The 1,153,433-nt window shown below is 44.0% G+C and overlaps 4 protein-coding genes and 5 long non-coding RNA genes across 13 annotated transcripts; 7 read left to right on the forward strand and 2 right to left on the reverse strand.

Annotated features, from left to right (window-relative positions):
* Positions 1-2,608: 2,608 nt before the first annotated feature.
* PAPPA (pappalysin 1) lies at positions 2,609-252,504 on the forward strand. Its single transcript, XM_081847429.1, has 22 exons — positions 2,609-3,086; positions 43,521-44,592; positions 68,913-69,058; positions 77,068-77,361; positions 79,637-79,829; positions 86,435-86,556; positions 95,149-95,656; positions 110,235-110,363; positions 111,822-111,913; positions 144,654-144,847; positions 177,284-177,382; positions 179,811-179,943; positions 185,714-185,927; positions 192,167-192,335; positions 202,981-203,164; positions 207,242-207,452; positions 209,617-209,788; positions 216,454-216,601; positions 225,839-225,948; positions 235,173-235,244; positions 238,387-238,485; positions 251,066-252,504. Exons 1-22 carry the CDS (start codon positions 2,624-2,626, stop codon positions 251,171-251,173), a joined length of 4,932 nt encoding a protein of 1,643 aa, XP_081703555.1. The 5' UTR covers positions 2,609-2,623; the 3' UTR covers positions 251,174-252,504.
* A 23,204-nt stretch (positions 252,505-275,708) lies between these two features.
* ASTN2 (astrotactin 2) lies at positions 275,709-934,485 on the reverse strand. 5 transcript variants are annotated; one of them, XM_081847443.1, is made up of 23 exons: positions 933,750-934,485; positions 785,410-785,597; positions 709,620-709,998; positions 667,668-667,817; positions 639,647-639,754; positions 612,834-612,980; positions 592,917-593,084; positions 580,571-580,655; positions 579,580-579,654; positions 577,508-577,645; positions 531,807-531,957; positions 513,222-513,388; positions 510,041-510,229; positions 461,566-461,690; positions 460,837-460,941; positions 458,045-458,224; positions 423,954-424,219; positions 379,252-379,385; positions 377,526-377,674; positions 317,907-318,048; positions 284,117-284,217; positions 281,570-281,753; positions 275,709-276,642 (listed from the first exon to the last, which is right to left on the reverse strand). In XM_081847443.1, the coding sequence occupies exons 1-23, from the start codon at positions 934,315-934,317 to the stop codon at positions 276,405-276,407; spliced, it is 4,137 nt and encodes a 1,378-aa protein (XP_081703569.1). In that variant the 5' UTR covers positions 934,318-934,485; the 3' UTR covers positions 275,709-276,404. The 5 variants fall into 5 exon arrangements, with proteins under 5 accessions (XP_081703569.1, XP_081703571.1, XP_081703573.1 ...); XM_081847444.1 differs by lacking the exon at positions 281,570-281,753 and having other exon boundaries at positions 276,486-276,642; XM_081847445.1 differs by lacking the exons at positions 510,041-510,229; positions 513,222-513,388; positions 531,807-531,957; ... (8 more) ...; positions 785,410-785,597; positions 933,750-934,485 and adding an exon at positions 507,406-507,427.
* Positions 434,933-450,324, forward strand: TRIM32 (tripartite motif containing 32). Its single transcript, XM_081847601.1, has 3 exons — positions 434,933-435,025; positions 442,474-442,547; positions 447,490-450,324. Exon 3 carries the CDS (start codon positions 447,543-447,545, stop codon positions 449,487-449,489), a length of 1,947 nt encoding a protein of 648 aa, XP_081703727.1. The 5' UTR covers positions 434,933-435,025; positions 442,474-442,547; positions 447,490-447,542; the 3' UTR covers positions 449,490-450,324.
* LOC309333882 lies at positions 506,926-509,248 on the forward strand. Its single transcript, XR_014152752.1, has 2 exons — positions 506,926-507,024; positions 508,454-509,248. It is a non-coding gene; the product is annotated as an uncharacterized lncRNA (long non-coding RNA).
* A 63,859-nt stretch (positions 934,486-998,344) lies between the features above and the next one.
* Positions 998,345-1,014,125, forward strand: LOC309333888. The gene is made up of 3 exons (XR_014152758.1): positions 998,345-998,612; positions 999,103-999,215; positions 1,014,053-1,014,125. It is a non-coding gene; the product is annotated as an uncharacterized lncRNA (long non-coding RNA).
* A 17,349-nt stretch (positions 1,014,126-1,031,474) lies between these two features.
* LOC309333892 lies at positions 1,031,475-1,049,238 on the forward strand. The gene is made up of 2 exons (XR_014152762.1): positions 1,031,475-1,031,607; positions 1,049,057-1,049,238. It is a non-coding gene; the product is annotated as an uncharacterized lncRNA (long non-coding RNA).
* A 17,489-nt stretch (positions 1,049,239-1,066,727) lies between these two features.
* LOC309333885 lies at positions 1,066,728-1,077,264 on the reverse strand. The gene is made up of 3 exons (XR_014152755.1): positions 1,076,092-1,077,264; positions 1,069,985-1,071,709; positions 1,066,728-1,067,095 (listed from the first exon to the last, which is right to left on the reverse strand). It is a non-coding gene; the product is annotated as an uncharacterized lncRNA (long non-coding RNA).
* A 3,064-nt stretch (positions 1,077,265-1,080,328) lies between these two features.
* LOC309333895 lies at positions 1,080,329-1,083,744 on the forward strand. Its single transcript, XR_014152766.1, has 2 exons — positions 1,080,329-1,080,441; positions 1,083,235-1,083,744. It is a non-coding gene; the product is annotated as an uncharacterized lncRNA (long non-coding RNA).
* A 54,769-nt stretch (positions 1,083,745-1,138,513) lies between these two features.
* TLR4 (toll like receptor 4) lies at positions 1,138,514-1,150,079 on the forward strand. Its single transcript, XM_081847563.1, has 3 exons — positions 1,138,514-1,138,810; positions 1,140,237-1,140,403; positions 1,146,568-1,150,079. Exons 1-3 carry the CDS (start codon positions 1,138,706-1,138,708, stop codon positions 1,148,783-1,148,785), a joined length of 2,490 nt encoding a protein of 829 aa, XP_081703689.1. The 5' UTR covers positions 1,138,514-1,138,705; the 3' UTR covers positions 1,148,786-1,150,079.
* Positions 1,150,080-1,153,433: the final 3,354 nt, after the last annotated feature.

Consider the following 1,153,433-nt stretch of genomic DNA (forward strand, 5'->3'; position numbering starts at 1 on the left):
TGTGGTTCACCAGAAGCGGCTTGGTCATGCTGGCCACATGACCCAGAAACTGTACACCAGCTCCCTCGGCCAATAAAGCGAGATGAGCGCCGCAAACCCAGAGTCACTGGACCTAATGGTCAGGGGTCCCTTCACCTTTACCTAAAAGTCAAGTGTTTCACTCACTATAAACCTGCAGAGGTCAAGGTGAGTGACACTGAGATGTAGTTGAAGCCTTTGATCATGATCATGCTTTCTTCTTCACACCTCAGAGATGTGATTGAAGAAGGGAGCATCTTCGCTGTGATCCTCTCCTGACAGGGATGGGAGTTGTGTACACAAAAAACAACTGAATCATTTTTGAAGACACCCCCCTTTTTTAAAAGGAATTCTGGGAACTGTAGTTTACCACTCACGGTTGTTACAATTATCGGCATCCTTATCAAACTAGTTTCTAGGGTGTTGTGTATTTTGTGTATGCACCCCACTATTATAATCTATGAAGTAGCTTTATCAATAAAGTAGCTTGCACATTGAGACTTGCGCATTTGGTCACATGTAGGCTTGCACATTTGGGGAGGTATCAGTCTGTGGAAAATGCTGGGCACAAGACTTTCAGGGCTATTAAAAATATAGCCAAACCAGCACCCCCATTTGCACAGAAGACCAGAGAGAATGATTTCTGAAGCAGAAAGTGACAGAGACTGAGACTGATGGCAATCCGGTCTATATTTCCTAGAAGTGGCAACGAAAAGCAAAACAAATCCCTTTCCAGACTGTCTGTGCTCTGGGGCTGCGTCTATAAAGGTGTTATAGGGTTGCTGCTATCCTCCCCTACGCCCCCCACACAGAGACACTCCGCCCCGATTGAAGGGTAATTAATGGACACGTGAATTAACGAGATGGGGTGTGTGTGCCAATATTCTATTCGTGTGTTTTCTGAATGGGCTTGTAGCTGGTGCCTTTGAAAGACTTTCTCCCCTCTCTTTTCCACTTAGGAGGAGGATTGGGAAATCCTCTTTGCTGCCATCAGGGGGAGCATTTGAGGTCTTTAAAGAAACATATACAGTACACACACACACACACACACAAAACAATCCCGCACCCCCAAAAAACGTCCCAGCTGAGAAACAGATCCACAAACGAATAAACGTCCAGTGTCTTACCTGTGGCTACCACTCCGCTTAACGGAAGCAGAAGAACTCAGGAGCTAAAGAACAAATTTGATATTTGAATTAAAAAAACAACAACACAGTCAGTTTAGTTTTTCTGAATGAAAAGCACAAATTAAATCGATGAGAGATTTCTTTTTCTCGGGAGAAGGAGAACCGAAAAGGCAAACCCTCCGCACACCCATTGGTTTTCCTCGCTCCAGCTTCTGGAAGGACAAACGGCTTTCCCCCTCTCCCTTTTTTCCCCCGGCGATCCGACGGGAAACCTTGCATGCAACGCTCTGGGTTAGCTGCACCGTCTAGCTGCTCCGAGGGGGGACCACGAAAGGGGGCAGCTCTGGCTGGCGATTTCATAACTTTTAAAGGAAATAATATTGGTGGGGGGATTTAACACAGAGGGGAGAGGGAGAGGGAGAAAGAGAGAGCGCGCAAAAAGAGAGAGAATCAAGTTTCAACACTCTTTATGCGGTGTAGGAAGAAATAATAATATGTATAAGAATGAGGTTCACCAGCAAAGTGCAAAGAGGTTCATGAGAAGGGGGTGGTTGGGGTGCGAGAGAAGTGCCAAAAGGGTACAGGGCAGTGGTGTGCGTGAGTGTGTGTGCGCGTGTATTTTGGGACAGGTTTTAAAGCACCTCTGGTGGAAATTCACATTGGAGTATACTACCTTCACGTTGACTGCCCCCTTTAAATACGAATAAATAAGGGAAGTAACAGCGAAGGTGGTGCTGTAAGACCCCGCCGAAGTGCTCCAACCTATGTAGCTCTCTCTAACCCCCCACCTCGCTTACTTCAAAGTGATTGATTAGTCACGATCACTGCAGTTTGGGGGGGAATCTCTCTGTCGAGGTGGAGCACCCTCCCCCCCAATAGATTTCTTGTTTACTCATCATCTTGGAGGGGGCAACTTCCCCCCACTCTTTCTCTTCCCCCCTTTCATTTAAGTGGAGAAGAAAGGAGGGGGAGAAAGGGGGCTGTGGCTTACGTTATAAAGGAGGCACCAAAAAAGAAAGAGGGAGAGAGAAAAAAAAATTAAATGAATTAGAGCATCTTTTGGGAAGGGGGAGGGAACCTCGTGTGTGCTCGAATCTTTGGAGCCGAAGCTGTTTCTTTTTAAAGAAGGAGGCAAAAGAGAAAAGGAGAAAGGGGGAGAGAGAGAGGGAGAGAGAGAAGGAGGAGGAGGAGAAGAGGAGGAGGAGGAGGAGGAGGAGGAGGCAGGAAGGAAACCGAGAGAAACGACAAGCTCTGAGTTTTTAAAAATCTCATTTTTATTTTGGTTTCAAAAGGTGAGGGGGGAGAAAGAGAAATCCTCAAAGCAAAAAAAAAAAAAAAAAGGCGGGGGGGAGAAGCCACTGAGAAGGGTTATAAAAAAAGCGAGTCCCTCAGAAGAGTGAAGCGCAAAGCGAGGAGGAGCCCCAACCTGGCAGCACGCGAGGACTTCCAAGGGAGCAGGGTGGGGGGGAAGCCTGGAAATGCAGCGCCGGAGCGTCCTCCTGCCCCTTCTGCTGGTTTGCGCGGCCGCGGCGGCGGCAGCCCACGCCGGCGGCGCCGAGTGCGGGCTGGCCGAGCGCTCCGGCCGGGCTCGAAGGGACATCCGGCAGGCGGCGCAGCAGCAGCAGGCGGCGGCGGCGGCGGCGCAGCAATACGCCGCTCTCCACTCGCCTTACCCCGCCCCGGGCACCTGCGCCACCAGGTTAGCCCGGGGTAGACGCTCCTCCGCGGGCGCGGGCGGGCCGGAGGCGCCGCGGGCTCCGCGCCGCAGGAGGCGAGCTCAGGAGGGCGGGGAGCAGCCGGCAGTCAGCCGAGCGCTCTATTTTCGCGGCGAGGGCGACCAGCTGCGGCTGAAGGCGGAGGTGGAGTTACCCCGGGATGCCTTCACGGTCGAAGCGTGGCTACGGCCCGAGGGCGGGCAGAAGACTCCGGCGGTCGTCGCAGGTAAGCAGGACTTCCTCTACTGGGGGCGTCCAGAGACACCTACCCCTCCACACACACTTGGGTTGAGCACTCCAGTTCTACTCCAAAGGAGATCCATTGGAACGGATGGAATTCAGTTAGGCATGACCATTCGTTCCACGGGGTCTATTCTGAGAAGAACCCATTGCAATTAATGCATTTTGTTAGATTTTTACGCATGGATTTCGAGACGTCTACTCTGAGTGAGACTGACGGGAGATCCAATCCTTTGAAATGAATGTACTTCAGCTGTATTCATTCGGGTCCACGGGTCTACTACGAGTGGAACTGGCGTTGGATCTTACCCTTTGCCCAAAGGAATTACGTGTTGAACGTTGGCGACGTTTAGACCACGTTTGTGCGTGCCACATCTGAACTTACTGTTCAACTCTAGTTGAATGCAAAGTGTACGGCGGGCGGGAGGAGGCTCTTGAGTGTTTATGTCGTGGTTTGTTGTTTCTTTAAAGCCACGTGCTGTTGTGTCTCCAGTATATGCATGCACGCCTGTCTGTCTCTTCTATTTTGTGAATGGGCAGAAACTTAGGAAGTTTGGGAAAAACCGCAGGAGGAAAGAAACCTATGCACAGGTACTGCTCACGGGATTCCCACAGGCTTTGCCGCTTTGAGAAATGGATGATGGACTAGACGGGCCCTTGGCCTGATCCAGCAGGCTAAACTCCCCCCCCCCCCAAAAAAAACTCTTCCTTGTGCTTACTTCCGAAGAAACGTGGCTAGAAGAAAAGCCCAGGGGTCAGCGAGCGAGCGAAGGATGAGATAAGGTGGAGAGGGCGTTATGCGTCTCCCCTTTAGACAGGTTGGTCCCGATCCTGCCTAAGAGCTGCCTTTTAAGTGTGGTTTCATACATTTTCGATGCGTTAACCGCACGCGTTTAACGGTGCCTCCCTATCGGACGCCCCTACTTGAGAGTAAGCCCGCTGGTATGGGAGGGAAAGGAAACTTACTTACTGTATTAGTCCACGTGAGTTGGAGCGTATTGTAAAAAGGCTTCAGTCCTAAGCACGGCTGCTTTGGCATAAGACTGCAATATCCTAGCCCCGCTGAATCTGAGCGTGAAGCCCACTGAATTCAATATGATTTACTCCAGAGTAGGTGTGTTTGGGATTGTGCTGTAAACCCGCGGGATTTATCCCTAAGTACACGGGCGCTGCTGGATCGGGCAGCAGTCAATGAAAGCACGCTGATGTGGCAGGAAAAAGTTAGTTCTCCTCCTGTGTAAACCGTTTGAACTGGGTGGGCTTGCCTTCTAAGTAAAACGTACACTGGCTCTGTCCTATAGGAATCCTTGGGTTGTACCCAATCTAAGTGCTACTCGGAGTAGACCAATTTAAATGAATGAACCTAACTTAGTCATGTCCATGAATTTCAGTGGGTTTACTCTGCGTAAGACTAGCGTCGGATATAACCCGGTGAAGTTTTTACTGGATCCTGCTCATTTTTGTTCAAGAGCTCATTCCTCCCCTCACCAGTGAATTCATAATGGGACATTTAAAAAGAGAAATATTTCTCATTTGAATAGGATCATGGGAAAATGATGTCTCTTTAGACATGTACTCCAGTGGATTGGACAGGCAGCTTATCTTCCTCTCTTTAAAGGTTCTCACTTTCCAAATGTGTTGGAAAGCTTCCCTGCTTTACTTTTGCTATTTGATGTTAGAATAAGCATGTGGTTTCCTAAAGCAGTGCTTTTTAACTGTATAAAGTGCTGGCAGTTTTTAAAATAGTGATAATTCATGAGCGCTTGCAGTTCCCAAACCTCATCGCGCAACGGGGCAGAATATGTGAAGGATCTTTTTTTCCCAAAAGCACACACATTTTTTCAGCATTTTTGAAATTCTTTCCAATATTGCAAATGTCAACAGCTGACTACAATATCATGTTGCACTATAAAAGTTTTGGCGCTCCCCCCCCCCCAAAAATAATAATGTTGAACTGTAAGCTTTATTAATCATGAGGTCTTGGAACACGTGTCTTGTTTTTCATTCAGCGAGGCCCCGGGAGAAGCTTGGACACATCCAGTACATATACCTCTGTTCTTGGGAAGAGTAAAGAGAGAGAAATGGGGAATATATTCTCTGGTGGAGTTGGACTTGAGAGGCTTGCCCTGTTCCCTAGAGATAGAGTATTGGGATATGAGTATAAAAGTCTGTGATTTGAAACACTTTTAATTTGTTTTATTACATTTTCATATTGACTATCCTCCAAGGGGCGCAAGACAATATACATTGTTCTTCCTCCCCACTATTCAGCTTTTATATCTACACCTCTGTGAGGTTGATAAGGCTGAGAGATAGCAGCATGCCCCAGTGAGCTTCATGGATGAGTGTGAACTTGAATCCAGGTCTTCCTTGCCTATTTTGACACTCTAACCAGTACACTATACTGCTTCTTCTGGGGGAAAGGGGTCAGTAATGAGAGCCAGTAATGAGTTCTATTAAACCTGTGGCAGTACCCTGAGATACCACTGAGGAAGCCCCTGGTTCAAATAATTTACTGTGTTTTGCTGCATTCTTTACAACAACCTTGTAAGGTAGGCAAGAGTTTGTTACCCTTGTATTGCATATTTTTATCCCCACCCTCTGTCTTAGTTTACCCTAACCCTCACCCTCACTTCTGCAATGTGACAATAAATAAATACTTCCCAATGCTGCAGGGTTGTTGTAAGGACTATAGCAAAATGATATACATGAAAGAGTCTGCAGAGCTATGCAAATGTTAACTATAGCTTAAACTTTATTGTTATTACCAAGCCATAGATCTCTTAAAGGAAAAAGGAGGGAATTCCCTTTCTCTCACACACTGTTCTGGCAGCAGATGCTTTTTCTCTCTCTTTTTTCTGTCTCTGGGGCTGTTTTCTGTCATTCCTGCCACATTACAGTGTTTTTATTTCTTTATCTCGACTGCCCTATACTTGACCTACAAGATTGCTGTCACTCAGAGGAGTCTGTCCCGAAGCAAAGAAAACAGAAGCCACAGCAAAAAGTGGATGGGGGGGAGAGACTTTAACTCTCCTTCCACTTTACCACTCAAGATGCCTTGTGCTGAGTCAGACAATTGGTCCACCTAGCTGAATATTGTCCACACAGACCAGCAGCTGCTGTCCAGGATTTTGAGAAAGTGATGTTCCTGGCCCTACCTGGAGATGCTGGCAATTGAAGCTGGGGCCTTCTGCATGCAGGGCAGGTGCTTTGCCACTGAGCCACAGTCCTTCTTTCTGCCCCACTCTCACTTTTAAACTATGGATGTTTGAGAAATTTACCTGGCTTGCCTTTTAGTTGGGAACTGACCTAACTCACACTCTCTGAAACTGATCAGTGAAGTGAAACACAGCTATCCTTTGAAATTTGAACTGCTCTGAATTTTGTGGTGTTGTTCTTCAACCCCCATCCCCCACGCCCCCATATGTATATGGTAAGGTGCACAGTCAGACAAAAGGCACATATTAGTCAAACTAGCATAAAAATGTGTACATCAAACAACACAATGCACACAAATTGAGTGTATTAATTTTTATGTGGACTTTTTTGAGGCAGAAAAATGAGGAGCTTCAAGAAACCAAATGCTTTCTTTTAAAGCAGCTGGATCTGAGGGGAAAAGAATCCTGTAGGAGGTAACTTGCTGAAAATGTTGTGAGACTTTAGGTCCCATCAGCCCTGGCCAGCATGGACAAATTATTAAGGATGGTGGGAATCGTAGTCATACAGCAGCTAGTGGCCCCCATGTTCTCCCATCCTTCTGCTTTGTACACCAAATGGTCCCCATCTTGTGAAGAAAGAGAATAGGAGCAATCCTAAGTGAGGAAGATAATTTCAGCTGTAATCTTCCAATCTTTTTCCTTTGTTCATCAATGTTGTGACTTCTGGGTCTCAGGGATGCAACTGATCCTATTTTATGAGATAGAAAACAGTGGAGTGCAAGATTAGATACTGTACAGATATATAGACCAGTGGTGCAGAATGTTTTTCAGCACCACCTTGGCTGTTCCTAGTTAGTGAGACTCATCTAACAACATGAAATGGAGCTTTTAGTGTTGGTGGTCCAGTTCTGTGGAATGCTCCACCAGCAGAGATTTCACCAGGCGCTTTCTGTTTCAGCCTTTAAAACCTTTCTGAAAAATTTCCCTATGTTGCCAGGCTTATGGAGGCAATAAAGAAAACACCTTTCCATAACAGCTGTTGTCCTCTTGTTTTATATGTTTATGTGGTTGTTATTGTATATAGATACAGTTGTTCGAAACCTTTCTGATATCCCCCCCCTTTTGTTGATATAACTATTTTTATAAATATATTATAACATTTTTATATAAATGAAGAAATTTAATTGGATAACTGGAGAGTAGATCATGGCAGGAATGGTGAACCTTGAGATCCTCCCAATGGTTTTGCACATGAAGTGTGAGTTATAAGTAATGTAAATAAATAAATGCAGATAACATTTGCATTGGGAGCTATCTTTAACTTTTTTAAATGAAAGATTACATATTTAAGGGGGGGAAATCATGTGCTAATGGTAACATTCCTTTTCCATGGTGTTGGATTTTTATTTCCAAGAAATTCTGATTGATTGATTGATTGATTGATTGATTGATTGATTTTTAGAAACAACCCTTTAAGAAAGGAAGAATATATTATGGTTATATCTCTGATTTTAAACTTTTAAAATTCAAAATGGAGCAGGTGAAATATAAGAGATGTAGCTGAGATTCCTGCATCACAGGGGGTTGGCCTAGATGACTGTTGTGGTCCCAATTCTACAGTTCTATGATTAACCTTAGAACACTGATTACTACTTTGTTTCAGGCCAGCATGGAGTCTAAAACTAGCATTTTCCCTCTGTCAATAGTTTAGAAATGTTTACATTTTGTAACTAAGCAATGTTTTAGCTGCCTGTGCATCTTTTCTGGCTGTTGCATGGAAAAGCACATGAATCTGACCTTCAAAGGGTTTTGTTATGACTTCCCAAATGCGCGGTCTGTCTCTATGCAAGGGAAATGGGATAGCTTGGAAAGAGCTTTTAAAAGGGGACATTTTGGGATTCACTGGAAGCGCATGTTTTTAAGGTTTTACTACCTATACTCCCAAGCTTTTCTTCGCTGCTTGCTTTGCTGTGTTAAATCACTGCTGGGGTTTTCTCACCAAAGAGTGCTTGCCCCAGACTTGGATCTTGGCTTCCATAATTCCAACAATGTAGACAAATGTTGAACTAGATGGGTGTATGATCTGCCTCTGTGTAATGATCTCCCTTCTCAGGGGGGGGGGCTGTAGCTCAGTGGTAGAGCTCCTGCTTTTCAGCAGAAGGCCCCCGTTCAAGCCCTGGAACCTCCAAGTAAAGTTGGGAGAGAGACTGCCTGAAGCCCTGGAGAGCCAAAGCCAAGGAGAGGCAGTTGTTGTTGTTGTTGTTTTTAGAAAAAGTATTGATTTACTGGTATTTCATTAAAAAAATTAAAGTGGTTCACAGCTTATAATAAAAACCATGTATAAAGTTTAAAAACAGAAACTGATTAACCACTGTGGAAAGATGTATTTTAACTGCCTGCATAGGCCTGGAGGGCAGGTGGTGCAATGCAGCCCAGCTTGGCTATGGTGGAAGAGTCACTCCATCAGCATTGGTGGTTTGCCCGCCCCAGGCACCAGCAACCCATACTATGCTGCTGGGGGAAGGACTATAGCCCAGTGGTCAGGGCATCTGTTTTTTTGCCTCGAGGTAATACTAGGAGTACAGTGGTACCTTGGGTTAAGTACTTAATTCATTCCCGAGGTCCGTACTTAACCTGAAACTGTTCTTAACCTGAGGTACCACTTTAGCTAATGGAGCCTCCCGCTGCTGCCGCACTGCCACTGCACGATTTCTGTTCTCATCCTGAAGCAAAGTTCTTAACCCGAGGTACTATTTCTGGGTTAGCGGAGTCTGTAACCTGAAGCGTATGTAACCTGAAGCGTATGTAACCTGAGGTACCACTGTACCTCTTCCTGTGCACTCTTCCTGTTAGGACACACCTTCCCCTTTCTCCCACTGCCCTCCCCAAATATGTTCCAGAGCACTGGTGAAACCCCAGAACAGATTTAGGGTGTGCACTGTGGAAGGAGGTGGGAAGTGTAAGTCCTTGCACTCACATTATCACTTAGTGCCACGGTGGACAGAACCATCCAAGCCTTAAACCCTGGGGGGCTTCCAGTCATTGAAATCCATACTGATTTCAGATGGACTGAGCCAGATGGACTAATGTTCAGGGTTAGTCCTACACCCTGATAGCAGTAACAAATAACTTTATGCTTGATGATTTGCTGCTTTTTCACGGCCACCCAAACCAAATCCCTGAGGCAGCCACCTGTGTGTTTCACACCAGATCTTGGAGGCTTAGGTGACTGTCTTCTCCTAGCAACTTTGCCTCTTCCTTCCTCTTCTGAAGGCATAGACATGGAATTTGGGGTGGGGATGTACTTCTTAGGCCAAACGTGGATAGATTATAGATACAGATATAGATATAGATATAGATATAGATATAGATATATTTTAAAAAGATTCATTAAAAGCTGGGTGTAGAATCCAAAGTGCCAAAGATCCTTTTCTTCTCTGAAAGAAAGGATCACCCTCCTCCTTTCTTGGCCTTTGAGCATGTTTCCTTTGCTGCTCTGGAGTTGAAATTGTCCTTGCATCACCATTAGCTGCAGTGTGTGGTATGTGTGTGTGACTTTTCTAAAGAGCTAATTTTACAACACTATTAAAAGGGCTCGTCATCTCCCCGGGCCATCCCTCATCTAGGAGGGGGAGGTGGCCCTTGATGCAAAGGGCTGCCAGTTTTCACACTGCTTCAGAGAGAGAGAGAAAGAGAGACTGAGACTATTTCTGAACTCGTTTGACTTTGGTGCTATCAGCTGCAGTGTTCAGCAAAGCAAAGCCTCCCTCCCTCCCTCTCTCTCTCTTTGTGTGTGTGTGAGAGAAAGTGTAGAATAGGCACATCAATGGCTCCCAACAGGTTTTGCCACTGGGTTGTGTGATAACTTTTGCAGATAGCTGGTGTGCAACAACACACTGGGTTTTATCGAGTGCTATCCTTAATCAGTGTAGATCCATTGGTGTTTAGACATGTATAAGGTTTCGTCTATATTAGACATTTAAAGCAGTATCGTACCACTTTAAGCAGGCATAGCCATCCTCTGGAGAAGCCATGCCATCAGTGGGAGGGTTGGGAAGCAAACAGAGCTCACTCCATCGGATCCACTGTAACAGGCCAGCTCCATCAGGCCTCCTTTCCCCATAGCTATTATCTGGGGGCAGTCATTCTGTCTGACTGCCTCAGAGGGAGAGATATAGAAGCAAGGCTCAGCTTTGTCAGAGGCCCAACTTCACCAGACATCTTCTGCCCCTGAACTATGCCAGTTGGACATTATAGGAACAACTGTTTAGAAATCGGTCCCTCAGTTTTGGTTTTCCTCTTCCTTCCTTGTTCCTTTTCCCTTGTGTGCCATGTTTTTGTGGATTGTAAGCCTGTCTTGTTTTGATTACATGTAAGCCATTCTGGGAGTCTTTTTGGCTGAAGAGCAGGGTACAAATGTGCTAAATGCACTACAATAAACAATGCCCTAAATATATAATAAATAGCTTTCCCCAAAGAATTTTGGAGCTGAGATAAGGGTGCTGAAAGACCCAGAGTGGTTGAACAGTCAACCCATCTTCATAGGGCAGTCTGGCCATTGCCATTTTGTGAAGAAACAGCTTTCAACTTTAGTTCCTAGAATACTTTGTGGGAAGTCATGACTGTTTAAAGTGAAATGATACTGCTTTGAATTAATAATGCAGATGGGGGCCTAATTGGTCTACTCTGAGTAGGATTAGTATTGACTACAACTTATAGTCATGCTCATTAACTTCAGTGGGTCTACTTTGAGTAGGATTAGCACTGGACTCAACCCGCTGTGTCCCAAAACATATGCCAAAAATGGAGTTTACACTACCGCACCTCAGATGCTGCAAATCTATCTTGTTTTGGGGCTGCTGGAGCTGGGAAGTAAATGAGGTTGTTGGGGTTGGGTTGTTTTTTTTTTTAAAGATCTATGCATCAAAATGTGAGTGGGTCTTTTACATTCATTCAGTCTGTTTTCCGGATGTAAATGCCATTTCTGACATTGCAATGTGTTGTTCTTTTTGCTTCAGCAGTTATACATGAAAACACATACAAAACAAACAAAACCAGAGTTGGTTGCTCTCACCAGAAATAAATCCTGCTTGACTCTTAGTGCAATCAAAAGGGTAGTCCCTCAGCAAACAAACAAACAAACAAACAAACAAACAAACAAACAAACAACCCCTCATCTATGTGGTCTCCAGTCTTCGCAAAGTGATGGTTGACTCTTTAATGGGCAGGAGTGGAAAACAAAATTTGGATGAATGAGTTGGAGTGGAAAAGGCATGTTTGCCAAGAGAAGCGAGAGTTTCTCTGTTGCTGCTGTTCACTGTCTCTCCATACTTTCCAGTTGCCAGGTTAAGGAACATGATCCTGAGTGACTGGAGCCCAGCTTGACAGGAAACGCCTCCGTTTTCCCAAACTTTCATTCTCTGATGAAAGCAAGGTTGCAGCAGGGTTCAAGATGAAAGGGGAGAGTGAGGTGAAGGGTTCCAGAGGTAGCACAGCAGAGCTCTCTTCAGATCGTGGCCTTTGTGCATATTAAACAGTTTTTGGAATGCTTAGCTTCTGAGTTTGGGCCCGTTACTGGACAGGCACAGAAAGCACTCAGTACCTAGGCAATGACCTTTCAAGACTGACAGCCCTCAGTTCTGGTTAGGGACAGGGATGGGCAAATCTGTCAGTTGCTCTCAGTTGCTTCTTTTCACATCCATTTGTGGTGTGTTTTTTTAGAGTCTTCATGAAAATTCATCAGTGCAAATCTCTCAAAAAATGCACATTTTTGCAAACAATTTTCCCCCAATGTAATACCTTTCTCTCTATTATTTCCACCAATTATATGCATTTTATATGCACCCTTTATACATATACACATTACCTAGCTGGAGAACTGCACTGCAAAAGTCAGAGAAGTAAGAATGTTGAAGGATGGTTGCATTTTGGTTCACATATTATTTCAGAACGTGTGGCTTAGGTAGGTCTGCCTTTAAATGCAAACAGATTTGATTTTTTTTCACCATTCCTCATTAGTGCGATGAATGAATTGCCCCCCATTCCACTGATTTATTGCCCCATAAGTTCACTCTACTATATGTTCCATTTCTAAATGCCATTTTAACTGGAAGAATTTCTACAATTCATTCTGGAGTTGGAACATGCACCATCTGCAGCAGATTTCATTTATTTAATTTCATTTGATTCATTTGCATCTTTTATCTCAACCCCCCCCCAAAAAAATCGCAAGTGGCACATGGGCACATTAACAAAACACTGCAGTATTAATGTACATACAACTTCATTGTAATTCTTATTGCAAAGTGCTTTCCTTTTGAGCATCAGTAAAAACGCCACACAAGAAGATTCTTAATACAATGTATACTCTAGACCTGAGGCAAAATTTCTCAGAAGACACTTTCAGAGAAGATTTTTTTCTCATCCCACGTGCAGGATTGTCCACAAGGGAATGTGGCCCTTCACAAAAAAAGAGAAAGGGTGCCTACCCCTTCAATATGTGTTACAGACTGAAGTGATACAATCCAGACAAGAAATGGCTACATTGGTGAAAATTAGGACAGAATTATGGGGCAGTGCAGAAAAATGTCAAGACAGCATGGAGCATCAATTCATGCCACCTTTGGGCATCCATCTGTTCGCATCTGTCACCATTAATGTTCACATGTAGACAAAGAACTGAAGCATGTTGAGTTTTAACGTGTAAGGTTTAGATTCAGTGATGTAGCACAAGGATGGGGAACCTCAGTTCTGGGACCAAATGCAGCCTCCAGACCCCTCTGCCTGGCTCTTTGGATTTCCTTCAGACCACACCTCCTCCCTAGCTATTCTCCCTCTCTCCAGGCTATACCCCTACCTGGCCACACACATTCAACTGGCCTAGCTTTGTCCCCTCCTAGAGAGCTTTTGCCTGGCTAGAATGTGTTCTTCAAATCTGATCATGCCTCTTGCTTGCCTGGATTGAGAATACAAAGGAATGGCCAAGTATGTGTAGAAACTAGTCTACTATACAAAGGTAAACTTGACATTAATTGCTGCACTGACTCAGGTCCCACCCACTGCTGGCTTGTGGCAGAAGGGAATATGTCCCTCTAACTTAAGGTTACCATTTCCTGGGGACAGGACCCGGATTTACAAATCAGTCCCCCGACAAAACCCATCTATTTAGTAGGAAGTTGAAAAGTGTCCCTGGATTCATTAAAAAATCTGGTAACCTTACTCTAACTAAAACAAAGTTTCCTACTCCCTCATCTAGCACATTTGATTCTCGATTCTTGAAACAAGAAGTCCCTGCAACTTGCCAATCCAGTGCAACAGACTTTTCAGTGAGGAAGGCAAACAGCCTTAATTCTCTCTGAAATAATAAAAGGCATCTGTGATCTAAGTTGTAATTGTGCTCATTCCACAGAATGGGAAAACTGAGGTTGTGAGAGCTAGCAATTTGGCTCATAACCGCCCTGTGCACTCATGGGTGGACATAGCAATATTTGAACCCTGGAACTTCAACATTTCCTAAGTCTGCTTTATCTAACCAGAGACTTTGGTGTGAGGTGTGAGGTATGAGGTGTGTTCTGCTGTTGTTTGATTAATATACCACCCTTCCTCCCAAAGGAGCCCAGGGTGTCGAACATGCAAGTGAGAAAACAATTAAAAGATGTAAAAACAATTCCAATACAAATTCAGATTAAAACATCAAAAAACAATTCCAATACAGATGCAGACTGGTAAAGATCTGGTTGACTTACACTTCTGCTATCCAAAATAATATATTTTTAAAAAATAGTGTTTGCTTATCCCAAAATAAATTATTTCTCATCCAGTGTTAAAAATAAGGATATTTATTCAAGACACTTTGCCCAGCTGTATGATGTACGTGTGTAACTTTTTGATTCATTCACTCCCACCCTTATCTCCCTTCCTTCCTTTACTTACTATCTGTGTGTCCTTGATTCCCTCCTGACATATCTGTCCTGATAGGCAGAATTTCCATCTGTTTGATTTAGCTTGACAAGCAAACAGAGAGGACCCGATAACCATAATCTTTGTGCAGTTCAATCCACCTTTTACTATGTGAGTGTAGCCACCATCCTAGACTCCAGAGGAGTTAAGACAAGCTCTTTGCAGAGGGGAACAGGGCTTTTGACTGGTTGGTTGAATGTCTTGAAGCAACAATTCATGTGTTTCACTTCTCAGTGCTGACTCCAACTCCCATCAGCCCCAGTTGTCATGGTGGAACTTCTGGAAAGAAGGGAAGGGAAAATCCGTCAATTTTTATTTCTCTTTCTTACAGTTGCGAAGTTCAGTTTTCTACAGTTCCACATCAGTTTGTGATCCTCCTGCAGATTCATCAGCTAAATTTTAGTGAGAAATTCTACTACACACATTTTTATATGCAGTCTTGCCAAATATACACATATTTCCAAAATAATTTTGCCTAATATAATGCACTTTTCTGTGTTGTTTTCACTAATCTATATGCACACTTTTAGTACATGTATTTTGTACACATTAATTGCAAAATTCAGAGAAGGGTGAATTTCAAATGATGAATGTGTTTGGTTTTCAGTGAATGTCATATTTGTTTTTAACCTCTCCTATATCTTCTATGAGGGATGCGAGTGGTGCTGTAGTCTAAACCACAGAGCTTAGGGCTTGCTGATCAGAAAGTTGGCTGTTCGAATCCCCACAATGGGGTGAGCTTCCGTTGCTCAGTCCCAGCTCCTGCCAACCTAGCAGTTCGAAAGCATGTCAAAGTGCAAGTAGATAAATAGGTACCGGGAAGGTAAATGGTGTTTCTGTGTGCTGTTCTGGGTTCACCAGAAGCGGCTTAGTCATGCTGGCCACATGACCCAGAAAAACTCTCTGCGGACAAACGTCGGTTCCCTTGGCCAGTAAAGAGAGATGAGTGCCGCAGCCCCAGAGTCATCCGCGACTGGACTTAACGGACTTATATCTTCTAATCTATATTATGATAAAATAGGAAAATCTAAATTTAGACTTGTTCACCATGAAGGGGCGAAGGAGCAAAATAACATATTCTCTGCCATCCCTTGGTGTAAACTCTTAATTTCTGAACACCATTCAGAGTTGGAATTTGGCGGGTCATGTGAGTTGTTGAAGTTGTTCTTCAGGATTCCGCCAACTCCTTCACAGCTCTATCTCAGCCTTCCTCAACAGAGTGCCTTCCAAATCCCACTGACCCCAGCCAACATGCCCAATGGTCATAGATGATGGGAGTTTGAGTCCAGCAGAGAGTGTGTGTGTGTGTGTGCGCACACACACACACACATGTGCACAGGCCACAGGTCCTCTATGCCAGAGATGTGTACATCTCACATCCTTCTCCACCTAAAAATGCCCGTTTCTCCAACACAACCTTTCTGGAGTTCTCTGTTCACACGTTGCCCTGAACACACGTAGATGATAGGGAAACATAGGGAAACAGGAAGTAACTTTGTACTGAGTAAGACCATTGGTCCCGCTAGCTCAGTATCAATCACACTGATTGGCATTGGGTTGTCACGCCAGAGCTCTTTTGTAGCCCAACCTGAAGATTCCAGGGATTGAACCCGGGATCTTTTGTATGCAGTGTGGATGTTCTACCAAGCTTTTTACACATTGCCAGCAAAGAGGAAAGGCATCACAGACAAAAAGAGGGTACCGTTTTGTGTGAAATTTTCATAAGCTAATGTATATGTATAGTGGCAACTTTAGAATAATGACAATAGACTGAACTAGAAATCTAGGATATCACACCACAGTGTGGAAGACTGTGACCAGTGTGCCTGCTGAGTCTGCTGTCCAGATGCTAACTGTGGATGGGCAACATCAAGGCCTCTGCGTCTCATGCTTCTTTACCTTTTGTCTGGACTTCCATGAGACAGCCTTTCAAACTGAAGTGCATCCTCTCGAGAATAGGACACTTGGCTAGCTTTGCCTGCGGAAAGGTGATTAGCATTTCCACTTTTAGATTAGTCTAACAAGCTGGCTTGGCCTCCAGGGTTTTGTAGGGCCGGGTCTGTGGCAATGGGCTTGTGGAATCAGCTGACAATGCAAAACCTTGAGGCTGTGTGCCAGCTGACTTCTTTTGTCCTGCAGCTGCAGTCCTAGGATTTATATGGCCTCGTCTGCCTGATCTTCTGGGGCCCCAGTATGTTGGTGGCACAGAAGGCAAGATTCCAAAGACTGATTGAGACACAATCTGGCACAGTATCCCCAGATTCTCAACCCACTCATCCCCTGTTTTGGGGGAACAGTTATATCAAGGATAGCAACTGCTGTGCTTTGCAAAAAAATGTCAAGCTTTTCTGCTCTCGGTGGGTTTTTCAGGCAGTTCACCATGGGTGGGGTCAGATCCAGGCAGAGAGAAAGAGAGAACAGGCCCCAAGGAGAATGTTTTGGCCTTGAAATGTCCCAACATAAAGTGGGGCCTTGAAATGTACATATTTTTGGCAATCTATAGTATCCTATAATGCACACCAAGGGCCTAGCTCTGCTCTCAATTACTCTGGATTTATAGGGAGTAGGGGGGAGGGATGAACCCATGGAACAAAGGTTAGTGGCGCTTCCCTGATGCGTGTGCGTGCGTAACTGTAAACTGAAATAGGCTCGAGATTTATGGGGATCGCCAGGGGAAATCAGTGTTGTGTGGAGGAGCGCCCTTGTCAGTCGGGCCGGGACCTCTGTTTGCTGTGGAGAATGATTTAATTTGGGTGTGTTGTGCTTTCAGCGGCTGGAAGCGGGAAACGCTTCTCCAAGATGGGCCTGTTTGCTTTTATACCTTCACCTATCGTATTCCTATTAGGCTTGTAAAAAAACAAAAATACCCCACCACCACCACACACAAAAAGACCAGGCAACGGACAAGTTATACAGTGAGTCCTTTGTGTGTCTGTGAGGAGAAACACACATGTGAAGCTTTTGCTCTAAGCTTGCTTTCTAACTCTGTTCTAAATTGCAGTCTCCAGGATTATTATCTCCTCTCCCATTTACAAACATGTACCACAGGGGAAATCCAGAAGGAAAGATGATGGTTAACAAAATGAAAACCACCACCCCTCTCCTTCTCTGGGTTTTTCAGTCAGTGGGTCTACAGGGTATTTTGAATAGTGCACCCATACCCCCCAACATTTCTCAGATGAAAACAGGGACATCCTATTCCATAATAATACAGGGTGATTCATAATGAAGTATACAGTTTTCATTTATAGCGAATGGAAACTGTATACTTCATTATGAATCACTATATATATATAACGCCATACTCTCCAACATTTCTCTGATGAGAATAGGGGCATATTAAAAGCAGGACATTCTGTAATCAAATCAGAAACCAGGATGGCGTCTGCAAATCCAAGACTGTCCCTGGAAAATAGGGACACTTGGAGGGTCTGTCCGCTTGTAGAAATCTGTTTGGCAGATCATGACTATCTGCCTGTCTAAAGGTCTGTCTTGTGCATCTACCCTTCCATCATGTGGAAGGAGATTCTTAAGCATGTGCAGAAAATAGGGGGTGGGGGCTGACAACAACCCCCACCAAAGCTACCACTTAAAAATGATTTGAAAATCCAAGATAAGGGGTGTTTAATGCAACATGGAATCTGTGTACAGAAATATCTGACCTGTGCACTTGTACAGGAATTCACATATAATATGTAAGCCTTGTTCAGATGTTACACTGAACACTGGCACAAGCTCTCTCTACACATGTGCAAGGGAACACTTGTTGATTTGTGTAGCTCAACTGTTGTGTTCACAATCTATACACCCATTGAATATTACATGAAACTGAACTAGTGAGCAGTGATTTATGTACATAGATTATATACTCATTTAATGTAATGTGTGAACCCTCCTAACAGTTGGCTGTAAAGATGAATAAGTGTGCATGCATTCAAACTTGTACGTGTGTAGAGACAACTTGTACCTGTGTTCAGTTTAACATTAACAACTGTCCAGATATCTCACCCCAAGTATTGGAGATAGATGAATCAGCCCATTTCTATTTGGGGTTAGTTTCACATGTACTCAGTCATAGATCTGTTCCAATGCATTTTTGTAGGGTTTTAAAATTCACATTTAAATTGTACACATTTTTCCCTAACGTATGCCTTCAGTATACACAATATACTTTGTATGCCTTTCCCCCCATTAAATACATGGGGTTGCATCCAACTAAGTTCTGCACAGAGTAGACCCACAGAAACTATTGGATCCAACTTAATCATGCCAATTAATTTCAGTAGCACTTGGTTGGATACGACCCATATTTTATACACATTTTAAAAATCAAAGCTTAATTGCACTTGAGTAATCCAGTTGAAAGATGTGTTCTAATTAGCATGCAAGTCTGTGACCAGCAAATTAGGTAGGTTGGCTTTAAAATGTGGACTGAACTTAGATATACAATACTCTGATAGGGGAGGCCTGTGATCTGTCATCTGGGCAGCCCAGAACCTCCATACACATTTCTCAGGTTTATGTCCCCATAAGGTCACTTTGGTGCTACTAATACACTGGTTTGACTTCACCCCAAGAGTTGCACTCCATTGTTGCTTGAGACAGATGGATGCCAACAAAAACTTAGTGTCAGGCTCACAGATTCACAATGGAAAGCTATTTGGACTGAGTTACGCTTAGAGTCCACCTCTGTGAAGATACGCAAAGCAGATTTAAAACTATTTCATAGGTGGCATTTCTGCCACCTCTCCTTTGTGTTGGAGAAGCTGTCCTATGAAAGGCAGCCTGTATCATTTATGGTGATCCTGCGAAAAAGCTTTTAATTTCTGGAGAGCAGTTTTTGCTACTGTAAGCAAGATTATGTAACAGTCTGTGGTATCTGACTCCACTCTAGCACTCTTCTATATCTTCAGAGAGGGAATGCGTGACTTCATAAAGATTTGGTTCTAAAACTGTTGCTGGCTGCTAAGCTCAAAGTAGCCTCCAACTGGAAAGATCCCATAAATCTCTCCATAAACGCATGACATGCTAGGATCTGGTAATTAGCTTTAGATGAAAAGCTGACTCAGTGATTTAGAGAAACTTGGGGTGAAATTAAAACTGACAAATTTGCATCAATATGGTTTCAGTCACTAATATATGCAAACACAAAAGACAAAAACTTTCACTCACCTGTCTCCCAATTTTCTTTTTGGCACAATCCTTTTACCCCAAACCAATAACTGCAATAGCACATGCCTTTCAACAGTCAGATCTCTATGTATTTCCTGATTTGGCATATTCTTCCTTAACTGTTTTACATTTGTTCTATTACATTGTTATTTTTTGAAAAATTCAATAAAAATCCATTTTAAAAATGTGGGCAGAACAAATTCCTCCACAATTCCAACCAGGGAGAGAGCCGATTTTTCTAGTTGCTACTAAATCACTTTTGGGGACATGATAAAGATGCTTTAAAAAATGTCCAGAAACATTGTGCTAGAGATGCAGCTTTTCTAATTCCATAGTTGGATGGGACCCCAAAGAATCATCTAGTCCAACCCCTGCACTTGAAAGGAGTGGCGAAGATCTGCAGTTTACCTAATGGGCAGCTAGAATTAAGAAGTTTAACCTTGATTCAATAATAAAATCATATAAAGGTAAAGGTAAAGGGACCCCTGACCATTAGATCCAGTCGTGGCCGACTCTGGGGTTGGGGTGCTCATCTCGCTCTATAGGCCGAGGGAGCTGGCAGACAGCTTCCGGGTCATGTGGCCAGCATGACTAAACCGCTTCTGGAGAACCAGAGCAGCCCACGGAAACGGCGTTTACCTTCCTGCCGGAGCCTATTTATCTACTTGCACTTTGACGTGCTTTCATTCTGCTAGGTTGGCAGGAGCAGGGACCGAGCAATGGGAGCTCACCCCATCGCGGGGATTCGAACTGCTGACCTTCTGATCGGCAAGTCCTAGGCTCTGTGGTTTAACCCACAGCGCCACCCGCGTCCCCAATAAAATCATATAGTATCCAGCAAAATGCACTATAATTGCTACAATGGACACAAAAATATAAAGTGGTCCACCAAGACCCTAAACAATTTTCAAGTGGTTTATGTGGAGGGAGGGAGGACACTGAACTGGGGCATTCCATGTTGCCTCAGCGTTATGGTTTCCAAACTGTGCTGTAAGGAACTTGGACTTTCTTTGGAATATTAGCTGTGGTAAGGCTGTAGCTGCTGGAGCCCACAGAGTGCCCAGAGCTGCTCCTCTGCCTTGTTTGTGGACAATTTTTTATGACCTCCCAAAAAATGTTCTTTGATTAAAAGCTCAACAACTTTTGTTGAGCCACTGATCAGATCTTCACTTCATGAAATATGGCAACCCGACTTCTCATTCCCAGCCTGTTATGCGAATCTATAGGTTCTTCTTTGCCCCTTGTTTTCATTTACTAGCCTCTCACCCTGGTGTTCATTTGTCATTGGTCCTTCTTTTGCCGTCTCAGAAGATCATACAGGAAAAAAGAGGGGGATATTTTGTGGGACGGCACATTTGTAAAGAAAAGAAAAGACCAAAACCCTGCAGAGCTACCCTAATATTATTCCGAAAAAGCCACTTTTAATAGCAAACATTGTTTGCATTTTCATTACCCTTGCCCAAACCAGCCATGTCCCATAGCAACACAGCCACAACTCCCGAAGTACACTCAGCTCAGTTGCTCTGGTTTCCTTTCCATGCTACACTGCATAAGATTGCAGCACATACCTAAGAAAACTCAAAGCTGCCTTATGTTGAGTCAGAGAGGGGTCTTCCCCAGTCCTGCTGAGAGTCTTTAACGAGAGACTGAAACTGTGACCTTCAGCTGGCAAAATTACATGATATTTATTTAAATATTTATAAGAAAATATAAGCAAAGTGGTGAGCAACTAGGAATGCAAGACGGAATTGTTTTGCATTCTGCCCTGCGTTCATCTCATTCATGTCATGTATATAAAAATAAATTTTGATGATATGCGAAGGAGCAGAGTAGCTTACAGCTAGGGAGCTAAGTAACTCTTCTAGGTGATTGATAGCTTCTTTGTAAAGACTATACGTACAATGTCCAGACTCTTTATATTCAGAAGAACTTTACTTTCATAAACATATAACTGATAATAATATATTTACATTCAAACATGGGTACGTTCTCACTTGAATTGTAGATGGAAGACTTCTTCCTTAGACTTATAAATAAAAACTGTGGTGATACTTGCACCAGAGTTTTATCTCACTCAGGCCTTACAGCTTCTTATAAGAGGTTTTTACTTTCGCCTCAGCAGTATTTTCTCTGTTCCTTACAGAGAGCTCCTGCACAGGTTTTTTCCCAATTAATGTTTAGGGATCTTCCTCTGTATGTTTCACTTCAGACAGATCACACTGACACAACACTTCCCTCAGCAGTATCCAAAGAAGCCTCTCAGCAGCCATTCTCCCCCCCCACACACACACAGAGGACAGAAAGCAATTAAAAACAACAGTTACTGGAATAACAGTCACAACAGTATGAAATGCCTCTCTCATGTAACTCACAGTCAGATGAGAGCTACTACCAGAGGGGGGTGGATCCATGTTCACATAAGTAAACATTCCCATTTTAGGAAATTAAATAATTATCCTTAACAATTCATAGAATTGTTGAGTTGGAAGGGACCCCAAGGGTCATCTTGCTGAACCCCCTGCACTGCAGGGATCACAATTAATCATCTTAAAAACCCACAATGAAACTCTTACTGTCATAAAGTTCTTCATAATGCTTAATAGGAATCTCCTTTCTTGTCATTTGAATCTGTTGATTTGGGTCCTACCTTCTGGAGCAGGAGAAAACAAGGCTTGCTCCATCTTCCATGTCACAGCCCTTCAGTTGTTTGAAGATGGCTATCTTATTGCCTCTCAGTCTTCTATTCTCCAGGTTACTCAACACTGTTTCCTTTCCACTGCAATTCATCTAGTGTCAAAAAAGAATGTCAGTCACTTTGCTGTCTGCTGTGACAAATTTAGGTCACTTACGTAATTAAATATGTAAGTTATGTAAATTACATTGTCATTATGCTATTCCATCCTATAATTGCAATGCAAAGGAAACACAATGCACATGGGAGGGGTGTGCAATCAAAATACATATCATTTGCAAAGTGAAAGCAAAAGTGAGTACCAATGGTATACACTGGCTTGATTTCCATTCTGGAAATGGGAGGAATAACCAAAAAAAGAAGGGAATTTCCACTTTTTGTTTGGAATTATCCACCATCCCCATGTGCAACATAAAACACACAATGCAACAATAACATAAATGGACAAAAAAAATCAACAACTGCCTGGGCAGTACAATTTTTAACAGGTGTTAAAAAGAAGGCAGAGTGACTCCTGCCCAACTTCTGTTTAAGGTGAGAGCAGTTTGACCTTCAAACGGATGATCTCAGAAGTTCATGGACGCTCCTTCACTGGTTGGTTTTAAATAATGGTTGGATGGGCATTTTCCAGGGGTTCTTTAGTTGAGTTTGCCCTCAACCAGCCAACATTTACCTGCCTACTCACTTGCATACAATCTATGGGTGGAGACTGGCTGTCAGCCTCCTGAGTCTCAGTACTGACTTTGCAGAACTTGTCAGAGGGAAAGATGCGGACAAAATAAGAATTAGTTCTCTCCACATATCATTGGCTCCAGCTCTGCCAGTCATTTGCTCTGGTTCCTCCTACTGTTAGCCTCCCTTCCTTCCGCTCCACCAAGTCCCAGTGGGCATGAGACTCCATTGTCTTTAACTCTTTCTTGATAAACTTCATTTATCCTCAAGCAGAAAACAGTGGACTTTCTAGCCCATGCCACACATTTGATTACTCAGAAAAGCAAGCTTTTGACCACAGGGCGAGTGAGGAGTGTCAGTTTAACTTTGGGAGTCAGGAATGGTCTGAAAAGTGTCCCCACCACTCTCAAGAAACCCACACCTGCCTAATTTTTCTTACAGCTAGCCCTACCTGCCAGCTTCTTCCTGCTTAGACTCAGTGTTGCATTTTAGGAACTAAGGAAGAGGAAGGTGTAGACAAGGCTAGAATTGTCTTCACCTATCATTGTATTTGGTTCCTCCTACCATGGAGGAACTCAAGCACCACCTAGTATTGGCCTCCTGCCTAATGCTGTACCGGTTCCAAAGTGACCATGGAAAGTCCACTCACAACTGTTTTATATGGAGCTGCTGTTTTTTGTGTGGAAAAGGTGGGTCTTGAATGCACTTTCTATTGGAGGGGATTATTTAGGGCCATTGTCAATTGCAATAACTCTTTTGCTCATAGGCCATAAGCTTCCCTGTGTGACCCTTGAGGCCACTTTACTGGTGTTAGCAATTATGCAGGTTGAATCTTTGCTTTGTTTACATTGACATTTTGAATTATTTAAGGGTCTCGTGGAAGAATGTGATGGGAAGGAAGAGAAATTGAAAGGCTAAGTTATACCACACACACACACACACACACACACACACACCACATACATATAAACATATGCACACACACAAACAAACCACAATGGGTTCAAAGTCATCCGAGGAAATCTCCTCCGAACTTGGGAAAGTGTTTGGGTGGATCCTCCTCGACTTTATCCAATTGCATGGAACATGGGAATACTTAACCCAAATCTGTCTCTTTTAATTATTTTCCTCTGGACAGATAAAAGCTTTCTATAGGTTCCTGTAGAATATTTGCGCTTTCAAGCGTTCCGCCGTGACTTTGATACTAAGCGATTAAAGCATGTGAGGAGAAAGAACACAGCCCCAACCTTTAACTCCTTGTTCATGGGCCTCTGACTGCCGCTTTGATTGTTGACCTAAATTCCCCTTTCATAACTAAGTCCTGTCACCTTTGGTTGTATTTTTCCAGCAAAGTGGGCAGTGACAACTTTCCAAAGTTATGGGGATAGTCCATCCCCCACTCTAACTTTTTCTTCCCAAGAATGCCTCCCCACTAATCTTGCCTCTCCACAACACTCTTTGTATTTCCATCACCGCCCCTCCTTTGCTTCACTCTTAAAGGGTGATCTCCTAGCACAGTAACAAAACCAATAACTTGATGAAAAGTTTTATCAAAGATAAGGGTTGCACCTGAAGGTGAAATAGCAACAACAACAACAAAATTTTATTATTTATACCCTGTCCATCTGGCTGGGTTGCCCCAGCCATTCTGGGTGGCTTCCAACACATATAAAAACATAATATAACATCAAACATTAAAAACTTCCTTATAGAGTACTGCCTTCAGATGTCTTCTAAAAGTTGTGTAGTTCTTTATTCCTTTGACATCTGATAGGAGGGCAGTTCACAGGAAAGGTGCCACTGCCGAGAAGACCCTCTGCCTGGTTCCCTGTAACCTCACTTCTCACAGTGAGGGAACCACCAGAACGCCCGCTGAGTTGGACCTCAGTGTCCAGACTGAACATTGGGGGTGGAGATGCCATTTAGGGCTTCAAAAGTTAGCATCAACAATTTGAACTGTGCTCAGAAAAGTACTGAGAGCCAGTGTAGATTCTTGAGGACCACTGTTATATGATCCCGGCATCTGCTCCCAGTCACCAGTCTAGCTGCCACATTCTGGATTAGTTATAGTTTCCAAATCACCTTCAAAGGTAGCCCCACGTAAAGTGCATTGCAGTAGTCCAAGCGGGAGATAACTAGAGCATGTACCACACTGATGAGACAGTGCGCGGGCAAGTATGGTCCCAGCTAGCATACCAGATGGAGATAGTAGGCAGCCGCCCTGGACACAGAATTAACTTGCACCTCCATGGACAACTGTGAGTTCACAATACCTCCATGCTGCGCACCTGGTCTTTCAGGGGTGCAGTTACCCCATTCAGGACCAGGGAGACCCCCATACTCACCTGCCCCCTGTCCCTCAGAAACTGTACTTCTGTTTTCTCAGGATTCAGCCTCAATCCATTGACCACCCTCCACCCTCCAAGTGCCTCCAGACACTCACACAAGATCTTCACCGCCTTCTGGTTCTGATTTAAAAGAGAGGTAGAGCTGGGTATCATCCACATAATGGTGAACACCCAGTCCAAACCCTCTGATGATCTCTCCCAGCGGCTTTATATAGATGTTGAAAAGCAGGGGGGAGAAGACGGAACCCTGAGGCACCCCACAAGTGAGAGCCCAGGGGTCTGAACACTCATCCCCCAACACCACTTTCTGGACACGGCCCAGGAGTAAGGTGTGGAACCATTGCATAACAGTGCCCCCAGATGGTCCAGAAGGGTACCATGGTTGATGGTATCAAAAGTCACTGAGAAATCCAGCAGAACCAGGAAACAACTTTCAACTCAGTCCCTAGCCCACCAGAGATCAAAAACCAGTGCAACCAAGATAATTTCAGTCCCATGATAGGTCCTGAATCCTGAATGGAAGGTATCCAAATAGTCCACATCCTCGGGACATGCCTGGAGTTTTTCAGCAACCACCTGTCCAATTACTTTGCTCAACCCCAGTAATAGATTATTTGAGACTGGGCAATAATTGGCCATAATGCCCAGGTCTAAAGATTTTTTTAAAACAGTTTAATAACTGCTTCTTTAAGGGGGTCCAGGAAGACTCGCTTACAGAGGGAAGCATTCACCATGCCAGAGAGCACATTGCCCAGCCCAACTTGGCTCACTTTTATGAGCCAGGATGGACAAGGATCAAGCAGACAGGTGGTCAGTTTCACTCATCCAAGCAGCCTATCCACATCCTCCGAGGTAACAGGTTAATATTGATCCCACACAACTTGACTAGACAGAGCTGTGGCACTCTCCTGCCCTAGCCCTACCATGGTGGAGTTTACCTCTTTCCAAATTTGATTGATTTTATCTCCCAAAAACTTTGCAAGGAGATCTTTGAGTCCTTACCAGACCCTGATGGTGAAGGTGGTTCTGTTAGACTATGAACCACCTGAAAGTCTCCTGGTACTGTTTTCCACAGATGCAATAGAGGCAGTTTTTCACCCTTGCTATAGCCACTTGGTAAACTTGACATTGAGCTCTATCCCATGTTTGGTCTGATTTGGAATGGGTTTTTCACCACTGGTGCTCTAGCCATAACAGTGATTGTTTCATCACTCTCAGCTCCAGGGGAAACCACCCTCAGCTCCAGGGGCCATCTGAGCTCCATGCAATCAGAGAGGATGCTTCAGAGCCAGATAGTTGATATCCCTGGTCAATGCCGCATTCCAACGGGCTTCCAGGAAATCAGCTGAGAGGCCATCAACATGGAATAATGTATCCCCTACCATTTGGACCATTCAAATTAGTCCCAACTCCCTGCAGAGCGGAAGGGTTGCACAGAAGTCTAGTTGCACCAGGAAGTGATCTGACCATGGCACTTCTTTTGTTCCACTGGAACTTAATGTCAGACCACCCATGTGCACAGAGGTAAACACCATGTCTAAGGCGTGTCCACAGCTATGAGTAGGGCCAGATTTATTCAGGGACAGCCCCATGCAGGCCATGCTTTTCACAAAATCCCAAGCAGCCCCTTTTAAGGTTGTGTTGGCATCAATGTTAAAATCACCTAGGACCACCAGACTAGGAGTCTCTAGGATAACATCCACCACGACCTGAAGCAGCTCGGGCAGGTAATCCTTGGTGCAGATGGAAGGTCGGTACACCAGCGGGAATCCTGTACTGCCCCTAAAAGAAAGTTATATTAAGTACATGATCTAATAACATCGAAAAGAACCCATATATTGAGCTCAATTTATCTGTTTTAATATGTGTAGAAAACATATACATCATTATTCACAGAATGGTCTAACATATATATTTAAATTTTAAGTAGGGGGTGGGTTACATATAAATAACTGATGTCTCAGGATATAATTTTTTGATTAAAAAAAAAATCATTGAACACCACAAGCAACAAATAAAACCACACAAAGTTTTTTCAGTTACAAGCATATACAAAGCTAAACATAGTGCAGAAGCAAGAAAAGTATTCATCAATGTGATATTGTAAGCACTCCGCTCTTATGCATGTGAAGGTTCTGATCGCAGGAATCCTGTGCCTCATGCTTTACTCCTCTTACGGGGACCTCTGGGCCTCTCTGCACGGGGGTTTGAGAGACTGGGGGTGGAGAGTTTGCTGTCCCTTATTTATGAAGGAGTAGAACAGAAACCAAGCCTCCTTAGACCTATCTCTTTTTGAGACTCCCCTTATAACACTCTTTCTCTCCAGAAAGTAATCTGAAAGAGTTGTGTCCCAAATATAATTAATCCAGGTCTCCATTTGAGGCTCTGATTTGGCTTTCCAGTGACAAACAACAGCCAGTTGCACTGCTGCAAAGAACAACAAAAACTAAGTCCCTGTGTTTAATTCTTGAGTTTGGGTCACTTTCCAGCCATAATAGAGCTGAGGATAGGTTAGATTTCAATTCCTGGCCTGTGATGGAAGAGATATAATTTCAGTGTGAATCACTTATATGATTAATAAATGGCCACCAGACAGTTTCAAAATCCTCAAGAGCAGCTTCAACTGTTTGTACCTTTAAATGATGTGCTAATTCCCACCCTACCCTCAATAAACGCTTTTTGCACCATGCCTCTCAAGTCAGATTATGTGCATCCTTCCGCTTGTGGGTGCTAACCAAAAATGCAGTAATGAATCAGAGCCTTTGTGTGTAAATAACATGTTTGATCAGAAAATACGGAAAGAGGACACAACCCAGGAGTGGGACCTCAATCTCTGAAATAATACCAATTTCTCCTTGGCAAAGGTGTAGAGGAGGGGGCCATGGCCCAGGGTGCACATTTTTGAGGGGGGGGGCAATCAGGTGCCCCCATGTCAGGCACGGAGCCCTGGCAGCTGAGGCGTGGCAGCAGACAGGTTGGTTTAGTGGTCAGGTGGATGGAGGCAGCGGGCAGAGAGCTTGTTGGAGGCAGGCTCTGTTCACCCACCATATGAGCTCTGTGCACACACCCTTGGCATTCGCCCCTACCCCAGCTGTCCAGTCCACTGGGGGGGGGTGCAACACTTGCCCCATCCTGGGTTCCAGCAACCCATGCTATGCCGCTGCTCCTTGGATCAGTTTCCAGAATTTCTGCTTCTTTAAGGTGGCTTCAATCCACCTCTTCAGCATCCAAGACTGCTGCTGCTCAGCCAGTACAGCAAGAAGCATGTCGGGGTGCAGCTGCTGTCACAGGGCCTAATGAGGGGCCTCTTGAGGCTCAGGAGCTTAAATAAGCACAGGGGAAGCAATTAAATGGAATGTGAAAAGTGGCTTCGTGGAGTGTGAAAGAGGAGCAGAGGGGCTGTAGCTCAGCAGCAGAGAATTTGCCTTGCATTCAGAAAGTCCTAAATTCAATTCCCTGGCATCTCAAGGAAAGGCTAGGAGAGCCTCTGTGTGATGGGATGATGAGCTGCTTGTGCGTAAAAGCTTAGTCCCTCAGAGTTTGCCCAGATTAGCAAAGCTCTGTCTGTAGTGGAGCCCCTTAAGCATGGCTCCCTCAATCGCTGGCAGAATCCGACAGTGGGCGTTTGCGGAATCTCTTCCAACATAAAAGCTCCTTAACGGAAACGCGTCTTCTGGACTCTCGGCGTGACAGTTTCTGGCGAGATGTGGGTGTCCCTATAGGAGGTCCTGAAACCTCCTCACTGTTTTCTCTAGAAGTGTCCCAGAGCCATCCCTCCGACTCCCTTTCCCTCGGAGCTCCTTCTCTCCCCCTGCTGGTTCCCTCCTCTGCGGTTAAGTCTCTCCTAACCTCCTTGAGCCCTTCCACCACCTGCTCTTCCGATGGCAGTTCCCTGACATCCACCTCCCCTCCAGGGCCCCCTTCACCCCCTCCCGTCCCTTCCTCCATGGGCGGTGAGGATGCAAAACCCCTGAAAGAGCCTCCCTCATCTTCCGAAGTCCCTCCACCGGTTGCTGTCCCTAGCCCCCCAGTACTCCTCCTCATCAGAGTCTACTCCTTCTTCCAGCTCTGATTCCGGGAACCCTTCGAACTCCTCTTCCTCGTCGGTGGTGCCAAAATGTTCCCTCCGGAACCTCGTTACAGACTGAGGTTTCCTTGGGAACCTTTGATGTAACGTTTCTATCAAAACCTCGTCATTGACTTCCTCTGCACTTACCCAGGTGTTTTCTGACTCTGGTTCCCCTTCCCAAGCTACCAAATACTCCACCTGATTACCCTTCCGCCTGGAGTCAATGATTTCCGCCACATGGTTGTTGCGCTCCCTTTCTTCTATGACTGGTCCCTGAGTGAACAACCCTTCACGTCCCCCCCTGTATGGTGACAACAATGACCTGTGGAATACTGGGTGCAGTTTCATGTGGTTAGGTAACCTGAGTTTGAACGCCACCGGATTGACCTGTTGAATGACCTCAAATGGTCCCAATCTTTTGGGTCTCAATTTCTTACAACCACCTTTGAAAGGCAACCCTTGGGTCGACAGCCACACCTGGTCCCCCACCCTTATGGTTTCACCTTCCCTTCTATTCCTGTCTGCCTGCTTCTTGTATTCTTCCTTGGCCCTTTCTAGGTTAAGTTGGAGCTGACGGTGGATCGCTTCCATCTCCTCTACAAAATGTTCTGCTGCCGGGATGCTCCATCTCTCCCCTCCTTCCCCTGGAAAAGCCCTGGGATGACACCCATAGTTTGCCAAAAAGGGACTCATCCCTGTGGACACATTCTCCGCATTATTGTAGGCAAATTCCGCCAGTGCGAACTTTTCTACCCAATCATTTTCTCTGTCATTGACATAACACCTCAAGTATTGTTGGAGGATACCGTTTGCTCTTTCCGCCTGCCCGTTGGTTTCAGGGTGTCGGGCAGTCGAAAAATTGACTTCTACGTGCAGCAAGCTCATGAGCTTCCTCCAGAACCTGGACGTAAATTGTTTCCCTCGATCAGAGACCACCCTCAAGGGGGCGCCATGCAACCTAAAAATGTGTTCTACAAACAATTTGGCTGTCTCTTCTGCCGTGACCGCATGTGAGCATGCTACAAAGTGGCACATCTTGGTTAACAGGTCTACTACCACCATGACAGCTGTTTTCCCTTTGGATTTTGGCAGATCCGTCATAAAATCTATGGATACTGCCTCCCATGGCCTTTCTGGTGTGGGTAAGGGTTCCAATAGCCCCGCTGGTGCCAACCTCTCCCCTTTTGCTCGCTGGCACCGGTCGCACCCCCTAACATATTCCCGTACGTCTTCCCTCACCTTGGGCCACCAAAACTCCCTGGTAACCAACCACATGGTTTTGTGTTGCCCGAAGTGCCCCGCTGTGGGGCTGTCGTGCAATTGTTTGAGTACCCAGCCCCTCAATTCTCCTTCCGGAATGTACAGTGCCCCCTTGTAATACAACGTTCCGTTCCTTTCCTCAAACCCCCCTGTGTTCTCTCCACCTCCCCAGAGTCCTCTGAGTTTATCTTGGGCGTATTCATCGTTCTCGATTTCCTCTACCAGTTCTCTTTGCCCCACCAATGCCGCCCCACACACCCAGTGGTCCTCAGGGATGATATGTCTCTCCTCTGGCGCCCCCTCTCCCTCTAAATACTCTGGTTTACGAGAGAGAGCGTCCGTTCTGACATTCTCCTTCCCCGGCACATAGCAAATTTCAAAATGGAATTTGGAGAACTCCTGGGCCCATCTCACTTGTCTCTGGTTCAGTACTCGGGCAGTTCTCCAGTATTCTAGATTTTTGTGGTCGGTGCGCACTTGGACCTTGTGCTGCGCTCCAATCAGCAAGTGTCGCCATCTCCGGAAAGCTTCATGAATGGCGAGTAGTTCTCGGTCGTACACGGTGTAGTTCCTCTCGGATTTGTTCAACTTCCGCGAAAAGAAGGCACACGGTCTCCATTCCGACGTATCTTTTCCTGGCTGTAGAAGCACCGCCCCCACCGCTCAGTCTGATGCATCAGTCTCCACTCTCGTTGGTTGCTGTAGATCCACGTGCAAAAGTTGTTCTTCTGACGCAAACGCCTTCTTCAATCTTTCGAACGCCCGCTGCGCCTCTTCCGTCCAAACAAATTTCTTCTTGCTGCTGAGACAATCAGTGATGGGCGCCGTTAAGTGGGCAAAGTTCTTGATGAACTTCCGATAGAAGTTTCCGAAGCCCAGGAACCTTTGCACGTCCTTCTTAGTTTTCGGTGTCTTCCATTCCAGTACCGCTTGAACCTTGCTGGGATCCATGGCCAATCCCTTGTCTGACAACCGGTACCCCAGGAATTCCACCTCTCTGGTATGAAACTCACACTTCTCCAGTTTCACCCACAGCTGGTTTTCTTGCAGTCTGCTCAGTACCTCTCTTACATCTCGCACATGCTGCTCCTCATTCTCTGAGTACACCAGGACGTCATCTAAAAACGCTACACAGTTCTTGTAAAGCAATGGTCCCAGGACGTGATTCATGAACGATTGAAAACAGGCCGAGCCCCCCTGTAGACCGAAAGGCATAACGAGGTACTCAAAGGCCCCCAAGGGGGTGAACATAGTGGTTTTCCACTCGTCTCCCTTTCTCATACGTATCAGGTTATACGCCTCCCTTAGGTCCAGCTTGGTAAAATTTTTCCCTTTCCTCACCCGGGTCAAAATGTCATCGATTCTGGGCATGGGGAAAGCCACTGGTTCTGACACTGCATTCAGGGCCCGGAAGTCCACGACCAATCTGGGTTTATCCGTATTTTTTTTGTCCACAAAGAACACTGGGCTGCCCCCCACCGCGCGTGACTCTCTGATGAAACCTCGCTTGAGGTTCTTGTCAATGAACTCCCTTAACTCCTGCATCTCCCTGTCTGACATTGCATACAGCTTGCCCACTGGCAGTTGTGCTCCTGGGAGTAAGTTAATTTGACAGTCAAAGGGTCTGTGCGGGGGCAGTTTATCTGCTTCTCTTTCGCTGAAGACGTTAACCAGGTCGGCGTATTGTCGTGGTACCTTCCCTTTATCTGTTACTTCCATCCCTGCTAGCGTAGCCTGGGCTCCTACCTGGGCTTCCCCTTCCTTGCAGTGTGCCATGCAATGCGCTGACCCAAAGGAAACTACCCTCTGGTGCCATCCCACTAGCGGATCATGCAGTGCCAGCCAGCTCATCCCCAAAATAATGGGCGCTCCTCCCAAGGTGGCCACATTAAACGCTATCAGTTCGGTGTGTCTTGCCACCCTCATTATCATCGGGACAGTCTGTTGGTTAACTTCTCCCCCCAACAGCTCCCTCCCATCAATCGTGGTCACCTGCAACGGGTTGCTCAAAGGGATAGTCTGTATCTGGTGTTCGGCTGCAAACTCCTTACTCATAAAATTGCAGGAGCTGCCTGAGTCCAATAGCGCCTTTATCTTTAATGGGTGTCCGTTTGGCAGCTCTAGCAACACCTCTATTACAAGCGCTGGTCATGGGGGTTCCGGCGTGGGCACATTCACTGCTCTTTGGCCTGGCTGCTGTGCCCCGATGGTGGCAGCCAGGCGTTGGCTTTTACTTGCTCCTTAACCCCCTCCTCCTCCCCTCCAACAGCTCCCGCCATCCCTTGCCATTCCTTTCTTTGCGGGCAGACTCTGGCAAAGTGACCTGGCTGTTGGCAGAGAAAACATTTCTTGGCGCTCTTTCCCTCCTTCTTCCGCCTTTCACTGGGGTTTGAAACCGTGCGCGCGCGCGCTGTTCCGATTTCCATCGGCTCTGCTGGCGGGGAATGCTGCTCAGGAATCTCTGGAATCTCTGTGAAAATCCCTCCAACGTTCCCCCTTCCCTTCCCGCTTCTCCAAAGCTCTCGCCTCCTGGCGTGCTCCTGTGCTGGACCCGGGGGAAAGGTACCGTGAGCGTAGTCTGAGTCCACACGAAGAGGGGCGAGGTCCTAGGCGGAGAGCCGGGCGGGGAACAGGAACGCTGGAAGAGGAGGCCGAGCAGGGTACAGGAACACCGGATGGTCAGGAACAGGAGGCCGAGCAGGGAACAGGAGCACCGGATGGTCAGGAACAGGAGGCCGAGCAGGGATCAGGAACACAGGAAGGTCCAAAGCCAACAACGACGTTGCTCCCGCAACCTGGGACCGGGCTGACTGGGCTTTTATCCTCTTCTAAGGCCAGGGGTGGTCCCGGCCCCCAGGAGCCCCGCCTCCTCTGGCCTTAAGGCGAGCACTCCTCCTGGGAGCAACCAGTTCCCTTCGCCTCTCTGCCCTAAGCCTCTGCAGATCAGGAGAGGCCGAAGGGTTACTGGGCCCTGGAGGAGGCTCACCTGTAGCCACTGAGTCCTCAAGCCCCTCTGGGGCCTGAAGGGTTTCACCTGGGGCCAGCTCCTGGTGCTCTGCCACAGGTGCAGGCTCTTCAGCATCTAGGCCTTGCCCCAGTTCAGCCGGCCCTGGAGGCGGGGACTCCTGTGCAGGCTGGGATTCCTCTGGTTCATCCTCTGAATCGGAATCCCAGGCCATCACACCATCCCCCCTCCCAGGCCCCCCCCTCAACCGAGGGTCCGGACCCGGCTTGCCGGGGTACGTCGCATGGAACTCTCGGAGGCAGGCAGGTGCGTGGACGTTGGCCGCTGGTTCCCAGGAATGGTCCTCCGGTCCGTACCCCTTCCAGTCAATGAGATACTGCAGCTTTCCCCTGCGGTATCGGGAGTCCAGGATGCGTTCCACCTCGTACTCAGGCTCTCCCTGAACCAACACTGGCTGCGGTCGGGGACGGTTCGGGTGGAACTCGTCGGGTGGGGCCACTGGACTCAGAAGGGACCTGTGGAAGACCGGGTGAACCTTCAGGGTTGCGGGTAACCGGAGACGGAATGCCACAGGAGAGACTTGGTCCACGATAGGGAACGGGCCGGTGAATCGGGCGTCCAACTTCCGCGAAGGTCGAGAGGGGTGGAGGTGGCGAGTGGAGAGCCAAACCAGGTCACCGACGCGAAGTTCCGGCCCCACCTGGCGGTGGCGGTCGGCCTGGGCTTTGTACGCTTCCTTGGCCTGGTGCAGTTGCTCCACCAAAAGCTGTTGCTGGGACTGGAGCTCTTGAAGCCACTCCGACACCGCCGGGACCGCGGATGCCGGCAGCACATCTGGAAACAGCCGTGGATGATAACCGTAACTGGCCTGGAACGGGGTCTGCTGGGTGGACGCATTCACCGCGTTGTTGTAGGCGAACTCCGCCAATGCCAGGTGGTCGACCCAGTCATCCTGCTGGTAGCTGCAGTAACACCGGAGGTACTGCTCCAGCACCGCGTTCGCCCGTTCCGTCTGGCCATCGGTCTGTGGGTGGTAGGCTGACGAGAGGCAGACCTCTGTCCCGAGGGTCTGGTGTAATGCTCGCCAGAACCGGGATGTGAACTGAACGCCCCGGTCGGACACCACGCGCTCAGGTAGGCCATGCAGGCAGAAGACATGCTGAAGGTACAGCTGAGCGGTTTCCTTGGCTGTGGGTACAGATGGGCAGGGGGCGCAGTGCATCATCTTGGTGAAATGGTCGGAGAAAACTAGGAGGCAGGTACAACCACGAGACGGGGGTAAGTCCACTACAAAGTCCAACGAAACCGTGTGCCAAGGGCGCGGTGGAACTGGCAATGGCTGAAGTAGGCCGGGGGGTCGCCCGGTAGGGCCCTTGGCGCGCCGGCAGACATCACAACCAGCAACGTATCGAGCCACGTCAGCCTTCAGGCGGGGCCACCAAAACTCACGACTGACCAGATGGGTGGTCCGATACCGTCCAAAGTGCCCCGCTGCTGGGGCATCATGGGCCATCCGGAGAACCTCCAGCCGCAGTGGCCCTGGCGGGATGTACAGACGACCGTGGTGCAGCAGAAGGCCCTGATGCAGGACCAGCCCCGGATACTGTGGGCTGGACCCTTCAGCCAGCTCCTGGAGTCGTTCCTGGGCCCAAGCGTCGACCCGCTGCTGTTTCCGCACCCGAGCCTGCAGTGGCTCCGCCTCCTGGGTGGCCAGAAATGCAGCTGGAGGTAGGATCGTGGTGGGTTCTGCTTGCTGTACCGTGTCTGAGTTGTCTTCAGGTTTCCGGGACAGGGCATCCGCCTTCTGGTTCTGAGAGCTAGGGATGTAGCGGATCCGGAACTGGAACCGGGAAAAGAACAACGCCCACCGGATCTGTCTTTGGTTCAGCTTGCGGGTGGTCTGGAGGTACTCCAGGTTCCGGTGGTCGGTTCTCACCTCCACCGGATGTCGTGCCCCCTCAAGATGGTGGCGCCAGACCTCAAAGGCCACCTTGATGGCCAGTAGTTCCCGCTCCCACACAGTATAGTTACGCTCCGCTGGTAGGAGCTGGCGGGAATAGAAGGCACAGGGTAAGAGTGGCGCTTCAGGTCCATTCTGTTGAGACAAGACGGCACCGAGAGCCGTACTGGAGGCATCGGTCTCCACCACAAAGGGTCGAGAGGGGTCAGGATGTTGTAAGATTGGCGCCCTCTGGAAACAGGCCTTCAACCCCTGAAACGCCTCCTCTGCCTCCTTGTCCCAGGAAAACGGCGTCTTTGGGCGCAGTAGCCGGGTCAACGGGGTGGTGCGATGAGCATAATCTGCGATGAAGGTCCGGTAGTAGTTCCATTGTGGCCAGCTGGTCCAGTATCTCGTCCGAAAGCCCTTCAAGATACTGGTCCCGCAATGCCGAGTCGTTCCAGGTCAAGTCCTGTGCCAACAGCCGAAACTCCGTGGTATATGCGGCCACCGTGGACTCGCCCTGTTTCAACTGCCGAATCACCCGGTTGGCTTGACTCCCTTTCTGGGGGTTGCCGAACGCGGCCTCCAAAAGATTGCAGAACCCCGTATAGTCTGCCAGCAAGGGGGAGTCTTGCCTGAGTAGCGGCAACGCCCACTTGGCCGCCTGGTCCTTTAACAAACTAATCAAAAAGTGCACCTTGGTGCGGTCGTCAGGGAAGTTCCGGGCTCGCCCCTGAATATACAGCTTGGCTTGGGCGAGGAACATGGGAAAGCTGGCCGGGGCTCCATCAAATTTCTCGGGCAAAGCCACTGGGTACTTGCCAGGAGCCGGGGCGTCGGCCCCAGGAGCCGGTAGGGCTTCCAAGCGCTGCTGAAGTGCCGTAACCGCGTCGCTGAGCTGCTGCACGGTGTGAGTCAAGGCCTGGTTCTTCTGGGCCAAAGCCACCAGCGCAGCCACCTGGTCAGCCATGGCCTCTGGCTCTTCCCGAACGCACCCCAACGAAGGGGGAGTGCGGGTGTGGCGGGAGCAAACTGTGCTGGACCCGGGGGAAAGGTACCGTGAGCGTAGTCTGAGTCCACACGAAGAGGGGCGAGGTCCTAGGCGGAGAGCCGGGCGGGGAACAGGAACGCTGGAAGAGGAGGCCGAGCAGGGTACAGGAACACCGGATGGTCAGGAACAGGAGGCCGAGCAGGGAACAGGAGCACCGGATGGTCAGGAACAGGAGGCCGAGCAGGGATCAGGAACACAGGAAGGTCCAAAGCCAACAACGACGTTGCTCCCGCAACCTGGGACCGGGCTGACTGGGCTTTTATCCTCTTCTAAGGCCAGGGGTGGTCCCGGCCCCCAGGAGCCCCGCCTCCTCTGGCCTTAAGGCGAGCACTCCTCCTGGGAGCAACCAGTTCCCTTCGCCTCTCTGCCCTAAGCCTCTGCAGATCAGGAGATGCCGAAGGGTTACTGGGCCCTGGAGGAGGCTCACCTGTAGCCACTGAGTCCTCAAGCCCCTCTGGGGCCTGAAGGGTTTCACCTGGGGCCAGCTCCTGGTGCTCTGCCACAGGTGCAGGCTCTTCAGCATCTAGGCCTTGCCCCAGTTCAGCCGGCCCTGGAGGCGGGGACTCCTGTGCAGGCTGGGATTCCTCTGGTTCATCCTCTGAATCGGAATCCCAGGCCATCACAGCTCCTATGGCCAGCGCTGATTTAGTCCCTGGGCGCCCGGGAAAGTTCGTCCTTCACTGCCGAAGATAGTCCTTCTTCGAACAGCATTTGTATCGGTTCCGCCGACAAATCCCAACCCAATTTATGGATCAACATGGTGAACTCAGTCCAGTACTCACGGACAGATCGGCTCCCCTGTTTACACGCCATTAACTGTCTGTGCACCACTCCCTGCTCAATCTCGCTGGAAAACATCAGATCCATGGCGCGAAAAAACTTCCTCGAGTCCTTTAGGGTGTCATTATTAGCTGCCATCAGGGGCCTCACCCAGTCTTTCGCCCCCCCTTCGAGATGCCCAATCACAAACGCTACCCTCGATTCCTCATCAGGAAAGTCATCAAACTGCAGATTGAGGGCATATTGCATCTCTGTCCTAAAAGCTTGATAGTTCCTGGGATCACCCCCAAACTTCTGTACCAATCCTGGCACCTTCCTTGTGAGTGGGGTGGCCTTTCCCTTTTCTGCATCCTGAGCCCTCCTCTCCTCGAGCCTTGCCGTTTGCAGCGCTAGCTGGACCTCCAACGCCCTGTACCTTTCCTCCAGGCTTGGACCCGCTCCAGCTCCTCCTGCTACTCCGGCTCCGGTTGGGTTGCTCATGATGCCTCTCCTTGCACAAGCGGCTTTCAAAGACTGTCGGATTGCTGTGATGGGATGATGAGCTGCTTGTGCGTAAAAGCTTAGTCCCTCAGAGTTTGCCCAGATTAGCAAAGCTCTGTCTGTAGTGGAGCCCCTTAAGCATGGCTCCCTCAATCGCTGGCAGAATCCGACAGTGGGCGTTTGCGGAATCTCTTCCAACATAAAAGCTCCTTAACGGAAACGCGTCTTCTGGACTCTCGGCGTGACAGTTTCCGGCGAGGTGTGGGTGTCCCTATAGGAGGTCCTGAAACCTCCTCACTGTTTTCGCTAGAAGTGTCCCAGAGCCATCCCTCCGACTCCCTTTCCCTCGGAGCTCCTTCTCTCCCCCTGCTGGTTCCCTCCTCTGCGGTTAAGTCTCTCCTAACCTCCTTGAGCCCTTCCACCACCTGCTCTTCCGATGGCAGTTCCCTGACACTCTGCATGAAAACCTGGATGTAAATCCCCACCCACTGCAGTAAAGTGGGGCCACGCTGCACTGCCAGCCTGGACATGCACTGGGGAGCCTGGCTGGCCAACTGCTTTGAAGGGTGCGTTCACAGTGCCCAGCAAGCCCAGCACTGCTTTGTGAGATTTGCAAAAGCAGTGAGGGGCTGGCAGACCACATGCCTGTTGCGTCCTTCTCAAGCCATCCTCCAGTGGCCACATCCAGTGCTAGATTACCAAATAGGCAGAGTAGATACCGTCCTATGGGCCCCACATCTTTTAGGGGCCCTGCAACAACAGGTCAAAATAATGTTGATTTGATCTTGAAATAAAATTACAAAAATGTATTAGAGATAACTTTTGAGGGTGTGTGTGCGAGATTTCAATTGCCTAGGAGCCCCACAGGGTTTAATCTCACACTGGCCACGTTATCCCTGAATCCCTCACATCTCTCACTGAGATCCCTGAAGATGAAGAGTTGGTAGAAGAAGATTGGAAGAAATTTAAAGTTTATTTACAGAAACATTGTATAATTAAGGAATGTTAGAAGGATGTTGGAATGAAGCTATGTGGTTTTAGCAGAAATGATATAAAGGATTAAGTAAAAATGGATAGTTAATTGGTTAAAGAAGAGAGTGTAAAATTACAGTATGTTAAGATAAATTATTAGGATAAAAACAAAGATGGAAAGGATTTGCTGAAATATCTAATTGAACTAGAATACAAAAAAGGGAGGTGTGAGGAGGTCAAGGAAACAAGCAAATGAAAAATAAGTTATGGGAAGGTTTGGTTTGTTTCTTTTTTCTTTTTTTCTTAATTGTTTGTATTTTTCTGGGCTTTTTTATTTTTTGCTTGTCTGTATTCATGGTGATGTATTGTCTTGTTTTTTCTTGCTTAATTTAGTGTTTTCTTTTTGTAATTTTAAAAACTGGAATAAATATTATTCAAAAAAGAGAGAGAGAGAGAGAGAGAGAGATCCCTGAAGATGGTCCAGGCACTAAGAAATCATAGAGCTGGAAGAGGCCCAATTATGGCTCTGATAGAACTTACGAAACTATGATCGTAATGCCTGGAAAGGACATGTGGAGCTGGAGGACCTGATGCTGTACCTAGCATTAAGCCTCAATAGATAGCGAGTAGCCGCACTTGTCTGGTCCTCCACTTCAGTTTGGTTTTGAGCTTATTCTCCCTTAGAGCCCATGGACCACAAAGCATATAATGCACCATTGCTACAGAGCAGCCCCACTGCCCTGCTTTACAGAGGGCTACCCAGTATATGAAGGGCTCTCCAGTCAATATAAAGGACACTAAGAAGGGAGAGAGCAATGCAGGGTGGGGGGGGTGTTCATCATTGAATTTGCTCATCAACAGTTAGCACCTGGGCAACTGACTTGAGTGAGCAAGCCAGGCAGCTGATTGCAGTTTTTCATCTAGTCCAACCCCACTGCAATGCAGGAACCATGGGCTTTTGTGGTGGTTTTTTTTGTTTTGTTGGTTTGGTGATATGTTATGTTACCCTAAAAGTACATTGGTAAATGCCCCTGAGTGGTAAGAATGGAAGTAGTGGGCTCAGGTCTCCTTCCTGGTATGCCCCTTTTATACTTCTCTACCCACCCCAGGCTTGAACATGACTGGGGATGATGAGATCTCTTCTTCCCCCTCCTCTTTCTTACCTCCCCCGCTTTATGTTGCACATTTTTTGTTATCTAGTGTGGAAAACAAATTATGAGATCAATACCAGCACCCCAAATGCACGCACAAACCCACACACCACCACCACCACTGGGTTGATCTTGGGCTAATTTTGGCCCTTTGAAACTGGAAATTAAAAACCACAAAATTCTTCTAGAACATAATCCAAAGGATCTACAAGTTGTGAAGCTGGTGGAAAAGAAATTCAATTCAGTTCACAGGCAAAGGCAAACCTACCTCATTCATACTTTCTGGAACAATACATGAACCACAATGCGGCCAGCCTTTGAAATTTGCACTGCTCTGAATTTTGCAATGCAGTTTTCCAGCCAAGCAATGTGTACAAAAATGCATATGCTAGATTAAAGTGTGCTGTGCGTACACATTCATACAACAACATATCAGCATAAAAACAACAACATAAAAATGTCAAATAAGTTTGGGGAAATTGCCTATTAAGATAAACTTGCACTAAAATGCTGATGAATTTCCATGAGGATTGTGGGTTTTTTAATGGCAAAGTGATGTGGAAATGTAGAAAACAGAACTTAAGTCTGCAAGGAAAGATGGAGTCAGTTTCAGAGAAACTGAAATTGTCAGCGAGAAGGCAACTGGGGTATGGCGAACTCTGTAGTTTTTCATTTTTGTAGCTTCAGTAACCTTCCCATGCCTGATACACACTATGGGTTATATTCTGTGTCAGTTCTACTCAGAGGAGACCCACAGAAAGTAATGTACATTACTAACCTAGGGCCATTCATTTAAAGTAGTCTTCTCTGAGTCAAAATTAATTCAACTATCGAAATTAATGGGTTGTATACTGCCAAGTTCAACTCAGAGTATAACAATTTAAATGAGTGCACCTAAGTTAGCAACATCCATCAGTGTCAGTGATCTACTCTGAGTAGGACAAAATTGGATACAGCCCATCAGTTTCAGTGGGCTGTATCCAACTACTCAGAGTAGACCCATTAAAAATAATGGAGCTAAATTAGCCATGTTCATCATTTGCAGTGGGTGTACTCCGAGTCGGTTACAGTGGATTGGATAACATTTTGGAATACATGCAGGTATGCATTTTTTAAAAAGTAATAAAATAGCAATCCAAAGAGTCTACCCCAGGGGTCTGCAAACTTTTCCAGCAGGGGGCCAGTCCACTGTGCCCCAGACCTTGTGGGGGGCTAGACTATATTTTGAAGGGGAGGGTGAATGATGCAAGAGCACCACCAGCCCCGGTGGCTGCTTACCTGTGTCTTGCGAGCAGCAGGGGCTGGCAGTGGCAGCAGAGGGATGATGAGCGGTGTGCAAAAGGGCTCTGGAGAGGGGCTGCTTAAAATGGTGGCCACTTGAGCGTTGCTGCTGCTGGCACTGACAAAGCCCAGTCCCCTTCCTCCTCTAGGCAGGGCAGGGAGAAGCCCAGAGGAGGGAGGGAGTAGGCGCTGCCACCACCGCTGCCATGTGAGGGAGAGGGAAAGAACGTGCACACTGGCGATCCATGCGGCAATTCCCAGACCATCCATGGGCCCGATCCAGAAGGCAATTGGGCCTGATCCGGCCCATGGACCTTAGTTTGCCTATCCATGATCTGCTACTTTGAATAGGACCAGTATTGGATACAAGCCTTAGCTTTAATTCGGATACCAGGACAAAGCCGCTCATTTGTCTCCCCTCCCCTCCTTGCACCATACTGATGATCAGCAGTCACAGTGTTCAGCTCCAATCTGGTCTCAAGATGTGATTTAGCTTTGTTGTTTGTTAAAGTGTATGCACTTGACAGAGGAATAAGTACACTACCTAGCTGGCACCTCCCTTGCAAAGGCAAGAAGGGAAGGGACAAGAAAGAGCCCCAGAAAAAATAACACTTCACAGAGCTGGTCTGGGAATGGGGGGGAGGGAGGAATTACTCTTCTGATAACCTTTGCTCAGCTGATGGTCTCCGAGTCCACAATTGTTGATAGAGAGGGATTGAGTGATTATGCTGAGAACACAAAGGGGCAGTGGGCTTCGGTTAAGGGAAGGATAGGGTGCAGAGGTGAGGGCTTAGTTGGGGGTGGGAGAGGGGTGGAAGAAGGAGAGCATGAGCCAGTTTAAGAAGAACCCTGCAGGATTAATCCAAAGACCCATCTAATCCAGTATCCTGTTCTCACAGTGGCCAACTCAGTCTCCTATGAAAAGCCTGCACCAGAACCTGAATGCAGTCACCCTTTCTTTGCTTTTGTTCCCCATTCAACTGTTATTCAGAAGGACATTGACTCTGATTTTGGAGGTTAGATACAGTCATAATGGCTTGTAGCTGCCAAGAACAGTAGCCATTAATTTGTAAATGTGGCACTAGTCTACCTTACACTGCCTTTTGAAGCAGAGAATCTGTCTGGTGGGGAGAATGAAGGGTAAGCTGTGCGCTGTCAGTTTGTATCTATGCACATGGGTTTGCATAGAATATCCATAGGGTTGCCATATTTCAAAAAGTGAAAATCCAGACACTTAAGCAATTTCCACCCAGACACTGAATTTGACTGCCATATTCCGGCTATGTCCAGGAAATTCTGGACATATGACAACCCTAATATCCATGTCTTGTGGCTTTCTAGCAGATGTGTGCATCAATATTTTGATTTGCTTGCCAGGCATTATCTGGAGCCAACAACTCCATCCACTTCCCTCTCATTCATTTGTACACTAGGAACTTAGGAACCCCTCTTATACTGAGTCACACCATTGGTTCAACTAGTTTCGTATTGCCTATACTGGCAGAGACTTTCCAGGATTTCAAGCAAGGAGCACCTCCCAGTCTTACCTGGGGATACTAGGGATTGAAACTGGGACCTTTGACATACTCTACCCCATGAACCACAGTCCCTTCTCTCTTGTGTTTGGTTGCTCTGTAGCTGGTATTCATTGACATGCTGCTTCTGATACTAGAGGTAATATATGACTATTATAACTGGAAGGCAACTAAGAGTTTTATCCTCCGTGAGTTTGCCTAATATGGTTTTGAGATTTGGGTGGATTGGTGCAGAAATCCCATCTACCATGAGTTGGTGTGCCCTCTGTAAGACATTTACACCAATTCCTTCCAAAATAGTACTGCACCAGCTAGCAGGGTTTATTCTGAAAAGAAACCCCAGATTTTCTTTCTGTTGCTATCTGATTACTTCTGATGCAATGTGGTTTCATCTGTTAAAGGAACTTAGATAAGCATACTTCTATGGTACAGCCTTTTTTTTTTTAAGGTTTAGCAACCATGGACTGTTCCTTCTCAATTCCCCCCCCCCATGAACTCAGGGGGTTTTAATTTTGTGGGGGTGCTAAGAATTAACAAATGCATGTGTTTTGTGAGGATTTGGTCCAAACTAGTGACGTCAAGCTTACAGTTCAAGTGAAGTTAATGAGATTTCTTACTGTAATTTCACCACTAAGCAATTGCAAAGGATTTCTGGCCCCTAGACAAAGAATTGGGTGTCCCATTTACGTCATATGCCTCTAGAAGTTCTTGACCTTTTGCTGCAATATTGAAATAATTTCTCCCATTTATGGTCACGTGTTCACAAAAGGGTTCAGTGCTCCTTGTCTTCATGCCAACCGGTTTATTGTGAAAATTGCTGTCTTTTGTAGATCGATGTAAATTTTGTCAATTTTGTGCTGTCATCACTCATATTTACTTCTGTTTATCTTTCTCCTCTCTCTCTCTCTCTCTCTTTTTGTGGGGGGCACTTAGGACTATATGACAAATGTTCTTACACCACCCGTGACCGAGGATGGGTCCTGGGGATTAACACCATCAGTGACCAGGGGAATAGAGAACCCCGCTTTTTCTTTTCCTTGAAGACGGACCGTGCCCGGAAGGTTACCACCATCACAGATCATCGTAACTACCTCGCAAACCAGTGGGTTCACCTAGCTGTCACTTACGATGGACGCCTGATGAAACTCTATGTGAACGGTGCTCAAGTGGCTACCAGTGGGGAGCAGGTAGGGAACATCTTTAGCCCTTTGACCTTGAAATGCAAAGTTCTCATGCTTGGTGGGAATGCCCTGAATCAGAATTACCGAGGCTACGTAGAACATTTCAGCCTTTGGAGAACAGCCCGGTGTCAGAAGGAGATTCTGTCTGACATGGCCACGGTGACTCATGAAGCAGATGCTCCTCTACCTCAGCTCGTTTTTCAGGAGACTTTACTGAATGTGAAAAGCATCTGGTCTCCGATGAAAGACAGCCCTAGTCTTCCTCAGATCGAATTCACTTCCCACCCTGGCTACCTGCTGGATACAAGCCTTGATCCTCCTCTATGTGGGCAAACTGTGTGTGACAACAAAGAGGTCATTGCCAGCTACAACAAGCTCCCAAACTTCCGTCACAAAAAGGTAGTCCACTACCGAGTGGTGAATATCTATGATGACCACCATCACAACCCAACTGTTAGCCGTGAACAGATAGAATTTCAACACCAGCAACTGAACGATGCCTTCAGCCCTTACAACATCACATGGGAACTGGAGGTGCTGGAAGTAAAGAACTCTTCCCTCCGGCATCGCCTGATCCTGGCCAACTGTGAAATTAGCAAGATTGGAGATGACAGTTGTGACCCTGAGTGCAACCATACCTTAACCGGGTACGATGGAGGGGACTGCCGGCACATGCGACACTCGTCATTCAACAAGAAGAAGCAGAATGGTGTGTGCGACATGGATTGTAACTTTGAGAGGTACAGCTTTGATGGTGGGGATTGCTGTAACCCAGAGATAACTGATGTCACCAAGACATGCTTTGATCCAGACTCTCCTCACAGGTAGGCACACTGCTGAGCATATAAGGTCCTTCTAATCATACCAGGCCTGCCTATGTTCCCCTCATTCATATTCCCCTCACCCCAACACCTCTTCCCATGCCCACAACATATTGATTTAATGATTCTCTTTTAAACTGACTCATAATGAATCAAGTTTTAGAATGCATGAGGAAATGCAATTTTGTGTTCCTAGCTCTCATTATCAGTCCATTTAGTTGGTTTGGTTTGGGTTGATGAGCAGCTCAGAGGGCCATTTTGCACACACTTGAACAATCTTTGCACACACTCTTGGGAATTGATGTACAAACCTGACATCTTCATGTGCCCATGATGGGGCCCTTAGAGTGGAGGAGATATATCTTGGCACAAATTAGCAGGGGCTTGGAGGTGGGGGCACAGATCTAAGGAGGTTTGGTTGAGGCAAGCCTGGGTTTATAATGAGTTTAAAAACTAATGGTGAATTGTAGGTTTTGCTTGAGGACATGTATATAAATTTATTTCCCTGTACAATCATACCTCGGGTTAAATTCGCTTCAGGTTGAGCGTTTTCAGGTTACGCTCCACGGCAACCCAGAAGTAACAGAATGCATTACTTCCGGGTTTCGTCGCTCACGCATGCGCAGATGCTCAAAATGACATCATGCGCAGAAGCAGCAAATTGTGACCCGCGCATTCGCAGATGCTGGTTTGTTCTACTCAGGATGCAAATGAGGCTCTGGAACGGATCCCATTTGCATCCAGAGGTACCACTGTATTTGTGTGGGATTTTGTATGACTTGTATAAGTGCTGGAGGTGGTTCTGGGATGGGAGCAGTCAAGCGGCAGCCACTCCCAGCTCAACCAGTGGTGTGGTCCTCTCTGTCTTGCCTCTCTCAGCCCAGTGGAAGTGCTGCTGATATAGGCAGGTTGGGGAAGGGAGGAAGCGTTCAGTAATGAGTCCCAGCTGAGGTTGTGGGGTGGGCCTCACCGTCTCACCTCTTTCTGATACAGCTGGCTGGAAAGCCACTTATTTGCAGCGCAGGCCTCTAATTGAGAGTGGTGCTTAATCAAGAAAACATGATGGTTTTTCTGCCTAGATTTAGAACCAGCAGGATTTTGAAAAATATCTCCATCCTTGAGTTAAGAGTCACTTGGCGCTGTTTTATTTCACCTGCTCTCTCATGCACACCCTTGTGCCTTGGCTAGAGGTATTCAATGAATATTATCTTCTTTGTGGACAGAACAGAATCGTTCCCCAGGGCGAGGGGATGTGTAACTTTTTATGAGTGTTTTATGCCAGCCATAAACTCAAACAGAATGTTAAAACATAAGCCATACAAAAGCTTTGACGAGCTTTCTCTTGCTCAGGAACAATCTCTCGGAAGAGTCATGTGAAGAGGGAGATTTGTATGAGGAGATGAATATGGAAAGGCCGTTTGTTTTCTTTGCAAGGCTTTGTCTTTAGCAATAACTGTCAGTTGGAAGTACACATGTATTTATTAGCCGATGTGAGCTTTAGCACAGCCTTGTAAATAAAGTCTTCAGAGAAGTTACTAGCCTGCAAAATGTTTTACTGGCCTGTGGAGGGCTGGAAGAGGATGGACAACGGGGGCTCTCCATTCATCTTCCAACTGTCTGCTGCCTTTCTTTTGCTGAGGACAGAAAAGGGGGAGAATTTGTTCCCTGATTGGCTTTTGTGCTGGACCCAAAGCAGTGATGGAGCAACCCATCTTTCCTCTGCCATCTCACATGTACACCATGCAATTAACAAAAAAAACAGAAGAAGAGCCTGCTGGATTAGAGCAAATAGCCCGTCAAGTCCAGCATCCGGCAAGCAGGATCCAAGCAAAAGAGAACTCTCCCCTCCTGTGGTTTCCAGTAACTGGTATCCAGATATTGTTGGAAGCCCAGGGTCCTATGAGACCCAGCCAGCATGGCCAATTGTCACTGATGATGGGAGTTGGAGTCCATTAACCTCTGGAGGGCTGCAGTTCCTTTTTTCCCTTCAGCTTCAGGATGGAGTGGGGGAAAGAAACTGAAACTGAAAGAAATGCCCATTCCTAATTGTAGTAGACCTGCAAAATGAAAAGGAAAAAAGAAAAGAAAATAAAGTCTTGCAGGGCTTGCATGTACCCTACAGTTGGCATGATAAAATTTGGGCAAATTGTATAGTGAATCAAACTGTAACATGCAAGTTTAATGGGTTCTGATTTCCTCAGTGTGAACTTTTACCTCCTCTTTGATAGGTAAGTGGCATTTCCATCCCCCTTCTCAAGTTGGCAATTGTTTATGTTGTATGACGAATTTCCAACTTGGGGATTGAATTGCAGCCCCCCAGGCTTCTCTACCTGGTCTTTGGGAACTCTCCCCAGACCACCCACCTCACTGCCCCTGCTTTCTACCCTCCTTGAGTGTTTTTGCCTGGCTGGAATGTGTCCTCAAACTCTAATAATGCCTCTTGCTTGTGTGGATGGTGGGTAGAGATGGGTTTATACAGAAATTAGGCGACTGTACAAAGTGATAGTTTACATTCATTGTTCTGCCCACCCCTGGTATGTGACCCTTGCAAGGTCGCCCAGATGGAATGTGCCTCTCATGCTAAAGATAGGTTCCTCTGTTGTTTTGTTTTGATTCTGAGCCAGGAAGGTGCTTCACATCATGATGTCAGTCTTCAAGTCCGCCTTTCCCCATTTGCAGCTGTCAGCTTGAGCAGCCTGTGATTTTCGGCTACTAAGCAAGTGCTTGTGTTTTTTAATAGCCACACAAGGCAGCTATTAATAGATGGAGTTTACCAAAATATAGAACTGCCTAACACAGAAAAGGGAAACCTGAGGGATTAATGCCAGGAAAAATTCCATGCTGAATTCCTACCAAAAGATGTAGTAAAAATTAACAGCACAGAGGAAAGGGTGGAACCCGTTACTTGGACACTGATATGATTATGATTATTTTTTAGTTGTTCTTTCACCCTCCCCCCCACCCCACTGCATGTTAATGGTTTTGTTCAGCCCTAATCGGTGAGTCAGCTCCTTTTTAGAATAAAAATAAGGAAATGGTTGACAAAGAACCTGCTACAAAAATAGACTTTGGACAATTCAAGAGGTTTGTGAGGCTGCAAAAGGATTGTCCTAGAGAAATTGCAGACTCTCCTTCTGCAAGGAGTGTTCAGCTTTAGGATTTTGTCCACAATGAGGTGGCAGGGGGGAGCTCCCAATCTTTTAGCCAAGTAGAGCCAACTACCTTGCAAGATGGTCTGTTCCACTGCTTTGCCATTAGGAAGATCCTCTGAACATTTAGCTGAAGTCGGCTTCTGTGCAGCTCATGCACATTGGTACTAACTACTCTTGCCCTCTGAAGCGACGGAACAGTCCTATCCATTTTCTCCACGAACACCCTTCAGATATACAGCGGATGCTCGGGTTGCAAATGTGATCCTTGCAGGATGCACGTATGCACCTGCAGCATTTGCAACCCGCGTCTGCGTGTTTGTGCATGCACGGGTTGCGATTTGGCACTTTTGCACATGTGCAAAGCACGATTTAGTGCTTCTGCGCATGTGCGACCACCGAAACCCGAAAGTAACCCGTTCCAGTACTTCTGGGTTTCGGTGGCCCGTAACCCAAAAAAACACAACTTGAAGCAGCTGTTACCTGAGGTATGACTGTATATATAATCTCTCTATTGGACTACTGTATTGCACTCAGTGTAGGGCTTCCCTTGGAAGTTGCAGCTGATGTGAAACGCTGTGGTCAGGTTACTGAGTGGAACACTTGGATTTGCACAAATTATACCTCTACTGCACTGACCGCCAAACAGCCACTAGATCATGCTCAAAGGTGCACTGTTAACAGATAATCCAGGCAATCTGAAAGACCTCTTTCCCCTGCACAGACCTATTAAGTCACTTAGATCACCTGGGGAAATTCTGCTCATGGCATTGCACCCTACAGAATATCATAGGGCAGTGACTATAGAATGGGTATCTTTTGCTATTGTCCCTGTACTGTGGAATGCCCTTCCCTCTGTCATTTACAACCATTTACAAGCAGATACCTTGTAAAGATTAATATTTTTGCCCAGGCTTTCACTGGCTCCTAAGATTGGACCCTGAGTTCATACCGTCCAACATTTCTTTAATGAAAAATAGGGAGGTCCTATTCAGGGGCGCCGACTTATAAAAAATATTGGGGGGGCGGGGGCCCATACCGACTTATAAAAAATATTGGGGGGGGCCAAGACCTCCAAACCGCTGCTGCTGGGGGAACGAAAGGGGTGAGCCCCGGGCTGCCCCGACCTTAAGTGAACCTGTGAAGGCCTGCCCTTTGCGGCAGCCGATTTGCTGCCGCTATGGGCGGTGAATATTAATGAGCTAGGGGGAATCCCCGCTTATCGCGGGGCTGACGCCAGCCCCGCGAGATTGTTGATGGGTCGAGAGCCCGCAACCCCACCCCCTCTCTAGATCGGGAGTGGCTTTGTTTTAACTCATTACTGAATGTATTTTGAAAGGTAACTATCGTCAAACAAGGAAAATAAAAAATACCAACATAATTTTGTGATTTTACAAAGCATAATATAACTAATAATTTTCTTAAATTATTGGGGGGGCAGAGCCCCCCCAAACGAATTTTTGAGGGGGCTCGGGCCCCCTCAGGCCCCATGGAGTCGGCGCCTATGGTCCTATTCATTGATGATGATGATGATGATTTTATTATTTATACGCTGTCAATCTGACTGGGTTTAACCAGCCACTCTGGGCGGCTTCCAACATATATAAAAACAATAAAATATTAAACATTAAAAAAACTTCCCTGCACATGGCTGTTTTCAGATGTTACCTATCTTCTTGACTCAGGGGTCCCATAATTCCATACTCTCCAACAATTCTCCAGTGAAAATAGGGACATCCTAAGGAAAAGCAGGACATTCTAGGATCAAATCAGAAACTGGGATGGCTTCTGTAAATCTGTGACTGTCCCTGAAAAATACGGACCATTGGAAGGTCTGTGAATTGTGTGTATGAAGCCCCTGAGTCTCTTTCTTATTTGCTTTTATTTGTGTATGCTTTTTTAATGACTTTAGGCTATATTTTTGTTTTAATGGATATTGTTTTTATATTGCACATAGTGTGCACCACTTAGAGGTTTATAACACAACAACAACAACACACAAAGTGGTTTAGAACTGCTTTTAAACAAACAAACAAACAAAGGCAGCCATGAAAGCTGAGATAAAAATGCCTGTGCTCCAATCCTGGAATTAATTTGATAAATGGTCCTAGTGCCGAACAAGAATTTTGGAGGAGTGGAATTCACTGGAGAGGAAACACATGAAATGATCAAGGCACAGAATGAGAGAAACCCTCTTCTGCCGGTCCTCAAGTTCCAAAAGGATATAGAATGAGATGAGAGGGTAACTCTTAAAATAAGCCAAGCATTTACATTTGCAATCAAAATTATTCCACCCCATTGCAAATCAAGTTTATTCTCAAAATTTACAGGTTTTCTGCTGTTTGAAAGGAGCAAATCCAACCAAAGCAATGAAAATAGCTCCACACAATGGATGCTTCAAGTGGGTTCCTCAAATTCAGCTGTAAATGCAACTTATAGTAAGACTGGAAAAGCCTGGCGAAGTGGCATTTTCAACTGAATTTCACCTGATTTGCAACAGGGGCTGAATAATTTCAAATGCATCTATATTCCTTGCACCAAGATCCCCCTGGCTGTGTTCCTTTTGCACAATGAGGTTAAAGCAGCAGCAGGGTTTAGCATCTATGATATTGCCATTTATGTGACACTGATCACAACCAGCCAGAGTGTTTGGGAAAGAACTTGTGTTGCTGTAAAGGTCATAACTGGAGAGAGAAGCCTTTTGCACTGCATGCAGAAGTATCCAGGTTTAGTTGCTGGCATCTTCAGGAGGGTTGCTAGCCACCATGGCTTAGTTCTGCCTTCACTGTTGGAGATTGTATGCCTCTGAATCACCAGCTGCTGGGAATTGCCAGTTACAAGTGGGGAGAGCACTCACGTCCTGTTTGTAGGATTCCCATAGGATGTGGGGTGAGATATGCCATTGACAAGATGCAGCAGGGTTCTTCTCATGCTCTTATGACACCCTAGAGAGCTAGAGTATGTAGTAACAGAACACAGGGAGCTGTAGTTCAGCACCTCTGGGGGGACATCAGATCGGGGAAGGCTGAATAAACATGTGTTCATCACTCACAGACAACAGCATCATTTGTCATGGTCTATGCGTCATATCACTTGGACACAATGGTCTGGGTTGACACAGGAAGATGCCTTATACTGAGTCAAACCAATGTACCATTTAGCTCAATATCGTCTACACTGACTGGCAGTGGCTTTCCATGGTTTCAGGCAGCAGTCTATCTGAACCTTATATGGAGGTGTGAAGGACTGAATGTTTGGCCTTCTGCATACAGAGCAGATGCTCTACCCCTCAGCTACAGCCTACTCCACAACAAAGTTGTTGTAAGGTTTTATTCTTTGTGACTTTTCAGTACCACTCATCAAACAAATCCTTAGGTGGTTTTCAAAACATTAAAATTCAGTGAAAGAAAAAATACATCCACAAATAAATTAAAACTATATGAATGCAATAATTACTACCACCAACATAAAATCAGAAGAAATAATTATTACACCAACACAAGAAACATCAAATCTACATAAAACCAGCAGCGGGAAAAGCTCTAAGTGCTGGAGAACTGAAATGCACTAAAAATTACAATTAAGACTCATGCCTAGCCCTACACAATGCCAAGGGATGAATCAAACATCTTACAGGTTGAGTCCCCCTGAATCCAATGCTGGGGATCCCTTTGAAGGGCCCTCCAGGTTGGTACCTGGTGATGAAAACTTGGAACCATCGGTTCTCAAAAGCATTGGTGCCAAAATCTTCAGGTTCAGGTTGAAGAACAACAGACACTGTATGCATCTATGGACCCAGAGTTGCTGGTCTGCTCAGAAGTAAGCAATCCCTTATACTTCACTGCCAGCAGCTATGGCTTGGATGTACTTTTGAAGGGAAGCATCTATAAAGTCACCCTCCAGAGCCTCCAGGTGCTGAAAACCACACAGGTCTCTGGCTCTTAATTGTACTGCCTTACCTAACTTTGTCTCTGGATTATGTTTCAACCTAGACCAATTGTCCGCACTTGAATTTGGCTTGTTTCAACTGGGCTGCGTATGCAACCCTGCCTGCATCGGTGAGTTATAATGGTGAAGGGTTGTATCTTCTGTAATTGAGTCCCTAGCCCCTGCAGGCATCCATTGGAGCACCACAAAGACCTTGGAGTACAAGGTTCTCCCCTGGCATCCAAAGGATCACAATATCATACCCTCCAACATGTCCAGGCCCAAAACTGGGATGTGCTGCTGGGCGAGACATGTTACCCGCCCGGGACTACGGAGCCCCAGAGCATGTGTTTTTGCACTCTGCAATCTTGTGGAAGTTCATGATCTCACACGCTTTGGGGGACCATGCTCTTGTGCTTTTTTAGGTGCCATACTCTCATATGAGAGCACAAAAATGGGATGTCCCTTTTTAATTGGCACAGTTGAGGGGTATTTACTAGATACATCTTGTCATAGTGTCAAAATCAACATCGTGACATAATACATTAAAATGTAGCTTATTCAGTTGACCACCAAGTCCAGTATGCAGAAAATACAAATCCTATTTTGTCAGTGCTGTAATACATTCATTTCTAATTTCTTCATCTTCTCTTGTATTTTTCTGTCTGACATATTCCTTAGAAGAGTGACATGAAATAATCTTCTAAGTGTCTAATGAAGATGATAAAGTTGGTAGACAAAAGAAACTGGCACTGGTAGATGCTGGCACAGGTCTGTTTCAACATCTACCAGTGCCAGTTTCTTTTGTCTCGGTCATCTTCATTAGACACTTAGAAGATTATTACACTATGAGAAGCTGTATCTAATTTTTGAAAAGTAGTTTCTAGTAAATAACTCTGCAGTTGTTATCATACAGCCTGTTACGTTCACATGTTTTTTTCAATTGGATTTGCATAATATAGGCATTCTGGTGGTTTTGTTTTTACAGTTGAGGGGTATGCAATATAAGCAGTAGACCTCCTCTCCCCTCAACTGTCACCTGGGGGCAGCCATTGCACCAGAGTCACTGGCAGAGCCAGGGCTCATTTCATCAGCTTTGCTGGATCCCCAGCTCAACCAAGCACCTCCTGCCCCCAAACTGTGCCAGCTGGTCATTCTAGGAACAGAAATTGGTGTCTCAGTTTTGATTTTCCTCTTCCTTCCCTGCTCCTTTTCCCTTGTGATTGTGCGCCTTGCGGGTAAGGACTGTCTTGTTTTGATTGCAAGTAAGCTGCTCTGGGAGCCTTTCTGGTTGAACAGCAGGGTACGAATACTCTAAACAAACAAACAAACAAACAAACAAACAAACAATAAAAAGGCAAGCTTTTGTAGGGAGGACATTCCATAACTGTGAGCTCCAACACCAAAGAGCCACTCTGTGGCAATAATTAATAAATGATACTTATTTAATAATATTTTATAAAAATAAATTGTAAGAGGGACTTTGGAAGGAAGGGTGTGATACGCATTTAATTGATAATAATAGATGATTAATAATAGATAATAACTGATAAATAATACTAATAAAGTAATAATAGTTACATGATATATCACATTTATCTAATTTAGTTACATATGCCAGTTTTTAAATTTTATCTGTATAGCATTAATATCTTTTTTATGTATACCCCTTAGATTTTTTTAATTTATCTCAGCAGTTTATTAAAAAATTCTTAAATAAGTATTAAGTGCTGTGCAGGACGCAGAAATTATCAGCTCTGTGTCTCAAAGGAACCTTCACTCTGTTGTTGCTGCCAGTTTAAAGTCTATTGCATTTAGCCTAAAAACTGCTCATCTGTGAACCTGCCTCAAAATGTACACTGGATCTAGTAAATACAAATGTTGTGGAGCGGGAGTTTGTCAGAGCAATAAGGAGGAAAATGTTTTGCTTTTGCAAACTTGGCTTTTGTAAATCTCCTGATGCTGTTTCTTTTATCTTTTGTGACTTTTTCTCCTTGTTACAAAGATTGGGTGTGCAGACTCTGGAAAAACATCAGGGTGCCAAGGGAATATCAGGTGGAGATGAGGGCGGATAACAGGCAAATGAGTGCAATTCTCCTGAAGGCTCAGGTTGTTGAAGAGACTCGTGCAAAACTCACCAGCATGTGTTAGGGATAGGGGAGAAATTTGGTTCCATGTGCATTTAAAGGCAAACCTCTCACTTTTCAAAGCAGTACAAGAACTGGAACAAAGCCATCCTTCTAAATTTACACCTCATTGAATTTTGCGGTGCAGTTCTCCAGGCAAAGCAAGGTGTACACAAATGCATATGCTAGTATAAAGGGTGCACAGAAATACATATATTCATAAAAAAAATAACACGCAGAAGTACATTATATTCAGCGAAATGGATTTGCAAAAATGTGGGTTTTAGGAGAAGTTTGCACTAGAAAGGGTGATGAATTTCCATGAGGACTTAAACAAAAACAAAAAATCACAAACTGATGTGGAAAGACGGAGAGCTGAGTTTTTGATTGGATAAATAAGAAACTGGGGAGGAATGAAGTTGACAGTGTTACCCATCTCTAGCACACAAACCCTCTCAGGGGTCTTCGCTTCATCATGCCCTCAATCAGTACTTTTCAAATGAGAGTCAGAAAACAATAAAGTTGAGGCCGTATGTACATACTTTGCAAGGTATTTCCATTGATCTGGAGCAACCACTGAAAAATACTCTTCCTTTAGTGCCTACCTATCTGCCTACAGACAGGCCCTCTGTGGCCAGTCTCAAAGCCCATAACTTATTTATACAATACAAAATTAATTGACTGGCGATCCAGGCCATGTGTGAATCCGAAGCCAAGAACTGGCAGTCAAGATCAAACGGCAGGACCTATGAACAAGCCAGGAGTCAGGACAGAAGACACATGGGAGCTCACATAGCCCTTGTTTGTCAAACAACAGTACAAAGCCCCCTTACAATCCTTTCTGCTCTGGAGGAGCCCATGGCCAGCCTGGATGGAGTTAGTCTGAAAGGGTTTTCACTGAGAATCTATAGTGCCGTGGGGCAGTGGTTAGCAAGTCCTGCTATGTTATGAGCTGTGATAAGCAAATCCTACTTCCATAGTCAAAATTATGTGACAGTGGGGAGGGGGTGGGGCAACACCAGGGAAAGACCAGGCCTTGCTTGTTCACTCCTGGAAGCATCTGGTTTGCATTGTAGAAAACAGGATAGTGGACCTTAGTAAAAGATTAGCAGGACTGATCTTTTAAGTTCTTCCATTCATCCTATGAAGTATGCATGGTGCTCCACAACAATGGGTTACCATTTGATAAGACCTGTTATTTATCCTTTCTCCTCATGCTGACCGCCTCACCTAATACCATTTTTTAAAAAAAGGTCAGCAGTAATCTGGATTTGAACTTGGTGTCATTGCATGTTTTCTTCTAGGGCCTCTGCCAAAAGAATGGATTTTTTAGTTGCTCAAAGTTTGGGGGCAGGGGGGCAACAGACTTTGGAGGGGGAGTTTATTTTGGGCTCTGGTTGTTCTCCAATAGCAGTGGCAAGCCAGAAACTCTTGTAAGCACTGCCATTTGGGCTCGGGGGTGGAGCATTGTTCTCTCCCCTAGCCCCTGAATCCAGCCACTTGTAACACTGAGAGTCTTCTCCTACTGTCTTGTGATTTATCTTTTCTCTGTGTTTGCTTCTGTTCTTCAAACAAAAATGGACAATGGATTAAAAATGGATTAATGAAGGGTTGTTTGTTGAAAACAAGCAACCTAGATTTCCCACATAAATGTCTAAGCATGAAAGTTGAGTATTAAGCAACATGTATATGCAAATTTTTGATGGGTGGTGGAGTGGGTGGGATTTGGTTCAGTTTGCATTTAAAAGATAACCCTACCTAATTTACAACAATTTCTGGAACAGTATACAAAATGAAATTCTTTGAAATTCACACTTCACTGAATTTTGCACTGCCATACTCCAGCCAAACAAGGTGTGCAAAAGTGCATATGCTAGGGTAAAATTAAAATGCAGACACTACTGAAAATAACACATAAGAGTGCATTATATAAGGAGGCATTGCTTTTGGGGGGCGGGGAGTGTATACAAGGCAAGACTGCATACAAGAATGTGAATATTAGGAAAAATTCACACTAAAATGCTAATGACTCTTCATGAGGACATCTAAAAAAAATTGCATACATGTGGAGAATGGAACTTAAGAAAGAATGGGAAAATGTAAAACAGAGAGAAACCAAAACTGACAGATCTGCCTCTGCCACACACACTCCTCCCCAGTAATGCTTGCGGTAAGCAGAAGCAGGGTTTTTTCTCGGCTGGAACTCACAGGAACTGAGTTTTGGCACCTCTCAGGTGGGCACCATTGCCATTATTAAGAGAACAAGGGAGATGTTCATGGTGAGTTCCGGCACCTCTTTTTCTAGAAAAATAGCGCTGGGCAGGAGTGTTTGAATTACGGCAGGGAAGTGGCCCTCCATATGTTGTTGGCACTATCCCACCAGCTCTGTCTGCCAGTCTCCACCTGCCTGCCTTCATACTTGCAAACAGTCCATGCAGTTTCCTTTGCTGTCAGCCTCCTCCTCCTCAGTTCTCACTGTTGCCCTTGCAGAACTCAGCAGGTAGGCTGATGTTGGGCAGAAGCAGAATGCACTGGCTCTAGCAACACCCTTGCTTTCAGCCCTACCAGTCCCAAGAGCACTAAGCTTACAACTGCATCCCTAACTATGCTGGCTGGATTGCGATTTCTGACTCAGATTTACCAAGCTCACCAGGGTCCCTTGAGAGACCAACCGTCATCAAGCCTTTGGTCACTGTAGAGGGAGGCTGGAAACAAGCAATGACTAAACCAAATTCCATGTGATTGTTTTTGGATTTGCTTTGATAAAGCAGTGCCATAGCTATGGGGGTGGTATGGCTGGGTTTTTTGCCCCAGGTGCAGCCTCCAGAGGGGCACCATTGAGGCTCCCAGCTTGTGTGTGTGTATGCAAATGTTTGCGGCGGGGGGGGGGGTGCCAAACGGGGTCTTTGACTTAGGTGAGATAAAGCCTAGTTTTGCCCCTGGATAAAGAGAGGTCAGGTTGTTTTACAAAGCTGTTCTGGTGTTTCTTTGCTTCACCATGTGATGAAAGGCTCCTTGGGAAAGCATTACTCAATTGACAGTGCAGTCCTTAGGCTTCCTCACTTGGGAGGAAATCCAACTGTGCTCAGTGGAGTTTACTGGGGCTGGGAGCCTTTTTGTTCAACTTAAGGCAATCTTCCAAGACCTACATTGCCAGGGGCAAAAATGGGCAGAGCAGTAAATGTAAGTTGTGCCTTTGCCCAGTAGGTTTCTATGTGCATTGGAACATCCTTTCCTAGCCTCCATCTGGGCAAGCAAGAGACATTCTCAGGGTGCAAGGAGACATTCCAGCCAGGCAAAAGCAGGGTGAGTGGGTGTGGCCTGGGGAGAATCCTGAGAGCCAGATAGAAAGGTCTGGAGGGCCACATCCTCAGCCCTGAAACTAAGGGATGGAGAACTTGCCAGCCAGCATGCCCAGTTGCTTTGGACAATAGGGGCTGGAGTCAAACAATATTTGAGTCTGAGAAATAATGAATTAGCAAAACCCCACTGCATTTTCCCCCCTTCAAATTTTTAAGCTTAATTCAGCTACTGGGATTCAGAAACCTTTGCAAAGGAATGCAAATCACCCACAGATCTGCAAGTAGATCACTATCTCCCTCTGCTGTCTTGTTCCCCTCTGCTTTACGCTCTGCAGCATGCAAAGGAGCATGTGGAACAGGTTGGTCTGGCTGAACACATTGCAGGGATGGGGGAAGAGGAACATGTGATTTGATGATGTGATATCAGCATTCCCAGTGGCCTCTGAGCAATCTGTAGAATTCCTTCCTTCCTTCCTTCCTTCCTTCCTTCCTTCCTCCCTTCCTCCCTTCCTCCCTTCCTTCCTCCCTTCCTCCCTTCCTCCCTTCCTCCCTCCCTCCCTCTCCACGCACCATACATTTAAAGCATATCCTTCCCCTTACAAAGAATGCTAGGAACCCTTCCCCCCACAGCTATAGTTCCCAGCACCCTTTACAAACTGTAGTTTCCAAAATACTGGGGAGGGGCCTGGAACCCTGTGCTTTAAATGGATGTTGTGTACACAGCCTTTCTCTCTGCATCTGAAAGCAGCTCGAGCAGAGAAGACCTTTAACTGACATATTGACACACTTACTCCAGTGTAAGGCAGTCTCCTGGCATTACACAAATGTCCCATCTTAGGAAAAGTGCTATGTTGAGTTTGCTTTGGTTTGTGTTTGGGGGCATGAGTTCTGTTTCGAAATTATGCTCTCCCACCCTTCATGCAAGCACGCCGTTTCCCTCCTCTCCCCATTTCTGTTCTGAACTGCTGTTTCAGACTGCCAAGCTTAAGGAATGGAGCTTACTGGCCTTTACCAAAGAGATGCGTCAAGGAAACATTCTAATGACAGCTCAAAAAGGCTTTGATCCTCTTCCAGGACTGCACTCATGGCTTTGAAATGCGACTTTGGCAGCCCTTGAGTCTGGCTGCTTTGGTTCTCTTTGGCACCGGCCCATTTGAGTGACATTACATCCTCCATCACGGGACCCAAATAACCTTGAGAGGATGATGGGTGGCTCACAGACCATGCTGAAGAAGGGGGGCTTGAGGTGCCTACCAGCAGTTGTTTGGTGCTATGCTAGCAAACACGGTAACCGCAACATAAGAGGCTGAGTGGAAGAGCACACACTTTGCAGGCAAAAGGTCCCAGGTTCAGTGCCCGGCCTCTCTAGGTTGTACTGGAAAAGCTCCCTATCTGAAACCCTGGAGAGCCACTGCCGTTCAGTGTTGGTTGTATTGAGCCAGGTGGGCTTTATATAAGACAGCTTCCTGTGTTCTTTTTTTTGAAATCATGAAGGCTTGATTCTTACTTCATTTTATGGAAAATACCATGGCTCCATAGAGCACTTGCTTTTTATAAAGAAAGTCCCTGATTCAATCTACAGAGATTGTACACTGACTGCCTGTCAGTGTAGACAGTACTGAGCTACATGGACAAGGGATATCACTCAATATAAGACAGCTTCCTATGTTTCTACACCTGTTCTGAAATTCTCCCCCACTCATCTTCATTTATTTATTCCAAATTCTAGGATTATGAGAGGAAGGGAAGACTTTTCTATCCATACCATACTTCATTTTTAAACTGGTCTGCTTTTTTATAAACTGAAAAGCTTTCGATGTTGAAACCTGCTCAGACCACATGCTTAAACATCTATTTGTTTTACAAAAATGTGTCTACCACTTTCTCAACCATAACAGGTTACAAAACAGAACCACCCTTAAAAATAGCATTACAGTGGAACCTCAGGTTACAGACGCTTCAGGTTACAGACTCCACAAACCCAGAAATAGTACCTCGGGTTAAGAACTTTGCTTCAGGATGAGAACAGGCAGCGCGGTGGCGGGGGGAGGCCCCATTAACTAAAGTGGTCCCTCAGGTTAAGAACAGTTTCAGGTTAAGAACAGACCTCCGGAACGAATTAAGTTCTTAACCCGAGGTACCACTGTATAGGCAGATGGTACAGACCAGGGCTGGGGCAACTTGATAAAGCCAGGGGACCAGATCCTTATCTTCTACACACACACACAAACACACACACACACCTGGCCAAGTCTGGAAGGTAAGTAGGCCTGTGCACCTGTCAGACACCTGATGCCAGAGGTGGTGAGCGATATGGCCTGGTGGGCTAAATGGCCTGTCGGCTGGATGTTCCCAACCAGGCCCTTACAGTGACAGATACTATAAAGTTGATACAGATGTTGGAGAAGATATATGCATATATGTGTTTCAGTATTGTTATCTTCCTGGTCTGAGGCAATTCTTGAGGCAAGAGAAAGAAGCTTCTCCCTTAACCTGTCTGCCTTCAGAATACTAGATGCTGTGTGGCTGGTACTGTCTTCCCTTTCAGACAACTGTCCAGACAGCATCTGCCAGATGTGGCCAGGTCCTGGGGCGAAGGGGAATGGAGCAATAATTGCTGGTTTTGCCAGACATTCAGCACTCGCAGATTGAGCCTACTGTATGTGACGCATGTTTATTTGCAAGCAAGTTGCACCGTGTTCAGGTTAAATCTGTGCAGAATAGTAGCCTGAGAGCTGCTCCTCCTCACCTGCTGGCCACCATTTCAGTGGTCCACCATTGCCATTTTCTTGCTGAAACACACTCTAAGCACTGCCTGTGGGCACTCTGTCTCATGTCTGGAACTCTCTGCCACAATATGTGGCAATGACTGCTAGCTTAGGTGGCTCTCAAATGGGACTGCCTGAGGCTCCATCAGCAATATACATACAAAGCACTATTATACCGCTTTAGGCAACTGTAGGCTCCCCACCCACCCACCCACCCACCCAAGAATCCTGACAACTAAGATTTTTTAAAGAGGCTGAGAGTTTTTGGGATACCCCTATTCCATTCCCAAAGCTGCAGTCCCCAGAGCCCTTTAATAGTCAATCCCTTTTCCCGGGGAATTTGGGGAATGTTAGCTTTGTGAGGGGAATAGGGGGCCTCCTAAACCCACTACAGTTCCCATAATCCTTTGGCAGAAGCAGCGACTGTTAAAGTGGTCTAATAGTGCTTTGTTGAAACTGTTAATAACATTTTTAAAAATAAAATAAAATAAAAATAATAGTGCTTTGAATGCATGGTATGGATATGGCCTTACTGAATATATAGAACACATCTGGAAACTCTTCAGTCAGTGCTTGAGTCCCACGAGGAAAAAGGTGGGGTATTAATAATAATAATCAGTGCTTTTTTTCTCTAAGAAAAATGGTGCCGGTATGAATCATAATCCTTTCCCCAACCTCCACCGGCCTTTCCTCTCTCTCACACATGTACTCTCTCTCCTGTCCCCCCTCAATTAATTAAAGCCCCACTTTGTGCACCCCTCCCGCTTCCTCAACCTTCCCCCCCCTACTCTGCCCCATCTGCTCTTCACACCCACTCCTCCTGTCCTCTCCCTTCTTCTCCCTTCCCCTCCTCCCAGCCACCAGCCACAACCCCTCTGTGCTCAACTCAACGGCTTGCCCCAACCACAGAATGGAGGATGGCGGCACTAGCAGTAGAGGCTTCTGCCTCCTCCCCCTTCTCTTTCTCCCTTCCTTCGCTCCTCTGTCCCCATCCCACAGACATGGAAAGAGTGAGCAGAGATGAAAGGGAAGTGGTGCTCGCGCTTACCTGGCTGCTCATGGCACAGCGAGGCAGTGACATGGCAGTGCGTCCAGGGGGAGAGCATGAATTGTGGGGGCAGCAGAAGGGGAACAGTGCAACCTGTTGACTGAGTGTGGCAACTACAGCTCTGAACAAGAGCCCTCTTTTTCTTGCCACTGCTGCTTCAACCTACTTTTTGCAACCCCCTTTTAGCCATGGTTGTTTGCTTGTTCTCCCGACCCTCCATTTACCTTATCACAATATATTTTTTGCGGGGGGGAGGTGATGGCACTGTGTACCACTAAGTACAGTAGTACCTCTGGTTGCAAACGGGATCCGTTCCAGAGGCCCGTTCGCAACATGAAAAGAACACAACCCTCAGTGGCGCGTCTGCACATGCGCAGGTTGCGATTCACTGCTTCTGCGCATGCGCGTGACGTCATTTTGCACTTCTGCATGAGCGGTGAAACCCGGAAGTAACCCTTTCTGGTACTTCCGGGTCACTGCAGGACATAACCTGAAAGAACATAACATGAAGCGGATGTAACATGAGTTATGACTGTACTGCCAGAAAAAAGCACTGATGATGATGATAGCTGCCATTAGATTCATGGCAGATAGGCCTGTCAAGGGTTATTAGTCTTGACAGTAAACTAAAAACTCTGTTCAGAGCCAGTAGACATCTGCATACCTGGTTCAAGGGCAGAGGTGGTGGACAATGTTTTGACCCAAGGAACACATTCCTTTCTGGGCAATCTTTCAGGGGACACATGACAGAAACAGGCAGGGCCAGAGGCAAAAGTGGATATGAGCAATGACTGTAAACTTTATATTTGTACAGTAGACTAGTTTCTACACATGCGCTCGCTCTCTCTCTCTCTCTCTCTCTCTCTCTCACACACACACACACACACACCACTTCTGGGTCATCAAGAGACATTAGTAGAGTGCAGCAAGGCAAAAACATTCAAAGTAGGGTGTGAAGCCAGAATCTTGATGGGTGTTGCTGGAGAGTGGGTATGTGGGCTAGGGAGGGTGGATAGAGATTTATGGAGGGCTGCTGTTGATGTCCAGGCCTGAAGTGCTGGGACTCTGTGCTAGGCAGCCAGAATGAAGCCCTTATTGGAAGTATCTGTGGGAAGCCAGTTGTTGGATCAAATGGTCCATTGGTTGAACCAGAGGGGCTCTTTTTGCATTGTTCACATGTATGCCACATCTGGTGATGAAGCTGTGAAGGTGGAACGCAACATGAGGTTTCAAATGGACACTCAGGGAAACCTCTCTTCCTTTCATTCTTTATAAGATTTTTTTAAGCCAATGCTTAAATATCATCAGAAAAACCTATGTGTTTGTCACAGGTCACAGAGAGCACAGGGCGACAGTGGCTATGAGAACTGGGTTAATCGTCACAGAGCTGCATCCTTCAGGATAGATCTGTGACTGCTTGCCTCACGATAAATGTTAGGAAACAACCCCCACCCAAAACCAATGGTATCCCTGAGGAGATGGCTTTTCTCCATGATTCAGCAGAAGGAGGCTTGGGGACACCCAGCCTAGAGATATTTTGAAATCAATGACTTCTGTGAGAGACAGGGGGAGGAGAGAAACGATAATGCTATTGTGGAAACGCATGTCTGTTTTCCATTGGGGAGTCCTTGGGGGGATGAGTGGAAGCCTCTGGTCCTGAGCCAGCTCCCGTGGTCTCTCTTCCTTCTGGGAAGGGAATTTTCACAAAGAATTCAAGGAACCCAGCTCAGTGGAACAGAGGAGCAAACGGTTCATGAGAGCACCACGTGTAACAGGCGAAAACACATGCACAGCTTGCCAAGAGAGAGAGGTGGAAGAATCCAAATGTTTCCCATCCTTGGAGAATTTTTTGCCCTAGAGAGTGCAGCCCCCTTCATTAGTATGTTTTCCAGTTGCCCCATTTCAAACAAAACAAAATGGAAAAAATAAAATAAGCTTTGGGAAATTGTGCTGTCTTGCACAGTGTTCTATCTGGGAAGAGGCATTGTGCTTAAAAACAGAATCTGTCACACCTGGCTTCCAACCTGAATTTTGCAAGCCTGTATTTCTAGCATAGTTTCTGGGTCAGAACTTGTCATGACAAAATATGCTTTAGTGTCAGATTCTGAAGAAATAGTTCTGGATTTATTTATTTTCATCCAGACAAATGGAACTTTGCCAGAATTTTTTTTAAAAAAACAATGGGTTGTTTTATTTCCCCCTCTCCTGTTTTTGTTTGTTTGTTTAATTTGCAAAATTGCACAATGGTTCAATGGGAATCTCCTAGGAAAATAGGAAGCTGCCTTATCCTGAATCAGACCATTGATCCATCTAGCTCAATACACTGCCAGTTACTACATGGGTTGGCAGCTGTTTTCCAGGATTTCAGGCAGAGCTGTCACCCAGTTACAATCTCTCAGCTTAGTCTTATCTCACAGGGGGGCTGTGAGTATAAATTTGGGGTGAGGCGAGTGAGATATGCTTGCCGCCCTGAGCTCCTTCGAATGAAATGTAAGATAGAAGTGCCTACACTGGGAGGAGGTTGTGATGTGACAATGGATTATTTACTTTCCTGCTACAACCTACACAAACCCCTCAGTCTGTAACTGATACTCTCCTCCAGGGTCCTCTTACCAGGGGAGGTTAGGCAGGTTGTGACAAAAGAAAGGGCCTTTTCAGTGGTGACTCCCTGCTTGTGGAATTCTTTTCCCAGTAAGGTCCACCTGGCACTATCCTTAATGTACATTTATCACCAGGTAAAAGGTATCTCTTGTCCTAGACATTTCACTGTTTATTGGTTGTTGTTTTTTGCTGTTGAATATTTTGCCTCTATTTAAGTAGGTCTGTTTTATGGGTTATTACGTATGTTTTATTGTAATGTTTCTCTTTTATTCTGATGTTATGATTATTTATTTATGAATCACTTCTCATGAGGCACCCTGAAGCAATATGTAATATAATTTTTTAAAAAGGAAAAATGTTGTGTGTTTTTTAAAAAAAAAACAGTTAAAACAATTGCATATATTATGTATTATAATGTATTAAATGTCTATACCACTCTTCATCCGAGGATCAGAGGGCACAATTATATATCTGTATCACCTATAATTTTCCTTTGTTTTTTATTATTGTTAATTTCTGATAGTGCTCTATTACTGTTAGTTGTAGAAAAGAAGTTATACACAGAGGGGTTATGGTGAAAAGAAAGGGAGACAGTATGAGAGACAGGCAAGAATGGGTTTTCCTCAGGGTGTGAGGCTGAGGAAGGGGGAAAACTTCTCAGGTGAGAGCTGAGAGCTGGGGAGATTCACCTCTTTGTATGTGGATTGAAGATTAGGGTAGAATTAGCATAGGGGGCTGTGTGTTTGTTGCTATTTCTATTGTCTTTCTCCTCTCTTTTCTTTTCTTTTTTCTCTTTCTTTCTTTCTTTTTTACTTCATTGCTTCTAGATATAATTTTATTATATTGCGAAAAAATAATAAAAAATTTCTGGAAAAAATGCAGTTTATGTATGTTCTGTTGTGGTTTTAAACTGCAAGTCAGTGCAAGTCTAATACAGTTACTAACTGGGGTAAAGATTTTAATTTAGAAGGCTTGTAGGAACATCTTTAACAGGAACCAAAAATAAAATGGAAATATTTTTTTTTTGTTTCCAGAGGCTCTTTAAATGGCAAGTGAGTATTAAGCTGCATTTATCATTGTTGTTACATTATGCGATGCAAAACAACAGCAGTTCATTGTGAGAGTTTGATGGGCTCCTGTTGGTGCCACACGCTTCTTGAGTCTGAGCACAGAGTATCTGATACCCTCAGCAATCTCCCATGAGGTGCTTGTCTGCGTTGCTAATGAGGCATCAAGAGAGGAATGACAGGTTGATGTCCTTGTGCCCCTAAGACTAGCTTTGACTTTCTGGATATGTGTTTTACCTGCTTCTATTATTATTATTATGGAGGGGGAGGATCCTTAATAAAATCTATGGGTCGTGACTCCCTCTAAGTTGAGCCAAATCAACCCCTCTGTAGCCTTCTAAAAGCAGTTGCTAAGAGAGCTGTCTCCAAAGGCATGAGAGTGGTGGGGGGCTTCCCTCCCCTCCCTCCTTGCCTCTCCCCCCCCCACCTTCCCCAGTAATTTGAGTCTTGGTTTCACCTCTACTGCAGGTTTCAAAATGCACTGTTACCCTACAGAACTAAGAGTGAGGGCTCAGCTGCATGTTGATCACATTTTGAATTCTTGTGCTGAATTTCCATGTTTGACCAAGCGGGGATTTTTCACTGAGCAGGGATGTGGAAATAGCAATGGCTATGTTGTTTTGTTGTTTTCTCTCCCCCCCCCCTTTCTTTTTTTGTCCAAGTGTTAGAACACAATGCATTTAGCAGCAGAGAAGGGAGTGAGATGTAGGCAGCCCCAAAGAGCTGACCCCATTACACACTTAGCAATGAATGCGTTGGAGGATGGGGATTGGGGCTTTGTGCCCATGACATGCTCCCATCAGCACATTGCCCCAGCCCTGATAGGGCCAACTGCTCTGGGTCAAACAACCAGTGCCTGATAGCAAGCTGCCATTTTAATTTCCTACCATGCCTCCTAATGTAGCGTTACACTTAGGCAGGGAACCCTCTTCCCTGATGGCTGCATTCTAAGGACCACATGCCAAGGGTGGGTGGGGCCAGGGGGAAAGGGGGAGGAGCAATGCATGTAAAGTTTTACCTTTGTACAATAGGTCAACCACCACCACCACAAATCTTTATTACGGTCATTGACCAGTACAATAGGTCAGTCTCTATGCTGCATCTGGGCAAGCAAAAGGCATTACCAGAGTTCAATGACACAGTCCAGACCGGCAGAAACTCACAAGGGGAGGGTGCAAGTGAGGGAAAGTGAGGTTTATGGCTTGAGGGAAAGTGAGGTTTATGGCTTGGTGAAAGTTCTGAAAGCCAGATAGAGAAGTCAGGATAGCCCCCAGGTTCTGAGGTTCCCCACCCTGCTCTAGTGCATTGTGGGTGCCCTGCAGTTGATGCTATATCGTAGGGCATTGTTAGAACATAAAGCAGTTTTAATTTCCCACATTGCACATGCTGGCTAGAGAGCACTAGGTTGGTGTAGGGTGCCTGAACAACATCTTCATGCACACACCTGCACTGATGTGAGCTCTGTCCTTTTAGCTGGGAAGGCTGTGTTTTGCAATATTATCACTTAACACTGAGAAACACGCACATTAACTCTATTCAGATAATAAGATGAGCCTGTGGAGTTTAGGGCAAGTCAGGGAGCATGATCCCAATGCCATCCACTGCATGCATTCACAGAACATCAGGAAGGGGTTTTAGGGACCCAGGTAGTCTTAGTGAGCTAATGCACAAAGACTGAGCTAGGAGCAAAGGGGGATCCCCCCCAGGCTGAGTCATCTTTCCATTTATGAGATGGCAATTTCCCAAATGAGTCAGTGATCTGAGCCGCTGGTTGCATTCTGAAGTGGTATAGTGCCTATAGTCATTATGCAAAAAGAAATAGGTCTCAGTTAGCTTACTCCAAGTGATTGTGGGCAGGACTGTCAGTAATCACACAGTAGCCCTTGGCTCACAGTCACATCAGATCAGGGCAGGCTTATACATGACTAGATTCTTCTCCATCCTTTTAAATAAATAAATAAAATTTGTTTGTTTTTAACGTTCCATAAACAGAAAAGCAGCATGTCTGGGATATTTTTAGCTTGCGTCTCTTCTTCCTGATAAACTAGACTCTTTGTGAAAGTGTTTTCCTTCCTTCCTTCCTTCCTTCCTTCCTTCCTTCCTTCCTTCCTTCCTTTAAAATACCAGAGCATTCAATCTGTAGCCCAAGTACAGATTTACCTCTTCAGTGAGATTCAAGGTGACACAGCTGAAAGGTATGGGGTGATTTGAACCTGGAAACACTGTGGCTCCTCTATGGGTGATTCTTCATCATTCCCATTGGCACTCCCATTCTGGTCAAAATGTAGCCTTGTGGTTGCTGGATCTTCCCAAAGGGGAAAAAAAAAAAGATGGGGAGAAGGTCTCACAATTCTACACCAGCCCAATACCCATTCTGTTTTTTTTTTTTTTTTTAAAGTAATTTTTATTGGGTTTTTACATTTTATAACAACAGACACACACACAAAGACAAAGACAAACAAACACACAAATACAATTACATACCCTAAATTTCTTTACCCACTTTCATTGACTTCCCCCCACCCCCTCCTCTTACATCCCAATTCCAAAATTAATTCAGCAAGTTCTTACCTAACCTCTTAAAGATATTCACATTGCTTTCAAAGATTAAATTCTTTTGTTTATCTATATTCAACTATCCAATTCTCTTATAATCATTAATTTCTTTTTTTTTTAAGGTCGATCTAACTTCCCCTTCACAAATTTTCCCTTTATTATATTAATTATAGGTCACATTGACCAAGTAAAACAAAACATAACATTTTATAGTTCTATTCTCTCCCCCCCCTGCCCCGGTTTCTGTCCCTTCCTAGACAAATGTCCAGAAAACAAACAAAAAGTAGTTCTAGCCCGGATTCCTCACGTCCGAGGCGTCTGATTCTCTGTCAGTCCCTCTCTGCCAACTATATTGGTAGTCCTCTTTGATGGTCCTAAGACCCCCAAGGAGTTCAGTCAGAGTCACATCATATTTTCTTTCATCCAGAATGTTGAAGAGTGTTTGCTGCGAAAGACCATCTAGTTTTCCATACTCAAGAGAAAAGTCCCAATCATGTTGCTTTGTTCTTTCTAGTTTTAATATTCCAAGTACTCCAGGGGCTTCTCTCTTCTTCTTTCTCATCTTTCGCAGGTCTGTAATCCAGAGGTCTTCTTGCTCATACTCTAACACTGCAGATTCCTGGTTGATATTTTCCACTTGTAGTGTCTGAACTCCTTCTTTTTTCTCTGTCAATTCCAAAGGCATCTCTTCCTGCTCAGCTGCAGAAATTTTATCATGCGTCTCCTTTGTGCATTCAGCAGAGTTGTTTGTTTCAGGATTCAAGGTCATAAAAACTTTACTCAGAGCCATACTCTGCTCCTGCAGGATTCCCACGAGAAAAAACATTTTTTCTATCTCCGCCAGTAATTTTCCCTCTGTAGCCATTGTAATGTCACTAATTCCCCCTAGGGGGCTTTCAGTTATTTAGTAGTCCTTTTCCAATAATCTGTTACTTTGTTATTATCAATACTTTGTTTCCAATCGCCTCAGTCCAAATGTATCAGCTTTAATTCCAAGAGTTGTTAAATAGCAAAATTCTTTACTTTGTCCGCCCGTTTGACAGCTTCTTTGACAGCTGTCAAACTCCTTTCACTTCTTCCTCCGGCACCCAAATAGGACACTCCCGGGTTTTTTGGGGGGGATACACACAAAGTTCCAAATTCCCTTTCTCTCCAGCACAAAAATCTTGTTCTATCAAATTTGTGAGAAACTTTTAAATCATCAAAACAGTATTCATTCCGCCTTAATTCTCCGTTCCTTGCTTTGAAACGTCTATAAGTAGAGGGGGTGCGGACTTCCCTTTAACACATCCCCCGATCGTACCAAATTCACAGGATAAAAATTTTAAAGTCCAAATTCCACTACTCACGGGTCCTTTGTTATCCAGTCCAAATTTTGGGAAGAAAGTCAGCGCTCTCCGGCCATGGCTTGCGGCTTCGCTCTACTGAGGTAGCGGTCTACTCTCAGCACCACGCCACTCTCCGTACCCTCTCCGCAGCCTTTAAAAAGGCTCTTCGTGGGTCGGGGAGGGCGCTTAAGGTGCCCACCGAGTCACCAAGTCCGCAGGCTTCCGCGCCTGCGGTTTCTGAGGGTCCCCGTGTCGCCGGCACGGCAAGACCCGTCCTCAGTAGAGCCGATTCCCTCCGGAGCTCGGAGGGAATCCGCCATTAGCCGTTCGCGCTAACCCGGAAGTCCCCAATACCCATTCTGATATTAGCTCATATTATGAGACTTTTGTCTGTTTTGAGAGGGTCGCTTCTCATTTATGTGATATATTCTCATCTTTCTTTCTGTTGCAGAGCTTATTTAGATGTCAAAGAACTTAAGAACAGGCTCCAACTGGATGGCTCAACACATCTCAACATCTTCTTTGCTAACAGCTCTGAAGAAGAGTTGGCAGGTGTAGCTACCTGGCCGTGGGACAAGGAAGCTTTGGTACACCTGGGTAAGTCACACCAGAAGAGCTCCACAGTATCAGGTCAAACAACATCCTGTTCTCACAGTGGTCAGCCTGATGGCTCTGGGAAGTTCATAGGTAGACGACAAACGCAACAGGCCTTTCTTACTGTTATGCATTAGAACATTAGAAAAGTCCTGCTGGATCGGGTCAATGGCCCGGTCTCGTCCAGCGTTCCATTCTTATGTTGGGCAATTATATGCCCTTAGGGGAGAGAAATGATACAGCCAATGCAAGAGAATTAGAATCAGAAAGCCTGGTAGGTTCTCTTGTAGATCTTTGGGCCCTTAGCCCATGAGTCTCAGGTTGGGAGTCCCAGCATTGCAATTATCTGACCCAAGCATTGCTAGAGCTGGGATAATTAGCCAAATCATCTCCCTATGAACTTAAGCAGAGTTCTAGATCAGGCCAGAGGCTCATTTAATGCAGCATCCTTTCCTTGCCCAACTAGATGACCATGGGAAGCCCACAAGCAGCGCTTGAGCACAACAGCAATGCGTTCCTCACCTGTGATTCTCGGCAACTGAAGAGGCAGACCTTGAAAAGGGAGAATCTCCTCCCTGTGGACTGCTCCTTGTGGCAAAGAAGAAAGGACAGGACGCTGTTAACCTTTATCCTGATTTCTTATCATTTGCAGTCATAGTGTTAAGTAGTCCACCGAATAATAATAATAATAATAATAATAATAATAATAATAATAATAACAATATTCACCATTCCTCGCTTACAACCAGGAAAATATTAGATTACAAACCCCAAACACTTTACAGTATTTCTCAAATGATGTCAAGACAAAAGTATTTCACCTTTTTCAAAGAAGTTGCTTCTGAGGGCAGCTTCTCCACGTGTAGAATTTGCAAAGGTTTTTGAGTGAGGGAACACGTTGTTTTAGTGGGGGAGATGTAACACTGTGACTTATTAACCTCGCAATTGTTGCTCGCAATGCAGGCAGCTGATTTCTTTGTCCCACTTGGGTGTCCCTGAAGAGCTGTATGTCAGGCTGTAAGGTGGGAGCAGCCAATCATGGGCAGTCATAGACTGCTAGGTGGAAGTTGGAACTAGGTGAGAAGGCATGTCCTTAACTAACCTAGGGTTTGAGGATATGGTCCATATTGGAGAAGCTAGTTGGTTGACTAAGAGCCTCAGTGGTGTCCTCTGGAGGCTTCACCCCGGGCAAAATTCCTGGCTAAATGCCCTTCGTTTCACCTGGAGTTTCATGGTGGGGGAACAGCCAGATAGGGCCAGGCTAAAGCATCCAGTTTGTGGGTGGAGAAATGGCAGGGGAGTGGTTTTAACCAATTTTCAGAGGGTTAACAATTTGGGGGTGAGGAAAACTCACCATCTCCAGAGGGCCTTTGGGGATATTCTCCCCCCTCTCCCTCTCCTTCTCCCTCTCCCTCTCCAAAGCCCCTGGGAATGACATGGCATGATGAAATGACATGATGGGGGCTTCTGGAGGTGGGTAGGAATGGTCTGGAACCCTCACTCACAACAGCTGGCTTACAGTATTTAGACCCATCAAGTGATAAAGCATCCATGCTTAATGTTGAAAAATCCCTTTACAGGTGGTATCACAGGGTCAGCTAAGGAAAGACTGCAAAAATGACTATTAAGGGGAATAGAGATAAGTCCTTCTGAATTATTTATATCCTGCTTTTATATAGCTCCCAACCCTGTATGATAATCAGCTTCATGGCTGAGTGGGCATTAGAACCCTGCTCTCCCAAGTTCTGGTCCAGAACTCTAAGCACTACACCATACCGCCTCCAGTGGTGTGGGGGGGAAAGGCTAAGTAAACTTCAGCGTGTGCTGATTAACTTAGAAAAAAGCATATTGGGTCAGTGATCAGGGATGATGGGACAAACATAGGAATCTGCTTTATGCAAAGGCAAACCATTTGTCCACCTAGGTCAGTGCTGCCTACACTGACTGGCAGTGGCTCAAGCCACATCTTCTCTCAGTCCTGAGGGATGGGTCATTGTTCAGTGGTGGAGCATCTGCTTTGCCTGCAGAAGGTCCCAGGTTTAATCACCAGCAGCTCCAGATAAGGCAGAGAGAGACACCCTGGATAGCCACTGCTAGTCAGCATAGTTAATTCTGAGCTAGATGTACCAGTAGTCTGACTTAGGAACATAGGACGCTACCAGCGCCTTACACTAACTCATCAGCTGCAACACAACTCCTTTCATGCTATGTATTATTATGCCTCCTACATTTTCAGTAATGCACTAAAGCACCAGGAATGAAAGAAACTCTCATTTTTGCCTGGGTGTGAAAGAGAAGCTGGCCCCCCACCTGGCCAAACTTCAGAGGCAGAGCACCACTCACAGAGGCGTAGCGTAGGGGTACATGGGGGCTGTGGCCCTGGGTGCAATTTTGTGAGGGGATACAAACAGGTGCCTTCATTGGAGCCCGGCTCTGTGCAAGAAGGAGCTGTGCTCATGCCTGACCCTGGGGGGGGGGGGAGAGCAGGAGAGTGGGCAGAAACAATGCTGCCCGCTGTCTTCAGTTGCAGGGTGCCTTGCACATGGCTGCAGCTGCTCTGCTGCCAGGTCAGGCCTGCCCTGCCCACGGAGGGCAGGAGGAGAGTGGGTGGCAGCTTCCCTGCCCCTCTCCTCCCTTGGACTGTGGTGCATGGGATGGTATCCTCCATGCCTCCCTTGGGGGAGCCCCACAAGCCCACCCCTGGCAGCAAGGGCATATGCTCTGCTGCTGACTTGTCACTTCCAGGGATCCTTCCAACATCTGCATTTTCTCGCTTCCCCAAGATCCTTCTGGGGCAGTAATAGATGTAGCATCTCACTTCTGTCAGTTGGGATGCATTGGAAGGCAGAGAGGATGTGGGCCACCAGACGGAACTCTGCAAGCAGGTGGTGTGATTCCCCCCCACCTGCCCCATCACATCCTTGAATCTTACCTCTCTGAAAATCAGCCATAAATATGCCCCCAATTAATCACCTGCAAGTGTAGAGGAGGGCTTTTTGTTTTGGCCTTTGCTCTTTCAGAGGAGTAGCCTTCAGGAGTAGGTGTCAGGTTTGTAGAACTAAAAAGGAGGGATGTAGGTCAATGTTAGAGTACCTGCTTTGCATGCAGAAGGTTCTAGATCCAATCTCTAGTGTCTCCCGGTAGGGCTAGGAGAGAGCCACATCTAGAACCCTGGAAAGCCACTGCCAGTCTGTGCAGACAATCCTGAGCTAGAGGGACCAATGGTTCTGGTTCAGTGTAAGGCAGTCTCTTCTCTTCTTAATGGCCATAGCTCAGTGATAAGGGAACATCAGATATCGGGAGATGAAGAAGACTTCAGCCTGAGATATTGGGGGACCATGGGTTCATGCACACTTACCTTTGCTCCACATTTCTATGCACAGGTCTAGGATTTCCAGGTCCATGCCCAAGTGCTTGGTTTTTTTTTTTTTTGCCCTGGACACTTTCCCTATAAAAACCTGCTGTTTACTGCTAAATCAGAACAAGCGGCAATTTCAGTGTTAAAGAGCAAGGGGGAAGTGGTGGGTCAAAAAAAAAAGAAAAAGAAAAAGCATTGGGATGTGGACTGGGAAAGCAAGGGCCCATGCCTAGAAAGCATGGGGCAAAAGGTAAGTGTGGATGAGCCCAATACTGGCCTGGGTGGACCAGCGATCTGCTTCAGTAGAAGCTGCTTCACATAGAAAGAGACAAAGTCAGAGACAGGAGTATGAGGAGGGTGCTGGGGAACCACTCCCCCAGCAGAGTACATAATGTTGAGCTTGTTGGACCAGTGGTCAGATTCAGTGTAAGATGCTTCATTTGTACCAACAAGGAGTGAGGGGAGAGAGGGAGAGGGTTTGACAAATGAATTGAAGACTTTGGGGAGCCATTGTCCCAATGGCATAGACAATACTGCATTAGTTGGACCTGTGGTCTGACTCAGTATATAACACTTTATTTGTGAGAAGAGAAAGAGGTGAGTTTGAGAGATGTTTGGGAGAGTCAAAAGAATGTCATGAAAGGAGATGTGGAAGACCTCTTCCTTAGACTCTAAGGAATCACTGTCCCAGCAAAATAGACAATTCTGAGCCAGTTGGTCTAGCTAGACCAGTGGGCTGACTTGGTATAAGGTGCTTTGTATGTACAAGCACAATCACACACAGAGAGATGAGCTTGAACGGGAGAGCTGAAGGGCTGGCATGCAGCTTGGGAACAGAAGCAGGCTTTTTTAATTCAGATAACTAGATTTTTTGGCTAATTGGTGTTGTACTCTCCTGTAGCACCTCCTGCTGGACCAGTCATAAGTATTTTCCACTGTCTCTTCTCTTGATTTCAACTAATCTCTTAATGGTCCAAAGTAGTACCTTTTAGTACCTTGGATTCAGTTTCTTTGGGGGGGTTTTCTATATAAAAGTGAGTGCAAGAGTAATCATCACAAGAAAATATAATCAGTGGACAGTCTGAAGTTGACTCATCCCCCCCAAAATAAGGCAAAAGGATAAAAAATTAATTTCCTGTTTTAAAAGCCCTCACTGCCCACCTTTTTTTCCTTCAGCAAGAACTTTGCTGCTTAATCTTTCTATACTCTTTTTCTTTCTATAAATCCAATATGTATTTAATAAGAAAAAATAAGATGAAATATGCACCACTGTCCGGATCTTAGCTTTGGAATATAGATCATCTGGTCGAGGGAAACTATCTTTTTGGTGGGGAGATTGCAATTGATTTAGACTCTTGACAGCTGTGAAAAATATACATAACCTCCACCAAAAGAAGGGGGGGGGTCTAAAAAGGGAATAAATAAGAAAATCAAGCAACCTGCACAGTTGCCTTAAGCCCTGATGAAATTGAGCCAGCCTGTATTGTGATTTTTATCTCCTCACTTAGGGAGTGTTTTTCCAATATATCTAGTGATGGCTTGGGGAGGAATGGTAGGGAGATAAGCTTTGAGATGGGTTTGCAGCAAAATAATCAACATGGATTCTCTCTTGCTGCTATTCATTCACACACACTGTCTAGTGGCAGCACCAAAGGAACAGCACATTGGGCACCTGCCAAGGCTCACACCTCAGCAAGGACCTCACAGTTGACCACTAGAGTCCCTTGACTGTCCTACTCCTCCTCGCAGTTGTCAACTGTTCACTTTCCCTATCCAAAGGTGTAATGGAATTGTAGCATTCTGGACTAGATGAGCTATTGGACAGACTGAGCTGGCTCCTCTTACATTCTGATGTTCTTATGGCTGGGAAAATGAGAAGTTTTATTGACAGATCCACCAGTCCTTTATCTGAGAAGTCTGTATTTTCTAATACCTGGCAAAACACTGTCTCTGTTGTTTTAATGTATACTTATAATAGAATCATAGAATTGTGGAAGGGACCCCAAGGGTCATCTAGTCCCAACCTGTGCAATACAGGAATATCAACTAAACCATCCATGACAGATGGCCATCCAATCTCTTCTTAAAAACCTCAGAGAGAGGAGAGTCCACATCTCCCAAGGGAGACTGTTTCACTTTTGAAGAACTCTTACTGTCAGAAATTTCTTCCTAATGTTTAGTCGGAATCTGCTTTCTTGTAACTTGAAGCCATTGGTTTGAATCCTACCCTCCAGAGCAGGAAAAAAACCAAGCTTGCTCCATCTTCCATGGGACAGCCCTTGAGATGGCTACCATCTCTCCTCTCAGTCTCCTCTTTTCCAGGCTAAACATACCCAGCTCCTTTAACAGTTTCTCATTAGGCTTGTTTCCAGTCCCATGATCATCTTGCTTGCCCTTCTCTACACACATTCCAGCTTGTCAACATCCTTCTTAAATTGTGGTGTCTGGAACTGGACACAGTATTCCAGGTGTAGTCTGACCAAGGCAGAATAGAGTGGTACTATTACTTCCCTTGATCTGGACCCTATACAGTGGACGCTCGGGTTGCGAACGTCATCCATGCGGGATGCGCATTCGCAACCTGCAGCGTTCGCAACCCGTGTCTGCACACACACGGGTTGTGATTCGGCGCTGCTGCAATGAGCTAAGTTTGACTCCTGCTGGTTGCTAACTTATTATTGATTAAAGCATTCCTTCCTCCCCACAGCCCAGCCCAGCTTTTCACCTAATGGCTTATGCAATTTTTCCAATGGTAAACCACCCACAAAGTCCCTATTTGCCCGATGCAGGGACATTTACAGGTTGCTCATATGACGCCTGCAGGGTTTTTCCCAATAGCAGCTTTGGGAGGGTAGGGCAGTAAAGTGGACTGAGAAAATGGTGCTGGAGATAGGGTTTAAAAAGGCCCACCCCAATGACCACCTTTTCTTGAATTGAATTCTCTTGCAGCTGTTGCCATTATTATTTTTACAAACCAAATAAAGGAGTGATCATGGCTCTTCTGCGTCTCATCTAGCACAATTGTAACACTAAAATTAATGGGCATGCTAGGGCTTTCCCCCCCAGCTGGAACTCACCAGAACTCAGTTCCGGTATCTTTCAGGTGGGTGCCATTGCCATTTAAGAGAATAAAGCAGGCATTCATAGTGAGTTCCAGCACCTCTTTTTCTAGAAACATAGCACTGGGGATGACTTATCCTAAGATAAATCTGCCTTGTTTTGCTTGCGCACAGAAGAACATAATAAGAGCCCTGTTAGATCACACCAAATGTCAATGTAGTCTAGGATTTTTTCTCCCAACAGTGACCAACCAGATGCATCTGGGAAATCCACAGGGAGAGTGTGAAGCTCATAGCCCTCCCCTGTTGTTTATGCCCCAGCAACTAGCATTCAGTGAAAATATACTTTCTCTGAACACCATGCCTATGTTCTCTCTCCACTGATGGAAGCGGTATTCTCTGCATACCAGTTGATGGTAATCACAAATGGGGAGAGACTGTTTCATTCAAGTCCTGTTTGTGGGCTTTTCACTGAGGCATCTGTGTGACCACTGTGATAACAAGATGCTGGATTAGATGCAACTTTGTTCTGATCCAGCCAGGCTCTTCTTATGTTTATACAGTGGTACCTTGGGTTAAGAATTTAATTCGTTTTGGAGGTCCGTTCTTAACCTGAAACTGTTCTTAACCTGAGGTACCACTGTAGCTAATGGAGCCTCCCACTGCTGCCGCGCTGCCACCGCACGATTTCTGTTCTCATCCTGAAGCAAAGTTCTTAACCCGAGGTACTATTTCTGGGTTAGCGGAGTCTGTAACCTGAAGCGTCTGTAACCTGAAGTGTCTGTAACCCGAGGTACCACTGTATAATCATATTGACTAATAACCTTTGAGAGACTTATCTTCTCCATGAATTTGCCCAACCCCCTTTGAAAGCGATTTATTGGTGGTCCTTCACTGAGTTCTGCTCCCACTCTCTTGCTATCACAGAATTATAGAGCTGGAATCATAGTGTATGAATCATAGTGCTTAAATAATGAATCATAGCATATGAATCATAGCGCTTGAATGATTCCATCACAGGGAATCATAGGGGTGGAAGGGACTTTAAAGGTCATAGTTGGCCATGCAACCTCTGCTTATAAACCTTCCATGTAGGAGATTGCGTCACCTTTCAAGTCCGTCTGCCCTACTGTTGAACAGCTTGTACCATCAAGATGTTCTTCCTAATGCTTAGTCATAATCCCGCTTTTTATAATTTGTGGGTCCATTATTTCAGTTCCTGGTCTCTTGCACAACAGAAATGAAATTTGCTCCACTATTATTCTGACAGCCCTTCAAATATTTGAGCATGATTATCATAGCCACATCTTAATCACCTCCAGGCTAAACATACCCAACTCCATAAACCTTTCCTCATTGGTGTTCTGGGCCATGAGGGCAAAAGTAGCACTGCCTCACCAACCCCAGTAAGGCCCCAGCTGCCTGCCTTCTTGCATACAGCCATTCAGGGGCTGGCTCTGTCTGTCATCGGCTGTGGCTCCACCTCCCATTGGCTTCCCCACCTTCCACTCTACCAGCCCCAACGGGAAACAGCCATTGCATGATGTTTCTGGATATATGAGTATAAAAAAACAACTATCTCTCTTTATTTACAGGGGGAATTGTGCTGAATCCTTCCTTCTATGGCATAGCGGGACACACCCATACAATGATCCATGAAATAGGGCACAGTCTGGGGCTCTACCACGTCTTCCGAGGAATCTCCGAGATCCTCTCCTGCAATGATCCATGCATGGAAACAGAACCTTCCTTTGAGACTGGTGACCTCTGCCATGACACAAATCCAGCTCCAAAACACAAGACCTGTGGTGATCCAGCCCCTGGGAATGACATGTGTGGTTTCCGTAGCTTCCAGGACACTCCATTTAACAATTTTATGAGCTACACAGGTACTCTGCCCTCCCTTCCTAGCTTTCTACTAGAGTTGGCCTTTTTCAAAATGGCCTTTTTCAAAATGCAAAATAAAGCAATCTTTAGAGTTTCTTATTCAGGCTTCAGTTTTTTGCAGCAAAGGTGAAACTTACATGTTAAGCACTTTCTAGAACATGTGAGACAGAGAACCAGTGCAATTATGTTTCATTTGATCAGCTGGGCTTCAAAAATGTTGATAGCACATGTGTTATAAATGCACTTACTAGGAAATAATCTCCACTGAAAACCTTGAGACTTAATTCTGACTTAGACAAGTATAGGATAGAGATGACGAGAATCTTGAAAAAGTTTGCATTTAGAGGTGAACCTAACTAATTCACACTTTCCAAAACAATGCAGTATGTGGGGGTGGTCAGAGGTTTCAATCCTGCAACTGCAGCAGTGGGCCTTGGCCTTGGACTGTGGGGATGGAAGAGAAGAAGGAGGCTGCTGGGGAGCACATGGTTGCTGCTGAATGGAGAATAGATTAACTGGAGAGGAAGGCCTCCAGAGATACTATGGGGCAGAAGCATGTGGGGGGACGGACCTGGGATGAGGCCTGTCCTGCTCCTTTTGATCCTTGCCACTTTTACTCAGGGCAGCTATAAGAAAATGTTCTCTAAGCAAAGTCAGAACAGAACAAGATGCAAGTGGGTTCCTTTATTTGTCCCAGTGGCCAAGACAGTGATGACCAAACAGGACCGCACAGGCTACTATCTGTTTGGAAAGATTATATTTAATACTCACAGTGTATTTAATCATTGGTCCAAGCCAATTTTAAGGGGAATAAAAGCTGTATCCATCAAAAACTGTTCATGAGCTGAATTTTCAGGGCCAAAAAGTTTGACTCAAAGAAAATGGGTAAGAGCAGTTTTTAAAAAAATAAAATAATAACGTGTTTGTGAGAGGTTATTATTCTGTTGTTTCTGTTTTAGCTACTTATCTATGCTTTTGTCTTACATTTTTATCTTGTGAACTGCTTGAAATCTTTTGGTGAAGGACAGCAAAAAATAAAATAAAATAAATAATAAATGCACAAACCAAAAAGCAGCCTTCCTTCAAAATTTACCCTTCTCATTTTGCAATGCAGTTCTACAGCCAAGTCAAAATGCTTGTACTAGAGTAAAGTGTGTTTAAAAATACATATATTGGTGATAATAACATACACATATGCATTAAACTGGGGGAAATGGCATATAAAATGTGTATATTAGGAGAAATGTACACTAAGGTGCTGATGCATTTTCATTAGGGTTATTTAATTTTTAAAAAATCAGGACACTAATATGATTAACAATGAGAACTGAATTTAAGATTGGAAAAGTGAGAATCTGAAGGAAATTAAAATTTGCCATTCCCCACCAAGTATAGGGTCATGCCAACCTCTCTTGCCCAGGTTTCTGACTTTGCAGCAGTAGCACTGATGACTACATGTTCTGGTTTATGCCTGCCCATCTGAATTCAGCACCTTTTAGAACAAAAGAAGAATGAATAAAGCAAGGGCTTTTTAATTCGTCGAGCAAAGGGAAGTGTGGATGAATGATGATAAGTCCCCTCTTCATCCAGAAGCTTGTCCACTTCCCTCGCCCCACTTTTCTATCCATCCAAACTGCATTCCTTTAGGTAAACTTAGCTGAGAGAAATGCATGAAGTGGGCAAGGCTACAAGAAGTCATGTGGCACTTACAAGGAGGGCTTTCCTCCCATCATCCCAATACTTTTGATTGGACCCTCCCATCTCATATTGTGTGATTGGCAGCAGATGTGTTTAAATTAGGGTTAGGGCTCTCATTGCCTTCAAGATGTTGCTGGACTACAACCTCCTGGCATCCCTGACCATTGGCCATACTAGCTTGGTGCTGATGGGAGTTGGTGTTGTACAACATCTGGAGGACCACAGATTGTCTATCCTGCATTTAAATGAAGGGCTTTGTGAGCAGTGCCTCTAATTTGCTCTGAAATTTCCCTTCCAGATCGCTAGGTGGTAAAGAGAAAGGATAAATAAGTCTTGTGATCCAGTATTTAGTTTTTCTTTCTCTCATTTTTCCTTTCTTCAGTTGAGGCTGCTACTGGTCAGCTCTTTCTCCTGGAATGCCATGGAAGCTTGCAGTGTTACCCAGGAGAGCTTATAGAGCAGCCATCTTCACAGTTTAACTCTTTTTGATTTAACTCTTTCCCCCTCCCATCCCCTTTCTCCTCTCTTTCACATGTGCAACATTGTGTGATTTGTTTCCACCCTGCCTTATCCCCTCAGACGATGACTGCACCAACTCCTTCACACCCAACCAGGTGGCAAGGATGCACTGCTACCTGGACCTTGTGTATCAGAGCTGGCAACCTGTCAAGAAGCCTGCCCCCATCGCTATCACACCACAGATCGTGGACCGAATGGGGACCTTCATCACCCTGGAGTGGTTTCCACCCATAGACAGGCACTTCTTTGAAAGGTGAATTGGTGGGGACAATGCACACCTGTTTGTCTGACTTTGAAAGATGGGGATGGTAAATGGCAGTGGAGAAGCAATTAGTTGTTCAGATTAAGGTTATAGTTGGGGGGGGGGCTCATATAACTGGGCTAAAATCCCCTGCTCTCTTTCTTTTCTCCCTGAGAAAAGAAGACACTGTCTTTTTTGCTAGTTTATGGGATAGCGGGTGGGGAGAGGTTTATCTGCCCACTGGTCTAAGTAGGTCTAGGAAACGTCTTAATTTGGCTGTTTCTTCCCTGCAAGCCATGCCCTCCTGCCCTTTGCTTGACAATATATATGATGTCAGGAGTGGGGCAAGTAAAGACATAATTCCATTCCAAATGCAAAGTCTACAGGTGCCTATATGATTACCTCACATGGTGTAGCAGTTAGGACATGGGAGACCAGGGTTCAGATCCTCACTTGGCCATGAGGCTCACTGGGTAACCTTGGGCTACTCAGTGCCTCTCTGCCTAATCTACCTCGCAGAGCTGTTGTGGGATTAAAATGAGGAAGGGAAGAACTATGTGTGCCACTTTGGTTTCCTTAGAGAAAAAAGGTGGACCATAAAATAAATAAATAATGAAATGAAATAACAAAATAAATAAAATAAAATAGCTTCTAGACTAGCAGGGCCTTCCTCAGAACCTACTGCAACTTAGCTGTGGAGGGAGCCTGTTTGACCCCAGCTTCAAGCTACTGCCTCTGACAGTTCACTTTTTTCTTTCTCCCTTATAAGAGGCATTGATTGCCACCAACTTTGATGGCTTTAAAAGAGAATCACACAAATTCATGGAGGACAAGGCTATCAATGGCTATTAGCCACAATGGCTATGTTCTACCTCCTCTGACAGAGGCATCGTGACTGAATATCAGTTGCTGGAAACAGCAGGAAGAGAGAAGGCTCTTGTGCTTGAATCCTGCTTGTGGGTTTCCCACAGGCATCTGGTCGGCCACTGCAAGAACAAATGCTGGACTAGATGGACCATTGGCCTTAAGCCATCAGGCTTGTCTTAATTACTCTGCTTTCTTCACTTGATCCCCTGCCTTGTGGCAGCAGGGAAGGAAACAGAGGTGACGGCACACGCTTCCAGATTCCCAGGAGGGATGTGATTCTATTTGTGTCCATTTCTGCTGGGATGGTGGCCCTGCCAGCAGGGGTCATGGAGGGAAGCCATAGAGATAGGCTCTTGGTCCTTTGGTGAGTGCCTAAGCTGGGCACTCAGATAAGCACAATCCTATTTCAGTCAACCTTCAGGATGCTTCTCTATCCCTCTATCCCATGCTATCACAGGGATTACCAACTTTTGTTGCAGGGGGGAGGAGGGTGTCAGTGGACACATTTGGAATTTTGAGAAAGTGTAAAAAGAAAAAGAAAAAGAGCAGACAAAGAGGATCAGAATGGCAAGGGCATGCCACTCCCCAATCAGCTGCCCCATCAATGGGCTAAGACACATTTGTGTCAGTCACTATCACCCTTCGCTTAGAGGTGTCCAGTCCTGGCATCCAATAAAATGTGGACATCTCTAAGTGGTGGTGAGGGGATTCGATGCAGGAGAAGCTGATATGGATTCTTAAGTGACCTTTTTGGAGACCTTTTGTGGGAGGCATAAACAGTACTGGGGCACACACACTAGCACCCCTAGATGCCATTGGTAACCCCTCCTATATGGTCTATGTAGTATTCATGATTGAACTGCATAGTCCCAAGGAAATGCTTGGAATCATTCATATGAGAAAAAGACCTTGGGTTGTGCCCAGTGCTAGAGTAGATTCATTGAAATTGATTTATATGACTAAGCTAGGCACATTAATTTCAGTTGGTTTCCTCTGAGTGGATCTTAGCTTAATACAATCCTTTATGTCTGAAGTGGCCTTTGGTTTTCCCTGCCTTCACCACTACTCCCCACTGCCACCATATTTTCTCTCTCTTTCTGAAAGGGTAAATTAAGTTCTTGCAATATGTATTTAATTTATATTTCATAAAGCAGTTATTGTATGTTAAATAAATTCCATCTGCCTATTAAAAACATACTGATACAAGGTTAATTGTTATGTAACAAAATACGTCTCTCTGACATACGTCTTCAACCTCAATCAGTATGTTTTTAATAACCCCTGGCTAGTTCGTACTTAAGTAACACACAATGGCTGGCCTGTTCGATCTAGGATTTCATAACACAGTGATCATACCCTAAGTCAACACTAGATTTCTTTGACAAACTCTTCCATTGGGGTTTCAGTAGTATGGAATTGGCATAACTTGTGGATATCTAAGAAGACATTGTCCAGTAGTTATGTCATCAGTTTCTCAGTTTCTCAAGCCTAGGATAAATAAATCTTACCGATATTTTTTTATTTTATTTTAAAGGCAGAACAGGGAAATTCCTCAGACACTTGTTCTGAATTAATAATTGATGTCTTGGTCAGTTCCTGTCACTTTATCGCTGATCTAAGACAGTGGAATGGTCTCTCTATGTAGCCCTCCAAACTCTCCTCAGGCCCTGCCTCACACCAGCCCTACTTCATTCCCTCCTTGGGTGTTCTTTTGCTCAGCTCAGAACTCCGGTCATGCCTCTTGCTTGCCCTGATGGAGCACATGACATTGCAATCTTTTTATTTGAATGCTGCCTTTCCACGGAAAGAATCATGTTCAAAGCACCCATGGCAAAGAATGCCAGAATAGATCACAACGCTAACACCATTGCAATAACAATTTAATAACAAGTAAATGGTTTAACACAATTAAAAAGGAGGAAATGTAACAACATTAATAACAATAAATAACGATATAACAGTAAAACCAACATTTCTGTACTAGAAATATAACAAGATTGCATTGACGACATTATACCTCTTTGCGAGAGCAGAAATAACGAGGGACACACTGGGCCTAGAAACATGATGTTGCTCACAGTTCCTCTCCTCCAGTAACTTGCAAGGTTTCAAAAGTCAGGGAGTGGTGTAGCAGGGAACCTCCCTCACATGATGCTGCTCAGAAAAGTACGTGTAAGTGTGTGAAGAAAGTAGTCTGCTGTACAGAGGTAGAATTACATTCATTGTTGCACCTGCTTTCATCTGGCCCCATCTACCACTGGCGTGTGGTCCTTGGGAAGTTGCCCAGAAGGGAATTCTCAGAATTCAGGGACACATTCCAGCCAGGCAAGACTACTTGGGGTACAAAGCAGGACCAGCAAGATGTGTTAGCTGGAGAGAGTTCTGAGGTCTAGATATAGAGGCCTGGAGGGCCACATTTGTCCCCCCAGGTCTGATGCTCTAAAGCAGGGGTCAGCAAACTTTTTCAGGAGGGGGCCGGTCCACTGTCCCTCAGACCTTCTGGGGGGCTGGATCCAACGCCTCCCAAAAGCACCCCACCACCCGAAAGGCCCCCCCACCTATGCCACTCATGCCACAGCCACCAACACTGCCTCATCTTCGGCAGCACTGGCGTCCTCTGTCTTGGCAGTGCACAGAGCCCACGCTGCTGGCCTGGGCAGCGGAGGCAGCCTCTGCGCCCCCTCGCCCAGCTTGTCCGGAGTTTTGGGCTGGGCTGCCATCAGTATGCTGATGACACCCAACTCTATCTGTTGATGGATGGCCATCCTGACTCGGCCCCAGACACACTGATCAGATGCTTGGAAGCTGTGGCTGGATGGTTACGTGGGAGCCGGTTGAAGTTAAATCCTTCGAAGACAGAGGTCCTCTGGCTGGGACAGGACGATATGGGATTGAGGGGGCAACTCCCATCTCTTGTGGGGGTGCAATTAGTGCCAGCACCGTCCGTTAAGAGTTTGGGTGTAATCTTCGATACCTCCCTCTCCATGGAGGTGCAGATTGCAGCTATTACAAAGGCGGCATTTTTTCATCTCCGCCAAGCTAAGCAGTTGGCTCCTTACCTCTCTCGCCCTGACCTAGCCACTGTGATCCACGCGACGGTCACCTCCAGACTGGATTATTGTAACTCACTCTACGTGGGGCTGCCCTTGAGACTGACCCAAAAACTCCAGCGGGTGCAGAATGCCGCAGCGAGACTCCTTACGGGGTCTTCGCTGCGAGATCACATTCATCCGGTGCTATACCAGCTGCACTGGCTCCCGGTGGAGTACAGGATCAGGTTTAAGGTGCTGGTTTTAACCTTCAAAGCCCTATACGGCCTAGGACCCTCATACCTACAGGACCGCCTCTCCTGGTATCCCCCACAGAGGAACTTACGGTCTTCAAATAAAAACATCTTGAAGGTCCCAGGCCACAGAGAGGTTAGGCTGGCCTCAACTAGAGCCAGGGCTTTTTCGGCTGCGGCTCCAACCTGGTGGAATGCCCTGTCCGCAGGGCCTGCAAGACAGAGCTGTTCCGCCAGGCCTTTGGTCAGGGCGCAGCCTGACTCCCTCCTTTGGCAATCTTTACAAAACTTTAGTTTATGGTTGCCATCAATTTTGATTTTAATTAATTTTTATAATGTTTTTATAATGTTGCACTACTTTAGTGTTGTTAGCCGCCCTGAGCCTGGTTTCGGCTGGGGAGGGCGGGATATAAATAAAATTTATTATTATTATTATTATTATTATTATTATTATTATTATTATTATTATTCCACTTCCTTCCTGCTCAGCCGCTTCCTCCCACTTGGCCACCTTAGCAGGAAGAAAGGGGCAGCACCCAGAGGCATCTGCGGCTTTTGATTGGCTGCAGGAGCTTCCTGCAGCCAATCAGAAGCCATGCCGCATCATGGAAGTCAGTCTCCGCATGGCGAGGTCTCTGCGCCGCGCCTGTTTAGCTCAGGGACTGACTGAGCGGGCGGCAGGGTCTGCAAAGTTCGTGGGCCAGATTAACAAGCCCAGTGAGCCGTATCTGGTCCGCAGGCCTTAGTTTGATGACCTCTGCTCTAAAGCCCTGAATCTCTGTGGTGCAATGGGTCAGTGCGTCTGGCTGTTAGCCGGAAGGTTGATGTTTTCAGCCCACTCAGGGACAGCTGTGGGCAGGATTCCTGCATCTTAGGGGGTTGGACTAGCTGATCCCCAGGATCTCTTCTAACTCTACAGTTCTATTATTATAATGAACTGAGCTGGCAGCAGGCAGTGAGGCACTGCACGGATGCTCTCAGAAAGCAGGTGTTGTATGCTAGAGTCTTAAAATGAATGTGAACTTGGGCTGCCAAGTAAGCACAAGTAAATACTGGAGCAGACTTGATAATTGCTATATGTAATAGATTATCAAATTGAGCATGCAGAGACACCCATGGAGGCCTTGAAGTTTATGCATTTCCCCACATGCTGCACGGGCAGCCGTTTGGGGCAGGTGCCCAGGGCCCCATTCTCCAGAATGAACAGGAGGGTCCTCAGCACAGCCAGATGGGCTTACAAAAATTTGATGTGGAGTCACAGATGTTGCCATGTAAATGGGGTGGAAGTGGGGGGTTGGGAGTTTAGGTCCATTAAGTACAGAATCAAAAATGACCTGATGGTGCTGCTGTCCACATCACACACACTACTTGTCATAATGAAGCATTTTCTTGGATTCAAATAAATATGAAAAAGGAGCAGAAACAGAAGACTCCCCCCCCCAACCCATTTGTTTCCTGACTGCATCAAAGCAGTTTTTAATCACGTTATCCCCAGCCATTGCAATTACTCAATATGCACCGGACTGACGCAGGCAGATATTTTTGACGGGTGTGACTGCGGAGTCCCATTCGGGCAAGAGAGACGCTCTCCATCACCTAGGTGGCTGTCATTTCCTCAGTTCCAGCGATCGCTATCTCTTTAATTCTTCCACAATGGCAGTGATTTGTGTGGTACAAACTTCTTGATCTAAGGAGGAGATTGGGAAGCCCTCTTGGACGTTCATGTGACTGGCTTGCTGGCTTTTAATTTCCCTTGCAAATGCCTGCGTCTCTAGCGCATAAGGAAGGGACCCAGAGCTTCCAAAGTAGTGAAATATACCCCATTCCTCTCATTTTCGAAGTTGCACTTCAAGTCTCCATGCTTTGAATGGAAAGGCAATTCCTTTAATGAGCATGAGGTGTCCTTTCCAAATGTGTGTTTGGAGGCAAATTGCTTGATGAAACCAAAACTTGTTTTGCAGTTCTTTAAGAGCATGTCCAGAAAGGTATGACTGATGCTTTCTAAAGGAGGGAACCTAACTTACCTGGGATTGGTATCAGATAAGCCCCAATTTAGTAATATTTTTTTAGAAAGTTAACGAGCACCAAAGGTGCAGGCATAGGGTTAAAAGAAGCTTGCAAACCTTGGTTCACAGGGCAGTCCTGGTTAGGGCCCACCCCAAGGTACACATGACCATAATACTAGGGGTGTATAACTAGAAGCTCTCTAGTTGTTGCTGGACTACAGCTCCCATCATCTCTCAGCACTGGCTGTGCTGGGGGAAGTTGGATTCCAAGCACAGATAAATTTATATGGAAGGGCAAATTGCATCTTTTCTGCCTCTTTCTCCGGTGTGCCATATCAAGAGGCGAGGTGGGAGGGTTAAGTGATCTTCAACTTGTTATCTTGTCCCATTTTATTCCATTGAATTCAACTGTTACTAAGTTGGTGCGTTTTCTTTCTTTTTCTTATTTCCTGGCCTCCTAGAGAAGTGGGATCAGCCTGTGATCTCTGCGTGGAAGGCAGGACCCTTGTGCAGTATGCATTCAGAGCCTCATCACCGATGCCATGTGACCCATCCGGACACTGGAGTCCCCGTGAAGCAGAAGGTGACCTCACTCTGGGGGAAGGGAAATGGACAAGAAGCAAAGTGGAGGGTGGTTGTGACAACAGTGGAGGAGGAAGGAAGAGAAGACCAAGCAAGAGAACAAGAAAAATGAAAAAATAATATAGTTTGAATGATAGCAGAGAATTTCATAATTAGCAGGTTTGAGGCACAAATTTGTCTTGCTTATACAGTAGTGCTTGACTGTCTCGTGAGACAAGGACCATTGCTGCCCAGACACGAAGCGGTGGTGATGTTTACTTTGTTTTGTTTGAGCCAAGATTAGTGTCCAGGACTCTCAGCGAGATTCTTAAATCAATTTAATATAGTGCAACCCACATTATGAATGTAAAGTTGTCAGGGAAGGAAGGTTACCTCCCCCCCCACACACACATGCACAGATGTAAATAAGCATAACTGACAAGTCATTTCTATGTCCAAACTGAAATACAGGGTTGTGTGTGTGTGTTGCCCATTGCTAAATAATATTCAAGGTATGTCAAAATTTCATCTCACACTTTTACCGGTCGGTGGTTCGAATCCCCGCAACGGGGTGAGCTCCCATTGCTCAGTCCCACCTCCTGCCAACCTAGCAGTTCAAAAGCAGGTCAAAGTGCAAGTAGATAAATAGGTACCACTCTGGCGGGAAGGTAAACGGTGTTTCCGTGCGCTGCTCTGATTTTGCCAGAAGTGGCTTAGTCATGCTGGCCACATGACCCAGAAAAAACTGTCTGTGGACAAACGCTGGCTCCCTCGACCTGTAAAGCGAGATGAGCGCCACAACCCCAGAGTCGTTCGCAACAGGACTTAATTGTCAGGGGTCCCTTTACCATTACCTTTATGTCCCCTATTAACGTGTATGGGGCGAGGATTTTGGCCCATCTGTAATATAATTATCACCCCCACCATTGTTTTATTTGAACACTTGCTGCTTTCAGGAAGTCAGGAAAGTTTTGTGACTGCTGTATGTTAGAGGTTTTCCACTTGTTGCTTACTTTACTAAACTGTAAGAGATAGTTGAAGGTTCCCCTGCTTTTAACTGGGTTTTTTTAAGCTTCACGCACATATATAGCAAGTTTCTCCAATACCTCCCAGCCTAGTAGTACTCTCTATTGTAGAGTTGGAAAGGACATCAAAGGTAATTTAGTCCAAACCCCTGCAGTGCAGGAATTATTGGTTAGATTTGGTTTAGAAGGGGGGGGGGAATACTAGATATGGTAAAATAAAATAGTTCTCTGTATGTCTAGATACAGGTTTGGAGCAAGTATTTGGTGAAAGAGCCCCAGTAGAGATTTAAAATAACAAAATATGCAGCAAAGTAAAACATGGGATTATAGGCTATAAGACCTTTAAAATATCCCCTTCTAAGTCGCTTCCAAAGCTCCCCACTTCCCTTAGCATAGAAAGAAACCACATGTTTGGTAAGTTTAAAAAGGTTTACAAACTCTTCAAAGGTCAGGATCATGTACTTTTCCATATGGCAGCAAGAAAAGACAGGTAATATACCATAAGTATAAGGATAGTAGTTTATAAATTATTTGTATAGAAACACCAAGATGGCTTGCTTAAACCACATGGTCTAAGCTTGGACATCCAGTAAACCAAATGAAGCTTTCGCTTCTTGGAAGAATATCAGCGGTCAAAATTAATATCTTACCGAAAATGATCTTTTCGTTCCAAGCTCTACCAGTGATTAAAGGCACCAGCTATTTTAAACAATGGGAAAATTACATTACTAATTTCATATGGGGGGGGGGGCAGAGAGAGAGAACGGGATGACAGGATTAAATATAAAATATTAATTGATGCAAAGAACAGGGGGGATTTGGGCTCCCAGACCTGAAAATGTACCATGTCTTTGTTGAATGAAAGATTGGGTGGAGCTGAAAAACATAAGCATCCTGGATCTAGAAGGATTTGATCTGATGTACGGATGGCACGCCTACGAATATTACGACAAAGCCAAGGCCCACAAGGGATTTCACAATCATGTGATCAGAAAGAGCTTCTACAGTGTCTGCGGGGGGGGGGGGACAAAGAGCACATTGGTGGATATCTCCCATCGAGCAGTGGCAATAAAAAACCAAACATGAACAAGATCTGGGGCACATATAAGGACCTCCTTGAGCAGAGGGAGGGCAGTTTAGGATTAAAGAGAAGAGAAGAGGTACAAAACTGGGTCTCAGACTGGTTCCAATATTTTCACCTAAATGAGGTCTTTAGGAAGGGCAAAGAAAATGGCTTTCTAGATGGGAGTTCAGAATTTAAGAAAGGAATATTGGAAAACAATCCAAAATTAATATCTAAACTCTATTAAATCTTTCTGGAGTAGGGAACAAAAGCCAAAATGGTTAAGGCTGCAATGATGCATTGGGCCATAGATATGGACCACAATATCAAAATCTCAGCCTGGGAAAAATTCTGGGATAAAACAATGAACTTTTCAGCTTGCAACTTGATAAAGGAAAATATAGTAAAAAATGGCCTAAAGGTGGTACATGACACCCTCCAAATTGGTTTAAATGTATGAAAGAAGCTCTAAACTCTGTCTGAAATGTGCAGAGGCTGAGGAATCCTTCATTCATATGTGGTGGCACTGTAAGTACGCCCAAGAGTACTGGGAGATGGTGTACAATTAACTCAAAAAAATCCTTAAAATTACATTTTCAAAACCCCCCGAAGCCCTCTTACTAGCAATCATTAGCAATGAGAGCAAAAGCAAAGGCGCACATCTTTCTCTATGCAACAGTGGCGGCCAGAGTAGTTTATGCTAGAAGTTGGATGGAAAAAACCCAATTCCATTGAAAGACCAATGGCTGTATAAATTGTTAGAATTTGCTGAACTTTCCAACTTAACAGCCAAAATAAAAGATCAAGATGGAAAAAAGACGAAGGGCAAATGGTACTCTTTTGGGGAATACTTAAATATTGAAATCAATCTGAAAGTAGGGGTGATCGTATGAAGAACTGCTAAAAACAAGGAGAGGCAACAAGGGGAACAGGAGGGTGGAATAAAAAACTGATATGCAGCTTAGCTAGGAATACCAAGAACGCTACGGAAGGTAAGGTTGGGAAGTCAGTATAGAAATTATGTTGGATGGTGAAATATGATGTGTAAACATGACAACTGGAAAAATGCATAAATAATAAATAAATTTAAAAAGAAAATAACATAAAACCAACTATATTATTTTGTGTTATTTTATGCAGTTTTAGGTACAATTTCCCTTTATGTACTTGTTTTTATGCCTATTACTTTGTCTGGGAACCACATCACATAATTCAGGGAGTTATGAAAACTACCTGCTTTTCAGTTCATGTATGGTTTTGGAAAGGATAAATTAGTAGGTTGTGTGTTTTTTTAAAAAAATGCAAACAGAATCAAAATTGCCCCCCTCCCTATCTTGTTGTAATGGATTTCTTTTTTAAAAAAAATAATTATTGATTGTTCAAAATTGTTCCAATAACAGCCTCATTATAACATTATCAATTTTATCCAATTAATACAATTATTAATGGCAATTATTCAAATGTCAAATTATAAAATTTAATTAAACTGCCCCCCCTCATATGCTATAGTTGATGAGTTCATTCTTCTATATTTTTTCTGCGTTCCAAAATTTTAATAATTTTCATTCCATTCCAGATTTTTGTGATTTCAATTTGTGTTGTTATAATAGGTAATTTATAAAATTTCAAGTGAGGAACTTTAGCTGTAATCCTTATTCTTTCCTGCACGTGACAATGTTTTCCATGATGTTTCCCATCCATATATTCTTTCCCATCCATATATCCTTTATTCCATATATCCCTTATATTCCTTTATTCCTATATTTCCCATCCATATATCCTTTATTCCTGCAATTGTTGATGATTTCCATCATGTCTCAGGAGAAGCTGTTATCTCACAGTTTCCAAAAGTCATTGCATCGCTTCGTCCATTGATTCGGCTTCCAGTAAGGAAGCTGTCTTTGCCATTTTTCCAGCCTAGGAAGAACGGTCTGAATCTGGACTGCAGATAGTTAATCCAAAAACTGCTATTCTCACAGCTGGTAGACTTTTTTCCTCTCTACTGCTGATTTATGGCCATTTATCCTTATCTCAAACATATTCCTTTGTGGATAATGAAGGTTGGGGAAGATTTTGCTCTACATTTTCATAGCATAGCATTTCTTTTCTCCTTCCCTCTCAGTTCCTTTCTGTCGCACATGCAGTTCCAATTTTGTTAAATTCCATATTATTTTCCAATTTCTTCCATCTTCACTTGTGCAAATATTTGTTAATAAAACTTGCATTCAGGGGGCGGGGGTGTTGGGAAAAACAAATATAGAGAAAAACCTTAAGTAAGCAAACCGTGGGCTCCCCTCCCCACCATTGTCTCTTTCACCGAATGAAATCTGCTCTCAATCCAAAACGTTTACATCTTTGTAGCTGGGTTGTTTTTGCAGTTTCTTATCTCAACGTCTCTGCCTGTAGTTTACTCCAGTTAAGTCCAATTAACAGGATAACCTGTGCTTCCAGGAACGGGATCGGGAGGGGGTCACGGCACCTGGAGTGCTCCGTGGTCTCAATGCCTTTGCCTGCCCTCACGTTCCATGGGGAAGCGAGTGTCAGACCACCAGGCAAACTGTGGATTAGAGCCTGGTTCCTCTTCCAACCAAAGAGGAATGCAGATAATGAAATTCCCCCATCATTATCTGATTTTCTCCATCTGTCTCTTTCCCATTCCTGGAGAGAGAGACTCCGTTCCTGGCACACTGGAAACAGGAAGCCCTGTAATGGTTTTCTTTTTGTTGGCGTTGGCTGGGAATATGGTCAGTCCACTGGGAGCTGTGTGTCCTTCTATTTGTACATTAGAACCTTGTGCATCTTGGATAGTGAAATCAGCAAAAGCTGAGCTGGGTATTTGGACCTCAGAGGTTGTTGATGCCTCCTTGAGGGAAGATGTGGTCCTCACTTGTCAGAAAGATGTGCTGGTGAAACCACTTTTGAATAATCCAAATTAGAATCCCAGAGTAATGAGCAACTACCACATGGTTTCAAATATATCTTTTGGGGGGTGCTAGAGTGGGTGTTGGCTTTTCAGCTTCAGGTAGTCCTGGACTGGATCCATTCCAGCTTAGTTTCAGGATGTATTTTTGGGACAGAAACAGACTTGGTAGCCCTGAAAGATAACTTGTGTGACAGCTTAGGCTAGGGGAGTGCCCGGACTTCTCAGCAGTTTTTGATACAATGGACCATTATATCCTTCTGGACTGCTTCTCTTGATTTGGCTTCGGAAGCCCTGTCTCCCCTGTTCTGAGCTACAAATGATTTTGCAGGTGCCTTCTTTCTTCGTCAACTCTCTTCTGATTCACAAAGCAAACCTTATTGATTTCCCTCACATATCAACACAGGCAGCTTTCTTCCGCCTGCTCTGCCCAAACCCACTTTTGCTTTTGCAATGCAAATTTTATCGATTTAGTAGATCTAAGCATAGCTTTCTTCCCAACAATGCTTGCTCAGTTCTGAGGGTTTTTTAAAATAGAGTGGGCAACCCTGACCCACACAGCAGAGGACACACATGAGGTGATGTTTTCTATGGGGGGAAAGGGGCACGTCTCCCCCCAATTTCCTGCTGTAGTTGATTCTAGGGTTCAATCCCTAGCATCTCCAGGTAGAGCTGGGGAAAACTCTTGGTCTGAAATCCTGTAGAGCTGCTGCCAGTCAGTGTAGACTGTACTGAGCTAGATAGACCAATGGGCTGTCTGATAGGAAGATTCTTACGTTTCAAAAGGCCTTTCTCATTGCTGCTGCTGTTAGTAGTATTAATAACAGTAATAGTATTTTAAAAGAGATTTTGAACTGCTTTCTTGTAGGGTATGCAATGTTACCTTAATTTGGCCAAGAATATCCTTTGCATCTCAGTAGTCCATGTTTTGTTCCTCCCACTTCTTGGCTGTGAATAAAGGTTTCACACAGATATTGTATGCTGTTGGTCTCAAAAAACAACTAAACTCTGGACAACATTTCCAGCAAACTAGTTTTTGGAAGAAACTGATTTTCTGGATCCATTTCAATTGGGGTTTAGGTCCGGTTTTAGCACAGAAACTGCTTTGGTTACCCTGAATGATGATCTCTTATTGAGAGAGAGGCAAGGGAAACATGTCCCTGTTAATTCTTCTCGACCTCTCAACAGCTTTCAATACCATTAACCATGGTATCCTTCTGGAGTGACTGTCTGAACTAGGGGTGGGTGGCACCGCTTTGTGGTGGTTCCAGTCCTACTTGGATGGTTGTTTCCAGAAGGTGTTGCTTGGGGGATGCTTTTCAGTCCCATGGAACCTTCAATGTGTGGTTCCAGAGGGCTCAATCCTATCCCCCATGTTGTTTAACATCTACATGAAACCTTTTTAAAAGCAGGAGTGATGAAGTCATCTGATGGAACACAAGGGCAATTGATGGACACCTCTTTTTCTGGCAAAGTGAATGAAGTGATAGCGAGGAATTACAGTATGGTCCTTTCCTTTCATGGATGGTTTGCCTTTCTAATAAAAAGCTTAAGGTTTCATTTCACCTGCTGAATGATGTTTTCTTGAAGTTCAGTGGGTGGTATTCAGCTGAGCTTTGTTCCAATTGAAATTAATTAATGTCATTAAGTTAGCACCATCCATTTTAGTGGGTCTATTCTGAATAAAACTGAGTTGAATACCACCCAATGTGTTTTGCAAGTTTAACATAAACTGTGATTGGGAGTGGGGGTGGTCTTCCAGGTGCAACAACTCCTATCATCCTTGACCATTGGCCATGCTGGTGGGGTGTTGGGAGTTGGAGTCCAGCAACATCTGGAAGCCATGGGCTCCTCATCCCTGCTGTGCAAATTTACCTGGGATTAAATCCATTGAGCTCAAAAGAGCCTGCTCCTAGTGGACCCACATAGTATTGCATTATAAGACAGTTGAAGCTCAGAGCTCCCACAGTGGGAGGCAGAACACTTGACACATCTGTGGCCCTCTGGATGTTGTTGGGATGTATCCCTACAGCCTAGAGCTGATGGGATCTGGAGTCCAACAACATCCACAGGACCACACATTCCCCATCTGTGGCACTGGAGATGTGGTACAGCCCCAAACACAGACAGACCTTTTCAGTGAGGAATAGGTCTAACTAGTTTGTCATGGCATGAGCTTTCATAAGGAAGAGTGATCCTGCTCCAAATAAATCGAGTCACTGTTGCATGCTATCTCTTTGTGACCAAGCCTTCACTGCCTCATTCATATTTTGCAAAAAGAAAAGAAAAGCAAATGCGAGAAGATAACATTTCCTTTCCACTGTTGTATTTGGCTGCATTGTCCTTTTCCACTTGTTTCAGTTTAATGTTGTTTTTATCTGCTTGTTACCAATCCTTTGCTAGCTTCTGTTGCATTTTCTTATTGCACTCCAGTCTTTTTAGCTTTGGAAGGGCAGGGGAGACAAATGAGGGACACATCAGAGTAATCTATGAAAAATCATGCACGGTCATGGAAAAAGTGAACAGGAGGGATGGGGGAGAAATTTTGTTTTGTTACTCCCTAATTTTCTCTTCCCATAACAGTATGTGAACTGAAACACCACAGTCACGCTTTGAAACTCACACTTCTCCAAATTTTGCAAAGCAATTCTACAGTCAAACAGTGTTTACAATTAACTCCCCACCAGTTCTAAAGACAAATGATTGTTTCATCAGACAAAGGTCTGGCTATAGAGGAGCATTTCTTCCATGTGCCTAAAGATATGTAACAAAGGCACCTGGGGAGCCGCCCTGGGGAGAGCATTCCACCTACAGGGAGCTACCACAGAAAAGTTTTGTTCCTGTGTTATCACCCTCCAGACCCCTCGTGGAGGGGGCACATGAAGAAGGGTCTCAAGCAGTGTTACTGAAAACCAGATATGAAAGTGAATTGGGTTAGAGGAGGAATTCAGTTCAGTTCGTGTTTCAGTACAAAACCTCCTAACAGAAATGCAACTAGCCTTTGACACTGGATGTGCATATTTTTATGGCCCACTTTATTTCTGTAATTATAAATTGTTTTAAACTGTTTCTGTTATTCTGTTCTAATGTTGTGTTTTAATTTGTAACCTGCCCTGGGACATTCGGATGAAGGGCAGATAATAAATTTAATAATAATAATAAATAATATGTACAGATTAACAAAAATAGCATACATAATAAATTATATTCTGCATTCAGAAAAGTATATATTAAGAGAAATTCACACTAAAATGCTGATGAATTTTCACGATGACTTTTTATTGCAAACTGATCCAGAAATGAGGAGAACTGAACTGGGGTTTGGAAATATGGGAATATGAGAAAAACTGAAATTGACTGGCTTCTTCTTCCCTAGTGGATAGAGAGTTTTTTCTTCCAATGCAATAACACAATACTTGAGGTTGTCCAAGGAAATTGATGGTCAAAGGAAAGAAGTTTGTGGCCCATCAGTGTCCCATGGAAATTCTTCTTTATACAACATATAAATTACATTGTGGAAACTGAAATTTCGGGTTTCCAGTTTTATAAGACCGATGCAGTGTTGAGGTGTTGTCTTCAACTTTACATTTTCTTTATGCTTTCAAGGTCCCCCTGATGTGGAACAGCCGTGCAAGGCCAGTGTTAGAACTTGGAGCCCCAATTCAGCAGTCATCAAGCAAACCATCCCTCCTGCCTGTCCCGAACCCCAGGGCTGCTACCTGGAGCTAGAGTTTCAGTACCCGGTAATCCCAGAGTCTCTGACCATATGGGTGACCTATGTCTCTGATGACTGGCATTTCAGCGAAGCGGTGAATGACATCAAACTCTTAATGGTCAGTGGGCGGAACATATCCCTTGGCCCTCAGAACTTCTTCTGTGATGTCCCCATGACCATCAGGCTGGACTCCAAGAAGGTGAATGAAGAAGTTTGTGGCATCCAAATCTACACTTTGGATGAACAACTGGAGATTGATGCCGCCATGATAAGCTCGGTCCCTCAGAGCAAGCAGTGTGCCAACTGCCGACCTATCTGGTACAAAGTAGCCCGGGACCCTCCCTTTCAGAAGGGCTCTCCATTCATCATCTCAGATCTCAGCCGGAAATTCACGGACACGTAAGTACTGATAGCGCAAAGGCAAACAGTTCTTGATTTTATCTGTTGGCGCAAAGCTTTGATCTGAGAACACTTCAGAAATGTGTGATTGTGGTCACCACAAGCAGGACCTGCAACAAAATGTTATAGCATTCCTGTTCAGTGTTCCACCCACCCGGACATGCCCTGTTCTAGGATACTCCATGAATTCCTCCTCCCATCTTTTTGTGCTCACCCAGTCCTGATTGTGCTGTTTGGATTCCACCCCCTTCATTTACAATGTTATTTTTTCGTACTTCAGCAAACCTTCTGTTCCCCCAAAACCTGCTGACACTTCCCTCCTCTGCACAAATGATGTTGGTTTATCTATGTAAGGAGCCACACTTCGAGAAATGAATTATATTATTATAAGCAGTGAAATGTACTCCACCAGGCATCCGTATGTGGCCCTCAGAATTCCCCCCCCCCCCATTTGAATGGAATGAGTGTGTGTGTGTAAGAACTAGCCTTCTGTGCAAAGGTAGAATTTACATGCTTTGTTCCATCCACTTTTGCCTCTGTCCCCCGTCTGCCACTGGCCAAAAGGGAATTTGGCTCTCAGGCTAAAAAAAAAGTGGCTTCCCCACCACTGGAATATATTATGGTAATAATTGCAAGCCAGTTTTCTGCTTAAAGAATACCATGTGACTTGCATCAAGAGAGGCAATGAAGAATGGCATTCTGAGGACCTGTTTGAAGGACAGGGTAGGCATATCTTCGATAAACAAGTATGGTTTGATCTAAGCTGGGAAGTAGCTGGGATCCAGTGAGAATATTGGATGTTAATGATGCCATAGGGTTATACCCAAATTTGATTGGTGCAGAAGCACCAGAACAGTTAAAATTTCTCCTTGTCCTATCTACAATTTCCCTGATAGTACATACCAACATCTATACATTTCCTACAATGTCAACAGGGAGAAGGGTTAAACCTCCCTCTCCAAAAGCTATTCCTCTAATCAAATTCACAGCCCCTCCCCCTGCCCCAGTGGTTTCCTTTAGGGGAGGAAATGAGTGTGCTTGTACGGTGTCAGATTCTGTGCTTTGGGATAAATTCTTCTGAGGCAGGAGAGCATGTGCATCAGGCCCCTCTCCAGATGGCCTGTTTGGTGGGCATTTGTCCCCTGATTTGTTTGTGCAAGTTTTGAAGGGACATTAGAAGACTGTTTACTGAGCATTCATTCTGATTTTTTGTGGGCCCCATAGCCCCCCCCCAAAGAAACATTCCATGCATATGCAGTCAAACAGTGAGTTTGTAAGCAGTTTTGAACTGGTTACAACAGTTGGGTATCTTCTGCTCTCTGTCTTAACAGATTGTCTCAGAGTGAGCCATGGGTGAGAGGACAACATTGTCCTTTCCAGCGTACTGAATAAACACATGTAATACAGTTTCAAAATCATCTTTGGTCTTTGCATTCTGAGCATTGTAGGATGCTTCATTGGTTTCTGCATAACGGCTAGATTCCATATTCTATTTTTTAAATATATATATAGTATTTTATTAAGTTTTACAAGAGAAAACAATACAAAAGAAAAACAATACATAACAAACATACAACAAACATCAAAACACCAACCAATACAAACAGTTAAAACACAACAAAAAAGAAAAAATATAACAGAAGCAAAAATAAATAAATAAGAAATTTAACAAAAAAAGAAAAAAAGAAAAAAACCTCTTTTCAAATTCTTATCATTCATACACTTATTTTCCTGACTTCCACCCACTTCCCTTTCTTGTATTCCACATTAAAATTAATTAGCAAATTCATTCTTATTAGTTTTATCCTTAAATAATTTCCCTCACGTATTATACTTTCCCAATTTTCATCCAATATCTATCCCTTCTTTCATACTCTTATTTCCCTCATTTACTAGAAACCCTTCATTTCATTTCAATGTCATCAGCATTCAAAAATTTTACAGTGTTTTTGTAAGTAGGTTTTAAACTTCTTCCAATTTTCTTCCACCCTCTCTTCTCCTTGATCTCGTATTCTGCCGGTCATTTCTGCCATTTCCATGTAGTCCATCACTTGCATCTGCCATTCTTCCAAGGTGGGTAGATCTTGTGTCTTCCAATGCTTTGCAATAAGCATTCTTGCTGCTGCTGTGGCGTACATAAAGAAAGTCCTATCCTTCTTTGTCACCAATTGGCCGACCATGCCCAGGAGAAAGGCCTCTGGTTTCTTTGGGAAGATATACTTAAATACCTTTTTCATTTCATTATAAATCATCTCCCAGAAAGCCTTAATCCTTGGGCACATCCACCAAAGGTGAAAGAATGTACCTTCAGTTTCCTTACATTTCCAGCATTTATTATCGGGCGAATGATAAATTTTTGCAAGCTTGACTGGGGTCATGTACCATCTGTAGATCATTTTCATAATATTCTCTCTTAAGGCATTGCATGCCGTAAATTTAATTCCAGTGGTCCATAACTGTTCCCAGTCAGCAAACATAATGTTATGTCCGACATCTTGTGCCCATTTTATCATAGCAGATTTTACCGTTTCATCCTCAGTATTCCATTTCAACAGCAAGTTATACATTCTTGACAATATCTTGGCATTGGGTTCTAACAGTTCTGTTTCTATCTTTGATTTTTCCACCTGGAAGCCAATTTTTTTGTCCTAGATTCCATATTCTAATTCCACAGTGCCTCTAGAGTTAAGTTGGTAGCTATTTTCTAATACTATATTAATATATTATATGACTTTTTGCCAAGTAATCATCCCACTGCCCCCTTTAAAGTACATTTTCCTGACACTTTCCTTATTGCCAAAAGTACACACACACACACACACACACACACACACAATTTGGGTGGGGGGAGTGGAGTTGTTGCGCAGGACTGCCAAATCAACTGAGCAACCTGCACTTGCTGGTATGTGATTGAATCCCACCCATAAATTGCAAAAGTCTGAAAGTACCCTATTCCTCAAAAAGCCCCTTTCATGTTAAATCCATCAGGGGTTACTGAACCAAGATCTGAAGTACACCAAATTTCAGCTGTGTGCCCTTCAGCCAGTGGCATGGCTCCTTTCTGTGTAGTTTGCAGCTGCAAGCCAGCGCTGAAAGGTTGGAGCAAAGCGCCCTTGGAGAGGCCACAGTCAAGTCTGCCTCTTGCTGACTTGCATTTGGCTCTGGGTCAAACCTCTGTGCACAGAGGCTTGAGATAACATGACCCCCTGCCTTGGGCAAAAAGAAGCATGATCTCCAATCTCCACTGAATGTGGTCAATTTGCTAGAGCTCATCCCCACAGCTGCCTCTTGCTATTGCATTCCTTCCCACTCATCCATCTCCAGAATCTGTCAGTCTGTCTTCTTGTTTTCCCCCCTGAAGCCCTGCTAGCCAGAGAAACATTCTGACTCTCAAACATTCAGATGTGGCTGCCAGGTCCACCTGCTGGGGGCTGGGGATTAAAGTAAATTTAATGGCATGCAGCCCCACCCAAAATGAAACACAGAGCTTTGAGGAGATCTTAGCGCTGCTTCTTTTCATAGGAACATAAGAAGATATCTTATACAAGGCTGGGCCACCAGAACCATCGTATCTAGCACTGTCTATTCTAGCGTGGGGAACCTTTTTTTCCCTGTTGGGGGTCATGTTCCCTTGGGGAAAATCTCTTGGGGGCCACATATGGGTGGTGGGTGGGAACAGAGTCATAAGGGGGCAGGGCATCCCATTCTTCCCCCTCTGCCACCATTTCCTCTCTTTTCTGCCCCTCTATCTTGCCACCCCCACACTCTTTTTGCCATCCCTTCTCTCCCTTTGCCCTCTCCCTTTCCACCACCTGCCTCCCCATTCTTTCATTTTTTTCCTGCTAGTGTATTCTTTCCTTTTTTTTCCTGCCACCCACTTCTCTCTCTTTTCCCCTCTTACTTCATTTCTTTTGGGGGAAAGGCTGGAGCTACTGGCAGAACATATTTCTATGTGGGGAGTCCCTCGATCCTCAGCATCTCTCATGTAGGACTGTGATTATTTTCCCCCATCTGAAACCCAGAAGAGCCACTGCTACTCAGTCAAAGCAATACTTTGTTAGATGGACCAATGGGTCTGATTCAGTATAAGGCAGCTTCTTCTTAGAGAAAGGGCTGTAATTCATTGGTACAGCATCTGCTTTGCATCCAGGTAGGGCCTGGAGTTTCCCTGTTTGAAACCCTTTGGAGAGTTGCTGCCAGTCAACGTAGACCAGAGCTACATGGACCCAATGGTCTGACTCACTGGAAGACTGCTCCCCATGTTCCTTCATCCCTTGCTTCATTCAGGCAACCCCATTCATGCCTTGACCTAGAACAAGTCCTGCATTTCCTGATTTGTGTCTGGAGCAGAGTGCAATGTGTTGGTCCATTGGTTGCTGTGAGTTGTTGTTGTTGTTGTTGTTGGGGTTTTTTGGGGGGGGTTTGAGGCCAGTTGCAAATGTGATGGTAACAGTGGAGATTAAGTCAAGACACAAAGTCCCTCCCAAGGGAAGCATTGTGGAGCATCCTTTTGGAAGAGACACCTTATTCAACTTTCTACATGCAGCTCTGTCCCTCCCAAGGTAGAACAGATGTTTCTTCTTTTCTGATCTCTAACCTTGGTAAATCACCACCCACAGGGTGGGCTCAAGATGTTTTAGCACTCTAGACAAAACACCCCAATGCCCCTCCCCAATGCTGCCTATCTCCGTAGATCTGGGTCCCCAATCCCTCCCTGCCCTTGCTGCCAGGCCTATGCTGCTTCTAGACCTGTCAAGGCAACTGTACCCTCACCTGCAGCTGTGCCTCTGCTACCACCGTGACAATGGCAAGGGCAACAGGGCTGTGTTGGCAGTGTGGGTGAAGACCTGGCAGGGCCGACAAGAGTGCAGTGGTGGGGGAGAGGCATATGGATCTGCCTCCTGAAGCAAATGGTTTCACTTCACCTATTGGACAGGCCACCCCTGACCTTCCCTATTTCCCAACCCTGCTAACTGGGGGGCAAGAACCTTCTTAAAATGTTGTTAGTGTGACTTTCTCCCTCTGTCATCAGTAGTTCAGTCTTCAAACAGTGCATGGTTCTTGACACAGTGAATGGGCAAATGCTGCACTGCCTGGCAAACCTTGGTCTGCCCTCAGCTACTCATCACCTGCCTGCCTTCTTTTTTTCCAGCCAGTCCAGAGGGTGGCAGTGGCTGCTGGCTTCCTCTTCATTATTCCCCTTAAATAGATTAGCAAAACTAAATTTAGTTGGCCCTTGCTTTCATTGGCTCTGGCTTAGCTGAAAGGCCTTTGCTCAGCAACGGAGCACTTGCTTTGCATCTGCAAGGTACCAGGCTCAACACCCAGCTTCTCAAGGGAGGTCTGGGAGAGACTCATGCATAAAACCCCAGAGAGCCGGTGCCAGCCAGGGTAGACAAAACTGAGCCAGCTTTCTTTGTATTCCTAATGTTTGGTCTCCCTGCCTTCTGCCCCTACCAGTCCCAACCACTACACAGTTCAAAGCTAAATGCTGGGATTTGCTACCACAAGATTTGCAAAGCGCCACCAACTGGGACAGTGTCAAAAGGGAACTAGGAAAAATCATAGATGATCATGGGCGATCAATGGGCTTGTGGGCTTCCCAGACTCATCTGGGACCGGTTGACCTGTGGGATTGCCTTACCCCATATGTGCCCATTTCCCTGTTTTGATGTCTGCAACTGGCACTGTTGCAGGAAACTAACACCATAGTCTCCACATCGAAATGCATAGCTGGCCCCTGAGATCCCAGCCAACCCCACAGCCCTGTGGCTTTCCGCAGAGATCATGGCTGCATGTGGCCTGTTTTGCCCTCCTGTCCATCATTCACAGGAGACTGTAAAATCCAGGCATGGCTGTGTTAGTTTGATGCCCCTCTTGTGGGATCCAAATGTTCTTTGTCACTTTTGCCTTTTAAATCAACTTCATAGTGAAAAGAGGGGTGGGATGTGCATTTGTCTGGGTTGCAGGGGCAGAGAAATTGTTGTGTGTCTTTTGCACCTGTTCCCTCTCTAGCCTTGTCCAAATAAGTGAAAATGCAGCTGAAATAACAGGAGAGCAGAATAGCCGTCTGAGTTTTGACGTCTCTCCTTTGTTTACTGCATACTGCACTACTACCCTGTACCTCCAACACACGCAGAGCTTAGACTTCTGATTCAGACAAGGATTCCCTACATTATCCAAGTCAAGCTTCTCACAGCCTTTTGGCATTTTGTTTTAAACACACACACACACACACACACCCCAGAGAGAGAGAGAGAGAGAGAGAGAGAAGAAGAAGAAGAAGAAGAAGAAGAAGAAGAAGAAGAAGAAGAAGAAGACAAAAACAGAAAAATAGACCTAAAGATGTGAGGGCAGTCCCTAATTCATGTGTCCTAGAATCACCCTTCCCTCATTCAGGGATTGTAAGAAGTGTTTTGTTTTTGATACACTTCAAAGGACCAGTGGGAACACAGAAAATCCTCCCTGGAAATCCACAACTGCTACTGGCCTTACCCAACTAAGCTATTCTCAGAGTATTTATATATTTAAATGGTGGAGTTGTGGGGGGTTTTTTTTGGGGGGGTGACCATATAACAAGGTTGTGTACAATATAAAAACATCATAGAATCATAGAATTGTATAATTAGAAGGGACTGCAAGAGTCATCTAGTCTTTTAATGCAGGAATCACATCATATAATACAGTAGTACATTAGTACAACATCAATACTGTACTACATTAACATAAATAGAAACATCAATAAAGACTGGTTGGTTGAAAAAGAAAGAATCACATTGCAAAGGCATATCGGAAAAGAACAATTTTTAAAAGACATCTAAAATAAACGAGATGACTAATGCAGTAATTCTACTGGCAGGGAGTTCCACAGGGCAGGGCCTGCCACAATAAAGACTTGTCTCCTAGTAAAGACTGACCAAGTCTTGGATTTCAGTTGTAGTGTCACATAGTGATCAGATAGTCCTTAAGGTACTTTGGACACCAGTTGTGTAGGGCTTTATGAATTAGCACAAGATTCTTGAGCCTGGCCTGTTAAAATCATTGAAGTTAATAAACCTAAGTTTCTCATGTACATTAATGCTAATGTGAGTATGAGTATGAGTATGAGTAACATTTAAACCTACCTAATTAGAAATAATACCATCCTTTGAAATTTGCACTTTTTGCAGTTTTGCAATGCAGTTTTCCAGCCATCTGGTGTGTACAGAAATGCATCTACTAGGATAATGTGGGCATAGAAATGGATGCATTTGTGAAAGTCACTTACAAAAATGCAACATAAGATCACTTTCAAAGTTGTGTACATTGCATACAAAAATTGCATATAAAAATGTGTACATTAGGAGACATTCATGCTAAAATGCTGATGAGTTTTCTGGACTTAAACAAAAAGCATGAACAAACTGCTTTGGAAATGTAGAGAACTGAATTTAAGATTGGAAAAGTGAGAAACCGAGATAATACAAAATTGGCAGATTATTCCATCCCCCGCATATTGGCTATTTACCCATTGATGTCGAAAACCCCACTCCCAACAGCCACACACATACTGTTATTTTAAAGGAAAAAACCAGAGATGTTAAATCAAGGATGGGGGACCTGCCTCACCACCCAATATTTTTTGGACTTCAACTCGCATCAGTTTAAGTCAGCATTGTCAGGGACTATGGGATTTGAAATTCACTAGCTAGCATCTGAAGGGTCCCGATCCCTGTGACACAGAGACCTGTCAATTTCAGTTTCTCTCTCACACTCCCCCCCAAAAAATTAAATTTAGTTCTTGAGGGAGTCAGCATGGCAGAGGCAAACAGCACATCCTCCTTGCTGGTAATATGTTTCCCAGGCATTGTGCATTATGTGCCCACAAAGTTCTTCCCAAATTCTGAATCCCAGAATCCTTTGCTTGTTGCCTGCCACACTGGTTGATTGGGAGGCACATTTTAATCTGCATTGAAGCTTTACTTGGTTCATCACCCTGGTTACCTGATTAAAACTTAGTAGTACCAGTTTGTGTGTTTGAGGGAGGTGCTAATAACGCAAGAGAGCCTTGATTTAAGGACCCATTGGAAAGATTTCAAAAAAAAGGAAGAGCTGTTGGCATTTTGTTATTTGTGGATTGATCAACAGATGTCCAGCAGAAAGGAGACCTTTCCAGTAACCCATTTATATGGAAGTCAGAACAATCATTATCCCCTAAGTCAGTGTTCCAAAAGCCCGTTAAAAGACAGGGGATATAGATCTTAACACCAACTTGCTTATGCCCTTAACTTTGAAGCAGGCTCATACACTAAAGCAGGAACAGGAATGCATCAGGCTCGGTGGAGAGTGCATTTTGGCTATTGCTGTGCTCTCTGTCCCTGGTGGCTGGTGCCCATTGGGACTGGTAGATGAGAAGGCAGAGAGGTCAATAATAAGTGGAGCCAGAGCCAATGGCAGGCAAAGCCAACTAGTTTATTTATTTATTAAATTTGATTACTGCCTTTCATCATAAGATCTCAGGGCAGTTCACAGAAAAAGATACAAGATAAAAACACAAGTAAATAATTAAAACAGTTCAACAATAACCTCCGCTTCCCACAGGTACATATTAAAAAGCTGTAGAATATTAATCAGCCAAAGACCTGGTTGAAGAGGAACATATTTGCCTAGCACCTAAAAATATATAATGAAGGTACCAGTCAAACGTCCCAGGAGAGAACAGGGAGAGCTAGTACAGAAGTCAGTACAGAAAATGTGCCTTCTTGTGTTATCACCCTCCAGATGTCTCATGGAGGAGGCACACAAAGGGCCTCAGATGATGAACACAGAGTCTGGGGGAGAGGCGGTCCTTGAGGTATTGTGGTCCTGAGCCATTTAAGGCTTTATAGGTCAAAACCAGCACTCTGAATTGGGCCTACAAGCTAATTGGCAGCCAGTGCAGTCAGGCCAGGATCAGTGTAATAATATGCTACAACCAGTGAGCAGCCTGGCTGTCAAATTCTGCACCTGCTGAAGCTTCTGAACCATCTTCAGAGGCAGCCATATGTATAACATGCTGCAGTAATCTAACCTTGAGGTTACCAGAGCATAGACAACAGTAGTTAGGCTATCCCTGTCCAGATAGGGGTGCAGCTGGGCCACCAGCCAAAGCTGATGGAAGGCACTCCAGGCCACTGAGGCCACCTGAGCCTTGAGCAACAGCAAAGGATCCAGAAGTACCCCCAAGCTACGTACCCGCTCCTTTAGAGGGAGTCTAACCCCATCAAGAGCAGGCAACCTCCCACCCAACTGGTCTAGGGAACCACCCACTAACAGTGTATCAGTCTTGGTTGGAAGGAAGAAGGCAGGCAAGTGGGGACTGGCTGCAGGCAGACTGAAGTTGGTGAGGCAATGCCCCATTTGCCCTAGTAGACCAGCCTCCACTGCTCTCCGTTAGAGAAAGGGGCATAGTAAGCAGAGGGATAAAAGCGCCGTACACTCCCTGAGCCCAGAGTCTCTGATGCAGGCTGGAAGCTTGAACGCAAAATTGAACGCAACTTTGACCCTGTAATGACATTTTCCCCAGATGCAGAAAAGAATGGAGCAACACTTGTTCGTTGTTAACAATATTGTGTGTGCTCATGCCACTTCTCTGATAGGTGAGATTCTCCAAACAGCACAGCATGAATGTGGCCACTGTGGTGAGACACTCCCCTGCTTTCAATGCTTTTGGTGTTTGCAAAAGTTTTGAGGAGGACATTCTGCTTCACTTATGTGCATCCCATAACTTCCACATGAAATCCTGTGACATTTCATACTACAAATATTTCAGGGCAGGGGGTTGTCCCACTTTTGTTGCAATAGTGCCCCTCTTGACAGTGATAGTGTGGGAACACTGGGAAAGTATCACAGGACAACAAGTAAAGCAGAATGACATGTGGATGGTCCAGTATAAATCCACCACAAACGCATCATTATTGCATCAGTGTCATGGTGCAAACAAACAAGCAAAAACAGTCTGGAGGGTCCCTGATTTTATTTACAAATATACAGTTATGTGAGTGTTGTGAGTGTCGGTGGAGGCACAAGAGTCCATGGCTTCCATATCAGAACACTAGAAAGTACCAGCCACCATCCCAGAATGCTGCTAGCTTACAGAGCTGAAATGTGACTCTGTCTCACTTCTCTTTCCCCCTCTTTGACAAACTACAGTTTGTTCCTCTACACAGACACCTGGTTTATACCACCCTTGCACAGGACTGGGAGGAGATTTCATTTCATATTGGGTATCTCCTAGGCATTGTGAAGGCTTGAGGTGGGTTGGGAACCTCAGGCCTGGAGGATTAATGTGGCCCTCCAAGCCTCTCTATCTGGCCCTTAGGACTCTTTCCCTCCTTTCCAGGCTTCACCTAACACTGCTCCTTGAGTGTTTTTTGGCTGGCTGGAATGTGTCTTTGAACTGTGATAGTGCCTCTTGCTTCTTTGTGTGGATGTGCACTGAGAACTACTAATTTTTCCATGGCTGCAATGTAAAGCAGGGGCTCTCTGACATTTCAGACCTTCTTGCATGCAATGCATGTGCTCTGTTACTGAACTTTCAGCTTTCCTGAAGGAATTCCACAAACAGCAGATTGCATGCTTGGATCCCACAGACTGATGTGTTTCCTTTTGCCCTGTAAAGAAGTAATGGCACTCTGTCACTGATCACAAGCCTGCAAGAGATGCTAATCTGTAAATCTGGTGGTACATGCTCATTAGGAAAACAAAAAAATCAGAACTGAATCTTAGAACCTGTTTTTAAGCCCCATCTCTGGGGTGCTCGCTTTGGCTGAGTGTGCAGTGGATGGATGTTAACAAAATCAGGTCTATTAATTGTGCCAGAAAGGTTAAGATGGCTAGGTCAAGTGGAATGATTAGATGATGGAAGTCTACTGAAAAAGTTATGTCAGGAATTCAGTTGGAAGGAGACCAATAAGTGGACTATACAACGTTTAGAAGACATCTGAAGGCAGCCCTGTATAGGGAAGTTTTTAATATTTGATGTTTTATTGCACTTTTATATTTGTTGGAAGCCAGCCGGAGTGGCTAGGGCAACCCAGTCAGATGGATGGGGTACAAATAATAAAGTTATTGTTGTTGTTAAAAAGACAGAGGAGGATTTGGAGGAGCCATGAGCAGTAAAAATGAGAAAAATTCACAGAAAGCAATCATGGAAGATAATTTTAAATTTAAATGCTATATTTGTGATGAAAGGAAGGGAAAATATCATTTTGATTTTTGAGTTGTATCCAGTGTTAGCACTACTCTAAGTAGACCCATTAAAATTAATGGGCAACACCAAGTTAGAGTCATTAATTTTAATGGGTGTACGCTGAGTACGCTGAGTGGACCCATCCCTTTGTATTGATGGTGACCACACATAGCAGGTGTAAGGTATCTTTGGCCTCTCTAGATGTTGCTGAACCACAATTATGATGCCCACCCATCCATGCTGGGACTCATGGGAGTTATAGTTCTTCTTCTTCTTTTTAAATAAATAATCTTTATTAATTTAAATTACACACTTATACAAAGAATTTACAATCTCATACTACAAAAAGAGAATTAAAGAAAAAAGAATTAAGAAAAAAGAAAAGAAGAAAATACAGAAAAAAAGAAAGAAGAAAAAGCAAATTTATATACATTAAAAACTTAATCTTCCTAATTAATACAATGAAACACTTAAATAAAAAATGCTTCCGACAAAACAAGTCTTCCAATCATTCTCACTGTACTGTTGTTTTTTTCGCACAGTTTTATATTCATTAATATTGTTCCCGTGTACTCCACAAACGGGGAGTTATAGTTCAATAACATCCAGAGTGCCAAAGGTTCCCCTAACCTGATATACGCACTTCGTCTTTCTAAGGAGGGACAAGCAATTGCAAGGGATAGAATACATTTCTTCTCACTTTCCTACTTGGAAGCCAGCCCCCCCCCAATCAATGTAATGGGTTTGCCCTGCCATCTAAGACTTAGGAACATAGGAAACTACCTTGGTATAAGTCAGACCATTAGAACCCCTGTTTTGTGTGCTGAAGGTCCCTGGTTCAATCCCCATCTAGGTAGGATTGAGGGAGACTCTTGTCTGCAATCAGGCACACCATCTATGTGGGGCCCGAGCCCCTCCCAATTTTCAATGTAGGGGCTAGGGCCCCCAAAGTTCTGCAGTGGCTGCCACACACACTGCACAACATGTCAGCATGCTCCACTATCTGTGAGAGTGACGGCAGCATGCCGTGGGGTGTGCTCATGTCATGTGGGCATGTCACAGAGCATGCATGCACGGTGTAGTGATGGTGCACGGCCACGAGCCCCCCCAATCGTGCCAAACTGATGTGCCACACAGCATCAGTCTAGTGATAGGGCCGGCCCTGGATCTTCTCTTGGAGATAGGTTGCATCTGCCATATGATTCATTAAAAAATTCCCTCTGGCTCACAAATGGCCAATAGATACTGGTTCAGCTGAAGGGGCATCCTTACCCATTTTACCCTGTGTGGCTGAATATGTTCATAAAGTATTATCCATCTCTTTCTCTCTCTCTGTACATCAGATTGCAAGATACAATGCACATCTTTTTTTAAGAAAGAAGAAAGAAGAGCAATTCTGCTGTGCAAACAATATCATTGTTAAAGAGCTATTAGTTTTGCTGTAATAAAAACATTTTAGCAGATAGCGATGGATCTCTCTATTACTGCAATCCATGCACTTTGTCCCAGTTTCCTTTTGTCTAGGAGACAATTTACAATTTTATTACTCTCTGCTGCATCTCAAATTCATTCTTTCTTTGGCAGAAACAGATCAGAAGGAGATACTCTGGCTTCATATAAAAACATAAATACCCACCAACTGGGAAATTGTCATTTAGAGTTAGCCATAAACATTTCATTCATGTTGGCTCAGCCCTGCTGTAATGCTAATGGTGTGAGCTTTTCTAGTCATCTGTTTTGCTAGATTCATTCTACACCGAGGAGGGAAAATAAGTTCAGCTTCCTTCTGTTGCCACATGTTTTAATAAGAAGAACAGTAGTATGATAGGATTGAAGGGGCTGTAGCTCAGTGGCAGAGCATCTGCTTTGCATGCAGGAGGTGCCACATCCAACCCAAGCCCCAACATCTCCAAGGGAGAGCTGGACCCTTCCCAGTGCCAGTCAGTGTAAACAATACTGAACCAGATGAATCAATACAGTGGTGCCTCGCAAGATGAAATTAATTCGTTCTGCGAGTTTTTTCGTCTTGCGATTTTTTCGTCTTGCGAAGCACGGACTTTGGAAAAGCTTCAAAAATCACCAAAGTCTTCAAAAACCTCAAAAAAGGCTACCACACCGCGTGCTATGAGTTGCTCCTCGAAGTGAATGCACGCTTTTAAGAAAAAGGAAACAAACTTGCAAGACAAAGGAAACAAACTTGCAAGACATTTCCGTCTTGCGAAGCAAGCCCATAGGGAAATCCGTCTTGCGAAGCAACTCAAAAAACGAAAAACTCTTTCGTTTTGCGAGTTTTTCATCTTATGAGGCATTCGTCTTGCGAGGTACCACTGTAGTTGAATTCAGTATAAGGCAGCTACCTAATATTCCTATGCTTCTGTGAAAGGTCTTGTAGTCCAACCTCCTGTTTGGTGTCAGGCATCCAGAGTAAGAACATCCCTGATGGATGGCCACCCCAAACTTGCTGGAAGACCTCCAGCAAGGGCAAGCCCACCTGCCCTGGAAATTGTTTCTGATGGCAAACTGCTCTTATCATCAAGAAGTTTCTCTCAATATTCCATCCAAATCTCTCCTCCTGTAAGTTCAGCCCTTTGCCATGTGATAGCCCTTCAGGTCCTAGAAGAACGTATTCAGTGTTAGTCATACTCAGTGTAGATGTATAGTTTTGTTAATTTCAGTGGGTCTGCTCTGAGTAAAACTTAGCCCTCGTCTGCTCTATATATTTAAAGCAATAGCATACTACAGTGGTACCTCTGGTTGCGAACAGGATCCATTCTGGAGCCCCGTTTGCAACATGAGCAGAACGCAACCTGCGTCTGTGTGTCTGTGCGTGTGTGGTTGCGATTCGCCTCTTCTGTGCATGCACGTGATGTCATTTTTTTTGTCTGCGCATGCGCGAGTGGCGAAACTCAGAAGTAACCCCTCCGGCACTTCCGGGTCGCCGTGGGACGCAACCTGAAAACGCGCAACCTGAAGCAAACATAACAAGAGGTATGACTGTACTTTAAACAGTCATGACTTCCCCCAAATAATGCTGGGAACTATTCCCTTCACAGAGCTGCAATTCCTGCAATTCATCTGGTTCCTGGAGTGGTTCAGCAATCAATCCTGAGAGGCCTGCATAGAAATTGCATTTAAAAAACCCTCTGAAATTGAAATTTACAGATTTGCCCGAATGTCCAGTGATGGTAGAGTTGGAGGCCTTGGTATGAGAATCAGGATGCCCCAAATGTCTTTGTTTACACCTGTGATATGTTAGAGGGCATGAGGACAATGAGATTTTCCAGGAAGTTGTATTCTGCACCTAGTATTATATGTTGAGACTATCCTACACTTTAATGCCTGGCTAATGTCTCCTTCCTTATCTTGCAGTGAAATACAAGCAGGCATCTTATACACTTACTGGGTTTCAGTAATTTCTGGGATGGAAGAGAGCGAAACATCCCCACCACTCACCTATATCCATGGAAGCGGCTACTGTGGAGATGGGATTATCCAGAAGTAAGTGCATGGTGCTTTTAAATTGATTTGATGACACATCTAGGGATGTGAACATCTGTAGCCCATCAAATGCTGCTAGAGTACAACTCTCATCATCTCATCAGAGTTGGCTGCATTGGCCTGAGTGTCGCCTCTGGTGAACAGGCTAATCCCTAGTTTAAGGCATAATGAAGGTGTGAAGGTACCTTGAACATTATCTAGTCCAAGCACCTACTGATACAAGAATGAGACATTGGGGTCATAAGAGATAGCTCAGTGAAGATGTTGACCCAGTTTGCAGCAGCTGTGCAAATTCCATGCTAGGGATAATTAGGTAATGAAAATAAAACTGCTGATACAATATTGCCATTATTCAAATCTATGGTGTGGGTGCATTTGGGATGCAGTATACAGTTCTGGTTGCCTCACCTGAAAAAAGGATATTGTAGAGTTGGGAAAAGGTTCAGAAAAGGGCAACCAAAATGATCAATCATTACCACGAGGAAAGGTTGCAGATGGAATCTGGGTATTGGGATCTATGAGCAAAAATCTGGACTGTAAAAGTGATTACTAAAGGTTGCATAACTTGTCCCCCAGTTGATCTACGGTGCTGAAATGGTTGTGCATGCTTTTAAAAGAGCATTCATGTTTTCTTTATGCTACATATAGACTTTCGTTGTACAATAAAGTGTTTTGAGGTCTACTACTAGGATTGGAGGGGAAATAAATTCATTTCACAATTGAAGACTAACTTACCCAATTCACACTTTCAGAAATAATATGTGAACCCAAGCACAGCCAGCTTTCAATATCCACACTTCTCCAAATTTCACAGTGCAGTTCTCGCACTGTGCCTGACCCCCATTCTACCATTCTCATCATGTGTTGAGTGATGTTTGGGGGTCACTTCTGGGTTTAGCATCATGCGTGCATGTGCGATCACACGTCTTTCAGGCAGGGGTGAAACTAGGCTTTTTTCACCTGGGTCAAAGACCCAGTTTGGCCCTTTGCTCATTTGCACACACACACACCAAAAAAAAACAACACACACACACACACAAAAAAAAAAAACACCACAGGCTGGGAGCCTCAATGGTGCCCCTCTGGGGGCTTCACCTAGAGCAAAAAACCTGGCTAGCCCCTCCCTTCCATTAACTACAGCTCTGATTTCATGCAAGTGTTAATCTGTTGTTGCCTGTATACTAGGAAGTGTGCAAAAAATGAACATATAATACAAAAACGCATATTGGGGAGAATTGTAAACAGAAGTGGAAATATCGAAAACTTAAGAGTGTAAAAAAGAGAAACTGAATTTGACAGATTTGCTGATCCTTACAAATGTTTTAATTTTTCTTACTTTCCCTCAATATACATTTCACTTTATCAGCCTGTAATGGGAGAAGGAAGTAGAAGAGGCAGAAGGGGTTATTTGGACCATCACAGCATTTATTTCCCCCCATTTTTGTATCTTGCTCTCAGGGACCTCGGGGAAGAGTGTGATGACATGAACAAGGTCAATGGAGATGGGTGTTCCCTCTTTTGCCGTCAAGAGTTGTCCTTCAATTGCATCGGTAAGTGTCTTTGGCATGGCATGGCTAGTGGCATAACTATTCTGTCTACCAATCAGCTGTGGGGTGGGGAGTTTATCGGTATGGATATGTTGAGGCTCTCTTGCTTTTTCTGTGACTTTTCTTGTTTTCATTGGGGATGAATTTTGTGAGTTGTTGGTTTGCCGATTTTGGATTTGTATTTGGTATTTTTTGGTGGCTATTACATGTATCTTGTGTTGCATGTATCTTTGGTTGTGAGCATCATAAGCTCCTTTTTAAAGCTTTTTTGGAAAAAACAACAACAACCCCAGGCTATAAAAATGTGCATTTTTAATGAGTGGTTGAGTTAATAACTTAAAAACCAGGGAGAGGTAGCAGGAGTGCTTATGCACTGTCCTGACACCAGAGACTAGCTGCTTGGACAGAAGAGCAAACTCTCGAGTCTTGAGCTTTATAGGGCCTGGTTGATCAAGATTGGTCTGTAGGGTCAGCTGATGAAATTTTCAGGCAAGCTTAGATGGCACCCTTGAGGCACAATACTCAGTTGGCCAGGCTTGCAGTGATAACAGCCAGAGCCAAATTGCTTGCAGTCCAGGTTCAGTATCTCTGTTTCCTTGTATCATATGTGTTTATGCTTTGCACATGTTCCCTGCGGCTAATGTGTGCAAAAAGGTGAAGAAGAAAAAAAACCCTGGCTTCATTGGACGCCCTGAGTTCTAGTATTACAAGAAAGGGAGAAAAACTCCTCTCTATCCTTTTTCTCCATGTCATGCATAATGTAATGCACTTCTATAAAGAGTCCCCTTACTTGCCTTTTCTCAAAACTACAAAGTCCCCAATTGTGTAATCTTTCCCCCTATGGAAGTTGCTCCAACCCTTTGATCAGCCAGGACAACACACACACACACTACAGTATTCAAAGTGCAATCTCATTGTGGATTTGTATAATGGCACTATAATATCTGCAGTCCCTAAACTTCTCTTCTTTGCATAGAAAGGGGGTTTATTTATTTCATGGCCATTGGCCTCCATTTATCTGTCTCAGGAATTGTGAACCTGTGGCCTTCCATGCAAAGGGTCCCATCACTTCTGACCACTGGTCAAGTTGGATGGGGCTCATGGGAGTTTGAGTCCAACAACATCTGGAGTGTCACAGGTTCACCAACCTTCATCTATCTTATCCATCTCCAAATCATCTGCCACAATAAATCTGTCTATCATTTAGGTACTATTGGTCCATGAGTGTAGTTAGGAGGAAGCAGGGGGGGGGCAGCTGCCCCCCCCATCAAGTAAATGCATAACTGAAAGTAGAAATAATCAAAACTATTTGAATACTCACTGAGGTCACTTGGATGGTGTTGTGCATTCTAGTCATGCAACTGGCAACCCAACTGAGTGAAAGGTGTGGCTTCCATGAACGGACCAATCGTGTCGCAGGTAGTTCAGTTCTGGAAACTGAGTCCAAACCTCAGAGTGCAAACCTGCTGGGCCTGTCTATAAATGACTGGAACTTTTCCACAGGCTATTTATATTGCAGAAAGCCCTCAGACCTCAGTCGATTATATAGTTCAATTTAGGCAAGTTCACAGTTCGGATCGGTGTGGAGTTCATAGCTAACGTTTGCTGTGAGCCAGGGATTTTATTTAAATATACTGTAGTTTCCTGGCTGTCATCGGTGTTCTAACTCCAACCTAGTCAGCCATACCTAGGACACATCAATTTTTTTGAAATGAATACAGGAAAGTTCTTGAGTTTTTGTAAGTTTTAAGACTCCATAGCAGACCTAGTAAAAGAGGCAGAAATCTTTTACCCTGCCACAGAAAGGCTCTGCCCATCTCTCTTGCTCAGCCCTAGGGTGGTCATTCAATACTTTGTGGAGAATAAAGACTCAGCTAAGGTCGACCATGACAGGGGAGCATCTCAAGGGGCTATGCTTACTCAGTGTGCTCAGAAAAACTGCATTGGGGAAAAAGAGGAATTTGAGAAGGAAGTGCTGTTAAGGTTTCCACCAAATCCAAGAAAACTTGTTTTAGTGTGTGTGTGTGTGTGTGTGTGTGTATAACACAAGATAAGATAAAAAAGGTGTGTTCTTTGTAATTTTGCAAAATATACTTGTTAACCTCATGAACGGTACTCCCGGTGTTAATTTTTTATTTAAATTCCTAGTTTTCAAATGGCTGAAGTTTTGACAGATTTTTCTAAGCACTTGGGGTTAAAAGAAAGTAATTTCAAACAACTGTTGTTGAGACATTTCATTCTGAATCTGCTACCTGAGGAAGAGCAGTTGTACAGCAAACAATACTTCTTCCCAGATGACTCTGAGCATTATATCTCTGGGAGAAGAATGCTTTAATTGAGATTCCTGCATTGCAGGGGGTTGGACTAGATGACCCTTAGGACCCTTTCAAACTCTACAAATCTATGATTCTATGAATGCCTATAGATAACAGAATTCTTTTTTAAATGCCTCAAATATGTGACAAGAAAAGATGTAATCCTAGTGATTGGGTGAACTTCTCTGACTATGGTGTGTGTGTGTGTGTTTGTGTGTGTGTGTGTGTGTGTGTGTGTGAGAGAGAGAGAGAGAGAGAGAGAGAGAGAGAGAGAGAATGAATTGAAATGAGCAGCTATATGGAAAGAGATGTTGGAAGCAAAGCTTTCTTAGGAAGAGAAACAGAATTTGTTGCTATTTCCACCTCTTCCTTTCTTTGGCTGGGTTTCTACATGTACCATTCTTCTGACAGGCAGAAATCCAGCAGGTGGGGAGGATGTGAGTCATCGAAATTAATGTGCATTGCTTAGATCCATAAATTTCACTGGGTCTACTCTGTTAGTATGACTAGCATTGGAAACAACTCATTGTGATGGATTTCTTTGAAGCCATTTCTGCACTATATAAAGTAATTTTTAGCCTCAATTACCACCCCTATTGTCCCATCTTTTGCCTGACCTGTCCCTTATTTTACCCAACCAAAGTGGCAACCCTATGTCTCTCCCTCAGCATCTGCTGAAGCTGAGTATCATAGATATCCCTCTAGACTTTGACCTCCGCAGCACATTTAACTAAGATGGGGTAGCCAATATGGTACCTTCCAGAAGTCACTGGACTACAGCTTCTATAATCTCTGCCCAGTTCAACAACATCTCAAGAGGACCATTTCTGAGCTAAGCCTTCAGTCTCGCTAAATTAATTAGAACTATTTTAAGCACACTTAAGAATTGCTGTGTTAGAGGACTATATCATAGCAGTCTGGACCTGAAGAGACCTAGCCCTGAGATTTAGCTCCTAATTAATTGATTGATTGATTGATTGATTGATTTGTATACCACTCTTCACTTGAAGATCACAGGGAAGTTCACAACATAAAAATGCAAAAGGAGAACACAAAATACAATTTAATAATAAAGAAATAAAGGAGCACTAGATTCCTATACAAAGGAACTGACTAAGGAAAGCTTAAGGAAGTCCTCTCTTATGGGCTGAAAGGAAGTTTTAAAAGAAATTAGAGCGCAGGTAGCCAACAGATATCCCTCCCTATGGTTTTTAATTCAATGGAATCCAGAGATCAAATATCTGTTTTGCCTGCAGTTCAAGCCTTTTTAGCTGAGCTACCCTTTGTGTCCAAGGCCCTCTGAAACAGATGTGCAGAGCGGGGTGGGGTGGGGGTAGCTTTGGGAAGGCTGTGATCTGAAAGGGCTGCTTGCAAGCAGAGGAGAGAGGGTGAAGAATAAGCCTTTGGGAGCCAAAATGGGCCCAGCCGAAGAAGTTGACACCTTCTTTGAGATGCTAATAAGTGCCCTTGAAGAGGAATCAAAGGTACTTTATCCTTTCCTTTCAAGGGCTATAATTGCTTAACCAGATCTCTTTTGCAAGGCTTGCTGTGCCTTGATTAGCGAGGATTGCTGGACACAAAAGCTGGTCAATGTTGAAGCCATCAAGAGGCCTGTAGGTTTGCAGAGCCAAAGACTTTACCAGTTGATTATATATACTTGTGCATCCCATTTATAAGAGTTATATCCCTTCTAACTAGAGCAAAGAAATCCATGGTGACAGAACATCTGCCTTTCATGCTACCATAAATTTGTTTATTATAGTTAAAAAGGTACCTTGAAGGTACCTTAGTTGTTTTTTACTCAAAATTTGACAAAACAAAATAAAAAAATTCCTTCCAGTAGCACCTTAAAGACCAACTGAGTTAGTTCTAGGTATGAGCTTTCGTGTGCATGCACACTTCTTCAGATACACTGAAACAGAAGTCACCGGACCTTTCTATATAGTGAGAAGGTGGGGAGGGGTATTACTCAGAAGGGTGGTGGGAATGGGTGATTGGCAGATAGCTGCGATGAGCCTGTTGACGACTCTTAACGACTGCAATAGGTCTAACAGGAAAAAGCAAGGGGTGAGAAGGTGAAAAATGGCTTTGTCATGTATAATGAGATAAGAATCCAATGTCTTTATTCAAACCAGGTCTCTCCATAGTTTTAAGTTTGGTGATAAGTTGCAATTCAGCAGCTTCTCTTTCCAGTCTATTTCTGAAATTCCTTTGTAATAGAACAGCTACTTTGAGATCTTGTATAGAATGTCCTGGGAGATTGAAGTGTTCTCCTACTGGTTTTTCTGTCTTGTGGTTCCTGATGTCGGATTTATGTCCATTTATTCTTTGGCGTAAGCTCTGGCCTGTTTGTCCAATATAGAGAGCTGAAGGACACTGTTGGCATTTTATGGCATACACAATGTTAGACGATGAGCAATTAAATAGTCCCGAGATGGTATGTGTGATGTTGTTGGGGCCAGTAATGGTGTTGTCCGGGTGTATGTGGCAGCAAAGTTGGCATCTGGGTTTATTGCAGGCTCTGGTGCCAGTGTCCGTGTTAAGTCTGGTTATAGTATTATTGTGGGTTAGGAGTTGTTTAAGATTGGGGGGCTGTCTGGAGGCAATGAAAGGTCTTCCTCCCAGAGCTTGAGAAAGAGAACTGTCATTGTCCAGGAGAGGTTGTAGATCTCTGATGATGCGTTGTACTGTTTTAACTTGGGAGCTGTATGTGATGACTAGAGGTGTTCTGTTATTTTCTTTTTTGGGTCTGTCTTGCAGCAAGTTCTCTCTGGGTATCAGTCTGGCTCTGTTGATCTGTTGTCTAACTTCATCTGCTGGGTATTTTAGTTCTAAAAAGGTTTGCTGTAGATCTCTTAGGTGAGAGTCTCTGTCTGTAGAATTGGAGCAGATGCGGCTGTAACGTAGTGCCTGGCTATATACAATGGACTGTTTGGTATGTTTGGGATGGTAGCTAGAGGCATGTAGATATGTTTGTCGGTCAGTTGGTTTACGGTATAAGGTGGTGTCTATGCGCCCATCCTGTATTTTTATAGTAGTGTCCAAAAAATGTATTTCTTGCATAGATTGATTCATTGTTAGGTTGATGGTGGGGTGAAAATCATTGAATTTCTGGTGGAAGGTGTCCAGGGTCTGTTGACCATGTGTCCAGATGATAAAAATATCATCAATGTATCGCAGGTACAAGAGAGGTTTGAGTGGGTAGGAGTTTAGGAAACGTTGTTCTAAATCCGCCATGAAGATGTTGGCATACTGTGGGGCCATGCGGGTGCCCATTGCTGTGCCGCTGATCTGAAGGAACAGGTCATCACCGAATTTGAAGTTGTTGTGGGTAAGGACAAATTGGCAGAGTTTGGTAGCAAAGTCCGCTGTGGTTTTATCTGAAATGGTATTTCTTATAGCTTGTAAACCATCGTTGTGTGGGATGTTGGTATATAGAGATTCCACATCCATAGTAGCTAGTATAGTATTGTTGGGAAGATTATTTAAAGATTGTATTTTCCTCAGAAAATCTGTGGTGTCACGTACATAGCTGGGAGCACTGATGGCATATGGTTTCAGAACAGAGTCCATATAACCGGAGACACCCACTGTAATAGTGCCAATACCTGAAATGATGGGGCGTCCTGGATTTCCTGGTTTGTGTATTTTAGGTAGAAGATAGAAAGTTCCTGGTCGAGGTTCTGTTGGTGTGTTTGTGAGGATCTGTTCTTGGATGTGTGGGGGTAGCTCCTTAACAATCTTGTTCAGTTCTTTTTTGTATTCTTGTGTGGGGTCTGAGTCCAATTTTATGTAAAAGGCGGTATTGGAAAGTTGTCTGTGAGCCTCCTGAATGTAGTCAGTTTTGTTCATGATGACGACCGCTCCACCTTTGTCCGCTTCTTTAATTATAATGTCTGGGTTGTTTCTGAGATTATCTATGGCTCTCCTTTCGGCATGGTTTAGATTTTGTTGTAAGCGATGGTGTTTTCTGGTCACATCTGTTTGGATTCTGTGGCGGAAGCAGTCAATGTACAAGTCCAGTGTGGTATTGCGTCCATCAGGAGGGGTCCATGTGGAGTCCCTTTTTGTGTAACACTTTTTCGGTGGTAGTTGGTGGTCAGTGTTCTGTTGGGAGGGTGGTTGTTGTTCTGCAGTGGGTTGTGAAGTTGTTGCTTGTTCTGCTTTGTCTTGTTGTTGTGTGTGTTGAAAATACTCCTTCAGGCGTAAACGGCGGAAAAATGCTTCCAAGTCCCCACAGAACTGAATCATGTCTGGGGATTTGGCAGGGCAGAATGACAGTCCACGTGAAAGGACTGATTCCTCAGCTGGGCTGAGTGCTTGCTGTGAGAGATTGACAATATTGTTGATCTTGTTTTGATTAGTAGCTTGTAGGTTGGAAAGGTTAGAGAGTTTCTTGTTTTTCTGTTTTTTCAGTAGCTCCAGTTGAGAGTGGTAAATGTTCTGTTTTTCCTTTTGGAACTCTTGCCAAGCTTGGTGGTTCCTGATAGAGTTGTCCAATACAAGGAGTTCCTCCTTTATTAGCTTCTGTTTAGAGTAGAGAACGCTGATCAGATGTTTGAGCAGCTTCTTAGAGAAAGTGCTGCATAGTTTTCTTGCATATTCAGTGGGATACGTGGATTGTAGAGGGTTCTTAATTCTAAGACCCTTGGGTATAATGTCCAGGTTCTTGCATTTAGTAAGAAAGAAGATATCAGTCTGTACCTGTGCAAGTTTCTTGGTGAGGTTGATGGACTTCCATTTCATGCGGCTCAATGTGGTGCCTTCCATAGTTCCAGTTACAGATAGGTAGCCGTGTTGGTCTGCCATGGTCAAAACAAAATAAAAAAATTCCTTCCAGTAGCACCTTAAAGACCAACTGAGTTAGTTCTAGGTATGAGCTTTCGTGTGCATGCACACTTCTTCAGATACACTGAAACAGAAGTCACCGGACCTTTCTATATAGTGAGAAGGTGGGGAGGGGTATTACTCAGAAGGGTGGTGGGAATGGGTGATTGGCAGATAGCTGCGATGAGCCTGTTGACGACTCTTAACGACTGCAATAGGTCTAACAGGAAAAAGCAAGGGGTGAGAAGGTGAAAAATGGCTTTGTCATGTATAATGAGATAAGAATCCAATGTCTTTATTCAAACCAGGTCTCTCCATAGTTTTAAGTTTGGTGATAAGTTGCAATTCAGCAGCTTCTCTTTCCAGTCTATTTCTGAAATTCCTTTGTAATAGAACAGCTACTTTGAGATCTTGTATAGAATGTCCTGGGAGATTGAAGTGTTCTCCTACTGGTTTTTCTGTCTTGTGGTTCCTGATGTCGGATTTATGTCCATTTATTCTTTGGCGTAAGGTCTGGCCTGTTTGTCCAATATAGAGAGCTGAAGGACACTGTTGGCATTTTATGGCATACACAATGTTAGACGATGAGCAATTAAATAGTCCCGAGATGGTATGTGTGATGTTGTTGGGGCCAGTAATGGTGTTGTCCGGGTGTATGTGGCAGCAAAGTTGGCATCTGGGTTTATTGCAGGCTCTGGTGCCAGTGTCCGTGTTAAGTCTGGTTATAGTATTATTGTGGGTTAGGAGTTGTTTAAGATTGGGGGGCTGTCTGGAGGCAATGAAAGGTCTTCCTCCCAGAGCTTGAGAAAGAGAACTGTCATTGTCCAGGAGAGGTTGTAGATCTCTGATGATGCGTTGTACTGTTTTAACTTGGGAGCTGTATGTGATGACTAGAGGTGTTCTGTTATTTTCTTTTTTGGGTCTGTCTTGCAGCAAGTTCTCTCTGGGTATCAGTCTGGCTCTGTTGATCTGTTGTCTAACTTCATCTGCTGGGTATTTTAGTTCTAAAAAGGTTTGCTGTAGATCTCTTAGGTGAGAGTCTCTGTCTGTAGAATTGGAGCAGATGCGGCTGTAACGTAGTGCCTGGCTATATACAATGGACTGTTTGGTATGTTTGGGATGGTAGCTAGAGGCATGTAGATATGTTTGTCGGTCAGTTGGTTTACGGTATAAGGTGGTGTCTATGCGCCCATCCTGTATTTTTATAGTAGTGTCCAAAAAATGTATTTCTTGCATAGATTGATTCATTGTTAGGTTGATGGTGGGGTGAAAATCATTGAATTTCTGGTGGAAGGTGTCCAGGGTCTGTTGACCATGTGTCCAGATGATAAAAATATCATCAATGTATCGCAGGTACAAGAGAGGTTTGAGTGGGTAGGAGTTTAGGAAACGTTGTTCTAAATCCGCCATGAAGATGTTGGCATACTGTGGGGCCATGCGGGTGCCCATTGCTGTGCCGCTGATCTGAAGGAACAGGTCATCACCGAATTTGAAGTTGTTGTGGGTAAGGACAAATTGGCAGAGTTTGGTAGCAAAGTCCGCTGTGGTTTTATCTGAAATGGTATTTCTTATAGCTTGTAAACCATCGTTGTGTGGGATGTTGGTATATAGAGATTCCACATCCATAGTAGCTAGTATAGTATTGTTGGGAAGATTATTTAAAGATTGTATTTTCCTCAGAAAATCTGTGGTGTCACGTACATAGCTGTCAAAATTTGACATTATTCAATCCACATTCAATAGAATATTTTTTTACATTTTGACTTCCCATCCTTAATGTCTGTGATGCTCCTGTTGTATTCCTTTATCTGTTGCCATAACTGCCATTCATTTTCTATTGCATTATAACTTATATTGAAATCATTTATTTATTCTCCTTCCCTTGCCTATTATTAAAATCTTGCTTGTGATTTCATTTGACTGTAGTTTTTTCTTAAATAGTCCAGAAAGAACCTCCACTCTTTTTAAATTCATTGTGTATCATTTCCCAGAAGCCTGTTGCCTCTCTACAAGTCCACCACATATGAAAAAGGACCCTTCTGTCTGTTTGCATTCCCAACATTTTTTTTTTGGGGGGGGGGGGATGCAGTCTTATACATTTTGGCTAATTTATTTGGTGTTAAATGCCATCTATATATCATTTTCATATATTTTTCCTTTATTGAATAGCCAGCAGTAAATGTCATCTCTTTTCCCCATAACTTTCCACATGCTGCCGTCTCAATATTGTGCCCCACACATGTTGCCCGTTGTATCATTGCTGATTTGACCAACTCATCTTTCATCTCCTATTCTAACCAAGGGCTGCCATGCGTCCAAGAAAACCTGGACATGTACGGGATTTAAATGTCAAAAATAGCATCCGGGTGGATTTTTGCATTTCAAAGGAAATGTCTGGGTTTGGGGGGGTTTAATTAAATTTATTATTATTATTATTATTATGGTGTTCCCTGGAAGCGGAAGCGCCACAGTGGGGTCTGGTCCGCCTGTACACCAGTGCCATGTCCGCCACCCCTGCCTTCGCTGCGGCAGAGGCGGTGTGGTCGCCTGCACCACAGCTGCCAACACTGTCTGCACAGTGCTGCCACCTTGGGGGAGCGCAAGGAGACCATTGCAACATCCACTGCGGCCTCCGCAGCGACACCACAGCCATTGCCTCTGAGGAGAACCATTGCAGCCCACGCCAGCCAGTTTAAAAATTAAATCCCGGGGAGAAGCAGGTGCCCTTGTGGATCTGGGGGCTGCCTGCCTTCCGATCCGGCTTGCCTTGCTTTCCCAAGCAGCCCACCACTCCACCCTTCTCTCTCCCCTTTCCACTTGGAATCGCTTAAGATCATGGGTAGTCAACCTAAGGCCCGGGGGCTGGATCTGGCCCAACTGCCTTCTAAATCCGGCCCGTGGACAGTCCGGGAATCAGCGTGTTTTTACATGAGTAGAATGTGTCCTTTTATTTAAAATGCATCTCTGGGTTATTTGTGGCGCCTGCCTGGTGTTTTTGCATGAGTAGAATATGTGCTTTTATTTAAAATGCATCTCTGGGTTATTTGTGGGGAATACGAATTCGTTCACTCCCCCCCCCCAAAAAAAAATATAGTCCAGCCCCCCACAAGGTCTGAGGGACAGTGGACCCGTCCCCTGCTGAAAAAGTTTGCTGACCCTTGCTTAAGATCTTTGCACTGGAATGGAAAGAGAGTGGGGAGAGAGATTGTGTGTGCTCATGGAATCAGGCTTTTCCTACAGAACTGAAGTGAATAAATCTTATACCAGTGGTGTCCAAACCTTTTTCAAAGAGGGCCAGATCTGATGAAGTGAAGGGCTGACCAAAGTTAGGATTAGGCCCTTGAAACAGATTTTGGACATGCCTGTTTTATACTAACCCCGCCACCCTAACACAGTGTGTGGGCATGTATAACCTTGGTTTTTAAATGGTGTGGGGGGTTGGCTGGAAGGCTGAGGTAGGGGACAGGCAAGCCCAGCATATTTAGGGTGGTGGGGTGTGTGGGTGTGTGACTTCACTGTGAGGGAAGAGGGGGGCGGTGCATTTCCAAAGGTTTTTCATGCAGCTCCAGGCCCCTGTGCAAACCTGCCTCACCTGGTTAGGGTCCAAAATGGAAGCTCAGCTGCTTCCTGCTGAAGAGGCACTCCCTGGCCACCAGGTTTTGGGGTTGGTGAGTTGAGAGGGGTGTGTGTGTTTGTCTGTGTGCTTCTCTCCCTCCTTTGATTGGCAGCAAAGTCTTGCTTCTTGACTGGCAGCATATGAGAAGAGTATATTCCTGGCAGGGGAATCACTGCTGAGGGTATTTGTTTGAGTGCAATGTGTTAAATTGGTTGCATAAAACACTCCGATTCTGACATAAAAGTACTCTTTAGGAAATGGACAGTACAGCAAAATATATGTTACAACAAAAATAAAATGGAGTCCACTCTCTACCTCCTCTCAGCCTTCCCCAGTGCCAATAACAAGCTGCTCAGAGGGAAGAAAAAAGAAGTGGTGTCCTGTGAGGCAGCTGAGGTTTAAAAACATCCACCCCACTCTTACCCACCTGGGAATGGGGTGCCAGAACCATACCAGTATCTCATTGCATCAACACTGTTGAGAAGAGGCTCTTAAGAAAGGTGAAAGGGGGCCTGCTCCTTCAGCCAACCAGCTGGCAGATCCCTACCGCTCCCCACTATTAATATTGACACTATTATGGCCCCCTTTTAAATCTGGGGAGGACAGCAGCCCTTTCTTTCTCCTGTTTCCCTTTTGCCTGTCTTTTTTTTTAAAGATGGCTTTTCCTCAGAATATACCTCTCTAGCACCTCTTTGCTATTGGTATTATTCTGTTTTGATTAGCAACAGTCAGTTTTCATTGATGAAATAGGTGATCAAGATGCTTTTTCTGAACCACAACCCAGCTAAGTTTAAGAGGGTTTTTTTTGTTTTTTTGTTTTTAGAGAGGGTTACATTCTACTTCTATCTATATGTCTGTGCAAATCTAGGATATTGGCCAGTACATAACTTAACCTTGTATGTTTAAAAAAAAAAGGGGGGGAGGTTTCACACACACACTTGTGTCAGTGTATATATTGAAGGTTACTAGCATGGGAGTCATAATAACATCTTTATGATGGCAGGAGAGGGGTGGGATTTGGAAAGGGGTGTGTGTGTGTGTGTGTGTGTGTGTGTGTGTGTGTGTGTTCCACAGCAGCAGTGTGACTTATTCACACATGCTTTTATTGCAGGCTTTGCTGTTATAATAGTGGTGTTCTTTTGCAGCTGAAAGCCTAGAGAGGAGAGTATCTTAAGATCAGATTTTGGAGGGGAGGGGTGCAGAAGGAAGGGAGAAAGAATTGCTTAGCTAAATGTAGATTTATTATTATTATTTAATGGCTGGATCAGAGCAAGGTGCATCTAGTCCAGGGTGGATTCTGTTCAGGATTCGAGTCCAGAATCCCGCCTGCTGGGTGCTTCTCGGAAGCTGCAGAGCAGGGCACTAAAAGGGTGGCATAATGGCTTCTCTTGGTGCTTCTCCCCCAGCACCTGGAATTCCAAGGAATGCTGCTCCTGTATATGGAGGCTCGGTTTGCTATAATGGCTAATAGGCCTCTCCTCCATGGATAGCGTTTGTGGTTTCTATATTTTTCTAAAGCTGGAAAGGCTTTGGACAGCCACTTGTCAAAAGGGCAAATGTCTGGCACTGGCTCACCGAAAAGTTGTTCCCTCATTTCCTGCAGTCCACTTCTCTCTGTTGCAATTTGAACAAAAAGTTACTCTGCACGTGTTCAGAGGCCTGCTCCTTTCTCTGTTCTTGTAAGCACAGCACGCTGTGGCTGCTGCCAACCCATGCTGAGGAAAGCGAAGCTCTACAGCTTGGGGTTGTTTCCTGAAAAAAGCGCAACAATTTCAGTGATTTCCAGGCAACCCTGTTCTAACAGCTTATTATACATTTTCAAAATCAGTTTTTCTTTACCCTCTAACAGTTTTACTTAAAATTCAGATTTTTGTTCTGAAAAACCAAGTATCTTATTTTCTTATATAAGTCATTTATTTGGTGATGTTGGAGCCATCCCACCACCCATTTCTGGATTTTTTTCCCAATTCATAACCTTCAGATAATTTTAATATATCTCTATATGCACCCCAATCTCCTTCCATATTCTTCTGAAAACATGCCTTTATTGGAGATAACCGCAATGGTGTTTTTCTTTCAAGTACATTTTTATATTGAAACTGCATATTATATAAACTTCTCCTTATAACATGATCTAAAAAAAATCTTTGTGGACCTTAATCTTCTCATACCATAAATAGACATGGCACCCAAACCTTCCACCATAACCTTCAAGGGTCAGCAATTTAGTTTCTTTCCATATCAGCCATTCCCGATGTAACCAACTCAAACACAGTGCTTCATAATACAGTTTTAAATCCAGTAAGGAGAATTCATCTCTTTCTTTAAAATCTGTCAATATTTTAGATTTAATCCTAGGGTTTCCCCCGCTGCCAGATAATTATTTTTGTCATTGTTTGAAGCAGTTCATGTTACTTATTATTGGAATAGTTTAAAAAGAAAACACATCTTAGGTAATACATTCATTTTTATAGCTGATATTCTTTCCATCAATGAAAGTTTCATTCTTTCCCACCTAAATAAACCAGTTTTCATACTGTTCCACACTTTAACATAATTATTTTGATACAACATTGCATTTTTATTTGTTACCCATATACAAAGCTATTTCACCTTTCCCCCACCTTTATACCTGTCTCTTCTTGCAAGTTTTCTTTCTTTTGCCAATCCATATTTTTAACTATCATTTTAGTTTTATCCTTCTTTACATAAAAACCGGCTAATTTGCCATACTGTTTTATCATTTCAAAATACTTTCATTGCATTATCCAAGGGGTTATCCACAAAAAACCTATGTCATCTGCAGATGCCCTTAATTTATTACACTGTTGTGTTATGGTCTTATTCTTCTTGTTTTATTTACCCACATTTTCTAAAAATTGGTACTCAGAGCGATTTACCACAGAATAACAGTCCGAAGGCAACAACAGAATAACCACAATGCATAATGAACATAACAATGCCATTTGCAATACTAAATCAATAATGAAATCATTAATAACTGTTGTTGATAAATTATTAACAAATCATTTAAAATACACCCATAAAAACAAATGAACTCAGAGCATGCCAAGAGGCCAGTTAATATCCCAATATAGCTGTAAAGATAATGACAGTAGTAACTTGAATTATCTTATGTAAACTGCCTGTGAAGTCAGCCTGAAAAGCGGTGTATAAAATACTGTAAGTAAACGAATAAATAAACTGCAACTAGCAGTTTTCTCTTCAGCAGACAGTTTTGCAATAGGGGCCCCAGTGTTGGGTGTGCCAATTCTGGCAGCATAACTTTGCAAGGTTTCTGAGCTGAGGGGATGCAACGTGGACAATTTATTGTTTCCCTTTTCTCATATCCAGACTCCTTGGTTTATGGCAATACAAGTTGAAAAATCCCATTGGGTAATAACATGTAGCTTTACAGCCTGTTCTAACAAAATCCAAAGCTTGCCAATCTTTTGGCACAACCTTTCCATCAAAATCAATCAAGTGGTTCTCTTTTTGGCCAATTCATGCTCACATCCAGTTACCATCAGCTGTTGACTGCTGTAAGGTACTACCATCATAGACTGTTTGCATAGGGTAAATAGAAAGAGGGTGAAATAGCTTGAAGTAACATTTGACCTCAGAACCGCTTTTCCTTAAAGGAGCTCTAGTTCTCAGAATGTTGCCTGCTACTACACAATGATTAATGTATGTTATTGTTGCTCTAGCACTGCGGACATAACAAAACAAAACAACATATTTATTATTTTATTTATATATGTTTATTATATTAATACACCACTGCTTCCTTCAAGGAGCTCAAGCTGGTGTATGTGGATCTCCTCATCCCCACTTGGTCCTCATGGCAACCTTGTGAGGTAGGTTTGGATGAGAGATGCTGCATGCCCTCCAACATTTCTCTCTTGGAAATAGGGACATCCCATTTCACAATGATAATTTTACTATTTATACGCTACACATCTTACTGGGTTGCCCCAGCTACTCTGGGCAGCTTCCAACATATATGAAAACATAATAAAACATTAAACATTAAGAAACTTCTATAAAGGACTGCCTTCAGATGGCCTGAATAACTCCATACCCTCCAACATTTCTCTAATGAAAATAGGAGTAGCCTAAGGAAAAGTGGGACATTCCAGGATCAAATCAGAAACTGGGACAACTTCTCTAAATCAGGGATGTCCCTGGAAATTAGGGACACTTGGAGAGGCGGATGCTGAGGCAATGAGCTTCCTGGCTCGGTGGGGATTCAAACCCTGGTCTCCCAGGTCCTAGTCCAACCCTCTAACCATTACACCATACTGAATCCACATTTTCATCTAGTCCAACCCATTGGTTCAGTGCAAGTAGAAACAAAAGCATCCCTGGCAGGTGGTCATCCAGCCTCTGCTTAAATACCTCAGACTGCTCCACAGTCAAACAGCTTGTCCCATTAGGAAGCTTCTAATGTTTAGCTCAGGGATGGGGAACAGGATGTTGTTAGACTACAAGTCCTATCATCCCTAACCATTAGTCATTCTCTCTGGGGCTGCTGGGAGTTGGGGTTCAAATGCATCCCGGGGGGAGGTACACAGGTTCCCCACCCATGGTTTAGATGATACTGTCTCTCTGTAAGTAGCACTAGTAGCGCCCTCCAAAGGAAACGATAGCTAGTGTCCTCCAGCTTCTGTGCGACTACTACTGCTGCCTTTTATTAATAACCGTGGTAAAGCATCTGCTTTGCCTCCTGAAAGTCCCATCTTCAATCTCTGACATCTCTTTTGTGATGCTGTTTTCACTTCTGCTGCTCAGTCACTTGTTGCTTTCCCTGCTGGTTGGATATGAGTTTGTTCTTTTGTCTGGGATAAGGACTGTTCCACCTGATCCTATGAGCCTTTGGTTTTTATATCTAAATCCCTGGCTTCAGTGTTACGGATAAGGTGAGATGGTTGAAGAACGTACCTGTGTGTGGGTTTCCCTAAGCTAATTAGCCAGCTAGAATCCCCCTTGCTTGGAAGAGTGCACTTGCTTGGAAGAGTACAAGGGAAGGGGGCGGGCGGGTTGCATTAGCAGCTGGAAATAACCCCTTGTTTCCCTCCTGGACCAATGCGGCATGAAGTGTTCCTCCTTTGCGATCTTCGCCACCTTCTTTCTTTTAGAATTGGCTCACATGCAGCAAAGATCCCTTCCACCCGACCTGTTCACAGAGCATTTGCCACAGTTTGTTTACAGGGAGGTTCGACAATCCAGTGACATCATCTGTTTGTTGAGCTTTTATCCGGATTCGCTGGCAGAGAGGTTAGACAATGCTGCTTCGAGCAAATGTCATCCTGCTCTTTCCCAGTGTATTTTCCAATCTTTTATCACAAAAAACAAGCAAGACATCCCCCTGATATTCCAGAGCTTCAAATCGACTTTAATTCTGCAGCTGGACTTTTGTTATGTGAGTGAATCCCACTGGAAATCACAACAGTGTGGAACTACTCTAAGTTATACTCAGTTAAGAACCATTGAAATGAATAGACCAAAGTTTGTCATGGCTATTAATGCCAGTGGGCTGACTCTGAGTAGGACTGATATTGGCTCCAACCTATCATGTTGGGCTGTATTCAGCTAAGACCTACTCAGAGCGGACCCACTAAAATCAATGAACCTAAGTTAATCATAACTGTTAACTTCAATGAGTCTACACTGAGTAGGGCTAGCACTGGCTACCACCCACTGTATTCAGTAAAGTTTTGCCAAAAATAAACCCACTGAAATTAAGAGATTTGTCAGTCATGTCCATTGTTGCCAATGCGTCTGCTCTGAGTAAGACTAATATTGGAGGCATCCCATCAGGCTGTATTCAACCAGGTTTTGTCCATTGAAATCAAGTTATCTTAGTCACCCATGTGAATTGTTTTCGATGGGTCTGTTCTGAGTAGGTCTAACACAGAATACAACCCATACTCTGTGTGTGTGAGAGAGAGAGAGAGGAGAGAGAGAGCTGTGTGATGCTCTTTCTTTGCCCAGACATGTCCATACTTTTATCTCCACCACAGTCTGCTCTTGAGGCTTCCACTCATTTGCCTGTAACTCAATTAACTGCCTCTTTTGTTTTCTCCTGGCTTCCTCCCCAGCCCACCCCAGCCTCCTCTTAATCAGATAAGGCCTGGACCAATCTGCTTAGGCCATGGGAGGTAAGGAGAGGGGTGTTGGAGGAAGAAGGGGGAAAGAAAGAAAGAAAGGAGGGAGAGAGGGGGAGGATCTGTGTGGTCTCTTCTGTCAGGCTGTCCTGGCCTCTTTGGAAACACAACGGCAACACAAACATAAAGCCCAGATAAGGGATAATAAGATTGTTTTATTTCTCTCTGATGCTCTAGCAAATGCGAAGGTGGCTAGGATGGAGTAAATGAAATAATTTGGTTTTGGCATCTGGTTGCATGCTGCTTTCACACACTGCCTGAGATGCCCTGCTGAACCATGTGGGATTCGGCTCTCCTCGTAGGATCTGATAGCAGAGCAGAAGTTTGCTGTGAAGAGAGAGTACTGTGAGGCGGGGCAGCAGTACAGTTGTACCTTGGAAGATGGACGGAATCCTTTCCGGAAGTCCATTTGACTTCCAAAACTTTCAGAAACCAAAGCACGGCTTCTGATTGGCTGCAGGAAGCTCCTGCAGCCAATTGGAAGGCGCGCCGGACATTTGGCTTCTGAAAACCATTCTAAAATCTTTACACTCACTTCTGGGTTTCGATCATTTGGGAGCCGAGGCATTTGAGATCCAAGGTATGGCTGTACCAGTTTTATTGCTTCACCACCACCACCCCTCCACAGATATCTCATACCTACAAATTGCAAGAACAGATATTCCAACTAAATCTTCAGAATAACTTTCTCATGATGAGAACTGTCTGATAGTAGAGTGGACTCCCTCTCACTCACTGGAGGTATTCAAACTGAGGTTGAGTGGTCGTCTGCCAGGGATTCTTTAGCTGTGGTTCCTGCATTGAAGGGGCTGGACTAGATGACTCATGGGGTCCCAGCCAAGCCCATGGCTCTTCCCTTCCCCATACACACACACACACAGAGTTTGGAATGTGTGGGGTATCTTCCTACCACAGATAAACACGTGCTTCCTTCTCACTAGTAATAGACCACTGTCAAAGGGGTAGTGTACTGCAATGGTTAGAGGGTTAGGAACCCCCTCAAACATGTAGTTTTCTTCCATAATAGTAAGGGTGGGGAATCTTTTTCAGCTTGAGGGACTCTTTCCATTGTGGGAAACCATGCAAGAGCCACATGTCTTATATTAGAATCATAGAATCATAGAATCATAGAGTTGGAAGAGACCACAAGGGCCATCGAGTCCAACCCCCTGCCAAGCAGGAAACACCATCAGAGCACTCCTGACATATGGTTGTCAAGCCTCTGCTTAAAGACCTCCAAAGAAGGAGACTCCACCACACTCCTTGGCAGCAAATTCCACTGTCAAACAGCTCTTACTGTCAGGAAGTTCTTCCTAATGTTTAGGTGGAATCTTTTTTCTTGTAGTTTGGAACCATTGCTCCGTGTCCGCTTCTCTGGAGCAGCAGAAAACAACCTTTCTCCCTCCTCTATGTGACATCCTTTTATATATTTGAACATGGCTATCATATCACCCCTTAACCTCCTCTTCTCCAGGCTAAACATGCCCAGCTCCCTTAGCCGTTCCTCATAAGGCATCGTTTCCAGGCCTTTGACCATTTTTGGGACTTAATAGTGATGGGACTTAAGTTGGTAGGACAGATGTGGTTGCCTTAAGTGAACTTACCGTGGAGTAGTTACCTTGGATGGCACTGTAAGTCTGAATCCAACCCAATAGTTTTAAAGAGCCTATTTCAAAGCAGTTGAAGAAGAAAGGTCTGACAAACTTCTCTTGGGCAGTAGCCTAGTGGCTAGCATGTTATAATCTAGGCCCTTTCCCTTAGATGGATCAGGCCCTTCTAAGTCCATTGTCCTTTTCTCCCAGTGGCCAAGCAAGGTGCCTATTGAGAAACCCACAAGCAGGACCCGAGCATAAATTGTGATTCCCAGTGGCTAGTACTCCAGGATTTCAGTATGGGGACATTTGCAGCGCTGCATAGAGATACCAGAAATTGTACCTGGAACCTTCTATGTGTGAAGCAGCTGGCCTGCTCATTTGTGAAGTCTGAGTCCAATTGATGACTTTAACTCAGGCAGTGGCGTAGCGTGGGGGGTGCAGGGGGGCTGGCCGCACCGGGCGCAACATCTGGGGGTTAGGGTTAGGGGGTGCAAATCCACGGGTTAGGGGGCGCAAATCCATGGGTTAGGGGCGCAAATTACTTGCCTTGCCCCGGCTGCTGACAACCCACGCTACGCCACTGAACTCAGGCCTCCCCATCTTGAGCAGACATCCTGTATACTGCATCATGCTGGATCCCATTGTGGCCCTCGTCATGGTACTTGTGGAGGGAAGGTGAAGTGTGCATGCACACGAAAGCTCATACCTAGAACCAACTCAGTTGGTCTTTAAGGTGCTACTGGAAGGAAATTTTTTTTATTTTGTTTTGACCATGGCAGACCAACACGGCTACCTATCTGTCACATTAAAAGTGTGTGGATTGTCTCTTTCTTAACACCTCTGCTGGTGCCCCTTTGAAGATACTTCTTCCAAAAAGCTTTTCTCTGAGTGGGGCCTCACTGCCTCCCCCACCCTTACTTCTTTGAGTTCAAACCATCCCACCAGTTCTCTTCTCTTTAATAAATCAGAGCTCCTTCTGCCCCTGCTAATCTCATTGTTTTGGTAGACAGCAGTGCATTCAGGGAAATGATTAATATTCATGAGCTTGCAAGCTCTGTTTAGGAGAGGATCCTCTGGGGAAGCTAAAATGTTAAGTGAGTGACACAAACCTAATTTTATACATCTCCCCCCCCTTCCTTTTGCTCCCCCTCCCCGCACACTCCTCCCTTTGTCATGGAGGTAATGTGCTTAAAATAAATTGATGGATGACCATCCATATTCATTATGACCATGCTTCTCTTCGTCTTCCCCATTCCTTACGCCCTGCAGAGAATCCAGTGTCCAAAAGCCAACTCTCTATCCCTGCACATCACTTATTGTGAATTCCTCCTCCTCCTCAGAATAGTAAGCATGGCTTTTCTGAACAACTGCTTCCTTTGTCAAAACAATTGAAAGGTAGTGGTTTGTGTGTAGGGATCTTTCCAGGCTGTCTCTATTTTCTAGTGGGATTAAGTCGCATACTAGCAAATTTAGGTTGTGCTATTAAACTTGATTTGGACTTCTTGAACAATAGCGCCTTCCCGACCCCCAACCCTCAGATAAATAAATAACTTTTTTTGCGATAAGCAAAGTGATGAGTAATAGCACTGCGAAGTGTCGAGGTGGCCTTTTGCTTTACACAATGTTAGCTGATATTCCCACAAACAACTCATAATGGATGCTTATTAAATTACCCAGCGCATGTGATAATTAAGAAGTGGCTTAGTCATGCCAGCCACATGACCCGGACGCTGTACGCCAGCTCCCTCAGCCAATAAAGCGAGATGGGCACCGCAACCCCAGAGTCGGCCATGACTGGACCTAATGGTCAGGGGTTCCTTTACCTTTACCTTTTTCTCCATCATTTTAAATGTACCTGCAGCACCCCAGTTTCTCATACAAAGGATCCATTTGTGAGCATCAACCCCCTCCACTCTTGCACAGCCTGTTCTCTTAGTGGCCATGTAGATGCCTATGGGGATCTGAGTGCAACAGCTGCACCTCTGCCACTTGTGTGATTCCCAGCAACTGTCATTCAGAGGCATGCTGCTTCCGACAGTGGAGGCAGATCACAGACATTGTGGCTGGTAGCCCCTGATATCCTCATCCTACATGGGTTGGTCTAATCCTCTTTGAAAGCTGATTAAGCTGATGGCCATTGCTATCTCTTCTGGGAGCCAATGCAATGGTTATAACTAAACACTGTGTGAAGGGACACGGGTGGTGCTGTGGGTTAAACCACAGAGCCTAGGACTTGCTGATCAGAAGGTCGGCGGTTCGAATCCCCACGACGGGGTGAGCTCCCGTTGCTCGGTCTCAGCTCCTGCCAACCTAGCAGTTCGAAACCACCCCAAAAAGTGCAAGTAGATATATAGGTACCGCTCCGGCGGGAAGGTAAACAGCATTTCCGTGTGCTGCTCTGGTTCGCCAGAAGTGGCTTAGTCATGCTGGCCACATGACCCGGAAGCTGTACGCCGGCTCCCTCGGCCAATAAAGCGAGATGAGCGCCACAACCCCAGAGTCGGCCACGACTGGACCTAATGGTCAGGGGTCCCTTTACACACTGTGTGAAGAAGTGCTTTGTTTTGCTGGTTCTGGACCTTCCAGCACCCAGCTTCATTGGATGCCCCTGAGTTCTAATATTACATGAGAGAGGGAGAGTGTGGGGGCACCTTCTCTATGTCCGTGAGGCGAAGCACTGGGAGACCCAAGACTGAATATCCTTTTTTTTTTTTGCAGTTGGCAGAGGGACTAAACTGCAAAGGCCAGCTTAGTCCAAGAATCTGTTACTCAGAAACAACACGTGTGCATTTTTGTTCATTGTTTTTTAAAAAACAAAAGTTGGACATGTCATTATACGGTACAAGGCCTGTTGACATTGGCATGTTCCCTAAGTAAACAGGCTTGCTTAAAAATACCCTTCTCCCCACCCTCCCTTCTCTCATTTTGCCTGGCCTTTTTTCCCTTTTCTTTAAAGAGTAGCTGTTGTAGAAAAGGAGGTGATTCTGATGCCAGCAGCTTCATTCCATACTGAAAGCGGGATGCAGGGCTGTGTGTCCACCCTTCTCTGCCCAGTCGGTTTCGTGCAATTTGAGCCCCACGTGGGGGATTTTGCCCTGGTTGCCAAATGGGGTAGATTGCTTTGAGTTTTTGTTTGGTTCTTTATGTGCAATCTGATAAAAGGCTGTCCCTCACAGACAAAATCATTATTGTTGTGGTTAATAAATAATGACAAAATAATAATAATAATGGCTCTTGCAAATATAGTGGAGAATGAAGGAAAGAGACATTGTTAGTTGACATCAACAGTAGATGTATTCCATCAGTCCTGATTTAAGTAGATAGATTAATCTAAGCTGTTCATATGTCTGAGCAAGATTCACTATTATTATTTTTATTTATTAGATTTCTACCCCACTTTTTCTCCAAGGAGGTCAAGGTGGTAGCATGAGGTTTCCTCCACCCCGTTTTGTCCTCATAACAGCCTCAAGAGAACTAAACATTCAGAAGAACCTACCGTACTTGTGCAAACTGTTTGCTAGTGGTGGTGGCGGCGGGGGGACTTTCTGTTGCTAGAGTTGTTTAAAAGCTGCCTATTGGGGAAGTTAGAGTTTCTTTTATTTAGAAGACATTTTATTAAAAATGTCTGCATTTTGGATGTGTTAAAACACATCCAACTAAAATGCACTTTATGTGTATATCCTGTTTATAAATAGAAATTTAAATATATATTTATATATAAAATAAAATAAAAAATAATGTGCCAAACTGGAAAAAAGAATACTGTGGTGTAGTGGTTACAGTGTTGGACTAAGACTAGGGAGACCAGGGTTCAAATCCCCACTTAACCTTGGGCCAATCACTCACTAGACTACCTGACAGGGTTGTTGTGGTGATAAAATGAGGAGGAGGAGAGCTATACATGCCACCTTGAGCTCCTTGGAGGAAAGAGGGTATATAAATGCAATAAAGAAAGAAAATAAATTATCAGATATACCCATGTGTGCCAAAGTTACAGTCACAGACTGTGTCAATGATATACCTTCCTTCTCTTCAACAATGATCATCTGGGTCATTTGGCTAGGAATAGAATCTCTGGTAAGTGCCAAAGAAGACTTTAGATTAAATCCAGGCCAAAGACTGAGTGAGGGGGCAGGAGAACAGGTGTAGGAAACTGTTATTTGAAGGATAACTAAAGAAAAAACAGTTCAACATCACATCTGCTATTTCTGAGAATGAGGCCAAAGACTTATCAGTGTTTAATATAGCCAAGTTTTGGTTTATTATAAGAAACATTTTTTTAAAAAAAACCTCATAAGCCAATTACAAGTATGCCCCGCCCAATTTATAATGAGGATATAAAGCAGGCTTCTTTCAGTCTAACATCTGTCTCAGTACTCTTAAAGGCCAAGCCTTCTTACCAGTGAAGACATTTCTCTCTCCTGATACAAGTTAGATCCTTGGGAATTCATATGCTGTGTTTATTCCACCAAACATCACAACTCCAAGATTGCATTTTTAATATGTATTCCCCCCCTTCTCACCAAGAACCGTTCAGCAAGCTCCTGTCTTCCATAGTTATGCCTGACTATTATTTTTGCCAGGGCAAGCTGAGTAACAGCCTAATAGGCCGTGTACCAGTTGCTGACAACAAAGAATGGGTGCTACTGTCATACAGTGGTGGGGAGCCTTTTTCAGCCTGAGAGGCACATTCTGATCAGGACAACCTTCCAGGGACCACACCCCAGCGGTGGCTTTGTATAGTAGGCCAGCTTCTTCACATGGCACCAGTGTGCCTGCCAGTACCTCTTAAGGGTAAAGGTACCCCTGACCATAAGGTCCTGTCACGAACGACTCTGGAGTTGTGCGCTCATCTCACTCTGTAGGCCGAGGGAGCCGGCGTACAGCTTCCAGGTCATGTGGCCAGCATGACTAAGCCACTTCTGGCGAACCAGAGCAGCACACGGAAACACCATTTACCTTCCCACCATGGTGGTACCTATTTATCTACTTGCACTTTGACATGCTTTCGAACTGCTAGGTTGGCAGGAGGAGGGACCGAGCAACAGGAGCTCACCCCGTTGTGGGGATTCAAACCGCCGATCTTCTGATCGGCAAGTCCTAGGCTCAGTGGTTTAACCCACAGCGCCACCCACGTCCCTTAAATAACATATTAGAATGTCACAAAACAGCATAATCATATAGAATAATTAACAAATCATCAGTAAAACAATTACAATCTATAAAACACTATTAACGAAACAACTAGACCACTGTATTTTAATATTTTGTTGGATGCCGCCCAGAGTGGCTGGGAAAACCGAGCAACGGGAGCTCACCCCATCATGGGGATTCGAACCACCGACCTTCTGATTGGCTAGTCCTAGTTTCAGTGGTTTAGACCACAGTGCCACCTGCGTCCCTACCTCTTATGGCACCCTAAAAAGTTCTCATTAAATATTCCCCCCCAAATCTACAGTCTGCTTCCACTGTTGCCAGTGCCTTAGCATCTCCTACATTGAGACTACAATGCCACACCCCCCACAGCATTCTGGGATATGCCACACACATACTGTAGCCATTTTGTGACTGGTGCCCATGGCATGTTATCAGAATTCCAAATGCACACATTCACACATGCCTCTCTATCTTCCGTGCAGCCAACAAGAGACATTATTAGAGATCAAGAACATGTTGCAGCCAGGCAAATGTGCTTGGGGCAGGAGGCATGCCCTTTGAAGGGTGTGGCAAGGGAAGAGTTCTGAGGGCTAGATAGGGATGCTTGGAGGGCTGCTTTCATGCCCTGACCTGAAGTTCCCCACCCTGATGCTGTACCTTGCTTGTGGGCTTCCTGGCGACACTGCATTGGCCACTGTAGCAAAAGGGATAATAGACAAAATGAATCTTTGGTCTGATCTAGCAATGGTCTTCTTCAGTGGTTTTCAGTCCACGTTGACCTCTCAAAACTTCTAAAATTGACAGGCATCTTTTGTAAATGCATTTGTGCCACAAACTGCTAAGATGGATCTGGTACCCAGTTCCCTAGGACTGGATACAGTGGAATATGGTTCATGAGCGTATACTTTGTTCTTTGCTCATAGTACTTGTTTTCCATATTCCTGGCCATCTTTATTGTCCTCTTCTGCACACATTGTCAACATGTTTCTTAAATTGTGGTGCCCAGAAATAGACTCCAGAGTGGAATAATAGTGGGACACTTGCTTCTTCTGTCCTGGAAGTATGGTTCTCTCAATGTACTCTGAAACCACACTTGCCCTTTTTGCAGTTGTTGGATGATGACCAGCTTGTGACAGATGTCAACCCCAATATCCCTTTCATTTTTCACGCCAAATTATCTATACCTCTCTGTAGATATTCACATTTGTATCTATTGAATTTCATTTAATGTGCATTTTCACATTATAAGAGATGTACTTTGGACATTCCATCTTGGGCACTAAAACATTTGATGATGGTCCTCCTGTTCTCCTTAGAAGGGCAGCTTGATTTTTTTTTTTTTTAATAGTATCCTGCCAATGTTAAGAACATATCTTCCCTTAAAAAGAAGAATAAGATGAATGCGGTAGTTAAACCACATTTCTCCATGATTCTTCCATGAAACCAATGGAACACCTAATCTTTTCCTGGCTCTCATTACCAGTGTCATTGGGGCTGGCCAAAAAGGTAATGGAGGGCAGGGCATGCCGACTCGGTACAACAGAGCTGGAATCTGAGAAGGGGCATGCTCGCTGTCTGGGCTGCGTTCAGTGAGCTTTTTTTAAATCAACTGTGCAATCTCTGTTTTAATTCAGACATCTCTGTCTCTCTGTTCCTCTCATCCCTTGGGCCTTTCAGACTCAGAGCAGACAGATTTATTGGGGTCTTAAACATAATCAGGAACAAATTAGCCTCCATACAGATCACAGATCACTGGCTCGCACTAGAGCTATTCGAAAGATTTCCTCTCCATGCAAGTATGAATTAACTCATCACATTGGATCAGGCCCATGTCCTCTCTTTATCCCAAGCATGATTTTATCAGAGGCCTACTATTTTTTATCATCACATGGGGAAGCCACTGAGCATGGTATGAAACTTGGGATTATTTTTCAGTGCATTTCAGTGCAAAGGGGGATCTGTCTTCATATATATGTGGTCATCTGGTTAGCCCAGGGTCAGCTGACATGGTGCCCTCCAGAAGATGTTGGACTACAACTTCCATCATACCTGACCACTGGCCATACTGAGTAGGGCTTATGGGAATTGGGGTGCAACCACATCAGGAATATGCCTTGCCAACGTACGCAAGTGGACAGTTGCCAAGAAAGTCCAACTCAGTCATGCTTGACTTGAAAAAAGGAAACTTCTAACAAAAAACAAGAGATAAGAAAAAATGGAATTTGGAAGGGAAAGTCAAGAGGGTCCAAATTCTTCAGAAAGCTGAGCTGGAATGTATACAAGAAAACAACTACTAAGGCCAAGATTATGCCAGTGGGGTTCATGAGCAGTCAAGGAAGCTATGGAAGCAAGAAGGCTTCCTTTATGGAAGTACTGCCTAAATATGGAAAACAGAAAGGAACACAGACTTTGATGAAAGAAATGCAAGCAGCATGTGATGTGCAAAAAATAAGCTGAGGAGTACACTGCTAAAAAAAAAAAGCACATTAAATCAACAATAAAATTACTTCATAAATATTAGAAACAGAAAAACAGCTAGGGAGATGTTTGGACCTTTGAATGACAAGGGAATTGAAGGTGTGCTAAAGGAGTAAAAGGAAATTTCAGAGATGCCGAATAAATTATTTCCATCTGCTGCACCGTAGAAGATAAAGGGCAGATCTTTTTGCCTTTACTAACTTTCTCAGGAAGGAAGTCTGAGGGAGAAAGGCAAAAGGTGGTAACAGGAGGTGATGTTCTAGAATTTGTTGACAAATTAAAATGAACAAGTCACCAGGTCCAGATGGCAGCTGCCCAAGGGTTCCTAAAAAACTCAAATTCTTAGGGACAAGTTCCAGAAGATCAGCAATTTAAGCTTCCATTCTTAAAAATGGGAAAGTGGCAAATTTGACACTCCATATATAGAGAGAGAGGGGGGGGGAGAGAGAGAGACAGTGGGGAATCCAGGAAATTACAACTCAGTTAATCTCTGTTCTAGGAACACTAGTGGAAATTTTTCACTAAAGATAAAACTACCAAGCATATGGTAGAACAGCTAAGACACAGCTACTCAATGACTATATACTATCATAGAATCATAGAGCTGGAAGGGTAATCAAGTCCAATCCCCTGCAATGCAGGAATCTCAACTAAAGCAACCATGACAGATAGCACCCAATCTCTGCTTAAAAAAGAAGAGTCTACCACCTCTTGTGGGAATCTGTTCCTCTGTCAAACAGCTCTTACCATCAGAAAGTTCTTCCTGATGTTTAGTCGGTTTAGCTTGTTCCATCTTCGGTGTGACAGCCCTGTCTCCAGTACTAGAGACAGAATGCTTCTGGATAACAACTATTGCACTCATTTTCTGCTTGTAGGCTTCCCAGAGGCACCTGTTTGGCCACTGTGGGGACAGGATGGTGGACCAGATGGGCCTTTGGTTTTTAATCTTCTTATGAGCTAGCTGGGAGGTAGCCATTGTGGTACCCTCCATATTGCTTTGGGCTCTAACTCCCATCAGCCACAGCCAGCAGTGATTAACAGTGTAGTTAAAGAACATCTGGAATAACATGTTAGCACTAGGAACGGGGAGAAAGTTGGTTTAGTTTTCATTTTAATGCAAAACACTCTAATTAGCCATTTCCAAATCAATATGTAAGCTAAAACAGAAGTTTCCTTTGTAATTTGTACATCTCCAAATGCTGCAATGCAGTTCTCCAAGCAAATAATGAATACAAAATTGTGTATATTATGGGAAAGTGTACATAAAAATGCACTCAGTAGTGAAAATAACATTAAAAATGCTTAACATTAGTGGCAATTCCCTGAAATAAATGTATACTTTAGGGGAAATTTCATACAAACAGGGCTAAGTAGAAATTCACACTAAAATCCTGATTAATTTTTATAAGCACGATTTTTCTACATATAAAAAATGCAAACTTGTGGAGAAGTGTGGAGAATGCAGTGGCACCTCGCAAGACGAATGCCTCGAAAGACGAAAAACTCGCAAAACGAAAGAGTTTTTCGTTTTTTGAGTTGCTTCGCAAGACAGATTTCCCTATGGGCTTCCTTTGCAAGATGAAATGTCTTGCAAGTTTGTTTCCTTTGTCTTGCAAGTTTGTCTCCTTTTTCTTAAAACTGTGCATTCACTTCGAGGAGCAACTCATAGCACGCGGTGTGGTAGCCTTTTTTGAGGTTTTTGAAGACTTTGGTGATTTTTGAAGCTTTTCCAAAGTCCGTGCTTCGCAAGACAAAAAAATCGCAAGACAAAAAAACTTGCAGAACGAATTAATTTCATCTTGCGAGGCACCACTGTATGTGGAAATATGTGAAACTGGGGTGGGGGGTGGGGCAAGCCCTGAGATTGATTTATTTTTCCTTTTCCTAGCTAAGGCAATATTTTTCCTCCCCTAATATATATTTCAATTGATATATAACGAAACACTCTCTTGCCTTATAAATCATTGAAGAGCAGAGTATTGTTGGTATGTCTAGAGCATGGTAGTCTTTTTTTTCTTGCGACCCCCAAAAGAAACTTTGCCACGGTCAGTTAATATCATTTGACCTATCTTCCAGAAGGTATTTAATATGGGAGGCTTCAGATTTCCCTGGCAAATTTGCTAGTAAGGGTTTGATCAGTTGGTCCCTTGCTTGCTCGTACTGCTCACAATGCAGTAGTAAGATATGGTTCATGCATTTGACATCCTGAGAACATAAACAAAGCCTTTTATGATAGGGGATGCCTCTTAGTCTACCATTTAACACTTCCAATGGAAATACCTTTAATCTAGGTTTGGTAAATAAACACCAATAGGTTTCCTAAGACATGAGGCTAACTGAAAGTTGTGCCCGTATTGGATTCCAGCTGCAATTGGGCCACAGATTACATTGGATCTGGATTGCAGGTCGCTTTGTGAGATGTCCCAAAACCTTTGCCTCAGGGATACAAGGGCAGTATCGTAGCCCAGTTGATACAAATAATATTGGATTTGGGACACAATTTGGAAACTGTAGTAAAGACTGAAGAAACTTAGCCTGGAACCCATCTAACTTAGGAAATAAGCCATTGTACCAGATGTTTGAAGCGTAGAAAAGTTGGGAGACAGATTTTGCAATAAAAAAACACCTTATGGCTGATGGAACCTAATGTCCACCCCTTATAAAGAAGAAAGAAGAAATGGAGTATAGCAAGTTTGCTTATCTCCGCCTTTTGGTATGCAGTCTGCCAGTGGCAATTCCAGTATTTTGAGTGGCCTTGGTTTCTAATTTTCTATAGGCAGCATGTTGCAAGCTTGTCCCTGTTTGTCTTTGATACATTGCAGGGAAGGTGTGCTTGGACTGATTCAGATACAGTACAATGGTACCTCAGTTTAAGAACAGTCCAGTTTAAGAACAATTCGGTTTACAAACTCCGCAAAACCGGAAATAGTGTCCCTGTTTGAGAACTTTACCTCGGTCTACGAACGGAATCTGAATGGTGGAAGGGCACTGGCGGTGGGAGGCCTCATTAGGGAAAGCGCACCTTGGTTTAAGAATGGTTTTGGTATAAGAACGGACTTCCGGAACGGATCAAGTTCATAAACTGAGGTACCAGTGTACTTCCACTTGATTTTCTCACTTGAGTTTCTGGGCGAATTATAACTTCTGCATTATCTAGTCTATGAATGAACTAATTTAGAAGTGATCTAATTCATGTAATTGGCTGTTATGTGAATTTGGGCTGTGTGTGTGTGTGTGTGTGTGTGTGTGTGTGTGTTAGAGGACAAATAGCTGCAGCTTGATCCAGATTAAGACCTTGGTGAGGGGACATAGATGGGTTTTTATAAAGTATTTGCTTCCCACCAGACTGTTGCCCCTGCATTTTATTTGCATGGAAATAAAAGGTCTCATTGACACCAATTGGAATTCCCAGCCCTGCTGTAAACAGCAAGTGCATGGTTCAAGTCCACCTAGGGACAGCTGTGGGCAGGATTCCTGCATTACAGAGAGTTGGGTTCAAGGAATTCAGGTTGAGACCAAGCAGAAGGGGACAAAGGATGAATGCCTTTTACCCTTCCACACAAGATCCTGTTCCAGATCTCTTTCTCACATAAACCTTTTAAAAAAACACCTTGCTGATCAGGGGAGTAGAATCATATATAGTTTGGCCTCTTAGAACAACCACTTCTGGTGGTTCCAAGGGACGGATTTTGAATAATTTCATTGTGCATCCATACAACTTCGCACAGGAAACCCCAAAATCCACATGGTTCAAGGAATTCAGTCTCCATTGCTGGTATATCCAGGGCCGGGCCAGCAATGAGACAGCTGGGAGGTGTGGCAGATCTGCCCTCTGAGGAACTAGCAAGATGAGCACCACAACTCCAGAGTCGCCCGCAACTGGGCTTAACTGTCAGGGGTCCTTTACCTTTACCTGGAGTCATCCTAGGAATCTTGGGACCATCTGCATACAAAGCAGATACTTTTCCACTGAGTATGTAAGGAAAGGGATTTACAAGGGGGAAGAAAATCAGGGGTGGTAAGTAAGGGACAGCTAGAGAACGACCTGCAGTGGAAGTTCTGTTCCTTTAAAGACACAGGAGGACACTCTTTGCCCTCCTCCCCAGCATTGGGTTATCCCCATAGAGCAGGGGTGGGCAACCTAATGCTTGGGGGACAGATCCGGCCCAATCGCCTTCTCAATCTGGACGGTCCGGGAATCAGCGTGTTTTTACATGAGTAGAATGTGTCCTTTTATTTAAAATTCATCTCTGGGTTATTTGTGGGGCCTGCCTGGTGTTTTTACATGAGTAGAATGCGTGCTTTTATTTAAAATGCATCTGTGGGTTATTTGTGGGGCATAGGAATTTGTTTATATTTTTTTTTCAAAAGGTAGTCTGACCCTCCACATGGTCTGAGGGATAGTGGACTGACCCATGGCTGAAAAGGTTGCTGACCCCTGCCATAGAGAGTCACTCCATCTCCCTCTGACTTTTGATCCCTCTAGTTCAGATTAGTGTCTCATTGACTGGTGCAAAAAGATCTTTCTTCAGTTGCAAGGGACACCCCCCTCCCTTCCCTTCTGCTACTGCCCATGCCAAATATGCCGTGAGTTGGTAAACAGAGGCCTCCAGTCTCTGGAGCTGTTCCTTTGGAAGTGCTTGTCCTTGCTAAACTCAGTGTTTCGCAAGTGTCATTTAAGAACAAAATAGTGAACAACACCAGGGGCCTGGAGCCTCTCTTGCACTGGCAGGAGGCCACTGAAATCAGCTGGGCTCTGCCAGCAGTTAATTTGCTTCATTGCTCTTTTTCTATTCCTGTGCAGAGGGTTGTTTGCTTGTTTTTTATTATGTTTATTTTTGTTTACTTATACAGTTTTACACTGGTTCTAGTCAGGTGTGTGTGTGTTTGTGTGTGTGTATGTGGGCAAGAAATAGGCACACGGATAGATGTAGGGAAACCACCAGATATAAAATATCTTGGGATTTCTTTTAGGGGTGGTGGTGGGAAGCTGCCTTATATGCAATCAACTCATTGGTCCATCTTGCTCAGAGTTGTCTGCATTGACTGGAAGCAGCTCTCTCATTTTTCTGGCTGCAGTCCGATCTAGAGAGGCCAAGGGTTGGACCTGGGACCTTCTGCATGCAAATCAAATGCTCTGCCACCGAACTGCCACCCTTAATGTATAACATAGCACATTTAAAACAGTAAACCACAAGAGGTAGTAGTAGTAGCAATTACCTTTGTTTAGATGTAAGCCATAACAAAGAAAACGACATTCAGAGCTGAGCCACAAACTGGGCCCTTGCCTTGCAAGCAAAGGTGTCCCGGATACAGTCTCTGGCATCTCCAACTGAAACAGCACTTTAAAGGGCTGTTGAGCCATGGAAAGAGTCAGCCAGGATCTGGAGAGAGTGGTGGGATGAGGCAGACACCAAAGTGTGTGGAATTTGCAGGACTGCAGAGATCTTTGTGTCCCTTTCTCTACCTCAAGACACCCACCCAGAATAGGGAAGTTAGTCATGCCCATGAATTTCAATGTTTCTACTCTGAACAGGACTAACATTTGATTTTGTAAGGCACTTTTTTTAACAATAGGAGGATATGGAAAGCATTACATCTTTTTAAGCTGTAAGAAAACCTTTTACAACAACAACAAAAAGTTGAAAATAAATAAAGGAATGAAGGATGGATGGGGAGATATGGAGGAAGGAAGAAGCGAGACTATGGTTCAATCATGATCTTTAATGATTGGTAGGATCATCTGAATTGGAATGTGGGACATTTTTCATCCTGAGGGCTGCACTCCCTCCTGGGCAATTTGTCAAGGGTCATGTGTTAGTGATGGGCAGGTTCTACAGCTTCTACAAACATACCCACCCCACTCTATCCTTTGTCCAGAAAAGCAAGAGGCATTGCCAGAGCTCAAGGACACATCACAGCCACTCAGAAACACACAGGGTGCAAAGTGAGGGTTGTGACTTGGGGAGAGAAGGTGTGGCTAGGTTGTGGCTAGGAATGGATGTGGCCTGTGGGTAGTTCTGAGGGCCACATGTGGACACCAGGCCTGAGGTTCCCCGATCTAAATTGAACCACTCTCTAGGGGCACTCCCTGCAAGGAAACTGGAACAAACTTTGTGATCTTATCCTCAAATTACCTGATAACTCTGAATTGTACAAGAGGTAAGGGACCTCATGCAACTATTCCAACGGTAGTTTGGTGGTCTATTTTTAAGTGTGAATGCACTGAGAGTTGTTGGTAGATTTCTGAAAACATGCACATTTGACAAACAAGCTATGATACATATGTTAGCAATTCCCAGGCTCCCTCATTGTCCTCTGTCAGCTCAAGTGTTTGACAAGAAGTGAGCGTGTGTAAAGGGGTGGGTGGGGTAGTAGGTGGTACTATGAAAGCCAGACTTTGACGGAAGCAAGAGCACATCATTCCCATGCAATTTTTTTTTAATAATTTACATAATTTTTTCTGAGGGCATCATACCCATTTGCTCATTAGGTCAAAGTACGCAGTGCTTACTGGACTTGATTATTAAGAAATGGCATTTCCATCCTTCTTGACTCCCCTTCCCCTCCTCCTCTCTCTTACTGCAGATGAACCGAGCAGGTGCTACTTCCATGATGGGGACGGCGTGTGCGAAGAGTTTGAGCAGATGACCAGCATCATAGACTGTGGAGTCTATACACCCAAAGGCTTTGTTGACCAGTGGGCGTCCAACGTGTCAGTCTCACATCATGATGAGCGATGCCCAGAATTGGTTGTGATAGGTCAGCCAGCAGCCAATCAAGTAAGGAAAGCAGATGGTCATTGGTTAAAGTGTTAAGCCGTGCATCCAAGCCAATGGAATGTTTTACTATTACTTTGTGGGGGGAGGGTTAAGCTGCATTTCAGTAGCACAGCTCATGCTTTGCACACAAATAGCTCCAGGATGGATCCCCGCCATCTCCACACAAAGGATTTTATTTATTTATTGCATTTATCCATATTTTTTTCTGCCAAAGGCTCAGTGGTGTATATGATTTCTGTGAGGAAGGTTAGGTTAAGAGGCAGTGACTGATCCAGGCTCACCCAGTGATCCATTACAGTACACTGGAAGCAGGGCTGAGAAAATATTACCTGAGACCAGTGGAGGCTGGTGCTCGTTGGGACTGGTGGGGCAAAAGATGATTGAGCGTCTGGTCACTGAACAACTCCAGACTGCATCTGGATGATGCAGACCATTTGGATCCCTTCCATTCAGGATTCCAGACCTAACATGGGACTGAAACTGCCTTGGTCACACTGGTCGATTATCTCCGGCAGGCTAGAGACAGAGGTGAAAACTCTTTCCTGGTTCTGCTGGATCTCTCAGCTGCTTTTGATACCATTGACCATGGTATCCTTCTGAACTGACTAGAGGAGCTGGGAGCTGAGAACACTGTTATACAGTGGTTACAATCCTTCCTCCTGGGCTGTGTCCAGAAAGTGGTGTTCGGATCCCTGGGTGTTCACTTGTGGGATTCTCAGGGCATGGTCCTCTCCCCCAGGCTTTTCAACATCTACAGGAAGGTGCTTGGGGAGATCATCAGGGAATTTGGGCTGGGTGTTCACCAGTATGTGAATGACACCCAGCTATATCCACCTGGGTATCATTTGCATACCCATGCAAATGATACTCAGCTTTAAATCAGAACCAGTGAAGGCAGTGAATGTCCTGTGTGGGTGTTTGGAGGCATTTGGAGGATGGATTGAGGTAGAATCCTGACAAGACAGAAGTACTGTTTTGGGGGACAGAGCAGCTCTCTGGTTCCCAGCAGAGCATCTTTCTATCAGCTCACCATCTGGTCCTTTGAAACAGACATTGCCAAGGATTGAACCCAGTGCTTTCCCCCCCCAGGGGTATTCAAGAGTACACAGTACTGGCACCTCGTTTTGTTGTTGTTAAGAAGTGTGACTGTAACAATTTCATGATAAGTACTGACACCTATTTTTCTTGGGCGGAAGCACTGATCGAACCTATGATATTCTACCTGCAAAGCATGTGTTTTACCACTCAGCTATGGTTTCTCTTATGTTTATAAGATCATGCAGCTGCCTTGATTGCAAAATAGCCTTTCTTCTCCCAACTGACCTCCAGGGCCCCACTGGTTATTACTTTGCAAACCACAAGAGTATCTTTCCCCACCCCCATAACCACTGGAATCATTCCCTCCATAAATACATAAGCAAAGCATTGTGTGGGTTGGTGGTGGTGGGGTTCTAGTGGAAACTTATATCAACATTATGCTGCCTTCTTCTCCTGAATCAGAGTATTGGTCCAGGTAGATCTGGGGTAAGAAAACTGGCCTTCCAAATTCCCTCCAGTCACTGATCTTATCCAATGTCCTATACAGTGGTACCTCTAGATACGAATGGGATCCGTTCCGGAGCCCCGTTCGCATCTAGAGGTAAACGTAACTAGCGACAGCACGTCTGTGCATGCGCGTGTCGCTTTTCGCCACTTCTGCGCATGACGTCATTTTGAGCGTCTGCGCATGTACAAGCGGCGAAACCCGGAAGTAACGCGCTCTGTTACTTCCGGGTTGCCGAGGAGCGCAACTCAAACATGCTCAACTCGAAGCGTATTTAACCCGAGGTATGACTGTATATTGCAACAGTTTACTAGATGCCCCTGCTGGATGGTCCAACAGGAAATGAAAGCAATGGTCCTTCTCAATTATTTGTCACTCAACTACTAAGACAACATTTTTGAAAACTTATATTCAGAGGTGCATTGCCTCTAAACATGGCACCTTCCTTTCCCCACATCTTATCATCATTACTATTAAAGTTTATTTTTATCCTGCTTTCCAGCTCAAGGGCATCTAAAGTAGTGCACGACATATATCAAAATACAATAAAAACTATGAAACAGTACTGAGTCAAAATAAAGGGAGCCAAACCCACAGAGCCAGGGGACAAAAATAACAGCTTCAGTTGTCATAAAATCATGATATGAAAGTTTATTGTTTGTAGCAGAGGTGGGGAACTTCAGACCCAGGGGAAGAATGTGGCCCATGAGGCCTCTCTGCCTGGTCCTCAGAGCTCTTGCTGGCCCTGTTCTGTACTCTGAATGTGTTTGCCTGGCGGGAATGTATCCTTGGACTCTGCTAATGCCTCTTGTTTGCTGAATGGGGGATTAGAGAGGGGGTCTGTGCAAGCTAGTGTACTGTACAAAGGTAACCATTACATTTGCCACTCCACCAATTTTCACCTCTGCCTGCCCATGCCTGGCATGTGACTTCCAGAAGGAAATGTGGTCCTTAGACTGAAGAAATGCTCCATCCTCGCTGGACATCAAAAACAAGACAGGGAGAGGGTCAAACCATGCCTCCCAAGGGAGGGAATTTAGCTTCGTTATCTCTTAATTTATCTCCCAAAGCAATCCAAATCTAGATTATTTCAGTGTATGTGGAATGTGTGTGTATGTGTGTGTTGGGTCTCAGGAGTTTTTGATAAATTCAGTCTTTGTGAATTCTGATATGGGCTGGCTTGATTCTCACATTCCATACTATAACATGCAAATCAGAACATAGTTATCCTTCAGTTTTTTTTTTTTTTAGTTTTTTTTTTGTTTGTTTTTTGCTGTTTGTTTGTTCTCTTGGCAAACAAGGTGGGGTGTACAGTCCAATGATGAGCAAGCTCAGTCGGTAATGGTGGCCTAGTCATCCACTCTCTCAGTTGCCTCACAGGATTGTTGTAAGGATGACACCCTCCTTCCCCAAGTTCCATGGAGGAAGGGCAGAATGAAAACACAACACAACTGACAAAATCAATGAAGATAATAATGGCAAAAATTTTCAAGTCATCAGGCTTCATAGTTGTTTTTTTCACAAAAGGAAATGAGCTCTTTAGCATAAAAATCATATTTTTGACAGTCTGATTATCATTAATATATGTATTTTAAGGAATAGTTTCCAGCAACATTTGTTGAATTTAAAAATGGGACAGGGAACTTAAGACCTGGGAGTCAAGTGCAGCCATCCAAACCTCTCTATCTGGCCCTTGAGATTATCCTTTGCACACCCTTTACCAGCCCTGATCTATGCCTGGCTGGATTGCACCCTTGAACTGTGAAGATGCTTGCCTGGATAGAGATACAAACTTGTAAAGAAAAAGAAAAAAGCCAATTCTGATTCTTCCATGACTGTTGGGGAACAGGTTGTCTCCAATGTTAGTGCTGCTCAGTAGAACTAATGAGATTGGTGAACGTGACCAACATAATTGCAATGGGTCTCTTTTATAATAGAACTGATTTGGATACAACCCATCTGTTCCTACACCCACTTTATTTATATATTTATTTGCCCCTGGCTCCTATCCACCACTGGACTGTGGCCCTCAGGCTAAAAAATGTCCCCCAACCCTGTTTAAAGAGGACTTTGGCATCCTAGTAAACTGTGCTTCGGATGTCAGCCTTGGTGTCACTGAATAAAGATAACAGGGCTTTCTTCGGGGGTGAGGGGAGACGGACAAGATAAAAATGTATTTGCACTTAGTGCCAGGGAAATGCTGCATCAAATGAGGAGGAAACGACTTCTAACAATGATAGTTAAATTCAGCTTGTGCCCTGCAAGGAAAGATACATATTTTTGGCTGCTACTGGAACTCTCTCCCCTTCTCCATATTCACCCGATCCATCTGACTCAAGCCTTCGACGGGCCAATGGAACGCCACTTAGCCAAGATTCCATCCTCCGTGTGCCTTGGCTTGCTCTGCATTACAGCTCTGGACTCTTAAAAAAGCAGAGTGGCGGGGCAGCTGGGGGAAAGAAAAGAAATGAAAGCAAGCCAGTTACGAGGTACTAACTCATAAACTATTATGAGGAAACCTATTACAAAGTTCCAGCTGTCTAGCTAACCCAGGCTCCTTCAGGGTAAATGTTGAGCCTGGGCAGAGAACTACAGTGTCCCTAGATAAGGACTATCACCTGTGGGCAGCTTCTCTCTCTCTCTCTCTCATACTTATCCTCCAAGGAGCTCATGGTGGTTTCCATGGTTATATGTAAAAGGCCATAGCTCAGTGGTAGAACATCTGCTTTGCATGCAGGTTCAATCTCTGACATCTCCAGGGAGGGCTCGGAAAGACTTCCTCCTAGCTCAGTTGGTACAGCATGAGACTATTAATCCCAGGCTTGTGTGTTCGAGCCCCACATTGGATTAAAAATTCCTGCATTGCAGGGTGTTACACTAGATGACCCCCATGGCCCTTCCAACTCTACAGTTCTATGATTCTGAAACCCTGGAGAGCTGCTGCCAGTCAATACTGAGCTAGCAGGATCAGTGGTCTGAACTAGGATAACAGTACGTTCCTTTCTATCCTCTTAACAGTCCTGTGAAGTAGGTTTTAGGGAGAGACAGTGTGACCAGGGGCAGAAGAAGGGGGTGCGGTGGGGGTTACCCTGCGTGTCACCACTGGGGGGGGTGACAAAATGCCGGGCGGCACTCACCGTGGGGCCTGCAGCATGCCTGAGCCACACGTCTCTCCTGGGAGTGACACAGTGGCTTGGGCGCCCGCAGGCTCCGAGCTGCCCCAAATGGTCCGCCCACTGCCTTCCCCTCAGCTGTAGGGTGGCTGAGTGGGAGGAGGCATGCAGACTCCTTGGAGGCCCCATGGAGCATCCTGCCCTGGCCTGGCCTCGCCCCCGTGGGCAGCTGGCTCCACCCCAGGGCATGCATGCTGCTCCAGGCGCCCGATCGGCTTGCTCCGCCGCTGACTGGCCTGTGTGACTGGCCTGCGTCTAACCCAGCAGTATTCATGGCCAAGGGAGGATTTGCACCCTGGTCTCCTAGCGCAACACACTCTGCTGTGTTACTTGTTATGCATTCCTTTAAAGCACTGGATGTTTTTGCCCTAGTTTCATAAACCATACTTTGTGAAGCAAGAGATTATTCTTGCTGCAGTGCATTCCTCCTTTGCAAAATAATAATAATAATAATTGTAATTGCTGTAACCAAATAACAGGTTCAATGTTGCAAATGTAAGAATAATGCATGAACATTAACACACTGTGGAGCACAGAACCTGTCATGCCACACACTATGAAGCTGGTGGACAGCAGGTTAAGAACACAAGATTACTCAGCACGTAGCCCGCTGAAGTATGAGTGGATCCAGAAGAGGCCACTTTTCCCCTCAAACCTGCATCTGGCCCTTGAAAGGCCTCTTTATACCATGTCCAGGCATTGGTGGCCACCTAGGTTAGTATGTATGGCTGATGAACTTCAGGCAGCTTGGTGGATCACATGTTGCTCAAGACTTCTCTAACATTAAACCAGTTTATTAAAGAAAATACTATTTAAAGCTCTAGAAGCTGTGCTATAAATAACTAAGGAATTTACATGTGTTTTTGGTGCCTGTTTAAAATAAAATGTCAACAACAGCAGCAGTGGCAAAATTAAAGCTAGAGAGAAGGTGTGAAGCTATAGGGAGATCCAGGGAGAGATTATTTCTGCAGCGTAAGAGGGAATGCCCTTGGCTACTGCAAGGGAAGTTGTAACGAGAGGTTCCTCAGGCATGCCAAAGTGGAGACATCCCAGTTCTCAGCAAGGTCACTCCAAAGGAAGCAAATGGCTTCTCAATCATAGCAGGCAAATTTTCTTCTCTTCCTCTCCCTGGTTTGAAAACATTGTATTCATTGGCAGTGCCAATCCTTTAGGGGATTCTCTTCTAGAGGCCTATTTTACTCATTGAAATGAAACTGCGGCACAGAAATGGGGATTCTCCACTAACATAAAAACCATTTCCAGATAGTGGAAGCACCACTGAATATTGGGGTTGAAATAAGTTTAGGCCACTTTTTTTTTTTTAAGGAAGTGCATCACAAAATGAGAGGGTGCCAATTTGCATAAAATTTACACATGCTAATTTACATGTATCTGTGCAGATTTGGAAATAATTATTATAGTTAAAAGAGAAATACAAAATAGATTGTTTTACATAAATTTGCATATGCTGATTTATATGATTCATAGAATGCAAATGTATACAATTACTATAATTTAAAGCTAAATATAGCGTATCTCTCCCTAGTGGGGCAGGCTGTGAACAGTGACTTGACCTGTTGTCCTGGTATTAAACAATGACAGACACCTTCAAGGCCCCTGGTCTCCTTTTCCAATGGTTTTAAAGCTTTTTTTTAAAAAAAAAAACAAAAAAAAACTGTCTTTGTTTAGTCTAAGGGCTGCTGATGTGACCCCTGATTGGTAGTGTGTTCCAACTCACCAGTTGCGGACAAGTGGACTAGAAGACTCCTTCAAATCACAGGAGTGTCTAGCATAAGTTGAGCTGGTTGCTCCTCTAGGTTAGAATCAGAGGCTGATTGGCTACCGAGAGAAAGCTGAAAGTCCAGCATAGCCACCATGGCTACTTGCAGTATTGTTTACACTGACTGGCTGTGGGTCTCTGGGATTTCATGCTGGTGACATTCCCAAGCCTACCTGGAGATGCCAGGGTAGGAACTGAACCTGGGACCTTCTGCATGCAAAGCACATGCTCTATCACTGAGCTTTGGTCTTCCACCCAGTTAGGAACCCTGTACAGTTTGCACCACAACTATCAAGCTGCGGGGGTGGGGGCATTCACAGTGCTGCTCTCCACCTCCACCTGTTTCCTCTTCCTTCTCCTCCTCCATGTTGCCCCTTGTAGAACTCAGTAAGGAGGAAGGAGGAAACAAAACCAGCATTAGTTAGCTCTGTCTCTCAGTGACTCTGGCACCACCCACTATTGGGCTCCTTGCCTTCTGCCCTACCAGTCCCCAAAGGGCACCAGCCACCACAGCAATCAAAGGATGTCCCAGCCACCCCCACCCTTGAGAGACACCTTCTTCTTTATCTTTTGAATGAATCTCCTCTTTTACTCTCACTTAAGAGTCCATGCAGATAAATAAGGGGAAGAATGAAGTGAGGGTTGGCACACTGTTCCCTCTCTGTGTGTATGTGTGTTTGGGTGCACAATTCAGAAAAATAGATAAAAGAAACAGATGCAGACAGCACAGCAGCCATCCAGGTTTGAAACCAAGTTTGACTTGACCTTTTTTCTGAGATGCAAATCAAGTTTGTTTGGTTTTTTTTAGTTTGTTTTTAAGAAACAAATGAACTTTGAGGTGTTACAAAATCATTTCAATCTTATTGGTTTCCAAAGGCTCCCCACCCCCACCCCCCAACATCGTTGAGAACATTGTAATAGGGCCGGCCTAAGACAGGATGATACATTTAAATACCTGAGACAAAAGAACCAAATCATGGTTCAAATAATGGGAGTGGGGCAGAGTGTTCTGTTATCTCTCCAGTCAAAACACATAGACATCACCTGAGCTACTGGTATTCAAAAGCATTACTGTCTCTGAGTACTACTGGAGACAGAGCACAGCCATTTAGTGTATTTTTGGTCTTTGTTGGAAGCCGCCCAGAGTGGCTGGGGAAACCCAGCCAGATGGGCAGGGATACAAATTATTATTATTATTATTATTATTATTATTATTATTATTATTATTGATAGATATATGATGATAGATAGATGATAGATGATAGATAGATAGATAGATAGATAGATAGATAGATAGATAGATAGATAGATGATAGATAGATAGATGATAGATGATAGATAGATAGATAGATAGATAGATAGATATAGATAGATAGATATAGATGATAGATAGATAGATAGATAGATAGATAGATAGATAGATAGATAGATGATAGAGATAGATAGATAGATAGATAGATAGATAGATAGATAGATGATACATACATAGATAGATGATAGATTAGATAGATAGACAGACAGATAGATGATAGATAGATAGATAGATAGATAGATAGATAGATAGATAGATGATAGATAGATGATAGATGATAGATAGATAGATAGATAGATATAGATAGATAGATATAGATGATAGATAGATAGATAGATAGATAGATGATAGATATAGATAGATAGATAGATAGATAGATAGATAGATAGATAGATAGATAGATGATAGATAGATAGATAGATGATACATACATAGATAGATGATAGATTAGATAGATAGACAGACAGATAGATGATAGATAGATAGATAGATAGATAGATAGATAGATAGATAGATGATAGATAGATGATAGATGATAGATAGATAGATAGATAGATAGATATAGATAGATAGATATAGATGATAGATAGATAGATAGATAGATAGATAGATAGATAGATGATAGAGATAGATAGATATAGATGATAGATAGATAGATAGATAGATAGATAGATAGATAGATGATACATACATAGATAGATGATAGATTAGATAGATAGACAGACAGATAGATGATAGATAGATAGATAGATAGATAGATAGATAGATAGATGATAGATAGATAGATAGATAGATAGATAGATAGATAGATATAGAGATAGATAGAGAGAGAGAGATGATGGTATGGCAGAACATTATATCAAGTGATAAGTCCCTGCACTGAGAACTCAGCCTTGCTTTCATGCTTGGAGCTGCCCCTTGATCTCAAGGAATGGAAATCTCATGAGCCATACTGATACTATTCCATGACCAGCCAGAATCTGGGACCTCTTCAGAGCAAGACACATAATAAATGCCCTAAGAACTGTACTGGCACGACCTTCCTACCTGTTCCCATTCTCACCTACAAATAAGGGCCTTGTATGTGTGTTTGTGTCATGGCTGAGATTGGCTGCAAACTGAGAGTCTCCCTGGGCTGGGCAGCTTGCCATTTTCCTTCCTTGCCCCCCTACTGCATTCCCTGCAGTAGTGGTGAGAGAAGACAAACCATCCTGTTCCAAGGAGTACATGCGTGATGTGGTGGGTAGAAAGAAATTTTAAGGGGTGCTAACCTGGAAGGAAGGAGGAAATGAGAAGGGGTCACTGTCTTTCTCCACACAAAAGAACACTTGAATAATGACCTTATATAGTGTGGCTGTGTTGTTCCTGTGTGACAAGACAGATTGGTTTATACTGACTAATCTAGTTTTCTTCGGAGAGTATGGGTGGCAGGAGGAAGGAGAGAGATGAATTATTGGAGTGGATGGGAGGATATCTCAGATGAGGGACACGGCAGGGAGAGAAACAATTGGTTCAGTTTGCATTTTAATGCAAAACTCCTTACTTCACCATTTCCAAAACAATATGCACAGGAAAACACAGCCACCCTCTTAAATGTCACACTTCTCTGAATTTTGAAGTGCAGTTTTCTGATAAATAACATTTCTAGGAATCCACATATGAAAGTATGTATTTCAATGCATATATGCGTGAAAATAGCACAGAAAGTATGATGTATTAATGAAAGCAGTGTATAAAAATACATGAGGGAAAATAATTTGCAAAAATGTGTTTGTTTGAGGAAAATGCATACAAAAGTGTATATATTAGGAAAAATTCATACTCAGATTTAGACCCATTTCCATGAGGACCTTTTATTTAAAAAGAATTGCAAACTGATGCCGAAATGTGAAGTATGGAACAGGAGATGGGGAATTATGAATTAGTGATAGGAACCAAAGTTGATAGATGCTTTCTTCCCTACTGTAGCAGATCCCACCCTTGCCACCAATTAATATGTAGCAGACTCACCCACTAACTGCCCCCAGTTAAATATGGCGCTTTTCCAGGTAGAAGCTAACTTATTATTTAAACTTTATATAAGGATGTCACAGGCTTAAGCACAGTAGTGTATTCACAGCTTTTCTTAAGCTTCCGTTGCTAAAGATCTGTTGCTACACTTCAGGTAGATGTTCAGGTTTCTAGAATGGGTGGTAAAATGCTTAACTCAGCTTCTGCTACTTCAGTCTCGTTCCCTTACTTAGTGTTACAGTTAAATACAGGTGTTACAGTTAAATACTTTTGACGCAGCACAACTTCCTTCACAGCTTAATACTTTGGTTCAGAAGTGAGGAGCACTTTTCGTCAGTTACCCACTCTCTTAGAAGTCTCACACCTGAGGTATTCCATTTGGTATAACAAACCCAGGGGATCCCCTCACCCCTTGTTACTGGCTTGGGAGTCTTCTTTACCTAGAAGATCTCTCCCCCCCCCCCCGGCTAGAATGAGACCCAGGGAGTCTGTATTCCCACAGCTTCTCCCTCTCCTGGCTCAGACTCAGCTCTCCATGTACCTCCTGTCTGTATACTTTCCCCAGATACTCAACCTGCTCTTCCCATCTAAGCTGTGAGGTTCCTTCCTCTAGCTCAGGCATAGGCAAACTTGGCCCTCCAGATGTTTTGGGACTACAACTCCCATCATCCCTAGCTAACAGGACCAGTAGGGATGGGAACTGTAGGGCCAAGTTTGCCTATGCCTGCGCTAACTATATTCTCCTCAGAGCAGATGTTCAACTCAAATCAGAACCAGTTCTCCCTAAGTCAAATCCTATCCTAATCCCTATCTCTGTCCCCATCTCTCAAACTAAACCCTGTTGCAGGGTTGTCTAACTCTCTCTCTCAAAAACCGCTCCTTTTATTCTCAATCCCAAAGTGCTGCTCCTCCCCCTTTTTGCTAGCTGACTTTTGTACCAATCGGAGAGAGGCTGCAGCCCTCTGGTGGAATTCTGAGGGACTGCACCACCAGGCCCCAGCTTTTGGGCTGCAGTTCAGTGGCCGAGCACCCACCTTGCACACAGAAGTTCACCAGTTCAGTCCCCAGCATATCCAGGGCACACAGGGGAAAGACCTCTGCCTGAATCCCCAGAGAGCTGCTACCAGTTAGGGTAGACTACGCTGAGCTAGAGGGAGCTACGTAGATGGTCTGAGGGTATAAGGCACCTTCCTATGTTGGGCAGGGTCAGTAAAACCAAACAGCCACTCAGTTCTGTGCGAGGAGCAGCCAATCTTTTTTGATGTCAAGGCTGGCATTCCCTCATGGTAAACTGGTCAGGGGCTGTATATTAGTGGTGGGTGGAGCCAAAGGTGAAAGTGTGTGTGGGCACCTCTGTCTGCCCCCTGCTGTTCCCCAGCAGTTATTCATTTTTAAGGGAAGGAAAGAAATTCAACTGGTGATGCTCCTGGTGGTGTATTATACTTTATTAAACTTGCTAGTCACTTGTTACATTAAAAGATCTCCCACATATTTGAAAACACAAAGATGAGTAAAAAATACATTCTAAACACATTTACAGAGAAAACACATGCAATTACAGTGGTACCGTAGGTTAAGTACTTAATTCGTTCCAGAGGTCCGTTCTTAACCTGAAACTGTTCTTAACCTGAAGCATCACTTTAGCTAATAGGGCCTCCAGCTGCTGCCGCACCACTGGAGCATGATTTCTGTTCTCATCCTGAAGCAAAGTTCTTAACCCGAGGTACTTTTCTGGGTTAGTGGAGTCTGTAACCTGAAGTGTATGTAACCTGAAGCATATGTAACCCAAGGTACCACTGTAATGAAAAATATATGCAAAGCATCCCATAATAGCATCAGAAAGCTTCAGGATAATGAGAATATTCACCCACTCATTCTCTTTCTCACCCAGGCATATACACACTGTTCATTAATCTGTCATCCAGTCACATATGCAAACACATAAACAGAGTCTCCCCCACCTCCACCATCAGCTTCTCTCTGTTCCTCACTTTGGGAGCCCCAGACTCTACTCTCTCCCATCTGTTTCAAAAAGAAATACAGGCATTTCCCAGGGATTAATCTTAAAATGGCCAAAGTGAATGCCTGTTCGGAATGAGGGCAGTGCTGATCTTGGGAGCATTGCCTTCCCTCTCATTTGGCTTCATTTCCCCTCTGTGGTGTCGTCATTTGTTTGATAGCTGCACTGTGTTGCCATGTCCTCAGCACATGGCACCCATATGATTTTTCCTGGGAATTCTCTGTTTGCATACCTCTTCTGGGTTAGGGGGAACCACCTTGGCATCTAGGGCCATACCCAAGGCCCCTCAAACTCTTGCGGTCAGCACTAACCCTCTAATCTACCTGCTAATGCTGAAAAATGTAGGGATAACTCCCCTGATGCTAGCTAGTTTCTTCCACCTCCATTCTGGATGAAACAATTGCTCAAAAAGTTGCCCAAGAAGGTGCCTCTGATGTTTGTGCATTGAAGAACTGTGGCTCCCCCCCCCTCCACTCACCTCTTACTAAAACATAAACAAACAAGCTCCAAGACATGCCACTGTGTAGCTTCACCAGAATTTGCACAATTCATCTTGCAACAAAGCCTTAAGCAACAACAACAAAGATCCCTTCCTTCTTGCCTGCATGCCACCAGCCAATCAAGCTAGGATAAAAAATATGCTAGCAGGCTCTACTTGATTGACTTCAAACCACAATAATGAGAGGAAGATGGCAACAATGAGGGAGTGTAGCCGTGGTGGTTCCAGAACAGGGCCAGCCATAGCCTTCTCTGTATAATTTGGTTTCGTGTTCTGTACAAGAAAACATGTCAAATATGAGAACAGCACTCCAAGATTGTAATGTTATTGCAAAGCCACAAATACACAGACATGCAAGTCTGTATTCTCTGGCATAATGGAATGTCATCCCCAAAGCCACATGTTCATTTTCTTCAAGCCTGGAAGTTCAGCTTCTCAAGTCAGCAGTGGAGGACACTTTAAAAAAACCCAACAACGCATAACTCAGTAATGAAGGCTCCTTTGTTTTATTGTCCACACTGCTGTAAGAAATATTTTCATACTTGACCATCTTGGCAATGAAGATTGCAGAAATATATTTTATGATCTACTCGCCTGCCCTGTTCATTGTCATTGGCAAATTCAGGGTGCATCTTTAAGGACAGCATAAGAACCTGAGAAGAGTATTCAGAAGTATTCTGAAACATGGCTATCTCCAGCTGCAAAGGCAGAGCATAGCCAACATGGCTAGCAGCCATAAATAGTTCTCTCCTTCTCCATGAATTTGTCTAATACTCCTTTAAAGCCATCTAGGTTGGTGGCCATCACTTCTTCCTGTGAGAGCAAGGTTAATAGTTTAACCAAACCCTGCATTAAGAAGTACTTTATTTTATCTGTCCTGAACCTCTCAGTATTCAGCTCCACTGGAAGCTTCGGTCATTCCTTCTTCCTAAAATCTCTCCTCTCTAGCTTTCAAGGCCAAGAGGCATTGTCCAAGTTCAAGTACACATTCCAGCCAAGCAAAAGCTATCATGAGCCACATAGAGATGGGGGCAGTCAGGCAAAGGGAGGAGTAGGAGGTGCTAAAGTCTGATAATCCCAAGGAAGGTCCTGATGAGTTGGGACAGGCTCCAGACCCAAGGGGTCTCAGAATTGGTAGAGAGAGTAGCTGTGGGTCCTGAGAATTCAGATTTGGATCCTGGGGAAAGATCAAACAGGATGTGGGGGAAGAGTCCAGCTCTTTCACCATTAGACACTTCCAGTCAGGCTCCACTCATGCTGGAGCTGCCTCTTCTGCTTCCTTCTGCCTATGAGTGGCCACCCTTAAGTTTGGTTCTGGGCCAGCACAAGTGCAAACAGACCATGCAAGCCAAACCCACTTGGAGGAGTACCCATTTGCTTGCCCATCCTAAAGATGACTCTCGCTTGCCACACCACAGCTCTGACCAGCCTGCTCTTTAAAAGTAAGGTACAGGGGCATGTCACTCGTTGGATCAAGATATTAGCTTTCCTAGCCATGCAATCCAGCCTGACATGCCTTTTAACCCTTGCCTTACTTACATACCATACTGATTTGAGCATTAAAGATTTTGGCAGAAACGTTAACCCGAGTTTGGTACTGCTTGAGCCCTCTGCCCCCAAGCTCCTGAATCCTCCTCTTTTCCTACCAGGTCCTGCCAGCCTTGCCCTGTTCTGGATGGCACCATGGGACCCATGACACACAACCACCCACTAGACTGGTTGCACATAAGAAGGGAAGTGTGTTGGTCCTGGCTTCGGTAGTTGGTTGGTCAGTGTCCCATCCACTTTAATGTGCCTTTCCTATGAGCCTTTCATAGCCTTTCAAAGGAAACACATCCTCCTGGATCAGGCCATCAATCAATTTATGCTACTCTGCACTGACTGTCCAAAAGACCTGAGATGCAGGCCTTTCCCAGATCCTGTGGCATTTTGCATGCAAGGCACATACTGCACCATTGAAGCACATCTCCTAAAACAAGGATGGGGAACCTGCAACCTCCAGAGGTTGCTGGATTACAACACCTGATCATTTCGGACCATCAGGCATGTTGGCGGGAGCTGATGGGAGTTTGAGGATTCCCCTCCCATTATCCAAATACTCCTTTTGATTTCCCCCTCCTGTCTCATATTATATGTGATTGGGGGCAAGCATGGGTTTAAATGGGGGATGAGGATACCTGTGGTCCTCCAGATGTTGCTGGATTGCAATGCCCCATCATCTCTGCTGCTTCAGAGCTCATGTAGCTGGAGGGCTACCCAGGTTCTCTACCCCTGCCCTAGAGTACTCAGACCACATCATCTTCCACCCTTGCGTCTTCAGTGCTCTGAGCACCCCTGGCAGCTACTTCTTTTGCTTTTTAATCAACTGAGTGAAAGATTGTCAGATTAGGAAAATGGGAAGTTGCCTTATGCCAAGTCAGCCTAATAGTAACATTAGCTCTATATTGTCTACACTGACTGGCAGCAGCTCTCCAGGATTTCAGGTAGGGTTCTCTCCTTGCCCTACTTAGAGATGCAGGGATTGAACTGAGAACCTTCCTCATTCAAAGCATGTGCTCTGCCTTCTGAGCAACAGCCCTTCCCCAAAACAACATAGGAAGTTGTCTTATGCCCAGTCAGTCCATTGTTCTCTCTAGATCAATAGTGTTTACACTGGTTTGCAGGGGCACTCCAGAGTTGGAGACATTCCCAGTCCTATCTGGAGATGATGGGTTTTGAACCTGGGACATACTTTGTGCAGAACACATGCTGTACCACTGAGCTATGACTGTTGACTGTGGGGTTGGGTTGCAGGAAAACTGTACTTGGATGCAGATGAAGCTGGCTCATGTGCCAAAGGAAGTAGACTTGCCGCTGTTTTAGGGAGAGCCTATGAGCTGGATGGTCTAGCCTCTTGAGCTGGAGTGTATTTATGTGGTGGAGGTTTTGTTACTCAGCACTTTTACAATGACAGCTGTGGAAAAGAGTATGTTTTTTCTGATTTGCACACCACTACAAGGCCCTGTGCCTGGTATTCACAGAGAGGGGAGGGGAGGAGAGGAAAACCACAACAAATGCTTAATTCTAAAGTCTTATGCATTGAAATGTAGTTTGATAATTAGATAGGAGAAGGGACACCATCACAGACAGAAACATCCAGCTTCTTTCTATCTCTATGTGTCTGTCTCATACAATATAATGCCATGCATAGTAAAACGGACTCCTGACCCTTAGGTCCAGTTGTGGCTGACTCTGGGGTTGCGGCATTTATCTTGCTTTATTGGCCGAGGGAGCCAGTGTACAGCTTCCAGATCATGTGGCCAGCATGACTAAGCCACTTCTGGCGAACCAGAGCAGCTCACAGAAACGCCGTTTACCTTCCCGCCGGATCAGTACCTATTTGTCTACTTGCACTTTGATGTGCTTTTGATCTGCTAGGTTGGCAGGAGCGGGGACCGAGCAATGGGAGCTCACCCCGTCACGGGGATTCGAACTGCCGACCTTCTGATCGGCAAGTCCTAGGCTCTGTGGTTTAACCCACAGTGCCACCCACGTCCCTACAAATGCCGTGCATGTTTACTCACAAATAAGTCTCCCTATATCCTGAAAGACCAAAGGAACTACTTTCCAAAAACAAATGAATGTCCCCACCATTTGAAACAATTGTTTTAGCCATATGCAACTTCATGTTGAATTCAGCTCAAGAGGAACTGGTTCTTCCTATTTGCAGCAGAAGCCTGTTGTAAGAATGCTGATTGGCTTGCCCTTGTGGCAGTCACAGTCACTTTCCCTCTGGCATGCACTTCCCAGCTGGCTGTGCATAGTGCTGAGTGACTAGCCCTTGTGACAATCACTGGGTCACCTTCCTTCCCCTTGTGTTTCTCAGTTGACTGTGCCGTCTTGGTTGGCTAGCCCTTGGGGAAATTGCAAAGCCACACTTCCTCCCTGCTTTCCAACCAACTGAGAAGACCTGGTTGGCTGACCTTTACCTTTGTGGCAATCAAGGAGCCTCCCTCCGCCTCAATGTTTTAATTTTAAAAAGGAGCTGTTTTAAAAGAAAGGCACCAAGTAACCATGCCAGGTTCCTGCTTGGTTTTTGAAGATAAACCTGGCCAGAGCATGAAGGAGAAGCAAAAATCTGCATTGAATTTGGATTCAGACACATATGTTTATAGAGAACTGAATGAAGCAGGAGGCAGAGTTCACTCATTGGCTCCTGGAGGGCTGCTCCTGGAGGGCTGCACATTGGTGGCTGATGCCCATTGGGATTGTTAAGACAGACGGTAGGTGGAGCCCAACGGTAGGTGGAGCCAGAGCCAATGGCAGTCAGAGCTGACTCATTCTAGCTTTCCCCGCCATCCTCCTTCCCCCTGCAGAGTTCTGCAAGGGCAACACTTAAGACTGAGGATGAAGAAGCTGCCAGGTAATGCCACCCCCTGGACTGCTTGCAAGTAAGAAGGCAGGTAGGCAGGAGCTGGTTGAGGACAGATTAAGGTTGGTGGGACAGGGCATCCATATATTGTTAAAGTAGTCCTCTAAGAACATAAGAGGAGCCTCCTTGATCAGGCCAATGGCCCGTCTAGTCCAGCATCCTGTCCTCAGAGTGGGCAATCAGATGCCTCAGTAGAAAACCCACAAGAAGGATTTGGAGCACAAGAGTGCTCCAAACCCCTCCTGTGGTTTCCAGCAACTGGCATCAACTTTGGTGGCCACCAGTCTCTCCTGTGGCAGTGAGTTTCATAGTTTCACTATGGACTGCATGAAGACATACTTTCTACATCTGTCTTGAACCGTCTAACACTCAGCTCCACTCTTTTCCAACTTGTCACACTGTCCATAAGAGCAGAGAAGGAGGGGAAGTCAGTATCCTCCCATCCACTTATCATCTAATCCACTTCACAAGAGAATGTCAAACTCTCTCTCTAGTTTATGCAGTGCATTTTATTTGGGTATTAACCATACTGGACACATTAAAAATGGTTGTTGGTTTCCTCAGGCATTACTCACCGGGTATGAGAAAGTTCTGTTCTTTCGACACACAGCTCTGTTTGAAGTGAAAAATTGTTCTCTTGACCTTTCTTGAATGAGAAAGTGTGGTCAGAGCTGGTATTTGCTGCTTGTGCAGCTGTTTACAACAGCCGACGCCTCTTGCCCAGGAATCTCCAGTGAAAATATTGGGGGGGGGTCTTAACACAGATCCAGAAGGCACAGGAAGGTCAGCAATAAGTTTTGGAGGGAGGATGGGGTAGACAGACGGATGGATATGGGGCTTGATTTCAGCATTGCCAAAACTGGCAACCATCAGAGTATAGGAAATCCGTCACAACCATGGTCCTAGGACAGGGAGGTGGAAAATTGAGGTTTTCTCTCCATCTACTGTTGCCTGCTAACAGAGCATTTCATTATGGACCTGGCTCAGTTGAGAGTGGTTGAATCCAGCTTCCATAAATGAGATACTGCTGCTTTCCTGGCAGGACTTTTGCAACCATCATTAATCCACTCAGTCAGTATTCTGCCTGTGCTTCCACTATTGGTCAGACACCCCTTTCCCAGCATGCAGATGTTGCTGGAGGGTTCAGCTGTCAGCTATGTTTTTCTCCCCTATGGGCATGGCAGTTTTGCTACTGCTATAACCACCTGTTTGATGGTGCCCGGACTGTATCGCCTGCATTTACCTATGCCATTGTGAAATACTATGCTGTTATTTTTATTATTACATTTATATTCCACTTTTCCATCAGGGAGCTCAAGGTAGCATGCACAGTTCTACCCCTCCCCAGTTTCATCCTCACAACAACCATAGGCCATGCTGGCTGGGGCTGAAGGGAGCTGAAGTACAGCAACATCTGGAGGTTCCCAGATGAGTATTCCATGGCCATTGAACATGCCCAGTCCTCATCAGGCTGTTTCAAGAGTTCTCTCCTTTAGTTGCCCTCTCTCAGGCTGGTAAATTCCAGAAACACCCAAAGGGCCACAGGTTCCCCATCTCTGATTTAAATCCACTCACTTCCATGAGAGGTGGAATTTGCCACTGTGATTTGCTTCTCTCAAACTCCTTTCTCTGTTATTCTCTGCTACTGAGATCTAGCACATCATTTTATTTTGTTGGAGCACAAGCATCCTGTCCTTGCCTCAATGGACCAAAGGGTTGGATGTTCCTTCTCCAGAACTTCACCCTGTTTGCCAAGGAGCTGTGTGCAATTCAGCTGGCATCCGCCAGCTTGTGGATGTACATGGAAACTTGATCCTGCTCGCTTGTCCAAGTGGAAGCAAGCCATTATTTACACTTCATTCACAAGAATGGTCCCCACTAGGGCAATCTCAAGCAGGAAAAAGGAACAGATGACACAACTTCTTTTGAGCACAACAGATTTGCCTTCCAAAGTACCAGGCTTAAATAAACAGTGGCCTTGTGACATCCAATGTTAAATATAGCAACTGATTGCAAAATGTCCTCATGTACTGGGCAAGCTAGTACTTTCTGTTTGACCTGCGTATCTTTGTCAAACCTTACGGTTCCCCAAGTACCATTTGGGCCTCTGCAGTGGATTTAGAAAACAGGAACATAAAATAAGCCTTGTTGGATCAAACCAAACTGTTAAAGGGATAGAGACACAGCAACCCTCCAGAAATTGTTGGATTGCCACTCCCATCATCCCTGACTTGTTCTCCATGTTGGCTGAAGCTTATGGGACTTGGAGTCCAACAACAAGTGGAAAGCCACAGATTCTCCATCACTGACTTGGGCAGTACAGCAGCAGTGAGGAACATGCAAGGAAGCAGTAGTTTCCTTGCCATCCTGTGTTAATTGCAACCAGCACTGTTTCCATTCTGTTCCTGTTAGCTTCTGAAACCTTGCTGTCCAATATTACATAAATTAATGTAATTAATTATGCAATTAATTTCCAGCAGAAGGGAAATGTCATGAACAACACAGAAAAGAAGGTAATTATTTGTGTGATATTTGTGGGCTAAAAAGAAAATCAATAGCAAATATTTGTTTACATGATTTCTGTTTCTGACCTCAGATGAACAAGCAGATTGTGGCAATTGCCACTCCTGTTCCTAATTGAATTTTCTGCCATCCCTAGCTCCACCTCCCATCATCCCCAGGCCATGCTGGCTGGGTTTGGTGGAAGTTGGAGAGCCCTTAATCACTATCCTTAATTGCTATGTCATGCATAGTGCATTTGTCAGAGTCTGGCCCTGCATAGCTGAAAGGTATGGCCCTCTGCTTGCTGTTGGACACAAATTCCCATCAGCCTCAGTCAGCATGGCTAATGGTCAAGAATGAGGGGAGTTCTAGTCCAGCAACATATGGAGGGTCCCAGTTTTCCCATCCCTGATCTGGTCCAATAACTTGTTTCCAACAGTTGCTAATATGTTCTACCATGTTTATGCCAAATCTGCATGTGCAGGGACAAGAATTAAGATTCAAATGAATTGAAATCTGCAGCAAACTGGTGCATTCTCCAATGCTGGGACTCATTATTAGAAAGCCAGAAATCAAGAGGAAAAGAATGCAGGGCCCAGTGAACACACAGAATATAGTAAAGGCACAGGGCAAGTGACAATCTGCTCATAGATTGTACAGTGGCAGAGTTGACTCCTAAAAAAAAGTAACTTCCCATGGGTCACCCTTTGTTTGGCAAGCTGCATATGATTGCACATTTGCTTGTGAGCTGCTGATGTCATCCTCAGGACCAGAGTCAAAGAGAACGTGTTGGCTCGGAGAATTGGCTCAGTAGCTGAACAGGATGACCTTGTTCATAATACTGCGCAGGAGGCAGAATGGTTTTCAAATCTTTGCACCAAATCAACTTCTTTAGGCTGTATCCTGGGACTAAGCCCTGTTGAATACACAGGGACCCACTGCTGAGTACAGATAGGTAGCCGTGTTGGTCTGCCATAGTCAAAACAAAATAAAAAAATTCCTTCCAGTAGCACCTTAAAGACCAACTAAGTTAGTTCTTGGTATGAGCTTTTGTGTGCATGCACACTTCTTCAGATACACTGAAACAGAAGTTTCCAGACCCTTCTATATAGTGAGAAGGTGGGGAGGGGTATTACTCAGAAGGGTGGCGGGAATGGGTGATAGGCAGATAGCTGTGATGAGCCTGTTGACGACTCTTAACGACTGCAATAGGTCTTACAGGAAAAAGCAAGGGGTGAAAAGGTGAAAAATGGCTTTGTCATGTATAATGAGATAAGAATCCAAGGTCTTTGTTCAGACCAGGTCTCTCCATGGTTTTAAGTTTGGTAATAAGTTGCAATTCAGCAGCTTCTCTTTCCAGTCTATTTCTGAAATTCCTTTGTAATAGAACAGCTACTTTGAGATCTTGTATAGAATGTCCTGGGAGATTGAAGTGTTCTCCTACTGGTTTCTCTGTCTTGTGATTCCTGATGTCCGATTTATGTCCGTTTATTCTTTGGCGTAAGGTTTGGCCTGTTTGTCCAATATAGAGAGCTGAAGGACACTGTTGGCATTTGATGGCATACTCAATGTTAGACGATGAGCAATTAAATAGTCCCGAGATGGTATGTGTGATGTTGTTGGGGCCAGTAATGGTGTTGTCCGGGTGTATGTGGCAACAAAGTTGGCATCTGGGTTTATTGCAGGCTCTGGTGCCAGTGTCCGTGTTAAGTCTGGTTGTAGTATTATTGTGGGTTAGGAGTTGTTTAAGATTGGGTGGCTGTCTGTAGGCAATGAAAGGTCTTCCTCCCAGAGCTTGAGAAAGAGAACTGTCATTGTCCAGGAGAGGTTGTAGATCTCTGATGATGTGTTGTACTGTTTTAACTTGGGAGCTGTATGTGATGACTAGAGGTGTCCTGTTATTTTCTTTTTTGGGTCTGTCTTGCAGCAAGTTCTCTCTGGGTATCAGTCTGGCTCTGTTGATCTGTTGTCTAACTTCATCTGCTGGGTATTTTAGTTCTAAAAGGGTTTGCTGTAGATCTCTTAGGTGAGAGTCTCTGTCAGACTCGGGACTATTTAATTGCTCATCGTCTCTTCAATCTCCCAGGACATTCTATACAAGATCTCAAAGTAGCTGTTCTATTACAAAGGAATTTCAGAAATAGACTGGAAAGAGAAGCTGCTGAATTGCAACTTATTACCAAACTTAAAACCATGGAGAGACCTGGTCTGAACAAAGACATTGGATTCTTATCTCATTATACATGACAAAGCCATTTTTCACCTTTTCACCCCTTGCTTTTTCCTGTAAGACCTATTGCAGTCGTTAAGAGTCATCAACAGGCTCATCACAGCTATCTGCCAATCACCCAATCCCACCACCCTTCTGAGTAATACCCCTCCCCACCTTCTCACTATATAGAAGGGTCTGGTGACTTCTGTTTCAGTGTATCTGAAGAAGTGTGCATGCACACGAAAGCTCATACCAAGAACTAACTTAGTTGGTCTTTAAGGTGCTACTGGAAGGAATTTTTTTATTTTGTTTCCACTGCTGAGTAATCATGCATAGGATTACACTGGTGAAACTGAAGTCTACGTAGTTGCTCCTGGACAAAGGAGGAGTGGAACTCCATATAAAATTAGCCCATTGGTTCAATGTGGAAAAGTCTCCTTTTGGCTGAGCCACAGCAGTTGCCTCCAGATGACCTGCTTATTGAGCATTCATCCTGATTTATTTACACAGACTTTGTAGGGAGGTCAGACAGGACTGGCTATTTATTGCGCTTTCATTGTGATTTGTTTGTGGGGAGGTCATCTGAGGTTCCATCAAGCAACTGTGATCCATTACATTTCCTTATCACTTTTCTTACTGCAAAAAGTCCGAAATGGGGGGAGGGGGAGGGGAGCAGATTAGATGCACCAGAATGACAAATCAGCTTTCATTCTGTGAATTGAATTTGCTGGCATGTGATTGAATCTCACCTGAAAATAGCAACATACTGGAAGCGCTCAGTGTCTGTGTGGATCAATAATTGGGGTTTTTATTTGTTTGTTTTCTTACTAGCATGGGAGGCAAATGCTTTCCCCCAAAAGTTAGCAATCACAATGAGGCTTGTATTTATTCCCCATCCCTTTAAATTGCTTGAGCTAAGAGACTTGCTCACTCCCCATTTGGGATGGATTGGCAAGGATTGTTTGTCAAGTTGGTTGACAGATTGAGCTGCACACTTGAAGGACATCCAGAATGTTCTCAGTTGAAGCCAGCTTAAAATTCACATGATCCAGTTAGGGGTAGTTTAGGGATATGGTTCAGTTTCAATTTCAGTTTCTCTCAGTTTCTCAATCTCCCAGTATTAAATTCTCAACATTTGCACATCGGTTTGCTAATTCTTTTTTTAAAAAATCTCCTCACCAACATTTTAGCCTGAATTCATTCTAATGTACACCCCCCCCAAAGCAATTTCCTATGAAACTGTGAATTAAGTAGGGTTGCCTTTGAATAGAAATTATATTTCTCCCCGTCTTTATTTATCAGGTAGCCTTATTTACTATGGACAGCCCCTATTTTCTACTCCCTGTCCTTGATAAATCTCTGCTTCCAGTTTATCTTCAGCCTTTTGTTTATTTCAGGGACATACACCCATCCCACTTCAATAAATTCCAAGGGTAGCTTACAATGATTTCAATTCACAATAAAAACTAATTAGATTGCAGACATTAAAACACCACAATGGAAAAGAACAACAGGAAAGCTGTTGGCAGGAACAGCAGTAACTTAAAAGCAGCACAAAGCTCCCAAAAAACTTATGTCTTTGGGAGATGCCTTGCTAAATAATTGATGTGACTTTCACAGAGATGTCCAGTCTCTAGCAGTTAACAGTGCTGTCCTATACATATAGGAACATAGAATGCTGTCTTATAATGACTCAGACCATTGGTCTATCCAACTCAGTATTGTCTACACTGACTGGCAGCAGCTCTCCAGGGTTTCAGGCAGAGAATCTTTCTTAGCCCTACCTAGAAATGCTGGGGATTGAACTTGGGACCTTCTGCATGCAAAGCAGGTGCTCTGCCACTGAGCCAAAGCTGTTCCCTTGAAACTCTTAGTTGGTGGGCAAGCATGCATGGTATCACCAGAGCACATCCATGGGACACACGGTCCCGCTGCACATGAAGTTAGTTACATTAGATATCGGCAAGAAATGCAGTGCTGCTTGCATTTTCATAAAAAATGACACCACAGCTAATTCACAGTTATCAAACCAACCAACAAACAAAAATGTAGCCAGCCTTCTGAATTCACACTTCTCTTAATTTTGCAGTGCTCCAACCAAGAAATGTGAACAATAATGCATATATCAGTGGAAAGTGTGCACACACAGAAATGAAAAGAGTTGGCAGAGGAGATGTGATAGCCTTCTTCAAATATCTGAAGGGCTGTCACATGGAAGACAGAGCAAGCTTGTTTTGTGAGGGTAGATGGAACCAATCAATTCAAATGTAAAGGAGATTCCAACTAAACATCAGGAAGAACTTTCTGAGGGTAATACCTGTTTGACAGTGGAATGGACAACCTCAGAAGGTGGTAGACTCTTCTTCATTGGAGGCATTTAAGCAGAGGTTCGATGGTCATCTGGAATTCTTCAGCAGTTATTCCTGCATTGCATGGGGCTGAACTAGATGAAATTAACACAGAGAAATGCATTGTATCAGAGGTGCCAACTTGAATAAAATATTGTGGGGGTCGGGTAATCGATCACACGACACAGTGCATCCACACCATCTGAATGGGAATACCCCTTAACTTTATGGGGACTCGGCTCCCTCAAATATTTTGTTGTGGGGGCTGAAGCCTCCACGGCCCGTAGGAGTTGGCTCCTATGCATTGTATTAAGGATAATGCTTTGCAAAATTGGGTATCTTCGTCAAAGCAGCAAACAAAAATGCATTTGTTAAGAGAAATGTGCACTCAAAGTGCTGGTAATCTTCAGGATTTTTTATTTATTAAATTTTTTGGCTGCAGTAATGCGGAGACCGTGATACATGATTGCAAAAAAGAAAAGAAAAGAGAGAAACAAGAAATTAGAATTGACAGATCTGCTCATTCCTAAGTCTTCCACAGGGGTGGAGAAGACAAGCAGCAGCACTCTGCACTGGAATGCCTCCCTCTCACAGAACTTGAAGAAAGGGGGGCATTTCTCCAGCGGCAGAAGTGGTGGGTGCTGCCTTGGGCACCTCTGCAGCCTTAGGTAGCTGCTTCATCTCACCTCATGGGCAGGCTGGCTGTGCTTGCAGAACAGACATGTTGCAGGCTAGAATGGAAGTTTGCCTGCTTATTTATTTATTTGTGTATTTATTTCCTGCAATATGTACATCAGCAGTATGGTCTGCTGTTAACATTTTGAGACGTGTACATATTGTCATCCCACCCTCGCCTCCCCCACCCCAGGCATGAAGTCGCATTGCATTGGAATTGGCTCCACGCAGGTCGGGGACACTTTGTATAGGGAGGGGGCAGTGGGAGAAAGAGCATGAGTTGTGCACAACTGCTATATCACTTTCCCTCTTCACCCGCACCCCACCCGGACACATTCCTGGGGCCTGTGGGGCGATAGAAAGAAAGCTCAGAGAGTAGGAGCTACTTTTTGTGGAGGGGGTGGGGGGGGAGTGGAGAGAGTTGACATGTTGCCTTATCATTAGCAAATGCTGGGCTAAGTGAGTCAAAGGGAAACCTCATGGCATCCCCCTGGGGTTGGAAACATAATCTGTGCCTCCCTCTGCCATCGTTCACTCTGTCTCCTGCTCTCCACACACACACGCCCGCCCGCCCGCCTCGCACACATACATACAGTGTGTGGGTGGAAGGAGGACAGGGCTGGATTTAGAACCCACTGAAAAGGCAGAGACAATGTTAGATGCCTCTAATTGAAAGCAGCTTTGGAGGGAGAAGTTTGATACAAGATGCCAGGAAAACAGACGCAGAGGCTTCCAGTTGAGAGGAGTAGAAGGCAAATTTGTCATCCGGCATCACATGGACAAGTAGGGAGAAAGAACCCTGTAAATCTTAGTTGCCCAGGAGTCCAAAGGGCCACTCATGATAACCTTCCTGAGTAATTGAGACCCTTCTTCCAATTTGGCACTCCTAGTGGTGCAGAGCCTAGGACTTGCCGATCAGAAGGTCGGCAGTTCGAATCCCCGCGATGGGATAAGCTCCCGTTGCTCGGTCCCTGCTCCTGCCAACCTAGTAGTTAGAAAGCACGTCAAAGTGCTAGTAGATAAATAGGTACCGCTCCGCTGGGAAGGTAAATGGTGTTTCCATGCACTGCTCTGGTTCGCCAGAAGCAGCTTAGTCATGCTGGCCACATGACCCGGAAGCTGTATGCCGGCTCCCTCGGCCAATAAAGCGAGATGAGTGCCGCAACCCCAGAGTCGGTCACAACTGGACCTAATGGTCAGGGGTCCCTTCACCTTTACCTTTAGTGGTGCAGCATTAAAACTGCTGGTGCATTTTTGCAGTGCTAAGCAGGGTCTGGTCTGGTTTCAAATTGGATGGGGAACAGTGTGTTGAGATTCCCTGCACTGCAGGAGGTTGGACTAAATGACCATGGGTGTCCCTTCCAACTCTACAGTTCTGTGATTCTATGATCTACAAGGGCTGTAGCTCAGTGGCAGAACATCCACTTTGCATGTAGAAGAACCCAGGTTCAATCCCTGAAACCCTGGAGAGTGGCCGCCATATGGTGTAGGCAATACCTAGCAGAGGGTAAAAGAGAATGCATCCTTAATACAGTGTTAGGTTCTGCCCACTGCCTCATATGTGGTCAGCTGTATTTTTACCCTTGTATAAACAAGTGCCCCCATCTCTGGTAAGTGTAGGTAATGCTTCAGTAAAAATGTTCTGAGAACATCTGAGATAGGTAACAGTATTTATGGTATTCTTTCTGCTTGTTTGTTTGTTTGATTTCTGTACCATTGATTGTTTAATTAACCAAAGGCCTGGAAGAAGAGTGATGTTTTTGCCTGGTGCCTAAAGATATGTAACAATGGTACCAGGTAAGCCTCCCTGCAGAGAGCATTTCATAAGTGGGGGGCCACCACAAAAAGGCCCATTCTAGTAAACATGTTATATAATTATGCGACTATCAATGACCATGGCATTATTCCTGGCTATATTCTCCCTCCACTGTCAGAGGCACCATGGCTCTGAACACTGGTTGCTGGAAAACATAAGTGGGCAATTGTACTCACGTCCTGACCTAAGCATAACATTCAATCATTTCATGGAGAGAGAGAGAGAGACCAACTCTTGCAGTAAACAGCTTTTTCAACTCAACATCAGAGAATTTTGGACAACAGATAGAGATGCTTGTCTCTTCAAGGTTGCTTTGCATGCTTCTGGGCTGATTAAAGACCCTGGTGACCCTGTACCAAGTTAACAAGAAACATACCCATGGTTCCAAGCCACTGTTTTAAGATATGTTAATTATCTTAATGACTTATAGGCTGATTCCTAGACCACAACCGGGGTGCTCCACCATCAAAGATGAGGTGTCAGCCAGCAAGATGGCACCCCATTTATAGGTTTTGGACAATGTTAGTCCTACTCAGAGTAGACCCATTGATGTTAATGGGCAAGTCTAATTTAGGTGAGTATCCTCTGAGTAGAACTAGGTTAGATGTGACCCACTTTGGAAGTTGAGCTCAGCAGATTCCTCACCCATCCCTACCTGGGAAGGTTTGCTTTTCCAGTATTTCAGTGTCCCTAATTTTTCAGTATTTTGATCAGTGCCAGGGCAATTGGGAGCTGATATTTTAATTTTGAGCACCTTCACATGATCCAAACAACATCAAAACCATGGTTATTGGTGGTAGATGAGCCTAACATCCTCCTTTCCCTACTTCCCCACAACAAACACTCTGTGAGGTGAGTGAGGCTGAGAGGCTTCAGAGAAGTGTGACTGGCCCAAGGTCACCCAGCAGCTGTATGGGAAGGAGCGGGGAAGCGAACCCAGTTCACCAGACTACGAGTCCACTGCTCCTAACCACTACACAACACTGGCTTGGCTCCCTCTTGGGTCGATTTTTGTTCTTAAAAAAGGATTGGGCAGATTCTTAGAGGACACAGCTATCAATGGTTGCGAGTCATGATGACTATCATCTTCATTCACTGTTAGAGGCAGTATATCTCTGAATACAGGTGTGTATCTTTGAATATGTGCACAGCACATTTTGTTAGGGTGTGCACCATGTAAAATTATTTTTTAAGGCAAACATTAATTGAATATATACTCATATTCAATCATAAAGGGGATTGTTTTTATTCATCCAATAAACTAAAGAAACTAAAACTTAACTATTTTTTTTAACGACTAACTAAACTTTGCTTTAAAAATACAAACTTAAAAAATGAGATACAAAATACCAAAATTTTGCTCGAATGAAAACAGACAAAGATACAGTCAGTTTTTGTTATCTTTATATTTAACTAGATACAGTGGTACCTTTGGTTACGTACTTAATTCATTCCAGAGGTCCTTACTTAACCTGAAACTGTTCTTAACCTGAAGCACCACTTTAGCTAATGGGGCCTCCCACTGCCACTGCGCAATTTCTTTTCTCATCCTGAAGCAAAGTTCTTAACCTGAGGTACTGTTTCTGGGTTAGAGGAGTCTGTAACCTGAAGATTATGTAACCTGAAGCGTATGTAACTCGAGGTACCACTGTAATGAGCTAACCCAAACTTGCCAGTTTAGGATTTCTTCATCTTCCTGTCCTAGAGAATGACTTCCTCCTTCTCACTTACTGCTACCACTGCAGCCCATTACTCTCTGCCCCGGCTGCTTCCAAAGACAGATGCAAGCAGAAGCTGCATATCTGTTTCAGACCCACACCACCCATTTATTTTTTTCTGCCTGCATCTCTCTCTGCTTCCTCTCTCCCTTACAACTTTGCGTCTCCCCTACCACTGCTTCCCCACAGGTTGTGGCAGCTGAGGGAGAAGGATTGCTACTTCATACTCTTTCCTCGTTGCCACAATCCCTCCTTTTTTAAAACATTAAGCTGTACACATGCCTATGCTTCTGAAAAATCAGTTGCAGGGAATTTCAGATGAGCAGAGTGCTGTTGTGCTCAGGGTTTGCTTGTAGGTTCCCCAGAGGCATCTGACTGGCCACTGTGAGAACAGGGTGGGCTAGATGGGTCATTGGCCTCCCCCAGCAGAGCGCTCCTTATGAGTATTCAGTTGAAATGGAGACACCAGTTTTGGGCAATACCTATTTTTGCCTTAACATGAAGTTGGTTGCTCCTTGTTGCTTTCCTTGTGTTACAGTTGCTTTGAGAGTGGATCTGGAGAATAAACCTATTATTGGCTTCTAGCCACATTGGCTATGTCCTTCCTCCACTGCCAGAGTTGCTATGGAACACAAGTAGGGTAAGTGCTGTTGCACTCAGGTTCTGTGGGTGGGCTTCCCACAGGTACCTGGTTGGTCACTTTGAGAACAGGATACTAGATCTAGCAGGGCTTTCTTATGTTCTTTTGACCTCCACTTTCCACAAGATGGAGAGTGATAAGGGTGGACATTAGTGTGTCCAACCCACTCTTGCTTCTTGTGTTTTGGTTTTACACACAGCAGAACACCTATGTAGAACTGAAGTTATGAAGAAATCATTATTCCATGGTAAATAAGTCAGATGGTTCCAAATACCTCATGTTGGCAATTAATAACAGTGGCTTGCCTAACCACTGCTGGAAATGTCTAAACCAGACATATATGAAATGTGGCTATCTCAGGTTTGGGACTTGGCATTAATGCACAGATTGTCTGAAAGTTACAAGGGCAGACAATGACCAAACAAAAATTTTCAGAAGAAATGATGTGACCTTATTAAACAGTAACAAATCATAGAAACAAAGGAAGCTGCCTTCTACTGAGTCAGAGCAATGATGCACCAACAAAGTCAGGCAACAGTTCTCTAAGGTTTCAGACAGAGGTCTCCTCTGGTCTTACCTGGAGATGTTGGGAATTGAATCTGGGATGTTTTGCATGCAAAGGCAGATGCTATGACACTGACTTGTAGCTTCCCATGGTACAGCCTTTCAGATCCAGAAACAGAACTTTAAAAGGGCCCTACCAACCAGATTCTCCCCTCTGTGTTTTAAGATTTCTGCTTCTGGGTTGCAGACAGAACCCAGGAAAAATGCTGAGGTGGGGTGTGTTTTTTTTGGGGGGGGGGAGTAGCAGCAGCAAAAATAAAAACATAGATATTTAAAATTATCAGAGCTTTCCTGAACCTCAACAATGGTTTGTTTTGGGTTTGGCTCAAGTTTTTTAGTGGAGGTTTGGGTCAGCTTTTAATATCGTTTCTCACTCATCCATTAAGCGACACATGAACTATGCCAAACCCCAGCTCTCCCATTCCTCTCTGTGTTCTTGGGGGCCAAGTGGGTTTCAGAGAGAGAGAGGAGAGGAAAAGAGAAGAGAAGAGAAGAGAAAGGAAGAGAAGAGAAGAGTCACGGCACAATGTCCATAGAATTCCAGAAAGACTGTCCATTTGTGTCAGCCATATAAACTGCAGATGTGGGTAAGATAAATCCCCTAACTGGATAGGTATTTAAGAAAGAAAGAAAGAAAGAAAGAAAGAAAGAAAGAAAGAAAGAAAGAAACCATCCATTCTCCCCAATGAGAGGCAGCCTGCTGAAAATGCAAGAAAGGAGAATTGCAAAATGATACATGTCGAATTGCTGGAATGAATTTCAAATGCCAAAGATAGTTTATGTAAAGTCCTGCACTGTTGTAAAATGTAACCCTATCCACTGGCAAGCCTTGTTGAGGTTCGGTTCCAGTCAAGGTTTTCTTTTTCCTTCCTCCCGCTGCCTCCTTATTTTTAAACAAAACTGAAAAACTTCTTCCAGCCCATTAAAGTTGATTTATGTTTTGCCCGTAGATTCCTTTGCTCTCAGCCTTTGGGGATTCAAATTAGAGAAATCATTACCTCACTTTTGGCCAATCCAGCATCTCTGTTTCCAAATATGCGGAGCGCTACTTTTGCATTGCTTTGACTTTTTTCCTCCTGGACATAAGGGAACTATTCTTACTTCAGCCACTGTGGAACTCATTTGCCATCGACATCACCCCTGTCTTGAAAATATCCCCACGGAAGCTTCTCTGCTTACCATGTTTTCTTTAATACAAAAGTGTGAGAATACAGGAGGAAGCTTAGAAGCTGCAAAGCTGGAAATATCTGGGAGAAGCCTGAAGGGGAGCTGATGGGCAATGCCTTGGGCCAAGGGTGGGGAAGCCATGGACCTCCAGATGTTGCTGGACTGTAACTCCCACCATCATTGATCGTTGGCCATGCTGGCTGCTGGGACTCCTGGGAGTTGAAGTCCAACAACTAGAGGGACAGAGGAGGAAAACCTGTCTCCCTACATGCTTTGCTGGGCTCCACCTCCCATCATCCCTGACTACTGGTCACGCTGGCTTCTGGTGTTGGGTGGGAGTTACAGTCTAACCCAGGGGTTGTCAACCTGGTCCCTACCGACCACTAGTGAGTGTTACAGGATTTTTGGTGGGCAGTAGGGGGTTATATGGCACAAGCTGAATCCTCCTTCCATCGAGCACTGGTAGGCAGTAAGGAAATTTTGCCATCAAGAAAGATGCATTAGTGGGTGGTAGGTATAAAAAGGTTGACTACCTGAGGTCTAACCACAGATAAAAGGCAATAGCTTCCTCACCCATGCTTTCAGTGGTGCAAAAGTGCCACAGATAGACCTAGACAGGCAAGGCCCTTGCCTCATCCAACCAGGGTAGCTGTAGTCCAGCCTGGATTGCAGTTCAGTTTCATAGATCTATGGACTGTGGCATTGTAGATGAGAGCTGAGCTTGGCCCCTACTGAAAAGTATCACCGCCATCCACTGCTCACCATTGAGAAGCATCCAGGGATCTTGCAGGGAGGGCAGAAAATAACATTGTGCCCAGATTGGCCAGCAATGGGCCCCTTTGAACCCCTGAGGCCCTTGACCAATGCTTAATCTGGCCAACTGTTGGTGCCTGGCCTGTGGACAGGGGCAGGAAGACCAGAGGGGGCACTGGTTATACCACCAAGTTAGGCTTACATTCTCTCTTCTGAGACTGTCCTTTGCTTTACTACAACTCACCCTATTTACCATGGCTAGTCCACATTTGTTTGTTTGTTTATCCCCTGTTGCCTGGTAAATAAACTGTTTAACAGACTGCCTTTGTTGATGGTAGACTCACCTTGGTTAGAGGTTTTTGAGGAGAGACTGAATGGGCCATCTATCAGGGATGTTGTAGCGGCAGATTTCCTGCATCTGCTGGGTGCTGGACTAGATAAACACCTTCCAACTCTGTGATTCTGTTTGTTTATGACATGTATATCATGCTTTTTCTCCAAGCATCTCAATTTCAGTGTATATGATCCCCCCCCACTCTATTCTATCCTCACCACAGCCTGTCAGGTAGGTTAGACTGACAGAATAATGACTGGCCAAAAGTCCCCAGTGAGTTTCATGTCCAAATTGAGATTTGAACCTGGAGCTCACTAACTCACAGCCCAGCAATCTATCCCCTACACCACACTGGCTCCATTTTTATTGTTTTGTGCTTGAGAGATGCTTTGTGCATTTGTTTTGCAACTCATTCCTCCATAATCTCCTCCATAATCTCCATTCCTCCATAATCTCCATAAACACCAGAAATAACTTTCTGAGAGTAAGAGTAGTTCAGTAGTGGAACGGTCTCCCTCAGAAGGTGGTGGGCTCTCCTTCCTTGCAGGTTTTTAATACTGAGGTTGGATGGCCATCTGTCATGGATGCTTTAGCTGAGATTCCTGCACTGCAGGGGGTTGGACTAGATGCCCTTGGGGTCCCTTTCAACTCTAAAATTCTGTGATAACCAGTTTTAGCTTAATTGTCTTACGCCCCCAACAAATATTAACCAAGAAATGTATAAAAAACTTATCCTTTTCTTATTGCACCAGGGGAAGACAATCTGATGCACTCCAGATGCTTTGGACTACAGTTCCCATCATCCCTGACCACTGGCTGTTTTGACTGGGACTGATGGAGTTGTCCCCAATGTCTGAAGGGTGCCACATTGGCTACTCAAGAATTTTATAGACTTTACCATGACTTTTTATAGAGTTCAGTTCGACTTCATGCTGATTCTCCTTCTTCTTTTCTCTTAGGTGTGCCGAACCAAAGCGAATGACTTCAGTGATGGAATATCTCAGCATGCTTGGTACCCATGCGCTGCCAACAACACCCAGACTGTTTTCTGGCTCAAGGTAAGATATTGCATGGGGTGGGGAGAAAGAAGGAGAGAGAGAGAAAAAGAAACTACAGTGGTACCTCGCAAGACAAAATTAATTCGTTCTGCAAGTTTTTTCGTCTTGCGATTTTTTCGTCTTGCGAAGCGCGGATTTTGGAAAAGCTTCAAAAATCACCAAAGTCTTCAAAACCCTCAAAAAAGGCTACCACACCGTGTGCTATGAGTTGCTCCTCGAAGTCAAGTCGCAACTGCACCCCCTGAATGCACGGTTTTAAGAAAAAGGAAACAAACTTGCAAGACAAAGGAAACAAACTTGAAAGACGTTTTCGTCTTGCGAAGCAAGCCCATAGGGAAATTCGTCTTGCGAAGCAACTCAAAAAACGAAAAACTCTTTCGTCTTGCGAGTTTTTCGTCTTATGAGGCATTCGTCTTGCGAGGTACCACTGTATTCACTGAAGGTTTGTAAATTTTCCAAGTTACAAACAGATACAAAGTCCAGAAAAGGGGGGGGGGGTGATACATTTTGATTTCTCAGTTTTCCATGCTTGTTCAATTTTTACCTTTCTGCATAATTTCATTTTTTTAAAAAAGAAGCCTTTATGAAAATTCACCGTATTTCCCCCCAAAAAAATTCTCCTAAAATACACATCTTCGTGAGCAATTTTACCTGATGTGCTCATCTTCGCCATCAATTGTCACTGGTATAGTGCCTCTGTAAACCATAATGTATACTGGCACACAATGTAAACTTTGTGGTGCCATTTACAATCAAGTGGTATAAATACACCATAGGTGCTATTTTCTCCAACACTTACATTTTTATGCACTTTTCATGCACATTTTTATGTACACATCTTGGTACTCTATTGGGCTGAGGAACTACATCCTCAAATCCTGGAAACAGCTTGTGTCTCATTTGACATATTGTTTTAAAAATTGCATGTTGGGTAGGGTTTACATTAAAATCTGAACCAAAACTAATTTTTCTTCCATCCCGCACACTCATTACATACACATGTCTTTCCTTTCCCTATGCCCTATCTTCCTCTCAGAAACAGTTTCTCTATAGGTGGAACAACTTACTTTAGTGCAAACATTGTCATGTTCATAATGCATCTATTATCGCCCATGTGTCATAAATCAACAATCCATTGGCCTCAGACAAGACCAGTGTTGTTGGCAATCACAAGTTAGCTGGGAGAGTTGTTTTTGTGGTGGTGAGGCAGCTGGTTGTCCACTGTGAAACCTGGGTGCTGGAGTAGATGGGTCTTTGGCCTCATCCAGCAGGACTCTTCTTGCATTCTTCATAACAAAGAATGGAAGAAGAAAAAGAGAGGGAGAGAAGATGAAAGAGGGAGGGGAAAATAAGTTCATTTCCCTGTCAGCTATAAAGCATTTCCCTTAATTAAGGCACACTTTGGCAATTCACTGGTCAAGAATAAACAATATATTTTACCAAAAAAAACGTTATTAAGAACTAACCCCCTCTAAGAAAATACACATATTTCTCATTTTGTAATGCAGGCATATTATCCTGAGATGGCAAGGACTGAACATGAGCAAATTGGGTTCAGATTACCTTAAGGACAACCATATAGCCCAGCTTGATCACTGAGGTCTTCCAGAGAAATTCTGGCCTTAACCAGAATTTGGGCATTTGGTGTCATTAGTCCCATACTCTGGAACTCTCTCCCAACAGAAACTCAGCAGGCATCCTCAGTGTTGATTTTCAGGCATCTCTTGAAGACTTTTGTTGTTGTTGTTAATGCTGACAGGCTTATTCAGAAGTTTACGGTTTTCTGGGGTTGCCATTCATTTTAATGATGGTTCTATACTGCTTCTAAATGTTTTGTTTGATGGATTGCTTTTACATTGCTGTACACCTGTTGCTTTGTGGGAGAATGATATGCAATTGCATATGCATACACACACACACACACACACACACACACAAATAAAAACCTAGGACCTGTTAAAAGAAAGAACATATTCACACAGTGCATAGTTACACAATAGAACTCACTCCTATCAGAGACAGGGATAGCCACCAACTTGGGTGAATTTAAAAGGGGATTAGACAGATTCATGGAGGAGGAGAGGACTATTGATGGCTCCTAGCGAGGATGGCTCTGCTCTGCCTCCACAGTTGGAGGCAATAATGCTTCTGAAAACCAGTTGCAGGAAGCCACAGAGGGGAGAGTTCTCTCATACTCAGGTCCTGCTTGCAGGTTTCCCAGAGGGATCTGCTTGACCGAGAACAGGATTTTGGATTAGATGGGCCATTGGCCTGATCAGGCATGCCTACCATGTTCTCAGCCACTGATCTATAATCCATCTCTACATACACTTTTAAGTGTCAGCCAGCAATTGTTTTGCTTCAAGAGGGGCCACACAGGAAACCAGCAAGTCCTGTATCTTGATGTTCTTCTTCCTTCTCTCTCCAGGCTTCCTTTTCACAACCAATGGTTGCTGCCGCCGTTCTAATCCACTTGGTTGCAGATGGGACCGAAGATCTCGATCAGCAGGAGACCATTTCTGTTCAACTGGTTGACACCAAAGACCAGAGCCATGACCTTGGTAAGAATCCCTCTGCCTGTTTGGATATTGTCCCTCACCATAGGATAAAATAGAAGTCCTGGTTGCACTATCATGAAAGCCATTGTTTCAGAGTGCTCCAGATAGTATTTTTACTTTTGTATGTTTTAAAGGAAGGACACTGACAAACTGGAACGTGTCCAGAGGAGGGCAGCCAAAATGGTCAAAGGCCTGAAAACGATGCCTTATGAGGAACGGCTAAGGGAGCTGGGCATGTTTAGCCTGGAGAAGAGGAGGTTAAGGGGTGATATGACAGCCATGTTCAAATATATAAAAGGATGTCACATAGAGGACGGAGAAAGGTTGTTTTCTGCTGCTCCAGAGAAGTGGACACGGAGCAATGGCTCCAAACTACAAGAAAGAAGATTCCACCTAAACATTAGGAAGAACTTCCTGACAGTAAGAGCTGTTTGACAGTGGAATTTGCTGCCAAGGAGTGTGGTGGAGTCTCCTTCTTTGGAGGTCTTTAAGCAGAGGCTTGACAACCATATGTCAGGAGTGCTCTGATGGTGTTTCCTGCTTGGCAGGGGGTTGGACTCGATGGCCCTTGTGGTCTCTTCCAACTCTATGATTCTATGATTCTAAAGTATGGTTGAGAATTTATTTTTTTTTATGCTGTTTCATCCTTTGTAAACATCTTAGAGCAGGAGTCGGCAACCTAAGGCCCATGGGCCACAAGCGGCCCATGGGAGTTGTTTTACTGGCCCATGAGCCACCCCTGAACCGAGCTGCCCGCTTGGTGAGTCCCCGCGTGCTGCGCTAAAGCATCGCTGCGCAGCACGGGGAACTGCTTTTGTGGCACCAGAAATCACATCTGCACAGACGCATGCACCGGAAATCGCAGGCATGCGCACTCACGCTGCCCACGATCCAGCCCACGGAGGGGGCTCCATGGCAGTGAACCGGCCCAGGCAAGGTAAGGTTTGCCGGTGCCCTAGAAATCCCCCCCCCTCAATCAAATGGCATATAAATTTAATAAAATAAAGTGATTTGATTTGTAATATTTCTATGCTGCTTTTCATTCAAAAAAATTGCAAATTGGCTTACAAAGAATAAATAACATATTAAAGATAAAGGGTAAAGGGGCTCCTGACCATTAGGTCCAGTCGTGGCCGACTCTGGGGTTGCGGTGCTCATCTCGCTTTATTGGCTGAGGGAGCCGGCGTACAGCTTCCAGGTCATGTGGCCAGCATATCTAAGCTGCTCCTGGCGAACCAGAGCAGCACACGGAAACACCGTTTACCTTCCCGCCAGAGCGGTACCTATTTATCTACTTGCACTTTGACATGCTTTCGAACTGCTAGGTGGGCAGGAGCAGGGACCGAGAAACAGGAGCTCACCCCGTCATGGGGATTCAAACCGCCGACCTTCTGATCAGCAAGTCCTAGGCTCAGTGGTTTAACCCACAGCGCCACCCACGTCCCTTAAATAACATATTAGAATGTCACAAAACAGCATAATCATATAGAATAATTAACAAATCATCAGTAAAACAATTACAATCTATAAAACACTATTAATGAAACAACTAGACCACTGTATTTTAATATTTTGTTGGATGCCGCCCAGAGTGGCTGGGGAAACCCAGCTAGATGGGCAGGGTATGAATAATAAATTATTATTACTACTACTACTAAATAAAGTAAATAAATGGGCATTCACTGAATATTTTAAGGGGGGTGGGAACACCCACAGAACCCTCCTTCATATAATTTCATGGGACTGGGGAAAGTTGGCAGTACTTTCTGCTGCTGTACTTTAGCTAGAATCTGAACATCACAGATGGTGGCTGGTAATCCACTGGGACGGAGAGGGTGGAAGGCAGAGGGACCTACGGCAGGTTGATTCAGGCACATGAGCAGATGGAGCCAATTAATTCTATCTTTGGCCCCATTCTCCTTCCTCTTGAAGGAAGAAACACTGAGATAGAAGAGGAGCAGGGAGGTGGCAGGGAGGGCCATGCCTCATGTATGTGAGAAGGCATGTAGGTGGAGGCTGGTTCAGGTTGGTGGGGCAGCGCCCCATTTGCTCTGATGGACCAGCCTCCACTGTCACTTTGTGAAACTGTTGGAGGGAAGTGGTTATTTATCTGTTTTATTTATTTCACCCCACCTGTGAATCTCTTCCTATGAAATCGCCTCAGAGAGATTTAACAGTAAAAACGTCAGCAATAAAAGCATGTGTAAAGCATTTTCATATACATGAAAACAATTAAGATAAATTCATCTATGAAACCAATTTTGAATATGAGACAGACTGGATTAAAAAACAAACAAACCCTCTCCACTTAAAAGGTTTTCTGAGGTTTTAAATGGTCTGCTTTTGAATTATTGTGGTTTTAAATTGTTGAGGTTTAATTTGCATTTTTAATTGCCTGTGTTGTATATTTTTATCATCACAAGCTGCTTTGAGACCTAGATGGTGAAAAGCAAGCTTGGAAAAGCAAGGTCAGAAAGATAAGAGAGACAGTGCTTGTTTGATATGTAATGGGAGGCAGTTTCAAAGGGTTGGGGCCACCACACTTAAGGCATTATTCCTATATCATATGGAATGGATTTCTTGATGTGGTAGAATCTGGAGGAGCCTCACTCCTGAAGAGTCAGTTGAGTATACAATGGGTGAGGCAATATTTTAGGTATTCTGATCCAAACCTGACAACTAATTATATTACTATACCAATTGCATACATGAATGCATGATGGATAGCTTGCATTATATGTTCGTTTTCAGGGAATTGGGGCACCGAGCTTGTCCATACAATCATAATAACTTCTTCAAACCTGAATAAGAAAGCAGAAAAGAGTCTGAAGTAATTTCCACTTAGGTCTTTTAGCAGAGCGTGAAGCCCTGCTTTTCCAAAATTGTTTGGAAGCAGAATTAAAACTATGTTTCCACATGGCAGTTGATATAAACACTATATTGTCCGGCAATGCTCTTGTAATACTTATTCTGGACTAGTCCTGTTCAGTGAAGATCCTATGCAATTTTAATTAGAAGATTCGGTCTCCAGATTCTGACTCTAATTGCTTTCCATTCCGCTTGCTAGCAGCTCTGTACTACATCTGTTATTTAGTCAGTTCATGTTCAATGGTGGGGAAGAGAGCTTTAATTGATGGTTTTCTCTAAATTTCTGACTGTGAAATATATTTCATTCATTTAAATATTTAAATATATTTTATTCATTTAAGGCATTTGCTACCATCTTTCATAGAATCATAGAACGGTAGAGTTTGGAGGGGGTTCGAAGGGACCCCAACCACTGCAGTGCACAAATCTCAACTATTGCATCCATGATAAGTGGCCATCCAATCTCTGCTTAAAACTTCAAAGAGAGGAGAATCTGCAACCTCCCAAGGGACACTATTCCACTGTTGAACAGTTCTTACTGTCAGAAAGTTCTTCCTAATGTTTAGTTGGAATCTGTTTTCTTGTAACTTGAAGCCACTGGTTTGAATCCTACCCTCCAGAGCAGGGAAAAAACAAGCTTGTTCCCTCTTCGATGTGACAGCCCTTAAGATATTTGAAGATGGCTATCATATCTCCTCTCAGTCTCCTCTTTTCCAGGCTAAACGTACCCAGCTCCTTCAACCGTTCCTCACAAGGCTTGGTTTCCAGACCCTTGATCATCATGGTTGCCCTCTTCTGCACATGTTCTAGCTTGTCAACATCCTTCTCAAATTGGACACAGTATTCCAGTCTGACCAAGGCAGAATAGAGTGGGACTATTACTTGGCTTGATCTGGACACTAATTTTGTTGGTTGATACAGTCTAGAACAGCATTAGCCTTTTTTGCTGCAGCATCACACTGTAGACTCATTTTAAACTTGTGGTCCATCAAGACCCTCAGATCCTTTTCACATGTCCTGCTAGTAAGCCGGGTGTCCCCCATCCTATATTTGTGCATCTGCTTCTTCCTGCCTAAGTGCAGAACCTTACATTTGTCCCTATTGAAATTCATTTTGTTAGCTTGGGCTCAGTTCTCCAATCTGTTAAGGTCATTTTGAATTCTGATTCTGTCTGTGGCATTAGCTACCCCTCCTAATTTTGTGTCATCTGCAAATTTGATGAGCATCCCCTTAATCCCTTCATCCAAGACGTTGAACAACAACGGGCCCAGGACAGAACACTGCAGCAGCTTTCATACAATATATCTCATGGCACTCCACAATAAGAATTTACAGTAAAATAAATAATATAATTAAAATAGTACAAATTCTCCTACAACCTACAATTTTTAAAAATAGAACTACTTTACAAAAAATGAATTCATAATGAAAGGAAAACTGTTCTGAAGGTTCCTGTCTCTATCGTGGACTAATTAAGAGGCAATTCAGTAAAGTCATGTTCCTGCTGAACAGAGGCTGAACAGAAGCTGCAAGCTTCTACATAAAGGTACAGTAGCCCTGAAAAGACCAAAAAGTATTTTCACTGAGTGGACAGGCACTGCAGGTGCACTTTAAATCCTAAAAATCATCAGTAAAAGGGAGGGAGAATAAATCAGTGAAATGTGTCTGTGTGGCAACAGCATTGTTTTGAATTCCTATCTAGATAGCGGATGTGAATGAAGTATTTGATCACAGTCAACCTTCCACTCAGTTATCGAGGATTCCTCCCTATCTTGTCTCACATTGCTCAGGGGTGCTGCCCTCCATGTATAAAGGAGGGCAGCCTTAAACTGAATCAGACCACTGGTCCATTAAGCTCAGTATTGTCTATTGTTAATGATTGCAACTATCCAGGGATTTTGACAGGCGACATTCCCAGCCTTGACTGACTGATGCCAAAGATTGAATCAGGGACCTTCTGTATGCAAAGTAGATGCTCTATCACTAAACTACAGTTCTTCCCCTTTACTTTGCTGCTGCTACTACTACAATTACTGTCATTTACTGCTTAATGGCAAAATAGGTTTCCAAGTGGTTTACAAAGTCTTAAAGCAATTTATGCACACATTAAAATATGATCAAAATACATGAGCAAAGCAATACAACAATTTTTAAAAGGGCCTCTTGTATATTATCAGTTTGGAGGGGGAAGCCTAGGGAGCTTCATGAGGCAGGAGGGAAGAGGACACTTCCCCCAACTTCCATGAACATTCATAAGTTATTTTAGGATCAAAACCTCATGCGTTGTCTACATATAAATGTGCAGCACCATTTTTATTTTTATTTTTGCAAAATGCTCAAGGAGTTTTGTACACACACAAATGCTTTGGGCATCCCTACAAAGTTTCAGTTAGCAGGTAAAATTGTATTATGAGAAAACCAGATTAATTATTCAAAATATTTTGGGGTCCATTCTTTGTCCAAAGTCATCAGAGGTGGCATGTAACACTTTTTAAAAAAAAAACAAAAGCTTTAATTGCTAATATATTCCTCACCCAATCAAGGTCAAATTGATTTTTTTATTGATTACTGATTTACGTGTCAATGAGTCATAGATCTCATACCACAGATAGAACTTCTGTAGCAGGAACATTTATATATATATAATTCTTCTCATACACCACAAATGCTGCTCTAATGTTGTTATTATCTGATATTTTGATCTTAAGTTTGAAATTTGGGATGTCGTGTGATTTGTTTGTTTAGTGATCTGCTTTGAGACACATGTGAAAAGCGGGGTATAAATTATGTAAGTGAATAAAATAAATAAATAAATAAAGGAAAACAAAACAACAATTTAAAACTCTTGTCTCTCTCTCCCCCCCCCTTCCTTCCTTCCTTCCTTCCTTACCTCCTTTGTTGACAGGAATCCATGGCTTGAGCTGCAGGAAAAACCCTTTGATTATCCCTGTCATTCATGACCTTAGCCAACATTTCTACCATACCCAGGCCATCCTCATCACCTTCAGCTCTCCGTTCGTGGCCATCTCTGGGGTGGCCTTGCGCTCCTTCCAAAACTTTGACCCCATCACCGTCAGCAGTTGCCAAAGCGGACAGACCTATAGCCCGGCTGAGCAGAGGTGAGTCCTTTCTTCTCTCCCCACCCCGCCTCTCTCACCCTCCCGTGTCTTTACCACCCATAGACTTCCAGCCTCTGTAGGCCTGATCAAGGGGATAATAAGAAGCAGGAGGAGAAAAGCTGTGCCTGACCTTTGGCATTGCCAGCAGAATCCATGGAGTTTCCCAGTGAATGGGAGCAGACGGGGCATTTAACCCACATGGGAAAATGTCAGTAGATTATTTCCACCTCCTTTGTCTCTCCTCGGCTTTCATGGTCCAGCTTCAATCTATGCTAGGAAAATCCTGGAAAAGAAGTCGCAACTCAAAGAGGGCAGGCTCTCTCTGCATGAAAGAAAGAAAGAAAGAAAGAAAGAAAGAAAGAAAGAAAGAAAGAAAGAAAAACCTTGATCCATTCTAACACAATCTTGCACCCCACTTCCAGTAGCTGTACATAATTCTTTTCACTTCCAATTTATTTTCACAGCAGTGTGTGTGTGTTTGTGTGTGTGTGTGTGTAGGATCAGTGGAGACCTGAGTTTGAAATCTACATTTATCTATATAGCTCACTGGGTGGGCTTGGGCATAACAGACCCTCCTAGCATTCCTATTTTCCAGGGACAGTCCTGAATTCACAGAAGCTGTCCTGGTTTTTTATTTTTATCTCGGAATATCCCGCTTTTCCTTATGATGTCCCTGTTCTCATCAGAGGAATGTTGGAGGGCATGCAACCCCTGAGCCAAGGAGATAAGTATCTAACTATAAACCTTTGGAAGACATCTGAAGGCAGCCCTGTATGGGGAGGTTTTTGCTAGGGCAACCCAGTCAGATGGGTGGGGTGTTGTTGTTGTTGTTGTTGACACCCCCATTTTAATTGGAAAAATGTTGTAGGGTATGGTATAAACACAGGATGGTCTTGCACAGCACCTAATCTGACCTTTAAAACTCTTTGTGGCTTGGAATCAGGGAGTAAGTGAAGGGCCTCTCTTCTCCCCAACGTTCTTCCCATATACCATAGGTGTTGGAACCTGTGGGGCCCTCTGCGTGTTGCTGTGCCACACCTTCCATCAGTCTCACTCAGCAAGGCCACGAGAGTTGTAGGGCAGCAACATCCTGAGTAGGCAGGGAGCCTCCAGCCCAAAAGCAACTCTCCTGTCCTCTCTGTCTTGCCCTTGGGACCTTCTCCAGGCCACTCCTCCCTCTCTGCAGACCACACGCCTCACACCCAGGGTTTACTTTCCTTTTTCCTTTTGGCCTGGATGGTATGTATCCTTCCACTATTTTAATGCCTATTGGTTGCATAGACTGAGGATGGGGGGCGGGGTGCTAAGAATCTACTGTACAGATGTAAAATTAATTGTTGCACTCATTTTTGACTTTGGACTAGGGGTGGGTGATCCATTTGATTCAGTTTCAGTTAAAGTGAATCTACTAAACTTGTGCTTTTTGAAACACAATGGAAACCGAAACAGGGCTATCCTTTGAAATTCACGCTTCTCTGAATTTTGCAATGTATCTTCCGGCAAAGTGAAGTGTGCAAATGTACACAAACTAAGACAGTGTTCCTGAAAATGCACATGTTAGTGAGAATAACATGCAAAAATTGTGTTATATTAAGGGAAATCATTTTGCAGCAATGTGCATATTGAGGAAAATTTATACCAAAATGTGTATATTATGACAAAATTGCATTAATATACTGATGGATTTTTCACAATGAATTCTTGTTATAAAAATATGAATAAATTGCAAACTGGTTGGAAAATGTGGAGAAGTCAATTTAATTTAATGAGATCTTTGTTGATATTTCCACACCAGTTTGCCATTTTCTTTTCTTTTATATTTTAAAAAGTCCAGTGGAAATTCACCAGTATTTTAGTGCAAATTTATCTAAATATGCCAATTTTTGTATGGAAGTTTGCCTAATGTACACATTTTTGCACAGCAATTTCCTTTAATATAATGCATCTTTCCATGCAATTTTCATTGATATGTCTATTTATACGTACTTTAACCTTGTGGAGGCTTTACTGTACTTTACTGTTACTTACTGTGACAACTTCATGGTGAGTACTGGCACCTATTTTTCTAGAAAAAAAGCACTGACCAAAGGTATCAATCATAACAGCCTTAAAAATTAAAATACCCTCCTCCTTGCTTTTTCCAAAGGCAAGTTTGTGTATATTTTGCACAGTGTTTATTGATGTATATAGGTGATGTTCAAAAGCATCAAAAACAATAAAACCCTCTTCTTTAAGTTTTCAGATGTGGATTGGAATTACTTTTTTTAAGTCAGTTATCATCTCGTATTTAATCCTTTTTCTCGAGCGATTGCATCGATTTGCCAAACCTTAAGAAAGGTGTCCTCTTGCAGAGATTCAAAGAGATAGTACCATCAAAGCACTGGTTGTTACAGGAATAAGGCATCATCATTATTATTTAAAGAAGAATTCTGTACCCTTTTGAAAAACACACACACACCTTCTGCAAAAAATGGCTTCAGAATTTTGTAGAAGTGTGGCCTTGATTTTTTGCCCTACAAATTAAAACCCTTCAGTTGCCTCCCACCTTTTACTGCATTGGCACTGATTGATCACAAAGTGTATGCTTGAATGCCGTGATAAGAATTTCCGCTGCAACATTTTAAGCTCATAAGAGCTTAAAGGGAAGGCGGAGAAGCAAACTGAGCATGTGATTCTGCCACTACCACCCACCATCCCTTCGCCAATGCTTTCAGACATTTCTCTGCAGCAATGGGTCTTTCTCTGTCTCTGTCTCCTCCTGCATTGGGACTTGGCCAGATGTCCATAAACTGGACCTCTCATTTGAAACTTGATCCGGCTGTTCACTGGGCTTCTGAGCTTACTCATTTCATTTCAACACAGTGATCAGAAGCCTTGTATCTAGGTCAGAGCATGTTGTCTGGATTGATTTTTGTTTTGTTTTGTTTTGTTTTGTTTTGTTTTAATTTATTGCTATGGATGCAACTATCTTGGTCTTCTTGATCTAATAAAAGGAGTAAAGAGGTCTACCCCGAGTAGACCTATTGAAATAGGTGGTTAAAACTAGAGGAAGAAGAACCTGCTAGATCAAACCAAAGGCTTGTCTTGCCCCACATTTTGTCCCCACCATAGCCACCCAAATTCCTAAGGGAAAGGGTCGTGGCTCAGTGGGACAGCATCTGCCTTGCAAGTGGAGTGTCCCAGGTTCAAACCCCAGCCGGAATTCACCATGAATGCCTCCCTTGTTCTCTTATAATGGCAATGGTGCCCACCTTAGAGGTGCTGGAACTGAGTTCTGGTGAGTTTCCACTGAAAAAAAGCTCTGAACAGAGGAAATGCATAGCTATCATAACTAGTACACTTTATCATCTGTATAATTGTTCGTTTCCTTGTTAAATCCGTCCAAGTTGGTGGATATCATCACACCTTATGTTAGCAAAATCCCATGTGGAGACACTTTTGAAATTTGCCAATGACACGTTGGGCTCCTAAAGGTATGTGTGCTGAAAGCTCAGTCAACGTTCTAGGTGAAGGGTCCAAGAGTCCCACTTCTCCCCAAAGCAATGACACTTACAATGATTTTTTTTAAAAAAGGTAAATGGTGTCTTACTTTCTATTCTCATTCTTCCCCGTCCTCCCCCTTCCCCTCTTACTTTTGCTTTTCTTTTGCTTTGAGTTTTCTACTGTATTCCCACAGACAGGTAGCCTGTGTTTTCCTTGTTGTGTAATTATGTCACTGCTCTGCATACTTTGCAGTTGGAAGAAAGTACACTTGCTTTTCTTGGTTCCACTAAAGCTTGTTTTATTGCCATCCACCTTGCCTGGCCAGCCAAGAGCTGGCTTCTGCCAGGTGGACTGTGTTATCACCCTCTTCAAGTTACATCTATGCAGGTGCTGGTGGGAGGGCCTGCGCATGGATGTAAAGCACTCCCTGTAAGAGTAGATTTGGTTCCTGTGTTTGATTTTGTGCCACATATGAAGGGGATACCTGTCACCTCAAAAGAGTGTCTCAGCTTCTCGAATTCAATCACCAGCTGCAAAACAGCAGCCTCTTAGTGTTTATCAATGCACTTCCAAAATCTTGTGCCTTTTGCTCATCCTGTGACCCAACCCATCTTATCAATTTTTGTTCTTTTCATTTTCTCATTTTTCCAATTATAAATTCAGTGCAGCCCATTCACACATCATCTTGCAAATTCTTCTTCTTCTTAACAAAATGCATCAAAGTGTGTATGCATGCTTTATGTTTTACACAAAACGCACAAAAAAACCCATGTGTTTCTCTTACTATGCATAGTTCTGCCCATTTTTGCAATAAATTTCTGTACATCATTTTCACTTAATTTGTGTGTGCTGTCTCTCCCCCCCCCCCAATATATGGGTTTTTGTACACATTTTGTTTCTCTTGGGGGTGAGGTGATAGTGAAATGCATGACAGAAGTTTGAACCCATGCTGATTTCACAGCATTTCCCAAACTTCTGAGTTCATCCCTTGATCTCCTGATGAGCTTATAATGTTGTCAGCGACCCCAACCCAAATTCTTATGACTATAAATAAAATACAGTCGAGATATATTGATATATAGTCAACATTTATTAATGACCAATCTCCATGACTAGGAATCAAACAATGTTAGGGGAAATAAAACAGCCTGTTAAATACTGAGTAGCATCATTGGAAAGGGAGTTGAACTCTGCACATGCCCATTGGCATTTCTGAGGCACCTAGTTCCTAATTAAATTATTCGCAGTATGCCTTGCACACTGCTTTTCCACCCCTAGCCACTTTTTGATCTGGGGGAGGGCCAGTACTGACCACTCTGGGAAGCCCAGCTTTAACAGATACACTGTGACATTGTCACAACTGCGCCATGAATCATGGCAAAAATCAGCTTAAAGCGCTGTGCTGCAAGTGGTCAGTGGAGGCTGGTCCATGGGACAAATGGGGCATTGCCCCACCAACTCCAGTATGCCTCCTGCCAGCCCCCAGTGGCTCTGCCTGTCATTGGTTCTGCCTCCACCTATTATTGGTCTACCTGCCTTCCACCCTGCCTCTCCCAATGGGCACCAGCCCCCACTGCAACTAGCTCATAAAGGTAAAAAGACAACCAGGCAGGCCTTGGGCAAAGTGCTCCCTTTCAATCCAAGGGCTTGCTGTGAAGGTAAATGAGAGCAGGGTGGTTGATCCTTCAGCAGGCAGTTGGATGCTATAGAATACCAATACAGTGCCTTCCATGCTAAAGTCAGCAATCATTAGCACTCCTTCCGTAATGCTTCCCTCCCCAGTTTCATCTCATGGTATTGATCTCCTTGCGTTCCTCTCTCGCCTTTTCAATCTTCCAAATGGAATAATGGGGGTGGGGTTTTTTGGCAATTAGGAGCTTAGGTATAATTCAGCCGAGTCCTGCTGAATCTTGCTGAAACATAGTCCTTGAAAGGTTTGGCGAGGGAAGAATTTTGCATGTTGTAAGGATAATTTAAGGGGAGTGGGGGGAAGCAATTGCATGGGACTCCGTGGCTAAAATGATGAACTTGGACATTGCAGGGGCACTGGAACTGCTGAGCGGTTTTAAAGGATAAGTTACAACCTCCTGTTTTAATTACCGTTTTCACTGTTTTGAACATAGCACTGTTTGGGGATGCAGTTGGATGCGGGGAGTGTTGTGTTAGTTTTCCTAGTGCTTATGTTCTGTTTTCTAATGTTCCTTTCACGCTGTAGTACCTGTTGTGTTAAGCAACTGCGGCTTTTTGACCCATATGCTGGTGTGTCACGATAAATTTAATTCCCACCAGTGGGAATGTCATTGGACAGTTTCGCTGCCCCCCCTCCCATTCTGCACATACCTGCTTTGGTTCCCCCATGGTTCCTCCATGAAAACAGCAGGAAGGAGCTGTAAGCTTGCATACTACCTCAAGTTTTGTCACTTTACTCCTGTAATTTTCTGGGTTTATGGGGTTGCAAATGGATTATTTTTGGAACCAATTAACATGGAAACGAGCACAAAACTTCCACTATATTCTGCTCGCTTTCCAGAAATGGCTTTTATGTTGTGTGAAAGCTCAAATATAATGCAGAAATTTACAGCTGGGAAAATGGAATAAAGTGCTGTGTGAATGCAACCTAGATGAACTTGTTTTATTGAGCATTTTGATTACAGTTGTTTTATTGCTTTATTGTGTATTTTAATTGTGCACATTGTTGTTGGTTTTGTACTTGTAAACCACCAAGAAGCATAAATATTTCTATTCTCCCCCAACAGTTGTGTCCACTACTCCTGCAAAGCCACTGACTGCCAAGAACTGGAGATTGAGAATGCTGTGCTGACCTTCTCCAGTGCGGGGCGTTTTAATGGTGCCCAGTGCAATGTCACCTGCAAGACAGGCTACATCCTTCAAATACAGAGAGATGACGATCTTGCAAAGAATCAGGTTTGTTGCTGCAGTGCACAATCTGCCAGGGTGAGGGAATAGCTGTCTGGGTTGGTTGGGTGGGTGGGTGGAATGGTTTCACCATCATTTAAAGAGATACAGGATCTCATAATATAATAGTAGGCAGTGCTATGGGTTATAGCAGGAGCTGGGGACTTCTTTAATCCTGAAGGCCCCATTCCCTTCTGGGCCATATGCCAGTGGTAGGTGAAGCCGGGTAGGTGAAGTTGGTGGAACAATGAATCTTGTATCTACACACACTCACACCCAACTACTGAGAGCCAGTATGGTGTAGTGGTTAAGAGCGGTAGTCTCGTAATCTGGGGAACCGGGTTCGCGTCCCTGTTCCTCCACATGCAGCTGCTGGGTGACCTTGGGCCAGTCACACTTCTCTGAAGTCTCTCAGCCCCACTCACCTCACAGAGTGTTTGTTGTGGGGGAGGAAGGGAAAGGAGAATGTTAGCCGCTTTGAGACTTCTTAAAGGGAGTGAAAGGCGGGATATCAAATCCAAACTACTACTACTACTACTACTACTCCTACTCTTCTTCTTCTTCTAACTAAAGTCAATTCTGTGTCCCGGGCAGCTGTCTACCAGCTCCATCTGGTATGCAGGCTGAGACCCTACCTGCCCGCAGACTGTCTTGTCAGAGTGGTGCATATTCTGGTTATCTGTCACTTGGACTACTGCAATGTGCTCTATGTGGGGCTACCTTTGAAGGTGACCCAGAAACTGCAACTAATTCAGAATGTGGCCGCTAGACTGGTGACTGGGAGTGGCCACCGAGACCATATAACACCAGTTCTGAAAGACCTACACTGCCTCCCAGAATGTTTCCAAGCACAATTCAAAGTGTTGGTGCTGACCTTTAAAGCCCTAAACGACCTCAGCCCAGTATACCTGAAGGAGTGTCTCTGCCCCCATCGTTCAGCCCAGACACTGAGGTCCAGTGCCGAGGGCCTTCTGGCGGTTCCCTCACTGCGAGAAGTGAGGTTGCAAGGAATTAGGCAGAGGGCCTCCTTGGTAGTGGCACCCTCCCTGTGGAACGCCCTCCCATCAGATGTCAAGGAAATAAACAACTATCTGACTTTTAGAAGACATCTGAAGGCAACTCTGTTTAGGGAAGTTTTTACTGTTTGATATTTTATTGTGTTTTTAATATTCTGTTGGGAGCTGCCCAGAGTGGCTGGGGAAACCCAACCAGATGGGTGGGGTATAAATAAAATAATAATAATAATAATAATAATAATAATAATAATAATAATAATAATTACAACATTAGGTTAAGGCATGATCACTTTGTTGCATTCTGTTACCCCTAGTTTGAGTTATATTAATAAGTCTCATGAATTTTTTTTTGGACACCTCCCACTTCTCCTTGTGATAGGGATATATATGGGATCAATGAAATATAGAGTTGGAGTACTTTAGTTAAGTGAAATGTGGCTTCCAGTTGAAAATGTCTGCATTGATTTGTTCTTAATATACCACTCTATGAAGCTGTACTATGTTGCCTCAGTTTGATTTGGGGGGGGGGGCTTTCCTTCCCTGCCTCCTCTCTGGACTTCTGTCCTTCAAAGCCCTGTCTTAATGGCACCACTGAAATAGGTACCATTCCTGATAAATAGGGATCCTTGTGGGTTGGGTCTGGGAGGTGATACACAGGATGGTTGTCTTAGAGTGCCTGCAGGAATTGAACTGCACAACCACTAGACCCATTTCAGACTGTATGGGTTGTATCCAGTGATAGCAGGCTCAGTGAAATTAATGGATCTAAGTAAGGCATGGAAACTGTTTTCAATGGGACTACTGTGAGTAGAACTAGCATGGGATACAACCCTATAGCTATGAAGAGAAATCCCACCATAGCTCAGTGGCAAAGCATCTGCTTTGCATGCAGAGGGTCCCAGATTTCTGGCATCTCCAGGTAGGGCTTGGAATGTCCCCTGCTTGAAATCGTGGAGAGCTTCTGCCAGTCAGTGTAGGCAGTACTCTGCTAGATGGACCAATAGTCTGACTCAGGATAAGCCAGCTTCCTATGTTCCTTTTGCTATCCACCTAGAGTGAGTCCCCTATCTGGGCCTTCATTGTGACAGATCTTACCCTAACGTGGCCTCAGCACCAACTGACTTCCTCCTTGTCTCTTCCAGGAGAGAGCTGGCAGCTACTATTCCCCACCCCTCCACACACACACACACACACACACACACTCAGCATCACCCCACCCCACCAATTGCTTGTTTACTTCTCTTTCCACTGGCTCTATGCGAAGAAGAGAAATCCAAGGTTTAGCACACACATGCACAAAGCAGTTTCACAACTTTCTGCACATTCAAGGGCCGCGCTGTGGAGAGCATTCATTGAGAGTGTTAATTGAGGACAAATTTGCAAGTGGGTGGGCTACGCCTAGAGGTTTATATAGCATCATTTTGTGAAAACACTAAGACCCTTCATAATGCTACCAAGGGGAGATACTTGAGGTGTGGGGGGGGGGGAAGGGGAGTCCAGGATGAGTCACCCCCTTTTTGATTTAATTGCAGACCCAACAGAGGACACTGCAGACTGGGCCTCATCCCACCCCCACTTCCTTCATGCTAACTGGCACCAGTACCAGAACCTCCCTAAAGCTGATCACTTCTTGCAGTACGGAAAACAAATTCTCAAATGAGCCTGACTTACTGAACAAGGAAATGCTTGGGAAATGGGCCCTTATCGTCAAGAAGTGCAAGAATCTGCAAACCAAACAAATCACCATCCATATCGTTTTTGTGGCAGGGAGCCCTCTGTGGGGTGGGGAGGGGGGGTTGGCGGCGGCAGGAGATTAGAGCCAGTTAGTGTGCCTGGTTTTGATCAAGGAGCCCTGCTTGCAAGGCAAATGGGTACTTAGTTAATTCACACACACACAGCAGTCTCTCTCCACTGAGGTTTTGGGGCTTGGATGCATGTAGGGAATCTGCCCATTGGCCCATCTAGCTGAGTCCTGTCCCAATGCTGACTGATTGTGGCTTTCCAAGGTTTCACACAGAGGTCTTTCCCATCACTTTTGAGTGGAGATGACAGGGAGATTGAAACTGGGGCCTCCTGCATGCAGATTATGTAATCTACCATTGAGTTGTAGACTCCAGTAAGTCTCTGAATACCAGTTGCTGGGAATCACAGGTGGGCAGAGTGCTGTTATGCTCTGTCCTCCTTGCTGGCTTCCTGTAGACATCTAGCTAGCCACTGTGAGAAAAAGGATGCTGGACTGACTGGGCTTTTAGCCTGATCTAGGAGGGCTTTGCTCAAGTTCTTCACAATGCAGACATTAACCTAGGCCAGCATCTACAAATCCACTCGCCAGCTCACCAGAGGCGAATGCACCCCAAAACTTTGGTGAACAGGACATTCAGGCCCTAGCCTGAAGGGTCTCATATCCAGAAGCAGCAATGTTAGAGAGAAACTCCTGCTGTCTCTTGCCATCTCTGTGCCATGCAGAAATGAGAGGTGACCTTGCTTATTTCGCTAGCCCTCATAATGTGCTAGGGCACACGGGAGAGGGCTTTGCTGGTGTCTACAGATAGTGGCCAACTAATAAGCCAAGGCAGCAGTAATGGACCATTGACTTTTGATTTAAACTAAGGAAATGTTGAGGAAATATTAATTGCACTTGTCCTTTCCACATATGGTACTGCTTCCTTTTCTTTTCATTGAGTAAACGTAGAGAAAGAGCTGATCCCAATAGGTGCAAGCTGCTGATTTCTTTCTTTTTAACACACGTAGAGACTGCTCCAGTATCTATGGTGGGGTGGGCAACCTGTGGCCCTTGGCTGAATTTCATGTGTCCCTCAGCCTAATTTCATTCAAATGGCAAGGGAGGAGGGAATAAGGGGAGAGCAGGTGGGGGCAGAAAGAAAGAGATAGGGGAAGAAAGAAAGAATGAGGTTTAACAATCAGTACCTATTCTCTAGGAACTGTAGCTGTGTGAGGGGAAGGGAGGTCTCCTCACAACCATCAGAAAGTCACAGTTAAGCCACAGTTAATAAGCCACTGTTTCCAGGATGCTTTGCGGAAAGCCATGACTGTAACAGTTGTACAGTGGTACCTTTGGTTACGTACTTAATTCATTCCAGAGGTCCATTCTTAACCTGAAACAGTTCTTAACCTGAGGCATGCTTTCACTAATGAGGCCTCCTGCTACCCCTGCACCGCCGGTGTGCAATTTCCATTCTTTTTTATATATATATAATTTTTTGTTAGTTTTTTTAACATATCATTTTCAACAGTAATTAAACATACTTTTACATCTTATTCAAATTTTTGACTTCCATCAATCCTGCAATTTTCATTCTTATCCTGGGGCAAAGTTCTTAACCCGGAGCAACCACTTCCTGGTAAGCAGAATTTGTAACCCAAAGTGTCTGTAACCAGAGGTACCACTGTATCATAGAGCTTTAACTGCATTGTGTGGATGAGGCCTCTATTGCAGCAGTGATGGATTTAAGTGCAAGGTAAATAAGATATAGTTTATAATCTCAGATTAGGTGAGGCCTCTATATTCTGGAAAAATTTCTTCCACACTCTTGGAGGAGGTTGGTGAAAGGTTCAGTTTGGAACATAGGGGGCTGCCTTATGCAGAGCCAGATCGTGGGTCCACCTAGCTAAGTATTGTCTACATTGATGGGAAGTGGTTCTGCAGGGTTTTCATACATGGGTCTCTCCCCACTTTATTTGGATATGCTGTGGATTGAACCTGGAACCTTCTGCATGTGATGGTTCTGCATTTTACCACTGAGCAACAGCCCTTCTCCAATATAATGGTTGGGATCCTGAGTTCAGAACACCTAGGAAACTGCCTGAGTCAGAACATTGGTCCACCTAGCTCAGTATTGTCTACAGTGAGTGCAGACAGGGATTATTTCCAGCCATGCCTGGCAATGCCGGGGATTTGACCTGGGACTCACCTCATGCAAAGCAAACGCTCTACCAGTAAGCTGTGGTTCTTCCATTTGTCTGCCTGCAAATCAGGTGCAGAATTCTGGGAGGGCCTTTGCATGCAGCTCTCCACATCACAAGCGATTTTGCTTGCACACAAATACGCTGCAATTTCACAAGCAAGCACATGCACACGCACACACGTTGTCTATCAAGGGTTTGGAATTCATTTTTGTGTACTGATAAGAGCTTTGCCACTGACTAAAATTCCCCCCTGCAATAATAGCAGTCCAGTAGTGCATGTGCTTCTTTGCCTGTGTCATTTGTTTGATGGTTGAACTTCCTCCCTGTTTCCCACCTCTTGCCTCTGCAACCCCCACCCCTGTTTAGTAACAAGCTGCCACTCTCTCAGTTGGTGGCTTGGTGTCATCGCAGCCTCTCCTCCTCTGCTGCCTCTGTGGTCAGGAGGTGCTGCTTAAAACTTGACAGCTCCTTAATGCTCTGTAAAAAATTAATCAATCATGCGGGAGCTGAGAGGGAGAGAGAAAAGGCCAGCCTCATGTGGGTTCAATTTGAGGCTCCTCTTTCAAAATGCAGCAGCCAGTTCTTTGGGGGAAAGGGACTGTATAGGGTCCAGTTGTAAGGGGCAGCGGATGGATTTTGCAAACCAGCAGCACTACAAAGGGTTTGTGTGTGTTCTGTAGGGTATGCATTACTGTTACCATATTATTTGTTAAAGATAACAGAGGATATTCCACTGGATAACAGCCTAGTTATGGGGAGAAATTCAGTTCCATTTCTATATGAAACTCCCTAAACCGCTATTCCCAAAATGCAGCCAGTTTCTGAATTCACTCTTCTCTACATTGTGCAAGGCAGCTCTCAAACCAAATGTTTACCCCCCAAAATTAATAAAGATAATAAAGACATAGTTAGTTAATAAAGACATAGTTAATAAAGACATAGTTAGGGGAAGGTTTGCAAATGCTTTGTGTTTGTGGAAATAGCATGCAGTAATGTATTAGGGGGAAGAACTTGCAAAAATGTGCACATTGGGATAAGTTTGCACTAAAACTTTGACAAATTTTTGTGAGGACTTTTAAAAAATGCATGAAGAATTCACAAACTATAGCACTGCAGAAGGTATGTCTGGAAGGGTGTATAACTCAGAAAGCTCATCAATAACACCTGCACTTTTAAACTCCCTGTCTATTGAGATCAAGCAGTGCTTTCACTGTACTCTATTCAGTGCTTGCTAAAAACAGTCTTGTTTAGGCAAGCCTATCCAGATGCTTACAGAACAGAGGTAATTTTAATCAATTTTAGGATTTTAACTTTTGTATGTTTTAAAGTAGTCTTGTGATTTTTTTCTTGATGTTCTTTTATCTTTTTGTAAATCGCTTGTGCTTTTACATTTATTTATTTTTACAAATGTTTCGAAATAAATACAGTGGTACCTCGGGTTATATGCTTCAGGTTACAGACGCTTCAGGTTATAGATTCCACTAACCCAGAAATAGTATCTCGAGTTAAGAACTTTGCTTCAGGATGAGAACAGAAATCGCACGGGGGCGCGTAGTGGCAGCGGGAGGCCCCACTAACTAAAGTGGTACCTCAGGTTAAGAACAGTTTCAGGTTAAGAACAGACCTCCAGAACGAATTAAGTTCTTAACCCGAGGTACCACTGTAAATAAATTCAGCTCCACTGAATTCAATGGGGCTTACTCCAGGTAAGTCGGCATAGGTTTGCAGCCTTTGCCTCCTTTAATAAGTAAGTTAGCATTTCCTTTTAAAAAATAAAATAAATGCTGTCACAAGATCTGGTAACATAGCCACTGGCTGAGAGGGCTTTAGAAGAAAATTAGACAACTTTGAAAGAGGCGCATAGATTTGTGGATTGTTGTCTTTTCACTCCTGGTCATCCTATACTGTATATGACATTTATCGTCTGTAGACCAAATACGGTAAACTAAACTTGAGGTCTTGAAAGATTCCAAACTGCACCGATTCCTTAGTCCAATTTATAGGAGGCATTCCTTGTTTTGCATCAGTTTACTGGCTTGGAAAACTCTGCAGGGGGAAGTGTCCATTTGGGGAACTGCCTGTCTTCCTTAGACAGGAGGTGTGCTGTAAGGCTGCTTTTCCCATCCAAAAGCAGCCATATATCAAAAGCAGATAGGTCCCAAGCTGCTGAAACTATTAGGGTGCCTTGGCAAATGGGGACTCAGCTTCCCTTTGATGTATGCTGGAAAAATTCCCCATGCTTTCATAAGCACACATCAATGCTTGGCAGAACCAGATTCCCGACATTGCCAGACCTGAATCAGATCTCTCTTCTCTCCCCCCCCCCTTTCTGGGGGGGGCCACACATAGTTTCACAGTGTCCCAGTCAGCTGTGTGGTAGGTGTTGCCATTTAACCATTCCATGTATGTTCTGTTTGGCTCAGATTGTTCATATAGGACATGGAGAGGCAAACTAAGGCCCGGGGGCCGAATCTGGCCCAATCACCTTCTCAATCCGGCCCACGGACGGTCCAGGAATCAGTGTGTTTTTACATGAGTAGAATGTGTCCTTTTACTTAAAATGCATCTCTGGGTTATTTGTGGAGCATAAGAATTCGTTCTTTTTTTTCTTTTTCAAAATCTATTCTGGCCCCCCACAAGGTCTGAGGGACACTAGACTGGCCCCCTGCTGAAAAAGGTTTCTGACCCGTGATATAGGAATTAGTAAGCGGCCTTATACAGAGTCAGACCATTTGTCCATCTATTTGAGTATTGTCTTTGTTGACTTGCAATCGGTCCCTGGGATTTCGGGCGGGGATCTCTCCCTGCCCTACCTGAGGCAGGTAGCAGTGACAAGAGATGAATATTGAAGCCTAATAGAAAAAATTAAAACTGAGAAATTGCTGGGTCTGGATGACATCCAGCTGGGAGTTCTCAAAGAACACAAATGTGAAATCACTGATCATCTAACAAAAAGATATGTAGCTTGTCTCTCAGATCAGCCTCCATATCTAAGGACTGGGAAGTAGCCAATGTGGCAACATTTTAAAGAAAGAGAGAGATCCAGGGGGAATCCTGGAAATTACAGGCCAGTTAACTTAATGTCTGTCCCAGGAAAAATGGTGGAAAGTATTGTTAAAAATAAAATAACCAAGCATATAGAAGAACAAGCCCGACTGAAGCAGAGGCAGCATGGCTTCTGCAAGGGAAAGTTCTCTCTCACAAACCTATTAAAACTCTTTGAGAGTGTCAATAAGCATATAGATAGAGGCGATTCAGATGACAAAGTAACCTGGACTTTCAAAATGCTTGGAGAAAAAAATGTTTTGACCAGGAATTTGTTATGTTGCATGAAGTAAAGGACAGGGCTAAACAGACAGTTATATGAATGGGAAGATATAGAAAGCAGAGTCCCCAAGGGATCTGTGTGTTTAAACTTGTTCATAAATGAGCTAGAGTTAGGAGTGAGCAATGATATGGCCAAGTTCGCTGACGATACTAGATTTTTAGGGTCACTATAACAAAAAGATTGTGAAAAGCTCCAAAAGGATTTCTCCAAACTGAGTGAATGGCCAATAAAATGACAATTGCAATTCAGTGTAAACAAGTGTAAAGTGATGCATGTCAGGGCAGTTTTTAAAAGTTAATTTCACATACACACTCAAGGGGTCTGAATTGGCAGTGTCTGATCAGGAATGAGACCTTAGCTAAATGAATATTCTAACTCAGGGTGTGGCAGCTGTGAAGAAGGCAAGCTCCATGATAGGGATCATTAGGGAAGGAATTGAAAATAAACCTGTTGATGTATTGCTGTTATAAAAATGTATGGCACAACCGCATTTACTGTGTACAGTTTTGGTCACCTAATCTCAGAAAGAATATTGTAAGGTTGGAGAAGGTTTGGAAAAGGGCATCCAAAATGATCAAGGGGATGGAGTGACTCTCCTATGAATAAAGGTTGCAGCATTTGGGACTTTTTAGTTTAGAGAAAAGGTGAACAAGAGGTGACAAGTTATAGGTTTATAAGATTACACAAGACACAGAGAAAGTGGATAGAGAAAAGTTCGTCTACCTCTCTCATAACACTAGAACTCATAGGCATCCAATGAAGCTAATTATTGGAAGATTCAGGACAGAGAACAGAAAGTACCGTATTTTTCCCCTCCAAAAATGAAGGGGAAATGGGTGTGCGTCCTATGGGGCGAATGCAGGCTTTCGCTGAAGCCTGGAGAGCCGCAGCGCCAGTCCCACAAGGTCGGGGGACAGCGGGGAGGCGGAACGCCGCCATCCCGCTGTCTCCCGATGTGGTTTGGAGGCTGACGGCGGGGAGACGCATGCTTCTCCCCGCCGCCATCCCCGCAAGCTCCGGGGACAGTGGGGAGGCGCAGCACGTCTTCCCGCTGTCCCCGGACCTGGTCTGAAGGCTGGCGGCGGGGAGAAGAGCGCTTCTCCCTGCTGCCGGCCCCACAAGCACCTGGGGAGGAAATAATTTTTTTTTTCTTTATTTCCCCCCAAAAAACTTGGTGCGTCCTATGGGCTGGTGCGTCCTATGGGGTGAAAAATATGGTAGTTCTTCACACAGCTCATTTAAACTCTGGAATTTACTACTGCATTAGACAGTGATGGCCACCAACCTAGATGGCAATAGAAGAGGATAGGACAAATTCATGGAGAAGAAGATCTATTGGAAGCTTGAGTTGAGTTGAGTTGAGTTAAGGTTTGGGAGTTGAGAGTTAGGTTTGGGAGATGAAGAAGGAAGAGGGAGGATTAGGTGTGGGTTGGTAGAGTTGTATTGTGAGAGAGTGAGAGGAATTGTTAGGTGGAGTCAGATAGATAGTTGGGAATAATCAGTTTGAAGTTGTTAGGAACTAAGAATAAGAAACTGACAAGAGAAAAATTAACTGAAACCATAAGCTTGTTCCTGCATTTAAAAATAAACTTGATTATTTGTTTATGTTAACAACTGACTAATAATAAATAATAAAATAACGGTATCTCTGCCGTACCTCCACAGCTGGAGACAGCAGTACATCTGAATACCTGTTGCTGGAAACCACAGGAGGGGAAAGTGCTCTTATGCTCAGATTCTGCATGCAAGTTTCCCATTGAGGCATCTGGTTGGCCACTGTGAGAATAGGATGCTGGGTTAGATGGGGAATTGGTGTCTCAGGTCCTAGTCCAACACTTTAACCACCAGACTACATTGGCTCTTGCCTATCATGTAGCATCTGTTTCCGCTCTTCCACTCCATGACATCATCATCATCATCATCATCATCATCATCATCACCACCACCTATAGGAAAGGGAACTTAGAGATGGTGAAGGTTGCCGACTGACTTGTTATAACAATGTATAAAAGTCAAAGCAGAAACTGGTACTTGTTCAGGTGACGTGCAGGGAGAAGGGATGAATGAATTTTGACATACAGTTGGAAAAGTTGTTGCACTAGGAGCAGCAATGCATGGAGAAAAAGAGAGAGGAAACATCTGGGGAGATGGGAAGTCAGCTTTTAAATTTGTATTAAATTTGTACTATTTTGTACCAATATGGTGATAATTTGTTATAAATTATGGAAAATCAATAAAAATAATAGCCCCCCCCCCAAAAAAAGGCAAGTGGCCATGGGCTCAAACTCAATTAACAAGCAATTGGGGCAAAGCCAATAAATAGTTTTGGGGGCTCCCACCATGTCTCATTCAGCTCTTAATGAGTCCATGCTTCCTTTTTCAGGTGGAGCCCAGTGTCACCATGACCTGTGTGGATGGGAAGTGGAGCAAGCAGGTAGCCTGCGAACCTGTGGACTGTGGGTTCCCTGACCAGTATCATGTCTACCCAGCCACCTTCAACTGCAGTGAGGGCACCACCTTTGGCAAGAGATGTTCTTTCACTTGTAAGCCTCCTGCCCAGCTGAAGGGTAAGCAGGAAGGACACAAGCGTAAAATGGATCCTTATGCTTCAGTGTTACATGCAAGTGTGGGTAGGCTACCGTGTTGTGTGTGTTGTCTCCTAGCACTGCTCCCAGGCTCCAGTGCCTTGTGTCTCAGCAATACCTGATCTCTGCCTACCTTTCCTTTTTTCTTTCTTTCACAAAATTTATATATTGCTTGGTTGTAAAGCACACGCGTGCGCACCGACAACCCTTAAACCTTGTATACTGAGCTCTGCTCCACAAGGGCACCACATAGGCTTCAGTACTATCTCTGCCACCTGTCTAAGCACTCAGTCTGCTGAGCCCTTATCAAGAGCCAGTTCATATCAGCCAATGCATACAAATGTAATGGAGGTAGATCTCTTTTATTTCCAGCCCACTATAATTTTGTGTATGTTCTTTCGTAAACCTATTCCCAATTCTACTCTAAAATGTGTAAGTAAATGAATGCTTGTTTATTTTTATTTAAAAGCATTTCTAAACCACTTAACATTTTTTAAAAAATAATATCTCAGCATTATATGAAACTGCAATATAGATACATAGGAACACAGGAAGTTGCCATATACAGGGTCAGACAATTGGGTCATCTAGCACAGTATTGGATACAGTGACTGACAGTGGCTCTCCAGGAACTTCAGGCAGGAGATGCTCCCAGCTCTACCTACAGTTTCCTTCTGCATGCAAAGCAGATGCTCTACCACTGAGCTGCTGCCCCTTCCCGTTTCACCACGCGAGGAACCACCCAACAGCTCAACTCAGCATAGAATGTGAGAAAGCATTGTCCACAAGCAAAGCCTGGAAAGAGCAACATTGGTCCAGCCTGCATATTCATGGAATAAATTTGAACTCAGATGTTTGAGGTGCAAGCTTTCTGGACTGTGACTGGAAAGCTGAGAAATGTCTGTTGGCTTCTGAGAAAAGATCCTGGTCTAAACACAGGCTCTTGGCCTGAGCAAGAAGAGGCTGCTTTCGGCATTCTGAAGTAGCCTGAAACCCACCCTGCTTGCAACTTGAGCATTACGGCAACACTTGGACCGGTAGCTGTCAAAAGTGAAATGGGGGGTGGGGAGGAGAAAAAGAAGTTCTGGGCGCCAAATCACAAAACGATGACTAATAGGGCTCAGCCAGCAAGCTCCTTGAGTCGGGAAGCTGGGATGACTCACTCCTTAATTTGACCACTGATGTCACACAAACCACTGTTTTTTAATGTCACAGTTCATCACCCTGCCATAGCAAGTATGAGATCATCTGCGCTGGACTGTGGACATGCTGTGTGAGTCAGACAGGAGAAAAACAAAGCCGCTGGACCAGGAAGGGAGCTTTTCAGAACTGTACAAAAATACCTCAACGGCTCATGGCTGTTGGGAGGGGAAAAGATACAGAAGCCCTCTTGCTCCCCCCCCTCCCTTTTCCAGGCGAACATCTGAGCATCACTGCTTCTTTCTTTTCCTTCATTCTTGTCTTTCTCTTCATTGACTCCTGCCACTAGATTAAGACATGTGGAACCCCTAAACTGAGTCAGGTTTAAGAGGCAACATAGCATTAACCTTCCCACCTATTTGCAATAAGCCCATATGTAGTGTCTGGTTGAAAATCGCTGAAATGTCTGAAAAACCGTTCTCTATTTTGAGATTTTGAAAAAAAAAAAAAAAAGGTTTGTGTCTGAAGCCCTTGAAGTTGACCATTCAGTCTCTGTTTAAGAAGCTCAAATGAAGGAGTTTACCACCTTCCAAGGTGGACTCTGTGTCTCTGGAGGTTTTTAAAGTAGTTCCTTTAAATGAAAATACCTCATGATTTCTTACTTAGCTTATATTATATTATAGCTATTTCTACACAGATTAACGAATAATTGTGTAGCCATTAAGTTTATTTTTTCATATCAGAACAATATTGCCTTTCTTAGAGTTTCCCTGTTTCTTTTACTTATTCATTTATTTTAACAGATTATGTAAAACGTCAGATTTGTTAAAAGAAACAAAAAGTATTCAGGGACCCCACAAAGTCCAAGATTCTAAACTGTGGTTTACTTACCTTGTTCGCAAATCCAGCACAACAGACTCCCATACAACAGGCTCCCATCTGCACTATGCATTTAAAGCAGTATCATGCCACTTTAAACAGCCATGGTTCCCACAAAGAATCATAGGAACTAGTTTGTCAGGGATGCTGAGGGTTGTTTGGAGATCCAGTGTCTCTTCAAAGAACTATAATTCTCAGAGTCCTCTGGAAAGAAGGATTGACAGTTAAACCACACTTAGAATTACAGCTCTGTGAGGGGGTCCCAGGTTCAATCCCCAACATCTCAAGGCATGACTAAAGACATCCCTACCTAAACACCTGGAGAGCTGCTACCAGTCAGTATAGACAATAGATAGACCTGTGACCTGATTTGTATATGTCAACTTTCTATAGGCTTGTGCAGTCATTTCTCCTTCCACGCTGTGTGCTCCTGCTGTGCCCCACCATGCCTGCAGCTGCCTGCTCCCATATGGGGGCCTGGGTTGGGAGTTCTGTAATGCCGTGAGGCCTCCAGCAACCTCTGCCCCAAAGCAGGGACAGGAGGGAACCAAGGGGGGCACCAGGCACAGCAGCAACCCAGGGCACATGGAAATGGCACCAATCATGGCATGAGAAGCATGTGGCGTGCCGTGCCTACAAGCAAAGGACTTGAGGGGCCAAAGAAGGAAGGCAGTGACAGGGGGCTCCACCACAGCATGGGAGGGCCTGGCCTTGGCCAACTGCCAGACTCCCTTCTCGCAACCCACCCAGCCTCATGGGAGACGCGTGCTCCGTGCACTCCATGCATTTCCAGGCCAGAAAAGGAAGCCCCTCCCAGTCTCACGGCAACTTCAGGACTGCTGCAGCTCAGTGGCATAGTGTGATTTGTGCCCTCTAAGAATTTTGCGCGCAGGGGAATCGCCCCAGTAATCACCCCTCCCATGCTACACCACTGATTAGCTCCTAATATGAAGGACATTATGGCCTGAATTACTGTGGACATGAATAAAGTAAGGACTATGAAATGAATCCCTTGGCTCACAGAAGGCACAATATGTGATAATGCCATCATCCTTTGCAATCTTGCCACTTTTCCAAAGGCTACACTGGGCAATCACATATTGTTGTTATTTTATTTAAACTTGATAATTGGTTGTTTCACATAAAGGTCTCCAAACAATTTACAAAACTACTTTGAAGTGGCATTTCGTTGCCTGGTAAGTACCTGGCCTGTAATACTGACAAGGTGGCTTCTAAAAGTTTCTGTTTCAGAACATACAATGTGAATAACTTTCTTATGCCTGAGCTGTATCACTGTAGATTGTATGCGAGGGAGGGGTCACATGATGAAATGCTGACCATCATCCCTGCACATAGAAAGCTAGCATATTGGAGAACATGCTTTGGCTTAGCTCGACATGCACATTGTTTCCCCCCATTTCTGAATTTTATTGGATTGCAGCCAACTAAGTTTTACTCAGGGTGGTCTCACCATAGTTTATGAACCTAAGTTAGTCATGTCTAATCACTTCAGTAGTACACTCCAAAATACTGAACTCATTTTCTTTTTTATATAAGTTTGGGGACCCTGTGGCCCTCCAGATATTGTTGGACTACTACTCTCAGCATCTCTGACCATTAGCCATGCTGAACATTGGGAAGACACCCAGCTCCCTTCCCCTGTTTTATGTGATGCTTGGTGATGTTTTGAAGATGTACGTTGCTTTAATTATACACTCTTAAAAAATAAGAAGCTGCTTTATTCTGAGCCAAAACATTAGTCCATCTAGCTTAATATTGTCTCCACTGACTAGCAATGGCTCTCCAGGGTTTCATATAGGGAGTCTCTCGCAGTCTTACCTGGAGTTGTTGGAGACTGAAGCTGGGATCAAATGCTCTGCCACTGAGCTATGGTCCTTTATCTAAAGAGCATAGGGACACAGGAGTCTGCCTTATACTGGGTCAGACCATCCCTAGTTAACACAGCCTTCGGCTCACCAAATTCTTCGGCATGCATTACTCTTCACATCACAACTCACTCTCACTTCTGCCTCTGTCCAGGGAACAACAGCAACTTGACATGCTTGGAAGATGGGCTCTGGTCCTTTCCCGAGGCGCTCTGTGAACTGATGTGCCCAGCTCCTCCTTTAGTCCCCAGTGCCGACCTCCAAACTGCCCGCTGTCGTGAAGAAAAACACAAAGTTGGTTCCTTTTGCAAGTATAAATGCAAGCCAGGTTACCATGTCCCAGGATCCTCTCGGAAGGCAAGGAAGTAAGTGGGTACTGCAAAAGGTTGCTGTGCCTCTTTTCATTACTGATAATTTACAATCAGTCTGGTGTACTGGTTAGAGTGCTGGACTAGGACTTGGGAGTCCCGGGTTCAAATCCCTACTCGGCCATGAAGTTTCTTCGATGACCTTTGGCCATTCATGACCAGGAATGGGGAAGAAATTTAATTCTGCTTGTATGTAAAGGCAAACCTAATTTGCACTTCTAGGGGGAATACAAGAACAGCCATCCTTCAAACTCTGCAGTTCTCTTAATTTTGTGATGTAGTTCTCCAGTCAAACAGTATTTACAAAAATGCATATTTTAGGGGATAAGTGTGCATAAACAGGAGTGTACTAGTGAAAATAACATATCAACTGGATTGCAGGGGAGAACTCCTTGCAAAAATCTGTACAGTAGTAAAAAAAATAAAATACAAAAAAGTGTGTATGAGAAGAAATTTGCATTGTGCTTACAGATTTTCCATGAAGGTTTTATATATATATATATAATGCAAATAGTTGTAGAAATGTGGCAAACTGAATTTAGAATTGGAAAAATGAGACAAAGGGTTCCATATATCCCTAGCCACTACCTCTCAGCTGAGTCTTATCTCACATGGTAAAATGTTTGTAAATGGTGCTGGGAATTGTAGCTCTCTAAGTGGTTTCCTAATAAGTCTCAATACCCTTAGCAGACTATAGTTCCCATGATTATTTGGGAAGGGGGCGGGGAGCCATAACTGTTCAAAGTGGCAGAAGCTTTAAATGTATAGTGCGGAAGTGACCTGACTTTTTCTGCATGAAGCAGAGGGTTTTACAAAATGGGCTCCATGGCAATGGAGGACATTCCATGTATGTTCTCCACTAAAGTCTGAAGTTGGAGATCTGGGAAAGAAGGAAGGAAGGAAGGAAGGAAGGAAGGAAGGAAGGAAGGAAGGACGGACTTCACATAGCACAACTGAATTATGGAAATTCACTACATGATATATAGAGAAGGCTACCAACTTGGACTGCTTTAATAGAAGAATGTGTTAACAGTAAGTCTAGTGGTCATTGTGGTTCAGTTGCCTCCTGTAATAACTCTTAATCTCAGAGTTGTGGGTTTGAGTCCCATATTGGGGGTTGGACTAGATGACCCTCATTGTGTCTTCCAGCTCTATGATTCTATGAAATCATTACTGGCACAAAATCACCTCTGAATACCAATGCCTGGAGCACATGATTCTGGAGAATGCTACTGCATTCATGTCCTGTTTGTGAGCTTCCTATAGGTATATGGTTGACCACTTGTGAGAACAGGATGCTGGACTAGATAGACCACAGGGCTCTTCAGATGTCTTGAATAGGCCAGAAACAAATTGGCCTCCTCTATTAGTTGCTTATGAGAATGAGGCCTTTGAAGGAATGGAGAAAGGGAGTGCCACATAGCTGTTCTGGGACGGAGTTCTAGGCATAAGCTGTTGCAAGAGAGCACAACAGGAGTGGATCAAGGGAGCAAAAAGTTTCCTCTAATTCCATAGCGCTTAAATGCAACAACCACAATCCTGGCCGCCACCACCCTCCCCTGCGCACACATAAAAGGGCAAAGCATCAAGGATGACTTCCATGGAATTTTGCATGAGAATGCAATTTAATGGTTTGTCTCAGGAGCCTCTTGTTACCTGCTCCTTTATTGAAGATGCCAGCCATTAAAGCTCACCCCTCTCATTCTGTCTCTATAAGCCATTGCATTCACAAACCAGCTCTGTGCTAGGAACCTCCTTTTGGAAATACCCTCTTTGATATGCAACCTGGGGAGTCCCCTTTGAACCTTGGTGGGAAAAAGAAGTTTACTGGTATTCTACGTTTTATGACTCAGTGGGGATGGCGAGTGGAGAAAAAGAAACCCACATCAAAAATAGCCACTGACCTTAAGGTCTGGGTGAAGATTTTCAGTGTGGGGTGGGGGTGGGGGCAACTTCAGCAGCTGGACCTTTGGAAATAGTCATTGTTTTCATTAGGAGACCACACAGCATAAATCCACCACCATGGTCCTGAAGTGTCAGGGACACAAATGTCTGTCGTGGTGGCAGCTTGGGAAAATGTTACAGAACTCAGACTGCGTGTTAAATAAATCAACCGTTTCTCCTGTTTACCTTCTCTCCGCCCCCCCCCCATGTACTGTAGGAGGGCCTTTAAGATCCAGTGTGGCCAAGATGGAACTTGGCTAGAAGGAGCTTGTACACCTGTCACCTGCGAACCTCCACCCTCCAAGTTCTACGGGCTCTACCACTGCACCAACGGCTTCCAGTTCAACAGCGAGTGCAGGATCAAGTGTGAAGAGGATGGCACCCAAGCTGTGAGTCCCTTCCAACCTCATCTAAGCTGTTGCAGGTTTCTTAAAAGCCTTCCCCTGTAGCGATACCCAAAGAAGTCTCACCAGGACGTGTTACATTGCCACATTCTATTCATCCACCCATCCATTCCTTTTATTTCATAAAATGTATACACCGCTTGATTGTTTTTGAAAAAGAAAACCCTCAAAGCAGTTTAGAGAAAAAGATAAAACAGTAAAATGAAGAAATACCCACAACTGTATTTGAAAACATACAGAAGTTAAAATACTGAAAAATTGCAACTCACCTCAGCTTTCTAAGCATCTTGGTGGGCTTGTCTAAACAGGATGTTTTTAGCAGGTGCCAGAAAGTGTACAGTGAATGTGCCTGCTTGACCTCAATAGGCAGGGAGTTCCAAAGTGCAGGTGCTGCCACACTCAACGTCTGAGTTCTTACAAATGCAGAACGGGTATTATGTGACACTTGTAGTAGCGCCAGTTCTGCTGATAGAAGTAGTCAAGTGGGCACAAGTGGGGTGAGACAGTCTCATAGGCAAACTGGTCCCAAGGGCTTTATATGCTAATAGTAACATATTGAACTTGGCCCAATAGCAAATCAGCAACCATTTCAGATCTGTGCACAGAGGTCATATGTGCTGACAAAGCCTCATGTCTATCAGCAATCATGCTGCAGCATTCTGCAGTGACCACAGCTTCGAGATCAAGCACGAGGAAAGCCCCACCTAGACTGCTTTGCAGTAATCCAGTCTTGAAGTAACCAACACACGAACCGCTGAGACCAGGTTTTCCTGGTCCAAGAATGGTCATAGTTGCAGTTGGTAAGAGCATTTCTAGTCATGGAAGCAGGGCCATCTTACCCATAGGCACAAGGGATGCGGGGCACCCGGGCGCCGGTCTCTAGGGGTGCAAGGCCAAGAGTCCGGGGCCCAAGAGTTGGGTCCGGGGAAGAGCCCACCTGTTGGAGCGCCGCGACGGGCTCTTCTGCTGTGGCCGGCTCTGCGCCGAAAGTTTGGGGGCGACCGAGCCAGTGAGACGCTGAGGTAGCCAGCCGGCTCCGCCCTCCTGTGCACCTGGGACTGGGCAACCTGGGGGAGGCAGGCGGATCTTTGCACCCCAGCACCACATAAGCTTAAGGCAGTCCTGCATGGAAGCTACCTAAACCTCCATTGACAGAGCTGCCCATAAGATCACTACCCATGGCTACTAGTCACCTATGAGTATGTTCTACCTTACCTGGTACTGTTTGTACAGATTTTTATTTGATTTTACAAAAGTTACATCAGATAATATAGCTGAATAGACCATAACAGTCTTTTATCATTCATGCATGGCAAAAGCTACATATTGGGTTTGCCACATTGCAGTGCTGTATCAGACTTATGATTCATTCTCATTAGTCAGCATATATACTCTTAGTTCATAAAGAAGATCAAAAAAAGGAAAGAAAGATGAAATTAGCTGTTAATAAGCAATATCATACAGCCAAATACTCTCAATATTTTGGTTTAGTTCTAAATGATTGTAGTGTCAGAGGCTCTTAACAGTTGTGTAAAAGCTGGTTTAAATAATATTCACTTTTCTTTCATGTTGCAGGTGAGATAAAATAGAATGCTAATACATGTGAAAGTGGGGGTAGAGGTTGAAACATGGATTCAGATCAACCAAATCGAGCTAAGGGCTGGTGGGGGATATTGTTCATTTTTCAGAAACTAGTGTATTAGTTTCTGAATAAAGTCAAACCACACTGCTTAGGTGATCTGCCCATGAGATAACTGTAACATATTTGTTTGTGACTCAAGAAGGGCTGTTTTCTAGTCTTCTACCAATCATCTAGTGTTGCACCAGAAAGATATTTCCAGTGTCTGATTATGTTTCATCTTGCAGCCTGTAATAGGTGGCCTATTAGTATCTCACCTGGTACTGAAAAGACCATAATGAAGGCTTTAAGTGAACCTCTGTGGAGAGAGTTTCCCATAAGTGCTGTGTCAGCACTGAAAAGGCCTTCTACAAGTTGCCAGCCAGCAGCACCCTGCTCTTTTTCGGAATGCTCCATTGCACACCTACCCCTTCATTTTCCAAGATCCCCTCCCCCCCCCCATGCCCACTGAGCATACCTAAACCTTGTACTACTTTTTCTGGTATTACGCACAAACACACACATGACACCTCTCATGGTTTTTTTCATAAAGCCTTTTTCTGCAACTTCATATCTTGGGGTTCTCCCACCCAAAGACTCCTTTCGTTGCATGAAAGGTGCCATTTCAGATACAAAAGTACAAGTACCTGAAGAACGAGTTTGCTATGATTAAACTTATCTCCCAACCAGGGAACCAACTGTTAGGGGCCATGGGGGCTCTGGCCCCCTGCAATAAAATATTTGAGGGGGCTGGCCCCCCAAAGTTGATGTGCATTGCGTGTTCGATTATGTGGGGCAGGGCATAGCTGGTCCCCCTATATTTTGTTCAAGTTGGCACCCTTATCTCCTGATCTTATGAGGAAAGCCCTGCTTGATTCAACCAATGATATAAGTAGTCCAGGGATGGAGAACTGTTTCCACGCCAAGGGCTGCGATTTGCTATTCAACAACTTTGGGCAAAAAAAAAAGAGTTGGATTTCCACTGTTTGAAATATGGCAACCTGATACAGTACACCAGTTTCCAGGTACATCTCTCTCTGCCCTTCAATGTGAACAAGTGAATAGCATTATCCCAAATCAGGGATATATTCCAGCCAGGCGAAAACACTCAAGGATGACGTGAAGCAAGACCAGGGAGGGGTATGGCCCAGGGAGATTAGAGGGGTCCAGGGGAAAGTTCCAAGGGCCAGACAGAAGGGCATGGAGGGCCACATACTGTTGGGGGGCATTAAATGAGGAGGGGGAGAACCATGTATGCCACCTTGAGCTGCTTGGAGAATAAGGTGGGCCGTAAGTGCAATAAATAAATAATAAATATGAACTTCATTAGCATTTAAAGTAAAAATGAAACAAACTGTCAATAAATTAAAGCAGTGAATGAAAAAAATACAACAAATAGTCCAATGATACTGGAACCCAATGCCTCAAGTCCGTCATCCCATTTCACACAGTGACCAATCAGACACTTCTTGGAATCCCACAAGCTGGAGCCCTACTTAACATTTGCAGTGGTGCACTGCCCCCAAACAAGGACGCTCTACTTGGTCATCATCATCATCATCATCATCATCATCATCATCGTCATCACATAAATGTAGAGAGACCTCCCCAAACCTTCTACAAACCCATTGTTTCTGTTGCCCTCTTCTCCCGCTCCCATGGGTTATAGCCAATGTTAATCCTAATTAAAGTAGAAGGCATGTATCTCAGTGCCAGAGCATCTACTTTCCGTGCAGAAGGTCCCACGTTCAATCTCTGGCATCTTCAGGTAGGTCTGGAAAAGACTCCCTGTCTGAAAGCCTGGAGAACTGCTGCCTGTCAGTGTAGACAATACTGAGCTAAATGAACTCAGTCCACATTCACACCATACATTTAAAGCACTGATACCACTTTGAACAGTCATGACTTCTCCCAAAGAATTCTGGGAGCTGTATTTTGCCAAGGATGCTAAGAGTTGTTAAGAGACACCTATTTCCCCCACAGATAAGTAGTTCCCAGAGTGGTTTAGCAATCAGTTCCTCTTCACAGACAACCCAGGAAATTGCAGCTCTCTTAACAATTCTCAGCACCCTTAGCACATTGCAGCTCCCATAATTCTTTGGTGGAAGCCATGACTGTTCAAAATGGTCCCCGCTTCGCCATAGCGGCAGGACCCGAACCCGCGGAGCAGGCTTCTCCCGGAGCTCCGGGACAAGTCCGCCATTAATCGCTGGCGCCGACCGGAAGTCCTAGGTCCATTGATTTCAATGGGTTTGATCTGAGTAGAACTTAGTAGGGTACATCCTTGTGCCTTTTCCAAGTCTAAAGGTAAAGGGACCCCTGACCATTAGGTCCAGTCGTGGCCGACTCTGGGGTTGCGACACTCATCTCGCTTTATTGGCCGAGGGAGCTGGTCATGTGGCTAGCATGACTAAGCCACTTCTGGCGAACCAGAGCAGCGCATGGAAACACCGTTTACCTTCCCGCCGGAGCGGTATCTATTTATCTTCTTGCACTTTGACGTGCTTTCGAACTGCTAGGTTGGCAGGAGGAGGGACCGAGCAACGGGAGCTCACCCCGTCACGGGGATTCGAACCGCTGACCTTCTGGTCAGCAAGCCCTAGGCTCTGTGGTTTAACCCACAGCGCCACCTGCGTCCCTTTTTCAAGGTCTATAGCATCCTTTTTGAGAAGGACTGACCAGAACTGTGCATAGTAGAACAGATCTGCATGTGCCATGCTGTGCTGTGTGAGAGATGAAAAGAACTGGCATATTCTCTTCCCAAACCTTCCACACAGAAGTCTGGCATCTGGTCTGTTTAAAACCGTCACATACCAATCAGCATCCATTCAGACTTTGACTCTTCTGTGTCTAGATCTAGCAGGCCCTGTTTGTCCCCACCCCTCACCCTTGGTGTGTTTTGGCTAACTTGGCAGTCAATGTGCCCGTGAGCTGTTTGGCAGCCTTACAGCCGCCAAGAGAGCCTGGTTCCACCAGCCTCTTATGTTTGGTGCAGAAAACGTGCACTGATGTAATGGGGTTTGTGTTTCACAGTTCAGGGTTGTGTTGAAAACTGCTTCAAGCCTTTGAGGGAATGGGAAATCGCCCCACTGGGAATATAAGAAGAGTCCTGCTGGATCAGGCCAGTGGCCCACATAGTCTGGTATCCTGTTCTCACAAGAGCCGTCTCCCCTCCTGTGGTTTCCAACAACTGGGAAATCTATAAAGATGGGAGAGCAAAATACATTATTTGCACAAGTGTCAAACTATGGGTCCTTAGTAGCTTGTTTATGGGGGGTGGGAGGATGGAATCCTCACGCGCCATTCATGGTGTTTTATTCATTATCATATTTGTACCCCCCTTTCTTTCAAGGAACTCAAGGTTGTGTACATTCTTCTCCCACCCACCCCTAACCCATTTTACCCTCACTACAACCCTGTGAAGTAGGGTAGAGTGAGAGTGAGCGACTGCCTAAGCTAACCCTGTGGGCTTTATGCCTGAGAGAGGAATTGAACTCTGGTCTCTGACACTTTAACCCTGTGATTCTCAACCTGTGGGTCCCAGATGTTGTTGGACTCCAACTCCCATCATCCCTGAGCTCTGGCCTTGCTAGCTAGGGGTGATGGGAGTTGTAGTTCAACAACATCTGGGGACCCACAGGTTGAGAAAGGCTGCGTAACCACTGTGCCACACCAGCTCTCACGTTATAGCAATTACACATCCTATTCCTTGCTATATTTGGGAGGGTGGAGGGGGTTAGGGCAACATGGTGGGGGGAGTGCCAATCTCTGGTGTAAGGTGGGTTGGCTGAAAGTCTGAGCTCTCATCACATAAACAGAAGTTATTCCATACTGACATATAAAACTTAAGTGAGGTTCAGCTCTTAATTCAGACATGATGTAGCGGGGTGGGGAGTAGCCCATGGATATGTGTACATTTTTTCTTTTTAAAGCATGTTTTTAATGCAGGAGAAACATCAGCTTGGCTGTGAGGCAATTCCACCCCACCCCCCACCCCCCCGCAAAAGCATTTATATCATGCAGTAGTTAACATTATATGATATGTACCTTGGCACTGAAACCAGCATTTCAGTCTTGCTGGAGTCCAGTTTTTCCTTGGCTTGCAATGAGGATTAAACCATTAGGGGCCTTAATAGTCCTCGTTTTTAGCAGAAATAGGTGTGTGTTACTTCTCTGCAGACTTTGGTGGAGCTTGTGAGAGTACTGACCCTTGAAAATGATAATGGCTTCAATTAATGTGACCCTTCTGGCGAGGATAAATTATTGTTTTAGTGTTTTATATAGTTTTCTCCTCCTAATAAATTGGCTCCATAATAGGCTGATACTGGAGCTAGGGATGTGTGTGTGTGTGTGTGTGTGTGTGTGTGTGTGGTTTCTATGTTTGAATGGGAGAGAATTCCTTGGTGACTTCAATGCAGCTGAAATTTCTTTAGGAAGGCTGGGACAAATCTGCCAATTTCAGTTGACAGATCCCAATCTTCAGTTCAGTTCTACACTTTCTGAAAGAATTTTTTTCTTGGAGGCAGGGCAGATTGTCATTAAAACTCACCGGCATTTTCACTTTCATTTTTTTTTGCAGGTTTTGCTTACAGCAAACACATGCAGCTTTGGCTGATGTGCACATTTTGTTACAAGCCATTTCCTCTAATATATTGAATTTTAAGATACCTTTTTCATGAAAATAATCATTTTCATGCACACTTTTATGATTATTATTATTTTTTGTACACATGCAGAAAAAGTGATGGATAATAATGCAACCGGTGGTGGCTGGTGCCCATTGGGACTGGCAGGGTAAAAAGCAGGGTGTCCAAACCCAGAGGTGGAGTCACAGCCAATGACAGGTGGAGCCACTACCTGATTGGATATGAGTAAGAAGGCAGGCAGGTGGGGTTGGCTGAGGACAGACTGAGGTTGCAGGTGTAGGGGCAGTGCCCCATTTCCCCAATGGACCAGCTTCCAATGAATGATAGTGATGCCTGGAACACCTTCACCCTTTTCCTAATCTGTTCTTCCTGCTTTCTCTTACCAGGGCCGTGGGAACAACGTGATTCACTGCCGGAAAGATGGCACCTGGAGCGGCTCATTTCACCTCTGCAGAGGGATGCAAGGACACTGCTCCCTTCCCAGCCAGCTGAGCGGGGGCCTGAAACTGCAGTGTCCAGAGGGATACAGCATAGGTATTTATAATGTTTCTGCCCAGCTTAGAAGCCAAATGGTTGATGTCAGTGAAAAAGGCAGGAGAAAGGCAAGGGTTCTTCAAAAGCTTCCTCTTCTGTCTCCCACCTTCCCCCATTGGCCTGAGTCTCAAAACAACACAGCTAATTAATCCTTCTTGAAAGGGAAAGACAGACTTTAAGGTGCCAGACCTCTTGGTAACATATGATGCTCCCTTGCACTCACATAACAGGGCGGTTCTCTGTGGTCCTTGGTGATGGCTGCTCACAGTTAAACTGTGGGTAGCAGCCTTTATGTAACTATGTGCACAGGCACTTCCATGTGGATGCTGCAGTGACTTTGTAGTCTGTTTAATCTGGAGAAGAGAAGAAACAACTAATGGGAAGCATGGCAGTGCAGGGATGAGGAACCCTGTGGTACTTCTGATGTTGCTGGACGACAGCTCTTGTTATCCCTCACTATGGACCATTCTGGTTGAGGCTGGAGGAGCCACAGGTTCCCCATCCCTGCAACAGCAGTCTCCAAATATCTGAAGGGCTACTATACACCTATTGCCTTAGGGTATAGCCTAGCACGGAATGAGTGGAAAGCAGATTTTGGCTGAAAAATTGGAGAGGCTTTCTGTGGATAAGAGCTGTTCAACAGAGGACTAGCTTGCCACTGGAGATGCTGAGGCATTTGGTCCATTTATCAAGGATGGGAATGTATCAAGGATGCTGCAACATCATGCATTGAGCAGTAGCTTGGACTAGATAACCCCCAGTGTCCCTTCAGATTTTTTATGATTCTACAAAGAAGAGGCCAGCTAGATCAGACCAAGGTTCCAGTTTTCCTGAATGCTAGTGTGGCATCCTGTTTGCCTCAATGACTCCACAAAGTGCACAAGCAGGACATTATGGATTACATCCAATATTCATCATACTCTGAACAGATCTGTTGAAATTAATGGGCATTACTAACTTACATCCATTGATTTCAATGGGTCTATTGTGAATACAAAACCTGGAGAGCAACTGCTGGTCATTGTTGACCAGGGATGGTGAAGCAGTGACCCTCCAAATGTTGTTTGACTGCATTTCCCAGGGATGCAGGTTTTCTGTTCCTGGTGTAGGCAATATTGAGCTAGGCAACCTCAAGTCCCAATTAGTACAATGTATTCAGTGTGGGACTTCCCTTGGGCCCAGTCCAGAACCTCCAGCCGATGCAGAATGCTGCAGCTAAATTGTTGTGGACAGCCTATTACCAGTGCATAACTCAAAATATTCCACTGCCTGCCCATGTGCTACTGGGCCAGGTTCAATGTTCTGGTATCATTTGGCAAGGCCCTTAACAACTTCTGTCCAGGGTAGCTAAAGGACCACTTGATCCCTTCTATCCCTCCCTGATCACTGAGGTCTTCAGGGGAGTAATTTGTAGTGGGGCCCCATGGTTCTGGTGCACAGTTCGTATCCACCAGGAGCTGTGTTTTCAGTATTATAGCCCCAATTTTGTGCAAATCCCTTCCAATAGGGCCCCCTCCCTATTGAACATCTTTCTACAGAAGACTTCTAAAAATTCAGCAGGCATTTTGACTTCTGTCTGATTTTATAGTTTGAACTGATTTTTACCCTTTTTTGTATTTATTGCACACTGCTTAAAAACTATTGCAGTTAAGCGATGTATAAATTGTTTAAATAAACAGATAACTAGGTAGGTTAATGGCCTGGCTTGGTATAACACAACCTACATTGTCCCAATGACATCCTGAAAACATTTGCCTGTGGTTGTAGAAGCAGAATGTAAGACGAGCCTGCTGGGTCAGTCCAATGGCCCATCTCGTCTAGCATCCGTGTAACTGTGGAATTCCTGCAAGCTGAACACAATGAGCACAACAGCACTCTGCCCACCTGCATTTCTCAGCAAGTGGTATTCAGAGGCATAGAAACATAGCCATGGTGGCTAATAACCCTTGAAGAAGACAGTTGTGCCCTGTGGGAATGGACTCTCTGCTGGTCAACACCTTTCCATTTGTCCATATCATGGACACAACGCCAGGGTTTGAAACAGGAGACTTTTGCATCCCTACCTGGAGATGCCAGGGGCTGGATCTCTGGCCTTCTCTATGCAAAGCATAGGCTATGGACCTTCTGTGAGTGGCTCTTCCACAAAGTGTGAGCATCATTGACAAGGGATGGGGGAGAGATTTGATTCAGTTTGCATTTGAAGACAAATCCGCTTAATTCACACTTTCTGAAATAATCCGCTAACTGAGGCACAATCTCCTTTCGAAATATGCGCGTCTCTAAAGTCATATACTAAGGTAAAATGCACACTACATACTTTCAAATATAGCTAATGTTGAAAACAACATACACAAATACATTATATAGAGGGAAATTCCTCTGCAAGTATGTGTATGTCAAAGCAAAATTGCAGACAAAAGGTTACATTTGGAGAAATCCACACTAAAATCCTGATGATTTTCCATGATAACTGTAAAAAAACAAACAAAAAACAAAACAAAACCTGGCAAACTGATGTGGCAATATGGAGAACTGAATTTTGAGATTGGAAAAGGAAGAAACTGAAACTGACAGATCCTCCCATCCCTATCACTGATCCAGGTTGTGTAGTCCTACCAATACAGCAAAGATGCATTGCAGGTAAAGCTCCAGGTCCGTGTGTGTTTGTGTGATTTCCCCATACGCCATTCTCTCCTTGGCTATCATTCTGAACTCCAAAGAAATATCTCCCCTCCCCTCTCTCTTACACATACACTGTGCTGATCCCTCATTATAGCCTAACTATTGTGAGTTGCTTCAAGGCCTTCCCAAGGGGGAGAGGAATGCGACCTAGATGAGCTCACTGCTCTGTAATGATGCCAATTATGGATCACATATCAAAACAATTCAGGCCTGCTCCTCTCCTGAAGTGTAAATTGCACTGCTGGTGAAGCAGTGAGACAGCAAGCAGGCATCCTTTTCCCTGACAACGTGTATTATCTCTGGAGAAGAGGTGACCTTTAGATGCCTACCAAAGGTTGCTGTAGCATTCAAGGGACATCTTCCCCCCTCATTTTTCATAATGCTGGGTCCTAACTTTATTTTTTTGGTAGAGGGGGGCAAGGTGTAGGAATGGAAGCTGAAATGGAAATTAAATGGCAATTGCCTTGTTCCACAAGGTATTGTCTTGTTATTCATTTATGTCACTTTCCCCATGATCATAGAACCATAGGATTACAATTACAGTTATCCTCCTTGTTTTACCCTTATGGCAAACTTTGGAGGTAAGGCTGCAGCAATTAGTGCTGGCTCTGCCAGTATATATTATGGACCAGGGTCAGTCTGAGCCTGGGTTTTCCATGCTCAAGTCCTTAGGGTGTGTAGCAACTTCTACCACCTTCGGGCAGTGGTGAGCTGCAGTAAACCCATCTCAGGGGTACAGCCTCTGCTTTGCATGCAGAAAGCCCCAGGTGCAATCCCAGGTCAGCCTGTAATGTCACCAGCATGAAATTCTGGTGGGCCACAGCCAGCCAGCATAAACAATATTGAACTATCAGCGGCTAGTAGCCATGATGGCTATGCTGTGCCTTCTCAGCCAGAGCAGTAATGCTTGTGCATGCCAGTTTCTGGAAACCACAGGAGGGGATAGTGCTTGTGCTAAGATTCCGCCTGTGGGTTTCCCATTCAGGTATTTGTCTGGTCACTGAGAGAACAGAATGCTGGATTAGATGGGCAGTTTGTGTGGTGCACATATGTTACTTGGAAAAATGCTGGGGATTGAACCCGGAAACTCCTGCATGCAAAGCAGATATGCTTCTTCTGAGCTATGGTCCTTCCACATAGATGGGTCATTGGCCTGATCCAGCAGGCTCTTCTTTCATTCATTGTCATTGGCTGGGCCCACCCCCACAACCCAGAAGGCAAAATCTATCCCAAGCAAGGCCTCTGATGAATATCTTAACAGCTGTCCAGAATCATTGGGGAATAAGCAGGCTATTTTGGTGGTTTATAGGTCAGGCATTGCATTGAAAGAGGCATCTGTTGTCAGCAAGAACAGAATCTTGTCTAGTGAGTGACAGATAGCCACCCACACATACAGACATACCCTCCAGTCCTATGTTGTGTCTTCCATCCACTGGGAATGAACCAGTAACAGCTGTCTATGCAATTTCCCCAGAAAGCTTAATAAAATGCTGCTATCAGTGAAACTGCATCCATGGGATCTGTTAGGTTGGCACGTATATACACAGGTGAAACTCAGAAAGATAACCCATCTTCAAACAACAGCAAAATCTATCTACCCGTTTGACTCAGCCACTCAAAAATAATGGAAGGCAAGCCTATCCAAAGGCATTTAAAGGCAAACCTATCTAATTCGCAGTTTCTGAAACAATGTGCAAACTGAAACAAAGCTATTGTTTGAAATTCATTCTTTTCCATATTTTGCAATGCAATTTTTCCATCCAAGTAATGTGTAAAAATAGCAATAGTCACAATAATACTAGAGTAAAAATGCACGTATCAGTGAAAATATTGTAATATATTTGGAGCAATTCTTTTGGAAATATGTGTATATGTGAGGGGAAATGGCATAAAAGCTGTGTTCATTAAGAGAAATTTGCACTAAAATACTGGTAAATTTTAATGAGGACTTTAAAGAAAAACTTACATGGCAATGTGAAGAACCGAATTTAAGATTGGGGGGCAGGGGGGTGAGAAACTGGGAGAGACCAAAATGGGTAGATGCAGACATTGGTGTTACTGGTGACACCAATCAGGGAAGGGTTTGTTGTGAGCCAGAAGTGAGAAGCTGCCTCCCCTCTTTGGTCTTGTTTCTGATACTGATTGGAGTTCAGAGCTCCTTAATGACACACTCACAGCAGCTGTGCCACTGTGAGAGTGATTTCGCAGAGGGGGAAAGCCAATGCAGCAGTGGCGGCAGCACCCCCAGGGGTGTAGGTTTGTGTCTTCGAAAAGCTCTAATATATTACTGCTTACCTTAATAGGGAGAGGGCAGGGCTCCTGTGGTGTGCAACCATTAGGCGAAATGGATAAGGGGCTCACCTGCTAGCAACTGTGCCACACCACTTGTGCCCTGTGTAAACAGGTTTCAAATGCATTTCAGGCTGAAAGCTCCCTCATAGAAGGAAATCATATCTGTTTGATTAATCTGTTTAGGTCTCACCTCTTCCTCCCGAAGATGCTCAGGGTGGTAATAACAGCAATAGTAAGACTAATTTCCATGCACATAGAAAACTAGCTTGCCAGAGAGATGGGCTCCCTGGCTTGCTTGATTTCTGTGTGCAAAAATCTATGTGTGATCTCCCTCCCCCCCTCCTCTCTCTGTGTGTGTAAGTGGGCATTGATAGATATAAAATTCTTATTGTCTTGTTACATTTGTACCCTACTCTTCCTCTAAAGAAATCAAGATGGTGGTGATGGTGGTTATCAGATGTTTATATCTCAACTTTCTCCCTGACACCAACTCAAGGTGGATGCAGATAAAAATAAGAACAGCTAAAAACATAGGTGGTGGGGGGGAATAATTAAAAGCAATTAAACATAGATAGAATTAACACTACACACACACACGAATGGAGAGAATAAAAACAGCATGGCAATTCAACAGGCTTTTGGGAACTACATGGTTCTCCCCATCTCTATTTTATATTCTCAATTATTGATCATCATAATTGTTATATTTATATCCCACTTTTCCTCTAAGGCAGGCGAGCTAACGTACATGCTTTCTTCCTCCTTCAAATTTTTCCTCTGTAAATTAGAATAGATTGAGAGGCAACAGCAACCAGCCCAAGGTCACCCCAGGGCTTCATAGGGTGTGTTTGAATCCCAGTCTCCTGGGTCCTAGTTCAACAGTCTAAGTATTACACTGCATTGGTTTCCTTACTGAGAACCGGGTTGTTCATCTGCATGTGTCCTGCAATGTCCACATACTTACAGAGTGAACTTTCTAAACTGGTGTTGTATACAACCAGGTCTTTCCCAAAAGTTTGCAGGGCACTTACATACAGGGGTACCTCTAGTTGAGGACTTAATCCAATTCGGGGTGCCGTTCACAACCCAAAAAGTCTGCAACAAGAGTGCCTCTTCTGCACATGTGTGAGGCACAGTTAAGCGCTTTTGTGCATGTGTGAAGCGCGCAGATTGCTTCTGCGCATGTGCACGTGGAGAACCCAGAAGTAAACACTTCCGGGTTTTCTGCGTTCGTAAGCTGAAAGTCCATAACAAGAGTGGAACGCAACTAAAGGTACCACTGCACTCATAAAAAGTGAGCTATCCAGCAGCATACTGTATATGGGCAACTTCCCTGTTTGTGCAGTAGCCTTGCTTCTGGCTTTCAGTTTATGAGATTGGGTACAAGTGATCTGCATCAAGTCCTGATGAGGAGAAGAACCCAAGCTGGAGTGCAGAAGAAGAAGAAGAAGAAGAAGAAGAAGAAGAAGAAGAAGAAGAAGAAGGAGGAGGAGGAGGAGGAGGAGGAGGAGGAGGAGGAGGAGGAGGAGGAGGAGGAGGGTTGTTTGGATTTGATATCCCACTTTATCTCTACCCTAAGGAGTCTCAAAGTGGCTAACAATTTCCTTTCCCTTCTTCCCCCACAACAAACCCTCTGTGAGGTGAGTGAAGCTGAGAGACTATCCCAAGAGACTAGCCCAAGGTCACCCAGCAGCTGCATGTGGAGGAGCGGGGAAGCCAACCCGGTTCACCAGATTACGAGTCCACTGCTCTTAACCACTACACCACACTGGCTCTCAGAAGAGGAGGCAGGCAGGAGTCCATAGCAGCCAGCCAGTACAGGGGACTGCGGGGCAAGGCATTTGCATCCACTCCGGAAAGAGAGTGGCCAATGCCAAGCCCTTCAGAACACTGGACAGGTACCAAAGAAGAGGCAACCTTCTCCAACATGAGCTGGTTGCAGGTTGAGCTATTGTATAGTCATTCAGCCTGACTGCCTTTGCTGGAGAATGGAGATCCTTAAAGGAAGAGGCCTCTGGCATGTAATCTAGCATTTGGTCACTCATATGCTGGGCATGCCTGTTGCAGTGGTGAGCAGATTTTAGACACAATGCCTTTGGGGATCAGTGATGCTGCTCCTTCTCTGAGCTGCAGTCCATGGATTATGATGCTTCCTGGTTAGTGGACATGAGCTTATCATCACAGCCCAAATTTGTAATTCATGTAGGTGGTAGGTGCTACTGGCTCAACTGGCCGCCATCCTTCCATTCAAAACATTCAGAATCATAGCATTGGAACCAACCCCAAGGGTCATCTAGTCCAACCCCCTGCAATGCATAAATCTCAACTAAAGAATCCATGACAGATGGACATCCAAACTCTCCAAGGAAGGAGAGCCCACAAATTCCCAAGGGAGACCATTCTTCTGTTGAACAGCTCTTACTGTCAGAAAGATCTTCCTGATGCGTAGTTGGAATCTCATTTCTTGTAACCTCAAGCCATTGGTTCAACTCCTACTCTCCAAAGTAGGAAAAAACAACCTTGCTCCGTCTTCCATGTGACAGCCCTTGAGATATTTGAAGATGGTATTCTATCTCTTCCCAGTCTCCTCTTTTCCAGGCCAAACATACACAGCACCGTCAACCGCTCCTCATAAGGCTTGGTTTCCAGACCCTTGATCATCTTGGTCGCCCCTCTGAACACTTTCCAGCTTGTCAATATCCTTCTTAAATTGTGGCACCTGGAACTGGACACATTACTCCAGGTGTGGTCTGACCAAGGCAGAATAGAATGATACTATGACTTCCCTTGATTTGGACAGTATACTTCTGTTGATGCAGCTTAGAATAGCATTCGCTTTTTTTGCTGCTGCATTACACTTTTGGCTCATGTTAAGCCTGTGGCCTACCAAGACCCCTAGATCCTTTTCACATGTACTACTGGCAAACCAGGTGTCCCCCATCTTAGATTTGTGCATCTGCAGAACTTCACATTGGTCCCTATTAAATTTTATTTTGTTAGTCTGGGCCCGTGACAAGGGTGATTTGGCTTCTTGCTGGGAAGACTCTCCCCTTCTCATTTTCCTGGCAAATGGTTGTGCTCTTTCCCCTGTTAAGATAAGCCCCCTCTGATCCTGTCAGCTCTGCTGCCAGATTTTAGAACTAGGGTGGGGAACCTCATCCCCACTGGCTCCCCTCATTGACCCTCTAGTGATTTTCACAAGGCTGGCTGTAGTGTGTCTGTGAATTGTGACTAATGCTGTCTTTCATGCCTGGATGAAATATGGACATGGTACATCTCTAGCCATGTCTGCTTTTGGTACTGCTTGGCATGTGGCCCCTCTTTAAACTTGCCCTTGAGGGAGTGTGCCCCCAGGTGAAAAAGATTCCCCACTCCTCATCTACAAAGATAGTCCCACATTGGAGAACTCCACCCCACTCCTTTTGCTTCTTTGTGGTGACTAGTCCAGTGTGGGTGCAGTCCCAGCTCCAGGTGCAAGGGGACTTGGCAACTCCTTACCCTGCTACAGTGGGGCCCTCATATGTTGGAAGCTCACTTTCACCTCTGGTTTACAGGCTGCTGGTAGCATCAGCAGGCAGCAGTTGCACTTTGGCACCCAGTAGGTTGCTGTGACCACCAGCCATCTAAATTAACCTTGGTGATCTGCACATACATAGTAACATCTGAGGACTTCTTGTGGTTAAATCACAAATCCAGTCTTCCAGCGTGGGAGGTAGCAGAAAGTGTCAGTGGGGATAGGTGTATGGAGCCCAGTGGTTCTCCAAGTGTACTTGGTGCTAATGGCCCCGTGTGTATGAACCATCTCCTCTGTCTTGTCTGAGCTGGAAGATCTGGCAGCATCTATTCTCTGGAACTCCCTGCCTATTGATATTTAGGCCAAGCCTTTGTTATAATGCTTTCTTCATTTGCCGAAAGCCTTTTTGTTGTTATTTAGGTGAGCCTCCCCATACATTTTATTATGCGCATTTGTTTTTAAATTCTGTTGATTTGTATCTATATTTTGATAATTTTATTATATTCTTAAAGTCAGCTTTTATTGCTATTTTAAATGAACATTTTATGCAATTTTATGTAAATCACATAGAAATATTTTTGGAGTAAGTGGCATAAAAATGTTGTGTACAATGAATGGGTGATTAATAAACTGCTTGGGGGTTGAATACTGCTTAGAGGTTTCTTTTACAATCAAGTGGTATACCACTTTAAAAAATAAATATATAATGGAGCCTCCCCTCCCCAATCTTCCTTTTTTCCTTTTTGAAGGAGCTGAGTGTACCATCTTGTGCCCAGACCATCCTAGTGAGCCCATCCTGTTGCGTGCCAATGAGACATTACAAGACATCCAGCATTGGATGAACCCTCCAAGAGTGAAGGTCAGTGGATAGTCCCAAGTGTGATTTGATGGATAGATTGTTGTGGAACATTGACCCCCTCATGGGCTTCCTAGGTAGGTTTGGTTGCAACAAACCCAGCAGATAGTCTTGAAAGCGGAACTGGGCAAATTCATGGTCAGGGAGAAGACCATCAATCAGCAGTGGCCAGGATAATAAACAGAAACTTGATGTTCAGAGCAGGGGTACTGACTCATGGGGCTTAGCTGTTCAATATTTTAGGGTAGGGGGCCCACCCCATCCCCATGTGCAGGGCACATGTTGTGTGGCATGGCACCCAGCCTCCTCCCAACCATGGGGTGCTCTGGCACATTGCTGCCTCCTGACAGCATGGGGCAGGATTCTGCACTGTGGGGATGAGGCACAGCACATTGCCTGGCCTATCCCTTCTGTGTAGGGCGCTGGGGCACAGGGTAACACCCAGCCTCCTACTGACAGTGTGGGCCTTCTGCCAACCACACACACAGGTGACATCAGGTCCCCTCAGTCTTTGGCACAAAGTGGCGCTGCTAGTTCAAAGGTAGCTAACCCCTGAATACCAGACACAGTGTCTTGTTGCCTTTATGACTTTAGTTGGTCACTGGGTTCTTCCAGACTGCTGTTATCTTATAGAAGGGATTAAAATGCATACTAGAATTTTAGGTTTGCACTTTTAAGATGGATTAAAACATAGCATCATGCAACAAATCTACCTTAAAAAAACAACAACTGGACTCCCTTTTTTGTTCAGAAAGTGATGGAGAAAAGCATGGGAAAGTGTGGCTTGGACAAATGACTAATGGAAGGATATGTAAGTCATTATGTATGTTCATTGTCATATAGCCAATCCACACATCAGAACAAATGGTCACTAAAGACTGGACCTAGTTTGACCACTGCATAAGCACTGTGCATGTGAATCAGGATGAATGCTCTATAAACTCGTTACCTAGGGGATCCCAGTGAGGGAAGCATGATCCTGGACTAGCCATACATGCTTATCCTTATGGTATTATGGGCAAGTGTACAAATGTGATGGAGAGGCAGTACGTTTCTGAGCACTATTCAAAATGTTGGTGCTAACCTTGAAAGCTCTAAACAGCTCTGGCCATGTATTCCTGAAGGAGCATCTCCACCCCCCACCCCACCCCCATCATCCAGCCTGGACACTTAGTTCCAGCTCTGAGGGCCTTCTGGTGGTTCCCTCACTGTGAGAAGTTACAGGGGACAAGACAGAGGGCCTTCTTGGTAGTTGTGCACTCCCTGTTGAATGCCCTCCCATGAAGTGTCAAGGAAATAAACAACTATCTGGCTTTTAGAAGATATCTCAAGGGAACTTTTTAATGTTTGATGTTTTACCTTGCTTGATGTTTTAAGTTGTTGCCCAGAACAGTTGGGGCAAATCAGTCAGATGGGCAGCATATAAATTATTATTGGTATTATTAGGCACATTCAAGCAGTGACTTGCTTTCAGGTAGGGGTCAGTCACTTGCCAGCAAATTTAGATTGCACAATTATAGCTGATTTGTATTTCCGGAGGAGAAAGGATTTTTTGCAGTCAGAAAGGTCAGTGATAGGGAAAAGCACTGGGAGGGTTGAGTGGCTCTTGACTATCATCTAATCTTCCTACAATGCTACCTAGTCTCCTTGCAAACAAATCAGGATGAATGTTCATTTAGTAGTCTGTGCCATCTAAACTGACTGTAATCGGGTCAGGTCGAATGTTCAGTAAACAATCTCCTATCTCCTATCACCTTCCACTTCTCCCAGAAGTCCAAATTCTCAGGCTTTGTTTATCTTAAGAACATAAGAAGAGCCTGCTGGGTCAGGTCAATGGTCCATCCCTTTTGTCATCCCTTTCCCACAGTGGCAAACCAGATGCCTCTATAGGAAGAAAGCCCACAAGCAGGACCTGAGCACAAGTGCACTCTTGGCTCCTGCAATTTCCAGCAACTGGTATTCAGAAGCGTTGTTCCTCCAACTGTAGAGGCAAAGCATGGCCAACATGTTTAGTAGTCATTGATGCCCCTCTCCATGCATTTATCTAATCTTTTAAAAAAGTCATTTAGGCTTGTTGCCATCACTGCCTCCTGTGGCAGCGAGTTCCATAGTCTAACTAGGCACTCTGCGAAGAAGTATTTTCTTTTATCTGTCCTGGATCTTCCAACATTCCATGTCAGAGGGCTCTAGGTTTCTTTCAGATTGCACATTTTCTAAGATTGCTAACTCAAAAACCTTGTCATTGAATTGGCTGTTCTGAAGATAGGGATAGAGCATTCACAGTCTATTTCTGGTCCATGCCATTCACTTCTGTTAATCCATAAATCTGCTCCCTGCTTCCCCATCAGTCTATGATTTATTTATCTTTTAAACACATAAAAATTCCCATTATTTTTGCACTTTTTCTGGGCTGAATGGTACACCATTTTACCTCAGGTATGCATTTTTCATATGCTTTTTAATCTGAAGCATGCAGTTTTGTACACACTCGGGTACATTTATTGAATTGAGAACTATTGCAAAAGGGTGTGTGTGTAAAAAACTGGCACGAGAACTAGCTCCAGATTTGTACATTTGCCTGTGAAGTCCAAATCAGGTGGGTCCTCTTAAAATAGCAGGCTGAACAGAGTCCTTGAGCATCCAGATTTGGAAACAAAATAAAGGAAGGGAGGAATGACCGACCTCAGACCTCAAGATAAATTTGGAATTTACATATCTATCATGGCCATTGGGGCAATTTCTTGCAGAGAATAGGACCAGAGAGTGGGTGGCCTACAATAATAACAGCCTACCCCCACTTACAGGGCCTCCTGTCACTCTTTGCACCACACAACACATTAGAAACTTCCTTATCTACATTTTAGAGGCTCTTTCTCACCATATAGACTTTCAAGTGGGGTTTGGGGGGGGTTGGTTTTTTGGTTTTGTAATTCACTGTGAAATAAAAATCCTGGCTTGAAAGTGTTGTAGCTTTCCCCTCCCCCCTCCCTCCCCATTCTGTCCTCCTTTATTGATGCCGTCTCTTGAAAGAAGCCATAACGAGTTTTATACCTACATATCCCTGGAGGGCTCATTAGGTAGCCAGAGGAGGGGAAATAACTGGTAGTAAAAAGGGGAAAGTGGCCCAGATTGCGGGGAGGTGACGGAGAGAAAGGCTGAAGTATTCCAGGAATACAGACCAAAAAAAGGAGGAAAAAATACAAGTCACTCTCACCCTCAATGGGAAGAGGCATGCAGAAAATCAATTCAGGTTAGGGGTGTGATGACTATTCTTTAATTTTGATCATTTATTTCAAAAGTCACATGTTCAATGCAGCTGGACAAATCACCGAGAGGGTGCTCCCTTGGCTGAAGATTTGCACTGTTTCAATGCTCTTCAGAATGCCTTTCTTCCTCTGGCTCCTCCTCCTTCTTGCCCTCATTTGCCATTCATTGCCCTCATTATCCTCAACTTCATTGCCCACATAGCTGTTCAATCCAGTTGGCTGTGACAATCCACAAAAATATGACCTAGTTCACACAAAATCTAAACCATGGTTTAGCGTTATGTGTTAACCCAGCCCAGCAGCTTAACTATGGTTTTTTAACTATGGTTTGTTTGCTTGCTTGCTTGCTTGCTTGCTTGTACCCCGCTCATCTGACTGGATTGCTCTTGCCACTCTTGGGCAGCTTCCAACATACAGTCATACTTCGGATTGAAGTAGTTTCGGGATGAATATTTTCGGGTTGCGCTCCACGGCGACCCAGAAGTAATGGAGTGCATTACTTCCGGGTTTTGCTGCTCACACATGCGCAGATGCTCAAAATGATGTCATGCGCATGCACGGAAGCGGCAAAATGCGACCCGCGCATGCACAGACACGCAGTTGCATCTTACGTTTACTTCAGGATGCGAACGGGGCTCCGGAACGAATCCTGTTCGTATCCAGAGGTACCACTGTAAAATGAAAACAGAGCTAAACATCAAGCATTAAAAACTTGAAGGTTGTCCACTAACCAAGGTTTATAATTCATTTATAAACCATAGTTATAGCTTTGCATTTTGTACAAATCCAGACCTCTTTAATTTTAACTTAAGTGAAGAGTGACAAAAAATTCAAACCACTCTCATGTCTCATCTGCTCTCACTGGTGCTTTTAACTAATATGTAATAAAACAAGGTTTAAGTGATCATCCACCAGACACCTCAACTTAACTATTGTTTAACTATGTTTAACCATGGTTTAGTGTTACATGCAAACTAAGCTTTTATCTACAAATGTTTCTATGATGCTGCCACACCAGATGTTGGATAGTGATATTGAGGCATTCAAATGGGCTTCCACAGGCAATGGAATGAAATAGTGCAAATTAGGACAGTGAGGGTGAAGATGGCAATGTAAACAAAGAAGATGACTGGAATAACACTCCTATGTGGAAATGAGTGTTGAAAACAGCTAAAAATGAATAGTGCTTTACAACACTCAAGGAAATGATCGTGGAGTGAAGCAAGTTGTTTATGTTCAGCCCTAATTCAGATTTGTTTAGATGATGAAGGAGGAAAATGTCCTTTACCCTTACTGTCCTCACCTCATTTGCCTGTAACATGGATTGAAATACCATTTCTCTTCTAGGGATTCAGATCACTGGGTTGCTACAATCACCTACAAGCTTGCACTCCCCCACTCCCACAACAAGCATAAATCGAGGCCTTTATGAAAGGAATACATTTCCCAAACTACTAGAATTCAATTGAAGATCTTCTGTAGCAGGTCACCGAAACAGTGTGCAGCTATCTCCCTTTATATGCCTACCTCTGAGAGACAGAATGCCCAAAACTCACAGCACAGGTTTAACAAATACAATGGTAGGGATGGCCACAAGGAAATATGGGCTAGATTGTAGGTGTAAAATTGAAGGCAGCTGTAAGTGTTAGGTGTTGGAGGACACCCATGGCACCTGTATGACATAGGTGTGTCTTGTAGACAACATCAGTGATCAGAAAGCAGTGTATGGGGGTCATTTGCAGTGCCACAGCCACTGGTTAGCCAGCTGAGAGTGAGTGTTATATAAGACAGGGCCATTAGACTTTTACGATGCCTGTTACCACCTTGAAAACTTTCCCTCTGGAATTGAAACCAGGTTGGGGCCAAATGTAACACACTGGCATTTGCTGCAGCCGACACACATTTGCCTTGCAGCTGCTGCTGCTGTTAGCACAAGGACTTGGTATTGCTGTCTTCAAATAAATATTATTAAGAGGAAGAATAGCAACAGTCATTCTTTCCACTTGGAAAAACTTTAAGGCTGTAATCTTGTTTATTTTAAAAGCATTTCTGAATCGTTTCATACGTCAAAAATCTCTAAGCGGTGTACACGAGGTAGGTTAGGTTGATAATGAACTGGTCCAAGATCACCCAGTGCGTTTCAGGCTGAGTGGAAATTACCCCTGTGCCACACTAGCCTCCTTCTCTGCTTTTGTCAAAGAGGATGTCTGGAAATGCCACTCTATTAGGGATGCTTTTGACTGTATGGAAGAGAAAGTCTTGCTATCTTCTTCTCCCTTGTGTGCCAAGTCTCCCAGACTCCGCAGATCCCTAAGGGGTGAATAACCAAATGAGACAACAGCATATAGTTTTATGGGTTCCAATAGGTCACAATCAGTTACAGTTGTGAACTGTTTGGCATAGGCATCGGGTGAAGCCAAATTATATCACTCCAGCCTGGGACAGCATCTAAGGGTAAATCACCACTAGGGGGCGCTATGACCTACATAAGATAGGGGTACCCCCAAGGGGTCTCTGTTGGAGGAGTGTCATAGCCCTAGCCCCTGCCTGGTTGTCAGACAGAAGCCACTCCTCATGAATCCCTTTAACAGGATACCATTAACCAAGGAAGGGCAAGCAGAGGCTACAACCTCCCCTCCAGCCAAAACCAAGGCTTATCCAGTACCTAACCTCACAAAGTTGTAATGATTGCTATGAGGTAGGCAAACCAAATGGCCAGTGCCAATTTGCCAAGTGGAAAAATTCCTGCCTGGCCCCAATATGGCAGCCAAAATGATCCATAGCAAGGTCATAGTATGAATTGCAACAAAATTAGAGGGAGGGAGATCCGGGAGAAGAAGGGACTGCCAGCCTGGGCCACAATTTATACCGCCCCTCCTGGGAGCAGGCCCAGGTGGTGGCTGGGCCTGCCCCCAGGGAAAGCCCATCCAAGACCTGCGGGCTCAGGTCAATCGCCAGTAGGTGGTCAGTTAAACCCCGCCCCCCTCACCAGATCACTGCAGGGCCCATGGTCTGGCCGCAACCCCACTCACCAGATAAGGTGAGAGGAATTTTTTTCACCTCTAAGCTGGTTTGCCCTAAGGGTTCAGGGGGATAGAATCTATTGCTTTTCCCGCTTCTTATTATCCTGAGGCCCATCTTGATGACTTCATCAATCTTTCCAAATATTAAAAATAAGAACATGCTCCTCTATTCCTCATCTTGCAGTAAATAAGAGACTGAGATGAAATGAAATACTATCTTCCTGTTTGTGGCAAGCACTGGCCCTTCAGTTTCCAGAGGGTTGTCAAGGACTCAATTGGGAAGGCATCTGACCCAAGAAAGGGGGGCCCCTACTGAATTTTGCAGTCTTCTCGCTCACTCAGCAAATAAACAGCACGGGGCTCTCCTCCTCCCCGCCCCCCTGCCCGGCCTTCCCCAGACTCCTTTTCCTTCCATTTCACACAGACCAGGCCTGTTGCAAGACAGGTGGAGCAATCTGGGCCCTGAGTAATAGTGGAAAATCCGAGTACATCGGAAAGATAAACAGTCCTGTGCAGATAGTATAAAAGTCCTTTTTCTAGCACATACCAGGTAAGCCTCAAATGACTGAAACTGTAAAAACACACCAAGGTTTCCCCACAGACAGATTAAATTAGCCTTCAGAATTAGCAGGGGGAAAGGGTAAGGTATGTGTGCATAGACCACCACACTTTTCGTAAAAACCTGATGAGACTGAACACATGCAAAATAAATGCCACCAGTGTGTTGCCATGAAATAGCTTGATAAAATGGTATCCTGTCTCTCAGTATCCTGTTGCTCAGTGGAGGAGCATCCACTTTGCAGAAGTCGCCACAGGTTCATTCCCTGGCATCTTCTGGTAGGACTGGGAATGTCAAGTGTATGAAATCCTGTTAGCCAGCGTAGACCGTACTGAGCTAGGTGGACCTATAGTCTGGCGCTGGAGAAGAACAAAAAATAGAGTGACTCAGAAGCTCTAGATGAGTGCTCAGTTCCTTTATTTGTCCCTCCCCGCCCACCCCAGGGGTGGTGGTGAACTTTACAATACCCTCTGAGGTATGTTAGATTTTTCTAGTGAGTGATCTTCAGGTATAGGAGCAGCCCTATCATTAGGCAGAGGGAAGTTGTGACCTCAGACAGCTGATTTTGGGTGTCATGAAACGACAGCACATTATTAGTACAGTGGTACCTCTGGTTGCAGACGGGATCTGTTCTGGAACTCCGGTCGGATCCCGAGGTTTCTGCAACCGGAGGTGCCTGTTCTGCGCACGCATGTGGTGCGATAGAGGGCTTCTGCACATGGGCTCGTGGCAAAACCTGGAAATATACTTCCGGGTTTGCCACGTGCGTATCCTGAAGGATACATAACAACAGGGGCACAGAAGTAAAAGTACTACTTACTTACTTACTTACTTACATATTATATTTTTACAGATAAGAATGGGGAGGGACGCTAACAGGATTTTACTGCCTTATGTCTTGAACATCATATTAGCTACGTCCATCAATTTCAGTTGATCTACTCTAAGAAGAACTAACCTTAGAGACAACACCAGCGGTGGAGCATATGCCTGCGCTGCCCAGGGCGGGTGCACTCCTGAAGGGGGCATGGCATGGAGGGTGCCCTTCCATGCACGGGATAGCCGCTCGAGTGTCCGGAGCAGCGTGCGCGCCCTGCAGCTGGGGGGGGGGGAGGGAGCAAGCTGCTCACAGGGGCGGAGCAAGCCACCCATGGTAGACATTTGGCGTGCCAGCCCGCAACTCCCAAGCTGTCAAAATGAAGGGGGAAGGGGGGAATCCCACCAACAAAGTGGTGCAGCTCCCCCCCTTACCCCGATGGCTCGGTGTAGGCTTGGGAATCGTGGGTAGGCGGTGCAACGAATGTCATCCCCCTCAGTGAGGGCACCCGGGGTGGTCCGCCCCCACCCTCCTTCCTACGCCGCTGGACAACACTACATCAATCTACATCAATTTGCATATGATGAAAAATAGTGCTAACTTTAGAAAAGCATTCCTTCTTTTTTAGGTGATGCACATGTGTATCACAGGAAGCCTCCTCTTAAACATGGTGCCCCAATTTTCTCACACACAGGAGGATAACCTTCTTATCAGATGACCCTTTTATACAAATTGGGAGTTCCTCCCCTACCATAATGTTGCCCACTTAATTGACTTCTTTAGTCAATTAACATGTATTCCAGTTTATTCATTTTGATACATCAGCTGAACATTCTAGCCTGACAGATGATGATGATGATGATGATGATGATAATAATAATAATAATAATAATAATAATAATAATAATAATAATAATTTTCAAATGTTCCATGAATGCAGCTACGGCATACACAAGCCTTTGACTTTTACAGAGCTCTTCATTCACTCAAGCCTAGGAAGGATTTCATATTCTCCCATATTAGGTTCACTCATCATATGGTTAAAGATAAAGATCATGAAATGGACTATATTTTTGTGCACACCTTTTTATCATTACAGCAAAAATTTGCTTTTGTGTCTCTTTTTTAAAGTTTGCATTTTTTAAAAAAGTAAAGTTTAGTTGTTGATTTATTTATTTTTCAGTTTCATTAAGTTTTAGTCTTTTTACTCTGATGAATAAAAATGATGTCCTGTATTAGTATGAGTATGTACTCAATAAATGTTTGCACTTAAAAAAATCCCAGGGTGCACACACACCCTAACAAAATGTGCTGTGCCATCTGCGGCTGTAGCTCAGTTGATAGAGCACCTGCTTTGTATGCAGACCACCACAGGTTCAATCTCCAGGAACAGGGTTGCCATATTTAAAAAGTGAAAATCCAGACACGGTTTGGGGCACAGTTGTGAGCTTTTTAATGTTTTGCCCATAGCTGTAATGAGCTAGATAGACCAGTGAGTCTGACTTGATATAAGACAGTTCCTTCTGTTCCTAATGTCTCCATGCTTCCTTTCCTCCATCTAGAACGTTGTCTGCACCGCTGAACTCAAGTGGTATCCTCATCCTGCACTGATCCACTGCATCAAGGGTTGTGAGGTGAGCATCCATGAGCCAACTCTTGCATATGTGTGCATGTGTGTGTTAAACCAAGCAATACTAAGAAGAAGAGGAGGAAGAGGAGCTTGGATTTGATATCCTGATGTATCACTACCCTAAGGCAGTGTTCCCCAACCTTGGGCCTCCAGCTATTTTTGGACTACAACTCCCATCATCCCTCGCTAGCAAGACCAGTGGTCAAGGATGATGGGAATTGTAGTCCAAAAACAGCTGGAGGCCCAAGGTTGGGGAACACTGCCCTAAGGAGTCTCAAAGCGGTTAACTACTGGTCTAGAGTTTAAGACGTTCCTAATCCTACCTGGAGATTTCAAGGATTGAACCTAGGGCCTTCTGCATGCAAATCAGATGCTCTACCACTGAGCTATGACCATTTGCCTAATAATAAATTAAGACTCCAGCCTTCAAAGCTGATTTTAAATAAGAACATAGAGAGCTGCCATCCACTAAGTCAGACCATATAGCTCAGTATTGTGGCTCTCCAGGGTTTCAGATAGGAGGCATTCCAAGCCCTACATGGAGATGCCAAGAGTTGGAACTTTCAGTGTGCAAAGCAGATGTTCCACCATTGAGCTACAGCCTTTCCCCAAAATCCAGTGTCTTCAAAAACCTTAAACTCTTAAAAAATAACCCCCACTGTTTCTCTTTTCTTTATTACCTCTTCTCACCTTAGAGCTTTCTGGTGACACTTACATCACTCATTTCACACTTTTCCTTGAACTAAAAATTACCTGCAACAAATTCCAGTCCCCCCTTTAGAGAAAAGACCACGTATATAGGAAGCAGAGGATTGAAAAGAAAGGGAGGAAGAGATGAAAGAGAATCTTAATACCTATGATTAGAAGTTGTCTCACTGCTCCATTAATAGATCTGTGTTTACGCTTTGCACTTAACTCATCTCCTTGAAATTAGCTCACTCGCTCTTGAGGTGTGTATGTGCATACAGGCATAGTTTTGGCCAAGACGTGTTATTTTCACTCCCTGGTACAGCTACAAGATTTGATTAAGGGTGTGTGTGTGAATTTTCCAGTAGGTCTCCTATGTTTGCTTAAAGTCATTGCAAAGCTACAGAAAAGGGATGAGGGTGTGAGAGATGGAGCTCTGAGCACCTTGGAGGAAGCCAAACAACAACCACACAACAATGTGCAATCAAAAGATGCCAAGGTGTATACATGTGAATGTATTTAAATGATCCTCCTAGCCAGTCTTCCCCAAGCTGCTGCCCTTCAGATGTTTTCAGACTACAACTTCCATCATCTGTGACCATCAGTCATGCTGGCTGGGTGTTATAGGAGCTGTTGACTGACATCATCTGTAAGGAACCAGGTTGGAGAAGTCTGGTTATTTTCTCCCTGCACTGTTGGAGGCAGCAAACCTCTGAATGCACGTTGCTGGGAATCACCAATGGGGAAAGCACTGTTGTACTCAAGTCCTGCTTGTGAGCCTCCCAGAGGCATCTGGGTGACCCGTGTGAGAACACGATGCTGGACTAGATGGACCTGTGGAAGAGTTTTGTTGCTGTTTCAATTTCTCTTCTACTGTACAGTGGTACCTCGGGTTAAGAACTTAATTCGTTTTGGAGGTCCGTTCTTAACCTGAAACTGTTCTTAACCTGAAGCACCACTTTAGCTAATGGGGCCTCCCACTGCCGCTGCACTGCCACCGCACGATTTCTGTTCTCATCCTGAAGCAAAGTTCTTAACCCGAGGTACTATTTTTGGGTTAGCAGAGTCTGTAACCTGAAGCGTCTGTAACCTGAAGTGTATGTAACCCGAGGTACCACTGTATTGTGTTGCTGTACAGTGCCATAGAGTCCATCAATGAATAAAGAGGAATTTAGAAATTTACAATGAGCAAACTGACAGCTCTCCTGTCATGGTACTCAATGAAGGGCATTGATGCTCCCCTCTAGCCCCTCAAGGGCAGGTTTACGTATGGAGAGAGGAATAACTGTGATTTAAAAACTTATGGGGTCTAAAATGTTTCACAGTGTCCCCTTGAAATATTTATGAGCTTGACCTTGGCTCCACAGAAAGGAAAGAGTGCCAAAATGTCCTCACTGATTGTTCTTCAGATGTCCCTATGTTTTATTTCTCCTGCTATTAAAAAACAAAACAAAACAAAACCCCACACAATTAATTAGCTGCAAACAAAACAAGGGCTGCTTTTAGCTCCCTACTTCATTTTTCAGAGACAGTTTCTTCTTCCAAAAGGACAGCGTGTGTCTCCATCTAGGATTAGCGGAACAGGAGAGCCCTAATGGTCACATAATGGGAACTGTGGGATGCAATTAAGTGACCCCCCACCTGCAAAAACAGCAGCAGGCAGGACAGTTTCATGGGGAAACAATGAAATGGTGTGATTTTTGTGCAAGCAGCCAACTGTGTTGTAAGTGCGTAAGAAGAGCCCTGCTTCTGGATCAGGCCAAAGATCCATCTAGCCTAGCATTGTGTCCTCACTAGGTCAGCCAGGTGACCCAGTGAGATGCCTGCAAGTAGGACCTGAGCACAACAGCGCTTTCCCCACCTTTGAATGCTAGTAAATGGCATTCAGAGGCATACTGCCTCCAACTTTGGACATGGAACATCATTATAGCTAGTAGTTATTGAAAGTCTGCTCCTCCTTGTATTTGTCCAATCCACTTTACAAGCCACCCAAGTTGGTGGTCACCTTCTGCTTCTTGTGGGAGTGAATTGCACGCTTTAAGTACGTGCCGTTCAAAAGTGGAATTTGGAAGTCAGAACCCATCAGCCATTCAAAGGCAACTTCAAGCCCTGCTTGGCTGGGCGTGGGTTTACCTTTGTGGCACAGCATGCTGCATGTCACAGGAGAGGTGAAATGAATCACCGGTTGTAACAGTGACACCAGGTAATTGACCAATAGGCCTTGTCCATCAGCCAGAAGGCCTGCTGGGGTATAAGTGCCGTTGTGCCCAGGTCTTGTTTGTAGTCTTCCCATTGGGGCATCTAGCTGGCCACTGTGAGAGCAGGATGCCGGAGGGTCTGGGCCATTGGTCTGATCCAGCAGGGTTCTTGGATTCTTAAAGGCATGATATAGGTTGCATTATTATTATTATTATTATTATTATTATTATTATTGTCTCAATTTGGCTTCTTTCTTTCAGCCTTTTATGGGAGACAACTATTGTGATGGGAACAATAACCGAGCCTTTTGCAACTATGATGGTGGGGACTGTTGTGCCTCAACAGTGAAGACTAAAAAGGTAAGCTGGCACCCTCCTGGTTTTATAGCAGCCCTCATATGGAAGAAGAACACTAGAGGGAAGTGTATTGCTGTTACTTCATTAGGGCAGTGTTAGGCAACCTGTGGCCCTCCAGGTTCTATGGAACTACAACTCACATCATATCCCTAGCCACTGGCTGTGCTGGCAGGGGCTGATAGGAGTTAAGAAGGCATCTCAAAGGCTACATGTTCCTCATCTCTGTGTTAGGAATGTCAGTGACAGATCTCCTGCAGATAGTTCTGGGTTCAAAGGCATAGCTTGCTTTGTTCAGATGTGCCAGAAAGTACTGGTACATTTGGGGATGTTTTATTTCCTGTGGAACATGCTGCCACTCTTTTTACTTGTTTCTTTTCTTGATGCTGGGCCTTAACTACCATGATGTGTTAGGAGAGCACCAATCAGAGTTAATATTTTAATGGGGTTAAATTACTAGCTCAGTGGTAGAGTGACTGCTTCTCATGCAGAAAGTCCCATGTTGATTCTCCAGCCTCTTCAGGTAGGGCTGGTGGTATGCCCACTCTGAAACTCTGGAGAGTCACAGCTGCCAGTCAGTGTAGATAATGGTCTGACTCTGCATAAGGCAGCTTCCTATGTTCCTAGTAGGTAACTGGCTGATTTCTATCCTGACTCACTTCTGTTGAAATGGAAGAAGCACTGCAACACTAGAATAGAACCTCTCCAAAGTGGAGTACACAGATCTGCCAGAAATTCTTAAAAATATTGGCCGTATTTAAACAATGAAATAAATGCACAAAGTATTGGACATTTGGTGTTTTTCTGCAAACACTGAGCAATTAGTACAAAGTCGACGTGTTCCCTGGCTAATTCCACTTGTAACAGTGAATCAAAATAGAGGTCAAAATGTACTGTCCAAGTAAAGTAACAAAGCTTTTGGTGAGATGTGAACACATCTGGAGCGGATAGCGGAGTAAAATTATCTATATCAAAATTTATCTACATCAGAGGTAGGCAATGTGGTACCCTCTGTATCTTTTTGGACTGAAACTCTTATCATTTTTGGCTAATAGTTATGCTGGCCTGGCATGATAGGAGTAGGAGGCCAACAAAATCTTTAGGGCATTATACTGACTATCCCAGATCTGTATATTTGCTCCAAAACAATTGAATTGAATGAATACAAGCACATTAGGAGAACAGAGAGCTGCAATACTGAGCCATACTTTTAGTCCGTCTAGCTCAGGATTGTATAAACTTATTGGCAGTGTTTCAGACAGGAGTCAGTCCCAGCCCTACCTTGAGATGCCCGGGATTGAACCTAGGACCTTCTGCATGCAAAGCAGATGTTCTGCCAACTAAGCTACAATTACCATTTATTGTTTGATGCTTTTTGTTTCTGCTTGGAAATTGTGATTCAGTTTATGCCCCTCTTTGTAATGTGTGTTGTTCTGTGGCTTCCAGGAGCTTCAGGTACCTGTTGGGTTTCGGATTCAGATGCTGGGTCATTCGGACAGTGGGGCCCAGCCCTGAGAAATATTTTCCTGTCTGTGATCAGGGGCATCTAACCCATAGACATGTGTGGCGGGGAGGCCAGGGCGCCAGATTTTGGAGGGCACCACAGGCTGAGTGTCCGGGAAGGAGAGTCAGAGTGTGCTCCCTTCCCCACTCTGGGGCAGCCCACTCCTCTCCTCCCAGCCACCCATTGGAGTGCGCTGCATCCTGCTCAGGGAAGCCCCTTTGTGTCCCCTCCCTCTGGGGCTGCCTGGGCATCTGGCAGGTGCAATTGGGGGCAGGCGCGGCATGGGGTGGGCATGTCTCTCCCGCCCCTCTCTGGCCGCGTTGCTGCCTGCGCGCCTCTCTGCGGAGTCTGCGAGAGGAGCAGGGAAGCACCTTGTGCAATTCCAGCACCAAGCAAGGATGGGAGGCTGTCTGGGCTGCGATCTGGGCGCCTCTTACTTACATGCAGCACCGAGTGCGTGTCAGACCATGCAATGTAAAGGAGCTGGACCGAAGGCCCCCCCCCCTTAAAAAAGGTCGACAACTCTGGGAAACGGGGGGGGGAGGGGAGATATTTGCACCACAGTGCCAGATATGCTTAAGACGGCCCTGTCTGCGACCCTTGACTGTGAAGCAGATTCTTGCCATCGTTTGCTGAAATAGAGTAACCCCACCTGCATCCTTGCTTTGCCCTTTGAGGTACTTTGTTAGTGGAATGTTAAAATGGTATGTTCCAAAAGGGGGAGAAGAATGAAAGGCAAGAGAAAGGAGGGTGTTATGCATCAAAATACTCTGACTGCTTTGTCTTCCAAGCATGATTGTGCCACCTTCACAAAAGCAAGCCTAGAATGAACTTGTATGTTCATTCTAGACTAAGGAAAGTGGAGGGGGAAAAGAAAGGAAGGGCATGAGAGAGGAATTTAATAAAGTTTGCGTATTTAAATATGAATCTGCCTAATTTGCTCTTTCTGAAACGACATGCACACCAGAACACAGCCACCTTTCAAAATTTACACTTCTCCAAATTTTGCAATGCAGTTTCCCACCCCAATAATATGTGCAGAAATGCACATAACCAAAGTAAAATGCACATAAAAGATACATACACTTGGGAAAACAAAGTAGAAAAATTCACTATAGCTAGGGAAATTGTCTTGCAAAAATGTGTCTATTAGACAAAATTGCATTAAAAATGTGTCTCTTAGGAGAAAATTGCAGTAAAATGCTGACAAATTTTCACAAGGGCTTAAAAAAATAAATATTACAACCTGAAGTGGAGACCTGAACTTAATACTGGAAAACAAAGAAACTGAAATGGATGGTTTGCCTATCCCTACCAGTTTGCAAAGGTTTTTCAAGACACACGCTCCTATGAACCAGGCAGGCTGTCTTGCTAGTTCAGCAGGAAGGCAGTGTGTAGCCAGCCAGCAGAATGAACATGTTAATCTACTGAGCCGCTTGCCCTGCAATTGACCTGGGAGCGTCTTTGAGGCTCAACAAAGAGTGTTCCATCCAGCCTGTCCTAACTAATGGCAGGGAATGGGGCCTTCTTCTAAGGATCCAGAGGGGATAAGGTCCTCCATTAAGGACAAACAAAATCCTATTTCCTTTTAATGTCTGCGACCTCCTGACCCTCCCAAGATTCCCAGCTCCCTCATAGCTTGAATGCTTAGTGAAGCTTTCTACCTTCTTATTTTCTCCACTGCATAACAATTGTAAAGGGAGACAAATGCTTTAGAACAGCAGAACTACACTGTTAAATTGAGCAAGCAAGCCAGCAATTGTGTTTGTGTGTGTGTATTGATGGTGGAGGCATTAACTGCATACCTCTAGGGTGATTGTTGACCAGAAAGGGTTGGATTTTGCAAACATATTTGCAAATCATTTGGTACCTGTTTATTTATTGTATTTATTGGTTTTCTGCAAAGTTATAAGCAGAGCAGCGTGCGCTCTCTCTCTCTCAACATTTATTTGTATACTACCTAATCAAAAAGAATAAACAGATAAAAGACCTCTAAGCGGTTCACATAAAATAATCTAAAACATCAAACTCTTAGAACAAGTGGACATAATAAAATTATCAAAATATAGATAAAATCAAAAGCTGAAATACATTGGGCAGCAACCAAAGGAATATAGCCCAGGCCTCTGCTACAATGAATATCAGACAACTACATTTCAGTTTCACATCTAAACACAGATGTTGGAAAGTGTATGGTAACTAGGAGATGATATATTAGTTAGATATTATCCTTCCTTACTCAAGTTTGTGATTACAGCAGAGTACATCCCTTTGCAGCAGAATAGGAAGCTGTTGATTCAGCTGGTTACAGCCTTTTTGATGAAGCAACCAGGATGCCTTGGTGCAGCCTGGAATCTTCCAGGTATTTCCCCCTTTTATCCCACTTAAAACAATAACAACACACAAAGAAGTATTTTTAGAATAAAATAGCGTTTACTCACAGATCACATTCAGTAGCAATCTGGAGGTACATTTGTGTGTGTATAGGATGATGGCGTCAGAAGCAGTGGTAGAAAATGCATGATGAAGGCAAATGAGCAAGATGGAGTAAGAGAGAGAGAGCTACAGGACCAGCCCTTCTTATAAGTTACACACATCTCACCCAGGAGGAGTGGCTTCTGCAGCTTTGACAGGAAGTTCTCCCTGTTGGATCCACTGAGTGCCCATTCTAGCAAACAGGACTTTGCTGCTCTTTCTGGATATCCCACAAAAGAGGAAGCCTGTTGTATCACCTCTGAATCCCAGTTGCTGGGAATTGCACATGGGGAGAGCACTTTTGCACTTGTGTCCCACTTGTAGGCTTCCCATTGGGGCATCTAGTGGGCTTCTGTGAGCAGAGGATGCTAGACAAGATAGACCTTTGGCCTGATCCAGCAGCTAGACTATTCATATTCATATTCTTGTTTATGTTATTTGTGAATGGCAGTAGTCACCTTCTTTCTCCCTAAAGGCCAGGCGGTTCTTGGTCACTGTGGCTATAATTCCTTATCAAATATTCCAGGATTCTCAACTCACCATGACATATCTTTCCACTGCAATGTTTTCTTCATAGGGTTTTCTGCCCACCGCGAGTGGAGTTAGCGGGAGCGGGGGGGAATTATAGGTTGTAATAGTAGACTGTTTTTTCATTACATTATTAAGATCCAGGATAAGCATCACAGCACTTTTTAAAAAATGACTCAATTCTTTGCTTGTTTTTACATTGATGTGTGCCTCCTAAATATATATATCACACACACACACACATCCTACTTCCATCATCCCTGACTAGCTTAACTCAGAGATCTTGGAGCACAGCATCCTGGTAACATAAGGATGCTTGAATAATGCAGTCTTTGCAAATGCATAGGAACATAAGAAGAAGCCTTATACTAAGTCAGACCATTGGTCCACTTAGTTTTGTCTACACTGACTGGCAGTAACTCACAAGGACCTCTCCCAGCCCTTCTTAGAGATGCTGAGGATTGAACCTGTGGCCTTCTGCGTGCACAGCATATGCTCTACCACTGAGCTATGGTCCTTCCCCAATAACCATTGGTCCTTCTAACTCCATATAGTCTACAGTGACAGGCAGCTCTCCAGGCTTCCATATCTTGGGTGAGAAACTGATAAAACAATAATGTTCTAGACAAAACATGGTGCCCTTCAGATGATGTTGGACTCCAGTTCCCATCAGCCTTAGCCAGCATGGTCAGTGGTCAGGGGTAGTGAGAGTTAGAATCCAACAATATCTGAAGATCTACCCCTGCTGTGCTGAAATATGTTTGCATTGGAAGACACAGGCAGCCAACCACTACTGAGCTCTTCCTGTCTGGTGTATAATCTGGCTCTGTGTGTGTGTAACTTCTCTTGCTGGCTGAGAAAATCTGGATTGCTTTTGCTCACCTGCTCTCTCTTTTGTCAGGAGGTTCCATGGCTAGAGCGACCTCTCCTCACAGTCCACATCCGCGAATCATGAATAATGAGCTCATTCTAATTGCAAAAAGATGGGCCTCTGTTGCCTCTGCCAGAACCATTGCTTCCTTAAAGCAAGGATCAGGCCATTGAATTCCACAATATTGCCTCACTACAGACTGGGAGGGAAATATCGTAGCACATGTGCTTTTAGCGATTCCGTTATACATCAGATACACACAGAGTATCAAAGCAATTTGGGGAAAAAGAAATGACCTACATGTTTGTTTATTTATTTATAAAAAGAGGCCATTTTAAGTTGTCAGTTCAACAGTCTTTTGGCTGATTCGCAAAACAGGTGCTGATCTTGGAAAGGAAGCGCACATTTTAGAGAACCTGACACTGTTTTATCAGAAATGCACATAAACACAAATTGCAGTCTGTTTACAGCAGGAGTGGGGCAAGTCTTTCTTCCATTGAGGGCTACATTCCCTTGGGAGTAATTGGTTAGGCGGATTACATGCTGGAAGTGTGCAAAGCCAGAGCAAAACAAGCAACCCTTTCTCTCTTCAGTCACCCTTCTTTGCTCTTTTTTCTGATAGTGGAGGGACAGATCTCTGTTACTTGCAGAGGGTTTTCCTCTTTCCCTATTCTTTTCCCATCAGTCTACCTGTTCTGACCCCCCTCTCATCCATCCTTCCCTCTCTCTTTCTCTGGGCTCTCTCCCTACCCATGTGAACTGCAGGCTGACCACTCCTCCTTTAGCAAAAAACCCAAAAATGGCCAGGGCAGATGGGATTTGACTCAAGCAGTCAACCTGACATGTTTGCATAGTGATAGTGAATACTTGGTAGCGAATAACTGGCAGAACCCAAAGTAAATTTATGGATGTAATGCTTGGAGAATATGGTTATAGGTTCAGCAGTAGCTGGCAAGTGGGTGCTTACCTGACCTCCTGTCATGGGCATCAGTGTGACTTACTGGTAGAAGGAGGATCAAGGTAGCAACAAGGGTCTGGTGCAAAGGCACCATTGCAAACACCAGGTCAGCTCCACCAGGACACTTGCCATGCCCCAGCCTCACCCCTCCTTCCTCTTCCCAGAATGTTGCAGCGATACTGGTGATGGGAGCTCAGGCGATCACTCCCTTCTCTGCTGATTGCTACTTGCATAGGCATCTGGTTGGCTGGTGTGAGAACAGAGTGCTGGGCAAGGCCCTTTGGTCTGATCCAGCAGGGCTCTTCTGTTGTCCTGATACACAATAGCTAGGATCTAAAATAAATCATACTACAATATTTATTCTCACACGGATCCCTACCAGGGGTGCCCAAACTTTTTTCAAAGAGGGCCAGATTTGATGAAGTGAGCATGCATGAGGGCTGGCCAAAGTTGTTGGCCTTTTTTTAGGATTGAGCTTTTGAGGGGATTTTACCCCAGGAAATAAACTGCCACAGGGGCCGAATTAGGCCCCCAAAACAGACTTTGGACACGCCTGTGGCCTACTAAATCTACTGACAACGTCGTTCAGGTCCCCCCCCCCAATATAAGAAAAAGAGGAAGAGAGAAAAATATGCAACAATTTTAGGAATTTCATGGTGCAGAAATGTTCTGGGTCTTGCTTACCCTTAGAAATGCGTAATTTGTGAGCTATTATCTTCAATAGGCAGAGTCCACGTATTCTTATACCACAGCGAGATGTTAAAGTCCTGGAAATTCCACATAATTCCAGCATCCACCTAAGAAGTTCCTTAGTTTGGAAACGTGCTGTTTCATTATCTCATAAGTTTAGAAGGTCAGGTTGTGGTAAGGCTTGGGTGGGACATTTATTTATTTGTTGGTTTGCTTGCTTTTGGTACTGTATTTCTTTTTTTTAAAAATCCATCAAAAGTTTTGATGCCTGAGGCCATTCCCAACATAAGTTGAAGAATATTCTCCTATTGCCGCAACTATGCCAACAATTCTATGGTGCATTTGATCTCCTGTCAGAAAGCTGCACAAAAGTACAATGCCACCTGTCAGGGAACTGCCATCAGGGCCGGAGGGAGAGAGCAGGCTCCGGAGGGATCCCAGAGAGCGTCCCGGGATGGGGAGAGGCAGCCCATCTTCTGGGGAAGAGAATCAGCGTAGCACCAGTGGAGAAGGGGGGCAGATGGGGGAATCAGCGAGGCGGTCCCATGACTCCTTGCCAGGGACCAGCGGGGAGAGTAAGGGTCCTCCGCTGCCTACACCCTCCTTGCGCAGAAGACTTCCGCGCAGGGAGAGTAGGAGGAGACTAGGCGTCAAGGAGCTTCTTTGCTGGAAGAAGTTCAAGAAACGCCCACTGGCGGATTCTGCCAGCGATTGAGACAGCCACGGGTGAGTGGCTGTCCGGACAGAAAAGGTTCACTCAGGCAACCCAGCCAGGTGTTGCACCGGTTTACGCACGAACAACCCCTAGAACCATCACACCACCCATGCAGAATTTTTAAACGACATTCCCTTAACATAAGCTGAAGTAGATTTATAGAACTTAGAAGATAATGATGATTTATTAAATTTGTATACTGCCCTGTACCCACAGGTCTCAGGGCAGTTCGCAGGATAAAATCACAAAATAAAACCACAAAATACATAATCAAAATAAAAACAAAAACAACCCAATATACCCCCCTCCCTGCCAAAACATTTTAAAAGGGCATTGGATGACAATCAACCAAAGTCCTGGTTAAAGAGAATTGTTCTTGCCTGGCACCTAAAGCTTGCGCCATGCAAGCCTTCCCCAGAAGAGCATTCCATAGATGGGGAGCCACTGCAGAGAAGGCCCTTTCTCATGTTGCCACCCTCCAGACCTCTCATGGAGGATGCACACAAATATATTGCAATCCACTTAAGAGTCATTTCTTTTCAATTGTAGATTCCTTCTCCCAGGTAAGCTTAAGACCTTCTAATGGTTAAAAAAGGTAAAGGACCCCTGGATGGTTAAGTCCAGTCAAATTCAACTATGTGGTATGGCACTCATCTCCACTTTCAGGCTGAGGGAGCCAGCGTTTGTCCACAGACAGCTTTCCGGGTCATGTGGCAAGCATGACTAAATCACTTCAGGTGCAACAGAACACTGTGATGAGTGGCAGAGCACACGGAAACACCATTTACCTTCCTGACGCAGCGGTACCTATTTATCTACTTGTGCTGGTATGCTTTAGAAGTGGTAGGTTGGCAGAAGGTGGGACAGAGCAATGGGAGCTCACCCTGTTGCACGGATTCGAACTGCCGACCTTCTGATCAGCAAGCCCAAGAGGCACAGTGGTTTAAACCACAGAGCTACCCATGTCCACTTCTAACGGTCACATAGATTTATCAAGAAGTTCCATATAAATAACACATACCAGTCCTCTGTCCCAATGGCCCAGGTGTAATAACAAATCCTCTAGATTTAGTAAGGGATCTAGTAACTTGTGCCTTAAGGGCAGGATTAGCCAATAAACGTCAAAACATATCTGCCCTGGATCTCCTACAGCTAGCCTGACTTGCTCACTAAAAATTTGAACATTATTGGTACTAAAATCACATAACAAGTTCTTTTTCTCCCAGGACAAAATGATTCTCCTCAGGCTCATATTCCTAACCTGTGGGAGGCAGCCTAATGGCAGCAGTGGTGAATATCTCAAATGCCACCTCCTCCCCTGTAGAACATATCAGATGTTTAGGGTGGAGGGCACTCTTCATAGTTCTGCTACCCCCAGAAGCTCAGTGTGGTGATGGTGGCTCAGGAGAGGTCCTTCTCTGCAGCAGCCTCTAAGTTGTTGTTCTCCCTCCACACAGAAGTGCATTTGGCATCCTTATTGTACAGCTTTCTTCAAATTATGAAGACACATCTTTTTACTCTACTCATTTGTCACGTGAGATGTATATTTTCAGGAACCACCCTTTATCTGACTGCAAGTTTTTGAAAAAACTGTTTTTAATGTGTTTTAGATTGTAACCCACCTAGAGATTGTGGGGTAAAGTGATGATGAAGAGGACAAGGTCATGATAATAACAGTGGCTTATGTGTTGCTGGTGACACGCTCAAAAATCCATGGCATTTGAGCTTTTGTCAAGTGGGAAGGAAAGCACAGTTCATTCTAAGGGCACATCCGTTACCTTGGCTTTTGACAGTTGCAGTATTTTGTTTTGTGGGACCCACCTCTTCATTTGAATTCATACTGTCCTGTTCCATTTGGAACAGTTCTCCTTGTTTTATAATTATAAAGGGCTTTGCTTGTTTTCATATCTGTATATTATTCCCAGCCTGGGACCTTATGATGAAGGGTGGGTACAAAATATTGTACATGGACAAATATGTAGGTGGTCCCAGGTTAAGTCCCCTCCTAATGAGATCTGAGCATGGAGAGCCACTGTCAGTCAAAGTGGACAATACTAAGTGTGCTGGGTCATAATTAACTGGCAGGGCACAAATGTTGCATGTTTAAGTTTCCTAGCATCGTGAGGGAGGATGGGGAATGTCCCCTGCCTTAAGCCCCGGAGAGCTGCTCCCAGCCAATGCTTGCAATTCTGAAGTAGACGGACCAATGCTCTGACTCTGTTTAAGGAAGCTTCCTACATTCCTATGCCCAAAGTCTCCAAGAGCCCTGGCAAATTGTGATTTTATGCCAGCCTAGGATGGCCACAGCAGTGAAGGGCTATTACCTTCCAGCCCTACTTATAGGTTTCATGGAGGCATCTGATTAGCTGACACTGGAAACAGATTGTGGCTTAGATTGGTTTTAGTGTGCAGCGGGGCTTGGAGGATCTCACCTTCCTCTGGCCTCCTCTGTTGGCGATGAAGCTTCCAGTGCCTATCATGTTACTAGACCTTCAGTGTTCCCTACCTTCTCTCAGCATAATGTTTTCCTCTGTGGTAGGACTTCTGGAATCTTTCCTGTAGAGGATTGAGACACTATGTCGGGAAGGAAAATCCACATGGATTTCAACAGGAAAACTCCTCAAGGAGGAGCTGACCTGAATCGAGTACCCTCCTTGTTCCATGAAGAAGAAGGAGAAAAATCCTCCCTTCTGCGGAGGAACATTGGAACATCCTCGCTGCTGCTGAAACTGCATTGATGCTTCCTAGACAGTGATTTCCCCAGTAGCTACTTTTGAAGGATCTCCACAGCTTTGAAAGCAGAGCACTACAATGGAAGATCTGTCTGGTGCCAGACGGTGGGGACCCAGTTATCTGCGTTGAGATCCTTCCAGCCCTTGGTGGAAAAGTCTGCCAGGTTGGGGGGGGGGACCAGAGGTGACCCAGCCCCCCTCATTCTGCATAATTTGGGTGCAAAGAGAGAGTGGCATGTTGTGAAGAGGCAGGTAGGGACATGCCTGGAGAAGGGAGGTGTTGCCTAGCAATGGGAGGACACACATATGTATGTGTGACATGTGCATTCCCAGAAGCACCCATAACAAATGTGTCAGCAGAGAGGACAGATGGGAGGGTCTCCTTACATGACCTGTACCATGGTGAAGAAGAAGAAGAAGAAATTGCCATAGCAGGAGGAAGCCAATGTGTCAGCAGGGAGGGAACACACATTTATGCTTGCTAAAAACATCTGAACAGGTTGTGGCATCGTTCAGGAAGGGAAGGGAATTAGGTCATTAACTCTGGCTCAATAAATGGAAAAGACTCTTGGGAATTCATCCCAGGCACCAAAGTCTCTCCACCCCCACCCCAACCCCAGTTTTGCCCTGCTCTTTACTTTATGTAAATTCCTGATGCAATCCACTGAAATCAACTTCCTTTCGCCAAAGCAACACCCAGCTGCTGCTCCAGTTCCTGCCTTCGCTTCTTCGGTTAAAGAGACAGGAAGCTGCTCTTGCATTATAGCCTTCTTCCATTCCTTGCAAGCCCTTCACCCACCCTCACTTGGCAAAATGTGACCTTCTACCCCAAATCCAGAACTCTGCTCACCTGGGAAAGCTGGGCAGGGTCTTGCTCTACCTGATGCAAGCTTTATAATACGAGAGAGAGAGAGAGAGAGAGAGAGAGAGAGAGAGAGAGAGAGATCCTGTTCACTTTTGAACATTGCAAAATGAAGCCTGGGTCAGATCTGGATGGGATCCTAACTGTTAGGGAGGGCAAGTATGAGCGGGGTGGGTGGGTTATTGCTAAACCAGTCTACATTGTAAATGCTGGCAGATTATTGCTATTAGCATAGGGGTGTGGAATCTCAGGCCCAGGAGCAAAATGCAGCCTCTTAGGCATGTATATCCAGCCATTGGAACTACCCCCCCCCCGTAAGCCACACCCCTTTATTGGCCCAGGCACCTCTGTCCAGCCTTTGGGTCATTCCCAGGTCACACTGGCCCACCTCCTCAACTTAAGTGCTTAAATGTGCCCCTAAACTGAGACAAGGCCTCTTTGGTCACCTGGGTGGAGGAGGCAGATGGCAGATATAGAAGCCTCTTAACTTTGTATAGTAGGTTCATAGCATTACAAAAGGCAAGCATCTTCTCAGTTCTGCACCCACTTTTGCTTCTGATCCCACCCAACTCCAGCTATGGACTGCAGAAAAGGTCCCATTCTTGTCCCTGACCCAAATTCATTAGTTTCTGATTTAATGGTCTCCTAAAGGGTAAGCCATGTGGCTCATTTATTGATAGGTCAGTGGCTCAGTTTAACACCATCTCCAGATGGCAGATTTTTGCTGGAGAGATTCAAGTCCATTCTGGATATTGAAGGCTTGCACAGTTAAAGCATATCCTTCTGTCACCCTAGTGCAACAGATCTACTAGATATTCATAAAAATGACTTCTCATGGTTAGGAATGTGATGGTTGGGAAATGTACTGGAAGAGGCTTGGGGACAATCTGATGGTTAAAGGGAAGGCATATAAACCCCAAAAGCAAATCAGAATGAATGTTCATTGCCATATAAGCCTTCCTACAAACATATCAGAACAAATCATTGATGCAGATAGTGCCAAACCTCTGCAGAACCTTGGTACAAACCAAATCAGGGTGAATGGTCTAGGTTGCCTAGAGCTGCCCCAAGTCTTTAAGGCCCATTTGAAAGAGGAAGCCAAGTGTATATCCATCGGGGGGGCCTTTCCACAAAGATGGTGTCAACACCAAAAAGGCCCTGCCCTGTTGTGCTTTTAGAAATCCTTTAAAGCAGCTTTGCAAATAAGAGTGAGGCACTGATGCCCTATGTTTCTTGGTTTCCTTTGTGCAGGTCATCCCCTTCCCAATGTCCTGTGACATGCAGGGGGATTGTGCTTGTCGGGACCCCAGCGCCCAAGAGCACAGCCGACGGGAGCTTCGCGCCTTCAGCTTTGGATAATACCAAGATGACAGAAGAGAAACCACCTCCAAAGGCTAGGAGAGAGGCATCGTCACTTACCCCATTTTTGTTGGTATTGTGTGTGGTTTTTTCCTCATTTGTTTAAAACAAAACAATTTCAGCTGCTCAACTCAATGGTGTTTCTGCACCAGGGACCTGTAGAACTCAACCAGTCTGCCTTTAATTTCTTTGCCCAAGGAGAACTGAAATTTGGGGTGGGAGTGGGGGTGGAGGGTGGAGGGAGAGGCAGGCTCTTGTATTAAACATATCTTACCTAGCAAGAAGAAGCAAAACAGGAAATGGCAAATAGTTGAGTCAAAGAGGACTTTTTTAAAACAACAACAAAAATGTGCCAGGAGACGAAGGAGGAGGCATCATGGTCTGATGCAATTGTGCATCCACCTCGTTTGAACAATGCGTGGTTCAGTTTGTGGGTTTGTATGTCTTTTGGCTTAAGTCCCTCCTCCTCTTTTGTATGCAGATTAAGGCAAAAAAAAAAAAAAATACCAAGCCATATATAAATATGTACCTTATATTTATAGAGAAGTTGGTGGGGGTGGGGTGGAGAGAGGGAGAGAGGGAGAGAGGGAGAGGAGCATGCCATGGCAACAGAAGGAGCGCATTGCCTTGGCTGCCTTCAGTGTTGTATGCTCAGACTCCCTTCATGCTCAATGAGGTTGTGAGAAAAAGGAAGGAAGGAAGGAAGGAAGGAAGGGAAGGAAGGAAGGAAGGAAAGCCAGTAAGCCATTTGGTTTGTTGGGGTTGGGTTGGAAAGAAGAAGATGAGGAGGGGGGAAGAAAAAGAAGAATTGCTTGCCAGCTTTGCAGACAAGGAGAACGGGCTTCCTGAGATGCTTAAGCCAGTGCTTGAGGGAGAAGATGCATTTCTGTGGCAAAAAGCTGAGGGTCAAGGGGGGTGGGGGTGGCTTCAGCTGCTAAGCTGGGGATGAAGGATGGAAGTCCCACTGCACCACCAATGGGGAACAGAGAAGAAAAGAAAGCGGAAGAACCAAACCTCCATCCTGCTGCTGCTGTTACTCTTGCTGCTGCTATATCCCGTAAAACTGATTCCCTAACTGTGTCAGGAACAGGGTGCTGTTTAACCTCCAAGCAACCAAACAGTCTGCCTTAAACCGCTTTACCGGTTGCCTGTCTTCCAAACCACCTCGGGGTTCCTCCCCACCTTCCCTTCCTCAAGCATGACAAAGAAAAACAAGACACCAATCAGCCCCCAAAACATACCCAACTAAGTTCTCTTCAGAGTAGACCCCCTTGAATTTGATGGCCCTAGCCCACTTAGGTCTGCTCATTTCAGTGGGTTGAATGCGACCAATAACCAATAGCTTTTCCATCACCTGATCAGCCTTTCTCCTCCAAATATAAAATCCCTGAGACAATGACCCAACCTGTGACTGAGGAGAGAGAGGTGGGCCTTTCCCAAAGTGATAGAAGCTACCTGGTGCAAGACCCTTGAGCTGTGTGGAACAACCCTTATCAGTATTAACCTCTCGGGCAGGACCCCACAATGCTCCTGCCATTGCCTGTCTAACCTCTTCCACACCATCATATCTGGAGTCAGCTCTTGGTAGCTGCCAGCTTCCCCCCATCCTCTCTCTGTCTCTCAGTCATTGGACTCCATGTGCAATTTTGCTGCTAGAACTCTAAATTCTGCACACAGGGGCCTGGGCTTGTACAACTTCAGGGTCTCCTATCCCTGCAGGGAATCTACAATTCCCTCTGGTGTCTGCCAAAAGAAGCAGCAGCCAAGTTTTAGGTGGTCCGGTGATGGAACAGGCACACAATTTGACTTGTTGCCAGGATTGTTTGCTTGCCATTTTGAAAAAGCAGTAGCCCCATCTTGACATAACTGGATGCCATTATGGGGAAGAGAAACCACAGCGCTGGCCACTCATGTGATTCGGCAAACTAGGTTCCCCACATCTATCCTTTGTTTTTCAATTCTAGCAAATTGGGGGGGGGGCATTCACAGCCAATGGAAATATTTCAAGTTTAAAAGAACCCTGGTCTTTGCAAACGTTAACTGTTGCTAACTGATTCTCAAATTGGACATGCCTGTTCATCAGACATAAACATAAAGTGGTTTAATAGTCCTGCTCTCACCCCTAGGAATTCTTGGAACTTTTAACAAAGAGTTCTCAAAAACACCCAGAACCCAACTGACTTTCCCAGTATTTTTCAGGGAAAGGCATGACAAGGCCAAATTAAATGGCATGTGGAGGGAATGTATGTGCAGGTCTGCAGCTCTACCTCTTTCTAAGCAGCTGTGGGGGGCCTCTAAATTGAATCCTGCTGGTGGCACTTGGGAAAGAAAGGGTCAACCTTTTCCTGCTGCCATGCCATTTACTCAAAACAAATCACCCCCAACACACACACACACACACACACTTCTCAAACTATGGTTTGGAGACATTATTCTCCTCCACCACCATGCAAATTATCATTCTATAGTCCCGAGTCCATCCAGATATAGGTGAAGTTAAGATGGGAATCTTTTCCCATCTGAGAACATCTTTTTAAAAACAAATTCCAGCTGAAATACATAAGGGAGTATGCTTGGGGATGGGAGTGGGGTGTGACTTTAAAAAGGCAAGTGAATTTGATTTGTCAGAAACATTCTTATCCAATAATTTCCTACAGAACTTTCTTGCGGCTGTCTCGGCCCCAGTTGCTTTAAAAAGCACCAACTCTGTTCATGAATAAGAATTGGGGGGGGGGGGAAGGATTCAGTTTGGTTTGTATTTCAGTGGAAACCTATGTAATTCACAAACTAAAATGCTGCTGTCCTTCGGATTTCACACTTCTTTAGAATTTGCAATGCCAAATAATACATAAAAAAATGCAAATATTCAGAAAAAGTGTGCAGTAAAAACACCACATTGTTAAAAGCAACATAGAAAAAAAGCATTATACTTTTGTGAGCTACTTAAATGCTGTCGTGGTATTAAGCAGGATATAAATGTACAAAATAATAATAACATTAATGATAAATTATTATGACTATGGAACATGGCTCGCAAGAATATGCATATTAGATAAAATTGCATACAAAGTAGGTTTATTAGGTTAATTTCATTTTGAAATGCTGCCAAATTTTCATAAGGACATAAAAAATTGCACACTAATGCAGAAATGAACTTAAGTTCAGAAACTGAAATTAAGATTGGGGGAAAAAATGAGAAAATGAAATTGGACAGAATTGTCTATCCCTGTTAGCTTGCATCCTATTCCATGTTAACCAGCTCCTGAAATAATTGGGAAACTGCTTATATTCTCCTAACTCCACCTATTCCATACTGTTGCTGTGTTCAGGTGGGATTCATTCACATGCCCACAAATTAGGGGTTGCATCAATTAAAGTGGATTTGGTGCTCTTGTGCTCCAAGCCTGCCTCCTCTTCACAGCACTCCACTCAGCCAAAAGAAAGAAAAAGAGCTAGCCTTTTTGCAATAAGGAAAGTGATGGGGAAATGCACTGGAAACTGTGGAGTAACATTCATTTGACACAAGGTTGCAGGGGCAAAACTAGACTTTATTTCATCCGGGTCAAAGACCCAGCTTGGCACACACATCCCATGTGCATTTGCATATATATACACACACAGCCTGGGAGCCTCGTTGACGCTCCAGGGCAAAAAGGCTCTGCAAGTTTGTGTAACCTCCCTGCAAACAAATAAGAATAAACAATAAATAGCCAGCATTGCCCAGTTTGCAAACTTTGTGCACGCAAATCAGTTCAAATGTGCAAGGGACAGGTGATTTGAAAGCAATCAAAAGAGAACATCGTGCATATTAAACCACTTTGAGGTGTTGTTTTTTAACCATCAAGTGGTGTATAAATTTTCTGAAACAAATATACAAATGCTAAGGGCAAATGACTCCTCCTAGAAGTTTCACCACCCTTCACCCTGTCAAACATACTGGGCTGGGTTGGTGGCCTGGATTTTCTTGTCCATCAAGACGATGAGGAGGGTTTTAGCCGCTGGAAGGTGCTTTGGAAGCAGGACTCAGCTACCTCCATTCTGGTGTCACTTGGTTGTAACTGTCGGTTTGTTCTAGGTTTTACCTGTGTTTTGTTTCTGTCTTTAGAGAGAGAGAGAGAGAGAGAGAGAGAGGTTTGTTTGTTTGTTTGTTTGTTTGTTTGTTTGCTTGCTTGCTTGCTTGCTTGCTTGCTTGCTTGCTTGCCTGCCTGCCTGCCTGCTTTTTAAACCTGAAAGATTCTCAACCAACATTTCCTGCTGCAACTGATTTGAGTGGCTACTGAAGAGAAGAAAGGAAAAGACAAAAGAAAGGGGAGAGGAGAGGCAACGTTATTGCTGGGACTGCACATGTTTTCAAGGAAATGTCCATTTCTAACAACTAAGGACAGTCAGACAGAGAGACTCAAATAACTTGAGGGCTTTATAATATGTTGGGCACAAATCTCACGAAACATTATCTTGTGCAAGTCTTCCGGAGATAGCTCAGAGGGGAGTCAGAGAATTGGGTTCATTGTCTAATCCAGGGTTGGCCAACATGCTGCCCTCCGTCCCTGGCTGTTTGCTATGCTGACTACAGCTGGTGGGAGTTGGAGTCCAATAACGTTTGCCAATTTTGGTTTGCCCTGATTCCTTTTTCCCTTATGCTTTGTAGTACTTCATAGGCATCTGCCTTTTCCCTTGGTATGTCTGTCATTTGTGTGTGTGTGTGGGGGGGTACTTTAATTTCTCCCAAGATGTTTTTGAGGGCAAAGAAATTGCATCTCTCCCCCTAACCCAGTCCACACTGATCAGACTGTATTTGATACAACTTCCAGTGTTTCACAGCTCTCCTAACTGCACGGACTAAATTCAAAAGAACGACAGCACACACACAAAAAAGAAGAATGCAAAAGAAGGCGGCTGCTAAAATGATTAGACAGATGATTCCAGTTCTTGGGGAAAACATCAATGTTTTCTCATTAAGAAAAAAAAATCATTTACTGGATAGGTGGTGCAGGATTAGCAGAACAGCTAGGTCAGCCACGGATTGCAAAGTTTGTGGGGGATGTGGGGGCACCATCTCTATCTGCCTTTGGACTTTCTATACTGGACTGGGCTGCCATGAAATGTGCTGCATGTATAGCATGATTAATACCTTAACATTCTAATATATGTGTGTGTGATATATGCAGTATACTAATTCTAACAGTATAATATGTGTTGTTTTACAGGAGGGATGAGGAGACACTGTCTTTCCTGATGTTGCTGGACTCCAACTCCCTTCATTCCTGAGCACTAGCCCTGCTGACTATGGCTGCTGGGAGTTGGAGTCCAATAATACCTATAGAGTCACCAGTTTCCCCATCCCTGATATAGACAATACTGAATCAGATGGACCTCAAATCTTACCTCTGCTGTGAATTCACTAGGTCTGAGGAGCAACTGAGGAGGTCTTCCAGATTGCATTGAACTGCACATCCCATTATCAATGACCATTGACCATGTTGGCTGGGGCAGATGGGAGCTGAGAGCCCAGCAACATCTGGAGGAGTTATTGTTCCCCATCCCTATTTTACCACACACAGTTTCACAGCTCCATCCCTTGTCCACCCCATAGTCCAAGGCCATTTCTAGAATCAGTGTTCCTCTTACTTCCTCAAGCATGATCTTGCTGATCATGGAAGTCATGTTGATCTGGACAGCATTTACTACCAATGCATGATGTTGGTTAGGCTAGGGGAGAGTAATGCTCTTAACTGTGGGTGGTATGTGTTGCAAAGGATTGTGGGAGCAGCCACTAAGTGTTCCTGCTGATGAGTTTATACCCAGTATGGGAACTAGGAGACAATTCTTCAGAATGTTCACTGGTCCTCAACATATCCCAAACCAGCTCCATCTTTATTGCTCAGGTCACAAAACTGGAAAACAATTACACTGCCCTACTTGACGCATACGTGACCAACATGTATAAAGTACACCAAACAGTCACTGCTTGCACCACCCTAAGGATTTAGGAGAAGACAGGGCCAACCCAAAGCTTCTTCTAGAAGCAAAGGACAAAATGGTGCCCAGTCAGTACACATATAGGTTCCAGCCAGTTGATCTAAATTTCTATGCTCATGTCTTCCACCATATCAGAGGGCTTAGGAGGTACAGAGCAGGCTAGCTTATGGAGAATTGTTGGATGGGACTTGTACCACCACCACTGCATCACCAGCATACACTACCGGAGGCAGCTCCCCCATTTCCTCATGCTTACTGAGGCAGATAGTAGCTATAGTTCAGCAACATCTGGAGGGCCAAAGGTTTCCCACCATTGGTGTAATGATAATGGCCCAGTATAGGCAGAGCAGCCTAATGTTTTTGCGGCACAAACAGAGAAGTGTCTCAATTTTGCTGCACAACTGGACCAAGGCCAATTTCCATTCCCTGGCTCATCAGTTCTCCAGCCTAGGAACAAGAGGTCCTGGTGCAATCAGGCAGACTCTTCCTTGGAAGTGGGGCCTCTTTGTTTCCCAAGTTCTGCAGAAGTGGAGATTTTTGGCCTGTGCCTCAGGCAGGTATGAAAGAAGCTGCACTAGCTGATTTCAGACAGGGGACATAGCTAATCCTTTCTGGAGATGCTGGGGGTTGAAACTGAGACATGCATTCAAAGCAGATGCTCTTCCAATAAGATAAGGCCCTTTCGCTAACAGCATAACAATGTATATTTTCATTACCCATTCCATAGCACCTACTTTTGTCCCAAGTCAAAGCTTTTCCTAGAACCAGAGATCACCTCTTTGTATCAAGCTTCCATGTGTGTTGGGAAAGAGGTGCAAATCACTAGCAGTGGCTGAAATATACCCTTACTGTTGCTGCTTCAAGAGAAAAACAGACTTGCAAAATGTTAGCAGGTTTGAGTCATGTGTTCCTGTGCTTCCAAACAGTTAAAATGGCAGATTTCTCCATTCTGTAGAGCTTTGTGTACACTCACATGGAAAGCCGCACACATTTGCACAACCTGACAGTAGAAATGGGTTGGCAAGACAAATGAATGGATAACTAACACTGACCAGACTAGTCATGCTGCTTTCACATAGCTAGCCCCTGCCCTGAGTGCTAAGTGGTTGCGTGTTTGAGGAGATGTAGAATGTAGCTGACCTAGAAACCCACCTAGTGGCTGGATCTTTTTGGCCCCCTTAAGCTGGGAAAAGGCCAAAAGGAATGCTTGTGAAACTCACATGTTCCCACCCCACTCGTCTCAAAACACACATTCCCCAGACCCCAAAGGCACAGAAGGGTATTTGCAGCCCACAGGAATGCCTGACACAGAGATAGTTCAAGAGCCCCAGTCCCAAAAATCACAGAGGCCTGCAAGTTATTTTGAACAGAAGTGGGGAAATGTATGTCTCCTCCCCCCAACCCTCTAATATTGCTGGGACCATCAGTCCCAGTCTATGTGGCCAATAGTCAGGGGTGATGGAAGCTAGAATGCCACAGGTTCCTCACACTGCCTTGGTAAAAAGTAGTGAGGCTTACATTTCAGCCACTGGTTCAGGTTTCAAAAGTAGGTCTGAAGCCATCTTTCCTGCTTTGTTCTCCATCATTTCTCAATAAGGAGGTAAACAGGAAGTTAAGTGTAATGTACCAAAGCCACACTCTGCTGATTGTAGAACAAAAACACTTTGATGCGCACCATGATCCTGTGCCCTAAGCAGGTAACAGTGTTTTCAGAGCTGACAGCATACCTGTGGACTCAGATATAGCAAGGGCAACTGAATGTACAGTCATGGGTGTTTCACAGAGTTGGCCCTCCCATACACACACACCACACCACACCACACCACACCACACCACACCACACCACACCACACCACACCACACCACACCACACCACACCACACCACACTCTTATTGGACTATCTGGAGGGCAACCAGCACTCTACCATCAACCCCTTTGCTGGATCTAGCTGATGGACTTGAGGGTCTAATTTTCACCAGCAAGAGGAGCAAGAGGGATGGGAAATAGATTTGTGGGGTTTACAGCGCTTGAGCGCCTGGGACATAAACTGCTCCGATTGAAGTTATGGGTCTGTCTCTCTATTCCTTTGAAACAAAACACAAGTGTAAGGGGGGAGTAAACCCCATTTGCTGCTGCCTTCAAGAGAAGCAGAATACGTATTTTGAACTATATCCGAATATAATATAGTAATATTTGCAAATAAAACTGTGATCTCTTCTAGTGCAACATATATAGATATAAATATATATATATTGATAGATAATATAATTATTCCTATTACCAACTGCTCCTCCATAATGATAAACCATATTATATCATTTTTTTATTGTTACAGTTATGATGGTTACACTTATTGGTGATTTTATTATGAAATTTGTACTTTAGGCATCAGCTCCAAGTCAGTGTCAACCAATACTTACCCCCGCCCCCCAAAAAAGTTAAATGGAACTATTTGCATAAGAGTTCTACGGGTCTACTGTATAAGCGAGAAAGAGAGAGAGAAGTAAGAAGGAAATTGGAGGGACAAAACAAAAACACAGTTTAAACCTTATTTTGGTACCTCATGCCTGTACTTTTGCTGCTCCTGGTTATTTTACTTGTTCCGTTGCTGCGTTCGTTTGTTTTTAACAAATCTAATTTAAATCTCCAAGCAATATATAAAGATGTAAATAGTAAAAAAAAACCACCTTATTTATTAAGATTGTCATCTTTTTTAAGAAAAAAATTATATTTACACAATTGTTCATCTAATTTATTACCTTTTTAGTAGTACAGTTATTTTCTCTATGATTGTACTGGTGTTGTTGTTTTTTCCTGTTCAGGGTCTTTGTTTAAATGTTATTTTTTTTACAGGTCTGGTATTTGTTCATTTTCAATTATTCTCTTCCTCCCCATACCCTCCCTCAGTTTTTCAGGTAACTGGTTATATTTCACATATTCAAATAATAATAATTTCCCCCCCATCATGCATCAGCACTATTTTCCCATTGTCTTATTCCTGTATGTTAAAGTTATATATATGTGGTCTTTACCTGAGAAAACAAAGACTCAAAAGCAGCAGTATAAAAGCTTGTATTAAAAGAGTTCTGAACTTGATGGGGGTCCTTTTTATTATTCCGATTCCAGTGACTTAAGCTTCCTTCCTTTTATGTACTGTTCCATGGGGCTAAGGAAATGAACAATTACTGCAGCACAATTGAGAAACAAACACCATTCAATTCCTACAGAGGAAAGATCTACTTCTCACCTATCTCACCTACCTAGGTCTCAGTAATACACACCAGGCTGGCTCCCTCATCTGTGATCAAATTGCAAACGAGCAAGGTCTTACTATGAACCCACCTGGTGTGGTAGTCAGGCTACCTTCTTTTCTTTGGCAATCACCCATAGCCGAGTAAGATTGTCTTCCATGAACACAGTCTTAACAGTGTGTCCATAAGTGATCGACACCTTCCAACGTTACACAATTAAGTTGGATTTGTGGCACTGCAGAGGGGTTGTTTTGGGCTTGTTGGTGCAACACTTTGTTTTTTGGATATTGAGTGATAGTGCAAGCCCATCTAGTCCAGCATCATCTTCTCACAGTGGCCAACCAGATGCCCAAAAGCAGCACATTGGCACAACAACACTGTTTCCAGAAACTGGTATTCAGAGCCAAATATTGCCTGTGAAAGTGGAGGCAGAACCTACCAATGGCTGCTAGCCAAGAAGTGGTCCCAACAATCACATCAACAGGGCTTTGCTGCCATGGATAATCTTTTTTCTGCCACCATCATTCTCCTCGCTCTTCCAAATTACCTGCATTGTATAGGTGGACACTGGCTAAAAAACTAAAAAACATCTGCAGGTATTTTACCACACCTGACAATGGTTATTCAGATGTCCCACACCAGACACCTCATATACACTTTCCTTGTCATGGGTTTCTGTCTCCAGACCCAATTTCCCCCCTCCCTTCTTTCAAAATGCTTGGGACAGCCCAAGATCTTTTGCTGCTTAAGATGAAGGACAAAGTGGCTTGACACACCTGCTGGCCCTTCTCCACATCTAGAAACTGACCAAAGTGACATTGGACTCTTAAAATTTGAGTTGGAGTTCAAAAATATCTGGAAGGCCACTTAGTTCTGCGGTCAATTGTTTTATCATGCTCATGAAGTACAGGGCAACTTGGTTTCAAGAGAGAGAAGCACACATAAAGAGGGGAGGGGAGAAATCTCATTTCATTGGAATCAGCTGTGAATATCCACTCACCTGGAACTCCGGATGGGCGGCTGTTGCCTCATGGCTATGGTGGGTTCAGGGAGGCTGCCATCTTCTGGCGCAACTAGGGGAGGTGATGGCTGCCACTGCCCACCTCCAGCTGCATCAGGTCCTCTGGTAAGGGCAGGAAGTGCCCACTTTGCCAATCGGAGGCAAGGGCTTGGGGTCTGTGAGCAGCCCACCTCTAGCTTATTTAAGAAGGTGGCCAGGTGCTGAATGCCCTCTTGGCCGATCATCCTAGGATTTTCCATCCAGCCAGTCTTTAGGGGCCTGTCTGGGGAGGACATTGCCTACAGACCGTGCTATGGTTTATTCAGTCACTGTATTTGGGGCCAAGGAGGAATTTTCTCCTGCATGCAAATTGGCTGGGTTGCTGGTTTTTGCTTACCTCATAGCAACTGTCACAACTCTGGAGGACAAGGCATTGGGCTGGATCCTTAGTTACAGGGGCACCCCGTTGGAGGGGTCCAGGAATCCACTGGGGGACCGATGGGCCAATACACTTCTCCCAATGGTGGCTTGTACAGGGTTGTGGAATCCATTCCATGTTGGAAGTGACTCCCCAGCACAAGTTTGACCCCACCAGGTTCCTACCAGGTAGCAGGGGTGCTGCCTGATGCTGGAGACATGCTCAGTGCCTTAGACAAACCCAGTCTTTCCTGTAATCAATAAAGTTGTGGCCTAATTCAACCCAATACCAGTGTCCTGTGTCATTCTTGTGGCCCTTCTTTCACCTGCCATTGCCATTATGCGCCTATGCTGGCAAATTCCCTTGAATTTTCATGCATAAAGTTTATTTCCTTGCTAAAACATCCAGTTCTTTCAGTCCTGACCTATAGATCAGGCTCTGGAAAAAGGCTAATAAAGTTTCCCAAAACCACTACTGTGGGCTTTGCTGCACTGGAAGCATTGTTAAAATCCCCACCGTCTTTTCAAAAGGGTCAGGATTCTTTTTGTTTTTAATCTGAAATGCTAGCCGTCTTATTTCTGCAAATTCCAACTGCTCTTTCCATCACGTATTATGGCTCCAGCTCATGGAAGTGGCTATAAATGAGCTTTGCAGCCACAGTGGGGGGGAAACATGGCTGGAGGGGAAAAGCAGAAGGGAATCCCTTTTATTCAATATCCCCCCCCCCAACCTCCAGAATTTAAAAACTCAAACTTTCCATCCAGCTACACAGAAACCTCAGTGTCTGGCTTTCTGCAGCCTCCATAGTGCAAGAAACTCTTAAAACTATGAGAAAAATTTGCTGGAGTTCAAGGATACTCCATGGAATTCCTTGTGCAACAGAATGTCTAGAAGGTGGCCACAGAGCTCTTGGTTGGATTCAATACCCAGTAGCCACATATGAAAGGAATAATCAAGGCTTTTGTTAACAAGTGTCAGACGTAGAGTATCCTCTCCTCCCCTGGTAGCCTCAGCGGCAAGAAGAATAAACAATTCATATTTTGTGGCTTTTTATTCATTCATCTGTTTGCCAGACAAAAGATCCACGTCTCCATGCATAGGAGAGGTTGGCTCCTCTTCCATCTCCCACAACATCCTGGAAACATATGGGAAGTCACAGGAGTCACATCTCTCCGCATTCTCTATTCTTGAATGCAGAGGGACCAGCAAGGGACTAGGAGGGTCTCCCATACACTCCAGGGAGGTCTCTGCTGTCTGCTCTCTAACTCCCCCCCCATTATCTTGTAACTAGGGATTTCTTCATTCAGCTGTACATCCCTGTCTCCCTCTCCTCCTTAAACTGCTGGAGATGGGGGAGGGGACTTCCTACTCCTCCTCTTCTGAGAGGAGCCATTCAGACCAAGGGCTCATTTCCCATTCCTCCTGTTCAGTCCAGTCCCTGATATCACCCCCCTCTCCATAATTTTCCTCCTCCCCTGTCTCCCTCCACCCCTTCAGTTTTGGTTTGTTGGGGTGGCTCTTATGAAACTCCCTTTGCAACTCCGGGGCATGAACATGTTATGCATATTCCCAAGACCTTTCTTCTGGCCCATACCCCTTCCATGCAACCAAGTACTTTAGTCTCTTCCATCTCAAGCGTGAGTCTAGAATCTATTCTACTGCTCTATTACAAATTCCTCCTCTCCCTCTACCAGGCCAGGAGGTGGGGGTGCTTACCTGGGCGCTTGGTAGGCATGTGCTGGCACTACTGGGACAGCACAGACCTATGGAATACAGGGTGTATCTTCATGGAGGCTGGCAACCTGAGTCTGAAAGTTACCGGATTGATCTGTTTTATCACTTCAAATGGCCCCACCCTCTGAGGATCCAGTTTCCTGCATCTACCTCTCTGGGGCAAATCTCTTATAAACAGCCACACCTGGTCCCCCACCTTTATCTCACTGCCTAATTGTCTATGGGCATCGGCTGTCCTCTTATACGACTCCATAGCATAATCCAAACATTCCCTTAGCAGGCTCTGTATGGCTGTTAACTCTTCTACGAAGTCTTCTACGAACTCTGCCAAGGGCAATTTGGACACCCAATCATCTTGTTGGTAGTTCATGTAACACTGGAGGTACTGCCCCAACATGGAGTTGGTCCTTTCCCCATTAGACTCTGGGTGTTGGGCTGAGGTGAGACATACTTCTACTTTGAGTAGTTGCATGAGCTTCTTCCAGAACTGTGAGGTGAATTGGGTTCTCCAATCCGAAATCACTTTAAAGGGGAGCCCGTGCAACTTGAACACAGGATCTACAAAAAGCTGTGCTGTCTCTTGTGTGGTCGGCAGTCCTCTACAGGGCACAAAGTGTGCCATTTTTGTGAATAGGCCTACCACTACCCAAATTACTGTCTATCACTGTGGCTCAGGCAGATCAGTGATGAAGTCCATAGCTATGGCTTTCCATGGTCCTTGTAGTGTGGGTAGTGGTTGGAGCAATCCTGCAGGTGCTTCCCTGGGCCTCTTTGCCTGCTGACAAATCTCACAGGCTCAGACATATTCCTTGACATCCTCCTTCAACCTTGGGCACAAGAATTGCCTCATCACGTAGTGTCTTGTGCTGCCCAAAGTGACCCGCTGTAGAGTTATCATGGCATTGACGTAGGACCTTGGCTAGGAGATCTCCCTCCAGAACATAGAGAGTTTCTCCTCTATATAATAGCCCATCTTTCCCCACAACCCCCTCAGCCTCACCTGCATCATTCCGCAGCACCTCTAACCTGCCTTTTGCAAAAGCATTCTCCCGTGTCTTCAGCTGAAATTCAGATACTTCGACAACTGACCCTGCTACCATCTGTAGTTGCTCTGGTTTCAAATATGCCTATACACTGGAACTGGCTCAGCATCCTGATATTCCAGCCTCCTGGAAAAGGCATCCACCCCTTGATTCTGACTGCCAGACACATAATGCACTCTAAAGTAAAATCTGGCAAAGAACTGCACCCAACGAATCTGCTGTTGATTGAGACGTTGCATCATCTGCCAATACTCCAAATTCTGATGGTCAGTGCGCACTTCCACCTGGTGTTGCACCCCCTCTGCTCAGGAAGGAGTCAGCTTCCTAGAGTGGAAAGCACAAGGGTGTAGGTTGCCATTCTGGTCCTCTTGCAGCAGTACTGCCCCCACTGCCCTGTCAGAGGCATCTGTTTCCACGACCAGTGGCCAGTGAGGGTTGGCATGCACTAGGTATTCCTCTGAGGAGAACATGGTTTTGAGCTGCTCAAATGCCTGTTGCGCTGAAAAGGCTTCTTACCCCTGAAGCAGTCCATGAGAGGTGCCCTAAGTCTTGAATAGGCTGGCACAAACTTGCAGTAGTAGTTGGAGAACCCCAGTAGTTGCTGTAGGTCTTTCTTCGTCTTGGGTTCCTGCCATGACACTACATTCTGCACCTCTGCACACCCATGTGCACCCAGGAAATCTACCGCAGAAACATGGAATTGGCATTTCTCCAACTTCACATAAAGCCGGTGTTCTCTCAGCCTCTGCAGCACCTCTGTCACATGTCGCATGTGCTGTTCCTGGCTTTCAGAGTAAATCAAAACATCATCAAAGTAACTGATTATGAACTTATTCACCAGGCCACTGAGAACATGTTTAAGGAAGGCTTGAAACGCTGCTATCCCCATCTGAAGACCAGGTATTCAAAACTTCCATACCTGGTGCAGAACATTGTTTTCCACTTGTCTCCCTCCCTCACTTGGATCAATTTATAAGCCCCCCTTAAGTCCAGCTTCATGAAAATCTTTGCTGACCTCAGCCTTTCTAATTAATCCCCAATACGTGGTAGGGGATAGCAATTGGGCACCATTAGGCTATTGATCTTTCAGTAGTCTGTGCATAATCTAAGTTCTGTAGTGTCCCTTTTCTTCACGAACAGCACTGGGGAACCTCCTGGTGCATTGGAAGGTCTGATGAAGCCCCTTGCCAGATTCTTCTCCAAAAGCTCTCTCAAAGCCACCAGCTCTTTCTTGGATATCGAATAGAGGCAGCCTGTGGGCAGCCAAGCACCTGGCAGGAGATCTGTCTTACAGTCATAAGACCTATGGGGTGGCAACTTATCTGCTTCCTTCTCCTGAAACTGCCTGACTCCTCCTCCTCTTCTGAGAGGAGCCATTTCCCATTCCTCCTGTTCAATCCAGGCCCTGACAACAAGCTACATAGAGATAGTATGCTGAGACCGCAAAAGTTCAGAATCTGATAATTCCACAGGAGGCAGAACATTACAGCCCTATGTTTCTGCCTGGGTCAGATCTTCATCTTAGACACAAGAAGATCTCTGCCCCTCTAGCCATCAATCAACTCATTTCACTGCTACTGCAGCAGCTCAAGTAGCAACAAATCCTGCAGGGGCAGGAGGTCTTAGTGCCCTCTCTTCTCTCCTGGTGCATTAATTCTAGGATCCCTGGGAAATGTAATTTCCCCAAGGAATCTAATATTTGTCAGGAGTCCTAGAAAGCTGCACTTCCCAGTACTCCATGCATCCATGCTGGCTGGAGCTCTTGGGAGTTGGAGTCCAGCAGCAATTACAGTGAACCCAGTTGGCTACCCCCACCAAAATCTTTGAGATCTTTCCCCATCATTCAACCTGTTTCCATTTCACTGTCTCCCTCTTCACTGGCAATAAAATTAGAGCTACTAAATCCTTCAGTGGGTATCCTAAGCTCATTGTAGGTATCCTAAGTTCACTGAAGACGCAGAACCTATGGCACACCCAAACTTGTTGGAGAGACTCCAGTTCCCATCAGCCCCAGCCTGCTTGCCCAAAGGGCAGGGATGGGTGGGTGTTATAGTCAAAGAACATGGGGAAGACTGCAGAATCCGCATCCCTGACCACCTAAAGATCAGTAACAAATTCAGAAAATTTGAAAGTTATAACTTTGGGGGTGGTTGTGCTTGAAGTTAAACCAAATGGAACAACTGGAGAATTGAGCCTTCACTTCAGATTTGGTGACTTAACCAGTTCCTTGATTATACCTGCCCTTGTTTCCATGCCCTGCCTTGCCTACTGAGGGAACATTCCCCATTTCACAAAAGCTGACAATGGTCTGCCTCTGACCCACCCATGACCCTGTTCTCATAACCTTTCAACCTTGGAGGGGCTGTTCCCATGTAGCCAGCCCCACAGCTTTTCTTCCCAACATAATACAGACTCACTTGTCTAGCAGCCCCACCACACATTTCTGACCATTTGTACCTTTCCCAAGTTCATTTTCATATAAATGTACACACAGATTTGTCACAGAGCCAGTGAACAAGGGGTTTGACACCTACAATGGAGAATCCAAATAGCAATAGCCCCGCCCCCAACCCCCATTAATTAAAAGGTGTTGCAACCACAGAGAAAGGAATAGGAACTGCTGCACATGTACACATGTGGCTGCTACCTAGTCTAATGTGGCTCAAGAACACAAAGACAATTTGGCTGGTTCAGGCCAAAGATGCATCTAGTCCAGCATCCTGGTTCCAACAGTGGCCAATCAGATGCCCTTTTAAGGGAATCCTGCAATCTGGGTACAAGCACAATGCATCCACACACACTGCCTTTGCTGCTGCCTTCCCATCAATTGATAGAGAAAGGATCACCTTGTTCAGAGGCAGCCTGTGCAACAATAATGGCTGGCAGACCTACCCCACTCTAATCCAGGGGTGAAACTAGGCTTTATTTCACTTGAGTCAAAGACCCAGTTTAGCACACCCTTGTCACAAACACAGGCTGGAAGCCTCAATCGTGTCCCTCTGGAAGCTGCACCTGGGGCAAAAATCCAAGCTACCTCTGTAGCTACCCTGATAGTCTAATGTCCTTTTAATGACATTGAATGCTTGGTCTACACTTGCAACAAACTGAGATTGAAGAGGCTTGGGGTAGAGAAATGGATAGTAGCACTTCAGGCAGCAGGAGTGGAAATCGTTGTTACGGGCATCCATCCATCTGGGGAGACAATGGAAATGTGCACCTTTGGAGGTAAAGTCAAACTGTTGAAGAGTTACAGTGTGTGCTATAGCTGTATAGACCAATATGGGAAAGACTGGTTTTATTGCAGGTGGGGCAGATGAAGACATCAGGTTTTGCTACTACTGGTACACCATGGTGTTTCTTTTCTCTGTGCTCCTCCCAGCAGTCATTCCTCCTCTGGTCACTTCTGTGGATATACAACCTGACTGTCTCCAGGCATTGTGGTCAGCTGCAAGGAACTCTCACAGGGTGAGGCTGATGTTGTCAGCCTTCATATCTTTGTTGCAAACATCTTTGTAACGCAGCATTGGTCTGCCAACAAGCCTACAGCCTGAAGGCGGCTCCTCATAGAGCATGTCCTTAGGGATCCAGCCATCCTCCCTTCTGTGGGCATGACCATATTATATCTATCCTAACTAAGTGCTCATCTGTGATGCCTTCCTCTGCATAATCTTTGTCCCTACCCAATGTGTCCCCAACCCCATTCCCCTCCTCACCCTGTTTTTTATTTGGCCATTTATGTATTTATATTATATTATTCAAGTATTGCAAAATCCATTACACATCTTCAGGAGAAGAAAAGGCTAAGGAATATAGCCTACACAAAGCTGGAGTGGAGTTCATAAGCCAAGCTAGTGCCAAATGAACTGCTCTGCTTTCCTTTGGACACTGCTCAGGCCTGAACCCCAGAGAGCTCATTTTTGTGCTGCTAATGCAGCAAAAACAACACAGGAGGAAACAGTTACAAGTTACCAGTCTCTGAAGCCACAGCAGGTGCTGTGATTCTCCAGCAAACTGATTTCGTCCCTGGAGACACACTCCATTGTCTCTCAAGACAGATGGATGCCAACTATACACACACACAGAGAGAGAGAAACCAAGTACATGAAAAAGTCTTTTGATCTCACAAAGGTCTTCCATAGCCTCTATTTCCAGAAAAAAACACTCTCTGTCCATGTCAAGAATTCCCTGGTCAAGGCATCTAAGGGCCCAGGTGCTAAATTTGCTACTAGAGGCTGATCTGACCACCCCAACCTCCACCAACCCCTTCACCTGGTCAGTTTCTGGCACTGCTGTAGAGCCTTTAGGGCAGGTGGAAGCAACTGTGTGGGTCTGGGTTCTTCCATGTCATGTACTGAATGTGGGACTGGAGTAGAACCGTGCTCAGAGGAAGGCAGCCAGCCAGCAGTGGTAGGGACACCTGAGTATATATTAACAGAGTGCTCAACAGCCTGCCAAGTCTCAGGAAGCCGGAAAGTGCAACAGGCTTGGCTTCAAAGCCCGAGCATAACATGGTCAAAAAGTTTCCAAAGAAGGAACCACAGATCCTTCCTTTCAGTCAAGACCCCTTTTATGTCAATTCTGCATTTGGTTTGGCTCTGCTGCCGGACATCAAGGGCTCACATTGCTCCAGTGCCTGGGGCTGGCTTTGATCTGAAAGGCTGGACACATCACGTTTGGCTGGGCAGAGATGATGGCTCCTGGGGAAGATGCAGTTATACCGTGACTCCCCCAAGTGTTTGTCAATCAAGCTCTGGGCTTGAATGCAACACCCCCTCTCCCATCCCAGCAGTACTGAAGTCTATGTGTATCGTTGCTTGGGATCTTCACAACCTTTAAAGTGTCTTGTAAACTTCTTCTCTTTTTTGGTTGAGAATGTTGAGGGCCTCTTTGCTCCTGTGCCCAAACCAGGTAGACAGGATTTAGGAACATAGGTATCTGCCTTATACTCAGACTATTGGACTGTCTCACTCAGTATTGTCTACCCAAACCGGCAGCGGCAGTCCAGGATTTCAGGCAGGGTCCTTTCCAGCCCTACCTGGAGATGCCAGGGGTTGAACTTGGGACTCTCTGCGTACAAAGCAGATGTTCTGCCACCAAGCTACAGCCCTTCCCCAATTTGCTTCTGAATTTAGAAACATAGGAAGCTGCCTTACAGGAAGGCAGACAATGTGCCCCCAGCACTGCCTATCCGGGTTAGATGTGCCTCTTTTGGTAGAGATTTGCCAGTGAGCTATGTCCAACTTCCCAAAGGCACCTGGGATTTCTTGTGCTTTCAGTGAGAATCATGTTCCAAGACAAAAAAGACAGGCAAACCTAGGTCCTTTTGCTTAGCATCTATAGATCACAGATGGCATGAGAGAGATCCCAGACAAAAGGTCATCCAGATGCTGGTTAAATACCTCTAGCAAAGGAAATATTTTAGCAGAGGCTTTTCAGCTGCTGGGGAATGCTCCAGTTGCATAATGCAGAGAGTTGGATTAGATGAGATCCTATATCCTTTCCAACTCTGAAAGCCTATATAGTCTTCATTATCTCAGAGCAGCTATCAGGCAGGTGTGCTAATTTAAACAGGGAAGCAGTGCTGTGGGACATTATTTCCTTAAACCAACCAAAGTTATTAGCTTTGCTCATAACATAATCCCCACAAAAATGAGGGGAACAGGGTCCCCAAAGATGATGGGCATTGCCATTCAAATGGTGTGTGTGCACCACGTCATGTTATCAATTATGGAGGGTGGGGCTTACCTACCTCCCCCAATATTTTATTCAAGTTGGCACCTCTGGCCTTACTGGGTGAAAACCCTACTAAAACCCCACTAGCAGTGCTTTTTTCTAAAAAAAAATGTTTAGGGGTACATTTTCCTACTCATATTGAAATAATGCCTAACAATGAGGCCAAACTTAGATTCACAAAATGTTTAGGGGTAAGTGTACCCCTGCGTATCCACAGAAAAAAAAGCACTGCCCACTAGGTACCTCTAACAAACCTCTGCTTTTTCCTCAGTGAGGTAGTTGTAGCTAGTTCACCTCCTGGCTAGTAAGCTCTCCTGGCCTGGCAAATGGCTTTCATCCCATTTGGGTCAGTACAATGTGTTATACATGAGGCTTCCCCTGGAGCATTAATTAGTACAAAACATAGCTAGAATGATTCTGAAGACCCATTTAGACTTAGGAAGAAGAAGAGTAGGCAGAGATAGCACAGATTAGGAGGAGGGGACAAAGATGAAGGAGAAGGAGAAGGAGAAGGAGAAGGAGAAGGAGAAGGAGAAGGAGGAGGAGGAGGAGGAGGAGGAGGAGGAGGAGGAGGAGAAGGAGAAGGAGAAGGAGAAGGAGGAGAAGGAGAAGGAGAAGGAGAAGGAGAAGGAGAAGGAGGAGGAGGAGGAGGAGGAGGAGGAGGAGGAGAAGGAGAAGGAGAAGGAGGAGGAGGAGGAGGAGGAGAAGGAGAAGGAGACGGAGAAGGAGAAGGAGAAGGAGGAGGAGGAGGAGGAGGAGGAGGAGGAGGAGGAGGAGGAGAAGGAGAAGGAGGAGAAGAAGAAGAAGAAGAAGAAGAAGAAGAAGAAGAAGAAGAAATGGATTGACAAAATGCTAAAATAGAAGATTTGAAAAACATGTTTCTACCATGAACTTTCCTGGGTGGTCTGAAGCAACTTGCTAGGTGTAAACTAGAAAGCAATCTGCACACTGGAAAATACGCAGCAGAAATTAAACCTGGCCTAAAATGTAGCAAGAAGAATAATTTATATACATAGAGAGAGACACAGACACACACACCAGGGCTGGCCCACCCATGCGGCAAGGTGAGGCGACCACCTCAGGTGACAGCATTCACTGGGGCAGCAGATCCCGATGTTGATCTTCCTGTCCCCCACCCTCGTTCCTGATGTAGCACTTCCCTCACCCCTTCTTCCCTGGCAAAGAGGGAGTGCAATCTTGGGGTCTGCCTCATGTGGCAAAATGTATTGGGTTGGCTCTGACACCTAAGCACTCACACACACACACACACACACACACACACACACACACACAAGGCTTGAAGTGGGTCTGGAATTAGCAGAAGTGCCAAATTCCTGACAGTTCTAAATACTTCCCCTCCCCCTGCCACTGTGGCCCCCAAAACTTGGCCTGGTGTTTCTGGGCTTTGTGGTGTTCCTGCTTACCTGCCTCTGCCTCCCTTCCTATGGTGGCTACTCTAGCAGCTGTGGTGACAGCAGAAGAAGGCTGGGAAGGAACTCAGTCTGCCCTAACCCTAACCCTCTCCTAATCCCCAGTATATGCATAAAATAAAAATGGATACACTTGGACAGTGTAGATAGTGTCTTCCCATCTTTGGAGACCCATTCTTGGGTTGTGAAGGTGGGGAGGCACTTTTTACACTTTGGCCAGTAGGCTTGCAAGATCCTAAAAACTTTCAGGAATGGGGACCTTGAAATCATAGAATGGGAGGGAAGCCAAGGGTCATCTTGTCCAACCCTCTGCTATACACCTTAAGCAAGTAAATTAAAATAAAAAAGCAGTGGCTACTTCTCTGCTTTTACAAAGTTTTTGACAGCGTGGCAAAGTGCTGCCTGCTTCAGAGGACAGATGTCATTGCAAGGAAAGTCAGCAAGGTGGCCTCAGAAAGCTGTAGGCATGTGACTATTTGGGCAAAACCTGCTTAAATCATAGACTCAGCAGAAAAGAGCCAACTGGGGTGAGGAGGGGGAAAACCCCACAGAAACAAAATGAAAATGGGTTCTACAACAAAGTGTTGCAGGATGAAGCACTGCAGTTGTCGCACTTCAGTAGGTGCCTGCTGGAGCTAGGGTTCCACTCCCAGGATGGATAAGCCTCTTACCAAAACACTTTGAGGGCAGGTTTGTGGGTGGAGCACAGTCTAAACAAACCAAGGTGAAGCATGGAGAACTGACCTAGATTCAAGGCATCATCTAAAGACAGGGTCAGGCAACAGTCTAGCATCAATAACTATTGTCAATAAGGAGTGCAGAGCATCAACTAGCGTCAATAAGGAGTGTAGGCAAAGTACAAGAGAGCAAGAAGAGACTACACTCAGGACCAGGGACCCAATGACCCACCTTGTTTCTGGCAATTGAGTGGCTCAAGAGAGAGAGAGACCTCTGACCTCCTAGACCACACCCTAATCACAATTGCTGGGAGTGAGGAAGCTTCAGGGTTTATTTTCTCAGTAGGGGACCCCTTACTCACAAGCTGCACGATGACTTGAGATAAACAGGTGCATGCTATGTTGTTATCATGGACTGGATGGTGGTGGCGCCGATTTCTCTTCTGGTAGTTCCAAATGTTCTTGAACAGGTTTGTGCCTAGGAGGCCATCAGGGGGATCTTCAGCTCTGGTTCCAGGGACCCTAGCTGCTTCTCAAATTCCTTGATCTGCAGGGTGCCTGGTTCATCCTCTGTGACTGGTACCAGGTCAAGGTTAGGCATGGCAGCAGTTCTGCACTCCAGGCACACTGTTCCATCTCCCCTCTCGCCCGTTTTCCATTCTTCTCCCAACAGTCGGTGAGCATTCTGTGCCACTGAGCATGTCTCCCCCCCCCCCGCCCAAAAACGTGATTCCCTTAAGCCTGCTGATGCCTCCCTCTTGCATGAAGGCATGTATCTATATCTATATATCTATATCAGCCCTATCTACATTGGCCTTAGTAATACTTCCATGTTGAATGAGTTCAAACTTGATGCCAAAGTACAAAGCACATCTGATTCCTTGTATCACTGATGCCTTCTGGTGGGGCACTTCTAGTGGCTCCCCACACCCCTAAGGACTGAGGCATTCATGTGACAGACCCTGCTCTGTGGGACTCCCTATGGGAACAGTTTCTGTAGGAACCACCCCTCCCTTCTTTAGGAGAAGGCTACCAACTGCCACTAGCAGGGGCGCCAGCTGTTTTGGGGCCCCTCAATATCTTTTGGTAGAGGGTCAGCCCCCGCCCCCATGTTGAGGGAGAGGAGGCTGAGCATGGAGCCAGGAACAAAGCCAGATGTGGCTCAGCTCCAGTGGCTGGCTCCTCCTCCTGCCGTGGTGGGGAAGGAGGGTGGAAGAAGCCTCCCACCATGGCAGCACGGGGAGGATGAGCCACCAGCTACTTGAAGCCATGCAGCTGCTGTGTCCAGTTCTATCCCCAGCTCCTCTCGACATCCTGACATCATGCATGCGATGTCAGGACACAGTGCCACACATTTCGTCACACGTGTGATGTTGCCCCCACCCCCCAAATTGCCCTCACAAGCTGGCACCTCTGGCTACTAAGCATGACGCCTATGTTGTAGCTCCACAACTGTTTTGTTAGGTGTGTGTCTGCATAAGGAGTTGACAATTCCCATTGGGAAAAATTCTAATGTGCTCCCAAAAAAGGAATCTGGACCCCAAAACGATAAAAAAGTAAAACCCAGGAAAATCAAACCAGCAAAAAACAAAAAGTAAGGCTTGTTTAAGGCTGCTTATTTGTTTACAGTACTACAGTACTATATGCAGATCTGGCTGTTTGGATTTGCAGTGTATATAGTGAGGTTTGGGTACCAATTCTTTGTGTTTGGACAAGTGAATGTTCATATTATGAGCATTTGGATGGTGGAACCTGCATGCATATTGTTTAGATAGACCTTTGAAATGTGATTTTTTTAAAAACACACGAACCAATTACTGATGATTTTATGGATGTCTTTTTTATTCTTGTATGTTGTAGGCTGCCTTGATGTGTGTGCACACATGGGGTGTGTGTAAGGCAAATGTGGGTCATAAATATGCAGTCAGACAGTCAGCCTTGGGAGGCGGTAGGCTCGCCTTCACTGGAGAAGCAAATGCCATTTGTCAGGGATGCTGTAACTGCACAATCCTGACTGAGCAGGTGGTTTCAGGGTCAGCAAGGCTTACTGGGCATGGGCCGGATCACTCCCGCAGAGATCCTCCGTGGGCCAGACCAGTGCAGCACAATGCCGGAAATCGCTTCTGCGCATACCCAGACACCAAAAATTGTGCCTGCGCAGAAGTGATTTTTGGTGTCTGGGCATGCACAGAAGTGATTTCCAGCAACACAGACATGCACAGATGTGATTTCTGGCATCTGGGCATGCACAGAAGTGATTTCCGGAGCCGCGGAAGAGAGTCCCCACGCCGTGCTGCGCCGGTTTAGTGCAGTGTGCAGGGACTCGCCGAGCGGGCAGCTCGTTTCAAGGGAAGCTCATGGGCCAGTTAAGCGACCCTTATGGGCCGCTTCTGGCCCATGGGCCTTAGGTCGCCGACCTCTGGTTTAGACTAAATGAACTCCAAGGTCCCTTCTCCAACTCTAAAGTTCTACTTTTTTAAAATTCGTCTTCGGGCACTATCTGATTATACAACCACAGGGTAAGGGCCACTGATCAGTACCTACTTTGTTGAAGGTTCCAGGTTCAAACCCTGGCATCTCCAGGTAATACAGTCATACCTCGGGTTAAAGACACTTTGAGTTGAGCGCGTTCGAGTTGTGCTCTGCGGCAACCCGGAAGTAACGGAGCGTGTTATTTCCGGGTTTCGGTGCTTGCGCATGCGCAGGCGCTCAGAATTATGTCACGCGCATGCGCAGAAGCGGCGAAAAGTGACACGCCCGTGCGCAGATGTGCCATCGCTAAATACGTTTGCCTCTAGATGCGAACGGGGCTCCAGAATGGATCCCGTTCGTATCTAGAGGTACCACTGTACTGGGCTGAAACCCTGGAGAGCCACTGTCAGTCAATGCAGACAATACTTAGCTAGATGCACCGCTGGTCTGATCTGGCATAAGGCAAGTCCTATGATCTTGTGTACAGCTGCATGGTTTAAAATGCAGATTCTTTTATACATATATTCAAGTTTATGTTTTTAGACAAACTGTTGGGAAAATCATGTCTTCCTAACCCTTTCATGGACCACTTGGTTTTTTATATTCCCCAACGCTTGCTTCTTCCTTACCTGCCCATGATTCTGAAAGTTTCCATTATCTCAGGTCTACCTCATCCTAAAAAGACACACCGCTTATCACCTCATTCCTGGAACAAATTCTGGGGAGGGAACCCAACAAAGGCAGCAAGCAATAAGGAAGCACTGCTGATTGAAGAAACGTCAGGCAGGCAGAGAAGGTGGAAGTAAATATGAATGTTTTAATGCACAGAACAACCTGTCAGGACCCTGCTAAAAGATGGCTGTGTGAACAGCAAGTTCTGTAAACTCAAGAGGATTTTGTGTTTTCATTCATCACTCTTTCCAAGGGTCTCTAGCAAAGCCTTTGTCCCTGCCTCGTGTTAATTGTTCCATCTCTTCCCTCCAGGATGGTGACTCTTGTTTGGCTCCTTGCTTGTTAAACACATTTTCTGGGACATAGTTCTTCCTGGGCAAATGAGTCCATCCTGAAGGGTAGTAGGGATTATCCTACGCATCACTGTTGTGTCCCCCTCCCCAGCTATTTTGATTTTCCCTCCCCTCCCTCTCCATCTCTTTCTCTTTACTTTTGATCACATAGTCTAGGCATTTAGTAAGGACAAAAGAGAGAGGGAGGGAGGGAGGGAGGAAGAGAGGGGAGGAGAGAGATTAAAAAGGAGACACTTTTAAAAAAACTGAGCAAAATTATGTACTTCCTTTTTAAAAACAATAATAATAATAGTTGAAAAAAGGAAACAAACAAAAAAAGAAGTCTTGCTGATCTCTCAATTTGCAACTTTCCATGAAGTCCCATGTGGTTTTTCATTCCTCTTTTTTTGCTTCAAATTTCCAAGATGCCACAAGTCACCACCACAGTAGAGATTCTCGTCGTGAGCTTGCCTGGTCCGTTGCATCCTCTCATCGCCCCTTCGACTCACCATACATATTGCGCAGCATGGAGACCATTTTCTCCTCACATGTGATTTTGGTGTCCTTTAAGATGTTGTACCACACCATGCCAGGTGGCCTGACCTCCTCGCTGCGGCAGAACAGGTACGGCATGGTGTCCGTGCGGCTCTGGATGTAGGCGCTGCGGAGCAAGGTTGAGCAGTGGCTGCTGACCTTCTCCAGCCTCCTCAGGATGAGGTGAGCTTTTCTGGAAGGGAAAACGGGACAGTCTGAGACTACACAGGAGAAGGACGCCAGGTGTGGGAGAAGCAGCCAGGGCAGCCGCAGTTAGCGGCCGACATCGTCTGTTGATACGCTGGGGCTCCCCAAACGCTTCCTCAATTCAGGGCCAAAATGCTTCCATTTCTTCCAGAGTTTGGGGAAACTTTGTTTTAGGGCCAAAATGTCCACACAACCCTCGACTCTGTCCATTTTGATTTCTTATTCCCCCCACCCAAACTTAAGTTCCACTGTCTACGTTTCCACATCAGTTTTAGATAGAGATAGTGTCATCTTGGAAATTCATCAGCATTTAATGCACATTTCTCCTGAGACACAAACATCCTGAGATTTTTGTAAACAACTAACCCAGATATAATTCAGTTTAGTATGTTATTATTCCTACCATATGCATTTCTGTTCCATACCTAGTCTATGCACATTTCTTGGTTGGGGAAATCCACTGCAAAATTCTGAGAGGCTGGCCTGCATTTTGGTTTGCATATTGCTTCAGAAAGTGTGAATTAAGACAGGTTTGCCTGTGAATGTGAAATGAAACGGATTTCTCCCCCATCTCCAGCACACTTGTAAAAGTGCAAGGACGTGAAGCCAGCATCAGTAGGCTGCCCCAAATTAGCAGGTGCTAGCATTCCCCCCCCCCCTTTGTAGACCTGTATTTCCTTGATTGCAGTTGCTCTCTAAGCGGTGCTGACTTTGTGGTGAGAAGAAAGTCAAAGAGGAACAGTCAAGTGCAGTGAACTTGAAAGAGGTGACAGGCCAAGGGTCAGAAGAAAGCACTCTGGAGACACTGCTAAATCAAAAGGAAGTGTTTACTACAGTGGTTTGAAAGCTCCAAGACTATTGATTATTCTCCTCTCCCTCTGGTGCCACAGTAAAGCTCTGGGTTTCAGCTTTGGGGTTTCCCAGCAGGAATGTAAATTCAAGCTAATGACATGTCAGGAGCAGAGCTCTCAGTAATCCAAGTCTAAACAGGGGAATTATTTGATTATGGAGAGCTTTGTGGGGTTTTGAAGCTCAGAGTTGCCAGTTAAGATGTTTTGTAAAAGGAGTTGGGCTATTTGTTGATGTGTGCAGAACAGAGGTGCCAGCTTCTGGGGGCTGAGCCCTTTGAAGGGGCCCAGTATTTGGGGAGTTAGGCTGGCCTCCCAGTGTCCAAAAAGTATTCAGCTGAGTGCAGCATGGCTTCAGTGACCAGCTCCTTCTCCTACTCCTTCTGCCACAGAGGGGAAGGAAGGTTGAAGCAGCAGCGCCAGAAGGAGGTGGAGTCGTCTGCGGCCATTGAAGCTGCACGGCTGCCACGTTCAGCTCCATCCCAGGCTCCTCCTGACATCACATTGTGATGTCATGATGTTGTGCACACCCAGCCATCACACACGACGTTGGCCCCCCAAGCTGGTGCCTCTGGCACAGAGAATGGCCCCTTGGACCTTCATTCCAAGACTGAATTCCTTACACATTGTATGAAACGGAGACAACAAAGGGTGATGGCAATGGATGCTGCTCTGTATGGGTGACTGGGACACTGCCCCACCAACCTCAGACTTCCCTCAGCCAGCCCCCAGCTGCCTGACTTCTTTAAAACACACACACACCCTGGTAGTCAGCTTCCTCTTCCTAAGTCTCAATGTTCCTCAGCAGGGAAGAGGATGGAGGCAAAACTAGCATTACTATGCTCTGCCTGTCATTGGCTCTGGTTCCACCTACTCTTGGTCTCCCTGTCCTCTTCCCTACTAGTGCCCTAGAGGGCACCAGCCAGAGTTGGATCGAGACATTTTGCTGCCTGAAGTAAAGGACAAGATAATGTCCCATTCCATCTTCAGAAGGTGACTTTATTGCTGGCAAAAGGATAGCAGCACCACACCCACGCAAGCACACCTGAAGGCTACTGAAGGCTAGTTTAGGGGGTGCAGAACTGGCCACCTCGCACTCCCACGTCTGCCCTCCAATGGAGGAAAACAATCAAGGAGTCAGTGCTGCTGCTGCTGCTACTCAGCAACTGCCACCTGAGTGGTTGCCTCCCTCTGCCCAATGGTCATGCACCACCCGCCAATGGGCAGCTGGCAGGGGGTGAGAGGTGGACAGCAAGTTGAAGGCAAACATGCATCAGTCAACAGTTATGTAGCTTGGCTGTGAAAAACTTTTGTTTATTTACATGGATGCTTAGCATTGTACTTTTACAAAAGATGACTCTGGGACTTAAAAGAAGCTCAGGTTGAGAGTCATCCCCTGCTCCTTGCTGAGGAGCCCATCCTTCCACTATTACCACCTGAGCAATCTCCATCATGACCACCTGACAGTTGAGAGTTATGGTCTGCTCCCATCCCCACAGCCCCCTGGAGCGGTCCACTGCTTGCAAGGATCCTCAAGGGTATGGTTTACAGGAAGCAGCCGTGACGGGATGGGACAAAGCAGGCTGGGAGAAGTGGCAGCAGCACCATGCAAGAGTAAATCTAGAAGGGAAAACAGGTTGGAGAGAAGGGGGAGGAAATGGAGCCTTCAGAGACATTCGTTATGACAAGCTCCCTTTCAGCAAAAGTTGGAAGATTGGGAATATTGAGGCCAAGCTCCTGGTGTGATTCACTTATGTGAAAAGGTTAATGAAGTAATGTGTAAAGGTTAGGCTTATCTTTGGCTGACATCTCCCCTCTCCTGCCACTGCCCCTCCCCCCTTTAAGGAAGAAGAAGACAAGGGAAAGAGAAGGAAGGGAGAAGGAAACAGGGAAGGCAAGAGCAAGGTACCTCCTGGAGAAGGCAAGGAAATCAATTAGAAAAGCAGCCAGGACAGGGCCATAAATCATGTGCTGGGTCCTCTCCAAGTTCTCCCTGTGGAAGTTGTGGATTTTTATAAACCTGGAGATGAAATTGTCTCAAATGCTGACCTGCCTCCCGCCAAACCCACTCCAGAAAACAGTAATAATCTTACACAAGTGGTAAATGATTAAGTCATTAACGGGCAGCATCAAGAAAGGGAGGGCACTTCATGGTATGCCTTACAATGAATGTGGTGGCCAGGAGAGTGATTTAGATAGATTTCTGGGTGATTTGCAGCAGATCGTCAAGGTTTCCAGATGCCCCTGCTTTTTTAACAGTAGCAGCAACAAAATGGCCCAACCCCCAATTCCTCCGCCATTATACTTCTGAAAAGAAAAAAGGTTAGGGTAACCAACAGGGATTTTTCTGTTGAAGGGTTTGGAGATCAGTTCACTTTCTTAGCCAATTGCTTAGCATGGAATTGTTTTATTTTAGAGTTGAGTCTTTTGCGGACCTAGTGAAGAACCCCACAAGCTTGAAGTCAGCTCACGCCTGCCATACACAGACTACTTGCAGGCACTTTATCTTGCTCGTAGGCCACAGAAACCTACCTCATCTGAGGATATCTTAGGTTCAAGGTCTGGGCAGGGTGGAAACCTATCACAGGTATATGGATGTCAAAATATATGAAGTTGCCTTGCAAAGTCAAGAACATGGGTTCATCTAGCCTATTGTTCATCTGTACCAGTAATTGAGTATATTACCTACCTCAGTGCTGTGGAACTCCAATTTCCCTGGCTACCAGCTGTGCTGGCTGGGTTGATGAGGGTTAATTTATTTATGAAAAATGCTTGTATGCCACTATATCATAAAAAATGTATCAAATAAGTTTGCTAGAATAAAAATGAGATTAGACCATGCAAGAAAAGCATAAAAGAATTAAAAACAAAGATCAATAAACTGCCAAACAGCTCATTTCAGTAGCACACAAACTGACCCCTTATAGGTGTCACAAGCTTTTGATAAGCACCACAGACGTGAGAACCTTCTCACCTCCTGTCTACTGCTGCTGCTCTTATTGTATTGTTTCAGGGACAGACCATAGCTCAGCTGTTACAGTATCTGATTTGCACCTAGAAAGCCCCAGGTTCAATCCCTGGCACCACCAGGTAGGGATGGGAGACATTCCCTGTCTGAATCCCTGGAGAATTGTTGCCAGCCAGTGCATATACTAACGAGCTAGATGGACCAATGGTGTGACTGCATAAGGCAGCTCCTTATGCTCCTACATGCCGCTTGCCCTTGGATCACAATGTGGTCAGTGCATATATGTTCTTGTTGTTTTCCTGGAACAAATGTTTGCTACAAATTGGGGGTCAGGAGGAACAGTGAGATTCTTGCAGTGGGGCTGGTGGAGGGCTTAAAAAGAGAGAGAGAAAGATGGCCCCAGACAGGGATTGAGGCAGGTGCAGAGAAGAGCTGGCTAGCTTCATAGCATCGCAACCAAGGCCACCTATGAGCTCAGCCTTTTCCTGTCTCCTGCTGACTGAATACTCGGTCGTACTGCAAGCAGCTGTTTGCAGCAATCTGTGGCTCCTCCTGAAACTGGGCCCTGGAGGTCTTTGGTGTGATGTATTTATGCTGCAGATGCAACAGCCTCCCTGCTCGCCACTAAGTTTTATGGCTCAGCATTTGGATCTGTGGATCCTCTGATAAACATTTCAAGGTAGGGAAATAAATGACCCTCTGAGAATACAAACTTTCTGCTATTAAAACTTCATTAAGAAGTGCCCCGCCCCAAAAAAAGAGTTGGCTTGCCCTTCTCCTCTTTTGGAGGCTTTGTAGATGGCCAGGGATCTTTGGTAAAGGAGAAAAGAAAATGGGATTTTTCCTAAGCAGGAGGCAAGTGCTTTTTTGGACAGTGTCAGGAGGTGTTTGAGGCCAGAATGGAGGGGCATGCACATTCAGCTCTGTGGATGCCAGACATGTGTGACACGCCATCAAGGCTGCAGGCCAAAGCATCTCCCTGAGCAACCAAAACTTTTAAGGCAACATAAAAAATTTGGCAGTACAGGGCTGGTTCGACACTGTGCTCCCGGATTTCAGGAAGGGGTCACAAATGTAAGCTTGCTGGATATAACTACCTGGGTCCAAGCTCATCCTCACTGCGCCAGACAAAGTCCCCAAATTTCTCGTAGTGGGAGTTATAGTGATGCTGGATGCGGAAAAGCATGGAAGTGGAGACCTCCATCAGAGTGTTGTAGGCTGTCTGCTGCTCTTTCCCACTGGTGTAGCCATTGTACAAGTTGTAGATCTTGTCTGCTACCTCTGGAAAGGAAGTAGGAGAGGGGTGGGAAGGGGCAATCATCATCCAAGCACAAAGGAAGCAGATCTTGGCCCAAATGGAATGGAACAAAAATTACTTTTAGATACATTTTTGGCTTGGACCTGGAGGCTTAGAGGGTGAATGGGTTGTAGCTGGAAAAGTTTTCATGAAATTATGTCCAATATTCACCTCCTCCACCACCTTCCTCTATAAAGGAAGTTCCCTCAAACCTCAAATCACTGATCTATCTAGTTTAGGATTGTCTACATCAGTTGCCAGTGGGATAAAGAGCTTGTGGCCCCAGCATGACCAATAGTAATGGATTATGGGAGCCGAACTCCAGCAGTGCTGGAAGCAGTGCTTTTGCTTTTTTAAAAAAAGAAAAAAGGGTGCTGGTACTTACCATGAATTTTTGATATTAGGTGCCACACTTTTAATTAAAAAGTTGCTAGTACTTGAGTACCCCCAGAAAGAAGCACTGGCCAGAAGGTCAGAGGTTGTCCACCTTTGATCTACACAGATCCAGAGTTTCAGACAGAAGTCTTTCCCAGCCCTACCTAGTAATGTACCCAGGGACCTCCTGTATATGGAGCAGCAACCCTACCTACCACTAAGCTATGGCCATGGCAGAATGGGAATCCAGTAGTGGAGACCAGGTCATCTCTTAGAAACATAGGGAGCTGCTTTCTGCTCTCGCTTTGGTGCATTCTAGGTAGGAAGGAAGCACTAGAGAAATGGTGCCAACCATACTAGTAGGCAGCACGTGTAACACCACTGAAAAGTTGGGCAAGCACTTTGTCACTGTTTTCAGCACCCACCCTCAGTCATCAAAATCCCCACCGCTACCACTTTGCACCCTGGGAATATGGTAGAGAACATCTAGGGAAGGGAGAGGCATTTTGGCTCAGCAGTAGTTAAGACATTATGCGTGTGCACATCCATCCTAACAAAGCAAGTTTCTGATTTACAGCAGGCATCTGAAGGCTCCGTCTAATATTAGTTCCTCACTTGCGTTTTCAAGCATATGAAGGGACAAGACACACCTCTTTGAAGTGCAAAGAGGAGGTGTGAGGATTATAAAGCAGGTGTCCAGGGTATATTGGCCTTGTATTTTCATCTGGCCTGTCCATGCTGCCAGCACCCCTACACATGTACATGTACATGCACACACAAACACATACATATAATTCAAACGGGGAAATGCAGTGTTGGATGCAGTTCTCAGGTAACCCCCTCACAAGTTTCAATGTTAATGAGCTGCATATGCCTTGTGCCGAACTACTGGTCAGCAGATGTTGGATACCCGAAAAGGAGGGACACTAATCTGGCCAAAGTTGCTACTGCAGATTAGTTGGGGGGTCTAATATACTGTTCTACTATTGGGGGATCAAAGACTGCAGCTCTGGGTTGGGAAAAGACAAGGTGATGTCCACTCAAACAAGAATTCCAGAGGAAGGATCTACCAGATTAACTGAATAATAGAATTGTAGAGTTCGAAGGGACCCCATGGGTTTCCTAGTCCAAATCCCTGTAAGGTCAAATCACAGCTAAAGAATCCCTGACAAATGGTCACTCAGCCTCTGCTTAAAAGGCTCTCCAAGGAAGAAGAGTCCACCACCTTCTGAAGGAGTCAGTTACGCTGCCAAATAGTTCTTGCTATCAGAAAGTTATTTATAGTCAGAATCTCTTTTCTTATTATAGTCAGAAACTCTTTTCTTGTAACTGGAAGCCTTCAGATATTTGAACATGGCTATCTTATCTCCCCAGTCTCCTCTTTTCAAGGCTAAACATGAAACAAGGCTAAACTGTTCCTCGTAAGACTCGGTTTCCAAACCCTTGATCATCTTAGCTGCCCTCCTCTGTATACATTACAGCTTGTTAATATCATTCTTAAACTGCTGTGCACATACTGAATATAAGAACATTAAGAAAACACTACTGGATCAGGCAAAAGGCCCATCTAATCCATCACACTATCTTCACAGTGGCCAGTTAGAACTTCATGGGAAGCCTACATATAGGTACAAATGTATTGAGAAAATGTCAACATTATTGTGAGGGCAATATCCCACCTTGCCCTCCCCTACCCCACCACACCCATCCACCCCTGACTGGACTCAGAGCAGCATGAAGAGGCTTCACAGGTGGTCTTTCACCTCACCTTTGACCAAAATCAACCCTGTGCAGCTTCATAACGGATGGTGGATCATACACCTCTAGACCTTGCCCTGGAAATATCTGAGCAGTGTGCTAGGTTGCTTAGAACTTGTGTGTGTGTGTGTGCGCGCGGGGGGAGGGGCAATTATGAAGGTGTGATTATGATCAATTATGACCATAACTCAGCTCTGAAGTCAAGAGCTTTTACCCTCTGCCTTGCTGTCATCCACCAATGGGCAAGCTGTTCTCAGAGTGACTGTGCTCAGCTCGGAGTGTCTTCCTCGGGTGTCCACAGCATAGAGGGTGAACCTGGAAGAGAAGAAAACTATAAGGCCTCAACCATGAAAAGTAAAGTTAACATAATATGCTGGAATGGCTGAAATTATGGTAACCTCCATACATTCTGGTGCAAGATGTCAGACTAAAGCAGGAACAGATAACCTTTCTCCTGCCAAGGACCACATTCCCTTGGGATTAATCTCTCTCTGCCTGAGGCCCCACCAATTAAGTGGGCAGAGCTAATCACTTTTCATTTCACTCTTCCTACCACCCACCCCTTTCTCTTCCTGGTAGATTGCTCAGATGGGGACACATATCACTCTTGCCAGTGGTATGGATGGCTCACCAGTACTCAGGTGGCGAAAATATGCTGAAATCAGGCCAAGGGTCATGGGGTGTTCACCCCTAGACTATAGGAAGGCTCAAGGGAGACTCACAGAGATGGCTTAGGCTGCAAGCCAACAACCCTTCATGTTGGTCTGTGATTGGATGCGGTGAAGGTGTCCCTCAACCTACAGAGTAAAGCTAGCATCATTCTGCCAGTAGGGAGGTCAGTTCTGCCCACTGAATATTCAGGCCAACAAAAAGTCCGCAGGTGGGATCTATGGACTTCCACCCCCACCCATTCCCTGGTCCAGGGGCAGGAATGGACTGAGCTGCCTCAGGGTACACAGTCAGACCCACTGCAAATGTTTGAAAGCACAGGGTTCAATTGTGGCCCAACTGCAGCACCTGGCAGAACAACTGGACCACCCCCCTGCCTTCCATCACAGCCTACATCAACAAGTGTGGCAATGGCCATGCTTCGCCACACCCCACCAGTTCTGAATTGCCCTGTAAGTCTTGTGGTAGTACACTGCCACCAAACGCGGTGTTTCCAATGTACACTAAAGACACAAAGGAAATAGTGTTGTAGGGGTGCTTTCCCCCCCACACCTGACATGTAAAAAATTACTTTTGGGTTAATGCATGAAGGTATATCCAGCAACCTTTGGTGTGGTGGCAATCCCTCCCATTAAACATCAACAAGTGTCATCTGTATTGATTTTTGGTGCATATTTAAGATCTTTTTCTTAACTAAACTTTAAGTGCAGGGTTTCTGTTTTGTTTTCATTCCAGTCTATATCTGCATTGTATTTCAAATTGTTCTTATATCTGAAGCGGTTTTCATGTTCAGTTGTTTTAGGGATGGTTCATAGGAAGTGATTCATATATGGAAATAATAAATAAATAAATAAATAAATAAATAAATAAATAAATAACACCAAAGACATGCTCCCAAATTCAGAGTGTTTGAAGTACTGCAGGAGAGCACACACATCCTTCTGCAAGGTGCATGTGGTTCTAAGCACACCATTGTGCCCTACTGGAAAAAGAAGCCTAACACATGGCTAACACGTGGCATCTGGAGAGGTTTACACTGTAGAAACCCAAGATCTCCTCATCAGAAGCAGTCCAAGTAAATCTCTGAATAAGCTTTCGATTTCTCCCTCTCCTTCCTTATCTGCAATCACTTCCCCCCTTTCTCCATTCTTAGCTAAGTGGTGTAAAACAAGCAAGCAAGCAAACAAACAAACAAACAAAACAAGGATCCTGGGCTGGCTTTGACAAAGTGCAGATTGTCCAGTGTCAGGGCACCTGCTGATGGAAGGCAGGCAGTTGTGCCCTTGAAGAGGAACAGGAGCTGCTCTTTCTGAAAGCAGATGCAGCCAAGTGGGATTTGGATGGTTACTTAACGGCAAGTTGACCCCTCAAAGTTCCTTTACTTGTGACAAAAGCAACACTCCATTCTGAGCATCTCAGCAGGGACACAACCTGTGCAGCTTATTCCCTTCCAGACACCCACAGTGGGAACTGACTACACCAGGGGTGGAGTAGAATGCTGCATTCCCTTCCAGGGGCCATGTGCTGGGGTGGGTAGAGCCAGAAGCAAAAGTGGGCACAGCAATTAAACTTAACTTTACCTTTGTGCAGTGGGCTGGTTTCTACATACACTCACACACCCCTCTCTGTCCTCCATTCAGGCAAGCAATAGGCATCATCAGAGTTTGGGAAAACATTCCAGGAAAAAGCATTCACAGAGGGTGCAAAGCAGAGCCAGTGAAGGGTGTGGGCTGCGGAGAGTTTGGAGGGCTAAACAAAGAAGGAGGGCTTCCTTTGACCCACAGCCCTCCAGTTCTCCACCCCTGGTCTACACTTTTTATTAACCCTAGTTACTCACTGCTAACTTTTCACACAATGTAAGCAGGGAGAAATGTTGGACAACCAGCACAGGACACAAAGGAAGGAGTGGAGTTCATGGGAATTTTAGTCAGAATTTGGTTGGTCCCTCTCCCTTTTGCAGATGTCAGAAATCTGAGAGATTGGAATCCCTATTCAAGCCAACCTGATGGTCACAATCAACGACATGTAGGCAGAACACATGGTTGGCCACAGAAAGCTGAGCAGGACAGCTGCTCTGCTCTGCTGGGGGAATCATTCCAGTTCTTTAAATATGATGGCTAGCCAGGCATAGCACTTTTAAACTGTCAATCTGAATTTTGCAATGTTGAAGGGGGCGGGAGAAAATGCTATGGGGATGTATATATGTATGGTGATAAGATGAAAGGAAGAGGCACACACACAGAGAGAGAAATCACATACCGAGAAAGGGATAATGCAGCCAGGCACCAGATTTGTAAAAATGCCCATTAGGCTGTGAAAAAGGATCTGAGGACACACAGGGTCTAAAGTATGTTCAGAGTGGAGACTATCCAGGCTCTTCAGGGACAACTGGATGGAGAAGCTGGTGTGCATGTTTGTGTATGCAACATAAGAGCTCTGCTGGATCAGGCCAGTGGTCCATCCAGTCCTGCATATTGTTCTCACTGTGGCCATCCAGATGCCCATTGGAAGCCATTAGGAGGGTACCCCCCTCCCCACTTGCTATTCTCAGCAACTGGTAGACGACCTCCAACAGTGGTGGGATCCATTGGAAGAATAACATTACAATCTTGGATAGTTGCCATGGACAGCCTGAATTTGTCTAACCTTCTCTGAAAGTTATCCAAGATTGTGTCCACTACCTCTTCATGGGAGTGAATTCCACATAGGAGCATATGTCCTGAAGAGGTACCACAGATCTGTTGCCTCAGCTTTACCTGTCACAAACTGTGATCCTAACGAGAAAGGCCAAAGCTCAGCAACAGAGCACAATTCTGCATGTGGAAGGTACCTGGTTCAAACTCTTGGAGATGTTGGACAGCTACTGCCAGTGGAAATATGTTGTTGGATAATACTTCCCATCATTCCTGGCCATTGGCCATGTTGGCTGGAGCTGAGAAGTGTTAGGAGTCCAGCAACATCTGGAATGTCTACAGGCTCCCATCACTAGAGTAGATAATACTAGGCTAAATGGACCAATGGGCTGGTTCAGTACAATAATGTGCACCTATTATGGAGAAGGTCCATAGCTTAGCAGCAGAGCACCGGCTTTGCATGCAGAAAGTAGCAGATCCCAGTCCTTTGCAGCTTCAGTTTAAAGGGTACAGTTGGGGAAAATGACCCCTAGCTTTGCATCTTCACTTGCAGTTTGTGGAGTCAGCTATGGTGGGTGAGGAGCATTGTGGAAAATGTAAAGGATGGCTAGAATTGCAATATTTACATGCAAACTGGAGAGAAGTGTGGGTGAAAACTGACTTTGTATGCATCTTCCTTGAAAAATTTTCCTTAGCAGAGGCTGTGAAGCAGAGACAAGTGCTCTTAGAAGGACCAGATTCTGTCCCGCCCACCCACCCCACCCCTCCCCACTCCACCCACACCCTTCTCTTTTTCTCTGGGAACTGCCTGGTCTTCTGATACCTTATTTCCCCTTTTGGAGGGAAAATATGAAAAGTCTTGATCTTCATGTAAAAGCTGCTTGTGGTGGATGACTAGATCTCCCCTTCTATGACATCTCGTTCCCTCACAGGGTCTGTGCAGCTGGATGAGCCCAAATATTAAGAGCAGAGTGTTCCCAGCAGCATAAGTACTGCTATATGGGGCCCCACATCTGAAGGGATTGGACCATGCCAGAGTTTATTGCGTACAGAACAAAATGAAAGGCACAGCCCAGGAACAAAGGCAGGCTGGTGTGTGTTTGTGTTTCAGCAAGAACTCTTGTCTTAGCGATAACAGCTGCCTGGGTTTTTGGGGGGTGGAGAGACAACTATTTTGCAGAATCCACCTCAGCCTTCAGATCACACAGGCAAAAACAGGCAAAATATTGGGGCTCAGATCCTTGGCTGCAGGCTGTGAAAACAGGCACTTCACCACTGGCCTGGTTTCCAAGATGTGTCAGCATCCCTGATCTGTAGCAACATATATTTGTCTTACATATATATGCAGATAATTAGACCCACCCCATAGAGGCACCATTCCCTCCTCCCCAGCTCTGCCCTTTGCCACTCTTTTTTGGTCCAACTGCAATGGTGGACCTCATGTTTGGGGGGGAGGGGAGAGAGAGAGATGCAAGATAGACCCAGTAAGCTTGAAGCCAGCCTGTCACTGCTCTAATTTGCTGTTTGGCACAAGTTGCCAGGTGGTGCCAACCTGAAGAGGTCAGTGAACAAGAATAACATGTTGATGGACAGGGGCTGTCCATGCAAAAGAACCAAGATGGCATGTTGTGAAGGGATATGCTATTATGAATGCATTGACTATCTCCATAACAGTGAGATCAGCAGCATAGAGTCATTGTATCATAGTATGTATGTATGTATCATAGTATGTATCATAGTATTTTAATATTCTTTTGGAAGCCGCCCAGAGTGGCTGGGGAGGCCCAGCCAGATGGGCGGGGTATAAATAATAAATTATTATTATTATTATTATTGCTTTGGTCCTCTCACCATCCGAGGTGTAATCAGTAGAAGGTGATACATTAGGGTGAGTGGGGCACTGCCCTGCCAATCTCAGTCTGTCCTCAGCTAGCCCTCCCCTGCCTGCCTTCCTACTTACAATCAGTGTGTGTGTGGGGGGGGGTGTCTGTTAGCTTTGGGCTCCATCTTCTTTGTGTTCTCCCATGCAAAGAACTCCACAGGGAGAAGGAGAATGGGCGCAAAATCAAAATGAGTGGTTCTGACTCCACCTACTGTTTGTGCGGCTTGTCTTCTGCCCTACCAGTCCCAAGGGCCAGAGCACTTACATCAGCTAGGTCCTGGACCAGGGATCCCCCACCCCAGGCCTATAGAGCTAGCAGGGGGGAAAGAAGGAAGAATCCTACCAACAGCAAGCTGCCCCTGAAATCGATGGGAAATTTCACACCCACAAAAAAATCTAAGAAATCCCCCCCCCCAATTCTCCACCTGCCAAAGAGACTACGACATTTGGGCACCATTTGGGTTCAGTGCTACTTCAGAGCTTCACAAAATAAGGTTATGTGTGTGTGAACTGCACAGGAAAACCAAGCAATGCAGCTTTCCTCCGGAATGTCAGTGTAGTGTGCCCTCACCACTGTAAGCTCCTCAGATATCTGTGCAAAAATGTCTACTCAGAGACTGCTCAATTTAAAGTATATATTTATACAAATATAAATCAAAGCCACAAGAATGCATTTCCTCTGCTTGATGGCAACTCTGTGATTCAGCATAATCAGGGATCAGTAAATCAACACATAAAACCTTCTCACTGTGCCAATAAAATAAATGGAGCCTTTTTCTTGGATTTTGGAATTTCAATGGGTGAAGCATATTGACAATGCCACAATAAAAGGAAGCTCATAAACAGATCTACTTTGCATACTCATTCGGTTGTGGTGGCTTGTCGTTGAGGATGGGGGTAAATTCTATGAGGGGAGAACAGGATATCCCTGTGGCTATAACCACCACAAAAACAGCAAATTAGCAGTGGAAAGAGGTTGGAGAGAGAGCTTTCCCAGTGCTTTTTTCTGGGCTTTGCAGGGGTACACATACCCCTAAACATTTTGTGAATCTACGTTTGGCCTCACTGAGGGGCAGCCTTTCAATATGAGTAGGAAAATGAGAGTACCCCCTAAACATTTTTTTTAAAAAAGGGAAAAAAGCACTGGTAGAACCTGAGAAGAAATTGCCAAAGCAAGGTTGGGGAATCTGTTGTCCTGGACTTACAGCTCCCATTAACCCCAGTCAGTATGACCAATGGTCAGGGATTGTGAGTCCAAAGAAATTTGGAAGGCCACAGATTCTGCCCCAGAGTAATTGGGGGCAATATCCTATAGTTGCTATGCTCAACAGGAAGCTATGGGCAGCTACAGATATTGGCTTTAGGGCTTTGCAGATGGCTTTCTGATGCCCTCAGCAGGCCCGTAACTTGACAAAATTATATATGGCGGAGATAACAGTGCTCAGATTTGCAGGGGTGCAATTATCCATATGACAATTATGAGCTATTTCAAGGCTGATAGCATCTGGAACTGGCAAGACCCCACAATGATGCACAGAGCTATATCCTAGTGATATAACCTCAACATCACAATTTGCTGTGTTCCAATCAAGGAGGAATCACCACGTTCAGATGTTCTATACTGCTACTCCAGAGGCTGCTAGAACATGCCAGAAGCAGTTCCATGTCTTCTAGGATTCGCCATCTCTTTCAGTCAAAGCATTTGATGAGCATTTTGCAAATGCTGCTTCAGCTAGCCCTCAGGCCAAAGGTGCCCTGAATGAAAGTTCAATGTTAACACTGAATCCATTAGTCAAAGGTTACAGCCTATCAGCTTTTTATAGTTCTAGTGCTGGAAGTGCCTGAAGACACATCTGAAAGCTGTTTAAAAGCTCAAGACCCCTTAAGTGAGAGGGTCTCCAGGGATTGGCATCAATCTGACAGCTGGAGGTGGTGCGAGGAGAGACGGTTCATCACAATGAGCAAAGGAGAAAGAAAATCAATATCCTCCTCTTGAAGTAACCAAGGAGATGATGCAGTAGCGGAGGCCCTACAGGAAGCATTGCCTTTGAAGACCCTCCCCAGATGGGCCCACCTTATAGTGCAGCATCGTGGCCTGATTACGTAAACTAAGGGCTCATCCAAACTTCCACTTGTCCCACCACTTTCCCCCAGGAAAACCTAATATTTACTCCTGAATCAAAGCTAATGTCAATTGGGTGTTCTGTGGATTGACGTTTGCCCCAAAGGAAAGTTGCAAGGCAAACAGGAAACCGCTCAGACCCATGCCTAAAAAGCATGGGACAAGTGGAAACCTGGTCAGAACCATGCTTCCTAGGCACAGAACAAGTGGAAGTGTGGATAACCCCTAAATCTGATGGGCTTTATAGTGCTGCTTCAGAGTGATAGAAATTGTTCCCTGTCCCTTATATGACACTGGCTGGATCTAGACACATAAAAAAAAGGGGGGGGGTCAGTTAAATGTGTTGTAAGCTTTATAAATGGAAATCCTGTTGATGAAAAATAGGACTCCACAGCACTATCTGGTGTCACAGTGTTATAACACACATAAAGTTCTTTTTCTTTACTAATGAACCTGAGTCCACTGGTGGAGGAAGGGAAGGGTGGGGGGAGCACACTGCCCACAGCACCATCAAGAGTGGGGTACCATCACGGCTGCTCTCCCAGACATGCACTGCGCACCCCCCACTGTGTCAGGCGCACGACCCTGCAGGCAGTACCACGCCCCCAAGGGTGGCGTGCCATGCCCCGGGATGCGTCACACCCCTGCCTGCTCTCCACCCCCAGCACCAGAGCATGCAGCTTCGCCACTGTCTGAGTCCACTGATGTGCAGTCAAAATGTGATTGGCTGTATATCAATCTCAAATCACCAGGCTGCTGCCAACATCCCTCGTCAACTGGGATCGCCTTGGAAACAAGCCTGTTTGGTGAAAAATGGTGGTACTGCTGCAGCTTGGGGAAAGAACAGCTGCAAACTGTGCTTGGGCAATAGTCAACTTCTCTTATATGTGCAATCTATTTTGCACCTGGAGTGTTTTTGCATGGCAAGAGTATGCCCTTGAACTCTGGTGATGCCTTTTGCTTTCCTGGATGGAGGACAGAGAAGTGAGTGTCTGTGTTTGTAAACTAGCCTACTGTACAAAGGCAACATTTATATTCTGCCCCCCACCTGGCATGTGGCTCTCAGAAGTATACCCAGAAAGGAATGTGGCTTTTGGACTGAAAAAATGTTTCCACTCTTAGTTTAAGGGAACAAATAAATAGGCAGTGAATTGCATTGAAGAATTAATTTTCTTCAGGGGTTCCTTAGTGCTAAAAAGCAATGTTAATGTGAGGGAGCTTGTGCATAAAATCACCAGGACTTTTCAGAGTGCAAGACTGACTGAAAGGCCAAACAAGATGCATCTAACATCTTGCTTGGTCCTGAAAAGGCAGAAGAAAACCTACTTTTTAGAAGTGGAAAACAGACATAGGTTATGCATTTGGGGGAGGGGGGGAATAAAGCACTATACATATTCTAGCTCTTAAAAGTTACTCATAGCAAGTTACCTTAGGGGGTTGTGGAATCTCTTTTCTTGGACATTTTACAGAAAAAGTTGGACAGGCTCTGTGTGGGCTGCTTCGCAGTCTGCTTACAGAGTCAATGGGTAATTATCTCCGGATTGTTAGCCTGGGATAGCAAACACTTGTCTATAAAAGCAATGAATCTGGGGACATTCCAGACCCCCTACCCCTGGCTGATTGCTTTGGGTAATCATTTTGTGATCATCAATTTTGAAGAAAGAGAAATTAAAAGAGATCCTGCTTTTTTAATTTTCCGATTGGGATATCTTATGTCAACTGACTACAACAAATGATGTGTGCCTTGAACACGCGAATGAGTCATTCGATACCCCAGAATGTGTAAGCATGCACATAAGTCCTCAGATATCAATGCAAGCATGCTTTAGGACAGGAGGTTGAATTAGATTAAAGTGTGGTTCCTTGGAATCCTATCAGGCTACAACAACACTGCTATATCCAAAAAGTGCAGCAGAACATTTCTCTAGATCAAGGACAATGAACTTTGTTTTCATCCAGGAGACCACATTCATTTCTGCGCAACTTCCCAGAAGTGTTGGACCTTGGCATCTCAGATTTCAGTGGCCCCCTGTGTGACGCCAAAATCCAGTGCTCCTCCCTCTCACCTTCCATTGGAATAATAGTGGTGGAACCTGCTCTGGCACTCCAGAAGCTCTGTGCCTGGAGGGACCATGCCAGTCACACTCCCCTGGAGCCGCCTCTCCTCCCAGGAACCACATGCCAATATGGCAGAGCAAAACATGTAAATGTAACCTGGAAAAGGAGCAGCAGAAAGAGTCAGTGGGTGTCACATCCCCTCTTGGCTCTGACCTTGCTTATGTGACCCTGGGAGTGTTATAATGTTCAGAAGGTGGTCTGTCCAGATATAGGTTTCCCCATATGCACACCTGCACAGAGACCACAAGAATTTGCCACTCCTTAGAAACTTATTGGGGTTCCTCAATTAAAAGATTAGCGGTGGTGGACCAGCTTTCTTGAAAGGCAGCTTGCTCACCACTACTGCACATTCTTTTTCTGCAATGCACAGCTGCAACAGTGTTGGGTGTGGTGCAGAATACCCTTTGAGAATTAAAAGTGGGTTGAGAGTTGCATCACTTCCCAATTTTGCCAGGAGACATCTCCATTCACAGATGATGATTGTTGTTGTTTTGAAACAATGCAAAGTTTGAAAACACCTGTTCACTGGACAAGAAAAGCACACATGATCCAACTCCGGTGTTAGTTCTCAGAGGCCAGTGTGAACTGAGCATGCATTCTAGAACATATCCCAACATCCTTTAGTATGCATAGATGTTCCATTAGTTGCTTACTTGAGCTAGTGTGGTGCAGCACAGGGATGCAGAACCAGTGTCCCTCCAAATATGGTTGGACTCCACTTCTCATCAGCCCTAGGTAACATGGCCAGTGGTCAGGGATGATGGGGAGTGGTAGTCCAGCAGCATCTTGAAGGCCACATGTTCCTCATACCTTGAGTAGTGGATAGAGTGTGGGACTTAGATCAGGGAGACCTAGATTTGAATTCATAATCATCAACACCTTGAACAACTCACTATATCTTAACTCAACCCAAGCTACAAGGTTGTTGTGATCCAACAATAATGGGGAAGGGGGCTCCCCTGAACTGCTTAGAGCAGTGGTTCCCAATTAGAGGTCTGGGGACCCCTCCACAGAAAACACACAGGGGGTCCACAGCCCAATCCCTTGCTTCCCCCCAACTAATTTTTTTGTCATTTTTGCATGGTAATATCACAAAATTTATGGTCTGTTTTCGTGCAGTGTAATTTTTCAATATATTGGCCAAAAATTGTTTTGAAATAACAATTTTGGCCTGGCAGTACGCAGGAAAATATCACTCTTTGTGCAAGGGGGAGCAGGCCAGCCAATTTCAAGGCACTGCTGATATTGCACAATGATGTCAGCTGATAACACTGCTGATCTGAGCTGCCTTCCCTCACGCTGAGAGAGAACAGGGCAGCTGATCGCCCACACTTCAGGTCATAGTGGCACTGCCTTCCCCTGGCACTGAGGTGAGCAGCTTTTCTCAGTTCGTAGGAAAGCAGCCACAGTGGATGTGCATTTCCACTGGCTGCCACCACTGGCTGCCCCACTGATAGCAGCTTGATAGTCCCACATCCCCATCCCTTCCCCCTCAAACCATGTGGTGGAGTGACTCCCCTTCCTCTCCTCCCCCCTCCCATTTTATCTCCACAGCTGCTTCTTTCCTCATCCTCATGCCTGCTCTACAATTTGAGACATCGTGATATATCAGAATATTGCAATATTAATCTGCTGATACATCACATGTTGAAAACCAGATATTAATCAGCCCTAGACTGGTTTTTTTAATTTTTAAGTATATCTAAAATTCTTTGCTTATTATGAGCTATTCCACATTTTGTTCAAAAAATTGCTTTGTAGAGGAAACTACCATAGAGTTATCAACTTTTTCAAAGGTAGGGGTCTGTGGTTTGGCTTTTGAAAAACCGGGGACCACTGGCTTAGAAGAAAGGGAAGAATAAAAAAATAATTAAACAACATTTCCTAAAGTTTGAAGAACACTGCATTAGACAAATCATTACATCTCATCTAATTTTGTGATCCAACTAAATCCTTTCAAGCTTTACCATGTTTACACAGCAAATATGTCATGACCTGCCCTGAGTTTTTAGGAAAGGGTACAGCAGAGTTTGGAATAAACAAACACAATGGACAGGGGGTGGGGGAATGAAGTGGTGGGCAGGGGTGGCCAATAAGTGGTTCTAGAAAGGGGAACAGGCTTTGGAACAGAGTTTGTTCAAGTGAAATGCCCACAGAGGATGAGGCAGTTATTGTGACTGGTTGTAGACAAGTCTACTATGTTGGCTTAGAAAAGCATTTCCCTTTAACAGTAAACTCCCCTTCTCTGGGTCTCTTTGCAATGGGGGAAAGCACATTGTGCTAGTAATAGCTGGCAAGGAATCCACATGAATGCTATGAGCTAAGAAAGGAGAAGCTGGGCCGTCAGGGAGAGGAAAACAAACAAACAAACTTCGAAGCTGAATTAAGGTCAAATCAATAATCACTGTGTGCATGTCAGGATGCGCTTGAAGTTCAGCGTAGATTTGGAAAAGGGCACTTGCTGCTTCAGGCTCAATGGGGTTTACACATTTCTGGTGAGCAAAAAAATATGTGCCCCTCTTTGAAGTGGAACAGATGTCTCCCCCCCCCCCCCCCGTTTTTACATCATGGAATGATAATCAGGCAAGATGCATCACAGAGATGGCCAAATCTAGCAGACCTTCAATGGTAGAGAACTGCTGCTACAGAATATTTGTCCAACTTGACCAGGGACATCTGTGGCCCATTGTACTACAACTCCCATCATCCCTGGTCACTGGCCATGCTAGCCAGGGTTGATGGGAGTTGAGAGACCTATAACCTCTAGAAACCCAAGGTTCCCCATCCTTGAATTAGCCCATATTGTCTACTCTGAATGGTAGTAGTTCTCTGGGTCTCAGGCAGAGGGTTTCCTGTCACCTGCCATCTGACCCTTTCTAAAAACTGAAATTGCAAGGAATGGTTCCTAGGACCTACTTCAAGCAAAGCATGTGATCTACCAATGATTCACCTAGCCAGGTACAATAACATACATTCCCACCTGGAGCCTGCCTTTCTTTATTAGGGAGGTTTAATCTTGCCTTCATGTAACGGGTGGGATACAGCAAGTCAAGGGAGGCTCCCTGGATATGATGTCTTTGCATCTCTAGGGAGATGCAATTAAAAAGACATCTGTTGATGGAGATTTTACATAATATCAGGGAGCTGCTTATAGTAGTGGCTAGGTACCGGAGCTTTGAGATGGATTAAAATCTTACTTCCACCACAAAACTCGATGAGGTGGCCAAGCTGCTATCATTCAGCTTCAGGGCTCTTCCATATGGTCTGTTTATTCAGCATGCAATCTGATTTGCTTGCACAAAGTTTAAGTGGTGGTCAAACTATGTCTGATCTTCCTTCAGCATCCGTTTTGATTGTTTGCATGGAGGTTACATGACAATGAGCATTGATCCTGTATTCATCCTGATTTGTTTGTGGGGTGTTTGCTCATCTTTCTGTTAATCATTTGTTCACCCCCACTGTCCAATGTATTTCCCAGTTACATTCCAACCCCTCAAAAAGTCTTCTTTTTTAAGTGGATTTGTTGTGCTGAGGCAACACAGCACTTCAGTCTACTTACCTTGTAGAAACCTAAAGTTCCAATCTCTGTTTGAATTCTTCTGTGGCCTGGAGGCACCCACAGTCTGCTACCCATATTACAGTATGTGGATGATGAGACTTTGCAGAGTCATTTTAAGGACTTCTGAGATGGGACACTGTATGCAATGTGCTCTGAAAACTTCAAAAATCAGTGGCTAAATTGAATGGTATACTGTATCATCTCTCCAATCCAGTCCATACATGTGGTGTGCCCATCTGGCCACCAACATCCTTGGATGTTGATGTGTGTGAGGGGGAGGGGGCTTAATGTTTACATTCATCTTTCATATGGAGAAAACCTGGCAGCTAACAACATGATCTGTGAGTCTACGCACTTTGGATTTTAGGCATGTCAGCTGTATTTAAACATTACAGCCACTTGGCAACATTGGGAAAGGGAAGGCAAACTAGGTGAGCAGAGAGAATGCTCCTATTCTCATACATGTGGATTATGGAGAGGTACCATCCTATGCAGTTTCATATCCATGCTGAGTGCTATCACTATCTAATCCAAAACAAACCATTGTACACTGAGAGAGAGTCTGTCCTCTAAAGTGAACCCCAAAACTTCCCTTGTAAACTCAGGAAGGAGACTACACACACACACACACACACACACACACACACGGCAACTTCAGTCAATTCTGTCCCTGCCCCTGCTAAAATCAGAAGCTTTCCCCTAGATTTTACCATTTCTGATAGCAGGGATATGTGTGCTATAGGTGACTTAAAATGCATCTCATTATTGCACCCTTCCCTCCTGCTTTGCAACAGCTTATGGACAAGAACTCCCAGGCAAAGGGTTTCTGTGCATATAGCCCCTGTGCTTCATATAGCATCTTCTGTTCTACACAATATATTTTCATTATGTATATCACTCTTCCTAACACTACCCTCCCATTCATTTCTGCTCAAGTGATGGAGTTTTCCCCAGCTATCAGTAAACACTCCCATCCTTTTCTTTGCATTAAAATATAGTTGGGGGGGGGGGAGAAGAGTTTGGCTGTGTGTGTGAGGAGACGCTCCCTCATCACTGTCATTGTCCTGACCCTAGTGAGAGCTCTCCATATAATCTGAACCACATTGCTGGCTGATCAGATACAATACCCGGTAAATAACCTTGACTCCAGTGGTCAGGAAAGGTAGGGATCCTATATCAGAGCGCATGAATGATTCACACACACAAGTCACAGATGGCAGTTTCAGGGGGCTGATGCCATGCAAAGCTAGGGAATCTCTATGGGGTTCAGATTCCAGGCGTACACCAAAATAAATTCATCAGCTCCCCTCCAAAGGACTGCAAGAGGGCTCCAGTGTACATAGGCAGCTCAACAGAAGCGTGGCCTACCCAAATATTTTAAAGACTGGGCAATTTTAGAGGGACCATAGCTCAGCGGTAGAGTACATGAACAAAAGTTCTTAGATTCATTTTCCAGCGTCCTTGGATAAAAATATCTTAGGCGTGTGTGGTTTTATCTGTGTGAGAGAGGGAAGACTTTTCCGGAGACCTTGAAGAGCATCTGCAATATTGGATAAGGTAGATTATAGCTCAGTGGTAGGTCTTGTTTTGATGCAAGGGGGAGTTTCTATGTTCAGTTCCCAGGTTCTTCAGATAGCTGTTGATAGGGAAAAAATATGCCCAAGGTCCTGAAGGGCCAACTTGAGTAGTGGTGTTTCGCCAGATGGATTAATGGGCCAACTGAGCATCGGAGATTGCGCAGGGTAGTGGTGGTGCTGAGCTAGAGGATTTGAAGCTTGGTTCTATTTAATACAACCTTAGCCATCCTCGTCTTGCCACAGTCCGCAATGTGTTTACCTGTAAATGGCTGCCTGGAAGCAAGCACATAATCCCAGCCAATGTGACTGAGACTGCTGTTCCTCTCATTCATGTGACACTAGTCATTTAGGGGTGGGGAATTTAAGATTCTTAGATACAGAAAAGCATTTTCAATTGGGAGGTGGTTTTGCTTTGTGCTTTGCCATCAGCAGATCTGGAAGGTCAGTCTGCCGGGCTTGCCTTGGTACTTGATAATCTGTCTTTGTGCAAGTGGCTCAGTTGAGATGTTGGTCCTCCTTCCTCTATACTGTAACTTTTACGGGGGACAGAAGATCCCAATTTATCTACCCAGTATTTTCTCTACACATGACAGACTAAGATGAATTCTATGTTTTAATAGTGAAGGCAAGCTCCAACCCCCAAGATTATACAGAAAACAAAGCCACATTCTTCAGTGTAGTCATCAAAATCAGACCACAATTATGAAAAGGAAGATGAGCTTGGTTTCAAAACAGTCTGGTTTTTAAACTTCTGTTTTAATTGTTCATGGATTTAGTTAATTCTTGTTTTTAAAAAGGAATAATTTGTGAACAAGTATAACTAGGACTGTATGCAGCATTCTCTGTCCACGAGGGCAAGGGCTCTTTAAATGTTTCACAAGGAATACAATGCAACAGCTGCACTAGTGGAAACCTGTTGTGCAACAGATCACACTATCATTTGCTTATACATTCTCTTGCACAACAGTGTTCTGCTGGTGCAAAACATTTCACAAGAACAGATATACCTTATTGGCATCTGAAAAAGGTTGTCTATGGTATTATCCCAAGTGGGAGGTGCTGGAATCAATGTTTGAATGAAACCCTTATGAGCCTTGGGTTCAAAAGGAGGGTGGCAGATCCATGCCTATACACCAGGGGGACTGGTGGCAAGTATCTGTTGCTCCTGGTCTTTGTCAATGACTTGTTAGCAAAGGGCACCACCCAGAAAGGGAAGGGGGAAGAGAAGAGAATTGTTTCAAGCTTCTCCAACTTTGCTCTAGTGACAGGTGTATAACAGTTTCTTTGTGTGTACCCTGCTAGGCACGGTGGAGAAATTAGATTCAGTTCGCACTTTCCAAAACATGAAAACCAAAACACAGCCATTCTTAGTAAACTGTGTGTGCAATAAAAATAAATAAATAAATTGAGGTAAAGGTGAAAACAGGGGTGTAAAATGGGGCTGAAAAATAGAAGAAAGAAATGACTTCAGAAATGGGGCTGGGAAGGTGCAAAGGGAGCTTAGTAGCTGCATGGTGTGGGAAGGGGAAGCTCTAGGGGATCCATGTGGGGGCAGTGGTAGTGAGTTAGAGGGATACAGCCCCTAGAGGTACATCACAAATATATATTCACACTTAATCCTTTCAAGTTGTTTCATAGGAAGCAATTCATACATTAGATAAATAAATTTAAGAAGATAGTTAAGAGTTGCCGGAGCAAAAACTGGGAGACTTTGGGTTTGTGTACAGCTGCCCCATATGGTGAATCACCAAACTGCACATTTCTGCATCTGTCTCAGTAATTTAGTTTCCTTCAGGATATGGAGTAAGCCCACACAGGCTGGCCATTAGGTCCTCCTGAACAAGAATATTAGAGGGCTTCCTGGTCATTCGAGCAGACCTTATTTTGCAGGAGGGATTCTATCACATGCCGGAAATGCAAGTTTGCACAATTAAAAGTATAAAAAAGAGTTTTGTCACAACAAATCTACTTTTTTAAAAAACTGTTTTTTTGTTTACAGTCATGAAAGTGACAGGGCACTGCACCAAATGCTGGATAAATAGCTGATTGACCTAAAGACTTACCATATTTTTTGCACCATAACACTCACTTTTTTCCTCCTAAAAAGTAAGGGGAAATGTCTGTGTGTGTTATGGAGGGAATGCCTACGGGTGGCATGCCTACGGATTTTCCTCCTCTAAAAACTATGTGCATGTTATGGTCGGGTGCGTGTTATAGAGCGAAAAATACGGTATAATATCTGCAAAAACACATAAGAATGAACACACAATAAAGAGGGGACATCATATTATCTCCATGTAAGCTTTGTACAAGCAAATCAAAGTGAATGATCACTAAACATGTCAACTGGCGGTACCCCGTTTTGTGCTACTAGGTCATCTTCAGATCTGGCATGTTACTGTATCCCTTTCACTGCTCTACCTATTCTTTATCTTTGGGGTCTGACTTCCCTTTGGTTCCAGATCACCTCAAACCATTGCCCCGTGGTCCAGACAAACTTGTGTGAAGACAGCACAGCTGTTTAAGCTGCAGTGGAATGATCACACTAACAACATTTCTGGTTGTAGGGTATAAAACTGGGAGAAGGGTGATATGTCAGTGATTTGGGGGGATGGTGGGAAAGGTCACCAGAGCTCTTTACAGTTCTAATTGGCTGGTGGGTGCTGCAAGAAGCTCCTGTGTCTTTCGCCTCACCCTCAAAATGGCAAAAGGGAGGAAGTGGTTCAGCTCCCTCTTAACCCTACAACTCTACCACCAAATTCAGGCTAAACGGTTGAACTGTTGAAAACTTAGCCAAGTCCTAGTTTCAAATCGAATAGGCAAAGAATGTGAATACTTGGATTGCCTCTATCATTGCAGATTTCATGGGTTGCACAACAAAAGCACACTATTATGTATGGATGCTAATGTCTCTTGTTTGAGGAATTCTTTCCCCCAACCTCCTGACATGGGAGGGTTCCTATTTATACAAATAGTTTGATTTTTGATTTTTTTTTAATGCAGTCTCAAAAACCAGACAGACAGAAAAGGGAAACCCACAGGGGGATATGATCCCAGCAGAAGTATGTGCCGCCTCTGACCAAGAAAACATCCTCTTGTGGCAGCACCACAAAATATGAGAGCTTAACTGATTGCAAAACCAAAGAACAAAGTGACATGGTCGGATGGAGAAAGGAATGCGAAATCTTGGAAGCTTCCGGAAGAGCACCCAGCAACCCCAAACCACCCCTGGCTGTGCAGTGAACCGATGCCTCCAGCTGGGCAGTGCCAGGCTGAATGCAGAAGAACGTCCTTTTGGGTCCAGCCCAGCTGTCCAAGCAGCCAAACATCCTGTCTCTGAGGGGAGGGAACAGATGTTACTGTGGAAGTGCTCAGTGGCACCTGGCCAATCATGGAGTGCTCTGGGTCTTAACTGAGATTTGCTTCAAGTTCCTGGGCAATTAAGGCTTTGGGGACTGTCCTCAGCTGAATAAAGTAAACCTGGGTGAACCTGACTAATGGCCACTGATGCTTCCCAAAGAAAATGTGAACAAGTCTTTTTCCAGCAAGGCTGGAGGAAGAGTTCTTTTAACTGAAGCTTGAGCTTTGAGGATTGGAAATGAATTGATTGCTTCTTACAGGAACAGTACAGGTAGCTTGGTTCAGCCGAATCAACATGAAGCTGAAAGGGTGTGACAGTATAATTCAGAGGCCGCTGTGGATAAGGGAGAGGTTGGTGTCAGATTCTGTCTTTGTGCAATGGCAAGGCAGAATGGTGTGTGAATGGCTTCTTGGAATTCTCCACCCCTATTTGTGGGCAGAAAAACAAATGAAGTCCATTAGAAGAAGCCTTTCTAGTCCATCATTCTGTTCTTACAGTGGCCAAATGGATTATTTATATGGGTCAGGAAGCATTACTCGACTCCTTCTGGCCTATTGCTTTCTTGGCTGATATGGCTGCCATTCCCACCTCACCCCCACATTGCCCAGAGCTGGGTAATGGCACACAAGGCTGAACCTCCTGCTCTTGCTCCCTTGAGGTTGCCAGTTCAATACCCAATGCAGCTCAAAAATCTAGACATTAAATAATTTTGTTTCATAGCAATCCAAACAGTTGCAAGAGGCAGAAAGAATAAAAATCAGTACTTCAACTGATCCTGGATGCTCCCTTAATTATCCCTAATTATTTGTTCCACAACCATGAATGCTGTTTTGAATACCATCTTTCCAAGTAAGGACTCAATGGAAGAGCAGGATAGTGCACACCCCAGAAATGATCTCTTTCAGCTTCTGCCTTCTGGAAGAAGGTACAGGGTTATAAAGACTAGGACTAGCCGCTTGAGAAACAGTTTCTATCCAAATGCGATTCTGGTTTTAAACGCAGTGTAAGGAGTCTCTATGGGAGTGTATGTATTTTAAAAATGGGGTATCAGAGTTTTTAGGGGGCTAACCAGGTTGGGATAGCTGGGATAGCAGGCTTGTTGGTTTTGAATGTCTTATGTAGATTTTTTTTCCCAATTTTGTTGTTCTGTATGGGACAATGACAATAAAGATTATCGTATCATATTGTTCAAATGGGGTTGTAATTATGCCATTTCCCTGCATTTGCTTCCTTGTTATGTGTCTTCCCAAATGAACACAATGTGAAACCATTTTTTGATTCTGTCTGTATTTCAGCGAGAAACATACAGCATGGGATGCCAATCTAAACCTTGGCCCATCCTGTTAACCATCCCTCTGATAGCCGTGGACATAGGAAACATCTGTTCTAATATTGCTCAGTCGTGGGAGAAAACCCATTGGGTGGTCTCAGGAGATTGAGCCAAATTCCCCCTGGAAGGGGTTGTTGTTGAGATGCGATGCCCACCATCCGCTTCCCTATCAGCCTTGTGCTGGGGCTGCTGGCACAGCAGCATCACCCCCACGATAACTGTGGTGGAAACATTGGGTCTCAAAAACCTTGAGTTGTAAGAATGCCTTGCGCAGCTGGGATGGGTCCAAGGGCTGCTATCAAAGCCTGATAAGCGGCGGTAGCAGCTGGACTTGGAAGCGAGTGGGAACGAAGGGGCCGCACACACGTAATGTTTTGCGTAAATGGGAGATTAGATGGAAAATGGAGGTCTTTTTTCAGTTAGAAAAGGGAAAGGGGAAAAAAAGCAGGATGGGGGGAAGTAAGCAAGAGCACCCTTCTGGAGGTTGAACAGAAATGCTGCAAAAAACAAAACCCTGCAGGGCAAATAGAACACATACTGCAGGTGTCAGTGAGGAGGTCCTTTAATATAGATAACTGATTCTTGGGTCACGCTGTAACCTTGTCCTGGGAGAGCTGCTTTGGACCACCTCAGAGCCTAGGCTTGCAGGCTCTCCTTTGCTCAGGGAAATGGATCTTTAAAAGTGTTCATTCAAGGCCAGCTTAGAAAAATAAGTGTGTGTTTCTTTGTTCTGTGTTTTCTGCATCACAAAACAACACACTTCAACCACAAGAAGAAGAACAACAAGAATGTATCAATAATAATGGCTAGAGTAATGCTGGTGGATTTTGCATTCTGAAACTGATGAAGGTTGTTCCCAGGTTGACAGTATTTTGCTGGAGGGATTCAAACACATGACAGAAATATAGGTTTGCACAACTGAAGAGAATTAGCAAAACAAATTCACTTTAACAACAACAACAAAGAAGTTAGGAAAGAGAGGAGGCATGCACTGAAAAGTTGGGATGAACCGATGCTTAACTGGAAGATGCATAACCACCAGGATGACTGCTAACGGTCATATAACCTCCTTTCAAACTAAGCTGAAACAAAGACTCTGTGAGGACTGGATGTCATCTAAGCTCCGTATAAGCTTTGTGCAAGCAAATCAGGATGGGTGGTCAATAAACAGGTTGCCTAGAGGAGCCTGAAGGCAAACAGTGTTGTTCCCCCTCCCCCTGCATCTTCTAAGGAGGTGGGGCATGGGCAGAACAGGGAACATACATAAATTGGCACTGTGGTCTAAACCACAGAGCCTAGGGCTTGCCCGATCGGAAGGTCAGTGGCTCGAATCCCTGCGACCGGGTGAGCTCCTGTTGCTCGGTCCCTGCTCCTGCCAACCTAGCAGTTCAAAAGCACGTCAAATTGCAAATAGATAAATAGGAACCGCTCTGGCGGGAAGGGAAACGGCGTTTCCGTATGCTGCTCTGGTTTTGCCAGAAGCGGCTTAGTCATGCTGGCCACATGACCTGGAAGCTGTACGCCGGCTCCCTCGGCCAATAAAGCGAGATGAGCGCCGCAACCCCAGAGTCGGTCACGACTGGACCTAACTGTCAGCGTCCTTTACCTTTAAGGATGGCTCTGTGGTAGAGATGGGGGAGAAAGGCAAACCTACCAAACATGCTTTTTGAAGCAATACACAAACCAAAATCCACCATTCTTCAAAATTTGGCTCACTTTGACTGAAGAACTGCATTCAGCCAAGAAATGCACACAGATTCAGGTGAAGTGCGCTTATAAATGCATATATTACTGATCACTTTCCTCTTCCAACAAGCCATCTAAATTGAGAACTTTCCCAGTCTGCATTTGTACTGAGATGGTTCTTAACATGTTTTATTGTTTTAACACTTGTTGCTTGCTGTGCTAGGCTCCTTTTAGGAGGAAGGCTGGGCCATAAATTTAATAAATTGTATTAGGGAAAATAACCTACCAAAGTGCTTTACATCAGAGGAAATTGCTTTGCACAAGAAAAGTTGTATATTAGGCAAAATTGCATACAGAAAAGTGTATATTTGGAGAAATTCACACTAAACTGCTGATGAATTTTCCTGAGACCTTTTTTTATAAGAAAAATGCAATTGATGTGGAAATATGGGGAACTGAACTCAAGACTGGAAAAATGAAAAACTGAAGTTGCTGGTGTTGCCTATTCCTGCTCAATAGTAGAGCACATAGCTTTGCATGCAGAAGATGCCAGGTTCATTTAGCACTAAACTAAATGTGCCAGTGATCTGATAGTGTAAAGTGGCTGTGTATTCATATTTTACAAAGGAGGAGGGGACTTAACCTTGTTCTCACAGCTTCTATGACACTGCCCTCTTGTGGGTTTGCGCTACAGAGTTCACAACTTTGAGCAGAAAAACAATGTTGTGCCTTTTTTGATATGCTGGCCAGCACAGCCGAATCCATGGGTACATTTCTCACCATTTGCTTTTCCTCACAACAGGAAGAACTAAACGCTGGAAAAAATTAAAAATTCAAACGACATCAACTCTACTCCATGGGGCAGGGGGAGGGAATCCTGCCACTTTAGCCTTAGCAGGAATGGGAATAAGGTTGCCAAACATCAATGAATACTCCTTCACTAAAGAGGATTGCTATGAAATGAACACTTACGGGTTATGCAGAAAGTGAAATCACCAACAGCTTTTGCTGCCTCTGACTTAGATATCTCCCTCCCTCCACTCTCTTGGATAGATATAAGATTAAGGAAATGTTTTGTTTAATTACATTAGCTTGCTGGACATGGAGGAGGCACAGAAAAAAAAAAAAAAGAATTGAGATAAAACCAGTGAGTTGTTCTACCTCTGATTGAGGGTTAATGACTAATGAAGGGTTATTAAACGATCAACAGACAGAACTGCTAACATTTCGCAGAAAGGGAAGGCAATCAGCAATTTTCTCTTCTCCTTGGCTGGAATATATCTAAATGTCTCAGCTAATTTGTCCTCCCCACTTTAGTTCAAAGCCAAAATGATATCTCACTTGCTTTCCTTGTCCTCCTGCATCAACCCAAGGCAGCACACACATCCACACTTTGGACATGGCTGGGGGCTGGGTGGAGAATTCTACGAGCTTCGTAACAAAAATGCAAAGAATGTTATTTCATTTGTGATGTTGTAAGGAAAAGTCCAAGTCTAAGTGTGTTGTGGGGAGCAGGAAGAAGGGGAACTTTAAAAGTTCAGCTTCTTTTCCTACTCTAAGAATTGGAGACAGGGCTATGAGACACATTCAGGAATGGCCCTACTATTAAAAATACATTGGGGATGGGAAGCCTCTTTCTGTCTGAGGGCAACATTCTGGGCAACCTTTCAAGGTCCAGTGGTGGGCAGGGCTTGAGGCCAAAATGGGCAGAGCAACACACATACATTTGTACTGTAGGTCAGCTTTCATGCTCACACATACACATCTTCATTCAGACAAGCCGGACTTCAAAGTCACGTTCCAGCCAGCCAGGAAAACTTGGTCATACAAAGCAGAGACAAGAAGGATGGTGGTGACTGAGAGTTCTGAAAGGGCTAAGTGTGATTAGGATTGGCTTACAGCAGCAGTTAAGATCAATGGTTGCCCCGACTGCCAATGAACTTAGCTTGGGAGCCTATGACAGCAATGAATGGCAAGGGGACAATTTTGAAAGTTCTGACGGACCATACATACTACAAAGTTATGGATCTCCAGGATTCAGTCCTGGTCCATAGAACATGGTGGTAGAAAGTTTCCTGCATGAGGGGACTGAGCAAAGAGAGTCCTTCTGGGCTCTTGGTTTGTTCTCTTTATCTGACCCAACTTGATGGCTGTGTATAGTGAAAACCTCCAGCTTGCTGGTGTAATTAGGCCCAACATGGGTTCCTGTTTGGCCCACAAAGCTATTTCCCCCTCCCACACCACACCCACCTGTCTACACCTGACCTCATACGTGACACTAGGTGTAGGACTTAAAGTGGGAGCTTAAAGTGAGCTTCTCATTGTTCCCCTGCAAGTGAAGTACCTTGATCAGCATGGACAGGGAATCACACTGGGATCTGCTGCATTGGGTGTCATAAAGAATTTTCTAGTGTAGCCATGGGGGCTTGATATGAGCACTGTTTGGCACTGACAGTGCACCTTTAAAGGGGCTTAATGTGAGCCATGCAGGTGCAGGTTGAATGCAAATGGAGGCTCACAAAGTGGCGATAGCAAGTCCCTTTGAAGTTGTCCCCCTGATGTCACAATGACACCAGGTAACTGGTGGGTGGGCAGAACCGCTTGCCAAAGTTGGCCTGTGGGGAGAAAGTTCCCCACTCCTGATGTGGAGTAAATGCATGTTTGCCAATGTGCACAAAATCTCAGAGCTCGAAGGGGTCATGAAAGGCCATGCAGCCCAGCATTTTGCTCAATGCAAGGATTCCAGAGAGACAGCATTGCCAACCAATGGCTGCTAATCTCTGCCTAGAGAACATCAGCAAAGTGAGAAAGCCTGGCTGCCTTCAGGAACTGTTTCAATGGGCAAACTGTTCTTACCATCTAAAAGATCCTCCAAATGCTCTGTAACTTAAGCCTGCTAGAGTACAACACGGTGCATTTCCTTTTTGAGATCTCCTAGGCCACTGCCATCCAAACAACACAACCTTCCTTTTCTCTGCTGCCTGCAAAGGAGCAAAACGACACTGGCCGAGACAGTGAAGGCTTCCAAGATATTGTCTCCTGGAGGTAATGATGCATGACTGTATGATCACACCTTCCCCCAGCAGTGCCTCTTAGACATGCTTGCACAGTGGGGCAGGTCAGCTCCACAGTGAAGTAGCCAATCTGGCCTAGCACAGAGAAATGTGCAGCAGGAGGTTGAAGGACTGAGGTCTCCCATGAGATAGCTTCTGCATTATTTCCAGTAACATGTAGGCCAGCATTTGGCAGAAGCACCAGAAATTAGGAAGGTTGTGCAGGAATGTAAATAAAGCAAAATACTGGGATTTAATCTAACCTACAGCTAATGTAGTCTTGAAGCAGGAACTCTGTGGCAACTGACAGTTCTCTTCCGCCTGTATTGTTGGAAGGAGAGGAGTGGGTTGCAGAAAGAGATGGAGTGGGGCATGATGTCTCCCTCTCCTGAAAAAAAATCCTTACTCCATTCTCTCAGCATCCAGTTTATGGCTCCAGTTCTAGGAACACTGAAGTAGGTTCAATAGGCTGACAACTCATAGAAGTGCATTGTTTAGAAGGAAGTGAGTGGAAAGGAACAGCCTCTCCTGGTATAGGGCAGCTAACTTATGTACATGGTGGGCCGAGGCTCATGGGCACAGCATCTATCTGAGGAAGGTCCCAACATCTCCAGGTAGGGCTGAGAAAGACTTCCTTGTCTGAAATTCTGGAGAGCTGTTGGCCAGTCAGTGTAGACATTACTGAGCTTCCTTGGCTTATACACCCTTCAACCTACCACGCTAAATACCCTGATATATTTTTGGTTCCAACTCCAAAATACTGAAATTGATTTGGAAAAGGAGTGTGGAGCACTGGGGTAATATGGCAAGCAATCGGAAGAGAGAGCAGAAACTGGGGTACTATCTGTTCTTCTAATCTCTTTTAGCCCCCCCTCCATATTGCTTAGCAGGGAGTGCTTTCTGGCAATGATTCCCCCCCCCCCCCACACAATACCTGTTAACTAATTCTTTCAGCCAGAGGTGGCAAGGATTGAAGTTTTCTGAATGCAGAGCAGGTGGCCCAAGGATTTAGCCAGAAGGAGCTGACCTTTATGAGCCTTTTCTGCAGGAAGAGCCTCCATTTCTCATCCCAGTTAGACAACAGCCTAGCTAGCTTGTTCACAGACATCTCTCAAAGAATGGGCTAAGCAGAACAGAGGCCTTTAGAAGCCTCTGCTGCCCAACACAATGACCACTGCTTCAATTAAAGGAGGCCCAAAGACTGGCATGCTGGGACCCAGTTTATGGGCCTCTCCAAGTGCAAATAATTTACTACTACTACTATTATAAATTTACTACTGCATACTGCTGGCAGGCTTGACACCTTACAGTTACATAGGAAGCTGAGTCAGATTGCTGGATGCATCTAGTTCAGTAATATCTATGCTGACTGGCAACGGCTCTCCAGGGTTTCACAGAAGTCCAACCTGGAGATGTCATGGATTGAACGTCAGACCTTCTGCAGGCAAAGCAGCATCCCTTCTACAGCTCACCCCCTCTCAGAGGTTCCCCCATTTCCAAAGAAACTGCAATTGAAAATAGAGGAGGGAGGGAGGGAGGGTCCAGGCCCTCATTGAGCAGAATAAGCTCAAATTCTGCAGGTCTGGCTTGCCACTTTTTGAAGCAAGTAAAATTAAACCATCTGAAGAGTGGGGAAGAATGGTGCATGGGACAATTAAGGTCATTAGTGGGTATGCATAGCATTGCACTGTTAGACTTCCATTCCATTTACACATGTTATCTGTGTGATCTCCCCTTCCCTAGCTGATACTCGACACATGCTGCCTCTGACAGTGCAGGTGGAACACAGCCTATGTGGCTAGTAGTAATTGATGCAGCAGCTCTGGAGGAACCTGTTTCTCTCCATTATGTTACTGGGCTACAACTCCCATGAGCCCCAGCCAACCAATGTTCAGGGATGCTGGAATATGTAGTCATATTGAGGGACACAGGTTCTCCAAGCCCTAATCTACAGGTAAGACAGCTCCAACATGAAAGAGAACATATTTTTGCCAAACTGCTTTTTCGTAAGAGAGAGTGAAAGCATGGGGGAGGGGATGAGAATAATGTTTTTGTTTATTTCTTTAAAATGATAGAGTCTAAAAAAGCAGAGAAATCAATCAGCCTTTGTTTGTTTGTTTGTTTGTTTGTTTGTTTGTTTGTTTGTTTTCAGAAACCTCAAGCCCAGCTTTGATCTGAGGAAGGAAATAGGCTTGGGGAAGGGAAGGGAAGAGGGAAAGAGTCAGTCAGTTGCACAGACTAATTACTTGAGGTAAGTCGAAGCAGGATGATTCAAATGGACCATAGGTTAGATAATATTGATGGAATCCACATAGGTTTCTGAAGCAACCCCCTTCTGACTTTAGATCGTATTATTCAAATTGGGGCTGGGTTTGGGGCACAGGACAATACAGTCCAGCATGCCTGAGAGGTGGCTGCAAAACAAAAGTCTCCTGAGGGAAAAAAAAGTTTCCTGAGGGAAAGGGAAGGGCTCTGGTGAAAAGTAAAGTATTTGTTTCTCTTTTCCTTACTGGTGAAAGCAAGTGGTGGAAGCAAATAAGCAATGGGGAAGTCATTTGGGAATAGGGAGGAAATGAGAGAGAGGCCAAAACAAAAACACACCTCTTGAGCCTCTGTTTCTGAGATGTTTGCAGAGGTCCAGAGCACAGCGCTGGCCTCACGTTCCACAGCTTAGGCTGTTGTCACTTTTGAAGTGTTGGGAAACTGGAGGAACCTATGCTTCCTTTTCAACTGTGTCTGATATGAAGCTCTCTCTCTCTCTCTCTCTCTCTGTATGTGTATGAATGTTTATGGGCTGTATTTTGGACAGATTTTGGACAGCCACTGGAACTGTCATCCATCAATGCTTTTGGGGAGGGTGACACTTTTGAGAGGTGAAGGCAGCATCAACTATAAGCTTTTTTGGATGCTGTGGGTTTTGCTGCAACAGAACTAACATCAAAGCACCTCTGGGAGTGGAGAGGCCTTCAGGATGTCTTGAGAAGGCTACCCATTTTTAGGACTGCACACATCTGTTTGATGCTGATGCCAGCATGCTCCTTTTCCTCAGTTCCTGCTCCCTCACTTCCTCTCACTATTGCCTCCAGATATCTCATGTACCCCTACTATTCCACTATTCTGCAGGCAGGACAAATAAATCAGTGCACTCAAAGGCAGCATACCTATCAACCAGTGAGGACCAAAAAGGCATCTGGATTATAGCCAACTAGGTTTTACTTAAGGTAGACCCACTGAAATTAAGTGACCCAAGTTAGCCATGTGCATTAATTTAAATGGGTCAAATCTGAGTGTGACTAATGTTGGTCCTCTGCTAGAGGTAATTTGCTAGGGCAGGTGGCTATGTGCTTATTGCAATGTTCCAAAAAAAAGGTAAAAAAAGAACAAATCTCTCTCTCTCTCTCTCTCTCTCTCTGTGTGTGTGTGTGTGTGTGTGTGTGTTAAGCACATTTAAATAGACAAGTGCAGCTGCAGCAATATCTTCCAGGATACCACATTCAATTCACCTTCTCATTCAGTTCTCTATCCCATCCTCCTCCAACCATTAGTTGGCATTTTGTGGTCACTGAGGATGATTAGTTCACATTTGGCTGTTTTGAAGCTGCCTCCCAAACACTCTTAGGTTCACCCTGCAAATCTTGGCATTTCCTCAAGCTCCCAGATGGTGCTAGGCACCAATTCCAATCACAGACAGTACAGCCAGAGGTTCAGGATGATGGGATGATGGGAATTGTAGTCTGGTGTAGATAATAGTACAAAGGATGAACTGATTGCCCTGACACTATAATGCAGCTTTAGATGTCCATATCTATGTCAATGTTGAACTCTGTCCTTGAACCCGAGGTCTCCTCCTTAGAGGAGGAAGGAGAGCAGAACCCTTCAGCAGATTTCCATGTTGCCAATGACCTTGAGAAGCCATCAGATCCAAACCTCCCAACACCAGGGCTGGACACCTCCACAAAAGCTGCCTGAGTTCATGGCTGGCTCTCAGACTCCTCCCCTCATCTCCCCCAAGGCTACAGAAGCAGAGGAAACAGTGAGCAGCAGCCCAAGTGCCCAGCTAGTTGCCTGTGAGGCTGTTTGGGAGGAAGGGGAGGTGCATGGAAACATCTGCTTGGATCAGGGGCTGACCCTAAGCCATGAAAGGTGGACTTCCTGAACTAGCTCTCAGTCTGGGTTGTTTCATTACTGAAGCGACATCTCTCACCCCAGCTCCAAGCTCCAGCCTTCCTGAACTGGGAAACTGACATTCTTTTATACCAGTTGTTGTCATCACAGAGCACAGCAGAGAACATGCCAAATGGTTTTAAAGATATTCCTTTTACGGCTGCCTCCACACTGGCTTCTTGGCCATTTGGCTCATGGTAACACTAAGGTTACTCTGAAGTGTTTTGCTTGTGATTTGATGTTGCCAGTGATAACAAGAACATTTGGCATGAAATCATTCCCTTTGGACACATTTAGCTTTTCAGCATCATCCATGAAGGGAGGACTGCCGTCAGAGGAAGAAAAAAGGGCACATACAGGAATGAAAGAGAAGGGTATGGCTATCAGTGGCTATTAGCAGTGGCAGAGAACAGGTGGGGGCAGGGCTGGCCCATGTCCTGGGGGTGTGGCACACTGCCCCCAGGGGCGTGGCATGCATTTTGGGGGTGGGGCACGCTGCCTGCAGGGGCGGGGTGCCCAGTGAAGGTGGGGTGGCAGCTGCGATGGCACCCTACCGGGATTGCGCTGCCAGGGGTGGTGCGCTCCCCCCGCACTCCTCTTCCTCCGCCAGTGGCTACTAGCCGCTATGGCTATCTTCTATCTCCACTGTCAGAGGTGGCCTGCCTCTAAATATCAGTTGCTGGGAGTCACAAGTGGGCAGAGGGCTTTTGCACTCAGGTCTTGTTCGTGAGTTTTCCAGAGGCATCTGGTTGGCCACTGTGATAACAGGATGCAGAACTATGAGGGGCCACTAGGCTGATCCAGCAGGGCTCTTACTGTGTACCTATGTTCTTAGGACACCTTCGAAGGTGCCCAGGAGATAATTGGTTGTCTAACATATTTTGAGCCCCATTGGCTGCACATACTCTGTGTTGATGAAGAAGTTCAACAATGTGGTGGTCCAGTGAAAAGGGGAAGGGATTTGGGGAAATGATATATGATGAATCAAAAAGGATCCTTTTTGCTAGGAATAATGGGGACAGAAGTCCAAAAAAGCTGACTATTTATTTATGTACCCAAGAACAGCAGCTAGAGCTTTATATGCACAGAGGTGGAATGAGGAAGGATTATCAACGAAGCGGAAATGGCTTATGAAACTGATGGACTCATGCTGAAATGGTGAAATTAACTGCCAAATTAAGAGGACATAATGACAAAGTTGAAATATATATACAGTGGTGCCTCACAAGACAAAAAGAATCCATTCCGCGAGTCTCTTCGTCTAGCGTTTTTTTCGTCTTGCGAAGCAAGCCCATTGACGGCTTAGCGGATTAGCGCTATTAGCGGTTTAGCGGCTTTTAGCGGCTTTTAGCGGCTTTTAGCGGCTTATCGGCTTAGCAGATAAGCGGATAAGCGGCTTATCAGCTTAGCGGCTTAGAAAAAGGGGGGGAAGGGGAAAAAACCCACAGGAACTCGCAAGACATTTTCGTCTTGCGAAGCAAGCCCATAGGAAATTCGTTTTGCGAAGCACCTCCAAAACGGAAAAGTCTTTCGTCTAGCGAGTTTTCCGTCTTGCGAGGCATTCATCTTGCGGGGCACCACTGTATATATATGTGTATATATATATATATATATATATATATATATATATATAGTCCAGTAGCACCTTAGAAACCAACTAGGTTTGTTCTGGGTATAAGCTTTCGTGTGCATGCACACTTCTTCAGATACACACTTCTTCAGATACACACGAAAGCTTATACCCAGAACAAACTTAGTTGCCACCGGACAGTTTTTATATATTTTTATATATTTCAACTACGTCAGACCAACACGGCTACCTCCCTGAATAATGACAAAGTGTTTAAGGAGACCATTGATGGATTGTCTATCAATGCATCAGCCATACATGAAGTTGCTGCAATCAGTCTGGCCCCACCCTCCTATGCCCTCCACCCAGGTGGAATAGGCCTGCAAGTAAGCGGGTCCCCAAGAGTCATAGCTGAAAAGTTCCAGGGGTATGGTGGGGGCAGGATGGGGCAAGGGAGGCAGACCCCTATTCCAAATTCCATTCCATTCCAAATTCCATTCAGCTCTGTCACATGACTTAGCAACCCAGTGAAAGTTACTCTGGCAAAAAGGACACGGTAAGCAAAACTATTTTCCATCTGCCAGGCTTGGGCCAGCTCAGTCTGAACAGAGTTTGGAACAGGGGTTAGCTCCAGTGGCACAATTTACCCTGGTGTAAATCACACTGACTTCCTATAGCTTGTATTATTCTGACAGATAATGCACCATGCAGACTGATAGATTTATAGAAAACTAGATATCTATAATAGATTAGAACACACACACACACACACACACACACACACACACGTAACATTTCCATTTGTTGCTCCACCCACTTTTCTGCTCACTTTTGCCTCACCACTGACAAGTGGCCCCCAGAAGGGAATGTGGCCCTCAGGCTGAAATTGTTTCTATCTCCCTTCTGTATTCTGTTTATGGAATTTAAAAACGTTATTGTTAACCGCCCTGAGAACATTGTTGCTGAGTGGTATATATGGATAGAGTTAACAAATAAATAGGTCCAACGGGGGGAATTAATTCTCATGCCACATGTATCACAAAGGGCAAGCCTACGCTGTGCTGCTTCCTTTCAATGTATTTCGGAGGGGAAAGGAAACAACCTCACCTCGTCCTCCTCCCCCTCCTTTTCTTGGACCACTGGCAACTGAGGAGTCAGCAACAGACCCTCCAAGTGCCCCTATTTCCCAGGGTCACGCCTGATTTAGAGAAGTCATCTTGGTTTCTGGTTTGATCCTGGAATGTCCTGCTTTTCCTTAGGATGTCCCTATTTTCATTGGAGAAATGTTGGAGGGTATGGAGTTATTTGACTCCCAAGGTGTCCGATGGCAATCCTATATAGGGAAGGTTTTTTTTTTTAATGCTTAATGTTTAATTATGTTTTTATATATGTTGGAAGCTGCCCAGAGTGGCTGGGGCAACTTAGTAAGATGTGTGGGGTATAAGTAGTAAAACATGGGTAGGCAAACTAAGGCCCGTAGTCCGGATGCGGCCCAATCACCTTCTAAATCTGTCCCGCAGATGGTTCGGGAATCAGTGTGTTTTTACATGAGTAGAATGTGTCCTTTTATTTAAAATGCATCTCTGGGTTATTTGTGGGGCACAGGAATTTGTTCACCCCCCCCCCAAAAAAACCAAAAATATAGTTTGCCTCCCCACAAGGTCTGAGAAACAGTGGACTGGTCCCCTGCTGAAAAAGTTTGCCGACCACTGTAGTAAAATTATTGTTATGGAATGGGATGTTCCTATTTTCATCGGAGAAATGTTGGAGGGTATGCAGCAACTGATAGCGACAACAATTTACTAGAAGCAAATCACTGCCAGGTTGTGCTGTGTTTTCCACATTCATGCTGGGCACCTTTTCAGAACAGCCTGACTCTTAATATATACAATCAGAAGGGCTGTGTGTGTGTGTGTGTGTGTGTGTGCGCGCACGCACGCACACACACACACACACACACACACACACATCTTTTTAAAAAGGAAACATTAAAAATTATTAAATGGCAAGCACGCGTTAGAGCTGCCGTGCCTCGTAAACCAAAGTGTAATAAAGCCATTTCCTTTTTAAAGATCATGTCAACATATGTAATAGAGTTTGTGGGGGAGGCCTGAGAGTGGTGCTGGTGGGAGCCAATGGTTGTGGAGTTGGCTAGAGGTGCAGAAGGAAAGTATTAACAAAGCCTGAAAAGTTTGCCAGTGGTGGTAGATTTGCCAGTTCACAGGTTTAATTGCCTTTGCGGTTCCAAGCAGGGGGGAGAATTATTTATTCCAACAATGGGTTTTAATTATCCGAGGCTGCTCTGATATTCTCCTATTGTTTTCCAGGGTTGTCCCCCACCCCTTCCAAACATCTTTCCAGTCTAATGTTTCATTCTGTACTTCATGTCTTAAATCTCAGGGATATTAAAGCACTCTTCTCTTCCATCAACCCCCGCCCCCAATATTTTACCAAGCAAGTTGTAAGAAAAATGACAGTCACAGCAGAAGGCTAATGCAGGGGGCCATCTCTCTGGATATCTAGATTCCTGAACTTGTTTTCCAAACATCAGAAGTGTCCTGCTAGATTAGACCAATGGCCCATCTAGTCCAGCATCCTGTTCTCACAGTGGCCAAACAGATGCTTCTTGGGAGCCTGAAAGTAGGACCTGAGCACTACAGCATTTTCCCCACTTGGGATTCCAAGCATTCAAAGACTCACAGACTCCAACGGGGGAGGTAACCCATTTTAGTAAGAGGATTGTCCAAACTGACAAAGCTTTTGACCTTAGCACCCAAGGCACTACTGAGCTGAAATCCATCCCCAGCTTGCAGGCTGCAAACTTGGCAGGTGCATTTTAGCAATTTTGGTTGAAGGACAGGAGTGATTTGAGGTGGAACAGAATTCCCCCCGCAGCACCACATACTGGGTCCATTCTCTCAGGAAAGACCACAGCCAACAAAAACTGGTGCTTCCCTGATCCAAACTAACAAGACAGCCCAGAAGGATGCCACAGTCAATAGTATCAAAGGTCACTAAGGGCTCCATTCAAAACAACAGGGTCACATACCCCATATTCATTTACTAGTGTAAATCGTTTATGACCAGGGCTGTTTCCATGCCATACCATGAGCAAGCTGCTTGGAGGATACATTAAGAAAGTATCCAAATCAACACAATCAGATGGTTTCGTATATCCATCTTTGAATCTGCCCAATCTGTGGCATTAAATTTAGAAAGGATATGAGTGATTTTATTTGCATAATGCAATGCAGACTGGTCACCTTGGCTCTTTGGGGGCTCTCTTTATTATCTAACCAGGGCTAACCACCCATGAGGCAAGGTGTGGCAACTGCCTCAGGTGGCAGGATCCATAAGACAGCAGATCCTGAGGTAGATCTCTATTCCCCCCCTTCCCATTTTCCTGTTTTAGATTTTCACTCATCCCTTCTTCCCCGGCAGGGAGAGGAGAGCCCCAATTTGTGGTTCTCCTCAGGTGCCAAAATGTCTTGGGCCAGCCTTGTATCTAACTCCTAACTCAATGGCTCTTCACTACAGAAAAGATTTATGATGGCTGGCATTCTGCAGATGCAATGATGACAGAGAAGTAAGCTTTCTTTGCCGCCACCATTGTCACATAGTAAGTCCTATATTGGCTTTCTGTACATGTTCAGTTGCAATCATCACAAGCTTTCCTCCACCATTGGCCATTTCACAGTCTGCAGCTCTCTGGAGTACCAAGGAGCTGACTTGACTGTGATTGGATTAAGAACCTAAGGGAACAATTGCATTGATAGTTTTAGGGTTAAGTCTATTTTATTGTAAACCACTTTTCAGTTTATTTTGAGGGGGAAAGTGGTTCATTTCTAATTTAAAAAGCAAATAATAGGACAGTTGCATCTCTTCAGCCCTTTGTTGCTACTGCCATACAGAAAGTGGTTGTTGGTGCCCATTGGGACTGGTAGGGCGGAAGGCAGGGAGGCCAACAGTAGGTGGACCCTGAGCAATGGCAGGCAGAGCCAGAGTCCATTAGAGGTAGAGGCAATTAATTTTGCTTTTGTTCACATCCTTCTCCCTTCTACAAAGCTGGGGCAAGGAGGAGGAAGCTGAGAGGAAGCACCACCCCTTGAACTAGTTGTCAGTAAGAAACAGACAGATGGTGACTGGCTAAGGACAGACTGAGGTTGGGTTGGGCAATCTCCAATCCATACAGACTTTGAAATGCGAGAAGTAATGTGCACAAGACACTGGATGATCTTTTCCTCATGCCCCATGACTCCACCACACGACTCCTTCCTTACTTGTACAATCCATCAGGCTCCAGACACTTGAAAATGACGGAGTAGAGGCTTGTGTCAGGGATATCTCCATGGCTCCTTCCAGCAGCCACACAGGCAGCTCCAAGACCAGAGAGCAAATCATCAGCAAAGCTCAAGGACTCTCCTGCAGGCCAAAGAAAAGAAACACCTGAGAAACATTCATTTATTTACTTGACAGAGAAAACATATGCATGTGGTGGAGGAAGTGGTGAGGAGTTGGTTGTTGTTGGGTTTGTTTTTCTTCCCCCATCTCCTGTAACTCTGGAACCTGAGGTCACTCAACTGAACCCATGAGCAGCAGATTCAGGACTGACAATACAAGGGACTTTTCCATACATTGCAGATTGGAATTTATGGAAATGACTTGCATGAGTGGGCAGGTGCTGGCTTTAAAAGACGACTTTAGGTGGCTTTAAAAGAGGACTCTGTGAAAGCTGTGTGAAAGGGTAGTAGCCGAGTGGTAGTGTGTGCACTTTGTACACGTATTGTCTTAAGTTGTTCAGGCAAGGCTGGGAAAGACTTCCTGCCAGAAACCCTGGAGTACTGCAGCCCACCAGTGCTGATTTAGGCTGCATTCACATGATAGTTTATTCCATTTTCATGACTTTTCCTTAAATGTTAAGTTCTGCACTATATTCTAACTTTTGGGAACAATAGTGGAATGCAGTGCAAGCAGAGTGCTCCTTTCAATGTTATGTGCATCCTGAAAAATAAATTGGAATAAATACTCAGTGGAGATGTGATATGGAAGATCAGTAAGGTTCAGCTCGGCCCTGAGACAATTTAAAAAGCAGTTGAGGGGCACATGTTTGCATAAATAAGTGTTGAAAAGTGGGTTTTATATAAAACAACTGTCAAGCCAGTCCTCCTCCCCCCCACCCCTTTGCATGGCTTTGCAAATGGTCAAAAATAACTTTTGTGTATGCAGGAGTACTTCTGGATCACGCCCTGTGTTCTTTCGGCTTCATATATAAATTGGCAGCTTCCAGAGCTGGACATGTTAGTGGCACAGTAGGATTGCATGTCGAGGGAGAGAACAGTCAGCATTTTGGGCATCCTGGAGTAACAAGAAACTCATTCCTTAGCTCTGAACATCTATTGTGAGTCAGGCTTTGGCTCTGACACTGAACAGCAGAATGGCTCTTGTGCCTATCCTCCTTTCTTTACTTTCTTCTCAACCTGATCAAAGACTCAAAAGTGCATAAGAAATGCCGAAGTCTTTGGTATAAAACACGCAAACCAGCCTATTGGTGTGACAAACCAGCAATCCATAAAACCAGGAGCTGATTTTACAGGTGGTGGCAGTGGCAATAACAAAACAAAACATGGACACGCAAACATTATTTTCATAAAAAGCCACATGTGGGTAACAAATTTCTCCTGCCAGAGGAGAAACAGAACATTTATTCTTTCCCTAAAGAAACCAAAAGGCAAAGTTAGTCATCTTAATGCCTCTTGCAAGTCCCCAAATGGCACCATTGCTATGCTGTTTCCATCACACCACTGTTTGCTCCAGCAGTTTCAAGAAGCAAGTCTAGACCAAAATTTGGGAGTGGCAGAAGTGATTGGCCTGAAGTGATGCCTGGTGAATGGGAAAGGGCACTGAGGCTGCACACTATTGTTGCATGTGTTGCCTTTATTTCTCTAGAACTGTGTGGCTGGAGCCTATGGTCCTCTAGATGTTGCTGGACTCCAACTCCTATCAACCCTGGCCTTGCCGACTGAGGCTTATGGGAGGTGGAGTCCTGACAACATCTGGAGGGTCACAGGTTTTCCATCTGTGGTCTAGAAAACTGATACTGGCTCCAGTTTCGAGTGGGCTCTTGGCAAAGATTTTCTTGGTGGGACCTTAGCCATGGAAATTACCTGGTGATAACTGCCACAATGGATGGCATTGCTTCAGGGCATCCTGGTAAATTTAAGTTTGCTTGCTGCTGCTAGGCAGAGGTGATAGAGGGCAGATGCCAGCACCTCTGGTGCCCTGGAAGATGCCCAAGGATGCCAGGAGCTGATATTGGGCCTAAATACTGATCTTGGCTCAAGTCTAGGATAGGTTGCATACCCTCCAACTTTTTGTTGATATAAATAGGGATGCCCCATTCCAGGGTGATACTTTTACTATTTATATCCCACACACCTTACTGGATTGCCCCAGACACTCTGGGCAGCTTTTGGGGCAACCCAGTAAGATGTGTGGGGTACAAATAGTATTTTCGTCAGAGAAATGACAGAGGGTATGAAAACACAGTTTTTTCATGAGAAACAGCAGGATAGACATAGTTTGTTGATTGTGGCTAACTTTGTGTGTAGACCAATTCAAGGACCAGTGGTGGGAGTTACTCTAGCAAATAGGAGTGTATACATAGCTTAAGTCCTGCCAATGAAGTAGGGTGGGGGGGCGGGAATTCCCTCTTCTTATTTTTTCCCATATACTATTTTATTTAGCTTTTTGCTTCATTTTGAAATTTAGAAGCAGCGGTGAGATTAACATGATGGCCGCAACTACTGCTACTACTATTACTACAACAACAGTAATAGCAAGCCATCCTTTGCCTAACACAGTGGTTTTCAACCAGTGTGCCGTGGCAACCTGGGGTGCCTTGAAGGAAGGTCAGGGGTGCTGCGGGCAACACTGGCCTCTGTCCCTCTTTCCTTCCCTCCTGCCTCTGATGCCCTCTCACGCCTCTGCTTCCAAAAGGCTTGCATGGCTGTTTGTTGCAGCAGCCCTGGCTACAAGCACTGCAGGCGAATGGTGCCTCTGGGGCTGGCCAGGGGGTCTGGTTGCCAGGAGCTGAGGCAGCCGGCATAAGCAAGCAAGTGGGCGAGGGAGCCCAGCAAGCCAGTTCACCAGCCCTTGCTGTTAGGAATGGACAGACAAGTGGGAGGTCAGGCAGGCAGGCAGGCACTGTGCTGACCTTTTTTGTGCTTGCTGTGTGCAAGGCCCACCTGGAAACTGAGTGCCCAGTACTGAAGGGGAGCCTTTCCACTATGCAGACCCAGCAGCACCCACTGATACTACTGCTGCCTCTCAAGGTAAGGTGCAGGCCTCTGCTGGGCCACTAAGGCTGGGGCATCCTCTCCCCAGGCCCTTGTGGGGCAGTGTGAGGAGGCACCTCTCTTCGGGATGGGAGAGGGCAGCTCAGAGATCAGGGGCAGCAGCAGCTGCCCAGAGGACTCCCAAGCATAGGGGAGAGGAGATGAGGTTGAGGGAACACTCCACAAGGGAGAGTGTTATGTACTAAGCTTGGATCCTAGAACAATAGGCACGTAGGATCCTAGAATGCAACAACTGAGCAGCTGTCTGAAGGACTCCCAAGGAGAGGGGAGAGGAGAGGAGGCTGAGGGAAGACTCCACAAGGGAGGGTGTTCAAAAAAGGCTGAGAGGCTGCCAGCTCTGCAGGCAAGGGATGACCTAACTGGGCTCCTGAGCCCCACAGGGGTGCCACAGAAAGAATATAGTCGGTCGTGGACTCAAAAAGGTTGAAAACCTTTGGACATAATGAACTTAAGGAGAAAAGCCTATATGGATAAGTAAATATATTGTCTGACACAGGCATGATCATATTTCAGCCCCAATGGAGCTGTAATGGAGAACAGGCACATACCTGCATTGGGGAGGAGGGGAGGCTCTCAATTCCCTCTCCTTCAAGGAAAGGAAAACACAGCAGAATTGTCAAGAGGGCACAAATAGGCATAAATGGTGGGGACTGGGAGGGTGGAAGGGGGAGGGGCACTTAGGACTTCAGCCCCCTCTCCCTCCCCCAAATGACAGCCCTTTGTGAGGTGCAAAGGAGGGAGGCAGTGGAAAGGAAGGTGAGTAAGAATTGTTTCCATTTTGCTCCTGCCCAGTTTGGTTCTTTCTTTGCTCAGGAAACACCTGGCCTTAGGAGATCCATAAAAATACGTCACATGTGGTGTGTGTTCAATGCACCCTTCCCTTCTCCCAGTTTTCCACCTCAAGGTGTTAAGACTGGAGAGGGGGGATTCTGGGGTTGGTGGCTTGCTCAAACTAGCCCACCTTGCCTTGAACCTTGCAAAAATTCAGTTCCCAGGCTGCAGCTCTGGATGACAAGTCTGCAATGAGATGCCTATTGTGAATTTATAGAACGTGCACACAAAGGCTGTGTACACACCATACATTTAAAGCACATCCCCTCCCACTAAAAAGAATCTTGGGAACTGTAGCTTACCCCTTCACAAAGCTACAGTTCCCAGCATCCTAAACAAGCTACAGTTTCCAGGAGTCTTTGAGAAAAGTCATGTGCTTTAAATGTATGGTGTTTTTGTAGCCAACAAAAAAGAGGAGATAATACAGTTGGAAGGGGGTATGCAAAGGGCCATCTAGCCCAACCCCTTCCAATGCTGGAATCAGTGCAGGGGTTTGGACTAGATGACCCTTTGGCGCTATTCCAACTCTACACTTCTATGATTCTACAATAACCTGCACGGAGGAAATTCAGACTCTGCTATTGTTAAATTATTACATTTTGCCCCACCTATCCTCAAGGAGCTCCAGGCATGGTTCTTCCCCACTTCCTGTCAATTTTAGCCCAACTACATGCTCATTTGTGGGAATGGACTGGCGGTCACTGACCAGGCCCAAAACTTTAGGGTCACAGTGGGTAGCTTCATATGAATCGTGGAGTTGAAAGGGACCCAAGAGTCATTTAGTCCAAACCCCTGCAATGCAGGTATGGCGCTCGTACAGAGCCCCCGGTCGTCTCACAGACTATTGACCCGTACGCCACTAATCTGCTGCCACCAACCAGGTCCTCCCCGGTAAATCATTTAGTCTCAGTCAGGTTCTTAAGTTAATAATGAAGATTGTGGTTTATTGCAAACACAAATAAACTTTAAATGCATTTGAAAAGCTGTTACCCTTTCCCCTCTTAGTCTTGTTTTATTCTGTCTCTAACTCTTCTACCTCCTCTCACACAAGAACCAACTGCACTAACTGTCTCTCTATTTCCATCTGTCTGCCAACTGCTTTCCCAGCTGCCTTTTCCCAACCAACCAACTAACTAACTAGCTAACTAAACCTTGGGCTAAGCCCTTTTATAAACAGGTAGGCTCCACCTCTGGCTTTTCTATTGGTCTACCTATTAACTCTTTGTCTTCCCCTGTACAGACATTTTCAAAAGAACAGGCAAACACCACAGCAGGATTCTCAGCTCAAGCATCCATGACAGGCGGCCATCCAACCTCTGCTCAAAAACCTCCAAGGAAGGAGAGTCCACAACATCCCAAAGGAGACTGTTCCTCTGTCAAACAGCTCTTACAGCCACAAAGCTTTCCTCCCTGATGTTTAATCGGAATTTCCATTCTTCTAATTTGAAGCCTCTGGTTTGAATCCTACCCTCCAGGGCAGGAAAAAACCATATTGTTCCCGCTTCGATGTGACAACCCTTGAGATATCAAAAGATTAATTTTTTTTAACCCAGAACATCTGGAAGACTTGATTTAAAATGAGAAAGAATTGATCAAAAAGCCAGGAAAAGAATCCATAAAACAAATGAATAACAACAACAACAACAACAACAACAACAACAATTTATTTCTATCCTGCCCATCTGACTGGATTTCCCCAGCCACTCTGGGCAGCTTTCAACAGAACATTAAAAACAGAATAAAACTTCAAACATTAAAAACTTCCCTAAATAGGCCTGCCTTCAGATGCTACAAGCACAATATTCAATGTTGGTAAATCAAGAAATTTAGGGGTATTGTGTTGCCGTCACTCCCCCTTTCACCCTTTTCTATGATTGAGTCATCCTGAAAAGCTCACTGGACAAACTCACGACCTGAACGTGATCACAACTGATCTGGAAGTCTGAATCAAGAAATTGAATAGAAAATCAAAAAATTGTGACAAAGACACTTTGAATTTGCCAACAAACCTGTTAAATTGCAGGTGTGGCAATAAAAGAAAAAACAAGGTATGAATTTTATAAATAAAATTAATATAGACGGCAAAGTTATACTGTTGGTGTGTGAGCATCTACTCTTGCATTTTCATTTCTTTCTGCAGCTGAGTTCTTTACAGAAAAGTTTTCCTGCATATTTTACTTCTTTACAGAAGCGGCAGCAGCAGCATTCCAGCTATCTCTTAGTGAAATTCCTGTTATAGGAATAAACATCAATTGGTTCTGTTTCTCAGAGTCTTTATTATTTATTAAACTTTACACTGGTCATTAATAAAGAAAACAAAACAATTAAAGCAACGTAATCTTTTTCTCTAGGAAAATAGGAGCCGTTTCCTAGAGAGAAAACTGACAACGTAATTAATCTTCAACAGGTGTGGACAATTTTTTAAAATCCAATTATCACCTTGCTAGCCCAAAGAAATATGCCACTTTCTTTGGCCTCATTTCTCCATGCAAGGTATTTTGGGTGGGTTGGATTTTGGACAATTCAGGATGATTAGCTGTTTAGACATATGGGGTCACGGGGATGTGGCTAAGAGCATACCCGTCAAATGCCCCGTTTCTCCCAAGACATTCATGGAAACCGTAAAGCAATCATACTTTTTCAGTATGTCCCTTAAAATCCTGATTTTTGCAAGCAAGGCAGAGGTGGTTCTAAGGGAGTGAGGAGCTTCTGGGGTGGCGATTGGAAATGGCAATTTGATAGACAAGCCAAAGTGCTACTTGGGTTAGCAAGAATGGGCTCTTGGCTGTGATCAGGGCCCAATCAGTGTGACTGGGAGGTGGGGCAAGCCTTCTTGTCAGGGTTATTTCCTGGTCTTTCTTTCCACTTCTGAAAATGTATGAGCCAGAGAGAGCAGATGAATTTTATACAGGCATCCCTCCACCTATGCACTTTCTACTCACACGAGACTGTGTATACACTTGGCACCAGAAAATAAATAAATAGAATCACACCAGGAACTGGTGAAAGAGAATGGGTGAGTCCTCATGGCCCACAAGGAGACCCTCCCCGGAACCCAAAGAGTATGTCAATGAGAGTGGAGGAAGCCCTGAAGAGACTGGAGGCACAGTGGGGCTTTGTTTATGCTGCTCAGCCTCCCTGCCTAACAGCTAATTAGTGAGGTAGTGCAGCAGCAACAGCCCCTTTCCCGCACACCCTCCAGCCTTCTGGCCCCAAAGATTCACAGAATCACAGAACTGTAGAGTTGGAAGGGACCCTGAGGATCATCTAGTCCAACCCCCTGCAATGCAGGAATATGCAGCTGGTCCATACAGGGATCGAACCTGCAACCTTGGTGTTATCAGCACCATGGTCTAACCAACTGATTCAGCTCTAGATATTTACTTAGAAGTACTAAGAAGGCATATATTACAGTGGAACATGCAGAGGTCATGTATATTTCTGAAAAATCACTGGATCATTAGATTTTTGTAAAATAAAATGGAGGCAATGACTTGTACTCTCTGAATCAATAGTTGAGATTCCTGCATTGCAGGGGGTTGGACTATGTGGCCCTTGGCTCCCTTCCAATTCTAATATTCTATGATTCAACAAAAGCATCTATGACAGATGGCCATCCAATATGCTGTTTGGCTCCAAATCCCATTGGCCCCAGCAAGTCGGGATGGTAGGAGTTGCACACCAGCAACATCTGGAGGGCCACAGACTCCCATCTGTTTTATTCCCTTATGAACTGAACCTGGGTATTCCCAATCCTTGTCTGATACTCAGACCATTTAACTGCTCTGGTGGTCATTTGAGCAATACGGTGGACGCTCAGGTTGCGAACGTGATCTGTGTGGGATGCACGTTCGCAACTCGCAGTGTTCGCAACCCACGTCTGTGCGTGCGCAGGTTGCGATTCGGCACTTCTGCGCATGCACAACCACCAAAACACAGAAGTAACCATTTCCGGTACTTCCGGGTTTCAGTGGTCTACAACCCGAAAAAACGCAACCTGAAGCGGCTGTAACCCAAGGCATGACTGTACTGTTTAAGTGTTGCCTAACAGAGGAGTGGGAGGGCAGCCTCACGTGCCTCCCAGCCCTTCTCCTTCAACTCCTGGCCTTCTGTAACCCACACAGGCTGCATTTCGCTCCTCACTTTCACTGCTTTATCCAACCTTGTCGCTTTGCCTGCCTTGGAGTAAAAAGAGATTTCTGTTTTTTCCATAAAACTGGCCTTCAAAGAGATGAGAAAAGCAGGGCCTCATCTAGTAACGTTGAGAGCTCTAGGGATGCCTTCCCAAATGCCACAGACACATGGAAATTTCTCCTTTCTCTGCCTTATGCATGGTGGTCTGCAAGCTGGGGGGGGGATGGGTTTGTAGAAACTTTGCCCCCCTTCACTTCGTTCCTTTCTTTGCCTATTAAATTCCAGTTTCCTGTCTTCTCATTCCTAACTGACCCCCACCCGCAGAGCACCCTATATTGATTTATTTAAAGACATGGGGAAAATATTTAAATGGAGAGGGAAATGGGGAAAATGCTTCACCCTCTCAAATGCACAATGAAAAGTTGCAAAAAGATTTCTACCTTGGAAAATTTTCTGGTGAGTTTTTCCTATTGTTTAATCCCTGCTTTGAGTTACACAGAAATGAGAAAGCACATTTTATAAGGTTCTAATTCATACCTAAACCATACAGTTTATGGTTTTACATTGTGTGTGTATGTGTGTACACACACACACACACACACGTATATACACAGACATACCAACCAACAATGAAGCTATGACTCTACCTGTGTATAGCTGTAACTGATTGTTTCAACATATGCTTAAACAAAACAAGGCTTTGGAGGCCTGGCTGAGGTGTGATTTAGGCCAGGAGGCGTAGTTTTCCTCTCAGATCCCTTTGTAAGAAAGAAAGAGTCTGCTTCATTAATAGAGTGCAGGAACCAATGAACAAACGTCCCAACAGTCTGGTAGAAGCGCCCAACCCCACACATTGCTAACATGCTGCATGCTCCAAATATTCAATTTTATCTAAAAAGAAAAGTAAGTGTTCACATTGGGGCACTGAACATAGGGGCCAGGTGTGCACCAAATCCAGATCTAGGCCAAAATTATATTTTCAAGTGAACATCCTCAGGTCAATTGACAACATAGTTAGGCTCCTCTGAATTTTTTTTCAATGAGAAATGAAGGAGGTTGTGCCTGTGTCCTATCAAATCGTTCGCTCTGTGCAGTGGTGGGGTAGGGTGGGGAATCACAGATGAAGCCACAGAACTCCTGTCCCCCATACCAGTCTACCAACACTTGGGGACAGGAAAGTGGGACAAACACACACACTTCACACGCCCCCACCTGAACTCTGCAGATGGGGATAGCAGCCACTAGGGCTCCTCTTCAGACAGCAGCAGTGAGTTTTGGGTCCACAAATTTTACTCTCACCCCATTCCCTGAAATCTGGGATTTTGTGGTGAAGAAGCTGAAGGCTGAAAACTCTTAACAAGTTTCACCAACAAAAATTTAACAAGTATCCCTCCAACAGGGACAGATTAAAAAACAAAACAAAACTCCACAATCAAGTTATCTTCCCTGCCAGGTTGTTAAGAAGGGATGGAACGACCTGGTTCCCCCAGTTTCTTATTTTACATTTAGATTTTCATGCTTGCACATCCATGCAATGATTTTTTAAATTTTCAAAATAGTCTCATGTAAATTCTCCAGGATTTTAGTGAGAATTTCTCCTAATTAACACAGTTTGATTACCATTTTGACTGATGTGCACATTTTTGCAAGCAATGTCACTGGATATGATTCATTTCAGAATATTTTCACAAACACATTCATCATTATGAACTCTGAGTTTTAAATGAGTTGATAATTAACTGTTGAATGTCCTGTGCTCCAATACTGAATGTTCAGCTTTGAACATGTGACAAAGGTATCACATTGCAAATCACCATTTTGAAAAGGAGTTGCCTTCGGTCTTTGCTCTCAGTAAGGATGTAAATGAAGCTCTCTTGAAGCACACAGCCTCAGGCTGTGGGAAGAAACAGACCTCTGCTTACAGGTCTGTTGGAATTATTTCATTTTTTGTAAGGTTCTGAGCCTGTCCCTTGGACTGTCATATGTCTTATGGAACTGTTTGGATGTATCATTTGATGTTTCTATTCTCTTTTGAAGAATGTTCTGCAAGTAAAGTTTTAAACAATCTAATGGGTCTGGACAATATTTCATTTCAGAAGGAGCCAGTTTTTATGCATCCAGACGCTTCAAACTGTGCAATATTAATATCTGCGATCATACTGATAGTTGTTGTTGTTGTTTAGTCATTTAGTCATGTCCGACTCTTCGTGACCCCATGGACCAGAGCACGCCAGGCACTCCTGTCTTCCGCTGCCTCCCGCAGTTTGGTCAAACTCATGCTGGTAGCTTTGAGAACACTGTCCAACCATCTCGTCCTCTGTCGTCCTCTTCTCCTTGTGCCCTCCATCTTTCCCAACATCAGGGTCTTTTCCAGGGAGTCTTCTCTTCTCATGAGGTGGCCAAAGTATTGGAGTCTCAGCTTCAGGATCTGTCCTTCCAGTGAGCACTCAGGGCTGATGCCCTTAATATGAGCTGACACTGTTTTCTCTTTCAACTTTTTTGTCTCTTTCTCTGTTTTTTCTTCTGTTAAATTTGAAAGTATTTTTTAAAAATAACTTTTCCTGATAAATAGGGATTATGGACAGTGCAGTATATATATAGCATACCCTCTCAGGAGGACAAATCAGGACTCTACTCTCCCCCCCCCCCCCGGCACCATCGTGCCACTGCCACCTGCCTGCTGCTACCTACCCATTTGTTGGCGTACCCACGACTGCCCACTCGCTTTTCACCACAATATACTTCTGGCAGCCCTGCCATGGCTACCACTGCACTCTCCACCTCCACCATACTTCAGGAAGTGCGGGCTTCTGGAAGTATGGTGGCGGTAGCAGAGGAGGCCACGGAGGAGGCCATTGAGGCGGGGGCTGTGGACGGAGCCAAGGTGGGACAGCTGGGATTGGAGACAGAAGCCAGGGCAGCTTTTGATAAAGTTCCAGGATGAAACATTCAAAATGGGAGGGTTGGCTGGTATGAATACAGTCCATGTGACTGGAGTTCTTAGAAACAGAGAATATATATCTTCAAAAGAGGTTTGGACTAGTCTAGGATGCCCTTGTTTCCAAATTATATTCCTTTGAAATCTGAAAGTCTTCAAAGATAATACTTTAATCGTTCCTGTCAGAGACTATCCAGACTGGCAGCTAAGTTATGGAATCTACTGGGGTATGATGGAGTTCAAGGACTGGGAAGAAGCAGTTTATTTATAGGCAATGAGTGCACAAAAATAAATTCCTTATCTGGTTACTTTAAAAGCCTTTTAACCAAACCAGGGATCAGCAAACTTTTTCAGCAGGGGCTGGTCCACCATCCCTCAGAGCTTGTGGGGGGCCAGACTATATTTTGAAAAAAGAAGAACGAATTCCTATGCCTCACAAATAACCCAGAGATGCATTCTAAATAAAAGCACACAGTCTAGTCATGTAAAAACACCAGGCAGGCCCCACAAATAACCCAGAGATGCATTTTAAATAAAAGGACGCTTTCCACTCATGTAAAAACATGCTGATTCCCGGACCGTCCACGGGCCAGATTTAGAAGGAGATTGGGCTGGATCTGGCCCGTGGACCTTAATTTGCCTACCTATGATCCAAACCATGAGGAAGAGGCATCTGCATAAACCAAACTAGGAATTCAAATAATAAAAAAAGAAGGCTCAAGATAATTCTCATGGGGCACCTGCAATTTAATGGGGGAAAGCTAAAATAATTGTCTATGTACATATGTTTATAGCTGTACCATTCCCCTTGTGAGTGATATTCAGGGTGAGTGTCAATCCTTCCATTGCTAAAACAGCACACCCATCTAAAGTCAGGAGCTATCAACAGACTTATGGAAATCTCTAGATTTGCAAAAGTTACTGCCCGCCCCCTCCAAAACCCTTTAGAAATAAAAAGTGTTCTTTGGTGCAGAGGAGTCAGAATCCTCCCCTCGAAGACCTCACAGAGGATTGAGCATGCTCTTAACATGCTAAGAGTTTGGAGGGGAATGTGTAAAACTGTCATGGAACTGAGTGTCCTGGAAGAGCACTTTCAGCACTAACAACCTTTTGCTCACACAACTCCGTAGTGTTTCACTATTAGAAACTCATGTTTAAAAGATTATCATGTTTGCTGAACTAGATTGCAGAATGACTTTCCCATCACCTACTACCTTTTTCCAACCTGAGGTCGTTATTCCCTACTGGCCAAGCTTTTAGGGGGTCACATGCTGGTGGCAGCGGACCAAGAGCAAAAATGGGCGGCATAATAAATGCAGATTTTATCTTTTATTATTACAATTTTCATTAATTTTTTAATAACTTTAGCCAATTAATTTTAAACTTCAAATTTGTTATACATTTATCTTATAATTTGACTTCCCACTTCCTCTTCCATGCTGTTTTTATACCAATCCCCTTTGTATACTGCATAATATTGCGCATTTCACCTAATACACATTCCTCTATTTCATATATTATCATTTCTTCCCATTGCTCAAATTTCAAATCCTGCCTGCAATTTCATTTGCTTATGAATAAACTTCAAATAACCTTTGCACAGTAGGTTAGTTTCTACCACACACCTTCCTTTATCTTCCACCCAGGTGACCAAGAGGTGTTATCATAGTCCAAGGATGCAAGCCTGCCAATAACAACCAAGAAAGGTGCAAGGGAGGTCAGTGAGTAGCATGGCCCATGGAGAGAGTGTATGGCTTGGAAGGCGGGTGGTGTGGGGAGTCTCAATGGCCAGGCAGAGAATTCTTGAGGGATATATTTGGCCTCAGGCCTGCACTTTCCTTTCCCTATGGTAAAGGTAAAGATAAAGGGACCCCTGACCATTAGGTCCAGTCGTGACCGACTCTGGGGTTGCAGCGCTCATCTCGCTTTATTGGCCGAGAGAGCCAGTGTACAGTTTCCAAGTCATGTGGCCAGCATGACTAAGCCGCTTCTGGTGAACCAGAGCAGTGCACGGAAACACTGTTTACCTTCCCACCAGAGTGGTACCTATTTATCTACTTGCACTTTGACATGTTTTCGAACTGCTAGGCAGGCAGGAGCAGGGACCGAGCAATGGGAGCTCACCCCATCGCGGGGATTTGAACTGCCAACCTTCTGATCAGCAAGTCCTAGGCTCTGTGGTTTAACCCACAGTGCCAACTGCATCCCTTCCCTATGGTACCTGAGCCTTTATCAGCTAGATATGCCAGGGACTGAACCTGGGATCTTCTCCGTGCAAAGCATATGCTCCATCAAGGAGCTTTGACTGCACACCCCTTAGGCTCTGCATAGATGATTACCTCCTTCACCCATGTTGTGCCCCAATTTAGGCTCATGAGAAGGGCTATCACTATTCTACCACACAAAAAAGGTGAATTAGAGATCGAGACATGGCCGAGGTCATTTGGGATCTTTATGGCAGCATGCCCCCTTTCTCTCTCCTCTCCAAGGCACCCTCACAGGAAAGGAAGATAAGAGATAATCTTGCCAAAGAGCAATAAAGATTGGTATTCATTTCCCCCTATCTGCTTTTTTGGCTTCCATAAGAAAATAATAAAAACACATGCAAGTCACCCTACCCTTGGGAAAAGGCAGTTAGGCTCTGGCAAAAAGACCGTTAGGCTTGGGAAACTGAGCTGCTAATAAGAAGGGAAGGAGAGAGGAAGGGAGATCTGGCTTTGTATGTGCGTGATGTGTTGCAGGGCGGGTGGCGGGTGCCTGTGCTCAGATTGATGGTCTTTTATCCATTTTGGACCGGGAAGAGGTGCACAGATGGTTTGTGATTTAAAATGGTCCCCATAAATCAAGTCCATAAGAGTAATCAAAATGCTCCCATCTCTCTCACTCCCACCACCACCACCTTTGCATTACTGCTGAACAACAATGGAATGCATGGCCAGAGGTGGAGCGGGAGGCTCTCAGCATGAAAGCAGGACAGGGGGAAGCTATCTGCTATGTGAACATGAAAACTTAGGTCAGCTGTCAGGACTGGCATTTTAGACAATGCCCAAGTGAAAAAAAGCACTGTGAATACATTTGAGGTAAGGCGGCATCATAAAATAAATCTTAAAAGTCTCACTTCAGTGGGGTCTCTTCTTCTCAGCCTGCAGTAGAATTAATGTCCTTCCCTTCTATTGTCATTTGCAATTTATCTATATTGCTGGGAGCCAGCATGGTTCTGTCTGCTGGTAGCTGCTTCATAACTCAAGCCCTGTGGGTTTCCCCAGAGGCATATGAGTATTTGCCCAATATTCTGATCTTCCCCTGCATTGTGAGGCAATGGGCAAGTGCGGGTGCTTCCTAGGGTTTACCCTGTGTTCACATGAGGATTACAGTGATAACTAAGAAAGCCAGGATGGGGAAGTGGATAGAGAGACAGACATTTACCAGGGAGAATGGGTTTTAAATCCCTGCTCAACCAAAACACTCCAAGTTAGTCACCATTTCCCAGCAGGGATTCTGTTCAGTTTGCACGGAAAGGCGAATCTACCAAACTCACTCTTTCCAAAGAAACATATGAATTGAAATCCTGCCATTCTTCACAGTCAGATATATATACTCATTAAAAAAGCATGTGCAAAGAACATACACAAACAAATCATATTAGTGATAAGTGCTTGCACAAAAATGTGGATATTAGGAAAATGTCACTGATGGATTTTCATGAGAACTTTAAAAAAGAGGTTGTCAAAACTGATGTGGAAAGGTGGAGAACTCAAGACTGGGGGGGGGGGGACTCCAGAGCAAAATCAGAACCTACAGATTCATTCATCCCTATCTCCCAGCCTAGCCGACCTCACAGGGAAGTTGTGAGGACAAAGAGGTGGCGCAGGAGGGAAAGAGAGAGAAGAAGTGGAACGGGAGGGAGGGAGAGAGAAACCAATGTACCGTACTGTTCTGAGCACCATGGAGGAAGGGCAGGATAAGAATAAATTATGGGTTTGACCAGCACCCTGCATGAACTGAGTACATGCCCTAGAACACATATTTGGAATTTGTGCAAGGCGCACAGGGAATCTCTGCCAGATGTCAGAGTGTCCCTGCCAGAGAAGCCAATGCAGAAAGCACTGCACAAAACAATGTTTTAAAGAAACCACCACTGCACACCAAGCTGCTTCCAACTGAGGGCCACAGCTAGGAGGTGGAGGGGCTGTGGGAGGTCCCCACCTCCCAGGGAGATCCTAGACCGCTTCCTTTAACTTTCAGCTTTTGAACAAAGTTAAGTATTCATCCCTTTTACTTTTGGAAATAGAAGGAAAAGCACCCAGAGTGTACCTGAGGTAGGCTAGGGTTGGACTGTCTGAACCTAGGCTCACAAAGTAGCGCAGAGGGTGCACTCACACTCCAGAACCCAGCGGAGGAAAGGGGAAATGATGTTGCCACTGCCTCTCTTCCTCTCCTCTGCTTCCACCCCCAGGTCAGGCCTGACCCAGGAGTGGGGCTGCAGGTAGCTGGTGGTGTTGAGCTGTTGCACAAGGAAGCTGTCTCAGCAGCTCCCTCATACGATGGAACCAGGCACTGAAGGCCTGGCCCAGGCATGGCTTCCCTCCCTACAGTTCTGGTTTTGATGAGGGAGCCCGTCATGGGAGTGCTGGATTGTGTCCTTTTTTCAAAAAAGCACCCCAGGCCACAGTCCCCACTACCCAGATACTATCCTATCCAACCACCTAGAGCAGCCCTTTTTCAGCCCAAAGATCACATTTCCTTGGGGGTCACATGCAAGTAGAACAATGGAGGTGATTCTTACCATTGTGCAGAGGACAACATTTCAGTCACACAATATCACACAAAAATCCATGGTTCCTACATCCTCCTTCCTCTCCCCAGCCAGATAAGCAAGATGCATTATCACAGTTCAAGTACATATTCCAGCCAGGCAAAAACACCCAAGTAGGGAGCAAAGAATGGGAGGGCTGAGGGGGTGTGGCCTACGGTGGTGTGGTCTGGAAAGAAGGCATGTCTGCAGGGGAGTCCGAAGGACCAGACTCTTTCAGCCCCCAGGCCTGAGGCTTCCCACCCTGGAAAGCAGAACTAAGTAAATCTGCTCCATTGTACAGTGATGTGGTCTAAGAGTATAAAGACACCAAAATGGTTGGCGAGTACAAGGTACTTTTTAAAAAATTAAAAATCTAATTTTATTTTATTCAGATTAACACAATTTGAAAAGATCAGGCTACCTGATTAAAACATATATGTAAGGTTGTATTTAATCTCCGGGTCCTCTGAACATCCTGTGTGACCCCTCTGGCAATTCAAGAGGAAGGCTTCCACCTTAACTGCCAAAACTACAACACAACTCTGTTTCCAGAAGAAGTAAACAGGAAAGGCACTGTGGCCTATGCCACCAAGCCAGAGGAAGACGCCACTGGGTAGCTGTGCCATTTACCACTCACTAGCATTCTTTAAGATTGGGCTGGATCGGCCTAAAGGCCCATCTGGTCCACCATCTTGAAGGCAGCAGTCCATGGGAAGGGACAAAAGGAACCTGAGTACAACTGCACTCTTCACATTTGTGATTCCCAGCAACTGGCATTTGGAGGCATACTGACATTGGGGGCAGAATATAGGAATTGTAGCTAGCAGCCAGTGCTAGTATGGGTAGTGCTTGGGAGAGTTAAGAGACACTCACACAGCCATTATGACTTATATTCTGGTGAAAGGAGGACCTAATTGCAGCCTTGAGAGATCTCTGTAGGTATCTGATGACACAGTGGAGACCCCAGCATTACAATAATCTGGGATGGACATTATTGGGGCATGGATAACAGCATCCAGACCATCTCCCTAGGAATATAAGAAGAACTCTGTGGCTGGATGAGTCCGAAGGTCAGCATCCTTTTCTCACAGTACCTAGCTGGATGCCTGTGTGAAGCCTGCAACCAGAAACAGTGCTCTCCTCACTAGCAATTCCCAGCAACAGCTAATCAGAGGCATACTGCTTCCAGAGAAAGGACATACTCATAATTCCAAGATGGTCAACTTTAACACCCTTCTCTACTGCTCCCTTCACATCACTTCCCATGTGTGTGAACAGTGCCTTTTAGATTATAAGGTTGAAGGCAGGAGCTGCATCTCATTCATATTCGGGTACAGTAGTCCATGCCACCAGCACTGTGTTGGATTTTTTACTAATATGAGGCACTTTAGGGAGAGTGTAGTTTTTGGTCTGAAAAAGTGGGTTAAAGAAATATACATCAGGGGTCAAGAACCCTTTTCAGCCCAAGGTCTGCATTCACTTCTGGGCAACCTCCTGGGGGCCATATGCCAGTGGTGGGTGGGGCCAAAGCAAATGTGGGTGGAGTAATGAATGTGAGTTTTATTTTTTTACAGTAGGCTAGTTTCTTCATTCTCAGTCATCTTTCTCTATCTTCCATTCAAGCAACCAAGAGGCATTATCAGAGTTCAAAGACACATTCTAACCTGGCAAAAAACACTCAAGGGTGGTACACAGCAGTGGCGTGGCTTGGATGAATGGTAGCCTGGGGATTCCTCATACCTGAATAAAGTATCCAACTTCAGTCATCCTCAGAGCACCCGCAACAGGTTTACTCTGGGTATGACTAACACTGGGTATCACCAATAATGAAATTGATCAATATGAGCATTGAACCAGCTTGGGGAGGACGTGCAGAGCTGGTCTAAGAGACAAAAGTTCTTCTGGAAGCCAACACTCCAGTCATATGAACTCCCCTTGCCCACGTATAAAGAGAGTTTTGTGAGGGTTCTGGCACAAAAGGATCCAAGTAGTGAGGAAAGGGAAGAGCACTGGAGATGGTAGAAAGTGGATGGAATCATGGAATTGTAGAGTTGGAAGGGAACCTGAGGGTCACTGACTCCAATCCACTGCAAAGCACGAATCACACAAAACAAGCCCTGACAGAAGGTCATCCAACTTGTGTTTAAAAACCTCCAATGAAGGAGAGGCCACCAACTTCCGAGGTAAAACATTTGGGATAGGAAGTTCCTTTGGGTGCTGTCAATGCCTTCCCCTCTTAAGTGAGATAGGAGGGGAGGGAGAGCAGTGATAAAATATGTCAATAAAGGAAAACCATTGCAAAGTTCAGTCCCAGATGGAAGTCATTACAGTTTGGGAGTGGCAGGTATCTTCTTCTCCCTCTCTCCCCTTCTGTCCGCCACACTACACAGTTCACAGGAGTCAAGCCAGGTATATGTGGGAGATCAAAGGCAAAGTATTAGTTCGATCAGCCTAGGAATTTCTGGATAGCCACAACCATGGTATTTTGGCACAGATACAAGGAAGTGTAATTTTTGTGGTATGCCCCATCATCAGCATGTTTTCAAAGGTTGAGTCGGTAGCAGGGCATATTGCTTGAGGCTGAGCATCCCCTCCAAAAACAATAGCACAACAACTAATGGAATTGTGCCTTAAACCACCTGCTATTCCAGTGGTTCTCAAAGGGTGTGGTGCGCTACACTGGTGTGGCACGAGAAGATGGCAAGTGTGATTGGAATATTCAAGGACAATCAATATTTTATTTTGGATCTTAACAGGCTGTTAAGGGGGAGACTAACATAATCCAATATGGCAAATATACTGCTGAACACCCTGCTGACTGTTGGTATTATGTGGTAATTATTGGATGAGCAATTGAAAGAGCTCAGATGCATAAAATGGTGAACGAAAATGGCTTCTATTTGTTTTTATCTTTATTGTATATTTTGTGTTTTATAGTGTGATTTTATCCTGTGAACGGCTCTGAGACATGCGGGTAGAGGGTGGTATACAAATTTAATAAATAAAATCATCATCATCATCATCATCAGATCAAACCAATGAATACATAGTTTTTTTTGGGGGGGGGGGGAAATACTGATCAAGATCTACCTGAATATGAGAATGGAATGGTAAAGTGAGAAGGCAGCATATGATGAAATGGAGAAGATTTCCATACAGGTGCCTATAGGAGTGAAACAGAAAAACGATGGTGTTGTGATGTTGGAGAAGTGGAATAAAAACATTGATAGAGACATTAAGAAGCATCTTGAAATGGCAGAGATAGAGTTGAGAGAGAAAGTCCTATGTACAAGTTGGAGTGAATTCAGAGGAAAAACCCACCAAGCCTCTGGTGATTCTTCTGGAAAAAAGAATGGAAGAAGTGGGAATGGAAGGAACCTTTTATTTTTCTAAATTAGAACGGGAAATCATGGCCAACAGGAAATGGGATCAGAATATATAGAACTGGGTATGAATTAATGAATATACAACAAGTAAACAACTACTGATGATGATGATGATGATGATGATGATGATGATGGTAATGGATGTTGGTATTTCTTGGAGAAAAAGTCATTATACTGGACGGGATGAAAAGTATTATTGACATTTAGCAATAATAACAATTGAACTTTGGACATTTTGTGTGGAAAGGAAAATGAATAAACTTGAGATGTTTGGGGTTGAAGACTGGGAAAACACCGCCTAGCTAATTGAGGAAAAACTGGATATTACTCTGGAATACAGCTGGATACTATTCTAGAATGATCACTTGGAATATTTTGAATAATCGTTATATACATAATTGAGAGACAGGGAATCGGGACTCCTCTTTATTTATTTCTCTTCTCTCTCTCATTTTTTTATGATCTTTATTTCCTGTGTTTCCTCTTTCTCATTCTTCTTCTGTTCACTTTACTCTTGCCTATGTTTTGTTTTGTTTTTTGATGTCCTTCATTCTGGGTTAATGAGGGTATGCACATGAAAGTGATGGATGGTTAATGAAGGTCCCTGTGTGAGAGGCAGGTAAGGGAAGATCTCCCAGGGTGGAAGGCTGGGAGAAGAGAGGGAAGCTCCCAGGTGAAAGGCAGAGGCGTGCAAAGGAAGGGTGGGGAGGCGGCGTGCCCCGGGTGCTACCCCTGAGGGGGGGTTGACAAGAAGACCCGCTGTCCCCCAGCTGTACAGCAGCTGAGGGCACGTGCGCAGCATCCATACAGGCTGCCATGCATGCAGTCCGTACGGGCGCCACGCAAGCACAGTCCATATGAGTGCCTTGTGGGCACAGTCCATACGGACGCCATGCGGGCACCCCCCGCCCCAGGTGCCGGAGAGGCTTCCTCTGCCACTGGTGAGAGGTGGGAGGGTCCAAACCCTTGAGTGTGAGAACAGGGTTAAGATCAACCTCTGATAGAGGGCTTTGTATTTTCTTCTTCTTTTATCTTCTTTCTTGTTAGTCAAACCTTGGTTGTCAAATGTAATCTGTTCCAGAAGACCATCTGACTTTCAAAACGTTCAACAACCAAGGGATGGCTTCTGATTGGTTGCAAGAGCTTCTTGCACTCAAGCAGAAGTCGTGTTGGACATTCGGGTTCCAAAAAAAGTTCAAAAACTGGAGCACTTACTTCTTGGTTTTCGGCATTTGGGAGCTGAAACATTTGAAAACGGAGCCGTTTGAAAACTGGGATTTGACTGTATTTTTGTTTGTATTGTTTTTATTCAGATTTGTGTTTTTTAATCGCATTGCATGTGTGTGTGTGTGTGTGTGTGTGTGTGTGTGTGTATATATACACACACACACATACACACATGCAATACAATAAAACACACACACACACACACACACACACACACATGGAATGAGTCATGTTCTTGTGTAGCTGCATTCCTTCATACTTTCTGGATGTCCCACGGTCATATTATAAAGTAGTTGGGTTCTAAGTTATAAATCAAGCACTACTAGAAATTGTTTCATTTTTGTTTTCCATTAGTGTGGTGTGAGCAAGTGTTTATTCTGAAAGTGCGGCATAGAGCAAAAAGTTTGAGAACCACTGCTATTCTGTAATGCGGGGGGGGGGGGGGGTGAAGAGAAGGAGGAGGAAGAGAAGAAGCCATGCAACGCCCTGAACCTGTAGTATGAGCAATGCCACCTATTTCCATACTTTTAGAGGGAGTTCAGAGTAACAACGGGCAGTACAGAATCATCTATCATCAAGCAGCTTGGAAAAACATGGAGAGTTGCTTGGTAAAGTTACTGAGGCCCACAAGAGGGTACTGATTTATTATTCGTGCTTTGGTTTTCTTGAGCGTGCATATTAACAGCAAGGGGGGGCAGTGTTGTAGGGATGGAATTCCTCTTTTCTGCTTTGACAATGACAAGCTCTACCTTCACTGGCAAAGTAGGAGAGATTCTGCTTGTACTAGAGCTTCTGTAATGAGAGTCCTGTGAGTCAGAGGATGGCAATGCTACAATCTTGGGTCTCCAGGACTGGCAGTGCAACCCCTCCTGATAGGGGTGTGTGGGCCTTCCCAGGTGCCCTGTAATGCTAGCCTCTATTCTCTGCCAGATCCATGTAAGTGTTCCCACCCAGAATGCTTCTTAGATAGTTTTAAGAAGTCCATGAATCCAGCAAGCGTTTATTGGTTAGTGAAGTGATCCAAAAGAGTGGGGGCATGGAAGGGTCTCAATTGCCCAATGATGTCATCTGACCAGAACAGCAACAATCTAGGCCATGCCCTTGAGTGCTTGGGAGAAGAGGCACAGCGTGGTTCATCTGTCACTCTTGATGCAAGTATCAAAAACAGAAAACTCTCTGCCTGTCTTCTCATGGCTGCTGGAGCCACAGTAGCCACATTTTTTTTGGGGGGGGGGGTAATTTCAGATATTGATAATTTAGATTATTACTGTAATAAATTGTGGCAGGATACTTCACTGAAGAAAAAATCACATACATTAAACGTAGCCAGAGGCAAAGTATTTGTGACAGGTTGCTTGGTTTTTTCTTTCTTTCTGCAGTCTGGCATGTTGTTGGTTGTTGGCATCTGTTTGTCATGAGAGACAATGGTGTGCATGTCTGGGGACAATGTCAAATCGCTGTAAGCAGCACTGAAGTTACCTCCCCAGGGTGCAAGCCTGGGCAGTGTGTATGGAGGTCCTGGGCTACCCAGATGACAAGATCCCCCTCTCAGCCTCGCTGGTATGGTCCAAAGAAAGCAGAGTAATATGATTGGCATTGTGTTAATTATATACAAATGATGCAGAGCCTCACCATCTCATCCCCACTGTGTATCAGACTAAACAGTTTCAATTAGAACACAGTGCCAGAATCTCTCCATAATTCTATGTGCAGATTTGCTAATTGCACCTCTCTCATTTACACAGTACATGATGCTATGTGAGGGTATCATTTCATTGTATCAGTATGTCAGTGTATTTGAAAACTCAATAAAAAGGTGTGTTGAAATTGGTACTTCCAGGATAATGTCACAAATGTGCAGATTTTATCCATGGCCACCATGTAACTGATGCAGGTGTTCTCTGCCGAATGCAAAATGAGGGCATGGAGCTTGACTTGAATGTTCTCTGTCTGCAAATCTCTCTCTTAGGCTTGATGTTGTCATTAAAAAAGGGTAGAATAGCCTTCATGCCCACAAAACATACAGACTGAAAATTAGTTGGCAGGCATTCCAAAAGCTGGTGCAGCACTCTTCATTTCTTCCTGCTCTTTGCTACCAGGCTCTCACCTTCAGCTAAAAGGCAGGGTGCTCAGTGTATTAGGCAAAACAGATGTTGCCCTAGGTGAAGTGGTGCTAGAAATACAGAACAACTGTCCATCTCAGGCCTACCAAATGCACATTCCTTCACCTTTAACAGGAGCGGATGGGGCGACAAGGGAATGCCAATGGACTGAGCCAAAACTTGTTTTGCTTTGGTTGGTGGTGGCAGTTGCAGCAACACAATTCATTTCAAAGAGAAGCCAGGAGGTCAAGGACAGCCAACATAGCACCCTCCAGATGCTTTTGGGACTCCAACTTCCATCAACCCTGGCCAACATGACTAATGGTCAAGATGATGAGAGTTGGAGTCCACAATAACATTGGGGCAGGGGTACATTGACCTACTCATAGTGCTGAAAAACATCTAACAGCTGTAGCAGTATCAGATCCTCAGCATTAGTAGAGGAGGATGCCTGTCAGTGTAGACCAGAGTGAGGAAGCTTTTCCAGTCCAATGGCCACATTCCCTCTGAATATGGCAGTGGCAGGTAGGGCCAGAGGCAAAAGAGTGCAGAACAATATAGGTGAATTTCATCTTTGTATACTAGGCCTGCTTCTTCAGACACAAAACCCTCTCTATGCTCCATCCAGGTGAGCAAGATGCATGTTCTGAATTCAAAGACACTCTTCAGCCAGGGAAAAGCATGCAAGGAAGGTACAAAGCAGGGCTAGTGAGGGGTGTAGTTTGGGAAGGTGTGTGGCCTGGGAAGAGTTTAAGGATCACATTCAGAGGCTGGAAGAGCCAGATTGACCCCGGAGCCCGAAGTTCCCCACTTCTGTTGTAGACTATTCTGAACTAGATGGGCCAGTGGTTTGAACTGGTCTATGTTAGCATCCATCTGTCTCATAAGACAATGGAGGAGTGCCCCTTTGAGGGTAAGGTCAAACTATTGGAAGAATACAGCACCTGTTGTGGTTGTAGAGACATGTTTTATTGCAGTTGGGGCAAATGAAGGCATCCATTTGTGCTGCTGCAGATCCACCATTGCACTTCTTCTCTCTGTGGTCCTCACAGCAGTCAACAGTGGGGATGATGTTGCCAGTCTTCATGCCACATTTGCAGACATCTTTGTAGCACAGAGATGGTTTGCCAATGGGCCTGGTTCCTTAAGGCAGCTCCCCCTGGAGCTTGGTGACCCTGTCAGCTTCCATTCTATGGTCATGACAAAGCCAGCGTAGATGTCACTCAGACAGGAATGCAAGCATGCTGGGAGTTTGAGCCTTTATCCTGCCATGTGATGCCCAAAATCTTCCTGATGTAGAGCTTGTGGAAGGCACTGAGGCATTGCTCCTGGTGGGTGTAAGGGACTAAATGTAACCCATTTAATAAGTAGAGCCAGGCTATCTCAGATCAGGTAATGCAAAAAAGAACTAAGTGGCCAAAGCAGTCAAATATGCCTCATTAAGAATCCTGCATAAGCTCCAGCTGACCCTAATAAGCAGAAAAACTACGACTTTCAGAAGAAGGAAAACCAACCAACCTCAAATCAAAGGGGAGAGGAGAGATTCCTCCCCACAGAATATGGTGGTTAGCAAGAACCAAAACAAAGCTCACACAGGGTATTAGCCCTGCTCCCTGCTGCTGTTGGGATCTCCAAAGTGAGAGCTGTTGCTTCAGTGAGGGAGGGACTACCCCCTTCTAAGCAACTGGTTCCATTGTTGCTGCTGTTAATGTTAATAATACATTAGGAAATACAGAGGAAATGATTCAAAAACAGCAACCCAGGACTTACAGCCAGCATAGCTGAGAGTGGAGGTAGACAACATGGTACACTCCAGATGCTGTTTGACTTGATCTCCCATTAGCCCTGAGCACTGGCCATGTTGGCTGTGGCTAATGGGAGTTGTTGTCCAACAATATCTGCAGGGCTTCATGCTCACTTTCTCTAGGTAAAGGTAAAGGACCCCTTTAGTTAAGTCCAGTCGCAGATGACTCTGGGGTTGCGGCGCTCATGTCCCTTTACAGACCAAAGGAGCTGGCGTTTGTCCGCAGACAGTTTCTCTGCATCATGTGGCCAGCATGACTAAGGCGCTTCTGGCGCAACAGAACACTGACACCAGAGCAGCGCACGGAAACGCCATTTACCTTCCCGCCGGAGCAGTACCTATTAATCTACTTGCACTTTTGGCATGCTTTCGAACTGTTAGGTTGGCAGGAGACTTTCTCTATCCCCCCCCCAAAAAAACCCCACCCCTAAAAACATCACCTGCTGCTCATGTGGTGTTACCTAGCACCTATCAATAACTGCCTAAATTGGGAGAGAGGGACATGGCAGAGGGCCTTCAAATATGACCAGAATATTTGGATAGCATTGTGCACTGGATGACATGCATATACCCAGCACAGGAAAAATAGCATTTCCTTTGTATCATAAAATGGACACACAGCCAGATCCTAACATCTCTATGAATACTAACTACTCCTTTACAGACATGAGTTTTTTGGTATCAGCAAAACAATGTCAGGGTGACAGTGTGATGTAGTGGTTAGAGTGTTGGACTAGGACATGAGACATCAGGGTTCAAGTTCTCACTGAACCATGAAGCTCACTGGGTGGCCCTGGGCCAGTCACTACCTCTCAGCCTAACCTACCTCACAGGGCTGTTGTAGGGATTAAATGAGGAGGGGGAGAACCATGTACACCACCTTCAGTTCCTTGGACACAAAGGTAGGATATAAATGCTATAAATAAATATATCTACCATGGCCCACAAAATAAAAAATGTATTATAATTCCTCTGCACAAAAGTCTCAATTTCCCCCCTCTAGTGATTAAAATGAAGGGATGTTTTCTGTGGGAGAAGAGTGGCTTTGTAGGAGGGAAAAGGTTACTGGATGTGACCTCCAGATTTTCACATGCAAATGTGTGACCATCTCTGGTTGCTGGTGATAATTACAGTCATCTGTATCGGCAACCCCAAGGTACCCTGCACAGCGATAGCTAGGAAGTTGCACCACCATGGCCTTTTCCTCTTGCAGCAAGCACATTCAGTGGTGACAACCTCTCCTCTCTCCTCCTCCTCCTCCTCTCCTGAACCCGCTTCTCTTGCTCCCCACACTGTTTTCCCTCTCCCTTTCCCTATAACAGCTGGTTAAAATTATGCTGGAATTTTGTTTTTCTGTCAAGTGAATTTGGATGTGGTAAATCCTTTCCTGCCATCGCCATGGGCTTCCAATGAACATTCAGGCTGTGTGCAATATACATGATTTAAGGAAGGTGCTCCGGGTGGGGCTGTTTCTGAGTCAGAGGCTGAGCTGCCAAGAGAGTCTTGCTGGCTTGCAGTCAAGTGGGGCCTTCCAAGCAAGCTGGGGTCGACCCATGGCAGGAGGTCTGAGGGTGGGGGTGGAGTGAGAGAGTCCCAGAGGCCATGGCAGTGTCTGCTTCAGTGACTCTCTTTGCAAAGATGAAAGAGAAGACAGAGCACCTCAGAGCAGGCAGGATTCCAGTCCATTGCCTTGGGAGAACACAGTAGCAACAAGAAAAATCTTCCTGCAGAGCCAAACCAATGGAAAACCTCAGCACACAGAGGGCAAAAGACACACACTTTACTCCACAAGAAGAAAGAGCTAAGCCACCTTGGATTTAATTCATGATCATCACACACACACACACACACACACACAGAGTGAATTCCCTCACTCACTATTTATTCCCCAACTCCCAAATGTTTTCCTTTCTGAATCCCAACTATGCTAGACAGAAAACTCAACTGGCACCAGATGATCATCCCCTAGTGCTAAACTGAAGTGCTCAGCTGCCATGTTTGCAGGATGCAAAATCCAGAAGGGCTTATATGATCTTTTGAGTGGTGGCACAAATCAGGCAAAGGGTGGTGATTACGTTACAGTAGTGGTGATAATGATACTGGGAGGTACATCACTCCCTTCCCCCAATAAGGTTTCGGGGGGGGGAGGGTTGTGTTCTATTCTAGTACTACTCTGAGTAGACCCAGTGAAATTAATGGACATAACTAGTTCACACTCATTAATTTCAGCAGGTGCACCCCAAGTAAAACTTAGTTGGATATAAGTGAGAGCGAACGCGAAGAACCACTGCTCTCACTCTGATTTGGCTTTCATGATGGGTGTTGCGCAATGATGTGAAATCATCACGAAGTCGAAGCTCTGGGGATTATGTTTCCCATCTTCACTTAGGAGCTTTGCACTAGTATGTGGGGGGGGGGGGGAGGGAACAATGCCTACCAGCAACTGTGAGAGCAACAGGAGCTGAATGAGGGTTCTGGTGATTTTGCAAAATAAATTCCTTCCTGGATCATCCATTCTTGGGGGGTAAAGTGTGGAGTTCTGTGAAGAACTTTCTACTGAGCTGCCTTATACAAGGATCCATCTCACTTAGTAGTTCTGTGCTTAGTAGTACTTGGACTAATAAGGGGGGATGAACTAGGTAACTCTTTGGGTCCCTTCCAACTCTACATTTCTATGATTCAAGACCAACTGGCAATGGCTCTTCAGGGTCTCAGGAAAGGGACCTTCCAGACTTGCCTGGAGATATCAGGGGTTGTACCTGAGAGCAAAGTAGGTCCACTTGCACTGAGCTATACTACTACTACTACTACTACTACTACTACTACTACCATTATCATCTTATTAGTCACTCACTACAAAAACATTTCATAATTGAATTACAAGAAGGCCAAAGGTATAGCATTAAAACAATATAATACATTACAATAAAACCATTACAATAATCTAATAAACAGACCAAGCAAACCTTCAGCAGAAGAAAACAGTTTGTAATTAATATACTTATTGCTTTTAAAAAAAAAATAATAATATTTATTACTTTTAAACACTACAAAAAAGGGGAAAAAAGAAAAAAGAAAAAAAGACAATACAATACAATATAAAAAAATTACACAACACTAACACAATAAACAAAACAAAACAAAACAAAAACAGTTTAGCACACATCATACAATTTCAGTATCTTATCTTTCATTCACTTGTTTCAACGACCTCCTCACACCTCCCTTTTTGTATTCCACTTCTATTAATTGTTTCAGCAATTCCTTTCCATCTTCCTCTATTTTCTGTCCTATAATTATCTTAACATATTCTAACCTTATTTTTCCTTTAATACTCTAATAATCTATTTATACCCAATTCCTTATAACATTTCTACTAAAGCCATATAACTTCATTCCAACATTTTTCTAACATTCATTAATTTTACAATATTTCTATAAATAGTCTTTAAACTTTTTTCCAATCTTCTTCCACCGACTCTTCTCCCTGGTCTCGGATTCTGCCAGTCATTTCCGCCAATTCCATATAGTCCATCAACCTGGTGATCTTCTGTCTGATGCTCTTAGCTCTTTTCCAAGTCCCTTCTGCAAATCTTCTTCGTATTTATACAAAAACTTTACTTTGTCTTCTACTGATCTTATTTTTATTTTCCTTCCTTTAAAGCTGAAGAATAGACCTTGAGGAAACTCCCACCTAAAGATGATTTTATTCCTTCTCAGCAGGGCAACCAAATCTCCGTAGTTAGACCTAAGATCCAAAAGGTATTTCGGGACGTCTTTAAAAATTTCCACTCTTGGCTGTTGTACTTCTAGGTTCTTCTGGTAGTGCCAACAGTTTCTTATTCTGTTCTTCTCTTTTTTCCCTCCTCTTCCAAATCTGAAGGCCCTCACAGTTTTAAACTCTTCTTGACCCAGATCCAAGTCCCAAAAATCAGCAAATTCCTGTGTGAAGAAGTCTATCAAACTTTCCTTCTCCAATTCAGGTAGGACTCTGATCCTCAAATTCATCTGTTTTTCTTTAAATTCAATCATAGCAAGCGTCAACTTATGGTCATCAAGTTGCCTCTGTAAGGCTGGGACTCTCTCTCTCACCAATTGTGTTACTTTACATTCAGCAGCAACGGCTTTCTCCCTAGCTTCCTCCACAGTCTGCCGTATCAAAGTAGATTCCTGTATCAATTTCTTGATTGTTTCTGTGTTGATATTCACCTTTTGTCCCAGATTATTTATACTTTCTGTATTTAAGTCAATTTTAATAGTTGCAGCGTCCACTTTCGCATTTGTCACATCTATTTTCTTGTTAAGCTGTTCCAGTGAATCACTTATCTGACTTAATGCAACCACTAAGGCCTCTTCTGTCGACATTCCTCTTGATTTTAAATATACTGTTACAAAAGCAATAGTGGAAGAAGCAGGGGGGCCTGATATTGAGGCTCTCCTAGATTGCTGCCAAGTCCTCCCAGACCTTAATGTTTTTTCAGGAATTGACTAGTCCGTTTTTTCCTTTCCATTTGCCATAACACTTAACTGATTCAAGGTCAGTCCCAGAGTCTCACAGCTTTTTATCTTGCAGCTGGAAATTCCCCAGCCCAGCTCTTGTAACAGTTTCAAAAGCTTGCTCTAGAGGGAAACAGTTTCTGTTTATATTAGTCAATAATGTCCTCTTTTAAACACAGCTCAAACAATGAAGTTAGTTTCAATTTTCAGTTACTTTTACTCCTTTTTAAAAGCAGACGGAGACAGTAGAAACAATGTATTTCTCTTATTAGCTAGCTGTCAATGAACGTTCTAATCGCTGTCAGTGAGCCTTCCAAAGAACGTCAGTCCTGCTAGCAGCCCGTTTCCAGGGTCTAAGCGGCGGTATTTTAACTCTCTTCGCTCTCTCCCGCAGGCATATTCAGTTCACAACTCCCCCCCCCTTCTCCTGCCTCCAAGGGGGGGGGGGGGTTATGTTCTTTACCGATGGAAATTTAGTCGTTTACAATAGGCTTTCCAAGGCTTCAGCTTGCAGCCTCAATGCTTCAGTCTATTTACAAAAGGGGAAGGCGGACTTCCTGTATTGAACCTCCCCGTTACGATACCAAATTAAACTATTAGAAATCCAATTCTCCCGCTTCAGCTCTACTCACGGGTAATTCCTTTAAAATCAAATTGTCCACAGGAAAAAGTCAGCGCTCTCCGGCAACAGCTATGTGGCTTCACTCCATGGAAGAAGCAGACGATTTGAAGCACCGCGCTGCTCACCCCACGTCGCTCCGGACCCCCAAAACTGGGTTTCCCCGCGAGTAGGGGAGGCGCAAAAGGTGCCCGCCGAATCCCACGCTCACAGGCTTCTCCCGCCTGTGTTTTTTGCAGGTCTCCGTCTTCGCCGTGACGGCCAGACCCAAATTCCCACGGGGCAAATTCCTCCCGATCAGAGGAATTCTGCCATTACCGGAGGCACCAACCCGGAAGTCTCTAATATACTTATTGCTGCAACCGGGGGGGGGGGGAGGCGTGTAGTATGCTAACTTTGCTTTGAGAGGTGAGTCATTTCTTGAGAACAACAGTGGATCAATTACTGTAATGCCCACTGCCCAGGAGTACATTATTCTCCAGAAGCTGCGGAATATCTCTTAGAAGATTTATCACACAGAAGAGTATCACACCTTGTGCTACTTTTAGAAGAGTAGCACATTCCCAGGTGTGCTAGTGGACTATTTGTCTGAGAGCACAACTGAATGTGTTGGTCAGTGCCTCAGGAGCCACATTCTCATTTACTGAGATAATCCTGTTCTGGATCTAACACACACACACACACACACACACACTCCAAAAATATTCCAAAATATTTATCATCATATACATTATTTGAAAACAGAAAGTTCATTCTTGACTTCCCACCCTTCCTTTCCTTGGTGTTATGGTAATATTTTATTGAAATTTTCTCAATGATGAAAAAAATAAAGTGATACAAAAAAAGAAAAGAAGAAAATAAAAATAAAAGGCACCAAAATGTGAAGAGAGAAAAAAAACCAGCATATGAATATGTATGAAAAATACCGTAACCCATACATTCTTTTATAAATTTCATATTATTATCCTTATTGTCAAATCTATCCAAGGCTACGTCTGTAAGTAGTCTGTTCAAAAGTTGCAAGTGTTATCATATTGTCAATCCATTTATTAAAGGGGATTATAGCTTTCCTCTTCCAGTTCATCAATATGGCTTGGCTACCATTAGAACATGTAGAATACATTTTTGTTATCCCATTGTTAACCACCATATACAGTCATACCTCGGGTTACAGACGCTTCAGGTTGTGTTTTTTCAGGTTACGCACCCGCCAAAACCTGGAAGTACCAGAAAGGGTTACTTCTGGGTTTCGACGGTTGCACATGCACAGAAGTGCCAAATCGCAACCCGCGTGTGCACAGATGCGCCACTGCAAGTTGCAAATGCTGCAGGTTGCAAACGTCCATCCCGCACGGATCACATTCGCAACCTGAGTGTCCACTATAATATATAGTTCAGAATAATGTTCTCTGCTGAAAATTTCAGCTTTCTATGAATGATCAGAATTATACTCCTCCTTTCCTGATGTTTGTTTGTTTTTTACTTCATTTTATAATCTATTTTACGACACATATGATTTTATTATCTAAACTTTACTATCATTGGTTCTTTCAGTAATCCACTGCTTCTGTTTCAAATCCGGCCTGTGACTTCATGTATGTGCGATACTTTGATAGACAATCCTTTAATGGTCTCCGTTCCTCCTTAAACACTTTGCTATTATGTCCTCTTAATTTGGCAGTTATTTTCGCCATTTCAGCATGAGTCCATCAGTTTCATAAGCCATTCCTCCTTTGTTGCTGCCTCTTCCCATTATGCATTTATATAAAGTTCTAGCTGACGTACTTAAATAAACTAGTCAGCTCTTTCGGGACTTGCGTCCCCATTATTCCTGACAAAAGGGCTCTAGTGTCCTTTTGTGTGTGTTTTTTTTAGGAATTATCAGTTTAAACATCTTTTCCAATTCATTATGCATCATTTCCCAAAACTGCAGATATAGGGAAGTTTGATGCATAAGATCTTTCAAGGCCTTAAACTAGGGCTGGGGAACCTGCAGCATTTTATTTTATTTTATTTTATTTTATTTTATTTTATTTTATTTATTTTATTTTATTTTATTTTTTATTTTATATTTTATATTTTATTTTATTTTATTTTATTTTATTTTATTTATACTGCCCTTCAACTGAAGATCACAGGGTAGTTCACAATACAAAAATACAAAATGCAAACACAAAATACATAAGCAAAACCAAAGAAACCAATAATATCCCCTCTCCCACAGATGCATTTAAAAGGCCACAGAATGTTAATCAGCCAAATGCTTTCAATGTTGCTGAACTCCCAGCTCCCAACAGGCCTGGCCAGCATGGCCAGCAGTTAGGAATGATGAGAGTTATGACTTCAAAAACATCTCAAGGGCTGCACGTTCCCCTGTCCTCCTTCAGACTTTCTGTGTTTTGCTGATGGAGCATTTTGGGACCTTCATATGGCTTTTGTCTGTATGCTAGGTTATTTTGGGGCTTTAAAGAGTGGTTTGCATGATTTTAAAAGGACAATGGAGGGGAGAGTGCCTTAAAAAAATATATGACAGCCAATCGGTACAGTGAAATACTATACATGTCTATTCAGAAGTATGTCCCATTGAGTCCAAGCAGACCTGAGGCATTATTTAAATAAACCTGCATTATAGGTTGTTGTTATTGCAGAGGGAGAAGGAGAGGGAGACGTTTCATTTGAAGGCACTGCCATAGCAGAGGCAAGAGATGAACTGCCAACCTGCTAATTCTCAGCTCAGTCACTTAGAATTTATCCACACTTAACCCCCACCCCCCAACTCTTTAAAGCTGAATTGGAGCAAATGGCAACCCTCACCATTTCAGCTTTAAAGAGTGGGTTTTCACAGGCAAAGCTCTGACACAGTGCTTTAAAGCACAGACCTGTGAGCAGAACAAAAGGTAAATGTAAACCCTTAGCTGTGCACTTCCACCATGGTTTAATATGGGTACCATATTAACCCTCCACTAGATGGTAAGAAATAACTAACAATGCCCAGCTGAGCCAAAGCTGCTCCTTTAAGTTCAAGTGTCAAAGCTGAGACATTTATCAGTGAGTAAAGAAAAAAAGAGCCAGGGGAAATACACATGGGCATGTATACACCTGCTGTTTAGCAAATCCCCAGAGCCAAAAACAGAAGTTGCTCAAGCCTGGAGGCACTTAAGAGGTCGCCTAATAGCAAGTCAGATTATTTGTCCATCTATCCTGAACTGTTTACTCTGGCACCATCTCTCCTGGGTCTCAGACAAGAGTCCTTTCCCTTCAAGCTGCTACCTGATCCTTTTAATAGGAGATGCCAGAGACTGAACCTGGAGCTTTCTGTACACAGAATACATCTGCTGTACCACTGAGCTGTCGTCCCATCATGCCATCCAGCATTGTCTGCCAGCAGTTGTCAAAGGGCTCAGACAGGGCTCTCTTACATCCCTGCAACCCAGAAACCATTTGAAAGTGTCTCTGGATCTATTTTGCAGGAAGTGTTCAAGTGCATACCTTATACTGTATTTACTCAAATGTAATGCACTTTTGGCCACCTTTACATTCACCAGCAAATACTTTTTTGGTTTCAAGGTTTTGAAAATTGAGGTGTGCATTAGATTCGATGGAGCATCAGATTCATGTAAATACGGTATGCATGTTTGCACAATTAAAGTGTATTATAAGCAGTGGCGTAGCGTGGGTTGTCAGCACCCAGGGCAAGGCAAGTAATTTGCGCCCCCTAACCAGTGGATTTGCGCCCCCTAACCCTAACCCCCAGATGTTGCGCCCGGTGTGGCTGGCCCCCCCTGCACCCCCCACGCTACACCACTGATTATAAGTGTTCTGTCACCCTGGTGCAACAAATCCACTTAAAGCAAATAACAGGCTTTATTCAGTGAGGAAAGTGGTGCAGAAATCCCCTGAAGTATGGGATGAATAAATGAACAAATGATTAATGGGAAGGTATATATAACACCACCACCCCAGCAAATCAGGATCAATGCTTTTTATCGTATAACCACCCCTTACAAAATCAAAACTAATTCTCAATGAAGACTGGACACATGTCTAATCTATGCGTAAGCTTTGTGCAAGCAAATTAGGATGGATGCTGAATAAGTTGTTGTTGTGTTAGTTTCTTTATTTTGTCCAAGGAAGCCTACAGCGACTTACAATCAAGCAACCAAAAAACCCTACATAGATACATTAAACTAAGTCATGACTGGGCATTAAAAATGTCTCCTCCACTTCTAAAAGGCCACAGACAGTTAAAGGCCAAAGACCTGGTTATAAAGTTTCTCTGCCTTTTGGCTAAGATCAAGTGCTATAGAGGAAAGTTGTTTTTTTCCTGGGGAGAGAACAGCCGCTGCTGAAAAGGTCAGTTCTTGTGCCCTCCAAGCCTCTTGTACAGGGTGAACACGAAGAATGCCCTTGGATGGTGATTGCAGGGTCCCATGTCAGTTCATATGGGGAGAGGCAGTCCTTGACCTGTTGTCTGAAGGAACCATAAACTGAATTGGAGACTAGGGGGCTTTTGCATGAAAAGCATGCTTTCCATCATTGCGGCTCCTCTCTCTACTTCAGGGAGCATGATGGAGAATGCCAGGGAAGGGAATATAACCCCCACCCAACCAAGCTGCACTATTCAGTGGGCACTACAACACATTGCAAGCCATCCTCAAGTCTGTTTCCTTAATGTGCTGCGAGAATCATCCTTGATGCATCAACACCCCTGCAGCCAGGCTCTGGTTCTGTTGCCTGCTACTCTTCCAGATCCGAACAGCAAATGTGTGTCCTTGAGTGATCCTCCCTCCTCCTCAAGCCCCCAGCCCCACCTCATTTTCAAAGCAGCCAAAGAAAACCAACGTGCTATATTTGTTTTCTCAAGACACAGCCAGGAATTATTCCAGTAAGACTCGGCTTGGCTTAAAGAAGCTCTGTCTGTGTGTGTGTCTCTAAGCCTGCCTTTGGCAGGGGGGCTGGTGTTGCTGTCTTGGATGTGGATGCTGGGGAGTTGGGCTTAAAAGTTATTGAGAAGGAGACACAGAAAGGCAGGTAGGAACCCGGGGGGCAGGGATGCAGACTGAGAGAGGAAGGGAACTTCTTGCGATTCACCAGATGAGGTCTGTGCTACTCCTTTTTGGTTCCAGGGACCATCTTCATTTCTTATGCAGCCGTTATGTGAATGAAGGCCCTACAAGCTGTTGTTTGTTTTGTTTTTGGAGGTGGGCCTTTATGGTGGAAAATGAGTGGAGGGTAGATGTGTGCTTAACCATTTTGTTTATATCCTGGCTTTTTATACCCCATTGTGGAGCCCAAGGGAAATCCCCAGGCAGTCACACATCCAGGCACTGACCAGACCCAGAACTCCTTAGCTTTAGTGAGGTAGAAGCCTCACGTGCCTCTACACCATACCCTGGTATTATACAGTAATTATAAAAGCAGTAACTACTAAATGAACTGTGGATAAGAACAATAAGGAGTTTGGTCTGCATAAATTGCATAAATTGTTCTGAAAATCTCAGATAGAGACCACATTTGTAAAAAAATACTGCATTATCAGAATAATGTCATTCCATGTTCTTTTATTAAAATCTGAGAAAGTCCAGATGGTGCAACTCAAGCACTGGGAGACACCTCTAGAATGTGGCTTGTTAAAACATACTTTGGCAAATGTTTGAGAATATTCTTTTTAAGGAGGCTGAATGGGGCACTGACCCACCAACCTCAGCCTGCCCTCACCCAGTCCCCACCTGTCTGCCTTATTGCTTACAATCAGTCCAGGGGACTCCCTGTCACCTTCCTCTTCCTTAGACTCAGTGTTCCCTTTGTAGAACTCAGCAGAGAGGAGCATGGCGGCAGAACTAGAATCAGTTGGCTCTGCCTGTTATTGGTTCTGGCTCCATCAAATGTTGCGTATTGGTGGGCACCAGCCAACATGAAACCAGAATGTCTTCCACATGACCTCACCAATCCAACAGTACAAGGAGTTCACCAGGCAGAGTAAAGTGTCTGTCTTCAAGACAGAGGGCTGGTCCTTTCAGACAGACTATTCCTTTAAAAGAGGGCAGAGCTCAGCAGAGATGGGCTGGAGGCAAAGGCTTCAAAGGCCTCAGTTCATCTTGGAGTCCCTGGGGGAAAGCAGTGGGGCAAGCAGAAGTGTGGATGAGCCCTAAGTTGCCTACTTGGAACTCTCTGTGGTGCTGAAACAACCACCCTGACTGTCCTTCAGACCAGAGCAGGGCACTCATTCACCAGCCTGATTGGTTCCTGTGCTAGGTCACAGAGGAAGAAAAGACCCTTCTTCTGAAACCAGCATGGAATATTGTAGGAGTGTAGAAGATAGGAGGAGTGAATTGCCTCTCATTTTAATCCACTTGGTAGAAAGGTTTTTCTTTTCTCTTTTACTAGCCTGCTGAGTTCCATACATCACCTCCTCCACAGCCAGCATGGAAACTCTAAGCAGGCTAGTAAGGGTGGTGTGTGTGTGTTTTGCAGGTTTTGTGGGATTGTTTACAAGGTTGGGTTGAATCATTTAAACATTGCAGTCCTACATATTTTTATTTATATCTATGACACTGTCAGAACCTACCAAATGTAAGGATTTCCAGGCAAATCAAAACTTGGATCCCACCCCCTCTTCTTATTTGTTTAAATTTCATTTGTATTTCTGTCCTATTTAAAGCATTATTGAAGATCCTGTTTCTGTTCTGCACTGATGTGTGTCTATATGGTGGAAGAATGGGTGGACAGACACAGAAATTATCAAAAAAAAAAAAAAAAAGAAAGAAAGAAAGAAAAAGCTTCTGATCATGAGCTTATTAGTTGAGGGATACAAAGGAAACAGTTGCACATTTAAGTCCCTCACTAGGACTTTGCTCCTGTGAAAATATGGGCTGTAATTCATGGATTCCCGAAGCAAAGTTACATAAGAACATAGAGCTAGGCTGCATTTGTAACCGTGGAGGTCTGGATTGAGATTTGATCCTGGTTTTGCCAAAAAGTTTGGAAATGGGTGGTGGTAGGATTCTGAGCTTTCTTTCAGGTTCATCCAGAATCTGGATTCCAGAGTGGTGGGGGCCCCACCCAGTTCCAAACGCACAGAACACAATCTGGTATGCTCTAAATTTGGCTGGAGCAAAATGCTTGGTGATCTGCTCCTGGCCTTTGGCTCAGTGCATGCTGGCAACTTTCCTTGTCCAAAGGGTTGCCTCCTGAGGATGGTGTTTTGGGGTGGGAGTGGGACCACAGAGAAAGAGATGCAGACGCCAGATTGTTTCGCTTGTTAACTTAAGAATGTATGCAAATTTCATTTCCCCACTGTCAAAAATCTCTGTGCGCTCTCCAGCTAATAAGCCCTAGGCCCATTAGCATGCAGACTGAGCACTTTTGGCACTGGTAGCAAAAACAAGAAATGACTCCACCCTGCCAGATCTGTGTCTTTCTCTCAACATCCCCTTTCCTGGACATGGGCTCACCATTTAGAAGAGAGAAAGTCCCAGCAGTGCTAAGCAAAGTTGGGTCACTACCAGGTCTTATTTGCACAAACTGTGTTTTCCAAATTAGCATTCTCCGCAACATTCATATTCCTCAACACTACTGACATAAGCAGAGGTTTTCAAAGGCAGGAGATATAGTGCACCCACCCACCCACCCTCCCAACAGCATTCTCAGAGCTGGGCCCTAAGTCACTGCCAAGTGAAGACTAAGAACTGAGAATTAAAAGTTATGAGGAGCGTGTTACGACTGTTTCCCAGTCAAATCACAGGATGAACAGCAAGACTTTATGAGTCCTTTTAGTCAACAGGAGGCAATACCCAGGTTGGAGAAAGAGAGAGACACTGGAGTCAAGGAACTCTGCAACCTGTATAGTTCAGAGGCAGATTTAGGAAAGTATAACTGGTTTGCCTGCATTAGGCACCAAGCCAAGAGGGTGTCACAAGAGGCATTGCAGCAGTGAGGTAGACTGGAAGGTGAGAGGCGGGTGTGTGTGCTAAATGCCAAACAGGGTGCCATCAAAACTGCAAAGCCCAAGTCCGTTATTGTATCATGTTTGTGCCTAAACACACCCGAGGGGGAGGGCGTAGTGCACATCAGGGGTGGATGAATCAGCCTCTTTCCAGCACATGCCAATTTCATATGTGTTCTGCCCCACTGTAATAAATTGTGATTTCCATTCAAAAGTTTTGGATTTAAATTGTTTATCACAAAATGTGTACTTGAATATTTAAATCTCAGTGTACACATTTCTAAATATAGTCTATCCTAAAATGCAATTAATTTTGTCATGGGTGGTATTTTTTGGTTTGTTTGTTTTTAAAGCAGAGATTTGTACAACAAAAAACCCATGGAAGTGCAAAATCCAAAAGATAATGACATGCTCACCTGTGTATTGTTAGAACAGGAGATGTAAATTAAGTAACTTCTATTGAAAATGCAGGCCAAACAAAATCCTCTTCCACTGCTAGTACTCGGATCCAGAAATTCACAGGCTCTAAGCCTGGAGGCTCCTGATGAGCATGTTATGGTTTGTCTGACAGCAGAATCAATGTAAATGCTAACAAGGCTATCTCAGTGATTTAAAACAAAACAAATTCCTTCCAGTAGCACCTTAAAGACCAACTAAGTCAGTTCTTGGTATGAGCTTTCGTGTGCATGCACACTTCTTCAGATACCTTCTTCAGATACCTTCATGCACACTTCTTCAGATACTTCTTCAGATGGTATCTGAAGAAGTGTGCATGCACACGAAAGCTCATACCAAGAACTGACTTAGTTGGTCTTTAAGGTGCTACTGGAAGGAATTTGTTTTGTTTTGACTATGGCAGACCAACACGGCTACCTATCTGTCAGTGATTTAAAGTTCCTCATAGCAACTACAGCTCAAAGGGACATGAGCTTTCATTATCACACTTGCAGGAGTGAGAAGAAAGAACACTGGAGTCTTACAATTCCAGATCTCACTGTCCATGTGAAAACAGCAGTGGTATGAATTCCATGACCATGCTGGCCACAATTGTCAGTGCCAGAACTTCAGGCTGAAAAGGCTTGCTGTGACTACTTTACTATGGCTTTCAAATTAAGGTCTGTTGTTGTTGTTGTTTTATACCCAACAAATTTCTTCTGAGAGTAAACCTACTGGTATTTATGGACCCAAGACAGCAATATTTATTAACTTCAATGGGTATGACCAGTGTTGGATACAACCCACCATTTATTTGTCACTTTTTACACAAAAGTGTCTCAGAATGACAGATTTAACTCAACCCAGACAGTAAGAAATCTTAACCTATTTGAAAATAATTATATTAAATTGTGGGAAGAGGTTAAGAAAGACTTGGAGATATGGGGAAGGAAATGCTCCATGTTTAGTAGAATTTCAGGCATCAAAATGAATATACTCCCCAGGATGTTGTTTTTATTCCAATCATTCTGGATTGTTAATAATAATAATAATAATAATCTGTTGGAAAAATATTATTTATATGGTGGGCTAACAACAACAACAACAGCAATAATTTATACCCCATAGTATAAATAATATTTTTCCAACAGAATATTAATAATAATAATAAGTGATAAGACATAAAACATTAAAAACTTCCCTAAATAATTTAAGCTGCTTTAAAGAAAGGAAAAAAATATATCTCTAAATTCATGTGGCAAGGGGGGAAGCCAAGAATTAAACATAAAATTATTATAGATACAAAAGAAAGAGGAGGCCCTGCCAAATCTGCAATTGTTCTATGAGGCAGCTTGTTTGTATTGGTTAAAAGAATGGATTATATTGGACAATGCAGACATTTCAGATTTAGAAGGTCAAGATTTAAAATTTGGCTGGCATGTGTCTTTTGTATGAGAAGCTTAAAATCTATAAGAGTTTAATGAACACATTCTTAGAAAGAATCTGTATAGAGTCTGGGAGAAATATAAAAATCTGCAAGAAAGAAAAACACTTTTATCGCTATCTCCCATTGAAGCAATTACAATTAAGAGAGTTAATATGGATAGACAATGGGTGACCTACAGGAGACTGCTGGATTTTACTGAAATCAATGGAAAACATAAGGAGCCAAGTTATGGACTGGTTGCAATATTACCAGATATATGGCATGTTTAAACTAGATAGAAAGAATGGGTTTTTGGGCCAAGCTCCCAATTTGAAAAAGATCTCTTACAGAATAAGGATAAACTTTTGTCCAAGATGTATAATTTTTTTATTAGAATGGGAAACAAAAGACGAGCTAGTTAAAGCTTCAGTGACACACAGGGCAATAGATATAGGACACAATATAGATCTTAACCTCTGGGAGAAACTTTGGAAAAGTGACCTGAAATTTACTGCATGTTATTCACTGAAATAGAATTATTTTTAAATGATTCATAGACGGTACCTAACTCTGAGTAAATTGGCTAAGATTTATAAAACAGAATCAGATATGTGTTGGAAGTGTAAAGAAGTGTAAAGAACCCTTTTTCACATGTGGTGGACATGTTAAAAGGTAAAAGTATATTGGGAAATGATTTATAATGAATTGAAAAAAATATTTAAAACTGCTTTCCCCAAAAAACCAGAGTCCTTTTTGTTGAGAATAACCCAGACAGAAATTCCTCGGAATCATAAAGGGTTATTTATGTATGCAACAACTGTGGCCCGTGTTTTGTTAGCCTCAAAATGGAAAATGAGTGAGGTCCCAACTAAAGAAAATTGGGAACTTATGTTGACAGAATATGCAGAACTTGTAGATTTAACACATAGAATAAGAGAGCAAGAAGAACATATATGTAAAGAAGAGTGGAAAACATTTATTGAATATATGGAAAACAACTGTTTACAGCTGAAAACGCTGGCAGCACTAAGATAAATTCAACAGATTAAATAATTTTTGATGGATGTAAAAGTGGAAAACTGATCTGAATGGTTTAGTAAGAAATGCAGGAATGCTTGATATGAAGGAGAAGAGAAGTCATTGGATATTTTAAAGTTTGTAAAATGTTTATTTTTAGATGTAAAATTGAAAACTTAATAAAAATTATTTTTTTTAAAAAAAAAACTTTGCCTGTGGTTGCAGATGAAATTTGTATGTATCAAAAAATGCTGGTGGAAGGGCCAAGTGTGGGGAGGAAGATGAGGAGGACAGAGAGTGTGCATTTCATATAAATTCATATTAAGGGGGCACAAAGGGATTGCCAGACAGAGACACCCAAGCCAGTCCTATCTGGCAAAACAGTCAGTGCGTGAGATGCTCTGCTTTGGAATACCCCAAGAGGCAACCCTCCCGCAGTTTCTTTGGCTGCTGCCACCCCACCCCCCACCCCTCAATGAGTCACGATGCCTCCTGCCTGTTTCTGGCAGATAGTAATCCCACCCTGCTTTTAGCCATCAGCAAATTTTAACACCTCTGCTTGCAATGCTGGCTCAGCTGTTCCTGACCAGCAGATGGGAAGCCAGAATGCTGCCATATTCTGTACCCACCTGCTCTGAAGGAGGTAAGAAAGAGGACCTAAGTACAAGGTCAACATGGTTGGGCTGTGAAACATTTTGGTGGCAAAGCACAATCCACACTAAAGAGCAGGGTCAGTCGAAGACATTTGGGCACCTGAAGTGAAACACAAAATGGCACACACACCCCATCAAGGAAGAAGGTGTGGGCGAAGATTTCAGGAAAAAGGCAGGAATAAAAATCTACATTGGAAACAAGGGGGTGGGTGAAGATCAGATTTGGGAACAAGGGGGGGGGGAGGAATTACCTGACCTTTGAAGCAGTAATCAAAGGCCACAATGGAGGTGAGGGAAGGGGCCCACTCTGAATCATACTGGGCAGAGCCCAGGAGACCCCACTTGGCAGCTTCTGCCATTTCTTCCCAAAGGGAGGGGGGAGATCATTAGTGCGTCCTATTCACCCAGAGGCCACTGTAGAGGCAGCACTGAGGGGCTGCTGAGGAGGAGGTTGCCCCAGGTCCAAATGAAGCATGCTGCAGTTGTTGCTGTCACTGTAGCACATTACTTATGGAGTGGATCTGGTGCCCCTGTGGATCCTGCCACCTGAGCTCACCTCACCTTTGCTCATGGGTGGGCCAGCCCTGCTGAAGCAGGAGAGGGGGCACTGAATAGGATGAACTATACAAAGGGAATAGGATGAACTATACAAAGAGACGGGGACGCGGGTGATGCTGTGGTCTAAACCACTGAGCCTCTCGGGTTTGCCGATCAGGAGGTCTGCGGTTCGAATCCCCACAACGGGGTGAGCTCCCGTTGTTCGGTCCCTGCTCCTGCCAACCTAGCAGTTCGAAAGCATGCTGAAAAGTGCAAGTAGATAAATAGGTACCGCTCCGGAGGGAAGGTAAATGGCGTTTCCGTGTGCTGCTCTAGTTTTGCTAGAAGCGGCTTAGTCATGCTGGCCACATGACCCGGAAAAAACTGTCTGCGGACAAACACTGGCTCCCTCAGCCTATAGAGCGAGATGAACGCCGCAACCCCAGAGTCATCCGTGACTGGACTTAACTGTCAGGGGTCCTTTACCTTTACCTTTTATACAAAGAGACACAGAATGAGCCTCCTCTATCAATGGCACAGCTGTGTTCCTCAGATTCTTCTTGATTTAGGGAAGGACAAGAAAGCAAAGCAAATTTGTGGGAGAGAGATTGGGGGGGGGGCAATAGCAAAAGCGTCCAAGTCAGCCAGGTTGAAATGAACAAGTCCCATTAAGCACAACGGGGCTTACTCCTCCTAGGTAAGTTGTTACAGGATAGCAACCAAAGTGAGCTCATCTGCCACCTCTTACTCACCCTAAACCCCATTCCCCTGAATTAGGAATAATTAAAGGGGGATGGTGGAACCAGGACTCAGAAGAAACAGCAAAAGCTTTTCATTCTGCTGAAGCTCTCAGCAAATATTCTGTCTTCATAAAGGATGGTGCCCTTTGCAAATAGGGCTGGTGGATAGGATGCTGGTGCTTCTCCAAGGGGTCTTAAGCAAAACCTTTCTCTCTTCACCTCCCCCCCCCCCCCCCCCGCCCAGCAATACAGGGGAAATAGTAACTGATCCACCTTACAGTGGTGCTGTAAGGATTATAGTTTTGCTCTTAAGCACCGTTTAAATTCCTGGTGCTATTAATACTTTGCCATGCAACCTGAAAGCACAAACATGCGCATGTTTACTCAGAAGTAAGTTCCACTGTGTTCAATGAGACATACTCCGTAGCAGGTGTGTTTTAAAACTGCAGCCCTAATTTTTGAAATGACTAATTACTATTCCTTAAAGTATATATTTAATATTTTAAATACGGCATGTATAGCTTAACTGAATACGTTGCTGAATTTTTAAAATGTTTTCTCTGAGTGATTCAGTTTATTAATTTAAATGTGTTTCACACTTTCACTGTAGGAAGTGTTGAGGGTGGCTTACACATTTTTTAAAAAAAATACACTAAAAACAAAAACAAAACAGCAACACAATAAAACAATAAAACAAATCTAGATACAGCAGGTAAAAGTCTAAAAAAACAAGGTGTCAATACCCCCCCCCTTTTTTTTAGTTGCAGGACTCAGAACAGGCTTCCTCAGCCTCAGCCCTCCAGATGTTTTGAGACTACAATTCCCATCATCCCTGACCACTGGTCCTGCTAGCTAGGGATCATGGGAGTTGTAGTCCAGAAACATCTGGAGGGCCAAGGTTGAGGAAGCCTGACTTAGAAGAAAGCTCCCTGAACTCAGCAGACCTTACTCCCAGTTAAGTGGATAAAAGATTGCAGCTGAAGTATTAGTAGAATACGATTCAAATGTGCGGATATTATCAATGATTGGCCTATATTTTTGCTACATTTTGAATTCTGACTTCTGAGCTGTATTACTACATTACTGCTCTGCAAACTTCATTTTAATATTTTATACTTAAAAAAAACCCAACAAGAATAATTTGGTAACTTTATTATCGGAGTGCTAGAATTCTCAGCCTCATTGATTTCCTTAAACTATTTGCCCAGGAATAGCTATATCTATTTGCCTAAGTCCAGTAGGTACAGGAAGAGTTACCAAATGTTTGCGCACAGTCCATTAAGTCGAATGGGCACTTAGCAAGTTCATTCATAGTAAATCAGAAGCTGAAATTTTGCTTTGAGTTTACCCTTAGGTGTGAGAGAAGCTATAAGACCACCAACAAGTTGGTTCCTTTCATAATTTCATGGTTCCCAGTTGCAAACATGGTACCCAGCTAGTTACATCCAACTTGTACTTGGGACCTTGACACCTATGAACAGGTGTGTGACAATCACAGCTCCCTGGTGAGGTTCTATAATGTGCTCTGGAGACAGACAGAACCCCTTAGCATTTTACATGCTGCATGAAGAGAACACACACAATGAAATAGCAAGGAACATGACAAACATGAATGCCACGTCCAGCACGAATCAGCCCTTTGTCAACTTGTTTATTCTGGTGGGGCACTGGTATAAATGAATGTGCTTAACAATAGCAGCAGCCGTTTTGCCAGTTGAGGCTTTCAAACTTCAAGTATTTACAATCATACTATCTCATGTCTGGCACAGAGGCGGCTACCAAGGGGAGGAAGGACTCTCCGACCACCCCAGCAGCATTTAGGACCTATCAACAACACCTTACAACTACTCACTTCAGCAAGAATCAGCCTTGTGCCTAGAAACAGGGAGAGTGTTAATGGATAGCAGCAGGGACCTCTGGTGCTCTTGCATTGAGCAGCTGAATTGGGGAAGGGAAGAGGGAAGTTAGGAAACATGTTCCTCACACGTTCTGATTAGGCCACTGTCACATACGCCTTAAGTTACATCCCATTTGGATTACTGTAGCACACTCTATGTGGGGCTGCCATTGAAAAGGGCTCAGAAACTTCAACAGGCTCAAAGAGCTGCAGCCAGATTGTTGACTGGAGCTGGTTATAGGGAGCAGATGACTCCCTTCTTAGAACAGCTCCACCAATTACCCGACTGTTTACAGGTGCAATTCAAAGTGCTATAAAGTCCTACATGGTCCAAGCTATCTGAAAGACCATACAAGCTTGCCTGGGTTTTTGAGATCTTCCAGGGAGGCTCTTCTGTCAGTCCCACCATCCTCACAGGCATACCTGCTGAGGACTCAGGAGAGAGCCTTCTCAGTGGCTGCTCCCAGACTTTGTAACGCCTTCCCTGGAGAAGCCAGGCAGGCTCCCTCCTTGTTATCCTGCTGGCAGGTGAATACCTTCTTGTTCCAACAGGTTTTTGAAAACAGGCTGCTTTTAATGAAAGGGCTGGTGCCCTGCTATTTTTAATGTAGACATCTGAAGGCAGCCCTCTTTCATGAAGCTTTTAATGTCTGAGGATGATGTTATTTTTCCTGCATTTTTGTTGGAAGCCACTCAGAGTGGCTGAGCAACCCAGCCAGATGGGTGGAGTATAAGAAATAGATTGTTGTTGTTGTTGTTGTTTCTATGTTTTAAACAGATTTTATATATGTGTGTAATTTTATTAATATTTAATTGTGTTTTTTAATTATTGCATTTACTATGTTTTTATCAATTGTTTTTATCTGTAAGCTGCCTCACATCCCATCAGGGGAAAAGGGAGGGTATAAATACATTAACAATCACCACCACCACCATGTTCCTGTAGTGGAAAAATTCCTTACGGTTGTCCCTAAGGCAGCATGAACTTGCATGTGTGAGTGAAAAATATGCCTGACTCTCCATTTTTAGTTGCAGCAACGCACCATCCATCCCAGTTTGTGTGAATTAGAAGCAGGAATAGTAATGGAAGAGAGGGACATAGGAAGATGCTTTTGAAGATACTAAGAGCTCATCCAGACTTTCTTTTATGCTCTGCTTCTAGGAGCAGGTCCATGATTTTGAAGCACCATGTCTGAGCCCCTCCCCTTTTTTTACCCTGGCACTTACCCTGTGAAAACCTGCTGTTTAACACTGAATTGGAACAAATGACAATTTGAGCTTTCCACAGATTACTGCTTTAGTGGGTTGTCTCAGAGAAGGCACCGGGGCGATAATAATAATTTTTAAAAGTGCTTGAACATGGAGCTTTAAAGCACAGACTTGCACCTAGAAAGCACATATCAAAAGTTAAGTGTGGATGAGCCCTAACTAGCAGTGGCTCTCCAGGGCTTTCAGATGAGGAGTCTCTCCTAATTTTACTTGAAGATGTCAGCAACTGAACTTGGGAGTTCTGCATGCAAAGCGGGCGCTCTACCACTGAGCTCTGGTTCTTACATTAATGGGAGTATCAGGACTGAGGTGTCCAGCATATTAGGGGTTGGGGGAAGGGGAGAGAGACAAAAGAATATCCCATGGGAGGAGGGGAAATGGGAACAGGATTTAATAATAATAATAATAATAAATTTTATTTATTTATATCCCGCCCTCCTCGGTCAGAACCGGGCTCAGGGCAGCTAACACCAATAAAATTACAGTAAAAACATAATAGGGGGGAAAGGGGGGGAGGGAAAAAACACAATTTTAAATACAGGTTAAAATGCAATTTAAAATGCAGCCTCATTTTAAAATAGCTGATAAATCAAGACCATAAGAAAGCTGAGAAAAGAATTATAGCTATAGAAGTAGTATTATCCATATCCAAGGAAATGGCAGTACCACTCTATTCTGCTTTTGTCCAGTTCTGTGCACCAGCTTAAGGATATTGGTACACTAGATGATAGAGAATCTGGAAATCAAGTCTTATGAGGAACAGTTGAGGGAGTTGGGTATGTTTAGTACACCTTTTTTTTTAGCAGTGGTTTATGCATTTCAGGGGGTTGGGACAGATGACTCTTAGGGTCCCTTCCAACTCAATTCTTCTAGGATGTCAAGTTTTCAGGGACTTTTGGATAATGGTTTGTTGCAGACATAACTGTGACTATGGTCCATTGATTTCAATGGATCTATTCTGAGTAGAATTTAGTTGGATAGAACCCAACATGCCATTGAGTGGTGGACTTCCCAGGGTAATTCCACCACTCATTTACTTGCCTCGTCCCATCAGTACAAAAGGCAAGAGGCAGATAGCAGAGGTTGTGGCTCCCGCTCCTTGCTGTCACTGCTTTACCCACTTGGAGAGGCCAGATGAACAGGCAGCCACAGCAAGGAGGATCAGCAGGCTTACAGAGAGCTTTGGGGGCTTCCCTGCTGGGGCATCAGCCTTGGCAGAATCTGATAACACCAACCCCTGAATAGGACCCACACAAACTGGGCAGGAAAAACCAGGGCTAGCTGAGGGGGGCTATATCGGGAGGACATGACCTGTGCATGTGAAGCAGTGAGCCATTCCAGATTCCAATCAGTAGGCACATTTTTGGAGGGTGTTCTGGCTGCATGTGTTTTCATATGCTACAACCTGCCCTGGACCTTCCGATGAAGGGCATGTAAGAAATACTACTGCTACTAGTTGCTGTTGTTGCTGTTGCTATTTACTACTGCTGCTACCAGACCCTCCAAGTGTCCCTATTTTCCAGGGACAGTCTCAGATTTACAGAAGCCATCCCCGTATCTGATTCGATCCCAGAATGTCCCACTTTTCCTTAGGATATTCCTATTTTCATCAGAGAATCTTGGAGGGTATGGAGTTATGTGGCACCTAGGCAAAGGAAATAAGGAACTATACAACCTTTAGAAGATATCTGAAGGCAGCCCTGTATAGGAAAGTTTTTAAACATTAAATGTTTTATTATGTTTTTATACATATTGGACATGGGTGGTGCCGTGGGTTAAACCACAGAGCCTAGGACTTGCCACTCAGAAAGTCAGTGGTTCGAATCCCCGCAACGGGGTGAGCTCACATTGCTCGGTCCCAGATCCTGCCAACCTAGCAGTTCGAAAGGACGTCAAAGTGCAAGTAGATAAATAGGTACCGCTCCGGTGGGAAGGTAAACAGTGTTTCCGTGCGCTGCTCTGGTTTGCCAGAAGCGGCTTAGTCATGCTGGCCACATGACCAGGAAGCTGTACGCCGGCTCCCTCGGCCAATAAAGCGAGATGAGCGCCGCAACCCCAGAGTCGGCCACAACTGGACCTAATGGTCAGAGGTCCCTTTACCTATATATTGGAAGCCTCCCAGGCAACCTAGTCAGATGGGTGGCATATAAATAATAAAATGGTGGTGATGGTGATCATCATCACCATTGGAGAAATGTTGGAGGGTATGTGCTACTGCTACTAATTATATATGATAACTGACGTAGGTGTAGTGTCTAGGACAGGCATAGGCAAACTCAGCCCTCCAGATGTTTTGGGACTACAACTCCCAACATCCCTAGCTAACAGAACCAGTGGTCAAGGGTGATGGGAATTGTAGTCTCAAAGCATCTGGAGGGCCGAGTTTGCCTATGCCTGGTCTAGGAGATTGAGCTATGACTCAGGAAGTTCTTAGCCTCAATATCACCTCTGCCCAGGGCTGGCTCATCCATGAGGCCTGGTAAGGGCACATGGGCAGCAGATTCGGCCTTCAAGGAATGCATTGCCTGCTGGGGCACTTTCCTTAGATACCAGATCTGCCATCTCATTGGCAGTCCCACAGCCTCTAAATGCTGCCTCTACAGCTGCCTCTTTGGCGAATAGGAGGCACTGTTGGTTTTCTCCCACCCTTATTCCTGATATAGATATTTATCCCCACTTTGTTCGTGTGGTAGATCTTCACTCACCCCTTCTTCCATGATTTTGTGGTTCACTTCAGGTGCCAAAATGTATTGGGCCAGCCTTGCTTCTGCCATGCACCTGCCCACTGTAATAATTTTTGCAAGGTATTCTCTCTAAACTACTTGAAACCCTTCAAATCCTAAGTATTGTTGTGTGCAAGCACACATAGTGTCACCCACCACCTGAAGAGGCAATCTCTCAGGGTAGAACATCTGCTTTGCTTGCCAAAAGCCCTACTTTCAATCCCAGATACTTCTAGTTAAGGATCCAATAGGGTCTGATGAGAAAGATGACTGTTCTGAGAGAGGTACTGCTGATCAGATTATACAACACTGGGCTCAATGGACACATGGTATAAGGTATAAGATCCATCCAAGACAACCCCACATGGTCTTGCTTTTGAGAAGGGACGAATATGAAGTGGATCTGTAAAACTGCTGTATTTATAAACACTTCCTCTAGTGGCTTATAGAACAAAATGATGAATGAAAGCAGGAGTAGCTATGGGACACCAACCTTAACTAATACTTCAGCACCCTGGATCCCTGGATTGTGGATTCCTCTCCTCTCATTCAGTTGCACACACTTCCTCAACACCAAGATGTGTTGAAATTCCACTGGGCATTAAATAAATTCCGCCTAAACTAACAATCACCAAGGACAGTCCAGGTGTCACCCTTGCTTTAAGAGACAAGGGCAGTGAAGAAGGTTTTTGGTGGCCACAGGGACTTGCCTTGCTGCTGAATGTGCAGGCATCGAAGCACCACGTGCTATACCTGTGGGTTATTTTGTACAGAAAGCTGCATCCCTTCCAGAAAAACTGCAGCCCTGGGTGTGCATAAACAGCCAGTTAGAAAGGATGCCTCAGTCACTTGATCACTCATTCAACTACTGCTGGGTATTAAGCCACAAAAAGAGAATTCTTAAAAGTTTCCATAATGGGAGATGGCACACTCCCATTTTGCTCTCTTGCACTTGCTGAGAAAAGGTTGATTAGACTGCAAGACCATGCTGCCTGCCTCCCCAATATGTACTTCCTTGCCTTCCCTCAGCAACTCCTGGGAAGCTGTGACTGCTCCACACTGCTGGCACCTTGGCTGCTCTGGAAATATATGATCTGATTGAAAAAAAGGTCAGCTGGCAACCTCTGCTGCTGCCCTTTTCATTTTACTTTTGTTCTTCCTCGCTCTGGACAGTGCAGGAGCACCCTCTGTCGGCCAAGTGTCAGAGCTGACCAGATCCTGGTCTTGCTGAGCCCTAAGCCCTCACCCTACCTGATACCTTTAGCCAATTTTTTCAGCTACAAGAGGGAAGGGCCACTCTTCCAAGTAATCCTTAAACTGGACTTTCATGCTCACATAGGCTAAAAGGCTACTGGCCCATGGGAACACTGCTTTCTCTTGAACCTCAACCATGCAAACCTGTCAACATTTCATGTGTGATTATACCTTCATTCCAGCTACATCCCTGCAACAAGTGCTTCTACCTCCTACTTTTCCAGCTGCATCCTTGCTGTGGTCTTTTCATTCTGAGGTGTCTTTACTGTCTGTCTCCTTAGCAGTTGTGTGATTTCCCAGGCCCATCTTTAGTACCCTTGGATTCCACTAATCCCTGGGAATCTGAATTCATTTAAAGTAGCTAGATCAGGGGTTGGCAAACTAAGGCCTAGGGGCCGGATACGGTCCCCCAGGCTCGTAAAACGAGCCCTTGGCACAAAGCTGGAACCCGACGTGAAGCCGAGACTCCCGGCGATGGCAACAGGAAGAAGAGGCCAAGCGGCGGTGGGTCTGCAAATCAAACACCGCGCCTGGTTTGATCGGCAGAGCCACTGCTGCTCGGCCTCTTCCTCCTGCCGCCACCGCCCTAGTGCTCCTGTGGGCCAGAGAGCAGAGTGGACAAGCTCGCTCTGCCTACCTGCCTACAGCAGCAGTAGCAGTAAATGGGCTACTTATGGTGAATTGGTAACTAATGAGGGAGGGAAATGGAAACTGAAGCCATATGAACAAGTTAAAGAGCAAGTACATGATTGGTGGCATTATCTACAATTAAATGAAATATTAAAAAAAAGATCTGAAGGAAAAAGGTTATATAGAAAAAGAATCAAGTTTTCAAAAAGAAATGCAGCACCTTCTTTCTCTCGGCAGGGAGGAAGCCTGTTTCATGCCACCGCTGCTAGCCCTTTGGCAAATGAGGCAGGCGGCAAACCGAGAAGGCAGCTGGGCCTGGGGTGGGGAGTACGACTACTTGCCCCCCTTGCAGTGTGCATAGGAATTCATAGATAGATAGATAGATAGATAGATAGATAGATAGATAGATAGATGATAGATAGTCCAGCCTTCCACAAGGTCTGAGGGACAGTGGACCGGCCCCTTGCAGAAAAATTTTGCTGATCCCTGAGCTAGAAGTTCCCTTACTACCTCTTTTCCTATCTAGGGCTGCAGCTTCCTCTTTACATCATTTATTCTGTTATCACCTAAGCAGTGGTTAGGAAGCCAGGGCATTGGTGATTTTGGTAAGCTTGGGACAAGCAATATATTCATTGAGGTTCAGAAATACACAAAAGGGAGAGAGGCAAGTGAAGTCTGAACAGGGAAACTTGTTTTGGGGGGAGGGGAAAGTGCTAAGCTTAAGAATCAAGACCTTGGATGTGATCTGGATTCTGAAAATTGTGGAGCCTCAAAGGTTGGACTGGAGGACCTCAGGTCCGGGGGGACAAATGTGGTCTTCCAGACTGCTGTATTTGGTCATTGAGTCTCTCCACAAGCCACATTCCCTATCCCCACTAGTTACCAGGCCTGCAACATTCCATCCCTGAGTATTTTTGCATGGCTGGAATGTGTTCTTGAACTCTGAGAATGACTCTTGTTTGCCTGGATGGAGGATAGAGTGGGTTGCACAATTGTGTGCAGAAACAAGCATAAGTAGAGCAAGGTAAGTGTCATATTCATTGTTCCACCACTGTCCACCACTAGAATGTGACACACACAGACACTGTTGCACTCAGGTCCTGCTTTCAGGCTTCTCACAGGCATCTAGTTGGCCACTGTGAGAACAGGATGCTGGACCAGATGTAGCACTGTCCAGATCCAGCAGCCTGTTCTTAGGTTCTTATGAAATAAGAAAGGATTTAACTGGCTTGCAACCTTTGTCTCAGTCACACTTTGGTACAAGTGTAGTAATCATCAATTACCTGTCCCCAATGTGGACACAAGGGATACTAATGAAAATGAACTTCATTGGCATTCTTACTGGAACAAGTCACTTTTACCCAAAGACCCGTGATCAAAGAAAAAACATTCGTTTTATTTTGGAAAAGTTTCATCATGTATCAAAAGTGTGCTGGGTCTTAGAAAGAAAGCAGGAAATTGTGCTGTGTAGAATGATGTGTTCAAACCAAGAAAAGGAAAACAAACAAACAAACAAACAAATTCACTCACAGCCCAAAGGAGAAACAACAAAAACAAGAGCTACAGAATAAATTAATCCTAATAAATGTAGGATTCCCATTATGCACGTATATGCAATGGAAGAGGCAAATTATGGGTGATTGATGAAGTTGCCACTTTAAAGGCTCCTTGATAAAGTGGATCATTTGTAAAACAAGCAACAGAAAGTGGCGGGGAGGGGCGAGAAGGGAGAGAATCTTGCCACCTCTGTTAAGGAACACAAATAATGCTCTGCCAAAATTAAAACAGGTGGTTGTTAGGCTTGTTCTGCTGATGACAGCAAAAGGGAAGAAAGTACCTCTCCAGTGCTTTAAAGCTTGTGTCAAAAGAGGGTGTGTGTGTGTGTGTGTGTGTGTGTGTGTGTGTGTTCAGGGCCGTCTTTAGAAGATGCAGCACCGGGGTGCAAATATCTGCCCAGCGCCCCCAAATTACCATGGATAGTGTTGGGGTGGCAGTAGCTGCGCACTGCCAGCCATCGGCGGGGGACAACTCTCCCCCATGCCGCTGTGGGAGAGCGATCCCCGCAGAGGCTTGGGAGTGAAGTTGCGCCCTTCCCAAGCCTCTGCGGTAGGAGGGCGTAGCTGGCGGGGAGGGAAAGGGGAGGCCACCGGCAAAGCCGCACAGCTCCCCCACTTGCTGAGGCACCCCTGAGAGGTCGGTGCCCTGGCGCAATGCACCACTAAGCCCTATGGGAAAGACGGCTCTGTGTGTTTTCAACTGTAGTGTTAGGCTTCCACAGCCCTCTGACTTAGGGCTCATCCATTTCCATTTGTCCCATGATTTCTAAGCACAGGTCCAAGAGGTTTTCCTTTTGACCCGCAGCTTCTCCTGGGAAAACCCACTGTTTACTGTTCAATCAGAACAAACATTGATCTACAAAAAACCAAACTGATGTTTGTCCTGATTCAGCAGTAAACAGTGGGTTTTCCCAGGAGAAGCTGCAGGACCATTAAAAAAAAATGGGGGGGGGGATATTCCAACCTCTCAGACCTGTGATTTGAAATCACAGGACAAACAGAGGTAAGTATGAGCCCTTACTGTGGATGCATCTGGCTAAAACAACTGGACAGAAGCAGAAAGGCATGCCTGGGGTTGTTCAGCAGGAACCTTTGTTGGTCTCTAGAAGCTTGGCTCACCAATGTGCCTAGAGAGGATGACTCCCAGGAAAAGCAAATTTCACTTGAGCACAAGAGATTCTGGGCACTTCAAGGGTATCTCCTTATTACTTATATCTATTCACACTACAGGTGGGGATGAAATCCAATTCAGTTTGAATTAAAAGGTGAACATGCCTCATATATATGTTCTGAAACAATGCACAGACTGAAACAGGCTCCACACCCCTAAACCTTCCTCTACACCTGTCCTTGCAAGCTGCTTCTTGTACATGGCCACATTTGACTGTCACGGTAAAGGACAGTCTGTGGCCCTCCACATGTTATTGGAATTCCAACTCTCATCAGTTCCCACCTGCATGGTCAAAGTCCAGGTATGGTGGGTAATTCAGTTCACATTTAACAACAATTCTAGCTAATTCACATATTCTGAAACAGCATGCCAACTGAAACTTAGCCATCCTTCAAAATTTACAGTTTTCGCAATGTTGTAATGTAGTGTTCCAGCCAAGTAATGTGCAAAAACATGCATGTAGTTAGGTAAAGTGAGCACAAAGATGCATATATTCATTTTGGGGTGGACACTCCAAAATACAGACATTCCAAAAAAATAACTAAAAACATTCAAAAATATAAATATTAGGGGAAATATACTTTGCAAAAATAGGTACATTAGAATATTTTTTTCTAAAGTGTTTGTGTGTTACAATGGCTGTGATGGCAGTGAAGCAGACAAGAATCTACCAATCATCGTGACTACTCATGCCATCGGAACAGAGCCTTACTGTGAAGACTGTGCATTGGAATCATTGAAAGATTCCATCTTTCTGAAAAAAATCTTATATATCACTTGGGAAGACAGGCAAACTAATGTCAGTGTAGTGGAAGAAGCAAAGATCACTAGTGTCAAAGCGATGATTCTTCAACATCAGCTTTGTTGGACTGGTCATGTTGTGCGGATGCCTAATTATCATCTTCCAAAGCAACCATTCTATTCTGAACTTTAAAAATGGAAAGTGTAATGCTGGTGGCCAACAAAAGAGGTTTAAAGACTCTCTCAAAGCAAATCTTTTTTTAAAAAGTATAAACACCGACAACTGGAAAACACTGGACTGTGAGCGTTCCAATTGGAGAACAGCCTTTACCAAAGGTGTCATGGGCTTTGAAGACGCTTGAACTCAGGACAAAAGGGACAAATATGCTAAGAGGAAGGCACACTTGGCAAACCCTCACCGTGATCAACTCCTGCCTGGAAACCTATGTCTCTAGTGTAGTAGGACGTGTGGATCCAGAATTGGCATCCACAGTCACTCACAGACTCACTGTTAAGACTGTGTTCATGGAAGACCATCTTACTCAGCTACAAGTGATTGTGAAAGAAGAAGAAACCAAAAAACTTCAAAAACTTCCAAACTAACCTAATATTTATTTGCAACTGGCATAAATTCATGTTACTAATGGACAGAGCAATAAATGAATGGAAAATGTTCTGCCCTCCACCACTGGAGATAGCCCAAGTAGCATGTGATGCAGAACCAGCCAACATGGTGCCCCTCCATATGTTGTGGGACTGCGATGCCCATCAGCTCCAGTCAACACTGTTAATAACCAAGGAGTTGTCAGAGTTGTAGTCCAACAATAAATGGAGAGTACTATGTTTGTTCCCCCTGATGAAATATATCAGATAACTTATTTTGGTCTTCTCATTCTAGCACCATTTATTTTCTTGAGATATATAACAGCACACATGTGTAAACACATGCCACTCAATGGGATATGGCCAGTGTTAGTCCTACTCTGAGTAGACCCACTGATATTAATGGACCTGAGTAGTCATGCCCATTATTTTCAATATGTCTGCTCTGAGTATCACTAACACTGGCCACAACCTCTCTGGCACCCACACATCAAGGCTCATATCACCAGACCAGACTTTCCAGAACAACCCAAACACAAAGCAGCATGCACACACACACACACACACACACACACACAACACCCCACCCACTGCAAGGCCCCTACCTAAAATAACCTCCTGAGTGATGGGGAACCAGCAGCAATGCCCAGAACCTGCTGCAGCCAAAAAAAGAATTTACTGGTCAGATGAACTAGAACCGCCTTGTGGAAAACATGATTCAATGGATTATTTAGGCATATAGTTTCAACTTTGGCCAAAATACTCCTCCCTCCCTGCTGGCTCTCTTGTCCCCCCTCCCCCCCAACTCTTTCCAGGACACAAATATCGAAGAGATTGGGAAGGTGCACTGGAAACAACTGGAAACAACTACACTTATCCCAGTGGGAGGCTTGTGTGATGGGGAGTGGGACACAATACTCTCAAGGAGGAATGGGGTGGTTAGAATAAACTAGCTTGCTTGGTTAAACCACAGTTAAGCTGCTGGACAGGGGTCATGGATAATGCTTTACAAACCATAATTTAATAAACTGTGGCTTGGTATTACGTGAATGCCAACTATTACTCCTGCACATTACTACTGGCCTACTACTGCTGACACATTTTCGGAATGTGATAAGGCCACAATCTTAATATCCTTTTCACGTGTACTTTTCTCCATCCTATACCTGCACATTTAGTTTCTCCTTCCCAAATGTAGAACTATGAAATTGGTTTGTCTGGTGGAAGATCTGGAAGATGAGTCTCCACTTGGTGCAACCCAGCTCAGATATTAATTTACACCTTCAGTGGGAATGAAGTATAGATGTCAGGGAGAACGGGCCTAGTTCAGCATGCTAGTTTTCTACAGCCTGAAGTGGTGCAGTCCCAGAACTGTTGACTGCATATGGCAGATATGGCATATCTTAATCATTACAAACCTCATCCATTTTTCCCACTTTTTTTTAATTAAAGTCTGTGAAATATAGCACAGGGGTACAGAATTATTGCTGTTCTCCAGCCCCTCCCCCCTCCTCTAGAGGGTCTCACCCTTCCACCAGAGGAGCACTGGTGTGACAAAAAAACATTTTTTTCCAAGCCTAATATTAATTCCAGATGCTTGTAAGCCATTCAGTTTGTACCTCACCCTGTAAAAAAACACACTCCCTTTCTTTCAGTTGTAGAGCCTGTTTCTACTGTGACATAATGGGCTGGGTTGTTCTGTGGCCTGCAATATATTCACACACAAAGGCAGGCTTTCCATCGCAAGCAAAGAGCACCATTCGGCTGTGCAGCATATTGTTGCACTCTTCTTCAGGACACATTTCCACAACTATCACTCAATAGATTTGGATGCAAGCAGGGCTGTTTTCAGAGAGTCCCGCTCCCTACAAGTGGCCATTGAAAGCATCATAAAATTATAGATTTGGAAGGGGTGCCCAAAGGTCATCTAATCACAGCTAAAGAATCATTGACAGATGGCCATCTGACCTCTGTTTAAAAGCCTTCAGCAATGGAGTCCACCACCTCCTGAGGTGGAAAATTGTACCTAACCTTTGGTCAGAATCTCCTTTCTTGTCGTTTGAATCAATTGGGTTGGGTCCTACTCTCCAGAGCAAGAGAAAACAAGCTTGCTCCATCTTCCATGGGACAGCCCTTGAGATATTTTAAAATGGCTATCATACCATCTCAGGCTTCTCTTCTCCAGGCTAAACATACCCACCTCCCTCAAGCGTTTCTCATAAGGCTTGATTTCCAGACCCTTATCATCCTCGTGGTCTCTTCTGCACATGTTCATTTGTCAATATACTCCTTAAACTTTGGTGCCTAGAATTGGAAACAGTACTCCAGGTGGGTACTAGAGCAGAGAGGGGGGCAGCTCAGAGACCAGGGGCAACAGCAGCAGCTGCCCAGGAGACTCCCAAGCAGAGGAGAGTGGAGAAGAGGTTGAGGGAACACTCCACAAGGGAGGGTGTTTGAAAAAGGGTGAGAGGCTGCCAGCTCTGCAGGTAAAGGGTGACATGTAAGAGTGTAGTTGGTCAAGGGAGCCGTGGACTCAAAAAGGTTGAAAACCTCTGATCTAATTCTATTGATGCTAATTGCATTAGCTTTTCTTTGCTCCTGCATCATAAGGCTGACTCATGTTAAGTTCATCATTCTACTGGTGCTCCCCTGAGAATGAGGGATGATGAGAATATACATTGGACTCCATTTGGAGAGCAGCAGGTTCCCCATTTCTGGTCTATATCTTTAAATTGTATGTTGACTTTCCCCTGTCTTATCCTCCAGCCCTTATGCCTATGGATCTCTCTCCTCCAGCTCTACAGGGTGACCACACATATATCATCCCAAATTAGCTTTCCACACTCTGCTGCCCTCAAAATGTTGTTGGATTACATGAGAATGAAAGAACAGCCTGCTGGATCTAGCCACTGGCCCATCCAGTACAATATCCTCTTCTCCCAGTGGCCAACCAGGTGGCTATGGGAAGCATGTAAGCAGGAACTGAGTGCAACAGTGCTCTCCTCTTCCGCGGAATCTGGTATTAAAAAGCATACTGCTTCCAACAGGGGAGGCAGAACACAGTCATCAGGGTTAGTAGTCCATGACTCTCATCAGCCCTAGCCAGCACAGCCAGTAGCTCAATAACATCTGGAGAGCACCAGGTTGGGAAAGGTTGTCCCTAATGGTTCAATACTAGCTCCTCACCTAGTCTTGGAAACTTTGGTGATGGAGGGGAGGGGAGTTTTTCTGCATATAAGTTTCAGGGGGAATTGCCATATATAGCATGTCCTGGAAGTTGCCCTGGCCCCATTTCCATCTGAAAAGAAGATCTAGCTGAAAATTAAACCTGTTTGACAGTGGTAAGAGGAATGTTTGAATGCTATATCATTCTGGAAACAATCTTAAGTGTTCAAGGGTTCACAAGGTTCTGGGATGGTGAGACTAACATCTTGGGCTGTGGTACCCTCTAGGTTCCTTTAGTAGAACCTGTCAAACTGCACATAAAGGTTGTAGACCCCGCCACCACAAACAAACAAACAAACAAACAAACAAACCCATCCTTGATCTGTCCACTAGCACCTCATAAACATCCCCTCCAGAGCTAGGTCTGTTCTCTAAACATGCCAGAGACTGGCTTTGTGGCACGTACAGTACTGAATCTCCCCTGGAGAGGGGAGAGGGGATGGGACTAAGCTGCAAAAGCTACATGAGCCCAAAGATGCCAAAATATTTGCAAACAGCAGAACTGCCATATTGGGTTAGATAATGACCCATCCAGCCCTTCATCTCTGAATGGATGTTTCAGAAGGAAAAATCCTGGACAGGGGGAAGTAAGGACAATTAAGGAATGATTAATCCCTTACAACTCATTCTTATCTTCAAACAATCCCCAAAGATCCAAGGACACATCATGCAGGACTTTGTGTTCTTTGCCATCTTAGGTAACATGCATGCTTAGCTGATGAGCAGAACAGAGTATTTTGGAACTTGATGAAAAGCTGTGACCAATCTATTCAAGGCACTGTGTCGGAGCGAGCTGGGATTACATGAAGTGCTCTGCTCATGTTCAGAGGCATTTTGATTTACATGGCTCTTTAGAGGAGGCCCAGAAACCTAACCATGCTAGTAACCGGCAAAAAGAGAGAATTTCTGAAAATCTACTGGAGATCTAGCACTCTATTTTGGAAGTGCTTTGCTTTTGACAAATGTGGGGTGTGGGGATTGCGTGTCTCAGGAAATGGATACTGTGACATGAATGAGAGACTGCCTGGGTGCCCTTCTATGCTCACTGGGTAAAGCAATGGCATTCAGTTTTGGTACTGTTCTTATGTATACTTTGGCCAAGATAAAATGGGTGGATAGACAGATTGTTTCTACCTGGTTATCTCAGATGGAGAGGTGAGATAGTAGGAGATCATGCACCAGCCTATGCATAGGGTCTCTGTCAGTTCAGTTGCAGTTCATTAGCCCTAATCAATGACTGCACCCATTCACTGGTTTATGACATTCATAGTCTCTCCCAATTCAGATGGTACAGAGAAACAAGAACTGCATGTTATCAGAATGCTGGTGAAATCTTGCTCCAAAATCTCCTAATGATCACCTCCAGCATCTTCACATAGGTATTAAACAGGGCTAGGAAGAAAAACATGTCTTTGGCACTGCAGAGTAACTGCTAGAGGGCTGAGGCACAGTCAGAGTGCTCCCCAACTCTCAGTTCATGGAGATGATCCAGGAGAATACTGTGGTCAAAGGTATCAAAAGCTGCTAAGAAACCCAGAAGAATCAACAAAGTTGCAGGATCACATTCCCCATTTCACATTTCTCTTGTTCCTCTTCTGAATAAGGTAATCTATCAGGCCAACCAGGGTTAATTCACTTTCATCTAAGAGTGCCCGCAGATGAACTGTCACTGGTCTCTCCATCAAGTTGGCCAAGAAAGGTGTGATAGTTTATGATCAGTAGTTGGCATAAACCTCAGGGTCCAGTGTGATTTCCCATGCCCAGGAGTGGTCACCTGTATTTGCTTCTTTCCCTTTTGTAGCTCCATACATTTTTCCTTTCCTATCAGGTCTCTCAAGCTACACACTACACATTTAAAGCATACCCTCCCTCCTCAAGAATGCTCAGAAGGTTAATAAACACATGATTAGGAAACGATGAACCATCTTGAGTGTTTGGGAAGAAAATCAGCATGTAAATGATGATACAGTATTTTGTTAGCTGTTGTCTCACTGATGTCTGATGTATTTCACTATGATACTTATTTGAGAGGCTAAAGACCGAGGGGCACTTCTCTGCGAAGGGTCTAAAATATGAGCTGATATCCAAAGCCAAGTGAAAGAGATGAGTTTTGTGATTCTGGGAGATAACTTTGCAACATGAAACCATTCTTCTGAAAGTATATCCCATCTTTCTTTTTTAATGCAGAACAGCTAGCTCAACAATTGAAATTTTGACACCTTCTGGGGGAAAACACATTTAAAAAACCCCTTCCAACAAGGTTCTTGTCCTTGTTATTGAAAACAGGCCAGCCACGTCCCAGAACTTGCACAATGGCGAGAGACAAGGGTTTCCTTCTTGTCCATCCGTCCCCGCCCCCCCCCCCGGCCACCCTTCTCTCTCTGTTCACCTGTGTAGAGATCAGTGTCTGTGTACTCATCAACCTTCTTGTGGTGGAGGATGTAGTCCGAGACTTTCGTTCCGATGGCTGGCTGGACATCCAGCCACTCCAAGGAGACAACAGTGCTAGAAGGTTCCACACTGGGGGAAAGCCGCAACCTGGGACAAACAGAAAAAGACAGGCAGGTTGGAAACCAGTTTCTTTCCTTTGGTACAGCTGCAAACAAAAAACCATTTAGGTACACAAATGCCTTTTTTGCAAGCAGTTCATCCTAATACAATGCATTTGTGTGTGCCATTTTCACTAAATATATGCATTATTATACACATTTTACCTTCGTAATGTTCATTTTTGTGCAGAAGTGCATCGCAAAATTTGGAGAAGTGCAAATTTCAAAGCTTAGTTGCATTTTTGTTTACATATTGTTATGGACAGTCTCAAGTAGGGAAGTTTGCATTAAAATATGAATCAAACTAAGTTGCCCCCCCCCCTGCAGTATTTTTTAGGATCTGTGTGCACAAATCAACACAGTAGGAGCTTATCTGTGCAGGTCTTCTGCTTGCAAACACATAGGAAGCTGCCTTATATTGTACTGAATATGACCAGTGCCTGTCCAGTGCCACATAGGCCTGGCCTATAGTTTCCCTGAACCACCTAAGACCAGACCAGAAAAAGACCTTTCTCTCCCACAGAAGGGCCAGCAAAACCACAGAGACTCAGCATTCCCCAAGTCCCTAGTTCCCTCCAGACAGAACTGTAATGCCCTCCTGCTGTCCAAAATAAACCACCTGTGCTCCTGTCAGCATGAAGCGTTCTTACACAACAAAGATAGCACTGTCTCCTGGAACTGATGGAACACTGTGTTGACCTTAGGGAAGAATAATTGAACTTGATTTTATTAAGTGTTTTATCTTCCTATATGCTTAATCATATGTACAGGGTGAATTTTCAAGGGACCGTATCTGCTTTCATGTATAATAATGCATTTTTCATTAGTATTCAGAATCAAGTTTTACCTTCTTACCATCTTTATAAAACCATTGTACTCTCTCTCTTTTTTCCCCCAAATGTGTGGCAAGAGAAGTCTATATTGGGGAAAACCACACTTCCTCTGTCTAGCAGGTTTTGTCTGTATGAGTGGTCCATATGAGTCAGATCACTGGTCCATCTAGCCTAGTATTGCCTAGACTGATTGGCAGCAACTCTCTGGGGTTTCAGACAGGAGGGTTAATTATACTGAAGTAATCACTTACAGTTTCCGGAGTTCAAAGGCTTTATTCATGCAGGAACCATTTACACGATGAATAGAAATGAAAGAGCCAAATAGCAGACATATTGTCTCAACAAGTTGGGAGAGAATAACAAACAGAAAGGCTCGGCTTTTAGGGGTGGAGCTAACAAAAAGGCTACAAGTAAGTGTTGGCTAGATTACTATAAAAAATAGTGCTTCTGGTGGTTTAAAGTGCATTAACTACAAAAAAAGGGAATCAATTTGCTTTTCTCCAGTTTCCTCCAGCCCTATCTGAAAATGTCAGGAGTCAAACTCAGGGCTTTCTCGATGCTATGACACAGACTTACGCCACATTTTGCTTACATCATCCTAATAATTTGGATCAACCTACTTGTTTGTGAACATGGGTGTTCCTGCAGCTCCTTGGAAATCATGTTTTAAAAATTCACACACACGGTATTTGACTGTGTAGAAAAAGAAGTCTGTCTGTAAAGAGATACTTACACAGGCTGCAGGAGAGGGCTGCAGCTGGGGAGTCCATTTTCGTCAAAAGCATTTAGATCACACCGACACCAGTCCTCAATTACATCCCCTTTCCCTGAGCACCAGTATGAGCTCATGAGGGCCCCCTTGAAGGCCTAGGAGAGAATAATGAACAAAGGGACTGTCAAGAATTGCAGAACTGATAAAGGCATTTACTAATTGTCAGAAAAAGTGGCCAGTGTTAATATATAAATGAGGTGGCAGTTGCTAACTAGACTAGACTATTTCAGACTGCTGATGGGAGATCACATTTATGAAATTGATCCCTGGCATGAAACACAAGCAAACACAGTTCACTTCAGTGAGAAAACCTCTATCTGCTCTCTGGCCTAACATTCTAAACAGTCCTTATTGTATGTCAGCTTTCAACAATAATCTTTTTAAATAATCAACCTGTGTCTGGGTTGTACAGCTTCAGACTAAGATAGGGGGTCACACCATGTCAGTCTTTGCCAACCTGGTGCCATCTACATGCTTTGCACTACAACTCCCATAAGCACTAGCCAGCTATGATCCAAAACATCTGGAGAGCATCAGGTTGGTGAAGGCTGCATGGTGGAATATTCTTCCATATCTATCAACCAACCAACCAAATGAACAAACCTTGTGTGTAGAAATCTGTCTTGTCAGGGAGAAGGGTTCTAGCTCAGCTTTATAGTGTGTAAGAGGATAGCGTATGAGAGAATATTGTTTCCCTGCACATAGAAAATAAGTGTACCAGGCAAAAGGCTGGGCTCAAGACTCTCCCTGAAAATTAATATTCTAGGTTCAGGGTTTTCTTTTTTGTATGGCACAATATTCAAGTCCCACCTGCATGATACAGCTCTAGAGAAAGACTTCCCATCTTAGTCAGAACTAGACTTGTTGTCTCAATACATTTTGAGAAACTGCAGCATTGCCAAGCCAGGGCACTTCCTAGCAACTTCCATTGAACTTGGTAGGATTCTATTCCAAACAAACATAGTGAGGATTCACTATGGATTCACAAGAATGAGAATCCTGTGGCCTTCCTGATGTTCTTGGACTAATACTTCCATCAGTGTAAATGAACATTGGCCATGCTGGCTGGGATTGATGGGGGCTGAAGTCCAGCAACATCTGGAGGGCTACAAGTTCCCATCTCTGCTGTAGACCTTTAAAATCCACATCTAAGAACACTGGAGGATGGTGGGACTGGTAGGGCAGAATGCAGAGAGGCCAACAGTAGGGGGAGCCAGAGCCACTGACAGGCAGAGCCAACACATTCCCCCAATTTGTCCTCATCCTCTTTCCTACTGAGGCAACACTGAGATTAAGGAAGATGACAGGTGGTGGTGTCATGCCCAAAAGTGGTTGTAAGGAAGAAGGTAGGCAGAGTGGGAGCTGGCTGAGGGTAAAATGAGGTTGGTGGATCAATGCCATATTTGCCCTGATGGATTGGCCTCCACTGTGCCAAGAGAGGATCCAAAGGGCTCTACTGCAGACAATAGCAAAAATACTTTATTCAAGCCAGCTATAAAAGGAAGGGGTATAAACGGAGCCCAGTGCAACACTCCCCACTGCTTGAGCTTCGTCAATTTCCCCAGATACACAGCTGCCTTTAACAAGGCATCCTGAGTCACACACATCTGCTGTTTCTGCCTTCCAGACACTTAGGAAATGTTCCCATTTGATCAAAAAGGAAGAAAAGAGAAGTAACAGAAGCTAAAGAGATAATCTGATTTCATTTGTTAGGTTTAGATCATAACTAAAAGTTCAGAAGTGGGATGGATCTGTGGACATTTTAGTAATCAAATAGTAATCAGTATTAAACAGACTGCTGCTGAAGTAAGTTGGCACATGGACAGAAAAGTGACTAGGGAAATCAGAAAACAAACCCAAATTAATGCGTAATCTCTCTCCCACAACCAAAATAAGGTTTTACTTAGAAACCCTATATTTAGCAAATTTCTAGAATGGGTGTGAGAGAGCTGGGTGGCTTTCAAAGAGGATTAGACAAATTCATGGAGGGTAAGGCTACCAATGATTACCAGCCACAATGGCTGTGTTCTGCCACTGCTGGAAAGAGTATGCTTTTCAAAACTAGTTGCCAAGTGGAGAGAGGGCTGTTGCACTCAGGTTCTGCTTATGGGCTTCTCATAGGAATCCAGATAACCACTGTGAGAACAGAGTTCTTGCCTAGATGGGCCTTTTGCATAATTCAGAAGGGCTTTTCTTCTTTTCTTAGTATGGAGTAGCATGGAACTAAGTGATATGGGCCCAAACGTTCACTAAAACAGATACCATCTTTCAGCTTGATTTACTTCCTAGGGTTGTGTTGGTGTTGCTGCTGCTGCTGTTGCTGTTTATGTATACCCCAAAGTTCCATGGAGGAAGGGATATATAATGGTGTGTGTGTGTGTGAGAGAGAGAGAGAGAGAGAGAGAGAAAGAAAGAAAGAGATAGAGAGAATCTAGCATCCAACCAACCAACCAACCAACCAAGCATGCTAACAGATTTGCATTTATGTTCCTTTGTTTTCCTTTCCCCACATTTATGATAGTAAAACAGAGCAGCTTCCTACATAGGAATGGCAAGTGAAATCTAAAATATCTGGATAACCAGGAGTTAACAATATTTTGTACTGCTGCACATTCAACCTAGCTACAATTTGCATGGGAGAACAGAAAGACCCTGAAATCATGGAACACACAGAGTGGGGAGTGTGCTTTTAAAATGCATATACCACAGTCCAATGGAGCAGGCTTACCAATGTTGTGAACAGCACAGTATACTTTTATTTTTAATGACAAGTGCATCTTATGTCTAAAAACAAACTCAGTAGTGATTATCAAAGGCTATGTAGCCAAAACAAAGCCACTGAGAAACAGGAAGGCATGCATACTTGGGGGAACCCCAAGTTCTGCAGAACTACAACCAAAAAGACATTATTAGACCCCCTCCCCACCAGGGAACAATCATCAAGGACTCAGTCACCACAGAATGTTGAATGCCAATGGGGAAAAGAAAGAAAACAAGTAGAGAGTGAAATGGAATGGCACTACCTTGAGAGAGAAGAGGGGCATGGCTGGCAGGCACAGAACTGGCCCAAGCTCTCTTGATAAAATGTTATGTCTGAGTGGGGGTTTGAACCCAGGCCTCCCTCCCTCTCTCCCTCCCTGATATAAGGGAACAACTAGAGAAGATTATTGGAGATCCGGACTTCCGGGTTAGCGCGATCGGCTAATGGCGGATTCCCTCCGAGCTCCGGAGGGAATCTGCTCAGCGGGGGCTGGGTCTTGCCGTGCCGGCGACACGGGGACCCTTAAAAACCTCGGGCGCGAATGACCGGGGACGTGGTGACTCGGCGGGCACCGCTAGTGCCCTCCCGACCCGCGAAGGAGCCTTTTTAAAGGCTACGGAACGGGTGCCGGGGAGCGGCGTGGTGCTGTGAGTCCTCTGCTTCCCCCGCTGAGTGAAGCCGCATGCCATTTGCTGGACAGCGCTGACTTCTTCCGTCTAAAATTCGGACTTAAATTTAAGAGCAACAACCCGTGAGTAATCTGGAACCGAACTTTTGAAATTATTTACATATCGATTTGGTACGAGCGGGGGTAGGTGAAAAGAGGAAGTCCGCCTCACCCCCATTGTAAACAGCTTAACAGCAAGGATCTGTCAACTATGGTTGTGAGAAGAGTCGTTGCTTATTTTTTAGTGATCGGATAAAAGATATTAACTCCACGGATTTTAAAAGATTAAGTTATCGTGCTGGAGGGCAAGAGCTTAGATATTTGGATTAAGTACCACTTTTCTAAAGACTGGGAGTAACTTGTGAAAGAGCCTGCGGTGGACTTACAAGCCTTTGACAGCTGTCAGATTAGCTGTCAAGGTCTGGAAATAACTGAAAGTTTTAACTTTTAGCCGATTATCTGGATATAAAGTAATTTAAAGCAAAGGAAAATTGATACAAATAACATTGACTTTTGGGTCGGAAGTGAAAGGAATACTAAGTAACAAGAATCCCTCTAGAGGGGATCCACGGACATTACAAGATGGAAATATGTCGGGAAATACGAGCAGAGCTGCAAGAGCTGGTTGTTCTCATGAGAAAGCTGCAAGAGACGTACGAACAAGGTCATGTTTGGTCTACAAGCCCTTCAAAGCTGAAACCAAAAGAAAATATAATCACTGAGATGGAAAAGGGCCTGATACTCAAAACACCGGCAGCTGGACAAGAAAGGAAACTAAAGAAAGAAGAGGAGGAAAAGACATTTGTCAAACAAGGGACGGCCGAAGTGATACAGAAGACAAATGAGAGCCGAGGACCTATCAAGATGACTTCAAACCCGACCAGAGTGAAAGCTGGACTAGCTGGGATGTATGAACTTAAGAAACAAAGACAGAGTTTCACACTTAAACAACTTGACTTGGTTGAAAAAATCATTGACAGTATTGGGAAAGTACTTTTTCGAGTTTGGGTATTTAATATAAAAGATTTCCAAAAAAGCCGGCTGAGAGGGACTGAAGGGGACTTGAGAGCCTCGGACGTTAGGGCACCGGGTTAAAAAGACAGACTCATGGACCTAGGTTTGGGGTGGAAACTGGGGATGGAAAAGGAGGGTTTGGGAGCCCGAAGGGGACCTGATTTTCACTATGCAGTGTAAAAATCCTTTTTTCTTTTTTTTTTAATCTCACTCTTTAGTAATAAAATGGGGAATTCGTGGACGGGAACCAGGGACAACCTTAGGAAAAATATTTTTATTTTTATTTTCTATTCTCTCTGCTCTTCTATCCTGTTTATATATGAACAAGATATATAGTTTAAGTGTCTTTGATTAGATTAAAGCAAATACAATATTGAAATAATGGTTAAAACAAGTGATGATATTAAGGTTAAAACTTGCTGAACAAATATGGGAAATGGAATACAAGAAGGGGAGGCGTGGGGAAGTCCAGAAAAGAAGTTATTGAAAATGGGATTTAAAAGGTGGAATTTTTATCTTTTCTTTCTTCTTTCTCTTTTCTTTTTCTTTTCTTTCCTTTTTTTTTAATTTCTCGTTATGTATGCACCTCTGTTATTTGTATTTTTCAAAAATGATAATAAATATTATTTAAAAAAAAAAAAAAGATTATTGGAGATCCAAAAATAGCGAGAAGTGGTTCAGGTAGGAAATAATGCTAAATGGTTTTAATCTCTCCACCCTTCTCAGCACCACAGCTGGAATCACTTCCCTCCTACAGCTGCTATTTCCCCCTCAAGACCAAACATTAAGGTACCATACATAGCAATCTAAAGTTCAATAGCCTAGAGACAGAGGTGGATCTGTTCAGTGAGAACTAGTTCCCTCATGCTTCTGGGACTGCATCACCCCTCCCAATATACTCAAATGATATCCCTGCCCCCGCACAATACAAAAATGAATAGTTTGAGAAGATGACAGGAAGGATAATAAGGGTGGGTGGGAGGGAGACTTAGTGGTCAGGTACACCAATACTTCCTAGTGATGAAAGCCCAAACATGAGCTCAGTACTTGGACTTTTAAAAACTTTTCCTTCCTTTGAAATTTGCAATACTCATTCCTGCTCTCCTTGAGAACCCCACCTACTTGGAGGGCTCCCTGTTTTCAGCTCCCATTTATCTGCCAATTCAAATTTATAACACATCAAATTTATAACACATCAAAACCAAATTAAAATTAATTTAGTACATTTTTTCCAAAGCCTGGTTTCCCACTCTCTCAGATATATTCCAATTCATAATCTCAGAATTGGAATGGGCCCAAGAGTCATCTAGTCCAACTCCCTGCAATGCAGGAATCTCAGCTAAAGCATCCATGACAGATGGCCATCCAACCTCTGCTTAAAAAACCTGCAAGGAAGGAGAGTCCATCACCTCTCATGGGAATCTGTTCCATTGCTGAACAGCTCTTACTATCAGAAAGTTTTTCTGAATGTTTCGTCGGAATCTCCTTTCTTGCAACTTGAAACCATTGACTTGAGTCCTAGCCTCCAGAAGAGAAGAAAGCAAGCATGCTCCCATTTCCATGTGAAAGCCCTTAAGTTATTTGAAGATGGCTATCATATCTCTTCTCAGTCTCCTCTTTTCCAGACTAAACATACCCAGCTCCTTCAAGCATTTCTCCTAAGACCAATTTCCAGGCCCTTGATCATCTTTGTTGCCCTCCTCTACAACACATTCCAGCTTGTCAACATCCTTCTTAAATTGTAGTGCCCAGAATTGGACAAAGTATTCCAGGTGTGGTCTGACCAAGGCAGAATAGAGTGGGACTATTATTTCCCTCTATGTAGACACTATATTTCTGCTGATGCAGCCTAGAATAGCATTCACTTTTTTTGCTGCTGCATCACACTGTTGACTCATGTTAAGCTTGTGGTCCACCAAGACCCATAGATCCTTTTCACATGTACTGCTAGTAAGCCAGGTGTCCCCCACCCTATATTTGTGCATCTGATTCTTCCTGTTTAAGATGACGAGGAACCATTACTGAGTACTCTTTGGGTTCAGTCAGTCAACCAGCTACAAATTCACCTAACATTTACTACATTCAACCCACATTGTTCTTATTTTACAGAGTTATCTCTAATTAACATTCATTTATTAGCAAATTTCTTGTCCTTCAGCTGTCCCTTTACCAACTCCTGCATAGAGGAATTATATCAAATGACAACAAGTGAGGTTATAGTAATTTAAATCTTTCACTCTTCTTTTCAACTTGCATAATTCCATTTTCTCATCCCTGGTAGTTTTCATCTGTGAAGATGCATCCTTTCATATGCAAGCCAGATTGTCTCAGTCTTTGTTATTGCCTTACAACATCTCAAGGCCATTATTTACATTCCGTTGGAGATAAGGCTTTTGCATCAGGCCCATTGTGTAAGAAAGGAGATTTTACCATGTTCCCTGGAAAAATCCAGCCATAAAAAACTTGGCCCCCTCCTTTCCTTTGTTGATAAACTCAGGGCAAATTTATCTTGCCACTTATAATTCCAGGGGAGCCTTTATACTAATATATCCACTTCTTCAGGCCTACTCACTTCAATCCTCCATGACATTTCCTTGATTACAACCATCAATTCCAGCCTTTCAAACATAAATTCAAATTCTGGCTTGAGATCTTTCACTAAGACAATACACTGCAAATTCAACTAGTCTCAGAGTTACCCAGCCCCAGTACAGCTCAGGCGAACACTTCTCCTCTATTTCTCTTAATAAGTCCTGAATACGCAGTTGTTATTCATTTCATTTTCCATTTTCCAATAGCACTTTCCTCACTTCTGAGGGTGTAGTAAAACAAAGCCTTGGCAAATTTCGAGTAATACATAAAAGAATCTGCCCCACTCCCCCTAATTCCAGTTAACAGCAGAGGTTGTGAACAGACCTCCCAAACTAGGGTGTTTAGCAGGAGAGTTTAAGGGGGAGGCCCAGAACTCTGTCTCTCAGTGTGCATAGGACCAGAGACATGGAGGGCGAGGGAGCTGCTGCAGTGATCTGTAACACCCCAGCCATCTTTGTCATTCTGCCAGAGAACAAGCAACAGTACACTTGTAGCAAGTGCAAGCTAGTTGTCTTGCTGGAAGAGAAGGTGCAGCAACTTTAGGCCCAAGAAGAGAGAGGAAAATACTTGAGGTATTTTCACTGGCTGTGCAGGTGGTGTCATCAGGAACAATTTGGCTTCTTGGATCATGGTCTCCACTTCCTTGATCCTTCTAGCAAGAGATGAGCCTCACATCACAGCAGTTGGCAAGAATGTGTTTGCCAAGATTCTTGAGAATCTAATCAGGAGAGCTTTAAACTAGATCTTGAGTAGAAGGGATAAAACAGTATGTACAACAAAACAGAACCTGGCACTGGGGGTAAAAGCTTCATGAAACTGAGGTGGTGCTCCAAAAACCTGCTAAAGGACAAGAAACTACAGGAAGGATGAAGGTGTAGGGAAAACTTATGGTTTCAGTTGTCTCTACACAAATGCACAGAGTATGGGAAACGAACAAGATGAACTGGAGCTTTTAATACAGGATGGGAAATATGACCTAGTAGGCATTACTGAAACTTGGTGGGATTAGACTCATGACTAGAATGTAGGAATTGAGAGGCACAACCTGTTTGAAAGGAATAGACCAAACAGGAAAGGAGGAGTAGCAGCATTATATATAAAGGATGTTTACACTTGTGAATAAATCCATGACCTGGAGTATGAAAAGCAGATTGAGAGTACATGGGTAAAAATTGTAGAAGAGAGAAACAACAGTGACTTTACTGTGGGTGAATGCTATAGACTGCCAAGACAGACTGAATGCTTTGATGATGCCTTACTAGAGCAGATTACTAAACATTCAAAAAGGAGAGAAATAGCAATCATGGGGGACTTCAACTTGCCTGATATCTGTTGGGACTCAAGCTCTGCCAAGAGTGTAAAGTCTAACAAATTCCTCCATTTCCTCACTGACAATTTCATTTCCCAGAAGGTGGAAGAACCAACAAGGGGATCATCTATCTTGGACCTGGTCTTCACCAATAGGGAAGAACTGACTGATGAAGTGGAAGTACTTGGAAACTTTGGAGGAAGTGATCATGTTCTCCATGGGGAAGATGCAGAAATGCTATTGGGTGGCAGAGAAAAGGCAGAACAATTCAACACCTACCGTATTTTTCCCTCTATAACACGCAGATTTTTTCTCCTAAAAAGGAAGGGGAAATGTCTGTGCGTGTTATAGAGCGAATGTGTGGTCCCTGGAGCCGAAAAATCAGGCAAAAATCAAATCGCGGCGCTTCACGGAGAAGGGAAAGCTGAAAAGAGGAAGCGGCTGCTTTCCTGCATTCTGCCTCAGGGTCTTACTGCCCAACCTCCTCTGTTTCGTTGCTGTGTTTGCTGAAACGGAACAAAGAGCAGGGAAAGCCCCTCCCCTCCAGGCAAGCAGAGGGGAATTCCTCTCTGTGCTCCAGTGCTTGCTGGGGGAGAGGGAGAGAGAGGGGGGAAGGGAGAGAGAGGGGGGAGGGGGAGGGAGAGAGAGGGGGGAGGGAGGGAGGGAGGGAAGGGAGAGAGAGAGAGAGAGAGAGAGAGAGAGAGAGAGAGAGAGATGGCTGGCTTGGGTGGGGGGAAACTTTTGCCTTTCTTTCCTCCAACTCGTTAAATCCCTCTCCTGCATTCTTAGCCAGCTGCTTCTCTGCACACCCCTCTCATGTCCCTTCTTTGTTTTTCCTTTGCTCCCCACTTAAAATGTGGTTACAAAGCATAGATCCACATGGATCCTCAGGATCTTTGCATTGGGTCACCCCAAATTCACCATCAGATCACATAGCATGTCCATGGCCACAGCCTGCCCCCCCCCCAAAATCACGCACCCACTGTTGCCTGGGGCTGCAATGGTGCAAAAATGTGGTTAAAAAGCATGGATCCACAGGGATTCTCAGGATCCTTGCATTGGGTCACCCCAAATTCACCATCAGATCACATAGCATGTCCATGGCTACAGCCTGCACCAAAAAAATCACGCACCCACTGTTGCCTGGGGCTGCAATGGTGCAAAAACGTGGTTACAAAGCATGGATCCACAGGGATTCTCAGGATCTTTGCATTGGGTCACCCCAAATTCACCATCAGATCACATAGCATGTCCATGGCCACAGCCTGCCCCCCCCAAATCACGAACCCACTGTTGCCTGGGGCTGCAATGGTGCAAAAACGTGGTTAAAAAGCATGGATCCACATGGATCCTCAGGATCTTTGCATTGGGTCACCCCAAATTCACCATCAGATCACATAGCATGTCCATGGCTACAGCCTGCACCAAAAAAATCACGCACCCACTGTTGCCTGGGGCTGCAATGGTGCAAAAACGTGGTTACAAAGCATGGATCCACAGGAATTCTCAGGATTTTGGCATTGGGTCACCCCAAATTCACCATCAGATCACATGTCTGTGGCCACAGCATGAAGCCCAAAAATGATACATCCACTGTTTCATTCAGAATGTTTTTTCCCTTGTTTTCCTCCTCTAAAAACGATGTGCGTGTTATGGTCAGGTGCGTGTTATAGAGCGAAAAATACGGTATTTTGCCTCCGTCTTCACCTAAAAGGAAAGCAGTGTCCAACCTGGTGATAACAGAATAAATGATGTAAGGAGGGAGCTGCAGCCCTAGATAGGAAAAGAGCTAGTAAGGGAACATCTAGCTATGTTAAACGAATTCAAATCTCTAGGGCCTGATGATTGGCATCCAAGGGTACTAAAGGAGCTTATGAATATAATTTCAGAGCCTTTGTCTATGATCTTTGAGAATTCTTGGAGAACATGTGAGGTCCCTACAGACTGGAGGTAGACAAATGTCATCCCCTTGTTGAAAAAAGGGGGAAAGGAAGACCCAGGTAACTACTGACTGGTGAGCTTGACATTGATAGCAGGGAAGGTCCTAGAACAGATAACTGAACAGTCGGTCGGTGAACATTTAGAAAAGGATGCTGTGATGACTAAGACCCCAAAATAAACCCTGTCAGATAAATCTGATTTCTTTTTTTGATGGAATTACAAATTTGGTGGATCAGAGAAATAGTGTATCATGATTTCAGTAAGGCTTTTGACAAAGTCGCGTATGATATTATCGTGAGGAAGCTGGTGAAATGTGGGTTGAACGAGGTAACTGTTAGGTGGATTTGTAGCTGGTTGATTGACTGAACCCAAATAGTACTCATTAATTGTTCCTCGTCACCCTGGAAAAAAGAGACAGAAGAGGGGCCGCAGGGTTCTGTCCTGAGCCCCTTGTTATTCAACATCTTTATAAATGACTTGGACGAAAGAACTGAGGGTGATGCTCATCAAGTTTGCAGATGACAACAAACTGGGAGGGGTAGCTAATGTCGCAGAAGATAGAATCATAATTCAAAATGACCTTAACAGATTGGAGAACTGGGCGCAAGCTAACAAAATGAATCTCAATAGGGACAAACGTCAGGTTCTGCACTTAGGCAGAAAAAAACAAGATGAACAAATACAGAATGGGGGACACCTGGCTTACTAGCAGAACATGTGGAAAGGATCTAGGGGTCTTGGTGAACCACAAGCTTAATATGAGTCAACAGTGTGATGCAGCCTGGAAAAATGGAGACTGAGAGGAGATATGATAGCCATCTTAAGGGGTGTCACATGGAAGCAGGAGCATCCATTTGTCCTCCTGCTCTGGAGGGTAGGACTCGAGGCAATGGCTTCAAGTTGCAAGAAAGGAGATTCCAACTGTTATGTAGTGAAGTTTCACCCTGGGCCAGCAGGGGGACACTGTATATAGTTTTCACTCAGGTCTGTAGATAGTTTTCACTCAGGTCCGCGTCAGTTATTTTAGGCGGGAACTCTGGGCTGTTGTTGCTACAATGTTGACAGCCGGCTGCCTATAAAAGCAGGCCGGCTGAGCTGTTTGCAGTCAGTTCTATTCCAGCTTACGAAATAAAGAGCTACTTGGAGAAATCGCTGTGTCGTCTGCTATGTCAACCCACAACTTAACACCAACTAAACATTCAGAAAAACTTTCTGACAGTAAGAGCTGTTCAGCAATGGAATAGAATCCCACAAGAGGTGATGGACTCTCCTTCCCTGGAGGTTTTTAAGGAGAGGTTGGATGGCCATCTGTCATGAATGTTATTATTATTATTGGTTTTTATTGACTTGTTGGTTGGTTTGTTGCTTGTGTGGATGTTTTGTTTTTTAATGTTTGATGTTTTGTGTTTCATATGTTGTAAGCCTCCCAGAGTGGCTGGGGAAACAGAGTCAGATGAGTGTGGTATAAATTATTATTATTATTATTATTATTATTATTATTATTATTATTATTATTTCTGGTCTTCCTTCCCTTTTTTTAAAAGTCTCTAGGCCTGAGAGTTTTTAAAAAAGGGAAAGGAGACCAGAAATAATAATAATAATAATAATAATAATAATAATAATAATAATAATAGTAGTAGTAGTAGTAGTAGTTCTTGGGAGAAAAGCAATGACAAACCTAGACAGCATCTTAATAAGCAGAGACATCACCTTGCCAACAAAGGTCCGTATAGTTAAAGCTATGGTTTTCCCAATAGTGATGTATGGAAGTGAGAGCTGGACCATAAAGAATTGATGCTTTTGAATTATGGTGCTGGAGGAGACTCTCGAGAGTCCCATGGACTGCAAGAAGATCAAACCTATCCATTCTGAAGGAAATCAGCCCTGAGTGCTCACTGGAAGGACAGATCCTGAAACTGAGACTCCAGTACTTTGGCCACCTCATGAGAAGAGAAGACTCCCTGGAAAAGACCCTGATGTTGGGAAAGATGGAGGGCACAAGGAGAAGGGGACGACAGAGGACGAGATGGTGGGACAGTGTTCTCAAAGCTACCAGCATGAGTTTGACCAAACTGTGGGAGGCAGTGGAAGACAGGAGTGCCTGGCGTGCTCTGGTCCATGGGGTCACGAAGAGTCAGACACAACTAAACAACTAAACAACAACAACAGGCCTGAGAGTAGCCCTTCCCCTGGCCCGCTTTTTATTTCCATCTAAGTAACAGAGCCTACACTCAGCACTGCCTTGCATTACTCATTGCCTGTGGGTTGCTTTGAGAGACAAGTTTTGTGTGAGGAAGTAGTATAACAATATAATTAATAAAATAAGGATGCATAATGAAGAGTGGGGCAGGCTGATTATGGTGCTTGATGGCATGCTGAGCCACAGGAATAATCTTGCTGGCTGTGCTCTTGCTGCAGAGTCTAATCCAATAGAGTAATTTTTTTGGTTTATTTGTTTCTTACAGTAAGTCCAATACTGTGCGCCTCTGCTTTAATTAGATCCTGCAGGTACACAAGGCACCATCTGCCTTGTCTCAACCTTCAAACAAACAGCGCTATCCATCTGATGCATCCTTCAATTCCCCTCATTATGGCAAGTTCATCTACGTGCCTTAACGCGGTTACACTGAGGCACAAGAGCTCCCCCCCCTCCCCCCAGTTTCAATTCAATTTGCTGACATTTGTTTATGAAGCAGCAACTGACTACTGACCTCAAATTAAGTCAGGAGAAGAGCGGGGGGGGGGGGAGAGTTGGCTGAGCTGATAGGGTTCATTGCAGCTAGGGTTTTGTTTGCTTTTAATCAAAATTTCTAATGAATGCAAGTGGTGGGGAAAGCAAGGTAAGGCTGTGTGAATGCAACAGGGGTGTGAAGAATTGAGATGCCTTAGAATAACTGCGAAGAAAAAAGATCAAAGAGGGGCCCCTCCATCTTCAGCAGGCTCATGTTATTCTTAGACGACATACCCATAACGATCAAGGATTCCCCTTGAGTCAGCTGAATTGAGTTTTTAGCCTTAGCCAGTGGTGTCCAAATTTTTTTCAAAGAGGGCCAGATTTGATTAAGTGAAGGGCCGTGAGGGTCGACCAAAGGGCCAACCAAAGTTGTTGGGCCAAGGGATGGGAAGATCACAAGGCTCCAAAAATAACAGATTGGCAAATCAAATTACAGGAATTGGTGGAGATGGCTCAATTGACTAGCAAGCTCAGAAGAAACTCAAAGCAAAAATTTGCAGAAAAATGGGATGGTTATAGAAGATTTGTTCAAAAATACAATATTAGTTTTGACTCCGTGCTAGCATTCGAGTGATAAAGGAACTAAAAGGAGGTGGACAACAATTAAGGATTTATTATGTTTTCAGAATGTATTGGAAAATTTATATAGAAAGGTTTGTTGTTTCATGTACATTCAATTGTAAGATAAAATATATGCAAAGGGTCTTGACAGGAAGTCAAAGTTGAAGAAAAGATTTTGTAAGATAAAAGGGGGGGGGAATATTTACTTTCATTATTATCATTGTGTGTGTGTGTGTGTGTGTGTACAGATGTGTGTTTTTGTATGGAATGTTTGGGAGGAAAATAACAAATAACAAACTAAATATTAATGTTTGTAATTTTTATTTCTCAATTATATTTAGTGGTAGTATGGTTGTATTGTTCTTTGTAACATAAAATCATTCAATAAAAATTATTTTTTAAAAATGGGTTTTTTCTTATGATTGAAGTTGTTCAGCTTTTTTTAGGATTTTACCCCAGGAAATAAACTCCACAGGGGCCAGATTAAACTGACTGGTGGGCCGGATTAGGCCCCCAAAAATGGACTTTGGACATGCCTGGCCTTAGCTGTAGCCTTCAGGGCAACATTATTCATCTTCCCCATCCCACAAGGAACATTAGGAGAATACTATAGAGGTTCCATCCAACTAATTTGTTCATGGAGTAGACTCAATGAAATTATTGATGCCCATTGTTTTCACTGGGTGTACTTTGAGTAGGAATTACATTAGATACAACCATTACAGCTCTTTTTTGCAGGGTGGGGGACCAGTTTGTAGAAAACCTTGTCCCCGGAGGTCCAGTCACGGACGACTCTGGGGTTGTGGCGCTCATCTCGCTTTACTGGCCGAGGGAGCCGACGTTTGTCCACAGACAGTTTTTCTGGGTCATGTGGCCTGCATGACTGGTGAAACCAGAGCAGCACACAGAAACACCGTTTACCTTCCCACCAGAGCGGTACCTATTTATCTACTTGCACTTTGACGTGCTTTTGAACTGCTAGGTTGGCAGGAGCAGGGACCGAACAACGGGAGCTCACCCTGTCACGGGGATTTGAACCGCCGACTTTCCGATCGGCAAGCCCAAGGATCAGTGGTTTACACCACAGGGCAACCCATGTCCCTCTGGGTGAGGTTTAGAGACATACATATTCCAACAGGTATTTTAGATGTTTCTGGTTGATTACACACATACATTTATATATCTGCAGTTCTATCTGCCCTTAATTACAGTGGTGCCTCACAAGACGAAAAGAATCTGTTCCGCGAGTCTCTTCGTCTTGCTGTTTTTTCGTCTTGCGAAGCAAGCCCATTGACGGCTTAGCGGATTAGCGCTATTAGCGGCTTAGCGGATCAGCTGATAAGCGGCTTAGCGGATCAGCTGATAAGCGGCTTAGCGGATCAGCTGATAAGCGGCTTAGCGGATCAGCTGATAAGTGGCTTAGCGGATCAGCTGATAGGCGGCTTAGCAGCTTAGAAAAAGGGGGGAGGGGGAAAAACCCACAGGAACTCGCAAGACATTTTCGTCTTGCGAAGCAAGCCCATAGGAAATTTGTTTTGCGAAGCACCTCCAAAACGGAAAACCCTTTCGTCTAGCGGGTTTTCCGTCTTGCGAGGCATTCGTCTTGCGGGGCACCACTGTATTTATATATGCTTGCTTAGATTTGTTATTTTACTGACTGATATTGCAGTCGACACACACCTCATTTAGTTATAGCAATAGCAGGCCACACCCCTCTCCAATAGGCTTGACACTTATAGCCAGTGTGGTGTAGTAAAGTTTTAGACTAGGACTTTGGAGATAAGATTTCAGATCCTCACTCAGCCAGGAAGCCTGTCACTATCTCTCAGCCTAATACAATACCTCAGAGATTGAAAGGATGAAATGGAGAGGAGGAGTTCCATGCATACCTTCTTGAGCTCCATGAAGGAAAGATGGAAAAGAAATATGTAATAATAAAATTAAAAAAAATACATCTCTGAAGCTGTTGCGTTTCAAGAGAAGCTTATGGTGGCAAAACTGCAGAGCTAAAAAGAGACACACATAGAGAGAAAACCAAAACCAGTTTGGCCCCTAAGATTACCTCTAGAAAGGTGCTGAAATAGAAGCATCCAAACTTTCCAACTTGAGTCCTAAGATAATTTTGATGTTTTATTATATTTTTTATATCTGTTGGAAGCCTCCCAGAGTGGCTGGGGTAACACAGTCAGGTGGGTGGGGTATTATTATTATTATTATTATTATTATTATTGATTTCTTGTCTGCTCCTTGCCCTCCTGAGCAGCAGCCTACAATGCACAAAAAAGCCTCTTCAGAACAATGTGGGGTGGGGTGGGGTGGGGTGGGGTGGGGTAAACTTCCTTAAGTTAATTTATTTAAGGATCCAAGCCTGGTTTTGGGTGATGCCCTCTTCCTCCAGCAGCACCCCTGCCTGCTTCACCCCACAATATTCAGAATGACCTCTGCACCCCAAAAAGTTTTTGGGAGGCACAGGTGGCTACAAGGAAGGATGGAGGAAAGGGAAAATTTCCTTTCATGAACTTCTTTGAGTTAGCTCATGTTAGGAGCCAAACCTCCATAATAGATCAGCCTGCAGTGGAATTCTTCCTTGCGGGGAAGCTGCCCTCCACAGCTCCTGGTTCTTGGAGAAGGGCAAGCAGCACCATTCTTCTTCCTAGTAAGCTGCAAGACTTTGCCTTCAACAGCATCTTAAAAGAAAACACAAATGTCTCTGACCCAAGTCCTGTTTCTGCTGTGAGTCATTTGCTATACTTAATTTATATCCTCCAGTGCCAAAGGGGGATTTGCAAGACTCTAAGCTAGTTAGAAATGGCTGTTTTTAGAAGAGGAGTCATACCATTAAATATATGGTATTATGAATCACCCAAAACATCATCTGATTTGCTCTTAAATGTGTAAGATGACTGACTCCACACACACACCCATGTGCACCCACAGAGGGTGGAATTGATGGATCACCCCCCCCCATCACCACAAATCATATTCTGTTAATTAGTTTTGACACAAACAAGACAAAAGTATATTCACATCCTGCTTTACATTAAGCATCTTTATACAACAAGCCATTAAGCAAATAAACGGCTTCCTCTGTTTTGTGTGTTAGTGGTTATCATTTGTTGTTGGGTCAAGGGAATTGCTAGTGTTGTGTTTTGCAAACAAACAATACTCGTGCTGGCTTTACCTGTGGCCTGTTTTCAATGGACGCTGAATTACCGTATTTTTCGCTCTATAACACGCACCCGACCATAACACGCACGTAGTTTTTAGAGGAGGAAAATCCGTAGGCATGCCACCCGTAGGCATTCCCTCCATAACACGCACAGACATTTCACCTTACTTTCTAGGAGGAAAAAAGTGAGTGTTATGGTGCAAAAAATATGGTATTCGCAATGGCAAGGGAGACTGGGAGTCTGCACCGAGGATGTAAAAAATAATTCAAAAGCGTATATTGGGCCAAGTGTCACCAGCGTGGTGCTTGTAGGCACTAATGTGCCTGCCGGGAAATTGTATGGAGGCCACAAATGAACACTCCTCCTTAAACATGCCCACATTTCATTGGATGTCAGGACTGACTAGACACCCAACTTCCTTTCTGTTCTGAAAAGCAGATATTTACAAAGAGTATCTATGAGTGAAGAAATGGCTGGTATAGATACCTTTCTCCCTTTGACAGGCGTGGGGGGCGGGGGTGGACATTTGTAGCCCAACAATATCTGGAGGGCCATCTGTTCCCTGTTTCTGTTCTACACTGTGTTGGTGTACTAAATCCCAAGTTAAATGATGTAATGTCCTGATTTACCAATGACAGGGATGCTAAAAGTATCAACCCAGGAACTCAACAGCTCCCAGGTGCAATGTTTTTGGTTACCTTTGCATGGGACCTCAAGTTTTCTTTAGGTGGTTGGAGCATCTAAAGCGAGTTCTGCAGCATTTGAAACACCAGGGAAGAAAAGTATTAACAAACTGACTTTCTGGGCCAGATGATGCTTTCAAGGATTGTGAGGTTTTCTATCTGCTGAGGCCAGGTTCACAGAGCTAACAATGATGATGTTTCTGTACTGTTGCTGGCAGGTGACCTCATCTTTCTAGCGTTCACATGCTCTGCTCCCCAAGCTGGCAGACCCCAGGGAGCCATATCTCCTGAAGTTCACCCCATGTAGAGACTTCATCTTTTCTGCAGAAAAGGTCACAGTGTTGAAAACAGGCTCAAGGTGGGCAGCTTGTGCTGGGTTTTGTCACTGATAGGAGCCAAGGGAACAGAAGAGAGAGCGGGAGAGTGGGGGATGTTCTATTAACATCTCTACTGGGTAAGACTGCTTATGAGCTCTCACCTCAATCACAAAGTACTCTACTCTAGAACAACAGGGAACTATGATTACAATCCATCATCACCCTAGTTCTCTAGTTTTGCTCAAGCTGGGTGGATGTAGTACAGCTCTGTATGGCAGGACCAACTGAAACTTGTTCAGTGAACAGATATAGCTAGCAGCACTTTTCATACAAATATGAAAGGCAATTGAGGGAAATATCAAAAGCACCATCACTGCTTATATTGAATTTGGGATGTTCTTTCTCATGTTTCCTTGGCCACTAGGGAGGAGAAAGATGTCAGCAAATAATGTTTGAGGAACAAAATGGGGGGGGGGGACAGTCTCCTTTGGGAAGGCTCTCTCCATCTGATCTCTAGGTGCCCAGACATCTCATAGTCAGCAAACCCTTTTTATCCTCCCTGCTCTTTATGACCTTCCCACCCTAACCTTTGGTTCTGAAAATGCTCTAGAGACCAAATAATTCAAAAAGGAAGTTAAGATGAACATCACGTTCTCTTTCAGATGAGTGCAGAGTTCTCATATTTAAGTTTTCATGGCATGGCATTGCTTTAATTTTGTGAATGTCCAATTTATACAGGCTGACAATCACACACCCATGGGGCTTACGAGTTTCTAGATTTATTTCAACCAGAGCTTAGGTGTGAGTTAGTGCCAAAACTGCCTTGGCTGCCCTGATGCAGGGATCAGGAATTGGATCCAGCTGGTGGAGTGGACAGAGGAGTTTAACTGCACAACATACACTACTAGTATGCACTTGGTTCCCTCCTGAGTCTGAGCCTGGACAAGACTCGGAGTGTCATTGTGGGGGGTTACAGAGAAGATCCCAGGTGAATCAGACCATCTAGCATCTTGTTTCTCTTAGGGCTCATCCATACTTCTGTTTATCCCATTATTTCAAATGATTTCAAGACATGGGTCCGAGAAGCAATGCTTCTTTTCTGGGGGGGGGGGAGAGGTGGGGAAACTCACCACAAAGTAAGTTTGTTTGTTTGTTTACTGCAGGCCCAGTCGCAGTGCCACACCCACCCACACACCCAGGCAGCAACTAAATGTAAGATGTGATTAATAAACTCAAGCAGACAATGATATGGATTAGAAATGTGCACAGCTTTACTGGTTACAGATATAGGTGGGTTTTTGGCTCAGGCACAGGGTATATATCTGTTTCAGCATCCCTGGACAAAAAATAAATAAATCATTTTATAAAGGTAAGGGAACTCTGTTCCCCTGAGCTCCTGCTCCAATAAAACTTTGTCCACACTTAATGGCAGATATCTATTGGGAGAAGGAACAGTTCCATTGTTACACTTAATAGAAATAGAAGAGCAAGCAAAGCCACAGTTCAAGGTGCCTAAGTATTCTTTAAAGTGGTATGCAAAACAGCAACAGCAATACAGTGGTACCTCATGTTGAACAACCTCCAGGTTATGGAATCTTCGGGTTATGGCTGCAGCAAACCAAGAAGTGTATACTTCCGGATTTTGCCACTCGTGGATGTGCAGAAGCGCTCTATCGTGCCGTGCGCATGTACAGAAGCAGTGTCTCTAGTTACAGATTTTTCTGGGTGCACACGGCACCCCAAAATGAATTAAATCTGTAATCAGAGGTACCACTGGATTCTAGCAAGGATACATTGAAATAGCAACTAGGGGCAAATGCACACCAAGTTTCTTTTAAAACCTAAAATGAAAGTGCTCCCAGGTCTCTGCATAACAACTTGTTCAACCTCATGAGCTCTGCTAGAAAGGAGAGCTGTGGAGATGCTGCCGGCACACACACAGCACAGGAGGGAGGAGCAGGCAGGATTCCCTTCACAGACTTGCACCCCAGCTCTTTGCTATCACTGATGCAACGATAGTGCATTATTGGTGGATTTATACTGGACCATCCACACATGATTCCACTTTCAGTTGTACTGCAATAATACCCCAGTGCTTTAGCATTATTGCAATCTGGAAATATAACAAAACAGCATACGGCTAACCTGACCAAACAACCTAGCCCGCCTCATCCCTCAAATAAGCCACACCACAATCAACTAAACACAACCAACCAAGCTCAGGAACCCCTAACCTCTCAAAATATCAATAAAAATAAATAAATAAATTTAGACAATCAACAGAATTGGTGGTAGAAAAAATGGTAAAATATTTGGGAGTGTGGTTGACAGCCAGAAATATAAATATATCTAAAGATAATTATACAAAGGTGTGGAGTGAAATAAAGAGAGATATGAAAATATGGGTAAGGCTGAAACTATCTATGTGGGGAAGGATCTCTGTGATAAAAATGAAGATATTGCCAAGAATGTCTTTTCTATTTCAAATGATACAGGTGATCAGAGGGGCAAGTCACTTCAAACAATGGCAAAAGGATATTTCTAAATTTGTCTGGTGGGGGGACGACGACCCAGAATTAAATATAAATTGTTAAAGGAAGCCAAAGAAAGGGGTGGATTCTCCCTGCCAGACTTAAAACTGTACTGTATTATGAAGCGTCCTGCCAATGCTGGCTACTGGGATGGATTTTGTTAAAGGATACAGATGTTTTGGATCTGGAAGGGCATGACAATAGATTTGGGTGGTATGCATATGTATGGTATGGAAAAACAAAGGTATACAAGGGATTCCTGAACCACATTGTAAGGAAATCAATTCAAGTATGGGAAAAGTATAAAAACTTACTGGAAACTAAAACACCATGGTGACTCTCCCCATTAGAAGCGATATCTGTTAAAAAAGTAAATATGAAAGGGGATTGGGCGACCTATCAAGAATTATTAATGGAGGCTGAAAACTAATTAAAAGTATTAGAATTTAATGATGTAAAACACTTGTTGACAGATTGGCTACAATACAATGTATTCAGGATAGATAGGGGAGTGGGCTTTGGAAAAGAATTTTCAAGGTTTGAAAGAGAGAGTAGATACGGTAATAATGATAAACTGTTATAAAAAACGTATAAATTATTGTTGGAATGAGAGATAAAGGATTAGGAAGTTAAGGTGGTCATGCTATACTGGGAAAAAGATGTGGAATACAGTACACCTTTAAATCAATGGGAAAAGTTATGGAAAGAGGACTTAAAAGTTACGGCTTGTTGTTCGCTGAAGGAAAACTATATGAATAGGATGTACCGATGGTATTTGAGTTTGACAAAACTAGCAAAAATGTGTAAAAGTGCATCAAATGTGTGTTGGAAACATAAGGAAAAGGAAGGTGCTTTTTACCATGTGTGGTGGTCCTATAGAAAAGTAAAAGACTTCTGGGAAATGATATATAATGAACTGAAAAAGATGTTTAAGACAACTTTTGCTAAAAACCCAGAAGACTTTTTACTTGGATTAACAGGGGATGGAATACCTAGGGACCTAAAAAGGTTATTTATGTATGCGACAACAACTGCAAGCATGTTGCTTGCCCAGAATTGGAAACAGGAGAAGATACCAACAAAAGAAAAATGGATAACTAAGATGATGGACTATGCTGAAATGGCAAAGATAACCGCGAAGGTCAGAGATCAGGATGAGAAGAAGTTTGAGCAGGAATGGAAGAAATTTATAGACTTTTAAAAAAAAAAAAAAAAAAAAAAACCACTGTAAATCTATTAAAACGTTAGCAGGTTTGATATAACATTTATGTAATTAAATAATTGGAAATTAAGATAAACAAGAGGGAAAACATTTTATCTGGAGATAAAATGAGATGCAAGAAATTATGTGGGGAAAGACTGGAATCCAGGGGTGGGGCAGGGGGGAGTCTATATTGTTTGTTTCCTCTTATTTGGAAAAGCATTGATTTTATGAATCATTGTGATTATAAAATTTGAAAATTATATATATATATATATATATATATATATATATATATATATATATATACCAATAAAAATAAAAAAGTAGGACAACAGACTCCCTGCCCACTCATAATTTGAATTCTGGATCTGGCCTCCTCCCATTGCATGGATAACTTAGAGCCCATGCTCTAAACTGTCATGAAAGAAACTGTATTGCAGCTTGGAGTTGGGATGCTTCTTTCAAGGTAGGGATTCTAGAAAAGTGTTTTCTCTTCTCAGATCATTATAACTACCTTAAATCTTGTTCTCTTTCCTGCCCCAAAATAGGTAGGTTAAAGAGGGAAATGGTGGCACTACCCAAAAATGTTGGTAAAGAAAGAAATGATCTGCCCTAATAATAATAATTATAGTAATAATAATAACCTCTACCAAGTGCACAGAAATTCATCCTGTTTTTTGCTTGAGGAAACCCAACACACTGCAACATAAAGTAATATTTAAAAGCTTAATGAAACAGAAGCATCTGTGAATGTAGTGCATAAATGCTAACATTAACAAATTGCATAATAGTCTACAGTATATAAATAGGCTTGGTGGGGCTTCCTTCCATTGCTAAATATCTTAGATGGGGGGAGGGGTGTGGAGAGAAGAAGTTCAAGCTCCTTCAATGATTTAATTATATAATTCCAAGATGGAAAATGTTCACCAGAGATTTCTTTCACAGGCTTGCCCCTCACTGCCTCATGGAGTCCAGCCGAGGCTGCTGGGTGCTGCTGCTGGGTCCAGGGTTCGGCAACAGGATGGGGCAGCCATGCTCCACAAGTTGACATACCCTAGCCCTACCCTTCACCACCCCACACTCAGCTGATCTGAGATTCCTGGATCCTGGGATCTACCGTGCAAAATGGGAGCCTCTGCAATTAGCTGCCGGCCAAAACAAACCTGAACTGTTCCAGGAAAATGCACGTGGAGAGAAAAGGGATTGCTAGTTCCTGTTGGGTCACCCCTTTTCCTGCTTGCAATTGGACATGCAGATAGCCAGCCAATCAGGTTTTTTTTAAAAAATGTTGATGGGGGGGGGGGAGAGAAAAGGTTCTGGAACACAGTTCCGATGAGTTCCAGCTGGAAAAAAAGCCCTGCCAATAGTATTTCTTTTGTCCCATTGCTTTCCCCAGAAAAACCAGCTGTTTACTGCTAAATCAGAACAAATGTTAATTCACGGAAAACCCAACTGATGTTTGTTCCAATTTAGCAGTAAAGAGCAGGTTTTTCTGGGGAAAGTGGCAAGACATAAAAGCACCTCTCAGCCATAGTTTGAAATTATGTGAAATCACATGACAAACAGAAGTGTGGCTGGGCCCTGAGTGCCCAACCAGGTGCCCTTGAGAAGCCCGTATGTGAGCTGAGCATGGAATCAACTACCCTCTTATGTTGTAGCTGCTACCCAGCAGCCTGTTATTTAGTCACATGCTGCCTCTGAATCTGGAGGTTCCATTCACATGCGCCAGAAGGCCTGGAGTTCCATTGGACTTTGCAGAGCTACAGATACTTAGGGGTTATCCACACTTCCCCTTGCCCCATTTCTTTACTCTAGGGGGAAACTGCTCTTCAGTCCTCACATCAGAGCAACTGGCAATCTGACTTTTCCACTGGATTGCTGTTTGTTCCACTCTATCGCTAAAGAGTGGATTTCCCCTTGGAAAGGATTGGAGCAAGGGGGAAACCACTCAGACCTGTGCCTAGAAAGCATGAGCCAAGTGGAAAGTGCTCAGACCAGTACTTTCCAAGCATGAAACAAGCGGAAGTCTGGATGAAGGAAAATTCAGAAACAAGACACAGCTCAAAACAAAAGCAAAAAAAGCATATATACCCTGTAAGAATAATGAGGACCAGCTTTAGAGAGAAAAGTTTAGTTTAAATATATGACCCCTGACTTTCTGAGTGAAACAACTGAAGAATGGGGAAGGGCAGTAGCTCAATGGTAGGCCATTTGCTTTTCATGCAAAAGGTCTGAGGTTCTGTCCCCAGCATTTCCAGGTAGGCCTGGGGGAGACTGCTGGCTGAAACCCTGAAGAGCAGCTGCCAGTCAGTGTAGACAATACTGGCTGATCAGACTAGTGATCTGACTCAGAAGAAGACAGTTTCCTGTGTTCCCATGACCGGAAGTGAAAGCTTGCCAATGGATGCTCCCAACTGACCAAACCAGACTGCTCATTTATTAGCTACAAATTTCATTATAAAGCACCCTGTTTCCTGCCACACCAAGTTACAAGCAGCCACATGGACCTTATGCCTGCTTCCGGCAGGAGAACTGCTGCTTGCAGACACTTTTGTGTCTGTTACTGTGAGGCTCTGGCTCCCCTTGTGAGCCTCACTCTACGCCTGAGCTCACATTGCATGTCTGCTTCCAGAACAACTGTCTACTTAACAGTTGCATCCGCGCCAAAAGAAAGCCAACATCTGGGAAGCAAAGAGGCAGCTTGTCTCATCTCCACCTCGACTAGCTCCTTGGTTGATCCTGCTGTCTGCTCCACCCCTCCAAGAAGAAAACACATGTCATGCACCAGCCCTCCTGCTAATAGACATTTGGCCAGGGGCGGGGGAGGCTGGATCCTTGCCTTGGGCTGGTACTCACGAGACCTGACTCATATTTCTTTCCACAGTAGTGACCACGATTGCCTACTGGGAGCCCCTGAATGCCTGCTATCAATTACCCTTGATTGACTCTGAAGTCACTGGGATCTCTCAGCCAGCAGAGGACAGATTGCTACAAAGGGCAGATCAGATGCCGCAGAACAGTGCTGGAAAGGAAGGTGGTGGCAGGTGAAGGAAATAAAAAGACTGGGAGGAGGACCAAAATAGAGAATTTTTTCTTTCTTTCTTTTTTAAAAAGCAAGGCAAGAGGAAACAGAAGGGGGGGGGGAAACACTTTTAAAAGCAGAACAATGGGTTGCATCCAATGCTAAATTAAAGTCACTTAGTATTATACAAGTAGTATACTGTCGTACCTTGGTTTGCATACATCTTGGTTTGCATACGTTTTGGATTACAAACATGTCAAACCTGGAAGTGTGTGTCCTGGTTTGCAACCTTTTTTTTGGATTACAACCCATTTGGGGGGGGGGGATTACGGAGAATTTTTTTTTTAAGGCCCCATTGGCGAAAGCGCGCCTTGGGTTACAACCTGTTTTGGTTTACCAAGGGACCTCCGGAATAGATTATGGTTGTAAACCAAGGTACCACTGTACTCGTTCCACACCACTGGAAAGTTGTTGCACAAGACTATGCATAAGCAGGTTGCTGGTAACATTTGTGGCACAACCAGTTGCACGAGGTAGAGGTGGCCTGAAAGTTTGGGAACCACTTATCTATATGAAACTGTTGGAAGCAATCATCAGGTTTGTGACACACTGCCATCAGTATTTTAATGACACTCAGTTCTATTAAATCTGTCAGGAGAGGCCATGCATAAGCTGATCCAGTGCCTGGATGCAGTAGTGGGGTGAAAAGGCTGAAGATGAATCCTGTTAAAACAGATACACTATGGGCAAGAGCTTCCCAGGTCTGATCACTGAGGAGCCTGCCTGATCTGGATGGGGTTGTACTCCTGGTAGCAAAGTTATCCCTGTCCAGGTAAAGGCGCAGCTGACACACCAGCTGAACCTAATTAAAGCTTCGGCTGATGCATCAACTGTGCACTTCCCTGAATGGGGACAACTTGGCCACAGTGACACATGGATTGGTTACCTCATGTCTGGACTACTGTAATGAGCTTTATGTAGAGCTTCCCTTGCAGCTGGTTCAGAACATTGCAACTGAGATGCAGACTGCTATTCCATATTGGGCTAGTATCACACCTGTGCTGAAGGATCTGCAGTGAAAGGAAACACTGTTTTTTAGGTAACTTGGTCCAGAGTTATTTAGGGCTTTGTAGCGCAAAATATGGTCTGAAGCTCAACATAAAAAAAACAACTAAGATCACGGCCACTGGTCCCATCACCTCCTGGCAAATAGAAGGGGAAGAAATGGAGGCAGTGAGAGATTTTACTTTCTTGGGCTCCATGATCACTGCAGATGGTGACAGCAGCCACGAAATTAAAAGACGCCTGCTTCTTGGGAGAAAAGCAATAACAAACCTAGACAGCATCTTAAAAAGCAGAGACATCAACCTTGCCAACAAAGGATCGTACAGTTAAAGCTAAGGTTTTCCCAGTTGTGATGTATGGAAGTGAGAGCTGGACCATAAAGAATTGATGCTTTTGAATTATGGTGCTGGAGGAGACTCTTGAGAGTCCCATGGACTGCAAGAAGATCAAACCTATCCATTCTGAAGGAAATCAGCCCTGAGTGCTCACTGGAAGGACAGATCCTGAAGCTGAGGCTCCAATACTTTGGCCACCTCATGAGAAGAGAAGACTCCCTGGAAAAGGCCCTGATGTTGGGAAAGATGGAGGGCACAAGGAGAAGGGGACGACAGAGGGCGAGATGGTTGGGCAGTGTTCTCGAAGCTACCAGCATGAGTTTGACCAAACTGTGGGAGGCAGTGGAAGACAGGAGTGCCTGGCGTGCTCTGGTCCATGGGGTCACGAAGAGTCGGACACGACTGAACGAATAAACAACATGCAAGTAGCAGTACCTTAAAATTGGTATGGTGGCTAAGAAATAGCCTGGGCCTACATGGACAGAGATGGTTACATCTTGTGCACTTGTTCTTTTGGAGAGAATGCAGCCTCTGGGTACCAGAGGTTACACTGCTCTTGTCCTAAAACAAAATTAATAAGTAGCAGCCCTACTAGACATCTTTTATTGGCAGCTATTGGACAAATCAACCTGAAATTTATTCTATCTGTGCTATCTTTTCCAGGCTTCTTCAGTGAAGGATCTAGACAAATGTTTCGGATCTGGGACCCAGGCCCTGAAACAAAGGCTGACAAAGAATCCTTGGTGGAGAATGGAAGAAAAGTGCTTCTATTCTCTTTAGCAGGGGTGTAGGCGGATTGGGGGGGGGGCAGGGAAAGAAATCCATGCTCACATGGAAAGGGGCTGCTCTGGGTGTGGGTTTGTCTGTATGCATGTCCAGCAGGTGCAGGGAGGAGAAGTATGCATTAATCAAAGTCTCCATAGCAGAGGATCTTTTTGTTGCTGTTCATGCTGTTGCTGCTCAGAGCCTTGGCAAAACACAGTAATTAGGGGATAGTTTCCAGCTGCAAAAGAAGGGACAACCCCTTCTCATTTGAGTAGGGTGTGTGTTTGTGAGTGTGATGGATGATGGAAGCACATATGTTTCCATATTCAACATGCAGGCTTTCTAGATGACACAGCTCTGCAAATGGGGGGAGACACCACCTGTCCTACGTATTCTGGGGGGAAAGCAGAAAAAGGCCTCATCCTGAATAATGACAGGGACTGGGCAAAGTGTAGGGATGGTAGGATCTGTTAATTTCAGTTTTATCAGTTAGTCATTTTTGCAACCTTAAATTCTGTTCTCCAAATTTTGCAGCAGTTTGTGATTTATTTATTTTTTATTTTTTAAAAAAGCCTCATGAAAACTAATTAGCAACCAAAGAACTTCAGACCAATATCCCTATTAAATAATGATGATAAGTTACAGTGGAACCTCGGTTTTTCAGCACCTCAGAAGCCGAACATTTTAGAAGCCGAACATCAAATAGCCAGAAGTAATTGCTTCCATTCTCGAACGCGCCTTGGAAGTCGAACGGCTTCCGCTGCGTGTTTTTCTTTTTTCTCACTGGATTTTGCCAACTGCACATTGCTCCTCAGTTTTTGAACATTTCGGAAGTTGAACAGTCTTCCGGAACGGATTACGTTTGAAAACCAAGGGTCCACTGTATATGCAACTATTATACCTAAAAGACTGGGAGAAGTATTGAACACATTTATCCACAAAGACAAAGCAGGCTTCTAGCCATCAAGACAAATAAGAAACAACATTAGGCACACCTTGAACATAACTGAATACCTAGAAAGGAGAAATGAAAGCAAGCAGCACTACTGTTCTTAGACGCAGAGAAGGTATTTGATACTGTCTTGTGGGTTTTTATGAAGAAATTTATCGTATATATGGATTTTGGATTAGCATTCAATAACAGAATTAAAGCTATATATAAGGAACAGTGGGCAAACATAATCATTAATGGCAACATTATGGAGGAATTTAACATTTAAAAAGGTACCAGACAAGGGTGCCCTCTGTCTCCATTACTGTTTATCCTAGTATTGAAAGTGCTTACTAGGAAGATCTGTGAGGACAAGGGAATAATGGGGATTCATGTAGGACAGCCACTCTATAAGCTCAAAGCCTTTGCAGATGGCATAGTAATAACATTAGGCAACCCAGTGGAAAGCTTACCTAACACATTGGAGGTCATAACAATATTTGGTAATTTGGCCAGATTTTATATCAACAAAGAGAAATCCAAGATGTTAATTAAAAACCTAAGAAAGCAAGAAAAAGAAGAACTAGAAATGATATCAGGAATAAACGTAGAAAAGAAAAGTATCTAGGAGTATGGCTTGCACCCAGAAATGTGAATTTATTCCAAGATAATTATAATAAAGCCTGGACTGAAATTTTAAAAACCCTCCAAAAATAGAATCAAATGAATTTGTCACTGTTAGGAAGAGTATCTGTAATCAAAATCAACGTCCTTCCCAAGATGATCATCTTGTTTCAATCACTACGAGTGATAAATAACAATAATTGCTTTAAGCAATGAAAAGAAGATTTATCAAACTTTATATGTCTGGGAGGGGGAAACCATGGATTAAATATAAAATTTTAATTGATGCGAAGAATAGAGGGGGGTTTGCCCCCCAAGACTTGAAACTATATTATGAGTCAGCATTTTGTGTTGGATGAAGGAGTGGATAGAAATGAAGAATGTAAACATATTAGACATAGGGGGAGCAGACTTAGTTTATGGATTGCATGCCTATCTTCATTACGATAAAGCTAAGGTACATAAGGGATTCCTTAACCATGTTATAAGGAGGAGCCTACACAATGTCTGGGAAAGACATAAGAAAGACTCCCTGTTGGATTTCACCCATTGAAGCAGTGGCAGGAAAAAACTAAACATGGAAAGAGCCTGGGGAACATATAAGGAACTTCTTGAATATAAAGAGGGCATCATAAAACTAAAAAATTGGGAGGAAATCCAGAATTGGGTAACTGACTGGTTTCAATACTTTCAACTAAATGAGGTCTTTAGGAAAGACAAAGAAAGAGGATTTGTACAAGGAGGATCAGTGGTATTGGGAACAACAACAACAACAACAACAAAAACAACAACAAAATTTCCAAAATACAGTCGTACCTTGGATCCTGAACACCTTGCAACTTGAATGATTTGGCTCCTAAACGCCGCAAACCCGGAAGTGAGTGTTCTGGTTTGCGAACATTCTTCGGAAGCCGAATGTCTGGCATGGCTTCTGTGGCTTCTGATTGGGTGCAGGAAGTTCCTGCAGCCAATTGGAAGCCATGCCTTGGTTGTCGAACATTTTGGGAAGTCGAACGGACTTCCGGAATGGATTCCGTTCAACAACTAAGGTATGGCTGTATATAAAATCCTATTAGAATGGGAGACGAAAGATGAACTGATCAAGGAGGCAATGACAAAATGGGCAATAGACATTGGGCATAGCATTGCAATCTCAGCATGGGAAAAACTTTGGAATAAAACTACGAACTTTTCGGCCTGTTATTTGATAAGAGAAAACATGCAAAAGATGCTTTATAGGTGGTATTTGATGCCTACCTACCAAATTGGTGGTCAAAATGTACAAAAGAGGTTCCAAGCTGTACTGGAAGTACTTAGAAGCAGAAGGATCATTTATACATCTGTGGTGGTGGTGTAAATATGCCTGAGAGTATTGGGAGATCGTATACAATGGCAGAAAAAGATCTTTAAATTTTCATTCCCTAAGAAATCAGAAGCATAGCTGTCAAGTGTCCCTTATTTGAAGGGACACTCCCTTATTCCAGTGCCATGTCCCGCTGCTGTCCCTTATTGATGGATGTCCCTTAAATGATGTCCCTTCCCCAAAGGAAGCAGCTCCTCTCCCTCCCTCCCTGCCGTCCCTGTGTTGCTTGGCTGTGTTGCTCACCCAATAAGAAGTCTAAAAACGACTGGGGGGTGGAGCTCGCATGCCTTGTGTGTGGCTAGTTAATGCAAGCTGAGGGCGTTTTTGAATGCTGGACACCATTTTGTTGCACGTGCTGCTGCAAAATTTGCAGTGCAAAGCCAGGCCGGGGAGCCATCTTAAGTTGAGGCTGCATAGGCCTGGTGGTGAATGTGGTTCAGTTTCTATTCAGTTGAACCTCTGGTTACAAAGTTGGCTGGACAGTGTTCTCGAAGCTACCAGCATGAGTATGACCAGACTGCAGGAGGACAGGAAGACTGGAGTGCCTGGAACAGGTGAGGCCACAGGTCCCTTATTTTAGCTGCTGGTCCCTTATTTTCAAGGGTGCTGGTCCCTTATTTTCAAATCTGTAAGTTGACAGCTATGATCAGAAGCATTCCTTCTGGGTATAATTGGTGATGTGATACCAAATAAGACTCACAATTTATTATTGTATACAACAGTAGCAGAAACAATAGTGTATGCTAGAAATTGGAGACCAAAAGAGACTCCAGGAAAAGAACAATGGTTGTATAGATTAACAGAATATGCAGAACTAGCAACCATGACTACTAAAATAAGAAATCAAGATGAAAAACATACAAGGGATAAGTGGGAAATATTTGGGGAGTTTTTAAAAAGATATGACATTAAATTTAGCTTCCAAGCAGGGGAAACTTTATGAACAACAGTTGACAACAACAAAGATATGGAAGGGGAGGAATAGGGTGGATATATTATTGGATATGCAGCCTTTCTCCCTTTTCTCTTGCTGTCTATCACAGCTTCCACTTGCATGTATGTTATCGTCTGTCAAGTTGTCCAAAAATTTCATCCATTCCCCAGCTATAAATCCTTAACTTCTCAGCTGGCTTCTCTGACTGCTTCAAGTGGGTGCTGTGATAGACAGCAAGAGAGAAGGGAGAAAGGCAGGTTCCTTTAAAAGGCCACCCCAGTTAGTCAAGGTCCCAGTACCCCCCATGGGGCTTAGATAAGCCATGACTAAGGCCCATTCAATGGCCTTCAGTGGGACGTAGTCTTGAATATATATTTCACTAGATGTGCTGATAAAGTCTGAGGCTCCTTCAAAATCACATATATATGTTTGGTACTACTGTCCATCTACACTGCATTTTGTATAACAATGTACATTGCACTTGTCCAAAGCAGCTTACGAACCAAGAGTTTCCAGGGAGCAACAACAAAAAACATCAGTTTGGGAGGAAAAGCAGTAGATAAATAAGTAAATGTCCATAAATGATCCACATTGATCCAGAACCAAAAGCAGTTTGGTTAGATTCTGCTCTTGTGTGAGAGCCTGAAATAGCAATTGTTCTTTAGATGAATGATGATCTTTGTTGCTGTTGTAACCCCTATCTCACTGAATTATAGAAACAGGTGAGTTTAACAGGTGTAAGGTTTAGCCGGTGCCTAAATCTTTAACCAGGGTGGGCCTCTACCATCACGGAACCTTAGGCCCCATTCCACTGGAACAGAGGAACCCCACTGTCCAGATTGGGAGCCCTGTCCCAATGCCATCAGCTGCAAACAAGTAAATGATTCTGGTCTTCCAGCAGGTAGAAGCCCAAACCACCCTGGGACCTACTCGTACAGGAGTAGTTGCAAACAAAAATGAACAAAATTCAGGCCTCTTTGCAGACGATATAATTTTATGCACCTCTGACCCTATCATAGCAGGTAAAATAGTATGTACAGAGCTGGAACAGTTCTCCAGGGTCTCAGGATTGCAAGATACTTTTAAGAAAACAGAGGTCATTCTTTTTCATACACCACCCCATTCATATACAACAGGCTTTTACAGCAATGTTGAAGATCCCAATAGCTAGGAAAAGTTTTAGATATCTGGGGGTGCAAATTACCCAAAATTTGAACAAACAAGTTGTATCGGTTTAATTATATTACAGTTTGGAAAGCTCTAAATAGGGATATAATACATTGGAATAAATGAAGACTCTCCATTATAGACAAATTAGTTGCATTAAACAGGGCCGTCTTTACCCGAGGGTGCAAGAGGTGTCGTGCACCCAGGCAAAAATTTTTTTGGGGGGCAAATGTATACCTACTGTATACTGGTCCCTCTCGATCGACGGCAGTGAAAAGCAATGGAGCGAAAGTCCCCACCTGCCTCCTCTGTTACTGGAACGCAGGGGCAGGCGGAGGTGCTGGGTAAGCACTTCTCCTGACACAAGCCCCCCATACTGCCATTCAGAAGCAGAGGTTCTCCTAATAATTGGATCTTAATTGGCATAAAGCAAGGCACACGCCAGAGGAGATGTGATTACCAGCACTGTGGACTATTCAGCTACACCAATCTGAGGTTTGAGATTGAGAAAAGACTTTATTCTGTTTAGGAGGTGGCTGGTGGCTGGTGGAAAGGGAAGCCTTATTACCTATTATTACTTACCAATAATAATAATAATAATAATAATAATAATAATAATAATATTTTATTTATACCCCGCCATCCCCAGCCCAGGCCGGGCTCAGAGCGTCTTACAAGCAATAATAAAAACAAGATGAATGATTACAACTTAAAAACAAAAATAAAATACAACATTAAAATAATGGAACATTAAAATATTAAAATGTAGTCTCATCGCAGGAGGAGAAAAGAAAAAAGAAAGAGAGGGAGGGAGGGAATCAAATTGGCTCCAAGCCAAAGGCCAGGCAGAACAACTCTGTCTTACAGGTCCTGCGGAAAGAAATCAGATCCTGCAGGGCCCTGGTCTCATGAGGCAGAGCGTTCCACCAAGCCAGAGCCAGAGTTGAAAAGGCCCTGGCTCTGGTTGAAGCTAATCTAACTTCCTTAGGGCCAGGGACCACTAGGGTGTTGTTATTTATGGACCTTGAGGCTCTCCGTGGGGCATACGGAGAGTGGTGGGGCTCATTAGTGAGAATGATGAGGCTGCTTATAGGAAAGAAGTACAGGGGTTAATTCAATGGTGTAAAGAAAATAATCTTATGCTTAACACCAAAAAAACCAAAGAACTCATAATTGATTTTAGGAGAAAGAAAAGTGTATTTTTACCATTGCACATAAATGGCGAGGAGGTGGAGAGGGTTGGTAGTTTTAAATGCCTGGGCACTTACATCTCTGAGGACCTCTCATGGACTGCAAATATTAATATGGTTGTGAGGAAGGTGCAGGGGAGGTTGTATTTCCTGAGAATGCTCAGAGGATTGAATCTATCTCAGCACCTACTTCTGTCCTATTATCATAGTACCATTGAGAGTGTCTTAACCTATAGTATATTATCGTGGTATGGGAGCAGCTCTGGAATGGATAAAAAAGCTTTACAGAGAATAATTAAAATTGCCTAGAATGTTATTGGGCTCCAACTACCAACCCTGGATGAGATCTTCACGTCTCGCAGCTTGAAGAAGTCACACAATATCCTGAGAGATCCCACCCATCCTGCACACAACCTCTTTGAACTGTTGCCTTCGGGCAGAAGATACAGGACAATGAAAACACGAACCACACGCCTTCTGAATAGTTTCTATCCAAGAGCTCTGATTGCACTAAATAATGATCTCAGGGCCAGTTGTAAGAAATAGCAAGCAGTGAGTAGTAAGGAATGAGATAGGTTTTAGGTTATGCTATGCTTCTAATAGGTTGTGTTATATTCTGGATTATGTATGTTTTAATAGATTATGTCTGAATAGGATGAGAGTGTTGGAGATACGTGCAAATGTGTATGTGAATCCGGTCTTGGGTGTTTGATTTTTGTTGTTGTGTATACTGTGTGTATACGGACAATGACAATAAATTTATCTAAATCTAAATACCAGGAGAGGCAGTCCCGTAGGTACAAGGGTCCTAGGCCGTGAAGGGCTTTAAAGGTCAAAAGCAACACCTTAAATCTGTACTCTATGTACTCTAAACCCTGTACTCTACCGGGAGCCAGTGCAGCTTGAAAAGCACTGGGTGAATATGCTCCCATGGCAGAGACCCCGTGAGGAGCCTCGCTGCAGCATTCTGCACCCGCTGGAGTTTCTCCAGATGAAAGAATTCTAGTGGCTGTGGATGAAAAGGGGCACAGGGGCTCCTAGGATGCTAATGATTCAAAAGGAAAGTGCTGCCAGATCATCAGCAGATATGTTTGAAACAGCTCCCCCTTCCCAGATTGAAGAGGGAATGGCAAATCTTCTAGATTTCAACCAATCAGAGGGAAGGAGTGGACTGTTGTTTATATGGAACTGCCTGAGCATTATGGGATGGAGCTAAGGCGAGCAAGTAGGAGCTAACCATGAGATCATAGCTCCACCCTGAATTACTCTGGGAAAGAAACAGCAGCAGCGGGAGAAGCTCAAGGACGTGACAGCATACAAGGGCAATGAAACCAACAATTGTACATATTATATTGTCACACACAGACTGGGGGGGGGGGACAATTAGCGTTCCTCACTTGAAGTTCTATAAAAGGTTAAGTAACATAATAACAGAATAGAAATCATTAAGAATTCAGCTGTTGTCTAAGTGATTAATTTGTTAAATGGAATATAACTAGAAGTTAATGAAAATATGAAAGACAGTAATATCAAATCATAATGGACGCATCAAGCACAGCACACAGGAAACCACTTTAATGAAATTGTATTAATTTGGAATTAATTGGTATGTGTATACTTGGGTTAAAATTGGAAAATTAATAAAAATAACTGACCAAAAAAAAAAGCTTAATTACTGATTACTCTAAAAGAATACAACTGATAAGAGCTAAGTCTGTTTTAAATCTTCATTTTATACTGCCACTAAGTCTGCGTCTTGTATGTGCTGTATTAGCTGCGAATACTAAACTGAACCTTATCTGTGTGAGAAAGGAATGTGTACAAGTTCCTGGAAGCAGAGACTGCCAAGGGGGAGATTAATGGAAACCAACATGGGAAAGACAACACTGAATGCCTCATTAATCATTGGTATCATGCAATAACTACTAGATGAACAGCTGACAGAATTAAGAGCTGAGATGTGTAGAACGTTAAAAGAGATTGGATCAAAGATACATCAGACTAGAGAATGCACAGGACCTGTGGAAAAAGATGTTGCTAACAGCAGACAAAATGGGTAACAGCGGACAATGAATTGGAGTCAGTGGCGTAGCGTGGGTTGTCAGCACCCGGGGCAAGGCAAGTAATTTGCACCTCCTAACCCGTGGATTTGCGCCCCCTAACCCTAACCCCCAGATGTTGCGCCCGGTGCGGCCGCCCCCCCCCCCCGCACCCCCCACGCTATGCCACTTTTTGGAGTGGATATCCATACAGGTATCTGGAGCATTAAACAGAGAAAGGATGCTACTGTAATGCCAGAAGAGATGAATGGATTTATGAACAGGGACAACCAGAGATGGTAGAGATGGAGCTGAGAGAGAAAGGGCCTTGTGTACAAACTGAAGTGAAAACAGAAAATAAAATGCCTCTAAGCTCTTGACAACTGGTCTAGAAAAAGAATGGAAATAGCGGAATGATATTTCCTTTTCCCTTTAGATCAAGAAAATGCATGGCCAACAGGAAATGGGTTTGGAATATATGGAGCTGAGTATGAATTAATGAAGATACAAAAAGGAAATAAGAATGGACTATTACATTTTTAAGATTTGTCAAAACCTTTGGGGAGAAATTCATCGTATTGGACCAGAGAATGACTATTTTGGACATTTAATGATAATAATCATTGAAGAGCTACTTTTGGAGTTTTTGAGTGGAAAGGGCAGAATTTGAGATGTCTGGAATGGAAGATTGAGAAAACAAGACCTAGCAGATTGGGAAACATCTGGACGATACAGATAGATGATATCCTGGAGTGCATACTTTGAATATTTTGGATAATTGTCATAATTAGCAGACAGAGAATTGGAAACCTTTTTTCTTTTTCTTTCTTTTCTTTCTCTTCTTATCTTTCTATGATCTCTAATACTTGTTTTCTTTCTGTTCTATCTATTTTTATGCTTTGCTTTTTGAAGCTCCCGAATTTGGATTAATGAATGAGACACGGGAAGTTGAAAGATGGAAGACAAGGGGACATGTGAGGGGCAGAGTAGAAAGGATCCCTCAGGGTGGGAGGCTGAAGGGAAAATGGGGAAGCTCCCAGGTGGGAGCTGGGAGGGTTCACTCTTCTGTGTGTGGAATAGAGTGGTACCTCGAGTTACAGACGCTTCAGGTTACAGACTCCTCTAACCCAGAAATAGTACCTCAGGTTAAGAACTTTGCTTCAGGATGAGAACAGAAATTGTGCTCTGGTGGCACGGCGGCAGTGGGAGGCCCCATTAGCTAAAGTGGTGCTTCAGGTTAAGAACAGTTTCAGGTTAAGTACGGACCTCCAGAATGAATTAAGTTCTTAACCCAAGGTACCACTGGTAAGGGCTAAGATATAATTGTGATAGAGGGCCTTGCTTTCACTTTCTCTTTTTTTTCTCTTTTCTTTCTTTTCTTATTCTTTCTTTTTTCTTTTTTCTTTTCTCTAGGTCAATTAGGCTTTTATTGTATTTTTTGTTGAAAACTTTTAAGATAAATTGATTAAAACAAACAAACCAAGGGGCACAAATACAAGATGGGGGACACCTGGCTTGAGAGCAGTACATGTGAAAAGGATCTAGGAGTCTTGGTTGACCACAAACTTGACATGAGCCAACAGTGTGACGCGGCAGCTAAAAAAGCCAATGCAATTCTGGGCTGCATCAATAGGAGTATAGCATCTAGATCAAGGGAAGTAATAGTGCCACTGTATTCTGCTCTGGTCAGACCTCACCTGGAGTACTGTGTCCAGTTCTGGGCACCACAGTTCAAGAAGGACACTGACAAACTGGAACGTGCCCAGAGGAGGGCAACCAAAATGGTCAAAGGCCTAGAAATGATGCCTTATGAGGAACGGCTAAGGGAGCTGGGCATGTTTAGCCTGGAGAAGAGGAGGTTAAGGGGTGATATGATAGCCATGTTCAAATATATAAAAGGATGTCACATAGAGGAGGGAGAAAGGTTGTTTTCTGCTTCTCCAGAGAAGCGGACACGGAGCAATGGTTCCAAACTACAAGAAAAAAGATTCCACCTAAACATTAGGAAGAACTTCCTGACAGTAAGAGCTGTTCGACAGTGGAATTTGCTGCCAAGGAGTGTGGTGGAGTCTCCTTCTTTGGAGGTCTTTAAGCAGAGGCTTGACAACCATATGTCAGGAGTGCTCTGATGGTGTTTCCTGCTTAGCAGGGGGTTGGACTCGATGGCCCTTGTGGTCTCTTCCAACTCTATGATTCTATGATTCTATGGTGGTTGCCCAACTCAGAATTGTGGTGTGTGTGTGTTGTAAGTATCCATTCCTACCTGCATAACATCCCGTTTAGAACCCCAGACAAATGCAAGAAGGGTATATAACTGTAATCAACTACAGAGAGCAACAGTAGTGGGGATCCTGGTTTACAGGATCTCATCAGTTCTGACGCTATGGCTGAAGAACGCTCTGCTCCCGTAAGGTACAGCAAGAAAAAAAAATGGTTCTGGTCCCTGGAGAAAAGCCTGCCCCAACCAGCCTCTCGTGCCCTGGTGGGACAAGAAAAAATGAGATTGGCTGAAAACAGGAGAGTGAGGAGAAAAGCAGCCGAAGAAGTGACTGTCCCACTTGTTTGTCACCAGGGTGGCCCAAGAAATGTTGGCACCTGAGGCGAACCAGAAAATGCCCACCTCAGGGATGAGTGAAGAGCCACACTTAGGATAAAGCAGTGGTGGGGTGGGGAGAGAAATCTGTATCAGGAAGCAGGGTGGAAAGAAGAAGAGGAAGAGGAGGAGGAGGAGGAGAAGGAGAAGGAGCCGCAGGAGGAGGAGTTTGGATTTGATGTCCCTCTTTATCACTACCCTAAGGAGTCTAAAAGCGGCTAACAACCTTTCCCTTCCTCCCCCACAACAAACACTCTGTGAGGTGAGTGAGGCTGAGAGACTTCAGAGAAGTGTGACTGGCCCAAAATCACCCAGTAGCTGCTTGTGGAGGAGTGGGGAACGCGAACTCGGTTCACCAGATTACGAGTCTACCATTCTTAACCACTACACCACACTGGCTCCCACTGGAAGAGACCAGCAGCATCTCCTATTCGCCAAGAGTTGACATGGGGGGCTGCTGAGGAGATGCCGGATCCAACCTCCAAGGAGTGTGGTGCAATTGTTGCTGCCACTGCAGCAGCAGTGGCAGTGCCAGGCAATTCATTCCTTGGAAGCCAGATCTGCTGCCTCTGTGGATCCTGTCATCTGAGGCGGTTGCCTCACCTTGCCTCATGGGTGAGCCCACTCTGCCTCTTACCGAAGCTCCAAATGTACAGCTGGAAAACTTCCCCCCAGAGCCCAAACTCCATTCAGCTCAGTCACGTAAGCTAGCAATGCCATGGAAGTTGCAAAGGCAAAAAAAAGTATGGTGCGTCAGACTCTATTTTAAAGGTTTGTTTTTCCTCTGTGAGGCTCGGGTCAGTTCAGCTGGCAGCAGAATTGCCCCTGAACTGAGTTTGGAATGAAGGTAAATTGCCCCAGCACAATCTACCCAGGCATGAATTATGCTGGCTTCCTTAAATTCGGATTGCTCCATAAGAACTGGTGGGAGGGAGGGAGGAGGAGGGTGGCTGCAGCCATAGCTAATGGGTGAGAAACAACAGTCTCCACATAGCAGCTTCACCAAGCCAAACAAGGTCCCCACCCTCCATGTGGAAAACCACATGCCAGAATGGAATATTAAAGTGGATTTTCCAGGTAAGATCCATAAGTAGCAAACAAGGAGTCCTGCAATTTCCTGCTCATGGATCTTTCAGGAAGAAAAGTTGGAGGGGGCGGGGAGAGAAGGAGGAGGAGGAGAGGGAAAAAAGAAAAGAAAAAGGGAAAGAAATATGTGGGGATTTTCCATCCCCACATAAAGTTTTGTGCATGCATTTCTCCACAGGAACTGTTCCAAAAGTGCTCTGGAAAAGGAAAACATGATGTCAGGAGAGGCCCTACGACTACACTGATCACTGTCCTTAATGTTTACCCATTGTCTGCTGGCAAACCCCTGCTCTTCTTCCCACAAAATAAGGGCACTCCCCCCCCCTTTTTTTTTTTTTGCCTAGGGTGTAACTCAAGTGTGCTTTTGCCTTCCATCCTGCAGCACAAAAACCTGCCCCACCTCAACAGCCACACCGTCTGCTACACCCAACTTGCCCCCTCTGGACTCCGTTCCACACACCCCAAGCATGCTGCCTCCATTCCCCACCTCATGCAGTCCCCCTACTCAGGACAGGGCTGGGATGTTTTCTGCAGGGACTAATCAGTCAGTGTCTGGTTGGTTTATTCTAGGAGCTGGCTTCTGTCTCGAGAGCTGGGAACAGTTCTCTTCAAGCTATGCTGCCAGGGGGAGAAGCATCACCCTCCACAGACCCCTCCTAATTAATGCAGCAGATTAATTCCAGAGGGTGAGAGGAGGGGATTGGGGAAACCACAGGTGCCACAAGCCAGTTTTCTGGAGTAAGAAGCCAAGGGAGGGTGGTGACCAGTGCTTTTATTTGGGAGGGGTGTACTCAAGGGTACACAGTACTGGCACCATTTGTACTAGAAGAAAAGCACTGGTTAAAAGTGTGGCACCCACTGTAACAACTTCATGGTGAGTACTTGCATCGTTTTTTCTAGAAGAAATGCACTGCTGGTGAGCCTCTGGCCGGGAGCTGAATGCAGTCCCCAGGCCTCTCAGACTTGACCTCAGAATTCTCCCCAAGCCACCACCAGTTGCACTTCACACCCTGGGTGCTTTTTGCATGGATAGATGTGTGCCCTTGAACTCTGATAATGCCTCTTGCTTGCCTGGATGGAGGATAGGGGTGTGTGTGCAGAAACTAGTCTACTGTACAAAGGGGAGGATTACACTTGTTGCTACACCCACCTTTGTCTCTAGTTCCACGTGCCACTGGCATGTGGACCTCAGAAGGCTGCCCAGAAGGGAATGTGGCTCTTGGGCTGGAAAAATGTTCCTCACCTCTGTGCAAAGGGAACATAAGTGCCTCTGCACACTTCCTTCAGATGTTCCATTGCAGCAGCTGGGCAGTGTTCCAGCCCAGTTGCAGGGAAGCAAGTCTGGTGGAGGTTTTAAGCAGGATTTGCACTGCCAGCACAACCATCTTTCCTTCCCGAGGTCATAAAAGTTAGTTCAGATGAAGTGGTTGTCCTAAGGAGATATGGATTATATGCTCAAGGCACCTTGCTAGGAGAAAGTGGGACTGGAAGTTGTGTCTGGGCTGCAAGATCATTATTACTACTACTATATTATAATAAAATTCAGGTAGGTAACTGTGTTGGTCTGACACAGTCAAAATAAATAAATAAATTGTCCAGCGGCACCTTAGAGACCAACTAAGTTTGTTCTGGGTATAAGCTTTCGTTGTATCTGAAGAAGCGTGTATCTGAAGAAGTGTGCGTGCACACAAAAGCTTATACCCATAACAAACTTAGTTGGTCTCCAAGGTGCCACTGGACAATTTTTATTTATTTATTTTGATTATTATTATTATAAGTCTCTGTGTGTGTGTGTGTGTGCGCGCGCGCGCGTGTGTGTGTTAAAATGAGGTGCTTCTGGTACTCGTATATTGATGAAACTGCCATAGGTGCTAGGGCTGGACACTATCTGGTTTTCAACATCATGATATATCACCAGCTAAACATTGTGATATACCAATATATTGTGATGTCTGAAATAAGGATGGAACTATGCAGAGGTGAACAGGGTAATGTCCTGGCAACTGCTACTACTTAAGGGTCTAAAACTGATAAATGATGATATTATCAATCACCACACAGTCACTTTCATCAGCAGACAAGCCAAAATACATCCAAACAGGACTTTTGGTTTTTTGGCTTAGCTACCAAATGGTGGTATTCAGGACAATTCAAAGGAAAGTCATGAGTTATAGTGAAGATAAATAATTTGGGACTGCCAGCAGGCCTGCCAGGTGGCAGAAGTGGCAGCAGCCTGGCAGTGGCAGCAAAACCATTGGCAACCTTGCAGGCCTCACCATGGCCACAGCAGGTGGTGGCAGTAGCAGCAGCAACCTGCAAGGCTTCATGGCAGAGGCACAAGAAGTGGCGGCCTGCAAGGCCTTGCCCCAGCAACGGGAGGTGGTAGCAGAAGCAGTGGCAGGCTACAAGGTCATGTCATGGCGGTAGGAGGCAGCGGCAGAAGGGGCAGTGACCTGGGCTTGCAGGTCGCCGTGAACAGTCATGCACCCTGGCCCCTGCAAGCCCAGTGCTGCTCTTGCTAGCAGTGCTGGGCTCTCAGGGAGGGTGCCTTGAGTTGTTGCTTCCTTCTCACAGTGCCCTCAGCTGGGGGGGTGTGGCTGAGAAGGACACAACAGACAAACGCCCTGGCCTGAGAGCCAGCTGCAGAGTGCCGTGACAAGGACGCAACAGCTCATAGCAGCCTCTCTGTAAGCAGCACCGCTCACAAAAGTAGCACTGGGCTCACAGGGGGACCATGGGGCAAGCCTCTTGCGTCCTTCGCAAACCCCCCCCCCCCCAGCTGAAGGCTGCTGAGAAGGATGTAATAGCTCATGATGGGGCAGGGTGCTGTGATGTGCCCCCTAAAAACTGCACCTGGGGTGACAGCCCCCTCCCACTACACCACTGCCATGGGGTAAAGGACAGTGGATCAGCTTGGCCTGAATGGTGGCCATACCTTCACTACCTGTGATTACTTCCAGATCTGCAGTTCGCCCATCCCACCCACAGCTGTTGCAAGCTGGTGTGTTCCAAGCACCTTAATCAAGTGCAGGCTGCGGTGCTAATAAGTGACTTTAAACAGGGCTGTCATTTTTGGATAGAGAAACAACAGCCTGGTTTGTGGGAGGGAAAGGCGAGATGAAGAACCGTGGGGGAGAGGAGATAAATCTACATATAATTAACATGTAAGCTCTTTCAGTGTTTTGAAGTAAGGAAGAAGAGCAGCCAAGTAGCTAAGCTCAAGAAGTGTCACCAAGGAAAGTTCACCTGCACCTGTTAGACTTACACTGACCTCCAGTGGCCAGTTGGGCACATTCCATTGGCCTCTGCTTGACGGCAATTTGACGGCAGAGTAGGGATGTTGTGAGACAGAAACAGTCTGTATGCTGGTGGGGATTTGAATGGTGCAAAGAATTGCTGTTAGTTTTAGGCTTCCAAATGTCTGGCATAGGTAGAAAAGACCACTGCCAAAAGGGAAATCAAAACTTCCTGATTTACAAAGTTTTGCAAAGATATGGCGAGGGGTCAAAGCTCAGTGGTAGGTCCTGTGCTTCAGTCACAGAAAAGTGCCCCTGATTGATCCCTGGTACCTTCAGTTAAACAGACTGCAGATGATGCAGAAGGCCCCAGAGAGCTGTTGAGGGCCAGAGGAGATGCTGCTGGGTTAGAAGGGCCCAATCTAACTTGTTATGAAGCAGCTTCCTAAAGTCTCTCTGATGCTAAGAGCCAGCTCAGAGAAGAAATAAGTGCTTGCATGCCACAATGCAGCACTGAGAGCCAGTGAGGACCAAGAGAGCAAATAAAGTTAAAATGGCCATCTATCTATCAGTTAAGAAGAGAGTCAAACACTCCCTCTTTAACTCTAGCTAAAAAGAGAATTGAAGGAGAAGGAGCTTGGCTCTGATTTAAGCACATGCCATAGATACCATCTCTGAGGGGAGGAACATGAGCACCTTCTCTTTTACTATAGAAGATTTTGAGATGCCATTCTATGCAAAATTCCTGGTGTTTGCTGCTCAGGTGTCAGGAAAAAAATGTTGGCATGAATCTCCTTTCTCTGCTCGCCAACCTTTTTGCCTGTTTGTCATCCAGCCTTACAACCAGGAGCAGCCAGAATGGTAGAGCAGTGCTGCAGAGACACCCTCCTGACACTGGCATAACTGCCACTGCCAGGGTATGACTTGATGGTGGTGAAGTCAGGACGGTGTGAGCACACCACTGGAATCAATGCAGCACTTCTTCTAGTGTGCCCACATGGCCCACCAGCTGCTGTTCTCCTTTGCCTTCAAGTGTCTTCTTGCTCCACCCTTCAGCCCTGGTTCTGCTAAGTTCTTACCATAGAAATTTGCAGTCAATTCTCAACTCTTCCTTCCTTCTCTAAATTCACAGCACCTACAGCACAAGCTCAGAGAGACTCTCTGACAAAGTCAAGCAGCTACTAGGCCAAGCAGACTGAATGAGGTAGGTTGAGGCACACCAGACCTCCTTTATGCCCTGAACTTATTCCAATGCTGCCAGCTCCACCAAAATCTCAACAGACCTAAAATACATGTTGATCTACTGATTCTCTGAAAATCCTTTGGGTGAGACAAGTCTATTATATTTGGCCTTACATCATTCTTTTTTAAATGTTCCACAACAAAGAAGCAAAAAATACTACACAAGTTTTTCCTTCAGTCAAGTAGAGCCAAAGTACAGCCAAAGTCAGATTGGCTGTTGTGTTCAGTGTGCTCTACAATCACTAGGATGTTCGGGCTCAGTTTTGTCTGCCAGGCGCATTGTCTGCAGAAACAAGTTGGCAACCAACAAGGTTTTTCAGAAGGATTTTAGATGGTCTGTTTCAAACTCAGTGGAGGAGGCCTATTACTGGTCTGATAAATCTTAAGGGTCTGACTAGGAGATGCTGGAGTTTAGTGAGCAAAGTTGAAATGGATTAATAAAGTAGTAGCTCTCTGGGCTGGCTCACTAATAGGATCTCCTCTGCCTCTCTCTCTTTTCTCTCTTTTGCTATCTTTTTCATTTGTTTGTGTGAAGAAGAAAAAGGAAAGCAGTGAGTTTAGCACTCTTTTAAGAAAGCAAAAAATAAATTGATGATGTTTTTATTGATGAAATAATCTGCGCTGAGTATGTTGAAAGTGTGTGTTCCATGCTTTGATGGACAAAGTCAAATTCATTGCAGGGTTACCATACCAGAACACTGCTATGAACTGTGCCGGCATACTTTCTGCCAAGCCCCACGGTGCTGGCACTGAGAGGATCACAGGTACAAGCAATGTGTTCTAAAGGAAAAGCAGGGCTCAGGTATCTTTACATCCATTATAATATGCCACCACTGGCTGAGAGGGACACCAGACCATATGTTTTGCATTGGCTGAAGAGAAAGGGAACTCAGTGAGCAGCACAGGCCTAAAGCACGGAAACAATAGCACTTCAAGTGTATTTACAAAGACACGATGAAAGGTGAATTATAGGAGTTTCTGCCCCCCAACAGGAAGGTGTTTTAATATAGTTTGAGCAGCTGGTGTGTGAAAATTGAATGTTCTACCCTTTATCATATGCCGGCCAAGGGCAGACTGAGGCTGGTGGGGCAGTGCCCCATTTGCCCTAATTGGCCAATGTCAGGGAACTGCCATCGGAGCCAGAGGGAGAGAGAGGGCTCCAGAGGGATTCCGGAGAGCGTTCCGGGATGAGGAGAAGCAGCCCATCTTCTGGGGAAGGAAATCAGCGTAGCACCAGTGGAGAAGGGGGGCAGATGGGGGAATCGGCGAGGCGGTCCCATGACTCCTCACCAGGGACCAGCGGGGAGAACACGGGTCCTCCGCTAACCACACCCTCCTTGCGCAGAAGGCTTCCGCGCAGGGAGAGTAGGTGGAGACTAGGCGTCAAAGAGCTTCTTTGCTGGAAGAAGTTCAAGAAACGCCCACTGATGGATTCTGCCAGCGATTGAGACAGCCACGGGTGAGTGGCTGTCCAGACAGAAAAGGTTCACTCAGGCAACCCAGCCAGGTGTGACGCAGGTTTACGCACGAGCAACCCCTAGAACCATCACAGCCAACTTCCCCAGTTTCATCTCTTGCTCCACTCACCTCCCGGGTCTCATTGTTCTGGATCAGCGTGTACAGAGGGACCACATGGTTGATTTCAAGGAGCACAGGTGTAGGACTCAGCTGCTCTTTGCCTGGGCGTCGACATAAGTGGCAAGTAGAGGGGCAGCGACCCTTTTCTTCACAGCGGATCTCCACACCCGATATCAGCTGGTCATCTGACAGCATCTGGGCGGACAACAGGCCCGAGAGGTAGGTGATGAATGGCATGGACTTCAGTTCCTTCTTGTTACCTAGTTCAGTTGTTTCTGGTTTGGGAACAGAGCAGGGAGAGGTGGGATGGAGGGGGGGGGGACAAAAGTAAAACACTAAAGTTCAGTCCCAAGTAAATTATTTTAGAATAGATATATTTAAAAAGTGGTACCTGCAACAAAATAGTGCAATGTGGAGTGCTCCAGTTCAGAATTTTAGCCACCCATGTCTCTTTTTAGCATACTTCATTCATCTTAGTCGTTCATCCTCCCCCACTCCAGGTTTCTGGGCTGAACCCCTGACCCCATACAAATAGCACACAGAATTATGTGGCCACAGAATATGCTGTTCTCGCTGGGCTGCTGTTGAGGATTTATCCTCTCTCTCTATATTTCTTCTTCTAATATTGCAAATTTCAGAGTTCTCCCAGATAGGCTGATACAGAGCTGTCATAACTTACCCTCTAAGTTCACAATTAAGTCTTCAACTGTCTACCCAACAAGCACACAATCCAGCACAGAGGGTGGAAACAGCTCATTGATGAAGTGAGTGTTCTAAACGGCTTGTACGGTTGCAAGTAATAGTTGTATGAGGATGTAGTTTGAACATTCATTAATCAAAAGTAAAATATGGTTGATCTGTGTGTATGTGTGGAGGGGATGATCTTCCCAGCTCTCAACACCTTTTAAGTTGTTTTGAAATTAAATTGCCAACTATCTGCATTTGAGCCACCATGGCAAGTCCTGAATTAGAGAGCTGGGGAACAATAGACAGGGATTAAGTGTTGGCCAATGAAGGGAATTACAAGGGCACCAACCACATTAGCCGAAGAATCCTCTTCACCATTAATTGGTTGTACCAGCTTAGGTGGCACCTCCTGTTTCCCCAAAAAAGCTTCTGAGCAAGTAGCCTGGAATGTTCTGTGCTGAAAACAATGCTATGGCTTTGGGACTGCCCGCCCCCCCCCCACCCGAAAACTGAATGAGGGAGAAAGATCTGTTGGGGTGCTCCTGCCCTGATACCTTCTATCTTACACTCAGCCTACGTATATGTGTGTGTGTAAATAAAACCATATTTATCACAAAGAAACCAGTCTCCAGCAACCTTCATTCCAAGTAACCACAGGGCATGTGATGGCACCCCAATATCTCCCACTGCTTGGAGACTAGACAAACACATCACACGCACACATACCATCCTTGCCTAAATCTTGAACTTTTCAGGGACTGCATGCTGTGCTTAAAAAACTGGTTTATGTAATTTTCTGCTGCCCTCCAGTGGAGTTATAGAGTTGTAACTTCTGGTGAAGGGAAGTGGGCTGTATCTGGTGCGTGGGGGGAGAGGAAGACAGACAAAAATAATTTCCTTCTGAGACTCAGAGATCTCAAAGTGGCATTGTTTGCAGTCACAAGAAAAGCAATTGTGTCCAAAAGCAGAAGCCCTCTGCAGAGATCCAGGGTCCAAAACAGGCCAAACTTATGCAGCTCCCTTCTTTAATGAGGAAACAGAATCCAACTCAAATATTTGGTGAGACCTTATTGCAGAGGCAAAAAGAGTGCTTCTGTTATTGCATTTCTATTCTCAAGACAATTGAGGTAGATAATTTGAGGAGGTGGGTGCTGTGAAAGGACACTCGCTGCATTTAGCCAAGACAAGCAATCTTATTTTCTGGGTTCAGCTTAAGGGGAAATGAGTGCTATGGCAGCTCTGACTGGCTGGAAATCTGTGACATAATGGCAGCTCTGACTGGCTGGAAATCTGTGACATAATCCCCTCACCTCCACTTTCTTCTATGAAGCAATTTTTTTTGCAAAAAAAGTTTAAACAACAACAAGTGGGTCAAAAGGAGATTTAAGTGAATAAATGTATACATGATGCTAAAAGCCAGACAAAACATAGATACCTGAAGCATAAGGGAAAATGCCGCACTTGGAAGATTAAGGCAATGCATCCATCAAATGAATATGTAACAAACAGTGGCGTAGAAGTAAAGGGTTGTGCCCAACTAAGTTCCACTACTAAGAACAGAACCTATTAATATAAATGGACCTAAGTCAGACTTGTGCATTAATCTCAATGGGTCTGTTCTGGGTAGAACTAACATTTGATACAACCCACTGAAATTAATCTATCCAAGTTAGTCATGTCCATTACTTTCAAAGGGTCCAATGAGTGGGATGAACATTGGACACAATTCTAAGAGTTTGGTTTATTATTACATTTCTATTCTACTTTTTCTACAAAGAGCTCAAGGTGACGTACATGGTTCACCACCACCACCACCACCACCCTGTCCCTCATAACAACCAAGTGAGGCAACATAGGCTGAGACTCTATGGTTGGTCCAAGGCAGGAGTCAACAAACTTTTTCAGCAGGGGGCTGGTGCACTGTCCCTCAGACCTTGTGGGGGCCGGACTATATTTTGGAGGAAAAAATGAACGAAATCCTATGCTCCACAAATAACACAGAGATGCGTTTCAAATAAAAGGACACATTCTACTCATGTAAAAACATGCTGATTCCAGGACCATCCACGGGCTGGATTTAGAAGGCGACTGGGCCGGATCCTGCTCCTGGGCCTTAGTTTGCCTACCCATGGTTCAAGGTCATGCAGTGAGCAATATGACTTTGTGGGGATTTGGACCCTGGATTGCAGGGTGTTATTCCCTCTGGAAAACCAAAATTCTTTCCCAGATGGAAAGGTCACCTTCAGTGCTTTTCTTCTAGGAAAAAAGGTACCAGTACTACATACCCTCAGAAAAAACAACAACAATTTAGTGCAACCCTGAATTCCTCCCATAATACTCTCGCTTCAACATTCAGGGATCTTCCCAAGAACTAGACTGAATGTTAGGCCTGGCTATGCCTGACCAATTCAAATACACAAATGCCAAATGTAGATGTGCGTGCACACACACACACACAAATGAAATAAGGTACATCTCCCAGTCATAACAAGAGCCTGGCAGCACATTCAGACCAACATTGAGTTGAGTATACTGTTGTGACGTGGGGTTTGTGATTTCAGCTCTCTTGACATAATATGCTGGAGACAGTTCTCTAGTAACACTTCTTTATTAAAAGCAACAAGACTAAAACCTGAGGAGGGGAGAGCTACATTTATAGGGACAGGGAACAAGCTAGAAGGGATACATTTTGGAGGGAACAATATCAGGCAATCACAGTCTTGCCTTTTGGAGGCAACCAATAAGACAGAGGATCCAAATACAGCAGCTTAAATGAACCAATAGTAGCTGTACCCTCTGGAACCAAAAGGCAGTTACTTTACCCTAATTCAATTACAGACAATAATAATACAGATATAAAATCCTTTGACTCAATACACAACACCCCTCCCCCCCTAGTGAGCACAGCAGACGTAATCTCTCAGGTACTGTGGGGTCCTACAACTTCTACTTGATCTCCTGACAACAGGTGTTGCCGGTTCTGGATTGGGTGTCACCTGTGGTAGGGGGGCTGCTATAGGGGTTTCGTCGGGAACAGATGGAGTCCCAGACATCTCAGGGTCCCCTACCTGTACCTCGTCATCCTGAGGACTAGCAGACCCTGGTTCATTTGCTGAAGCCCCTGGTGATTGCACCTCTGGGCCATTTTCACTCTGGTCTTGCAGCTCTGCGTCGTTAGCCAGGGATGAATTATCAGGCTCCTCCCTGCTGAGCGCCCGGCGCCTCAGCTGATCTATATGTCTCTTCCAAACTTGCCCATTTTCCAAGGTCACATAATAGGACACAGGTCCACTAGCCCGGGTGACCACACCAGCCACCCACCGCAAACCTCGTGAATAGTTCCTCACCCAAACCAGATCTTCAGGGGCGAAATACCTTGTTGTGTCAGTCTCAGCCTGGGGGTTTGCTCTTGAATTACGGTTTGGCATTTTATCCGGGTGGACATAATCCAACACCGTTACCAATCTTCTACCCAAGAGCAGCTCAGCTGGTGACTTGCCCGTCGCAGTACACGGCGTCGCATGCTGCAAAAATAACATTCGCGCAATGCGAGCTGACCAGTTACCCTCCATTAAGCGCGCAATGGATTCTTTGGCTGTTCTTACCATGCGCTCCGCCTGCCCATTGGAGGATGGGTGAAAGGGCGCGGATGTGACCCCCCTTATGAAGTTATCAGCCAAGAATGCCTTGAATTCTTGGGATACAAAAGCTGCCCCATTATCTGATACAATGGTCTCAGGTAACCCGTGGGTTGCAAACAGCTGCCTCAACACCTTGATTACGGCAGCTGATGCCATGCTAGGGACCATCGCCACTTCTAACCATTTGGAATATGCATCGACGATAACCAAAAAGACCTTCCCCTGGAATGGCCCAGCAAAATCTAAGTGCAGCCGGCTCCAGGGAGATCTGGACTGCTCCCACCAGTGAACTGGTGCTCTGGCCACTTCTGGCCGCACCTCTTGGCATGCCTTGCATGTTCGTACCCATTGCTCTATGTTCTGGTCCATTCCAGGCCACCACACATAACATCGGGCTAGCGACTTCATCCTGACCATTCCCGGGTGTCCCATGTGAAGCGTCTCAAGAACCCTGTTTCTCAGTGGTGCTGGGATGATCACCCTATCTCCCCACAGGAGACAACCCTTATGCATGGATAACTCGTGCTGCCTTGTCGCATAAGGCCTGAATTTGTCTTCATGCGGACCACCTGGCCACCCCCTCCCCACCCAAGTGAGCACATGGGAGAGAACAGCATCTTTCCTCGTTTTCTCAGCAATATCAGTAGCCGTTACAGGAGCCCCCGGAAGTGTTTCCAGCATCATTATGTGCTCCGCTGGAGCAGGATCCTCATTGCTCCCGCCAGGAAGGGGCAATCGACTCAGCGCATCAGCGTGGCACAACCGTTTCCCCGGCACATGGGTCAAGGTGTACTGGAACCCGTTCAGGAATATAGACCAACGCAACATTCTGGGGGAGAGAATTTGTGGCATTTGTTTGTTCGGGTTGAACAACCCCAACAGTGGTTTGTGGTCTGTTTCAATGGAGAAATGACGACCGTACAAATAATCATGGAACTTTTTGATTCCTGCCACAATTGCAAGCGCCTCTTTGTCAATTTGAGCATAGTTGCGCTCCGTGGGCAACAACGTACGGGAATAGAAAGAGATGGGCTTTTCCAACCCATCCGGTTCCCTATGACTCAGCACCGCCCCCAGGCCGTATTGAGAGGCATCACATGCCAGGACCAGCGGCTTCGATTCATCATGAGCAAGGACGCTCTTGCTACTCAGCATTCCTCGCAAGGAGTCAAAAGCCTTCTGCTGCTCCTGCCCCCATCGCCACACATTCTTTTTCTGCAACAGTCTATGTAATGGTTCAGCTACCGAAGCTTTCTGGGGTAAGAACGAATGATAAAAGTTATTAAGTCCCAGGAATGACTGCAACTCCGTCTTGTTCTGTGGTCGTGGTGCCTCGATGATGGCCTTAACCTTAGCATCTGTGGGGTGGATGCCTGATGCATCAATTTTAAACCCCAAGAATTCCACAGTTGGCACCCCAAAACTGCATTTTTTTCCTTTTTTAGTTGCAACCCCACCTCCTTGAACTTGAGCAACACTGCACGGACACACGCAACCAGTTCCTGTGGGTCTTTTCCAGCAATCAAAACGTCATCAAAAAATGGCAAGACCCCCGGCAGACCTCTTAACAGGCGTTGCATGAGCCCTTGAAAAATCCCTGGGGCCACACAAACTCCAAATTGTAATCTGTTAACTCTGAACGCCCCTTTATGTGTGACAATAGCCTGTGCTTCCGCTGATTGTGGGGTTACTGGCAGCTGTTGGTAAGCTTGTGCCAGGTCAAGTTTGGCGAACACCTTGCCCCCAGCCAGTTTAGCCAACAGATGTGATACGACTGGAATGGGGTATGAATTTCCCCTGAGTGCCTTATTGATAGTACATTTGTAATCAGCACAGATCCTAACTTCCCCATTTGCTTTAAGGGGCGTGACGATTGGAGTCTCCCACTTAGCAGAGTCCACGGGTGAGAGAACTCCCTGCTTGACCAATTTATCCAGCTCTGCTTCGATCTTGGGTTGCAGTGCAAATGGCACTCACCTTGGTTTGAGTCGGATTGGGGCCACCCCAGGGTCCAATTCGAAGTCAACTGGGGGCCCTTTATAACAACCCAGTTTTCCATTAAAGAGACCAGCAAATTCTTTGTATAATGCCTCACTCATCTCGGGGCAGGTTTGGATTGAATTAAGCCCTGATATACTCAGTCCCAGGGCGGGAAACCAGTCAGTGCCCAAGAGACTGGGGCGACTGCCCTTCGCAATCACCAGTTTGAGTACCGCCTGTTTGTCCCGGAACTGTACTCTCACGGCACACATTCCCATGACATGGATGCGGCCCGCTGAGTATGACTGCAAAGTTGCCGGGAAGGGCTCCAGAGGGGGCAACTTACCCCTGGGGAAGAATGTCCTCGCGGTCTGGTCCGACACAATAGTGAATCCAGATCCGGAGTCCACCTCCATGTCGCACAGCTGACCCTCAATCTTCACCTTGACGTGTGCCTTGCCTTGAGCTGGAAACTGCACGATCCTCCCGTTGATCTCCGTTACGTAGTGGCAGTCCTTTAGAACATGGTTTGCTGTGGGCGATCTGCAATGCTCCAGTCTAGGTGCTCCTGTCGCTCCCAACGCCGCCGATCTACTGACCCTGGCGATGTGACCTGTCTTTCCGCACGTCCGGCACATAGCATCCCGGAAACGACAACTCTTCCGCTCATGGTTTCCACCACAACCAGGGCACCTGCCTCGGTGATCTTTGTGCACTGTGCAGGCCTGACGCACTGACTCGACCCCACGGACTGGGCTCTGGCTCGGAGTAGCCTCTGGCTCGTCCATGGCATGCGCAACTTCTATCTGTGGCTTAGGGGCCCTGCGACTGGCATCAAGCTCCTCTCTTTCATAATTCTCGGTGGCAGTGGCCTCCTTCAAGGCTGAAGCAAGGGTAACCTCTTCTTTAGCCACGATGCGTCTTCTGGCTTTCTTGCTGCTCAGACCACCGACAAACCGATCCAGGAGAGTCTCTTCCAGATCTTGGAAGTCGCAGTGCTGAGCGAGCTTCCGCAGTTCAGCTAGAAATGCAGATACAGACTCCCCAGCACGCTGCTGCCTCTTATGAAACTCCATCCGCCGGGCCATCTTGGTCTCAGTAGGCGCTAAATGGCTTGTTAGGCAGGCAAGAATATCTTTGAGAGATGTCTCACTTAGCTTCGCTGGGGCAAGCAATGCCTTGGCCAGCTTGAAGGTCTCAGGCCCACAGTAGCTCAGGAATGTGGCCCTTCTTCTGCTGGCATCAGTGATCCCTTGAGCCACTGCGAAGAACTCGAAGCGTTCGACATAGTCTTCCCACGTGTGGGGCTCTGATGGCTGGAAGGGCTCCAATACCCTTGGACTCTCCATTGTCCTGTGGGCAGGGTCGTCTTCTCAGCCGGCCACTGAGTCTTGTTCTTAGCTACAATCCGGACTCTGAGGCAGGGCTGCGTTTAACCGCTCCTCAGCATTCCGGATCCCATCCTCGTCGCCAGTTGTTGTGACGTGGGGTTTGTGATTTCAGCTCTCTTGACATAATATGCTGGAGACAGTTCTCTAGTAACACTTCTTTATTAAAAGCAACAAGACTAAAACCTGAGGAGGGGAGAGCTACATTTATAGGGACAGGGAACAAGCTAGAAGGGATACATTTTGGAGGGAACAATATCAGGCAATCACAGTCTTGCCTTTTGGAGGCAACCAATAAGACAGAGGATCCAAATACAGCAGCTTAAATGAACCAATAGTAGCTGTACCCTCTGGAACCAAAAGGCAGTTACTTTACCCTAATTTAATTACAGACAATAATAATACAGATATAAAATCGTTTGACTCAATACACAACATATACCAGAGTGGGAAAAGGCTTTTAACTTGCTCTATTAAAGTTCTGCAAAAGTGGGAAGGGAAGGCCACTTTTACAAGGTGCTAGCAGTGTTGGAGCCCCACAAGACTTGTGTTGTGACGTTACTGTCTTGCCTGCTGGTTGGTAATCCCAACACAAGTTTATTAAAGCATGGAGCAGAGCCTTGTTCAATTTAAGATTCCTGCTGGGTGGGCGGGGGCACTTCCTACTGTCTCCCATCAAAGTTTCATCATATAGCAGCAGATTTGAAAGCTACCTGTATCCAAATAGGCCAAAGGGGTTGGGGGGGCACAGCTGGGTGCTTCTCTTCAAAGCCACAATCCAAGGAGCTTTTTTCCAATGCCTTAGGCATACCTCCTAGTCATCTTAATGGGCAGGCGAAACGATTGTGGTTTATTAAGCCACACTTTGAAAGCCAGGTTCTTTCTGAATCCCCATGTCTGTGAGGCATGATTGGGCAGAGAAAGGACCAGGACCTCTGCAGGCAGCTCTTTATCTTTTCATAAATGGGAACCTTCTACTTTCCCCAGAAAGCAGTGTGGTCTTGTGACTCCTACTCAGGCCCCCCAAAACGTGTGGCTCTTGATGATGTAATTTGCTTAAAAAAGGGAAATCTCTCTCTCTCTCTCTCTCTCTCTCTCACACACACACACAGCACAGTGATTATCTTATGTCCATTTAAATCGATTATTCTGGATCCATTTTAATGTAAAAGGTAAAGGTAAAGGGACCCCTGACCATTAGGTCCAGTCGTGACCGACTCTGGGGTTGCGGCGCTCATCTCGCTTTATTGGCCGAGGGAGCCGGCGTACAGCTTCCGGGTCATGTGGCCAGCATGACTAAGCCGCTTCTGGCGAACCAGAGCAGCGCACGGAAACGCCGTTTTACCTTCCCGCCGGAGCGTTTCCTATTTATCTACTTGCACTTTGACGTGCTTTCGAACTGCTAGGTTGGCAGGAGCAGGGACTGAGCAACGGGAGCTCACCCCATCATGGGGATTTGAACCGCCGACCTTCTGATCGGCAAGTCCTAGGCTCTGTGGTTTAACCCACAGCGCCACCCGCATCCCCCATTTTAATGTAGGTTCAGGCAAATTCAGGCTGCACAATGATAGTTGATTAGGAGGTTTGTCATCAGCTCCCCCAAATACTGGACTTTCTGCATTAAAGAAAGTGATGGGGTAAAGCACCAGGGGAGAATGTGGGGTAATCTCTGTGGCACAATGAGTCAGTGCATCTGGCTGTTAACCAGAAGACTGGTAGTTCGAGCAGGGGGTTGGACTAGATGACCCTCGGGGATCCATTCCAACTCTATGATGATCTCAGATGGTAGACACAACATCATCTAACCCAGCTGCAAACTAATCAGAATTCTTATCAGGTAGTGAACCTCATTTAATCTCTCTGTAAACAAATCAAGATGAATGCTAGATTAACAGGTCATCAGGCACCACCCAGTGTAACCTCCTATGCTATCTTCCAAAGGGTGGGTGGTAGCACTAAAAAAGGTGGGTGGTCCACTAGAGGAGACCTTTCTTCCATGCCTGTAACAAAGAGGAGTTAATGGTTGCAACCATTAACATAAAGGGCGACAAGCAGAACAAAAACAACCCACAAGTCTGTTGGGTGTTTTCGTCTTCTCTGTTTTAGCTTATTTCACATTGTTTGTTTTTAAAGTGCCCTATTCATTTTTTTTAAAAAAAATATATGTTTTGCCACATCTCTAAATCGTTTCCTTTTAAATTTTTTGTCACTGTTTTATTAGACACCTGTATTGACAAGGCAGTCATTTAATGTGCCCTATGCAGAAGAAAGTCCCTCAAGAGGGCTTACTCTGAAGTAATGTTGGAAGTAAGTAGGTACAGGATTGATGTGATTGGTGCATGTGATTTATACTGCACAGTATAAAATGCTTGCAATAAGATTTGGAATTCCCTCCCTGGAGAAGCCAGAATGGCTGCCTCCTTGTCCTTCTGCTGGCAGATGAAGACAACCGGGAATTGATTGCTTTTAATTAAACGGCTAGTGCCATTCTGTTTCTATTGTGATTATTTTATTGGCTTTAATGGATACCACATATGTATATGGTTTTAATTCTATCAATGTTCAATTGCTCTTTTATTTTAATGATTGATTTTTCTATATTTTAATGGTTGTTTTTAACTGTATGCTTCTTTGATTCCCGTCACAGAAAAAGGCGGGGTATAAATAACAATAACAACAACAGAACAAAAGCTTTGGGCACACACGCACCCTACATACAAATAACACTTTAAAAAGTCTAAGTCTGGCTGATATAAGCTATAAGCAAACATTTGTCGGGTGCATAGCCCTTTTGAAAACAACAGCAACAGACAACTGGGGGGGGGGAGTTCTGCAAAAGAAAATTGATCTAACCCCCCCCCCAACCACTGAGAACAGTACAGCAACGCTTTTTACTCTCCCAAAGAAAAACAAAGTTGTTGTTGTGTGTGGGTTTTAGAACCCTAAAGTCGCATTAAAGCTGGATGACTCTCAATCTCCATTATTGCTGCCATTATTATTATTATTATTATTATTATTATTATTATTATTATTTATTAATATTAAGATTAAATTAATAATAATAATAATAATAATAATAATAATAATAATAATAATAATAATAATAATAATAATAATGCCTGAAACAATTATCCGCCTCGGGTATTCCGCGGATTCGAACTCCCTAGCCCCAAAACTCCTTCCGGAGGCGGAGGAAAGAAGACCTCCCTTGAAGACTTCAACTCCCATGAAGCTTCGCAGGAGGCGACGTTGCCGAGCCAATGAGGGTTGTGCCAGAGGGAGGGAGGGAGGGGTGGGAGTGGCAAAGGCCCCTTCGCGCAGGCGCAGAGGATGGTGGGGACAAAGGCTTGATGCAGCTGCAGGAGAGAGAGAGAGAAAGCTGCAGGTAGGGAGGGGCTCTGTTTTGTTGGGGGGGGGCAAAGGGGTGGCCGCACCGGGGAAAGGGAGGGGGGCAACGGGCAGGAACTGGGCGACCCCAGCACATCTCCTCCCCAACCAGTTATCCCCATGCAACTTCCACCCTTCTCATTTGCGCCCAGAAAAGGCTGGTTCTTCCATCCCGCCGCGCCTCCTTCCCCTTCGCTGCATCCCTAAAGCAGACGGTGCTGCGCGCACTTCGCTTCCTGTGCAAAAAGAGCGAGAGATCTGGCCGTGCAAAGAGACGCGAGCATCATTCCCTCTGCAGAGAGGCCTCGCCAAAGTCCAGCTTCCGGCCCACCACAGATGCGGAAATCCGAACAAGGGGGGCGGGGGGAGACCCGTCTTCACAAAAAGCAACAAAGGACACGTCATTTAAAAAAACCAAAACAAAAACAAAAAACCAAAAACAAACCACAGACACACACCGTGCAATACAAAAGCAGGCTGTTGTTTTAAAACACTTCCGTTCTCCTAATTTCCAGCTGCTCAGTGCCCCTTAAAACGGGCATCTAGGCCAGCTTGGAGCACACTTTCTATTCCGAAGTAAGTCCCACCGTAGGAAGGATGTGCGAGAGAGGGCCGAAAAGAGAGACAGCAAGCAGCAGCAGCACAGGCTAAGTTTTGCAGTTCCTGGAGCCGCAATTCTGCATGCAGATTTGTGCCAAAGTTCTCCCTGAAAGAAGCCCCAGTTTCATGGTGAGCTATGGCGTGCACGCAAAATTTCATAGAGATCTATGGATTACATGCATAGAAAAATCTCTTTTTCTCTCTCCATGCCCAGCATGTGATCAGTGCTGCACCCGACTAAAATTCGTACACCACAAAAGTCTCTAAGCCTCATGGGCCAAATAATATTTTTACCCCTCCAGTTCCCTAGCGGTCAAGATGTTGGAATTAAGACTGGACAGGCATGACTTTAACTCCCTGGCTTAGTGCCATGTTTTATTTGGACAGCCATTTATTGTCTCTCAGCTTAATCTACCTCGCAGGGCCACTGTGAAGATTATAAAGGTCGTGGGGAGAATCGAGAGCTGTTTGAAAGAAGGGTGGAAATGTAATGATGTCATTTTGATAATTATTAATAAAATTCATTAGGGCGCACAGTTCACTTTCCTCCCTGCCTTCTCTTAAGTAAACTTCCGAGATAGCCTATAAAAAGTGTCCTAAGCGTGGCAATACATGCTTCCCTCTCGATGCCATAACATATACAAACCCAAATTTATCTTTGCTTTGATAAGTCACACAATTTAAGTCACACAATTTAAGATAGAAAGCACTTCGAAGAAAAGACACACATACACATTGCTTTGTGGATTCTTTGAAAACTGACAATCAACTTCCTAATCTACATTAGGGTAGCCTAGCAATGTTGTCACCGTCTCCACTTTTTAAATTCTTTTTGTTCCTTCACCTGTAGCAGCAGCCAGATAAGCAATTCATTTTTATACATACAGCATAGCACAATCAGTCTGCTCAGCAGGAGGAGACTGCAATCTAAAAATTGCCACATGTAATGCAACAGGGGCAGGTTATTTAATGGCTGAATTACAGGTCAGTAGAGGTGGGGGACCTGTGGCCTCCAGATGTTGGTAGACTGTACCTCTCATCACCTCTGACCATTGGCCATGCTAGCTGGGGCTGATGGGAATCAGAGTTCAACAACAATTGGAGGGTGGGCACATGTGGGCACACCACCCCTGTGGTGCAGTACAAGAACTAGGAGATTGTACCAAAGGCCTGATGAAAAAAAGCTGGGTTTTGTGGAGAGAATTGAAGGAAATATATAGGATCACAGAGGTGTGTCAGGCAGAAGAGGAGATGCTGTGTTTTGGTTTTGGTTTGGTGGTTGATGTTTTTTTAAAAAAGCCCCTGGTCCTTGAGAGAACTCATAGCAGTCTTTTAAATCAGGATGGGGGAATTTGTGGCCCTTCAGATGTAGTTGAACTCCCATCCGTCCCAGCCAGGATGGCCAACTTTTCAGGGATGATGAGAGCTGGAGTTGTCAAATGTTCCCTACCACTGCTTTAAAACAACATCCTTTACGCATGCAGCAATAAACCTGCTAGCACATTTGCAAATCTAAGCAGAGTCTGGTATTATTATTTATTTTATTATTTTTTCAGTTTATACACCGCCCTATACCTGCAGGTCTCAGAGCGGTTTACAGGATAAAATCTGAATACAAAACCACAAAATACATAATAAACCCTCCAAAAAACCCCAATACCTCCCTCCAACTCCTTTTAAAAGAGAATAGGATGTCAATCGAATCAACCAAATGCCTGGTTAAAGAGAAACGTTTTGCCTGGTGCCTAAATGTGTATAATGAAGGGGAACCACTGCAGAGAAGGCTTGTTCTCGTGCTGCCACCCTCTGGACCTCTCGAGGAGGCGGCACATGAAGGAGGTCCTTGGAAGATGATCTCAGGCTCCAGTAGGTTCATATGGCGAGTGGCAGTCCTTGAGGTATTGTGGTCCTGAGCTGTTTAAGGCTTTATAGGTCAACACCAGCACTTTGAATTGGGCCCGGAAACTAATTGGTAGCCAGTGCAGTCGGACCAGGATCGGTATAATATGCTCAAACCGTCTTGCTCCATTGAGCAACCTGGCTGCTGAATTCTGCACTAGCTGAAGTTTCCAAACCATCTTCAGAGGACGCCCTATGTATAACGCATTGCAGTAATCCAACCTTGAGGTTACCAGAGCATAGACAACAGTAGTTAGGCTATCCCTGTCCAGGTAGGGGTATAGCTGGGCCACCAGCCGAAGCTGATGGAAGGCACTCTGAACCTGCTCCTTCAGAGGAAGTGTAACCACATCAAGAGCAGGCGATCTCCCACCCAACTGGTCTAGGGAACTACCCACTAACAATGCCTCAGTCTTATCTGGATTGAGCTTCAGTTTGCTGGTTCTCAAAGCAGTTTCTGTGCCAAAACTGGGTTTAAACCCCAATTGAACTGTCTAGAAAATCAGTTTCTTCCAAAAGCTCCTGGATCTGGTTTGCAACCGTTCCCTCCAGAACCTTGCTCAGGAAATGGAGATTAACAACTGGCAGGCAGTTAGGTTTTCCGAATTGGTATGGTTTCAGATAAGATCGGGGAATTGTAGGTTGAGATTCCTGCACTGGAAGGGCGGTTGAGCTAGATGACCCTTGGGTTTCTTCCAACGCTACAATTTTGTGATTCTATGTAGAGCAACACCTTGGTAAAAATGTCCTGTCCCCACCGCAATGTTATCTCCTCAATGAGCGTAAGAATGTTCACCAATAGTTTAAAAACAAAAACCAGAAATAAAATACTTTTTAAACACAGTATCTGTAGCCATCTTCCCCATAGCGATATCCTGGAAAGTGCATTTCAGTCAGAGGCTTGAAAAAGTATGTCTGTCTCCCTCTCCTTCCTAGGGTGGGCCCTAGTGGCTTCCCTACAGCTGGATCATTATGTACAGTGCTTGAACACCTGAAAGCACAATACAAATTCTTTATTGGTAGTAGCATATTATTATTAGTGCACCTAGGACTGCAAATAAGTCCATTTACATCTGGCATAGGCAAACTCGGCCCTCCTGATGTTTTGGGACCACAATTCCCATCATCCCTGACCACTGGTTCTGTTAGCTAGGGATGATGGGAGTTGTAGTCCCCAAAACATCAGGAGGGCCAAGTTTGCCTAAGCCTGATTTACATGAACAGATGTGGAGAGTAACTGCAGTAGAGAGTGTGACTGTGTCAAGGTTATCCCCTTGAGTTATAAATTATAAAATGCTTTAGATTGGCCATACATTTGGCACGCCCAGCAAAGCCATACCATACTTTGGTAACCTTGTCAATATACAAAGTGGCACTGGATATGGAAGGAAGACATAAGACCTCACTTTCCAGTCCGCTATATTCCATTCCTCTAATGGGTACTAGATTCCCTATTTCAGAAGAAGTCATTCATGCAGTACATTACAGGGCGACAGAACCACAATGAAGGCTATTCATTTCAGCTCCTGCGCTGGTGTTTTTGTTTGTTTTTACAGGGCTTAAAGTGTGTATAGTGTGTGTGTATAAAGTGTGACACCAAGGTTATTAAGAAAGGAGGGAATAAGTAGATAGTTTGGGATAGAAGACTATTCTAAACTCCTGGGTGTCAGCGTTTGACGATTATAAATGATTCTGCCTCTCCCAGATCTCCTTATTCCCTCCTTCCTTTTTTTTAAAAAAAAAATAATTTTTATTAATTTTCATAAAACCAAAAAACACACAAATAAACAACACATGACTTCCCCACGCCTCCCCTTCACTGCACCCCTGTTTCAGAAATTTTTAGCAATCCTTCATTCCTTTTCAATATTTCGTTTCCCTCAAAATTTTTCTTAACTTAACTATTTACAGCTATAGTTCTTTATTTCTTGACCCTTAACATTTTATCGGTCCGAAATTTTGCAACAGTTCTTAAGATATAATTTAAATTTTTTCCAGTCTTCTTCCACCGTCTCTCTCCTTTGATCACGGATTCTGCCGGTCATCTCTGCCAGTCCCATAAATTCAGTCACCTTCGTCTGCCATTCTTCCACAAATATAGTCTTACTTTATATCCGTAGTCCTCTCTTTTTTGACAGTTCGTTTCTAGGCGCTCACCGCTCAGGCAGCCTGATCAAAGGTATCGGCAGCGGAGAGTTTCCCTTTCAAAGCTTACTTCTTCTAGCGGGTTAGATTAAGCCAAATTTTCCTTCCTCCCTACTCCCGCTCCGTGGGGGGAAGGTCTTTTCAATGTCGGGGTTTAGCAAAGTTCAAATAAAACGTTCCCTTTAAATACAGCTAGCTCTTTTCATTGCTGCGTTAATCGTGCAGTTCCGGGAGGCTGACTTCCTTAATTTTGCCTTTCCCGTTTTCAGCCGAATCTTCTTAAAAATAGTCCTTTTCAAATATTTTGTAATTCCTACTCACAGGTTTTGTTGCCAATCGGTAATTTTCAGGAAGGAATCGGCGCTCTCCGTCAATGGCGACGCGGCTTCGCTCCACGAGCTGGGTTGCGATCCTCAGCACCGCACTCACACCCGATGCCGCTCCGGAGCCTTTAAAAAGGCTCCTTCGCAATACCGGGGGGTGCAAAGGTGCCCACCGAATCTCCTTGTTCACAGGCTTCAGCGCCTGTGATTTTAGGGGTCCCCCGCTCGCCGTAGCGGGTCAGACCCGAACCCGTGGAGCAGTCCTGCCTCGGAGCTCAAGGCAAAGACCGCCATTAAGACGCTGGCGCCGACCGGAAGTCCTTATTCCCTCCTTCCTGAATAACTGTGGTGGTGCTGTCCCTCCTCTAGCCAGAAATGCCACCACATCACTTTAACATGGGCCACTATAAACCAACAGTGTGTTATTAGAGGGTTAAAACGAACTTGCTCTTTCAAATCTTTTAATTGCCTTGCTTGCAAGTACAGCAAAGTGGCTAAAGTGGTTTTGAGTGTTACAAGTTTAGACTTCCCTGAGACTTTTCAACTGGCCTTACAAATTAAGTAATATTTCTCCACAGTCAGCCTAAATCCGATCTGCCACAGTTTGAATTCATTGCTCCTTGCACTTCCCTTAATATTGGTGGGGGGACGGGGACTCGCCTGCAATAAACACTAAGGGTGTGGGGAGAGAGCCTCGTGTCCCTTTGTTATTAACCAAACTGGGATGCTTTGAGCCAGACCTGCTAATGTGCCATACTTCCTTGCATAAACAACAGACAGACGTTTGGAAGGGCTTCCTTCTGATATTAAGGTGCCATTTCATCCTCACATTAGCAGGCAGACCACTTTACTTGTTTACATATGGCTCCAGCTGCATCCGTGGTTAATTTGCCTTATTTCCACATTCATGGAGTCTTGTTCAATCACTGTATCATGGTCACACTCAGGGGCGCCATGGGGGCTGAGGGCCACCAAAAAAATTCCAAGGAGGGGGCTGGGCCCCCTCAAAATTCAGCAGCGGCTATCCACACATGCTTCAGGGTGTGCTAACTTTACTTGCGTAGCCTTGGCTCCCTCAGTTGCAGGGGCAAGGCAGCGCACTTGGTCACACTTTTGCTAAGCAGTCCTCTAAGCAACTACACTCCCCCTATCTGAGAAGCCTCACTTAGGACAGTTTCTGCTGAGCAATTGCTGACATGCGTGCCCCCTCCAAGCACCCCAACAATGCCAACTTTTGGTTCCAGAAATTCATTCCAATTGTGCAGATAAAATACAACCGATTGTATTCTGCAGGATGGGGCATTAGTGTGTGGAAACAGTCCAGATCCAGTGATTCCCAGATGGTGGAGATGTCACGTGCCCAGGAATCTTCACTTGGTCGCAAGTGGTCAAAAGGCAGGTGCAAAATGTGCCTGGCGCCTGGCTAATTTCGAACCCTGCCTCTATTGCCATTGTTAAAATTAGAAGCACAGAGATACCAAGATGGTATGGACTGGTCAGATCTTGTGGGTGTGAGCTCATTCTAGACATTTGGCAGGAGCCATGGACACAGAAGCTCAGGTGGCTACTGAACTGAAAAGTTATGGGGAAGACTGGAACATGATTTGTGGTGGGCAACCCACCACTTCCCCCCAAAACTGCCTCCATCTTTCTCTCAACTGCACCCCTCCCACCATCCCACCCAACCATTCTTCTCTCATTGCAAGCCTATCCCCAACCACAGCAAAAATGTGTCCAGAATCTCAGCAAAAGAGCAAGCAGATAGTGGAAAGGGGTGGGTGGGTGGGTGGGTTCGGGAACCACAAGCCATGGAATGGGTTAAGCCCACATCCCTCTGTCCACAGTTTCTCCCTTGCAGATCATTCCTTTTAAGCTATTCTCTCCCAGAACTGTCACCGCGCTCTGGGCTTTTGACGTCATAGAGCAAAATTGTTCAGTAAACCCGAACTCAGAGGGAGCCGTTTGCACAATGCAACTGAGAATTCTGGTTCAGCTCAGTCAGCTTTAAATCACCTCTGTTGGCTGTGCTTGTTAGGTTTTGCCCTAGTGCAAACATCTGCAAATGAAATTAATTGGAAAACAACAAAATAGAGTAAATGTACTTTTTTAGGGTGGGAGAGAGAAACAATTGTGACAAGCAAATTATACTCCAGCACTAATTTTATTCAAACTGGGCCCTACCAGGAAATTGTACCCAACTGATTCAGCTCACGCTTAGCACAGAGGGAAGTGAAAATAATATAGTGCTGGTCTCCTTCAGACAGTTTTTGTCTTCAGATTTAAATTTCTCCTGTTAAGAGCTGAATACAGCTTGGGAAGTGTTGGGCTTATTACTACTTTGACAATGCATATACCTCCTTATTGCTAACCATGTTTCTTGTAGCATCTAAAGTACTTTCTGGGGGCAGGGTGGGGGCAGCTTGAAACTTGCTCATTAACTGCAATTTTCTTTCCCCTCTCTTTGCCTCTGTGAATCCAGGGAACTGCCTTGACACGAGACGCACGAGACAAAGACTGCTTGGATGTCATTACGGATCGTCTACCACAAGTGAGGTAAAGACCAAGTTGGCTGTGTTGCTGAATTATTTCCAGTAACTGCATCCGAACACACAGGGGGACGGACACACACACACACACACACACAGTATTTATGATGTGAATTTAGTGCCAATAAAACGGCAACACTACTTAGTTTCACCAGTCACAAATCTGCCTTGTTATTAAAACCGATTGCAGTTTATCACTAAGAAGTAGATCTCTGCAGAACGTGGCCAGTGTCTTATTTAATAGTGCCTGGAATCCTCCATCCCCTTCTGGTTATCTAGAAATTCCCCTGCACTTATGACTCTCTGCAGTCATACTTTGTAGGCAGCTGAGAAGCAGAAGATGTGCAAGTTCATTGTTTAACTGAACCCCCCCCCAACAGCTGTTTTTGTTTTGTAAAAGCCGAGAGCCCCCTCTTTTATTAAAAAGCCACAAACTTTCTCATTCTCCCCTTTTTGGAGCTCATTTCAGAAGCTCCTCTGTGCAATTTACCAAGCCAAGAAACCACAAAGAAACTCACGCATCTGCTAGTCTTGTACATGTGCAGATAACAAGCAATGTCTCCTGGAAGCGCATTTCCAGCAAGTTCAGTGTCTTGCATCCATGAAAAATCTAATAATCAGATTCTGCATGGTAGCAGGTTAGGGAATTTTCACCACTCAGGTATTAAAGTTGCTATGATAGGTAGGGCTGTAGCATTATGAGCTGCAGATGAGGACCCACACAAAGAAAGCAGTAAAAACAGTCCCTGCACATAGAAAATCAGTATGCTGGAGAGAAGACTAGGGCAGAACCCTTCACCCTGACATGCTAGCTTTCTGTGGGTAGGGATTTTGTTGCTCTTGTTTTAATAATATTTATATGGAGAAGCATTTGGGCACATGAGTCCCCTGTCTGCTTTATGAGAGTACTCTAGTCCTTCCCAATTTGGATGAAAACAAGGCTTCTGTCCAACCCAGGGGTTGCCAGTGTCATGCATCTCTAGCTTCATGTTTTCTAATAATCTCAGTGGTTGTGCAGGATTTCTCTCATCCACCCGCCCCTCCTTTAATGACCAAGCATTTGGAACATAGGAACTGCCTTATAGCAAGTTAAGACAATTGGTTCACCTAGCTCAGTACTACACCACCTGCTGGTATCTCTTTCGTCATCTGCTCCCTGATCCTTTTAGCTGGAGATGTTAGGGATTGCACCCAAGATCTTCTGCATATTCTTGTGCAGAACTGGAAGCTTTCCCAATTGCAAATCCACGAGAAAGACGAAGACCATCTCTATCCTATCACATAATGGCTTAATGATGCCACCTGTTTTGTGTGGCTCTTTTTCAATGGCTTTCAATGGCTTAACTACTTTGAAGACAGCACAGCTGGAATCCTGAGAATGCAGAGTTTAATATAAAGGAAAGGAATAGGGAAGTGGTTTGGGAACCTGGATAACAATACTGTCTCATTAGATTGACTATACAGTATGTGCAAGATATCTGGCTGTTAGAAGACTCATTAAGGATAGTTGAGAAGGGAAATTACATGTATTTTACCAAAAAAACGCCCATGTGGAGGGGGTTGCTTAGGAATATGACCCTGCACAGGGAAATGCACAGGATTTTTGCAATCATTTTTTTAAGCACTTGATTAACCCCTGCTGTACCAGCACTGACTGGAACACTTGAGGTTTGAAAGCATAAAGCCTGCTAGGAAACATCCGATCTATGGTTTTTGTTGAAGTTTCTTGCTTTGAAGGATTGTTTTGGGTGACTAATATCAGGAGTGGTATATTGCCCTCACGCAGTCCATTTCCTTTGTTCTTCACATTTTATCCCAACTCATCTCCACAGTAAGCAGTGTTACATGGTCTTTGACATGTAACCTAAGAGGATCTTTATTTTGCCATTCCTGATACCCAACAAATGGTGCAACTCCACAGGGGTGAACAAATGTATGTAAACACATGAACCTCCTTTATCAGGGCACTACCCCAGTACTGCATGCTCTCACTGGCATCATTGCTTCACAATCTCTAACCTTAATCCGGGTAGCATGAAAACTCCCACTGAGTGATGGCCTTCATATTCTGAATCTACATTGCAATGAGCCAGATCATCGGTCTTTCCTTCCACTCCACTTTTAAGTGGCTTCACAGGGTCTCAAGCACTCTTTCACACTACATCTTTTTAACTAAAACCTGTATATGTTGCATGCAGAGTATGCCTGCATGTACCTAATCCAGCGCTGTATGTTGCTTACTGACAGCAGATGCCAAGGGTTGATTCTGGGACTCCCCGTGAGCAGAGCTCTGGTGTTGAGCTATGCTCCTCTTATGAACATGGAAAACCATCTTATCTAGCTCATCTTATCTGTTTGTTCCTAACTTGAAGCAGTTCTCCAGGGTTTCAGTCAGGATTCCTGTCCCCCACCCCATCTTACCTGAGGTTGGTGACTGGACCTGTGGCTTGAGGTACACAGATCATATGCTCTACTCCTGAACTGTGGTCATTCTCTCCTGTTATGAAGGCACTTTATGCTGTGTCAGACCACTGCTCCACCTAGTCAGTATTGCCTGCACAGCCTGGAAGGAGCTCACCAGGGCTTCAGACAGGAGACATTCACAGCCCTAATACCTGCAGTTGCCATTAGAGATTGAAGCTGGGACTTTTTACATGCAAGTCAGACGCTCTGCCACAGAGCCATGGCTCTTCAGAGTGGCTCTCTAATGACTGAGGCAGGCATCTCTCCCAGCATTGCAACTTCACATCTTTTAGGGATTCCAGAAATTGAATCCAAGTCCAGTGTGGTGTAGTGGTTAAGAGCGGTGGACTCATAATCTGGTGAACCGGGTTTGCGTCTCCGCTCCTCCACCTGCAGCTGCTGGGTGACCTTGGGCCAGTCTCTCAGCCTCACCTCACAGAGTGTTTGTTGTGGGGGAGGAAGGGAAAGGAGATGGTTAGCTGCTTTGAGACTCCTCAGGGTAGTGATAAAGCGGGATATCAAATTCAAACTCTTCTTCTTCTTCAATATGTGTGTGAATCATGTGCTCTCTACATAGCGTTGGCCCCTCACCAGCTACATGCATGCAGCTGAAGCTGTGTGAAGGTGATCTAGTCACTAAAATAATCTGTTCATTCATGGCACCCCCACATTTCCCCTCCCAAGCCTGACTTGCCCCCAAAACTAAGATCTATAATTGGTATTATAGGTTGTACTCCTCCACTAAGTTACACACAGAGTAGACGCACAGAAATTAACCAGGTAAGGGGAACCTTTGCCCCCCCAGCTGTTGCTGGACTACAACTCCCATTATCCGTGTCCATTGGATATATTTGCTGGGGCTGGTGGGAGTTAGTTCAGCAACAGCTGGAGGGCCAAAGGTTCCCCAAAGCTCAAATCAACCTAAGTTGGTCATGACCATTATTTTGGCCATGTCTGCTCTTAGAAGAAATAACATTGCAGCTCTCCATTCTCTCTCTCTCCCATATGTCCTTCTCATCTCATACTCTTTTCTCTGTTAGTCTATTTCTCCCCTCATTATTCTATACCATGCTAGGAATATGGTAACCTGCCTTGTACTGCAAAATACATTTTTCCATGTATCCTAGTAGCATCTGCTGTGAATGGCCTCCAGGATCTCAGGCAGAGGAAGATATTTCCCATCACCTGCTAATTCAGGAGTGGGGAGCCTTTGGCCTTCTGCGTGCTGCTGACTTGCAACTCCTACTAGCCCTAGAAAGCATGATCAATGCCTAGGGATGATGGGATATGTAATTCCACAACATCTGGAGAGCCAAAGGTCCCCCATACCTGTTCTAATGGAGCCTTTTAACAGGAGCTGCCAGGAATTAAATTTGTGACCTTCTGCATGCAAAGCAGGTGTGCTGGCAATGAGTTGCAGTCCTTCTCTCAATCCAAATCATGTTAAACAGATCTGACTTATTAAGGTGGATTATATTTAGCATAAGCTCTGAAGAGTAACATTCTACTTGAGAGGCATTCCTACCTAGGTTGTGCTAGATCAGGGGTCTGCAACCTAAGGCCCATAGGCCACAAGCGGCCTGTGGGGGTCGTTTAACCCGCCCATGGACCCCCACTCAGTCGGCTCCTGTGCGCCGCGCTAAAGCGGTACGGAGCAGAGCAGGGACCGCCTTCTGTGATGCTGTCTGGCCTCCCATTGGCTGCAGGAAGCTTTCAGCGCAGAGGAGGCATACGCCTCCTCTGCGCTGGAAGGAGTGCCGGAAATAGTGTTTGCACGTGTGTGCACTCAGGCCCACCGCAGCATCTGTGGAACCGTGAACCGCCCCTAGCCACAAAAACTTTGATGACCCCTGAACTAGCTGCTCCTTTACTTATTTGTGCAGTCTTTGAAAGGCCAGGGTACATACTGTGCTCCTCTCAAAAGGCAGACTTGCTCAGTGCCAGAGCTGCTGCAACTTGCGAAGTTTCCTTTCCACCTGGGGCAGTTCAGCTGTGAAGATTAAACTTCCTATTTAATTGTACCTTTTGAGCCCATGGCTTTATTTAGTGTGACAAAAAAACAAAGAAACAAACCCAAATCTGGGTATTTTGTGTGTGTGTGTGTGTGTGTGTGTGTGTGTGTGAGAGAGAGAGAGAGAGAGAGAGAGAAAAGGAACTGCAACCCACTTGAAGGGTGTGGTGGCCTAGAGGTGTAATGAAAGCAGTAGGTTGCACGCACTGGATTCTTGTGAGATAATGGCTTGGCATAGGTAGAGGGATGCAGAAGTAAGGAATCTCTCACTTGGGCCAGTGAAAGCTCTTTCTATGTCCATTTTAGTCTTAGAAGCTCCCTGCTCCACACCAAAAAAGTCATGAGATCTAGAAGTCTGATACTTTTTTAAAAAAGAAAAGAAAGCAGTGCAATTAAATCAGCCTGGTTCAGAATATTGGAAGGGCTAAGCACCCACTAGGACTTAAATATTTTATTCTTCTCTTTTCCCTAACAGCATCAAAAACAGCTGAGATAAATGCAGCCACTCTCGACCTCACCTGCAAAGTCATGGCCACTGCCCCTCATCTCAATGTGGACGCACTCCGTGAAGTCTTGGAATGTCCCATCTGCATGGAATGTTTTACCGAAGAGCACCTAAGGCCGAAACTGCTGCACTGTGGGCATACCATCTGCAAACAGTGCACTGAGAAGCTCCTGGCCAACAGCATCAATGGGATACGCTGTCCCTTCTGCAGCAAAGTCACAAGGATCACCAGCTTGGCTCCGCTGACGGACAACCTGACTGTGCTGAAGATAATAGACACAGCGGGACTCAACGAAACCGTTGGCATCCTCATGTGCAAGGCTTGTGGGCGGAGGCTCCCCAAGCACTTCTGCAAGAGCTGTGGCATGGTCTTGTGTGAATCGTGCAAAGAAGCTGAGCATGTGCAGCGGGGGCACGGCGTGGTTGCTATCAAAGAGGCAGCCGACGAACGGAGGAGGGAATTTGGGGCCCGGCTCGGCCAGCTGCGAGAGCTCATGGGGGACCTGCAGAAAAGGAAGGCAACTTTGGAAGGAGTTTCGAAGGACCTCCAAGTAAGGTACAAAGCCGTCCTGCAGGAGTATGGGAAAGAGGAGCGCAAAGTCCAAGAGGAGCTTGCTAGGTCCCGAAAGTTCTTCACCACTTCCCTCTCTGAGGTGGAGAAAGTGAACAGCCAGATCATGGAGGAGCAGGCTTACCTGCTGAACATTGCCGAGGTGCAGATTGTGTCACGGTGTGACTACTTCCTTGCCAAAATCAAGCAGGGAGACATAGCCCTCTTAGAGGAGGAGGGTGATGAAGAGGAACCTGAACTGATGAACAGCCTCCCCAAAGAGTTGACCCTGCAAGAAGTTGAGCTCCTCAAGGTAGGCCATGTTGGGCCGCTGCAGATTGGACAAGTGGTTAAAAAACCCAGGAGCATCAATGTGGAGGAATCGCAGGTGGAGATGGTGGCAGTGGCCTCTGTCTCCTTCAGGGAGGCAAACGTGGCTGACGCAGAGGTCAGCTCGCTGCCCAGTTGTTCCTCACCCACCAAACCACGCATGCCAGAGGCAGCATCCAGCATCCAGCAGTGCAACTTCCTCAAGAAGATGGGCTCTAAAGGCAGCACTCCAGGGACTTTCAACCTGCCCGTCAGCCTGCACGTCACGCCCCAGGGGGAGGTGCTTGTAGCAGATCGCGGAAACTTCAGAATCCAAGTCTTTACCCGCAAGGGCTTCCTAAAGGAGATCCGCCGGAGTCCCAGTGGCATTGACAGCTTTGTGCTCAGCTTTCTCGGAGCAGATCTGCCCAACCTGACTCCTTTGTCTGTCACCATGAACTGCAATGGACTGATTGGCGTGACCGACAGCTACGACAACTCTGTGAAGGTGTACACGATGGACGGGCACTGTGTGGCGTGCCACAGGAGCCAGCTAAGCAAGCCATGGGGCATCACTGCCCTCCCATCGGGGCAGTTTGTAGTGACGGATGTGGAAGGAGGGAAGCTTTGGTGCTTCACAGTAGACCGCAGCATTGGGGTTGTGAAGTACAGTTGCCTGTGTAGCGCTGTGCGCCCCAAGTTCGTGACTTGCGACACCGAAGGGACTATCTACTTCACCCAGGGGCTGGGCTTGAACCTTGAAAACCGCCAACATGAGCACCACTTGGAAGGAGGCTTTTCGATTGGTTCCGTTGGCCCAGATGGCCATCTTGGCCGGCAGATCAGCCATTTCTTCTCGGAGAACGAGGACTTCCGGTGCATCGCAGGGATGTGCGTGGACGCCCGGGGGGACCTGATCGTTGCAGACAGCAGCCGGAAGGAAATACTGCATTTTCCAAAAGGGGGTGGCTATAACATCTTAATCCGGGAGGGACTCACATGCCCTGTTGGCATAGCCATCACCCCCAAGGGACAGCTCTTAGTCTTGGACTGTTGGGATCATTGCATTAAGATCTACAGTTACCACCTGAGGAGGTACTCCACACCTTAAGAGGAAAAAGGCATAGTGTGTGTGAGGGGGCGGGTGTAACACGTGTGTCCACGCAAGAGATTCCTTTGTTGTTCCTAGTAGGCTGACTTGTCATTCAGTGCCATAGTTTTCAAGCAGAGTGTGCCACAGTCCTGGCTGAACTGGTGCAGCGGCCACCTTTTTTGTGTGTGCTCTTAGAAGAAAAGATAGGCAATCTCTGTGTTTGTGTGTGCACATTTTATTATTATTAAAATAGAAGTTAGCTAAGTAAATCTCCTGAGTAAGTGGAGAGTGCTGATAAAAGAGAGCTGGGATTTTCATAAGTCCTGCCTTGCACCCCTAGGTTCCACCCCCACTTTCTGCCACTGCATGCGTATCAGGGCTCCAGCACCAGTCTCATTTCATTGGCCTTTTCACCACAGTAGCTGGTAGTACTTTCCCCACTACTGAATCCTTTTAATTTCCCAACCGTGTTGATGCAACCCACCCATCACAAACACTTCATCACCACAGTCCTGGTTTGAAATCAACCCCCCACTCCCCAAACCAGGATCTCACCCATCCTTACAGTGCCAACAGAGCCCTAGCGCTCAACATGTGTTAATGTGTATGTGTGTGTGCGTGTGCAAGAGAGAGACTGACTTTGTGCCCATTGATCATTCTGAAGTTAGACTGCTGTAATTGCAGGAAACTTGACTTGAAGCTAAAACTGTCTCCTAGGATTCTATGTTCATGAACCTTTTGTTTTGAACAGCAGCGATAGCTTTGCTGGATGGGAACTGATCCGAGATTTGTTTTTGATTCATGACTTTTGTGTTGTCTCTTGCTTGGAAAAAAAAAATGTCTTGGAAAGCCATGTTTCTTGTTGATGTTTTTGCTAGGGGAAGGAGAAATTGGGAGTAAACAAGATCAAATCTGACAAACGATATGTTTAACCCTGCACCTTCAATATCCAGCATTCCACACCGCTGCACTGCCTGATGGGTTTCCAGTAGCTGCACCGTACGGAAAAACTACTTGTCCATAAGATGGGGGAAAGGCAGCTTTTTATTTCATTACAGGGGATCTCCCCCCGCACGCCATGTCTTCACGTCTCAATTCCTTTCACAGCAAAATGCTATGTTGCCAGCGATGCCGCTAGGCCTTATTTAAGGTAACAGACGGGTTTGCGCATCAGCCAATCGGCATATGGCTTGGGTCAGATGAAGCGTGAAACCACAGCTGGGTGAATTAGCACACCCTAGGCATGCCCAAAAAAGGACAAGAAACACACCCTCTGATGTAACCGAAATATCTTGGAGAGAAAGGAAACCAGCTTGTTAAGCATAAATAGGACACAGTCTCCCAGCGTTAATCTGCCAGAATTAACAGTGTTAACTTCCAGCGGTGCCCTTGCAAAAATGCTGGGGCAGGGGAAATGATTTCAAGCTGGTTCTGTAGTGGCTTGGTTTGCTGGAGGGAGGGAAAAAGTCACAGCTCGCCAAAGCTCCAGTTATCACGGCCCTTGCATTCTCAACGTGGGCTGGGGAAGGCCAAGGTACTGCATATGTGTTTGTGCTCTGGCTCTGCCAAGCAAGAGTGGAGCATTAATTGGTCTGAAATGCTTTGGATGTGACAGGTATTATGTAGAACACAGAGGATCACTAAGCTCCCACTGTAGTTGCAAGAGCTGGATATATAGATACCTTTCCTACTAATTTACTCTTGTGAAAAGGGGGGCTGGCAGGCTGCTCTCTCTTCAAGCTTCCTTCTAGTTTTTCCCAAAGACAGTTCAGGAAAGGCAGGGTTACAGTTAAGGTGATGTATACCCAAAAAAGTGCAGGAGTGTGAATAATTAGGGGGCACAACCCATACACACACCTGCCTGACTGTAGCACCTAAAAACACCACAGATCTTATTCTCTGCTAGTGTGGCTCTGTAACTCTGTCCTAAAGATCCCAGACTCTGCACTTGGAATGAATTTTGCAGACTGTGTTTGTGTTCACTCTCTTAATGACATGCAGAGTTGTGTGATTTTTGTTAAGTGTGTGATGTGAAGAATGTAGAGGGGAATAATATTCTCATAATAATGATTATGATTATTTATTAAATTTATATACCGCCCCATACCTGCAGGTCTCAGGGTGGCTCACAGGATAAAATCAGAATATAAAACCACAAAATACATAATCAAAATAAAAACAAAAACAATAAAACACACACACACACACACACACATTTTAAAAGGGCATAGTTAGGGAGAAAGACGACCTAAATGATAGTATTGGTGAGTTGAAAACTTGTCCCTCTGCTATTGGGACCCTTGCCCAAACCTTATCTTTTTTTTAAAGCTGCTTTATTTCCAGGTTTCATCATCATGAGAAACAGAACCTTGCTTTAGCTCCAACATAAGCAGACCTTTTCATGCTGGACTGCACATGAGATACTACATAATGATCTACAGCACAGTGAAAGGGTTCTGTTTTTATTTTTAAGATAGATGTGATTGCAGCCAACTATTGCTTCTAAATTAGGTGGGTTGCATTTATGGTAATATCCCAAATACAGCAACAGTGACCCACAATCCCAGTTGTGTGAATGGAAAGCTGATGGTGTAGTCTGCCCCTTCCTGTGTGGGTTTTCGCTTTAATGGGTGGGCCCTGCCAGTGAGCTTTTATACCAAACAGAGAGACAAAGAATGGCTTCAGTATGTAGAAACAACTGAGATTGCAAATAATCACCTGGATTGGGGTATGTGTGTGTCTCTTCTGTCTAATTGCTGTGCTGCCTTCACCCACGGCCCTTCTATAAACATTACATTTATAGCTGCTGCCTATCAATATTTTTTTATTATTATTTTTTGCCATTTTGAAATGTTTGCTTTTATGAGCTGGCTGCTGCACACAGCCTGTGCCAGACTGATTCGCAGAAGCAATATTGTGTTTTATAAATAAGCACTTGCCGCATACGCTCTTCCAGGGAGCATCTTTTGTAGTCAATATCCCACTACAGAGAGCATTTGGGAAAGCCATAGGTTCATTTAAGTGGACTTAAAGCCCACTCTGTTCTGCTGACAGAGCACTTGACTGCCTTGGCTTTAGCCAAATAGCCACATTGCAGTTTAAGCAAAGCCCACCATCTGTTCCACTCTCCCGACAGCAAATGGGCAGAGGGAAGAGGAACAGCACATTTTAGTTTATGGTGCATTTGTGATTCACAGAGGTCCACCCCACATGCTCGCTGTATGTTGTGTTGGGGGGGGGGCTCTTTGCATCTGCTCTGCTGTCCTGTTTTCAGCACAGATGGAGGAAGACACAGGACATTTCTACCCCAGCTGCAGTCCACGTGCCTCTCTTGGCAAAGCAGAACTCTGAATTGGCCTTTCCTGCTTTGGTGAGGAGAGAATTGCTTTTGCAAGCAGCTGCTAAGCCAGAGTTCTTACTGAGTGATGATTCACATGGGCTACATGTTTAAAACTGGATCATACAACTTGAAACAGTCTTGGCTTCCCCAAAAGAATCCTGGGAAATGTAGTAAGCTAAGGGTGTTGAGCGGGGAAGGCACTGGCAAACTACTCCAGTATTTTGCCAAGAAAACTCAATGGACATAAAAAAGGAGAAGCTTTGAGAAGAAAGTGAGAGTTTCCAAGGCATGCTCTGGTTCATGGGGTCACCAAGAGTCAAACAACAACAACAAGGGTGGTGAGAGTTGTTACGAGACCCCTGTTCCCCTCACAGAACCACAGTTCCCAGGGAAAAGGGAAATATTACTATTATTTTCATAAAATGTATAAACACTCAAACCTCATAACTCAAACGGCTCTGCTGCCGAACGTCTCAGTTCCTGAACGCCAAAAACCCGGAAGTGTTCCGGTTCTCAAACGTTCCTCGGAACTCGAACGTCTGACGCAACTTCCTCTTGAGTGCAAGAAGCTCTTGCAACCAATCAGAAGCCACGACTCTGAACTCAAATGTTTCGGAAGTCAGGCGGTCTTTCGGAATGGATTACGTTTGAGTTCTGAGGTTTGACTGTACTGCTCAATTGTAATAAATCCTCAAAGCAGTTTACAAAAGTATTGTTAAACCACTCTGAGAATTGTTAGCTCTGTGAGGGGAATAGCGAACTGCAGTTTAACAAGCTTCCGATTCCTTGGGGGAAGTGATGAGCACTTAAAGTAGTATGATAATGATCTGAATGTATAATACAAACGGGGCCTACCACAGATCCCTTAATTTCAAACAAATGTTGAATCATATCCTCAGCCCCTAACAGGAATGCCTCTGCTCCTTGGGTCCATTTTCCTCTTTCAACTGAGATGAAGTGTTGTTCCCCTTCTGGACAGCTGAGCACGGTCAGCTCCCTTGGGGCTACATTTGGTTCCACACATCTCATCCCATTACCTTTCTCTTAACCTAAAAATGTCTACACGTCTGTGTATGCAGGGAGGCACACCTAAGTGTTGTAGAAACCATTTTGAGTTTGGTGTAGGGGTGGCCCCTGTTTCGCTTCCAACACTGATAGGCACTCATTCACCCACATTCGCTATTGGTATACACATATGTGGATTAATAAACAGCTGGGTAACTGTTTTGTCACTTGCACAAATGTGTTTTGCTGTGCCTTTTGTTTCTGGCTGTGTGCTTGAGGGTGCATTGTGTTTTCAGAAGGCTGAGTAATAGAGAGGAAATTGAATTAAATGTTCACTGCAAAAATAATAAGAAGAGAAAAAGCTGGTGTTATTAAAAACACTTCATCTCCTCTCTCGCCTCCTCCCTCCCCCTTAATGGCAGGTCTGTTTCACAAGGTCTTAAAAACAAATTATGCTTGCTAGGTAGGGAAGAAACAGAAGCATTCTCTCTTGTGCTATTAGGAGATGCAGTAATTGCAACAGCAGCAAACAGAAATTCCTGTGGGCGTACACAGGGTAACTTCATCAAGTTTGACTCCCTGCTACTCAGATATTAGGGGTTTCTTTTCCTTTATTGTATTGGCTCCTATTATTTCTTAAACACAAAGAGAAGCAGCCTGAACATAATCTCTCTCTCTTTTTTTGCAGCAACTGCAGCAGAAATTTTAGGTAAAAGTAGGGCCATTTAAGAAGACCTCCACCATCTCCTCTAAAGCATTAAGAAGCAAAGAATTCATATTTACTCTATGTGTTTTGGGTGTATAGGAATCTATCTTATACTGACTCAGACCACCAGTCCATCAAGCTCCGTACTGTGTACAATGACTGACAGCAGCTCTGAAAGGTTTTGGTGCTTCTGGGGTTTGAACCTGGAACTTTCTGTGTGCAAAGCAGATGCCCGACCATTGAGTTATGGCTCTTCTCCGAATCTTCCAATGAAGGACTGTGTATTTTCACCTAGATCAGGGACACACACCTTTAGTGGTAGCTCTCAAGCTTGGGCATTGAATCTCAGGGAAATTAATCCCGTAGTCAAGGGTCAATTTCTGAGGATATACTCAGCACACCTACCGTATATAAACATGATTTTGTGCTTAAATGGTGAACTAATGGGGTGTCCCACGGCTCAGCTGTGACATCTTTGTCGCCAAGTGTGTTGTTTTACAGCATTTTACAATACTGGAAGATCTTGTGTGATGAATTTAAAACAGTGTTGGAGAACCTGTAACCCAGGCTTCCTCAACCTCGGCCCTCCAGATGTTTTGAGACTACAGTTCCCATCATCCCTGACCACTGGTCCTGCTAGCTAGGGGTCATGGGAGTTGTAGGCCAAAAACATCTGGAGGGCCGAGGTTGAGGAAGCCTGATGTAACCCTTCAGGTGCTGGACTCCTAACTCCCTGCCACCCCCCTCACCCCTCTGTGGATGGCTAGTGGTCAAGGATAATGGTAACTGGAGGACTTCTTGAAGGCTAAATGTTCCCCATCCCTGTTTTAGAGTGGTGGAGATGTGTCTCTGTGATAACAACAGCCATTCCACTAATCTTCCATCTTGGAACTCTTTGCCCTTTTCCTTAGGTGTGTTGCTTAAGGTATATAGGCTCAGCAACAGGTTCAGTCCCCAGCATCTCCAAACTCGGGAAGAACATAGAGAGAGCTACTCAAAGTAGACAATATGAATCAGTCCAGGACAGCTGCATATGTTTAGGATGGGATGGTTGAGGCAGACGGTAGCTGGTGTAATGGCTGTCCCCAGTGAAATGTTGCAATTTCCCCAAATTATTTCTCCTTAAAAAAAAAGGTCAGGGTAGTTTCTCTCCTTCTGCCCTCACACTGGTGAAGCAATGCAAGAGGAATTAGATGACAGAACCGCAGATACCAGAAACATGATCACTCATTGGTGTTTTGTTGTCCTGGTCTTGTGATTTCAATCAACTAGTATATAACTGAGGACCAGTGTGGTATAGGAGTTAGAACAGTGACTCCTGGGTTAAAATCCTTACTCGGCCATGAAGCTTTGCTAGGTGACACTCAGCCTGACAGGATTGTTGTGAGGTTGGGGGTGAGGTGGGTGGAGAGAAGATAACAATGGTTGGCTCTTTTGTGGAAGAATAAGGCATTAAAAAATGATAAGCAAAGAAACAATAACCTGGTTTCAACCCTCACAAACCCTCTCAGCTACAGTTGTTACGCTACTTCCCAAGAAGGAACTCTACATTATTTGAAAGCCAGGTTATTGAAAGCAAAAATGCCACAACAACCTGCCCTGACGCAAAATGCAAAGATGCTTATTTGTATAATTTACAATAAATCTTTCTGTTGGTCAGGGGGTGACAACCTTTTTTTGCTCCCCATGGTCAAATTGGCAAACTGGAGAACTGACTGTGGGCACCACACACAAATACTATCCTATTGGATTCTTCTTCCAAACTTAAGGTCACTGGGAATGGAGAGCCCTGTGGGCACCAAGGAACACCTCTGTGGGCACATAAGTGCCCATGGGTGCCACACTGGTAACCACTGCTGTATTGTCATAAGTAAAAAAGCGAGATGCAGAAAAGTAAAGGTTTCTCTTTGTGGGAAAGGACATTACATATTTTTTTTTAAAGAAAGCTACAGAGTGGAATTCACTGAAGCGCAAACCCCTCAACCAAGCTGAACTTTACACCGGATTTACTACACAAACCTGCACTGCTAACCTACAGGATTCAGTCTAGTTTACTCATTCATACCATCATTATAATCAACAATTATTAAGTCTCCCCAGAAATCATACGGTGTGTAAGATCAATGGCATGGAAGGAGGAGCACACACTCACTTTTCCCTACTCTCTAGTAAGGCAGCACCAGGAAGTTGCCATTTATCATTGTTTAAGACTGAAGCAAATGGGTTAGATGAGTTCTGAATGCATTTTATACAAAACACAACACATAGGGAAACACGGGAGGGGAAAAGACTGTCCAGGAAATGGTTGGGAGGGTCACACTGTTTTAAATCCAATTTGTGGATTTCACTCACCTGCACTGTCTTGCATGAGGTTGCCTATGCACAATAACTTGCCTATGCACAATAACTTCAAAGCACATTTGAAACACTCCCCACCCACCCACCCACCCACCCAAGAACTATGTGCACTGCTGTTTATCACCCACAGAGTTGCAATTCCCATCAATCTGTAACAAACTACAGTGCCCGGAATTCTTGGGAGTGGGGGGTGATATGCTTCAAATGTACTTTAAAAGTATATTATGCTCGCAGTGTTCCATTTCTTCTCCTGGATGCAATGCACAGCCCAATCCCAGACTGCAGACAGTAGATAGCTATCATAGCTAACAGCCTTATAAACCAGCAGATAAGGAGTGAGGCAAATGTCCCTAGGGAGCAACCCCCCCCCCCAATTCCAGCGCACTGCAGTTCCATCCTGTGTCACCAACAAACAGATTGTTGAGGAGGATCTTTATCTCATGTACAATGGGGCTTTATGCTGATGGACCCTGATCAATTATTTCTGGAGATTTGTTTTCACAACAAGCTATACGATTTAACCAGCAGGGGACTGGGATTAGCAGTGTGGCCCAACTTTCTGAAAATGGTAAGTGGCAGGCAAGCTGCAAAAACCAGGTGGCCATGTAGTTTTCTGGAGGCGGCAAACAAGCTGGCTATTGCAAATCACTGAACTTTTAGAAATATAACCTAATTGTATCACTTCAAAGTCCCAAAGTTTATTGCCCTGTTTAATGATGTGTCTGGTTATTTATGGCACTGCACAATGAGTCTGCTGCTGAATTAATATACTTCCTTAAAGACCGTCATTGTCGCAAGCGATAAAACGGAACCATTCCCAGACAGCTCAATTATGTCACATTTATAGAAACCTACTCAAATCACCCTCAGCAATTTTCAGAGGGCTGGCAAGCAGATGACAAGGATCGCAGCGCGTTGGGCTCAGAAACAGGACAGAAAGCGAAAGCCTTGCAGGCGGAAATCAAGGAGCGCAGATGGACTTGGTGGGGGTGGGGGAGAGGTGTGCATCTGGGAGAAGAAAAAAAGTGGTGGCCCCAGGCTCCTGCACTGGAAAGGAGCCCTCTCCTCAGCCATGCAACAGAAGGAAATAGGCAGAACTCGTGATATGCAAAGCAAAGTGGGAGTAAGCGAGAAAACTTCTGCTAGCCTCTAGGAGCATCTTACCTTTCTGATACTGGAACCAGAGCTGCTGCTGCACTTTCTTGCTGGGAAAGTGGATGGTGCAGCTGAACTCAGATCCATAGAGGGCCTCTGCTATGTAGTGGGAGCCATACTGCTGAATGAAGTAGAGCAGTTCTTCACGGCTGCTGTCCTTGTTCAGGATCTTCAGGACATTAAAAAATCCTGTAAGAGCCAAGAGGGAGGAGGAAGAGGAGGGATGTCACAGATTTTTTTTTTTTTTAAGTTAAGAAACAATGCAACAGAAGGAAACCATTCACATACACTATTGACCAATTGCTCAATGTGCCCTCCTTCTCTATTAGTTTCTCCTACAAATTCCAGTTTTGGTGCTTGGCAAGCAGATTCAAGAACTGGGTGCTCTATTTGCTGCACTGCTGTTTCCGTAAGGACTCCTCAGGTGAAGCTTGCTCTTCTTTACCCCTCTGCACACGCCCACCTTCGAACCTACACCATTGGACCTGTTTTGCAAGACTGTGACCTTCAGTGCAGCCATTTCGGCAACCAACACAGCAAGATCAGTGAGTATTTGTTTATCACCTGCCACCGGGTTTTCTGGGGGGCTGCTTTTTAGATAAATGGGGCCCAAAACCAATTCCAAAGAATGGGATAACACCATAAGGACATAAGAAGAGCCTACTGAATCAGTTCTCACAGTGGCTGACCAGATGCCAGTGGGAAACCCACATGCATGATCTGACCACAATCCCCACCCTGTGGTTTTCAACAACTGGGATCCAGAAGTATACTGCCTCCAACTGTGGAGGCAGAGCGTAGCCTTCATGGATAACAGTTCAACCTCCATGAATTTATCTAATCCTCTTTCAAAGCCATCCAGGTTAGTGGCCATTACTCTCTTCCATGTATGCGAGTTGCACAATGTAAACATGCACTGTGTAAAACACAGAATAGTGCATGTTTTCTGGTGGGAGTGTGCAGAGGGCTAAAGAACCATCACCATAAGATTTTGATGCCACAGCTAGGCAAAGAGTGCCTGATGACTGTACTTTGTAAGTAGAATCAGACAGTGTTGTCCTTAAAAATAAGAGAACTCAGAAAACCTGAGTTCGGATATGTTATAGACATGCTGATTAATTCAGCCAAGTCACTCTCAGCCTCAGGCATCTCATCTGAAAAATGGGAACATGAAATTAATGGCCTTACACAGATATTGGGTGGTAAATACAAAAAAAATGAGCACATTCTTGTTTGCTCTCACAGTGGCCAACCAGATGCCCATGGAAACAAAAAAGCAGGACCTGAGTGCAACAGCAACTCTCCCCTCCCGTGGTTTCTAGCGATTAGGATTCAGAAGCATTATTGCTTTCACCTCTGGAAGTAGAGCTTAGCTACAGATAGCCCTCTCCTCCATGGGCTATTATAGTGTTGGTGTGTTTGCATAGCACCAATTTTGACACCACCTTGCCCCTCCCCCTACACAGCAGCATCTTTACTGCCCCATCTCACTGTCTGCTACTGAAAATAGGCCTTGCCTGCAGAAGGCCACGGGAAGAAGACCACAAGGACAATCATTGTCATTTCCAGTTACAAGGACCAAGTAAATGGTGATGTGAAAGAATCTTAGTAGGCAGAGCCATCCGTGCCTGAGATCAGCCAGACTAGACATTACTGGGCTAGATGGATAAACAGCCTGAACCAGAATATGGCCGCTTCTTATGATCCTTTATTAGGGAAGGGGTATTCCTCAGTGGTAGAGCATCAGCTCTGCATGCAAAAGATCCCAGGCTAAATCTTTGGCATCTCCAGGTGGGGCTGGCAATGAGAACTCCTGAAGCCTTGGAGAACCACTACCAGTCAGGGTTGACAATACTGAGCTAAATGGAACCATGAGGACTAGGCTCTTAAATCATTGTTAAAGACATGGTTTTAGCTCAGAGGTAAAGCTCTTGCGTTGCATGAAAAACATCCCAGGTTCAATCCCTAGGGAGACCCTGGAATCCCAAAGAACCATTGCCAGTCAATGAAGACAATACGGACAAATAGTCTGACTCAGTATAAGGCAGCTTCCTACAGGTTATAGCCACCTAAGCAGACCCACTGAAACTAACAGACCTAAGTTAGTCTTGTCAATTATTTTCAGTGAATCTGCTCTAAGCTGACAATATGCTGTTCTGTATCCCTAATGCTGCTTCCCTTGCAGATGTGTACAGAAACTGCTGAAATGCCCATCCCTGATCAATAGCCAGGCATGTGTTTTGCTAGTCTTTTAGGAAGCTAGTTGATGGATGTGTGTGACACATGTATCACCACTGAGCAATGTTAGAAGCTGCGACATGAAATCTAGGAGCTAAATGGGACCTTAAACCTACAATATGGGTGCAGCAATGGAATGTCTAGGTGCACGTTTTTACAACAAGAATACAAAGGTGAAAATGAATGAACTGCAGCCAAAATATTATGTTTATTTTTCACATGCTCTAGTCCTTCCCCTGCCCACCCCCCTAATATTATTAAGAGGGTGTCTTCTCCAGTCTTCAGAGAGCAGCTGGAAGTGGGGAGGTGGAAAAAGGTCCTCCTTTCCTCCTACTCTGTAGTTTTAATCTGAAATCTTAGGCACAGTTCTGCATCCAAAGCTCAGAAACTTCTCGCACTAATGAAATACCTTGTCACAAAATGCTCCTAGAACAATGGGAGTTTCGAATACTGCCACTGAGAAGTTACCATTGCAACCATTGCAAGTTGCAGCAGAAGTCTCTGGCAAAGAACTACAGCTGTCTCCCAGCTTGCAATTGTCACTGTAATGTGGCTGTTCTCACCTGCTGAGAGGGCAATGGTGCTTAGCTTTACTTTATACAGGTTGCTTCGGACCCTCCAGTGCTGCACCATGGGGTAGCCCATGGCTTCGTCATACCGGATATCACCTGTGAAGAAATAATTTGGAGTCAGAGCACAAGAGGCAGGAGGTGGCCAGAGAGGAGAGCTGTCTACTTATGCTCCCACAGGATTATTTCATTGTCACAAACTTTGGGATTATGAAGCGTGCAGTAACAGAGATCACAGCCTCATAACAATAGTCACTGCTGGGGTTCTTCAATGAACAGGCTGCAGGCAAGGTGAAGACAGAGCCCTGCTTATTGGCACCAACAGGGTGTGTGTTTTAGAAGAAACATCACTTAACATGGCATAAGAATTGGAAATTATCCAGAAAAACGTAATTTCCAGCCACAAAAATTGTGGCATCTGTGGGAAGTGCAAAGGGAGAGGGGAAGAAGCAGGGCTCTGCCAATAGACCAGTTTCCCTCGGCTCATGTACAGCTGTCAGTCTGTAGCAGCTATTCCATCAGGCTGCAACAGAGGGAAAGAAGGAACGCTATGCATTTGGCTTTGCTGAAAGACCAGCTGCCTTTGGCTCTGCCTCTCCTGCACTTTTCACGTGGCAGTGACCACTCCATCAGCTTAAACTGTTTCCTTCCCAACGGGGCATTAATAAGAACTCCCCTCCACCTAGAACTCAGATGAGTTGCAGCTATGTCCAAGTCTCCTACCTGTGAGCAGCTGGAGATTTGGAAGTGGCTCAGAGAGCACACCACGACATTGCTCCTCAACTGGTAACGGGATCACCATCAACGCATCAGCCAACTGGGGAAAGTCCTTGATGAAATTATTCTCCCTGCAGAAAGAAATCAGAAAACTCAAAAATAATGATCTGGGTGCCCTCTGGGCAGAGAATCTGAGCACAGTGTTAGGTGGTAGGAGACATTAAGCAAAGGGTGCATTTGTGTAAAAGAGAAATTGTTTGTTTATGTGTGTGTGCAAGGAGAGAGGGAAACCTCAGTGATACAACTCTTCAGGTAATCAACTGCCTCCCTGTGATTTGTTGTAGAATGAACCATTTGCTACGTTCTTTGTTTTAAAACACACTCTAGAGCGGCTAATACTGTCCCAACTTGCAGTAAAGGACAGGTTACAAGTACATTGCCCTCACCTCTACGATTGCACCCGGACAACAGCAGCATTTTAAACAATGAATGCTGATTCTCTCATAATGAGAGGCACCCCTCTCCAGTTTAAGCTTCACCGTAAAATGCTTTGAGTTTCCTAAAACCAGAAGGTGGCAAGCTTAGTAGCAAAACCATCCCTACTTTTGCTACGTTTATTTTACATGCTCCAGTCTTTGCCTATTGGCATTCTGTCTTGTCCAGACCATCTTTGTCTGTTGGTGGTGGTGGAGATAGATTGAAAACATTGTGCTTTCAAGTTGCTCGAGTGCATTGTTATGGTTTTGCAGATGCAATAATGAGTTCCCCTTACCACTGGTTCTCCACCACAAGGTGCAAGTAACTAACAGGGCTGCCCAGGGAGTGCCGCGAGGCAGTCAGCCTGGTGCCTTGGCTTTTAGGAGCCACTTACACTCAGCAAAGGAACGTTCAGCAAGGCTGCTGTCTGGGAGGATGGCTGCCGCCAACCTCATCCCAGAACACTCTGCAGATGTACTCTGGAAGGCAGACAGACGCTGCCTCTTTGAGATGTGACACCGCCATTCAGCTTCAAACCTGGATTTCCCCTCCAAGAAACAGGAGCTGATAATTAGATCCCTCGGGGTCTGCTGTATTGTTCCTCCCTTTTATTCTTTCTTTAAAATACACATACAGAAGCCAAAATGAAACTCTGCACAAGCTACAACACTTACCTTTTGCCCAACGCTTTCTAGGCAAAGGTCTGTGATTTAAGGCACAGTGTGTAAGAGCTTTTTATTTTCTTGCCCTGGCAGTTCCTCTATGAAAAGCCACTCTTTATTTCTGAGTCAGAACAAACATCAGTTCAGGTTTTCTGCGGATTTGCATTCAGCGGTAGAGAGTGGGTTTTGTGGGGAAAGTGCTCAGAGGGAGAGTGGGAAGCACATGGACATGACACGGCATGTTCAAGTGTGGACCTGTGCCTGGAAACAGCAACAAAGGAAGTCTGGATGAACCATGACTTCCTTCCTATGTTCTTCCTATTATGTTCACACGTGACATAACCACCATCAAGGAGCTCTTGATGTGGATATTTAAGCACATATCACAGAATCATAGAATTTTAGAGCTGGAAGGGACCCAAGGGTCATCTAGTCCAACCCCCTGCAATGAGGAATCTCAGCTAAAGCATCCATGACAGATGGCCATCCAACCTCTGCTTAAAAACACCCAAGAAAGGAAAGTCTACCACCTCTAGTAGGAGTCTGTTCTACTGCCGAACAGCTCTTACTGTCAGAAAGTTCTTTCTGGTGTTTAGTCAGAATCTACTTTCTTGTAACTTGAAGCCATTGGCTGGAGTCCTACCCTCCAGAGCAGGAGAAAACAACCTTGTGGCATCTTCCATGTGACAGCCCTTCAGATAGTTGAAGATGACTATCATATCTCCTCTCAGTCTCCTCTTTTCCAGGCTAAATAAACTAGCTCCTTCAATTATAAGGATTAGCTTCTGGACCCTTGATCTTAGCTGCCCTCCTCTGCATACATTTCAGTTTGTCAAGATCCTTCCTAAATTGTGGTGGACAGAACTGGACACAGTATTCCAGGTGTGCTTCATAGGCAGCAACCATGCACGGCCCTGGATCTCCAGGCACCCACAAATTTTAAATGAAGGGGCTGACCCCCCGCCCAATTCCACTTGGTGGCATGTGCACACTGCGGGGTGTGCACATGTCACATTGGTACGTTCGCATGATGTGTGCAAGTAACATCAGCATGCTGTGGGCCTGCCAACACCATACACGCATGCATGCATGCATGCCCCAGGCACTCAAGGCAGCACGCTTGGTGTGGTCTGACGAGGGCAGAATAGAGTGGGACGATGACTTCCCTTAAGCTGGACACTAGACTGTTGATATATATGAAACTGAAACTAATAGTTATTCCTTATCTGCACCATGTCATGTAAACTATCTAGAAGCAGGTAGCTTCAAGGTCAGAAGCATGAGGTAATGTTCATGCGCAGAGTTCTTATGGCCTGGATGAGAGAGTGAGAGAAAGAATTGAGCTTGTTCTTTTCTCTCTCTGCTCTCTCTGCTGGGAGGGAGAGAACCATCTTCAGAAGCGGACTCTCCCAGCAGCATGCTAGTGACTAATTTATGGGCTAATGATGTACAGAACCATTAAGCTGCAAACCAGCAATAAACTTTATTGCCTGAACCATGGGTGTGAAGTGAGTTTATTGCATCAGTGATTGTCTCCAAAAGGACTCGCAACACTGTGCAGAGTGACGCACACAGAGGAGCTTGCTGGACACCTTGTGAGTTGGAAAATATACGGTACTCACTAATATCCAACACAGTCTCTTGTTGATGCAGCTTAGAATAGCATTAGCTTTTTTTGCTGCTGCATCGCACTATTGACTCATGTTGAGCATGTGGTCCACCAAGACCCCTAGATTCTTTTCACATGTACTACTAGTAAGCCAGGTGTCCCCCATCTTGTATTTGTGCATCTGGTTCTTCCTGCCTAAGTGCAGAACCTTATATTTGCCCCCTATTGAAACTCATTTTGATAGCTTGGACCCGGCTCTCCAATCTGTTAAGGTCATTTTGAATTTTGATTCTGTCTTCCTCAACATTAGCCATCTCTCCCAGTTTGGTGTCATCTGCAAATTTGATGAGCATCCCCTCAATTTCTTCATAAAGACATTGAACAACAATGGGCCTAGGACAGAACCCTGTGGCACCCCACTTGTCACTTCTTTCCAGGATGACGATGAACCATCAGTGAGTACTCTTAGGGTTAAGTCTGCCAGCCAGCTACAAATCCACCTAACCACATTCCACCAACATTTCACAAGCTTCCTCATGAGAATATTGCGGGAGACTTTGTCAAAAGCCTTACTAATATCAAGATACACTATTTCGCAGCATTGCTCTGATCCACCATGTAACTCCATAAAAAATGAGATTAGTCTGGCAGGACTTATTTTTGAGAAACCCATGCTAGGTCTTAGTAATCACAGCATCCATTTCTAAATGTTCACAGCCCTACTGTTCAGTTACTGTTCAATTACTGTGGGGTGCCTCAGGGTTCTGTCCTCTCCCCCATGCTTTTCAACATTTACATGCAGCCACTGGGAGAGATCATCAGGAGGTTTGGGTTGGGTGTTCATCAGTATGCAGATGATACCCAGCTTTACCTCTCTTTTAAATCAGAACCAGTGAAGGCGGTGAAGGTCCTGTGTGAGTGTCTGGAGACGGTTGGAGGATGGATGGCGGCTAACAGATTGAGGTTGAATCCTGACAAGACAGAAGTACTGTTTTTGGGGGACAGGAGGCGGGCAGGTGTGTAGGATTCCCTGGTCCTGAATGGGGTAACTGTGCCCCTGAAGGACCAGGTGCGCAGCCTGGGAGTCATTTTGGACTCACAGCTGTCCATGGAGGCACAGGTCAAATCTGTATCCAGGGCAGCTGTCTACTAGTTCCACCTGGTACGCAGGCTGAGACCCTACCTGCCCGCGGACTGTCTCGCCAGAGTGGTGCATGCTCTAGTTATCTCCCGCTTGGACTACTGCAATGCGCTCTACGTGGGGCTACCTTTGAAGGTGACCCGGAAACTACAACTAATCCAGAACACGGCAGCTAGACTGGTGACTGGGAGCGGCCGCCGAGACCATATGACACCAGTCTTGAAAGACCTACATTGGCTCCCAGTGTGTTTCCGAGCACAATTCAAAGTGTTGGTGCTGACCTTTAAAGCCCTAAACGGCCTCGGTCCAGTATATCTGAAGGAGCGTCTCCTCCCCCATCGTTCTGCCCGGACACTGAGGTCCAGCTCCGAGGGCCTTCCGGTGGTTCCCTCACTGCGAGAGGCCAAGTTACAGGGAACCAGACAGGGGGCCTTCTCGGTAGTGGCGCCCGCCCTGTGGAACGCCCTCCCTTCAGATGTCAAAGCGATAAACAACTACCTGACATTCAGAAGACATCTGAAGGCAGCCCTGTTCAGGGAAGTTTTTAATATGTGAGATTTTAGTGTACTTTTCATCTTTGTTTCATCTTTTCATCTTTGTTGGAAGCCGCCCAGAGTGGCTTAGGGAAGTGCTGGGTGAGATCCCATGGACAGTAATACTAAAAGGAATGGGAGTTCATGATGGCTGGGAGTTTGTTAAGAGGGAGATAGTAAAAGCACAACTTCAGGCAATACCAATGAGACGGAAACATGAAAGGTGCCTAAAGAAGCCAGGGTGGCTATCTAAAGAACTTTTAACTGAGTTAACATTAAAAAAAGATGTGTACAAAAAATGGAAAAGGGGGGAAACCACCAAAGAGGAATTCAAACAAACAGCCAGCACGTGTAGACACAAAGTGAGAAAAGCTAAAGCACAGAATGAACTCAGGCTTGCTAGAGAGGTTAAAAGCAACAAAAAAGGCTTTTATGGGTATGTTCGTAGCAAAAGGAAGAAGAAAGAAACAGTGGGGTCACTCAGAGGAGAAGATGGTGAAATGCAAACAGGGGACACAGAAAGGGCTGAACTCCTCAATGCCTTCTTTGCCTCAGTCTTCTCCGGTAAAGAAAACAATGCTCGACCTGAAGAATTTGGAGCAAATGATTCAGCAGAGGAAACACAGCCCAGAATAACTAAGGAGATAGTACAAGAATACTTGGCTAGTTTAGATGTATTCAAGTCTCCAGGGCCAGATGAACTGCATCCAAGAGTATTAAAAGAACTGGCAGATGTGATCTCAGAACCACTGGCAGTCATCTTTGAGAATTCCTGGAGAACAGGCGAAGTCCCGGCAGACTGGAGGAGGGCAAATGTTGTCCCTATTTTCAAAAAGGGGAAAAGAGAGGACCCAAATAATTACCGCCCAGTCAGTCTGACATCAATACCAGGGAAAATTCTGGAGCAGATCCTTAAGCAAACAGTCTGTGAGCACCTAGAAAGGAATACTGTGATCACCAATAGTCAGCATGGATTTCTGAAAAATAAGTGGGGTGCCACAGGGTTCTGTCTTGGGCCCGGTCTTATTCAACATCTTTATCAACGACTTGGATGATGGACTCAAGGGCATCCTGATCAAATTTGCAGATGACACCAAACTGGGAGGGGTGGCTAACACCCCAGAGGACAGGATCACACTTCAAAACGACCTTGACAGATTAGAGAACTGGGCCAAAACAAACAAGATGAATTTTAACAGGGAGAAATGTAAAGTATTGCACTTGGGCAAAAAAAATGAGAGGCACAAATACAAGATGGGTGACACCTGGCTTGAGAGCAGTACATGTGAAAAAGGATCTAGGAGTCTTGGTTGACCACAAACTTGACATGAGCCAACAGTGTGACGCGGCAGCTAAAAAAGCCAATGCAATTCTGGGCTGCATCAATAGGAGTATTGCATCTAGATCAAGGGAAGTAATAGTGCCACTTTATTCTGCTCTGGTCAGACCTCACCTGGAGTACTGTGTCCAGTTCTGGGCACCACAGTTCAAGAAAGACACTGACAAACTGGAACGTGTCCAGAGGAGGGCAACCAAAATGGTCAAAGGCCTGGAAACGATACCTTATGAGGAACGGCTAAGGGAGCTGGGCATGTTTAGCCTGGAGAAGAGGAGGTTAAGGGGTGATATGATAGCCATGTTCAAATATATAAAAGGATGTCACATAGAGGAGGGAGAAAGGTTGTTTTCTGCTGCTCCAGAGAAGCGGACACGGAACAATGGTTCCAAACTACAAGAAAAAAGATTCCACCTAAACATTAGGAAGAACTTCCTGACAGTAAGAGCGGTTCGACAGTGGAATTTGCTGCCAAGGAGTGTGGTGGAGTCTCCTTCTTTGGAGGTCTTTAAGCAGAGGCTTGACAACCATATGTCAGGAGTGCTCTGATGGTGTTTCCTGCTTGGCAGGGGGTTGGACTCGATGGCCCTTGTGGTCTCTTCCAACTCTATGATTCTATGATTCTATGAAATAATAAATTATTATTATTATTATTATTATTATTATTATTATTATTATTATTATTATCTGTTCTAGGACCTTTCCAATGTCAAGCTCACCGGTCGGTAGTTACCTGGGTCTTCTCCCCCTGCCTTTTTTTTTAATATGGGGACAACATTTGCCCACGACCAGTCTGTAGGGACCTCACCTGTTCTCCAGTAATTCTCAAAGCTCATAGACAAGGCTCTGAAATTACATCCGCAAGCTCCTTTAGTATCCTTGGATGCAGCTCATCAGGCCCTGAAGATTTGAATTCATTTAACATAGCTAGATTGGTTGGACAGTGTTCTTGAAGCTACCAGCATTAGTTTGACCAAACTGCGGGAGGCAGTGGAAGACAGGAGTGCCTGGCGTGCTCTGGTCCATGGGGTCACGAAGAGTCAGACACGACTAAACGACTAAACAACAACAACAACATAGCTAGATGTTCCCTTAGTAGCTCTTTTCCTATCTTGGGGTGCAGCTCCATCCTTATATCCATTATTCTGTTATCACCAGATTTGGCAGTGCTTCCCTTTTGGGTGAAGACACAGGCAAAGTAGGTGTTGAGGAGTTCCACCTTTCCTCTATCACCCAATAGCATTTCTCTCTTTTTCCCATACAGAGTACCTACCACTTGCTTGTTCTTCCTCTTACTTTGGGCATAGCCAAAGAAACATTTATTTATTTTTATTTTTATGCTCTCTTGTAAGCCTGAGCTCTTACTGAGCTTTAGTCCACCTGACCCTATCGCTGCAACTGTTGGCTACCCGTGTGCATGCCTCTTTTGTGATTTCCTCTTTCTTCCATTTCTTGTACATGCCCTACTTAACTCTCAGCTCATCTCTGAGCTCCTTATGCAGCCACAGTTGTTTCCTTAGATGCCTCCCATGTTTGTTTCTTTTTGGAATGGTCTACATTTGGGCCTTCAATATTTCTCCTTTTAGAAACTTCCATCCATCTTGGACTCATTTCTCTTTGAGTCGATATGTCAATATGCCTTTGGCATATTGGTGTACATTTATATTATATATGCTTTTCTGAAGCAGCAGCAGCAGCAGCAGCAGCAGCAGCAGCAGCAGCAGCAGCAGCTTTTGCTGGTAGTTTCGTGGACGCTGCTATCTGGAAGTTTTTTTAAAAAATATATATGCACATTTTGGTTTTTGTTGCTATATTACAGCAACTGTGGCCGGTTTGTTTTTGGTTTTTTAATTGGATTTCTTTGTACCATGAGTCAGTGTCTTGCCCTTTTTTAATTGCTATATGTTCTTTCAGCTCTACTCTCTTTATATCCACCTGGAAGCAGAATGCCACTGAACTGGGGATTTGCAGGTTTGGTATGGGAGGAATAGAAAAGAGAGAAAAAGTACAGAAGGGCTATTGCCTTTATGCCCTGCTTGTAGGCTTCCTAAAGCATATTAACAGGCAGTGTCCTGAATGAGATCCAGGAGGCTTAGAGATATTGAGTAGTGCTAGTGGGGAGAAGGAATTCATATCACTATTTATTCACAATGAGTGAGTGAGTGAGTGAGTGAGTGAGTGAGTGAGTGAATGGTCTTACTGTGTATTTTCCCCAACATTTGTTGTTATTGTTTAAATTTGCTAAGATATAATGCTATAAGCAGCCTAAATCAAGCATAGCCTCCATCACCCATGACCTCTTTTCAAATGCTTTATTTAGGTATACCCAGTGCTATTTTTCTAGAAAAATAGGTGCCAGAACTCACCATGAACACCTCCCTGAGTTTCAGCAAGTTCCAGTTGAAAAAAAAAGCCGTGGGTATGCCAACCCCTATAGAGCAAAACATCCACCACATCACTAGACTCCATCTCTGCCACTGCACTGCAAGCCTCGGATATCTCAAGACTCTTTTCTGCCCAAGCAAAGTTGATCGTCACGCTCCGGGTAAGAATTTAAGGCATTATCAATGTCTGATTATCATCTTCCAAAGCAACTACTCTATTCCGAACTTAAAAATGGAAAGCGTCAAGCTGGTGGTCAATAAAAGAGGTTTAAAGACTCTGTCAAGGCAAATCTAAAAAAAAAAAAAAAATGTAGTATAAACACCGACAACTGGGAATCACTGGCCTGCGGGCACTCCAGTTGGAGAACAGCCTTTACCAATGGTGTCATGGGCTTTGAAGACACTCAAACTCAGGACGCAAGGGAGAAATGTGCTAGGAGGAAGGCATGCTTGGCAAATCCACTCTGTGATCAGCTCCTGCCAGGAAAACAATGTCCCCACTGTGGAAGGACGTGTGGATCCAGAATTGGCGTCCACAGTCACTTACGGACTCATTGGTAAAACCGTGTTTATGGAAGACAATCTTACTCGGCTACGAGTGATCGCCAAAAAAGAAGAAGAAGATAGCTGGTGTTTCATAACTAGTTCTAGAAAACAGCAGCCACTTCTTCAAGGTTCAGAATTCGATAAGACGTAACAGTTCTGCCAATGCTATAGCAATCAGATAGACAAAGTTTCCCCCGCCCAAATTGTTTCAATGCAAGCAGCATTTAGTCTCAGTCATTATGGCTCTTATATACTTGGTGTGTCTGATCTGCTACTCATGCCATCAGTTTACCCAAAGTCTACAGTACCCTGAATCTCTTTCCCACACTGAATGTGTGTGACAAATCTTCTCTCCCACCACTCCTGCTTTCCCTTCAGATTCTTTGCTTCAGGCACTTTGCAGCAGCAACTGATATGAAAGGTGCCACACTGAATATAACCCTGTTGATCTGCAATCCGGTAAGCCAGACAAGACACAGTGCTGACAGTTTATACAGAAAGGGAAAGCAAGGCGGTGAGAAAACCTTCCTTATGAGCTCAAGACAGAAAAAACGGCAACAAGAAAAATATACCCTCTTCTTCCCTCCAAGAGAACCCAGAATGGTTATCTCAGCTAAACGAAACCAGCACTTGCAAACCAGTTCATTTGCAAAGTTTTGCTATGGATGAATATGGGAAGGATCCACAGAACTGTTGAGTTGGAAAGTCCCCTAAGGATCATTCAATCCACCCCCTGCAATGCAGGAATCACAGCTAAAGAGCCTCTAACAGATGGCCATTCACTCCCTCTAATGGATGACGGTCTCTAACACTTTCTGAGAGATCTAGAACATTCATCACATGTATAAATCAAGGGGTCAGTCTCTGACATCTCCCTTGAAAAGGATCCCAGATAGAAAGCAGAATCTCTTTGTGAGACCCTGGAGAATGATTGGCAGGAAGGCTATGGCACTACCAAGTTAGGCAGTTCAACATCTAGGACCAAGCAAAACATGACAGCAGAATAACTGGATGTTTTGTCCCATGGGGCTATTGCTGCTTGGGAGGTGAGGTTATTTCAGGAAAATGGTGTGTGTGTGTGGTGAGGGCGGGGAAGGTTTAGCCCTCTTCCACCAGCACCACAGACTGATCAGATGCTCTCTTCTTGCTGCAGATTCTATTATTCTTTAAACAAAACAGCAAGGGTATGAAATGTGCACCTTCAGAGTAAGGCAACCCCATGCACATTCAGAATCATGGGCATAGCCAAGGACGGGCAGAGAGGGGCAGCTGTCCCCCCGAATCAACAAAAATAAATAAAAATACATAGCAAACTGAGATTCTGCCCCCCTTCCCCAACAAAAGCCCTGCCCCGCAACAAAAAAAATTCTAGCCATGCCCGTGAAAAGAATGGCAACAGTGCACTGTGGACACTGAAACTCTTGGCAAATAGATTTTTGTACAAAGTGACAGCTCCAGCATCCATGGAAAGCTGACTCTGCAACAGCAGCTCTGGGAGAGACATAGGAGTGACAAGGGAGATTTATGCCTCTGATGAATGTTGTTGCAAAGCACATGCTGGACGCAGACGCAAGATGCGTCAGTCAAGGCAGGTGCAGTGGAAATCTGCACTACCATTTCGCTTTGCTCTTAGGTCCGGTGTGTGACGGGGATGAAACAAAGCATACCCCACTGGAAAGTATGACCCTCATAAATTATCCCACCCTAGATAATGGAAGAGGGATCAATGCAGGCTGCAGTTTTCAGAGAGGATGTCAGAGATTCAAACATGCATGAGATGCACATTAAGTCCTTTCGGTATTCATAGAATCACAAGAGTTGGAAGGAATACCAAGAGTCATCTAGTCTAACCCCCTGCAATTTAGGAGTCATAGATAAAGAATCCCTGGCAGGTGGCCACCCAACCTCTGTTCAAAAACAGAGTTCACCACCTTTTGAACTAGTCTGTTCCAATGTCGAACAGTTCTTTCTTTCTTTCTTTCTTTCTTTCTTTCTTTCTTTCTTTCTTTCTTGTAATTTGAATCCATAGATGTGGGTCATCCACTCTGGAGCAGCAGAAAACAAGCTTGCTCCATCTTCCACCTGACAGCCCTTGAGATATGTGAAGATGACTAACATGTCATCTCTCAGTCTCCTCCTGTCCAGGCTAAACAAACCCAACTCCCTTAATTGTTCCTCATAAGGCTTTGTTTCCAGACCCTTTATCACCTGGTCACCCTCCTCTGCAAATATTCCAGCTTGTCAATATCCTTCTTAAACTGTGGTGCCCAGAACTGAACACATTAAACATGCATACATGCTCAGAAGCTGGCCTTCCTGGCTTGCTGTCAATCGCAACCCAGATTTCCAAAAAGTGCAAGAAGTCAAAGAATAGAAAGAACCCAAAAGCTCTATCTGCATATGAATTGGGGGGTGGAGTGGGGGAGGGGAGAGAGAAATCAAATCATTTCTGAATAGAATCTATGTGCAATTGAGGGGTTGGGGTAATGAAAAGAGGTGTGTGTGTGTGTGTGTGTGTGTGTGTGTGTGTGCAAGATGTGTGTAGATTAGGAATGCCCGCCCTGTTTTAAAAAAGGACAGCATTTGTTTGCTGGCGAGGCTGCATACCAAAGTAGTGGTGGGATCAAAGGGGTGTGGGGTGAAAACAAGCAATGGACCACCCATTTTCTTTCTGCCATCATACTCCCTTCCTTGAAAGCAATTCCTCCTCCCAGTGTGGTGTAGTGGTTATGAGCGGTAGACTCGTAATTTGGGGAACCGGGTTCGCGTCTCCGCTCCTCCACATGCAGCTGCTGGGTGACCTTGGGCCAGTCACACTTCTTTGAAGTCTCTCAGCCCCACTCACCTCACAGAGTGTTTGTTGTGGGGGAGGAAGGGAAAGGAGAATGTTAGCCGCTTTGAGACTCCCTAGGGTAGTGATAAAGCGGGATATCAAATCCAAACTCTTCTTCTTCTTCTTCTTCCCCACAACACACATAATCAAATTATTCCTGGGTGAAGGAGGAGAAGCCATGGATGGACTGAACAGCAATACAGGCTGCACCTACTCTAGGTGTAGCTAGGGAGGGAGTGAACATCTGGAACAGGGCAAAATCAAGACTGCATTCTTAATGGATCCAGCTCCCCTCATTATGGTTGAGAGTGCACATTCAAAGACAGAAACGGGAAGTAGAAAGCAGCTGCCATATACATTTTGCTCCATCTACCTGAGTATTCCCTTCTGCGATTAGCAGTAGATCCCAAAGGGCCTTCAGCTAGAGAATGCCACTGAGCTGTGGACCCCTCTCTGAAATTCTGGACCTGCAAATTGTCAAGGCACCCTGCTCTTATGTGAGCTGCAGCTCCTCCCATCCAGCATCACATATTCACCCCACACAGAAACAGGTTTAAAACGATGTGTTTTTCCTTGCACAATCATGCTAAATCTCTCACTCAAGGACAGATCTAAGTTGTGCATGTATATGCATGGGCGCTTTCAAATATATTTATTGATTTTCAGGAACACGGTGGACAAATACAAACATATACAGAAAATAACAGCATCCCTAAAGCAGTCCTCCCCCTTTCCCCAGAACAATATGAATTTAAAAAGGCAAGGAGTTGAACCCAAAAGGTTTTCACTCTAGAATTCTGCTCCATAGAAATGCATGTGTTTGATCAAGGTGGGTGACAACCGTGTTCTTTAGCCATCGTGTAAGAAATGAAATCAGTCCAAATAAAATGAAAGTCACCTGTAGTCTTGTTTATTCATCAAAGGTTAGTACCTGGATTCTAAGAAACCATTAAGGAGTTTCCAAAACACATGTTTAGGCTAAAGTTGGGTCTGAAAAGGTGAATGGCTGCTGCACTAAATGGCTTTGCAGAGATTGTGGAAGGCAGAGAAACATCTCACAGTCTTCCAGCTGGGAACACAGTAGAACCAGAGGTGCAGTTAGAAGTTTCAGCCAGTAGAGGGCTGCACATGCCTTGAACAATGCACTACTCACAAAACCGCCAGTTAACTTCCATTCTCAAGCAACTGTGAAAAGGCAGAGTTTCTTGTTGGATGTCTGTGGGTTTTTGCAATTCTAAAGAAGTCTCATGGCCAGCCCTCCTTGCTATGGGCAAAGAGTTGGAAGGTGTGTGTGATTGCTTTTCAGGGGTCAGCAAACTTTTTCAGCAGGTCCACTGTCCCTCAGACCTTGTGGGTGGCCAGACTATTTTTTTTTTGGGGGGGGGATGAACGAATTCCTATGCCCCACAAATAATCCAGAGATGCATTTTAAATAAAAGCATCATTCTACTCATGTAAAAACATGCTGATTCCTGGACTGTCCGTGGGCCGGATTTAGAAGACGATTGGGCCGGATCCGGCCCCCGGGCCTTAGTTTGCCTACCCATGGCTTACACTCATGAAATGAAAATATACCTAATTACTGAGGAAGAGAACAAGAAGGTGTGAGAAGGAGGAAACACAGAATGTGTGTTTGGGAAAGTTATAATAGGCCAATGTTCGGACACAATTGTTTTGGTAATGAGTACTGATTAGGCAATACAGTGGTACCTTGGGTTACAAACACCTCAGGTTACAAACACTTCAGGTTACAGACTCCGCTAACTGAGAAGTAATACCTCAGGTTAAGAACTTTACCTCAGGATGAGAACAGAAACTGCGTGCCAGCGGTGTGGCAGCAGCAGGAGGCCCCATTAACTAAAGTGGTACCTCAAGTTAAAAACGGTTTCAGGTTAAGAACAGACCCCCGGAACAAATTAAGTTCATAACCAGAGGTACCAAAGTACTGTTTTTCCTCTTGCACGCTTTAAAATGCAACACTGTTTATCCCACTCTCTTGAGATAGGCTAGAGACTGAGAAATTGCGACAATCTGACTCTCACCCTCCCACATCCAAAGCCATCACTCCCATCAAGTGCATCACAGTTCGGAATCCCAATATTTATTCTAAAGTGGAAGTCTCCTCAAGTCAAGTTCACAGCTCCCAGAAATCCTGCCAACACAGCAGCAAATTATCCCCCTGACTACAGAGCTAGCTTTATTATCTAAATAATATTATTATTATTATTATTATTATTATTATTAGTTTTCCAACATACCCCAACAATAGCCAAATTACAAAAATAACAATTCCCAAATTATACAATTATCAGAATGCCAACCAACTTCCTATTAACACATTTTAGTTAAAGTGGCTCCCTGTATGATGGTTTGGGTGCATTTCCGATCTTATATCACTGTGTTCCATGATCTTAATTAATGTCAGTTACATTTCAGTTATAATAATAATCCCTTAGTATCTTGCCAAACAGTCACTAGGCAAAATCTTATACAGTGGTGCCCCACAAGACGAATGCCTCGCAAGACGAAAAACCCGCTAGACGAAAGGGTTTTCCGTTTTGGAGGCGCTTCACAAAACGAATTTCCCTATGGGCTTGCTTCGCAAGACAAAATGTCTTGCGAGTTTTTCCGACTTTTTTTCCCTCCCCCCCCCCTTTTTCTAAGCTGCTAAGCCGCTTATCTGCTAAGCCGCTAAAAGCCACTAAACCGCTAATAGCGCTAATCTGCTAAGCCATCAATGGGCTTGCTTCGCAAGACGAAAAAACCGCTAGACGAAGAGAATCGCGGAACGGATTCTTTTCGTCTTGCGAGGCACCACTGTACCCAAATATATGGTCACCTTCCTCCTAGTGGCAGTTTGACTCAAAACAGTGGGACACTAACATTACACTTCTTTGTTTACTTCTCAGGGCTCTGTGGTCCAAAGTGTGTGAGCGGAATAAATAGAGGTGTGATAGTAAAAGAGTCGTTTATTAGCACTTGATACCCACTCAGTGCCTGTACAATGTATCAAAAGCAATGCTATTAAACCTCCGGAATCACGTCGTAAATGGTTCTGATATGACTTAATGCCAAAATATTTGTGGCCTCAGCCCTCTTAGTGTGTGCCTATAGTAATAGCTTGCTAATTCATGCAACTTCCTTTCTCCGTTTCTTGAATACACCTGGGTGTGCATAATTAGGTTTTTACTTTGTTTTCCTGTGTTTTCTTTTCTTTAACAACCCCTCCCCTTGTTTTGGTGCTGTTCTAATCACAAGTTGGACTCCACCATGTAGTTTGTACTGTATTTGGAAACATGGAAATTTAAAAAATAATAATTCTTTTTTAAAAAGATCACAGCTCCAATAATTTTGAATGAAACTGACACACTCAGCCCGGTAGTGTCTTAGGAATAGGACCCTTCAAAAAAGCAAAAAGGTTGTGGGGGCCAGTCATCCCTTTGCACCCAACACTGGCAGGTGACATAAGTCACTGGTCTTCCAAACAGCTTGTCTATTAGACAGATCCTTTTTTCTTTACAGAGAGGTTGGTTTACACCGTCTGTTTATAATAATTTAACAATTTATTATTTATACCCCGCCCATCTGGCTGAGTTTCCCCAGCCACTCTGGGCGGCTTCCAACCAAGTGTTAAAAACAATACAGCATTCATTCATGTTGAGCATCCATTCTGATTTGTCTATGCAGAGGTTAGAGGACATTATGTCAAACAAATGTCAACCCACACTTTCTAGTGCATTTCACTATGACTTTCCTTATCACAAAAAGTCCAATTTTTTGGCATGGGGTGTGGAGAAGGGGTATGTTGTGCAAGACCACTAAATCCACTCCACTTGAGCAAACTGAATTTTCAGGTATTTCACCTGAAATAGGGAAAGTCTGGAAGCATCCTAAATTGGAAATATGCTTTAATCCAGAAGGTCCTAGTCTCAGCCCCTGCTGCCAGTCCCTGCAGACAACACTGAACCACATGGACCACTGTTGCTATCAGCTGCTAAGAGGATCAGGTAGAACAACCAGTCTGAGTAGACGCTTATCAATAAAATAGTTTCACCTGGCCTACGACAGCTTCCTGTGTTCCTGTATTCCCTGCTTAAGGCAGTAGCTTCCCCCACTTGCCATCCCATAATGCACCAACATAAAAACATTAATTTGAGGGAGAGGAGGAGGAGATCATGACCCATGACAGTGATTAGCGGAAGCCACAAAGCATGGTATTTAATTACCTTTTCTCCCAGCTCACACTGCTACAAATGTTAATCATATTAACATCCACCCCTTTGTCCAATGAGGTTACATTCCGAAAAGTGACAATGAGGAAACTGCACTGCAGCAATTCAAAACCAGCTCAGCTGGCTTCAGCATGATGTGTTTTGATATGGGGTCAGCAATGGCTTTTTTAATTAGAGGCATGTAAACAGTAGAGTTTCTTTCTTTCTTTCTTTCTTTCTTTCTTTCTTTCTTTCTTTCTTTCTTATAATTTTTATTAAATATTTTCTTGAATTACAAAAGAACATGCAATGTTTCCCTTCTTTTTCTTTTCGTTTTCCAGATCACAGAGTCTCTTAGTTATGTTCATTGTAAGACAATGTATAGGGTTGAAGGGGAAGAGAGGTGGGGGAGAGAGTGGTGGGTGGTAAACTTACATATTATTTCTCCTTTTTTTCAAAATTGGTAAATGTGTGAGGTTTTTGTGTCAGCGTCACTTGGGCAGGTTTTCTTTCTATAAATTTGTTGGTTTACACTGGCAGTTAGAGAAGGTTGGAGGGCAGGGCGTGGTTGATTGCCTTTGCTTAACTGCAGTGAGATTTGTTTGTGTGTTTAGAAGCGGGGTGGGTTGTTAGGCCATGTTATTGATCCGGTATTGATCCATATGCTGTTGGTAGATCCCTGTTATTGTCATTTTGGGCTGTATATATAATAAAGGGGAGCCATACCAAGGTGAAGGAGTCCTCCTGTGTTTGTCCCCGGGTCTGTTTCCGTCTGTTGGTTAGCTTTTCTAATATATTTGTTTCCCATACAATTTGGTACCAGTGGTCCATGTTTACTCCTGACAGGTCTCTCCAGTGTCTAGATATGATGTTTCTGGCTGCTGAGAGTTATGTGGGTTATAAGTTCTATATAATGAGCAAGCATTATTGTCTTGGAAAATATTCAATAGAGCCAATTCTGGGGTGGGTTCCAACACCTGTTTGGTTATTTTACATATTTCTTGTAGGATTTCAAGACACAGATCTAAAAGGTCCTAGGAAAACCAGCTGTATACAGTGGTACCTCGGGTTAAGAACTTAATTCGTTCCGGAGGTCCGTTCTTAACCTGAAACTGTTCTTAGCCTGAGGTACCACTTTAGCTAATGGGGCCTCCCGCTGCCACCACACCGCCGGAGCACAATTTCTGTTCTCATCCTGAAGCAAAGTTCTTAACCCAAGGTACTATTTCTCAGTTAGTGGAGTCTGTAACCTGAAGCGTCTGTAACCCGAGGTACCACTGTACTGCTGGATTTGAACAAATGTCAATCCACAGAAAATCTGATTCAGCAGTAAACAGCAGATCTTCCTAGGGAAAGTGGCAACACACACACACACACACTGTCAGTATATGGAAACATCGCAGCTGCAAACAGCCAGCTTGTTGACATCACATGATGCGGCTAGCTGTGGGAAAGAATTTCCCAGGAAGTTCACAGGCTTCTCAGAGCTCTGTGAAGAGTGTAATTTGAAACCTTCCGTTTGCGCATGTACAGGAAGTTTGTCAGACTTGCTAGAAGAACTGGTCTGAACGGACATGTTTTTTCTCTAGTGCTGTAGTCAGAAATAAAAGAATGTAAAAGACGTTTCTGACTTGTCTCCTTTCCCTGCTAGGGAAGAAGCAGGAGGAGGGGGTGTGCATTTACCCACGCTTGGGAAAATGTCACCTATCAAAATCTCCCTGGTCTGCCTGGATGTCAGCCAGAGGAGGTTACCGGTATGCAAGCTCCGAGGACAGTGAGAGGGGCCAGCCTCTGTGGAGGGGGCTTGCAAACCAACACACACACACACACACACACACACACACACACAAACACACACACACACACACACACACACACACACACACAGAGAGAGAACCTCTTAATGACCCATGACTTGTGATCACTGATATGTGCATTGTCACTTAGTTTATCCTGTTTATACCACATCTTGCCCCCTTGCCTCATCTTCAGTAGTCAAATGAAGCCACATTACACTGAATCAGCCCATAGGTATGTCCAACCCAGCGCTGCCTATACCGACTGGCTGCAGCACTCCAGGATTTCAGACAAGGCTTTTCTCTCATCCTTCCCTGGAGGTACCGGGGATTGAACCTCACATCTTCTGCATGCAAAGCAGATGCTCTGTCATCAAGCTATTAGAATAATAGAACAACAGGATTGTAGGATTGGAAAGGGATTTCTAGTCCAAGCCACAGCAATGCAAGAATCACAGCTGCACACTCACATCCATTCCCTGATTCTGTGGATCACAACCAGGAAAAGGCCTTTCTCTGCTCAAGAGAGCTGCTTGCTGTCAGTCACAGAAGGTGGCACTGGGCACAAGAGACTTTCTCATACAAAGCTGCCTCATCCCAAATCAGGATCATCAGTATTGCTGGACTCCAACCCTGCTTACCCCAGACAGAATGGCCAACGGTCAGGGAGTGATGGGAACTGTAGTCCCACAACATCGGAAGGGCTATGAGTTAGCAATCTTTCATCCAATCTTTGGTTCAGCTAGAATTTTATTGCACCCCCACCCACCCACTCCAATACACACACAAAATCCCTTCTGTAATTCAGAGTCATGAAACTTGAAGCTCCGGTAAATGTCATATCAATATTGAATCAGGTCTCCCCAGCTCAGGATTGCTCACAATGACTGGATTTCAGGCAGAAGTCTTTCTCAGCCCTGCCTGGAAATGTCGGGGATTACACTTGGGACCTTGTAGATGCAAATCACTGAGCTAGGAGCCCCAGTACATCAATGGAGTAGAAGTATCACTTCTAGTGAAGTGGAGCTCACCTTCTCACCTTCTAAGCACATTAAGCAAGTACGAGAAGAGGATCTGTGGACATGTGCAGACTGCCCTTCTGCAAAAATGAGTCGCCAGGAGCAACCACAGCACACCTGGGATTAAGTAAAAGCCTTGTCCAGGTCAGCAAACCTGCCTCCCAGGCAGACCTAAAGCTCTGGCACCCCTTTTAAAAATAAATTAACCACTCAGTGGGTGGGTGGATTATCAGCGCTGTAATATAAACTTAGCGGGTCTGTAACTGCGAGGTGCTGAAAATGATTCAGTCAATCATCTCTGGCAGAATGCCTCGGGCTCTGTCTTGGCAGCCTTTTTTCATCCTAACAGCAGAATACTAATCATAATGGCGACAGGCGCACTAAAAGCTGCACTTGCTTCGGAGCCAAGGGATGCTCCAGACGGCACAACCTGGACCCTTCTTCCTTAATAGCATCTGATTTGAGAACACACACACACACACAAACAAAAGAAACAAGGAAGAATGACACACACACAAATGGCACAGGGACAGGGGAAATAAAGAGGCAGCTGTCTACTGAAAGTCTCTCCAGGTGCACTGCTTGCAAAACAGCACAAGTGTCACCTGGAAACTCTGGTGTCGGCTCCCAGGAAAGCCACCCACAACCCTCATCCCCCTCATTCAATCAATACAATCAAACGGATGGAACAACTCTCCCATGAGGATAGTTTACAGCATTTGGGACTTTTAAAGTTTGATAAAAGCTGAATGAGAGGAATGAATGTGGAGTTGAAAGGCACCATGAAGATTATCTACTCTAACCCCCTGCATTGCAAAAATCTTTTGCCCAACATGGGCTATATGCTAGAGACATATAAAACTTTGCATGGGGTAGAGAAAGTGGATCAATAGTTTTTCTTCCTCTCTCACAATACTAGAACCTCAGGTCATCCAAATAAACTGTGTGTTGGAAGATTCAGGACAAATGGAAAGAATTACTTCCCCAATTACATACATTCCCATAGCAGCTTTAGCTCAAGTCTTCCTTCCTTCCTTCCTTCCTTCCTTCCTTCCTTCCTTCCTTCCTTCCTTCCTAATTATTGGGTGAAACACTTTGTCTTTCTGATTTCTTTCAACACCTGCTCTTGCCCTTTCTCCTTGGAGGAAGGAGATGTCCCCTGGTCCCTCAAATTTCTCATGTCTTTGGTCCACCTGTATTTAGCATGTGGGGAAGTTACTGGTGCTGGAATTGGAACAACCTGTGTTATGGACAGGGTACAAAAGGTATAATACCCCTTCCATGCAAGACTGTTTGCTCTTCCCTAACCAGCCTTCCATATACACCCTCAACAACTGATGTTTTTAGTTGTGTTGCACCCCATCATGGCTTTCAAAATTCCAATGTCAACTGGCTCAAAAAGGTTGGTGACCCCTGTTCTAAGGGGGCCAAGAAAAAGATGAATGGGTAAACTATGCTGACCAGACTTCAGACTATGCATGTGAGGGTTCTGCTCCAGGAGCTGGATAAGGTGCATCCTGACATACAAGTATCCCAACCCACAGTATTCTTTCCTGCAATGCTTGAGTACCATGGCAGAGTTTCTACATGCCCATTCTAATGTTTATTCCTCCCTTCTCTTCTGGTCTTTCAATCCGCCCTCCCTCCTCGCTGCAATTGTTTATTCTACTAAACTGTCTCCCATGGGTTTAAAACTCATGATAGGCAAAAAGATCTAGCTTCCCCTGAAGTGTCTAGAGGGAATGTCAGAAGACTCGGTGTGGAACGTGAACAGATTCAGGAAAATTTATCGTTCCCACAGCAACACCTTGTTCGTATGTATAATGCACTGTTAAGGCAATGCCGCTCCAGATTTATGCCTTAATTACAAAGTCACTGTTATGGGAGGTAGTCACTGCTAAATTATTTTGCTCTCAACTTCTTGGTAAATCAGAGGTTATCTTCCTTCCTTTGAGATTCCAGCCGCTTACACAGAGCCTTATGTTTGTGACGATTAAGTTCAAAGCTTGACTAAAATTGGGAAAGCAATTTTTGTGTCCCAAAAAGGCAGTGGTGTTTTTTTAAAGTTCAAAAGGATGGGGGGGGGGAGTTTCTATTGAGCAGCCTAGTATAAATACATAAAAGATTGCAGAACCTTTACACTGCTGACCTCCTACTCAAATGCAATGTGTTTTTAAAAGTTCACACCTGTCAGGCAGTTAATCTAACCCCAGGAACAATCAGGAATGATGTGACAGAAGACAACCTGATTTAGAAATACTACACTGATGCTCAAAAGGAACCAGCCTTCCTCAGCTGCATCAGAGCAAGGCTGGCAAGGAGAGACATAGTTCACATAAGATCCCATTCCAAACAGGAAGCTGCCTATAGTCCTTCCTACCTAGGAGGATACAATGGCCTGGTGGCAGAGGTGTAGTGTAGTGTGTGGGGCATCACCCTGGGCAAACATTCAGAAGGGTGCAATTAGGCCATAGGAGTCTTGAGGGTGGGAGGAAGGTGGCTCCATTTTCTGGCACGGCAAAGTGTGGCGCACGGTTGGCTGGATGGGCTGCAAGTCAAGAGCCCTTCCCTGCTGGGGTGAAGCCCCCTCTCACTGCCTGCCCCCATGGCTGGCGCCGCAGTGCTTGCCAGTTCGCTGCTGCGCCGGGAAGTGCCCTTGGCTCCCTCCTGCCCCAGAGCTGCCACTGGCTCCCCAGCCAAGGCTGCTGTATGGAAGCAGGAAGCCACAAGCATGGTGATGTGTTGCTGCAGTGCCCAGTGCACACAGAGGCAGCCATGTAAGCTGGATTAAAGCATATTTCCAATGGCGGAGCTTCCAGTGGGGCGTGCTACAGGTGAACTGTGGTGCCCCACCCCTTTTGCGCCTTCCCGGGGGCTGGTAACCCATTCTCCACTACTGCCCCTTGCGGGGCAGGTGAACACCATACTGTTCAAGGAGATGTCCCAAACTGCAGTTCTGATTGCTGACCATAATGGTCAGCTAGGGCTGCCATATCTCCAGCCCAAGATGGAGAAAGAGGTACATGGACATGCGGAACTGCTGCGCGCTTGCACCTCTTTCCCCACTTCAGGCTGGTGCCAGCCACAGTGTGCAGAGCAGCCCAAGCCAGAGGTGCCAGAGCCTGAAGCAGGGCATCAATTTACAACTCACAGAGCCAGTCTAGGAAGATACTATGGTCAAGGGTCTCAAAAATTGCTGAGAGATCAAGCAAGAGGAACAGAGTTACGCACTCCCTGTTTCTTTACTGATAAAGGTTATCTAAGCCAAGTCAGTCCCAAAGTCATGACCTGTTGTTTTCAAGTTTTGCCTTTCCTTAACAAAGTTGTATTTACAACTTGGTGATGACTGACATAAACCTCTAGGCCCAGGTTGGCTTTTTGAGCAGGAAACACACTTCCACCACTTTTAAGGTCATAAGCACAACCCTCTTGTGAAATTATGTTTTTACCATACGCAGCAGCAATCTCACCAGCACCCTCCTTGAATGATTCACAATAGGTAAAAGGTCATGAGAGCATGTGGTTGGGCCACCTTTTCCAAGCACCTTGTCTTTCTCCTCTGAGATAAAAACTGGTATCTTAAAACCACACTAAACACCTTCAACAGGAACTGTCAAATCCATGGCATCTAAATTGTTACAGAGACGAGTGATTTCATTTCCAAACTGTTGAGCAAATTTGCCACAGTGAGTCTCTGAGGGCTGTTACACCCCACCCTCCCATTTAGGTGTTAATAAACCTCTCACCACTCTGAAAAACTCTGCCAGATTGCTACCTGAAGATAAGTTGGAGGCAGCAAAGTAAACCTTACGCGTTGCGTTCACTGTGATGCAGCAGAGACAAAATTATGTGCTTGGCCATCTTCACCATGAGTCTCCCACCACCATCCCCAGTCATTGTCCAACCTGTGCCATAGTCTGCATCTCCTGGGAGTAACAAGGTGCAGCATTTGCAGTACTTGGGATCAAGTTGAAGCACAACACATTTCACCACTCAACCATAAGACTGGGGCCTTGGCAGGTTCATCTGCTTTCTGTCAGGAAATCTTCACCCTCAACCAGCATTCAAGAATTCATTGGAATGCGTAAGTGCCCATGGATAGAACATCTTAATAATTACTTTTTATAGCAAAATTTCTGAAGCAGCTCTGTCCTTTTGCAATAGAAATAAAAATGTCTGGTCCCTCCAGGATGTTGAGACTCAAAGTAGTTTCCTTGGTTCTGTAGTTTGTTTAAAAGGTGGACCCTCACCTGGGTAATAAACAAGGTGGTGTAGAAGTGAATTCTTACCACATTTTGGTGGCTTATGTGGGGATAAGCCGAGGTCACTTAAGACCCTCTGAATGGGACCTGGAGAATTTCATCATTGCACAACACAAATGGAGTTTTGTGGATGAAAATCCACAGGTAGTTCAGTGGTCTTGGTGATAAAGAGGAGCTGAACAAGGACGAGGCCAGCTAGAACCTGGCCAGAGTGTGGAAGGCATGGGTGTATTCTCTGAAGAAGCCTCAAAACTGGGACCTTGCAGATTGGATCTGAAGTCTCCCCCTTTTACTCTTTGTTTTCCTGACTTGTGGCTAGCTGCACTCTCCCCACTGTTAGAAGAAATCAGTGGGTTGCCTCATTTAGGTGCAATTGAACTGAAAGGGGCCATTTCCTTTCTGACTGTCTCAGAGAACAGCTGCACAGCTACCCAGGTTCTGACCCCTTGTAATGCAGCAATAAAACTACTACCACATTTGCAAAGCTAATCAGGGTCCGATATGGTTTCAAATTGGATGGGGGACTGCGTGTTGAGATTCCTGCATTGCAGGAGATTGGACTAGATGGCCCTCTGAGTCCCTTCCCACTCAATAATTCTATGAGTCTGTTTGGAAGTGTATATAAATATCTCTCTGTGTGTGTTATCTATTAGCTTGTTGAGTGGCATTTGAAGTAAAACAGTTCTCAACATCTAGCTAGAATCACAGAACTGTTGGAAGGGACCAGAAAACATGTTCTCACTTGCTTAATCACCTGCAGAGAAACTGATCTGGATAAATGCATCTTTGAATCTCTATCTCAAACAACAACAACAACAACAAAACATTTTTTAGTTTTGTTGTTTCACCAAAAAACATGGCCATCTTGAAATAATAGCCAAGGACCAAAAGTCATAAAACAATTAGTGTGTACCAAAAGTTTAAATGAAATTGTATTAAAGGGCTCAAGAGTTCTAATGTCTCCATGTCAGCCACAATTGCTAATTACCTAAAGGAAACTGGTCATGGTACTATGAGGGGCCGGATGTTAAGTTTCCACAGATCTTTGCAGTTCATTGCATTAGCTTTAATCTAATCTATTTCCCTTCTTTGGCTTTTGTGCAACCACTGCAACTTTGGCACCTCTAAACGTCACATCCTTCACTGGATTGGCAAGTAAAGATAAGCTTACTCTAGATACGTCATCCGAAACGAGACAAGCTGACTAGCAAATTTGCAATTAATTTCTTCCTGGGTTCTTCATAAATATTACAATGGGGAATATATAGTGACTTACGTTTTCCTCCCCCTAGCAATAGTGTACACAGTTGCTTCAAATACAGCTTTGTTGGCTGCATTTTGCTTCAATCTGCTTATCAGCAGTTGCCAAGTGAAGAAATCTAAATCATTCCTGATGCTGCAGCTGTTGTGTGGTCTCAATGTGGTCCATTTTACACCAGCCTTGAAACCTGTCACTTACTGTGGTGGAAACACCACAAAAATATGGTCCACACAAGGAGTCCTTGCCCAAGATCACCAGTTCCCAATTTCTGATTGTAAGAAGTTTCATGTTAATAGCAGCAAAATGAACACTATTGTTCTCTTTTGAGGTGGGGAGATAACTATGGAACTCCTACTGGAACTCCATAGGAAACAGGAAAAACCAAGCTTAAACTGGTTTATTAAATGTTAAAATACATATCAAACACTTTTCAGTATTCCAGTCAGTGTTAGAAACTGAGATATGAAAGCTAAGAGCTAAATGACACCTCAAACCTAGGTTATGGGCGCAACAACTGCAGCTAAAATATTATGTTCATTTTTCACATGGCCTAGTTCCACCTCTACCCTAATATTCTTAAGAGGGTCTCTTCTCCATTCTTCAGAGAGTAGCTGGACGTGAGGAGGCAGAAAAAGGTCCTCCTTTCCTTCCACTCTGCAGTTTTAATCTGAAATCTTAGGTACAGTTCTGTGCCCAAAGCTCAGAAACTAATGAAACCCCCTGTCGCAAAATGCGCCTAGAACAATGGGAGTTTCTAACACTGATTCCACTCCTTTTTTTTGGCTATTTGCAGTATGGTAGCGCTGCAGAGAGCTTGCTGGGGAGACCATGCATTAAAAAGAAAGGGACTCAAAAATAACTTAAACAAGGTTTTAATTACAAAAAAACAAAAACTCCTTATACACTAAATACATTAACAACAAACCAGACCCAACCACCAACCCAACCCCCAGGGTAATGGGAGAGCTAGGTGCTGCTCCTTATATACTACATGCAAATGCTGACACACCTTAATCAATGCAACTCAGCAGCACCTGCTATGTTTCACAGCTGTAAAGCTGGGTCTCGTTATCTTGCTTCTGGCCCTTGCTCTGGCCCCTTAAAGACATACACATTAGGTGGAACAATGATGAACCTTTACATTTAAAGAAAACATTCAACACTTTTGTAATACTGGAAGCAGGGTTACTTCCTGTACTACTGCTGATTTGCACTCCATGAGCATTAAAGGAAAAGGATCGAAACTGGTGACTTTTTAAAAAAGAGAGAGGAAAGTTTGTATAGGAAAGCTACTATATTTCTGAAGTAACCAGATCTTCAAAAGCTTTAGTACTGGGGGAGTGGTGTGCTAGAAAATAAGTACAGCTCAAACAACAACCAACTGTGTTTTCTGCCTTGAAGCTATGGTCTATATTTTGACTCTACCAGGATACAACTCCTAGACATTCCTTTGAAACAGGATGTTTAGTTCGGTGTGTCCATGTGCCTGTCATCACATACACACCAATTGTCTCTGGTTCTCTGGTCTCTTGTCCCTATTTATTCCTTTAGAAAACACCTACTTGGAATTTGTTGATGAGAATTGAACAAGTTCAGCCCCCTCCACAAAGTCCCTACAAGTTGAATGAATACAAGGCAGTACAGCTTCCAGCAAGGTGTAATAAGGGGGAGGATTCTTGTTATGAAAATAGGGATGGTGCAAGTATGCCGCCTTTTCACGTGTGAAATATTGTCTACACTAAAAGCACAAGTAGGGTACATGATGAGGTCACTTTTCTGTGTTTTAGCTGAACTGTAGAAGAGAAAACACCCTATGCAAGGAGAGTGTACACACATACACACACACAAGTTGATCTCCAAGTCAGCTTTCCCAGGAGGCAGAATCCACTTCTTAGGGAGCTGTGAACTAAGGCCTATTGTCTCTATTGCAGTCTTCATTTTACACACAGCCTCTATTTGATCAGCATATCCATCAACTGCATGGGGCTCACAGGTTTCTTAATGACGTGTGGCAATGCCATATAACCTTCCAGATGTTCACTTGTTGCTGCTGCAGGTATCAGACATCTGGTATGAGCTGCAATCTCTATGGCAGTATTGCAGGTGAGGCAAGGGAGAGAAGAAGGTGAATGGCAGGCAGGCTGAGCACTCTTCCCTGCTCTCAGTTACCACCTGCTGCATCAGTTCTGCAGTTCCTCCCACCTATCAACCCCTGCTGGGTTGTGTGATGCACTGATTGTCAAACTGCTTCAAGGAGGCTGAGAAATCAGATGGACCCAAATGGCCTGGCAGCTGGTTCTGAAGGAATAAAAAAGGGTGGAAAGGGTCTCTTACTCTACACTCCACTGTGTGCGCGAGGGGGAGAATGTTATATTTAAGGGGGGGGGGGAATAATTGAGGGGAAGGATATGCTGTAGATCCGGGGTGGGGGAATTATTTCTACGTGAAATGCCATTTACCAATGGGAAAAGTAAGATGGGTGGGGAGCAGTTGATAGTGAGCACAGCCAGAGGGTTATATCCAGTGTGGCAATAAGTTAAAGTCAATTACTCATTGCATTGGCAAAGTGTTCTGCACTAGCAGCCTCTTGTTTGCAAGGGAATGAATAAGCAGTTTGCTGGCAACTTTTCTTTCACAGAATAGAATACAAATCTGCTATGCAATGAGTTTCCAACAGTTCAGCAGTTTGCATCATTGCATAGTTCTTTTTCTGTGCTTATCTATCCTCTCTCTCTCAACACACACACAGTGAAAGAGGAAAGGCTCCTCAGAAGGGTGGTCTGCCGAGTAAATGTTGCCCCTGTAGTATCCAGAGAGCCAAATGATGCTGAGGACTCCATGAAACTGAGCTAACTGTGGCCCTAGGGCAACATGTTCACCCACCCCAGACATAAAGCAAGCATCTCTGTGCTATAGTACCTTAAGAGAACATACAGAATGCTGAAATCTCTCAGTTGGGCCAACTAAATGCCCCAGTTAAGTAAATGTTTAAGTTTGCACTGAGCTCTTGTTCAGGATTAGGTAGATAAATATACCTAAGGAATAAAAAAAGAAAAAGAGAAAAATGTTACATATCCAGGTTGACGTTAGCCCAGAAAATGTAGAATCCTGTATTTGGAAGAGTCTTTAATTCATGTTGGGTTTGGACAAACAACCAGAAATAGAAGCCTGCCATGAAAGAAGGAATGAGAGATGGTGGATAGAAACCAACAGATACTGGTTTGTGCTTTTATTTCTGAAACTGGATTAAAACAGCAAACACATTCACACAATACACACTGATGGAGTGTAAGGATCCATGAGACCAGGGGGCATAGTGTGGGATGTACCAGAGGGGCTGTGGCCCCAGGCATGGCTTTTTGAAAGGGCACAAAGTAGGTGCTCCCAGCAGAGCCCTGCCCAGTGCTCCTCTCCTGGTGTTGGAGGAAACAATGCTCACAGGAACACCAGGCCATGCTGGGGGTGCCAGCTTCATGCCTGCCAAATGCCATGTCGGCTGACTGGGCTTCCCCTTGTGCAGGCAGGCAGCACAGCACATTGTTGTTGTGCCTTCTTACACCACCTTCCCTGGATCCCAGCCTTGCAAGGCCACTGGGGGGTGGGGCAGCATGGGGATGCAACAGCTACGCACCCTTCGACCCCAGCCTTGTGGGGGGGGGAAGGATGAGGGCTGGAGGACAAACTAAGCCCACCTCACCCACCCAGCACCCAGCACCCAGCACCCAGCACCCAGCACCCAGCACCGCTGGGGCTACACCAGCCCTGAGTGGCAGAGCTGTTAAACCCTGCTCATATGAGGCTTGGATTGAAGAGTGCACGGTTGCTGCATCCCACACTGTCGTTCCCAAGTGGCCTTGCAAGATTTCAATTCATGGAAGGCGGTGCGAGAAGGGTTCAACAGCCATGCTGTTTGGGGCTGGTGTCACCCCAGTGGTGGTGTGGGGGGGCTGAGCAGGTGCAGTGGGCTCTGTTTGTCCTCCGTCCCTCACCCCACCTCTGGTGCGGGAGACCCCCCCCCACACATGCACACCAGTCCGAGGCATCATGGAGATACATTCCACCACTTCCTGAGACAACCTAAAGGACCGTTAAAAATGCAGTTAGATTTCCACATAAATAGGCATGGAAGATCAGGACAAAAAAAGTGTAAAACAGACTCATAATCTAGATTCACAACCTGGTTGAGTCAGAACAAACTAAGGTTGCAGCTCATGGTTAGTGACCACTGAGTTTAACCATACATCCCAATTGGGTGAATGTACTGAGTCAAATCTTGTCCTAGCTCAGTGTCATATAGCTGTATAAGAGACACAGAAAGAGCAAAGCAATTGTGAGCAACCCTCCAGGAGCCTGCATACCCGTGAAGTCTTGGTAAGCTGAACTATGATTTACCATGTTGTGTGAACCAGGTCTGCTTTCTCTTCACACAGAATACCTTCTTCTTCTTTGGCAATCACTCACAGATCGTCTTCCATGAATATGGTCTTAACAGTGTGTCCGTAAGTGACTGTGGAGGCCAATTCTGGACTCGCACGTCCTTCCATAGTGGGAACGTAAGTTACCAGGCAGGAGTTGATTATGGTGAGGATTTGCCAAATGTGCCTTCCTCTTAGCTCATTTCTTCCATTTGTCCTCAGTTTGTGCTTCTTCAAAGCCCATGACACCTTTGGTAGAGGCTGTTCTCCAACTGGAGCGCTCGCAGTCCAGTGTTTCCCAGTTGTTGGTGTTTATACTATATTTTTAAAGGTTTGCCCTGAGGGCATCTTAAAACCTCTTTTGTTGTCCACCAGTATTTCACTTTCCATTTTTGAGTTGGGAGAAGAGTAGTTGCTTTGGAAGATGATAATCAGGCATCCAAACACCATGAGCAGTCCAACAAAGTTGATGTCAAAGAATCATTGCTTCAACAATGGTGATCTTTGCTTCTTCCGGTAATCTGACATTAGGTTGCTTACCTTCCTAAGTGATATGTAATTTTTTATTTTTTTGGGAGACACCACTGATGGAATCTTTGGAAGAGTAGGAAATGGCGTTTATAAGTGGTCCGTGTTTCACAAGTGCACAGTAAGGTTGGTAGTACAATAGCTTTGTAAACGAGCATTTTAGGGAAGTTTTTAATGTTTGAAGTTTTTAATGTCTGAAGTTCTATTCTGTTTTTAGTATTCTATTAGAAGCAGCCCAGAGTGGCTGGGGAAACCCAGCCAGATGGGTGGGGTATAAATTTTAAAAAGTAAAAAAAATTAAAAATTAAAAACTAAAAATATTTTTGTTTCCCTGCAAATGTCCTGGTCCTCAAACACCACATGCTTCAATTGGTAGAAATCTGCACTCACACAGCTCAGGCAATGCTGAATTTTGGCATCAGTGTCGGCCCTTGTGGAAAGATAATTGCCTAGGTAGAAAAAATAATTGAGATTTTCCAATGTTACACCATTAAGTTGGATTTGTGGTGCTGCAAAGGGTTTTTTGTGCTTATTGATGCAGCACTTTGGTTTTTGGGATGTTGTGTGATAGGCAGAGCTTTCCATAAGCTTCTGTGAAGATATTTAGGATGGTTTGGAGGTCATCCTCTGAGTGTGCACACACTATGTTGTCATCAGTATATTGAAGCTCTATGACGGAGGTTATGGTAACCTTATTCTTTGCTTTCAGCCTGCTCAGATTGAAGAGCTTTCCATCTGTTCAATATATGATTTCTACTCCGGTGGGGAGTTTCCCTTTGACAAAGTGTAGGATAATGGCAATGAAAATAATAAATAGAGTTGAGGTGATAACACATCCTTGTTTAACATCTATTCCCACTGTGAATGGCTCACTTTGAGAGCCATTGTTATCTGCGAATGTTGCTGTCATATTATCGTGGAGGAGCTGAAGGATGTTCACAAATTTATCTGGGCAGCCAGTTTTCAGAAGGACAGTCCACAAGGCAGTACAATTTACAGTGTTGAAGGTCTTGGTCAGGTCAACCCCATATACAGGGGTTAGTTTTGCTCTCTGGATTTTTCTTGAAGCTGTTGAGCAGTGAAAATCATGTCCACTGCCCCCCTAGCTTGAAAACCATTTTGTGATTCAGGAAGGGTATCCTCAGATATAGTTAGAAGATGGTTTGTTAAGATCCTTCCAAGAATTTTTCCAGCCCCAGCTAATAAAGAGATGCCTCAATACAGTAGTTTCTGCAATCTGTTCTATTACCTTTTTAATAAAGATTGATAATTTTGGCAACCCTAAAGTCTGCTGAGATCTCCTCTCTCCCAGATTTTCTTTTTATGAGCTTGTGAAATTGTTCTGTAAGCAGGGGCATAGGAAGTGGGGCAGTGGGGGCGGAGCGCCCCAGATGCCCTCACTGAGGGGGGTGACATTCAGCGTGCCACCTGCCGGCGACTCTCATGCCTACCGTGAGCTCTTGGGGTAAGGTGGGGAGCTGTACTCCTTTGGCAGCAGCATTCCCCTCTTCCCCCTTCATTTTGACAGCTTGGGGGAATGCTTGGGAGTCGTGGGCGGGTGGCGCACCGAGTGTCTGCCATGGGCGGCTCATTCCGCCCCCGTGAGCAGCTTGCTCCTGGGCAGTGTGGATATAACCTCCACCACTGTCTGTAAGTTCATTTCTGACCACTTTGAAGACTTTGGCAAGTATCCCATCAGGTTCACTGGCTTTGTTGTTTTTCATTTGGTTAATAGCTGTACACATCTCTCCCAAATCTGGAGATACTGCAAGCTCATCTCTAATTTGTTTTTGCGGGATTTGCGAGAGGACCATGGCAGCTCCTGGGGGTTGCGGTTAAGGAGATGCTGGTAATGTTCTTTCCAGGGTAACGGAAGTGTGGTACCATCTGTGGGAGGCTTATACCATAATATATTGGCCCATAAATTGTCTTTGTGGCTTTAAAAAAGTCCCATGTATCATAAGTGTTGGCTAAGTGTTGGATCCCTTGAGCTTTTATATCCACCAGGTGTTCTTTAGTTCTCTGGTTCTTCTTTGAAACTCGGCCTTAGCGTAGGTTTTTTTCCTTAGTGATGCAGTTTCTATTTTTTTGCCAGATCTTTTCTTGTTGATAATGCATTCTATCTCACTATCATTCTCATCAAACCAGTCCTGCTGTTTCTTGGTTGGTATCCAATAGTTTGTTCACTGGCCGTAGTAATGGATATTTTAGCTTGGTCAAGTGTTCCTTGATGCTATCAGGGAACTCCGAAAGCAGGTGGTCCTTAAGAGTCATTTGGAAGCAAGCCCACTTAATAGAATCTTGAAGGGCTTGAGTGTTCATTTTACACCTTGGTTTCCTTCCTTGAAGCCTGTGTTGAGGTACAATGTTAATAGCCATTGTGGAATGTGTTAATTGGTGATATGTCCAGCACTCGTCGGCACTTGTCATGGCTCTGTAAGGAGCACATCACACCAATCTTTAGCTTGGACTATTATATCATTTAAGAGGTGCCAGTGTTTCAAGTTAGGGTGCTTCCATGATTATTATTTTTTTGAAGAGTGTGTTGGTAATAACAAGGTTATGTGCTGCACATATAGTCAAAAGTAAAATTCCATTCTGGTTGCTGTTGCCAATTCCTTCTTTCACAATAGTTCCTGGCCACAGATTGAAATCTCATGCAACTCTTGTGTTAAAATCACCCAGGAGGATAATCTCCTTAGGTGTCTCTGATAGGATGGCATCCAGCTGAGAATAATATTTTTCTTTAATGTCTTCATTGGCACCCAGTGTAGGTGCATAAAAACTTAGAATAGTCACCAGCTAGTTTTTGGTGAGTTTTATTTGAAGGGTTGAATGTTGCTCATTAATGCCAGTAAGGACTTGTGACAAGAGCTTCACAAAATCATTTTTTATAGCAAAGCCTACTCCATGTATTCTTCATTCTTGTTCAGGTACATCTTTCCAGAAGAATGTATAGCCTCCTTTTTCTTCCTTCAATTATAGCTCTCCTGCTTTTTGAGTTTCTTGAAGTGCTGCAATATCAATATTAAAACATCACAACTCTCTGGCAATGATTGCAGTCCTGCATTCAGGATGCTCATTATCTGTGTTATTCAACAAAGTGCGTATATTACATGTTCCAAATTTCAATTGTCTTTTACAACCGCTGTGTGGTGATCCAGTCAGGGGGGAAAGAAGCAGACTATGTTTAGGGCACTTTTTCTAGCCCCTCCCCCTTTTCAGGGTAAGCAGAGTGAATCCTAAATAGGACCACTTACAGGAACATGCAAGCCCACTTGTGGTGACAAGGTGATGATCCTGCAAGTGAGACACAGAATACTATGGACACAATGGCCATGAAACACTTGTTTCATGCTGTCCTCACAGTATGGCTTGGCGGAGGATTATTAGGAAATTGTAATGTATACCAATGGTTGGTGTCTATTTAGTGCTCAGTGCTGCTTCAAATACCAACGCCAAATTGAAATTTGGTTCCCACTTCAATGCATGCCAAAGCTTCTATCAACTTCAGTGGAGCAAAGGACTTGTACAGATTCTGCTTTGGAACATTCATTCTGAACCCCTAGCTCAGTGCTTGGGGCAAGGCGGCTGCCCCCTTACTTTCTGATAGCCCCCTAAGTAAAAGGACAGAGTAGTAATTTGACTTAAACTGAAGGAGCTGGGGGGGAGGGGAGATGGGTTTTATTAAGGGCTACACAGTTCAAGCCCCTCACCCCCAGAATAAAGCCTAGAATAGAGGAGGTCCTTCTATTACAGAGAGAGGCTATAGAACCCAGCCTCTTGGTTAAAGGCGTTGTTCTGAGTGAATCTCAACCCCCCGTCTCTCCTGCTTCCTCATTCGTCACATCTATGGGTACTACTATGTGCCCTCTGTCTTTGAGCTCTTTGCTTTCCTACTTTCAAGGCTCGCTGGGTTCTGGAGAAGAGTGACTAGTGGGGTGCCACAGGGTTCTGTCTTGGGCCCCGTCTTATTCAACATCTTTATCAACGACTTGGATGATGGACTCAAGGGCATCCTGATCAAATTTGCAGATGACACCAAACTGGGAGGGGTGGCTAACACCCCAGAGGACAGGATCACACTTCAAAACGACCTTGACAGATTAGAGAACTGGGCCAAAACAAACAAGATGAATTTTAATAGGGAGAAATGTAAAGTATTGCACTTGGGCAAAAAAAATGAGAGGCACAAATACAAGATGGGTGACACCTGGCTTGAGAGCAGTACATGTGAAAAGGATCTAGGAGTCTTGGTTGACCACAGACTTGACATGAGCCAACAGTGTGACGCGGCAGCTAAAAAAGCTAATGCAATTCTGGGCTGCATCAATAGGAGTATTGCATCTAGATCAAGGGAAGTAATAGTGCCACTGTATTCTGCTCTGGTCAGACCTCACCTGGAGTACTGTGTCCAGTTCTGGGCACCACAGTTCAAGAAGGACACTGACAAACTGGAACGTGTCCAGAGGAGGGCAACCAAAATGGTCAAAGGCCTGGAAACGATGCCTTATGAAGAACGGCTAAGGGAGCTGGGCATGTTTAGCCTGGAGAAGAGGAGGTTAAGGGATGATGATGATGATGATGATGATGATGATGATGATGATAATAATAATAATAATAATAATAATAATAATAATAATAATAATTTATTATTTGTACCCCGCCCATCTGGCTGGGTTTCCCCAGCCACTCTGGGCGGCTTCCATAAAAACCAGAAATACACTAAAATATCACAGATTAAAAACTTCCCTGAACAGGGCTGCCTTAAGATGTCTTCTGAATGTCAGGTAGTTATTTATCGCTTTGACATCTGATGGGAGGGCGTTCCACAAGGCGGGTGCCACTACCGAGAAGGCCCTCTGCCTGGTTCCCTGTAGCTTTGCTTCTCGTAATGAGGGAACCGCCAGAAGGCCCTCGGCGCTGGACCTCAGCGTCCGGGCAGAACGATGGGGGTGGAGACGCTCCTTCAGGTATACTGGGCCGAGGCCGTTTAGGGCTTTAAAGGTCAACACCAGCACTTTGAATTGTGCTCGGAAACGTACTGGGAGCCAATGTAGGTCTTTCAAGACCGGTGTCATGTGGTCTCGGTGGCCGCTCCCAGTCACCAGTCTAGCTGCCGCGTTCTGGATTAGTTGTAGTTTCCGGGTCACCTTCAAAGGTAGCCCCACGTAGAGCGCATTGCAGTAGTCCAAGCGGGAGATAACTAGAGCATGCACCACTCTGGCGAGACAGTCCGCGGGCAGGTAGGGTCTCAGCCTGCGTACCAGGTGGCGTTGGTAGACAGCTGCCCTGGATACAGAATTGACCTGCGCCTCCATGGACAGCTGTGAGTCCAAAATGACTCCCAGGCTGCGCACCTGGTCCTTCAGGGGCACAGTTACCCCATTCAGGACCAGGGAGTCCTCCACACCAGCCCGCCCCCTGTCCCCCAAAAACAGTACTTCTGTCTTGTCAGGATTCAACCTCAATCCATTAGCCGCCATCCATCCTCCAACCGCCTCCAGGCACTCACACAGGACCTTCACCGCCTTCACTGGTTCTGATTTGAAAGAGAGGTAGAGCTGGGTATCATCTGCATATTGATGGACACCCAGTCCAAACCCCCTGATGATCTCTCCCAGCGGCTTCATATAGATGTTAAAAAGCATGGGGGAGAGGACGGAACCCTGAGGCACCCCACAAGTGAGGGCCCAGGGGTCTGAACACTCATCCCCCACCACCACTTTCTGAACACGGCCCAGGAGGAAGGAGTGAAACCACTGTATAACAGTGCCCCCAGCTCCCAGCCCCTCTAGACGGTCCAGAAGGATGTTATGGTCGATTGTATCAAAGGCCGCTGAGAGATCCAGCAGAACTAGGAAACAGCTCTCACCTTTGTCCCTAGCTCGCCGGAGATCATCAACCAGCGCGACCAAGGCAGTTTCAGTCCCATGATGAGGCCTGAATCCCGATTGGAAGGGATCCAAATGGTCCGCATCCTCCAGGCGTGCCTGGAGTTGTTCAGCAACCACACGCTCAATCACCTTGCCCAAGAATGGAAGATTTGAGACTGGGCGATAGTTGGCCATACTGGCCGGGTCTAAAGATGTTTTTTTAAGAAGCGGTTTGATGACCGCCTCTTTCAGCGGATCTGGGAATGCTCCCTCACAGAGGGAAGCATTCACCACCCCGCCGAGCCTATCGCCCAGCCCTTCCCGGCTTGCTTTTATTAGCCAGGATGGGCAAGGATCCAGGAGACAGGTGGTTGGTTTCACGCGTCCAAGCAGCCTGTCCACATCCTCGGGGGTAATGGATTGAAATCGATTGATAGCCATGTTCAAATATATAAAAGGATATCACATAGAGGAGGGAGAAAGGTTGTTTTCTGTTGCTCCAGAGAAGCGGACACGGAGCAATGGTTCCAAACTACAAGAAAAAAGATTCCACCTAAACATTAGGAAGAACTTCCTGACAGTAAGAGCGGTTCGACAGTGGAATTTGCTGCCAAGGAGTGTGGTGGAGTCTCCTTCTTTGGAGGTCTTTAAGCAGAGGCTTGACAACCATATGTCAGGAGTGCTCTGATGGTGTTTCCTGCTTGGCAGGGGGTTGGACTCGATGGCCCTTGTGGTCTCTTCCAACTCTATGATTCTATGATTCTATGATTCTAGTGTTTGGGATGCTTTCTAATGACACCATGTCAGTCAGCTGTCACGCTGCTTCTGCCTCCTCCTCTCCCATTATTTCCCAGCTTTCCCCCTCATCTGCCTCTGAACTGTGACCTCCCACAAACCACTGTTGTAAATCTATACTGTCTTCTTCCTCCTCTACCCTGGAAGGGTCAGAATGGGGAGGCAGTCTCCACCATTCCTCCTCTGCCCAGTTCCTGACACCTTGGCAAGGTTCCCTTTAATGCATTTTCATTTGGTGGTACTGGGTCATTCACAGAGGGTCTTGGCACTGCCATTTTATGTAATTTCTGACAATACCCCCAAATGTGGTGTCATTCTGTGGAATTGTGGGGAATTTAAATTGCAACTTGGTGCTGGAGGATTTTTTTATTTTATGGGTGCCCTGGAAAGGCATCAGCAATGGGGACAGGTGGGGGAAGCACTTTGGACCTCCTTTAGGGATGAAAGGTAAGGTGTGTAATATATCTAAGTTATTATTATAATTGTAAAACCAATTTTCTGTCCCACTGCTTAATAATGTGGAGTAACTGTGCAATAATCCCAGGTTAAATTTAGAATAATAAAATCTTAAGAGACAAGGAAAACCTCCTAGGTCAGCTAATTCCATGCCTAGCCATGGAATATTGCTTGTGATAGGTATTCATTTGTCTCATACAAAATGGTGATACAGAGGAAGGCCAGGGAGCCTTCTACAGCCTGGGGCCCACACTCCTTTCTGGGTGACATGCCAGTTATGGGCAGGGTCAGAGGCAAAAGTGGGCAGAGTGATGAATGAAACATTTACCTTTATACCAGCAGCCAAGAGTTCAGGGACACATTCCTCCCGGGCAAAAACATTCAAGGACAGTGCAAAGTAGTTCTGGTGAGGAGTGTGGCCTGAGGACAGTTGTGAGGGCCACACAGAGAAGACTAGAGAGCCATATTAAGGGGCCAGGCCCAAGATTCCCTACCCCTGGCGAAGAGTGACACTTTATTATAGAAGCATACTCTACATCTAAGTTTGTACTAGGACGTCCATTCATGCGCATTTATCCTCCATGCCACATCAAGCATCTGAATTAGTTCCTCTTTTCTATGTTAACTCCCTCCATTCTAATCCTCTCATGGTCTTCCATGAAGACTTTCCTGGACTACTGCTGCTGCACCAGCTGTCTGGCATTCTTTGCCTTCAAAAACATCTAACATTGGAAAATCCAGGCCTGGTTTTAAAATAGCACCATCCTGCACATGAGCACACCCAACTGTAGGACTGTCCTATGTGATGAAAGGCTCATGTTTTTTGTTTTCACCTATGTTGTGTTTTGCCAATTATGTAAATGTTTGAGGGGTTTTGCCAATTTCCCATTGCCAGCTCATACCGAGGTGCAATGGGAAAGCTCCACACCAAGAAATTTCCAATTTACTGCCTCTTTTTGTTTCCCATGACTAAACGGGAAATAGCTTGACGTGTCAGAGGTTCCATTTGGAAGAAGAAACTCACATTTGAGTCCTTCTTTTTTGTTCTCTAGGATAGCAGATCTATAAGCACAACGTTCAATGCTGTTAAATCGAATAACGAGGGGATGAAGGTTTTATGGTCAGATTTGCAGGGGTGGACTAGATGACCCTTGAGGTACCTTCCAACTTTACAATTCTATGATATTGGAGGGGGAGTCATGCTGATGTATATTGTGCTCTAGGAGGCTTAGTTTGATCAGAATGGAGTATACACTTCTAGAGTTAATGGTTAATACATACTTCCGGTAAATGAACCACCATAGCCGCCAGAGGACTGTGAAAATTTGTGTCCCGGGCTTTTTAGACTTGTCTACCTGTGTACTATCTGAAACCAAAGTGGCGTATTGGTTGCCAGATGCAATGTTTTTTCAGCTCCCCCCCAAAAAAGAATGGGTTTAGGTCTACTCCAGCCTTACTGGAGCTCAGGTGATGCTAGAAGTACCTGGATAAAAAGCTGGATAAAACTGTTATAATACAGTGGTACCTTGGTTTACAAACTTAATCCGTTCTGGAAGTCCGTTCTTAAACCAAAACCATTCTTAAACCAAGGCACACTTTCCCTAATGAGGCCTCCCGCTGCCAGTGCCCTTCCACCATTTGGCTTCCATTCTAAGACCAAGGTAAAGTTCGCTAACTGGGACACTACTTCTGGTTGTGCCGAGTTCGTAAACCGAATAGTTTGTGAACAGGGCTGTTCTTAAACCGAGGTACCACTATACTCACAACATATCTGCAGAGGGGGAAAATCTGTCTGAGTTATCTTTTTCATCTCCCTTTTTCACTGTCATTTAATATTAATACAAATATTGTTATTGTACTCCACTTCCTTTGGAACTGCCCCACCTCCTGCTACCAACACCACTACCACACCCCTTTCCATCAGCATCAAATCTTCTTCCCTCCCACCATGGCTTGCCTATTTTTAGAACTGGCTCTTCCCAGTATCTCTTCTAAGTTGAGTGAAGGATGATCTGGCGCTTTGGTGGCAGGAGTTTCCTCCCTAACCATTCAGCCCAATTAACGCTGCTGCATGAGAAGGCCCTTTTTGTGCTTGGTGGTTATCTGTGAAAATGCAAATTTGAACTTCCTTCACCACAGCAAGCTAACAAGATAATGACTATTTTCACTCACTGAACAGATTACAAACATCTGTGGAGAAGATGCAGTGTGTTCTATGGTGCAGGAAAGGTGGGTGGAGAGCAAGCTATGGGAAGCTGTTTCTTTCCAGTTTTCTTAGGAAGTAAGAACACTTGGTAAGGGACACGGGTGATGCTGTGGGTTAAACAACAGAGCCTAGGACTTGCCGATCAGTAGGTCAGCAGTTCGAATCCCCGTGACGGGGTGAGCTCCTGTTGCTCGGTCCCTGCTTCTGCCAGTGTAGCAGTTCAAAAGCACGTCAAAGTGCAAGTACATAAATAGGTACCGCTCCGGCGGGAAGGTAAACGGCGTTTCCATGCGCTGCTCTGGTTTGCTAGAAGCGGCTTAGTCATGCTGGCCACATGACCTGGAAGCTGTAAGCCGGCACCCTCGGCCAATAAAGCGAAATGAGTGCCGCAACCCCAGAGTCGGCCACGACTGGACCTAATGGTCAGGGGTCCCTTTACTTAAGAATACTTGGCAGGAACTACATTGCATGGAGGCAGGGAAACCCCCCAGCTCTAATAGTTATGTTCTACTTCGGTCTTGGAGGTCATTTGCCTCTGGATTCCAGCTGATATGAATCACAGGTAGGGAGAACGTTGTTGCACTCCTTTTTGTGGGGTTCCCAGAGGCATCTGGTTGCTCACTGTGAGAACAAAGTGCTGGACTAGATGGACCATTGGCCCAGTGTTCTTACTCCACTGTCACAGAAGCTCTTTGCCAATACTGTTGGGTTCAATCTGGCAGGGTTGGGGAACCTGTCATCCTCCAAATGTTGTGTAGCTGCAGCTCTTGTTACCATTTGCCAGGGTGAATGGAACAGGGAATTTGAGTCCATCAGCATATCAAGGGCCACATATTCCATGCTCCCTTGCTGCAACTGGGACCTAACCACTTCACCCCTGACGGCTCATCCATACTTTCGCTTGTCTTATGCATAGAAAGTATAGGTCCAAGCAGTTTCCCCCTTGCCCTGCTTCTTTCCCAGGGAAAATCTGCTCTTTAGCTCAAAATCAGAGCAAACATCAATGTTGCTCAATCTCTGCTGGAAGAGTGTTCCATAACACAGAACCTGTGGCAGTAAATGCTTGACTTCTGATTGAGATCAATCAGGTCTCTGTAACATTTTTTTGTGGGCAGGGGGGGCAGGACTCAGGCAGTCCCTAAGGTATCCTGGACAAAAGTTGTTCAGGGCTCTGTGTATCAACAAAAAAGCCTTGAACATCGCCTGCTAGCATATCAACTGACAGAGTATATGTTAGCAGACATGTCGCCCCACCAGCAGTCTAGCCACTGCGTTCTGCCCCACTGAAGTTTCCAGACCAGTCCACAAGGTCATATAGGTATTCCACCCTTCTGTATTAAAATATACTTGGGGCTGCTTACATATTAACAATAATATAACAATATATGACAGCATATGAACAGCAGCAGCAGCACTTTAAAAGCAGAGAACATTAGAAGCAGCCAGTTTTTGGAAAATAGTACCTGGAATATGTCTTGAATTTACTAAAGGCACAGATTTGCCTTATTCAGAGCAGCTATTCCATCTACTAGTTTACATTTCACACCCTTCACTGAAGATCTAAATAGCAAAACCAGACAAAGAGAATACAATGACAAAATATGCTACGTAATGTTGCCCAATCTGTAGTTATTCAAAGCCTAGCATTTGGCAGGGGGACAGGTGGGAGGAGCCATACGTTAAATTAATATCAGACCCTTTCGGGTTCCCTCCTTATATTGTTTGCAGAGTTGGGCACAGTCAAAACGGATGAAAGCCCCAAAGATCTGCAGCTAATACACTGCCTTCTTACCACCTTAACCAATGCTGCAGAGGGTATGTGCAGCCTTGCAGAAACAAGTAAGGTGTTTACCCACTTGTGTTGCAACAAGGCTCCCCTGACCTTGGGGAGCTCATCTGCATGCAGAGAAATGCAAAGGCCAAATTATCTAAAAGAGACGTTGGCACGGGCAAGAAGACTCGGCTTGCTCAAAATGGATCTTGAGGAACTAATGCTGTTCTCGGATGGCAGGAGAGCTTTTTTTTCCTCACACTGCTTTGAATTTCCCTGCGTGAGCCTGCATATCAAGTGGGAGCCGACGGAGCCAGCCAATTGCCACGAGAGTACCGCTCCCCCGCTTAAACTGCAAAAGGCTGTTTTTCTCTCTAGCCAGCATGTCCCTCAGTCCAATCCTTCGGCACAGCATGTGCTGGGGAGGTATTAGCCCGGGTTCAAAAACTATCATTACCCTCCAACCAATATGTCCGAGGCTTTAGAGCGCTGAACAGGTAATAGAATTGCGCGTGCACACATACAAAAACCCATAATAAAAGGGAATGAAATAGAAGCCAGCCCCGGGGAAGCAGATCTATCTATTATGCCAAGCTGAAGGGTAAGAGGTAAACAAGCTATTCAAGGCACCGAGAAATGTGGTGCTCTTCAGGGCAGGAATAATAAACAGACCAATTATTCTTTTTACATTTAGGTACTGCAAAGGACCCCTCTTTTTAAAATCAATGAAATTAATTTAATGTTGTTGCTGAATGACAGAGCATCTCCTTTGCATGCCTCTGTCTCAGGAAGGTTTTCCATAAAGAAAGGTGGCCCTCACTGTCTTGTTGTTGTTGTTGTTGTTGTTGTTGTCAATGTATAGAGGTGCCTTTGGTCTGATTGAGCAGGGCTCTTCTTTATGTTCTTAAAGGGCAATAAGGTGAGGTAGGGATGTATAGCCCAAGGTTTCATTTTCAAATTCTTAAGAGCAGGTTCAGTTTGGGCCATGTGAATAATCCATAACTGAGTGGCAAACCAGAAGAAAGAAAGTACAGTGGTACCTTGGGTTAAGTATTTAATTCGTTCTGGAGGCCCGTTCTTAACCTGAAACTGTTCTTAACCTGAAGCACCACTTTAGCTAATGGGGCCTCCTGCTGCTGCCGCACCGCCAGAGCACGACTTCTGTTCTCATCCTGAAGCAAAGTTCTTAACCTGAAGCACTATTTCTGGGTTAGCGGAGTCTGTAACCTGAAGCGTATGTAACCTGAAGCGTATGTAACCTGAGGTACCACTGTAGGTGATAAGGAAGGGTGGGGTCTGGGGAAAGGATGTCGGGGGGGGGGAACGACACTGCTTTTCAGCTCTTGGTTGCAGATATTGCTCTCTAGCTGTCATGCATGACCCATAATCATCATGGAGTTTTATTGAGAAGCAACAGTGAGGGAGATGCCAAGTGTCAGCTTTAAAATTAACTTGCCAAAACTTCCCATCAATATTATGACAATTCCTCCCTCGTCGGTTCAGTGACCCAACATGAAGCATGACAACATTAACATAACTTTGCTGAAACAAAAGCCTGCCATTCTGGAATTGAAGAGTCAGGGTTACTATATAAAGACACACACCCTCCTCCCTGGAAGAAGGGGGGGGGAGAGAGAGAGAGGTGAACTGAATTTTCGTGAATTTCAACTCACATGCTTAAATTGTTTGTGTTTAATCAGCACAGGGGTGGAATTTTGTCAAATAAAAAAGCAAACAACATGAAAAGGAAATTGAAAATGAGTTGTTTTGTCCAGTGTTGTTTTCATATTAAATACATTTCAGAGAGAGCTGTGGAAAAGCTGCTTCACCACCACCAAGAAAGGAGATTTTGACTAAGCCTTAGGAAGAACTTCCTGGTGGTAAGAGCTGTTTGACAGTGGAACATAAAGCCTCCTAATGTGGTGGACTCTCTACTGAAGGTTTTTTAAACAGAGGTTGGCCTCCATATGTTGTTGGACTACAACTCCCATCACCCCCATGCATGGGCTAATGCCAGCAGGGGCTGATGGGAGCTGAAGTCCAACAACGTATAGAGCTCCCCCACCCTGGACCTAGAGGTTATGATGTAGTAGTATATAAATTCTATCATTATCACCGTCATTATAGTGTACAGTGGTACCTCGGGTTAAGAACTTAATTCGTTCTGGAGGTCCGTTCTTAACCTGAAACTGTTCTTAACCTGAGCTACCACTTTAGCTAATGGGGCCTCCTGCTGCCACTGCACCACAAAGTTCTTAACCCGAGGTATTACTTCTGGGTTAGCGGAGTCTGTAACCTGAAGTGTCTGTAACCTGAAGCGTCTGTAACCTGAAGCGTCTGTAACCCGAGGTACCACTGTAGACAATACTGAGTTAGATGGACCAATGGTCTGACTTGGTGTGAATCAACTACCCAACAGTATTCCTAGGTACTACCTGATAAAGGTGGTCAGGGTAGATTCCTGCAGTATGGACTGTTGCTTCCCTGCCATGCCATCTTGCACAGTGGGTTGAGATTATTCTATTTATTATGGAAACTGAAGCTACTAAGGCACAGGAAGCAGGCTGACTCATCCATGTAGCTAAAGGGATCCAAGGAGCTGTAAATCCCTTTAAAAGATGCAGCCCCCCTGTTCCACTTTGTTGAAAAAGGCTTTTAATCCCCGGCATTAGGGCAGCTTCCTGCTATGTTTCACTTGCATCAAATTAAGGGCTGCTCAAACAGCTGGTGTCCTTAATGCTCAGAGAGGTTCTTGAATATCTTAACTGGGATCTTTGGCACAAACAAGATAAAAAAAACAGAAACAAAAACAAAAAACCTAAAAAGCAAAGCACTCCCAATCACAGGGAGATACGTAAACAGCTTATGTATCCTGCACAGAGTGCTATATAACCCATTTATCTTAAATGCAGTCTTGGGTGAAAGGCTGTATTTATTTCTCTTCTTCCATTGGGAAACTGAGGGAAGAGAAAACAAGAATTGAGAAACAAAGCTCGAACAAATAGCAAGGGAAGAAAAAAGTCTCCAGAGTTGGGGCTTTAACTGCAGATAAAATATAACTGAGTGGAGAGTGTCCATCTTTCCCCAGAGTGTATGTAGAGGGGAAGGCCCTCCTCCTCCAGAGGACACGCAGACGTATGGGTTTCCCTTGCTGAAGCTGTAGAACAGGAGTAGAAAACCAATGAACTCAGCTACACTAACAAAGAAAAAAATGCTTTATATGTGCTGTATGGGACGCAGGTGGCGCTGTGGGTTAAACCACAGAGCCTAGGACTTGCCGATCAGAAGGTCGGTAGTTCAAATCCCCATGATGGGGAGAGCTCCTGTTGCTCAGTCCCTGCTCCTGCCAACCTAGCAGTTCTAAAGCACGTCAAAGTGTAAGTAGATAAATAGGTACCACTCTGGCGGGAAGGTAAACGGCGTTTCCATGCGCTGCTCCGCTTCGCCAGAAAGCGGTTTAGTCATGCTGACCACATGACCCAGAAAAACTGTCTGCGGACAAATGTCGGCTCCCTCGGCCAGTAAAGCGAGATGAGTGCCACAACCCCAGAGTGGGTCATGACTGGACCTAATGGTCAGGGGTCCCTTTACCTTTACCTATATGTGCTGTATATGCATTATAACACTGTGACACCAGATGGTGCTGTGGAGTTCCATTTTTGCCAACTCAATTTCTTATACAGTGGTACCTTGGGTTAAGAACTTAATTCGTTCAGGAGGTCAGTTCTTATCCTGAAACTGTTCTTAACCTGAGATACCACTTTAACTAATAGGGCCTCCCGCTGCCGCCATGCCACCACTGCACAATTTCTGTTCTCATCCTGAGGCAAGGTTCTTAACCTGAGGTACTACTTCTGGGTTAGCGGAGTCTGTAACCTGAAGCGTCTGTAAGCCAAGGTACCACTGTACAAAGTTTACAATGTGTTTAACTGAAACACTTCTTTGATGTGTCTGGATCCAGCCCATGACTCTTCAAGATGTTGCTGAACTAGAAGTTCCATCATCCCTGACCACCGGCCATGCTGGCTGGAGCTGATTTCAGAGGCTGTGTTGCCAAAGATAGGCAAAATAATTTTTTCCAGGGATTTCCCTCTTCTGTTTACCAGCATGTTATTTTTTTGGCTAATGGAGGGAAGTCCACAGCTTACTCCTCTGGACTGGGGGAAAATGTGATGTCAGAAATACTAAATATGGTGTCCATTTGCAAAGCAGAATAGTATGAAGAGCTGTTTCTTGGTTTACTTTTATTTATGACAGATACACATGAAATTTGTCAGAACGTTACAATTTCTGCCCCAGGACCCATCAGCAAAAATGTAATGTCAAAAAAATGGTCTGGACCACAGCTCTATATCAATAAGCTGTGAAACTGTTGTGAGCCACAACAAAATATTTTATAGACATGAAAAATCAATATTTAAACTCACACAGCTGTGAAACTCACTGGGTAGCCTTGGACAGGTCACTAGCTCTCAGGCCAACCCATCTCACAGGGTTGTTGGGAAGCACTTCTAAGCTGCCAGAAAGAAAGGCACTGGATTTCTAAGAATTTCAGCTTGCATTTCAGATTTCTAAATATTGTGGTTACAGGAAAGCTGAACAAGAATAGGTGACATTAAATAATTCCTTCCTCTATTACCCACCCCCCATCCTTTCTCTCCTGAGCTGCCCCTTTCCTCTGGAACTCCCTGCCACTGCCTTGTGACACCTGTGTTGGCAGAAAACCTGAACCCACAGCTGAAGCACACACAATAAAACTTTATGAAAGAATGCAACCATTTTAAAGCAATGAGGGAAGAACACAAAACTTCAACACAACGATTTAAGCACCATAATGCACCAGTCGCTACAGAATAGTAGGAGGTGAGGTGGTAACATGGGATGAAAGCATTCAAAATGCTAGGTAAAGGGTTAATGCTCACAAGGGCTATGGAACTCTGTGCTGTCCTACATCTGAGACAGTTATGTCCATTGGCACAGCAGTGGCAGTTACGGTATTTCCAGTTACAGATAGGTAGCCGTGTTGGTCTGCCATAGTCAAAACAAAATAAAAAAAATCCTTCCAGTAGCACCTTAAAGACCAACTAAGTTAGTTCTTGGTATGAGCTTTCGTGTGCATGCACACTTCTTCAGATACGTATCTGAAGAAGTGTGCATGCACACGAAAGCTCATACCAAGAACTAACTTAGTTGGTCTTTAAGGTGCTACTGGAAGGATTTTTTTTATTTTGTTTTAGTTACGGTATTAACAGTCTTTTGTGTGAGAGCAGCAGGTATTTTCTGTTGTGCTGCTGTCTGCCTCAGAGTTAGTCAGTCTGCAACAGTATTTGTCTCAGAGACAAGCCTATGTAAGATGTATCAGCAATGTAAATAACACTTGTCTTGTATATTTAATCTAACAAGTGCAAGTACACTAAGTAAAAGTTATATGTGGACAAGATGGTAGGACAATGTTCTTGAAACTACCAACATGAATTTGATGAAACTGTGAGAGGCAGTGGAATACAGGAGTGCCAGGCATGCTGTGGTCCATGGGGTCACGAAGAGCAGGACAAGACTAAATACTAAACAACAACAACAACAAAATTTAAACTTTAAATGGAGAATGTCTTGCTTAGTTTTTATAGGAGGGAAAAGGGAACTAATTAAAGGGTCAAACAACATGGGAACTCTCCTGCATAACTCTTTAAATGGGGACTAAAGTAATTCCCACAGGTAGCACCGCTCACCTCGTGCTGGTGGAACCAATGCAGTGCTTCTGCTGGTGTGCTTGTACCATGCCAAACTCACCATCACCTTTCCCCCTCACCTTTTCGCCCTGGTAAGCAGCAGTGAGAAGTAACACTGTGACACCAGATGGTGCTGTGGAGTTCCATTTTTGCCAACTCAGTTTCTTATACAATGGTACCTCTGGTTAAGAACTTAATTCGTTCAGGAGGTCCGTTCTTAACCTGAAACTGTTCTTAACCTGAGCTACCACTTTAGCTAATGGGGCCTCCCGCTGCCGCCATGCCACCACTGCACTGCTCAATGTCAGGTCAAAAGCACCGCCCCATCCTACCATCCTCTGATGAGTAGATTGAATGTACAGCTAACTATGGAACTCAAGCTACACAGATGTGTATATAGTAAACCTGCAACTTATGCAGGGGTTTAAGTTCCTGGGATCGTGCCTAAAGCTAAAACTGCATATAGTCAAAATACATTGGGTTCAGTGGTGGGTGGGATTGCCAAAGTTATCTTTCCCAGACACCCACATGTTTCTGCTATCATCTATCTAGCTATCATCTATCTAATCTATCTAATCTATCTATCTCAAGTGCGTAAAGCTGAATGCACACAGGTTAAATGTGCATAGATTTTGGGCTTACTGTACAAGCTCAGTCAAACAATTCACATATTGTGAACTCCAACAATCTGCATCTTTCCTTCCTTAGAATTGTCTGAGAAGTGTTTGAGTCTTTGATCTCTAATTTCCAAAACAACTTTCCTCTTCCCTCCTTTTTTTTAGGTCCGGTTTAGCTTGAGAACCTGCAGGTGCCCATTTACTATAGTTAAAATTATTACTATGGAGTGATATAGTTACTCTACAGAGCCATGATGTTGATTTTTTAATTATTATTATTATTATCATCATCAACAACAACAAATATGTCCGCAAATCTCTCATTTTTCATGGACTACATTCTCTCCCACCCTGATACATACACGCCCTGCCTTCATATTAATTATATTCCACCAGTATTCCATAACTGGTTTTCTTTTTCTGTCTTACAGATTTAACATTGAAGGAATTTCTCCCTAATTATCCTCTGTGGGATTCAGAAATCCAGGCAGCGCCCCTGGCAGCCTCACAAGAACAAGTCATTGCATACTATGACATGAATAGCCTTAAGATTTGCATCATCATCAACCTTTCTCAAATGAAGAGGACAGTCGAGTATGGGTTGCTGAATCAGCATTGGAGGGAATCTAAAAGTGCCATCTGTTGTTGATGCAGCAGGCTCTTACCGCCTGTGATTCCAGCTTAGCAGTAAGATACCAGAATGAAACTGAGTACTTTCAACCATAAAGAAAAGGGAGTAATAACAACAGGAAACTTTTTAATGCTGGATATTTTGTTGAGTTTTTAATATTTTGTTGTGAGCTGCCCGGAATGGCTGTGGTAACCCAGTTAGATGGGTGGCATATTATTATTATTATTATTATTATTATTATTATTATTATTATTAAACTCTCATGTGCTTAATGGATAGGGTTTAGATTAGAGGCCTGAGGCCTCACTTCCTATTTTAATGACTCCACAAAAGGAAGCACCTGGCTTTTCGACTGAGGAGACTGGGCTTTTCCCTACAATAAAATCAGCTGCCCTAAACCCAGTTTGAATTTAAAAGAACAGAGGGAAAGTGGAATGGAAGCCAGATCATTCTTTAGGCTCAGTGCATGCCATTCAATCAACATCCTCTTTTTAAAATCAGATGTGAACTTTAAACTTCAAAAAAGAAAAAGAAAACATTACATGTATGGATCCTTCCTCAAAGGAACTTAGAAAGGTATAAAAGAGCTTTGCAGTCTTCCATCCCCTAGGTCAATTTATTTGGTCTAAGCTTAGAACAGGGCACTCTGCACTGCTGTACTCATACTAAGAGTTATAGCATATGATATCTAGAGCAGAATCTGGAATCTCAGCACAAACTTGAGAGTGTATGAAAGTATTCAGCCAAAAAATGGATAAATATAAGACAATTTAGTTGTTGTAATTGTGGGGGAGGTTCTGAGGAACTGTATGCATACAGCTGTCACCCCCTTCTTCTGGGGGGGGATGCTCAGAACCAGCCCCAGAAGCACCTAAACCACTAAAAGAATTTCCATAAGAAGAGTCCATGAAGCCAGTACACTCTGGTTCATGGACATCATGTATGGCTTCTTCTGACTCACTGGGTTCTGTATCAGAAACTGCAGAGCAAAGGGAATTCAGGATACTTGCAGAATCTGGGAGTTTTTGACTTTTTGACACACCCAACACTCCTGTCCAGATGCATATGTGTCTGTCTTGCCAACCTAGGAGTTCAAAAGCACGTCAAAGTACAAGTAGATAAATAGGTACCACTCCAGTGGGAAGGTAAACGGCATTTTCGTGTGCTGCTCTGTTTTCGCCAGAAGCGGCTTAGTCATGCTGGCCACAGGACCCGGAAAAACTGTCTGCGGACAAACGTCGGCTCCCTCGGCCAGTAAAGCGAGATGAGCGCCACAACCCCAGAGTTGTTCACGATTGGACTTAACTGTCAAGGGTCCTTTACCATTTTTATATACCCAGTAAATGCACATTGTAGCAAAAGCTGGTTGAGGGCGAACAAGGCATACCTGAAGGTCATCTGGAAGACCTGCCCTTGGTTGACATGCTGGGTCCTGTTGTTGTAGCCATGCAGCATCTCTCCAAAGAGGGTATCATTGAACTTCACATCTGGCTTAAGGCACTTGGGGCCCTCACAGATGTCTGACAGCATGAGACATGATTTGCCATCTGGTGCCAGCCTGTATTCCTCAACACAGCTGAGAACCAAACACAAAAAGATACATCAGATATGCACAAACAGCAAACAACAAAAGTCAGTTCCAGATAAAATCTATTACGTTGTTTCTTTTTTGGTGGGTGGGGGTGGCAGGAGTAGGTTAAATGGGCCAGCACAATGGTGCAGCATAAATATTAAATCTGATGCACCAAAGTGAGGCACCGAAATAAGGAACAGCACAAGGGACCCTGTGTGTGAAAGAGATTAAAAATGAGAGGAAAGTATATACCAAAGACTTGGCTAAAACCAGGACCAGCTTGAAGATTGTGGGGGAGGGTTTGTCAGCAAAATGCACTTTAGTGGGTCCCTCTTATTTTGTTTCACTTATTTAGAAGACAAAGGCAGTGGCAGTGCTCAGATGAGCATCAGAGAGGTGGGAGCTGCCATTTTAATTTTCCCTGGGACAACACTATACTAGGGTAATTTGGAGTTGAGTAGAGCACCGTGGGAGGATGTGGAGAATGTAAAGCTGCCCCCTTGATAGGCATCAGTTGTGGCCCCTGTCAGCATGCTGGAGCTGCAGCAGCTTCCTGAGGGTTCAACAGGCTTACATGAAGTCTGCTTTAACAGTATGGACCAGACAGATATTTTACAGTTGTGTAGTGGAAGTCATAAGAAAATCCCTCAGTAAGTTAAGTGCACCGCATAGCATGTTACAGAATGGGCAGAAAAACCTCACATGTAAAAGTGGGCTTAGCCAGAGAAAACCAAACCAAACATCAGAGGGATAAAAACCAGTCACTGAATACCAGTAACAAAGACAGTAAGAGTTGCTTTAGCAAAGAGACTGTACTATGAATCATGAAATTCCTGCTTTGAATCTTGTTTCTGCCATGAAATCACAAGGTGGCCGTAGGCAAGCCACACTTCATAGCCTCAGTTGCCCCATCTTTAATATGAGAAATTATACAGTATTGATTTATTTTACAGGGCTGTTCTAAGTACTACAACTAGACAATGCATCTGAAGTACTTTGAACAGTGTTTAATGGGTTAACACTGGTGTTAAATATTCCTACTATGAAGAAAACGATAATCTGCGCAAATTTTTACATTATAATGTTTTGGGGAAAATAAACAAAATTGATATTAGATATGTGCCTATAAATGTTTCTTGGACAAAAGTCATGTGAATTCCCAGCTATGATTTAAGGCTTTCCTCATGTGTTCCTAAGAATAATTTCAAAAGCCCTTTTGCAGAAGAAACAATTCCTCTGGAGGGGTGAGATGGGGGGGGGGGACCTCAGTGCTTCACTGTTGAAGAAATGTCAGCTTGCAGAAACTGCTGCTAGGATTGCTAAGAGTACAGCTGTCCTTCATATACCACCATGTGGTGGGGTGCGGGGTTATCACAGAGCAGATCTTCATGCAAATGAGCTGTCTAGTTTCGGTTCAGCACCATGGGGGAAAACTAGCACCTCCAATGCTCTTTGTGGGGTGCTCCTTGTGAGGTGGTAAGAACTGCATTTGGAAAACGCTGTTCTGGAGCTCAACTAAACCCTCTGGTGTTATGTGCTTATTTCACAATGTGTTCCTTAACAGAAAAACAGCAAGCAACCAGTCAGCCTTCAGGTATTATTGGACTCCAACTCCCATCAACCCCAGCCAGCATGGCAATGGTCAGGGGTGATGGGAGCTGTAGCCCAGCAATATCTGAAGGGCAAACAGTTTGCCACACTTCTTGTAGAAGAACCCTCACCAAAGCGATACCGGGGAGGAAAGGCTTAGCCCAATCTGCCTCATCCCTTGAATCAAACATTTCTCCTAATAATTTGGCATTCTCTTCTCTAACCCCACTTCCAAATTATGTCTCAACTGAAGAAATATTAGTCAGCTGTTTGAGTAGTTAATTGATTCAAACTGCATTCTTCTTTTCATAAGGGGACACAAGTTCTAGAGCGGTGGAATATTGAAAGTGTGCCGATTCTTCTGCTCCCATGCCAATCCACACGGAATCAGAACAGTCTACAATCTTTTCATTGCTGGATTTGAAAGCAAAACTTTGATGGGCTGGCTGCTTCACTGGAGCTATCAGCCTTCCCACAGGATGCACATTCCTCTTTACTTTCAGTGCCGAGAAATAAAGCAATAGACACATGCACGAAAAAGCTAGTTGATGAACTCAAAGCCCCCAGGGAGCCATGAAGGGCTGGGACACAGCAAAATCTCGGCTGCCTGAGCACCTGGATGTGTCAGGAATTGACAGATGTTCCTTGGAGTTACATTTCGGAATGTGCTTCTCCACAGCACAAATCCACACCTAACATTCCTTTGAAGGTCAAAGTGGTATTGAGGCAGCAACAGCTGCTGCCACAAGCTAAAGAAACAAAATCTGTGGGGAATTTGGCACTGGAGGGAAAGAGGTATGCAGTGATCACCCCATGTCCCTCTGCTCTGGGGAATGTGGCCAGCTGAAATCCACCAACCCAAAGCTGAGAGAAACCCCCTCCTCAGGATGCTCCTTGCATCCTTTATCTCAGAGGCAAGGCAAGGTGTCCAAGTCCAAAGCCCACAGCAAAGCTAGGGGACAAGCAACATCTTTAACCACAAACCAACTCTGGCAGCTGTGCTGACCTCTCTTCCACCAACATGACTTCACAGCAACAATGCATAAAAGGGCTGGGGTGTGCAAAAGTGACAGGCTCCAGATGGAACAAGGCAGCATGACAGTGAGAATTAGTGGGTGGTGATAGCGGCCATGTTAACAGTCACTTCCAGACCTCCCTTTAAAGTGACATATCCAAAGTTCATCAGACAACAGCAGTAGCAGCTTCCAGAAGTGGTGCATTTTCCCATAAGGTGTCCATCTACCAACTACCTTACTTTGTCTGCTGAATGCACAGTGTTTTGAGTTGGCTTGAGCTTCCATATTACATTTGCTTAGCCAGGCAGGAATGTTCAAAAAGCAAGCATACAGAAGGCTTTGAGACTGCAGTCCATTGAATCTGTACACCTCTTGCCCATGGGACTCACCCGCAGAACATGTGGATGGTGCTGGACATGGGTTCTGATGGGAGAGGGAGGGTCTGCTGAAGACACAGTTGCTCACAGCCACCATTGAAGCCATCTGAGCAGTCAATTCCCTTGGAGTAGTCGTAGCAACCAGTGCCATCCTTCATAGGCCTCAAATCCTCAGGGCACTGCATTGAGAAGGGAAGGATACAGTTAAGGAAGAGGGGAGCATTACTCTCTCCAAGTTGGACACCTTTATACCACTGAGATGCCTACTATTGGAGGAAAGGTGTATAACACAAGGTGTTTGTATTACGCCTTCAGAAGGCAAGGAAGTTTAGGTCCCCAAATGATGCTATCACTTCCAGGAACAGCAATACTTTACAGCTGGTGCTTAGGTCTGTGTGAAGCATCGTCCATCAATAGCACTCATGCTTTAAAAGCCTGCACAAACTAGAAGAACAACAGTCACTTGTGCATGAGGGCTACTGCTACCAGGAGATGTACTCTGAAGGGAAGAGGTTAAGATGAAAAAGTGTTGTCAATGGGTAACTCACCTGTGCATTAGAACCTAATATGAGTTCTAATGTAATGCTTACAGACTGTCATTATTCCACAGCAGAATTCAATCACATACCGGCAAATTCAGGTTGTACAGTTACACCTTGTACAACAAGCTCACTTCCCCCAAAATAGCTAACATTTTTGCAGCAAGGACAGTGATGAGGAAATGCACTGGAAAGTGTGAGATAACACTATCTTCATGCAACATTGTCCAACCACCTCAGAAAGAAATCAGGTTAAATGCTCACTAAAATGCCAACACGATCTAACCTCCCTGCAAACAAATCAGGGTGAATGCTCAATAAATAGATTGTCTGGAATGGATTCTAAGTAACAGAAATGAGTTTGAACACCTCTTCTCTCCTAGATTTATTTTCTACCTGAGTTTCTACTATTAATTGCACACACCTATTTAAGAAAGACTTCCTGTCAGGGGTCAATGTGAAAGTCATATTGAAAAGAGAAGATGCAACTCAGCAGTAACTGCTCCCATGGAGGATGGAAAAACGCTGAGAACAATAGAAATGGGCTATACCTGGGTTAGTATCCTTTAGCATGGGGATTGAAAACCTGTGGTCCTCCCAATGTTGCTGAATTCCCAACTCCCATCACCATCCCTGACTATTGGCCAGGCAGACTGGGGCTGATGTGAGTTGGAATCCAACAGCATCTGGAGGACCACATGTTCCCCATCCTTACTCTAGTCTAAGGGCTCAGCTAGATTGGTAAAGAAAAAACAATTTTTATGTGTTGTATATGCAATATAACACTGCGCCAGCAGATGGAGCTATGGAGTCCTGTTTTCCCTACTGGATTTCCCTGTTTAAATTTACAATATGTTTAACTCAGGCATGGCCAAACTTGGCTTTCCAGCTGCTTTGGGACTACAATTCTCATCATCCCTGACCACTGGTCCTGTTAGCTAGGGATGATGGGAGTTGTAGTTCCAAAACAGCTGGAGGGCAAAGTTTGGCCATGCCTGGTTTAACTGAAAGCTTCTTTGATGTGTCTAGATCCAGCCTATGAGTCATCCTCCTCTCTCTGTTGTGGGAGAGGAGGGGAAAGGAGATTGTTAGCTGCTTTGAGACTCCTTAGGGTAGTGATAAAGCAGGATATCAAATCCAAACAACAACAACAACAACAACTCTTCTTCTTCTTCTTCTTCTTCTTCTTCTTCTTCTTCTTCTTCTTCTTCTTCTCAGGCAGAGAGAGGGGTTCTTCCATATCTCACAAAAGGATCTGGAGGGCCACATATCCCCATATCCTCTTGAGTATTTCTGTTGAAAATAGCAAGGAGTAGGCAAGTGTGAGCATGTGCATGCGCGTGTGTGCGCGCATACACACACACACACACACACACACATTAATTCAGCTGGGTACCTGGTCTCTCGTCTATTATTAGAGGTTCCAAACTACTATCATCGTGCTGAAAATGTGACCCACATTTTAAATTTCTGTTTTGCAGCAAGCTCTGCCTGTCCCAAATAATTAAAGGAGACAACTACCCAGCAACATCTATCCATAGACATCCTTATTAAGCAACACTCCTGAATTTTCTTTCAACTGAGAGAGAAATAACAATAAGTTAAAAGCAGAAAGCTGACCAGTTATCTGGAGAGCAAAAGAAAGATAATAAATGTAGCCTAATAGCAGTTCCAAATTAAGGATGCATTACAGAATTCCTGAAGATGAGCTAAACAACAGCCAGTCCAGAGATGCATGATGGTTGGCTATAAACTGCCTGTCAAGTGAAGGAAAAGTCATAAAACTGCTACATTTTCTGTGTTGCTTTTTTCAAGGAAGAAAATAAAGGAAAACAAATTGGGAAGGGCTGCAGTTCAGTGACAGAGCATCCATCTTGCAGGTTTAATCCCTGGCAACTTCAGGCAGAGCTGGGGAAGAGTCCCTGCCTGAAACCCTGAGCCTCTGCCAGTCCGTGTACATGATACTGAGCTAGATGAATCAAAGGTTTGACTCAGTTTGACAAGAGTTTCCTATGTTCCTAAAAATACTTCTTTGTGACCACAACCCCCTATATCAGGCATGTCCATCAGGTAGATAGCTCCCCCTCCCCAAAGAAGCTGAACAAGTTTGCTCCCCTAAAAAAAGCTCAACAACTTTGTCCTGAACCCCAAAAAAGGGGGTAGATCACTACCAGTTTTTAACTCTCTGCGAGTAGATCACAGTCTCTTGGGAGTTGGCCCCCCCTCCCTATATGAAGGGAACCTTGAGCCCAGGGGCCAAATGCAGCCCTCCAGGCCTTTCCACCTGGCCCTCAGAACTCTCCTTATGACACACCTCCTCTCTCTACAAGCAACACCCTGCATTGATTCTGCATGGTGCCACAAGTTTTTGCCTGTGTCCCTGAACTCTGATAATACTGCTTGAGTGCCTGGATGCAGGTCAGAGAGAGGTGTGCAACTGCATGTTGAAACTGTCCTATTATACAAATGTTAAAATTATGTTTGTTGCTCCACTCATTTTTGCCTCTGGCTTCACCTGCCACTGGCCTGTGGCCTGTGGCAAGATGCCCAGAAGGGAATGTAGCCCCTCAGGCTGAAAAAGGTTCCCCACCAGTAACATTTGGGGGGGGGGCACAGAAGATTCCATCTCTAGTCTGCTGCCTGGACAACTTCTTCTTTGGATGCCCATTGGTGCTGCTGTTAAAGGACTGGCTGCCATGTTTAAGAAGCCCCAAACCTAAGGATCTCCAGCCCTTTGGTCCATCTGCCCTTCACTTGCTTCCCCTGGCTGAAAGGAACTTTCCAAGGTCCCAGGCATGTACCCTTCTTGCTAAAAAAGAAATTAACATATATTTGGTACATTTACATCCCACCTTTTTCTATGTTCAAGGTGGTACATGTGGTTTTCCCACTCCTCAACTTATCCTCACCAGAACCCTGTGAGGCAGGCTGGGTTCAGAGGCAGTAACTGGCCCAAGGCCACCCAGTGAGCTTTGTGACCAAACAGGCATTTGAACGCTGGACTCCCAGGTCCTAGTCTGACACTCTAAACCACATTGGCTTGCCACTCTCAATACCTTAGCTATGATCCATCTTCCCCAGTGTTGTCTACTGAATGGCAGGTGACCTCTAGTCCAGGAGAGGGGAGCCTGTGGCTCTCCAGATGTTGCTGGCCTCCAACTCTCATCAGTCATAGCCAGTGCAGCTAGTGGTCAGGGATGGTGATGGGAGTTGTAGTCTGACATCTGAATGGTGAAAGTGTATGTATACATGTAAAGACATATTTTTATCAAGTACAGTGGTACCTCGGGTTACAAACGATTTGGGTTACAAACACTTTGGGTTACAAACTCCCCAAACCCGGAGGTAGTACCTTGGGTTCAGAACTTTGCCCCAGAATGAGAACGGAAATCATGTGGCAGCGGCGCAGCAGCAGCGGGAGGCCAAATTAGCGAAAACGCGCCTCAGGTTAAGAACGGTTTCAGGTTAAGAATGGACCTCTGGAACTAATTAAGTTCGTAACCCGAGGTACCACTGTAAAGATGTTTTAAATCAATGAGTATTATGTTTTTTTAGCCCTTATTTATTTGTTTATATTAAACAGCAATAGCAGACATTACGCACAAAAGGAAAAACGGACAGTATTTATAATCTGAGTAATTGATTTAAAAATTACAGAACAAGTCTGAGCGTATTTTATTGGGAACAGTTAATAAAGCAACCAAAATTTAGAAATGCAACACAAGCCAGCAGTTTGCTTCCCTGCCTTTCGAAAGCACCTGCTTCTGACAATTTCTTAATCTTCCTTTCCTGAATGTATTGAATAAAACATGAACTACACTAGGCTTATCAATGATGTTACATTCTACAAGTGAGCTGAGACACCACCAGTTTGTGCCTGTGTGTAAGAGAGAATTAATATCATGCATATTGAAAAGCATCTTAGCTGAGAGTCCTGGAAGACCTGCTTCCTGCCTTGCTGGCCATTTTCCACCTGGCCTAGAAGGGAGGGGCCCTGACTGACTCCAGCTGCAAGAGCTGAGGCTGTTGAACAAACTATTGGGCTGGGGTATTGTTTAGGAGGGTTGGGGGGGGGCTTGTTGCGGTTATTATTTTTTTAATCTTTGTTTTGGATTTTATAATGAGTTATGTGGAAATTGTTCAATTTGGTTTTGCACCTTTTTGATGTTTTGTTTATTGTTTATGACTACTTTTAAGGTTTGTATTATGTATTTTTTTTCTTCAAGTTGTAGGACACCTTGAGCATGGTTTTGGCTACGGAAGGGCAACATACAAATAAAATGATGCGTCTGTGTCTGTCTGTATTGTGTGTGTGTGTGTGCGTGTGTGTGTGTGCGCACATTCAGATATGAAGCTTACTGAATAGATATGGGCACCTTTCAGTCTCTCATCCTCAACAGGGAAGAACCATCTTTCTGACTTTCAGGCTCTTTTGTTTCAGGAAGGTGGTAAGACCTAGATGCTCCACCTTAGCTTGCCTTGAAGGGTTGTTATGAGGAGCAGTGAGACTCCTGAAAGCTTGATAGATGGGTCAAACATTATGTGTACGGGATGAATGAAGTGTACTGGATGAGGAGTTTGGATTTGATATCCTGCTTTATCACTACCCGAAGGAGTCTCAAAGCGGCTAACATTCTCCTTTCCCTTCCTCCCCCACAACAAACACTCTGTGAGGTGAGTGGGGCTGAGAGACTTCCAGAGAAGTGTGACTGGCCCAAGGTCACCCAGCAGCTGCATGTGGAGGAGCGGGGAAGCGAACCCGGTTCACCAGATTACGAGTCCACCGCTCTTAACCACTGCACCACACTGGCTCTCAGTGTGGGCCAGTTCTGAGGAAAGAGGGCCTGTTCTTCTGACTTGATTAATGGAAAGATGAGTTTGCACAGATCAGTTTGTTTATACTCCCCTGCCACTGACCCCTTCATTGGACATCTACACCTCCCCTCTGAATTCTGAGAGACGGAGAGAGAGAGAGAGAGAGAGAGAGAGTGCGCGCGCACACAAGAGTTGGGTGGTGGAAAAACTCCTGGCAGCAATTCAGGGCCCGCAGTAATATATTTATTGGTTAAATAAACCTGTATCATCATGATTAATTTAATATCTGCAAACTATTTCGTACTTCTAAATGCTCATTCTTTTAATTGCAAGCTGTTAATCATCTCAACTCTAGGGACCACATGCGCCAAGAAGCTTCGGGGATTCTGCCAAACAGCAGGGGCTGTGAAGTAGTTGAACAAGTCAGCAGAAGACATGCTATAACTGTGCACAGGCTGGGAGAGACTGGGACAGACTGTCAAGTGCTCCCTTCCTATGTGACACAACCAATTAGCAGCTCTTCCAAGAAAGCCGGGAGGTACCACAGAGCTTTCACTTGCACCACGTTGAACTATTTGTGCCCACTCCTCCACTAACTTACCACTATTAGGCTCTTCCTTAAACTGAGGAGCTAGATCTTGGCTTTGTTTCCTTTGTCTTCATTAGGCAATTCACAAGCAGGCGCCGCAACCAAATGCTGCAGTGTAGTGTTTGTGACTACTTGGCATGTCCAGCCCTCATTGGACCACTGCTGTTTTTGCCTGTTCCTTCCCACCTGCCTCCTACACTGCTGCCTTTTGTACTTCTGCAAACCAGGGTTCCCTGACACAAGCTGGCTATCCCCTCATTTTTCAGTGGCCATGCATGGGCTGAAAACTCACTGGCAACTCAGTTAGAACACACAGTCTGTAGTTAATGGACCTTTAATTACTCAACAGACATTCCCATGGTTTGTAAAAAGTTTCTTAGTGACTTTTTGGCCTTCATCCTGAACAATCTGGACCAAGAAAAAGAAGGGGGGGAGCATACTTGGTTGAAATATATTCTAGCTCTGACATCAATTACATTTTCTGAGGGAGCATTTAATGCCCAGCATTGACTGTTCCCACATACCTGCTCTTCTGCGGGTGCAAAGCAAATGATACTCATGCCTATTTCCTGAGATTGCCTGAAGAACCCTATCAGTTATAGCTCACATTGATCAGTCTGCCTTGAGCAGTAGAGAGGCAATAATTACTGTGAGTTTTAATCAATCCTGCAGCAATTCAGCTGCAGTTCAATTTGTGATCTGCCTCTCTGGTGACATGAGTCTGGGGGAGGGCTAGAAATTATTAGAAAATCAATAGCCACCTCAGCCAATAATTCTTTCTGGATAATCGTGGATGATGCGTCCTTAGTCAATACATCCCCGCAGGAGCTTTCTCCTGGCTGGCTGGCGTGTTGTATGGAGAACAAAGTTTTGTGTGCATTATTTATTCAGACTATAACACAGCTGAGAAGAAGAAAAACTAGGCAGGAGTCTGAACAAATGCTTCACGTAAGACAAATCATTCACTGATCCCTAGGAAAGATAAGAAAAACAGCCAAGTCAAACTGCTCCATACATACTGAGGAAACTGATGCCATGGGCAAACCACGGCTTGGTTGTCAGGAATATGCTACAGCAAGGGTGGGGAACTGAATGCGGCCCTTCAGGCCTCCCTCTTAGAACCCTGGAACTTTCCTCTCACTGGCCCTGCCATGCACAGAATGTGCCCTTGAACTCTGATAATATCTCTAGACTTCCTTGGTGGAGGATACAGAAGGGTGTGTGCATGTCAGGAACTGGCTGGATGAAGAGGAGTGGTGGTAGGCACCAGCTGAGGAACCTCCAAGGAAAACCCTAGAGAAGGAAGGCTTAGAGTCAGGGGATTGGTGGTGGGACACAGAAGAGAGGTCAGAGGAAGAAGATTGGGGGGGGGCATGTCAGATGCTGATGGGGCAACAGAGTTTAGGGAGCAAGGAGAGCCGATGGCAGGGACTAAGGTCTAAGGAGTTAACCCTACACAAATCTAGAATGGAGTCCCTAAGATGGTCGGATGGTATCATGTACGCCTCATTCTGGCAACTCTTGCAGCCGAACTTTCCTTTGGACCACATCAGTGAGGCTGGGGGGTGAGGTCTTGTCTCCTGGGCAGCCCAGGACCTTCATACACACTGCCCAGGCTTGCACCCTGGAGAGGTCAGTTTGGTGCTGCTTAACACAGTAGTTTGACTACCCTCCCCTCCTCAGAGGCACACTCCATTGTCTCTCGAGACAGACAATGCTTCTGATAGTGGAGACAGAACATCGCCAACATGGCTAGTAGCCATTGATAGCCTTGTCCTCCATGTATCTAGTCTAATCCTCATTTAAAGTCACCTTAGTTGGGGGGCATCACTGTTTCCTGTTTCATAGTTTAACTATGCACTGCATGAAAGTTTCATAGTTTAACTATGCACTGCATGAAGAAGTACTTTCCAGTTTCACTGGATGCCCATGAGTACTAGTGTTGAGAGAGAGAGAAAGAGGGGGGACGACTTTTCTCTATCCACTTCCTGCATGCAATGCATAATTAAAACAAAAACCAAAAAACAAAAACCACATCACCTCTTACTAGCCTATTCTCAAAACCCAAAAGTCCCAAATGATGCAACAGAGAATGAATAAGGCACAAGGGCACACAATCAATTTCCAATGCACAGATATAAATTCCACCTCAAGCACATTCTCAGAGCTTTGAAGGTATTCCCTCCTCCTAATCAAAGAACTGAATTGTACCCACGTAATAATGAAACAACAGGCAAATGAGTTGGAGTGCTCAGAATGCTCACTCAGAATGTTTACCTGCATTATTATTTTTTTATTTATTGACATTGGAGCGGGGGTAGTGGCGGTGGTTAAGCTTGATCTTTCATCACTGCCTTGCCATCAGTACAAAAAAGAGAAAAGGATGGAGAAAAGAGGTATGGTTATGCTTTTGTCCTCACAGTCAGCAAAAAAATCCTATAAATGCACACAAGTACAGATGTGCTGAGTAAGAGGTTGCCATTTCTAACTTGTCCACTTTTCTTGCAGCAGAGCAAAGGATGCTCTTCAAGGTCACAAGTGGGAAGAGAATCCTAAAGTTCCCAAAGCTACACATGCCACCTTGAACAAGCAGCTTGCACATGACTGGGGAAACATTCAAACGATCCAATTACATAGGCAGAGTAGTGGTAGTGGTGACTGCGTGGGTCTTCCCCACAAAACTGTCAGCCTGCTGGAAAGGCAGATGGTGCTGATTCTGTAAGAAAAACCCACACAACCAGGTCCCACTTGTGTGGTCAAATCATCCACATATTCCTATGTTCGATCCCAAAGAAGCCCAGGTAGAGTTGTTCTAAAATGCCTGTGAAACCCTGGTGGGTTGCAGTCAGCCAGTGCAGACAACAATCACTATAGGGGGTAGGCCCAATAATCTGACTTGGTGTAGGCAGCTTACCTTATTCTGTCAGCAGCAAAAGTGGTTCTCATGTGATTGGGAGAACATGTGAAGGGACAGTTGGTTTTGGCCGATTGAAAAAAACGAAGGCACCATAGTGCAAAATTCCCTCCTGTAATGTTGCCTTTGTGTCTCCTATCTGATAGCCAGGAATATGGTGGTTATTCCAAATGATGCCATTGCCATGGTAAATGAACTGAAGTTATTTAGGACTTGGAAAGCAAGATTAAATGAGTCCAAGATGTGAAATACATTGGGCCATTTGCTCCAGAAAACAAACATCCGATCCATTGCCTGTTTATTTCCACTACTTTCAGGAGATACAAAGCTCATTAACAACAAAGGCTGATGATACAGGCTCTACTTTCAAAGATCAGAAATGCCTCATTACTGACACTCTTTCCCAACATGGAAAGGAAAATAAGTGAGCTTAATTGCTTAAAAGGTTTCACTTTTTTATTATTATTAAGCTCAGCTCCTTTCTTCATTATTACACTTGAAAAAGAGTGTTTCCGTGGAGCGTAAATCGCTGCCTTTTCAAATATTCTATCACATCCTCTAAATATTACAAACCATTTTGTTGGCAATGCTAATAAATGTGCTGTGGAGATGCTCCTGGCACTTACTTCAAAAACACCTGATAGTAAAGAAAGAAGGGAGGGGGGATTGAAGCAGCAGCAAGAAAAGCTTTAGGGACGGAAGTTATAGTAGCCTCTTGGAGAAAAATAAATAAGAATAGGGGGTGTTAAGTGGACTTGAATTAAAAAGAATAAAGCATGGGCCTAGATCAAGCATTGTCTGTCTAATAGCACAATAGCTCCTACAGAAGAGGAATCTAATGTGGCAGTTGCACAAGCATAAACTTGTGCTACACATTCCACAACAAAGTTATTGTTTTGTGCATTTTCTGGTGAACAACATTCCACTGGTGCAAAAAAAATAAAAAAATTCACCAGTGCAATAAATATACCACTAAGTGACTTTAGTTTACTGCTACATTAGAGAAGCACCATCACCTGGAAGGAAACAGCCTGCTGAGGGATGCTGGGAACTAGGCAAAGTTCCCCCTTTAGTACCTTGTTAGCACCATTTGATATCAAAGGAAAACAGCTGCTGCTACTACTATGGATCAGCTTCACTGCATATCAAACAACCTCCTTATCAAATTACCAGCATCCTTAAAAAAAACAGGAGCCAGCAGGGTCCCAGCTTTGGGGGTTTAGGTAGCTGACAATGTAGGAGATGAAACCTGCCATGGAGTATTTGAGGGCTGGCTTGGTGCAGCTGGCTCCATTTACCCTCCACACCCTGCCAAGTAAACACTCAGAGAGGGTGCAGGAGAAGAATGCAACAGGCATTCGATCCCAGCCTCACCTTTGCAAAACTATGGTCCTTCTCATGCTGCCCTCCCCAAGCTGCTTTGTGAGGCTGGGATCTGATAAGATCCCAGACAAAACTGTGCAGGGCTGGCTCAGGGAGGGTGGCATGAGTGGCCAAAATGCCCCACCCAAAATGTGCTGGGGGAAATTGCCCTGGCTGCACCCCGCCCCCACCCATGCTGCACCCCTGGATGAAACAAGCCTTGCTGCATGGTTGGGGCCAGAATTGGATGGCATTCTGAGGCTTAACACAGAAACAGAATAATAAAATTGTAGAGTTGGAAGGGACGCCAAGGATCATGTAGTCCTACACGCTGCAGCACAGGAATCTCAGCTAAACTATCCATGACAGATGGCCATCCAATAGCTGCTTGAAAGCTTCCAAGGAAGGAAAGTCCACAACTTCCTGACGGAGGCTGATGAGAATCCCCTAAATTCCTTCCCCTCAATTCCTTCACCCAAGTCATTTATAAAGATGTTGAACAACAATGGGCCCAGGACAGAACCTTGAGGCACCCCTCTTGTCATTTTTTCACAGGATGACAAGGAACCATTAATGTATGATACCAGATTTTTTTTCAATGAATCTGGGAACACTTTTTTTTTTTTTTTTTTGAAGCTGAGTAGCAACAGGGAGTCAGTAGTAGGGATGGAGAGGTAAAAGACCCTGGGCCCAAGCACACATGCATATTGTATAAAGGTGTAAAGCCCTTCTTTCACACCCTGTGAAACATAAATGCACAGAGTTTTTTAAAAACTGGGCAATGCCCACCTGCCTGCCCGCAACTCCTGAGCCTCCCCCGATCAAACAAAACAAAGGAGATCTGTACCGCTGGACGTCCCCTGTTCCCCTTCAGCAGTGGCAGCGGCAGTCAGCAGCCCGGAGCCAGCCTAGTAGCGCAGTTGGCTCTGGTTGGCTTCAGGAGCTGCTCGCTGCCGTGGTGCCCGCCACTTTTCCTCACCGGAAGTCCACATATGATGTGTTGCGCACAAGACACATCATATAGGGACTTCTGGCGAGGCAAAATGGTGGGCATCACGGCAGCGAGCAGCTCCTGAAGCCAACCAGAGCCAACTGCGCTACCAGGTTGGCTCTGGGCTGCTGAGGCTGCCACTGCCACATTTCCCAGGGACAGATTTGCAAATCTGGGGACATTCTGGGGACAGAATTTGTCTGGGGACAGATTTGCAAATCCGGGGACTGTCCCCGGGAACCGGGGACATCTGGTAACTCTACATTAATGAGTACTCTTTGGGTTTGGTCCATCAACCAGTGACAAATCCACCTAACAATTACCTCGTTCAACCCACATTTTACCAGCTTCCTCAACAGAATATCATGGAGGACTTCCTCAAAGCCTAACTGAAATCAAGATGCACTACATCCACAGCATTCCCCTGATCCACCAAGCTCATAACTCTATCAAAAAAGAAATGAGATCCATCTGGCATGACTTGCTTTTCAGAGTCTTAGTAATCATAGCATTCTTTTCTAAATGTTCACAGACCTACTTTTGACTTATCTGTTCTAGGACCTTTCCTGGTATCATTGTCAAGCCCACCAGTCGGTAGTTACCTGAGACTACTTTCTTTCCCCCCTTTTGAAGATGGGGGGAATATTTGCCAATCTCCAGTCTGCAGGACCTTACCTGTTCTCAAAGAATTCTCAAAGATTATAGACAAAGGCTCTGAAATTACATCTGCAAGCTCCTTTTGTACCCTCGGATGCAACTCATCGGGCACTGGAGATATGAATTCATTTAAATACTCCCTTCTCATTGAGTATTTCTGATCGTGCCCAGAGTGTGTGTCTGACTACACTCAGCTTTCCCTTGCCTCTGTTTCATGAAACCCAAAAGGACATGATCACTTCCTCCCAAGTTTCCGAGTACTTTCACTTTGTCAATCAGTTCCTCCCTGTTGGTGAGGACCAGGTGATCTTTTTGTAGTAAATTAAATTGACAGCAAGGCAACAGAGGGATTTGTCGGATCTTACATTCTTGGAGAAATTGAGATTGAGTCCCAACAGATATCAAGGAAGTTGAAGTCTCTCATGACTATTGTATTTCTCCTATTTGAATGTTTGGTAATCTGCTCTAGAAAGGCATCATTGTAGTCTTGAGTCTGGCTTGGTGGTCTATAGTAGACGCCCACAGTAAGGTCATCTGCTTTCCATGCTCCAGGTCATGGATTTCTTCACAAGTCTACACAGCCTTTACATATAATGCTATTTCCCACCCCGAAAGAAAGAAAGAAAGAAAGAAAGAAAGAAAGAAAGAAGAGCACAGCCAAAGCCCAACAATCAATATTAAACTATGGTTGCTGCCAAGGCCATTACCAGCTGGAATGGCTTTAAAAGAGGATCAAGGAAATTCCTGGAGGATATCAAAGGCTATCCATGGCTGTCAGTCATGATGGCTGTGCTATGCCTCCATGATCAGAGGAAGCCATGCTTCTGAATGCCAGTTTCTGTCTGCTGGGCTCCTGGGTGGTCGCTGTGAAAACAGGCTGCTTAACAGGCTGTTCCCATGACCTAGGCCTGACAGGATTTATAATTAATATCCAAATCCTGAAGCCATCATCTGAAGCTTTTCTCTATGTGCCACCTCTGAAGCAGATGTAGAACGTGGAGACAAAAGAATGCACTTTTTCTGTTATTGTTCCCCATTTATGGAAAGCTCTTCTTAGTGGAACCTGCCTCTTGCCAGCCTTGTCATCACTTTGGCACTAGGAAAATATATATTTGTTTTCCTGGGCATTTGTGCAGCATCAAATATATTGCAGTATAATTCTCAGTAGCTTTTAACTACAGTTTCTAGAATTCTTTGGCGAAAGCCATGTGACCAGAGTCCCTTCTTCCTTCACCTTCCAGCCTTGAACTGGTCACCTACCATGAGCTTGAACCAAGGAAGGGGCTTGCTTGGGAGCATTTGGACATAGCTTGGAAAAAGCAACATCAACAGAGGGATATGACTGAGGGTTGTTGTTTTTTGTTTAATGTACGGCATAGATAAAGTTGATGCATCTCCATTAATACGGGAACTTAGGAGTTACCAAATGAGATTGATGCACAATGCCACAAGGTGCTGAGGGCCATTGATTGAGAAAGCTTTAAAATGAGATTAGATAAGTTCATGGAGGGTGATAGGTCTATCAGCATGGAATGGCTTTGATTGCATCTCATTTTAGTTTTGTTCCTCTGAATAACAACCGGTTTCAGGGAGGTGGGTTTGACGTGATTCACAGCAGGGCTCTTTTTACGAAAGGGCAGGCATGAACCACCTCTGTACATAGTAACTTTTATCCTCATATTCCTCACTGTTTCAATGTCCCTGGAAGACCAATATTTGCAGAACTTTTAAATCTTGTCCTCTGGCTCCTATTAGCAGCTTCTGCATTACTACTTCCTCTGCTTTCCAGAAGTAACAACTCTTCCTAAGGCAACACACTACAAATGTTTTCCTTAATAAAAACCTCTATTTCCTCCTCTCACATTATCTGTTTTTTTATGCCCTTTACAAGACCAATCCATCATTATTTTAGCTTTAGATGTTCAAACTCAACTGTCTCTTGAGCATCTTAGAACAAGTCACAATATCTTGCATTTTGCTAAGTGTCCCCCTGAGGCAACCAATGTGCAGAGCTCAGAAATGAAGGCCTCAGCGGAATAAGGGATTCTCCTTACTTATAATTTAATATTGCAGATGCCAGATATACATATATTTTTCACTAAAAAATAAAATAAAAAACCACAGTGTATCTATGGGAGTTTATCCAGCATCATTGTTGCTGATTTATAAAACCTGGCAACGGTTCTCCCTCCTGTTTCCAAATTAGCAATTAGTTTAGCAATTTCTCCTTTTCTGGATGTTAAAACGTCCAGCTCTGTACTTTCCCCTTCTCAGCACCTATTTGCACTGAAGTGGTCTACTTCTGCCTGGGTTGCTAATGTCACCTGAGACTGCAGGTGGGGCTCGCATGAAAGACTGCATCTCCATATTAAACACAGCCCTACGTGGAGAAAGCTAGCATGTCAGGGAGAAGACTCTTAAAGACTCCTTCCTTATGACATGCTGGATTTCTACATGCAAAGATTTAACATTTTTAAATTTATTGTGGTTTGAAGGATCACTTAAATATGTAAGCCCCACCCCACCTGTAGTCTGAAGTGATAAAGCCAGCCACAGGTTGACCACCACAGTGAGGACCGATTTCAGAAGCATGGCTCTGTAAGGTAATAAAAGAATTCTGGGAAATGATATATAAGGAACTGGGGTGGTGGGAATGTTTAAAATCACGTTTGGAAAGGAAAAAAAAAGGAAAAAAAAGGACGCTTTTTTGTTAGGAATTATAGGTACAGAATTACCGAAGGAGCAGAAAACACTATTCATGTACGCAATGATAGCCGCTAGGATGCTGATAGCCCAGAGCTGGAAAGATGACAAGGTCCCTACCAGAGTGGAATGGCAGAACAAATTGCTGGACTATGCAGAAATGGCAAAAATGACCAGGAAAATCAGAAATCAGGAAGACCAAAACTTTAATAAAGAATAGGAGAAATTTATACTATATTTGGAAGACCACTGTAAACATTTGAACCCGTTAGCTGGTTTAAAATAACTCTTGTAAGGATACAAAGACTGATCAAATCCTAGACACTCTGATCATATCCACAGCATACATTTAAAGCAGCATTATACCACTTTATCACTCATTCAGAATTCTGGGAACTGTAGCTTGTTGAGGATGCTGACCTAACAGAGCCACAATTTTTAGCACCCTAAACAAACTACAGTTCCCAAAAATTCCCCACGACTGTTAAGATGGTATGATAGTGTTTGAAATATATGCTCTGGATGTGGCTGTTCCATAAAATACACATGCAACCCCCCCCCATCAGCAGACAATCTGGGCTACAGAAAACAGCTCACTGTGCTGCATTCCCCCCCCCCCAGAACTTCCCCACTTTCATACCCCCTCCTCTAAATAGTGTTTGTGTGTGTGTATTTTTTTTGCAAACTGTGGATTTCCCCACCCACAGGCCTACTGATGTCTCCTTCATGTGTAAGGATAGTGCTATACTGGCTACATAAGATTGACACTTTCAGTCTGAACACAGGAAACAGATGTGGATGACTGTGTAGGAAAAAAGAACTTTCACATTCTAGATTCTATCAATGAGAACTAATAATTAGTAGCTATTCTATGAAACCCAAGGGCTTGCTGATCAGAAGGTCAGTGGTTCGAATCCCCACAATGGGGTGAGCTCCTGTTGCTCGGTCCCTGCTCCTGCCAACCTAGCAATTTGAAAGAATGCCAAAAAGTGCAAGTAGATAAATAGGTACCACTCTGGCGGGAAGGTAAATGGCGTTTCCGTGAGCTGCTCTGGTTCGCCAGAAGCAGCTTAGTAATGCTGGCCACATGACCCAGAAGCTGTCTGCGGACAAACGCCAGTTCCCTTGGCCTATAGACCGAGATGAGCGCACAACCCCAGAGTCGTCCACGACTGGACTTAATGGTCAGGGGTACTTTTACCTTTACCTTTACTATGAAACCCAAGGCCTGGGTCTGGATCTACACATGCCAGAGGACTAGGTGGTAGGAATTCAGGAATGCAGCTTCACTTCAGAACATAGTTGAAAGATGCCAGACATTAAATGCCTCTCCACTCATTTGCTTCCCATTAAAAATAGCCATTTGTCTTCAGTGATGTTGGAGAGTTTTGCCCCTTCCTGCTGGGGTAGCCAATATGGTGCCCTCCAGGTGTTGTTGGACTACAACCCCCATCAGCCCCATCCAGCATGGCTAGCAGTCACAGTTGACGGTGGGAGTTACAGTCCAGCCACATATGGAGGGCACCACGTTGGCTATTTCTGCCTTGGAGGATTTCTGCTTAGCCAGCCACTCATTTCCCATGCTTCCTCCCCACCCTACTTCCCCCAAATTTCTTCCTGTGTAAGTGAGGGACTTGCTACACGAAGGGTTGAAATAAAATTGAATCTACATATTTAAATAACTTTTGTCTAGCACTGAGGTAGAGATTTTTTAAAGAAAGAAAAAATAACAAGTTAGCAAAGAAGAGTGAGACAGGTATAGCACTGACCATATGGCAGCCCAAGCTCTATAGAGAAAGAGAGAGATGCTGGAAGTAGGAGGAGAGACAGACAGTCAGATGCACTTTGTTGTTACTCCCAGCTTCAGCCAAATCACAGGCAGCATCTTGAAGATGTGCTCTCTCGCTCTCACACACAAAAAGATAGAGTGAGTTTGAAAATAATGATGTGACAGGCTGGGTGCAAAGAGAAAGTGAGAAATTTTGCTTGGAAGAAAAACATGTCTGGAGGTATGATATCAATTGCACAGAAACTGCACTGAAGCCAGAGGGAATACAACTTTTTTACTATTGTTATGTATGCAATTAGTGTTGAATACCAGGAGTGGGATCACCACAGGCCAGGGCACAGACTGAGAAGAAGAAAAGGCACACCCAAGCAAGTGGTACAGGAGAGACCTTTCCATGGCAACAGAGGCAAACTGTATGGGTGTTTCTCCCCTGAAAGGATTGGCCTCATCTGATTCCCTATCCCACCTCAAAAAATATTTCAAAATGGAAGAGAGAGGGCTGAAGGAATGAAAAGAGAATGGCAAACGTAGACTTCTGTGACTTCAGGCTGCATCATTCTACCAAATGCTGAGAAGGCATCAAATCTGTGAAAGTGTTTGCTCTTCAGAGATAACAATTGAAAACAGAGAGAACTGGAGGAAAAATACACACCTCAATATATACATACACACCTTTTCTAATACTTTTTTGTGTGTGTGGATGTGTAGGTGTTTTTGCTTGCAAACTCTTTTTCACACACAAATGGCTCATGAAGTCTGCATCCCTTTCAGTACAGATGCAGCTATTTTGAGGGAGGATAGGGGAGGGAGGACTCCTATCCCTGCTTGGTGACATGGATTTCAATTCCCGCTATCAGCACCTCACACAATGTAAATAGGGAGGTGGGGCTGCCATTTATTATCAGTTTCTTCCGACTGGGGTAGCTCAGTTGGTAGAGCATGAGCCTCTTAATCTCAGGGTTGTAGTTGTGAGCCCCAGATTCCTACATTGCAGGGATTGGACTAGAACTAGATGACTCTCAGGACCTTTTCCAACTCTAGGATTCCATGAATCCCTTCTAGTGTCATATTGACTTATAAAGGTGGTCCAGTACAGTCGTCACCCCTCTCTCTCCATCCAGATGACAATATCTGAAAGGCACAGATTGTAGGGTAAAGTGTCAGACAAATTGGGGAGGAAGGAAAATGGGAGAAACAGTCACTGAAAAAATAAAGCTGTTTGATTTAAGGAACTTTGTACATTATCAGTGACATAAATATAATCAGTAACCAAATCCAGATCAGTCTGATGTTTCCAACACTTTGCTTGTTGCAGGGAGGAGGGAAGAGAAAAAATAATGGCACTGAAGAGTTGGAAGGGACTCTGAGGGTCATCTAGTCCAAAAATTCCTGCAATGCAGGAATCTTTTTGAGGAAGAAGGAGATTTGCAAGGACCTGGAGAAAAGAAACTCTTTGAATTTGTGCACAGTGATGCTTAAATCATGTCGAAAAAGTGATGAAGCCAGGATACCAATAAGCACTTTCTGTTGGAAGCTTTAACATTTAATTAATTACACTTGCGCTGTGGGTTAAACCACAGAGCCTAGGACTTGCCGATCAGAAGGTTGGTGGTTCGAATCCCTGAGATGGGGTGAGCTCCCGTTGCTCGGTCCCTGCTCCTGCCAACCTAGCAGTTCGAAAGCATGTCAAAGTGCACATAGATAAATAGGTACCATTCCGGCGGGAAGGTAAACAGTGTTTCCGTGCGCTGCTCTGGTTCTCCAGAAGCAGCTTAGTCATGCTGGCCACATGACCCGGAAGCTTTACGCTGGCTCCCTCAGCCAATAAAGCGAGATGAGTGCCACAACCCCAGAGTCGGCCACGACTGGACCTAATGGTCAGGTGTCCCTTTACCTTTTTACCCATAGCAGTTGTGCTGAGGATGTACATCTCCCCATTTTTACCAGGTCACCTTTGCACTCCCAGTCGCCAAATTAGAGAATTAATATTCTACTACCAAGCTGAACCTTAAGTGGGACCTTTAACCCAGTGCCCAAATGAGAGTGCAGGATGCTACTGCCTAAGTTGGACACTCCCTAAGTTGGACAAGCAACCTTAGCATACAATGCGTGTTCAGGATACCATCGCCTAGCTGAACCCTAGGTAGGATCTGAACCCCAGTATTAACCAAATCATTTCCCCCATCCCCTAGCCTCATATGCTGTTTCGCTTTCTGAGGAATTCAGAGGTGTACATACCACACAGCCCGTCGAATCCACTTTGCGGTCTGACACACACTTGAAGTTTCGGGTGCAGCCACCATTGTTGCGCGAGCAGTCTCGAACTGGCCCGAAGGAGGAGAGAAGGTCATTGATGGTTTCGAAATAGGTTGACAGCATTGCTTCTTCCCTTGGAGGAGAAAGGTGCTGTTAAAACTAGCTCAGCGTGCCCACTGGTGAAGCTAAAGGGGATGAAATTAAAGCTACTTATATGAGGAGGGTGGGGGTTTTTTTGTTCTTTTTCTGTTCTTTGTATTGCTGCCAGATACAAAGAGCACAAGAGGCTTTTCTTTCAGAGGTGATAAACTATCAAGTTAATCCACAACTACACATGGGGCCTCAATTCCCTGCACAAACAAAAATAGAGTGATTGAGTTTTAGACTAGCAATTCCCTCTCAACATGCTAATCTAGTTTCCATGTGCTGCTTTGGTGCTGTTTTAATTGAATGAAAGAATAGCCCCACTAGTTTAACAAGCACAAATAAACAAACCAGTTTCAGAAATCATCTTGTTGCATACACCCCAATATCTGAGTGGAGAGAGACTCCAGGAGTGCCTCAGCTCACCCAGGGTTCTATTTCCTTGGAATGAAGGTCAGTGGAGACTGTGGTGTCTTTAGCATACATGGTTTTATTTACACATATATCCACCTGAGTATAGGATAGAGGGGCTCACCACATTAATGCCCCAGCAGATCTTGCTTTCCCATTAGGATTCCAGGGATCTCAAGATTCCAGCATAAGCCAACCCACCCCCCAAAAAACTCACATACTGTATACACACACACACACACACACACACACACACACACACACACTTGCCCTTTTATTCCCCATCCCAAAATGAAGTGGCATTCAACCAGGTGTGGTAAGAAAAGGCCCAGTTATGTGTCTTAGATATGTAAATCATGGTACTTATCTGGCCAGGTAATGCCATTATCAAACTTGTCTGACTGGTTCAGCAGCCTCTTCTACTAGATTCTAAACAAATACCCAGGATCACACAGACTGACCCTCCAAACCTGTAACACTGTATTTAAAAGTCTACCTTTAAAGGGGCGTGGGCTTTCAGTTTCTGTCTAAAAGGCAGCAGAGAGGGAGCCTGTCAAATCTCCATCAGGAAGGTATTCCAGATGGAACCACTAAGATCGCCCTATCTCTCATGCTTGCTTATATAAATGCACGTAGTCTCCAAAAGTGTCTTAAAATACAGGAGAGTCCATATGGGAGAAGGAGGCCTTTGAGATAACCAGGTCCATGATGGTCTAGCACTTTAAAGGCTTAGCATAACACTGAGAGAGTGGCAGAGTCTGGTGGCAACAGCTGGATAGAGAAAGGGTCACCGTTTTCTTTTTCCTTTTTTAGAAAAGTATTTTCAAAGTTTCAAAAAGAAGAAAAACCACAATTTTTAAAACAGACCATAGTCCATATGAGTACCTTTATGGGGTTCCCTGAACCCCCGGACTTCCCTCCACCCCTCTCTTGGCTTCCAAAATGTGTCTTCCTTTTAACTGCAACTAGTTGCATTTATCCAAATTATTGTACTTCATTTTTATCCTTTGTTATTTTAAATTACAACTGCTATGTCAATCCTGCTAACGTTTTTAGATTTTTACAGCGTTCTTTAATATATTCTACAAGGTTATGCCATTCTCTATTAAATTTATTATTTTCTTGGTCCCTGATCTTCCCAGTCAGCCTTGCCATCTCTGCACAGTCCATCATCTTCATTATCCATTCTCCTTTTGATGGGGCTCTTTCTTCTTTCCATCCCTGGGCAAACAGTATTCTTGCTGCTGTCGTCGCATACATAAACAGTACTTTCCTAAGTAAAGTAGGGTCACCCTTTTCAAGCAAGGTGAAAACTGTCACTGGTGCTGCAACCACTAAGGCAGAAGGCTTGGTGGACTCGACTGAGCAGCTGGATGTATTAAATATTAACCTCGTCAGAGTATGAGTGAGTGAGAACAGACGAGAGGGAAACCAAGTGTTCAAATGAGATGAACAAGCTGGCATTCTCCTTCTTTTGCCACAGTGAAAGAAAACAGAGAAAGGGCTGTTATGTATCAAGCAGGATTCTTCCATTGAACCATTTGATACGATAGAAGGATTATTATTTAAATATGAAGGTCTGACAAGAGCAGGTGACAATGAAACAGGAGAGGGCTGACTGCCATACCCAGAGGAAGCTGAGAACAAAAGGTTGCTTTGGAGAAAACGGCTGGCAGGTTCTCCAGGCAAAGCCTCTGAGCACATGGGGAAGAGACTGATGTGCATGAAGGAGACAAACCAGACCTTTTTCTGCCACATTCCATGCCCCAGGGATCTTCTAAAGGGCTGCTTGTTTTGAGTGATTCTACACACACTTCACTTTTTTTCTGGAATACTGTGCCTGCGGCAGAAGCAGTGAACAGGGTGTATCAAAAATTTACTTATTAAAATATATATCCATTTGTGTGTCACACAGACACACAATGAGGGGGATGAATCAATAACTTACCCATCCATCAGAAGACAAACAGGAAAAAGGGGGGCGGGGAGTCAGCACACTACTGGAATAAATAGGCAGACAGAGGGTCCCTTCAGTTAACCTATTTAATTCAGCATCCATCCTGATTTGCTTGCACAAAGCTTGCAGGGATGTTAGATTATATTAAGTCTTTACTGAACATTTGTTCTGATTTGTTTGCAGGGAAGTTAGATGACAATGAGCATTCATCATAACTTACTTGTGGGGTGCTTACACATCTTTCTGTTAATCATTTGTTCATCTCACACTTTTCAATGCATTTCACTGTCACTCCCCAAATCTAAAATGAATGAATGAATGAATGAATGAATAAATAAATAAATAAATAAATAAATAAATGTGGATTTGTCGAGCTAGGGAAGTACAGCCCATTCATCCATCTAAAATGTGCAAATGTAAAGTTCCAGTATGGACTGGAACCCTTCTGGGAAAATACTAACAGTCTGGAGGACGTGAGACAATGAATACAGAAGCTAGGGAAGGAAATTGGGGTATAGAAAGGAGGTAGGGAGAGTATATATCTGCAGGAATCTGAGGAATCACTGCTCAAACAAGCAAGCAAACAAACAAAAAACACACAAGGACAGCCTGGCTATATAGCTTTAAAACATAAAACTATCTAGCCTTTATGGCTGACATGCATCTGAAAAGTGCCTGCAACAATGTCCCTCCAACAAACTTGAAATCAGGCAGGAGAACTTCTTTGGTTTCGTATGCCTGTCCTGTGGCTTGGATTCAGAGGACATATTCACAGCATACATTTAAAAGCACTCTAATGTCATTAGTTCCCCAAAATATTCCTGGGAACTGCAGTTTGCTAAGGGTGCTTAGAGTTGTTAGAATACACACACACACACACACTGCAAATCACCCCCCAGGATTCTTTGGGGGAGGCCATGACTGTTAAAAGTGACACAATAGTTCTTCAAATGTACGCTGTGGGCGTGACCACTGTCTCCCCTACTGACTTTAGTTGCTATTCATTCCCCCTTCTTATTCTTTGTTGTTGTTGTTTTAAAAAGCTGTATTGATTTTGTTGAATATTTTTATCTAACTTGATTGTATGTTATCTAGAGGGTTTGGCATCAGGAAACTATTAAAAAATCACAGAATAATGGAATTGTATAATTGTACAGTTGACAGGGACCATCTAGTCCAACCCCCTGCAACACAAGAATCTCAGTTAAAGCATCAACAAGCAAATAAACCCATGCACAGCAAATAAATGCATATACTCCCTTCTCATTATTGACCCCCAGACTACTGCCACAATCCCACTCCCATTTAAAAGTAAAAGATTCAAGGCTTAAAGGGAGGAGGTTTTAATTTTAATCTTATTTTTCAGAAAACAAATCACATATTACACTGTTTATTTTAAGAAAAGAAATACATTTGATGACAAATGCTTAACTGCAACTACGATTGCGTAGCTCCTGAAAAACGTGTGTCTGTGTGTGCACGTGCGCGTGTGTGCGTGCGTAAAAAAATCACTGATATGGCATGAATTGAAGAATTATTCAAATCAGATACATGCACAAGTTGCCTCTCACAAAGAGTGGAGAGGCATGTAAACATTCAGATAAAATTCTTCAAAACTGATCTTTTAATTAAGGGGCAGGGTGGATGAGAGATACTAAAATCTTGGTCACCTTCTCAGAAAAAACAAGTCTTCTAAGCATTCTGGCTCAATTCTGGTTTGGATACCTATACAGTGGTACCTCGGGTTAAGAACTTAATTTGTTCTGGAGGTCTGTTCTTAACCCAAAACTGTTCTTAACCTGAAGTACCACTTTAGCTAATGGGGCCTCCTGCCACTGCCGTGCTGCCACACCGTGATTTCTGTTCTCATCCTGAAGCAAAGTTCTTAACCTGAGGTACTATTTCTGGGTTAGCAGAGTCTGTAACCTGAAGTGTCTGTAAGCTGAAGCGTCTGTAACCCGGGGTACCACTGTACTAATATAGATGAAGGGTTGTATCCAATACTAATTCTGCTCAAGAGTAGGCCCACTGAAATTAATGAAATGAATATGACATAAGTCCATTAATTTCAATGGGTCCAGTCTGAGTAAAACTTAGTTGGATACAGCCCCAGATGTTCCATGCTCAGATAAGCCAAATTGTTGAGGTACTGAGTAAGGGGAACATGCAGAAAAAATACTGTTCTCAAAATCCCAGAGCCATCAACTGTATGCCCAAGTAGGTAGCAGGAACCCCAGATGAGTGCCCCCATTCATGCTTTCTGCTAATGGCCAACAGAGGCACTCAGGAAGATACACTGGAAGCCTTCTGAGCAGGCCATGACACAATGTGGGGTGACCACCTCAGGCAGCAGGATCCATAGGGACAACAGATTCCAATTTAGAACAAGATCTGAGTGATACAGGAATCCAAGGCTCCAAGACAAAATGTAGCCCTATAAGTAAGGTGGTTCCACTTTTTATTGGAAGGAGGGTACCTACCAATGCCAGGACGGAAAGGCCTCAGCTTACCCTATGTCAAAGCAATTTGTTTGCCTTCAGTCTGGTATCAGCTTCATGGCTGAGTAGGAGTTTGAATCTGGCATCTCTTTATTTTAATTTTATTTTTTGAATTTATATACTACCCTATACCCAGAGATTATATTAACCAGAACAGGCACAGGCAAACTCCGGCCTCCAGATGTTTGGGACTTCAACTCCCATAATCCCTGACCACTGGTCCTGTTAGCTAGGGTTGATGGGAATTGTAGTCCCAAACATCTGGAGAGTCGGAGTTTACCTATGCCTGAACTAGAAGCATGGAGTAGGAGTCTACTCTTAGTCAGGGATGGGTAAATCCATCCATTTCAGTTTCTCATCTTTCCAATCTTAAATTTAGTTCTCCACATTTCTACAACAGTTTACATTCTTCTTTTGGAAAAGAAAAGAAAAAGTCCCCATGAAAATTCAGTAGCATTTTAGTGCAAATTATCTTAACATACATATTTGCATGTGATTTTGCCTAATTTACAGATTTTTGCAAAGTAGTTTCTCCTAGTGCATTTTTGTGCATTATTCTTGAATAAGGTAGGTTTGCTTTTAAATGTGAACTGAATCAAATTTCTCCCTCCCTCCTCTTAATACATAGGGATGCATTTACATGTGGTGCTGCCCAATCTCCCAAACTTGTACTTGATACAATGTATGTGGAGAGATGATTTCCAGAGCCCATGGGTAAAAAATTTACAGCTGAAAATCACGGCAATGGGAATCTCCCCATCCAAATTACTAGAGCAGGACATAGTCCCAGCTAAAAGATCAGTAACCTGTAAGCTAGAGGAGATGGACTTACAGCAGAAAATGGTCTTGAGCAATGGTACCTGCTCACCTCTAAATTTTGGTTTATTACCCCTCTTAAGGCTCCCAAACTATTTGAATTCCTTAACTTCCTCAGCTCATAGATATGCCTTTGTAAAGGCAAGATTCAACACCTTCCCATCGAACATGCTGAGAAATAGATTCTCCAATGGACAGATATCGCTCTTATGTGATTGTAATTGTGGGGCACCGGAATCGTTACATCACATAATTTTTGACTGTGCTCTTCACTTACTGGCTAGGAGCAAGTTTCTTGCTCAATATCTTAAGGGAACTGCCGATGATACGATTGAAGCCCAGCTGAGATATCTACTAATTGACGATGACCCCCTAAGATCACTCATGGTTGCCAGATTCTTGATCAGCGTCCTATCCCTAAAGAAGAGAAACGGTCTCCTGTGTGGCTCGGATAACCCCTTTAAACCATGATCTATGTTTTAGGTGATATCACCATTGTTTTAAACCATGATCTATGTTTTAAGCGATATCACCATTGATATCCGTGATTAATTTATGAGCAGAGGGCGATGTATAGGTTACAAATCTATTGTAATGTATGATGGTCGTCCTTGTTTTTGTTTTGCTTCGGTTCCTGTTTGTCTTTTGTAAGTTTATGCGATTTTAAATCTGGAGGTCTAAATATAATATGTTGGTATGGGAAACTGTCGTGTAACGGCCAATGGCCGTAATAAAGATCAATCCAATCCAATGTGGTGCTGCCACAAAAGAGAGCAGTGATCCCTTTCCAGACCCATGTTTCCATTACTCTCTAAGCCAGGTATCACAGATACGATGTAATGCCTTAGAAGCAGTGATCCTGAAATGACTAAACTTCTCTCCATAACTGTATGATGTAAGGAGAGAGGGGTTTGGGGGTGGGAAGGAAGGAGAAGATGGATGAGGAGGAATAGTTAAGATATGGTATTGCCATAGGAGCCAACAAAGGGAATGTGCAACAATTCAAAAGGCTTTGAACTGCACCAGCTGCTTCTCCAACCTTATCTCAGTCAGCAGTAGGAGAAAGAAAACTGACTGGAGAGAAGTGGGAAAGGCAGCTCCAGTTACATAGGAGATAGCAAAGTGTATGAGGAACTCATACACCAGAAACCAAAGGGCTGCAGAATTCACCCCATGAGCCCAAGGCGGGTTTGGGTGGACACATTTTATTAGTATATTGATCCTGTGCCTTTCAGGCAGGATTTTGTTTCAAGGCAACTTACAATTCAAATTCAAAGAAAAGTGCAATATTTTGGGGTGTGGATATGGGTGGGTGCATGTGAGGGGCAAATTTTATGCCCTGACAGTCCAGGAACCAGGTGCTTCCCTCCAAAGGGAGGAGGCAGAGGGATCTGACTATTTTCAAAAGCATGCCACCCCCTACTACCCTCATATGATACCCAGAAATGCAGCATGTTGCTTTTCAAACTAATGGGTGATTTCAAAGCAGTTTGTGTGATAGGGCAAAGTGGGGAGAACTGAAGTTCAAAGTGAGAAGAAGTCGCACAAGGAACAATTATGGAAGCCTTCAACAAATCAGTTTCCTAACATGTTGGTATCTGTCTATCTTGAGAGACAAGAGAGTCTCTCAATGGAGTGTGCCTCTAGAGGTGATGTCAAATTGCTATGTTAGCAGCACTGAAGTTACCTCTTTGGGCAGCAAGCCTGGGCTGTGAGTATGGAGGTCTTGGGCTTCCCAGGTAGAAAGACCCCGCTCTCAGTGTCACCGATGTGGTCCAAAGGAAAGCAGAACAATAAGTTTGGCACCATCTTGGCTGCAAAAGGTGCTGGAAGGAGGTACATAAGGTGCAAGCCAACCATCTTCCAGACTCCACTCCAGATCTGTGTAGGATTTAGTCCTTGGCCTTTTCTTCTCTTCTCCTAGATGGGGTACCTTCCGGAGTTGATGAACTCCATCTGCCCTTCACTTCACTCTAAGGTACGTGTAGGAACCACCTTCTTGTTCTTTGGACTCATTATTGGTCTGATTTGTTCAATCTGCCAGAATTGTCTTGGCATGCAGGGGAAGTCCATAACTCACCAAGGGTTTGAGACCCATCAGATACCTTTAGAAGGTTTGGCTGCCCAGTCAAAGTCATTTTCTAAGGTTTGGCCACTGTTGCATCCTGACAGTTTCTAGGAGCCACAGGTGAGAGCTGAGTGCAAGGTGGACCAAAGGTGTACAAACTACCCCAGAAGAAGCACAATGTGTCCCCCACCAAAGGTACTACCCTCCCCTAACACCCCATACTCCAAACAACTGCATCACAAAATACACAGGAAACACAATATTGGACATGAAGTCCAATTCAGCACACATCAAGGAAGCTACTCATACTGCAGGGACAATGTAAGTTGTTTTATACCAAGTTGGACTGTGTCTATCTAGCCTTATACTTCCTACTTTGACTAGCAATGTCTATCCAGAGCCGCAAACAGAGAAAGCCTTTTTTTCCTCCCAGAGTTTCCATACCCACGCAAGCCAAGGACAGGTTTCAGGTGCAACTAAGAATTTCTCTCCATCTGCCAATATTTGCTGGTTTCCTTGGCAACCAAGAATTTGGTGAAAAGTTTAAGACAAAGTATGTGACTTTGCATGTACATGACAAACTCCCAACAGTACAAGAGCTCTGTAAATTATATGTCTGCAAAGGTCTTAAAGGCCTGATGCAATTACTCAGTGTGTTCAATTTCACAGCATGTGACACATTTTTTAAAAAAGATCACACATTCAAAGAAAGCCTGCAGTGGGGTGATAAAACTCACAACTCTTGCTTAGGAGTTTGCTAAAGACAATAAACTACTGCTATCAAGTCAGTGAGGTTAACTGACGCAGTGGCTCCAAGAATTGAGGGCAACTAGAAGACAGAGAAATCAGACAAGGGCAGGTGAAGCAAGTGTAAGAAGTGTATTTCCTTTCCACAAGATCTGTAGTGGCTCACATGGCTAATAATGCTATTGCAAATTTACAAGCCCAGACAATCCGAGAGACCGTATGGTGGGTTGCAAGGCTACTTTACAGGGTTGGCACTTCAGCAGCAAACTTCCCTAATGCCACAGTTAGAAACTTCACAGGATGGGTTTCTAGGTGAACAGTTGCAAAAGTGGCAGAGACCAGAAATAGCCTGATCCACCCATCTTTACTTTAAAGATAAGAGAATGTTCTACTCAGAGCAGGCCCATTGAAATTAATGACCTTCTTAATTCCATCAGTTTCAATGGGTCTGCTCTGAGTAGCACTATCACTGAATGCAACACATTGTAGATTTTGTTACTGCTGAAAGACTTGGAAACAAAATATAGTTTGTTGAGTGCTGTTGTGTTTAGAATTCTTTAAAAAGCTAATCATTACTCCCCCCCCCCAAAAAAAAAACAACAGCTGAAAAGAAGACAAATACATTTAAACTGCAATGCAGAAAAGCTCTAAGTGCCACTTCAAAGCAACAGGAAATCCAATATACATCCCACATGGCATATTTAGACTGAGAATCTGAGTATTTTTAGCAGCTTATCTATTTAGAATACATGGGGGGTAGGGATAAACCTAACTCTTAATATGCATATATATATATATATATATATATATATATGCAGGTTTTGGTGTCCTGTACCCGTGAAAATCTACGAAAGCACATATATATATATGTGTCCTGTACCCGTGAAAATCTACGAGTTTTTGGTGTCCTGTACCCGTGAAAATCTACGAAAGCACATATATATATATATATATACACACACACACATACACTTAAGAGACAAACAACTAAAAATAACTGTGGACACAATTCAAATATGATGTGTGCTTAATGCATTTTTGAATCAGCCTTAACTGTTAAGAAATATATACAGTGGTATCTCGGGTTACATACGCTTCAGGTTACATACGCTTCAGGTTACACACTCCACTAACCCAGAAATAGTGCTTCAGGTTAAGAACTTTGCTTCAGGATGAGAACAGAAATTGTGCTCCGGCAGCGTGGCAGCAGCAGGAAGCCCCATTAGCTAAAGTGGTACTTCAGGTTAAGTACAGACCTCCGAAATGAACTACCGTAAGTACTTAACCTGAGGTACCACTGTGGTCTCTCCTGAATGCTTGTGGGAGAATAAGAAATTTGTTGCATTCAATATAAGAGTGCAGTACATTTTATTAAGGGTATTATTTGTCATCCTTTCAGTTCTGGCACCTCACAATTATTGCTCTGCACTTTACACTAAGATCCTCCTCTTTTCCTTCAAACCAAGTCCAACCAAACTGTCTCTGGCCTGAAGTGCTGATAGCCCTCCAGGATAGCAGATGGGAGGGCAGAAGGGTAATAATTTAAATGCATACCCTTGTTTGCACTTCTCTGTATTCATTGCATCCACATAAATCTGTATCCCATATCCATCCAAGCCTCAGCCATTCAGCATAGCAACAGCAAGTGGGGGCAGAGAAAATGCCATAAGCTATGGTTTATCCATTCTGACCAGAGTTAGCACAAACCCTGTTGATTCCAGTTTGCCAAATTAAGAAACTGTCTAAAAGGATAGTGAAGCTTCTTTAATTGTGGACCAGTGTGGCTATCTGAGCTGGGTTAGTTTCCATGCTTCTCTCTCACCACAGTCCTATCCAACTTCCGAGAACCCTGAAAGGGTTCAATGTGTTAAAAACCAAGCTTTCCACTGAAATTTCTACATTTAAACACAACAACTATGAACCCTGGTTATGTTTTCATACCCAGACATTTGCAGATACACGTTTCACTTGGTACCCAAACACATTTGTGCATTTATTAATAAAATTTATATTATTAATTGCAGCAAAATATGGGTCCATTCAACATCTAATTGGTAGCAGCAATATTTAGTAATAGATAGTAATGTCTAGTAATTGAACACTAATTAACTCATTTACCAAGCTATGCATTTGTGCTGTTAGCTCTCCCTCTCGCTCTCTTTTTGTAAGTTCCTCTGTGAACTCAGCAAGCTCATTTGCAATTTGGGGATGATGCATAGTTAAGAATCCTAACTGGAACATTATTAAGCAATTTCTCTGAGCCTATTAATATTGTTTTATTATTGCAATTATACTTGCTAAGCTGATCACCTCTCTCTAGTACCATGTACATTTTAACTTCAGTACACATGTCTAATCCAATAGTAAACATTTGCTTTATTTATTCCACTTACAGAGGGCTGGTCCCCAGCCAATGGGACAGACATCTGTTCTCCCCTAATTGATCTATTATTAATAATAATATTATTTATTAGTTTTATATACCACCCTTCGTCAAAAGATCTCAGGAGAGTTCACAAGATAAAAGCATGAATAGTAAAAACACAAATAACAAAACAATACCCCACCCCACCCCGCTCCCTAAGTAACTATCATGAGTTACTAGATCTACCACTCCTTGTAAACATACACTCACTTTCTATTCAGGACCTGGAGGAACCTGGCTCAGAATACCCACCCCAGTCTCTCTGATGTGAACCACAAGGCCTTCGAAATTAACCATTGTCGCTTTGTGTCTCATACAGTACCATGCATGATGCCGGCACAAACAAATTTGTAAGACATACAGCAATAACAAATACGGCAATTGTTCTTTGCCCACCACAATTTGTTCAACTGCTTTTGTGTCATGGGACAATAAAATACATGACATTCTGTCTCCTGCTTGCCTGCTTTACTGAAGTCAGCAACAACAGCAAGTTATTGGCACAGCAGCGGAATTGTTGCTTGGTGCCTTTCAGAGGAAAGAGGAATAAAACTTAAAAACAACAACAACACCCAGATAAAATGGTTAGGAGAAGAGATACCTGACAGGTGCTCAGAACGAAAACCCTTGCAGGATGAGTTTCAGGAAGATGTAGCACCTGGCAGCACAGGCAGAAAACCAATAGCCCATTACACTGAGGGGAAGGCAATAAAGCAGGTCTGGAAAAGGCAGAACAGGGAGAGTGGCAGATAGCACAACTGGCAGAGCACACAGCAGGCAAATAAGTGCAGATGGGTGCTTTGACTGATTCCTTGCCCAGTCAGTCTCTCTCTCTCTCTCTCTCTCTCTCTCTCTCTCTCTCACACACACACACACACACACACACACACACACAGAGAGAGAGAGACACAGAGAGAGAGAGAGAGAGAGAGAGAGAGCGCGCGAGAGAGAGCGCGCGAGAGAGAGCGCACGTGCGCAGTTGGCCAGTGATATATTGCAATAACAGGAATATGACTGGCTCTTCTTGATCACCTGAGCTCTCCCATTCAAGTTGTTAATTATCAAAGCAAAGCTACAAAGACTGTGTGTTATTGCCAATTACTGCTATCCTGAGTGATCACTGTGCTTTTCTTTATGCATCTGAGCTTTGCATGGAAATGCTGAAGACTGTGGCTTCGTTCACATAACACACTGAGCCAAACCTTGACTGTCTGAATGCACAGGCTCCTTTCTGTTCTTGCAAACCAGCTCTGTTTAACCATTGTATTTGATGGCCTTTTGGATCTGCTGCCTACACCCCCCTTTGGATGTGTTAGTGTGTGAACACAATCTGTGTACCAAAGAAAGCAGTTCATTCGTCTAAAGAAGTGGGCTGCAATCCACCAAAGATTCTGTCACAATAAATCTGCCACTCTTTTCAGCACCACAATATATAGCAGCAGTGCTGACTTAGTTCTCAGACTGTAAGTGCCGAGTGCATGCGTGCCGCACCATCATGAGGTTGTGTCATGGTGCATGCTCACATTCCAGCACAGAGGTGGTGTTGGGCTGGGGCCTCCATGTCCACCACAGGTCTTTTGTTGGGGCCCACTGTGGCCAGGACACACCTCAGAAGCACATCTGTGGCTGTAGTGGGTCCCAACAGAAGCCCCGTGGCGGATGTGGAGATCCCAGCCCAGTTGGAGCCCCAGAGTTAAGGCAGCAATGCTGGAGCACCAGAGTTAAGGCAGCTGGGGGGGGGGGGGAGCTGGGCACCCACAACAAAAAAATAAAAATAAATGTGGGTTCCTGGGCTCCCAAGGCCCACTAGAGATGGTGCCAGTGCCAGACAGCTGAATTCTGCTCTGCAGCAGCTTCCTTGGCATGCTGTCTCTCCCTCTCTGTTTCTTTATCAACCTTGGTAAAGTCACTGGCTCTGCTTCAAGATGACAGAGTAATTGTGAAGGATATTCAGTTTGAACTGCAATTCACAAAGGTAGGCACTGGTGAGTGGGTACAGAGGAGGCATCACCATGCTCACCTGATTAGATCTGTCAAAACACATCAGACAGAACTTGTGCCTCAGAAGTCACTCTCCACTGGTGTGTTAGCAACAGGCAACTTGGCAAGAGGAACAGACAGTGTTAAGTTCTGTCCTGTTGGTGTTTCAAAACCTCTCTCCCAGTGCCCTTTTCCAGTACTTTTGTGGCTTATTCTAAGTCACTACAGGCCAGTAATAACACACAAGGGATGGTCCCTCCCTCCCACCTACGAGCTGGGGAATGTTGAAAGGCCCTCTTGGAATACATGAGCCCCTTTCAAAAGGTACTAGAGAAATAAAATGTGCAACCCATTGTCAGCACTGAGAAGACAACAGCGGGAAGCAGCTTGGTACAAAAAAAGGGCATTTGTTGCAACACACACAAGCATATTACATTTTGCCCATTTTACAGAGGCATGGAAAGGAATACAAAAGAAGACCAGGAACGGCGCTGTGGAACGAGACCTAAATGTGCTATATGGTGAATACAGGGAAACTTCAGAGGAAAACCTACACAGGTATATAAAAGGCAGGGAAAATGTTCATCGACCCAGCTGAAAGACAGCTCCTGCTAGCACAATGGGATTCAGCTTGAAACACAGCTTGTTCTGAGTGTGGTTGCTGCTGCTGCAATTTAGGGAGAAAATGAAGTGTTTGTGTTTTAAAATAAAGACCCTATTAAAGGGAATAAAGCTCCAGTCTCACATTCAGTCACATCATAAGACGATTCCTAGAATTAATCAGACTGCTTAGTCCTTATAATGGTTCTCCAGGCAGGGTGGTAGGAGTGAATCAGGGGGATGTTTAAGAGGACTGGGGGTAAATGGTACTCACTACTTGTAGTTATAGAAAAGAATATTAGAATAATATAATTGTAAAGTTGGAAGGGATCTAGTCCAGCCCCCTGCAATGCAGGAATCTCAACTAAAGCATCCAGGACAGATGACCACCCAACCTCTGCTTAAAAACCTCCAATGAAGTCCACAACCTCCCAAGGGAGACTACCGTATTTTTCCATGTATAAGATGCCCCCATGTATAAGACGACTCCTATTTTTTTAAACTCCAAATTAAGAAATTAAGTTCTTTAGCTTTTGGGGGGGGGGCTAAGGGAGGTCACTTCCGCCAATCGCTCACCCGACTGCCCGCCACTGCCAATTGCTAGTCACAGCCACTGCCAATCGCACACCTTGCTGCAGCCGCCAATTGTCTGCCCGCTCACCGCCACCAACAGCCCACTCACCCACTTGCCGCAGCCAATCGCCTGCCCACCTCGCCACAGCTGCCAATCGCCTGCCCAATTGCCACAGCTACAGCCAATTGCAGCCACCAATCACCCACCCAATCACCACTGCCAATCTCCTGCATGCTGGTGCCATTAATCACACGTCCCCCCCTCTGCATTCACTATCCGTGTATTAAGGCGACACCCAATTTTTGCCTAATGTTTGTGTGTGCAAAAAGCATTGTCTTATACACGGGAAAATACAGTATTTCATTGTCAAACAGATCTTACTGTCAGAAAGTTCTTGCTCATGTTTAGTCGTATAATCATTGAATTGTAGAGTTCGGACCCCAAGGGTCATCTAGACCCCTGCAATGCAGGAATCTCAGCTAAAGCATCCATGACAGATAGTCAAAATCTCCTTTCTTATCATTTGAATCCATTGAATCATTTGCTTCGAGTCCTACCCTCCAGAGCAGGAGAAAACAAATTTGCTCCATCCTCCATGTGAAAGCCCTTAGTCTAGATATTTGAAGATGTGATACTATTCATTCTACCACTCAGCATTCTTCTTACTTATCCAGTTCTGCTAACCCTAAAGTACCAAGAATCCCTTCACACTTTACAGCAGTTTACAGCAGTCTTCTCTATTTATGGGTCTATGAGTGTTGTTAGCCTACACTTCCCATCATCCTTGACCACTGGCCATGCCGGCTGGAGCTAACGCGCGTTGCAGTCCAATAACATCTGGAGACAATGTTGCCCTAAGGCCACTCAGAAAATTCTGTGGCTGGCCATGATGCTCTTAGGGGGAAAAATACATCTAAGGTTGTATCCAAGACTAATCCTACTCAGGGTAGACCCATAAAAATTGACAGACATTATTAACTTCAGTCCATTAATTTCAATTGGTCTATCCTGAGTAGAACTTAGCTGGATACAACCCCATAGGTAGATAAGAAATAGATACCAAATGAACCCAAAGTGTTTTTGGGAAGGATGGGGTGCTATAGGCCAACTTGGCACATTCTGATCTCCAACTTCCAACAGCCTTAACCAGCAGGGCCAGTGGCCAGGGACAATGGGAGTTGTGGTCCAACAACAGAAGGCATCAGGTTAGGAAAGGATGCTTTTTAGACCAGCCTGGGTGTGCTGCAGCCGGAGGTAATGCTCACATGTATAAAATGAGGAAGGCCCTCCTAGCAGCAGCTAAAATCTGCATTGCTAAATACTGAAATCCTTCAACCGAAAGACGTGGGCTAATGGGAGTTGTTGAACCACAACTCTCATCAGTCCCAGCCAGCACGACTAATGTCAGGTAAGATGGGAATTTGGGGGGCAATAATATCTGGAGGGCATCATGTAGACTCCCAGGTCTAGATCATAATTGTCACTGAGATGAGTATGCATTTTACTATTATCACTGGAAGCAGCAAAGTCCAGGAGGCAATGAGCAGAATTATGAAGGTATGCAGCTGTCTTAGTATAGTCTTGAATATAGCCAGCTCTATCTTATGACTCGCAGCAGCTCCCTAGAGGGTCAGGCAGCTAGTTCTAACTACGCAACTAGGAATTAGATATGTGACCTTTGAAAATCACAGTACATGCTTTATCACTCAGTTATAGATCCTCCCACATAAATGAACATATGGTGCCACCTTTCAAAGAGTCACACTATTGATCCCTCTAGTCTATTTTGACTGACAACAGCTCTCAAAGATCTCAGAAAGAGGTCTTTCTCAGCCACGGGAGCAGAGACCCTCAAACTGGAAACGGCAGAGGTTTAGCCTAGGGTCTTCCACATGCAATGCATGGGCTCCCTTGGCCACTGCAAATTCTGCAGTATCATTTCAACCAACCAGCTGTAATATTCCATTTAAACTGAAAATTAGACTAATAGATTGCTTATGCAAATACACTCAACTAGAAAAAGAGTTGCAACTGAAGCAGCTCTTTTGAAGAATATGAGAATGGACATAAGTAAATGTCTTTGCCCATATTCCTGTGTGGAAGGAAATGTCTTTATATATGAATAAACCCTGTGATGCATTTATACTGGGAGCATATCTACACCATAGATTTAAAGCAGAAGTATTTAACTGTAGCTTGTTAAGGTTGCTGGGAATTGTAGCTCTGTGAGGAGGAACTACAGTCCCCAGGAATCTTTGCGGGAAGTAATGTGTTTTAATTGTGTATTGGATGAGATTTAACTGTATGGTGTAGCACTGCCCTGATAGTCTAATGGGCTTCTCAGGTCATAATGTTAAGTGAGTCTTAGCAATTAACAATGCCAATGGGCAGGGCTGATGGGAGTTGGAGTCCAGTCCATATGGAGGGCACAACACTGGCTACCCCTCGTCTAACTGAACCCATGAAACAAGGACAAGGAACCTGCAACCTTACAGGTATTGCTGGACTACAACTCCCATCATGCCCCCACTGGCCATAATGGCTGGCACTGATGGGATTTGGAAGTCCAATAACATGTAGAGGACCACAGGTTCCCCACATGATCTGCTTTATAGGTACACCTGCGGCATTTGGTTGTAGTGCTTAAAGCACCAACAGCACAGGAAAAACTTCACAAAACACACAGTGGAGGCCACAGTAAAGGACAGATAAAATAATGGGTGTGCAAGCTGCAACCACTGCAAAACTTTGAGCAATCCACTTCAACAATACAGTTTATCTACTACTTGTAAAGAAGGTTTGATCGACAGGTTCCTAAATCACGGGGGTGGGCATTCCGCTTCATATTTGTTTTTTGTTTTGTTTTTTTTAAAAGGTATTTGAAGATGTGGAGGTAAAGTGCTAGATGGAGCCCCATGACTATTATAATAAATCAGGCTTCCACTTGTTCCTATTAAGAGCGCATGGGAGCATGGTGACTCTGAATAGTTCCTGACACCTTTATTATTACCTTTATTCACAGGATTTCAATTGCGGATTAGAAGGCAGGAGTCTTGAAAAGCATCAAGAGCCAAACAACAAAACACTCAAGCAAGGAACTGAATCTGCACGTCTGACTTGCTTCTTTCCCCCCTTCCTCCTCTCCAGCTCTCTACATATCCCCCGCCCCCCAAGTGAGGGAGGCGCTTGTAGAAAAGAAGAGGGCAGGAAGCTTCTAAATGAAAATGCCAACAGAACACAATTTCCCCTCTCCCTTCTGTTTTCCTGAGTTCCGTATGTCTTATTTCTGACTCTTCATTCACAGGGCTGCCTCCTGCAGAAGAATGCCAAGGGGGCAACTATAATTAGTATTCAAGGCACAGCACCCCACATTTAAAGGAGGCAGCAATGACTCATCCTAGACTTGACAGCCATATGTGTTTGAACATGCTCCTGCCTTGTTGACATATCAAGTGGGGGGCGGGAATCTAACAGTACTGTCAAATCGTCATGCTTCTTCCAAATTGCGTCCAGTGCCCCAAAAACTTCTCCCTCAGCTAGTTTTAAGACTTGAAGGTGTGGAGGAAACAAAATGCAGGTCAGATGTGGGCGATAACTCCCTCTCATCTCTACCCCCCCTTTTAATATTATAACCAATCAATTGTTGTCTTTACAGGTGAGAGCCTCCTGCAGATAGCATCTTATCAGGAAGCCCATTCTACAGAATGCAGGAACCAGGCCTTTAGTGTTCTGGCACCTACCTTATGGAATTCCCTTCCATTAAATAAAAGGCAAGCACAAACTCTGAGAGTGCAGAGAGCAGAAACACCATGGTGGACCAGTAGTTACAAAACCAGATGCCGAAATCTGCCCCAGCTGATTTTCCCCATGTCTTCCCCCAGGACTGGTCTCTATAGCTACAGCTCTTCAACAGTTTGACTTTACCCCTGAAGGCACACTCTTCTGTTGTCTCCTGAGGCAGATGGATGGAAGCAACAACTCTTTTGTCTTTTCAGTGCCAACTGAAGACCTTCCTTTTCCAACAAGCGTTTCAGCAGAAAATTTTCCTAGTCCACAACTGTAATGTCCTGACTCAAGTCCCACGTGCTACACCAGAGGTTCTTACGTGAAACTAAGAAAGAAAGCTTTGCTCATGGCTTGCAAGCACAGGCTATGGCTGCAGATCACCAAAGGCAGGACGAGAGTTTGTGCACAGTACCAGGGGTCTGTGACCAGATGAAAGCTGCAAAGATAGCTCAACGAAATGGCCACCAGGAGCCAGATAAAATGGCTTCTGGGTTGGATGTTACTTTGGGGCATGCAATTAGACATGCAGGGCTAACCTAATAACCTGCAACATGAGACCCACTTTGAAAATAATAATGATCATGATCATAATAATAGTATACATTTTTCATTCCCCACTATTTTTCTTCTCTTTCTCTTTCCCCTTTCTATTTCCTCCTTTCCCTCTCTCCTTCTTAATATCTTCACCTTCTCTTACAAAATAAAGGTGGTACTAGTCCAACCAATCATAGATCAGGGCACAATCCACTTGTAGGCTCCAACCCACCCGTTCAAGCTCACGGTCGATAGCAGGGGCAAAGGAAACATTTTTAGCCCAAGGGTTGAATTCGCTTCTGGGTAACCTTCCAAGGGCCACGTGCCAGTGGTGGGTGGTCTCAAAGGCAATTAATGGGTGGGACAATTAATATAAATTGTGTGATTTTTTTGGATATTTTTCTTTTTTACCTTTTACAAATATTTTAAAAGAAAAACAGAATCTTTACAAATCAAATTTACCTTCCCCTCGACTTCACTCTCCTCCTTTCTGCGGTTATTTATTGATATATTTTTATTACTGCATATCCAATTCAAAAATATTTACAAATTTTCACTTATCTTCCCCTTAACTGTCTGTTACTGCATGTGTTTATATCAGTCCCACTAATGTTTTGATTTGTTTACAATGTGTCTTCGTATAGTCAATAGATTTTCCTCTGTTTTTAAAAGTATCTCATTTCTTATTCTTCTGGTAAGTTTCACCATTTCTGCATATTCCATTAATTTTAATTCCCAGTTTTTCTTTGTCGGAACTGTTTCTTCCTTCCAACTTTGGGCATAAATCATTTGAGCAGCTGTGCTAGCATACATAAACATTCCCCCCTCCCTGTTTTCTAGGTACTTCTAGGTACCAATTATACCTAAAAGAATGTATCTGGGTGAAAGTTTCTACATGCGCGCGCGCGCGCACACACACACACACACACACAGCCCTTTCTGTTCTCCATCCAGGCAATCAAGAAGCATTACCAAAGTTAGACACTCAAGGAGGGTGCAAAACAGGGCCATTGAGGGTATGGCCTAGGTAGAGTTTCAAGGGCCATACAGGGAGACCTGGAGGGTCACATCACCTCCTCTCCGCTGGAACTGAGGTTCCCCAACTCTCATCTTAAACACTGTCCTGAGATTAATTTTGTTAGCATTTGGGATGCTTTCTGTAGTACACATATTTTTACTCAACAGTAATTCAGTCAACTCACGTGGCAGTATCAGCTTTATGGCACAATATGTTTTTCTGGCATCCACCACCTCAGGAATTCAGAGTGGCAGGTGCTAAAGTCATACTGATCTCAAAAAGGGGATTCCTGCTGATGGGAGCCTCAAGTGTGAGAAAAGGAGTGCAGGTGTTAAATGCCCTGTTCAAAGAATGCACACCCAGGTGCCGGCTGTATTGTTCAAAGAATATGCATCCTTTTTATAGCACTTATATATCATTCTCCACTGCTGAAATGGAAAAACCATGCTGGGTTTTTGCATCCATAATTGGAGAAGAACAGATGGTGGAACTGCAGATGGGAGGCAATGCTACCATTAAAATAATCTATACTGCTCATAATTTTCCTATAAGAGGAAAGTGATTCCCCCCCCCCTTCCTTTACACATCTCTATCCATGCTGCACCTTCCTCAAAACTAACCCAAGTCTGCCAAAGCTACACAGACAGTAATGCATTTGTTGAAAGGTACGCCAAGGGGTTATCTAATAGTCCAACCCCCTGGCCAATGCAGGAATCTTGCTACCAAAGCATCCATGAGAAGTGGCCATTCACCCTCACCCTTAAAACCTTTATCCCTGAGGTCTCTTGTTCAAATCTCACCTGTGGTGCATTAAGACACACACTGGGTTGCCTTATGCAAGCCACTATTTTCTTACGATACAGGAATAAATAATAATAATCTATTTTGCTAAATTGTTAACCATGGGGACTATGTACACCACCTTGATTTCTTCAGAGGAAGGGAATGATAAAATCATCAAGCCTGTGATAGGAGCTAAATGGCACCTTAAGGCAGGACATTACATGGTCTGGTTGAGGTATTTTTGAGAAGCATTGCAGAAATAGGGAAAATTTAACATTTTGTGACTAGTGGGTCTCAGTAAATTTCAGCCCACTTGGGGTATTAAGTTTGAGAACCCCTGTCCTAAGGAGTAATATATAAGGAGACATACTGGCAATGAGTGGGTGATCAGTGGCAGGGGCCACAACCAAAAGTGGATACTGCACCCTCTTTTATCTCATTCTTTTCCCTCTCCTTTCTGCCAACCTACCCTAGGGTTGCCACTTGTTCTGATCTTCCCAGACACACACTCTTTTTCAGGCTTAAAATTTATGTCCAGGGGGGATTTTAAAAACATGGCACAAGCGCTCGCCTGCCTGTCAGCATCCTCCAAGCTCCATCCCTGCTGTCCTCCAAGCCCTGTCCCTTGGCATGCTTGCCTGCACATCCCATCCAGAACACAGCAGGTTCAGCATGGCTGGCTTGCCAGGCCTCAGCACACAGTCCCTCCTTCCCTGCCAGCTCCTTCCCTGCCCCTCCCTCCTCCATCCTACCAAGGAAGGAGATCACTTGAGTGACAGGCCACCTTATCCAGAGCTACCAGCAACCCATCCCTCCTGGCCCTCCCCTTGGTGCAGGTTTACCGCCCAATAAGGTCACTTTCAAGCCTACACAGCTTATTCCATATTGCATGGGTAGGCAAACTAAGGCTCAGGAGCAGGATCCGGCCCAATCGCCTTCTAAATCCAGCCCATGGACGGTCCAGGAATCAGAGTGTTTTTACATGAGTAGAATGTGTCCTTTTATTTAAAATGCATCTCTGGGTTATTTGAGGGGTGTGGCTGGTGTTTTTACATGAGTAGAATGTGTGCTTTTACTGAAAATGCATCTCTGGGTTATTTGTGGGGCATAGGAATTCGTTCATTATTATTTTTTTCAAAATATAATCCTGCCCCCCATAAGGTCTGAGGAACAGTGGACCAGCCCCCTGCTGAAAACATTTGCTGACCCCTGCCCTATTGTGTATATATAAAGTCTGAGAGAGGGGACAGAGAACGGAGGGAAACGGAGAGAGGGGTTGTTGTAAAATCGGTTATGCTCAGTGACCATGAGTTGCACAAGGCTGGGATGGAAGCTGCCCAGGTTCTAAGTTAGATTGAGAGAGAGAGAGAGAGAGAGAGACCAGATGTAAAGGATAGTTATGTATAAAAAGGAATTGCAGTAATTGCAGCTTCTCACCATTTCACAGCAAGCTGCATCTAGCATGTGTATGTGTGAAGTAATGAACTGCTGGAGGTGGTGGTGAAGCAGAAAGAGATATTTAGCGACAAGGCTGTAAGCATTTTGGAAAAAACCTGGGGTGGATTAACATAGTTTATTTTCTTTAGAGTGCTTTGAACACAAGTGTATCTGTGGGAAATTGTAGCATGCAAATAGGTTGAGAACAACTTCGGACTGCCAGTATTTTGCAAAACGGTTTCAGGCATATAGTTAAGAACATTGCTACGAGCAACATATCACAGCTTCTGTAGCCTACAAACAGTAGGGGTATTTAAAATGAGAGTCATCACAGTGATCTGTAGTTAAACGTAGAAGTCTGCAAACGTGCCCTCTTTTTTGCTCTTCAGAATAAGGCAACCCTGCACACAGTTTGCCGCCCCAATGAAACTTGGCCAAAGACAGCACTCTTGATTAAAACACTCTGCATTTAGCATTAACAAAAAAGGGTAACTGATCAACAGGCTGGATTTTCAACTGGTTTTAAATTACTTTTAATATTTATTTTATTTATTAAATGTATATACTGCTCTTCATCCAAAGATCACAGGGCATTTAACAATATAAAAATACAAAATGAGAACACAAAACACATAATAAAACATAAGCAAAAACAAATCAATAACCCCCCCTCCCACAAACACATTTAAAAGGCCATAGAAGGCCCAAAGACTGGGGTGTAAAAGAACGTTTTTGACTGGTGCTTAAGCATATGTAAAAAGGTACCAGACAAGCTTCCCTGGGGAGAAAATTCCACATGTGGGGAGCCACCCCAGATAAGGTCCATTCTCATGTTGCCACCCTCTGGAGCTCTTGTGGAGGAAGCATGCAAACAAAGGCCTCAGATGATGAACACAGGGTCTGGATCAGTTTATAAACATACTTAATAACAACTGCACGTGTCAAACACCATCTTGAAAGAGGTATTTCCTCCTATGAGTAGAAGAAGGAGGGGGTGTCTCTTCTAAAATAATGCTTCCTAAACAACAGCTCCCCCCCCCCCCAGTTTCTGATATGCAGAGCTGCACATTAAAAACAATATATAATCAATCATCTAAGATTTTGCTATTAAAAAACCCCAACAGGAAACAGCATTAGTATTAGTTGCTTTTGAGACATTTACAAAATGAACACTAATTTTAGGTTCTTATTTTTAAAAAGATTAGGGTAAGTGATAGTGGTTTCTTCTTATTCGGTGATCACTTGTAATCGAGTAATATTGCCTTCCATGAACATGGTTTTAAACAGTGCTTTTTTCTGGGGGGACACAGGGGTACACATCCCCCTAATCGTTTTGTGAATCTTTGTACTTTTGTCCATTTACTGCATTTATTTTTCCCAATTTGAACGATTGAAATGGTGATTTTCTTGAGTCAAAATGAGAGTAAACATTTATTTAGCAAACACCCCCCCCCCACTGGTTTTAACAGTGAGTCTGTAAGTGACTGCGGAGGCCAATTCTGGATCCACACGCCCTTCCACAGTGGGGACATTGGTTTCCTGGTGGGAGTTGATCATGGTGAGGTTTGGCCAAGCGTGCCTTCCTCTTAGCACGTCTCTCTCTTTCATCCAGAGTTCAAGCATCTCCAACTAAAGTGCTTACAGGCCAGTGTTTCCCAGTTCTCGGTGTCTATACTACATTTTTAAAGATTTGCCTTGAGATAGTCTTTAAACCTCTTTTGTTGACCTCCATTCATTTTTAAGTTTGGACTAGAGTAGCAGTGGCGTAGCGTGGGTTGTCAGCACCCGGGGCAAGGCAAGTAATTTGCGCCCCATAACCCTGGATTTGCGCCCCCTAACCCTATCCCTAACCCTACCCCCAGATGTTGCGCCCGGTGCGGCTGGCACCCCCTGCACCCCCCACGCTACGCCACTGTAGAGTAGTTGCTTTGGAAGACAATAATCAGGCATCTGCACAACATGCACAAATGGGCATCTGCACAACATGACCAGTCCAACCAGTCAAGTGGATGTTGAAGAATCATTGCTTTGACACTGGTGATCTTTGTACTCTGGTATTAGTTCACCTGTCTTCCCAAGTGATGTGTAAAAAATTTCGGAGACACCGTTGATGGAATCATTTGAGGAGTTGGAGATGTTTATAAGTAGTCCATGTTTCACAAGCATACAATAAGGTTGGTAATACAATAGCTTTGAAAACAAGCATTTTGGTTTCCCCGCAAATGTGCTGGTCCTTAAACACTCTGCACTTCAATTGGGAGAAAGCCGCACTCACAGAGCTCAGGTGATGCTGGATTTTGGCATCAATGTTGGCCTTGTAGAGAGATAACTGCCCAGGTAGGAGAAGTGATCAACACTTTACAACACTGATAGTGGTTTGCATGCTTCATGATGGGAGTGGGGCCCTGAGTGGCTTCCCACAACTTGGGACCACCTCACCTCATTTATCCCATCCTTGCAACTACATGGGATATTACTGAAAGTACTGCATGTCCCAGAAGTGTTTTTATAAATGACTTGAATGAAGGAATTTATGGGATACTAATCAAATCTGCTGATGACACCAAACTGGGAGGGGTAGCTAATACCACAGAAGATAGAATCAAGATTCAAAATAACCTCAACAGATTGGAGAACTGGGCCAAAACGAACAAAATGAAATTCAACAGGGACAAATGTCAGGTTCCAAACTCAGGCAGGAAGAACCAGATTCACAAATCTAAGATGGCTTGCTAGTAGTACACACGAAAAGGATCTAGGGGTCTTATTAGACCACAAGCTTAACATGAGTCAATGTTAACATGAGTCAACGCAACAGCAAAAAAGCTAATGCTATTCTTGGGTGCATCAACAGACGTATAGTGTCCAGATCAAGGGAAGTAATAGTACTGCTCTATTCTGCCTTGGTCAGACCACAAATGGAATACTGTGTCCAGTTCTGGGCACCACAATTTAAGAAAGATGTTGACAAGCTGGGAATTGTGCAGAGGAGGGTGACCAGGATTATCAAGAGTCTGGAAACCAAGTCTTCTGAGGAATGGTTGGTTATTTGATCTGAATGGCTGTCCCTTGGAAGATGGAGCTAGCTTGTTTTCCTCTGCTCCGGAGAGTAGGACCCAAACCCATGGCTTTGTTACAAGAAAGAGGATTCCAACTAACATCAGGAAGAACTTTCTGAAGGTAAGAACAGTTTGACAGTGGAACAGACTCCCACAAGAGGTTGTGGACTCTCCTTCCCTGGAGGTTTTTAAGCAGAGGTTGGATGGCCATATGTCATGGATGTTTTAGCCGAGGGCCTTCTGGCGGTTCCCTCATTACGAGAAGCAAAGCTACAGGGAACCAGGCAGAGGGCCTTCTCGGTAGTGGCGCCCGCCCTGTGGAACACCCTCCCATCAGATGTCAAAGCGATAAATAACTACCTGACATTCAGAAGACATCTTAAGGCAGCCCTGTTCAGGGAAGTTTTTAATCTGTGATATTTTAGTGTATTTTTGGTTTCTATAGAAGCCGCCCAGAGTAGCTGGGGAAACCCAGCCAGATGGGCGGGGTACAAATAATAAATTATTATTATTATTATTATTAACAAGTGCATTTTACTGCATTGTAGGCAGTTGGACTAGATGACCCTCACAGTTCCTTTCAAATCTACAATTCAGTGGTTTTAGAAACCGGGCTTTTAGTACTGCAGTTTCATACCTCTGGAACCAATTACGAGACAAAATTAGCCTGTAGGCCCAGCATCATGCATTACGTGCAGACACCTACATAAAAGGTTATTGTTTACCAAGGCTTCCTCTGAAGTGTGGCCCAGTCATTTATGAAACATTAACTGTGCAACTGCATGAATAGTTTTCATTGTTTTCAGACTTATTTGTTGTTGTTTGCATTTCATTTGTATCTTGTACACTGCTTTGGTAGCCTCAGGCAGTGAAGTGTTTGATAAAATTGTAAAATGATGTTAATCATATCTATTCTTTTTTATGGCTTGGTTCAGTTTGTGTTCGCTAAATAAATTACAAGTTTCAATCAAAGCCAATTTCTAACTATTTGGGGAAAGACAGAAGGGAGGGAGGAGCCTTTGCCCATTAAACAATTGCCATCCACGCTCCAATGGCAGATTGTTCTTTGTCACACACCAGTCCATGAAGCCTGAAGTATCCTCGTTAAGCCCCAAACCTAATTTGACTAACCCTTTGCAGCTAATTTAATTACCCCTGGCCCACAAACTGACAGACAGCTGTTAAAAATGGTTATTGCATTATTAATACGCTCCAATAATTTCCCATTAAAACTATACTGTTAATAATTTTCTGCTTGTATTTCTTCCCTCTTAATTAGTCTATTTAAAACTTTGAAGGAATATTCTCTCCATGCTAAATGGGTGCGCTGAGCAAATTACATTTTTGATTGAATACTTCTGTGATAGGCCAGCAAATAAGACCGTTGAGTTGTTAATTATTGTCAGGGTTCCACACGATGCCTGCTAATGAGGCAGTCAATCTTTGCTGCAATTCCCAGAATATTAATGGAGTCCTCTCTGATGTAGAGTTTGTAGCTGGGAGACGCCCAAGAAACCTGTTGCTTGAGGGAAGAATGAGGCCTGTGACAGACATCCCTTTCTGAGGCATCTAACTACATGATAAAACTGAGACACATGTTGGATTGAGAAACCAGGCAGGCATCTCCAGAACTATAACAGACAAGAATAAATGAGTTCTAACGCTGGTGGAATTCAGAGTGGGACCACAATAATTTCTTTGTTCGTTCATTGGGGTAGGTATTATATCCCAACTCTTCATCCATTGGGATCCACAAGGAAGTTTCTCCAGGGACGGAACAAAAGGGCAATAGATAAGGCTTAATTTAACAATAAACCTAAGTAAAGACCCTCAGCCAAAGAATTGATGCTTTTGAATTATAGTGCTGGAGGAGACTCTTGAGAGTCCAATGGACTGCAAGAAGATCAAACCTTAAGGAAGGAAATCAGCTCTGAGTGCTCACTGGAAGGACAGATCCTGAAGCTGAGGCTCCAGTACTTTGGCCACCTCATGAGAAGAGAAGACTCCCTGGAAAAGACCCTGATGTTGGGAAAGGTTGAGGGCACAAGGAGAAGGGGACCAGATGTTTTGGACTACAACTCCCACCACTCCAATTTTACAAGGTCAATGGTGAGGTGTGGTAGGAGTTGCAATCTAACACATCTGGAACAGGGTTAGGCAATATCTGGTTTTCAACATCGTAATATATCAGCAGCCAAATATTGCAATATGAATATACTGATATACCACAATGCCTGAAATATGGATGGAATTATGTAGAGGCACTGGCTGGCTTCATGTATTTCCCCACATATTTTCAATTTATTTTTTGGCATAGTGCGTGCATGCGTGCACACACACACACATTAGGGCTGGACAATGTAGTAATAGTCGGTACAACATTGTGGTAAAGATTTCATAATATTCAACATGGTGATATATCGCAAATCATGATGTGTGTGTGCTATGCAAAAATTTGTGATGTGGGGAAAATTGTGAAGCCAGTCATTGCTTCTCTGATGATTCCTTCTGCTCCTGTTGCTCTGAACTATAAAATAACAGTTGTAACAATATGTTAAAGGTAAGTAAAAATAAGTAGTAGCAGTTTCCAGGAAATTACCCTGTTCACCTATGAACAGTTACATCCTTATTTCAGGCATCATGATATATCAGTAGCTGGTGATATAGCTGGTGATATATCACGATATGGAAAGCCAGACAACACTAGCACACATCATGATTCGTGATATATCACCAGGTCAAAAATTATGACACCAATATTATGACACGGACTTCAAACTAGTTTTGGAGGATATACTGAAATATCACCCAGCCCTAATCTGCAGGGCAGCTGGCTGGAAAAGGCCAATTAACAGGCTTAAAAGGTGGTGAGAACCAGCATTTTGGAATTGCACCTGAAAGCTGACTGTGAGACGAAATCTGAGTTTTATGCACACAAAAACACGTTCTAGTTATAAAGCTTGCAGCTGCATTCTGAGCTCGTTGCCATTTCTGAACATTCGTCAAAGGTAGCACATGACAGTCATCAAATCGGGATCTCAGAAGAGGAGAAGGCCTTTGTTTACACACCCAGATTGCTCAAGCAGCGTTTTATTACACTAGTATTATTTGGTCAAGTGCGTAGGACTTAAAAGACAGCAAATGGGAAATTGGAGAAATGCTGTGTGGGCAGAGAAATGTGTACTTTGCAATGATAATAATAATTATTACTGCCAATAGAAGAATTTGTATAAGTGTGCTTTGCTGAATTTATTCTGCTTCTAATGTACCTTCCATGCACTGAAAGAGTAAGCATAAAAAGCGAAGAAGTAAAGGGAGCGAGGACTAGGTCCATACTGGATTTTATAGGCTGAAAAGTAAATGTGGAAAGACAAAATGGAAAGGTGTGAGGAGGAGTATTTTCTGAAATAATGCCCCCCTTTCATATATTCCTATTTTCCTTTGATAGCCCACATTTCATCTCCTTGCCCCTTTCTTGCCCAAACATTTCATGGAAAATCTTTTAAACACAAGTCTGGAAAAGGTAAATGTGTGATGGGTAGAGCAGGCCAGAAAAAGGTAGATCATTCCTCCTTGAAGAACAGGCAGCAACCTCCTAGGAAGCTTCACAATCGCTCCCTGAATCCAGAGACAGATTTAAGGGAATGCAACTGGTTTAGCCAGACTGGGCACAGAGCCTTTGGGGTGCCACAGGAGGTACCACAACTATGATGTAGAATGGAAGGCAAGAGACATGTCACATGGCGCTGTTGAGATTTGAGACCCCAAAGTCAGCCACTGTTGTATCCATTCTCTGGGAAGTATACCTGTTCCTGGGTATATGAAATACACCCAGGAAGAGAGGGGAAAGTTCATCACCAGAGTACACCATTTCAGCAGATGACTTAAACTGGGTCATATTGTATTTCTCTCTCTTTGGGAAAGGATGTGGGGGGTGGGCAGAGAGAGGCATTGAAGCCAGAAGAAGCTTGTGAGACTGTACAAGCAGTGATTCATTTCCTGGACAAAAAATATGTCATTTATTCCCAATAACCACTCCCCATTCACCAAGATGCAAGCCATGCCCTTTACTCCATTCACAACCTTCCCTGCTCTCCCCCATCAAGGGAAAAGCCCAAAGTAATTAGAGAGCCCCTGCCAAGGTCAGCAAACCCAAGCCTTAATAGAACTCTTACACTGATTCAAATGCATTTGTTATGCCTGCCAAGGAAAGGGCAGAAATGTGATAGGTTTAACTCCACCTAAGCCTCCAATCCACCCTCTCAATGACTGCACTTCCTCTAAAATCTAGAGTTGGCTTTGCATAACACTAACCACCCCATTAAGTCTCACTCATTTATCCTTAAATCTTAATCTCTCTGTCAACTGAGCAGTAGCCTTTATGGGATCTTTAGAAGCCCCCATGAAGACTTGGAACCAAAGCTGCTCCTGAAACATGGTTTCACTCTTCCTTTTTTTCTTCCTTTGTTGGGATGTTTGTGAGTAAAATCCAAACATTCAGCTCCCTAGCTCAGGTTTTCTCTCTTTTACCTAAATCAGATTAAAGTATTATTATTATTTCTGCAGCATAAAACTGCTGTTTGTGTTCTCTCAAGAGGGTTTGCTAAACGTAGTTTTGTGGCAATCAAATTGAATTATTCTCAATATATACAGTACAACTGCCGGATTCTGCCAGGAGTCTTTTGCTTTTTAGTGGCAAAGTAATGCATAACACAAGAAGCTGCCAAGTCTGACCATTGATTTGTGTGTGTGCGCGCGCGTGTGCGCCCCCCCCCATTCTATTACTGTTTAATTGTTTTCATGATTGTATTTCCTTTTGTTTTTAGCTGTCATTAATTTATCTGCAAGCTGACTTACGTCTATCAAGATTAAAGTCTAGGTATAAATAAATACATCATCATCACGATTATGATGATGTTCTAGCTCAAGGGTTCCCAACATTTTGGGGTCTGTGGGCACATTTGGAGAAAATGACATAGACACCAGTCACAAATGCATGCCCCGGGTGCATAGGTAAAGGGACCCCTGACCATTAGGTCCAGTCGTTGCCAACTCTGGGGTTGCGGCGCTCATCTTGCTTTACTGGCCGAGGGAGCCGGCATACAGCTTCCAGGTCATGTGGCCAACAGGACTAAGCCGCTTCTGGTGAACCAGAGCAGCACACGGAAACACCGTTTACCTTCCGGCCGGAGTGGTACCTATTTATCTACTTGCACTTTTATGTGCTTTTGAACTGCTAGGTTGGCAGGAGCAGGGACCAAGCAATGGGGGCTCACCCCTTTACGGGGATTTGAACTGCCGACCTTCTGATCGGCAAGTTCTAAGCTCTGCGGTTTAACCCACAGCGCCACCCGCATCCCATCCTGGGTGCATAACATAATACAAAATGTGTGTAAGAAACTTTTTGCATCCCTTCTCTGTTCAGCACAGGTAGGAGGGTAGCGTGACATCCAATAAAATGTGGGCATGTTTAAGGGGGCATGTTCAATGTAGGAAAGGCTGAGTCAGTGCAAACGGGAACTGAGCAGGAAGAGAGAACCTTCTCTGCCTTATAGATTTTCAAGGGAATATTTACTTAGACATTTTGTGGGTGCCATAGGAGAAACTGGAAGGCGCACCAGCATATGCAGGTGTCACAATGGCAGCCTGAGCTAGTGGTTCTGGCTAGGCTGATGCACCTGCAGTAACTTTCTCTGTTGAACTATCATGGTGACACAGGGAATAAGGAACAGGGTGGGGAGGCTCACAGCTTCAGGCTCTTCGAAGCAGAAGTACACTCTGAAGACAATAGAGAGCATGAGAATCCAAACAGTGCGTCATCAGGAAAAGTCACATAAGGCTGTTGGCCTCAGATCTCCTTTGAATGCAAAGGATGGGGGAGGGGTTGAAATCTTGAGCACACACAAAGCTCTCCAGTGTAGACCTGCTGCGATGAGAATGAGACACATGTTTGACAGTAAATATTTTCATCATCCCCTAAATCTCAGCAAAGCCTCAGCTGATGAGGCCCAAAGTACAGTACTGAACTCCCCTCCTCTGTTTCTTTATCTCCCCCACTCCCACCCCATCCTGCCATGCTAATTCTCAAACATTTTATCAGGAGTTGCACAATACCAGGCGATTTCCTAAAAGCCTTACCTCTGGGAAATATGAGCTACACCAGGCATAGGCAAACTCGGCCCTCCAGATATTTTGGTAATACAAATCCCAACATCCCTGACCACTGGTCCTGTTAGCTAGGGATCATGGGGGTTGTAGTCCCAAAACAGCTGGAGGGCTGAGTTTGCCTGTGCCTGAGCTACACATTCTGGTCCATGTGCATGTATCTTTGTCTGTTTATAAGTTTTAACTTTTAACTTGGTAGACTGAATTACAAACAAGTAAGCCTATGGAACGGAGTACCACAACATCGTGTTTAAATTAAAATCAACACACACACACACACACACACACACACACACACCTGCCCACTATACCTCCCGGTACACTAGGCAAGGGCATTTATGAGACCAGAATGCCCTCTCTTCAGGTCTACTATACAATCATGGCACACAGTTGGGAAAGCCAAGTGGTATTTAGTTGATTTTGAATAATAGAATCTTAGAGTTGGAAGGGAGCCAAGGGTCCTCTAGTCTAATACCCTGCAATGCAGGAATCTCAGCTAAAGCATCCATGACAGATGGCCATCCAACCTCTGCTTAAAAACCTCCAAGGAAGGAGAGTCCACCACCTCCCGAGAGAGACCGTTCCAGTGCCGAACTGGTCTTACTATCAGAAAGTTCTTCCTGATGTTTAGTCAGAATTTCCTTTATTGTAATTTGAAGCCATTGACTTGAGTCCTACTCTCAAGAGAAAACAAGCATGCTCCCTTAAAATATTTGAAGATGGCTATCATATCTCCTCCAAGTCTCCTCTTTTCCAAGCTAAACATACCCAGCTCCTTCAAGTGCTCCTTCAAAGGCTTAGTTGGGGCTGTCATATTATGAAGAGCAAAAAAGAGGAAACTGGCTTGCAAACGGTTTTCCAATCTGTTAGGGTCATTTTGAATTCTGATTCTGTCTTCTAGGGCATTAGTTACCCCTCCCAGTTTGGTGTCATCAGCAAATTTGATGAGCAGCTGCAAACAAGGTTGACCATGGATCAGAAGGCCTAAGATTTGAACCCATTTTCATGTGTGCCATGTTTGCCAAATCATTATCTCCAATCCTCACTTCTCCATTTGTAAGATGGGGAGTAAAATGCCCTTTCTCACAGTAACATTTATTTATTTTAAAATAAATATTTTAAAGTCTCCTGTTTATATCACACCTTTTAGGGCCTCAAAGCAGCTTATGTTTATAAAACAGAAAAGCAAACTTCAAAGCATGACAAAACCCAAGAGCACAAGGTAACACAATGCAACTAACCAGCAAAGGGAGAGAGGGAGAATCAAGAGCAGAGTACAAGAGCAGTGTCCACCCTCTGCAATTTTATCCTCACAACTGCTCTTGTGAGGTTGCTTAGGCCAAGGGACAAGCGAAAACCCAAGGTCATCAAAGTGAGCTTCCTAACCAGGTGGGGATATAAAGCCAGGTCTCCCTGCACTCTAACTACCCTAACTGCAGAATTTATTTGTTGTTGTTTTTGTTTAAAAAGAAAACAAAAAAGGTGATTGGTTGCATAGTATTTTAATCCATTTTAATCATGCACACCAAAATTTCAGGTATGTGCTTGAATCCCCCCTGCAAAATACTGTCAGCCTCGAAGCACTCACAGACTCTCTCTAAAACTGACAAGAGAACAGAATGCACTGAGAACACCCACACACTCACACACCCAACCTGTTCTTTGGAGTATCCCTGCCTAGAAACTAGAGTCCAGCCAAGCCAAGCATAATCTATAATAACAGAGCAAACAGCTGGTTAAAAGGAAAGATTACACAGTCTAGTGGGTCATCAATTGCTTGACCATTTATTAAAGTATCTATTAAACATTTTCTAACAACATTTTCATATTAAAAGACCATATATGTGCAGATTAATATTAGAATCATAGAATCATAGAATCATAGAGTTGGAAGAGACCACAAGGGCCATCGAGTCCAACCCCCTGCCAAGCAGGAAACACCATCAGAGCACTTCTGACATATGGTTGTCAAGCCTCTGCTTAAAGACCTCCAAAGAAGGAGACTCCACCACACTCCTTGGCAGCAAATTCCACTGTCAAACAGCTCTTACTGTCAGGAAGTTCCTCCTAATGTTTAGGTGGAATCTTCTTTCTTGTAGTTTGGAACCATTGCTCCGTGTCCGCTTCTCTGGAGCAGCAGAAAACAACCTTTCTCCCTCCTCTATGTGACATCCTTTTATATATTTGAACATGGCTATCATATCACCCCTTAACCTCCTCTTCTCCAGGCTAAACATGCCCTGCTCCCTTAGCCATTAAAGTGGAGTAATGCAGAGGCAGCTTATGAGCAGAGTCAGATGGATTGTAGGGTGGTATTTTGGCAGAGAGTGAAATGTGTTAGAAGTTTTTAAAGGCAAAGAATATGTATTTGACGTGAATATCCTCCACCATCACGCCCATTGCATTTCTCAGTGCAGATTTACAGTGCCTTCTCTCAGCTTGGTTCTTTACGCTTTCAGCCATGCTGTTTAAAAGGGCGCCCAACACAAGGGCAAAGACATGAGTAAAAACAAAAAGGATGACGGCACCTGAAAACAATCATCCAGCCGCTTCCTGGTCTACTTCAAACATTGCATTTATTTCTACACGTGTTTTTAGTGTTTTGAAGGCTTAATATTCTGAATAATCTGCAATGGTGGTCTATGTGTTACTGCCCCCAAATCAAGGTGTTGACATTAGTCTAACACAAACAACAGCGGAGTAACTACCTGCTTGGGCATCTGCAGCAGTGCGCATGCCCTGCGTGAGCACAGGGGTCAAGGTAAAAGTACCCCTGACAGTTAGGTCCAGTCGTGACCGACTCTGGGGTTGCGGCGCTCATCTCGCTTTAAAGGCTGAGGGAGACAGCGTTTGTCCACAGACAGTTTTTCCGGGTCATGTGTCCAGCATGACTAAGCCTCTTCTGGTGAACCAGAGCACACGGAAACACCGTTTACCTTCCCGGCAGAGCGGTACCTACTTGCACTTTGACGTGCTTTCGAACTGCTAGGTGGGCAGGAGCTGGGACCAAGGAACGGGAGTTCACCCAGTCGCGGGGATCCGAACCGCCAACCTTCTGATCAGCAAACCCTAGGCTCTGTGGTTTAGACCACAGCACCACCCGCGGCTTCCCCTCAAATCAGTTCACAAGTCAGAAGCACTCCTCAGCTTAGTATCTCATATGTCTGGCAATGCCACACCATGGTGGGTCCATTACTCCCCTATTTATGCAGAACACCCTCAACTTACATGGGGGTTATGTTCCGTGGATCACGCCTAAAACCAAAATCATGTATAGTCAAAACACACTGGGTTCAAAGGCGAGTGGGAATGCCAAAGTCTTTTTTCTTCAGATGCCTCCCCACTTTCCACCCCCTTTTAATTCTTTTGCAATTTTTGCCAAGCGCATAAAGCTGAATGTGTACAAGTTACATATATGTAAGTTGTGGGCTTACTGTATTATTATATAACCCATCCTATAGTTTAAGTCAATAGCAAAACTTTTTTATAAAACTGGCCAAATAATCTGCTTGGCATCCAAGTGATCACTGTGTGGTAACTGAACAGGAAAGGAAATCAGGGCAATTCCTGGGTTAGAATGTATTTCCTGCTCTGTCTATGTTATTTTAGAAATCCTCAGTAAGGCAACAGCTTTTGAGTATTCTTATAACTCCCTTATTTAAGGCCTCTCCTCACATACAGAGCTGTAATTCTATAAAACAAGAATTGGGGGCCCTGTGGCCCTCCAGGTGTTGTTGGAATTTCATCATTCTTGAGCAATGGGCCATGCTGGGTGAAGCTGATGGGAGTTGGAGTGCAACAACAACTAGAGGCCTACAGAATCCATAATCCTGGCATAAAATATTTCTACCCTAACAAAAGGAGACTTTTTGCAATGTTGGTGGATATGTCCCACTTGTGGGATATGTCCCATCGGTACTTGCTACTTATTGCCAATTCAGTTTGTAAAACCTAAAGTTCTTGCAGTTGATCAAAAGTTTTATTTACATGTTTATCTAGAAGGATCTCTACCAAAAAGGACTTCTTTCTTCTTATTTTTGGTATAGTGGTAACAGCAAAACTAGCATGAACAAAATGTAAAAACAAAACAAAACACATCTGTCAGCTAAGATCTTGGTATGTTAAATTTTGGGATGAAGCAATTGTGATTAAATGCTAGAGTGTATTCAGACTAATCAGGAAAATGATAAGAAAAAGTAATAATGAAGAGAAGTGGGAATTGTTTAGAACACCTTAGAATGCCATAGGGTTCATAATTCAGAATTATGTATTTTGGCAGTCTCTTCGATTGTTAAATGCACTTGTGTGCACACAAACATCCCATATATATCCCCTCAAAATATTTATATTTATGATTTTCAGAGGGGTGGCCATGTTAGTCCATGGCAGCATTAACAATAAAGAGAATTGTGGCTGAGGAACTTTAAAGACTAGGAAATTAATTATGGGATGAAATCTCATAGGCTGCAGTCCATTTCATCAGATGTATACAAAAAGGCATCTGCAGCAGTCAACACACAATCTTCAGTTAAACCTAATCTATCTGGTAGGCTAAAGCTTCCTGCAGCCAATCGGAAGCATGCCTTGCTTTCTGAACGTTTTGAAAGTTGAACAAACTTCTGGAACGGATTCCATTCGACTTCCGAGCTACAACTGTATATAGGTAAAAACTGATGTTCCAGTGAGGTATGGTAGTGAGTTAGAAGTCTCTTATCAGCTTCCATGCTGAAAGAGATAGTTGTGTGGCGTTTACGGTGGCTGAGAAGTTTTCCAGCTGCCAGAAAATTCATTCCAGGGTCAGGAGTGAAACATGTGGTCGTCCTCTTGAAGTTTTCTAAGAACTGTGTCTCACAGGAGGGTCCGGAAGACAGCATGTCTGGCACCCTGGGTGAGTAGAACAGCTCTGAAGCCAAGGAAATTAAAACCTTGCCCAAACTACACAACAGCCTGCTATGGACACTTGGGTTGCAACACATTATTTTCTTAGCTATAGAATGAATTGAGGAAGAAATTGAAAAATAATTCTTTATAAAAGCACACAAATAAGAGATAAGAGATCTGTGGACAGCTTAAAACGACAATCCTACAGGCTGGAATCATTCTCAAGAAGCATTAAAGGATCTATTGCCATTAAAGATATCAACAGACTATGACTCTTTATTGTCTGTAATTTAACTTGTACGTCTTCTGAAAGTCCATAAGTCTTCATCTCTTTGTGGAATTTACAGCTGCGTTATAAATCCTTAAGGGGGGGAGAGGTAGTAAATTAGGATTGATCAGAATATCTCACTGATCCTAGAAGATCGTTTGCAAGTGTTGCTTAAAGAGCAGCGAGTGGCATTGCAATCTGAATTCTGAGAAGTAATCCGAGAAGTAAAGGAAAAATCCAACAGAAAGATTAGCTTGTTGATTAGCAAAATAGAAGTGGAATCTGCAGATGACAGAGAGGGGCCATTTTTGCCTGATCATGTTGAATCTGCAGACCCTATGCTCAAAATATTTCTGATGCTCAGAGAAAAATGAACAGCTAATAGTTGAATAAACTGAATTACAAGAGGTGTTAGTGACAAGGCAAGACACGTTTTCTCCTGCCAGCTGTGACTTTAAGAGGTTGCTTAATGTGATTGCTGGGGGAGTGGATTTACAAATAGAGAAGGCTGCTAATGTACCCAAAGTTAGTTTTCCGACGGACTGGAAGGAGAGAAGAGAGAAGAATTGAGGAAAATGGACTGTTGATTAGTATGACACTGAGATATGTTGGAACCCTTAAAATAAAAACATCACAAAGAACTGGAAAAATATTAAGTTAGGCCATCAGAAGATAAAAATTAAAGAAGAGGCATACTGGACTTCTGGAGTGAGAAAGAATTAGAGCATCAGTCTGCTTGTTTGTTTAATAGGAATAAATGCAAGGTCTGAGTCCATACAAGTCCATACAAGGACTGCACTCCATGCCCACCAATCAGGGGAGCGCAAGGGGGTTGGGCAAGGTACAGTGGTACCTTGGGTTACATATGCTTCAGGTTACAGACTTCGCTAACCCAGAAATAGTACCTTGGGTTAAGAACTTTGCTTCAGGATGAGAACAGAAATCGTGCAGCGGTGGCGCAGTGGCAGCAGGAGGCTCCATTAAAGTGGTGCTTCAGGTTAAGAACAGTTTCAGGTTAAGAACAGACCTCCAGAATGAATTAAATTCTTAACTTGAGGTACCACTGTACAGCTGACTTGAATACCCAATTGTTATCCCATTTGGCTTGGAGAAGAAGCGTAGCTCAGTTGTCAGTTGGTCAGTTAACACTACCCAGATATCTGTTCAAAGTCAAACTCTGATAAAAATGCAAGGTCCAACAAATTCCTCCATTGCCTCACTGGCAATATCATTTCCCAGAAGACAGAAGAAGCAACAAGAGGATCATCTGTCTTGGGCCTAGTCCTCACAGATGGGAAGGAATTGATTAACAAAGTACTGAGAAGCTTCAGAGGAAGTGATCATGTCCTCTTGGGTTTCATTATGCAGAGGCAAGTAAAAGCTGAGTGCAGTCAGACAAGCACTCTAGACTTTAAGAAGCCCAATTTCAAAAAAGCTTAAGGAGCTACTGGGTGAGATCCCATGGTCAGAAATATTCAAAGAGCAGGTAGCTCAAGATGGTGGGAGTTTCTTGAAGGTGAAAGACTGAAGGTACAAACGCAGACAATTCTAACAAGAGAGCATGAGACATCTAAAAACATCTGTGGGTTGCATAAGGAGCTTACAGATAACCTAAGATTTAAGAAGGACATGTATAAGAAATGGAAAAGAGAAAGTACATGTGAAAGGATCTAGGAGTCTTGGTGGATCACAAGCTTAACATGAGTCAACTGGCTGATGCAGCAGCAAAAAACCCCAACCTAAGGCCATTTTAGGCTGCATCAACAGAAATATAGTGTCCAGATCAAGGGAAGTAATAGTCCCACTGTATTCTGCCTTGGTCAGACCACACCTGGAATACTGTGTCAAATTCTAGCACCACAATTTAAGAAGGCTGTTGACAAGCTGGAACGTGCACAGAGGAGGGCAACCAAGATGATCAAGGGTCTGGAAACTAAGCCTTATGAGGAGTGATTGAAGGAGCTGTGTATGTTTAGCCTGGAAAAGAGGAGCCTGGGAAGAGATATGATAGCCATCTTCAAATATCTTAAGGGCTTTCACATGGATGTGGTAGCATGCTTGCTTTTTCCTGCTCTGGAGGGTAGGACTCAAGGCAATGGCATCAAGTTACAAGAAAAGAGATTCCAATTAAACATTCAGAAAAACTTTCTGAAAGTAAGAACAGTCTGTTCGGCAGTGGAACAGACTCCCACAAGAGGTGGTGGACTCTCCTTCTTTGGAGGTATTTAAGCAGAGGTTGGATGGCCATCTGCCATGGATGCTTTAGCTGAGTTTCATGCACTGCAGGGGGTTGGACTAGATGATCCTCAGTGTCCTAATTGTAGAATTCTATGATTATATGATTCAATCTTCTCTTCTTGCTTGCATGCCTGGCTTATGCCACAAACTGTATGAACACAATTCATGCCACTTTACTGTTGTACACATTACTGAGCGCATTGAGAGTGCCAATTAAATATTCAATATATCCACAAGCACTACAGTACCAATGCCCAGCAAGTTCTACCATTTCGCTGGAAGGTATTTTCCTGATCTACTGACTTATAGCAAGGTAATCACTATGGCTTACAGCAAAGGCCAGGAAACTGTAATCTCCCCAGCGTGGGGCATTTATCTCTGGTGATGACAGCACCACCGTGACGTGAAGCGATGTCCGGCAAAGCAATGATCAATTTGCTCCATCATGTTAAATCTGCCATTCATCACTGGTGCCTGCTGTCAGGAGTGCAGGGATGCCTTTATCGGAGGCGGTTGATGCTGTTATTGACAGAGCAATAGACTTTGAAGGGAGCTCCCTCTACGGTTCAATGTAACCATTGATTAAAGGGTCTGATAAAGGACTTGCTCAAAGCTAAGCCATTTTATTTCAGTGGCACTAGAAGCAAGAAAAAATAGGTTGTGCAGGAAGCTACTCTTTCAGACCGGTGTACGGAATGCCCCGAAGCCAAAAGGTGGCATTACAAAGTTCTAAAAGCACTGGAAATAATTTTCTAGCACTCTAAATTCTGAGATCTTCAGAAGAGGCTTTCCTCTTTAAGCCCTCTTTCACTGCGAAGATCACATGGGCAGCAACTGAAGGCACAAGTCTTTATCTATGGCTGCATCCCAACTATGGAAATCTCTCCCAAGCATGTTCCCCCTGGAAGCACCATTGCTCTATTTTAGGAATGAAGCTGTCCTGTTCACTCAATTACTTGGTGGTTAATTCAATTTACCCATTGCTTTCTATCTCACTTTCTCTTTAATACTTTCTTTAAGTGCTGCCTTAGTTCAGAAGATCTTTTGTTGCTCCTTTCCATTTTCCAAGTATATAACGGTAATTACATCTGATGCCCTTTTAAAATGTGGGGTTTTTTGGAGGGGGAGTATTGGGTTGTTGTTGTTGTTATTTTGATCATGTATTTTGAGGTTTTCTATTTTGATTTTATTCTCTGAATCGCCCTGAGACCTGCGAGTATAGGGCAGTATATAAATTCTAATCATAATCATAATAAGTAGTAGTGGTGGTCTTTCTTTCTTTCTTTCTTTCTTTCTTTCTTTCTTTCTTTCTTTCTTTCTTTCTTTCTTTCTTTCTTTCTTTCTTTTATAGATGTGTGCTTTTATAAAGAATTATGAAATCCACCAAGGAAAACAGGTAGTTGCCTTAAAATGAGTTGATTTGTCTGACAGTCTAGTATTGCCTTCTCTGACTGACAGCAAATCTCCAGGATCTCAGGACAAGGTTTTCCCCGCCATCTACTATCTGATCCTTTTGACCGGAGATGGGAAGGTTTGGACCTGTGACCACCTGCTTGCAAAGCATGTGCTCTGTCACTGAGCAATAGCCCCTCCCTGAAAGAAGGTGGGGAGGCAGTGTGGTATTCAATTATTCACAAGGGGGTGATAGGCAAATTGTTTTACACCACTGTGATATTTTACCCTCATGAGAATTCTTGAGGTAGATAGCTATTGCTCCCATTTTAGGGAAGGAGAACAGAATCTGAAAGACATTTACTTGTCTCCAGGGATCTGCAACAAAATCCTGTCCAAGTCTGAGTTTGAATCATGCCACCAGATCGAAATATCCAAAGACCCTCTGGCAAAGGCAATTTTAAGGAGGACATCTTTAAAGGGCATCACAGCCAATCTACACACCCTACCACCAATCAGCATATTTTCCCTTCTGATGGGGGCGGCGGCGGTGTAATGCCAGAGACCATGCAATGAACCAAAAGCAAGTGAGTTCACTCTAGAGGAAAAAAATAAGATGAATCTGCAGCAAGCTAAAGAGAAAACATGCTTCCAGCTGATCCTCCCATCAAAGCTCCTCTAGAGCATGCCAGGCAAGTGCGGGGCCTTTCTATCTCTCCACAGTTACTATAACGATAGAGCCATAAGTCATGTCACCACAACAGCTAAGTCTCTGCTCCTGTGATTTATGTCTGCAGATGCTAATAATTAAATAAATAATATTACATAAACATTGTCTTTTTAGAACTGGTGGCAGAGCAAGTGCCCCTCAAGTTCCCAATGTGCAACGTGAGAATAAGAGGGCAAAGTGAGCAAATGCAACAGGCTTTGAAGCAGGAAGGCAGAAAATGCAAAAGATTCCTTAACTTCTTAAAAAAAAAAAAGAAGAAGAAATTTTGTAGGGGATTCAGGTGTGTCCCCCAGCCCCGAGTTTCCCTTCACAGGGATGGAGGGAAAGCCATTCAGTTTTCATTTCCATGCAGACTTGCCTAATTCACAATAAGCAAAATGGTGTACAGCTTATCTCTGGAAACATTGCACTTCTCCAAATTGTGTCATGCAGTTCTCCAACGCAAACATGTGCACAGATATGCATAAATTAATGAAAATAAGCTACAAAGCTACGAGAAAGATGTATTGGGAAATAACCTAAGCACACCGCTTCCCTAGCACATGTGCAGAATAGATCTTAAGTAACCATACACCCTCCACTATCTCTTCTGCACACAGTTTAGCGTTCCTGCAATGAACAGACACTAGTAATTAGGCCTGGTTTGCGTGTCGTGGTAACCCAAATCATGGTGTACTGTTATTGCATAAATATGCTGGTTTCTGGAGGGAGCTTGCACATACTTTCCTGCTCCTTCCTGGGCTTTCTAGGTTACTGTGGGACTGTAGCTAAGCCAGATTTTAACTTGGCATTTTGTCTGAACCTGGGATTGTGCTTAAGACATGAAATTATTCCCATTCACAAAGTCTCAAAGATCCAAAGAATCCTACACATAAACACCCTTTATAAATACCATCATCTCTAGAAAGCAGAATCCTTTTCTGAACCAGCACACAAAAGCAGATCAGCATCCCCACCACCACAAAACCCTCACCACACATATCTGCTGCACTCAAGACACCTTCATTAAGATAGAAGGGTCATGCTGAGACCTTCACCCTGAGAGCTATAAAGAACTTAAGTATTTTCACAATGCAGGTGCTTGACAATTTTCCTCCATTAAGCTCTTAGCAAAGCATGACCTTCAGGCAAAGGTGTCAGGCTAATAAGAGGCCTAGAGGAATATGGTGTGCTCAAAAATAAGGGCTGGGGGTGGGGATGCTACCATGCCTACAGAGGAGGGGAGAGGAATGCCCTGGCGGCCTTGCTGCTAAGGCAACATGTCATAACATGGTCAGGAGAGCATCCAGTTCAGTGGCAGGTATAAAATAAGTCTGGGAAACAAAGCCAGGCTGTGCTCCAAGGAACCTCACAAGCAGGTCTTATATTCCAATGGATGTCAGAGAAAAGAGAGTGAAAGATCAGCCTGGGACAACAACTCGTACAGGGCTTACATCAGGCTTCCCCAGCCTGCCGCCTTACAGATGTCCTTGATCTGGGGTGTGGGTGACAGTCTTCTGGCTTGTCAAACCTACTACACTGTTGTTGCTTTCCTAGAAACCCTAAGATCCACCAACCAGTGGCAAGTGCAAAAGATACCAGGTTAGAATGAAAGAACAGGTACATCTGAGCACATTCTAAGCCGGTAATTTTGCTTTCAGTAATTTTTGTGTGCAGGCCTTTCACACAAAAGTTCATTCCTGTACCTCGCAAGACGAAATTAATTCGTTCTGTGAGTTTTTTCGTCTTGCGATTTTTTCGTCTTGCGAAGCACGGACTTTGGGAAAGCTTCAAAAATCACCAAAGTCTTCAAAAACCTCAAAAAAGGCGTGCTATGAGTTGCTCCTCGAAGTCAAGTCGCAACTGCACCCCCTGAATGCACGGTTTTAAGAAAAAGGAAACAAACTTGCAAGACAAAGGAAACAAACTTGCAAGACGTTTTCGTCTTGTGAAGCAAGCCCATAGGGAAATTCGTCTTGCGAAGCAACTCAAAAAACGAAAAACTCTTTCGTCTTGCGAGTTTTTCGTCTTACGAGGCATTCGTCTTGCGAGGTACCACTGTATATATATATATATTCCTGTCTTTAAAGAATTGGGAGCAAGAAACCCTTGCTGATCTTCTGCTTGTCAGAGATCTACCAGTAGATCCTGATCCACCTTCTGACCATTAGCTATCATCAGCCCCAGCCTGCCAGGTCATGGATCAGGAATGATGGATCTGGTGGGCACCATGTTGGCTACCCCCACCCCCATTATAGATGTTCAACAATATCTGCAATTTTTGTTTGAGGAAGGAATAATACGAAGATAACAATCTAAATTGTTTCAGGAAAGTACTATCTGTACTCATCAGGAGCAGCTGAGGACATTTTTGTCTCAACAAACTTTCCTAGCTAGGTGAAATGGTCTCCTCTGCCTTAGGTGTTAATTCTCTATTGTTTTAAAACCTATTTTCAGTTGCTTTTGTACTGCTTATAAATCCATTTTAGCTGTTTTTATGAAGTATCTGCAAATTGCCTTAGGCACTTATGTAAGAAGTGCTTTAATAATAACAATATAATGAAGAAAATGGTGAAGGTGGGGGTAAAAACTGAGGAGGGAAGAAATAAACTTTTGGCTGTTTCTTGCAATGTGAACAAAACACAGAGACCCAGCTCTTAATTCTAGACTAACATCTCCACAGCAGCTTATGCAGCTGTGATCAAGATTACTTTCAAGTAAAAAGATATGGAGAAATCATTGAATGCTACACAAATTCCGTCTTTCAGGCTGCGCTGCACCTGAGAAGAGCTCAGGTTTGAATACAGACACAATATATCACTCTTTGGTTCCCAATGTATTTGTGGAGCCTTCCATAATCCAACATCAAATATTTATTACCACATTTATTAAATGTTAAATAATTTAACATCTGCTGTGTGTCACCGAGGTGTTCAGTTAACTATTTTCCCTTTGTTGCATCTGAGTCTCCAGTTTTTTCACATCTTGTATTCTAAAGTTGTGGTTCTCTTCTTAAGAGGCACAACCACAGACCTTCTGCAGCTCTCTCATATTCTTGTCCCTACTGTTGTTGTTTTCCTCATGGGCAAGATTAACCACCTGCCAATGTGTATTTAAATAGTCCCCCCCCCCAATAGTGTTGAATCAAAATAGTGGGTTATCAATCCAAGTCTTCATCAACTAGCTTTGGGCATAGAAGCACAAGTGATGCATTTAATTTTATACATGGCAAACCAGTTAGTCTATGAGGCAGGACACCATTGCTGTTGTCTGGGAAGTGGGAGCATTTATAATTATTTCTTCACTGGGGAAAAATTTGTAGCCTTGTCTACTACCAAGCCTGCCTAACTTGCAATGGAAAGTAACACCTGAACATGAATTTGGAGTTTCAAAACAATCCAAATTATGAGCTCTCATATGCAAATTCTAAGAGATTTTCTATGGGTGTGGACTGGCGCGCGCGCACACACACACACGTTTAGAAGTGAACTCTTGTGCATAACTTAGCTCACTATGATAATTATGGAGCCATTTTATTCATCCCTCGTAACCCCTTCCCAGAGCACAGTTGTGAACAGAACTGATTTGCTGTCCCTTATGTCAATCATGAAACAACCTTCACTCCCTCTTGGAGCAGTGTTCCAACAACAACAAAGGGAAATAATACCGTATTGGCCTGAATATAAGCCTCACTTTCCCCCCCAAACTCTGGCCGTGAAAAGTTAAAGTGTGGCTTATATTCGCGACCTTACAGTATGCAGCCAGGAGCGTGGGGCAAACAGCACCAGGAGTGCAGCAAAGCAGTGCCTGCCCTGTTCATGGTCCCCCGTCCTCTCCCCCAAGGCCGGGAAAGGAGAGAGTGAGGAACGGGAAAGGCCACCGGCAATGCAACGTGGCTCCCCCCCCAGTATGCAGCCAGGAGCAGTGAGGAATGTAGCGGCTTATATTCTGGGTTTTCTCTTTCTTTCTTTCTTTCTTTCTTTCTTTCTTTCTTTCTTTCTCTCCCCCCCTCCAATTTTAAAGGTGCAGCTTATATTCGGGTGCAAGTTATATTTGGGCCAATACGGTTATAATCCAAACTATTTATAATTTAACATATACAGAATGCCAAGGAAAGGTTTGATGAGCTAACCATGCACATCACCTGAATAGGCAAATAACAGTATTTGATATAAGGATAGCAAAAGCATTTAGAGCAGGATTGATATTATCTGAAAAGCCAAAGTGCTTGCTTGAAACAGGGAAGGGGGCAGGGGCACAGAGCTCACTCCACAGCAAAAAAACAAAAAAAACAAAAACAAAAAAACAAAAAAACCCCACCATTTAAATTTATTATTTATTTTATTATTAAATTTATATTCTGCCTTTCTTTCCAAAGGAGCCCTGGACAGCAAAGACACAAGTGATAAAACAATTAAAACGTCAAAAACAATTTCACTGCAGAAGCAGTCGGGGAAAAGATTTTTACTTATAAGGCTTGTTGAAAAACTGAAGTCTTCAGTCAGGGCCAAAATTATAACATAGACAATGCCTGTCTAGTATTTAATGCAGGGAATTCTCAAAGGGAAACGGCCACCACCCTAAGGGCCCCGATGCATGGTAAGACAGTATCTGCAGGAAGCCCTCTTTGTTTAAATATTAACAGATGTGCCTGTGCACAACCCAGGTTCTCTAGCCTGGAGTACAACTGCAGAAAAACCAAGAGAAAAACAACACATCTCCCATCTCTACAAAGGAACAAGTTCGTATCACTATAAATATCAAGGGTATCATTAACAGCATAATATGAGGGCTCATCAGGTACCCTATTTTTCGCTCTGTAAGACGCACCAGACCACAAGACGCACCTAGTTTTTGGAGGAGGAAAACAAGAAAAAAATATATTCTGAATCTCAGAAGCCAGAACAGCAAGAGGGATCAATGCGCAGTGAAAGCAGCAATCCCTCTTGCTGTTCTGGCTTCTGGGATAGCTGTGCAGCCTGCATTTGCTCCATAAGACGCACACACATTTCCCCTTACTTTTTAGGAGGGAAAAAGTGAGTCTTATAGAGCAAAAAATACAGTAGATCAGTATGCTCATGCAGAGAGAGAAGCCTAGGTAGAGGTTTCACTGCAACAGCTCACTCCATTTTAGAAACCTAAATGGGTACTGCGACCTTCCCTCATCCACAGTGCAGGGAGTATCATCCTTACCTGACATCTGATGGATCTTCGGTCACCAGGACATCTGTTTTGCAGCTGGCCAGCGGATTTATAGAAAGCTCCACCGGAGGAACCACAAAGCTCTTGCTAACAGGCAGCCAGAGACCCTGGCCTAGGCTGTAGGTGGACCTTCAAAAAAGAACAGAAGATGAGAATGGTGCCTACATTCTCTACATTCTACATAGACTGTGGTTGCTCTAGTTCCCAAACTTGGTGCTCTTTTTAACACAGAATACTTGAGCTTTTTGCTACTTGCAAATTAATTGCTGACAGAAGTGTTGAACCTTATAGACTTATTTGTTCCTTAAGATTTCATGGTGGCTGGTGACCACTGGTACTAGTAGGGTGGAAGACAGGGAGGGTAACAAACAGTAGGTGGACCCAGAGAAAAAGACCACCAGAGCCAACTAATTCTGGTTTTGTCCCCACCCTCTTCCTCCCTGCTGAGTTATGCAAGAGGTAACCCTGAGATGGAGGGGGGAAGCTGACAGGTTCCTGGACTGGTTGGAAGGAAGAAGGGAGGCAAGTTGGTGAGGCTCCTGCAGCCAATCCAAAGCTGTGGATGGCTTCTGGGTGGGCGATGACGCTGGCGCGGCTTTGGATTGGCTGCAGGAAGTTCCTGCAGCCAGTCCGAAACCTCACTGCCCGCGCGCTGAGGTAAACCCAGCATGGCCATGGACGGAGAGGCCGGCGGGTGGGCAGCGGGTCTGGACTGCACCATGGGCATCGTGACGGGCGCATCATAGGGCTTCAGCCAGAGGTTGGCATGCCTGCTGGCCCCACACCTGGCGCCCGGCTTGACGCTGATGCTGGTGGTACGCTTGGCAGCCGCACTGAAGCAGCTAGAGAGCGAGCTGCGTGCCACCTGCCCGGCGCCCCGCATGTGCTGCCTGCCCACCGACCTGGCCTCGGACGACAGGCTGCAGCACATGGTGCACACCTCTTGGTAGCTCCACGGGGATGGCCAATGGAGTGGCTGCTGCTTGCTAACAACGCCGGTGAGCAGGTGCCACTGAGATGTGCTCCTGAGCACATGCAGAGTGCATTCCTCCTCCAGGTCCGGTGACAGCTGCAGGACCAGCTTGCAGGGTATTTATATTTTTCAAAATATAGTCCGGCCCCCCACAAGGTCTGAGGGACAGTGGACTGGCCCCCTGATGAAAACGTTTGCTGACCCCTGACCTACACTATGGTGTCTTTTGTGCTGGAATATTTTATGCAATCAAGAGGAGAATCACATGGTTTGCTTTTTTAATAACATTATTTACCTCAACTTTTGGTTCCCAGAAGAGCTTTCTAGGCAGATTACATTTTTTAAAAAATGAACAAAAAGCTAACAGTCAGGGACAGCAAAAAAGCAATTTTGCAACAGGGAAAACAAAAGCTGAACCCACAAGCTTTGGTGAAACGGAAGAGTCTTTATTAAACTTCAACAAACTAAAATATTGGGGACCCATCAAATTTCCCAAAGTACTGGATTCCCACAACCCAGGTGCCACAAATGAAAAGGCCTTGTCATAAGTCCCTGCCAGCCAAACTCTGACGGCTATGAGAGCAAGTAAGTGAGCTCTAACCTGATGCACAAAAAAAATATTAATTCTGCTTCTTGGCTGGCAAAGCACCTCAAAATTTTCTCTCAGGAGCTGGTGTAGTGGGCTATAGTGCTCTGGCGCAAAGAATCAGACAGGGCCAGACCCAGCCAGATGCATCTGAAAGGGATTCACTGTTCCCCTTATTTCTATTATTATTATTATTATTATTATTATTATTATTATTATTACTACTACTACTACTACTATTATTACCTATTAGTCACTTTTTAATAACTAGAAGCACATTTTAACAAGTGCATGCATTAAAACCAACCTCTGGAGTAGTGTGGGAATAAGCAGACATAGGGCATCCTTCACATAAGTCAAACACCTGGATGCAGTTAAATAAAGACATGCTACCACAAACAGTTAAAATGGACCCATCTAGCATTGTTAATAGGGTGAACTGAATAGTTTAAACACCCAGAAAATTAGTCATGTTGCCTGGCTCTCATCTTTAGTGAGACTCACCGAAGTATTTTTTCAGGTGCTTGTTCTCCTGTAACCAAGTCATAGCCCCTTTCCAGTGTTGTATATGGCCAAGGCCTGAAGGATATGGAAAAAGAAGAATCTTATGAAACCAGGAAAGGAGAGAACCTGTTAGCAGAGAGGTAGCATTTATTTTATTTATATACTACATTTTAGAGTGTAGCCTCACAATGTGACATACAAATCAAGTGTAGGAATGCAAGAAGCTGCCTCATAACAAGCCATAACATTGGTTCTTTCTTTACAATAGGGATGGGGGACCTTCTCCAACCCATGGGCCACGCTTCTTGGGGACTTGGTCCAGAAGCAAAAAATGGACATAGCAACAAATACAGAATTTTACATTTGTATAGTGGGGTGGTTTCTGCACACACACACACACACACACACACACACACACACATGCCTCTCTATACTACATCCAGACAAGCAAGAGGCATTATCAGAGTGAAAGGACACATCCCAGGTAGGCAAAAACTCTCAAGGAGGGGGCAGAGCTCAGTTGGTGAGCATACCCTCTCAACATTTCTTGGATGAAAATAGGGACACCCCATTCCATAATGTTATTTTTTTTTCTATTTATATCCCACACAGCCACTCTGATCAGCTTCCAACATATAAAAATAATAATAAAACATTAAAAATAAAAACCTTCCCTATACAGGATTGCCTTCAGACAGCTCAGGGATCAGATAAATCCAACGTTTCTCCAATGAAAATAGGAAAAGTTGGACATTCTGGGATCAAACCAGAAACCGGGATGGCTTCTCTAAATCAGGGTGGCGGGGAAGGGGTGGCGGCGTTTGCACCTTCAAGCACCTACTTGGCCAAGGTGGAAAGCAGGAGGCTAGACTGGTTGGGACATTCATGTGGCCCAGCAGGGATCAGTCTGGATGCAACAGGTAGGCCAGTCCCCACCACTACCATTTGCCAACTTTTATTGCCTTTCCCATTTAGAATACTTTGCACTCACCCTTCACTGTGTCCCCAGTCATTGCGCACACACAAGTGTTGATGTACAGGGTCAGGGCCATAGCCCTCGTGACAGCTGCACTCACCTAGAAAGAGAGAACACATGCTGGAATGCTAAACTCCTAGCAATGGGATAGTTCACCACCTCTCACGAAAGTCTGTTCCACTGTTGAACAGCTCTAACTGTCAGAAAGTTCTTTCTGATGTTCAGTCGGAATCTCCTTGAAGTCATTGGTTTAGGTCTTACCCTCCAGGGCAGAAGGAAACAAGCTTGCACCACCTTCCATGTGGCTATCATATCTCCTCTCAGTCTCCTTTTTACCAGTCTAAACATACCCAATTCCTCATAAGGCTTGGTTTCCAGACCCTTGATCATCTTGGTTGCCCTCCTCGTACAAATTCAAGTTTGTCAACAACCTTCTTAAATTGTTCAAAGTGGGATATAAGGGCTCATGAAATTCTGAAGATATTCTGGACTCAGTTTGTACAAATGAAAGCCAAGAAACTAAAGAGTACATTGAACCAACCTCATGATGTGTTATATGTGAATGTTAGCATGGAATGGAACAAAGAACACAGGAAGGTATCACTTGGCCCACTGACCGGCAGCAGCTCCTCAATGTTTCAAGCAGGGAATCTTTCACAGCCCTACCTAGAGTTGCCAAGGACTGAACCTGAGAGCTTTTCCAAATCAGATGCTCTGCTATGTCCTTTCTCCTAAAGAGAAACCCAATACACATTCTAACATTCTGAAACACATCCTTAATATGAGAAGGAGGGGGGAGAAGAGAAACCAAAAGCGTATTCCATGTACTAATAAATATAATTTTTATATTAAATATCAGTTCATATGCAACTTTCTTGCATGGGGGGAGGAGAAAGGACTAAAGCTTCCCTTCCCGTTTGGCAAGATGTGGGAACAGATGACCCACACCTGGGGCAAGCAGTCAGCTGCCATGTGGCACACCATTCTTAGATGGCTTAGATTGATCCTTTGTTTCACAGAAATACATATCCCCAAGCAAGCGCTGGCAAAAATATATAATAAAAGATTAATTGGATTTGTTCATCCAGGAGCCGTTAAAAGCCTGTGTTGATTTTTCTTCTCCTTTCCCCTTCAGCTGACATTTTCTGTTGACAAAGCACCAAGCTAGGGCAAGTTTTAAGCACAGTTGGCATAAAGAAGATTGAGGGCCTCTTTGCATAACTCCCCATCACATATGTTCCAGTAGCTCCAGCTATTCCTATTTATCAGGGACAGCTCCAATTTGATCACTATCTCTGGTTTATCTTTTGGAAGATACCTTGTCAATATTTTGTTAGTGTGAGTTGCCATTCCTCAGATATATTTATTTGTTTATAAAAGTATTTTTATACAGTCATATTTTAAAATGTCATATACCGCTTTAACTGTCTTATAATTCTTCCTCCTTTTTAACTGTGGACATGTTTGCCACTCTGGGCTTCTTCAGCAGAAATTTCAATTCAATAAATGAATAAATATGAAAAAATAGTAGGGCGGGGTAAAATAAATAAATACTGTACCATTAAAAAAATAACCACAATACATATAATAATTAAAATGACTGGTAAATAAATTTAAACGGCTGCAGAAATCTGTTAGCCACCTGCCCCATCTGTCCCATCAACAATCCAGCTGCTGCAGTCCCATATAAAGTGTATTGCATACAAATGGCAAAGTGATCCCAATCCAGACACAGTGGTACCTTGGGTTAAGAACTTAATTTGTTCTGGAGGTCTGTTCTTATCACTGCACGATTTCTGTTCTCATCCTGAAGCAAAGTTCTTAACCCAAGGTACTATTTCTGGATTAGCGGAGTCTGTAACCTGAAGCGTATGTAACCCGAAGTACCACTGTATGACTACTGCAGGCCTACCAGACAAAGCTGGTAAAAGGCCCTCCTACTTATGAGAGGTCACTTAGGTCTATTATGACAACCCCACCCCCAGCCTTAGAAGGAGTCCAACCCCAACCATAAAAGGAAACTGTCCAGATTTCAGTTCCAAACCCTAAGCCCCTAACAGTTAGGTGGCAGACCTGGGAAATGAATGCATTGTATCTCAAGTGCATACAGAAAGAGTGCTGCTGGATCAGACCAAAGGCCCCTCCTAGTAGCCCAGCATCCTCTTGTCACAGTAGCCAAAGGCATGCATCCTATCTCTAGTGTACATGAATGTGCATGCATAGTCATCAGCCCCCAAAACAATGCAGTCCTGGACAATGCCCAGCCTAAACTTCAATGTACTGCAATTTCCAGAATGTATTTTCAACTGTCACCAACAGATTGTAGGCAACCATGCTTATCAAATGTATCTTTCTTTAGCCAAAAGAGCAAACACCTTTATTGGGCTTTAAATCAGTGGGAAACAGGGCAGAGTAGATTATATCAATACTGCAGAGTTAGTAAATGCTACTGAGTGCAGCAGATGGAACAGAACTTTCAGGCTATGGGTAGTGGTGGCAGGGACAGGCATAACCGGCATGAGAACTGAGCTATCCCAGTCTTGAACTTGTTTTCATTTGAGAAATGGTGGAAGGTATGCAAATGCCTCCCTTCGCCTAGCTAAAGAAGGGAGATGCACAGATTGAAAGCTGCTTCCACTAAGGAAGTACAGTGGTACCTCAGGTTACAAATACTTCGGGTTACAGACTCCACTAACCCGGAGGTAGTGCCTCGGGTTAAGAACTTTGCTTCAGGATGAGAACAGAAATCGTGCTCTGGCGGTGTGGCGGCAGCAGGAGGCCCCATTAGCTAAAGTGGTATCCCAGGTTAAGAACAGTTTCAGGTTAAGAACGGACCTCCAGAACGAATTAAATTTGTAACCAGAGGTACCACTGTAATACAGTCTGATAAACTTGCTCTTATGATCATCGGGTTCCTTAAAATCTCTCACTGGGATTAGGTAAGCATCTTTTGTTGCCAAAGATAAGTGAAATGGGTTCATCTGCTGGACATTTTTCTTTTCTTTTCTTTCACTGAGGGGAAAAAAAAAAGTCCTGTAAAGGAGGGGAGGGGAAAATAAGAGGAGCTAATGATGTGCTAAATTGCAACAGCACCTTCATAAAATATTCACCGTCTTAAACATGTCTAATATTAAAGATTAAATGTCCTGGGATTTGTCCTAGTGACTCCAGAGGCCTGATTTATGATCTGCCAGAAGCCGCTAACTTTGTGATTCATGATGCAAGGTTTTGAATTGTAACCTTTCCAAAAAGAAGTGGGGGTTGGACCGAGGAAGGGTTAGCTGTTCTCTACTTGGGAGGAACTGTTCTTTCCTCGGGTAGGGAGGGAGAACTTAAAGGGATGGCCCACATTTAATGCTCTTTTTTTTTTTTTTTAGGATCTTGAACACAAGTGGAAAGAAGCATTAATAAGTCATTTTCTTCGTACAGTGCTTAGTATGCAAGTTTCTTACTGCCTGGATCATTAATTCCTCACTCTTATTGCATAACAAATATGTGTTCTGCAATCATGCAGCATTTTAAAAAAAGGGGTCGTGAAAGTGTAACGGCAAAGAAAGGGGACCTTTGTCCTGATGTCAGATAATTTTTGGCTCCATGGACTTTTGTTTCAGCCTTCCTACAACACTCCCTGCAGAGTTGTTTTAGGTTTTAGCTCATATAGTGTGCACAGTGCAGGGTTGACACCTTTGGTTGGGTAAAATAAGGAACATGTCAGGCAAAATATGGGACAAGTTGAGGGGGTGGGGAAGAATTAGGAGGCTAAAAATTACTTGGTGCAGAAATGACTTGTTTCCAATGTTGGTCACACCCACAGAGTGGACCCAATGAAATTTCTGGATCTGAGTTAGCAATGCACATTAATTTCAATAATTCACATCCTCCCCGCCTGCTGGATTTCTGCCTATAAGAAGAATGATAAAACCCCACCAAAGAGAGGTGGTAAAGGGACCCCTGACCATTAGGTCCAGTCGTGGCCGACTCTGGGGTTGCGGCGCTCATCTTGCTTTATTGGCCGAGGGAGCCGGCGTACAGCTTCTGGGTCATGTGGCCAGCATGACTAAGCTGCTTCTGGCGAACCAGAGCAGTGCACGGAAACGCCGTTTACCTTCCCGCCGGAGCGGTATCTATTTATCTACTTGCACTTTGACGTGCTTTCGAACTGCTAGGTTGGCAGGAACAGGGACCGAGCAACAGGAGCTCACCCCGTCGCGGGGATTCGAACTGCCGACCTTCTGATCGGCAAGTCCTAGGCTCTGTGGTTTAACCCACAGCGTCACCCACGTCCAAGTGAGGAGGAGATAGCAACAAATTCTGTTTCTCTTCCTAGGAGAGCTTTGCCTCCAACATCCCTTTCCGTATATATAGCCAGTTCATATATATGCCAGTTCATTCACACACATGTATGCATCATAATCAGAGAAGTCCATTCAACCACCAGGGTTACATCTTTTCTTGTCACCTATTTGAGGCATTTTTAAAAGAACTCATGGGACGTGGATGGCGCTGTGGGTTAAACCACAGAGCCTAGGGCTTGCCGATCAGAAGGTCAGTGGTTCGAATCCCCGCGACGGGGTGAGCTTCTGTTGCTCCATCCCAGCTCCTGCCAACCTAGCAGTTCAAAAGCATGTCAAAGTGCAAGTAGATAAATAGGTACCGCTCCAGCGGGAAGGTAAATGGCATTTCCGTGCACTGCTCTGGTTTGCCAGAAGCGGCTTAGTCATGCTGGCCACATGACCCGGAAGCTGTACACCGGCTTTCTCGGCTGATAAAGCGAGATGAGCGCTGCAACCCCAGAGTTGGTCACGACTGGACCTAATGGTCAGGGGCCCCTTTACCTTTTACTAAAAAGAACTCATCTGTTATCTATAGGCATTCATGGAATCATAGAAATGTACAGCTGGAAGGGACCCTGGGGGTCATCTAGCTCAACCTCTTGCAGTGCAGGAATCTTAACTAAAGCACCATTCAAAGCACTCTTATACCACTTTAACAGTCTTGGAGACCCCCTGTTCCTTTCCCAGAGATATAATTCCCAGAATCCTCTGGGAAGAAGGATTGCTATCCCACTGTTCTTTCTCAGGTAGCAAAATGTCTTGGGCCAACCCAGTCCTGCCTTTTTGAATATTTGTTTTAAAAACCCACAACCAAATCTAGCAATTCTAGGTGGCATATGCCATCATAAGAGATGCATTTAGTTCTGTGTGTGAGAAGGGGAGGAAAGCATCTTTCGAAAACAATTAATTGGCAGGATTAATAAAGGACACCTGATCAGTGATCACTCGTATTCATATGCACCAGAGCTGCTGCTTCTGGGACACAATGCTTTAAACAAAAAGGTGGTGGATCAAAACAAAACAAGCCCCCATCCCCAAATGCTTGCTTACATGCTTCATCTTGCAAACAAAACAAAACAAAATGACTCCTTACTCAAGCTGCTTCTGACGCCCACACTCTCCCCTTCGAAAAGGCTGCTGCTCCACTATTGGCTAGTCTTGAGCATCAATCAGTTGGCTTTGGAGGGAAGCGCAGACCCAACTTCCTAAGCACTTAGCAACTTCTAGTTGCGTGAGACAAGCAAGTTAGGGTGAGAGCACAAATGCCAATTTTATTTTTATAACTTCGAAAACAGGACAAATTGGGGGGCAAATGGGACAGGAGACTCTGTACCCCCAAAACGGAACAATCCCATTTTTTTAAGGTATGGGTGGCAATCCTAACTGCATGTGATGTGCTAGGTTTAGGCAGGGGACATAGGCTAGCTTGCTTGAAATCTGCCTGACCCCAACTGTACCATTCCACAGCATACAAGCTCCAACACAGGTCACAGTTTCCAGTTCTCAATGAGAATTGTTGTTGTTGTTGTTGTTAATTTGTACTTTGATTGATATGCCCTCCAGCTGCAGAGACTCTGAGACTTTTCAGTGTCTCTCCTCTGACTGTCTGGGTGTGGCCTTGAGCAGAGTCAGAGACCAGTCTTCCTTTTGGCTTTAGACCACACCTCTGGGGAAAGGGATCTCTCAGCTGAACTGCTAGCTTATGAGCCTTTTGCTCCCTGCAAAGATGACAGTGTACTCAGTGGCATAGCGTGGGGGGCCATGGCCCGGGGCACAATTTTGAAGGAGTGCAACCAGGTGCCCCACCAGAGGCTCTGTCAGTGGAGGTTGGCTTGTGCCCAGCTGTGGCAGCTCCAGAGAGAGGCCGAGCAGCTCCACCCTTAGGACAAGCCTGACCCAGGGATGGAGAGAGGCTGCAGTGAGCTATGAAGCTGCCAAACTGCTCCCCTGTGCCTGGCCATGGCAGGGCAATGTTGCCACCATTCTCTTGTGCTGCGGCGTGCAAGGAAGCAGCACAGCTACCTCTAACGTAGCCACAGTTCCGCTCCCAGGTGCGCCCTGGGTGTAATTTGCAAGAGGAGTCGCAGCAGGTTCACTCCGTGCCCTGCCTCCCCCAAGGGAGCACCCTACACGCCCGCCCCAGACGGCATTTGCACACCCTCTGTCACTGAATGTACTCCCAAACATCTGTCCGAAATTGCCTTGCAAATCTAGGGCTGGGTAGAACTCAAATATGCAATTACGGTAATCAAATATATGCACATTCCCTTAGTTAGCTTAATGCAGCCAAATAATAAAATGTTTGTTTTCTGATAACAAAAAGGTGGTACTTTTAATAGTTCAAAACTCACCTCCAATTATAACCAGCCACAGTTTTCTATCTCCACAGACCTGTATAATGAGCCCGACAGCTGGTTACACTGAATATTTACTGCAAGCTAACACGTCTGCCCCTACTATGTCATCCCTCAAATGGTACTCAGAGGTACACTCCCACTGAAGACTGAGGTTTACGGCAAGGTCTTTTGTGTGAAAAAAGAGACTGGAATCTTCAGCTGTTTCAAAGTAGAGCAGGCAGGCTACTGATAGGCACCAGTTAGTACAGTGCTTTGTCACTTGCACTACTTTCCACTCCAAGGCCAATCAAAGCGCTGGTTTTAACCTTAAAAATCATAAATTGTTGTGGACTAGATTAATTGAATGGGGACACGGGTGGCACTGTGGTCTAAAGGTCGGTTCGAATCTGTTGCTCAGTCCTAGCTCCTGCCCACCTAGCAGTTCAAAAGCACATCAAAGTGCAAGTAGATAAATAGGTACCACTCCAGTGGGAAGGTAAACGGAATTTCCATGCACTGCTGGCCACATGACCCGGAAGCTGTCTGCGGACAAACGCCGGCTCCCTCAGCCTAAAGAGCGAGATGAGCGCTGCAACCCCAGAGTCATCCGTGACTAGACCCAACAGTCACGGGTACCTTTACCTTTACCTTTAGCTTAATTGAAAGAGCACCTGTGGTTATATATTCCCACCCAGGCCTTAAGATCTTCATTGAAGGACCTTCTACAGATTTCTCTGCCAGAAAAGCGTTTTTTCCCAGTGGTGGTGCCCTGTCTATGGAATGCCTTTCTGTGAGGGGTTGACTTGGGGCTCCCCTAGAGGACCTGCTTAGTGTAGCATTCATTCTGATTTACTTGCACAAAGCTTATTTATTGAGCAATTTCTCTGGTTTGATTGTGGGGAGGTTATGCAACAACAGGCATTCATACAAACTTGCTTGCAGGGAGTTTATATGCCTTCTTGTTAAGACATTGTTCATCCCACAGTTTTCTACGCATTTCCCTGTCACTTTCCTGAGTAAAGAAAATCTGTTTCTTCTTAAAAGTGGATTTGTTGCACTAACAACAACAACAACAGTGTGTGTATTATGGACACTATGATAATGCAATATGTTTCACTGTTTTGTACTGTCTGGATTTAACAACAGCAGGAGTTTGCTTGAGAAACTTTGCATGATGCTTTAGGGTTTAAATATTTTGGATAAACAGCAGGATAGGTGGCAAGGAAATATAGCATAAGACTGTTAGACCAAAGATGCACCTCTGCTTCCTGCTATAGCCAAACAGATACCTCAGGGAAGCTGGTACACAGGGCACAAAAGCAGCAGTCAAACATTGTTATTTTACCCCCTAGTAACTGGTATTCAGAGATGGACTGCCTTGGACCATGAGGTACTCCACTGCGCCACAATGGCTGATGCCCGTTGATGAACCTCTAACCCCAATCCATAAATGTACTAAGCCCCCTTAGGGGGGAACCCTTTATGTCCACTTCATACCATATATAACTCTGTACTTTTCCATCATGCCCCACTCAATCATCTCTCCCCCTTCCCTAAACAAAGAAAAGGGGGGGGGGGGAGGCCCAAACACCTTTTATATTTCTTTATTCCATGACAGCTGAAACTGAAGCTCTATAAACCTGAAAAAACAATAAAATTAGTGCTTCTAATACCCACAGCTAAAGCTTTTGCTCCAGGCTTCATTTTATGGGAAACTTCATTTCAGCAAACTAAAGATGGCAAGCTGTAACACAATTTCAACATTCTGCCTAGAGATTAATGGATCTCTGATGGCAGAATTTTCCTTCTTGCATTATACAAAATCCAAAGCCAAACTCAGTTAAAGCAACATGCATTCCCATCAGATACACTGACGGTCAGGGGTCAAAGCAGCATCTCTTAAACACACACACACACACACACACACACACACACACACAATGACAGGACTTAATTGTTTAGTTCAGATACCAGAAAGGCTCAGAAATAATCAACTTTGTAATCTCAAAACATATTTGTGCTTCTTTTGAAGGGGACATAAGCACCTTTAGACATGTCTAAAGGGCTATGAAAATGTTTGGATTGGTCCACACTGTAAACAGCTTGAATGTGGAACACATTAGGATTACATGCATAAGGTTCCATGTCCATCCTGACATGGAAAGTCGGAAGGATTAAATAGCACACGTGTTGGGAACCTTAGGCCCAGGGGCCAAATGTACCCTTCCAGGCCTCTTCTTCTCCACAGGCCACACAGCCCTCTTCCATGACCACACCACTCACTAGACCTGCTTCACATGCTGATGGATTTTCCCTGGCTATAATGTATCCTTGTACTCCCAAGGGTGTGTCTTATTTGCCTTTCTGGAGGACAGGAATGTCTGTTTGTGTGTAGAAAATAGCCTACCCTGCGAAGGCATAATTTATATACACTGCCTCACACACTTTTGCCTCTGTGACTGCCCACCACTGGAGCATGGTCCTCAGAAGATTGCTAGGAAGAAATGACAGACCTTAGACTTAAAGGTGTTACCCAACCCTGGGAGAGCCAGTGATGGTAAAGAGATTTGCCCTGGAAAGCCGTCGCCTCTCAGAAAGGGCAATTCTGGGCTAGAGAGACCTGACTTAAGGCAGCTGCTTCTGTTTTCCTGCTCCCAAACTCTTATAGCAACTGGTGGCATTGCATAGGTGTAGCCAACTCTTCACAAGATGTGATTACCCTTACCTCTGATGAAAATGGCATGGACACAACCCCCTGGACCTGCTAACTCCTCTGTGCTTTTTTGCTACTGTTTTGGTTGAGGACAAGCAACTCAAAAACAAACCCTCCAAATCCCAGCAGATACTGCTGTTTGGATGATGTCACACACAATTTCCTGTGTCAGGGGCTTGGAAGAGGCTACATGCTGCAGATGTGTTTGGAAGGGACAAATTTGTGTCTGTAGCAAGGATATGCTCTATGAATTCAGCAAGGCCCCTTTAGATCATTCCCAAACCATCATGATGCAATGTTAATTTCCCCCAAGGAATCATGGCATGAGGCCAAAACTTGCTATTGGTCCTGAAATCCATCCCTCTGCATGCATCCTGACCTCTGTTCTTCATTGCCGTCCAAGATCTGCAAACCAAGCTGTGCTTCTGTGTTTCAATATGCAAGCCACCGCAGTCCATGAACCAGATTGCTGCCAGCAGCCCAGAGTGCCATTTGCACAGCCAGGAGCCCAAAGGAGCACCAGTAAAACGAACAAATGTGTTCCCTGTATCTGCACTATTGGTTGCCTAAAAGAATGAAGCCACAAAGGTCTCCAAGATCCATAAGCATGCAAAGAAAGCTGCAGATTGATTGATCCTCTCCCAAGAGCCTACAAACTATTAACTGAATTCTTTGGATCTCTGTGTGGCTGTCCCATTTGATAACAGCACCCAGTATAAACCATGAAAGACCATTGAGCAAAAGGTTCCCCTTGTTCTCCTGGGCAGCACAAAGCTGTCTTTGGGGAACAGCCCTATTGGATAGTTGTATCAGCAGTAGAGGTTCAAGTTTAAAGTGGGTTGTTTTCCCATTTAGACTTCTTCCCAGATGCTCTTTGTAATTTTGTTTACATGCCAACATTATTTACATGCTTATTATTAGCAACACTAATGTATCCCACCCTTCTGGTGCGAATACACCACTCAGGGCAGCACAGCTTACAACAGTAAACAAAATAAATACCACAATAATCAGGCATTAAGGGACGTGGGTGGCACTGTGGGTTAAATAAGAGCCTAGGACTTGCTGATCAGAAGGTTGGCGGTTCAAATCCCCACGACGGGGTGAGCTCCCGTTGCTCTGTCCCAGCTCCTGTCAACTTAGCAGTTTGAAAGCATGTCAAAGTGCAAGTAGATAAATAGGTACTGCTCTGGTAGGAAGGTAAACGGCTTTTCCATGTGCAGCTCTGGTTCGCCAGAAGCAGCTTAGTCATGCTGGCCACATGACCTGGAAGCTGTACGCCGGCTCCCTCAGCAAGTAAAGCGAGATGAGCGCCGCAACCCCAGAGTCGGCCACAACTGGACCTAATGGTCAGGGGTCCCTTTACCTTTACCAAACAGGCATTACAGAAGTGAAACCATATTGGGAGGGGTGTGGCTGCACATGCCAGCCCTGCCTCCTCAGGCTCTGACCTTTCCGCATCTGGACGGGGTTTGTAAATCTGTCCACTTGAACCCTGCTTGATCAAGGTTTCCAGTTCACTTAAAAATGTATTCACTTTTAATTGGTTAAAACCAAATTATTATCTCTCCCCCCCCCAAGGTTCAATTCAGCATTGCACAAGTGGTGTCCTGCAAAAAGAGCTCCCTTCCTCTCCACCCCCACCTCCCCCAAAATCTTGCTGCAGAGGATATCCTTGAGGGGCTAGGAGAGAAAGGGCAAGTTACACTATGGGGAGCAGGATAAGCCAAGTAAAGTCTCCAGCTTTATCTATTTAGTTTTTAGCACTGTTTTTTAAGACAGAAGAAGCTTTACCAGAACTAAGGCAGCTTGCCTTTCTACTCAAGTGTCCTTTGGACATTACAGCAATGGCACAGGAGCTGTTTTATCGTGGGTTCATCCCATGGTGTTCCTGAACAAGCCTTTGTACAATTTAAATTAAGTCTTTGTACAATTGTACAGGCCTCTACCATGAAGACACCATACACCCAGGACTGTGGAAAGACTGTCAAGTGATAAGGACCCATGTGTCCATTAAGCAGGTCTTTATTGTGTCGTGAGTTAGGGAAAGAAGTTTCCACTCTGCCAGTGCAACATCTAAACCAGCATCTTCATTAAGGAAGCATCCATGGAAGCTTTTTCAGAATTCATCGGGGGGAACTGACAATTCAAACTCCTCTTTGCATGGGCTGTTCCCAACCTGTCTTCAAAGTGAATCTGTCCAGAGCTTCCAACTAGGAAATTTAGAAGTCATCCAAAAACCCCCACCTTATTCACTGATTGTAGGGGACCCCGTAGGTTTGCAAATATATCACCAAGTGAAGGACAAGGTGTCCACAACAGTGATTCATAGTACACACACAAACAAAACTCACTGCAATCAACTGAATGCAACCAACTATACCCTGGGCTCCCCAATCTCTTACATCAATGAAAACTAATAAATGAATAGATGAAGAACATATCCATGTGATGCTGACACAACCCCCCCCCCACACACACACTATGCAAAAGAAGGGAAAGTGTTGCCTCCACTTCTGTCTCCCCTCTCTCTCCCCCTACATTTTTCTCTCCCTCACCCTCACAATGCCTATGACAGCAATGTATCACACCAAATGTAACTGACCTGTAGACAGAACTATGTGAACTGAAAACAGAGATGTTATGTGTTATGCATGAAAATCTTTCAATAAAAACATATTTTACGTGATTCATAGCACTTGTGAATAGAAGACAAAATGTCAGAAGCCTAGGAAGATTTCCCTAGACCAGCCAGAAGAAAAGAGGGTTGCAGAAACCACACGCCCCTCTTATTGCAGTGGTTCTCAAAGTAATGTCTCTCTCATTTTTATACAGTCTCTTGTGGCTCATACCATAGCTGTCAACTTTTCCCATTTCTTGCAAGGAATCCTATTCGGAATAAGGGAATTTCCCTTTAAAAAAAGGGAAAAGTTGACAGCTATGGTTCATACCATAACCCCAACCATGTTTCCACTTACCAGTCTCCTGATCACACAGCTGCTCGCATGCATCAGTAGTCCTCTGTCCACAGAGATCCCTCACCCAAGGCGACGTGGCATTGATTTGATAATAAAGAGAGAGCTTTGCCGGGTTCAGCCAGTCAGAGATGTCCAAATAACTTCCTTCACTGACAACAAAACTGCTCCCTGAAAGTGCAAGCGGTAACCACAGAAAGCAGAGCAAATGTTAGTTTGATAATAAGTCAGCAACCAGACTGTAGATCCCAAACAACATGATCCTAGGAAGATCAAATAAATAAATAATGAGCCTCTGAACATTCCTTGCGCATGGAGTGCTGCTGCCACTGTAGATAATAGTGAGATGGTAGACCGGTTGTCTGAGTTGGTATGTGTTCTTCTCCCACAGACCATTCCCTGCTTTGCAGAAAGAACAGGAACAAAAGAGTGAACACTGGCAGCTCCCAATTTAGTAGAAGCCAAAAAGGATTCCCCAGATGTGCAAAACTAGAAAGCTGCTTTCTAGCTGTTTTAAGGGGCTATCAGGTGGTAAAGGTATGTGTAGTTTATAACTTCTACGCACGCTTCCCCAGAGATGCAGCAACCAGGCAGGGTGACAGGTCTTAGAAAGATCTTTAGTAATAACATTGGCCAGAAACTGGAAGTTTTTCAAACCCTGAACTCCATACAGAGTGGGAAATTGTTTGTAGGTGGAAATTAATGAACAAAGAACATAAAAGAGTTCACAAAATAATGGGAGTTACTATTATATCTCATTATAGAACACTATTGCCTAGAACAGTGGTTCCCAATTAGCTAATTACTGAGGACCCCATATTTTTCAAAAGCTAAGCCATGGACCCCTTACTTTTGAAAATTTTGATAACTCTATGGTAGTTACCTGTGCAAAGCAATAAAATGTAGGGTAGGCCCTAATAAGCAAAGGATTTTAGAAATACTAAAAACAGACCATAAAATGTGTGATATTAAAACACAAAAAAGATTTAGTGGGGGGGATTTACCGGTAATTCACTGTGGAATTAACAAGATAAGTGAGTCCCCTGGCAGGGGATGATGCCGTGGACCCCCTGAGTGTGTTCTGCAGACTCCCAGGGATCCCCGGACCCCTAATTGGGAACCACTAGCCTAGAAAATGTCCATTTGTGGGCCAACAGGTTGTCTTACCTTAGTGGGGGGGGGTTAAAGTGTCTTTCCCACATGGGCTGGTGGGAGTATGCATCTTCTAATTAGGCAAATCGATTTTCAGTTGAGCCCAATCATTTTCTTATCTAGCGTCTGAAGCCCAACATCACTTTGGGGATTTTGTGAATGCCAAGTTTCTCATTAACTCTGATTTCCAATTACATTGATTATAAGGCTGTTTTCACAATTTTGCTGCAGAGATCAGAGGTGACTGGGGCAAGGGAGAGATATTGCCATAATGCCACATTTTGCAAAAAAATTACATCATGGAAACCACTAAAAACTGGGAAAGGGTTTTTTGGAACAGCTTGAGAAGCCAGGAAAACTTTAAGAGACAAAAACAAAGGAACTAATTGAGATGGTTAACACTGGCCCAGACCTCCAATTACCTTGAAGTTTTATGGCAGAAACCTAGGACTTTTTAAAAAATAATGGTTTTTATTTCATAAACTTTTCAGAAGCCAACCCCCACCCACCCCCACAAACTTCTGCTTTTGAATGACCAGGCTAGTTCCTGCAGATGGAATGGCCAGCTCAGATGCAGGTTAATTTGTTTTATTTAAAATATTTGACATCCCATGTCACTATCCAAGGGGCACAGCATCAACAGTACACCGGAGATGACAAAGGGCAGAATGTAAGGAGCTGCCTATTATCCCAAACACCCTCTGAAATAATAGGGTCTTAATTGACTTTATTTTGTGCCTGCTTGCTCGCTTGCATTTATATCCCACATTGCCCACAAGGAGCTCAATGACATACAAGGTCATCTCCACCACCACCCCCATTTTATTCTCACAACAACACTGTGAGGTAGGTTATGCTGAAAATGTTGTGTGGCTGGCCTAAGGTCACCCAGTGAACTTCATGGCTGAGCACAGATTTGAAGCCCTGGCTTAGTCCAATATACCCACAAAACAATGCTGGTGTTCACATATAATGCTAATACAAGGTGTGTGGTTTGTTTAAACCATAAAGTGTACAAGCATAAATCTGTTTTGTTCCTCTTCTTTTCTATTCAGGTGCAACAAACCATGTGAATTGGCATGACATCTGAGCTGGCATTCATGGTTTGTTTCTCTCACCACAAACCATGATGCATTTGTCCTTGGTTTCCCGTTTGGTTATAACTGAGGAGTGAAAGGGGAATGCTTGAGCAGAGTGCACCAGAATTTGCATATTATGATTTAAACAAATAACATATGTTGGTTTAGCATTATGTGCACATATGGTAAGGAATAAGTTTCATTACCAAGATGCCACCACAGAAGAACCTGCCTTGTGCAGCCACTAGTCACAGCAACATGGCAAACAGGAGATTGTGCAAACCAGGACCTCTGAAGATTATCTAAATGAACTAGTAGGCTTAATTTTCTCCCACAATTCCCTTCTGTAGACTAGAAACATTTTATGCAATAAGAAGACTGTCTACAAAGCTTCAAACTTCATTGCAGATGTGACCGTCCCCCACTTACCTTCTTATATTTCAGTTTTTAGCCAATAAGAAAAGGAGCCCATGGATAAAATGTGTAGGGTATCCAATAATGTATCTTTCAAAACAATGAGTGTCATTCAGGAGTACAGACCTGATTATAATTGCTTTCAATAGCAAAGTACCAGTGGCAGATTGTGCCTAAGCCACCAACAGACCAAGTGATGGCTAGCACAGGGGAAAAAAAATATTTTGGGTGTGGTAGATAGCAAAAAGGCTTATTCTTCAAAGAAATTGGGTGGCTGCACAGCCTCCAGCATAACTGATTCTTAGTTGTACAAGAGTTCACAGAGAGACATAGTCATGGTTTGTTTTGTTTTATTATTCCTTCCCCTCCCTCTCTCTAGTCCCACATTTATATCAAAGCATAGCTGGCTACAGCAGCTTCAGAAGTTCAAATGTCTCATCCAGAGGTCTTCATCAAAGTTCAGTGAGCCTGTTTAAAGCTTCTACAATAAAGGCTTGAAATTTTGACTTTAAAAAATGTGTGTGGGTCCCCCCCCCCGCCAAGTAAAATCAGATGAAACAGCCCCAGACTTTGTTCTTTCCCCTTGTTAAATATCTTTAGAGCCCAAAATACTTGGCAGCATTTCCTTTTCTTCTCCGCCCCATTCTTCTCCCTGCTCCTTTAATATCCTTCAATATATATGTAATTGCACTTCCAAAAGCAACTTAAATAAAATGTTGTTTTCTTTTGTTTTCTTTAGCTTATCTACTGTGCAAAACTATTTTCTGATATTTTATTAAAAAAAAAAAAAACCCAAAGATTTTTCTCACTTGAGGTTCTACAAGTCCACACACTAGGTGACATGTTCCTACCATTCCAATTTAGTAGTGATTCCTGCAACACCAACTTCTGCTTTCTATTTGGCTTAGCTCCTGGCCTTCAAGACTGTCTTCCAAAGGTCATGCTCAGCTATCCCACGTAATGAGATATATTACATCAAGTGTGGGACAGGTGAAGACATGGCTGCAAAGGAACAACCAGGAACACTTTAAAATGCACTGCTTGGCAAGTATGGCTTGCATTCAGTACCTTTTAAATTTGGTGCCAAATGCAAGCTCCATTGGTACTGGATCCATTCAGGATCTCCCAGCTGGAGATTTGCAGGTCTCCCAATATTGGTGAGAGGTGATTCCCTACAGTAAATTATCCTTAACAACATTGCAACCACTGCATTTTTAGATAGACTTTAGGAATATTATTTTGTCTTTATAACCTTCCAGGATGCATTGGTGTTTTTAATGATGCTTTCATGGGTGCATTCGCTCATATTATTATGGCTTCGCATGTTTTGTACTGCCTTGATATACTTCTATGATAGTGCTGATTACAAATACAATAATAAATATGTAAAGTGCAAAATTGAACCAGCTGAAGGTTCTGTATTCAAGAGCAGACACACATTAAAGTTACTGCAATAATCAAACCTGAATGCTATCCAAAGCATTAATGTGATCTAATTTGCTCTGTACTGTGGGATTAAGCTACAGTGTAAAGAAAGAAAAGGGGGAATTTTATAGCAGTAAACTTTTTTAATTCAAAAGATAAATACTTTTTTATTTCTTACATGCTAAATGGGATGACAAGCCAATGAACCAAGTCAACAAACAGGAAGCTAATCTTTTATACTGAGTGAATTACTGTGCAATTTGCAGTCTTCAGCACACAGTTGTAGCAATCATGTACTGGAGGTTGTTTAGTTCTGAGATGTAACAAGCAACTGTTTCAGAGGGATTGGTGGGGGAGGGGAGAACTTGACACTCACAGGTGTAAACACCTGAAAAAACAAACATAACACTGGGTCACCTCTAAAGGTGAAAGACAGAGAGATTGAGTTTGTCAAAACAAACAGTTTCAAGCAACACATTTAATTAACGCAACCAAAGTTGTTCCAAGCCCAGCATTTCTGTCTGCAGAGATCAAGAGGAAAATTAAGGGAAAGTGGGTAATAGCTGCATCAAATTTTGAGAGCATCATGGTGGAGACAGTTGTGGAGAAAAGAGATAAACAATCTTCAGATGGAACACTTAAAGTCCATCTGCACACCAATCATGGCATGGTGTTCACGAGCTAAATGAAGTCATGGCTTATTTAGCACTTTGCCATCCTGGACACAAGATACAAAACCAATGTGGCTGGATCTTACCAGCATAGCTTCCTAGTCTTTTAGGTCCAGCTTTCCACAACAGCCAATATTTCTATCATTAACTGGGTTTAAGGCCTTCTCTTCACTAAGCCTGTCCATCACCATCAGGCAGCTAGTCAGTGACCCATTCAAATATAACTTACTGGCCAGTGATCAGCTGTTTCTACCTCATTGTTTAGCAACACCAAACCTGGGCTTTTTCACTGCTCTGTCATTAATTTAGCATTTCATAGTCATGCATGATGCATATAAAACCTCAGGGCAATTACAGCCTCTCATTAGAGAAGGCCAGGCTACACTCCAATCACTCACAAGGGAGAAATAACGTTTTTACTACTTTTCTTTTTTAAAAAATAAAAAATAAAATATGGCACAATTTGTTCTAACACCTGCCTCCAAACTCACTTAATCTCAGACACATATACCCTTCAAGTATATTTCTACATAGCAAGAGATATATGTAAGTCAGAGTGCAAGACTATCAGGACCATGGACAGCTCCCAGTAGGGCTTAATGCATCAGGCCGAATGTGTGTTCCAGCACCAGCCTAGAGGAAGCTGAAGATTTAAGTATTTTTGCAGAGAGAAGTAGGTCCGTGTGCAGTAAAGAAAAGGCTTTCAGGTATCCTAGAAGAAGACCACTCAACAGTTAACAGGTGTGCTTTCCAGCACAGCCAGGATATCTCATGTGGCTCCAAAAGAGCTTGGTGTGCAGAAGGGTCCTCTTAGGCTGCAGCTGGTTTGAGGAGACATTCAAGTACGAGGTTAATGGTGCATCCTCAAGAACAGAGAAAACAGAGGCCTCATTCTCTCATTCACTGTGGAAGTCTCAGGACAACCAATGTGTTGCCCTCCAGGTTGGGCTTGAATTTTTACCAGTCCCAGACAGCATGGCCAGGAGTCTGGAATAATGAAAGTTGGGGTGCTGCATCTGGAGCTTGCGGACTGTATTTCTGTGGTGATTCAAGAACCCAGACTTATCTATCCTCAAGATCTCTGAGGGGGTGGGGGGGTCAGGGTCTTGGGTGACGAAGCTCATAAGGAAGACAGCAGCAACTTGCTACCCATGCTTGTACAGCTTCTTATTACAATGTGCAGCAAAGGCAGGCCCTTATATTTATCAGATCTCCCCCCCTCACACACACACTAAAAAGCACTGGTTGGTTTCTTGGAAAACTCCCCTTCCTGAAAAAAAAAGTGTTTTAATGAAAACCCCAAGTCTTGCACTGCCTGCACATTGACATATATTGAGGATATTATCAGGGAAGTCTCACTCTTTGAATCAGGGTAGGTGGCAGCCAGGGAGAATGCCTTTTTGGTGGTGGGGCCCCACCTGTGGAATCTAGCAGGTGCCTCCTTCACTGTAAATTCTAGCACCAGGCAAGCTCATTTCTGTTTTGCATGACTTTTTAAAGACTTAAGGTAAAGGAGCGTACTGCAGTGGTACAGCATCTGCTTTGCATGCAAAAAGATCCCAGGTTTGATGCCTGGCATCTCCTGCTAGACTGTGAATGTCCTCTACCTGAACTCAGGAGAGTCACGGCCAGTCAGTGATAAGAACACTGATGGACCAACCGTCAGACCATATTCCTAAAAGCTTCTGAAACTCTTAAGCCCTTAATAGCCAGTTATTAATTTTCTATCCTTTACTGTTTTGTCATTTTCAATGTGCTACTATCACTTTATTTATGGATTTGGGTATTAAGCTGATTGCCACTGAAAGTGGGGAGGTGTACATTTTAGAAACAAACAAAAACTTGATGAGACAACACAATTCTAACATTACTACAGAGTTCTGAGAAATATCCACTAACCTTTACAAAGTGCATTAATATTCCAGTCCTCCCATAGTAGGACAGAATAGTGCTGATCATTTGATACTTAGCATAACTTTTCCCATCCTGGCTGATAATGATGGGAGCTGTAGCCCAACAACACTTGGAGAAAGCTGCTCTAGAACAATGCTTTGATCCAGGTGTGATAGGCTTTGCAGGCATGAGCCTAAAGTGCTTTTCTTGGGGTATATTTGCCATCTCTGCCACTGCAGATGTCCATCAGCACACCTTCCCTATCCACAGTTCTGGCCTTGATGAGGGAGCCCGTTGTGGGGGTGTCTGGTTGAATCCCTTCAAAAAAAATGTGCCTGGGGTCACGGCCCCACACAGTCTCACCCACGCTACACCACTGGCTGCACACCCTCCTATCAGCCTCTCTCACTAACAAATTCAGCAATGCTCTTCTAGCATCTATAACATGTAGGAGGGTTGTAAAAACACTGGCCTTGCTTTAATTGGCATCGTATTTCAAGCTGCTGTTCTGCAAGGACAAACTCCCAGCCCAGCCCACTGGTGTCCTTTGCTCTAGCCCACAGCTCTCAGACGCTTGCTTACTGCAATGAAACAGAAGCTTATTGCCAAGTTTAACTGAGACATATGTAATAAATTCATGGAGGATTAATCATTTGGACTGAGCAGGAGTTATCTCTCAACCTTATATCCATCCGCCCCTGCATCTCCAATCCCAACCGTTAGCCTTATATTTCTGCTTAACAACCATGTTAGAAGATCTGCAGCCACCCCAGTGTTATTATATAATGCAGTATATTATGAGAAATGAAGGACACTTTTATCATTACTCAAAACTTTAGAAATCACAGGAGACTGAGAATCTGATTGCTTCAGTAGCCTGGGAGGGCGGGGGGGGGGGGTCTGCTTGCCACCAAGAAAGCTCAAGATATGCACCCAGTGCACTAATGGCACACCAAAAGAGTGTAAGGTCAAGACATTTCCCTCTTTATTACAGCACCTGCTGTGAGTCCTGTGGGACCTGCTCCCTGCCTTCTATTGTGTGGGACCCTGGAAGTTAACAGCAGCCTTGGAAGTTGAGACAGCCAGACGAACCTTAGGTTGGGCTTTGCTGTTATGTCCCCAATTGTTCAGACTGATTTAATTTCTTTTAATTGTTTTAATACTTTTAACTGTTTTAAACTTATTTTGTAAAGGCTCTTTGTAGGATGTGCTTGGAGTGGGGGAGAGCAGGGGGTGCCCCAATTACAGTGGTTCAAGGTTGGAGAGTTGGGGCAGGCAGGGTAAGGGGTACATGGCACAGGCAGTTAGTGTCTGTTGTGTGGCAGCCCCTCCTCCAACTTGGGAAACTGTGGTTGTCATATCAGCCAGCTCTTGGGTCTTCAGCTGCTCTTGAAGAATACCAGGTCGGCTTGTAGAAAGACCTCCCTCACCTATGATCCGATTATTGATGAGGAGGCTGATCTGGCATGTATCACTGAGACCTAGGTGGGTGAACAGGGTGGAGTTGGTCTCACCCACCTGTGCCCACCTGGGTACTCAGTGCAGCATCAGGCCAGACTCAAGGCTCGGGGAGGGGGAGTTGCTGTGGTCTATAGAGATTTTCTCTCTCTCCCTCTCCCTCTCTCTCCCCCTCTCTCCAGGCTATCTGTTCAGTTGGAAGGGAATCTAGAGTGTGTGCTCCTGGCACTGATCAATCGGGACAGATTAGGGATTCTGCTGGTTTACCATCTGCCTCACTGCCCAGCAGTCTCCCTGACAGAGCTGATCTTGGAGGCAATGTTGAGGACTCCCAAACTGCTGCTTCTGGGGGACTTCAGCATCCATGCTGAGGTAGCTGGCTCTGGCGTGGCTCAGGACTTTGTGGCTAATAAAAACCAGCAGGGAGGGAACAACTGGCTGGGCCAGGGAGGTGATTAATACCTCTTCACAACACATGGTGATTCATGCCTGTTTGAAGGAGGCAGAGGTAAAACCACTCCTTAAAAAACCTTCCCTGGACTCAGAAAATCTAACCAACTAATGGCCAGCTTCTAATCTCCCTTTCCTGAGCAAGTATCTGGAGTGGGTTTTCATGGACCAGACTAGGCACTCTTGGAAGAAACTGATTTTCTAGATCCATTTCAATCAGGGTTTGCACCCGGTTTTGGCACAGAAACTGCTTTGGTCATCCTGTATGATGACCTCTGTTGGGAGAGAGACAGGTAATGTGTCCCTGTTAATTCTCCTCGACCTCTCAGCAGCTTTTGATACCATCGACTATGGTGTCCTGAAGTGGCTGCCTGAGTTAGGAGTGGGTGGCACCACTTTATGGTGGTTCCAGATCTACTTAGATGAACATTTCCTGAGAATGATACTTGGGGAGTGCTATTCGGCCCCATGGAGCCTTCAATGTGGGGTTCCGCTGGGTTCAACCCTATACCCTATGCTGTTCAACATTACATGAAACAGCTGAGTGGGGTTATCTGGAGGTTTGGCGTATGTTGTCAGCAAAATACTGATGAAACTCAGCTCTATTTCTCCTTATTATCTGCAGGTGAGGCAGTGGAAGTGCTGGACCAGTATCTTGCCTCAATAATGGACTAAGTGAGAACCAACAAACTGAAGCTCAATCCAGATAAGACTGAGGCATTGTTAGCAGGTGGTTCCCTAGACCGGACGCATGTTCTTGATGGGGTTGCACTTCCTCTAAAGGAGAGGGTATATAGCGTGGGAGTACTCCTGGATCCTTTGCTGTCACTCGAAGCTCAGGTGGCCTCAGTGGCCCGGAGTGCCTTCAGCTTTGGCTGGTGGCCCAGGGGCACCCCTATTTGGACAGGGATAGTCTAACTACTGTTGTCTATGCTCTGGTAACCTCAAGGTTAGATTACTGCAATGTGTCATACCTAGGGCTGCCTCTGAAGATGGTTCAGAAACTTCAGCTGATGAAGAAATCAGTGGCCAGGTTGCTCACTGGAGCAAGACAATTTGAACTTATTACATCGATCCTGGTCTGACTGCACTGGCTACCAATTAGTTTCTGGGCCCAAATCAAAGTGCTGGTTTTGACCTATAAAGCCTTAAATGGTTCAGGACCGCAATACCTCTTTCCATATGAACCTACCCGAACCCTGAGATCATCTTCTGAGGCCATTCTTTGTGTGCCACTTGTGCAGGAGGTTGAAAGGGTGGCAACGTGAGAATGAGCCTTTTTATGGTGGTTCCAGATCTACTTAGATGAACATTTCCTGAGAATGATACTTGGGGAGTGCTATTCGGCCCCATGGAATGCTCCCCATCTGTGGAATGCTCTCCCCAGGGAAATTCACCTGGCTCCCCATCTGTGGAATGCTCTCCCCAGGGACATTCACCTGGCACATTCATTATAACCTTAGGTGCCAGGCAAAAACATTCCTCTCTAACCAGGCTTTGGCTTATTGACATCCAATGCCCTTTTAAGATGTGTTGGGGGGGCCGGGTATTGGGTTGTTTTTGTTTTTATTATGCATTTGTGTTTTTATATTGTGAATTTATGTTGTAACCGCGCTGGAATCTGCAGGTATAGGGCAGTACACAAATTTTAAGAACAACAACCAAGCTTTGACTAGCCACACAATCTAGCAGGGCTCTCTCCAGCTGCCTCCTGCAGTTTCTCCAAATTTCTGCACTCACGTATGGATTGTACTTTTATCATTTCAAATGGTTTTTATTTACAGCATTTTGCCAAGCATTAAAAATGCATTCTATATGTTCTTCTGACATTTAAAAAATGTAGTCTAACTCTTCTGCTCAAATATTTTATTTTATTTTGTTTACTGTGCATATCAAAATTCCTCTATGAATATGATAATAAAGAAGGAGGAGGAGGCAGAATTTTTCTAGCAGCCACAGTTAGACGAAAATTTGGAGCTGCGCAGGATATACCCTCAAATGTTTCAAGATCATCTCCTGTGCATCTGCTTATCTATTTCTAGTAAGCATGCATTTTCCTCCTCCCACCTCCTGAACCCCAAAAAAACTATTAGGTGGAAGGCTAAAAACTAGAGGACCTAAAATACTTTTTAAAAATAATGTATTTTGCAGAACAGGCTACCTTTTTACTTTCCTCCCATGACCCTCCTCATTTCAAGGTACCTTCTACCCATGCCATGCTTTCCCCCCCCCTTTATCCAGGGAAGTTATTCTCTAATTCAATGACATGGTGCCACTGGTGTCAAGCCAAAACGCAGAAACTGCAATCTTCTATGCCAATAATTAAAAAAGAGGTCAGCTGCCTGTTCCAGGAAATCTTGGTTTGCCCTAATGCCACATCCAGCAGGAATGGGACCATCTGTCCTTGACATGTTGATGGAGCAGCTGCACAAACCCGGAGATGGTTCAAAGAGTAGAAAGAGGACACAAAAACCAACAAACAAATTAACAGAACTAAGGAAATATGAGCACAGAATGAGTCCTCACAGCTGCCCCCAATCAAATAGCTTCCCCCATATTTTGCTTCTGGAGCTGGCACTCATTTCCATTTAACTGTAACCTTATGCAGTTCCTAATATTTTGTGCCAACATTGCTTCTTTCCCACTCTTTAATGTGAAAGTGGAAAGGCCCTTCCCACTCACATCATTCTGGCCTGTGATCAGGGATTTTGTGTAGCTTCAAGTCTTTTGGGTTACTAAGACACACATGATGTCTCAGATGTCATGCTACTTCCATGGCTTGTCTGCAATAAGTAGGTCACGTTCTTCATCAGAGATTGATGCATCATCCAAAATACACAAGCACGGCACATAGGTCCCAAGAGGTTTTGTGTGCATGACAATGCTTTCAAGGGGCCCAGAACCGATAGGAACATCTCTCTCACTAGGCATCTTTAGTTCTGATCAAAGTTCCAAGGGTTCATCTTCTAAACATTTGTGAGACATTAACAATTCCCTAACAGATGTGAGCCACAAAATAGAACTTCAAGAAGTCATGCATTGTGTGTCTGTAGATCTCACACTGCAGTGGAGTTTCAAGTTCTTTGGGGAACCTATTATGCAACACACACTGTAAAAATTGGGTGGAATGTGGCCCTAAAGATTGGAAACTGTAAGTAGTAATGTTATCTATTTAATGGAATGGCATCTTAAACATAAAGGACAAAATCAGGCAAGAACAGGCTTTTCACGTCATGGTTTGCACCATGGTGGCATTCAAACATCATAGTAAGCCATAACTTATTATGAATGGAAATGAGCTTAGACTCCCACCTGAGCGTGTACACTCCCTCTCCTCCAACATGGCCATGTGGAGAAGTTCAAAAGGTTTTGCTTTCAATTTTGGTTAACTGAAAGGGTTTGCGTGTAACTGAGGTTAATATTAGCTACGGTTTGCTGAAACAAGCCAGCTTCATAAATCATAGTTAGAAGTTGATTTGTTTCAAACAGACATAGTCAAGATTGAACTCAGTTGCTTGTTTGTTTACTTGGTTGGTTGGTTGATGGGGGTAATGAATAAAATAAAACGCTTCATGCAACACTGCTATTCTCTATGTAAGACTAAAAAAAGATAATGAAAGGGGGGCAAATGGTGACATTTACATAGGGTGTATGTCCCCTGTGCTAGTAGTATAATAATAGGTATAAATCTCTTTCCCCCCCTCCAGCCCTCAGTCTTACCATCCTCTAAATACTAAAATGTGCTCCCTCTTAGAATGGGAGAAAAGAAGCTGAAATAAAATGAAATCCAACATGTCCCCATAATATTACAATAAAAAATGGAATCACTTATAACCCAGTCCCTTTGGGAAAAAGGCAGCTGAGCAAATTATGCAAGTATTCAGAACACTTGCACAGGCCTGCCAATGAAATACCAGTAAAACAGATTAATATCCTTGGAAATGGGGAAGAAATGGGCTGTTTTCCAATTCAGACATAATGACTTTTCTAAAGAGAAAGAAGAGAGGGGGCCCGGTGGAACAGCTAGCTGTAGAATGAGAATGGCATCTATAATGGCACTGTAAAACATCGTTTGAAATGTGTGTATGTGAGAGAGAGAGAGTGAGTAGGGGACTTTCAATGGGGAGCAGCATCCTTAGCTGCCAAGGTGAGGCTGGAAGTATCAGCAGCTGTCTCCTATTCTGAAATGTTGCACTTTCTTGCCAGGGCGCTGTAAGGTGTTTTCTCCCAGTGCCCTCTTCATCCTAGCTCACGCTGAGCCAGATTGCAGTGCAATACTGGGGACAGCACTTTGTCGCTCACAAAAGCCTTGTCAAAGTTGTATGCATGAACTCTTGCTGTGTTTCAGCTGGGTTGAGTTTATGCAAACTCCTCTAGAGCCTCTCTCCTTGACAAACAGAGACACTGAGAGCTGTTTCTTTAACAGCTTCAAATCATTCTGACAGCAAACTACAGAAAACCATTTAGGGATACCATTGGGGCTAGAAGTTTTTAATAACACCCAATGAAGTGTTATTAGTTTAACTTCTTTCCCAGCACTGAATACATTAATTTAGCTTCTTAAAAGGAATTAAACAATTTGGGGCTTGAAAAATGGAGAGTAGTTTTCTCCATACTGATTGGAAATGTATTCTCTTGGGGCTTAGAAAGCAATGGGAGAGGTCAGCGGGAAAACTCCTAAATTATGTTCTCCTGGCGACATGCAGTGCATAAAAGTGGCTCAGTCCTTGGCATCTGGAATAGAAGAGACTCTATGCCTGAAATTCTGAAAAGCCACAGCCAGTGAGTGTAGACAATACAGTTGGCTTATGCTTGGTTCCAGCTGCTGGGACATATTTAAGGAGTGTACAGTATAAAAACCCATCTGGATACTGGATGATTTGTATGAACACCAACAACTGGGAAACACTGGCCTGCGAGCACTCCAGTTGGAGAACAGCCTTTACCAAAGGTGTCATGGACTTTGAAGACACTCGAACTCAGAACACAAGGGAGAAATGTGCTAAGAGGAAGGCACACCTGGCAAATCCACACCGTGATCAACTCCTGCCCAGGAACCAATGTCCCCACTGTGGAAGGACGTGTGGGTCCAGAATTGGCCTCCAAAGTCACTTACGAACTCATTGTTAAAACCATGTTTATGGAAGACAATCTTACTTGGCTACGAGTGATCGTCAAAGAAGAAGAAGAATGTATTTGCCAGTTTTTGAGAGAGAAATGCTACCACTGGGATCCATTGTGGAAACCAAGACCAAAGAGTCCACTCCAGTTGTCTTTCCCTTACTTCCCTCCCCCCACCTAGGATAACTACCAGCATCATAATGCCGATATACAATTATAAGGTGCAACTACATTTGGAGTACTGTGTACAGTTCTCATAACCTCAAAAAAGATAGTGTAGGGTTGGAAAAGGTTCAGTAAAGGGCAACCAAAATGATCAAGGGGTGGATTTACTCCTATATGAAGAAAGGTTGCGACATTTTAGTTTAGAAAAAAAGGCAAGAGGTGACAGGAAAGAAGATTATAAAATTATGCATGGCCTGGAAAAATTGGATAGAGAAAAGTTTGTCTCCCTGTCTCATAGAACTAGAACTTGTAGGCATCCAGGGAAGCTGAATGTCGGAAGATTTTGAGCAGAAAAAAGAAAACACATCTTCATGCAACACTCAGCCAAACTACGGCACTTGCTCCTCAAGGAGGCAGTGATGCTACCAACTTGGAAGGCTTTAAAAGAGGATTAGGTTTGAATTGCTGTTATTTTTTACCTATGTCATTTTAAACTGTGATACTAATGCTGTATTCTTAGTTTTAGATTTTGATTCATGTGGAAATTGTTTCCCATTTGCTTGTGTCTTTTTTTTTAATGTGATTTATTGTTTATTACTTTTGTAATTATGTAAATCTTGTTATGCTGTAAGCCACCTTGAGCATTGTTTTTTTAACTGCGGAAATGCGGCATACAAATTAAAAATGATGATGATGATGATGATGATGATGGGCTAACAGGAGTTGGAGTCTAGCAACATTGGGGGTGGGGGGAGGGTTCCCAACTCCTGCACTAGGAACAAGTGGCTATGAGGAACAGCCCCAAAGCCTTCTACCGACTTCTGAGCCCTGGAAGCAAACACACCAGCAGCAGTGCCAGATGGGCTCTGCTAGAGTGTTTGCACGACACCCTCTCCACCTCACCCATCCTGGTAAGCAACAGTGACCCACCACTAAGAAACAAGCATAGTGCCTCCATGCTCCTGCTCTGTTCTGAGTTTTTGTGCAAAACATTTGATCCAAAAGAGAAGGATGCTGTCTAATTTGCCCTTGTGGTAAGAAGAAAAAAAGGTGAAGGTTAGAACTGACTGAGTGAAGGGTCCCAGCAGAAGGAAGAAAATGTAATTTGCCCTTAGTAGTTGAACTTGGTGCTCACTGCATGTTGGGCTAATAAGGTCAGCTAAATTCAAGAAACATTGAACATTCACCTTGGGGGTGGGGAGAGAAATAGAAAGTGGCAATGGCTCCCAACTAATGCATAAGCATCTCATTCTTTTCTCCATCAGAAATTAGCAAGTTCACCATCTGAGAACCAGAAAAAGCAGCAGAGATGAGCAGCTTCTAAGTGAAGGTATGAGGCTTTTATCAGTCATAACATTAAAAATAGAAACAGTACTGGGAAGGTGACTCACACCACCAATCAAAGTTTTGCTACACACCATCAAAACCTGAAGCCAGAAGGCAAAGGTTTTGAGTAGCAGAGGTCACTTGTATAATTGTAAAACTACCTAGCTAGCAGCACTGGAGTGCCTAGGAGTGTCTTTTGCCAGGTACAGCTGGTACTCCAGCTGTTCTTCGACTGAGAATAGCCTGGCCACAATTACTCATGCAGTGGCAACCTCAAGACTGCATTATTGCAACACACTCTGTGGGGGGCTAACATTCAGATTGGTTTGGAAGCTCCAGTTGGTGCAAAATGCTGTGGCTATATCATTGGTGCAGACAGACAACTGACAGCACACAACACCAGTGCTTAAAAGCTTGCATTGGCTGTCCATGTGCTACTGGGCTAAGTTCAAGGTTTACTGAATTAATTTACAAGACCCTTTACAACTTAGGTCCATGATCCCATAAGGACTGCCTGATCCCTGATATCCCTGCCTGATGATTAAGGGCTTCACGGGAGTCACATCCACCAGCTGCTATGTGTTCAGTACAGTGGAGCCAGTTCTGCTTTAGGTGAAGGGTGGGGGAGGTGACCCTTTCCTCCTTTCTGGAAATTCCCCTGTTAGCCCCAACAGCACTATCTGGCTGCTTGGAGCACTGGATAAGAACAGTTGCCATAACAGGCTGTTAAAATACACTGAAACATTTCCTTACAAATCAGCACATACCTTCTAATAATGCCAAATAGATAGTATCTATGCAGAAGGTGTAGAAGGGAAGTAAAATAAAATAAAATGTACCAGCCCTTCCCATGCAAAGATCTATATTATGCTCCAGGCAGAACTGTCTATCCCCACCCACTCCCAATTCTCCTTTCATGGCATTCCTGCCCACACTGTAGCATTTCGGATGACACTAGGATGCTGAAATAGACTGGCTTCCTGAGCCCTGAAGGCAAATACCATTTTCTCCGCAATTCAGATATGATGAGGCACTAGCAGCAAAAAAACTGGGTGCCTCAGGGCTGATTCACACACTGCATTGCTCTCCCGGTCCCCTCCATTGAGTAATTCCTGTGAGTGATGAGTTCAGTGAAAAAGTCCAGCCTAGCAAACTTCCAGCCTGGAAACAGAAACTCCAAGGTCAGCCCAATGAAGGATGGTGAATAGTGCTACATTTGGACATTGAAGAACTAAGGTGATGTGTGTAGCAAGTTGCTGTTTTTCTGCCTATAATTCAATGGCAAAATGCATGTCTTAAATGCAGAAGGCCTCTGGTTCAAACTCCAGTTTAGAAAGGCTCCAGTAGCAGGGGTTGGGGAAAGATCAGTGGTGGTTGGTGCCCATTAGGAATGGTAGGGCAGAAGGCAGAGAGGTCAGAGCCAATGACAGGCAGAACCAACTTCTACTTTTGGCCCCATCCTCTTCTCTGCAGAGGTCTACAATGGCAATACTGAGATTAAGGAGGAGGGTCTCATTGGCAGTCCCAACCATTGGTTTGGTTTAAATAAGAAGAAAGACAGGGGCACAGAAAGCTGCCTTACACCAAGTCACAGCACCAATTCAGTATTATCTGCTGGCAGCAGATTTCCTGGGTTTCAAACAGGAAGCATTCATTCTGCAGGTGTTGGGGACTAAGTGTGCTAAGTGCTCCACCACTGAGCTATGGCACTTTCCATAGATTGGGGGTGGGTGGGGGGGTGGCTGAGGGCAGATTGAGACTGGTGGGGCAATGCCCCACTTGCCTGAATGGACCAGCCTCCTCTACTGGGAAAGATTTCTGCCTGAGACCCTGGAGCCCTGCTGCTAATCACAATACTGGCCAAGTGGACAATAGACTGACTTCTATGAGGCAACTTCCCATATTCCTGGCAGGGTTGGCATGAGATTAAAAAGCAAGGGATGAATCACAAAACACTTTAGGAGTTGAAAAACTGTTGAAAATATTTGTTAACAGGTCCTATTGTTGGTGCTGTCAAAGGTTGCTTCCCAGACTCACGGCAGGGTCCTGACTCCTGGAACGCTTTCATGGTGACTTCTCTCTCCCTCCCTCCTTCGTCATTAAGGCTCAGTGAGGATTTTAAAACATTCCTGTTCCCCCAGGCATTTGATGTCTGAAAGATAACTTTCTCTGGAAATTATAAGCTGTGAGGGTATATTATTGCTTTTATTTGTTTTAGGTAATTTTAATTGTTTTTAGATGTTTTTAATTAATTTTATTATTATGGGGTTTTTTTTAATTGTATTGTGTTAACATTCTGGGGTTTGCTGCCCTTGGCTCATTAGGGAGGAACGGTGGGGTAAAAAAATCATAAATACTACTACTATCAGGAAGAGATAAACAAAACAGCGCAGCACTCTCTCAAAAGAGAGAGAGAGAGTTTTGAAGTCTGTGTTGTATTGTGGTCAGAGTGATGGGCTTAGAAAATGGAGAGTTGGGTTCAAAATCCTACTGGGCTTGCCAGCTTACTAGGTGTTGTTAGGACAATCAGTGTCTCTCAGCCTAATTCAGGGGTTTTAAACATTTTTGAGTCCTCATGTACCTTGACAAACCGCAGCTCTCCTGTGGCAAACCACTTACACTAGGGTTCCATTACAGGACACGTGTAAGCAGGGATTTCCCTGTGCCCTCCCCATTCTGCCCTGCTCCTTTCTAGCACACATGTAAGTGGCAGCACATGTGTCAATGGGAACCCATGAAATGCCACTGCTCTGCGGGGATGAGCTGACATATTCCACATGGCAGCCCCAGCCTGCCTTTCCCGAAATTTGTGCACACATGGTGGGGGGAGGGTGTTGGAGAGAGCAAAACAAGATTAAGATCAAAAGCAGAAATACTTTGAGAGCCAGTGTGGTGTAGTGGTTAAGAGCGGTAGATTCATAATCTGGGGAACCGGGTTCGCGTCTCCGCTCCTCCACATGCAGCTGCTGGGTGACCTTGGGCCAGTCACACTTCTTTGAAGTCTCTCAGCCTCGCTCACCTCACAGAGTGTTTGTTGTGGGGGAGGAAGGGAAAGGAGAATGTTAGCCGCTTTGAGACTCCTTCGGGTAGTGATAAAGCGGGATATCAAATCCAAACTCTTCTTCTTTGTCGTTGTGGGGAAGGAAAGCGAAAAACGCATAGCACAGGACACATATGCAGACATAGTGCTTTCTTGCAACATTCTCCCTGTTCCCATAAAGCTACGTGACTGTTAAGGAGGAGGAGAGCTGCCGGGGTGCGGGTGGGGAGGTAGAGAAGAAGAGGGTGGAGTGATGTTGGGGGTAGAAGAAGCGAAAAACACTGTAGATACTCCTCACTTTCAGGGTTATTTTTAAATCCTTCCTTATAGAGCACACACCATCAAGCTAGTTTGCTATTTTCTTGCATTTCTCAAAAACCCTGTGTAAAACCAAGGAACTGTTAAAACAAAACAAATTCCTTCCAGTAGCACCTTAAAGACCAACTAAGTCAGTTCTTGGTATGAGCTTTCGTGTGCATGCACACTTCTTCAGAACTGTTATTTACTGAAGCTGGGGAGGATTTTTGTTTGTTTGTTTGTTTGTTTGTTGTTGTTGTTGTTGAATGGGGGGGAAGAGAGATTTTAAGAAAATAAAGAGTCATGCAAAAGCATTTCCCCACTTTTTGCCATTGTTTTATTTCAGGAAGATAATTGGCTGCAAGTTAAAGCTGGTTTCCTTGAATGTTCTTCAGGAAGAAAAAGAGAGATAGATAATGCAGGAAGATATGGGATGCAATTTAATGAAAGCACGGGCCCTGGGGCTACCTGAACATTCCTCAGGACACTCCAGGGTGCCATGGAAGACTGGTTGAAAACCAATGGCCTAATTAAGAGGACTTTGGGAGAATGAGATGGAACCAGGGGAATGGGTGGAGACCATTAAGAATCTGCGCTGGAAGTGACTAAAAAAATGCTGAACAACCCAGGTAATCTCCCCCCCCCAAAGCCCAACAACTGGCAATTTGAGCCCCCCAAAATAGGGGGTGTCTTACACACAGAAGAGTATGGTAAATACAGGAACTTGGACTTGCTAAACAGCACAAGTGTAAAATTTGATTGTGCTGCCATTTAACAAAGCAGTAAAATGAAGCAGAGACTTCTTTGAGGTTGGAAGGATAAACATCCACCATCCATTACTCATGACCTGAAGATCTTGCTGCCCCTTTCTATATTTGAATGTACATATTATAATTACCAGTAGGTATCTACTTGAGCACATGCCAGCATATATTAGTGTATATTTATTTTTAAATTGGGATTGATGGATAATTCTTATTGTTAATGTGAGCTCATGATTATTTATCTCATATTTGCCATAAAAACTATATTTACATGAGGAAGGACATAAAAAACGATTAAAGAAATCTTTATATGTTACTGGGGGTGGGGGAATATAAATGCAATAATTTCTACTATATTTTCATTGCTTGTTTTGTTATAAGTGTGTATCTGCAATTATATATAACATATTCCTAATCAAATATGTACATTACACACACTTAAATTTAAGCAGCAATAACAAGTTGAGAAAAATTCCCTTTATGAAAAACTGCACACTGGTTTTCTTCCACCCTAACAATCAGAGACAAGATGCTGCGCTAGATCAATTTAAAATAAAGATCCCAAACCCCTCTGCCCCAGATGGCCTATGACATCTTTAGGAAGCTTGGGGTGTGTGAGAAGGGCTCTGCAATTATCATCATAGCAGTGAGGCCGGTGCTCTTACCATCAGCAATGAAGTGCTCAGGAACATGGAGTGTCACCTTGACAGTCAGTGGGCAGGACAGCTGAGTACCACACACCATGGCCAGGATGCAGGAGCTCACGGCAATTAAGGTAAGTGCTGTCTTGTTCACAGGGCTCTTCAGGGAACCTGGGAAGTAAAAGAAAAACTCAGTTACAATGTGAAGAGAAAGATCAGAGCCCATTCTCATCTCAATCACCATACTGAGGCATGATAAAGAAAGTTTCAGATTTGAGCCTTCAAACTAGCTCTGACCAGAATTTTCATCACCAAGGTAGTAATGGCATTTTCAGTACCTTCTTGGGTAGCACCCCAACAATGGAGAGCATAAATAATTGAGTAATAGGCACAAAAAGCATTTTTGTGGTTGGGACAGCTGGAATCCCAATACATTTTAGGCTAGAATAAGGTCTCCATCTTAGGATATTTAGTTCAAGAGAAACTCCTGTACAAAAGCATGGTTATACATGTTCCTGTAAAAGAAGCCACACAGCCATGCTTTTTGAAGAGAAGTTTCTATTGAACTATTCCCCCCCACCACCAGGGAAGGGATTTAGCTTGAAACATGTTGGGATTCCCATCTCCCCACTCGCCCACCTGCCTATAAAGCACTCCATTTTGAATTGATGACTCAATCCTTTATGATACCTATCTCTGTGGTCCCTTGCTAAAAAAGGAACAATATGTGTTTGTGGAAAACCAGACTATGCTTCTCCTTGCCATCTCTCAGGGGTTCACCTACATTTACCTGCTACAGGTACCGTAACTGACATTTGCAGAAGGAACATCAAATCTGGTGCTGTGAAATTAGTCACTAAAGAAACTCCTTTGTTCGCCCTTCTTTGTGGATCTCATTTACAGAACACTTAAATCCCCCCCTCCCTCATTCCCAAACACATTGGAGCAGGGGAAATGTTATTAAACTTTAATTGATAAAGGAAGATAACTAAATAAAAGACACAAAACTATTTCCCCCTTACATTTTACATAAGAAGCTGTTGTCTTCTGAGAAACATCAATAGTTATATAATTTTTTTCTAAAGAAAATTAATACACTTTTTACATAAAAGAATAAAGAAAATCAAGTATTCTCCAATGTAAAATCATTTATTGGGAAATCAGCTGGAATTGCAGAGCACATAAAAGCTGGAACTTGGTATGAGCTACAATGGTACAGAGACAGCAAAATCCGTTTTGTTAGTCACAGAAAGCCTTTTCATCGCTCAAGGTCATTCTTGCAAAGGGCCTCTCACAGCAAGTGTGGGCTAAAATAATTTCTGACAGCATGAAGACAGGCTCTTTGCAGCCCAAATCTGGTGCTAGACCAAACCCAGCACAGGAGAGCCATGAGGGTCAGACAGTGCTTCTGTGCCCTCTCTCTGTGGACCAACTGTCTTAACATCCCACATGCCAAAAAGCTGACACCTAAGAAATTATTCAGAGCCAGCAGAACCTTTTGAGTCTATGCAGAGCCAAGATACGCAGCAGCTCCAAGGAATATTGTGCTGCAGTTGGGCCTCCATCAAGACCAAAACTGGTTCTCCCACAGAGCTTGTTAATAAAGCCAGTTTAATGAGGGAAAGTACAAGTTACAGTGCTAGCAGAAGAAAAATTGGCAACCCTACTGCACAACACAAAGACCGTGAAACTAATTGAATGAAAGCCCGTTGCCCTTTCTTCCTTCAAGTTAAGAAGGCCAAAATGTTCTCTTTGCAAAAGAAAAAGAAACGGGGAGGGGGCTGCGGAAACAAGGAAAATGCCAACACCACATGAACATCGAATCCTCCTTTCCTGTAATAATTGGGTCAATTCTGCTATAATAACACAGTTTGAGCAAGAGCAGAGAACAGGCCACACAGATTTGAAAGTTAAGGAGAAATACATGCACCAAAACTAAATAAATATTTGTTCCAGGAAGGGAAGGATTTCAAAATCGGAACTGAACTGGCAGGCAAACCTTGCACACTGATTATTATTCTCTGAAAGCCTGGACAGCTCCCTACAGGCAGACTACCAGTAAATAGAATTGTAGGCTCACTCATACTTCTGCTTGCCCCATGCCTAGAAAGCATGGGTCTGAGAGCTTTTTTGGCTTGACCCTTAATTTCTAGGCCTGAGCAGTTTTTCCAATGCCCTCCTCCTTTCCTAAGAAAAACCCACTCTTTAGCTCTAAATTGGAACAAATAGCAATCCATGGAAAACCCGATTGCCGTTTGTTCCGACTGAGAGCCAAAGTGCAGTTTTTCCCGGAGGAAAAAGCAGCAGGACATGGGGAAGTGTGGATGAGTGCTGAGAGTTCACACACTCAGTGAAGAACTGTCCCAGCCCAAAAAAGGTCCAAGATGCACTGGTTGCTTTTAAGATAGGCAAGTGCTCACATTACATAATTCTGCTGTTCCACACTAAAATATGTGTTGCATTCTACAAAGTATCTATCACAAACATCAAAGCCTTGATCTCAGCTTGATCCCAGGAGGTAAGTGGGGAAACCTCAGTAAGTGATCAAAACAATCTCACTTTTGAGATTCTTAAAAAGTATTTTTAAACCATTTTAACTAAGCCTAAACTGGTTACGATAATGACATTTTAATGACTACCTGCTCCCATATGAGCCCACTTGGCTATAGTGGTTCATTTACCAGAAGCAATGTATTTAGTATTAACTCTGGAAGTATATACTTCATTCTGACCAAGCTAAGCCACCTAGAACAAAATACAGTGGTGCCCCGCAAGACGAATGCCTCGCAAGACGGAAAACCCGCTAGACGAAAGGGTTTTCCATTTTGGAGGTGCTTCGCAAAACGAATTTCCTATGGGCTTGCTTCGTAAGATGAAAATGTCTTGCGAGTTCCTGCGGGTTTTTTTTCCTTTCCCCCCTTTTTCTAAGCTGCTAAGCCGCTTATCTGCTTATCCGATAAGCCGATAAGCCGCTAAAAGCCGCTAAAAGCCACTAATAGCGCTAATAGCGCTAATCCGCTAAGCCGTCAATGGGCTTGCTTTGCAAGACGAAAAAACCGCAAGATGAAGAGAATCGCGGAACTGATTAATTTCATCTTGCGAGGCACCACTGTATACATCAGTATAACACACACACCCAATATCGCAGAATCACAGAACTGCAGAATTATAGAAATGGAAAGTACTCCAAGGGTCATCTAGTCCACTCCCTAGAAATGTAACCATAAAACCTTCTCCCTACCCCCAATTCAATTTAACAGCATCAAACATGGAAGTGGGGAGGAAAAGGCTCAATACGTTTTCCTGGACACTCGTTTTGTACCATTATCTTAGCTAGCAACTCGAACTACTGTTGCTTGTTTTCGTTAACACGTAGGAATTGCTTAAACTGCTTTGGAATTGTAATCAAATCTTTTACTTGAAAACTGATGCTACTACCTCTTGATTTTCAGGTCTCTGCCTTCAAACTGTTACTAGAGTTTCCGTACAACACAATATCTAGTTGTCAAACATTATTCAGTTGATTATTGAAATATGATTTAATACCACTTTCATAGTGTTCTGAAAATGTTTTGGCAACGCCTGGATTAAGCATGTAGATTACAGGTGTGCCTTCAAATATTTTAACTGTTACACTTGGTTCGCTGTGATTAAAGTCAATGTCATCACATGGGGGGGAGGGCTAAAGCTGGGACCTTTTGTATGTACTCTACCATTGAACTGAGTCCCTTGAATTTTTACTTGCAATAGGTAAATGGCTACTATTCCCCACCCCCCACCCCCCATGATGTCAGCCTTAGAAAATCCTACTGCTATTTTACATCATTTTGATGGATATATTTTATGTATTGTACTTTTATTGTGTATTTATTTTTGTATTGATGTGTATTCATGCTGTTCGCTGCTTTGGGGACTAAAAAGCAGTACATAAATAAACCATACCATGCAGCTAGTATTAGCCAATTATTTGGAGGCAGATAATAAAAAATGAGACTTAATTGTTTTCAACTCTGTAACTTTCTCTGCACCTGGAGAGCATACACAATGTGCACATTGCATTGAAATACACACCAAGAGATAAATGACTTAACACGAGACCTTTAAAAAACAGATGAATTTAAACTTTATGACCCAGCACTAACTAAACAGACTGCAACAGAATCCTTGGATTTCAGGGCTTATTTTACGAACATGAAAGTAACACCTATTCATCCCTTGCCCCAGAAGCTTAAAGCTGTCAAGAAGCAGGTTTAGTCAAGAAATGAGAACATTAATTGATTCAATGATGGTTGGGGTAGTGAACAGTGCTCTGCTTCTACAGGAGTCACACACACACAAACACATGTCTGAGCTCTACGAGAGAAACATTTAGACCAGAGGTCGACAACCTAAGGCCCATGGGCCAGTTCCAGCCCATGAGCTTCCTGGAACCGGCCCATGGCCGTTCCATGGATCGGCGTGGGGATTCCGTGCTCTTTCTTTTCGTGGTGCCTTTTTCTCGCTGCAGGGACTGACTTCCGGGGCAGAACAGCACAGGAAATAGTGTGTGCGCAAGCATGTGCTGTTTCTGGCACACTTCCGGAGTGGAGGAGCGCCCGTGTGCATGTGCACACGCTATTAACAGCACTCTTCCGACCCGGAAGCACCTTGCAAATACAGCAGAGTTTAAATTCAGGGGCAAGCTTTTTGTCTTGTGGGACAGGCTTTATACCTTTATGGTATGTTTCTGCAAAGACTCAACAGCTGAAATGTAGCTGAATGCTGAGCAGCAGAAGCTTCTCTCAAGAAGAAGAGTGTGCCCAGTGTAGTAATCCTTGAGGAAGAGGGCAAGAAAAGGCCCTGAAGCAAGAAACCCTTGTTTAAGAGAACAAAAGAGCAAGAAGATTTTTTTTTTAAGGGGGAGGGGGAGAGGCATGCAAGCGTTTGTTGTCGTTTTTTTTTTTTTTAACAGGAATGGCATCCAAGCATCATTGCCATTTTCAATCCAATCAGCTGCCACTTAATTAGTCTGGAAGGAAAGCTGGATTCTGAAACAAAGGCTCCCTGTGGTGCCCTGTAACCCTGGGCATGTAAGCAGTGTCTGCCAGTGTCACACGCCTCCTGGCCTCTCTTTCATGACATTTTCCATTGGCACCAATTAGATGTGCTCTGGACTCGCTGGGGGCAGACAGGCTGCTAGAGAAAACGTCCCATGAAGTGGTAGATTCCTCTGAAGATTCTGAAACTTTCAAAAGAATGACAGAAGCCAGAAGTTGGGGGTCAGCAAAGGAGAATAATAAGCACCCCAGCATGGCTTACCTTACAAGTTTCTTCTTCTCCTCTTATTGCACTGGAGGGTTAACTGGGTCTGCATTCACACGCCCATATATTCCATTTTCTCAGCAACATCCTGTTAATTTCTGCTTTATAGCTGAGCTTTCACGTGGTGTAAAAGCCTCTACCAGAAATATAGCAGAATATGGTGCTCATTTCTGTGTTATTTGCAAACAGATTTTTTCCTCCCTGAGTGCTAAACTTGTGTTATATTTCTGGAAGCAGATTTTACGTCACGTACAAATATAATGCAGAATTTAATAGTTAGGGAAACACTGGGAAACAGGCACATTGCTAGATTTGATGGAGACATGCACAACTCTGTATGGATTTATGACTATCTTTAATAGCTCAACCTCCTCATAACAATATAGTCCTAAATCAACTTTATAAATACACAGTTGGGAAATCAGCCAACCAAGACATAATGAACTTTAATTACCCAATTTTTAATCAGCACAAATTTTGTTAACTGGAGCCAGATGTGGATGCCAAAATGCCTAGCAATCAGGTCTCTCTTTCCCACTCCATGGCAGCACTTGATATTTCATTGAAAATTCCCACCTCAAGATAATTACAGGAATACGGAAAAGAGCTGGGGAGGGGGGGTGAATGGGTCATCCATGCTGCTTTGAACCTGCACCAATCTCATTAAGATGAAAGGAAGTCACTTGCGAGAAGCTCTGGTACACAGCAGCCGCAAACTCACAGCAGCCCTATGTGTGTGGGAGGAAAGGGGGGGAAACTGTAGATCACCAACACCTCAAGGAAACAACCAAGCATGGCAAAATCGCCCATGTACATGCCCAGTTTCCTTTCGCAGACTTAAGGGAGGGGTGAGAATTGCCCACCAAACGCCCAAGAAGGCCACACTTGTCAAGGGAGTTCACTGTGTAGTAACTATCCAGAGTTATGTTCAGGCAGAGACTCATTAAAGTAATTCACACTACCAAGTACCCTGCAACTCAAAAACTAATTACAGATTAAGGTAAAGGTAAAGGACCCTTGAACAGTTAAATCCAGTCAAAGGTGACTATGGGGTGTGGCACTCATCTTGCTTCAGGCCAAGGGAGCTGACGTTTGTCCACAGACAGCTTTCCAGGTCATGTGGCCAGCATGACTAAACCGCTTCTGGAGCAACAGGACACTGTGACGGAAACCAAAGCGCACATGGAAACGCCGTTTACCTTCCTACCACAGTGGTACCTCTTTATCTACTTGCACTGGTGTGCTTTCGAACTGCTAGGTTGGCAGGAGCTGGGACAGAGCAACGGGAGCTCACCACCATCCAGCGGATTCAAACCGCTAACCTTCCGATTGACAACCCCAAGAGACTCAGTGAGGCATTGCATGGAAGGGGCGGGTGGGAGACAGGTTTCCTGTTAAATCTCTGCAGTCTACATTGCTTGTTCTCAAGGCTGCTTTTGAAATCCTTCTGCTTACCTAGTGATGGGTGAATCTACCATTGTTTTGCTTCTCTCAGTTTCTCATTTCCACACAAGTTTATGATTAAAAAAAAAAAAAACCAGCAGCATTTTAGTGTGCATTTCTTCTAATATATGCTCATTTTTGTTACGCAATTTTGCTTAACCTGACCATTTTCCAAGGCAATTTCTTCAAATACAATCTATTTTTCGTATGTTATTTGCACAAATGTCTTCATTTTCATATCCATCTATCATATATCTATCTAATCTCCATGCATATATATGGATCATCAAGTTCAGAACCCTATTTTGCTGTTCTGGGTGCTCCCATCAGATGAAATTATCTAGGTGGCTACCAGATGGAGGGAGAGTCTTCTTAGTGATGGCACCCCAGCTGTGGAATAATTTCCCATTTTTTTATTTTATATGGTGAGCTGCCCAGTGAAAAACATTATTGGAAAGCCTACATAAATTCCATAAATAAATAGCTGAAGCACTCCATAAAGCCGGCCCACATGCTAATCAAAGGGTGCAAGATAACCCCTGTTGAATAAAGCACAATAAAACAAGCAAACAAAAAGAAATTCCTTAATTTATGGATTATGAAATATGTCCCATTGTCAATCAGGTGAATTCTACATCAAAAGGAACACAGAATGCTACAGGGGCATGGGAAAGCCACCAGTTGTTTGCATTATTTTGCTTCCTGAAGCTCTCACTTGACAAAAAAAAAATGGTTTCTAGTACTTATGGCTGAAAAGATGTGTTTTCAATTATGTGGATACTGCCTGGTGTAACCTGCAAAGTTGGAGGGAGGTGCAGTAGCATTTTCAGCATAGGGAGGAGAGTTTTCAGCAGCCTGCAGAGCTTATTGCTTATTTCCATTTTTAATAACAAAGTAGAATTATGCAAACTAATATATCTTCTTGGTTTACACAAACTGCATTTAGATCTTTTTGCTCAAAATGTGGGGTGGAGTGTGGGTGGGTCTTGACAGAATGTTGTTGGCACAGAGCAGGGGCAGCCAGAGGCATTTTGGAACCTGAAGTGAAATGCCCCACTGCTGCCCCCCACAACGGGGGAAGGGGAACTCCACAGAACCATAGCTAGGGGGATCTAGCCAGGGTTTCTGTCCCGGGTGAAGCCTCCAGAGGGGCGCCATTGAGGCTCCCAAACTCTCAGCATGTCTGGGCTTCAGCCGAAGAGAAAGATGAAAAAGTGAACTGTTTATTTCATAACTGATCCCTGTGGAAGAAGAAACAGATGGAAATCTGCTGGGAGTTTTAAGGAAGATTTTTTTGAAAAAGGAGCTAGAACATATTTTCTTTTCTGAAAAAGCCATACTTCTATTTATTTATAGACAGCATTTCAACCCAAAAAAAGTTCAGGAGGTAAACTTAAAAATGACTTAAAAGTATACCAAAAAGGACCAATATTGGAAAACCACATAAAATTGACAAAAATCTCTACTTATCTCCAAACTGCTAGAATAAATAAAAGTGTGTTCAACTTTGAAAGATCAGGAAAGTTGAAGTTGAGGCTTGAAGAACTAGTCCACTGCCAATTTAGCACAACTGCCTTTAAAATCTTCCCCCTCCACTTCTATACAAATATTTTTGCTTTATTCTCTCTTTTTCCTCTTTCTTGAAAAAAACCTATGATTAATTAACCTTACACAAAGAATTGTGTTCAATGCTCAATGGATGAAATTCCACTCATAAGTTAACTGATTTTCTATCGTAATTAGTGTAACTATAAAACCTAAAGTATATTTCTGTTAATGCTCTGAAGACTAATTAGGCCACTTCTTATGCAATGATCTTGGCTTAAACAATAAAATTTACCAACCTTGCTTTCATAAGTTGGCTACTTAGCCAAGAATAAACAAGTTATTCTTAGCTATGTAAGAAGTTAGTAGGGTTGCCATACTGTATTTCAAAAAGTAAAAATCCAGACACAAACTTCCCTGAAAATGGAAGTTCTGGGAACTGTACTTTACACAGCCACAGCAAAAATGTCAAAGCCACTTCACAAAGGTCAGTGGATGAGGTGCATCAGCAGGGTGACTGTTCAATCTAAGCATTTTAAATTGTCATCTATTAAGGAGATCATCATGTCTCAACTGGTGCATTGCATTAAAAATATTTGACAGTTTTTCAACAATATTTGACTGGTGAGATGCCCAATCCTACTGAATTTTCATTCACAAGAGAGGAGTCAATAGAGCTGAGCATATGACTGGTCTCATCAATCTCTCTCTTTACTAACAGTAATGCATCCTGTCAGAGAGCAGTGCAAAACAATGGGCTATCATTGGGCTTCTTTTGGTTTTGTCCATAGATACACACCTCGGGAGTGGACTCTCGCTTAAAAAGAGAAAGCCAGGTCTATCAGAATCAGTATTAACTGGAGAACACTTTCCACCTAGTCTACCACTCTTCCTTAACCAGTAGTCCAGCAATTGACATGTTGGGGAAGTACATAATTGTGGCTACCTGTAGAGTAAAGAGGATAATTTGACTGATGAAGGCAGAATCCACACACATCTCCCTCTTCAAAGCAATAATCTACCATGGGTGATAATTTGCAGCAGGATCAATGGAGACAGCGAAATCTTTGGCTTAAGCAGCAGGAACTGCCAACTCCCACAACCGAGCACTCTGCATGTTCTATTCAGCCTGTAGAGTCCTTGAAGCCTTTTGCTAATCTGTCTCTAATACTCAGTCTCAGTAGACTTTAGGAGTTTTAATGCCTGATGCATTGAAATAAATATGCTTTTCTGTAAAGACCACAATGCTTCAAATATTGATCTCTTGTGTGTGCATGCACGAGCACACACAGGGTACACTGGCAATCTTATGTGAACATTATTCCCCACTGTTTTAAGCCAGATACTGATGCATACAAAACCTATGAAGAGTCCTATGACAAATAACTGGCACATCTTTACCTTTTGCAAGCCAACAAATTCATCATATTATGGAGTCCCAATAGGGAAAGGAAGAAGAAAATGGTGCTGCAAACAAAATAAATGGAAATACAAAGCCAACAAGGAGTGAATGGGCCCTGGAGGCTGACTAGCTCATAGTTCATGCATTAACTGGGGGCATTTATGGCCAGAATGCAAATCACGGTGTACACAGCTGCCCAAGAGAAGGGGCAGGTTCTAAAGACATGTGGGCTGGTGATGTGGCTGAGAGGATGAGGGCTGGCCAAACTGTCAGTGGCACAAATAGAAGTGTGGAAATCCTGATCAACAAGTTTCAAGGAGAATTTCCCCATTCAAGAAGGGAAACTAAATAATGTCTCCTTACTTCCAGTTTAAGAGTTTGTCAAACTGCAGCAATTGATCAGTATCTCTCAAATACAAACAAAACCATGTAACGTATACATCTTCAACAGGAATAGGAAATGGGTTGCCAAATTTGTGCAGATAATCCCAAAAGATGAACAGTCCTGACAGAGAGACATTAAACAAACAAACAAAAATCCCACAGCCAAAGAAAGTGGTCTTTCTTAGAAAAAGGTCCTGTTGAGGATACTATAAACATGGATCGGTTCTTTTTTTCCCTTTTCCTTTTGGAAATGAATAAATCCAATTAAAGCTGCCATTTATTCCTATTTTCTGAGCTGGCTATTCATACTCCAGAGAGTCCTGGCTGCTGGTGGGCATCATTTCATTTTTATTCAAAAAATGCCCCTGGGAGAGGGCACAAAGCTCTGTCCTTGAGGTTGAAATGGGGAGAGAGGAGAAACCCACTCCCAACCTGAGCTCTTTGGGATATAAAGTCACTATGCAGTTTGGAAAGTTGTTTGGTTGCTATGCATTTGCGTACTTGTTAAAATGTAATAACTAGATTTCACATTTCTGACATCAAGAAGTAGGATTTCATCTCCAATTGGGAACAACTATGGGACACAAAGCCTAGGACTTGCCGATCAGAAGGTCAGCGGTTCGAATCCCCGCAATGACAGGGTGAGCGCCCATTGCTCAGTCCCAGCTCCTGCCAACCTACCAGTTTGAAAGCACGTCAAAGTGCAAGTAGATAAATAGGTACCGCTCCAGCAGGAAGGTAAACGGTGCTTCCGTGTGCTGCTCTGGTTCACCAGAAGTGGCTTAGTCATGCTGGCCACATGATCCAGAAGCTGTCTGCTGGCCAACACTGGCTCCCTTAGCCAGTAAAGCAAGATGAGCACCGCAACCCCAGAGTGATTCCTGACTGGACTAAACAGTCAGGGGTCCCTTTACCTTTACCTTTTTACATGCCATTTTGAATCAAGCTGGTGGGTTGAACTTTTAAAAACTGCTCTCATTTTAACCATTGATTTCAAAGGCTGCTAGTGTAATAATAAATACAGTGGTATCTCTGGTTAAGAACTTAATTCGTTCTGGAGGTCCGTTCTTAACCTGAAACTGTTCTTAACCTGAAGCACCACTTTAGCTAATTGGGCCTCCCACTGCCGCCACTGTGTGATTTCTGTTCTCATCCTGAAGCAAAGTTCTTAACCCGAGGTACTATTTCTGGGTTAGCGAAGTCTGTAACCTGAAGCGTCTGTAACCCGAGGTACCACTGTAAAGTAAAAGACCATCTTGGCCTTTATCCACCAGGTCTGGGAGGGAAGAGCCCCGACAGACTTCAGATACAAAAACTGATGCTGCTAAAGAAGCCAGAGATGATCTCAGCTGTCTGTTAGTACAGACCCAAGTCACTGAGCCTGAGCTTCCATAGCTGCCACCCACCACGAACCACCACTGGCAGCAACAGCAGCAGAAATGTTCTATGATTAAGATATGATTCTATATTATGCTCTAAGTTTATTTTATTAGGGCTGACATACATTTGGACGTAGATGGAATACTGCATTGGGGAGGTGTCTCTTTTTTTTAGATATTGCTCAACAACTTTGCCAAATTGTTGGAAGGGTCCCCTAGTGTCATCTAGTCCAACCCCCCCCCCCCCCGCAGTGCAGGAATCTCAGCTAAAGCATCCATGACACATGGCCACCCAACCTCTGCTTAAAAACGTCCAAGGAAGGAGAGTCCACCACCTTCTGAGGGTGACCATTCCACTGTCAAACGGCTCTTACTCTCAGAAAGCTCTTCCTGATGTTTAGTAGGAATCTCCTTTCTTATAACTTCAAGCAAGTGATTTGTGCCTTAGCCTTCGGAGCAGGAGAAAACAATGTGGGTTGTAAAATAAAAATAAAGTGGTATAGAAATGAAATACAGTGGTACCTCTGGTTACGTACTTCATTCGTTCCAGAGGTCCGTTCTTAACCTGAAACTGTTCTTAACCTGAAGCACCACTTTAGCTAATGGGGCCTCCTGCTGCTGCCGCGCCGCCGGAGCACGATTTCTGTTCTCATCCTGAAGCAAACTTCTTAACCCAAGCTATTATTTTTGGGTTAGCGGAGTCTGTAACCTGAAGCGTATGTAACCTGAAGCATATGTAACCCAAGGTACCACTGTAAATTATTAATAAATCACGCAGCACCTGGTTGAAGACAATTCTTCTTGCACGCTCTCTAATGCCCGATGTTGTTGGTTTTTTAAAAAAATAGTGCCCGTCAATAACTAGGAACATGAGCACCTCTGGTAGTTACATTTACCCCACTGTCTGTCTCTCTACCCTGCCACAAATCATCTAAATGCCCACTCTGCAAAAAGGGGGGAAGTACAGGTGCAGTAGGCTTTTTGTTCCACGTTGCATCCTTCAAACACTTTCTTTTCTGTCCATATTGTTTCCAGAGAAGAAGTGGATGTCAGGTAAACATAGCAAACGTACAGCCTGCCTGTCCGCTTGCCCAGAACTGAGGGGCTCAGTTTTTACTTTCACTTCTAAACCACTTTATTTTATGGGAAAGCATTCGGACATCCCACTAAGCCGTGTACAATATAAAAACAATAAAAGGTAAAGGACCCCTGACAGTTAAGTCCAGTCACAGACGACTCTGGGATTGTGGAGCTCATCTCGCTTTACAGGCCGAGGGAGCCAGCATTTGTCCACAGACAGTTTTTCCGGGTCATGTGGCCAGCATGACTAAGCCACTTCTGGTGCAATGGAACACTGAAACCAGAGCAGCGCACAGCAATGCCATTTACCTTCCCGCCAGAGCAGTACCTATTTATCTACTTGCACTCCGATGTGCTTTCGAACTGCTAGGTTGGCAGGAGCTGGGACCAAGCAACAGGAGCTCACTCCATCACAGGGATTCAAACCGCTGACCTTCTGATGAGCAAGCCCAAGAGATTCAGTGGTTTGCACTACAGTGCCACCTGCATCCCACATAAAAAAACAGTAAACAATATCATTAAAACAAAAATGCAACATAAAGGCAGCAGTATAAAAGCACCAGTTTTAAAACAAAAGACGAAAAAGCAATACCTGGAAGCAGGAGCATAGGTGGCTCTGCACTCAGACTTTTTCTGAGTTTTCCATAAGTTGTGAGAATTCGCTGTGTATTTGATATGTATTTGCTACCTAAATAGCATTGAAGCTATATAAACCTTTTACCTATATAAACCTGTGCTTAAGAGACACCATACCATTTTTTATCACGTATTAAAGCATTTATGGGGGGGGGGTCCTATTATTCAAAACACATTTCGCTTATTTTCATTCTTGTAAGTCCAATTAGTTCTCTCTGTTCGCATTGCTGATGGGCTTTCTGTGCCTACCTCCCTCCCTCCCTCCCTTCCCTCCCTCCCCCCCTCTCATTCCTCCAGAGTGGACAATTAAAATCAATGGAGTCAACTTTGCTTTCATTTCCCTGCTCTGGAATCAGATGAGAATCATTGATACATTGAGGAAAACTGTTTATAGATATCTTTTAGATAGATTTTTGCATAGCACTGTTCTTCAGTACAAATCAGATGAAATCGTGGCTGATTCATTGCTGTCATATGCCTTAAACCAGAGGTGAATTCTGGGTCAGATTGAAGACAACGTGAGCCTCAGTGCAAGAATAAAATAGATATGATGTGATAAAATAGTGATAAAATAATTGATCCTGTCAAGAAGCAGGGGGCCATTCTGTTGATCAGAGCTTATGGCTGAAGTCTTCTCAGGTTTACCTTGAAGTAATTTCCACTGAAGTCAGTGGGATTTCTGAATAAACCATGCACAGAACATAGTTGCCAGGTTTATGTAAGGACAAAGCTAACCATACTGTCATTTACACACCTCTAAGTTCTACTATCAGGGACGCGGGTGGCACTGTGGGTTAAACCACAGAGCCTAGGACTTGCTGATCAGAAGGTCGGCGGTTCGAATCCCCATGACGGGGTGAGCTCCCGTCATTCAGTCCCAGCTCCTGCCAACCTAGCAGTTCGAAAGCATGTCAAAGTGCAAGTAGATAAATAGGTACCGCTCCGGTTGGAAGGTAAACGGCATTTCCGTGCACTGCTCTGGTTCGCCAGAAGCGGCTTAGTCATGCTGGCTACATGACCTGGAAGCTGTACGCCGGCTCCCTCGGCCAATAAAGTGAGATGAGTGTCGCAACCCCAGAGTCGGTCACGACTGGACCTAATGGTCAGGGGTCCCTTTACCTTTACCTTTACTAGGTTCTACTATGACCTGTTTTCACTGGGCTCCAGAGTAAACAGGGAACTTGCAAGCAACCAGACCAAGGGGGCAGAAACCAAAGCTGTACCCAGGGCCAGTCCAAGGTCAGAGTCTCAGCAAGTCAATTAAACATTGCAACCCTACTAATAAACCTGTGTGATGGGGACACCAGCATTCACTTTTCAATAATCCCAACCCTGCTTTATGTCAGTCTATTTACCAAATGCCCTCAAAGACTTACAATTTACCCTGCTTGTTAGACAAAGTAGCAATACCCTTGTAAGCCATCCCTCCTTTGCCTCCCCAGCAAACATGGTAGTATTTTATTTCCTGTGAAACAAGAGGCTCATTACCATGCAGCGGGCATGAGTGGAACGATTAGTAAAATTTGTTACCTGCATGCTTGGAACAAAATTAAATTAAAAGTGTTGCTTTGCTGTCAAGATAAGGACCAAGCTAGAGTGCAAATACTCAATTACTTTGGTAAGACTGTATCAGATGCAATAAAAAAAAAAAACCATCCAAAAACCTGGACCGCTGGGAACAGATGTAAATGTCATTATCTCTATTGCAGCCCTGGGGACGTTAAAGAGGCAACTGAAGCAAAACAGAGCCCTAATCACTAAGACAGGAAGGGGAGACAGGTTTTGTGTGGCATGTTGGAATAATGGGTGATAGGCTAGGGGGGGTTAGTGGGGATGTGGATGGGGACAGTTTACCTGCTTTTTCCTTCCATGTTTAAGCATGGACTGTGTGAACCTGTTCAGTATTGTGGGGATCTTCTTTAGTTTATTTTGGAGAAATGGGTATGTCATTGTAGGGATTAGGAACATTAGGCATTGTAGGCATTAGGAACATTAGGAAGAAGTTTCTGACAGTAAGAGCTGTTTGACAGTGGAATTTGCTGCCATGGAGTGTGGTGGAGTCTCCTTCTTTGGAGGTCTTTAAGCAGAGCTTGACAACCATATGTCAGGAGTGCTCTGATGGTGTTTCCTGCTTGGCAGGGGGTTGGACTTGATGGTCCTTGTGGTCTCTTCCAACTCTATGATTCTATGATTCTATGATTCCATTTTATAACTACAACAACTACAACAAAATATTTATACCCCGCCCATCTGGCTGGGTTTCTCCAGCCACTCTGGGCATCTCTCAACAGAATATTAAAAACACAATAAAACATCAAACTTAAAAAACTTCCCTAAACAGGGCTGCCTTCAGATGTCTTCTAAAAGTCTTGTTTATTTCCTTGACATAAAAGCTGTGTACACAGTGGTAGCTCCAGTTGCGGAAGGGATCCGTTCCGGAGGTCAACCCGGATCCCGAGGTTATCGTAACTGGAGAGACCACTTTTGCACACACATGCTTCTGCGCATGTGCTCGTGGCAAAAACCCAGAAATATACTTCTGGGTTGCCGCTTACATACCCCAAAGTTTACGTAACTGCAGGGATACGTGAGCGGAGGTATGACTGTAATTCTTTTATCTCCTTGACATCCACAGAGAGGGGGCACCACTACTGAGAAGGCATTCTGCCTGGTTCCCTGTAACTTCAGTGAGGGAAGCAGCAGAAGACCCTCAGAGGAGGACCTCAGTGTCAGGGCTGAGCGATGGGGGAGGAGAAGCTCCTTTAGGTATACTGGGCCAAGGCCATTTAGGGCTTTAAAGGTCAGCACCAAGACTTTGAATTGTGCTTGGAAACGTACTGGGTGCCAATGTAGGTCTTTCAGGACTGGTGTTATATGGTCTCGGTGGCCACTCCCAGTCACCAGTTTAGCTGCCGCTTTCTGGATTAGTTGTAGTTTCTGGGTCACCTTCAAACGTAGCCCCATGTAGAGCACATTGCAGTAGTCCAAGTGGGTGATAACCAGAGCATGCACCACTCTGACGAGACAGTCTGTGGGCAGGTAGGGTCTCAGCCTACGTACCAGATGGAGCTGGTAAACAGCTGCCCTGGACACAGATTTGACCTGTGCCTCCATGGACAGCTGTGAGTCCAAAATGACTCCCAGGCTGCGCACCTGGTCCTTCAGGGACACAGTTACCCCATTCAGGGCCAGGAAGTCCTCCATCCCCGCCCATCCCCTGTCCCCCCCAAAACAATACTTCTGTCTTGTTAGATTCAACCTCAATCTGTTAGCTGCCATTCATTCTCCAACTGCCTCCAGGCACTCACCCAGGACCTTCACTGGTTCTGATTTAAAAGAGATGTAAAGCTGGGTATCATCCGCATACTGATGAACACCCAGCCCAAACCCCCTGATGATCTATCCCAGTGGCTTCATATAGATGTTAAAAAGCATGGGGGAGAGGACAGAACCCTGAGGCACCCCACAAGTGAGAGTCCAGGAGTCCGAACACTCATCCCCCAACACCACTTTCTGAACACCAGCCCCTCTAGCTGGTCCAGAAGGATGTCGTGGTTGATGGTATCAAAGGCTGCTGAGAGATCCAGCAGAACTAGGAAACAGCTTTCACCATTGTCCCTAGCCTGCCGGAGAGCATCGACCAGCACAACCAAGGTAGTTTCAGTCCCAAGGTGAGGCTTGAATCCCAATTGAAAGGGATTCAAATGGTCCGCATCCTCCAGGTGTGCCTGGAGTTGTTCTGCAACTAAGTGATCAAAGGCTTTAAGGATATCTAGGAACATGATTGCCAGTGGGAGTTTGGTTATTTTGCTGTGTTCAGGAAATTCAGTAGTTCGGTAGTTTCCTAATGGGGTCTGTATTGTTGTGACCAAGGATAAAACCTGCAGGGTCCAGGGGGGCAGAGGCATTTTGAGCCAACAGTCATTACTTGGCTATTCCAGTAGCTTTTGGTAAAACATGAAATATTTTTGCACCTCTCACAGTTTTGGCTGTTCAAGTCCATGTACATATCCTCCACTCCCTCTAACAAACTGCAGAGTAAGATTTCATTTTATTACCATGTCAATGAGCATCTCTGCCTAATACTCCCTGCCATGAGAAGCGTTAGCTATAGGGGGTGGAGGGGGCTTTGGCTCCCACAATATATTGGGGCAGGGGGCAGCGCTCCCCAATACTGAGGGGACTGCCACTCCCCACCACTGCCAGGTGCCCTCTGCACATCCCAGCTCCAGCCTCTGGCTGGCAAGCCAGGACCTGGGCAGAGGCTGGGACAAGCAAGTACAGAGATCGCCCTCCATACTTCCTGCTCTGCCCCGCCCCTCCCATGCCAGGCAACATCACATGACACATCATGTGATTCATCACCGCACCTCCTAAATGGGGGGGGGGGGCAAGTCGACGCTCCTGCCTGCCACTCAATGTAGATATAATAAATCATGTCTAGCATCCAGTCTAATGAATGTGAAAGCTTGCTCAGCACCATTTTAGGGCTACTTTAGTTGGCTTTGGCACCCAATGGCACCTCCTGGACTCTACCCAAGCAGCACACCCTCAGCAGTCACACCCATTACCAGCCCTACTAGGCACCCTCCTTGAGTATTTGTTTGCATGGCTGGAATGTGTGAACTGTGATAACAATGGCAATGCAAGGATCGGATCCACCCCCCTGGAACAAATGGCTTCCTCTCACCTGCATGGGCTGCCCCTGTCTGATAATGCCTCTTGCTGGTCTGGATGGAGGATAGAAAGGGATGTGAAAGTGTGTGTGGAAACTAAGCTACTGTACTGTACAAAGGCAACATTTGCATTTTTTGCTCTACCCACTGTTGCCTCTGGCCACACCACTGATGGCATGTGGCCACCAAAAGGGAATGTGTTCCTTGGGCTGTAAAAGGTTCTTTACCCCTATGCCAGAACTACAAACTTTATTGTGACATTTGGGTTCCTCCAAGAGAAAGAATTCTACTCCCTTAGTCCGCAGGACTCACCTTTAACAGTTGGTAATTTGCACCCCAACTTAATGTTTATCCCAGTTTCTTCCTCCTGCAGAATCAAGACAGCACTGTGGCAGCTTTTGTAATAATGAGAAAGCAGAAGAACTTTGAGGAAATATTTGAGCAAGCGCCTCAGCTCAGATTTACGTGCTATCCACTTATCGAGTCATCTGAAGAGTAGCGGGAAGCATCTCATCAGCTAAGGAGCAACTTTATCACTTCCATACTGCCTTTCATACTGCTGCAAGCAAAGATACCACACAGAGATATCAGCTCAGTCGCCAGCCTACTTAACACTGCTGTACCACCCATTATTCTGGAACTCCTATGTAGAGCTACTTTATGGCCAGGGTTCATCCCCAAAGCTCAAGGCAGGCAGCAGCACACTGAGCATAACTGTAAAATATCCACCTAGGATCCTATTAAAGACCTATAGCTGAAGAACTGTCTTCTCTTATCATATATTGCTATGGTCCTTGAGATTTGCTGACGATGCTCTTTTGGGATTACCATTTGTGTGCCCACTACCACTCCAGCTCTCTACCCTTGCTGTCCTCCGTTGGTGATCAGATTACAAACTGCAGAGGCAATGTTGTTTCCTCAACCATGGCATCAAAGCAGGAACAAAGGGATAGTTAGGTATATTGATGTTTGTGGCACAGTAGTGTATTATGCCACACACTAGCCTCGGGAATATGGAGGGAGGGGATTTATTAAGATCCTGATCCAAATCGCAATGTGTACTTCTAGGGGTGCCAACTTGAATAAAATATTATGGGGGGCCAGGTGAGCCCTACCTTACATAATCACATGACTCAGTGCATACACCATCTGGATGGGAATGCCCATCAACTTTGTGGGGGCCCAGCCCCCTCAAATATTTTACTGTGGAGGCCAAAGCCCCCATGGCCCCTAAGAGCTGGATCCTATATATATTTCTCTAATGCAAAATCGAAAGTAAGATTAAAAGCCCAAGTGAGTCCACAATCACTTGTGGGGAGAGGGTGCTGTAGCTCCGGTAGAATGCATGTGTTGCATGCAGAAAGTCCCAGGTCTGATCCCAGCATCTTCAGGTAGGACTGGGAATGTCTCCTGTCTGCAACTCAGGAAAGCTTCTGCAAGGCAGTGCTAAAAACACTGAGCTAGATGAACCAATGGCTTCACTCAGAATAAGGTGACATTTTCTTTATTTCATTATAGTTCATATGGACCATAGTTCAGTGGTACTGTGCCTCTTTTGGGTGCAGAACACCCCTGGTTCAACATCTGTCCAAAACACTGGAGAACCTGGCCCTATCAATGCTGCCAGTACTGAGGTGAATGGACCAATGGTCTGCCTTGGTATAGTTTCCTATGTTCTTATGCGAGCACATGCACACACACACACTTAATGGAAGACTAAAGCTATTCAATAATGTAACAACTATATAACTCAGTTACAAAAAACTACTCTCACCTTGAAACTGTTTTAATTCCTATCCATTTCTCATGTGTGTGTGCACCCCTCCCAATTTCAGCACCTTGTTCTATGGATATATAACAACTGATCCATTTGTGACTTGGTTTTAAAAGATGCCATAATACTAACAAATGCAATTAGCTGGTTTTTGCAGGACAAAATTAAACTATGTAGTGGGGCAGGGGTTGTTGTTTTTGGGTGCAAAGACAGCCAAAAGAGAATATGGGGAGGGATACAACCTGAAGGTTAGCTGAAATGACCATTAGACCCTGTCCAAACACTTATGATTTGATGCCTTATATGCCTAACTGAGTTTCCATTCTGAAGGAAATTAGCCCTGAGTGCTCACAGGAAGGACAGATCCTGAAGCTGAGGCTCCAATACTTTGGCCACCTCATGAGAAGAGAAGACTCCCTGGAAAAGACCCTGATGTTGGGAAAGATGGAGGGCACAAGGAGAAGGGGATGACAGAGGACGAGATGGTTGGACAGTGTTCTCGAAGCTACTAAAACGAGTCTGACCAAACTGCGGGAGGCAGTGGAAGACTCTTTGCAAGTCATTTCCCTGCATATCAGGCAGGCACTGTGTCTATTGTAATTCTGGCACCAATTGAACACCTTGTTCAACAAATCTTTTAAACAAAGGTTTGTGTGTGTGTGTGTGTGTGTGTGTGTGTGCGCGCGCGCGCGCGCACGTGTGGCAGTCTGTATCTGTACTGGATTTGAAATTGTTTTTTATTTATGAAATAGTTCTATATAAATGAAATTGTTCTAACTGTGTATATAATGAAATGTTTTCATTGCTGATGTTTCTTATTGTGAAATAGCTTCTAGAGATTTTACAGGAAGCTATTCACAATAAATTAAATAAATAAGTGAAAGGTAGATAAAATGCAGGTCCAAAGAATAGCAATGGAGGAAGGGGAACTTATGAATTTCTATCTACACCCCCGCCGCCCAAATAATCCCACCCATTACTGCTGTTATAGCCAGTGTCGTGTCTCCTGCTATGATGCACCTTGTTTACTTAGCCCTAGCATCTATGTACATTTTGGGGGAAGGGGAAGGGAAGGGAGGGAGAAGAGAGAAAGACTACCTAAATTTTTCATTCCACATCTCATTTGCTTTGCTTTGAAATAATAAGTGTCTGTTGCCTCCAGAGGCGTGCGAGGATCAAAGACAGGCTTCTGTGTATGTAACAGATTCCAAATACCTAATTTTCCCTTATAAAGGCCTTGTTTTAAACACCAAATACAGAAGCAGATCAAAGCCTGGATTCGTCTTTCTCTAACAGCCCTCGGAAGGCTCCGTGAGTCAGAGAGATACACACACAGTGGCTGATGCAAAATTGAGGCAGATAATTGGGCTCCCCTGAATTCCCATTAAAGATTGCTGCAAATTAGGGGAAAGAGCTGGACATCCTGTAGATTAAAAAAAAGGTCTTCTTTCCCCTAACCCCTCCCAAAAATAAGATATACTGGTGATATCTGCTGCAAGCCTCTGAACAACAGCAGAACCTCCTTATCTCAGTAAGGCGTGGAACTTATCACTGGACAAGAGGAACCTAAATCCCCATGGTCTTAATTAGGCTATAATGGGATGGCAGTGCTGGTTTATGAGGCAATAATACAGCTCTCCAGAGACCAAGCGATGCTTCGGCTCACTGTGTTATCTTGACAAAAGGAAACTACCAAATATTGTTGAAGAAAACAGCCACACAGTCCAGTGAGAGGGAAGCAAATGCAGCCACGGCCCTGGAACAGAAAAAAGTGGTCAAAAACTTGGATGTTTTTTGGGGGGCACTAGTTATCACAGGGGTTCCTTCAGGCTGCTACAAGATAACCATATTTGACTATACCACATAGAACCATGAATGTGGGTATGTCATGTGACCTAGATAGTCGCTCCCACAATGCAAACTGGCACAAGTAACAATGGGGCCAAACAGATGACTACAACGGAAGGTATGAATAAACTAGGACTTATAGCTGGTGTTATACGCAGCAGAATAATGTGGTAGACTTCAGACTGTAGGTGAATGGTGGTACTTCCTAATGTCCCTTAGGACAAAAATTCATTAGAAACAGAAAAGCAGGCAAGGAATTGGAGTATAAACTGTCCCTTATGCTATTTATCAGCTATACAAAAGCAGTGGGAGATGAGGCTGAATCCTGCAAAGACAAAGGTGTAGTCAGTGGGTGTTTCCTGTGTCTGGGAATGAACTGCACAACCTATTCTGGGAGGGGTGAACTCTTCTTGAAGGAAAAGGTTCATAGAGAGTAGTCCTGGGTTCCAATTGTCACTAGAGTCTCTGTGGATGGCAGTGATTAGGCACAGCTTAGGCTGATTTGCCAGTTATGACCATTTCCAGACCAGGATAGCATGGCCTTCATTTTCCATGCCCTGCTGGCTTCCTGTCTGGACTACTGCAGTGTGCTGTCTGTGGGACAGCCCTTGAAGACTAGAAGCTGCAGCTGGTGCAAAAGGCAGCTGCTAGTTCGATAAGTAAGGCAGCCTGATGGGAACATGCCACTGGTCCTGAAAGCACTGTGGTGGCTACCTGTAAACTACTGGGCCCAATTCAATGTGTTGGTGCTACCATACAGAAGCCCTAAATGGCTTGGGACCCAAGTACCTTAAAGAACACCTTCCCTTATATCAACTGTCTTGGACACTACAATCTGCAGGTGAGACCCTGATGAGGTGCACCTGTCTCCCTCCCCCCATTATTGACATTTGATGCCTGAAGGACACTGTTCTCGGCAATCCTGAGATCATTGGAATGAAGGGAGAAGGTTTCAGAAATTGTTTTTATTGCAACTTTTTAAAAGAATGCTTCTCCCCTCCTAATTGTTTTATTATGGGTGTGTTTGCTGCCCTGAACTGCTTTGGCAGATATAAATTCAATATAAATAAATAATCAGTATTATCATGTGCTAGACTTCTGTTTGCGAGGAGTTTTACATAGGGGAGTCATTTTATTTCACCTGCAGCCTGGGGTGGTTACTGCCAATGTCCATTCTTATTCTCCTACCCCATTTTCCTACAAGTGAAGAACAGGCCTTTAGACAACAGTAGCAGGATCCCGAGGAAGAACAAAACACATCCACTAAAGCAAAAATGTGAGGAGTATTCATTACTCTTTTCTTCAGCGGGAGAAAGTACAAGAATGAATTGCTGTTAAATGAATTGGCTATTAAATAAAGCCCAATATGAATTTATTATTTTAACTACTTGATTTAAAAAAACACACAACTTGTTTGAGTTGTGCAGTTATTCTGGACTACAGTTCTTATCATCCCTGACCATTTACCATGATGTCTGGGACTGATGAGAGTTCGAATCCAACAGTAACTGGACAGCTCCCATGCTATCCTTGGTTGAGTGTGACATGCTAACAAGGCCACTGAATTTATTAACCTCTGGGGTTAACCTTGAATTCATATTACTCACACTGGAACTCTCTCCCCAAAACCAAATGAGGAGAGATGTGCTTCACATGTAGAAAGTCAGCTTTATGATACAGCATAAAATGAGATGTACAGCGTTAAAGATGAACCACCAGATCCACTCCAATAAGCACTGGAAGAAGAAAAAAAGCACTGCAGCACGTTTAACAATTGTCCTCTGTCCTGCTATGGTTCATCTGGGCTGGAGACACTTTTGCACTGCCCTTAATGGCCATTTAACTCCAAATAACCGTGACAAGAGGCCCACTATAAAAATCAACAGGAAAGCATCATCACTAACAATTAGCTGTCTCTGGTGACACAGCTTTCCCTAGTAGGAATTAGAAGCTTGCCCAATTATGGTTCTCAGCTGCAGTTCTAATTATTATGTTTATAAAAAAAAAAAGCCACCGTTTTCTCTTAAACTGGTGATCTCCCTTGCACATGGGATTAGCAGAGTTCAATACAGAAATAGAAATAGATGAGACAGATATAGATATATTCTTCCATAAAGGGAAAGTGGCAAAGATATCAAAACAAAGCAGGCCATTTTTGACAATGGCCTACACAAAAGACTCACTGGGACATACAGAAAAAATGACCAGGAGCAAAGGACAACGGAGAGTTAAGGGGGAGGCAGCTGGCCCTGTAATTAAGACTTTGATCTTCAAGGTCATTTTCATCACTACCATCCCCTCACATCTAATAATGCCATCAATGAGACAAGGTGAGGCAATTGCCTCAGAAGGCAGGATCTACAGAGGCAGCAGATCTGGCCTCCAAGGAATATATTTCCCACGGTCACAGTGAATGCCTGATCTGCTGCCTCCTCAGAAGCTTCCCCCTCCCCCCATGCAGCCTCTACAGTGACCTTTCTGCCCTGGCAAGGGGGGCATTTTGTGGTTTGCCTCAAGTACCAAAACGTATTGGGCCAGCCCTGGTGCCAACAGGATTGTATCAAAAAAGGGGGCACCAAGAAGCAAGAGTGAAGCACCAGCATGGCCAAGATAATCCCAAAATTTACAAGAGGGAAATTAGGTAAATTGGGGGAGAACTGAGGGGGAAGAACTGAAATTTTTCAATAACTACAATGGAAAAGGACACGGAATGAAGCATGGGAAAAGGAGTAGTAGAATGCTTGGAAGGGGAAGGAAAGTTTGGACCCTGAACAGGAACACTTCATTTATAGTTGGTTTCCTCTACTAAAGCTGTGCGCCAGATCCAACCAAATCATAGGTCCTTCCTGAACCAAATCAGGTAAATTCAGATGGACCAGGGTTTTGGCCATATTAGGTTGAGGTTGGAACTGATCCAACCCAGGACAATCCAAAAGTTGGGAGGTCTGGCAGTGAGGAGAGACGGAGAAGGATGCAGCCTATTTGTGTCTCATTCTCCCCCCTCCCCCAGCCAACTGCATGTTTAATTAGGGTTGAAATACTAATTAAAACTGTGCAAGGACCCTGAATCAGTTTGGGGCCCAGATCCAGGTTGAGTTGGTCCTGGATCATCCTGGGTCAGATCTATCCTGGGATAGACTGGATACAATCCTGAATCTCCCTCGGAGCTTGTCAGCACTTCTATTTGCTCCACCACTTCCCCTGAGAGACCTGTCCAGATCTTCACTTTTTTGAAATATGGCAACCCTATTACTAGCAGTACATGTAAAAAGGATCTAGGCATCTTGGTGGACCACCAGCTTAACATGAGTCAAAAGTGCTAATGCTATTCTAGGCTGTATCAACGTAAGTTTAGTGTCCCAATCGAGGGAAGTAATAGTCCCACTCTATTCTGCCTTGGTCAGACCACACCTGGAATACTGTGTCCAGTTCTGGGCACCACAATTTGAGAAGGATGTTGGCAAGCTGGAACGTGTGCAGAGGAGGGCAACCAAGATGATCAAGGGTCTAGAAGCCAATCCTTATGAGGAATGGTTGAAGGAGCTAGGTATATTTACCTTGGAAAAGAGGAGACTGGGAGGAGATAGGATAGCCATCTTCAGATATCTAAAGGGCTGTCACATGGAAGAGGGAGCATGCTTGTTTTATCTTGATCTTGAGGGTAGGAAAAGGACTCAAGGCAATGGCTTCAAGTTACAAGAAAGGAGATTCCGACTAAACATTTGGAAAAACTTTTTGACAGTAAGAGCTGTTTGGCAGTGGAACAGACTCCCACAGGAGGTGGTGGACTCTCCTTCCTTGGAGGTTTTTAAGTTGTGGTTGGAAGGCCATCTGCCACTGATGTTTTGTTTAGTTTCCTTCATGGCAGGGGGTTGGACTGGATGACCCTAGGGTCCCTTCCAACACTACAGTTCTATGATTCTCACTTTCCAAAATGAAAGATGGTGCACCATCAGCATGTGTCTGTTTCCGAAATATACCATACCTGTGTTTGATCCAGTGTGCAACCACTGAGCCAGCTTCGCCCCAAAACGAACATATTCCTATGCATGCCAACACCTAATCACGCAAAGAAATTTCACTGTGTTTTCCCAGGATAGTAGAGGCAACTTTCTGATCCTGCATCTTGCTACGCTTAAGTACAGATAGTGAATGCAAAGCACAGAAGCCATCGCACAAAACAGTAATTCGTTCCTGAGCTCAAAGCACCCTGCAACTTCATTATTTCTTCACACTCATTTTTCAAAACCACCTCTTGTCACAAAAATAAAAGAATGCAAATGCAGATTAGAACTTTTTTTTTGGGGGGGGGAGCAAGTGTGGGACACACTCTGAAACTAAGGCTTTAAAATAATAGAGAAAGAACAAGCCTCCTAACTCTGCTAAAACTGAAAGATGACACAACTTGGGAGATTTCCCTGCTCTCATTTTCTTGCATTGCTCTAGAATTGCCTATAGCCTGTTCTACACATACAGCAAAATGAAGTGGTGCAATCCATTGGTTGTATAGAGTGGATTGTATCACTTCAATGTGAAAGATACCTGCTTCAGGTAAAATAAAACACATTAAAAGAAATCTTCCTGCAAGAAGAAAGAAAGTGGCGCAGAAGGAGAAAAGGTGGTCAACCAAGCCAATTCCTTGCCTTGCTGCACTAGTTTGTCTTTCTTTTTTTTCTCTCCCCCCGCAGCCCGTTGAGATTTTTGTTTAAGTTTTTCATAATACAGTAAGATATAGAAAATAAGCAGGAAGAAGAAAGGAAAGAGAGAAAAGGAAATGGAAATGAAACGGGGGGGGGGGGGGGGAGAGAGAGAAAGGAAAAAGAAACAGAAAGAATCCGCTTCCATGGAAGGCAGGTACAGACAGCTGGAGACAGCAAGGAACATTTGATTCCAGCTGAACACATGGGCTTATAACCACCTAAGTTCAATGCAGAGTGGAGTTATTTAAATGAATGAATTTAACTAGTCATGTCTATAATTTTCAATGGGCTTACTCTGAGTAGGACTTGCCAGTGCAGGATAGTGCATATTGGGACTGGAAGGGTGACAGGCAGGGAGACCAGCAGTAGTGCCACCCTACTGGGTGGGTTGTAAGTAGGAAAGCAGGCAGGTGGGCATCGGCCCAGGGTAGACTGAGGCTGGTGGGGAAGGGCCCCATTCGCCCTAGTGGACCAGCCTTCACTGGAACTGCTGCTGGATACAGCCCATGGGTTGCATGATGGTTAAGATCCTAGGCTTTATCAAATGATTTAATGTTTCCCAGGCAGTCAACCATCCAGTCATACATATAGCTTCAGCAACATTGTTGCATCACGCACCTTCACCAATTGTGGCCTAAGCCATTAAAACAAATTTGCTCCCCTCCTCACCTTTGCTACGTCGTCGGCTCCTGTATTGTTCAGTGTAGAAGGTCAACTGAGTTTCATCATCTGCTTCAGAGCCAGAGTTGCCTTTGGCACGGCCAAATCCAATCCCACCTACAGAGAAGGAAATTGAGGATTAGCGCTAGTGATCATGGCAAACAGTTGCCCAGAAAACAAGTCTGACCCAAAACACACCCAGACCAACGGGGACAAGTGAATGGATTTTCTGAACTGCAGGCCCAAAGGAGGGCTCGAGGGAGTGGTTACACCAAAGTAGGAATACCAAAGAAGGATGTCCAAATGTCAGAGTGATCAGTTCTAATGCTTTATTAAAGAAGGTTAGACTTACAGCAAAGCAGCCTGCCAGGTCTCCAAGCCTTTTCAGATGTGGGATGGACACCACAGCAAAGAAATGGCTTGTCTGTACCCAAGCAAACGTGCCTACATTCTTTATACACAAAGCAGCAGACGTCACTTTGGCCAGGCCTACCCAGCACTTCATCTGACCAAATGAGGGCATAAGGGACAAATTCCCAAGTCTCACAGATAGTTCCCCTTTCTGGGCTCAGAGCCCAGCACCCCAAGCCCACGGATAAGCATAACCTCAAAGCAAGTGAATATAAACACATCTGAGCTCATTGTCACAACAACTACCAATTAATTTTGGGGTTCTCTTGACTACCAAAATGGTGTTTGCAGAGCTTCAAGAATAGTTCACCTTGGTTCAACACACTGGACTTTTGTTTTTTATCATTTTATCGGTTAAATCAGGTCCTAGTGCACAAGTGATATACAACAAAGCTCTTCGCTAGTCAGCTGTCTAAGCAAGCCACTGCTGAAGATCTGTGCGAGTCTCAGATAGTTGGAGCAATAGAATATCTCCAACCACCATCCCTTAAAAGATACAGTGGTACCTCTGGTTGTGAATGGTATCTGTTCCAGAGCCCCGTTCGCAACCTGAGCAGAACGCAACCCACGTCTGCGGATCTGTGCATGTGCGGGTTGTGATTCGCCGCTTCTGTGCATGTGCATGACATCATTTTGAGTGTCTGCACATACGCAAGTGGCAAAACCCGGGAGTAACCCTTTCCGGTACTTCCAGATCGCCGTGGGACTCAAACTGAAAAGATTTAACCCGAAGGGTCTTTAAGACGAGGTATTATTGTATTGGCTGATGTGTTGTGTTCAAGTAACCATCAGCTCCTCCTCAGAGACTGCTCTAAACTCTTCCTCAAGTGGGGAGACAGCAGGGGTGGGTGGGTTTCCAGGGGATTCTGGAGACATAGTAGCCTCTAAGAGTTCAGGGATTCCTGAAGGCTCTTTCCTCAATTCCTGAACCTAACTCCCTTCCTCTTGCTGACTGGCCTCTTGCTGCTGCTCCACATCTTCTGCCTCTTCTGGCAATCACTTTGCAGATACAGCAGGCATTAATGAAGAAATTGGTGACAGGGGAAGATTTCTCCCCACTTGTGGCATGGAACCCTACGCATCACTGGCACCTTCCCCAAGATTATTCTCCTCACTCTCCTCTTCCTCTTCCCACAAATCCCCTCTCTCCTCGACCTCCTGCCAGTCCCTGACACAGTCTTCTCTACCAGACCTTTCCCCAAAGTCTCCTGCTTTTGGACATTGTAAGATCCATGCGCCTGGTGATTTTGAAACGGTACAGGTAAGGAAAACCAAAGAAGAAAAGCAAAATGAAAGGCCTTGTGAAAATGTTTGGCACACGCCTCTTACTCTGTGAAGAAGGTTAAAAGGAAAGAGGCCTCTGGGGTCTGACAGTGGCCCTTTAAACTGCCATTAAAGTATTTTACTGTTGTAAAAATTCTTTATTATTCTACGCAGAAGTGCAGCCTCCATGCTTCTTGGCAAGAGAACTGCAAATGAAAGTGCCACCCCCTGGCCCATGGAAATCTTAATCACTTCAAGGAGGCAGAGGACTGCACCGAATGGAGAGCAGTTAAAGACACAAAAGCTGCTTTCAGTTGTGAGTAATACTGAGGACTGACCTCTTTAAGAGACCTCTGTTCCAAACCAAGAACCAAAAGAAATTTTTAACCTGACAGAGCTCAGCCTTACCAAAGTTGGTTGGGAGGGAAGCAATAAGGTCAAGCAACCACCAAGAAATGTGAAAATCTCTTGGAAAGAGTGATGGAAACTGTGCTGAGATGTATGTCAGGCTGAGCATCTGACCAGTAAATAATAGATTTGGCCAATGAATCAAAATAAATATTGTCAATATACACAGTCAAGCTTCTTCTTATTTTTTTAATGCACTGACTTGAGAAGAATAAGAAGGCATGCTTTTTGTCTTCACAAAAAGTGGCAGAAGCCCTGCCCCCTTTTTATCAGGATTTCCATCCTTTTATGTAAGTGTTGTATTGTTTTCTATAATTTTTTACATTGTTTAATAGACATTTGATCCCCTGCCCCCAAACGTCTGATTTATGAGATCATATGACTTTTCTACATGTCTGGCTTCTAGCCCCCAATCTGATAGTTTCAAGTCATTTCCCCAACCTAAGGCATGGGTGCCCATCCTAAATGTCTGGGTTGTACCTCAATGTTTCACCCTTTGGATGTTTGGAGATCCATTTTGAGGTGGCCTGCCCCTTGCCTCACCAATAAGGGATGCAGAAGATCCACCATCCTTGCCAAGGGAATGGACAACTCAACCAACAGGAGCAGATAAGGAGGGGTATTTCCACTATCACTTGACTCAACCAATGAACTCCTCAGAAGACAAAGCATGACTTTGTGTGTGGGTATAGAAAAGCATCCCAAAGGCACCTGTCTCAAGCTGTTGGCTATGACATCCTGTGCCAGCTCTATGCTGATGCAGCTTGCCCACCTCACATCTAACCATTTAACAGAGAACCAAAGTCTCCAAAGAGAGTCAGAGGAAAGCCATTTTGTAACCAGTTGTGAAGCATGTGAACTGTACTCAAATTATCAAGGATATGTTGGGAGAGAGTGACCATATGGTGGCATATTTTTTTGGAGCCTGTGTTTGGAGAAGCATCAGCTCGATGACCACCCTCGCAGACTGAATTCCTGAATGAGATACCGTATTTTTCGCTCTACAAGACACACTTTTCCCCTCCTAAAAAGTAAGGGGAAATGTTTGTGCATCTTTATGGAGTGAATGCAGGCTATGCAGCTATCCCAGAAGCCAGAACAGCGAGAGGGATCACTGCACAGCACTCCCTCTTGCTGTTCTGGCTTCTGGGATTCAGAATATTTTTTTTTCTTGTTTTCCTCCTCCAAAAACTAGGTGTGTCTTATGGTCTGGTGCTTCTTATAGAGTGAAAAATACGGTATTTAGCAGGGCTATGAGCTCAGAGAGAGGGGAAGAGGCAAATATATTAAAGTGTTTCTTGTTTGGGGGTTGGAGGACACTCACTGCCTGTCTGCCTCACAAAGGGCTCATACACACTTCTGCTTGTCCTACTGCTTTCCCCTGGGAAAACCCGCTCTTTACTGCTGAATCAGAGCAAAGGTCAATTGGGTTTTCCACAGATTGACATCTGCTCTGATTCAGGGCTCATCCACACTTCTGCTTGCCCCATGCCTAGAAAGCATACATCCAACAAGTTTTCTGCCTGTTCTGTGCTTTCTAGGCATGGGGCAGAGCAGTTTTCTGTTTCTCCTGCTGTTTTTCCCTGGGGAAACCTTCGCTTTTTTCACTAAATTGGAGCAAATATCAATCTGCAAAAACCTGTTTGCTCCAATTAAGCAGTAAAGAGCGGGTTTTTCAGTGGAAAGTGGCAGAGCAAATGGAAAACCTCTTGCACCCCTGCAGAGAATGCACAGGACAAGCAAAAGACCTCTCAGACCCATTCTTTCTAGGGACAGGATGAGCAGAAATGTGGACAAGCCCTGTGAAATTTTAGATCCATCTTTTTTATTAATATATAATAAAATACATTTTAAAATAAAAAATAAAAAGGCTAAAAAGTAGGAGAGCCATCCCTGTTCTTATTTGCCAGACAGGCTATGTTATAGAGCCAGCTTAGGCGAGATTAAAGGCTATCTTGCCCTTGAAATATTTAAGGCTAAAAACACTACTGGCTTCCCACATTCTAGGAAATGTCACTCAGGTAGAAGATCTCAACCTCTGGCACAGCCAGAAGACAAGGTGTGGGGTGGGATTCTTCATGAAGCTCACTACAGAGTGTTTATCAAATTATGTACACACAATCTAGCCTACTGTACAAGGATAAAATGAGATTTTAAATATTGTGAAACACACTGAAATATGTATGCTATACACAGTCGTCAGCCTTTAGAGAGCAAGCAATTAGTTGCAATTGTGATACTGAGGTCTCTTAGGCAAGAACATGCTTCACACTGTTGCCGATTAAGAGAGCAATGGAGATCTACAGACTATACCAAGGGTTGCCAACAATCATTAGGAGACTGACTTTGTAGAATCTAAAAAAATCCTACCATGTCAAGGTTGGCATATCCAAACAAGGTTTGGCATTACCAAACAAAATTTGTTGTATCCAATGTTAGCCCTACTCAGAGTATAGCCACTATTGCTTTCTCCTTCCTTCCTTTGCTGTTATTTTTTTTTTAAATGTTTTAACTGTTTTTAACTATAATTGTACAGTGGTACCTCGAGTTAAGTACTTAATTCATTCTGGAGGTCAATTCTTAACCTGAAACTGTTCTTAACCTGAAGCACCACTTTAGCTAATGGGGCCTCCTGCTGCCGCCGCGCCGCCAGAGCCCGATTTCTGTTCTTATCCTGAAGCAAAGTTCTTAACCTGAAGCACTAATTCTGGGTTAGCGGAGTCTGTAACCTGAAGCGTGTGTAACCCAAGGTACCACTGTATTTTAATCATAATTATACATTTTTCTTGAAAACAACTTTACTACAGTCAAGCCATGCATAAATTTTGTTAAATAAATAAATTGAAAATAATGGACATTACTAACTTAGATCTATTAATTTCAATGGGATTACTCTGAGTAGAACTTAGTTGGATGAAGCACACTGTGGGGTTTTTTTCTAAGACAACATGAAACTATGCATTATCATTTTCTATTATTTGATTAGTCTTTCAAGTCTGTATTTCTACTCTTTACCAACAGAAAGTTAAAGAGATGCTAAAGTAAAAAACACAAGGCAGGGAAAAAGATGTCTAGGGTGGTGGTGTTACCTAACAACAACCAAAACCCTCTGTAAAATTCTATCAAAGAAAAATAAATCATTATTCTGGGTGGCTGCTAATTGAAGCCCTCTGGCTATGAACTAGCAATGCCCGGGCTGCGATTTGCTGGCACTCCTCCACCTCCTGGCAAGCTTTTGCACTGGAACAACGGTGGGAGCCATACAGCCAATATTAATAGAATTGTGATTTCTCTGAAAATTATGGCATGAGTGCAATCTGACTAACACAAAGCCCTGCACATAGTAAGCTACTGCATATGGCATGGCGGTTTGCTTCTGGCTTACTGCAAAAGCTCCAGACCTGGAAGATCATGTAATAAGCAAGGCTTATTCCCCACACTGCAAAATCTTCCATTTCTGCATTCAGATACTACTTCCTGCAAAGCAACAATGTGTTCTTTAGTTCTGAAGTAATTGTTTTCCTGCATTCAACCAACAAGGGACGGGCTCTCTTTAATGATACTTGTGCCTGGTAAAACATTGTTTCTAATTTTGATTTGGGGAAAGAGTTGGGGATGTCTTTAAAAGAATGTTGTGTTAGTTGCATCCCTTGAGCCCTAGTTTTTATCATTTTACTTTTATATTGCCCCCAAGGCTCTCAGCTGTGTGCATTTGTGTGCGTACAGACACATCCAGCTAATCTTCACAACAATCCTGGTGGGTTCAGCTGAAAGAGTTACTGGACCAAAGTCACCAAGTGAGCTTCATTTAAACACAAGCATCCCTAGTCTCAGACAGACATTCTAACCAGTCTGGTTGCCTTTCTTTAGTTCTGAGCTACTTCTTCAGACATTAACACACACACACACACACACACACACACACACACACACACACACACGCCAGCTTGTAGGTATCTTGACACTGGTTGCTAGGACCTAGGGCCAGTCATCAACACATCACCAAGTGTCCAATTTATGATATCATATGCTGCTGCTGGCAAAGTTCATTTTGAACTATTGGCACCATATAGAGCCTGCTATTTCAGAATAAATTAATACAACATGTTGGAGGGAAATATGCAGTGAGACAAGCGGTCCTTAGGCTACAATTTCTTGTTGTCAGAATAAGGGTGCTGTAAGGATACAATAGTCCCTATGTTACCTCTATTAAATGTTTGAGAGTGTGCATTTTGAGGCCTAGATCTGGGGGCAGGGGTAAACTCAAAGAAAGTGAGCAGGAAAACTAAGTTCAGCACCCATCCATATGGGGCACCCATCATTTTAAGCTAACAAAAATGTAGTGGCCCAGCCAATAGATCTACAGCAATGGCAAATAAAATGTGGTGAACAGGACTGGGCTCTGCCCTGCTTTTTTATTAGGAGGGGGAGCGAAGGTGAGGCACTGCACCCTGAACCCTCCCCTTTAAAAATCGGGCACCGTACCTGTTCACAAGCACATAACCTAGGGCATTAAAATGCTCTCATGAGCACTTTTCCAGTACCATTCAATTCTTGAAGTCCTAAAGGAGATAGCAACTGCCTGGGTGGGATTTATTCAGTGACTGGGGGGAAATTCTCATGTTCCTAAGCTGCAAGGAAGCTCTGTGCTACCAATGTTCCCTAGTTGCAGCCTCTACAGGTTCAGGAGTGGAGGAAGAGAAGCAGGTTGTGTTGAAAACATTCTCAAGGACACTAGCATTGGGAGGGAGAAAACACGTGGGAATGCTTCTGAAGTGTAGGAAATTCTTCAGGAAAACTAGAGTTAGATGGTAGCAAACCATTCAGCCAAGAACTGGAGACAAATATTTCAAGGGAAAATGTGTTGCGGCTTCTGCTCAGACAACAGACCCTGGCAGTGGCACAGATTCAGCTGCACTCTCAACACACACTTCTGGCAGCTCTGAAAAGTTGCCAAGCTTTGCAATACTTTGGAAAATGCCCCTGTTTGGAGAATATCTAGAAAGGTCGTCCATGGGGAAATTTTGGGCTATATCTAACCACCTTGTTATGCTGGCCCAGACATCCTGTTGCCTGAAGTGGAGTCCAAATGGTATCCACACCTCTTGCTGGGGGTCTTGTTGCACTGTCCATTCCTGCTTTTATCTATTTCCCATCCTGTGGCCACTTCATTGTGGTGACTGAAGCAAGCTGCTTCACTTTACCACATGACAGGGTAGGACCCTGGCAGAGACCGACGGGCATGTTCTCTCCCTCCTGGTCGATCATTCGGGAGCTTAATGAGCTTTCTTCAGCCCTAACATCACAGCAACCAATGCCAACAGACATCAGCACACTTAGGGATCCGCAGTTTGACAAGCTTGTGTAACAGACCTCAGCAACTCAGCATTTTGTGTATAAACACACATGGAGCACTGCAACATGGCTCCCTCTCTCTCTAGCATCAGACAACAAAGAGAATGAACAAAGGACAATAGTCCCACTTTATGGAACACAGTAACACAAACATCCTGTCTCCGTCACTTCCCACTTTGTAGAGTCAAAACATATACTGTCATAACAAAATAAAAAAATTCCTTCCAGTAGCACCTTAAAGACCAACTAAGTTAGTTCTTGGTATGAGCTTTCGTGTGCAAACTTAGTTGGTCTTTAAGGTGCTACTGGAAGGAATTTTTTTTTATTTTGTTTTGACTATGGCAGACCAACACGGCTACCTATCTGTAACATATACTGTCATGTGATAGACAATCCCATGACTGCAATCACGGAGCAGGAATTCTAACAGGGATCAGGCTGCTTCCAAGTCCAGATATTTCCCAATGTAGGGTTCTGACTGCCCTTGCTGGAGTGGTGGTCTTGGAGTGTAGCATGCAGATATCACAGATGTGTGAAGCAGGACAGCGTAGGGGGCTAGACTCCTGATATTTATGCCAAACCCAACTGACCAAACGCTGATGTTATGCACCAATCCTCACTGGGCTGGGGGGGGGGGCTTTCACACTGAGTTTTTCCTAAAGGTGTTTGGGGGCTCTTTTTGTTCTGACTTCTGCAATATTTGGGAGGATACCCCAGACCTATTTATATTTTATACCCCCACTTCTTGTGCAAGAATGTTGTAGTTTTGGCTGCTTAAGGATCAGAACTTTGAGAGTGCTATTTGTAGGTGATTTATTTTCAGTTTTCTCCTATAAATGCACAGATACCGTTAACAATTTATTGGGGGGGGGGGACAACTGTAGTCCTGTGCACTGTGCATCTACAGCAGCAAGACCATAAGTAGTATTGTGATCGTTTTGAGAATTGTCACTGCCATAAGCCAGTTAGTAAAGCCCAATAAACTAAATGTTTCATTAAACCAGTTTCTGTCTCTAAGGGGCCACAGCACTTTTTGCAGTTTTATATACATCTCTTCTTGCAGGAAATGATCCTCCACAAGAATGTAAGTTTTATATCTGTAATTTAGTCAAGGGAAACTGTTGAGGCTCAAACGACTCAAAACCCACCTATGTTAAGATGTTTTAATGTCTAGTTTAAGCACTTAATTATTCAGCTAAAAGCAAGACAGCTCACTGACTAAGGGAGCATTTAATGGACTGCTGCCACACAAAAGGCACAAGCCAGAGGAGGAAGGGGGGGGTGCTTTTAGAAGACTGCAGCCCATTGCACAGCTGCCTGCCATTCTTCACCCCTCCATTTTTGTTCAGCTGCTGGTTGCGCCTCCTTGATTGATGGCGCTGACAGGTTAAATTACCCAGGCCACACATCTTCAGAAAGTCAGTGACAGGGATATTGCATTTTCTGATTACCTAGAACCTGCACAGGTTTTTAAAACATGGGGATGGGGCAGAACAATGTGTTGCTGCACAAGCTGGAAAGGAAATCAGCATTCTGACTCCCTGGGAAGAGGCAATGGTAATTCACTTAGCAAGAAGGAAGGGGGGGGGGCGGAATTAGAATGTATTTCTTTTCCAAGCAGCTGCACTAGTTAAGATTTTGAGAGGTGGAATAAGCTGAGAGATGGAGACCCATTGAGTATCGTGGTTGAGCTTGGGTCTATCTGGTCATAGTTTAACATTCTAACTACTACTGGCTCTTTATGGATGGTAAAAAGTGAGAGATTGGGGGGATTTGGGGGGAGTGGCTGGGGGCTGGGCTTCAGTGTCACAATAGGGGAAATGGAGGGGGGAATTTAACTGGCCACATTACAGCTGGGAGGTTGGGTAGTTGTCTAGTGAGAACAATGGGATGTTTGTCAGTAAGCAGTGAAAGCAAATGTGTGTCTACACACAAGTAAGCTCTACTGAATTCAATGGGGCTTATTCCCAGGAAAGTAGAAGTAGGTTTAGTAGAACTTGGTGGAGCACACACATGCATGGAGCTGCACTTGGCCCTCTGAGTGGGGAAGCAGATGCAACTTGACATTTGTAAATTACAATACAATACAATACAAATACAAATACCTTTTTTTAGCATTTCAAGTTAAGACATTTCAAGTCAGTGGGATAGATTTAAAAGGGACAGGAGTGAGGCTGTCGGGGGTTGCAAGGCACTCAGTTGTTCTGCTTCACTATTCCCTAGAGGGATGATTCATTAAGAACCCTTTCGGGTAAGATGGAGATTAAAAAGAAAGCCATTGAGGCAGTAATGTCCTTGTCCCTGTCCGCTAGGAGGAACCTCATTTGGCTTTCTCTCTGAGCCGTGGGTTGCAGGTCCGGCATCTTGCTCAGCATCTGTCTGCGGACTCGGCTGTGCAAAGGGCAGTCCAAGAGAATATGGTCCAGTGAGTCTGGTAATCCCTGACTGCAGGCACACAGGTGTGCTTGATAAGGAATTTGTGAGTATCTACCTGTGGTCACTGCGGAGGGGAAGGCATTTAGTCTACTTAAATTACTCTTCAGTTAGCTGAGACAGATTAAATTGTTTAATATTTTTTTATTCTGTAAAATTTAATCCATTCTTTCAATTTTTTACTTCTAACTATAGTTGCAGTTTGAAAGCACGTCAAAGTGCAAGTAGATAAATAGGTACTGTTCCGGCAGGAAGGTAAACAGTGTTTCCGTGTGCTGCTCTGGTTCACCAGAAACAGCTTAGTCATGCTGGCCACATGACCCGGAAAAACTGTCTGTAGACAAATGTCAGCTCCCTCGGCCAGTAAAGCGAGATGAGCGCCGCAAACCCAGAGTTGTTCACGACTGGACTTAACGGTCAGGGGTCCCTTTACCTTTTTAACTATATTTATACAGCTTTAATTTTAGAGAAAATGTGCTGATTTAAAAATTACCTGAACTGTAAAATAACAGTTGTAACAGTATGTTAAAGGTAAGTAAAATTTATCAGTTTTAGACCCCTAAGTAGTAGCAGTTGCCAAGACATGACCCTGTTTGCTTCTGATGTAGTTCCATCCTTACTTCAGTCATAGTGATATACAGTGGTACCTTCAGGTTACAGACGCTTCAGGTTACAGACTCTGCTAACCCAGAAATAGTGCTTCAGGTTAAGAATTTTGCTTCAGGATGAGAACAGAAATCATGCTCCGGCAGCGCAGCAGCAGCAGGAGGCCCCATTAGTTAAAGTGGTGCTTCAGGTTAAGAACAGTTTCAGGTTAAGTACGGACCTCCGGAATGAATTAAGTACTTAACCTGAGGTACCACTGTATTGGTATATTGTGATGTTTAAGCTGGTGATAGTGCCCAACCCTAGACACAACAGCAAACGTCACTGGGCATAATGCCACCCTTTATGTGCATGCATGCTTCTCTTCTCCCATGATTTACTCATGGAAACGGCAGGTGGGAACTGCATGTCAGAAGACCACCACAAATTTCATTGCATGGCATGATACATGAAAACTGCAGGGAAATGCCAGTGCAAATGGATTGTTTTCCGAAAGCAATGAACACAGAAATGAATGCTAAACTTCTGCTGGATTCCATTAGATTTCCAGAAGTGGCTTTAACATTGTGCAAAAGAACACATAAAATGTGGAAATCATCAGGTAAGGAAAAAGAAAAAATACTGTCTGAATGCAGCCCAGGAGTCGGGGGGGGGGTGTGGATCTGTGGCTATTAATGTAGCTTCTGCCAGGAACACATCTTAATCAAGGCATTTCTTCTCTGTAATCCTGTTTCCTGATTTACAAGCTTGATAATCCACTCAACAGACTAACATGTGGCCACAGCTGCCCACAGGGCCTAATTCCAGCTCTTGAAGCAAGAGCAGCAAGAAAGCTAGAAGGTGTCTTGCCATCATGGTTCTGTCCTGGGCCTATTGTTATTCAACATCTTTATAAATAACTCGGATGAAGGGGATGCTCATTAAATTTGCAGATGACACCAAACTGGGAGGGGTAGCTAATGCCGTAGAAGACAGAACTGGGATTCAAAAAAGACCTTAACAGATTGGAGAACTGAGCAAAAACTAACAAAGTGAATTTCAAAAGGGACAAATGTCAGGTTCTACACTTGGAACAACAATGAGCAACACATAGCCTCACAATATACTGAAAATATTTTTATAACACTATACTGTTTCAAAATTCATAAACAGAAGACATATAATATGTGCATGGAGTCACAAACTAATAAGAATCAAATAAATGTTCCATGAACAGGAATGGTAGGAGTGGTAAGTCACTGTCAAAGATCACTGAAATGGAGGCAGAATGGACTTCCGGGTTAGCGCCTCCGGCAATTGTGGAGCTCCTCCGATCGGGAGGAACCGGCTCCGTGAAAAACAGGGTCTGACCGCCATGGCGAAGGCGGAGACCCTTAGAAATCACAGACAGAAGAAGTCTGTGAACCTGCGATTCGGCTGGCACCTTCTGCGCCCCCCTACTCACGGGGAGACCTGGTATCGGGAATCCGGAGCGACGTGGGGTGAGAGGCGCGGTGCTTTGAATCGACCGCTTATTTCACGGAGCGAAGCCACATTGCTGCTGTTGGAGAGCGCTGACTTTTTTCCTGTGGACAATTGGATTTTAAACAACAACCCGTGAGTAGAACGGGAAATTGAGCTTTTAAATAATTTAATTTGGCACCAAACGGGGAAGGTTCAAACAGGAAGTCCACCTTCCCTTTCTGTAAATAGATTGAAGCAAAGTAGTTGTTAACTAAGGTTTTGGAAAGTCTTACATAAAGGATTAAAACTCCACTGATTGAAACTATTAATTTTGACCAAGTGAACTTGCAGGAGAAGGTGAAAAATTAAAAATCGAAGCATCACGTCTCTGAACCTGGGAACGGTTTGCAAAAAGTCCATCGACGGTAAATAGGACAAATTTGACAGCTAGCTTTAAAAGAAAGACATTCTATTGTCCGCTTCTGCACTTAAAAAGAAGAAAAGGTAACTGAAAACTGTTACTAATTTACTTTTGGAATTGTGCTGGAAAGGATTGATACAAATGGAGACTGTCTTCCTCTAGAGGGAGTTTTGGGACATTGTTACAAGAGTGCAGCTGGGAAATTGGCCTTAAGATAAAGACTGTGAGAAACTAGTTCTGACCTTGAACATCTTAAGAATGTCGGCAAAGGAAGAAGTAGTGTCTGTACTGAATAGGACAATCTATCTGTTGGGAAAGCTGCATAAACAGATAGATGTCATGGCTACTAATATTGATATTCTGGGAACAAAAGTGGGCATCAGCATAGAAGTCGACAAGAACCCGGCACAGGAATCTTTCTTAACTGAACAAATTGATGAATTAGAGAAGGAGAAAGTTGCTGTTGTTGAGTATAAAGCAAAACAAGGGGAAGCCTTAACCCTAAAGAGGCAAATGGAGGATTACAACTTGAGGCCTTATATGACTGTAATTAGGAGAAGCCAGTTTTTGAAGATGGGTGCCTGGCCTGATCTGGAAAAGAAAAGGTGGAGAGATCCCCTTATGCAGGGATCAAATGACTTTTGGAATATGAATTTGAGCCAGGAGGAGATTGGAGCTTTTGGGGCCTTTGGACTTGGAAGAATTGTGAAACAAGATTCGGAATACTTTATGGGCCCTAGCTTTAACTATGGAAATCTGGCAGACCTGTCAAGAAGGAATATAAGCATCGTTGGGTTGGAGCTCCCCCAAGATCTGCTTTTTAGCACCAAAGATTATCAAGAAGATCGGCAGAAGGGAAGTGAAGAAGAGTTAAGAGCCTCGGATATAAGATCTCCAGGTTGATGGACGCTGGGAGGTTGATGGAACTGACGGCAGGGGCCGAGACCGGGGAGGGGAGACGGTGGAAGAAAATTGGGAATTTAAAGTGTATATATGCAGATTTAAAAAAAAAAATTAATGAGAGATGGAAAAATCGTGGAATGAAATTTTTTATGACCCTAGGGGAAATGTCTTAAGAGATTAAGTTCAAATATATTAGTTTTAATGAGAAATAAGATTAAACAAAGTAAAAATGGAGGATTAATTGGTGAAAGAAGAGAATGTTAAATTACAGTATATTAAGATAAATTATTAGGATAAAAACAAAGATGAAGGATTTGCTGGAATATCTAACTGAACCAGAATACAAAGAGGGGAGGTGTGAGGAGGTCAAGGAAATAAACTAAAGAAAGAAAGTTATGTAAAGGTTTGATTTGTTCTCTTTTTTTTGATTGCATGCATTTTTTTTTCTTTTTTGTCTGTTTTCCTTTTTTATCTTTTTTCTTTGATGTGACTTGTTTTTATGTATTGTTTTGCTTTCTTTTTTGGTTTAATTGGGTGTTTTTCTGTTGTTATTTTTTATTACTCATGTAAACTTTAAAATTTTAATAAAAATCTATTAAAAAAAAAAAAGCTGATGCTGTTGGCAAAACCCTAGTGGCATTATAACGGCTCTCAACAGGTGCAATGAATCACATAGATTTACAAGAAATTTAAAGGTACATTATCCGAAATATACCAACAGTAGCCATCTTGACAGAAAACTTAAACAAAACAATTAAAATCTAATTCAGTATTTAGACCCCCAGGGTGCAGAGATTTAAACAGATAGATCAGTCTGGTTTCTTGTTGGTACAGTAATTTGACATAATCTCTCCTCATCCCAACTTTTTTTCTGATTAACCTATAAGACTGTGTAGAGTAGATCTGTATCTGCATGATGGTGTTCTACAAAGTGCTCAACTAGAGGTGCTTTCATGACTTGATTCCTAATGTGGGCTTGATGTTTCCCAATGCGGACACTGACAGCCCATATAGCAGATCCAATGTAAATTAAATTGCAAGGGTATGTAATTAAGTACACCACATATTTGGTCTGGCAGGTACTGAAGTGGCAGATAGTGAATTCTAAAGTTAGACTGAGCATTGTAGATCTCTTTTGTCTGTAACACAAACTGGCAAGATACACATCTGCTACATACCACTGAGCCTAGGACTTGCTGATCAGAAGGTCGGGGGTTTGAATCCCCACGACGGGGTGAGCTCCCATTGCTCGGTCCCTGCTCCTGCCAACCTAGCAGTTCGAAAGCATGTCAAAGTGCAAGTAGATAAATAGGTACCGCTCCGGCGGGAAGGTAAATGGCGTTTCCGTGCGCTGCTCTGGTTCGCTAGAAGTGGCTTAGTCCTGCTGACCACATGACCCGAAGCTGTACGCTGGCTCCCTTGGCCAATAAAGCAAGACGAGCGCCGCAACCCCAGAGTCGGCCACGACTGGACCTAATGGTCAGGGGTCCCTTTACCTTTTATCAAGCTAGAACTAGTGAGAGAACATGCCAATGTAAGGTCAGAGTAGACCAGTATGTCTTTAATAGGCCGAATTTTTCTGAAGCCAATCAATCTAAAATTACTTAATTTTACTTAATGGTGGCTATTGAGTCTTTTTATATGCTTTATGTGTTTAATATGCCTGGATTACCAATGTTGTTTCCTCCCCTCTTTTATGATTTTATTGCTAAACTATTCCAATAACAGCTGAATGAATGAAATGGATGACTCTTCACCACCAGACTCAACTCTGCCTCTTGGTCTCCCTTCTTTCACTCACCAGCTTCTACCTCTGATTCTTGACTTCTCTCTGCCACAGACTCTCCCAGCTCACTAAGCCCTGTTACCCCTTCAGCTTCCAACACCTTCTCCTCCCCGTCTTCCCCCTCTGACCACTCATCGTCATCCCACTAGCACACTCTGGGCCCTGACACTTCTTCCCCTGGTGGTTCCCCAACTGATTACTCCCACCATTCCTCAGTATTCAACCAGTCCATGACAATTTCTATGCAGAGACCTGCTATCTTTTTTTTTTTTTTTTAAGTCAGCAAAGAGCACAAATATTTGCTTGCTAGAGAGAGGCACACAGCCCCACTACTAAATTAGGTCACTAGCCCATCTAGTCTAGCATCCTGTCAACACAGTGGCCAAACTTATAAAATGAAATTATTATTATTATTATTATTATTATTATTATTATTATTATTATTATTATTCCACCCACCTGGCTGGCTGGGCAGCTTCCAACAGAATTTAAAAACATAATAAAATGTCAAACGTTAAAAAACTTCCCTGAACAGGGCTGCCTTCAGGTGTCTTCTAATAATTTTGTAGTTCTTTATCTTCTTGGCATCTGATGGGAGGGTGTTCCACAGGGAGGGTGCCACTACTGAGAAGACCCTCTGCCTAGTTCCTTGTAACTTCACTTCTCACAGTGAGGGAACTGCCAGAAGACCCTCGGAAGTGGACCTTAGTGTCTGAGCTGAACGATGGAGGTGGAGACGCTCCTTCAAGTACACTGAGCCAAGGCCATTTCAGGCTTTAAAGGTCAGTACCAACACTTTGAATTGTGCTCAGAAATGTACTGGGAGCCAGCAAAGATCCTGTAGGACTGGTGCTATAGGGTCCCAGCAGCCACTCCCAGTCACCAGTCTAGCTGCCGCATTCTGGATTAGTTGCAGTTTCTGGGTTACCTTCAAAGGTAGCCCCACACAGAGCGCATTGCAGTAGTCCAAGTGGGAGATAACAGGAACATGCACCACTCTGGCAAGAAAGTGCACAGGCAAGTAGGGTCTCAGGTGGAGCTCGTAGATAGCTGCCCTGGACACAGGATTGACCTGTGCCTCCATGGACAACAGTGAATCCAAAATGACTCCCAGGCTGCACACCTGGTTCTTCAGGGGCACAGTTACCCCGTTCAGGACCAGGGAATCCCCCCCCACCCGCCCCCTGTCCCCCAGAAATAGTACAGTGGTACCTCTGGTTACGTGCTTAATTCGTTCCGGAGGTCTGTACTTAACCTGAAACTGTTCTTAACTTGAGGCACCACTTTAGCTAATGGGGCCTCCTCCTGCTGCTGCTGCTGCTGTCGCTGAACCACCGGAACATGATTTCTGTTCTCACCCTGAAGCAAAGTTCTTAACCTGAGGTACTATTTCTGGATTAGCAGAGTCTGTAACCTGAAGCGTATGTAACCTGAGGTACCACTGTACTTCTGTACAGACCTCAACCTCATTTGCCCATGGGAAGCCAAGAAGCAGGACCTGAGTGAAACTGATTGCTAGTGTGCAGCAGGGCCGTCTTAAAAATATCTGGAGCCGTGGTGCAAAGATCCCTCCCCCACCCCATTTCCCAGAGTTGCCAACCTTTTTACAGTGCTGCCGGCAGCTTTGCAGGGCTGGAGGAGGCCTGCAGCGGCTGGAGGGCAGCTCCTCCAGCGAGGAAGAGGCGGAGGCTCTGGGCGCGACGCTGCTTCAGCATGGCATGGCGGAGGTGGGCGAGGGCAGCAAGTTGATGCCAGGAGGCACTGCGTCCAGCCTCCGCCTCTAACCCTGGCACCCTCCAGAACTTGGCACCCTGGCGCCCCACGCCATTTGCCTCTATGGGCAAGACGTCCCTGGTGTGCAGCCTCCAACAATTCAAAACCCTGGAGAGCGACTGCCTATTACAGTAAGCAGTACTGGTTTAGATAGACCAGTTGTTTCGCTCATTATAAGGCTGCTTCCTTTGTTCCTTTGTACAGTGCTCTGTGAGGCCATGTGGAACACCCATCACCGCTCAATTACGTGGATCACAGCATTTGCATCCCTATAGCTCTACCTTCACTTGCAAGACTTCCCAGTTGAAGCAGTCTGCATATTCTGGCCATGACCCTTCTATTGAGTTCACTACAGCAACAGGAGTCAATCAAAGGGCTTCCTGATTAGTGGCCCAGCCTCTGCAGACTGAGAGCTTGTCCAGGAGAGCCACTGCAACATGGTGTGTTCTTTTGTGACAGGGGAAGATTAGTTTCAGGTAAGGTGGCGACTCAGCATTGCCAAAGAAGGACAAAAGAGGCTATAAATCTGCATGAGATTGGCAAGCGTTCCTTTATTATTCCAGGGAGATTATCCCTATGGCAAGCCAGCAAGCAAGACCCGAGTGCAACAGCACTCTCCCTACTTGCGATCCCAACTTGTATTCAAAGGCTTACAGCCTCTGATATTGGAGCACTCTCTGCACCCCTCACCCAACCCTCACAGCCGCTCTTCAAAATGGGAGCTTTTGGTGAATTACAGCACGGCAGAGGCCTGAGAAGCACATTAAGCACAGCCCCGACCGTAGTAAATTATTCCCGTTGGCAGAATGAGCTATTAATCACTTATTTATTTTAAACGGGAAAGGAGCTCATTTAACCTTTTTATTTACCTTTGGCAGTCAAGATAAACACCATATTTCAGCGCCAGCTCTTATCCACCTAACAGCTTTATACTTCTGGGGCTAAACTCTGCCAGCTGCTTTTAAAGTAGGATTTCCCTTTACATACTATTCCCCCCCGCCCCCGGTTGTTTGTGGCTGTTTAAAGCAATGCTAGCAGAGAATAAACACTACTGCCTGAACCTGCACAACTATGTATGGGTGCTTTTTCATGGCTCATAAGCGGACTCCTGTTGAAATCCTGAGGTGCTTTTTCTTTATTTGGAATATCTAGACCTCTGGCAAGCCCTCAAGGACACAAAAAATTGTTTTACATGCACACATTAAAGACAGTCTTGTGGCACCCAAGAGAGTAACAGCTTTGGGGTTTTAAGATGTCACATGAGTCCTTTTTTTATGAATGCTTGCTGCAACTCTCTGAAACTGAAAGGCATGGTAGTGACATGTGCTAAATGTATGCACTGATATGGCTCTATGTTTATATATGCAAAATATTGGTCCTGCTCTTCAGAATATATTTTCAGCGCTTTACTACCTCTGATTCTGGACAAGTGGATTTGGCCACTTTAAAATTTTGATCCAAAAGAGGGCACCAAATCCTCTTTTTAAATCAAATTTTTCATGTATCTTGGGGTTCGCACTAAATACTGTAGGAAGCAAGCTCAGGCATGGAGCAGCTTTGACATCATCATCATCATCCTCAGGTGGTCAACCTGTGTCTCAGCTTAATAGCATCAGACCACAAGTATGAGGATCACATGACTGGATTATGTGACTGAATGTTCTTCCATACCCTTATGGAAAATAAATAAATCCATCCACACAGAAAATGTCCTTTCCTCCTGATATTCTGCTTTTCTATGTCCAGTATGGAGATGTAAAGTAGCATTGTAATGATCACTTCTATTATGTTCTATCATGTTATTCTTATTTATTGTTAGTAAATCACTATGGAATTTATTTGAATGAAAAGCAGCATAGAAACATAATTTAAGGTTACCAGATTTTTTTCAATGAATCCAGGGACACTTTTCAACTTCAATGGATTTTGTATGGGGACTGATTTGTAAATCTGGGGACTGTCCCCAGGAAATGGGAATGTCTGGTAAGCTTAATATAATCAATCAATTAATCATTCTTTACAAACAAGTCAATTGTCACCTTGTGATGTTGGACAGAAAATTAAGTGGTTTCCAGCTGTAATGTTTTAAGAGATATGGAAAATAAGGTTCTGAAATAAGCAAAAACTAATGGTGAGGATTTGCTGAATTTACAATTTGAATTGGAATATAAGAAAGGGAGGTATGAGGAGGTCCGGAAAATAAGTTAAAAGAAAATAGGTAAAGGGAAATTTTATGTGTTTTTAGTTGTTTTTGTATTTTTTTTCTTTTGTATTTTTGTATTTTTGTTACTTTTTTTGTCTTGTTTATTCTGGAAAATTTCAATATATATATTTTTTTTTAATTGTCACCTTGAGAGATAATGGGTTGGTGAAGCCACACTAGCAGATAGAAGAGAAAAAGGAATCAAACTATCTGGAACTTTACTAAAAATCCAAGCAATTACCCCCCCTCCCACGCAACCAAATAAGGACAAACCTCTATCCTCTGGTTATAGGATAGATTATAAAAATCTTCGCACTGTAAAGTTTTGTTGCAGGTTCCACTTGTTCTTTTTAAAGAAGTTCTGACATACGTTACAGAAATGTACTGCTTCAGAATACTTATGAGCGTTTGGCAGAACCCAACCACTAAAGAACAACAGCTTTTTGGCAACCAAGATCAAAATACAGTATCAAAATACCAATAAATAGATAATTCATAAAATAATTATTTATTGGCAATCAGGAACGGAAACAAAATGTTACAGCACAGAGCACTGCCCTGTTAAAGGCTTCCACCAGCCATGTCCCTTTCATAAAACAGCATCCCTTCTTCACCAACAAGTATTATGTGGCCATGGGGATACTCACCTGGCTGTTTTTAAGGTGTTCTCCATTTTAGAATTTCTTGCTTCTAAAAGCTATTATGATTGTGATTATATCTTTATTTAAACCCTGCCTTTTTCAGTGATAGAACCCAAAGCTGACTCCAGCGTTGTGGTTACAGATAGGTAGCCGTGTTGGTCTGCCATGGTCAAAACAAAATAAAAAAATTCCTTCCAGTAGCACCTTAAAGACCAACTGAGTTAGTTCTAGGTATGAGCTTTCGTGTGCATGCACACTTCTTCAGATACCAGCGTTGTGGTTCTTCAGATACCAGCGTTGTGGTTTGGTGCTTCTGCAAATATGGGGATGCTCTCAGGCTTGATGTTACTTCCTTTCTTGTTCATGTGTGATGCTACCTTGATTGCATAAGGATCATTACACAGGCAGGCTTCCTCAAACTCGGCCCTCCAGATGTTTCTGGCCTACAACTCCCATGATCCCTAGCTAGCAGGACCAGTGGTCAGGGATGATGGGAATTGTACAGTGAACACTTGGGTTGCGAATGTGATCCGTACGGGATGCATGTTTGCAACCCGCAGCATTCACAACCCATGTCTGCGCACGCACAGGTTGTGATTCGGTGCTTCTGCGCATGTGCAAAGCCTGATTTAGTGCTTTTGTGCATGTGCAACTGCCGAAACCCAGAGGTAACCCATTCTGGTACTTCTGGGTTTTGGTGGTCTGCAACCCGAAAAAACGCAACCTGAAGCAGCTGTAACCCAAGGTATGATATCTGGAGGGCTGAGTTTAAGGAAGCCTGACACAGAGAATTGGTTTGCTAACACCACACAGGATTTATTTGGTGAGATGTGACTCTGTCTTAGCTCAGACCTCTGTCTTGCAGGGACATGCAGCAATAATCTGCAACTTGGCTGTTTGCAGGCATCTCTCAAAAAAGAACCCTTGGATCATTCCTAGCCATTCTTACCTGCCTCTTTGCAACATTTATTAGGTGCTTTATACTCTGTTTTTTTTTTTTTTTAAGGAGGGGAGTGTTTGGTGATTTGCATTTATTTAGTTATCTATTTGGAGTAGAGGAAACAAATACATAAAAACAAAGAAGTCTGACAGCTTAGTAAAATAGCAAGGAATTTCCCTTTTCTTTCATCTTCTCTATTTTACATTTAGGTATTCTTCAGATGAGGGGAATAAACTTTACCCATCGCTGTTAGTAACAGCTTGACATCAGATGTAATGAAATCAAGAAATAGACAATGTTTAAAACACAGTTAAGGGAGTGCTGCTTATTTGTTGTGTGTCTTTGTGGAGTTCTTTTCACAATCTGTCCTGCTTTGAGCTGTTTACATCCTATAACCTTCCTCCATCCATTGATACTTACAATGGAAGCCATTCCTAATATAAGCTTGTGAGGAGGTTCAGCATTAATTAAATGGAACCGTAAAAATAATTGCACACGTGCACATCCATCAAAGGCAGGTACTAGTCTCTACCCAGGAACCAACGCTGGATGTGAACTCCACTGGTGTAACTGTCATGAGGCTGTTAGGGAGAAAATAAATGCATCCCAAACCGACGATTTCATTTAGGAAGAGTAAAAAATAAAAAATAAAAAGATTGTGAAGGATTAATGAGGCGAAGGGTTTGTGTTTGCAATTGGATGTAAAATGCAAACATACTAAGTTGTGATATCATCATTTAACCTTAATGTTCAATAGAGTTCCAATCACTAGCACACCAAAGGGGCAATTAACCATGAGCCGTGAAAAAGAGAACATTCCAAATGGGAGAGGGAAAGAGCTGAAGGGAAAAACAGCTGCAGTGAAGAAGAATTTGAGAATACAAGGCCAAAAGGTTTAAAAGAGAATAAGGTGGTTTTGAAACGCCCAGCTTGACAGAAAACGCAAAAGGGCACCTTGTGGCACCTTAAGGACTAAAGAGATTTATTGCGGCTATCAGCAAAAAAAGCACCTTAAAAGGAGCTGAGTTTCCCTGTGGCAAGCAGGCAGTCTATTTATTACAAGCACGAAGTGGAAGGACCAGATGGGGACTGAAAAGACCCTCGTTCAAATTTTTGCTGCGTGACTTTGGACCAGGCACACTGTCTGGGCCTAACTGACCTCAGAGGGTTGTTGTGTGGACAAAAGAAGAGAAAAAGGGGAAAATATAAACACTAGTTGGAACTCTTCCTTGGTGGAAGAGTGGGATATAAAGAGTTTTAGCCAACTAAGTCCTAGAGGAGACCCATTAAAATGAATGGATCTATGTCCGTCATGCCCATTAATTTCAACAGGTCTAACAAATGGAAAGATCCTATGAAGAAAGCAAAAAGTTGGTGTGAAAAACTGTTTCACTCCTAGTCCCCACATATACAATCAACACAAGATGAGTGTGCATTCCTCCTAGATTTGTATCACAGCACACCAGGAAAATAGAATCAACTCCCCACCCCCACCCCCAATAACAATCATGAGACCCAGCATACAGGTTACCCTAACCCTAGGAAAGAACCAAGATAATGCCAGCTGATCACAAGGCAATTTAGATAAGAGAAATAGCACAAAAGGGAAGAGTTAGGGCTCCTCCACATGACCTGCTTATTCAGCATTCACCCTGATTTGCTTAGACAAAGCTTATGTAGTGGTTATACTATATCTAGTATTTACTGAGCATTTGTTCTGATTTGTTTATGGGAGTGGTTGGTTATAAGACAATATAACCACTCCCTATCATCCTGATTTGCATGCAGAGTGAAGATAAGGTGGCAAATGTTGTTAGGCTTAGAAAAGTCCCATCCCAATTAATGACCTCAGCAATATCTCTCTGGATACTTAGAAACAACAAGAGAAATTACATCATTTAAAGCAGCTAAGAAAAAGCGACGTTTTCTCTCCACCAAGTGAATTATTTATGTCCCAAACTATCATCCTCATAATAACAGTAATAAAAGGAATGCTTTTCAGGCCTGTAGTACAGGAGAAGCATGCAGAGAGTTCTCTCTCTCTCTCTCTCTCTCTCTTTCTCTCTCTCTTTCACACAGCTCAGAAATAAATAAGGGAGAAGAGAGAATCAAACAGAAAAGACAGAAAGAACTAGAAAAGGATTTTCTTCCCTCCAGCCTCCAATCATTGTTTGGAAAATCTAAGTCCTGCTCAAGCAAGCACATGCTGAGAATATTTTTAGGAAAAAAAGGTCCTTCCTGGATCATTATTGGAGGAGAATGGGTGTTCCCCCCACCATTACGCCAGATAATTTTCTGTTTCTTATGCTTTCCAAACAAGGAGAACATTTTCCTAAATATTTTCCATCACATTTATTTGGGGCTTGTTGTTTAGTCATTTAGTCGTGTCCGACTCTTTGTGACCCCATGGACCAGAGCACACCAGGCACTCCTGTCTTCCACTGCCTCCCACAGTTTGGTCAAACTCATGCTGGTAGCTTCGAGAACACTGTCCCACCATCTCGTCCTCTGTCATCCCCTTCTCTTTGTGCCCTCCATCTTTCCCAACATCAGGGTCTTTTCCAGGGAGTCTTCTCTTCTCATGAGGTGGCCAAAGTATTGGAGCCTCAGCTTCAGGATCTGTCCTTCCAGTGAGCACTCAGGCCTGATTTCCTTAAGAATGGAGAGGTTTGATCTTCTTGCAGTCCATGGGACTCTCAAGAGTCTCCTCCAGCACCATAATTCAAAAGCATCAATTCTTTGGTGATCAGCCTTCTTTATGGTCCAGCTTTCACTTCCATACATCACTACTGGGAAAACCATAGCTTTAACTATACAGATCTTTGTTGGCAAGGTGATGTCTCTGCTTTTTAAGATGTTGTCCAGGTTTGTCATTGCTTTTTATTTGGGACAGTCACTGATTATTATCTCTGCTGCTCTAAAATGTGTATATTTTTTCCTGTGGTTTTTTTTTTTCCTTTTTTGTATTTTATTTGTAGTGTCTTTAGGATGTTGTAAACACCTTACAGACTTCCTTTGAAATATGAAATGGTACATAAATTACCTAAATAGTCAATAGTCAATCAATTTTATTGTATAGTGCCAAAGGACTTTACAATGGAAGACAGAGAATAAAAGGAAACTTCCATCTAAAATCACACAACGTAACCTGTAGCGGGTTTGCAACATAAAAAGAATTTTACAACATTAAAACTTAAGATTGGAGTGCATTAACATAGCTAGAACGGAGCTTCTTGGCTGCCAGCGCAAACTTGGCTCCCTGGTGTGTAATATATAGATGTTTATCTGCTAGGAGTTCAACTGTCACTTCCTGTGTGGATTGACCTGGAAGCCAATTAAGAATTGGCAATATTTTTTTCTCCTCTGGGCATTGTATATAGGGGGGAAATCAGCATGATAGTGTGTGGGGTCCTCCATCTGACTGCATCCATTTACATTTGCAACCCATATGGTGATTTTCCTGATATCTCCCCTCTAAATATGCTTAGGGCATCTGTTGAAATCTTAGTTCTGCAGAGGGTCTCCTTTGTTGTGGGAAGGTCAGAGTCTCAAGGTAATGCGGCCTTGAGTGATTGGTCAGAATTTGCGGGTACCAAGGAAAGTAACAGGCGGCAATGATGGATGCTCTGTCTTGGTTGGCATCCTGCACAAAACTCCAATTTCTAAGGTCATGTGGGTTAAGGGCTAAGTAGTTCTCCATTTGAACTACTGCCTAGCCCCCTGTCCTTAGTTGTTTTAACTAGTACATCTTAGTAAGAGTATGATCCCCGAAGGCAGGCATCAATAAATTACCTAAATAAGCAGATCGTCATTATCATCATCGTTTTCCAATAACAATAGAAAACAATCTATTTCCTGCTGCACAGGAGGAAAATGGGGAGAGAACAAGTAAACTCTCTCCCCAAAACTGGTCATGTTGATCCCAGCCCTCAGGAAGCGGATGGGAGAATTTCTCCTCACCAATGGAGAACATTTGCTGAAATGGTCCCCAGAATTTTGCCTCCCACAAACAGGATGGAACATTTTGGGAGTCTTTTTTTGCTACCTTAAGCCAGCTGAAGGAAGCGATCATTACACAAATGCTTTCACTTTGCCCAATGTCATATTCCCAAATGCATTTATGAGTAATGAAACTCTATTAAGGCAAGACACCCACCCACAATTCTATCCGAAACCCACAGGGGTTAGGTATGCAGTCAGCTTGACAATGGAAAGCCACTCCCCTCTTTTGTGTGGGTTCCTATAGAAAGGAAGACGATGCACCCCAAAGGCACCCCCATGTGATAAACCACAGTGGGGAATGTTTGGTGCTCTGTATTTAGATCAGGGGTCAGCAAACTTACCGCGCCTTGGGCCGGTGTCTCCAGCGCCGATCGCACAGCGGGCCGGATCGCACGCTATTTCCGGCACACTTCCGGTTCGGAGGAGCACCGGAAATAGCTTGTGCGCATGTGCACGGGCCTCCTCCGACCCGGATGGGCACAGGAAATAACGCTTGCGCATGCATACAAGCTATTTCCGGTGCTCCTCCGACCCAGAAGTGGGCAGCCACACAGTGCAGTGCCGGAAAGAGCGGGCGGCGGCAGCGGGTGGCGGGTGTTGCTGCGGGCTGGATAAATGAGTCCCTCGGGCCTTATCCAGCCCGCGGACCTTAGTTTGGGGACCTTAGTTTAGATGAAGGGAGGAAGCTCAGCAGCTGGGCACATGCTTTGCAGGAGGGGAGAGAGACTTTCATTTTAAAGATATTGTGACTTTTTATTTTGGATCAGATTGTTACTATTGATGTTTTTATATGTGTTTGAAACCACCCAGAGTAGCTGGGGCAACCCAACCAGATAAGTGGGGTATGTATGTATGTATAAATTGTTATTACAACTATTATTATTATTATTATTATTATTATTATTATTATTATTATTATTAGAGTTTGGATTTGATATCCTGCTTTATCACTACCCAAAGAAGTCTCAAAGCGGCTAACATTCTCCTTTCCCTTCCTCCCCCACAACAAACACTCTGTGAGGTGAGGCTGAGAGATTTCAGAGAAAACAAAATAAAAAAATTTCTTCCAGTAGCACCTTAAAGACCAACTAAGTTAGTTCTTGGTATGAGCTTTTGTGTGCATGCACACTTCTTCAGATACACTGAAACAGAAGTCACCAGACCCTTCTATATAGTGAGAAGGTGGGGAGGGGTATTACTCAGAAGGGTGGTGGGAATGGGTGATTGGCAGATAGCTGTGATGAGCCTGTTGACGACTCTTAACGACTGCAATAGGTCTTACAGGAAAAAGCAAGGGGTGAGAAGGTGAAAAATGGCTTTGTCATGTATAATGAGATAAGAATCCAATGTCTTTGTTCAGACCAGGTCTCTCCATGGTTTTAAGTTTGGTAATAAGTTGCAATTCAGCAGCTTCTCTTTCCAGTCTATTTCTGAAATTCCTTTGTAATAGAACAGCTACTTTGAGATCTTGTATAGAATGTCCTGGGAGATTGAAGTGTTCTCCTATTGGTTTCTCTGTCTTGTGATTCCTGATGTAAGATTTATGTCCATTTATTCTTTGGCGTAAGGTTTGGCCTGTTTGTCCAATATAGAGAGCTGAAGGACACTGTTGGCATTTGATGGCATACACAATGTTAGACGATGAGCAATTAAATAGTCCCGAGATGGTATGTGTGATGTTGTTGGGGCCAGTAATGGTGTTGTCTGGGTGTATGTGGCAGCAAAGTTGGCATCTGGGTTTATTGCAGGCTCTGGTGCCAGTGTCCGTGTTAGGTCTGGTTGTAGTATTATTGTGGGTTAGGAGTTGTTTAAGATTGGGTGGCTGTCTGTAGGCAATGAAAGGTCTTCCTCCCAGAGCTTGAGAAAGAGAACTGTCATTGTCCAGGAGAGGACAATGCTCTGGGAGGAAGACCTTTCATTGCCTACAGACAGCCACCCAATCTTAAACAACTCCTAACCCACAATAATACTACAACCAGACTTAACAGGTACCACTGTATTTATTTAATTTGTATCATGTCCTCCTCCCCCCCCCGAAGGAGACCAGGGCAGCAAGTACATACATCATTTGAAAATAAATAAAACAAATAAAACATTTTAAAGACAATTACAGTTAAAAACATCTCAAAACAGTGATGGTTTTAAACATTATTTCATCTCGTTTTCTCAGGGTTGCCAGGAACATTATTCTGGGTAAACATAGTTAACATAAATGTTTTCAGATCCACTGAACAGGCCCTCTCACACGTCAAGACCAATTGCTGTTTTTCTGAGGTGGCACCACCAACAAATACTATATTGATAAAATAGTGTTTTGAATTATAAAGAAAGAAAAAGTGGAAGCTATGAGGAGGTAGGGATAGTATACATTACTAGCAGAAAATCTTAAAAACTTGGATTAAGTTGGCTTTCCAGTGACATTTTGAGGATGGTTTTACTTTCAAGAGTCAAGTCATGTTAAGTCAATAAATGTCTGTTGCTTAACTGGACAGCATCTGAGTCATGCCATCACTGACCAGGGGAAATAACAGTATGGGAAGCCCTAGGCTGGGGTCTTCAGATGACTGATGTAGAAAATAATATCATTTTCACCTGCTAACCAATGTGAGTGCATATGTTTGAAATGGCTGTAACATAGAGAAGGTAAAGCAATGTAACTGATACTCTTAGGGGGGAAAAAGGTTTGAAAGAAGTTGACAACAGTTGCTGCAGCCAGAGTTTTCATAACTGTGTGTGAAACATTACAAGTTAAGTAGAATTAGGAAGCTACCAAACCACAGAAACCATGAGAACAAATGCTAATGATTTTTTCACATGCCTCTAATAGGCACCAATACATATGACTTTAAAAGGATAGTAGGAAATGTCATATCGGTAGATATGAGTCATAATGGTTGGTTGCATGCAACCTTACATGATCAGAGACAACACACTTCTAATTATCCATTTCTGGGGAACAACAGCAGGAGACAGCTGTGGTGCACATATCCTACTCCCAGGCTTTCCAGAGGCATCTGGTAGGCCTCAGTGAGAAAGAGGGTATTTAAAATAGGTAAGTACAGAAGAACTCTTCTTATGTTCACCCCTGGAAGATTCTCAATTGCCTCTGACAAATTACCCTGATACTTGGAGCACTAAATCCTAAGACACATTAGTGGAGCACAAGAGGTGCAGGACCGTATCCTGGATGTATTAGTGTACACAAGTTCCATTTCCCTAACCCATGATGACTATGGAAGTGTCAGAGGAAAGTTGCATGAGGATTTCCTTATGCAGCCTGTTGTACAGGTACATACCAGAAACAGCATCATTGCCAAAAAAAAAAGCATGCACAAGCCCTTGAGTTTGACCGAGCAAAAAAAAAGGATAGCACATAAGAAATGAGGTAGAGGAAGGATGAAAGTGGGGAAATGATTCAATATTCCAAATATTGTGAAATTACCTCTGGGCCGGTTCCTGCGTTTTCGCCTCCCAACTGAAGAGCTGCGAAGTGCTGGCTGCAGATGGCCTATCTCGATTGGTGTATTGGTTCGGAAACTCTCCTTGAACTTCTGCATCAGGGACTCCACTGTTTCTTGTGTCACCTCTGTAGCTGCAAGTTGGTGGTGAGGGGACAATAAGGAATTGAACAGTTAAAGAGCTCATGCAGAGACAAAACACTGTTTGCCCATCCCAACCAAAACAGAGCCTTCCGCAACCCATCGCATCCAATGTTACTCTTACTTAGAGCAGAAAAAAAATCCAAATTATGGGCATGACTAACATAGGTCCATTAATTTCAATGAGTCTGTTCTTAGTTGGCTATAACCTGATCCCTTTAGAGCAGTGTTACCAGTAGGAGAGGCATGTAAAGGCTCAGGAAAAGCTTGATATCTATCAACCTCTACTATAAACACCTTCAACAAGAACCAAACTTGAAGACAAATGGCCTGAACTCCAAGGAAAGACTATTTATCGTAAAGGTAAAGGATCCATGGATGGTTAAGTCCAGTATACAACATTACAGAGGCTTCAAACTGTCATTCCCACTAACACTGAAAATTAATTACTGGATGAGCTATGATTTTTCTTTTCCTTCCTTCCTTCCTTCCCTTCCTTCCTTCCTTCCTTTAACAACCTCTTTGGTACATTAACCCCTTTCCAGTGGGAAATGCCAGTACTGGTTGCTGTATGTCTGCCATGACATAAAGATTCAATGCTGTGGTGACATGGGGAAGTGACTGACTTGGTATGGGCTGAAGCAAATGCTATTTTTGCAAGACAAAATCTTCCTGGGCTGCTTTTCATTCCTTTATTTTTTAATCATTCAGTATTCTAGCCCAAACTTGCCCTAATGTAGAATTTGCCTACTGTTCCAAACTCCAACTTATATTGCCAACATAGTGAAATGAATTGGTTAAACTCATTCAACGTAGTACCTTGATTTAAGATGCCAAGATAGTCCCAGGGCCTTTCCCCCCTTTTCCTTTTTAAGTATTAACCCTGCTGGCCTGCCTTGGCCCAGAGATGCATTAGATAGGAATAGCACTTGGAGGTTATTTGGACACCTGGGGCATTTGGTGTCTGGCAAGGCTGCAGCCTAAAGATTTAATTCTCATTCCAGCATGAAGCAGAGTGTGTTTTTAACAGGACACACCAGGGTGTCAGTGTAGATTGGCAAAAGTGTAAAGTGAAGTAGGATATACCAAGGTAGAAAGAGCTACTCCCCCTCAGGACATGGGGAGATGCAATTCTTATTTAAGGCCCAAGTCTTCCCTTTCCCCTCACCCTGCACTGCATTAGGAGGGACCCCTGTTTCTGGAAGAGCAACTGACATCATTGAGCTAGAAAATGTGCGGAAAGCAGCAAAAAGGTCACAGAGGAGAAAATAGAAAGCACCAGGAGGAAAAGTTAGAAGGAGAAAGGCAGAGCAGCCCCTCATTTGTCAGGCCTTTGATGCCACCATGGCCAGGATGTGTAATTTCACACTTGGACTATGGGCAGCAGGATCTATAAGATGTCTCTAATAACATCAGGTTGCTGGACATGCTGCAGATTTGCTCTGCCTTTGAAGGGTATCCCTGGTGCCTGAGATAATGGACCTACATTTCCCAGATAGTAGCTTTTAAGAGCTCCAGGATTCATCCAAAGACTTATCAGCACTGACAGAACCAGCTCTGGAAGGTGATGATATGAAGCTGTCAGGTGATGGTAATTCCACACAGAGGCGTACCCAGGGACTGGCAAAACTGGCCTCTGCTGGGGCACAGGTCCAGGGTGAGCCACAAAAATCACCTTTCAGACTATGAGGGGCATAGCATATATCGTATGTATGTGGCAAGGTGATGCCACTGTCGTAGCAAGATCAAATGTGAATGTGGGGGGGGAGCTTCTCACACAGCAGTACAAGATGTGTGTCAAAGTGATTTGGAGCGGGGGAGCTGCTACAGCTCCTTGCAAAGGGCACAAGGGGTCCTAGGTAGGCCTCTGACTCAGTGAAGGTGGAGCCATCATCCACAACTGTCACTGCCCTCTCCACATTTCATTGCTGGCTTAGATTTCTTTAGTTCTATCCTGCCCTTCCTCCAAGGAGCTCAAAGTGACAGGCACAGTTCTCATAACAACCGCATGACGTGGGTTAGGCTGAGAAAAAGCGCCTCCCACCCCCACTATCCCAAACCACCAGTGAGGTTTATGGTTGAATGGAGACTTGAGCATGTATCACTACAGTCCTAGCTCAACATACGAACCACTACTACATTCACGGGATGGTAGAACCACTACATTCATGGATTCACGGGATGGTAGGAGCGAGGGAAGCCTGTGTTTATGAAACATCTGCAGTAAAAGCATCTTAATAATAGCCAGGAGATTATGGTGCACTTGTGTGAAACCATAGGTCAATGGTACTGGCTTTCCTGCAGAAACCCCCAGATTCAATCCCCAACCTCTCCACTTTAAATGGGTATCAGGTGGCAAGGCTAAGTTGCCTACATGGAACCTTGGAGATACACACACACACAGCAGCCTGTGAAATTAGTGTGAAAGTTACACAGCTTACAAAACAAACAGTACCAAACTAGATGGACCTACTTATAAGCCAGCTTTTTTCTCATTGATCTCTGGTGTAACACTGGGTTAGTTAACATGATGCCCTCTACATGTTTTGAACCATAGCTCCCTTCATCCCTGAGCAGAGGCCTCGGTGACTGAAGCTGGTGGAAGTAGGAGTTCAGTGACTTCTGGGAGGGTGCAGTGTTGGCTACCCTGACCTGGCAATGTGCTGGCTCTCATCTGACAGTTAGAAGGAGACATTTTTAATATGATAAAAATGTGTGTTTTTGTGTGTACACAATGTTCCAATTTTACATTTTTTTTTTCTGGCTGCATAGCTTGTGGATAATAAGTCACTCATCCCACTTAAACTACTGCAGAACAAATTGATAGGTTTCTGTTTTGTGTTTGTGTGTATGTATGTTTCCCCATTCCCAACAAACACAGTGAACTAACACATTAAAGGTAAAGGTAAAGGGACCCCTGACCATTAGGGCCAGTTGTGACCGACTCTGGGGTTGCGGCGCTCATCTCATTTTACTGGCCAAGGGAGCTGGGTACAGCTTCCAGGTCATGTGGCCAGCATGACTAAGCCGCTTCTGGCGAACCAGAGCAGCACACGGAAACGCCTTTTACCTTCCCGCCGGAGCAGTACCTATTTATCTACTTGCACTTTGATGTGCTTTTGAACTGCTAGGTTGGCAGGAGCAGGGACCGAGCAACAGGAGCTCACCCCGTCATGGGGATTCGAACCTCCGACTTTCTGATCAGCAAGCCCTAGGCTCTGCAGTTTAACCCACAGCGCCACCTGCATCCCTCTTGAACTAACACATTAATATGAGGTAAACTACTACAGTTGTTCTATACACATAACTTGGAATTATGTTTGACTAAAATACATGGAATTTATTTTCAAGTAAATGTGTTGAGGTGCCAGTGAACTATTTTAGGGGCCAATTAACAGTTTCAGCTGCTAAAAGTCATTCTAATATAACCCCTCTGAGGAGAAGGGTAGTTTCTGGTCTTGCTAAGGAGGCCATTTCAAAGCCTGAGGGCAATTGAAGTGGATACTTTTCCCATTTGCAGTTGAAGTTTTTTAACCTTGTCTAAGGAGGGTGTACAGAGCAAGCCTTGGATCGACTGACTATATGCAGTGTGAATTCTCACAGGATGTCAGTTCTAGGTCATGAAAGATTCTACTTGTAAGCATCAGCAACCTGAATTAGGTCCAAGAGTTCACAGGCAGCAATAGTGCAGCTGCTGAAGAACAGAAGGACACTGTCACCTCTTGATACTCATTCAGAGGCAAACCGAAGCATTCTGAACCACCGGTAACTTTTGAGTTATCCTTAATGGTAGCCTGGTGCATACTGCATTACAGAAAAGCTTTCCAGTATGAAAATGCTGGAAAATGCTTTGAAGGAATAGTCACTCTTAGGGGTTGCAAAGGTATGCAGGAATCCAGTGACTTCAGAAGCCTCTGAATAGAGACAATACACCAAATATAACTGATCAAATATTTACCTGGCCATAGCCTGCTTATTTAGGTGCATCACTAGGTCCCAAACTTGTTAGGATGGGCACAAAAGGATATGCAGAGCTACTGTTGTACATGACTTTCCTGAGAAGGGTAATAGCTAAGTGGTAGAGCACCTGCCTTGCAAGCAGAAGGTCCTAAATACAGTGGTACCTCGGGTTACATACGCTTCAGGTTACAGACGCTTCAGGTTACAGACTCCACTAACCCAGAAATAGTACCTCGGGTTAAGAACTTTGCTTCAGGATGAGAACAGAAATCGTGCTCCGGCAGCACAGTGGCAGCAGGAGGCCCCATTAGCTAAAGTGGTGCTTCAGGTTAAGAACAGTTTCAGATTAAGAACGGACCTCAGGAACGAATTAAGTACTTAACTCGAGGTACCACTGTACAATCTCCAGGTAGGGCTGGAATGTCCCCTGCCTGAACCCATGGAAAGCCGCTGCCAGTCAGTGTAGACAGCACTGAGGTAGATGGATTAGTGGTCTGACTCAGTATAAGGCAGCTTCCTATGTGCCCAGTGGGATGCTAGGGTCCTCCTTTGAAGAGGACTCCTCTAGCGGGGGCATGACAACAGCCCTCTTTCTGAAGGTGCTGCCAATTTTAGGGCTGCCTGGTTAAAGTCTGGTTAACAGGTAAAGGACCCTAAGAAGGGGAAATGAGGTGTTTATCAAGAATGCCCATTAGCAGTGAGCACCTGGGCAGCAGTCTGAGCAGACACACAGGTCACATCCTTCTATTTAAATTGTAGACATCATTTCTAAATTTGAATCAACACATATACATTAGTGCACACAAACTTCATGCAGATCCATGTCGTCTTTTGTTCTTTTTCTGGAGACAAAGCTTAAGCTAGTTGGACTAATTTTCTGACACTGTATAAGGTAGCTTCAATTGTTCCTAATGCTAGATGCCCTTTGCCCTCTGATACAACTGTGGAAGTGGGGGAAAGGCTGTCCCACTGTCATCCTTGCAGGGAAAACCCCTGGCAACACGTCCTCCACCCAGGCGTCGCCACCCACTCCTTGTTAGCGTAAACCAGAGCAACTGAGCTAACCACAGCTTGCTGCTTATTTAACTGGTGATAAAGGGGCAAGAAGCTGAGCCCACAGCCTCCAGATAATCAAACATCAACCCATTTTCATTTTCCACTTAAATTATAAAAGCCTGGAGTAACAGCCTAGGCAAGTGTGACAGGAAGTTTATCCCCTGGGTGGCACCGGAATGCAGCCAAGTCTAAATGCCAAACTAATCAAGTTTTATGAAAGGACACTATAAATAGGAGAAAGCCTGTGAGTATGTGTGATAAACAACCTAGCTTACTGGTAAGCCTGATTCCACACTGTGCAGCCTAACAGAGCATCAAAGTTGCACTGCGTCACGGTCACTTTGGTGTTTCATAGAGTCTCCTGAGATGGTTGATCAGAGGCTGAGGGAAATATTTCATGTGTTATGATTGCTAATCAGGAGAGTAATGAGTGACAGCCGAGGGGCTAACTGCCAGTGGGATGGATTACCTAAGGACAGGTGTATGGCACACACAGGCGAACAATACCTGAGGAAAGAGATGGTGTGAGCTAGAAATTACTCTAAGAAGATAAGAAATCGGAAGGACAGGTGCATCTGTGGTGGGGTATCATTTCTTACTATATGCGTATGTAGATTTAAAAGAACATTGCTGGTGCAAGATATTGAAAGATTTGTGAAGTGGCATTCATAATTCAGCTTCCACCAGCAGGCAAACCCACTGAGCACCCCTGCTGGGGTTTCTTGGATGGGAAGAATGTGGACACTACTGCTTTCTCTGTGCTTCAACATCTTATGGCTACTCCAACAGGGCTGTACAGAATCACAAACTGCAAATGGCCCTGAAGAATCAAATAGCTCCCCCTTCTCATCCACTACCCACCACCTGCTCCAAAGCATGTGTGAGATATTTATGCTTCCTTTGCTGAAGAAAGGAACAGGTAGGCCTACTGTAATATTGTTAGATGCGCATAATGCAGCAAAGCAATAATAAAAAATAACCAAACCTGATTGTGTATCGTAGCAACCTGCTAGATACCGATAGCTTTGGAAAGTGGTTTTGGTCTCCAGTCAGTTTTTAGATAAGCCAATTGAATTGGATTATAAACAAGGCAGGATAATGTTCTCTCCAGGGACCCTCTTTCGTCTCCTTCCCCAGCTCCCAGGCTGATCCAGCGGACTGATTTAAAACAAGTACATCAGTCTGCCTAGCTTAGAGAAGCCAAGGCGGTGGAGGGGGGAGAATTCTATGCAAAAAAATGTATCATCCACTGCATTAAAAGGCTCCACACACACCCCACTTCAAATTCAGTTTTGTCTCCAACCCACTGCGCTTTGCAGGATAAAAAAATGAATGCATTGCATATCCACACACAATTGTAAATTCATTGTGGGGGCAGGGAGGAAGTAAGAGTAAAATGATGCTTTGTCAGTGATACAGTTTGCCTCTGAGGGGAACTGAACAAATGTACTTTTTCTCCTTCATATATTTATGAGATCCCTCCCCTCCCTAGATGCTTCCCCCTTCATTGGTTCTGGGCACTGTGCCAACAGCAGCCCTTATCTGGCACTAGGCAGGAGGAGATGCAGCGGGGGGGGGGGACACCCCTCGATAGAATCACAAGTTTTTTCACTAGTTTAACAAATTGGGGAGGGGGGAGTCTCGGGTTCTTAATAAAGCTCATAGAAATCCACTGCAACAGTTGTGCTAGCAAAAACTCATTACCAGCAACCAGCTCTTGAGCAATCATGTTTAGCCAGTAGAGCAAGTATATCACTATGTGACCTTAACTTACTGGATACAAATTATTATTACTATTATTATTATTTATACTTGATGACCTTCCACATATCTGAAGGCATTGTACAGAACATTAATAAAAACAACTAAAAAAGCAGGTAAACACAACACAAACACCAAAGAATGTGATTCGAAAAACAAAACAAAAATGGGCAACCATGCCGCAAACATATTCATGCAGCTTGGAAAGCTTGTCAGAACAGAAACATCTTCAGTTCTTTCTGGAAAGGGCAGGTGGCAAGCGCTTGTCGCATCTTGACAGGAATTCTATTCCATAAACAGGGGCAGCCATACAGAAAGCCCTGCTCCCAGTTACCGTGCAGCGAGTTTATGAGATCTTTGGGATGTGTAAGAGAAATTCTCCAGCAGACCACAGTGATCCACCGGGTACATAAAAAACCAAAAACAAACAGGGACGAGGGGTGGGAAGTAAAAACAGAAAATGTACTGTAAGTGAATGATATATTGCATGTGAAGTAAATTTGTTAAAACTTTTGGGATATATATATATATATATGAATAAGGCAATCTCTCAAGTAACATGGTCCTAAGCTGTGTACAGGGCCTTATATGTCAACTGTACAACTGAGCCCCATAGCAGACTGGCAGCCAGTACAAATCCTTCAAGCAAGGTGTTATATGCCACCTCCACAAGCAGACTTGTTGCTGTTTTCTGCACCAGCTGTAGTCTCCAGATCAATGCCAAGGGTAGTTTAACATGTATTGCAGCAACCCAACCCCAGTCTGTATATGTTTTTAGCTTGGAATTGTGTGTGTGCATGTGCGCGCACACATGCACGCATGCATTTGTTGATGTTTCTGTTGTGACATGGCTTCAGGGCGTTTCGTGGGCAGTGATTCAGCAATGAAATTGATTAACTAATGAGCACGAATAAACCTGAGGATTCCTGCAGACTGTACGCTTCAGTGTTAAGTTTACTGTAAAATTCTGCAGTGAAATGAACTATCTGGACTGGAACTGTCTGCTTGGCTTTACTCTTTGCATATTCTCACCCTCCCAGAGGTGCCACATCTCCTCAACCATTGTTTGCTCTCAATGTGGCAGTGTGGGTATATTGGCCTTACAACCGCAGAGCCTCAAGAAGTTCAACAGCACCCCATCTCAGCTGAAAACATAAATTTCTACCAAAAGGGAAGAGGTTGCTAGTTTCAGAGAACTACCCTACACCTTATTTTCTCTGAACAGTGACCCAATACTCATCCTCTCCCCAGTCACGGTGCTCAATCACTTCCCAGCTAATTGCCTCCACTCATGTGTGCAAACTAGCCATTGACTGGAAAACACTGCAGAATGTTAATTTCATTTAGAGCTGGGTAACGGTGAAATGTTTCAACCCCCCCCCCTTATAAAAAATGATATGAAACAAGCATTGTATTAATAGCACTATTTGCAATTATAGCCACAATCCCAACCTATGAGTGACTGAGAGGTTTTATTATTATTATTATTATTATTATTATTATTATTCAAGCACTTTAGAGATAGTGTCACTTCATCTACCCCTTCTCCTGCCTGCTTTGCTGTTCCCCTCATTGTGACAATTAAGATAATGCAGTAAAATCACATACACACAAACACCAGAATAGACCCAGGAGGCCTGTCATTTTCACAGGCATTCTTTCAAACAGAATCACAGCACAGTGCAGTCAACAAACAACCTCACTGGAGAACATACCAAGGCCTTGACAACTCTGATGGAGATTGACCTGAAGAAATAAATCTGTCTCTCAAACAATAAAGTATGTGAAGAAGATCCCTCTCAGCAGTATATATGTTGGTATGACGAGGACAAAAGTGGAAAGCAGACAGTAGAAAGTTACCAATGCTAGAATTGGAACCTTCTGTGGCAAACCACAGAACTGCGTTTTGTAGCATCAGCCTGGGCAGTAAAGTAGTCCCAGACCATGGACTGGTCCTGCTCACTCATCGGACTCCTCTGGACAGGAAGAAAAGACTTCTTCTTGGTCTAGGACAGGTATGGAGAACTTTTGGCCCTCCAGATATTACAGACTACAACTCCCATCAGCCCCAGCTGACCAGAGATGATGGGAGTTATAGTTTCGCAACATCTGGTGAGCCAAAGGTATGCCTCTTCCTGGTTCTGGTGTGCTTCTTCATGTTCCATCAGTTCTGCCTTCTGTTTCAAGCAGTGGCTCCAACTTCTGGTTTGTCTCTAGTATACCTGAAGGAGCATCTCCACCCCCATCGTTCCGCCCAGACACTGAGGCCCAGCACCGAGGGCTTTCTGGCGGTTCCCTCAATGCAAGAAGTGAGGTCACGGGGAAACAGGCAGTGAGCCTTCTCGGTAGTGGCACCCACCCTATGGAATGCCCTCCCATCAGATGTCAAGGAAATAAACTATCTGACTTTTAGAAGACATCTGAAGGCAGCCCTGCTTAAGGAAGATTTTAATGTTTAATGTATTATTGTGCTTTTAATATTCTGTTGGGAGCCACCCAGAATAGCTGGGGAAACCCAGCTAGATGGGAGAGGTAGAAATAATAATAGTTGCTGTTGTTGTTGTTTTCTAGTATCTGTTCTTCTGAGTAAACAGTGTGTTATGCTGGCAGTTACAAAGTTTCTGTGTCTGTTTCATCAACTGAATAATCAGGAGCATGCTTAAAGCCTTCTGGCTATTGCTTTGCAGCCATGTCTTTACCTGTCCCACACCTGCTAGAATGTGGCATCAGGTGTGGGGCAAGTTAATTGAAGGACCTTGGGGGTCGTGGGTCAGAGGATCCCCATGCATGGTCTACAGGGAGTAGGCAGCACTTCTCCAGGGTTTCAGGATGGGTTGTTTCCCAGTCCAATCCTGGAGATGCTGGAGATTGAACCTGAGACCTTATGCACACAAAGCATATGCAAAGCTATAGCTCTTCCCCAAACTGCATTGTGCAGTGTTTCAAGCAGTGTGCTCATGCACATCAACAGCCAACAAAAGAAAGCAGCCCACTGACCTCACTTCAAATTTGGGCAGGGGAATAATGGAATCATAGAACTGTAGAGTAGGAAGGGACCGTAAGGGTCTTCTAGTCCATCCCCTGCATTGCAGGAATTTCAGCTAAAGCATCTATGACAGATGACCATCCAATCTCTGCTTAAAAGCCTCCAAGGAAGGAGAATCCACAACCTCCCAGGGGAGGCCATTCTACTATCGAACAGCTCGTACTGTCAGAAAGTTTTTCCTGCTTTTTAGTCGAAATCTCATTTCTTGTAACTTGAAGCCATTGGTTCGAGTCCTGCCCTCCAGAGCAGGAGAAAACAAGCTTGTTCCCTTTTCCATGTGACAGCCCTTGAGATATTTGAAGATGGCTTAATGCATCAACAAGAATGCATTCTTCTTACCTAGACAAACAGGCTCATACATCTGATCCTGCTACACTTGCTGACAAGCACAATGCGACAACTGTCCACACCACATGACATTCAGTAGCATGTGCCTTCACATTCTGCCCCAACTAGCCAGCTATCTAGTAGTCTTCAACTTTTTCACCCATCTTTAGCCTGAACATGCATAACAGGATTCTCTTATTTGTTTATCAAGCATATGAATGACAGTGACATTAGTGCTGCTAGTGCAGCTCATCTAATTATCAGTTCCAATCTGCCAGTTGAAGAGTTTTGTGCTGCTGGATCAAGGTGACGAAGATGTAGGATGCTTTTCCTCTTCCACATTCCAAACATGTGCACCCCTTGTGAACAGTCTGGCAACCTTTAACACATTGGTATCCAAATCACCAAAAAGGGAGAGGGATGTTTTAAGGAGAAGAGAATACTCAGGAAAACAACAACCACACCTTACAACGCAAACAAGCATATACTAACACACAGTGCAGCTGCTCAGCTCTACACTGAACTCTGCACAAGGGTAAGGAAAATGAACAGAGATAAGTCTTGAAACAGGACATGACATTATTACAAAAAAAAAATAATACTTTGATGTCAGCAGGTAGAATGGCTCAGAAAAGTTAATGATTTGTCTTTCACTCCTCCAGATGTTAATAATGTAGCAGAAATTCAAAGAAGCAGCAGTGGAGAATGTAGGTTCCACCAGTGTGGTCCCTTTCCATCACCTGGTAAGTTGAAAAAAAGGGCAGCCTTTTCAACAACAGCATGTCAGAGATCTCCAAGGATACCATAACTGCAGACAGTCTTACTATCTAGCCTTGAGGAAACTAACATGTGATTGGTATGGAGAATTCAGCTTCTGAATGGGAAGGAAAGAATGTTTCTTCATGTCTTTGCGTATTCAAGAGATGAGAATGAATGCCAAAGGATTCATGATTCAGAATCCCATCAATAACTGAAGTTGATTAGAGCTGTCCTGACTGATAAAGATGCTCCACTGAACGATTCTATGCACATTTCCATCACAACACAGCTAAGAATGACTGAATTGAAAAGAAAAACACTGTCTCCAGGTTCACCAGAAGCTGGAAGTTGTCATCTCCAGTAGCATGATATATGTTCATGTGTAGAGTCGTCTCTTGTGCTGTTGGAAAAGAGTGTTTGTGATGGCCAGCTTGTTCTCTTGACAGAACTCTATTAGCCTTTGCCCTGCTTCATTTTGAACTCCAAGGCCAAATTTGCCAGTTGTTCCTATTATCTCTTGACTCCCTACTTTAGCATTCCAATCCCCTATAATGAGAAGAACATCCTTCTTTGGTGTCATTTCTAGAAGGTGTTGCAAGTCTTCCTATAATTGGTCAATTTCAGTTTCTTCAGACCTTTCCTCCAATAGGTCTTGCTTATTTTTTAAGTCCAAGTCCACAGGCAGGGGCTTGTGTTTTCTAAGTTCATACAGAGCCTAGCAGGGGGAAAACTAGGTTTTATTTCACCCGGGTCAAAGACCCAGTTTGCCTCCCGCAACGCACATTTGTGTACACACACATACAGGCTGGGAGCTTCAATGGTGCCCCTCTGGAGGCTTCATCCAGGGCAATAAATGTGACTATCCCCACCCCCAGCTATGGCTCAGGAGCCTAGCACAATCGTATTCTATGAATAATAAGAGACCTTAATCTCTACCTCCACTACGGACTCCTCTGGCAAGAGAAAAGTGTTATGTATTGAAGTTCTCACCCTGGCCACCAGGAGTATCGTGTATATAGTTTTCACTCAGGTCCACCTCTGTTACTTTAGGCGGGAAACCCTGGGTTGTTGTTGCTACAATGTTGACAGCTCGCTGCCTATAAAAGCAGGCCAGTTGAGCTGTTTGCTGTTCAGTTCTGTTCCAGCTTACAAATAAAGAGCTGCTTTGGAGAAATCGCTGCATCGTCTTGCTATGTCCACCCACTGTTTAACAAAAAGCATGTGAATTTTATAGCTGCACACCTTGAAGAGCCTGAAACCAAACACAGGAGCTCTGGCTGGGGCTTGCAGCAGCCAGGAACAAATGCATCATTGGTCTGGCAAAGTTGTAGTATATCTACAACTAGCTTCTCTGTGGCCAAGTTCCATGCCCCTTCACTGCATCCACACCTCTCCTTCTATTGCCCTTTGACAATTCAATCCTTATCAAAAAGCCAGGGTGTTGTAAGTGTATGCTGGTATGTGTGTTTCAAAACAGGGTTTCTGACTTCAATTTTAGCACAGCCAATATTTCAGATTTATTAAAGCTATGCACCAATTAAAGTTTTGTTAAATAATTATCTGGTTTTTAGCTTATCAGTGGCATGGGGAGGGTGAGGGTGTGCATACTTTTATGTATGCAGGCACTGTAGGCTGAAGGCAGTCTGTATGCTGCATGCAATGCAGGCCTAGGTCTTCAGGTTTCCTGTAACCCAGGAGCTTCATCTGTATAACAAAAGACAGAGAGGGTTCTAAAACCCTCCAATGACATTGTTAGTAGCTGGCAGGCAGCCAATCCCTGCTGAGATAGGTCCAGTGTTGTGATTCACTAACTGCAGTATTAAGAGAACCTATCACAGACGGTATGTGTGTTTTACCTTGGCTGGCTTGAGGTATATATACTGGGCCAAGTGCCTCTGTCTGTCGTTCTTGTTCCTGATGTTCCAATAAATCCTTTTTGAGCTTAATCTCAGTATTGGGTCATGCCTGAACCCACCTACACTCCACATACTATCAGCACTTGGGATTTAGCAGGTACCTGCTGAAGGCATTTTCCAATAAAATATTATTTAATCTACCAGCTTTGTGTTAGAAGAAAAGACAATATGAAATATTTGTTTCTTTCATTCCCTATTATGCTGACACAACAGAGACAAAAATAAAAACGTTTTCAAGAAATATACTTCTTATATGCCACTGTCTTACACTCATCTATTAAAATTGTTGAATCAATTTAATGAGTAGATAAACCTATGAGTAGATAAACCAAGCCAATGTTTGCAGTCCTAAAATGCTTGCAAACATACCAAACTACTAATTTAATGCCAAGTTCAAGGTTTGATTCTGTTCACATATGTGTCAATATATACAGAGTACCTTAAGTTACCTTAGGTGGGTGGCCCAACTACAGCCCTATCTGTATACAGATAAATTGGCTGCAGTGATCCATGCTCTGGTAACCGCAAGATGGGATTATTACAATGCACCTCACATCCTGCCTTTGAAAACAGTTTGGAAGTTTCAATAGCAGTCGATTTGCAACTTAAGCTCATTTAACCTATGCGACCACAGCTTTACATGCTTGGTCAAAAAAAGGGGGGGAGGGAAGAAAGATTCACATCAGTGAGGATTTAACACTACCAATTTGGTGAAGAGGGAGGAGACCCACTAAGGGAGCCCACTCCCCATCTCCTAAACCAGGTGTAGCCAATGTGGTGTAGAGAGCATGTCCATTGATGAGGCAGGGTGCTGCACTCACCTCTGGCAGTAGAAGCATAAGAGGTGGCTCCCCACCCATCCACCACCTCCACAGCCACTGGAACACGCGCCCCCCTCTTGCTGAGAGGCAATGCTTTACAGAACACTCTGGCTCTCACTGAGTTTGGAGAGGCGGCGGGGGGGGGGGGCAGCACATTCCTGTTTTGCCTCAGGTGGTGAAACAGGACAGGCTGGTGTACAACAGGTGTTGTGGGACTACAACTCCTATCACCACTGACAATTGGTCATCCTGGCTGGGGCTGATGGGAACTGGCATTCTAACAACATCTAGCTATATTTCTCTTAAAGGCAAAGGGACACGGGTGGTGCAATGGTCTAAACCGCCGAGCCTTAGGGGCTTGCTGATGGGAAGGTCGGCGATTCGGATCCCTGTGATAGTGGTGAGCTCCCGTTGCTCTGTCCCAGCTTCTGCCAACCTAGCAATTCTAAAGCACACCAGTGCAAGTAGATAAAGAGGTGCTGCTCCGGTGGGAAGGTAAACAGTGTTTCTGCGCACTCTGGCTTCCATTGTTCCATTGCACCAGAAGCGGTTTCATGCTGGTTGCATGACCCAGAAAGCTGTCTGTGGAAAAATGCCAGCCCCCTTGGCCTGAAGCAAGATGAGTGCCACACCCTATAGTTGCCTTTGACTGGACTTAAACGTCCTGGGGTCCTTTACCTTACACTTCTCTTAGACCACGGTTACAAGCTTAGCAGCAGCATCTGAACAAAGCCAAAAGGGCACAGTCTGCTATATGTGTCACTCCTGAACTTTGAGCTTAAGACCCCTCTCTATTTAAGAGATAAAAGTGTTTGCCTGAAGCCTCTGCAGCAGAAAGCCAGAAGAGGTCCATATTGAGACAAGAATCATACTAGAGAAAGGATAGCCTAGGAAAAACAATTGGGAAACAGAGGCAGCATATTTCTTTGAATTCTCTAAGAATGATAAACAATGTCTGTTATTTCAGAAAGCAAAGAGCACCTCTAGGCTATTTTTGTTCCATACCAGCCCACCATCTACCTTGCAGCCAGCCCGTAAATAATGTACAAGCTGTATCAAACATTCATAGTTATGGACAAAGTTAAGAAAAACATAGACTGAAATTTAGATAAGAAAACAGCTCCTAGTGGTTTGTTTTACTCCCTGGGAAACTTTTATGGTATTTTCTACGGTTTATGACCCTTGTCCATATAAGCCATTTCAGAATGCCATAGAAAGTCATCACAACACTTTCACTAATCTACTGAGCAGCTTCCGAAAGTCCCTGAGACAAATAAAATGGTAAATATAGTAACCCATATAAATGGTCTGAGAGGCATCTAGAACAATTTTATTTTTAATCCCCCACTTTTTCACTCAGCTTAACAAGGAATGAGCAGGAGGGAAATATTAGAATGATTTTTCCTAACAAATATCAATATATTTTGTTATTTTCTCGGAATCCACAAAAAGATGCCTGTATAGAAATATGCATGTTGGAAATATGCCTATATCTTTCAATGAATTGGCACACCATCTTAAAGTTTGCATTGCTGATTCTTTCTCCAAATTTTATTAGTGTGGGGTGAAGAAAACTGCTTGTCTGTCTGTCTTCTATGCATTTTGACACCTCTTAAGATACTGCACCCAAATATTGCATGATGGTTCCTGGGATCAAGGAGAATGTTTTGGCCTGTGTTTGGATATAATTGGATAGCATTTTGAACCAATGTGGCTGACTGCACCTTTAAAAACTGTACTGATTTTAACCACTGAATATTTAAAAATGCAATATTTTGTTGTTTTTCCTTGGAATTCCCTGGCAATGCTGTGTACAAGACCGCTAATATAGATACACAATGGATGCACAGATATATTAAGTACACAAACATAGACACTGAATTTTGGGGCAATAACTGAGGTGGCAGAGGACCAAAGGAGAGGGGTATAGAAACAATTACACTGGAAAATTTGAATAACCCACACACCACCACTGCTACCAAAATCATTCTTCCGCCTGGATATAGCTTTTGCTGGATTATTAAAGCTAAATCAAACAGCTGTGTTTTAGTTCAGAAGCTTTTCAAACAACTTCCCATATGGCAACTGTGAAATGAGAAAATATGGTGGAATGCAGAGTTTAAGCAACAGCACGAGAAGTACCATTCAGTATTGCAAAGCTTATGAGTGTTTCCAGGTGAGTGTTTATTGGAGGATCTGTGCTCCTCATTGTTTTGTTTTGTTTTGTTTTGTCTGCAGCATCTGCATAGCATCATTGGAATCAAAACACCAGCCTGTATTTACCGCCCCCCCTCTTTAATCCAGATTTACCCTTTTCACGGGGGGGGGGGGAACCCAACAGAAAACCCAACAGGCATTAAAAATAATAATAATAAATATAGCCCTGTAGCTTCTCTTGATAGTGTGCACCTTATGGTCAGAGTCTGATTTTATTTCCATGGCAGTGTATCAGGACCTGAGTCAGCAGCTTGACTCCTATACCAGGAGCTGTCATGCAAGATTCAGCATTCCCATTCTTTACTCTAGGCAAAATTATACAAGATCTAGTGACAATGGTATATATTGCATCTGATGAAGTGAGCTCCAGTCCATGAAAGCTTACTCTGCAATAAATCTGCTAGTCTTTATGTGCCTTAAGCCTTGGGTGGAGGAGGAAGGGGAGGGAGAGTGTGTGCACACTTGTAATACATTAGGAAAGTTAAGTGTATTTGCACACACACTTGTTACTTTTAAACATTACATACAGACTTGTAGACTCCTGATTATTTTTCACACAAATGGCAGTTTAGGACACAAGTCTGTATGGGAGAAAATGCACTTAATAGGGGTAATGTATTATTGCCACAAATGTGAGGTTTGGCTAATCTAAGGGCTTTTAGCTGTTTCCATAGCTGTAAGAAGATTATCCTTTCGAAAACTGAATGTATTTGGGAATTGGAAGGAAGCTCTTGTTGATATCAAGGCCTGAGAATGACCAACAAGACTAGTTAGCTCTTATGCACTGTCACAGAAAAAAGAGAAGGTCATAAAGCACTTGGCCTCCCCAAATCCAATCACCACCACCAAGCATAAAAACTAAAAACAAAAAAACTAGCATAGGTCAAACCAATTTAGAATCATGTTCAGAACAGCACCTAGCCACAGATCGGGGGGGGGGGGGGCTTCAACTGGATGATATGGGACTGTTTGAGCTGTGGTTAAGGCTATTATCAGATATCTTCCTTCAGATGTCCATGTCTGCACTACAAGCAGCAGGGGAGCTCCAGCTAGTGAAGTGTCTCAAACCCTGTGACATCGTTAGTGTCAAGGCAACAAGAGAGTTAGGCAGCAATGCAAGCTTGGCAAAAGACTGAGACCAGGGCAGATTGTTCTCCTCCCCTCTTTTTGATGTAAGAAACTCCAGGCTCAAAACAAATTAACTCAACAAGCAACATAAATGCAGGTAGAAACCTGGGGGCTGCTACCCAGTTTACTGTACAAAATACTGTGTGTATGACCATCTGCCTATTGGATACAGCTGTGGGTGGGAGGAGTACAGAGAACACTCTCTCCAGCAAGCTGGGCTCGCTTGTCACACACATTCACAAACTCTCAAACTTACACCAAGCAGGACATCATGGTTGCTACTTCTATCAAAGATGATACCAATATCACAGTTTATGCCTCTTCCCATTTCCCATCCCCTGCAAATTTATTTTCCTTACAATTAACAGGCTGCTGTTGAATAAAGGTAAAGGTAAAGGACCCCTGACAGTTAAGTCCAGTCGCGGATGACTCTGGGGTTGCGGTGCTCATATTGCTTTACTGGCCAAGGGAGCTGGCATACAGCTTCCCGATCATGTGGCCAGCATTACTAAGCCGCTTCTGGCAAAGCCAGAGCAGTGCACGGAAATGCCGTTTACCTTCCCGCCAGAGCGGTACCTATTTATTTACTTGCACTTTGAGGTGCTTTTGAACTGCTAGGTTGGCAGGAGCAGGGACCGAGCCACGGGAGCTCACCCCGTTGCGGGGATTCGAACCGCCGACCTTCCGATCGGCAAGCCCTAGGCTCAGTGGTTAGACCATAGCCAAACTAACCCTGCAACATACGCCACAGGCTCAATCCACTCCTTGTCTCAATGGTATTTAGATTTAGAGATGTCACCTTTTGTTTCCAGTCTCCATCTCTCATTCATTGTAGTGCATCCCAGTGCCCACATTTTAACCATCCTGCACTCAAGGTGGCCTGCTGTATTATATAGCTATCCATAGCCTTCTCCAGCAGAGCAACCCAACATTGGAAGTAAAAAAAAAAAAATCAATTTCTCAAAACAGGGAAATCAAACACAGCACAGCTCTGGAAAACACAGGTTCAGAGGTGGAGGGACAATAAATGGGTTTATTAGGTCTGATTTTATGTAACTAGAAAGGCAGATAATTTCTTCCACTCAGTGAAAAATCAACTCTGTGGCATCAAGTAGGCAATGCCTCTCCAGCAGAAAATCTCTTTTCCTTTGGTCACCGTCTGACATTCTTTCTCTCAAATACAAAAAGTTTATCCGTAGCAAAATCTGCTTTCACACTTGCAAACTGACCCTATGAAGGGGAAGAACCATAGCTCAGTAGAATAACATAGCTGTATGCAAAAGGTTTAAGAAAGGTCCAGCTAGGGCTGGGTATGACCTCTCTCTTAAGGTTTGGAGAGCCAATACCAGTCAATGTAGGCATAATTCAGCTAGATGCTTATTTTCTGGAATGTTTCTAAGTATGAAAATACCTGGACACATTGATCTTCTTCTGAGGCTTTTCTCCAGCTCCCCACCCTGATGAAGGCTTGGGGGGGGGGTGGCAAGGGCATGAGCCTTTTCATGTTTGCTTCCCTGGTTGTGGAATGCTCTCCCCAGCAAGCTCTGGCTAGCACCTTCGTTAACATATTTCTGGCACCAGGTAAGACTTATCTTCCCACCCACCCCCCAGGTTTCTGATAGACTGTGTTATTTTGCTACTGCTGTGCTGCCACAGCTTCCTGTGGTTGTTCTGTGGGTTTCTTTGCTTTTATGGTATAATATATTTATATTTATGGTATAAACATGTTGTAGGTCAGTTGGATACTTTTGGGTAACAAACAACTAACAAGTATAATCATTATCATATTTCTGATTCAGTATAAGGTTGCTTCCTATATTCCTATTTAATTCTGCTCCTTATTCAGAACTATGAGGACTCTTTGTTTAGATGAGAAGGAGAAACTCAGGGATGGGGCACATGTTTTGCAAGCAATCCCTGGCATCTCCAGACACAGCGCGGTTTTTTGGGGGGTGGGATGGAGGACTTTGCCTGAAAACCCAGAGATCCAATACCGTTTTGTGTAGACCATACCGAACTAGGTAGATCAATGTTCTGTCTCAGTGGCACAGTTTGGAACATGATGCTGCGAAAGATGGAGGGCACAAGGAGAAGGGTACGACAGAGGACGAGATGGTTGGACAGTGTTCTTGAAGCTACCAGCATGAGTCTGACCAAACTGCGGGAGGCAGTGGAAAACAGGAGTGCCTGGCGTGCTCTGGTCCAGGGGGTCACGAAGAGTCGGACACGACTAAACGACTAAAGAACAACAAAGTAGGTACAGTTTCTACCCAGGTGAGCCTAGAGTAGGGCTGCTCCAGAATGGCCAACAGAGGGATTCTGTTCCCAAACATCTACTAGTCACTTACCTGAAAAAATAAAAGAAACTAGTAAGTAAAGTAACCAAAATGCATCTGGGAAAAACAAGACTTGCCACTGTGCAGTGGTATCTGGTTCACTGGGGCAAACAGAGCACTACCGCCATCAACTTCAGCCTTCCCTCTGCCAGCCCACACACCTGCCTACCTTCTTACAACAGATCCAGGGTTAAGCACTGGCTATCAGCTTCCTTCCCCTAAGTTTCCATTTCTGCCCTTGGAGAACTATGGAGGGGGGAGGGGAGGGGGGACTAGAATTAGCTAGCTCTGCCTGTTGTTAGCTCTAGCTCTACCTGCTGCTGGCCTCCCTGCCTTCTGGCCTAACAGTCCAAATGGGAAGCAACCATCAATGCCACTGTGTGTTTGGCAGTGATGCTGGGAGTGTGTGATACAAGAAGTCTGGCTAATCAACTTAACTGCAACTGCAAAGGGAAATTTTCACAGCTTCAGAATGGTCAGTGGCCCTGGTGTCTCTCCCTTCATCCATATCAGTTGTCTTGCTTAAGACGTCTAGAATTATTTCTCCTTGACACCCCTTTCTATAGCTAACTTTGCTGTTCCTGGTTTTTATCTGAAGGAGACCTGTATCTAAATGGTTCTGCCCCAGGAGTAGAGATGGGAAAGCCTGGAAAAAATGGGGGGGGGATAACCAGTTTCCCCACATTTCCCCCCAAAGCCATTTACCTCCGGAAAAATGGGAAACGGGAGTTTGATGTAGTTTGAATATTTCACACACTCCCCCCCCCCCATTTTTCCAGGAAAAAAAACGGCTTTGGAAGAAAATGGGAAAATGCAGTATTTGTGGGGAATTTGCAGCAGTCATAAATAATGCAGGCATGTTCCCTTGGGGCCGCTCCGTGTAGTTCTGCCCACCAGACGCCTTTCAAAAAGGTTCTGTGAAATCCTCAAGACTAGTTTGTTTATAGAGAAAGAGATAAGGACCATATGATTAACTGCTCTACCCTAAATATGATGAACTGCTGTAAAAATCAAACCATCTGCTTTCAGTGCAAACACTCAGGGCAATTCAAATGAATTCATTTCCACCATTGTTTTAAAGCAGATGGGGATTCTTGTGGGTGGGGAGAGGGATAATTCAACCAAGCAGAAAGGCAAATATACTTGTTGCCTTCCTGTGTCTGGGGACCAAAAAAACTGCATATATTTATAAAATACAGCATTTTCATAAGTTTATTTTCGGTAAACCTCTTTAGACAAATATGAAGAAAACCACCTGAATCTTTGGTCTGGATGTGAGGGGGAAAACCAGTTCCTTGTAGAAAACAAGAGACGGCAAAGTGCCAGCAGATAATTTCATTTTACCTTTGCAATTGGCCTTGAGGCTAAGTATTGTGTGCCTCAATTTCCCAATCGTCATAGGTATTGCAAGCTATCAGGAATACAAATGGGAAAAGCAGGGAGGGGTATCAGCTATGGATGCATTAAAACAGTCACACTGTCCTCCACACAGCTGGCCAGGACGCTCTGTTTTTGCTGTTCAGGGAGGGTAAATGTCAAAGATCCTCATATTAAAAGAAGGCAACCTTCAGTTAAAGACAAATGAGTTGATTAGAAGGTGCAGTTCTAAGCATCTTTTCACTCAAGATCTTCTTTTTAAAAAATCAATATGGACCTATGCAAGGAGAATCTCCAAACCTCTCACCCTTTTCCATCTGTTGCTTCTCACCCTTTTCATACCAGAAAATGTAATTTGGTAAGCATGTGTACCTGGGATCTGTATTTCCTGAGGGTCAAAACTGGATCTTCATGCAAACCCCCTCCCTTGGCTTAAAAGCAGCTAGAAGGAAGGATTGTTATGAATGATGCAAGGAGGAAAAAGAAGTCCACATCAAACCACACCACCAAAACTGCTATTAGCCTACTGGCAAGGAAAATAAGAGGAGGAGAAATATAAAAGGAATACTGGTGGGAAACAAAGCATTTAAACTCAAAGCATTTGCAGACGACCTTGTGATAACAACAGAAAACCCGGTGGTGTGCTTACCTAGGGTTTTGGAAATGATTAATGAGTTCGGCCATGTGGCAGGCTTCAAATTGAATAAAAATAAAAGTAAGTTGCTGGTGAAAAATACGACAGAACAAAATAAAAATGAATTACAAAAAGTTACTGAAATGGTAATAATAATAAAAAAGGTCAAATATTTGGGAGTTCGGTTGACCCCAAAGAATATTAATTTACATAAGGATAATTACCTAACCATGTGAAAAGAAGTAAAAAGAAAATTTGAGATTTGGGGGAGGCTGAATTTATTTTTCTGGGGAAAGATATCTGTGATAAAAATGAACCTGTTGCCGAGAATGCTATTTCTGTTTCAAGCAAGCCTGGTGATCGGTGGAGCAGGGCCCTTCAAGCAATGGCAAATAGATATTTTAAGGTTTATATGGCAGCGGGGAAACCAAGAATAAAACACAAGCTGTTGACAGATTTTAAAGACGGAGGTGGCTTCTCCCTGGCAGATTTAAAAATATATTATGAATTTGCTTCTGTTCAGGTAACCCACCATGGAATTTTTTGTTCTAATAGATATTTATATTTTCCCCATACTTTTATCAGTGATTTCCTGATTATATGATTATGAAAACATTTATGAAGTGAAATGATCAACATATAGAGAGACCTGCTGATAGAAAAAGAAGGGAAATTAAAATTTAAGGATTATGTTGAGAGAAGAGAATATGTTCACGATTGGCTGCAAAATCGTCAATTAAATGAGGTTTTCAAAGAAGATAAAAAGAAGGGATTTGGAGATACCAAATCTAGATTTCAAAGAGGCTGCGGGGCTTCTATTGGCTTTTCTAGGAGATGGGGGAATTCCCCCACCTCCCACAAAAGCCCGCAGAAGCCGTGCGCTCTTTAAAGGGGCTGTGCGGCTTCTATTGGCTTTTCTAGGAGATGGGGGAATTCCTCCACCTTCCTGAAAAGCTCGCAGGCTGCCATCCGCAAGCCTTGGGAGCCCGGCGGGAAGTTGCGCCGGGCTCCCAAGGCTTGCGGAGAGCTTCCTGAAGCTTCCTCTCGCTCTCCAGGCTTCAGCAAAAGCCTGCATTCACCCCATAGGACGCACACACATTTACCCTTCATTTTTGGAGGGGAAAAAGTGTGTCCTATAGGGCGAAAAATATGGTATATGAAAATGATGTATCAATGGTATATTACACCTTTGAAATTGGCAAAAATGTATAGAACAAGTTCTAACAAGTGTTGGAAATGTAAAGAAAAGGAAGATACATTTTTTCACATGTGGTGGAATTGTAAAATAATAAAAAAATTATTGGGAAATGTTTTATAACGAAATGGAAATAAATGTTTACATTAACTTTGTTAAGAGGCTTTCTTATTAGGCATTTCAGGTGAAGATCTGCTAAAACATAAAATGACTTTATTTATATATGCTACAACTGTGGCTAGGGTTCTGTTAGCCCAAAGATGGAAAAGTGATGAAATACCTACGAAAGAACAATGGCAAGAAAAACTGACAGAGTATGCTGAAATGGCAAAGTTAACTGGAAGACTCAAAGATAAGGACAATAGAAACTTTAAAAAAGACTGGGAACCTTTTATGTTATATCTACAGAAACAATGTAAAGAAATGAACTCACTTGCAGGGTTTGACTAAACACTTAATATTAACAAAATAAATAGTGAAAATAGAAAAATGAGGATAAAATGTTAAGAACAAATTAAGAAAATAAGCAGGAGAAAGTAAGAAACCAGGAAGGGAAGTTGTGGGGAGGGAGTAATTGGGAATTCATTTTGTGTTTATATTGTTAATTGTGACTTTGTTAAAAAAGATGTAAAATTTAATAAAAATTATTTACAAAAAATAAAAAATATATATATTATGAGGTGTCCTGTCTCTGCTGGCTCCAGGAATGGATAACATTACAAAATACAGATATTTTAGACCTAGAGGGTCATGACAATAGAATTGGATGGGATGCATATTTATGGTATCAAAAACTTAACGTACACAGAGGATTCCTGAACCATGTAATAAGAAAGCTCTTATACACAGTATGGGACACATATAAAAGTTTGTTAGAACCAAAAACACCATGGTGGATATTGGCACTAGAGGCGATATCTGTAAAGAAATTGAATATGAGAAAAGATTCAGCAACATATAAAGAATTACTTAAAGAAGAATAAAATGAGCTAAAACTGAAAGGGGTCCCTTTACTTTACCTTACTTTCAAAAATGTATAAATTGTTGTTGGAATGGGAGGTAAAAGATGAAGTCCGTAATGATTCACTGGGCAAGAGATTTTGGATATAATATACAGTTGGCAGCATGGGGAAAATTATGTAAAGATGATATAAAATTTACAGTGAGCTATACACTGAAGGAAAATTATATGAAGAGGATGTATTTTTGGCATCTAACACCCAGTAGGTTAGTGGAAATGTATGGGACTAATTCAAATGTATGTTGGAAATGTAAGGAAAAAGAGGGCACCTTTTATCATATGTGGTGCAATTGTAAAAAGATTCAGGAATTCTGGGAAATGATATATAATGAAGTAAAAAAAAAAAATGTTTAAAATAACATTTGTCAAAAGACCAGAAGTCTTTCTTTTAGGAATTTTAGATGCAGACAGGACTTGAGAAGACTATTCATGTACGCGACTACAGCTGCAAGGATGCTACTTGCCCAGCGATGGAAAAAGGAGAAAATGCTGACAAAAGCGAACTGGCAGATGAAACTATTAGACTACGCAGAGATGGCAAGACTGACAGGGAAAATCAGAAATCAGGAGGATCAGAACTTCAATAGGGAATGGGACAAATACAAACTGTATTCAAAGGAACACTGTAATCACTTGAGTTCTTTTAACAACTCCTGCAATGTGACAAAGACTTGTATATTTTGGAAGACTTTAATGTGGAGAAATTATAATATGCAGTTGACTTAGATATACTAAGGACCCACAGAGGGGAGGAGGCAAGTCCTAAGATTCAGAAGAATCTTGTTTAATGTGTTAAATTTGAGATTTATTTTGTAAAACTAATAAAAATCATTTAGAAAACAACAACCCTGCTATTAGCCCACTATGTTTCACCACCACCATCATGGCAAATAACGGCTTCAAGGGAAAGTGGACAAATTTCATCTGGAAAGTGACACAGAGAAAATGTTCCAGTTCTAACTGTAGCACACTATGCACTTCATCCCAAAGTTGCATCAAAGGGCAATAAAGTCAGGACACATCTGTTTGGGGCCTGTGTTATAGCTCTCAAGTTAATTAGCTTTTATAACGATTTGACGCTGAGAACTTGTCGAGCATTAATCAGCTCATGCAACCACAAGGGTTGCGAGGGCATAAGCTAAACCCGGGCTATCATGAATGAATGTCATGGAGGGATAATGTCTTTGGTTTAGTTCTGGAGATTTTCTGGAATACTGGATCCAGTTCACATTTAAACATGAATCTCCCTAATTCACACTTTCCAAAACAATATGTACTGGTCCCGGGGGAAGGTACCGTGGGTGTAAGCAGAGTCCACACGAAGAGGGGCGAGGTCCAAGACGGGGAGCCGGGCGGGGAACAGGTACGCTGGAACAGGAGGCCGAGCTGGGAACTGGAACACCGGATAGTCAGGAACAGGAGGCCAAGCAGGGATCAGGAACACAGGAAGGTCCAAAGCCAACAACGACGTTGCTCCCGCAACCTGGGGCCAGGCTGACTGGGCTTTTATCCTCTTCTAAGGCCGGGGGCGGTCCCGGCCCCCAGGAGCCCCGCCTCCTCTGGCCTTAAGGCGAGCACTCCTCCTGGGGGCAACCAGTTCCCTTCGCCTCTCTGCCCTAAGCCTCTGCAGATCAGGAGAGGCCGAAGGGTTACTGGGCCCTGGAGGAGGCTCACCTGTGGCCACTGAGTCGTCAAGCCCCTCTGGGGCCAGAAGGGCTTCACCTGGGGCCAGCTCCTGATGCTCTGTCACAGGTGCAGGCTCTTCAGCATCTAGGCCTTGCCCCAGTTCAGCCGGCCCTGGAGGCGGGGACTCCTGTGCAGGCTGGGATTCCTCTGGTTCATCCTCTGAATCGGAATCCCAGGCCATCACACCATCCCCCCTCCCAGGCCCCCCCCTCAACCGAGGGTCCGGACCCGGCTTGCCGGGGTACGTCGCATGGAACTCTCGGAGGCAGGCAGGTGCGTGGACGTTGGCCGCTGGTTCCCAGGAACGGTCCTCCGGTCCATACCCCTTCCAGTCAATGAGATACTGCAGCTTTCCCCTGCGGTATCGGGAGTCCAGGATGCGTTCCACCTCATACTCAGGCTCTCCCTGAACCAACACTGGCTGCGGACGGGGACGGTTCGGGTGGAACTCGTCGGGTGGGGCCACCGGACTCAGCAGGGACCTGTGGAAGACCGGGTGAACCTTCAGGGTTGCGGGTAACCGGAGACGGAATGCTACAGGAGAGACTTGGTCCACGATAGGGAACGGGCCGGTGAAGCGGGCGTCCAACTTCCGCGAAGGTCGAGAGGGGTGGAGGTGGCGAGTGGAGAGCCAAACCAGGTCACCGACGCGAAGTTCCGGCCCCACCTGGCGGTGGCGGTCGGCCTGGGCTTTGTACGCTTCCTTGGCCTGGTGCAGTTGCTCCACCAAAAGCTGTTGCTGGGACTGGAGCTCTTGAAGCCACTCCGTCACCGCCGGGACCGCGGATGCCGGCAGCACATCTGGAAACAGCCGTGGATGATAACCGTAACTGGCCTGGAACGGGGTCTGCTGGGTGGACGCATTCACCGCGTTGTTGTAGGCGAACTCCGCCAATGCCAGGTGGTCGACCCAGTCATCCTGCTGGTAGCTGCAGTAACACCGGAGGTACTGCTCCAGCACCGCGTTCGCCCGTTCCGTCTGGCCATCGGTCTGTGGGTGGTAGGCTGACGAGAGGCAGACCTCTGTCCCGAGGGTCTGGTGTAATGCTCGCCAGAACCGGGATGTGAACTGAACGCCCCGGTCGGACACCACGCGCTCTGGTAGGCCATGCAGGCGGAAGACATGCTGAAGGTACAGCTGAGCGGTTTCCTTGGCTGTGGGTACAGATGGGCAGGGGGTGCAGTGCACCATCTTGGTGAAATGGTCGGAGAACACTAGAAGGCAGGTACAGCCACGAGACGGGGGTAAGTCCACTACAAAGTCCAACGAAACCGTGTGCCAAGGGCGCGGTGGAACTGGCAATGGCTGAAGTAGGCCGGGGGGTCGCCCGGTAGGACCCTTGGCGCGCCGGCAGACATCACAACCAGCAACGTAGCGAGCCACGTCGGCCTTCAGGCGGGGCCACCAAAACTCACGACTGACCAGATGGGTGGTCCGATACCGTCCAAAGTGCCCCGCTGCTGGGGCATCATGGGCCATCCGGAGAACCTCCAGCCGCAGTGGCCCTGGCGGGATGTACAGACGGCCGTGGTGCAGCAGAAGGCCCTGATGCAGGACCAGCCCCGGATACTGTGGGCTGGACCCTTCAGCCAGCTCCCGGAGTCGTTCCTGGGCCCAAGCGTCGACCCGCTGCTGTTCCCGCACCCGAGCCTGCAGTGGTTCCGCCTCCTGGGTGGCCAGGAACGCAGCTGGAGGTAGGATCGTGGTGGGTTCTGCTTGCTGTACCGTGTCTGCGTTGTCTTCAGGTTTCCGGGACAGGGCATCTGCCTTCTGGTTCTGAGAGCTAGGGATATAGCGGATCCGGAACTGGAACCGGGAAAAGAACAACGCCCACCGGATCTGTCTTTGGTTCAGCTTGCGGGTGGTCTGGAGGTACTCCAGATTCCGGTGGTCGGTTCTCACCTCCACCGGATGTCGTGCCCCCTCAAGATGGTGGCGCCAGACCTCAAAGGCCACCTTGATGGCCAGTAGTTCCCGCTCCCACACAGTATAGTTACGCTCCGCTGGTAGGAGCTGGCGGGAATAGAAGGCACAGGGCAAGAGTGGCGCTTCAGGTCCATTCTGTTGAGACAAGACGGCACCGAGAGCCGTACTGGAGGCGTCGGTCTCCACCACAAAGGGTCGAGAGGGGTCAGGATGTTGTAAGATCGGCGCCCTCTGGAAACAGGCCTTCAACCCCTGGAACGCCTCCTCTGCCTCCTCGTCCCAGGAAAACGGCGTCTTTGGGCGCAGTAGCCGGGTCAACGGGGTGGTGCGATGAGCATAATCTGCGATGAAGGTCCGGTAGTAGTTGGTGAACCCCAGGAAACGCTGTAGGTCCTTGCGGTTCCGGGGTGCCGCCCATTCTCGAACCGCTGCCACCTTCCCAGGGTCCATCTGCACCGCATCTGGAGAGAGCCGGTGACCAAGGAAGTCCACAGTCCGCTGATGGAACTCGCACTTGCTGAGCTTTGCGTACAAACGGTGCTCACGCAAGCGCTGCAGCACGGTCCGGACATGTCCCTCATGGCGAGCCGGGTCACGGGAGTAAACCAGTATGTCATCCAAGTACACCACCACGTACTTGTCTAACAAATCCTGGAACACGTGATTGATGTAGCGTTGGAACACAGCAGGCGCGTTGCATAAACCAAAAGGCATAACCAAGTATTCGAACTGCCCGTACCGGGTCCCAAACGCTGTCTTCCACTCATCCCCGGCTCGGATCCGAATCAAGTTGTAGGCCCCCCGGAGGTCCAGCTTGGTGAACACCTGTGCCCCTTGCACCCGCTCCAGCAACTCCGAAATAAGGGGCAAGGGGTACCGGTCTGGGATGGTGATTTTGTTCAGGGCTCGGTAATCATGGCAAGGACGGAGTTCCCCACATTTCTTCTTAACAAAGAGCACTGGTGCCGCAGTAGGCGAGGTGGAAGGCCTAATGAACCCACGCTCCAGGTTCTTGCGCAAGAAGTCCTGCAAAGCCTTGCGCTCTGGCTCTGTTAGAGAGTACAAGCGACTCACCGGTAGGGGCGCTCCGGGCTGGAGGTCTATGCCGCAGTCAAAAGACCGATGCGGCGGCAGCTGGTCTGCCCCCCGTTCCTCGAACACGTCTTGGTAGTTCCGGTACACGGCTGGGAGCGTGGGTGCTGTCTCCTCCGTGGGTGCGGCCGCTAGCATCTGTGACTGAGCATGGGAACATGGATCTGGGAAGTGTACGGTCCGTTTGACCCAGTCAATCTGAACGTTGTGAGCCTCTAGCCAGTCCATTCCGAGCACCAGGGGGAACCGGGGCATGGAGGCAATGTCCAAGGTTCGCACCTCCCGGTGCTGCTGGAGACACAGGACCAAGGGCTGGGTCTCCCGAGTGACAGCACCCGAACGCCGGAGCCGTCCGTCAATTGCCTCCACCTGTACCGGTTCTGGCTTGTTCTGAAGTGGCACCTGATGATGAGCGGCAAAGGCAGCGTCCATATAGGAGCGGGTTGCCCCCGAATCTACCAAAGCGTGGGTAAGAATCCAGGGCCCACCTGGAGGGTAGAGACGCACCGGTACCATGAGATGTCGCAATTCTACTGGTGAGGGCCCTTCTTGCATGGTTTGGGACCCCACGTTGCTAGGGCCTTCGGCTACCGAGGTTGGCGGTTTCCCTGCGACTGGTAGCTTCTCGGGACAGGAACGGGCGTAATGTCCACCCCCACCGCAGTAAAGGCACAGGTTCCCCTCCCGACGCCGCGACTTCTCCGAGGGGGAGAGCCGAGGTCGCGCAGCCCCGAGCGGCGTTGGCTCGACTGGCAACTCGGCTGTGGGCGTGGACCTGCTGGGAAGGACTGGCGCCAGGAGTCGGGAGTGCTGGCGGTCCCGGGTCTGGCGACCGTCCTCCAACCGATCGTCTATCTGCAGGCTCCGCTGAATGAGGGTATCCAGTGTGGTGGGACGATCCATCATGGCCAACTGGTCTAGTATCTCGTCCGACAGTCCCTCAAGATACTGGTCCCGTAGTGCAGAGTCATTCCAAGACAAGTCTTGTGCCAACAGCCGAAATTCTGTGGCGTAGGCGGCGGCTGTGGACTTGTCCTGTCTCAACCGACGAATCGCCCGATTGGCTTGGCTCTCCTTCAGTGGGTTACCAAACGCAGTCTCTAAGTGGTTACAAAACCCCACATAGTCCGTTAGCAAAGGAGAGTCTTGCCGGAGCAGTGGCAAAGCCCACTTGGCCGCCTGGTCCTTTAACAAACTGATTAAAAAATGCACCTTGGTGCGGTCGTCAGGGAAGTTCCGGGCTCGCCCCTGAATGTACAACTTGGCCTGGGCGAGGAACATGGGAAAACTGGCCTGGGTCCCATCAAATTTCTCTGGCAAGGCCACTGGGTACTTGCCTGGAGCTAGGGCGTCGGCCCCAGGATCTGGAAAGGCTTCCAACCGCTGCTGAAGCGCCGCAACCACATCGCTTAGCTGCTGAACGGTGTGGGTCAAGGCCTGGTTTTCCTGGGCCAATGCCACCAGCGCAGCCGCCTGGTCAGCCATGGCCTCTGGCTTTTCCCGAACGCACCCCAACGAAGGGGGAGTGCGGGTGTGGCGGGAGCAAACTGTGCTGGTCCCGGGGGAAGGTACCGTGGGTGTAAGCAGAGTCCACACGAAGAGGGGCGAGGTCCAAGACGGGGAGCCGGGCGGGGAACAGGTACGCTGGAACAGGAGGCCGAGCTGGGAACTGGAACACCGGATAGTCAGGAACAGGAGGCCAAGCAGGGATCAGGAACACAGGAAGGTCCAAAGCCAACAACGACGTTGCTCCCGCAACCTGGGGCCAGGCTGACTGGGCTTTTATCCTCTTCTAAGGCCGGGGGCGGTCCCGGCCCCCAGGAGCCCCGCCTCCTCTGGCCTTAAGGCGAGCACTCCTCCTGGGGGCAACCAGTTCCCTTCGCCTCTCTGCCCTAAGCCTCTGCAGATCAGGAGAGGCCGAAGGGTTACTGGGCCCTGGAGGAGGCTCACCTGTGGCCACTGAGTCGTCAAGCCCCTCTGGGGCCAGAAGGGCTTCACCTGGGGCCAGCTCCTGATGCTCTGTCACAGGTGCAGGCTCTTCAGCATCTAGGCCTTGCCCCAGTTCAGCCGGCCCTGGAGGCGGGGACTCCTGTGCAGGCTGGGATTCCTCTGGTTCATCCTCTGAATCGGAATCCCAGGCCATCACACAATATTGTAATGGTTCTAGGGGTTGCTCATGCGTAAGCAGGTGTTTATCTCCCTGGCTGGGTGCAAACACCTGGGTGGGTTGCCAAAGTGAATCTTTTCTGTCCAGACAGCCACTCACCCGTGGCTGACTCAATCGCTGGCAGAACCCGTCAGTGGGCATTTCTTAAACTTCTTCCAGCAAAGAAGCTCTTTGACGCCTAGTCTCCTCCTACTCTCTCTGCGCGAAAGCCTTCTGCGCAAGGAGGGCGTAGGCAACGGAGGACCCCTATTCTGTTACTATAAAGAAGCAATGCAGAAGCAAGAAGCAGCTAAGCCAGCTGCTGGTGGCTGGAAAGCCAGACAGGATGTTTGTGACTGTTACCATGGCAAGAAAGGGGCAGTCCATTCTCCGTATTGAGCACCGGATGTTAGCTCAGTGTGTGTCATATGACCTGTACAGGATGTACAAGGGTGGAGTTGAGATTCTCTCTGTTGTTGTAAAGTGCAGACATCTTTATCTGTATGGCTGCTAAAGACAGAAATAAAGGCATGTAAATACACTTCTGTCTGTCTGTTTCCCCTCCCTGGGGAAGCAGGGGGAGGGAGAAGCAGTGGTGTGTTTTTCTCACAGTCTGGGAAAAATTGCCGAAACAGACCTCGTCTGTTTACCTGCCGGGAGTCGCAGGGGGAGGTCAAAAGGAATTCAGCCGGTGCCTGGAGAGGTAGGCACATTCCTCTGACCGAGGCAGAATTCCAACATATTCTCCCCGCTGGTCCCAGGCAAGGAGTCATGAGACCACCTCGCCGCTTCCCCCATCTCCCCCCCTTCTCCACTGGTGTTACGCTGATTCTCTTCCCCAGAAGATGGGCTGCTTCTCCCGATCCCTGGACGCTCTTTGGAATCCCTCTGGCACTGATGGCAGTTCCCTGACAAATATGAAAACCCAACCATTGAAAATCACACTTTTCCAAATTTAGTAATGCAGCTCTCCAGCCAAGAAATGAGTTCAAAAATGCATGTACAGTCAAACTTCTTCTAACATCCACCTCTGCTTGTGTCCATTTCACCCAACGTCCGTGGCAAATCCGGGAGTAACTGGCGGGTTTGCCACATGCGCAGGAGCAGCGATCGCCATTCGCGCATGCGCAGAAGCAGGCAATCGCCGCCCACACCTGCACACAACGGCGCCTCTCCCAGCAACTCCTTTCGACCTCCAGATGGACCTCTGGAAAGGATTATGGTCGCAGGTAGAGGTTCCACTGTATTGTAGTAAAGTGTTGTGTGTAGGGGGCTGGGGAGGGAATTGCATATATTAGTGGGGAAAAACATACAAGCATGTATTGTATTAGGGGAATGTGTTTTCAAAAAATAAATGTTAGTAGGCAAAATTAAATACACACTTGTGAATATTAGGAGAAATTTGCAAATAATTCTGATGGATTTCCTTGAGAATGTTAAAAATGAATTGGAAGCTAACATAAAAATGTGGAGAGCTGAATTTAAGATTGGAAAAAATGGCAAGCCAAGAACTGACAGGTTGCCCATCCCTAGCCCCAGGGCAGTACCCTCCCAACTAGCTTTCTCAGTGGATGGTCCTTTGCTGCTTTTCTAAGAATGAATATTAGACACAGTGCAGAAAAAGGAAGTTGAGGCTGATGGATACTACCTGGGTATAGAATCTGCAAAAAGAAAGAAAGAAAGAAAGAAAGAAAGAAAGAAAGAAAGAAAGAAAGAAAGAAAGAAAGAAGGAAGGGTGTATGTTAAGAGTTAATGAGTTTTATTATTTGTCTGCTTTTTTTAAAGGAGAGATAAAGACATGAAATGAGGGCAGCAGCAACTATACTGGTAAACCCCAATGGGAGGGAGCTTCACACCAGCAACACAGCAAAGATAAGGAAATCGCTCATTGCTGCTCCTTTGAGAGAACCGAGGCTGCCTACAGTAGAGTGTGAAGAAAAGGAGGAACAGGAGAAAGAATAAGCAATCTGGCAACAGAAAGAGATATCTAGCACCAAGAGATTTCTATTAGAGAGATCTCAAGTGGTTGGGCAGAAAGGTAGTCTGACAGAAATCTGTACTTCTGGCATTACTGGAAATACATACAAATTGCTCTCCCAGTTTATTATTACCATGTCTGAGACTGAATGGGAAATAAAACAACAGTTAACTTAAGATGATGCACTGCCATAGGATGGCTTCCAGGGTGAATGCAGGAATGTCACAGAACATTTGTGTTCCCAACATTTCCAATTTTTCCTCACCGGGCTTTGGAAGGGCAGACGGTGAATAAACATACAAAGCAGCTTTGATTTTGTCTCTGCATTCCCACACCACTCTTCTCAATCTCAGTGTTTTGTTTTTAATCCTTTTCTGAATTCCTCCACCGAAAGATTGTCCCATGCTGCATTTTCCTCTCTGCATGGATTTTTGTCTGTGTTCTATGCAAGGTCACCATGTCAGTCTTTGATGTGATCAGAACTTTCCTTCGGTTTCTTTTGCCTCCTTATCTGTCTCTCCACTCCCTCCCTCCCTCCATGATCTCACCCCCTGCCTCATGGTAATAGTCCAAGAGGAGGTGGGAGGGGGGCGATAAAATAGCATCTGATCTTTACCTTGCTTCTTATCTAGCTGTTGCACAGCCTGGTATCAGGTCAAAGCATGAAACTCCATTAACTTTCTCGCTATGACATGCTTGTCATCAGATGATACAACACATTTATTTATCTGGATGTATTTGTGCTAGCTTACAGCTCCAGCGCAGGACAAACAGAGAGCTCCATCTGCAACACATCTGTCTCTCGTTAACTTTCTGCACAACACACACACACACACAAACACACACACACACAGCCTTCTCATCACCCTTAGTTTATTAATTATGAATTTATTTTACCAAACAGCCCAAGTGAGAAAACGTGGCCATTCCAGAAAGCTGTAGATGAACAGCCCAAACACTTATTTTCAAAGCCACTTAAAAGCATACAACCAAGACTAAATAAAGTCAGAGAAGCCTCAGGGTCCTTTCCATCTCTACAATCTGTGATTCTGCATTTCAGTCATTCTATCAAACAGGCTAAATTAGATCAAATCACCACATTTGATTGCATAGTGTGTATTTCACTTCAGTTGTATGTTTATACAGTATATGGATATAACATGAAAGGTAGTTCATTTGGATATATTAAATAGAGCTTTTGTGAGTGCTGAGCCAATATATTGGGCTCCAACTCTGATTTATGGGGTGTTTACTAGGTATGCTTTCACTTTTTCAGGTGCAGGAACCATCCTTAAATCTATCCTGTGTAATTTCAGACTGCAGGTGCCCACCTTTCTTTATCTATTTCTCTCTGGGTGATTATACACCAACCGTATAATGGTTTTATACCAGTTTGAGCAGTAATGGCTTCTACAAAAGTTCCCAGGAACTGTAGCTTGATGGGATTCTCATAAATATCTGTTGGGAGATTCGTGGCTCCCAAAAAGAATTGCCAATCTCTGTCTTTGTCTCTATCTCTCAGACTTGTACACACACGTGTGTGTACAAAACATTTAAGAACAAAAATAAAATGACAGTAGTGCCACCAGTGCATAGCCCACCCTTTGATAAGCATGCAATCCAGTTGAGTGTTGTAGCATTGAAGACCATTACTGTGGGCAGATTGAATCGTTCACATAGGGAGCATGGCAATTTTCTGTCTGAATCAAAATGCATAACATGCCTCCTGCAGAAAAAAGAGGGAAACCATAGCCTACAAAGAACATAGGAAGGATCCGAGGAGCTTGATGCTGCAGTTCTTGAAAACAAGAGCGCTACTACAGTTGTACCTCAGCTCCTGAATACCTTGGGAGTCGAACGTTCCAGCTCCAGAACAATCGAAAACCAGAAGTGTTCCGGTTTTCAAACTTCTTTTGGAAGCCGAATGTCAGGCACAGCTTCCGCTATTGTTTCCGCCTCGCCTGCGCAATCAGGAACCAATTGGAAGCCGCACCTTGGTTTCTGAACTTTATGGATGTCGAACGGACTTCCGGAATGGATTCCGTTCGACTTCCGAGGTATGTCTGTATAGCTTTTGGGAGCAAATATATGATTCAAGACATCGCACAGTCACTGTGCTGCATGCATCCCTGCATCTCTGCTTCCTCTCTCTACTCTATTTCAACATTCGCCTGAAAACTTGTCTCCCAAATGAATTATGTCTGCAACAGGTTCAAATGAAGAGGGGGAAGAGGTCAGTGAAGTTGCAGAGGATGGAAGAAATCAGCTTGACTCACCATCCATGACAATTAGCAAGTGACACCCTACAGAGGTTTTAGTGACAGCTCTGCTGGTGAAGCTGTTTGAGGTTTGGTGACAAAACCCTGAAGTATTATTGTGAAACTATACTGAGAGATTTCCCCTGGGAGCCAAAAGTTACCGTCTAGAGAGTAGGGATGACACCTCATCCTGCCTGGGGATGCAACAAGCTGTCTCCAAAACACAACAGCACCTACTATATCCATCAAGTGATGCAGTTGTCTTTCATGCTGAGCATCGCTCAGTCCCTCCTTTCTCCCTTTCTTTAAGCCGGCATTTGTCCACAGACAGTTTTTTCAGGTCATGTGGCCAGCATGACTAAGCTGCTTCTGGCGAAACCAGAGCAGCGCACAGAAACAGTGTAGCATGTATTATCATTACCCTTTGATGAGGGTGGTGGGAGGAGCCACGACCTTCCTCTCCAGCTTGGAGCAAGAAGAGGCCCAGGATCCTACAGATTTGTAGCACTTTGAGGGAAAAGCTGAACTGGTGAAGAAGACTCATCCAAATGGCCCCCCTGAAATTTTCCTTCTGCATACCCTCCAACACTCTCCAATGAAAATAGGGATATCCTATTCCATTATTATTATTATTATTATTATTATTATTATTATTATTATTTATACCTTGTCCACTTAGGCAGCTTCCAACATATATAAAAATATAATGAAACATTAAACATTTAAAAACTTCCCTATGCAGGGCTATCTTCAGATATCTTCTAAAGTTTGTATTCATCTCCTTGGCTTGGGGCTTGCCTAACTCCATACCCCTCAAAATTTATCTGACAAAAATAGGGACATCCTAAGGAAAAGTGGGACATTCTGGGATCAAATCAGAAACTGGGATGGCTTCTGTAAATCTGGGTCTGTCCCTGGAAAATAGGGACACTTGGAGAGACTGCTTTTGAGGCTGTCAGCATTCTCTATGCAATGAACAATCTACCCTGGTAAGAAGACCCCATCTTCTATGAACAATATTTAAGCCTGGCTGCTGAGGATCCTCTCCTTCATGGATCACTGCCTTGTCATGGTGAAGGGGTTTGAATAACTCAGAGAAGCTATGAGCTATGCCATGCAGGGCCACCCAAGATGGACAGGTCATAGTGGAGAGTTTTGACTAAACATGATCTACCTGGAGCAGGAACTGGCAAGCCACTCCAGTATCCCTGCCAAGAAAACTCCATTGCTTTTGAATTATGGTGCTGGAAGAGACTCTTGAGAGTCCCATGGACTGCAAGAAGATCAGATATACTCTGGTTTCTCTTGAGATAGTATAAATCTTTTGCCTTTTACAAACCTATCCATTCTTATGGAAATCAGCCCTGAGTGCTCACTGGAAGGACAGATCCTGAAGCTGAGGCTCCAATACTTCGGCCACCTCATGAGAAAAGAAGACTTCCTGGAAAAGACCCTGATGTTGGGAAAGATTGAGGGCACAAGGAGAAGCGGACAACAGAGGACGAGGTGGTTGGACAGTGTTCTCAAAGCTACCAGCATGAATTTGACCAAACTGCGGGAGGCAATGGAAGACAGGAGTGCCTGGCGTGCTCTGGTCCATGGGGTCACAAAGAGTCGGACACGACTAAATGACTAAACAACAACAGCTGAGGCACCTTTAAGTACAGTAGAACCAGCAGTGGAACCAGTACAGTGGAACTTTATTTATTGTCTGTTAACATTCTTTTTGCTCTGCACGTAAGTCTAAGTTGCTTCTTTTTCAAAGCTGAATTAATTCTTTTCTTTTGTCCTACTTGAATTTATTAATATGTTTCATAAAACAATTTCTTCAACACACCCAATTTAATAAGTGGAAAAGTGGCATATAAATAAACAAAACCAATCAACCAGTCAATCAAATTCTCACCCCCTTCCTTTCTAGAGCCAAGCAGAAGAGGAAAGCTAAGTTGACTGTTTTGGCAGCACACCTTCTACTTGACTCACTGCTTTTTCCTCTGGCCTTGAAAAAGTAAGGTGAGCTCCCATGCTACCAAAATGGGCTCCTACCACCACCACAACCCCAGTGCAAAAGCTTTAAATTAAGAGCAGGGAGCAAGGCATTGTCCTTGATTCCCCACAGTGCCTTAGTGGCAGGTCAGACACCAAGAGTAGGAGTAAACTCCACTGAACACAACAGGATTCACTTTCGAATGAACATGTAGACTGATATTGCAGCCTAAATTTTGACTTGGGTATAAAGGCCAGCTAAAATAAATACCTACTTGTATTTAAAGGCGTATCTAACTTTGGTGTTGACACACACCATTACTACTTGAACAGGACAGGCACATACGCTCAATATTCTGACACCCCCACCCCGCATATCTCACTGGAGTGTGGCACTGAGAACACATGTCTGCTTCTCTTGGCGAAGCATCACGATTCCTTTTGTCAGTAGTGCAGAGGGTTCAGGGCATGAATGCAGATAGAAGACAAGACCATCCCTGGGGAATTGTTCCACATTGAAGCAGCTTGTTGCTTCCTTGACTGTTTTCTCTCCCAGCTACCTCTATCGTTTTGTTTTATTCATACAGATTTCTTTTTTTTAACCTTGGTTCTCAGCCATGCATGACCCCAACACTGCTTTTACGATGAGATATATCAACACGGTCTCCCTGGCAGACCTAAAAGCACAGCAGGAAGCATTGGAGAGGAGACCCACCCAAGGCCCGATCCATGGCAGAGTGTTTAAAGATTAAAGCTAATGCTTTGTAAGGGGGTGGGGACAGAGAGAGAGGGAACACAGAATAAAATTGCTCCCTGCTACCATGCACTCGCTTACTAGTTAAAATTTTAATGCCTTGTTTTTGTTTCTTCAGAGGAATTTTATTGCTATGTTGCAGGTTAACAATATTAAATGCTTTTCTAATGACATTTCAATAAGCAGAGATGGGTGTTGCTGCTTTCAAGAGACAACAGCTAAAAATGCAGGCAATCAAATGTGCATTAGCCAAAACACTCTGGGGAAAGCATTTTCTGTTCAGCACAAGGAAGAAAAACACATATTCCTATCACTTGTGTGAGCCTTCCTCTAAACACAGTGCACAGAGCGCGGGCATGTAGAAGACGCACGGAATAAAAGGGTCAGGAGGTCAAGCCAGTCTGGGCCAGCTCCCCAGATCCTGCTCTCCAAACAGCAAGAGCTAATAGTCATTTTCTGCCAGAATGAATTTCACTTCAGGTTAAGAGGAGGGGAGTAGTTGATGAGAAGGGTACTATGTAAGCTCCTTTTTGGTTGCTGAATGCGATGTAACTGGACTGTTCTTAAATGAGTAGCATACGGTGAAATCTGATCAAAAGGCAGGTGTGGAGGGGAGGCAGAAACCTCACTCAAGTTGATGGGGCCCATAGGAAAGTTAACAAGGTGGTCCATTGGAACGTGCAGGCTCATGGTGCTTCGGTAATACAGCACCCCAGGATTTCACACAAGATCGGAGCCTTGAATAGGCAGGATTGCATGCAGCTGTGAGCACCAGGCAGTGACATGTGGGTAACAGGTGTTTAAGCTCATTGATTGGTTTCAGGGGTTCTAGGTTTGGCAATGAGTTGGCAAGTGCACCAAGTCTAGTGGTGGAAGATGCATTGGGCTGAATACTTAGTAGGGAGCAGAGGGGAAAGGGGCCCCCTGCCTTCTCCCATCAAGAGATTCCCTTGGAGAGTGACACTTCCTCTCCAGAAGCCCAAATCAGGGGCTGATAGACCCCAGTTGACAGACTACCAGTGTCTGAACAGCAGAAGTTTACGTTGAGGGTAACCCCCAACATCCGTCAACCCCCTTTTCTGTGAAAAGACAGCATATTAACCAGCAGGCAGTCTGGTTGATCAAGGGATGCAAGTCCCATGCCTATGCATCTGTACTCAATAAAACCTAATTGCAATTCACTCACGTGTCCCATGGTCTTGGCTCACCGCCTGTACCCCCTCCCACAGCTTCACTACACCTGGGTCCACAGTGCCTCTTGCTTGCTTAGATAGAGGATAGAGAGGAGTGTGTGACTGTAGAAACTAGCCTACTGTATGAAGGTAAGATATGCATATGTTGCTCCACCAGCTTTTGCCTCTGGCCCTACTCATGACCGACATATGGCCCTTGGAAGGCTCCAAGATGAGAGTGCAGTCTTCAGACTGAAGAAGGTTCTCCACCCCTAGACCATACTGTTGGAACCAGCAGTAAGAAAGGCAGGGAGATTCCCTTTTTAAGAAAGCTTAGTGAAGAGATGGAAATATTCGACATGCTTGAGCAGGGCTTTTTTTTTTTTCAGTCGGAACTTGCTTGAACTCCACTCTGGCATCTCTCAGGTAGGCACCATTGCCATTCTAAGAGAACAAGGGAGGTGTTCATAGTGAGTTCTGGCACCTCTTTTTCTAGAAAAATGGCACTGTGCTTGAGTGTCTTGAGCAGTCTATGGCAAACTGGGTTGGACTCGAAGCTTCCATCCTCCTTAGCCAACATGGCCTAGGGTCAAGGATGGTGAGAGTTAGAGCCCAACAACACCAATAACACCCAAAGGGCACCAGGTTGGGGAGGCTGGTCTAGAAATCAGACGCTTGCTCTGAAATATGTGATTATGTTAATAATTGTGGAGGACTTCTCCTACCTTTCATCACTGCTGTGAAGCACACGTTAGCTTTAGTGGAAGGCCTGCAGAGATCATATTTTAAGGGATCCAAGCAAGAAATCAGATTTCTGCAGAGGTTTAATCCACTCCATAGGTTTTTAATATAGTGAGTATCCTTCTACCATTAAAAAAAGGGGAAACAATAAATTCAAGGCTGCAGGGGATTTTAATTATTTTGCTGACGTGGTTCTCACACTGAGGCTGGCTTCCCACTTGCAGCGCAGGTGGCTGCATAAGCAGGTAGAAGCAGAGATGGGGGCAAGATGTGGAGGTAGAAAAGGCATAAAGAGCGGGGGGAAATGTTTCTACTCAACTCTTCAGCACTGCACGTCCTCTTTGCAGTTCCATCATGCCTCAAGCATGTGCACCATGAACTGTGTACCCATTGTGTTTTAAAATATAATCTTATTTTAATGAGAATTTTTTTAATGTAAAATAAGGTTTTTGTTTTGTTGTGTGTGGTTTAAAGTAATTATACTTGGATTTGTAATTTGCACTGTACATTTAATTCACACAGCAATTAAACACATTACTTGTTCAAATGCAAAAATGAAATCAAACATATCACAAGTATTTTACAGATGAACAGATGCTGGCTTCCTTAAGGCTGCATGGTGAAATGTAATGAATGATATGAGGTTCTGAGAGCTCCACTCTTGTCCTATACAGAATCACTCTTGGTCTTTCAGTATCCCTTTCTTAAAAAGGGGAATAAAAGCAGCCACTCGCAAAAGGTACTCAGCACAACAACAACTGTGAAGAACTCTGAAAATTAAGAAGGGATATAAAAGTTGTGTTGCTACCCACTTTTATTCATTTATTTAAAGCATTTATATCCTGTTCTTTAGCAGGCTCCCAGAGTAGCTTACAAAACCAGTTACTCACTGTCCTCAGGCTTACAAACTAAAGCATAAGAGGGGGAAAAAAGATGAGAAGGGAGGGAGGAAAAAGAAAGCTTATTGTTATGGGGTTGTATCGAATGCAGCACTAAGTTAAAGTCACATAGTGGCATAATTGTTCCACTGACAAAATGTTTTCCACTTATGAAACACTGTGCAAGAGAATACACAAGCAAGTTGCTGGTATCTTTGTTGCACAATAGATTGTGCAATCTGCTGCACAACAAGGTTTTGCTACCTGGATTCTTGAAGCACAATACTGAAATTCACCCATCCGCTAGTGCAAGAGTCCTTGTGCTATCAAACGAAGAATGCAGTTATATACATCTGTCTACATATGTCTGTCTAAGAGGACAACTGCTCTCCAAGTGTGTGTGTGTGTGTGTGTGTGTGTGTGTGTGTGTGTGTGAGAGAGAGAGAGAGAGAGAGAGAGAGAGAGAATGACTCTCCCCTCTTCCTGTGGCTCCAGATCCATGAGCATAGCAGGTGACAATGTCAGGGCCAAAAGGACAGAGTCAGTGCTTCTGCTCACGTACTTCAGGTGAGATGAAACACCTCTCTCTGCCCAAGACGTCAGACAGCCACTGTGAGTCAGACAATCCCATAATGGATTGGCAAATAGTCTAAGCTAGTATAAGAACACTTCCTATGCTCCTACGGCTCCTTCCAGTTCCATTTGCTGCTCTATTGTTTTATCTTTCCCATACCCAATGGAAAATTTTCGGTTTGTAATACGTCACGTTATTTAAGTGTGGCCTTTATCCAGTGACAAAGTGGGTGGTGGGAACAATGGGCATTTAAATGAGAGCATAAGCCAGGAATCATTTATCAGCATGGGACCCTCAGGAATGAAAGAAAGGCTATGGAGGCTTAGCAGAATACCTTTCACAATCCACCTGAGCATTCAATCATGAATTTAGAAATACGACCCATCTCCCTTACTGCCTTTCCATGCTATTACAAAAGATGACAATCCCCTTCTTCAAGAAGTGCTTCAGAAATTAAAAGCTCCAGGTGAGCGGCCTGCAAAGTATTACACTGAAAGATGCTGTACTTCATTTGTTCCCAGAAAGTTTCCATCCAGCAAAAAAGATATGCAAACTTCTCAGGTGACAAGTCCTCCTATCTTATCTAATATCCACCACGCAAGCAGTACTAGGCTGCAACGTGTCTTATGGCAAGTCCCTACAGAGATGCACTGCATACGACCCCCAAGTTCCTCAATGGAAGGCAATGATTAACTTACTATGTGTGTGTGTGTGTGTGTGTGTGTGTGTGTGTACGTGCGCATGCGCATGCAGACGAATTGATTAATGTTTTTATCATTCAAAGCACCTGTCAGCAGCATCACAAGGCAGTATGCCTGTGACCTGTATTTGCATGCAAGCAAACTGCTCCTAGAAACTCAACACTCATTTGAAGTGCAGCAGCCCCCTGTGCTTACACATCACAGCTCTGGGCAAGGGAAGAACAAACACCCAGCATGGCTGCTGCCCTTCTCATCCATCACTTTTTAATGACCCCTTCAGCACATTCCAAAGATGGCTGCCTCTGGCAAAGGGAAAGTGTGGGGGACGGGGGGAGGGAAGCAACAAACCTTTCTTTTCATAGTCAGGCTTCTCCCCGCTCCTGCCCAAGCTGTCCAGCGGCTGCATCATCTGGCTTGCAAACTCGTCCTCCTGACAGCCATGCTCAGGCCGCAGGGGGTTCTCCTCCTCCTCATAGTCGTAGTCATCCAGGATGGGGGTCTCGCGGATGGGCATGCCAATGACCGAGGTGTGGGCTTGTAGGCGTGAGTTCCGGAAGCTGTCCCTTCCCTGCGAGCCCAGCAGCACCGAAGGGATGTAATGGATCTCATGGGTGGCCTCTGTGCTGGCGCTCTTCTGCGGGATCCTGCGCTGCTTGTACCAACGGCGCTGCGCATACAAGGCAACGGTGAACACCAGCAGCAGCAACAGGAGAGCAATCAGGCCTCCCTAAATGGAGAGAGAGCAAAACTCCGTAGCTGTTCAACACCCTCACTCTGCAACTCCACTTAAACCCAAATTTTAAAAATCAGTCTTATTAAGAAAACATTATTTTTCCAGTGTCTAAATTGCTAGGTGCTATACAAAAATTCCTTCAGGCAGACAAGGTACATCAGAAAACCCCCCACTGAAATTAATGGATCTAATTTAGACATGCCTATTTCAGTTGGTCTACTCTGAGTAGGACTAACTTTGGCTACAACCCATGAGCCAGGGTTCACCTGCCCAGAAGTTGCTGGACTACAACTCTTATAAACTCTGGCCACTGGCCATGCTTGCTTAGACTGATGGGAGTTGTAGCAAAGGAAGCTTAAGAAAAGCTGTGAATATACTACTGTGCTTAAGCCTGTTGCATCCTTATATTTAGTTTAAGTAATAAGCTAACTTCTATATGAAAGAACGCATCTCCTGACCCAACTCTCTTTCACAAACTTCTTTTTGTTAATGAAACTTGTTGTTGTTTGAGGCAGTGGCGGCACCCCTCTCCCATGCTGTGATTGCCCGCAGCTCTGCCCCTGGAGCAGGTTGCAGCCAATCGCTGCCACCGCCCCTCTGAAGCTTCTGCCCCCAGGTCAGGCTTGACTCCCTCCCCCTTCCCCTCAGCTGGCCCAAGGGTTGCCCTAAAGAGAAGCCGCCGCTGCTGCTGCTCCAGTCCCAAAGGCCGCGCCTGGGCGCGCTTCCCTTGATGAGGGAACTGTAGTGGGGGCAACTGGTTGTGCCCCCTCAAAAAATGTGCCTGGGGCAATGCCCCTCCCACCCCACCCCCCACTCTATGTCACTGCTTACCAAACATATATGCCTAAGACTCATCCCTGAATCATATTGTTTCCTGTGTAATGCAGCAGAAGTGGGGGAACCAAGCTAATGTGGTATCTCTTGCAGAGGGGCTTAGGGTGTCAGACCCAGCATTTGCTATACAAAAGGCAAGCTTAGATTTCCACCCTGAACAGAGCAAATTTGTCACAGTTGTGAATCACCACTGCTTATTGTAACCCTTCCCTTCCGCACACCATGTAGAAGGGTCAGCTCTAGACATAAGGAATACAATAAGTAGCAACGCTGCTAATGTTTGAAATCCTTTGGTTTAGTATACAGATTTGGTCAGTTCAAAATGCTAGGGTGTATTATACTAAACTGAGCAACATTTCCAATAATAAAGTATTCCTCTTTGGCTCAAATATATGTATGCCTACTTGAGGTGTACTTGGAAGCTGAGTGAAAAGTTCGTGTTATAGATAGAAAGACAGATAGATAGATCTTTCTTGCATGGTGCAGAAGTTCAGTCTGCTCCAAGCACCCACTGAAGCAAGTGGACCATGGTGGGTCAGCACTTTATTGACTGGGGGCTGCCCAGCTTAAGGCAGGCAGTAGCTGACCAGTGAGACACAATCATCTCTCCCATCAATGGAGGCAACCCATAGCACTCATACCTCACCACCCAGGTTGAGCTCATAACTTGTAACTGCCCCCCACACACATTGTTTTTGCTGCACTTGCAGCACCAAAGTGACATCTCTGGGGCGCAAGCCTGGGCAATGTGTATGGAGGTCCTGGGTTGCCCAGGCGACAAGTCACCCTTGTGGTCCAAAGGAAAGGAAAGCAATACATTTGGCTTGGATGCAGGAGTTGCTGGAAGGAGGCATACAAAACACCATCCAACCACCTTAGGGACTCCACTCTGGATTTGTGTAGGCTTTACTCCTTAGGCTTTTCTTCTCCTGAAGATGTTCCACAAGGCAGTGGCTACAGATTTTTCCTCAGGGTTTACTCCCTTTCAGAGTTTTCCTTCTCCTAGATGGGCTACCTTCCCATCTTCCTACCTTCATCTGGTGTAGGAACTGTGTCTTTGACTGCTGGACCCACTATTGGTCTCATCTGCTCAGTCTGCTGGAGCCTACCTTCACATGCAGGACAAGTCTCTAACTCACTGAGGGTTTGAGACCCATTGGCCACCCACACCTGGTTTAGCCAGTAAGACAAAGCTGTTCCCAGGGTGTGGCCACTGTCACATGCTGACAGCTTCTAGGAGCCACAGATGAGAGCTGAGTGCAGGGGATGGGGACCAGTGGTAGATGAACTACCCAGAAGGAAGACATCATGTCCCCCACCAGAGATACTGCCCCTCCCCTAGCACCCCATATATAATTTTCAAAAAAGGTTATACAAGATTCTGCAAAATACAATGTGATCAAACAGGATCTGGTGACATTATGAATATATACCATTATAGATCACGGTTGAACAAATACAGACAAACAAACAACAAGTATATGAATGCATGGAAAGTAGTGACCAAAACAGTTAATAACAGAAGTAACAGTTAAACAAGACAAGGTTACAAAACCTGAACCCTATTAGAATAATAGAATCATAGAAGTGGAAGGGGTCCTGAGGATCATCTAGTCCAAACCCCCTGCAATGCAGGAATATGCAGCTCTTCCATATGGACATCAAACCTGTAACCTTGGTGTTATCAGCACCACACTCTAACCAACTGAGCTAACTTATACCAAGGGAAAGTAATTAATGTTGGTGCTTTTTGACAACGAAGTGAAATCAAAATTTAGGGTTTCTGCACATGACCTGTTTATTCAGCAATCATTCCAATTTGCTTACATGCAGGCTAGATTATATCCAGTCTTCATTGAGCATTTCTTCTGATTTGTTTGCAAGAACAGTGTACTGCAAGGAGCATTAGTCCTCATTTACTTGTGGGGTGGTTGCACATCTCCCCGTTAATAATTCAATAACGCCACAAGTTTCAGTACATCTTCCTGGCATTTTGGAACGCTAAAGTCATTTTCTTTTATCTTTTAGTGGATTTGGGCTGTGTGCACATTATTGGCTTAAAGCACAGAGGGGTCATTATTTTCTCAATTTGGATTGAAGCTGGATAGGGTGAAAGCACATCAAAATGCAGTATCTAATTAAAAAATGAGAGGACAATTACAGGATAGATATGGATTGTGATGATGTGTACACCTCTTCCCAAAGCAGTGGTGGGAGGACACTAAGTGCAGAGTGAACTTGAGTGTGTTCACAGCATTAGTGCACTAGGGCAAGAGTACTTTAAACTAATTGCACAAACCTAAATTTTCAGTGCATGATTGACTCCTTTCAACAGAAGTTTCAAAGTATCATTAAAGCTCAGTCAATATTGGAAGTTGAGAAAGAACTTCAAGAACAGAGACATACTTTTCCTCCAGAAACCTGTCAAGAAAGCCCATAATTCCTGAGCTGATTTCAAATGGAGCAAAGGTTAAGTTTCCACATCCCTGCAAAGGATAAACAAGTTAACAAGCCCCAGAAAGAAGAATTAGAGCCTTCATTTACAGACACTGCCCATTTTCAGCTGCCTATTTTCTGTCAGTGACCCCTGTACCAGCAGCCCAGTGTTTAAACATGAAATGCACAGAGAGAATAAAGATCTTTCTGAAAAGTCAAACTTCGGAGGGATTCAGAAAGGGCTTGTTTTAATCTATTTTTCATGTTGAAATGTCCAACCAAAAGCACCAGATAGAGAAAAGGGGAAGGAAAAAGGATAATATGTGAAATGTTTTATTTGACAATGTGTCATTCCAAACTGATTATTTCTGTCTCCAAGCTCCCCCCTCACCCCATATTCCCAAACAATGGCTACATCCAGGGGGGATTTAGTATTCTAAGACAGGATTTATAATGCTCTGTTCTGCAGTGATAAGAACACAGGCCTTTAATCCTCCGAGCTGTGAACATGCATATTCTCTTGCATAATAGATAGCCTTTTTGCCATACTTCCGTGGTGTCCCCAAACCACACAAGCACTGGCAGAGAAGGACAAAGCATGGAGCTCTCAGAAGAGTATCTAGAATGCAGATTGGGTCTCTTAAAGAGTACCTAGAACCTTGCCCCAAGGTAAGCAGAGCACAAATCCATGTTTCTCACAGTCCATTGCCAGTATGCACATGTTTATGGCATTAAACAGATTAAAAGATTTTGAGTTCTGCAACCATAGACAACAATTGTGGGACTGGAGTGATTTCTCCAACCTGAGCAACTGTTTGTTCGCTTGCTTGCTTGCTTGCTTGCTTGCTTGCTTGCTTGCTTGCTTAATAAAAAGCTCATTCATCACATTTTCTCACAGCTGCATTGAAGCAGAAGTGATTTTGTTTGTTTTCCCTTTGTTTTTCATTTTCATATTTTGTTTTATTTTTAGGGATTAGGGACATATAATGAAAAGGGCAAGCGGGATAAGTACTGCTCCCCTAGGGGTGGGGGAGAATGAGACCGGGTGTTCAATGTTTAATGTGCGTACTGCTAGATAAATAATAAGGCCAGCCAAGGATCTTCCAACAACAAACCAATGCCCTGCCATTTCTCTTCATCCTCAAATTTCCATTGCCCATACAGTGTTGTTACTACACACTAGCATTCAACAGTCATGGGGAGAGGGTGGACCGACTCCACTTGGAACCCAGATGTTTTGGACAACTGATACCCAGGTGCAGATATCCCTTTGGGGGCTCAAGAGGGTTCTTTGAAACAGCTGCCGATTCTCCTGGAGGAAACAGATTATAGGTAAAGAAAGCAAAACTGTGTCCGATAGTCTTGCTGCTGATGCACTACCCTAAGATAAGCCTTTGCTTCACATCAAATCAAAACCAGTATTGTGGCCTGTCTCATTCCAATCAAACCATGACCTACAACCACGGCTTGTTCTCAGGTAACCAAGCACGAACTGGAGCAGTATGAGCTAAATGTTTTCCATGAGCATGACACAGCAATAAATGGGAAAGTTTGATCTTCTGAAATGAACTTAAGAGCTGTCTTCCCATAGAGGCAGATTCTGCCAAAATGAGGTCCATTTTGCTGAATGCTCTGATCTTTCAGTTGTTGATGCTCTTGATTATTAATTTAGAGCATTCTTGTTAGCTAATTAATACGTAAAAATATTTTTAAGCTCCAGGTCTACATTGATGCCCCATAATATTGAGTGAATACATTTTTTTTTTTGCTGCATTTTTTGCTGTCTTCCTCCCAAGAGCACCTCCCTGTGTAACATGCTACAAAATATAATGTGTTGTTTATTCTTCTTTACAGGTCATTAATGATGATAAATAGGGGACTTGCTACTGCCAATCTCAGTGAAATCCTTGTGGATACCTCCTCCTCCCCTCTCCATGGACTGTCATTCATCACCATCTTCATTGCATTCCTGTCATTTCTGAAGCCTCTGTAATCCTAAAGCGCCTCAGTTCTATAAGCCCTGGAAGGAAAAGAGAGGGAAAGAAATCCTCCTCACCACCACTAGCTGCTGAAATGCTAAACAGAGGTGATGAATGTCTGGTGTAACAAACCCCAGGCCTGTTTCTCTTAAGAATTCCCCTTATCTACCCAAAAACATTTTCCATCCATAATCCTCACTTCAAGTCCTCAAGCGGACACAGTGGACTGCTAGGCAGGTGACGCTGGTCACAAACTGTTGTTAAGAATATTAGCTTGTATATGAGCTGCATTCAGGTCAAGCAGTCCCTACCCAAGCAGAGAAAGTAACTCACAGAATGGCTGGTTTACCACTGCATGCAAACCGGTGCTTGTATTTGGTTTCTCCAAAGCAAACCACAAGTGGGAAGCCAAGCCATGCCTTCTGTTTGTGGTTTGTTTTGAGAGAAACTGAAAATGAACACTGGCTTGTAAATAACACTAAGCAAGCTGCTGCCTGAGTTGTTTCCCCACACTAGGAAAGGAGGGGCAAAATGAGAGCTGCTTAAACTGCATGCACAAGTGTGCAACTCATTGGCATAGGCAATGGATGGGGGGGCAGCTGCTCCCCCCATCAAGTAAATAAATAATAACACTTAACTAACTGACCAATTGCATTGCAGATAACTTGGTTCTGCCTGCCCCCCCATTAATCCTAGCTACGCCCATGGTGCAACTCATACATAGGCTAGTTTCCCTAAAGATGATTTATTACCAGTGTGATGTCCAGGCATGGCTGGTGCTTTACATAATTCCACACAGAGATTCTCAGATAACAGCCAAACATGGGATGAAAGAGCAATAAAGTGAGTTTTTGGAATGAAGATTGTGGTTACAAAGCTTCTCCTCTGGTCCTGCTGCTACCACCCACTGCACTACCCAGGGTTAAACCACGGTTTGTGGAGACATATTGGAGGGATTCATAGGAACCATCTCCATAAAATATTTGAGGGGGGTTACCCCACCCCCATGGGACACGGGTTTATAGCAGAGGGTGGCACTATGGGTTAAACCACAGAGCCTAGGACTTGCCGATCAGAAGGTCGGCGGTTCAAATCCCCACGACGGGGTGAGCTCCCGTTGCTCAGTCCCTGCTCCTGCCCACCTAGCAGTTTGAAAGCACATCAAAATGCAAGTAGATAAATAGGTACCGCTCCGGCGAGAAGGTAAGCGGCGTTTCCGTGCGCTGCTCTGGTTCGCCAGAAGTGGCTTAGTCATGCTGGTCACATGACCTGGAAGCTGTACGCAGGCTCCTTCGGCCAATAAAGCGAGATGAGCGCCACAACCCCAGAGTCGGTCACAACTGGACCTAATGGTCAGGGGTCCCTTTACCTTTACCCCACCCCCAGTTTTAGTGTATTTTTTATCTCTGTTGGAAGCCGCCCAGAGTGGCTGGGGAAACCCAGCCAGATGGGCAGGGTACAAATAATAAATTATTATTATTATTATTATTATTCAAATGGTTTGTGTGCACTGTGTCATGTGATTGATTATGCAGGGTGGGGCTTATCTGCTGCTCAGATGAAGATGACTGATCAGATGAAGATGAAGGATGGGGGGGGGGAGTTAGAGGCTGATGATTCCAGGGAGGGACCAAGTGAGCTGTCAGCTATTCAGCCCATTCCATCTCAGCCCACATCCCCACCTCTCATGCCACTGGAGCCTCCCCTCTCATCAGTTCCTGCTGGTGGCCACCTAGTCCATGGTTAGGTGATCTTGCGCCCCTGGCAGAACCGTCTAGATTACGCCCCTTAGCCACGGACAAAGTAGCTCTTCTTTCCACCTCTCCTCCAACCCTACCACCACCCATTCAATTCCTCACGCACTTCACCTTGTAATGAATTCTTTCAAAGAAAATCCAGTATTTAATTTATTATTTCTTAATAAAAGGTTTTCAGGTGCCCCAAAGGACCCTCCAGCGCAGCCAGCAAGTCGAGCCCCTTCTCGCCCCTTTTCGACTCCCCTGCAACCTGGAGAGCCCTCCTCCACCCCACCCCCCAAGCCCATCAGGAGCGCGGCCAAAAGGCGTCTCAAACATTCAGTTCCTAACTTAGCTGAGGAAGATTTTCTTCTGCCTTTGAAAGGGGGGCACTGGCAGCTTTCTGGCCCCTCTTGACTCCTCTGAGTGGCCAGTGCCCCCTGGTTTGATGACTCAACAGTGGGGAGGTCTGCGCATGGAGCAAAGAGGCGACGGATCTTCCTCTGCTCTCTAGGGCCCTGGGTCAGTCAGGCTCTCTGGGGCAGCTGCTGTGCTTGCTCTTGGCTGACCTCCAGCATCCTTCTTCTCCCTCCTCCTCCAGGGCTCAGGATGCCTCGTAAGCGCTGGAGGAAGATGTGGGTGCAGACGCAGCCAACCGGGATAGGACATGCAGCCCCTGGGAGTGGTGCCGAGGACGATGGGAGTCACCCGCTGAAGGAAGGCGCCTCGCTGCTGCAAGGGGAGCTGGAGCGCATTTGCTGGGAGCTGGAGCGGCTGCACAGGCGATCAGCACACCTGCGGATGCAGCACAAGCTCCTGGAGCGGGAGACAAAGGAGCTGTGCACCGAGAGTCAGGAGTTCCTGGGCTACATGTCGTTGGGCGATGAGAGCTGGCAGCTGCAGGCGCAGATCCAACGCGAGCACTGGGAGCTGCTGGCCCGCTCCGCAGAGCAGGAGACAGCGCTGCGCCAACAGGAGACTGATTCCACCCCCCGTTTGCACCCCTGGTGGGGGCCTTCCTCAGCACCCCATACCTATGGCTCTGCTGGTGGGTGTCCACCTCCAGAGGAAACATCACCTGTATGTCTTCAAGCAAGTGATGCCTCCTCCTCCTCCTCCACCACCTAAGACACAGAGATGCCAGCACTAGAGTAAGCAGACAGTACAGGCCTAGTCCATGTTTGCTTCCCCAATCCAAAGATGAATTCCATTTGCCCTGCTGAAGTCATAACTTTCCCACTCCTTTATGGCAGGGATCTTGGGAGCATGTCAACAATTGAAACAACATCTTAGGTGCCTAGTTATGCCTTGAACTTGCTGTGCCTTTGAGCTTTCCTTTGTCTACTTACCACACTAATTTAGCTCAATATGAGGCAACAGTGTGATGCAGCAGCAAAAGAAAGAAAGAAAAGAAAAGGAAGTGTCCAGATCAAAGGAAGTAATAATCCCACTCTATTCTGCCTTGGTCAGACCACACCTGGAATATTGTGTCTAGTTCTGGGTGCCACAATTAAAGAAGGATATTGACAAGCTGGAAGGCAACCAAGGAAGGCAACCAAGATGATCAAGGGTTTGTAAACCAAGTCTTATGAGGAATAGTTACAAGAAAAGAGATTCTGACTAAATATTAGAAAGAACTTTCTGACAGTAAGAACTGTTTGACAGTGGAACAGACTTCCATGAAAGGTGCTGAACTCACCCTCATTGGAGGTTTTACAGCAGAGGTTGGATGGCCATCTGTCATGTATGATCTACTTGAGATTGCTGCACTACAGGTGGTTGGACCAGATGACCCTTAGGAACTGTTAAAATTCTATGATTCAATATCCCTTGGGGCGTTCTTCCTTCTTAAACCTAGAGATGAAATGGGATTCATAGTGCTGTTTAACAAAAGGGTTATCTCTCTGCCAGGTATTTTAAGAAGTCTGCCTCCTTTTGCAAAGCGTATATTATGTATGTCTTTATTAGGTACTATACCAACCATATACACAAAGGGCATACATTTAATAGCAGATACAAGTACTCCAAAGATATAGAATATGCACAAGAGGGCAGAGTTACAATTGCTGTGGGAACTCTAACTTTAAAGTATGTGACTTCCTGTGCATAAAAAATAATCACAGTGAAGAATGTTCAATTTCTGTATAGTTTCATCTCAAAGCTGATTTTCATTTAGTGTTCCAAGGAAGGGGAGAGGGAGGGAGGGAGGGAGAACAGCAATTCTGTCAAGCAGACATTTTGTTTGACTAAAATATGCACTACCACGTTCCACTAAGTGCTTACTTGAATTAGCTTAAGATTTGATCTGAAACCAGGCTCACACCACGGAACATGAAAAGCTGTAGAAAAATGGGGGGGGGGGGAGCCTTTGGTAACTATGATTGGTAACCAATCATAGCTTCTTGCCTTTTGACATGTCAAAAACCCTCAGATAAGACCAAGGTCCATTGCAACTAGTGTGGTACTTTTAAAAAAATAAATAAATGTTCCACTTCTTGGTCTCCCAAGATAATATGGCAGTACAGTTCAGAGTGAATATTGAAATACCTCAAATATTTCTCTTTAATTTTGTCCACACAATTGGGCAATGGATCACTTAATTTTTTTGTCATTTTGTTTTCAAAATTTGCTGCTTTTACACATTATGCACAAAGCATGAACAATAACTAGAAAAACTACTTGGTTTAAAAGCACACACAACAATGAAAGTGTGCTAATGTAGCACCATACCTATCCAGAGACTATTATTATTGCTACTAGCACTATTGTGGTAGAGATCTTGCCTTTCCTCCAAGGAAGCGCAAGGTGGCATATATGGCTATCCTCTCCTTGTGAGGTGGGTTAGACTGAAAGACAGTGACTGGATCACTGTCACCCAGTGAGAGTCATTATCAGGTGGGGATTTGAACCCTGGTCTTTGTTTGACACTCTAACCACTACACCATGCTGGCCCTCTACTCTATTCCTTTATGTTGTCAACAGACAGGAGGGAGAAAGTCTCTCTCTCTCCAACAATCAAGAACCCAACCACCAAGATCAAAACTGCATGCGTAATAGGGAGAGAGGTATGAATACACAAGAGATTGCTTTCAAACATGGTTTCATTGTCACATACATGAGTGAGTAGTAAGCCTTCCTGGAATAGGTTTCCCAAAACTTAGGTCCCCTGAAGTTGTTGGACAGCAAGCTGTCATTCCTACCCAGCAGGTCAGTGGTCAGGGAGTAGGAGAATTGTCGTCTATCAGCTGAGGACCTGAGGTAGGGGAAACCAGACCAAAAGAAAGAGGGCAACAGAATAATTACATGAGGACACATGCATGATTCAATGAGGCCCTGCTCTAAGAATTGTGTGGGTGGGTGGGTGTGCTTGTGTACAGTTCCTTTTTGCACCTGCATATTGACAAGAGCAAAAGGTGAGAATCTTTCAGAGAAGGTCACATCCCACGAACTAGGATGACTCTTCTTCAGGGTTCATCGGCTCTCTGCTCCAGGTCATATGGTGAGTGTGTGGGAGAGAAAGACCCCAATTAACACTGGGGTACCTTCACTGGCCTCATGTAAGTTTTGCTTTTCTTGCCAAAGCCTCATGCAGTTCAGCAGTTGACAACAAGTAAGAGGGGCTCTTTCAATAAATTCTCTGCCAAGATGTTCTTTCCTGATCATGGAGAATCTGACTAACCCAGGTCATGCAGCATCAACTGCAATCACTAACGTTGGCCACCTTCTCACCTGAACAAGCAAAAGCCAGTTCAGCCAATGAATGCTGTTTAACCTGAATTTCCAAAGGGTTACATGGAGTTGCTGGAGCAGCATGAGAGCATTCCTGCAATACTTTTCACCCAAGTTCCCTTTCTGCATCCCCATACTCAAGCTGTGGCTATATTTTGCCTTCCTGTCACAGAGTTCCATTTCCCTGAGCTAGGAAAAACCACACAATAAATGAAAGACAAGCTTTTGAAGGTCCTTGCAATCTTCTCCAGCTTGGTTCAAAGATTGAGCCAAATAATAATGGCCAGATTCCTTCCACCCTATCAGAGCCACACCATCCCAAGAAGCCTTCCAGACCATCTGCCTAAACATAATCCTACCCCTTCCCAGTCAAAGGGGAGGCCAGGGAAGGCAAACCAAGCAGTAGCAGCGAAAGTAAGAGGAGGGATGTTGTTCTCTCCAGGTTCTCCTACTATCTCTCAATCCTGATATATGGGCTAATAGTACAAAGGTCATAGAACCATATGAGAGGCAACTCTCAATAGGGTGTCTGAAAATTGCAGGCATTTACAGTTATCTTCCCCAAGCCGGTGACCTCCAGATGTTTTGTACTATTGGCCCTGGGCAGTATGGCTAGCTGTCTAGTCTGACAAGAGTTGTAGTCCAAAGGGCTGAAGAACACCAGGTTGGGGAAGGCAAATTGACAGAATGGTTTAGGCCAGCAAGATCCTCAGCTACCCCACCATTGTGAGCCACTTTGACTGGGGAGTGGGGCCATCCAGCTTTCAGTCACCTGGCATCACCATGGAATTAGGTGACCCAAGTTAAAAGGAAAGAATTGAGAGTGCACTTTAAGTACACTTCCAAATCTTTCCTCTCTTCATGATCTCAAGCTTGGCTGTAAAGAAAGAACCCTACCTAAAAGAGGCTTGCAGCCAGTGTCAATCAGGCAATCAGTGCCAAGTGCAAAACTACAGCTTCCACACGGCAAGTGCCAGTGGGGATTGCATCTGGTACCATATTTAAAAGATTATGAATGCAAGCCCTGTTTGCCAGACAACAATCAGGAGCACACTTTAAGACTGAGTGTCCCTTTGCAGTCATGTCTTTACCTGCCCCATACTTGATGTCAGAAATCAGGTACGTGGCGGATGGGCAAGACAGCCTCATGGGCCAATTAGGATCCTTTGAGGGTAGGCTCTGCGTGCAAAAAGTCAAAGGTTATTGGATTTGCAGAGAACAGTGGGCAAAATTAAGGAACCATTGAAAAGGTGCTCAAAAATGGAAGTACACAGCCTTCAGGCACCATTTTTGTACAGAACAGGACATGCATGCAATGTCTGAAGCATACTTTTATCAGACAGTCCACTTGTCTTGCAGAAGGGTGGTCATGAAGGAAGTGATGATCCATGACCCACCCTGGAACCTTAGGATGAAGGGCATGCAATACGTATATAAATAAAATGGCAAAAAGCACCACTGTCCCTGGGTCAAGCAAGCCTGAAAATACCACGTAAGTAAATAGTAACTTTGCAGTCACTGATAACTCTGCATCAGGAAAGAAATGCATAAAGAGACTTCTGGATGCCCTGCTTAGTTCCATGATGTTCTGCTTTCAACTAGGATTTCTAAGCATTACCTTAATACTGTACATTAATGCTAAGCTACACTATTGTGCAACCCAAACCTCAAACAGTCCTTTCCTCTGAGCCCCTCTCCTGCCCCTAGCACTTTATTTGGTCAAAATCTGCTGCAGAATAATTTTTATCCATAAAATGAAGTTTCATAAATAATTAAATACAAAACACGTGCCAGATCCACAAGCAATAAGTAACAATTGCTTTTGCAGAACAGTCACTGCTTGCTTTTTCAGGAAAGAGGGGGAGGAATGATAATTATGATGATAGTGTTTATTTGCTTCCTTGCTAATTTACAAAAATGCAGTTAATCTCAGTGGATCTCTTGATCATTAGTGCAAATTAATGCAGCTCCACTGCACATTCCACATACATTAAAATGAATTATTTTTTATTTATTTTTTTAAAAAAGAGAGAAAAGAAAACCAAGCCTCGCATCTGCAGATGAAGAAATGCTAATAAAGATTGTGCCTCTGGTCTGTGTTCTCTCTCTGCCTCTTGCATGCACTTAAGTACTGTCTTTTCAACAACCTTTCTGCAACTTAGCTTGCCCTCTTGCTCACCTAAAAAAAATATGGCCAAATAGATAAGGAGGAGCGAACATGTCAGCCCCTGAGCTAGATTGTGTGACTATCTACAGCCTATTTTTCACATGGGACACTAAACCTGCATGTGGACTCTCTATCCCATCAGACTGCAAGTGGGGACTGGATAACCGCACATAGAAAGCTAGCATGTCAGTGTCCAAGCCAAATACACATTTATCACACTGGTGAGAAAATGGCAACAGGTTGTACTGCAATTACCACCCCACTGCTCCAAGCACTGCTTCCCAGGGTAGTGTGGGGGAGGTCTCGGGCACAAGTTTATGAGAGGGAGCAACCAGGCAGCGGTGGGGCATCCCCTGCCTGTGCCCAGGTCATGCACAGAGCACAACGTGGTGGTGAGGCCAGGGGCGGTATGCGCCAGGGGAACGACCCCTCCCCACTGATGCAAAGCAAGGCATGCTCAAGACACCGTGTGGGTCCAGTGTTACTTTACAAGACTTGCAAAAAAGACACAGGGCTCATGGGGCACTGTGAGCAGGTGTGTTCCCTGGCCCTGCAAGCCTAGCACTGCTTTTGCAAGCGGTGCTGGGTCCGCAGAGAGAGCACCATAAGCTGTTGCGTCCAATTGGAGGGCGCCGTGAGAAGGAAACAACAGGCCTGTGCCCTGGCCCCTGTGAGCCCAGCAGTTGAGAAGGGTGCATGGGGAGGCAAGCGACACCCGGGCTGTGCCTTTGGAGAAGCGGCAGCAGCACCTCCTTCTTTTCATAGCAAGTGAAGGGACGTCAATGTGCATCTTGCCACTGGGCTGGCAAAGGGAGAGGGAGGGAGTGCAACCACCACCCACTGAGGAGGGAAGGAGAAAGAAGAAGGCAGGAAAGCCTTGCTGGAGCCATGTGTGTTGCCCAGAGCACCTAAATGCAAGGACATAAGAGTGTGGTGCTCCTGGCCTTGCATTTCATAGAATCATAGAGTTGGAAGGGACCCAAGGGTCATCCATTCCAGTGCTATTAAAGCAGGAATCTCTGGAGAAAACAAGCTTGCTACATCTTCTATGAAACAGCCATTGAGATATTTGAAGATGGCTATCGTATCTCTTCTCAGTCTCCCTTTTCCCCAGGCTAAACATACCCAGCTCCTTCAACTGCTCCTCACAAGGCTTGGTTTCCAGACCCTTGATCATCTTGGTTGCCCTCCTCTGCACACGTTCCAGCTTGTCAACATCCTTCTTAAATTATGGTGCACAGAACTGGACACATTATTCCAGGTATCATGGCTGGAACACTGAAGCATAGCACAGTTCAGTGAAGACAATAAGCTCACACAGTGAACATGCAGCAAACAGTTTTATTATGAAATCAGAACAGAAATATACAAAAATTCATGAGATATGCTCTCTCATGTAAGCTGTGGTTCAGAGATACTAGACTCTCCCCACTATGGTCTGTTTTCTATGTGTCAGATCCCTCCCTACATCAAGAGCTAAGGGATTCTCTCTGTCTCTGTCTAGTTTTCTGTTCTCTGATGTGGAGAAACCGCCTAGTTTTAGGGGGAGAGGGGGAACTGGCAGGCTTTCAACAGACACATTAACAGTTGGTGCCACCTCCATTAAGTCTGAGTCTTGTCTTCGCTCAAGGCTGGTGCATCTGCTGGCTTACCTCTGTTCTTCACCTTCCAACATTTCCCAGCCCTTCTCTTCCTCTGAGGTTTGTCCTGTCTCCCACTATCATGAACCTGGGTCCAAACTGTCCTGGGCTCCACTTTCTATGGAGGCCTCTTCCTCATCTAGCTAGTCCCTGAAACCAAGGTGGGGTCTGACCAAGGCAAAATAAGAGTGTTACTATTACTTCCCTTGATCTGGACACTAGACTTCTATTGATGAAGCCCAGAATAGCTGCATCACACTGTTGACTCAAAATGAGGGTCACCTGACATACTAGTAGTAAATGTGAAAAGGATCTAGGGGTCTTGGTGAACCACAAGTTTAACATGAGTCAACAGTCTTCTTTTTCTCCTTTTTTGAACATGGGGACAACACATGCCCATCTCCAGTCTGCAGGGACTTCACCTGTTCTCCACGAATTCTCAAACATCATAGACAAAGGCTCTGAGATTACATCCACAAGCTCCTTTAGTTCCCTTGGATGTAGCTCATCAGGCCCTGGAGATTTGAATTTGTTTGAAGTAGCTAGGTGTTCCCTTACTACCTCTTTTCCTACCTTGGGCTGCAGCTCCCTCCTTACATCACTTATTCTGTTATCACCAGGCTGGGCATCGCTTTCTTTTTGGCAGAGGAAAAGTAGGTGTTTATTGGTCCTGCCTACCCTCTGTCACCCAATAGCATTTCTCTGTCTTCTCCATGCAGAGGACCTAGCACTTCCTCTTACAGCATACATAGCCAAAGAAACCTTTTCTATTGTTTAACCTCTTGGAAGCCTGAGCTTATTCTGAGCTTTGGCGAGCCTGACATTCACACTGCAACTGTTGGCTACTCGTGTACACTCCTTTGTGATTTCCCCTTTCTTCTATTTCTTATACACGCCCTTCTTATACATGCAGCAACAAAAGTTTCCTTAGATGCCTCCTACTTTTCTTTCTTGTTGGAATTGTCTGCATTTGGGCCTTCAGTATTTCTCCTTGTAGAAACACCCATTCATTTTGGTCTCATTTCTCTTTGAGTATTTATGATCATGGGATCTCATCCATAGCTCCTTAAGCTTTTTGATATTTGCCTTCCAGAGTGTGTGTCCAACTACAGTCAGTTTTCCCTTGCCTCTGTATCCTGAAACCCAGGAGAACTTGATCACTTCCTCCCAAGTTTCTGAGAATTTCCACTTTGTCGATCAGTTCCTCCCTGTTGGTGAGGACCAGGTCCAGAATAGATTATTCCCTTGCTGCTTCTTGCACCTTCTGGGAAATGAAATTGTCAGCAAGAACATGGAGGAATTTGTCAGATCTTACAATCTTGGCAGTGTTTGAGTTCCAACAGATTTCAGGGAAATTGAAGTCTCCCTTGACTATTATCCCTCCTTTTTAGTAATCTGCCCCAGGAAGGCATAATCCAAGTCTTCAGTTGCAATCTATAACAGACCCCCAGTAAGGTAAGGTACAGTAAGGAAACTACTGTTTCTATCTCCCACAGTTTTTACCCATATACTCTCAATCTGCTTTCCATGTTCCAGGTCATGGATTTCTTCAAAAGTATACACATCCTTTACATAAAATGCTACTCCTCCTCCCTTCCTGTTAAGCCCATTCCTTTTGAACAGGCTATACCCCTCAATTCCATTATTCCAGTCATGAGTCTCATCCCACCAGTTTCCAGTATTGCTTACCAGGTAATATTTGCCATCATGTATTAATAGTTGAAAATCGTCTTGCTTGTTTCCCATACTCTGTGCATTTCTGTAGAGGCAACTGAAACCATGAGTCATTCCCTCTAGATGCTTCCTTCTTGTAATTTCTTGCCCTTTAGCACATTTCTGGAGCATCACCTCACACTTCCTGTGCATCAATGAGGCTATTATCCCCAGTACCAGGTGTTATTCTGTTGTCTGTGATGTTGTCTCTCTCCTCCTCAAGTTCTATTTTAAAGCTGTCCTGATCAGCTTCACAAGACTCCTAGCAAACACATTATTGCCAACTACTGTGAGGTGCAGCCCATCTCTTCCCATAATTCCTTCCTCAAGGAAGCAAAGACCATGATCCAAGAAGCCAAACCCTTCCTGACACCACCAACTATGCAGCCAGTAGTTTACCTCCAATATTTTCCTGGGCCATGAGTAATAAAAAGACTACCAGTGCCCTGAGGCTCTTCTGCTTCCTGCCTAGAATCTCATCTGTACAGTCATACCTTAGGTTACAGACGCTTCAGCTTGCGTTTTTTCAGGTTGCGGACCGCCGAAACCTGGAAGTACCAGAACGGGTTTCTTCCGGGTTTCGGCGGTCGCGCATGTGCAGAAGCACTAAATTGCAATTTGTGCATGTGCAGAAGCGCCAAATTGCAACCCGCACAAGCGCACCGCTGTGGTTTGTGGAAGCTGTGGGCTGCGAAAGTGCATCCCGCATGGATCACATTCGCAACCCGAGCATCCACTGTATTGCTGTTTCATCAGAGTCAATGCAGCTCTATTGAGAAATTCTGCATGTTGTCCTGTAGTTCGAGCTGTGGCTAGGTGGACCTCAAATTGCTGTTCCTTTTCTTCCAGCAAGACAACCAGCTTGCACTTGCTGCAAGTGTACTGTTGCATGTTCTCCAGCAGAAAGACAAACATGACACAGGAGCTGCAGGTCACTTCAGAATCTCCCTACGCACACTGAGAGGCAGTACTCCCCTGATAAATGCCCTCGCAAACACCGTTTGCAAGGTCTGTTCACAAGCTCCTGGTCATGAGCTCCCAAAATCCACAATGTGCCAAGTTTGACTGCTGCTGGCTGCTAACTCCTCCCTCAACTCACTTCCTCGTTCAGCCTGGCTTCCTGTCAGCAGTTTCTCTGCCTTATCACTTCTCCCAGGTTGGGGCCAGTTTGCAAGGAGAGACTCCCTTGATTAGACACTGGCCAGCAAAGGGATTGACCCCTGCCCAGTCCACCAAGGGGGCACAACATTCACCCCTTCCTGGGCACGAGGAACCTACACTATATCCCTGCATATGAGGAATGGTTGAGGGAGTTGGCTATGTTAAGCTTGGAGAAGAGAAGGCTAAGAGGTGATATGATAGCCTTCTTCAAATATCTGAAGACCTGTCTCATGGCAGATGGAACACCTTGTTTTCTCCTGCTCTGGAGGGTAGGACCCAAACCTATGGCTTCAAATTACAAGAAAGTACAGTGTTCTCAAAGCTATTCTTCTAGACCTGTCAGCAGCCTTCGACATGGTCGATTACGAACTCCTGGACCACCGCCTTGATGACGTGGGGATCCAGGGCACAGTCCTTCAATGGCTGCGCTCGTTTCTCTCTGGTCGGGGACAGAGGGCGGCGCTTGGGGGCGGGAATTGTCATCCCGCCACTCCTTGGTGTGTGGAGTGCCCCAGGGTGCAATACTCTCCCCGATGCTTTTTAACATCTTTATGCGCCCCCTCGCCCAGCTTGTCTGGAGTTTTGGGCTGGGTTGCCATCAGTATGCCGATGACACCCAACTCTATCTGTTGATGGATGGCCATCCTGACTCGGCCCCAGACACACTGATCAGATGCTTGGAAGCTGTGGCTGGATGGTTACGTGGGAGCCGGTTGAAGTTAAATCCTTCGAAGACAGAGGTCCTCTGGCTGGGACAGGACGATATGGGATTGAGGGGGGCAACTCCCATCTCTTGCAGGGGTGCAATTAGTGCCAGCACCGTCCGTTAAGAGTTTGGGTGTAATTTTTGATACCTCCCTCTCCATGGAGACACAGATTGCAGCTATAACAAAGGCGGCATTTTTTCATCTCCACCAAGCTAAGCAGTTGGCTCCTTACCTCTCTCGCCCTGACCTAGTCACTGTGATCCACACGACGGTCACCTCCAGACTGGATTATTGTAACTCGCTCTACGTGGGGCTGCCCTTGAGACTGGCCCAGAAACTCCAGCGGGTGCAGAATGCCGCGGCAAGATTCCTTACAGGGTCTTCGCTGCGAGATCACATTCATCCGGTGCTATACCAGCTTCACTGGCTCCCGGTGGAGCACAGGATCAGGTTTAAGGTGCTGGTTTTAACCTTCAAAGCCCTATACGGCCTAGGACCCTCGTACCTACGGGACCGCCTCTCCTGGTATGCCCCACAGAGGAACTTACAGTCTTCAAATAAAAACATCTTGAAGGTCCCAGGCCACAGAGAGGTTAGGCTGGCCTCAACTAGAGCCAGGGCTTTTTCGGCTGCGGCTCCAACCTGGTGGAATGCTCTGTCACAAGAGACTAGGGCCCTGCAGGACTTGACATCTTTCCGCAGGGCCTGCAAGAAAGAGCTGTTCCACCAGGCCTTTGGTCAGGGCGCAGCCTGACTCCCTCCTTTGGCAATCTTTACAGAACTTTAGTATGGTTGCCATCAATTTTGATTTTAATTAATTTTGATAATGTTTTTAGAATGTTGCACTATTTTAGTGTTGTTAGCCGCCCTGAGCCCGGCTTCGGCTGGGGAGGGCGGGATATAAATAATAATAATAATAATAATAATAATAATAATAATAATAATTATGAGTTCGACCAAACTGTGGGAGGCAGTGGAAGACAGCAGGGCCTGGCGTGCTCTGGTCCATGGGGTCACGAAGAGTTGGACACAACTAAACAACTAAACAACAACAAGATTCTGACTAAACATTCGAAAGAACTTTCTGGTACTAAAAGCCAGTGCCAGAACTCACCATAAGTGCCTCCCTCTTTCTCTTAGAATGGCAACAGCAGCCACCTGAGAGATTCCAGAAGTCACCTGAGAGGTGCCAGAACTGAGTTCTGGCAAGTTCCCCCTGAAAAAATGCCCCTGGTAAGAGCTATTTGGCAACATAACTGGGTTTATAAGCAGAGGTTGGATGGTCATCTGTCAGAAATTTTTTAGTTCCGATTCCTGCCTTGGACTAGATGACCTTTGGGGTCACTTCCAACTCTCTAATTTTATGCAATGCACTAAGATCCAAATGCTTCCAGCCCCACTCAAAGGTTTAACTACTAAATGAGCAGCAGTGATAGAAGTGGGGCTAAGTATGACCTTTTTTTCTTTCAATGCTCATAAATTTCACCCCAAATCCGGGCTAATTTCAGCCGGAATTCAATGGAACTCAGTTCTGGCACCTCTCAGGTGGGCACCATTGCCATTAGAAGAGAACGAGGGAGGTGTTCATGGTGAGCTCCGGCACCTCTTTTTCTAGAAAAATAGCTGCCCAAAAATCAAATATGTTGATGAACCAGTGATGGTGTTTTGCCAGGGTCATGCATTGGGGGTGGGGAATAAGGACCACTGCTGGAAAATAGGGACAGCAGGAGTTTGTGCAGCCCTCCCAAGGAGGCCTCACCATTTGTTCCCTGTGGTTGTGGTTGTTTATCAGGAGCTAAAGTTACCTCCCACCCACATAAACCATGGGAGACAGAACACATGCAAGTGTACTGAAAAGCATTTTAAAATGTATTTATGGACAATTCAAAACAATTTATGGAGCTGGGAACTGAGTAAAAGAAGAAATGTTATTGTTCACATCGGAAATGGGGGGGGGATTTGAGTTCTTTTTTTGTTGTTGTCTTTGAAGCTTTATTATTGAGCCAATTGCTCTGGGAACCCTTCCGACTATTGTGTAAATATGTTTAGGCAGTTTTAATGTGTAAATATTTCAGCATAACAGATGCCTTATGTGGAAAGCAACAGCAGTGGTGCATGCCAAGGTTCAAACTTTGCAATATCACCGGAGCTTTCTGGGAGACAGCAGAAGGCTCAAATGCAAAGCTGGGATTACAACAGGCGTGTTTTATAGAGATATATTGTTTGTGTACACCATCAGTGTGCCCAGAGCCATTATCAAGTTACATCAGCAACACACATTTCATGTATCAGACACAGGGGAGCAGCTAGGTACTTCAAGAACTCAGGGCACAGGCTTTGGCACAAATTTGTATGAAATTTGCATATTGTTCCAGTGACCCAAATATGGACATTTTCTGCCATGCCCCCACATTGTGGAATACCCTTCCCTCTGCCATTGTCTATTAGTTCCTTCCAACACCATGGATGATGGTCTGTTCAAGCAAATGGGGCGAGGCCTGACCAAACTCAAGTCTGCACTCAGCCAGTATTCTTACAACCAGACAGGTGATGCTTTTGAATTATGGTGCTGGAGGAGACTCTTGAGAGTCCCATGGACTGCAAGAAGATCAAACGTATCCATTCATAAGGAAATCAGCCCTGAGTTCTCACTGGAAGGACAGATCGTGAAGCTGAGGCTCCAGTACTTTGGCCACCTCATGAGAAGAGAAGTCTCCCTGGAAAAGACCCTGATGTTGGGAAAGATGGAGGGCACAAGAAGAAGGGGACGACAGAGAACGAGATGGTTGGACAGTGTTCTCGAAGCTACAAACATGAGTCTGACCTGTTACGATATGGATGCAATGCAGCTGCAAACTGCTAGCTTGAAAACATCTCATGATAGAATGTTGGGATTGTTCCGTGGGAAACAGAGGGACAGTCAATTCACAGGGCAATGCACCGGAATTAGCTCAGAGTGTAATATGAGCTCTTCCTCTTGCTCTTGTACAGGAAGTACAGGAAGTCTTTGTCCCTTGACTGCTGGAGTTTGAAGAGAGCAGTCATGTTTTCTGTAATGCTGCAAAGTCAGAAATAAAAGCATGTAAATACGTTTCTGTCTACCTCCTTTTCCCTGCTGGGGGAGCAGGAGGGAGGGGGTGTGTTCTTCCCACGTTTGGGAAGAATCGCCTATCGTGACCTAGCCTGGATCTTGCTGGGGAATGCAGCCAGGGAGGTCAACAGGAGACCAAGCCGGGTGCTGGGAGAGTTGCCAGTTTCTCCCAATAAAGGCTTGATTTCCGACATGACCAAACTGCGGGAGGCAGTGGAAGACAGAAGTGCCTGGCATGCTCTGGTCCATGGGGTCACGAAGAGTCGGACACGACTAAACGACTAAACAACAACAACAACTGTTTGGTTTCCCTGCCTTGTCCCTGACCATAGCTGTCAACGTTTTCCTTTTTTGGGGGGAAATTCCCTTATTCCGAATAGGATTCCTTGCAAGAAAAGGGAAAAGTTGACAGCTATGTGCCTGACTGGTTCCAAGGGCCACAGCCAGCAGTGCTCAGACAACTTGTGAAGACTCTGCACAAAAGTCCCAAGTCTTGGGCTTCCTAGGCTACCCCAGCAACACACCAGATTTGAAGAAGTGAACTGCAGCGCATACCACAATACATTTGTTGATTTTAAATACGCTTCAAGAATCTTTGTAGTTTTCCTAATGGAAATGCCTCCCCCCCCCACGCCCAACATTTGCTTTGTATATCTCCGGTAGAGGGGGTGGGGCCGTTGAAGCATTTTACGTGCATTATTTTATGACATATTTAGACTGCTCTTCCTCTTAGATCAGGGGTCAGCAAACTTTTTCAGCAGGGGGCGGGTCCACTGTCCCTCACACCTTGTGGGGGGACGGACTATATTTTGGAGGGGGAAAATAAATGAATTCCTATGCCCCACAAAAAGCCCAGAGATGCATTTTCAAAAAAAGCACACATTCTACTCATGTGAAAACACGCTGATTACTGGACCGTCCGCAGGCAGGATTTAGAAGGCGATTGGGCTGGATCCGGCCCCCAGGCGTTAGTTTGCCTACCCATGTCTTAGATGATCAGGACAGTATACATTATTCCCTCCCATTTTATTATTCACCCCATTTTATCCTCACAACTGCCCCATCAAGTTGCTTAGATGGAGAAAGCATGACTAGCCCAAGGCTGCATGGCTGAGTCTCTCCACATTTGAACATGGGGCTCCACAGAGCCCTGGGCTGTGTGCACACCATACATTTAAAGGACACCTGCCCACCCATAAACACAATCTTGGGAACTGTATTTCATTAAGGGTGATGGGAATTGTAGCTATGTGAGGGGTAAACTAGAGTTCCCAAAATTCTTTTGACTGGTGGTGTTTTAAACATATGGTATGTATGCAGTCCTGGTCTAACTGTTAGGATATTCCGTTCCACCTTAAGTACAGGCCTTAAGTGTCACATGCCTGTTTACACTCCAGCGCAGCTTGCTGGGAACTTCCGTTTGTGTATAGCTATTGCTTATGCTGCTTGCTTGGACATGAAGGGGAGAAGACATGTTTTTCCTGTTGTCCTGTTGTACACTGAATAAACTGCTTGTAAATATGCTCATACAGCCGTCTCCTGCCACTTCTGTTATTTACTCTGCTGAGTTGTGTGCTCCAGCTTTTGAAGGCTTCTGAAGCTCAGGTTGCAGTTTCATGCTGATCCAAGGACTGGAGATCGTTTGGCACACCGGCTGGTAGGCTGGGGCCAGCCGGGGGCCTGCCAATTGCCCCCAATTCCTTGGCTGCATCCCAACACTATCATTCTAACCATTTCTTCTTTGGCGATCACTCGTAGCCAAGTAAGATTGTCTTCCATGAACACGGCCTTAACAGTGAGTCTGTAAGTGACTGTGGAGGCCAATTCTGGACCCACATGTCCTTCCACAGTGGTTTAACCATTACACCCATGCTGGCTCCCTTTTTATAGGGCAAAGAGCAAGTTTTGATCAAGAAAACGCTTAGTACACAAACCTGTTAGGCCCTTGCAGCTGTAGTACAGTCAAAATCCTTACACCAGGATATCCAGCCATTTAGGGATGCCAACTTGAATAAAATGGTGGGGGGCCACGCAAGTAGGCCCTGCCCTGAATAATCAATCACATGATGTGTACAGACACCATTTGAATGGCAATGTCCATCAACTTGGGGGGGGGGGAGAGTTCCCCTTAAATATTTTACTGGGAGGCAGACCCGTCAGCCTCCTATGCAGCTGTTAGCCTTCTGCATGCTACATATAGCTTGAGCCATAGGCTTGCGTGCCTAAGAGGAAAGGTGCTGAGAACTGGACAATCAGAGCTGGTTGCTGGTGATACCAGGAGTCCAAGCTACTTAGGGTAGCAAGAGAAGAGAGCACCTGTAATGTTCTTTACTCTGCACTCCCCTTATGAAAACAAATATTTAGTCTTCAAGCAATTGCAATGAAGAGAAGATGGGTAAAGATGAGAGAATTTCCACACAAAAAATAGAGTGTCAGGGGCTCAGGGGAAAATACAGGCAGACTTAAGAAAGTGCAAAAAGCTTCCAAAAATAATTGCATTGCTTGGTATTCAAACAGTTCAAAATTAATCTCCTCAAGTTGTCTGGGTGCAAATGGAATACATCTGCACTGTCATCCTGTGCCATGTATCACATCCAAAAAAGGCTCAAATCACCATGGGCACCTCTACAAATGAGAGGAAAGGCATGCCATGTCTAACAGGAAAAGTACTCCCCAAAGAAACACATTCATTTCCTTGAGAAAACAGTGAGAAAAATACACCCTTCCAAGGTTTACTAAAATGTCAAGAACTGGACTCGTGGAGGGTATTGAAAGAGGGTTTCTCAGGGGCTTGCACACCAGAAGAGTCTTGCAACTGCAGTCTCACTACATATACCTGTAACTCACAAGGTGACATGCATCAAGTCCCTTTCAGTTTACAGTATATGTCATAAAATCTATAAACAAAAACTTGCAACAATGGAAAGGGGCATTCCTTTAAGAGGATAGTTTAGAATTCCAGGTACCACGCCTGGAATTCTAACTATTCATACATTAAAATATGAAAAATGAGTCCAGCTCAAGGTATCATCAAACATTAAAATGATTCCATTTTACTTTCTTGCTAGTTCCACATAAGAAAGTACATATTACACAATCACACCCCACTCACACATAAAAAAAAAAATCCTCACTACAGCCAACCAAAGACAACCAACCACACCCTAAGCCACACCCAACCTCTCTCACCACCAAGGAAATACAACAAGTGAATGGTAAGAGAACCCATACAGGTAACTGACACGATCCCTCACATACACTAAGTAGAATAATAGAAGCATAACCACCCAACCCCACCCCACTCGCCACTCCCCCTCCTCCTCCTCCTCCTCCTCCTCCTCCTCCTCCTCCTCTTCTTCTTCTTCTTCTTCTTCTTCTTCTTCTTCTTCTTCTTCTTCTTCCTAGCATGGCCAAACCTGGCCCTCCAGCTGTTTTGGGACTACAGTTCCCACCATCCCTGACCACTGGTCTTGTTAGCTAGGGATGATGGGAGTTGTAGTCCCAAAACAGCTGGAGGGCCAAGTTTGGCCATTTATAAACCAAGAACTTATACACTGACCACTAATAATGAGACTTATGTTGCAGATTTCCCCCCACATTTATTATGCTATTTTTGTGATATACAAATAACATGAGAAAACTTGGTATACTTGTTTGTATAACATTATTCTTGTTTATAAAACCCAATAAAAATAAAAATAAGACGGTACACATCAATCCAGAAAGCTGTTCCATCTTGTCCAATACGATTTATATCAGGGGTAGAAAACCTCCAGCCCAGGGACCAAATGCAGCTCTCCATTCTCTCTGACCCCTTGGCCATATGCCTTAGTGGCCTTAAGTGCTTTTACCTAACCAGAATGTGCCCTTGAACTTTTACAACACCTCTTGCTACCTGGGTGCTACCTGGGTGGGGAAAGAGGTCCAGGGGTGGGGGGGAGTGTAAGAAATAGTGGGTTTTGCAAGTATGAAATGCAACCTGCTGTACTAACCTAAGTGTTAAATATGCTGTTCTGCATACTTTCCCCTCTGGCCCAGTCCATTCCAGACATACGGCCCCTGAAATATTGCTCATGGAGAAATGTGATGACAAGTTCACATCTAAATCTATCCAATTCACACTTTCAGAAGCAATATGAGAATGGAAACACAGTCATCCTTTGAAATCTGCATTTCTCTGATTTATGTGATGCACTTCTCCAACCACACAATGTGTACAAAACATATAAAGTGGTACCTCTGGTTATGAACTTTATTCATTCCGGAGGTCCGTTCTTAACCTGAAACCATTCTTAAACTGAGGTACCACTTTAGCTAATGGGGCCTCCCGCTGCCGCCACACGATTTCTGTTCTCATCCTGAGGTAAAGTTCTTAACCTGAGGTAATACTTCCCGGTTAGTGGAGTCTGTAACTTGAAGTGTTTGTAACCCGAGGTGTTTGTAACCCAAGGTACCACTGTATAGATTAGGGGAAAGGTACACACAAAATGAATATGTTGGTGAAAACAAAATACAAATACGCATTGCATAAGAGAAACCGCTTGCAAAAATGCATGGTCAAAAATATGTTTATAAAACAATGTGTTTATAAAAATGTGTTTATAAAAATGTGTTTGTTTTGGAGAAAATCAAATAAAATGCTGATGAATTTTTATGAAAATATTTTAAATTGCAAATTGCTGCTGAAAAGTGAAGAGCAGAATATAAGATTGGATAAATGAGATACAGAGAGAAACAAAACTTACAGGTCTTTCCATCTCTGGGTAGGAGTGTGAATTTGCAAGTCCCTAGTACAACCTCACCAGACAGACAGACAAACAGACAGACAGACAGACACAGACACACACACACACACACACACACACACACACACACAGAGTAGCATTGAGCAAGCCACACTTTCTTAGCCCCTGCTCCCCTTCCACTGAATTATTGGGACAACAAATGTACTTAGGAATGATCTGCTACATGGAACTGCCATGTTCAGAGGCAGTCTTCCTCTTCACACACTTGAGGGCCACGGTGGTCCACAGTTCGTCCATCTCTGCTGTAACCACACCAGACAGACGAAGACTGACTCTTAGCATAAGCAGTGCTCTATCTGAAGCCAAGCCAGTGGTTATCACCACATTCTGAAGCTGCTAATCCCCCCAACCCAGTTCTCTTTAATAGACTTTATACTCCAGTCTTCTTATGTCTATTCTCGCTTAAAAGTCAACTTATATACATATTGTTAAATGCATATCAGTGCCCCAGTCAGCTCCCCCCCCCTTTTGCTTTAAAAAACTCAGGTGGCAAAGCAGACGGCTAAGACAGGTATACCGCTCTGCAATGGGAGCACAAGATGAGACTGAACCAATTTTGCCTACACGATGTCAACACACACTGTTAGCATCTCTGCTTGGACGTTGAAATCTCTCACTCTTTGAGGGAGCAGCTGTTCCCAACAGGTGTATCACTACCACAGGTATATGAGGTCATGCCAGGAGGGATGAATCACTTGGCAGTTAAGCAGCAGACTAAAATCTTGCCAGGTGGAGTGGGCAAAAAGGTGCATTCAGAGACGCCTGAATAAAGTTATACACTTCAACCAAACGGGAGTTGTCTGCTTTTGCAATCACTTTGCTTGTAGCAGGGCCAACAGGTTGCTTAACAGCCGCAGGAATGAATAGTTGGAAGGTAAATGCTAGAGAGGAAGCTGTACTGGCTCCCAATTCATTTCCAGACACATTTAGCATGAGGAAAATGAGCCAGATAAAGTCACCTCCTCTGAAAAGTTTCTGTAAGCTTTTGCTTTCAGTTTTGATTATTCACAACTTACTAAGGAAGTGGGAATTCACATTCTCTGAGTTTTGAAGGTAGTCCTCCAGCCAAGTATTGTGTACAACAGTCCATATGCTGAGGTAAAGTGCATATATTAATGAAAATAACATACAGAAAGGCATTGTATTAGGGGAAATTGTTCTGCAAAAATAGGTATATTGAGCAAAATTGCACACACAAAAATGTGTTTATTAGAAGGGCTGACAGCAAATTTGATTTTTCAATTGTAAATTCCTGCAATGTGGAGAACTGAATTTAAAAATGGAAAACGAGAGAACAAAAATTGGGGGACCCATCCATTTCCACTTGTTGTGGAGTCCAAACGCAACTAACTGTGGCTATGAAACTGGCTTATTTAAACAAACTAAAATAACCATAACAGCAGTTTGGATGAGATGACAACTTGTGGGTAATATAAACTAGAAGTGAAAGCTTTCAAACTCTTTACTTCAGAAGAAAAGGACACTCACAAGCCTGGTTTAAGCAGGATCTCCAAAAGTGCCAAACAGGTGGTTGTTATAATATTCATATGATTTGGGCCTAGGCTACGTTACAGACCACTTCCATCTGTTAGATTTCTGTCCTACCCACACACCCAAGCGGTCCAGAATGGCAAACAGCAAAGGAGAAAAACAACACAATTTACAGTCAGTAACTAGACATTTAAAATATCCAGGAACATCAGGAAGCTTTTTACAAAAATGCATTGAATCTTCCCAGTGCAGAGGCCTCAGTCTGACTTGGATGGTTTTAAAAGGGGATTATTAGACAAATTCATGGATGATAAGGGTATCAATTACCATTGCCAGGACAGGTCTGGCAAAATATCGGACAGGTTGGGGGGGTTAAAAATTACTTTACTTGGTGTAGAAGTTACTTCAAAGCAATCAATTACAATGGAACACAAGGCTTACAATGGTTTATTCAATGGGGAAAAAACAGGCACATGCAAAACCTCTCACTCTCTGTCTCCAGGTCTCCATCTCCAATCCACCCATCTTTGCCTGTGCCTAGTCTGCGCAACCAGACTAGGCCCCTGCAAACTCCCTCTTACACTCCTACACACCATAGCTGTTAACCTTCCCTTTTTTTGTGGGAAATTCCCTTATTCCAGCGCCGTTTCCCGCTGCTTCCCACTGCTATCCCATATTGTTAGATATTCCATAGACTGTCCCCAGGACAGGTGAGGCTGCTGATCCCTTATTTTCGAGGCTGCTGATCCCTTATTTTCAAATCTGAAAGTTGACAGCTATGCTACCCACCCTCTATCCCAAACCAAATCCAAAACTACAGTATAGGAGGACTGCGCACTGCAAACCCACTCTCTTGCTCTCTGTGACCCACCCTCTGCCTGTGTAAAAGCTCTCTCTCTCTCAAACTCCTCTTCTCAGCCCCACTCCACCCTCTGCCCATGTCCCACGATAACTCTTGCTCTCAACTCTCCTCCTCATAGACCCACTCTCTGCCTGCACAAACTCCTGCTCGAGCTCTCACTCTCCTCCTCCTACTGGACCCACCCTCTGCCCCCAAAGTTTGAGGAGGAGGAGGAGCTTGAGTACATGAAGCAAGTCATCCCATTTGAAGTCCAAACAGGACGGGAGAACTTGTCTCCAAAAAAAGGGGGACAATCGCGTTTTTCTAGGGACAGATGGCAACCCTAGCAATGGCTACTAGCTACAATGGCTGCATTCTCCCTGCACAAAGGCACTATGCCTCTCTGAATACTAGTTGCTGGGATTCACAAGTGAGGAGGGCGTCATTGCACTCATGTCCTGCTTACAGCTTTCCCACAGGCCACTGTGAGAACAGGATACTGGACTAAGATGTGAATTTGGATGATCTAGCAGCTCATTTTATGTTCTCATGTTCACTGCTTCCAGCGGTGGTGGTGTGGGACAGAACCTTTTCAGTAGTGGCACCGAGGTTGTGGGATGTTCTTTCTTTGGAAAATGTTTAATCACTTTAAGCCTCTAAATTGCAGGCTTTATGAAAAGCTGCTGAGTTCACTGTAGTTCGCTGGGCCTTTGGTTTTGAAATTTCTCCCATCCCGCCTACTCATTTCTCCTGCCTACCCATAATCTTTACTGCAATTTTCATGGCTGTTTTTATTTTGGTTTTTATTTTGTGCCATTTGCTACAATCTGCTTTCATTCACATTATTTTATTTCAATATGATGTGTTTTGAACTGTATTTGATTTTGTATGCTGTTCTGAAGGCATGTGGGTGCAGCAAAAAAAAACTTTTATAAAATACGTAAACAAATTTGAAGGACATGGGCTGTTTAGATTCGCAGAAGTATTCCTGGGTGAGTCACCACTCTCTCAATGAGGAGTTTTAGCTGATCCTGACAAGTCTGCATACTATGGGTACAAAGATCGAAAACATTTTAAATTTACAAGTGAAGTGTCCCTGATTAATTGGCCAGAAGCTGTCTAATACAGGTATATATTTTAATGCAAGTACTTGTAATGCCTGCATTTGCTAACAGAGTCGCAAAGTGATTTCATGCTCTTTATTCAGCTCATGGTGGTGAGGAGGAATGAATGAAAGTCCCCTCAAAGTATCTGCTTTATATACATTATTTACACAGTGGGCTGCACATGATTGGCTAATTCCGGAATTCTACTGTAAGCCAATCAGGTTGTGGATTCACTTCTATGTGGAGCATGATTGGGTAGTTCCTCCCAACCAATCATACTGCTGCATTGTTCTAGGACCAATCAGACTGCTGCATTCTGAATCCTATTGTTCTAGGACCAATCAGACTGCTGCCTTTTGGGTCCTATTGTTCTAGGACCAATCAGACTGCTGCCTTTTGGGTCCTATTGTTCTAGGACCAATCAGACTGCTGCCTTTTGGGTCCTATTGTTCTAGGACCAATCAGACTGCTGCCTTTTGGGTCCTATTGTTCTAGGACCAATCAGACTGCTGCAGTTTGGAATTGTAGAAGAATTATTCCATTCCTAGGTGAGAGAGAGGGAGATGGATGGTGGGGGTGTTGTATCTTTTTAAGATCCCTGCAGTGACATGTGTCAGTCACAAAAAATACAGCATTTTTCTTCTTCTTTAGAACTATTTTTTCATATGCAAATATAATTGATCAAGCATATGAGCTCCAGCTGATTCATCAACTGTTGATTCATTTAATTAGGTAGCAGTCATAGGCTTACATGATCTACATATTGCCAAGCATATGTTTATCACATTCACACTTTTTATCTTTAAATGTTTACATAAACCCATCTGGATATTATAGCTGAGGGGCGTGCGTAGCAGAAAAGTGGACATTAGCCCTATTGTCAGAGTAATTGTCAGCCTTTCTGCCACTCCTTGACTAGATTTGTTGAAATAAATAATATGTGTGCTTTGTATTGTTTTCACATTGAGTCAGGAACTCTCAAAGCAGTTATAACGTCATTGTCCAACACTTTCCCTGCCAGTTTAGTCTAACATGTTTTAAAGCAAGCATGCAGCCTGAAGGAGTGAGTACATTAAAAATGCAACACAAACATTAGCAAAATTTCCTTAAGAATGTCTTTTACAAGGGAACCTGAACAGGTGAGGGAGGCAGTGGCTATTGTTATCCTCAGGCACTTTGCAAAGAAAATGCAAGTGCTAGTTTTTTTTGGGGGGGGGTGTTTTGAATGTACATGGAGTTTTGTTACACTTTCTCTCAAACGTGCAAGAGATTATTTATACAAAGTTCTTCTGAGGCAGCCCTAGTGTAAAACTAAAATGCTGCACAGACTAGAATTCTGGTTCTCTGAAGTTCCAAACTGTACTCAAGTCGCATTTGGGATTAGTGCTACATGAACATGCACACACACTCACTCGCGCACAAAGCATCAGTGGCATGCAAGTCCTTTCCTTGAGATCTTCCTGTATGCTCAGCTTCCCAATGAGATTTTGTATGTACCATTGTGTGCTCACTCTGGGACATAAATACTCCTTCCATAAAACAGAGGAGGAGTTCAAGGGAGAGTGCTAGTGTGTTCATGCCCTACTGTGGGCTCCTGGCAGGGACTGGCAGGGTTCTGAAGACTGTGTGGCAGAGGAAAGGGGCCAGGAGAGTGATCTAGTAAAGGTGACCAACAATCTATGGGGTTTGACGTCACCTACAAGGCAGGACCCAGGGCAGGGGGAGGAGGGAGAATCAGGGCAGTCTGAGACAGAGGAACATGTACCGGATGTGGTGGAAGAAAAGGCTGTTCTGGTGACAGATGGGTCAGTAGATTCCCCATCTTTCCCCACTTCACCCCTAGAACCAAGAGGGGCTTGAACTGGGAAGAGCAGTGATGGCGTCTGGGCAGTAGAAGTCTCAGGTTGTGGGAGCGCAACCCGTCAGGGAGGGGCAGGATCTCACTGTTGCTGCAACTGCTCTGCAGAGTGCAGATATGTGGGGGAAGTTGCTTAGTAGCTAGAGGAGTGTGTGCATGTGCATCCAGAACACCATGGGAGTTACTGTAAGTGCTTCTTTTTGTCAATAAAGACTCAGCTATCAGACATGTGCCTTCCTTAGCTAGGGTAGGCCAGGACAGCTCCTCAGGGGCTTCTGGTTGGTCACTATGAGACACAGAGTCCTAGACTCAATGGGTCTTTGGTCCAAGCCAGCAAAATTCTTATGTTCTTAGTGGCTACTGACATGCTTCCTTGTAGCTGTATGGCAGAGAAGATGCAACACTGACATAATAGGAAACCAGATTTCCTCCTATGTGGATGACCAACACTAATGGGCTTGCACATTCTTCCTTCTGCTTTTTAGTGACCATGACAAAAAGATTAGTAGGTTGCTGTTGTTTAAGCTGCTGTTCATCATTATGTCTGAACTCGGGAGAACCGTGGTCTCTTTAAATTCTTGTTAGTGGACAAGCCAGGGCCTAAAACTATGGTTTCATCCTGGTTGGTCTTACAAGAGCTTAAACCAACTGCAGTTCCCCAAGTTTGGATGTCATGATGAACTGTGCTGCATTTAAAACGGGAAGCTGTTGCTTTCAAACTCCTCCCAGCAATGGAAGAAGAGGTTTAGTCAAGTAGTTGTAAACCCAAGCTTCCTGTGACATCAGTAGGCTTGGCCAATATCTGGTTTTCAATATTGCAATATATCATCACAATATATTGATATATCACAATATCTGAAATAAGGATGGCACTAAGCAGAGGAGACCAGGGTAATGTCCTTTTTACTACTAACTTGTTAAAACATGATATTATTAATCACCTCATGGTCACTTTTCTCAGCAGGAAAACCAAAATGCATCCAAGCAGGATGTTTGGTTTTGGGCTTGTCTATCAAATGGTTGCATTCAGGACAATCCAAAATACAATGATGAGTCATAGAAGCAGTGGTGCCCTGGTGATGGCAGCACAAACAATGGCAACCTCACAGGCCTCATCATGGCAATAGGAAGCGGCAGCAGAAGTGGCAGTGGCCTGCCAGGTGGTGCTGCTCAAGGTTGTGGCAGTAGCAGCAGCAGCCTGTGAGGCCTTGCAGTGGCAGCACAAACAGTGGTCAGCCACAAGGCCTCATAGTGGTAAGAAGCAGCCTACAAGGCCTCATCATGGTGGAAGGTTGTTGTTGTTTAGTTGTTTAGTCGTGTCCGACTCTTCATGACCCCATGGACCAGAGCACACCAGGAACTCCTGTCTTCCACTGCCTCCCGCATTTTAGTCAAACTCATGCTGGTAGCTTTGAGAACGGTGGAAGGAGGTAGAGGCAAAACCAGTGGTGATGGCCTGCAAGGTTTTGCTGCACCGGTGAGAAGCAGCGGCAAAAGTTGTGGCAGCCTGTGAGACCTCGTGGTGGCAGTGGGAGGTGGTGGCAGAAGTTTTATACCCTTATCAGTTTTAGACCCTTAAGTTGCCAGGATGTTACCCTGTCTTGTTCGCCTCTGCATAGCTCCATTCTTATTTCAGACATTGTGATATATTGGTATAGTGGGATGTATATTTGATGCATTTTGGCTTGTCTGCTAATGAAAGTGACCATGTGGTGACTGATAATATTGTCATTTATCAGTTTTAGACATTGTGGTAGATTGCAATGCTTAGCTGGTCATATATCACAGTTGAAAACCTCTGCATAGTTCCATCCTTATTTCAGACATTGTGGTAGATTGCAACTTCAAAGTGGTTTTGGACGATATTATTGATAAATCGCCCAGCTCTAGACATCAGAAAAGGCCCATGACCTATTCTCCTCTTCTTGCTAAGAATCTCTGCCCTAAAAGAGGAGATGAAAACACCATCCAGGTTACAGCTGAAAGCCAATTAGATGCTCAGGCAAATGGAGAACAGGCTAAAATCTCTCCAGTCCCACATGGCTTCCATTCTTCTTACTGCTGCCACTTTCAGTGCCACAGTGAATTTCTGACACAATACTGTCAGCTTAATTGCAGTATCTGTAGATCATCTTCCTTGAACAAGTTATACCTCACATTTCAGGCTGCAACTTATTTAAATAATATGTTTGGCAACTGGGCTGGCAGACAACTCATCAGACCTCATTAAGTCACCACCGCACAGAGACCAGGATTACAGGTGGGGAGGGGGGGAGCATTGGCAGGTAACTGGGGCTTTTTCACTTCAGTCAGCACATATTTTTTCTTCAAATGTTTATTACTTTTATCAAGAAGAAGAGTTATTATTAATTAAATATCTATACCACCCTTCATCTGATGTGCTGCTGAACTCCAAAGCACAATACAGTGGAACCTCAAGTTGCAGACGTAATCCGTCCCGGAGGCATTTCCACAACTTGATGTGATCGCATCCAGAAGTGCCACGTCTGCACACACACATGGTGTGATTTAGTACTTCTGCGCATGCACAAGCCACGAAACCCGGTACTTCTGGGTAATCATTCCGGTACTTCTGGGTTGCCATGGGACACAACTTGAAAAGACGTAACCTGAAGCAGACGCAACATGAGGTATGATTGTAGCACATTCATTTTCAGAGGATCTCTCTTGCTTCTGAACCCATTGAGCTCAATGCCATCTAGCAAATAAAACCAAAGTAAAAATAGGCAGCACTTCTTAGAAGCACTGATTCTTGGTCCATCTAATTCTGCACTGTCTAAAGGGACAGGCAGTGGCTCTCTTACAGTTTCAGATGGGGTCTCTTCTAGCCCTAACTAGAGATACCAGTGACTGAACATGGGACCTTCTGCATGCAAAGCAACTTCTCTAGCACTGAACTATGGCCCATCAATAAGCCTTCAAGTATCTATATAATGGGATGGCAAACAAAAGGCCACAAACAAACAAAAAAGATGAGAAGAATATATCCAGCAGTTTTGTACTGCTGCACACACTAGGAGGCAAAATTTACTCCTTTTTGCACAGAAATTATCCCCAACAGCACACAATGTGGCTGCCTCACAACAGGGTGTCTGCCATCTGGTTCAGCTTCCATCTTGTTCCAAAGAGTCATCAAGCTGCTTCTCTAAGAGGGTTAAAAAAATCCAGGCACCTCAAATTACATAAGCTCCTTGAAAAGAATATAATTTTAGGACTGTCACACAATTAGAGAAATCTTATATCTAACTGTAACACATATAATTAACCAATTAAACTGCATCGTGGCAGGCATCATATTAAGACAGTCATTCCTCAGTTTACAGTTTATGTAAGTCCTTGTATTAAAAAATAATTTCAGAAGTTTAAAAGCTGATGACAGATTAATTGGAGGGAGCATCCTGTGAGCTGATCTATGTATTATAATAGATTCGCCTGATTTATCAAATAAACATTGCAATTCTTATATTTCCTCAGATCTTTATAGGGCTTCTTTCCCAAAATTGTTGGTGCCAGCTGTGCATTTATTTGTTTTTTTTCCGTAGACCTGAATTCTGAATCCCACAATATCTTGTCCATCAATTAGAACAAATTAGCCCAGACAATTAAAAATGTTGCCGGCATAAACACATCCCTTTCTAGGCTTCAGCTGTCCTGAAGTGAGGTGGGCATAGCTAATGCAGGGGACTGAACTAGACAACCCTTTGGTTCCCTTCCAGATGTACAATTATATGATTCTATGATTGAAATAATTATGAGCTACCCACAACTTTGGATTAACTGACCTGATCCACACCACTTGGACTGATGTGCAGATCAGAACTTAACTATACACCAGATTTAATACATCTCCAAGTGTTACAATTCAGTTCTTCATAGCTTAAACCAGGGGTCAGCAAACTTTTTCAGCAGGGGGCCAGTCCACTGTCCCTCAAACCTTGTGGGGGGCTGGACTATATTTTTTTTTGGGGGGGGGATGAACAAATTCCTATGCCCCACAAATAACCCACAGATGCATTTTAAATAAAAATCCTCAGGCCGGATTGAGAAGGCGATTGGGCCGGATCCGGCCCCCGTGCCTTAGTTTGCCTACCCATGGTTTAAACCAGGGGTCAGCAAGGTTTATCTTGCATGGGCCGGAATGGTCCCAGAGAGATCCCTCCATGGGCCGGATTGCGCACAGACCCACGATTTCCGGCGTCTGCAAAGATGCGATTTTCGGCACTGTGGAAGCGAGTCCCCACGCCGCGCTGTGCCAGTTTAGCACAGTGCGCGAGCAGGCAACACGGTTTGGGGGCTCATGGGCTGGTCAAATGACCTCCGCAGGTTGGTTCCAGCCCATGGGCCTTAGGTTGCTGACCCCTGGTTTAAATGAACAAAAATACGTGGATTTTTTTAATATTTTTTTTAATCACATAAATACAGAAGCATTAGAGAATGGGCTGATGTGTGAACATATGCAAAGGTGCCACAGGCTAGAAATGGACAGATTCACCCACTCCTTCCTACTGCACTAGCTCAAGTATTCAATATTTATGATTTTAAAAGAAGAAACTGGAGGTAAGTGGTCAGCTGCCTCAAACGGATGTCCTTCCCACAGTGAAATGAAAGCCAAATGTGTTTTCTATTAAATGTAGAAGAAAGAAACGTGAATGCATTTAAAACTCACAAGGACTGCCATTCTGAAAGCCCTGCGCACTCTCCTTTTTACCCTGTGATTTAAAAAGCAATCACAACTAATTCTCACCTCTGCCATCCTCGAAAACAGGATTAATTATGATTACTTGCAGACAGACCCCTGAAACTTAGCCAAGACTTTGACACCAGTGTCCTCAATGAATGAAAACCAAAGAAATCCAGACAGAAGCAGGTCAAATAGAAGGTTAGAGCCATCCACTCACCCGCACACAGTTTCAAATCCCAAAGTTACATGGATTATTAAATCGGACCAATTCCACAAGTCTGATCTAGCAGTGGTTAGTGCCCTTTCTCTTTTATGATTATCCATCAAGAATGGAAGTAGAGTTCCACATATTTTTATTATTATTATTATTTGATATTGGTCATACATATCTCATTTGCCTTTTATGGTTCATGGCAAATGGGTATGTCTGAGGCTGCAGATCCACCCTGGATTAAAACTTATTTTCTTCTTTCTCACAAGCAGAGCGAATTTCAATTATGTTACCTCCTGTTGTCCTTTTATAACAAACCATTTTACCACTCTGCCAACAGCTGAAAGGTGAATTGAAAGACCAAAGGTGGCAGGGGGTTCAGTACCATGCCATGGTAGGTGGTGGCATTCATATGAATGCCTCAACTCAAAATGCTAATACTAGGCAAATTGGTTACAGGATCACCCCAGAGAAAAGAAATCGAAAGACCCATAGACTTCTGCCTCCTCAAATCCTCTTACAAATACAGAAAGGAAAACCAGAATGCACTCAAAGGAGACACACATTAGTTACACATTACGCATGAGATAGCAAAGTCCTTCTGAGGAACAATGCCTAAGACAAATAAATCCCCGCCAGGGGTCACGGCGGCAAGAGTGCTTGCCTTAATCTTTAATTTTATATCACAGCGATGGAAGGAGAGAAATTGAATTTGCCCGCACGGACAATGCGCATAGATCTCTAAATACATGACAGGCTTTGGGAAAGATAAGAAGAGGGAAAGATAGAGGGGCAAGTTAAGTTCTGAGCAGTCTGTGAGTAGATGAGCTGAATTCCTAAACACATGTTGGATGGTTCTGAACAAAGTCAGCACACTTGTTGCATTTGGAGGAGCCCAGCAAACGCTGCAAGAGAGCAATGTCTAAGGGAAGAAAAATCCTGATAGAGTAGAAATCTATGGCCAGGCGCAAAGCTAAACGGCAGATGAGAATTTGAAAGCTTCTGAACAACATGGGAATTGCTTCCACCGTGGCAAAAATGCAGCCAAAGATTTGGGCCAATTTCTAACAAGACCATTCAATAATTCATCCCTTCCCAAAAGACAACCCTTGTCTTTTTTTAAATATATTTTTTATTAAGTTTTCCATATTTTATTACATTTCCGTATCAAAGAATAAAAAAAAATATATAATTCATGACTTAAAACATTGCTTAAATAAAGCATCAACCTCCTTCCTTCCCTCTAACAGACTTCCATATCTCATTACCAATTTCTCCACATTCCTAAATTCACTTCTTTACCTTAAATCAATCTTTTAACAATCACCTACTTATAAGTAAATCAGCTCCTTAATTTCCCTTTACCAAACATTTCAACTTAAACCTACAAACGTATTCAACTGCTTACAATTTTCTTTCATATATAATATAAATTTGCCCCAGTCCTTTTGAAACAAATCATCACAGCAATTTCAAATCTTCCCTGTCAGCTTCGCCAGCTCCACATATTTGACCATCTTTACTTGCCAATCTTCCAATGTGGGGAGTTCTTGTTGGTTCCATTTCTGGGCCAGGAGTATTCTTGCGGCCGTTGTTGCATACATGAACAAATTTACATCTTTCATTTGAATTTCCTCAATTAACCCCAACAGCAAAGCCTCTGGTTTTTTTGCTGAAATTATACTTAAAGACAACCCTTGTCAATATTAAGAAATCAGCACAGGCTGAGATGTTGTTGTTTTTCCTTCGCAGCAGAAGCACCTTTAGCAGGGATGGGGAACCTCAGACCCCAAATGTGGCACTTCAGACCTTTGTATCTAGTCCTTAGGATTCTTCCCAAGCCACATACCCTCACTAGCTATGCTTTGCACCCCCTGAGTGTTTTTGCCAGGCTGCAATGTACCTTTGGACTAGGACAATGCTTCTTGATTACCTGGATGGAGAGAGATGTGCAGTAAGTAGTCTCCTGTACAACACTCACATTCATTGCTCTGTCCATTCTTGCCTCTGACCATGCTCACTTTTGCCTCAGGCTTCACCCACCCATCACTGGTATGTGGTTGGTTCATGGTTAGCTACTGAAAAAGAAATGTGGCCTTCAGGCTGACTTTCAGCATGCAAACATTTCAGTGCGCTCAGCTTGTATGCCCATGCTGGAAGGAGCTCACACAGAAAACCCCAGAATGTGGCCAAACATGTCAGATTTTATGCTGAAGAGAAGGCAAATGCTATGAGGTGCACTCTAACATTTAGTTGAGGTGCTTCTCAAGAACCTGTATGGGAAATCTATCCAGAAGATAATTGTATTTTGAGGAGTTTAGTGATCTGACATGGTTACCCTTCCTGCCTCTGTTTGCTTTCCCCTCTCTACCTCTTTTTAAGTTCTTTGATGATTGAGAACAGCCTTACATGCCCTAATCTGTTGGAAGGAAGTGATATTGCTGGGTACTTTCTTTATAGCTGGACATTGTTTGAAGAAAGTGAGGCATTGGGAGAAGTGGCTAATGAATAATCTGCATGTAGCCAGTAGCAAGTAGCACATCCGGCAAGCCACACAGTGTAACAGGCTTGTTGTTGTTGTTGTTTAGTCATTTAGTCGTGTCCGACTCTTCGTGACCCCATGGACCAGAGCACGCCAGGCACTCCTGTCTTCCACTGGCTCCTGCAGTTTGGTCAAACTCATGTTTTCCAAACTTGCTGGCATATTGAGTGTAGCACCTTAACAGCATCATTTAAAAATTTTAAATAGTTCAGCTGGCTAACAGGCAGTTCTGAGAAGCTCATGCATGGGCTGATTGATGGCAGGGCCATGTAGACCTAAAGCTACCTGGGGAGTTGCTTCGCCACTTCCTGAGGGCTTCCAAGTGGCAGATTAAAGTGCTTGCTTGGTAATGTGTATATTGCTTGCTGTTTAGAATAAAATCTTAAATCTTCTCGCTTACTTGTGTTTTGTATCACCTCTCATTTTAAAAGAAACACCTTGCATTTGGCAAGACAGAATCAAAGGTCTTGAAGAAAGGATCCAGCTCCTAGAGTTAAAGTAGATTTGTGTACAACGATGGGACAACAGAGATTCAGCAGGCCTGTTTATGACAAAAGTATATGAAATTATGCATAGTATGCAGAAAATGGATAGAGAAAAGTTCTTCCTCTCATAATGCAAGAACGTTGGGGGGCGAGGCGGGGAAGGCAAATAATTCTTCAGATGTCATGTAGTTAAACTAGGGAATTTGTTCCCATTAGTTGTAGTAATAGCTAACAACTTGGATGGCTTTAAAAGAGGATTAGGTAAATTCATGAATGATAAGGCTTTCAGTGGCTACCACAATGCCTTTGAATACAAGTTCCTGGGAATCACAGGTGGATAGAGTTACTGTTGCATTCATACTGTTCCTCATAAGCATGGGTAGGCAAACTAAGGCCCGGGGGCCCAATTGTCTTCTAAATCCGGCCCGTGGACGGTCTGGGAATCAGCATGTTTTTACATGAGTAGAATGGGTCCTTTTATTTAAAATGCATCTCAGGGTTATTTGTGGGGTATAGGAATTCATTCATTTCCCCCCAAAAAATATAGTTCAGCCCCCCACAAGGTGTGAGGGACAGTGGACTGGCCCCCTGCTGAAAAAGTTTGCTGACCCAACTCATAAGGCTTGGTTTCCAGACCCTTGATCATCTTGGTTGTTCTCCTCTGCACATGTTCCAGCTTGTCAACATCCTTCTCAAACTGTGGTGCCCAGAACTGGACACAGTGTTCCAGGTGTGGTCTGACCAAGACAGAATAGAGTGGGACTATTACTTCCCTTGATCTGGACACTATACTTCTGTTGATGCAGCCTAGAGTAGCTTTATTTGCTGCTGCATCAAACAGGTAACTCATGTTAAGCTTGTGGTCTACTAAATTCCTTTTCACATGTACTCCTGGTAAGCCAGGTTGACAACTGTGATGGCCCTAGATGTGCCTTTCACCTGATTCAACCGGGTTCTTCTCATAGGAGAGGCTTTGAGACCATAAGAGACCAGTTACCAATTAAAGAAGACATTCCTGAGCTAGGTGGACAGTAATGGTCTGACAGCATAAAGGCAGCTTTGTTTGTGGATATGAGCTCTAATCAAAACTTTCATCACATTTTTAGATTTTAGATTTTTATTGAAGTCTCTGAGATTAGAATAAGTGGAGGTTGGCAGTCAGAAATGCTGAACCAGGGAACAAGCCGGGTCGCTCCATCACAGAAGCATCCCTGAAGATGCCGGAATAAGGCAGAAAGAGCTCAAAGGCTGCAAGCTGCACACTTAACAAGCAGGCAGATCTATTTCCCGTTTGTGCCCACTGCCCCCTCCACACACACACACACACACACACACACACACACACACACACATTATCTGGGAGCTTCTCAGCTCTGTCTGGTGCCTGAAGAAACAAGCAGTCATGGGAGATTGTGGGGGTAATAGAGGGACGCAGAGGAGGAGGAGGTGGAGAATAGATGCCTGTAATTTATCAAAGGGGCACCTTGGCAGGAAATTAATGAAATGCTTAAATCTCTCCTGCTTAAAAATTAAAACGCCTCCCCTGCCGCTTCTGTGCACACCCCTTCACCCTTCCATTTTTGCCTTTCAGGCATGTGAGGCTTACTTCATCTCTTCATCTGCATAGCAATTCCCTAGAGACCCTGCAGGTAACCTGCCTTTTTTGTATGTGGAGTACTACCCACACCTTCAATACTGGGGAAACCTTTTCATTCTTCCAGCCAGGAAAAAGCTTTGTTTCCATTTTGGATGTTTACTGTTGCTTTGAGTAACAGCTCCCCTGGTTTGCTAAGAATGACAAGCAGGTGACGCTAAAATTGTAGAGTGTTGTGTTCTCCCAGGGATGGGAGGGAGGAGAGATTACAAGTAACTATGGTGCAATGCCTTTTATTAGGGGCCAACGGAAACATCAAAGCACTGAGCAAGTTTAACAGAACACTTTTTCAGGCTACAAGGTAAGTGAAAACAAGGGGAAAGATATCAGTGGGCACAATGGTAAAGCTCCAGACTTCTAACAATCTTAGGTTGAAATACAGAGTAAATTTTGTAGACCTAATTTGGTTAAATTGGGCCCAAGGGGTGGGGGTGGAATGACCTCAGATCCACAGAAGCACAGGCCTCATCTGCACTATACATTTAAAGCACTATTATACTACTTCAAACAGTCATGGTTTCCTGTCCAATAATCCTGGGAACTGTGGTTTGTTAAGGATGCTGAGAGTCATGTAGAGTTACAATTACCAGAGTGGTTTAACAATAAATCCCTCTTCCTATGGTACTCTGATAATTGTAGCTCTATGAGGTGAATAGGGATCTTCTAACACAGGCATAGGCAAACTCAGCCCTCCAGATGTCTTGGGAACTCCCATCATCCCTAGCTAACAGAACCAGTGGTCAGGGATGATGGGAGTTATAGTCCCCAAACATCTGGAGGGCTGATTTTGCCTATGCCTGTTCTAACAACTCTCAACACCCTTAACAAACTATAGTTCCCAGGATCCACTGAGAGAAGTCATTACTGTTCAAAGTTGCATGATACTGCTTCAAACTCACAGTGCAGATGGGCCTAGAGGTGTATGGGATCTTGGAGGTCATCTATTTCAACTGCCTCATTACAGCATTCCCCTTAAATATATATAGGCAAGAGAACCAACCACCTCCAGAATCCGTCTGTTCCACTGCTGAATAATCAATTGCAATCAAGAAGCTTTCCCCAATTCTGCTCCCAGCTATTTACATCTGCTGGTTTCTATGTCCTGCTGTCTCAAAGCACAGTGAGCAAGTAAGCTCAGTAAACATCTGTCTCAAGTGCATCTGAACTCATAAGGTCCCTTTGGGAAGCAGAAATAAGGAAGAGGGGATATGGCTCTTAACAGTGAGAAAGTTTAAAAGGATGTCCTGTTGATTTATTTTTTGGTTCTCTTTATCTGTAGCCAATCCAGGAAATACTCTTCCCTCTTTTTCAGCTTAGCCTTGGAAAAATAGGAAGCCCACAATGCAGCTTCATGGTAGCAGTCATCTCCAACTAGGAATGGGAACATCCAACAATTTCCGTTTCTCTGTTTCTCATTCCCCCCCCACCCAATCTTAAATTCAGTTATCCATATTTTCGCAAAAAAAAATTTAAAAAAAATTGGCGGGGTTGGGGGGGCAGAAGTGCTCATGAAAATTCACCAGTATTTTCATGCAAATTTGTTATACACATTTTTGTATGCGAATTTGTCTAATATACATTTTTGCAAAGCAAGTTTCCCCAATACACTGTATATTTGTAAGTTATTTTACTCAAAGTTTTGGTGCTGACCTTTAAAGCCCTAAATGGCCTCAGTCCAGTAGACCTGAAGGAGCGTCTCCACCCCCCATCGTTCTGCCCGGACACTGAGGTCCAGCGCCGAGGGCCTTCTGGAGGTTCCCTCATTGCAAGAAGTGAGGTTACAGGGAACCAGACAGAGGGCCTTCTCGGTAGTGGCACCCGCCCTGTGGAATGGATCAGATGTCAGAGATAAAGAACTATCTGACATTTAGAAGACATCTGAAGGCAGCCCTATTTAGGGAAGTTTTTAATGTGTGACATTTTAATGTATTTTTAACATTTGTTGGAAGCCACCCAGAGTGGCTGGGAAAACCCAGCCAGATGGGTGGGGTACAAAATAATAATAATAATAATAATAATAATAATAATAATAATAATAATAATAATAATAATTTTATTTTCATAATACAGGCAATCCTCATTTTGTGCAGTGGTTCTTTGCCAGATCTCAGCACATATTTTCACGACGTCTTTATGACATTTGGAGCATACTTATGGGTTTGGCGCTGGGCATGTGTGTGTGTTCATTCATCATTCGGAGGCATCTAAATAGGGAGTTGACTGTATATCCATTTCTGTGCACAATCCACTGCCCCCCCCCCCGAAGATGCATTTTTGGATATGTTACTTGGCTAGAGAACTGCACTGCAAAATTCAGAGAAGTGCAAATTTCAAAGAATCACTTTCTTCTGGTTTAAGGACTGTTTCAGAAATTGCCAATTAGGTACATTCACCTTAAAATGCAAGCCAAAGTGAGATTCTCCTCCAGCCCTCTCACCCACCCATACCTGGTGTTGCACAAAAGTAGTTTACACAAGAATTTGTCTTGTTTCCTTGGACAACTGAATAGAAAGGCCTTGGGATCCTCCAAGCAAAGAATCTGCAACTGACTCGGTATATAACAATACATGTAGGATGGTGAACGATATTCAGGAATACAGAATGAACTAGTGAAGCCTTCAGACAATGTATACCCCCCATTTTCTGTCTCATGCTGAATTTTCTTCTTGGTCACATCTTTGAATAATCTTCAGCAGCAAACAAAGAACTCAAAAGAGGGCAACTTATGCTTTGCATAGATATCTACAAATGTACCAGCTTTCATTCATTTTTAGACAAAAGATCTAATGGCCAAACTAAAACAACATTGAGCTCCACCACTTAAAACAAGCAAACAAAATAAAAACAACCTCGCAGGAGCAGAGGGGGGAGGAATTGGATCAGACCATCCCCTTCCCTGCTGACAGCATAATGCCATTAGGCAAACCAATGGCACGACCACATTTGGAATACCAGGTACACTTTCGGTTGCCTGACCTCAAAAAGGATATTATAGTGTTGTGGAAAGGTCATAAAAAGGTGACTAAAATTATCAAGGGAATAGAGTGACTCCCCCGTGAAGAAAGGTTACAGTGGTTGGGACTTTCTCAGTTTAGAGAAAAGGCAAGTATTACAGTACAATTATTAATTAAATTTCTATACTGCCCTTCATCCAAGGATCACAGGGAGGTTTACAATATAAACACTAAAGTGCATACCATAATAAACAAAAGCAATATCCTCACCACCACCAACACACATAGATTATTTAATTAGCCAAACATCTGGGAGAAGAGGAATGGGAGAAGAGGCTCACCTGGGGAGAACATTCCACAAGCAGGCAGCCACCACAGAAATGGCCTGCTCTCATGTTGCCACCCTCTGGACCTCTTGCCTAAGTAAGAGGTGACATGATAGAAGCTTATAAAACTATGTATGGTGTGGAGAAAGTGGACAGATGTTTTTCTCCCTCTCTCATAACACTAGAACTCATAGGTATCCAGTGGAAGCTGAATGCTGGAAGATTCAGGACAGATAAAAAGAAGTACTTCTTTGTGTGGCACATAACTATGTAGCACATAGTTAAGCTATGGAACTTGCACTCACAGGAGGCAGTGAACACCACCAATTTGGACAGCTTTAAAAGAGGATTAAACAAAGTCATGGAGAACAAGGCTATCAGTGACTACCAGCCATGATGGCTATGCTTTGCCTCCAATATCAGAGCGAGTATGCTTTTGAATACCAGTAGCTGGGAATCAAATTTGAGGAGAATGTTCTGGTGCTTGGGGTCCTGCTTGCTGGTTCTCCATAGGCTTCTTGTTGGCCACTGAAAGAACAGGTTGGTGGACTTGATGGGCCAACGACCCAATCCAGCGGGCAGTTCTCATGTTCTCACATTTACTTTCCAAAGATGCTGTTTGCTTTGCATATAGGACGTATAAGCATATTCCTGGGAAGGGTTGAAGCTCACCAGCAGAGCATATACTTTGCATGGAGAAATTCCCAGATTCAACACCAGACATCACTATTTAGGAGGCCCAGGTAGAGGTACCAGGAGTTGGGGGGAATAAGAAACACATTTTGTTTGTTCAGCTTTTATATCCTACTTTTCATACAAAATCCTCCACAAAGTGGCTCCACAAATACTTTGACCTGTTATAAGGCAGCTTCTTATGAAACCAGTGTTCAGGCTCAATTTAAAGCTGCTCTCTGTATCTTTGTTGTGTAGGGTAGGCAACCTAAGGCCCGTGGGCCAGCTCTGGCCCAATCGCCTTCTAAATCCGGCCCGCAGATGATCCGGGAATCAGCTTGTTTTCCCAAGAGTAGAATGTTTCCTTTTATTTAAAATGCATCTCAGCATCTCAGGGTTATTTGTGGGGCATAGGAATTTGTTTATTTTTTTCTTCAAAATATAGTCCAGCCCCCAACAAGGTATGAGGGACAGTGGACCAGCCCCCTGCTGAAAAAGTTTGCTGACCTCTGAGCTAGATGGTGCAACCACTCTGTTTATAGCACTCTGCAGTCTGGGTAATGTGGGTTGGGATTGCAGGAGCTCAACAGTATTATGGGCATCAGGCTGTACACTGTGAGAATAGGATGGTGGACTACATGAGTCACTGGTATGAACCAGTAGGCTCTTCTTATGTTCTTAGTTCTGCCTTGAGATGCAGTCAGCAGGTGATGATATTTTTGGCCCCTTGTAGCCCTATTGTTTTCCATGATCAGAAAGCATACTCTGCTTTTCAAAGCTGAGGGTAGGTTGGTGGCAAACCTGACAGGAAGAAAAACCCAGCATCTCATGCATAATAACCCTAAATGCTGAGTTTTATTAAGCCAGCTTCCTTTAGCAGAAAACATGCAGATGATCACAGAGCAAACCAGGGCATCGAGGCTCATTTCCAGACTAGGAACATGCAGATTTCAAGATCTTACAGACAGTGAGCAGGAAGGTGGTGGCCACCCCTCTGAGCTGTAATATGGAATTCTATTTCTATAACCGGAAGGAACATTAGCTCACAACCCAGCACGCCAATCTGCCTTTATGCAGTGTTAAAAAGTCATTAACACTTCATCGTATGAAGGAGCCAGCAGTGCGTTGCGGTGGGCAAATCCTCCCCAGGGAATAAGGGGGACAGGGGGGACAGACGAAGAAAAGCAGCGGCTGAAATTTATCAGTCAGGGCACATGAACCTCAAGCACTGCAGAAACACATTTTGCTTAAACAAGCCAGCAACACTTCTAACACGACCCCTCTATCCAGCAGCAATTTGGGCATAGAGATGGGAGACTGCAGAAGTACCAAACAGAGAGAGGACTGCACATGAGGCAACTGGACAGGAACTCCTAGTGGAGCCTCCAGGGCCTATTCACCTAGAACCTGGACCCTCCTGGACACCCTCCCCTGAGCTGAAAGAACCAGATGCCTCCCACTACAAATTGCCAGTTTGGCAGTGCTGGAAGTGCACCAGGAGGAGGGAGGCTATGGAACAAAGGAGGAATGCCTGTCTTCAGGACAGAGACTGTGAATCTCTGAAATTCTCTCAAGGGACTGGATCCCGAAGGAGGTAGTCTGGAGACAGGTCTCAATCTGCTCCCATTCATTATCAGATCAAGTTGCTCACTTGGAGCTATCTGTGGTCCAGCAACCCTCAGCCAGCCTTTTTACCTGCAGCATTGCCACTTGCTTTGGGGATTCTGGGACTGGATCAGAATATGACAACTTCCAGGAACTGAGAGACAAAGTTAGGGTATCCCTAACTAGCCGAGGTGGGCAGAAAGAAGATTAGGATCTACTGGTAGCTTTGAGTGATTTGCTATAGAACTGGCAAGGAATCTGCCTCACGACTGTTTAATAATAGCAACACCGACAAGAGCTCTCCCCCTCCCAGCTTCTTTTGCTACTAAATTAGGCAGCTGAAAAGAAGTAAGGTTTGGGAATGGAAGGAAATCAGGAGCAGATTTTTCCAGACAGGACTGTGAGCTCAGTTCTGGTTCTGAAAGCAAAATTCCTGGGCAAGAATAAAACTCTGGTGGATCTCAGAGTTATAGAAAGAAAGAAGTCTCTGACAACCACCCAATGAATGCACTACAACAGGTTTCATAAGAACATTAAGAACTGCTCTGCTGGATCAGGCAAGTGGCCCACAGAGTCCACCATCCTGTTCTCACAGTGGCCAAACAGATGTCTCAACAAAAGGTCCACAAGCAGGACCTGAGCACAACACCACTCTCTCTTCCAGAGGTTTCTAGCAACTGCAACACAGATGCATAATGTGTCCAACAGTGCAGGTAGAACTTACTCATCAGAGTTGGTAGACACAGGTAGCCTTACCATCTATTAATTTACCTAATTCACTTTTAAAGACATCCACGTTGGCCCCAGTCAAATACTTCTTGCCAGAGATAATTCCATAGTTTAGTTATGTGCTGTATGAAGAAGTTCTTTCTTTTTTCTCTCCTAAATCTCTGGATATTTTAGCATTATGAGAGGGAGAATAGCTTTTCTCCTCACACTTTCTACACACTGTGCATTCTATCACGGTGCCCCTTTCAGTAAACTAAAATTGTATTTTATACAACAAAATGTATTTACTACTTGATCGTAGTAAAGCTCTTAAGCCATTTACCATATTAGAATTATCAATTAAAACCAGTCAATAACAAACTGAAAAACATATAAAAATAATTAAAATGAGTAATAAATAAATAAATAAATAAATAAATAAATAGCATCTATGCGTCTGGACAGGTTCAGCAAAACAAAAATGTTTTGGCACCAAAATGAGTACAGCGAAGGTGTCTGCCTGATATCAAATGGCAGGGAGTTCCAAAGTATAGGTGCCGCCATGCTAAAAGGTCAATTCCTTAGCCCCAACCATTGCAAACTTTACTCGTAGGGGAGTTTCAGGCTGATTACAGCTCCTTCAGTGGTGCAGAAAGAATTCCAAATACTCGTTTTCACATTGAAGGCCCTCTCCAAGCCCACCAACTCTGTGGGAACAAGAATGCCCATGTCTTTACACCTACACCAGGCATGTCCAAAGTCCATTTCGGGGCATAATGCGGCCCGCCAGTCGGTTTAATCTGGTCCCTGGGGTAAAAAGCTCAAAGACTTTGGTTGGCCCTTTGGTTGGCCCCCAAGGCCCTTCACTTCATCAAATCTGGCCCTCTTTGAAAAAAGTTTGGACACCACTGACCTACACCCTTCCTCCTCTCCCTGAACTGAGAGGTGCATGCTGGAGTTTGTTGTAGCCTCCTGCAGGCTTGCCACTCTGAGATTTCTCATCCTGTGTTTGAATCAGTGGGAGACTGATAGCTGTTGTGTGGTGATGCTGATACCATCAAGCTGAGCAAGAAAGAGCAAAGAAACAATGGGGAAATGAGGTTGGAGGAAAAGGGGGGCAGATATGAAGTTTCAGGGAGACCTGTGGTGCTTCAGAGTTTTGTGCGGTGGGGGGAAAGAAGGGACATGTAGAGTAACAGAGAGGCGGAAAAATGGGGTGCAAAGAGACTGGTGATGAAGCAACTGAAACCTGATAGGAAATAAGAGAATAAGAGACACATTAATTTACAACATGGCAAATTCCATGCATCTTCTCCTCCCTCTTCCCCTTTTAATGATGCCAGTGTTTCTGAAATTAAAGGGTATATTTCTTGCTGACATTTCCAGTGGATTGTGGGTGGGAGCTCTGAACCCACAATCATTATATCCTGTTCTCTGTCTTGATGGCATCAGAAATCAGGCAAGAGAGCAGCTAAGGGGACAACTAAGCATTTAGTTTTGCAGCTTCTAGGAGCTGAATTTCTCTCTTTCTTTTCAACCTGACCGGACAGAGCAGAGAAGATACATTTCAGAGCCTTAGGCTTTATTTCAGAATCTGTATGCTCCCTTGTACATACACTCACACACGTACGTGTGTGTGACCTCGTTCCCAATGTGAGGAGAAGGAGCAGTCAGTGAAAAGGCCTGGAGGAGTTCATAAAGGCAGACAGCTTCTCTCCTGGGTTTTGGTATCATACCCATACAGCGCATCACCTCTTTCTAAGTTTGATCATTGCCAGGAGCACATGCCTGCTTTTCTTCTCAAGATTCAATGATTTCAAAAGGCAGACTGAGTATTCATTCAATCAAGAACAACCCCCCTCACTGCCATCTGACAACCCTGATCTCTGGCTTTTACATGAGTGGGGGGAGAAGGCAAGGAGCGTTGGAAAAGAACACCCTCTGAACCATGCTTTTCATTCCTTAGCCTAGACCAGGCATAGGCAAACTCTGGCCCTCCAGATGTTTGGGGCTACAATTCCCATCATCCCTGACCACTGGTCCTGTTAGCTAGGGATAATGGGAATTGTGGTCCCCAAATATCTGGAGGGCCGGAGTTTCCCTATGCCTGGCCTAGACTTTCCAGCACCTGGAATATCACAAGCCCATTAAAAATCTAAACACTGTCCACCATCTTAGGGCATACTCACAACTCATTCAGGTGAGTGAATGGGGTGATGGATGATGGACAGATCCACTCCATGCCTTGGTTTCCACACTAGCTGCAGAGGAAGTAAATTATCTCTTCTGTACCCAGTACAGTGGTACCTCGGGTTACATACGCTTCAGGTTACAGACTCCGCTAACCCAGAAATAGTACCTCGGGTTAAGAACTTTGCTTCAGGATGAGAACAGAAATCGTGGTCCGGCAGCGCGGCAGCAGCGGGAAGCCCCATTAGCTAAAGTGGTGTTTCAGGTTAAGAACAGTTTCAGGTTAAGAACGGACCTCCGGATTGAATTAAGTTCTTAACCCGAGGTACCACTGTACAGCCATACCTCAGGTGGAAGTCGCTTCAGGTTAAGCCTTTTCGGGTTGCGCTCCACAGCGACCCAGACGTAACGGAGCGCGTTACTTCAGGGTTTCGCCACTCGCGCACGTGTAGACTCTCAAAATGACATCATGCGAATGTGCGGAAGTGGTGAGTCATGACCCACGCATGCGCAGACACACAGACGTGGGTTGCATTCACTTCAGGATGCGAACGGGGCTCCGGAACAGATCCCATTCACATCCAGAGGTACCACTCTATAGAAATGCAGCAGGATGGAAGAAGTAGGATGGATCACTCCATCTCTCCCCCACCTGACCACTTGGCAGGCTTCCTTCTTTTTTTAAACTACAGTCTGCTAAGAGGTCAGTGGCCCTTCTCAACTTCCACAGCTGGCATGGAAATAGAGTGTGCAAGACTTAGCAGGCTAGTAAAAAGTAAATAATGCAAGCTAGTAACTTTCTGTAGACTTACACAATTATCATCATCTACAAGATGTACCAGCTGCTGGAAACCACAGGAGGGGAGAGGGCTCTTCTGATCTAATTCTGCTTGTGGCTTCCCACAGGCATGTTGTTGGCCACTCTGAGAACAGGATGCTAAACCATTGGCCTGATCCGGCAGGCTCCTCTTTTCTTCTTAAAGCTACCTTAGAATTTTATGCTATTGGGGTGAATTTAGTGTTCATCTTGCACATGAAAACTTTAAATTTTCTATTCTACACCCAATTCTCTCAGCACAGGAGTTTCCAAACTGTAGTCCACGAAACACCACTGGTTCATGACTTTCATTCAGGTCATCCACAGCATGTCCGTGGATGTGTGGTAGAAGACAGGAAATAGCACCATCCGTTACATTAAATATTCATATTCATATTGCTTTCGTTTTGTTTTCATTGCTTCTTTTATTCAAATTGTAATACATCAAAATACAATATATAAGAAATAAAAGCAGCAACAAAAGTACAAAAAAAATAGCATCTATTTCTGAAATAGGCAGAATATTAGATAAGATGCTTAGTAATTTTCAAGCAGTTGGTGAGGGGGAAAAGTTGGAGAACACTGTTCTATCCCACAGCTAATCCTCTTAGGAGATTGGTCCTAAGAAGTGTCATTGTGCATATTGTGTGTCTTCAGCACACAGTAACAAAATGCATACACAGAGATCAGACCATATATTAATCTAATCCATTGTCTTTGCGCCAATAGTGGTCAAACAGGTCCTCTGTGAAAGAGCACAAGCAGGGCCAAAAAGCAATCGCCACCACCACTCTCACTGTTCCCTCCACCAGCAGATAGTGTATAGTGCCCTGGGCCAGGTGATTACATTAGTCAACCATTCAGTTTCCCATTATGGCCAACCAACTGCTTCCATGAACTCCATAAGCAGAGTCTGAAGACAATAAGCTCTCATCCACTGTTGCTTCCAGAGGTCCACAAACACAGTACAGACAACCCCCCATTTATGCATGTCCAATATGCATACGACCGTGTACACGTGCATCATGCCAAACCCAGAAGTGACACAAAAACATCACAAAAAGAGATGGAATAGGGTGGAGGCGGGGTAGGGTGGGAGGTTTGCAGGCTTTTTCAATGGTGTTTCAAATCTACATGACTTCACCCACTCAAAAGTGGGGAGTTGTCTGTAATCATGACTAGTACTGATTGATTTATCCCTCAAAGAGTTTCTCCAACTGCCCCTTCAAAGCCATCCAAGCCAGTGACCCTCACTACATCTTATGGCAGCAAAATTCCATATGCTACTGGTGTACTGTGTGGACACAGGATGCTGCCCTATACTGAGTCAGATCATTGGCCCATCTAACTGAGTGTGGTTTACACTGACCAGCAGCAGATCTCCAGGGGTTCAGGCAGGGGCCACTTCTAGCCCTACTGGCGATGCTGGGGTTCCAACTTGGCACTTTCCCATGCAGATAAGATGTTCTACCACACAGCTACAATCCTTCCTAAATAAATGTCTTCCCCAAACCCCATGATTCATAAGAAGAGTTGGCTGCTTTGTCCCTTTTCTATACAGAGTAGGAAACATGATGGAGAGAAAGAGAAAACTTAGAGACACAGAAATTGCCAATGTCACACAGTGCTTGTACCTTGCTTCAGTATGCAGCACCCCCCTGACTTCCACTGCCCCTTTTCCACAGCTACTGACATGTATGCCAATATACACACTGTCCTTGGTTTCTCCTGACAGTGTCCATGGGCACCAGCTGCCTGCTCACTTATCCCTGGGGAACAAATCAGACAGTACTGATTCAACTCCTGACCAGCGCCTGAGAAGCCCAACCTGGAGATGCTAAGTGGTTGAACCTGAGCATGTGAACAGATGCTCTACCACTGAACTGCAGCCCACTTTTCATGGTCTGTGAGAACATCTGGCTGCTTTGTCTCTTTCTCCCATTTAGAGCTGTCCTGGCTACTTCCCCTAACACCTTAACTCTCACACGGTGCCTGCTTTCATCATGCAGCAGTGTTGAAACTGAGCAGCTCTTCTCTTTAGTAAGCACCAACTGGGATGTTTTGTAATCATTCATTACCACTTCCCACAAATAGAGATGACTGGGCCAATGCTAAAGAAATGAAAAAAGAGCATAACTCACCTAAAGAGGAGTCTTAGCATATGCATTTTGCTAGAACGCCCAGTCAGAGGCCCAAACCAAGTATGTGATTTCCATCTCTATTATCAGTATTTATTATGTCGACTTGTAGCAAACCATAAGCAAACCAACTTGCCTGCTTCCAATGGGTGTGATTTAACCACTGCCAGATCGTAGCACATATGCCTCCGAGGAAAACTTCCTACTTCACATTTTCCTACATTGGGGTTGAATTCCAAGAAATATAAAGGGCACATTTTGTAATGTCTCATATTCATACTTGCATCCCCAATCTGTGTGCATTTATGGCGTGTGTATGTGTGTGTGTGTATATATATATATATATATGCTTTCGTAGATTTTCACGGGTACAGGAATGCAGGTTTTGGTGTCCTCGGGTGTCTTCCCGTGTAAAAGTTGGGGTGTCTAGGCGACGTTTCGACGAGGTCTCACTCGTCATCTTCAGGCTGGTGCTTTCGGCTTCTTGTTACTGGAACAGAGCTGGAACCTCTGTTCCAGTAACAAGAAGCCGAAAGCACCAGCCTGAAGATGACGAGTGAGACCTCGTCGAAACGTCGCCTAGACACCCCAACTTTTACACGGGAAGACACCCGAGGACACCAAAACCTGCATATATATATATATATATATATATATATATATATATATATATCCCTGACAATTAGGTCCAGTCACGGACAACTCTGGAGTTGCGGCACTCATCTCGCTCTATAGGCAGAAGGAGCCGGCATTTGTCCACAGACAGCTTCTAGGTCATGTGGCCAGCATGACTAAGCCGCTTCTGGCGAACCAGAGCTGCACACGGAAACGCTGTTTACCTTCCTGCTAGAGCGGTACCTATTTATCTACTTGCACTTGACATGCTTTCGAACTGCTAGGTGGGCAGGAGCAGGGACCGGGCAACGGGAGCTCACTCCATCATGCGGATTCGAACCGCAGACCTTCTGATTTGCAAGCCCTAGTCTCTGTGGTTTAGACCACAGTGCCACCCGCATATGTGTGTGTGTATTTAATCCACTCTTCATTTACTATAAAATGTGAAGAGAGCTGCAGTTCTCTACTACATAACACATGAAGTACTTCTGATTACCCAGGGCCAGTCTGCCCATGAGGTGAGATGAGGCAGTTGCCTCAGGCAGCAGAACTGAGCTCAAGAAGCATGCTACTCTCTCCCACATCCCACCGCCACCTTCTCTGACATCCTGCTGCCACCATACACACACCTGCAGCAGAGGCAGAGACATGGCAGCAGCAAGACATGGTGGCAGCGTACACCTGCAATGAAATAGGTGGCAGTGGGGGGGGTGGCACATGGAGGAGGAGGTGGTGGCAGGGGTAAAGGTAAAAAGGTAAAGGACCCATGGATGGATAAGTGCAGTCAAAGGCGACTATGGAGTTGTGGCACTCATCTCGCTTTCAGGCCAAGGGAGCCGGCGTTTGTCCACAGACAGCTTTCCGGGTCATGTGGCCAGCAGGACTCGACCGCTTCTGCAGCAACAGAACACCGTGACGGAAACCAGAGCACATGGAAATGCCGTTTACCTTCCCGCTGGAGCGATACCTATTTATCTACTTGCACTGGTGTGCTTTCATTGGGACAGAGCAACGGGAGCTCACCCCGTTGCAGAGATTTGAACTGCCGACCTTCTGACTGGCAAGCCCAAGAGGCTCAGTGGTTTAGAGCACAGTGTGGTTGGGGGTTGTGCCTCAAGCAGCAAAATTTCCTGGGCCAGCCCTGTGATTACTAGATATGTAGTGAGGGCAGAGAGTAGAATCAAAGGGGCTTCATGATTTACTGACACATCTTTGGGTCTGTATTTCTATCTGCATGCCTTTTTTCTACCTATAAAGAGAGAAGCTACTAGTTCAAGACCTGCTAAATTTTACCGACAGCCACAAAAGGCTACAGGCCTCTTTCTAGTTTCAAGACCCACATCCAGTTTCCCTTCCTCAACTCTCATTCAGCATCCACTTAGCACCCCATCGTCTCTGTGCTGCAACACCTCTGCATCCCAACAGCTTTTTCATGTTGAATATCGTCTGCCCTTGAGATGTACTGCACAGTGAACTTCACACTCGCAGGAGCCTCAAAATCACACAAACAACAAAAGACCATTCAGGAAAGTAACTAGATTAATCAATCTATTCAATGAGAGCTTAAAAAACAAACAAACTATGAATCCTTTGTAACCAGAACTCAGGCTCTAAAAAAGCAATTTCAAAGCAAGTGGAGTAAAGTGTGCTGTATGCTATATATGCAAGTTGATTCTTTGGCTCCTGAAATTCTGGAACAAGCTTCAGCTGAGCTATCTTTTGTTCCTGTAGAGACAGACTAGAGGTTAAATACACACACAGTGAGAAAAGATTTAAACCAATAAAAAAAAGCAAATACATCACAGACTCTTTTCCTCATTGCATTTATTTTAAATGTCATAAACATCTGGGCACATGCTAAGAAGGGCTTGTGCAGAACTTTACAGGATACAGTTGAGAGAGGAAAAGAGATACAGTGGTACCTCGGGTTATGAACTTAATTCGTTCTGGAGGTCCGTTCTTAACTTGAAACTGTTCTTAACCTGAAGCACCACTTTAGCTAATAGGGCCTCCCGCTGCCACCGCACCACCGCCTCACAATTTCTGTGCTCATCCTGAAGCAAAGTTCTTAACCCGAGGTACTATTTCTGGGGTAGTGGAGTCTGTAACCTGAAGCGTCTGTAACCCAAGGTACCACTGTGGAGTACAAAGTCATGAGAACTGAGGGCAGGGGTGGTGGAGGCTAAGGCTATCAATGGCTACTAGCCACAATGGCTATGTACTATTTCCACTGCCATAGGTACTGTGCCTCTGAAAACAAGTTTCTGGTAATCACAAATGAGAGAGATGCATTTGCACTCAGATTCAGCTTGCAGGCTTCCCACAGGCATCTGGCTGGCTACTGTGAGAACAGGATGCTGGACTAGATGGTCATTCGGCCTGATCCAGGGAGGCTCTTCTTAAGTTAGAAAAGCAAGTGTACCGGGGGGAAGCGAGTGAGGACCACAATGGTGGGAAGGACTGCTATACTAGACATAAACATGCTGCTACAATTTCCTGATAAAAATCCCAACTGTGCAGTACATTTGGCACAGACTAGAGCTGCAGCCAGAGGGATGCGGGTGGCACTATGGGTTAAACCACAGTGCCTAGGACTTGCCGATCAGAAGGTCAGCGGTTCGAATCCCCATGATGGGGTGAGCTCCTGTTGCTTGGTCCCTGCTCCTGCCAACCTAGCAGTTCAAAAGCACGTCAAAGTGCAAGTAGATAAATAGGTACCTCTGGCAGAAAGGTAAACGGCGTTTCTGTGCACTGCTCTGGTTTGCCAGAAGCGGCTTAGTCATGCTGGCCACATGACCCGGAAGCTGTACGCCGGCTCCCTCAGCCAATAAGCAAGATGAGCATCACAACCCCAGAGTTGGCCACGACTGGACCTAATGGTCAAGGGGGTCCCTTTACCTTTTAGAGCTGCAGCCAGAAAAGGGCTAGGCTGGGTGTATTTCAATAGGACTTTCACTCACAGCAATTCTTCAAGAGACTAAATGTTCTCTTCCCCACCTCAACCTGCCTCTCATCTGAGTCTTGTGTAGACCCCAAAGCCATGTCCAAGTGCCAAGCGGAACAATACAGAATGTCAGGCTCTGAATGCACTTTTCCTGCTAAAATCAACAGGGATGTCTAATTGCAGCACATTACCAAGCAGATGGGAGGAAGCCCTTTTCGGCATGCTGTCCATCTGCAGTGATTGAGCATCATCCCATTCATCTTAGCCCAGCTTATAGGCAGGGAGCATCAGCCTCACCTCCATTCTGGGTCCTCTCCCACCCTCAGCCAGTTCAGCTGCTCTTGCCTGCTACTGCCACTCTGGCAGCTGTGCTGGGCCACTTGAAGGAACTCTGTCATTCCCACACAGCTTTATGTTGACTTCCTGAGTTTTGTCCTGTCATGGGAATGAGGTCGCTAAGTTCAAATCATTAATTTCTGAGGTGGAGAGAGGCTGACTGGCCCAGCCCTGACAGGAATGATGATGGATATACAGGAGAGACCGAGCAAAACCTGCTGCTTAATCATATAGCAAGGGTCTCTTTGGGGCACTAATGCAGTCCAAGTGCTTTCCATCCGATTGCACCATTTAGACTCTAAATACTGGCAGCTGCTGCTATGTGGCCGCAGTTCTTCAGACATGATGGCATACCCGGCAGGGAGTATCATTGCTGCTTTGCCAGAACATGTGTCTTCTCACCACCCGAGTTCACACACCACAGCTTGGTCTCAATCCCAATACAGTGGTATATCCGGTTAAGTACTTAATTCGTTCCGGAGGTCCGTGCTTAACCTGAAACTGTTCTTAACCTGAAGCACCACTTTAGCTAATGGGGACTCATGCTGCTGCCGCGTTGCCAGAGTACGATTTCTGTTCTCAACCTGAAGCAAAGTTCTTAACCTGAAGCACTATTTCTGGTTTAGCGGAGTATGTACCGTATTTTTCGCACCATAGGACGCACCGGCCCATAGGACGCACCTAGTTTTTTGGGGGGGAAATAAAGTAAAAAAAATTTATTTCCCCCCCCAGGTGCGCTGCGCTAAGCCCGAAGCTTGGGGCGTGCTGAGCTCAGCGCGCCCCAAGCTTCTGGGTGCTGGCAAGGTCTCCGCTAGCCGTGGGAGAGCCGCACGGCTGTCCCAAGGCTAGCAGAGCGCTGCGCTAATCCCGAAACTTGGGGCGTGCGGAGCTCAGCACGCCCCAAGCTTCTGGGTGCTGGCAAGGTCTCCGCTAGCACTGGGAGAGCCGCGCGGCTGTCCCAAGGCTAGCGGAGCGCTGCGCTAATCCCGAAGCTTGGGGCGAGCGGAGCTCAGCGCGCCCCAAGCTTCTGGGTGCCGGCAAGGTCTCCGCTAGCCCTGGGACAGCCGTGCGGCTGTCCCAAGGCTAGGGGAGCGCTGCGCAAATCCCGAAGCTTGGGGCGAGCGGAGCTCAGCACGCCCCAAGCTTCTGGGTGCTGGCAAGGTCTCCGCTAGCCGTGGGAGAGCCACGCGGCTGTCCCAAGCCTAGCAGAGCGCTGCGCTAATCCCGAAGCTTGGGGCGTGCGGAGCTCAGTGCGCCCCAAGCTTCTGGGTGCCGGCAAGGTCTCCGCTAGCCCTGGGAGAGCTGCGCGGCTCTCCCAGGGCTAGCGGAGCGCTGCGCTAATCCCAAACCTTGGGGCACGCGGAGCTCAGTGCGCCCCAAGCTTCTGGGTGCTGGCAAGGTCTCCGCTAGCCCTGGGAGAGCCGCGCGGCTATCCCAAGGCTAGCGGAGTGCTACGCTAATCCCAAAGCTTGGGGCGTGCTGAGCTCAGCGCGCCCCAAGCTTCTGGGTGCCGGCAAGGTCTCCGCTAGCTGTGGGAGAGCCGCACGGCTCTTCCACGGCTAGGGGAGCGCTGCGCTAATCCCGAAGCTTGGGGCGAGCGGAGCTCAGCACACCCCAAGTTTCTGGGTGCCGGCAAGGTCTCCGCTAGCCTTGGGAGAGCTGGGTCTCCCACTGCTAGTGGATAGCTTCCTGAAGCCTGGAGAGCGAGAGGTGTCGGTGCGCACCGACACCCCTCGCTCTCCAGGCTTCAGGGAAAGCCTGCATTCACCCCATAGGACGCACACACATTTCCCCTTCATTTTTGGAGGGGAAAAAGTGCGTCTTATAGGGCGAAAAATACGGTAACCTGAAGCATATGTAACCTGAAGCGTATGGAACCTGAAGTACCACTGTATAATATCAAGTTATAGGACTCAAAGTTAAACCTGGCTCTTGTAGTCTATAGATGTTAGAACTCTGGGGGTTTGGGGGCAGTTAACAAAGTTGCCTTCTCTCAACTAACCCCTTGCCTCCCCCCCCCAAATCCCTCCAGTCCAGGGATGAGAAATCTGTGGCTCTCCAGATGTTGTGGGATCACAGTTTCCACCATTCTGAACATTTGTTATGCTGACTGGGTCTGATAAGAGTTTGAAGTCCAACAACCTCTAGGGGGCTACAAGAAGACTCCCCATTTTTACTATCAATCGCATCAAGGTGCGACTAAAAGTGTTCAATAAAGCTATGTTAACACATACAAAACTGCCACAATGCTACACAGGTGAGGAACTACCTTTGGAAATGTAGCCATAAATGAATTTGCAAGTTGTAGACCAAATATCTCCACTTGCATCAATGCAACATTGGGACAACTTGGTCAGTGATGCGAGCTTTCCATAAAATGCTGGTGCTCTTTGAATAAAGCAGGTCAAAGTTGAATTACTTCTCTTAAATCAGATCTTAGTTGGCCATTTCTGTTGTTCTGCATGGAGAAAAAGGGAGAGGGACAGAAGAGATATTCCCTGTTTGAGGGACCTTATAGCAATGGCCTTCAACTGGTGGGTCAGGATTCTAAACTAGGTCATGGACTAACTTAAAGTGGGTCAAGAAGGCGCATCATCACCACTACCACTTTCCTGGAAAAGAGATGGAACTGCAATAGCTCAAGTGTCTAATAAAGAAGGTGTGTGCAATAACTCTGCCAAGGAAAGTTTTGCTAGCTTTATCTTTTCTTAGCACCTTATGCTACTTATAGGTAAAAGGGACGGAGGAAATACAAACAGAAAGGCTCTGTATTTAGGGTGTTTTCCCTTTTTCCTGGGAGAGGGGTGTAAAGTTAATTAACCAAGGACACCTCTCCTCACGCCTTAGTTACTAAAACTATCAGCAGATATTGTTAAAAGTATGCCATAAAGTCAATAGACTAACTGGGCACTGGGGAGGCAGCAACTTCTAAGGTATGATAGGCCTACAGCCAGTATGAGGTAGTGGTTATGAGCATCCGACTAGGACCTGGAAGACCAGGGTTCAAATCCCCACTCAGCCATGAAGTTCACTTGGTACCCTTGGGCTGGTTGCCCAACCTAATCTACCTCACAGGGTTGTTGTGATGATGAAATGGGGAGTGGGGAACCATGTGCATCACCTTACATTCCTAAAGAGGAAGGCCTACAGAAGTAATCTTCTAATGAGTCTTTGGGTCCTTGGCGATTGGTTATGATCATGATCTGCATTACTGTATCATGCAAAAAAATATTTATACAGTATGGTGTTGTACAAACTTACCATATTTTCCCATCTCTAAGATGTCCCCATGTATAAGACGCCCCCTATTTTTGGAGACCCAGATTTAAGAAAATCCACCCTCGACACTATCCTTGTATAAGACGCCCCCTAATTTTTGACATTATTTTTTAGGGGGGAAAACCTAGTTTTATATATGGAAAAATGTGGTATATTGGAAGTTCACTGCTGTGGTGTAGTTATTATTTGAATGATCCTCTTATTCAGCAGTCAGATGTTTCAGAATGCACTTATGTGTAATTACACACAGTTTTGCATCTTATTGTTTGTTGTGAACTGGAGTCCTCTGAATAACCATGGCAGTTACAGGACCCATAAAGTCAGGAAAAGCCAATATTTACAGGGAGAAATAGGGGTCCCCAGCACATTTCATCAAAACTGCATGCAACAGCAGCAAAAGTTTACTATGCCCTTGAAGCTTGGTTGCCCCTCTGCTAAAAGTTGACAAAATGAGAGGCTAAAAAATGGTTGGGAAGGGAGCACCCTTATACTGATGACACTTGTTGCAGACAATAATAAAATAAGAATATCTTAGAACTTTTTGAAGCCTTCTCATGCCAAATATTTGGCCATATTCATTAATGGTCATGTAACAGCTGAATGTGTTAACTCAAGCTTCTTCTTGTTGGCATCTGTCTGTCAATGGAGTGTGCCTCTGGGGGAATTCAAACTCATGGAGAATCACTGCATCTGTGTGACTGCAGAGACCAGTAACTGCTGCCTCCTGTATAGTTTTTGCTGTGTTAACAGCACCAAAGTTACCTCTCTGTGGCACAAGCCTGGGCAGTTTGTACGGAGGTCTGGGGCTGCCCAGAAAAGACCCCTCACTTGGCCTTGTTGATGTGCATCAAAGGAAATAAGAGCAATATGTTTGGCACCAGCTTGGGTGCAGGAGTTGCCAGGAGGCAGCATACAAGCATCATCCAACTGTCTTAGGGATTCCATTCTGGATTTGTGTAGGGTTTACTCCTTAGCCTTCTCTTCTCCTGCAGGTGTCCCTTAAGGCAGCAGATACAGATTTTCTCCTGATGTTTATTCCCAAAGCCTTTCCCATGAATGAGAAGAGCCGCAAGGCACTTCAGGATCAGAGTTTTCCTTCTTCTACTTTTGCAGGCTGACAATCCCCATCTGTCCCTCCTTTCTGCACATGCAGAAATCACCTTCACCATTGGACCCACCCAACGTCTCAAACCGCTGCAGCCTGTTTTTGCAGATAGCGGAAGTCTCTAACTCACCAAAGAGAGACCCATCAGCTACCCTCACATGGTTTAGCTGACCAGTTGAAGCAGTTTTCTGGGATGTGGCTGCTGTTGCAGTAATGACCAAAGGTGGACAAACCACCCCCAGAAGAAGCACAGTGTGTATCCCACCAGAGGTACTACCCCTCCCCTAAGATCCCATATACGCCACAAGCTTCTTAGCAAACAGTTTTATACAGTTATAAAGATGAATGGACTATAGACTAAAACTGAATCTGGCCTAATTTAAAATTAAACCATCCTGTTTTCCCAACCCCCTCCATCTCAAGCCCTCCTATACTTACCTTACGCTGATTCTGAGCTCAACTTATTTCAAGACTACAGTAGTGGTTTTTTTCAGGCTAGAAACCACAAGCATACATCTACAGAAGCTTATCTTCCTGTAAAAACTGAGGTTTTCATTAGGCAATACAGTCCCCTTCTGGAATCAATATTACTTAGGAGTCCTAAATCACCACTGGTAACACTTGGAATGTAAGCAATTTATTATATTTTCATTTCTAGGGAACTACCAAAGGTTGTGCAGGTGTTATATTTACACCCCTACCTCTGAGCAAAGATTGGCTCGCCATCTTGTCTTGCAATTAAAATGTATTTTATTTTTAATAAATGATTAAATATATTAGAGATATGTGGAGGTGTTAACTTCAATCTCAGATCTCTAGAAGCTGATTTCATAGTATTGGCGGTGAGTCTTGGAAGACCTGCTCCCTGTCTTGCAGGCCTTTTCCTACCTGCTCTAGGAAGGTGGGGACCTGATGGACTCCAGTTACAAAAGCTGAGGCAGCTGAAGAGGCTGGAGACCAGCTTATCTGTCTCTTATTGTAGACCCAGAGAGGTTTCACAGCCTCCACCATGAACCACCATTGGCAGGATTAGCAACAACAGCAGCAGCAGATACATTCTCTGATTAAGATAATATTTTATTTTCTTGTTAATTATTCTCTTTTAAATGTACATTTTATATTTGACTCCATTTAGTAATGTTTTCTTTTGAAATGTTTAAGATTTTTTTGTGTGAACTTTGATGCAAGTTTGGGCAGATAGCTCAGTCAGTAGACCATGAAACAAGACTCTTAATCTCAGGGTTGTGGATTCAAGCCCACTTTGGGCAAAATATTGATTAGACTAAATGACCATTGTGGTCCCTTCCAACTATTCTATGGCTAAATGTGCATTCTGTAGTTGACCTCCTTTGTAATGGTTCATTTTGAAATCTTTCAAGTTAGCATTTTAGTTTCCTATTAATTATCTTGTATACTTTATATTTGACTTTCTTCAGTAATGTTACATTCTGAGTTGTTTTATTTGATGTTTTAATGTGCTGTGAACTGCTTTGAAATTTTTCTTTCTTAAAAATATAAAGCAGTATAGAAATGAAGTGAATAGGAGTCCAACATCCACACTCTTTCCTCCAGAAGAGGAAGCCTAGAAGGAGTTGCTGATAGTTAAAATGTCAGCTCACAAAAGTAACCCTTCCATGGATCTTCAGGTCCCCGGCAGTTGATTATGATCATCAATTGTATCCTGTACAATTATTAATAACTTTACAAAAAAAGGACCAATAAAATATACAATGATCAACAATCTCATGTAGCCTCAGTACAATGTAATTACACATCATTGTATTCTAAAACATCTGACAGTGCTGACTAAATATTTAACTGATGTGTTTCAACTTCTGTCACTGAAGAAGACTTTATAAGTTGAAATATGTCTGGCATGTTTTTCAAAGAACATCTGGTTGGCGCAATTATCATCAGCAGGATACAATTGTTTTGGACAACCATATCTTGGAATTTCAATGCTGTGGTGTAGTTATTATTTAGTGATACATTTAGTCAGCACAGTCAAATGTTCTATAACCCACTGGTATGTAATTACATGCAGTTTTTGCAACTTGTTGTTGAGAAACTACGCAAGCTTGCTGGTTAATAATTGTATATTTTATTGGTCTTTCGAACACCTATTTTCTTTGTAAAGTTTTTGATTTTTAAACACCACACAGCATAGAATTGCAGAGCTGGAAGGAACCCCAAGAGTCATTTAGTCCAAGTTATGTTGAGTATGATCCCCCAACAACCCTCTGAGTTAGATCAGGTTGACAGAGATGAGTGTATCAAAGTTTCATTGCTGGGCATGGATTTGAACTCAACGCACTAAGCCACACCACCACACTGGTTCTCAACAACCTAGAGGTAAAGAAGATTCACAAAAGGTAGGCAGGTTGACTAGGTCTAGCAGTCCTAGACAAAGCCCTGGTAGTCAGCAAACTACAGACCTACCATAACAAATAAAAAGGAGCTTGTTTTATGTAGTAACATGGGCTGGATTTAAGTAGCTGATACAGAACACACATTTGTGAGCTGATCCATTATAAATAGCATTCCTCCAAGTTTGAAAACCCAAAAGCAAGTACTGCTGCTCAATGTCTCTTTGTTCAGGAGCATCTTTTAATAACAAAATTAATACTTGTTTGTTTGTTTGTTTCCCCGTTAATATCTCCCCAGTGATACTTAACATTAATTACTACATTTAAAGGAAGTTCCGTCTTCATTACTGTCATCACCCCTTTCTCTTCTCATCTTGAACATCTGAAATTTGTTTTCGGTTGTGGTGGGGGTGTGAGTGGAATATGCGAAAGCTGAATGTTATTTATTCGCTTTTTTAATTTGTGCAATGTCAAGTACAAAGGAATCAATATTTTTGACATTACGCCTGCTGTCATCTCTCCCCCCCCCCCCGCTAACCTCCCGCAGCACCATAATCTTAGCTGTCATTTGAGTTTTAATTGTGTTGTTTCCTCTTCTGTGTGGAAGTAAATCTTATCTGTTTTGGATTAAAATTCAATGAAGGTCACAGCGGCTCGAAAATTTACCAGGCTGCTGCAATTAATGTTCATTTGGCTTTGATAAATTGGAATGTTTCCCCACAATAGGAGTGGAGTGGATTTCAGAAGCCATAATTCTTCCATTACCTCAATGATTTCCCTTGCATGATGGAGCAACCTGTCACTGCTCTGTTTGTCATCTGTCACTTCAAGGTTCTGGGCATATGCCTGATATGATTTATTATGATTATTTCGGCTGCTTGTGTCAAAACATTTAAAACCACTAATTATTCTTCCCCTGTAAAATGCTGAATTAAACAAAATGAACAACGTACCCCTCCCTCTGCTCTGCTTATTCCCCAGCTTAATTATAATTCCCAGTCATTATAAATCCTCGCTAAGGGCTTCCTTTCACACGGTTTATTTCTGAGACAATGGCTGGTTTAGAATCTTTTAAGAGGTGTACCTGCAGGTTCCATCAAACCAGGTGGTGATGGGAAGTGCCACGTAAATGATATGGTACTTCACACCAGCTCACATCTGTTGCTTCTTTGCAAAAAGGCAACTTTCCCAATGGCTGAGTTATGAAGCTATGCAACTACCTTCAGTGAGGAAAGCAAATTTACTTCTTTAATTAAAACCTACTAAAAAACCTTTTTTCCCTTAAAAAAAATTGAATTCTTAAAAAAACCCATACTTTAGTCAGTGTCAGGGTTATCCTAAGTGAACCACAATCCAGTAACAGCAACTTAGGTTCTGTGCTCAAAATAAATCATGCTAATTAATGCACCATATGCAAATATGCTGATGTTGAATTAATCTGCTCAGCCTGCATATTTTTGCACAGTGATTTATTACAGTGATATATGTACTAATATGATATATTCTGCAATCCACAGGCTAGGGTTTTGTCAACTTTTCAAAACTGACCCCCTTTCTAAAGTTATTCATCCTTCAGTGCAGGCCTGAGGTTGTGGCTGAGTGCTCTGAGGGGGAGGAGTTACAGCCTAGAGGAAGCCAGGATGAATTGAGGGAGGAGTTAGCAGCCAGCAGCAGTCAAACTTAGTTCTTTGCAGATTCTGGGAGCTCATGAACAGGGGAGTTTAGTGGGGAGGCCCAGAGGACCATCTCACGGTGTACATAGGACCAAGAGACATGGAGGGCAAGGCAGCTGCTGCAGTGACTTGCAGCACCTCTGCCATGTTTGTCTTTCTGCCAGAGAATATGCAATAGTACACTTGCATCAAGTGCAAGCTGACTGTCTTGCTAGAAGAGAAGGTGCAACAAACTTGAAGCCTGCCTAGCCGCAGCTCGAGCTACAGGACAACATGCAGAATTTCTTGATAGAATTGAGTTGGCTGTGATAGAACAGCAAGATAGATGGGGTGTCCCCAGGAACGAGGAAGATCACCCATTGCAGAAGACTAACCTCTGGAGGAATGTGACACACAGAAGTAGGACAGTCACAAGCCACGTTTTATCATTAGAGTCGCAAAATTGCTTCCATGCTCTTACCTTGGGCACCAATTCTCAGCCAGAGGAGCTAGGACAGCAGGTGCCAACCTCAAAAGACACCAAGGGGGCTGTGGAACGTACAGTGCACAGAAGGATTCCTGCCACCCCCCAGAGGAGAAAGAAGACAGGAGGAGATGGACTTAAAGGAATCTTTTTCCATTCTTGATCTAACCGCTTCAGTTTTTCTACCTTCCATGGAGACGATATCGGAGAAAGGGAATTGCTCAAACCATGAGATTTCTGCCTTTGTAACTGATCTCAACAACATCAAAATAAGCTCCAGTACACAAGAGGGGATGACTGAAGTTAAGATGATGCAGACCTTAGAAGACTCCAAGCAGGCTTTGGAAGGCACAGCACATGGAATGATTCCTGCCACTCCCAAGAGGAGGAAGAGATGTGTGGTGGTGACAGATGACTCCCTACTGAGGGGAACAGAAGCAGTTGTGTGCAGAGGAAACTGGATATCCCAGGAGGTGTGCTGTCTTCCAGGTGCAAGATTCAAGAAGTCTTATGAAGCCCACTGACCACTAACCTGATTCATGTGGGTACTAATAATACTTCCCTACACAGCCCTTAATGTATAGCAAAGGACCAAACTGTGGGAGGCAGTGGAAGACATGGGGTCACGAAGAGTCGGACATGACTAAACGACTAAACAACAAATGAGACTATGAGCAGGAAGCTGAAGAGCCTTGGGACACAGGTAGTGTTTTCATCACTCCTTCCTCTTGAAGGTCATGGCCCAGGAGGAGTGAGGAAAATATTGGAGGTAAACCACTGGCTGCACAGTTGGTTGTGTCAGGAAGGGTTTGGTTTCTTGGATCATGGTCTGTGCTTCCTTGAGGAAGGAATTATGGGAAGAGATGGGCTGCACCTCACAGCCGTTGGCAAGAATGTGTTTGCTAGGAGTCTCGCAAACCTGATCAGGAGAGCTTTAAAGTAGAACAGGGGTCCTCAAACTACGTTCCGCAGGCCAGATCCGGCCCACCCATTGCCCGGGATGACCACAGTCAACATGAGCTTCCTTCCCTCTGAACCGCTACTACTGCAAGCAGCTGGATCCAATCCCTTCCAGCTTCCGGCAGCGCCTCCTCCCTCTTACTTGGTCGCCCTCCACTCTCATATTCCCCCCCCATTGAAATACTTGTGAGTTTATGTTGATTAAAATTGTTCTTCAGTTTAAATATTGTTTTGTTTTTCCTGTTTTTTTGCACACTACAAATAAAATATGTGTAGTGTGCATAGGAATTCGTTCATATTTTTTTCAAACTATAGTCTGCCCCTCAGCAGTGTCTGAGAGACAATGGCCCCCTGTTTAAAAAGTTTGAGGACCCCTGAAGTAGAACTTGAGGAGGAAGGAGACAACATTACAGTCGACAGAAGAGCACCTGGTACTGTGGATAATAGCTTCACTAATGCTCAGGAAACTGAGATAGTGCTCCAGAAACCTGCCAAAGAGCAGGAAACTATAAGAAGGAAGCAGATGGAGGGAACATCTTATGGTTCCAGTTGTCTGTACACAAATGCACAGAGTATGGGAAACAAGCAAGACGAATCACATCTTTTAATACATGATGGCAAAGATGACCTGGTAGGCATTAATGAAGACGAGTCAGATGAGACCCATGACTGGAATGTAGGAATTGATGGGTATAACCTGTTCAAAAAGAATAGACCAAACAGAAAGGGAGGAGTAGCAGCATTATATGTAAAGGATGTGTACACTTGTGAAGAAGTCCATGACCTGGAGCATGGAAAGCAGATTGAGAGTATATGGGTAAAAACTGAAGGAGAAAACAACAACAGTAACCTTATGCTGGGGGTCTGCTGTAGACCACCAAGCCCGTCTGAAGACTTAGATGATGCTTTACTAGAGCAGATTACCAAACATTCAAAAAGGAGAGGTATAGTAGTCGTGGGAGACTTCAATTTCTCTGATATCTGTTGGAACTCAAACACTGCCAAGAATGTAAGGTATGACAAATTCCTCCTTGCCTCGCTGACAATTTCATTTCCCAGAAGATGCAAGAAGCAAAATGGGATCATCTGTCCTGGACCTGGTCCTCACCAACTGTGAGGAACCTATTGTTGAAGTCAAAGTACAGAGAAAAGAAAAGCTGAGTGTAGTCAGCCATGCACTCTGGACTTTGAGAAGCCTAATTTCAAGCTACTGGGAGCTACTGGGTGAGATCTCATAGCTACTGGGTGAGATCTCATAGTCAGAAATACTCAATGAGAAGGAAGTCCAAGAAGGATGGGAGTTTCTAAAAGGAGAAATATTGAAGGCCCAAATGCGGACAATCCCAACAAGAAAGAAAAGTGGGAGACATCTAAGGAAACCGGTGTGGCTGCATAAGGAGCTTACAGATGAGCTGAGAGTTAAAAATGGCATATATAAGAAATGGAAGAAAGAGGAAATCACAAAGGAGTATAAACGAGAAGTCAATAGTTGCAGGGGGAAGGTCAGGCTGGCTAAAGCTCAGAATAAGCTCAGGCTTGCAAGAGGTTAAAAATAATAAAAAATGTTTCTTCAGCTATGTCTGAAGTAAGAGAAAGAACAAGCAGGTAGTAGGCCCATTGCATGGAGAAGACAGAGAAATGCTATTGGGTAACAGAGAGAAGGCGGAACTACTCAACACCTACTTTGCCTCTGTCCTCACACAAAAGAAAAGCAATGCCCAAAAGAAAAGCAACGATGTAAGGAGGGAGCTGCAGCCCAAGATAGGAAAAGAGGTAGTAGGGTAACCTAGCTACTTTAAATGAATTCAGATCTCCAGGGCCTGATGAGTTGAATTCAAGGGTTCTAAAGGTGCTTGAGGAAGTAATATCAGAGCGTTTGTCTATGATCTTTGAGAATTTGTGAAGAACAGGTGAGGTCTCTGCAGACTGGAGGAAGGCAAATGTTGTCCCCATCTTCAAGGAGCGGGGGGACGGGGAGAGAAGACCCAGGTAACTACCGACTGGTGAGCTTGACGTCAATACCAGGAAAGTTCCTGGAACAGATAGTTCAACACTCAGTCTGTGAGCACTTAGAAAAGGATGCTGTAATTACAAAGGCCCAACATGGATTTTTCAAAAGTAAGTCATGTCAAACAAACCTCATTTCTTTTTTTTGAAGTAGTTACAAGTTTGGTGGATCAGGGGAATGCTGTGGGCATTATGTATCTTTATTTTAGTAAGTTTTTGCAAAGACCCCCAGAATATTCTTGCAAGGAAGCTGGTAAAATGTGGGTTGAACGAGGTAACTGTAAGGTAGATTTGTAGTTGGTTAGTGGACCAAACCCAAAGAGTATTCATTAATAGTTCCTCATCAACCTAGGAATGAATGAATGAATCTTTATTAGAATCAGCCATCGGCCATACCAATAAAACAACAATATGCTATACAAAGAATAGAAATGAAAAGTCAGTTATATAAAATACATTTTAGGGGGTTTGAATCAGTAGTCAAATAGTGCATCTTATTCTAATTTACCTCAACCTAGGAAGAAGCGACAAGTGGGGTGTCGCGGGGTTCTTTCCTGCATCCATTGTTGTTCAACATCTTTATAAATGACTTGGATGAAGGAATTGAGGGGATAGTCACCAAATTTGCAGATGACACCAAATTGGGAGGGGTAGCTAATGCTGTAGAAGACAGAATCAGAATTTAAAATGGTCTTAACTGATTGGAGAACAGGACCCAAGCTAAAAAATTAATTTTAATAGGGACAAATGTAAGGTTCTGCACATAGACAGGAAGAACCAGCTGCACAAATATAGGACGGGGGACACCTGGCTTATAAGCAGTACATGTGAAAAGGATCTAGGGGTCTTTGTTGACCACAAGCTTAACATGAGTCACCAGTGTGATGGAGCAGCAAAAAAAAGAAAGAAAAGAAAAGGAAGAGTTCAGATCAAAGGAAGTAATAATCCCACTCTATTCTGCCTTGGTCAGACCACACCTGGAATATTGTGTCCATGCTGGGAGCCACAATTTAAGAAGGATATTGACAAGCTGGAACATGTGCAGAGGAAAGCCAATATAATCAAGGGTCTGGAAACCAAACCTTATAAGGAACCGTTTAAGGAGCTGGATATGTTTAGCTTGGAAAAGAGAAGACTGAGAGGAGATATGATAGCCACCTTCAAATATCTCAAGGTTTATCCCATAGAAGATGTAGCAAGCTTGTTTTCTCCTGCTCTGGAGGGTAGGACCTGAACCAATGGATTCAAGTTACAAGAAAGTAGATTCTGAGTAAACATCAGGAAGACCTTTCTGGTGGTAAGAGCTGTTTGACAGTGGAACAGAGTCCCTCAGAAGGTAGTGGATTCTTCTTCCTTAGAGATTTTTAAGCAGAGGTTGGATGGTCATCTGTCATGGGTGCTTTAGTTGAGATTCCTGCATTGTTTGGGGGCTGGACTAGATGACCCTTGAGTCCCTTCCAACTCTACAATTCTTTGATCCCCCCCCACCTGTGCCCACACCCTCTTATTCTACCCATAAAAATGTGCAAATCCTTACAATGTTCATGGTGTTCATTTAAGCATCTAATCCCACACTGGTATTAGATAAAAAATAGAGCAAGATTATCTCTGACCTAAAACTATATAAAAGGAATCATTACACAAAACAAAGAAGCAGCTCTTTCCAATCGTTTGACTCAGATAACAAAGTGATGATCTAGAAATGGAGGAAGCAGTCACCCTCTCCTCAAACACACACTCAATGAGGGTCATCTACCAGGGAACAAGCAATTCAGCCAGGTCTAGGATTTTAAAAAAAGTAATTTCTGGTAGAAAACTGTGGGCTAAGCAAATTCACACGCTCTGCAAAACCATGACTTTACCTGAATGTCCCGGCTTTGGAGGGAGGAGACCACTTTGCCACTTCATTGGCTGTTTAGATAAGCACGACAGCTAAGACAAAGTTTTGCTTATGGTGTCGTCTGAACACAGCACTGTGCTTAAGGTCTCTCCTCTTTCACCGCCGTCTATGGCCAAAGACTCCAACATTTCCCAAGAAGAAATCAATACATTTCTGGTCAGGTCCCCCTTCCTAATGACAACAACAGCAATACTGCTTCCCCGCTTCCTGCCATAGAAGCCCTGCACACTTACTCACAAGTAAGCTCCCTCCTAAGCCTGAGCCCAGTGAGCTCCAGGTGGGTGCCAGGGAAGCTGAACTGTAGCAAGAGGGCAGTGGCAGAACCAGGCGCTCGCATCAGCAGCTAATATAAATTGAGAGCAAATTTAATAAATAAATGGGCAAAGAAGGTAAACAGCCCAGCTTGTGCCAGACCCTGAAGGATGCACAATCTGCTACATGGCAGTTGAAGGATGGGTTTGTCCTGTTGGGAAGGAGTTTGTTTCTAGGAGCCCCACTCAATTCGGGACATTAGGGACCAAGGGACAAATCTGTGATAGCTCATGTTTTTCTGTGATTGTCTCAGTCAAATCATGGCACTTGGAGGGTATGTTGTCCTATGGTTACAGATTGTGCTGAAGTAGAGAAACCTTAACTTTGATCCCAGGTTTAGACAACACATTAAGCTAAACCATGCCTTAGAGGAGCAAATTGGGAGTGAATCCCTCACTAGGAACCAGCATTTTCATGCAGTGACAGTAAGGAATATTCTGGGCTTATCAGGCCAGGCAGACCAGGCCATTATACACTTTACAGCCCCACCCCCACCACTTTACAGAGTTTAATTCAGACCTGGGCCAATTCATCTAACCCTCAAGCATAGTTGTGCCTTAAGAATAGAAGCAATTCCCCACTTCATAAAAAATATATATTTAAAAAAGCATACAGGAGGATTGAACTTGCATTCCCTCACCCCAAACACCCATGCTTTCGCTGCAATTCAGGCCCATGCCACAATTTTACCAGTAGCCCCATGGCCTTGGTGTAATAATACTTTCCTCTAAGTCCATGGTTTTCAACCAGTGATCCTTGGCTCCCTGGGAAGACTTGAGGGATGTTCAGGAGAGCAGCAGCAGTCTATCCTTCCTTCCCTTCCTTTGATTCACTTATAGCCCTTATCTTCCTGCATCTCTCTCTCTCTCTCCCTGTCATCGTCCTCTTCCTCTTCCTCACCATCTCCCAGACACGTTTCAGATTCCCATACCCTCCAATGTTCCTTAGATGAAAACAGGGACTTTTCTCGCTCCCTCCCCAACTGACCCTCAACACCCCATTTTTTTGTATCTCCCCCAAGCAGTGCATTTCCTGTCAGATGAAGGGCAAGTGCCACCCCAACTGCATAAATGGGACATAGCACACACACCCTCCACTGCAGTGGAAAAAACCCTTAATACTGTTTTTATTTTGCTAAGTTTGGTATGTCTTTGTGCTGGCACATATGCAAACACTTTTGATCCAAAACTCTAACGTGACTGATGTTTGGTACTCTTCCAAACCAAAGTTCAAATGCTGTTCTATTTGTAGCTTTTATTAGCAGTCTGTTCTGCAAATATGTTGCTTTCATCACTGCCTCACCCCAATATTCAAATGATAGATTAGACTGTGCCAGCATACATCTGACCATCTCCATTAGAAAGTAATTCTTTCTCTCTGCTACGCCATTTTCTGGGATACTGGTTGCACTTGAATTCTTCTTGACCATATTTGCTCTTTCTTGACCTGTGTCCATTATTTTCAAAACCTTGTGCATACAAAATTCCATCTCTGGTAATTGCACATCTGTTGCGATTAAAATTTACATTAAATACGTGCTTAATCAGAGTTGACACACTCGGCAAACTGTCTGTTAATTCTGGCAAGTAAACTATATTTCTCACTTCGTTACAAATAGTTTCTCCGCCTGCAACACACTTAAGCAACACACCTGCTCCTTTTCTTTGCACAGATAATCTATGGCCATTTGCGATTGTAACTGTCTCTGATGGGTTTTCATTTAACTCTGAAAAAAGTCAGCATCACATGTCATGTGCATTGAAGCTCCTGAATCTATTAACCATCTAGAAGAGTTACTGTCAACAGCATCAGTTTTCCTCTAACTTGAGATTGCTAGATAGTTCTAATGGAAGTGCAAATGCATTTTAAGTTTGCTTTCTGCCACCACCCTGGAACTTTTCTTTATTAGTGCCACTTTGTTTTGTACAATTCTGTGCAAAATGTCCTATTTTCCCACACAAGAAGCATCTAGTTTTATCTCTTTTGCCTGCACCTTGAAAATCAGTTTTATTTTTAAAATTATACTTATCAGTCTTTTGTACAGCAAATACTTGCATTTCACCCTCTGCTGCCTTTTCTGCTCTCCTAGCAGCCTCCTCTTAAAGTCTTAATACAATGTATTTTTGTGTGTTCCCACTTACATGCGCACCAAAAACTATGCTGAAAATGGGCAGGGACGGAATGGCGTGGGGCAAGGGTGAAACGGAAAAATTCCCACTTATGTGTGTCCCAGTGACATACAGTGTGGCCCAAAATGGAACCTGTAAGTGGAGATTCCCTATATCCCACAGGTGAGCTACAAAAAGAACGTGGTTGGTCAAGGGAGCCAAGGACTCAAAAAGGTTGAAAACCACTGCTCTAAGCGGTTCATTAAAGCACTTACATAAATAAAAAGGCACTTGTATGATATTGTATCTACAGCTCCTACAGATGCTACAGCTGGAAAGATTAATTTCATTTTCACTTATATGCAAACATAGAGAGCCGGGTTTAGTATGCACTCAAAGCTCCTTACAAGTTTTGTTCACTCCACCTGCAGACACAATCCCTGCCAACACCAGAAACAAAAGGTGGCAGCAAAAAGGGGAAATGGACCCCCCACTTTCATAATGTTGGAGCAGGTCAAAGGCCTGACATGGTCCAGCATCCTGATCCTAAAATAGCCAAGCAGACATTCACAGGAAGCATGAAAGCAGGGCTTGAATGCAACAGTGCTCTCCCCAGTTGCAATTCCCAGCAGCTGATGTTCATAGCCATTATGACTAGTAGCTGCTGACAGCCTTATTCTCAATAAATTTGTTGAATCCACTTTTAAAGCCTTGCAAGTTGGTAGAAGTAAACTACACAGTTCAGTTCAGTGATGTGTGAAGTACTTCCTTTTATCTGTCCCAAGTGAGGAAGAAAAACATATCCCAATCTGCTTTATCCACACAATGCATAACATTATATGCCTCTATCACGTTCTTCCCACCATCACAACCTCCTTGCCCTTCCCCCAAACTAAAACATGCAAAAATAAAAAATTATAGAAAGAACTCTATACTCAACACAGGTACCACAACACCGGCACTACTCTTCTTGGCAAAAGCAAAAAAGAAAAAGAAATAACAGTGGTTTAATCCCCACTACAGCAGCTGTGCAAGCAGAACTGTGGCAATTTACAGCTGAAGTTAAGGTGGAATCAATTACTGTTCCTTGGATAGGTTATCACAAAGCTACCCATCATGAGCATCTTATACAGGTGAGAGGAGTTCAGACATCACCTGTGTCTCCCCCTTGCCTTCTCTCTGAAGAGACTACTATTCCAGAAGTCTCTCTTCTCAGTCCCAGAAAGTCTGCACAGTGGCAAGCGGCAGCTTTTAAAAAAGCCTTAACAACAAAAAGCCTTGAAGTGATAAAGCTTCGATTTGCAGGGTGCTGCAATAACAGATTTGCTTTCTCAGTGCAAACAGCAAAAAACAACCCCCCCCCAAATACCACTGTGCTGCTGATACCTGCTTGATGAGTGTGATCAAACTTTAAAAAGCATCAAGCTACAGTATATGTTGTCCCATTGCTTTGTCTTTATCTGACTGAATATAGCATAGAAAAGCCATGCTCTTCTGACAGCACTGAAGTCTTCAATTCACATGTTTTGAGTTATACAAGAGATAATGACAACAAAGGCATGTTGAAGTTGTCACCCTATTTGTCATCTAGCATTTACCCTTGCCCTAGAGAGAACATCCCTCCAAACTCCCCCAGGCCACACTTTGCTGCTCTTGTCAAATAATTTAAAAAGGAAATTTGGCTACACAGTACCCAGAGGCAGTGGACCAGCCTGGAACTTTTAAGAGCAGTGGAGTTTAATCATGAATATACTCAAGGCCAGAGGCAGCTGATGTCCCTTGGGACTGGTAAGGCAGAAAGCACAGGCACCAAGGATAGGTGGGGACAAAACCAATAACAAGCAGAGGCAACTAATCCTCATTTGGTTTGGCCTCTTGCTGCATTCTACAATGAGAAGGAAGCTGACCCAGTCAGGGTCAGTCAGGTCCACTCCCTGGGTTAGTCATAAGCAAGAAGTCAGGCACATAGGGGCTGGCTGAGGGCAGAATGAGGTCCGTTCTGCCCGGACACTGAGGTCCAGCTCCGAGGGCCTTCTGGCGGTTCCCTCACTGCGAGAGGCCAAGTTACAGGGAACCAGGCAGAGGGCCTTCTCCGTAGTGGCGCCCGCCCTGTGGAACGCCCTACCACCAGATGTCAAAGTGATAAACATCTACCTGACATTCAGAAGACATCTGAAGGCAGCCCTGTTCAGGGAAGTTTTTAATATGTGACATTTTAGTGTATCTTTCATCTTTGTTGGAAACCCAGCCAGATGGGCGGGGTACAAATAATAAATTATTATTATTATTATTATTATTATTATTATTATTATTATTATTATGGGGCAGTTAATTCTGATAGACCAGCATTCACTGCTCAAGGCATATTCCCTTTACAAAGAAATAACCCCAAATAGCCCTCCTCCCAGGCTAACCTGACTGCTGCCTATGATCTGGCAGAGAAGCCCTCCTCTGTTCCCTGTGGTGGAAGAGTAGTTGGCAGTAACTAGGGAGGGCATTCTCTGTGGTGGCACCCAACTTGTGGAACACCTTCCCCCCACTGAAGTTTAGCTATCCACCTTCTCCTGCTGTTTTCTGCTGGTGTATGAAGGTGTTATTATTATTACTATTACTATTCCAGCAGTCATTTTGCCTTTGCTGGGTAGATGTTTTTATCTGAATATCATTTTAACCTGTCATGCCTGCTTGCTTCCATTGTATTTTGCTGTGGTTTTATAGCAAGGCTGTAACTTATGCAGAAAAGCAGTGTGAATAAAGATACAGGTGTGGATATATGGATATATACATAAATCAAATCCACTTATGACCATAGATAGAGCAGTTGGTCAGTAATCAGCATGGTGCTGATAACACCAAGTCTGCAGGTTTGATCCCAATGAGGGACAGATGCATATTGTAGGGGCTTGGACTAGATGACCTTCATGGTCCCTCCCAACTCTATGATTCTATTATTCTTTTGCAGAAGAAGCTGAATGAGGAGGGTGACAATAAAAGAGGGGTGTCTTTGAGATGGTAAAGGGGAGAATGGTGGTCACTCACCATGACGGAGATGTGGAGAATATGCATCTGTTCCTCCACAATCTCTGATGGCTCCTGCAGGGTCGGCGGTGTGTTCCTAGAGAGCTGTTCAGCACTGCTCATAGAGACATGGAAATAGAGGGTGCCATTTTCCAGCCACTGCTGCTTCCAGTGTACCAAGGAAATGTCAGAAACCGTTCCGGACATCTCTGCAAGAACATAAACAAAGAGTTGTTCAGTATATTTAGATACTGTTGAAAAGGGCTTCTTCCTGGGTCTCTCTCAGCAACTCCCATTCTCAACAGTATCCAAGCTTAAAGATTATGTAACTGCATGTAACTGCTCAAAATATCATATAATTGCAGAGTTTGAAAGGATTCCCAAGGATTTTCTGGTCCAACTCCCTAGAATGCAGGAATCACAGCTAAAGAATCCCTGTCAGATAGTCATCCAACCTTTGCTTAAAAACCTCCAATAAAAGCCCACCACCTTCCAAGGTTGCTCATTCCACTGTTGAACAGCTCTTATCATGCCCTTATCATGCCTTCCTCAACCTGGTGCTCTACAGATGTTTTCTTCTACAATTTGCAACACTCCATCTGTTGGCCGTGCAAGCTAGAGTTGATGTGAGTTGTAGTCTGAAATACCTGGAAGGCATTAGGTTAGGGAAGTCTGCAACATCTTTCACAGCAAAGGTGTCCAGTGAAGCCCTCTGCATTATGGACCTTCTGGGAAAAAGGCAGGGGGATCCTGCCCACCCTGTGGCCAAGTTCACACATAATGGGATATTATGATTTCCCGCTACATGAATAAGGAGTGTGAATGCCACACTCCCACCCATTATCTCTTTCTCTTTCAAAGCTTCATACAAAGATTGTTGATTCTGGTTTCAAACAAAGCTTGAGTTTCCTGCAATGTACAAGCAGAGGCGTACCTAACGCCTCCAAAGCTGGGAGAGATCATGGACCAGAAATTTAAAAAGTTTGCATTTTGTTGCCTTTTGCATCCCAGAGCCATTGGAGTTTGGTTGCTCTGCTCCTCCTCTCCTCCCCCCCCCCTCTGTTGGTCTGTCTGTCTGCCTTTCTGCCTCCCTCCTTCTGCTCACTGCTTTCCCTTTCACCTCCCACCTCTTCCTCTTCCCTTTTCCTTCTCCTACAAATCAGTGCCCACTCTGCTGCAGTGATGGCTTATGCCAGCAACTGGATTCCTACACTGAGGTGAACAGAGGAGCCTGCATGCCTTGCCCAGAGCAGTGGAGGAGCAGCCCAGGGTGGACTCCGAATCACTATGAGCCAGTGTGGAGAAGCACAATTTTTGTGCCCCCACCCAGGCCTGCGCCCTTGGCAGTGGCCAACCTGACCAACCCCTAGGTACATCCTGTGCCCAAGCTCAGGAACTGTTTGTTTAAATTCTAATTTTAGTGAGAATAAACCAGGATAAAACAGTGGTTTCAGATCACTAGATAAACAAACTCCTTTGGATGGCAGGGAGAACAGTGGCCTGTCAGAAATGAATGCTTCAGGTCTTCTCTTTGCAGCCATGAAAGAGAAGTGAGAAGGAGGAGCACACTGAGTCCAAGGCTCACTACAGCTCATTCACATGGCACAATTATGGGGAAACTTTGTCCCTCCAAATGTTCCTGAACTACAACTCCCATCAGCCCCAGCAAGCATGGTCAATGGCCAAGGTTGATGGATGTTGTAGTTCAGGAAAATTTGGAGGGCCAAAGGTTCCCAACACCTGACATAGCAGGAAAACATGGATTCCCATTATATCTTAATCAAGCCACAGGCTATTAAGACAGGAAAACCATTTCAAATCCTTATATAATGAGAAGCAAGTCATTCACAATGTCTGGCTTCGACCCTTAGAATTGAACCCCAGATGGTTTGGTGACCCTGGGCCAGTTGCCCAAATTTTAGGTTATTCAATTTGATGCAACTTTATTAGGCCACTCGTATCTCAGAAGCTCCTGGTGATAAACACGTATACACTGCACGCAAAACCTCTTCCAAATAACAGCAAATTAAAACTAGTACAAACATTGCCAACAGCAGAACATAAAACACTCAACCTGCTTAGGCTCAGCTACCCAAAATGAGCTGAAACTGAAAGATCCTACACCATTTCTGAAAGATACTCATGAATACAAGCAAAAGGAGCAGCCATGCACAATCTTCTAGTCTTAAAAGGGGCTTGCCCCTGGCTTCAGAATTAAGATATGCAGTAACTGCTCTTGGAAAGATTGTAGCCAACAGCTACAGACTTCAGTATTTTAAAATTCTGCTCGTGTCAAGGACTCGTATGCCCCTCTGCGCAAGAGAGGTTTTCTGCTCCACGTAAGTTCATTTTCCTTTCTACAACACTGGCCCCCAGCACAAACTCCCCATTTTGCAGTACTGAAAAGATAGCTGATGTGAGTTTAAGCTGGTGGAACAGATATGAACAGGCAAAGCAGACCCTATCTAGAAAGTGAAACCCTTTGCGTGGAGATTAGCTTACCTGTCCATCAGACTTATCCCCCTCCACCCCCTCACAAAATTCCCACTGTTCTATAGCTGCCTGAATACCCAGCTGCTGTTTTCCCCCTTGACAGAGACAAGGTTAAACCATTATTGCAAACTCCCTTACTCAGCACTTTGCTAATTATTCTATCGACATATCCAAGACAGAGGCATTGCCACTTGAATCCCCAACGAGGACAGTTAGTGGCCCAGGTCGCTCATTATCCAACCAGGAACAAGGACAGGAAACACAAACTTCCATCTAATGGTCCTATCTGAATACTTCAGGAGAGCTGGGGAATAAACGCCTATCAACAACAGCAACATAGGTAGCTGCCTTATACTGAATCAAACCCACAGGGTCATCTACCGCAGTACTGTGCACATCGACTGGACTGGAAGCAGTTCCCCAGGGTTTCAGATGGGAAATCTCTCCCAGTCCTGCCTAAAGATGCCAGGAATTGAACATGAGACCTTCTGCATGCAGGACACATGCTCTTCCCTGATAAATTAACAATGCTTTGTTTGCTTGTTTATTAAAAATGTGTATTCAATCTTCCTTGAAAGCTTTTAAGTGAGTCAACAGATATCACATGTGCCAATATAATACCTGGGCCAGAATATAATTGTCCTTCCAATTCTGCACTTCACAAAAGCTCACAATACAATCCTCAACCCAAATAACATGCCAAAATGCAAAAAAAACTGCAAAATTTAGGACAAAATAACCTCGTGTTGATTTTACCTCAGAGTACTGTAGGAACGGGTCATTACGGACTTATGAATGAACACGCAGAAACTGACGTAGCAGAAATACAGTGATCCATCCAACGCTACTCATAGATACACATTTAGAACTTGCCTACATCAAACTGCATTGGTCTCCTGAGTCATTCCTGAACATCCGTTTGTTTTGAAAAGCATTTCCTAGGCACTACACTACCCACTGCAACACTTCTGACTCTTCATCGTTCAGGCTTTTCATTACCATTTCCCTCCCACTCTCTCTCGCTCTCTCCACCCCCCCCCTTCCTGTTTCGTATGTTTAATAAAGACAGTAAGCCCTGTGGGCAGGGACTGTATTACTGCTGCTTTCTGTGTGGCGTCTAGGATGTGAATGATGCTAAACAAGCATTAAATATTAATACTGATAGCAGTAGACAGCAGACTCTGAAATTGTGAAGAAAATATGGAGAACAACCAAGTGGCACACACAGAATGAAGACAGGAGACCTCATGGCTGGGTCACAGTTTCTCAAATGTTGTGGCTAAGGAAGTTCATGGCAGAGACAGAACCCAATGGGCACTGTGGTGCAGCGTTCTGCTTCCCAAATGGGGAGCATCAGTGCTGCAGCCTGCTAAATGCCACCTCACTTGCCCACCTGCACCCTGGCCACATCACAAGCCTCTGCCAGAACAAGGCAGAAAAGGGAAGTTATGAGGAAAAGGAAAGTTAAGGAAGAAAAGGAAAGTTATGGGGAATGGAAGTCTCCTTCCTCTGAGGTTTAAGGCTGGAGCAGGCCAGGAGTAGAATTAGAGAGAGAAAAGGTCGTTTCAAACCAACTAACTAGGAACAGAAAGAACAAATATACAAGAAGAAGTCTGCTGTAGGTGCATGTACAAGAAGGAAGGATGGATGCACATGCAGCCTGGAAGTGGAGTAGGGCACAAGTTGAGTGTGAAAGGAGAAGCAGGAAAGGAAGACCCTCCAATTGTCCATTTTTCCCAAGGGCATCCCTGATTTAGAGAAGCCATCCGGGTTTATGATTTGATCCTGGAATGTCCTGCTTTTCCTTAGAATGTTCCTATTTTCATTAGAGAAATGTTGAAGGGTATGGAGTTACGTTGGAAGCTGCTAGGGTAGCTGGGGCAACCCAGTAAGATGTGTGGGGTATAAATACAGTGGTACCTCGGTTTTCAAACGTAATCTGTTCTGGAAGACCGTTTGACTTCCAAAACATTAAAAAACCGGAAGCATTTACTTACGGAAAACTCAATACGGAAGCTGCATGGCATGTTTGACTTCAGAAAAGCATTCAAAAACCGAAATGTTCAACTTCCAAGACGTTCGAAAACCAAGGTACCACTGTAGTAAAATTTTCATTATGGAATGGGACGTCCCTATTTTCATCAGAAAAAATGTTGGAGGGTATGTCAAGGAATGACAGGAGATGATGACAACTACTTTGAATGGCATCTTTGGGCAAGGGAGGGGGAAATATAAAAGAACCCTTCCCCACTTTAGAGCCTAAAATAGGAAGGCTAAGTCCAGGGTCAATGTATGGACTTACCTATAGGAAATTTAAGCTATAGAACTCCTTGTTGTAACAAAGATATTGTTATGGCAAAGAATTTGGCAGTCTTCAAAGATGGATTAGGTAGTAATGGAAAATGTTTCTAGTAACTGCTAACTGATTAGGACAAACTTTGCATCTACCTGCTATACTAATTGTCACCTCTCAAGCAGATCCTGGAGGTAGAAAGTTTCGGAACTGCAAAGCTTGTCTAATTAGTATCCCTTCACTGTTAGTAGTGGATTGAAAAAAGGGAAACCTTACCATAGCAAAGTTTGGGGTGTGGGGCATTGGGGGAAATAGCCAGAGAATTTTTTTCACTCCAGGTCACTTCATGGAGTTGAAAGGCAATGTGGCAGAAAACAATGCTCTTTCCTGCTTCATCACTACTGTTCAAAAGGGGGTCCTCACAACCTCATGCTAAATAGGCAGCGAGTGAGCTCAAAGGTTTCATGGGTACCGGAGAGGTGCTTGTGGCTGTTGTTGTGCTCATAGGCACCATGCTGGCAACTGCAGAATTACAAGGAAGCATTCAGGGCCTTTGGCACTATCCCCCTCATTTCAACTGGATGGAAACACTTCAGAACAAATGACTTCCTTTAAATATTTAGGGACGTGGTTTGGGCATGCTTACATTACATTGGGAATTCTTACATCCAATGCATACTATATTACTATTTTCCAGAATTCTACTTTTCGGGGAAGAATTGAGGGTTCTGGACAAGACTAAGGACATCCAGATAGTTCAAGAAAACCTTTAAATGCCCCTTTACCTCTTCCACAGGGGACAGTAGTTTTATATGCCGGAGAAGCCACAAAGCAAGCACCTTTGGTTGCTAAGGCTTCTTAGCTTTGCTTGGTTACTAAAAGGTATTAAGGACTGGATTCTGATAAGAAATCAAAATGATCCAAGGTTATCCAAACTACGCTTGTTGGAACAAGCTGTAAAAACTGCTGATAAGTCTTCTTGGTATTCCAACCTAGTCATCCAATATAAATCAACACTCCCCACACCTGGCTGAAATCCATCTAGGACAGCTCAATCAGGGCAAAGCAATAAATATGTTTAATCTATAGTGCTTGTAATAAACATCTCCCAGTACATAGAGATTAAATACTCTTAAGTTGCTCCTTGAATGAAAACTTAAGCTGCATTCCTAACCACACTTACTAGGGAGTAAGTGCCATTGCTCAGGACTGCAGAGTCTGCTGTGTTTTGGGAAACCATCAGATATGATGCCTTCCAAAATCTGAGAAGGCTTTTCTCAAAACTGCATCCTCCATCAGGAGAGAATGTGTGCTTGTGGAACAAAATGAACAAAATGAACAAATCATTTATCTGTTAAACCGCCCCCGCCCTGATAAAACAAGGTGAAAATGACTTTCTCCCATCAAAAGGATATTTCAGTTCTGCCTAATTACAAAGGAAAACTGAAGCACCGTTTTTTTACATGGACCTTGGTATTAACTATAGTTGGGAATTGGCAAATCAGTCAATTTCAGTTTCTCATTTTCCAAGACATTCAGTTATCCAAATCAGTTTGTAAATTTTAAAAAGTCTTTATGAAAATTCATCAAAACTTTAGTGTAAATGTCTCCTTATATACACATTTTTGCAAAGCTTATTTTCTCTTTTAGAGTTTCCATATTATGATGCATCTGTGTATGTCATTTTCATTATTACATGCATTTTATGCAAACTTTAGCCTAGTATATGCATTTTTGCACACTATTTGATTAGAAAGTTGCAGCACAGAATTCAGAGAAGTATTAATTTCAAAGGATGGCAATGTCACATATTGTTTCAGTATGTGTAGATTAGGTATGTTAGCCTTTAACTGCAACCTTGATCACATTTGTGCCCCAACCCCTACTCATAATATAGGGTTTGCCATACGTCTGGAATTTCCCGGACGTAGCTAGCCGGATTAGTCATCAGAAACAGTGTCTGGGTGGAAATCGCTTAAACGTCCAGGAATATCTGGACATATGGCAACCCATGTTGGCAGTGTTGTTTTTGGTGATCTGCCTTAGCACAAAAACTTCATTTTTTTCAGACTTTGCTCAACAACGGTTCTTTCTGGATTTTCACTTTTTGAAATGTGGCACCCCTTTCATAATACATTTGGCCTGCATAGCTAGCCATTAGAGCAAATCTTCTGAAACTCAATACTGACTGTTGGGGGGGGGGGAGGTATTTTGTTGTATTTTAGAGTATATTTTCATTCTGTTGAAACAGCTAAGTTTCAACATGAACTACCGTATTTTTTGCCCCATAGGACGCACTTTTTCCCCTCCAAAAATGAAGGGGAAATCTGGGTGCGTCCTATGGGGCGAATGGAGGCTTTCGCTGAAGCTTGGAGAGCGAGAGGGGTCGGTGTGCACCGACCCCTCTCGCTCTCCAGGCTTCAGGAAGACATCTGCAGCCTAGGCAGCCCTGCAGGAGGTCCGGCAGGGATGTCTAGGCTGCGAATAGCAGCCTGCTTCCCAGAGCTCTGAAGCAGAGTTCCCCGCAGGGCTCCCCACACTGCGGATAGCAGCCTGCCTCCCGGCGGGCAGGTCGCCCTGAAGCAGAGCGCCCCACGCGCCGGACAGACATCCGCAGCATGGGGAGCCCTGCAGGAGTTCCCCGCAGGGCTCCCCACGCTGTGGATAGCAGCCTGCCGCCTGAGGCAGACATCGGCCAGCCCCACAAGCTCGGGGGACAGCAGGGAGGCGCAGCGCCGTTCCTCGACCTGGTTCGGTTTCCCTGACCCGCTTTTGGGGGGGAAATAAAGGGAATTTTTTTCCCCTTTATTTCCCCCCCAAAAACTAGGTGCGTCCTATGGGACGGAGCGTCCTATGGGACGGAAAATACAGTAACTTTTCTAACACTGCCACTGTATACTTAGTGGCTGTTTTCACTATAATCAATCCCCCATAACTACAAATCTCTGAATTGAGTACCCAAGAGAAAACTTGTGGGTCACACTGGGTAGTTCAGTGAAAAATGTCAGCATGAGGTGCATGGGCAGCAAAAAGACAAATCCATATTAAGAATTATTAGGGAAGCTTAATATAGTTAATGTCCCATTGGTAATATGTGCTGGGCATGAGGGTCAGATTCAGGGCTCTGTCAACAGAAGCATCATTTTCGAAGACTTGGGGATTAATAATACTGTTCTACTCTGCCTTTGTAATATCTCATTTAGAACACACTGTACTTTTCCACAGATAATTTGATTAGATAATGCAGGACCTAGAAGACTCAAGACGCTGTGCAGAAAGGAATAATGATGATCAGAAGGGAATCCACGGATTCTTAATCTCTGAAACAAGAGGGGGAACAATTGCCCAAGCTTTCCTAGGCCAAACAAGCAGAAAGAGCTTTGAACTAAAGGGGGAGAGATTTATGAAAATATGTGAAAGAACTTCCTACTTAATCTTATTAAAATATTTGTACTTTGCCTTTTGATCTACAAAGTCATACAAGGCAACTAATAAGAAATGTTTAAACTACAACAAAACAAGTATCCGTAAGCACCAATAAGACACAATAAAAAGAACCACCAAAGAAGCAAAACTCAACACAGCTATCAGCAGCAATAATTCATTAATAAAAATCTGTATTGTAAAATCCCAAAAGCTGGACAGGAGAAACACCCTTGCCTGGGGACAATAGTGGGATGGGCAAGCTGCATGGAATCACAGATGGGGAGAGCACTGTTGCATTCAGGTCCTGCTTGCAGGCGTCCCATGAGCAACCTACAGTAGTTGGCTTATGTGAGATCAGGTTGCTGGACTTGAAGGACCTTTGGCCTGATCCAGGTTCTTTTATATGTTATGTTCTCTCCTGAGAACAGAGTGTATCAGCTGGTAGAGGCATATAGAGCAGAGTCTTCAGGGAAGACCTTAACGTACATATAAGAGAAAGCAATTAATCAGGTACCCCAGACCCAGATTGTGGAATAAAGTACTTTGGTAAGATATTAAATTGCCTTCTGTGGTTTTCAAGGGAAGTCTCAGCAAACATACACTCAAGATGCTTTAGGTGTTGGCAAAACCATGGTTTGAGCTTCTAGACAGGCAAGCCAGGATCTTGAACTAGTTGTTTGCCTCTCCCACCATATGCTAAGAGGTTGGCTTCACAGATTTCTAAGTCCACCCCCATCTCCACAGTGCAGAATCTTTTTGAGGTGCAGAAGTTCACTGCCCACCTACCCGAAAGCACTGGGAGCTGTCATCAGGAGATTTGGAGTAAAGTGTCACCATTATGCAGATGACACCCAATGCTAACCTTTTTATCCATCTGAATCAGGAGAGGAGGCAAAAGTGCTAGGCTAGTGCTTGGAGGCAGTGATGGGCTGGATGTGAGCCAATAAATTATATCAAATTTTTGAAAAGTCAGAGGTGTTATCTGTTCCACATTCACTAGTAAAGGAGGTAGAGAGATGGCCTGTTCTGGATGGGAATGAACTCCCCTGGAAGGATGAGGTCTGTAGCTTGGAAGTGCTCCCGGATCCAGCACAGTCAGTGGAGGCTTTTGGTGGCCTCAGTGCCCAGGGTTGCCCACTTCCATCTCTGGCTGATTCACCAGCTGCAGACCTTCAGTTACAGGGAACCAGGCAGAGGGCCTTCTCGGTAGTGGCGCCTGCCCTGTGGAACTCCCTCCCACCAAATATCAAAGGAAAAAATGCCTACGAGACTTTCAGGAGACATCTGAAGGCAGCCCTACTTAGGGAAGCTTTTAATATCTGAAGGACTATTGTATTTTAATATTTTGTTGGAAGCTGCCCAGAGTGGCTGGGGAAACCCAGCCAGATGGGCGGGGTATAAATAAAGTGTTGTTGTTGTTGTTGTTGTTGTTGTTGTTGTTGTTGTTGTTGTTGTTGTTAGACAGGAGTGAGTTACTCACTGTATTTCATGCTCCAGTAACCTCTGGACTGGATTACTGCAACTATTGTGGGGCTGCCATCGAATATGATTCAGAAATTTCAACCAGGTCAAAATGCAATGGCCAGATTAGTGGCTGTGGTTTCATTTAGTGCCTATATACAGTGGTGCCCCGCAAGACGAACGCCTCGCAAGACGGAAAACCCGCTAGACGAAAGGGTTTTCCGTTTTGGAGGCGCTTCGCAAAACGAATTTCCCTATGGGCTTGCTTTGCAAGACGAAAATGTCTTGCGAGTTCCTGCGGGGTTTTTTCCCTCCCCCCCCTTTCCTAAGCCGCTAAGCCGCTTATCAGCTGTTCCGCTGATAAGCCGCTTAACAGCTGATCGCTAAAAGCCGCTAAACCGCTAATAGCGCTAAGCTGTCAATGGGCTTGCTTCGCAAGACAAAAAACCGCTATACGAAGAGCCTCACGGAACGGATTAATTTCGTCTTGCGAGGCACCACTGTAATCCCTGTTTTAAAGTAGCTGCACTGATTGCCCATTCATTTCCAGATACAATTCAAGGTGCTCACATTAGTGTTTAAATCCCTAAATGATTTAGGCCCCAAATATCCAAACATCCCTACAAACCTTGTCTGCAGAGGGAGGCAATTCACCTAAAAATGGCAGCATAGGAGAAGGCTTTTTCTGTGACAGTCCTTAAACTGTGGAACTTCCTACTGAGGTGCATCTAGCATCTTTATTGTACATCTCCTGCTGTACGCAGTAGGCACACCTTCTTACCTTGACCTTTGACAGGTAAGGTACCTTGTTTTGTGGGATCCACTTCTTTTACAGAATTTATTTTATTCTGCTCCATTTAGATGAATTTTACATGATTTATTGTATTGCTTACATTTGCTTTTAAAACTGCATATTCAATGTAGCCTGATCTCATGATGAAGGGTGGGTTTAAAAAAAATCTTACAAAATAAAGTATTATAATAAATAACTATGGCTTAATGATATGTGAATTCAGTTATGAACAGCAAGCCACAGCAGGAAGCGTGGTTTACAAATGACCTTCAACTTTGATGTCTTGGACTGTTAGTCTCAAAACAAATCACAGTTTGCGGGCAGAGTTAGGTTCAGACATTAAGACAATCCATGGTTTGGCCAAACAAATCATGGCTTTCCATTATGCCTGAATTTATCCCTTGTATAAATTCATCTGCCATCAGGACAGAAGGTTAGGCCAAATGGTTCATTATTTTCCAATTTGGAAACTATAAATTAACTACTTCTTTTTTCTAGCTGAAAAAGCTGAGTTATCTCAGAAACCAAAATGTGGAGTGTAATATGTTCTCCTGGTGAAGTATGACTTGTAGATAGAATGCAATTTCTAGCATTCCCACAAAAACCTTCCAAAACAGGAGAGGGAAAACAGGAGCACAAGTGAAAAAGGTTTGAACAGTGGGACAAGTTAAGCTAATCCACCCAAGATTTCACACACACAATAATCATTTTGCTTTTGAAAAATGTGTTCATTTTAGTTCTGACAACAGAGAAACAGTCCATAACCTTTGGTAGTGAAACATTGAAAAAGCACTAAAGCTTCAAATAAAAAACCTTTTTTTATGAGGTATATAAGAGGTGATGTAACCAATATCTGTATTTTTAAGAGGGCGTGGGGGAGAACAGCACCATGGAAATCCGCTCAGATCACTTCTGTTTGTCAACTGCTACAGAACCCTTCAGCTGAACCTCAATAGCAATAACAGTACTATCAGGAGACCTAGAATTCCATGCACCTGCTAAGGAAGAAATACAGTACTGTATATAAACTGAGGTCATGCCCTGGCAATATGAGAAACCCATACATAGGGACAGCTAAATAGAAAGATGCCATTGTAGCTGACAGACGACATTAAGTAGCTTGGTGGATGTTCTGCTAATAACTGATGAAACAGCTAATTCAGGTTAGGAAGTGGGATTTTGTTGCTATGGGGCAGGGCTAGAGTTGTTCTGCTATACGAGACCTTTTAGACTTAAACCAGACATAAAATATATTTTTCACAGCACTGTATGTAGCCCTGACTGGAAAGTGAGAGTTCTATCATTTCACTTGCTCTTCGGATCCTAGCTAAGCGAACAGAAGCTGCAAACATTGTGCTTATGTGGTTGGTGCAGCCTTACATATAACAGCTCGCCTGGCAGCCATAGAGTTCCAAGCAACTGAGTGAGCAGAGGAGGCAACAGCAAAGTTAACAAGGAAGGATTGGTTTGGCTGGTTTGCTTGCCTCCATTCACTTGCACAGTGCAAGCTTCAACCTGTGCTAGTACACGAGGACCTATTTTACTTATACTTACCGTACTTTTCTGTGTATATGACTAGGATTTTTTACCAAACAATAATGTTAAAAAGGGGGGTGTAGTCTTACACACAGGGGCAATCTCCCCCCATTTTCTTAATTCTGAGTCCCCCAAAATAGGAAGTGTCTTATACACGAGGGTGTGTTATAAACGGAAAAATACAGTAATTATAAATTTCCTCAACCATCTTCCAAGAAGCTCAGGCAAACACACCCACTCCTCTAACCCTTATTCCCCCCTCCCCCTCACACAAAAAACCCTTATGGTAAAAGACAGCCTGGAGTGATGGTAGTTAACCCGTACTCCCACTCACAGTGTGAGCTTCATGGATGAAGAGGGATTTGAAAGTTGCTCTCTAAAACAACAATAACAACAAAAGAACTGTTTCTCAGCGACACTGGCACTTTGGACCCACATCAAAAGTCTTAGGTTAAGAAAGACAGCTGTACTGCATAGCTCCTGGGAAAAGGGGTAGCAAAAGTTTGAATGACCAACTCCTTTAGATGTTATTGCACTGGTCTTTAGAATGTGATATTATAATGTTCAGTGTTTGACCACTCTAAAGAAAAGCCCTTGCTCAATTGGCCAAATATTGGCCAAATATTAAAACCACTAATTTAGTAGAACAAATCCATCCATTACAAAAATTCTAGTTAGCAATTATGAAACAAATTACATTCTAAACTATAGCAATCAATCACTACAGCTAATGATATTATGCAAATATAAATGTGAACAATATTCATGAGACTGAGAAGCTCTTGGCTTTTATCCTAGAATCTCGGCGATGACCAAGGGTCATTATTTTTAAACCAAGCTACTCATGTATACATTGCACCATAGGAGCTAATTCCTAGGGGCTGAGGTCCCCCCCCCCATAAAATATTTGAAGGGGCCAGGTCCCTTCAAAATTAATGGCTATTGCTGTTCAGATGCTGTGTGTGTGCTGTGTCATGTGATTGATTATGTGGGGTGGGGCTTACCTGCCTCCATCCCAATATTTTATTCAAGTTGGCAGCCCTGCATTGCACAACCCATGCGTAGTTATGGTGTCAAAGCAGGAAAGTGAGTGCCTGTTCTTAAGTGAGCAAGTATGCACACTCAGATTTCTGTAGTTAGCAAGCCAAAAGACTTCTCTCCAATTTGCCCTGTCAGATGGCACCACAATGCAATTAAAACTGTCACACTCTTGGCTTCACAGAATAGCTGACATCACACAAATATGACACCACACAACCCCAAATATGAACTGCAGTGCCAAGCACAATGTAATGTGATGTTAGTATTAAATGTATTTAGAAGAATAGGTAAGAGCTTAAAGGCAGGTTAAAAAACTGTATTCCTGTTCTGTCCTCACAGTATCCATGTGAGTCACATGTACTTAAGACTTGATGACCAACACTGTCCAGTTAGAACAGGGATAGCCAAAATGGTGCCCTCAATATTTTACTAGACTGCAGCTCCCGCCATCCCTGACCACTGACCATCTTGGCTAGTGTTGATGGGCGTCCAACAAAATCTTAAGGGCAGCACACTAGCAACACCCAAATTAGAACCAGACAAATCTAGAACATGCCTCTCTTCTCTGAAATTTCCCAGATCTGTGAATTTCCCTTAGACTAACTAAGGCTTTTCCACTGGAGATCCAGAAGTTGTTTTTAAGTTGACACCTTCCAATTTTGAGTTGTATCCAATGTTACTCAGAGCAGACCCACTGGAATTAATGTACACATCTAGGGTCCGCTGATTCCAGAGGGTGCACTTTAAGGAGAACATAGTCTGATACAGCCCTTTATCAAGATTTTGTTGGGGGGGGGAGCATGTTTTATACCAAACTATTTTATTATAAAGAAAGAAAAAGCATACAATTCATGTGGGGTGAGGTGCAAGTGTGAACAGAAGAAATTGGCTTAGCTATTTAATATTCCTTGGTAAGTAGCAACACTGTCAAAGTTCAAAATGAAAATTTGGCCAGCTTGTAATGCTCAGACACATTATGAATTGAGGGTCATTTACCCAGAAATTCTTCTCCGCCTTGGAATGCAAAATAAGATTAGAACAGTCAGCAGTCAGGTTGGGCAGACTGCTTTGTACACACAAGGGTTCTCTAATGTTAGCCTAATGTTTCCAAGATTATTGTGGATTGGTGGGAACCACAACAGCTAATTACCTACCCAGGCAGCCTGTTCATCTGGAAACCATCACCTCTATTTGGGTAAGCTCTCTTGATTGTTTGTTGTCCCTCTAAACACATCTAAAACCCTATCTTGTTCCTCAATATATTTATTTTGGAAAGTGCATTAGTGGTCGAATTTTCAAGCACAACTCCACCATAGCAGATGCTGGGAACTGCAACCTTAAAGGGGAATCTGCACTGGAACTCTTTTTACATAATCCATTTGTATAACGATTTGTGTACTTGCCACCACAGTTCCTTGGGGAGGAAAGGCAGGATATAAATTTAATAAATAAATAATGCATATGTGCACCATAACATGACCAACATTTTGGGTTGTAAATACCCAATGTTTGTTCTTAGAATATACCCATTTAAATTATACATAGTCAGACCACTTGGTCCATTTAGTTCAGCATTGCTTACACTGGCTGGTGGCCACTCTACTGAGTTTCAGACAGGAGTCTCTCTCAGCCCGATCTGGAGGTGCCAACAATTGAACCTGAGACCTTCTGAATGCAAAGCAGATGCTCTCTCACCAAGCCATGGCCTCCACCTGAGTAGAACTTAGGACTCAGCTACATTGGCAATGAAAAAGTGCTTTATATCCGTTGTTTAGGCATTCTAACACTGTGCAAATGGCACTGTGGAGTTCCACTTTTGCCAACCCAGTTTCTCATACAAAGTTCACAACGTGTTTAACTGAAAAGCTTCTTTGATCCAGCCTTAGTGGGATACATCCCTGTGTTACAGAAGAATGCTAAAAAAGCAGGAAATTTGCTTTACTTTCCCAAGGCCTGCCAAGAAATTCATATCTTCACATCTGACTGAAGTGCACTCATCACTGAAAACTGCATTACGAGATTATGATATGATATATGACAACACAATACAATACAATAATCAGTGCTTGCTTAGGAGCTAATATATTTAAGATTCTTCTGTTCCTGCTGAATTGGCGACCCTCCCCCCAAAGGCAAGGGACCGCTATCCCTTTGCAGGTAGATTGGGTGGCAACTAATTTTTACTCAAAGTAGACTCACTGAAATTAATGAACATGACTGAATTAGGTCAATTAATTTCAGTGGGTCTACTCTGAGTAAAAATTTTCTGAACACCACACTCTCCTTCTAAATGCAGAAGAATTGTGCTCAAGAAGCCCATTTTGCTTCCAGCACATTGTACAAATATGTCCCTGAAGAACAAGCAGGGAAGACGTTTCCAGCCAGCCATTCAGTTGTCTGCTCACAAGAAAGGTCAGAGAGACAAGGAAACAGAGAGACATACGCACACAAGAGCAAGATGCTTTCTGATTGATTTTGCAATTCCATTTTCTCTCTGCCATTTCTACAGTCCTTAAATATAAACATTTCATTGAAATTTTCAAGTAGCATTACAATCAAACTTAAAAGCAAAAGGGCTTAAATGCATTTGGTCGGGAACCAAGACTATTCCCATAAAAGCAGATTATGCTGACATGATGAATATAAAATGAAACAGCAGATATTAAAGTTGGAGAAATGTTGTTCCATGCCTTCCAGCTGCAGGCAAACTCAGTATGGTTTTCTCCTCCTCACATCCCTTCCCAAGCAGTTGTTTAACTGAAAACATAAAAATAAAAAGGAGTGAGATAGCCTTTTCACCTTTCTACTTTTTCTAAAATAGCCTACAACTCTTTAAAAATTCAGAAGGCTTTTAAAAACCCACAGCCATGTGTGGTCCTTGCAAAATCATGTTAGTATTCATCTCTTACTGTCAAGGTTGCAGGGCACTTTTATCTGTCACAGAATTTTGCAGAGCATGTTTTGTTTTTAATTGGCTTGTTCTTTCTAATCTACCATGCTTATTGTCTTTTTATTTAATTTCTCAAGGTCATTATTAAAATAAGTTATTCAGCTTATTTTTCTTGGGGGAAAATCTTCCTCATGTGAATAGCAACCCACACTTCGGTCTGTCCTCCCTTACTACCCTCCTTTTCCCAGTATGATTACCAAGCTAAACGTGATCTACAGAAAAAAAAAAAAAAACGGAAGATGAAAGAGAATTGAGTCCATGCAAAGAAAAAAAAAGCAGCAGCGTAAGGCCATAAATTTAAACAAATGGAGTGGGAGCAGGAGTTTGTGGAAGTGGCTTCCTAATGTGCAGGTGGCACAATCATCTTAAGCATCCCTTAGCAAGAGCCAGGAACTTTCCACACCTCCCACCTATACAATAGATCGCTTTTCTCTCTCTGAATGTAATTGTGCATGAAGCATGTGAGCATATATTTTTTATAATGCTCATGAATAAAAAACTGATATTGCAAGTAGCCTAGAGCAGGCAATTGGTCTCTGTGTCGCCCCCCTCCCCTCTCTCTCTCACACACACAGGGAAGAGAGAGAGAGAGAGAGAGAGATTAAACTCAACATTGGTCTTGTAGGTCCCAGAAACCTCTGATCTGGCTGATATCCTATATGTACTCAGCTGGATAACCAATATTCTGAACTACAGCCAATTTAAATCTCACCTCTGCCACAAATTCACTAGGGAGACGTAGGCAGTGTAGTGTAGTGGTTAGAGTACTGGACTAGGACCTGGGAAACCATGGCTCAAGTCCCCACTCATGAAGTTCACTTGATGACCTTGGGCCAGCGACTATCTCTCAGCTTAATTTACCTTCAGAGGTATACCTAGGCTCCCTTGCACCCTTGTCAATGAGATGTATTGGCGCAAAACCCCCCTCCCCATTTCTTGCACCCTTGGGAAGGAGCTAATAGTGCCACTACCAAGCAGGGAGGGGGCCCTACAGGGATGTCATTGCCGGCAACTGGATTCCCCTGCCGAAGCGCCCTGGGGAGCATGTGCACCTTGCCCAGCTGCCCAGAGCAGTGAAGTGTGGCATGGGCAGAGAGGCAGAATGGTGCCATATTTGCATCCCTCTGAGTCTGTGCCTTTGGTGGGGGACAACCTGGTTAGCCCCTAGTTATGTCCCTGCCCACCTCACAGGGTTGTTTATAGGGATTAAATGAGGAGAGGGAGAACCATGTGTACCACCTTGAACCCTTTGGAGGAAAGGTGGGGGGATAAATACTTTCTCTCAGCTCCACTGTAATAATGAGGATGATCATGTTTATTTCTGACTTTATAATATTTAAGCACCAATGGAAATGGTATTTAGATGTGTTATACTGTTGTTGTTGATGCTGCTGCTGCTGCTGTTGTTATATCAACGGTGTGACAAGTTACAGGCCCTCATACACACAAAATTCTGCAATACAAACTAGTTGTTGCCCTTGAGATCCACACTTGCAAACCATTTGTTTATTTGTTTGTTCATTCCAATCACAACGCTGGTAGGTGGGAATGGCCTCCAAATTTTTATTTATCTATTTTTATTTTTAACTTGCATAGGAAGTTAAAGATGAATCCATCCTGTTATTACAAAATGCATGCAGGATCATTGATCAGCAGAACAGGGAAATGTGCAGCCTGTGCAGGTTCTATCCTTGCTCTCTTCACTCCCCATTTTTAATCTGACTGACACTTCCTAACAGCAGCCATCTGGTTCCTGGTTCCATTGGGCATTGCACTTGCTAAGACTTTAAAAGAACACCAAAATGGTTTCTTTATCTGTTTTCCTGTGTTTCTTTTCTTTTAACTGATGATTTTAATCAGTTATTCATTTATTTTACTTTAATCAATTTTACACCAATTTGCATTTAATAATAATAATTTTAAAGCATCAAAAATAACAAGATATAATTACAAATAAAAATCTAATGCAAAGTATGATGAAGATCCACATTTAGAGGCCAGTGTTTTGCTCCAAGAGAGATGGTGAACGAATTTAAGAGCAAATAATTAGCAAGAAAACTATATATATATTCATGTAAATATCAAAGGGAAATTAACTGACAGTGGTACCTCGGGTTACAGACGCTTCAGGTTACAGACTCCACTACCCCAGAAATAGTACCTCGGGTTAAGAACTTTGCTTCAGGATGAGAACAGAAATTGTGCGGTGGCAGCAGGAGGCCCTAGTAGCTAAAGTGGTACCTCAGGTTAAGAACAGTTTCAGGTTAAGAGCGGACCTCCAGAACGAATTAAGTTCTTAACCTGCGGTAACACTGTACAAGGGCTTCCCTTGCACAAAGGAGCTTTTCCTTCCTCCTGTGTGTCTCATCTGCCTGCCCCCACTACCTCAAAATATGTTCTGGTGGTTCCCCCAACTCTCTGGGGCAGATTAGGGAAGACAAGAGGCATGTGAGGAGGAGGGCGAGTTCCATTGCACAGGCAGAAGTATTTTGATAAAAATTCCATGTACGAATTATTATTAATTTATTATTAATTATTAATTATGTAAAACAAATTTTAATATTATTAACTTGTTATTATTAATTATTAAATAAATTAGTAACTAACTTATTATTAATTTTGTTATTATTAATAACTAAACAAAGGTAAACGCTGCACCTACACTTTGCGCTACACACAAGGCAGCATAGGAGGCAAACCCTAGGGGCCAAGGTCCCCTTGCCCCCCTCCAATACAGTATTTGAGGGGCCACCCCCCCCAAGAAGATGGGTATGCCGCGTCTTGTGATCAATGAAAGGCGGTGTTTACATGGGTCCCTCAATATTTTATTCTAAGTTGGCAGCCCTGCAAGGCAGCATCTCCCAAGCACATCCTTCCACATACAAATTTCACTCCTGTTCATTCCCAACAATCATACCCATAACACACGTAGCTAACCCCCAGCCAACAATTTGTTGCAAAGCAAGCATCTGGTGCGAACACAAAAAAATCCAGGCAACATTAATCACAATTTACAACCAGCTCATTCACCCACTTCCATCTAGAGCAGCCTCAGGTGTTGAATAAAAACAAGGGGGCAGTGGAAACATAAAGAAAGAAGAAACTATTGAAAAACCGTTTGTACATGTTTTATCTGTTGTGTAGTGCCATTTACCGCCAGTTCGGGTGCTTTTGCAGGACAGCCATGACACCTCCCCTGGATCTGGTGATCCTGCTGCAGGCAAGGGGTTTTCCAGGGCTTGGGTGAACCATTTCAGCTTCACTCAGGAATGGAAAGTGGATCACAGCTTGCCTGCCTATTTGGCCAAAGGCAGGAGGGCTACAGCGCCAGACCTGCCCCTACACTTAAAGAAGGTAGATTTCCAGGGGTGCACTGAGTAATCCTTTTTTCTGAAAAGGGGTCAGTAGGCCTATGATCTAGAGTATTGGTCTTTCAGCTTTTGGGTTGCAACCTGATCTAAGGTACGTTGCAAGAGCAGCACTACAGCCATGCAAATGTATGGTAAATATATATATATATATATATATATATATATATATTTGCTTTCGTAGTATATTTTCGTAGTATATTTTCGTGGCTTTCGTGGTGTATATTTTCGCTATACACCACACCCCCTCTACAGTATTTATAGGAACTCAAACACTGAGATCCTGCTCTGTTCCAGTAACAAGAAGCCGAAAGCACCAGCCTGAAGATGACGAGTGAGACCTCGTTGAAACATCGCCTAGACACCCCAACTTTTACACGGGAAGACACCCGAGGACACCAAAACCTGCATATATATATATATATATATATATAGGTCCCAAAATGCATCTTAGGGTGAAAGGTGTGTCCCAGTTCTGAAGAAGTTGAAGACTCCTTATATAGAGCAATATGCCACCACACAAACAGCAGCATAACCACACACACACCGCCCAATATCACCCACTCAGGTAAGGCCCTACTCTATACCGTTTCAATCTCTCAGTGAATTGTGTCAAGCATCTTTACAACACTGTACAACACTACAATTCCCAACACCCCTAACAAACGACAATTCATGGGATTTTTTGAGGGAAAGTCACATACTACTACTAATAAGAATAATAATTTATTATTTATACCCCGCCCATCTGGCTGGGTTTCCCCAGCCACTCTGGGCGGCTTCCAACAGAATATTAAAATACAATGGTCTATTAAACATTAAAAGCTTCCCTAAACAGGGCTGCCTTCAGATGTCTTCTTAAAATCTAGTAGTTGTTGTTCTCTTTGACATCTAGTGAGAGGGCATTCCACAGGGCGGGTGCCACCACCGAGAAGGCCCTCTGCCTGGTTCCCTGTAACCTCACTTCTCGCAGTGAGGGAACCACTAGAAGGCCCTCGGCACTGGACCTCAGGGCAGAATGATGGCGGTGGAGACACTCCTTCAGATATACTAGACCGAGGCCGTGTATGGGATGTGTTTTTAATGTATGTTGTGGATCTGCCAAGTATCCTCACACAACATACTCCCCCCAAAAGTACTTTTTTGGGGGGGGCAATAGACCCTGGTGGACAGGAACTGGCTCTTGTTGTCAAAAGAATTGAGTACTTCAGCAGGTTGGCAAGAGTGCTGTTGAAGCAATGCTGCTGACACAGTCACCAGATGCTGAAGCTTGACTATTGGGAGCCCTGGTCAGAGACATTCTTACTTAGCACATTACCTACAAACCTTCATGGACTAGATACCCCTTCATAAGATACCATTCGGGGAAATCGACTCTAGTCCACAAAAGCTTATGCCACAACAGCTCCTTTGAAAGTGCCACAAGGTTCCATTTTTGTTATTTGTTTCTCATCCCCCCCCTTTCTTGGGTTTAACTGCTTTTTTCCTTCCTTGCTTCAGTCAGCTTCCCTGGAGCAAAGTTCTGGGCAGACGTTTTTGCTACAATATCCTTTAGCACATGGGTAGGCAAACTAAGGCCCGGGGACCAGATCCGGCCCAATCGCCTTCTAAATCCAGCCCGCAGACAGTCCGGGCGGGAATCAGCGTGTTTTTACATGAGTAGAATGTGTCCTTTTATTTAAAATGTATCTCTAGGTTATTTGTGGGGCCTGGGAATTCGTTCTCTTTTTCTCTCTCCATAATATAGTCCGGCCCCCACAAGGTGTGAGTGTCAGTGGATCAGCCCCCTGCTGAAAAAGTTTGCTGACCCCTGCAGTTTAGCACACATCAGAGCAGGTTAAACCACTTCCATACACACAGCTCCACTGACACAGTAGCATTTGGTTCAGTAGGTGCAAACAGTTCTTCTAAGACCATGCATGCAGCAGAAAGAAAAGCCCATTGTATCATCAAGAAGAAAAGACAAAATTCCTACAAAAAAACCCCAAAGGATATCTCAGCCTCCTTTAGCATTGGCATTTTATAGAGAGCCAACAGGCCAACTAATAAATGCCACTCTATTAATGAAACTTATACTACTATATCTACCGTCCTCAGAAATCGGCATTTACAATTCTAAGTTGCTCCCCTCCCTTCCCTGTCACCAACTCCTTTTTTTATAATCACAGTCTCCTTGGCCCCTGGTTGAGTGAGTGGTTATTGATTCCTCACGCTGTGCTGCCTGCAGATCATAATCCAACTGTATATACTTTAAATAAGCACGGTCCACATTCCACATCCTTATGGCTGCCTTGATTGTAATTCAGTCTCTAGTACATTACACCTTATTTATAATGGCAGTGTTTGAGCAGGTTGCCGGAGGCACTCTAAAATTATTTACAGGGCCCTTTTGACTCTCAATTTCCATGCCATCCAATCCCATTTTTATTTGTCTGCAGAGGTTCTCATTGACTAAGCAGTGCAACCCAGCAGAAAACCGTGCTGTCACATATTAAAGACAACCATTATGAAAATCACTTGCACAATTGGATGTGGTGGGTCAGCATTGTAGGCTCAGGGCCAATATGATAAGACTGGGTCCTGGGTGCTACCTGAAATACCCAAAAGCACACCAGAGGGGCACACTGTGTCACTGCTGGAGGGGCAGCATGGTGTAATGGTTAGAGGTCTGGGACTTACTCTGAGTAGACCACTGAAAGGGATGGGCAAGAGTAATTCAAGAAGCTTTTCCAGCTGGATGAAAGGTTCTCTGTCCTATACTTTAAAACAATGCAAAATCTTTAGTTGTTTATTGAACTGCTTTTAAGACTATTTTAAGCAGTTTTTTAATGGCATGTTTGCAAATTGCCTTTTGACAATTTGCAATTCCTTTGAGAAAGGGTAGCACAAATGTATGAATTTTTTCAGTGCTGGATCTCCTCATTCAGTATGTATCTGCAATGCATCATCAATTTGCTAACAATTCAGTATTTTATAATCATATGGGTGCTGAGACGCCAGAAAGTCAAATCAAATCACATTACACCTTTGATCACTCGCAGTCCTATTGGAAGACCATAGTAGCAGAATGAAAGAAATAATCATATACAGAATTGTTGGGAAGGTTATATTTTTTGGATGTGGGTGCTTTAATTCCCCTTTTAGAATAGTGCTATCTTCCAGCTAATTAGATGTTATTTACATACGTAGTTGTGTTTTTTTTTTTTTAAAAAAGATTCTGTTCATCTTGACATGTTTTCAGCAGTGGCGTAGCGTGGGTTGTCAGCACCCGGGGCAAGGCAAGTAATTTGCACCCCCTAACCCATGGATTCGCGCCCCCTAACCCGTGGATTTGCGACCCCTAACCCTAACCCCCAGATGTTGCGCCCGGTGCGGCCGGCACCCCCCTGCACCCCCCACGCTACGCCACTGGTTTTCAGAATGGAATTATATTATCAATGCAACAAATGCTTTGTAATGGAATGCACTGTGGTGACGGCAGCTTTATATCAATCACTTGCAGGTCTCCCATGGCACCAGATATATTCTAGAAAGGTGGCCTAGGAATTATATGAATAAACAAAAAAACAAACCAATGCAGCTTACTGTGTAAATATTCTATGAACATCAGTCACTAGAGCCAGGGCATGATTTAGGAGCCACCAATTTGTACACAGCAGAATTCAGGTGAAAGGGAATTATGAAACCTCCTGCTGCATCTGAGGTAGTAGTGTGAGAAAGACTTGGGCAAACAGGTTGAAGGAATTGGGATCTTTCCTCTTCTATCCGGGTTCATATTCTGAGCCTGGCCTGCAGGACTCCGGGACTTTGGGGTTTTTGCAAACCCCAACAAAATTTGAGACTATAAAAGCAGCCCAGGTAGTGGTGAGAGAGGCATTCAAGGATCTTTATATTTGCTCATTTGGCTTAGTAGTTTTCTTTTTACTTTTTAAATTTTCAGTTTCTCAGTAATGTCATCAAGACTTTGTGATGTCATTTTGTAGATACTTCATGGGTTAGGGTGCCAAGGTCAGGAGAGACATTCACTGAGTGCCGAAAAGCATTTTTGAGGGCTTGTTGCAAGCCTTTTTAACATTAATCCACAGAGAACTGAAGAAGACACTCCGTCATGGACAGAAAGCATGCCACCGCCTATACATGAGGAGCACCCAGATTGGCAGACAAAAAGCAGCTTTGGCAACGAAAACCAGGCTCTTTTCATCATCACAGATGTTTAAAGCTTAGGGGATCCTTTTTCCACCAAGAGGTTTAATAAATAACACATCTGCTTGGCAGCAGGTGATAGCTAGGGAAATGCATTCACACACAATGGGGAGGAATTAAGACCCCCCCCCTTTGCAAAATGTTATTACTTGCTGCAGACAAGCCCCAAATATGAACTTCGTAAAATATTGGCTCTCCAGAGAGAATTGCTACTTTGCTTTGGGAAAAGCCAGACGTCCTTTCTCTTCTCTTTTTCTTTTCTTACAACAGCTGCAATATCATGCGTTGTATATGTAACATGTTATTGCTGTTCTGACATTTTAAAATAATATTTATTGCTTTTACCTGCTTGCAAACTATCTTGAGCAGTTTGCTTGGAAAAGGCAGTAGAAAATAATAATAATAATAATAATAATAATAATAATAATAATAATAATAATAATAAATGTTGTGGAGTACAGTACTGGGGAAAACAAGACAGGAAGCTAACAAAGACATCTTGTTAAGTTTTGCTAAAATACACATGTGATAATTCTAGTAAAAGCCAGAAATAAACATTATTTGTAAACAGGTACTTTATTTTGAAGGGGGGAGGGGGGTGACAGGTAAGAAAGACTACTTGCTACTGGTCTTTGTAAGCTAGCTCAGGAGCCACTTCAGCTAAAATAATAAGCTACAGTTCTTCAAATAAATAAGTAGAATAGGTTTGTTCAGTTTGAAATGGAAGAGGGCCAAGAGAGAGAGAGAGAGAGAGAGAGAGAATGGCGTGAGTTAAGTAGGAAGAAGTCTTTTCCACGACACTAGAACTTGGCAGAATACAAAAAGCACTTCTTCATATAACTTAGAATGAGAAGAAGTTGCAATCCTTAAAACAACCCTATGAGCAGTTAAGTCTTTTTTGGCAGGAAGTGAAGCTAAATCAGTATTATCATCCCACTATATTGCAAATGAGGGGCTAAAACTAAAGGAATGGCCAGCATAAGGTGACCTATTGAGTTTCATGGCAGAGGCAAGATTCGAACAAGGGACTGTTCAATTCGTAGCTTGAGTCTATTAGCCACAATGCTAGCTCACAATATGCTGCCAATGCTATAGAGCAGCTATACAGAATCTTCATCACCCAAAGACACATTCTGTGACCAAGCATAGAGGAGAAAACACAAGAGGTCCTATTTGGGAGTTACATAGACACACCCGCATGACCACTGTGCTAAACAGGGTGATCAACAACAAGACAGATTATCAATCTGATCCATCAGGGATCTCCACTCCCATCGTTCAGCCCAGACACTGAGGTCCAGTTCCGAGGGTCTTCTGGCAGTTCCCTCATTGCAAGAAGTAAAGTTACAGGGAACCTGGCAGAGGCCCTTCTTGGTAGTAGTGGCCATCCTGCGGAACACTCTCCCATCAGATGACAAAGAGGTAACCAATTACATGACTTTCCAAAGACATCTAAAGACATCTGTATTGGGAATTTGTAATGCTTGATGTTTGGTTGTATTTTTATATTATGTTGAAAGCCGCTCAGAGTGGCTGGGGCAACCCAGCCAAATGGATGGGGTATAACAATAATTTATTATTACAGGCATCCCCGTCCCCCCACTTACACAGGGGTTACGTTCCAAGGAAGAGGTATACATTTTAATACACCAATTTACTGCCAGGAAAATATGAGACTAGGCTAGTCCCACCAGTCCAATGAGTGCACACCCCTGGTTTGAACACGCTCCCCACTACTCTCTCTTCAATCCATACCCAAAATACTGTATCAAAAAATATCCACAACTAGAGTTGAAGCTCTGGGGCCAGCAGGAGGATAGAGGGTGTGTGGGAAAGTGGCTGCTGTTGCGCTACCCCAAATACCAGCTGTTAGGCCCCACTGCACGTCCCGTCTCTTTGGTGCTACCTCCAATCTCGCTGATGTCCTCTTTGGGAGGGCCTCCTGCAGGCCATGAGGACTCTCTGTTTCTCTTCTGCCATTTTCAGCATGAAAAGAATTATTTATTTCCCCATACTGTGTTTATACATGGTCATGTGAGTTGATTGTGCAGATGTGATGGGGTGCCTGTATGTTGTCTTTTTCAGAGCACAGGGAGTAGCATATAGACAGTCTCCGTTTAGGGCTAACTGAACATGTGCCAATGTGGTCCAGTGAGCCTAGTTAGGAGGCACTGAGCAGCAAGATAATGTTAGGATCAGACAATGGTTCATCTATTCTAGCATCCCATTTCCCAGTGACTTGTTGGATGGCTCTAGGAAGACCACAAGTATGGCTTGGAAGCAGTAATACTGGGCCAACTTCAAAATACTTGTGTTAATCCACTAAGCCCTAAACAACATGAGGCCAAAGTACCTTATGGACTGTCTAATACCTTGTAGTATCATAGAATTGTAGAGTGGGAACGCATCCGGAGAATCATCTTGTCCAAGCTGTAGGCTTCCCCAAGGGCATCAGACTAGCCACTGTGGGAACAGTATGCTGGACTAGATGGGCCTGATCCAGCAGGCTCTTCTTATGTTCCTATGCTCCATCTCAGTCCCTGAGATCTCTGAGGGGGCAATTCTTGTAATAGTTCCCTACATGTCTAAGGCCTGGCTGAACTTTACTATGGACTAAGCCTTAAGGATGGCAGGCTCTGCTCTGAGAAATTTATTGCATGTAGAGGTTTGGCAGGAATTGTCCCAGACTTTTTTTGGCTATCTTCTAGCTAGGCAGGCAGGTCTTAGAGGCACTCAATCAGGGGCCTGCATCTCTACCTGGTGCTGGTGCAGCAGCAGCAGCCTGGCCTTAGAAGAGTCTCATTTGGTAAAGTTGCATAGGCTGTCCCCACCAAAGGCTGTCCCGCTGACCAGCCTCTCTCTGCCTGGACACCATAGCTAGCTTGTAGGGTGCCTGCCTGGCCTTTTAAACAGCCCCTGAATGAGGCGCTCACAATGCCTCCCTTAGCTACTCACTAAGGTCATATAGCCTGTTCTGCTGACCAGCATCCACCTCTCTGCCTGGACACCAGAGCACAGTTAGGTCAGGGAGGGAGCCAGCCAGCTAGCCAGCCACAAGGTGAGAAAGGAGCTCCTTCTATAGGAGGGGAAGGCAGCCCAGTGTGTAGCCTCTCTTGCAGAACTTGTGCTTTCTTCTTAGGATATGATACATTCTGCATTCTTGTACAATAGACATGGAGAGGGGTGCAGGTAACGTGAAGATGAGTAGCCGTTTGGAAGCTATCTTTTTTATCTCCAGTTTCATTTTACTTGTATGGAGGCAAATGCTGTGTAGTGTAATGCTGTAGGTGCCACACTTTGTGTATTTTGCTCGTCATGGTTATTACCATTTTCTATAATGTTATTTTCTAATTTATGCACTACATACTCCAGGGATAGCTAAGCTGTGTGCCTCCAGATGTCTCTAGACTCCAGCTCCCATCAGTCCTAGCTACCATAGGATTATGGAAGTTGTAATCCAACAACATATGGAAAGCCACAGATTAGCCACCCTTGGACAGTCAGTGATGCTGTAGCTACAAACTTCTTGCTCTGAGTTTGACTAGATGACCTTCAAGGTTACCTTTGAACACTATTGTGCTCAATACTGTTCAACAGAATTTGGACTTGATATCCCGTCTTTCACTCCCCATAAGGCATCTCAAAGCAGCTAACAATCTCCTTTCCCCTCCTCCCCCACAACGAACACTCTGTGAGGTGAGTGAGGCTGAGAGACTTCAGAGAAGTGTGACTGGCCCAAGGTCACCCTGCGGCTGCATGTGGAGGAGCTGGGAATCAATTCCGGTTCACTATATTACGAGTCCACCGCTCTTAACCACTACACCATGCTTGCTATTCACAAAGGCAGGAACCGTACGGTTTGAGTACTTCCTACAACTTCCTCTTGGCTGGCCATCTCCAGAGTGCAATTCTCTTTCTCCAACATCGTCTCCATGGAAGATAGTAACAAACTCCAAAGGAAAATTCAAATGACTATGTTTAAAAATGTGTAGGGAGCATTTGTGAAGATGAATGGTCAACCAGGGTGAACTGATCACCCTTTTCTCACCCCTGGGCTGCTCTTCCACCTTCCATGATGACATCATCTGATTCTGATATTCTCCTAGCCCCTTCCTCACATTCTGCAGAGTTACCGTAGAGACAGCAAGAAACAACTTTGCATCATCGCTATTCCGTTGCCCACTTCTTACCGGATGTTGTTCAGTAAGCAGTGTGAGGAGTGCTATCATATTAGATAATTGTGGTTTTTGTGTCAGCATTCCTATCAACATGGCAGGTAGGAAATTGTGCCATCTAGATGTTCACCTGTTCTGCTTCATTGTCCCATGAAGCAGGCAGAGAAGCCAGCTGAGAAATTAAGGATTTATAGCTGGGGATGGATGAAATCTTTGGACAACTTAAGAGTTGGTAGCATACATGCAAGTGGGTGCTGTGATAGACAGCAAGAGAAAATGGAGAAAGGCAGATTCCCTTAAATAGCCACCCCAGTTAGTCAAGGTCCCAGTGCCCCCCATGGGGCTTAGATAAGCCATGACTAAGGCCCATTCAATGGCCTTCAGTGGGACGTAGTCTTGAATATATATTTCACTAGATGTGCTGATAAAGTCTGAGGCTCCTTCAAAATCATATATTTATTTTTGGTACTACTGTCCATCTACACTGCATTTTGTATAACAATGTACATTGCACTTGTCCAAAGCAGCTTACGAACCAAGAGTTTCCAGGGAGCAACAACACAAAACATCAGTTTGGGAGGAAAAGCAGTAGATAAATAAGTAAATATCCATAAATGATCCACATTGATCCAGAACCAAAAGCAGTTTGGTTAGATTCCGCTCTCATGTGAGAGCCTGAAATAGCAATTGTTCTTTAGATGAACGATGATCTTTGTTGCTGTTGCAACCCCTATCTCACCGAATTATAGAAACAGGTGAGCTTAACAGTGCAGTGGTGCCCCGCAAGACGAACGCCTCGCAAGATGGAAAACCCGCTAGACAAAAGGATTTTCCGTTTTGGAGGCGCTTCGCAAAACGAATTTCCCTATGGGCTTGATCGCAAGACGAAATGTCTTGCGAGTTCCTGCGGGTTTTTTCCCCTTCCCCCCCTTTTCCTAAGCCGCTAAGCTGCTTATCAGCTGTTCCACTGATAAGCTGCTTAACAGCTGATCACTAAAAGCCGCTAAACCGCTAATAGCGCTAATCTGCTAAGCTGTCAATGGGCTTGCTTCGCAAGACGAAAAGAACGCTATACGAAGAGCCTCACGGAACGGATTAATTTCGTCTTGCGAGGCACCACTGTGCCTAAATCTTTCACCGGGGTGGAGCTCTACCATCACGGAACCTTAGGCCCCCTTCCACTGGAACAGAAGAACCCCACTGTCCAGATTGGGAGCCCTGTCCCAATGCCATCAGCTGCAAACAAGTAAATGATTCTGGTCTTCCAGCAGGTAGAAGCCCAAACCACCCAGGGACCTACTCATACAGCAGTGGTTGCAAACAAAAATGAACAAAATTCAGGCCTCTTTGCAGAAGATATAATTTTATGCACCTCTGACCCTATCACAGCAGGAAAAATACTATGTACAGAGTTGGAACAGTTCTCCAGGGTCTCAGGATTGCAAAATACTTTTAAGAAAGCAGAGGTAATGCTTTTTCATACACCACCCCATTCATATACACCCCATTCACACAGACTTTTACAGCAATGTTGAAGATTCCAATAGCTAGGAAAAGTTTTAGATATTTGGGGGTGTGAATTACCGAAAATTTGAACAAACAAGTTGTATCAGTTTAACTTATATTATGGTTTGGAAAGCTCTGATAGGGATGCGGGTGGCGCTGTGGTCTAAGTTTTAAATACTTCCATAAGTAAATAAATGCCCTCCCATGTTCTCACACCTCAGCAACTGGAATTCAGAGGCACTCTACACTACATGTGACGGTGGAGGTTCACATGTAGCAGACCTATCCTTCTATGATTGGCAAGCCACAATATACACATCAGAAGCCCCATATTAACTGGATGATCCTGGACAAGGCATAGGTCAGGACTCTGCTCCCCATTTGTAAAATGAGCAGCAGTACAGAATGACTTCTTACAATGGCTCTGGGAAGGAGGAGGAGGAGGTGGAGGAGAAAAGTGTGTGTTGGTTTGCATGCAGAAGGTTCCAGCTCCCAGCATCTTCACATAAGGCTGGGAAAGATTTCTTGTCTGAAACCCTTGAGAGCCACTGCCAGCCAGTGCAGACAATACTGAGCTAGATAGACCAATGTTCTGACTCAGTGTAACACAGTTTCCTGTGCTCCTAATTCTTCTTGTATTCAAGGCATGCACAGGAAAATGCTGGAGGAAATCTTTGCCAAAAGCTTTGTGGAAAGTACATCCAAGAGTCTTTGGCAGTTGTGCTTTATGGAAATTTACAAAACAAAAGCGTGAAAAATGCCCGTTTAGAAGCTCAAAAACCACATAGATGAGCAGAGGACTATTCAGAGCTTAGGACATTTGGGGAAGGGGAAGGCTGTGACATCCAAAAACAAAAGAAGTAGGTTATATCCAACTAAGTTCTACTCAAACTAGACCTACTAAAATAAATAAACCTAAATCATTCCTATTAACTTCAGAGGAACTACTTTGAGTAGGACAAGCACTAGGATATAACCTAGTGTCATAATAGTTGGTTAGTAAGCTGTTCATATTGGCAGCCAAGCCACCTAGGACTCGCTTAGGAGGAAGAGTGAGATGTAAATTAAATATTTGGAAATGCACCCATCCATTCAGAGCTTATTTTGTAGGGAGTAAGAGATGCTGATGATATTGCTATGTTTAGGGGAGTTATTTCCCATTTTAAAAATATACTCATCAACACTGAGAGCTCAGCTCATCCTACCCTAGGAGGCAAGAGGCATTTAAGAGGCATCTGCTCCCCTCCAACCAGATCACAAATGCAGGATCCCACTGGAAGTGGATGCAGCTTCCCAGCCCTGCAACTGAGTCTCAAAGAACACACTTCTTCTTTCATTCCATTATGCATCAGGCCTCCAATGAAGGGAATCGTCCTAAACAAGGAAAACCATTTCTCTGCAGCTTCACATCCAGGTACTTCAGACTTGATCTTCTAAAGGGCCAGGTGCATAAGGAAAGGGAAAGGCATGCTAAGTGTTCTTGCCCTTCATCCATACATACTGGGGTCAGGGAAGAGAAGATTAATCCCTTCAACCTTCTCATTAAGGAAAGTGAGGGAAACCACTTTGGCAAATAATAATTGATTTCTAAATTTATCCTATGATTAACTGAGATTCCCTTCCACAAATCTGCATGCAGGCTGGAAGGTAATGATTTAAAGCCCAGCCTCCTACATGCCTTCACAGGTTTCAGAGGCAGGATTCAGCCCTCTTCAATTTAAGCCCCTGTGTGACATCGACAGCCTTCCTGCCAAAAAGCCAAATGAAACAGGCACACAATGAACACACTCTGTTTGTAATATTCAGCACTGTCACACTAAAGTAGCAACAGTTAGAAGTGAATGGGATGCATTGAATGTGGACTTTAAATTAAGAACTGGGGAAGATGTGACTCTCATGTGGCTGGACCCCAAATTCCCATCTGCCCCAGTCAGTGGGGTCAATGGCAGAGCTGACACGGTTGCAGTCCAGCAACTATAGAGAACCACCAATTCTCTATACCTGACTTTGTTGTTGTTTAGTCGTTTAGACTTAGCTGAAACTCTTTAAGCATCCTATAAAGTGGGCTTAGACGCATTAAAGCTTTATTTAGTGACAATGAATTTATAAGGTTTTTTAAAGTCAGCACATGGTTCTTTAATACTAGATCTGAAACAAACAACATATTTTACCTGTATTCAAGTCTAAATCATAGTAATGAAGAATAACTTTGATTTTTCTGAGTCTGGCAGCTGTGAAAATGGAACTGAACATGAAGTTTGAGCTGCTGTGATGGATTCCAGAATCTGAGGTTAGTTTAGGTATAGTCTTTCAAAAGACTATACCTTGGACGAAGTGAGTGAAATACCCAGCTGAGGGCAAAGGGAGGCCCGCTCATTTGCCTGTATGACAAAATGGCAGCCTCTTGGTTATTCAGACTGGCTACTTTATCGGGTCAGCAAATGGTTTGACCACCTCAGCAGGTTCCTTCTACTGCAAACCTCCATGTCACAGATGCAGGTTTGGTTGGGACCCATTGGCAGGGGTGGATTTTGGTAATATGGTGCCCTGAGCCAGAACAAAATTGGGTGCCGCCGCAAAATATCTTATTTTCACAATTCTTCCTTTTGGTACAGTTGCTTTTTAATGGATTGTCTTAGTAGGCACTTGTATAAATATAGGTTTTATTGTTGTTTCGCACCCTATTGGCTCGGCACCCCATGCAGGAAAACCACCTGCAAATTTGGTGGTGCCATTGGTATCATCTGAACCAAACAGTATTCAACTACATTCTGTTCAGACTAGACCCACATAAATCAAAGGACCTGTTAGTCATGGTTTTCAAACTTCCCCCCCTGGGTCACACTTTCAGAATAAAAATTTGCTCATGCCACACCAAAAAAAATATATTGATCAGTAATACATCAAAAAGCAAAAAGCAAACAAACTCCTTGTTGTTGTTTGGTCATTTAGTCATGTCTGACTCTTCGTGACCCCATGAACCAGAGAACACCAGGCACTTCTGTCTTCCACTGCCTCCCGCAGTTTGGTCAAAGTCATGTTAGTAAACAAACTCCTAGCAGTGCTTGATTTATAACACAGAACACAACTACTTTATAATACGTTCATGGCACATCCAGAAAGTATAAAACAATGCAGATACATAAGAACATAAATTATTCCAAAAATATAATTATAAACAAGTCTCTTACTTATAAACCTTCAGTATGTAAACAAGCTCAATGAGAGGTGGACAGGAGTTAGAATGAGCTGGCTTGCTGCAGATTCAATATCATACCCAAATGCCACTTACGCACCTTTCTTAAACATTTCTGGGACAAGGAAAATTTAGAGAGATTTAGAGAGATCCCTCTATCTGCTGGTGAAAATTTACAATCTGAAAATGTGTAGGTACCACTTTCTGTCATTAAGAACAACAAAAAGAAAAACTGGTAGTTACAGTGTCTAAGGCAGAGCGAAAAGCCTGATTTATGGTTGATAATAAAGATTAAACAGACAAGGGAATTCTCTGTAAAAAAAACCCTTTACCCCTTTTTTCTGTTTTTGCAGCTAAGGAAGCTGAAAGTTAATCAGCCATTACTCCTGTGGGGAAAAAATCCAGGTGAGATAAGATTCACTGAGATTGTGATTTTAAGGTGGAACCTTGAATTTGAAATATTAAGGTAGACTAAACGGTGTTTCCGTGCACTGCTCTGGTTCACCAGAAGCGGCTTGATAATGCTGGCTACATGACCCGGAAGCTGTACGCCGGCTCCCTCGGCCAATAAAGCGAGATGAGCGCCGCAACCCCAGAGTTGGCCACGACTGGACCTAATGGTCAGGGGTCCCTTTACCTTTACCTTTAAGTTGCTAATAATATCCAAAACAAAAACATCCAGTATGATGACGATACCTTTTGATCTCCCAGTGGGTGTTAGTATTGTTCAACAGTTGATGGCTGAACAATGAAAAATGATAAGATCAGTGTTTTATGAAAGGAAGAAAGAAAATGAATCAGAGATATATGAAATGGAAAATGGAAATGGAGAATACCTAGAGGAATACCGGCCCCCTGCTGAAAAAGTTTGCTGACTCCTGGTCAGCAAACTTTTTCAGCAGGGGGCCGGTCCACTGTCCCTCAGACCTTGTGGGGGGCCAGACTATTTTTTGGGGGGGAGGAATGAACGAATTCCTATGCCCCACAAATAACCCAGGGATGCATTTTAAATAAAAGGACACATTCTACTCATGTAAAAACATGCTGGGCCGGATTTAGAAGGCGATTGGGCTGGATCCGGCCCCCAGGCCTTAGTTTGCCTACCCATGCTTTAGTTTAGACCAAGTTGATGAAAAGCTGGCAGGACTGGAAGATGAAATAGTCAAACTGAAGAAAGCAGAGGGTAAAATGGAAATGGCTTCCAAACAAGGGTTTGGAGGAGAAGATAAAATCACCAGTGGTGAGATGGAGAATTATCTGGATATGGTATTGATGGAATTGAGGAGGTGGGGGAAGCTTTGGGGATACTTCAGTCCTGGCCTTTCTTCAGAGAGAATGTATTTTGCATACTATTGGAATGAATTCAGGGAATGATACTCTGGAAAAAAGAATGGAGAAAACAAAAATGGAAAGTCCTAGAGGAGGAGAGTGGGATACTATAATAAATACAATAGGAAATGTAAACACAACAGGAAATGGAATTTGAACATACGGAACTGGACATGAACTAAAGAGGAAAAAAATGGAATATTATCCCAATATGTGATCACCGTGGAGAGATTTTAACATGAACATGACCCCTCTTGGACTTTTCATGGGGAAAATGAATGAGTCTGAGACACTTAGATTTAAAAGAAATAATGGTTAATAGAAAGTGAATATTGAGATAAGCATGGATTGAATGTCTTAAATACTTTTTTTTTATGTAACCGGCAGATGGAAAATTGGACTTTTTTTGTATCTTTCTTTAATGTTTCTTATCTTTTGTCATTTTTATTTTATTTCACTCTCTCTCTTTTTCTCTTCCTATTCTTTCTTTCTTTCTCTTCTTTGTTTGAAATCATATGCCTGCGACTTTTGTTAGGGTCCAGGGATTGTGTAATCATGAGGGTTGTAAATGGTTGGTGGAGGACCCTAGGTGAGAGACGCGGAAATGTTGGTCTCCCAGGGTGAGAGGCTGGAAAGAGAAAAAATAGATCCCAGGTGAGAGCTGGGAGGAGCTACTATCTTCTGTGGGTGGTATAAAGGTGATGAATTAGAATGGACTCCGTATTCTACTTATTTTATTTGTATTTTTGGTAGCCATTATTTTATTTGTATTATGAAAAACTTAAATAAAAATCTCATTATGTATGTCAGAGAACCACTGTGTAGGCCTGCAGACCCTCCAATTGTCCCTATTTCCCAGGGACACCTCTGATTTAGAGAAGCCATCCTGGTTTTTGATTTGAGCCTTAGGATTTCATTGGAGAAATGTTGGGAGTTATCTGACCCCCCACCCCGAGCCATCTGAAGGCAATCCTATCTAGGGAAGGTTTTTTAAAAAATAATAATTTTTATGTTGTTTTTTAATACATCTTTATTGGTTTAAAATACAATCTTACAATAAAGGTACCATAAGTACAGTGGTACCTCGGGTTACATACGCTTCAGGTTACAGCAGGAGGCCCCATTAGCTAAAGTGGTGCTTCAGGTTAAGAACAGTTTCAGGTTAAGAACAGACCTCCAGAATGAATTAAGTACTTAACCCGAGGTACCACTGTACAACAAAGTTGTTTTATTATGTTTTTATATATGTCGGAAGCTGCCCAGAGTGGCTGGGGCAACCCAGTAAGAAGGGTGGGGTATAATTAGTAAGATTATCATTATGGAATGGGACATCCCTATTTTCATCAGAGAAATACTGGAAGGTATGTATTGGATTTCCCCCTCCCCCACTAAGTTTCTTTTTAGCGGCTCTCACTGCTCTTCTTCCTCTCCAATAGTGTGTGTGTGTGTGTGTGTGTGTGTGTGTGTGTGTATCCTAGTCACTGCCTCAAAACCCCTCATTTCGCAGCTTGGCAATATGAAACTATACCTCACAGAAGAATCTATGACTCTCCCATGATAGCTTGCAACTTCAAGCCTAAAGGAGATGCTTGGATTAGAAGCCAAGCTGCAAACTCTTTCTGAAGATTTAGTCTATTTATTACTCCTGTTACTGGGGAAACCTCTTTTATTTTGTTGATATCCAAAGTGTTCTCTGGACACACACCTCCGGAGGGGTTCTGAGAGACTGTGGCTACAAGAGCAGTAGCTCTGTGATGTTTTCAGCCTCTATTCAATTAACTCCCTCAATCTGGCACTTCTCCACCAGCAGAATCTGCTCGGAGGCACAGGATGCAATTTCAGAGCCAGACGGCCAAAAAAAAAAAAAAAAAAAAAGAAGCAGGAGGCTGTTGTTGAGGGGAGAGAGAAAAGTGAGAGACTTGGAATGCTGACCACTTTGAATAGGGCACTGAAGCAAACAGCCACATTTGGAAATCTTCCCATACTGAGGGTCAGGGTTTGGGGGTAAAGTTTGACACCTGCCATCGTTAGTTAATTTTATTTTCCAAAAAAATCAGTTTTCAGTGTGCTCTGAAGAAAAAGGGGGAGTGATGAGTTGGGTTTAAAAAGGGAAGCAAAGGAATTTGTCCAGGATCAAATTCTACAGCACAGCCAAGAAACAAGCTTATTTTATTTCCTTGATCAAAATGTTATTGAGTGCCTGGGATCGTTAGACCATAGGATCAGCCTTCTAATTTAACCTGAAAGACCACCAGCCCCTGTAAGGTCACTTAGATCACCCTACAGAATATTATAGGGTAATATTCCACTATTGCCCTTATAACCATGGAATGCCCTTCCTTCTGCCCTTCTTTGTGTGCCGCCTTCATGAGAGGTCTAGAGGGTGACAACATGAAAATGGGGCCTTTTCTGTGGTGGCTCCCTGCTTGTGGAATGTTCTCCCCTGGGAGGTTTGCCTGGTGCCTTCATTATATGCCTTTAGGCATCAGGCAAAATCGCTACTCTTTAACTAGAGCTTTGGTGGTTTGTCATCCAATACCCTTTATTTTGGGAGAGGAGGGGTTATTCGGATGTTTCTGTCTTTATTTTGATTATGTATTCGGTGTTTCTATATAGTGATTTTATCTTGTGAACTGCCCTGAGACCTGCGGGTATAGGGTGTTATATAAATTTAAATATACTACTACTACTATTACAGTGGTACCTTGGTTTAAGTACTTAATTCGTTCTGGAGGTCCGTTCTTAACCTGAAGGACCACTTTAGCTAATGGGGCCTCCTGCTGCCGCTGCGCTGCCAGAGCACGATTTCTGTTCTCATCCTGAAGCAAAGTTCTTAACCTGAAGCACTATTTCTGGGTTAGCGGAGTCTGTAGCCTGAAGCGTATGTAACCTGAGGTACCACTGTACTACTACTAATAATAATAAAAAATACCGTATTTTTCGCCCCATAGGACGCACCGCCCCATAGGACACAGCTAGTTTTTTTTGGGGGGGGGAAATAAAAAGAAAAGAAATATTTCCCCCCCAGGCACGGGGCTGGCGCAAGGGAAGCTCGAGCTTCCCCCGACACCAGCCCCCAGAACAGCCTGCTATCCGCAAGCCTAGGGAGCCGCGCCGGTCTCCCCAGGCTTGCGGAGAGCTGCGCGAAGCCCGGGGGCGCTCTTCAGCGCGCCCCAGGCTTCGGAGTGCAGGCAGCTCCGCGCAGCCCTCGGGAGCCCGGCATGAAACCGCGCGGGAGCTGCGAGGAGCCCGGGAATGCAGGCAGCTCCGCGCAAACCTCGGGAGCCCGGCGCAGCTTTGCGCCGGGCCTCCTAGGGTTGCGCAGAGCTTCCTAAAGCCTGGAGAATGAGAGGGGTCGGTGCGCACCGACCCCTCTTGCTCTCCAGGCTTCAGCGAAAGCCTATATTCACCCCATAGGACGCACACACATTTCCCCTTCATTTTTGGAGGGGAAAAAGTGCGTCCTATAGGGCGAAAAATACGGTAAGCCATCATTTGTTTCAGAAGTCTTGTAAAAGCATTGGATGCGGTCCGAATCCTGTCAACAGAAGCCCCATACAAAGACTTCTGTTTGTGCAATGGGGGTTTCCCCTCTTGCATCCTGAAACAGGCTTGGCCAGGCGGATGGATTCCGGAGAACACACAGGCAAGTTTCTTCCAGAAGCTCAGAGCACAGTCCATCACATTCTTTGGACAAGCCTCTCTGCCGGCATCTTCATTCTTTACCTTTTGAGCAGTGGTACCCCCACAATATTTAGGGGTACTCTTTGATGCTATATTTCCTCTGTCACATACAATCCTCAGGTGTACGTTCCAGGGAGCCAAGGCTTGCCACCACTCTTTGCCACAAATAACAGCATGTAGCCCTCTTCAGGGATTATGGTTGCATGTAAAAGCAACACAGAAGCCACAAGAACATTTGCAATCCCACTCCCCTTCCAACAATTTGGAGGGTGAACATCTTAAGTGGGCAGTCTCCTGTACATGTGGATGCTCCTTAGGAAATTTAGAATCCTAATCCTTCAGGCTTCTAAACAGGATGGGATGCCTCTACGAAAATAGAGGGCTGGGTTAAAGTCACTTAGTGATATACCTGCCCTTGTGTGGCCCTGACTGACTCCAGCTACAAAATTATTTTTTTGTATCTTTATTTTTAGATCCTATTGTTATTATCATTGTGGAAATTGTTCAATTTGGTTGTGTAGCTTTTTATGTGTCTTACTGTTTATGACTACTTTCGTTATGTTTGTAATTATGTCAGTCTTTTCGTGTTGTAAGCTGCCTTGAGCATGGTTTTAACTATGGAAAGGTGCCACCCAAATAGAACAATGATAATGTAGCACAAAGGAAAACAAGTACATTACCAAATATTGTTGTGCAACACACTGCACAAGAATCAACAAATCCCGTACAACAAACTTTCACTAGCACAACTGCTGCATTGGATTCCCTTTTTGTGCGACCTTTAAACTCTGCCCGAAAGCTCTTGCACGAGGGGGCACAGAACACTGAATATGTCCCATTGTTTTTAGACGCAAGTAGAATACTAGAGAGGGACATGGGTGGCGCTGTGGGTAAAACCTCAGCGCCTAGGGCTTGCCGATCGCATGGTCGGCGGTTCAAATCCCCGCGGCGGGGTGAGCTCCCGTCTTTCAGTCCCAGCTCCTGCCCACCTAGCAGTTCAAAAGCACCCCTAAGTGCAAGTAGATAAATAGGGACCGCGTTATAGCGGGAAGGTAAATGGCGTTTCCGTGTGCTGCGCTGGTGCCGGCTTGCCAGAGCAGCTTTGTCACGCTGGCCACATGACCCGGAAGTGTCTCCGGACAGCGCTGGCCCCCGGCCTCTTAAGTGAGATGGGCGCACAACCCTAGAGTCGGACACGACTGGCCCGTACGGGCAGGGGTACCTTTACCTTTACCTTTAGAATTCTAGAAGATGGCTCATATTACAATGTTGAAAAGACACTGCATTGAATGGGAGCTATATACAAAGTATATTCCATGAGTTTGCTAGACAAGCCCACCTCACATGCAGAGAACAGTGCCTTTGGGCAAATTGCAGGCGATCCTTTGAAGGACTCTTATCATTTTAACCAGCAGGAACTGCTTTGAAAGCAGAGTTTTATCCTCTTCAATGCATTCCATTAGATTATTATTTAATTAGGAACTGGCCTGTTTGCATCTTTCTTTCTTTCTTTTTTGTGCAAATAGAAGTTTGGTTTAATTAAGTCTATTTGGAGTACTCATTTCAGGAGGAAAAGAAAGGAAAGGCAGCAATGGAGGGGCGGGAGAGAAAAATGACTACTCAAAGGCTATGCAGAATCACTTCTCCAACCATCATCACCAGCAGCCTGGGAGGAAGGACATTTTTTCCTTTATGGTGGCTAGCTTCATGCAGCTATGAATTATTGAACGGGGAACTGTCTCTTTCATTTAGCAGTAGGATGATGGAATGGAAACGCAGCCCTCGGAAGGTTACTGTCCCTTGAGCAGCAGGGACTGTGTGTGTGCAGAATGGCATCTGGCATGCCCTTCCCAAGCCAATTCCCCACAGAAAAGGCAACGGAGGGAGGGAACGAGACAAGCTACTTACCAACAACTGCTTAACTCTTGTTAACTGTCAATCAACACAGGACATCTGAGACCAGGGCAAGAACAGACCAAAAAAATCTGATCGTGATGCAACACAAAGTTTTCTGGAGTTCATCTCTATAGTTTGTTTACTGGGTGGTGGGTGGGGAGACGCCTGGTGGGGATTTCTGACCCTTTATTTGCTAGGTCCTCATAAAAGCGTTCCTGCTAATCTGTGTAACAGCCTGAAATTAATTCACAATACCCTCCACCCTCAGATGTGCAGGGAACAGTGGCTGAGAAGAGGGTTCTCCCTGTAGCAGTTCCTCCCCCACAGGTATATTATTATTAATATTTGTTGATTTACAAAGTGTATAACTCTAAATCAAAGTGGTTTTCAAGTATAAAATTACCAAAAAACCCCGCACATACAGTAATTAAAAATGCACAACAAACAGATCCTCCAAGTGTTCCTATTTTCCAGGGATAGTCCTGGTTTTATAGAAGCCATCTCAGTTTCTGATTTCATCCTGGAATGTCCTGCTTTTCCTTAGGACGTCCCAATTTTCAGCAGAGAAATGTTGGAAGGTATGGTAGGACATCAGAGGGTATAGAGTTATGTGACCCCCGAGCCAAGGAGATAAGTAACTGTGCAACCTTTAGAATACATCTGAAGGCAGCCCTGTATAGGGTTTTTTAATGTTTAATGGGTGGTAAATAGATAATAAAGTGAAGATTATGATTAAATAGGGTGTCCCCATTTTCATTGGATAAATGTTGGAGGGTATGAACAAAACTATTTTCATCAAGCCATTAAAATAAACATCCACAATTAAAATATGTACAATAAAAACAAGCATATTAAAACAGCATAACAATGAAAAGAGTTAAAATGGTAATTAGAAGAATTAAAAGAGGAGACTCCAGGCAGGAGAGGTTATGTTTTTATTGCTTCTAGTGTGTGCTGAAAAAGCACCTCTTTCCACCCTGGTCTTTGACAATTAAGGTATTTTTGTAGAACTCTCCTCTTTTGATCTATATAATCTAACTGTACTGATTTAGCTGGAAGTGTTTTACTTCTTCTTTTCTTTTTTCTTTTTAAAAACAAAATGTATATAAACTGTTCTACTTCTTTCACTTGTATCATTATACTGTTGTAATCTGCCCCAGAAATTTATAATGAAGGCTCCGTAATACATCTTATAAATACATAAATAAAATGTGAAGGATCAAAAGCAGCTTAGTGTCTTTAACCTTTGAGAATGTGTGATTCTGTATATATATATATTTTACATATCTGCCTTGATAAAGAGACTATCTAGAAACATAGTGAGAACCAATTTGCTTATGCAGCTGTCTTCTGTCGTTGGGATGGGCAGTACAGTGGTACCTCTGGTTACGTACTTAATTTGTTCCGGAGGTCCGTTCTTAACCTGAAACTGTTCTTAACCTGAAGCACCATTTTAGCTAATGGGGCTCCCACTGCCACTGCGCTGCTGGAGCATGATTTCTGTTCTCATCCTGAAGCAAAGTTCTTAACCTGAAGCAGTATTTCTGGGTTAGCGGAGTCTGTAACCTGAAGCATATGTAACCTGAGGTACCACTGTAGTTCACCAGCGCGCTCTACAATATGTGCCTTCCTATCTCACCAAAGAAAGGTGCGCTGTGGGTTAAACCACAGAGCCTATGGCTTGCCGATCAGAAGGTTGGCAGTTTGAATCCCCGCGATGGGATGAGCTCCCGTTGTTCAGTCCCAGCTCCTGCCAAACTAGCAGTTTGAAAGCATGTCGAAAGTGCAAGTAGATAAATATATACCACTCCGGCAGGAAGGTAAATGGCGTTTCCGTGCGCTGCACTGGTTCACCAGAAGCTGCTTAGTCATGCTGGCCACATGACCCAGAAGTTGTATGCCGGCTCCCTCAGTCAGTAAAGCGAGATGAGCGTGTGAGGGGCCGGACTATTTTTTTGGGGGGGGGAGAAATGCACAAATTCCTATGCTCCACAAATAACCCAGAGATGCATTTTAAATAAAAGGACGCATTCTACTCATGTAAAAACACGCTGATTTCCGGACCGTCCGCAGGCCAGATTTAGAAGGCGAATGGGCCGGATCCGGCCCCCGGGCCTTAGTTGATTGAACCTGACACCCTCTGCATGGAAAGCAGGTGCTCTACTACAGAGCAACAGCCTTACAATCTATGCACCTGACCTGCTTACCATCTTTTCTTAATTTCATTTTTGTTGTTGCCCTCCGCAGAGCAGATTACAGAATATGTTACAAGAATAGTAAATGAGCCAGCCAATCAATCAATATTTATTCACTATAAGAATCTTTAAATAAATAAATATTCACTATCTGAATCTATGACATACCAATTAAGATAGCAGCAGCAGCAGCAGATAAAACTTCAGTACTTTGAAATTAACTAAATGCAGACTGGAGTAAACCAGACCTCAAAAATCCTCCTAAAAACTAAGGAGGGAATGCTAAGTGGTTTCCAGAGGCAGTTATATGAGAGGCATTTATCTACTCCTATTCCTCTGTGAGAATACCAAAATGAAAGGACAAAGCAGCCTAAGGAAGAGAGATGCAGCAGTCTCTACACATACCTCTTGCAAAGGTGTTATTGCAGATTTAAAGCCAGACTTGTTAATATGAGCCCACAGGGCCTTTAATAATTATAGACATATATATCCCCAAGCCAGGTTGGATAGAAAAATCAGGATTTTATTAAGGAGGTCAGATTTCCTCTATTTTATATTTGACTTTTTAAAAAACACAGGAATGGGGGGAGCTATGGGCAAAGGCGGCCAAATCGTCCATGAAGAGTAAGAATTCTCATTTTCTCCACAATGCAGTATTTTGGGTCCCCACAGGCAATACAGAAGACATCAGAAAGTACAAAACAGGGGAGGGGAAATCCTATCTACACCAACCCTGAAATGACCTACATACGTGAGCAGCAGCCAATGATTAATAAATAATAATAATAATAATAATAATAATAATAATAATAAAGGTCCTACAAAATATCCTCCTGCCCACCACCAAAAAAATAAGAAGCAGGATGGACCTGGAAACAAGTGCATAGTGCAGGACAACTGTTTGTCTAAGTTCCAATTTTACATACTCCAGGAGCTATTCATAATGAAAATTTTAAAGGTAAGGTAAAGGGACCCCTGACCATTAGCTGCAGTCGTGGCTGACTCGGGGGTTGTGGCACTCATCTCGCTTTATTGGCCAAAGGAGCTGGCATACAGCTTCTGTGTCATGTGGCCAGCATGACTAAGCCACTTCTGGCAAACCAGAGCAGCGCATGGAAATGCCGTTTACCTTCCCGCCGGAGCGGTACCTATTTATCTACTTGCACTTTGATGTGATTTCGAACTGCTAGGTTGGCAGGAGCAGGGACTGAGCAACAGGAGCTCACCCCATTGTGGGGATTCGAACCATCAACCTTCTGATTGGCAAGTCCTAGGCTCTGTGGTTTAACCCACAGCACCACCCGCGTCCCTAATGAGAATGGTAATGTGTTCCAAATAACTAATCCTTCATGAACATCTGGGACCACCCATTCTTATACCCCTGTCATTATTCCAGATATAGCCCTATTGCAATCCACAACTAATCTGAGTTAAGGGGCTGCACACCCCCAAAAAATTTCTCTGATGAAAATAGGGCCATCCTAAGGAAAAGTGGGACATTTTGGGATCAAACCAGAAAACGGGATGGCTTCTTTAAATCAGGGATGCCCCTGGAAAATAGGGACAGTTGGAGGGTCTGGGGCTGTAGCTCAATGGTATAGTGCATGCTTTTGTGTGCAAACAATTCCAGATTCATTCCCTGGAATCTCCAAGTAGAGCTCGGACTCCTGAATGGTGTTCCAGCATAGCTACTGCCATTTAGTAACACTGAACTAGACAGATTAATGGGCTAGCTCCATACAATGTGCTCCAAGAGAGAGCTTCCGCATAGCAATGCCCTTGGAGGCTATATTCTCATACCCAAATGCTTTAACATGGATGCCAGCAACCTCTACTCAGGCCTCTACTTGCAGGAAGACCTAGCAGTACTTTCCCTGAGTCTAGAGCATTTATTAAAGGTTCAGTTAAAACATATTACACAAGGAATTAATGGCTTCAAACAACCAGAATTCCCCCAGCACTAACAAGCTCCTCAGTGTTCTGACTTCTAGGAACATTTGTGGACCATTAAAGTAAATTCTAAGGAACTTGAGAAAGACAGCTGAAGAATGCAAAGAAGAAAAACTGAGTAGCTCTGCAGCTACAAATGCAATTCTTGTCCACACCTAACTTCTAGATTAATGATACAGTATGGGTTTTATTATTATTATTATTTGCAGAAGTACTTATATACCACCCACTCATAAAATATTATGCCCCAGGGTGCAAGGGGTGGAAGAGGTACCTCTATCTCAGACAAGACAAAAGCTCAGTTCAGTTTGGATGATGGGGTCATGCTGCAGGCTTAAGCCCTCCCCTTCCTCTTCTCATATGCTCACATCCCCTGCCACAGTTCTGACCCAGACAAGTCACTGTCTGACATTATACCCAAATCAGGCAAACTATATTTTGTTTGAAATATAGGCAACCTTGCATCAGGAATTTTTTTGTCTAATGTTTTACATTTTTTTATGTGCTGTAAGATGCCCAGAGTGATGGGTGGGGTATGTATGTATGTATGTATGTATAAATAAATAAATATTCCATAGTTTGGCTGATTTGGACACAATGGTAAGCTTTAGCTTTCCTGGACAAAGAAGCAAGGGAGGGAATCTGAGTGTATGGAGAAAGGGCAATGCATAAAAAGTATGCACCTGTGGCATAGTCCCAAAATAGGAAAACAATGGTTTGAACATTATGCATGGGCCAAGCCAACTTGGTTTGGCTGCACAGATTCCAGCTTGCTAAACCACTGATTAGCAGCCAGGAATGAGTGACAAAACCACGCACTCCTTCCTTCCTTCCTGGAGGTTTATCTCTTGCTTTAAACAAGCCACAGTTAGACATCAAATTCCAAACAGGGTAATGTTCCTTTGCTAACCAGTGTGCTTTAGATCCTCTTTATTAAGCTAACAGTTAAAGCACAGTTTCCAAATTTGGGCATGCATTATTTGAGATTTAATCAAACCAAGATAGAAGCACCAGGAAAGGAAGGAGGGATGTGTGATCTCAACACCCATTCTCAGTTGCTAAACTGTGGTTTAAGAAGACTTGTGTGACCAAATTGGGCCAATCTATCTCCAGGCCTCCATTTTAAGTCCAAAGTCTCATGAAGTTTTGGATAGCAGTTTGGTTTTCCCCCCAATCAGTTTTACTGTTTTTCCTTTGCCAGCACCCATCTATCTAGTGCTCTTTTTTATAGAAAAATGTGTCAGTACTCACTATGAAGTTGTTACAGTAAATGCTACACATTTCAAAAAAAGGTGCCAGTAGTGTGTTTTCTTGAGCATCCCTGCCCCCAAAAGCACTGCATCCATCCATCCATCCATCCATCCACCCACCCTCCACTCATTTATATTAAAGAGGAAGAGGAAGAGGAAGAGGAAGAGGAAGAGGAAGAAGAAGAAGAAGAAGAAGAAGAAGAAGAAGAAGAAGAAGAAGTTATTTATATGCCTCTTATCTGACTGGGTTGCCTCAGCCACTCTGGGCGACTTCCAACAAATTAAAATGCAGTAAGACATCAAACATTAAAAACTTCCCTATACAGGGCTGCCTTCAGATGTCTTCTAAAAGTCAGATATCAACAATGCACTCCAATCATTAGGGAGAAAACTAGAAAAATCCTGCTATTGGCAAGACAAGCCCGTTCAGCCACTACTTCCCCTTGCACCATACTGCTGCATTGAGCATGTTTCATTTTCATTAAATTATTCCATGTTCTTGAGCAGTTGAAAATAAGGAAGCATGCTTATCTTCACAGTGGCACTCCCCACACCATTACTTATATTGCTTTTTGTGTGGCATGACACCCTTTAAAGAGTGGGTAGAAGTACAAAAGACAAAGAATGTCAGGTAATTGGCTTTCAACATTCTCCATAGAGAAGCTGGAACGTGTCCATATTTAAGCTATGTGGTGGCAGGGCCTTGTCTGTCTCTGTGCAGATGATATGGATAGAATCATAGAATCATAAAATCAAAGAATCTTAGAGGTGGGTCATCTAGTCCAACCCCACCCCCCAAAAAAAACACCACACACACAATGCAGACCCTTTCCAGACCCTTGATCATCTTGGTTGCTCTCCTCTGCACATGTTCCAGCTTGTCAACATCCTTCTTAAATTGTGGTGCCCAGAATTGGACACAAGCGTGGTCTAAGGCAGAATAGAGTGGTACTATTATTTTCCTTGATCTGAACACCGAGCTTCTTGGGCTTGCCGATTGTAAGGTCGCCAGTTTGAATTGGCACGACAGAGTAAGCTCCCATTGCTTTGTCCCAGCTCCTGCCAACCTAGCAGTTGGAAAGCATACCAGCACAAGCAGATAAATAGGTACTGCTGCAGCAGGAAGGTAAACGGTGTTTCCGTGCACTCTGGTTTCCATCACTGTGTCCGATTGTGCCAGAAGCGGTTTAGTCATGCTGGCCACATGACCCATCTGTGGACCAATGCCAGCTCCCTTGGCCTGAAAGCAGAGATGAGTGCCACACCTCCAGTTGAATTTGACTGGACTTAACCATCCAGGGGTCCTTTACCTACTTTACCTAAGCCCCACTGAATTCAATGGAGCTAACTCCCAGGTAACTGTAAAGACTGTGTAGTCTTATACTGCAATTGTAAGCATTTTTACCCAGAAGTAAGTCCAATTGAATTCAATACATCTTACTCTCTGGTATGTGCCTGATCATTCTCACAGTTTCCATTATGATGGTGAAGGTGATGATATATATTTATATCTTTGTGCTGAGGAGACCCAAGTGCCAACAGTTTTGAGAATCTTTCTTACAATGCCAGTATCAGTTGCCTCAAATGAAAGGAGTTTTAGCAAACTAAAACTGATAAAAACACATCTCCGAAGCTCAGTAAGTCAACAGTGACTAACCAACTTAAGCATCATCAGTACAGAACATATGTTAGCTTCTAAACTCTGTCACGGTGATATTATAAATACATTTGCAGCTAAAAAAAAAGCTTATAAAGATTTAGTTTTCCTGTATGTTAAATGATTATTGTTTCTATAAAACTCTGTATTCAGAGCAAGACACAGCCTTTGGATTTTTGTGCAGTGGATTTTATACCTTATGCCAATGATAATAATTGAAGAGACTTACTGCCTGAGGTGAACAGGAATTATTATTATTAGCAGCAGTAGTAGTAGTAGTATACCGGACCCATCTGGCTGGGTTTCCCCAGCTACTCTGGGCAGCTTACAACATAAATTATTATTATCTTTCTTTGAAGGAGAGGGTAAAAATATAAAATCAAGATATGTTGAATTGCCTTCTTATTGCTGCACATCTATCGATTGCCTAAAGATGGAAAACAATGACTGAAATTCACCTCATTTTGGTGGATTGACATATTGAAAACTGCATTACATGAAAAACTTACCTGGTACATCTGTTTTATGAAAGGAAAAACAAATATAATCTATTTTATCTCAGTTTTATAGGATTTCACTGAATATATATAAAAAGTAAAAAAATTCCTTCCAGTAGCACCTTAAAGACCAACTGAGTTAGTTCTAGGTATGAGCTTTCGTGTGCATGCACACTTCTTCAGATACACTGAAGAAGTGTGCATGCACACGAAAGCTCATACCTAGAACTAACTCAGTTGGTCTTTAAGGTGCTACTGGAAGGAATTTTTTTATTTTGTTTTGACCATGGCAGACCAACACGGCTACCTATCTGTAACTATATATAAAAAGAAAAAAATTATTTTTCTCTGAAATAAGTTGGGATGAGGAACATCTAACTGGCTGACCATTTTTCTTAATATGATATAGACCCTTTTATTCTTCATCCTCCTTGTGTGGTTTCAGTCATAAGTTTATGTTTCTACACATCTTGCAAGTCATGTGTGCCACACCTCTTGTTCTCCCATTTCTTATGATGGTAAAGGTAAAGGTAAAGGGACCCCTGACCATTAAGTCCAGTTGTGAACGACTCTGGGGTTGTGGCGCTCATCTCGCTTTACTGGCCGAGGGAGCCGGCATTTGTCCGCATACAGTTTTTCTGCGTCATGTGGCCAGCATGACTAAGCTGCCTCTGGCAAAACCAGAGCAGTGCACGGAAATGCCATTTACCTTCCCACCGGAGTGGTACCTATTTATCTACTTGCACTTTGACATGCTTTCAAACTGCTAGGTTGGCAGGAGCAGGGACTGAGCAATGGGAGCTCACCCCGTTTTGGGGATTCGAACCGCCAACCTTCTGATCGGCAAGCCCTAGGCTCTGTGGTTTAGATCAGAGTAGGCCCACTGCTATTAATGGCTCTAAGTAATGTTCATTATTTTTAATAGGTCTACTGTTAGTAGGACTAACATTGGATACAACCTGCCCTCTTTTTATGCCCATGCCTTTGCTCATGTGGGCAAATGGGTTTTCTATATGGGTTTTCTATATGGGTCATGAGTCAGAAAAATTCTACAAAGTTACACTTCTATATATGTTGTATAAGGGCAATGAATTGTCCAACTCCTTCCAAAAAACTTTTCCGTATGAGCACAAGAACTAAAACCTGATGGGTGTTTCTAAGCCCTATATCAAGGGTTAAGAATCCTTTCACAATTCAGCTGTCACATCAGCTGACAACTGTTACAGAATGATCTGTACGGAAGTGCTCCCACAGTTATATAGCAACTGCTATGACTGTTGGTTCACCAACATTTCCTACAGCAATTACATGGAAATGGGAATGGGAGGTGCCCATTATCTCTGTATAAACATGCGTCTGAAAGACCTGATGCAGTCACAACTCCTTGACATAAGTACATGGGTGTTTAAGGTTGCATATGTCTTTCACACTTTAGGTGTGAAAAGCACTAGTTTAATATCCATGTACTTGTCAACACAGCTGCCACAAAATGTAAACCATCCAGCTACTTCAAATACATCTGAGCTAGTTATCTTCCAGCTCACTTTGGACAATCTGAATATGGTCCCAAGCTATCTACTTCTCTCCATTCCATTCCAGTAACCTATTCTGACCCACCAAGCACCAAAGGCTTTGCCTCAGTGTTAAAACAATGAAGTCATTGAATGCACTGACTAAAAAAATAAACCGCTTGCTAAGCAGAACATTAGGAGATCTCACTGACAGTGACTTTGTGTGTATCAAAGCAGAGCCCCAAAATGGCCATGGTCAAAGATAGCAAAGAACTCTTTCACAACTGAAGTCTTCAATGATGTGATAAAGGGGCAACATACCCGTTTCACTCAAAATCCTACCAGGAGAAGAAAATATCTCTCCCTACACAGTTCATCATTATTAATCTCCCGCATGACCTGGCCACTATCTGCCTAACTTTGACTTCTGCCCCACCTAATGTTGGTCCTTTGCTACCTGCCCTACCAGTTCCAATGGGCACCAGCCACCAATAGTGCAAGAAGTTTGTATAGGTTCTATCCTTCTTCATATCACTATGTTTTATTGCATCTGTATATTGTTGTATACAGTGGTACCTCGGGTTAAGTACTTAATTCATTCCGGAGGTCCGTTCTTAACCTGAAACTGTTCTTAACCTGAAGACCACTTTAGCTAATGGGGCCTCCCGCTGCTGCCGGAGCACGATTTCTGTTCTCATCCTGAAGCAAAGTTCTTAACCCGAGGTACTATTTCTGGGTTAGCAGAGTCTGTAACCTGAAGCATATGTAAACTGAAGCATATGTAACCCAAGGTACCACTGTACTGCCTTGATATTTTTTTGTAAATAAAATAAATTATCCTTCTTCTAAAAAGTCTATGTGCAGCAGAGGACTCAGGGGAGTGAAAGTGGTATTGCTTCACTTTGCAATGAGCTTTGTAGCAGGTAGAACTGCTGTCCAGCTTTCATTCTAATTATCTGCACACGCCAAAGGGAAGGGGTGAAAGGGAGGGATTAGTCTCTGTTGCCTCCGGCAGCGCGGCGGCAGCAGGAGGCCCCATTAGCTAAAGTGGTGCTTCAGGTTAAGAACAGTTTCAGGTTAAGAACGGACCTCCGGAAATAATTAAGTACATAACCCGAGGTACCACTGTACTGACTTCAATTCACAGTAGGTGAAAAGGAAATTTTGAAGACTAAAAATTCTATTGCCTCTGCCAAGAATGGACATGGATAACTGCTCATTTCCAAACACTTGCCGGTAAGTCTCTGCTGCCGCCTCAATCATTCCAAGAACAAATTCAAAACCAGCCATTAATAAAATCAACGCTGGGAAATGAAAGCAGAATGGGGGTGGGGTGGGGAGATGAACAGGGGAAGGACAACTGTAAACAGCATATAACATTTACCTAGCAAGAGGCAAAAAACACACACACACTGTTTTGTTTTGTTTTTTAAATTGGGCAGATTGTGGTTAGTATTAGTAATTTAAGAACCTTTAACTGGGCTGTGGAAAGAAAGAAGCCATTGATCTCAGCACAGCAGGCATGAAATTAACCAACACAGGCTAGCCTTCACCAAGACGGCGCCTTTCAAAACAAACAATAGGGCTGCTGAACTGTGCATGAAATACAAGCAAGGCTCAGGGTGCTCTCTCCCTCCTGTCACATTGTTCCGATCATGACAACCTGCAAGGAAATGCCGTCTACAAATGTATAACGTCTCACCACAGGTTAATGGTTTGAACTCAGACTCTTGAGCTCTACAATGAGCAAATAACTATTGACAGTGTAAGAATTTGCAACAGGAAGGCAGTTTTATGGAATTGGGCCACTGAGCCATCTAGTACAGTACTGCCAACACTAATTGGTAATAGTTCTCCACGTCATCAAAGGGGAGACTATACCAACCCTACCTGGAGAGGCTGGGGATTGAATCTGAGACATTTTGCAATAAAAGCCTATGTTCTGCCTTAGAGCCAGTACAGTGCCCACCCCATGCTATTCAACATCTGTATGATTGGGTGTAGTCATAATGAGTTTTAAGCAAGGTGTCATCCATACGCTGATGATACTCTGCTCTATATCTCCACTACGTCTGAGTCATGAAAGACTGTGCAAGTCATGGACTGGTGCCTGGATACAGAGGTGGACTAAATGAGGGTCAATAAACTAAGCTTGAATCCTTGAAATAGAATGGTTTTGGGTGAGGAATCCCAAGTCTGGGAGAAATCTCACCTGCCTGCCTAAAGGAGCAGGTAGGTAGTTTGGGGTTATTCCTTGATCCATCTTTGTCACTAGAGGTCCAAGTGACCTCTAAACAATATTACTTTTTACCAGCTCCAGTTGGTGCACCAGCTGCAATGGTTCCTGGACCACAACACCCTGACCACAGTAGTTCATGTATTGGTAACTTCAAGGCTGGATTACTGTAACATGCTTTATGTGGGGCTGCCCTTGTATCTGGTCCAGAAGCTTCAACTAGTGCAAAATGCAGCAGGCAGGCTGCTCGCAGGAGCAGATTCCTAACAACATGATACTTCACTGCCGAGAGAACTTCACTGGCTGCTGATTTGCAAGAGAGCCAGTGTGGTGTAGTGGTTCAAAGCGGTGGACTCATAATCTGGTGAACTGGGTTCGCGTCCCCGCTCCTCCACATGCAGCTGCTGGATGACCTTGGGCTAGTCACACTTCTCTGAAGTCTCTCAGCTTCAATCACCTCACAGAGTGTTTGTTGTGGGGGAGGAAGGGAAAGGAGATTGTTAGCCGCTTTGAGACTCCTTAGGGTAGTGATAAAGCGGGATATCAAATCCAAACTCCTCCTCCTCCTCTTCTTCTTCTTCTTCTTCTTCTTCTTCTTCTTCTTCTGCTTTAACTGGACCAGGTTCAAGACGCTTGTGGTAATTCACAAAAGCCCTAAACAACTTGAGTCCAAAGTACCTTAGGGACCATCTGATTCCCTGTGCTCAACACACTGCACAAGAATCAACAAATCCCGTACAACAAACTTTCACTAGCACAACTGCTGCATTGGATTCCCTTTTTGTGCGACCTTTAAACTCTGCCCGAAGGCTCTTGCACGAGGGGGCACAGAATACTGAATATGTCCCATTGTTTTTAGATGCAAGTAGAATACTAGAGAGGGACGCGGGTGGCGCTGTGGGTAAAACCTCAGTGCCTAGGGCTTGCCGATCGCATGGTCGGCGGTTCAAATCCCCGCGGCGGGGTGAGCTCCCGTCTTTTGGTCCCAGCTCCTGCCCACCTAGCAGTTCGAAAGCACCCCTAAGTGCAAGTAGATAAATAGGGACCGCGTTATAGCGGGAAGGTAAATGGCGTTTCCGTGTGCTGTGCTGGTGCCAGCTCGCCAGAGCAGCTTCGTCACGCTGGCCACGTGACCCGGAAGTGTCTCCGGACAGCGCTGGCCCCTGGCCTCTTAAGTGAGATGTGGTAATTCACAAAAGCCCTAAACAGCTTGAGTCCAAAGTACCTTAGGGACCATCTGATTCCCTGTGCTCAACCTCAATGATGCAAATTCTCTGATGGAGCATTTCTGCGGGACCCCATGACTCTGTGGTTTAGCTGAAATATCTTTTGAGATAAATAATGACCACCGCCATCTACACAATCCTTTTTTGCTACAGCCAACTCAAACAGGTACATATCAAGTCTCCCACTCTACCTTAATAAGCCTTGAGTTCCAGAGTTGTCCTGAGACATTTTTCTGCCTGAGGCAGACAAGATGGCACCTCACACACTTAAATTATACAGAAGTCAACCCAGTGACAGCTGAATCATATTTCAACACTGGTGACAGGAAAGTGCCCCCCACCACTGTTGAGGATAGCAGATAGCCTAGGGGATACAGAATAGGCTGTGTGACACACAAATTTATCCTCCAACATCCTCTCTGTCTTTTAAAACGCCCCAAGCATATGCTGCTTCAGGCAGCCATCTCATTCTACCTAACAGTAGGGCCAGTCATATTTATCCTAATGATTTGTGCTTGCTCATTCACCCAACTTTAGGACTATGGAATTTGTCAGGAAATGCGGGGGTTATTCAAGAAAACGAGATATAATCAAGCGTGCTCGATTTTTTTTTTTAATGTAACTAGAGCAAGCATGTGGAACCTTTGGTCCTCCAGATGTTGCTTAACAACACCCGCCATCCCCAGCAAGCATGGCCAATGGCAAGGGATGATGGGATTTATAGTTCTGCAACGTCTGAGAGCCAAATGTTCCTCACACCCTGAACTAAAGCATGATTCTAGGTTAGCAGGAGTTAATCCATTTCAGGTGGGTCCCTTCATTCAGCCAGAAAACAATCATAAGATGGTAGAAAGAGCCTTGCTTGATCAAACCAAAGGCCCATTTATTCAAGCATCCTGTTCTTACAATGGCCAGTCAAATGGTTCAGTGGTAAGTGAAGAAGGAGGACATGAGAACAACATTCCCTAGCAACTGGCATTCAGAGGTATATTGTCACTTACTGGAAACAGCACATAATTATGACAAGCAGCCACAGACAGTTTTATCCATAAGGTCTTTTAGCCATTCAGGTTGCTGTCCATCATTATATCTTATGGCAACTAATTCCAAAAAGGCAGTTTATGCACCAGCAGAGACATTTAGGCCTTAAGGATTAGAAAGGCATGGGTGGAGAACCTCAGGGCCTGCCTAACCGTCCCTCTTTCCAGGTCATGCCCCCTTCTAACAAGAACGCACAAACACACACAAGCCCTGCATCCTTCTTGAGTGCTTGTGCCTGACAGACAAACATCATTGAACTGTGACAATGCCTCTTTGCTTATCTGGATGGAAGACTGAGAGAGACATAAGGTTGTGGCATATATAAACCTCTGGTTTTTGTCACTTAAGGAATACAGTTGTACAAAGTTAAGACTTTCATCCACAGCTCCATCCACTTTTATCTCTCATCCCACCCACCACTAGCATGCTGCTGCCCTCAGGAGGTTTCCCACAAGGGAATGGGACTCTCTCAGGCTGAAAAAAAATTCCCCCACCCCTGCCATAGAGACTGGCTTCTTTGTCCTCTGTAAAATGCAAAAAATTGCTGGCAGATGATAAAATATATCATGTAGGAAAATGAATCCCTGGTGTTGTGGATTACATTAGGTCCTGTAATAGTGCTTGCAGAATAAACTTGGGGCAACTGGGTCTGCCAAAGGATATGCAGCTCAGGATTACACTTGTGAAATAAAGTTAGGAGTAGGTCCTGACAATAAAACACCCGGTGTCCATGAAGTTAACTCTTTATTCAAAGAAATCAAAACAACTCAAGCCTAGTGATCATAGCAAGTCTTCCCAGTAGGTCTTGCCCCAATGTGGCAGTTGTGAGGACTGAAGGTCCCAACCTTCAACCACTCTCTAAGACTCCTACCCCGGTTCCTTCCCTAGAAGCCTAAAGCTCCTTTGTCTTATCTCTCATTGCTCTGTCCTCATTCCTCTCCATGTTCTAGGAGACTACGGGGAAGGAAAGCTGGTCGCAGCAGTGGGGAAACTCCCTGGATTCTTCAGCAGCCTGTCTTCACTTTGCCTCTTGACACACATACATACACACCACTTCTGCCTCTGATCCTGGACTGCTCTCTGACACAGCCTTTTCCTGCTCACTAAACCCTGTTGCCTCTTCAGCCTTTGACACCTCTTCCTCCCAGTACGTTCCCTCTTCTCCCTCTGAGTACCAATCCCATGGCTCTGAGCCTTCTTCCCTTGGAGGTTCCCCTTGGGGGTTCCCCTCTGCATCCAGCCACAAAGGGGAAAATGGCTGCAGGAGGTTTTCTGACCTAGCAGAAGGTGACAATGTGAATTGCACAAGCAACATGTCAACAAAAAACAAGGTACCACAGCCTCTAAACCTGAAGCAAATGGTCCAGGTACAACAAAAGTTTAGTTTGGTTAATGCAGAACTGTATAACTTCAAGCAAGATATTTCTGTACATTTCCTATTGAACAGCTTAGATGTTGAATGCAAAGCAGCGGCTTGTGGATGGGATGAATAATTTAATATTCCACATTTGTCACGTGCATCACATAACCTGGGCAGGACAAGCAGAAGCCCCATACAGAATGATCTTGTAAATCATCGCAGCTGCACTGTCCAGAATACAATGATTAAAAAATGAAACTCCCTCAATAAGAAGTCCTCTTCTCTCCCACTAAACTCACACAATTTAATCCCAGACCAAAATATACTCAGCGTAACATTAAAAGAAAGCGGAGCCAATTTTGCATAATCCTTAAAATAAATACCCATGCTGTAAAGATACCTTCAGTAGCTACAGATTTGCAATAGCAGTTCCATATCTTCAAAAGCGGAAAACAGTCTGTGTTGAAATGACAACTTTAGGTCACTACAGTGGACCCTCCGGATATGAACTTAATTCATTCCGGGGGTCTGTTTGCACCCCGAAAATAGCGCAAATAGAGGTGTGCTTCTGCACATGCACACAGCGCGATTGAGTGCTTCTGCGCATGCGGCGAAACCCGGAAGTGTACACTTCTGGCTTTGCCGTGGTCGTAACCCAAAGATTCCATATCCAGAGGGATACGTAAGTAGTGTTACGACTGTACACTGGATCACTTTCTTCTGTCTGTATTGTTACACCACAAGAATGTGTGTGTGTGCGCGCACACAGAGAACAATGAATTGTGGGAAATAGGTTTTACTGGCAGCAAGTTTGAATGCACCATCAAAGGCAAATCTGTGGAACCAGTATTCTCTAGGGACCCATTGGGACTATTTGGGTGGAAATCAAGGAGACCAGCAGTAGGTGGAGCAAGAGCCAATGACTGGCAGAGCCATTCCCTGGACTGGTTTAAGTAAGAAGAGAGATAGGTGTGGGCTGGCTGAGGGCAGATGGAGGTTGATGGGGCAAGGCATCATTCACCCTAATGGAACAACCCACACTGGTGCCTCCCTCTAGTTTTTCAGCACAACCTAAAGGGCTTCTTGGCACTCAGGCTATTTCTGAATCTGACCCATGTTTGGGTTAAGAAACAGAAGCAATCCAGTTGCTGGCTACCACAAAAATGAGATTTCAAATTATTTCCCTTCCCTCCTTCCCTCTTACTCATTTATTGAAATAGTTTATATCCCACTTCTCTGCATTAGTAATAATAATAATAATAATAATAATACTCAATGCAACTTACAGCACAATATGAAAAACAAAGCAACCATAAAAAGCCCATTAAAAAGCAAATGCTTGTCAAAATATCATGCCAAAGATTATCAGCGAAGGGGAAAGACAACCTCTCTACACACCAGCACAACAGTTCCACAGTCTCATTTCCCAACTTAACATACCTCTGGTTATGGAGGTAGGGCTGTAGGAGATGAGAATATGAATCAATATATTTATTTAGCAAACTGCATGTCACACAGCAATAAACACAACATTTGGCACTCCACAGACACAGTGGGAAGCCCCCAGGAAATGCAGGCTCAGTGGAGCACATACTCAATAAAAAGTTTGCTTCTGGTTATTATTTAAATGCATTCATAGTTTATTCACACTTTTGTACATCACCCTAGAACCTTCTGGTGCAGAGTGGTTAACATTTTGAGTGAGGGATGGGGAAGCTGGGAAACTTCAGGGATTGTTTGATAACAATTCCTAACTTGGCCGGGGCTGGTGGGAGCTCAATAGCAACTGGAGGTTACTGATTCCCTGTCCTCATAGTACCATAGAATTTCAGAGTTGGAAGGGACCCTGAGGATCAACTAGGCCAACCCCCTGCAATGCAGGAATGGGTAGCTGTCCCATACGGGGATCAAACATGCAACCTTGGCATTATCAGCACCACACTCTAACCAACTGAGCTACCCACACCACAGCCAAAGATCAAGAGAACAACCTTGGATTTCCATCTGACATCCATATTTCTTGGGTAACTAGACGCAGAATGAAATAACACGAATTCATGCCCATGGTAAAGGGTAAAGGGTATCCTGTTAAAAGGATCTTGGGTGGCTTCTGTCCCACTCTCAGGTAGGTGCTAGGGCCATAGCACTTCTCCAATGGGGACTATGGGGGGTATCGCTATTTGATGTAGGTCATATAGCACCCCGCCAAAATGTGATTTACTCTCAGATGCACTTCCAGCTGACGGGCTTTACCCAATGCCTATGTCAAACCATTCTCTTCTGTAACCAATAAAGTTATGACCTAGTTGAATTCATAAATCAATATCCTGTTGTCCTTTCTGGTCATTCACTTCCCAGGGAACTGTAGGGTCATGGGGTCTTGGCACGCAAATCCACTCACCATCTATGGTGGGCTGTGCTGCAGCCAGGCTACAGGCCACGCCAGCGATCCAGCCGATGGCAGGTCAGATCACCCGGCTGCTGGCAATTGGTCAGTGCCGGTAGGCTTAGGACAGGCATTCCTCTGGAAGCAGATCCAACTGACCAATGAGCAGCGCTTGAGCTCACTCCGGGGGGAGGGGGTGGTGGATATATTGTGGCCTGTCTGGCGCTCTTCCTCTGACTTTTCTTTGGATAAATAAATAAATAAGTCTTCAAAATATGCAGTCAATTGCAAACACATGTTTGTGCCACACATATATCATGTATAAAAGAGGAATGTCTGAAATGAACCATAATGTGCAGCACCTCAGAAATTCCAGTATTTCGCTTTAATGCTGAGACTTAAATTTCTGACCAATTTTTGACCAACCAACCCCCCCCCCCGAGGGGGGCACACCACTGCTGCTTCTGCTGAAGAATAAATACTCATAAAAAGAGGTGGGGGTTAAGGAAAATGTGAAAATTGTTAAAGAAAGGTTCACAAGTGTTTCAGAGCAGCTGTCAATCTACAATGAAATGCAAAAATCCTGGGGGAACCTCCTGAAGGACACATGAGGCAAAACCTGGTGAGTACATGGAATAATGCCTGTGCATATCAAGCAGATACCACAAGAACACATGGGTTTCACACTCGTTTACAGTGAGGAGCCACATTTGCACAACATGTGACAGCTTATTACACTGGATCATTGTGGCTTTTCAGAATTCTTGGTCTGATTTGCAGGGTGGAAAGGGGGACAAAGCTGCAAAGACCTGGAAGTGAACAATCCACAGGGAAAAGGCAGACCTATAAAGCATATGAATGTTACAGAGAAAATAAAGTGAGTGAGATACTGCAGAAATTACAGCCACCCAGTGAGCAAGTGAAAGAAACAGACTGTTCCCAGCTTAGCCAAGCCACTATTATTATTACCAACACAGCTGTTCCAAAGCCTGTCTGTTTCCATAACTCAAGCAAACAGACCCAGAAATCTTCATAACAAACAACAGAAAAATACGAACACCAAGTGTGTGGCATAAGCAGCAATAAGTCTTTCTGCCAGCAACAAAGAAGAGGAATACCCGGAGCTCAGGACCATTTCATTCCCATTGCTGGCTGTGTTTATTACTTTTAGGAGACAACCTTGCTAAACCTGCCTGTTCTCACTGCTAATGACCTCCTTGAAATGGCAGAATGCCCCCAGTAGGGCTGGGTGATATCTGTTTTTCAACTACACAATATATCACCAGCTAAACATTGTGATATATCGATATATCACGATGTCTGAAATAAGGATGGAACTATGTAGAGGTGAACAGCAGGGCTGGGCAATATCTGTTTTTCAGCATCATGATATATCACCAGCTAAACGTCATGATATACTGATATATCACTATGTCTCAAATAAGGATGGAGCTATATAAAGGTATTGGCTGGCTTCATGGTTTTTCCTGCATCTGTTTTTCCTGTGATTTTTGCTGACACCTACTTTTGTGATTCACTGCCCCCTGCATGAGACAGGGGAGAGCAGAGTCAGCAGAATTAAAAGGGGCCACAGGAATCAAGAGAAGCACAATTTCCCCCACATTGTGATTTTTGCACAGCGCGCGCGCGCGCACACACACACACACACACACACACACACACACATTATGATTCACATTATTGCCAGGTCTAAAATTATGAAACCAATAATATCTGTGAACTGCCCTGAAACCTCCGGGTATACGGCAGTATATAAATTATTATTATTATTATTATTATTATTATTATTATTATTATTATTATTGATGTTGCAGTTGATGTTATTGTTGTTGTTGTGGACTTCAAACTGGTTTGGGGTGATATGTCAACATATTGCCCAGCCCTAGACCCCAGCTCAATTTGCAGCACTCCAAAAGTCCCAGGCTCGATTCCTGGCTGTTTAAAGAACCAATTAATTCCAGTTTTGTCCCTATCCTCCTCCCTGCTGAGTTCAACAGGGGGTAACATTGAGACTGAGAAGGAGGCAGGCAGGAAGCTTCCTGGATTGTCTGTAAGTAAGAAGGCAGACTGATATGGGGCTGTCTGAGGGCAAACGAAGCCCCATTCAGTCTATTGCACAAGCCTCCACTGGCTTGCAGGTAAAGGAGCCATAATTATAACACTAGAAACATGTTGCGGTCAGAGTAGACAACACTGGGCACAGTAGGCATATAGTATGATGCAGTATAGGGTTGTTTTTTATGTTCCTAAAATACATTCATTCACTCAAGAAAACTTGGGATGGGAGTTGCCTGGATCAAAAATGTCTGAAGGTGGGCAGCATTAAAACGTGAGCTGCAATTACACCTGAGAAGCAATTCTTGACTGTTTCCAGTTGTCTCTTTTGTTAAAACCATTTCCTTTTCCAAGCTGAAGCTACAGGATCAAACTATTAATCTATGCACAGTCATATGCAGGAGCTGGCTCTTAGCTGTACTCACTTAACAGAGAGAAATACACTGCTCATAGAAACGTTTAGCTTCAGCCCACACAAGCCTATCATCATTCTGGTTACTCTTGAAAATCACTGACATTTCAACTGTGCACATGCATACACATGCCTCTATCTCAAAAGGAGATTAGAAAGACTTTAGGGAAGCAGCACGAACTGTAAAACTATTTCTGTTCTTCTGAAGCAATGAGGGTGTCAGACTACACAAAGAGATATACTTGGTTTACAAATCTGTGTCATTATAACATATAAAGTCCTTGGTATAATGTTTCTCTATCCACCCCCAAAGAAATCCATTTGTGATATACCTTCCACGTTGCTATGCATAGAAAGCACGACAAAGAAGCCCAAAGTCAGGGCCAAATGGTCTGAGAATGGCTCTGCTAAAGCTAAGCTGGTGCAGACATCATCAGCAATCTGGACAGAAGACCACTGGGAATTCTGTGTAAGATCAGAATATATAATAAGTATTACTCCCCTGATGTCATCAACTAAGAGGAGAGAGACACCTAAGTTCAAATAAATCTAGGTGATTAAGAAAATAATTCAACCCACAATCTGTAAAGGAAATCAGAAAGAGGCAGGGGTAGTTTAGCATTATGTGACTCAAGAGAAAATCCCTTCCTCAAACCACAGATATACAGGCACAGCCAGGGCACAAGGAAAAGTCATTCTCTCAGTAGTGGGCAGAGTCTGTAGTTCAATAGTAAAGCACATGCTTTGCATGAAAAAGAGCTGATATTTCATTCTTGGCATTTCTAGGGACCATTGGATTGTTGTCACTGCACTAGTGGGACTAGGCTAGTCACTTAAATGTTCCTAGTAAATTAGAATCCTGGGAAGCTTGTGTCCAGCTTAGGGAGGAAGGTGTGAAACTCACCTGTGTGATGTCATAATGTCCCCACCAATCACCCACACAAACTGGTGCTTCTGGCCCTAACTGTTCCCCTACAAAAAAAAATCATCACACACCACTGTAGGGACACCTTAAAAAGACTCTTGTCTGAAACAATGGAGAGCAATTGCCAGTGAGTGTGGACCAGGAGGACCCAATGTGGTGCCCTCCAGATGTTGCTGGATTACATTCCCCATCTTTCTTGAACTTTGACCATGCTGGCTAGGGCTGATGCGTTCTGGGGTCCAAAAACATCTGGAGAGCTACAGGCTAGCTGTTCCTGGTGTAGGCAAGGCTCATTAGCACATGGATGTGGACTCAGTGGTCTTCCAGATGCGGTTGAACTCCAGCTCCCATCAGCCCCTGCTAGCTTGGCCAATAGTCAAGGACAATGGAAAGTGTAATCCAACAACATTTAGAGAGGAGAGCTACAGCTTCCCCTTGCCTGGATTAGGGGAACCAAACATCTGATTTGAGATAAGGCAGCTTCCTATTTTCACACCATACCTGTTTACCATCTCCTTAACCATAACTGTGATATTGAAAAGAAGGCACAGAAAGGCAACAAGAAACTACAGTTACTGAATTGACCCCATAGGGGACTTCCGGGTTAGCCCCATCAGCAATGGCGGAATTCCTCTGATCCAGAGGAACCCACTCCGCGAAAATTGGGTCTTGCAGCTGCGGCGAAGGCGGAGACCCTTTAAAAATCCCAGGCGGAGGAAGCCTTGGGAACGTGGGATTCGGCTGACACCAGGAGCGCCCCCCCCTACACGCAAGGAAACCCCTTTTTCGGGGACCTGAAGCGACTTGGGGTGAGCGGTGCGGTGTTTTGAATCAACCACTATTTTTATGGAGTGAAACCGCACAGCCATTGCCGGAGAGCGCTGACTTTTTCCTGGGGACAATTGGACTCTAAACAAGTACCCGTGAGTAGAACGGAAAATTGGGCTAAGAAACACTTTAATTTGGCACTCAGCGGGAAGGTTCTAAACAGGAAGTCGGCCTTCCACTTTTGTAAATAGTCTGAAGCAAAAATCGTGCAAGCCAAAGTCGGGAAAGTTGTACATAAAGGTTTTAAATTCCTCCTGTTTTGATCATCTAAACCCCTCTTGGAAGCAGGAGTAAAGAGGGGAAATTAGATTGTTCAAGCCTGCAGGAGAGAGAGTAAAGAAAGATAAATTTCCACTGTCTCAGACCTGGGAACGGGGTGTCAGAGACGGAGATTTTTGGTGAAGTTCATTGACTGTGAATGGAACACCTTTTGTTTGTTTTTTTTAAAAAAATAATTTTTTATTAATTTTCCAATTTTTAACACTAAACAACAACAACACACAAACATCAACAAATACGAACACACACAAAAAATATCATTTCTTAACCTCATTTTCATACGCCTCGTTTCTCGGACTTCCCCATACCTCACCCTTTTTGCATCCTTATTTTACAGTTTTTCAACAACCCTTTTTGCCAATTAAATTTAAACTCATTGTCATTCTCAATTTCACCTTAAATCATCAAACAGTTTTAGCTGCAATTCTGCATCTTCCTTCCCCTTGACATTTTATCACTCCTCTATTTTACAACAGTTCTTAAGATATAGTTTAAACTTTTTCCAATCTTCCTCCACTGTCTCTTTCTCTTGGTCGCGGATTCTGCCGGTCATTTCTGCCAGTCCCATAAAGTCAATCACTTTCGTCTGCCATTCTTTCAGTGTGGGTAATTCTTGTGTCGTGAATGGAACACCTTTTGACAGTTAGTTGAAGAAGAGAAACAAATTGATTCCAATGTTGCCTTTTGCATTTAAAAGAAACAAAAAATCCGAAAAATGAAAGTAATTTTTCTTTGTTGGATCTGCTTTTGAAAGATGGATACAAACAGAAATTGCCTCCTCTAGAGGGAGCTTGTTAAATTGTTGCTGGAGTCGTTCTGGGGATTTTACAGCTGTGGAGATTAGGATTGTGGGACCAGACTGTGACATTGAACAAAAATGTGTTTGGAAGAAGTTTTGGTGCTTGCTTTTTGCAAGACAAGTACTTTGTGGGAGCAGATGCATGAGAAGATGGATTTGATGACTGTTGCAGTCAGAAACTTTGGACAAACAATGAATATGTATACAGAAACCATCCAGGAGCCAACTCAGGAATCTGTTTTGATAGAGCAAGTGCAAATGCAGAAGATGATGGAGGAGGCTGCTGTTGAGCCTCAGGTGGTACAAGTGGAGAGGCCCGAGGTCCTACAGGAGCATAAGCCATTGTTGTTGAAGGCTGAATTTGAAGTGGGTCGGGGGGGTCTGGAGTTGTGGGGCCCCTTAAGTTTGGAGGGACTTTGAAGCATGCTTTTGAATATTTTCTGGACTACACTGTTGACTGTGGGGAATGGGACTGTGGGGAATGGGCCGATCTGCTGAGGAGAGATGGAGATATTTTTGAGTTGGAACATCCCCGAGACCTACTCCTCAATGAGAAAGGAAAGAAATTAAGAAAGAGATCTACAAAAGACAAGGTAAAGTGCAAGTACAAACAAGAAGAAGAGCTGCAGAAAAGACTTAAGAGCCTCGGATATAAGATTACCAGGTTGATGGACTAGATGGAATGGACAGTAAGGACTGACATAACCCGAGACCAGGAAGAAGAGATGCTGGAGGAAGATTGGAAGAAAACTTTTAAAAATTTATTTTGGGAATTAGTGTAAAATTAATGAGTATTAGGAAAAATGTTGGAATGAAAATATTTGGCTTTAGCAGAAATGTTATAATCAATTATGTATAAATAAATATTAAGTTTTAAGGTATTTTTGGGTAGATAAGGTTAAAATAAACTAAGGTAAATTGAAGGACAGAATATAGAGAAAGATGGAAAGGATTTGTTGAGTTAATCAATAGGTTAGACTGTTAAGACAAACTATTTTTTAAAAAATTGAGAAGGATGGAAAGAATTTGCTGAAAAAAATAATTAAACTAGAATACAAAAAGGGAGGTGTGAGGAGGTCGATGAAACAAGTTAATGAAAGATAAAGATATGGAATATTGTGTTTTTATTGTTATTGTTGTATTGATTTTTATGTTTTTTTTCCTTTTTTCCCTTTTTTAAGTATTGTTATATATGCTTTGAAATTTTCTTTTGTTGCTGTTGCTTTCTTCTTTTTTCTTTCTCTGTAATTTTTGAAACTTCTAATAAATATCATTTTAAAAAAAGAAGAATTGACCCCATAGTTCCTGTGACTGAACTACAGTGCCATTTCATGGCCTATATGATATATGGTGTAAAAAGAACCTGTTCATGGACAGTCCGATCACCCCAAAGAAAACAGAGACTGTCCTTAAAAACCTAAAACCACATAAAGCCCTAGGCCCAGATGGTTTCACAACAGAATTCTACAAGGAATTCAAATAAGTCCTGATCCCCACATGACCCATCTGTTTAATGACATCATAAAATGGGCTCCCATTCCCCAAACCTGGTTCTTTTCCAAGATAATATCTATTTAAAAGCCATTCAATAACAGCCGTATGGTAGAAGCTTATCACCAATCTCATAGATAAATCAAAATTACAAAATATTCACATCAATCCTGGCCAACAGCCTGAAATGCCTCCTACACAAATTAATAACCCCAGACCAAGCTGGCTTTGTCCCTGGCCATAATATAACAGACCCATTAGGAAGCTACTAAATTGGAAAGAACACAGCAAAACAACAAAATTCCCACTAACGATCATGTCTCTAGATACCCTTTAAAGCCTTTGATTGTCTAGAATGCAAATCCTTAATAGAAGTACTAACCAGAATGAAATTGGGCCCTAACTTCCTACAAATCCTGAAAGACATTTACTCTAAGGCCTCAGCAAAAATCACAATCAACAACCTAGACTCCAACAATATAGGAATTCAAAGAGGCACAAAATAAGGATGTCCACTCTCCCCATTCTATTCATCTTGGCCCTCGAACCCTTGCAACTCCGAATAACCCCTGAAATCATAGAGGTGGAAATATAAAGCAAAACAAACAAACTTGGGCTCTATGCAGACAACCCAATGGTCACAACACCAGACCCCATAAACACAACCACATTAACCAAAGAACTAAACACCTTTTCAGTGTTATCACGCCTATAAGTAAACTTCGCAAATCCAAGGCTATGTACCTCAACGCATCACCCCATACCCAGGAAGAATATATTAACATCACAAAAATGAAACTCTGCTGCACCGACTATGGATATCTAGGGGTACAAATAACTAGAATCCTCAACAAACTACAGTATTTTTGCTCTATAGGACGCACCGGACCATAGGATGCACCTTGTTTTAGAGGGGGAGAACAAGAAAAAAGAATCCCCCCTTTATGCTCAGCACCCCTTCAGCAAAGTGGCAGGAGAAACAGAGCCCCTTCCATTTCTCCTCCCGCTTGGCTGAAGGGGCGCTGTGCAGCTCTCCCTCTCTGCTGAAGCCAGGAGAGTCTTGCTCTCCCGGTTTCAGCGAAAAGAAACTGAAGCCTGCGGAACTCGCGCTGTGCTCCGAAGGCTTCAGGGATAGTCACCGAAGACTTCAGGTGCGCACCTACCCCTCTCGCTCTCCAGGCTTCAGCGAAAGCAACGCAAAGCCTCCGGGGCCTGCATTTGCTCCATAGTATGCGCACACATTTCCCCTTAATTTTTGGAGGGGGAAAAGTGCGTCCTATAGAGCGAAAAATACAGTACTTCAAAACTACTACCCCCTCTGGCAGAAAATCAACAAAGACCTAAAGAGATGGGAGTAAAACCAGTATCATCCTCTCAGATAAAATAAAGGTTAAAAAGGTAAAGGTAAAGTACCCCTGGAAGGTTAAGTCCAGTCAAAGGCGAGTATGGGATGCAGAGCTCATCTCGCTTTTGTTTGTCCACAGACAGGGTTCCAGGTCATGTGACCGGTATGACTAAACCACTTCTGGCACAACGGAACACCGTGATGGAAGCCAGGGCGCACAGAAACACTGTTTACCTTCCCTCCGCAGTGGTACCTATTTACCGTATTTTTCGCTCTATAGGCCGCACCGGACCATAGGGCGCACCTAGGTTTTTTTTGGGGGGGGAGGAATAAAGAAAAAAAGACTATTCCCCCCCCCAGCCCCAAAGAGCAAAGAAGCCAAGACAGCCAGCGGGATCCATCCCGCTGGCTGTCTTGGCTTCCTTTGTAGCCACATACAACCTCTCCAGCCAGGAGAGGCTGTGCGTCGCTTTGGCTGTGCGTGGCTTTTGGCTTCCTTTTTAGCCACGGGGTCCTTTTTAGCCAGAATGGGTCCAGGAGCGGGGGCGAGGTTGCGCGCAACCTCGCCTTTGCTCCTGGAGCTTGCTGCTATCCACAAGCCTTGGGAACTCCCGCCGGGCTCCAAAGGCTTGTGGATAGCTGCCCAAAGCCCGGGGTGCACAGCGCGGGGTGCAGATAGCTTCCTGAAGCCTGGAGAGCGAGAGGGGTCAGTGCGCACCCACCCCTCTCGCTCTCCAGGCTTCAGCAAAAGCCTGCATTTGCTCCATAGGACGCACACACATTTCCCCTTCATTTTTGGAGGGGGAAAAGTGCATCCTATAGAGCAAAAAATACGGTATCTACTTACAGTGGTATGCTTTAGAACTGCTAGGTTGACTGAAGCTGGGACAGAGCAACAGGAGCTCACCCCGTCGTGTGGAGTCGAACTGCTGACCTTCCAATTCACAAGCCCAAGAGACTCAATAATTAAAATGATAATACTAGAGTGGCTGGGGCAACCCAACCAGATGGGTGAGGTACAAATAATAAATAATAATCCTAATAATAATACTCCCAAAGCTAACCTACCTGTTCCAAACCTTTCCAATCTGGATTCCCCCAGCTCTGTAAAAAGCAGAAAAAACTACACTCATTCATCTTCTCACAGAAAAAGCCACTAGTAAGCTCCAAATTCCTGCACCTCACCCCGCTCCCCAAGGATGGGGACTTCCCTACAGTATACTACATCACCAACTACCAGTAGGTGCGCCACATAATCCCATACATCCTAGAAGAGAAAACAAAACAATGGGTGCGCCTGGAGATAGATAAAACCCCCACCACAGCATACCCATTCCTCCAAAACAAATTAAGAAAAATTCCCACAACAATAAACAGGTTCACACATTCCATGTTTAAAGTATGGAAGGAAAAAGTAGGAAAACTAGTCCCAGTCCCACTAACTCCCCTGGCCCATCACCCACTATTTTACCATGCACCCCAACACATCCAAATACAGTGGTGCCCCGCAAGACGAACGCCTCGCAAGACGGAAAACCCGCTAGACGAAAGGGTTTTCCGTTTTGGAGGCGCTTCGCAAAACGAATTTCTCTATGGGCTTCCTTCGCAAGACAAAAGCCCATAGGGAAATCTCCAGGACAGCGGGGAAGCGCGTCTTCCCCACTGTCCTCGGACCTCCTCCGAAGGCTGGCAGCGGGAGGAGGTCTCTCCGCCCCACCGGCAGCCTTCGGAAGGCTGCTCTGAAGGCTGGCGGTGGGAGGAGGTCTCTCCGCCCCACTGGCAGCCTTCGGAAGGCTGCTCCGAAGGCTGGCGGTGGGAGGAGGTCTCCAAAACTAAAACAACAAAGCATTTTGGTTGTTAGTGTATGGAGGCCTGAAAGCTGGTGACCATTTAGTTGTTCCACCAATTGCAGAATCAAAATGGACCCAGTATTTCATGGAAAGGAGATCAATGATAACAAATTGGACAGACTAGAGGAGTGGCCAAGGGGGAAAGAGGAGGATATTATAGAGATAGTTAATAGTTTTAAACTGGGCAAGTCGCCAGGGCCAAATGGTCTACCAATAAAATTATTGAAGACTCATAGATTGGTGGGCAGAACCCCTAGCTCAATTATTTACTTTTATTGATAAATATGGGATCATCCTTGAAATATGGCTCAGATCAATAATTACTCCAATCTTTTAAAAAGGTGATCTGGATGAACCAAAGAACTACAGTCGGATAAGTCTGCTGTCAGTGATAGGGAAAATCTATGCTAAGCACTTTTTACTTAAATTGCTTACTTGAATGAAAAATCTAAACTTACAAGGGAAAGAACAAATAGGTTTTTCCAAAGGCTGCCCAATTTTAGACCATTGTCTCATACTTACACATTTGGTTGAAAAATACAGATTTCAAAAACAATCCAAGATTTATGCAGCATTCATAGATTTCCGTGGTGCCTTTGATTGTGTGATATTGTGGAAGAAGCTTGCAGAGTTAGGAACTGATCAACGTTTCTTGATCTTAATACAGAATTTATATTCTTTTAACATTTCCCAAATCAAACTCATTATCAAAGGTCACCTCTCCTCTGATATCCCTAACATGAAAGGTGTAAAATGAGGGTGTACTCTTGCCTCTTTTCTCATTAATTTATTTTTATCAGATCTTCCAGAGCACATCCAAAAAATAGAATCACATGCCCCCCGAAATCAACCAAAAACCGGTCCCACTTTTACCGTATGCAGATGATGCAACCTTATTATCACTGAAGAAGATAGGTTTGAATCGTCTTTTACTCTCCTTGGTTTCTTACTGCGAAATTAACAAACGCTCTATAAATAAGAGAAGGCGAAAATCTGGTCTTCTCTAATTCCTGGAAACTAGAGAAATGGAAAATAAGAGGACAAGAAATCCAGCAAGTAAGGATGCATAGATATGTCAGAATTTTATTCCAGAGGAACTCAGCTTGGTTAAACCATCGCCCAAGTACTATAAACAGGCAAAGCATACCTCTTCAGCAGTAGCTCGCTTTTATTTTCAGAAAGGTAACCAATTTATACCAGCTGCCGTTCAGATTTTTCAAGCTAAAGTGTCATCCCAGCTACTTTTTGGGATCCCAGTATGGATACAAGCACATAATAGTGATTTAGATACACTCATGTTTCTTGAGACGTATCCTCAGGCTCCCAAATTCAATCAGTTATGAGACGATATGTGCAGAATTAGGTATATACATGATGGAATATTGGGCATGGACTAGCACTATAAAATACTGACTGCGTTGCCATTTTTGTTCCCAACCTTCAAGTCTGCTTTCCGATTTACTTAAGGACTCCTATAAATCCAGATGGCTCCAACTCATACACAGCAAAATTAGATCTATTGGTAACAACTTGGAATTATGGTACAATTCCAGTGAGCAATATATTTATTGCAATATCCAAATTAGTTTAACGGATATTGAAAAACAAAACATTGAGTCAGCTATAAATAAAATCTGCTCCCCCAAGTTCTATCGTTTAAGTACAACCGGATCACTTCTATCTCAAAGTTAATAATTCCAGTCCGATGCAGGGCATTTATGTCAGCCCGACTGAACGTTTTCCCCTCAGCTTTTGTTAGGGGAAAATATCCCTAGAAATTATAGACATTGTGGATGTTATTTGAGTGTGCTGGACACTGTAGAACATATTCTTTTCTACTGCCCACTGTACAAACAGTTGCATAAACATGTGTTATTCCCCTTTTGGGGTAGTTTAACATCATGGCACAATGAAAATATCAGATTTTATCTCTTAGAGTGGTGAATGGCATGGTTTAGCAGGAAGACACTCCAATGAAAATTTATGTTACTATATATTTTATATGACTCTTTATATATATTTTAATTTTTTGTATATGTATGTTTTAAGATGGTCTATATCTGTTAATGCCTAATAAAGGGGTTTTTTTAGGGGGGAGGGAAACAATATATATATATAATATTAACCCCAAGACACTACAAACCCCCTCACTAGAATTAAAAACAAATGGGAACACAACATAGGATACAAAATAAACTCTATACAATAGTCAAAAAGCACCACTTAAGTCCATCTCAACCAAAAAAAGAGAGGATTCACTCTGAAACTTAACTAAGATGGTATCTAACACCAAGGAAGTTGTCACTAATACACACAGGAACATACAGGAATGCTGGAGAGGCTGGACCTCTATAGGCACATACCTCCATGTGAGGTGGGAATGCCCCAAAGTTCAATCCTTTTGATATCAGTGCTGCAGGAAATCTCCAAAATTACAGAACAGGTAATATAAGTAACTCCATAACTAGCCTTATTAAATATCTTCCAGAAAAAATGCACATGCCAGTGCTGTAATTAGCGGCTAGCTGGATTTTTGGCGCCAAGTGAAGCCTCCAGAGGGGCTCCATAGGGGCTCCCAGCCCACCTGGGCTTCCTCCAAACAGCCCCTTCTTGTGGCTTCAGATTCTAAAAGCATCCTTCAGCAGGGAGCTTCCTGCCTAGCCAACTCTAATTTCAGTGGTAGTCTTTCCTCACATGGATCGCCAGCTGCTGAGCACCTGAGGGATGCTTATTTGCAAGGGGGAATCAGGAAAGCCTTGAGCAACAAAAGTGAATGATCCTCCTTCCCTTTTCTCCGTTTGTTTTCACAACAGTGTGAGAAGAAGAAGAAGAGAAGAGTTTGGATTTGATATCCCGCCTTTCACTCCCCTTCAGGAGTCTCAAAGTGCCTAACATTCTCCTATTCCTTCCTCCCCCACAACAAACACTCTGTGAGGTGAGTGGGGCTGAGAGACTTCAAAGAAGTGTGACAGCCCAAGGTCACCCAGCAGCTGCAGGTGGAGGAGCAGGGAAGCGAACCCGGTTCCCCAGATTACGAGACTACCGCTCTTAACCACTACACCACACTGGAGAGAAATCCTGGAGGGAGGGAGGGGTGGAGAAGGCTGCCCTCCAAGCAAAGTTGAAAATGTGCAAGTTTTGTTGCTGTCAGCTGCTTGTTTTGCTGTTAAGGGAAGGGAATCATAGAACTGGAAAGTTGGAAGGGACCCAGCCAACCTCCTAAAATATACTTTCTTCTTCTTACTTTCTTCTTCTTTTCCTCCCTTCAAAGTCTCACAGATCCAATTAAAAGTAGTGATCAGATCACCACCCCTATCCTTTTTGGAAAGTGTGTGTGTGTGTGTGTTTAGATGGCAACATACATGTTTACACCATGTGAATACATAAAGAGGGCACTGCAATCAACTACAAAAACTGAGCCCTGTTTATATTGAAAATAAAATACCTGCAATGAAAAAAATGTGATGTTGACATACAAAGCACTTTGTATCTATCCCTTCCTGTAATTTGGAAGGGAAATGTAGCCAATCCACTTTAAATTCTTTAATTGCAATGGTTTAGCAGCCAGCATTTTTTAGGGAAACTTGTGGAGCATCTATTCTTTTATTTTATTCTTTAGAGCCTTAAATTGCAAACCTTTACTACTCAGAAGTAAGACCCACTGAATTCAATGGAGCTTACTCACAGGTAAATGTGTAAAGATTATGCAGTCTTATACTGCAAACTTAAGCATTTTTACTCAGAAGTAAGTCCCACTGAGTTCAATACAGCTTTCTGGTATGTGCCCAATCATTATGTGTTTCCATTGCCATCATCATCATTATGTTTAATAATATAGTATGTTTGCCGGGGGTGTGTGTGTGCCAAATTGAGTCTTAGACCTCAGTGAAAGAAAGCCTAGTTTTACCTCTGGCACATGCACATGACAAGAAACTTAGAAGTCACTTACTCTCAGCAGCAAGAAATATCCTAACTAAACACTGGAATGACCTATCAGGAGTGAACACAACCAATACACTGGACCCTCAGGTTACGTTACCTTTGGGTAATGTAACTTTCAGGTTGTGAACGCAGCAAGCTTATATGAATTGAAAGTGGAGACATGTCCTTTCCCATTTATTTGTTTGTTTTGTGAAATATACTCAGAGTCGAGAGTGGATTTCATGCTCTTTATTCAGCTCATAGTGGTGAGGAGGAATGAATGTCCCCTCAAAGAATTTGCTTTATATACATTATTTACACAATGGGCTGCACATGATGGGCTAATTCCGGAATTTTCCTGTAGGCCAATCAGGTTGTGGATTCACTTCCATCTGGAGCCGGATTGGGTGGCTCCTGCAGACCAATCATACTGCTGCATTGTTCTAGGACCAATCAGACTGCTGCATTTTGGATCCCATTGCTCTAGGACCAATCAGACTGCTGCATTTTGGATCCTATTCAACTCAGTACATAACAGTTTGTAACACCAGAAAATATTTAATAAAAAGCTAATTGAAAAAAAGATATCTACAGAGAGGCCCATCACTTCTTGATCCACAGAACAGATGAGACAGCTTAGAACCACTTGAGAGGAATGAAGCAACCCTTTCAAATTTCTGTATGAAGGAACACACATGGAAATTCCCGAGCTTTGAGTGTAAATTTAGGGTGGCTTTCTGCTATTATATGGGGAGGCTGTGTGAAAAAAACAATAGAAACTTTGCAAGCTCTTTCACTGCAGCTTTTTCAAATCTTTTTAGACCAAACAAATCAAAAGCCAATGGGTATTGCAAAAGGGAAAGGTTCATTGGATGTGGAAGTAGCCCATCCAACTCTTTAAAACATTTGCTTAGAGGGAGAGGATTATGAGGCTAATGAATTCATTTAAATACACTCATGTATGGTTTTCTCAATTTTATGCTCATGCAACAGATTTTCTTTGTAGAGGCCTTGTTTAAAAAAATAAGGGAAAACAGAATGCCATTTTAAATGGGAAATAAAATGACAGTATTTCACATGGGCGTAGCCAGGATTTTGCTAGGGGGGCAGAACTACAGATAACCGAGTACTTTCAGTGCTTTTCAATAATATTTGTTTTAACATCCATGGGTGTTAAAACAATGTCTCCATGATTATACTTTGGCTGCCAGGGTAAGTCCACTTTTCAGTTGTCACAGCCTATTTTTCTGTAGAATTGAATGTAAATTCTCCTTCCTGCATGTGGGCCAAAAATTTTTTTTTTGGGGGGGGAATCCCCAACAGTTTCACAGGGGTGATGTTTACCATTGGCTGGGCCATCAGAACTGCTTATCTTTTAGCATAATGGAGCTTTATTTATGAGGGGGAGGGCACATCAAAAATTTGTTGGTAGCTTGACTACCATTTTGCATCCTTACAATATCCCAGACCTAGATTTGTTTCAGGAGGGAAAAATGTGGCCACCACTAACCCCTTTCTCACAAAGGTGGTGAGTATTCAGAGAAAAGCAGTCTTTTTAGGGAGGAGGGGGAACAAACATCTCAGAAAATTTCACAAAGAAAAGGTCTTCACAAAGGTCTTTGAGTTTTCTCAAGTTTTATGCAGGTGCCATATTAAATACAAGCCTTGAAGATCTTCAAGCAAGGTTAGGTACTAGCTACAGTAGTTAGGGGCCTTATGACATCAAGTTTGGAGAGAGAGGCTTGATTGAAGTATGAGGACACAATCCTTTATCACAGAGATGGGGAACCTCCAGCCAATCCTGGCCCAGCAGGCCCATTTATTTGCCCTGCAAGGCCATTGTGGAGAAACCTACAACTGAGATCTTACATGACATCTGATATGGGGCAGGGCTCCAAAGGAACAACCAGCATCTGAAAGTGGGTTCCTCGTTGTTTCTTTGCTGAAGCAAGGTGAGCTCCCACTCAACCATCAGCTGATGAGTAGCAGAAGTGCACCTTGCTGAAAGTGGGGAAAGCAGTTTCTATCAAATAGAAACCACTTCTCCCTCCCAATATTACCCTTTGAAGCAATCCACACAGCTCCTTTCAACTTCCAATTTGCCAATGGCTTGCAAAGGGCTCAGTTTGGCTGTGTGGGAACAGGCACACAAGGACACAGAAAGCAGCCCTTTTAGAAGCAGCTGCCTTTTAGAAGGATTGGCTATGCATGTGACTTCTCCTGCAGAGTAAATCCTTTCAGGAGGCACATCCCCCCCCCAATCAGGTGATTTAGAAACAGCTGCCTTTGTAAAGGGCTTTCAGATGCATGCAAACACACCCCTTCTGCCCCTTCTTGTTTGAGTCTTCAGAGGCTCAACAGTAGCATGGGCATATCAAAAGCTCTTTGCAAACAGCAAAAGGCTTTCAAATGGCACTGGAAGTCCTGCCAATGGGGTCTTCAAAGCACAACATCACCTGATGTCATAGTTACATCAGGGGATTGACAGAACCCATGGTCTGATTCCATATAAGGCAAATTTCTTTTCCGCTCTTCAAGTGTGTTGCTTGTCACATCAGTCTTTTCACTGACTCACTGAGCTAGAAGGAAGCGACTCTATCTCACTGTCATAAAGTTGTGCAGAGTGTACCACAAGCAGAGAGCAGAAACAAAGAACATTTCCCCGGATCATTTCATTCCAGATAACTCAAGCAAGTTACACAAGCATGAACTACAAGGGCAAAGCAGAATGTAACTTTGATGGGATCCAACTTTAGAAGATACCTTGTTTGACCATCTTCTGCATTGCTAGGGTTGCCATACTTTGAAGAGCAAAAAAAGAGTCCCCTCACCTTCCATGGCTCGTGTGCACTAGGGATGTGCACATCATACCCTCCAACATTTCACCAATGAAAATAGGGACATCCTATTCAACAACACAGCATCTTAAAAAGCAGAGACATCACCTTGCCAACAAAGGTCCGTATAGTTAAAGCCATGGTTTTCCCAGTAGTGATGTATGGAAGTGAGAGCTGGACCATAAAGAAGGCTGATCGCTGAAGAATTCATGCTTTTGAATTATGGTGCTGGAGGAGACTCTTGAGAGTCCCATGGACTGCAAGAAGATCAAACGCATCCATTCTTAAGGAAATTAGCCCTGGGTTCTCACTGGAAGGACAGATCGTGAAGCTGAGGCTCCAATACTTTGGCCACCTCATGAGAAGAGAAGACTCCCTGGAAAAGACCCTGATGTTGGGAAAGATGGAAGGCACAAGGAGAAAGGGACGACAGAGGACGAGATGGTTGGACAGTGTTCTCAAAGCTACAAACATGAGTCTGACCAAACTGCGGGAGGCAGTGGAAGACAGGACTGCCTGGCGTGCTCTGGTCCATGGGGTGACGAAGAGTCGGACATGACTAAACGACTAAACAACAACAACATTCAACAACAACAACAATTGTACCCATCCCATCTGATTAGGTTGCCCCCGTCACTCTGGGCAGCTTCCAACATATATAAAAACATAATAAAACATTAAACATTTTAAAACTTCCCTATACAGGGCTGCCTTCAGATGTCTTCTAAAGGCATAATGGCAATAAGAAATACAATATGAAGATCCAAGCAGTATGGTGATGAAAGGAATGGAGCAAAGCTTTTAGGGGGGGCATCGGGTGCCTAGTACTTCAGCCATTTCCTCCACTCTTTCCCCCCAGCACTTTCTTCGCTAGGTTCTTCAGTCTGCTAGGATTTCGGGACACCCTCCCACACACAAATGGGGGGGGGGCTTTCCCTGACCTTATATGGCAGCTTTGTATTTTAACTTACATTCAAGAATTGTGTTTAGAGTCACCCAAGGTGATTTGGTTAATTTCTACAATAGCTATCCAAATGCCCATTGGCCTTCGATGAATAACTTTTAATTAACACTGAGAGAGCTTGGGAGCATCCTCTTTACTAGCAAGCTCTCTCTTCCTTTTCTTTGATCTCTCCAATACTGTATTGTAAAATAGGTAAATGTAAAGGGACCCCTGACCATTAGGTCCAGTCGTGGCCGACTCTGGGGTTGCGGTACTCATCTCGCTTTATTGGCCGAGGGAGCCGGCATACAGCTTCCGGGTCATGTGGCCAGCATGACTAAGCCGCTTCTGGCGAACCAGAGCAGCGCACGGAAACGCCGTTTACCTTCCCACCGGAGCGGTACCTATTTATCTACTTACACTTTGACATGCTTTCAAACTGCTAGGTTGGCAGGAGCTGGGACCGAGCAACGGGAGCTCACCCCGTCGTGGGGATTCGAACCACCGACCTTCTGATCGGCAAGCCCTAGGCTCAGTGGTTTAACCCACAGTGCCACTGTACTGTAAAATAGAGTCAGCTTAATTGCAATCAATGGATAATGCATTAGGGTGGGGTGGAGATCTTGGCATTGAGGCACACAGAGTATATGGGAGGCCCCAAAGCGGGGAAGGGGAAAGGGAGAGAGAGAGAGAGAGAGAGAGAGAGAGAGAGAGAGAGAGAGAGAGACCCCCACTAAGGGAGGTGTCAGCAAAGACCCCCTCAAGGAATCTTTCCCACCTACTCATGGGCAGATTACTGGGCATGGCCAACAGCTTGGAAAGGTCAAGGCAGCAGCTGGTCAATCTGCCCAATCCCTACACCCACCACGCAGGCGCACTATAGAGATAGGAAAAGGTTAAGAGTGATCCTTGCATGCACACTTCCTGGCTCTGCTTGTAAAGCAAGTGTTTGTACAGAGAGAAGGCGTGTCCATGAAGATACTCACACACACACTTCTTGGTTCTGTTTGCAAAAGCCCAGACATTTTGGCAAATTCAAAAAATCTGCCCGGACTGAAATTTTACCCCCAAGAAAGAGGACCTATCGGGGGGGGGAGGGTGTATGGCAACCCTATGCAATGCAGAATCCTGTCTTTAATCATCTTTACTCATCAGGAAGGGCTGTAGCCTAGTGGTAGAGCATCTGCCTTGCATGCAGAAGGCCCCAGGTTCAAACTCTAGCACCTCCAGGTATGCTCCTTGCTTGAAACCCTGCACTGCCACTGCTGCTATAGACGTTACTAACCTAGGTGAAAAAATGTGTCTGAGTATAAGGCAGTTTGCTACATTCTGTAGTGTAATAATATTTAGGTTCATGCAACTACTGCCCCTGCAAAAACATGCAATTTTTAAAAGACAAGGAAGAGCAGAGATCTTCCCTAGACCTATGCAAAGCACCCCTTAGATCAGCAAAGAGGAAATTTCCCTAATTTTCTGCACAGCTCTGGACTTATTTCATCCTTGAGGTAGAAAACCCATCCAGCCAAGGGCACTTGTGCCACCATCCTCAAACATACCAGTCAGGAGGGATATGCAAAGCCCAACCTATGGATTTTCTCCCCTGCAGAGCAACACAGCCTGACATAATGGGATGGGATTTTATTCACAGCCAAATGAAGCAGCTGCCAAAACACTTGTGTGAGAAAGCGCAAAGACTCAAGACAGCAACTTTTCATTCCATTTACCAACAGAATTCAGCTTCTCTGAACAATCCCTTACAATCAGGAGAAAGACAATGCTACCCTCAAATGAGGCTTTTTGTATTCCAAACAGTAGTGACAACTCTTTAAGACACTGAGTGAACGAGCCTTTCGGTTTTGGCTTCTGCTGCCAGATTGATTAGCAACCAAAAAGGAAGGAAAACACACATGTGGGTGGGTAGAAGAATGCATTTTATCCCTAGCCCCTTGAATGTGGTTCACTTTGCTCTCCTGTGACAAACTGAAAATGCCTCTGAGGAGTTCATTTCACGTCTCATCCATTCTCTGAATAATGGAGAAATCCCTCTTTGTTTCTCCAAGATATCAGCACACACTACACACCACACAGACTCAATTCCATTAGACATAATGGAACGAGATTGTTCTAGAAGTTGTTTTCAATTGCTTGAGTGCATCCTTCATTTAGGGAAACAAGAATAGATTAGCTTTTCTACCCAAGCAGACGTGCGGACACAAATTTTAAGCTAGAGCGAGGGCCATTTGTTTACAGGCTAGGCTTTGAGGTGGGGAGAAGGTCGACCATTACTGCCCCGTACTCAGGAACTACGTGAGGTGCTTGAGAAGTTCAAGGTATGGATCCCCTCATCTATCACTTGCATCTCAAAAAGGCCAGTCATCTATCCAGGCAGGGAGTCATGAATCAAACTTGAGTTTCAGCAGTCTTTCGACAAAGGGCCTGACTTTGCTCTTCTCCTATTATGCATCTAAGCCTTAAGCAATCTTTACCTCTGCACTGTGGCACTCCAGGTTATTCAAAAGCTAATAAGATCAGGCAGTTGAAGAGCAGCAAAGCAGATACCAGTGACACCATGAGCAAAGGAACAGAACTGCCTGGTGAGAGTAAGACAGGATTCAGTGGCATAAGACCTAAAAATACTGGCAAAGCACATGTAGGTGTGGCTGGGGGGAGATGGGAGAAGAAATGCAAGCATCATATTGAGGGCGCTGAAGAGAGACAGTAATATAAAGAATAGGCAGTAGAGACATCTCCATTACAAAATGCTGGCACTGATTGGAGCTGTCTAGCAATAGAGTCTCCTGAACAAGAGCTCTTTAAGCAATTATTGATCACACCAACAAGAAGAGGAGCTACAGCACACTGGCTGCACATTTCCAGCAAAGACATTAGTAGCACTACCTTTTCACACAGAATGTTGTCCCTTGTGAAATCATACACACTTGCACCCAGACCCTTCAGCAGGTCCTGTGCATGCGCGCGCACACACACACACACGATCTGGCTTTTAATGGCTGCAAGTTTTATTATTTCCTTTCTATATATTTTTCTTGTGCTAATTTATCTGTTGATGTTTGGCTTGGCTGTTCAAGCATACTAACTTGGTCACAGGAAGTGGGGAGATTATCTTAAGTATTTAAAACTGCTTGGGGAAGCATTTTTTTGTCCAGGAACCCTTCCATTATCCATGGGCTTGCAGTTCTTAAGAGTTCCTCAAATGCAATAGATAAGCCCAAATAGGAAAGGCTCCACCATATAAGTCTCTATCTCAACTGACAGCAGCTGAAGAAGCAGAGATCAAGGGTGAAACTGCACCACTAATTCTAAGCATTACAAAATTAAATTAAAAAGGAGGGCATCCCAACAAATCAAACAAATATAGGAGTTACAAGCAATGCATCAAATTTTATGCAGCATGCATACACGCACACGCGCGCACACACACCTCCTCACACTTCACAAAATTTTGCATCTTTGTATTCCAGTAGCCATACTCCATTGCTTTTAGGCAGACAGGCTGGTGGACAGGGTAAAAGCAGATGAACAAACCTACTCCTCATTCCAAAAACCAATTGGGTTCTTTGAGCATTCCCTTTGAGCAGTCAAAAACCCTTGAAGGGTTTTATCAATCATTTGTCATAACTAATGCCTTCTGCCATATGCTATTCCATCCCCGTTCCCCAACAGAAGAAGAAAAAAACATTTACACTGCGCTAGAGCACGCATGGCATAAAACTTGCCCTCAAGTCAATGAAGAACTTCCAAGGGAACGTAATCACACTGAGCAAATAACAGCCAGGGCAGCTAAGAAGAGGTTCTATGCTGTCTCTATGCTGCCCAGTTGAGCTTTTCTGTGTGGTCCTGAGGCTTGTCAATCCAAATACGAGGGATTTGCCCAGAACTTTGAGGCTAAACTAACTTGACTCTGTAGCAACTTGAATGCCACAGCTATGACATTTTGGTTGAAGTGCCCAGTGCACCATCCCCCTCTGCCTTGTGGGATCATTTTCAATTTATGCAGCCTGATGATGTAGACAGGATACTTGTGGCTTCACTTCTTACCACATGTCATCTTGATTCCTGCCCATCCTGGTTGGAGAAAGACTGCCAGATTGGTATGACTACTTGGGTTCAGAGTTTTCAAGTTCCCTTTATGTTGGAAGAGATGACATGGCAGGGGCACCTGACAAACATTGTTTAACTTCAGGCAATTATTATATTGCAGGGGTTGTGCAAACTTTAATCAATCTGTTGGACTAAAAAAGCAAGTAATCCAACATTTAAAAAAACCTACTGTTTTTAGTATAAGTACTTATATAAAAAGTGCAGTTGGCAAGCACTGTTTTAGAAGAAGCATTCCCTCTCCACTCTTACACAAGAGGAAACATGTCTTCAGAGATGATGCCTGCTGTGATACATGTGTGTCCTATCAATAATTTGCTGGATTTACTGCTATCAGCTTTCTTGGTCACCCTTCAGGGAGTAAGGGAAGAACACACACATAAAAAATGGAAAACATTGTTTTTCTTCTTAAAAATTACTATTTCAGTCATATGCTTAATTTGGCTGATTTAATCAATTGCCACTCATATACTTATCATTTATTTGTGTGAAAATCCTATAGATGGCTCACCTGTGTAGGGCTTATAAATGCAATCAATCAATCAATCAATCTGCACCTCCTAAGGCAAGTGTTCCTCCTCAGGGTTTCAGACAGCCTAGAATGTTACCTTGTTCAGGCTTTTATTTAGCGGGGGAGGGGGGTAAGTAGTGGGGAAGCCATAAAGGGGCATGTTTCCCATTCAACCTCACTTCTCTCAAGGCCTTCCCCTGCTGGACTGGAGGCTAGTCCATTATGGCAAATGGGTCACTGCCCCACCAACCTTAGTCATTTACTCCAGCATATCACATCCTATGCAACTCATAGTAGGATGGGAAGCTGCAGTCTGGTTTTAGAACCTGCAGCTTTCTTAAAGGAGGACCCTAATTCTCACCTTGTCTACAGAACAATGAACACACAAATGAACATTTTGGCATGGGTTATACATGTAGAAGAATGAGGTGCTGGGATGGGCTGTTGTCAACTGTAGGTAGGGTGCTCACATTTCTAATAAATTTTCCCATGCAAAATAGTCCAACACCCGCAGTACTGGATTACCAAACAGACAGAGTAGGCACCAGCCTATGGGTGCCTTTTCGGGGGCCCACAACAACAGATCAAAATAATATTGATTTGATCTTGAAAGAAAATTACAGCCAATCTTTCTTAGTTCAATGTTTAGAGGCCTCCATGGGTTTAATCCAGCACTGAACATCCTGTTCTCACAGCGGCCGATCAGATGCCTGTGGGGAGCCTGCAAGCTGGACACACGTGGAACAGCACTCTGCCCTCCTGCAAGTCCTAGCAACTGGTATTCAGAGGCAATCCAAATGAACAAATTGGGATTAAGAGGCAGCCCCTTTGGGTTTTCTTTGGTAATGGGGGCTACCATGTTGCATATGGAAGCAAATATTTGAGGATCAAGCAACACCCCTGAAGCCATTCCATGGCCTTTAAAAACAGCTTAAACTGTCCCTGGGACTTCTGCGTAGGCTAGGTTGAAAATCCAAGTGCTTGACATCAGTGACAAAGAAGAATGAAACAAAATAACTTGGCAGGAAGTTGAGCCATTTGGCTGATGGAAAAGTGAGGGGAGAAGGATTTGCAAAAGAGATAAAAGCTCCTGGAACTGGTTGCCATCTGCATAGAATACTTGTTTGCATGTTTGAGTGCAACTGTTGTGCGCAGTTGTGTACACTGTGGAATTCTGAAGACTCTGAACACAACTGATGCCAATTCCCTCTTTCAAATAAATGTGACAACTCCATGACTATTTATTTGTATATATTTTATAATTTTATATATGGATGTTTTATGATAGCCTATATTTATAATGCCTAATAAAGATTTGGCGAAGAAGAAGACAACTCCATAGCTCAGACTAACCCATTAGTACAAAAACAAAGTATCATGCAAATTCATCTTTCCACATCAGTGTGTGTTTTCTCCAAATGAGACTATAAACTAGCACTACTGGTAATCACCATTATTTGGAAAAATATACTCTGACATTTTCTGCAGAATAATGTGCAAGCATTATTTGGCTAGCTTCTCCCTCGCCATCAATTTCTGCCCTCCAATGTGGCTGCATTTTATATCTTTTGCAAAGGACCATGGGAGAGTCTTCTACTATGACCACGCATCATATGAACAATAAAGTATTTTTATTCTATGTATAAATACAGACAAGTGAGACAGCAGCAGTAAGGACAAAGGTAGTTCTCCCATGGCAAAGCTTCTCTGGAGTGAGAAGATAAAGAGCGGTTTTAACAAGGTAATTTAGAGGGCATTGATAACTCAGGAGAAAAATTATTATAGACAAGAACAGTGTGTCAGCTTCAGCAAGTGTTCTTTGGTTGTCAGCAGACCATTGGCTTAATGCAGATATACTCCTTGCACTGAGCATCCATTCAGAAAGAAGCTTTGTTGAAGTGCAGTCTTAGCCTAACCAACTGCAAAGCCTTGTTGCAAGGATAAAATGGGGAGGGAGGGAGGGAAACCATGAGCTGCTATGATCATTAGGACTGGTCAGGGCTTTTTTTTTAGCAGGAACTCACAGGAATTTAGTTCCAGCACCTCTTAGATAGGCACCATCGCCATTCTAACAGAACGTGGGAGGTGTTCATGGTGAGTTCTGGCACCTCTTTTTCTAAAAAAAAATCACAGGGCCTGGCACTCCTGTTTCTTCTAATAGACTCAACTTTACTTTGTGTTATTTATTGCTGGCTTACTCCTGATACCTTGGGACAAATTATCTTTCAGTCCAATCTACCTCACAGGGTTGTCATGGGGGAAAGATAAAGATACAGTGACCTAGTTTGTGCTACACATTATGGGGCAAGACAGACACAGAAGAAATGTGTGATTTGACCATCACCAGCATACACGAGCCTAAGTCTATGGTGTAACTTCAGCTGGTACTTAAAACTGCCCATTGGGTGCCAAGTTGGGATGCTTCGGGAGGGAGGAGTTGGATATAAATTTAATCAATAAGTAAAGAAACTTCTACAGGAACTACATTAGATTGCGCTGATTGATCTGATGTGCAGTAGTGCCTTGCAGTGGGTGGACAAAGATTGTATTGGGATGAAAGAGGGTTTTAAGACACAGCAAATGCAGTACAAAAGAAGAGCCAACAGAGTGGCATCATGCCCTTCATCTGAGGAAGCAGGCTATAGTCTAGCACAGTATTTACAAAAGTGGTCGATATTGTCCCCTGGGAAGCACTGGAACAATCCAGGGGTGAGGTAGTAGCCTCGGGTACTATATAAAAATAAGGGGCTGGTGGAAGCATAAAGAAAGAGAAGATTTTTTTGGAAAAACCATTCATACAGGTTTCATTTGTTGTGTAATGATGTTTACCACCAGGTCAGGCGCCAATGTGGGACAGTGACAACCTCTCCCATAGATCCAGTGGTTGTGTTGGAGGTGAGGGGTTTTCCCAGGCTTGGGTGAACCCTTTTTGGCTTCACCCAAGCCCGGGAAGTGGATCGCAGCTTGCTTGCCTATTTGGCCAATTCCTTCATCTTATTTAGGGGAAATGTGGGTTCAGTGTGGCCACAAATCTGTCAACTAAAAAAAACAAACTGACTGCAAATAGCTAGTCAAGGTGATTTAAGAATGCTGCTGACAAAATTGATAAAATTTGATAGCAGGGCACAAGATTCATTCTTCTCATAAGGATTATTTTTAATGTTATCCGTAATTTTTCTTTTTAACATTATCCTTTGTTATCTTACTTTTCTGTGTGTAATATGAATGTTACTATGTTTGATTTTTCTTAAAAAAACAACTATAATTTCAAGCTTCAAGTTTATTTACAACAACATCTTCTTTTACCATGTTGTACAATGCCTGTACAATTATAGATACATAAAAGAAAGCAAATTTGTCACTGCATCTTCTGTTTGTTCACTTAAAGAAGGTAGAGTTCCGGGGGTGGGCTGAATAACTGTTTTCTTGAAAACGGGGTGGTAGGTCAAATAAGTTTGGGAACCTCTGGTATAGCAGATGCCCATGTCACAATACGTCACACCAGGGATGGGGAGTATGGCCCTTGAACACTCCCTATCTGGTCCTCAGAACTCTCCCCATGCCTCTCACTGGCCTTGCTTTGCACCCTCTTTGAGTCTTCTTGCCAGGCTGAGATTTGTCCTTGAACTCTGATAATGCCTCTTGCTTGTGGAGAATAAAGGTGTATGTGAATGAGTTCAGAAACTAGCCTACTGAACAAAAGATAAAATTCACCTTTGTTGCTCCATGCGTATTTGCTTCTGGCCTTGCGCAACAGTGCCCCCCTCCAAAGGAGGAATAAAGCCCTCTGTCTGAAAAGGTTCCCCACTCCTGCTATACAAGAAGCTGAAGATGGCATCGAAACAGTGTGCGATGCAGTGTGGTGCAGTGGTTATGAGTGTTGGACTAGGACCTGGGAGACCAGGATTCAAATCCCTATGCACTGGGTGAACATAGTGAAGTCTTAGCCAAACCAACGACACAGCCTTGTTGCCAGGATAAAACGAGAAGGGAAACCATGGGGGGGAAATGGGAAAAATCTGTTTATGCCACCTTGAGCTCCTTGGAGGAAAGGTGGGATTTGATCAAATAAATAAAAAACATGAGGATGGTTCAGTTCACACTGAAGGCTATTTCTGTGGCGAAGGGGATGGGTTTGCACCACTCCTCTATATTTAAAAGAACACCTCCGTACATCAGCCTGCTCTTACACCAATATTTTCTTTGGAGGACCTGCTCTTACACCAATATTTTCTTTGGAGGACCTCCTGTATTTGAGGTGAAATGGGTGACAACCAGTAAGAAAGCCTTATCTGACACTGTACCCTTCTTGAGAAATCCCCTCCCCTCCCCCTCTCACAGCACTTGTGCCCTCTAAGTGCCAGGCTAATACCTTCTTTTTTCCCTCACGCCTTTAATGCCAGTGAAATGCTAGTTTTTCCGCTTTTAACTCTGTCTTGTATTCAACCGGTTACCTGGTGAACCATAAGTGACATAGATTGCTTCTAAGCAAGGGAATGGTCTGCATCAAGAGTTAGTAGCCCAGTGGTGAACATTGGTCTGCCTTTTATGTATAAGAGTGGCTTGCAGAGGAGAGATTGAGCAGGCCAATACACAATTTGCAGCCTTGTATTTGTACTATTATTAGTCATATTTTTGTGGGGTTATTTATAATCACGTTTTAACCATGATTCAGTGTCAATTTGATTGTTACTGTTTTATTGATGTTTTAAATTACCCTGGAAACATTTTATAACTTGAAGGAGGCACAAAAAATGATTAAGACTTCAGCATTTTCCTTCCCCATCCCAGTTGTGGATATGAACTAAGGTACTGCCTGGCAAAGCACTCTTTGAAAACATAGGACCAAAGGAAGCTGCCTTATACAGAATCAGACCATCAGAACAATCTAGCCATGTACTGTCTACACTGAATGGCAGTGGCTCTTCATGATTTCAGATGGGAACATCTCTCAGCCTCCTACCTAGCGATATCAGAGATTGGGCTTCTGGTTCCTGTCTGTGACTATGGTGGCCACTCTTCATGGGATAGAATGCAGAAAGCCACTTTTTGAAAAAAATGTATTACATTTATTTTAATTTCTGGTTGATTTGTTAAAATTTGGAAAATTGATAAAAAACGCTTTGACAAAAAAAAGAGAGAGAGGCATGTTGGAGATTGAACCTGTGACCTTCTGCATGCAAAACAGATGCTCTACCACTAAGCTACAGCCTTTCCCCAAGTTTTTCTGCAAAAAAAGCTTCACAACAAGCAGGTTATGGCCAAGGATCTCCAAAGTGTTACCTACTAAAATAATGTCCCTTGATCTAATGCTGCAATGGTGCAGTGAATTCAGAGATATTCCAAATTTTTGGGGAGTAGGTCTTCTGTGGACCCAAAAATAAATCTTCTCCAGCAAAGGTTGCCAAAGAATCATAGAACCACCGAACTGTAGAGTTGGAAGTGGCCCTGAGGGTCATCTAGTCCAATCCCCCTGTGATGCAGAAATTTCAACTAGATCTGCTTAAAAAACCTCCAAGGAAGGACAGTCCACCACAGGGAGATGGACTGATGCCAGATCTTTTGAGTTGTTGCCTCAGCACTGCAGATTATTTTAATTAGTAAACCATTCCTGTTTGACAGAGCTCCATTTCACTCTCAAGTTTGCATCCTCTTAATACTAACAAAGTCTGATCCAATATGAAGTGTGAATTTGCTTTAGTTTCCTTCACTCAGAAGACAGAAGGAGAAGAGATGCCACATTTTCAGTTTAAATCCACAAACCCATAAAGCACCATCTGTGCCTGAGCAGGACCGGCTCTTGGCTTAGCAGAATGCTCATTGCTTAAAGCAATGTGAAATTTTGCACTTTGGGGACAGAGAAAGAAAGTCATCAGAATCTCCCTGAGGATATAAACAGCTGAAATGGCTTATAGTCCTGGGTAGCAGCAGCAACACAACAACAATAGCAACAGATTTTGTCTAAGAGCAGCAGCAGGAGCTCGTGGCTGGCCAGCTCTGCCATCTTCAGCTGGCATCAGTGCAGTCAATTAAAAACACGGGGGATGTCAGAGAATGTGCAGTCCCTGCTCCAAGAAAACTCCGCTTAAAAGAATCCTGCAAAAATCAACAAGGTTTCAAATAGCCCAGTTCCCTACTGATTTTGTTGTACTCCAACTCCCATCAGGCCAAGCTAAAATGACCAATGATTGGGGATGATGAGGGCTGTAAACCCATCAGCATCTGGAGGATACACCTGGCCTAAATCTGATGTAGCAAAGTGCCCCCACACTACAGCTAACTCACTCTCTGAAATCCAGGAATTGCATTTTTGAATGCAGTGATACTCAATTCTACTTAGAAATTTAAAACTTGTAACTAAGGTTCCCCAAGAACAGGCTGGCTGATGAATCATTTTTCAGAAGAGTCAGTCCCCAGCAGTCTTGCTCAAATTTGCTCTTCCAACACTGCATACTCATATAAACCTCTGGACAAATGTCTCCTAAAACTGGAAATTTAAGGAACATGCCTGTCTTAACAGGCAGCTCTTGGTCCTTTCCTGCCCTGTCAGCATCCCTGACACCATTCTCTGACATATTTTCTTCAAGGTAAGTTATCCACTAGTTCACTTCTAAATCTACAAGTGAACATGAGAGGTTGTTTTACACAGTCTGCCCATTGGTCCAGCCTCCTTAATACTGTTAATACTGTTAACACTGACATACTGAAATACTCTGAATTTTCAGAGAGAGAAACCTACTGCCAGTTACACCCCCTCAGCTTCTCCCTTCCCTCATTTCAGCAGTATAAATTTTTGGGAAGAAGTGGGAAGGGAGGGTCATTTTGTTGTTGGAATTTTAAACTGAGAGTACAAAATCTAGCTTAAATTACTAATAGATCTTTGACCTACTTTCTGCCTACCATTGAATGAAAGCCACACTGCAAAATGGAAGCTAAAAGACTGGTTTCCAGTGACTACATCAAACCATTGCATGTCTACATGAGAATTTTAAAAAATTTTGGCTGAACATTGAATGACACAGATAAGAAACCTTTGGCCATCCATATGTTGTGGTAGTGCAATTCCCATCACCATCCCTGGTCACTGGGCAATTTTGGCTGGAACTGAGGGGAGTCAGAGTCCAACAACCAGGTTCCTGATACTGCTACATGGCAGACAAGTCTCATATCCTTTGATAAAAATGTGGTTAAAATCATTTTATGAAATATGTCTTCTCCCAAATAGTATTTGGGTCCACATGAATGTCTGGGCTGCTTCCGAATTAATAATTAGTGCATACATAATACCACCAAGGTATTCCTGATGTGTTTTATGATTTTCCTGATATTGTAAGTGAGGCAGAACTGGTCTGTGCCCGTAATAATAAAATTCAATTCAATTCAATAATACCACCCCCAGCCAAATATTTGCCACTTCGATCAGATTTGTTCTTCCTCCTTCACACTAGAAAATGGCATGCCTTACTCCTTTGGAATTCCCTCCCATTACATATCAGACAGGCACCATCGCTATTGCCTTTTCATTGTTTATTGAAGACCCTCTTTTTTCAACAAACCTTTAAGTGGCAATTTTTAATCTTGGTCTTTTTCACCATTGGATCTGAAATTGTTTTTGCATGTAAAGTTATTTTTAATTGCTTTTATGTTGATGCTTTTATTGCAAAATAGCTTTGAGGTAGATTTATGAGAAGTGGCTCATAAACAGAATCAAATTAAAATAAAATACATATTCCCTTGCAGTATGACAAATAGCAACTTGAATTGTGTCACTCTGAAGCTGCTCCTTCCTTTTAATGGTACTTCCCACAAGATGCTTGAAAACATCAGAACTACTCTTTGGAAAAGACAAATCCTTTGCTGGTAGTTCTTACATTAAAGTACATACACTCATTCTGATAACATAGACCATCAAGTACAAGACAAGAGAGATTAATAGTAGCTACTTGCCCAAAACAAAAACAATTTCTTTTTAAAAAATGCATATAACTAAGTTTCTTTGCTGCGAAACTGGTGCAATCTTAAATTAAGGGTCAAGAAAGCAACTCATTTCATTAAATACAATCCAATTAACCCTAACCTGATTAGGTTAAGTGGATATAGAAGTCCATAAAGGGGAACAAAACTCATTCAGGCCAGTAACCTGTTAGTTATTTGAAAGAAAGAGTAAATGAAAGTTTCACAGAAAGGCTACCTAGCAGCTATAATTCAAATAGATTTTCAGAGAGCTTATGATAAAGTGCTGTCTAAAAGATTAAATAAAGTAAATGTCTAATGAGCAAGAGGCACATAGTCTTTGCATGCACACACATCCAGCAACTGTTATCCACTAGCATATCCACCTCTGACTGCTATCACAGCTAATCAGTGCAAATGATTGGTGGAAATGTAGGGCATGTTGACTTTTTCAATTATCACATTCCTAAAATGTGGGGTGCTATGAAGCTGTCATATGACTTGGGAATTCAGAAGATATTCTGGTTAAATTAACATTTAGTTTTGCTTGGTAGATAACTATATAAAAATATTGACTTTTTACGTTTCTGTGAAATTTCCAATAATTTTAAACTTGTTTCATTTAAAAGTTATGAAAAAATGTGTGTAATATAGCATAAAATCATTAAATATGATTGCCAAGTACTTTGAGTTATATTATATATACCTGAGCATAACAAACAAGTCAAGAAGCAGAAGCAGAAAGAATATGAGAGAAGGTTTGCTGAATATAAGCAAATAACTAAGCAGGATGCTTCCATACCATCAATTGAAATTTTTTCTGCTGGTGAAAATGAAAAAACCAAGTATGCCTTCCACTTCTAATAAAACGTTGGAGCACAACACATTAGAAATACATTGTGTTGTTATGCAGAGTATCATATGTATGGTGTAGGCCTGCGTGCCACAGCGGCCATCATCACTGTCACCTGTATGGTCGCTGGCTTGATCACTGAAGAAGAAAAGAGACTTGTATTGACCACAATAAAGTCAAGAGCATCCAATAAAAAGTTATGAAATCCCTGGATCAGGAATTTGATTATTTTCGTCAAAAAAAAAAAGACTGCATCTTCTTTGATGGCTGTGAAGATACAACTGCTGCTGTTGTTGTTTAAATTTGTATACCGCCCTATACCCACAGGTCTCAGTTATGCTGAAAGCAGACAATTCAGATCAGCAGTTCCCCAGCATCATCACAGAACAGCATTATTCTGTGTCCCCAACTCCCCACCACCACCACCACCACGAGAATTGTTGAGGGTCTTGGTGGACCACCTTATGATTTTTCTGTCTGTTGTAGCAGTTATAATGCATTGTACTACATGCTGTGAGATTTTAAACTGTATTTGCACTGAGATGCCATGGACCACCTAAATGAAGCGGGCAGACCAGTTTGGAAACACTTGAAATATGGGACAGCTTATCTTACAGAAGCCTGCTATATTTAATCATGCTCCATTTGCTCCATTTCCCATTTTTTTAAAAACAAAAAACTAAATTCAGTCTCTTCAGAACACTTGCTAAGCATTGTTAACTGAAGCTATTAAAATGTTTGCATTTAAAAGTCAAGATTTGTACCCTAACCTCTTGCCAAAGTCTTTTCGTCACGTGCTGTACTTTAAAGCTCACCTCATAATTTCTAGCATTCCTCCTGGAAGGCTAGTGTAGCAGATCCCACCGTTAACCACCAATTAATAATGTAGTGGATTCACCTTGCTAACTGCCCACAATTAAATACAGTGGTACCTCACAAGACGAAATTAATTCGTTCTGCGAGTTTTTTCGTCTTGCGATTTTTTCGTCTTGCGAAACACGGATTTGGGAAAAGCTTCAAAAATCACCAAAGTCTTCAAAAACCTCAAAAAAGGCTACCACACCGCGTGCTATGAGTTGCTCCTCGAAGTCAAGTCGCAACTGCACCCCCTGAATGCACGGTTTTAGGAAAAAGGAAACAAACTTGCAAGACAAAGGAAACAAACTTGCAAGACATTTTCGTCTTGCGAAGCAAGCCCATAGGGAAATTCATCTTGCGAAGCAACTCAAAAAACGAAAAACTCTTTTGACTCGCGAGTTTTTCGTCTTACGAGGCATTCGTCTTGCGAGGTACCACTGTATAGTGGACCCACCTCAGGATATGCCAATTAAATGAATCTCTGCCATTTACCACAGGCTATCTTGTGGGGGTCTTGTGTGAGGGAAAACTTAGTGATTTAGAGTCTCAGGCAGGAGTTGATCAAACAAAAACAAAAGTTCTATTAACAAAAAGAAGTTTGTGAAACAAAGTTGGGTCAAATGCATTCTTTCATATAGAAGTTAACTTGATTACATAAACTAAAGAAACTAAAGAAAAAAAATTGCAAATTCTGGGAGGAAAAATGCACTTTTATAGCAAGATTTGATGCATTATGCAAACTAGGAAACTTCATGCATATGTATTTAATCTGCATCAGATGACTTCACTTCCGCAAGTACTGTACACCCTATAACTTCTGCCACCCGACCTCACACCCACTCACCTCTCCCCCTCCACCTCTCTCCCCCTTTTCTTCCTAATGTCTCAACAAAAATGTTACTTGGAAAAAAAGAGAGAGAGAGAGATTGCACATACTTTTGTAGACCAAGAAAATCTTTAATAAAAATACATTTAAAAAAAACAAACTTTGTGAAGTAGGGGAGGGAGAGGGAACAATGTATCCTTGATTAGATTTGGTGCAAAAAGTTAGCTACAGGGTGGGGGGAGCAGGGAGGACTAAGGAATAATTTGCACATGTTGTCAGTGTTTATACTACATTTTTTTAGATTTGCCTTGAGACAGTCTTTAAACCTCTTTTGTTGACCACCAGCATTACGCTTTCCATCTTTAAGTTCGGAATAGAGTAGTTGCTTTGGAAGATGATTATCGGGCATCTGCACAACATGACCAGTCCAACGAAGCTGATGTTGAAGAATCATTGCTTCAACGCTGGTGATCTTTGCTTCTGCCAGTACACTGATATTAGTTCACCTGTCTTTGCAAGTGATGTGTAAAATTTTTCGGAGACACCGTTGATTCGCCGAAGAAGAATAAGAATTTGCACATGGTACAGCCCGTGAGCTCATTTCTTATTTAACATGTGGTAACAAAAGTAAAGGGACACGGGTGGCACTGTGGTGTAAACCATAGAGCCTAGGACTTGCCGATCAGAAGGCTGGCAGTTCAAATCCCCGCGACGGGGTGAGTTCCCGTTGCTCGGTCCCTGCTCCTGCCAACCTAGCAGTTTGAAAGCACATCAAAGTGCAAGTAGATAAATAGGTACTGCTCCGGTGGGAAGGTAAATGGCGTTTCCGTGCACTGCTCTGGTTCGCCAGAAGCGGCTTAGTCATGCTGGACACATGACCTGGAAGCTGTACGCTGGCTCCCTCGGCCAATAAAGCGAGATGAATGCCGCAACCCCAGAGTCGGTCATGACTGGACCTAATGGTCAGGGGTCCCTTTACCTTTTAACAAATGTAAAGCACTGAGAAACAGGATGATTTAAGAAAAGGAGCCTGAATTCATGTTCCATTTCATAATCATAGTTCTCTAAGCATTTTTTTTCTGCCCAAAGCTGACTAATTATTCATGCATCTATAGAATTGCTACTCCTGAGCTGTTCTTCTGCTCTCCAGCTAAGTTGCCCTGGTATGGCTGAGCTGAGCTGAAGGGCAATACATACACTGGTCCCTGCCATCACCTAGGAAACCAAGCACTACTGGGAGGGCTGCCTCCCAGGCTTAACTCACTTCTTTTATTTGAAAGCATTTATAAACTGCTCCATATTTCTGTTTTTTTTAAATAAAAAATTCCTCTAAGCAGTGTATGTTATAAAAAAGAAATGAAATATGCCCCATTAAAACAGAAACGCAACCTAAAACCAAAACAATTGCAACACAAACACACATAAAACAAAATAAAACAGATCAAAAAAATTAAGAGCCAGGTATACTTTTCTGGATCAGGCAAAACCAGAGCCAAGAGAGGTCTCCCGCCCTCCCCCGCTATATTTTATTAAATTTTCAAAAAGTTCACATGTACACTCCAATACATAATAGATTTTTTTTTGTCAACTTCACACCCTGTTTTCAATGGTGTTTTTTATTTGTCTCCCTCGCTGTACCCTATTGACTCTCTATTATAGCATAATAACAAAACAATAATCTCTAATTACTTCTGTTGCTCAACAATCATCATTAGGTTCTCTTATTTTCAGGGGTCAGCAAACTTTTTCAGCAGGGGGTGGGTCCACTGTCCCTCAGACCTTGTGGTGGGGGCGGACTATATTTTGAAGGAAAAAATACGAACGAATTCCTATGCCCCACAAATAACCCAGAGATGCATTTTAAATAAAAGGACACATTCTACTCATGTAAAAACACGCTGATTCCCAGACCGTCTGCGGGCCGGGTTTAGAAGGCGATTAGGCCAGATCTGGCCCCCGGGTCTTAGTTTGCCTACCCATGCTTTGGCTGTTAACTTTGCCAGTTAGACATAATCCATCACTCTACTTATCCATTCTTTAGTGGGAACTACTTCTTCCTCTCCCCCCCCCCCCGTCTCTCTCTTGTTTTTGCATACAGAATCCTAGCTGCTGCTGTTACATACATAAAGAACCTAATCATCTTTTTCTTTTTTAACTTCTCCCTAGAAGAAAAGCTTCAGGTTTTTGGGTATTATCAATTTAAGCATCTTTTTTGCCTCATCATATATCATTTCCCAAAATACCCTCACTTTCTTACAAGTCTACCACATATGAAAAAAAGATCCATCTTCTGTACTTGTTTACACTTCCAACAATTATTGGAAACTTCTTATACATTTTAGACAATTTGTTAGTTGCTAAGTACCATCTATACATAATTTTCATGTAGTTTTCTTTTAAGGTACAGCAAGCAGTAAATGTCATATCAGTTTTCCATAACTTTTCCCATTTCTATATTATATCCTACATCTTTAGCCCAATGCATCATTAGTGATTTAACCTTTTCAACTTTCATCTAATTCTTTCGTTCATTCTAATAACTATACATTTTTGAAATCAATTTTTCTCTTCCTTCAAGCAGAATCTTTTCAAAGTCAGGTCTAAGGTCTATGAAACCTTTTAATAAATCCTTTTTAAAATACTCATTAATTTGATAATACTGAAACCAGTCCAACACCCATTCTCGGATTTCTTCAAACTTTTTCAACTTACACATATTTTTTTAGGGGGGGGGAGCAGTATACAGTGGTACCTCAGGTTACAGACGCTTCAGGTTACAGACTCCGCTAACCCAGAAATAGTACCTCAGGTTAAGAACTTTGCTTCAGGATGAGAACAGAAATCGCGCAGCAGGAGGCCCCATTAGCTAAAGTGTTACCTCAGGTTAAGAACAGTTTCAGGTTAAGAAGGGACCTCCAGAATGAATTAAGCTCTTAACCCGAGGTACCACTATATCTCTATAGGTACCCCAACTCTCTGTCATATTTAGTTTCTTTTGAGTACTTGCTTCTATTGGGGATAACCATAGCAGTGTTTTCCTTGAACTTGATATCTGGTTCACACACAATATAGACATCTTCTTATATAATGATTTAAAAATTATCTATGTACCTCTACCTTATCATACCACAAATAGGTAGGGCTGTGCGATAAATCACTGCATCATTGAATACAGTATTGAAATAACATGGTTTAAGTGTTTCAACAAGGCAATATACCAGGGAACAAAAGATGGAGTCTTGATAGCTTCCCAGGGGGTAGCTCAACTGAAAGGATACTTTGCAAATACTTTGCAGGCAAGGTGTCTCCCACTTCGTTTGCTCTCCCCTCCCTCTCTCCCTCCTAACCTATAAGAAATGATGACAAGGCCTCACACAAAGCAACAAACCCTCTAAGCTTCACTGGTATCTTTCTACTTAAAAGGTAAAGGTAAAGGACCCCTGACAGTTAAGTCCAGTCACGAACGACTCTGGGGTTGTGGCGCTCATCTCGCTTTATTGGCTGACCCTGAGGTGTTCAGCTTCTGGGTCATGTGGCCAGCATGACTAAGCCGCTTCTGGCGAAACCAGAGCAGTGCACGGAAAGGCCGTTTACCTTCCCGCTGGAGCGGTACCTATTTATCTACTTGCACTTTGACGTGCTTTTGAACTGCAAGGTTGGCAGGAGCTGGAACCGAACAACGGGCGCTCACCCTGTCACGGGGATTCAAACCGCCAACCTTTGGATAGGCAAGCTCAAGGCTCAATGGTTTACACCACAGCGCCACCATTATCTTTCCACTTAGAGCTCAGCTAATTATGAAGAGCCTGCTAATAATCCAGGAGGAACCGCCGCCCTCCCCCCCAGCTAGACAATCAAAGATCCAGTGGCAAAGTAAACAAAGAATGTAAACAAAGAACTGGAAAGCACTTCTTTCTTCCCTCACAATCACCCCCACCAATGGAAAAAATATGGGGAACAGTACTTATTTTTATTTTCTGGTGCTGTTTATGTTGTTGGTTCCCCCTAAATAGCTTTCCTCCGTATCAAAAAGGTCTTTTTATTTAAAGGAGACTATCTTTTTGCTTGCTTGCCCTCCCTTCCTTTGATAAAAAGGGAGAGGATGGTAAGATGAGGGCTGGGGGGGCCTTCTGAGGGGGGGGATGGAGAGAAGAAGATTTAGCTGGTTGCCTTATGCTGCAATGGCAGCTTGGGTAGTATGTGAGAATGATGGGGAGGGTGTTTTTCGGTAAGCAGTGCAAGCAAATGTGTGTCTACTCACAAGCAAGCCCTACTGAATTCAATAAGGCTGACTCCCAGAAAAGTATTAAGTTTAGTTTAACCCAGTGGGGCTTATCCACGCACAGATTCCACTTAGACCACTGAGTGGGGAAGCAGATGCAACTTGACTAGTAAATCACTTAAACTACTGTACTCTTAAATTAGTTAGAAATATATTAAATATACTATATGGAAGTTTATTTAATATTTTTATTAAATCTACTACTTCCATATGTTTTAAGGCTCTCTACCACAGCAGGGAGGCACGGCAAGGCCCTCTGCTGCTTTGGGGAAGCATGGCATACCCCCTGCCACTACAGGGAGGTACAGCAGGAACCTCTGGGGGCACAGAAAACCCCTCTGCTGCTGCAGGGAAGCACAGCGCACCCTCTGCCGCTGTGGGGAGGTACAGCAGGAAAGTTTCATCCTACTCCATCTCTCCATATTTTGTTTAATCTTGCTCCACACAAGCACATAATTGTTCTGGAACAGATTAGCACTGTTATTTGTTATCCAAATACCTAAATATTTCACCTTCTTCTCCACCTTAATACCTGACAAGATGTCTTTAAAAGACACCTGAAGCAACTGATGGCAGAAGGAGGAGCATTCTCCTATACAGGAGCAACTTCCTCTTTCTTTGCACATGCACACCATACAGAAAATATTACCAAGCCACAACTTGGGTCCATCTAGCTAAGCATAGTTTACACTGACTGGCATCAGGGATTGAATGTGCAGCCTTCTGCATGCAAAGCAGTTGCCCTGCCAATAAGCTGCAGCCCTTCATGAAAACATATGAAGGCATTTTGGCTTCAAAATACGTATGTGCTGAGACTCAAGTTGAAGGAGACTCAGAAGTTCAATTTAGTTTCAAGAAGAACGATTTCCCTCCTACTGAAGCACAGGAAGCAAGGGCTAAATTAGGAACACAGGAAATTAGGAACACTCTGTCAGCTCCTTGGCCCATCTACCTCAGTACTTCCAACTGCTGTTGTTTGTTAGGGAGCTAGGGACTAGTGGACCTTTTTATCAGCACAGCTGGCTGGGGAGAGGGAACCACAAGATACACACAGGAACCAGAATAATGGAGAGTGATGAATCTTTGTGGTTTCAGACACAGACACAGGCGCGGTGGAAGGGGGATGCGGTGGGAGTGGTCCGCCCTGGGTGTCACCACTGAGGGGGGTGACAAAGTGCTGGGTAGCACTCACCGTGGAGCCTGCAGTGTGCCCGAGCCATGCATCTCTCCTGGGAGTGACATGGTGGCTTGGGCGCCCACAGGCTCCAAGCTGCCCCAAAGGGTCCACCTGACGCCTCCCCCTCAGCTGTAGGGCGGCTGAGGGGGAGGAAGCAGGCAGACTCCTTGGAGGCCCCACGGAGCATCCTGCCCCAGCTCGCCCTGCCCTGTGGGCAGCTGGCCCCGCCCCTGGGTGCAGGGCATGCACACCACCCCAGGCTCCCGATTGGCTTGCTCCGCTACTGCACAGACGAGGCCACTCATGTGTCATGCCTGCTCACAGTGGCTGAACATTGACTCCTGGCTGTTGCAGTATGCTGTCTCACCAATATGTGTTAGTGGAAGGAATGTACCCAATATGCAGCTGAGTAAGGCTGCTCCCGCTGCATCAGTGTTCATGCTTCTTCACTGTAACTTGCAGCTCCTCCTTTATCTTAAAGCAGGGAAGCCCCTTTAAATGTAATTTCCTCCCCCCACTCCTCTTGCTACAATACAAATCTATTTAGAGAGAGGGAGAGAACAGTAAAAGATAAAGCATTTCCCAGCTATGCATGGTTTTAAACTGGAGAGTGTTGTAGCTCAGAAATAATTGTCGCTGGCTGTAATTGGTGAGATGTAGGAAGGGAGCCGGATACACGGAGCCTGGTGCAATTTTGGAAGATTTGTTACGCTTAGCTCACTTCTATCAATTTTGGTGGCTCAGGCGCTTATGACCTGTTGCTTGGCTTATTGTGAAAATGGCTTTTATTTACTGCACTTCCATTAAAAGATGAAATCCACGCATAGGGCTCACAGGGCAGAAAATCACAGTTTATGCCTAAGCTTATCTCCCTTCAAGCGGCCTCAACTCATTTTCACCCTGGCTCACTCTCAGTTGCTATTAAAATTGGAGAGAAACTGGACAGGCTCTCTACAGAGTGACAGAGCCCCACAGTGGTCAGGAACCAACAAGGACAGGCAGGGGTATGTGATAAAGCTACAACACCATATTAAACAGAATTAAGGTCCCTTATTTGTGTCCATGCAGGTAGCATTCTGTCCTAGCACAGGAATCAGAAGAAACACAAGCAGAGAAGAACAGAGTCAGTGACTACCTTTATACATATATGTTCCACAATGTCTTTTCTAAAGCAGAAATGGGGAGCAATCATCCCTGACCACTGACCACACTGGCTGGGGTGGATGGTCTTTGGACTCTAACCACATCTGGAGGACCACAGATTCCCCACCTTTGCCCTAATCCAACCACTACATACCACGCCAAGCATTATTATTATTATTATTATTATTATTATTATTATTATTATTATGCAATGTGAGTGTTCTGTCCATTTAAGAATCTCTGTGCCATATGTGCAGGCAGAATCTAGCCTAATACAACTGCATGACCTTGTATCTAACTCTTTAGATCCCTCAATCTGTAGTATATCAAGTTCAGATGGATATGAGTGTCTTGCTTAGCAGCTAAGCTGTTGCCTTCTAAGAATTTAAGGAATGACAGGTCAGTTTTTTGGCTTAGGAGGATAGTGTGCTGGAGACATACAGAGCCTTCATAAAAACTCAGTTTATTTCCAGTTGTAGAGATTGAGGAGTGATAAAAAAAAAAACAGCACCCTCTTATTCTCGGGGCAAATGGGTTACTCCTCCACACAATTTAACAAACCTCTCTTGAATGTTCAGCTTCTTCTCTTTTGCAGCATCTTATCAAGTCAGTTAAAAAGATGTGCTGTAACTTCTTGGCTACCTGCACTCTTGTTAGCCTTTCAAGAAAACCCTTTGTGTTTATTATGAGTCTGAACTGGAAAAGTACTGTAGATTGTAAAATGCACCTTTAAGCAACACACTAGATAGCTAGAGCTTAGTGTTATGAATGACACATCTAGCCATGCCCATGAGAGAATAGTTAGGCCCTGATATGTCTATATGCTGTGCTGAGATCAGCACTTTATGGAGTGTGTGCTTAAGGACTGGTCCCTTTCTGTGTGCATGCAGTGGTGAGGCTGGAGTAGTTATGGCTGACGTAAAAAGTTTAAACTGTGCAAACATTGTCCTCTACTAGGGGCAACACCAGCAATAGCTAGGAGCAGCATCCCACAGAACAGGACGTTCTATGACATCTGAAACCCTTACTGTTGATCATCAGGAACCTGTGACCCTCCTGGCATTGTTGGACTTCAACACACATCACTCCCAGTCAACACAGCCCATGTTGAGGGATGAAGGGAACTGTAGACTAGGTGTCCGGAGGGCTAGAGGTACCCCATGCCCTGCTCTGTTCTTTCATGGATTGTGTTAGGAAAACAAGTCCCCAGCTGCTATATGTTCATGAGATAAGTTTACGCCAATGCACCCCATAGAATAGACACTATTCTTCCTCATTTCCTACAGCACTTAGTTATTTTCTTGTGTGGGATGAAAGCACTGGGAACCTTTCAGATCACTTGGCAGAGAACAGAAGACTCTTAAAAAACAGTGGTTGGGGTTTCCACACAGATTGCTTGCTGCTGCTGGATCACTACTTGTTAGGGCTAATTCTGTTAGGATTATCAGTATCTTCATAATGACCAGGGTTTATGGGGTGGGGTTTGGCAGTATGCTTCATGTCAATAAGCCCTGACAAAGGCTTTTGAGATTGTTATAATTTAATGTTTAATTGTTGTAAGCCTCCTTGAGTAATGCAAATGTATTAGCCTGGCAGGATATTGATTCTCAAATAAAGCAAATGTTCTCATTTTGGGGAGAAGGCTTTCTCTCTTAATTTTATGAGATATTTTCTACAGTTCTAAAATGAAAGTGCTATAGAAATGATAAATTATTATTTGTTTTACCATACCATCCTGGGGTTGGGAGGGGGCAGGGAGGGAAGTAGAACTACATTCTCATCTACTGTATTTTAACCAATTTTCTCATATGAAAGGGGTTAAGCTGAGAGAATGATTTCTTAGCTGTAGCCACCCAGAGTGTTTTGCTGAACCCAGCATGAATACAATCAGAGGAGCTGAATCATTATAAAAAGTACTTGCTGTGAACTTTTAAGCCAAAAATAAGCACCTTTTTGGAATACAGGGTTAGCTACAATGCTGCTTTTCCTCCTACACATCCTCATTTCCACGCATCTCCTAGAGTCTTGAGATGCTTCTTCACTGCTGTCAATCTAGAACTTGGAAGGCTGGGGACGGGGGCACGGGGGAGAAGTGAACACAGAATAAGCAACCCTATATTGTAAACTGAAGCCTCACATAATGAAGCAAGGAGTTGCCACAGACTGTATTAGTCCTGCGACAGGGAGAGAAGCCCTTGGAGCAAGCAGCAGCAGAATCTCTGCCAGCACTCCCAAGTGAGGCCACTTCATGCTCAACGCGCTGCCCGCAAGGGCAGCAGGAGATGAGTCCTTGTCGTCTGCAAGGAGTTGCTAAGGTTACCTTGAATTTGCCTAATTAGAGAGGCTGTCAATCCCCTGGCAAAGATCACAATGAGAAAAGTCACACACACACACACACACACACACACACACACACACACACACCACACACACAAACCTTTTAAGAAATGCAAGCATTTTGTACTGATGCAAGGCCAGGGGTGGGGAGAGAGAACACACACTACTAATCTGTCCAACATGGAGCCCCATTATAACCGTTGCAAGGATATCTTGTCCTGGCAAAATACAACAGCAGTATTCAACTGTGTGAAAGTAGAGAAGGATGAAAGAGCACATGTGCAGTCCAACTGTTAAGGTGCTCAGTGAATTATATTGCATGTCAATATTTTTTTAAATCAAATTGCAGGCTACCTTGAAATCATTGATAAAAGGCAGTAGTACAGTGGTACCTCGGTTTTCAAATGTAATCCGTTCCAGAAGACCGTTCAACTTCTGAAACATTTGAAAACCAAGGCGCAAAGGGTGGTCTGCAGAAAATGGAAAAAAAATTAACATGTACATGCAGCAGAAGCCGTTCAACTTCCGAGGCCCATTCAAAAACAGAAGCATTTGCTTCTGGGTTTTCGGCGTTCGAAAACACAAATGGACGGCTTCTGAGACGCTTGAAAACCAATGTACCACTGTACAGTGGTACCTCTGAACGTGAACGGGATCCGTTCTGGAGCCCCATTCGCATCCTGAAGCGAACGCAACCCACGTCTGCGCAGGTGCAGGTCACGATTCACAGCGTCTGTGCATGCATGTGACGTCTGCGCATCTGCGCATGCACAAGCGACAAAACCCAAAAGTAACATGTTCCGTTACTTCCGGGTCGCCGCAGAGCATAACCTGAAAACGCTCATCCCAGAGCTACATTAACCCAAGATATGACTGTATATAATTGTATTAAATAAAGAAGTTTCCCCAGGCTCAGTTCATGCAACAACACTGTCTTGCATCTAGAATAATCCCTTCCCTTCTCACGCCCCTGGTCACTCACACACATATTCACACACACCCCTCGCAAACACCACTTGTGGTAGCCCTTTTTAAGGAATCATTCTTTAATAAAATAGTCAAAGTTCTTTCAGTACAGCATGGAAGCTTCTGAGGTTACATGACATCACATTTTACAGGAATTGGTAGAGAGGAGTATAAAAGATCAACTGAGTCACCTAAGATTTAGTATCAAAGAACAGATTTGTAACAAGGCAGAGTGACTGGCAAGTGACGCCTCGCAAGACGGAAAACCCACTAGACGAAAGGGTTTCCCGTTTTGGAGGCGCTTCGCAAAACGAATTTTCCTATGGGCTTGCTTCGCAAGACGAAAATGTCTTGCAAGTTCCTGCGGGGTTTTTTCCCTCCCCCCCTTTTCCTAAGCCCTAAGCCACTTATCAGCTGATCCGCTAAAAGCCGCTAAACCGCTAATAGCGCTAATCCGCTAAGCTGTCAATGGGCTTGCTTCGCAAGACGAAAAAACCGCTATACGAAGAGCCTCACGGAATGGATTAATTTCGTCTTGCGAGGCACCACTGTACTTGAAAACTTCTATAGGGACCTGTTGCATACTTCATAATTTTGGAATTCATTTATTATATTTATATCCAAACTTTCCTTCAAGCTCAAGGTGGTATACATACTTTGCCCCATTTTATCCTCAAGGCAACCCTGTGAGGCAGGTTAGGCTGAGAGTGGACAAACAACCCAATGAGCTTCATGGCTGAGTAGGGATTTGAACCCTGGTCACCAAGGTGCTAGTCCAGCACTCTAACCATACTGGCGCTGCCTATCCATCACAGGTAGAAAACATGCTCTAACAGAAGTCAACCTGCATTGCAGTTCAGCAGATGACCAAGCCTGCTTACTTTCAGACGTAACTACTTTTGAACTCAAAAGGATCAATGTCAATTAAAGCTATAGTCTAAAAGAAGGATGAGGACAAACAAAAAGAGAATGTTCCAATGACAGAATATTGCTAACAGTTAAGGAGTTCATGAGAGATGAATACAGCACCAAACCAGCTAATGCCACTGAAGGCTGGAATACTTCCTTGTTGTTAAGGTAGGAAACCTAACTTTTTTCTTTTTTTCTTTTTGGTTGGGGGAATTCTGCAATGGGGCCGTGGAAGGAAAAAATTGGAGGTGGGTGACCATTAATAAATTTCAAAAGTGGCAGAGCAAAACTGGGAGCTGAGTAGAGTGAATTTGCCCTTCTGTCCCTCTAACCATGGCAACTATTTCCATAGGCTTATCATCTCATGAACAAGCTTTACACTTAAAAACACAACCAAGAATTCTCCATCCTCCCAAAAAAGCCACTGTAGATCAGATTTTATTTACTGTTATGCTTGCATGAAACTAAAGGTCTATCATGCAACTCTGCTTCAAATGATAAGCTTTGGTAAGATCAAAATAATGGACCAACGAATCAAATGAGAGATTCGCAACTCTAGAAAGTGACTCATGTTAAGACCCAGAAAGCTAGCGCAGCCCAAAAGATAGATGTTGCAGGAGAATGGGAGGGCATATAAGTTGTGGGCAAGGCCACTGATAAAACTGGGGCACTGGAACAGGTGTGATGGGATAGAATAGCCTACATTTTATCTACATGCAAGTCAGAAGTTTCTACATACACATACCAATACTTCATCCAGAAACACTAGATAAACAATGCATCAGGGGTGGTGAGGGGTGTAGCCTGGGGTGAGTGTGGCCTAGAGAGAATACCAAGGATCTAACAGAGGCCTGGATGGTTATATTCAGACCCTGGGTCTGAGGTTTCCCGCCCTGATGTACTGAAACTAGAATGTGAGGCCCTGAGTTTCTACTCAGCCATGAAGTCACTGAGTGGCTTTGGGCATGCCACTCACTGCTCGCTCCTCTAAAAAATTACAACTGTGCTCACCAAATGAGAGTGACTGGCACTGAGACATACTAGAAAGCAGTTTGTACATAAGAAGTACTAACTTATTATTATGACAAAGCCATCACTAGGGCACACTGCATGAACAATGCAAGGCATTTCAATTTGGAAACACATTTAACTGCTGGGGATACACAAAGGTTTTTTTGCACCTGCATATTATTATTTTTTCAGTATGTTTTGAGGGTTATTTTTGTAAGTTGCTTTTAAGCATGGTTACCCACCTAGCCTGGGCTTTTAATGACAGAGATGTATGAAAAGTGGGGCGGCGGGGGGAAAATATGCATGGTATAGATAAAAGATTTTCTCCCTCTCTCATAAATAAGGTTACCAGATTTTTTTCCAATGAATCCGGGGACACTTTTCAACCTCAATGGATTTTGTATGGGGACTGATTTGTAAATCCGGGGACTGTCCCCGGGAAACGGGGACGTCTTGTAACCTTACACTAGAACTAGTGGAAATCCAGTGAAGCTGAAGATTCAGGGCAGACAAAAAGAAAGCACTTAAATGCGAAGCTATGGAATTCACTTCTACAAATAGCAACGATGGCCACCAACTTGGATGGCTTTCAAACAGGATTAGACAAATTCACGTTGGATAAAGCTATCAATGGCTACTAGCTGCAATTACTATGTTCTACCTCTGAATGTAAACCACAGAGCCTAGGGCTTGCCGATCGGAAGGTCGGCAGTTCGAATCCCTGTGACGGGGTGATCTCTCATTGTTCGGTCCCAGCTCCTGCCCACCTAGCAGTTCGAAAGCACGTCAAAATGCAAGTAGATAAATAGGTACCGCTCCAGCGGGCAGGTAAACAGCATTTCCGTGTGCTGCTCTGGTTTGCCAGAAGCAGCTTAGTCATGCTGGCCACATGATCCGGAAGCTGTCTGCAGACAAATGCCAGCTCCCTTGGCCTATAGAGCGAGATGAGCGTGCAACCCCAGAGTCGTCTGCGACTGGACCTAATGGTCAGGGGTATACCTTTACCTTTACCTATGAATGCTACTTGCTAGGAATCACAAGTAGGCAGAGTGCTGAGGTCCTGCTTCTGGTGTCTGGTTGGCCACTGTCAGAAGGAGAGGGTGGACTAGATGAGCCTTTGGTTTGATCCACCAAGCTTTTCTTACGTGCTTAAAAGTTTACTATTACTGGTGTTATTTGACAGGTACTGAAACGACGTGTCAAAGAGTGCTGCAGAAGTATGTATTCCCAATTGCAAGGGAGCAGAATTTCTTTGCCTTATAGCTGTGGGGAGGGGAAGGGGGAGAACAGGCACTATTCCCCTTATAAAATCACAGTAGTTCTTTCCAGTGGACATGCAATTCTTGGGCATGCAGCTCCATTGCTACAACTCTTCAGACACAGTGTTTTTAATTATACAGCACAGAGTCAATGGCCTCTAGGCAAGTAGCAAAATGAAAAGGGTGGGGGGGAGACTCGGAACTGTCAGCACAGTCAAATGAGTTTTAAATCCATGAAATTCTGCTACAGCAGCACAGAAAAGACACACATCAGCAGCATGGGATAGTAGGGAAAATAAATGTACCAACCCACCAAAAAAGGAGATAATACAAAGAATGGCATTTGCTCAGAAAAGAAGAAGCCCGTAACAGAGACTTAATATTGATATCAGTTCCCACAGGAGACTCCATAGTTGCATGCAGAATGCCCCAGGTTCAATCCCTGATATCTGTAGATAGGACTGAGTGCCCCCCCCCCCCAATCTCAAACCTGAAGAGTCACTGCCAGTCAGTGTAGGTAATATATGGACCAATGGACATTCTTAGTACTATATCTAAGATGATTTTTTTCACACACAAAAAAAAGTTACAAATTGGGAGTAGTCTTAAACATGGATAGTGAATGCACTTACTTTCCTATGGCTGCAGTGAAGAAGCTGCCAGAACCAGTTCCACCAGCCATTACAGGCTGACCGTAATGGTTGGGTTTGCCTGCTCGGCGAAAAAAAAGCTTAACAGCTTGGTGGTTGTCCGTTCAACAATTTTCCTTCGCTGCCGCCCATCGTCCAGATTTTCACTTCTGGAGACATGGCAACCCTAAAATATTGATTTCTTAATTTTGTGTGCCAAAATATAGGGGTTGCCTTATACATGGGGGAGTCTTATACACAAAGAAATATGGCATGTTCCTAAGACACAACCCAAACCTATGTTTCTTTTATCTAATATGCATCTGCGCCCCAGTCTTCAACCCTAAAAGGGATCACATGGCAATAGCAATTAAATCCAACAATTTTATCACCACATTAAAGAGGAAAACAGCAGCACATTTACAGAGTGTTAACAGCAGGAGAATGTTACAACCTCTTCAGACACCATACCTTCTCAATGCTTAGTTCCACCCAAGGCTACACAGTAAGAATGTTGTTTAATTGGGGTACTACATCATGTGGTAATCATCCCTTGATCTACTTGTGAGTTTTCTTCCCCTAACAACCAATTTTCTTTAGGAACTGTTCTGTTTGATCTTTTGGCACTTGTCTCCAAGACACAGGTCAGGCCAGATATACAATTAGGGCAGTGCAATTAAGTTCCAATTACAACAAAGAGTCTTAAGGTATTTGTTTGGTTTTGCCCCGAAAAATACTATCTCAGTTAACTCTCTAGAAAAAGTTTCAATTGGTGCTAGTGTTTTCTGCAGCAGATGTGTTAAAGTGTGCAAGCATGATATATTTACACACCACTTCTAATACCTATTTCTTGCTGGCATTCTTCTATCTCAAGAGACAATGGACTGGGACTCCAAGGGTGAAGTCAAACTGCTGTGTTAACGACACCTAGTGAACTTCTTGGGAAGTGAGCTTGGGTAGTGTGTAGGGAGGTTCTTTTGTTCTAAAACCTGTGTGCACATATTCAGGGGTCAAACAACACAGAATAACCACAACTAGATCACCTGAATTAACTAAAACAACTGAGAGTGGCAAATGGAATTGAGAAAAGGCACATTTAACCTTTCCCTTAAATTCCATTTTCTCAATTGAAATAATCTCTTCCTCACCCCCTCCAAAGTTGCCAGCAGCCCCAATTAAGGAAACTTAATTAAGAGATTACCCTAGGATACGCAAAGACAGTTTTCCTCTCGGGAATACAATTTAGTTGACTTTTAGGGCACTTTCAAGCCACCCATTTAGTAAGCCTTCATCCTGATAGATTTGCAGGGAGATCAGGTGACTTCAGGCCAAATTCTATTGACATAGGAAGTCCTTAATAGCCTGGGCTTTACTCTACCTTACTCCATGTGTGCCCACTCAACCACTTTGATCTGTAGGTCTGGCACTACAACACGTGCCAAACAATTACCCGTTCTGCAATTTTGTAAGAAATAGCTATTTTAATGTGGAAATGCCTGCAGTTTGGAACTCCCTGCCTAGGGGAGGCGTTCTTTGCCACATTCTTTTTGGCATCTGCTTAAATTACTGTTTAGACAAGTCTAGCCAGACACATAGATGTTGACATGCTTACATCTATCTAGTTTACTGCTGATTTTAGGTAAAGGTAAAGGGACCCCTGACCATTAGGTCCAGTCATGGCTGACTCTGGGGTTGCGGCGCTCATCTCGCTTTATTGGCCAAGGGAGCCGGCGTACAGCTTCCAGGTCATGTGGCCAGCATGACTAAGCCACTTCTGGCGAACCAGAGCAGCGCATGGAAACGTCATTTACCTTCCCGCTGGAGTGGTACCTATTTATTTACTTGCACTTGATGTGCTTTCGAACTGCTAGGTTGGCAGGAGCAGGGACCAGGCAGCGGAAGCTCACCCCGTCGCGGGGATTCAAACCGCCAACCTTCCGATCGGCATGTCCTGGCTCTGTGGTTTAACCCACAGCGCCACCCGCATTCCTCCACTGCTGATTTTAATAGTCTATAAAATGTTTTCACTACAGTACTTGCTTTTACTGATAATTTCAATTTCCTTTAAACCATTTAAAGGTTTTGTTACAATCAAGCTGGATATAAATTCTGTTAAATGAATAATACAAAATACAGTTCTGAGCATTCATTCATATTTGCTTGCAGGGAGGTTACATGGCATCACCTCAAAGCAAATGCTACCCCACTGTTTCCAGTGCAATTCAAAGCCACTTTTCTTGTCTCGAAATCTAACCTTTTGCGGAAGTAGGTTTGATGTGAAAAAACTATAATTGTACAACTTGAATTTGCCAGTAAATAGCAACAGTCTGTAAACACTATTAGTATTTGTAATGGTGATACCAATGGCTTTGAATTTTCTTCTCCAGCAGTACCACCAGGAAGCTTGAAGCAGGTGGGGGAAATAGAGAAATACCTCCACTGGGGAAACAGCATAGGAAAAGAGCCTCCCACAGTGTCAAGTCTCAACTAAATTAATGCTCCCCTAAGTCCCCCCCCCCCTTGAAAAACCTCAGGAGATCTCATCACATTGAGAACATCAGAATAGCTGCTGGATCAAGCCAATGGGCCATCTAGTTCAGCGTCTTGTTCTCACAGTGGTCAACATTGCAATTCAGCCTTTGGAGACATGGGGATGCCTATAAACACATATATGTGTAAACACACACACACATTGTGAACATTTGCTGAGGCAAACATTGATTAGCAGGGAGCTGACTGTGACAACCCAGGCTTTTAGAGTGGAAGGCAGGACAGGAATCACTCCCAGCCAAATCTATCAGGAAGATTGGATGTTTTATACAACCCGTAGTGAAGTTCATCAATACACTAGGTAGGATTTACATTTACAGCAGCATCTGCCAAGATCAAGACAGAGTGCAACCTCAAATCATTCAGGCAGGTACTCCTGCTGAACAGAAAGAGTTCTCTCGAACACTCATTTCTGAGTGAAAACCAAAACAAAGTACAATGTGCTCACTTAACCTGCCACCTCCCTCTCCCTGATTATCAAAATACCACTAAAACTGCCTGTACATTTAATCCAAACCTTCTTCACTTCTCACCACCGTAAGGTGGTAACTTTTCCTATTAAAAATTTTGATATATAGGGCAGTCATTAGGGGTCACATTCTTTCAGTTAGGATTTCAAGTGTATACTGCTCAAAGATATTTCTGTAAAAGCAAATGGCTTTTTGCTACAATTCACATGTCCCCTGGGATGGTTCAAGGATTCCCCTTGCAGAGAAAACAGCCTTTCTTGGATCAATTCAATTTCCTTTTTTCCCCTCAAGGAAGCTGGCAGGAGGGTATAAAACACACCCCTCCTTGTATCTCCCAGTAGAGAGACAAAAAGTGGGGGTTGTGAGGAGAGAGAGAAAGAAAAGGCAGTTTCATGTTAAATTATAAGCCTTGTCTTTTATACAGCTGTCAGGCTTTTAACTTTACATTCTGAATACCATCTACTCTTCTCCTTGTTAAGACATTCCCAATTAGCAGAGGTCTGAGAGCTGCCCCACCTCAGCCATCCAACTTGAAAAGGTTTTGTATACACAGAGCAATCGATCAATCCTAGACATCCCAAGGGAGGCTGGGGAGTGCTGGGTGGGGAGTAATGCAATTTAGAAAGCGCATGCCAGGTAATTTGAAAACAATTTTTCAGCCGTTCCTGCTGAAGAAAGGCTTTATGGGCCGAGACATCCTAAAAAATTGTTTTGAATGACTCTTCGCATGCCATAAAGCTAGCAGGGAAACCTGCCAGAAAAGCAGGTGTCAGCCAAGCACTCATATGCCCTGGAATTGAAAGGCATCTGATTCATATCAGTGCAGCAAAGCCACCTTTTGAGATTGGAACAAATCCCTCAAGGGGCATCCTGGCCACAAAGGCACTTTAGGCATCAGACATTCCCTCCACGGCCACCACCCCCAGCCCTCTGAAGCTTGCTAAGAAACACATAAACAATCACATACACATCCATTGTGCTGTTATGTAGAATTGCACTGAGGAGTCACTGAAATAAAGACGAGAACTTCGGGCCTCCAAAAACCTATCAGGTTGCTGTTTTGTGGGACCCACCTCTCTTGCTGAATTTATACTGTCGGTTCCATCTGGAAGTTTTATATGTTTTCCCATTGTTAATGGTATTATCTTTTTTCATAGTTGTATATTTTATTGCTGAAGCCTGCTCCGGAACCTTATAGTGAAGGGCAGGTAAGAAATCCAACAAATGAAATAAAAGCACCCCTGACCACCGGCCATTCTGACTGAGACTGATGGGCATCTGAATCCAGCAACACCACAGATTCCACCATCACTCCCTAATGCCTACTGTGACTGAGAGTGGTTCTCCCAACAGCTCCAGGAAGGGCCTTCTGTAGCCTTCAGAGTCAGAGACCTTTTAAATGGAGATACCAAGGTCTGAAGCTACGACATTCTGGATGCACAGCATGTGCTTTATGACTGAGTTATGCCCCCCTCCGTTCCACATCTCAAACACAGGCACTAGACTATGCAATGCAGCTAACAAAATAAGCCTTTGTCATATGCACAGTGTTTCTACAGAGAAAAGGAACAGTATTAATAAATTTGGTGCAGAGAAGCAGAGTGGGAGCTTTATTGAACTATAAATGTGAATCTTTCATGAATCTCTAAAACCCACATTACTATGCATGCCCAAAGCAAGCAGGATTGCACCAGGCGTTATATCCTACTTTCTCCGCAGGGTTTTGGAAACTACCTGGGGCTCTCAAACTGAGCAGCATTGGACTCCCAATCCTGTTTCCAGAGGCAGGATCCAGCTGTGTCTCTACCTATCTCACAATTGACATTACATAGGTCAGGTGTGGGGCAGGTGGGTGTGGCCTGGGGAAAACAGCCTCACAGGCCAAATGCAGTGGGTCACATGCAGTCCATGGGCCAGAGGTACCCCACCTCTGCTCTAGATCAAACAGAATGTTGCCCAAGACTTCCCAATGCCACTACAATGCCATACAGCAATACAGTACAAACACCTGTCAGGCATTTTGAGTTTTGTGTTCAGCTGGAGGCCAACCTAATCAGAAATACAAGGAAGGTAAAAGTTGCCAATGACTCTGGGGTTGCGCACTCATCTCGCTCTATAGGCCGAGGGAGCCGGCGTTTGTCCGCAGACAGCTTCCAGGTCCAACCATGTTGAGGTTTTTTAATGTACATAATAAAATTACATGTCTGGGTAGGTGTGCCTAAATGAGAATGGGCTTAGAAGGCATAAAAAACAGTATAATGAAGGCATCTACTTAACATTAATAGGGAGGGAGTTTCAGAGAAGTGGTGATGCCTATGCTGCCAAACTTTAAATGTATCTAGCATACATATACAGCTCTTTTCTGTTGGCTCAACAGTTACCAAATAGAACAGGGTGCCTAAAATACAGTTTTAAATATTCAGTAAGGTGTTTAAAGAAACATTCAGGCAACTTTGCTATTCTTGCCTCAAAGGAATGGAATATTGTAAATTTTACATCAAAATTGCCTACAAGTAAACATGCTAAGGAACATCAGAAGTGTTCCACACTTTGCCAAAGATCTTAGGAAGATGAAAAAGCCAGGTTGCAAGTGGAGAACGAGTGTCTCCCTCCCAACCTCAAGCGTTCTTGTGAGTGCAGCACTCCTCCCCAAAGCGAAACAAAGAAATATACAAACTACATCAATTCCCAGCATTTTTCACAAACTGTAGCGGCAGGGACAGGCATGATATTAGAAACACCAGTCTCCCCAAAGCACTGTGGAGAGTATTGCAGGATAATGGGAAGCTAGCATTTTCCTATGTTAATTCTTTCTGAAAGATCCCCCAATGCCCCTAGCAGAGACAGAATCTTAGGAAGCAAACCACTGGTTCAGCTAGCTCAATACTGTCTACACAGAATGGGAGAAACTCTCCAGACCTGCAGGCTGTGTTCTCTCTCCGAGCCTTACCTGGAGATGTCAGGGACTGAACCTCACACCATTTGTATGCAAAGCAGACACTCTACAACTGATCTATGGCTCTTCTCTCTGGGTTTAGGGGAGAAGAGGAAAGGGACACAGATTATATGCTACATTTTTAATTTTTCTTGTAAGCCATCCAGGGAAACTGTTTGGACCGGAACCTTCCTTCCTTCCTTTCTTTCTTTCTTTCTTTCTTTCTTTCTTTCTTTCTTTCTTTATTTGATTCCTTATCAGACTTTCTTAGGGCCAAATATTTTCCAATGAGCTAGTGTAGATGAAGTAATTGTGACTGAAAACTATAGGCCAGTGGCGTGGTGTGGTGGAGCCAGAGGAGCCATGGTCCCGGTTGTGGATTTTTGAGGGGGCATGAAGCAGGCGCCCCCAATGTGGCATGGCCTGGAGCTCCTCCTCCAGCACTGGAGAAACCAGTGCTTGCAGAGATGAGCTGGGCTAAGGACATCTGCTTTGCACCCACATGGTGCCGCAAGCTGGCTGGTTCCCCCCTGTGCAGGCAGGCAGGTGGAGCCACCCTCCCTGGATCTGAGCCTCACAAGGCCACTCAGAGAGGGCAGAGTGGGGCTGCAGCAACCATGCGCCCTTCAACCCCAGCCCCACAAGAGGTGTTGTTGTTTAGTCGTTTAGTCGTGTCCGACTCTTCATGACCCCATGGACCAGAGCACGCCAGGCACTCCTGTCTTCCACTGCCTCCTGCAGTTTGGTCAGACTCATGTTTGTAGCTTCGAGAACACTGTCCAACCATCTCGTCCTCTGTCGCCCCCTTCTCCTTGTGCCCTCCATCTTTCCCAACATCAGGGACTTTTCCAGGGAGTCTTCTCTTCTCATGAGATAGCCAAAGTATTGGAGCCTCAGCTTCACGATCTGTCCTTCCAGTGAGCACTCAGGGCTGATTTCCTTAAGAATGGAGAGGTTTGATCTTCCTGCAGTCCATGGGACTCTCAAGAGTCTCCTCCAGCACCATAATTCAAAAGCATCAATTCTTCGACGATCAGCCTTCTTTATGGTCCAGCTCTCACTTCCATACATCACTAGAGACACACTCCGCACTGCTATAGGTAAGTCTAACACTCTTCAGTCTTTTTAGATACAGATAAACCTTTAAACACAACATACACTTCGGGACAGACAGAATACACACCATACATTCAAAGCACATGACTTTCACCATCCTGGGAACATCAGTTATCCTTCACAGAGCTACTATTTCCAGCACTGTTAACCAACTACAGTTCCCTGGACTCTGGGGGAAATTGTGAGCTTTAAGCAAATATATGTATGCAGCCTTGTTTCTTAAATTCACCACCATATATATGTATGGAGGTAGTGCTGTTGCTGTGACCCATATTAGATCAGGCTATGGCATAGTAGTAGGTTGTGACTCAATACTGAAGACCAAAAAGTTAGACAACAATCGAGAAATAAAAGTTCATACCAGTGAGCCTGGTACCAGGAGAAAAGCAGGGCTGGAGAGAAGGGAAAGACAAAGGAAGGAACTTAAAGAGCCAGGGAGCAAAGCAGGATCAAGGAAGCAGGAAGCAGTGTCTCTGAGCTGGTCTGGTTCACACACCATGCTAAGGCACACCATGGCTTTGCAGGAATGCGTAGGTTATGCAAGAGGCCAATTTGCTCCTCCCAGGTGATTCTGCTGCTACACATGGCTTGGTTTAACATGCCACCCAAACCCAGGCTCAAGATTCAGACTAACCACAAGGTGTAACCAAGGTTTGTCCAATTGTTTGCAACTCTTTTAAGAGTCTGTGATCCCCCAAATTCAGTGTCAGATGTTGGAGGCTTTTCAAAGTGCTATGAAGCTTTGACAGTCCCTACACCTCCTTTGTACTGCATCTGATGCCAGGAGGTGGGGGTACCATGGCAACTTTTTCAGAACAGCACTTAGTGCCATATTTTAATTAAGTGTGACCTCTAACATTTATTTTAAAAGGCAAGCAGAGAAGGCACAAAAGGTCCTAGAAAAATCTGTTTCTGTTGTCTCCAACTGATTGATCCAGATCATAGGATCCTTGTTGGTCCCAGAGATTAAGAAATGCAAGACAGACAAAAGCACTTTTATTTCTCTCTTCCTTTTGTTGATGTAAGCTTTTGAAATACAAACAGAGAATGCCTTTATTTGGCTCAAGTGTTTAAAGCACTGAAAACTGAGCTTTCAAGTCACACACACCTAATGAATTGAAAATTCAAGGGAGGGGGTGAGGGAAATATTGCTTGGCCAAGTTCATACATTTGAAGGAATGCCTGCAGACTTTCAACAGCAAGGTGCTAAATTCATGTTGGAGGAGACATGTAGGCTTAACATACTGATAAGGTTTTAAACTGCACATATATTTCTGAGCTTCTAGTACAGAAGCTTTCAAAAGACAGAATGGTGGAGTAGCTAAATCTCAAGTGTATTGAGCACAGTGGCTTGCAAGCAAAGAAAGCTTTGCATTTTGGAAAATGGCCTATTCACAAAGCATTTCCTATTCAGCAGCTCTCCAGAAGTATATGCTGTTTCAATATTATCATTCTTGACAATGTTGAAATTTAATATTGCTGTTAATGTAATGCTCCCTATTATATTGTGTTTACATTGTAAAAGGCTAATCACCACATTAGCAACAGCAAACTACCACCACCCATTTTCATTTCATGGAAAACGCTTGTGAATCAGACTGCAATTTGAAATGTGTGTTTTAGGCACTTAGAACCAACCTTGTTGAGAGGCATGGGCACTTGTGCTTGTTTCACTCTCTGAAACCCCAAAGTTTGCAGGTTCCTACACCAACAGAATAAAAAAATATGGTGTTATATCCAACTAAGTTCTTTTCAGAGTAGACCCACTGAAGTTAATGCATCTTAGTCAAATCCAATATCTTCCATGATTTTACCCCGAGTAAGAGAGCATCGAATACAACCCATAATTTATTTGTGGCTCCAAATTGTGCAGGGTGCTTCTAAACCTAGTGGTTTCACTGATAATGAACTTTGGGGATGTTCTATATCAACCACACACTGTTTAATGGTTTCTTTGGCCTGTTCATAGCCCATGCCGAGTAAAAGCTGTGGGGTAAGACCTACAGTTAACATTTTGTCTACCACGGCTTGTTTCCATGTCGTTTGAAAGTTGTCTTTTATAATTAGTGGAGCAAGGCCATGTGGGTAAAACAATAGTGTAAGCCAGAAGTTAAGTGCAGCCATCCACAACGTAGCCTCTACTCTTACAAGACCTGTCTCAAGATGTATGGTAGCATTTGAGACATATTTTGACACTTGAAGAACTGATCTTAGGAACTTAGATTGTACTAGTTCCAATGATGTAAGATTAGTGAAGGGGTCTAGTTGGGCGCCATATACCATAAAAGCTGTGCAATCGACTTAGCTTCAAACAGTTTAAAGGCTGTGGGTATATAATGTCCACCTTTGGTCCTTAAATATCTATTTAAGTATAGCAGTTGCACTTCTCTGTGCATTCTCAGCAGCATAGTTCACATGGGCTTTTCTGCTTCCAGAAGCATGGAGGACTACTCCCAGATATTTAAAGCAGGCAACCTGATCAATCTTATGATCATCAATGTACCATGGGAGGTGTTTGGGGCCTTTGGGCAAATGCCATGATTTTAGTTTTCTGATAGTTAAGTTCTAAATTGCACTCCTTGCAATATACAGTGGTACCTCGGGTTACATACGCTTCAGGTTACATACGCTTCAGGTTACAGACTCTGCTAGCCCAAAAATAGTGCTTCAGGTTAAGAACTTTGCTTCAGGATGAGAACAGAAATCGTGCTCTGGCAGCGCGGCGGCAGCAGGAGGCCTCATTAGCTAAAGTGGTGCTTCAGGTTAAGAACAGTTTCAGGTTAAGTATGGACTTTCTGAACGAATTAAGTACTTAACCCGAGGTACCACTGTATTGCTAATGCTTTCATAGCTCTTCTAAGGCCTATGGGTGTTCTTGAAAGAATTGCTGCATCATCTGCATGCAGAAGGATATGCGTCCCTGACAATTTTGGAGGATAGAAGTTCACTTTATGCAGGTAGGATAAAATATAATTAATACACAAATTCAATAAGAGTAGGGCCATTATACACCTTTGCTTGACACCTTTCTCAGTTGCAACAGTACTGGAGAGATGGCCTGGGGGTTACATCACACTTTTAGTGAGGTTCCTTCATGCGACATGTGTGTTAAGTATAACAAGTGCCTCCCAAGTGTGGAGGCCTCCAATTTCTCTCATAGTTTAACTCTGGATATGGAGTCAACGGCTACTTTAAAGTATATAAGACTGCATAAAGGGAGACTGTGCAGCAAGAGGAGTACTTTTCAATTAGATGTTGGAGCACTAAACATTGGAAACGACCACTCATTTCCTATGGATTCTCTGAGGTGTTAACATCCGCAGAGGGGGCTCTCTTACTAGTTCTGCCCCACTCAGAAGTTTGAGTGGTGGTAGCTCAGGAGAGATTATTTTCAGTGGCAACTCTGAGGCTGCAGAATCCCCTCCTTACAAAGGTGTAGCTGGTCACCTTTATTATGCTGTTTTTCATCATATGCTGAAGAGGCACCACTTCATTCTGACCTTTGACACCTTTACACAGAGAAAGGGGAGCACCCTATTATCTTCACTGCAGTCTCTTTTAACAGATTTTAATATTGTATATTTAAGTTGTTATAGCCTGCCTCAAAATGAAGACTGGGTAAAAATCTAAGCAACAACTTAGATTTTTATCCCAGGGTATTAGTAGAATGTGTCAGGGTCTAATGAAACAGTGGCCTATTAGCTACTGCCCCCCACCCTTATGCTGACTCTTCATTTATCTTTGCGAGGAAGATCTATTCAAAACTACATTTATATCAATATTTCAAATAAAGCCCTGAGTCATCCATCTCCAAAGGTCACAGCTACCTCTAACAGAAAATTGGGTCTCCTGCTTTCTTTCAAAAGTTTTCTCCTTGCCCATTCGTAGAGAAGACAGCCTAGCTATTAATAATCTTCCTAAAATGGGCAGTTAGCAGGTGACTGGTTATCTTTTTCAAGCTAATGTTGGGGAGGATTCTCACTATTCCCTGCTGGCTAGAGAGTTGGCAGCTTCATTAATGTGTGACCCCAAAATTTTGGATCTCCTCCAAGCTGATGCCAAAGTTTTGTGCTAGTTTTGTGCCATTTTGTGCCACAAACTACCCATTTTGTGCCGCTCCCCAAACTGAATAACTGACACAGCAAACCAAGGTCACAAGTTAGTGCCCAAAAATCCAACCTTATCTTTATTGACTCAAAACTGGTGCCAAGGTTCTGTGCCACAAACCCGTTTTCTGCCGCCCCCAAACTGAGTAACTGACACTCAAACTGGGGTCACAAGTTAATGCTCAAAAAATGCTTTGGAATTACAGATAAATGAGAACCTTGATGGGTGTATGTTATAGTTTTAATGGGTTCTAAAGAATCTATTTTGTATAAATCACCTCTCTTCCTGGGAACTCCTGTTTCCCATAGAAAATCAGATACTGGTACTTCACTTATTGACTCTTGTAGCTGTACCCAGGTAAGCTGTGTAATGTCCAGTCTGCCTAGAGGCACTTTTGACTGTGCCCTTAATCATTCATAGACTCCCTCATGAATATTTCCTCTACTATAAAACCAGGTTCTTGTCTCTTTGAGTAAGTTCTCCTGTGAGGCAGGCAAAACAATTGACTCACATAAACTTCTGTCCCTTTGCAAGTAGCACATAGACTTTGGGGGTCCTTAATATAGGGTAGAATGTTTTAAGCTCTGCTCTCATCCAATCACTTTCTTCACCAATGGGTTGTTTGGAAATGGATTTTAAAGTTTTCCCCTGCAGTCACAAAAAGGTCTTGCTCGCTGCCTTAAGCACACTTCTGGTAAACCATTTTTCCTCATGCACATGTTTTCAGTTTTTAATTCCTTGCTCCCTTAAGGAGCAGATTGATACAAATCTTACCTACATTTTGCCTGGAATTTAAGACCAATACTAAAATCTGAAATTGCATCCTAACTTTTCACCCAGTACCAGGCAGATTAGTTTTGTCGAACTTTATTCTTTTTTAAAAAAAATCAAAGCATGATCATGTATTCCCTGCACCAAACTAACTTATCTGTAACCCAAGGGGAAAAAAAAAACTGTAAGTGACTTCACTTTGCTGCCCTTTATCTACATTTTTTCTAAATGGTTTGGGATAGAGATTTCCTAATTTTTGTTTCAGGGATATGCTAATGTGTTTTTTCTTTATCGCCCCCCCCCTCCGGCCAATAGCATAACAGCTTCTCTTTTATTTTATTTCCCGCAATATTTCTGCCAATTTCTCACATTGCTCATCCTAGTGAGAAAGATTGAAAACTAGCCATTCTGTTCACTTAACAAAGGGATGAAACATCTGTGATAGTGAGTGGGTTAGCTGAATTTGGCCACCTCTTTGCCTATTATCTGCCTTCCATTCACTTTACCCTTGTAGGGATGGATCCCTTTGGAGTAGATGCAGGGGTCAGCAAACATTTTCAGCAGGAGGCTGGTCCACTGTCCCTCAAACCTTGTGGGGGCCAAACTATTTTTTTGGGGGGGGGAATGAACAAATTCCTATGCCCCACAAATAACCCAGAGATGCATTTTAAATAAAACACACATTCTACTCATATAAAAACACCAGGCAGGCCCCATAAATAACCCAGAGATGCATTTTAAATAAAATGACACATTCTACTCATGTAAAAACACGCTGATTCCTGGACTGTCCACAGGCTGGATTTAGAAGGCGATTGGGCCAGATCTGGCCCCCAGGCCTTAGTTTGCCTACCCATGGAGTAGAGTATCCTGTACTTGGAAACTAAATTTGCATGTGTAAATCTAAAGCTCAGGTATTGGTGAACTCCAAATATGCCTGAATGACTTTCTGGAGGAGACTGGAATCAGGCTTGTTCCAGGGTCTCCAAATTATGGAGGGTCTACTGTCATATTTAAGTAATGCCTATCTAACACTGCTCTCAATCACAGTCCCAAAGGAGGGCTCATGGGAGTGGTTGGGATGATACCAAAGAAGGATGTGAAAACATCAGAATGACCAGTTCTAGTGCTTTATTAAGTAGGTGTAGACTTAAAGCAAAGAAGCCTGAGAGCACCCCAGCAAATGTGCATACTACATTCTTTATACACAAAGTAGCAGATGTCACTTTAGCTAGGATTTCCCATCGCTTCACATGAGCAGATGAGGGCATGGGGGCAAATTCCCAAGTCAATCGCTCAGTTGGAGGAGGTGGCACCAAATGTGGGGTGTGCAGCACAAAATGGCACAAAACTACCACAAAACTTTGGCACAGTTTGGAGTCAATCAGACAGTGTTGGGTTTGGGGTATACCTATGATCCCCAGTTTGAGTGTCAATTACTCAGTTTTGGAGGGCCACACCAAACATTGGGGCTGCAGCACAAAACAATACAAAACTAGCATAAAACCATGCTTTTGACTTGAACTTTTGAGCATTAACTTGTGGGCATGGTTTGCTGCATCAGTTATTCAGTTTGGGAAGCGGCACAAAATGTGGGGTTTGTGGTACAAAACAACATAAAAGTAGCAAAAAAAAAAACACCCTTTGGCACCAGTTTGGAGGGGATCCAACATTTCAGGGTCACACATTAAGGAAGCTAGGGTTGGCCATGCTTTCAAGCATCTCTATTGGTTTTTTGCTTTTCACAATAAGAGGCAGGCAGGTTGGAAATCCACCGGAAAACAGAAGATAATAAAAAGCAGCTTGTAACAGAATCGCTGTAAATGCTCAAAAACAGACTCTGTTTTACAGCAAAAAGAGGAAGGACCTGGCATGTAAGGGACATCATTATTGCAGGCTGATGAGAGATAACCAGGTGCCCCACTTCTCTGCCCCCTGCTGTCTATGTTCTGCCTCCACTATCAAACACATTATGCCTTTGAATTCCAGCTACTGGGAATTGCAAGTGAGGAGAATGCTTTTACACTCAGGTCCTGCTTGCAGGTTTCCCATAAGAATCTCATTGCCCACTATGAGACCAGCATGGTAGATGAGATGATTCCTCTCTGGCCTGATACAGCAGGGCTCTTCTTCTCTTCCTAACTTTTGGGGTGTTACAATAATTGCAATCTCTGCACTGAATTATTTGCTTCTGACACCCCTCTTTAAACAGCTTTCATTGTAGTAAGGAATTTAAATTAACCAATGCTCAAAGGAAAAGAAATTATTTGCCAATAAGCATATTTTTATATTCCTGCAGTAGCAAATGAAAAAATAATCAGTGTTTTAACTCTCAAAAAGTGTGTGTGTGGTTGGATTAATAGAATCAACTTATTAACCTACATAGCAGGAAGAGATACATAGCCTGAAACACCCATTAGCGTTCCAACTGGAAAGGAGTAGAATTAGCATGCGACACCAAAGCAAGTAGAGGCAATGTACTCCCCACTTACACATGTTCTATTCACGTACAAAAGAGTAGATGCATGGCACCCAGGAATAAATAATCAATTCATACCCGGAAATGGCAGGAGATTGCTGGAGAGTCCTCATGGCTCATGAGGAGACCCTTCCTGGAGCCCAAATAGGGTGTCGGTGAGAGTGGTGGAAGCCCTAGAGAGACTGGAGGTGCAATGGGGCTTTGTTTATACTGCTCAGTCTCCCTTCCTAACAGCTTATTTGTGTGGTAGCACAGCAGCAGCAGCAGCCACTTTCCCGCACAACCTCCAGCCTCCTGCTGGCCCCAGAGCTTCAATTCTAGTCGTGGATATTTTTGGATACAGTATTTTTGGCATGGACTGAAGAGAGAAGCAGACAGGGCATTTAAAGGATGCTTAGAGGGTGGTCCCTGCTTTACAGGATTTCACTTATGGCTGAAGGTCCCAGGAAGGTAGCCCCCACGTAAGTAGGTATTTGCCTGTATTAAGTAACCCTGTAAGCAGTAGACTGGTAGCCAAAGCTTCTGCTAAAATATCTGCACTGACTGCCCATATGTCATGGCCAGGTTCAAGGTTCTTATGCTGATACACAAAGCCCTCAACAATGCGGGTCTAGGATACCTTAAGGATCACCAGAGCACTTATATCCCACAACAATCACTGAGCTCATCCAGAAGACTGCTAGTGTTGTCCTCTGTGTTACAGAGGTTCAATTGGCCTCAACTTGAAGTCTGGCATTTAGTAACACTGGTCCCATACTATGCAATATACTCTTCCATTTGAGATTTGGCAAACATGTTCACTTTGGACTTTCAGGTGTCTCCTGAAGACCTTTTTATGCCAATAGGACTTTGCAGCTGTTTAAACTGATTAGCCAATCACTTTAATGCTTATTTTATTGTCTTTAACGGTGTTTCATGTCTTAATGTTGTTCATAGCCCTGACAGTTCATGGCATGGCAGTAAAGAAATACTACTATAAATAAATATAAATATAAAATGCAATCAAAAACTGCATGCCAGGAAGTGCACAGGGCTCCATGCAAACAAGGGAGAAGGCTTGGGGAGCAGAGAAGGAATGTTTAGCCCCTCTTGCACCCAGCATATGTGCAAAGCAGAGAAATGGAGCAGGCCACCTGAAGAAGCGTGGATATTTCCATCATTCCCCTACCAGCTCCCAGCAGGCTCGCAAATATCTTTGCAAGCTTGTACATTTTGTGGGTTTATTTACAAGGCTGCAGTCAACACTGTTCAATCCCTGAATTCCTCACTGCCAAACCCCAACCCATAAACCCTGGTCATTAGGAAGATACTGATAATCCTAACAGAATCAGCCCTAACAAGTTGTGATCCAGCAGCAGCAAGCAATCTGTGTGGAAACCCCAACCACTGTTTTTTTAAGAGTCTTCTGTTCTCTGCCAAGTGATCTGAAAGGTTCCCAGTGCTTTCATCCCACACAAGAAAATAACTAAGTGCTGTAGGAAATGAGGAAGAATAGTGTCTATTCTATGGGTTGCAATTGCTTAAACTTATCTCATAAACATATAGCAACTGGGGACTTGTTTTCCTAACACAATCCATGAAAGAATAGAGCAGGCATGGGTGTCCTCCGGACACCTAGTCTACAGTTCCCTTCATCCCTCAACATGGGCTGTGTTGACTGGGAGTGATGTGCGTTGAAGTCCAACAATGCCAGGAGGGTCACAGGTTCCTGATGATCAACAGTAAGGGTTTCAGATGTCATAGAACGTCCTGTTCTGTGGGATGCTGCTCCTAGCTATTGCTGGTGTTGCCCCTAGTAGAGGACAATGTTTGCACAGTTTAAACTTTTTAAGTCAGCCATAACTACTCCAGCCTCACCACTGCATGCACACAGAAAGGGACCAGTCCTTAAGCACACACTCCATAAAGTGCTGATCTCAGCACAGCATATACACATATCAGGGCCTAACTATTCTCTCATGGGCATGGCTAGATGTGTCATTCATAACGCTAAGCTCTAGCTATCTAGTGTGTTGCTTAAAGGTGCATTTTACAATCTACAGTACTTTTCCAGTTCAGACTCATAATAAACACAAAGGGTTTTCTTGAAAGGCTAACAAGAGTGCAGGTAGCCAAGAAGTTACAGCACATCTTTTTAACTGACTTGATAAGATGCTGCAAAAGAGAAGAAGCTGAACATTCAAGAGAGGTTTGTTAAATTGTGTGGAGGAGTAACCCATTCTGCCCTGAGAATAAGAGGGTGCTGTTTTTTTTAATCACTCCTCAATCTCTACAACTGGAAATAAACTGAGTTGTTATGAAGGCTCTGGATGTCTCCAGCACACTCTCCTCCTAAGACAAAAAATTGACCTGTCATTCCTTAAATTCAAGAAAGCAACAGCTTAACTGCTAAGCAAGACACTTAGATGCATCTGAACTTGATATACTACAGATTGAGGGATCTAAAGAGTTAGATACAAGGTCATGCAATTGTATTAGGCTAGATTCTGCCTGCACATATGGCACAGAGATTCTTAAATGGACAGAACACTCACATTGCATAATAATAATAATAATAATAATAATAATAATAATAATAATAATAATAATAAATAATAATAATAATAATAATAATAATAATAAATTTATTTATACCCTGCCCATCTGGCTGGATTTCCTCAGCTAGTCTGGGCGGCTTCCAACAAAAGATTTAAAATATATTAAAACATCAGTAATTAAAAACTTCCCTAAACAGGTTTGCCTTCAGAGGTCCTCTAAACATCAGATAGTTGTTTATTTCTTTGACATCTGATGGGAGGGTGTTCCATAGGGCATGCGCCACTACCGAGAAGGCTCTCTGCCTGGTTCCCTGTAACTTTGCTTCTCGCAGTGAGGGAACTGCCAGAAGGCACTCAGCGCTGGACCTCAGTGTCACTGTCAGAAGCCACTGTACCATTCCCTCCCCCCCACCACAAAATCAGAAATATATGCCTTAGCCATTCATGTTGGACATTAAAACTCTCTTCCTCTGCTTCCCAAACTTACCAAATATGTAAGGCCCTAAATGCGGCATGGAGCATGGAGGGCAGATTGAGAGGATATGGGTAAAAAAAATAGTAGAGAGAAACAAAGAGAGACTTCAACCACCCCAATATCTGTTGGAACTCCATCTCTGCCAATAATGTAAGGTCCAACAAATTCCTCCATTGCCTCACTGACAATATAATTTCCCAGACGGTAGAACAAGCAACTAGATGAACATCTATCTCATTCAAGGTCCTCACCAACATGAAGGAACATTGACAAAGTGGAAGTGCTAGGGACCTTGGGAGGAAGTGATCATGCCCTCTTGCGTTTCATGATACAGACGCAAGGGGCAGCAGAATGTACTTGGACATGCACTCTGGACTTCAAGAACACTGATTTCAAAACACACAAGGAACTACTGGGTGAGATCCTATGGTGAGAAATACTCAAGGAGAAGGGGGTCAAAGATGGATGGGAATTTCTTAAGGGTGAACTAGTGAACAAGCACATGTATAAAACAATGGAAGAAAAGGGAAATCACAAAGGAAGAGTATATACAAGTAGCCAACAACTGCAGGGAGGTTAGGCAGGCCAAAGCTCAGAATGAGCTCAGCCTTGCAAGAGTGGTTAAAAACAAACAAACAAAATGCTTTCTTTGGCTAATTTCAAAGATGAAGGATTAGCAAGTAATAGATCTCTACACTGGTACCTCGGGTTACATATGCTTCAGGTTATATACGCTTCAGGTTACACACTCCGCTAACCCAGAAATAGTGCTTCAGATTAAGAACTTTGCTTCAGGAAGAGAACAGAGATCGTGCTCTGGCGGCGCGGCAGCAACAGGAGGCCCCATTAGCTAAAGTGGTGCTTCAGGTTAAGGACAGTTTCAGGTTAAGTACGGACTTCCGGAACGAATTAAGTACTTAACCTGAGGTACCACTGTATGTGGAAAAGACAGATAGACTGTGACAGACAGAAGGTGGAACTGCTCAACACCTGCTTTGCCTCTGTCTTCACCAAAAAGGAAAGCAGTGCCAGCCTAAAGATAACAGAATAACCAATACAAAGAGGGAGCTGCAGTTGAATATAGGAAAAAAGGTACTAAGGGAACACCTAGGTACTTTAAACGAATTCAGATATCCAGGGCCTGATAACCTGCATCAAAGGGTACTAAAAGAGCTTGCGGTTGTAATCTCAGAACCTCTGTCTACAATCTTTGAGAATTATTGGAGAACAGGTGAGGTCCCTGCAGACTGGAGGCAGGCAAATGTCACCATCTTCAAAAAAGGGGAAAAATAATAATCAAGGGAATGCTGTGGATATAGTGTATCTTGATTTCACTAAGGTTTTTAACAAAATCCCCCATAATATTGTTGCAGAAAAGCTGGTAAAATGTGGACTGGACAATTCTGGGCAACACAGTTTAAGAAGGATGTTGACAAGCTGGAACGTGTGCAGAGGAGAGCAACCACCAAGATGATCAAGTGTCCTTATGAGGAGCAGTTGAGGGAGTTGGCTCTATTTAGCTTGGAAAAGAAAAGACTGAGAACAGATATGATAGCCACCTTCCAATAGCTAAAGGGCTGTCCCAAGGAAGATGGAGCAAGCTTGTTTTCTCCTGCTCAGTAAGCTAGGACCCAAAACGTTTGATTCAAGTTAGAATAAAGCAGATTCCAACAAAACATCAATAAGAACTTTCTGACAGTGGAACAGAGATTCCCTTGGACTCTCCTTTCATGGAGGTTTTAAAGCAGTGATTGGATGCTTTAGTTAAGATTGCCGCACAGCAAGGAGTTAGACTAAATGGCCTTTGGGACCCTTTCAATTCTACTATTATATGATTCTATGATGCTTAGTCTTTTGGAGATTCCACATTGGATACTTCTGTGTACAACAACTCTTCCACCATAGTCTCTGGGGCAGCAAGCTTTATAGCATATTATATCACCACCCACCACCACAGGTAATAGGTACTTTTGGAATGAACCCCACCTTCAACTCACAGGCCTTCTTTACAGAGAAAAGATTGTAATCTTCACAGTATTCCAGCCCTGGGCCTGCCTAATAGCTTCTACCTTCCTACAGACTGTCTTCTTGTTGGGGAGTGCAAGTGCTTTGTCTGTTGCCACTAGCTGGACGGCATGGGTACTCTTGCAAAAGTGCAGCTCTTGGTTGCTTGTTTTTGTTCAGATACAAACAGTAACTCTAATAAATACTTTTTTCTTAACAACCACAATTTGATAAAGCTGTTTTTGTGACTGGTTGGATAATAGATAGGCACCTACTATAAAAGACACTTTCAGTGATTCTGACCCATTCATGCTTCCTATTGGCAGGCTGCCATTACCCCCCCCCCAAAAAAAGCCATTTAGGTTCTGAGCAAACTCATAATCTATTGTAGTAAGAAAATAGACTATAATTAAACAAACTGCTCTGTGCTTGAACTGCCCACCCAGAATAGCATCTCAAGCCATTGCTGTAGCCAGGACTACACTACCACTAAAGCTTTTCTCTTTTGATCCCAACAATTCAGCAGTATCAATGTGAAGGCTGGGGAGCAGGTGGAGAGCAGAGAGACTAAACAAAAAACAGGGGAAAGTGTTTTTTTGGTCAGGTCTTCACATCACAAGAGTCCTAATGCACACATGATGGATAGTGGGTACCTGGCCTTTGAATAACTTAATGTTACCCATTCAAACTAGCATTAAGCATTACCCATTCAAACTAGCAAGACTGACACTTTCCCCAACCTAGCCTTCCAGATGTTTTGAACCACAACTCCCATTAGCCCTAGGCAGCACAGTCAATGGTCTGGAATGACAGGAGTTGTAGTCCAACAACTTCTGCGGGGCACCAGGTTGGGGAAGGTTGGAACAGACAGTGTGTAAAGAAGAACAGTTTTCCAAATCCCCTGTTTAGTCCACATTTTTCAGTGAGCATGCATTCACACTTCAAAAATACCCTGGCCAAGAGATACTGACATGCCCAGCTCAATCATGTGACAGCTGCTAAAACCTTAGTTCAGCAAGCCTATCCAGACATATAATTTAGTTATGTATACTTGTTTATAAGATTTTCTGGTTGTATCTTTTATATTGTTGGTAATTGCTTTGTTTTTATTGTATACTGCTTAAAATCTTCTTTTTATTAAGTGGGTCACAATTTTTTAAAACAAAATAAATTGCTGCACAGAGGCTTACATGTTATACATTATACTAACCTAGACCTAGGGACTCAGGTGGCACTGTCATCTAAGCCACTGAGCCTCTTGGGCTTGCCAATCAGAAGGTCGGTGGTTCAAATCCCTGCGACGGAGTGAGCTCCCGTTGTTCGGTCCCAGCTCCTGCCAATCTACCAGTTCAGAAGCACGCCAAAAAGTGCAAGTAAATAAATAGGTACCGCTCCGACGGGAAGGTAAACGGTATTTCTGTGCACTACTCTGGTTTCACCAGAAGCACCTTAGTCATGCTGGCCACATGACCCAGAAAAACTGTCTACGGACAAACGCCGGCTCCCGCGGCCTGTAAAGCAAGATGAGCGCCAGAGTTGCTTGCGACTGGACTTAAGTGTCAGGGGTCCTTTACCTTTACCTTTTAACCTAGACTGCCATAATTCAGTTATCCAAAGTACTACATTCATTCTTGGTTTCACATGTTTTAAGACAGAACTTCTTTGCTACAGTGCTCTTGTTCTCCCTCTTGCAAACTCAGTAAATGTTGCTATTATTCAATGTTTCTAATTTTCTGTCATTCCCTGACAAAATGAATCTCATTTCAAAGCCGAACATGCTTATTTACAAACATTTTCTTCCTATGTTCCAAATCCTCTATCACTTTGCGATGATCACTAGCAATGTGTGTGCTCGGTGAAGGAAAAAAAATACCTAAAGATACAGTAAAGATCTGAGACATGTCAAGACCGCAGACTGCAAAAGCAAAGGTGGGATTAATTCTCCCTACCCTGCCAGTCCTTCAATATCCAGTCAGTAAATTATGCTTAGGCATTTTGCTCAGGGCTACATAACCAAGAAGTAAATAAATAAAAAACCAAAGGTTTTCTGGCTTAGACAACAGCTTGCTACTTCATGCTATGATTCATCCTAGCCAAGTATACATTTCATTTTGCTTGTATAAGACAATGAAAAATTAGGATGCGCAGACCACAGGCACCTTCTATACACTTCCCTGAAGAACCTCTCTAGTTAAGTGTCCATTTCTGATAGCCGAAGCACAGCATTCAAGTAACCATGGCAAGGAGACCAGGCCAACCAGTGTGACAACACAACAATGGACCAGATGTGCTTTTGGCCGAATCTGAAAGGGTTCTTACTCGTTAAAATTGCTTTACACTTATTTCCAAGTGTTGTAAGTTGGAAGCCCAGACTCATCAACAGCATGAGCAATAAAGAACTGTGAGAACTGGAAGATCTGTTCCCTGCCTTGCATGCCTTTTTCCACCTGACCAGGGCCTGACAGACTCCAGCTACAAAAGCTGAGGCTGTGGAACACAACCTTAGGAGCAGGTATTGTTTAGGGAGGATTGTTGAAGGGGGGCAGTTGTTACTGTTGTTAATTTTTTGTACCTTTACTTTGGATCTTATGATTTATGGGGAAATTGTTTAATTTGGTTGTGCACTTTTTAATGTTTTGTTTATTATTCATGACTACTTTATTTTATTTTAAAATATTTTTATTAATAATTTCAACATATCATATTCACTTTTCCCCTCTTCCCCCTTCAAACCCTCCCCCCACAAAGACTTCCCTCAGCTCCTCTCTCTGATTTATCAGCACATGTTATTCTCTGCATGTTATAAAATTGTACATATCCTTACATTAACTATCTATCATGTTATCAACCAATAAATTTGTGTATGTTTATTCAAACCCTGCCAAGGAGTCCAGTTCATTTTGTTGTCTTTTTAGATAATTTGTAAAAAGCTCCCATTCTTCCTTAAAGTCACAGTTGTCCTTGTCCCACAGTTTGTTTGTCAATTTAGCCAGTTCTGCACAACTCATCCATTTTTCTTGCCACTGTTCTTTCGTTGGGATTTCCTCATTCTTCCATCCATCCTTGTGCTATCGAAACTCTTGCCGCTGTTGTAGCATACATAAATAAGTTCTTTATTTTTCTTGGCAGGTCTTGTCCTAGAATCCCTAACAGAAATGCTTCTGGTTTTTGTTTGTTTTTTTACAAATGTCATTTTAAACAGCTTTTTCATGACTACTTTAGACAGAATCCTAGAACTGCATCTAGCCAAACCCCTGGCAATGCAGGAATATTTTGCCCAATGTGGTGTTCAAACCCCCAACCCTGAGATTAAGAATCTTAACATGAATCAATGGTGTGATATAGCAGCAAAAAAACACCTAATGCTATTTTAGGCTGCATCAACAGAAGTATAGTGTCCAGAGCAAATAAAATGATACAAGTGAAATGACTGATTGATATCATCATCACCACCATCACCACAAAAAAACTATGAACCACACTTTTCCAGTACCACAATTTCCAGGCCCTGACATAAATGAAAGGATTAAAGGTCAGATTAACAAGGTGTGAATAACCTACCTCCATTCACCATTTGGCAGTGGGGGTGGGGTGAAAGATGGAGATGCACATTACAGAGGCGGAGAGGAAAAGCAAACAAAGATCATTAATTTTAAAAGGCAAGAGGCTAGCATTTATGAAATAGTAGGAACTGCTTGGGGGGTGGGGAAGAATAGCCACATAAGTTTTTAAGTTCCCAAGGAAAGGTACACAAATGTTGGGGGGAGTGAGGTAATTGCATCATTAATAGACCTTGCACCAAGCCTTGTGACACTAGTGCAATTAAATGTCACACAGCCACAATTGCAACAGATATGCTAACTAAATGTTGCAGTTTGGATACTGAAAACATAATTTCCCTTCAACAGAAGAAATGCCTCACTCAGTGCTTTTAAAAAAAAAAAAAATGTTTGGGGGGGGGGGAAATCACCATTTTATAGTTCAAATCGGGGGTAATAAATACAGTAAATGGACAAAACCACAAAGATTGACAAAATGTTTAGGGGTATGCCCAGAAAAAAAGCACTGGCCTCACTTATGTCTTAGTGGCCAAGTGGAGTTTTGCTAATGGTGGCACACTATACTAAAAATGCCTGTCCACTGCACTAACCAAGTTTCCTCAGACCATGTTCTGATTGCATGAACCTTCAAGAGAATTCCCCCCCCCCCCAATGCAGAAGCTGTCTTATAGTGAATCAGACCATTGGTATTGTCTACACTAGCAGTGGGAAAACTTTGGCTGTCCAGATATTGTTAGATTCCAACTCCCAGTCACCATGGCCAATAGGTGAGGAAGGGAAGGCTCCGTATGCCTAAGCTATATACAGTACCAACTGGTAGCAGCTCTCTTATAATTTCAGCTAAGAGCCTTTTGCACCCTTCCTAGAGATGTCAGGGCTTCAGTCTGCAACTGCCTCTCTGCAAAGCTTATATTCTACCTTTATCTACATCCCCAGAAGTAGTAGTGGACAGCATGATTGCATGGGGACTCTCACCTAACCTCTGTTCACATCACTGCTGCCTACAAGGAGGCAGAGGGGAAGGACAGAGGTAGCAGCAAGTGTGGTGCAGTACAAATGCACCAGCAGAAACAAATTCAAAACTCCCACCTCTGCAATGGCAGAGCATTGACCTCAATTTTGCCTCACTCAAGGTAAGCAGCAGTGACACAACCAAAAGGAGATCAGGTGAGCCCACTGCTGCACAGAATGCTCCTACTGATTGCTCTACAGAATTCCTTTCCTTCCTGTCTGTAAATGAGAATAGAAATCTATTTCACTGATGCTTTTAAGAAAGTAGTTTGTGTCTTGATTGTGCAAATTAGACATGCTAATGGTAAAAAATGGTAGTCTATGAAGAAGATGGTAGTCTACAAAGAAGAAGCAGACCACCATAGCCAGCCAACCAGTTTGAGTCCAACCCTTATTTCCAACAAAATGATTCAAACCAGAATCAGGATCTGTTCCTTATTTCCTTTATTCCCCTCAGTGTGAATGTAAGTAGACATAGCTCAGTGCCCAACACTTGTGACACTGTTGGAAAGACCAAAGGCATGCATGCTGACAGAATGGCTCCTGCATGTTGGCAGGTTCCCTCAAAAGTGAGAGCACCTCATCCTTTGACTCGGGAGACATTAACTCAATTCCCACCACAGGGAGTTCTCAGACTGTGTCTTGCTTCCATCACAATTTCCCTTCAGTAGTTTTGCTCAGCAGGATTTGTTCTGTTCTGCGGGAGGTAAGTGCTCTTCAGTCTGGAAGCTTGCTACTCTACTTGATAAGACTATTTTGGTCATATCCAATGGAAACAATTATGTTAATGGTACTATTTGGGGCAGAAATTCTGAGCTTTTTTATACCCAAGTAACAAAATCTGTGTCCTCTGAGGGATGCACTAGCAAAAACAATAGTTGGGAACAGGGCTTTCTTTTCAGCTGGAACTTGCCCGAACTATCTATCAGGTGGGCACCATTGCCATTGTAAGTGAACAAGGAAGACATTCATGGTGAGTTCCGGCACCTCTTTTTCTAGAAAAATAGCACTGGTTGTGAACCAGCTTCTGCACTGAAGAAGCCAAGTTTGCTTCAGAGCACAACAGGGCCTGTATCAAACACACATTTGCAGTTTTTCGTGTACATTTTTATTTACTGCCCTTCCGCGACAGCACTCAAGGCAGATCTCTGTTTAATGTACAGTGGTACCTCGGCTTAAGTACTTAATTCGTTCCGGAGGTCCGTTCTTAACCTGAAACTGTTCTTAACCTGAAGCTCCACTTTAGCTAATGGGGTACTATTTCTGGGTTAGCGGAGGCTGTAACCTGAAGCATATGTAACCTGAAGCATATGTAACCCGAGGTACCACTGTAGTTGCTTACAACATAGCAGATATGACACAAAAATGATATGCAGAAAGAAGAAATTATGCAAATTCAGATCTTACCAGCTACAGACATACAGTGGTGCCCCGCAAGACAAATGCCTCGCAAGACGAAAAACTTGCTAGACGAAAGGGTTTTCCGTTTTTCGAGGCGCTTTGCAAGATGAATTTCCCTATGGCCGCTAATAGCCGCTTAGCCGCTAAGCCGCTAATAGCACTAATCTGCTAATAGGGGTGCTTCGCAAGACGAAAAAACCGCAAGACGAAGAGACTCGCAGAATGAATTAATTTCGTCTTGCACCACTGTACCTCATGTTATGTTGGCTTCATGTTACGTTTTTTCAAGTTGCATCCCGCGGCAACCCAAAAGTACCGGAAAGGGTTACCTCCAGGTTTCGCCAATCGCACTTCGCACATGCACACAAGTGCCAAATCACGCCGCGCACCTGCGCAGATACAGCACTTCAGGTTGCAGGCTTTTTATGTTGCAAACGGGCCTCCGGAACGGATCCCGTTTGCAATCAGAGGTACCACTGTATTTTATCTTATCGTTTTAAGGAAGCTCCAACTTGTACCCTTTCCAAACCCACACAATCTAGTGATTAAGTTCACAAAATGCAGCTGTGTAGGTCATTTTGGTATCTGCATTCAAGGATATAAAAAACAATTGCAAACCAGGGGGAAATAGTCAGATTCCTGGACAGATCCATGAAATCTAAATTTATAAAACAAACATGCTATTTCATAGATCTGTGCACAAGTCAGAATTGTGTTAAGAATTTGCAGATTATAGCTACCATCTAAGGAGATGAAAGGTCATGGGTGGCACTGTGGTCTAAACCACTGAGCCTCTTGGGCTTGCCGACTGGAAGGTTGGCGGGTCAAATCCCCGCGACGGGGTGAGTGCCCATTGTTCGGTCCCAGCTCCTGCCACCCTAGCAGTTCGAAAGCATGTCAAAAGTGCAAGTAGATAAATAGGTACCACTCTGGCAGGAAGGTAAAAAGTATTTCCATGCGCTGCTCTAGTTTTGCCAGAAGCGGCTTAGTCATGCTGGCCACATGAGCCTGAAGCTGTCTGCGGACAAACGTCGGCTCCCTCGGCCAGTAAAGCGAGATGAGCATCGCAACCCCAGAGTCGTTCGCGACTGGACTTAACTGTCAGGGGTCCTTTACCTTTACCTTTTTTAGAAGATGAAGGAGGAACAGTAATTCCCAAATTGCAACGCTGTAACATCTGAAGGTGTTTTCATAGTGGAATAGTTGATTGTCTTGATCGCCTTTCAATACAGTTTTCAGGATTTTTACTCTGTGCACAGGTGGAAATATTGAAGGAAAAAAGGAGCCTGAAAAAGATCCAGATCCAAACAACCTATTTATTTATAGATTTGACTTATTTTCAACCTTTCTATCATAGAAGCTTTACCTCATAAAATGATAGAGTTGGAAGGGAACCTGAGGATCATCTTATTGGAGGGGGATTTTCAACTGGTGGCAGAGAACAGACTGTGACACCATGAGACAGGTGTAAAACCAAACTAAAACGAAGACTTTATTACAAAACAATAAACAGCAAAACTTCTGGGTGTTTTTCCTGCAGGCAGAGTACAAACTGCAGCTTTTTTCCTTTTGTAGCCACGGCCAGCTGCAACCAATTAATCCAGAGCTTACAGAAACTTCTTAAAGGTATACACATGTTTCTGTGCAGAATGTCTCCCAACACATCTAGTCCAACCCTCTGCAATGCAGGAATATGCAGCTGTCTCTTATGGCGATTAATTTGAAACAGCAACCTTAGCCTTGTTAGGACCACACTCTAACCAACTGAGCTACCTACCTCCTCTCAAAGATATCCAGGGTAGCAAACATAGAAGTGTTAAAGAAGTACATTTTTAAAAATAAAATCATAAAAAACAATTAAAAATTTCGACAACGCTGAAATGGCAAAATTAACTGGGAAGTTCAGAAATCAAGAAGACAAGAACTTTTAAAAAGAATGGGAAAAGTTTATAATTTATATACGAGATCGTTGTAAGCAGGTTAAAACATTGGCAGGATTTTAACCACACTTGTAACGGAATGTATAGATAATTTAGAAAGACAAAAAAATTGGAGAAGTATTAATATGCAGTTGGGAAATATTATCAATAGGAGGCATGGAAGGGATGGGGGAAGTCAGGAGATTCAGAGTGATCTCGATATTTGGATTTTGAATTGTTTTTTGTTGTATGTTTATATTTTTGAAAATCAAATATTTTTTAAAAAAACAAACAAACCCCAAAACACTATGCTAGCCTGCATCAACAAAAGTAAAGTGTCCCGACTGAGGAAAGTCATAGTACCACTCTATTCTGCCTTGGGCAGGCCACACCTGGAATACTATGTCCAATTCTGGGCACCACAATTTAAGAAGAATGTTGGCAAGCTAAAATGTGTGCAGAGGAGGGCAAGCAAGAGGATCAAGGGTCTGGAAACTAAGCCTTATGAGGAGTACTTGAAGGAGCTGGGTATGTTTAGCCTGGAAAAGAGGAGATTGAGAGGAGATATGAAACCATCTTCAAATATCTCAAGGGTGTCACATGGCAGAGGGAACAATCTGGTTTTCTCTTGCTCTAGACAGTAGGACTTGAACCAATGACTTCAAGTTACAAGAAAGGAGATTCCGACTAAACATACAGAAAAACTTTCTGACAGTAAGAGCTGTCTATGTGCATATATACATATAAACATATATGCTAAATATGTCAATGAAATATGCTTAATCAGGTTTCTATCAATTTACACCAGTATAAAAAATTTCAATTCAAAGTTTTCTGAAAAGCAAATGCCACTTGGTCACTGTTTAAGAAGCACAAAGGGTTGTAGCCATAATAAGAACATTAGAATAGCCTGCAGGAACAGGCAAAAGCTCTAGAGGCCTTTGACTCTTCATGCCATATAATTATAAATAATGTATTCCTGTGTCAGAAGAGCTGTACCAATGGAGTTGCGTGTCCAAGAGTGCTCCCTCCTCTATTACAAGGTTTGTAATTTTGTCCTTGTTTGTAATTTTCAGCTGAAGTCACTCTGTTCCCTAGCAGGAGTGCTAGGATTCTATGCTGAGTCTTTTAAGTGGTTGCCAAATAATACCGATCTTGGTATATTTTTAAGAACATAAGAGCGTATGCTGGATCAGGCTAAAGGTCTATATAGTCCAGCATCCCGAACTCACAGTGGCAAACCAGATGCCTCATTTGGGGAGGTGATGAGCAGGAACTGAGTGTAACAACTCTCTGCCCACATTTCAGTCACTCTACTTGGAACAGAACTTAGTTGGATGCTGTCAAAAGTTCCTTTAGCCATGCAGAAATATTTATGCAGTTGTTTGAATCCAAATTAATGAGAGGTCCATCTAAACTTCTATCTGGAGTCAGTTTAAACATTGAGTTTACTTACCTACTATTCTGCGTATTTAATACTAGCCATGGGTTGTAAGCCAACGTGCTGTTCTACTAGTATAACCAACTTCTTCTTGCACAGTCAAACTTCTCCCTTCTCTCCCCTTCAGCTTCACCCCACCCTCAAAACCTTCTCCAGAGGCAATCTTAATTAGAATGTAAGTCATGAAAAATAGTTTGTCTTATGGTAGCAGCACAATTAGAAATTGTCAGGTATTGTGTTCTGCTGAGAGGCTAACCCTTGGCTCTTGGAATGTCCATATTTGGAATGCTGTGTTAGCAGAAAAACTGACTAGCCAGCTTCAGACCCACTGACTTTTTATGCATCTTGGCCTCCTCCTCTTTCCTATATATGCCATGACAACCATACAAGAAAACCGCCTCAAATACACAGAGGACTATAGAGAGACTTACTGAACGAAACAAACTGTGCCTTCTTCTACATTGTATTTCTGCATTATTTATTAACCTTTCCTGTGCTTCAATGTACATGTTCATTTGTTGCATTTTATTGCATTTGCTAGTTAAGTTTTTGAAAAATAAATGAATTCTATAAATCTGCTCTCGAGGAGTGGAAGACCCTCCACCGCAGATTGTGAAGGTGCAGAGATAGAGGAGAGGAAAGGCAGGTTCCATTGTGCAAATGGAAATCTGTATGTGCATCATTGGATTCAGCCCCTTGTTGTTGTTTTTAAAAATAATTTTTATTAAAGGTTTTCTTAGTTTACAAAAGTAAGTGCATTGTCTCTTTTCAGGTTGTGTTTTCTACAGATCAGTTACATTTGTTGTAAGACATTAGTGTTGTATGCAGTATAAGATTAGGAAGAGAAGAGGGGTGGTGGTAAAGCTTATATTATTCTACTTAGTGGGGGTGTCAGAGTCAACTGGGTAGGTTCTTTCTATTTGCTTGTTACATTTCCTTGATAGTGAGAGGTATTGGGGGGGCAGCGTGTGATTGGTTGTCTGCAGTTGTCTGCAGTGGGTTTTGTTTGCATTTGTGAGGGGGAGGGGCTTGTTGGGTCAAGTAAGCCAAATTCATTCATATGTTGTTGGTGGGTTGTTGTGGTCTTGTTGGGCTGTGTATGTGATAAAGGGGAGCCATACTGGGGTGAAGGCATCCTCTTCTATTTGCCCCCGTGTCAGTCTCAATTTTTGTTAGTTTTTTCTAGTAAGGGCTTTTCCCATATGACTTGGTACCAGTTGTCCATGTTCACTCTTGACAGGTCTCTCCAGTGTCTGGCTATGAGGCTTCTGGCTGATGAGAGTAGGTGGGTTATAAGCTCTTTGTAATGTGAGTGGTCATTATGATCTTGGAAACTGTTCAGTAGGGCCAGTTCTGGGGTGAGTTCTAATACTTTTTTAGTTATTTTGCATATCTCTTGTACGACTGTTGTTTAGAAGGATTGGATTCTGGGGCATTCCCACCACATGTGGAGGTATGTGCCTGTGGAGGTGGAGCTTCTCTGACATTTTGGTGAAGTTCCTGGGTGTATCACCAGTCTCCGTGGTGTTAAGTACCATCTGTATGTGAGTTTCAGCGTGAGTTCCCTTCTTTTGGCTGAGATGGATTTAAAGGGAGGATTAGATCACATTCCAGTTCATTGGGTGGCATTAATTTCATAGCCTATGTGATGCTTTTTGATTGCATTGAGGGAGTTTGTGGGGCTTTGGAGCAATATTTTATATATTGTGGATACCATCCCCTTGCCTTGTTCCTTTGTTGTTAGGAGAATGTTTTCAAAGCTGGTTAAGGATCTAGTTGCTGGTGCTTTTACAACTGGATTGTTTAAGAGGGCAAGAAATTGGTGGTGTGTTAGCCAGGGTATTTGGGTGTCCCTTAGTTTGTCCTGTATTTCTTGTGCCATTGGCTTGCCAGGTTTTTACCTGGAGATTTTGTGCTGCATAGTGGGTGATGAACCAGGGGGATTAGTGGGGATGGGATTGGGGACAGTTTTCCTACTTCTTCCTTCTATGCTTTAAGCATGGTCTTTATGAACCGGTTTGATGTTGTGGGGATTTTCCTTAGTTTGTTTGGGAGGAATGGGTATGCTTTGGTGGGTGTGTTTTCCAATATGTCTCTCTCCAAGTGTGCCCATTGTAAGGGATTATGTGGTGTACTTGATTGGCAGTGGAGTATAGTTCTATGTTGGGGATTCAGCCCCTTGTGAAAACCTTTCCTATACTCACTCTTATCAGATCATCAACTCATATCAGATAACAACCCTAAAAGGACAGAAGGTTGTCCTTGCGCAACACAGCAGAATTCAAGCCCAGAAAATTTACCTTTAATTTACAAAGTGAATTTATTGATAAACACCCTTACAACACCCATGCAAGCTGGTGACACACTCACATTCTGCTCTGCTAACCTAGCATTTCATAGTTCAAGAAAATGAGATGGAACATAAGGTAGGTACAGAATAATATGAAAGAAATATTATGGCTGCCGATAAAATTACGATATATATTTGAAAGAGTAGAGACCTTCTCATATAAAAGGTCTAAAGATCAGAGCCAGCAGTCTTTTATGGTGATGAAAATGACAAAAGATAGAAAAAAGATATGCACGGCAAGATATCAGTGCATCCTGAGCTACAGGAAACATATATAAGCATTTATGGGGAGGGGAGCAGTCTCTTACATCTATCTAACAAAAGCACACTTTTTGGTATGAACTCAAAACGTAGTGAACAAAGTTTGTTTCTCCAATTTCTATACTGTACAGTGTGAACTTTTCTTTTAGTGGAGCCACACCAAGATAGGGCAGAACAGAGAGGCAAGTTTATGGAGAACACAGAAAGCTGATTATTCCATGGGCAAAAAAGGCTGACCACATACGTATTTTAACAGCCCCCGGGAGACTAGGAAAACGAAGTCAGGAGCAGGGTTTTCTGACAGAGATCCCCTGCAGTAATCATGCTCCACAAAGCTATTTTTGGGCTCTGATGGGTAGCTGGAATAATTATCCCCCCACTCATAAGGGCTACTTAAAAATAAAAATTTAAAAACTACTGTTAAGCCAAATTCAGTGCTGAAAACTTCTTGTAGAAGCATTTCCATCCAGTCACCAACACCCCCTAGTGGGCTAAAATACTTCTCTGACATGTGATGAGTAAAAAGAACTGTCATAACTTTTCAACAGTTACAGCTATGAGATAAGGTATGATTGATGCCCCTAAAGGACATGTCATCAATTATTTGCATCCTAGACCAAGACAGCAAGAGGTAATGCCTGAATTGTTGCACTCACTTTTGTACACTAAAAAGAAATCTTATTTCTACTCTTCTCTGCAATACCAAGCTGGGATGTGGTGTGGGTGTGTTTATGTGTGCCAGCATGCAGCAGACTTTGGGGGGGAGGGCACAAAAATATTCATGTTGGTACAAACAATAAACTGATTGGGTCACACCCTATAACGACTTTTCTCTAAAACATATGAATGGGCATAAAATGAGAAATGCAGTCCAATGCACAATAAATATAAGTAATGCATCTTAAAACTTTGAGCTGACAGTGGGCTGATCAGTAAAAGGATCTTGTAATGGATAACTCAACAAAAACATCCCAGTGTCTCCTGGCAGCTGTGAAAAAAGGAAAATTCCATGACAGGGATCAAAGAGACTGGAAATAAAACAGCCAATATTGCAATGCCTTTATACAAACGTATGTTGCATCCACACTTGGAATACTGCGCACAATTCTGTTCACATCTCAAAAAGGTTATTGTAAAGTTGGGGAAAATACAGAAAAGGGCAACCAAAAGGTTCGCGGGCAATAGGAACCCCCCTCGGAAGACAAGTTTCAATATACGGGACATTTTATTTGAAAAGCAGAAATGGGGAACTTGCAGTTTTTGGCCTAATTTCAAGAAGGTGGCAAGGGAAGGGGTTGGGCAGAGAGAGTAAACAGAGAAAAGAGTGGGCACTGCCCATTATTGGTTTCAGCCCTGACCATTATTGATAAGTGGTTGCTAACAGATGACATCAGAGGAATTCAGAAAAAAGTTCCCTAACCATTCTTTTCAGGCAGATAAGATGAACAATCATAGAATTTTTTTAAAGTATGCATCATGTGGAAACAACCAAATGGGAGTGGGCTTTTTTCCTTCCTCTCTTGCAATACTAAAACATTAGATCATGCCATGAATGGCAAAAAAAAGGGCAGGCTTCTTCACAAAGTAGAATTTCCATGAGGAAATACACTCACAAAAGATGTAGTGATGGCCAGCACACATTTATAGAAGACTGACTCTAAACCCTGGTACAGGAATTTCTCTCAACTGCAACGGCAGCAATAGCTGATGCCGTTTTCTAAAGCAATATTTCTGTTATTCTCCAGGAAACTGCATTTCTTTGCATCGGGCTAAGCAACCCAGTCCCCACAGATTCAAGTCTTATTAGTTTAATGTGGCAAGCACACAAGTTCTTGGTATCAGGACGACAACCTCAGCCTGCCATTTCATGCTTCCTAGTAACAAGCAAGCCACATCATATGCTGTCAGGCTTAAGGCTGCTTCACACATAACAGAATCAGCACAATGTTATTCTGAAACGTGGAGGATAATTGCAGCTTTCTCTTTCCCCCCTAATGCCTGTGGGTAGAGAATAAGTCTAAAGTGATCCTGATTAGTAGACAGATTTCACTCCAGTGTAGGATGGGTCATGTTTTTCTTTATATGCAAACAACAACAAAAGATTGTGGAGGGGGTGCCTCTGAAAAGAGGCTGGCAAATTTAGGATATAGCCAAATGTGGTCTCCAAGTCTCTGTTTGGTCATCAGGACTCTCCCCACACCTGGTCTACACCCTCTTCTCAGGTCATATCCATTACCAATGCAGCTTTACACCCTCATTGAGTACATTTGCCTGGCTGGAGTGTCTCCTTGAACTCTTATGATGCCTCTTGCTCACCTGGATGAAAAATAAAGAGGGCTATGTTCAAGTGTGTAGAAACTAGCCTGCTGTACAAAAGTAAATTTGTTGCTCTGCCCACTTTTGCCTTTCGCCCCCAAGTCCCCCAAATCTGCTTTATCCTCAAAATGGGGTATGAACCAGCCCAAAAAAAAACTATTAAATACTGTGTGGAAGATACAAAACACCAAGCAGATATAGTCAGGTCCCTGAAATATTTTTTTAATTTTTTTAATAAATATTTATTGAAAGTTTTTTTTTAATTACCATACAAATAAAGAAACAAAATAACACATATCGTAACATATTTTCTTAACTTCTTTGGACTCCCTCACATCTCCCGCTCCTGCGTTCCTAGTTTATAAATATCTAACCAGCAATTTATCACCTTATTTTCATTCTTGTTATCTATTTTTCCAATGTTGTATCTCTAATTTTAGATATCATTTATTCAAACCTTAAAAGTTTAAATTTAGCCTAATAGTTATCCAAAATTTGTCTTTTCTTAAATTTAACTTATCTTCATATTTCACATCATCTAGCTTAATGGTGCCAAGTTACTTATAATCTAGCATCCTTCTTAACATTCATACAATTTACAATGTTTCTGTAGGTAGGTCTTGAATTTCTTCCAGTCTTCTTCTACCGTCTCCTCTCCCAGGTCTCGGATTCTGCCAGTCATCTCGGCCAGTTCCATGTAGTCTATCAGTTGCATCTGCCATTCTTCCAGTGTGGGTAAATCTTGGGTTTCCCAGTGCTTGGCGACGAGTATCCTTGCTGCTGTTGTTGCATACATAAAAAATGTTCGGTCCTTCTTTAACACCCTCTGGCCGACAATACCCAGAAGGAAGGTCCTTGAAATTTTTAACCAGTGAAACCAGAAGACACCTCACCTCCCAAATACCTAATACCAACCTTGAAATTCCAAAACAACAAAGGGCTTTCACTCTGGCCCATTGCCAGGCCCTCCCTTCAGCCATCCAGAAAGGCCTCTTTAGGAAGACACTGTATGAGGAGAGGAAATACCCATGTGGCTCAGGGCAACTGGAAACAACAGAACGTGCCTTTTTTCACTGCCAATACTATACACGAGTGAGGTTCATCTTGCCTATAAAGTCTTACCTTGGAAGTCGAATGGAATCTGTTCCGGAAGTCCATTTGACTTCCAAAATGTTCAGAAACCAAGGCATGGCTTCTGACTGGCTGAAGTCAATTGCAAGCCGTGGAAGCTATGTTGGACGTTCGGGTTCCAAAGAATGTTCCCAAACCGGAACACTCACTTCTGGGTTTGCAGCGTTTGAGAGCCAAAATGTTTGACTCGCAAGACGTTCGGGATCCAAGGTACGACTGTACTACATAAATTTCCAGGTTGTACAGAACAACTTTATACCTCCATACTACTTCAAGATAAAAACCCAAACTCAGTTGCTAGATTTTGCGCTGCCATGATGGATATTCGTCAAAGGATGGTTTGTGCCACAAACTAGGCCTAAACTGAAGGTCCAAAATGCAAGACCTATGCTCCTTTACATTCTTTCCCTTATAGTCGCTTTTAACCGTTTGTCCTTGTCTTTATCTTTTTAAGTGATGTATGGTATAATAAGGTTATGCTTAAAATTCTACAAGGCAGGCTTAAGCAGTATGTGGACCGAGAACTCCCAGAAGTACAAGCTGGATTTCAAAGGGGCAGAGGAACCAGAGACCAAATTGCAAACATGCACTGGATTATGGAGAAAGCTAGAGAGTTCAAGAAATACATCTACTTGTGGTTCATTGACGACACAAAAGCCTTTGACTGTGTGGACCACCGCAAACTATGGCAAGTTTTTAAAGGAATGGGAGTGCCTGATCACCTCATTTGTCTCCTGAAAAATCTTTATGTGGGACAGGAAGCTACAGTTAGAACTGGATATGGAACAACTGATTGGTTCAAAATTGGGAAAGGAATACAACAAGGCTGTATATTGTCTCCCTGCTTATTTAACTTACATGCAGAATACCTCATGCGAAAAGCTGGAATGAATGAATCCCAAGCCAGAATTAAGATTGCCGGAAGAAAAATCAACAACCTCAGATGTGCAGATGACACAAAGTGATGGAAGAAAGTGAGGAGGAATTAAAGAACCACTTAATGAGGGTAAAAGAGGAGAGCACAAAATATCGTCTGAAGCTCAACATCAAAAAAACTAAGATCATGGCCACTGGGCCCATCACCTCCTGGCAAGTAGAAGGGGGAGAAATGGAGACAATGAGCGATTTTACTTTCTTGGGCTCCATGATCACTGCAGATGGTGACAGCAGTCCCCCTCACATGGAGGAGACTCTTGAGAGTCCCATGGACTGCAAGAAGATCAAACGTATCCATTCTGAAGGAAATCAGCCCTGAGTGCTCACTGGAAGGACAGATCCTGAAGCTGAGGCTCCAATACTTTGGCCACCTCATGAGAAGAGAAGACTCCCTGGAAAAGACCCTGATGTTGGGAAAGATGGAGGGCACAGGGAGAAGGAGACAACAGAGGTCAAGATGGTTGGACAGTGTTCTCAAAGCTACTAACATGAGTTTGACCAAACTGCAGGAGACAGTGGAAGACAGGAGTGCCTGGTGTGCTCTGGTCCATGGGGTGATCCAAATAAAATTTGATACTACTGATACTACACGCTAATGTTTGAGCATTAATTTTGTGGACAAACATGAAAAATCAAATGCACCTGCTATTCTGTGCTCCAAAATGTTAGTCCATTTATGGAATAGACTCTCCCTGTTGATGTTAGTCATTTTCCTTACTGCATTATTTATATTATGTGTTCTGGGTATCCCCTGTTCAAAAATTGTCTGGCCGATCAGGGCTGGCTGAATGCTCCACAGGCGAGGGTTAAACTGCTTACTGGAGCCTCCCCTCCTCAGTTCAGCCCTTAAAACAGGCAGGCAGGCAAGCAGGCAGTGCTGCTATTGGCTTCTGCTATCTCTCACACACATATAACAAGCAAAGCAGACACACAGTTGCTGCTCACACTGCCAATTTCTCATCTTCTTCTCCGCTCCTTTCAGGGTCTCCCCCTCCTCCCAACAAAATCTGCTCCAGCAGCAAAGCCCATCCCTCTGGCAGGTTCAAGGAAGACAGGCTGTGGGGAAGAGCATGGGGTGGGTGGAATGAATTTCACAACTTGAGGAAAGAGCGAGTCTGAGCCCTGTGGAACTGGTGTCTCTACACAGACAAGGTCTACCCCTCCCTCAGTGGATATGAGTGAGGTGAGACCAAGACTCATGGAGTCAAAGGGATGGAGGGAGGGACAGAGGGAGGGAAAAGGCAGCTGCTTGCTCTTCCCCACTACCTCCTCTTGCCTGCCCTAATCATCATAAACACCACCACAGCTCCTCTTTGCTCCCACTAGGCAGCTACCCAAGACAGCCGACCATGCAACTCTGGTGGATGGGCAGGGAGTCACCTCCGCTCGGAGTTTCACACCCACCCCCTTTGCTTCTCATCCAGCATCTACCAGAGGTTCTCAACCTGTGGGTCCCCAGATGTTGTTGGACTACAACTCCCATCATCGCTGAGCTCTGGCCTTGCTAGCTAGAGGTGATGGGAGTTGTAGTTCAACAACATCTGGGGACCCACAGGTTGAGAAAGGCTGAAAGCAGTCTTTCTTTCTTTCCTTTTTTTTAACGTATTTTTATTAAAGATTTATTGGTTTACAAAAGTATGTGCAATGTCTCTTTTTTCAAGTTACATTTTCTACAAGTCAGTTTCATTTGTTGAGACATTAGTGTTCCAAGAAGTCTTTCTGAAGCAAGCAAGGCAGGGATCAGGTGGTGCTGAGGTTGGGAAACAAAGAAGTTTCTCCACTTCTCACAGATGGCTCAGGTGCAAAGCAAGCGACCAGAAAACTTAGCTTGGTCATATTTGAGCAGTTCTCAGGCATGTAATGCACATGGTGAATGGTGAATTCCAAATGCTAGTTGTATTCAATGTTGGTCCTACTCAGAGCAGACTTACTGAAATTAATGAATGCAACTAACTAATATGTATTCATTTTAATGGATCTCCTCCGAGTAAAACCTATGTATCAAAAAACCTCATTTTTCTCTTAGCAAGAGCAGAAATGGCAATGAATTTGAATTAGCCATGCCTGCACCACCAAAGTAATTCATGAGGCAGACTCTGGATAAGCACAAGGTTTCACCTTCAACTGCCTAAGGGCACTGATTACTTTTAAGAGTTGTGGCAAGGCATTCTCAAGAGATTTCAAACTACACACCCATTTATATGCTTGCATATGACATGTCTGGTCCTTATTCTGGAGCCACTCGCCCCCCTCTCCTGCATTACAGTCCTGACAAGGTCCATAGCTCAGTGGTACAGTATGAGTATTTGCAATGCATGCAAAAGCAATGTCTGAAATTAGCAGGTGCCAGCTGCATTTTGCGACCGGCAACCAGCCTTTTGCAACCGGATGAAGAAGTCCAGGTGCCACCTTTGGTGCCTAGCATCATCACCCACCTGGCCGTATAATTCACGGAGTCAGCAAGGATTTTGCTGCTACTGCTGTACCAGGTGAATCAACTGTTTGTTGGGGTAGAAAGGTATCAAAATACACATCTTTTGCTGCTGCGCTACCCTGTTGACCCCCTGAATCTCCCAGCAGCAAAATTAAAATATAAATATAAAAAACGTTTTGTTATTATTGCTGCTGCTGCTGCACTACCAGATGAATCAGGTGTTTGGCAGGGGTAACGCAGCAACAGAGATGGCGCCTCTATCTACCTCCACTGTCAGAGGCAGTATGTGTCTGAATAACAGTTTGTGGGAAATCACAAGTGGGGAGAGTGCTGTTGCACTGAAGCACTGCTTGTCACCTTCCCACTGGGACATCGGCTTGGCCACAGTGAGAACATGAGGCTGGACTAGACGGGCCTTTGGTAAGCTCCTCTTATTTTATGGAGACAGTTCCCTGTTTCTCATCAAAGTTCTCCCTTTAAAGTCCTAATTGTGCATAGCATGGAGAAAGGGAGAGATAACCTGAAGCTGCCTGTTCTGTCATCTGAATTACAATCTCCCCATGTGGGGTTTATGGAGTGGTAGCATGGGGTTTATGGGTGGACACGGGTGGCACTGTGGTCTAAACCACTCAGCCTAGGGCTTGCAAATCGGTAGGACGGCAGTTCGAATCCCCGCATGAGGTGAGCTCCCGTTGCTCAGTCCCTGCTCCTGCCAACCTAGCAGTTCAAAAGCATGTCAAAGTGCAAGTAGATAAATAGGTACTGCTCCAGCGGGAAGGTAAATGGCATTCCCGTGCGCTGCTCTGGTTCGCCAGAAGCGGCTTAGTCATGCTGGCCACATGACCCGGAAGCTGTACGCTGGCTCCCTCGGCCAATAAAGTGAGATGAGGGCTGCAACCCCAGAGTGGGTCATGTCTAGACCTAATGGTCAGGGGTCCCTTTACCTTTACCTTTATTTTACAATACAGTATTAGAAAGATCTAAGAAAAGAAAGAGAGAGCTTGCTAGTAAAGAGGATCCTCCCAAGCTCTCTCAGTCTTGACCACACGACCCAGAAAAACTGTCTGTGGACAAACATCGGCTCCCTCAGCCAGTAAAGCGAGATGAGCGCCACAACCCCAGAGTCGTTCGCGACTGGACTTAACTGTCAAGGGTCCTTTACCTTTTTAGCATGTGTGTAGCCAGGATTTCTGTTAGGAGGCAGCCTTTAAATTAGGGAGGGGGTAAAAACATCAGTTATTTAAGTATTTTTTATTGATTTACTTGATTTAGTGGGGGCAGTTGTCCCCCTGCCCCCCCTGGCTACACCCATGGGTGGTAGAGTGCTGTGACTATGTGCAAAGTTGCTCTGTTGTGATGTCTTGGGTGGGGTGGCCCTCAATGCAGGGGCAGCTAATATCCTTTCTGCTGAAGTCTGTAAGAGGGCAACGTCTTACTCCAGGTCCAGTGCACTGTCAACACGGCCATGGCCATGATCAGAGGAGTTAGGGTAGACCCTAGTGCTGCCCGCAACCCTACCTTATATGGTGAGTCTCTGGTGTATCTTTCACAATAGCGGCATACAGTGGTACCTCAGGTTAAAAACTTAATTCGTTCTAGAGGTCAGTTCTTAACATGAAACTGTTCTTAAGCTGAAGTACCACTTTAGCTAATGGGGTCTCCTGCTGCTGCCACGCCGCCACAGCACGATTTCTGTTCTCATCCTGAAGCAAAATTCTTAACCTGAGGTATTATTTCTGGGTTAGCAGAGTCTGTAACCTGAAGCGTCTGTAACTGAAGCGTCTGTAACCTGAGGTACCACAGTACTCAATCCACTTCAAACAGCGTGAAGGGCCTTTCAGTCAATCCTGCAACCTCATCACCCAGTGTAACTGAGAGTATAAAATTTTGCTTTTAGTTAGAGAAACACATTCAATAGAAAGCTCTACTTAGCGATTCTTGTATTATTTTTAAAATAAAAACAAAACAAAACAGCATTTAAAATCACTGGGGAAGGGTTAAAAGGACCCCAGTGTGGAGAAATCTGTATTTTTCATCAGTATTATACTTTCCATGATCAAAAGAAAAAAATGCTTTAAAAAAACAAAGCCAGTGTTCTAAAGACTGCCTAGGACAGCTGCACTTCAGGCATATATGTGTACCTACACAACAGCCTGACACATTTAAGTTTATGCAAGACATGTGAGGGGGACTCACAACCACAGCTAGTTAAGCACCAATCAGTGGCAGCACAAAGCCAAGCAGATCCACAAATTACAGCAAGGTTTTGAAGCGTCAGTGAGGGGAAGAAGCTGGTAGATAAAAGAGGAGCTGTGTGGAGATCAACAGACTGCCTTTGCTGTTCTGCCAGAGCAGAGAGCCTGCTTCTGGATGCAGAATTCTAAACAGTTTACTTTTAGTGAGGATAACAAGTTAGCTATGATACACACGACAACCTTGACAAGGCCTGGCAAGAACACACCATGTTAGAGCAAAGAGCAACAAGGTACACACAGGATGACAGATGTTTGTTCCTTTTCTCTTCTTCCCACTAGACTAGAGAGAACCTTAGAAGCTTGGAGCAAACACACAGAGACACTCAAGTGACAGACCATGACAACTAGAATGAGAATAATCAGAACAAAATATTTATATACAAGATGCTTATTAGGACAAAGCCTTAGCTTTGCGCAACTCTCATACTCCACCATTCAGCTTCAAAACAGAGTCTTTTAAGGATGCCACCTGCCACACTGGAGATGAGCAGAGTTTTCTCCAAAGCAAGAGATACTGGGCAGGTTTGCAGATCTTGTTCCAAAACCAGACGAAGAGAACAGAAAGGAGGGGGACATGGAACGCACCAGGAAGCAGAAGAAGGGAAGGGGGGAAATTACAAAGCGCTAAAAGATAATTAAGCTATCAATTGCAAGAGAAGGAAATCAAGCCACAGCAAAGTGACAGCAGCACTAAAGAGACTCCTGCCTCAGCATAAAGAATGTCTTTTTACAAAATTCAAAGTGTTTGGCAGCTTGGAAAGGGGGCAGGGAAGAGGGAAGATACTTTCCATTTGAAGATGTGGCCTAAATTTAAACATCCACAGGGACAAAGGTAACAATCCTTGAGGGATGGAAATGACAATTTACTCAGTCCAGCACACACTGCAAGGGAGGAATAGGAGATGGCAAGAAAACCCATAAACCGCTTAGCATCTCCAAATGAACCCATCGCAAAGCTCTGGAAACTGTGTGGAAATCATATTGACAAACTTGTTTCTGCCCAAGGCATTCTCTCTCTCTCTTTCACCCCCCCCCCAATGAACAGAAATAAGGCATAAGCCAAATCATTAACAGTCAATGAATAGTGTTAGCACTCTTAGTTGTCCTAACCAGGAGCAGAAGAAACCAGAAGCCAGGGATAGCAACTTGAAGAACAAGTTGCCCAGCAGCTTTGCCAGCAGTTATCCCAGCCTCTCCACTGTTGCCTAGAGCAACTGTAGGTCAAACACGTGCTTAGAATCCTATTCATATACTACAGAATACCAATCAAACAAGTCTCATTATTGTTCCCCTATACACCAACCTCAACTGAAGCAAGCCTCCAGGCCACACATCTTAGAATCACCTTTCATAACATTCTCACTCACTGGAGCACAGTCACCTTTCTCCTGACCCTCAATGCCTATCCGCTCCACAGTTCTCAGTCATTCTGCTTTGGTCCATGGTGGTGCCACCAAGAATTCGTTGCAAAGACAATCCCTTACCACCACCACCAATCCAAATTCCATCCCATCCTCTGTCACTCCCCAGAGCACAGCAAACTTGCATTTACCTCCCTTATTCTGAGTACTATTTATTTAGATCCACCGCAAGATTTTCCAAATGTACATGAGGGGTTGTTCAAGCGGCAAAATATTCTCTTTTTATTTTATTTATTATTTATTTATAACATCCTAGCAAACATAAAAGAAAAATAATAATCACATTACACAGCTTTTAACGTGGCTAGTTTGCCCTAAGTAAAGAAAAAAGTTTAAAATGTTTATAGACTATTGATACAATCTAATGCAGACAAGCTGCACAACATTTTAATGTGGGTTTTCTATGCTTCCTAACCTGGACTAGCCCTCGCAACCTAGAAAAATTTCCCATAGTCCTAGAAATGTTCAAGATAACTCCTCCTCTCTTCCCACCCCTCCCAATCTACACACACAGCTCCTCCTACACTACCGTAGGTCTTGGATCTCAGCCCCCTTTCTCCTGCTGTAGTCTACAACTGGCTCTTTCCCTACCTGATTAACTTCCATGCCTGGTATGCTACACCACAAGGCGTCATATTATGCATTCCCGTCCATTCCCAGGACATTCTCATGACTGGTACTTTGCACATTGCATCCTAGTACATCATCTCCTTCTTTCCTGCCAAAGAAATTGCTGCAGCGGGCTGTTCCACGTCTGTTATCATCACTTCTTCCCAAACCTACCCATTCCTATCAATGTGTCACTTTATCTAAGGAACATCTGCAACTGGTTCTCCATCACTTTAGGATTGATTAAACTCTGATGAAGTATTCCAAAGCATCCTCTTCACCTATCAGTGAGTATTATTATCAATATTATTATTATTTAGTATTTCATTTCTATACTATCTCTCACTCTGTCTCCCACCACCTACCTATCCACCCCTCGCTACTGTGCTATGGTATGCTCCCTTCAATCTACAGAAGGGTCACCCTGGCCCAGTGTCTCCTTCTACTGAACCGTCCATTGCCATCTGAAACTTTTCTTCATCCAATGCCCTTCTTCTCCAAAAAGCTTCTTGTCTGTGAAACCAGAAACACAGCACTGCATACTTCCAGCCATCAGCACATGAGCATCCCTCCAACGCACCATTTCAAGACATGCCCTTCTCCTATTCTACTCACCAGTGTACACAATTCCTTCATCTGGCCACCTACCGTACCTCCTGAATGGTTTTTCTAATATATGCCACTGCCCTCCCGCCCACTCTGCTGAATCTTGTTCTCGCCTGCCTAAATGCACATATAATGCTTCCTGCAAAGTATGCCATTCAATACCCCATGCCTTCCCTTGTGTTATCCCCCCACACAAATCCATTTATCCTATGTGCTGGGCATTTACTACTCATGATCTTCTCCCATTCCCAGTAAGTGTGCCCATGGGGCATCTCTTTTGCAACCCATCATAGTAAACTTGCAACCCCACCCCCAAAGTAGGGTCTCTCTCCTAGTCCTAGTGGGCAAATTTTTGTATGCAACTAGGCAGGGAATTGGCTGCTTTTAATTACAATTCCCGGCACAATATTAATGTTGCCCCTTCATTCCAGCCCACTGTTCCAATGCCTATTCACATGGAGATGAGATAAGCCTACCTATCTTCCAGTGTATGTTCCCACTGGGAAAGTTGGGGGTAGAAAAGTCACAACTCAAGTATGGTAAGCCTTGCACACCCCAACCATCACTGGACAATTGGGCGCCTGCTCCCCAGTGTGTTAGCCAATAAGCCGTTACAGGAATATTATTTGTGTAGCTGAAGCCATTCCAATAAGCTGTTAGCAAGTGCTTGTTCGTATATTTAAGATGCACAGCACCTAGCGCAACACTAGGCACCGTCATCCACTACATCTCACATCCCCATTCCAGTCCATCCTTTCAAGGAGCACCTGCAGTTCTGTGGAGTAAACCTCACATTTGCTATACATTTTTGCTCACCTTGCTCCAGACATCACCTACTCCCACTCTGAATATTCAGTTGCAAGTAACTCGTAAAGGACTTGTTCTTGTTTTTTTCAGTTGTACAGCACCTGGAGTAAGTAATGGTAGCACACTACATCCTCATCCCCAAGAGACATTTCAGGGAAAGCAGGCAGATCTCTTTCCACCCTTCTACTTTGCATTCCCTCATTGGGAGGGGGGTGTCAGCACCCCGTTCCACCCCTTCTGGGTGGGAGGGGGGTATGCCCGCCTTTCTTTGCTGCCTCCTCATGCCAAGAGGAGCACCTTTTCAGCTCTCCAGGCTCAAAAAAGTGGAGGCAGAATGCATCCATGTTCTATTCCCAGCATGCCCCCAAAGGAGGGAGCAACCCCTTTGTGGGCATCTTTCTACACCCCCCCCCTTTTGGGTGTGTTGTACTCCTGCTACATCCATAAGGATGGGACTCTTTTTTCTATCCCCATATTGTGTGTGGTCATGAGGGAAAACCTATCTACCTTTACAAACCCTCCATGCTCACCAAGGGGTCAGGGGGAATACATCCCTTTCTACCCTCAACCCAATGGGAGGAGGAAGGTGAGGGGGGGTCAATCTTTGCAGTTCCTTTTATGCCCCCACCTCTAGGAGGGATGTATTTCTTGCATCATCCTGGGGGTCGTATGTGCTTGTACTACCTCCATACTCTCTTCATGCCCACAAAAAATTGGAGGGGTGGGGAGAAAGGAAAGCTTATTTATATCCCTACCCTGAGGATATAGATATAAATCCCCACGATAAAGGGACGTGGGAGGAGGAAGTCTTTCTTTCCCTATCCAGGGGGTCCTATGTGCGACCTCGGTAGTCCCTTCATGCCCACAAATTTGGGGTAGAAAGCATCTTTCTCTCCCCATCCCAGGGGGTCGCCTAACTACTTTTACAGCACCAGATAGATAGATAGATAGATAGATAGACAGAAAAGAAATCCCACAAAAAGCAGAGGAGCTCTTTTTTGCCCCATCCCAGGGGTCGCATGCGCTACCTCCATAAATTGCGGGGAAGGGGGGTTAGAAAGAGATGCTTCTTTTCCCCCCCTCCCGCACCCCAGGGGGTCGCCTAACAACTTTTGCAGGAGCTCCCGACAGGCAGATATAAATTCCCACAAAGAAGGCGAAGAGGGCAGGACGGAGGCACCTCTAGGCAAACACCCCACCCCGCTCCCCCTTTCCCCTCCCACCCATCCAAGTTGTGGGTCGCTTTCCCCCGCCACCTTACCCAGCGTGAAGAAGGGAAGCTCGGTGTTGTCCAGGTCGTCCTGCACAGCAACGCGCCCGGGCAGCTCGGTCCGTACGAAGAGCAGCAGCCGCGAGTCCGCGGGGGGCGACGAGCCCGGTGAGGCGGCGGCAGCAGCAGCAGCAGCCGAGGAAGACGACGACGAAGAGGAAGAATCGGCAGCCGGGGCCGCCGCTGCCGAGGATGAACCGACCGGGGGGCTCCTGCTCCCGCCGCCGCCGCTGCTCCAGGCGACGTCGCTCTCCCTCAGCACCGGCAGAGTAGACACCGTCACCGTCTTCTCCCGACACGGGCTGCCGCCGCCAGCTCCGCCGCTCCTCCCGCCGGCTCCGCCAGCTCCTCCGCCCGGTTCTACTCTCGCGGCCGCCCCCGCCGAAGGGCCCGGCCCGCTGGTCAGCAGGAGCAGCAGCGGCAGTAGCGGCGGAGGCGACGAAGAGAAGGAAGCCGAGGCGGCGGGCGCAGCGGCGGCCGCCGATGGGGAAGAGCAAGCGGCGGGCAGGAACAGGAGGAGGCGGCGGCGGCGGAGCAGCAAGGGGCGAGGGGCTGCCATGCCCGAGCGGAGCGGGGCGCGGGGCGCGCAAGGAGTGGCTCGGACCCGGGGAGCGAGAGGGAGCAAGGGAGCGAGAGAGAAGGAGCGAGAGAGAGCAGGAGGACGTCGCAGCAGCAGCAGCAGCAGCCGACGCGAGCGACTCGCCTGCCGGGCACAGCCTGCCTCGCCTGCCTCCTCCCCGCCCTTGCTCCGCCCCCGACTCAGCCGCCCCCCAGCTCGGCAGCCGCCGCCGCCGCCGCTGCTTTGGCTCCGCCTCGCGCGCTGGCTCTGGTTCTGGCCGCTGCCGCCGCTTCGCGAGCGACCTGCTTCCAAAATCAAAGCGAGTTACTTTTGAGCCGCGCGAAAACGCGCTGCGTTCGACAGGTCCCAGCTTTAAAGCGCAGTCTGGGTGACTGGCCGCCTCATGGCTCCACACACACACACAAACGAGAGAGAGGGAGGAAACGTGTTTTAAAATCATAGTAATTAGTAATAATATTAGTAATTAGGCGCTGTGTGTGCGCGCACATATTCAGAAGGTAAATAAAATGTATTTAATCATAATTGGCACTAATATTAGGTAATTAGGCTGTATATCATGCCTCCCCCGCACACACATACATGAGAAAGAAAACCTGTTTAAAAATAATCATAATTAGATATACTCTAATACTGTATTAGTTAATTAGGATGTACGTATACACACAAGAGAGAGAAAAAGACGTTTAATCATAATGAATATTAGTAATATATCCTGCCTCCCCCTCACAAGAAGGCAAATGTGTTTTAAAACCATAATAATTAGTAATAATATTAGTAATTAGGTGATACACACACACACACACACACACACACACAAGAGAGAGAGAGAAAACATGTTTCACCGTAATTAGTAATATTAGTAATTAGGCTCTGCGTGTGTACAGCATTTGAAGAGTTAAAAGAAATTCGAAGAACTCTGAGCTTGAAAGATTTCCAACTTTTATTGACTTTTTAGATTCTGTTCCCTTTGCATAAATATACCGGTAAATGTGCTTTTAAGGTGTAATGCACAGCTCAAAAAAAAAAAAAAAAAAAAAGGAACATAAAACACATCTTTGCTCACAAAAAGCAAAAAGAAATAATAATAACTATTATTATTAACAATAACTAGGGTAACATGGAGAGCTTGGGGGTCAAAAATACCACACCTCTGTTAGTTATTGTTAATGATATTGAGGGGGCATTCATCACATACACACAGCCCTTTAAATATCCCCAATTTAATCCATTTTAACTCACTTCTCCAGAGAGAGAAAGAAGCAAAACTCAGGCTTAATTGAAATAGTATTAATAATATTGTTACTTAGAAAGTATGCCTACTTTCAAGGGGTCAAACAGATTTGCATCACTTAGAAACATGTATTTCTTTCTTCAAGATTTCTAACTTTATGAGTTTTGAAGCTCACTTCACTACTTAGGAGAGAAAAATAAAATTGTCTCTCCTGGGTCCTTAAAATCATTCCTTTAAAAAAATGCTTTAATTTACTGGCTCTTCTCTCAAGGGTAAACTAAACAATAATTAGAAAATTAGTACTTAGCATTTATATGGCACTTTCATGTGGTCAGCAATTTTTGGTCATCAAACACACACTTGTAATAGGTTCTAGATTTAGATGCTGGCTCACTTCTTCACATGAGAAAAAATAAATGTGCCTAGAAACACACTTCCAACTTTAATCATAGCATAATCCTATACTTGTCTACTCAGAAGAGTTTGGATTTGATATCCCGCCTTTCACTCCCTTTAAGGAGTCTCAAAGCGGCTAACATTCTCCTTTCCCTTCCTCCCCCACAACAAACACTCTGTGAGGTGAGTGGGGCTGAGAGACTTCAAAGAAGTGTGACTGGCCCAAGGTCACCCAGCAGCTGCATGTGGAGGAGCGGAGACGCGAACCCGGTTCACCAGATTACGAGTCCACCGCTCTTAACCACTATACCACACTGGCTCTCGAAGTCTTACTGAATTTGGTTGGGTTTACTCCTAGGTAAACAGGTAAAGAGCTGCAGTCTTAATAGCTTGCTTCCCCTTACCCAAAAAAGTGTGCTTTTAAATTCATTACACAACTTCTTTTAAAGATTTTGACTAGCTCACTTGCCCTTACCCATGCTTCACATGGAGGAAAACATACACTAAAACAATAATAATTATATTATAAACAATAGTACAGTATTTAGACTTTTCATTATGCTTTCACCACTTAGAGATGTTTTGCATTCATTTACTGGCTGGCTGGGTTTCCCCTCACTAAAATAAATAAATAAATAAATAATCACTAAAAATAATGCTTAGCATTTATATAGCACTTTCAAATATTCAAAGAACTTCACATTCATCTCTCTCTCTCTCTCTCTCTCTCTCTCTCTCTCTCTCTTCTTAAAAGATGTTCCAATTTATTGCCTTGTTTCCCCTCACAAAGTTAAAAATAAATGTACTCTTTATACACACCACATTATACAAATCTTTACACACTGCCAGTTTCACTTTTTGGCAGCCTCCTTTCACAATGAAAGATTAATGCACCTTTACACATGTGTACACAATGTTCCCATGTTTGTTGTTGTTGTTGTTCATCCGTTCAGTCGTGTCCGACTCTTTGTGACCCCATGGACCAGAGCATGCCAGGCACTTCTGTCTTCCACTGCCTCCCGCAGTTTGGTCAAACTCATGCTGGTAGCTTCGAGAACACTGTCCAACCATCTCGTCCTCTGTCGTCCCCTTCTCCTTGTGCCCTCCATCTTTCCCAACATCAGGGTCTTTCCCAAGGAGTCTTCTCTTCTCATGAGGTGGCCAAAGTCTTGGAGCCTCAGCTTCACGATCTGTCCTTCCAGTGAGCACTCAGGGCTGATTTCCTTCACAATTGAGAGGTTTGGTGTCCTTGCAGTCCATGGGAAGCTCAAGAGTCTCTTTCACCCTCATTAGAGGTTCTTTAATTCCTCCTCCACTTTTTTTACTGGTCTGCTATTCAAAGTTGGGGGGGAAAACATAGATGCAAAATCTCTGGGAAGAGGTAGACACAAAGCTCAAATAGAAATTCTTCAAAGCAAGCAAAAATTGCAGATATGCATGTCTATCCATTAGATAAAAACCAGAAAGCATTATCATTATTATTAGAAGCAGTATTATACTACTGTTGCTTTTGAAAATAGATATGGATCCCCTCATCTTTTTTGTATTTTGAGAAATTGGAGGGAAGTGTATATAAATAGCCTCTTTAAAATGCTGCCCTCTGTTTTGTAAGGGATACAGGGGCGGGGGGAATTGTTTTAAAAACAACCTATTCCTAGAATGTGCAGAATGTGAGAAGAAGATGTACAAGTAAAATCAAATAAAAATTCACCACTTCGGGGTGGTAAATTACTACTCAGATTATATGATATACATCCAATAAGTCCTTGGAATGTGTGGGTTTTGGCAAGGAGGGGAATGTACAGCCAACAATAGTTAAGGGATAATTAATTTTAGAGAACTAACAAACTCTTGGGATATGAAGAACTTGTGAGGAGAAATAGAAATATACAAAGCGGAAGGATTTGTGTACAGAGGTAGGTGGAAATGACCTTGGGGTGAGGAATTTTGTAAAGGCTGGGAAAGTATGAGGATAGAACGCATGTGTTAAAAAGTACTTGAGGATAAAAACATAAGAAAAGCCCTGCTTGGTAAGGCCAAAATCATGGAATGCAGCAACCTGAATATATAGTGTGATGTAGTAGTTAAGAGCGGTAGTCTTGTAATCTAGGGAACCGGGTTTGTGTCTCCGCTCCTCCACATGCAGCTCCTAGGTGACCTTGGGCCAGTCACACTTCTCTGAAGTCTCTCAGCCCCACTCACCTCACAGAGTGTTGTGGGTGAGCAAGGGAAAGGAGAATGTTAGCTGCTTTGAAACTCCTTCGGGTAGTGATAAAGCGGGATATCAAACCCAAACTCTTCTTCTGAATAGAAGACTTTGAATTTGTTGCATAAGCTTGAAGAGAGAACCTCAAAATATACTCAGTAACAGGGAACCTAAATCTGCTCTCTTCCTGAAGACATATTAGCACCTTCTAGTTAGTCACTTAGCAGATAAGGATTCCCTCTCACCTTTTTTTTTCTCAAGTGTACTTCAACATATTGTTGCTAAAACCACCTCAGAATTCTCTACTTCATCTCACCACCGCCACCCCTGCAAAATCTTAAAGCCCCTTTACACATATTTCTTTAGAAGCAAATCATACCCATTAATTTGTGAGGACAAAGTCTCTTGCCAAAATTAAACTTAGTCGTCCTGGTGCAAGAGGACAGCCCCCCTTATGTATCATGGGGACATTCGCACAGTGGACACGTATAAAAGGGGGGGGGAATCTCCCTAAGGACCTATAGTGGGACTGATGACAGAGTTGTGATCGGTGAAGTATGGTGGTCAAATTTGCTGAAAACACCGAATTATTCAAGGTAAGTAAAAACAGAAAGACTGCAAAGAATTAAAAAACGATGTCTCCATCAGCAATAAAATGGAAGATGCAGTTTAACTGTAAGTTAGCAGTAAAGTGATGTATATTGGACCAGGTCAAAAAAAAAATTTAATTACATTTTCATGTAGATTGATGAGATCTGAGCTGGTAGTGGCTGATCAGGAAGAGTACTTTGGGATATTGCAGGTGGATAGCACAATGAAACAGTGAGCCAGCACGTGGCAGTTAAATCGACAGAAGTCTCCCCTGGCCCTGCAATTAAAATTTAAACTCTGAGTCATCTGATGATGCTGAATGATGGAAGAGTCACAACAGACAAAAGAAAGTGTGTATTCACACAGCACATAGATTTAACTATGGGATTCACTTCCACAAAATGTGATGGTGGCCATCAACTTAGATGGCTTTAAAGGGGAATTATCCAAATTCATGGAGGACAGAGCTGCTAATGGGGCAGAGAGAGCCTGTTTCCAAATACCAGTTGCTGACAAAGAACAGTGGTGAAGAACTGTTTCACTTAGGTCCTGCATGTGGGCTTCCAAGAAAAGGCATCTGGTTGCCCGCTGTGAGAAACAGAATATTTGACTCAGTACATTCATGGTGATGTGTGCTCATGATGGTATTTGGAAGGTTGTACAGAATCCCTTTTTCATTCCTCTTTGCACCGACGAAGGTTTTGTCATACTGCTCAGTCCTATGAAAGGTAAAGAGACCCCTGACCATTAGGTCCAGTCGTGACCGACTCTGGGGTTGCAGCGCTCATCTCACTTTATTGGCCGAGGGAGCCAGCGTACAGCTTCTGGGTCATGTGGCCAGCATGACAAAGCCGCTTCTGGCAAACTAGAGCAGCGCACGGAAATGCCGTTTACCTTCCCGCCGGAGCAGTACCTATTTATCTACTTGCACTTTGACGTGCTTTCGAACTGCTAGGTTGGCAGGAGCAGGGACCGAGCAATGGGAGCTCACCCTGTCGCGGGGATTTGAACCGCTGACCTTCTGATCGACAAGTTCTAGGCTCTGTGGTTTAACCCACAGCGCCACCCGCGTCCCTATAGCTCCCTGCAAAAATCCTGTAACTTTTTTTTAAGAAATAGCTCCTCAGGTTAAGAACTTTACTTCAGGATGAGAACAGAAATTGTGCTCTGGCGGCACAGTGGCAGCAGGAGGCCCCATTAGCTAAAGTGGTGCTTCAGGTTAAGAACAGTTTCAGGTTAAGAGCAGACCTCCAGAACGAATTAAGTACTTAATCCAAGGTACCACTGTACTGCCATATATAAATCTTTGTTAAAATATTATAAAAGACTTCCACCGCATTCACCACACGTCTCTTAGTTATCTTGCCCGCATTTACATCTGTTCTTCAATCATTTCCCTTCCTTAGATTATTTCATAATCCATCAAATCTTTAAGCTCTCTGAATTCTTCACAAGGTTAGTCTAGACACAACCAAACTTTCGTATTTGAGCCCTGCTTGTATAAATAATCATTTAAACATTTCCATTGTTTCTGAATTAAAATTTTTGACTTATGCCTTATTAAATCCGTCAATTTTGCTAACTCCAGGTACTCACAAAGTTTACTTAACCATTCCCCCTTTGTTGGAATATAATTTCCTTTCCAATGACTGGCTACCAACATTCTCGCTGCTGTTGTTGTGTATAGAAATATGTAACTTTTCATATCATAACTGTTTGGGCTGAGGGGAGGGACTGTCCTGCCTTTGTTGTGCTACAGTGCAAGAGTACCCCTCCAGAGGAAAATAATTTGGTAACATTCATTGGAGAAGCATTGCAGAACTATTAATAAAGTGGAATGATATGTGGTTGAAATCCACAACTAATGCATATTGCTGAATATTCTCACACAGAAAAATCCACCAGTCTAGAGGGCTTTTAGATGAGTCTTTGGCCTAAACCAGCAAGACTCTTCTTCTGTTCCCCTTCAGAAAGAACAACAAAGAATTCACAAGGGAGTCACAAAAATTGAAATCACTACAAGTAGGGGGCCTTTTCCCCACCCCACCCTTTATATATTCTCCTCCCTTGTGTACGCTTTGCAAGCTGTCTCCACTTTCCTCCTATCTGATAAAAGTAGTCAATTTACTGTGTTATTTAACCTTTCGCCTCTCCATTCCCACATTCTGCTAATCTCCCCCACCCTTAGTCCTTCCTAAAGATTATTTCAGACAGCTTCATCATTCCCCTTTCCCCTTGGCTGACTTCTGCTTGCTTCCGGTAATTTTATTTTAAGCCCTCAGTTCCCTGGGCCTTGAATGGGATCTCTCATACAAAACTCTCAATCAAATCAAATCTTACGAACAATTCCCATCTTGGGTGAGGTGCACTACTCTTCCATCCTTTTCTTTGCTTCAGTACTTTGTCACTTAAACCCATCTTTAGTTTTCTCTTACTCAGGTCTGCCCTTTTGTTGTACTACCTTCAACAAACTTCTTGCCTACCAATGCATTAATATCTCTCATCAGCTTTGTTTTCTCTTCAGTTCTGCCTCACTTATTTAATCTTTCATCCTATCTTTCGTTCTCTCATTGTCCCTTTTGCTCTTTCTCTTTCGATCCATTTTCTCTGCCTCCTCTTTCCAGTCTGCTATTAATTCTTCCAATGCCTTTTGTGCCCTTTGCATAACTTCTCTTGTTGTCTAGGCTTTGCACAGTCCAGCTCTCTCACACACTCTTCTGAAATAGTTACCCAGTTTACCCACCGGCAACACATTCCTCTTAAGACTATCAACTCTGTAATAACAACACAGCTGTGCTCCAGGCAATATTCTTGGTTGGTTATTTCCATTTTATAGGTAGATAGGCTTGTAATGCATAGAAGGTTTCTAAAAGTGTCCAAGCTCCTCTATGTTGAACTCCTCTACGTTCAGGCAAGCAAGCGTGAGACAGCAGAAGGCCTTGGGAGAAAAATGTACTTTCAGCTCAGCCTTTCATTGCCCTTTCAAATATCAGCCGCTGGATAGGTTGACTGGCTCTGGGGATTTGTACCTTAGAGTTCAAATCCAGCTCCAATCAATAGCAGCTAAAGAGCTGTTACTACTTGATAGTCTGTTTAGCAACATATGTGAGAGAAAGCTGGTAGTTGCTAAAATCATAGCTGGATGTCCTTAACACCCAGTTCAAGGCAACGCGCCTTCTGTTTGAACAAAGTAACCAAAAAGTTCAAGACAAAAACAGATTCTATTTGTGGTGGCATTGAATGAAAGAGGAGGAAAAGTATACACACCCAGACAACAGTTTCTCATGTGATCAAAAAGTATTTTCAGTTATTTTGAAAGGCTGATTACCGTATATCTTTAAATCTTGTTTTTTATTTTGCTGTTCTAGTTTTGCTGCTTTTCTGCTGTTCTTTAAAAATTGTTAAAATAGACTTCTGGGTCAACTGCAACTACACAAAGCAGTTTTTCTGAGGTTGGAAAAGGCCTGGTGGGGGGAGATTTGGGGGTCACAAAGGCAAATGTATTGGGTTGACTGGAGATCTTCCACGTGTATTGGATCACTGTTTTCTGCCTTGGACGGAGTCAAAGGATCTCATCTGAGGCAGGCTGAGCAGCGAGACACAGGCTGACATCATTGCTGACTCCTCTGCTGGGAAGCCTCAGATGCAAGCACGTAAGTGGCTGACTACCTACTAATTTGAATTAAACTGGGAAAAGAGAAAGGGCACTATCACAGAAATGGGTGAGGATCTTAAAAGTTCACAATCTCAGTGAACACTTGGCTTAATTTGTTATAGCAGCAGTGGTGATGTTCATAAAGATCACCTTCAATTTTTCCCCATCTCTCAAAAGCTCTTTGACCCTTGCTTTGTCTACCACAAAATCCAGCTGAAAGGTGGGTGCTTCTCTTGTATGTGTGAGGCATCAGAAGCAGTAAGCCTGAGAAAAAGGAGTGCCTGGTCGGAAGTAAGTGTATGTGTATGTGTGTGTTTGTAATCTTTTACTCTCTGAGTTTCTGTTGTGTAGAGCCACAAAAGGAAGAGGAAAGGGTGTCAGACTTAGAGTAACCATATCTGGAAAAGTTAACTCTTCTTATGCTCTAATGTTCTTTTTTAAAATAAGGTTTTTATTTATTTTTCATGGTACAGAATATACATGAGAAAACAGTTGTTAGTAACAAATTGTTACAGCAGTAACAATGCTCTAATGTTCTTGGCATGCTCCATCACACAATCTGAATCCTTGTGGCAAAAACTGTATTCTTCCACTGAGTGCAATGGGTTGCGGGGGAGTGGGAGTGTCATGCAGCCATTAGCTTTTTCGCCAAGCCCACTCCTCCATCTATGCTACTTTTGTATTTGCAGGAGAGCTTCAAAACTAATATCTGCAACCAGCTGGGGTGGATCTACACTCATGGTTTATAACATTCAGGAAGGGTTACGGAATGATTTTCATAATGTAGATGGACACATTACTTTTCACTTCTAACGTTAATAATGCGTTATTAAAATGTGACATCAGAGAGCGCTGCAGAGCAACCAAGAACTGGCAGTAGGGAAGCTGCATTATTACGGACAAAACAAGGTAAGGAACTTTTAAAAATTTACCAGTATCCCCTGTGACGTTTTAGAATAGTATATCTCATATCATTCTAATAAAGTTAAAATGGTCAGTGTAGATCCAGCCCTGATTTAGGGTGTAATGAAGGTTCATGAAATGGTTTTCTTCTTCTTCTTCTTCTTCTATTATTATTATTATTATTATTATTATTATTATTATTATTATTATTTCATTTTTTACTGCAATGGAGAAGATAATAATTTTGAATGTTCTCCAGTAAGTATAGCACAGACACAATTTGAATGAGTTTTCTGTTTGTGGCTTCTGTAGGAGATCTTGTACATTGCTCTTTCAATTTTTGGGTCATTAATATAAGTTTTAGAACGTAGAATGGTTTGGTAGAGTTTTCTGTGCCGCTTATGTGCTGCTTACTTTATACTGGTCTACTACGAGAATTGGCAGCATAGGTTCATTTCTTCAGACAGAGGAGTGGGCTATGTTCAGAGCTCTACCTGCTACATTCGATTTTTTTCTTGCAGAGAGATTTTATGTGTGGTGGTGGTGGTGGGGAGGATGGGAGTTGGGATCCAGTGGAATCTGGAGGACACCGTATTGGTTACCCCAAATATATTTATTGCCTATGGGAACTCCTGTCATGGAAAGAAGACCATGTGAATGAGGGTTCAGTGTTGTGGGGGGCTGCTTCATAAAGATGTGAGTCCTAGTGGAGGCTGTTCCATTACAGTGAATAGGGCACTGTGCCACCAACCCCAGGCTGCCCTCAGCCAGCCTCCACCTGTCTGCCTTCCTATTTACAACAGACCCAGTGGGTGACACTGGCTGTCATCTACCTTCTTAGTCTCCGTGTTGCATTTGTAAAAATCCAACAAGGAAGAGGATAGGGACAAAACTGGCTCCACCTGTCATTGTCTCTGCATGTTATTTGCTCTGGCTCTACCTGCTGTTGGCTTCCCTGCTTTTGGTCCTACTGGTCTCAGTGGGGACCAGCCACTTCTCATGAGTCCTCTGCTGTTATGAAAATATAAGGGAGTTTATTTTCTGGAGGGAAAGGTGTTTACACCTACATACCTACCATTCTCCCTCCCTGACCAACATCTTGGACTGCAGTATCAAGCTCAGGGGGAGCAAATTCCTGTGAACTCAGTGAAATATTGCTTCAAGCAAACTTACCAAGGACTGGGTTATTACGGATTTGGTAATGCCTGTGTAATTTGACCAGACATCTTGTAATATATATTTGCATTGCATTGCATGTTTTTATTGCAGGAATCATTAGTACTTACTCCAAGACCATATTATTGGTGTTCTCTTGGCTTCACATCATGTGAGTATTTGTTTCAGAGTAATCCTGGATTTGTTTGGCATGTTGGGCTGAGTGATTGAGAGTGTATTCAATCATTCGTTCCAGAAACAGAAAGAAGATTCAAGAAGCAGTGAGAGCTGAATTATTTAGTCTACAAATAAACTTTTGCTGTGGGAATTGTTTTCTGAACATGCACAGTTCCTGCAGGAGACAGTTGTAGTAACTGCATGTAAAAAGAAACAGTTACGCATTTTATGACCTGCTCAAGTAAACAACTTACTTGATTGATCTTTATTGCTTCCATGAGTGTTTTGTTGCCTTTTGTGTGTGACCTGAACTTCAGTGTGCTTCCAAGGTGGCTGTCCAAGGCTAATCTCTGCTGATATTAGGGCTGGCACACACCAATGTGATCTGGAGATAATAAAATCTTTAATAGGTTATGGGTTAATTCCTGTGAAGGTGTTGGGGTTGGCACAGATGCATAAACAGCAGCTAATCTGTGTTACCAGGAGTTGCCTGTGAGGAGCGCCAGCAAGGAGAGTCTGTGGGGCCAGAAGTTGAGAGGTGTTCTTGCCGCTCTGAGTGAGTAATCAATCACCGGTCCGGGACAGCTGATAGCTTGGTTGCTGCTATGGCGTTGGCTTCAACGTCAGTTTCTTTCCCGATGGAAAGATTGAATGAACACAATTATTTATCCTGGAGTGACAAGATGTGGGCGTATTTGAAGCAGGAGGGATTGTGGAGCACTGTAATGAATCCTCCTGTTGGGAATCTTGATAATGGGCAACAGACATTTGAGGACAAATCCCATGCTAATCCGATTTCAGTTTGGAAAATTCCCAACTATCACATGTGCATAGAATAGATGCTGCCAATCAAGATACAGCTGAGTTTCGGTGGGGAGCAAGAACAAGGGCTTTGTATAGAGCCAGGTTGAGGGAAAGTGAAAGTGTTTCAGATCATCTGCAAAAGATGTGTGATTTGTTTTCACAATTCAGCAAGCTTGGTGAGGATTACTCAGAGCAGCAGAAGGTGTATATCATATTGTCATCACTGAATAAATCATGGGACAGTTTAGTCTTAACTCTTGAGGCTCTGCCTGAGCAGCAAGGGACCATGCAGTATCTCACTGGGAGATCATTGATGGAGGTGTCAAAACACCAGGAGAGGAAGGAGTTAACCCCTCAGTGCAACCCAAGAAGTGGGAGGCGTTCTGGTGGAAGGAATGCAGCTGGTGATGGACAGCATTCCAGAGAGGCCTGTGACTGCACATAGGAGTCAGCATAGGGTTTTCCATGTGGATCATCAAAACATCTTCAGCGGAACTGCACTGCTAATTTGGGTGGCGGCAAAGCCAAATAACAGCCAGCAGCTGCTAAGAAGCAGAAGAAGCATCAGCATCAGGCTTAATGGTCAAGGAATCTCATGGAGGCACCCATCTATGCTGGATAATTGACAGTGAATAACCTAAGTCTCTAGTTTGTTCATCACAGTCTTTCGAAGAGGAGCTTCCTAATACACCTGCACATGTGGTCCTGGCTGATGGTAGAGTGGGCGTGACAGTGTGTATGTTCACAGTCTTGACGTTGCAATGCCTAATGTGTTAATTGTTCCTTGTCTGGAAAATAATTTAATGTCTGTATCCTGTCTTGTGAAACAAGCTTTCAAAGCGTCTTTCTCTGATTCTTGCTGTAGAGTAGAGAAGGCAGGCAAACTTGCCACTGCGCCACTGAAGAATGGTTTGTATGTGTTGTAAGACCAACCAGGCTATGCGAAAGAGTCCGGGGCATGCATGAGAGCATGAAATAAAGCTTTGCATAATGGTTGTTTACATTTATGGCATAGATGCATTGGGACTTCAAATTTCAAAAAATGAGGCTAAAATGTCTGAGCTGTGTGAAGGGTCCAAAATGAAAGGGGAAAAAAGTTCAACTTTTCCTGGATTGCAATACATGCAAAGAATCAAAGAATAAATGTAGGTCTTATCAGAAAAGTGACAGGGTTAGACAGAGACCATTTGCTCTGGTTCATGTTTATCTCTTTGGGCCGTTCCCTGAGATGGAAGGAGGGGCTAAGTATTTTTTGGTCCTAATCGATGATTTTTAGCGCCTCATATGGGTGAGGCACAAAGCAAAAGAGTGAAACGTTCCAGGTAATTAAGGATTGGGTTAACTATGTGGATAGAAGATTCTCCCACAAGGTGGCACAGTTTCAAAGTGATAGAGGTGGAGAGTTCATGTCAGCAGCTTTCCATACCTGGCTGAAGAAGTGTGGGATCAGTCAGCGCAAAACATGACCATTTTCTCCTCAGGAGAACAGAATGTGAGATTAGATATTTGCAAACAATGAAGGATTCTATGCTGAGTGATTCTGGTATACCCAGAAAGTTGGGGGGGGAGCAATTCTGTGTGCTAATTACATACAGAACAAGCTGTTTCATTCTACAGTAGATAATGCTCCTTATTTACTGCTTTTTGGCAACGAGCCATGCGTAGATCATCTCAGAACCTTTAGTTGCTGGGCTTGGATGCACAACCTGAGGGGGGGCAGAGAAGAAAAGGGGATCCCACAGCACAGAGGTTGAGGTTTGTCAGATATCAGAGCTTGTCCAAAGGCTACCAATTTTTTTCTTGTGCATGGCGGGATTGTAGTGTCTAGACATGCAGAGTTTTGTGAGCAGGGTCGCTGGGATCATCTGCATGCAAATTCTGAAGTTGTTTTACCCTCTTATGCTGGTCCAGATTTGAAATCTGAGGGGGAAGAATCACAGGATCACAAGAATTTAGCTGTGAGATTGTTTAGTCTAGAAGAGAACTACTAAACAAAATCCTGACCCAGAAAGACTGTTGTCTAAGCTAACTTATTTGCAACTGACAGGACCAAAATGACAGAAGTTAAGAAAGGCATATAGGGACTTCATCAAGGAGAGGATTGGTGGCAGTGGAAGAGGAGAAAAATCCAGATTTAAATTAATCACTGAGAGGGGTTCAAGTGGCATTAGAGGCTAATAAAAATACAATAACTCAACTTCCTTTCAACATTGTGGAACAGACTAAGAGAACAACCTCTGTTGAAGAGTCTGTGAATAAAATTTGGGTGGAACATCAAGAGGTTAAAAAAACCAATGTGGACACAACTCAGAAGGACGTGGGTGCTCTTAAACTGGAGAAAGAGCAGGTATTAGATCTGATGACTCTCTTGGAAATGAGACCGAAATCTTGCGGTTTTGTGAAATTGGAGCAAGAAGGTGAGAACATTAAAGACAAACGCAACAGAACTAGCGGAATTTCTGGGAAAAATGAAAGAAGAGATGCTGGCTGTGATAGAAGAGAGCATTCCATGTTGTCTGTGTTCACCAGAATGAAGAAGCTACCAGGAGATGGCCTGGTGCAATTCTTCTCAAGAGCTATTAAAGATGAAATTCTGCAAATGCATTTTAAAAACAACCTATAGGTAGATGGCAAGAGGATAATAATTCTGAAAGAAATTCTAAAAAGAATACTGAACGAAAGAAAGGACTTTAAATTTCTGACTAAAGCGCTCAGGAAAAAGGGAATCCCATTTAGGTGAGAATTCCCAAAAGGGATTTTATGTACATATAGAACCAAAAAAAACACACATGTACTGAGATACTGAAGGCTGAGGAATTTTGGGGAAAATACAAGAAAAAGTTGGCACATTTCAGAACTGGATGTGGTAGTGACAGAAGAGGATCAGCCTTTGAGCAAACAGATATAAAATTGTACTATGAAGGACTTCCGGTGCTTACCACCATGGTGAAAAGTGGCTCCCACGCTGGCGGAGACCGTCCGTGCAGCAAATTAAGGATAATGTGAGAGTAATTATCCTTGCAAGCTGGGTTGGGGGGGGGTGAGCTTTCACTTGCAGTTCATCTAATACCTGCCTCTCGTTCCGACAGAATGTTGGAGGCAGGGGATGCTGAGTGCATAGCACTGCCACATATCGGTAACTCTCCAATGCAGTCACTATGAGCGGAGGTCCTTCTGTTTCTTAAGATGTATTTGGATTTGGGCTTAAGTAATAGGTGCGTTCTGGACTAAGGAGACAAGATAACCTGCTAAATGAATCCACCACTGGAGAGGACTTTTGCCATAACCTGATTGGTATGTAGGAGAAGGGGAGCCTTTACTCTATCTTCATATACATTATACTTGCTGTTTTATGTTCTGGCAAGCCTCCCCCGAAGATTTATTATTAATGTAATGCAAGAGGGAATTAACGAGAACTTCATATTTTTTTACGAAATAACTACAAGAATTGAATTGTGTGAAAATATTGTAATGATTTGTGGCATTGACCTTCTATGATGGTAAAGAGGACTCTAGTTCTGATTTAATACGGCTTCAGCAAGATACCAGCTTGTTAATGGATGGGAAAGGGATCAAAGAAGATACCATATTTTTTCATGTATAAGACGTCCCTACTTTTGGGGACTCCGATTTAAGAAAATGGGGGGAGATGACCCAGAGTTGTTGAGCTTTTTTGGGAGGGAATGCCAAAAATCACTCACCCAACTGACAAACGCATACCTCACAGAAGGTAATGCCAGAATAAGGCGGACCTCCTGAAACTTTTCCCCATCATAATGCCCAATTTTCTGATTCTTTTAATTCCAAATATCTTTATTCAATAGCGCTTTAAATTAATTGGAAAGGATTACTACATCCTAGCTGGAGCATGAGGCTTCTCACCAGGGGGTAAAGATGTTTTTCTTCCATGCCGTGACTCAGTCCCGTCTCATCCCCCCCCCCCCGCCGCTGCCGCCTTTCTGTGTGGTGGGGCGGACAGGAGAATTCGCTGACCGGTGCCACCGAATCCTCAGCGCCCAAAATTCAATTTGGGGCTTTTGGAGTGCACAGCACCCTTGTGCTCTTCCCAGATCCCTCTTGGTGACTGAGCCTTTCCCGGAGGCTACGGCTCTCATTCCGTAGCCATTAGCAGCAATCCCAGAAGTGATGTGATATATTTTTCTAAGCAGCATCAGTTGCTCTGGTTGTGCGTGTCTGTGTGTGTGCGCACACACACACAATGGTAGCTGGTCTGTGCGTAGTCTCTCTCCAGGCATCTGCATGCAGTAATCTAAACTGGAAAATACTTAAAACGCCAATGCAATCCAGGTTAAAAAGGAGAAAGAGGAAGAGAAAATAACCACTTTGGTCTAAGTGGTAGCAGGTGGAACATTTGCCTGCCTTACAATCTTCTGAGTTACGGTTCTGGACAGCCTAGTGTAATGTATCTTTCATCAAGCAGTATAGGAGATGAGAGCGTTATTGCAAAATATCAGCAGAGGCTTAGAATTTTCTTTCTGAAGTGGTTTTCAATTGGACCAATTATTGATGATATGTATATACAGTGATGGTGCACTATATACGTATTTACAATATATGGAACGATTTGCACTGTCTGTAACAGATCTGGCAAATTCTAGGGCCAGCTAGTCAAATATGTCATATTGCCCTACTGTGATGTAATATGAGGCTTATATTTCACTTTTCAAGATGCAGATCAGCATCAATAACTCTTCTAAGGAAGAGCAAAGAGAGTTTTTCACAGTTCAAAGGAAAACACCGCAGAATTAATTTCCCCCTTTAAACTGTGGTGTATTAACTCTGTTCTGTGCCCATATATTATCTAGCTGTGGCCTAGAGTTACGTCAATACAACCTGTGGTCTTGTCAGCTTTCACAGCCTCTAAAGCAGGAGCATGCTTAGGTCAGCAATTCAATTAAAAGATTTCTGGATTTGGGAGAGGGAGGGCAGCAGGGGGTAGTGAAAGAATATTTTAAGTAATGCAGGAAGTGACATTTATGATCCAACAGCCAGGATTCTTTCCTCTGATTTAACTGTGAGCCAGCATGTGGTTTTATGGGGCATGAGATGCTACTGGAAGAGTGTAAATAAATCTTTAAAAGTCAGAATGTCATGTACAAAACATTTCAGAATATTTGAAATACTGGTCTCTATTTATCTGACACAGTTCCTACTTTTTGTTGCCTGCCCTTGGTAAATTACTGTCCTAAATTCATCCTTACTTTTGCCTTTTGCGGACATCCACCCATTGCCTTGTGGAGGAAAAGCATAACGCAGTAGAAGAGCATGTTCTGTCCTGAGACTTCTCTCTCAGTCTGGATAGTATGCAGCAAAACTCCACAAAGCTCTTAAAACATGTATTTTATTGAAGTTCACAAGGCACATGGATTCACATTCCAGTAGGTTGTCCTTTTGGCTTTGAATGAATGTGGTTAGGAAGCTCTACAATTATGGAGTTCTTTATGGAGTTCTGTAGGAACGAGCGATCTTTGCCTCTCTTCCTGAACTTGCATGAACTAAAAAAGAAAGTTGCAAGGAAAGAAAGGTGGGAAGGGAAAGTTTTCCTGCTCTGAACAGAGGCAATAGAAACTAAAATATTACTGTTTCTTCATCTCCCAGCCTGCCTTGAGGTCTGGAAAGGGGAAATGCACTACCTTTTCTTAAAGGGGCAACATTATTATTCCTTCTGCCTAATACTATCACTAAATAACTGAACCCTTTGGAGGGAGGAACAGAGCATCTGCTTTGCATGCAGAAGGTTTCATACTCCTGCTGTATGCAGTAGTTAGTACAACTCTCCCAGTGCATGCTTAGTTTGATCTGCACCCTCCAGGAACAATGGACCGCTAAGTGTCGGTTGCAAAATAAAGTGGGGGGGGGGATTGTGTGTGTGTGTGTGTGTGTGTGTGTGTGTGTGTCTTGGCCTGCTTGAGTCACCACAGCACACACACAGCATTCTGAATGGCAAGCTGACTAGAAGCCTCAGCAGCAGCACCCCTGTTATGAGATAAGGAATGTGCTGTAACACTTTGTTGCAGGTCCCACTCATAGTACAGTGGTACCTCGGGTTAAGAACTTAATTCGTACTGGAGGTCTGTTCTTAACCTGAAACTGTTCTTAACCTAGGGTAGAACTTTAGCTAATGGGGCCTCCCACTGCCACCGCACGATTTCTGTTTTCATCCTGAAGCAAAGTTCTTAACTCGAGGTACTATTTCTGGGTTAGCAGAGTCTGTAACTTGAAGTGTCTGTAACCCGAGGTACTACTGTAATCATTTGAATGTGGATAAGGGATGTGCATCTATTTTTAGGAGTTCAAGCAAAGCAAAAGGAGAGCCAAAAGCAGCTGAAAAAGGATGCAGGTATGCGCAGGTTTGTTTTTAAAAAATGAGAGTTTGGTATTCCCAACGCGTTTCAGAGATACCCTTATCAAGAGAAACTGCACACCATCCTTTCATAAGTCTGTGCAGCAAAGCTGCATGCTGCCCAATAACCATTATATTTTTGTTTCTTGATCCAATCAACATTTTTCACCTTGCTCACATGATCAAAACATGTCGGGAACACATCTTAGCAGTTCTCTTTTTTATGTGCTGTTTTCTCTCTCTCAGGGGGGCGTTTAAATTACCCATCTTCCTGGCTGGTGCAGGGTTCAGGGTACTATGCAGGCCAGTTCTTACCCGCAACGAGGTCCTACCTTTGCAGGAAAGGACAGAGCGCATACCAGAAAATTCAGTTTTGCACAATTAACATGGGTAAAAAGCTTTCTGTCCCCCTAGCACAACAGATTGAGTTTTTGAGGTTAGGAATGTGGTGGAGAAATGCATTGAAAACAAATACCCAGTAAAGACTAGGCACAGACTAACCTCCATGTAAGCTTTGTGCAAGCAGATCAGGATGAACGCTGAATAAATAGGTGGACTGGAGGAGCCCTGAGAATCACAGATCTAAATACTAGAATGGTTGGCTTGCTGCCAAGTGAATTTAAATAGCATTTGGAACAGGCTTAGAATGGCTGTGCTGGTAGATGATGATGGGAATTGCAGTTCCAAACATCTGGAGGGCACCAAGTTGGCAAAGGCTAATTTAGGGTTGAAATGACCTTTATTATGTTTGCTTTCTGTTTCTTTTAATACAGTGTGCATATTTGAATTCTTTTTTCCTTTTGTGTCCCATTCATGCTGGTATTTGGAGACAAAACACCAATAAGAACTGCTTGGCCTCTTATATCTTATGCATTTATGCTTAACATTGTTCCCTAAATTATACCAATTCATTGCACTTTGTTAAGGATTAAAACTTCAATGTTTCACACTAGGTCCGGGCTAACTTTTTTGGGTTAATTATTTTAAGCATTAAATACATACAAAGATGAAAAGTCTTTTTGTTGCCCTTTCAATAAGTGAAACAACTGTAGTAAGCTGATTTAATTAAGATTTGCTTTTAAAAAGCTTGACCACTGTTTGACTGGTTATTAATAGAGCAGTTAAAAATGATCTAAGCACCAAATCCCACTGGCTTTTCTATGTTGTTTCCATTTTTTGAACCTAAAAATACACAGAGTTATGAAAGGAAACATAAGGAGAAATATCAGAAAGTATAACACGACTCTGCCTTTCCTACCCCATCCAACCACCAATTATATATACAGCACATAAAAGTGGGGGAGAACTTCTATTCAATTTACCTTTAAAGGTGAATCTACCAGTTTTTAGAGAGAAGTTTGGAAGAGAGATATCTTACTCTCTCATAACACAGTAGCAAAGTGAAGCACAATTGTGATCACTCCATTAAAACTTGCTTAGATTTACATCTGCCCTCATCCATCTTTACACAAACTTCTCCACAAAAATACTTAGACTAAAATAAATCACAGACATGTAGCTTTGCAAATAAGTGAATATTTTACTTACAGAGATTCAAGAAGTTGCAGTGACCAAGTCTCCATCCATTGGCAGTAAGATAAAAATGACAAAAGTACCAAACAACTTAAAAATAAAAATAATGCACTACATTAATGGGGTGGTTTAGGGGTTATGCTAGGGGTCAGCAAACTTTTTCTGTCCCTCAGGCCTTGTGGGGGGCTGGACTATATTTTTTGGGGGTGAAATCCCCCCCAACTCTCCCCTCCCTTCTCCACAGCACCGGACGAGCCCCGGTGGCTGCTTACCTGTGCCTTGCGAGTGGCAGGGGCTGGTGGTAGCAGCGGCAGAGGGACGATGAGCGGCGTGAAAGGGCTGGTTCCAGAGACGGGCTGCTTAAAATGGTGCTCATCCAGCCACTGCCCAACAAAGCCCAGCCCCCTTTTTCCTCTAGGCAGGGCGGGGAGAAGCCAGGAGGAGGGAGGGAGGAGGCACCGCCGCAGTGTGCGTATGTGTGTGTGTGGGGGGGGAAATGGAGCACCACCAAACTATCAGAATCCCCATGCCAATCCATGCAGCGATTCCCAAACCATCCACGGGTCCAGAAGGCAATTGGGCCAGACCTGGGCCTTAGTTTGCTGACCCATGGGTTATGCCTATGTGCTCGATATAAGATCCATCCAGTCACCCTACCCTTGGGACCATTTGAACAATTCACATTAGCAAAATAGAGGCAGTGACGGACTGGGGAGAGGTCCAATGGAATTGTGTTACGTTCTCTCTCTCTCTCTCTCATACACACACACACACCATACTTTTCAGAGCAGTGACATTTTCCAGAGGTGCAGCACTTACCCATGTTTGACAAAGGAGACTTATGAACATTTTGTAACATTTTGCAATGAAAAGGTCCCTTCCAACTCTTATAATTCTATGCGGAGGGTCATGGACATAGTCAGGATTTATGCTGGGGGTGGGCAAGACACCCCCCTGTCACCATCCTCTGTCTGGCACTGTCTAGCAGATTTAGAATGAAATGTCTCAACAACAGTTGTTTTAAATTACTTTCTCTTGACCCCCAACTGCTTAGAAAAATCTGTCAAAATCTTCAGTCACTTGAAAACTGTTAGAAGCTTCCAGAACCAAACTACCTGTGTCACAACTGGTCAGTTTGCAGAAGCCACATGTTATGTACTGAGTCGAATAGGATCCAAACTGCAGCAGTCTGATTGGTCCTAGAACAATAGGATTCAGAATGCAGCAGTCTGATTGGTCCTAGAACAATGCAGCAGTATGATTGGTTGGCAGGAACCACCCAATCATGCTCCAGATTGAAGTGAATCCACAACCTGATTGGCTTACAGTAGAATTCCGGAATTAGCCAATCATGTGCAGCCCATTGTGTAAATAATGTATATAAAGCAGATACTTTGAGGGGACATTCATTCATTCCTCCTCACCACCATGAGCTGAATAAAGAGCATGAAATCACTTTGCGACTCTGAGTATATTTCACCACACCTATTGCTTAATCGGGTTGCCAGTTGCATCACTAGAATGCACCACAACATCATTCAAGTGACCCCAGTGAGCATTTCAATTTCAAATATTCGGATTATTTCTTTTCGTTTTTATTTATTTACTTGATTTGGGGAGACAGTTCCCCCTCCCCCCATGGCTATGCCCAAGTATTCTAGTTGGGTTCTTGTAGCTTCCATGGCAGAGACTCTTTGCATCCGTTCCAGTGAACAGCCAAATCTGGGACCTAGGTTCAACCCTCTGCCCCCAACAGTCATTCAGCTCCAAGATAGCTGTGAAACTTGAAGCGCAAAATACAGTACCATATCTACAATGCCTAAATAATTTGTGGCCTGTAGCAGCTGCAATTTCCCACCTTTTTGGAGCTTGAATGAACACAAAAAGCTCTTAACACAACACGTTATGCTGAAGTGTGCTTTATCAATTGAATTTGTAGATATACAGGCTGAGCAAGGTTGGAGGCACATATTATAGCTGAAAAAGTCTAGTGCTCTCACATCAGGTTTCCAGGAAGACAGACAGCACCCCAAAATTCTGTCTGTGCCGTCCAAAAGCACAGATCTCTCTCTTCTTCTGTCTCCAGACAGCAGTCTGTCTCCACAAACAGACATCCTCAGCTGGCATAGGTAGGTAAGGTAAGGTAAAGATAAAAGGACCCCTGACCATTAGGTCCAGTCATGACCGTGGGGTCTTTATTGGCCGAGGGAGCCGGCGTACAGCTTCCGGGTCATGTGGCCAGCATGACTAAGCCACTTCTGACGGACCAGAGCAGCACACGGAAACGCCGCTTACCTTCCCACCGGAGCGGTACCTATTTATCTACTTGCACTTTGACATGCTTTCTAACTGCTAGGTGGGCAGGAGCAGGGACCGAGCAATGGGAGCTCACCCCATCATGGGGATTCGAACTGCTGACCTTCTGATCGGCAAGTCCTAGGCTCTGTGGTTTAACCCACAGCGCCACCCGCGTCCCTAGGTAGAGAGGTACTGTCTTGCAAATGTGTTGTTCCTCTACATCTCTCTTTTTGGCCCTTGGGACTCTTTCCTCCCAAGCCTCAGCCTTAACTTTACATTCTCTTTGAGTCTTTTTGCCTGGCTGGTAAGTGCCCTCTTGCCTGGATGGAGCATAGACAGGGGTAGTAACTAGTCTATTGTGCACAGGTAAATTTGGCAGGCATTGCTCTACTTTTACATTAGTTGTGTTGCCCACCTTTGCCTCTGGTCCTTCACAGCACGGGCATAGGGCCCTTAGAAAGCTGCCCACGGCAGAAAAAGTCGCCCCTCCTTACAGGTATTTTGTGGAGCCCTTCAGAAGGCCAGCTATTGAGAGCAATCAATCCATCTCCCTAACAAAAGGCAGGCAAGCAAGCAAGCACTTTTATACTTGGCCAGAACTATTTAGGTAGTTTAAAGCTGTACACCTAGCTCCCTTGATTCTCCTCTACTGTCTAAACTTCCAATCATACAACACTAGGGAATGAACATGGAAAATAGGGGCAGGAAAGAGCATTATTTTAGCACCCCTGCAACACCCCTGTCTGGGCTGACTCCTCACATTTTGGCGTCGGAAGCAAATCAGAAATTGACACACACACCCCTTTGTAGTTAGTTTGTCAAGAGTGCTTTCTAAAATACAGTTGAGGCTCCTCACACCATGTCCCATTCTGATGTAGATCTTCACTCCCCGCCTCCTTATTTCTAATTCCTATCTTCACTTGGGAAATATCAGAAATGTGGGTGGCAGTGAGGATCAGCATTGGAAACGGGGGGGGGGAGAGTGTAAATCTTCACTCCCCCCTTTTACCCAATGCTGATCTTTAAAGGTAAAGGGACCTCTGACCATTAGGTCCAGTCGTGACCGACTCTGGGGTTGCGGCGCTCATCTTGCTTAATTGGCCGAGGGAGCCGACATACAGCATCCGGGTCATGTGGCCACCATGACTAAGCCACTTCTGGCAAACCAGAGCAATGCACGGAAACACTGTTTACCTTCCCGCCGGAGTGGTACCTATTGATCTACTTGCACTTTGATGTGCTTTCGAACTGCTAGGTTGGCAGGAGCAGGGACCGAGCAACGGGAGCTCACCTCATCGCGGGGATTTGAACCACCAACCTTCAGATTGGCAAGCTCTAGGGTCTGTGGTTTAACCCACAGTGCCACCCACATTCCATGCTGATCTTTACTTCCCCCTTATATCTGATGCTGATCTGAGTCCTGCCCTTCTTTGCAATATTCATCTTCACTCCTTCTCTTGTCTGCTGTGAACCAACCCTCTTGAGGAAGGGGTGTGTGTGGAGGGGGGGTCAGTTCACAGTAGCTGTGGCTCCCTCTCTCAGAGAATAATGACGAGAGTGACGGCTGAGGGGTTTGAGAGCCTTTTCCAGTCGCCTTTCTTGCTGCTGTATCTCCCTCTTCGTGGAAGGGAGCAGGTGACAGTAGCACACAGCAGGTGGCAGGCGTGGTGGATCTGCCTCCCCTCCCAACTCCAGTGCCTGCAGTCTGAGGTGGCCAACATGGGGGGGCTGGCCCTGACTCCTTTAAACTAGGACACTGCTGTTGCCATCTTGTTGATCATAGAATCATAGAGTTGGAAGAAACCACAAGGGCCATCGAGTCCAACCCCCTGCCAAGCAGGAAACACCATCAGAGCACTCCTGACATATGATTGTCAAGCCTCTGCTTAAAGACCTCCAAAGAAGGAGACTCCACCACACTCCTTGGCAGCAAATTCCACTGTCAAACAGCTCTTACTGTCAGGAAGTTCTTCCTAATGTTTAGGTGGAATCTTCTTTCTTGTAGTTTGGATCCATTGCTCCGTGTCCGCTTCTCTGGAGCAGCAGAAAACAACCTTTCTCCCTCCTCTATGTGACATCCTTTTATATATTTGAACATGGCTATCATATCACCCCTTAACCTCCTCTTCTCCAGGCTAAACATGCCCAGCTCCCTTAGCCGTTCCTCATAAGGCATCGTTTCCAGGCCTTTGACCATTTTGGTTGCCCTCCTCTGGAAATGTTCCAGTTTCTCAGTGTCCTTCTTGAACTGTGGTGCCCAGAACTGGACACAGTACTCCAGGTAAGGTCTGACCAGAGCAGAATACAGTGGCACTATTACTTCCCTTGATCTAGATGCTATACCCCTATTGATGCAGCCCAGAATTGCATTGGCTTTTTTAGCTGCCGCGTCACACTGTTGGCTCATGTCAAGTTTGTGGTCAACCAAGACTCCTAGATCCTTTTCACATATACTGCTCTCAAGCCAGGTGTCACCCATCTTGTATTTGTGCCTCTCATTTTTTTTGCCCAAGTGCAATACTTTACATTTCTCCCTGTTAAAATTCATCTTGTTTGTTTTGGCCCAGTTCTCTAATCTGTCAAGGTCGTTTTGAAGTGTGATCCTGTCCTCTGGGGTGTTAGCCACCCCTCCCAGTTTGGTGTCATCTGCAAATTTGATCAGGATGCCCTTGAGTCCATCATCCAAGTCATTGATAAAGATGTTGAATAAGACCGGGCCCAAGACAGAACCCTGTGGCACCCCACTAGTCACTCTTCTCCAGGATGAAGAGGAACCATTGATGAGCACCCTTTGGGTTCGGTCAGACAGCCAGTTACAAATCCACTGAGTGGTAGCATAGTCAAGACCACATTTTACCAGCTTCTTTACAAGAATATCATGGAGCACCTTGCCAAATGCCTTGCTGAAATCAAGGTAGGCTACATCCACTGCGTTCCCTTCATCCACCAGGCTTGTAATTCTGTCAAAAAATGAGATCAGGTTAGTCTGACATGACTTATTTTTCAGAAATCCATGCTGACTATTGGTGATCACAGCATTCCTTTTTTTTATATATATAAAATATTTATTAGGGTTTTTTATAAAAGAAATGCAAAGATAATAAACAGCATTGCTTTGTTATAACAAAATTTCATAACTTCTTTGGACTTCCTCACGTCTCCCGCTCCCACTTACATCGTTAATAATTTTTTTCAAGCAAATTATCATCTTATTTGCAAATTTATAACCACTCAATTCAATATAGTGTAACAATTCTCCAACAAATTTTTGTTTCTCTTAATCTCATTTATCATCAATTTCCGATCCAATTTAGTGATGGCCAATTATTTATAACCAAGCATCCTTATTAACATTCCTCTAAATCACAATATTTTTGTAGATAAATCTTAAATTTCTTCCAATCTTCTTCAATCCTTTCTTCTCCCAGGTCTCGAATTCTGCCAGTCATCTCCGCCACACAGCATTCCTTTCTAGGTGCTCACAGACTGTTTGCTTAATGATCTGCTCCAGAATCTTCCCTGGTATTGATGTCAGACTGACTGGGCGGTAATTATTTGGGTCCTCTCTTTTCCCCTTTTTGAAAATAGGGACATTTGCCCTCCTCCAGTCTGCCGGGACTTCGCCTGTTCTCCAGGAATTCTCAAAGATGACTGCCAGTGGTTCTGAGATAACACCTGCCAGTTCTTTTAATACTCTTGGATGCAGTTCATCTGGCCCTGGAGACTTGAACACATCTAAACTAGCCAAGTATTCTTGTACTATCTCCTTAGTTATTCTGGGCTGTGTTTCCTCTGCTGAATCATTTGCTCCAAATTCTTCAGGTCGGGCATTGTTTTCTTTATTGGAGAAGACTGAGGCAAAGAAGGCATTGAGGAGTTCAGCCCTTTCTGTGCCCCCTGTTTGCATTTCACCATCTTCTCCTCTGAGTGACCCCACTGTTTCTTTGTTCTTCCTTTTGCTACGAACATACCCATAAAAGCCTTTTTTGTTGCTTTTAACCTCTCTAGCAAGCCTGAGTTCATTCTGTGCTTTAGCTTTTCTGACTTTGTGTCTACACGTGCTGGCTATTTTTTTGAATTCCTCTTTGGTGGTTTCCCCCCTTTTCCAAATCTTAACTCAGTTAAAAGTTCTTTAGATAGCCACGCTGGCTTCTTTAGGCACCTTCCATGTTTCCGTCTCCCTCCCGCTTTTACTATCTCCCTCTTAACAAACTCCCAGCCATCATGAACCCCCTTTCCTTTTAGTATTACTGTCCATGGTTTCTCACCCAGCACTTCCCTAAGTTTTATGAAGTCGGCTTTCTTAAAGTCAAGAAATTGAGTCCTAGTATGCTTGGCTGCTCCTTTCCGCTGTATAGTAAACTTCAGAAGAGCATGATCACTCGCGCCTAGTGATCCTTCCACTTCTACCCCACTAACCAGGTCATCAACATTGGTTAGGACCAGATCTAAAATGGCTGTTCCTCTTGTTGCTTCTCCCAGTTTCTGGACAATGAAGTTGTCTGCAAGGCCAGTGAGGAATCTGTTTGACCTTATGCTCTTGGCTGAGTTTGACATCTAAAAAATATCCGAGTAATTGAAGTCCCCCATTACTACTATCTCCCTTCCTTTTGCATGCTTGGCCATCTGTTCCAGGAAGGCATCATCTATGTCCTCCGTTTGGCTTGGAGATCTATAGTAAACTCCCACAATGAGGTCACTGTTATTCTTCTCTCCCTTAATTCTGACTGAAATGCTCTCACTTTGGCTTTGAGGTTCTAAATCTTGGATCTCTTCACAGGTATACACATCCCTGACATATAACGCCACTCCTCCTCCTTTCTTGTCTGGTCTGTTTCTCTGAAATAGATTGTATCCCTCCATTATTACATTCCAGTCGTGGGACTTATCCCACCAGGTTTCAGTGATGCCTATTATGTCATATTTAGTTTGCTGTACCAAGAGCTCAAGCTCATCTTGTTTATTACCCATGCTTTGCACATTAGTGTACAGACATTGAAGTCCATTAATCATTCCCCCGTGTCTCTTATTTAAGGATTTTTTCCTCCCACCACTAGGTCTGCGTGCTGTTTGCTCCATTTGGTCTATGACATTTGGATGATCATCTTCATCAATTGATAGACTCCTACCTTCAGGAGCACTGTCTCCCTCCCCCACATTAGTCAGTTTAAAGCCCTCCTGATGAGGTTTCTGAGATTTTTGGCAAAAACATTCCTCCCAACCATTGTGAGGTGCAGCCCATCGCTTATCAGAAGTCCATCTTCAAGAAACTGCAGTCCATGATCTAAGAATCCAAACTGTTCCTGTTTACACCATTTGCGAAGCCAGCTGTTCACTTCCACTATTTTTCCCTCTCTCCCTGGGCCACGTCGTTCAACTGGGAGGACAGATGAGATGACAATTTGTGCATTTAATTGCTTCAATTTCCTGCCCAGAGCCTCGTAGTCTCTTTTGATCTTCTGGAGGCTATTGCTTGTAGTGTCATTGGTTCCCACATGAGCCAAGAGGAAGGGGTATTTGTCAGTGGGTTTTATGATTCCTTGCAGTCGTTCAGTTACATCTTGGATTCTTAGCCCCGGGGAGACAGCACACTTCCCAAGACATCTTGTCAGGCCCACAGATCACTGCTTCTGTTCCCCTCAGTAGGGAATCCCCTATCACCACTACACGCCTCCTCTTAGGTCTGGTCGGGGTTCTTCCGTGAGCTGTCCGCTCCAAGGTCGCCTGCACATTCCCTGAGGACTGACTTTGCTGCTCGTCTTCATATACCTGATCGACTGTAATGAGGGAGAGATCCTCAAATGGAGTCTTCTCTTTGTCTTCCATGCTAAGGGAGAGGACCTCAAAGCGATTGTGTATTTCTAAACAATCAGAGCGAACCCTGGGCCTCCTACTTCTTTGAGTCATGTTTCTCCATATATCTGGCTCCTGTGTTGGTGAACTAGCCTCCTTCTCAGGGGAGTCCCCTGTTTCCTCCTTGGTGGAGATGGTGTGCTCTGTTGCTTCCAGGAAGAGCTCCAACTCTCTAATTCTTTGGAGCGTAGCTACACGTTCCTCCAGTTGCTGGACTTTGTCTTCTAAGAGGGCAATCAACATGCAATTGCTGCAGGTAAAGCTGCCTGCAACCTTTGGCAAGATGGCAAACATTGCGCAGGAACCGCAGGCGACTGCAGCTGTTCCCTCACCCTCCATCTTGAGAACGTGTCATTGGGGGTGACTACAGTGGTCCTCCATCATAAAAAGCGTGAAGACAGGACAAATAACTCCCCCCCAAAAAACCTAGGTCTCCCCCAACAAACGTTTGAGACTAGCTCCCCTAAATCTAAAAGATGGATCAAACTGCCCTGCCTGCCACATGCCCTGCAAGCTCTGATAAGCTCCTCCCACAGCTAATCACCTACCTCAACAGAAACCCTGCCCCCTCTGACCTTTGCACAGGGAGAGCAGCTAATCAGCCACAAGAAACACACACACACACACACACACACACAAGAAAACCCTTTTTGCTCCTTCTTCAGCTGCTGCCCTGCAAGCTCTCTGATGGGGGAAACAACATTGGAAGTGCTCGCTACTAAGACTAAAGGACCCTGCTAGTGCAGCATTCTGTTCTCACAGGGAATATCCTTTTACTCACATGACCTTGCCCCACTACTTATAAAAGACAACTTTCAAATGACATGGAAACCAGCAGTGGTAGACAAATTATTAACTCTAGGTCTTACCCCACAGCTTTTACTCGGCATGAGCTATGAACAGGCCAAAGAAACCATTAAACAGTGTCTGGTTTTTGTAGAATGTCAGTCAGATATATGTAGCTAGGTCCCCAAAGTTCATTATCAGTGAAACCAGTAGGTACCTCACCTCTCCAATGGCCTATTTAACCAATCTTGAGATACCAAAACAGCAAAGAGTTTTCACTCTGGCTTGTTGCCAGCCTCTCCCTTCAGCCATCCAGGAAGGTCGTTTCAGGAAGACACCTTATGAGGAGAGAAAATGCCCCTGCGGCTCTGGACATATAGAAACAAATGAACATGTTTTCCTCCACTACCAGTATTACACAAACATATATGTTAGGTTTATTCTGCTGCTCATACATACATTTCCAGGACACACAGGGCAGTTCTATACAGTGGAACCTTGGGTTGTGAACATGATCCGTGCGGGAGGCACATTCGCAACCCGTAGCATTCACAACCTGCAGCGCCATGTCTGCGCACACGTGGGTTGCGATTCGGCACTTCTGCGCATGCACAAAGCGCGATTTAGTGCTTCTGCACATGCACAAGCGCCGAAACCCGGAAGTAACCAGTTCCGGTACTTCCGGCTTCGGCGCATCCGTAACCCGAAAACGCGCAACCTGCAGCGTTTGCAAACCGAGGTATGATTGTACAGTGTTACCTCAGGTTACAGAGGCTTCGGGTTACAGACTCTTTGGGTTACAGACACTTCGGGTTACAAACTCCGCTAACCAGGAAGTGGTTGCTCCAGGTTAAGATTTTTGCCCCAGGATAAGAACGGAAATCGTGTGCGAGCGGTGCAGTGGCAGCAGGAGGCCCCATTACCAAAAGCACGCTTCAGGTTAAGAACCGTTTCAGGTTAAGAACAGACCTCTGGAATGAATTAAGTTCTTAACCCGAGGTACCACTGTATCTCCTTACTGCTCCAAGATATAAACCCTGTTATAACATATTCCGTTGCCAGATATTGTGCTGCTATGACTGACATACGTCAGAAGATGGTATGTGCCACACAGCAGGTCTAAAATTGAAGGTTTGATTTACATGTTTTATGTTGTTTTTTTAATCTTATGTTGGTCTACTGTATTTGTGAGTATGAGTATGTGTACCCGCTACTTCTGCAGTTCCCTTACTGCCTATCTAATATATTTTATTTATATATGAAGGTGCTTTTATCTTATGCTGGTCTATGACTGTAATAAAGATTTGGATTGGGGTATAATTATCATTGAGATTTGGCAATACTCCAAAGTTTTCAATGCAGTTTGTAGATAAAAAAAATGCACCCAAATACATTTTAAAATGTCAGTTTTGGGGAGAAAAGATCATAGCTCAGCAACTATCTGCTTTGTATGCAGAAGGTACAGCACCCAGCACTTATGAGAAGGATTGGGACGAATGCCTGCCTGAAACCCCAGAGCTGTTGCCAGTCAATGCAGACAACACTGTGTTGGATAGACCAGTGATCTGTTTCAGCACAAGGCAGCTTTCTAAAGGTAACTGAGGAGCTGGAGTGGGTATGGAGCGAGCGTTCTCTTTCTTATTATAGAAGGTTGCTCCTCCTGCAGGAGATTGGGCCACCCAAGGGTGCAAGAATCTGCTAGCAGGGAATTCTCCATAGGATGTTACTTGGCAGATAAACGTGTGCCCTAAATACATACTCATTTTGCTAAAATAGAACAAGCCTATGGAGTACAGCAGGTTCCACCGAGTGAAGCAGCAACCACAGCTAGCAAGTCGATTGCCAATCTATCCTCAGTTATGCAGTCTTCTGGCCCCTCTCAGTTGAGACTGGTATCAGGCTTTAGCTTTTTTCAGGGTCTTCATTTGCCCTCTGCCCCTTAGCTTGACAATGGCTGGTGGCTGTATAGCACATCAACGTCCTGCCCCACCCCGTATTGTCAATATTGTGGTGGTAGTGGTGGAAGCAGCAAAACCCCCTCATTACAATGCCTTTGGGCCTGGATGTCACATCACTTCCCAATTTGTCACCCATGGGAAGCTCGGAACCCTCAGACACCCCTCTTGACACCTGCCAAGGTCTTTTAATAAATTATTTAAAATTGGCCTCTGTCTCAAGCAGCAAACTGCTGTGGTCTCCTCCATGGTAGCAGGACAGCCCATAGCTTAAAACAGGGCAAGTCTGCATAGTGTCTTCTGTATGTTGTTGGGGTGCCACTCCCAATATCTCTGGCCATTGGTTATTTTCATTGGGGCTGATCGAGTTCAGCACCATCTGGAGGCTACCACATTGACGGTTGCCCCTGGATTAAAGAAAACTTCCTCGGCCTCCCACCGAATGTCGCTGGACAACTCCCATCATCCCTGGCTATCAGCCACAACGGTGTTCCATTTTACTCCTCGTGGGGCCTTGAGCCATTTTTTTGGCTGTATAATCCTATCTGCAGATTCATTTACTGAGTGTAGGTCCTTATGCAGTCAAAACCATGCCATCCATAGAATAATAGAATTGTAGAGTTTTAAGAGACCATGAGGGTTATCTTGTCCACACCCCTACAATGCAAGAATCTTTCACCCAACATGGGGCTCAAACCCTTGACTCTGAGATTAAGAGTCTCATTCACTACCAGCTAAGCACAGTGGATGCAACAGTACCGGCATACACAAGGTTTGCAGAGGTACAAAAAGTATGGGGGGGGGCATCTAAAAGGGAAGTGGGTGGGGTGGCAGAACCAGTGCAAACAGAACTTGAGGACTGGACAAGATCACTAGCTACAGAACGTTGGCTTAGGGGCAGGGAAGGAAACAAAGAGGAGGGGAAACATAATGGAATCTCTAGTATGACTGCCTGGCTGGAGCCTGAACAGCATCACTCCACACTGCAATGATTGGTTGCAGGACCCACATAGAATCATAAAACCGTGGAGTTGGAAGGAACCCTGAGGACCATCTAATCCAACCCCCTGCAATGCAGGACTATGCAACTGTCCCATATGGGGATCAAACCTGCAACCCTGGCGTTATCAACACCAGCTGAGCTATGGCTTATCATGTTTGGTTTTAATTTAGTTCAGACCAATCCAGCATTCCATGATATGCCTAGAGATGTCCAGGTCTTTACAGCAGCTGCAAAAGACGGCCTTTGAAGGTACAGAGAATAGGATCTTTACTTCTGTCTTTGCCAAACCCCAAGGATTTCTGCGTTCTTGCAAAGCAACGGACACCATCTGCTCAGTTTTATGTATATGTGATTATATATAAACATGTGAGTGTTTGTATATAGATATATATTTGTCCTAGCTTCAGGACTGTTGATTCCTTCTCTTCAAAAAAACCATCAGAAACACAAAAGTGTGGTTAAATGTTAAGAAAAGCCACCTATAAGTAATGTACTTTTTTTAAAAAAAGTGAGAGAACCATTTATTTATTTATATATATATTTCAAAAACCTAACAACATGTGGCACATCATTTTCACAGTACATATGTAGGTATATAGCAATCTTAAGCCATATCTGCACTATTCATTTAAAGCATTATCATACCACTTTCAACAGTCATAGCTTCTCCCAACAATACTGGGAACTCCCAGGGGCCCAGGTCGCTTCGGCCATCCAATAAAATATTTTAGAGGGCTGGGGCTCCCAAAGTTGATGGGCATTGTCATTCAAATGGTGTGTGTCTCTTGTGATCAATTATGTGGAGTGGGGCTTACCTGCCCCTCAATATTTTATTTAAGTTGGGACCCTGCTGGGAAGCATAGTTTTTTAAGGCTGCTGAGAGTTATTAAGGGTAAAGGGACCCCTGATCATTAGGTCCAGTCTTGGCTGACTCTGGGGTTGCGGCGCTCATCTCGCTTTATTGGCCGAGCGAGCCGGCGTACAGCTTCCGGGTCATGTGGCCAGCATGACTAAGCTGCTTCTGGCGAACCAGAGCAGCGCACAGAAACGCCGTTTACCTTCCCGCTGGAGCGGTACCTATTTATCTACTTGCACTTTGACGTGCTTTCGAACTGCTAGGTTGGCAGGAGCTGAGAGTTATTAGGAAACCCCTATTCCTCTCACAATTTCCAGAGTGGTTTAACAACCCATCCTTATTCCCAGGGAACTCTTAAAGCATTCCCAGAAGAGAGGGGTGTCTCTTCAGAACTGGGAACAAACTACAGTTCCCAGGTTTCTTTTGGGGAAGCCAACCCTGTTTAAAGGGGCATGATACTGTATCAGTCAGAGTTGCTGGAAGTGTTAGATGCAACTCAGGGAGAAGGCAGATAGAGATGAATTCAAAGCTTCCAAGACTGTCTTTCTGACCTAACCTGTGCTGGCCTTCCTTCTGGTGTCTGGTAATCTGATGTCTTGTAATCTGATGTCTCCTAACTTCCCCTTGCCTTTCTTCTCAATCACACCTTGGGAGAGGAGACATATTTATTTTAGTCTCTCTCTCTCTCTCTCTCTCTCTCTCTCTCTCACACACACACACACACACACACACACACACACACACGGCTCTTTGCATCTCCAACTCAGTTTGACCGAATTAGGATCTTTACTATCTGTTGTTATTGTTTAGTCGTTTAGTCATGTCCGACTCTTCGTGACCCTATGGACCAGAGCATGCCAGGCACTCCTGTCTTCCACTGCTTTACTATCTAACATGTATTTTTTACCTTAAACTTTTCTTTTTGTGATTACATCCAGGCCAACGTGCACTCCTCCAAGAGATTTCTGCGCACAGTTCAAACTTCTGCTAATGCATCTAAACCCCATATGCTATCACTAGTTTAATTTGCTGAGTAGGAAAGGGATGTCTTTTATTTATCTCAGCAGGTCAGACCATAAAGTCCCATGTTTGGGTGGTGAAATCCAGTGGCTACCTTCTCTTTTAAACCATAGAATAAAAGTATAACCGTGAGGTGCAAAGTCATCCTCACATTCAGCCATCCTCAAAGCTCTGGTTTATTTAGTCCAGGGGTGAGGAACCTTGATAGCTCAGTGGACCAGACTGTTATCTCCTCTGCCCATCATGGGCCATGTTTGATGGGTGGGTGGAGCAACCTACCTGTCAATCACTTGATATCACCAAGTCACCAGATGATATTTTCTTTTCCTTCCCCCTTTTTCTTTTGAACTTGGTGCCTGAAGACCTGCCAATCAGCTTTAGCCAGCTTCACTGCTAAGGCACCTTGCCATCCATCAGGGACTGCCAATCCCATTTCACCAATTGAGGCAAAATAGGAAGGTGCCATGGCACCAGACCCCTGAAGCCCTGCTTACAAAGTTGTGTGGTGGCAGCAGCATCCAGTGAGCTCTTGTGAGAGTTCCATGAGATCTCAGCAGAAGCAACCTCAAGACACCAGCAGCAGAAGGGGAAGGCATGGCACCCATGGGAATTCCACTGCCTGAGGCTGCTGCTTCAGTCTACCTCATGGAGAGCCAGTGTGGTGTAGTGGTTAAGAGCAGTAGACTTGTAATCTGGGGAACCGGGTTCGCATCTCTGCTCCTCCACCTGCAGCTGCTGGGTGACCTTGGGCCAGTCACACTTCTGTGAAGTCTCTCAGCCCCACTCACCTCACAGAGTGTTTGTTGTGGGGGAGGAAGGGAAAGGAGAATGTTAGCCACTTTGAGACTCCTTCGGGTAGTGATAATTCAAACTCATATATATATGAGTTTGAATTCAAACTCATATATTTATGTTTTTTTAATATATCATTTTCAACAGTAATTAAACATATTTTTACATCTTATTCAAATTTTTGACTTCATCAATCCTGTCTGAAAATTTTCCAGTCTAATCTCTCAGTATGCAGTTCTTATCTTCCATATTACATTTCAAACTCATAACCAATATTTTTCTACTTTGTAACACTTCGTATATTTCTCCTTGCAAAACGTCTTGTAGTCCTACTAGCGTAATTTGTTGATTACAGTTACTCTTCAAATAATTCATATACTTCTCCCAATCTTCTGTAAATCTCCGGTCCCGCAGGTTTCGAATCCTTCCTGTCATTTTGTCCAACTCTGCATAGTCCATTACTGTCGTCTGCCATTCTTCCTTCATTGGAATTTCTTCTTGTTTCCATTTCTGGGCTAACAATATTCTTGCCGCAGTTATTGCATATAAAAACATTTTAACATCTTGCCTATTAATGTCCTGACCTATAATACCAAGTAAAAAAGCTTCTGTTTTTTTTTAAAAAATGTATATATGTATATGTATAATCCAAACTACTACTACTACTACTACTACTCTTCTTCTTCTTCTTCTTCTTCTTCTTCTTCTTCTTCTTCTTCTTCTTCTTCTTCTTCATGGGTGGGTTGGCACTGCCAACTGTAACACAATGCCATTCTTACACAGAGCCTCTATTTCCACATTTCTAATATTTTGTGTCTTGCATCAGCAAAAAAGGATGAAGTTTGCACCTCCTTAAATGCTTTTGTTTCATTCTAGCAACCAAAAATGGTTAGTAATGTCAGTGAAAGTCTTTTGTCAATGAAGCTAAGGCTTAGGGGAAGAGCCACTGCTCAGTGGTAGATAGTTTGCTCTGCATGTAGATGGTTCCTGGTTCAATCCCCAATGACATCTCCAGGTTGGACTGGACGTGCCTGCTGCCTGAAACCCTGGAGACCCAGTCAGTGTAGGCAACCCTGAGCTAGATGAATATAGCAGTGGTAGACTTCAGGCTTTAAAATTTCAGCAGCACCCTGTGCAATGCCTAAAACCAGTACCCTGCCCCCCAGCCTATTGCCTTCTTTTGTTTTCCATTGTTGTAGTGCACCCTGCATAAGGACGCGGGTGGCGCTGTGGGTTAAACCACAGAGCCTAGGACTTGCCGATCAGGTCGGCAGTTCGAATCCCCGTGATGGGGTGAGCTCCCGTTGCTTGGTCCCTGCTCCTGCCCACCTAGCAGTTCGAAAGCACATCAAAGTGCAAGTAGATAAATAGGCACCGCTCTGGCGGGAAGGTAAATGGCATTTCCATGTGCTGCTCTGGCTTCGCCAGAAATGGCTTAGTCATGCTGGCCACATGACCTGGAAGCTGTACGCCGGCTCCCTCGGCCAATAAAGCGAGATGAGCGCCGCAACCCCAGAGTCGGTCACGACTGGACCTAATGGCCAGGGGTACCTTTACCTTTACTAGTACACCCTGTGGCATCGTCTCAGCTCAGTGCCCAGTGTGGGCAAACCAGTTGTACTCCCCCAAATCTACCTCTGAAGGCAGCTTTCTATATTCTAAAAGCACTAATATGCTGGCATGCATTCTCGAAAGCCTCTCCTTCCGTCTCCTCTCCTCTCCTCAATGCCTTGGTAGCTCTTTTGATTTAGTTGAGCAGAGCATGGATCAGAGACCATACTTTGGCACGCTCTCTCTCTCTCTGTGTGCTAAGTTGTATGTATCAAACCTGCATTGCCAAAGAGTTTTAGCCAGGGCTTTCTTTCACTGGAATTCAGTTCCAGCTCCTCTCATTTGGGCGCCATTGCCATTACAAGAGAACAAGGGTGTTGTTTATAGTGAGTTCCAGCACCTCTTTTTCTAGAAAAATAGCCCCCACCTAAATCATCTCTGAGAGAAAACAATCCCTACTAAAAGCATGGGCTGAAGGGAAGAAAGGGAGGCAGAGCCCCGTAAACAGTGAAATGTCAAAATATGATAAAAGGGCCTAGCTTGGTTTTGCCACTAGCATGTCTAAAATATAGTTATGTGTATCTGTGCATTGAAGACTCAGCTCAGCTAGATGCCAACGCCCTCTGTTGGCTACTTTGAGGGAAAGCATGTGTACAGCTTAAACTAGCAATTGCATCTGGTTTTAGATGTGAACTCTCCCAGTTCAGAATAAGGAATGTGGAGTCACTGGCAGAGTTATAGGAGAGAGTTAGAAAACTTGTAAGTTGTTTTTCTACATAGTGAAAATACAGACCCTCCAAGTGTCTGTATTTTCAGGGACAATCTCAGATTTACAGAAGCTGTCCCAGTTTCTGATTTGATCCCAGAATGTCCCATTTTTCCTTTGGATGTTCCTATTTTTATCAGAGAAATGTTGGAAGGTGTGGAGTTATCCAGCCCCCGAGCTATTTGAAGGCAGCCCTGTAAGGGAAGTTTTTTTTTTTTTTTTAAATAATGTTTCATGTTTTATTATATATGTTGGAAGCCGCCTTGAGTGACTGGGGCCACCCAGTCAGATGGGTAGGTTATAAATAGTAAAATTATTATTATGAAATAGGATGTCCCTATTTTCATCAGAGAAATGTTAGAAAGTATTGAAACATCCAGTATGATTTACAGAGAGCATTAGACATAACTTGGGCTCAAGTTATGGCTGTATCAAAAGAATTCTGTCTCCAGTGTTGCTTAATCTTGTGTGGCTGGTCTTTCGATCAGGGGTGTAGAACCTCAGGCCCTGAGCTGAATATACAAATGAATTTCATCAGAGACAAATGTAAGGATCTGCACCTAGACAGGAAGAACCAGATGCACAAATATAAGATGGGGGATACCTGGCTTACTGCTGTACATGTGAAAAGGATCTAGGGGTCATGGCAGACCACAAGCTTAACATGAGTCAACCGTGTGATGCAGCAGCAAAAAAAGCTAATGCTGTTCTAGGCTGCATCAACAGAAGTATAGTGTCTCGACTGAGGGAAGTCAGAATACCACCCTATTCTGCCTTGGTCAGACCACATCTGAAATACTGTGTCCAGTTCTGGGCACCACAATTTAAGAAGGATGTTGACAAGCTGGAACATGTGCAGAGGAGGGCAACAAAGATGATCAAGGGCCTGGAAACCAAGCCTTCTGAGGAACGGTTGAAGGAGCTGTGTATGTTTAGCCTGGAAAAGAGGAGACTGAGGGGAGATATGATAGCCTCCTTCAAATATCTTAAGGGCTGCCCCATGGAAGACTGAGCAAACTTGTTTTCTCCTGCTCTGGAGGGTGGGACTCGAACCAATAGCTTCAAGTTAGAAGAAAAGAGATTCCGTCTAAACATCAGGAAGAACTTTCTGACAGTTTAAGAACTGTTCAACAGTTCAGCCTCAGGTGGTTGTGGACTCATTTTTCTGGGAGGTTTTTAAGCAGTGGTTGAATGATCATCTGTCATGGATGTTCTAGTTGAGATTCCTGCATTTCAGGGGGTTGGACTAGATCACCTTTGGGGGGTACCTTCCAACTTGATGATTCTATGCTGTTTCCTTGAACTATGACAATGCCTCTAGTGTCTCTGAAAGGAGGACAGAGGGGTGTGGGTGTGTGTGCAGAAAAACCTGCCTTTGCATGGCTGAAATGTAACCTACTGTGATGGCCTCTGGGAGGGTGTGTGACCACCATCCTAGACAGCTTTAAATGAGGATTAGACAAACTCAAGGGCAGGTGGGGCTCTTCAACCTGGGAAGGTAGCTCTTCTAGGAGAAGGAAAACCCTGATACTAAGTCTCCACTGCTTTGTGGGCTATCTTTGAGATAAGATAAGGTTAAGGATTAAACCCTACACAAATCCTGAGTGAAGTCCCTAAGATGGTTATTTGCTTATGACCTTCCAGCAACTCCTGCAGCCTAGCTGGTGCAAAACATATTGCTCTGCTTTCCTTTGGACCACATCATCAAGGCTCAGAGGGCATACCCTCAACATTTTGGGATGGCAAAGTGGGTGTCAAGGCTGGAGTCAGATGCAGTTCAGAATGAAGAGACAGACAGTTGTCAGTTGTTAACTCTTTATTCAAGGAAATGGTATACAACCCAGTAACACTTCCCAGCATGTCTTGCCCCTATAGAGCAGTTGCCAGGACTGAAGATCCCTGTCTTCCACACCTCCCAAGGCTCTTCCTCTCCAGGATGTTTCCCAACCAGTCTCAAATTTTGTCTACGCACCTCTGATCTTTGTTCTGCCCTCCTATTCTGACCAGGGGGGATGGGAGCTAGTTGCAGCCAGAGAGGGAGACCCCCTTCGCCCCATCTCTGCACTCTTTTGCCCATCTCCACTTGCTCTTGCCCACCCATCATGTTAAACCAGGACACCCCAGGATGAAGGCAGAGCCCAGGACACCTTCAAAGTGAACAGCAAAGCTGTCTCACTTAAAACAGGGCCCTGGGCAGGTCACTTCAGTCCTGCTAATACAGCAGTTTGATTTCATCCCTGGAGGTGCACTCCATTGTCTCTTGAGACAGATGGCTGCCAACAAGAGAAATTCATGGAGGAGAAGCCTATTAATGGTTATTAGCCATGATACTATGATTTGCCTACACAGCTGGCAGGCAGCAATGCTTCTGAATACTAGTTGATGGAAACAGCAGGCGGGGAGAGTACTTTTGTGCTTGGGTTCTGCTTGTGGGTATCGCACAGGCATCTGCTTAGTCACCATGAGAACAGGATGCTGGACTCAATGGGCTATTGACCTGATCCAGCAGGGCTCTTCTTATGTTATTATATTAAAGGTTACAATCACATTAATTGATCTCCCTGCTTTTGCATATGGCTCCATCCACAACTGGCACTTGGCCCCTAGAGCTGAAAAAAGATTCCCCACCCTGAGTCTAGGCAGATGTTGCAAAAAGCAGCTCTCTGACTCTTCACATGGGGTAGCCACACATAAACCCAAAGGCTCCCAGTTGCAGCACAGGAGCCCCTGACAACACCTGTGAAGTAGCAGCAGCAGCTGAGTGGGCTTATCATGGTGGGGTTATTGTGGACTGATGAGGCATTGGTGACCAGTTGTGTGTAGTCTTGTTGGGAGACATTCTGCACGGAAACATGTGTATACCTTTAAGAAGTTTCTGTAAGCTCTGGGTTAATTGGTTGCAGCTGGCCGTGGCTACAAAAGGAAAAAAAGCTGCAGTTTGTACTCTACCTGCAGGAAAAACACCCAGAAGTGTTGCTGTTTATTGTTTTGTAATAGTCTTCATTTTAGTTTGGTTTTACACCTGTCTCATGGTGTCACAGTCTGTTCTCTGCCACCAGTTGAAAATCCCCCTCCAATAAGTCTGTCTGCTATAGGTAGCATTAGACATTTGCTCTATCTAGCTCAGTAATGTCTACATTGACTGGCAGCAGTCCTCCAGGGTTTTGGATGCGGATATTCACAGCCCTAACTGGAGTAGTCCAGGAACGAACCTGGAACATTCTGCATGCTAAACAAATGTGCTACCACTGAACCATGGCCTGTATTTATCCACAGGAGCACTGGAAGCTGCCTTAAACTGAATCAAACCATTGTTTAGTGTAGCTCATTATTGTCTACATTTACTGTCATTGGCCCTCCAGGGTTTCACACAACAGCCGCTCCCAGCCTTATGTGGAGATTATGTGGAACCTACAGCTTTCTGCATGCAAAGGACATGTGGGAGGGGGAGAGCGTTTGGAGGTCATAAAGCTTGCTTCCTGTTCGAGGAAAGCACTAAGATTGCAGACCTAGAGGGGGTGGGGTGGGGGGGAATAAGGCTGCATGACTTTTTTTTTTTGCAAAAGAACTATTTCACTGGGGGGAAAACCCTGTGAAACAAATAATTCATTGTGTGCCCCTGATACAACACACACGGAGCTGCCTGTTACTGCAGACAAGTGCCAGAAATAGACCCCACAGGCTTGTCAGCTCCCAGGTGAATGTAGCGAGCTCTGGATTAATTTCCTCTTGTTTTTTCAAAAGCCTGCTGAAAATCACAATGAGATGCTGCACAGGAAACCCCACCAGCAAAGCTACACTTCAAAGCCCAGGTACAGAGCTGTCTAGAGCGCAAATCTATCGCTGCTCTGCAAACATATCCAGGGCTATTGGTCTTCTTGGAAGGGGAATCCCTGTCTGCATTGGTGTCTTTGCACAGAAAAGGACAGGTCTGGGTGTGTTCCAACTGTCCTTATCAACCAGAGTGACAAGTGGTAGCTGTAATTAAACGTAGCATTGTGAGGTGCAGATTCAGATTTATTAAATTTGTATACACTGGTACCTCGGGTTAAGAACTTAATTCATTCCGGAGGTCTGTTCTTAACCTGAAACTGTTTTTAACCTGAAGCACCACTTTAGCTAATGGGGCCTCCTGCTGCTTCTGTGCCGCAGGAGCACGGTTTCTGTTCTCATCCTGAAGCAAAGTTCTTAACCTGAAGCACTATTTCTGGGTTAGCGGAGTCTGTAACCTGAAGCGTATGCAACCTGAAGCATATGTAACCTGAGGTACCACTGTATTGTGTCCCACTAAAAAGCCCCAAAGCCATTTATAAGCAAGTAAAATAATAATAAAAACAATACAGCAATAAAATTACAAAGCCTATTTAAAAAGCAGCAGCATAGTATATTATTGGTGCTGTCCAAATACTGGGCAAAAGAAGAACATATTTGCCTAGTGCTGAAACAGTGACAAAGTTGGTGCCAGGTGAGTATCCCTGGGAAGAGTGTTCCATAAATGGGGGGCTACTAAAGAGCAGAAAGTAGAAAGTCAAAGAAGAGAAAGTCACTGAGAGGAAGTTACCCCTAACACAACTCTTCAGTTGTGCCAACCCAGCAATGAACCAAAGTGGAGGGTTACCAAGGGAATCCTGGCAATAACTGGAGGTGGCCAGGCATAATTTATCTCAGCCTCCTACACTTATAACTCCCCCGCCCCGCTGCAATGAATGGCCTTGTCTGTTTTGAAAAACTGGAGGATTGATTGGTGTCCTTTAGTTCCCTTTGATACACTTGTTTATACTCCTTGTGTTGCTGCCTGCCTGATCAGTATTTATAGCCCAGGAAGGAGGAATGGTGTGGATGCATATTAATTCCACAACAGTGCTGTTGCCTTATGCTTGTTTTCGTGTACGCTCCTGTTGCAATGGGCTTTGTCCTAAAAGGTGGCATAGAAATATTCAAAATAAATTTAAAACGTAAACAGCACTTTGGGTTTTAAAGTCGGCAGTGCAGGATTGAACCTGGAATATTTTACATGACCAGGAGATGTTCTGCCATTGAGATACAAAAGCTTCATTTTAAAATGACATCACAAGCCATGGCAATAGTCCATCTATCTGTCTAGACTGACTGACTACAGCTCCCTAGCATTTCAAACTGGTAACCTATCTCAGAGCTACCGGGAGATGCTAGGAATCGAACCTGGAACCTTTTGAAAGCCAAGCAAATGCTGTACCACTGAAAAGGCGTGAAGGATTGTAGCACTGTGGCAATTTGGGAATAGTTTGTAACACGTTGGTTTCCACTTCATTCTGAGCTACAAAATACAGGAAGAAATGTGGACGAGGATAATTTTGGAAGCTATCCTGAGGAGCAACGACACAAAATAACATGTGTTGGGCTGAGCACTCAAAAGCGCTGTGTAAATGCTGAATATAATGTAAAGTTGAATGGCTGATTCATCAGCCCATTTCTGGAGAGATTCTTACATTACGATGCCTCTCTCTGTACTAGGGAAGGAAAGAGTGGAAGGGGAAGAAAGAAGTTTGCAATGAAAAATGCTGAAAGCTACAGAACTTATAAATATTTAATCATGCTGGGAGTCATGTGACTGCCTGAGACAATAGATGGTGGTGAGAAACTCAGCTGAGAGAGAGAGAGAGAAGGGGTGGTGCATGAAAAGTCACCCAGGTGCAGCTCAGAGCGTTTGATTTTCAGGTGCCTCCAACATCAATCAGCAGTTTCGAGATCACAGGTGAAAAACAACACAATTTTCTTTTCTTTTCTTTTTTTAAATAATTTTTATTAAGTTTTCTGACACATCACAACAAAAACAAAACAAACAAAACACAGAACAAAGACATATAAAACATGACTTCCCCTTACCTCCCTTTCCCTGCATCCTTATTTCACAATTCTTTAGCAACCCTTTGATCAATTTCCTTATTAATTCTCTTTAGATTTACTTAAAATTATTGTTTACAGCTGTAATTCTCTAATTCATACCCCTTGACATCTTAACGATCCTCAATTTTACAAGAGTCTTTAAGATATATTTTAAATTTCTTCCAGTCCTCTTCCACTGTCTCTCTCCCCTGGTCGCGGATTCTGCTGGTCATCTCTGCCAATCCCATGAATTCTGTCACCTTTGTCTGCCATTCTTCCAGAGTAGGTAGTTCTTGCATCTTCCAATACTTTGCCAAAAGAATTCTTGCTGCTGTAGTTGCATACATAAAGAATGTCCTATCCTTCCTTGGCACCAATTGGCCAACCATGCCCAAGAGAAAAGCCTCCGGTTTCTTTGAAAAAGTCCACTTAAGGACTTTCTTAATTTCATTATAGATCATTTCCCAAAAGGCTTTAATCTTTGGGCAGGTCCACCAAAGGTGGTAGAAGGTTCCTTCAGACTCATTACATTTCCAGCATTTATTATTGGGCAAATGGTAAATTTTTGCGAGCTTGACTGGGGTCATGTACCACCTGTAGATCATTTTCATTATGTTCTCTTTTAAGGCACTACACGCCGTAAACTTAATACCAGTGGTCCATAACTGTTCCCAGTCAGCAAACATAATGTCATGACCTAAGTCCTGAGCCCATTTAATCATAGCTGATTTAACCGTTTCCTCCTGCGTATTCCATTTCAACAGCAAGTTATACATTCTAGACAAGTTCTTAGTATTCGGTTCTAACAGTTCTGTTTCTAACTTTGACCTCTCCTTCTGAAATCCTAATTTCCTGTCTTGCTTAAATGCCTCATTTATCTGATGGTAATGTAACCAATCTCGAACTTTGAACTTTAGTTTCTCATAACTCTGAAGTTTAAGCTTTTCACCATCTTGTTCTAGGATTTCACAATATTTTGGCCAATTAGAGTCCATATTAATTTTCAAGTGTTCCGTTGTGGAAAAGATTTTGGAACTGCTGCTCTGAACAGTGGGTGTTCTATTTAAGTGCCATGGCTAGTGAGAACATAAGAAGATCCCTACTGGATCAGGTCTAGTCTAGTCCATTTAGTCCACCATCCCGTTTCCCACTGTGGCCAAACAATTGCTAGTGGGAGCCAGCGTGCAAACAGGGCATAAGCAGATGAGACCTCTCCATCTTTATAAATTTGCCTAATTCTCTTTTAAAGCCAAAGGTCTGCATCCTGTGGCAGAGAACTCTAGGTTTTAAATTCCACTTACTAAACTCTAGGTTTTAAATTCCACTTACTAATTTTTATACAGTGGTACCTTGTGTTACAAACACCTAGGGTTACACTTTGGGTTATAGACTCAGAGGTAGTGCCTCGGGTTAAGAACTTTGCCCTGGGATGAGAACAGAAATCGTGAAGGGAAATTTGACTGAAATGGGAGTGGGACGGGGGTTTGAGAATGGGATTGACGCAATATATTCAGAACAAAAGGCCAAACTGATAGTTAACAATGTGGTTACAGAAGAGTTCAAAATTGAAAAAGGAACACGACAAGGCTGCCCGATTTCCCCTTTGTTATTTATTTCGGTTCTGGAGGTGCTCTTGAACTTGATCAGAGGGGACCGGTTGGTGGAAGGGATTCAGGTCGGAGCGAAACAATATAAATTGAAAGCTTTTGCAGATGACCTAGTTTTGACCCTGCAGGAGCCAGAGTCTAGTACGAAAAGAGTATTACAATTGATACAGGATTTTGGTCGGGTGGCGGGATTTAAATTAAACAAACAGAAAACTAAAGTGTTGGGGAAAAATTTGACAGATATAGAGTCGGAACGGTTTCAGAGAGAAACAGAACTAACTATGGTTAAAAAAGTAAAATACCTAGGGGTAAACATAACAGTAAAAAACCTGAGCCTATTTAAGGATAATTATGAAAAATGTTGGTCTGAAATTAAGAGAGACTTGGATAGTTGGACAAAATTGAAGCTTTCTTTGTTAGGCCGAATTGCTGCTATTAAGATGAATGTATTGCCAAAAATGTTGTTTTTGTTTCAAACATTACAGATTGTGGACAAAACGGAGTGCTTCCGGAAGTGGCAGAAAGATATATCTAAATTTGTCTGGCAGGGCAAAAAGCCCAGAATTAAGTTTAAGATATTAACAGATGCGAAAGAAAGAGGTGGCTTTGCCCTGCCAGACTTAAAGTTGTACTATGAAGCCGCAGCTTTCTGCTGGCTAAAAGATTGGCTACTTCTCGAAGACACTGACGTGCTGGATTTGGAAGGTTTTAACAATGCTTTTGGTTGGCATGCATACTTATGGTATGACAAAGTTAAGATCAATAAGGCCTTTAAGAACCATATTGTCAGGAAAGCACTGTTCAATGTCTGGACGAAATATAAAGACTTATTGGAAAACAAAACTCCAAGGTGGCTCTCACCTCTGGAGGCTAAGGCCCGAAAAAGACCCAATATGGAGGCCAAATGGCCAAAATATTGGGAATTATTAGAAAAAGATGGAGACAATTGGAAATTGCAGAGTTTGGAGAAAATGAAGGATAAGGTGCGAGACTGGTTACATTATGCTCAGATTAAAGAAGTTTTTAAAAATGACAAAAAGTTAGGGTTCCAGGTGGAGAAATCGAAGTTAGAAACAGAATTGTTAGAACCCAAAACCAAGGTACTATCTAGAATGTATAACTTGCTGCTAAAATGGAACACACAAGACGAAATGGTTAAATCGGCTATGATAAAATGGGCACAGGATATTGGGCATAACATTATGTTTGAGGACTGGGAAAGGTTGTGGACCACTGGGTTGAACTTCACTGCATGTAATGCTCTGAAGGAAAATGTTATGAAAATGATATATAGATGGTACATGACCCCAGTTAAACTTGCCAAAATATACCATTCGTCTGACAATAAATGTTGGAAATGTAAAGAAAATGAAGGAACATTCTTCCACCTCTGGTGGACATGCCCTAAGGTGAAGGCCTTCTGGGAAATGATATACAATGAGCTGAAAAAGGTATTTAAGTATACCTTCACTAAGAAACCAGAGGCCTTCCTTCTGGGTATTGTCGGCCAGAAGGTGTTAAAGAAGGATCGAACATTTTTCATGTATGCAACAACGGCAGCAAGGATTCTCATCGCAAAAAATTGGAAAACTCAAGATTTACCCACACTGGAAGAGTGGCAGATGCAGCTGATGGACTATATGCAACTGGCCGAGATGACTGGCAGAATCCGAGATCTGGGAGAAGAAAAGATGGAGGAAGACTGGGAGAAATTCAAGATGTATCTACAAAAACATTGTAATTTGTTTGAATGTTAAGAAGGATGCTAGATTATAAAAAACTGGCCACCACTAAACTAGATTTAAATTTGATGATAAGTGAGACTAAAGAAAATATAAAAATTTTATTGGAAAAAGTGTTAAATCATATTGGAATGTGTGGACATGAGATTGTAAACAAGTTGATAATTTGTTTGGAAAAATTTTTTTTAATGATGTAAATGGGAGAGGGGGACGTGAGGGAGTCCAAAGAAGTGAAGAATTTGTTGTTATAAAAGTAAGATTGTTTTATGTGTGCATTTATATTTTAAAAAAAAAACCTTAATAAATATTTATAAAAAAAAAAAAAAAAGAGAACAGAAATCGTGCTCCGGTGGCGAGGCGGCAGCAGGAGGCCCCATTAGCTAAAGTGGTACCTCGCGTTAAGAACAGTTTCAGGTTAAGAACGGACCTCCGGAACAAATTAAGTTCGTAACCAGAGGTACCACTGTATTCTGTTTCCTTCCATCTAGGGAACTCAAGGTGGCCGTGGAGAGTCTATATGCAGCTCCCCCATATGGTGAGCTATCAAACGGCAGAGATGGCTTCTTGATTAGGTGCCTTGGGGCCCTGGGCCTGACTCCTACACAGGCTGCCTATTGGATGCTCCTAGCAGGGTGCCAATTTGAATAAAACATTGGAGGGACCTAGGTAAGCCCTGCTCCACATAGTTGATCATAAGATGCAGCCCTCTCCACACCATTTTAATGGCAATACCCATCAAATTTGGGGGTGCCCAGCCCTCTCAAATATTTTAGGGGTGTGTGTGAAGGAATCTCAGCCCCTAGGAGTTGGTTCCTATGGCTACTGGACAGGAAGGCGTTTAAGAAGGTTTCCTGTTCCAGCTCATGGTTTTCCTTTAATAATGGTTGAGCAACATGGTTTTCCAATAATAATAATAATAATAATAATAATAATAATAATAATAATAAATAATTTATTATGTATACCCTGCCCATCTGGCTGGGTTTCCCCAGCCACTCTGGGCGGCTTTCAACAAAATATTAAAATACAATAGTCTATTAAACATTAAAAGCTTCCCTAAACAGGGCTGCCTCCAGATGTCTTCTAAAAGTCTGGTAGTTGTTTTTCTCTTTGACATCTGGTGGGAGGGCGTTCCACAGGGCGGGTGCCACTACCGAGAAGGCCCTCTGCCTGGTTGGCTTGGATATTTTCCTGTTTCCATGATTATTTGTCAACCCTGCCTCCTGGCTTGACATCCGTGTAGTTCTATTCTTTCTGGCTCACCTCAGAATGCTTCCTATGCTCCAAACCTCAGGATGAATGCTCAATAAAGAAGTCATCTGGCTGAACATCCCTTCTTATTTGCTTGCAGGAAGGTTATATAGAATCATAGAATCACTGAGTTGGAAGGGACCCTGAGGATCATCTAGTCTAACCCCCTGCAATGCAGGAACATGCGGCTGTCCCATATGAGAATCAAACCTGCAACTTTGGTGTTATCAGCATCACACCAACTGAGCTTATCTAGTATGACAGTAGACATTCAAGCACTAGATTTTTTGGGTGTTTACATCTTTCATTCATTCATTCATTTATTGTGCTTATTCTTTGTACATTTCTTGTAAAAATATCTTCACTTCTTAGAAATTCTGAATATTAAGAATGCCTGGAAATAAATTAACGCGCGCAAACACCTACCCACCCCACACACATTTACAAAAATTTCATCAACCACAAAAGCTTGCTTTTTAAAAAAGTGGATTTCTTCTGCCAGGGTAACAGAGTTCTTTAATCCACTTTAATTGCTCCAACCAGACATTCCAGATGTGTTCTTGAATCCCTCCTGCAAAATACTGACCACTTGGAGACAATCTTAGATCTGGCACAGCCTCCTCTGGAGGAAGTTGGCCCAGGTATAAGATTCTGGAAAGGAGGAGCACAGAATAATATTAAACAAAGATGGTTATTTCTGTTTTCCAGTGTGAAAGCACTGATGGTGTGTGTTTGCAGTCATTCCTTCTCACCTTAAGTTGACTGCCTAGCACCACACCTTCCTTCCAGTCTTCCTCTTCCCACCCACCTCCAGACCTGCATGGTGTTGGCAGGAGCCAGACATCAGAGAATGAATGGCAAAGCCACTGTGAAAGGAAGACCTTGTATAAAATCAGCCTTCTATTGCCTGCGTCCTAGGATGTCTGCCAGACAGTGGCTGTGGGGGGCGGGGGCAGGATCCCTCTTTTCTTTGTAATTGCTCTGTTCTCTGGGAAATAGCTTAGTTTATTCTGCCTTAGCCTCATTGCATGAGTAGAGGGGGAAGTTGGAGAGGAGCAAGTCATAATGCTGGGGCCAGATACTCAGAGCTGCAAAGTGTTGTGGAGGCTAGAGGAGGTGTGGGGAACCTTTTCCAGCCTGAGGGACACATTCTCTTCTGGGCAACCTTCCAAGGGCCACATACCAGTGGTGGGCAGTGGCAGAGACAAAAATGAGAAAAGCAATAAATGTAAATGTTACTTTTGTTCAGTGGGGTAAAGGTACAGGGACCCCTGACCATTAGGTCCATTCGTGACCGACTCTGGGGTTGCAGCGCTCATCTTGCTTTATTGGCCGAGAGAGCCAGTGTACAGTTTCCAAGTCATGTGGCCAGCATGACTAAGCCGCTTCCGGTGAACCAGAGCAGCGCACAGAAACACCGTTTACCTTCCCGCTGGAGCGGTACCTATTTATCTACTTGCACTTTGACGTGCTTTCGAACTACTAGGTTGGCAGGAGCAGGGACTGAGCAACGGGAGCTCACCCCGTCGCGGGGATTTGAACCACCGACCTTCTGATCGGCAGGTCCTAGGCTCTGTGGTTTAACCCACAGCACCACCCGCGTCCCTGTTCAGTGGGCTAGTTTCTATAATTGGATGAACCTTTACAAACATCATGGATTTTAACCACTGATCTCAAAACCTTGTTGTTGTTTTTTTCAAAACTCCTGAACAACTTTGGGTTCAAGGCTGCTTTCATATCTAAATATCTGTATCCCATACACGTGCACATGGGCTGATCTGTGGAACTAATCAAAAGCATGTGGGGAAGGAAAATGGACAGACAGATGGAGAAACAAAGGAAGGAAGGAAAAGATGAGAGAGAGAGAGAGAGAGAGAGAGAGAGAGAGAGAGAGAGAGAGAGAGAGATATTCAATCAATATATCTGAGGATGCAAAATAGTAAGGGGCCTTTTTTATATATAAAAACAGCTTTGTCATGGGTAGCAAGGTCAATGTTGCTTCTCCCCTTCTCTGTCTTGGTTTGCAGCAGTGAACTGGCAGAATGAATGTCAGAAACAGAGGTGCAATGCTGAGGAATGAGTGGGAGAGTGTCAGCTTTTCAGAGGCATTTGGTAGGTCACCGTGGGAGCAGGATGCTAGACTAGATGGGGCTTTGGTCCGATCCAGCAAAGGCTCTTCTTAAGTGAGCCCAGGTCAGGGAGCACACATAACATCAGCTGCTGCCAGAACCACCAACAGCTTGAAATAACTGTTGTGGCAGCTGCTCTCTCACTTTCCCTCGTGTCCTAACAGAAGGGGGACAGGGAACACACAGAGCATCCACTACCAGTTAGTATGAGGGAACTCTTGTCAATCTTTGGCTTATATATTCTTTTTCTTTCTGTATTTAAATTGTAGACTGCCAGGCTCCTTGGCAGATAGGTGGTATATAAACCCACTAAACAACACCACCTCTCCACCCTGAGGTTATGATGCCAGATTCTCTGAAATGTTCATCAGTATCCTGATTTCAAGTTACCATTTTCTAGATTTGTTTCTGTGACACGAAGAAACATAAAAGCAGCAGAAGCAGCATGAAGCCCTATGTCAACATGGAAGATCCCAACTGTGACCTTGTCATTGGGAGCTTGTGAGCAAATGTTCTTCAGAATGCAAAAGCAAAGCAACCTTCCTCCACCCCACCCAGCCACACAGGACACTGCAAAGATGTAGTTTTCTGGAGCAGCAAGTTTGTTTGAACTGATTGCATTCAGTGCTTTGTGCTGTGCTATTCATCCACATGACAAAGAGAAGAGGGGAGGCTATACTTCTTCTTGACTTTTTATTGCTTTTCAACCCAGTGGGAACTAGCAGGCATTGTGGGGCAGGGACAGGGTGCTGGGAAGAGAGGAGGAATAGCTTGACTGCAGTGTGTTTAAGGCTTTTGAGGAAGCAAAGGATGCTGTGGAAATGGTCTGAAAACAAAAATAAGAACAAGGAACCTTATTTACGTTTTCTTTGTTTAGATGTTTCATATAATGAAATTTGCTGCGTGATTTGCAATAAACAAAGATGGGTGAATCTGTCCATTTTGGTTTTGTCTCACTTTCTTATTTTCCCCCAGTCTTCCACATTACAATATCAATGTGCAGATTTTTTTTAAAGAAAGATCATCAGCATTCCAAGGTTAATTTTTCTTCATTTGTATGCAATTTGGCCCAATGTGCATATTTTTTCAAAGCACTTTCCCCCAATACAATGTGTTTTATATGCTATTTCCACTAATGTATGCACACTTTAGTATATGCATTTTCATAGACATAACTTGGCTGAGGAACTGCACAACAGAATTCAGGAAGTTTGAACATAAGAAAATTATGAGAGTGCTGCTCTCAGAGGACTTGAGCACAAGAGCCCTTTTCCCTTCTGTGGTTTCCAGTAATTGGTATTCAGAATTTTGAAGGTTTGCTGTGTTTCGGTCTGCATATTGTTTTGAAAAGTGTGCATTTGTCAGTTCGCCTTTACATGCAAACTAAATTGAATTTCTCCCCCTTTTACTAACAGCAAAATCAAATAGGGGGAAAAAAAGAATAAATGAAATCCAGAAGTCCTTAGAATATCAATACAAAAGACTAATCCATTTGTCTAATCAAGCCTCTCCCCCTCCCCCCAGGGGCATCCTTTCCCCTCAAAGTTAGTGCCTGGCTGTGGACAGAAGCAGCAGCACCATGCAATTGAGTCCAACCACCATTTAAACTTCCCACAATGCTCCCAACACAGTGTTGCACTGGGGCATTATGGGAAATTAGAATACTTGAGAAATTCAGTCATCCAATGCTGCTTAGAGCTCTGAGGTAGGTATATATCACACAAACACACACACACACACACACACAAGTGCATGAGCATGTGATTGTGTAAAACACAAGTGTGACCTGCAACAAAATGTTGCAGTGTAGAGAAGTCTTGATCAGGGATCCAGAGAAGGGGTAGGCCACTTAAGGCCCAGGGGCCGGATCTGGCCCAATTGCCTTCTCAATCCGGCCCACGAATCAGGGTGTGCTTTTATTTAAAATGCATCTCTGGGTTATTTGTGGGGCGTAGGAATTCATTCTCCCCCCCCCCAAAAAATAGTCTGGCCCACCACATGGTCTGAGGGATGGTGGACCGGCCCACAGCTGAAAAAGGTTACTGACCCCTGATCTAGAGTGGCGTGCCCTCTTTCAGGTAGGAATGGATGGAGCTGTCAATTTTGGTTCTCTTGGTTTTCATTTTCCCAATCTTATATTCACTCATCCACATGTCTGCAGCATTTTTTTTATTAATAAAGGGAAAAGAATGAAGATTTCTTAGCATTTAGTGCAAAGTTCACCTAATGAACACATCCATATAAGCAAATTTTGCTTAACACACATTCTTTTGCAAATAATTCCCCCAAAATACTGCATTTTTTGTATGTTATTTTCACTAATATCAACATTTTTATGCACAATTTTCCTCAGTTATACACACTTTTGTACATAAGGTTTGGGATGAGGAGCTGCACTGCAATATTCAGGGAAGTGTAAATTTCAAACGATGGCTGCATTTTGGTTCACACATTATGTCAGGAAGTGTAACTTTGGTAGGTTATAGGATACTCCCTATCCCCCTTCCCAACTGACATTTTTGTTGTTGTTGTTTAGTCGTTCAGTCATGTCCGACTCTTCTTGACCCCATGGACCAGAGCACACAGGCACTCCTGTCTTCCACTGCCTGCCACAGTCTGGTCAGACTCATGTTTGTAGCTTCGAGAACACTGTCCAACCATCTCATCCTCTGTCGTCCCCTTCTCCTTGTGCCCTCCATCTTTCCCAACATCAGGGTCTTTTCCAGGGAGTCTTCTCTTCCCATGAGGTGGCCAAAAGCCTCAGCTTCACGATCTGTCCTTCCAGTGAGCACTCAGGGCTGATTTCCTTAGTGCCCGCCTATTTTAGGGCTCACCCCTTTATGCTGTGTGTAGACCGATTACTGTCTTGTGGCCCTCTAGAACGGTTGGACACCCGCTCCCAACATTCCTGACTACTGGCTATGAAGTAAAGGTAAAGGTAAAGGGACCTCTGACCATTAGGTCCAGTCGTGACCGACTCTGGGGTTGCGGCACTCATCTCACTTTATTGGCCGAGGGAGCCGGCGTACAGCTTCCGGGTCATGTGGCCAGCATGACTAAGCCGCTTCTGGCAAACCAGAGCAGCACATGGAAATGCCGTTTACCTTCCCGCTGGAGCAGTACCTATTTATCTACTTGCACTTTGACATGCTTTCAAACTGCTAGGTTGGCAGGAGCAGGGACTGAGCAATGGGAGCTCACCCCGTCACAGGGATTCGAACTGCCGACCTTCTAATCGGCAAGTCCTAGGCTCTGTGGTTTAACCCACAGCGCCACCCGCGTCCCTTCTGGCTATGAAGTATGAGGCTGATGAAAGCTGGAGTCCAATGACACCTGGAGCACTGCAGTTTCCCCACCTCAGGTTTATACTATACTGAATGCAGACAAACCCATGGTTTCAGCACCCCTTTGCACACCTATGGTGCAATGGACAAGTCACCACCTGCCAGCTTAGTCTACCTTGCAGGTTAGTTGTGATGATAAGATGAGAGAGAGAGAGAGAGAGAGAGAGAGAACTGTTTACTCCCATTGAGTCCTAAGAGCCACTTGAGAAGATGGGAGGGGAGGGGAGTGAGAAAGAGAAGTGGAAACAGCTAATTAACTTGGATAGGTGGCAAAAGAAAATGCACACACAGATAGATGCACAGGCCTCATAATTATAGAAGAACAACCAGGGCTTAATGAAGAAGCCTATTGGGAGGGCACCAAAGAGGGCAGTTAGCACTTTGTTCCATTAATAACACACCTCCCCCCCCCCCTCAGTGAAACACCAACATCTTTTAAAACATTGTGGATGAAAAAGCATCACAGCCGCTTTTATTTAAATAAATACGATGGATGAAAGCAAACAAGAACCTGACGCGAAAGCAATAAAAACAGTTTCAGGACATTAGATTTTCTGTTTGGGATGATGAATGGTTAGCATTATTGGCAAAATGAATTGTGGAATTTTTCATCCTGGATTTTTCTTCTGAGAGAGAGAGAGAGAGAGAGAGAGAGAGAGAGAGAGAGAGAGAAACGAAACACCAAACCTGTCAGCGTCCCTTGAGATCCATCTTCGTTTCCTCTTCCTTCCATTATTGGGCAGCAGGGTTTTTTATTATTACTATAAAAAAAGAAAAGAACTGGCACTCAAGTGGTCTGGCCTGCATCAAGTTATTGATCTGGGGGTGTTTTTTTTTTGTTTTTTTTTAAATGCTATCCAAAAGTATTTGACTATTTTTAAAATCGCTTGCTTTGGGAATGCTACATGAGAAAGTGTGAGATGGTAGCAGTGGTGGAGGTGGAAAACCCAAAGGTTTTAACTAAGGATTCGAGATTTCCAGTCCCTGTCTGTTTCTCTCTATTTATTGGCTAGATAGTAGGCTATACACTTTAGAATACAACTGCCATTGTTGGTTGGGTGGTTTGTTGTCCTTAGGGCAGAAGTGAATTTAGGAATGTGCAACTGGTTTGCCTACACTGGGCACTGAGTGTGCTGCAGCAACAACGAACATGGAAGATGGAGGCGGGGGGGGGGGCCCAATTTAGGCATCGCACAGTGCACCTGCTGAAATTTTAAGGCCCAAAGTCTGCTACCCCTCAGGGCAACCAGGGACTTAAAGTAGACTTGTTTTGCATGTTTACTCCGAAGCAAGTACTTCTCCCAGATAGATGTGCATACCATTGCATGAAGAATGTCTCAGGCTGTCTACACACCATATATTGAAAGCACACACCCCTAGGAGAAAACTATTCCTCACAGAGCTGCAATTCCCAGCATCCTTAACAAATTCGTTCCCAGGATTATTTAGGCAGAGTAGCTAAACTGCAGCTAGGAAGCCAAATCATGTGCAATACTGACTCTTTTCTTGAAACTAAAACAATGTCGTAACACTTGTTAAGATATTCAAAAGCTATTACTTGCATAACATATAGCTAAAGAAGAATATGTGCAAAGTATTTACATTCACATGCTTATACAAGCTTGGGCTTATTTTTTCTTAGTTGAAGATTACAGCTTCTTCCTTAAACCTTCAAACAAATGGTGTACAGTATTTCTCTCTTTCCAGACTTCTGCACATGACCCAGCCAGGCCATGCAGTTCCTTCTGAGACGTTCCCACTTTCTCCTTCCAGAAGACTTCTCCTTACTGGTTCTTTGGGAGAACATCAACTTCTGTCCTTCTTTCTGTCACATACCTTCACACAGAAACATTGGCATTCCTTACCTCTATTGCATTTAGAGAGAGTTATTTAACACTGTCTCCTCTTCTGTGTTCATGGAAATGCAACCATTACAGTCAAGTCATTAAACACAAAACATAATGGAGAATGTAATAAGATACCCACCATGTGACCAGAGTTAACCAATCTCATGAGAGCAACTGGGGAACGTTCCAGAATTAAAGACACAGTAATGCATTTAAGCATTCCCAATTTCAGTAAATTAAATCACTATACTTAATAGGGAAGCATGCTTTAAACGTGCCTCAAGCGTTTAGTGAGTATGCAGCCCCAGATTCATTCTTGGTATCATCAGGTACAGATGGGAAAGACTTTGTTCTGAAACCCTAAAGCTCTGGTCCTAGTCAGACTACAGTGGTACCTCGGGTTGCATATGCTTCAGGTTACATATGCTTCAGGTTACATATGCTTCAGGTTACAGACTCCGCTAACCCAGAAATAGTGCTTCAGGTTAAGAACTTTGCTTCAGGATGAGAACAGAAATCGTGCTCCGGCAGCACAGTGGCAGCTGGAGGCCCCATTAGCTAAAGTGGTGCTTCAGGTTAAGAACAGTTTCAGGTTACGAACGGACCTCCGGAACGAATTAAGTACTTAACCCGAGGTACCACTGTACTAGACTTGCTAGATGCCTTCCAGATGTTCTGTTTTTAAGAAAAGTGATCAAGAGGATTATGATGGAACAGTTGCAGGTATTTTTGGATGAAATAAATTATCCCAACCCATTTTGATCCTGGTTCCGGCCTAATTATAGGACAGAATTAGCCTTGTTTGCGTGGATGGATGGCCACTATTGGAAGGAGGACAGGTGGAGTGTGACTGTGTTATTCTTACTTGATCTCTTTATGATTTCTAATACCATTGGCTATGCTACCCTTTTGAGCCAATTTAGGAGGATGGGTATTGGTGGCACTGCTTGACAGTGGTTCTGATCCTGTATCCAGGGTTGGTTTGATAGGACAGCAGTGGGTGATTGTCTTTCAGCTTCTGGGCAGCTGTGTTGTGGGTTGCGACAAGATACCATCCTGTCCCCAATGCTTTTTAAATGTTTACATAAATGGACTCTCCTTTACTGGAGGTCTTTAAACATAGGTAGGATGGCCATGTGTCAGAGATTCTTTACCTGTCATTCCTGCATTGCAAGGGATAGACTAGATGACACTTGGGGGAAGGATGCTATAAGAAGGATGCTATAAGAAAAGTCAAGAGTGATGATGAACCAATGATCTGTTTTGGTAGAAGGAAGTTTCCTTGTTGCACTTACACCCAAGTTACTGTGCAATTAGCAGAGCTACCCCTAGCTATTTGACCAAACTGGGGGAGGCAGTGGAAGACAGAAGTGCCTGGCGTGCTCTGGTCCATGGGGTCACGAAGAGTCAGACATGACTAAACGACTAAACAACAACAACAACCCCTAGCTATGATAGTTGATGATACTGTTAAGCGGAAGTGGGGTACCTTTTAACTTGAGGGCTGCATTTCCTTCTGGGCATCCTGCCTCTACCTCTAATGAGTGGCAAGAGTCAAAAGTGGAGCCAGGAATGACGCCCCTCCTTGGTATAGTAGGCTGGTCTCTATACACACCCATGCCGCTCTCTATCTTCCACCCAGGCAAAAAACACTTGGGGTTCAAAACAGTGAGGAAGTGTGGCCTTTGGAGAGAGGGGTGGGCTGCAATGAGTTTTAAGAGGCCTGGAGTTCCCTACTTCTGCTGCTAACAGTATTGAAGGACCAACAGTCTGACTCTGTATAAGGCAACTTCCTGTGTTTCTCTCCGGGACATGACCTCTTACAGTGTCCAGCAGACAGTTTGTAGTCTAGCATGCATTGCAGGCTACTTAAGGCTTCCATAGCCAATACGAGGGATGCCTGCTGCATGCATCATTGCTGCACAGAGCAGGGAGAATTCCAGCAGGAGCAGTTTCTCCCAAAGTGTAAAAGAAGAAAGGCAACAGTTAGATAGATAAAAGGACAAAGAGAATCACATCATTTATGGCCAGCACCTTCCTTTGTCTACAGCACCTGCCTCAGCACTGCAGACACCACAAGCCTATCTTGTTTCCTAATGATGAGAATTACTTCTGCACTGGATGGATTTTCCAATGATTTCCTTCTGCTGAGCTGCTAAGCCTGCAAGCGATCAAATTAAGATTGCCTCCCTGTGTCCCAGCTGGCAAAAGCAGATTCTTCCATGTATGCCTGCCATTTCCCTTGCTTGCAAACCCAAAGTCTTTACATTTGTCCAAGTGCCACAGGCACCTCTCCCCCACCCCCCATCACCAGGTCTTGGACCCCTGCCAGGTTAGTTCAGTTCCTGGCATGTCCCTCCCCCTCCCCTGACACATACTCTGTTACTAGTGGCAAGAGGGAAGAATTTGTATCTGAGAGGTTTGTGCACTAGGGGAAAAATTATTCTGAAGCCACAGAAGGTGATAGGATTAACACTCTAGGCCTGGGATAAAGGGCTGTCAGCATCTAGTGATGGAGACAGCAGAACAGTAAATGCCCATTCCAAGCCATCTGGCTGGAGCAGTTACAGACTCATCAATTTCTTGGGTTTGCAGCAGATTAGGGAGTGATCGCCTGTGATTACCCCCTCCCCTACCCAATTGAGTAGATTTAGGATAATCTTCAGGAGTGCCAGAGGGTTAAACAGTAACATCTAATTCTGAAAACTGTATGGGTTGCTGTATATATATAATACCCATGGCCAGCCTTCTCCCTGACTTTTAAAGCCACTAGCAGATTCACTAGCTCAGTGAGGGCTTTCTAGGCACAGGCCTGCACTTTCCTAGTTAATGTCTGAGTGCGTTGTTTTTTGGGGGTTTTTTGGCCTGCCGCTTTCTCCACAAAAACCCAATCCTTACCACTGAACTGGAGCAAATAGCAATTCGGGTTTTCGATGGATTGACATTTGCTCCAATTCAGCAGTAAAGAGCATTTTTTGGTGCAGAAAGCACCAGGGCAAAAAGAAAAGCTTGAAAGTACAGACCTGCGTCTAGAAAGTGCAGGGCAAAGATATATGTGGATGAGCCCAGAGCTTCCCTTTTCCCATTTATTTTCATGATCCTAGCTGGGCTGCCTGAATCAGGCATGACTTCCAAAATTGCTCTAGAACCATACAGCAGACTTTTTCCTGCCACTTCCCACAGCAGCAACACACTGCAGAAGGATCTCAGAACTGTGTGGACAGGCAGTTAAATGGCAAATGCAATCCAATGCAAGTGCAAAGAGATGTACACTGGGGCAATAAAGAAATAAATCTGAATTTCACATACATGCTTGTAGGTTGTAAACCAACAGAGACTAACCAGGAATAAGACCTTGGGGGTTGTGGTGGATAGCTCAGTGATGCTGTCAATCCACCGTTGTAGTAGATGTGAGAAAGACAAATTCTATTTTAGGGGTTTTCAAGGAATAGGATTGAAACTACTGATGCCACAAAGCACAATCTATGGCACAACCACACTTGGAAACTGTATACAGTGTTGGCTGCCTCACTTCAAAGAGGATATTTGAGAGCTGGAAAATGTTCAGAAAAGGGCAACACAATTGATGAAGGGATTGGAGCAGCTCCCTTAGGAGGAAAAGTTACATCACTTGGGGCTTTTTAATTTAGAGACTAGATGAGGAATGTGTATAAGGGTGTATAAAATTATGCAGGGCATGGAGAATGTGGCTGGGAATTAAAAGGTAAAGGTAAAGGTACCCCTGCCCGTACGGGCCAGTCGTGTCCGACTCTAGGGTTGTGCGCCCATCTCACTTAAGAGGCCGGGGGCCAGCGCTGTCCGGAGACACTTCCGGGTCATGTGGCCAGCGTGACTAAGCTGCTCTGGCGAGCCAGCACCAGCGCAGCACACGGAAACGCCGTTTAGCTTCCCGCTATAAAGCGGTCCCTATTTATCTACTTGCACTTAGAGGTGCTTTTGAACTGCTAGGTGGGCAGGAGCTGGGACCAAAAGACGGGAGCTCACCCCGCCGCGGGGATTCGAACTGCCGACCATACGATCAGCAAGTCCTAAGCACTGAGGTTTTACCCACAGTGCCACCCGCGTCCCTGGGTGGGAATTATTTTTTCATAATACTAGAATTCATGGACATTCTATGGAGCTGAATGGTGTAAGATTCAGGACAGACAAAATAAAATACTTCCTCACAGAGGACATAGTTAAACTATAGAATTTGCTCACATGACATAGTGATGGCCAGCAACATGGATGGCTTTATGTGAGGATTAGAAAAATTCATGGAGGAGAGGGTTATTGATGGCTACGAGCAATGATGGCTTTGCTCTGCCTCCAATATCAGAGGCAGTATGCTTCTGGATACAGTCTTACCTTTATTAAAATAAAACATTATGAAAATGATGTATAGATGGTACTTAATGCCGGTAAAATTAGCAAAGATCTACTATACAAATGATAATTTATGTTGGAAATGCAAAGAAAAAGAAGGCACCTTTTATCATATGTGGTGGACGTGTCCCAAGGTGAAAGACTTCTGGGAAAAGATTTATAATGAGTTGAAAAAAATGTTGAAAAATACATTTATTAAGAAACCAGAGGCCTTTCTACTTGGAATAATAGGATTGGAATTGCCCAAAAAAGGTGTTAGATTGTTTTTGTATGCCACTACAGCGGCAAGACTTTTATTAGCCAAAAATTGGAAATCACAAGAAATACCAATGGTAGAAGAATGGCAGATGAAGATGTTGGACTTTTTGGAGCTGGCCGACTTGACTGGAAGAATCCGTGATCAGAAAGAAGAGAAGTACCAAGAAGATTGGAAGAAATTTAAAGATTATTTAGACAAATATTGTAACATAAGATAATTAGAAGACACTTGAAAGTATCAAATAGCCTTAAAATTAGAATAAGAATAAATTGTAAAGAAATATGGATTTAGATTGTTAAGAAAAGAGAAGATAGTAAATTGAAGGAGTTAATTTTATTAGAAAGATGATTTTGGAGAGCTGTTACAAGGTGATACAATGATATTCAGTTGGGGAAATTCGAGGAAGTCCGTTAACAATGAAAGACAAATTGGGTTTTACAAGTAACATGTGTTTATATTTTTGTTTCTTTTTCTTTTTAGTATTGTAATGTGTTTTCTTTTGTGTGTTTTCTTTTTTGTTATATTTGTTATAAATGTGGAAAAGCAATAAAAAAATGGGGGGGGGGAGGGATGAAAACCTTGGGCTTCGAACAGAATCCGTTCCAGAAGTCCATTTGACTTCTGGAAACATTCAAAAACCAAGGCCCATTTTCCGATTGGCTGCAGGAGCTTCCTGCACTCAATAGGAAGCCACGGAAGCTGCGTCGGGCATTCAGCTTCCAAATAACATTTGCAAACTGGAACATTTGGGAGTCAAAATGCGGCATTTGGGAGTCAAAATGGACGAGTACCAAGGCGTTTGAGAACCAGGGGCATCTTACCCATAGAGGCTAGTGGAGCAGGGCGCCAGGCGCTACGCTCTGGATGGCACCAGGGAAGAGGCGGAGGCTGGACGCGGCACCTCCTGGCATCAGCTTGCCACCCTCGCCCACCTCTGCCATGCCACGCCGAAGCAGCGCCGCACCCGGAGCCTCCATCTGTCGTGGCCACCACGGCATGAAGCGGTCAGCTGAGCCGGGATGCGCCGCATCTAGCCTCTGCCTCTTCCCCACCAGAGGAGCCACCCTCCAGCTGCTGCCCACCTCTTCCAGCCCTGCTGGTAGCGCTGCCCTTCCTAAAAAAAGGTGGACAACTCTTGGAAACGGGGAGGGGGGCACCGGAGGGAGCTTTGCACCATGGTGTCGGATATGCTTAAGACAACCCTGTTGAGAACCAAGGTATGACTGTACTAGTTTCTGGGAATCACAAGGGGGGAGATTTGCTGTTGCACTCAGGTTCTGCTTCTGGGTTTCCCATAGGTATCTGGAGAGCATGCCTGATCCACCAGGGCTCTAAGATTTCTAATGTCAGATGTGTGCTCTCTGATTCTTAACCCAGTGAATCCACACAGAGGGTCAGGAGAGAAGTCAAGCCCATTTCCAGCAGCCAGCACATACATGCATGTGCACATACATGCATGTGCAGAGAAACAGGCAAGCCTTAATATGGATTCTTTGGGGTTCCTCTTTGAGGTATCTTTCCAGTGCTTCTGTTCAGCATTGGATTGAGGGAATTAATATTAAAGATGGCTCCTGTGCATGTACTGAGGACCACATCACTGGGTGACCCACCCAGCTCCCTGAATATTTTTAATTTGAGGGAAGAGATTTCAGCTCTAAAGGGTGTGATTTCCCCATAACACCGGGCCCTCTCTTTGTACAAATTGTGCACTAGGAAGAAGGGGGTAGCAGGAGAAGAACCAGCAGAGGATGTGGTGATGTGTTACAAAGGGGACAGCTCGGTTCTAGTTGGGCTTGTGCCAAGTGGAGATGTAGCAACAGATCAAACACAGTCAGGTTAATGAGAATGTCATTCCTTAGGCTTTGACGAAGCCCAGAGAGCAAGGGGCGGCTGGCACGGATGGACAGTGGGCTCCAAATAATATTCTGTAATTAGCTGGCAAATACAAGATGATGCTTAGTGTAATTGCTTGGAATAATGTCTCGCTGCCTGAATCTGTTCTGTGGCAGCCTGCATGCGCTATATCTCTGTTTCCCGTCCCCTCTGTCATTTCTCATTTCATTCTTCCCCAAATTTGATTGCATCGTCTTGGAGGCTACAGTTGCCAGGGCAACACCACGGAGCCATTATGCTTATGCAGCTGACGTCTCACCCCTCAAAGGACTGGCTATTTGACTGTCCATCCCTTCTCACACACTCCCTTCCTCAAACCATACAAAGCATATATTTCAACTTGTTCTTGGAGGGCTTGTTGCTCAGTTGGATAGCACCTACCCTGCATAGACAAGACCCGAGGTCCAGTTTCTGGCGAAAACCTCTGCCTGGCACCCTGACAGCTGGCCTTGACAGTCACTGCAAAAACAGTGTTGGAGCTGTATGACTGGTCACTAGAACAGAAAGGAATATAAGCAGAGCCACCCACCCCCTCAACTTCCTGTTCTTGCAGTGGCCAGTCAGATGCCTATGGGAAGCCACAAAGCAGAGCCTTAGTTCAACAGCATTCCCCTTGAAACAGGCATTCAGAGATGTACTGCCTCCGACAGTGCAGGCAGAACATAACAATCATGGGTAGTTAAGCGGGAGCTTGAGGGACCAGACCAAAGTTCCATCTACAACCAGCATCCTGCTTCTTTAGAGCAAGGGCCATAGCTAGATGGACCAATGCTCTGACAGCATAAGGTGGCTATGTCTCTATGCCCAAGAACATGCTCTCACTATCATTGCCATTCTGACACTCTCCCCAATATATTGTTCCTGGTACTTGGGTGACCAGTTGGAGGATGAATTCCTTATTGGAAAAATGAATGAGAGGGAAATTCATCCAAGTCTCCTACAGAGACTTGATCATCTGTAATGGATGTCATCCGCCATGGATGCTTTAGTTGAAATTCCTGAATTGCAGGGGGTTGTACTAGATGACCCCTGGGTCCCTTCCAACTCTACAATTCTATGGTTCTAGAGTGGGACTCAAAAACAGTTACTTCTGTTATAAGATGGAGGCAAATGAATACCCACAGACAACAGTGTTAATTGTCTTACATTCATCTGCTCCTTTATATGCAGGGGGTGGCGGCAGGCTCTTGCTGATCCTGGACCTGGGTTACTGCCTCAAAGTCCTGCCCTAATGGTAGATATCAGCTTGTGCCAAGGATAAACCCTGTTCTTTTTTTCTGGCAGGCTAAAGTTTGCAAGGGAGCTGTTGCATCAGCAACGGAGCAGCCCAGACTGGGAGCTTATATAGCAGCTGGGGGCTCCACCACTTACTGGCTTTCAACCAGGCCCTGATCTGGGAGATGCTGCCACGTACTTCCCCCTTCTCCTGAGCAGCCCTACGTGTAGTTAACAGGGCTCATTAGTGGCAACCCTGAATCTCCTTCCTGGCACAGGCACCAAGTTGCCCCCACAATTGATGGGACCTGGTGCGCGCAAGTGATGTGTGACGTCAGGCACGTCTCCTGATGCTGAGCAGGCTGGTGCGGCCTTCTGCCTGACAGGCCCCATCACAGCCACAGGAAGGCCCAAGGGGGCCCAAAGCAGGCTGCAGAATATTGAAGGGGCCCTGTTAAGGATAATGATTGAATTTCCTGAAATTTGAATTACAGATAGGTAGCCGTGTTGGTCTGCCATGGTCAAAACAAAATAAAAAAATTCCTTCCAGTAGCACCTTAAAGACCAACTGAGTTAGTTCTAGGTATGAGCTTTCGTGTGCATGCACACTTCTTCAGATACACTGAAACAGAAGTCACCGGACCTTTCTATATAGTGAGAAGGTGGGGAGGGGTATTACTCAGAAGGGTGGTGGGAATGGGTGATTGGCAGATAGCTGCGATGAGCCTGTTGACGACTCTTAACGACTGCAATAGGTCTAACAGGAAAAAGCAAGGGGTGAGAAGGTGAAAAATGGCTTTGTCATGTATAATGAGATAAGAATCCAATGTCTTTATTCAAACCAGGTCTCTCCATAGTTTTAAGTTTGGTGATAAGTTGCAATTCAGCAGCTTCTCTTTCCAGTCTATTTCTGAAATTCCTTTGTAATAGAACAGCTACTTTGAGATCTTGTATAGAATGTCCTGGGAGATTGAAGTGTTCTCCTACTGGTTTTTCTGTCTTGTGGTTCCTGATGTCGGATTTATGTCCATTTATTCTTTGGCGTAAGGTCTGGCCTGTTTGTCCAATATAGAGAGCTGAAGGACACTGTTGGCATTTTATGGCATACACAATGTTAGACGATGAGCAATTAAATAGTCCCGAGATGGTATGTGTGATGTTGTTGGGGCCAGTAATGGTGTTGTCCGGGTGTATGTGGCAGCAAAGTTGGCATCTGGGTTTATTGCAGGCTCTGGTGCCAGTGTCCGTGTTAAGTCTGGTTATAGTATTATTGTGGGTTAGGAGTTGTTTAAGATTGGGGGGCTGTCTGGAGGCAATGAAAGGTCTTCCTCCCAGAGCTTGAGAAAGAGAACTGTCATTGTCCAGGAGAGGTTGTAGATCTCTGATGATGCGTTGTACTGTTTTAACTTGGGAGCTGTATGTGATGACTAGAGGTCATACAGCTCCCATACAGCTCCCAAGTTAAAACAGTACAACGCATCATCAGAGATCTACAACCTCTCCTGGACAATGACAGTTCTCTTTCTCAAGCTCTGGGAGGAAGACCTTTCATTGCCTCCAGACAGCCCCCCAATCTTAAACAACTCCTAACCCACAATAATACTATAACCAGACTTAACACGGACACTGGCACCAGAGCCTGCAATAAACCCAGATGCCAACTTTGCTGCCACATACACCCGGACAACACCATTACTGGCCCCAACAACATCACACATACCATCTCGGGACTATTTAATTGCTCATCGTCTAACATTGTGTATGCCATAAAATGCCAACAGTGTCCTTCAGCTCTCTATATTGGACAAACAGGCCAGACCTTACGCCAAAGAATAAATGGACATAAATCCGACATCAGGAACCACAAGACAGAAAAACCAGTAGGAGAACACTTCAATCTCCCAGGACATTCTATACAAGATCTCAAAGTAGCTGTTCTATTACAAAGGAATTTCAGAAATAGACTGGAAAGAGAAGCTGCTGAATTGCAACTTATCACCAAACTTAAAACTATGGAGAGACCTGGTTTGAATAAAGACATTGGATTCTTATCTCATTATACATGACAAAGCCATTTTTCACCTTCTCACCCCTTGCTTTTTCCTGTTAGACCTATTGCAGTCGTTAAGAGTCGTCAACAGGCTCATCGCAGCTATCTGCCAATCACCCATTCCCACCACCCTTCTGAGTAATACCCCTCCCCACCTTCTCACTATATAGAAAGGTCCGGTGACTTCTGTTTCAGTGTATCTGAAGAAGTGTGCATGCACACGAAAGCTCATACCTAGAACTAACTCAGTTGGTCTTTAAGGTGCTACTGGAAGGAATTTTTTTATTTTGTTCTGAAATTTGAATGTTTACTTGTATTAAATTACTATGTACTTTTAACATGGGTTCCCTCCCCCCTCTGGCAGTAGCTCTCATGTGATTGGCTGACTGAGTCACATGAGACACGCATTCCATTCTGTTGTGACTGTTATTCCAGTAACTGTTGTTTTTAATTGCTCTCTGTCCAATCTCTCTCTCTCTCTCTCTCTCTCTGTCCTCTGTGTGTGTGGGGGGGGGGAGAGAATGGCTGCTGAGAGGCTTCTCTGGATACTGCTGAGGGCAGTGTTGTGTCAGTGTGATCTGTCTGAAGTGAAACATACAGAGGAAGATCCCTAAATGTTAATTATGAGAAACCTGTGCAGGAGCTCTCTGTAAGGAGCAGAGAAAATACTGCTGAGGTGAAAGTAAAAACTTCTTATAAGAAGCTGTAAGGCCTGAGTGAGGTAAAACTCTGGTGCAAGTATCACCACAGTTTTTATTTATAAGTCTAAGGAAGAAGTCTTCCATCTACAAGTGAGAACGTACCCATGTTTGAATAACTATATTGTTATCAGTTATATGTTTATGAAAGTAAAGTTTTTCTGAATACAAAGAGTCTGGACACTGTATAGTCTTTACAAAGAAGCTCTCAATCACCTAGAAAAATTACTTAGCTTTCTAGCTGAAAGCTACTCTGCTTCTTTGCATATCATCAAAATTTATTTTCCTATACATAACAGGCCTGACCCCCTCTTTGAATTTTTTTTGGGGGGACACTGCCTTGCCCCCCCTTCAGATGGTGCCTCCCCCCTACAATAGCTTTCAGTGGAGGCCCCCAAAGCACTGGGGTTTTAGTCAGTATTTGTTGTTTGCATGTGCTAGTTTTCACTTATTGACTCCATACTGGCCACATATAAAGCCTTTATGCAGAACGGCTTAGTTTGTCATGAACGATAAACCTTGGGTTTTCTTTATCCTTTCAACCAGCAGTCTTACCAGTTTTTCTTTTTCTTTCTGCACACAGCTGCAATATATTTACAAAACTCCAACAGGAGCCAGACATATGCACATGCATCACCTGTGCCTTACAGAAAATTGCTCTGTGGAAGTTTTGCTGCAGCATGATGTGTGTAATAGGTGAGCAGCCTCTGTCTTGCATCATTTTCTGTGCAAGCTTTCCTTTGACTTGATCCAGCAGGGCTCTTCTTAAGCACCGTGAGGAGATGCCAGGTTTGAGATCTGGGCAGGGCTGAACCTACACATGTAGTGTGGAGAGTTTGGGATAAGAAAACCAGAGAAGACTGATTTGATTCATCCTCCTGAATCACTTCCCACCCTACAGTCATTCAGAACCCCAGTGCTTTGGGGGCCTCCAGTAAAAGCTATTGTAGGGGGGAGGTGGGGGTTTGCACCTGTGATTGATCAACCTTCTTCTGACTCTCTCCCTTCCCAGACATCTCACTTGCATGTGTGAACCTGCCACCCCCCTCAGATTGATGTGTTCTCTTGGCCCTGCGAGGATGCAGGGGGAACGTAGATGAAATATATTGTTTTTCAGGTAGAATAGCTTCCAAAATGGTACATTTGCTTTCAAAGCGCTGTTTGGAATGCATATGAACCGCTGCCTCCAGCTACGAGAAACTAAGCCATTAAAGTTCAGATGGCAGTGGTTTCTGGGTTTGTTTTTTTCTTTCCCTTCCACCAAATGATTCAGTCTTTCCCTCGTTGCTCTGAGCAAGAAAGGAAGAGAAAGTGAAGGGAAGCTTAGGCTTTGCAGGTTCAGATTGCATTGCCCCCATTGGGATCTCTGCTGCAGGCTAAATCTGAGTGCTGTGTTCCATTTAATTGTGCCTACGAAAGTTATTCAAGCCTTGAAGATCCTGGGGGCAGGGGGGCTTTATTGTCTCTTTCCCCCATTATATCTCTTTCTGCAAACTTATTGAACAGAGTTGACACAGCTTGGTGTGGTGATGGAGAGGCAATGAATAGGAGCTGTGCATACTTGTTATCACTCAGAAGAGTAGCTTAGGAATGGGAGGGGGAGGGGCACCCTGGACAGCACTGGGGCTGCAGGGGACCCTAGTCACTGCCTCCCCTCCTGGTCGCCCTCCAGCAGGCCCAGTGCTGCCTGAAAAGCAGCGTGAGGCACACTGTGGAACAAGTGAGCCTTCAGGGCAGGATCCAGCAGGGGTGAAACTGGGCTTTCTGTCACCTGGGTCAAAAACCCAGTTTGGCACCCCACCCCCAGATGCATGTTTGTGTACATACAGTACATACATACACATACATACATACATACATACATACATATGAACACACACACACCACAACACATTTATTCGTAAAGGGCATAAAAAGCAGACAATGATTGGTCCTAGAACAATAGGATCCAAATTGCAGCAGTCTGATTGGTCCTAGAACAATGCAGCAGTATGATTGGTTGGGAGGAACCACCCAATCATGCTCCAGATTGAAGTGAATCCACAACTTGATTGGCTTACAGTAGAATTCCAGAATTAGCCAATCATGTGTAGCCCATTGTGTAAATAATGTATATAAAGCAGATACTTTGAGGGGACTTTCATTCATTCCTCCTCACCACTATGAGCTGAATAAAGAGCATGAAATCACTTTGCGACTCTGAGTATATTTCAACACCCATTCTGTGAGTTGCCTCTTTTCAATAGGAAGAAAAGCAGAGCAGCATGTTGAAAAATGTTTCCCTTTGTTTTTGGTTTTCTTTTGCAACATGGCATCCACTCCTTCACAGTGGCTCCCCCACAGTAACTCTTGGAAAGCCTGGAGGAGCAAGAGCTGCAGAGGTGGCGCGCAGGCAACACAGAAGCACGGTGCCAACTCTGCCCCTCCAAGTCCCCCTCCCCCTCCAAGGCTGGCTGGCAGCTCTTGGGTGGCACCTATTTCCTTCCTGGCCGCCAGCTGGCCTCTTCCCAAAAGTTTAGGTCTAACTTAGGGTTGCTCCTGGGAGGGAGGGCTGGCAAACCACACTGGAGCAGCTGGCAAACTCTGGAGCCAGGTGAGTGAGTGGAGGGGTGGGACAGAAGAACCCAAGAAGAAAAGTTATTTTGGAGAGAAAATGTGTCAGGATGCTGCCAGCAAATCTCGGCTGGTTGCCCAGGAATGTACAAAGACAAGGGAATTTTTCTTACTGTCCGCCTTTTATTCAGTATTTACAGAGAGAGGCAATAGAACCCAGCCTCTTAGATAATGGTGCTATCCCGAGTGAATTTACATCCTGCCGTCTCTCCCAATTCCTTGTTTGTGGAACGGGTGCTGCTATGTACCCTCTGCCTTTGAGATCTTTGCTCTCCTACTTTCAAGGCCTGCTGTGTTCTGGGAGGGGGGGTCTGGAATGCTTTCTAAAGACACTGTGTCCATCAGCTGTCACCCCCCAGGTGCTTCCTCCTCCTCCTCCTCTCCCACTATTTCCCAACTTCCCCCCTCATTTGTCTTTTATCTGTGACCTCCCTCAACCCCCTGTTGTAAATCTAAATTGTCTTCCTCTTGCCTGGAAGGGTCAAAGCTGGGGAGGCAGTCTTCATCATTCCTCCGCTTCCCAGTCCCTGACAAAATGCCAAACCACCTTCTCACCTGGTGGGGAGAGGGAAGCTGTCCTAAAACCAAATGCGGGAGGGATGCATTTGCTTGGGTGGCGCACCCCGTGCTGCTTGCCCCACCTACTTGGGATGCCCTCACCCCCATGGTGTAGTACACCTGCAAACCACACACCCCCACACACTTCACCAGGCACTGGTGGGGGTTGCTATGCTATTTACTTGGAATGGTGATTGAGGGGAGCAAAAATTACATGTTTGCTCTTAATTTGTACATGGAATTGTGAAGAGGGCAATAAATATGAGCTGCTGTATATGCTTGTTATCCACATGGAAAGGTGATCAAGGACAGCAAACTATTATTATTATTTGCACTTATTTATTGCTTTTTTAAAAAGTCTCAAAGCAACTTCCAATTCCATAAAAATACAAAAACAATTAAAAACCAGTTAGAAACCAGATACAGAAAAGGAACAGAAACACTATAAACTGAATTCCTAAAGTGCGCATCCAGCGATACTATAAAAAGGACAAATCCCACAAAATATTTTCTGTGCATGCTAAATTTGCACTTGGAATGGGAATTGATGGTAATAAATATGAAGTGTGCATGGTTGTTTTGCACATGGAGGTAACCGAGGACAATAAATATGAAGTGTGCATGGTTATTTCACACACAGAATGGTAACTGGGGGCAATAAATAATAGCAATTGCTCTAATAGTACCAATTTCCAGAGGAGCAGCCATATTAGTCTGTTGAAGTAAACAGACTATCAAATGTCTTATGGCAAAAGCCTTCATGTGGAAGGGCCATCACTCAGTGTTGAAGCATCTGCTCTGCATGCAGAAAGTTGCATCTTGAGTCCTCAGGAGAGAGAGAGAGAGAGAGAAACCGCTTCCTGAAACCCTGTAGACCTGCTGCCTCTCAGTGTAGACAATACAAAGCTAGATGGACCAAGGTCTGATTCAGTATAAGGCAGCTTCCTGTGCTCCTGTTGTCAGATGCAGGAAATAGAATACCCAGTCTGCTTGGCAGATAGCTGCAAGGCAGTCTTTACCTGAATGAGCTCAGATGAATGATGAAGGCCCTGCTCAAAGATCTGTAATATTGGTTGCCTCACACATGTGGAGCTCCCTCCCAACCACTGTGTGTTTGGCCCTTTCAATATGGCCTTTAAAAGCTCACCCATAGAATCATAGCATCATAGAGTCTGAAGGAACCCTGAGGATCATCTAGTACAGGCTTCCTCAACCTTGGCCCTCCAGATGTTTTGAGACTACAATTCCCATCATTCCTGACCACTGGTCCTGCTAGCTAGGGATCATGTGAGCTGTAGGCCAAAAACATCTGGAGGGCCAAGGTTGAGGAAGCCTGGTCTAGTACAACTTGCAGCCTTGGTGTTATCAGCACCACACTCTAATCAACTGAGCTATCCAGATGAGTATCCATCTCATACTGCTTCATCTTAATGGTCTTATTGTGGTGCTGATTTAATTATTTTATTGTGTTTTTTAGCTTATTTCAATGGTGCTGACCTATTACTGAAATATACTGCTTTTAAAACATCTCCTTCGGGAACAATGGGGCCATGACCTTCAAATTTGGAGGGGTCATTTATTTATTTATTGAGGAGTGGTGGATACTGCAATGCATACTTCCAGTCTTTTATTGTGCCCTAATCCAGAAGGCATCAGGGTGCCATGGCAGGATTAAAGCCTGCTGAATGAGAACCTCAGCTCTGGCAAGCTAGAAAGGTTGTCACGTGTTATTATTATTATTATTATTATTATTTTACTCTTCCCATTCAAAGTTGCAGGTTTCTGCAGTGGTTGGCCAAAGAAAAATAATGTGAGCACAGATTCCCAAGCCACTTTTGCAAATTTGAAACCGGAGGTGCTCACAGCTGGAGCAACCTCCTTGATGGTTAATAATTTTCCAGGGGCTGAAGTACCTCTGACACACAAATTACTATCTGTGCTTTGAACATGCAAAGCTGCATAGCCGGGGTAAGTGTTATTATTACTGCTGAAAGATTTATGCCCTGGCTAAATTGTAATATGGGTAACTGCATTCTATCTGCCTAAATTGCCCCTTGCGGTTACGATTGTATACAGTAGCTTTCATTACACACCTTGGCCTCTGTTCTTGAGGAGCTTTGCAATCAGCAGTGGTTGAAAAGCCAGATCATCCATCCCCACTGATGGCAGAAATCCAGGAGTGGATTATCATGTAGTTCAGGGCCAAACACGGTAGATAGCCCAGGAGTGGGGAGAAACAGGTACAGGTTACCAGATCCTGAAAATCCATTGTCATTAGCATAATACTGAAAGTAAAGGATATTTCCCAGTATGCATATAGAATGTCCAGACCTTGTAAGATAAACTAGAGCCAATCAAAAGCAATGGTAGAACAGAGTGAGAGAGAGAGGCGGTGGGGAGGGTTGTGTGTAGTGGTTGGAAATTAGGACTAGGACCTTGGGAGATTGGGTTTCAAATCCCCACTCAGCTATAGAGCTCACTTGGGCCAGTCACTCTTTCTCTGCCTGTCCTACCTTCCAGGGTTGTTGTGAGAATGAAATAATAATAATAATAATAATAATAATAATACCCTGCCCTTCCTGGTTCAAAAACTAGGCTCAGGGCAGCTAACAACAAATTTAAAACACTCAATTGTAAAAGCAGCATAAAATAATAAAAACATGAATAACAATAAAAATCAAAGTTCAGAAATCAGTTTAGGGGAATAAGCATTAGATAATCACCAGGCTGAATTAGACGTACTTGGGCCAGCGAGAAGGCCAGGGGAGAATTAGCTGTGGGGTCTCAGAGCGTGTAATCTTCATAAAAGGGGAGGGGGAGGGAAGAGAGGGGAATAAAAGATCGGGCTAAATTCAAATTGAAAGTCAGGTGGAATAACTCAGTCTTACAGGCCCTGTGGAAGGATGTTAAACCCTGCAGGGCCCTTGTCTCATGGGACAGAGCATTCCACCAGGTCGGAGCCATCACTGAAAAGGCCCTGGCCCTGGTGGAGGATAGTCTGACTTCCTTAGGGCCCGGGACCTCTAAACTTTGGTTATTCATAGACCTTAAGGTCCTCTGCGGGGCATACCAGGAGAGGCGGTCCTGTAAAGAACCATGCATGTCACCTACAGTTCATTGGAAGAAAGGTGGGATAGAAATGTAATAAAAGCAAGTAAAGTAACATTTTTGAACATTAAGGTTGTATTGGGCCGAGGGAGGGATGATGATTATAACACATTGAAGCCAAAACAAGGCCAACAGGCAGGAACAGGAATACAGGTGAACACTCATTACAAGGGGGCAGGGGGCAGAGAGAGCTTGTAAAGGAAACTCTAGGGCAGAGGTGGGGAACCTTAGTTTCTGGGGGCAGATGTGGCCAGCCTTCTCAAGACACACTCCTTGCCAGCCTTGATTCACATCTCCCTTGACTTCTTTTGCCTGGTTCAGTGTTCCAAATCCAGATGGTACTTGTCCACAACTATTCACTTGGTTGAGCGAGTGACTGTGGACCTGAACTTGCCTGAGTGCTTTTTAGACAGTGGGAACCCCATTTACTTTGTCCTGGGGTTTGTTTCTGTTTTTATTCTTGTGGTGCTTTAGCGTGTTCAATTTTATGTTTGCATTGCATTTTTTAAAGACATTTTACGGTAATAGCGTTTTGTAGGTTGTCCAGAGGATTTATTGTTAAAGGGATGGCAGATGAATAAATAAAGCCAAGCTTCTCACACAGAAATACTGTAGTCTGCAATGCTTAAGCAGTGCAACCACACCTTCTAACCAATCGAATGAGTCAACCCAACTTTCTAACACAGTTCGCTTTTGTTTGGGTGGCAAAGTCACTGAGTTCTGTAACCGGGGGCTGGTGAAGGGGAGAAAGAAATAGATTTACTGAAGAAGGGGTATGCTAAAAAAATGATAAGTAAAGAGATCTATTAAAGGGTAGGTAGAGGCAGAGAACAGTGTGTTTATTTCTGTGGCACTACTGCACTTTCTCGCTCTTCTTTCTCTCCCCCCCCCACTCCATTTAGTGTTCTGGACAAACTATTCCCCCCTCCACAGTCAATTCAGCATTTTTCAGGAAACAAAATGTGACCTCTCTTAACTCCCAGGCACTTGTTATTTCATACCTTCCTGCCAGGCTGGATCCTAATCAACCAGAAAAACTCAAAATGACAAACAAACAGGAGACAGCTTTGCTATCCGAGGTTCATTAGCTCCCGGCGACCTTTTAAATTTCCAAGAAATGCACAAAAAGAAGAAAAGGGGGGGACACACACACAGTGGGGAGGTCTTTAAGTCATTGTGTTCCTTCCTCCATCCTTGCCTCTCCACAGATTGCACACATTTTCTATGTGCCTTGTAATGAGTCGTGTGTCTCTGCGGTATTCTCAGGGCCTGCACTTAGCCAAGCAAACGCAGAGAGGAGCTCTGGACCAGAGGCAGCTCTGTTAAGGGATGACAGGCAATATATTTGCAATCTCTCAAGGTCATTCATCTCCCCAAGGTTATTGCTGGTTTTGTGCAAGTGTGTGTTTGGCTGGGAATGAAGGCAAAGATTAACGGGTAAGTTTGCCACACCATAGCATACATGCCAGCAGCTAGTAGAAGCCCCCCGCCCCCCAGCAAAGTATGGGAGGAAGACTGTGACTGCATGGCATCCATGGCCTCTGTTTGTGTCAAATATTAGATTGTAAGCTCTTTGGGGCAGAACTTATCATCTTGCACACTATGAAATACCTTGAATATTGATTTGCTACTGTGTAATATTAGAAGATGATAGTGATGCATTGCAGGCCTCCCTGCCCCCTAAAAGATGAGCACCATAGAAAATACTGCCATCATACCAAGGTGTGATCCAAATTAACAAGTAAAAGCCTGGGTGAATCCTTGTGGTTGAAAACTGACAGTGAAGGCACCAGGCATGTTTCCCTGGGGAGAGCATTCCACATAACTGAATCCAGGGAGATGACAACCCACATAGCCTTCCAAGACTGCGCAGCAAAAATGATTTTTTAAACCAGTGCAGATGTTATAGCTTTGGTACCAAGGCAGCTTTCCCCACCTCATTCTCCTCACCTCTGCTCTCCTTAACATCTGGCCTGATGGAATGTTCTGGTGGACTCACAGATTTGCTCACTCTCTTGTGACATGGATGGTCAATTATAATATATGGACTTAGTGGATTTTTCAAAATATCAAATGTAATTATCCTTAGCATTGCATGCTAATGCAACCTCCCTCTTCCTCTGCTTATCTTAGATGACGAGGTGGGTTTCTCTCTGGGAAATGGTTATTTATTTGCTATGCAGAGGATTGTCTTAAAGCACCCCAGGAGATGACATCATAATCCCTGCTGTGGAATAATCAGTAGTACTTCACCCCAACTGACCCTGCTGCACTCCATCACTTGGGAGCTTTGTCATGCAAAGCAATATGCTTTGTTAGTGAGCCATAGCCCATCCCCAGACATACTCTATGATTCCATGATTCTATGAGAGCAGGCTCACTAGAACCTACATTTAACAACCGGTAGGGACGCGGGTGGTGCTGTGGGTTAAACCACAGAGCCTAGGACTTGTCGATAAGAAGGTCGGTGGTTCGAATCCCCGTGACAGGGTGAGCTCCTGTTGCTCAGTCCCTGCTCCTGCCCACCTAGCAGTTCGAAAGCACATCAAGTGCAAGTAGATAAATAGGTGTTGCTCTGGCAGGAAGGTAAACGGCGTTTTTGTGCGCTGCTCTGGTTTGCCAGAAGTGGCTTAGTCATGCTGGCCACATGACCCAGAAGCTGTATGCCAGCTCCCTCGGCCAATAAAGCGAGATGAGCGCCACATCTAGCATCTTGTTCTCAAAGTGGCCAACTAGTTCCTTCTGGGATGCCTGCATGAAACATTTCCACTGCAGTTGCAACACAGATTTGTATAATGGCATTACGCTATTGGCAGTTTTATTTCCAGCCCCTTTCCTAATAATCCCTATAATGGAATTTGTCCTTTTCACAGCTGCGGGGTTCACATTTTCATTCAGTTAGCCACCATCACCCCAAGGTCTTGTTCCTGATCATTCACAGCCAGTTCATAGAATCATAGAATCTTAGAGTTGGAAGGGACTTCCTGCAATGCAGTAATCTCAGCTAAAGCATCCATGCCAGATGGCCATCGAACCTCTGCTTCAAAACTTCCAAAGAAGGAGAGTCCACCGCCTCTTGTGGGGGGTCTGTTCCACTACCAAACAGGTCTTTACATTTACATTTCCAACATTTTACATTTCCAACATTTATTATCAGACGAATGGTATATTTTGGCAAGTTTAACTGGAGTCATGTACCATCTATATATCATTTTCATTACATTTTCCTTCAGAGCATTACATGCAGTGAAGTTCAGTCCAGTGGTCCACAACCTTTCCCAATCCTCAAACATAATGTTATGCCCAATGTCCTGCGCCCACTTTATCATAGCCGATTTAACCATTTCGTCTTGTGTATTCCATTTTAACAGCAAGTTATACATTCTAGATAGTACCTTAGTCTTTGGTTCTAACAATTCTGTTTCTAACTTCGATTTCTCCACCTGGAACCCTAACTTTTTGTCATTTTTAAAAACTTCTTTAATCTGAGCATAATGTAACCAGTCTCGCACCTTATCCTTCATTTTCTCCAAAGTCTGCAATTTCCAATTGTCTCCATCTTTTTCTAATATTTCCCAATATTTTGGCCATTTGGCCTCCATATTGGGTCTTTTTCGGGCCTTAGCTTCCAGAGGTGAAAGCCACCTTGGAGTTTTATTTTCCAATAAGTCTTTATATTTTGTCCAAACGTTAAACACTGCTTTCCTGACAATATGGTTCTTAAAGGCCTTATTGATCTTAACTTTGTCATACCATAAGTATGCATGCCAACCAAAAGCATTGTTAAAACCTTCCAGGTCCAGTACGTCAGTGTCTTCGAGAAGTAGCCAGTCTTTTAGCCAGCAGAAAGCTGCGGCTTCATAGTACAACTTTAAGTCTGGCAGGGCAAAGCCCCCTCTTTCTTTCGCGTCTGTTAATATCTTAAACTTAATTCTGGGCTTTTTGCCCTGCCAGACAAATTTAGATATATCTTTCTGCCACTTCCGGAAGCACTCCGTTTTGTCCACAATCTGTAGTGTTTGAAACAAAAATAACATTTTTGGCAATACATTCATCTTAATAGCAGCAATTCGGCCTAACAAAGAAAGCTTCAGTTTTGTCCAACTATCCAAGTCTCTCTTAATTTCAGACCAACATTTTTCATAGTTATCCTTAAATAGACTCAGATTTTTTGCTGTTATGTTTACCCCTAGGTACTTTACCTTTTTAACCATAGTTAGTTCTGTTTCTCTCTGAAACCGTTCTGACTCTGTATCTGTCAAATTTTTTCCCAGCACCTTGGTTTTCTGTTTGTTTAATTTAAATCCCGCCACCCGACCAAAGTCCTGAATCAATTGTAATACTCTTTTCGTACTAGATTCTGGCTCCTGCAGGGTCAAAACTAGGTTATCTGCAAAAGCTTTAAGTTTGTATTGTTTCGCTCCGACCTGAATCCCTTCCACCAACCGGTCCCCTCTGATCATGTTCAAGAGCACCTCCAGAACCGAGATAAATAACAGAGGGAAGATCGGGCAGCCTTGTCGTGTTCCTTTTTCAATTTTGAACTCTTCTGTAACCACATTGTTAACTATCAATTTGGCCTTTTGTTCTGAATATATTGCATCAATCCCATTCTCAAACCCCCGTCCCACTCCCATTTCTTTTAAATTTCCCTTCATAAATTTCCAAGAGATATTATCAAAGGCCTTCTCCGCATCTATAAAAATTAGCACTGCTTTTGTATTTATATCTGTTTGCAAAAGTTCCAAAATGTCAATAATGTTCCTTGTATTAGCAAACATGTGTCTACCTGGGAGAAAGCCTGCTTGGTCTTTATGAATTACCTCGTTTAAAACTCTTTTAAATCTACTTGCCAAAACATCTGCAAATATTTTGTAATCCACATTTAAAAAGGAAATGGGACGATAGTTCTTGAGTTGTGTCTTTTCAGTTTCCAGTTTTGGTATCAATGTGATAAAGGCTTCCTTCCACGATTCCGGCGCCCTCTTCCCCTCCATAATTTCGTTATAGACCTCCATCATTGGTTGGATCAAGTAGTCTTTTAATATCTTATAATACTTGGAAGTCAAGCCGTCTGGCCCTGGAGATTTGCCCAGTTGCATGTTCTGAATGGCTTGTTCAATCTCTTGTTGTGTTATTTTGTTGTTCAGGATTAATCTTTTTTTTGTGACAACTTTGTTGGTCCATTTCTTTCCAAAAATTGTTTAATCTCAACCTCGTCTTGCGGCCCTTGAGTATATAATTTTTTGAAGTATCTCTGGAAGCACTTTCTAATTTCCATGGGGTTCTGAATATTTCTTCCTTCGATTTCTAGATTTGTAACTGTATTTAATTTTTGTCTCTTCTTCAACTGCCATGCAAGCAGTTTCCCACATTTATTCGCCGATTCAAAAGTTTTTTGTTTCATTAATTTAATCTTCCACTCTATTTCCTGGTTTATCAATTTAGAATATTGTGCTTGGTAGAGTTTAATTTCTCTCAGAATCGGCTGTGACTTCAGATTTGATCTTAACTTCTTCTCCAGTTCTTTGATTTTCTGCAAGATCTTATCTTTCCTTTCATTTTGTGTCCTTTTCTTTACAGCGTTCTGTTGTATCAAGAACCCCCTCATCACAGCTTTGCTTGCGTCCCAGATAGTTCTTTTTTCCACCGTAGTGTTCATATTTATCTCGAAGTAATCCTTCAAAGTTTTTTGGGCCTTCTTAATAATCTCCTGGTCTCTAAACAAGTTGTCATTCATCTTCCATCTAAAGGAACCGGTTGGCAATAGTGTCATGTCCATCTTCAGCGCATTATGGTCGGAGCAGGTCTTTGGGCAGATTTCCACTTTTCTAACCTTGGGTGCCAGACCTCTAGTTATCCATATTTGGTCGATTCTTGTCCAAGTCAGCTGGGCTTCAGAGAAGAATGTTCCCTCTCTTCCCAGGGGGTTCTTGGTTCTCCAAATGTCAATCCAGTCCATATTGTCTGTCATTTCAAAAAAAGTCTTTGGTAGTCTGCCGTCTTTTGTAACATTTTGGTTTTGTGACTTATCCATGTTAGTCGATACGACCCCATTCATATCTCCCATCATAATGATGTTGTTGTAGTCCAGTTAGTCCAGCATAGTCTCATGCAACTTCTTATAAAATTCCGATTTCCCGTCATTTGGTGCATAAATTCCTAGTATCAGAATCTTTTCTCCTTGATGTTGTATCTCAATTGCTAAAATTCTTCCATGTTCATCTTTGAATAAAAATTTAGGTGACAGGCTCTCTTTTGCATATATCACCACCCCTCGCTTCTTTACTCTGTCCGAAGATATAAATTCTTGGCCAAGTCTTTTGTTTATTAACACCTTTCTATGGAGCCTAGTCACATGTGTTTCTTGTAAACAAATAATGTCCAATTGTTCTTTTTTTAATATATGAAAAATTTTCCTCCTTTTTTCCAGGATGTTACAACCATTAATGTTCCAACTCAAAAGTTGCAGAGACATCCTGAATAAATCTGGTTATTTTTCGGGGGGTGGTACCTTATTCACTGGGTCTTCAAGATCCAAGGGTGCAGGTACCTCTGGTGTTTCAGGCCCTGGAAGTAACTCAGTTCCTTTGTGAAGGTCCTCTCCGTATGCGTTCAGAAATTTATCTCTATCTTCCAATGTTCTGATTTTAATCTTCTTCCCTCTAAAGGTGAAAGATAATCCTTGGGGGAATTCCCACCTAAAGATGATTGAGTTGTTCCTTAGCAATCTTGTCAGCTCCAAATAGTTAGATCTGAGATCCAACAGTTGTTTAGGAATGTCCTTGTAAATCTCAATTCTTTTGTCCGAAATGTCCAGTGACTTTCCGTAGTGTAGGCCCAGAATCTTGTCCCTTTCCTCCTTTGACCTCAATATGATCAAACAGTCTCTGGGCTTCAATTTAAAAAACATATAGCATACCATTTCATTAGTCTATCTTTCATTCCCTTATTTCATCAACTTCCTCTCACCTCCCTTTTTGTATTCCACTTCTGTTACTTGTTTCAGCAAATCCTTTCCATCTTTCTCTATTTTTATCATTATGAATGTCTTAACATGTTTTTAACCTTATTTTCCATTAATACTAAAATACTTATTTATACTTAACTCCTTATAGCATTTCTGCTAAAGCCATAAAGTTTCATTCCAACAATTTTCAAACACTCATTAATTTTACAATATTTCTATGTACAAACTTTAGACTTTCCCAATCTTCTACCACCATCTCTTCTCCCTGGTCTCGGATTCTGCCAATCATTTCCGTCCATTCCATATAGTTCATCAACCTGGAGATCTTCTGTCCGAGGCTCTTAAATCTTTTCCAAGTCCCTTCTGCAATTCTTCTTCATATTCTTTGATGCTGAAAATGCTGAAGAGCAAGTCTCGGGGAGGCCCCAACCCAGCCATGCCCCCATTCCCTCTCAACAGGCCAGCCAACTCTCCACAGCTAGAACCAAGGTCCATGCAACTTCCGGGTTGGCGCCTCCAGGCAATGGCGGAGTTCCTCCGATCGGGAGGAATTTGCTCCGTAGAAATTAGGGTCTGACTGCCACGGCGAAGGCGGAGACCCGTTGAAATCACAGGCAGGAGAAGCTTGTGAACTTGGGATTCGGCTGGCACCTTTTGCGCCTCCCCTACTCACGGGGAAACCCTGATTTGGGGATCTGGAGCGAAGTGGGGTGAGCGGCGCGGTGCTTTGAATCGACTGCTTCTTTCACGGAGTGAAGCCGCATCGCTGTTGCCGGAGAGCGCTGACTTTTTCCTTTGGACAATTTGACTTTAAACAACTACCCGTGAGTAGAACGGAAAATTGGATCTTTAAATTCATTAATTTGGCATCGAAGCAGGAAGGTTTTAAACAGGAAGTCTGCCTTCCTCTTTTGTAAATAGATTGAAGCAAAGACGTTGCAAGTTAAAGCCTTGGAAAGTATTTTGTAAAGGATTAAATTTCCATCGGTTAAAACTGTTAAAAACCACCCTTGGAAGCAGGAGAAGAGGGGGAAATTTTGGACTTAGTGAGCCTGCAGGAGAGAGTGAAAAATTAAATTACCACTGCTCTGAACCTGGAAAAGGGCTGGCAGCAGAACTAACATTTTGGGAGAGTTCATTGACTGTGAATGGATGGCATGTTGACAGATGGCTAAATAAGAGAAATATATTGTTTCCATTGTCCTCTTCTGCGTTCAAAAAGGAGGAAAAGTAATTGAAAATTGAAACTAACTTTATATTTTAAAATGCGCATGAAAGGATCGATACAAGTGGAGACTGTTTCCCTCTAGAGGGAGCGTTTGAAACTGTTATAAGAGTGGGTTTTTTCCAGCTGCAAGATAAGAGCTGTGAGAATCAGAGATTGACCTTGGACTTTAAGAATGTTGACAGAAGGAGCTTTAGTGACTGTTTTATGTAAGATAAGCTACTCGCTGGAACAGCTTCATAAAAATACGGATGTTATGAATTCCAAACTTAAGAACTTGGAACAAAAAGTGATAAATTTGGGACAAAAAGTGACTATTAATACAGAAATTGCTCAGGATTTGATACAGGAAACTACCTTGACAGGACAAACTGGGGAGAAGAAGAAGAAAGTTGTGGTTGTTGAACCTAAAGTAATACAAGTGGAAGCCCCAGCCTTTCAGAGGCAAATCGAGGACTATAAGTGGAGGCCTCTTATGAATGAATATAGAAAAAGTCAGAATTTGAAGATTGGAGCCCTGCCTGCACTGGAGAAGGAAGGTTGGATAGACTCTTTCATGCAGGGATTTATTGACTTTTGGGTTCTGAATCTGGGTCAGGAGGTGATTAGAGTTGTGGAGGTCTTTGGATCTGGAGGAGTCTTGAAACCTATTCGTCACTTTTTTCCAGGATGACGAGGAACCATTAATGAGTACTCTTTGGGTTCAGTCAGTCAACCAGCTACAAATCCACCTAACAGTTACCTCGTCCAATCCACATTTTACCAGCCTCCTCACAATAATATTATGGGGGACTTTGTCAAAAGCCTTACTGAAATCAAGATACACTATGTTCACAGCATTTCCCTGATCCACCAAGTTTGTAATTCCATTAAATAAAGAAATCAGATTGGTATGGCATGACTTATTTTTGAGAAACCCATGCTGGGTCTTCATAATCACAGCATCCTTTTCTAAATTCTTACAGACCCACTGTTGAAATATCTGTTCTAGAACCCTCCCTGGTATCATTGTCAGCTCACCAGTCAATCCCTGAGTCTTCCTTTTTTTCCTTTCTGAAGATGGGGACAACATTTGCCCACCTCCAGTCTGTAGGGACCTCACCTATTCTCCAAGATTTCTCAAAGATGATAGACAAAGGCTTTGAGATTACATCTGCAGGCTCCTTTAGTACTCTTGGATGCAGCTCATGAGGCTATCACCAGGTTTAACATCACTTTCCTTTTGGGTGAAGACAGAAAACCAAAGACTGAAACCTCGCAAAGTTTTCTGATGCTTTGAAGGAAGCAACATTGCTCTCCTTTACCATTAAACAAAGATTGAAGATGTTCTGAAGATTGATTTATATGACACTTGAGCATGGATGTCCCATTATCTTGTGACCTCACCAAACTCAATGCGAAATACATCAGTGGAACCTTTTCCAAAACCCATTTCAGCCCCCCTCTTCATAGCAATTAGACTTGCCTTACAATGTGAATTACTGATTACGTTCTGTTTTAGAGTCATTTCATTATTGGAAAGAATGGCTTTGAAATTCAGTTGTGTTGCAGACAGCCTTGCTGTCAGTTTCATTTTAGCAGAGCCACATATCTTACCCACCCAGCTCCTCTGCCACTGGCTACATGAACTAGGAGGGAAAAGAATGGGGGAAGGACCACAACTCAGTGCAGAAAAAGGGAACATATTGTAGCTCAAGGGTAACACACCTGCTATGCATACAGAAGTCCCCAGGTTCAATCCTAGACTGGAAAGGACCACTGCATGTAACCTTGGAGGGTAAAAGCCAGGCAGTGCATTCACCAGCCCTCCTGCAACCAAATGGCTTGGACTATAATTCCCATCATCCCTGACCACTGACTGTGCTGGCTGGGCTGATGGGAATTGGAGTCCAAAACACACTGAAGGCACCAGGTTGGGGAAGACTACTGCACAAGCTGCACCAATAGTCAGAGCTGGTATGAGGCAGTTTCCTATGTTCTTATTTATTCATTTTATTTATATACGATCTTTTCCTCCAAGGAGCTTGACGTGGTGCACATGAGTCTCATCTCCCCATTTTAACCTCACAGAAACTCTGTGAGGCAAGGTAGCTTGAGAGTGGCAGACCCTCCTAGTGTCCCTATTTTCTAGGGACAGTCCCAGATTTACAGAAACTGTCCCTGTTTCTGATTTGATCCCAGAATGTCCCACTTTTCCTTAAGACGTCCCTATTTTCACCAGATAAATGTTGAAGAGTATGGAGTTATGCGATCCCCAAGCCAAGAAGATAAGTAACTATACAACCTTTAGAAGACATCTGAAGGCAGTCTGCATAGGCAAGCTTTTAAATGTTTAATGTTGTGTGTGTGTGTGTGTGTGTGTGTGTGTGTGTGTGTGTTGGAAGCCTGCCAGAGTAGCTGGGGCAACCCAGTCAGATGGGTGGGGTATAAATAATAAAATTATTATTATCATTATTATAGAATAGGACATCCCTATTTTCATCAGAGAAATGTTGGGGGTTATGCAGTGGGTGTTACTCAAGGTCGCCCAGTGAGCTTCATGGCTGAGTTGGGATTCAAACCCTGGTCTCCAAACACACTAACACTTACACTTCACTGGCTCTCACCTAGGTATGGAAAAAGGCACAACCATACATACATAAGAGAAGTAAGTCTGATCTTTCTACTAGGCAGTCTACCGGTAGTTTACATTTCTGCATAGACTAGGAAAATAAATTCTCTTACCAGGGAATGGTTAAGGTAAAAGGTAATGGTAAAGGGACCCCCTGACCATTAAGTCCAGTCGCGGACAACTCTGGGGTTGCGGCGCTCATCTCGCTTTACTGGCCGAGGGAGCCAGCGTACAGCTTCGGGTCATGTGGCCAGCATGACTAAGCCGCTTCTGGCAAACCAGAGCAGCGCATAGAAAAGTCGTTTACCTTCCCACCAGAGCAGTACCTATTAATCTACTTGCACTGGCATGCTTTCGAACTGCTAGGTTGGCAGGAGCAGGTACTGAGCAACTGGAGCTTACCCCATCACGGGGATTCGAACCGCCAACCTTCTGATCGGCAAGCCCTTCTGTGGTTGAGGTACATATGTCTAACTTTGCATGCAGGCAGCAGGGCAGACAAGCTCTTGGATCTTCTATATCATGGGTGACACAGTATGTATCTTCTACATCTCTCCACCTCCTATCATCCTTGAACATTTGGAGGAAGGGCTGTTGCCCAGCAGTGGAGCATTTGTTTTGCATGCAGAGCATCTCAAGAGCCACTAACAGTTAGTGTAAATGATACTGAGCTAGATGGACCAATGATCTGACTCACTATGAAGCAGCTTCCTATGTTCCATTGGCCATGGTGAATGGGGCAGGTGCAGGCATGCCAGCTTGAATAAATTATGGGGAGGCAGGTAGGCCCCACCCCACAGAATTGATCAAATGACATGGCGCACACACACCATTTGAATGGCAATGACCATCAGCTTGGGGTGGGGGTGGGCCCCTCAAATATTTTATTTCTGGGGAAGACCCCTTGGCCCCTATGAGTTGGCTCATATGGGTAGGTGGGAGTTGAAGTACAGCACCTAGACAGCCACAGTTTCCCCATCCCATTCTACGGTATATATTTTGACTGCAACAGTAGGGTCCCTATGCAACACAGCACAGTAGATAGCCAGTAAAATGAGCTGCAGGAAAATAGGAGAATGTTACTTTCCCTGTGCTGGGATGTCAGAACAGTGGGCGGACTTTTACTGGACATAACTTCAATTTGCACATGCAATTTTGTGCTGCCAGAAAGCACCTTTGATGCTCTCTCAGTGTGAATGTGTGAATGTGTGAACAAGTTTGCTGTTTTAAATGTACTGGGGTTTTTAATCAATTGAGGATCCATGTAAGAAGGAGAGTTTACAACTGCATTTTGAACTTCCTCCTCCTTCTTTTTTGTCACTGTTGAACAAATGCATTCTATCTGAAGTGCATTTTCAGACTTCAGGCCCTCCCCCCCCCCCGTCTAAAGTTCTACACATTTGGGAATAGCTCCTTTCCCTGATTTTAGCCTCTCTTCACTGTTCAGAAATGTTTCTGTAATCACTGTTTAAACAAGTATGGCCCAGTCACAAAGGCAGGAAACCTTTGCCCAAGTACGATCACTGTCACTGATCCTTGGATCAGAGTGGGCAGCTTCCAAACCTTGCAGGGGGCCAGCAAACTAGTTTCCAAGGACCCTGCACTCCGTGGAACAGTGTGCCAGTAAAGGCAGCATGCCCAGCATGAACTGCTTGAGAAAGGAGGGTGTACTAGGCTCCACTGCTGCCCTACCTGACTGACAGTGGGTCTCCAGGGTTTCGGGCACAGATTCTTTCCCATCCCTACTTGGAGATACCAGGGATTGAACCTGATGCTCTACCACTGAGCATGAGGCCCATTGAGAGACACCCCTCCCCACAGACAATTATCAGATATCAGACGTTTCTACATAAAACAGATGCTCTACCACCTAGGAATGACTCCTAGAGCCTCAAAGAAAATGCACATTGGGTTTCCACCTTATCCTGAATATAGCTCAGACATGAGACCCTCCCTAGGGTTGTCCAGCTCCAGCCACTAAGCTCCTTCCATTCCTCCTCATGATCTGACCATCTCCTTCATGACATTTCCATGGGACACACAACATGGATGCTTCGGATATTTAAGGGATTCCTTCTCCACCCAGCCATCTGCCCTACCCACCCCACTTGGTGCTTTTGCACAGTGGCTCCCTGTTCATATTACTCCATCCTAGAGCTGTTGATGCCTGCAGAGTTGGGAGCATGGGAAAATCCCACCCCCCATCTCTGCTTTCCCTTCTCAAACCATTCCTTGTCTGAATAAAGCAGAAAATTAGCAAGGAATGCTCCAGCCATCGCTGAGATATAATTCATTCCTACCACTGTCCATATGTCAGGTTTGATTTTAATTTCAGATAAAGTCACTGCTCGATTAGAGGACTATCATCTTCAGAGAAAGGGCCATCCCTTCCTTACTTGTAGCAGTGAGCTGCTGGAGCAATGTGTCTTTCTTTCCCTTCTGTACACACTTGACTTTTATGCCTTTTAATGACTTTTATGGTCCACCCACCATGTTGATACCTCAACAACATGGAAAGAAGCACTCTCCATCCTCTCCTACCCTTAGCTCATCCTGTGATTAATTCCACAAATGCATTGGGCATTAAGAAGTACATGTATAAACTCTGCCCCTTAATGCTATGTATTATAATAATAAAAAAGGAAAAAGGCTTTTTGTGTGCGTGTGTCTTTCATAAAAACAGGGATGCGGGGCAATTTTTAGCCCAGGGGGTACATTTACTGATGGGAAGGTTTTCCAGGGGCCGTATGCCAGTAATGAATGTAGCAAGATGCAAAAGCAGTTGGAGCAATGGATGTGACTGCTATTTTTGCACAGTAGGCTGCATTCCAGCCATGCAAAACCAGAGGTCTCTGCATGCAGTCACAATCACACCTGTCCATCCTCCAGGCAAGCAGGTGACAGTTCAATAATTTATTCCAGCCAGGGGAAATCAAGGTGTGGCCTGAGAAGAGTTTTTGTGGTCTGGCTAAAGACTCATAGAATTGTAGAATTGGAGGGGACCCCAGGGTCATCTAGCCCAACCCCCAGCAATGCAGGAATCTTGCCCAGAGCTCTCTCTGGGTGCTCAAAACACCAAACCTCTGGTTAACAGCCAGACACACAGACCCATTGTGCCACTGGAGCTCCTAGCCTGGGCCTGGGCAGCTGGATTTGGTCCCTGGGCCTGAAGTTCTCAATCCCTTCACTAAAAAACTCCCACAATTTCAAGGTAGCTAACAGTGTTTTTTAAAAAACTCAGCTAGCTATTTGTATGCAGTGGCGAAGCTGCATGCTCCACTACCAGGGGCAGAGAGCAGGCGGGGGCATGGCTGGCCAGTGTGATCTAGTGGTTAAGAGCAGTGGACTCGTAATCTGGTGAACCGGGTTCACGTCTCCGCTCCTCCACATGCAGCTGCTGGGTGACCTTGGGCTAGGCACACTTCTTTGAAGTCTCTCAGCCTCACTCACCTCACAGAGTGTTTGTTGTGGGGGAGGAAGGGAAAGGAGAATGTTAGCCGCTTTGAGACTCCTTCGGGTAGTGATAAAGTGGGATATCAAATCCAAACTCTTCTTCTTCCGGGGGCATTGCACACTGCCTCAGGGGGCGTGGTACGCTGCCTGCGAGGTCATGGCATGTGTTCAGGGGGTGTGATGTGCTGCCTGTGAGGGCGTGGCACCCAGAGCGCAGGGGGGGGGGTGCCCAGTGCGTGTTGGGGGGGCGCTGTAATGGCACCCTACCAGAATAGTGGTGCCGGGGGTGGTCCGCTCCCTCCACAGCCCCATTCCTCCACCAGTGTTTGTATGACATGAAAGCCATAAACTATTAAGCACCACAGAAGGAAACCCAGAACAGCAATTAACCAGAAAATCAATTAAAAAGCACATGAGGACACAATTGTCTTCACCTGGTGTTGCAAACAAGTCACCTGTCAAGTGTCACTAGGGAGAATATTCTGCAGCTGGGGTGTCACCACTAAAGAAGCCCTAAATGCCACTGTCTATCTCTGAAGTCAGTGGCATGCAAAACAGGCTCATATGCTATGTGGCAAGCTGATTAAAGTGGCCAGGGTGAACTGAAATGCTGCCCCATTTTTGCAGTTCCATTTGTATGTGGTGAAAAAAATGCCAAAAGAATGGTTTAAGGTAGATGAAATGGGGTGAAAAAACGGGGCTTTACAGACCCCAATTTCCCTGCTAAGACCACTTTTCTTCCCCCTTAAACACTTACTTGGTAGTGCTTGATAATGAGGTCTGCTGCAGTTCGAATAGTTCCCAGAATGCTGCAGGAACAGTATCAACATTACTCAGATAAAAATAGGAACATTTTTCACTCCTCCCACGTGCATTTCCTCCCAGCAGAAGCGCGAGTGCTACCACCACTACGGGACACAGCACACACAGCCTCCACCATCCTGAGGAAACCCCCTAATCCTGATTTCATTTTATCTTACTCTTCGGTAGATTTACAAAAAGAAAAGAAAACCACACTAATAAATCAATTTCAGAAAGGGGCAAGATTAGACACGGATGCACGAAGCATTTTTAGAAAACAAAATCAAGACTGCTTGCACTCAGTTCCACTCCCCCTTTCTTCCCACCCAGAGTGGCCCTGCCCTCTGTCCGCCCCTCAAAGCCAGCACATTACATAGGGCTGGGCCTCAGTGATGGCAGCCTCTTCTCCTCCCTGCCTACCTGCCATCCAGCAGCAGCTGTGAGCCACCCAGGGGAGGAGACTAGCAGTAGCAGCCATGGAAGGTGCTCCCTCACAACCACCAATGCCATCACTCAGGACAAACATCAACTCACCTTCCTCCCTGAGCTTGGCAGCAATGGTGGGCGGAATAGGGACATTCCGGGATCAAATCAAAAACCTGGATGGCTTTCATAATTCCGGGGCTGTCCCTGGAAAATTGGGACACTTGGAGGGTATGCAGTATCTCATATGCTAATATCTCTGGGAATTGTAATTACTTTCTTGGGGCTTCTGGATCACCAGTTCAAAGTGCTGGTTTTGACCTATAAAGCCTTAGACAGCTCAGGACCACAGTACCTCAAGGACAGCCTCTCCCCATATGACCCAACCCAGACCCTACAATCATCATCTGATGTCTTTCTTTATGTTTTTCCTCCATGAGAAGCCTGGAGAGTGGCAACACAATAACAGTTCTCCCCATTTATGGAGACTTTCCCCAGGGAGGCTCACCTGACGCCTAAAGATATGCAACATTCCTCTTCTCCCAGGTGTTTGGCTAATTAGTCTATGGTCTTTTTAAACCATGTTAAGTATGAGGAGGTATTGTTTTGTTGGTTATCATGTTTGTGTTTTTATGTTGTATAACTACCCTGTGATCCTCAGATGAAGGGCAGTATATAAATTTTAATAATAGTAATAATAATAATAATAATAATAATAATAATAATAATAATAATAATAATTTGAAATGATTTAGGAGCCCCGGGGAAATGGCATTCCCCAGACTCTTTGCATCTGCAAAGCAGTTGCATGGCTCAGTAAAGGATGCAGTAGTAATCCTTCTCATTGCTGCTACTGTCACCAAGTAAATTTCATAGGAAAGGAGAGAAGGGAAGCTGTAATGGGAAGTGGGCAGGTCCTGGAGATGAGGCCAAAGAAATTGCAACCTGAGCTTGAATGTTGGAGAGTTACGGCTTATAAATTGCTCAGAAATTTTGAACTGGGGAAATGTGTGCTCTCGAGTTCTTAATTCTAAACATCTACATCACTGTGCTTGATGAGAGACAGCAAGGAGGGAGGGGGGCAGGACCTGGGCTCAGTGTCCTTGTCTGAAGGCATACAAAACCTTTGTATGTGTGCATGGGCATGCAGAAACCACATTGTTATATTTCCTGCTCATCACCCTTCAAGCTTCCTTGCTCAATCTGTTTCCTGGGTTTGTTTCAGTGAAGTGGGAGGAATGTAAAGAGAGTCACCAGGTGATCATATCTTAGCTTCCCCCTGCATTTGCCAAACCAAGCTCTGCTCTCCTTTGCTCACTTGCTTGTCACTTGATCTGTCCCACTTAGCTTCTTCTTGATCCCTTAGTCCTGAGCATAAGACAAAAAGTCTATTGATCGTCATTCTATTCTTGGCTCTATCAGGAAAGGCAGACCAGCATGTTGCCTGAATAGTGTGCTGTTGAAATCCATACCTACATGCCCAAATTAGAGTGACCTGGTTTCCATTGTGCAGAAGTGGGTGCTGAGTACTGTACTTCTGGGAATGAGATCACTTCTTTCATCCAATATTATGGTGGGTCAAGGATACAGCTGTTAACACACCACCCCAATCACCAAGCAGTGAGAGACGGATTCCAGGCACTTACACAGAGTTCTGTTTCTTTGGAATGAAGGTCCACAGAGACTGTGGTGTCTTTAGGATATATGGCTTTATTTATACTCATATACAACCTGAGGGGCCCACTGAATGAACTCCCCAACAGATCTTGTTTCTCCATTGGTCACAGCTTTAGATCCAGCACACAGAAAACATGTCTATGTACTGTATATCCAGCTTCCAGCCTGCTTCCAGCTTACTCAAACATAACTCTCTGGCTTTTGCCCTTCTACCAGTGGCATGTGGTGGCCAGAGGTACCAGCTTGCAAGGGTGATGAGCGGGGGCAACATCATGACATCCTGATGCTGTGCATGTGAGCATTGCACCTCCCTCCCTAAGCCAGACAGAAGCTTCATGGGCTTTGGGAAGGAGGTGTCAGGCTTTAATACTGTAATACTCTAATTTACCAGGAACATTTAGGGGACTAGCTTAGTCCCCCAGTCCACTGACCACATGTTACTGTTCCCTATCTACCATCTAGGTGAGGGGTGGGGGTGGGGAAAGGCATCATTACTAGCTCATTCTTTTGGGAATGAAGACACTTAAGTGGCCAGCTAAGGTCATGCCTTACAATTAAACTTGTCTGATAAGTCCAGCAACTTCCTCTGTTATATTCTAACATTCACTGGGTACAGGACTCCATAAATTGGAAGGGACTCAGCCCCCCCACAAAGAAACCTACAACACAGTTTTAGGGCACTGCCTGACACATGCCAAACCTTTCCAAAGATAAGCTCTTTGTTCATTTCTCTATATCCATTCTCTCCTGCATTTCAGTGACTTCAGACAGGAGATTGTATCCAGCTAAGTAGAACCATTGAAATGGCTAGAGATGAATTACTTAGGTACATTAATTTCATGGAGGCAAGCAGGGATCATCCCTCTAGCGTGGCTGGGTGGGTTCAACTTTACAGGGAGGGGTCGTCTCTCTGGAGTGTGTTCGTGTGCGTGTGTGCAACTTTGCAGCCTCCCAGAAGCAGAGAGGCCGGAGGGGGGCTGAACCTCTCCCCTCTTTTCCACCCACACAACTTGGGTGCAGCCACAGAGGCACCATCATGGAATCTGTGGATTTGTTATCTCCTAATCTGTGGATTTGTTATCCCAAACTGGCTACCCTGCCATTCCTGCAAAGCATAATTATTCCAGTGGAGTTTTGAGGCTAGATCTGTACAGAGTAGCAAAAGATCAGACTTTCACTACAAAGATATGGGTAGAATAGGTTCAGACCATGTGCAAAGTGCATTCTGTCAGTGCCTGGCAACAGCTAGGGTTAGGGGCTGAAGTGTTGATGTAAATGAGGCCATTGTGGTTATATTTAGATAAATGTGGGGCCCATGGACAAAATGATACAGGATAAAATATTCTGGGAGATTTGTGGAAAAATATGTTTCATGCCAGCTTGGATAACTTTGGATAATGTGTTATTATAAAGTGGTACATGCTTCTGTGGGCAACAACCTACTTCTTCAGATGCTGTGTGGCGATCTGTGGAAAACAAGGTGGGGAAGTCACCGACACATGTAACTCAGAAAGGGAGGTAGTCAAGGCATGCATGGCAGTCTGGGAACCGTAGCCCTGAAAGGAGACCAAGGGACACCTAAAGAGCACTCTTAACAAACTCCAATTCCCATAATGCTTTTTTGTGGGGAGGCATGACTGTTCAAAGTGATATCATAGTGCTTTGAATATATGGTGTGAATGTAGATTTTATAAAGTGGGGAAAAGGAGTGGGAGAGTGGGCTCAAGCTCTGATGGAGCCTGGGGACTCCCACCTGTGGGTCACTGTTCCTTTAGTCTCTATGGGCCACTAGTTGTTATAACAAGCTAACCACTTAGCATATATATAGAATGTTCAGGGCTGCTCACTGCAGCAGGAAGATTCCAGTTGGAGACATCCTAATTCTAAACTTCGGTCTCGTAGCCACTACATGGCACCACATTTTTGTTATTTAAATGTGCTACAATGTTTGTTTCCTGAAAAGTGCTTCAGAATCCACTGTGGACATTGTAAGTCGTATTCATTTTCCATGATCACAGCTCCTGCAGTGTTTAACCCCAAATGTTTCCAACAAACAAGACAGCGGTGAAGTTTATTAAAACAAGCCCTCCCTTGATCTTTAATCCCCTGTAACAATTATTTGCTCTTTGTCATGTTATTATGAAGTTGTATTACACTCCCCCTATGGAACCTGGCTCTATAGCAATTGTCCCCCTCTCCCCTCCCCGTATTATGGCAACATCCCTGCCTGTTCAGCAGGCACGCAGACACTTTGATGTTTATCGTCCCTCAGAATTAATGTGCTGCCGAGTTCTTTTTCATTAGAATGACATTGTATCAAAGACAGAGTAAATCCATCCATCCATCCATCCATCCAGCTAGGCACCGATAAAACATCAGAAAATTTGATTAAATGGAGTTTATATAAAGACAGAAATGGCTCTGTTTGGGTGTTGTTTTTTGTGTGTGTTCCAGAGTTGTTTCCACATACAGCTGGGCTTGGGAGCTGAGCATTAACACCCTGCCCCAGCTCACCTATATAACCATGAAAGTGTACAGGAAGGATTGCTATTTATTTAAATTCCAAAGCACTAATTCTTTGCCCTGAGGGAGGAACCAGGGCATTAAGGTTAGAGGTGGTTTGGGATGTCAGACAATTCTGATGAAAACAGAAATGGGAGTGGAAATTCCCCCTGTTTGCTTATTCACCCTGTGTCCAGAATGGAAATAAACCCAGCAAATACAGTCCTGCTTTCAGACTGCAAACAATACGTATTTGGTTGTGTGTCATCATCCCACACTGTTCACCATTTGCATTGCATTTCCCTTGCACTGAAATGAATGGGATGGAATAATGTATTGACTGTGTAAGTAACAAAATTTTGCCATAGTGGACAGCGAAGCATATAATGCAGGCTTTTTTTAAAAAAAATGGAAGATAAACTGCAGTGCAATAGAAACAGTGCTGCATTAAATGAATACAGGGTAGAATGGAAAACCATGCCTTCTTATGTTGCCCTAGTGGTAGTAGAAGAATATGGGAGGTTGGGGGTGGAGCCAGAACAGAATGTGGAATGTTGAGAAAGACTCTGGTGGGCTATGGGGGCCGATGGCGGCTGGTGCCAATCAGGGTTGGTTGGTTGGTTGAAAGGTTGGGAGGCCAACAGGAGCTGGAATCAGAGACAATAACAGGCAGAGCCAGCTAATCCTAGGTCTCAGTTCAGTCCTGCTTCCTGCTGAGCTCTAGAAGGAACACACTAAGGAGGGGGAAGCTGACAACCCGGTCCATCTGCTGATTGGGCTGTAAGTAAAGGAGGTGGGCAGATGGAGACTAACTGAAGTTAGATGGAGGTTGGTAAGGAAGTGCCCTATCTGCCCCAATCGACCAACCTCCACTGTGAATGAATAGTGCTCATGTTGCAATTGTAACCAGCTTTGCAGAAGTATCTGTTTTCTCATAACTGGAGCAAGGGCACCCCATGAGGCGCTGGCACAGGAAAGCATCTCAACAGGCCAGAGTTCTGGGACCTATTTCCCCACCATTATTAACTCACATGGCAGTGATAATGGTGATACACACAGGACCATTTGGAAATGTTCCTATTGATTGGAAATGAATAATTACTCCCTTTCCTCATTCCCCAAGACCATCTTGGTAAGCAGGAGAGCTGAAGCACTAAGTGGGATTAATAACTACTTTTCATTACTTTTAATGCAAACTATTGATTTTAAAGTGTTGTAGGGGAATGACAGTTTATTACAATAAGACAATAAAACAGACTATATGAAATAATTGAGAGTAATCTCTTGCCTTTTCCTTTGCGACACTGGGACATTATGTTCTGTGCACTTCGAGACATTTATGGCAAAGTCTATCCAGACGATGGCAGCTTAACCACTCTATAAAACAGCACTTTGGAGCCGAAGTGTTATAAATAATAGGCCATAAAGCTACTAAATGGAACTTTAATTTGATTCTGTTCTGTCATGGAATGACAGAGAGAGGATGGGGCAGAGGGTTGTGTGAGGTGGGGGTGGGCTTAAAGTGATGCCAGGTTCAACTTGCACACACATATGGCAGTGGCTAGGGTGCGATGGCAGATGACTTCCAGGTAAAAGAGGGAGCTTAAAAAAAGGAGCAGTCCCTGATTCTAGGAATGGAGTCACTGTGAGTCATAACATCTAACTTTGCTGTATATCAGGGGTGTCCAACAGGTCGACCGTGATGTACTGGTTGACCGTGGGTTGTCCGTGGCAGATTGCGGTTGATTGCGAGATCCTTTGGTAAATCCAATGGGTAGATCACTGCCAGTTTTTGTTTTTGTTTTTTAATAGTGGGAGTAGATTGCAGTTTCTTGGGAGTTGGACATACCTGCTGTATATCACTGGTGGAGAACCTTAGGCCAGGGGCTGAATGCGACCCTCCAGGCCTCTCCATTTGGCCCGTATATATAAACATCTTTGTACAGTAGGCTCACACACACACACACACACACACACACACACACACACTTCTGCCTCTGGTCCAGCCTACCATGGGCACATGGCCCCTGGAAAGCTGCGCAGAAGGAGATGTGGCCCTTGAGCTGAAAAAGAATCCCACTTAGCTCAGTTGGTAGAGCATGAGACTCTTAATCTTAGGGTCGTGAGTTTAAGCCCCACCCTGGGCAAAAGATGGACTAGATAGCTCTTGTGGTCCAGTCCAACTCTACACTTCTACAATTCTGCTGTATAAGAGACACATTCTAAGCTGATGGTCAGAACAGAACCAAATATCTCTCTCCCACCCATCTTGCCAAGCAGAGAGGGTTAGATAGGTGTTTGTGTATGTAAGCAAGGGACAGTTTTTGACTGAGATTTTAAAAGATAGATGAATTTGGGCATCTTGGGATGCTGGCTGCCTCCCTGGAGACCTGATGTGGGAACAGAGAAATCTCTAAACTGCGTGGCTCCACCCATGCCCCAACTGGATATTTGTAAATACCGGTAAATGTTACATAATGTTTGATATGCCCCCAGAGATTCCACCAAACTGGGAAACCAAACTGGGAAAGCAACTGTACCTGTGGAATGTATCCCCTCTCAGTGAAGTGGTGATGAGAAAAACATCATATTCCCTTTTGTGCTTTAGATTTATAGCAAAGGCATGATTTTTCTGGTTAGCATTTGGAAAGTTGCAGCTGCTCTTAGGGTGCTTCAGGACTGCTGTTTTTTGGAGGCATGTGTCAATCTCATTGGCAAACCTGCCCTCTCCCCCCATGGACTTTTTGCAGCAGGGAAAGTGAAGGGGAAATGCACTGGAAACTGTGGAATAACATTTGCTTGCTACAACACCATCTAACCTCCTTGCAAACAAATCCAAATTCTTGTTCAATAAATAGCTGATGTCATTTAATCTCTCTGCAAACTTTGTGCAAGCAGATCAGGATACATGCTCAGTATGCACATAATCTGGAATTGACTGTAGTCAATTCTGTAGACTTATTGTCTTGCTGTCAATACCATTTTGATTTCTTTGTTGTTCTAATTATTGGTGTATGCCTGTGTTTGTGATTTTTAAATCAAGTTGTTAGCTTCCTTGTGGATTTTCAAGTGGAAAGGAAGGATATAAACAATTGAATAAATAATGTGTAAAATCAAACAATCAGCCACTGGGGGAAGAAAAACTCAAGCAATTCATGGTTCAAAGGCAAATTTCAATCATGTAACACCAAAAGCAAAAGTTGGTTTCAAAAATTACAACAAAAGGCTTCTTCTGCTATATTCCCAGGAAGACATTAGCTGTCTGCAATTGAAAGAAAATGAGTTTGCTCCATTTTTGTCCTTCATAATCAAGCTACTGTTCCATTTTTTTAAATTTTTGGGGTTTTTTTGCTTAGTTTTTGTTTGAAGGATTCAGCAAAAAGAAAACTCAGTATTAAAATGCCTTAATAAAAATCTATGGAGAGATGACACTTGGAATACTGTGTATAGCTCTGGTCACTGCACCTAAAAAATCAAGTCAAGTAACCTTTATTGGCATCACATAGAAACATTCAGAATACATTAAGAATAAATAAGCCAGTGCAATCCTGTCGCCACCCCAACAGCACAGCCACCCGCCAAAGGGAAGAAGAGGCGAGCAATCTGTTTCATCCTCAGTGGGTTTCCAGCAAGGGTAGGATCCTGTAGTGTACTTTGGCAACAAAAAAAATCAAATAGAGGAACTTAGCTACTGTCTTGGTGAGCTCCTGGTCTCTGCCCTGTAATAAGAAACCTATAACCTCTGTCTTTGGTTTCCATGTTGGAATACATAGATGGTCTAGAAATTGATGGCGGAGATCATCATATATTTTACATTTAAGGGCCATGTGCACTAGAGTTTCCACCAGGTGGGCATAGGCCCAGAGCAGGCAGGGTTTAGATCAGGGAAATCCTAACTGTATACAGTGGTACCTCAGGTTACATACACTTCAGGTTACATGTACTTCAGGTTACAGACTCTGCTAACCCAGAAATAGTGCTTCAGGTTAAGAACTTTGCTTCAGGATGAGAACAGAAATCGTGCTCCGCTGGCGCGGCAGCAGCAGGAAGCCCCATTAGCTAAAGTGGTGCTTCAGGTTAAGAACAGTTTCAGGTTAAGAACGGACTTCCAGAACGAATTAAGTACTTAACCTGAGGTACCACTGTAGTGTTATCCCATTTTGCCGCCAAGTACATGTGGCACCATAAAGAAGACCTATTTGTGGCCTTTTTAGATCTTAAGGCTGCTTTTGACTCAGTTGACAGGGGGCTGTTATGGTCCAAACTGGAGTCACTGGGCTTAGACCCCAGGTTACTTTACCTGATTAAAAAGCTTTACTCAAATAATACCTTAAAAATGATATTTTAGAAGCGGGAAAAGGTTCAGAAAAGGGCAGCCAAAATTATCAAGGGGTTGGAGGAGCTTCCCTACAAAGTTTAGGTGTGAGTAAGAGTGAGGGCATGATAGAAATGTATAAAATTATGCATGTTGTGAAGAAAGTGGCTAGAGAGATTCTCTCTCTCTCTCTCTCTCTCTCTCTCTCTCTCACATAAGACTAGAACCTGGGATCATCCAGTGAAACTGAATGAGATTCAGGTCAGGCAGTAGGAACAATCCCTTCACACAGCACATACCGGTAGTTAAAGCTGTAGAATTTGCTACAAATGCTGGTGACCAACTTGGAAAGTTTTCCTATGACCTTGTTGATACACCATTATCACTTAATGAGGAAAGATTACAGTATTTGGGGCTTTATAGTTTAGAAAAAAAGGTGAGTAAGGGAGGGGATAGAATTGTCTAAAATTATTCATGGTGTGAAGAATGTAGGTAGGGCTCCCTTAAACCAGGCATCATCCAATGAAGGAAAATGTTGGAAGATTCAGGACAGACAAAGGGAAGAACTTCTTCACATAGCACATAGTTAAATACTGTGTTTCACAACCACAAGATGCCATCAGTTTGAATGGCTTTAAAGGGGGTTTGGAGAAATTCATACAGGGCGTCAGTTACTTAAGGAAAGTAATAGTCCCACTTTAGTTTGCCTTGGTCAGACCACATCTGGAATACTGTGTCCAGTTCTGGGCACCACAGTTTAAGAAGGAATGTGTGCAGAGGAGGGCAACCAAGATGATCAAGGGTCTGGAAGCCAAGCCTTATGAGGAAAAGTTGAGGGAGTTGGGTATGTTTAGTTTGGTGAAAAGGAGATTGAGAAATATCATAGAATCAAAGAATTATAGAATTTGGATCACAAGGGTCATCTAATCAAACCCCCTGCAAGGAATATTTTTGTCTAGCGTGGGGCTTGAACCCACCACCCTGAGCTATTCTGTTACAAATGTTCTAAGGGTAAGTGTCAGGCTTGAGGAATTCTCTCCCTCCCCTCCTGATGGTTTCAAGGAGCCAGGAGAAAACAAGAAAGCTTTTAATTTAGATTTACCCAGTCACTGCAATAACAGATGAAGAATTTCAGTCTTTCTCCATGATGGAGTTGATCACTCTGTGTTTTTTTTTTTTAAAAATAATATTTATTACATTTAAACATTACAAAAAAGGAAAGAAAAAGGAAAGAAAAAAAAGAAGAGAAAAGAAAACAATACAATACAATGTATAAACATTACACAACACAACATTAACACAACAAACCAAACCAAACCAAACAAAGCAAAAACAATTTAAAACACACATCATACCATTTCAATATCTTATCTTTCATTCACTTGTTTCAACGACCTCCTCACACCTCCCTTTTTGTATTCCACTTCTATTAATTGTTTCAGCAATTCCTTTCCATCTTCCTCTATTTTCTGTCATATAGTTGTCTTAACATATTTTAACCTTATTTTCCTTTTAATACTCTAATAATCTATTTATACCTAATTCCTTATAACATTTCTGCTAAAGCCGTATAAGTTCATTCCAACATTTTTTATAACACTCATTAATTTTACAATCTTTCTATAAATAGTCTTTAAACTTTTTCCAATCTTCTTCCACTGTCTCTTCTCCCTGGTCTCGGATTCTGCCAGTCATTTCTGCCAATTTCATATAGTCCATCAACCTGGTAATCTTCTGTCCGATGCTCTTAACTCTTTTCCAAGTCCCTTCTGCAAGTCTTCTTCGTATTTATACATGCACTTTACTTTATCTTCTACTGATCTTATTTTTATTTTCCTTCCTTTGAGGCTGAAGAGTAGATCTCGGGGAAACTCCCACCTAGAGATGATTTTATTCCTTCTCAACAGAGCAACCAAATCTCCGTAGTTAAACCCAAAATCCAAAAGATATTTCGGGACGTCTTTCAAGATTTCCACTATTGACTGTTGTTCTTCTAGGTTCTTCTGGTAGTTCCAACAGTCTCTTATTTTGTTCTTCTCTTTTTTCCCTTCTCTTCCAAGTCTGAAGGCCCTCGCAATTTTAATCTCTTCTTGACCCAAGTCCAGGTCCCAAAAATCAGCAAATTCCTGCGTGGTGAAATCCATCAAACTCTCCTTCTCCAGTTCAGGTAGGGCTCTAATCCTCAAAATCTGATTTTCTTTAAATTCAGTCGTAGAAGGCATCAACTTATGGTCATCAAATTGCATCTGTAAGGCTGGGACTCTCTCTCTCCAACTGTGTTACTTTAGGTTCAACGGCAACAACTTTCTCCCTAGCCTTCTCCGCAGTTTGCCATGTCAAAGTAGATTCCTGTATCAATTTCTGAATAGTTTCTGTATTGATGTTCGCCGCTCACCCCACGTCGATCCGGATCCCCGAAACTGGGTTTCCCCGCGAGTAGGGGAGGCGCAAAAGGTGCCAGCCGAATCCCACGTTCACAGGCTTCACCTGCCTGTGATTTTTAGTGGGTCTCCGCCTTCGCTGTGGTGACCCGGATTTCCACGAAGCAAATTCCTCCTGATCAGAGGAATTCCGCCATTACCGGAGGTGCCAACCCGGAAGTCCGATGGAGTTGATCACTCTGGCTCCTCCTATCTTCCCTATCTTCAGCTACAGGAGAAGGGAGGGAGATCCCCACCATCCCTTTGCCTCTGTATCCCTGTCCCTGACAGTAGGAGTGGTTTGACAGCAGAATGGACTCCCTTGGAAGATGGCCACCAATCGGAAGCTGCGCCTTGGTTTCCGAACATTTTGGAAGTCGAACCGACTTCTGGATACCATTTGACTTCTGAGGTACCACTGTAACAACAACAACAACAACAACAACTGAGGGCCCCACATCTGCTGCCCCTAATGCAGGCAGCCAGTACTGAGATGGATTCAATAGTCTGACTTGGTACAAGTCAGCTTCCTATGTTCCAGTAGTATTTTGTACCAGCTGTAATCTCTGGACCCATCTCCAAGAACAGCCCCGCTAACTAATCTGAAGATGTCACCAAAACATAAATATATATCTTGGGCTGCTTTGTCTTTTAACCAAAACTTTCAAGCAAGTTTGTATGTCTGTAACAATTTGTATTTTCTTCTCTCTCCCTCTCTCTTATATCTATGGTAAAATTTATGTAAAAATATATATACACTCTTGATAAAACAGTTTCCCCAGCTGTGCACAAAGAAAGCTTAGAGATAATGCAAAGCTAAAACAGATATAGGTGACTAAATTATATGTCTTGATAGGCTTGCTGAACCAAAAAGGGTTTTAGCAAGTATCTAAAACAGTAAATCAGGGCAACTGCCTAGGAGTTCCCAAGCACAATTGCTCCCATACCAAAGAACTGAGCTCTCACAAATATGGAATGAGATTTTGCTACATAAAGAAAATAATTTACTACATTTTCCTGATATTTCCATACCAGATAATTTCCACATTTTATGTGATTTTTCACATTATGTAAAGGTCACTTCTGGAAATCTAGCAGAAGTTTAGCACTCATTTCCCTGCTAATTGTTTCCAGAAAAAAGTCAATTTGCAACTGCATTAACTCAGAAAATTGTAGGAGTTTTACACTGCAATTTCATGGGCAAAATTTGGGGCTATGTCCTCGCATACAGTTATTTTTTGCTGTTTAAAATTTAGCACTATGTGCTGATATATTGATTAAAAAGTTGCATTTCTGTAACCCAACAGGTACTGCAGTGTAAAAGGAGCATTAGAAATCAGGACAGAAGTGCTAGCATTATAATCAGGAAAACTCAATAAACCCCATGTTGGAATGCAGCCATTATGTGGCACTTGTAAAAAGGCAATTTCGGCAGTTCAAACTGATCAAATACTACATTATTGCATGCCACTCTGAGTGGTGTGAGACTCCAGGGTAGCTTGCCATATCTTGAAGAGCAAAAAAGAGCACATCTCAAGCCATTGCCAGCACGAGCCGGAGAAAGGCATGTGGGGGCACTGCTGTGCCCTCATGCCCCTTTCCCTGGCTCAGGCTGGCAGCGGTCATGACATGCAGAGCAGGCTGAGCCTGAGCCACCCAATCCCAAGACACCTCCCCCCAACCCAAACCTGGACATTTCCTTTAAAATGTAAAAATGGGCATGTTTGCTCCCCAAAAGAGGACATGCTCGGGTTTCCCTGGACATATGGCAACCCAACTCCAGGGGTTCCAGGTGCTTAATCAGGGTTTGGTTTCCTTGGAATGAGGGACAGCAGGGACTTGGTGTCTTTAGAACATGGGCAGACAAACTAAGCCCTGGGGGGCGGATCTGGCCCAGTCACCTTCTCAGTCCGACCCGCGGACAGTCTGGGAATCAGCATGTTTTTACATGAGTAGAATGTGTCCTTTTATTTAAAATGCATCTCTGGGTTATTTGGGGGGCATAGGAATTCATCCACTCCCTCCCCAAATATAGTCCGGCCCCCCACAAGGTCTGAGGAACAGTGGACCAGCCCCCTGCTGAAAAAGTTTGCTGACCCCTGGTTTAGAATACAGTGGTACCTCTGGTATAGTTAAAGCTATGGTTTTCCCAGTAGTGATGTATGGAAGTGAGAGCTGGACCATAAAGAAGGCTGATCACCGAAGAATTGATGCTTTTGAATTATGGTGCTGGAGGAGACTCTTGAGAGTCCCATGGACTGCAAGGAGATCAAACCGGTCCATTCTTAAGGAAATTAGCCCTGAGTGCTCACTGGAAGGACAGATCCTGAAGCTAAGACTCCAATACTTTGGCCACCTCATGAGATGGAGGGCACAAGGAGAAGGGGACAACAGAGGACGAGATGGTGGGACAGTGTTCTCGAAGCTACCAACATGAGTCTGACCAAACTGTGGGAGGCAGTGGAAGACAGGAGTGCCTGGCATGCTCTGGTCCATGGGGTCACGAAGAGTCGGACACGACTAAACGACTAAACAACAACAACAACGGTACCTCTGGTTGCGAACAGGATCCGTTCCAGAGGCCCATTCGCAACCTGAAAAGAACACAACCCATGTCTGCGCATCTGTGGACGCGAGGGTTACGATTCGTCACTTCTGCGCATGCGCATGATGTCACTTTGCATCCATGCGCATGCACGAGCGGCGAAACCCAGAAGTAATCCTTTCTGGTGCTTCCGGGTTGCTGTGGGACACAACCTCAAAATGGCAAACTGAAGCAAACGTGACATGAGGTATGACTGTATATGTTTTATTAACAGATATATACAAACTGAGCCTGCAATGGCATTAACATCCCAATCATAGCATTAACACCCCAAGGTCTTGCTTCTTCCATAGCCATAGCTTGGATTCCAGCAGAAATCAAGCATGTCTCTATACCTCCCAGGCTTCTGCCTGCCACCTGCCTCTAGTGACTAGGTCTCTCTGACACACTCAGCTCTGGCTTTCGTCCTTCTAACTACCAGCCAGTTGAGGGAGGAGGTCCCTACCCATTTGTCTTCTGGCACTGAGCAACTTCCTTTGTTACCCTAACGATTCATACTTAGGGGGCCATTATCAAGAACCTGGCCGTGGTTCCAGGAATTTGAAAGGACTCAGGTGTACAGACTAAACTGTGACCCCCCCCCAACTCATAACAATGCATTTCTAAATTGTTCTTCATATAAACTACTCCCACTGCACTGTGTGATATTGAAAAAAGACAATGAAACACAATAAAAGCCAAACATAAACCATCTCAAACTAACAAAAATTAAAGACAACAAGTAAAAACCAAATGTAGCCCCTTAAAAATTCCTGGACAAGCATGGAAGTCTAAATCAGGGATGGGAAGCCTGTGGTCCTCCAGATCTTGCTGGATGATAATGTCAGGAGCTCAGCCTACACTCGAGTTGGACCCTGGCAGAGACACATGCCCAACTGACACGTTCTCTCCCTCCTGGTCGATCGTTCGGGAGCTTCAATAGCTTTCTTCTGCCCAAACATCACAGCAACTGATGCCAACAGACACCGGCACACTTAGGGATCTGCAGAGTCTTTGCAGCTTGCGTAACAGACCTCAGCAACTCAGCATTTTGGCTAATCTACTTTATTTACAAATAAACACACACAGAGCACTGCAACATGGCTCCCTCTCTCTCTAGCATCAGACAGCAAAGAGAAAGAACAAAAGACAATAGTTCCACTTCACGGAACACAGTATCACAAACATCCTGTCTCTGTCACTTTCCACTCTGTGGAGTCAAAACATACCACATCATGTGAAAGACAACAATCACATGACTGCAGTCACGGAGCAGGAATTCCAACACATAATACCCTTCACCACTGGTTGCACTGACTGAGGCTGGTAGCCCTGGCAGACTATTTGAAAGTGCAACAAGGAAGCAAAAGGAGATAGGAGGGTGGGAAATAGGCATCTGCAATGTGTTCGAAGTGTATTAGGATTGATCGAAAAAGGGGTAAAGGGCATAGCTCAGTGGCAGAACATCTGGTTTGTATACAGAAGGTCCCTGGTTCAATCCCTGGGCAGGGCTGAGGAAATCTTTTGCCTGAAACCATGGAGAGCCACTGCAGACCAATGGTCTGACTCAGTATAAGGCAGCTTCCAATTTTTATTTTACATACAGTCTTACCTTGATTCTCAAACTTAAGCCATTCTGGGAGTCCGTTTGACTCCCGAAACTGTTCAAAAACCAAGGTGAGGCTTCTGATTGGCTGCAGGAGCTTCCTGCACTTAAGTGGAAGCTGCATTGGACATTCGGCTTCTGAAAAACATTCGAAAACCGGAACACTCACTTCCAGGTTTGTGGCGTTCGGGAGCCGAAACGTATGAGTACCAAGGCGTTCGAGAACCAAGGTATGACTGTATTTGGAAAGGAATGTAGCTCAGTGGTAGAGCAACTGCCCTGCATGCAGAAGGTCCCAGGATCAATTCTTGGCATTCCCAGGGATTCCCTGTCTGAAATCCTGGAGAGCTGCTGCCAGTCAGCACAGATAAGACTGAGGGTTCATCCACACTTCCTCTTGTCTTGCTGCTTTCCCCCAAGGAAAACCACTCTTTCATGCTCAATTGGAGCAAAAGGCAATTCAGTTTTCCTCCGGATTGCTGTTTGCTCCTATTTAGAGTTAAAGAGTAGGTTTTCCCTGGGAAAGGAGCAGGAGAAGGGGAAAACTGCTCTAACCTATGCTTTCTAGGCATGGGACAAACAGAAGTATGGACGAGTCCTGAGCTAAATGAGTCAATGGTGCAACTTAGAATAAGGCTGCTTCTTATTTTCAGATGTACCAGCCTGAGTATGGTTAACCTCCAACATGTAGATTAGACCCCTTCAGGCATGCTTTGGTAGAGCCTGCCTAGAGGAAAGACACTTCAGAGGAAAAGTGAAGGTAGGGCAGTGAGTTGCTGGACTTTGTTCCTATGGCTATGTGGTTGAAAAGCTGGCAGCATTGCCATGGCAACCTGAGAAGCAAAGGGGAAACAGTTGCAGAAGCAAGAAATAATGGGGGGGGGGTTATTGGTTGTTTTTAATTAAAATAATAATAGCCAAATATGTGTATATTTGAGGAGAAAAAAGGAAAAGGAAAAAAGGGGGTAGGGTGAAGGGGGTATGTGTGTGTATGGGATATCTATATTATCTATCTCTATATCTATCTATATCTGTTAAGGAAATTCTGGGTTGAGAGACTACTCAACAGCCCAGCTTGTTAGGGTACCAGTCCCCCATGGGTCCATGCGGTCAGTAAAAGAAAGAAATTCCAGCCAAGTAATTTGGAGCAAAACAGCAGTCAGTAGACTTAGATACTTTATTGTTGTGCAACAGGTTCAATAGCAGTGAGTGAACCCAGAGCATGGGGCAACATTGACTTTTAAAACTTCCCACCACATCCCAGAATACAGTTCGTACAGCATCATTGGTACATCATCTTTACATCACTGACATGTCACCAAAGGGGAGGGGTAGACAGGGGTTACACTAGTTCAACCTTGGCAAACATGTCCAGACGAGTCCTTGGTCCAAGATTAGCATAGGCAAAACATGTCAGGGCAAGACCCAGGTATAAGTTTAGCATAGGCAAACACCTCTGAAGTCCCACCACCCAAAGTACAATAGAACTTCCTTTGCAAGTCTGGACCCCTCAAGTCTAGTGATGGGATTAGGTTTTCCTTGGCCAACAATCAGCTCAGCAATTGTCACCTCTGGGCACTTCCTGGAGTAGGAGGTGTGTAATACTTGTCTTCAAGCTTGGGGAGGGGGGCAGGGAAAAGAGTCCTTTTTCCAAGAGCAAATAGTGTTGAAATGGAGGAAACTGGCAAAGGGGTTGATTTTATATGATTTTTAAAGCTAGATATCTTCACTGAGCTGTCAAGTTGAAAGGATACATTCAGGCATAATATTTGTTACATTTAACAGCTTTAAAGATGTGCCCCCCTTTGTCATTTCTGTTACATATCTATCTATAGACACACACACACACACACACACACACACACACATTCTGGAATCAAACGGTAGTGCCCAATCAATGTTAAAAGTCAAAAGCTTTTTTAAAAAAGGAAATCAAGAATTATGAGGTCGAATGAATGTTAAAGATCAAAGGTAAAGAAAATCAAATAAAAAAAAGACATAAAATTTAAACTTGAGGGTGTTCCAAGCTGCAGTAGTAGCAACCTGCAGGCTTGTGGGACTCAGCCGCACAAGGATGAGGGTGGTGGCAATCTCGGACGTGGGTTGGGTAAGGCTACTCCCCTGGGGGCTGCCATTTTCTGCCTCAACCTCTGACCTCTGCAAACAGGCCACTGTGGTGCTTGCTTCCTTCACGGGAAGGCTCTGCCCCACGGTCCCGGGGGGGGGGCTGATCCCCCTACAAGCAGCCAGCCCACAAAGCAGAGTGAGGAGGGAAGGCCTGTCTGGCCCCATCCAAATGTTGCTCAGAGGCTGCAGCTGGGGGGGACGGACTCCCTTTCAGTGTTGCCCTACTCCCCGATACTCACCCCACCCCTGTCATGAAGGCTGCTGGGCTCCTGCTCCCAAGTGGTGCCAGGGAGCAGTGCTTGGCCAACGGTGCAGAGGCAGACCCCTCCAGCGTGCCCTGAGCCACTGACTAGGCCTCACCAGGCAGCCGGTCCATCTCATTGGCCTGGCAAGGTGGTCTTGCCACACCCGGAGGTGGGTCGAGGGCTGAAGAGTCCCCCCCCTCGTGGAATCTGCCCCAGCCATTCTGTTGGCTGGGTCCCACTCCCAGGCAGCCCTGCCCTCACCCCTTAAAACAAAATAACTTAACAAAAAAACACCCCCCAAAAGCTACAATACAATACAAGCTAAAACAACTATACATTTAGACAACCCCCATACAAATACAAACCCTATCCCCTTTAAAACAACTTTAACATGGGGGGCTGGCCCATGCCCTCATCCCACCCACCCCAACATCTCCCCACCAGCCATCCATCCCCCCCACTGCAGCAGCAGGAGTCCCGCAAATCCTCAGAGGGGAGTGTGGGATAAGTAGCAGTCAAGTACAACATTCCTTGTTTTCCTAGAGTGGACACGCAAAGGGGATGTTTGGTCCAGCCAGTCAAAAACTTCCTGTTTCCTCCTGGGCTGGGGCATCCTTCCTCTTGCATGTGACTAGAGGTGGGCATGACCTTACCTGTGCAGGTAACAAAAGCACAAGGCACACAGTAGACTCTTTGACTTCCTCTCATCGTTGGAGCAGCTTTTTAGCTAGAGATGTCCTGTTAGCTTTCAGTCAACAAAGTCTATCTATATGGGATAGACTCACATGTATATATCCATAACTAAGTCTGCCTTCAGGGATCCAACTGTGAACTGATGATGCTGTGAGTAAACTTCTTTTATGACTTTAAATAAGATTGTTGTATGTTCATTCTTTTAAGAGGGAAATAAGGGATCTTACCAGGAATCTATATTGAGAAGTTTAAACAAGCTTGCAAACAGCTACCCACTGTGCATTTAAAGGGGAATGTTAAAATTAGTGCAAGTTAGGAAGGATATTAATAAATAATATTTCCTCTCCTGCCTCTCTAAAATTCCCACAGGGAGATGGCAGTCCCCCCAACAGCAGCAGTAGCAGCAGGAGTCCTCAGAGTGGGGGGAGATTGCAGTATTCCCAACAGCAGCAACAGCAGGAGTCCTCCAGGTGGGGTAGATGATAGGCCCCAAAGGGGGACTGCAGGGCCAGGTAGATGGAATTCAGGGCAAGCAGGCTTTATAACGCTGCCCCAACAACTGGTCCACGCCCAGCTGAGGTAGCATCTGTTCAAAGCATGGAGGAACTTTCTTGAAGGGGCACAGCACCAGGTGGAGTTCCTCACTGATCATCTCAGTCTCGAGTACTGGCAGACAATGTGTTGTCTCAACGAGTGGCAGATCTGCAGGACATAGTTCTTTGCTCGTTTTGACTTCAGAGTCCAGTACATGTCAAATACTATGCAGCTTATGATGATACAGAGGTTTGTAACAAAATAAATATACCATACAGTGGTACCTCTAGTTGTGTTCCGCTCTTGTTACGGACTTTCATCTTATGAACCCGGTGTTTACTTCTGGGTTTGCCATGCGCACATGCACAGAAGCGATCTGCACGCTTCACACATGTGCAGAAGCGCTCAATCGTGCCGCGCACATGCACAGAAGAGGCACTCTAGTTGTGGACTTTTCGGGGCAGGGTGCGAATGGCACCCCAAAACTAGAGGTACCAGTGTATTTAGAGGATTCACAGAAACAAATGTTAATAGCAGCAGTATCAGAAGCAGAAATTAAGGAAATAATTCTTAAAATGAGAAATGGTAGAACACCAGGATTGGATGGGTTTCCTTTTGAATGGTATAAGACATAAATAGATCTATTAACTCCAAAACATCAACATTTGTATAAAGAGATATTTGCTAAAGGCAGTGCCTTTTTTCAGGGGGTACTGGCACCTCTTTTATTTTGGTTTAAAAGTGTGTCACATACTGTAACAACTTCATGGTTGTACTGGCACCTATTTTTTCTAGAAAAAACATTGGCTAAAGGTAGGGCATTTAATCAAGCTTATATTACATTCATACCCAAACCAGAGAAATATCATACTCAGTGTGCAAATTATCAGCCTATATCATTGATCAATGTTGATACAAAAATTTTAACAGTGACCTTAGCAAACAGAATCCAGCAAGTAAAAGCACTGGTCATTAAGAGTGAACATACAGACTTCATAAAAACAAGCAGTAGATAATGTTAGATTAGAAATGGATTGGTAGATTTAAACAAAAATAAAGATCAATTTCTAAGTTTATCACTAGAAGCTGAGAAGGCTTTCAACAAAATTTATAAACAGTATAGAGAGGTAGCTTTAGCTAAATTTGGATTTATTTATTTTTTATAAAAATGGATTAAACTATTGTATGACTCACCTACATCTAGAGTTAAAGTGAACGGTATTATGCTTTTTAATATTTGCCTAGAACCCTTGGCTTGCACTATTAGACAACACTGCAAGATTTACAGAGCAGTCCATGATTCAGTTGAATATAAATTGGTTTTATTTGCAGCTGATATTCTCTTGTTTATTTTGAAACCTCATACTAGTATTCCTATGTTAATGCAAACAATTTATGCCTTTGGTAAAATACCAGGATACTTTATTTATTGGTACAAGCTGGAATTGATGCCAATAGGAATTTTTTTTATTGCTCATTCATTTAAGTAATATCAATTCCGAATTTGTCCCAAATCTATTAAATCCTAATGCTAATACCAAGAGATATAACTCAGCTAGTAACAGTCAATATAAATAAAATAATGAAAGAGGTTTATTTGGATATTGACAGATGGGAGTCATTAAACCTTACCCTTTCGGGAAGGGCGAATGCTTTCAAAATGAATATTATTCCCATAATTACATATTTTCTGAGAGCTCTGCCAGTTTTTATACCTGGAACATATTTCCAAAAGATAAACTATGTGTTTAGGAAATGTCTTTCGGGTTCAACAACACCAAGAAAATCCTTGCAGGTAGATTTGGAATTCTGAATTTGGAACTATACCATCATGCCTACTTATTGTCTAGTATCAAATAAGGGGAGCAGATGGCACTGTGGTCTAAACCACTGAGCCTCTTGGGCCTGCTGATTGGAAGGTTGGTGGTTCAAATCCACACGATGGGGTGAGCTCCCGCTGCTTGGTCCCAGCTTCTTCCAACCTAGCAGTTCTAAAGCATACCAGCTAAAGTAGATAAATAGGTACCGCTGCGGTGGGAAGGTAAACAGCATTTCCGAGCACTATCACACTCATCACAGTGTCCCATTGCACCAGAAACAGTTTAGTCATGCTGGCCGCATGACCCTGAAAGCTGTCTGTGGACAAACACCAGCTCCCTCAGCCTGAAAGCAAGATGAGTACCGCAACGCCATAGTTGCCTTTAACTCGACTTAACCGTCCAGAGATCCTTTACCTTATTATTTTTTTTACCTTAAAGGTAAAGGTAAAGGGACCCCTGACCATTAGGTCCAGTCGTGACCGACTCTGGGGTTGTGGCGCTCATCTCGCTTTATTGGCCGAGGGAGCCGGCGTACAGCTTCCGGGTCATGTGGCCAGCATGACTAAGCCACTTCTGGCGAACCAGAGCAGTGCACGGAAAGGCCGTTTACCTTCCTGCCGGAGCGGTACCTATTTATCTACTTGCACTTTGACATGCTTTCTAACTGCTAGGTGGGCAGGAGCAGGGACCGAGCAACAGGAGCTCACCCCGTCATGGGGATTCGAACCACCGACCTTCTGATCAGCAAGTCCTAGGCTCTGTGGTTTAACCCACAGCAAACACTAATTCCATCAACTTCCTCAATTCACTCCAGAACAAGGAAAATAATGACATTATAATAATGACATTATTGCCCCTCTCTTTAAAATCTCACTCAGACCCTAGGAGAAAAGAAATCCAGTTTTTGACCTTCTATGTGGGGGTGGGGGCAGGTTGTCCACAGAGGCAGATGTATTTCAGACCCTTATCCAATTCACTTTATTCAGAAAAGAAAAGGGATTTTTCACACTGATCCACTACAAAAGATGGGATTCATCATCCCATCCCCTCCAAACCCAGAAGATCACAAATGGAAATTCTGTATTTCACACACTTCTGGGAAATACTGAAGAGGTACCGAGGTACAGAGCTGTCTCCTACTGGGTTCTTGTGTAACACACAACAGAGAGCAACCCTGGTTAAATAAATTGTGGGGGAAGAGATGCAGAACAGTTTTCTGTCCAAGTTACATAGAGAACAACACCAACAGAAGAAGGAATTTCTGGACTAGAACTCAAAGGAATTACACACTCACTACAAGTCTAACACCTACATCAACACGAGAGGATATATGGCACCAATGCGAGTGCCACTCAGGTGGAACAATAAGTTACAGCTTACCACATCCAGCGAAGGGAAATGTTATGATGGCATATTTATTTTCTTTGCCACATTGCACAGAGGAAATTATGAAACGCATGTAACTTCTGCATGTCTGGATAGTCATGCCTAAGAAAAAATAATGTTCTAAGCAGGTGCCAAAAGAAATACAGTGAAGACAATTGCCTGCTACCCAGAGGCAGAGAATCCAAAGTGTAGGTGCTGCCACACTGAAAGACAGATTTATTACACATGTGGAATGAGTATTACACAGCACTTGTAACAGTTCTGCAGACTGCGTGTACATGGGGTAAGGTGATCCTGCAATATTATCTGAGTTCAGTGACGCATTCCAGACAGGCAAAAAGGAGGCTGCAAATAAGGGCTAGTCAGAGGTTTACCTGGGGAAGGTGTGTGGCTTTGGAAGAATCCCGAGGGCCAGATGGAGAGAGCAGAATATGATTCCTGGGACTGAGGTTCCCCACACCTGCATTTACAGATTATGGATGACCTCAGTCGACCTCAGAAAGGGCTTTTAGATTTTGCTCAGCTGCATTTAAAAAATCTTAATGCTCAGCAAAACAGCATGTCAGCAATCGTTCCAGCCTCTTTCCGTAACTATATATCTCTAAGTAAACAGCAACTTCACTCATCTTCTTGCTTCTCACCACAGAGTCAAAGCATCTCATCACTGGCATTCTGTCCCGCACCCCTCATTTCTCATTAGCATCTCCCCAAACCTACACTCCAGTGAGGAATCATTTGGTCAGCTTCTTCTACCTGCCTAATGTGACCTGCTATTTTTTTTTAAAGAAGTTTGCACTCTAAGTGACTAAAGAAAATTAAAAATCAACACAATTCTAAAAAACAATATCAACACAATTAATAGAATTATGCTGTAAGCCACTGATGTAATGCAGTAGCAAAGATGGCAAATCTATTTTTTTTAATGTATTAGATGTGGCATTGCCAGTAGACAGAAGAGAGGATTCATATCATAGATAAAAGCAGTGGCACACCTGGATGAATGCAGTTCACCACCAGTCATGAACGATTATGATCATACTGGGTGCTAGATTAATCTCTCATTTTTGCTGCTTGGGATTCAAAACATCCCCAGACAAGATGTTAGGCACAGTAACTCACACTCTCCAACATTTCACAAACTGATACAGGCACAAATGTGGAGTGTCACTCTTCTTATCATGAGGATTATATCCCATTAAATAATAATAATAATAATAATAATAATAATAATAATAATTAATAACAATTATTATTATTATTATTATTATTATTATTATTATTATTATTAATGCCCCACCCACCTGGGCAGCTTTCAACAGAATATTAAAATACAATAGTCTATTAAACATTAAAAGCTTCCCTAAACAGGGCTGCCTTCAGATGTCTTCTAAAAGTCTGGTAGTTATTTTTCTCTTTGACATCCGATGGGAGGGCGTTCCACATTACTGAAGGTTCTCCTGCAGAGTTTGTGGAGCCTGTGGCCCTTCAGATGTTGTGGGACTCCAATTCTGCATCAGCCCCATTCAATGTGGCTAGTGGTCAGGGATGATGGGGTTTGGAGTCCCGCGACATCTGGAGGGTCTTAACTTTCTCATCCATTCTCTACTGTCTGATGTATTCATTTATACCAGAATAGCCTGCCCTGCACTGATTTCAAAATACAAGAAAGCAGATTCTGACTAAACTTCAGGAAGAACTTTGTGATGGTAAGAGCTGTTTGACAGTGAAATGGACAAACTTGGGAGGTGGTTGTCCATTCCAGTGGAGGTTTATAAAGAGAGGTTGGATTGGTCACCTGACAGGGATTATTTAGCTATGCTTCATGCATTGCAGGGGGTAGCGTTTCATGCTACCGCCATAACCTTTCCCTCTGCCAGCATAGCCCTTCTTCCTTCTATTTAGCATTAGGAAAATATTACACTTCTGCTTTACAGAAATGGAATCCTCAATGACATTTTCCCCGTCAAGAACCTGGATATTAAAGTGCCCTGTGCGTCAACTGGAAAATTGGCCTGTGTGCTATGTACTTCTTGGTCTATTTCTTTGATTGAGTATGTTTTTTCTAACTGGGGCATCTGCCTTTGGGTGGGTGAGAGCATGTCTCACTTTTGAGAAATAGTCTAGTGGCACTGTAATAACAGTAAGACACACAAAAAAGCCAGCTCCTAGTTTCCATTCGTTGGTCACAATCTCCCCCCCTCCCTTTCTGTTTTTCTAAACAAAAAAGCCCCAAAGGTTGCAACATTTCCTTCTGCTGTCTTTTAACAAGGCTTGATGGGAGGCTGAGATTCAAATAGTTCTACAGGTATTTTAGGATGCCTCCTGTACACTAGGCCAGACTATTTGTCCATCCAGCACTATAACTCTCTCCTCTGACTGAGGATGCTGCTCCAGGGATTCAGGAAGAATTTCCCCTCCTCCATTCACTGCATGAGCAGATTAATTTAACAGGCGATACAGGGAATTGGTTCTGAGACCTTCTGCATGCTAAGCATCTTCATTGTCATATATATATATATATATATATATATATATATATATATATATATATGGGTAGCAGATAACTGGTAAAGGAGAGAATACCTGACACATGGTTTATAATCCAGGACTGGATTCTCCTTGCTTCCCCACCTGATGCTCACTTTTACAGCTGCCAGGTGATAATTAGAAGCCTGATGGGATTGCCCCTGCTCTCTCTCAGCCATCAGGATGTGGCAAGTGCATGTTAGCTGAGAAGGTTATTGGATTATCAGCTGATTAGAGGTGTTAAGAACCCACCCTTGCATAATCAACATCATGCCAATTTGGGCTTCCATGTGGCACTGACTTTTAGGGAGAAGAAGCAAAGGAGGCAGAAACACAGCTGAGATGCTTGACAAAAGAGTTGAGCAGAGTGTGCTGCTGGGAAGGTGAAGGGAGAGATCTGCAATGCACAGAGGGAAGGTGCCAGGCACTGAAAGGAAGAACTTCTGGGTCCTCCTTATGTGGTTGGATTCCACCTCCCATTAGTCCTCAGTTAGTGTGGCTAAAGGCTTTGATGTGTAAATCAAAACAGTACACAGGCTAGGTTTGAGGTACAAAAAATAACAGGTGCAAAACAGAGTAACTAGAAGGGGTTAATTTTCTTCATGATTGTAAATCATCCCATGATGATGCAGGTGAAAGTTCAGTTGCTATGGTAACAGTTCAGTGACCCAACTAGATCTGATTAATCATAGAATTGCAGTATTGGAAGGGACCCAAGAGTAATCCAGTCCAACCCGCTGTGATACAAGAATCTCAACTAAAGTGTCCATGAGATTCCAACTAACCTCTGCTTAAAAATCTCCAATGAAGGAGAGTCCACAACCTCCTGAAGGAGACTATTCCACTGTCAAACAGCTCTTACTGTCAGAAAATTCTTCCTGAAACTTAGTCAGAATCTTCTTTCTTGTAACTTGAAACCATTTATTCGGGTCCTAACCTCCAAAGCAGGAGAAAACAAGCCTGCTTCATATTCCATGTGGCAGCCCTTGAGATATTGAAGATGGATATCTTAATGCCTTTCAGTCTCCTCTTATCCAGGCTAAACAGCTCCCTCAACTGATGCTCATAAGGCTTGGTTTCCAGGCCCTTGATCATCTTTGTTGCCCTCCTCTGCACACGTTCCAGCTTGTCAACATCCTTCTTAAATTGTCGTGCCTAGAACTGGACACGGTATTCCAGGTGGGGTCTGACCAAGACAGAATAGAGTGAGACTGTTACTTCCCTTAAACTGGAAACTATACTTCTGTTGATGCAGTCTAGAATAACACTAGCTTTTCTTTTTTCTTTTTTGCTGCTGGATCATACCTGGCTCACGTTAAGTTTGTGGTCTACTAAGATTCGTAGATCCTGCTCACATCCTTTTATTACTACTGAAAAGGATCCTTTTCAGATCCTTTTACTACTAGCAAGCCAGGTGTCTCCCATCTTATTGTCAGGAGTGCATGAAGGAGCCAGGCCCTGTGACCAGTAGGGCTTCACAGGACTGGGATTTTCCTAAGTTTGTTCTGAAGAGGCAAGGCATGGCTGCACAGGTGAGGCCAATTGGTAACTCACAGCACCTGGTGGAAAGAGCTGGGAAAGGATATAAGGTCAGGTTTCCCTTTGGCTCTTTGCTACAGCGACACACTTCCTGCCTTGGGCTTTTTGACCTACCATAGGAAAAAAATGCCAGGTGAGCCCCAGAAAAGAGTGGTGGTATTCTCTCATCCACCACCCCGGGGTGCAAACCCTGCCACCATACCTGTCACAGTAGCCTTCCTTCCCCCGCCACGCACTACTCCTGGTCGATTCGGAATCACAGTAGGAATGTGTGTGGTGTGCGAGCTGACTGCACCAGTCAAACCAGGTACAGAGGAATAGGAATAACATTCTAGGTAAGATATTCATCTTTATCACTTATATTCAACCCATGAATGACAGTCTCAATCTACTCCATATATCTAGATCTTTCTTAATTTCCTTCCATGTACTCTCATAATTATCTTTGAACAAATCAATATTTTTTGTTGTCAGCCAGATTCCCAGATATTTCACATTTTTAACCACCATAATACCTGGAGATGCTTGTAGTTCTTCAATTTCTTCTTTGTTTATATTCTTTACTAGCATTTTTGTTTTAATTTTATCGAGTTTAAACCCAGATACCTTTCCAAAAACTTCCACTTTCTTTAAGGCCTCTTTTACACTATATTTTGGGTCTTCCAAAGTTAAGACTAGATCATCTGCAAAAGCTTTCACTTTGTTTTATAGTATTTTGCAGAAATGCCATGTGGGCCTGGAGCCTTTGCTATTTTCATTCTTCTTATTGCTTTCTCAATTTCTTGTTCTGATATTTCCTGATTTAATTATTCTTTCTCTTCTGTAGGAATTTGTTGCAATTGGTGGTTTTGTATATATTTTTCTATTCTCTTACTGTCTTTTGCATATAACTCCTTATAGACCAGAATCTCTGGAAAGGCTTTCTAATTTCCTTGGGGTCTTCAATTATCTTATCTGCCTCTTTTATCTTACGAATTGTGTTTTGCTTTTGTCTTGCCTTTAATTGCCATGCCAAAAATCTCCCAATTTTATTAGCCGAATTGAAGTTCTTTTGTCTCATTGCCTTTATTTTCCACTCAACTTCCTGACCCACCACCATGGAGAACTGAGTCTGCAATATTTTAATATTTTGTTTTATTGTCTTTTCTTTTGGTTTTACTGTTAGCACTCTCTCATTCTCCATGAGATGAGCCAGAATTTCTTTTTTCTTCTCTCTTCCTTTTCCCCCCTGGAAACTATTCTTTTGAATCAAAAAGCCTCTCATCACTGCTTTGCTTGCGTCCCATACTGTTTCAATGGGTGTTCCTTTATATATTCCATTTGAAATATTCTGCTATTATCTCATTGGCTTTCTGCACTATCTTTTGGTCATTAAACAGATTCTCATTCATTCTCCATCTAAATGCTGAGGGGGTCTTTCCCTTTTAACTCCCTCCTTTTGTGGGGGCCCAATTAGTGCCATTGCCTTCCGTTAAGAGTTTGGGTGTAATCCTTGACGCCTCCCTTTCCATGGAGGCGCAGGTTACAGCAACAGCCAAGGCGACATTTTTCCACATTCTCTGCATCAAGCAGTTGGTCCCTTACCTTTCCCACCCCGACCTGGCCACTGTGATCCATGCGACGGGCACCTCCAGGCTTGACTACTGTAATTTGCTGTACGTGGGGCTGCCCTTGAAGCTGTCCCAGAAACTCCAGCGGGTGCAGAATGCTGCAGCGAGGCTCCTTACGGGGTCTCTGCCATGGGAGCATATTCACCCAGTGCTTTTCCAGCTGCACTGGCTCCTGGTGGAGTACAGGGTCAGATTTAAGGTGCTGTTTTTGACCTTTAAAGCCCTTCACGGCCTAGGACCCTCGTACCTATGGGACTGCCTCTCCCGGTATGTCCCACGGAGGACCTTAAGGTCCATAAAAAGCAACACCCTAGAGGTCCCGGGCCCTAAGGAAGTTAGATTAGCCTCAACCAGAGCCAGGGCTTTTTCAACACTGGCTCCAGCCTGGTGGAACACTCTGTCTCATGAGACCAGGGCCCTGCAGGACCTGATTTCTTTCCGCAGGGCCTGTAAGACAGAGTTGTTCTGCCTGGCCTTTGGCTTGGAGTCAATTTGATTCCCTCCCCCTCTTTCTTTTTTCGTTTCTCCTCCTGAGATGAGGCTGCATTTTAATGTTTTAATATTGTATTTTAATCTTGTTTTTAAGTTATATTCATTCAACTTGTTTTTATTATTGGTTGTTAGCCACCCTGAGCCCGGCCTTGGCTGGGGGGGTATAAACAAAATTTATTATTATTATTATTATTATTATTATTATTATTATTATTTCCATATGTAATGAATTATGGTCTGACAAAGTTCTTGGGGAGATCTCTGTTTTTGAAACTCTCAGAATCAATTCCTTAGAGGTTGATATATAAGCTATTCTACTAGAACTTTGATTTGGTTTTGCGAAAATTGTAAACTGTTTTGTTGTTGGGTTTTTAAGTCTCCAAATATCAATTAGTCCCAATGTATTAACCATATCAAAGAATGTTTTCGGTAATTTACCTTCATTTGCATCTCGTCTTTTCATTGATCTATCTAAATCTGGTATAACCACTCCATTACAGGCTCTAATCTCCTTGCCCTCTTTCCCATTCTCCTGCCAGAAAGGACGTCTTTCCCCTGGGGTGCCTATTCCCTTTTTCCCATTTCCCCCCAGACATGCTGTTTATTTGTTGCCCAAAAGTACTGTTTGGCTCTTAAATTGTCCTATGTAATTTTTTTGACAACCCCCAGAGGTCACAAATCCAAGCTTTCTATTTTTAGGTTGGATTCCCTCCTGTCCGATGCGATGGCAGCAAACACAGAAATGACGGTCCTTCAATACAGTTACTTTCGTTTTCTTTGTCTGTCCCACCGTTTCATCCGAAGAAAGCCAGCAAGAAGCAAAGAGTGGAGAATCCAAACTGCTGTATATGAGAAAGAATAAAAAAGGAAGATATTTGTGATCCAATTTGCATTCTTCTTTTTTCCGCCGCTTGTTGGCTTAATCCACTGGTGACCTCAGAAAAGCGCCACATACTCCAAAAACATTAAAGAACAGGGTTTCCGGTGTCTTCCTCCTCACGAAACAATGCTGGGGGGTGGGTTTATAAATCCAAATGCCAAAGTCTCCTTCTCCAACACTGTTTTAAGGCCCCCCCAACAAAGTCCATTGTTAATCCCAATAAAGAGCTACAGCCGAATGTTTTTAAATTTTCCCATGTTCAGCTTTGGGTCACTAATCCAGATCTTTAATATGTTTAGCCAGTCATGGCTAGTACAACTTTTCTCATCTAAAAATGGTGGAGCATGACGAATCAAATTATTTTAAGCCGCAGACAGTTCAAATTCCAACCAGTACTGACAGAGAGAAACCTCTAACTCCACTCGCCACAAGTTATTTTAAATAAAAGTGTTGCCTCGACACTTTATACAATGTAATCAAGGTCTTAATAAGTAACACTCACTCAGCAGATACTTTCTTTCCTCGCTCCTTCCTGCAACCTTCCGCCATACGCCATCTTCTCCCAGCTGCTGGGACGGACTCCCTTTTTGTGCCCCACAGCTCTCTAAATTTTAATAAGTTCAGTTTTGATGCGATGGTCAAGTAGACTCTGCCAATTATAATTCCAAATTGGTTTTTAATTTTCGGAAGCTCGCCACTTTCATTAGAAGCTTGATCCCATCTCTGGATTTATTTCTAAAACCCAAAGAGCAGGAGAGCACGACCCGACACCGCCGGGTGCCACGTCCCCCAAGATAGCCCCTTGGGGTTCCGAGGTCCGCATAGCCTTCGCTGAACCTCTAAAAAACCCCTGTGTTGCTTGAGATTCCCAGGAGGGCTATCTCGGGCTTCTTTCAATGGCCACGGCTCTGAAGTAATTAATTCCGGTAATTAAAGGGAAAGGACAACTCAGAGATTGGCAAAAATCATTATCAAAATTCGTCTGGCAAGGAAAAAGCCAAGGATTAAATTGAAAATATTAATAGACAAAAAAGAAAGAGGCGGTTTCGCCTTGCCAAATATGAATTTATATTATGAGGCGTCCTGCCTAGTATGGTTGAAGGAATGGATGACATTGGAAAACACTGATCTCTTGGACTTAGAGGGTCATGGCAATAGGTACGGGTGGCATTCGTACCTATGGTACGACAAAGTAAAAGTACACAAAGGTTTCTTAAACCATGTGATTAGAAGGTCGATATACGAAGTATGGGAAAGGAATAAAAATTTATTGGAAAGGAAAACCCCATGGTGGATATCACCGATAGATGTACTGACAATCAAAAAGGTGAATATGGAAGGGAAAAGGAAATCACGAGGAAATCACCAGAAGTACGGAACAAGGGTTAAAACTCAAACCGTATGACCAAATTGAAAGTATGTTAACAGGGTGGTTGCAATACCATCAGGTAAACGATACACTAAATGAAGATAAAAGGAAAGTTGGGTTTGAGGATAAAAAAAAAATATCAAAATTTCAAATTGAACTAATAGAGTGTAGAGGTAAAACACTATCCAGAATGTATGATTTGTTGCTTGAATGGTTCATGAAAGATGAAGTGAAAGAAGCTATGATAAAATGGGCTATAGATTTTTGGCACAATATTGAATTGGATGCATGGATAAAATTATGGAATGAGGGTTTGAAATTTACAGCATGTATGGGTTTGAAAGAAAATTTAATGAAAATGATTTATAGATGGCATTTAACGCCAACTAAGTTGGCAAAAATGTTTAGGAAGAGAGACAGAAAATGTTGGAAGTGTAAAGAGGTAGATGGAGAATATTACGATATGTGGTGGACTTGTGTTACAGTAAAGAAATTCTGGGAGTCAATGTATGATGAATTTAAGAAAATACTTATATACACCTTCCCCAAAAGACCAGAGGCTTTCCTGCTAGGTCTGATGGGAAAGGAGATTTAGACAAAGGATCAAAGAGTATTTATGTATGCCACAGCTGCTGCAAGGACTTTTCTGGCCCCAAAGTGGAAATCACAAGAAGTTCCTACCATTGCGGAGTGGCAGGCGAAGATGACAGACTATGTGGAATTAGCCAAATTGACAGGAAGGATCCGGGACTAGAATGACCAGAGATTCCAGGACAATTGGAGTAAATTTATTGAGTATTTAAAAGAGAACTGTAAAAACTTAAAAACACTAGCAGGGTTGAAGTAACACCTACACTGTAAAATAGATAAGATGCGAGAATAAAATACGTGATAAAAATGTGATAAGGGATACCAACTGAAGGGACGCAGGGAAGTCAGCAGAGCAGGATGTCCAGTTTGGGTGCTTTCCTCATAAGACACAGGATGTCGGATAACAGGGGGATTTTGGGCTTTGCCTGCCAAAAGGGGATTTTTGCCTTGCTTGCTGATAACAGTATATGAGTAATTAGTAATATAATGAGCAATTATATGGAAAGCAGAAGTGATCTGTATAGGGACATAGGAGGATTTGGGAAGGGCAATGTCCGTGCTTTTTGGTTTAATTTTGCTGCAGTTTATGAATACGTAATGCCTAAAGCTATCTGGAAAAAGGTATATAAGCCCAGAGCACAACTGATCGAGGTCCAGTCTTTGGGAGAGAACTCCACTTATTGCTGTCAGCAATAAACTTTACTTTCTATTTCTCCAACTGCTGCGTCTGTGGTCTTTGAGCACATCTTGAACAGGTGTCCAGGTGCTGCTGCTTCAGAAGCAGAGAAAGGTTCAGAGAGTTTACTGTTGTAGAATACAAGGCTCAGTAAAACAGTTATTGACATGGATTACGGTATATACAGCTTCTAGGTTTTTGCAGGCACAGATATATACAGATACAGACAAGTACAAAGTATCTCTGTTGCTCTAAATGAGTTCAGAAATTCAAGACGTAATCCTAATCATACAAACAGACCAACAGCAGACACTACTGAGCTTACATGATATTCTTGTGGAGAAGCTGGTAAAAAGTGGTAACTGTGGATTTGTAGCTAGTAGACTAACTGAATCCAAAGAGTGCTCACTAATGATTCCTCATCATTCTGAAAGAAAGTGACAAGTGGGGTGCTGCAGGGCTCACAGTTGTTCAATGACTTCATACACAACTTGGATGAAGGAATTGAGGGGCTGCTCATCAGATCTTCAAACCGAGAGGGGTAGCTAATGCCACAGCAGACAGAATCAGGATTCAAGATGACCTTTTGGTCCTTCTCCTGGGTGTAGCTCTCCATTCTCTGGACTGCTGGTCTTCTCCCAAGACTCAGACACTTCCTGGGGTCCTGATTTCTTGTTTTTCACAATATAATTCCACATTAACATCAGTAAAAAAGAACATTTTTACCCCCAATCCCCATGTATAGCAATATCCTTTCAAAACCTTTTCTTTGAGATTCCAGGAATCTCTGGACTTCCCTCCATCCCCTCTTCTGATTCTTAATATAAACAAAATTCTCTTACATTTCCATATTCATTTACCCAATTTTCTAATAATTACACATAATTAATCAAAACTTACTAACACTTCAAATAATTTACCATTATTTAACACAGATATCATTTAAGCATCTAGAATATCATTTAAAACAACTTTCTGCATTCCACATCTGTTCTTAACTATTATTTTTCCTTCTAATTTTATCCCCATCTCTACTAATTCCAAGTGTTTAATCAAAGCCTGCTAATGTACCAATATCTACAAAATTTTACACATAAACAATAACCATTTCCAAGACTATTTCCCACTCTTTCCCCTAACTCTGGCATACTTAACTTTCATCAGAAGACATCTGTCATTTGAGGCAAGTTCCAGATCCAGCTCGCTTTTCTTCCAAACTTCTCACAGTCTCAGAGGTTGTATTTTCTGCTTCGTTTTCTTCACCAAGGCCGCCTCAAGTGTTTCTGCCTAAACCACAAAACTTCCAAATCTACCCTTCTAACAGTGATTGAGAGAGAGAGGTTTCAGAAGGAGACAGGATTAACATTGGTTAAGAAAGTGAAATATCTAGGGGTGAACATGACTGCTAAGAATGTGAACTTATTTTAAGATAATTATGAAAAATGTTGGACGGAAGTGAAAAAGGATTTAGAAATATGGTCAAATTTGAAGTTATCATTGCTAGGCCGAATTGCTGTGATAAAGATGACTGTATTGCCAAGGATGTTGTTTTTGTTTCAAACACTGCAAATTTTGGACAAAATGGATTGTTTCAAGAAGTGGCAGAGAGATATTTCTAGATTTGTCTGGCAGGGCAAGAAGTCTCGAATAAAATTTAAGATACTAACTGATGTTAAAGAAAGAGGTGGATTTGCCCTGCCAGACCTTAAGCTTTATTATGAATCAGCTGCATTTTGTTGGCTGAAAGAATTGCTGCTTCTTGAAAACACGGACATTTTGGACTTAGAAGGTTTTAATAATGTTTTTGGATGGCATGCATACTTGTGGTACAACAAGGTCAAAGCACATAAAGCGTTTAAAAACCATATTGTCAGGAAAGCATTGTTTAATGTCTGGATGAGATATAAGGATTTGCTTGAAAACAAAACTCCAAGGTGGTTGTCACCAATGGAAGCAAAGGCTCAGAAAAGCTCAATATGGAGGCCAAATGGCCGAAATATTGGGAAATTTTGGAACAAGAAGGAGACAGATTAAAACTGCAGAGTTTTGAAAAACTAAAAAACAAAGTGTGAGACTGGCTTCATTATTACCAAATAATGGAGGCTTACAATTTGGATAAGAAAATTGGCTTTCAGGTGGAAAAATCAAAATGGGAAATAGAACTGTTAGACCCTAAAACTAAGAATTTGTCAAGAATGTATAACTTGCTGTTGAAATGGAACACTCAGGATGAAACGGTAAAATCAGCTATCATTAAATGGGCACAAGATGTTGGACATAATATTATGATGGCTGACTGGGAACAGTTATGGACCACAGGTATGAAGTTTATGGCATGTAATGCCTTAAGAGAGAATATAATGAAAATGATCTACAGGTGGTACATGACACCAGTCAAGCTTGCAAAAAATTATCATTTGCCCGAAAATAAATGTTGGAAGTGTAAAGAGATTGAAGGTACATTCTTTCACCTTTGGTGTTTGGATTTGATATCCCGCCTTTCACTCCCTTTAAGGAGTCTCAAAGCGGCTAACATTCTCCTTTCCCTTCCTCCCCCACAACAAACACTAGCCCAACGTCACCCAGCAGCTGCATGTGGCGGAGCGGAGACACAAACCCGGTTCACCAGATTACAAGACTACCGCTCTTAACCACTACACCACACTGGCTCACTGGTGCCCAAGGATTAAGACTTTCTGGGAGATGATTTATAATGAAATGAAAAAGGTATTTAAATATACCTTTCAGAAGAAACCAGAGGCCTTTCTCCTGGGCATGGTCAGCCAATTGGTGTCAAAGAAGGATAGAACTTTCTTTATGTATGCCACAACAGCAGCAAGAATACTTATTGCAAAGTACTGGAAGACATAAGATTTACCCACCTGGGAAGAATGGCAGATGAAGGTGATGGACTATATGGAATTGGCGGAAATGACTGGCAGAATCCGAGACCAAGGAGAAGAGTTGGTGGAAGAAGATTGGAAGAAATTTAAAGTTTATTTACAGAAACATTGTAAAATTAAGGAATGTTAGAAGGATGTTGGAATGAAGTTATGTGGTTTTAACAGAAATAATATAAAGGATTAAGTAAAAATGGATAGTTAATTGGTGAAAGAAGAGAGTGTAAAATTACAGTATGTTAAGATAAATTATTGGGATAAAAACAAAGATGGAACGGATTTGCTGAAATATCTAATTGAACTAGAATACAAAAAAGGGAGGTGTGAGGAGGTCAAGGAAATAAGCAAATGGAAAATAAGTTATGGGAAGGTTTGATTTGTTTTTTTCTTTTTTTTTTCTTGATTGCTTGTATTTTTCTGGGGTTTTTTATTTTTATTTTTTTGCTTGTCTGTATTCGTGGTCTTGTTTTTTTCTTGCTTAATCTAGTGTTTTCTTTTGTAATTTTTAAAACTGGAATAAATATTATTTTTTTTAAAAAAACTTCCAAATCTACCCTGTTCTTTTGGACTTTCTTTATATCATCTTTTCCCAGTTTTTCAGGCTTCCTCTCCAACTTTTGCCTAGAAACACCCCCTTCCTCAGTTCTCCCTGTCCAAGACTCTATTGTTTCAACCAGTTCTGTCACCCTTTTACAGCTTCGGTCCATTCAGGTTGTAAACTCATCTGTTATTTTAGCCATAATTTCCCTCATTAATTCTTTTTTCAATTCAGAAAAAAGATTCACCAATTCAGATTGAGATTTATCCCCCGGGTTCAATTGCATATTTTATGTACCAAAATGAGTCAAATAATAAAAATTTTTGCTCTATGCATAACTAATCAATATTACAACAGCAATCAAAAGAACCATTAAAGTTAGAAGATAAGAATATAATGACTTAAGTGAAAAATGAGTTTGTATCATTCTGCCCCACGTACGGGGCACTTTGATACAGTGGATGGGACATTTTGATACAAAGCGTAAATAGTATGAGAATGGTAATTATTTACAAAAAATTAATGGAAAAAAAACATTTTTATTGTGAGAGATTATAATCAGCCTTACAATTTGTTTCTTTAGTTTTGATACACAACAGTCATACTCACATATGTATAGACACATTTTAGTGATGTCACAACACGAATAACATTTCTCAATATTGAAATATTGTTGGTGTATCAATGTGCCCCTTGCATCTATGTGCCTCGCCTCCCTCTACTTGGGCCCTTCTGTCCAGACTCAACTCTGACTATTTAATCACTGTCATATTTCCATCTTTCCGTTGTTCTCAAAACAGCCAGTCTTCACCACCACCTTATCAGTCTCAAGGCCATTCAATGTAAGTTCCCAGTAAACTGTAACAGTTTTTGTGCTTTCCCACTACCCCACTTCTTTCAACCCATTTACTTTACACACATATGCAATTTAACATAAAATCCAATGTTTAAGTTGATATTCATATATAACAAATATCTACCTTAAAGAAGAGACAGAAACAATATATCCATAAGAATTACCACTTAATTGTCCAGGAGAGAGAGTACTAAACTCAGTATCCAATTTTCCAAAATATCTCAGGGTAGAATGAAGAGTTGCAACACTTGAAGATTCTTATAAATAGGTATATCAACCTCACTTGCCAGTTTCTTTTTTTCTCCTTAAAATTCCGATTTATATACAGGAAACCTATTTCAGTGATCTGTAGATCCCTCCAGCCCAGATATGTCTTTCTTATATTCCACCAACAGAGTACTTTAATTGTCTTAATCCAAATCTCCTCTGCTGAGGTGAATTTTAACGGCAGCTGCAGTTCAAAATCCAGTTTCCACTTTTATACACCAGTACAGTGGTACCTCGGGTTACAAACATCTCGGGTTACAAACACTTCGGGTTACAGACTCTGCTAACCCGGAACTTTGCCCCAGGATGAGAACAGAAATTGCATGGTGGTGGCACAGCGGCAGCGGGAGGCCCCATTAGCTAAATTGGTGTTTCAGGTTAAGAACGGTTTCAGGTTAAGAACGGACCTCTGGAACAAATTAAATTCGTAACCAGAGGTACCACTGTATCGGTAACAAGCCAAGAAGACTAGATTTCAATTGCCTTAACCTTATTGCAACCTTGTGAGGTGGCTTGGGTTGAGAAAAGGTGACTGGCATGAAGCCACACAGTGAGTCCTAGTCCAGAACTGACCACGCTGGCTATACCACTGTGTCATTCTGCTCACAATATGATCCCTGACTGGCTAGGATCATGCAGTGAACAGAAGAAAAGCCCTGAGTGATTAGGAAAAAAACTGGCTGGCTATAAAAACAAAACAAGAAGCAGAACAATGGCTGCAACAGTGAAGGCACTGCCCCAGCAACCTCAGTCTAACCTCAGCCATCCCCTACCCACCGGTCTTCTGACTTACACCCAGTCCAGGAGGTAGCACTGGCTGTCAGTTTCCTTTTCCTTATTGAACTCTGCCCTTCATTGATTCTGTCTCTGCCACTGGATCTGGTTCCACCAACCACTGCCTTTTGCCCTAGCAATCCCAATGGGCACCATCCTCTTGTAGAGTGCAAAGAAGCTCAAAAGAGGTGAAGGTGTTTTAAATGTAGAGCTACTCAGGAAATATTTTAAACCTTCCCCCTGCCCACCCATGAAACATCTGTTGTAACCCCAAAACAAATACACATCCACATGCCTCTGCAATAGATGCAGAATGTAATGTAAGGAATATCTTTTATAAGATTTTTTATTCTTTATCATTCCTGTTGCTCTTCACTACTCACATTTTCATCCTGGTTTGTTATTCATCCTACAATAGTTAGATTGGTTATCTTGTTAAATAGAGTCTGAGTGCCCTATTTTTAGTTGACCTTCTTTCTCCAGTGCAGATTCTCTCACAAACCATTTTTACTTAAAGATACCTGTACACATTGGAGTCAGTTATAAAGGGCATGAGAGTCTTTATTACGTGGCATTTTACTCCTCTGAAATATACAAATGTGTTCCCGATCCATTTTAAAGGGGCCAGCAGAGAATAACAATCACACACACTATTTACAGCAAACATGCATTTTGTAGCAGGGTGTCTTGACCTGTGCATGCTGCAAATTGATGTATAAGGAGGTGCTTTAAGACTCTTCAAGGCCTCTCTTTTACAACAGGAAGAAGAATACAGACATACAATGTGACCATGTGTTGTTGTCGAGCAGAAATATATATTGCAATAGACCTAGCACACTGGAGTCTGTTAGTCAATGGTAGAAATTAATAAATGGTATTATTTAGACAATATCTGGGATATGAAGGAAAATAAAAGCTGCAGAAATGTGCCAGAGAAGAAATTCCTGGGTTAGCTTATGCAACCAGCTTGGGCAGGCTAGCTAAGTGCAGAGCCATTAAGGAACAATGGGGAACCAAGCACTGAGCCATTAAGCATCACTGGCAATGCAAAAGAGCTGGCCTTCCTACCTGTCTCTAAGGAGAATTGGCAGATTGCCCAGGTGAAGGGAGGGCGTGATGTCACAGGTTAAATTGTCCCTTTTGAAATTCTAAAGGTGTTCTGGGAGTACAAAAGCCCAAATTGGTGCTGGCTGGAGGAAGCTGCACCAAGAGACCAGGAGACATGACTGACTGCTGCTCTGGAATCAAGCTTGCTGAAGCTAGGAGAGGGACAATGAGAGGCACTCTTGGGGTATAATGTTCTGCACACTCTCCATGGAAGTCTCCACATGTAAATGTGTGTCCAATAAACCATATTTCTTAAAGACAGTCTCCACTGTGCCTTGATTTTCCCAGTGGAAGTGTGTGTGTGTGTGTGAAATTTTGGAACAAGAGGGAGATAAACTGAAATTGCAGAGTTTTGAGAAACTAAAAAACAAAGTGCAAGATTGGCTTCATTACTATCAGATAATGGAGGAATACAAATTGGGCAAGAAAATTGGATTCCAGGTGGAAAAATCAAAAGTAGAAACAGAATTGTTAGAACCCAAAATTAAGATTTTGTCAAAGATGTATAACTTGCTGTTGAAATGGAACACTCGGCAGAAATGACTGGCAGAATCCGAGACCAGGGAAAAGAGTCGGCGGAAGAAGACTGGAAGAAATTTAAAGACTACTTACAGAAATACTGTAAAATTAATGAATGTTAGTTAGAATGGTGTTGGACAGAAATTAAGTGGTTTCCAGCTGCAATGCTTAAGAGATATTTTAAAAAAAAGGTTTAGAAATAAGTAAAAACTAATGGTGAGGTTTTGCTGAACTAACAATTTGAATTGGAATACAAGAAAGAGAGGAATGAGGAGGTCTGGAAAATAAGTTAAAAGAAAATAAGTAATGGAAATTCTATGTGTTTTTAATTGTTTTTGTTTTTGTATTTTTGTTATTTTTTCTTTTTCTTTTATATTGTATTATTTTTTGAAAACTTTAATAAATATTCTATTAAAAAAGGGAAGTGTGTGTGTGTGTGTGTGTGTGTGTGTGTAGAACCTAGCCTACAGTACAGAGGTAAAATCTACACGTATTGCTCCTCTCACTTTTACTTCTGACCCCACCCACCACTGCTGCATTGCCCCCTGAATAATGTTCAGAAAGGAATGCATCCCTCAGTCTGAAATGGTTCCCATGCCTGCATTACATGCCTATGATTTGGTTGAAAAAGCTCAGATTCTGAGCCAGGACTGAGGACTCAGCTATACAGCTGCAAATAAAATGTTTTACGTAGGTTTTTTGTGCAATATACAATGTGACACTAGATGGCGATGATGAGCCTTATGGAAAATTCAATGTATTTTTTAAAATGCTTTTTTTAGAAAAGGAAGCATGGTTGTTTTTTTTTTAAAAAGACCTTGATATTTAACTATCTATACAATTGTATCAATGTTTTCTTTTCCATTCAGTGTTCTACTGACACTCCCATTTGGGACATACAGTAATTCAGAGGCAGAGCACCTCCTTTGCATGTGGAAGATCCCTGGTTCAATCCCTGGTATGTCCGCTTGAGAGATGGACCAATGCTCAGTGATACAGCACCTGCTTTGCATGTAAACGATTCCTGGTTTAACCCATTTCATGGCCAATTAATTGTTTAAATCCATTTCATGTTCAGACAGAAGTTGATAGGAAAGACTCTGACCTGAGACCCTTGAGAGCCGGTACAAGTCAGACAATGCTGGGCTGAATGGAAAAGCATCCTAATGCAGGACAGGGCAGTTTCCTATGTCAGAAAGGAAGGGTTCTGGCTACCTCCCCAAAACATGCAAGCAGAGGATCTTACTTATAACTAAGAAAAAGAAGGCAAGCAAAAGAGCAGGCTTGGCAGTAGATATGGTGCTCAAGAGTTATGAGCTCAGGGGCAGGACAAGACATTCAGAACTGGACAGAAGGAATGAAGATGTCTCAACAAATATCCTTGCTCTTCTCACCAAGCTTTTAAAGATGAGTTGTGGTATGCTCACTCATGAGGCTTTCTCACCTTCTGAGAATGTGAGAATTGCAAGTGTACACTTCTTTGAGGTGGGTGCATCTACTCCTATGTGGCCACCCTATCTATATATTATCAGCCAAAGCACTACTCTTTGCAACTGCCTGGTACACATCTTTGCAAATCACTCTTTTGTCCCTCACTCTTGTTTTAATATCAGTTTGTTGCATAAGAGGAGTTGAGCAACCTTGGTGTCCTTCTCCCCCTTACCGCCAAGGCTGTATCTTCTCTGATGTTTCCTTAGCCTATAGGGGAACAGGTGCTGCAAAAGAGAACTCTTTTTTTTGCCAGTCATGTCCTTCAGTCACAGCCAGCCACCCTGCACCAAAGTCAATGGGACTGCTGTAGTGTGACTGAGTGTGTGAACTTGCAGGAGATAATGATTCACAAAATGCACCAAGCACAGCTCCCATCAGGTCAAACGGGCTCTGTGAGAAGCTCTGAGAATTGTGCACTCTCTATCTTCCTTGGGCATTGGTGCAGTCTATTCCTACACGCCCTGTTAAGAGGCCTCTAGAAGTCATCATCAGTGGATTTTACAATTCCCTGCAATCACATCCTAGGGAAAGGAAACCAAGCATTGAATGCTCCACTTCCTGCTTACGCCACACCTTCAGTATACAGTACTTTTAGAGTAATATCATGCTACATTGACAGCCATAGCTCTCTCCAAAGAAACCTGGAAAATGTAAGGATGTTGAGAGTTGTTAAGGTTAAAGGTAGAGGGACCCCTGACCATTAGGTCCATTTGCGGACGACTCTGGGGTTGCAGTGCTCATCTCGCTTTATTGGCTGAGAGAACCGGCATACAGCTTCTGGGTCATGTGGCCAGCATGACTAAGCCACTTCTGGTGAAACAGAGCAGCGCACGGAAATGCTGTTTACCTTCCCGCCGGAGCGGTACCTATTTATCTACTTGCACTTTGACGTGCTTTTGAACTGCTAGGTTGGCAGGAGCAGGGACCAAACAATGGGAGCTCACCCCGTCACGGGGATTCAAACCGCCAACCTTCTGATCAGCAAGTCCTAGGCTCTGTTGTTTAACCCACAGCACCAACTGCTGAGAGTTGTTAGGAGACCCCTATTTCCCTCCCAGAGCTAAAATTCCCAAAGTGGTTTAACAGTTAAGTCCTTTTCCTGGAAGGAACACTGGGACTGTAGCTTTGGGAGGGGAACAGCATACTCTCCAAGTGTTCCGATTTTCCAGGGACAGTTCCAGAATTATGAAAGCCATCCTGGCTTCTGAGTTGATCCCAGAATGTCCCTGTTACTCATGTCAGTGCTGCCGCCACTGAGCTTGGGGAGGAGTATGAGCCAGTGCTTGTCCTAAGCAGCTGCAGGTGCAGCTACAATGGAGTATCCATTTGCCTTTCTATGTCCTTTCCATGGCTGCTGCTCCTAGTGGCTGCTGTAGTGGCTGAGGAGGAGACACTGCTGCTGTAAAGGCCCAGCCCCACATGATGCACCAGCTCTGAAGTGCAGGCAGAGGGCAGGGCTGCCCTGGGTGGGAAGAAAAGGGGGGGGGGGAGCAAAGTGAAGCAGAAGGAATTTTGATTTATTTTTCTAAAAAAGAAATGCTTTGTGCATGTGTGTCTAAATTTTCCCCTTTCCGAAATTTATTTATTGGTGGTGTGTTTGTGTGTGTGTGTGTGTGTGTGTTTTTAGGTAAATCTACTAAAGAATACAATAAAATAAGGATTAAGGGGTTTTCTCATGGCAGTGGAGGTCATATGTGCTGTGTCCCATTGATGTAGTGGTGCTGGCACTCACCCTTATTCTTTTTAAAAGTATTTTTATTAAGCAATTTCAACATAACAAATTATCAAACCATATATCCACATACATTATTTTCCCCCTTTTTTCTCCCCCCCTTCCATTCCTCCCTCCCCCCCACCAGGGACTTCCCTCAGCTCCTCTCTCTGATTTCTCTGCACATATTATTCTCTGCATGCTATAAAATTATACATATCCTTACCTTGTCTATCTATCATGTTATCAACCAATAAATTTGTGTATGTTTATTCAAAACCTGCCAAGCAGTCCAGTTCATTTTGTTGTCTTTTAATTTGTAAAAAGTTCCCATTCTTTCTTAAAGTCACAGTTGTCCTTGTCCCAGAGTTTGTATGTCAATTTAGCCAACTCTGCATAGCTCATCAATTTTTCTTGCCACTGTTCTTTTCTTGGGATTCCCTCATTCTTCCACTCACCTTTATTCTGATAGGAAATGCTCTTTGGTGGGGGATCAAGGAGAGTCAGTCGTGTGTGTGTGTGTGTGTGTGTGTGAGAGAGAGAGAGAGAGAGAGAGAGAGAGAGAAATGTCCCTATGTTCAACTGAGGAATGTTGGAGGGTATGGAATAGTGGTCTTTTAACACTGCTCAGCAGGCTTAACAAACTGAATTTTTGCATTTAGTTGTCATTCAACTCTAATCTTTATGCAGGGTCAAAACAAAATAAAAAAATTCCTTCCAGTAGCACCTTAAAGACCAACTGAGTTAGTTCTAGGTATGAGCTTTCAGTTGGTCTTTAAGGTGCTACTGGAAGGAATTTTTTTATTTTGTTTTGACCATGGCAGACCAACACGGCTACCTATCTGTAACTTTATGCAGGGCTCATCCACATGTCTTGTGCCTAAAAAGCACACTTGGGCGGTTTTCCACTTGTCCCATGCTTCTAGGCATTGGTTCAAGAGGTTTTCATGGAATCACAGAATCATAGAATTTTAGAGTTGATGGGACCCCCAAGAGACATCTAGTCTAACCCCCTGCAATGCAGGAATCTCAACTAAAGCTTCCATGACAGATGGCCATCCAATCTGGACAGAAGATTGCAGGAGATGGCACAGCTCTTTGTGGAACATGTGTTTAAACTGCATGGATTGCCTCAGAGAGTCATATCTAATAGAGGAACACAATTAACCTCCCATTTTTGGAGGAAACTGATGCAACTGCTGAAGGTAGAAGTTTGCCTCGCGTCTGCTGGACACCAGCAGACAAATGGAGTCAGAAAGGACAAATGCCACCTTGCAACAGTACCGGTGATGCTACATGTATCAACAAGATGATTGGGTTCACAACAATGCAGTACACTCATCTACATAACAGACTCCCTTCTTTGTCTGCCTGGGATGACACTCATGCATCTTCCCAGGGCAAGAAGACAGCCTGGCAGTGCCAGCCACTGAACAGTTTGCAGAGGAACTAGAAGCTCTGCACAGCTTACTTCAAGAGCAGCTGGAGTGAGCTAAAGACAAATGCAAGAGTGAGGCGGATAAGCATAGACAGCCAAGCAAGGAGATAAGGGTGGGGGATCAGTTGTGATTGTCTACCAAGGACTTGCTGAAAAACGTGAGGTACTGGAAGTTGGGCCCTCAGAGGGTGGAACCGTTTGAAGTGGTGGAGCAAATTAACCCTGTGTCGTTCAGGCTTCGACTGCCTGCATCCATGAAGATACATCCTTTATTTCATGGGTCACTGTTGTCTCCCATGATGCTGCCACATCTGTATCAAACACGAAAAGAGGCTCCCCCCTCTTCTAATGATAGAAGGGGAACCAGAATACGAGGTGTCACAATTGCAGACTCTCGCTGGAAGGGGAGGAGACTGCAGTATCTAGTGTCTTGGAAGGGTTACGGAGGTGAGGAAAAGTCATGGGAGGATTCTGGGAGCATGCACGCCCCTAGGTTACAGATGGAGTTCCCCCGCAGGTACCCCAACAAACCCAAACTAAGAGGGTGGAGGGATGAACAGAAGGTGCTGGTGGAAGATGAAGAAAGTGAGGCAGAGTGGGGGCTCGAAAGAGAGGAGGACAATCAAGTTGGGGGTGAATGGGAAGAAAGTGAGGAGTGGTGGGAAGGCTTAGGTAGCTACCCTCAGAGAGAGGGGGAACAGGATTAGGAGGATTCTAGGGGAGGGGGTGATGTCATGAATACTCTACCTCCCAGCTTAGGAATGCAGCTGGTAGAAGACTGCAGTTTTCAAATGACAGGGTCAGATTTCTCTCAGAGAGAGGCCAGCAGGCAGATGCCGAACCCCGCTCCTCTTCACCTTGAGAGTCAGCCAAATAAGACTGGGTTGGAATGCAGCCACGGCTCGCAAAAGACACAAACAGGCGTGGAAGAGAAGATTGACAGTCTGTCTTCTCAGGAAGAGGTTGGAGGGGATCCAATGAGACCACGAAGTCATTGCTGGGGGAGGGTGTATGACAGGAAACAGAATAAGAAACACAAGGGTCATAGGTTCCGTTTATTCTTCTGTAAGAGGAAGGATTCTTTAGAAGAGCAAACTGAGTGATGATACCAGAGGCTTGGCTAGAGCCGTCCGGAGCTAATTGCTTGTTTTTGCAAAAATCCTACTTTTAAATTACGTATGAGTACTGTGTTATCAAGCTGGGAACCTGGACTCCTGGGAACAGTGGCATTAGCTACCCCTCCCAGTTTGGTGTCATCTGCAAATTTGATGAGCATTCCCTCAATTCCTATATCAAAGTCATTTATAAAGACGTTAAACAACAGTGGGCCCAGGACAGAACCCTGCAGCACCCCACTTGTCACTTTCCCCCCGCATGACGAGGAACCATTAATAAGTACTCTTTAGGTTCGATCAGTCAACCAGCTACAAATCCACCTAACAGTTACCTCATCCAGCCTACATTTTACCTGTTTCCTCGTGAGAATTTCATGGAGTACTTTCTCAAAAGCCTTACTGAAATCAATATACGCTATGTCCACAGCATTCTCCTGATCCACCAAGTTTGTAATGCCATAAAAAAAGAAGAAATGTGATTAGTCTGGCATGACTTATTTTTGAAAAACACATGCTGGGTCTTAGCAATCACAGCATCCTTTTCTGAATGCTCACAGACTTGAAACTTTTTGGTTATTCCATTTCTTAATTGCTACTTTGCTGTTTCCTGCCTTGGGTGGAAAGGGAATGTTAGAAACTTAGGGTTGTCTCCAACTAAGTCCTACTCAGAGTACACCCACTGAAATTAATAACTCTAATAGTTATATCTGATGTTTTCAATGGACCTAATCTGAGTAGGACTAGCACTGGATATAATTCCTTATTATTATTGATGAAGATCTTACTTAATTATTTAAGTCATTTATGTTGCTGTTGTTTAGTCGTTTAGTCGTGTCCGATTCTTCGCGACCCCATGGACCAGAGCACGCTAGGCACTCCTGTCTTTCACTGCCTCCCGCAGTTTGGTCAAACTCATGTTGGCCACTTCGAGAACACTGTCCAACCATCTCGTCCTCTGTCGTCCCCTTCTCCTTGTGCCCTCAATCTTTACCAACATCAGGGTCTTTTCCAGGGAGTCTTCTCTTCTCATGAGGTGGCCAAAGTATTGGAGCCTCAGCTTCAGGATCTGTCCTTCCAGTGAGCACTCAGGGCTGATTTCCTTCAGAATGGATAGGTTTGATCTTCATGGAACTCCTTCATGGATCACTGCCTTGCCGTGGTGAAGGGGCTTGAACAACTCAGAGAAGCTATGAGCTATGCCGTACAGGGCCATCCAAGATGGACAGGTCATAGTGGAGAGTTTTGACCAAACGTGATCCACCTTGGAGCAGGAACTGGCAAGCCACTCTAGTATCCCTGCCAAGAAAACTCCATGGACAAAGACAACAGTCATATAAAAGTCATTTATATACTGCTTAATTACTGTATTCAGATTTCTCAGTGGTGTAGAAAATGGGACAATAAACAATGAAAATGATGATTGTGATGCCTTTCTCTGTCTATCTGCACTTTCTTTTGTTGTTGCTACAAATGGCACATGCTTGTACCTTGTACCAAAAGCCAGGAACTTCAGCTAAACAGATATAATTGGTTTGTCCTTTCTTGAATAAGAGTGGACCTTTCTGGGCTCTGATAAAATAGATTATCTCTGAGCCTTGCACCATCAGTACTCTGCAAAGAGAAAAAGGGAAATGCTGACACAATTAATGTCTACTCATGAGTATGCCTTTTGCCAGGGGCGTTAGGAACATAGGGTACTGGCTTATGGTCAATGGTCCACCTAGCCCAGTAATTCCGACACTGACTGGCAGCAGCTCTCCAGGGTTTCAGACTGTGATCTCTCCCAGGCCTACTTGCAGATGCTGGGGAATGAACCTGGGACCTTGTGCATGCAAAGCAGGTACTCTACCACTGATCGACCCCCGTTTTCCCCTTAGCATTTTTCATATCTTTATTTATAGATGCTAATGAAGCAAATTTTTAGAAGGAAAGCTGCCTTGTAAACAAAGTAATTTCTCTCCTGTTTTTCTTAAAAAATCATTTAATATAATGGGTCAAAATCTTTCTTTTTTAAAGCAATTGCTGTAGTGCAAGTGTGTATGGTGTTTTATTTTTAAAGATGACCTTCAGATGTTGTGGCATCCCTGCTATGCTTGATAGCTTGCCATCCTTCCATTGCGGTCCATTCAAATCTCCTTCCATTGTGGTCCATTCAAATCTGACTGTCTGGACACCACAGCCTTTCACTCCAAGCTCCTTCAACAAACTTGGTTACCCCACACACTTTGATGGCCTCCACCACTGCTACTTTCCAGTCATTACCAACCCCTGACAAGATTTTAATGAGGCCAGAGGTCTCTGGATGAAATAAGAATGGGGTCCCAGAACTTTCAAAATGAAACCTAATGAAAAATATATGCTTGTTCTCCCATGAGCCATCTAATTTTCACATCTCACAAATTACCTCTGTTAATGCAAGCTGCACCCTGCTCCTGAATGACTTCAGACACTGAACTCTGGAGTCTTTGTCACATTATCTGGCACTGAGTAATTCCATACCAGTAGTCTGACATTTCCATTCAAGGGGGGAGGGAGGGGAAGAGAAAAGAGAGATATATAAATTGATTAAAATTCAACAGGCACAGAGTGTTCAGCTTTTAAAGGTCGGAGAATCCAGCAGATGATCAACTGTAAAATAATTCGACATTTACAGAGGTGAGGGTGGTGGAATGGGTGGAGAACAGGAGAACGTGTCCAGCTCTTTCACTGGCCAGATATTAACGGCTGAACCAGAATTAAAGCCAATGTAATTATAGTCTAACTAACTGAGTTTCAACCCAGTTGGAGGGTTTTAGGTAATCTGCACTTCTTGGAGAGACATTACGGAAAAGTTCTGAACAAAGAGGTGAGAAGAGCTGTCCCTTCCTGGATTTTCCTGCTTCCCTTTGAGATACCTGGTTGTGAGAACAGGATGCTGGACTAGATGGGCCTTTGGTCCGATCCAGCAGGGTTCTTATGTTTGAAAGACAGGCACATAGGAAGAGCCCTGCTGGATCAAACCAAAGGACTATGTAGTCCAGCATCCCGTTTCCCATAATGGTCAATCTCAGAGAAGCCCAAAATAAGGACATGAAGGGAACAGCCACCTCTTACTCATATTCCTCCAGTGAGTAGTACTGGAGCTATCTTAATGCTATCATGACATGGATTGTTTTAATCCCTTCTTTGCCTGAGATCCCACTGCCAATCACTGAGAAAGCCACTGCCAGTCAGAGAAGACAGTACTGAACTAGATAGTTTGTTTGACCTGCTATAAGGCAACTTCCTATATCTGAGGATAACCTTAGTGTGATGACCTCTCCTTTAGTGGACCCCATTCTCCTTTCCATATGGGAAACCATTGCATACAGAAGACCCCAGGTTCAATCCCCAGCACCAGCAGGCAGGACTGGGAATGGACCCCATCTGAAACCACAGAGAGCTGCTGCCACTCGGTGTAGGCAACACTGAGCTAGATGGACCAATGGCCTGACATAGAAGAAGGCAGCTTCCGGTCTTTCTGTGATGTTTTGAAAAGCTCCTGTCCAAAACCCCGAAGAGCTGCTGCCAATCAGAGTAGACAGTACTGAACTAGGTGGGCCAAACATCCGTCACAGTATAAGGCAGCTATTTTAATGCTTGCTTGTCAGGAAGAAAGCTGGGGAGTTATCAGGTGGTGTATGTTGCTATTTGCCCTGGCTGCCTTTACTACTCACTTGCTCATCTCATCCCCTCTAGGGCAGAGAGTGTGTGGGGTAAACAAGCAGATTCCAACAGCAAACAGGAGGAGAAGCAGTTGACTTAGCAGGTTCTCAGATATGCCCCACCACCCTAGCCATGCTTGGTAAGTGCTCTATTATGTCAACTCCTGATGGCAGCCCTGGGGTTTACAGCTGGTGTTTGATCCCAGCTAACTGACTTCCCAGACAACTGATGTGCCTTTTGTGTGGAGCACCTGTGTTTACAAATATTTAAACTAGTTGTGGGGCACCAAGGGGTGTGTATGTCTCAAAACAAGGATTCTAACCACCAGTCAGACATACCAGTACTCTGATACTTCAGCCAACCAGGCAGATTTGGCTCTGTGGATCAAGAGCACCTTCTAGGTTGATGTTGAAGTCCAAATGCTTGTTGGTTGACCCTACAGTCCAAACAGAGGCACACTGTGTAATATAAAACTGACACCCAAGGACACTTCCAGAACATCACTCTTTTCAAGTGAGATTTGGCCACATACTGGCAAATTCAGGCTACACATTTAAAGTTTATCCATTGCTGTTGCACAACAAACTTGACTCCCCAAAACTGGACTTGCGATAAACACAAATTAAAGAGAAATGTGCTGGAACATATAGGATAACAATTACTTGACACAACTTCATATAAACTCAGAAGGAAAGCGCTATAATCAGCTAGCATCAGCTAACTTCCCCACAGAGTTTGTGAAAACAAATCAAGATGTAAGTTCAATAAACCCAAGTCATTCCTGCAGTCTGAATTCCTCATCTCATCAGGTGCCTCGTCTTGTTTACTTCTTGATTTGCCTTTCCCACAATAGCTTACTTTTGACTATGTCAAAGGTAGCCAATATAGTGCCTTCCTGATGTTGATGGACCACAGCTTCCATCATGCCTGATGACTGGCCATGCTGCCTAGTGCTGATGGGAGTTGGAGGCCAATATCTAGAGGACACCATGTTGATTTCCAGCTATGTAAACTACCTTTGGCTCTGTGGAGCCTTGTTTGCAAACTGCAGCCTGATGGTTCCTCTTACTCCACAATTAGCAATACAGTCGTACCTTGGCTCCCAAACACCTTGGGAGTCGAATGTTTCAGCTCCAGAATGATAGAAACTGGGAGTGTGTGTTCTGGTTTTTGAATGTTCTTTTGGAAGCCGAACATCTGGCTGGGCTTTCACAGCCAACCAGAAGCCGCGCTTTGGAAGTCAAACATTTCGGAAGTAGAACCGACTTCCATAATGGATTCTGTTTGACTTCCGAGGTACAACTGTACTTAATGTATGGGAGGAGTGCAATGATAAATTAATGCATAAAACATTGATTTCCTTCATGTTAGTAGCTGCTTGGTTAGAAATTGCAAAAACCTGGAAGTTGGTGGTCAGCTTAACTTTTGAACAATGGTTCCACAGATTTTTGCATATTGCACTTGAAGAAAACATAAGTGTAGAATATAAAATTGGGCAAAGGGAAAGCAAAGCATTTTGGCTTTTGGGGAACTTGGAGTCCACTCATGGAATTCGTTACAGGATATATTACAGGATTCTCTCCTCACCCCCCTTCTCTTCTCTTTTCTTTCTCTTTGTTGTTGTTTTGTTTTTTACTTTAGTTTGATTAGTTTTTTAATTATATTGTACAGTATGTTGGAACATTTCAATTTTTTTATAGGAATACATTACAGGATATAGACTAGATCTTCATCTTCCATCTGCCTTCTTGAGACTGTTGAACCCCATCTGAAGTGGCTTATGTCCTCTGCCTTTGGGACTCTAATTTATTCTACTTTGGATATCCTCAAAAACTTTTCAAATGTTTGTTCTGTTGTTTTCTCATCAAGTATATCTACATCTACATATATCTATATCTCTCTGCAGCCTGTTCCAGAGGCCTTTTTTTAAATGTCCGTATTTCTAGGCTGCCTTTTAGGGCAAACCACTCCACAAAATACATTGTAAAAAAACCAACCATTTGGATCGGCAGTCTAAAGCCATTCACAGGCCAGCTATGCATCAAGTAAAACAGCTTAAAACAGTTGCAGACAAGCATCTCTATGAATCTTTCAAGAAAAAGCAACCTAAAATAACTGTGTTTTAAAGGCCTGTTTAAAAGCCTGTGTTGACGACACTGTAGATAAATAGTTTGTAAGAGAGTTCCATTTATGTGAGGCTACCACTGAGCAGGCTCTGCTTTTTTGTGCCTGCTAATCTGATTTATCTTCCAGGGGGGCCTATGCACAAGGCCTCTATAACTTATCTCAGGGGCCAGGCAGGAACATATGGTTGAAGTCATTCCCCTGAACTGTGGGATGAAAGCATTCAAAATGCTAGGTAAATGGTTAATGCTTGCAAGGGCTATAGAACTCTGAGGCAGTTATGTCCGTTGGTACAGCAGTGGCAGTTATTAACAGTCCTTTGTGTGAGAGCGGCAGGTTTTTTCTGTTGTGCTGCTATCTGCCTCACTTAGTCAGTCTGCAACACTATTTGTCTTAGAGACAAGCTTATGTAAGATGTATCAGCAATGTAAATAACATCTGTCTTGTATATTTAATCTAACAAGTGCAAGTACACTGAGTAAAAGTTATATGTTATTTAAACTTTAAACAGAGAATGTCTTGCATAGTTTCTATAGGAGGTAAAAGGGAACTAATTAAAGGGTCAAACAACCCAGGCTCTCTTCTGCATAACTCTGTAAATGGGAACTAGAGTTTAATTCCCACACAAACAACCTGGCCCCATGCCATTTAGCTGTAAAGTGAAGCACCAAATCTTCACGATTCATCCTTCAAAAGCATATCATTCCTTTGAAAACAAACTTGGATTAGTCTAACCCAGGGTGGGGAAAATATAGCCCGAGGGCCATATTCCCTTCTGTGAAACTTTCCAGGAGGCTACAGGCCAGTGGTGGGTAGGAACAGAATCTAAAGTATGTGAAGAGACAGATGTAGATTTCACTTTTGTACAGCAGGCTGGTTTCTAGACACACTTGCTTCCTACAGCGAGGCAAGAAGCATGATCAGAGTTCAAGGGCACATCCCAGCCAGGCAAAAGCACTCAAGGAGGGTAGAAGTCAGGTCTGGCAAGAGATTTGGCCTGGGGAGAGTTCTGAGAGCCAGCTGGAGAGGACTGGATGGTCTGCATTTGGCCCCTGGACCTGAGCTTCCCCAATGTTTCTTCTCTTGTTTCCAGTTCTCCCTTCAGGTGGGACCATTTCAGCATGGGCAAAAGTTGTCCACTCCAGGTGGCTCTAAACACAACACCAGTCTCAGAGAATTTAATGTTGATTCAGAGTCCAGGAGAAGCCTTGTGTCCCCCTCACTGTGAATTCTCTTCGCAGATGTCAAGAACTCAGCATTCAATCAGGGATGCTTGGAGTGACTGTTTCAGAGAGGCTCAGGAATGTGCCAGCTTTGAGGGGGAAAAGGAAGGGGAGAGAGAGAGAGCAATCAGTGCAAAAGGCTTCAAGAGGATATACTGGGGGTTTTGGGGGCTGGGGTTTTCTTCCTAGTGAAGAGACAGCTAATTTTGTGTGCTGTAGTTGTCATGGCAGCAGAACAAGAGGCTCACAAATTGATCTCAGGACTCCTGGAATTGATGGGCTGTCCTGGGGTGACAAGGAATAGAAGAAGCACCTGCTGGATCAAGCCAATGGCCCACCCTGTCCAGCATCCAGTTGCCTACAGGAAACCCAAAAGCAGGACCTCAGCACAACAGCACTCTCCCCTCCTGTGGCTTCCAGAAACTGCTGTTCAGAAGCAAACATCCTCTAACCATTGAGGTAGAGCATAGCCATCCTAGCTAGTAGCCACCAATAACCATATCCTCCATCCATTTGTCTAATCCTCTTTTAAAGGCACCCTAATTGGTGGGACGCGGGTGGCGCTGTGGGTTAAACCACAGAGCCTAGGACTTGCCGATCTGAAGGTCGGTGGTTCGAATCCCCACAACGGGGTGAGCTCCCGTTGCTCGGTCCCTGCTCCTGCCAACCTAACAGTTCGAAAGCACATCAAAGTGCAAGTAGATAAATAGGTACCGCTCCGGTGGGGAAGGTAAAGGGCGTTTCCATGTGCTGCTCTGGTTCACCAGAAGCGGCTTAGTCATGCTGGCCACATGACCCAGAAGCTGTATGCCGGCTCCCTCGGCCAATAAAGCCAGATGAGCACTGCAACCCCAGAGTCGGTCACAACTGGACCTAATGATCAGGGGCCCCTTTACCTTTACCTTTAGTTGGTGGACCTCACTGCCTCATGTGGGAGCAAATTCTATAGTTTAACTATGTGCTGTGTGAATTAGCCATTTCTTTTGCCAGTGGCAGAAACACTTGCATTGCATGCAAAAGGTCCCAGGTGTGATCCCTGGCATTTCCAGGCAGGGCTGGAAATGTCTCCTGTCTGAAGCCCTGGAGGGCTGCTACCAGTCAGTGTAGACAGTACAGAGCTAGGTGGACCAGTGGGCTGGTGTATAAGGCAACTTTCTATGTTCCAAAGGTCATGGTTTGGAATATACATACATACATATACATATGAGTGTGTGTGTGTGTGTTTGTGTTTGTGTGTGTGTGTGCGCGCACGTATACTCACACATAAATACATATAGGTATGTGTGTTTGTTTTCATCTTGATATTTTATTGATTTTAAGGTAGTAATCTTAATTATAGTTTGCTGTTTGTCCGATACTGTCTTTTTTCTTGATTAGTGTTCAATTCTACGTATGTTCAATCCACACTATGTATGTTGTTAGGAGTGATGCAAAATTAAAGATATATTTCAGTCTGGGAAGAACAGCAAATTAAGCGATGTGTCTGGGGTTTGTTGACTTTAAAAATGATCTTTATAAAGGAAAGGAAGGATTAAACAATTTCTTAGGTAGTTATATTCATATATTTATCTATTCACATGATAGTTGTTGAACTTGATTTGGCTGTGTGTGTGTGTGTGTGTGTGTATGTATTCCTGAACTTCCAAGTACAGAGCACAGCTCACTCATTTAAGATAGGAGTCACCAAGCTATGTGGGACTTCAGGTAAATTAGGCATGTTGGGAAAGTGCCATGCTCTTTGTAAGTGGGCAACTTACAAAGAGTTGCTCACAGAAGTACAACAACTGGAATCGAAAAGTTCTGAAGATATGACAGTTAGTTACAGATTGGTTGCAATACCATCAAGTAAATGATGTGTTTAAAATAGACGAGAAAAATGGATTTAGAACAGAAATTTCAAGGTTTCAAAAGGAATTATTGGAAAATAATGTGAAGTCACTTTCTAAAATGTATAAATTGTTGCTAGAGTGGCATACTAAGGATGAAGAAGTTAAATCGTTAATGATAAAATGGGCACAAGATATTGGGCACAATATCCAATTTTCATCTTGGGGAAAATTATGACGGGAAGACTTAAAATTTACAGCGTGCTGTGCGTTGAAGAAAAACTACATGGCAATGATGTATCACAGTGGTATTGAACAGCTGTAAAATTAGCTAAAATGTATAGAACTGCTTGCAATGTTTGCTAGAAATGTAGGGAGAAGGAAGGCACATTCTTCAGAATACTTAAGCATTCTGGGAAATGATTTACAATGAGTTGAAGAAAATGTTTAAAAAACATTTTAAAATGTTGAAAAAAACAGAGGCTTTTTTTGTTAGGCATTGTAGGTACAGAGATTCTGAGGGAGCAGAAATGACTATTCATGTACGCGATGACAGCAGTGAGGATACTACTGGCCCAGAGATGGAAAGAAGACAAAGTTCCAACCAGAGAAGAATGGCTGATGAAGATGATGGACTATGCCGAAATGGTGAAATTGACTGGGAAAATCAGAAACCAGGAAGAGAAGAATTTTAAGAAGGGATGGGAAAAATTCATAATGTACTAAAGAGAACACTGTAAACAACTGAAAACTTTGGCAGCATTCGAGTAATGCTTGTATGAAAAACTATGGAAAAATGGATTACTGTTCTTTTAACAAGTTAGAGAAAATAAGATAAGCAGATGAAAAGAAAGATTGATAATGGTAACCATGGAAGGGCGGAGGGAAGGCAAGGGATTTAAAGAATCCTAAATGAGGAGGTGAATTATTTGTTTGAGTTTAAATTTATTATGTAGAATTTAATAAAAATTTATTTATTTATTTTTAAAAGAGAAAGTGCCATGGGCACCAATCACAAAATGACTACTAAGGTATGTGTAAAGGTAAAGGGACCCCTGACCATTAGGTCCAGTCGTGACCGACTCTGGGGTTGCGGCGCTCATCTGGCTTTATTGGCTGAGGGAGCCAGCGTACAGCTTCCAGGTCATGTGGCCAGCATGACTAAGCCGCTTCTGGCGAACCAGAGCAGCGCATGGAAAAGCCGTTTACCTTCCCACCGGAGCGGTACCTATTTATCTACTTGCACTTTGATGTGCTTTCGAACTGTTAGGTTGGCAGGAGCTGGGACCGAGCGACAGGAGCTCACCCTGTCGCGGGGATTCGAACCACCAACCTTCTGATTGTCAAGCCCTAGGCTAAATGACTGCCATGGGTGTGGCACCCCAGGCCCTTCTTTTGGTGCTCCCTCCACAAGAGGTCTAGGTGTGGCAACATGAGAACAGAGTCTTTTCAGTGGTGACTCCCCATTTATGAAATGTTCTCCCCAAGGAGGCCCACCTGGTGCCTTTATTACATATCTTTAGGTGCCAGATAAAGTGGTTTCTCTGTAATCAGGCCTTTGACTGACTAAACAATTTATGGGCTTTTAAATGTGTTTGAGGGAGGGCAGTTATTGGTCTCATTTGGTATTTTTATGTCGTAAACTGTCCTGTGATCTTCATATTAAGGTTGTTTTTATAAAACATAATTACAGTGGTACATCAGGTTAGATACGCTTCAGGTTACAGACTCCACTAACCCAGAAATATTACCTCTGGTTAAGAACTTTGCTTCAGGATGAGCACAGAAATCGTGCAGCAGTGGTGCAGCAGCAGCATTAGCTAAAGTGGTGCTTCAGGTTAAGAACAGTTTCAGGTTAAGAACAGACCTCCAGAGCGAATTACGTTCTTAACCTGAGGTACCACTGTATACGTAACAATACATAATTATAAAACAAACAAATAATAAGAACAACAAGAACACAATATGGCTGTCTTGCATGTGCCATAATACAAAATGACTGCCCTGGATTGTGGAGTAAAACAAAATGGCTGTCATTTTGTTTTACTCCACATTTTGTTTTACTCATATATAAAAGGTTAGAAAGAACCAAAAATGGTGTAGATATGCCATCCCAAGTAATTTTGATATTTGAGGGGTTATATAATAAGACCTTTTGCTTGTGCCATAGGAGGTACTGGCAGGTGGACCGTTACCCACAAATGTAATGTTGACAACCCCCTCAGATAGCCAGCTTTCTAAGGTCTACCTGCCATTTCTCTCTCGTGAGAGTGTTTTTGTGCTGCCTCGTGCAATGGGCTGACATTTAAGTTTTAGAGCAGAGGCTGGAAATAATGGCTTTTTTGCTGAGCTCCTTGCTAATCACAAACTGCTTTCGCATATTGAAAATGAGTTCTGCTCAGGACTATTGATTTTTTTGCTCTTTGCTGTTCTTTATTTCATGCTCTGCGTCAAGATGCTTAACCTTACAGGGCTGGGATATGCCACAACTCAGTTGTCACAACTTATGCAGCCCTTTCCGCTCCTAAGTGTGAGAATTAATGATGGAGCAAAGACAGTAAGGTGGAGAAGGGGCATCTTAAGATTCAGGGGTGCTCAAAGGAGTAGAAATGGTGGCTAGATTTTATCACATGCTATTGTCAAACCTTTAGAGCCAGCTTGGTGTAATGGAACAGCGGGGAATCCTTTTCAGCCTGAGGGCCACATTCTCTGCTGGGAAACCTTCCAATAGCCAGTGTTGAGTGGGACCAGAGGCAAAACTGGGTGAAACAAAGAATGTAAATTTTACCTTTGTGCAGTAGACTGTATTGTACACCCACTTCAAAGAAGGTATGAAACAGGGCCAGTGAAAGGTATGGTTTGGGGAGGGTTTTGAGGGCCAGACAGAGAGGTCCTGTGGGTCACATTTTGCCCTTGGGTCTGAGGTGCCCCATCCCTGCCCCTTTGTGTAAAGATGCAAGGAAGGTATTGAACCTGGGAAATCTTCTGTATGCTGCAAATCATCTGCTTTGTCACTGAAATATGCTGCCAGGAGCTGCTGCCTCACAATGGCTATGCAATGCTGGAAGCTGTAATGTTGCACTCTCAGCAAGGGCAATTGCACTTTACCCTATATACAGCTCGCAATAGCTCATATGTCTGGTCGATTACTAAGGTAATGTTGAACACCAAATGCAGCTGCCTATTTTCCATCTCCCTCTTTCTTGCTAGCATTTGATGTTCAAGGATTACAAACAATTTTCAAATCAAACATGTGTTAAATGTCACCTTTCAGCTACATTCGCTTGCTAAAAAGAACCTTAAGATATCAATTCCTTTCCCCACCCCCAGAGTATTTTTTTTTTAAAAAAAGAACAAAGAGATTTGGAACAGCACACATTGTGTAGGAAATTTGAGTTCCTCATAGGTATTGTAGGGCAATTTCCTTTTTTAAAAAATCATTAACAAATCAAATGCTATTACCATGGCTTTCATCATTTGGGGCTTGTCAGTTTTCTACTTTCTCTGGAGTTCCACGTAAGGAGGATACAAATACACATGCTGGAGTGACTGCTGCTGTTCCTATTCTCAAAAAGGGTTGGTGGTGGGTAGGTGAGCAAGCTTTTGGAATTTCAAAACCATCCATTCAAATAATGGGGCACCTAAAAAAATATAAATGTTTGATGCCTTTTAAACAGATTGGCTGTGAGGAACCTCTTTTTTTTGCTTTTTGTTTTGTCACTGCCTGCTTTCTCTTAAACAGCTGAGGGTTGAATACCAGTTGTGGTTGGGGCCAGAGGCAAAAATGGACAGAAACATTGCCTTTTCCCTCTTTCTTCCACCCCTTCTCTCCCTCTCTCTGAATCAGTGGCGTAGCGTGGGGGGTGCAGGGGGGGGCCGGCCGCACTGGGTGCAACATCTGGGGGTTAGGGTTAGGGGGTGCAAATCCACGGGTTAGGGGGCGCAAATTACTTGCCTTGCCCCGGGTGCTGACAACCCACGCTACGCCACTGCTCTGAATTCCCTGTTTTTCTCCCTCTTTTTCCTTATCTCCTCTGTCAGTCTTTCTCTCCTCCTCTCTTATTTCTGCTACCCACTTCCCTTCCCTTTTGACACCATCTTCCAGTTGCTGTGCGACTTGGGGCAGCCCTGAACAGATGCTGGTTTGACAACATCTGTGTTCATCACCCATGGGAGAGCTAAAAACTATGGCAAGTCGTCTGTCTAACTGGTTTGGGGGCTTGCCCCTAGTTATGGGCCTCCCTTGTTCTCTTAGATTCAGGCAGGTGGTATGGGCAGCTCAGAAGGGCCTTCACGCAAACATGTCCGTGCAATGGCAGAGGCCTGGTTGGAAAGCTGAAAGCCCACGGCTGCTACATGGGAGATGAATGGAAGAAAAGGAAATACAAATGCCCCCCTCCCCCACTGCTAGGAGCAGTTAGGAGCTAGGTGAAGTCATAGATCTAAAAATAGTGTAGACATGCACATACTGCTCAGGTTCTGTTTTGACTTGAAATAGTTTTAGGAGGCTTCTCAGAGTCCAGTTCAGGCAGAGTCAATATGCAAGGTTCAGTCAAGTCCTAAGGTCAGGAATATCTCAGTTAACATAGTCAGATGGCCCACGGGTCAAGAAAGCCAAGAGTCCAAGGTCATGGGAAGTAAGACAGGAATGATGAACGTTGTTTCCAGGAACTGACTGAGGCTGGAACCCTGCTTAAGAAAGCTGGAGCCAGCTGGTTCTCATTAGGAGCAAGAAGGCTGATCAGCAGCAGGTGGAGTCACTTTGTCTTTTGCCCCTTCAGGCTGTTGTTGCTCAGCAGGTAAAGCCAATTCCTGGCCCATTATAGGATGCAACACTGGATGAGACAAAAGAAGGTAAGTTTGGGCAGAATTGTGATGAGAGAAAGAGTAACAAAGATGTATTCCCCCACATGTACTTTGTTTTTGTCAAATCGTTTTTATTAATTTTTCAAATTTTACCAAATCAGCCACAAATTAGGAACAATTTAATACAATTTCCCCCTTCATGGATCACTGCCTTGCCGTGGCGAAGGGGCTTGAATAACTCAGAGAAGCTATGAGCTATGCCGTGCAGGGCCACCCAAGATGGACAGGTCATAGTGGAGAGTTTTGACCAAACGCGATCCACCTGGAGCAGGAATACTTTGGCCACCTCATGAGAAGAGAAGACTCCCTGGAAAAGACCCTGATGCTGGGAAAGATGGAGGGCACAAGGAGAAGGGGACGACAGAGGACGAGATGGTTGGACAGTGTTCTAGAAGCTACGAACGTGAGTCTGACCAAACTGTGGGAGGCAGTGGAAGACAGGAGTGCCTGGCATGCTCTGGTCCATGGGGTCATGAAGAGTCGGACACGACTAAACGACTAAACAACAACAATACAATTTCTCCAAAAAATGGTTTGCTGCACTCCATTCTTGATGTGTCCAAAGTTTCCTCTTGTTGCTGCTTTATTTTCCTAGTTGTTTCTGTCAGCATCCTTCAGGGGTCGAGATACCAGCTGGATAGCCCCCAGCTGGATCATGCCCTTCCAGCTGTGACGAACCCCAATCTCTGGTGCAATGTAAATCAGCGACTCAGGCTTCAAAAGCCTGAGCACGATATATCAGCAGAGCATGCTGCACAAACAGGAGAGGCGCCGAGGTTTGTGGAAACATACTAACAGCAAAAGATTTATTAAGCATAAATCAGGACAAAGAAAACATGTCGTCTCCCTTTCTTCTCCTCAGAGAGAGAGTAAAAAACAGAAGTTATACACAATACGGAAGTTCCCAGCAGACTGTGCTGGAATGTAAACAGACATGTGACACGCAACAGTTCCATGTCTGTAACTAAAGGTGGAATGGAAATTTCTAAGAGTTTCTAGTTCACATCCACTCCTTACAATTCACCTTATATTACAATAGCTTTTTTATTTAAAAAACTTATTTATCCTTAACCATCAGCACAGGTTACGCTACAGATTATCAATCCACAATAAATCAGCAATTATCATTTCTAAAATTAATTCCTTTCCTTCCTTCTGCATGTATGAATGCCCCAAAGTTCACTTTCACTAGATTTTTCTACTTTTCTTCTTATCTGCGCGGTCCACTCTGTCCAAGATTCTGTCCAGACCTCTTAAATTTCCAGTCCACGTACCTCCTGTTGTAGTCTGTTGTCCATTCTAAAATAGAAATCTCAAGGCAGAGAGTTCAAGATCCTGCGTCTTCACACACACCCTGCTTCTTTGGAGGCAGGAGTGGAGTACAAAGACAACCGCAGGAACCGTGGTCCCCTTAATCACCTCAAGTGTTTTCAGAGTGTTTTACTTCCCTCTGCCTAAGTCTCTCCTAGGAATGGATGAGCTACCATCATGGCCTCAGACAGAAACAGGACTTTGTAGAGATCTTGAGAGGACAGGTCCTTCTGAAAGTGAAGATGGAGAGATGGAGGAAAACTCAGTGTTGAAAAATGGGAACGTCTGCTTCCTGCTCACACTTGCAGAGTGGGTGTGGACTTGTGGTTGTAGTTGTAGTTGTGGCTGGCCACTGCAGAGTCACTCCTTTTTATAATTTATTTTTGCATTTTCAATTTTACATACAATAAGCAAAAGAAAAGTAGACAAACACAATAAAAACTTGAAATCACCTTTGACTTCCTCCTCCCCCACCCTTTGTGGATCCTCATGTAAGGATTTTCTCTCTGCATCTCTTCCGTAACTCTATTATTATAAATCCTTTGCCAACTCACAGTTCAAATGTTTACTTCAAGTTTTCTGTGAAACCTGCCAATGAATGTAGTTGTTTGCAATAATTTTCAAATAAATTATAAACTTTCCCTATTCTTTATTAAAATTTGCCTCTTCCTGGTTTCTAATTCTTCCTGTAAGTTTTGCCCTTTCAGCATAGTTCATCAATTTTATCTCTTTCCATCTCTGGGCTAACCAAATCCAGGCAGCCTCTGAGGAATCACTCCTTGCAAGTCACCTGGTTGTGGAAACAGCTGGGTCAGAAGGTGAGTGTCAGGATGGCAGCCCTTGTTAGGGGATGCTCTGCAATGTGCCACTCTGGCTAAAAGCAGGAGAGGCAGGAGTCCCAGAGCTGAGCATCAGCTTGCAGCACCACAGTAGCTGGCAGCAAGCTCAAGTGGAATCCAGAAGGGTGGGCAAAAGAAATGAGAGAATGGAAGGTCAATTGAGAAAGGCAGGAGTTTGAGTTGGAAGCTCAGTGATGAGCCAGTAAAATATGCCTACTACTGATGTAAGGAGATCCCGGATGGCCTAGGCACCTCAGGAGTTGTGAGGAGGTCACCCAGTTGCAGAAACAGGGCTGATGGGAATTGCTTCAAAAATAAAAAAATGTCGAAGATTGTGCTGCTGTATTCAGACTGTTTGAGTTTTATGTTAACTGCTTTGAGCACAGATTTGTGGAAACTGTATTTGTGGAAATTGCAATCCATAAATAAACTACAGTGGTACCTTGGGTTAATAACGTAATTCGTTTTGGAGGTCTGTTCTTAACCTGAAACTGTTCTTAACCTGAGGTACCACTTTAGCTAATGGGGCCTCCCGCTGCTGCTACGCCGCCGCCACGTGATTTCTGTTCTCATCCTGAAGCAAAGTTCTTAACCCGAGGTACTGTTTCTGGGTTAGTGGAGTCTGTAACCTGAAGCGTCTGTAACCCAAGGTACCATTGTAACTTTGACTAACAAGGTTGTTGAAATTTGAGCAGGCTTTCAGCATTCAGTACTAGGTGGAAACAGCCATGGTTGTGCCCATACTGAGAGACAGAAACTATGGAAACCCAAGTTTCCCCAGGTGAGATATTGAAAGGCATGGCAGAGTGAAGCAGAAAGTTGCCAACACCTCTAAATCTCCTTCCTCTTCTAGCTGAGAAGCACAGGCCACAAATCTATGGTCTGGGGCATTTCTGCATCAGAGACACACATTATACACCTCTCATGTCCACTCTCCTTCTTCTTTCCTTGACTGATCACCTTTAAATCAATGAGTCATACTGGCAGTGTCATTACCCTCAGTGCTAATGATAAAATAATGACTCACTGCCTCATATTTGCCACCTGGATTGCCTGATGTGCAGATGGCTCTTTTAATATCCAGGCAACTGAAGCTCCAGAGATTTAGTTCCCTGAATAAGAGAGTTGCAGAAAAATTGTTTCCTGTGTTCTCTTCTCCTGTCCACTCTGTGCTGCCTTTAGGAAACCAAAGAAGGGCATTGTGAGGATTGCCAGATTTCTAGGTTGGGCTAAATATTTGGGAGTTTTAGCTTCGTTTTCAAGGCCTACAAGGGAAGTTCAACTGATTTAGTTAAACTATGTGGTTTAGTTAAACTTCCACAAGATGTATTGATCACCACCCTGGCTAGCTTTTAAGATCAATTAGATAACTTCATTGAGGATAAAGGTATCAATGGTTATTAGCCATTATGGCAATGTTGTGCTTCAACCTTGTTTGTGGGCTTCCCATTGGGGCACCTGGTTAGCCAATCTGAGAATAGGATGTTGAATCAGATGGGCCTTTGGCCTGCTCCAGCAGGGCACCTCTTATGTTCTAAGGAAGAAGAAGAAGAGTTTGGATTTGATATCCCGCTTTATCACTACCCGAAGGAGTCTCCAAGCGGCTAACATTCTCCTCTCCCTTCCTCCCCCACAACAAACACTCTGTGAGGTGAGTGGGGCTGAGAGACTTCAAAGAAGTGTGACTGGCCCAAGGTCACCCAGCAGCTGCAGGTGGAGGAGCGGAGACGCGAACCCAGTTCACCAGATTACAAGTCCACTGCTCTTAACCACTACACCACACTGGCTCTCTAGAGATTCCACCTCAGGTTTAAAAGTGTTCCCCATAAGACTTGCTTCTATAGTTTTCCTTAAAAACATATTTTGTTTTTCAAGGAAAAAACAAATCAGCAACAGTCAGTATTTCTTGTAAATTTCAACTGTTGGAAAATCAGAGATCAGCAAATACCGGTATCACAATTCCAAAGCAGTTTATTTGGGTTTCTCTTCCCCCTGCCTTCTCCCTTTTAATATTGCAAGAAAAATACTGAACTCAGATGCAACAATCCTCTATGCATTGTTTTTGCTGACTCTACATATGTAATAAATAGAAATCATTTCCCCAGAAAGTCAGCCAGAAATAATAAATTGCATGCCCCTGTAATGTGGACTGAAATCCTGTCCATACCTATTTATCTCTCCAAACCAGTGTTTTTGAGTTGCAGAAAATTCAAGTGTATTCTGCAACATGTCATTGATGCAACAGTAGTACACTATAGGTGGATTTATACCGTGGCATTCATACATCATTCTGCTTTATTAGGTCCCACCCACACTATACATTTAAAGAAGTATCATGTCACTTTAAACAGTCATGACTTCCCCCCAAAGAATCCTGGGAGCTGTCATTTGTTATGGGTGCTGAGAGCTGCTAGGAGACCCTTATTCCTCTCAAAGAGCTACGGTTTCCAGAGTTCCCTGGAAAGAGGGATTGATGTCTAACTGCTTTGGGAATTATATAACTTTGAGGGGAATAGGAGGTCTACTAACAGCTCTCAGTACCCTTAATAAACCACAGTTCCCAGAATCTTTTGGAGGAAGCTAGGGAGAAGTGTGAATTTTGAAGGATAACTCTGTATTCCCCACCCCCACCCCTAAAAGTGCAGATTAGGTAGGGTTTCCCTTTAAATGTGAAATGAATTAAAGCTCCACCATTGGCTTCCACCTCCTGCCATCAGTGTAAAAAGCCCACATGGCCTCTACAACATCTGTTCTCCCTTCTGCTCTCTGTAGATCCCCTGCACTGCTTCAAGACTCTTCCCAACTCTCAACAAACCGGAAGTTTCCAGAAGAGGGCAACAAAGATGGAGAAGAAGAACCTGTGATTTCCTGGTTACTAATGGACACTTCTAGAACATGCTCACCAAGCCCAATGTTTATGCGTCATTCATCGTCTGTGGATTGTTAGCATCAGAAAAGTATAACATAAATAAGAACAGTTATTTTTACATTCAGAGGCATTTACCTATTCATAATGAACATCTTCCTAAAATAAATACATAATTAGATGTCTCATGTAAAAAAGAAGACAGAGTTACAGATGAGTTTATGTAGGTTATATGAAGGTTGATTATAATGGAAAATTAATTACAAGCATCTTGGACTAAGTGACTGGCATACTATTTTGTTTTGCAATAATTAAGGGTGTTAATAGTAAACAATGAACAAGGAGATATCAAAAGGTTTAAATGGAACAAAATTATTTAGCGTCTTAATTAGGAAATAAAAAGGAAAAAAGCCACAGCTTATTTGTTGAAACATTAAAACTTAATATTACTTTATACATGTGTGGATGTCAGCACGCAGAATAAGAATACAATCTAGTCAGAGTTAGGCACTTTTTGATTATAGATTTTTCTATATCTGGTCTTTATAGAGCATTCATTTGTATTTGTGGAGAATTTTACGGCAATGAGCATTAATCATGAATTCATCCTGATTTCCTTGTGGGGTGTTTATGTGGCTTCCCATTAATCGTTCATTCACCTCACACTTTTCAGTGGATCAACTGGTTTCCCAATCTATATTGCCACAATGCAAAATATGACTGTTACCTTGAGGAGATTAGGTGGTGCACAGAAGTCTGCTCCTCTCATGCTCAGTAATGCCTAAACATCCTGTGGGCTTGGCCCTTTGAATGGTTAATCCCAGTGCTTTTTTCTGGGGGGTACGCAGGGGTACGCATACCCCTAAACATTTTGTGAATCTAAGTTTGGCCTCATTGAGGGGCAGTATTTCAATATGAGTAGGAAAATTAGAGTACCCCTATTTTTATTTTTTTAAAAAGCACTGGTTAATTATATTCATTTTATAATTTATTAGTTTCTCATATGTTGAGATGCAACTGTGTGAGAATTTTTATGTTTAAGATAAGACTGTCACCTGAAGTAGGGAGAATAGGCTAGGCTAGACTATCTGTGTTGGTCTTTCACTCCAGGCCGTGGGTTGATGTTGGTTTATGTAACCCCAACAATGCAAAATAGTATTTTATTTTGGCAGGAACACATGTCTCATATAAATGTGCAGCCCCAAGGGTATATAAGCCACAAAAGGTAAAAGGTTAAGTCCAGTCAAAGGTGACTATGGGGCGCAGGGCTCATCTTGCTTCAGGCTGAGGGAGCTGGCGTTTGTCCACAGACAGCTTTCCAGGTCATGTGGCCAGCATGACTAAACCACTTCCGGCGTAACAGAACACCATGACAGAAGCCAGAGTGCTTGGAAATGCTGTTTACCTTCCCACTGCAGTGGTACCTATTTATCTACTCGTGTTGATATGCTTTCAAACTGCTAACCTTGCGGTCGGCAAGTCCAAGAGACTCGGTGGTTTAGACTACAGCACCACCCACGTCCCCGGATGACAACAAAGGTGGCCACAAAGACCTACCATAATTCACAAGAACACCTCTGTTAATCTAGGTCAGGCTATCTAGAAAGCCTTGTGTACTGACCAAGCTCCAGCTGTGGAAGCCACACCTGATGTCTCCAACAGCTCTGGGGTGTAAGATAATGGCAATGCATTATTTGGGCTATTTAATAAAATCTTTTGCCATCACCCCATTTGTCCGTGCATTGTGTTTGGAATCCAACAACAAGTATCGCTCCTTTTGGCAATACAAAATTGCAAAAAGTCTGTGTGCATTTGTTACATTAGGGCAAGAAGTTGATTTGTCACATTAGGACAATGGAGTGCTTTAACCTACTTTATTTGCAGAAACCAAAGTTTCTGGCACATATTTGAATCCTACCTGAAAAATAATGACACAACAGTTTGCAATTATTTTTTCTTAAGTCCTCACTCATCGGTTTTTAATGTTGATTTCTTCTAATTTACACATTGTTGTAAGCAATTTCCCCCAATATACACACATGGCAAATCATTTCCCCAAATATAACATGCTATTTTCACCAACATATGCATTTATTAGAACACTTTGCCATAGTATATACATTTTTTTTTTTTGTATACATTATTTGGTGGGATCTCCAAGGACGTGCTCTATGGGGAGCTGGTTTCTGGCACCAGGCCAATTGGCAGAACCAACTCTGTGTTACAAAGATGTCTGTGAACATGACACAAAGGCTGCCAACATCAACCCTGCCATCTGGGAATCCCTTGAAGACAGGGAGTCAAGTTATGTATCCATAGCCGTGTCCAGAGAAATGACTGGTGGGAGAAGCACAGCACAGAGAAGAAACTTCATGGTGTATTTGCAGCAGCACAACTGGACGCCTTCAACTGCCCCAGCTGCAACAAAACATCTCTCTCCCATATCAGTCTCTACAGCCACAGCAGGTGTTGCAACCTGTCAACAGCTTGACCTCACCCCCAAAGTCGCACTCCTCCATTGTCTCCTGAAACACCCAGATGCTAACACACATTGTTTCAGAAAGTGTGAATTTGGTAAGTTTGCCTTTAAATGCAAACTGAATCAAATTTTTCCACCATCCCTAAGCACACACTGAACTTTTGTTTTCTGCATTTAAAGTTAACTAAGGGGCTCCATTGCTGCACTGCCAACAAACCCAATTTTTAAAAAGCACAGACTTTTTGCTCTTTGGAAAGAGATGGGGAAATTTACTGGAAAGTGTAAGATGAACAAATTACTAACAGTGAGATATGTAAACACCCTGCAAACAGTGTTCAATATGTGACAGATGAATTGAGGATTAAATCTGTAGATTTAGATCTAAACTGCTTATCTCACATGTATGTGAGAAATACAAAAGTAATCTGGCTGTGAAGGCTTTTTAGCAGAGTAAAACACTTACAAGTTTTGCAGTTTATTAAAGCTTAGGAATTAGGCAATTACATTTCATTTGTGGTCTGCTGACCTTCCATCTCCCGATGCAGAGAATAAACGACTTGTTTTTAGTAAGATAAGCAGAAAAAACGTTTACCTACATTTCAATGCAAGCAACATATACAGCAAAGCGGTGTGCAGAAAAATTCTTCTAAGTTACGGTAAAACAGAAGTTGGTAGTCTTAGCTAACATGGCTGAAAGCAGGAGCTTTAGCCATGCAAATCTGGTCAGCTTGGAGGCATGGTAGAAAGAGAGTCTCCTCATGGGCAGAAGGAAATATAAAGGAATTTCTCCTTTGTTACAGAGTTCACACTCAGAGGAGGCCAAGGAAGTGACTACACACAGAGAGTCCTTTCTAGGAAGTTCAAGAACTCTGTGCACTAGTCCTGTGCATGTCTAACATAACATGCATTTGTGATTTTTGGCTGTAAGCTTTATACAAGCAAATCAGGATGAATGCTCAATATAAAAGTAATCTGAAGGGCCCTTTGACTTTGTCTTATATCTCCCCACCCCCACACCCCAGGTTCCGCAGAAAAAAGAAAGGACCAGGAAAACAAGAAAATTCAGATATGAATTTTTCAGTTTTATTTTTGCTCCTGAACTGCTTCCATTCTAGGTTAACATTCAACTGTAACAATTGGTGCCTGAGTTTGCTTCTCTCCTTCTTCCCTCCTTGTCGTTTTTTCCTTCTGTGTCATGTCTTTTTGATCATGATTTTGCTTGCAGGGTCTGTCTTGCTTTCGATTGATCATATGCCAGCCACTCTGGGTGCCTCTTTTTTTTTTTTTTTTTTTTTTGACTGAAGATTGTGTTGCGAATGCTCAGACAAACAAAATGACATAAATGTTTAATTGATAGTTGAAATGGCCTCTGATGAAGACAGTTCTCTACCCCTGCCCCCTTTCCTCATCTTTGGCACCCTTGATTATGTCTTCTTTTGCTTTGGGAAATTTTGGAAGAAAACAGCAGCACAGCATTCAGAAATATGAACCTATAAGATCTGTAGAAAAACAATAACATTTCCAATCAATATAAAAATATACAAACAATAACATGCCATTAAGATGAAACATCAATAGAAAATATAAAGGGGTGGGGTGGGGAAGCATGGAATGCAATAGAAATTGGATTATTTGGAATAATGAAAAACAGAGTCAAATGAAAGTTAACACCAAAGAGAAATGATAGCAGAATGTTGTTCTCCAATGCAAATCAAAATTTAATACAGTCATACCTTGGGTTGAAGTAGCTTCAAGTTAAGTATTTTCGGGTTGCGCTCTGCGGCAACCCGGAAGTAACGGAGCACGTTACTTCTGGGTTTTGCTGCTTGCGCATGCGCAGACGCTCAAAATGACGTCACGTGCATGTGCGGAAGCAGCAAAACGCAACCCGTGCATGCGCAGACATGCAGTCGTGCATGCACAGACGCTCAAAATCATGTCACATGCATGCGCGGAAGCAGCAAAACGCGACCTGCACATGCGCAGACGCGTCTTATGTTTACTTCAGGATGTGAACAGGGCTCCGGAACGGATCCCGTTTGTATCCAGAGGTACCACTGTAAAGGGGATACACGTTTAAACTTGGAGGGAACAGAAAGCAAATCTTTCTGGAAATTCTAGAGTAGTCTAAACCAGGTTGGTCGTCAGAACTTTTTACTGCCTGTGGAGGGCAAGACACCACTTTCCTTTTCTTCACATAAAAGTGGATTAGACGGGCAGGCGGAATCCAACTTCAGTTCTGGTGATGAAATAGCATCCCCAAATGGAATTAAGTTCTGACAAGACGCAATGATGGCCACCAACTTGGATTGCTTTAAAAGAGCATAAGACACATTTATGGAAAGTAACAATGGCCTCTGCTAAATACAATTTCTGCGAATCACAAGAATTGTGCTCAGTTACTGCTTATGGGCGTTCCATGGACATCTGGTTGCCCACAGCCTCTAATCCTCCCCATGTCTCAGCATTTGTTATCTTTATGTGGCTGCCTCACTCTTCCTAATCCTAGGGCCAGCCCCATTCAGGGGGTAGTAATTGAAATTTTGTGCTGCCTGTACCTGGCTTGTAAAGTTCTGCATTACGTTTCAGTCAACATAGAAAAAATGTTTGTGATTTCCACTCAGCATCTCCTAGCAATCACTTGGCAGGCAGGGGAAGCTCCCCCTGTTAGCCAACACTGAATGTCTTGCTAAAGCAACCAGCTAAAACCTTCTGTTGTAGCAATCCAACAACCTTCAGAACTAAGTAGATTGCTAATGAGAGCTGTCCTTAAACCATCCTAGGTCACATCTTAATGAATCTAAACACAGTATCTCCCATGTCTTCATTCAGGTGCACCATGGCTGGTAGAACTTACTGTAACAAACAAAACATCACCTGCAGGTCACACAACACACAACACAATTTACATCACTGAGTGAAAATGCTCTGGATACGATATTAAATATGCATGTGTTTTAGGAACCATAAATCAACAAGCTTGACAAAAAAGATTCTGGAAACAGTAGAAAACACCTCGATCCATAGACTTGACAACTTAACACCATATGATCTCGGCATACAAATTAATACCTAACAATGCAGGGGGTTCTTGCATAGTACAAGATTGGATTAGATCAGGCATAGGCAAACTCGGCCCTCCATCAGTTTTGGAACTACAACTCCCATGATCCCTAGCTAACAGGACCAGTGGTCAGGGATGATGGGAACTGTAGTCCCAAAAGATCTGGAGGGCCAAGTTTGCCTATGCCTGGATTAGATGATCTGTTGGGCCCCTTCCAACTATAATTCTATGATTCCATCTAGAGTAGGTGCTGCACTTTGGAATTTTCCACCTTGGCTATAGTATCCTTTCATTCGACTACAGCAGAATTCAGAGGCCAGGTTGCTCACTGGAGCAAGTCAGTTTGAGCATATTACACCAATCCTGGTCCAAATGCACTGGCTACCAACTGGTTTCCGGGCCAAATTCAAAGTGCTGGTTTTGACCTTTGCTCTAAGAGTAGGCTCAGTGGCAACTTTCCCTATTGATGAATTAGCTGATCTGCCACCAGCTATCTGCAGGGCTTTGGTGCTCTACCAAAGTTTCACTCTCATACTGTAACATATCATGATAAACAAGAAGGTGGTCTTTTCATTACTCCTTCCTGTTGAAGGTTGTGGCCCAGGAAGAGAGAGGAAAATACTGGAGGTAAACCACTAGCTGCACCGATGGTGTCATCAAGGTAGGGTTGGGCTTCTTGGATCATGGCCAATACTTCCTTGAGGAAGGACTTCTGGCAAGAGATGGGCTGCACCTCACAGCGGTTGGCATGAATGTGTCTTACAAGCCTGACCAGGAGAGTTTTAAACTAGATCTTGAGAAGGAGGGAGACAAGATTACAAATGATAGAAGAACACCAGGTACAGGGGATAATAGCTTCAGTTGAAGTACTCAGAAACTTGGTCATGTAGAAATGGTCATGTGCTCTTGGGTTTCATGATGCAGAAGCAAGCAAAAGCTGAGTGTGGTCTGACATGCTCGCTGGACTTGAAGAAGGCCAGTTTCAAAAAGCTTAAGGAGCTACTGGGTGAGATCCCATGGTCAGACATATTTTTGTCATCATGACTTGTCCGCACTCAAGCAAACATTCGTATAGCCTTTGTGCACAAAGCACCATACATCAGTTTGCCCAGAACCTCCCATCACACCCAACTGGTAAGGCCATAGGTGGCAGCTACCCGAAGCTTCTTTCTTCTCTGGGCCTAGAGCCCAGCTTTGCAAGGTCAACAGATAATCACAGCATCAAGGCAAGCCAATTACCATATATCAAAGCAAGGAAACATAAACTTGCATGAGCTCATTCTTGAAAAAACTACCAATTATTTTTGAGGCTATCTTGACTACCAAGATGGTGTTTGCAGGTCTTCCTGAACATTTCACTTTGGTTCAACGCAACCAGTGCCGTAGGGAGCCCCGGTGACAAATGGGGTGGACATGTGCGCACCAGCATACTCGTGTTGCTCCATCTGGGGGCGAGGCATCCCAGGGGCGGGGCATGCGCCCAGAGTTGCACCCTCCCCGGTGTCCCAGGACATGGCATGCGTGCGCACTGCCCATAAAAGCAGCACAGGTCCAAGCCACTGCGTCCCTCCTAGGCACCCTCCTGCTGGAGGGCAGCTGAGGGAGAGGTGACTGGTGGATGCCAGCCCTGCACTGCCTTTTCAGGGTGGCTGAGAGGGAACCGGCAGGCACAGGGCTGGAGGGCACTGAACCTTGGGTTCCAGCGTGCCACCTGAAGGTAAGCGCTGCCTTGTGCACCCTGTCCCTCCTTCGACCCCCTTCCTCCACTACTGAACACAACCACTTAATGATTTTTTGTGCATGTGTCTGCTGTAGCACTGTAATGCTCTGTGCTAGATACTGTATGATTTTTAACTGAATCTAGATTAAACTTCTTAATTCTAGCCTCTCACCAATTTTGCTGCTAATTCTCTCCTCTCCTTTCAAATTCCACCTTGTCCTTCCTCCCGGTCTGTCATGCTCACCTTCTGGGTGGACAGCCAGGTTCTAAGAACGATGGAGCAGCCGCTGCTCCTGCTGTTCACAGCTGCTGCTTCCACTGTTCTTCACCAACATACTGCAGACCACCTGAATGAAGCTAGTGGACCACTAGTAGTCTGTAGACCAAAGTTTGGGAGCCCTTGATGCAAGTTACAGGAGGGTAGATTAAAGTTGAACATTAGGAGAAGCATTAGGAGCAGTTCCACAATGGAATCAATTAACTAGAAGAGTGGTTTGCTCTCTCTCACTGGAAGTCTTCAAGAAGATGCTGGGAATCCACTGGGAATCCTTTATATCTGGGTTTCCTGCATTGAACAAGGGATTTGACCATTGACTGCTTACAAGGGACCCCTGGCTCTATAGACTGTGTCTAATTTTAGTCCCACTGAGAGCAGACTCATTTAAATTAATGTACTCGAGTTGGTTATGCCCATCATTTTCAGTGGGTTTACTCTGAGTAGGAGTAACACTGGATACAACCCAATGATTTTAAAATTCCATGTTAATGGGAAGCTGGAGAAGTTGGCTTAGGATGATTATTCCTTAAACTACACGTATTACACCTACATCTCTTTCCCCCTGCACCCTACAGAAGACATAATGACATATTCTTAATGGCTGAAAAATTATAGAGCACCTTTCCCACCCTAGCCGAAGTCTATCATACCATGATCTCCCACTGCAGTGAATTACGCAGGCTGAGTTCATTGCTTTTAGCCTGTCTCCGCTTTATCTAGCCATTAATCTAAGTGAAAAGGTCTTCCATGTGCTTTTGGGGGGCATGGTGAGAAGCACCTCTCACAAAGCCCTTGCAATTAATCCTGAATGTTCCCTATCCTATTGGGAGAGTATCATGGAGGGCACGTGCCTCACTGTTTTTGCTTGTTCTTCCTACAGGGAGAAAATGTTTCTTTCAGCAGCTTGGTGGAGGGAGTTGCACAGATGGACTTGAATGAGGTCACAGATTTAGAGAGCTCATTTTGCTGCTGCTGTGGTGAGGTGCATGCCACAGGATATTGTTGGTAATTCCCAAACTCAGTGGGTGGGATCAGTGCCTGCAGGGGGTCATAGGTGGACACAAGCCTCAACTTCATGCTGGTCCTTCCTTACAGTTGCACAAGAACATTAATGCTCATGCATTTGTGAAGGAAGTTTGGGGGGTAGGGGTGGGATTCAGGAACGCTGCTCGCTACACTGTTCCAGGATCCCTACTTATACACTGCACTGAAGAGATGCACACTCTGCTAGAAACAGAGGATGCAGCTGATGGTGGCTGATGCCCATTGGGACTGGTAGGGCAAAAGGCAGAAATGCCAACAGTAGGTGGCAACAGAGTCAATGACAGGCAGAGCAAACTCTCGCTTTGTTCCCCATGCTCCTCCCTGCTGAGTTCTAAGGGGCAAACACTTGAGACTAAGGAAGAGGAAGTTGACAAGCAGGACCACCTCCTGGGCTGGATGTAAGCAGGAAGTTAGGCAGCTGGCAGCTGGCTGAGGACAGCCTGGCAAGGCAGTCCCCTGTTTGCCCAAATGGACCAGCTTGCACTAGATACAGCTCATGGGGTTGCAAGCATCAGTTAGAACTATCCATCAATATAGTTCCTTTGCTAGAGGGTTTCAAGCGGAGGCTAAATGGGCGTCTGTTGGGGATGCTGTAGATCTGGATCTCCTGAACTGACCATGACATTAGACTAGATAGTTTACAAGCCCCCCTTGATTCTAAGTTTTGCAGGTTTTACAATGTAACAGTAACAGCAGTGAAACTGATAGGTGGTGACCTTCCTTCCATGCCCTCTAGATGGCAATAGAAAGTCATCGTAAGTTGCCTCATTTCTACCTGTGGAGGGATGGTTAAAAAACAAGGAGGGGAAAGGAGGAGGAGGAGGAGGAGGAGGAATGGGTGGGTTTGTGTCCGTACTGCAATTTCTTTAATGGCTTTCTTCAGCTTGATAGATATTGAAGGAAGGAGCTTGTTGCTAGGGTAATTTCCATGGAGAGATAATAGGAGATCATTGTGAAGTGAGTGAAACTTTAATGGCACGTTCTGGTAATGAAGGAGTGGAGAGAGTAATGGCCAGAGACTGCGGAGTAAGAACATATCACGAAGGAGAAAGTTGGATAGGATTGCAGGAAGGTGTACCATACTGCTGGGCTGATTCTAAGTGTTCGCCTACCTGGCCTTAAGAAGAGTCAAGGATCTGCACAGCTGAGCCTTGGGATATTTCCCCTACATTAGGACTTGGATCTGTGACATTTGAGGAATCCCTATCGAGCAGTGCAGTGGTTAGAGTGTGTCAGGCATAAGACTGAGTTGACCTGTGCTCAAATCTACCCTCGGCCAGAAAGCTTGTTGGAGGGTTGTCACAACTATAGGGTAAACTGATTTCACCGGACCTCCAATAGGACTTCCAGAAGGAACAGAGGAATCTGTCTTGTACTGCATCAGACCAACACCTGTCTAACTCTACACTGACTGGCAGCAGCTCTCCAGGTTTCAGATATGGAGCCTTTTCTAGCCTTATCTGGAGATGCTGCGAATAAAACCTAGGACCTTCTGCATGCAAAGCAGATGCTCTACCCAGACATGACCCTTCTGCATGGGTAAATGCAGCAAAAGGGGAGTGTCCAAAGCGTGCACAAACCAACAGGAGTAAACTGAACCTTAAAGCAAAAATTTGTCTATGGCCCCACCTAATTTCTTTGGGATCCAGGGACCCATACCTTTGGGTCACGAAGAGTCAGACACGACTAAACAACAATACAACATTGTCCCCACCCCACCCCATGGCAGCATATTGAGAGCTTTCTGAGCTCTAAGTGAGTTAATGATCTAAGTGAGTTAATGATCAAATTGTGAATGTTCTATGCTCTAATACTGATTGTTTGTCTTTTGAACATGTGACAAAGGTATTGAATTGCAAATTGCCATTTTGAAGGGAGTTGCCTTTGAAGACTTTGTTCCCAGGCTCTGTGGAGCACACAGCCTTGGGGCTGGAACGCAGGCAAAGTGCAACCTGTGTGAAAGAGAGCAATGTTTGTCAGCTCTGATTATAAGTTAAAGTTATTTTTAGCATGCTGAGCCTGTGCTGGACAGCACAAGATATTGTGTGGAGTTATTTGGGTGTATCTTTGATGATTTTATTGTGTTTTGAAGAAAGACCTGCAAGTGAAATTGTAATTAAACTTATGGGCCTTGAAAATGTTTTATTTTCAAAAGGGAGTCAGTTTTTATGTACCCCATAGCTTCAAGCTATGCAATACTGTATTAATATCTGCAATATGAGGAGACTGAGGAGGAGATGGGAGAGAGAGAGCAGTGCACGTGTGCACCCCATGTCATGGGGTGGGACATGCCAAGTGGGCAGGGCTTGCCCCCAAGTGAATGTGTACCTCCTGGGAGGGGCGCAGCTGGCATGTGCTGGCCCAGTGAAGCTGGAAAAAGTGTGGGGTGCACCGCTGGGAAGGACACGGCTGGCATGTGTTGGCATGCAGGGTGCCCCAGCCACTGTGTCCCTCCCAGGTGGGTGGCACACAGCATGCCCTGTGCTGCTTTTTTGGGTAATGTGGGGCCTGGTGGAGGGTAGCCGTGGCCAGGAGGGACGTGATAGCTGGAGCGCACTGCAGGCTGTGCGCTACTCAGGTCCTGCTCTGTACCCCGAGCCCCATGCCACTTTTGGAGGCAGCACTGGGCTTGCTGGAGGGCACTGGGGGGCAGTGGCTGGGACGCCCTGCCCCTGCCTTCCTAAGTTAATAGCCTTGGGACACAGGTGGTCTTTTCATCACTCCTTCCTGTTGAAGGTTGTGGCCCAGGAAGATAGAGGAAAATACTGGAGGCAAACCACTGGCTGCACAGGTGGTGTCATCAGAAAGGGTATGGCTTCTTGGATTATGGTCAATACTTCCTTGAGGAAGGACTTCTGGCAAGAGATGTGCTGCACCTCACAGCGATTAGCATGAATGTGTTTACTAAGAGTCTTACAAGCCTGACCAGGAGAGTTTTAAACTAGATCTTGTGGAGGAGGGAGACAAGATTACAAATGATAGAAGAACGCCAGGTACAGGGGATAATAGCTTCAGCTGAAGTACTCAGAAACTTGGGAGGAAGTGGTCATGTGCTCCTGGGTTTCATGATATAGAGGTTTCAAAAAGCTTAAGGAGCTAGTGGGTGAGATCCCATGGTTAGAAATACTCAAAGAAAAGGGGGTCCAATATGAATGGGAGTTTGTACACGGAGAAATATTGAAGCCCCAAATGCAGACAATCCCAACAAGAAAGAAAAGTGGGAGGCATGTAACTGATGTAGCTGCATAAGGAGCTTACAGATGAGCTGAGAGTTAAGAAGGGCATGTATAAGAAATGAAAGAAAGGGGAAATCACAAAGGAGGAGGATACACAAGTAGCCAACAATTGGAGGGTGAAGGTCAGGCTGACCAAGGCTCAGAATTAGCTCAGGCTTGCAAGAAAGTTTTTTAAAAAATAAATAAAAATGTTTCTTTGGCTAAGTAAGAGGGAGAATAAACAAGTGGTAGGTCCTCTGCATCGAGAAAATGGAGAAATGCTATTGGGTAACAGAGAGAAGAACACCTAGCTACTTTAAATGAATTCAAATTCCCTTGGCCTGATGAGCTGCTTTAGGACCCAATTATTAGAGAACACATGAGGTCCCTGCAGACTAGAGGCGGGCAAATGTTGTCCCCATCTTCAGAAAGGGGAAAAAAGAAGTCCCAGGTACCTACCGCCTGGTGAGCTTGACATCGATTGCAAGAAAATTCCTAGAACAGATAATTCAACAATCGGTCTGTGAGCACTTAGAAAAGGATGCTGTGATTACTAAGACTCAGCATGGGTTTCTCAAAAAAGAAGTTATACCAGACGAATCTCATTTCTTTTTTGGATGGAGTTACAAGCTTGGTGGATCAGAGGAATGCTGTCCCCCATGATATTTTTGCAAGAGAGCTGGTAAAATGTAGGTTGAATGAGGTAATTGTTAGGTGGATTTGTAGCTGGTTGACTGACTGACTGAACCCAAAGAGTCCTCATTAATGGTTCCTTGTCAGCCTGGGGAAAAAGTGACAAGTGAGGTACCACAGGGCTCTGTCCTGGGCCCGTTGTTGGTTAGTGTCTTCATAAATGACTTGTATGAAGGAATTGCAGGGATGCACATATTTGCACATGACACTAAACTAGGATGGGGGACACCTGGATTACTAGAGTATATGTGAAAAGGATCTAGGGGCCTTGGTGGATTACAAGCTTAACAGTGGATCACATGAGTCAACAGTGTGATGCAGCCCCACCCCCTGCAAAGCTAATGCTATTTTAGGCTGCATTAACAGAAGTAAGCTGTCCCGAAGTAAGGGAGAGAAGTAAGGTGTACCACTCTATTCTGCCCTGTTCAGACCACACCTGGAGTGCCATGTCCAATTCTTGGCACCACAATTTAAGAAGGATGTTGACAATTTGGAACGTGTGCAGAGGAGGGCAACCAAGATTATCAAAGATCTGGAAGCCAATGCTTGTGAGGAACAGTTGTAGAAGCCTTTGAAATGGAAGACTGAGAGGAGATATGATAGCCATCTTCAAATATCTCAAGGGCCGTCACATGGAAGATAGAACAAGGTTGTTTTTTCCTGCTCTGGAGTGTAGGAGTTGAACCAATGGCTTCAAATTACAAGAAAGGAGATTCCATCTGAACATCAGGAATAACTTTCTGACAGTAAGAGCTGTTTGACAGGGGAACAGTCTCCCTCAGGAGGTTGTAGACTCTCCTTCCTTGGAGGTTTTTAAGCAGATTTTGGATGGCCATCTGTCATGGATGAGATTTCTTCATTGTAGGAGGTTGGACTAGATGATCTTTGGGTCCCTTCCAACTCTGCAATTCTATGATTCTATAGGTTTGCGATTCTATGAGCATGGGACCTTCTGCATGCAAACAGATGCTCTACCCCTTCCCCACAATCCATCTCACATCTGTTGATTAAGATGAGGATTTATATGGCTTGTGGGATTGCAGTTATTCACAGGGGCCAAGTGGCAATTCTGAAGTTGGCATGTATGGCAACAGAACCTAGATGGCACCACCGAAACATCAAGTTGCCAGAGGTTTCCAATGCTCCAGGGTGATAATGGACTTCCTATTGTGCATTGCATTTAGACTGGGGTGAATTAAATACTAGCCATCAGTGGGGGAGTGGCAATGGAGATTGACTCTTGGGTCTGCTGCATGCAAAGCAGGTGCTCTGAGCTACAGCCCTCCCCCCAATTGTATTTATTTTGCCAACAGAGCAGAGCAGCACACTGCAAAGCAGAATGCCACCTGTTGGCAAAATAGATACATTTGGAAGGGGCTGTAGCTCAGTGGTAAGCACATGCTTTATATACAAAAGGTCCCAGGTTCAATCCTCATTGCCACTGCACTACTAACAGCTGGTTTTTAGCTTGCCCATTGTCTAATTATAAAGCAACTCCCAGACTATCTTAATTTGCCCAGGGTCAAATTTGTGTGCTGGACCTGTGTCCCAGCTGAAACCAAGAAGGTTGACTTGGATGTAAATTGTGGTGCAGTGTGTGTGTGTGTGTGTGTGTGTGTGTGTGTGTGTGTGAAGGGGAGGCATTGTACTCCAGTCCGGTTGAGGGCCATTTTAACAAATCAAAGAGCTCTCTCTTCAAAACCGGAAACAACATGTCCAATTAACATTAAGGTGCATTTCATCTGCAGGGATCTTGGGGAGAAAGCACAGCAATTTAACAACAGCCGCTAATAAGTCTTAACATTTAAAAGCCACTTGTAAAGAAAACAGGACATGAATGTCTCATCATGCTGACTGCTTTTGCAGTGACTTGTTGCTGTCTCACCTCATTCTTTCCAACTTAGAATAATAGAATCATAGATTTAGAGTTGGAAGGGACTACTAGGAACCTTTTGCAATGCAGGAATATTTTGCCCAACTTGGGCTCAAACTCTGAGATTAAGATTCTCATGCACTACCAACAGCTATCCCAGGGTTACTTCCCCATCTGCATTTCTAAAATGTCTTTATTTTTATAATTAAACTATTTGTCAATGGTCTTCCATCCAAAATGGATTCTAGGGTGGTGTATGAGAGGCACACAACAACAGTGAGTCATACTGCATGCCAATACACATATAGCTACAAGGTGTAGGAATAAGCTTGCCTGAACAAAAACTTTTAAAGCATGCGCTGAAAAGAGGACAGTGAAGGTGGATGCATGGCACCAGTAGGCAAGGAGTTCCAAAGTGCAAGTGTGGCCACACTAAAAGATTCTTGCAAAATGAATGACATCATTAGGCCATTGGTTCATCAACCTCAGTAATGTCTCCACTAAGTGGGTATTTGAATCAAGTCTCCGCAACCATTGTTCAGTGTTCCAACCAAGCCTTCAAGATGACGCTGCGCTCCATCAGCCCCAGCCATCATAGCAAGTAGTCTGGAGTTGTAGTCCTAATACGATCTGCAGTGTACCAGGTTGTGAAAAGGCTGCTCTAACCACTACACCATCCTGATTTCTACTCCTTTGAGAGCAGCTGTGGAGAAGGCTATAATGCTTCTCTGAAAACTCCAGAAATATGCTAACTGGATAATTGTATTTCGCTGACTGTAGTCACAAGATAAACAATATTCAGAGATGGATACCTCCCAAAAAACTTCTGACTCCCAGTCCAGATACCCACATTATGCTGAGAACACTCTAAACAGAGCGGTAAGCAAAGCAAAAGGCTCAGGGAACCTCAATCCTGTCCAGTGATGCTTAGAGGCAGGTGCTGTATAAGCTTTGATTTCAGCTCTAAATAAAAATCAGGTCCTTTCTTTCTCACTCTCTCTGGTTCAAGGAATAATTTCCCTTCACTATGAGTCATCACTCTAGACCAAATGAGGAACTGCGCCAGTATTCAGTGTCTGCTGCAGGCATGCATGTTGTAAGGTATAACAGTGGCGTGTTTAATCAAGAGTTTTGCAATCCAAGGACATGAAGCAGAAACAGTCACTTAGAGGACCCTATGGCTCAGGGATAAGCGGGCAATGAGATAAACGGATATAAGCAGGTTTAAGTGCTATGAAGCTGCCTTATCCTGTCTGCATGACTCTGCTCTGACTGGCAAAACACTGTAGGTGGAAGGCCTGTTAGGGAAGAAAACAAATAAATCCAAAAGTGAAGAGAATAGTCAAGCCTTTGTTAAGGCCAATTGAAAGGTTACAGTAGCAATGAGCAGTGTTTTGAGTTCACCAAAACCTCTCTAGGGTGGATCATAGCATGTTGCCTTACACCAGTGATGGCCAAACTTGGCCCTCCAGCTGTTTTGGGGCTACAACTTGCATCATCCCTAGCAAACAGGACCAGTGGTCAGGGATGATGGGAACTGCAGTCCCAAAACAACAGCTGGAGGGCCAAGTTTGGACATCACTGCCTTACATTAAGGTCCCATTTGCACTATTCATTTAAAGCTATATCATACTACTTGAAATAGTCATGGCTCCCCCCCCCCCAAATATATATATATATATATATATATATATATATATATATATATAGGGAAGGGTAGATTCAGGTAGGTAGCCGTGTTGGTCGAACTCAGTCGAAAATTTTTATTATTATTATTTTGACTTGGGAAGGGTAGTTTGTTATGGATGTTGAGAATTGTTAGGAGACCCTTATGCTAGGAGAGAACTACATTTCTCCAAGTGCTTTAACAGTCAATCCCTCTTCTAGGGAAACTGGGAATTGTAGCTCTCTGAGAGGAAGTAGAGTGTCCTAACAAAGCTCAGCACCCATAGCTAACTATACACTCCAAGATTCTCTGAGGGAATCTATGACAGTTTATATCAGTATGATACTGATTTAAATGTTATAGTGCAGATGGAGCCAATGTCAGACCGTATGGTGTGCAAAGTATGGTCAGTGGGCTGTGTGGCTGGAGAAAAGGATGTGGCCTGGGCAAAGGCCCCAATAGCTTCATTAACTACAAACCCCAAAATTTGGGATCCCCTCCAAACCGGTGCCAAATTTTGCAGCATTTAGCAGGGAAAACCTGGAGGACTGTATTTGGCCCTCTGGACCAAAGGTTTCCTGTTCCTCCTAATATTCTTTCTCTGTGTTTTTCTCTGAATGTGAGTGCAGAGATTAGACCAGAAACACACACACACACACACACACACACACACACACACACACACACACTACTGACTACCATCTTAGAAGAGCAGAACATTGACAGATTGCCTGTAAACACTGGAATTTCTCAGAAGAAAAGGTCAGTGTCTTAGCATGACTGGTCTATGACACTGTGACCTTTTTAAAGCCTGGATAGATGGAAAGGGTAGCACTGAAAAAGGGCACTAGGTCAAGTGGGCAGTGGGATGTCTTGCTGGGAAGTCTGACTCTGCAGCAGAATTCACAGAACTCCTAAACAGTTAAGGGGATGATGCATCATCCTAAGTAGTCAATGGGAGAAACATGGTCCATGGGGATCTACCAGATGGTCTGCTATTCTTCCTTAAACTCTCAGGCTTTCCCAATAAGACAGAGGAAGGGAACCTTCAGTTCAGGGGCCAAATACACCCCTCCAAGAATCTATGCATGGCCCTTGGGACTTGCCTACTTGCAGCCTACTCCTCCTCAGTTGTACTTCCTTTCCTCTGGCCACATCTTTCCTTGGCCTTGCTTCACAACCTCCTTGAGTTTTTTTTGCTTGGCCAGAACTCTGATAATGTCTCTTGCTTGCAGGGGGGTAGTGCTGTTTGCACTACAGAGCAGGTTTGCCCAGAGCAGGTTTGGAGCATGCTCATCCAGTCCTTGCCTTGCCACAGTGGGAGCTCATGTGCTAGGCAGGGGTGGGGTGTGAAGGGCACATGACAGTGATCTCTGTAAGGGGTGCTCTGTAAGGGGTTCAGGCCCCCCAATTGTGCATCTGGGCAGTGCCTCCCTGCCCCCCATGCTACGTCACTGCTTGCTTGCCTGGATGTGTGTGTTGAACCAACTCTTCTGTACAAAGGTAGGCTTACATTCATTGCTCATTTTTGCCTCTGGTCCCACTAGCCACTGGCATGTGTGCCCAGACGTGAATGTGGCCCTCAGGCTGAAAAACATTTTCCCACCACTGCAATAGGATACAAGGAAATAGCATAGGTAGCTGAGATTAAGGAAGACATGGCTGAGCTAGGTAGATCGTAGCTGGGTGACTGAGCACATGCTTTATATGTGGCAGGTACCAGGGCTGGAAAAGATCTTTGCCTGGAAGCTTGGGTAGCCTCTGCCTGACTATTTAGACAACACTAGACTAGATGGCTTTGTGTGAAGAAGCTTGTGACTCCTCAAAGATATCTTCATGTGGCTTGATCACACTAGTTTGGTTTTTCACTGCGTGAGATGGGACAATCTCCCATGCCCACCCTTGGCCAAGTCTGTCCTTTCCCAGCCTGCATCATATTTAGCTTAGCCATTTAGGTTGCTTCCAGATTTACGTATTTATTGAACATCATCTTGATTTGTCTGCACAAATTGCCATATTTCAATAAGTAAAAACCAGGACACCCCAAAAGTTGTTCAGCTTTTCTTTTCTTTCAAAAAAACTGTGATTTACTTGCTGAAGATCCAGGACAAACCGCCACCTTCCAAAAATTCCCTCTGGACATCCCTTTCTGCCTTTGAGATCCCAGTAATGTCCAGAAAATCCAGGACATATCGCAACCCTAGCAAAAAGTTTGTTAGATGCCACCGGCTATTTCCTCAGTGTTCATTCTGCGTTGTTTATGGGGAGCAATCATTATTATCCTGCACATTCCATTGCATCTTCCTGTCACTTTCTATATTGCAAAATGAAACAAAAGTGGGGTGGGACTAGTTTTTTTTGGGTGGATTTATTGTGTAAGAGTGCCAAATCAGTTTTAAGAGGGCATCCTTAATTTGCCGGTATGTGACTGAAGCCACCCAAAAATAGGGATTCAGGGTGAGACTTGTAACAGTTCCCAGAACAAAACTTCTCTTTGCATAGCATGTTCCAAAATGGTAAAATAGAATAAAGGAGAGCCTAAATAAAGAATTCCCGCCCCTGCCGTGAGCTTACTTTGGTAAAATTGGCTCACTGGCCACCAAAGATTAAGGGCAGGCTTGGTTTAATTTGTGTGCTACATTCTTGTTAATGACAATATCTAATTAAGGCATCTGGTGACAACTCCACATGGAGAAAAAGATCAAGTGGGTTTTATTGGATTTTTCAATAGACTCTGACACTGTGGATTTGAATGAATCCCTCGCAGGGGGATGGCCTTTGTTTGTTGAAATCTGTCTCTTTCTCTCCCTCCCTTCCAGCAGTCTAATGTTGTCTGTGTCTCTGTCTCCCTTCCTCCCCACTCTCTCCTTTGTTGTCTAGGATCCAGCCCTGAAATTAAACCCATCCTTCTTATGACAGTGGCTGCTCAATAAAAAGTTAACTCCTTATGAATCAAGAAAACTGGAAGTTTCAATTGTTCATTTCAAAGTAAGTGGGTGCTGCGTGAGTATTGGCAGAGCACCTCAGCTCAGCCTAACTCAAGCGGAAAGCCTTTTTTGGGTGGGGAGAGGGACTTAAGGGTTTGGTAGGCTTTCATAGTGTTATTATGGCTTAGGAGTGGAAGGACCAGCCTTTCTCAATTCCACACCAGTTTCACATGTGCTCAATCAGGAGTCCTTTCCATCCTGTCACATTAGCACCATACAAGAGCTATTCACCTGTGGAACTGACTCCCTCTGAAGGTGGTGGACTCCCCTTCATTGAAGGTTTTTGAGAGGAGGCGGATGGCCATCTGTCATGGATTATTTAGCTGTAATTCTGGCATTGCAGGGGGTTGGACTAGATGACTTTGAGGGTCCCTTCCAACTCTATAATTGTATGATCTTAAGCATGTGTGAATGTGATCATTAAAGAATTAAATTTATGCACTTTCCTTGAAAATCTGCATTTTGTAGGCATTTCTGTGTGCTTTTCAATGCATTGTCCACACATACACACACACAAACAGTGGTACCTCGGGTTAAGTACTTAGTTCGTTCCGGAGGTCTGTTCTTAACCTGAAACTGTTCTTAACCTGAAGCACCACTTTAGCTAATGGGGCCTTCTGTTCTCATCCTGAAGCAAAGTTCTTAACCCGAGGTAATATTTCTGGGTTAGCGGAGTCTGTAACCTGAAGCGTATGTAACTTGAAGCGTATGTAACCTGAGGTACCACTGTATAAGCATTTTCCCCATGAAAGACATTTTTTAAACCAAAGCTGCATTGCAAAATTCAAAGACATGCTTAAACCAATGGATAGTCATGTACTAATCCACATATAAGTTCAGGACTGGCAAATTAGATTGGTTTACATTAAGATGCAGACCAAATAAATTCTCCTCCATCAGAGCCGTAGCTAGGGGCGGGGGTCTAGTCCTGGGTGAAGCCTCCAGAGGGGCGCCATTGAGGCTCCCAGCCTCCCAGCATGTCTGGGCTTTAGCTGGAGAGAAAGATGAAAAAGTGAATAGCAGCCGCAAGCTCTGTCCTTCTGAAGAAGGCTCATTTGCAGAGAGAAGGAGAGTTGGGAAATCTGGAGAGGCTGTGTGGCTCTTCCGGTGAAGCAAAAGATAAAGATAAGGTGCCCTGTGTGTTTGCTACTGTGTGAGAAAGAAACTCTGGAGGGATGGAGGGACGGAGGGAGGGGTGGGAAGCTGAGGAAGAGAATCAGTTGGACTAGATGATCCTTGGGGTGATTCTATGATCACTTCAGAACTTAGAATGTGTTTAAACAGCTAAGGTTGAGTCATTTTACAAAGTATACATGATCTACACACAGGAAAGTAAAGGGGGTGTGTGGGCATTTTTCCTGCCAGAGGCAGTTCCCTGACAAGTTTTGGTCATCCTGGCTGCATTAGGATTGTAATGGAAGGGCACTTTCTACTTTAGACTCGCAAAAAGCATTTCTTCCCTCACATGGAACCTAAAATGACTACAAAATTATCATTTCCTAAAATGAGTAATCAAACAAAAATAAAATTGAAAGGAATCTTGTTGAAGCTTACTCAGGAGTAAATTTACATGTCAAAACTCATTGAAAGGGTTTGTACAGGACCAAGAAGAGAGGTGGGACGTGAGTGATGCTGTGGGTAAAACCACAGAGCCTAGGGCTTGCTGATCAGAAAGTCAGCGGTCGAACCCCCGCGACAGGGTGAGCTCCTGTTGCTTGGTCCCTGCTCCTGCCAACCTAGCAGTTCAAAAGCACATCAAAGTGCAAGTAGATAAATAGGTACTGCTCCGGCGGGAAGGTAAACGGCATTTCTGTGTGCTGCTCTGGTTTGCCAGAAGTGGCTTAGTCATGCTGGCCACATGACCCGGAAGCTGTACGCCGGCTCCCTTGGCCAGTAAAGCGAGATGAGCGCTGCAACCCCAGAGTCGTCCGCGACTGGACCTAATGGTCAGGGGTCCCTTTACCTTTAAGAAGAGAGGTAGGTAGCAAAAAGCCTCAAAGAGAGAGAGAGAGAACAAAAACATTTTAGAAGGAAACCAGAGGGTCTTAGCTGATCTTATGAAAATGCAGTGTTTTAATGAACCTATGACCAAATAAATCCAATTCAAAACATGACCTCAGATAGACAGTTGTTGCACATGGAAGTTCTACTTTTGACAAACAATTTGCTTTTACTGGAAGGGATGCTCATTTTCCCTTTGGTCATATAGTCATAATACTTCTTTGTATGCAAATGATATATTGTCTCCTTTTTATGCCCTTTACAAATAAATGTGTTGAGCTGTATTTGTTTGTTTGTATGTGCACGTATGCAAACATGCATCCGGGCTGTGTGGGGTGTGCCAAAGTGGGTCTTGAATTCAGGTGACAGAAAGCCCAGTTTCGGCTCTTCCTGTTATAGTTATTATGTGAGCGGAAAACATCAGAGGTTGTTCCATGTGGCTGCCTTAGAAGGCAATGTGAGACAGAAAATGCCCCTCCATTGATTTGTCTGAGACTAACATACATTTCCAGAGCTTTCCAAACTGTGTGTCATGACACGTTAGTGTATTGGGTGTGTAGCTGTGTCACACGAATGCTTCTCACGCTCCTCCTGGGGCTGGAAAGCGGTTATTAATTATTATTATTTATTTAATGTATATACTGCCCTATAATTGTAGGTCTCAGGGTGGTCCACAGAACAAAATCAAAATATATAATCACAAAATATATAATCAAAATAAAAACAACAACCCAATAACCCCCCTCCCCCCCAACCCCCACATTTTAAAAAGGCATAAGATGTCAGTCAAATCAACCAAAGGCCTGATTAAAAAGGAAGGTTTTTGCCTGGTGCCTACAGGTGTATAATGAAGGCGCCAGGCAAACTTCCCTGGGGAGAGCATTCCATAGATGGGGAGCCACTGCAGAGAAGGCTTGTTCTCGTGTCCTCTGGACCTCTCAAGGAGGAAACACATGAAGACACATTACTGTGTCATGAAAAGATGCATTTCTGAATTACTGAATTACTGTGTCATGAAAAGATGCATTTCTAAAAAGTGTGTCACTAATATGAAAAGCTTGGAAAGCTCTCCCGTCCCAGCAGAGACTTGCCCAGAGGCTATTCCACTTGGCTACATTTTCTATTTTCAGTCTGGCTGGGACCTATTGTGCCTCTGGCAGGGGCCATTCCTCTGGCTTCATTCTGAAGTGAGATAGCAAGGTCCACTATATTGGCTGGGACCCCCCCCCCACGCCTGTGGCAATCTTTCTTGGCTGAATCTGAAGACCCACCCCTCCTCTAACAAGAGGACATTTTTTTAAAGAGGCTTTAGTGCAGCAGTTGCATTAGGCATCATTATTCTGGTTTGCTTGTTCTTTGCAAACACATTATCTCCTCTCCCTGGATAATTCTGTCTGCTGCCAATTTTCTTTCCCTTGCCTCCTTTGCAAGGGTAAATTAGCTGCTGATTGTGGTAGAAACTGACTGGCAGGTTGCAGCTACTGCTGGTGGCAGTGTTGGAGTTATAATGGGATGTTCGTGAACTTTGGAGAAGTTTTGGACTTGGCTCATAACAGGCCATGGATGTCTGAAATGGTGTAATTCATAACCCCAAGGTGGATGGTGTCCATTGGGGCTAGTAGGGTACAAGGCAGGGAGGCTACAGTAGATGTGGAGCCAACTAATTCTGCATTTGCCCACATCCATCTGAGTTGTACAAGCTGGAACCAAAGAGGAGAAAGCTAAGAGGCAGTGGCACCACTGCCTGGACTGGTTGTAAGTAAGGAGTCAGTCAGGCTGAGGGCAGCTATTTAAGGGCAATTGCCTATTTGGTGATCCAGCACAGAATTACAAATGTTCCAATAGGAAATAATGGAAATTGTCAGCTCATTATGCAAACACTCGCTTAACAAACGATTTTTAGGGAATGCATTGTTTTTCTGAAAGCAGGACCTGCATGTACTGAACTGACAGTCCTTGCCTCAGGGGCTCATTATCTCATATTGGGAGTGCCAAACAGTTTATTTTATTTGAAAAGTTTTCATGCATAGAGCAAATGTGTTGTCTGATGTGCCAAAGCTTACAGCCTGAGTTCAAATTACAAGAACGGAAAATATGATAAAATGTTAGAAGGAAGTTCTTGATAATACAGGCTGCTTGATAATAGGGTACATTGTCTCTGGAGTTGAGGGACTCTCTAGAGGTTTTCAAGCAGGGCTGGATGGCTACATGTATCAGGGATCCTGTAGCAGAGGTTGGAGTAGATGACATCTGAGTTCCCTTCCAGCTCTTTGATTCTATGAAATTTGCATCACTCAGCCCAAACATCAGCCTGGGGGATGTGTGTATGATATCAGGTATTTTAGGGTTCCCTTGTGCATTGCAAAAAGGATGATTCACCAACAGACAGTCTATTCAGAACATTATCCCAATCCCATTGGTACAGTTAGGCAATTTTAGACTCCAGGGAATAATGGCTTTATGGGTGTTTTAATTGTAATGTGCATCACTTTACTTATTTCAAAATGTGATAAGCTAGTCCTGCTGATTTGGGGAACCTTCTTTTCCCCAATCCAGCCTAGATGGAGGCACCAGCCAAAACTCAGTTAACTTCCACAAATTATGGGTGATAAATGGAGGTAGAAGAGGCATGGGGAAACAATTTTCAGCTGAGGGCCACATTCTCTTCTGGGCAACGTTCTGGGGGCCACATGACAGTGGTGGGTGGGGCCAGAAGCAAAAGTGGGGAGAGCAATTAATGCAAATTTTGCATTTGTAGGTCTGTGTCTGCATACACTCATGCATCCTTCTCTATCCTCCATCCAGGCAAGAAAGAGAAGATATTGAAGCTCAGGGTCATATTCCAGCCAGGCAAAAACACTCAAGAAGGGTGCAAATCAGCGTTGACAAGGGATGTGGTCTGGGAAGAGGAGGTAGCTTGGGAGAATGATGTTGGCTTGGGAAGACTCCTGTGAGGACCAGACAAAGACTTCGTGGATGACATTTGATCCCTTGATGTAGGATTCCCATTCCTCAAGTAGAACAAATATTGGAGTTCTTTGGCCTCAGCCAGAGTGGAGAAAATCCCTTTTCCTCCAAAATCATTTCTGTTGACTTATCTTAGTTCAGCAGGGTGTTAGAATGGAGAAACCATGGTTACAGCCACTGCTGTGTCTCTGTAGGCTTCTGAACCTAGAAACCAGTGTACTAAGGCTTTGGAAAACTAAAGTAGGCAAGTGCTGCTAAACCTTGGTTTAGCATGTATCCTGCACATTTGGAAGTGCCTACCATGTTGTGGCTTGCAAACAATGGTAAGCGTAAGCCATGATTGATGTGATGTCTGTTTCTGTCTGTCTGCTTCCCTCATTCAAACCCATTATGCTTCTTGTGTGGTTAAGCAGGAAAGATTTTAAAAATGCTCCATTGCCCACAGTGCAAAGGCACTGCTCCCTGGAACATTGATCAAACACAGGAGAAACTTTAAATTCATGCAGAGAGAGAGAGAGAAGAAACAACACTCTAATCATTCTCCCATTCAGTAGCTCAGTTCCCTGTTTCTTTTATGGAAATGGCAAGGCAGAGAAATGTATTATTACTCTTCAGATAATATCAATTCTCAGGTTACCACCACTGATTGCAGAGAGTACATAGTCTAATAAATCTTGTCACTGCCATTTATGGGAATATGTCTCATCCATCTTCTAGTTTTCCAGGTGGTGAGGGGTAAATTTGCCAAGTTACCTGTTTTGCTTGCCTGAGTCCCAAGATACAAGAAAACTAGCAGAGCAATCTGGGGAAGGGGAGGAACCGAAGGGGAGGAACCACTTTTTCCATCCCTTGCTGGTGTTGTGACTCCAAAGTTGACCAGGTATCATGACACAGAGTAAGAGGCTGCAAGGTTTCTAGCTAAGGGGCTGAACCTAGTTCAGATTCCTAAACCTGCTGCTGTTGGAACCCAGCCAGATGGGCAGGGTAGAAATAAATTATTATTATTATTATTATTATTATTATTATTATTATTATTATTATTATTATTTGCCTGAGGCTAACAGATGGGAGCCATCCAAACCACCTCCCAAAGCATTAGACCCCATGGAGTCAGAGCCAGGATGTCATGTTGTGTGGATGTCTGATGATCGTCTTCCAAAGCAACTACTCTATTCCGAACTTAAAAATGGAAAGCGTAAAGCTGGTGGTCAACAAAAGAGAGTTTTAAAGACTGTCTGAAGGCAAATCTAAAAAAATGCAATATAAACACTGACAACTGGGAAACACTGGCCTGTGAGTGCTCCAGTTGGAGAACAGCCTTTACCAAAGGTGCCATGGGCTTTGAAGACACTCGAACTCAGGACGCAAGGGAGAAACATGCTAAGAGGAAGGCACGCTTGGCAAATCCACACCGTGATCAACTCCTGCCCGGAAACCAATGTTCCTACTGTGGAAGGACATGTGGATCCAGAATTGGCCTCCACAGTCACTTACGGACTCATTGTTAAAACTGTATTTATGGAAGACGATCTTACTCAGCTACAAGTGATCACATAGGAAGAAGAAGAAGAAGAAGAAGAAGAAGAAGAAGAAGAAGAAGAAGAAGAAGAAGAAGAAGAAGCAGCAGCGGCGGCAGCTTATGGGTACCTTCTCCTGAGTTGGAGGAACCAAAGACCTCTTGCACAGCCTCAAGTGCAAGTGCACGTTGGGGGGCCATGGAGCAAAGGAGGAATGCTGGTTTTCACGCCAATGGGTGAGCCTGAAAAGGGTGAGTCCACTAGAGCATGGGATATGTAGAGCTCATCCACACCTACCTTTTGCCCCACTCTTTCTATGGACAGGTCTGTCCTTTAAAGCACTGTGTCTGAGTGCTTCCCTGCTACACTTTCCCCAGTAAAAGCTGCTCTTTAACATTGAATCAGATCAAACAGCAATTTAGCATTTTTGTAGATTACTGTTTGCTTCGATTCAGCGGTAAAGAGCAGCATTTCATGGGGAAAGTGCACGGGCATTTTTAAAAAAGCACTTGAACACAGTGCTTTAAAACATGGACCTATGCCTAGAAATGCAGCACAAAAGGTAGTCTGAATGAACCTGTAGTCTGGGAGCAGAGGCTTAAAAGGCTTTTAAAGGCCCTGGACTCAGCTACACTCAATTATATCGTTATAACTGTGTTATAAACATGTGACACCAGATGGTGCTGTAGAGCAGCCAAAATCGCCTATGTGATTTTGCATTATGAGCTTTATAATGTGTTTTCCTGTAATGCTTTTTAAAAATTGTGTCTAGATCCAGTCCCTGTCTGCTTTCAACCATTGTTGGAGCAAGTGGTTTGCTCGGAGCTCTCCATGGTACTGCAATTCTTGCCTTGCTGGTCAGATCAGAAGAGCTTACTTGTGTGGGTAGAGTAGAAGATGGGAGAGTTGGCTTCCATGCTTTTCAGAACAGATCCCCTACCACTGAGCTATGGTCCTTCCCCAAAAGCTTCACAAAGTCTAAGATCTTACGCTATACGGAGATAAGAAGCTGCCTTATACTGAGCAAGATCACTTTTTCATTTAGCTCAATATTGTCTACACTGGCTGGCAGTGGCTGCTCAGGATTTCAGGCACAAGCCTTTCCCACCCTGCCTGAAATTGAACCTGGGACCTTCTGCATGCAAGACAAATGCTCTGCAGCTGAGCTGTGGAGATCTCCTCTTCTTCCATCTTTCTGAAAACACTCTAAACCTGGCCCGGGGACAGTGGCGTAGCGTGGGTTGTCAGCACCCGGGGCAAGGCAAGTAATTTGCGCCCCCTAACCCGTGGATTTGCGCCCCCTAACCCTATCCCTAACCCTAACCCCCAGATGTTGCGCCCGGAGCGGCCGGCCCCCCCTGCACCCCCCACGCTATGCCACTGCCCGGGGAGGGCAGTGCAACAGATTGCCCATGTCTGTTTTCCCCACCCTTCTGTTTCCTTGTTGTCTGTTTCAAACAATCTGCCAATTTATCATCACAAAATTAAATATTTTAGAATGAGACTTGAGGCTGGTGACAGGCTCCAGACTGATCATCTCTGGCAGAGAAAAAGTGACGGTTCTTTTCTGTCTTTCTGCGAAAGCCATGACTTAATGTTGGCTGGGAGATTGGAGAGTGGCTGACAACTCCAAGCTGTCTGAGAGTAACTCAGTGAAGACTCTTTAAAAAAAGAGAAAAGAAAGTGCAATCTGGAGATAACTTAGTGCCAAGAAGAAAAGGGGGGAAATGTGAATCTAATGCATCCCTTCAAACATGAAAAATAGAGGCAAGTATTTATATTTTTAAAAACAAACAAACAAACATATATTTATTTAATTTGAGGAAAACAAAACAAGAACAGACATATACAGTGGTACCTCGGGCTAAGAACTTAATTTGTTCTGGAGGTCCATTCTTAACCTGAAACTGTTCTTAACCTGAGGCACCACTTTAGCTAATGGGGCCTCCTGCTGCCGCCACGGCACAATTTCTGTTCTCATCCTGAAGCAAAGTTCTTAACCCGAGGTACTATTTCTATACAGACTAGCGGAGTCTGTAACCTGAACCGTCTGTAACCTGAGGTACCACTGTACAGAGGAGCCATTTGACATTCTGGAATGACCAGTCCAGCAAAGATTAAATTACTATTTCTCATCCTATATTTCACAATACAATATGATATAGTAGAATGAATTAACCCAAAGTATAAATGGACCCAATCCGATCTGGGGCAATCTTGGGCTGCTGAACCTGAGTCACAGCCCTAGCCTTCAGCATATGGTGAAAGATATACAATCAAGCTGTCAAATACACTTCTGTGGGAGGGAATTGACCAAATTTCCCTAAGCTCAGGGGCTACCACAGAGGATGTCCTCTCCCAGGCAGTCACCACCCAAACTTTCCAGGGTGGTGAAAATATCAAGAGGGCCCCCTCTGCTGATCTTAAGATCTAAGAGGATTTGTAGGGAAGCAGGTGATCTTTCAGGTATTTGGGGCCTAAAACAACTGCTGGACCCAGTCATCTACCACTGCTCATATTGCCATGCTAGAAAGAAAGAAAAAACTTACATGGGGTGGGGATACAACTCTGGGAGTTCAAATGAACAGAAGGAGATGTACTGTTCTTCACTGGAAGTTTTAAAGCAGAGCAGGGGTGCCAACTTGAATAAAATATTGGGAGAGCCCAGGTGCCATTTGAATGGCAACTTGGGGGGCCCTGACCCCCCTCAAATATTTTATGGGGGCGAAGGGAATTTTATGGGGGTGAAGGTAGATGGCTATCCACCTCTGCTTGATAGGAGCCAACTGTAAGAGACTATCTGTCATGGATTACTTAGTTGTGATTTATGCATTGCAGGAGATTAGACTAGACCCTTGGTTATGAACATTAACAAGGCATTTCTGGACATTGAAGTAAACATTTTTTTAAAAAGTGATTTGCCTGGGAGAGCACACACTCCCAACAGTCACTATTTAACAAGGACAGCACCCCTTTTATAGTCCCTGTCCTTAGTAAACCACTGCCCCTGTTTTGCCTTTATGGGAACATCTGACAGATGCCTTTTGAAAACATTCTTTTGCTAACATTTCCTCATATGCTCCAGAGTACATTAGTTTTCTTCTTATCCTGCTTGAAACTGCTTCTCCAGATGGTAAACGCGGCTTAATGTGCCTTGAGATGTAGGTATTCTAGATTAAGTACAACTGGATCCATCGTTAGACTGAATATCAATCTCAAATGTAAGAGCAAAAGAAAAACACCTCAAACAGCAGGGGGCTTAAATGCCTCCATATTCATTAAGAAAAGAGCGGGGGGGGGGGGGCAGCACTATCCTGAAGTGCTTTAGTTAGGGAACTTTTGGTTCTGGATTTCAATGGATTTACTGTGAGTCTCCTCACCCTTTAGACCAGTGGTTCACATACCTTTTGGGGACACTGCCTCCTTGGTTCCATTAGGTCAGCCACAGTGCTTGCTCCCCTTCCCTTCCCCTCCCTTCCCCATAAGAAGGATCATTCAAAATAGCAGTTTGCATGACCCACGAAGTAGGATACTAACACAAGAAAATTCAAAACAGTAACAGTTAATTGCATCATTATTCAAAATTAAAATAGAAACTATTTGGTTTAATTAATTCAACAGAATCTGATGAACTTGATCTAGCGATAGCACATCCACAAAGTCTGATAGCCATTGTAGCTCCAGTGCCCACTGCCTCCCTCCTGCCTCTTAATGCTGTCCCCACCACCACCCGGTAATCTCGCCTCCGCTGGGGGTGCTTCTACCCACTTTATAAAAGCACTGTTTTAGACAGCAATATGTAGCAAGGTGACTTACAGATGCCAATTTGCATTTTAAAAATCATATGCTGATGTATATATGCAAGTTTAGAAATAAATAGAAATACAATGTGGTTCACGATAGTGGAGAAAACTTTGATTAGGCCACCTGTATCTGCTGTCCAGGCACTAACTGTTGGTGACCAACCTCAAGGGTCCTCCTCCTGTCCGTGCTTAGAGGTTCATATCTTTAAACTGGACTTGGACCAGGTAGCGCTTCAACTTGAGGACATTTTCAAATAGCCCTGTTGTTGGACAGCCCTTCAAATAGAGGACTGCTTTCTGTAAAACAGAGCACATGATAATGAGCATTTCTTTCCTTCAGATATGTGCTAAGCCAACTTTGCTCCTTTTCATTCTTCTTACTGGACCCTTGGACCTAAGAACATAAGAAGAACTTGCTGGATCAGGATGCCTCATGTCCATCTAGTTCAGCATCCCACTCTCCCAGTGGCCAAGCAAGATACCTGAGGCCCATGAATAGGACCTGAGCCTAACCTACTGTGTGAAGGTAACATTTGCATTTGTTGCTCCTTCCACCTTTGCCTCTGGTGGCCCCACAAATCACTGACATGTGGTCCTTGGAAGGTTGTGAAGAAAGGAATGTGACCCTCAGGTTGGAAAAGCTTCCACAACCCTGTTGTGGATCAAACCTGGCTGTTGAAGGCACAGCATCAAGGCCTGGCTTGGGCTCAAATGGAGGAGAGGCTTGCACACCTTTAATGGTTCTGCGGAAAAGGGAACTTTAGGAACACAACCATTAAAGATGCAGGAGCCCTGTTTTCTTATTGCATCTGCCTATGGGTGGCACTGTGGATTAAACCACAGAGCCTAGGACTTGCCAATCAGAAGGTCGGCAGTTCGAATCCCCGCGACAGGGTGAGCTCCCGTTGCTCGGTCCCTGCTCCTGCCAACATAGCAGTTTGAAAGCACATTAAAGTGCAAGTAGATCAATAGGTACCGCTCTGGCGGGAAGGTAAACAGCATTTCCGTGTGCTGCTTTGGTTTGCCAGAAGTGGCTTAGTCATGCTGGCTACATGACCCAGAAGTTGTACGCCAGCTCCCTCGGCCAGTAAAGCGAGATGAGCGTCGCAACCCCAGAGTGGGTCACGACTGAACCTAATGGTCAGGGGTCCCTTTACCTTTTTACCTACCCTTAATCAAGCCAGACCTTGGCCTTCAGAACAGAGTATTGCCCCTCTGCACCCCTCCCCCAAAATCAGGGCTTGCATGTCTGTTTTACAACTGCCAGGTGAAATGCAGCTGATAGAAGTTTTGCTCATTGTTAATGTTTGTATGCAGCGAAAAGTTGAGCCTCGTGTTTAATACACTCACTTTTCTGTTGTACTTCTCGATGAACGGCAGTTGAAGGCACAGGAGACTTGTAGGGGAAGCAAATGAAAACGTTGGCAACCTAAACTCTGAACAGGATTGCTTATTTCTTGCTGTTGACAGCAGATTAAAATGTTCAAATGAGTGCCTGGGTGCTTTCCAAAGCTGCTTCCCAGTGTCTTCATTTGTGCTCACAAGATCTAGTTTTTATGTACTGGATGAAGTTGCATAAGATTACTGTGAGGTTGATCATTGAAAGCTGATTAGTGGATGGTGTTGCTAGCCAAAATTTAGGCTACTTTCCCACTTTTCTTCTAATGGTAGAAGCATCGAGGATTCTTCCTGCTTGTAGCTCATGCTTATGCCACAAGGAGGCATTGCAGAGCTACATAAAGAATCTTGCCTCCCTCCTCCACCTCCTTTTTCTATCAAAAATACAGGCAGAGGAAAAGCATTTAAGAAAGGGAAAAGGCTTGCTTGGTCTAAAGACAATGTCAGCTCTCCGAGTTACACAGAGCTCTTCAGGTGAGGCACAACCAAAGGGCCCTTTTGTGGATCTCAGAATTTTGAAAATTACAGTTTACAAGTTTAAAGATGAAAGCTAGGAAGCAGATATCAGTAAAATTACATCTCAACTACCATGTCCTGCAGAAGTGGGGATTTTGACAGACAGCATCTCTGGCTGTTGCTATTTTATTTTTTAGGTGCCATGGTAAAAACCCTTGAATTCTCCATTAAAACAAGAACAAATAACTGGCTGTTTCCTTACTACTGATGCTATTTCTTCCTGTTTGTAAATAGGAAGGAAGGAAGGAAGGAAGGAAGGAAGGAAGGAAGGAAGGAAGGAAGGAAGGAAGGAAGGAAGGAAGGCATTGATTGGCAGAGTGAGGCTGGTGGGGCAGGGCACCACCTGTCCTAGCAGACTCGTCTCCACTGCCTCTAGCTTATAGGCACTACTATCAAACTGCTCTTACAGTCAAGAAGTGTCTCCTAGTAGTCAACCAAAATCTCCCCTCCCAAACATGAACCATAAGTCCTAATCCCGCCAACGAAACCTTGACCAATTTAAATGGCTTTCTTAAATACCTAGGCAGCCCCTTCTATTTTGACTGAGCAAATAAATAAACCCACCTGAGTGACAGTATCTGGGGGGGGGGGGGGGTTTGCTTCCAGGTTCCAAGGCCTAGTCCTACAATCACCTATGGATTCCTAGAAGTTCGAGTGCCACTATCTTCACCTAGCATATATTTTGTGGCTTTGACAATTTATCCATCCATCCATCCATCCATCCATCTCAAAGGAAGCTGCAAAAGTGTCAAGTTCCCACACATCCAGTTTATTGTTACAATGGTCTTGTGAGGGAAGCACCCAGAGAGCTTTCTAGCTGACTAGATATCTCAACATAGATCTCACTAGTCCTAGTCTCACATTCTGTCCACTATACCATGTTGTCTGCCTTCAGGCAAGTAGGAAGCTGTATCTGCTGGATTTCTGATTTTGATGGAACGGTTAGAACATAAGGCCATAAGAAGTCACCTGCTGGATCAAGTCCACAGCCCTTCTACTTTATTATTTTGCTTCCAGTGGTTCCTAGGAAGTGCTGTATCTCAGAAGTACAGCATCCGCTTGGCATGCAGAAGGTCCCAGGTTTAATTCATGGCATCTCCAAGTAGGTCTGTGAATTCCCTCTGCCTGAAACCCCAAAGAGTCACTGCCAGTCAGTGTATGTTGTTGTTCTTGTTTGTTGTTGTTGTTGTTGTTGTTGTTGTTGTTGTTGTTGTTGTTGTTGTTGTTGTTGTATTATATATATATCTCCCCTTTCTCTCCAACAGGGACTCAAGGTGGTTTACAGATAAAAATATGAAAAGGCTTTAAACATAGAAAAAGGTAATCATTAGACAACAATTAGATAGAACTGAAGATCTATATCTATCTATCCTCTATCATCTCTCTCTCTCTCTCATATCTGTCTATCTATATCTATCTAAAACATATGGATAATTACAATATAAACAGCACAGCACCAGCCCTTTCATTAATAACAGTCAGTTCTCAAAAGCCTCTTGGAACAAGAAGGCCTTCGAACTGGTTGGTGGAAGGACAACAAGGAGTGAGCTGATCTAGCTTTTCTAGGGAGGGAATTCCAAAGTTTAGGAGCAGCCACTGAGAAGGCTTACTGAGCTGGATGGACCAAGGGTCTGACTCAGTGTTTGAGGCAGCTTTCTATACAAGCCATATGGTTTGAGGGTGCCAGGAACCACAAGCATTCTCCTATTGTGTGTGTGTGTGTGTGTGTGTGTGTGTGTGTGTGAGAGAGAGAGAGAGAGAGAGAGAGAGGGAGAGGGAGAGGGAGAGGGAGAGAAACATCAAGCCCAGGGGCCATATGTGGCCCTCTAGGCATCTCTGTTTGGCTCTTGGGACTTCTTCCAATCCACAGCTCTCATCAGGCCATACCACCTACCACATGCCACATCCTCCTTGAATGTTATAGGAGGATAGAGAGGAAATATCTGTCTTTTGCATGGATGAAATGTAGCCTACTGAACAAAGGCAAAAGTCACAATTGCCCACTCGGTGGCATTCAGCAGGGCCGGTGAGCTGTGTGGCCTGGAGAGAGTCCTGTGAACCAAACAGAGTGAACTGGAGGAATGAACTTGAATTCCAGGGCTGAGGTTCTCCACCCATGTCTTGAAGGCACAGGAATTGTTCCATGGGTTGGGGTGAGGACAAGGCACATTGACAACCTGAGATGCCACTACCTTTCATGAGAAATGTGTGCCAGTGGGTGCTGGCACATTAGGGCAAATGGGGGCACTGCTTTGTGTATATCTCAGTCTGCCCGTTGCCAGTCCCCACCCGACTGCCTTACTTATTTTTATTTATTTATACATTCCCATCTTTTCCTCCAAGGAGCTCACGGTGGTGGCGGCACATAGTTCTTCAACTCTCCATTTTATCCTCACAACAACTCTGTGAGGTAGGTCATGCTGAGAGGCAGTGGTTGGCCCATGGCCACACCCAGTGAGTTTCACAGCTGAGTGGGAGTAGGCAGGAGGACAGGGACAAAACTAGTTGGCTTAGCCTATCATTGGCTCTGGCACCATATGCTGTTGGCCTCTCTCTGCCTTCAGCCCTGCCATTCCCAATGAGCACCAGCCACCCCGGATGTGCCTGTTCCCGACTCTGCAACTCTTCACCTCTCTTTGTCTGAAATGAGCATCTCCTTTGATGAATTGATATTGGAAGTACCACCCCAACACCTGCCTTCCTCATAGCGCCAAGTTAGAGATTGCTTTTCTCAATTTTTCTCTCTTTGTCTCTCAGCATGATGGACTCTTAGTGGCAGGTCTGCTTGTTTTAAACTGCATATGATTGATTTTTCTCCTTCCTGCTTTGTGTACACGTGGCTCTGTGCATGCACGCACATCTCTTATTATAATATAAATAGATTTAAGCTCAAGTGAGGCTATTAAAGTTCTCCTTTGCCAATCCATTTCTTTCTCACCCTGGTGCAGGATGGTTATTGTCATGGTTTTAATTTGTTTTCTAGCTCATCCTGCTGGGTTAGAATTGCAGAAGTAGTATTTAAAGAAGTTGTGTGGTTTCTCTTTCTCTCTCTCTCTCTCTCTCTCCCCCCCCTTCTTTGAAACAAGCAAAGCAGCATGCAGCAGAGGAAGAAGTAAGAACCAGAGACTGGCATGATGATGAGAGGTGACTTCAAAGAAATCTGAACTGACCTCTATAAAATAAAGAAAACGGTGTTGTTGTTTTAAAATGTAGAATGTTCTGTGTTCTGCTACCAGCTTTGTGATTTATATAGTTGTTGAAAAGCATTGATAAACCACCATTTAAAAATAAATAAATCTCTAAGCATTCCAAAACATTCAAAAAAGAAAGAAAATAACATTAAAACAAAAATAGAACATAGCTAGCATAACAGTAGCAAAAAAGCATAACAGAATAATAGAACTGTAGGGTTGGAAGGACCCCAAGAGTCGTCTAATGCAATCATTTGCAATGCAGGAATCACAGCTAAAGAATCCCTGATGAATGGCCACCCAAACTTTGCTTAAAAACCTCTGGTAAAGGAGAGTCTACCGCCTTCCATTGTTTCACTGCTAAAACCAGGCATCCCCAACCTTCGGCCCTCCAGATGTTTTGGGCTACAACTCCCATGAGCCCTAGCTTAAAGGACCAGTGGTCAGGGATGATGGGAATTGTAGTCCAAAACATCTGGAGGGCCGAAGGTTGGGATGCCTGGCCAAAAGAGTTCTTGCTGAAGTCAGGCAAAAAACAGGGCCTGAACTTTTGCCTGGACAAAAGAGTTGCTGCTTTACATATAGTGGAGGGATGGGCACTTCATAGTTCAAGGGCAAGATCAGAAAATGTCTCCTTTATGTTCACCATCCTCCAATATTCTCAAAAGTGTGGTACCACAAGTGGAGCTTCCCCAGATGTTCTATGCAGTGGCGGAGGAAGAGGAGTGCGGGGGAGCACACACCCCCAGCAGCACGATCCCAGTGGGCTGCCATCACGGCTGCCTCCCCCCGCGCTGGGCGCCACGGCCCCAGATGGCATGCCACACCCCTGTGGGCAGTGCGCCACACCCCCAGGATGCCCATCACACCCCTGTGGGTGGTGTGCCACGCCCCCGGGATGCGCACCAGCCCCGCCCCCGCCTACTCTCCACCCCACCTCCCGGTGCCGGTGCATGAATTCCACCACTGGATCTACATGATCTTACAGACCTACACAGGGGCAGGTGACCTTTCAGGTTACCTGGCCATAGGAAACACAGGAATTTGTCTTCTACTGAGGCTGCATCTACACAGCTATAAAAAAAACTACTCTGAAAATGCTCTGAAAAAAACTGTTTTGAAGCTTGCAATGGAAAATTTCACAGAGTTCCAATTTCAGTTCTACATCGCCATCTGGTGTCACAGTGTTATAACATTTATAATGTTTTATTTTTTACTAATGTAGCTGAGCCCCTGGCCTGGGTCAGACCATTGGTCCATATAGCTCAGCACTGCCAACACTAACCAGCAGTGGATCTCCAAGGTTTCAGTCTCTCCTAGTCTCAAGATGCCAAGGATTGGACCTGGGATCTTCTGTCCACAAAGCAGATGTTCTACCACTCAGCTATGGGCCTTCCATAAATCCCGTTTGCTATCTTTCATAAATCACTGCCCCTGTTTTATACATGCCTGGTGTCATATTTCCAACTGTTTAAAAGACCATCTCCATTCCCACAAACCCTATCAGGTGTTAAGATGTGCAGGTAGTTCCACCACCCTCAAATGTGCAGGGAAGAACTTTTTCTATGGTAGCCCCCAAACAGTGAAACTTCCCCCTCCCATAGAGGTGTGTCTTGTGCTTTCACCATTCACTGAAGATTCCTGGCCTCTGATGGTTTAGGTATTTTGTTTTGTGGAGTCCCCACCCACTATTCTGTTCCAGTTGTGGCAGTTTGCATGTTTTATCACTGCAGTGGATTGTCTCCAATGTTAGTCCTACTCATAGCAGACTCACTGAAATGGATGTCTAACTTAGGCCCATTAATTTCAGTAGGTCTGCTTTGAGTAGCACTAATTGGATGCAACTCAATGGGTGCATTTTAAAAATAAAATAAAATGGTATATTCTATTGTAACTTGCCCTAGGACCATATGGTAAAGGACAGGTGAGACATCTAATAAATAGCTATGATAGGTAAATGGAACCTCCAGGTTTAAAGCAAGTTGCTTTGCAACAAATGGGGGGGGGAGTTCTGTTACCTATGCTCCCTGTTTTTGGGAGGGCACCCATTTACCCCTGACTACCTATAGGGTTGAGCATCTATTGCTTTCCTTGGGGTATCTATTCCATAACACTGGAGCAGCCACTAAGAGGACCCTGCCTTGATATTAAATAGATGTAACTTTCTAATGTTCTCCCCAGCTGGTTTTTTTAAAAAATTAAAATGAACAGGGATGCGGATGGCACTGTGGTCTAAACCCAGGACTGTCTTAAGCATATGTGGCGCTGGGGTGCAAAGATCTGCCCGGCGCCCCCCCCCCAGTTGACCAGTCCCAGGTGCACAGGAGGGCGTCTCACTGGCTCGGTCACCCCTGAACTCGCGGTGCAGAGCCACCCGCAGCAGAATAGCCCGCTGCAGCATTCCGACCGATGGGCAGGCTCTTCCCATACTCAACTCTCGGGCACCAGACTCTTGACCTGGCGCCTCTGAGAGCCTGGCGCCCGGGTGCCTTGCACCCCTAGTGCCTATGGGTAAGACGGCCCTGTCTAAACCACCAAGCCTCTTGAGCTTGCTGATCTTAAGGTTGGCAGTTCGAATCCACATGATGGAGTGAGCTCCCATTGCTTTGTCCCAGCTCCTGCTAACCTAGCACTTCAAAAGCATGCCAGCATAAGTAGATAAAGAGGTACCCCTGTGATGGGAAGGTAAATGGCATTTCCGTGCGCCCTGGCTTCTGTCATGGTGTTCTGTTGCACCAGAAGTGGTTTAGTCATGCTGGCCACATGACCTGGAAAGCTGTCTGTGGGCAAATGCCGGCTCCCTCGGCCTGAAAGCGAGATGAGCGCTGTACCACATAGTCGAATTTGACTGGACTTAACTGTCCAGGGCTCCTTTACCTTTTTAACAAGCAAAGGGGGAAAATATGCTTTTTATTAAAAAAAACAACCCCTAAGCACAGGATGAATTCTTGGATTTATGAAATTAAAAATATACCCATAGGAGGGTGTCTTTTTAAAAATATGTGTTATGCATTTTTAGCAATGGCAAAGTTGGTTACTGGAGATGGGGCGGGGGTGGGGAGGGGTCAGCCCTACAGAGGTTGGATTCTGTGCACGTTTGACAATAATTGTTTTCTTAAACGATTTTCTCCTTCCTTTTATAAAAATATCCATAAATTGGATGCCATACAGTTTACATTGCCTGCTGCGGAGACAAATACTTTAATTATATTTTTTTTAAAAGGGTGGTGGTGAGAGAAAGAGAGACAAGAGGAGGGGGGATATTCCTAACACATAAAATGGGGTGGGGCGTGGAGAAAAAGCCTCTCTAAAAATAAAACTGGATCCCAGAATCAAGAACTGAAGTAAAAAATGAAAAATGAAAAGTTAAATAAAATGAAAAGGGAAGATTTCACTATGCAGAAGGGAGCTGGAATTTTGTGGTAGGAATTTCTAAATAGTATTGTCAGCATCTTGATTTTTAAAAGCAAAAATTACCTTTGGTTTTCACCTCCCCCACCTCCTATTTTGGGAAGGGTATCTTCCTAGAAAATAATGAGGTTTTGCTACTGCCTTCACCAGGACTTCCCAAACTTTTTGGGGGCCACTGTCCCTTGGTTCCATAAACTCATCCTCAAAGCCCCCCACCCTACTCTACTCTACCCTACCCAGAATGGTGCCTAGAAGTTACTGTGGCTCTTAGGCTGGAATGGTTCTTCACCACTGATTTAACTGGAGATGCAAAATAGATTCATAGAACAAGGGTCATCTAGTCCAACCCCCTGCAAGGCAGGAATCTCAGCTAAAGAATCCATGACAGATGGCCATCCAACCTCTGCTTAAAAACCTCCAAGGAAGGAGAGTCCACAACATCCCAAAGGAGACTGTTCCACTGCTGAACAGCTCTTACTGTCAGAAAGATTTTTTGTCAGAAACTCTTTTCTTTCGGGTCCTAGCCTCTGGAGCAGGAGAAAACAAGCTTGCTCCATCTTCCCTGTGACAGCCCTTTAGATGTTGGAACACTGTCATCATATCTCTTCAGCCTCCTCCTTACCAGGCTAAACGCCCCTAACTCCCTTGATCATATTGGTTGAGTAGCCTTCCTAAATTGTGGAGCCAATGGCCTACTTAGTTGGTCTTTAAGGTGCTACTGGAAGGATTTTTTTTATTTTGTTTTGACTATGGCAGACCAACACGGCTACCTATCTGTAACTGGAACTATGGAAGGCACCACATTGAGCTGCATGAAATGGAAGTCCATCAACTGTGTATCTGAAGAAGTGTGCATGCACACGAAAGCTCATACCAAGAACTAACTTAGTTGGTCTTTAAGGTGCTACTGGAAGGAATTTTTTTATTTTGTTTTGGCTAGAATTTGGTGTCCTCCCTTTTCTCATGTTCTGTTCTACAGCATTGTTGTGGCATCCCATGCAGATGGCAGCCAGTGTCTGCTACTCATAACCACCTTTGGTGGTGCCCAGAACTGGACACAGTACTCCAGGATGTGTGTGACCTATGCCGTATAAAGTTAAAGGGTAAAGGGACCTCTGACCATTAGGTCCAGTCGCGGGCGACTCTGGGGCTGTGGTGCTCATCTCGCTTTATTGGCCGAGGGAGCTGGCGGACAACATATGGCCAGCATGACTAAGCTGCTTTTGGCGAACCAGAGCAGTGCACAGAAACACTGTTTACCTTCCCACCAGAGCGGTACCTATTTATCTACTTGCACTTTGACGTGCTTTCGAACTGCTAGGTGGGCAGGAGCAGGGACCGAGCAACAGGAGCTCACCCCGTTGTGGGGATTCGAACCACGACCTTCTGATCAGCAAACCGTAGGCTCTGTGTTTTAGACCACAGCGCCACCTGCGTCATATGCAGTATAAAGCAGGACTATTACTTCCCTTGATTGGAACACTGCACTTCTGCAGATGCAGCCTAAAATAATATTCCCTTTTTTTGCTACTGCATCACACTGTTAAGCTTGTGGTATGCTAACACCCCTAGAGCATTTCCACATGTACTACTAGCAATCCATTAGGCGTGGTGGTGTGGGTATCTACCTGCCAAGCGGGTGCTCTAGCACTGAGCCATGGACCTCTCCATAGCAACAGAACTTAGAAAATAGGGGGCGTTCCAGTGAAATTGGAACAGTTGGAACTCATGAATGATGATCTTGCCCCACCAAACCTATTCATCCTGTGCATGATCCAACCAGCTATTGGCTCAGAACATTTCTTGAGCCAAACTGCCTGGTGTAAGCTTAGGGGCTGCAAAGATGCTTGTTAACACCACAAAGTTTTCTGTTGCCTAAAATCCCCAGGCCTTGCCTGAAACGTGTCCCAGCCTCTGACGGTGAGTTTCTACCTGCCGAATTTGATGAAATCCTCTCTCTTGCTCTCAGGGAATAATTAGATGATCACCTTCAGATGGGTAAGATGAGACCCTGCTTTCCAACCTTTTACCTTCAAGAGAGGAACGGATTATCCTAATGTTCTGTGCCTTGCTAGCCTGAGCCTTGGCACTATCCCCATATAATTAAGACTGTCAGTCAAGCCACACTACCTAAGCACTATATATTTTGAAGCTCAGTAGGATGGCAGCACAAAGGATTGCACTGCATTGCAAAGACAGATGCCATAAAATCATAGAATGGTAGAGTGGGAAGGGACCCTGAGGGTAATCTAGTCCAACTCCTTGCAATGCAGAAATGCATTACTTTCCCCCATTGTTTCATCTCTTATCTCTTCTTCAGCTCAGGAACAGCCATTGGGAGAAAACATCCTTTTCCACTGAGGGTTATGGATGGAGATGTAGGAAAAAACTGATTCGATGCAAAGGCAAATCTACCTAATTCACACATTCCAAAACAATGCATGAACTAAAATGCAGCCATATTTTAAACTGATTTGATGTCCCCCACCCAGAATCAGATACATAGGTTTCTGTGTACTGTCAGCATTGAACATAAGCACTCATGGTCCTTGTGAAAGCCAGTAATTCATGACTGTGACTCATCTGCGCCAGGCAAAAACATTCCTCTACAACCAAGCCTTTCGCTGAATTAACATTCTGTGGCTTTTTGCAGGGTGGGTGGTTATTGGTTTGTCTTTGTCTTTGTCTTTGTCTTATTATGTATTTTGTGATCTCATTCTGAAAGGTTATTTAGAAATTCAATAATAAATATTTTTTTTAAAAAATAAATAAATTATAAATCTTTTGAAATTTGAGCTTCAGTTCTTCAGTCAGGTAACGTACCAAAATTCAGATACTGGGGTGTTTATATAAATGCTTATATGTGTGAAAATATTAATAAAAGCGCATTACAGTGGTACCTCGGGTTACAGATGCTTCAGGTTACAGATGCTTCAGGTTACAGACTCCACTAACCCAGAAATAGTACCTCGGGTTAAGAACTTTGCTTCAGGATGAGAACAGAAATTACGTGGCGGCAGCAGGAGGCCCCATTAGCTAAAGTGGTAGCTCAGGTTAAGAACAGTTTCAGGTTAAGAACGGACATCCAGAACGAATTAAGTTCTTAACCCGAGGTACCACTGTATATGGGGAAAAATGCTTTGCAAAATATGTGTATGTTACCCAGAATTGCATACAGAAATGTGTCTATTGGGATAAATTTGCAGTAAAATGTGGACGAATGTTCATGAGGACTCTTTTATTTTATTTTAAATGGAAACTTATATGACAATGCTGAGAACTAAATTAAAGATTGGAAAAATGAGAAACAGGGAGAAGCTGAAATGGGCAGATTTTCGCATCCTGATGGGAAATGAACTCATTATGGGATTTCTTATGGGAAATAGTATCTGGGCCAGCTGTGGGGGAGCATTTTCGTTTCATAAACTTTGGTGCATGGTTTCTAAACGCAGTAAAATGGCATCTCATGAGCATTTAACTTGTGCAATTTCAATCAAGCTCCTTGGTTCTAGAACATTCCTGAATCAGAGGCTTAGTTTAGGAAACCTGAAGGGCAGAAGGACAAAACTTGCCCCCTTTTGGAAAATGAAATCAAACTATAGTCCTGGCACCACTGGATACTTTCTGTAGCCAAAAAGAAACAAACAAAAAAATGTTATGAGCTGACCAAGATGTGCATGTAAATGCCCCACAAGCAAATCAGGATGAATGCTCATTGCTCCATAAGCACCCCATAAACAAATAGGAATGACTACTCAATAGAGGCTGCATATACACCATACATTGAAAGCACCCCCAAAGAATCATGGAAAATCCACAACACTCAGCAACCTTAACAAACTATAGTTCCCAGTATTTTGGAGGGGGGGGGAGTTGTTTGTTAATGCTTTAAAAATATAGAGTGTACACAGCCTTAGTCTAAACACTGTTTAAATTTTGTGCAAGTAAATAAGGATGAATGCTAAATAAGCAGGCTGTCCAGAGGAGCCCAAAGTAATTATCCTTTAAATTGGCCACCAGGGGGCTCTCCTGATCTGAGACAAAAAATATATATTCTCTTATGTTTGTAACAGATTATAGAATTTCCAGGGTGAACAGCAGTGGGTTTCCTTTAACAAACAGACAAAATCCGTATCATTGCGGGTGTTTGCAGAAAATTTAACTCTGTGTAATTCACTTAGTTCCCTTTAATAAAAACATCCTCAAAGCATGCAGAAATGTAGTTTCAGGAAGGCCCAACAAATTTGTGCATTTCATACCTAGTTTGCACCTTTAATTAAATTCAGGAGGGAGTAGCCATGTTAGTCTGTTACAGCAAAAGCAGTGAACAGTTTTGTGGAAGCTTAAAGACATTCAGATTTATTGTGGCAGAAACTTTTGTAAACTAGACCCCGTTGAATCTGATGCATCAGTTGGAGACCCACTCATAGCCAAATGCTGTCTTTGAATTGATGTGCAGGGTTGAGTCTTTTCATTTAGGACTCCATCAAAAGTAAGGTTTCTCTTACACTACATGTATTAAATTAGCTGACCGAAACTAGAAATATTGCATTTCAAGCAGTTATAGTTATTGCAAGTAGTCAGAGGAAGGGGTTGTGGCTCATTTTGTATGCAGAAGGTCCCATCATCAGTCTTTGGCACCTCCAGGTGGGAGTGGAAGATTGCCTGACCAGAAAGCCTGGAAAAACGCCACTGCTCTATTTTTTAAATGTTTTATTTTTCAATTTTTTTATTTTTTTTTACAATGACACAAATTAATTACATTTTCCAATAAAAAAATACACAATTTGATTCCCCCCTTCTGTGGTTTCTTGTGTTTTAAATTTCATTACTGCATCTCCCACTTACCGGTAATTCATTTTATTAATTGTTCCCTATGTTTTCCTTAGAGGGACGCAGGTGGCGCTGTGGGTTAAACCACAGAGCCTAGGACTTGCCGATCAGAAGGTCGGCAGTTCAAATCCCTGTGATGGGGTGAGCTCCTGTTGTTCAGTCCCTGCTCCTGCCAACCTAGCAGTTCGAAAGCATGTCAAAGTGCAAGTAGATAAATAGGTACCGCTCCGGCGGGAAGGTAAACGGTGTTTCTGTGCACTGTTCTGGTTCGCCAGAAGCGGCTTAGTCATGCTGGCCACATGACCCGGAAGCTGCACGCCAGCTCCCTTGGTAAAGCGAGATGAGTGCTGCAACTCCATGGTCAGGGGTCCATTTAGCTTTACCTTTATGTTTTCCTTAATAAATATATTTAACTGCTTCTTTTACATTAATCCTACTAATGAACTTAGTTGTTTAAAATTATTGTTTGCATAAATATTTCCCATTCTTTGTTAAAAGTTTTTTCTTCTTGGTTTCTTATTCTTCCAGTAAGCTTTGCCATTTCAGTATAGTCCATCAATTATAGCTGCCAGTCCTCCTTGGTAGGAACTGTATCTTCTTTCCATCTCTGGGCATAAATCACCTGAGCGGCTGATATGGAGTACATAAACAGTTTTTTAGAAAAATCTTTGGGTACCTGTGAACCTAATATCCCTAAAAGGAAAGCTTCTGGTTTTTTTTATTAAGAGCTATCTTCCATATTTTTCCCAACTCATTATATATCATTTTCCAGAAAGCCTTTGCTCCGTTACAAGACTACCAAATGTGGTAAGAAGTACCCTCTTTCTCTTTACATTTCCAACATACCTCCGATTTAGACGTACCTCATGTTATGTTTGCTTCATGTTACGTTTTTTCAGGTTGCGTCCCGCGGCGACCCAGAAGTACTGGAAAGTGTTACTTCCGGGTTTTGCTGCTTGCGCATGCGCAGTAGCACTAAATCATGCTTCGCGCATGTCCACAAGCGCCAAATCACGCCTGCGCAGATGCAACGCTTCAGGTTGCGGGCTTTTCATGTTGTGAACAGGCCTCCGGAGCGGATCCCATTCGCAACCTGAGGTACCACTGTACATTTTTGCTAATTTACTAAGAGTCAAATACCATTTGCACATCATTTTTATGTACCGTATTTTTTGCTCTATAAGACTCACTTTTCCCCTCCTAAAAAGTAAGGGGAAATGTGTGTGCGTCTTATGGAGCAAATGCAGGCTGCACAGCTATCACAGAAGCCAGAACAGCAAGAGGGATTGCTGCTTTCACTGTGCAGCGATCCCTCTTGCTGTTCTGGCTTCTGAGATTAAGAATATTTTTTTTCTTGTTTTCCTCCTCCAAAAACTAGGTGTGTCTTGTCGTCTGGTGCGTCTTATAGAGCGAAAAATACAGTAATTTTCTTTCAATGTATTCCTTAACTTCTTCCATGCAGCCACTTCAACGTTATGGCCTATATCCCTTGCCCAGTGCTACTCTATGCGGACAATATGGAGCTAGGTGGACCAATGGTCTGACCTAGTACAGGCAGATTCCTGTGTCTTGTAAATATCTGACACAGGTGGGACCTCTTTCATTTCATGGGCTGCTGGTCCTGCTGTTTAGCTCTTTCTCCCAATAAAATATCCATAGTGTGGGGCTGAACTTCTGGAATCTCAGATACGTGAGATCATGTTCTTTTGCATTCTGGGGGTTTGGTGGGTGTGAATTTAGGGGTTGCAAAGCTCACTGGCACTCTCCCAGTTCCATCCTGCTGAGAAGCGCCTTATGTTTCCATAATGTCCTGGAACAATGTTACATCACTCAGCAGCATTATTCCAAGGGGCAGTCTGGAATTTAAATACATAGAATCATAGAATCATAGAATCATAGAGTTGGAAGAGACCACAAGGGCCATCGAGTCCAACCCCCTGCCAAGCAGGAAACACCATCAGAGCACTCCTGACATATGGCTGTCAAGCCTCTGCTTAAAGACCTCCAAAGAAGGAGACTCCACCACACTCCTTGGCAGCAAATTCCACTGTCGAACAGCTCTTACTGCCAGGAAGTTCTTCCTAATGTTTAGGTGGAATCTTCTTTCTTGTAGTTTGGATCCATTGCTCCGTGTCCACTTCTCTGGAGCAGCAGAGAACAACCTTTCTCCCTCCTCTATGTGACATCCTTTTATATATTTCAACATGGCTATCATGTCACCCCTTAACCTCCTCTTCTCCAGGCTAAACATGCCCAGCTCCCTTAGCCGTTCCTCATAAGGCATCGTTTCCAGGCCTTTGACCATTTTGGTTGCCCTCCTCTGGACACGTTCCAGTTTGTCAGTGTCCTTCTTGAACTGTACAAACATCAATATTTAAAACACACAATGAAACATTCCCATCCAGACATTAAAATATAAACATCCATCAATAAAATACACAATAAAAGACTCAAGCCACTAGTCCCAATTGCAGGCAGAGTGCAACTGCTCCTGCCCTGTGACCAAGCAGTTTTCCTGCCAACATCTTCCTGGATGTGTCCGGTACAAAAAAGGAAGCAGCGATTGCATGCAGAGACTGAGGGCTGTGGTTTCCTGCTTCCAGCGACTAGAAAATGACGCAGCATTTCTGAGATGCTTTGTTCAGAAGAGCCCTAAGAATGATAAGAAATAACTCCTCAGAATTAGGGTACTGAAGTGAGACTGCAGCTTCTCATGCTGTTCTAAAATACAACCATGATAACTATGGTTATTATTACTACCTCTATTACCGTTGGTGCAGCTGTTAACTTTGGCCTTAGATTTTCAACAAAAGTGGGACATAGATCACCCCATATGACTTTAGTTCCGTTTTCAACAAGAAATCATACCAAACCAAACCAAATCAAACCACAAACTTGAGACAAAACCTTTCTGGCTGTCTACAGACATACAACTGAAGCAACAAGTTTCCCAAGGTGGGAGCTCAAGTGCAATGAAGGCATCACCACATACCATCAAGATAATCAAGCCTAGCTCCATTTAGCATTGCTGAACTGAGCCATTGCAAAACAGAAGCTGAGTCTTTGGAGGCCTCCTGGTGCATCCCTCACAATTAGCAAACACAATTGGTTGTATCCTTTTAGGATTTTACCCAGAGTAGACCCATTCAAAATAATGGGTCTAAGATAGTTATAATCGTTAACTTCAATGGGTTTAATCTGAGTAGGGTTAGCTTTGGAGCCAACCTATGTGTGGGGTACATGTGTACCCAAAACCATCAGTTCTTGTCACTCACTTCAGCAGGAGTGAGTAGCCTCAGGCCCAGAGGCTAAATGTGGCCTTCCAAGCCTCTCTATATGGCCCTTGGAATTTACGATGGAGGCACCCCTTACTAGCCCTGTTTTGCACTCATTTTTGTGTGTGTGTTTGCCTGGCTGGCCTGTGTTCCAATCTCTGCTTAATTGTTTTGTGTCCAGAATGGAATTCAATCCAGCGAATATAATTGGCACTTGCTGTTTCTTTTGGTTTGCAAATAATGTATAATTAAGCCATGCCATCTTTGCATTCAAATGAATGGGGTAGAACATTGTAACGAAAAGATAATGTGCATTAATTAATTCCATGAATTGCCTAGGGTTTTTTTGCCATAGCGGAAAGCCAAACAAATAATGTCATTTTTGTCAAAATACAAACTGCAGAGGAATGGAAACATTGCTGCATACAGTGAACGCAGGGCAGAATGGAAAACAATGTGTTTGTACATTGCTAGTCTTAGCAGAACACAAGCTTAACATGAATTAACAGTGTGATGCAGCAGCAGCAAAAAAGAAAAGAAAAGCTACTTCTATTCTAGGCTGCTTCAACAAAAGTATAGTCTCCTGATTAAGGGAATTTGCTGTATTCTGCCTTGGTCAGACCACACGTGAAGTACTGTGTCCAGTTCTCAGCACCACAACTTCAGATGCATATTGACATGCTGGAATGTGTTCAGAGGAGAACAACCAAAAAGAACAGTGGAGGGAGTTGGGTACGTTTAGCCTGGTAAGTCCACTCACCTCCCTTGGTGTGGTGGTGTTGCTGGATGGAAGAGGCTTCACTGGGGCCCTGACGGTGGAATGCAAACAGCAGTGCCCTTCCTGATAGGCAGCGGGGGCATATGCTTGGACCAAGGCATTTGAGGTTCAGGAAGGGAGTAGAGCCTAGTGGGGCTTGGAACTTTTGGATTCTGAGCCAGCCCCACTGCTTTAACAAAATGGCACCAGGCCTGATTGGGTGCCTGCCCCCCACTGTGTGCCCTTGTCCGGATGTGTAGCAGGACTGTAAATGTGGTGGTGGCCTCTCTGCATTGTAAGCCCCACTGGACAGTGGCAAAAGTTTGGGTTGTGTCTGTAGTATGCATTGTTAAATTTTGTAAGGAGGAACACACACACACACACACACACAAAGGAGGGGGAGCAGGGAGAGAGAGAGAGAGAGAGAGAGAGAGAGAGAGAGAGAGATTTAGTTAGAAATGGGACTGACTTATGACTGAACATGTGTGAAACTTAAATGCACCTGAAATAGACATATCCACCCATTCCAAACTGAAGGTGCCACAAGACTCTAGTGCTATATATGCCCATGGATTTAAAGCACATGACTTTCCTACAAAGAATCCTGGGAACTGTAGTTTACCCATCACAGAGTTATAGTTCCCAGGATCCCCAACAAACTATACTTCCCAGGATTCTTTGGGGGGAAGTCATGTGCCATAGATCTATGGTGTATATATGCAGCCTAGGATGTGCTTATGAATTTATAGTGTACAGACATGGTTAGGCTGGAGACAATGCTACATAAAGATTGGCATAGCATAGCATAGCACTGTAGAGTTGGAAGGGACCCTGAGGATCATCAAGTCCAACCCCCTGCAATGCAGGAATATGCAGCTGGTCCATACAGGGATCGAACCTGCAACCTTGGCATTATCAGCACCATGGTCTAACCAACTGAGCTATCCAGGCTGTTGACCATTAATCAATAAATGAACATAAATAAATCAGCAGTCCAGTGAGAACAAAGCACTCACAGCTCTCTTCTCTCATCCCCACATGAACTCTAGTTAGTAGGTCATTATTATTCCCAAAAGGCATCTAACCACTCTTCCTCCTCTCATTCATTCTCTCAATGGGACTGTGAAACCAGACCTTATTAATGCCAAGTAGCAGATCCGTGACTGAGGTCAACAACTTTGAATTTGTGGTTCATCAGCACTCTATAAATACACTGCCCACAAGCTGCCCAAAAACACATCCTGTTCCTGCTGTTATTTTTGTTGAAACAAACTGTTGTTCCTATTGGAAATAAGCTGAATTCCAGCAAAATGTGGTCATAGGAAGAATTACCATTGATCTCTTTGGGGACTTCTGATAGGGTGAACAAGGCATACAAATACTCAGAACAAGGGTAGAAAAGCTGTGGCTCTTCAGATGCTGCTGAGCTAAAGCCCCCATCACACCTGAGCATTGGTTATAGGGCTGATAGGAATTGTAGTTCAGCAACATCTGGAGGGCCACAAGCACCACAGCCCTGATTTAGACCTATGTCTCACTGATATAGTTAAAGGTTAAGACAAAGGTTAAGGCTGCCAATCAGGATAGGGTGGGGGAACAATGCCAAGGAAACAATTCATTGTAAGGACCTTATAGCTTTATTAGCAGCAGGCTCTTTTCCTGCTGCTCCAGAGGGTAGGACCCAGACCATTGGATTCAAATTACAAGAAAGGAGATTCAGACTGAACATTAGGAAGAACTTTCTGATGGTAAGAGTTATTCAACAGTAAAAAGGTAAAGGGACCCCTGACCATTAGGTCCAGTCATGGCCGACTCTGGGGTTGCGGCACTCATCTTGCTTTATTAACCAAGGGAGCCGGCGTACAGCTTCCGGGTCATGTGGCCAGCATGACTAAGCCGCTTCTGGCGAACCAGAACAGCGTTCGGAAACACCGTTTACCTTCCCGCTGGAGCGGTATCTATTTATCTACTTGCACCTTGACGTGCTTTCGAACTGCTAGGTTGGCAGGAGCTGGGACCGAGCAACGGGAGCTCACCCCGTCGCGGGGATTTGAACCACCGACCTTCTGATTGACAAGTCAAATATATAAAAGGATGTCACATAGAGGAGGGAGAAAGGTTGTTTTCTGCTGCTCCAGAGAAGCGGACACGGAGCAATGGTTCCAAACTACAAGAAAAAAGATTCCACCTAAACATTAGGAAGAACTTCCTGACAGTAAGAGCTGTTCGACAGTGGAATTTGCTGCCAAGGAGTGTGGTGGAGTCTCCTTCTTTGGAGGTCTTTAAGCAGAGGCTTGACAACCATATGTCAGGAGTGCTCTGATGGTGTTTCCTGCTTGGCAGGGGGTTGGACTCGATGGCCCTTGTGGTCTCTTCCAACTCTATGATTCTATGATTCTATGATTCTAAGTCCTAGGCTCTGTGGTTTAACCCACAGTGCCACCCGCGTCCCATATTCAACAGTGGAACAAACTATATAATAAACTGCTGATCTCTCCTTCTTTGGGGATTTTTAAACAGAGGTTGGCTAGCCATCCGTCAGGGATTCCTTAGCTGTGATTCTTGCATTGCATCATCATGACCAAGATGCTATGCTCTGCCTCCACATTCTGCCCTCCATGGCTCCTTTTGCTCTATCCTCTGCCTCCACAGTTGTAGGCAGGAATGCTTCTGAACATCAGTTACTGGAAACCACATGAGGGGAGAGGGCTCTTGTGCTTAAATCCTGTTTTCTACTGTAAGAATGGAATGCTGGACTAGATGGGTCATTGGCTCTATCCAGCTGGCTCTTCCAACACTACAATTCTATGATTCTATGAATTTTTAGAAATCCATCCTGCTATTGGGTAATTAATTACCAATAATCATAGTTCACACTTTAATTAGAACAAATGCATGTGTGTTTAATTAAATACTTCCAAGGATAGTCATGCAAATCTGCATTACTACAAAACAGAGTCCACAAAATCTGATGATGTTGATTCCAATCCCAAGACCTTGTCATCGGAGAGTCACCCCCTTAGATTCCAAAGGAGAATAACAGACATTCACACCTGCCTTATGGCAGCCCTGCAGGTTATGGTGAATGTGCCTTGCAAGTTTGCAAGGTCCCTCCAGGGTCATGAGACTGGCTGGCTCCTATTCAAATATTTCCAATATGTTCTAACACTTTCTAAAGTGGCGCAAAGTCACCACAAGCCACTCTGTAAGTGCTAAGTGTATGTTGAGACCCTGGAGAGTTAGCAGAAACTTCCCTGTTAACTGAACCTTTCCAGTTGTTTTGATGTGCTGTCATCTTTTTAATGGAGGTGTTGTTGCTGTTGTTGATAAATGTCCATGTGGCTTTTAAATGTGTTTTCATTGTGTTGCTAAAGCCTCTCTCTTTTTTGGGGGGGGGGACTTCTTAGGTTGAAACTAGCTATGACAACATTAATGCAATTTTTAAAAAGGTAAATAGCTGGCACAACCTTCCCAAAATCCAGATCAAGACCCTTTCAAGAGATAGGAGCAATGCAACCAGTCTGTGTCCCTTGGCTGTCTGGATCTACATGAAGTAATAACTGTGGTATTTGATTGAATATTAGATATAGATTTTGATTATGTCCTGTCCCAATATTAATTGCATTTCACCTCTTGGATAGAATGCATCAACAAACGACTCCTGTGAGCCTGCATTTTGTAACCCTCATGCTTTCTTCCTATGCCTTGTAGACACTGCATAGCCTTTTAGCCTTATCTGACCCTAGAAGGGTAAATGATGTTTTGCTAAAGAGGTAAATGTTGAGTTAGCACAGGCATAGGCAAACTCCGGCTCTCCAGATGTTTGGGACTACAATTTCCATCATCCCTAGCTAACAGGACCAGTGGTCAGGGATGATGGGAACTGTAGTCCAAAACATCTGGAGGGACCAGTGGTCAGGGATGATGGGAACTGTAGTCCAAAACATCTGAAGGGCCAGAGTTTGCCTATGCCTGAGTAAGCATCTGGGTGAAAACTAGCATTTCTCATTGAAGCTATCCAAGGCCCAGAAAGAGGAGATTGGAGAAGAATTTATGACCCTCTTCCCTTCTCACTGAAGGTCTGGCTGCCAAGACTGTGAAGAGACCAAATAAATAAGGTAAATTATCAGTATGGAGCCATGCATGTTTACATCGCATAACCTGTAGCCTTTCTTGATGTATGTACAAAGATTTAAAAATGCTTTATGACTGTGTACTGTGTTTGAAACTGCTATACAGTGCTACCTCGGGTTAAGTACTTAATTCATTCCAGAGGTCCGTTCTTAACCTGAAACTGTTCTTAACCTGAAGCACCACTTTAGTTAATGGGGCCTCCTGCTGCTGCCACGCCACCGGAGCACGATTTCTGTTCTCATCCTGAAGCAAAGTTCTTAACCTGAAGCACTATTTCTGGGTTAGCGGAGTGTGTAACCTGAAGCGTATGTAACCCGAGGTACCACTGTACAGTATAAGCTTTGTTCTGATGTGCCTCATGGCAGTCCTTTCTAACTGAGGGTTCACTGAATAACTGGTTTGCTGCCCTATTGCAGTAGCTTTAATAAACTGGGTTCCTACAGGGGACGCTACTTTGCTATTCTTTGGTGTCTTGTTTATTTAAAGGTTTTCCTTCTCCTGGGCAAGGACCAGTAATATATAAGTAAATTCTTACCTAACACATTTTCCCAGTGCCTATTACTTGCACTGGTGTAGTGTAAGTGGAATATGGGGTTGTCTGCTGGAAGGCCAGTGTAAGTGATAGACCCTTCTTTCTCTTGCAAATGTATGAGGTAACAGCACGGCAAGAAAGATCTGTTAAGGAGGTCTGCAGAGGAAGAACTTACACCAGCAATACTCATAGGTAGGAGGATGCCATGAAGGTAGCTTGGAAGCTTCAGCTGTAGCCCAGGTTTTAGCAAAGATGGGCCACAGAGAACAGGTCCAAATCAAATTATTAGTTAATTCCATCAGGCTGCAGAACTGAGGAACATAAGGGAAACAGGGCTGTTTCATCAGCTCTTCCGACAGACCAGCTGCCTTTGGCTCTCTCAACTGTCACCTAAAGGTAAAGGTAAAGGGACCCCTGACCATTAGGTCCAGTCGTGACCGACTCTGGAGTTGCGGCACTCATCTCGCTTTATTGGCTGAGGGAGCCAGCATACAGCTTCCGGGTCATGTGGCTAGCATGACCAAGCCACTTCTGGCGAACCAGAGCAGCGCATGGAAATGCCATTTACCTTCCCGCCGGAGCGATACCTATTCATCTACTTGCACTTTGACGTGCTTTTGAACTGCTAGGTTGGGAGGAGCAGGGACCGAGTAACAGGAGTTCACCCCATCACGGGGATTCAAGCCGCTTACCTTCAGATTGGCAAGTCCTAATTCATCAGGCTGCAGGGTAGAGGGAGGGAAGGGAAGCAGGGTTATTCCATTGGTTCTCCAAAGAGAGCAGCTGCCTTTGGTTTGCTCTCATCAGTCACCTAGCAGCAGCCATTCAATCAAGCTTTCTGAACTGCTTTTGTTGCTACTGGATATTTATAAGAACTTAGTAACTTTCCCTGCCCTCTTTGCATGCAAGCAATGTCAAAAGTGAGGAGACTGAGCAACAGCCACCACTTGCCTTGCATCCTCCCTCTGGGAATGTTCGAACACAATGTTTTTATATGCTCTTTCTGTTTTTAACAGATCTAGGTTTGCATTTGTATCTATATTTAGGATTGTTTTCATTTGAGCATTCTGCTGTCAGCTGCCTAAAGTGTTCTTTTTTAAAGCAGAAAGGTGGGATTAGAAATTGTCTTAATAGACAAAAGAAGCAAATATTGGGCTGGAAAAACAATATGGGAAAGTGTCTAGCAGATTCTCCTTGTCTGCCTTTATTTCTGCTCAGATGGAGTGGAGAAAGTTGACCTATTTAGGGGTGGTCCCTTATTTGTGGGATTCAGTTCCATGTGAGAATGGGCAAGCTCCATTCCTGTACATTTTAAAGTGGGTTTTTAATGCCCCACTTTCTCCTTTATTATATTACTGTTTTGTTTTAGATAGATATGGCTGGCCCACCCATGAGACAAAGTGAGATGACCACCTCAAATGTCAGCATCCACTGGGACACCAGATCCGGCCTGCAATGAATGCATTGCCCACCACTTGGCGAATAGAAGGTGCTGCTGGTCTCCTTCAACCATTATGGAGGAAATGGTGGTGGCTGCCCTCTGGGGTCTCCTGGGGTCTGCACCCACCTGGTGTAATTCAGAGCAGTCTCCCCATCTCTGGTGTCTACCTTTGATTACCACTTCAGCTGCTAGGTATGGTTAATTTGATATTCACCCTTGTTTCCAATGAAGATCTTAATTTTCCCTATGTTCCTCATGTTCATCTCTTCTTACCTGGTGGGGGCACGAATCACCATCAAGACATCAGGAGTCTTGAGCTGGCCTTGCTGCTGTTGCTTCTGCTCCTGCAGCAGCTGTTGCTGCTGTTGTTACTATAAATCACGTTTTTGTTTTTGCTTGGAAAGTTAATTTTAATAAGGAATTAGTTCCAGTTTCAGTTCGCCCCCTCCAAAAGGATTTAGTTCTTGGTCAAACTTGCACTCTCCAAAAAAGGACTAAACTCAGCTTGATCTATGAATAAATGATGGTATACAAATTTAATCAACAACAACAAATTTTGTTCCAATTAAATTCACAATTCATTCCCCTGGTTCTTAGCATCTTCTCCCCAGCCTTCAAAATTTTACAAGCTGCTCTTCTAAAGTTTAAAATATACTTAAGAAGACTACAAAAATGTCACTCAGTATATAATGAATGGGAAAGACTGTGGACAAAAAATATAAATTTCACAGCATGTTACCTAATAAGAGAGAACTATATGAAAATGCATCATAGATGGTACCAGAAAGGCTGGCAAAAATGAATAAAACATATAATAATAAGTGCTGGAGATGTAAGAAACAAAAAGGAACCTTTTACCATATGTGGTGGACATGCCCCCAAATTGGGAAATTTTGGAACATGATCCACGAAGAAATAAAGAAAATACTAAGAATATCATATAGTAAAAGGCCAGAGGCATTTCTTTTAGGAATTTTAAATGACGATATTCCAAAAGACAAAACTTAATTTTTCTTAAACATGACGTCTGCAGCAAGAATCCTGGTGGCTAAATGTTGGAAAGGGAATGAGTTACCCACTAGGGCAGAATGGTTATGTAAGCTTTCAGAATATTTAGAATTAGCCAAATTAAGTGAATTAAGTGAAAAAGGAATGGGACTGCCTAAAGGAATACCTTAAAAGCCAAGGTTCGAGGACAGAAATCTGGCTGAGTCTGGAATAACCTTTTGAAGTGAAAGGATAAGAAAGAGGGATTTATATCTAGATGCTAGGATAGAGATGATAAGGAAAACAGGAAAATAGGAAGATACAATGAGAGGTAAAGGATGTGTTGTGGGATTGGTGGAAGTCAGTGTGTGTTTTCCTTTTTAGTGTTTATATTATTAATTTGTAAGATTTGGATTTGTTTTTCATATGCTTGTTTTTGTGTATTGTTATTTTTCTTTTGTTGTTGTTGTGTGAAAAATACTAATAAAATTTACTATATTAAAAAAAAACAAAAATGTCAAAACACAGAGACAGTCTAATGTGAAAAGTGGCTTCATTTTTCTAACAATTATGATATTTAAGCTTAAACAGCAACATCACTTTTCAGATTGGTAAAAATGCTGACTGCTATGGCCACAGTCAAACACAGAGCTAAGTATGATGAATGCCCTATACATACATTACTGAACTAAAACTGAAATTAATCCCCCTCCAAAAAACTTTCATTACAAAATTCATGTTTACTTCACCCACTTCAGGTGTAATTCAAAGATTTTTTAATCAATTCAGTAAGTTAGTTAATCTGAATTAGCTCCTTTCAAGCACTATTTATATCTATATAATTGATATCATATATACAAATGTGTTATGTGTGTGTGTGAGGACACATACTGCTTTGTAGAGGTTTTATTGTCTTGTAAATCCCTTGAGAAGCGATCTACAAATCACATAATATATTTGAATATTATGATGAGTGCATTGTATGTTGCATGCTTGTTCATGTATGTTTGTAATTATGTGGAATTAAAAATGTAATTTGTTAAATAATACATCACATAAATTTATTAAAGAATACATCAAAAGGAAGGGAAGAAAGAAACACAGTACATAATGAAAGAACATAAGAACTGCTGGATCAGGGCCACGAGTGATCTAGTCCAGCATCCTGTTCTGACAAGAGGCCAAGTCTGTGGGCAAACAGCATTCAAGCACAAGAGCTCTCTCCTTTCCTGGTATTCAGAAGCACCGCCTACAGCTGTGGAGGACAGAATGACAGAACTCCATAGAATGTGCAGCTTAACCCACTGTCTAATCAGCCAAGGGGAAATCACATGGTAAAACGCAACTTCCTCTTGGCATTCTGTAGTCATCATGCCTTCCTAACTTCATTTACCAGCAACACGAACCCTGCCTAAGAGAACGCCACTGAGCTGTTCTGTTTTCAATTTCACTTCCTTCTTCCAGTGCGTCTCTCTAGATGCAGCTCTCTACCCTTCATGGCTATTACTAGGCCTCGTGTGGCAATGCAACACTCCTTTTGTTAATGTTGTTTTTTCTCTCTCTTCAAACTGTGTGTTTCTTTCTTTCCACTGGAAGATGCCCAGGAATGGTTGCCTCTGCCCTTCACTGATCATCACATTCTCTTTGGCTGTGTTTTTCCAGTCCCAGATGATAATCAGAAGCCTCAACCCCTGCTTGGAGGTAGGTGTGCTTTTGAAATATGAGCTGATGTTTCTTCTGGACAGTGCCAGCCATTAGGCAGAGTGAAGCAGCTGATTTTTAATGTCAATTGTCCTAGTGTTCTTACTGCGATTAGAAGAGAGATAAGCACCTGTAGGATTTTCAGCCTCAGCTGTTGGAACAACACAGCTGCGCTTAGATACTCTAGGCACAATGACTTGGGGTGTGCATGCACAAAGGCATAATGTACTGGTTTGCCTCTGTGAAACAGAGGTGTAGGAAGCTGGCTTGTACTGACTCAGACCACTCTGATCAATCTAACTCAGTAATTTCCACATTGACTGGCAGGAGGTCTCCAGGATTTCAGGGAAGGAATCTTGCCCAGTCCTACCTGGAGATGCCAGGGATTGAATTTAGAACTTTTTGCATTGCTTGGGGATTGGACTAGATGGCACTTTGAGTTCTTTCTAACTCTGTATTTCTATGATTCCATGAATGCAAAGCAGGTATTTTGCCACTGAGCCTTCCTCTGGAATCTTTTCTCTCCTCCTGCCGATATCTCTGAATCTCTTGACTCAGAGTGCTAGGTTTTTTTTTTCCTTTTGTAAACCAAAGTGGTTGGAAACAGGGGTGTGTGTGTTTATGCAAATATTAAAGCCTTCTTGTACCCAGTTTCTCCTAGTGCCCATCAGTGAGGATTCTAAGGGGCCAAAGAAAGCACAGATTCATTCTGGTTGTAGTGAAATAGCAAGGCTGTGCATACGACATTTAAAGTACATTCCAAGCTGGGGTGCCGGGTATGAGGCTTCAGCCCCCTCAATATTTTGAGGCAGGGGGCAGAACCCCCCCCCTCAATATTGAGGGGAATGCCATCCCCTGACACCCTTGGGTGAGCACTGAGTGGGGGTGACGAGTGATTTATGCCCTCCACACACACCCGCCTCAGTCACCAGAGCATCCTGGCAGGCACCTACATGTCCCGGCAGGTGTGGCCTTATGGGGGGCATTGTCTTGTGCGTGTGACATCATGCATACATGACAACTCTCCCATGTGGGGCCCAGCTCAGTGTGCCTGATGTAAAGCACATGACTTCCCCTGCAGAACACTAGTTTGTTAAGGGTGGTGGGAATTGTAGCTCTGTGAAGGCTAAACTATTTTTCCCAGAATTTTCCAGGGGAAGTCATGTGTTTTAAATGTCTTTAAATCTATGATGTGTTTGTAGCACTTCTTCTGCCCCAGTGCTTTACTGCCTTGCCCTTCTCACTCTCCCTCTTGGTTAAGTCATTGTGATGGCTGTGACAGAAGGTAAAGTAGTAAGTCTTGTCCCACTGACCACTGTTGTGCAGATTGTTGCTTGGTCATTCCTAAAAATTAGGCATGTCTTCCTCATTCTCTGTAGCATCTTTATAAACACAGTTTTATTGAAATGACCTGTTCATGTTTCAGGTGATCCCAGGTATCACTTACAAATGCATGGAGCTGAACCTCAGTGCTATTCCACCAGATATTCCAAATTCCGCCCAGAGCCTGGATCTCAGCTTCAACCCACTGGGAATCCTGACCTCAAATTATTTCTCACCACTCTTCGCACTGAAGTTTCTGGACCTCACTAGGTAAAGTAGTGTATTTTTATTGCTGAGACCACTGGCCCAATTGGCTTCATGTCATGTTGAGAGCCAATGACAACAGATGCAAAGCTGGTGCAAATGTAACAGTTGGTACAAACATTGCAGCATCTGCTACATAAAGCTACTGGGATGGGGGTCTCCAGGCATGTCTGTATGGTTCTTGGGACTCTTCCCATGACCCTGCTTTCCACCCTCCAGAAGTTTTTTATATAGCTGCAAATTGTGCTTAAGCTTTGATAATGCTTCTTGCTTGCTTGGATGGAGGCAAGAGGCATGTGAATGTATAGAAACAGGCCTACTGTGCAGAAGGTAAAATTTACATTCTTTTGCTCTCCCTACTTCTGCATTCACCACTTAATCCACCGCTTGAAGGTTGCCGGGAAAGGAATATGGCCCTTGGCCGGAAAAACACGATGTTTATGATATTTATGAATTACGAATCATGAATCATGATTTATGATTGACGATTTACGATTCATGATATTTATGAATTATGAATTATGATTCATGATTTGCAATTCATGATACTTGTGATTTTTGATTCCTGATATTTATGAATTATGAATCATGAATCATGAATCATGAATCATGAATCATGAATCATGAATCATGAATCATGATTCATGATTCATGATTTAGGATTCATGATATTTATGAATTATGAATTACAAAACACGATTCATGATTTAGGATTCAAGATATTTATATTTATGAATTACGAATCATGAATCATGATTTATGATTGACGATTTACGATTCATGATATTTATGAATTATGAATTATGATTCATGATTTGCAATTCATGATACTTGTGATTTTTGATTCCTGATATTTATGAATTATGAATCATGAATCATGATTCATGATTCATGATTTAGGATTCATGATATGTATGAATTATGAATTACAAATCACGATTCATGATTTAGGATTCATCATATTTATGAATTATGAATTACAAATCACGATTCATGATTTAGGATTCACGATATTTATGAATTAGGAATTACAAATCACGATTCATGATTTAGGATTCATGATATTTATGAATTATGAATTACAAATCACGATTCATGATTTAGGATTCACGATATTTATGAATTATGAATTACAAATCACAATTCATGATTTAGGATTTAGGATTCATGATATTCATGAATTATGAATTACAAATCATGATTCATGATTTAGGATTCACGATATTTATGAATTATGAATTACAAATCACGATTCATGATTTAGGATTCATGATATTTATGAATTATGAATTACAAATCACGATTCATGATTTAGGATTCACCATATTTACGAATTACAAATCATGATTCATGATTTAGGATTCACGATATTTATGAATTACAAATTATGAATTATGAATTATGAATTATGAATTATGAATTATGAATTATGAATTATGAATTATGAATTACGAATCACGATTCATGATTTAGGGTTCAAGATATTTATGATATTTATGAATTACGAATCATGAATCATGATTTATGATTGACGATTTACGATTCATGATATTTATGAATTATGAATTATGATTCATGATTTGCAATTCATGATACTTGTGATTTTTGATTCCTGATATTTATGAATTATGAATCATGAATCATGAATCATGATTCATGATTTAGGATTCATGATATGTATGAATTATGAATTACAAATCACGATTCATGATTTAGGATTCACGATATTTATGAATTAGGAATTACAAATCACGATTCATGATTTAGGATTCATGATATTTATGAATTATGAATTACAAATCACGATTCATGATTTAGGATTCACGATATTTATGAATTATGAATTACAAATCACGATTCATGATTTAGGATTTAGGATATTTATGAATTATGAATTACAAATCATGATTCATGATTTAGGATTCACGATATTTATGAATTATGAATTACAAATCACGATTCATGATTTAGGATTCATGATATTTATGAATTATGAATTACAAATCACGATTCATGATTTAGGATTCACCATATTTACGAATTACAAATCATGATTCATGATTTAGGATTCACGATATTTATGAATTTTGAATTATGAATTATGAATTATGAATTACGAATCACGATTCACGATTCATGATTTAGGATTCACGATATTTATGAATTATGAATTACAAATCACGATTCATGATTTAGGATTCACTATATTTATGAATTATGAATTATGAATCACGATTAATGATTTAGGATTCACAATATTTATGAATTGTGAATTACGAATCACGATTCATGATTTAGGATTCACGATATTTATGAATTAGGAATTACAAATCACGATTCATGATTTAGGATTCATGATATTCATGAATTATGAATTACAAATCACGATTCATGATTTAGGATTCACGATATTTATGAATTATGAATTACAAATCACGATTCATGATTTAGGATTCAAGATATTTATGATATTTATGAATTACGAATCATGAATCATGATTTATGATTGACGATTTACGATTCATGATATTTATGAATTATGAATTATGATTCATGATTTGCAATTCATGATACTTGTGATTTTTGATTCCTGATATTTATGAATTATGAATCATGAATCATGATTCATGATTCATGATTTAGGATTCATGATATGTATGAATTATGAATTACAAATCACGATTCATGATTTAGGATTCATCATATTTATGAATTATGAATTACAAATCACGATTCATGATTTAGGATTCAAGATATTTATGAATTAGGAATTACAAATCACGATTCATGATTTAGGATTCATGATATTTATGAATTATGAATTACAAATCACGATTCATGATTTAGGATTCACGATATTTATGAATTATGAATTACAAATCACGATTCATGATTTAGGATTCAGGATTCATGATATTCATGAATTATGAATTACAAATCATGATTCATGATTTAGGATTCACGATATTTATGAATTATGAATTACAAATCACGATTCATGATTTAGGATTCATGATATTTATGAATTATGAATTACAAATCACGATTCATGATTTAGGATTCACCATATTTACGAATTACAAATCATGATTCATGATTTAGGATTCACGATATTTATGAATTTTGAATTTTGAATTTTGAATTTTGAATTTTGAATTTTGAATTTTGAATTATGAATTATGAATTATGAATTATGAATTATGAATTATGAATTATGAATTATGAATCACGATTCACGATTCATGATTTAGGATTCACGATATTTATGAATTATGAATTACAAATCACGATTCATGATTTAGGATTCACTATATTTATGAATTATGAATTATGAATCACGATTCATGATTTAGGATTCACAATATTTATGAATTGTGAATTACGAATCACGATTCATGATTTAGGATTCACGATATTTATGAATTAGGAATTACGAATCACGATTCATGATTTAGGATTCATGATATTCATGAATTATGAATTACAAATCACGATTCATGATTTAGGATTCACGATATTTATGAATTATGAATTACAAATCACGATTCATGATTTAGGATTCATGATATTTATGAATTATGAATTACAAATCACGATTCATGATTTAGGATTCACCATATTTATGAATTACAAATCATGATTCATGATTTAGGATTCACGGTATTTATGAATTATGAATTATGAATTATGAATTACGAATCACGATTCACGATTCATGATTTAGGATTCACGATATTTATGAATTAGGAATTACAAATCACGATTAATGATTTAGGATTCACTATATTTATGAATTATGAATTACGAATCACGATTCATGATTTAGGATTCACAATATTTATGAATTGTGAATTACGAATCACGATTCATGATTTAGGATTCACGATATTTATGAATTAGGAATTATGAATCATGATTCATGATTTAGGATTCACAATATTTATGAAATATGAATTACGAATCACGATCCATGATATATGATTCGTGGTATTTATGAATCATGAATTATGAATCATGAATCATGAATCATGATGTACTATTACTGATATTTATGAATTATGAATTATTTTATGACATGATGCGTGATATTTATGAATTATGAATTAAGAATTATGAATTGTGGTTATTTATGGTTCCTGATTCCTGAGTCCTGATTCATGAATCATGGTATTTATGATATTTTTGATATTCATGATTTATAATTTATAAATTGTGAATTGTGAATTGCATTTATCAATTATGAGTTATGATTTATGAATTACTTTTTATGAATCATGATTTATGAATTATGATTTATGATATAATAAACCACAGAGCCTAGGGCTTGCCAATCAGAAAGTTGGTGGTTTGAATCCCTGCGACAGGGTGAGCCCCCATTGCTTGTTCCCTGATCCTGCCAACCTAGCAGTTTGGAAGCACGTCAAAGTGCAAGTAGATAAATAGGTACCACTCCGGTGGGAAGGTAAACAGCATTTCCATGCTCTCTTCTGGTTTTGCCAGAAGCAGCTTAGTCATGCTGGCCACATGACCCGGAAGCTGTATGCCAGCTCCCTCGGCCTACAGAGCGAGATAAGCACGCAACCTGAAAGTCGTCTGCAACTGAACCTAACGGTCAAGAGTACCTTTATCTTTACCTACCCTGCTTATCTGACTGAGCTTCTCCTTACAGTTGGTTGGGGTGTATGTGAGCAGGACAAACAAGGGCTTGCCTTATCTTTGTGGTGAGGGTAAATTCCACTAATTTCTGGTGTGTGTGGAAGTATATAATCCTGGTGGTGGCACAGGAATTCAACCTCCTCCAAGATCCTGTATTTGCTACTACTACAAGCCGTGGCTAGTTTTCAACCATTAGCTCAATCTCAGGAGCATAATAGAAGGGAAAAAATGGATGCTCCCACAGGCCAGTGGGGACCAGCTTGCTATGTTTCAATATATGCTGTAAGCCACCAAGAGTGGCTGGGAAAATCCAACCAGATTGGTGGGTATTATTATTACTAATAATCCCACTCCCCACCACAACAATGCATCTGGAATAATGCTACATCATTATGAGCACTGCTCCAACCAACAAAACTTATTGTTTGAGGGGGCTTCTGAGATTTTTTGAGTTTGAAAGCTAAATTATCCCACAAACAGTCCTGATCTGCTGGGCAGATAAGGGATAAGGCAACCTCTCAAGTGACCTGGTCCTGGGCTGTATAAGGCATCATACATTACTACCAACACCTTGAACTTGGCCCAGTAGCCAAATGGCAGCCAGTGCAAATCCCCCAAGCCAGGTGTTAAATGTTGGCAGTTGGTTTCCCTGCAGCTGCAGCCTCTGGACTAATCCCATGCATAGCCTCGCAGAGGAAAAGGCAGTGATCCAAAGGAGTTCCCTTTGGAGTTTTCCTGAATTGCAAGGGTTTGGACTAGTCACTAGATGATCCTGGGGGTCCCGCCCAACCCTACATAAAATAAAATGGTGCAATAAAATGGTGGCCTGCTTGTATAGACAATCCTCATTTTGTGCTCCATCTTCCTTGGGACAGCTCTTTAGATATTTGAAGATGGCTATCATATCTCCTCTCACTCTTCTCCTTCATAAGGCTCGGTTTCCAGACCCTTGACCATCTTGGTTGCCCTCCTCTGCAGACATTTCAGCTTATCAATATCCTTCTTAAATTGTGGCACCCAAAACTGTACACAGTATTCCAGCTTGTTCTGACCAAGGCTGAATAGAGCGGGACTATGATGTCAGCTGATCTGGACATTATAATTCTGTTGATGCAGAATATTTTACACCCCCACCTCCAATCACTGCTTCCATGGTCATGAGTAGTGACAGGGATTACCCTTATCTCCCTTGAAAAGTACAAAGAAATCAATTTGGAAGAATGACATAACTTCCCAGTTGCTCTTTCAGCTCTATGAGTTTTTCAAGGTTCAGATTCATTCTGATGGATCTGAATTTTGCCCAGATACTTTGGAATAGTGAAGGGGGGATGTACACATAACATACACATTTTCTCTGTTTGTGGAAGGTTAAGAGATGGAACCAGAGGGAATGACAGCCTCAGCATTTCCCAAAAAGTCCAAATGTGCCCATGAGCTTAAAGAGGTTGATGGCTGCATGGAGCCCATGAGCAGCCCCCTGTTTTCAGATTCTCTTCTTTTTCCCCCAACTATAGATGCAACATCCAGAATATCGAAGACAATGCCTTTGCTGGTCTATGTAACCTTTCTGTCTTGATCCTGACTGCCAATCCTCTCCATTTCCTGGGTGCAAGAGCTTTTCATGATTTGACATCCTTGAAAAGACTGGTAGCTGTACAAACTGAACTATACTCCCTGGAAAACCTGCCCATTGGACAATTGACATCTCTCCAAGAACTGAATCTGGGAAACAACTACATTGATTCATTGAAGCTTCCTGAATATTTTTCCCGCCTACTATTTCTAAAGTTTTTGAACCTCCAAGCAAACAAGATATCTTCCATTTCGGTAGGAGATTTGGATGCACTGTCAAGCCAGAACCTCACACTTGTGCTATCTAAGAATGACATAAAACATATTGAGGTAAATGCCATTGCAGGACTTCACCTTCAGAAACTATCTTTGAGAGGCTGCTTTGAGAGTAGCACCATTATGCAAGCCAGCCTTCAGAATCTGACTGGTTTATATGCCAACAGTTTAGTGTTAGGAGAATATAGGAACATTAAGAAGCTGCAGACTTTCAGTAAAGGTATCTTGGATGCCCTATGTCATATGCGCTTGCAGGAGATAACTCTCATCTGCACTAATGGTGATGTTGACAATACAGATGACCTCTCTCTTTGCTTGAACAACTTCTCCACTATACGACTGGTAGATACCTACATAAAAGACGTGTCAAATTTCCCAGAAAACTCAAGCATACGCCATCTTGAATTCAGGGACTCCAGATTTAGACAGGTGCCTTCAGTGAGGTTGTCTTCCTTGAAGGAGCTAAGATCACTTCACATCACCCGCACCAAACAGCTTGTTGAATTTGAGGAGGACTTTCAGGGACTGCAGAAGCTCGAGACCCTGGATCTCAGTCAGAATGCGCTTACTGCTGACCTTTGCTGGCTCTGCCTCAGAAAAGGGGTTCCAAACTTGAAGTATTTGAATCTTAGCTTCAATGTTAGAATCAGTTTAGAGCCTGAGTGCTATGGCCTCCCCAAACTGGAAATGATGGATTTACAACATACCACACTCAGTGGAGCAGGAGAGGTCCCTGTTTTTCTGTGCCTTCCAAATCTCATCTACCTTGATATTTCACACACCCACACAAATATTCAGTCAGAATGTACATTTTGTGGGTTGAAAAGTCTGCAAGTGCTGAAAATGGCTGGCAACACCTTTGAAAACAATAAGTTGCTTAACACCTTAAAGAACCTCAGCAGTCTGCAAATCTTGGACATTTCCAATTGTCGGCTGCAATATCTCTCCCTTAACAGCCTAGCCAGCCTCCATGAGCTCCGCGAACTGAACATCAGTCATAACAAGCTCCTGGGCCTCCATCCAGAGGCCTATGTCCACCTCCAAGCCCTCACTATCCTGGATTTCCATAGCAACCAGTTGTCTGTTTTAACAGAGAAGGATCTACAGAATTTGCCCAGCAGCCTGAAGAATCTGGACCTCTCTCAGAATCTTTTTGATTGCTCCTGTGAGAACTTGCATTTCTTGCAGTGGGCCAAAGAGAACAGGAACCTCCTCCGGCATGTTGAAAACATGACCTGCCACAGCCCCAAGCACTTAAGAGATGCCCGTCTGATGAATTTTGACCTAGCTTCTTGCCGTGTCAGTACAGCCACAGTGGCTATCTCAATGACCATTTCTGTGGTTCTAGTCTTATCTTTGATTCTGGTTTATAAGTACTATTTTCACCTGTATTATTTGGCAGTGTTGCTTGGTGGACGCCGTCGCTCTGCTGAGGAGGACAATGTCTACGATGCCTTTGTCATTTACTCCAGCAGAGACCAGGAGTGGGTGAGACGGGAGCTGGAGGAAACTCTAGAAATGGGAGTGCCTAGCTTCCGCCTCTGCTTCTTCTATCGCGATTTCATCCCTGGAGTGCCTGTCATCACCAACATTATCAAACAAGGCTTCCAGAGCAGCCGGAAAGTCATCACTGTTGTCTCTAGTCACTTCCTGGAGAGCCGATGGTGTAACTTTGAGCTCGAGGTAGCTCAGTCTTGGCAGCTGCTGGACAGCAAAGCCAGTATGATCTGGGTTGTTCTAGATGGGACGGACAAAGCAGTTCTGCAGCGGAAGTTGGGCCTGTTCCGCTACTTGCGGAGGAACACCTATTTGGTGTGGAAGGACTCTGAGTTGAACCGGCATATATTCTTGAGACAGCTGCGGTCAGCCTTGCTTAATGGCTAAACATGGACAAGGAAGAACTGAAGCTAATGTTAGTAGGTTAATGTTAGCAGGCTAGGGCCATATCTCAATATTTCTGTTGCCGTGAGCCAGCCACCAAATCAGGGCCAATGCTTTGCTGGCTGAGGCAAAGGACAAGATGGTACGCTCCACCAAGTCACATGCAGAAAGCAACTGGATAGGTAGTGGAATTGTACTCCAATACTGGTGAAAGGACTGTGACTTCCACTGCAGTTGAGGGCAGCAGGAAAACATAAAGTGTACAAGGCAGGCCACTCTCAGCTCCATCCACTCTCTGCCCCTCAGCATCTGCCAACTGAGGCAGATGCCTCACTCTGCCTCATTGTAGGGCCCTCCCTGCACCAAGTGAAGGCAATGTTTGAGAACAAATGTTATGAAGGGTTGCTTTATTGAGCCTGGAATAATTTCCATCTGGGAAGCAATGTGATGCACTACTAATGTCCTTATTTACTGGGGGCAGTCTCTATTCCTTGACTCGGTTGAATTTATGTTTCTTTCCCTCCCCATTTCTTTGCCTTTGGGGATGCCGTTTATAGGTTTTCAGTGGGGGCTAGTCCATTTGGGCAGATGGAGCATGGCCCCACCAACCTCTGTGAGCCCTCAACTTGACCCCACCTGCCTGCTTTCTGGTTTACAACCTGTCCAGGGGGGAGCACTGCCTGCCAGCTTCCTCCTCCTCAGTCTCTGTGTTATCCCACTTGCAGAACTCAGCAGGGAGGAGGATGGAGAGGATAGGCAGAGCTTTATCTAGAGATGCTTTCTGCCCCACCAGTCCAGTGGGCACTACCTCCTGCTGTTGCTTATCCTCCATGGCTCAGCACCCTCCCCATAATCCCTAGTATGTGTCTGTGTGTGTGGAGGGGAATGGCTCCCTGTTTCTAGCATGGATATAAAAACGTGAACATGAACTTTTAGTGGGAAGCTACTGTTTTGCACACCCAGCTGCTGAGGTATATTTTTGAACTGTTGATACCATATTATCACTCACTCCTCCATAGTATATCTTTACTCTGATGAACAAACACACTTTCGGCTTATAAATTCATGGGATGCAGCCTATTGCTGAGTATATCAATGCACAAGGCAGAGTAGAGCCTTCAGCAATGTGTATAATGATATTTCAGGGTGCAGGGTAGAGACCTTGGCATGGTAATAGGGATGCTACCAAGGTGTCACTATTCTGATCAGTAAAATTCTGGAGGATGTGCAGGGTCAGTGGGTGGGGGACAGGGGAATGTTCTGGTTGGATGACCCTAATAAAAGAATTTAGTCTTTATCCTTGGGGAAATTATCTGTGTATGTGGTGTGGAATCTTTAAGAGGGGGAAGAAGAACATGGTGCCTTTCACTTTGCCTCCCATCAGCCCCAGCCAGCATGGCTAGTGGTCAAGTATGATGGGAATTGTAGTGCAACAGCACCTGGAGGTCCAGAGGCCCAGATGTCCCCTTTCCCTGCCATAAGGATACCATTTCAGAAGCTACACCCACTGGCCCATCCCTCACCTGAACAGTCTCTTCCTCCACCTCTGATATGACCTGTGTGCCCTTCTCCATCTCTGAGGGCTCTGACCTTTCCTCTGCCCTGGTTCCTGCCTCATGGGTGGTGCCAAAACCCATAACTGCCCCCCTCTTCTGGGTCAATCCATGACTTGCTGAAAATGAAACAAAAATGAGTTGAATTGTGTATTACTAACAATAATAAATGGGAAGCAAAGAGAGAGTAAGACAGGCTCCTTTATTTATTCAAGGTTCTATATCGTCTATGCCTAGTAAAAGGAAGAGGGAATAAGATTATTATTATTTTTTGGTGAGGGGTATGTAGCCATAGGCCTGGAGTAGACGTGGTCCCCATCCCTACCAACAATATGGCTGTCACACTCCTGTTTCATGGGAGGTAACCAATGGTTCCCTATTCAGGTGCTTTGTGGAAACAGAGTTGCTTCATGAGACATTGTACAGGAAATAAACAACAAACAAACAAAAATATATGACTTTCCCCAAGGGCAGTGTTTATTTGTTCATTACAGCAAATAGGTTTTTGAAAAGAAGTGTTTTACTGTGTTTTGATCTGCTTTTTAACTTATTGTTGATTTTAAATAGTTTTGAATGTTTTAAATAGTTATTTTATAATGCTTGTAACTGATATTCTTTTTGTAAACAACTCTGAGGTTTTATTATAATCCAGCGCTGTATTAATTTGTGAAATAAATAAATAAATAAATAACACAATGAATTAGAAAAGGAGTATGCCTCTTCTAAAATGTAGAATTCTTCTTCCAAAATGACTGTTGCCACCCACAGCATTCCCCCTTTAATAAGTATTATTATTATTATTATTATTATTATTATTAATCACCTTCTAATCTGCTAATCAAGTTAATCAAAATGTGTTCAGTGGAATAATCCAATGAATTAACCAGCTCAACACCTCAGCCCTCATCATCTGGTATTTAGTGCTGTGGCATCCATGGTCTGTTTGTGGGCGTCCCAGTAAGAAGTATCTGCTGGGGTGTTCTGAGATCATGTTGCTGCTCTGAATGGGTCTTTGATCTGATCCAGTGGCTGATCTTCTTTTCTGCTTAAAGTGAAGTAAACAAGGACATTGCTCAAGGTCCTTATGACTGAGGAAAGAAGAGAAAGCTTAGGACAATGTCAATATTAGCCTGGATTTCAGAAGCTACAGCTTTAAATTAAGGAACAAAAGGTAGGGGAGAATCAGTTTGCTCCCGAAAATGACTGCACAGGCATCTTTCTCTCCCTCCCTCCCTCCCTCCCTCCCTCCCCTTCCTCTCTCTGTGGGTCCTTGACAAACAATTCACAGTGTAAATATACTTCTGCCTCAAATCACACTGTCCTAAGATTCTTCTTCCTTTTTTTGTATTATCATTATCATAATGGGGTTCTGAAAGCCTGAGAGCAGCTGGGAGAATGATAATAAGAGTTTACGATGGACGTGTTGTTTATAGGGTAAGTGTTTGCTGAATACAGAACCAGGCTACAGTGAGTCGCTTGGGACCATATTGTGTATTGCAATACACAACGAAAGGCAGATGAGCACATTCAGAAGACCAAGCTGGAGGGTGGGGGATAGGGACAGGGGAATGATTGTTTGTTTCATTTGTTATAGATCTCCATTTCATAAAAATACAGCAAGACGTTATGCAGCACACAAAATTGCAGTAAGATAAAACAATCAATAAAACATTAAAAAAAGAAGAAGGAAAAAAACCATCAATAAATACAAGTTTGTAAAAAGAAATTCACATCTCAAAGGCCTGTCTGGTATAATGCTGCTTTTCCCCCCTGCTGGCAGGGAGATTCAAAGGGCAGGGCCTGCCACTGTAGAGGCTCAATTCCTAGTAAAGGCCAACCAAACCTCTGCCATATTGGGAACCACAATAAGTAGTTGACAAACTTAATGTGAGGAAACAGTGTGATGCAGGAGCAAAATAGGCTAGTTACAGTTCTAGGCTGCATCAACAGAAGTTTAGCGTCCATATCAAAGGAAATAATAGTTCCATGCTATTCTGCCTTTGTCAGACCCCACATGGAGTGTTGTGTCCAGTTCTGGGCACCACAGTTTAAGAAGCATATTGACAAACGGGAACATGTACAGATGGGGATGACCAAGATGATAAAGGATATTCTAACTAAAGCAGAGGCTCCCAAACTTATTTTGCCTACCACCCCCTTTTCAGGAAAAAAAAAAATACTCAGTGCCCCCTGGAAATCCACCTTATTTAAGCAAACAAACAGAACGATGCAGTGACAAATTTACACTCTTTTATGTTTCTATACTTGTACCTATGTCCTACCACACAGTAAAGAAAGATGTTGTAAATAAGACACATCAGTAAGTGCCATTACACAACAGATGTAACATGTGTAAATGGTTTTTCAAAACTGGGAAAGGAGGTGGCCTAGGTACCCCTTATTTTTATTCAGCACCCCCCAATTGTACCCAAGGCTACTACAGTACCCTTGGACTGTTCCAGTGCCCTCCAGAGGGTGGTATCACCCACTTCGGGAAACACTCAACTAAACAATAGGGAGAAATTTATGATAGTAAGAACTGTTTGAGAGTGGAATGGACTGCCTCAGAAGGTGGTAGAATCTCCTTCATTGGTGGTTTTTAAAGAAAAGTTGGGTGGCCATTTGTCTGGGATTCTTTGGCTGTGGTTCCTTCATTGCAGGTGGTTGGGATACTTGACCTTTGGGGTACATTCCAACTCTACCATTTTATGATTCTAAGTGCCCCATCGAAGGCTCTCGGGGATTGAGGTGGCACAAAAGGGTTCAGGTAGTCCTTAAAGCACTTTAGGCTTAAGTTGTTTTGGCTTTTTGCAGATTAACACATACCTGGCCTGGCAGCAAATTGACAACACATGCATGACTGAATGCTCCACAAATCAAAAATCTTCTGCCAATGAGAAGCTACAAAGCTAGGGAGATTGGTTCTTTTCTAGGGACAGATCAATCCATTAGTTTTGGTTCCTCTCAGTTTCTAATTTTTCAGATCCTAAATTCAGTGCTCCAGGTTTTGTACTTTTAAAAAAATGCCTGTATGAAAATATGTCAGCAAGGATTCTATCTGTCATTAAACAATTTGTCTGGAGGTGAGAACTACTTGT

This window comes from Podarcis erhardii (genome assembly GCF_964252035.2).
Source record: "Podarcis erhardii genome assembly, chromosome: Z".
NCBI lineage: Eukaryota > Metazoa > Chordata > Lepidosauria > Squamata > Lacertidae > Podarcis > Podarcis erhardii.

Excerpts from the sequence above, each read along its gene's own strand:
- PAPPA (XM_081847429.1), top strand. The coding sequence starts at position 2,624 with ATGCAGCGCCGGAGCGTCCTCCTGCCCCTTCTGCTGGTTTGCGCGGCC. Across the intron at positions 192,336-202,980 it reads ACGATCTTGCAAAGAATCAG|GTGGAGCCCAGTGTCACCAT; the intron begins GTTTGTTGCTGC and ends TTCCTTTTTCAG. Across the intron at positions 216,602-225,838 it reads TCCAGAGGGATACAGCATAG|GAGCTGAGTGTACCATCTTG; the intron begins GTATTTATAATG and ends TCCTTTTTGAAG.
- TRIM32 (XM_081847601.1), top strand. The coding sequence starts at position 447,543 with ATGGCCACTGCCCCTCATCTCAATGTGGACGCACTCCGTGAAGTCTTG.
- ASTN2 (XM_081847443.1), bottom strand. The coding sequence starts at position 934,317 with ATGGCAGCCCCTCGCCCCTTGCTGCTCCGCCGCCGCCGCCTCCTCCTG. Across the intron at positions 580,656-592,916 it reads GCTGTGTGATCAGGAGACTG|GTGAGTGCAGCTGTCACGAG; the intron begins GTAAGTGGAAAC and ends CTCTCTTTCTAG. Across the intron at positions 276,643-281,569 it reads GAGGATGAGCTTGGACCCAG|AAAAGCTCACCTCATCCTGA; the intron begins GTAGTTATATCC and ends TTTCCCTTCCAG.
- TLR4 (XM_081847563.1), top strand. The coding sequence starts at position 1,138,706 with ATGCCCAGGAATGGTTGCCTCTGCCCTTCACTGATCATCACATTCTCT. Across the intron at positions 1,138,811-1,140,236 it reads GCCTCAACCCCTGCTTGGAG|GTGATCCCAGGTATCACTTA; the intron begins GTAGGTGTGCTT and ends TTCATGTTTCAG. Across the intron at positions 1,140,404-1,146,567 it reads AAGTTTCTGGACCTCACTAG|ATGCAACATCCAGAATATCG; the intron begins GTAAAGTAGTGT and ends CCCCAACTATAG.